We start from the raw sequence: 1,153,433 nt of genomic DNA, 5'->3' as shown, positions 1-1,153,433 counted from the left end.
CAAGGATAAGAGGAGGGAAATCGGAGTGCCATCTGTCCACACCGAGCAAGCAGTGTAGATGGAGGGTGGCAGTATCAGAGAAACACAAAGCCAGTGTAGAATCCCGCCATACGGACGTCCAGGGAGCAGAGGTATAAGATGCCATGAGAAAGAACAATGGGGTAAGGGAAGAACCTGCCCCAGGCCAAAGGGAAGTGTGTGCCGAGGCTCTAGTGAGGAGAGCCTGGAAAGGGTGCACAATGGAAGTCCAGTGAGCCTGGTCATTGGAGGTATAGGGCATTTCAGGGGGTTGGAGGGACAGGCCACAACCTTGCTGTTCAGAGTCTTGGAGGCTAGGGTAAGGATTTTAGTCTTCACAGAAAAATGGGAAAGTAATGAAAGGTTTTATCCCGTGTGTGTGTGTGTGTGTGTGTGTGTGTATGTGTGTGTGTGGATAGAACACAAAAAATAACATAGGGAGAATGATGGATTTGGAAGTGGGTCTTACACACTGATTGTGTTCAAACTGAGTTCTAAGTTACAGCCCGAATCCCCAGTGCAATTATATTTGGAGAGAGCCTTCAAGGAGGTAAGGACAGTCAAGTGAGGTCATAAAGGTGGGCACTGATCCAATAACAGCAGAGTGCTTGTGAGAGAGACGGAGACACAGGGACATGCATGTGCAGAGCAAGGGGACCCGAGGACACGGGGAGAAGCCTGCTGTCTGCAAGCCGAGAGGTCTCTGCCTCCAGGGGAAACAAGCCTGCTGGCCCCTCCACTCATGCCTGTAGGCTCCAGAGCTGGGAGAAGATAAGGTCCCCGTGTTGATGCCACCCAGCCTCTGGTATGTTGTTATGGCAGTCGGAGCAGGCTCCCACGGATGGTGAGCAGTGTCCATCGGACAATGTGGAGGCACGGGGGAAGAGCCCAGGGTGGGAGAGGGAGGAATCAGGCCGCAGATCTTGATAACAAGGCATCAGGGAAAGGACACAACAGATATGGTAAGTAGTGGTCAGAAAGCATTTCCTGAGAAGGACGCAGAGGTTGCCCTACAAGTGTTTAATGTATGTACTACTCATGCTGTGCTTCATTACATTTTAAGATCAACAAGAAATAAGCATGGCAAAGAGAGATATACCCTAAACTGAGTTAGATCAAGAAAAAGAGATTCAGGGGGCCCCTGGGTGGCTCAGTCAGTTAAGCATCTGTCTTCGGCTCAGGTCATGATCATCCGGTCCTGGAATGGAGCCTCTCTCATTGGGCTCCTTGCTCCGCTCAGCGTGGAGTCTGCTTCTCCCTCTGCTGCTCCCCCTACTTGTGCTCTCTATTAAATAAATAAGTAAAATCTATTGAAAAGAAAGAAAAAGAGTTTCAAATTCCAGATCACGTTTACTGTAGTAAACAGGGTTCTCCCGAGAAATAGAACCGACAATACAATAGGAAATATATAAGAAAATAGAATAGGGTGTATGTATATATACCTTATAATTTCTCTCTCTCTCTGGATTTTGGAGGTAACTATAGGCCTCATTTGGGAATACTTTTCAAGTCCATTTACTGGGTAACACACTGGCTGCTAGTTTTCAGGTGGGCCCTGCCCAAAAGAAGGCTCTGCTTTATGTCTACTCTGTCCCTTGTTTTAATTTTTAAACATTGATCTATTTATTATTTTAGAGATAGAGAGAGCAGCGGGAGGGGCACAGGGAGAGAATCCCGAGGCAGACTCCTTATTGAGTGGGGTCCCCAGTGCGGAGCTCTATCCCTGGGCCCTGAGATCCTGACCTGAGCCGAAATCCAGAACCGGCTGCTTAACCGGCAGAACCACCCAGACGTCCCTCTGCTGTGTACTTGAGACTTTGGACCAGCTCCTGGGAAGTCTGCAGCAGCAAGAAGCCTCCGCCGGGCCTGGAGAGGAGGTGTCGGTGCGTGTTTCTAGGTGTTTGAAGAAAGACCATGTTCTCTTCTTTTGACCCTATTGTTCATCTAGGTTTTTGGCTGTACTTATTTTTTCTCTTTTTTGTCTAGTATTTCACTAGGATTTGGTTTTGGAGACACCAAGATGAGAGATTTTAAAGAGCCTGTCTATTAACTACCTAGAGCATGATATAAAAATTTTGTAGTCAGTAAAAAGTAACACAATTTGATACTGTTTTAATGTTTTCCAGTTTCTTCATAGACATTACATCACGTGGCTCATAATGCCCCAGGAAGTGGGTTGGCATCCTTCTTTACTTCACAGATGGGCAAACCAAGGGTCGCAGGAGCTGACTTGTCCTGGGCACAAGGCAGTAAGTGGCTGGGTCTCTGTCCTTGGGGCAGCTGGTATGGCAGTGAACAAAACATACCCTGGAGAACCTTCCAGAAATAGCAGGAAATACATCACAAGAACCTGAGCTAGCATATCACATCACTTTTTTTTTTTTAAAGATTTTATTTATTTATTTGACACACAGAGAGAGATCACAAGTAGGCAGAGAGGCAGGCAGAGAGAGAGAGGAGGAAGCAGGCTTCCTGCCGAGCAGAGAGCCCGATGCGGGGCTCGATCCCAGGACCCTGAGATCATGCTTAGTCTAGAGATTGCTACGAGGTTTTTGAAGGTAAAGGATCCACAGAATGTCGATATATATGTATATATTTATTTATTTATTTTTAATATTTTATTTATTTGACAGAGAGAAATCACAACTAGGCAGAGAGGCAGGCAGAGAGAGAGGAGGAAGCAGGCTCCCCGTGGAGCAGAGAGCCCGATGTGGGGCTCGATCCCAGGACCCTGGGATCATGACCTGAGCCGAAGGCAGAGGCTTTAACCCACTGAGCCACCCAGGTGCCCCGAATGTCGATATATTTAAATTCTCCCCTGAAACTTATGTTGGGGAACGTGGGGAACTAGTGGAAAGAGGAAAGAGGGGATTATATTAATCAATAAAACATGTGTGGTAGTTATGGCTTCTATAGTTAATCGAAGGAATAATTTAACAGACTGAAGCCTTCTGCTACCCCACCACCTAACTCATCCTCCCCAACCCCTCTGACAGTCTCAGTTAATTGGAATTTTCTTCCTGGTGGTGTGACTGATGCCTTTATTCACACAGGATCTTTCTTTATTGGATTACCAAAAGTTCCTATTGGCTGTTATTTCGGGGCATGAGTCATCTAAGAAAGAGTCAACTGCAGTTCTCGGATTCCACATACTGTCTTTCTTGACACTATAGTCTCCTGACAAAGGATTTTAGAGATTGAACTTCCCATCAGGGATCAGAATTGGTCACCCCAGCAAGTGCAGGGGACCCTCTTCATGTCTTGGGTGGTATGACATCATAAGGAGACCATAATGCTTTAGAGTGAGTCTCACATTCTGATCTAATATACATTTTGCTATAAATCCTGGTCCAAATAGTCATCCTTGGGACACTAGACATCCAAACCCACCTAGCACAGGGCTGCATGCATGGGTCCCATTCCTGGCCGGGGGTGGGGCTCTCTGAAGTCTGTCCCCCCATGGGTGGCCTGCCTTAAGTTAATGGCAGTGTCTCTGGTCTCCAGATCTGTCCCCATTGCATTCTTTGATGTCCCTTTGTCCCTCGACAGGCCATCTCCTAGATAATAATCTTTTATATTAGAGTTCGTACTTTCACAATCCTGTGTGGTTTCTGTCCCCTGTTTGGACACAGGCCCTTGACTCATATAAACAGTGTTGGTTTAAGGAACAGCCCTCGTTTTGTGGTACAGCACCCTCACCTCCAAGAGTGTTACTGCAACCCCTTGTGCAGTCTCAGAAGCTCAATCCATCTGTGCATCAAGCTAGTGATTTCGTTTTATAAGGCAAATGGTAAAAACATTAATTTGTAAGTTTTAGCGTTTTATGCATTCTCCTTCACAGTGAAATGATTTCCTTGCTTAGTGTCAGTGCGAAGTGGGACAGAGTGGTGATGACTTCCACACGTTGCTGAAGGATGGTTCCATTAGACGATTTCCTGCAGGGCAGACAAATGTGTATCCAGAATACATATGTGTTTCCATCAGAATAAATTGCTGCCCACTCTGCTGTGGGAGGGAAAAGTGCTCCACCCCCCACCTGGTAGCAAGGGAATTGCATTCGGTGGTGGCCATGCACTTTATTTTCCAAAGTAGGACACTCCTGAGAATGAAAAGAGGAGCTAATGGGGCGCCAGGACACGAGGGATGACACAAGGCGCTGGGGCAAATCTGAATGCACGATCACCTGTGAACTGAGTACCCAGCCCCCGTCTCCGCTGATGACCCTCTCAGTGCTCGGCAGTAGCAATGGCCAGTCCAACTCGGTGAAGGATGTCCAGCTTTTCCAGCCCATGCGTAGTCTTCGTTCCTGATGCTGTCGATGTGTTTTGCACAGGCCCATGGAAAAGGTGCCTGATCCTAGCATCCATAGTATGTTGAAGTCACCCTTCCAACGACTGAGGGTTTTCCCCTGGGCTGTGTCATTTGGGGCTCCTTTAGTTTTGTCATGGTATCTGCAGTTACTGTGCCCTTCCTAAGTGGCCCATCCATACGTTGATCCTCTATAGGACACCTAATTCCCAGTAGTTTTTTTTTTCTTTTTTTAAAAATCCCTGCCTGAGCAGGCGACCAATCCACTTACAATCGCTGTGGGCAGGCCTGTTCCAGTGAACAACGAACATACAGAAATACTACCCACATCCTTCTCACTAGGGTCACCTCGCTGCACGACTGTCCTGCAGGGCATTCCCATGTGGGGCTGGCCTGCCGCGACCATGTGCTTCCTGTGATGGGGGCCCATTGTACACACAGCTTTCCCACTCTGTTCACTGCCATGAGGCAGCTGCACCCAAGTGCGTAGGTGCGAGCTAATGGAGAAGTCGTACAGCAGCCTGTGTCAGTCAGCTGACCTAACAACATGCCGTAGATGGTACTTGTTTTCTCACAGTTCTGGGGATTAGAAGTCTGAGGCCAAGTGAAGGCATGGCTGGGTTTCAGTGGCTTCCTGGCTTGCAATGGTCACTTTCTGGCTGTGTCCTCACATGGGGTCGGGGGTAGGGGGCAGGGAAAACACAGACGGAGAGGGAGAGAGAATATGAATGAAAAGGTAACAAATCACCAAGTTAAATTTCATGTTTACACCACATCAATTTTTACGTCTATTTCCAATCATACTACTCCATTCATATATGGTGTCAGGACTACATTATAGTTAAGCCCCCATGGGTGAGACAAACAATGCAGTTTCTAACAAAGGGAAGTACCTCTATTTCTAGGTTAGTCAAATGCCAAGAGTGAGCCTGCCATGGAAGATGGACACTTACTGCTGATTTTATTATATCCTGATATGTGTAATCACGGGGTTCCACTAGATTAACAAAAGCTTTCATTTATTAAGCACTTCCTAAGGGGCAGACCCGTGCCAGAGTTTTTCATGAATTATCTTATTTAATTCTCTTATCAGATTTATTAGGCCCCTTTTACACCAGAGGAACCTGATTCAAAGAAAGATTAATGAACGTGCCCAAGGTCATACAGCTTGTAAATAGAGATATAGATTTTGTCCTGGGAAATCTTATACAGAGTCCATGATTGAAATGTCTCATTCATCCGGTAGAGAGATAAGGATAACATTATGCACTTAGAGAAAAATAAATGCATAAAGTGCTTATAACAGGTAGGCTTGTTGATGGATAAATTATCTGAAAACCACTAAGAGCTTGGCAAAAGGGTCGTTAACATTCAAAGCCAGCTCTTGCTGCCAGCGGCAACATCGGGTGCCAATGCCCGAGTCTCCTTAGCACGGCCCCAGGCAACTGCAACCCTCCTGGTGCATCTGTGGTTGGCGAATTTGCTGGATAAATTCTGCGCTGGAAGCCAGAGCTCATCTTTGAAAATGAGCTAGAAGACCTTTTCCAAAGTTCTGCAGAAGTGACCAAATGGCAGGGTTTTTCAGGTGCCCATTTGTTCATTTGTGTCCCGGGGATAGTCAGGCTTACAAACCAACCAACAAAGGCTTATTGTTTAACAGATGCTCTCCTGCCGTGTGCTTCCTGTGTTAGTATAAGCTACATACATGTGCGGGGCCGGGGGAAGAGTCCAGGATTTAGAAATGTATCTGAAACACGAAAGTCTTGTATGATAGTTATGAAATGCAATTAAGTAAGTGGCAGAAGGCACAAGATCTCTTCTGACAGCTGGAGGTGTAAAGTCACTCCATTTCTATTTTTTGCATACCCAGACCCCAGCAAATCCCGTATTCAATTCTTATTCAAAAACCTCAAGGGCATGACAAGTCTCAAGGTATTAGCCTACTTCCCAATATTAGATAAAGAAAACTAAGAGTAAACTCATCACAACCCAAGGATGTTTCCTTTTCCATCTCTGTGGCTTCCATGGCAGACTAAGGGGGCACCCTGCACAATGTTCTCTTGTCCACTGCTTTTTGGGTGCTGTTATGGGCGCATCATGTCTCCCCAGAAGATACGGAGAAGTCCTAAATCCTGTTCTAAACCATGTTCAAAGGTCACCTTTAAACGTGACCTTATTTGGGAATGAGGTCTTTGCCAGTATAATCTGGTTGGGAGGAGGCTGCACTAAGTTAGGGTGAATCCCAATCCAAACGGATGGGTGTTCTTGTGAGAAGAGCAGGAAAGACCAGACACGGGGATGGGGGGACACCACGTGGTGAGCAAGGAAGGCTGAAGAGGGGCATATACAGGGGATGCTAAGGATTGCTGGGAGCACCAGAGGCCAAGAGAAAGCATGAAACAGATTCTCCCCCAGAGCCTCAGACTAAGTGTGGCTCCTCAACACCTTGATCTCATCAGAGTTCCAGCCTCCAGAACTGCAAGAGGACATATTTCTGTTGCTTGAAGCCACCCAGTTGTGACACGTTGTACAGAGCCCTAGACACCCTACTGTGCCGATCCAGCTCACATTGACTTGGAGGTGCTTTCTGGTTTTGTTTTCTCTTTCTGGTGAAGATAATCCCACTCTCTCCAGTGTTACACGAGGCAGAGACCTGCTTCCTCACGCTCTTGAACTACTTGGTGTATACTTATGTTCTCAACACAACCCCCCTCTGAAAAAATAGAAAGGAAACAAAGTCCTTGTGCTGGGCCAACGATGGAGAAGGGTCCCCAGCAGGCTAAGGGACAGCCTACTGCACACTGGGTCAGAATCTCCTCCCTCTGGTCCCTTTGTGCCAGAGCAGCTTCGGAGTCCCAGTTTCATAGGCACGCAACATTTGAAACTGCTGGTGAGCACCCTGGATCCCAGGCCTCAGCTTGGATGCCCGCCCCTCCCTCCACCCAGGGACTACGGAACTCTGTTAGCAACTTCATGCAGTTGCCCATAGGACACACCTCGAACAACCATCTTGTTGGCTTTGTGATGAACTTAGTCTGTTTACTCTGACTTTCTCTGCTCCCTGACATCCACCAGGCTTCCGTCACACCACCCTCTGATGATGGGGATGATGGGATGTGTGCCTCACCCACTGGGTGAGTCGGAGAATGGAAAGCACACGGCAGCATGTGAACAGGAATTCATCCTTAGGGAGGGGCACACACTTCTCCAATCCAGGAAGATGGAAAGACATGAAGACACTGAGTCTTCTGTTTCAGAAATCGGGTAATCTGAACTTATAATAGTGTGAGTCCACTGTTTACTAGCTGGTCTGTAGTTTGTGCTACTGAGAGCTGAAAATCTTGGTTTCTGGCCAGCACCATATGGCTGCTGTGTATCAAAATATGTCACAAGGGGTAGAGACCATGGCCCCAGGAACTTGCAGCTTAGGTAACTGTTGCTTGTAGGACATCCAGTTAAATATCTGTTACCATTACATTTCTTTATAAGTGAGTTTGGGTTAATCATAGTAACCAGCTGGTTTTCTCCATTGCTAAAAATGAGTACTTAAACATCTCCATGCTCACTGTTCCATCTTTCACTGGTTATTGGTGACCGTTTTAGGCTTCAGCTCTTGACTGGAAAAGCTAAAAAGTATTGGGACTGTTCTGCAATGCTACACCTTCCAAAATATTATAGGAAGCAGGCTGAAGCGTCCATGAATAAAAATACCTCTACCACCGTGTATAAGCACAGTGCATCCTTAAAAATTACAAGAAGGTATGAGCATATGGTACATTTCAATAACCAAGGAGACAAACAGAGAAAGTCTTGATGTATGTGGTCATATTTGAACTTTGTCTTGAAGGATGATTGTATTGAGGATAAAGATACTTGATATTCCAGCCGAGGGAAGAAGGTGAAAGGGGGCAGGTGGGTGTTCTGGGAGTGATGAATCATTGATCGTGGTGCAGTCACAGCATGGAAGAGAGAGGAGGGAGGTGGGAGGAAGTGGAGATGAGGACAAATGACCAAGAACCTTCCAAGGCCCCGGGGAGTTCAGTTGGTATTTGGAAGGTGATGCTGAGCATAGCAGAAGTAGGGCAATCAGCACAACATTGAGAAGGCAACCAGGAAGTTCTCCTTCATTGGGGGTGGGGGGAGGGAATACATTAAAAACAGTGCAAGCAATAAGGAAGTTTTGGAACTGGTCCATGTAAGTGAGAAGAGAAACTGAACCAGCACTGCAGAAGCAGGAACGAGAGAAGGGAAGATAGACATTTGGGGAAAGAATCAGAAAAATCTATTTTCGACAACTGGGTAATATGAGCTTCTTGGTATCTCTCCCTTCCAGACTAGGCAATAGAACCAAGGGGCATGCATAATAATTGACGATATGTTGATGACTGAAGTTAATAAGGGTATTGTAATCATGCTTAAACAAACATTTGAGGATCGGAAACCAGAGTTTGTGTGTGTGATTAGAGATTCAGCATGAAGCATCATTGTTCTGTGATTGGTTTTTAGTGATGGTTCCAGTGTTGGTGAAAAGGGATGGTATTGGGATAGATGATGACAGAGAATCAGTGACATATAAGGTATTGGGGATATATCCTAGAGCCTCAGTGTTGCCAAACACTATTCTAGATGCTCAGGATACATCAGGAGATAAACAAACAAAAAAACAGAAAAATGCCTTCTTCAGGTAGATATCTGTATCTGTCATCTTCCTTCCTGAGAAGTTGTACCAAATACCTTAAGAGCTGCATAGAAAAATAAATAACCCATGGGGGAGGAGTCAAGATGGCGGAGAAGTAGCAGCCTGAGACTACATCAGGTAGCAGGAGATCAGCTCGATAGCTTATCTAAACATTGCAAACACCTACAAATCCAACGGGAGAGCGAAGAGAAGAAGAACAGCAACTCTAGAAACAGAAAATCAACCACTTTCTGAAAGGTAGGACTGGCGGAGAAGTGAATCTAAAACGACGGGAAGATAGACCGCGGGGGGAGGGGCCGGCTCCCGGCAAGCGGCGGAGGAACGGAGCACAAAATCAGGACTTTTAAAAGTCTGTTCCACTGAGGGACATTGCTCCAGGGGCTAAACCGGGGTGAAGCCCACGCGGGGCCAGCGTGGCCCCAGGCCCCGCAGGGTCACAGAAGGATCGGGGGTGTCAGAGTGTCGGAGAGCTCGCAGGTATTAGAACGGAGAAGCCGGCTGCCAAGACAGAGCCGAGGACTGAACTCTCAGCTCGGGGTTACCTTGAACTGGTCGCGGGCTGGGTGAGCTCCGAGCGCGGCTAGAGGCTGGGGATACGGGAGTGATTGGGTGCTGTCCTCTGGGGGCGCACTGAGGAGTGGGGCCCCAGGCTCTCGGCTCCTCCGGGCCGGAGACTGGGAGGCCGCCATTTTCATTCCCGTCCTCCGGAACTCTACGGAAAGCGTTCAGGGAACAGAAGCTCCCAAAAGCGAACCCGAGCCGATTACTTAGCCCGGCCGCCCGTAAGGGCGGTGCAATCCCGCCTCGGGCAAAGACACTTGAGAGTCACTACAACAGGCCCCTCCCCCAGAAGATCAACAAAATATCCAGCCAGAACGAATTTCATCTATCAAGGAGAAAGCAGATTCAATTCCTAAGACAGCAGAGCAATTCCAGAGGAGGAGAAAGCAAAGCACGGAACTCATGGCTTTCTCCCCATGATTCGTTAGTCTTGCGGCTACTTCAATTTTTTTTTCTTTTTTCAATTTTTTTTTCTTTTTTTCAATTTTTTTTTCTTTTTTCTTTTTTCTTCTTCTGCTAAATTTTTTAAAACTTTTACCCTTTTCTTTTTTAACATTTTTTGACTAGTTCATCTAAATATATATATTTTTTCTTTCTTTTTTGTATTTTTTTATTTGTTTTATTTTTTAAATTTTTTTTCTTTCTTTTTTTTTTTTTTTCTTTTTTCTTTTCTTTTTTTTTCAGAAGCTGTTTTATCCCCTTTCTCCCCCCCACAATTTGGGGTCTCTTCTCATTTGGTTACAGCGCATTTTTCCGGGGTCTTTGCCACCCTTTTAGTAGTTTATTTGCTCCTTCATATCCTCTTATCTGGACAAAATGACAAGGCGGAAAAAATCACCACAAACAAAAGAACAAGAGACAGTACCGAAGGCTAGGGACCTAATCAACACAGACATGGGTAATATGTCAGATCAAGAGTTCAGAATGACGATTCTGAACATTCTAGCCGGGCTCGAAAAAGGCATGGAAGATATTAGAGAAACCCTCTCTGGAGATATTAAAGCCCTTTCTGGAGAAATTAAAGAACTAAAATCTAACCAAGTTGAAATCAAAAAAGCTATTAATGAGGTGCAATCAAAAATGGAGGCTCTCACTGCTAGGATCAATGAGGCAGAAGAAAGAATTAGTGATATAGAAGACCAAATGACAGAGAATAAGGAAGCCGAGCAAAAGAGGGACAAACAGCTACTGGACCATGAGGGGAGAATTCGAGAGATAAGTGACACCATAAGACGAAACAACATTAGAATAATTGGGATTCCAGAAGAAGAAGAAACAGAGAGGGGAGCAGAAGGTCTATTGGAGAGAATCATTGGAGAGAATTTCCCTAATATGGCAAAGGGAACAAGCATCAAAATCCAGGAGATGCAGAGAACCCCCCTCAAAGTCAACAAGAATAGGTCCACACCCCGTCACCTAATAGTAAAATTTACAAGTCTTAGTGACAAAGAGAAAATCCTGAAAGCAGCCCGAGAAAAGAAGTCTGTAACATACAATGGTAAAAATATTAGATTGGCAGCAGACTTATCCACAGAGACCTGGCAGGCCAGAAAGAGCTGGCATGATATATTCAGAGCACTCAACGAGAAAAACATGCAGCCAAGAATACTCTATCCAGCTAGGCTATCATTGAAAATAGAAGGAGAGATCAAAAGCTTCCAGGACAAACAAAAACTGAAAGAATTTGCAAACACCAAACCAGCTCTACAGGAAATATTGAAAGGGGTCCTCTAAGCAAAGAGAGAGCCTAAAAGTAGTAGATCAGAAAGGTACAGAGACAATATACAGTAACAGTCACCTTACAGGCTAATAATGGCACTAAATTCATATCTCTCAATAGTTACCCTGAATGTTAATGGGCTAAATGCCCCAATCAAAAGACACAGGGTATCAGAATGGATAAAAAAACAAAACCCATCAGTATGTTGCCTACAAGAAACTCATTTTAGACGCGAAGACACCTCCAGATTTAAAGTGAGGGGGTGGAAAACAATTTACCATGCTAATGGGCATCAGAAGAAAGCTGGAGTGGCAATCCTTATATCAGATCAATTAGATTTTAAGCCAAAGACTATAATAAGAGATGAGGAAGGACACTATATCCTACTCAAAGGGTCTGTCCAACAAGAAGATCTAACAATTTTAAATATCTATGCCCCTAACGTGGGAGCAGCCAACTATATCAACCAATTAATAACAAAATCAAAGAAACACATCAATAATAATACAATAATAGTAGGGGACTTGAACACTCCCCTCACTGAAATGGACAGATCATCCAAGCAAAAGATCAACAAGGAAATAAAGGCCTTAAATGACACACTGGACCAGATGGACATCACAGATATATTCAGAACATTTCATCCCAAAGCAACAGAATACACATTCTTCTCTAGTGCACATGGAACCTTCTCCAGAATAGATCACATCCTGGGTCACAAATCAGGTCTCAACCGGTATCAAAAGATTAGGATCATTCCCTGCATATTTTCAGACCACAATGCTCTGAAGCTAGAACTCAATCACAAGAGGAAAGCTGGAAAGAACCCAAATACATGGAGACTAAACAGCATCCTTCTAAAGAATGAATGGGTTAACCAGGAAATTAAAGAAGAATTGAAAAAATTCATGGAAACAAATGATAATGAAAACACAACAGTTCAAAATCTGTGGGACACAGCAAAGGCAGTCCTGAGAGGAAAATATATAGCGGTACAAGCCTTTCTCAAGAAACAAGAAAGGTCTCAAGTACACAACCTAACCCTACACGTAAAGGAGCTGGAGAAAGAACAAGAAAGAAACCCTAAACCCAGCAGGAGAAGAGAAATCATAAAGATCAGAGCAGAAATCAATGAAATAGAAACCAAAAAAACAATAGAAAAAATCAATGAAACTAGGAGCTGGTTCTTTGAAAGAATCAATAAGATTGATAAACCCCTGGCCAGACTCATCAAAAAGAAAAGAGAAAGGACCCAAATCAATAAAATCATGAATGAAAGAGGAGAGATCACAACTAACACCAAAGAAATACAGACAATTATAAGAACATACTATGAGCAACTCTACGCCAACAAATTGGACAATCTGGAAGAAATGGATGCATTCCTAGAGACATATAAACTACCACAACTGAACCAGGAAGAAATAGAAAACCTGAACAGGCCCATAACCAGTAAGGAGATTGAAACAGTCATCCAACATCTCCAAACAAACAAAAGCCCAGGGCCAGACGGCTTCCCAGGGGAATTCTACCAAACATTTAAAGAAGAACTCATTCCTATTCTCCTGAAACTGTTCCAAAAAATAGAAATGGAAGGAAAACTTCCAAACTCATTTTATGAGGCCAGCATCACCTTGATCCCAAAACCAGACAAGGACCCCACCAAAAAAGAGAACTACAGACCAATATCCTTGATGAACACAGACGCAAAAATTCTCGCCAAAATACTAGCCAATAGGATTCAACAGTACATTAAAAGGATTATTCACCACGATCAAGTGGGATTTATTCCAGGGCTGCAGGGTTGGTTCAACATCCGCAAATCAATCAATGTGATAGAACACATTAATAAAAGAAAGAACAAGAACCATATGATACTCTCAATAGATGCTGAAAAAGCATTTGACAAAGTACAGCATCCCTTCCTGATCAAAACTCTTCAAAGTGTAGGGATAGAGGGCACATACCTCAATATTATCAAAGCCATCTATGAAAAACCCACCGCAAATATCATTCTCAATGGAGAAAAACTGAAAGCTTTTCCGTTAAGGTCAGGAACACGGCAGGGATGTCCATTATCACCACTGCTATTCAACATAGTACTAGAAGTCCTAGCCTCAGCAATCAGACAACAAAAAGAAATTAAAGGCATCCAAATTGGTAAAGAAGAAGTCAAACTATCACTCTTCGCAGATGATATGATACTATATGTGGAAAACCCAAAAGACTCCACTCCAAAACTGCTAGAACTTGTTCAGGAATTCAGTAAAGTGTCAGGATATAAAATCAATGCACAGAAATCAGTTGCATTTCTGTACACCAACAACAAGACTGAAGAAAGAGAAATTAAGGAGTCAATCCCATTTACAATTGTACCCAAAACTATAAGATACCTAGGAATAAACCTAACCAAAGAGACTAAGAATCTATACACAGAAAATTATAAAGTACTCATGAAAGAAATTGAGGAAGACACAAAAAAATGGAAAAATGTTCCATGCTCCTGGATTGGAAGAATAAATATTGTGAAAATGTCTATGCTACCTAAAGCAATCTACACATTTAATGCAATCCCTATCAAAATACCATCCATTTTTTTCAAAGAAATGGAACAAATAATCCTAAAATTTATATGGAACCAGAAAAGACCTCGAATAGCCAAAGGAATATTGAAGAACAAAGCCAAAGTTGGTGGCATTACAATTCCGGACTTCAAGCTCTATTACAAAGCTGTCATCATCAAGACAGCATGGTACTGGCACAAAAACAGACACATAGATCAGTGGAACAGAATAGAGAGCCCAGAAATCGACCCTCAACTCTATGGTCAACTAATCTTCGACAAAGCAGGAAAGAATGTCCAATGGAAAAAAGACAGCCTCTTCAATAAATGGTGCTGGGAAAATTGGACAGCCACATGCAGAAAAATGAAATTGGACCACTTCCTTACACCACACACAAAAATAGACTCCAAATGGTTGAAGGACCTCAATGTGAGAAAGGAATCCATCAAAATCCTTGAGGAGAATGCAGGCAGCAACCTCTTCGACCTCAGCCGTAGCAACATCTTCCTAGGAACAACGGCAAAGGCAAGGGAAGCAAGGGCAAAAATGAACTGTTGGGATTTCATCAAGATCAAAAGCTTTTGCACAGCAAAGGAAACAGTTAACAAAACCAAAAGACAACTGACAGAATGGGAGAAGATATTTGCAAACGACATATCAGATAAAGGGCTAGTATCCAAAATCTATAAGGAACTTAGCAAACTCAACACCCAAAGAACAAACAATCCAATCAAGAAATGGGCAGAGGACATGAACAGACATTTCTGCAAAGAAGACATCCAGATGGCCAACAGACACATGAAAAAGTGCTCCACGTCACTCGCCATCAGGGAAATACAAATCAAAACCACAATGAGATATCACCTCACACCAGTCAGAATGGCTAAAATGAACAAGTCAGGAAATGACAGATGCTGGAGAGGATGTGGAGAAAGGGGAACCCTCCTCCACTGTTGGTGGGAATGCAAGCTGGTGCAACCACTCTGGAAAACAGCATGGAGGTTCCTCAAAATGTTGAAAATAGAACTACCCTATGACCCAGCAATTGCACTACTGGGTATTTACCCTAAAGATACAAACATAGTGATCCGAAGGGGCACGTGTACCCGAATGTTTATAGCAGCAATGTCTACAATAGCCAGACTATGGAAAGAACCTAGATGTCCATCAACAGATGAATGGATCAAGAAGATGTGGTATATATACACAATGGAATACTATGCAGCCATCAAAAGAAATGAAATCTTGCCATTTGCGACGACGTGGATGGAACTAGAGCGTATCATGCTTAGTGAAATAAGTCAATCGGAGAAAGACAACTATCATATGATCTCCCTGATATGAGGACATGGAGAAGCAACATGGGGGGGTAGGAGATAGGAGAAGAATAAATGAAACAAGATGGGATTGGGAGGGAGACAAACCATAAATGACTCTTAATCTCACAAAACAAACTGGGGGTTGCTGCGGGGAGGTGGGATTGGGGGAGGGGGAGCGGGCTATGGACATTGGGGAGGGGAAGCGAACCATAAGAGACTATGGACTCTGAAAAACAACCTGAGGGTTTTGAAGGGTCAGGGGTGGGAGGTTGGGGCAACCTGAGGGTTTTGAAGGGTCAGGGGTGGGAGGTTGGGGGAACAGGTGGTGGGTAATGGAGAGGGCACGTTTTGCATGGAGCACTGGGTGTTGTGCAAAAAGAATGAATACTGTTACGCTGAAAAAATAAATAAAATGAGAAAAAAAAAAAAAAAAAAAAAAAAAAAAAAAAAGTGAGGCCACCTTACTTGTCCTAGCAGAAGCAAAGAACATGCATCTATAGAGAGAAGAGAATGTAGCAGATGCTCAGGAAGACCAAGTGGTCCTAGAGACAGGAGGTAATCTTAACCTTTGACTCTTCCTTCCTGATTTCAGTCCCTTGAATGTTTATGCTTCCTGCCCTTGAGCTTTTATATTTTAAAAAGATGTTCCCTTTTTGTGTTAAGTGAAAGGGAGTTTTGGTTATGTGTACTGTTAAGATACAGAGCCTCTCTTATCTTAAATTATTTGGGCCATTAATTTTCTTATAAGAAAGTTTTGTCTCAAGTTTGTTTGAACATGTCTTGTTTTTTTGCATTTTTATAATAAATTATGAGTGGATCTCTTGATTTGAAACTAAAAAAAAAAAAAAAAAAAAAAAAAAAAAAAAAAAAAAGAAAAATAAATAACCCATAATACCAGGAAGAGGAAATCTGGACATTCTCCTGTAAAATTATGACCCTTGCTTTCTATAACTCTTGAGCTCCTACCCTGTATCATGCCGAGAGTAGCAGCTTCCCAGTCATTGTTCCCTTCAATAGACAAACTCCACTCTCATGGCGTGGGGAACAGTAAGAGGGCGGGGGTGAGGCTGGCCCCAGATGCCACACTGAGGCCAGGGGTCTCGATCACCACCTCAACAAGGTGTGCTCTTCTGAGCTTGCCAACCAAGAGAGCGTGTCTTTATTCTCTCAGACACCTATTATTGATAGGCCATCCCAGTAAGAAGTTGAGGAAACTAATAACCATATGATTATACTGTCATCAATAGAAGCCATACAAACCAAGTCATTAAAGAGGAATTGACATGTTTGCCTTGCCAAGAGAGGGAAGGCTGACTGCGGGTCCAGACAGGACCTTGGTGAGATTAATGAGCTCAAACTCTGGTGCACAGCCTCACATACTTAGAGAACAGAACTTAGAGGCTCTCCGGGGCTCATCTCACTCTGCAAGACGACTCCTTACCAAGCTAATGACACGAAACTGGGTATCAACTTCTTCATTTTCATGGGGAGATATAGCCGCCAGAGTAATCAGCTCATTCCCTGACGCTGGAGAAATCTATTCGGGAGACCAAATCACGAGACATGAAATGATGAGAGCCGATCTAACATGGGCAGAGCCTCTGCGATGTATCAGGTGTTAGACATTTTATTTACGCTGTCACATTTCATTCAACGAGGACCTGTGAGGTAAATTACCTGAGCTCGTGCAGATTTTCTACCATTTCCAGAGGGGGTATGGGGCAGAGTCAGAACTCGAACCCACCTCTGTCTATTCCCAAAGCTGTTCCACAATGTTCCATTCTGAACAGTTAAAATCTTCTTGGAATTACCTGATTAAGATGTTGAATTTTATTGAAGGGCATTTTTCATTCTTTCAGAGTGGGGGACAGAAGCGTACCATGACTGAGAACATGGAGTCCAAAGTCAGGCTATGGTTCTGAGCCTGGTCCTCCTTCCTGCATGGCTGATATTGGCGAATTAGTTCAACTCTTACAGCAGAAGTTCCTCCACTATGAAACACGGAGGACATGAGGAGATGGAGAGGAGAAGGGAGTTGGGGGAAGTTGGAAGGGGAGACGAACCATGAGAGACTGTGGACTCTGAGAAACAAACAGGGTTTTGGAGGGGAAGGAGGTGAGGGGCTGGGAGGTCCTGGTGGTGGATATTGTGGAGGGCATATATTGCATGGAGCACTGGGTGTGGTGCATAAACAGTGAATTCTGGAACACTGAAAAGAAATTAAAAAAAAATTTAAAAAAAAAGAAAATGGGAGAAATTATAGCTACATGTCTGGCATGTAGAAAGCACTCAATAAATATTAATTATTATTTGCAAGAGACTAGTTGTCTATTGTTTTTGAAGGGATATTCATGAGAACCAATGTTGGCCATGTTGAAGAAAATTATTCTTCCTCAGGATAATCACAACACATGGTGGCTTCTTCTCCACTAATTTTGTGTGCGTACGTGTATTTTTCTCAAGGTTTTACACGCACTCTGTCATTTTTCTTCTCTATCTTTACTTCAGAAAGTTGGATTATGATACAATTCCATGCTGTGAATTTCATTTTCTGGGATCTGGCTCCAATCCATGTCACGTCATTGGATGTGGATGTTTCTCCTGTGTCCTTTGTGGCCAGATGGCCCAGTCACCTCCCAGCGTGGTGCCCTCTGATTGTTGCTGGTTGCACCGTGGGAGCACTGTGGACATTCCCACACACACAAGCCACACGGGAAGTTAGAAGAGCAAGGACTTTATGGTCCTTCCCTGAGAGACTGAGACACCGAGACTTCTGTAGAAGTGAGGCTACTTGTTAGCAACTGGCTCTGGGAGCGTTCAGTAGATTTGGAGGCACTTCCCCACACCTGATCTGGGCTGCTGCCAGAACAGTCTTGTGAGGCAAGACAGGTAGGCTTTGTCAAACCCATCTCAGAAGACACATTGTCTCCCTATTTAAAATCAGTTCCCAATGGGATAAACTTCATTTTCCAAACTGGTGCCATGGATTGGTCTCTGCCTGCCTCCCTACTTCATCAGTCATGACACTCTGCCCCATATCTATGGGCCAGTCACTCGGAATTGCTGGTAGTGCCCCTCTCCCACTGACCTGAGCCTGCTCTCCCACAGACCACCCCAGGAAGATCACCCCATAAACACACACAGAGACGCTCACTCACGACTAGTTCTCAGCTCCTGCTCTACTTTCGTTCCCCCTCGTTGTGAAGTCTGTCTTTTTGTATGTCTTTTCACCAAGTAACTCTGACCCCCTTCCTAGTAAGATTATATATTAACTTTAGTAAGTTAATGACCTTATTTTAAAACCAAAAAACAATGGTTTTAGATTTATGGAAAAATTGAGCAGATACTATGGAATTTACTTTCTCTCTCCTCTTCATGGTTGTCCTTATTATTACCATCTTACACCAGTGTGGTACGCTTGTGACACTTAAAAAGCCAATATCACAGGCCGCCTGGGTGGCTCAGTGGGTTAAAGCCACTGCCTTCGGCTCAGGTCATGATCCCAGGTTCCTGGGATCGAGCCCCGCATTGGGCTCTCTGCTCAGCAGGGAGCCTGCTTCTCTTCCTCTCTCTCTCTGCCTGCCTCTGCCTATTTGTGATCTCTGTCTGTCAAATAAATAAATAAAATCTTTAAAAAAATAAAAAATAATTAAAAAAAGCCAATATCACTACAGTTTTATTAACCAAATACCATAGCTCTCTTTATGCTGTACAGTTCTATGGTGGGTTTTTGTTTGTTTGTTTGTTTGTTTGTTTTGTTTTTAAGAGAGAGAGATTGAGTGTGAGCAGGAGGAGGAGGTGTAGAGGAAGATACCATCTTAAGCAGGATCCACCATGTGAACCTTGATCTTATGACCCCGAGGACATGACCTGAGCCAAAATCAAGAGTCAAATGCTTAACCAACTCAGCCACCCTGGTGCTCCAGTTCTATGGGTTTTGACAAATGCTTCATGTCATGACTCTACCAGGAGAGCATTGTACTCCAAAAATCTCTGCTTCATTCGTTCATCCTTTGTCTCTTCTCTAGCACTCTTGGACACCCCTGGTCTTTTTACTGTCTTCCTAGTCTTGCCTTTTCACGTATGGATGTAGCCCAGTTGGCTTATCCACTCAATTATTGAAGGACATCTTGGGTGTCTCCAGTTTGTAGTAATTTATAAATAAAGCTGATAAAAAAACATCTGTGTGTAGGTTTTCTCATGGACATAAGTATTCAAATTCTCTGGGAAAAATACCTAGGAGCACAATTGCTGAATCATATGGTAAGACTATGTTTAGCTTTACAAAAAAAAAGAAAAAACTGTCAAACTGTCTTCAAAATGGTTGCACCATTTTGCATTTCCACCACAATGAGTGAGAGTTCCTTGTCAGCATTTGGTGTTGTCGTTTTTTTTTTTAATTTTAGTCATTCATATATATATATATATATATATATATGAATGACTAAAATTAAAAAATATATATATACATATATATGTATATATATATATATATATATATATATATATACGCACAGTATCTCCTTATTGTTTTACTTTGCATTTCCCTAAAGATATATGGCACTTAGCATCTTTTTCATATGCTTACTTGCCATCTGTATATCATTTTTGGTGAGGTGTTTCCTCAAATCTTTTGCCAATGTTTTGACTTGGATGTTTGTTTTCTTATTTCTGAGTTTTAGGAGTTCTCTGGATATTTTGGATACAAGTCCTTTATCAAATATGTGCTTTGCAAATATTTTCTCCTAATAAGGAGAAGTATTTTAATGCTCTCTTAATGGGACTTTCTTATTTAACTTAACAATTTTCATTTATGAAATTAAAACATTTTTCTAAAAGAAGACAGAAGTGCTGTCCTCTTCCCTGACAACTCATTCCTTTCCCTCATTCCCCAAAGACATACTAGGAAGATCTTCCTACTCCTGCTCTAAAATTCAAACTGGGGGTGCCTGGGTGGCTCAGTGGTTTAAGCCGCTGCCTTCGGCTCAGGTCGTGATCTCAGGGTCCTGGGATCGAGTCCCGCATTGGGCTCTCTGCTTGGCAGGGAGCCTGCTTCCCTCTCACTCTCTCTGCCTGCCTCTCTGCCTACTTGTGATCTCTCTCTGTCAAATAAATAAATAAAATCTTTAAAAAAAAAGGGCTGAGGAACTGAATTAAAAAAAATAATAATAATAAAAAATAAAATAAATTCAAACCAGTGCTGTCTGCTCCCAGAGGTTACCACAATTTTGACCAATACGTCACCACCTGCTATGGGGTAAGCACATAATAAAGAATACATAAATGTTTTAAAAATATTGAATATTTAAAACTAGTCCTAGATATGTATACATACATATATATATATATCTAGTCCTTGACATATACATATATATCTAAAAGACTTAGCATTCTTCAGGGATTTACATTCTCCTCTCAGGCTGACACAAATTAATAAAATATACAAAAAGAGAATATGTTAATATATGTAATCTAAAAATTGCTTTGTATACATACACGAAGCATTCAGAATTTTGACTTGCACTAGGTCACAAATAAATTTCAACAAGTTTGAAATAACTGAGATGCAGTTCAGATTCTCTGAGCATAATAAAATCATATACCAATAGTAAAAATATAAAGGAACAAAATAACTTATAACCATTACAGATTAGAAGAAAAAAGCAAAACCACTTACAACTAAATGACTTAAAAGGTCTCCAAAATTTATGCATATGTTAATTATAAGATAGAGAAACTGACAATCAACATTTCTTTTTTAATTTTTTTATTTAATTTTATTTTTTTTCAGTGTCCCAGACTTCATTGTTTATGCATCACACCCAGTGCTCCATGCAATAGGTGCCCTCCTTAATACCCACCACCAGGTTCACCCAACACCCCATCTTCCTCCTCTCCAAAACCCTCAGTTTGTTTCTCAGAGTCCACAGTCTCTCATGCTTCCTCTCCCCCTCTGATTTCCCCCAATTCACTTCTCCTCCCCATCTCCCAATGTCCTCCATGTTATTCCTTATGCTCCATAAGTAATTGAAACCATATAATTGACTTTTTCTGCTGGACTTATTTCACTCAGCATTATCTCCTCCAGTCCTGTCCATGTTGATACAAAAGTTGGGTATTCATCCTTTCTGATGACTGAATAATATTCCATTGTATATATGGACCACATCTTCTTTATCCATTCGTCTGTTGAAGGGGGTCTTGGCTCTTCCCACAGTTTGGCAACTGTGGCCATTGCTGCTATGAACATTGGGGTGCAGATGGCCCTTCTTTTCACTACATCTGTATCTTTGGGGTTTGGGAAACATTGTGGAGATTCCTTAAGAAATTATAAATAGAGCTACCCTATGACCTTGCAATTGCAGTTACTGAAGATGGTGTTTGGTCTGTTCACCTTAGTTACAAATTCTTATAAATCACAGTTTTTCATCTTGTTGCATTTCTAAGAAGAAGGTTTGGGGAATCTCAGAAGTTTTCCAATTTCATTTTAGAAGTATTTACTCCTCACGTTCTTCAATGTTGCCCCAGGGCTGACATGAGGAGCAGCACCGTCACCAGGAGGGCCCTTCTCAATGTAACAATGATCTGGATTCCATGGAAATAGACTTTTTTTTTTTTTTTTTTTGGAAATAGACTTCTAACTCAAAATGATTGAAACGTAATGGAGGGTACTATCGCCGTAATGTTAAGTGCAAGGTCAACGTGGGACTCCGTGGTTGCTTGATTCAGTGACTCAATGGTATCATCAGGGACCAATGCATTATTTTTTTTTTCTTCTCACATTGCCATGAACTGTGTGACTTCATTCTTAGTCTTAGAGAGAGTTTGCTGGAAGGATACCATGAGTCACATACAAACACCAGAATCAGGATGAGAAGGAAGAGTGTTTCATGTTTGGGTTCTCACCTAGAAATTAAGGAACTTTCCCCAGAAGCCTCCATCAACCTTCACTACATGAAATGGGTATACTCCCAGTACACCCGCAGATAGCATAGGGTTACCTTCCATGGAGGCACATTGCTGTTAGTACCGAGTGAGTAATTGCTTTCTGGTTTACCTACAAATCCAGTGTGAGTGAGGTTGTGTGTAAGTGTATCCACTCAAGGTTTCATTTAAAAAAAAAAAAAAACATTCTTAATAAAAATAAGTTGGGAAACCACTGGCTTTAACTATCTCAGAGATTATCCTCAGTCTGCAGTGCATGACTGTGCATACCCCAGGGCTGTGTGAGATAATATATTTAAAGCTCCACATAAGGACTGGCAGTCGACAAACAGTGGTGGATTCTAAATTTGTTCCTAGGTCCTTGTTGGCTCAATTGGAACCTTACCTACTTCTTGTGCCATTGCTTCCGGGGTTCTTGGCAATAAAGAACATTTCCCTCTCCACATGAAGAACTCACAAGCCAACAGAACAAAGGGAGTGGAGAACTGTGGGGGTGGAGAGTCCGGAGAGCAGAGTGCATGGTGACCCAGATGGCAAGAAGAAAGACAAGGTGGCTGTCCTAGCGAGAGCTGGGGCAGTAGGGGTGGGCTAGAATGGGCCATATTCAAGGTCATGCCACTGGGTCACACTTGGGACTCTCGCATCGGCATGTATAAATAATGTCCATGCCTCAAGCAAGCCACCCATCCATAAGTGTTTGTAACCTTCTTCATCAAAAATTAAATGTACAGTTTTATGAAGCATATGGTCTACAACCCCAGAATCCAAGTTCATTGTTCATCTGGACAATCTCTCTATCCTAATTCTTCATTTTCCAAACAATTAGGAAGAAGGATTCCTCATTACTCTATTTTTCATTGATGTTTATAAAGGGGAGTGAAATTGATCTTTATCACTCACGATTATGAAATTTCAAATACTCATAAAATACATCAGCTTGAATTAGGGGCCCTTAGAAGTCATGTAGTCTGGTTCTCATTCGTGAGGAACCTAAAGGCAGCGAGTTTAAATAACTTACTGAAAATGCAATTGTACTAACTTGAGGAGCCAACGCAAGAATCAGAGATTCCTGTTTCTCCATCTGGAACTCTGTCTACCTCAACTGCACGAGATTCCCATTGCTCATGAGAGGGGCCTGCAACATGCTAGATTCTAGCTTGACACCCCGGTCACTCCTTCATGCAACACCACTGTGGGCTGATCCTGAGATCCCAGCCTGGATTTGGTAAGTGTGGCCGAATTCCTTTTGGCCAGGTTCTTAAAGGAAATCAAGATAAGCTAAATTCTGAAATGCATGTGTTTATCAGCATGGGGTTAGAAAGAAAGGACGTCCCACCCAGAAACAAGGGTTTGAATCAAATCCCCGAAAGGAAAACAGTTTGTTTTCTTAAATCATCTGCTTTAGCATGACTGGTGTGGAGGGTAGAGGGACGAGGAAATGAGCTTGATGCATTCCGAAATGAACCATTTTGGTCAAAATGCACTACGTCACCTGTCACCTAAATTATCCCTAAGATTTCTTTACACGGTACCTTTTGCCAAGCATACGGCGACCCTTCATATTCTGAATTAATCTTTTTATAAAGATGTTATTTATTTAGGTCGTTGCACTCCTTGTCTTTAATTCCGTCACCTGATCTAATCTCAGATATATGATCAGCTGTTTGATCCTTGCCCATTCCTTTCCCCAGCACTCTCCGTGATTCTGAGTGCCCTTCTGGCTTGTGACAGCGAGGGCGGCCGAGGATGAGCTCGGTCTGTATCAGACGACATCTGATTGAGTTCAGTGCTTTCTCCTCAGCCTCATCAGCCCTGATTATCCTATCTCATAGTGGGTTCTCAGATGTCCATTCCTATATTTAAATTTTTAATGTAGCAGGACCCAGTAAATAAATCTTTTATAAGAACCCCAGTGTTATTTGGCATACTATGAATATGTTGTTTTGGAAAAAGGTTAAGTGTGGTAAAATCTGTTTGTCTTTAAAATAATATGTTTTGGGAAGCCAGGGTCCTGGGATCATGTTCTGCATTGGGCTCCCTGCTCAGCGGAGAGCCAGCTGCTCCCCTTTCTTGTGCTCTCTCTCTCACACATGCATTCTCTGACAAATAAATAAATAAATAAATTTTTTAAATTACTTAAAAAATAAAATAATATGTTTTGTTAGACTTAAGTTTTTATTAGATAACATCACTTTTAGAGATTTTTTTTTTAAAGATTTTATTTTTTATTTGACAAAGAGAGATCACAAGTGGGCAGAGAGGCAGGCAAAGGGGGAGGGGGAAGCAGGCTCCTCACTGAGCAGAGAGCCCAGTGTGGGGCTGGATCCCAGGACCCTGAGATCATGACCTAAGCCAAAGGCAGAGGCTTAACCCACTGGAACACCCAGGTACCACCCTTTTAGAGATTTTTGTATTCACCTAGTATATTCATTTAAAATATATAATCCATACAATAAAGATATTTATTAAGTTGTTTGTTTGTTTTAGAGACAGAGAGAGAGTGCAGGTGAGGGGTGGGCAGAGGGGGAGAGAGAATCTCAAGCAGATTCTTCATGGAGCATGGAGTCTGACACAGGGCTCGATCTCATGACCCTGAGATCATGACCTGAGCCCAAATCAAGACTCAGATGCTTAAAAAACGGAGCCACCCAGGTGGCCCAAATGATTCATTTTTACATTCTGGGGACACTAGGCAGATGAGCCTAAATGAGCAGGCAATAGTAAGATTTGTGATATTGTTGGTGTCTCAGCCGTGTTCTGTGCCACCCTCCATCCGTACGTATGCACAACCCTCAAAGTCGTTCTCTGTAATTGTCCCTCTTTCTAAGAGTATGTTGTTGAGTTGGGGCAAATACAATACATTCAAAGACCAGGAGAATGGAAGATGGTAATTCACAAAGAAGTAACTTTGAACCATTCAAGTCGTCTTGCAAAATCATGTCACTTCCAGCTCTTGCTTCCTCAGATGTTCTGACTGCCACCAAGGAGCTCACGTGTCTCTTCAGTGCCTGTAGGCACAGTCTCACCCCAGTCCAGGAAAGGCCAGGAGAGTCCACGGGGCAGTCACTGGAATTGTGGCTCAGAGGCAAGGTCCAATGTGGAATTCCCCCTAGAGCTTCCAGAATGAAGACATACGGGACACCTTGCTTTAGGCTCATGATTTCCAAGGTGAGATGTACCATGCCTGGAGTTTGGACCCATGGACCTGGTGTGATAAAAACGGGTCTTGTGTTCCTGTGCTATGTTTGGGCTAATATTTCATGGATGTTTTCTCAAATGAGAACATTAATTGTATGCATACCACTCTATCCAGTGGGAATGTAAGCTTGTATAGTCATTCTGATGTCAAATGTGCTCCATAGATGTACTTGGTCCACCCCTAAACCTCCAGAGGTAGCAGTGGATTCATCGTTAACCCACATCCTGTTCTGACTCAGATTCAGGATAAACTGTGAGGACAGGCCCTTGTAACTTCAGGACTTCCTTACTGGGTGTGGACGGAGGCTAGCATATCATCAGCTCTGATCAGCAATGGCTTTCAAGAGTCGGGAGCAGCTCTTCTTGTGGTTTGAGAGGGTCTTCTTGCCTTTACTCTGATACTCTTGAACATGTGTTTGGCCTGTCATAGCATGATGCCAGGGCCACCGTGGAGCACCAGGAAGGTATTGCAGATCCCTCTCTCAGCAGCTGTATAATCTAGCCCTGAGTTATCCTCCAAGTCTCCGAGCTGATAAAACCTTCCTGGTGCAGAGACCGCTACTCTGAGGACAGATAACAGGAGATGTGCTATCCAGGTGAAGCAGGCGCTGTATTTTAGGGGAAAAAACTTCCAGAATTGGGGTGACCAAAGAGGCATGACCACTCCTCTCCCCTCCTCAGGACAAACATATGGATCTCATTAGAGAGTAGGAAGTTGTGGGTTACCAGTGGGAGCATGGCCTTGCTACTGAGGTGAAAGGACAGACTCTAGGGTGGTTAGCCAGGATTTGGGTGGAACTAGTGGCCAAATGCCCTTCTTGAGTGAATTCTCTGGATAAAAGAAATTATATGAGGATAGATAAACAATTTTAAATGTAAATCATCACATAATAATATGGGATGACAAAAGACAGAAAAGTAGATTAATATCAGCACCTTACTAAAATTAAATTAAAAATAAAATCCATGTTAAACTATTTTATACAAACTGCCACAAACTGTTTCATTTCCTGGGGAAAATTCCTTTTTCCCCCTAAAATTTTAGTTTTTAAATTCCTGTATACTTAACATAACAGTTTTATATTAGTTTCAGGAGTACAATGTAACGATTCATCAGTTCTGTACATTTCTCAGTGCTCATCTTCATCCCCTTCACCTGTTCCACCCATCCCCCACCCACGTCCCCTCTGATAATGGCCAGTTTATTCTCTGTCCTTAAGAGTCTGACTCTGGGAGGTCATGATCTCGGGATTCTGGGATCCAGCCCCAGGTCAGGCTCTCTGCTCAGCAGGGAGCCTCCCCCTCCCACGCCTGTCTCTCTGTCTGCCTCTCTGCATACTTGTGATCTCTGTCTGTCAAATAAATAAATAATATCTTTTAAAAAAAAAGTCTGACTCTGGGAAACAAACTGAGAGTTTCAGAGGGAAGGGGGGTGGGGGGATGAGTGAGCCTGATGATGGGTATTGAAGAGGGCACTCATCATCACTAGCCATCAGGGAGATTCAAATTAAAACCACATTGAGTGAGGATCTATAAAGAACTTCTCAAACTCAACACACACAAAACAGATAATCATATCAAAAAATGGGCAGAAGATATGAACAGACACTTCTCCAATGAAGACATACAAATGGCTATCAGACACATGAAAAAATGTTCATCATCACTAGCCATCAGGGAGATTCAAATTAAAACCACATTGAGATACCACCTGACACCAGTTCGAATGGCCAAAATTAGCAAGACAGGAAACAACATGTGTTGGAGAGGATGTGGAGAAAGGGGAACCCTCTTACACTGTTGGTGGGAATGCAAGTTAGTGCAGCCACTTTGGAGAACAGTGTGGAGATTCCTGAAGAAATTAAGAATAGAGCTTCCCTATGACCCTGCAATTGCACTGCTGGGTATTTACCCCAAAGATACAGATGTAGTGAAAAGAAGGGCCATCTGTACCCCAATGTTTATTGCAGCAATGGCCACGGTCGTCAAAACTGTGGAAAGAACCAAGATGCCATTCAACGGATGAATGGATAAGGAAGATGTGGTCCATATACACAATGGAGTATTATGCCTCCATCAGAAAGGATGAATACCCAACTTTTGTAGCAACATGGACGGGACTGGAAGAGATTATGCTGAGCGAAATAAGTCAAGCAGAGAGAGTCAAGTATCATATGGTCTCACTTATTTGTGGAGCATAACAAATAACATGGAGGACATGGGGAGATGGAGAGGAGAGGGAGTTGAGGGAAACTGGAAGGGGAGATGAACCATGAGAGACTATGGACTCTGAAAAACAACCAGAGGGTTTTGAAGGGGCGGGGGGGGGGGGGTGGAGGTTGAGGAACTAGGTGGTGGGTAATAGGGAGGGCACGTACTGCATGGAGCACTGGGTGTGATGCCAAAACAATGAACACTGTTATGCTGTAAATAAACAAACAAACAAACAAACAAAAACCACATTGAGATATCACCTTACACCAGTTAGAATGGCCAAAATTAGCAAGACAGGAAACAACGTGTGTTGGAGAGGATGTGGAGAAAGGGGAGCCCTCTTAGACTGTTGGTGGGAATGCAAGTTGGTGCAGCCACTTTGGAGAACATTGTGGAGATTCCTTAAGAAATTAAAAATAGAGCTTCCCTATGACCCTGCACTGCTGGGTATTTAAACCAAGGATACAGATGTAGTGAAAAGAAGGGCCATCTGTACTCCAATGTTTATTGCAGCAATGGCCACGGTCGCCAAACTGTGGAAAGAACCAAGATGCCCTTCAACGGATGAATGGATAAGGAAGATGTGGTCCATATACACAATGGAGTATTATGCCTCCATTAGAAAGGATGAATACCCAACTTTTGTAGCAACATGGACAGGACTGGAAGAGATTATGCTGAGCGAAATAAGTCAAGCAGAGAGAGTCAAGTATCATATGGTCTCACTTACTTGTGGAGCATAACAAATAACATGGAGGACATGGGGAGACGGAGAGGAGAGGGAGTTGAGGGAAACTGGAAGGGGAGATGAACCATGAGAGACTACGGACTCTGAAAAACAACCTGAGGCTTTTGAAGGGGTGGGGGGGTGGGAGGTTGAGGAACCAGGTGGTGGGTAATAGGGAGGGCATGTATTGCATGGAGCACGGGGTGTGGTACTAAAACAATGAATGTTGTTACGCTGAAAAGAAATTTTTAAAAAGTGAAAAAAAAATAAAGAGGGCACCCATTGCAATGAGCACTGAATGTAACATCAAACAATGAATCATGGAACACGACATCAAAAACTAATGAAGTGCTGTATGGTGACAAACGTAACATTAAAAAAAGGATATTGAAGAACAAAAAAAAGAGTCTGCTCTTTGTCTTCTTACAGGAAATTCTTAAATTTAAATTTCATGAGTATACATATATTTTACTAACAAGGTGAACACGATACGAATTGAAGGGTGTCGGCTTTTGTTAATATTTTTGAAGGGTTACAGCATATTTTACAGGTAATTCTCTAAGAGCAATAGACATTTTAGGAAACATCATGAGAATTTAATTAATGTAGATTGTGGCCATATAACACCATCAAATGTTATCAGCTTAGTGAGGTTGAGTTCACGTACCACTTCACAAACTAAGTATTTTCCCTGGAATTTGGGTGATACTCTTTGTCTCTTTAACCCCTGACCAATACTCTTTTTTTGTTTTTGAGTACTTACTTATTTATTTTTACTTTTTAATTATGTTCAATTAGGAGCATATAGTACCTCATTAGTTTCTGACGTAGCGTTCAACGATTCATTAGTTGCATATAAGGCCCAGTGCTCACCTCAACACGTGCCTTTCTTAATACCCATCACTCGGCTCCCCCATTCCCCTACCCCCGACCCCTCTGAAATCCTGTTTGTTTCCAAGAGTCCAGAGTCTCTCATGGTTTGTCTCTGTTGATGGGCCCCATGAAAGAGCCACAGATTTCCCGAATGAAGAAGCTGCTCAATTATTAAGACCTGTTCCCTGAAAGCTCTCTCCACGCAGACCAAGGTGCTTGCAGTAGCATGCTCTGAGCATTTGAAAGGCCCCAACGGCCACCCTAGCAAAGAGAGGTCAGGGCAAGTGCCCCAGGCCCAGGTGGGTACCGTTACTTTTAGTTGTGGGGGAGGAGCAAGGGGTACATAAGGAGAAGCCTAAAGCCACCTTTCTCATTTTAGTGGGTTGTTGCTGTGAAGTTGTCTGCCTCGGTGGCTCTGTTATTCAGCAAGTGTTGATGCTGTTGGGTGCTTGGCCCTGCCACAGGAACTGGGTTGGCTTCAAAGGGCATCCAGGGAGACAGAGGACTGGAGGGCCTGTATGATTTTGCTTTTCAACAGGGCAAAGTACCTGCTTTTTACTCTTAATGTTATTTCTCTGGCTGTCTTCCCCCTGAGCCTGTTCTAAGTAGGGGTCTCTCTTGTTCTCCTAGCTCACTCTGACCAATGGAGGTGCAGACATGGGGGCTTACTGGGGGTCTCTCTCTGAGGGGTGCTGTCTCTGTAGGGTCTGCTATTGACCTCTCCCCAGAGGAAGCCTCCCTTCTTCTGAAACCCCCACTTTATTTCCAGCAAAAGACCTTGAAAATGGCAAGTCCTCAGCTTAGTGAGCTTGGGTGAAGTTTGAGCCCCCTTACTGGAAAGAATGAGGGAGAAAAGATCTCCTCTCTCTAACCCACTAGAGTGTAGCTGATGGATGCTTGCGGGATTTGCTCTGGGAGCAAAGGCGTGGGGTGGGGGCACAAGGCAGTCATAGGAAATAGGTTATGGGGAGTTCAGGCAGGGAAGCCTCAGCAGAAAGGGCAAGGTCTCAGCAGGGAAGGTAGTTCCTAGTGTTCCTCCCCTGTCTTCAGCGAGGAAGCACACGGGGCTGGGCTCTGCCCAAACTGCAGACCTAGAAGGAAAACAGTGACTGACTCCTTAATGGGAAGCCTGGGCTATGCTTCCTGCTCTCTCCTCCTCTGCATGGTGGATGGTAGCTGTCTTCCCAGTGCCTAATACGTGTCAGGTGCTGCCTTCTGACCGCGTCTTTAAGGGACACCTGTTGTAGTTGAGGATTAAATGGCTGCTACAGGAAGTTTCTCTAAGCTTCACACAGCCTTAATGAGGACCAGGAGCTCCACTTCAGCCACCAGTGTGGCAGCGGTCAGCTGTGGGGACTACGTGGCCTCTAATGTGGCAGCCGCAGGCTTCTTTGAGAGCTTGGGTCCTTAATTCAAGACAATGGCTAAGCATCTCCTCACAGAGGAGAGAACATGGACTATGGAACAAAGAGGACAAGGGACACCTGTGGCATGTGGGTAGCTGTTCGTGGACTTTGCTCTTCTCTCAAACCTGCACGACTAAAATCCTCCACTAGTCCCTACGTAGGATGACCAATGCATTCTGCCACTTAAGGTCAGCCTGGGGCCCAAAGTGGCACAGCCCTGTTGTCATTCTACTTCAGCCTTGGATTTGGCCAGCTCTTCCTCATGTGATTTCAGCAATGCTCGTTAGCCCTCTAGGGCTGTAGGGACACGCTATATCTGGGGGACTCCTTTTGGCTGAGGACAGCAGCCTCTCTGGTGTGTGGGGTGTTGCTGCTTCTTCCAGACTCCTAGCTTCCCCTGTGTGGGGGAGGGACAGTGGTCTCTGAGGCCAGCCAGCTGAGAAGGAAGGTTTGGGTCCAGGAGTATGCGGGCTGGGGTGGCAAGAGACATGACTGTTTGGGGATTGACCCAGTGCTGTCCTGAGGCAACAATTTGGGAGCTTAAGCATGGGGAGGGTCTGCCTCCCATCGGGATTGACATTGAACTGCAGAAACCCCAGCACCTTCTGGGTCCAGCCTGAGTCAGTATAAATTGTCCCTTATCCTGTTGTGGGATCCAAGTCTTATCTGCTCACCACATGACTGGCCAAGAGAGACAAGGTGTCCAGCAAGGAAAGCGACTGAGGACCAAGAAGCTGGCAGACTTCAGTCCTGAAAACCTCTCCCCATCTCTGTGCAGGCAGGGGCGTTTTGAAGGGGGAGAACAGCCGAGGGAAAGAAGCAGGCTACAGCTGCCCTGGGCTTGAGCAGTCAGAGGCCTTGAGCTGATGCTAAGGAAGGTGCTGTGCTGGTCCACTGCCTTCATGCAGCATGTTCTGCTTTTGTTTAGTGCCTCTATTAAAACCTAAAGGCTCAATGGTTCCACTATAGGCTTGCCATGTGCCAACAGATCTAACCTGTAATAGCAAGGGAGGGAGCCCAGGCCACTGGGGACACCTGGGGCCCTGCCAAATCCATCTGTCTCCACAGTGGGAACGGAGGGTGCTGATCAGAGGGTTCATGGAAGACCGGGTTCAGGAGGACACCGTGGACTCTATCCTCTTTGAATTTTGTGTGCTAATGTTTCATAACCTTTGGACAGTATAATAGTTGTAGACCTATTGTAAGTGTATGCTTCAAGTTTTTTGCTAAGGGTAGATAGGATAGTCTGGAAACCACTGAACCAGAGTGGTGGAGGTATGTAGCCCCATCACTGGCTTGGAGGGGAGTTCTTGGACCCTGTGACACAGACTGTTCTCTTCATAACCTCTGTGAGAGGGATAATTCTTCAGGGGAGGAGGAGAGCAATCACACTTCGTTTTTTCCTCCTGATCATGTCAGGTTTTACCCATGAGAATTTACTAAACACCCCGTTCTTCATGGCTCCAATAGGGGGAGAGTGGGACCTATCTCAATCGTAGGAAAATGGACGACACACAGTAGCTCGGCTTCACCTAGACTCTCTCACTCAGCCATGAGGCCCAGAGCCGCAGAAGGACCAGATAACACTGAGGCATTCACTCAGGCAATTATTTTTGAATAAGCCTAGATAGAATCTAATGATTGAGATTAAATTACTTAAACAAATGACTGATTCTTAGTGCTCACATTTCCAGTTAGTGATCATTGACTCCTCCTGTGAACTTCTATCCCCCTGGATTTACCTTAATTTCCTAAATAGGCATGCATATTCTGTCCAATATGCAGGAAGCTCTTTGCAATGGTGAGCACTGTCTCCTCTCCTCTTGACTTTAGTTAATCTGACAGCCACCAGTCCTCTCTTGGAATATTGCAAAACGTCTGCAACTCAATAGCATTCCTGTGATCAAGGGGTAAGAGATGTGCTCAAGGCAGAATGAGGTCCAGATGGTTAGTCCTGCTACAGTACCCCCCACCCACCCACCGGCTACTGTGACAGTTGGATATCCTGGAGAGCCATGACCTTGGGAGACAGGTGACCCAGGATGGGCTGGGCAACTCCCAGAATCACAGGGGCCCTAAGGAGGAAAGGCCAAGGGAGGAAGTGGAGGGGAGTGGGCGAGACACCAGAAGTGCAGCCCGTGCCCCCTCCAGACCCTAGGAGGCAGGGTGCCCCTTGTAGAGGGTACTGAATCATAGCATAACCTTCTAGCACGACCACCAACGAACGGGTCCCCTGTCCAGTGGCTGTTGCTGTGTTGCTGCCTTTCTTTATCAGTTCGGTTATTCTGCCATCTGGTCTGAGGGCAGAAAGGACTAAAGTTTGGGCCAATGTAGAATTCTAGAAAACTCCAGTAACAAACTGCCCATCAATTTCCTTTTTTTAAAAAAATTCAATGAACACAGTGTATGTTTCAGAGGTGGAGTTCAGTGACTCATCAGTTGCATATAACCCCAGTACTCATTCCGTCACGTGCCCTCCTTCATGCTCCTCACCCAGTTACCCCATCCCCCGCCTCCGCCCCTGCCCTCCAGCAATGCTGTTTGTTTCCTAAAGTTAAGTCTCCATTTATTATTTGTCTCCCTCTGATTGTCTCTTTCCCTCCCTTCCCCTATGCTCCTGTTTTGTTTCTTAAACTCCACATGTGAGCGAAGTCCTGTAACTGTTTCTCAGATTTATTTGTTGAGCATAATACCCTCTCGTTCCAGGTGATGGGTATTAAAGACACAGATGGTGATGAGCACTGGGTGTTACACACAACTAATTGTTGAACGCTACATCAAAAACAAATGATGGAATCTCCCCACTTTTCCAAAGTGGCTGCACCAACTTGTATTCCCACCAACAGTGTAAGAGTTCCCCACCTCCCTTCTCTTCTGTCTCCCCATGTCCTCCATGTCATTTGTTATGCTCCACAAATAAGTGAGACCATATGATACTTGACTCTCTCTGCTTAACTTATTTCACTCAGCATAATCTCCTCCAGTCCCATCCATGTTGCTACAAAAGTTGGGTATTCATCCTCTCTGATGGAGGCATAATACTCCATAGTGTATATGGACCGCATCATCCTTATCCATGCGTCCATTGAAGGGCATCTTGGTTCTTTCCACAGTTTGGCGACCGTGGCCATTGCTGCTATAAACATTGGAGTACAGATGGCCCTTCTTTTCACTACATCTGTATCTTTGGGGTAAATACCCAGTAGTGCAATTGCAGGGTCATAGGGAAGATCTATTTTTAATTCTTTGGGGGAGAGACAAACGATGAGAGACTGGACTCTGAGAAACAAACTGAAGGTTTTGGAGGGGAGGGTGGGTGAGGGGTTGGGTGATCCTGCTGGTGGGTATTAAGGAGGGCACATATTGGGGCGCCTGGGTGGCTCAGTGGGTTAAGCCGCTGCCTTCGGCTCAGGTCATGATCTCAGGGTCCTGGGATCGAGTCCCACATCGGGCTCTCTGCTCAACAGGGGGCCTGCTTCCCTCTCTCTCTCTCTCTGCCTGCCTCTCTGCCTACTTGTGATCTCTTTCTGTCAAGTAAATAAAAATAAAGTCTTTAAAAAAAAAAAAAGGAGGGCACATATTGCATGGAGAACTGAGTGGTGCATAAACAATGAATTCTGGAACACTGAAAAGTAAAATGATGTACTATGTTGGCTAACTGAACATTAGTCTGAACCATAAAAAATATCCCATTGTGTGTATATTTACCACATCTTTATCCATAGCTTGGCTATGGTGGATATTGCTGCCATAAACATTGAAGTGCATGTGCCCTTTGAGATGATCCTTGCACTGTTCTGGACACTTAAAATTATAGTTCTGAAATCCTGAGAGCCTCCCCTGCCTTGGGCTCATGCTATGGAGTTTGTCTTTGAGGACAGTGAGCTCCTTTTCTTACGTATGTATGGTCTTGCAGTGGTTCTTACTGCCAGCTGACCCTGCCGTTCACATGTGGCTCAACATATCCCAGGGACGTGTTGACCTGGGGAGTTTGGAGCTTGACCCCCACAGGTGGCTGATTCCACTCTGGCCAGCACCAAATAAGATCCCTTGTTAAAGCTGGGGTGGGAGGTTGAGGAACCAGGTGGTGGGTAATAGGGAGGGCACGTACTGCATGGAGCACTGGGTGTGATGCCAAAACAATGAACACTGTTATGCTGTAAATAAGCAAATAAAAATAAATTAATTAAAAAAAAAAAAGCTGACCTTCTAGGAAATAAAAACTAGATTGTGAAGATGGATTCCTGCCAGTTAGGAGTTCAAGGCGATCCTACTTGAAACTCCACCGCTGTGGACCTGTGTATCCTCCATCCCATATTCCCTTCCTATAACCTGGGCTTTCCTGAAAGCCTGTGTTTCACAGGGGGTGCCACTGGCTAGAAGGTGGGTTCTGTGCTTATAAACCCCATTCTTACTGAAAGAAGTCAAGCCCAAGCTGGGAATAGGGAGTTCCTTCATAGTCTGCCCTCCAGGCCCATCTGAGTAGATTGGCCTGGAGGGCCCTTCACCACTTCTACACATTGCAGTGTAGTTTCCTCCCAGCTGCTGACTCTGGATGACACTAGCCCTACCCTAGGCCCTTAGGGTAGAGTCATAAATAGTGTAAGGCCCCTCTGTCCTAGACTCTCCAGGGAGGAGTGGTTTTATAGGAACAATAAACAGGGACAGGGTGTGTGCAGGGAGGAAGAAAACTTGATTTGCTTTCCCGTTATAGCAGCTTTGTCCTCTGGGCACTTCTCTCACATCTGGGCCCTCTTGCTCATCTTTGTATGCAGTCCAGTCTTGTCAAAGTTTTTGTCAGCCTCTCCCTCCCAAATCTCCCACCGAGAGCTGGTGGGGGCACACCAGTCCAAGTCCTTCTAGTTGGGTCCAAGTAGCACTGCCTTGGGGATATGTTCTGTTTCCATGCATATTATCACACCGTAGCATATACCCTCAGAGAAATGAGCAGCACCAGGAAAACCGAGCACAAAGCAGCAGCCAGTGAGGACTCTATAGTCTATTTTGATGGGGCCATAACTCTCCTATTCATAACAGAACAGACTATCCTCCTGTTTTCCCCTCCAGCATTGTCCTTGATGCAGAGGACAAGGTTGTTAGATGGGAAGGCTAATGCTGAATATTTCATTTTTAAGCATTATCATGCAAGTACTCTAAGTTCCTCTGGAAGGACTCTCCTATACCATACTTGAAGGTCTCTCTAGTTACCTGAGTGATCTCAATTGCAAACTTGCAGCATCTGGGTCCCTGAGACAACACCAGGCCAGGAGGTACAGGCATACCTCTTGATACTTCAGGTTTCACTCCAGACCACCACAATAAGGCAAGTATCGCCATAATCCTTGACTTCCCCATGCATGGAGGTGATGTCTATACTGTATGTAGTCCAAGTGTGTGATAGTAGGTCTAAATGCATACTACAAATTGCTAAAAATTGCTAAACGTCGAGCTTTCTGTGAGTCCATCTTTCTGCTGGTGGAGGGTCTTTCCTTGGTGGTAGTTGCTGAAGGCTGGGGTGTCTGGCAAGTTTTTAAGATGACTGTCAAGCTTGCCACATTGATTCTTCCTTTTAATGGTTTCTCTAATATATGATGCTATTTGATAGCCTTCTACCCCCGGTAGAAGTTCCTTCTGGATTGGGCCAATCTTCTCAAACCCTTGCTGCTGCCTTATCAACTAAGTTTATGGAATATTCTAAATCCTTTGTCATTTCAACAGTCTTCACAACCTCGTTACCAGGAGCAGATTCCATCTCAAAACCCGTGTTCTTGGCTCCTCTGTAAGAAGTAATTCCTCGTCCACTAGTTCTGTCATGGGATGCAGCGCTTCAATCCCATCTTCAGCTCCACTTCTGATGCTAGTTCTCTAGTTAGTTCCACATCTGCAGGGACTTCCCTGATGGACATCCTGAAAGCCTCAAAGTCCTCCATGAGGGCAGGAATCCATTTCTTCCAAATTCCTGTTTTTATTATCTTGACCTCTTCCTGTGAATCACAGATGTTCCTAAGGACATCTAGAATAGATAAGGACAAATCCCTTCTCCAAGGCTTTCAGTTTGCTTAGGTGCATCAGAGGAATCCCCATCTAATGGCAGCTCTGACTTTATGAAACCTATCTCTTCAACAAAGCTTAAGTCCATTACCTCTTGATCCATGGGCTACAGGGTGGATATTAGCAGGCATGAACAAAATCATGCTATAGGTCTCCATCAGAGCTCTTTGGTGACCAGGTGCCTTGTCAGTGAGGAGTAATATTTTGAAAGGAATCTCTTCTCCCAAGCAGTACGTCTCAGTAGGTTTAAAATCCTTAGTAAACCATGTCATAAACAGATATGCTGTCCCCCAGGCTTTGTTCCACTGATAGAGCACAGGGAAAGCAGATTTAGCTTAATTCCCAAGGGCCCTAGGGTTTCTGGAATGGTAAATGAGCATTGACTTCAACTTAAACTCACCAGTTGCGTGAACCCCCAGCAAGAGAGTTGGCCTGTTTGCCTGGCTTCCAAGCTTCAGGATTGACTTTTCTCAAGCTGTGAACGTCCTAGATGGCAAGTAGAGGGGAATGGCCAGTCAATGGGACAGTTAAAACACACATGAAGTTGGCTGTCTAACATGAGTGTGATGCATGGTGCCCAAATCCATTACAATTGTAACAACACAGATCCCACAACAAATAATGAAAGTTCGAAATGTGAGCGTTACCCAAATGAGACCAACCTGGAGTAAGCAATTGTTCTTCCAGGAGGGAAATGGTACCAGTAGACTCATTCAATGCAAGATTGTCACAAATCTTCAATTTCATTTTCCCAAAGGAAAATATCTGCAAAGCAGAATCAAGGCATGCCTGTATCTTCAGAACGCACAGAGCTTGAGTTTAGCCAGGGAGCTGATTCAACTGCTTTCTGCAGTTATCTTTGCAGACCAGCTCTCTGCCTGCCTGAAGAACGGGCGCCCTCAGAACAACCCTCCCCAATGGCTGGTCATGAGTTCATGTATTTTAAATCACTATATCCTACTTCCTGAGTCTGAGTTCAAGGGGTCTGCAAGAATGTGGCTTGATTTCTTTTACTGGGGCTATGTGGTAGCAGGAGGACTAGTGAGTAAATGGGACCCCAGGCTCCGGAACCCATAGGTCCAAAGCTCTGAGCTTCTAACTTCAACATTATTGAAGGTACCAGTGCAGTAATGAGTAGAGGGAATGAACTAAAACAATAGCTCACTGGTGAGGAATGAGGAGTGGAGATCCCAGGTATTTCCAATGGTATGGCTTCTTACAAGTAGCTCCCTGGGAGCTGAATTTCACCATCTTAGTATCAAAAACCTCAAAGTGTGGGGTCACCACAGCTAAATTCACCCAAACTTTTCCCCCAAAGACCTAATGGAATTTTCTTCAGTCCTTTGACAATATTAGGGTCTTCCCCTGTTAGCCTTTTCTATCGTGATACCACAGTGACTGATGTGGAGTCCTATTGTTCTTGGAGGCTATCGTCCAGCTTTTCTTGATTCCGGGTTAAACCCTGTGCCTTTTTGGATCTGAGCGGCCTAAATACTTCAGACTTTCCTGGATTCCTACTCCTACTCTTCTAGGAGGTCTAGGCCCAAGATCCCCCTTATAGTCACCACTATCCTTACATGAAACTTTCTTCCCTTCTCTAGTATCTGTTAATCTTCTCCCTGGAGTTTCTGGGAAGGATTTATAGGTTACAGAATAACTGGAAATATGCTTCCTGAAGGGTGACCCTCTAAGCAAATCCCTGGTGTACTCCCTGAAGTGCTAAAATCCTTCCTGGTTCTCCTCACTTATGTAACTGCAAGATCTTTCTCCCTTACGCCATGGTTCCTGGAGTATGTCTTTGGTCAGTGAGCAGTTGGCATTCTCTGCAATACTTGGGAATGAATTTGGGGGTGGTCCTCTATGTCCATCAGATTTTTACCTACGAATTATCCCAGTATGTCCCATGTTTTGACCTATGGTCATATATGACTTTCTACCACTGTAAGTGGAGGGTTTAGATATTCAGACTCTTTTTATGTAACCACACTCCATTCCACATAAAAATGGACTGACTACACTTTCCAGTGACTGCTAGTAAATGACATCTGTCCTCAGGGTGACTTGCCCATGAAAATCAGCAAAACTCAGAACACCTGTGGCTGCATCAATATAATCTTTTACATGCTCTGCTTCCCTTGGTCTCCTGGGCACTTCCATGGAGAGTGCTTTGCTTCCATGGTACCCGTTGCCATGGCATCAGTTGTCCCTTGCATGCTCCTAGTTCCCTCTGACTCCTCCATCTCTAGTGGAGCTCCTCTTTTATCTGGGCTACATATCTTAAGCATGAGCTGCCTGAATTCAAAGTCCCAGTGAGATAGTTAGGGGACTATCTTGTAGTTCAGAGTGGCCTCTAAACCTGCTACAGCCTACTGTTCCCAATCTTTGTGTTAATGGCAGTTGGAAGAAATGTGGTGTCTCATTTCCCAGACTTAAAAAGATGAGTCAAACCATCAAATTACAGATTAATAGGAAGATCTGCCAACTTCCTATATCCTCAGGTTGATTCACCTTTTAATCTGCTTAAAAGACCTGAAATAGCTCAACTCTGGGAAGTCTTCATTCTCAGAATTATTTGATCACATAAAAGGTAGAGAAGGTTCACATCTACATTGAAAACCAGTAACTGGGAGTCGAAGTTGGGGTTCAACATTTCTCACACCCCTTTCATGACCATACATGCTGTATTAGAGACAGGCATGGAGGGGCATGAGAGCTAGACAGACAAGACTGTGGGGGTTGGGCAGTGGTTACCAGATAGCTATGACTGTAATGTCCTGGAAAAACTTAGGTGGCATTCTCTGTTGGGTTAGGAGAAGCTTCAAGTTTCTGATGAGTGTGGTGAAGGGGAAAAGGATGTGTCATTTTGAGAGGAGATACACCTTCTGGAAGCCCCTCTTCTACTCTTGAAATTTCAAATTCTAAGAACTCTTCCTGAAATTCCAACTAGTTTTTCCACATCAATACACAAGATTCCTTTAGGAACATTCCTGGGCATCATGTACCTAGAACTGAAAGTAACCACTTTCCATCTCACAAGTCTCAGCATTCTCTATCAGGAACTGGATCTGGGGTGATGAATATCTGTGTCCTTTGTCATTCCTGTGTTGAAAATTAATGGCTACTTCCTGTACTCTTGAGATGGGAACAATTCAAATATCTTCAGGTAACCTTGCCCAAACTTAATGCCAAGATGCTTGGCTGCCCAGAAGTTCTACCCAAAGGGGTAGATGCTGGACCATGAACCATGATGGCATTCTCCAGCTGTGTAGCTTGTGTTGAGATGGTGCCAGAACAAGAAAGATGGAGACCCAGAACTTCCCTAGCCATATCACAACAGCTTAGAGGGAGCCAACCTCCCATGACATGAATCAAATGCTGGATTCTGATAATTATCCAAGTATACTTTAAGCACATGATAGGGGTTGACTAATTTGTGAATGTGGACCACACTGAGAGGCTTCCTTGTAGCATTCATTTAAAGCAAAGTAGTTCTTACAGAAGGCAGATGTTAATAAGCATTAGCTCCTTCGAAAACTTGCTGCTATTAAATATTGCCTATTCTAGTTTCCTAACCTACAACGCACGCATGTTGGACCTCTTCTGCTGCATCATGTATTTTTCCTATGCTGCTTCTGTATCTTCCATGTTCTCTTGACTACTTTTACTACCTCCTCTATTCTATCTTCTGAGGGTACCTATTCTAGCCACTGAATTAATTTGTAAGATGTCAAGGAGGTCTTGGATCCTGGTTGGCGATATTGTATAACCTGCCTTTAGGAAAGTGTCACTGCCGTAAGGCATGAAAGCTGCTGGACACTTGCAGAACCCAAGAATTTAGACAAGACCTCCACACACACACACACACACACACACACACACACACACACACACCCTGGGAAGGAATAATGCCTCAACAATTTGTGATGGCCACAGGATCAGGTGCAAGTCCAAGTGCAGCTAAACACTTGAAGCCGTGAAATTTCAAGACTGACAGCCCAATGGGGCAGAACATCTACAGGGAGAGTGGAGTTCATAGGGACACTTGCCTGTCCCCCTAAGAGTTCAGGGAAGTAACTAAAAGAAACTGCAGGTCTCTTGGATGGTCCATAGGTTTCCCGCAGAACACGTAGGGAGGGAGGAATAGAACTCTGCCTATGATAAAAGTATGGCCACAGTTTCTCAGATGAGGGATGGGTCCCTGATCTTGTGGTGGACAGAAACTATTTAAGAGGGCCTAGTTCAGAGGACAACTACATGCACAATGTCTTAGGAGGGGGCCTGTGAAGATACTGAATTTGGGGGGTTGGCTTTAGAAGTATCTTTTGGATAATTTGAACTAGTGGTTCTTACAGAGCCTGACATGTCAGGAACCCCAGGGTTAGTTTCTTCTACCTCCATATCAGGAGGAAATTTCTGATGAAGATGCTTCAGGAGAAACTGGATTACTCATGATCCACAAAGGTGATTAAAACCACCTCTAAGAAGTCTTGAAAGCTAAAGTAAGACGTCAGCTTGGTAACCCAAGTGAGTAAGTGAAAAACAGACTGCTGGTTGACTTCCACTTCAATATTCCCAATGTTCTCAGCATGCACATTTCATGGAGACACCATCAGTATGAAGGAGCTGTTGTCCTCATCCTTCAAATTGTAGCCACTTCAAGATGGTCTCATGGATAATGGTGTGGGGGTGGGGAACTAAACAACCTTAGGGATAATCTTGAATCACATTGAACCTGTCAAGAGTAAGTATTTGAAAGGAATCCCAAACTCGTGTCACGTTTTAAAATTTACAGTCACAAATGGGGCACCACAATTTTAAAGGGATAATGCCTTCCTGATCCTATATCCTTAGTTGGGGTGACCATGGAGTTGCTAATCTTGGCTCCTCTGGCCGTTAAAATACAACTGCTAGGATTCCTCCTGAAGAAGACACACATCACCCAAAGTGGACCTGTTCAGTTTGTTCATTCCCCTGGACTTTAAATGAGGTGAGAATATACTTTCAGGCACTGAATAAACAAGGTTTTCACATACCCAAGAGGAATATACTTTGGATAATAGAGGGAGATAATAGCACAGTAGTATATAAAGTCAAGTGGAAAATGGTAGGTCTGAGAAACTTTGCAAAAATTTGTTGGAAATTAGAAGTAGTAGGCCAGAACTTGAATAGGAAACCTAGAATCAGAAATCCTAAAAATAGAAACTAAAGATTGACTGAGTCCTGGGTGAAACATAGATACTTGCCTTTGGGCCATAGGAACTCAAAGTCCACGGGCGGCAGGGGGGTGGGGGTGTCCAGATTTTTTTTTAACCTCAACTCACCTTTAAAATAAAGAGGTCCACTGGGTTTCATGCCAGAGCAAGACTGGAAATAAGCATTTAACAAGGTCAAGACTTTCCAGGTCAGCTTGAATTCTTTTCTGTTGAGTTTTATAATTTTAGGCCATTCTTTTTTCCATAGAACAAGGAGAAGCTGGAAATATGGGTGATGAAGTAGCAATGTAGCCTATGGCTGGATAGGATCTATAATTATGGTACAAAGAAGACCTCTAATAGCCGCTCTTTTCAAAAATTTATTTTATTTTCAGTGTTCTGAAATTCATTGTTTATGTACCACACCCAGTACTCCATGCAATACGTCACTCTTTTTTCTCTGGGTGTGAATCCTAAGGGACCAAAAATTCTCCAGGTAAATCATGAAAGAATTTCTGGTACCATCAAAAAACTATTAAATCACTTGAACATGTGTGGCAACCAACCACCTCCTGAGTCTTCAAAAAAGTTTACCACTCCAAATTTAGCTTTAGGCATACCTTGTTCACTTTACCTTTAAAATCTTGAATCTATATTTTGGTAATGATGCTTTAAAGTTACAGAACTTTCAGGAGATCAACGATTTGCATTGCCATTCAAGATGCATTAAGAGTAGACTCAAAGGGTGGGATGGAAGGATTTTAAGGTGTCTACCTGGTACAGATCTGGTCACTGCCCAAGAGGTAATTTGAAGAAAACTGAAGAGCTCTTTAAAAAGCGTAGGAGGGGCAATAACTGTCCCAGCATGTCTAGGAACAAACTCAGTTTGTGGTTGCATTTCCCAGATAACTTGGAACAAGGTAACACACGGACTCAAGGAACTCGTTTATTTTATATGAACCAGAGCACTTTTTGAGTGACTAGTTCAGGACCCCTGAGAGTATGTCTGGATGTTATCATCCAAATATCTTTCCCTTTAAAAGATCCCATCTAGATGCCAGCTGATATAAGGGAGCTCCAGCTTTATGCTGGTCTATAACAGTCTCCTTGAATTTCAAATCAAGAGGTCTTCATAGAATTGTCTGGGGCTAGGTAATTGCAGGATTGTGGATAATTGTGGTCAGCTTTGGTCCCAATAACTCAAGTGCACAGGTCTATTCTCAAAATCCAAGTTTGAGAGGATGTTCTAGGTCTTAAAAGCATAACCATACTACAAGGATGGATAATGGTGGATGTTGGTGAGGATAGCTGAAAACACAAATCACAGGGTCAGGTCTAGATAGGGATGAGATATAGGGGCTAGCAAAATGTTGAATAGAAGCTGGAACTTACATGGCTCTGGCATAAGTTTGAGGGTGCCAAGGTTGATAGGAACCAGTAGGAAAGACTGCCTAAGAACTTACATCCAACATGGGATTGTGGCCATGGGACCAAGCAGCAATGGGTGAGCTTCTCTCATGGTCAGGTCAACTTTTCTTTCAGGCCCATATAAGCTCTTAAAGTTGAAGTTGGGATATGTGTCCCCCTTTACAAGATCACTGGGAGTTTGCTCTGAAGCCAAAGAGGGGGAAAAGGCCATTTAGATCTTATCAAAACCTTTGAACAGTAGATCAATAATCATGTCTGCCATCTCTTGTAGGTCCTCACAGCAGACAGTGAAACAAGAATTCCATTTTTAAGGCTTTTTTACACAAGGCTAGTCTCACTAAAACTACTTAATGGATTACTAAATCTTAGTAAGTATAGATTCTCAGGAAAAAACAGATACCCAGACAAAGTTGGACATGAGGCATAAGCAGCGGTGAAGGGAAGGGAGGGGAGAAGCAGGATTGGTCAGATGGAAAGATTTGAATTTTGTAGACACAACAAGGCCTCTTCTAACCCTCTAAAGCTAATGTGGTATCTGAGTAACCCTGAAACATACTTGTTCCTTCCATCCTGCTCCTGAAAACCCTGTGTAACCCATGTGCCTCTTTGCCTGTCGTGTGTCCCAATCTCTTTCCCATGAGAATCCTAAGATTGCTACCCACTTCCCACCAGCACTGGGACGTTGTAGATAATTCCTGAATCAAATCCTGAACAGTGCAAGGTTTCTCCCAACTGTGCCCAGCCAATGGGAAGAGCTGGAAGTCTGCCTCAGGCAACATCTGAATGGGCTCCATGGCTCCAGCTTCATCAGACAAGATGATGATTTGTTTTTATCGCACAACTTAATCCAATCATCCATTCAGGCTGGGCATGGTCCTAAGCAAGTCTTGTTTTGGAGACAATTGCATGATTATGCGTCCCCATGGACTCTTGACCTATGGTGTCTAGTTCATGATCTTGTCTACATTTTTTTAATCAGGACTAGGTGAGGGAGTATTCAGCTTTCCTTGTTCATAGAAAATTCTCCAAAATGTTCAAAGTTCCACATAGCTGGTCCTTGTCCTGGGATCAGCTCTGAAATCCCGCCAGGAGTTGAGTTAAATGAAGAATTCAAGAACACTTCAAGTTTAAGAAAGTGAAATTCCTTGGTGATCCTATGGATTCTACTGAACACTGAAGTAATGTCTTACTTCAGTATCACTAGTGAGAAGAGACCTCTGTTGAGTGTGTTCTTCTTAAAATTGGGAGCTCTAGGTTTTGGGTTTCTTCCTAGAGAAACTAGCCAGTTTCCTAACTGTGGGAGACTCGAGGTTACATCTAGGGCTGTGCACATCCTGTAGTCCATGGATTGACTTCCCTGGCCTATGAATCCAGGATCCACTGGGTCTTTCAGGATCTTGTGCCTGGGTTGCTGCTCATGTAGGTGGCCCTGAAGAATAGGGAATGCCCCTTCTTAAACTTTTATCTAGTTTCCTCTTGTCAATAAGAAAAGGGAATTCTCTCACTGTTCTTGACTGTAGCTTCGGTAGGCCTAACTAAGGGGGGCAACAAGGAGAACAGGGGTTGGAGAGACTTTAGGATGAATAAAGGATATTATTTTTGACCAGAAAAGCTTGGTTCAGAAGGCTAATGAAAAAATCCCAGCACAGACCCTGTCTGACCACTTGCAGTGTTTTAGTAAAATGCCCTGATCTATGATTCTGGCCCATCTCTCAGCCTTGTTAATTGGACTTTATAATAAATAACCCACCAGAGCACCATGGTGTGTAGAGTATGGGTTTAGGACTCTAAATTCTGGTAGTAACTTCACTCTAGTGAGGGTACTGGCCAACTTTACTATAGAAATTGGTTTGCCATTCCTATAGACACAGGGGTGGCAAATGCTATGAATAGTCACAAAAATAGATGTGTATACAGAGATTAAAATGGACTGCCTATCTGTTTTAATTAAGAAATAATGGAAACAAATACACACTCAAAGTCAACTGTCACAATACCTCCTGGGGGCAGTGTAGCTGTGAGGAGTTCTGCACTGTAGGAGCTGGCCTTCCCGAGTCAAGCACCAGAGACCATTCCCTTCCATTTTCTCACCCACAGAAGGAGTGTTTGGGCCTTCAGAAGCCTCTGGTTTGTCAGGAAATGGGTTTGGTGAAGGGAAATGCTCTATAAAACTGGGCTGCCCAAGGGATAGGTCTGGGGGCTCTGTGGGAGCAGAATCCTTGCTGAGGGGCCCCAGAGAAGAATGAAGGGATGATTTCCTCCACTACCTGCTATACCCTGGTTCACTGGAAAGGCAGAGATGACAGACACAAGGTGGCTACTGGCAATCAGCTAAGGGGATGGCATAGATATGACAAAGTCAGGTATGACAATCCACCACAACGTGGCTTTCTGTTGATGAAGAGGCAAATTTCCCTTCTAGCACTGACCTGTTATTGCTCAGCAGCGGTAAAGACATGTAGAAAACCCAGTTCTCCATATGAAATGAAGGATGGGAGAGATGTCACCTTATCAGTCAAAAGATGGTACTGCCTGACCATAAAGGAGCTCTTTGCTCTTGGGTCTCTGAGTCCAGCCAATGATGGATGTCCCTAAAATAAAATCCCCATGCTTAATGCAGAGGCAGCATTGGATCTTTAAATTCCTACTATGGTGTAGCTAGAGAATGGGGAAATCCTGGGTGATGATGTTCAAGAATGAGGATCTTGAAGGAAGAGTCAAGATGGCAGAGAAGTAGCAGGCTGAGACTACATCAGGTAGCAGAAGATCAGCTCGATCGCTTATCTAAACATTGCAAACACCTACAAATCCAATGGGAGATCGAAGAGAAGAAGAACAGCAATTCTAGAAACAGAAAATCAACCACTTTCTGAAAGCGCATTTTTCTGGGGTCTTTGCTACCCTTTTAGTATTTTATTTGATCCTTCTTATCCTCTTATCTTGACAAAATGACAAGGTGGGAAAAATCACCACAAACAAAAGAACAAGAGGCAGTACCAAAGGCTAGGGACCTAATCAACACAGACATTGGTAATATGTCAGATCAAGTGTTCAGAATGACGATTCTGAACGTTCTAGCCAGGCTCGAAAAAAGCATGGAAGATATTAGAGAAACCCTCTCTGGAGATATAAAAGCCCTTTCTGGAGAAATTAAAGAACTAAAATCTAAACAAGTTGAAATCAAAAAAGCTATTAATGAGGTGCAATCAAAAATGGAGGCTCTCACTGCTAGGATCAATGAGGCAGAAGAAAGAATTAGTGATATAGAAGACCAAATGACAGAGAATAAAGAAGCCAAGCAAAAGAGGGTCAAACAGCTACTGGACCACGAGGGGAGAATTCGAGAGATAAGTGACACCATAAGACGAAACAACATTAGAATAATTGGGATTCCAGAAGAAGAAGAAAGAGAGAGGGGAGCAGAAGGTATATTGGAGAGAATTATTGGAGAGAATTTTCCTAATATGGCAAAGAGTACAAGCATCAAAATCCAGGAGGTGCAGAGAACCCCCCTCAAAGTCAACAAGAATAGGTCCACACCCCGTCACCTAATAGTAAAATTTACAAGTCTTAGTGACAAAGAGAAAATCCTGAAAGCAGCCCGGGAAAAGAAGTCTATAACATACAATGGTAAAAATATTAGATTGGCAGCAGACTTATCCACAGAGACCTGGCAGGCCAGAAAGAGCTGGCATGATATATTCAGAGCACTAAATGAGAAAAACATGCAGCCAAGAATACTCTATCCAGCTAGGCTATCATTGAAAATAGAAGGAGAGATAAAAAGCTTCCAGGACAAACAAAAACTGAAAGAATTTGCAAACACCAAACCAGCTCTACAGGAAATATTGAAAGGGGTCCTCTAAGCAAAGAGAGAGCCTAAAAGTAGTAGATCAGAAAGGTACAGAGACAATATACAGTAACAGTCACCTTACAGGCTAATAATGGCACTAAATTCATATCTCTCAATAGTTACCCTGAATGTTAATGGGCTAAATGCCCCAATCAAAAGACACAGGGTATCAGAATGGATAAAAAACCAAAACCCATCAGTATGTTGCCTACACCTTTTTAGATGCAAAGACACCTCCAGATTTAAAGTGAGGGGGTGCAAAACAATTCACCATGCTAATGGGCATCAGAAGAAAGCTGGGGTGGCAATCCTTATATCAGATCAATTAGATTTTAAGCCAAAGACTATAATAAGAGAGGAGGAAGGACACTATATCCTACTCAAAGGGTCTGTCCAACAAGAAGATCTAACAATTTTAAATATCTATGCCCCTAACGTGGGAGCAGCCAACTATATCAACCAATTAATAACAAAATCAAAGAAACACATCAATAATAATACAATAATAGTAGGGGACTTGAACACTCCCCTCACTGAAATGGACAGATCATCCAAGCAAAAGATCAGCAAGGAAATAAAGGCCTTACATGACACACTGGACCAGATGGACATCACAGATATATTCAGATCATTTCATCCCAAAGCAACAGAATACACATTCTTCTCTAGTGCACATGGAACCTTCTCCAGAATAGATCACATCCTGGGTCACAAATCAGGTCTCAACCAGTATCAAAAGATTAGGATCATTCCCTGCTTATTTTCAGACCACAATGCTCTGAAGCTAGAACTCAATCACAAGACGAAAGCTGGAAAGAACCCAAATACATGGAGACTAAACAGCATCCTTCTAAAGAATGAATGGGTCAACCAGGAAATTAAAGAAGAATTGAAAAAATTCATGGAAACAAATGATAATGAAAACACAATGGTTCAAAATCTGTGGGACACAGCAAAGGCAGTCCTGAGAGGAAAATATATAGCGGTACAAGCCTTTCTCAAGAAACAAGAAAGGTCTCAAGTACACAACCTAACCCTACACCTAAAGGAGCTGGAGAAAGAACAAGAAAGAAACCCTAAACCCAGCAGGAGAAGAGAAATCATAAAGATCAGAGCAGAAATCAATGAAATAGAAACAAAAAAAAAACAATAGAAAAAATCAATGAAACTAGGAGCTGGTTCTTTAAAAGAATTAATGAGATTGATAAACCCCTGGCCAGACTCATCAAAAAGAGAAAGGACCCAAATAAATAAAATCATGAATGAAAGAGGAGAGATCACAACTAACACCAAAGAAATACAGACAATTATAAGAACATACTATGAGCAACTCTACGCCAACAAATTTGACCATCTGGAAGAAATGGATGCATTCCTAGAGACATATAAACTACCACAATTGAACCAGGAAGGAATAGAAAACCTGAACAGACCCATAACCAGTAAGGAGATTGAAACAGTCATCAAAAATCTCCAAACAAAAGCCCAGGGCCAGACGGCTTCCCAGGGGAATTCTACCAAACATTTAAAGAAGAACTCATTCCTATTCTCCTGAAACTGTTCCAAAAAATAGAAATGGAAGGAAAACTTCCAAACTCATTTTATGAGGCCAGCATCACCTTGATCCCAAAACCAGACAAGGATCCCACCAAAAAAGAGAACTACAGACCAATATCCTTGATGAACACAGATGCAAAAATTCTCGCCAATATACTAGGCAATAGGATTCAACAGTACATTAAAAGGATTATTCACCACGATCAAGTGGGATTTATTCCAGGGCTGCAGGTTTGGTTCAACATCCGCAAATCAATCAATGTGATACAACACATTAATAAAAGAAAGAACAAGAACCATATGATACTCTCAGTAGATGCTGAAAAAGCATTTGACAAAGTACAGCATCCCTTCCTGATCAAAACTCTTCAAAGTGTAGGGATAGAGGGCACATACCTCAATATTATCAAAGCCATCTATGAAAACCCCACCGCAAATATCATTCTCAATGGAGAAAAACTGAAAGCTTTTCCGCTAAGGTCAGGAACACGGCAGGGATGTCCATTATCACCACTGCTATTCAACATAGTACTAGAAGTCCTAACCTCAGCAATCAGACAACAAAAATAAATTAAAGGCATCCAAATCAGCAAAGAAGTCAAACTATCACTCTTCGCAGATGATATGATACTATATGTGGAAAACCCAAAAGACTCCACTCCAAAACTGCTAGAACTTGTACAGGAATTCAGTAAAGTGTCAGGATATAAAATCAATGCACAGAAATCAGTTGCATTTCTGTACACCAACAACAAGACAGAAGAAAGAGAAATTAAGGAGTCAATCCCATTTACAATTACACCCAAAACTATAAGATACCTGGGAATAAACCTAACCAAAGAGGCTAAGAATCTATATGCAGAAAACTATAAAGTACTCATGAAAGAAATTGAGGAAGACACAAAGAAATGGAAAAATGTTCCATGATCCTGGATTGGAAGAATAAATATTGTGAAAATGTCTATGCTACCTAAAGCAATCTACACATTTAATGGAATCCCTATCAAAATACCATCCATTTTTTTCAAAGAAATGGAACAAATAATCCTCAAATTTATATGGAACCAGGAAAGACCTCAAATAGCCAAAGGAATATTGAAAAAGAAAGCCAAAGTGGGTGGCATCACAATTCCAGACTTCAAGCTCTGTTACAAAGCTGTCATCATCAAGACAGCATGGTACTGGCACAAAAACAGACACATAGATCAATGGAACAGAATAGAGAGCTCAGAAATAGACCCTCAACTCTATGGTCAACTAATCTTCAACAAAGCAGGAAAGAATGTCCAATGGAAAAAAGACAGCCTCTTCAATAAATGGTGCTGGGAAAATTAGACAGCCACATGCAGAAAAATGGACCACTTCCTTACACCAGACACGAAAATAGACTCCAAATGGATGAAGGACCTCAATGTGAGAAAGGAATCCATCAAAATCCTTGAGGAGAACGCAGGCAGCAACCTCTTCGATCTCAGCTGCAGCAACGTCTTCCTAGGAACATCGGCAAAGGCAAGGGAAGCAAGGGCAAAAATGAACTATTGGGATTTCATCAAGATCAAAAGCTTTTGCACAGCAAAGGAAACAGTTAACAAAACCAAAAGACAACTGACAGAATGGGGGAAGATATTTGCAAACGACATATCAGATAAAGGGCTAGTATCCAAAATCTATAAGGAACTTAGCAAACTCAACACCCAAAGAACAAACAATCCAATCAAGAAATGGGCAGAGGACATGAACAGACATTTCTGCAAAGAAGACATCCAGATGGCCAACAGACACATGAAAAAGTGCTCCACGTCACTTGGCATTAGGGAAATACAAATCAAAACCACAACGAGATATCACCTCACACCAGTCAGAATGGCTAAAATTAACAAGTCAGGAAATGACAGATGCTGGAGAGGATGTGGAGAAAGGGGAACCCTCCTCCACTGTTGGTGGGAATGCAAGCTGGTGCACCCACTCTGGAAAACAGCATGGAGGTTCCTCAAAATGTTGAAAATAGAAGTACCCTATGACCCAGCAATTGCACTACTGGTTATTTACCCTAAATATACAAACATAGTGATCCGAAGGGGCACGTGTACCCGAATGTTTTAAGCAGCAATGTCTACAATAGCCAAACTATGGAAAGAACCTGGATGTCCATCAACAGATGAATGGATAAAGATGTGGTATATATACACAATGGAATACTATGCAGCCATCAAAAGAAATAATCTTGCCATTTGCGACGACGTGGATGGAACTAGAGGGTATCATGCTTAGTGAAATAAGTCAATCAGAGAAAGACAACTATCATATGATCTCCCTGATATGAGGATGTGGAGATGCAACATGGGGGCTTAGGGGAATAGGAGAAAAATAAATGAAACAAGATGGGATTGGGAGGGAGACAAACCATAAATGACTCTTAATGTCACAAAACAAACTGGGGGTTGCTGGGGGGAGGTGGGGTTGGGAGGGGGGAGGGGGTTATGGACATTGGGGAGGGTATGTGCTATCATGAGTGCTGTGAAGTGCGTAAACCTGGTGATTCACAGACCTGTACCCCTGGCGATAAAAATACATTATATGTTTATTAAAAAAAAGATGAATACCCAACTTTTGTAGCAACATGGACGGGACTGGAGGTGATTGTGCTGAGTGAAATAAGTCAAGCAGAGAGAGTCAAGTATCATATGGTTTCACTTATTTGTGGAGCATAACAAATGACATGGAGGACATTGGGAGATGGAGAGGAGAAGGAAGTTGGGGGAAATTGGAAGGGGAGGTGAACCATGAGAGACTATGGACTCTGAGACACAACCTGGGGGTTTTGAAGGGGCGGGGGTGGGAGGTTGGGGGAACCAGGTGGTGGGTAATTGGGAGGGCATGTATTGCATGGAGCACTGGGTGTTGTGCAAAAACAATGAATACTGTTACACTGAAAAAATAAATTATAAAAAAAAAAGAATGAGGATCTTGGTTAAAGAGATGAGTTACTAGAATTTTAGGCTGGCATCAGCTGATGTCTGGGAGTTGGGGCTCGGGACTATGGATTAGAGCATCTTCCTGGATGTTGCCCTGGGAAACCATCACCCATACCAATGGCTGGGTCACATTTGCATCTCCCTGTTGCCTGCTGGGCCTGGATGCTGATATTTACTCCCTTTCCTGACTGGGTACTGTTGGGCTGCACACTGTTCCCAGCTTCTCAGATGCGACAGGAAGAAGTCTTGCTCAAGGCAGGCAACTGTTGCCCAAGTATCCCTCCCAGAATTATGAACTTCCAGAGCAGCTTTGTCCTCAGAACATGGGACCCTGTCAAATGTGATTTCCTGGAACCAAGGTGACCATTCCACCACCGCTCAGTGCATCCCTAAGGCAAAGGTGGCTATTGGAGAGGTGTTCTCTGTACTAGAGGTGCTTCCTGTGGGGAAACTCCATGACCCAAAACTAGTGTTACTTCCCTGACCCTCCTTTAGGAAAAGTCTATTGAGGATACCCAGATACAGCTGTCATCTTGTATATTCTGACATCTTGTGTGTTCCTTTTTGGACTGGGATATGTGACCACCCTTCAAGGAGGTCTGATGGGAGCATCTTCACACACTACTGAAGCAAGAGCCAGCCTGGGAGGCTGAGGGCCCCTCCTCTGGCTCTAATGAGGCACAGGAGGCAGATTCTGCTCCTAAAGACACCAGTGCTAATCAGAAGGCTCAGAGAGTAGGGTCCATCTGTAGTTGTACACCCCCAGCCATGCAGGTGGGAGACCTGAGGCCAGAAAAGATTAAAGTTGGAGAGTGTGGTCTGTGGTCCTGGAAGCTTTGGATCATTTCTAGGGTGGGGGGGGGGACTCTTTTCTGTCCAATCCCTCCTGGTTACATAGAAACAGGTGGTGATTCTTCCATCCTAAGTTGTGGAAAAGCCTCACTTTGCCGGGTCTTGTAGAACACTTGTGTGAGAATTGGGTTCTAGAAGATTCATGCCTTTGTATCTTGTCTCCCTCCTCTGTTGGGGTCCCCACTTCCCTGGGACACTTTGCCCTGCCTCTCAACTGTGAGCACATCCAAGTAGGAGACAAGAAATGAGAGGAGGGGTTCCAGGAAGGCCCTTTGGTAGTATCCTAGAAAAGACAGGGCAAGGACACTGAATGACCTGTGAGCTGGACCTGAGCACTCGGAGGTTCCTCGGCCCCTCCCTGTCCTTGGGATGAGGAAGGAGGGTTCTGTTTACCTTTTCCCACTCCCAGGACACCTTAAAGAGACCTTAGCTGGGTTCACCTTATCAACTCTTAAGATCTGGTGAGCCGGACTGTGGATCCTCTCTCTTGCTGCCACCAAGACCTGCTTCATATGGAGGTTCCCTTTGCTCATGAAAACAGCCACCTACCAGTTGGAGTGGCCTCCATCCTCAGTCTCTCCCTGCCTCTCTGCCTATGGGGGTCAGTTTCAGATTTCACCCAGGAAGCTCATGAGAGGAGTTTGTGATTCCCAGGAGACCAGCTAGAAGGTGAACAGCTGAGAAATGTCTGAAGTTTGCATCAGTGTATTTATAATATCTGTTCTGGTTATTGTGGCTAGAGGGTCATGGAGGTCCTGTCAGTCAGACTTGTCCTGCAGGCTCTCTGTGTACACCACAATGTATGTGAGGGACTGTGTACTACCTGAAGCCTCTACTCCTGCAGACCTCTGCTTATCCAGTGCTTTTGGTTAGAAACAGCAGGCAATCTGCCACTAAGCACATGTTAATGCATTAATGGTCAATGATTAATTTTTCTTAGCTTCTTTAGGCTTCTGAGTTCTAGAATTTTTCCTGTGCAGAAGCCAGTGAGCTTCTGCGCCTGGCTTAATTTTCAAAGCTATTATACTTACGAGAAATGTGTTATTCCCATGAGCCCTGGTTTCTTTGCAGGACTGGAGGAAGTACTTGTTCTCACTGAAGTGCTAATAAACCACATAAAAGCAATGGGATGGGAAGACAGGAATCAAGGCAGGTTTAACAGGGTCTGAATTTGCCATAAGTGAAAGGGATTTGGATGAGTCACCCATCAGATGTCTTCTCTAGCAGATGAATTTTGTTAACTGCAAATCTCTCAAGACAGTGAACTACTACTAGCCACAGTGACTCACTGGTTCAGAGAGGGCAGCCAGGATGGACTTTCAATGCTCCATTGTTTCCTGGGATCTCCATGTTATGCAGGGACTAGGGACAACACAGGCAGGACAGAAATATGGTTTAAAAGGGTTAAAGTAGAGGTTTAAAAGGACTGAAGTCTGGGAGGCAAATCTCAACATGACCGTGGTGCTTTCAGCTTATACATGTCAGGGTTCATGTAACAGTAGACCACCAACACAGGTCCATTGAACTTGATGTCTCTCTGAAACCAAGACATGTGCAGGGAACAAGTACCCCCAAGAGGGACTATATCCTGCACTGAAACTTTAGTTGCAGAGGAAGAACACTCACACTATCATCTTCCCAGACAAATCAGATAGGTCTGTCTACTCTGGCAGCTTTTAGTGGGTTGTTGACTCAAGCACTACTCAGGACTCTGTTCATGTTACAAGGTTTGCTTTAAAGGCTCAGGGATTCTGTGGGGCCAGCTCAGTCCTCCATTCTGCTTCTGCCTGATGGGAAAAGTGAAGTCAGGGCAAAGAGGCCCTTTCTTGACTACACAGGAAAGTGAGAACTGCAGATCAGCTGGGGAAGAGGTAACCTTTAGGAAGGGATGAATGAGTCACATTTGTTGAAGTCCAAGTATGTACCAAATTCTCTGCCATTGGCCATGGGTGGGGAAGAGTAGCACTTGGCAACCTTTGCTGAGATGGACAGTATTAGACTAATAAGTCTTAATGCATGAAAGATTTAAATGACCTCCTATTGTCCAGGACTGGTCTGTGCAGATTTAAGCCTTTAGGTATTTTCTCCATATAACATTTTGGTAAGCTACTCAGGTCTGTGCTGACCAAGAACTGTATGGAAAAATAACTTGCTCTGCTTACTCAAAGGGCTTCTTTGCTGACCTATATAGGCTTAAGATAAATGTGGATTATGGGGTCAGCCTCCTCACAGCATTCTGCACCCACACATGTGAGAAGCTATACAAACTGTGCATTTGGAGTCTCCAAATGAGATTGTTACTGAAACCCAAGTTCAACTGCTTTCTGCTCTATAGTCCATACTTAAGAGACCAATGTGGTGGGAAAAGAAATGTTGCTTTACTCAGGAAGCTGGCAACCTATGAAGATGGTAGACTAATGTCCAAGGACCCATCTCCCTGTCCAGGTGAAGCAGGAGGCTTAAAGGGGGGAGGTGCTGGAAGTGGTGAAAGGGCTATGTGCAGGAAAAGGCTTCCAGATTCCTCCATCTCCCGGGAAATGAGGCTTCTACGTGTCTTTCAATAAAAAATTCCCCTGCAGCCCTACAAGCTACGTACTGGCAAGGATGCCCAGACTCCTCCCCTGCACCAGGAATCAGGGGTCCCAGGCCTCTTACTGGGGATACCATGGTCAGTGGCAGTTATTCTCAAGTGAGGTAAGGCCTTACCTTCAGAAAAGTCTAGACATTTTTCCCTCAAGGCCAGCAGTCTGCAGGATTTCAAAGTAGGTTGGATCTACCAACTATGGGGTTTAGGTGAACAAAGAGTGCAGAAGGTTGAAGCAACTTAGCTATTAAAGGAGAGGGTCGAGGTGCTATTACAAGATGAGGACCTTGTGGGTGTTTCCTGTACTTCTACGACCTTCTCTGAAGCCAAGTAAATGTATTACCCTTAAATCAGTTAATATCTTAACTGCCCAACCTGACCCTCTCACCACGGTCATGCTAATGGAGGACGCTCTTTCCAGGAAACTGCTGGTGTAAGGGACCCTATTCCCTAGGTCAGAGGTTCTAACTATGTGATCAGCTTTTCTTGCCCCAGACTAGATACAGGGGCTGGGACTCAGTCTGTGTCCTGTCACTCTTGAGGTGCCTAAAGATGGAGTCTTGCCTGTCTTTGCTCCATGTAGGCTGATTCCCAAAGCAGAAGCAACATATTGTGTGAAGAGTTCAGATGACTCTCTGTAGTGCTGCAACCTAGAGACAGGAAGGCAGAACTCCAGCCCCATGCTGGTGTCTTCTGAGGTGAGCCTTCTGATTTTCTCTGATGCCTCTGTAACAACCATCTTTCTCTAGGTCTTCTGAAGGGCCTTCTCCTTTGGCTGGAGCAGTCTTTGGAAAACACTAGGAGTCCTGAAGTCATGAAAGAACAAGTATGCTATTAAGCTGCAGTGTGGTCCATATTCACTTATCTCTTCAAAGTGGCTTTAGGAAATTCCCAGCTTCCAAACCTGGAAGTGCTCAGGGACTATTAAACATGTCTTTAGTTCTAGAGAGTACAATAGTGTAGAAGAACAGGGAAACTGAGTCTGGGAGGAGCCCAAAGTCTTCTATGCCTTCCCAGGCTCTCCCTTGGGACACAACGTTGGCATAACCACAAGGTTGGAAACCTTGTTTGAGGAATTGTTCCACAGTAGGAAAGTGGAGAGCACTCTTCCCTGCTTCTGCCACTGAAGACCACTCAAAGCCTTCTGATCCGACTTAGTCCTATGGGATCTGTAGAAATATGCTTCAGTTTAGCTCAAGGCAGTATACCTATTTTTCAATCAGGGCATCAATCTTTTCGAAGGTTTCATACAACGTATACTTAGATAAAAAATTTTTGTAGTCTGGGTAAAGACCTGGAAAATGTTATGGGACAACTTTCCCTGCAGATGCTTTCATCTCCTGCTCACTCCTCATGACTTCCAGTCAGTGTAATCAAGAGTCTAATCACCTTTGCATGGACTGGCACTCAATGTAGCTGAAATCTGAGGTCTGCTGGTCTAGAAGCTGGCTATTTTGAAATGAGGACAGAAGAAGCTGGACAGCATGTGGGGGTGTTCCAACTTCCTGAATTTTGGCAACAACAAAGGTGTGTAGGGGAGCTAGAATCAGTAGAGTTGGCTAAAGGTTTACATTTCACTTGTTTATTCTAAGTAACTCTGCTTAATTAGGTGTGCAAAATATACCAGGGGTAACTAATTGGCTATCAAGGAGAAACCCATCTTCTATCTGCCAGACTTTGACTAACTTTATTGCCAGAACCCGTCCAGGAGTATAGGACATCTAAGATACCAACTTGGGGTTAATAATTACCATGTACAGTAAGCAGCATCCTTAGAAGTGAGGAGGGAGGATGTTGCCGTCTCTATCAGGTGATCACATTAGGAAGAATGTACTTCACATCCACTTATTCCCACAGGCAAATGACTTCTGTAGGTATAGTGAATTTCCTACTGTATCCAGTGGCCGCAATGTGACTTGATGTCTGCCCTGTATTCATTCATTTCTCCTCTATAGGTGTGTAATGTCCTGAGACTTCTATTCCTAAGGGGAACTGACTTACTCATTCATGTGGGCAGACTTACAGGCTAGTCTCCTTGCTCCACCCACCTGCCTGACTTAGAACCACTTTGACTTTATTACTCAGCAGTGCCTATCTCCCCTCAACACATTGCTCTGCTCCCATACTGATTTCCCAGGAATAACAGCAGCCTTGAAACTGATCCATTGGAATCTGCCTTGGGACCTATATCTTTATGTTGGAGTAAGAACGTCTGAGTAAGTGCTCTACTGCCTAAAACCTGGGATTAGCCAGGTTGTAATGTCTGGGTTTCATGTTGTCCAATGTTCTTCCTATCCATACCAGGTAGATTTCTTCTAAAACAGTGGGAGGTTGCATCACTTACCTCTCAATGTAACCACTTTCCTCTACCTCTGTCTCAGTTTTGAGCAGTCTCGATGTGAGCCTGCTACATGTTGAGATGTTCTGCTTCCATAGAATCAGGTTCTTTTCCAGATTAAACTTGCTTTCAATTCAGGATTGTCTTCTATCGTGAAAAAATAAGACCTCCAGGCTTGGGTCCCTGTCCTGCTTCTGTATTCGTCAAACTACATCCTCACCCCTGACCCATGGGTCTCCAAGACCACTAAACAAGAGATTTCACCCTATTCAGGCATACTTCCATCACCATTTCTTTCACTCCTCAGAAGCTGCCAGGCTTTTTCCCAAGACATCTATCAGAAGTCCATCATGGGAGTGTGGTGGTGTGGCCAGGCATTGAAACAGTCAGTCCCTAACTCCAATTCACTGTAAGAAATCCACTATGAATGCCGGAGATGCCCTGGCTAGAACAGCAGTTTTCATTCCAATGAACACCCATGGCTAAGCAGAAATAATACCTATTTGAACACAGTTCACTGCTCCGGGGGGAGGTGCTTAAGAGTAGCATCAGTATATAGGATACTCCTTGTACTCTGGGGGTAAGACTGAGACATGTGGCAGGACAACAGGACTCTGGAAGAGGATCCCCTATGGCTTATTATTTGGGAATCTAAGGCCCCACAACATGGGAAAACTAACCCTTCCTCTAGTGTGATCAGGGCTGTGTCACTGACCTTGGCTCTAGGACTACCCTGCCTGGGAGGATTTATGGGCTGGGGGAAATTAGATCTCTCCATAAAGGGCCAGGGGATAGATTCAAACCTAGCTGCTGCTGACATGTTACCCTCACAGCAGGCTCTGTCATCTCTGAGCCCTTTGTTAAGAAAAACCTTTGTGATTCTGTGGGGGCTAGAATCTAACACTTGTATTTGAGAATTGATGACCTTGAGCTGAGTAGTAGATGATTTCTATGAAGCTTTTCAAGGGGCCAATTCCTCTTCTGGGAGGCCAGACTTCAGGAAATCAATCTTAGACAAGTCAACTTCTGTCTCTACTCTCCGCTGCAGAATTATTTTCAAAAACTGTTGATCACTCAAGATTTATTTCTACCAAAAGTGCAGAGTCATTCTCCTAGGCTTTCTTCCAGAAATCCTGTTTTTAAAAAAACAGCCCTGTATCCTATTCTAGAAGATGGAGCTCTAGTGTGCACCAAAGATCTTTCAGTTCGGGTTTGCAGAGTTATCTTCATCCTAGAACTCTCACGACCCATGTTCTACACAGGACTTCATCCAGAAGTCCACTTCTCCCCTGCTTCTCTCGGGGCTGGCTGAACTTGATGACTTCCTATGACCTCTTATAGGTTGTGGCAGAATGACCAGGTGCTTCCCTGAAAGAAATGATCCTGAGAAAAAGCAGCTTAGCAAACACAGGACCCTCCTCCCTTTTTGAAAGTGACTATAAAATTGATGTGCTAGATTGGGATCTTGATATCTTTTTTTTTTCAATTTATTTATTTTTTCAGCAAAACAGTATTCATTGTTTTTGCACAACACCTGATGCTCATGCAACGCGTGCCCTCCCTACTACCCACCACCTGGTTCCCCCAACCTCCCACCCCTGCCCCTTCAAAACCCTCAGGTTGTTTTCCAGAGTCCATAGTCTCTTATGGCTTGCCTCCCCTTCCAATTTCCCTCAACTTCGTTCTCCTCTCCATCTCCCAATGTCCTCCATGTCATTTGTTATACTCCACAAATAAGTGAAACCATATGATACTTGACTCTCTCTGCTTGACTTATTTCACTCAGCACAATCACCTCCAGTCCCGTCCATGTTGCTACAAAAGTTGGGTATTCATCCTTTTTTTTTTAATAAACATATAATGTATTTTTATCGCCAGGGGTACAGGTCTGTGAATCACTAGGTTTACACACTTCACAGCACTCATGATAGCACATACCCTCCCCAATGTCCATAACCCCCCTCCCCCTCTCCCAACCCCACCTCCCCCCAGCAACCCCCAGTTTGTTTTGTGACATTAAGAGTCATTTATGGTTTGTCTCCCTCCCAATCCCATCTTGTTTCATTTATTCTTCTCCTATCCCCCTAACCCCCCATGTTGCATCTCCACATCCTCATATCAGGGAGATCATATGATAGTTGTCTTTCTCTGATTGACTTATTTCACTAAGCATGATACCCTCTAGTTCCATCCACATCATCGCAAATGGCAAGATTTCATTTCTTTTGATGGCTGCATAGTATTCCATTGTGTATATATACCACATCTTCTTTATCCATTCAAAGCTGTCATCATCAAGACAGCATGGTACTGGCACAAAAACAGACACATAATCAATGGAACAGAATAGAGAGCCCAGAAATAGACCCTCAACTCTGTGGTCAACTAATCTGACAAAGCAGGAAAGAATGTCCAATGGAAAAAAGACAGCCTCTTCAATAAATGGTGCTGGGAAAATTGGACAGCCACATGCAGAAAAATGAAATTGGACCACTTCCTTACACCACACATGAAAATAGACTCAAAATGGATGAAGGACCTCTATGTGAGAAAGGAATCCATCAAAATCCTTGAGAATGCAGGCAGCAACCTCTTCGACCTCAGCCGCAGCAACATCTTCCTAGGAACATCGGCAAAGGCAAGGGAAGCAAGGGCAAAAATGAACTATTGGGATTTCATCAAGATCAAAAGCTTTTGCACAGCAAAGGAAACAGTTAACAAAACCAAAAGACAACTGACAGAATGGGGGAAGATATTTGCAAACGACATATCAGATAAAGGGCTAGTATCCAAAATCTATAAGGAACTTAGCAAACTCAACACCCAAAGAACAAACAATCCAATCAAGAAATGGGCAGAGAACATGAACAGACATTTCTGCAAGGAAGACATCCAGATGGCCAACAGACACATGAAAAAGTGCTCCACGTCACTTGGCATTAGGGAAATACAAATCAAAACCACAACGAGATATCACCTCACACCAGTCAGAATGGCTAAAATTAACAAGTCAGGAAATGACAGATGCTGGCGAGGATGCGGAGAAAGGGGAACCCTCCTACACTGTTGGTGGGAATGCAAGCTGGTGCACCCACTCTGGAAAACAGCATGGAGGTTCCTCAAATGTTGAAAATAGAAGTACCCTATGACCCAGCAATTGCACTACTGGTTATTTACCCTAAATATACAAACGTAGTGATCCGAAGGGGCACGTGTACCTGAATGTTTATAGCAGCAATGTCTACAATAGCCAAACTATGGAAAGAACGTAGATGTCCATCAACGGGATCTTGATATATCTTAATGGTTATAGGAAAGTCACTATTTGAGGGAGACCCAGGAGTGATGAACATTTTAGCATGATCAAGATTGAGAAGAAAAAATATTCCTAGGGTTCAGGATACCTCTTAGGCAGGAAATCCCTCAACCATGACTAGAATCTCGCTTTCTAAGTAGGAAGGTTATCAGACAATTCACTGGCTTATAATTGACTATTTATAAGGAGATTTTTGTGCCCTCTATGCCTACCCTCAGAAGCCAGGAGCCTTGTCACTGTAAAGAATTGGGAGCCTTCAGGTATTAGCCTGAGCAGTAGGGCATTGGAATTTGCTCAGGAGCTTATAACTAAGGAAGACTCTCAATGAATGTGAAAGTTTTGTCTGTCACAGCCATGCTAACTGCCTACCATTAGGGAAAGCTACTGAAAGAACCCTTGACAAGGGGAGACCTAAATTTAGAAGTTGGGGCTCTCCAGGTACATGATAATCAAAAGGATCCTATGTTGTGACTGTCAAAAATGCAGGTCTACGGGGACAAAACACAGCATGAACCTCCATCCCAATCCATAGTTCCAGTCTCTAAAACAACCAAGGGATAGGTGAGTGGCAGTAATATGGTAAGCCATATCTTCTGGGAAGGCAGGCTTACTGGAGTAGATGTGATTAAGCCAACTGTGCTTTTTTTTTTTTTTTTTTTTTTTTTTTTCAGATTTATTTTACAGAGTGGAGGTGGGCACAGAGGGAGAGGGAGAAGGAGTCTTAAGTAGATTCTGCATTGAGCATGGAGCCTGACCTGGGACTCCATTTCATGACTCTGAGATCATGACCTGAGCTGAAATCAAGAGTCAGAAGCTTAACCAACTAAGCCACTCAGGTGCCCCCAAATCAGCATTTTTTGAAACCTCTCATGGGGTAATGTAAAGGTCCTAGAACATGATCTCCTCTTATTAGTGCCCCTCACCCCAACTTACATGTTATTAGTTTGCTAAGGCTGTCATGACAAAGCATGCTGGGTGGGTCACCCAATAGAAATTGCTCTGCACACTCTAGACATCCCAAGTTCAGTTCTGACCAATCTGGCTTCTGGTGAGACTTGCTGGTTTGCAGATGGCCACCTTATCCCTCTGCCCTCATGAGAGTGTGAGCCCTCTGTTGTCTTATAGGGACACTAACCCCATCTAATCAGGGCTATATCAGTGTGACCTCCTATAACCCTAGGACTTCCTTAGAGGCCCCATTTCCAAACACAGCCATGTTGGAAGCCCAGGTTTCAACTTGCAAATTTTGGTGGGACACAAACCTCCAGTCTATAACACATGCTATTGTAATTGTGAATTTGAATTCTGAGGGTTTTGATCACTGAAGACTTTGCAGAGCTCCTTAAATCATTATCAAACCTAGTGGGAACAGCATGCACAAATGTTGAACATTAAGATCACAACATCTATAAGGAGCTATATACCATCTATACCATGCTATTTATATATTTACGTATAAATATATAAAATACCACAATATCTGTAGGGAAATATATACCATTATATAATCATAATATCTGTAAGGAACTGTATACCATGTATATCATATTCTATATAATATACCATATTCTATATGGTATATATACTATTGGGTGTCCCAGGAAATAAGGCAGGAAAGTCTGGATGATGGGGAATGGGCACAGACAGCGTTGGCTGTGTCTGACATAGGGAGCCACTGGCCAGTAAAAGACATCTAGTAGTCAATAAGCATGTTCTGATTTGTTTTTAAAAGGCTAATTGTATTCTAACCACCCCTTCCCTCTCCTCTGCCCCCCACCAGAGCATTCTTCTGATGTCCATCAAGCCACCCCTACCATTCCTTGTTTACTGTTCTGGTCCAAGTCACCATGTCTTGCCTGGGTTATAATGATCACTTTCTGTCTCCCTGCTTCACTTTGGCCACTAGCAGACCCATACTCCCACAAATCTATGGTGATTTCTGAAAATGAATCTCAACCCCACACCACACATAGATCTCTACTGGAGTAATTCTAACCTCAGCCTGTGAGGTCCTATGTAATCCTCACCCCAAGTATGACTACATCTCTGAGAAAGGAAGGGATGTTAATAAGATTCAGCCATACTAGTTTCCTTCCTATTCTTAGGTAAAGTGTTTGTTATTGTTGTTGTTGGCATCATTCGTTCCTGTCTGGAAACTTTTCTCTTCCTATACCCATACTGACTTATTTCTGCCATCCAATTTTTGCTCACCTGCTAAGATGTCTACACTAGAGTTTAAACAAGAGATCACCCTATCCATCATGCTGACTGAAAACACCTAAATAAATTCTGGTGGAGAGATCCATAAGCTCCATGAAAGGAATTGTCAATTTTTGCATACAACTCCTCCTGCCAAAAATAGTCCTTGCACTTGAAGTATGCATGGTTAGAAATTATGCCCATGTAGTAGAAATGGTGACCAGGGACCTCCTAAGAATCATTAAGATGGGAGGATAGAGACTAGGAAACAAATTGAACTGGACAAGGGAGTGTGTGATTTTTGGAATTTAACAGACCCACACTGAGCTTTAATACTATTGTACCTGTTCTCCCTGAGCCATAGACCCATCACAAAGGGGAAGGCTTAGCAAGGTCTGCATCCAATGGAAGTTTAGACTTCTTTTCAGATAGGGGTGTAGGATATGCTTCCAGCAGAGGCATTAGGACTTTGCAAGAAAGAAGACCCATGTAGTTCCCAGCTTTCATTGCTTAAAAATTCAGTTTCTCATAAAAGAGGTAAGATTCATGTGCTCACCAGCCCAGAAAAATGGAAAGCCTATGTGTCCTCTTTTACCTACATGAGATTCCCCTCCACTTGTTCCCAGGACATCCAATGGAAGATTCCCAGTGTCTAACAAAATGAACTGCTTTGCCTTGAGGTCTTGAGGTATTTAGGAAGTCCTAGTAGATCATCAGAATTTTGAAGCCAGCCAATAACTTTTCTGGGAATTAAGACCAATTGCAATTTAGAGTCCCCATGAATTCATTGGGAAATGAGAAATGAAATCAAGAGAGACTCTGTGTTGTGGAATAATAGAAGTAACTAAATACCAGAATGGTTATAGGAAGCACACTTTCCCATCTCCTAGATTGTCTGACAGCTTTCCGAAATAAGCTGTGGAGACTCACTCTCAGCTCCCAAGTCTGGTGTGGCACCTTGATTTAACATTTTTAATCAATGTTCTTGGATCATCTTAGATGATTAAATGTGCAAAAAGCATGGGGTTAGAATGGCTACCCAAACCAAAGAGATACAGAAGGAAGAAAGGAAATGTGGACAAGATCTGTACTTGAGGAACTACAGAACACTCGTGAAAGAAATTGAAGGAGACAAAAATATGGAAGACCATTTCATGCTCATGGATCGGAAGAATAAACATTGAAAAATGCTGGTGGAATTTTGATCGGAATGGCATTGAAAGTATAGATTGCTCTAGGCAGTATAGACATTTTAACAAAGAGCTGGAGCAAACAATCTTAAAATTTGTATGTAATCAGAAGGGACCCCGAATTGCTAAGGAAATGCTGAAAAACAAAAACAAAACTGGGGGCATCGCGTTGCCTGATTTCAAGCTTTACTACAAAGCTGTGATCACCAAGACAGCATGGTACTGGCATAAAAGCAGACATATAGACCAGTGGAACAGAGTAGAGAGCCCAGATATGGGCCCTCAACTCTATGGTCAAATAATCTTCGACAAAGCAGGAAAAAATATCCTGTGGGAAAAAGACAATCTCTTCAATAAATGGTGCTGGAAAAATTGGGCAGCTATGTGTAGAAGAATGAAACTCGAACCATTCTCTTACACCATACACAAAGACAAACTCAAAATGGATAAAAGACCTCAATGTGAGGCAGGAATCCATCAGAATCCTAGAGAAGAACATAGCCATTAACCTCTTTGACATCAGCCACAGCAACTTCTTTCAAGATATGTCTCCAAAGGCAAAGGAAACAAAAGTGAAAATGAACTTTTGGGACTTCATCAAGATCCAAAGCTTCTGCACAGCAAAGGAAACAGTCAACAAAACAAAGAGGCAACCTATGGAATGGGAGAAGATATTCACAAATGACAATACAGACAAAGGGCTGATACACAGGATCTATGAAGAACTCCTCAAACTCAACACACACAAAACAGATAATCATATCAAAAAATGGGCAGAAGATATGAACAGACACTTCTCCAATGAAGACATACAAATGGCTATCAGACACATGAAAAAGTGTTCATCATCATTAGCCATCAGGGAAATTCAAATCAAAACCACATTGAGATACCGCTTTACACCAGTTAGAATGGCCAAAATTAGCAAGACAGGAAACAACATGTGTTGGAGAGGATGTGGAGAAAGGGGAACCCTATTACACTGTTGATGGGAATGCAAGTTGGTGCAGCCACTTTGGAGAACAGTGTGGAGATTCCTTAAGAAATTAAAAATAGAGCTTCCTTATGACCCTGCAATTGCACTACTGGGTATTTACCCCAAACATACAGATGTAGTGAAAAGAAAGGCCATCTGTACTCCAATGTTTATTGCAGCAATGGCCACGGTCGCCAAACTGTGGAAAGAACCAAGATGCCCTTCAACGGACGAATGGATAAGGAAGATGTGGTCCATATACATGATGGAGTATTATGCCTCCATCAGAGAGGATGAATACCCAACTTTTGTATCAACATGGATGGGACTGGAGGAGATCATGCTGAGTGAAATAAGTCAAGCAGAGAGAGTCGATTATCATATGGTTTCACTTATTTGTGGAGCATAACAAAGAACATGGAGGACATGGGGAGATGGAGAGGAGATGGGAGTTGAGGGAAATTGGAAGGGGAGGTGAACCATGAAAGACTGTGGACTCTGAAAAAGAACCTGAGGGTTTTGAAGGGGCAGGGGGTGGGAGGTTGGGGGAGCCAGGTGGTGGGTATTAAGGAGGGCATGTATTGCATGGAGCACTGGGTGTGGTGCAAAAACAATGAATACTGTTACGCTGAAAAGAAATAATAAAAAAAATTATACAAATTTTTAAAAATGTCAGCAAGACAGAAGTCTGAGATGATTTGCAGCACAAATAGGAAGGAACAGATTCTCTACTGACCTGTCTACGAAGAAACCTCCTGCAGAGATGTGTTCTGTCTGGGCAGCAGGAGGGCCTGCCTGTACACCCTCCCTCCCAACACAGGTCCTCAACCTGTGAATGTAGCTTCTCAGGATCCTTATTTTGGGGGTGGGTAGCCATAGGAGCCCACATGCCCTCATGCTTGTCTCTTTACCTCCAGACCCTCCAGAAATAGGAGAGCTGGCCTGCTGATTTTCTTAAAGTGTGGAAGTCAGCTCTATTCTATTCACTTTCCATCTCTAATCAGTGGCTCCCTATTGTCCACAAACCAGTGTCTAAGTTCCTTACTGAGAAATCCTCAGGCATCAATATTCCCACTCACTTTTCATTATTCCATCCTCTACATGCCAGCAAAAACAGGTTGCTTAACTGCTTAGCCTTTCCCCACTGACCTAGAGTTTCCAACTTCTGAGAATTCTATTCTGGGTGATGCCCACTCAAGCTGAGTGTCCTTCTCCCATGATACTTCAGCAACAAAGCAAGCTCTAACCGCTGGTTCCCAGATGCCACTGAGTCAGAGCCACTAGGGATGAGGCACCTAAAACCACATAAATCTATATAGATTTTGTCTCTCCAGGTGACCAATAATCAGCATGATAATGGAAATAGTGATTATTGGTCTCCTTTGTTATCTGTGGTTTGTCAAACCTGGCCCACCACGAGCACTGGGTGAATTGTGGTTCTGGTCCCATTATGCTGCTGGGGATATGGTATCCTTCTGCAGAACAGGCAGGAAAGTAAAAACAGACCAAGGGACATGCCTAGGGCTGCTCTGCAGTTGTTAAGGCTGAGACTTGACCCAGGGCTCCCTGGCTACAAGACCTGTTCCTAAAACCTCACACTGCTGATCTGAGAGGAGATTGCCTGCTGCTATCAGAAGGCTCACGGCACCTGCTCCACTCTGCTTTGCCCTATGGGTGTGTGTGCACATGTGTTCTTCTACCACCCGGGCTCCTGACAAGTGAGCACTTTCCTGGCTTCACTTCTTCTTTTGTTCTAGCTCCTGACAGGTGAGCACTTTCCCGGCTTCACGGCTTCACCTCTGTCTTCCCCCCCGAGCATCTCACTCACAGCTAGGCACATGGGATGCTCAGTAAGTGTTGAATTGAATTATTTAACGAGTCTGCTTTCCCAAGACCACCTATGGTTGTACTTTGAAGATTCTTTTTTTTCAGAAAAGTTAAAAAAAAACCTTTCTCAATTTGGCGCAGTAACTTTTCTCAAAGTTCTGAGGGAGTATTCACATGGCTACAGAACTTCCTTAAGAGCGAAGCAATTATCAGTGTATTTTCTTTTCCCATGTAAACAAGCACCATAGAAAAAGGGTTCCAAGTTCAAGATAGGCATTTTAGAAAGGTGGAAAAAAGCAAGTCCCTTAATGTTTCTGAGTCTTGGGATTTTCCAGGTGGAGAAATTCAAATTATCTAAGAGCATAAGTGATAGGGAAAGTGCTTTGAAAGCATCCCGTGAGGAAAAATGCATGATCCTACACATGGACAACAAAGAAAAGGAATATGCCAGTGATGGACAGGAAGGTTTTTACAATATCTGAATTCTGGCCTCTTTGGGTTCCTATAACATGCAACAGCACAGATATGATGTCGTCATCTGGATTTGAAACTCTGGTCAGCCTCTTTCTGGTGTGAACATAGATCAGTTCTCTTCTTGAAATTTGAGTTTCTTCATCAGTAAAGAAACAATGACGGGAATTTTTTTTTAATTTTATTTTTTCAGTGTTCCAAGATTCATTGTTTATGCACCACACCCGGTGCTCCATGCAATCCATGCCCTCCTTAATACCCACCACCAGGCTCACCCATCACCCAACCCCTCCCCTCCAAAACCCCCAGTTTGTTTCTCAGAGTCCATAGTCTCTCATGCTTTGTCTTCCCATCCAATTCCCCCCAACTCACTTCTACTCTCCTTCACCCAACGTGTCTGTGTTATTTCTTATGCTCCACAAGTAAGTGAAACTGTGTGATAATCGACTCTTTCTCTGCTTGACTTATTTCACTCAGCATCATCTCCTCAGTCCCACCCATGTTGATACAAAAGTGAATTTTATCAGTTTTGGAGAAGCCTCAAGAAGTTCATGTTTGTGATTTGAACTGAATGTCCCCTAAAATTCATGGTGAAACCCTAACCCCCAATGGGATGGTGTTGGAGGTTTTACAAGAAAAGATCAGCGTTCTCACTTTCCCCATGGTGAGGACACAGCATGGAGGTGGCCATCTTCACGCCAGGAGGAATGCATGCTCCAGAACCCAGCCATGCTGGTGTCTTGCTCTTGGACTCCCAGCCTCCAGAACCATGGAAGACTCTTGAGACCCCCAGGGCTGTGGTACATTTATGGCAACTGAAACTGACTGAAAGCATACAAAAAACTTTACTATGTGTCCCCGGGACACAGAGCTAACACTGAATCATAATACTAGTAATGCTACTTGCAGAAGTCGTAATAAGAATGGTGGACTGTTTGCTCTTCTGGTCTCCTTGGAGTATAGTTGGATATAGCATCTGGCCAGTGTTCATCATGCAAGCTTTGTAGAAAAAGAACTATTTTGAGGATAAGACATGTATTCCTTGCCATTTTTCCTTCTTGTTTAACCAAACATAAGGTAACAGTCTAAAAGTCTGATTTATTATGAAGGTATGTTTTCTTCTTCATTCCAAACTGATTGAACTATCAGATCCACTTAGCATGCCAGCAAAGGCAGCCTGTCTGCAGACAAAGAAAATGCAATAATATAAATTCAAAACAGCAATTCTTTCCAAGCCAGGGGCATTCACATGGTCAAGTGCAGAAGCATTCTGAAATAAACAGGTTGCTTGCACAAGAGGATCTAAAATGCTTCCTATCTCCGGCTTGGTCCCCATTTTTCATGCCTCCAAGTTGAACAGCATGATGTTCTACTGGTCAGAGCTGATGCCACGTGCTCTGGAACACTTGGAGCATCTTGACACAAAGTCCCGCACCTGTCATGAGGTGATTAGAACATCATTCATCCCAGGTGATGCAGTTACCATCAGGTAGAACAGGATATGAGCAGAAAGGCTTGAAAATTCGAGAACTAAAACACATCCAGCATTGACTCCACTGGCACAACTCCCTTGATCACCCCCACCCCCACCCAATGTTGAGAGTCCCATTGTTGAAAGCTAGCAGCCCATCGGCCCTCCCTGTTAATGCAGCAGAGAGAAGTGAGCTAGAGGCCAAACCAGCTCAGACAGAACGTGTCACTGGAAACCAGCTTTGCCAGTAGTTGTCCAGTCCAGATCCCTCCAGGGTTTCCTAAGCAAGCATGGATCCCTTTCAGCCAGAGTCTGGGTGGGTAAGAAATGCACCCCTACAGGGGCATCATCCTCTAGGAAGAAGAGGTGTTAGTCCGAGCACAACTGGGTTCTGATCTCAGCACATCTGCCTACACCCGACAGTGAAATGGGATGGTGGCTCCATGTCCTAAGTGTTTCCCCAGTAGCAGGGTAGGATCTGTGCTGTCCACTGCACAGCAGCCTCAGGAGGAGTGAAGAAGGTGACCTTGCAAAAGCCAGCTTGCAGGGTATGACAGACCTGTTATTGTTACTGCCTCTGTTCCTGATATTGGCTCTACCTACACTGCAGAGGTGGGTTCTACTAGGAAAGGGCACCTTCTGGAAAATCCCAAAGCTTTCAAAAATACCTTAAAACATTGAGGAGCCACCTCCACAGTCTGTAAGGAGTGTGCATCAGCTGTAAGAGGTTGAATAGCCAGCACCCGTCGCCTATTTCAGATCGCTGATAAACTAGTTGCCGTTATTAACAGAGAGCACCAGCCTGGAGTCAGAAGTCTTGGGTGCACCCATTGCAAGACCCTGTGTGACCTTGACCCTAGCTCACTCCAAGTGTTGGCTCTCTTCTAGAACAACCCTCCTATCAGACTCTGGGAAGAAAGTCACTTTATGGAAGAACTGCCCCCCCACCCCGAAGATGTTCCTACCAGGTGGTCTCCAGCAGGAAGGCCAGGCTGGAAATCATGCTCCAGGGACTCAGCTGGGCCTGAGGCACATTTCCCTTTGTGGGTCTCTTCCTCTAGAATGTTGTTATATGTAATTCTGCCCCCATTGATACAAAGACCAACACAATGTAGGCTGAATTCACCATGTGTTTTCTTCAGATTTTTCAAAGCAACTAAAGTCTTCAGGAACATCTTCATGGACCCTTTGAGATAATTGTGGGTCTTGGGTGATGTGCCTTCAGTGCCAGATGGATTGGTTCTCTCTGTGCCCCACAGGTGGGGACAAGAAGGATGGGTCCCCACAGCTCTTGGAGAAGGTTTTAATGTCCTGGATTAAGAGATACCACCTGACACCAGTTAGAATGGCCAAAATTAGCAAGACAGGAAACAACGTGTGTTGGAGAGGATGTGGAGAAAGGGGAACCCTCTTACACTGTTGGTGGGAATGCAAGTTAGTGCAGCCACTTTGGTGAACAGTGTGGAGATTCCTCAAGAAATTAAGAATAGAGCTTCCCTATGACCCTGCAATTGCACTGCTGGGTATTTAAACCAAGGATACAGATGTAGTGAAAAGAAGAGCCATCTGTACTCCAATGTTTATTGCGACAATGGCCACGGTCGCCAAACTGTGGAAAGAACCAAGATGCCCTTCAACGGATGAATGGATAAAGAAGGTGTGGTCTGTATACACTGTGGAGTATTATGCCTCCATCAGAAAGGATGAATACCCAACTTTTGTAGCAACATGGACGGGACTGGAGGAGATTATGCTGAGTGAAATAAGTCAAGCAGAGAGTCAAATATCATATGGTCTCACTTATTTGTGGAGCATAACAAAGAACACGGAGGACATGGGGAGATGGAGAGGAGAGGGAGTTGAGGGAAACTGGAAGGGGAGATGAACCATGAGAGACTATGGACTCTGAAAAACAACCTGAGGGTTTTGAAGGGGCGGGGGGGGGATGTTGAGGAACTAGGTGGTGGGTAATAGGGAGGGCACGTACTGCATGGAGCACTGGGTGTGGTGCAAAAACAATGAACACTGTTACGCTGAAAATAAATAAAAAAAAGATTTAAAAAAAGAGGAAATTTAAAACAAACAAAAAAACACCAGCTTCCACTGCTCTGACCTGTTCTTCCTTGGGAGAAACTCTAAGGTCTGTCTACTATGAATCAACACAACACAGCCTCCCCCCTCCTGCCACTGCTTCCATCTCTGCTCCTCCATCCAGGTCCCTGTGCATGGTCATTGTCACCCCCCAGTAACTGTCATGTCTAGGCAGGAGCCACAGAAGTGGATGAGTGGCTTCAGCTGAAGTTGAGAGGGAAGAAGTGACCGGCTGGAAAGAAGAGGGAGGCATTTTGCTTTCTAAGGCCCCTCTGGCTCAGGTGTCCCTGACTCAGCCTGGAGGACACGGCTTCTGAGCCCACATGGATACTTCAGGTTGTACCTGCCCTGGGCTCCCATGGGAGCAATCCCTGGACTAGCTGTTCCCACAGGAAGGAGCAGTCTTCAGTGACCTTGGGCCCCCGTCAGTCCATGATGAACCCCAAGCATAAATGAGCGCTCACCTTCCTCAGTTCCCTGAAAGAGGATGTGAGACCAAAGAGAAGCAGCTCCCAGGAAGTGCCTGTGAGCACCCTCCCTCCCTGTCTCTTTACTTTGGCCTTGCTTTCCTTCACTCCAGGTGCATCAGACAAGGGACACTTATGCCTCCGGTGGACCTCCCGAGTTCCTGGCCCAGGCCCAGAGTGGGCTCACAGTGCCGGGCAATTCACCACAGCTGCCGGACCTGACCCACCCCCAGATTGCCACACTAGCCTCCTAAGCAGCCCTCCCACCGCTGGATGGTTTGTTCTTAGCAAACCTTTGTGGCTGCTGTGTCATTCTTCCAGGTAATTCACTGACTCCCAGTTACACTCAGGGTTGGAGCCAGTGTTTTCAGTGACCTCTGGGCCCTGCACAGTGTAAGGCCTCTCCTGCTTTGCTTCTCTGTGCCCAGCTGCCCTGGCCTCTTGCTGTTCTTTGTCCAACCATGCATGCTCCTGTCTACAGGCCTTTACCCTGTTTGGTCCCTCCACCTGACTCTTCCCTGGCTGTCTGCACGACCAGCTCTAAGACTTTCCAGCTACTCCTTGAGAAGCCACATGCAAGCAACAAGACTTCTTGTGCTCCTTACCTGGCTCTACTTAATTTTACTTTCTCCTTGTTTACCACCTTTTCTATCTTCATAAAACACAATCTCCATGAGCCATCTTCGCCCATCTTGTTCACTGAAGAATCCCCAGTAGTTAGAGGAGATCTTGGCATGCAGTTGGTGTTTAATATATAGAATACCTCTTGTTGAAGATAAACTTAGGAGGGGGAGAGGAGAGGAAGAAGAAAGGCAGAGGTTGTAGTGATGCCAGAGAAGAAGGAAAGCGTGAGGAAAGGAGGGGAAATGGACTCGCTTGTGTCCCCTCAAAAGTGGCAGAGTGGGGGTGTCCTGACACCCAGAATTTGCATGTCCTGATACCCATCCAATCCTCTTTCATTTATGAGGTGCTTTGCAGGCTGAGTCTCCAAAAGTGGGACTAGTTTGAGTGAAGCATGCAGGGAGCCTCCAGGTGGGGGAGTGCTCCCACCCAGTGGCTCTTCTGCTTCTCACTAGATCCTGCTGGGATCTGTACCTTCTAGCTGGGCCAGTCCCTAGCCTCTCCCATGGGCCTTCCCCGCCCCAGCCCTCTCACCTCTCTGGGCAAGCTCTTCCATTCTCTGAATTCTCGAAGGTCTTTTCCTACCCCCTAAAAGCCACAAGCAGATTCTATGCTGTGTGTGTTACTCATGTGTCTCAGGGTTATTTTAACAGAAAGTATGACTTTCGTAGAAAGATTCTTCCCAGTACATCTCAAAGCAGCTAAAGGGACAACCACACTGTAAGTGCCCAGCTGGTACATCCTCAGAGGGACGGACAAGGGAAGAGTTCAGACCTCAGAGCCAGCCTGGATTTGGATCTCAGAAGCACTTGTTAGCTGTATTAGCCTAGAAAACTTGAGCTCTGGTTTCTCCACCTTATTATGGAGGATAACGTGACCTCTTACGTGAATTGTTAGGAGGATTAACTGAACATACGAATAGGGGGACAGAGTGCCTGGTAAATAGAATCCTGGCAGTCAGGGAAGGAAGGAGGAGACAGGAGGAAATGATGTTTACTTTGCTCATGGACTATCAGTGCTAGTGAGGGATGCCTAAAACCACTCCCACTTTCTTAATAGAGAAATGGAAGACAGGAGGGAAAGAAGGACATTTCATTCCTCCCCATTTCTAAGACTCTTCAGACCCTTTAAAACACCTGTATCTGCCACATCGAATACAACCCATCTCCCACCCCAAGACCTAGGCCCCATTATTTCCATCCTACATAAGGGTCACAGAGAATCCGGCTACTTGGATCCTGTCTCATGCACAGAGCCCACGTACAGGTGTCTGGAATCAACCCGATGCTTCTAACACTCAGCTTGGCACCCTTCTGTGTGCCAGCTCAGAAAGAACTAGCTCGAGTTTATTTGCCTGACCATTTGATCTTCAAGAATTTCCTTGCATTTGGCTAACTTTTAAATGAAATCCATGTTTGCCCCGGACAGGGGTGAGGGAGCACGACTCTAAGTATGTGAACAGAATCCCACCTGGCTGCACCCACCCCCATTACGTCACAGCTGCGGACGAACCTGTGCAGGTTAGTTTCTCTGAAGCTTCAGATCTCAGGTTGAAGTGGGGCAATCCTGAATGGTTTTAAGGATAGTATTAAAAAAAAAAAAAAACAGCCCTGATACAAACTGACTTAATATTCCAAATTATAACGTCTAAAATGAGATGTGAAATTACGAGTTTGATAAGCCAAACTCATGATTCTTGGCCATTAAATTCAAGAGATTTTAATCTTTGCAGTGAGAAAGTTGAGGTTCATATAGGTCAGTTCTGGTTCCAATAACTACCCTTTTAGGATGTGCTGACTGCTGTGTGGGCTGCTCCCACAGCTCTGTCCCACTCCTGATAAACATGAAGGACAGCAAGTCCTTGGAGGTTAAATATGGTTTCAGAACTCATAGCAAGTCAGTAGTACGACGGGAATTGTAACCAGATGGGGTTTTACTCCATAACCCAGAGTAACTGAATTAATGCTGTGTGGTAATAAATGAAGCTTTGTTTCCTCCTCCCCGTGAGGAATGAGTTGTATTGAGCTCCAGACACCGTGTAGGAAGAATTTGCATGAGCAAACTTCCTGTGAGCATCAGGAGACACCTGGTGCCGGAATACACAGCCAGCCCTACTTGATTATGCTCAACCACCTGATGAAGCCACCAGAGCCCCTTTGCCCATGATGGAGTGTTTCAGGATGGATACAGAATGAGACAGGCAGGTTTCCTCCGCTCCTCCAGAATCCTAACGCAGACTGCTGCACAGAGCTTCCGTTAAGAGAATGGCTCACATTTTTCTTCTCCCTGGATTTGCCAAACACAAGATCAGTCTTGCCCCACCCACCTGCCAACAGGCCAGCTTCACATTCAATCCAATAGAGATGCTTAAGGAGATCCACCTTGTCAAAAACAGACTCTGAATGAGGTGCTCCAACACACTCAAAGCCCATACATGGCAACGTTTTTGTACCCTGTGCAATTCTCACAACAATGCTGTGCAGCAAAGATGAGTAATTGTAACGGTATATAAAGTTGAGAATGAGGATAACAATCAAAGGTCAAGTATGATGTTCAAGGACCTATTGCTAATGGGCATACCTGGACGTTGAACTTGGAACCTCTCATCTTCAGCCCTAAGTACATTCCACTGCTCATGTTCTTCATGAGCTCACTGCAGTTGAGCTTTCCTTCCATATAGGGCCCTCTGGTTTTCACAGGATGGGACCACTAGTCCTATATAAGCCCACATAACCATAAGCCTATGTTGAATTCTTACACAACAGGTGCCATGGGTTTGAGAAGAACTGCAATTCTTGGGCACAAAAGCAATACATACTTATGTAGTTCCTAATCGACCCACCTTTATACCAGGCTTCTTGGAGGATATTTTGATGAATGGCGTTTGGCAATAAATTTCCCTTGGAAAAACGGAAATCTTTTAACTGTTTGAAGTTCAAATCCAGTATATGGATATGTTCTGTAGTGGAGTGCTAGGCTGTAGAGCTCCTTCAGAATCATAGGCAGTTCCCATGGAAATCAAAATGTTAGCTTCCTGTGGGTGGAGCCTTCAGGATCCTTCATCACAACCTATATAGATGACATGAAAGTTACGTCTTGGTCCCTATTGATCATCTTGATACAATGGATTTTCTCAATTATAAGCCATTCTGAATGGATCTGACTATACTCACATGTACAGAGTTATTTCTAATCCGGTATTTACACCTGGCATTTCTAACTAATGTTTGTATGAATGAGTCAGTGTTGGTGAACCAGACCAGTGTTAGATTCCAGCAACCCGTTCTAAACAACAGAGCCATAGTTCATATACCAGACTGGAAACCAGGCTCAGGCCTAAGAATCGGGTACCTAAATGTTCTTCCCCTTGTTTAACACAGCATCACAGTTATCTTCGTAGGAATTCTAGAAAGGCACCTCCCCTGAGGATTTAATTGAACATCCTGACTATCTGGGTGGATGAATAGGAAAAATTCTAACCTTGGGGTGGGAAGGGGTCAGGGAATCACAACTCCTGTTCGTTGAGATCTGTAACCAGTCACACCAGTATGCCCTAGCTTTACTCTAACAGGAACTGTGAAGAAAGACTGTCCTACAGCTCCCAGGAGTTGGGGACCACCACTTTAGTTTGCAGGGTCTATGGTGATCATGACTAGAGTTAAAATCCCAGCTCTGAGCCCTACTAGTGTTGCTTTGAAAGTCATTTGGGGTATCTGGAACTATAGCCTCATCTTCTCAATGTGGATAATGTTTCTTGCATGTCCAATAGATGACATATGGTCACCTACATGAAGATGCTCTTGGTGCCCTATGCTATACTCACCTGGTTGACCTGATCTTCTCTGCCCCAGACCTACATTGGGAGGTCAAATTCATGCTGATAGTAACCAATGCCAAGAGCTGGCCATGAGCCTTCTTGCTGTCTGCCTCAGGGCCTTTCCCAGGCTGTAGGGCCAACCAGACTGGCAAGAAGACACATCCAGGAGGGTTCAAGGATCAGTGCCCCCTTAGAAGCCCTAAGACAATGCTATACAGGAGACTTTGTACAGCTAAAGCACCCAGACTTCAAACTGTCTGAAATAAAATTCTGGGAGGTCTTGTATAACTCTCCAAGTGGTCACAGCAGAACTTGACCCCTGTTGCCTGTGGCAATGTCATTGCTGCAGTAAATGTGCAAGTACTTGTCTCCCTCCCTCACTGTTCCTGCTTCCTGAGACTATTTACCAAGTCAGTCACTGTACCAGAGCACTCACCCCAGATACTGCTTTAGTGAGGACCCCAATTTTAAAATATCTGACTTTTAGAGTCAGCTCCCACATGTAAAGATCCCGGAACCCCTCACACTTTTCCTCACAACAGACTGAAAAGCCATTTTCTGTAAATCTAATGACTTGTTTTGGACCCACCCAATTTCAGGGTGGTGGTTCTCCTGCAGAGACAGGCAAATCCAGACCATGTTAGCCAAGATCTGCTTACACGAAGCAGAAGCTGCTGGGGCCATAAGGTGGTACGAAGGTGTAAGTGATAATCTGGATGAGTTTCTCGGAGCCAACTGTGGACTAGCATGAGTGGGAGAAACTTCGAGGGGCCACACTTTGGTGGGTTTGCCTCCAGGTCCCTGGTGAAGATCCAAGAAAGATTTGCCTTCTAGCTCTGGCAGGAGCTGGGGAAGAGTTGTCAATATGAAATAAACCCAGGACATTCTAATAACAAAAGACCTCTCCCCAGAGGGAAAAACTCTTTAAAAACTGTCCCAAATTCAGGGGGGAAGCACCTTCCTCTTAAACTTGCCTCCTCCAGCTATCCTGTCCCTCCTCAGACAGGATAAAAGAAACGTGTATGGAGGTCACAGGCTCATCAAGTGATTGAAATTTAATTGGAAGATTGTAGAACATTCTCTCCCACACACACTTCTTCCTACTATGAGCAGGGCTCCAGTATAATGATTAAAGCCAGAAGAATTACACAACACTGAAGTAGCTATAAGTGCCAGAGGCTTAAAATTCCTCCTGTGTCCATATTTTTGTCTCCTGATGACTTTCTAGGAAGAAGAGGGAGTGCCAAAGTCAGCCATTAAACAGCCTAAATCCTGGCCAGGTTAACATAAATTCTCACACTAGAAACCAAACCTCCAGTCTTATGATCTGTTACACCTCTGACTTTTAGCAACAAAAGTAAGTGAGCCCAAAAAGCAAGAGAGGTTCTAAAAAGACAAAACCAGATTTAGACTCTGATGAGGCACAGGTTTTAGGATTGTGAAGGAATTTGTAACTAGGATTATCATACTAAGGGCTCTGTTATGGGCTGAATATTTGGGATTGGGGCTTCAACATAGGAATCCTGGAGAGATAAAAGTGGCTGCATTCAGAGACAGGGCTTCTAAGGAAGTACTTAAGGCTCTATGAACTCATAGAGGTGGGGTCCTGATCCAATAGGACCAGCATTCTTAAACACCAGAACGCTCACTTGATCTCTTTGCCATATGAGGACATGAGGATACAATGAAGAATCTCTACCTGGTCTGCAGATCGTCACCCTTTTACTAAGGATCAAATCAGTGGACTCCTTGATTTTGAGCTCCCCGGCCTCCAGAACTGTGAGAAAATAATGTATTTAAGCCACGCAGTCTATGGTGTCTTCTTAGGACAGCCTGAGAAGACCGACACATTAACTGATAGGTCAAATAATGTCTTTAAATGTAAATGGCATAAATATACCAATTAAAAGTATACATAAAATGTTTCTTGTAGACAACCTATAGTTGTCTACACCACCCCCCCACCAAAATTCTGACAGGTTTAAAAGTAAAGGGAGAAAGGCAGATCCACCATGTCAACATGATCAAAAGAAAGGCAGAAGAGCTATATCTATTCTTGTTCTGAAATCTGCTTTGTCTGAAATCATGTAATGCCCTCTTTATCCAATAATGATAAAGGGTCTAATTCTTCAAGAAGTCTTAACAATCATAAATATATTCCAAAGAACATGGAAACTTAAGACTAAGTCTGATAGGACTGAAAGATGAAACAAAGCAGCAGAATACCAACTGAAGGGGCGCCTGGGTGGCTCAGTGGTTTAAGCCGCTGCCTTCGGCTCGGGTCATGATCTCAGGGTCCTGGGATCGAGTCCCGCGTCGGGCTCTCTGCACTGAAGGGAGCCTGCTTCCCTCTCACTCTCTCTGCCTGCCTCTCTGCCTACTTGTGATCTCTCTCTGTCAAAATTAATAAATAAAATCTTTAAAAAAAAAAAAAAAGAATACCAACTGAAGTTGAAATGACAACATTGACCAGTTGATTTGACCTCTATAGAACATTCCTTCCAACAACAGAGTGCACATTTTCCCTGGTATAGGCTTGCATGGTATCATCACCATAATAGACCACATTCAGGGCTATAAAGTAATTGTATTATTATCCAAGAACATTCTTTGAATTCTATTTTAAATTTGACTAGAAATCGCTAATGTGTAGAAAATCTCAATATCTGCAAATCCACAACACTTCTTTTTTTTCATTTTTTTTATTTGTTTATTTACAGCATAACAGTGTTCATTGTAAAGGCCAAGGAAACAAAAGCGAAAATGAACTTTTGGGACTTTATCAAGATCAAAAGCTTCTGCACAGCAAAGGAAACAGTGAACAAAACAAAAAGGCAACCCATGGAATGGGAGAAGATATTTGCAAATGACAGTACAGACAAAAGGTTGATATCCAGGATCTATAAAGAACTTCTCAAACTCAACACACACAAAACAGATAATCATATCAAAAAATGGGCAGAAGATATGAACAGACACTTCTCCAACGAAGACATACAAATGGCTATCAGACACATGAAAAAATGTTTATCATCACTAGCCATCAGGGAGATTCAAATTAAAACCACATTGAGATACCACCTGACACCAGTTAGAATGGCCAAAATCCACAACACTTCTAAGTAACACCTGGCTCAAAGAAGTCTCCTTTTTTAAATATTTTGAACCAAATAAATTTTACTTCTCCAAATTTGTGGGATGAAGCAAAAGCCATGCTCAGAGAGAAATATATAGCATTAAAGGAACATAACGGAAGAGGGTCTCAAGTCAATAACCTTAGTTAGCTAGAGGAATAAGAGCAACATAAATGTTAATTTTTAAAAAATAAAACAAAAATCATCAAAGTTGGAATCAGGATAACTAGAGAAACTCAACTGAAACCAAAAGATTCCTTGAAGTTCCATAAAATCAGTAAACCCCTATCCAGGCTAATAAAAAACAAATTATCAGTATCCAATAAAAGATGGATTATCACTACTAACTGCATGGACAGAAAATAATACTATTAACAATGCGAGGCCTCAGTTTTGATGATTTAAATGAAACTGACCAAATTCACTGAAAAATAGAAACTACCAAAACTCAGACAAGGAACAGATTAAATAAGATCTACAACTAAAACCTCAGAAAATGCACCAGACCCAGAAGATTTCAAAATTCTATCCAACATTGAAGGGGGGAAAGGATACCAATTCATGAATGTATTCCAGAAACTAGAAGCACGGGTAATGCTTAATTTGTGCTGCAGTTCTAGAATTACTGGCCACATAATGTCAAAAACAGGAAGTCCTTACGTAAAGGGAAAAGTATAGACCATTATCCCTCATGCACGTAGTTGCAAAACTTCTCGGTAAAATAATAGCTAATTTAATCCAACAACGCATACTCACGAAAACTGGAAATAACCACAACATCCTTCAGTACATGAATGCATAAACAGATTGTGATATAATGGAATATTATTTGACTATTAAAAATATCAACCCACAAGAAAGACCTGGAGGGATCCTAAAGGCATAACACTAAGCAAAAGAAGGCAATCTAGGAAAAGTACTCACTGGGGAGGAGAACGGACTAAGTGAAGCACCAGGGATATTACTGGGCAGTGAAACTCTCCTGTAGGACACTTTCATGGTGAATATAAGACATCAAGCATTCATGAAACCTCTAAGAACTTTGAAAAACCGTGACTAAACCTTAATGTTCACAACTTGTGTTTAGGAGTCTGGAGACCCCAGGATTGAACTATTAATGTGACAAAAGAAGGGAAATGTGCTAGTGATCCGAAGGGGCACGTGTACCCGAATGTTTATAGCAGCAATGTCTACAATAGCCAGACTATGGAAAGAACCTAGATGTCCATCAACAGATGAATGGATAAAGAAGATGTGGTATATATACACAATGGAATACTATGCAGCCATCAAAAGAAATGAAATCATGCCATTTGCGACGACGTGGATGGAACTAGAGCGTATCATGCTTAGTGAAATAAGTCAATCGGAGAAAGACAACTATCATATGATCTCCCTGATATGAGGACATGGAGAAGCAACATGGGGGGGTAGGGGGATAGGAGAAGAGTAAATGAAACAAGATGGGATTGGGAGGGAGACAAACCATAAATGACTCTTAATCTCACAAAACAAACTGGGGGTTGCTGGGGGGAGGTGGGATTGGGAGAGGGGGAGCGGGCTATGGACATTGGGGAGGGGAGGCGAACCATAAGAGACTATGGACTCTGAAAAAGAACCTGAGGGTTTTGAAGGGTCAGGGGTGGGAGGTTGGGGGAACAGGTGGTGGGTAATGGGAAGGGCACGTTTTGCATGGAGCACTGGGTGTTGTGCAAAAAGAATGAATACTGTTACACTGAAAAAATAAATAAAATGAAAAAAAAAAAGAAGGGAAATGTGCTACACCTGTGCTCTGAAAAACAATCAGGGTTTTAGAGGGCGGAGGGTAGGAGGTTGGGTGAGCCTGGTGGTGGTTATTAAGGAGGGCACATATTGCATGCAGCACTGGCTGTGGTGCATAAACAATGAATTCTGAAACACTGAAAAGAAATTTAAAAAATAAATTTAAAAATATTTTTTAAAGGGTAAAGGAATAAAATGGCAAACTAAGCACCTGAAGATGAGGGGAAACTGTAGGACTAAAGATAGAAGGAAATGCACATAAACAGTGTATTCTAGGTGCTACCTGTGTAGCTCATGTCAAGCAACTGTAACAATGCTGTAACAAAAGTATAACAAAGTTACTGCACATCTGTACTGAAACTAAACAATTACATAAACATATGGCAGATGGAGACCAGATTTCTCACTCAAGTAGGCTACAAATAGGCAAAGGGAGGAGGCTAGATTGACCTATGTGGTAATGATTAGAGTTGGAGGCACCCATAAGAACTCCTATTCATCTTTTTTTTTTCCTTTTTTTTTCATTTTATTTATTTTTTCAGTGTAACAGTATTCATTCTTTTTGCACAACACCCAGTGCTCCATGCAAAACGTGCCCTCCCCATTACCCACCACCTGTTCCCCCAACCTCCCACCCCTGACCCTTCAAAACCCTCAGGTTCTTTTTCAGAGTCCATAGTCTCTTATGGTTCGCCTCCCCTCCCCAATGTCCATAGCCCGCTCCCCCTCTCCCAATCCCACCTCCCCCCAGCAACCCCCAGTTTGTTTTGTGAGATTAAGAGTCATTTATGGTTTGTCTCCCTCCCAATCCCATCTTGTTTCATTTACTCTTCTCCTATCCCCCTACCCCCCCATGTTGCTTCTCCATGTCCTCATATCAGGGAGATCATATGATAGTTGTCTTTCTCCGATTGACTTATTTCACTAAGCATGATACGCTCTAGTTCCATCCACGTCGTCGCAAATGGCATGATTTCATTTCTTTTGATGGCTGCATAGTATTCCATTGTGTATATATACCACATCTTCTTTATCCATTCATCTGTTGATGGACATCTAGGTTCTTTCCATAGTCTGGCTATTGTAGACATTGCTGCTATAAACATTCGGGTACACGTGCCCCTTCGGATCACTATGTTTGTATCTTTAGGGTAAATACCCAGTAGTGCAATTGCTGGGCCATAGGGTAGTTCTATTTTCAACATTTTGAGGAACCTCCATGCTGTTTTCCAGAGTGGTTGCACCAGCTTGCATTCCCACCAACAGTGGAGGAGGGTTCCCCTTTCTCCACATCCTCGCCAGCCTCTTCAATAAATGGTGCTGGGAAAAAAATAGAACTCCTATTCATCTTATATGCAGATGGTAAGACAAATGTTTATAGAGATGTGCAACCTATGTGACTATATAGGTTTGTATGAAAGTTTGTATAGACATTTACGTCTCCTTGCTCTGTCACCTGGAAGGGCCCAGAAGCAATGACACACAGAAGGAAGGATCTGGATGCTAGGCATGATTCTTTTTACTGATACCATTCTCCAGCAAAAGGAACCAGGGCTCCTGGAGAGATGGCTGATCCTAGGGCAATCTACAAGATAAGCCTGGTGCTTTTTACAAGTTAAAAAGGAAGTGCTCACTATTTTTAAAAAACCCACAATGATAGGAGTATGTTAAAGGGATACATGATCCAACTTAAGCCACTCTCCCCAGCCAATGGCCAAAACAAGAAGAATTTAATGGGGAAAAAAGTAATATTAGATATTTTATACTTTGGGATCAGGTATAATCTGAGCCCATACTGTGATACAAGTAAATGACTGAAAGTAAGTGGTCAGCAGGGATAGACAAACTTCTCATGCAGGGGAATTCCAAGTGGTCGCTATAGATCTCCATCCTTAAGAAAGTGGACCAGGGGCCCCTGCGTGGCTCAGTGGGTTAAGCCTCTGACTTCAGCTCAGGTCATGATCCCAGGGTCCTGGGATCGAGCCCCACATCGGGCTCTCTGCTCAGCAGGGAGCCTGCTTCCCCCTCTCTCTCTGCCTGCCTCTCTGCCTGCTTGTGATCACTTTGTCAAATAAATTTAAAAAAAAGTAGACCATAACCCCCTTCTCAACTAGTGACAAGTCATATTGATAGCATGTACGCTTGATAAAATAGGAGACTAGTATCTGACTTCTGAGCTCTTCTTCCCCAAATCTAAAACCCCAGTCTAATCATGAGGAAGAGCTCAGAAATCCTAACTGAGGAATATTCTACTAAATAGTTGACCAGCAGTCCCTGAAACTGGTAAGGTCTCCCCTCCCATAAAAATTCAGGGAAGTCCTGAGGAATTATGAGACCCAGGAGGAGTCTAAGGAATCATGACTATGTGATGTAATGTGGCATCCTGGAATAGAAAAAGGTCATTATTCAGATATCTTATTTTCCCTAAAGTATGAACTTTAGTTAATAACATTTCTGTCTGCTAATTGTGGTAAATACTGTGCTGGTGTAAGATGTTAATCAGGGAAGCTGGATGCAGGGTATATGGGAATCCTTTGTACCTCTCTGCAGTAATTCTTTAATTTCCAAACAGTTTTATATTTAAAGCGTATCTTTTTTTTATTTTTCTAATGATCTTTTAATACTTGACTTAAGAGAAGCATAGCTGCCCTTAGTCTGTCATTTTCTTTCCTCAAGGCTTATAAAACCAATAAAATGTATCAGACCCATCGTAGGGGGCGCTACATAATTGCTTTTCTGTTTGCCTCATCCCAAGCTTTGGAGTTCTTTAATGTGCAATTATAGCTTTCCTTGAACTACTTTTGGGCTGATGGGGCGGGCCACTTTGCTCAGGACTGAAAGTGTGAGTTCATATATGCCCCCAACTCCAGTCACTCTTAGTCAGCTTTGTTGACTAATGGGTACTGGAATTCAGAAACTTAGGTGCAAGTCTGAGCCATGAAGATACTCTATAAAGTTCCTCTACATGATCAGCGGAAGCAACACTCCATGGAACTAAAACTGGTAACCAAAGTGTTCAGAGGGCTAGAATACAGTTGCAACTTTTTACCCAGATCTTTTATCTTTAGCCTTTAAATTTCCCAGACTCTCCTCCTTTAGGGAGAATGATTTGAGGCTTGCCCCCCTTGGCTGCCTCTCCAATAAACCCTTTCCTCGCTGCATACTTGATGTCTCTGTGATTGATTTTGCTGCATGCCAGGCAGACAGACTTGTAGGACCTTCTCTGGAACTTTATCCTTGTTTAGATTATTCTCCTTTCCTGTTCTATATCCTCTACTCCATTATCAGTTTACCTTGCATGCTTAATGAACCACTTGTACACCTTCATTGGAAGGATGGAATTCAGAAGCCTGGTTGCTCATGGATCAGGTGACCATAGACACATCACTGAGGATAAATGGAATGTTGGAAACTCCTGCCATGGTGGCAAGATGAGTAAAGCTCTAACCTGTGGGGAACTGGGGTGAGCTAGATGTGGAAGTGTTTCTCTGCTTGTTCATTACTCCTGTACTTGGAAGATTGAGGGGAAGTAGTAATAATGAGGACTGTAGGACAAAATGGAGACAGAAGAGAAAATGAAGGACTCAAGTCAGCCAACAACAAATGTAAGGTGTGAGGTGAAAATTATAAAAGGCTTCATGACCTTCTCTAAGAGATCTTCATTTCTTATGGTCTGACCACACATGAGCCCCAGAGTATAGTTGTAAGAATAACCATTTCAGAGAAGGCTGGATTTTCAGCCTGGGAAATTTAACTCTGCCCAAGCCAAGACCCAGATAGTGGAGGAATGACAACCTGACCCTTATGATGGGGATCTGTGTGTGGATGCCCATGACACCATGCAAAACCTAGATCGTCTGAACTCTGGGCATGCAGAACTAAGCCACTCACCCTTCCTCTGGAGGACATTAGCCCACCTCCATTTATTGATGGTCTATGTAGAAGTTCAACTGAGGCAGGTACTTGAGAGAACCATGGTATCTTCCCTGCATGATATCTACCCTATCTCTGCTCCTGGATTCAATAATGAGGGTCAAGTCTCATGACCCAATCGGGGTAATACTGACAATGTTCAAAGAGTAACAGATTTATCAGAACAGCTGCAAGATCTGACCCAAAGGTATTACTAGGAACTGGGAAGGTACACCTGAGAGTAGTTCAGGGTGCTGGGCCAGAAAAAGGTGAAAAAGTAAGGAAGAATGAGTGTTGACGTAGAGCATTCTCCCATGGCTTGGGCTTTAATGCCTTGGCAAGGGTCCTTGGGAACAACTCTACTGCATGTTGGGAGCGGTTCTGAAAGTGGTGGGGGTGGGGGAGTCAAGTGGAATGAGGTAAAGATGCAGGAACTCTCTCGGTCTTAAGGAAGTGGTCAGAGGCTCAGGCAAGAAGGCACACCAGAAGGGATGTGTGTGAGCCTACTATGCCCATCAGCTGGTTTCTAGAGGGACCCAGAAGATGCTGTTCTCAATGAAGCCTGCTAGGCGAGGGCACTGGCATGTTGAAACTCAGTGGGAGCTGTCCTCTTGTGATAGAGGGTGATGTTAGGAGGAGCTGTTACAGAGTTGGTGTTAATGGGTTGGTGGGATACAGAATAGCAGAGGGCGTAGAGGGACGACAACTATCAAAGTCAAGACTTAGCTAATCATATTAGGTGGTGAGACCCAGTGACAACCAAGGGCCTTTACTCATAGAAATCCAATACAACATGGAGTTCATAAGGACCAGATGGATAGGAAGTTAACAAAGGAATTGTGTATATACGTATGTTTGAAAATATATACGGGCATACATGTGTATGCTAAGAAAGAAAGGCAGAATGAGCAGGAGGCTAAAGGGAAGTCTTAGCCACTCTCAATTTTTGGAACTGAGCCAGCTTAGTCTGAGAGCTTATGTACCAAAGGGAAAGTCACCTTGAGAACAGATCTAGCAGTGTTATAACACCTAAAATTAGTGATCTAAACAACCCGAAATACCTCTAGTAGGATTTTTCTCCATCCTTCTCAAAGGACTGGATGGGGAAAGAGTGCTTGCTTGTTTGTAGAGATTTGGCATATAGATGTGAGCTGACTTGGTTCATTGGAGGGCTTTGGGACCCTGAAGGGTACCAACTTATGGAGGTCAGGTGATAAATGGAGTCCTGACCCAGCTCTGACCAAGAATAGAATTCAATGACCACTGCCCCAATTCCCAAATGTATCATCAGGGTAGACAGAGTAGCAACAGATCAAATGCTTACTAGTTCTTTGACCTGGGGGATAGGAGCTATTATAGTAGGAAAGGCTCGGTGGGATGCATAAAATGGGCCCATCTCAGCCAGGATAGTCATCATAAAGCCACCTACAGAATGGAAGAGGAGAGTGCCACTCTCAAAGATGTAGGGAGTTGTTGGGCCATTGTAGCCTAGAATAACCTCTTCAAAAGTCAGGTGAGTAACTGTAGGATGGTGGACTTCCTCAAAGCAAACTCCTTGGGCTGCTGCTGGGCTGACTCTGACTCCATCCCATGTAGCTGGGGGTGCCTGAAAGTTCACCTCTCCCTAGGTGACCATAGCTAGTGACTAACCATGGCTGGAAGTTGAAAGTCTCCTTACTTTCAGGAGGACGATCCACCCTCCTTGGCCTATTTTGCTTCAGCCATTGTGTGGCTTTCAGTCCATGCAGGTGGGACCCCAAAGCTTGTCAACCCAACAGCACACAGCAATCTCCCCTTCTGGCATGGTGGCTTTTCTGCCCTCAGCATTGAGTGAGTTTATCACTGTGTATTGGCCTCGCTCTCTCTCTCTCTCTCTCTCTCTCTCTCAGGTCGGGGAGAGGAAGAGCAGGCTGGGGAGAGAAAGAGGGAGAGGGAGAGCAAGAGGGTCTGCAATCTTTATTGTTCTGTTTCAGAGATGGGGAAACTGAGCAAGTCACTTAATATTTCTGTACTTCAGACACCTTGTGAGTAAGTTTTCAGGTCAGAATTTTTTCTTCCTACTTATATTCCTATTATCTAAGAGTGAAATTTTCATGGTGGTCACTTAGCTGGAGGTGGTTTCCCAACACTGCACAAAATTGTGAGCAGCCCCGTATTCAGATCTGTGCTTCTCCATCTCACATCTGTGAAGATAACCTAAGCCTGTGCCTTTGTCCCTAAAGTCACCTGCCGGGTAGCCATGGATAAGTCCTCTTGACCTTCAGTGCCTCAGTCTTCCCACCAGTAAAAACAAAGAACATTTGAATAGATTAGTGGTAAGGAACCTATTTTCTGTATGTTGTGAACGTCAAGCTTTTTTTTCTTTCTCTCTCTTTCTCTGTTTTTTTTTCCCCATTAACAAGGTCATTTATTTTTTAGATTTTATTCATATATGATAGAGTGTATGAAAGGGAGGGCCAGAGAGAAGGAAAGAGAAGCAGGCTCCCTGCTGAGAAGAAAGCCCAATACCGAGCTCAATCCCAGGATCCCAGGATCATGACCTGAGCTGAAGGCAGATGCTTAACCAGCTGATCCACCCAGGCGCCCCAAGGAATTTCTAATACTTTAATGACTATCCCAGAAAAAGTGTCCCCTACCCCACACTCCCACCTCTGCCCTCTCTTGTTTCCTAAACAGGAGTGAGGTAAAAAGTCAATAAATGAGCGAAAGTGTGTGTTAAGCACAAAATACAATCACCAACTCCCCCGCACACATGCATACACACACATACCCAACAGCAGTAATAAGAAATCTAGTCACTACCACATGGCTTCAAGTGAAACCTCTATTTTTGGGTTTACCACCACCTTCCCTAGTCCAGTAGCGGGTGGAGTACATTAAAATCCTGACAAGTTTGCAGATGTATCCTGAATCTTCAGGTTTAAGAGCTATTTTTACAATAGTGATATAAAACACAGCGCTGAAAAACCTAGAAGGAGAGCCAGTCATGACACCCCAGAGGTGAACTGTGTGGGGTGGGGAAGGGAGAGAGGGAGGATGCTAACATCTCCGTTCCTCCCGCCGAAGCCGACATTTCTCGGCAGATGGACTGTTTATAACATCTAGCCTGTGTGCTTCCAAAAAGTGTCAGAAGCAGGCTTTATTTTCAGCATGTGCTTGGAACTAGTCTGAGTCAGTGTCCCACTGGAATTCAGGTGAAGGTCAGTGCTCAAGTGATGCTCCTCTGGTCCACCCATCTTAGGTCAGCCGGACCCCTATTGCTCTCAGCTCCCTTTCAGCTTCTAAGCTACTCTCCAGCCTACCATGCTGAATCTTTCCTAATGTGCCCATCTGTGAACCTGGATGGAAATCTTTCTCTTGTGCTCAAATGTAGGGCTGCATCTCACCACCCATGGAGTATGCTGTTGTACCTTCTTATTCCTCTGTTACCTTGAAAACTTAGGAAGACTTGAGAATTCCAGAATGCTTAGGAACATCCCTGGGTTTTTAGGGTTCATTGCTGTCCACTCATCTGCATAGTGCTCTACAGTCTGCAAATTTTACATGCAATTACTTCAGTTGAGTTTTAGAGACTTTAGCTAATTCTTTGATGTATCCCTTAAAGTGCCAAAATATACAAATGGTGTGGTGATACATACATCTTCTTGGGTTCACTAAGGACTAAGTCTTGTTTTAGAGCTCACGTCATGATCATTTTGCAGGAACTGTGTGGGCTGACAAGAGGTGGAGGAGGAAACAGGTAGAATAGGAGAGAAGAATGAGCTACAATTTCCTCATTACAAGGCTGGAAGAAAAATTTGCTGGTCTCCCCAGATTTTCATATGGCTCGAAGGAAGGAACTCATGAATCAGATGTATGACTTGTAAAATTCTACGCAAGGATTTATTAGCTAATAGTCAGCCAGGCACTCAGCATACAAACAAAAAACAAAACCTTTTTCAGGATAGTCGCATGGAACAGCTCTTCCTCACTAAACATCAATTTGCCTCCATTCTGAGCCCCGTTTCCTCATAGATTAGAGGGAAATGATGTTCTTGCAAGTAACTTCTGAGATGGGAATAGGATTACACCCTACTGTGTTAAACCTCTTGTTCCCTGAAGTGGGGCCACAAATCCTAATGACGGGTACATAATTGTGTCCGCACTCCAGCAGTATTGGATGCAGGCCGGATCAGGGTGTGTCCTCCATGAAGCAAGCCCAGTGCGGTATGTGGAATCTTCGTAAGAGAAGGCCCGGGGTCACCACTGGCAGGAGGGAGAAGCAAGTGGGGCTTGCTGGGCGACAGGGAAAGTCCTGGCACACTGCCTGTCCCTGCCCTGTGACTGAGCAGGTGAGGGCCGAGTGAGCAGGATGGGAAGCTCATGGTGGTCTTCACACCAATGCAGGGGCAGCTGTTCCAGGATCCCAAGGGCCTGTCTTCCTGGAAGAAACTTGGAGAAGGAAGGTTAGTAGGATGAACCACACCCTCATCACAGAACATATTTGAACACACAACTGATACGACTCTTTCCCACTCTCCATTTTGGACATTGTCATTCTTACCTGGCACTTCTGTTGGGTCCAGACTCTCATCCCTGAGGCACTGAATCCATTTGCACTTACCATTCGCTATCCCAACTAAGCAAAGGAGCTCCAAGAAGCAGCCAAATGGGTTACTTGGGTGCCACTATGTTTTTTCCTGCTCCCTTTACAGAACGGCTGTCCCATCTCCTGATGGTCGGGACTCATCACTCTGAGCAAGACAGTGACGCCGCTTTTTGTCTGCTGATCTCTTGACCTAAGCAGCCTGAAGTTCCTGAAAGCCATCGCTTACCTGCTGTGCCCCCTCCTGGTGAAATTATTCCTCATTGGGTGGGAGATCAGGACCCCTAATCCTGCAAAGCCTAGACTTACCACGGCAGTAAACACTAATGTGCCAAGTGAGACATTTGGAGTGGTGTTAAGTGTGGCCCCACTGGCTTCCACCCATTCATGTCCCTGGTAGGGAAAACCATGTAGGTCTGGGAATAGTTATTATGTCCATTTCAGGGCACCTACTGCATCCTGGAGACTGGGGCTGGGTGACCCTAAAGCTCTCCCCACTCATGGCTATTCATGCTCCTTCAGGTGGGCCATGCTTGGGTCTCACGATATGTCCTACAACTTGTGTAACTGTGATCACTGTCCTGTTTGTTTGGTAAAGTGGGTACCCTGGTCTAATGAGGTATAATGTCCAAGCCAGTGGACCGGACACTCAGCATTACCTTGGAAAGGAACATTGCCCAAGACCCATAGGAAAGGCCAACCCATTCGCAGAACATAGAGAGGATCAAACATAAGCCACAGCCCCATGTATGATGGACCAATCTCCTCACACTCTGTGTATGTCCCAGTTGGTTTCCTAGAGTAATGGTGCCATTCCAGGGTTTGGCTTTGGTCCCTGTTGCCAGCAGGCTGGTCAGTCAGAGTCTCAAAATCATGCAATCAACCTTGGTAAACAGGACCCTGTGCTGTTTGGGCATGTGTAACTTCCAACCCTGTCACCGGCTAGCCAGCCCTTCACGGACATGAGCACAGTGACAGGATGGTGTATGTCAGGTGGCCATCTTTATACAGCCCCCAACTCAGATGCCAGTCTCTTCCAGAAACCCTCAACAGACCCAGAAATTTGTAATCAAATACCGGGTCTACTATGGCTCAATCAAGGGGACACATACAACTAATCATTGCAACACTAATTTGTTAAATGAAGGAAACACAATCCACTGTATTTAAAGTTCTAGAGTTTTTGTAATAAAAAAAAAAAAATTCTCCCAGCTTCAACAATCAGTATTTTCACACATTTGCTTCATCTTCTCTTCTTTTTGCTTTCCCTCTTATTTCTTGCTTCACTGAAGTATTTTTAAGCAAATTCCAAATAGGTCACTTCTTCATTACATAACTTGAAGAAAAATGTCTGTTTTATAAAATTTTGATACGCCATATAATCAGCTATAAAATTAAGAATTCTTACATTTTCCTATTGTCAAATATATATTTTTTAAACTCAGGAACCAGATGCCCACCTAGGGCAATGCTCTACCCTTCGAATGTTGTTCTGTCTCCAGGCATCCAGATCCCCATCCCACTTTTTCTTTCTACTATCATTACAGAAAGTAGGTGAAATATCCGTGTTCCACATTCTGGGTTTGCCTACTTAAATCCATGTGCTACCCTCCTATTACTGACAACCCTTGAATTTTCCCAGAAAACTAAGGACCACCTTTTACTCTTCAGGGCCAAATAGTAAGTGTTTCAGGCTTTGAAGGCCATATGTGGTATCCTGACACGTTCTTAAGTTCTGCCACCGAAAGGTTGTAAATAAAACTATTCCTAGGGTGCCGGCCATACGCAAAGTTAGGGAACAGGCAGAATTTGGCCAATGGGCTTGTTGAACCTTGTTTCTACTAAACTCCAATCTAATGAAACCTAACTTTTGGGCATAAACACTTTGAGTGCTTCTGTGCTTCACATGACAACACATCAAAAGGCAAATAATACCTGAAGATAACGAGGTACGCTGATCGGTGAGGCAGGCAGGTCTGCCTGAATTCTCCATTATAAAATGTCTTATCAATACATCTAATGGTTTCATTGATGGATGATTGATTTAATCTGATTCTACCATTCCTTCCAAAATTATTCAAAATCTTAGTTTCCTCAACTAGGGCTATTTGCTTACCATGAAATACAATTAGTTCAGAAATAATAGAAATGAGAAACTATGGACTCTGAAAAACAATCTGAGGGTTTTGGAGGGGTGAAGGGTGGGAGGTTGGGTGAGCCTGGTGGTGGGTATTAAGGAGGGCACGTATTGCATGGAGCACTGGGTGTGGTGCATAAACAATGAATTCTGGAACACTGAAAAGAAATTTAAAAAAATATATAAAAAATAAGAAATGATAGAAATTATGCTTATGTTTTCTTATAATTGTTAATGCTCTAGAATCAAATGCTTAATGAATTGTGTGTATGAATGTATCATGAATTCATAAATATTGGGTGTGGTTTGCAGTTTAAGATCCCATTTTACAAGGAGTTTCCATCTGTGGCCACAGGAGCTCCTTTATGTCGACTCTTGTGTCCCTCGGATAAGATCTGTTATTCTTTGAGAGCTTCCTTGAATCCTGGCACAAACGGCTCCAGGCTCCTCTTGAATTTTTCCTTGTCCAGACTAGCAATCCTCTATTTCTCCAAGGAGCCCTGATTCCCTGCCTGGGAAGTGATGCTGAGACACTACCATCTGGAGGGGAAGGGGAGAAGGAAAAAGACCAGAGTCATCAGCTGAAGAGCCTGCAGGGGCTTGAATCAATAGGGGGGATGAGGAGGGATTGATGATGTCTGAGGCCAACACAGAACACACCACACCTAAAATCACTCAAACTCCAGGATGTATGAAATCTTACCCGTCGCACAGAACCCAGAACTCTGCAAAAGCCTGAACTGTCACACAGTTGATTTGCTTGTGCCAACATAATGTCCTGCACATGGCAAACACGTATCCAGTCAATGTTTAGTGACGGAGTCAATGTAGGTGGCAGGAGAGCACTGAGCAGAAGCGGTATAGAGGGGGAAACAGAAAAGCTGCAGAGCTGTCATGGGCGGCAGAAAGTGGGGAAAGACATGGGGTGTGGGGAGGGGAGAGCATGACGTAGTAGAAATAGCAAAGGACCCTCAGTCTGGAGACCTGAGCATTAGCCCAAGTTGGGTCAATACCTAACTCCTTCCAGAACAGCCCCCTGCCAACACCCGTCACTACGACTGCTTCTTGTACAGCAAGGAAGTCAGGTTACAAGATCGCTATGGTATCCTTGACCCCAACATTCTGTGTTTGGGGAACTGTGTGTACTTATACAGTAAAGTAAGCCAGGTCCCTGTGCTTTGAGCACCTGCTAAGTACCAGCTCCTAAACTAGAAGTTTTATTCATTCTTCAGTGCTTATAGAAATCTTCCAAGAAAGAACTCCTAACTCACAGAACAACAGTGATAGAACTAGAACAACTAACCCTGGTTCTACATCTTCTTTTTAAGATTTTATTTATTTATTAGACAGAGATCACAAGTATGCAGAGAGGCAGGCAGAGAGAGAGGAGGAAGCAGGCTTCCTGCTGAGCAGAGAACCCGATGTGGGGCTCAATCCCAGGACCCTGAGATTGTGACCTGAGCCGAAGGCAGAAGCCTCAACCCACTGAGCCACCCAGGCACCCCAACCCTGGTTCTACATCTTACTAGTTGTGTGGACATGAACACAGTATTTGACTCCTCTGAGCCCCAGATTCCAAGACTGGGGAGTAAACATTCTAGTACCTTCTATGAGAATAGTCCAGCTGAGTCTACTGGTTGGATCTTTGCTCAGAGTGGTAAGTTTCTTCTACTGACAGCCCATCAACTTTGTCTCCATTCTTGCATTTTCCCATGTTCCTGAACTCAGGATGAACATTAAATGAATGTCTTGTGCCTGGGTGAGCGACTGTGAATGGCATGTGTAAGTGAACGTCATGCCCAGGAGGGTCCCTGTGCTTGTTTCTTCAACTTCTTACCACGTACAGCCTCTGTAAACAAAACGGGGAAATTAGCAACCATTAGCGTACTGAAAATGAAGACCTGCCTGATGTCTGTTCCCCAATAAGGTTTGGGGGGAGGAGAAACTTCCAGTCTCTTAGGTTCTAAGAATTAAGCTGTTATAACACAGATTAATAGCAGACAAATAAGCAAATTTAATATCTCTACACATACACTGGAGTTTTCAGAAGGAAAAAGAAGACCCAAAGAAGCTGTTAATCCCGAGGCATCTGGGTGGCTTGGTTGAGTGACCAGCTCTTGGTTTCACCTCAGGTCATGATCTCAGGGTCCTGGGATGGAGCTCCTCATCTGGCTCTGTGCTCAGCAGGGAGTCTGCTTGGGTTTCTCTCCGCCTACCCCATCCCTCCCATTGATGTTCTTTCTAAAACAAATCTTAAAAAACAAAAACAAACAAACAAAAAAAACAGGTGGTGGGTAATAGGGAGGGCACGTACTGCATGGAGCACTGTATGTGGTGCAAAAACAATGAATACTGTTACGCTGGAAAAATAAATAAAATGGAAAAAACAAACAAACAAACAAACAAACAAAAAAAAACAGTCCCCAGAGCTTTTGTGCCCTCTTGCACACAGGATGATATACCAGGGGGATGGGACCTGCCAGTGTGGCTTGGCCCGGGTGCAGAAAGTTGTGGGACAACAACTAGGAAACACATGGACAAACAAAGGACGGGGGTTGGGTTGGGGGGCAGAAGGACTACTTTAGTAGGCTTGTCTGTATAAGCCCTGATTGGTGGCGTCCCCCCTTCTCTGGTGATAAATTCCCTTGAGAGAGGTGCCCACTCTCCCTTAGGAAGAGCAGAACATTTTTAAGACCTGCTTTGGGGCAGAAGTAGGTGGCTTACCTTCAGCTCAAAATAACCAGTAGGTCAACACGTGTAGGTGCAGAGCCCCTCACCCAGAATTGGCTGCACTTACCCCAGTCCTAACTGGGCCCTATGGCCTTCTGTCCCCATCCTGCTTAAATCAGTGCTGCAGCCCCTGACCCACCCCCTGTCTCCACTGCTCTTAACACCCTTGTGGGAGAATGACCAGAATGAACAGGAGTGGCTCCCAGGGCAGAGGACAGAGCCCAAACTCCAGCTGGCATGGAACATCCTCTTGGGCCTGGCAGGCTACCTTCTACTTCTAACTCACTATGCCTCAAACTGCCTCCCACCCATTTTTAATGCCAGCCAGCCAAAACAGGGAGGAGTCTGGGGACAGGTTAACCTGCTTCAAAATATGAGCTCCACGGTGATACCGGACAAGCTGCTAGCATCTCCAAGCAACTTGCTTATAAAATGGCAGGGTAGCCCCTGTATGCAAGAATTTGTGAGCTACTGTAAGAAATTGCCAGGTACACAGACAGCAGGGCACGGCATACAGGCAGCGAGGCATGGTGTAAATGTCGCCACAACCCAGTTCAACGGCCACCATGGGCATGGTTCAGCTGTCTTATTCCATGCCTCCTCTTGTCCAGAAATGATCTCTCTCAACTAATACTTTATACCAATTCTATCTCTTCTCCTGGGTCTCCCAGTTCTCTGTACCCTGCAGGTGGCCTCTCTTGCCCCTTCTTTTAGACTGAGAGCACAATCCTTATCTGATTCAATTTTATGACCTCTAGAGGGCTTTGCAGACAGGAAAGTCCACATGAGCACTTAAGAAATGAACAAATTAATGAATTGCTTTGGCTGACTCCAACACAATCACTGAATTGCCACCCCACAACATAGCAATGACTCAAGGTCCACAATGCCGGGATTACAGTAGTGACCTCCAGACTCCTCTAGAAGCACAGTCCACACAAACCCAATTGCAATCCCACATGTAGAAAACAAGAAACATAAAATCTTGCCAGGCAGTCTGCAACTGATTTCAAAGTGTTTTTTATTTTTTTTATTTTTTTTTATTATTTTTTTATTCGTTTATTTATTTACAGCATAACAGTGTTCATTGTTTTTTAAAGAAGAAGCTACGTGATGTTGCCTTGGGTGGCCTTGCTCTCCAATGTCACCAGGCAAACCATGTCTGTGACCAACAAAGCACCAAAAAATGATGTTGTGTCCTAAGAAAAGCTTTATTTTCTGTTGAAATTATATAACAAATAGGTCATAAAAGTAATCTTTCCTGAAACCATAGCCAGAACTTCATAATTCAGCACTGGTTACAAACATGAGAACGAAGAGACTGAAATCTCAAGATGTGAATCCCTTTGCTGAAGAGACGGGGATCTCCAAGATTCAGTGTTTAGGATTATAGAGTTTGGGGTCAGTAGGTAGTTAACAAATGAACAAGGGAATCTGTCTCCTCGGCACCTAGCCCCTCAACTAGCAAACCAGCAAAAAGCATGCGATAAGAGCTTATTTGAAATTCCTGCCAAAACATAGAGGGTGATTACAGAGAGTCGTCAGAAGGGCAGTCACTTCCAAATAAGGCCAAGCTGGAACCAAAAGAAAACCCTAGGATGCCCGCATTAGCAGGTGGATTGTGATCACGGCCCTTCCAAACCCTAGACTGCTGTTTGTTGAATGTTCATGGACTATCTACCAGGTACCAGCTATGCTATTTGCCCCACTCCTGTAATTGATTTAACCTTCAGTCCATCTCAGAGGTCAGTAGTACTCTCTAACTTTGAGGTGGGCAACTAGAGACCTTAAGTAGATTGTCCAAACTGAGCTCTTGTAAGCGGCCAGGTCAGGGCAAGTTCAGGTTTTTTGACTCCAAAGCCAATGCTTTCAGCATTTTAGAACCTCCGATCACATGATTCCTATTATCTGAGCTTCCTACCACTAAGTTAGATGCTGAACACCTTAGAAAATCTTGTTCCTTATAACACTGATTAGTCACCAACCAGCAAAACTTTTTTTAGGCAAAACAGATTTTCCTAGAAAGAGGAGAGATCCATAGCATACAAAGTTTAGCCAAATTGGCAAGTAGATTCTTTGCTGTGATATCCGCTATACTCTGGAATTTGTCAAGTTAGCTTTCATGGGATTCCAGTTTGTCAGCAAAGCCTACTCTCCCCTTGGCTGTCAGGCGCGCATGGTCCCTCAAAAGCATGATTCCCTGACCCAAAGAGAGGTCCTGCCCATCTTGTTGGGCCCAGACTTCCATCTTTTTAAATGTCCTCAAATGTGTGCTGAACTCTGCTTTCCTGGCAGAAAATGTCCTAGAATGTTCCTGAACTGCTGAAGGAGTTCAGAACTTGCTGCCCCCAAATCTCTCTGGCATGTTGACCATTTTGAGTGAAAACCAGCAATCTCTCCTTTAAAGCAAGGGATGAAATTCCCATGTAAAAAGGCATCTGAACCATCTGGGAAGGAAAATCCCATTCTGACCAAAGATTCAAAGTTGAGACTCAGAGAATTCTATAAAACAGACCTTGTCAGAACAGTTCTGATCTCCCTTTAGCCTCCCCACAGAGTTTGGTTACTATCCCACAATTACCTCATTGTTCAACCTAATAGAAATTCTTTAAGTTTTGCCATTTCTTTGGGTCTTTCCTTAGGAAGTCTTCACATCAAGTAATCCTTGTATTAAATATGCACACTTTTCTCCTGTTGGTTCATCTTATGTGGATCTAATTCTCAGGGCAGGCAAAACACTCTAAGAGATGGGGAAGTAGAGGTGCCTTCCCTACCTGGCTGCTCGGAAGCAGACCCAGGGAGGGACCACAGCCAGCTCTCTGCCAAGGTAGTGCAGGAACACTTGCCCAACACCATATCTCTTCCAGGAAGAGATGAAATCTTCATTCTTGCTGAAGTATAAGCAACCAAAACAGCTCCCAAGAAAACACCTGCTTATTGTCTGACATATCTATGCATCTAGCATAAGCCCCCATTTGACAGACAGAGGGGAAAACTGAGGTGTGCAGATAGATGATCCCTTTGTATCACAAGGCACATTGATTGCAGAACTGAGGGTGAGTCCAGGCCTGGAGCAGCGAGGCCTCCTGCATCACCATGATGTATCCCTGTCTCCCAGAACACAGACCGGGAGTCCCCTAACCTGGAAATGCCCAGGTGCCATTAGGGCAAACCACAAATGGGTATGTCTGTTCTGTACACATTTCCAAGGATTCTCTATTTCTGGAGAGAGTCTATGACTCCCTATGGCCACTACAGATTTGGAGGCTAAATATAGGAAGTGAGTATCCCGGACTGACCACGTGCACGTAGCAGGTGGCAGAGGAATGCAGGTAAATGAGTCTGACAAGGGGGTGGGTGTCTTCTGTGGCCTCTCAGAGGGTAGAGTGCTGGATGGGCCCCCAAAGTCACGTCCGGAGCTGGAGATGGGAGATGTCGAGCATACAAGCTTGCCTTTCCTTCTAACTCAGTGTGGTATTGAGCAGCAAAATATTCTGGGCCTCAGTTCCTCCATCTCTAAACATGGGATTTCAATCGGGTTGCTCCTCGTATCCTTATCAGCTTTATCATGCTCATATTTATGACTCTAAGATCCGATTTTAGCTTTTCCAAGTCTATATACATAGACTGGATTCCTGCTGAAAGACCAGAGGAGACATAAGGACAGCTCAGTAAGCACGCCTTCTATATACTACACACCAGGAGGTCCCCCGACTCTTCCTTCACTAACGAACTTGTGGTTCCAGCCACTAGAAGTAATGCCAGCATCAGCCTTCCCCTCTTGAGGGCTTCCCTGAGCTGACAAGTGCCTTGCCTCTCACCTGATCCCAGTCCCTCTGCTCCTTATCCTTGGCACATGGCCTGATTCCAGGATATTTCCCATTGCAGGTGTGCTGACTCCCTACTGTCTGTCAGCAGGTAGCTAACTAATCTGACACATCCTTAGCAAGAGTGCACCATGGGACAATAGGTGCGCTAAGCTCTGGGAGCTTCAGATGTGACCCCACATCGTTTGTGGCATCTCCTCGGAGGACGTCAGTCACTCCCACTGAGCCACTGTGTCTTGATGGCAGAGCTTGCGTGTCCCCAGCCCCAATGGGCTACATTCATGGCTGCTACTGGCCGCTGGGGCCAGACGCACAGGAGACACATCCCAGACAGAGCAAATGACTATGCCCCTGCCACACTCTCCGGGTTAGGGGACAAATCTATACCTTCAAACAATGGCCACTCTAACTCCTCATTCCTAGGCTTTCGTCTCCCTTTTGGGATGTGAATGGCAACTGAACACACCACACTCCATGGACCCTGTGTGTTGGTGCTCCTCCTACCTCTCTGTAACCGTTCAATTCCCCAGAACCTCCTCCCCATAAAGCATGAGGCTCACGTCCCTGCCCCACTATGTGGACCCCATATCTGTGCGATCACCTTGTGATTACAATCGCCTTGTGATCTGGCTGCCTTGTGCTTGAGTCTCCCGTGATGCCAAATTCCACTTAGAGGTCTCACATGTAAAGAACATAGGACTTAAGAGAATCCTGACTATGAAGCAAATCTCTATGTTATGACAGCAAATCTCACCAATGGGCAAGACCTCCAGCTGAAACAAGGAGAATCCTCCGAATCTCAAAATATCAAGGTTAGAGGAGAAAACAACACGATTGCTGGTGGGAGGGGAGGTAAGACCCTCTGCCTGCCTCTCTTTAGTGTCATGACTCTTTGGGAAAGCAATTTGACAAAGTACTTCCAGAGCCACACAAATAGTCATAGTCTATCACCCAATAATTCACTTCTGGGATCTGAGCCTAGAGATATAATTCCGTGTCTGAGAAAGAAAAGCAACATCTATATAAATTTCCTGAGGCATTATTTTTAATGGGGAAGAACCTTAAATAATAGAGAAATGGGTATATTATAGTGCACACATGCAACGGACTGATACTTCTAAATGAGTCTAAAGCAACATAGGAAAAGAGTCGTGGAGTAAGCAGGAAAAAACAAGATACAACATTAAACATGTGATCTTATGTAAAAACTGAAATGCCTAAGAGCATGTCCTGGAACCAATACACAAAAGCCCTATGATGTAGTTGGGGGAAGCTGTTAGACTATTCTGTGGCTCACAAAGGTCTAACATTTATTTTTTGCCATTTTTAAGTACTAAAGCTACATTTTAACTAAATTACATTATAACTAAATTGCATTATATGTAATGTAATACATTAAATGTATTATATACATTTATAATGTATAATGTACTATATACATTAAATGTGCTATAGCTACATTTAACTAAATTACATTATAACTAAAAAAGTTCAGAAATACATATTGAGGAAGGGCTGATTGAGGGGGTAACAGGAAATTTTTACTCCTTGGAAGAAACTTCCAGAAATTCTAATGACCACCCTCCTTAGGGCTGACTGCACTGGAAGACCCACAGCCTGACTGAAATCTGGCTCTGTGAAACCGTCCCACCTCACCTTCTCCTAATCAGATCAGCTGGGAGGTGTTTCAGAGTAACTTCACTGCATTTCCTTGAACTACTGAGAGGCAATTTTTTTCTTTATATGTACGTGATCTTCCACCTGTTCTAGTTCTTGACAAAAGAGGTATAGCTACAACAGATCACTCTGGAAAACAGAAATCTCTCCTCTCTCCCCTCAGGGTATGCATCCATCCGCTCAGAGCTCACGGGGCATTTTTACCGGTAATAATCCTTAAAAATCCTGTCAGAGCAAGTGACTCTAGTCTTCATACTGTTAGGGATGAAGAAGTGACCCAACCAAGCTCACTCAGCTAGCTATACAGTGAGAGGTGCTCCCCATCCCTTTAAATGTGCTCCACGTTCAGTGAGCGATTTGGGTGAATGGCCTGTATTTTAAATCCCCCCTTACATTTCTATTAGCTGTGTGTCCGTAACTGGTTGCTTCATCTGTATTCCTCAAGCTGTTTATTACCCAGAGATAATATCCACTTCACTTGGTTGCTGGGATAAAAATAAATACATTCTATCAGTTAACAGTATCACACCTTTAAACTCGCCTACACAATCATGTCACTATGAGAGAACTAAACCATGACCTAAGGAACAATTACCACCTTAAGGAAATCAATGAGGATATGCACCCCCCGTGTGTGGGTGCTTGGTCACCTTTATCTTTGATCAGTACTCAATGTCTTTCTAATTCCCATATTTTATATGGGAAATGGATCCTCTTATGAAATCGGGGGATCTACAATATATAATCTAACTAAAATTCTCTAAATATGTTTCTATACACTAGGTAAAAAAAAAAAAAATCTAGAACTCTACTTGCCTTCCCCAAGGATTCAGGCTTAAGAACAATTGATCCCTAGTGACTAGCAGGATGAATTGTGTCCCTCAAAAAGATGTCCAAAGTACCGTGATTGTGGGTACTTGTGAATATAACCATCTTTGGAAAGAGCCTTCATAAGAGTGATCAAGCTGAAATGAGGTCCTGTTGGATTCGGTGAGCTGCAATTCAAGGTCCCGGTTCAGGAACTTGCGAGGAACTTGAGAGGGGAATCTCAAACGCAGATGCATAGGGTTTGCATGCATAGGGAAGAAAGCCATAAAAGGTCAAGGCAGAGATTGGAGGGGATTATCTATAAACAAAGGGATGCCAAGGATTGCAGGCAACTACCAGCTTCTGGCCTCTGTCCTCCTCTGTGATGCAGAAGCCACCTGGGAGATGCCCTGACAAGCAGCTACTGCTAGAGTAGTTAGTGGCTCACAGAGTCACAGCTTGTCCCAAGCAGGTGCCACACACCAGGCTGCCAGCATGTGCAGCCCTGCAGGAGAGCTGTGAGCAGCACCTGCTTCAGAGTGCTCCATGGGGTCCTCACTACTCTGCTTCCTGTTTGGGGAGGGATCTTAAAGGAGGTAGGACCTGCCTAGGCCTGCCAGATGGTTCCAGGAAAGGATACCTGTATCTCTTGGGGTGGAAAGTTCTTCTCTCCTCCCTGAGTGCAGTTCTGCTTGGCTCAAACACCTTTTTGAACAGGCAGGTGCAGTACAGGACCAGGAGGGCAACTACTCTGTACTACACATTCTCTACACCTCATGGCATCTTCTGTGCACAATCCCTTCTGCTGGTATTATGCTCCCTGTGTTCTAATGTGGAGAATAAGTGAGTTACCCAATATGAAGTGATTTAATCAGTCAATAAATACCTATTAAGCAAACTCATGTACTAAGCACTGTGTAATGCATGGTCATTTGGGGCATTTTAGCCCCAAAATTTTGGACTTTGGAATCTGATTTTTCTACATTCAAATCCAGGGTCAACCCATCTCTTATTCGCTGTGATGCCTGTGTGGGAGATCCTTATGCTTCCTACACCTTAGCGTCACCTCTGCTCACTTGGGATGCCAGTCCCTGTCTTTGACAATTAGTGTGGTATTCAAAGGAGATTATGGTGAAGTCATGTCAGGCACACACTAATGGCATAGTTAAAAATAACCAAGTACAATGACGGTCACCTACTGTTTCAAACGTTATTGCAGGCAGTGAAAGTTGAGAGAGAAAAATTTTTGAGAAAAATACATGACATGATAGGGTACATTTATGTGGAAGTCAAGCGGTACTGATGGTGTTTCTCAAAATTGTGCATGAAGATTGTCAGTGAGCTTTTAAAGCGTAGATCCTAGCTTTTCCCCTAAGATCAGGAATAAGGCAAGCATGTCTACTGCCATTTCTTTTCTTTGACAAACTGTGGAAGTCCTAGACATGGCAAGCAGACAAGAAAAAAAGACATTCAAATTTATAACAAGTAAAATGTTCACTATTTGCAGATAACATGATAGTATATATAGAAAAACCTTAAAGATGTTACCCAAAACTGGTAAAATAGCTAGAACTGATCAATTAATCCAATGAAGTTACTAGATACAAAATCAATATACAGAAATCTATTGCATTTCTCTACACCAATGAAGTAGCAGAAAGAGAAATTAAGAAAACCATCCCATTTACAAATGTGCCAGAAATAATAAAATACCTAGGAATAAACTTAACCAAGGAGATAAAAGACCTGTGCTCTAAAAATTATAAAACATTAATAAAAGAAATTGAAGATGATACAACTAAATGGAAATATATTCCGTACTTAATAGATTGGAAGAACTTACATTGTTGAAATGTCCGTATTATTCAAAGTGGTCCAGATCTAATGCAAACCCAACCAAAACACCAACATTTTCCCCAGAACTAGTACAAAGAATGCTAAACTTTTTATGGAACCACAAATGGCCCCAAATAACCAAAGCAATCTTGAAAACGAACAAAGCTGTGGAGGTATCATAACCTCAGATTTCAAAACAGTGTGGCATTGACACAAAAAATAAACACAGATCAGTAGAACAGAACAGAGAGCTGAGAAACCCACGATTATACAGTCAGCTAATCTACAAAAAAGGAGGCAAGAATATGTGATGGGAAAAGTCTCTTCAACAAACGGTACTGGGAAATTATACCACTTCCTTATGCCATATGCAAAAATAAGCTTATAATGGATTATAGACCTAAATGTGAGACCTAAAACCATAAAATTCCCAGAAGAAAACATAGTCAGTAGTCTCTTTGAGATTAGTCATAAAAATATTTTTCTAGATATTTCTTCTTTGGCAAGGGAAATAAAAGCAAAATTAAACTATTGGGACTAGTTTGGCACAGCAGAGGAAACCATCAAAACAAAAAGATAAACCACCATATGGGAGAAGATGTTTGCAAATGACACATCAGTTAATAAGTTAACATGCAAAATATATAAAGAACTTCCACAACTCAATACCAAAAAAAAAAAAAAAAGAATTAAAAATGGGCAGAAGACTTAGACGTTTCTTCTAAGAATGCATACAGTTGGCCAACAGACATGGAAAGATGATCACCATCACTCAACAGGGAAATACAAATCAACCACAGAGATATTATCTCACATATGCCAGAACGACTAAAATTAAAAACAGATGAAACCAGTGTTGGTGGGGATGTGGAGAAAAAAGAACCCTCGTGCACTGTTGGTGGGAATGCAGGCTGGTGCAGTCACTGTGGAAAACAGTATGGAGGTTCCTCAAAAAATTAAAAAAGTAAAGCTACCAAATGATCCAGTAATTCCACTACTGGGTGTTTTCCCAAAGAACACAAAAACACTAACTTGAAAAGATACATCCAGCCCTATGTTAATTGCAGCATTACCTACAATAGCCAAATTATGGGAGCAGCCCAAGTGTCCATTCGTAGATGAATGGATAAAGAACATGTGGCATATATACACAATGGAATATCACTCAGCCATAAAAAATGAAATCTTGCCATTTGCAAAAACACAGATGGACCTAGAGGTATAACACTAATGAAATAAGTCGGTCAGTGAAAGACCGAAACTATGTGATTTCACTCCTGTGGAACTTAAACAAGTGAACAAAGAAAAAAAAAGTTTCTTAACTATAGAGAACAAACTGATGGTTAAGAAGGGGTGAGGGGTGGGGGACTTGGTGAAGGAGGTGAAGGAGCACACTTAGGGTGATAAGCACTGGGCAATGTACAGAATTGTTGAATCACTGTTCTGTACACCTGAAACTAATATACCCTATATTAACTGTATTGAAACTTCAAGAATAGCTAAAAATAATAAAATGCAGATCCTGGGCCCCACCTGAGATTTTTGATCATCATCCTGTATGAATCCAAGGATGCGTAATTCTAGAAGAGCTTGAAATCATTCCCTTCAGGTGATCAGTTTATATATCCTTTGCAAAATCCTGGTACAGATGCATGGGTTCAGAAGAGCTCTGCTCAGTTTGGAGCTCTAACCTACTTTGTAACTTGAGTACGTCCCTTTAATCTACACTTTATTACCAACAAGTCTGAAACTCAGAGCTTACCTTTGCTGTCACATGGTCGTGGATGTGGACATTATTGGGGGCTGGTAAAGCATTTGCAAAATACATTTTAGCTATTTTCCATAGAGAATGAGTCCTGGCTCTGTTCCCCTGTTAGAAACTGTCTGGACAGACCCTTCAGGTGGGAGTGTAGGGCAGGGCCTCATAGGGGCTACATGGCTAGGTTAGTCCTTGCTATTGGCGAAGACTGTGGCTCAAGACAAACACCTTGGACACAAACCTTCATTTAAGGTGGTGTCCAACTGACTCATGCAGCTAATTTTAAAAGTACATAACTGCCCCAAATTTAAAGAAATTAACTGGATAGAAGAATCCCTTGACCTTCCACAACTCAGGTTCACGCTTGTAACAAAGGGACTGGTAATGCTTTCAGACTCTGTTTGTAAAAATGTTTTGGATACTGATGTTGTAGATGACATCAGGCAATATGGTAAGGGGGAGATGCTGAACCCCCATTTTCTTTTCTGTAAAACAAATCAGAATTTCCAATGTGCTTTACTCATGAGGTCAGTAAGAGGATGGAAACAGATACAAATGTGAAATTCTCTGAAAGCTAAACAGATCTATGCAAGTATGAGGGAAAATACTTTAATCCTGGAGGGAAGAGTAGCTCATGGAGTCCTTTCACCAGGGTTGCTCAGCCAGCTAGGATGCATGTTTAGAACTTTGCTTCCTTCCTCTCTCTACACCCTTGATCTTTCCAGGCACCCTCTGGTTCTGAAAACCCATCTAAATATTCCCCATCCTCCCTATGAAAGGCTCATATCAAGAAGGAAATTCACCACCCACCCCACTTTTCAGCACCTTGGGATCCAAGGAATGTCTGTACCCATAGCTACCTCAGGGATGAGACCCAGGGGTGGGGTAGGGTGGAAACAGCCATGTGGAAACTCCCTGGTCTCCTTCAGTTAAGTGTCCACTTCCATTATTAAAAGCTCACAGAGAAATCACTTTGTTATTAGTTTGCAACGATACTATGCTAGAACTTGTTTCATCTATTTGGAAAGAAGATAAAAGTAGGTCATCCGAGCAGTGACTTGGGAAGATGTGAAGGTCCTCCATGTGATGATCGTGGGCAGAGAAACATTAACATACTTTAGGAAGAGAGATCTGGGGTCTGATCCCAGCCTCGTTATTTGGAAAGTTAACACTACCTGTCTAAGGCCACAGTTACCAACTCCCATCTGCTGACCTGGAGAATGAAGTATTTATCTCATGGAGGTCCCACAAGAATTAAAATCATGGTAAAGTAATAATCTGACAGTAAGTGCTAAGAAATAGTCTTATGATATATGAAATGATCATGGAGGAGAACGGACCACATTCACAATGCACCAAGGAATAAGGTGCGTCTAAGCCCCCCGGACTGGAGCATGTTTCCTAGCGGCGCTGTCTAAGCCAGGGCTTCTCAGGATTGAACATGCATACAAATCACCTGTGGAGCCAGTTAGAAGACAGAGTCTGATTCAACAGGTCAAGATGGATCTTGAGAGTCTACATTTCTAACAAGCTCCCGGGTGATGCCAGTGCTCCTGGTCTGTGGACCACACATTGAATAGTGAGGGGATTTTAACAAAATACGCACATGATTTGCATGCACATCAAAGTCTGAGAAGCTGTATGGTATCTCTTAAGCTGTGGGCATTAAGGAAGGAACTTTTAGGATGACTCTGAGAGCTATAGCATAGGAAGCTGTGCGCTAGCTTCTGGGAATAAGAGGCATTTTCTCAGGGTGCAGCTGATGCCATTATGTGCATATAAACATCCATAGTTCTCTGGGATAGTAGACAAAGGACTATAATATGTGGAAATACTCAAGATAAGCTGCATTTGCTATCTTACTTAATCCTCACATTAACTCTCTGAGGCAGGGACTATTGTAATTGCCAACTTATAGATGAGGCTTATGGGGTTATGGTCTCAGAATCTACAACTAGGTTTAAACAAACCTATTGTGTTCAAAGTTCACAGGTCTAGACTGTCCTGACCACCCTGATTGGACACCTTTTAAAAAATTTCTTTTCAGTGTTCCAGAATTCATTGTTTATGCACCATACCTAGTGCTCCATGCAATACATGCCCTCCACAATATCCACCACCAGGCTTGGGTGAGCCTGATTGGGCACTTTGATAACCATGAGAGCACTTCCCTACACAGTGTGATAACCAATGACCTTGGGCTAACATCAGAGATGGACATCTCTAGGTCCTCTCTCTCTGCGTCCTATACTTGAAGATGAAGACCTAAGCACCACTGCTTCTGCTGTCATGGGCCCAACTCCTTTCCCCCTTCCCTTCCTCTCCTGTTAGACTTGCCTGGCACCTGAGCATCCAAAGAAACTGGAGGGAGAATGCAGACTATCTTATTCTATCCCTGCCTGGGGCTGTGAGATCCCTTGAGCTGAAAACTGATAGACCCTTCAGCACCATGGACAGGGCTCGTGGCAACTTATTCTCATCTCAGCATTTTACCCCCAACCCCACAAGGCTACTTGAGGGCACCATAAGCAACTAAACTTATTTTCTCTAAACCCTTTAATTATTGTAAAAATAGAAGGCCTTCAACCACAGTTATCCAACTTGATAACCATGAATAATGCACATTAATGCACAGGCTAAGAATAGGAAACGGGGCTGCTGATTAAGCCAGTCGTGAGCAACCAGGATCAGGGGTTAAACTGTGTGTGTGTTGGGGAGGGGGCTTCAAAGAGCTATTTATCCAAACACACACATAACCCACTCCAGATGTAGGTAACATATAATACATCAAATAGTTTGTCTAAAATCCCTGGGCCAGCAACATTGGCACCTCCTCGAATGAAATTCTGAAAGGTGGAGCCCCACAATCTGTTTGAACAAATCCTCAGGGATGTTTCTGATATTTTATAGAAGAATCGTGGTTTTATTTCAAAAGGGGCTTTAAATATCAGTAATTTCACCAGATCTTGGGGGGGAAAAAGTGTCTCCAGAGAATGGAAGGAAACAGTACTGGGCAGCACAGAGGCTGAGCTGGGGAGACTAGAGTCAGTCCCATTCATGCCATCTGCTAGTTGTGGCCTTGGGAAAGTTTCACCTTCTCTAAAGAAAGCTCAGGTGAGGGTCTGCTAATGCTCGGAGAGACTAGAATGTCACATAGTAATAACTCAATGAAATGGTTATTCTTTCCACCTGCTCCCTTCTTTTAAGCAAGAAATCACTATTCTATACCACATAAATTCAAAGTATTAGCTAACCAGTTCCTCCTGGCCCACAAATCTTTGTCCTGCTATTGTTAATGCCTGCACCATATTCTTTCCGAACAGGTGACATGGAGTGGATGCTGGTTGTCCATTTCATTTGTTTTACTTGTATTGCCATTCCAGCGTATGGTACCAACCCACACCTAGGCACTGCTGGGGGACAGTCTTTGAAGATAATACTCCCTTACCTTAGCCCCTCTCTTCTCCTCACAGCCCCCTCACATACAGTGGGTCAGAAGACAACTTCTACTTCTGGGTCCCAAACTTCCCTGATGCTCAGAGCTTCAATGGAGGATCACTGGAACCGGCATTTGGATCTTTCTCTGATGCTTTTCAAAGTCCCCCTGCTCACACTGTAAAAGGAATCCCGTGTCTCCTTGAGGTAAGACACACTAACGTCATGGTATGCACACGCTAAGCAGGACCTGCGGGAAGACCCAAGGCCTCCCCGTGGTTGTTTTGTGGTTATGCTGTCCAGAGAAGGATCAGACCAGGGGTTGGCCCATGATCTCCTGTCTAATCAGAAGTTAATTTGGGTAGGGACATGACTATTAGATGCTGCCTCTGCTGAATGAGCCACAGAGCAGCATGGTGACTTTTCTAAAGCCCAATTTTTTTTGTTTAAAAACCTCATAAGGACTACCTACAATTAAAGCTGAAATTCTTGTGGTGTCCAGACTTTTCCACCCACCTTCACGTAGCTCATTCAGTGGCTCTCAAGATTAGGCAATGTCTGGAGCTGCTTTTGGTTGCCACAACTGGGTAGAGGCCAGGGATTCTGGTAAACACCCTACAATACAGAGAACATTGCCCCACAACAAAGGTTTATCCAACCAAAACTGCCAGTGCTAAAATTGAGCAATCCTGAGCTAAATTCTGAGCTCAAATGCCCTCTCTTCAAAGAAGAATTCTGGGCCTGCATCTTTTTCTCCAAGGGGACTTGGCTGCCCTTCCTCTGCGCTCCCATAGAGTAACCCAGTGAGTTGTCAGAGCACCCATCCCCTTAAATTCATTTAACTAATGACTAGTACCTGGTCACTGTCTATTTTCTCTTCTAGAGAAGAGAAACTAGTTCTTCCAAAGAACTAGGATTGGGTCCTGGTTTTTGTTTGTTTATTTGTTTTTTGTTTTTTTTTTGCCTTTTATCCTCAGATGCAGATATGGTCATCATATCAACTAACAGAAATTACCTTCTTTGGTCTACACAGCATCTAACAGGTTTGGCACAGTAGAAAATCAATTTTTGCCCAGTCAGTGATCTGGAGATTATAACTCACCTTAGTCCTCCTACTAGTCAATCTTTAATGGTAAAAAATAAAATATAAAAAGGACATCTGGTACCATGGACAATGCAGAACTCTCACCCACTGTGAGGAGTGCACTTCTGTCAGGGCTAAGCCAGCAGGGTGTGAGGACCTTTCAGTCACGATGCCAATGATCGAACTGGGGCCACTTGACCTTTTTGCCACGGACTTTGAGGCAGGCAATCTTTCGGAGTGGGAAGGATCCTTCTTTTCCTCTGATGACTTGAAGGCATTGAAACAACACTTGAGAATTGGACAAAGAAATTTTTAGGACTTTAGGCGACCTTGATTTAGAATGAACGGGCCTAGGCCTAGACTTGTTTGAGGGCCTAGTCGTGGGATCACACACCCTCAGCGGACGATATGAACCTATGTCTTGCACAACCATCCTAAATTGAGCCTTGCGTTTTCTTTCCTCGCCACATAAGCACCTGCCCCTTGCCTACGTGTTGAGCCACAGCACTGACTTTTGGTGCCCGCTGCAGAACATGAAATCGCCGCCCCTGCTACCATGGCCATCCAGGATTACTTCTGGAGCGCTCGGAAAAGTCGCACCCGCTGGAACACAGACCATGCCTGGTGTTGTTTTACCCTTCTAATCCCCTGTCAGGTTTATGGACAATTGAAAAAAAATCATAAAGACAACGTATGGGTATGCCATCCAAAATTCGGTCTGCTGCTGAGTCAGCTAACTCAATAAAATTCAGCTGAATTTCTTTTATTTGCTTACTGAACTTTTTCCAGTATCACAAGCATGAAATTGGAGCATAAAATCCATATGAGGTTTTATTTATTGTCAGATGCATTTCAGAGAAGATGCTGCAGAGGTGGCTTCTAGGTAATGCTGTTCCCAACTAAATGCGCGTTCTTAATCATTGACATAAGCATGTTTTTGTGGGACATGCCATCTGCTTGTCCCCACATCTTCCCTATAAGTCTCTCTGGATGGATTTCAGAATCTCTGCAGGCACTTAAACTTCTCCACAGACTTCCCCCACACCATAGTATTATCTGTCACGTTCTTTTGTTTTATATTTAAACTTTATTTTATTTTTTCAGTGTTCCAAGATTGTTTATGCACCACACCCAGTGCTCCATGCAATACGTGCCCTCCTGAATACCCCCCACCAGGTTCACCCATTCCTCCACCCCTCTCCTCCAAAACCCTCAGTTAGTTTCTCAGAGTCCACAGTCTCTCATGTTTCATCTGTCACATTCTACCCTAAAAAAAAAAAAAAATTGGGATTTCTCAGAAACTAAATGTCCTATCCCCATGCCATTTCTGGTACATAAAATCTCTCTTCCTGGCCCTCACCCAACTCTAACTACAATGATTGTGAGAGCGATGGTAAGACCTCAATATATGTTAACCCCAAATTCTATACAGAGTATTTTGTATGTCAAAAATACTAATGGTTCTTGCTAGGGCTACATTAAAGACCAGTCCCATCATTACCTAACTCTGCCAATGAGGACATTGAGTTACAAATTTAAGTAACTTGCCCAAGGTTGAACAGCCAGACAGGTTCCCAACCCCTGGGTTGTCTGTCTCTAGTGACCACTAACACTTTCCTACTTTAATTATTCAGCAGATAAGCCACCAACTCCGAGATGTCAGCACAAAGCGGCCCACCTAGAAGAGAGCTCGCCATTCTGAAGTCACCTCACATTTTGTCCTCACTCTTGCACAACTGAGAGTAAACTGTATCTTTAAATTATTCAACACGTATTAGGATTAAGATCTTCACATAAAAATACGCATCTTCATATAAAAGTATAATATTCATTTTTTTGTTCACCTAAGACACTGCCATCCCAGATCATTGTCCTGATGCATTAGGTTTATATTATAGGTGTATATTATATATATCATGTCTATATAGTAGATATAGATATAGGGGTCTTTTTTCGATATAAACAGGTGCAGCTTTATGTTCTGCTCTTATATTGGTACTTAATTGCACACATTCTTCCAACTTTAGTATCCTCCTAATTCTACCTCTATGTGGCTGCATAATCGTCTGTCTGGTGAATATAATTCTACTTGCCATTAGACTACTTCCAGCTTCTTGTGTTCTTTACAAAGTCCTGTTAACATTTTTGGATAGGATTTTAATTAAAAAATACTTTATCTAAAATATTTGGCTAGAATGATTTCTTGGGATTGTGATGCCGGGTCAGGCACACTTCTACTTCCTGACTGTTCTTCTCAAGGTGCAGTAGGAACAAGCATTCCAGTTAACCCCTAAGCTACTTTGCTCACATAACTATTGCTGCCACCTCCCTCCCTCAGGTGCCCTGTGGACTGGGTCTCGTTATTAGAATCATCGCTCCTTTCCTATCTGTGAAGCAAGCATGGGATGTTAACTTTCTACAACCATCTTGAAAAAAAAACTGATTTTCTTGCGTTGTTCCTCCTCTCGGTTGGGTTTCTGAGCTCCTGGAGGGGAGGACATAATTTTTGGAGACCTGTGAACCCATTACTCCTAAGCACTCTTCTATTCTCTCAAGAGATGTCAGCTACCTCACTTTCGGGGGGTGGAGGACTTCAGCACTTTTATCTGGAGGAGAAATGAAAATATTGAAGTCAATGTGACAAATTTTTTAACATGAATCTTTCATGTGAGTCTGGATGCCAGAATTACTGAGTTTTCTCGGGGCACTTCCACCCTGTATCACCTGCCCTCTTGAATCGCAGGACGTCATTCTGAAGAAACAGCCTCAAACTGCTTGGTCAAATTAGTGCAGATTATCCAGCAAGTTAGTGGTGCAGCCCCGATCAATTCCACGAACCCACGTCTGAACCTGACAGGAGGCTCGCCTTGTCCTAATCTGTTCCTAGAGCCCAGGTTCCCAGGGGAAGCAGGACAGCCTGGAGGATGGCCGCTGTCTCCCGAGCATCCCCTCATGGAACACCTGCATGAAGGACCCTGGAGCGGATGCTTGGGCTCCGTGCCACTAGAGGGCGCTGCAGACCCAGGAAGAGGCGGCAGTGCTGTTCTCTCCCAAGTCTGGCTCTGGCCCCCAGACCAGAGGGTCTCTCAGGACTCCCTGAAATAGAACTCAGTGGAAACAGCACAATTTAGAAAATGCAACAAAACCAGCCCACATCTTTTTCTACTCCTAGATTGCCTATCCCTGTGGAATCCAGCCTCCACATCTACACAGGAATGACTCAGCTGCCCCCACAAGGCAGCCTCACACCAACGTCCACCTGTGCTTGTCCGAGTCTATTCCTGCCGACCAAAGACGAAACATCTGGAAAGGGCCGACTGAAGGCCATCACAGCCCGTGGTCCCCTTCCCTGCCCCTGCAGTGGACCAGGCAACTTGAGCCAGGACTCTTGGCCGGATCTTACCTCCTCATTTATCCTAACAGAATAGCCACACTAACAAGACCTGACAGGTATCCTCCCAACGTGAAAGAACTATTATTGCCTTCTTGTTTTGAAGACTTATTTTAGAGAGAGCACTCATGTGCGAGCGTGTGCACACGCCGGGGGAAGGGTAGAGGGAGCGAGAATCTTCAAGCAGACTCAACGCTGAGCTCGGAGCCCACAGCCCTAGATCATGCCCTGAGCTGAAATCAACAGTCGGATGCTTCACCAACTGAGCCACCAAGACACCCCTTATCATCCTCCTTTAGAGAAGAGGAAACAGACTCAAAATAGTTAATCTGAGTCAAAGTCAAGTCTGTTTGGTGCCAGAGCCTGGTCTCCGTACTGAGTCATTGAGCTGCCTTTGGTCCTCTGACTACCCTGAGATCACAGTGTAATGTATGGAACTCGGGATGTTCATTCATTGCCTCATTTATTCAGCAAATTGTTTGCTCTATTGAGGTGACCTGCTCTACAAGCACCTGCACACCATTAGTGTATACATCTTGGTGAGTTTGGGTTCATGTGAACACCATGATGCTGTCATCACAACAAAGGTAGTAAACATGCCCGTCGCCTCCGAAAATTTCCTTGTGTCCTTCTATAGGCTTTTGTGTTTGTTTTGGCAAGAATGCTTAATGTGGGATTTGTCTTCTTAATGCAGTCCCCAACCCTGCATTGCTAAGGACAGGTGCCATGTTGTACAGCAGAGCTGTAAAATTATTCTGCATAACAAACCCATTGAACACCCATACCCTCTTCCTCTCCCCGGCCACTCCATTCTCAAGGTCCTCCGAGGATCCTGTCTTATCTCTGTGTCATCAGCTCTAATGTCTCCTCTTTCATTTCTGATTGCAGTTATGTGACTCTCCTTTTCTTGGTTGAGCTTCGAGTTTGTCCATCTTATTTACCTTAAACAGCTCTTATTTCCACCTTTTGTATGGTTTTTCTAGTCTTTATTTCATTTATTTATGCTCTAGCCTTATTCCTTCTGCTAACTTTGGGCTCACTTCATTCTTTTTCTAGCTTCTGTGGTATCATAGCCCTGGGCTATTTGAGCTCTTTCTTCTTAATATGGGCCTTTATTGCTACAGCTTTCCTCCCAGTCCTGCTTTTGTAAATACTCACTGCATGCAATCCACTTGGAATGGAGATACAGTCTAATCGGACGTGGAGGCTGACCCACACTATGGCAAACCTCACACCAGCATTGTTTCAAGTGCTCTATTCAGGACCCCAGACGACAGAGAGCAACCCCCAAACACAGGGCATGAGGTCCCCCTCTATGGACAATGCTGAACTCAGGGGAGGGAATCAGTTTCTAAAATGAGGTACCAAGGCCCCGTGACACAGGCAGTGAGCAGTAGCCTTGGAGCAAAGGAGGGAGGATGCCAGGGAGGGCCAGAACCCTGGATCTGGGGGAGACGGGAGGTCTGAGTCCTAGACCTGAGATTCGGCTGCTCAAACCTTGAGCCTGTTCCTTACCATTCCCAAACTGCAGTGTCCTCACTTGCAAAGGGGAAAAAAATGGGATTTCATAAGCTTTCCAGCTTCTTATTTCAGTCATCATCACCCATTGCCTTCTACAGCCCACTTACAAGCTGACAGCCAGCCATCCTTCTACCTAATTCATATCATCTACACTTCAGAAGCTTTGTTATCCTCCTCTCAAGAATGAGGATCTTGTAATTTAGAGAGTTTAAAGTATTCTCATACCTTGCGTTTACCTAGCACAGAGTAGGGCTCTAATTCATACCAGTCCTCGATGAAATCAGCAACAGACATGTTGATAACAGAAACCTAAAATCAGAAATACAATTCCTTGGGGCATCAGATTCCATGCTGATGAATTTGCTCAGCACACAGCAACTCTGACAGACTATTCAGCCAAGGAGCCCCCTCCACGCACATGAGTCACCAGCCGCCTCTGCTGGCCTGTGATGCCCCAGCCTCCGCTTCTCCGGAGGAGGGGCGAGGGTAGGCCGAGATGGATCGTCCGGACCACAGGGTGACTGGGCTGGGGGCGGAGGGATGGTTCATCTGACAAAATGAGGTGTTTGGAGAAGATGATGCATAAAGGCCCTCCCAGGTGGGGAGATCTGAGATCTGGCAGAGGCCCAGCCAGAGGAAGTGACTCACCCCACATCATGCAGCTAAGACTAGGCAGAGTTTGATTTTAAACATTGCTTAAAACAATGCCCAACTGCAAGTGAGTGTCAGTGGGGCCCGGGCTGGAAGTCAGAGCCTGTTGGGCTGCAGTGTCCCCTGCAGTATTTGGAGCAGAATGTGTGTCCAGGTGCTGGGGGGTCAGGGGAGCACCCTGTCTGAGTGCCTGTGTTTTGAAGGTGGTGATAAAGCAGTGTCTGAGGTCCTTGGGGAGTTGGCCCCAAGAACAAAAGAGAAGGATGGGATGGGAGGGAGCAGGGACCTCTTGCTCCTCTGAAGGGATGGCTGTCTGCGCCCTGGCTAGTCAAGGACAGGCACAGGAAAGATCTTGCAGAGCAAGAGGGGCTGGTCCTTGTAGAACATAAAGAGGAGAGTCACAGAGAGAGATGACTGATTGTGCCGGCAGGTGCTGCCCTGGGCCTCGGAGCTCTCACCCCAAAGACAGCACAGCCTTGTGCCCTGTGGCTAGGCCGTCCAGTCAGCATCCTTTACTCTGGGCCACAAGGCCACACCTGCACAAAAGAAACCTGGACTGTTGTTACGGTTCCTAAACAATAACAAAGCTCCCTGATTTTGAGCGCTGCTGATGCCCTGGGGGATATACCCCGCTCTGAGTTCTGTGGATTGGAAATGCAGATTAACGAGAACCACCTGACACGATTCTTGTGAAATAAAACATACACTATGTTTTTAAATATAAGATCCAAGCACTAGAAATTGGCAGAGTCGTGATTTAAGAAAGGTCTGCCTGACTTTGAAAGTGTTTGTCCAGGGGCACCTGGCTGGCTCAGTCGGTTGAGCATCCGACTCTTAGTTTTGGCTCAGGTCATGATCTCTCAGTTGTGAGATCGAGCCCCATGTCAGGCTCCATGCTCAGGGCAGACTCTGCTTCGGATTCTTCCTCCTTCTGCCCCTCCTCCCCTCCCGTGCATGTACTCTCTCTCACACACATAAATAAAATCTTTTAAAAAATAGGTGTTTGTTTAAATTTATTTCTTTTCAGTGTTCCAGAATTCATTGTTTATGCACCACACCCAGTGCTCCATGCAATACGTGCCCTCCCTATTACCCACCACCAGGCTCCCCCAACCCCCACCCCCGCCCCTCCAAAACCCTCAGTTTGTTTCTCAGAGTCCACAGTCTCTCATGGTTCACCTCCCCTTCCAATTTCCCCCAACTCCCTTCTCCTCTCCATCTCCCCATGTCCTCCATATTATTCCTTATACTCCACAAGTAAGTGAAACCATGATAATTGACTTTTTATGTTTGACTTATTTCACTCAGCATAATCCTCCCAGTCCTGTCCATGTTGATACAAAAGTTGGGTATTCATCCTTTCTGATGGAAGCATAATACTCCATAGTGTATATGGACCACATCTTCCTTATCCATTCATCCATTGAAGGGCATCTTGGTTCTTTCCAGTTTGTTGACTTTGGCCATTGTTGCTATGAATATTGGGGTACAGATGGTCCCTCTTTTCACTACATCTGTTTCTTTGGGGTAAATACTCAGTAGTACAATTGCAGGGTCATAGGGAAGCTCTATTTTTAATTTCTTAAGGAATCTCCACACTGTTCTCCAAAGTGGCTGCACCAACTTGCATTCCCACCAACAGTGTAAGAAGGTTCCCCTTTCTCCCCTTTCTCTCCAACACACGTGGTGTGAGGTGGTATCTCAATGTGGTTTTGATTTGAATCTCCCTGATGGCTAGTGATGATGAACATTTTTTCATGTGTCTGTTAGCCAGTTGTATGTCTTCTTTGGGGAAGTGTCTGTTCATGTCTTCTGCCCATTTTTTGACTTGATTGTTTGCTTTTTGGGTGTTGAGTTTGAGGAGCTCTTTATAGATCTTGGATATCAGCCCTTTGTCTGTACTGTCATTTGAGAATATCTTCTCCCATTCCGTGGGTTGTCTCTTTGTTTTATTGACTGTTTCCTTTGCTGTGCAGAAGCTTTTGATCTCAATGAAGTCCCAAAAGTTCATTTTTGCTTTGTTTCCTCTGCCTTTGGAGACATATCTTGAAAGAAGTTGCTGTGGCTGATATCGAAGAGGTTACTGCCTATGTTCTCCTCTAGGATTCTGATGGATTCCTGCCTCATGTTGAGGTTTTTTTATCCATTTCAAGTTTATCTTTGTGTATGGTGTAAGAGAATGGTCGAGTTTCATTCTTCTACACATAGCTGTCCAGTTTTCCCAGCACCATTTATTGAAGAGACTGTCTTTTTTCCACTGAGTATTTTTTCCTGCTTTGTCGAAGATTATTTGACCATAGAGTTGAGGGTCCATATCTGGGCTCTCTATTCTGTTTCACTGATCTATGTGTCTGTTTTTGTGCTGGAGAATCAATAACAAATTAAGCCAATCCCACACACAAGAAGGGAAATAATCAAGATTAGAGCAGAGATCAATGAGTTAGAAACTACAGATACAGTAGAACACATCGATGAAACGAGAGGCTGGTTTTTTGAAAGAATCAATAAGATCGATAAACCACTGGCCAAACTAGTCCAAAGGAAAAGAGAGAGGACCCAAATTAATAAAATTATGAATGAAAAGGGAGAGATCACGACTAACACCAAGGAAATAGAAACAATCATCAGAAATTATTATGAACAACTATATGCTAATAAGTTAAGCAACCTAGAAGAAATGGATGCATTCCTGGAAACCTATTAACTGCCAAGACTTAATCAGGAAGAAACTGACAACCTGAATAGACCAATATCTAGTAACGAGATTGAAGCAATGATCAAAAACCTCCCAAAAAACAAGAGTCCAGGACTTGACAGGTTCCCTGGGGTATTCTACCAAACTTTCAAAGAAGAAATAATACCTATTCTCCTGAAGCTATTTCAAAAAAATTGAAGCAGAAGGAAAATTTCCAGACTCTTTTTATGAAGCCAGCATTACCCTGATCCCCAAACCAGGCAAAGACCCTACCAAAAAGGAGAATTTCAGACCAATATCACTGATGAATATGGATGCTAAGATTCTCAACAAGATCCCAGCAAACAGGATCCAACAGCACATTAAAAAGATTATCCACCATGAGCAGGTGGGACTTATCCATGGGATACAAGTGTGGTTCAACATTCACAAATCAATCCATGTGATGGAACACATCAATAAAAGAAGAGAGAAGAACCACATGGTCCTCTCAACTGATGCAGAAAAAGCATTTGACAAAATCCAGCATCCGTTCCTGATGAAAACACTTCAAAGTATAGGGATTAGAGGGAACATTCCTCAACTTCATAAAATCTATCCATGAAAAACCCACAGCAAGTATCATCCTCAATGGGGAAAAGCTCACAGCCTTCTTTTTGAGATCAGGAACACGACAAGGATGCCCACTCTCACCACTCTTGTTCAACATAGTACTACAAGTCCTGGCAACAACAATCAGACAACAAAGAGAAATAAAAATAGGTGTTTTCTAGGATACCCAGCCATCTCAAACTTATATCCTTAAATCCTATTTTAATATGTAATGTACAAATATACATGTGATCAGGTATAGACCTACAAACACATTTTCCATCAGTACAAATAGGTGTTCCTTGTGCAATAAGCAGAAAATTCAAATAATGGCACCATCCCCCTGGGATAAATAAAATTAAAAACTTGTGTTTCTCTAGTTTGTCTCTTTCTACAGGCACACACAACACACACACACACACACACACACACACGGACACAACTGCATCATACTTTCTCAATCTGCGTTGTACCATGAACATATAGTCGGTATGACACCTGTTACAGCTTATTTTACCAAACACGATTTTGAGTCCTTGCACGCTACTCTGTGTGGCCTTACAGCAGCTTATTTCACTCTTTCCACCCCCCCCAGGTTAAGTGTTCCCAGTTTCACTCACCAATTAAACTGTAACAAACTCTTGGGATCCTAATTATTAGTGTGCTGATCTCCGACTAGCTTCCTGGCTTGTAACTCCTGGACTTCTGTGGGTGTATTCAAAGGTTTTAGGAATTCTTACAGCTGTGGGTAGGTCTGCCAAGGGAAAGGGACTGGGCTTGGCCCACCAACCTGCATCTCCCCTCAGTGGTAGAGCCGCTTCTCACTATGACAGAGTGACTCAGAGTGCTCGCTGACCCCCTCCTGCCTGATCAGCTAAGGTGGGCACCCCTTGGAGCAGAGACAGGAGGCCCTGCAGCTGTTGAAATCCTCTGTGGACCTGCCAGTCTCTGGTGCGGCTTCCTGCCGCCAGCCCAGCGGGAAGCTGGCTTCCCTAAGTAGAAGGCTCCTTCACTAGGCAGCTGCTGTCCACTGGGGCTGTGGTCTCAAAGGAAAGCAAACACAGACAGATCCGTGCAATGGCGAGAATGAGACATGGCGCTCCTCGCGGGCCTCTGCCCTTTATAAAGTAGTGGAAGATAGGGCAGATCTCTCCCTCCAGGAGAAGCTCTATGTGCCCCGCAATCCACAGGACTCCTGAACTGTGTGCTGAGTGGAACAGACAGTGTGGCGTTCAGCTCAGGAAAAACGTACAGGACCCCGTGACCTTTTGGGGGGTGGGCGGTCTCAGCAGGGTCTGATGGAAGGAGATGGAAAACATTTCATCACCTACTCTCTAAACTCTCAGTGTTCACCTCCTGCCAATTTCCCAAAGCCCTCCAGTCTCTACCCCCCACCCCTGGCCATGGGGCTGCTCCACGGTCTGCACTGTCCACTGAAAGGGCTAGTCTCAGAAGTGCCAGTTCCAGTCCAGCTCCCTCGGTATTTTCCATCATGGCTGGGGGGGGGGGCAAACTCTGCTTTCTGATTCAAGATCCTTTAATCTGGGCGTCCAACCTCTCCTCCAGCTTCTTTTCCCACTGCTCTTGGGTTTCTCCAGCCGCTCGGGGTGATTCTGCTTCTGACTCCGTTCTATCCCTTTTCCTCCATATGTTTTGTATTTTCACTCTGCCGAACAGCCTTCCCCTATAGCTCTCTCGCTGGAGCTGCCAAATGACCTGCCTGTATCAGCCCCGTTTCTGGAGTTCATCAGAAGAGTCACTCCCTGGAGCGAGCTTCAGGACGACCGCAGCCCCCAGCCCTGGTGGGGCGGCTGGAAGAAGAGCAGTGCAAGCACCAGGAGCAAACAGAGGGGCCGAGTGAGAGGCTGAGATCTGCTTGCAGGCACCAGGTAGCTATGACAGCACTCAGGAACTGGGGAGCAAGGTTCTCGAGCGAAGGGGAATGGAGAAAGGCCCACATTCAGTACCTGCCTTTCCTTCAGTGCATTTGCTGATTCATCTCAGGGTAAGCATCTGAGAATCCCACATAAGGGAGCCGGCAGAGGGCCGCTGCAAACAGGCAGAGAAGCCAGCAGAATGAGAAATCTCAATCATAGGCAGAAGACGAAAACAGTTTCAGGATGTGGAGGCAGCCAGGAGCTGAGCTCATTTCTCTGTGTCCAACTTCTCATGGGATCTTGGATACCAACACTCAGCTCGCTCTCAGAGCATAGGTTTCTTAAAGCGAGCAAGGCAAGTGTCTAACAAGTTCATCAAAAGCCACTGGAAGGGCACCTGGGTGGCTCAGTGGGTTAAGCCTCTGCCTTCGGCTCGGGTCAAGATCCCAGGGTCCTGGGGTCGAGCCCCGCATCGGGCTCTCTGCTCACAGGGAGCCTGCTTCCTCCTCTCTCTCTCTGCCTGCTTCTCTGCCTACTTGTGATCTCTGTCTGTCAAATAAGTAAATAAAATCTAAAAAAAAAAAAAAAGCCACTGGAAAATGGTATAACATTGGGCATGATCTCAGGGTGCTGAGGAGACAACATGCAGGGTTCACCATCCGTGAAGGAGGATGGGTTCCGGTGAAGTCACCAGGTTATCAGCTGAAACCCACGGGCTGGGATGAATCTCAGGCCGAAAGAGCCTTACCAGCCTGCAGAGAAATCTCAGCCAGGGTGGCCTGGGTATTGACCCCACTCTGTCCACCTAGTGGACGGCCACAGCCTGAGTCTCTATGTTCCACGTGCAATGTCAGACAGCTCTTTTGAAACCTCACCAGGCATGTCAAGAAATGGTGTTAAAGGGGAACAGCAAGATGACAGGAGGAGGCTCAGAGGACTTCATTACGAGAACCCAGACGAGGTCTTTGAAGGAGCTGTAATGATGATGTTTCAGAAATACAAGCTGGAGAATTTCACTGGACAATAGGACTGAATAAAAAGAATAAACCTGAAATTTGGCAATTAAAAGAATTCTTCCTTAAAGGACATCCTGCCATTTGCAACAAGGTGGATGGATGAACACGGAACACGTCCTGCTCTGTGAAATAAGCCAGTCACAGGACAGCACGGCATGACCCCACATCGGGGGCTGGCGGAATGGGCCGCGATCACTGCTCGGTGGGTATAAAGTTTCAGCTGTGCTAAGTGAATGAGCTCCAGAAGCCCGCAGTACAGCACGACACCTACATTCCCCTGTACTGCTTTGTGCACCTCAAAATTAAGAGGGCAGATTTCTGTTAAGTGCCCTGGCCACCAAAACCAAACCAAACCAAGATATGCAACGCCTCCCAAACTTCCCTTAGGTCCCTTTGTTTTTATGTTGCCTTACTGTCCTGATAGTATCATTAGTGTTTGCTTCTGTCTGAACTCCCCAAATGGCACTCTTTAAATGCGGTTCTGTGTATGTCGTTATCCCTCAGGATGCCGTCAAAGAGGAAAATAGATGTGTTCAAAAGCACATTCAGTGGAAAAAATGTATGACCTGTAACTTTCACTTCTCTCTGGGAAGCCATGAGGGGGAAATGCAGAAGCTGAGATTTCCAGCCAATTTGGGGCAGTAAGTCAGGGTCAAGACCATGCCACTGTGGCAAGGGGTCCGTGTCAACGTCTGCACGTGAGTTGGCCATGCAAACAGAATGACCGTCTATGGTTTTCTTTCCTATCCCTGCTTTCCTTTGCTTTATATATATATATATTTTTTTTTTAAGTCCCTTGAATTTTTCTCTTATTGTTTGGCAGAGTTTAAGCGTCATTATTTTATATGAAACAGAGGAATGGGAGAAGGAACTGTACTCACAGTTCTGCATAAAATGAAAGATAATCTTGAAATTTTTTCATAGAGAACATACCGTGCATTAGGAGAGCACAGTGATTGGAGCACCACGGGCTTCAGAGAGCCAGGGAGGGAGTCGGGAGGCACAGCCTGGTTATGTAAGCCCTCAGAGCTGCTAGACCATCCTGATGTAGAGCTAAGAACGCCTGCCCTCCCCCCCGCCCCAGGACTGCCTGCGAATGAACAGAGATGAGACGTGCAAAGCACTTAACCTTATGCAAGTCAAAATGGCAATGACGTCCCCATTGCAACCCACTGTCCTAGTCACTATTCTTCCACCACCCTTCAGCCGGAGATGGGCAGGTGCTACAGAACCTGCCAAGCCAGGCCCACCCTCCCCGGGGCAGGTGGGGGTGGGGCAGCCTGTCTTGAGAGAGCTGGGGTCCCTCGGCTTCGTCTTCAGAGCACAGTCTCCATGCAAAACGCCCTCCTTATGTAGTTTGTGTTTGTCATTGTCTCGTATCGAGAGGGTCCTTGATAGAGACCTTTGAGACCCATTATTTTATAGAGAGGTGCGCTCTGTGCAGAGGACAGTTCCAGGAGCTGTGACCTTAGGCTTGTTGGGGCTGTTCTGGGTGCAGAGTTCCGGGGAACAGTGTGTGGGAAATTCCAGGCAGGCAGCCGCAGGGGAAACGCTGCAGCCCGGAGTCGGGTGTGGGGTACCTCCCACGTCCATCACCCTTGGGTGGGGTAACTCGATGAGTTTCCAAGCTCTGAAGTCAGATGACACGCATTCCTGAATGTCGTCCGTGCACATTAGTTATTAAAATGATGATGGTTTTATGTTTATCGATGTCACTGTCCATTTCACGGAAGGACTGCTGACCACGGCCCAAGCCCTCGCTCTTTCACCAGATATTTCTGAGTGCCTGCCATGCAGCGGAAGTGGGTAGCAAGACAAATTCCCTGCTTTCCTGGAATTTAGAGAACTTACTCTGAGAGGAAACCAGAAATAAGCTCAGTAAGGAACACACGGATAATTTCACGCAGGCATCATTCAGCAGGAGGAGGGTTTTGAGATTGATCAGGTGAGGAGGGTCAGGACGGACTTGCCTGGAGGGCACTGTGCCTAGAGGTCCAAACCTCTCAGGAGCAGGTCAAGACGTGATGATCCGTGGCAGGGGGTCCCCAGCAGAGGGAGGTCTGAAGCTACGGGTGGACGGAGGCCTGGAGGTTGCACGGCCCCTCCCTGTTGCAGTTTCTCCCATTCTCTGAAAATGACAATGAGTATCCTTTCAAATAGTCTTTTTCTAGATTGTTCCATTTTCCAGTGGAACTTGTTACATTTTGGCAAATAACTCTGGGGCCATCAGAGACCCAAAACAAGGGGGTCTGTGTTCTTTTCGATCAGGCTCTGGGTGTGGACAGTGGGGGGCATCACAGAGCCGGGCTCCCCTCCCATGGTCTCAGCCAGCAGCCCTGGAGAGCTCCACCTCGTGCTAATCTCTCCTCAGCCTTTCCACGGGGAGGGGAAGAAGACGTAAGAAGAGAGGCCCGGCACCTCTAGTGTCTACCACAGTTAAGGGGTGGGGGGTGCATTCCCTGCATCCTGAGGAACAGGAAGCACAGACGTGAAAACCTTCGAATAAGCAATTAACTGGGTGGCAGCGAAGGGCAGCGACAAGAAAGATGAATTGTCCAGAATAAATAAGGGCCGGGAAGGAAGATGAAAAATGTTCCCAAGGTAAAGGAGCTCTGATGCAAGTCACTGCGAGATGAAGAAGCAATTGTTTGATGCAAAAACAATGAGGCGGCGACTCTCTGAGGCCACAAAGGCAGACACATTGTGTGGCCTTACTGCTTGGGGATGGGTTGCATCCACACGGGCCCCAGCACCGACGACATGCTTCTCCACTCCTCCCTGCACCGTCTGTGCCAGAAACCCTTTCCAGACTCCCTGGCAAGATCAGTTGCTCTAAATGTTCAGTGGCTCAGGACAAGGTGCCCAGAAGCATAGCAGCTTATTTCTCTCTCTCCCTCTTGCTGGTTGGAGAGCTCTGGAGGTGGGAGCAGGGCCAGGGTGTTTACTCCTTTCTGAAAGATTGCAGTTTTGTTCTCGTTTGAGGTGTTCTTGTTGAAAGGACATGGAGAAGAGAAGCAGGCGGAGACAGAACAAAGAAATCCGACGGACGGCCGTAGATTCAGACCCGTGAGCTCAGATTCCAGTGATCTGTAGGACTGAAGTCCCTTCTCTCCATTAGCTCAGTGTCTAGGGAGAGAAACAGAAACACAAAGCTGTGGTTTCAGTATGATGGGTTAGATGCTCAGCTGGAGGATGTCCTAGTGCTATTAGGAGCACCAGGGTAATTTCCTTGCCCAGCCGAGATGCTGGGTGCACAAGGGGGCACTTCCTAGAGGAAGCAGGGTTTGATCTGATTTGAATTTGGAAGAATAGATAAAAATTGACCAGGCGAAGGGGCGGTGCACCATGTAGCTGCAAGCATGTGTGCAAAGGCCAGGGGCTGAGTGAACCTGGTACCCTGTGGGAATTTCAGGAAGGCTGAGGGTCCTAGAGAGGGAGACGTGAAAGGAGTCGGCAGACCTGCCTGGGATGGAATAGAAGAAGAGGGTGTCCCAGCCAGATTGGTTCCCATTCCCCATAGGCACTGGGGAGCCATGGAAGGATTTTGAGCGTGGGGAGAGGCAGGAGGCATGACAGAGTGACATTTTAAGATGTCATTCTCCAAGCCAGGTTTGGCATGAACAGAGCATGATGATGCAGAGAGACCATGAGGGTATTGTTGAAATATTTCCTGGTGCAGTGATGGTGGCTTCATCCTGGGCAGGGGCTGGAAACAAGCCGGTGGACTGGAGATAGTAAAGGTAGAGAAATTAGAAGTGGGGTCTGTGGGGTGGGGTGCGGGGTCCAAGACAGAGGAATCCAGGATGTGTGGGCTCAATTTCAGACATGGACTGTGTCTACATTTGCTTCTGTACTTAAAATGATTAGCATTCCGTGAAAGTTGTGAGATGTTTGACAACTAAAAGTCATAAAATTAGGGGTTATTCAAGTGGAACCTTCTAACCCGATCTACATAATTTTAGGGCCTGATACAAGAAGAAAAGAGGGGGCCCCTTGTTAAAAAAATATATTGGAGGAAAAGTGCCAATAAATATTGAAGAATCTCATGTTCTACCAACTGAGCGAGCTAGGTGCTGCCAGGAAATATTCTAAAACAAGAAACTTTTTTCTCCTGAGGTCTCCACACATGTTATGGATTTTTTTTTACTGGCTTTTTAGTGTTCTAGGTAAAGAAAAGTTGTTTGCATGAGTTTTGCTGTTCATCTTTGCAACATGCAATGCTGGTTCTACTTTAAATTTTTTAAAATTTTTTATTATGTTATGTCTCCATACTGTACATAATTAGTCTTTGATGTAGTGTTCCATGATTCATTGTTTACATATAACATCCAGTGCTCCACATAATCCGTGCCCTCCTTAATAACCATCACCTGGCTACACCATCCTCTCATCCCCTCCCCACTAAAACCCTCAGTTTATTTCTCAGAGTCCACAGTCTCTCATGCTTTGTCTCCCCCTCCGATGTCCCCCAACTCACTTTTCCTTTCCTTCTCCTAATGTCCTCCATGTTATTCCTTATGCTCCACAAGTGAGTGAAACCATATAATTATTGACTTACTCTGCTTGATTTATTTCACTCAGTACAATATCCTCCAGTCCCGTCCAGGCTGATGAAAATGTTAGGTATTCATCCTTTCTGATGGCTGAGTAATATTCCGTTGTGTATATGGACCATATCTTCTTTATCCATCCATCTGCTGAAGAGCATCTCGGCTCTTTCCACAGTGTGGCTATTTTGGACATTGCTGGTATGAACATTTGGGTGCACATGCCCCTTCTTTTCTCTACATCTGTATTTTTGGGGTAAGTACCCAGGAGTGCAATTGCACGGTCATAGGGAAGCTCTATTTTTAACTTTTTGAGGAATCTCCACACTGTTTTCCAAAGTGGCTGCACCAACTTGCATTCCCACCAACAGTGTAAGAAGGTGCCCTTTCTCCACATCCTCTCCAACATTTGTTGTTTCTTGTCTTGCGAATTTTTGCCATTCTAACTGGTGTAATGTCTTATCTCAGTGTGATTTTGACTTGAATTTCCCTGATGGCTAATGATGATGAATATCTTTTCATGTGTCTGTTAGACGTTTGTATGTCTTCTTTGGAGAACCCTTCACAATGCTGGTTTTAAATGCACCGATCCGAGCATTCAACACACACGCAGAAGCAGTGAGTAAAACAACTTATATTCTGTAGCTCCTGCATGTCTGTGTTGTGTTCCTACCAGAACAGTGGCAAGGCTGCAGAAAACCAGCCCAGATGTTTTCGTTTCACTTCCTGTCGGGCACACATTGAACACACTCTTTAGTTTGGGTTTACTGATGAGTACGGAAAGCCTAGAAGAAAAAGGACTAGAGATGGTCTTCCCCAGGCCTTCCGTGTCATGATGTCCCTGTCCATGTAAGTGGCGGACTAAAACAAGAAAGGGACCTGTGTAAGAAAGTGTGTGATGGGTCTCCTGACTGTTCCTGGTTTCTTAGAAGGTCTCTGTCATCTCCTGGCATGCAAGCAAGTTCAGTCCCCATGGAAAGCATGACTTCATAGGGCTGCCAGGCCTCAAGGTGCTCAGCCGTAGATACAACATTCACTCCTTGTCCTGGCTTTGAGTCTTACTGAGGACTCGCCTGTGGAGGATCCCCGGAATTCTTTGCCCCCTGGCACTACAAGCACTATGTCCCAGTGGGACAGTGAGAAAGAGTGGAGTCACAGGCCCACCAACCTTCTCTGCTAACTACATTCTGTTGTCTTCTAGGAATTCCCTTCCTCGAACCTGTGTTTTTATAACTGAATTAAACCCAGGAATGGGCCCTTCTGGGCACATGAAAGCTTGCATGCCCATGAAGTTGGCATTGGGTAATAGGGAAACTGAGGCTCATTGACCTCATGTGATTGAATGAAGCTGGCGAGTCACAGGGCCAGTTCAAAGTCTGCTTCTCCAAGTCCCTGGGTCCACTCTGCTCCTGCATTAGGCTCCCATCTTCATGATCCAGGGCATTTAAATTCTAATAGCCTTTGATCTTCACTGTCAATAACTAAATATGAAGGCATCCAGGGGCGGAATTCCATTTGATGTATAAATGTCGGACCTATTACTCAGCTGTATGCAAATTGACAGAGGAGGCTTTCAGCCATTGCTCCAGACCCAACCTGGATGGAGCTTCCTCTAGTCGATTATCATTAGAGTAGATGGTGGATCAGACAGGCATTTTGTATGCCCAGAGCTATATGGACAGGACGGCTCTCCACATGTCCAGGACTTCCCATGGGCATTGCAATTTATCTCCCAGGAGTTTCAGAGCTCACAGATGGGGCAGGGGCTTCAGGACTCATCTGGATAGAAATGGGAGTGACTTATGCAGAATCCACCATGTCAAGTGGCCAGCCAACCACCACATACATTTCTTTATGGCCCCTTCACATGCCTTGTACTATGTTCAAATTCTAGGAAAAGGCAGTAGGGAATCTGTGATCTATTTGAAACTGCAGAAGGGTGCCATAGGCATACAGATAAGTGTGAGTGAATGAAAGAGTCCATGGTTTGTCTGCTCCATTTTTATCCAACATCTGTGGCTTCACATCCTCACGCATCACGCACGCATTCCACAGACATTGCAGAAGGGCCAGATGGGTGCTCTGGGAGGCCTGTGGGCTGCAGAGACGGATGCATGAGCCCAAGGAGTTGCTACTCCTGAGCATCTTACAAGCTGGGTTCAGAGACAGGAAAGCAAACAATCCTGATGTGGGAGGATCAGGGTTATCGAGGAGGCAGCCTTTGAGCCTAACTCTGAGGAATGAGTAAGAGTTCACTAGGCAGACAAAGTGAGGAGTCATACAGAACAGAGGGTACAAGAGGCAGGATCAGTGGTCACTCAGGAAGCATTGCGATGCTGCTAGACACAGCATTTGCTGGCAGGAGTAGAACTTTTATTCCAGGCTGAGGAGTGTGGTAAGCATGATGCCAAGAGTCCTGGTAAGTTAGGAGAGGTTTATGGTGAGTCAGGGTTTTAGGAAAGGGTTTTCTGTGGCATATCTACAGGCAGGAAGGTTGGGACGAGGATTTTACTGGATGCAGAGGCCCTGGCCACCTGTCTAGGAGCACCATGGGGGGAACAGACCGTGTCAGCAGTGGAGATGGGGAGACGATAGCCCTTCACCTCCCAGATGCCCTTCTCCATAGGCGGGGGCACTGCCATGGGCTTTGCTTTCTCAGCCAGAAGCCCAGGCTCTTCCTTGTGGTCAATACGTCATCCTTTTTGACAGTCTTGCTCACCCTTATGCTGCCATATTCTGCTCCTGTGTTTTCCCCTAAAGCACTCTTCCTCAAATCCCTCCCCTAGACGCTGCTTCTGGAGAACCCACCCCAAGACAGTTGTGCCAGCAGAGGGTTCTGGAGCTGGGTCACACCCCACTGAGGTGAAACGGAGGACCTCACTCCAGTGAGGACAGCTATGCTACGGCTCTCACCTATGGTGATGTAGTTGGGATGCCAAGGGCAGGTGGCATGCTGGGAGGAAAGGTCGTGAATAGGATAGAAAGACAAAGAAACAGGCATGGGGTCATGGAATCACCAGCTTAAAGGAAGGCCCGTGGGTCTGAGGGCCATCTTGGCAGCATTCAATGACATTCCATCCCTCGCAGCTGGAGGGCAGGCCAAACTAGCAATCAGGCACAAGACTTAATTATGGCTTCTCGCCATCATACTTACAATAACCAGCCTAGACAAGTCTTGTCTGATGACATTGGGGCTCTGGTGGGGAAGCAGAAGGGTCTGGGATTGCATTTAAGAAATTTGTGTCCCCTAAACACTCTGACTGTTGTGTGTCTGGGCCGTTTCTTTAGGCATGAGGAAGGAGGATACCCCCTCGGATGACGCTTCCCCTCAAATCTGGCCGTGCCACTGCTTCTGGCCACCTGACCCCCGTGGAGGGAGAAGCCTCCTCCGTTAGCCCTGGTGGGCTGTGCTGTCCAAGGATTCTACTCTGTGAGGGGTGCAGGGTGTGCCTGCCACAGGTCAGCAGGAGCCCTAAGGACGTTCCTGGGAGTGCTGGATAGAGAGGCACAGATAGTAGAGGTAGTTAAAGAAACTGCCCACACGGAATTTAACACCCTTGTGGGGAACTTGGAGCATCAGGATGCCCCGCGGAAGTCTGGGGAGAGGACAGCCCATGATGAAGTGTGTGAAGACGGCCAAGCCGCTGAGGCATACAAGGAAGAAAGGACCAAAAATGCCCCGGGGAGGGGCTCACTGGGAGCGAGTGATTATGTGGAACTCAGAAACCCAAAAGCTGGGGCACCTGGGTGGCTCAGCTAGTGAAGCATCTGACTTCGGCTCAGGTCTTGATCTTGAGGTCCTGCATCAGGCTCCTTGCTCAGCAAGGAGTCTGCGTCTCCATCTTCCTCTGGCCCTCCCCCTGCTTGTGCGTGCTCTCTCTCTCTTTAATAAATAAATCTTTTTTATTAAAGATTTTATTTATTTATTTGACAGACAGAGATCACAAGTAGTCTGAGAGGTGGGGGGTGGGGAAGCCGGCTCCCCCCTGAGCAGAGAGCCCGATGTGGAGCTCAATCCCAGGACTCTGAGCTCATGACCCGAGCTGAAGGCAGAGTCTTAACCCACTGAGCCACCCAGGCGCCCCCCGCCCCTTTTTAAAAAGGATTTTACTTATTTATTTGACAGACAGAGATCACAGGTAGGCAGAGAGGCAGGCGGGGGGTGGGGGGAAGCAGGCCCCCCACTGAATAAATCTTTTTTTTAATGTAAAAAATAAGTCAAAAAGCTGACCACATTCCTGAGGAGGGGTCAGGGCCCCATCATCACCAAGGCAAGGAGGATATGCTAGGGAAGGGACAGCAGCGTGCTCAAAGCCTGGTGATAGTATCCACTGCAGGCTGGGGAGGCAGCAGGACCTGCCACAGAACCAGGCTTCTGTGCCAATAGACAGGAGAGACTCTAGTGCAGCAGAGGACAGGGAGGGACTGGGCTTCAGAAGTCAGCTGGACACCATTGCCTTAGAGCACAGTGAAGAGGGGGCATGGCACCAGGTGGTCCCATTGACAGGAATCCATGGCCATGAGGACATTTGATCTCAGGGGCAGGAGACACACCTGTCCAGCAGAACTCTTACTAAATATGCTCCACCACAACAGACCAAGAATGGATGCACACAAGGCTAGGCTTGGCTATCTGAAAGGAAAGTCAAAATCTCCTGCCTAGTTTTCATACCTGAGCCATGTACAAAATGGTTTGTTTGGGCCACACCCAACCACTGAAGGAGAGGCTGGGTCTCCATGAAGAAGTGTCTGACTATGCAAGGCCTACCAGGTGGTCACGGGCATGATTTCTTCATCCTTTCCCAAAGTGACCCAGGGCTATGTGCTGAGCAACCACGCCCTGGGGAAGAGAAATACAGACCTTTCAATCACTCCTGGATACAGACTCCAAGTGGACCCTAATCCCAGCATCCCAAAGCACCATCAGTGTTTCCTGTGGAGTAGGAAAACCTAAGGAATCTGAGCGAAGACCAAAGACTTTTACAGAATTCTGAAGACAAAATATGAAATTACTATGAAGTGGTACAAGTCAACCCCTTCACAAAAAAGTCATCTTTTTATAATTCTGACCAAGATTCTGACCAAGGATTATAAAAAGGTCATTGATGTGAAATCCAGATAAACCCAATGTCGGGAAAAAGATATACATGGTGCAAAGGTAAATGGTACAAAGGTTGTCAATTTTCTCTTATCCGTGCTTTTCTTGGGTTCTCCACCAAGATGCTTAAAGAGAAATCTACCCCCAGAGGTGCCACAGCAGATGTTTAGCAAACGCATGGAGAATTGGGGCAAAGTGTGAGCTCCTGCTGGGTAGCCTACGTGCTGTTCAAAGGCTGGTGGTGCTTCAGCATCCACAAGACCATGTTCAGCACAATGGATGACCAGAAAGATCCAGACTTCAGCAAGGCCATTTTTCTCATAGAGCACAATGAAACTTACAGATAAAGTCAGGAGTGGCCAACGTGCAGGGGGCAGAGTCTAGGAGGCAAGATGCTCGAGCTTTCATTTGTCCTCTCCCAGTGGAGTTGTGTGGACAGACCTTAATTTTCTCAGCAGGCACACATGACCACACACAGAGCATTCCTGACTAGGGAAGCTCACCCAAGCCTTGGTGCCCGGGGTTTTTAGTGGGGTTGGTCCAGAGACCATGCATCTGACTGACCTTAGACTCCAGCCCCTCCAGAGGTCAAGCTGACAACATGTGGCTCAAGGTCTCCACCATAAGCCACATTGTTTCTCAGAGGCCTGAGCCCATACCAAGATCATCTGTGCTAATAAGATCTTCTCATCAGGCAGGAGGTTCCAAGGGCTCAGTAGTTACCTCCCCGGACCCAGACAAGACCAAAACACTCTTTAACTTGGCAGGCGGTCCACATCCTGCACATTTAAATCCTTTACTGCACCTGGTCTTTTATGGCAGCCCCAGGAAACTCAGGTGCTTCTAACAGAGCACCACCAGCTGGGGGGCTGAGAATGACAGAAACTGACTGTCTCACAGTCCTGGAGACTAGAATTCTGAAGCCAAAGTGTTGGCAGGCCTGTGTACCCTCTGAAGATGCTAGGGAAGGATTGGTTCTCCTATAAGCTTCTGGTGGCCGCGGGCATGCCTGAGGTTGTAGATGGCATCTTCTCCCTGTGCCTCTACACCTTGTCCTCCCTCTGTGCATCTCCATGTCCGATTGTCCCTTTCTATAAGGATGCCAGTCCTGTTGAATTGGAGCCCACCCTAGTGAACAAGTTTTAACTTATCTCTATCAATGTGCTACTTCCAAATAAGTTGAAATCCTAACCTTCAGCACCTCAGAATGTGAACCTTTTTGGGGGGTGGGGAGGAGGAAGTCCTAATTCAACCCATAGTAGTAGGGGCCCAATGACGTAAATCCAGGATAACGGCCCACGTCCCATGAACTGATTAAACCTCAAGTGAATGCCTGCAGAGATGCAGGAAGCTCTGACTCAGCCTGGGGAGCAGAGGGAGGTCTCCCTGGAGGAGGTAACATTTGTAGTTTGTCTTAAAGGAAGAATGAGGCAAAGAAGGGGAAGAATGTAGTTGAAGAAAAGGTATAGACAGAGCCTTTCCACTAATCTGGGATAGCAAAAGTCAAGTCCTATAGTTGTCTCGTATGCCATAGGAGGAGCTCTGGGAACAGTCCTGGAAAAGCAGATGAAGGAAACGATCATTGAAATCGTGATCGTAGTTAGGATGGCTATTAGAGTCTTAGGAAGAGCTGAGGCAACTTTATACCTTGGGTGGTTTGAGCAGTCACCATTACTCTCAAAATAGATAGACTCTTATTTATGCCAACTGTCTTCCCAGGGAAAAGTGCTGTAAGCTAAATCGATCCAAATTGATGGAGATTTTTCATTAGATAAAATGTTTTATTAGCGAATCGTGCTGCAGTTGGAGGACAGACAACAGCCATGTAGGCAGAAGGCCACAAATGGCATTTTAATCCACCCAAACTCGTTTCCTTATGTCCATTGTAGCATACGTTTCCAAATGACAGAGCCAAGCAGAGCGATGACAGCCAAGCACACAACCGTCCAGGACGAAGCCTTCTTCCTGGGACGCCTCCCCTGCAAAGGACAACAATCAGAAGTTCTGGAGTCCCTTTCACGTGCCCTGTGGGGTTCCAAGAGTGCTCGCCGTAGGACTCACATGGGTTCAAGTGTTAGCCCTTCTCATTGGTAAGCTGCCAGGACGGGCCTCTTAATCCCTTGGTTTAATATCCATGAATTGACTATTTTAGAAAACTAAAAAGATAAATACTCATTTCACAGGATTATTTAGAGAATTAGGTAAGCTAATGTACCTGAAGTCATTTGGACTCCTTCAGTCACCATGGTGGTTTTGGGGCTATGAAATCCCTGGGGCAGGGCGTGGCTCTGGATTTTATTGTTTCATCAGAGAACTATTTGGGACCTCATTATAAGTATGTGACCGGGGACCCGAATCAGGCAGTTCCCATGTTGAGAATGGTGTCTTCAGCCTTTACTCTAAAAGGTACTACTAAGTGTAATAAGCCCAAGAAACTGTGGTTAATCTGTATTCTGGACTGGACTGTGTCCTACCAAGATTCCTGTATGGAACCCCCAGCTCCCACTGCCTCAAAATGTGACCTTCTTTGGAAACAGAGTGACTGCAGATGTCATTGCTCAAGTTCAGAGGCAGTCCTCGTGGAGCAGGGTAGGACTGATGTGAGGAGACATTCGGGCACAGAGGAACAAACGAGGAGAACGCCAGTAAACCTCTGTTTCTCGAGCCGTGGTCCGTGGCACTTTGCTATGGCAGCCTGAGCAAACTGATACATTTTGGTAATGGCAGAGAGCTGCTCGTCCAGACCTGAAGAGCCAGACAGATGGAGCCCTGTTTAAACCTGGACCTAGCAAACCGACAGCTTTGGCTTTATGTTCACTTTTAACTCTGACCGCCTGAGAGAGAAAATGACTTGGGGTCAGGCATCATTTCAAAACCGTTTTATTGCAAGGTCTTTCAACTTGACCACAAGGGAGCCCTCAGACAGAGCGAGAGACCCCACTCCAAGGTGACCCACTGAGGCGTGGTCTGCTCTCCTGCTGTGTGCACGGACACGTGCATGTGGGTTTGGAAGGGCGCTCTCTCCTCAGGTTGTGTGCAAAGAAGTTGGGGGACCTTCCCAATGCTTCTAGACCTTGTGCCTGAAGTAACCTACACCTTCCTTTCTGGGGTAAACTTTGCAGCATTGACTGGCTGGAGAGACAGTTCGGTTTATCAAGATACGTCAGAACAAACAGCTCTTGAAGTGTACCCTCCCTCCACCAGGTTTTCCGCATGTCTTTTTGGGGTCTAGTTGGGTGAATATTTTGATATATGGCAGGAAGATAGGATAGCATTTGGGATGGCTAATCTTATATGTCAACTTGACTGGGCCATGGGATGCCCAGATATCTGGTTAAACATGATTTCTGGATGTGTCCATGAGGGTGTTTCTGGAAGAGATTAGTATTTGTATTGGCAGATGGAGTAAAGCAGATTGCCCTCCCCAGTGTGGGAGGCATCACTTAATGCACGGAGGGCCAGGATGGCAGAGCAGAGGAAGGGAGAGTGTTCTCTGACTGACGGATAGGGTAGAGCATCTGTCTCCTGCTACCCTCAGCCTGGGACTTACACCATCCAGGCTCCTGGCTCTCAGGCCTTCGGACTCAGACTGGCACTATGCCACCAGGCTTTCCTGGGGCTCAGCTAGCAGATAGCAGACCATGGAGCTTCTCAGCTTCCATAAGCATGTGGGTGAAGACCTTATAATAATAAAACTCTCTCCCTCGCTCCATTTGTAGTCTTGTGTCCCTTAACTTCCAAAGCCTCTGTGTACTGGGGTTCTTCCCATATTTCTGAGTCCAAGTAATGAGTCTGCTAAAGCGAAATGTCTGGTTCTCTAGCAAAAGAGCAAACTGTTGGACCAGAACATTGTTGTTATCCCATAGTCATGGGTCGACCTGACAAATCATTTAGGCGCAGCCAGAGAAATGATCCTTTTGGCAAGACAAGGGTGAGTTATCAGGATTTGGGACTGTTATCTAATGGTTCTTGTTGAGTGCGTCTTCCCTTTGAATGTGAGAGGTGCAAGGGAAGGGTCTGCTCACAACGAGGCTAGCCCCTCAGAAGCAGCTTTTGCTGGGTCCTTGTTTTTCTCTACACATTTACTTTGATTTCGCTCAGCTCTTGTATGATGGAAGCTCCTCCTCCTGGAATCCAAGAGGTGAAAAAGATGTTTCCACATAGGAGTGAGCTCCCTGTTTGTAAAGGCAAGCAAGCAGATGTTGAATGCAGGTTGTCCACAGAGGCTGCTCTGAGGACAGTTGGGCAGGTATGAGTCACGGCTGTGCTGCTGTACCTAGCAGCGACCGCGTGGCTGGTGGCTAGCCCTTTTCACTCCCCAGGACTCCTTCTCAGTGGCAAAATAGAAGGGTACATTTGTGTGGGTGGGAGGAGGGGAGGCACAGAATCGCACAGGTCTCTGAAGACCTCCCACAATCTCACCCTAAGCCGGTCGTTCCGCAGAGCCAACAACCATGCCCAGCCTCTGGCTCTTCCTCTGTCCCCATTTTTCAGTTTCCTGGATAGCCCTTCGAGTCAGACAGCAGAGTCAGTCGAGTCAGACAGTGGGAGAATGCCCTCTGGGCACTGGGATGGCGACTTTCCAGATAAGGGAGGAGGGGGTACGATCCTTTCTCGTTGTGCAAATGGGGAAAAGCATGTTCGGAAGTCAAATAGCAAAGGACCTGGGTTTTAAGTAAATTCTCCCAAGTGGAGAGTATATGCTAAAATCCAGTTGCATTCCAAAGCCAGGATGGAGACTTGGCTGGGGACCAGGAGCCCCAGTAGAAGCAAGGGAAGGATGCACAGTGTCTCAGATGTAGTGAGAGACCCCATTCCAAGGTGACCCACTGAGGCCTGGTCTGTGTGCACGGACACACCCCACCTGGTTTGGAAGGGCGCTCTCTCCTCACATTGTGTGCAAAGAAGTTGGGGGACCTTCCAATGCTTCTAGACCTTGTGGGTACTAGACAGGAAGCGATCGCTGGGTACTAGACAGGAAGAGATCCCTGCTCAGCCACAAGGCCTCCTCACTTGGGACTTCTCAGCAGAAGATACCAGAACTCTTTGAGGAAAACTTTTGCAGATCTCCCTTCCCCATCCCCTTGCAACAGAAAGGAGGAGGACCCATTGGCTAGATCTCATCAGCAGGATCCTGGAGATAAAAGGACGTTACAATCAGGCTCGGGGTCCCTGAGATCTGGTTCTGCAAGGACTGACTTCTGGGCAGGAAAAGTGGGGTTTTCCTCAGGAGCTGGTTTGCAGAGGAGCAGCCCCTCCTGTCCTCCTCTTATACACAGTGTGGGTCAGCAGCAATTGAACAGAGAGGTGTGGGACTCCGTGGCCAGTGAGCCAAGGCAGGGTGTCCTCACCTCGCTGAGAGGGACAATGTCAGGCCCATGAACCATCACACAATGGACCTTTGGCTTTTCAAAAGCCCAGTGTGTGAGTCAGAAATGTGCCTTGCCTTCCCCTTTGCCTTCTCCCTGGCTCCTACTCCAGACTGCTGGGAGCTCTTTGGGGGCTGCCCACCGGCAATGGTTGCAGGGAGCTCGCATCATGCAAGAAAGTGTTCAGCGATGCTCTTTCCTTCCATAGCTACGCAGCACAGTAACGCACCAGCCATGGGCTCGTGCCTTCGACCCCTCCTCTCGGTTAATTTTCACAGCAATTCTGACTTTCAGCATTCTTACACATGTGCAATTTGAGGCCCACAGAGGTTGAATAATTTATGCGATATCACACAGCGGAAGCGGCAGGGGTAAATTTTGAACCAGACTCCTGGCTTTAGAGCTGGCTCTTGCCAGCCTGGCTTAACAGCAGACTTCTTTCTTATGAGCGTCCAGTCCGTGGATGCCTAGCAGTGTTGACATTGAATTGAATCCTCACACACCAGAGAGGGAGGCAAAACCACCAAGTTTTTGGATGGGGAAAATGATTTCCAGGAAGCAGAGTGACTTGTCCACGATCACAGCCCCTGTGTGGGGCAGAACTGGGATCAGAGCCAAGCCCCCTGATTCATGGTGTGGGGCTCTTTCTAGACACGTAATGGTGCACAATTTGAGCATTCTTTTCTCTTTTGGTAGTGGGGGGTTGGAGGATGGGTGTTGCAGGGGGAAAAAAAGGCTTTCTTCAAACAAAACCTTTCTCCAAAGGCCAATATCTAGAACAGGAAAGGGGGAGGGGGATCTAGCCTTGCCGTGGAGTCTCTGAGGGGCTTCCAGGAGCACATTCTGGTCCCTTACCCACAGTGTCAGACTTGAAGAGCCAGAAACAGCACCTGACCCTCAGCTTCTGGGGGTCACTCCGCTACCCTGGCCGCACGTTAGCTGTATAATAACATTGAAACAACACTCCAATAAGACACGTGTGTTAGCCCATCTTTGATATGCTTAGTTTTCCCTTCAGGGCAAAGGGTTGCCATGTGTCTGCTTCATGGAGCCAGGAGGGACGTGGACAATAGCGAGTGTCCCTGGGGCAAAGCGCAGGGGTAAGGGCATGTCGTGCCGACTCTGCTGTGGCACAAACAGGTCTGCAGGGCAAGGACCCACCCCTCTACACAGTAGGTGCTCAGTAAATTATGCACAGAGGGTGCTGCTGTGTTCTGCTGCTCCAGGACCACCCCTGAAATTTACTAAAGCACTTGGTACCTTGATCTTGACCACGAACATGGGACACGCTGACTTCTGGACCTCCGCCCAGGGACCTCAGGCCTCTTGCTATTGGAGCCACATCCGTTCACGTCTTTCAGTCTGAAAGACTGTGTGTGTCCATCATCCTAGTACCATTTGGACATGACCGGGGACTATAGAGGCTGTTTCAGAGGCAGCCTGATGTCAGAAGGAAAGCATTGCCAGTCAGCCCTCTGATGCTGCCCTCCATGCAAGTCCCACAGGGAAGGGCCACGCTCATCCCTCTGTCTGGACAACATCTCTCTATGAGCAAATGGAGCCACAAGATTCTAAGTCTTGTGTCCAGGCTGACCATGACTTCCTGGGACAATGACCTCAGAGGTATTGTCTGTCCCCCTCTAGTCCAGTCCAGCAGTCCAGCAGTCCAGGCTGGTGCTGGGCAGGCATGTTGCATTTCTGCCTGCCTGCCCCTCCCTGAGGCCAAGTTGCTGAGTTTACAAATCTGCATTCCCCGTGTGCCGGCGCAGAAGCAAAAGAGTCGGCCACCTGCCCTCCTGGGGCTCACATTCCAGTGGGAGGGGAGAGAGCCGGGGACTGCCACTTGCCTGCGTCTCTGTTTCTGGAACATGCGGCTACTATTGGGGCCCAAGCGGACAAGGCAACATGTGGGCCTGGAACAGAGGCCACCCGCTGGGTCCACTCTGTCAGGGGAGCCCTTAGGGCAGGTCACATGTGAGCTGAACACGAGGGGTGACAATGAGCAGGAGAAGATCCAAGGCAGAAGGATCCTCCAAGGCCTCAGCAGGTCTCGGAACAGAAAGAGGGCACAGAAGCAGGGTCATTGCCTGGGGCAGGCCTGGGGCAGGCCATGGGCAGGCCATGGGGGCCTCGTTGTCCAGGCACTGAGTTTGGGTTCACCCTAAGTATAAAAGGAAGCAGAGGGTGGGCTTTCAACAGGCAGCCTCGCTCATCCCATTGGTTCTTGCAGCTCAGCAGCTGGAGGCCCCTTTGAGGAGTGGTTCAGTGGGCGCACGAGGGGGTGGACAGCAGCCTGACCGCAGGGGATCCCAGCAGTGGGTGAGCAATGGGGCCGCGATGGTGCCGTCGTGACCTTTAGTTGTAATAGGGGGTATTAGAAGCTCCGGCTGCCAACACCCTGTGATTCCAAACGTCTCAGGGCTTCCTCCTCCCCACGGACCAGGCACCAGCAGGTGTCACCAGAGACTGACCCAAGTTTTCACCAGGGGGCCCGCTGGTGGAGAGGGTCCTACAGAATTCCTTGTCTTGCCCAGGGGTTTCTGGACACACACATGCCAAGAAAGTGAAGTGGCTCTGCTCTCCCAGGGGAATGAGGCTCAGGGAGGTTTCATGAATCACCCAGTGGTCACACACTCACAGCTGGTGGGCCCAGAACTCAAGCTGGCCTTTGGCTGATGGTCAAAGCCCCCACATCTGTGCACACGGAGCCCTTGTGAGAGGACGGCTGAATGCAACCCTCCAATCAGAGGGGACGACAGGGGGCACCCCTTCTGAGAGGTTACAGTCAGAGGGGGCTCCGCTTTCGTGGAGAAGCAGGTAAGCCCCTGCAACCACAGGCCAGTGACCAGAGCATGTAGGTATGACACCGTGCTAGGCCTGTTAGACATCACATTCCTGCTTGTTTGTGTTGGGATGTGATGGTCATTAAGTTTAGAGTAAATGTCCTGCATTGCTTTCCGCCCATTCTTCTGTGAGGCTGAGAACCCACCTCACCCTGTTCAGGCTCCTCTGGGTTCCCGGTTCCCAAAACAGGCACTGAACATGCGCTGTAATCAGCCGTTCTTGCTGCTGGGAAGAGAGCCGGGAACAGAAAACACAGCCACCCCAACCCTCCCGAAGTTCACTTTCTACCTGCTGAAATTAATTTTTCAAAGCCTTCCCAGATGGGTATTATTATCCTCACTTTACAGATGGGCAAACTGAGGCTGAGAGGTTAAGCAGGCTACCCAAGTTGCACAGCTGGGAGTGGCAGAGACTCAGGGAACTCAGGCAGAGGTCTGGGGCTGCTGTCAACCTCAGTCATGATGCCCCCCACCCCCAGTGGGAAGGGCAGGGCGCCCAGATGTGCCCTGGGAAGCCTGGGAGCTGGTCCATGTGCTCACACATAGCCGGCCCTTATTCTGGTCTTAAGCTCAGCTATGGTCCCCAGAGCCAGCCAGTTCTGCCATCCCTGCCTTCCCTGAGACAGCAGCGTGGAGATGCAAACCCTGCCCCAGTTGTGTTTTAACCCGCTCACTGCTCCTCTGCTGAGTGCCTGCCTACCTCCCCTCGGGACACTTTCGGCACCGGGGAGCTTACCACACCCGACGGAGGCTGGCTGTGTCTTCATCTTGGTGCTGGCTTTTCTCCTGGTTACCAAGATGCACTGCCCCATCAGCTGGGTAACCGCCGTCCACTCTGGAGCCTTGGCTTCCCCACCCTTCCCCTGGCATGGGGGACAATTGCTGCTTGCACTCCACGATGCTGAGAATGTCAAAGGACTACAAGCGTTGCCTTTTTTTCTTGCTATAAGCAACACATTATCCATCACAGAAGAATCTGGAGAAACCTGCAGGATAAGTTTACCTACCTATTCCGAAATAATCAGTGTGAGTATAAATGTGCATACACCTAGAAATTTATCCGAGGCTATACAGTTATTTATAAAAAAATGAAGTCATAGCCTAGACACCTATGTATAACCCACTTTTTTCCCCCACTTAACAAGCTATCATGATCATTTTTCCGGCTCAATAAATTCATTTTTACAATGCCGTTATTCTGACTGTCATGTGTTTCATTACAGGGATGGTATAAGTTACTGAGCTAACCCCTAGCTGTTGAACACTTAAGTGGCTTCCAATTTTTTCTATTAGAAAGAATGTGTCATTATATAAAATTATATACTTCATCGCCAGTATTCGCACAACCACCCGGGGAGGTGGACCCTCTCTCGTTCATTTCACACATTCTATCCTGTTGGAAAATGTGTTAGAAGGCATCAAACAGAAACACATCAGAGGGCGGTTAGGAAGAAGCCCGTCTTACCTTCTCCTGGGTCTTGAGCTTGAAGCTCCTAACAGCAGCAGGAAAGCCCCTGGAAACATCTCGCAAAAACTCTTACATGTGCGCACACACACAGCACACACAGAAACAACGTAGGCGACGTATCCAGTTGGCAAAGATCAACAGTCTAATATTTGTGGTGCACGAGGGGGTGGGACCATGGAATCTAACCCTTCTGCCTGGAAGGAGTGTGAGCACATTCTTGCGGGGGGTGGATAGTAGTAGACACCTTAATGAAAGGAATGTATTCCCTTTGATTGAATGACTCCAAGTCCTGTGATTTATCCTAAGAAGACAATAAAGCAAATGAAAAAAGTATAAGCATAAATCTGTTCACTCCAACACTGCCAAGGACAAAAATCCAACCACGCCACAATCTAGCTGGCCATCCTACGGGAACGTGAATCGGTAGATAAACACACACATCAGACAGTAGGATTCCAGGCAGCTCTTAACATGGTGGCTACAAAAATGTATTTCTATTTATCAACATGAGCTACATTCAAAATATTGATTAGAAGCCTTGTGGACAATATACTCTTAAGAAAAATGTGTGTCCTAGCGTGTCTGTATTTATGCTTGGAAGAATATGCAGGAGAAAGAACTGTGCTAATGTCTAGACAGATAATATTGTAAAGATCTTGGACAAAGCCAGAAAGAACAACCAGTGGAAAAAAGACAGTCTCTTCAATAAATGGTATTGGGAAATTGGACAGCCACATGCAGAAGAATGAAACTGGACCACTTTCTTACACTGTACACAAAGATAAACTCAAAATGAGTGAAAGACCTAAATGTGAGAAAGGAATCCATCAAAATTCTAGAGGAGAACACAGGCAGCAACCTCTTTGACCTGGGCTGCAGCAACTTCTTGCTAGACATATTTCCAAAAGGCAAGGGAAACAAAAACAAAAATGAACTTTTGGGACTTCATCAAGATAAAAAGCTTCTGCACAGCAAAGGAAACTTACAAGTCAACAAAACTAAAAGGGAACCTACATCTATGGAATGGAAAAAGATATTTGCAAAGGACATAATAATAATAATAATAATAATATTAGACTAGTATCTAAGATCTATAAAGAACTTCTCAAACTAACACCCAAAAAACAGAAAACAAATAATGCAGTCAAGAAATGAGCAGAAGACATGAGCAGACATTTCTCCAAAGATACAAATGGCCAGTAGACACATGAAAAGATGCTCGACATCACTCAGCATCAGGGAAATACAAGTCAAAACCACTAGTGTGAGATACCACCTCACATTAGTCAGAATGGCTAAAATCAGTAAGTCCAGAAATGACAGGTGTTGACGAGGATGTGGAGAAAGGGGAACCCGCCTGCGCTGTTGGTGGGAATGCAAGCTGGGGCAGCCACTCTGGAAAACAGTATGAAGGTTCCTCAAGAAGTTAAAAATAGAGCTACTTTCTCCCAAGAATTGCTCTACTGGGTATTTACCCCAAAGAGACAAATGTAGTGACTTGAAGGGGCACCTGTACCCCAATATTTACAGCAAAAATGTCCACAATAGCCAAACTATGGAGAGAGCTCAAATGTCCATCAAGAGATGAATGGATGAAGAAGATGTGGTACGTACACACACACACACACACACACACACACATAGAGGAATATTCAGCTATCAAAAAAAATGAAATCTGGTCATTTTCAAGGATGTGGATGGAACTAGAGGGTATTATGCTAAGAAAAATACGGCAATCAGAGAAAAATGATTATAATATGGTTTCACTCCTATGTGGAATATAAGAAACAGTGCAGAGGCTCATAGGAGAAGGGAGGGAAACTGAATGGAAAGTCTTCAGGGAAAAAAAAAAAAACCATGAGAGACTAACTCTAGGGAACCAGCTGAGGGTTGCGGAAAGGGAGGTGGTCAGGGGATGGGGTAACTGGGTGACGGAAATTAAGGAGGGTTCCTGATGTGATGAGCACTGAGTGTTACAGAGTTAGTGAACTCTACGTCTGAAACCAATGATGTACTATTAGTTGGCTAATTGAATCTGAATAAAATTTCTTCATACTCTGGAATTTGCTAAATATATTGTGCAAGTAGTTTCTTAACTTCAAAAAAGAAAAAGCAGCAAAGCTCTTCACCTACAAGGCATGCCTATATGTGTGTGAATGCACTTTCCGAGGTGACCTGGGGCCTCTTCCACTCTGCCTCCTTCCCCGTGCATCCTCTTGTTTGTCAATAGCTTGATTGTGGTATGATTTGCATTAAATGAAGTTCACTGATCATGCTTGTACAACGCGATGGGACTTGAAAAACGTATACAGTCATGTGACCACCGCCACGTTGTAATCTAGAACACTTCCATCACCATGAAAAGTTCCCTCTGATCTGCTGCCATAATGTACCGTATTTATCAATATGGTGAGCTGAGACCATCTACCATCTTACCATTTATTACCCCCATGGGCCATCTGTTTCTACTCCTGTTTTCTTCTTCCTGCCTGGTTTGTGATCAATTTATGTATTTGTTATATTTCAACTAATATCTTATAGCTCTACAACTTCATTTTATTTCTTTTAGATGGGTGGTCTGGGTGTCAAATATATTGCCCACCATGTATAAATTGAAAACCTTATGGCAGCTCATTCAGTCTTCCTTTCCCAGCCTTTATGCTATAGTTCTTTCTTTTTTTTTTTCTATTTTTAATTGAAGTACAATTGACGTACAATATTATATTAGTTTCGGGTGTGCAGCATAGCAATTCAGCAATTCTGTACATTACGCGGTGCCCACCACTGTAAATGCAGTCACCATCTGTCACCATACAAGGCTGTTACAATATTATACATTTAACGTCCACATTTGGTTTAAATCCCACCCTTGAAATTGCTATTGCTTTAAAAATTCAATTATCTTTCAGAGGTATTATAAATGAGAAAATCTCTCTCCACCAGCCTATTTATCATTTATGGTCCTTTCATAAAAGCTATAAAAATCTGGATAAAATATGGAACTTTGTGTAGATCCAGATTTCATTTGGTGTTGCTTCCTTTCAGCATTTATGTTAGTGCAATTTTCCTGATAAGTGCCTGAAAAAAGTCTTTGTTTTATTTTCATTTTTGAAAGCTGTTTTGCCAGTTACAGGATTCCAGGTTAACAAGATTTTCTGTTTTCTTTTCTTTTCTTTATCCTTCCTACACTTCAAGATGTCATTCTGTTGTCTTTGGGTTTGCCTAGTTTCTAGGTTTTTATATTTTACCTATTTTTTTAGGTTTTTTTAAGCTCTTATTATATTACATACTAATGCTGAAGGGTAAGGATATCTCTTTTTTGGGGGGTGCCTTAAGATTTTCAGTTTATCATTGCTTTGTTCAGCAGTTTGAATATAATACACTTGGTGCTAATTTTTTTCTTCTTTGGGGTGTGTGAACTTTCTTCTTTCTATTTATAATTTTCATCAACTAGGAAAATTTTCAACCGGTATTTCCTCCAATACTTTGTTCTGGCTCCTCACTTCTAAGGATTCCAATTGCATGTATTTTAATAAACTTATCCTATAAGAAAACCCCTGATTCTCTATACACATCTCCCTTTTCCTTCTCTCCTGTGCTTCCTTTGAATAGTTGCTTGCTGTTCCCTGTTCCTCTGTGCTCAAGCATACTGATTATTTTTGTCTCTGGGTCTATTCTGTTAATTTCAACCTATGTATTCCAATTCAGTGTTGTAAATTTTACCTATGGAAGTATGATTTAAAAGATGGGACTTCATCAAGATAAAAAGCTTTTGCGTACCAAAGGAAACAGTGGACAAAACTAAAAGACAACCGAGAGAATGGGAGAAGATATTTGCAAGTGTTTCACACATAAAGGGCTGGTATCAAAGATCTATAAAGAACATATCAAACTCAACACCCAAAAAACAAATAATCCAGTCAAGACATGGGCAGAAGACATGAACAGATATTTCTCCAAAGAAGACTTACAAATGGCCAACAGACATGTGAAAAGAAATGCTCCACATCACTTGGCATCAACCACAATGAGCTACCAACTCACACCAGTCAGAATGGCTAAAATTAACAATTCAGGAAACGACAGATGTTGGCAGGGATGTGGAGAAGGGGCAACCCTCTTATATTGCTGGTGGGAATGCAAGTTGGTGCAACCACAATGGAAAATGATATGGAGTTTCCTCAAAAAGTTAAAAATAGAGCTACCCTAACACCCAGCAATTGCACTACTGGGTATTTACCCAAAGTGATACAAACATGGTGATCTGAAGGGGCACCTGCACCCCAGTGTGTATAACAGCAATGTCCACAGTAGCCAAAATGTGCAAAGAGCCCAGATGTCCATAACAGATGACTGAAGAAGATGTGGTCTATATATACAATGGAATATTACTCAGCCATCAAAAAATGAAATCTTACCATTTGCGACAATGTGGATGGAACTAGAGTGTATTATGCTAAGTGAAATAAGTCAGGGAAGGACAATTATATGATCTTACTCATATGTGGAATTTAAGAAACAAGACATAGGGGAAGGGAATAAAAACCAAGATAAAAACAGAGAGGGAGGCAAACCAGGAGAGACCCTAAACCATAGGAAACAATCTGAGGGTTGTGGGAAAGGAGGGCGTAGGGGGATGTGTAACTGGGTGATGGGCATGAAGAAGGGCATGGTATGTGATGAGCACTGGTTGTGATATACAACTGATGAATCACTGAATTCTACCTCTGAAACTAATAACACATTAAATATCAATAAAGCATTTTTATATCTCCTACTTTTCTCACAGTATTGATGATGTTCTCTTTTTCAGTATGTGGCACACATTTATAACAGTGCTTTCCTTCCTTACCGACCATTCCATCATCTCTGTCATTCTTTTGTCTGTCTCTTTTTTTATATAATTTTTATTTTTTTTAATTTCTTTTCAGTGTTCCAGAATTCATTGTTGATGCACCACACCCAGTGCTCCATGCAATACATGCCCCCCATAATACCCACCACCAGGCTCACCCAACCTCCCATCCCCCTTCCCTCCAAAACCCTCAGTTTGTTTCTCAGAGTCCGTAGTCTCTCATGGTTTGTCTCCCCCTCCAACTTCCCCCAACTCACTTCTCTCCATCTCCCCATGTCCTCCATGTTAGTCCTTATGCTCCACAAATGAGCAAAACCATTTGATAACTGACTTCTATGCTTGACTTATTTCACTCAGCATAATCACTTCCAGTCCTGTCCATTTTGATACAAAAGTTGGGTATTCATCCTTTCTGATTGAGGCATCATACTCCATAGTATATCTGGACCGTATCTTCTATATACATTTGTCCATTGAGAGGCATCTTGGTTCTTTCCACAGTTTGGTGACTGTGGCCATTGCTGCTATGAACATTGGGGTACAGATGGCCCTTCTTTTCACTACATCTGTATCATTGGGGTAAATACCCAGTAGTGCATTAGGGGTCATAAGGTAGCTCTATATTTAATTTCTTTTTTGTTTTGTTTTGTTTTGTTTTAACATTTTAAATTTATTTATTTTTTTCAGCATAACAGTATTCATTGTTTTTGCACAACACCCAGTACTCCATGCAAAACGTGCCCTCCCTATTACCCACCACCTGTTCCCCCAACCTCCCACCCCCGACCCTTCAAAACCCTCAGGTTGTTTTTCAGAGTCCATAGTCTCTTATGGTTCACCTCCCCTTCCAATTTTTTTTTATAAACATATAATGTATTTTTATCCCCAGGTCTACAGGTCTGTGAATCACCAGGTATAGCACATACCCGCCCCAATGTCCATAACCCCCGCCCCCTCTCCCAACCCCACCTCCCCCCAGCAACCCCCAGTTTGTTTTGTGAGATTAAGAGTCATTTATGGTTTGTCTATATTTAATTTCTTAAGGAATCTCCACACTGTTCTCCAAAGTGGCTGCACCAACTTGCATTCCCACCAACAGTGTAAGAGGGTTCCTCTTTCTCCACATCCTCTCCAACACACGTTGTTTCCTGTCTTGTTGATTTTGGCCATTCTAACTGGTTTTAGATGGTATCTTAATGTGGTTTTGATTTGAATCTCCCTGATGGCTAATGATGATGAACATTTTTTCATGTGTCTGATAGCCATTTGTATGTCTTCTTTGGGGAAGTGTCTGTTCATATCTTCTGTCCATTTCTGGACATGATTATCTGTTTGTGTGTGTTGAGTTTGAGTTCATTATAGATCTTGGATATCAGCCCTTTGTCTGTAGGGTCATTTGCAAATATCTTCTCCCATTCTGTGGGTTGCCTCTTTGTTTTGTTGACTGTTTCCTTTGCTGTGCAGAAGCTTTTGATCTTGATGAAGTCCCAAAAGTTCATTTTTGCTTTTGTTTCCTTTGCCTTTGGGAACATATCTTGAAAGAAGTTGCTATGGCTGATATCAAAGAGGTTACCGCCTATGTTCTCCTATACGATTTTGAAGGGTTTTTTTTATCCATTCCAAGTTTATCTTTGTGTATGCTGTAAGAGAATGGTCAAGTTTCATTTTTCTACACGTAGCTGTCCAATTTTCCCAGCACCATTTATTGAAGAGACTGTCTTTTTTCCATTGTATATTTTTTCTGCTTTGTCAAAGATTATTTGACCATAGAGTTGAGGGTCCATATCTGGGCTCTCTACCCTATTCCATTGGCCAATAGTCTGTTTTTGTGCCAGTACCAGGCTGTCTTGATGATCACAGCTTTATAGTAAAGCTTGAAATCAGGCAACGTGATGTCCCCAGTTTTGTTTTTCTTTTTAAGCATTTCCTTGGTGATTTGGGGTCTCTTCTAGTTCCACACAAATTTTAGGATTATTTTTTCCAGCATTTGAAAAATGCTAGTGGAATTTTGATTGGAATGGCATTAAAGTGTAGATTGCTCTGCGCAGTATAGACATTTTAACAATGTTTGTTCTTCTGATACATGAGCATGGAATGGTCTTCCATCTTTTTGTGTTTCTATTTATTGCTCTTTCTCCCGGTTCTCGGTGGTATTTTCCTGTATCATTGCTTACTTGATACAGTTGGCCAAAGTCCAGACATTGCCCTGGTGCCAGACTTTATTGTATTCCTTTAAGTAGTGTTGACTCTGGTCAGTCCTGTTGCTCAGATTGCTTTGATCCTCCAAGGTTTCTTTATCAGCTTTGTAAGGGCAGATCCAAAGAAGCCTTCAGCCAGAGCTAATTTAGCCACCCTGCTAAAGCGACACCCTTCTAGTACTCTAGGTGTCACAAAGTCAGACGGGTATCCAGTCAAAGACGAGCAGGCTACCCCCCACCCACCCTGCAGATCTCAAGGGTTCTCTCTCACAAGTGCTCATTTCTTTGGCATCTTGCTCCACAAATTCTATCCCCATGACCCCCCTGAACTCTTCTGTGCTCTCAGCTCAGTGTGACTGTGGGGCTCTTCCTGGATTACCATCCCTGGGCTCCACCCAGGAAACTGCCATTAGGTAATAGTGGACAATTCTAGGATGCACTTTGTTTCCAGTTCTTTGGGAACTCAGTCCCCTACTGTGTGTTTCCAAGGTCTGAAAATCACTCTATGTCCATTAGCGATAGATTACATTGTGTATCTCCAAATGAAATGTGAGTTTCTTCTTCTAGTTGCTTGTGGCGGGATGTGAGTTTGGTCCCTTTCACTTTATCGTGGTCAGCGTGGAAGTCTCCTTTATTTGCACATCCACGTTAAAATCGTCATGCTGCTGAGCTGAGCCCAGTCTCTGTTTGGGCAGAGTTCGTCACTAATAAAATGGAAGCGTTTTCAATGTATTTTCCCAGTTGTTGGACCGAGACATCATTCCTGGGAACTTTTCTTCTTGACACAAAAACCTGTCATTTTGTCTTGGGGGCAACAGCATCTCCAGTGCTTTCAGGATAATTGTGGCTGTGGACAGGCAGGGCTCAGTTTGGGAGGCTTTCATCCTATAGTACATTTGTTTTAAGGCAGCAAAGGGTCTACGAGGTCAGGAGGCCTTGCCAAAGAGCCCTGTAGAGCTTTTGAAAATTGTCTCCTAAAGTTCCAGGAATGGACTAAATGGTGAGCAAGTGAGAATAAAGTGTGATATGGCAGGAACATTCTGATAGAAGCCATCATGTGCCCCAGCCTCTGGCCCCTGTGCTGAGTTTCAGAGATGAGTGACTTTGGACAACTCACCGTGTCCCTCTGGGACTCCATTTTCTCCTCTATGTGATACAACTTAGAGAGGACAATCTCCACAGTCCTTAAAACTATGTACTATTGTTCTGATGCATCAAAGTCAGAAGGTAGGGCCTCTCAATTTGCTTGCAAAACTAGTTATGGAATCACACTTTGCACTCCTGTTAAAAGGGGTGTTACAGACTGTAACACCAATCCCCCCAATTCATGTATGGAGCCCTAACTCCCACTACCTCAAAATATGACTTTACTTATAATGGGGTCATTGCAGATGTAATTAGTAAAAGTAAAATGAGGTCACACTGGAATACAGAGGGCCCTTGATCCAGAACGACCTAATACAAAGGGGCAATTTGGGCATGGACAGACACATAGGGATGTGGGACACCTATGTAAGGTGAAGGCAGAGATGGGGATGATGTTTCTATAAGCCAAGAGATGCCACAAATTACAGCAAACCAGGAGAAGCTGAGGGAAAGGCCTGGGACTGCTTCTCCCTCATACCCTTTGAAGGAACCAGCCAGGCTGGTTTTCACCGTCATTTTCACCGTCCAGCTTCCAGAACCATGAGCCATTGCATTTCTGTCTTTAAAGCCATCCAGTTTGGGTACTTTGTTATAACACCCCAAGCCAATTAATACAGGGAGAGATCTGTGACATAACTTAGATTTAACTAACTAGCTTCTTACAAGGTTCAGGGAAGATTCATCATTATCACAGCCTCATCATCACCGCCAGAAAATGATATGAGTTGTAGAAGGTACATAAGTATGAGGACTTTGTATTCTGTTTTGAGGTTTGCATGAAATAGCTAGAACTCAAAGAAGCATTACCCTGGGCTCTACTTAGTGTGCTGTGTAGCTTTGTGTAAATTACTAATTACTTTTACATTCCAGGAAAATGCGGAGCAGCAGGGGTGGCAAGGGCGGGGTCGGTTGCAGAGTATTTGCAGATTCTTGGAGAAATGGCCCCAGTGACCATGCTCCCCTGAGTCCCCACACCTTTGCAGGTGCCCCCCCCCCCCCGGTGAATTGGGGCTGCTTCCCTGGGCCAGTGGAGCATGGTGGGTGGCAGTCTGTGTAACTTTTGGCATCTAGGTCAGGACAGGTGTTGCAGCTTTTGCTTTGCTGTCTTGAAATTATCGTGAAACTTGGCCCTGGCACACACCTTGTGATGACGCCAGTTGAGCCTGCAGGGGATGAGCCGCTAGCACCAGCTTCTCGACGGGGGAGGGCACCACCTTGGACCTTCCAGCCCTGGTGACCCTCTCAGGCAGGCAGCCACAGCTGCGGCTTTCCAGGGGAGGAGACCTCTGAGCCAGGTTTTCGCCGCAGTTTCGAGGGTCTTTCTTTATATTAGCGTGAGACCTGCTTTTTCATCCAAACCACACACGTGGGCTTCTGAGGACAGAGTCCCAGCCTGCTTGTCTCCATACCTGCAGCTCTAGTTGGGGCACTTAAGCAGTCAGAGATCAGCCCGAGTGACATGGAAGACTGAGTGTGTGATTATTCAACACCTCCAGCCCCACATTGCTCCAAGGGTGGAGATGTAATTCTGGGGAAAGAAAATAAAAAGATAATCTCTATCTTTAAAAAATCTCTATCTTTAAAATCTGTCTTACCATATGCATACAGTCATTTTGGAGGATTTTCCTAAAAACTGTATTAAGTGGGTAGCAAGGAAGTAAGAGCAAACTTCACATATCTGGTGTGTTTTTTTTTATTTGTTTATTTTCAGCGTAACAGTGTTCATTTTTTTTTGCACCACACCCAGTGCTCCATGCAGTACGTGCCCTCCCTATTAGTACAGAATCATATGCCGGCATGAAAAATGATCAGAGATTGAGAAATATGCAGTGTTCTGTGAAAACTGCAGGCAGTGAGCTCACTGCAGCCAGGACTGCACATAAATGGTCCTGGGCTTGGCCTGCATGGACCACATGATGATGAAAACCATGATCGGCAGGAGGGACATTTTCGATGTGTGTGTATGTATGTGTGCATGCTTTCTGTAATAACTTCTGGAATCCTATTGTTGTGTCACTGAACTCGTAGGCATTTTTTTATTTAACAGATTTATTGAGGCACAATTAATATGACGTAAAATTCACCTGTTCTACATACCCAATTAAATGATGTTTATTCAATTTGCAGAGTTGGGCAACTATTTCCATCCTCCTGTTTTAGTCGTTTCTTACCACCCCATCAGGAATCTTTATGAGTGACTCCACATCTCCAACTCCTGAGCCAGGCCAACATTAATCTCTTCTGCATCTCTGCAGATTTGCCTGTTCTGGGCATTCATACAAAGAGAGATACAATCTAGCTTTGTTCATGGGGCACAGTGCTCTAAGGTCTGTCCATGCTGCAGTGCATATCAGTGCATTGTTCCTTCTTATTGCTAAATCACATTCCACTGCATAAACATACCATATTTTCCTTATCCAGTCTGCACTTGGTGGACATTTGGATTGATTTTACTTTTTTGTTTCCATGAATAATGATGCTACAAACAATTCATGTCTAGCTCTGTGTGGACACAGGTCTCAATTTCTCTTGAGTAGATATCTAAGAGTAGAATCTCTGAGTCATATGGTAAGTCTATATTTCCTTTTTAAGGAACTGTTACACTGTTTTTCCAAAGTGGCTATACTGTTTCACATTCCACCGTCAGACAGAGGGAATTCCAGTTTCTCCATATCTTCACCAACACTTCTTATTGTGTGCCGTTTTGATTATAGCCATTCTAGCAGATGTGAAGTGGTATCTCACTGAGGTTTTAATTAACATTCCCTTAATAAATAAGGATGTTGAGTATCTTTTCATGAGTCAGTAGGTTTTTGCTACACAGCAAACTAGCTCAAAACTTAGTGGATTTAGACAACCATCATCCAGACAACAAATCATTTATTCCAAAAATTGAACTGGTTCCACTGGGTGGTTTTTCTGCTTTCAGCTTTGCTAAGCCCTGTTTCTACAGCTGGCTGCAGCTTTCCTGGGCTAGGATGGCCTCAGCAGGAATAGCCAGTGTCTGCCCCATGGTATCTCATTCTCCAGAAGACTAACCTGGGCTTATTCACACAACAGCTGGGCAGGCTTCTGAAAGAATAAGAGGAAATGTGCAAGTTCTGTCCAAGCTGAGCTCAAAACCAGTACAGCATCACTGCTACCCTGCCGGGAAAGCACCATAAAACCAGCCCAGGTTCAAGAGGTACACAGGGGAGGGAGGAGATCATGGTCACCTTTTTCAATCCATCATAAATACCTTTTATTTACACAATCTAAAATGATTGAAAGTGTTCCTGAGTTAGAGACAATACACTCGTGGAACCTGGATGAGTTTGGGGGAAGCTCTAAACAGAGCTGGGCTCAATGAGTGAGGCAGATGACCCAGAAACAGCCCAATTTCCTTCTCAGCCAGGACATTTCTGGTTGTGTTGGATGGGAAAACCAAGTGCATTTAGAGTAGTAAGCCACTTTGACTTCTTGACCTTTTCTGCCTGTGCTCCATCCCCTCCTCCGGTTGAGTCCAGCCTGTAGCCACAATGCACCAGTTGGCCTGCCCAGAACCAGTATACTCCTATCACCACTTTGCTTTGTCCTTTATTCTTGGGATGACTGATCCAATACAAAGAGCACATCAGCTCCTCTTCCTGCAGTGGTTTAGTTCAGTAACCCTGTGAGGTCAGTGTTTTGTCCCAGTTTCACAGTAGAGGAAGCAAAACTCACCCAGATAAAAAAGAGGTGGTGAAAGCCACACTGCAAAGTGGCAGACCTGGGGTTCGACTCACCCATTAAGTCTCCTACCAATCCCAGAGATGTCCTGTACCAGCAGGTACATTATTCCAAATCAGCCCCCAGGCCCCATCTAGCCTCAGACATGTCTACTGCCCTTCCAGCCCTTTGCACCAGGGCTGCCATGTGTGGGGAGATGCCCCTTCCTCCCGGCAGGAGGTGCCTCCCACCCTAGACCTCTGCCTGCCAGACAAGGTGAGTGCCTTGCTGCCTGAATCCACCCTCTGTGTTTGCCAAATTCCAATGTCTAACACAGCTCTTAATAAAACACATTTGGTTTGGGTTGTGCTTTGTTGAAGGCACTTTCCCAAATCCACACTCACACAATTGTCTGGGTGGTACATCAAATATCTAATGGATCCAAGCTCATGGCCTCTATTATCCTACACCCCATCTGGCTGGCAGCCCTGTAAGTCAGATGGCTGAATTCAGCCTATGAAAAAATCCTCTTTTCCTACATCCACAGTAGCTTCTGTGGGGTTGGTGCCATATGCTTCTGGGCTTGATTGTAAACACTGCAGCCACATTAGGGAGGGTTTATTCTTAATGTCCTCCTACAAATAGATGACTAAATCCAATGCAAATAGTCATTTGAGACCTGACTCCCGTGGCATTTCTCTGCACCTTGAAGAACCAGTGTTGCACCTGGTGGAGGCATCTCTTGGAGTTCTCCTGGCAGCACATTGCAATGACCCACTCATGTCTCTGTCACCTCTATTAACCTCTGATGTTCATTTTTTTTAAGATTTTATTTATTCATCTGACAGAAAGAGATCACAAGTAGGCAGAGAGGCAGGCAGAGACAAGGGGGAAGCAGGCTCCCTGCCGAGAAGAGAGCCCGATGTGGGTCTCTGATCCCAGGACCCTGAGACCATGACCTGAGCCGAAGGCAGAGGCTTTAACCCACTGAGCCACTCAGGCGCCCCAACCTCTGATGTTCTTGAGGGTGTATATGGTGCTCCACCTGTTGTCTCCAGAGACCAAGACAGAGCATGTCCTCAGCTAACTTGTGGTCATGGAGGTGGAGTGGGGGGAGAGAAGGCAAGGGAGGGAGGAGGGAATGTGAAAATGGGGGTGGGGTAAGAAAGGAAGGAATGGATGGGAAACTGGGTGACTCAGAGAAATGGAGACCTGGGGAAGTTCTGGTATTTGGGGCTTCCAGGATCCAGATGTCCTGTACCACACAACGTAATGTTTTCTTTTAGTAAAAATAGTTTATATTTATTAATTGCCTTGCCAGAAGCTGGACTATGTATTTTCCTTTGGTTCATCTGCAACTCCACACCATGTGGCATGTTCTACCAAGACTCCCAGTTGATCGCTGAGGAAAATAAGGCATAGTGAGGTCAAATAATTAGGCCAAAGAAACTCAGCAAGAAAGAGAGGTGACAAACAATTTGAACCCAGGAAACTGAAAACCAAAGCCCACATTCTTGTCAGATGGCTACTCTACAGGTTTCTTTGCCTAGGGAGTAAGCTTGAATTAAAAAATTGTACACAATAATGTTTTTCTCCAGACCACTGTGTCTTGCACAGTTTGCATGTCCAGACTGTGTGATAGACTTCCACTCCTGGGAAGATGGAATAAACATCTTCGTCCCTTTTCCTCCTTCCGGTGTAGCTGAAAACCCTGAACGTTCTCTATAAAATCATGGAGAAGGACAGTCTGGGAACACTGGGACCCAAGGAGCGATGTGGTGGTGAGTTCGTGGGTTTTCTTCTTGCAACAAAAATTCTAGACTAGATGCTGGAGAGACTGGCAATCCAGAATATAGGACAGATAGAAGCCACCAAAAGCCCAACATAGCCTGCTGTCTCTAGCCAGAGGACCAGGCAAGGGCATCCTAGCAAAGCAGAAAACCTTTAGACAATATCTGCTTTATTGTGGCCAAAAAACGCAGGGGAAAAAATCCAAACCTGTGGCCCTTATCTCCACCCCTCCAACAAAGTCCAAATGGAGAGCCGAGGCTTCTACTTCTAACAAGCTGTAAAGAAGCATCCCAATCCTCCCCCACTTCCCCCACTTCCCACCAGGGAGGGTCAAGGTCAAACAGGAAGCCACGACTTTGGCAGTAAGGAGACCACCTCACAGCGTCAGTGGGGACCACAAGTCTACCACCTGGATTTCTATCACCCTTGGAAGTGTGGGAGCCTTTCCTTTTGGGGGAGGGGCTTACTGAAGGTGCTGAGACAGAACAGCCAAGGCAGAATCCATAAAAGAAAAAATGGATACATTGGACCTCATCAAGATTAGAAGCATTTGCTCTGCAAAGGACCCTGTTGAGAGAATAAAAAGACAAAATACACACTGAGAGAAAATATTTACCAAGCACATATCTAACAACAGACTCATAATAAAGAACTCTCAAAACTCAACAGGAAAAACAAACAGACATACAATTCAACTAGAAAATGGGAAAAAGACATGAAGAAACATTTCACCAAATAGGATCTACAGATGGCAAATAAGCACATGAAAGTATGTTCAACATCACCAGCAATCAGGAAGAATATGGTCAGATTATGTACATCTGAGTTTCCAGAGGGGGGTTCACCGGAAAGACAACTTTAGGTAGCTGGAGTGAGATATCAAGAGAGTTGTATGGGGAAAGATTTGCCAGGGATAATATCCAAATAAGAAGGAAGACATTAAAGACATAAATAAATGGGAATATATCCCACGTTCATATATTAGAAAACTAAGTATTGTTAAAACAGCCCATACTACCCAAAGCAGTCTACTGATTCAATGGAGTCCCTGCCAAAATCCCAAAGACATTCTACTTTTCACAGAAATAGAAAAAAAAATCCTAAATCTCAGAAGGAACCACAAAGGACCCAAAATAACCAAAATAACCTTGAGAAAGGAGAACAAAGCTGAAGTCATCACACTGATTGTTTCCAAAATATATTACAAAGTTATACTAATTAGAACAATATGATAGGATGACATGATAAAGACAGAAAGCTCAGAAGTAAAACCATGCACATGTGGCCGACTGATCTTGGACAAGAATGCCAAGAATACACGATGGGGAAAGAACCATCTCTTTATTGTTCTTCATAACGCTATTTCCAATGACCAAGAAGTAGAAGTAATCTGCGTGTCCATCAACAGGTGAATGGATAAAGAGAATATGGCACATACATAAAGTAGAATATTATTCAACCACAGGAAGAAGGAAATCTTGCCACTTGCAACAACACGGATGGACCTTGAGAACATTACGTGAAGTTAAATAACCAGTCATAGGAGGACAAATACTGCAGGATTCCACGTATATGAGGAATCTAAAATAATCAGACTCATAGAAGCAGAGTTTGGTGGCTCTGAATGGTGCCTGCCACCAAGAATGGTGGCTCTGAATGGTGCCTGCCACCAAGAATGGTGGATGCCAGGGCTGGGAGGAGGGGGAAATGGGAAGCCGATTCATGACATTCAAGAGTGTATAGTGTATTCATATCGACCACAACAGAGTCAGAGGAGCCTGGTCAGTGAATAATGACTCTACTACTTCGCCACGGAATGATGTGGTTTTGTACCTCCGTGTCTTCTAGAAATGGCAATCAGGAGACAACTCCATCTCAGCAGCAGTTTAGGGGTTAAGGAAATAATAGACATGGCGCATGCAGCAGAAAGCCTGGCACAAACAGTAAATGTGACTTTACCGTCAATCTCTCTCCCCAGCGCTCTCCTCCCCATCCTCAGGTGGCACCACATTTCATTCCCTTCCAGCCAGGCCCGAGCTATTCCCATGGGGTGGCCCATGGGGTGGAGGCAGACCACGTGTTGGACTCCTGGGAGGCAGAGCTCAGGCACTGGTCCTCTCAGGGCACAGAAATCATTTCCATAGTTATTTCAGATGTTCGCCCCTTACCCTAGTAGCCAGCATTCACTGTTCAAACGCCAAGGCAGGAGGGGTGATGAGCAGAGAGCAGTTCAGAGAGAGACGATGAGGTTTGGTGCATCGCTAGAGAGCCTGGGCAGCCCACAGGTGCTGTCTGCTCAGAGGGTGTAGCTGCTCCCACGGCAGGGGAGCTGGGTGGAATGAGGCACCACTGAGGTGCTGCTCGGGAGATGGAGGAAGCTCGGGGAAGCGTGTGGAGTCAACAGAAGCAGGATGTGTCTGTGTCCAGACCACTGAGCTGTCTTTCTCCCCCGACCCTAGCTGTGAGCTAGGCCCCAGCCCAGCTGAGCCAGATGGTGCAGCCGTCCTTGCTGTGTCTGAGAGGATGAGGGGGCTGGGCTGCTGGGCTTCACTCCCAGGCGGGCTCCGCTCTGCTCAGGAAGGGCTGGAGAGTGGGGCAAGGAGGCTGATTCAACACGAACTCAGTGTGACTTGGAGTCACTGTAATTGAACAACTGTTTGTTAAGCCCCTACAAGCCACATTCTAGTCACACTGATTTTTTTTTTCTAAGCTGTTTGACCTACTGATTTGGAAGCTAGAAAGGTGTGTATGAAACCAAATCCCAGCTCTGCCTAGCAAGTCACCGAAACTGTGTGTCTCTGCTCTTTCATCTATAAAATGGGGATCCTAATAGATCCCTCTTAGGGTTGTTGGAAGGAGTAAACGATTCATCACATGACAAGAGGCCAGACAGTGCCCAGCACAAGTTAGGGTTCAGTTTCTCTGTTTGAATTCTTCGTCAGTCCTCTTTCTTCACCTGCAAAGTGCAGCCAATAACCCCTGCCTCACAGGTTTGTGAAGATCACATGATGCAAATGAAGGTGAGGATATTTTATAAAGCAAAATTCATCTTGTGAGGGTTTGCTCTCACTCTACCTAGAACAGCATGGGGAAGAAGATCAGTCTGGGCTGCTCTGCAGGCATGGATGGTGATGCTGGGGAATTCAGTTCCTCCTTTTTTCCACTCATTCATTCATGTGAGAAATGGGTGCTTGCTGTGTGCCAGGAACACTGTCTAAGGCACTTCCTGCATTGATCTTGAAGTCTAGGGGCAGAAGCAGATGAGCAAAGAGATCCTTAAATATGGCAGAGTCAGTGTGTGGGAACCAAGAGGAGGGTTATCTAACCCAGGCCAGGGAGATGAGGACAGGCTTCCTGGAAGAGGGAATGCTTGAGCTAAGCTCAGAAAGATGGCCGGGGAGTGGGCAGATAGGAGAGTATTACCACCAGGAGTAACCTGCCTGCCTACATGCCTCGCGGAGCAAGTAAGAGCACAGGTGTATTCTAGAGGGAAGCAAAGCCTTTCGGAGTTGGAGGATGATGGAGAGGCAAGAGGCCAGGCTGGAGGAGTAAGCTGAAATGCATAGAGAGAGAAGCCATTCACATTCAAGGAGAGGACATCTGCAAAGGCAGCCTGAACCTTCCTTTGTGACACAGAGAAGGAGCTCACACTTTATCAGGCAGACCCCTGGGAAGCAGGGGGAGGCTGTGTGCATGGAAGCAGCCCAAAGAGGTCTGCTTTGATTTGCTTCCAGGGAGAGAACCACCTCAGCATTACAGAGGGTGGGCTAGGCCAGAGGTGGGACTCACAGGCGCTAATACAGCGGCTTCAGAAAAGGCACAGAGAGTCTACCCCAAGACAGTGGTTTGAAAGGTGGTGTGAGGCGCCTGTTCAAGCAGAAGACTCTAGACATGGTTACTGATCGGGTGGTGGAAGTAGGCTGAGGAGCATGTCTAGGAAGTATCTGGATTCAACAACCATGTGCCAGATACTGAGGCATGCAAGATGGTCTTGGAGCAGGTCGAGGGCAACAATGAGCTCAGGTTTGGAACCTTGACTTTTAGGTGTCTGAGGGCATCCCAGTGAGGGTATCCAAAGCCATATGAATACCTGTGTGTGCTTCTCAGGAAAACAATTGGCTCAAGAGAGTTTGGGGAGTTATTCCCATAAGGACTGGGACAGTCCAGGCACAGGAGGAAAGGAGGAATGGAAGCCAGGTAGGCGTCTCTGGGTTATCTCCTGAACGCTTTCACACCAAGCCAGAGAAAGATCACATTTCTTCTCCATCATGTATTTTTTCCCCTGATATTCTACTGACTACTGTGGTGGATTGCACAATGTAGGGACCCACATAAAATAGTGAGGAGAACTATGGGTGCAGGTAGAGTGTTATTTCCATAATTCTAGGCCCTGGTCCTCATCACTGAGGGTGATTTACGTGGGGAGCTTCATTTATTAACTTGGGGAGTCTTCTGAAAAGAAAGCCAGCATCATTCTCTTTACAGCTGAGAAAACAAATACTCAAGGTCACAGAGCTATCTAGTGACAGAACTAAGGTTGGAATGCCCAAGGAGGAACAGGGAAAGAGGAAAAGAAGACAAAACTGGCACCCAGTATGAGCCAGAAACTCCCACAGGTCACTCATTTAAAGACTGGAGTGCCTCCAGAAGGAAGAGCACTGAGAAAGACCACTGGGGGCAAGCTTTGTTCTCACCCAGCCCTCACTGAATTGAACACTTTGACTTTTAGGTGTCTGTAGGACAGATACTCACTGCTCAGCACACACTGTCTACAGCTGCATTGGATGAATGAATGGCCTTAAATGAACAGCCACAACAGAAAAACAGGAATTCTTGAGGCATAAAATCTGTCACCATTCTGAGAAATACAACCAAATTAGCAACAGGAACTAAGCTGGCTAGACATCTTTGTGGCCTGGCCATCATTCACCCAGCGTATGTAATGAACAATGTTTGTGCAGGGTAAAGATAGCTTCGTCTGTTTCCCTGGGTTCCCTGGTAGGTCTCTGTCTCACCCAGAAATAGAAACAACCCAACAGCCCCTCAGTCATTCTAACAAGTGCAGAAATGAATTTATACTTGGAAACATTCAAGAGGGAAGCCAGTGATCATGAGTTTTTCACTTCATTTCACTTAAGAAAAATTATGCTTTGGGATTGAGCATAACCAGATAATCTTGTGCTGATTGTTCATCAGCCTCCTTTCAGAGTTGCCCTTTGGGATGGATGTTTGTAAGGAATTGTAGGGTCCCAAGTTCACTTAGGATACAGAGGCTCATGGGGAGGAAGGGAAAGATGAGAACTTGAAATTCTGCCTGTGTGGAAGAGGAATGGAGTCCTTCCCTTTCTCTGCCAGGGGATCCCTGCACCCATCTCTCACAAAATACCTGTTCAGACCACCTCCTTCGTTAGGGCCTCCATGACCTCATGCCTTCTTCCCCTTCATAGAGTTCATCACTCCCTAGTTTCTACTTCAGGAGAGTCTGAGCTTTGGGATCAGAAAAATCCAGTGTTACAGGTTTGTGTTCCTTCTAAAATACTATGTTGAAGCCCTAACCCCCAGTGGCTCAGAATGTGACCTTATTTGGAGGTAAGATTTTTACGGGGGAAACCAGATGAAAATGAGGTCATTAGTGTGTGCCCCAATCCAATATGATTGACATCTCCTTATAAGAGTCGGGGATATTTAGAGAGAGAGACAGACACACACAGAGGGAAGACAATGTGAAGACACCGGGAAAACATTGCATGAAGACAAAGGATTGAAGAGATGTATACACAAGCCCAGGAACACCAAAGACACCAGCCCACCACCAGAAGGTAGAATGGCATCATAGCACAGAAGGAATCAACCCTGCTGACACCTAGGCTCAAGACTTGCAGCCTCCAGAACCATGGGAGAATAGCTTTCTGGTGGTTAGCTCCCAGTTGGTGTAACTTTGTTACAGCAGCCCCAGGAATCTCATAAAACGGGGTTTGGCCAACCCCCTAATCTAACCACCTACCCCCTCTTCTCCTTATCCGCATGGACCCAGGGCAGCAGAGATCCAGAAAGGGATCCAGGGTGGAGAAGGGGCTGCTGTGGGACTGTCTGCACAGCATCGCCCAGTGCACCAGTGGAGACCATGAAGAGCAGATGGGCCTGAACGTTCGGCTGGTCCCCACCTAAGATGGCTATTCACAGAGCAAGGACTCTTCTGCAATAAAAGGATAAGGCGTGCTATCAGAGAAAGGATCTAAGAGGGGTTTGGGAGACTCAAAGAGAATGGAAGCCATGGCCAGGGGAACATTCAGTGAGGAGCTTCCTGAAAGAGCTGGAGAAAACCTTGCAAATGTCCTGTGAAAGAGGCAACATCTGAGTGATCAAAATGAGACCATGAGGAGTGGCCACAACTCAGTCTCCGTAGCCTCCCCACAACCCCCTCTCCTCTCTCTGAGGAGCTGGAACCAGCAGAAGGGTCATGAATTAGGGGAGTCTTGTGCTCCTCTCACCCTGGCCCCCCAGGGTGGGGTTCAAGTCTAGACAGTACAGGAAGAGAAAGGAGATTGGAATGAGCTAGAAGTCTATGCTTTAAACTGGATTAGACTGGACTTTTTAGTGACCAAAAGTGTCCTGAGTATCACAGAATCTGCCCAAGGTTTATACGAAGAATGAAAAGTGCAACTTGGCTGGTGAGGTGGAAGGCGGAGGTTGGGGAATCTGGGCTCATCCTCACTTGTGACTAGGAAGCAGAGTAACACCGCTGAGAAGGAAGGACGGTTTCCCCATGCTCAACCTATTCCCAGTTGGGTTCTCATAACCATAATAGATTCATTTTACATTGGCTGAGAATCTACCACATCATAAACTCTCACACAAGCTGTTTACAAACACAATCGTCTTAAATCCTCACAACATGAAGCCATACAATCATTACCCTTTTTATTCTCCATACAGAGCCTAAGGTCAAGAGCTTTCTCAGTAGTAAGTAGAGAGATCCTTCTCCTGCCGCAATGCAGTAAAATGCTAAGGATCTTAATTACAAGAGCAGGAGATTTCATTATCAACCTTGGAAAGTCATCAATGTCTTACACCAATGCCTGGCCATGGCCGAGAAAAAGTGGGGGCCTGCGATGTTACATGGATGTGGAACTCTTGGTTGATACACTTGAAAAACTTTAATCTCAAAACATTTGGGTTTGTCCCATTCCTTCTTACTTAAGACCATCATTTTTGTGAAGATGATGCAGGAGTCTTTCCATTGCAAAATATATATACATGCTTACTTCCCCTATGGCTGCCAGACCAAAAACTAGGGTTAGGTCACAGTACAACATGACTGGAGAACTGCCAGTTAGAGGCAAGGTCCATACCCCAATAGAGCTACAGTCCTGCCAACATGCACTGGCAGGAACAAGCAAAGCATCATGGGACTGGATGCTGAGGGTACCAAACCAGTGAAACAGAAACCTGGATAAAAAGAAGTGAGAGAGAGCACACTCTCCTGATTCAGGATTTAACTCACTAGCAAGGATCCCACACACTGCAAGGATGGCTCCTGGAACCTTGAAGAAACTCATGCCCACAGTGAAGTGGAAAAGTCATGACATTCAACAAGTGACCTTGGAAATAGGACCCAAGGCTCAGAAAAGTGGGCATGCTAGCGTTGACGTATGATGTCAATATGGGAAACTCCCCAGATCTCTCTATTTGCAGAAAGGGCTGGAGGAGAGTCCAGGTCACCCAACAGTGAGACACGTGCTGGTAAGGGAAGCAGCAATGTCACGGAGGAGTTTGTGACGGTCCTCCAAGGGCAAGATGATGGCTGGAATGCTGTTCCGTTGGAAAAGAAATAACAGGACTTCCACGTAACAGAGGCCAGGTGGCAATGCTTAACTGTCATCAGTAAGGTGGGGGCAGTTATCACAATAAGCAGCAGGTAGAGTGGCAGCTGGCTCTTTGACCCATGGAGAGCTATGGAGACAGTTACTAGAACACGGGTAAGGACAGACAGGCAGCCAACAAAGCTATTGCTCATCCTGAAGTCAAGAGGAATCAGGAACTGACACCAGATGCAGACACCTTACCCTAGACGGGACCTTCGGGAGGCTGATTACTTTAAAGGACATTATTGCGTCAACCTACAGAATTGGAATGAAGGTGACATAATAGATTAAAACATTGTGTCCATGTTAACTTGATTGAACTTGACGAAGCCCACCACAGACATGGCACAGGCTGATCTGTCTTTCTCAAGATCCTCAGATACCTTGTCATTCCTCCTAGAGGCACTTCTTACCCTGGCTTCTGGCTGCTTATGGATGTTGTGTCCTAAAACTCTGAAGTGCATTATAACGTCTATGCCCCTTAAGCCAATAATCATCACCCTCATATGGAATCTACCTGTGGAGAGAACTGTGCCTTGAGGGAAAGCTGTCTGCACACAGGAGTTCCTTGTGATAAAAAGAGAGGATTCAGGGGTGCCTGGGTGGCTCAGTGGGTTAAAGCCTCTGCCTTCCTCTCAGGTCATGATCTCAGGTTCCTGAAATCGAGCCCTGCATTGGGCTCTCTGCTCAACAGGAAGCCTGCTTCCTCCTCTCTCTCTGCCTCACTCTCTGCCTACTTGTCATCTCTCTTTCTCTGTCAAATAAATAAATAAAATCTTTATTTGAAAAAAGGGAGAGGATTCATTAAGTAAAGGTATGGATTATCCAGTTGTTGGGAAATTGTAAAGCAATTGCAAATAGTGCTTATTCACCCCCAAAAGCCTGAATAATATTGGCAAATAAAGAGTATTGAAAAATGCAACAAGGTGAAGACAATTCTATTAAAGATGTGTATACCTATGGCCAGGGATTGGAAGATAATGTTTGAGCTCCTATGATGTGCATGGTGCTTTAAGAAGCTAATTAGTTCAAACCACATGACCGCCTTCAGAGATGGGAGTTATTGGATTCGTAGATGGGGAAACCCAGGACTAGAGAAGCAATGGTTTTTCCAAGGCTTCTCCATTAACATGTGGTTGCCACAGGATTTAAATGCAGGACCATCTGACTCCAAAGCCCTATTTTAACTCCCTCGGTGCTATCTAGGTTATACCAAGAGATATTTTAAGGTGGTGGGAATGTATGTGTTTTTTTTAAAAATGTATTGCTAAATATCTTCTGCATTTGTGGACTGAAAGACAGCAATAGATACACACAGACGTGAATACGAGTCACAAAGTTGTTTTCCCACCTCTAATTCAAACTTGGTCCTTTAGTCTGGCTCTCCAGAGAATCCAGCACTACTGACTTTTGAGCCTGGACCATCCCTTGCCGTGGGGGTCATCCTGTGCATGCAAGAGGTTGAGAAGCATCTCTGGCCGCTATCCCCAGATGCCAGTGACAACCGAAAATATCTCCAGGCATTGCCCAATGTCGCCTCAGCTAGAATCACTGTGCAAACCTATATGCATGCAGGTTTCCTGGCCATCACTGAAGGAGACCTCTCACCTTCTGCCCTCAGTCCAGAAATGAACAAAAAGCCATCAACACAGACATTCTAACAAAGACCATTCAACAAATGTCTCTGAGGTGGGGGGAAATGCAATAAAAGATCAAACAGTTCTTCTAAGTTAACATCATTCCAGCTTGGTCAGAAGGGACTATGTTCAAAAGACTGTGATTTCTGAGAGAGGAAACATTTTGAAACCTCAGCATCAAGGCATTCAAACTGTTCCACTTAAACCACCTGAAAAGCCTGCTGTCCTGTGACAGGCTGAAGACCAGCTAACGGTTGGAACAGAGTTCTGCCATGCTCTTCATTCATTCATTCATTCATTCATTCATTCATTCATTCATTCTCTGCTCCACTCAACTAACTGCTGAGCCCTGGGCAAACAGGATGGGAGGGATGTTAATTTGACCTCTGATTCCGGGGACCTGCACGGCAGAGGTGGAATGATGGGGTTCAGCACAGCCGTACTAGGTGGTGGCTCTGTTGATGACGTGATCCAGGAAAACCACCCCCTCTGGGCTTCAGTTTCCTCCTCTAAGATGGCAGGACTGGACTTTCCCATCACATCAAACTATTGCATTTCTGATTACCGCACTCAGTGGCACCAGCGCACCTGCCTATGCCATGGATTTTTAGACATGGAGTGGACTCCAAATCAGGAAAACTATCTCTCTCAGTTGCACTTGGAGGCATCAAATAAACATTGTTTTCAGAAAACCCCTTCCTGGCCCATTCAAAGGAGGCTTGTTTCCAATCATCCTGCTCAGGCCTATGGACCCACTCTGCCCTGTCCAGAATTCGGACTCTACATTTATTTAGTGTAATCACCATGACCACCCCTGCTCCCGTAGCACTTAGAAAGCCCTGACTGATGCCTTCGTGGCTCCTCTCTGTGATGTCCTTCCCCGGCAAGATGTTCATCTCAGTTTTGCGTTGGTTTGGGGTTTTTGCTTTCTCTGGTCTTCATTTTCTTCTTTTACCATTGAGAATCCCCAATGTTATGCATGAGTCTCTTTGATGACCTTATACTTTTTTGGATTTTTTGTTTGTTTAGCTTTTTCTGGGCAAAGAGCCAGGCATCACTCAAAACTGCTTCTGCCTCTGGCTCCTCTATGTGCTCACAGTGTGCTTCTGGGCAAGACACTCAAACTCTCTGAACTTGGGTCACAACGTCTGAAAAGTGTGGGTCCCAACTTCTTTCTCATAGGACTGTCTTGGGGCTTAAATGGGAGGGAGCTATGGGCCTGCACATGGTAATTGTGTGAGGCCAATTTTGGCTGTTTGCATTGTCCTCACTTAGATTAAAGGTAGAGGAAAGGACTGGGGTGGCCAGGTGCTCTTTGCAGAATCAAAGTGCCTCTGTTTTCAAAGGAACTTCGGAAGGACACCCGAGATGGAACCATCGCTCAGACACTGAGTTGTCACGCAGCCTCTGTTTGAACACACAGTTACTGGGTCTCACCACCTGTGAGGCTGGCCCTTCCATCACTGACACTTCTCCTTTTCAGTTTCTTATCTACTGAGCTGAAGTGAGTTGCCAATAAACTCCAACCACTGGTCCTGGTTCCACTCGGGGATTGAAGTAGAGACAGATGCTTTCTGCCCAAACCCCTCTTGTGGGGCCGGTGCCCTCATCCGTCTGGCTACTGAGAGTACCATACGCTTCTTAAGGGCACCTTTGGTGGACATGGACTACCTGTCTTAGAAGTTGCTGGGAAGTCATGCTTCCACCTGATGGGAGCCAGAGGCTCACAACCAATACCTCAGTGATACGGCAGTTCAAACACCTACTTCTCACAACTGCACAGCTCCGTGATGCCACTCATGGTTCATACCCTCCCCTCCCGGTGTCAGACTGAGGATAGACTTCAGCCGAAATGGGTTAGTTTTGCCTCTGTCCCATTTGATGTCCTCACTTATCTGTAGATACCTCCTCTGGCTCTCACTGATCATCGGTTTCCCAGTCTCCATCCCAGACCCGGCTTCAGGAAACCCTGCCCCCAGACAGGGACTCAGTAGATAAATCATCCACAGGACAGCCCTCATTCCATGATAGCCTCATCCAGGGAGCCCTGGGGCTTCTCCTCCCTGTGCTTCACCACCCACCTCAAAAGGCATGGTTTCATACCCTCCATGATATCCTGGCTCCTCTCTTCTAGAATCTTCTGTCATGGGAACTTCACCAGAAAGAAAGGGTAGCTCAGGCCATCTAGTCCAGAGGTGGCAAACTCAATTGCCTAAAGTGCAAAGCTGATAATAGAAACAAAGTGACCTGGCGCAATGCAATAAGGAAGAGTGGGGACTGTGGAATATTGGAGGGCACTTGGTCTCAACTAAAATGGGCAGCTCTCCACAGCTCTAAGGCTGTAGCCTTTATAAAACTATAGCACAGCAGTGTAAACCTGATGTTTCCAGAGAGGTCAGAAATTGAAAAATTTTCAGTAAAGTTGCCAATATCTAAAATTCAGAACATTTCTCATAAAAAAAGAAAAACACTATATTAAGTTATCAACCACTTCTAATTTTAGTCCAATATTTATTTTGGTGTAGGGGAGGGCATCTACTCTCCCACAAAAAGCTTTGAAGAATCATCAGAGGAAAAATTACTCTCAAAATTATGCCAAACTCCATCCCAGGACCCTGGGATCATGACCTCAGCTGAAGACAGATGTTTAACTGACAGAGCCACCCAGGCGCCCTTAAATTATTATTTCAAAATCGGCTTTACTGAGATATGTTTTAAGGAATAGTTTAATAAGCCTTGACAAATGGATTCACTCACATAACTCACCTAAATCAAGATACAGTTACAAGATCCTCACCCTTCAATTTTTGCAGCCAGGGCAACAGCAGATGGCAAGATACCTTTCTGTCCCCATAGGTAACATTTGCTTTTCCTAGAGCATCACGTCAATGGAATCATATGGTCTGTGTTCTTCTATGTCTGTCTTCTTTTGTTCAACATAATGGTTTTGAAACTCGTGCAGGGAGTTTGTATGCCGATGGTCCCGTTCTTTTGTACTGGCAGGTCGTATCCCATTGTATGAATTGCCAGTTTGTCTCTTCGCCAGGTGATTCTTTGTAGCCACAATCCCAGTCATAATAACCCTCTCGTAAGTAGGTTGCTGCGTGTGCAGCGTCACCTGCTATAAAAGGCTGCAGTGGTAAAGAAGACACACCCAATAGGACACGGATGGTTTGGGGTTTGATTCTGAGCTTATGATATCGATATTAAACACTGGCATTTGAATCTTGGATTCAGTTCCAAGAGTTAAAAAACACTAATTACCCCTTAAAAAGCCATTTACTCAGCTACATGGATGAATTCTTCATTTGATATTTGAGCACAGTATAGTTTTAAAGTTCAGATCTCCTGTCTGGTGTTCTAAATTCTAAATACTTCAGAGCTTTCTTCTTGATGTTAGACCTTGTAGAATTTGCCTCCGTACCGGTAGACTTTTGGGAAATGAATGCCACTTATAATTTAAATAGAAAGTTAATTTATTAAGTCAATACTTCCAAAATGTTTTCCTTTTCACCCTTTTCTTTCCTTCTTTTTTTAAAAAAATAAACTCTCTAGTGTTGAACACCTATCAGGTGGCTTGAACAAACAGATTTTTTTCTTAAATTAATAGACATTTTTTGAACAGTTTTAGATTCTGAGTAAAATTGAGAGGAAAGCATAAAGAGTTCTCACATGCTTTCCACCCACCACAAAACTACCGTCAACATAACCCCAAAGTGGAAACTGTCAAAATCGATGAACCTACTTGAACACACCTCTATCCACCACATCCATAGTTCACCCCAGGGTTCATGTTGGCGTTGTATATTCTATTGGTTGGGTGAATGTGCAATAACCTGTCTCCACCATTATGGTATTGTGCAGAGTAGTTTCACTGTCCTAAAAATGTTCCTCCTGTTCTTCCTTCTCATTCCCCAAACCACTGGTCTTTTTACTGCCTCCATAGTTTCAATTTTTCTAAAATGTCATATACTTGGTCTCAGAATGTGTAGCCTTTTCAGACTGGCTTCTTTCTCTTAGTAATAAGCCATTAAGTTTCCTCCATTTCTTTTCGTGGCTTGGTAGCTCATTTCTCTTGAGGGCTGGATAAGATTCCACCATGTGGATGGAACACAGGTCACGTATCCATTCACTTACTGCAGGACACCTTGGTTGTTCCCAAGTTTTAACAATTAAGAATAAAGCTGCTGTAAATATCTATGTGGGTTTTTTTTTTTTTTTTAGATTTTATTTTTTAAGTAATCTCTATACCTAAGATGGGACTCAAACTCACAATCCTGAAATCAAGAGTCACATGCTCCATTGGTGAATGGAGCCAGCCAGGGGCCCCAGAGATCCATCTTTTTGTGTGGACATAAATTTTCAACTCATTTGGGTAAATGCCATGGAGCACAATTGCTGGGTCACATGGTAAGAGAATCTTTAGTTTTGTAAGAAACCACTACACTGTCTTCCAAAGAGACTGCACCATTCTGCATTCTCAGGAGCCATGAATGAGCATTCCTGTTGCTCCACATCCTTGCCAACATTTGATGTTGTCAGTGCTCTGGGTTGTAGCCATTCACATAGGTGTGTGGTGATATCTTGTTGCTTCATGATTGTCAGATGACATCAGATGTGATGCATCTTGTTGCATGATTATTTGCCATCTTTTCTATCCAGTGAGGCAACTCCCAGCTTTTTTACTCATAAAGGAAATAACATTTATTGTACACCTACCTATGTGCCCTTGATTAGAACTTTCAATTCCCCTACTCACTGGATCATTACCTCCATTTCACAGATGAAGAAAGTGAGGTTCACTTAAGTAAAGGTAAGCTCCCAACCTAGCAAATGGTGATGTTCCAGCTGCAACCCAAACTCATGCCCATTTGACTACACCCTCCTGCCCTGGGGCTGCATGCACAACGTAGAAACCTAAAATTTAAAACTTCTCTGAAATAACTCTTCCATCTAAAATAGGATAGATCCACAGAACAGGAAGTCAGGTGGTTCTAAGTGGTAGAAGCCTGGATTTCTATAATTCTGCTGGGATAGAAATTTTCAATGAAAGACAAACAGTAGTCAGATTATGCCTGTCAGATAATTGGGGCTAATATGGTTAATGTGCACACAAGTGCTTTCACAGTGGCCAAATTAAGTTCTGCCCTGGAGAGGCAGGCAAGGCAACACCATCCCAGGGGACCTGGGTACACCCAGAGCCTACAGGTCACTCAAGTGTCAGCAGGAGTGGGAAGAAGAGAGGCAGGGCAAGCATTCTGTGCCTTTGACATAGGATCATACTGACTCTGATCTCAGTGGAGACAATACAGAAATAGTTCAAGAACACTGTCTTACTTAGATGCAGTTGGGAGGGTCTCTTAGGTAAGAGCTCCCAATTTAGACAAAGTTTGCAAAGTACATTGAAAATAAATCTGAGGGGCGCCTGGGTGGCTCAGTGGGTTAAAGCCTCTGCCTTCGGCTCAGGTCATGATCTCAGGGTCCTGGGATCGAGCCCCATAACGGGCTCTCTGCTCAGCGGGGAGCCTGCTTCCTTCTCTCTCTCTGCCTGCCTCTCTGCCTACTTGTGATCTCTGTCTGTCAAATAAATAAATAAAATCTTTTTAAAAAAAGAAGAAGAAATCTTGAACCTAGAAGGGGCCACCATTTTTGCATGCCACTACAAATTACTTACTTAGAAATCCAAATGAGACTGGTATATCTGACTGACACTCCTATGTGTATTTTTATAAGATGCTTGTGTAAGAAATCACTGGTCTCCGTTACAGTTTTTAAAGTAGGAGCTGCCCAAATATGCTTCAACATTTCAAATGATCTACTCAACCCAAAGTTCTTTCCAAGGTCTCCGGCACTCTTAGGATACTCAGCAGAAGCAACAGGTGCATTTCTACTGACTGGGCTCCATGTGAACTTCATATGAGGTGTATACTGGTCACCTCAGGAGTGTGGGCAGCTCTCGTCTGATCTCGGAAGCTAAGCAGGGTCGGGCCTGGTTAGTACTTGGATGGGAGGAGTGTGGGCAGCCTGGGATGATAGGGACAAACAGGTGACACAGAGTGACTTCTGATGCCCAGCCCATCTCTTTGGAGAAGAGAACCAGGGGTCTAACCCAGCAGGAAGCATCCTGTAGAAGCTGTTAGCCCTAGGCAGGCCCCCTTGTGGGCGTCACCTGCTGGTGTATCCCTTGCCCCAAATTCGCAAGTTCCACATTTCAAGAGGATTCCAAGTCTCCGGACTGGGGTATAGAATGAAACAGCTTAGAAAACTAATAACTAAGCAAATACGTTTTGTTTAAAAGACAGAAAATCGTAAGAGATAAATACAGTAGGACAGTAGGTAAAGAAGCAAAAAGGAAGTAAACACCTTTTACCCTAATACCAAAAGTAAGTGATAATCTGGGTCTATATTATATTTTTCTAGACTAGTTCCATACAGGAAATACTTAAATGACATAGATAACAATGTCATTAGTAATTTTATAAACTATGTAGAAGAAGGCATACACCCATTTCTGGGAATACTTAACAGAATTCTCAGATATACAACAGGTGCTTTACAAAAGCTTGGGGCTTATTGCTTTTTGCTAACTTATAGACTATTACGATGCATACATTTCTTAAATATCAGATAAAATCATCCTTTCCACCTGTTTAAAGAGAGAAAAAACAAGAAATGACTAAAATGAGTCCCTCTAATATGATGAGGAATGAAATGGGAACTACAATTTGCAAATAAACTCTACCCTAACTGGCAAGATGGAGGAACTGTATCCAATTATCAATGACAACAAAATGCGTCTAAGCATAAATTGCCATAAAATCAGTTTCTCCTTCAGTTCATATGGTCCACAGTAAGACCACAGCCATAGTAGCTGCACTTCTGAAGATAAGCCCATAGAGCAACTACTCGTCTAAATTGCAAATTCCAGACAGTCTGTGCATAGACCACTGTAAGACTCAGCCTTGCCTGAAAACCCTCTACGTCACCCATCCCCACTCCTGAGACAGGCCAGAGACCCTGCTGAGAGGTTCTCATAATAAGCCTCACTTTGGCCACCAGTTTCCCTGGTGATCTTTGTGTGGAGATTTCCACAAGGATAATTACTTGGGGGGGGTCGTAATTACATTTTTAAACAATGGATGTTTTACAGAAGGGTTTTTTTTTAATTTTTCAAAGACCCACTATTTCAGTACTTTCCTGGATAATACCAGCTTCCTCTTTGCTACATTTTCCTTTCATTTCAAGGAGAGTAGAGAAAATTGCACATAAAGATGAGACTTTTTTGGTTAGAGTCCATTTATTTCTTTCCATAAAATTGCACACTTTTCTTTCACGAAGCTACATGTATGCCTAGTAAAACATAAGGTAGGGTTTGCAATGCCTCTTTGCTCTTAGAACCTGGACTCTTCCAGTCTGGAGCAAACGATCAGTTGTCCAGAGTCCTTGGTCTCCTGTGATGCCAGCCCTCACCCATCTGGATTCGTGCTCATACGCAGGCCCCGGGCAGCACCACACGGGGCCTGGGCCACAGTGGAATTGTCCCAGACTGGCCCTGGGAGAGCCTCACCAGTGTTTCTGGCAAGGGCCCACAGGAGGGTGGACGCATCCGTCTTCAGATGCTGACCACCAGAAAGCAGCCATGACTACAAATCGAGTAAGTGCTCTTCCCCAGGGAGCTAAGCAATCTTGTCTGCCCTCAGCTTAATGGGATAAAGGACCCGTGCATCTCAATCTCCTCGGCATGGGGGGTGGGGAGTATTCAAAACCGATCCTAAGGAATCTCTGGTCAGCCTCCCCCTGGCCACACTCCCCACAGTCCCCTCAAGAAGGATCACATCAAAGAGTAAATCAAACTGCATCACTCTTATTGGAAACCCTTCAAAGCCTCTCCTTCACACAGAAAATCAAAACTCAAGTTCTTCCCATGTCCTTTGAGTTCCTAGTAATTTGTCCACTGGCTCTTCCCCACCGCATGGCACTCCGCGGGCTCCAGCCACCCCGTCCTTCCCAAACACGAACCCTCCCCTGCTGTGGGGAGTCACAGGTGGCTCTTCAGACTCCCTGCATCCTCGCCTGCTCCAAACCCACCACCTCACACCACCCCTTCCCAGACCAGCCTCTTCACACCAGCGCCCACATCATGCCTGGTCTCCAGGCCCTGGCTGTCCCTCTTTAGGGTAAACTTCACTCCTTATAGCTAGCTTGGATCATCTGAAATCCCACACCGGAATACAAAATCCATGAGAGCAAGTAGTGTGCACCCAGTGCCAAGTACAACACCTGGCACGTCCAGGGCCCCCAGCAAGTACTTGCTGAATGAAGCAAGTCCATCTAGCCCTGCTCTGTCTCCTACTGAGAGTCTCAAGGTGCATTGGAGGAAGAAAATGAAATAATCCTGGCCACATCTCACATGTTGGGGGTCTCTCCGGGCCCTTGCTTACACCGTGGCCAATGCTCACAACACGGGAGGTGGAGAACTTCACTCTGTTTTACAAAAGGAGACCCTGAAGCTAGGTTCTTCAACAATTTAACCAGAGTTTGTCAGCTGGAAATGGACAGAAGCAGATTCTAGCCCTCATCTGTGACAGAGGCTTCCCAAGAGCACCAACCAGAACAAAAGTCTTAAAGACCCTCTTCTGTTTGAAGATTCTTTGATTCGGAAAAGCCAGTTGAGACAGAATGCTGATAGTTTCCCAGCAGTTCAGAATCTCCTTCTGAAAGGCTGTCTTTCCCCGTTTCCCATTTCACTCAGCTGAGCCAGAAGAGAAGCGTACTATCTCGTCCAATGCCTTGTCGAAGACGCCTGGACAAACTCGAGGTCAGTTTGGTTATGTCCGAGTTTTCGCGTCCGAGAGACCACCTAGGAGCCAAGCACTGATGCAGTCACATGAGGGTTTATTTGAGAAGCTGAAGCTTGGGCCCAAGTATACCCGACACAGCGGAGCAGGGACTTGGACCCCGAACCAGATTACAGAGTTTTTAAAGGCAGAGTAGGGGTGGACTCGGCGGTGGGTGAGGACAAAGGGGGTTATGGATGATGTAAGTCTCGAAGGAATTTTGGAAGTGAGGTCTCCAGGACCTTGAGGGGCTAGCTGTTGTCTGGGGGAAAGGGTTATTCATTACCGATAATAAAAATCTTCTTGTGAGACCCTTTAGATGTTTATCAGTGGGTCATATGCTTGGGAATGATTGCTGACACTATCTTGGAGGTTTAGAGATAAAGTTTCACATTTCTCCTATCAAGTGTCCTTGTTAGTGAAATTTAGGTTAGGAGAAATTTAACTTTATTTAGGGCTTGAGGAACTGAGTTATTTGCCTCTGGAAATTGTGCTCTTGTTAAGATAGGTTCTTTCTTGTAAATCTCTTAGGACATTGGTAAACTGAGGGAGACTCCTGTCTTGCAGGATTGTGATCTCTGCAAGTTAACTATTTGCTTTTCCCCCAGGACAGCCAGGGGTGGCCGAGGAATGTCACACATACCACCGAGGGGAGGGGAGCGGGTGGAGAGGGGGTGCAAGGTGCCAGCCTCCGCTTTGCCAAGATGGCTATACTTATGTCAGGGCTAGACTCGAGGTGGATACGGCCTTGTATTTCTTGACCTCCACAGTTTCTTCACTCAGCCTTCTGGTGCTTGGCATAGATAAGGCTCCATCAAGTTTAGTGATTGGCTCTCAAATCCTCTGAGCCCCCGATCCACTCTTGCCCTTGGATCCCTCTAGGATTTCTGGGCACCCGGCAGGTGACCCCTCCCCACATCTCTAGCTGGCAGCCCAGGCCTCCACAGCCCCTGGTTCCGACACCCATGGCCATGACAGTGAGACCTCTGTGAATCCACACAGGGACCAGCCTGGCCATATCGTGGCTTCCACTAACCAAGTTGTCCTGGCTTTGCTCCTCATGGAGTTTGAGACTCATCCTCACCGCCAACGATGCGGGCCCATCTCCTTTGCTTCGAAACGAGGAGGAACAAAGGAGCCACCTGCTCCAGAAATGAGTCCCCTTCTCCAGACCCACACTGCATGTGAGACCCTTCCAGTCTCCTACCTTCTCAGAGCTCACAGCTCCCTTGAGCACAACTTGCTCTCATCGCCCTGTTCTTCTTGTCCCTGATGATTCAAGTAATACTCCCAGCGGCCACTTGCAGGTCATGCAGTGTGGGCTTGCAGCGTGTTCTGAGAGCTGAACACTTGGCATTCATCAGTCTTATCTTCTTCTGGAAACAGCCCCTCCGGATGGATATCTCTATTTCACAATGAGGAAACTGGCATTGGGAGATTTTCTGGTTCGTCTCACAGCCGCTAAGGATGGAGTCAGCTGGTGATTTCAGCATGAATCAAGCAGCACAAAGTGTCCCAAGTCAACATAAGTCAACATGTAAAACGCCTCCTTTCTCTAGCACCCGGGCACCTAGTCTGTACGGAGGGAGACATAGGCAGGACAACGCTCACCTGGGCACTGTCTGTGGGTGTGAAGAATTAGCAGTAGCCTTCGGGGCAGCCCAAACAAATGATGGAACCCCTGCGGTGAGGTTTGGGAGGTCCAGGCAATGCCACCAGAGTGTGTCTACTTTCATGTAAATGTGTCATGTAAATGTGTTAATGAGAAAAGCAGATTCTGGAAAAGGTCTTCCAGTCTCATTCTCTAAAAGTTAATTCCAGGGCACTTGGGTGGCTCAGTCGGGGAAGCCTCTGCCTTTGCTCAGGTCATGACCTTGGGGTCCTGGGATCCAGCCCTGTGTTGGGCTCCTTGCTCAGTGGGGAGTCTGCTTCTCCCTCTCCCCTCCTCATGCTCCTGCGCTCGTTCGCTCTCTCTTGCAAATAAATAAATAAATTTTTAAAAATAAATAAAGAAAAGTTAATGCCAAACACAGCTTTCCAGATCTTTCCTGGACGTCTGAATGCATTTAAAGAGAGAGGGAGAGAAAGGGGACCTTTCATACAAAATAGAAACGAACCATGCATACTCTTCTGCTCCTTGACTTTTCACTTAACCCTCTCACTTTCTTTACATCCTTGCTCTTTGAAACGCACCGCAGTTTCGGTTTCCATATTTACCGAAAGCCTGTTACACGCCAGGTGCAGGGCTAAGCGCCGGGAAGCCTCTCTCTGTCCGTTTGATATTCTGTTCTTTATTGTTCTTTTCCTCACGGACGGGAATGTTTGTCTTATTTTTCCTGTTACAATCAATAGCACAACACACACCTTCCACGTGTGAATTGTTCCACGGTGCGTCCGTAAGATAAATTCCTAAAATAACGTTACTTGGTCAGAGAGTAAGCACATCCTCAGTTCTGATATTTTTTTTTCCCCTGTGCACTTTAACTGTTAAGAGTCCAATCACTTTCTCCTGGGCAGAGGAAGAAAGTCACGGGGACTTTGGAACAGAGACGTGGTTGGTGAAGCGGGGCTTAGCAAAGTGGGGAATGAAGGAAACGGCTGTGTACGGAGCACACACTGTATTTCGCATGTTCCACGGATTGCCAAATGTTTTCCTCTCGACAGCTGGGATTCGCAGGAAGCAACAAGATGGGTATCAAAAAATATTCTTTTTTTTTTTTTTTTTAATTTATTTATTTATTTGAGAGCGAGAGAGCCCCAGCAGGAGGGGCAGAAGGAGAGAGAATCTCAAGCAGATTCCCTGCTAAGCACGGAGCCTGACACAGGGCTTGGTCTCACAACCCTGAGATCATGACCTTGAGCTGAATCCCAAAGTTAGACGTTTAACTGACAGAGCCACCCAGGCGCCTCAAAAATATCTCTAAGTGAGTGAATGTGAGGTAGGTGTTGCTAGCCCCATTCTGCAGTTGAGAAGCCCAAAGCCAAGGAGATGAAGACATTGCGTAGCCTACCCAGCCCAACAGTGGTAGGGTTGCTGCCTGGAGGTCACCACATCCTGCAGGAAAGGCCAGACGGAAGGAGCTCGGGGCTGGGAGTTGGATAAGGACAGTTTATAGAGCTGCCTTCTTGCAGTGAGAGGCTAGAGAGAGAGTTAGAAAAGCAAGGACAGAATAATAATGTCTGAGGTTTCCAGAGAGCCTTGGCTATGGAGTGGCATTACCTATCCCTCTTGTTTAAGAAAAAAATAAATCCACTTTCCGAAATTGCATGTCCCTTTCTGTTATAAGTATCACTCTTCCTTCCTGGTCTGCGGTGCAAGCATCCTTCGCCCTGGTCCTCTGGCTGGACAGTATCAATCATTTTGACAAATTGCATGAGCTCGTATCCCTTGCCTGGGTTCTCATTCACCCACCTTGGCCAGGAGAGGGAAAGGATCTTGACAAACATTTCAGAGCACACAGAGTAATGGGGACGGGACTGTGGAAGCCAGGGGTGAGCTGTAGCCTCGCACTGGCTCAGAAGAGCCAAGTGTGAGCATCTCTCCCTAACTCCATGTCCAGTGACAACATCAGGAGCTTGGATTTGGTCACACTGGGAGTATTTACTTCATGATAATTGGCAATTGCTACAAATCACGGCTTTTTTCCTAAATGGTCATTAAACATTGACCACTGTGCAGACCCTAGAGGGACCTTAGCTTGCAATGACTTGACAGCCGTTCTGCCCAAGACCAGAAGACAGAGTTGGAGGGCGCCAGGCCCCATTTGCACCAGTGTGGGCAGCCCCCGCCCAGAGCTTGTTCTGTGAGCAGCTATCCCATGCCTGGCCAACCTGGAACCAGCTGTATGGAGGCTAGATCACCCTCTGTAGAGGACAGGCACAAAAGCACCAGCCAAAGGCCCAGTTCCTTAAGAAACAGAGGGTGCTTGCTCTGAACACGCCTGGCTGGGTTCCCACCTTTCCAACACCCTCCCTGCTCCCGCTCCAGGCACGCACACCTCCGGCTCTGCTGGCATCTCTCCTCTGTTCCCCGTTGCCGACTACGTCTCACCCTTCCTGTCTCCATGAAAGAATTACTGGCCCGCAGAAGAGAACATGTCCAGAGGCAAGTTGGAGATCAGGCTTGGGTCAGGCAGGGCTCTGGCTCAGGGTCTTGGATTCCCCCCAACTCGGTCCTCCTGCAAGTGACACTTTCCCCTTGGGGGTAGAAAGCAGCTGCAGCAATTCTGGGCCTTAAATCCAAAGAAACAGCAGCTATCGGCCCCTGAGGTATCTCCCTTAAAAACCAGGATGCTTCTTTCTCTATAGCACCAGGAAAGCACCCTCTCACCGGTAATTATTCCTAAGTAGGTAACAAATCCTGCGAACAGAAGAATCACTTCCACCTGAGTCATTTCTTCTTAAATGTATCCCTAGTGAAATGTATGGTTGTGTTCTGACTAACCAGCATCTTCCCCAGAGATGGACGGGGGTCAGGATCTCTTTAGGGACCTGAGAAGTTAGGGGAGAGGTAACAGCTGTTAATACCAGTGACTGAAAATAAGGAGGAGATAGAATAAATGTTTGCTGTGCAGCTTTTTAACCTACTGCGTGTATCCAGTTCTGGCACTTAGTAAACATTGCAACAATGTCTCTGTGTCGGTGCTCTCCTGTGTGCTAAGGGCATACCTCTTTCTGAGCCCAGGTGAAAGACTGTCAAGAGACAACTTCCTGGGTCTGCAGTTTACTTGCCCGTAATCAGTAATCAGGGCTCAGAAGCCCATTGGGGGAGGCAGAGTTTCTTGCCAAAATGTCTCCTAAGACTTAAGAGATTCACAGTTTGTGCAGGTTTGACTTATTAGACTTTATAATATTAAGAGTATTTGCCCTTCTCCAGCCTCACATTATGATATAAATCCCTTGTCAATTTACATAGCTGTGAAGGATGCTATTCCCAGTCCCTCATCTCTAATTACAGAGCCTGCATCCTGGCTGGGGAGGAGGAGAGGGCAGGAGAGTCAAATTAGAACGAATGAATGAGTCGATGTGTGAAGAGTGATATCCCAGCTCCTGTTCTTAAGGATTCTATGGTCCAATAAAGCATCTCAGAGCCATTCACAGAATGGCCCAGTGCAGCGAGTGCTAGGACTGGATTGTGCATTAGGTGGCAGGTGCTCCTAGGCAGGAAGTAATTCCCACCTGGAACAAGAATGAGGAGGCGTTCATGAGACAGGAAATGCTCAGGCTGGAATTCAAAGGATGAACAAGAATTTGAAAATTGGCAAGTCAATGACGAACCTTCCAGTTAGAGAAGGGAGCATATCTGAGGGAACCACTGACTTTGGATGTGATTCAAGTCTTTGTTCCCTGAGATATGCCCCACCCATCACCCCATATGCTGGAGAATCCTGCAATCAGTATCCATGTCTTAACAGTGCATACCAGATTTAGTCACTACCTAGGTGCTTAGTTTTAACGGTAGTTTATGTATCTTCCAAACTTTTTTCTGCACTCATAGAATCACACAGCTGTTTATATTGGGAAGCACATTTTTTTTCTTTTACAAAGTTGTAACTCCTTTCTGTTAAGAGAATTAAGTATGTTGCAGTATAGTATGCATACCATAATTGCATTTTTTCCAAGTTGCTTCCCCTGCCACAAAGAACACCACAAAGATAGCCTTGTCCATCTATTCTTCTGTGCTGGTAATTTTATTTCTGTAGCATATATTCCCCAAAGTGGATTACTGGGTCAAAAGTTAGATGCATTTTTAATTCTAACAGAACAGATTACTTTCCGAAATGACCGTAGTCATTTATAATCCCATCGGCATTATATAAAAAGTCTTTTTCCTTTAATCCCTTGCCAGCCATGAATTTTACAAATCCTATTAATTTCTGTCAATTGGATGGTCAGATGTCATATCTCATAGTCAATTATGTTCTCATTTCCTGGCTCTGAGTGAGATTGAGAAGGTAGTTGCCTTTTGTGGTTGAACAGGCAGCCTGTGGGTCCCTCCCTGCAGCAGAGGCAGGCTATGCCTGCAAGTCAGCTTTGCACCCCGTGGGTGCCATTGTTCCTTCCACTCTGTCTGGGGCAGGAGGTTCCAGGCAACCATGGCTTCCTCTTCTTTCAGAATATTATCCAGGAGAAACTGGAATCTTGAGCACTGCTGGTGGGAATGTAAAACGGTGCAGCAGCGGTTGTGGGAGTAGCCTGGAGCTTTCTCAAAACATTGCAAATAGAACCCCCATATACTCTAGCAATCCCACTCCTGGGTGGCTGGGTGGCTCAGTCGGTTAGGCGTCTGACTCTTGATTTCGGCACAGGTCATGATCCCAGGGTCGTGGAGTCAAACCCTGCCTCTGGCTTCACATTCAGTGGGGATTATGCTTGAAGATTCTCTCCCTCCCTCTCCCTCTGCCCCTACCCTTGCTTGCATGCACGCTCTCTCTCTCCAATAAATAAATCTTAAAAAAAAATAATAAAAGCAGAACCTCCATGAGATATTTGCCCATCCACTTTCACAGCAACACTAATGCAAAATAGCCAATTGGTGGAACAACCCAGATGTCCACTAACAGACGGATGATAAACAGAATGTGGTGTATACGTGCAGGGGAAAATCATTCAGTCTCGGGAAGGAAGAACGTGCTGACACCTGCTACAACATGGATGAGGCCTGAGGACATGATGCCGGGTAAAATGGCCAGTCACAAGAAGACAACGACTGCCAAGCCACCCAGAAACCTGCTTAGAGTAGCCAAATTCGTAGAAACAGAAAGCAGGACTGTGGCTGCCAAGGACTGGGGTGGAGTGGGGAATGGGAGTCGGTGTTTCCTGGGGACAGAGTGTCTGTTGGGGAAGAGGAAGAAAGTTCTGGTGATGGATGGTGGGGACGGCGGCATAATGATGTGAATGTGCTTAATGCCACTGAGCTGGACATTTTAATGGGCTAAAATGGTAAATTTTACATTATATTTTACCACAATTTAAAAATATTCAATATGAAAACACAGGAGGATTATATACACACGCATTCAACTCACAGAATATAATAGTAAAGGTACAGTGAGGACCCAGCAGCCTCACGAGAGCTGGCACATTGCCAACACTGTTTTGTGTGCCTGTGAGTATAACCCCATGTGAACTCTGGGGGCTGACTCTGCCACATGGAGCAGGGAGAAGTATGAAGACGTTGTCCTTTCTGGGGAGCTCTGCAGCTTCACTGCAGGGGATGCTGAGAAGGTGGGAGTGGGCTCTGGAAACGTCTGCTAAACCTTTTGAGATTTTTTTCTCTAATTTTATTTGTATGTTTTATTTCCCAATTTGGAGCTTGTTCACACTTTTCCTGTGTATTTCTAATCTTTTAGATGTGGTCCTTGACCTTTTACGATTAAAGTTCCTTTATACATTCTAAGAATAATTAAAAATGTATCTTTATTTCCCAAATAACACAAATAAACTTTTATCAGCTTGATTCTGATAAAACCCTGCTAACTTGTATACAGTTATGTTGCCGTATGATTACATCTTCTAAACCACACACATTTTCGTTACTGTTATCAAGTACCAGAAATGCTTGTCCAGTTATCTCCATGTTTACGCATCCGTTTACTCATGGTTCTTGTTTCCTTGGGTCAAGTCCATGGTTTCCTAGATTCCTGGGCACCTTCTTTCCTCGTTTTCTCTCCAGTTTCACTGGATGACACCCTTCACTTCCTATGAAAAACTAACATACGCTGTTCTGAATATGCACTTTCAATAGATACATTTGCCTTCAGATCTGTTCCCGTCCTTGACCCTTACCACATCTGTCACCCGAATACTCGATCCCACATGGTTTTCTGAAGGAGGGTTGTGTCCCTTCCTAACCGCAAGCCCTCCCATGAGCACTTTAAGTTCAAGCTTTCCTACCTGCTACTCCAGGTTCCACTCACCTGTCTGACTTCCCTCTTCCAGAAGGTCCTCCTTCCTACCGCCTGTTCAGTTCATTTGTCTTTATGGGCTCATGACACTGAATCTTGTTACTCCCCTTCGTAACCATCTCCTTTTGCAGAAGAATTAAATGTGTTCACTCTCAACCACAATCACCTGTAAATCCAGAAACACCCACTGGGTTGTCTAGTCTTTCTTGGTGCAAAGTTACTTAACGTCCAGGCTTATCCCTGCTGTCCCCCCTCACAACAGTCCATGCTAACAACCACGGGGATTTATCCATGTTTTAAGAAACAGAGGCTGCTTCCTCATGTCTGGGACTTACAGTGGTCTGCAAGCTTCTCTCCCCACCCATATTTGACCTGCAAACTCTCACTCTCCAGGTCTTGGCTAAGATGACAGCTTCTGTGAGGATTTTTGAATAATCTCTCAGGTGAGTTAAGGTGTTGTCTCTGCTCCCAAAGCAAGGGCACTTACTGTCATGACAATGACCACGTGTCCTGTGATTTTCTTTTGCTTTGCGCAGCCCCTGGACTGTGAGACTCACAACAGGCAGTGACTGTGAGTTTTGTCCTTGCATTGTCGGTTCTGAGCTTATTACCTGCATCATATCAGGTGCCAGAATAATATGCATTGAGCTAAAAAAAAAAAAAAAAGCTAAGTATGTGTATGAAATAAAGATACTCCTTTAGACTTGTTAATATGCTTTTCTCCTTTCCAGCTATGACCACCACTCTTAGATTAGCATTTGCTTTTCCATGGGGAGAAGGATTACACAGAATAACACTAACCCCACAGTCAGATTGGTTTCCTGAGAAAGTGACATACAAATGTTTATACGGCCCTCTTACCGTTTCAGTGACTGAGGATGGAGAACGTAGCTCTGAAAACTTCTTCTAGGGGCACCTGGCCGGCTCAGTCGATGGGATGTGCAGCTCTTGATCTTGGGGTCGAGAGTTCAAGTCCCATGTTGGGTGTAGCAATTACTTAAATAAACTTTAAAAAAAAAAGTTCTAAAATTTCTTAAAATGTCATCTCCTGGGCGCCTGGGTGGCTCAGTGGGTTAAGCCTCTGCCTTCAGCTCAGGTCATGATCTCAGGGTCCTGGGATCGAGTCCCGCATCAGGCTCTCTGCTCAGCAGGGAGTCTGCTTCCTCCTCTCTCTCTCTGCCTGCCTCTCTGCCTACTTGTGATTTCTCTCTGTGTGTCAAATAAATAAATAAAATCTTTTAAAAAAATGTCATCTCCTAAGGAAGTTGAGGGAAATTGGAAGGGGGAGTGAACCATAAGAGACTATGGACTCCGAAAAACAACCTGAGGGTTTTGAAGGGTTGGGGGTGGGAGGTTGGGGGAACCAGGTGGTGGGTAATAGGGAGGGCACATATTGCATGGAACACTGCGTGTTGTGCAAAAACAATGAATACTGTTACACTGAAAAAAATAAATTAATTAAATGTTAAAAAAAAAAAAAGAATACCCACTCTAGATAAAAAGAAAAAAAAACAGTGAAAAAAAAATGTCATCTCCTTCCCACCATTTAGGCTTGGCCAGAAGGAGAAAGAACATGAGATAAAGTGTGTGTGGAATAAATCTTCTTCCTTCCCACCTGGGGCAGAGTATGAAGAAGAAAGGAAGAGGTTTTGCCTGTATTTATTTATTTATTCCTATTTGACTAAACTGAACCCATACTGTGGTCATTTTGACACTATGACTTTTTTTTTTAACCTGCCGTGACCTCATGAGCATTTTCTCATGTCACTAAGGATCCTTCAGGGACACCTGGGTGGTTCAGTCAGCTAAGTGTCCAACTCTTGATTTCAGCTTAGGTCTTGATCTCAGGGTCATGGGATGGAGTCCCACGTTGGGCTCCATGCTGAGTGGGGAGTCAGCTTGAAAATTCTGTTTCTCATCGCCCTCTGCCACTCTCCCTGTTCTCTCTCTCTCTCTACACACACACACACGCACATATATCCATGTGTGTGCAAATATGCTTACATGCTTTCTCTTAAATGAAATCTTTTTTAAAACTCCTTGCAAACATGATTTCTTTATGGCTGTTTGGCACATTATTACATGGGCACACTGTCATTTATGCATCAAGGATTCGGGTTTTTCATCTCTAAATGGGGATAGGGATGATGGAGATACTGTGTAAAAAGAACCTTGCTCAACTTTTGTAGCAACATGGACGGGACTGGAAGAAATTATGCTGAGCGAAATAAGTCAAGCAGAGAGAGTCAAGTATCATATGGTCTCACTTATTTGTGGAGCATAACAAATAACATGGAGGACATGGGGAGATGGAGAGGAGAAGGGAGTTGAGGGAAACTGGAAGGGGAGATGAACCATGAGAGACTATGGACTCTGAAAAACAACCAGAGGGTTATGAAGGGGCGGCAGGGGGGTGGGGTGGGGGTGGGAGGTTGAGGAACCAGGTGGTGGGTAATAGGGAGGGCACGTACTGCATGGAGCACTGGGTGTGATGCCAAAACAATGAACACTGTTATGCTGTAAATAAACAAATAAAAATAAATATATAATAAAAAAAAGAACCTTGCTCAGGTCTGCAATAAATATGAGTGATTTTCTCCCTCTTCTCCTTTCTCAGACACATGTGGGTGCTCTTGAAAGTTTGAGCCCTTTTCCAGAAGGCATGTGCCCATGAGACTAAGGATCCCTACCTTTAATAGCCAGAGATTATGAAAGTATAAAAAAGTATATAAAGTATACTGAGTATAAAAAAGACTCTCAAAAGCTTGTCCACTGGGTGAGATGGAACAGTGGCAGGAGCATTATGCAGATGGAACTGGAGACCCAACCCTTTCCCTGCCCTCCCTCCATTTCCTCCTACTTGATGGTGTTCCTCACAGTTTTAATTGGACCACAGTTTCAATTACATTTAATTGCTTTCATCAGGGGCAGCTGGGATGGAAGGTCAGATCCAGTAAACTTCAGTCCCAGGTCAAGAACGGAGCCTGCATTTTGCAAAACATAAGTATATTAATACATTGTACACCTTAAATGTACAGTGTTCTATGTCAGTTGTATATCGATAAGTTCAAAGAATAAAAGAAAATGTTTTTTAAAGAACAGCTCTTGACCTGAAATGTAGAGATGGTTAGTACCAAGGTCTTCAAGGAGTGGAAATAAATTTGGCAGGTGGGATATGGCTAACTATTTGTTTCTACATAGATCAGTAGGTGAATAGATACATACAGCCACCAGGTAGTGGCTTTGTGGTTCTTAAATAAAGCTAGAATTTCCTGAAATAAAGGTATCCCTCTCTATCTCTCTCTCTTTCCCTCCCTTTCTCTCTCTATATATATAGATCTATCTCTCTATATATATCTATAGATAGATAGATAGATATAGATATCTATAGATACCTATATATACATATATATGTAGATATATATCTATAGGCATCTATAGATATCTATCTATAGATAGATATATCTATACACACACACACATAGATAAAATACATTATTTAGTTACAAAAATCAATGTTGAAGGGTAGAAGGAAACATTTCTTCCATTGGTATCTAAATGTAAAGTGGGAAAGTTTTTTTCTTTTGTTTTGGGGGAAAATGTCAAATATTAAAATGTACAAACTTTGTACATTTTACAAAGTTGGTGTTGAGTCCTTGTGCTATAGAGATATGTGCATGCATTTATCTAAAGAAATGCTTGAAAACATGCGCAAATGTATGTATTCATTCTGCAAACATGTTTGTATATGTTTCCTTCACATACACCCATCCCTCTCTGTTTCAAATATACACTTATTTCCTTTCCTGTCTCCTGACCCAACTATGACGTTGTTAAAAGGCAATTTTAAAAGTAATGACAATCAGCACTTGTTTGCAGGTGTAAAATGAACACATGTCAAAAAGATTTTATTAAGTTCATCAGTTAATGAGGGATCTGGTAAGGTATTAAAACTTCTCAGGAGAAAAACCTTAAGAAACACATAATTAGAAGTCAGGAATGCTGAAGTGAATTTGCTAATGGGGGTAAGACTAGTCACTGTCCAACCAGACATAATGTTTGAAATAAGCTCTTCCATCGGGTGGGGTGGGAAAATCCATCTCATTACCACCAGACAAAATTCAAAAATCATTTACATTTCTATGGGGCAAAAATCATTGTCTTCAACCTCAACTTTGTTATGACTTACAGAGTTGAAAACTAGTCCTGGTGGAAACTCTGAAGGTCTCAGAACCCAAAGCACTCAGATTACCCCAGGGCTAAGTGATGTCTGCCTGGTGTTCCACCCAAAGGATAAACCCATGTCCTTTTGTGGATTTCCATTTTTCAGGATTTTTCCTGACAGTGTAACTAAGAGTTTCAGTTATGGAGGGAGCAGATAAGAATGCTAGACCTGAATGCCCCATTACGTCTTAGCGAGCTTAGAACAAATTATATGATTCTTTTCAGAATGCCATGGAAAGAAAATGGCCTGAGACCTTATCTTGGAGCATGGGTGAGAATTTGTCAGAGACAACATGTGGGTGTGTGGACTGGCCCCACAAGCACACACAAGGTGAGGTCAAGGAGCCACGGGTCGAGTCCTGGCATTCCTGACCGCAGAAAAAAACAACATTCTATTTGTCCCTCTGTTTTCTCACCTATGGAAACTTCTGACCTACATACACCAAAGAGAAGCTGCAAGGATCACATGAGCTCATATTTGGGAAAAGTATTTTTAGATCTTCAAAGGACTGTGAGTTTTTAAGTTCTACTGTGCTAGGTGCTTTACATACATTACGTCATTGAACCCTCCCCACGATTCCATGAGATGGTTGCCGCTGACTTCCTGCTCTCTGAGTCCTAGAGCCATGGTGGTCTCTTGCTCAAGGTCACACAGCCACAGAGCATTCGAGTCTAGGAGTGAATGCGGGCAGCCTCTTGCTCTGGCAGCTGAAGTTAAAAGTAGAATATTGGTGAATGCACCACCAGCAACCTGGAGGGAGGAGTCCAGAGGTGTGGGTCAGGCTCTATGCTCAGTCCTTTCCCTTCAAGATTTTCCATTCCTGGATTCATTCACTCACTGGTTAACTTACTAACTCCTTCATTGTCCTCTACGATCTCTGTGCTATTCGACAGATCTCTGGCTTAATCTGCATTGGAGAAATTAAACTTCCAAACCTCTATGTAGATCCTATTAGCTTCGTTTTTCAGGGAGGGCATTGAGGCCTGAAAGTCCAAGTACCTCCGTGAAGGTCAGACAGCCAGAACGTTGTGAGCTAGGACTAGAGTCCCGGACCCCTTCTAGACCGTGACCCACAGAGTCCATACTCAAGCCCCAGACTGAGGGACTCCAGGCTCACCCAGTCCAGCTCTCCCGCTGCAGCATCCTCGTCCCTCGCCCGGTGGGCTTCCACGCCCTGGCCTCCACCCCAGGGTTCCTGCTGCAGGCGCCTTACCCACGGGCTTGAGCCTCATTCCTGTCGCTCGTTGGTTCCATGAAGTTACAAACCAAACAGCCTCTCTCACAAGCCCCTCCTGGTCTCCCTAGATGCATGGGGTCCCACTTTCCTTCTTCCTTTCCGTCCTCAAGAAGAACTTCCCCAAATATGCCCTGCTGTCATGTGGAGTCTCAGCGTCAGGTTCTGCCCACAACTAATCTAAGTTGGTCTCTTCTGGGGTATGCGTTTCATACCGCTGACTGCAGGTGTGCTTCTGTCAGGAGACGAGAAGGGTACCAGTCTCCTAGGGGTCTTTTGAGGATTAAATTAGTGCAGGTAAGGAACACAGAGTGGTGCGTGGCTCCTCGTAAGCACCCAATTCCCATCCAGCTTAGTGGATGTTGTCGTCTTTCTCCCGCCACAAGCTGCCTCCTGGGCCTGGTGCACCTGTCCGAGCATCTCCACGCTCAGCCCACATGGCTGGCAGCCCTTGTTTCTCTTACACACTCAGGTTGTTGCTCCAGGGCCCACCTGGGCTTTTAGAACACCGAATGCTTCCTTGAGCTAAGCACTGCTCTCGCTGCCTTGTGGCTGCTTCTTGTTACTGTTCTCTGTCTTTGACCTGCCAGCTCCACGGAGCGAAGTCTCTTGGCACCGCCTGCACACGACCCTGGGCTTGGCACACAGTAGGAGCCAACCTTGTGGTTGTTAAGTGAACAAACGCAACAGTCTCATCTCTCATGGGATGGCCAAGCTGCGGTCGTTTGTGCTAACTGGGTCATTCTTCCATAATTACATTAAAAACTTGATTATCTGGGGGACTGGAAATAGATTACATCTCCATTTTGAGTGAACGAGAAGGCAAGTGGATCACTGGAATAATGACAAGAAAATACAGTCGATGACATTTAAAGGGCGCTGGCAGGATCCAGACCCCGAGTCAATGACTCCCGCAGGTGACATTATCAAGTTTGGAGGGTCTTAGCATCACGGAATTAAATGAAGCCTTGGAAGTGATTTCATCTACCCTGTGCATTCCGTCCTGGGTCACTTGAGGCTGAGGGGAGAGGAGACTAAGTAAAAAATGGTTTAAAAATGCTGTGGCGAGAGGCTGGTTTTCTAGCTCCCACCTAAGTGACAGGATTCTGTGATGCTCACAGCAGCCTGTGCTCCAGCCACATGAAGTTCCTACCCACAGCCCACGGCTGACGTCCTCTGAACCCAAGACTTCTAAGCTCATTACTCTCCCACCACCGAGGGGCTCGTACCCTTCATGGGGCTCAACAGTGTGTATAGATGTTGTCCCAGATGGTCGTGAGGGAGCCGATCGCTGTCCACACGGCTCCACCGGCGTGGACAGCTGGGCGTGTGTGTGTGTCTGGTTGGTTTCACCTGGACCCCTCCCCATGCCTTTTTCATCTTCGGATTTTAATCTGTATTCTTTCCTATAACAAACTATAACCATGACCATGACATCTTTTCTCAGTGCTGTGAGTCCTTCTAGGGAATCGTTGAATGGTAGTCTTGGAGACCCAGAACAGCCCCCACTCCATGTGTCCAACATGTCCCATGCCTGTTGAGACTGCCCTATGAGGACAGAGAACGCACAGTGTGGACCAGGGGTCCTGAGAGTGTCAGTTAGCTTTAGCTGTATAATCTACCCAAACTTAGTGGCCTCAAACAACTATTTATGGAGGCTCCTGGGTGGCTCAGTCAGTTAAGCCTCCAACTCTTGATTTCTGCTCAGGTCATGCTCTCCGGGTCCTGAGATTGAACCCTGAGTGGTCAGGCTCACTGCTCGGAGGGGAGTCTGCTTGTCTCCCTCTCCTTTGGCCCCTCCCCTGTGTCATGCTCACTCTCTCTCTCTGAAACAAATAAATAAATCTTAAAAAAAAACAAAAAACACAAAACCAGCAACAACCAACAAAAAACTCCACTATTTTCTTTGTTATGATTCTATAGGTTTCCATGTGGTTTGGGCTCAGCCGGGCTGTTCGGCTCTTACCTAGACTCATGCATGTGGTCAGCCCCCGTCAGCTATGGTTCTGCATCAAGATTTAGCTGGGTACCAGATAGGGCAACGAGGGAGATTGGACTGTCTGTCTCGCTTCACCCAGCAGGCTAACACTGCTTATCACTGGGCAGTGGGATCCCAAGAGCTACAAGAGAGCTGACCCCAGAGACCTTCCAGTCATTTTTATAATCCACAGCACTAGGATGCCAGTGAACGTCCAGAAACCTGGCATCACAAGGCAGTGAAGTGAGAGAGAGCAGGCTTTGGGCTGGGTAATCGAGACCCCGCACACTTCATCACACCAGTCCCTGCCTGGTGCCAACGGGCTCCAGCAGCTGGGTCAATAAAAAAGACAAAACAAATACCCCACCACTCACCACAGATCAGCAAACCGCAGTTTATTGTTTGGTCTAAAGAAATCAATAGGGATGTTGAAATCAAAAACAAATGGAGACAAGCCTTGAGAATTCCCTGAGCAGACAAAACCAGTTTAGTCCTACAAGCAAAGCTTTTTTAGCTTATTTTGCAAGACTAACTTGAACTGGGTCATTTTTTTACTTATGCCTCCAGAAATCATAAGCAAAACTTACACTGTTCCCAGGATTTGTAGGAGGTAACCACTGACCAATTCTCTATCATGTAAGAAAGTTCTAATATCATAACTGTCACCGTGAAGAACACAGTCAAGGCTGTCTCATGATAGACGCTGCTTTCCAACGTGGCAAACCTGAGCTTCCCTCCCTGTTTCAGTATGAGTGATCCCGCCTTGCAAACTGTCTTTTGGTGTATGCACAAAACTTTTACTGGTTACTACTTAGTTTCACTCCTGTTACTTCTGAACTTATGGTAGGGGCAATTATCCCAGCACCATTAAGCCTTAACAGAAGTGCCTTACACTTACTGCTTTACAAATCTGTCACGTGCTTGTGTCCTCAGGATAACTTTAGGAGTTGGAGCTTTTATGCCCATTTTGTAGATGAGGAAGTCAAGGCACAGAGAATAAGTAGAAGTGCCCCCCGGCCCCGCCAGGGGCATAGTGTCTGTCTGATCACAAGGCCAGTCCCTCAGTGCTCTGCACACTTCCCTGCCTTCTGTTCAGCACTGCCCCATTTTTTACAGATGGGGAGGTTGAGGCTCATGAGTGGCTGTGACAACCCCGAGAGAGTCACTGCCCCTGTCCCTGGTCACGTTCCTCAGGACCTCATGGCGTCCTCTGGCGGCTCGTCAGCAGCACTGGCCCGGAGAACACAGCAGGACATACATGCCTACCTGGGCTTTCTTACAGGAACTCCAAGCCATTCCAAGTGTAACATTGCAGGTTTGTGCTATTTTGCTTGTTTGGGATTAGGTAGCATCCAAGGATGCATGGATCTGGGCATGAAAATCTCATTTTGAGGAGGTGATTCGGAATACGTGCGAGGAAGGAAAATCACAGTTTGGAGGGAGAAATAGAGAAAGAGACAGATATGACCAGCTGGTCTGAGGGCACGAAGGCAATGCTCATCACACCGGCCTCTCCTGTGACAGAACTGGGCTCTGGGGACACGGGGACCAACACTGCCACCCCAGTTTATGCCTCGAAGAGCCCAGATGAATAGAGCATCAGAGATTCGTACTGGTGTGAGAGGTGCGGTATGGGGAGCCAACCTCAGGCACGAGGTCCCTCAGAAGTGGGCGTATTATTTTTGCATGTTAGGATATCAGAGAAGTGGCCACTGGTCCCGATTTTCCACGCATTTCCTCTATCTGAATGATCGCCCCACTTTACCATGTGACCTGCCCCCACGTCCCATGGGCCTGGGAAGAGCCTTGGCCAGATATGGACTTCAGCCAGGGGCCCACGGGGCCCTGAAGGTCCACCCATTTCAACACTAAGTGTTAGGACGTGCTCTGTCTCCTTGTGTGCTTTGCTCCTTTCGCATCACCTCCTCAAGAAGCAGACACAGTCTTGGGAAGCTGCTGGCCTGGGAGCAGAGACATTGGGGCAAAGCCCAACCTGGCTCTCAGCCGGGGACATGAGAAGTAGAAATCTTGATTTGCTCAAAGCCGCTGAGGTTTTGAGGTCATTTATTAGGCAGCCAGAAACAAAAGGTGTGTAGTCCGCTAGCCAGGAGACCCCTATTCTGTGCCCCACATCAAGGCTTGCTTCTCCTTCAAACTGGTCTATCCAGAGGACAGGGCGTTTCTGGGTCTGGGCCCCCATTTGCCTGGCACACTGTGTCTGTAAGTGATCAATTCCAGGCATGTGCCAGTCCTAGCAGAGGCCCGTGTGTTCCCACTCACTTGTTGTAGTCGATGCTGGGGTGCGAGTGCTCTGTGTGTGCCCACCATGGCACCCACTGTGAACTGGTGTGTTACTCAGCTCCCCTGACCTCCAGGAGAGCAGGTTCCCATCCCCTGTTCTGAACCAAATGACGGATAAAATGATCGGGACTGAAGGCAGGAGCCAGGAACTGGAGCAGCTGCCAGGGCCCGAGACAATGTCCCCTGGGACCTCTCCCTCTGCTCCCAGGAGCAGCAACAGGGCATTCCTCCCACCAGCCGGTGGAAGAGGAAAGTGCCCAAGCTGGGTTCATAGCTCAGAGGACTTCCTACGTGGCTGCAAGCCAACAACGGATCCCATCTAGTTCTTGGGGGCAGTTGTGAAGATTCGCGATGATAACTTGTCAAGTCCTGCCACACAGAGGTGTCCAGCGAACGTAAGATGCTGATCTTCCTTTTGGTGTTACTGGCATCATGGTCACAAAAAGGGGAAGCTGGGGGCAAGTAGCTCAGGCCACCTGCGCTCATTTTTCTGTCCTCTTCCCCTGGTCTCTGCTCCATTACTAGTCCGCTCCCTCCTCACACCAGGCCTCTAACTGTGCAGCCCGAGCCCAGGGAATCCTGAGGGTGCCATGTGATTGAACACACCAGCCCTTGTTGTACATCACCCTCTCTGAGACCCCCTGAGTTACACCTCTGCCAGGCACCCTCTGGGGTTGTCCAGAAGAAGAATTCAACAGCCATTTGGACACTCATCATGGAGCTTCAGCAAACTCAGGGAAGAACCAAAATCTATTCAACTTGAGTCTGTGCCCCCACCTCCAGGGAGGCCACACAAAACGTACGCACACACACGCACGCACTACTCACAGCATTCTGGAAGGGCAAAAGCAGGAAATGCATGAGCCCTTGCCCCCAGGATGAGGGGATGAGTGGTGGTCCTAGGGGAGTCTGCTGGTCCCAAACCCGACTCATCTGTCTTAGGAGGGGCTGCTGTAAAAGAATGCACTAGGGGGCTTCCAGAACAAACATGTATTTCCCACAGTTCTGGAGGTTTTGCAGATCAGGGCGCCAGCAACTCTTGGTTCTTGGTGAGGGCCCTTCCCAGTTTATAGACGGCCACTTTCTTGCTATGTCCTCACATGGTGGGGGGAGGGGCTAGTTTCCTTCCTCTTCGTGTACGAGCACTGATCCCATCATGGGGGCTCCACTCTCATGCCTTCCCAAGGACCCTCACCTCCAGATACTGTTACATTGAGAGTTAGGGTTTTAATACATGCATACGGGGTAGAAGAGACAAAGCATGCCGTCCCTAACACCTTCTTAATAGAACCTCATTTTTATCCTCTAGGATAAAAGCTGAAAACCAGCAGCCTGATGATCAGACTGGCCTCTCAGATTATGTCCTGTTTGTTCTGGGGTTTAAAGATAAATTAATTTCCTGGCCAATACTTAATAGTGAAACTATTTCTCATAAGAATCCAGATTTCAAGCTCATCTTTAGAAGTAAGACCATCTGGGAACGCTCTGTATTTCCCCACTTGGCCACCATAGGTTGGGGCCACTGACCACTGGAGAAGGGGCATATGAATCCCTTTGGCCACAGCCCTTTGCCTTCCCAACCCCAAGGGCCTGAATTTGATAGTTAGCATCTCTAGTCAGGGCTGCTCCTCTCATGTTTGTAACCCAACCAACCTCTTCACCTTTGGAATTTGTAACCTGCCCTTGAAGACAATCATCTCTTTGAGTAGATGAGGAAACCAAGACCCAGGAGTTAGAAGGGAGCTAGGACTAGTGCGCTGCACACAGCCTAGAAAACACCATTCGACAAATCCCTCCTTTCCTTCAAGGCCCAGCTCCATGCCCACGAGCCTTCCTCAGCAACATTCTGGCACACAGAATCCCCTCCCCACCTCCGCTGAACTTTAAACCACAATGGCGGTGAGTAATGGTGCAAAGATACCGGATGCCTTTGTCCCTCCTTGATCCCTTGCTCCTTCTCCTTGTAGAATGCGTTTTGAAATGCTGTCCTAGGGAGGGATCCAGGATGAACGTGCCCGCTGTGTGAATTCTGTTGCTGCTGATCTAATTTGGGGCATAACTGATCTGACAGCTATTCCCCACCTAAGCTGGTGCCCCTGTTCCTCCTCTCTTGAGGACAGCGAGTTCCTCTAGACTGAACCTCGCTCCCCAGGGCAACGAATGTGGTGGTTAGAAGGAGTGTTTGCTAAGCCAACATTCATAGGAGGACTGGGACTCCTTTTCATTTCAGAAGGTTAGAAAAATGGTTCTTTTTTTACTCTTGGGCCAGGCCACTGGGGGAGAATTGGGAGAATTTATGCACAGACAATAAGCTCCTATCAAAGGCGACTGATGCTCCCAGCTGTGAAGGCCTATTGTTGGATTCACCACTCTGGACTCTGTTTATCCTTTCATTGTGATGCATAATCACTGTTCCTTAAGGAAGTCTGTGTATCTTAATCAGATTTGACTTTGCAAATCTTGCATTTTCCCCCAAGAGAACTTGCAAATGGTTGCCTTTACTTGGTAGCAGATTAACCCCAATTTTGCTTCTTGCTAAAAGCACAGAAAGTTGGATTGAAGACACTGAAACATTACAACAGAACTTCAGAGAGCAAGAAGCACAGAGAATTTGGTCTCCACCCAGTGGAGTCCGTGTCCTGCATCCTAGCCTGTTGGCCTACATTTTGCATGCATGTCTCCCCCAGGGATGAGGTGCCCGCATTCTCCGTGGAAGACCATTCCCTTGCTGCACAACTGCAGCCGCAGAGATGGCTGCTGTTTGTCAAGGACTAGCTGTTTCTGTCCGTTCTAACCCCATGCTTCTCTCTGAAGGCGTGTCTGCCACACTCTCTTCAGGTTGGCCCTTTGTCTGTGCATAGCAAGAGACCTGCCCACTCCCACTCCCGTCTCTGAGGAGCAACATAGCTTGTGACCTTAGGCAAGGCATTAAACTTCTCTGAGCTTCAATGTCTCCATCAGAAAAATTGGGATGATAATAATACTCATCTGGGAGGTTTTGTGATGACTCAGTCAGATAACACATGTACAGTATAGTGTGTATCAGTGTTCCTGTCATGTAATGACTTCCTTGTAAGTGGCAGCTCATGATGTCACCCCCATTGTCATCATCATCACCATCATCATCATCACCACCATGATCACCATCATCAACATCATCATCATCACCACCATGATCACCATCATCATCACCATCATCATCACCACCATGATCACCATCATCAACATCATCATCATCATCATCACCATGATCACCATCATCATCACCATCATCATCATCACCACCATGATCACCATCATCAACATCATCATCATCATCATCACCATGATCACCATCATCATCACCATCATCATCATCACCACCATGATCACCATCATCAACATCATCATCATCATCATCATCATCATCATCATCATCACCATTTTCTCACAAATGGCAACCACCCTGGATCCCCCTGCATGTTCTCATATGGTTTGGCATGTGAAGACTTTACTGTTCTGGTTGCCTCATGGCAAAAATGTTCCTAGGACCAGTCACTCAACTGACCCTGGTTCCCCCATCTTTAAGTGGAGAACTAACGTGTCAGACCCCCTTGCACCTAGGCTGATCCACAGTAGAGGCCTTCGAGCATCGGTCTCCCTGTTGATCCATCGTCTCCTGAAGTGTTACTTGTTGGGTTTTCTCTTCCTTCGAGGAGCTCACAACACTGCCATGAATACCGCAAGTCACTCTCGGAACTCTCTGTATTTTCATTCTTTCTCTACATAGTAACACTGGTGATATCAGGCCAGGTGTGATCGCTCCCGCTGAGGATGCAAGGAATGAACTGGTCACCTCAAGGCTCCCTTTAAAGCAAAGCTCTGCCTGTCATTCTCAGCCACAGGATAGCGAATTCTAGGGTGACATCTTTGCACCCCTGCTGCTCCAGCCCGCTGCTCAGACTCAGGAGACCTGGTTCTACACACCACCTAAATTATACATATTTCCTCTCTTTAGGCCTCAGTTTTCTCGTCTGTTAAAATAGAGTCATAGCAGCATCTGCATCCTCGAGCTGTGAGTACTGAGACAATCAATCTCAAGTGCAAGTGCAGGGCATCTCAGCAGCAAACACTCAATAAATTGGTTATTTTTCATCTTAAAATAATTATTTTCCATCTCCGCAGTTCCCACGTCACTGCTGTCATCAAGAGAGCTTTATGAGTGTGGTCCAGAGCCTGGCACGGACCAAGTGCTCAGGGACGGTCCCTGCTTATATCATCTCTACTATGATTTTGCTCCAAGGCTCCAGCCCTTCTGCCACCACATCTGAGCTGCCCAGAGGTCATGGTATGTGTCCAGTCTGATGGGCAGAGTTGGCAGCCGTACCAGCCATCCCTCACTCTGACATGCGTCCAAAAATGTTTTCAAGCCAAATTCCAGACAGCAGCTCTGGACTGGCCACTCAGGGACCCAGGGCCACATGCAGGCTGTCACTCCTGGAAGCCTTCTCACCCCTGCCTGGTACTTCCGTGCTCCAAGGCCTGGGGGCCGAAGAGTGCTCAGGTGGTGGATAATTATCCCACAGGCTGCTGTCTGCATTTAGATGAGGCATTATTCAAATCCAGCGCCTCTCCAGAGAGCTTTGTCATCTTCCTGGGCCCCACGACATGCAGCCACAGAGCCACCACCCCCGATGGTCTGGGAGAGGGATGTCAGGAACACCTGCAGTCAGTGGGGCTTGTTTTCTGTGATGTTTCCGTCTCCTGATGACTCCCACTCCTGCCTCGTCTTCTTCCCGGGATCTCTACACTTGGCATTGGTTCCTTTCAAGGAAGGGACAACAGGAGGGAGGAAAGAGCAAGAGTGGAAGGAAGGAGGAGAGGTGGGTGGGAAGGGAAGAAGAGAGAAAAAAGAGAGGAAAGGGATTTCTTGCATGACCCCAGAATTCTGCTTGCTCCTGATGTCCTCACTCCTTCCCTATTTCCCTCCACAGTGCACAGACAGGAGTGCAGTAGGGTCAGGAGCCCAGAGTGCTTATGACAGGCATTGCCTTCCTTTCCACAATCCTTATACTCTAGTCTCCAGGGACTGGGATGATCTATGTCTTCTGATCTCCTGGAATTGCGATAGCAGAGCCTTTGGGGAGGACCTACCACCTGGCATCCAGTGTTAGGCCTGAGGTCAGCAGGCAGCCTCCAGCTCTCAGAGCCCCCAATGTGCTTTTCCAAGGCATGAACGCACCACAATTTATTTTTCTATTCTATTATGCGTGGACATTTCCACAGCTACAAATTTTGTGCTGCTATGAATAAAGCTGCTATGAGCATTCTTACACATTTCTTCCCGTATGAGCATATGCATTTATTTTTCTTAGGTGTATGCCTAGAAGTAATATTTTTAAATCCTAGGATTGGCATGTGCTTAAATTTAGTTGATAATGCCTAAGTATTGTCCAAAATGATTTTACCAATTGATGCTGCCATCAGCAACCTATGAGAGTTCCTGTTGCTCCAAATCTTCACCATGAACTGGCATTATCAGAAGTTTTTTTGGATACATTTTAGGTGATCTAATTGGCACTATAGTTCTAATTTACATTTCCTGAGAAATAATGGTGTTTGACATTTTATAACCTTATCAGTCATTTGGATACCCTGTTTTGTGAAGTACTAATTCAAGTCTTTGCCAAGTTTTTATTGTCTTTCTTATTAATTTGTACTCATTCTTTGTTTATTTGAAATATGAGTTCCCTGTCAGATATACGTAGCATGAAAGTCTTCTCTTGATCTGTGACTTGTCCTTTTCTCTCATCTGGCAATGTATTTTGAAGAGCAGAATTTTTTTTAAGAGTTTATTTATGTATTTGAGAGGCAGAGAGAGAGTGCATGCACAAGGAGGAGCATAGGGGAAGGAGAAAGAGTCTGAAGAAGATGCTGCACTGAGGGGGAAGCCCGATGTGGGGCTCAATCCCATGACCATGAGGTCATGACCTGAGCTGAAACCAAGAGTCAGGTGCTTAACCTACTGAACCACCCAGGCGCCCCAGAAGTTCTTACTTTTAATTACATCATATATATGCATATAATACGCATATGTGTTTATATATATATATATATATATCTTTGTATATATACACACATATATGCTTATATTCATATTTATAATTTTGGTTTTGGTTAATGCCTTATTGTAGCCTGTTCCAGAAACCCAAAGTTATGCAGATACTGTCTTCTGTTTTATTCTGAAAGCTTTAACGTCTTATGCCTTCCATGTAGATTTATGAAGTATTTCAAATTATCTTCATGTATGGTGTGAGGTAAGAGTCAAGGGTTACTGTTTTCCACATGGATACCCACTTTTTCTAGTCCCATTCCTTGACAGAAATAATCTTTTGCCCACTGAATTACTGGAGTGAATCTGTGGCAAGTCCAGGTGACGACGTATGGGGGTCTGTTTTTAGCACTCCCTCCTTCTCCATTTGTATATTTGATTTCCCTCGTGCCACTGCTGCCCTGCTAAGGACTTCAAGGAAGCCTGTTGATTATGTAGAGTAAGTCCTTCCACTGTACTGTTCTTCAAGTCTGCCTTGGCTTATTGTAGGTCCTTCGTATTTTCACATAAATTGTGATTTTGCCTCATACTGCGCTGAATCGCTAGATCCATTTAGGGATTGACAACACCGAATTTTCCGATCGTGAATACGGCGTATCTTTCATATTTAGATCTTCTCGTATTCTCTCTCTTGTCTTTGTTGTTGAAAGCGCAAGGGCTCACTTGCCCCCCACCGCTGCTTCTGGGAGGGGAGGAGTCCCAGAAGGCAGCACAGTAAGGACAAAGGTCTGTCCAGGCAGCAGGAGCTCTCCAGCCAACTGCCCGCGGGGAGGCATGGGCCCCCTGCGGGAGAGCCTGCCTGCTGCAGGACCCCTGCAACACTCATCCGCTGGTTGTCTGGGAACGGCCGCTTGGGCCCTGTGAGGTCTGCAAGCAGCTCAAGGGAAATGTGGCCCCAACACAACGAGGTGGCTCCGGGATGCAGATTCTGACAATGGCCGAAGTGCCAGGGCCAGGATTGGACCCCAGCAACCAGGCCCCAAAGTCAGTTCAATTCTTTTTGTAGCTGCACTACTTAATCCATAGGGCTGTAACAAGGATTTAAAAAACAAAACAAAACAAAAAACCCAGTAAACTAGGAAGCATTGTGTCCATGGCACGTAGGATGTCCCATCAACCATCTGCTGCTGCTGTTTTATGCCTCTCCTTTGCCCGGCTCAGGGGCAGGTCTAGATGTGATACCAAGAAAATGTACTCAACACAGTTCATTTCCACTCTGCTGCTGATGCTGAGACCAGGATTTGTAATCCAGCCAGCCTATTTCCAGTTTCATTTAAGAAAAACAAAACAAAAATGTTCTCAATCAGCAACAAAGTTAAACTTCTTTCTCCTGCATCCAAGTATCTCCAAAAGCTACATAGTAGCTGCCCGTCTCCTGCCCATCCATGCCCATGCCCATGCTTGCTACATAGTAGCTCCCCAGCTGGGCCATCACATTTCCCCTTCATTCCTGGCCAATACCTGCCTCCAGAAATCTTGTTTCTTCACTGTTCCAACAATGCACTCCTGGGAGCATTTGGGTCACGCTGTTCATCTGCACCCTGTGGGAACGGTTCCCCGCGTGCGGCTTTCCATCTCCTCCCCAGCCACATAGCTCAGTGCCTCAGCCCCTCTCGGAAACTTCCCCACGTAGCTCAGCCCGTAAAGATCCCTCAAACTCCAACTCCCAACATTGTCTACCTTGACCACTGGGCAATTAATCGTGCATTGCCAAAACTCTTCACCTGACGTTGAAACACACATTTGTGGTTTCATTTTGAATGTGTCTGTATTGTCCCCGAAACTGAACTGAAAGCTCATCCAGGAGCCACTTCAGTTCAAGAAAGCTATTCAATTCATCAACTTTCCTCCTATGCCTTTTAAGCCACAAGAAAATTTACAAAAACAAGTTAGACTTGTCTTTTCCTGCAAGGAACTGACATGGGACTGTGGAAAGAACCCTGGATGCAAGCATCAGTAACGAGGGTTCAAGGTTGAATTCTCCTGCTGATGAACCACGTGATCGGAGAGGAGGCACTTAACCTCTAGGAATGCTTTGTCAAATGGACTACTCTTTTTCAAGGTTTGCATTTTGAGGTGGGGGCAGGAGAATTCCAAGGAGAGGGAACAGAGTACACAATGCCCCAAGTTCCACCTCAGGCAGTATGTTCCAGGCTTGATCCCCCACCTGCTTACTACACCTTCTGTAGAAACAGGTGGGACCGAGAGCTGAAGAGAACTGGCCGGTGGGTTCAGACATCCGTCTGAGTGCAAGACAGAGTCACTGAACCCTTTTGAGCAGGGGAATACATGATAATTTTATGAAGTTCACTTTTGCACAGTAGATTTTATGAGTACAACATACATACAAAAAAGCAAACACTATCCAGCTCAAAGAAATTTTTTTTTCAGGCCGGACACCCTTACGTTACTAACAACCAAATAATCGGATCATTAGCAGAATGAAATATGCCTCGTGCCCCCTTCCAACCACTACCTCCTCCCTGAGAGTGACCACGTGGCTAATTTCAAACACCATATGTGAGTTTTGCATATTTTTTTAAACTTCATTCAAATGGAATCATAGAGAGTGCCCTCTTCTGTATTTGGCTTTTCTTCCCTTTCAAAATAGTTGGTGAGACGCACCCACGACGTTGTTTCGAGCGGCAGTTACTCCTTCTCGTTGTTAGTGTATTTCCTGACTGAGAGTGCCGTCTCTTTATTTTCTCTACTCTAGACAGACGTTTGGGCTGTTTCCCGTTCGGGGCTATTATGAAATTGCTCTCAAAAGTGTTTGTATGAGCTGATGAATATCTGCACACGTTTCTCCCAGGAAGATACAGGAGGATGGAACGGCTGAGTACCAGGACATGCCGGGGTAAAAAGTGGCTGAACTGGTCCTCCCCACACGGGGAGGTATGAGAATTCTATGCTCTGCATTTTTCCGGCACCTGGCATTGCCAGTAGGTGGGTGTGTGGTATTACCTCGGAGTGTCTCCTGATCTTTTTAAGATTTTTATTTATTTGACAGAGAGAGAGAGAGCACAAGCAGGGGGAGCAGCAGGCAGAGGGAGAAGTGGGCTCCCTCCTGAGCAAGGAGCCTTATGTGGACTCGATCCCAGGACCTTGGGATCATAACCCTAGCCAAAGGCAGAGGCTTAACCCACTGAGACACCCAGGCATCCCATGTCTCTGACTTTTGTTTTTGGAAAGTTGACCATCTTTTCTTGTATTTATTGGCCATTTGTGAACTCTCTGCTCAAGTCTTTTCTCCAGGTTTCTACTAGGTTCCATATCCACTTTTATTGATTTTTAGTTCTTTAGTATGCCAGAGAGAAGTCCTGTGTTAAGCGAATGCTTTGCAAATACCTTTTCTATTCTGTGTTGCCTTTTACATCCCTCCTGGGGCTCCAGGCGCATGGTGCAGCCAATGGTTTTATGCCATTGTCTTCCTGTTCTAGTGGGACGGACAGCTCCAGGCAGTTCTTTCTCCTTTCGGAAGGACACCTGGATACAATTGCAGTCTTACCCAGGGCTATATTAACTTTCTCCTCCCTAAAATATTAGAGTCTGAAGGGACCTACATTGCCTGGATGACAGAACATCCCATTGCTTTAACACACCAGTGACATTGGCTCTTTTGATTAAGACGGACAAGATACGGCAAGAATGTTGAACAGCCTATCGATGGTCCTTCCGATTAGGGGCATAGGGCCAAGTCTTTGTACCCAGCACCAGCCAGTGATTGGGTGTGGGCTGCCGTTGGGGAGGATATGAGTCTGGGGGGAGGCAGCTCTCTCTGGATGAGGGGAAGCGGATCTTTCTCTGTAAAAAATATGTGCTCCAGGGGCGCCTGGGTGGCTCAGTGGGTTAAGCCGCTGCCTTCGGCTCGGGTCATGATCTCAGGGTCCTGGGATCGAGTCCCGCGTCGGGTTCTCTGCTCAGCAGGGAGCCTGCTTCCCTCTCTCTCTCTCTCTGCCTGCCTCTCTGTCTACTTGTGATCTCTCTCTGTTAAAAAAAAAAATTAAATTAAAAAAATGTATATGTGCTCCAAAGGGTGGGGGAAAGAAAACATATTAAGATTTTAAGGGTCCGGTGGTCTGGGGGATTCTGAGAATTTCCCACCAAAGAAAATGCCAAATGAAAGCATTCACACATCCCTCCACCCCGTAAGAAGGAAGCTCTATGTCTGGAGCCCTCACCAGGTTCTGGAGGAAGAGCATATTCTGCACTTTGGGTTCTGTTCCAACTTATTTACTCTGTGACATGGAGGCTGCCAGCTTTGAGCGGGATCGGAACAAAGTCCAGGCTGTTGTGCCGACCACTGCCACCTGGGTCCTGTGAAGTGCCTGACCCCAGGCAGTAGACGGATCTGTGGTAGGCAGCGATGTCATGGGAGGCTTTTGGCAAACCCTAATAAGGAGAGTCACCAAGTGCACCCAAGTGTCTGGAGCAAGGCCACGCCAGTTCGCAGAGCTGGGGTGAAACTTGGTCCTGGTGGAGAAGGAACACCTGATCACAGGGCATCAACTGACCATGTGGCCGGAATTTCCCATCAATATAACCACAGTCACCATGGTAACCATGAGAGCAAGGATGAAAGTCAGAGCATGGGTTCTGCTCTCCAAGAGCGCCTCAGTTCTGTAGCCACAAATGCTCATCCTATCAATGACTGAGACCAAGACTGAGCCTCTAATACCGAACCTTTTCTCAAAGAGATGAATCACCCGCTCGGTGTCAGGTAAAATTGCACCGGGCACTTCCTCCTCGGAAGGCGGATAAATCATCACTATGGAAACTGACCCATGTTGGGACTGTGGTGCCCTTGGCCAGAACCACTGTCAAAAGGATCATGGAGAATTCGCTCCCCTTCTCCCAGAGAGAGCTGCCTCCCCCCAGACACACACCCTCCCCAGCGGCAGCCCACATCCAGTGACTGGTTGGTGCTGGGCACAAAGACCTGGCCTCATGCCCCTAATTGGAAGGACCATCCTGGTTGCTGCCCTAGGACCAATGAGGCCTCTGCTGCAAGCACGTTCTGCCAACACACCTTCCCTCACACCACAGAGGGGCCACTTCTGAGAGCAGTCTCCTCCTTCTTCCCGGGAGCAGGACATAGGACAGGCATTCTCCACTCTTGGAAAGACTTGAAGGAAAAGAGGAAACAAGCCTAGTGGGCTTGGGCGAAAGAGGGCTTTGGATGGAGGACATAGCAGGAGAGGGGACAGAATCACCCCAGGGAGGCAGTGAGTCCAGCTTGTTCTGGGAACGAGAAGGAAGCCAGTGTAGCTGGAACTAATTGAGCGAGGATAGAAGGTAGGAGACAACACGAGAGAAGGGTAATGGGACAGCCTGAGGGAAAGAGGACTGGCATCCACTGTGAGAGGCGTAAGAAGCCCCAGAGGAGTAAGAACAGAGGAGCTATGCGATATTGCTTGCATTTTATGAAAATTGCTCTGGCGGCTGGGTTGAAGGAGGCTGTGGGGCAAGGCACAGCACAGGCCAGTAGGCGTTGTTGCAGGGATGCGGGAGAGACGGTAGTCAGAAGATGAGAATCTCCACCTACGATGAGATCAGAAGATGAGAATCTCCTGTCACCTACGGGGTCATTCTTAACATGTTCCCTAATGTTATAGAGAAGGGACACAGGGGTCAGGCGTCTTTAAGAACTAATAGGGAAGAGCTGCTGGGCTTGTCTTTCACCCATGCTGCCCTTGTCCGCCCTGTGACTCAGCATAAACTAGGGGCCCGTTTCATGGGAACCCCTGCACCCGCAGGAGACGTCAGTGCATGGCATTTTCCCAAGCCAGCTGTGCCCACTGTGGGGGGGGGGTCCCAGGGGCTGGAGCTCCATTGCCCATTTCCTTCCATCCGCTTCCCCCCGGGAGACAAGGGGACCGAGGCAATGCTTTCAGAATGAATGAACACACTTTTAAGTTATCTGGTTTTGTCCCCGAGCTCTCCAAGCTACTTCCCCCACCTCACAGAGGAGGAGGCTGGCTCAGGCAGGCAAAGTCCTTGCAGGTCTGCAAAGACACTCATGCAAAGACTTGAATCCAGGTCCAACTCCAAATCCTGAACTTGGTTTGGAATCATAGCAAGATGGTAACAAACATAAAAATAATTGGAGGAAAACTATTGAAAGGAGTATTCTACACTGAACACACACAAGAACTCAGTCTCTGTTCCTTCTACGCAAGGTGGAAACATATGTCCTATAATATTCATGTCTCAGTGTGTGTAATAGGCGGTAGGTGTCGGTTTCTGTAACGTTTCTTGTGGAAACATCTCACAAAGTCCTACCGAATCTAGGGTTGGCATTACCATTTTGAAAACAAGGGTGATGGGTTTGGTGAAGGTAAATCTCCTAACCAGGCTTCTAGGGTCACATAGTTGACCTGGGTTTTGACCCTGACCGTTATTGCTATGTGTCTGTAGAATGTGTCTAGGTGCTGTGTTCCATGAGGAAGGCCTATACCCATATGTATTTTATGCCTCCCTGGGTATGTTATCTACGAGCCCATCATACAGGTGTGTACAGATCGTGTGCTACCATCTCACTGGAAGGTGTATGGGTTTATATCCATTTTCTGTGAAAGGACTCTTTCGGCTGAATGTTTGCATCCCTCCAAAATTCATATGCTGTGGCCCTAACCCCCAGTGGGAGGGATGGTACTTGGAAGTGGGCCTTTGGGAGATAATTAGCTTTGGATGAGGACAGGAGTGTGGGGCTCCCATGCTGAGATTAGTGCCCTTGTAAGAAAGTGAAGAAGAGAGAGAGCTGTCTCTCCAGGAGCACTGAGCACGCCACCAGAAGGCAGCTGTCTGTGAGCCAGGAAGGTGGACCTCACCACCCATCAATCTGTCACCAGCTTGACCTCAGATTCCCTACACTCCAGAGCAGGGAGAGCCAGCTGTTTGCTGGGTAAGCTGCGCAGCCCACGGTCGTCTGGTTACGACAGCCCGGACGAAGAGAGGGGTCCGTGGGATAGGTACGTCTGCATACAGGAGAATCACTTCTGCTGCTCTAAGAGTGGAATGATTTTTGTAGTCTTTTAATATCCCTTTCCATGGCTTACCTGGTATGACATTAATCATGGCAAGCCTAAAATAACTTTAAATTCAATTTTCTTTCCTCTTGAACGCTAGCCACACAGCTTGTTTACAGGGAGCACTAAACAAAAGTGGAGGACAAGAAGAGAAAGTTCAATCAATGTTCCTTCTTGCTAATTGGGGATTTATTACTGGTTCACTTGCTCACAATGGGAGGGAGCAGAGCCTCCCTTCAGCTCCTGGGCCCCGGGCTGCTAATTGGAATCTGGGGTTATTCTCTATGGGCGCCTCATAAAGGAACAGAGAGCTGAAGACAAAATGATATTTTTATCCATTTGTTATTCTCTGTAGCCCAAGAGAAGTTTCCTAGAATGTGGTGGGCTTGTCCCTCCTCATGCCACAGTTTGCCAGGGGGTCAGGGGGCTTCTTCCAATGTGCACTTTTGGGAGCAGCGTGCCCATAGACTTGTGTTCAGCCAATTGTTCCTTGGCTAACATATTCATATCTCGATGAGGCTCTGCTGATGCTCCATGAAGCATGAGCCCTGTGGGGCCCAAGACACCTCCAGCCCTCGGGGCACTGACCACACCAGGGAGAAGCAGGCCCTGTCGCCACACGTGTGTTGGATGTGAAGGGTCCTGGGATGCTCCTCTGGGAGCACAGAAGGGCATCCTGGGGGTTCAGTCCCCCGAGTTCTTAAAGGCAAATGGAAGTTTGGAGTATGAAGAAGAAGGCAAAGTCACCCCAGAAGAGAGTCTAGGGGTCTGGATGGGGCAACCCGAGGGCTCCAGCACCTGCCATTCCTCCTAAATGTCCCTCAGTTGCACACGGAGTTGTTGAGTGTTGGGCATTCCGGAAAGAAGGAGCCTAGAAGGTCCCGAGGGTCCCAAAGAGGAGTTTTGACGTCACGGCCAGGGGTGGGTTGAGGAGGAAGGGGAGATGCCCGCAGCTCGAAAGAGACAGAGATGGGATGTCAAAGGCTGGATGCGTGCGGGGGTCAGGGTGGAGACACTCCTTTAGGGCATGCAGGGGCTCCACCTGCAGGGCTGAGAGTCTGGGTGGGCATCAGGGGAAACACACTTGTCGCCACGCAGGAGACTGAGTCCTGGTGTGGGCTCCCCGACAGCGGGAGCAACAGACAGGATGCCCTCTGCGTTGTAGTTCACAAAACACGCGAGTCTCACACAGCCCAGGACACACACAGAGTCTGCATCTCACACAGGAGGGCCTGAGGGCTGTGCCTCCCCCCCATCTGCTCCCAACCCCCCTCACCATCCTCCAGGGAGCGCGGCTGGACACACTGGCTCAGCCCTCGCCACCCCAGCACTCCCGTCTCCCTCTTCGTGTCCTCCACATTGATCCGCTCGGCACCCGTGGGGTCCAGGTGCTCCAGCCTGGTTTCCAACCCTTTCATCCTTCTGCCCCAGGGTCTTTGTGGCTCCGGTTCCACTGCCTGGACCAGCCACCCACCAGCTCCTAACCTGACTCACTCCTGCACGCGGCTCAGGTCTTCCACAAGGAAGCGTCCATTCTCCACTGTCATTCTTTAAATCGAATCTGGTAACGGGTCTGTGTGATTAGGACTTCCCACATGCCCTCATAGGCTTAAGCTGTAGGGTTATTTTTTTAAATCTTATTTATTTTTTAAATCTCTTTTCAGTGTGTAGGGTTATTTTTATTCCCCCTCAGAACATACCAAAAAATTTGGCCCAGAATAGGTGACCAAAAACCATTTTAGATGAAAATATGAATTTATGAAAGAGAATTGGGGTGGAGGAAAGAATTGGAAAAAAAAAAATGTTCCTGACTCCGAGGCTGCCCCTGTGATGACATGACGCTCGCTTCACCGGCTGCGGGGAAAGGTCTGCGTCCATTGGACCACCTGGTCCCTTTCACCTGCCCGCCAACGGCCTGTGAAAGGCCGCCCCCTGGCGGTCTGTCGCTGTCAGCAGCACCTGAGTCCACAATCCACAAGGTCAGAATTAACCAGCCACGCAGAACAGGTGTTTCCCGCAGTGTCATGGTGTATGTGACAAGAGGCTGCCAGCCGGTTGGCCGGGGTCTTCTTTACGCTGCTCTGGTCAGGGAAGCTCATCTCCATGCCCATCACTGGGTCTAGAAATCCGAGCCAGAGGGCAGCTCGGGAACTGATTTGCAGCTCAGGGACTGAACAGCCACCCTGTGGCAGTGTCCCCTGCTGCACACTGACAGGCATCACTAATAGATCACAGCACTCTCCCTGCTGGAGAAACACCCAAATCTTCAAAACACATCAGTGCAGGCAGCCACTGGCAATCACTCTGAGCCGACCTGTCAAATGAGAGCTGAAGCCGTCGGTGCTCCTGGCGGGAAAGAGATGTCCCCCTCAGCCGGAAATGTCCCAGAGACTTGGAACCTGGGACCCTGCAGAGACTTGCAGAGACTGGGACCCTGGCAAAGGATACCAAGCCCAGGACCAGCGGCAGTGTGTTGGAGAGACACGACCACCGCTAGAGAAGAGGGGAGGGGAGGACTCGGTGTTAGGAGCTGGGTTCAAAGCCAGAGCCTGGCAGAGATGTGTGCAGGTCCGGACGGGGCAGCGAGACAGGACAGCAGCAGGAGAGCGGACACCCCAATCCCAACCCCTCTCTCTCTTCTGCACCTCACCTCCAGCCAGCCATTGGCCAAAGGGCTTGGAGACCAGGAGACAGTGACACCTCATGACCGATGTCACTCTTACCCACCAGCATCTCAGGGCACAGAACAGGACAGAGAAAGACTGAGTTGTAATCTGAACAGGGCATGGGGAGGGGTCTGGGTTTTGGAGAACATCTTGGGTTAGGCTCCCAGAAGCAGAGCCTGGGACGGGGTGGGATTCACCTGGCTTGGTGATGGGGTGACCCACAAGGGAGCAAGGGAGGCAGAGCAGAAGAGGGGCCTTGGCTAAACCTGATCCCAGTCGGGGAGGGTCTCGGCAGAGCTACCCCCCCACCTCCGGCAGGCAGGGGTCTCGCCGTCTGTGCTTCCCTCTCAGCCAGTCACTGGCTGCAGGCTGTCCTCAGGGAGGGGGCATGTCTCTCCGTGGAGGACCAATGTCAGGAGAAGGGGACACGGGGAGCCGTTGTGGAGGCTGGGGCCCCTGCCAGGTGAAGCACAAAGACCATCCTCTGCAGAGGAGACAACCCAGCGGAATGCAAATCCAATCTCTGCTGTTTGTTAGCTGAGTGACAACAGGCGAAACTCTAACTTCTCTGAGCCTCCATGCGGCTCTCTGTAAGTGGCTGTCGGCCCCAGCAAAGTGGACGCCCAGCAACAACGTGGATGCGGACCTCCTCTCCTCCACAGCCATGCCGTCATCTACGGTCTGAAATGTAGGGTCACAGGGGAACTTATGCTTGGGAAGGCCAGGGACAGAAGGGGAATGGGAGGGGAGGAGAGGTTGAAGGAGGGAGGTGGGAGGGAGGGCAGCGGGCAGCTGTAGGGGGGCGTTCAGCTGGCAGCAAGGCCGGTGGTGGGCACCAGGACCCCAGCCCCTCTTGAGCTGCTTACACAGCCCATGCATCACATTTGAGTGTCTCTATTCCCCTGCCCAACTGGACTGTTTGGTCCTTGAGATCAGAAGTGAGTTTGGGCTCCTCCGTATAACCAGGGCCCAGAAACTAGCAGACGATCATCAAACACTTGTTATAATGGGATAAAGCAGTCAGAGCCAGCCAAGTGCAAAGGCTCTCACGGCCTGATGGATCCAGCCTCTTAGAAGTGGGGGGCAGGTGGGGAACAGCGGAAGTACCTTCACAAATGTCCCCCCGCAAGTCGACAGCAGATCCTGGATCAGAACCCGGAAGTGGGCTCCTGGTCTGGGGATGCTGGACAGGCGTAAAAACCAGCCGCTTTCACTGGCTACAGGAATGTGCGTGGAAGCAATGGAAAATCATTCATCATCTAAGTGACCATTTGGGATTGAAAGTGTCTAAGGAATGAGAACATACCTGCAAGAAGTCTTAGAGAAAGGCCAGTGCTGTGGATCCGCCCCTTCTCTGTCTGCATTTCTTTATCTTGTCTCATGGAAAGAGAGACAAGTGAAAAATGCCAACTGGTGTTTGCCTTCGATGTCCCCTTGTCACCAGTTCTTGAAGACTTGGTGTGTTTGGGGTGTGAGTAAGCTCACGTGCATTGGGACGACCATCACTCAAGTCCCTGTATGCTTAATTAAAAGCAGCAGCTTCATCTCTGCTGTGACATGGAATGATCCCTTTGCTACGATCCGTCATCCTAATTAGCAAGGAGAGAAGGGATTTGTCCACTTTCAATTTATGTTCTAAAGCTAGTGAAATTCACAGGGGATGGGCCAGACCGAATCCAGCATGAAATTCTGTTCGGAAAATCGTTTGTGAATTTTGCAGCATGATCTTAGTTTGTTCAGATCCAGGCCCCCTGTATTGTTCCAACTTATAAATAAATCATAAAGCAATAGTAATAACTGTGAGAAGAATTCCGAGAGCAGATATTAATTTTATTGCCTTCCAAAGGCATTGTCAGTGTTCCCCAAAGTGGGTTCCAAAAGCATTAGTCCTTTAAGATGTTCCTTGACAAAATGACCCAGTGCATTCGGCATACAGGGCTTGCGTAGACGGCTCTTGGAGCCTTACAATATCCAATGGACTACGAGAAGCTCTGACAAGTCTTGAAGCTTATACAAAGTCTTGAAGCTTATACTTTTTTTTTTAAGATTTCATTTATTTATTTGACAGAGAGAGACAGAGCAAGAGAGGGAACAGAAGCAGGGGGAGTGGGAGAGGGAGAAGCAGGCTTCCCGCTGAATGTGGAGCCCAATGCGGGGCTCGATCCCAGGACCCTGTGATGATGACCTGAGCTGAAGGCAGACGCTTAACCGACTGAGCCACTCAGGTGTCCCTGAAGTCCGGGATTCTGTGAAGATGGAACTCATTTGTGGAATATTGCCTGTCCGTGCGAGTCAACACAATCCCCAACTGTGAAAGTACTCGACCAGGGCACTGCCCGATCAGAGATGGAAAGAATGCAGCTGAGGAATAAATCCCTAGAAACTGAGTCCACATCCACTCGGCTTCAAAGCCAATGCTCCCAGTTTCCCCAACCCCGCCCAGGCGGTGACTTGGGTCTGTGCTTGCACAGACAGCTCAAGTTCAAGTTCACGCCGCACCCTCACTGTGTGGAGGTGGCTCCCCTGGCCAATGACACCCGGAGGGGGAGGGAAGAGGGCCAGAAAGGCAGAGAAGCATTTCTGGACCATCCCTGAGTGCCCAGCCCTGAGCTGGGCCCAGAGAATCTAGAGATGCTAAGATGGCGGTTCCTACGCTGAGGCCGCTCACCATCTACAAGCAGAAAGTGATGAATGACCGGCTTGTTAGGAAAGCAAAGTCTTGGGAGGCAGACAGCCCTGAATTCCACTAAACGTCTGTTCTGTGCCCAGCAGTATTCTGAGAACACCATTCCGAGCTTCCAAGGAATTCTCATGATCTTGGAAAATTCCAAGCCCTGTCCTTCTAGAAATAGTATTTGTGAGGGTTCCGAAGGCCAGCTCTAGTCTGCAGTGCGGAAGTCCTCCTGCCGGGTGTCCCAGGTATTTTGGGAGCCTTACCAAGGCTGCCTGGCCACCTCTCTCCCGTGCAAGGAGAAGGAATCGTCCTCTGTTGACTTGCAGCCAGCAATGGGCCAGGCCACCTGCCTGCTTCAGGAGAGAGCAGAGGGAGGTTGTGGGCAGGGCCTCAGGTGACAGCCGGGCCCTGGGAGGGAGCCTGGGCCGTGCTGCGGGGACCTGGGGCGGCTTAGTCAAGTTCCAGTGGATTCTGTGAGCCGGGGTAAGGCCAAGTGCCACCATTAATCAAGGATGTCACTTTGATAGAAGCAATGAAGTTATTACTTTATTAATTGATTAACTCATTCACACTTTCTTCCCTTTTGCCTTATGTCCATTTAGCCTTTCCTTTTTCCATTCGACGTGGGGGCCGAGGAGGCCCATCTTGATGGGTCGTCATCATGATAACTGGCCAGGTTTGTGGGGGCTTTCAAGTTCCAGCACCAGAAAGGGCTCTGGAGACCCATGTCTGTGGCGGTTTATACCCCGTAGCCTCTAATCGTCTCTGCGTCTCTGTCTTCGCTGTCACTAAGCAAACTGAGCCTTCTGCCCGACTCCATCCTCTTCCCTGTAGGGAGTCCTCGGGAACATGAAGAACACCAGGTTGCCCGCATCTGGGGTGACAGATGGCCCTGATCGGCCCAGGACTGGGGGGATTACCCAGCAAGGGAGACTTGTGGCTCTAAAACAGGAACAGTCTCAGGCACCCCGAGATGCGTCGCTCCCCCTCCCCCAGCTGGCGAAAACGCTGGAGCAGAACCAAGATAGAAGCCACTGACGTACTCAAAATCCCGTCTACTGATACATACTGATTTTTCTTGATTTGCAAAAGTGTAGACCTCTCAACACCGTCCTATTAATCACCGTCAAGCGGGACGCTGTCGCTAGAGACAGAAGCTGACGCCAAGGCCACCAGCGCTGGAGTGGAGTCCTGGTTCAGCCACCCGCCATCCAAAAGCTCTCCGGCAGGGCACTTGGCTTTTCTCTGGCCGGCTCCGTTGTCTAGACCCGGTTTGCTAATATCTTGCTCACAAGGTTGGGATCGACATTCCGTAGCCTGGCCTGAATTTTTCTTTCTTGTTTTGGGGACTGAGGTTACATTTGGGTGCCTCACAGGGGAGCTGGGGATGAGTTCTGTTTTACAGCAGCATTGGTATTGAATTGAAATTACATATTTTTTTTTCATTTTGTCTAATTTATTGACATCTGCATTTGTAATAGTTTTATTTTAATGTTTTATATGTGCAGCTGTGCCCCACTGTGATTCCTGTCGTTTATGTTCACCCATTGGTATTTTTCTCTTGATCAGTATTATTAGATGGTTTCTGAATTATTAGCGCTTTGAAGAAAGAAACACTACCCTGTTCCATGTTTGTTCTCTAAGTCACTATTTTCTAGTCTCCTATGTGGATATTTGTTATATACTAAGACGGGGCAGGGAAAGTTGTCTTGTCCTTTTCCCAAATTCCTTGATGCTTAACTCACCAGCTGTAAGGCTCTCTTTCTTCCCCAACATAAAATACCATGGTTCTGCGTGCAATAATTTCATTATCACCAATGTACAAAATGCTGACACTTTTTGACGACAAATCTTCTTTGAATGAATTAAGAACTTGACATCATTTCAAATCCTTTTGAGGATGTGAAGGATGAGAGCTCTTCCCCCCAGACCTAACGTCCCTCCCTCTTCCCTCCTGTTCTCTGTCCAGCGAGCTGGTTCTGGGTCCCCCTGGCTTCCCGGAGAGGAACCAGAACAGGGAGGGAGAGCAGGGTCAGGGGAGCCTTCTCCAGGCTCCCCATGCTCATTCAGAGCACAAGCCGCACCCTGAAAGGAGCCAGTTCTCCCTCACTCGCCTATCCCACGTTCTCTGCCTCCCCGTAATAAGATGCGTTCCATGATGGCAGTTTCCCAGCATCAAGCCCAGGGTCTGGCATGGATTAAGATCCCCTTTGGTGCCTGGTCCTGAAGGGAAGAGTTGAAGGCATCTTTACAGATCACAGAGTCTAGCTCCTTCCTGGCATATCTGGGAAACTGAGGCCAAAGTGGCAAGAAGATACAGGGATGGACAAGAGTGTCACTGGAGGCAGAGCTGGGGCCACGCTCCACTCCTTGGGCTCCTCCAGATGGAGCATGAGTCCTCTCAGAGGAAGGAGGGGAGGGGCATGGGGCGTCACACCTGCCCACGGGTGGAGAACAGGTGTTGTCATCCCCGAAACAAAGGAGGAGGAGACCCCCTCCAACCTGCCTCACCCATTCCCGTTCTTCTCCGAAGCCCCACAAACAGCCTCTGAGTTCTACGCCTCGCGGATCAAGGCTGCACAGACGGTCAGTTAATTAAATGAGACCACAACCCCCCAGTGGCCTGGAAGGTGTCTGTGTCCGCTGCCAAACCTCTAACTTCTTCACGGCTGGGATTTTATAAATTGAATAAACAAGAGGCTGAGAGCAAGCTGCTCTCCTGAGGTCGGACGGAATAAGCAGTGGCTGCCGGGTGCGGGTGCCCAGGCCACCGTCTCAGAGCAGCTGGGGCCACCGATGTTCCGGAGAGAGTCCCGTTTTACCTTCCTCCTCTGCTGACCCAGGGCTCCGAACCAAAGCACAAAGAGAAGCACAGACGTTGTGCAGGAAACCACTGTGGCCTCTAAGAGGGAAGGGGGGCAGCAAACATCACTGAAAATTTGACTCAATGTGCTTTTAAAGATATTCAAGTGGCAGGTCGGTGACTCAGCCAGTTAAGCCTCTGACTCTTGATTTTGGCTCAGGTCATGTTCTCCAGGTCATGGGATCGCGCCCCGCCTGGGGCTCTGTGCTCAGCTGGGAGCCTGCTTCAGATTCTCTCTCTCCCTCTGCCCCTCCAACCACTTGTATGAGCACTCTCCCCCCCCCCAAATAAATAGAAAAATAGATAGTATTTGAGACTTTCGAAGGAGGACCTTGCTCATAAGCAGATTTTAAAGAACTCATAATTAGTTTTATAAGGTTACTTTTAAAAGGACCGGAAGCACTTGCCCTTGGGTCAGAAGTCTGACCAAATCCCACCTCGCTTCAGTTCCCGTGCATGTGACCGCAGTGCTGTGCTCCCTGCCGGGGGGCACCTGCTTGGTCCCAAGCACTTACAGCCTGCTCTCAGAATGAACCCTGGCAGCAAGTTCCACCCCTGGGAAGCACCGATCGTTTTTTATAAAGCCCTTTCATGACCTTATTTCACATCATCTCTTTACATGAGCACAGCAATTACCGGTCTCATTTTAAGAGGAAATTAACCTGTTCCATCCATCTAGCACCAAATGACAGCCTCCGAATTTGAACCTTGCCTGTCTTTGGCATCACCCCGGGGCATATCACATTAAGTGTGCTGTTAGTTGGGTGTGTGTTGTGTCTCTGTGGGTCTCTAAGTTTCTTGAGATAATGTCTCATTTACTTTGCTACTGGCCCATGCACTCTCTGTGGACTGCACCTAAATGGGGGGAACCTCAGGGTCATGTTTAAAATGCTTACCTGCATATTTGAATGGATGAAGTGAAGTTCACCTTGATAAGAAGCCTAAAAAAATAGAAATCTTCTCCTGGCTCTGCTGTGTGACTTTGGACAACTCACTTTTCCTTTCTGGTCCTTGGATTTTCCACCTGTGACATGAGTTCTTTAAATCCCATAATCTCTCATTTCCCTCTTTGTTCCGAAGGTCTTGGCGTGATGCAGCATAGCAAAAGAGAAAGAGAGATCTCTTCCCCTGCTCTGAAAGCCAAATCAAAGACCGCTGTCGTGAAAACAGCAACGTTTTTTGGCACAAGGATCTTGAAGTGACCAGACAGCAGGACTGACCACATAATCTGTGGGACGCAGTCAAGACGAAAACGTGGGTCCCGTATTAAGAGTATTTACATCATTTCAAGACAGCGTCAGAAGAGCTTTAGACCACGCGCAAGTCCTTCCGAGCACGGAGCCCCATGTGAGTGTGTAGGTCGTGCACACGTGAAGACGGACAGGAACAGGAACGCCAGCTTAAACATGGGATTCTTCCTAATGCCCCTCAGCGGAAGCACTTCTTCAGGAACCAGGACTCTAAACACACACAGCTCGGAGTTGGACTTGAGGTCATGGCAGCAAGGCTGTGTCCCCCACTCCATCTGGCTCCCAGACTCTTGAATCTACCCATTGGGTCACAAAACTGTATAAGGGTGGTTGATTTGGGAAATGTTGTTTAACAAGGGACAGTTGTGTCCCCCAGGGGACATTTGACAAAACATCTGCAGACATGTTGGTTGGCATAGCTTGGGGAGAAGACGCGGCTGGTGTACTGCAGGTTGAGCCCTGGAAATTTCTAAATACCCTACAGAGTACAGGACAGCCCCCCGTGACAGAGACTGATCGGATCCTGACTGTGATAGCATCACAAGGGAGAAAACCTTGACTCAGGGCCTACACCGCACCCCAGATTTATCTCATGCAGCAAGCCCCCCGACCACCATCAGCTTAACTTACATGACACAGAGTGTCACCGACACGCTTACCACTTCTTACTCACCCATCCAACTGGTCGGATGTCATCAATAATAATCAATGACGTAATGTTCTGAGGGATTTCCAAACGGTCCAGATCTCTTCAGATTCTACTGTGGTCAGGGATATGGACGTGACATGGCTTCGGGACAAGAACGTACACGGACACGGCTCTTCATGCCATGTGAACACAATGTGTACTCATGGTCCTACTTTCTGATTACGGGGTGGGGGGGAAGAGACTTGGCCCCACGAATGGGCTTCTCAAGGATACCTATGAAACTCATTCACGCAGCTCCTCACTGCAGTGGGGAGGGGCAGGGACTGTGAATGATGAACGAGGGAGTCAGCAGTCCACAAGACACAAAAGACACGAGAGGTCTTGTACGCACCGTTGATGGTAACGACGTAGGATAGTGTTTCATGAACTTGGGGGAAAGATCAAGTTCCTGTGTCAGTCTGCTCGAGCTGATGGGACAAAATGTCACAGAATGGAAGTCAAGACCAGCAGACAGTGACTTCCCTTCACTCGGCGCAAACTTCCTTTGAATGATGTTAGCCGAGCATAAGGAGCAGCACTAATGAGCAGAAGGTCTCCAAACTCGGGGCTCCAGGTTGGTGTGGAGGGATCCCAGCCTCTCCACTTAACCCCTCTCCTCACTAGCCAGACCCCCGACACCTGGCCAGCAATAGGCACAGCCTTGAACGCCTTTTCTCTCTGGAGTGGCCGTCTGCCTGCATCAGCCCGACAGGATTCCAGAGCTTAGAAAGGAGCTTTTTCTGGTCCTGGGGACATCCAGGGTCTGGGCTAGGTACAGTCATGCCAGGGCTCACACCCACTCCCCAACAGCTGCCCCCCATCCCCAGAGTTGAGTGGTTATACCTCAGCAGGATAAATGACCAAACCGGAAATGGATGCAGCACCAAAAACCCTCTAGGCGCTCTCATTCTCTAAAGAACAGACAGAATGGCCAGCTTCTTCTCGGCAAGTCTGGAGAGGCGCTCCCGTGGGCTTGGGGTGCTCACTTGCAAATGAACAGGGCTCATGATCCTGCACAAAGGACCGGCTGTGACAACGTTCTAGGAAGAGATGTCCTGGCAAGTGGGCAGACGGTCCTACCCGGCGAGCCCAGGCCTTGCCTCGTGAACACCTGTGTCCACTTCACAGGCGGAGGGACCTCCGGCTAAGGTGGCCGAGACTCCAAGACGAGGTCTTGCCACGCGACTTCAGGTTTAACAGCTGCCCTCAGTTTACACAGGAGACCATGTAGTGTGTCCGCCCACTGTCCACTTGTCTGCCCTCTACCTGTTTGTGGAACGTTACCTGGGGAGGGAAGGGCACAGCCGAAATCAGCCCTCCAGGTCCTGACCACAGGGGTGGCCGTGCGACTCAGTTCTGGAAAGTTCAACTTGGGAAAGCCTAACGTGAGGGGATTCGGTCCCACGGGAAGAAGTCCTTCTCAGTTTTTCCCTTTCCTGACCACCTGAGAAGCAGAGTCCACTGGCAAGCATGAAAATAAAAGCTAAAAGGAAAAAACTATTCCGGGTCACTAACAAGCAGGCCGCACTGGCCCCAGACAACCTGACTCCACGTCGGACTAGGCCTGCGTTGGCTCTCACGGTCCTCCGCTGGGGCTGCGGCCGCATGTGCCACGGGCTGGGCCGGAGACGGCCGAAGGGTGTGTTGTCAGAGCTCTGGAGGCTGGAAGTCTGAGGTCAAGGTGTGGGCAGGCTGGTCCCCCTGCCCGGGTCTCCAACGTGGTCACCGTCGGCGTGTCTGTGTCCTGGTCTCTTCCAGGACACCAGTCGTTCTGGGTCGGGGCCCACCCCAGTGGCCTCATTTTACGTGAATCCTCTCTTCAAAGACCCTGTCTCTAAACAGTCACGTTCTGAGGTAGTGGGGGTCAGGACTTCAACACAGGAATCGGCGGTGGGGCAGGTCATCCTCTCACACCACCCATTCTAGGGCTTTCTGTAATTCGCTGCTCCACACAGCTGTTTGGTACAACGGAAAAACAGAAGCCACCGGAGTTGGAGGTGTTGTCTGGTCCCAGCCTGGGCCTCAAGGCCAAGCGGCAGCCGTCCAGGGAGGCAGGGGCGTGTGTGCCGGGGGGCGAGCAGAGCCCGTGGGGGAAGGGGTCCAGGTTGAGAAGGTGAACTGGCCGACTGGCAGTCCAGTGGGCAGACAGCAGGCACAGGGCCCCACGGTGACCGCCGTCCAGGACCAGCACCCACGTGCCCCATCTGTAACTCAGGATGTCCGTGAAGTATGTCGGTATGGCAGGCCTGCTAACCGGGCGCAGATGGAGAGCAGCTGCGACGGCGAGAGGCACGAACCCTTTACCAGGCCTGGGGCCATCTGCCAGTTCTCTAAGAGCAGCTGAGCAGCCCTGGGGAGGTTGCCCACAGCTGGTGAGGGACCAAGGCACAGGGCCTGGAGACAAATCCCCGATCCTTCAGGTGGAGGCCCTGAAGAGCAGACGCGGGTTCGTGGCTTCGCTTCCCGTTCTGGTAGGAACTTCAAGCCCTGTATTCAAGATGGTAGGTCTGAAGCACGAAGGAGGAAGGCCTCACCCCCATCAGATAGAACGTGGGGGCATACACACATTGACGCTCCTTGATTAAGCACCAAAGTGTCTAGCTTGCTCATTTATAGCCTCCCGGCCGCCCACCACGGCCAGCAGGTGCACGCGGGCACCCACCCTCCCAGCTGCCCTTCAGAGCCTCCCCCGCACCCTGGCACTGCTCCCTCGGTCCTCACACATCCCCAGAGACGGTGTCTCCATCTCTCACCTTCTTCGGGACTTTGTTCCATGGGACTCTCTCAGCGAAGTGTTCCTTCAGCAGCTGCTGAGAATGCCTCCCACTCAGGAGTCCTGTCCACCCCTTGGAAGCCAGGAGCTCCTTGCCCGTCCCTCAGCCCCTGCTCCTCACCGTAAGGGCGGGCCAGGGTCAGAGGGAATCTGCAGAAGGTCCTTCTCTCCCCTAGAGACAAACAATGACAAGGGCTTCTGGAAGCTGCCTTGGAAAACCCTCTTCGTTATGCCCCTGGCGAGTAAGCGGGTGCTGTTTGAAATCCCCCCAGCGGTGGAGGCAAGACCATATCAGGTTGAGAAACTGAACAATTTTTAAAGAGCGGGTTTGCAAGCTCATTCTTCTGCCCTGAATTCTCCAGAAAGCACTGGCCTGGCCCCAAACCTGAATAGGAACAGGTACCTTCTCGGCTCAGAGCGGCCGGTGGTGTCCTGCAGACAGCACAGACCTAGCCTGGGCCTCCTGACCTGGAGCCCACCTCTGCGTCTTGGTGGGAGCTTGGCAGAATTTGCCCCCTGTTCTGGCCCTGCTTCCTCATCTGCAAGATGGGGATGAGGAGGCCTGGTGTTACACCTGTCTCCCCTTCCCCCAGGAAGGCCTGAGGCTTGTGCCTGACATCTGTTCCGACTGGTTATCACAGGTTCGGGGTTTCCGTGCTTTGAAGAGTGTCTCCGGGAGCCATTACAAGGACAAAACAAGGCAACGCATGGGGAGCCCCTATCACAGAACCCAGCACAGACCCACTCTGTCAAAGAACGACTGATTGTGGGTGACTCACCACGTTGCCCCCAACAGGAATGATGACGATCCCAAAGGCCTTTGGGCTTTAAGGGTGTTTCCCTTTAATAACGGAACGAGAGGCAGGTGGGCGGGAAGAAACTCCCCTAAAGAGAGTCTCACCTGAGGAAACGACTTTCCACTAACGAAACTGCGCTGTGGACCCCATCTCGCGGGGAAAGGCCACCTGTGGGCAGCCAGCCTTGACGTCGGTTCGCTGCGATTGTGTTCATTGTACCTCTTCTTCTTCCACATGCCAAAGAGGTACAGATGAGGACAGAACACTTCAGGTGGTTTGAAAATTCACCTTCACAGTGATTTGTCTCCCACCCCTCTTGGCCGAAGTCAGACTTGCCGTTAATACACCTAGATTCCAGGCTCCCCTGGAATTCTAGGCTCCCCTACCCATTTACTGCGTGATCTTGGGCCAATAGCTCATCCTCTCTGATGTTTATCTCAAAGGAGATGTGGCTAGAAGAGATAGGATTGAAGAGCAAGAAGGAGTCTTAGAAAACATCGCGTCCCATTTCTGACCCTACCTATGATGGAGGTAAGCTTCAAGGAGGACCAGGAATCACTTCGGGTTCCAGAAGTCTTGGACTCTGAATTCTAAGCAACTCATGCAATGCGGCAGAGAGCCGGTATTGGACCCGTGGAGAGAGCCCGGCCCCCAGGTTCAGTTCGTCTTCAGAGGTGCCTGCCAGTAATGCAGACCGAGCCTGAATGAAGCTTTCAGAAGCCCGTTCATTTCCCGTGAACGCATCTCTGTCAGGCCGTGCGGGGTGAAGAAAAAAGATAATGGAGTGGCATCCAATTCTCTACCCAGCTGATAAAGAGGACACTGGTGGCCGGAATCAGCAGCCAGCGTGGCAGGTGGATGGGTAGAAAGAGTTTCCATCTTCCTCAGCCAGACAGTTCTGTGAGCGCTGAGGGCTGAGCTGCATCCAGTTCTGGGTTATTTATTAGAGGCAACTTTGATTCTACCTCTAGAAACGGCTGCAGGGAGGCATGGGGGAGGGAAGGCAGATGGAAGGGGAGCACATAAGACAGAGCACCCCATCGTCAGGAATCTAGGTTTCATCAGACGAAAAGAATGGTGGATCTGGGTGGAACAGGCATGTCCATGTGTCCTCCAACTCCTATGTACAGAAAAATATCTTAATAAGTCCTTTTGGGGTCAGACTAATCTTTTTAGTCCCATTTATAAGTTATCCTTGGGTCTACCTGATCCTCCAGTCCTGAGGTTCCCCAGGCCTCCAAGCTCTGCATTCTTGTCTCCCATTTGGGGGTCATGGATTCCCCCCTTGGGGGACCTGATGAAAATCGCCGATTCCATCACCAAGAAAATTCCCATAAACAAGTATGTGGAAATGCAGACCACACTTGCAGGGAGTTCAGAACACTTGGTCTATGTACACAGGTGAGTTTCATTTACTCCAGTAGCTTCTTTTTTTTTTTTTTTTTTTTAAACATTTATTTGACAGAGACAGATCACAAGTAGATAGAGAGGCAGGCAGAGAGAGAGAGAGAGAGAGAGGGAAGCAGGCTCCCCGCTGAGCAGAGAGCCCCATGTGGGACTCGATCCCAGGACCCCGAGATCATGACCTGAGCCGAAGGCAGTGGCTTAACCCACTGAGCCACCCAGGCGCCCCTACTCCAGTAGCTTCTATACCCTATGTGCCTGCCAACCTGTATCTTCAGCCCAGAATTTTTCTCAAACATCACCTACATGCAACCTATCCGTGGAGGGAGGACGATACGGCTGGCAGAGAGGGTTTGGGCTGCATACAGGTGCAGGGGGTTCCTAGACTTCCCACACAGCCTTTAGTCTTTCAGTATGAAATGAAATGTCCAAGGAAAACTGTTGGGGTCCGTTATCAAAGGAATGAGACTGAGACAAAGTGAAAGTTATGCAAAGCCTTATTCTATGCCAAGCATTGGAAGTTAGACTGACCAGCTAGGGGAACGAGACTGAGACAAAGTGAAAGTTATGTGAAGCTTTATTCTATGCCAAGCATTAGAAGTCAGACTGACCAGCCAGGGCCGCCTCTGAAGAGAGCGACCCCCTCCCGATCTCACAGGCTGGTTTTATAGGGCATAACTGCAGACCCAAGGTAGGTGACCTCTATTGTCAAGGCATTTACTCCCGGAATCGATACCCGGAACCCTACCAGGAACTACTGGGGCGTTTGTTCCCGGAATGAAGTCCATGGACGTAAACGACAATATGGCTACCCAGGCAATATGGAGTTGCTCTGGCTAAGCAGGCCCTAACAGTTAAACAGGCTTTAACATCACATTGGCCCTAACAAAAACAACCACGCGTGCCGTGCAAGGAGGCATTACACGAGTGTCCTGGAGAGCCTGATCATGCTCCTCGCTTACGGAGAAGACCAGCCACAGAGAAGAGGAGTTGTGTTTGTCATTTTCATCCAAAAGGGCAGAATAAGGAAGGAATTTTGTGCAGCAGCGTATCTTAGGTGGTGGGAAGGAAAATTTCATAATTCAAGCTGTCTCAAAACAGAAGTTCAGAGCACAGAAAGCCTCTGGTGCTGGCTCCTCGGGGTAGAGGGGAGCTCTCGGTCGTCAACAGCGCATTGTCTTATTGAGCTGAACAGGTGTGTGTTTGGAAATTGGCTTCCCTAACCTACTGTAGGCTTTGGTGAAGCTTGTCCTTGGTTGGGTTCCCAGTGTCTATCCCGTGTCAGAGCACTATATGGCCTCTAATACCCCATGCAGCTGTTGGGAGAGGGAACGCCCCCACCCTACAAAAATAGCTCACGAGAAGATATGCTCACGGTACCAGTACTTAGTTCTCTGAAAAACCGTACTCATCTCTCACTTGGGACGGAACAGAGGTCTCGGTACGAGCCATGGGTTTGGGGTCAAAGAGATCCAAATCTTTATATATTGGTTTAATTCAAAGTCGTTTTCAAGAATTCTGTTTCTCTGACACTGTTTGTTCTGTAAACCTTTCATTAACTTCCACAGAAGTATCACCAAAGCTTTCTCCCTGATTTGGGACTGAGCTGAATTCTCACTGTGGCCTTGAGGTCCAGGAAAAGGACAGCAATAGGGGAACATATACTTACGGAGCCAATCGTGAGAGAAAAAGGAGACCTCTTATCTTCGAGGTGACATTCACAAGCTATCACATTGACTTTCTCCAGCAATGGGTGTGCTAACCACCCCTGATGATTCCTGCTTATTTTAACTTTCAAAGATCCTTCAAAGAATTTAATTTGATTAACTTTTTATCTGCCCCCGATGGCTGTGATGCTCCATTTACATGGGATTAATACAGTCAAGCCCTCATGAAATTAGTGAGTCATGGAAAAGGTAGAGCATTTTGGAGGCGTCCTTCAATACAGGTCAGAACCACTGGGCTTGGGGAAAGAGAGAAATGGATTTAAAACTTCAAATTCATTGAAATTCTGGACTCTCAATTTTTGCATCTACGACATTATATTCTTAAGATTACCTTTTAAAATTATTTATTTTTTAAATCGAAGCATAATTAACATACGATATAGTTTGAGGGGTGCACCATATTGATTCCACATGACACCATGTTCCCCACAGTAAGCGTAGTCACCATCTGTGACCACACAGTTATTACAAGTATGGACGCTAGTCCCTACAGTGTGCATTTCATCTCTATGACTTATTTATTTCTAACTGGAAGTTTGTACCTCTTCATGCCCTTTATTCTTTTTTAAAAGATTTTATTTATTTATGAGAGAGGAAGAGAGCAGCTGGAGAAGCAGAGGGAGAGGACGAGCAGACTCTGCTCTGGACACAGAGCCCAACACAGGGCTTGATCCCACGACCCTGACATCATGACCTGAGCCAATACCAAAAGTCAGATGCTTAGCCAACTGAGCCACCCAGGGCACCCCTCCCCTCTTTATTCTTCAGGACTGTAATGAAGACTGAATGTGTTCATGCATTTGAAATGCTTGCGATATGACTCAGCCCATGGTAGGTGTGCCCAGTGGATGCTGGTTAACTGGTGCTACTAAGTTCACTGTTGAGACCAGTCGTATCTGAAATTAAACAGGAATGCAAAGGACCTATAGCAGATGAAATGGTCCTGAAGAAGAGAAGTCTGAAGCACTCACACTAGTTGATATCAAACGCTAGTAGAATCCTACGGTCTCCAAGAGACTATGGCACTGTTGTAACAAGGACGAACCGGTGAATGGATCCAAGGCCCAGACCAAGTCACACAGATAACTTGTTATTTGACATTTCACTGGAGGAAATAATACAGTTTTAACAAGTGGGGCAGGAAGAGCTGGATAAGTTTAAGGGGAAAATATCACATAGCTATAATTCGGTGGAGATATCTAATGCAGAATTTTCACCTTCAAGTCCATGTTTAAAAACTTCCCCTTCTGCTCATTCAGCACAGTGATCTGCAAAGCGTCCTAATGAAATATCCAGCCGTCTTTGTCCTGTTGTTTCTCAAACCGTTCTTCACAAGGAGTGAGAGCACATATGGAGATGACTTCCGGTGGCTTTGGTTTGAAGAATCTGTCTCTAAATGGGTTGGATGTCCCTAATGGCCTAAGGATTGGACCCCAGACCTTCCTGAGCACGGTTCTCACTGCCCCAACCTGCTTCTCAGCCCAGCCTCCAATCTACAGGCAGGGGATCGGTGCTGCCTCACGGACCTCAGAAGCCCCCATCATTGCAGAATGGACACAGACCCAGAAATATCTCAAGGGCTTGGCAATGCATTTAATTCCATCTTTCGCCTTGCCCCTGGAATCAGTTAGAGTTGTTTCAAACTCCAGGAGTGTGTGCAGGCTACCAGCTTTCTCCAAAGTCACCAGAACATATAAAAATGATTCCATGATCTGCCAACTCCCAGACACCCCCACTTCGTCATTCTGCCTCCTGAAGAGAAGTGCCTTTTACCTCTTCCCATAGCAAGTACCACATGCAAATCCCCATTGCCAATGTCTGGGATCACCTGGCTTTTGGATGATATGTCCCATTGTGGAAGGCTATAGAGTTAACAAAAGAGACTGACCTAGCAAGGGCTGACACCTGACCCTGTACATAATCCACAAAAGGTGGCAGCCCAATCTGATGGGAGGAAATCATTGATGATGGTGGTGATAAGCACGTGACTGCATGAAGAAACCAGACATCCTGCTCCAGGAGAGGCTGTAGCAGTGGGTAGTCTACACAGCGATGACACTCAGATACGTGTCAGGGCATGTGTCTACACGAAGGAAGTGTAGGGCTGAAGCTGATGATGGCAGAGAGGAGGGGAGCAGAGGTTCCAACAGAGTCCAGAAATCAAATGGCATGTCTTCAGCAAGATGGATACCAGAGCATACTCTGGGGGAACCGAGCTGAGATCTGAAGGACTGGCATGAGTTAAAGGTAGAAGTGGAAGAGGAAGGTCACTAGGGGACAGGAGCAGCATATGCAGAAGCCCAGTGCTGGGATGGACCATGGTGCTTCCAGGGGATTGAGAGGATGCCAGAGAGACTGGAGCAAGAGCGAGGGAGCAGACAGCAGGGCATGATGAGGCTGGAGAGATAAGTGCTGGGTCTTCCTTCATCCTAAATCACGGGAGGGTACTGGAGGCATTCGGCGAGGACAACAATGATGCCCTCTGTGTCGTGACATGAGAAAGAAATCAGAGTCTCAAGGCAGGAAATCAACAACGCTTGTTGAATGTGTAAATATGTATCAACAGTGTAAGCACCAAACCCTGTAAGAAACGGTGGCAAACTGATTAGAATGGTCATCTAAATGAGATGGGATTTCAGGATTTTGCTTTTCCTATTATATATTTCTGTATCTTGCAAGTATTTTACATCAGTACATTTTGCCTTTCTGAAAAGAAAATTGTTTTTTTTCCTTTGTTAAAAGGCAAAATGTAGACAATGCCTTTTTCAGACAATAGGAATAAATTGCAAAGGAAATTGCCCTAATGTGACCCAGACTGGGACTGGGCATGCTTTAAACATAAATAGAAAGGTCTTTTGATGATGTAATTTTAAAAGTGTCCTTGACATTCTTAAAGGTTTCAGAAAGCCCAAAGAAAAGGGGAAAAAGGTAGAATCATGTTGCTGAAAAGGACCTTACACGTCAAACAACCCAGCTCGTATATCTTACAACTGCAGGAAATGATGCTCCGAGAGACATGACTTCAAAGAGAAAACCACTCAATAATCAAGAGCATTTCTAAACAACAACAAAAACCACTTAGACATTTACATTTTTAAATAGTTTCAGTCATTAATAGCAATACAACTTCGGTTCACTACGGGAAAGTGTGTGCAAGTTCATCGCAAAGAATACATGGAAAAAGTTTCAAATATGAAATAAGACCCGCAGCAAAGAAGATCTATATATCATGGTCGAGCCATAAAGACGTGCAGAATGGACTGCCATATTGTAGATACTCCATACGCCCAGGCTGGAGTGAATTCACTAGGAATAAGTCGGCCCTCCTCATGGTATTAAGCACACAGTCATTGGCATCCCAGGAAAAATCTTGACAATGTCCCTTGGTTGGTTGGCTTTTCTTTTTAAATCAATGTTTGTGCTATAATTTCCATTAAACAAAATGCATTTATTTCCAAGTGTCCAGGTTGATGAATTTCGACAAACAACTACATCAGTGTGACCACTGCCCAAGTAGAGACTTGGAATATCTCCATTAGCCCAAAAAGTCTCATGAAGCTTTTCAGGAACTTGACAGACTGATCTGCAAACACACACTGTAGAGCACAAGGTCAAGGAGAGTTTAGACAATGCTGAGGAACAACAAGTGGAGGATTTGATCGAACAGATACAAGATTAATTTTAAAATCATAGTAATGAAGACATAAATGGTCTGAGGGTGTAGTTATAAATTCCAGAAATAGACACTCATATAAGAAGTCTCTATGCATTTTCCAAGCTATATATGCCCAAAATGGCGTCTCAAGTCAGTTTCACTGAAGATGGCCATGTACAGGTCAGTAACTGTTGCTTTCTGGCTGTGCCTATAAAATGGAGCAGAGGCTGTTTGGCCCACAAAGCCTAAACAGGTATCTACTCGCTGACCCTTTACAGAAAACATTGGCCAATCCCTGCTTAAGACATTTGTTGATTTTTGAAGCTGCATGAAATGAGAGGTTAAATGCTAAATTATTTGTATTCCACTTCACCATGATCGTGGAAATCTAAAATTCTCTAGCTCTTTTTACCCCGCCCATCTTTTGCATTGTTTTTATGAATTTCAGTTCCAAGTACAGATTAAATTTCGACTATCCATTCCTTCTCTCGTTTCTTTATTTTTTATTTTTCAAAAAGATTTATTTATTAGAATGAAGGAGCACAAATGGGCAGAGGGGCAGAGCGAGAGGGAGAAACAAGACTCCCCATGGAGCTGGGAGCCCAATCCCAGAACCTTGAGATCATGACCTGAGCTGAAGGCAGACACTTAACCAACTGAGCCACCTGGGCGCCCCTCATTTCTTTATTTTTATATGGGTTCATTTTCTCTGTCTTTGGTGTCCAGTGTAGATATGCTGATATTAAATGATCTCTTATTCCCTTCTGAAATATTTTTATTTTGCTTTCTTCTTTTTCTCTGTGTTTGGTATCTAGTGTAGATATGCTGATATTGAATTATTCCTTATTTCATTTTGAAGCATTTTTATTTTGCTTCATTTTTGAAGCTACTTTTGCTAGCTGTGGAATTATAGGATGAATTTCATTTCCTTTCAGCGTTCTAGTGGCTACCTGTGCGTCTTTGATTTATTACAAATCAAACACAGAGTGTTAGTCTTACCAGTTCTCTCATAATTCTAGGACATTAGAATATTCAGATTCTAATGATTATATTCATGTTTTTCTATTATTTTAGACTATAAAAGATCAAGGTACCACATTCTAATCACTGGGTAACCACTAAAAGCTCAGTAACAGATGTATAATTAATTTAACAGTGGGACACAGGGAATAATAATATTTTTAATTTAAAAGAAGGCAAAAAAGAAGATAAATTGAAACATACACTAAATTGATGGATCCAGTAGAGAACAAATAGTAAGAAGAGAAATAGAACTTTACATATATTCGTGCTTATTTTAATTTTAAATGATTACTATTTCAATTAAAACATTGAGATTATCAAAGTAGATACAAAAGCAAATGCAACAATATTTTTGCATACAGGAGTCACACCTTTATAATGAACACACAGAGATATACAAAGCAAAGGGTAGAATATGCATATCATGCAAACACAAACCAAGGGGGGAAAAAAACCCACAAACTAGCCTATCTATACTAATATCAGTTCATGTGGATTCAGGCAAAATAGACTTTAAGGCAAAAACATTACTAAAGAAAAACCACCTTTCCTTAATGAAAAAGGGGCCAAAGCATCAGGAAACAATAACAATGCTAAACCTGTGTGTAACTTCAAAACATGTGTGTCAAAACCTGACAAAACTAAAAGAAGAAATTCACTTGACCCTGGAAGTAACATCACACATCTTGCAGTAGGTGGTAGGTCATCCAAGGGAAAACTCCATGCAGATAAAGAAATCAAAAGAAAACACCAAACTAAAATTATTTGACACATATTGAACACTGTGCCCACACTGACCATATATACATTCTCTGCAAGTAGACATGACCACTTCCCAAAGTTGAACATATATCGGGTTGCAAAACAAGCCTTAAAAAGTCAAAGGATTACAATTATTCAGCTTATATTCTCTGATCACAGTAAAATTAAGCTAGAAATATATGTCAGAAGATAATTTAAAAATCACAAAATTATTTGTAAGTTAAGCAATACATTTTAAAATAATGTATCATTCAAAGAAAAAAATCACAATAGGTAGTACAAATGTTTTGAACTGAACAGTAAAGATACAATGTAACAAAACTTTTGCAGTGCAGCCAAAGCAGTTCCTAGAGAGAAAGGAATGCCCCCACGTCCAAACATTAGAAAGGAAAAGAAGATAAAAAGTACTGACCTAATTCTATCTCACAAAACTAGAAAAAAAAAGTAAGAATTAAAAGGAAGCACAGAGGAGGAAATAAAATAATAAAAAGATAGAACTCAGTGGATTAGAAAGAAAATGTAAAATAAAGTCATCAGAGACACAAATTTATTCTTTGAAAATATTTGTAACATTGGTAATTCCCTAGCAATATTCATCAAAAAAGAGGGAGGGAATAAACACATGTTACCAACACCAGGCAACAAAAGGGAGAAATTGTTATACATCCTCACACATCACTCATGGAGGTGTAAATTGGGAAAACCATGGTGAAGAATGAATTGGTATGTAGAAAATTTGAAGATCCTGTAATTCTGCATGGAGGCATGTGGGTGAAGGTGGTGCTTCTGAAATCTGTACAAATGTTAGAATCATCTGGCAAGCTGCAAATCAAAGCAAACCAAATAGACACACTATTGAAATTGGAATATCCAGAGCTGGAGTGCTCATGTACTCTCCCATTTTAAAAATGCTCTCAGTTTTAAATTCTCCTTAATGTACAGCCAGAGCTGAGAACCATTTTCCCAGGGGAAACACATATAAATATTCATAGGAGACATGTTTACACAGAGATAAAGATATTCTTTGTCCTATCTGTAAGAGAGAAATTAAAAAAGAAACTATAAACATTCATCAACAGAAACATTAATAATGAATCTGGAAATTTTCAGTACTGGAATATTGTTCAGTTCATTTTCAGACAAATGAATGAATGCCCAAATACATTGACATGGAGGAATCTCAAAAATAGAGCAAGAAGGGAGCACCTGGGTGGCTCAGTGGGTTAAGCCTCTGCCTTCAGCTCAGGTCATGATCTCAGGGTCCTGGGATCGAGCCCCACGTCGGGCTCTCTGCTCAGCGGGGAGCCTGCTTCCTCCTCTCTCTCTGCCTGCCTCTCTGCTTACTCATGATCTCTCTGTCAAATAAATAAATCTTTAGAAAAAAAAATAGAGCAAGAAGAACAACTTGCATTATGATAAGTCCAGTATGACACCAATTTTATAAAGTTTAGAAAGAGCCCCCAAATCTACTCTGTGTTTTAAAGTCGGTAGAGTGTGGTGGGTGAAACTCAGAATCTGGTTCAGATATCGGCTTCCCTCCCAATAAGTGAGACCTTGTTAATCATGTGAATTCTGTGTGCCTCACTGTCCCCCTTTATAAAAGGAAGAGTCTTAGTGCCCACTTCAGAGGACTGTGGTGAGATCAGGATGAGCTGACAGATGCGAAGTGATTTGGGGCTACCCATTGTTACCACAGTTAACAGCTCAGGTCTCTATCGTATCTGTTAGTGTTTCTTCGTATCAAGTATGGTGGAATGGTAGAAGGTAGAACTAAGTGCTAAGTGCTTACCTGGTTTTTTTATGCTGTTTGCTGTTCTTTCCAGCACGTTTAAAATATTTTACAAGAAAAACAATTTAAGAGTCAGAGACCATGTTCACGAGTCAAGTCTCTACCAGGACCCAGTGCCCAAGGTCACTCAGCTGTTCACTGTAGACAGAGGTCAATCCATGGTTCCAAATCCACACCGAGGCGTGTCTAAAAATCCCCAAACCGTCTTGCCTGGAGACATTGCATCTCACTTAGCAAATGCGATATAAGAAATTGAATTCATAATGCGTGTTGGAGTCATTTCTATTCCAACCACTGAGAAACTGGTCTGCTGAAGCCACAGTTTCAAAAGTCCTTTGTGATTATTTAATTGGTTTTTTGTTGTGTCGGGTTGTTGTTACTTTGCTCACCTCTCTTCACTGACTTCAGACTGGAAAACTCAATGGGAAAAACCACTCCCTCAACTGCCTGCCTCACTCAAAATAAATGCAGAAGCTGCCTTCTTACCACGGAATGCCATGTTGGCCCCTGAGTACATTTCTCTCCCAATCTCCTGCCCCCTGCCTGTGTCCCTCTTTCCTGGCCACACTCACTAGCTTGGATTTTATTTTTTTCCTTTCAAACCTGCCTAGCATTCTCTTATCTCAGAGTCTTGGTACTTGCTCTGCCAGGGTCTCTCCCTACAGATCACTCCGTGGCTCACTCCTCCTTTCCCGTGGGTCTCCAGTCAGAGAGCGACACCCTTCCGGTCCAGCATGTCTTAAAATAACCACTTCTTTCTACTATTCTCTGCCTCACCTGGTTTATTTTTGCTCATGGCTCACACACAGACCAGCCCCCAACATACACAAGACCCAGAGCAAGGATGCAAACAGAGGCCCACGTATCCGATTATTTACAAGTTACAAGTCAAGCTGGCAAGCTGTTAGTAAGATGTTTTCTATTCTCCTACATTGACAAATATGCAGTCATAACCACCTACCAGGCTAAGTTTAAATTTAGAACTTTCAGATTCCTCTGAATTTGTACCAGAAAGCAGAGAGGGTGGGCCCCTAGTTCCCAGACTGGTTCTCAATCCCTCCACTCTCAGCCCAGGTTAGAGACCAAGGGAACAGGTGGGAGCATCAACCACCCTATGTCTTAGATCGCATGCATTCATATGGAACTCGTTCTGATTTTGTTTGGGCAGAGCCCTTCAATCCATCAGCTCTTCACCAGCCACTGCCAACCCAATAGATGGCTCAGGGATGGTCACAAGCAGAGACAACTACTGTACAAGTTTTCACACAGGCAGAGAGACATGCCTGACATAGGTCTGTGGCTTAAAGACAGGAAAGAGCCAGTCCAAGTCAGATAGGCAGGATGGACTGTGGCGGGTTGCAACCCAGATGCATGAAGGGTTTCACAATCTGGGGTCTTGGGTGATCCGGCTCGTGTTCAAATCCTGGCTCTGTCCCTCACCAGCTTTGTGACTTTGAACAAGTTACGTAACTGGCCTCTGGCTGCTCCAGAGGGTGTTTGAGGTGATTGCTTGAGTTAGTCCAAGTGCGTAGAACAGGGTCAGGCTGTTATTAAGGCTCTTGTAGGTATTAGGCAGGAGAGTGCGATAGCCTTGAAAGCCCTGACTCTTCCCTTCACCGAATCCCCATGGTTTCTAATAGAATCAAGGGCTAACATACAAATTAAATATCTCTTTGAAAATAAATTCTGAATTGTAGACTTTGTATTTCATAAGATTTTATAAGAAGGAGAGGACAGTAGGCACTGAAGCCACCCAGAGAAGCTTCTGAGAGGAGGTGGGACAGAGAGAAGACCAGAGGAGGGGGCATAGGGCTGGAGAGGGGTTCCGGGCTTTCCACGCCAAAGCCCCTTCATTGGAATAAGGGCTGAGTGTTCTCAGGGCCTTGTTTTGAAGGACACAGTGTATTTGGGTATTTAAGCAATAGCATAAAGAACAATCCCATTATACTATAGTTGTAACTTATAATGAACTCCTTCCCTGTGGGGGAGGGGCAGGTCTTCTCAGTCACTCCACTTCCCGCCCCTTGACAAGGCTTTCGCTCCACCGTAAGGCAGCCTCCTCTTCCAAGCGGTCATTTGTGGGTGCTGTTTGCGAGCAGCCTTGTTAGGACACCTGCCCGAAAGCCAAGTGAAGTTTGTCCGCACAGCCACTCGGCTGCCTCGTCTCACTGGAGCATGCTAACAACACACTGTGGGCAAATGTCTCTGCACAGATGTCGTATTGATTTCAGTCCATCCCCAAAACCTTACCCACGTCACGCCCAGTTATGTGCTCTGCTAATTGAACCCCGGTGACCTTGAGATCGGATCAAGCTAGATGCAGAAAGAGCTCTCTGCCCCTCAACTTCTCCCCTCATTTCCTGAAGACTGACCTAAAGGGTAATCCAGGACTTGTGTTTGGAAAAGTCTGTTCTAGAACATGGTGAACATGATGGCTTTATGATGTTGGACCTGAACCAGGAATAGGAGCTCATGTTCAGTTATAGTGTGTGTTTGTGTGTGTGCATGTGTGTATGTGCGTGCATGTGTGTACGTGCGTGCACACACTGCCTGCTGCCTGTGGCCACAGCATGGAAATTTCCCTTCCTGCTTCTGCCTCACCAACCGCACTTGAGCTTCAGGACAGCAGAATTGTGATGTGTGTCTCCCAGGTGATATATTGACGTGCCAATCCCTAGTAGCTATGACTGTGATCTTCCTTGGAAATTAAGGTCTTTACTGATATCAGGTTAAGGTGAGGACATTAGAATGGGTCCCAACACAAAACTCATGCCTGTCTAAAAAGAGGAAAAGAGACACAGAGACACATGGGGAAAACACCATGTAACCACAGAGGCAGAGACTAGATTGGCGTGTCTATAAGCCAAGGACAGCCACACATTGCCGCAACCACCAGAAGCTATGAGAGAGGCGTGGAATGGAACGTAGAGCACTTTGGAAGACATGATCTTTGTTGACACCTGGACTTTGGACATTTGCCTCTAGAACTATGAGAATAAACTTCTCTTGTTACCAGCCAGCCCCCCAGCGATGGCACTTGGTTTATGCATAGGTAGGAGTCGAGTACAGGATACACAAGCTAGTCATCTTTAGCACCTCAGAAATACCAGGAATCAAGGGTGGTTCACGGCTGACCTTGCAAACGCAGCCTGGCTTCCAGGGGCTTCTTTGCGTGTCTGTCTTCCCTCCGTCTTTTATGACTGCTCCAACCAAATGTCAAGTTGTTCCTCCTGGATGGAAACTTCTAGCATGTTGGACCATTGATGTAAACTTCTCACCTGCCCTGAGTTGACTGGTAAAAACCCGCAGCCTGTGAGAGAGAGCATCTCACTCAAGTGGGGACAAATGTTCCCAGAATTTTCCCCAAAGTACTTGCCTCATCAATCCCAAACAATCTACACAATCGTCATTCTTTCTGAGAATAGATTCTCTTTGACATAATTAATCCCCCAGGCCTGTCTCTTCCCTCAGCATTTAGTCATTCATCCATTCAACAAATATTTATCAGGAGGATAGTGTATTCCAGACGCTTTTCTAAATGCTGGAAACCACTAGGGATAGAGCAGCAGACAAAATGTCCGCAGTCCCAGCCCTCAGAGGATGTACATTCTGGAAGGGAAAGCCAAACAGTAAACAACCCCAAAATTGGGGAAATACATGGTATATTTTCTATAGCATAGACTATATTGTGTATATGATGTAGCATGGATTCCGTGAAGATAATATACCAGAGAAGGCAGACAGGAAGTTCTGAATGGAGAGCAGGTGTCCACCTGACTGACAGCTTTAGCCGCCTTTCTCTACAGTGAGAACCAACGGCCAGATCTCACTGACTTAAGAGAGGAACGAGTCGTCTCTCCTTTATGGGTCTCTAGGTCAGTTTCAGTTCTGGGTCTACCTGAACTCAGCTGGGCTCCACTGATCTCCTCAGGTCAGGACTCAGAGTACAGGGCTGTCTCTAGGATGACTCCCAATGACCTCAACATCTCCACATTTACACTCTAGTACAATCTCTTCCCTTTGAGTGTGGTCTGGACTTAACAACTCACCTCTGATGAACGAACAGGACAAAAGGGATTCCGCTGCTGGATTATAAAAAGACTGTGCCTTCTGTCTTGCTTGTCTTTCCCATGCTTTTATTGTCTGGGTCCTCAGTCTGGGGGAAATCAGCTGCCCTGCTGTGAGCTGTCCCACCGAGAGCCCACATAGTGAGGAACGGGTGTCTCTGGCCAAGAACCAGTGAGATTCTGGATGTCTGGCTCAGGAAGTGTTGGTAGATGAATGCTTCGTGCTCACCAGGGCAGAGGCTGACAGTGCCTCTTGACGGGGACGGAAGGACAGACACCTCCTGGAAGGTGGCATCCTACTAGGATGGAAGGAAACAAACACGTATTTTTCACAAATTTATTCTAGGCACATCAGGTGCTGTTTTGTTTCTTTTTTGGAAAGAGTGAAGTACGATAAAGACAGGAGACTTTTTTAAAAGCTTCCCCACTAAGGAGCTGTTTTCATTTTGAGTTTCTTTGCTAATTTGTACTGATCTGATACCTTGGGTGTCTTTTTCACCATGGTTCTATTACTGTTTTTCTTTTCATGTGGAAGTAGAAATACAACATTTGCTACTTGGCAAAAAAGAAACAAAGAAAGAAAGAAAGAAAGAAAGAAAGAAAGAAAGAAAGAAAGAAAGAAAGAGAAATCTAGTTTTTATGTTACTCAGACACAAGACTTAAGATAAATCTCTCTCAGTGGTTTCAGGGCCTGTTTGTGGGAAGGGGCATCCCTGGCAGTCATGAGACCCAGCTTGGCAGAGACAGGCTGGCTGAGGAGCAGGACCGTGCTGGGGAACCCCCACAAACCGAAACTCAAAACTCACAGTCAGAGAACGCATGTTCAGGTCTCAGCTCTGCCACTTCACCTCCGTGTGGCATTTGGCAAATCCCTTCATTTCTGTGGTTAAAATTTGCTGACCCCAAAATGGATAAACACAATAGTACTACTAGTATCTGCAAGTGCTGATCGATTTCAAATACCACAGCATATAAGAAGACCCTCACAAGGGACCTTCAAACCTGACACAGCGACATAATGGTGATGAAGTATGAAAAAGTAAGCAGAGATTGCTGGGAAAATGAAGACATTGGACATCCATTGGGTCTTACTAGTACCAGAAGCCCAGGAAAGCTTTGGTTGCCTCTTTCTAGGGGGCACAATGTTGCTGAGTGGGCAATGAGAGTTTTGGCTCCTGAAGGTAAAAATCAGACTTGATCCTTTTGAAATCTGACAGAGAATATCTTCAGTGTTGCTGTGCTCCTGCACCAGTCCTAACCCCATTCCCCACGCCTTCCTCTTTGTCCTTCCTCCACTTTCATATCTACCACTCTGCCTCCTTCCTGCTCAATCTTCTTCTCTGTGGCTGTCCTCAAGCTGCACGGCCTGGGCGACTTCCCATCCACCGCAAGGGCTGCGGTCATCTGGCAGCCTCCAGCTGTGACACCTCCGGATGGCCGTGACTGAGCACGGCAGGACTGTGGGGTCTGGCCATTTCCACCCAAGGTGGGGCCACTCTCCTGGCTCGACTTTGTTCCAGACCTCTGTGTGCACCCCTCGGGGCCCCCTTCAGATAGAGATGCTCTCTGCTCAGGTCTGCATGCTCCTTGCTTTCCTGTCTCAGGTGTCAGACCTGCACTGGGGTCTGGAAGCTTTCCTTCCCAGCCGCACTGACCTCTCATGGGTTCTTCCCCACAAGCGCCTTGTGTGCCTAATGCCTTCTCAGTGTCTGCTTGCTGAACTGACCCGTTTTCCTCCTCCGCCTGCTCTCCTCCCTTCTCCTCGTATTGGACATCAGCTGTGGTGCTCAGCACAGGTGTAGGTCAGGCACCCCCAGCAGGCAGATCAGGGACACCATCTGTGAGGGAAGGGCTGTTCAGCTGGGACCTCAGGAGCTACAGCGACATCATGTCAGGACTGAAAACACCAAGCGGGCGGTGGTGCTCTGAGCGGCTGGAGGTGGCTGCCCTCCCACTTTGCTGTCGTCATTCTCCATTCAAGGTGCTGATGGCATCTCGGACCCTGCAGTCATTCCCTCAGACTCTCATCTGGACCGCGGAGTCCCTAGGACGGACTTGATCAGGGAGTCTGGAGGAGGTGAGGGGGGAGGACCTTCCAGTCTTGACAGCCAGGTGCTCCCAGGGCCAAGGACCAAAACCAGTGTAGAACTTTGGCCACACAATTGTCACAGCTCCTCTCTCTGGGCTTTCCCCGAGGCCCCGCTAGTGCCTTGAGAGTTCCCAGGTTCCCTTCTCTCCCCAGTATTTAGTGCCTTGGATCCCAGCTCCCCTCAGACCCACCTTGGAGAGAGTCTGATCACGCACAGTTGGGGCTCAAGTGTCAGGAATTTTCTGAGTGACTGGATCTCGCCCAGAGGGTATGCGCATGTTAACAAGGGTAGAGGACAAGGTCTTAGGCCAAAGGAATTTCAAGCAGCCCAGGCTCTGGTCCTGTGGGACAAGGAGGTTGGCCTGTTCTGTTTTGTATTTCTCAGATCGAAATTTCTCTGCACAGCCTCCTCGCTGCCTCTCAGGAGGGCGAGATGCAGGGGACTAGGGGCTCTCCACGCAGCACGTTGCTAAGCTTCTAAACATATATGATTAGTAAGCATTATCTTGTGCAAATTTTACAAGCCTCTAAGCCAAGTGTTCAGAAATCTCAGAGAGGGGGTTGTTTTCTTTTTCTTTGTTTCTTTGTTTTTTGGTTTTTGTTTTTTTTCCAGAGAAGGAGGGAGCATTGTGGTTAGGCGACTTGCCAGGGCTGGCAAGGCGACGGCAGGACTGGATCTGGGACCCAGGCCTGGCTGACGCAAACCTCGGCATCTCTTCCCAGGAGGTTTTCACAAACCGTCCGGAACACGAGGATCACCGAGGCGCACACCAAGAATGCAGGCTCTGGAGGGTCCCTCCACGTGGTCTGACTCGAGGCTGGGAGTGATCGGCACGTCCCATCTGGCCCAGAGTAGTGGCCCCAGGCCTAGGTCCCCACAAGCAGGCTCTGAGGCAGGACACTTACAAGGGGGCCCTCAGGATCCTCACCTGTGGGAAACAAAGGGTTCAGGTCAGACTGAGAAAGTCTTCAGTGGAAACTACTGGAAACTCTGAAGCTGGCACAAACCATCAGAACTGGGCTGAGCTGGAGCGAGGGGGGTGGGCAGACTTCCCATCAGCGCCGGAGCAATCACAGGGGGAGCCCGTGGCCGGGAAGTTCTCTTCAGCAGAGGCAGTTCCCAAAACTTCAGGATTGGAGAACCGTCAGCCAACAGCCTCCCCAGCAGTGGGCAAAATGGATCCTTTAGTGATGGAGTGGCTAGTGCCACAGCGGCCACAGCAGGAACCACCATAGGAAACCCACAGGAATCATCGCACGAAATCCTGGTGGTTCACATCGGTTTTCTTGGCCTCACCTAGAGTCTCTGGCCAGTAGGGGGCAGCAAAGAGCTTTCCAGGTGCTGCTACTGCACGTGTTGGCGGGTGCTGGGTTTAGGATACTCCCTCCGCCTGCAGGGAGGGAGGCAGGCAACTGCGCAGGCTGCCTTAGTAGTAAGGGGTTCACCTCCCAGCAGTCGTGCAACAAGTTACTTAACCCCACTATCCACGTCTGAAAACGTATGGGTCGTAATAGTACCCACTTTACAGGGTTCTTACGCCAGTGAAGCGTTGAACCGTGTGCAATGCTTGGCACTACACCTGACGAATACTACCTTGTCACCAAACCTTATGAGACTTATTGTTTTCACTCCATTTACAGGTGTCTGTCCTCTAATCAAGAGGCTATGGTAACAGGTTGGACACATGGTGAGGAGGATACTGGGCCCATTTGTAGAGCCCAGGTGGGGAAGCCAAACAGCAGGTGTGCAGGAAGAGGAGGAGGTCCTCCCAGAAGGTAGACACTTCTGGGTCCACTGTCCAGGTGAGGACGGAGATATGAGGGATCTGAAAGTCAACAGTGTCTTGGAAGGAATGATACCAAAAGGATGGATGGGGCCACCCAGAGGGACGACCCATCAAATAATTAAGCATGCAATCAAAATGGAGGTTCAGAAGAGAAAAGGACTGAAGAAGGAACCATGGGGATGCTGACATTTTAAGAGTGTTGAGGCAGGGGAAGAGCAGCCCCTGGCTGAGAAGGGAAAGGAGGCCGGGCAGGTGTGAGGACAGTGAGGGATGGGCAGGTGTGAGGAAGACAGGTAAGGGTAACAGTCCCAGAGCCAGGAGGTGAAGGTTTTCAACAAGGAGTCTGAAAAGCAAGCAGGCACAGATGTCAGGCAGGATGGGGCTGGAGAGAAGAAGTGATGGGCAACCTTCCTAAGAACAACCTTAATGGGGGCAGAAGCCCAGTTACAGTGGGCCCAGGAGCTGGTGAAGGAGAAATGGTGGATATCATCAAAAGGAGTCATGGAGGTGGGAAGCCTAAAGATTGTATTAACTATGCAATGGAGACAGAGAGATGGATAGATGGATGGATGGGTGAGAGGTGGAGGGATGATGGATAGATGGGCAGAAGATGGATGGACTGATAGATGGACAGAGAGACTACTTATGCTTTAAGTCCCACTTGTCAGGTTGTTCTCCTAAGCATTTACCTGTGTTATCTCACTTAATTGTATGAGATGTGTATGGTTAGTCTATTTTCCTATCCTTGTGCTAATATAACTCTGTTCTGATTGCCCCATCTTTGTAATAAGATTTAATATCTGATATTTTTTGGCCCTTTTCTCTCTGTATGTATTTTAGAATAAGATTAAGTTTGGAGAGGGAAAAAGAAAAGGTGGGCTATTTGGCATTAAATCTTTAGATTAAACATAATCAGAATCATAGAGTGAAACTACTCTTCCATGAACATGGTATATATCACTGTCTTTTCATTTCTGGGATAAGATGTTCTCATTTGAAATTGATCTTTAAAAAAGTAAAACCAGTGACCCTAACTTCTTATAACATAAGGTAATGTCAAGAGCCTTTCTTTATAAATATTTCCTAAGAGATAGCACTTATCTTGGATAAAATCACATCAATTTCCTATTTCCGTCACCACATTTCCATCCCTTATTTAAACTCTCTCAGGGACTCTCTATTGCCTACTAAAGATAAGATCTTTTGATATTCATGCAAGGTTCTTCATGACATGATACTTAAGTTGCAAATTCTCTGCTTATCTCTGGCCTCTTTTCTTTGTTTATTGTGTCTGTCCTGTCATCAATTCCTTAAAATATATTTATTATATTACATAATAAAATTTATTTAAATATAGTTAATAATATTTAATATATATTGTGTATTATATATATATTTATATTTATATATATATAGTTTGACCCCAAGAATCTTTCATCCAGATTATCACAATAGGCTCCTAAGCAGTCACCCAGAGTGATACTGTAAAATACAAATCATTTTATGTCTCTCCCAAATCCTTCAATTGGCACACTGGTGCGCTGTAGTCTGTTCATACTGGCTTCTGAGTGAATTGTTGTTAATACTCAGGAATCTCACAAGCCAATTGTTAAGCTGTTGTTTGCTTGAAAATGACCCTGGTGGGATTATTTACTCTAGGAAATAAAAGGGCATATTCTACAAATGAGTGAATTTTGTTTTTGAAAGCCAGTTTTCCAGCACAGTGCTGAATATACACTTTACCCGTGAGATGAAGATCATAGCCCATAATCAAGTTTCTCTCTACCTATGCCCTAGTCAAACTGCAGCTCCAAGAGGTTTTATACCTTTTTGATTTTGCACTATCTTCCTTCTGGTTGTAAAGTATTCCCTTTCCCAGCCTATATGCATCACTGCCTAGACTCAGTTCAGTGTTAATCACCTAAGGAAGCACAGGATCCCACTTTCCTGTACCTCTACAAAAAGCTTTTAGTACATGATACCTAGTCATTAGTTTCTCTATCTGTGTAATCCTTAAATCTTCGAGCTTCTGAAAAGCATGCATCTGTCATTATTCATCTGTTATTCCCTGTGGTTAGTACACATATATGTCAGAGATATTGGTGTTTCCATGCCAGACCCCTGCAATAAACGGAATATTGCAATAAAGTGAGTCAAACAAAATCCCCTGCCCCCGTATATCTACAAGTTACATTGATTCTATGCTATGGTCTATTAAATGTGTAATAACATTGTGCCTAAAAAAATGTACATACTTTATTTTTAAAATACTTTATTGCTAAAAAATATGCTAGCACCATCGTGTAAGCTCTTCGATGTTGCAGTCACTGATCACAGATCACCATGACAAATATAATAATAAAAAAGTCTGAAATTCAAAAAAAAAAGAAAAGAAAAATTCCGAAATAATGAAAGAATTACCAAGACGTGACACAAAGACCCCAAAAAAGCAAACAGTCTTGGAAAAATGACATTGATAGACTTGCTTGACACAGAGTTACCATAAACCTTCAATTGTTTAAAAAAAAAAAAAAGGCTATATCTGTGAAATGCAGTGAAGTAAAACAAGATATGCCTCTACATTGTCTAGCACATGACGGGTGGTACATAAATGTTGGCCAGCTAAGAAAGGCGTCGGTAAAAGAGCTTCCCTACCTTCACTGGGTACTCATGATTCCAGCCTTAACTTCCTGCCATGTCCCCCAGATCTGCCCGATAGGGAGAAGTACAGCGTAGCACCACTCCCCATCATACCCCCTCGTTCATAAAGCAGGGCTGGTGAATTAACTCCAAATCCAGAGAGAAACCAAACTGAATGGGAATTCTATTCTTTCTTCCCATGTTACTGGAAATAATTAGTGAGGCAAAATTGTTGAAAGAGGTTGCTGTGGTTACCTATTGATGTATCACGAATCACCCCCAAACTTGGTGTTTTAAAAGAACCATCTTGGTTTTCTCATGACTTTGTGGCTCAGGAATTCAGGAAGGCCTGGGTTCTGCACGTTGACTGATCCCTGGGGCATCGGGTGGGTGCAGCTGGCTGGGAGATGCTGGGAGATATGGGTGCAGCTGGCTGGGAGGACCCCCTTCCAGGGCGTCTTCTTCCTGTGCACATTCAGCATCTCTGTATTCTGTGGCCGTTCTGTCTCCCCAGGACGTTTCGTCTGCCAGAGCTTTGCCTGTGGCTTGGGCTTCCCACAGCATGGTGACCTCGGGAGAGTTGTCCTTAGATGACAGCTGTCTTCCAGAAGAGCAAGGCAGGAGCTGTCAGTCTTCTTAAAAAGTAGCCTCAGACGAACCATAAGAGACTATGGACTCTGAAAAACAACCTGAGGGTTTTGAAGGGTCAGGGGTGGGAGGTTGGGGCAACCTGAGGGTTTTGAAGGGTCAGGGGTGGGAGGTTGGGGGAACAGGTGGTGGGTAATAGGGAGGGCACGTTTTGCATGGAGCACTGGGTGTTGTGCAAAAAGAATGAATACTGTTACGCTGAAAAAATAAATAAAGTGGGAAAAAAAATTTAAAAAAAAAAAAAAAAGTAGCCTCAGAGCAAGCATTAGATTTCCTCTCCTGCACTCTATTGGCAAAAGCAGTACCAGGCCAGATGGGCTCAGGAAGATAGAAATAGATCCCATTTTCAATGGGAAGCGTATAAAATACTTCATGCCCATCTTTAATCTGCCACAGAGGTGACTTGCTCTTGTCTCTCTCTGATGAAATTGGGATATCAAAGCTACACTGAGAGGAAAATAGGCAGCCTGAAGCACTCTCTGAGGAATTAGTTACTATCTCCAGCCACGTTCAGTGATACCTGGCACCAGACATTTAATCAAATCCCAAAAGAAAGGGCTGAACTGAGTTTTTCGAACACGGACCTGCAGTCCATCTCAGACGACTTGACCTCCAACAATTCCACGTCACCAAAGTAGGCAGAATCTGTTCTCCAACTGTTAGAGAGAAAGCATTGCCTCTCCTGGGGTGAGCAGGGAGTCCAGAAGCCATCCTCACTGTGTCAGAGGAAACAGGAAGAATAAAACCACCAGAGGAGATCGAAATGAGAAGAAATGGCACAGAAACCACTCACAAAAACTGCAGAAAGGGAGAAGAAGCAGAAATACGCACACAGAACAAACAAAACCAGTTTTTTTCCCCCCAGACAATTGGATTTCAAGGTTTGAATGTGTTTCCTTGGAGAACATAAACTTTCACCACTACAGGAGTTTTAGGTTTATGGATCCCTATGTCAGTCAAGGTTGAACAGGAAGCAGGGTGACTCACCTCGGAAGGGAAGATTGAAAATCTTGGAGAAAGGAGCCTGTTAACAAAGGTGGGGGAAGGCTTGTGGAAAACCAGGTACAGACGATGGGAAGAAGTCATGACGGGGCGGGGGGGGCAGTGAAAGAAGGGAGGAGGCGAACGTTGGAAGCCGACAAGAACTGATACTGTAGGAAAAGGCTGATGGGAGCTGCAGTATAGGAAGAGAGCTTCAACTGAGATCCAGCTGTGGACCAGCAGAAACTACCCCAATCCAGGCGAGCTGCCAGATGACAGCAGCCACCTGAGCAAACGCAGGCGGAACCAGCAGAAAACTGGCCAGTTGAGCCCGTTCCAAACTGCTGACCTACAGAATCCTACCTTCCAAGAAAACTCAGTGCTGTTTCTAGGGGCCAGTGGTGTGTGTCGTATCGATATATTCCTTCCAAGGTAAACGACATGCTGCGCTTTCTGGTCCCTCCTACCACCAGGAAAAGGCACACTACCTAGTAGGTTTCCTTGGATCTTGGAGGCAACATGTACTATCTTTTGGTCAAGCTGCTCTGACCCATTTTCCAAGTCACATAAAGCCTGCGCATTTTGATTAATAACCAGCAGAGGAAATGTACTGGATCTGGTAAAGGCTGTCATTCAAGCTGCCCTAGCTCCTAGGCCGTATAACCAGCAAACCTGATAATGTTTAAAGTGCCTATAATAGAGGTACCTGCTTTGTGGAACCCTGAGCAGGTTTCGTAAAGGAACTCAGCAGAGCTCCAGATACTGTTCTTCTGATAGTTTCTGCCTTGGACAGGCCCCAGTAGACAGCAAATGCTTGTCTACAATCCACCAGATCCCTAGACAACCCAAGGGACCCATCACGAACTAGACGCTGTCTGATCCAGCGCGTTACAATGCTTGACTCCACCATCACGTGGGAACGGTAGGTACCAGACTGGCCTCGTGGGCTCCGAACTCAAGTGAATTACATGGCTACGTGGTGCCGAGCCCCAGAGTTCCCACTCTTGCCATACTCCCTCCTCTCTTTCGGGTTAGCACCCATCGCCTCACGAGGAATTCCCCAGGAACAGTTAACTGAGGGAGAAAAAAATTCACACCTAGTTTACGGACGGTTCTGTACAAAGTCCTGGCCCTGCCTGAACGTGGGCAGCAGCGGCATCTCTGCCGTACTGAGCGCCAGACCCAGAGGACGGCAAAGGCATCAAAGAGGTCCTCGCAGTGGCCAGAACTGTGGGCAGTGCGCCTGCGGTCATTCAGTTTGCCTGAAAGCAGACGTTGTCGAAGGGACTTGCCTATGAGGGTTCATACGCTAAGTCTGGCTGGACCGGAAAGTAAGATGGTCGGAAAACTGCGGACAGGGAGGTCTGAGGGCGAGGAACGTGGCCAGACCCCTCTGAGTGTGCACGACCGTGAGGATGTCTGTGTCATTGTGAGTGCTCACGAAAGGGCAATCTCCGGTAGGCCTTCACCATCAGGTGGATGAAATGACTGATTCCATGGAGGTCCGCTCCTCTCTTTCCTCACGCGTCCTGTCTAACCGGTGGGCTCACGAACAGAGGCCACGGTGGCAGGGACAGAGATTACGCATGAGCTCATCAAAGCCAGTCTGGCTGCGGTCATTGCTGAATCCCAACCTGCCAACAGCGAGCCCCTCCTTTCTCCGAAGGGAACCGGCCTGCCTCCTGGTGGCACGTTGACCGACAGAACTGTGTCCACCATGAAAAAGCTGTGCTTTGTTCTCTCTGAGAGACTTCTTGGATGGGGATTTGCCCTTTCGTCTACAGTGCTCCTGACAACACCAGCATCTTTGGACTTATTAGATGCCTCATTGACCATCATGGGAATCCACACTTGACTACTTCTGACCAAGAAAGATTTTATAGCAAATGGGGTGCAGCGAGGGGTCATAGGTATGTAATTGGCCGGTGTTACCATGGCCCCACGGATCAGCTGGCTCCACAGAATGGTGATGGGGCCTTTTGAAGGCTCAGTTTTGATGCTGGGGGGCGGGCCACACTTTGAAGGGATAAGGTATATGCTCAGAATCAGCGAGTGCTGCCTTCCCTGCCCAGACTGCCAGGTCTCGGGATCAAGACGGAGAGAGTAGCTCTTTGTATTTTCCCTTAATGACCCACTAGCCACTGGCAACATTTTTGTAACTGATCCGTGCAATTTTCCACTTTGCTGCTTAAAGAGTTTAGTTCCCAAGAGAGGAGTGTTTCTACCAGGGGACACGGCAACCTTTCATTCCGTTGACCTGGAAATTAGGTTGCCACCAGAACACTAGCAAATCTGGGCTACTGGACTGGCTTGACCCTGGCTACGAAGGGGACCGGAGGGTGCTACTAATCAGCCGGAGCAAGGAGAAGTATGTCTAGAATGCAAGACTTCTGGGTAGCTCTTAGCATTCCCATATCCCATCACGAAAGTCAGTTAAAAAAAACTGCAAAACACAATGATAAACCAGTAAGTAGTGTAGCCATTTAAAGAATTAAGGTTTGGATCATCCCACCAACTAAGGAACCGTAACCACCTGAGGTCCTTGCTGAGGGGAAAAGGAAGGTGTAATAGGTTGTAAATGCCAGCACCAAGCACGGGGCCAGTTGCAGAAATGAGGACTCTATAGTTCTGAGTAGCTTCTTTCTTGCTCTGACATAAACATATTTGTGTGATATTAACCACCTCGCTCTATGTCTCTCTCTCTTCCTGCCATTTCCAACTACTTAGTGTAAGGTATATTATTAGTGGTTAACCTTGTATCTCGGGAAGTGAGATACAGGCTATCAAAGGGGAGTGTGACTCAGCTAAAATGGAATGAATACCGTCAGATGGATAAAGTGAACATGTGCGACTGGGAATTCTCCTTTGGGGAGAGAGTTAGTGTTTTCATTTGTACAAGGTTAGTTGCCTGGCGTTAGGGGGAAGCAGGATTTTGCTTGTGTTTTCACTTGGAGGGTAACTGTGGCTGGAGAGGCTGGAGAGGCGGATGTCATGCTGACCAGGAATGGGCAGTGTTGAACTGTGCTGTGCTGATTTGCCTGAGCTGGGGATTGGACTCCCCATAATTTTCTTCCCTGGATGATGCCTGGTTAGAGTTGTCCAAGCGAGGAACATATTCAGGATTAGAAGGAGAAGTGCATGAGCTGCCGTAACTCTCTGAAGGTACTGTGGATATGACAGAGAGATGCAAAGATGCCCTCTGGGTTCCAGGCCATCCACACTCTCCTCTGCTCTGTCCAGCTCTTCCTTCCACTGTGCTGACCTGCAGTGACTCCAAGGCAACCAGGAGAAGCTTAGATGTGGTCACACACAGACCATTCTATGGGCTCCTTCCTTCAGCACCACTTTGAAAGCTGGACAAACAAGTCCCAGGTTGAGTAGTGAGTGCCTCCTTTCAATTGTCAAGATGACAAGTAGGCCTTGTCATCTATCAGGGCAGGTGCGCAATGCAAGACTTCTAGACTTGCATTCCACACCTGCCCCGATAGATGACAAGGCCTAATTCCTGAATCCTTTGTTCCCCCGTCTCATGGTGACTCTGCTCCCCTGAATGAATTCTGGCTTCTGGAATGGGTCAGCCAAAGGGGAAGAAGCTGATGAGACCAGAAGAAGGAAGGAAGGATGGGTCAGGGAATACATTCCCTGGTTCTCCCCATGTCCTGCTGAGTCACCCCGGATCACCCAACTTACGGTCATAGTTCCCAGAGGTCAGCCTCTCCTCAGAGCTCCTCCACGTTCTACTTCCTGCCATTGTCCATGGGTGTTGGGAGAATCAAAACTTCCTGTATAGCCCTGGGACCCTGCACCACCCTGCTGGCTTCCCTTCACCCTGCCCATGCCTTTGTAAGAATTCACTGCAGCAAATTCTCTTGAATTTTAAGCATGCCTCATGGACCTCAGTGAAAGGCTAAAACTACACAAGTCTTTAAAGGACACAAAAAAAGTCAACCTTTGTGACTTTGGGTCAGGTGATGGCTACTTAGAGGTAATAACAAAAACACAACCGGGCTTTAAAATGTAAGACTTCGATGCTCCAAAAGACACTACTAAAAATGTGAAACTGTAACTCGTGGAATAGAAAATATTTGCACATCACATATCTGATAAGGGTCTAGCACCCAGCATGTATTTTTTAAATCTTACCACTCAACATTGAGAAGACAAGCAACCTAATTAAAAATAAGCAAAACATTTGAATAGGCATTTCTCTAATGGCGGTCTATAGACCATCCATAAGCACGTGTAAAGGTGTTCTACGTCATTAAGTCATCAGGGAATCTCAAAATGACACCCTGCTGGCATAGCCCTTCACGCTCACAAGGGTAGATAAAGTAAAACAGAAGGATGATACTAAGTGTGGATGAAGAGGTGGAGAAACCGGAGAGCTGGTACACTACCGGGACACACAGAGTGACACGGTGCGGCCACTCCTCCAGAGGCTCAGCACAGTTATACCCTAGGACCCAGCAGTTCCTCTCTTCCATTCATACCCTGGGGAAATGGAAACTTACAGCCACACGAGAACTTGTACGTGATGTTCATCACCATATTATTCGTCAAGTTCAGAAAGTAGAGACGATTGAAATGTGCATCCTGATGAGTGAATGAGCAGAAGGGCACGTGGCCCTACCACAGAATATTGGCCATCAGTGGGGACGGACGATACACGCCGTGCTGTAGACCAGCTCGTAAGCATCATGCTGCATGAAGAAACCAGCCATAAAAGACTGCAGGTTATACGATTCAATTTATACGAAATGTCCAGACAGATCAATACATACAGGGCTTGCCAGGGACTGGAGGGGGGGAAACAGGAAAAGATTGTTAATGGGTGTGGGATTTCTTTTTAAGTAGTAGTAACGGCTGTGCGGCTATGTGAATACACTAAGATCTGCAGAATTACACACTTTAGGAGGGTGAATGTTACGGGATGTAAATTACATCTCGGTAAACCTGCTGTTTAGAAAAACTAAGGCAGCCATCTTCTTCAGGTGGGTACCCTGACCGCCAAACGCTGAAATAACAGATGCCTCAGCCTCTTTTATTGTAAAATCTGGTTTCACCCACAGGAGTTGGTCCCGAACCCGACATCATACATCAATCACTTCATGAGAACAAAAAAGCGTGTTTTAAAGGGTAGACTGTAACTTCTCAGCTGTACTACAAGGCAGAGTTAAATTTAGTACTTTAAAAATTATTTAAAATAATTTTTAATAATTTTTTTAATGTCACAGTGAAATATCAAAGCTAGAATTCCTGAATACCAGCTCCGGAAAGAAACAGCGCTCTCGATGGTGAACCAATACACGCGTCCCTGTCTTGGTTTAGTTGGCAAAACTGACCCGAAAGGAGAAACCACTCTTCAAGCATGCAGGAGTTGGGTCAAAATGCTGCTGCCGGGAAGCTGCATGATTTCATGGGGACAATCATGAACTAGGAATTAAGAGTTTGAGGTTTCGACTTCTTTCCACAAGCCTCATGGGGGAGGGGAGAGGAGGAAGCCGAAGTTGGGGCCAAGAGCCTAGACCCTGGGGGGCAGTGCTTAATACCGGCTGGCCCTCCTTCACAGGGCCATCGTGGATGACCAGCTGGGACATCCTCAGTCAGTGAGGGGCTACCCTGCCATTTCACAGGTGGGGATCTGTGGACCATGGCAGGGAGCCCTTACAACCGTGCCCAGTGTGCTCCTGGGGGGCAGCCGTGCCATCTCCTGTTCCTCACTCCCCGCCCACGCGACCTTGAGCAAGTCTCCGGTCCTCCCCAAACCTCGGTGCCCTTGACTGTCAACTGCAGTGAGTAAAGCCACCGTTGCAGGCCCATCCGGGAAGAATAGGTCAGACAGAACACGTGTCGAGTGCACGGCATGGCGTGGGTGCCGGTGTGCTTATGCTGTGGATCTGGGCAAACGCCCTCGCCCCCTCTCCAGGTCTTCTCCAATGCAGAGGTTGAACCAGGTCAGTGACAACTGAACTGAACATGCATCAAGGTCACATAGGACCTTATAGAAAAGGGAGACCCCCGGGGCCAAGCCCAGGCCTCCCAGCCTGGAGTGTGTGGGGCCAGGAACTGGGAACCTGGATTTGCGAAGGAAGGCGTGGGTGTGGGGGGGATCTAACCCTCAGATGGCTCCAGAACATGGTTGGAAGTGGCCGTGGCTGTACCAGATGCCCTCCAGGCCTCGGGCCTGCGAGCCTGGGCTCTGGGCTGCGGCTGGGCTGGAGGTCACCTCTGCAGACCATCTATTTTCAGATCCACCCCCGGGCCTCTGGCAGAGTCTGCGCAGATTACATTGGGCCCCTGCTCTCTGCTTCTCTCTGCTTCCTAATCTAATTATCACAACAACCAGATGTGACAGGCTCCAGCTCAGGCCCATTTAATAGCCTCCAAAGGCACCTCTCAGCATTCAAGCGTTCTCTAATTTTCCCCTCCCTCCTCTAGCTGGACACCTTGGCTCCTGGCGCCCTCCCTTGTGCCAATTAGCAGTGAAGTATCCTTCTGCCAAAATAATCCGATTATTGGGTGCTGCATAGCAGCCACGGACTGTCACACTCAAATCCTTGTCCCCAGATCTCCAGAGAAAAGAAAATCAACCCTCCTTGCATTTTAAGGGGTCAGCCTCCTGGAACAGGACAGCGTCTTTCCCCGATAGCCTTTCCTCTGAGTGCTTCTGCAGGTCTGTGCCTCTCTCAGTACCTTTGAACCTGGGGTAGATGAAAACATCTCTCTCCCAGAAAAATGCACATGTGTGTCTTGATTCATATCCAGTTTCCAGAGGCCATGGCCCCTTGGAGACCATCCTGGACTCCCCCCGCCCTCCGTGTCTCCTCGGTGGCTGAGCAGGTTAGACCCTGCCCCAGTCTGGGGCCCAGAACCTCAGCCCACGTGATGTCTACGTTCCCTTCCACACCATTCCTTATTTCCAAATTTTCTTTTCTTTTCCAGAATAGTAGGGGGGAAATTCCTGTTCCTGTCCTTATTGTGTTCTATGCCCTTTACGACACAGCTGTCCATGTGCCCGCATCAGCAGCCTCCCTGTCATTGCATATGCACCACCTGTCCCATAGTGTGGCTTTTTCTTGACCCCTGATGGACATTTAAATGTTCCCCTCCCACTTTAAGGCAAATCATGCACCACTAGAATACAGAGAATTAAGAAATCAGCATAAACGATATTGATCAAGGGAGAGAAGACATTATTTAATAACACTGCAGACCACAAATCAAATCAGGTTGTGACCCACAGGCCTGCCCAAGGTCTCACTGGCCAGAAGACAGAGCACACAGCATCCCGAGAATGGACTGGTGGAGGGCACCCCCTCGGGCCAGAGCTACTCATCCCCCACCCCCTGAAATTCCACCCTGGTACTGGGCCTGCACGCCCTCCCTGGTTATCTCTGATTTCCGGGCACACTGTGCCTTTCTTCCTATTTCCTGTCTGAGGGGCTCACCCCTTCCCCGCAACCCTTCCGAAGCCCAGACTCCCTCTGGGAGCTCCACCAGACACATTTGCATATTAAAGGCTTGAAAATGAGCTCCAGGAAAGGGGCCTAGCCACTTCCATTCACATTCTGCACAGTCTCCCTTCACAGCCTCCACACTTAGCCTCCCTGGTGCTGGCTTCATGTGCCGGAGAGGGAGCAGGGGGGCCTGGCTCCTCCCGCCCAGACCTGGCAAACCGGCCCTGGTGGACAGGCCACGGCGCAAAGTATCTGGGCTTCTTACCTCACAGCCCTGAACCAGCTTCAGAGGACACCAGACGACAGGTCACAGGACCCAGGTGGCCCAGAATTCCTCCCCGGGGGTGCGCCGCTGGGTGCAGGAGGGAGGAGCTGCTTTCCCGCCAGAGTGGCAAGCAGGGGACAGAGACCACTGGCACAGAGGAGGGGAGCTTCCGAAGTGCATGGAGAGAAGGGTCAGGGGAGGGTGAAGTCCTCAGCTGACGTCCTACTTCCTGGGCTCTCTGAGCTTCCCCCCTGCGGCTTTCCAAAAAGGAGACTAGTAAATTCCTCTCTTAAAAAAATGTAAGTCCGTTGGATTTGGGGTTCTGGCCCTTGAAAATACATGTGTGACAAACACAGCAAGAGCTTAGCAGCTAAATCTGTCCTCGTTGTTTAGTTGAAAGGCTCTGCGTCCTCTGGGCTCTCCCCACACCTCTTCGCTCCCCTTGCTCACCCAAAGCTAAAACGCATTTTTTTTTCCTGCTGGTCCCAACGTGCCTCGGGACTGTGACAGGCCTTTCCCATTGGGCTAAGCCTCTCTCTGCCCATCTCTCCCCTCAGCTTGCTTCCCAGCTGTGTCTCCAACCTCTAGAAGACGGCTGGGCGTGGAGTCCAGTGAATAAATGAGCCAAGTGATGGCTGAAGGAAGGAACGCGGAGCAGAGGGCTTGGGTACGGAGACCAATGACCTAAAATCACATACAAGCTCTACCACGTACAAGCTTAGTTTTCCTTGGGAAAAAATAAGTCATTTTCTGAGACTCAGCATCCCCATTTGCCACAGGAAAAACATTCACGCACAGTAGAGTTCTTTGATTGGTTGATGGATTTGATTTTGGGGTGGAGGGGCAGTGTTCTTCCCCAAACCTACGATTTTAATCCGTGTTCTCTAAGCACATACCACCTTGAGCCCTTTCCTACCTAAGACTCAGATAACTTACCTTGACCGGGAGAATAACAGACCTATTTATTTTCTCGCTCCTACGAGACTGGGATGTGTGGATGTTCTATGTTGACGGAGGAATGCTGGCCACACGATGCGGATAATGTTAACCACAGCAAGCGACTGTCACACACATACTGTATTCTGGACGTTGTGCTAATAGCTTTATTCCACGATCTCACCATGACCCTTAGCCAGGCATTCATCTGCCCGTATTAATGATGAGACGGGGGAGCCGAGGCTTGGAGCCGTACGTCGTGTCCTGTGGTCAGCTGCAGGGAGGGCAGGATGTTTGGGTCAGGCACGGTCTACAGGAACGTGCTGAGCACAGAGGGCCAAGCAGCCAGTGGGAGGTTGGATTAAGGAACCAAAAGGTGCTTTTGGGCTCCCCGCGTCTGTAGACGTCACTGCCAAACGGGTCCCACCTACGATCAGTTCTCCCACGGCCTTGCTTCCTCTTGGCTGCTGCTTGATCAGCTCACGGCTCAGTTTGGACTCAAGACACCCCTGATCAGGGCCTTTGGGGGAGGTCAGGACACACTCTTGTTGGAAGAAGGGGGTGGGGCTTCACCTGTAGGCTCTAGACCTAGAAGGTCTGAATGTGAACCAGCTGTGCCTCTAACTAACTAGCTGCATGACCTGGGGTGGATGAATAACCGCTTTTTGCCTCGGTTTCCCCCCAATAAAAGGGACAATAGGAAGAGTGTCTCCTCACAGGGTATCTGGGAGCATTACATGAGTCAACAGAACCAAAGCACTTGGACCAGCGTCTGGCCCCAGTGAGCATTCGGCAAAGGCTCACTATTAAAAAATGGGAAGAAAGCAAGTGGGAATTAGCAATTCTGAATTCTACAACCCTTTGAGAAAAGAACATCAAAGGAATCTCTGGGCCGGCTCACAGAGCACAATACCCTTTTGAATCCTTGGATTTCTTTTATGGCGTTCATCTATTCACACATTCATTCAAAAAACAAAACAAAAAAAAGCCTTGTAGGAGCTCGGTTCAGGCGCTGTCGCCTCCCTCTGCCCACCTGAGACACGCAGTTATGAGCCTGCTGAATCGAGATGGAGAAGTCCGTTCAGCAGAATTCCTGGCGGTAAGAGCCTGCAGCACTGTGTGCAGTCAGGAGAAATCCAAGCCTCCTGGGAGAGGAAGTGGGGACAGCCAAGGAGTCTCCCAAGATCCCTGGAAATTGCCTTCTAAGAAGGTGGTGTCCTGCTAAGACATGGCCTCTTTGTTTGCAGAGCACACGTGGGTGTGCACGGTGGGCATGGGAGACATGCTCCTCTCTGCCTAATGGAAGGGGCGCCTCCGGTAATGGGATCTGCAGAGAAAGAAGGGTGTGGAAGCTCGCGGTTCCTGCGGCGGCAGGTCGGGGAGAACAGGGAACGCACGCGCAGCTCAGCTGTCCCAGAAGAGGCACGGGTGCTAGAAGGAAAGGCTCCTTCTAAGCTGCCCCGACTGCAAGCTGCGACCAGCAGCTAGAACTTCTAAGGTGACGTCTGCCATCCCAGAGAGACTGGTCTTTAGACCCTCCCGCGTTCAAAGGTGGGAGTTAGTGCAGGGAGGCATTGAAGTAGGGAGGGGACAGGTCTCGTCGAGGGAGTGGCTGGCTTGTGTTCCCCTGGTTTACAAGGAGAAAGGGGGCTCATGATCTTAAGTCGTGTGCTGCGGGGGAGGGGGTGTAACCTGAAACCCCGCTTCTATCCTATGAAATCTTCACCTTTTTGACAGGTGGATTATTTGAGTCTAACGGGATACGCACTTAGTTCCGTATCCCGGTCAGTAATGGGACGCACACCAGGACGGTGCATGTGGACAGAAAACAACCCAACGATAGCATATGTCATGGGCTGAATCGTGTCCCCCTAAAATCCATGTGTTGAAGCGCTAACCCCCAGGCCCTCCAAATGTGACTGTATTTGGAAAGAGGTGAGGGAGTGGGGTGGGCCCTGACCCAATCTAACCCATGTCCTAAGAGGAGGAGATCGGGACCCAGCGAGGAAAGGCCATGGAGAAGTCAGCATCTCTCACTCAAGGAGAGAGGGCTCGGAGGAAGTCAACTCTGCTGATCCCGTGGTCTTGGACTCCCAGCTTCCAGAATTATGAGAAAATTAATTTCTGTTGTTTAAGCGACCCACTCTTTGGTATTTTGTTCTGGCAGGACGAACAAACAGACGTGGAGACGCGACATCTGGAGGACCTCTATTTTACAGAATAGGAGCCCAAGCCTCGGTGAGGTTAGGTGATTGGCCGCAAGGTAAATGATCGAATATTTTAACCAGGTGAGTCTGGTCGCAAAGCTCCTGTGTCTGCCCTTCTGCGCTGTGTCTTAAATGCAAAATTCCACGCTCAACACTAGGAGATAGTAACAGGGAATCCCAAGCAAATTATTCTCTCAGCAAGCCTCTTATTCCCTGCTTAAATACCTCCACCGCCGGTGAGCTCACTACCTTTCAAATTAGCCATTTCCATTTCTGAACATCTGAGTTTGGAAAAATAAGTCTTCTTCGTGTGGGAAACAAGCGTTATTTTAGAATATTCATGCAGCTCTTTACAGTCGGGTCACTGGAGCAGCATGGGAGAAGTCATTCTTCGCATCCCCAGAATGTCCTTCAAGTTCTGTTAGAGGACAGGCATGTCCATAGCGCACTTTCTCAAGACAGAGCAACTAGGGACACCTGGGTGGCTCAGTTGGCTGGGCATCTGCCTTCAGCTCAGGTCAGGATCCCGGAGTCTCAGGATGGAATCCTGCATCCGGATCCCTGCTCAGTGGGGGGTCTGCTTCTCCCTCTGCCCCTCACCCCACTCGTGCTCGCTCTTTCTCTCTCTCTCTCTCTCTCTCTCTCAAATAAATGAATAAGATCTTTAAAAAAAAAAAAGAACAACTACAATATCATGAAACCATCTTTATATGAAAATAATTCTAATTTCCTTCCTTATTACACTAAAATTAGGTTAACAGAGTTGCCTGGTCCAATTAGTAAAACCATCCTTTAAAGATGGACAAGCATGATTTGAAATGACTATAATTTGGCATCTTCACCAATTCATAGGCACAGGAAATTATCCTCCAACCGGTTGCCTTCTTCCTGAGCCAAAGACACACGGGGAGTGGCCCAAGCATGGACTCGGGCTGCCAATGTACAAAGCAGCGAAGTGGAAACCACCATCTGCTAAATGGAAATGAGCACACCTGAGAGGAGCCCAGAGACGGCATCTTGTCTCAAAGCAAAGCTGCGAGGAAGGAGGAGTCCGGTGGGAAGCTCCGTCCCTACAGTACGCCCCAGCACGCCGTGCGGACAGGGAAGCTTGCGACAGGGAGCTGGAGCTCCTGCGGACGCTGGCCTGGCTGGCCTGCCAGAGCAGCGGGGAGGGACATGTGGTACCCTCCCTGTCTCTCCCATTCCCTGGCTGTCATCCCCTCCACCCCAAGGTTCCAGTCATCCCAAATCATTGTCAAGGCCACATCGAGATCCCTGCCAAGGAGAGGAAGGGACGGTGCTGCTTCGCCAGCCAAGTTGGAGCCCAAACAGGGACCAGTGACCACAGGGTTTCCGTAAAAGTCACTGAAGGATTTTGAGAGGCTGCAGGAAAAAAGACCAGAAGGTGCAGCCCTGGCCTTCAGGATACACCGAGAATGGCTGACAGCGCCGGGCAGGAAGGAGAGGGCTGCCTCAGGGATGTGCAGCTGTTTTGGGAGATGGCGTTCATCGCGGCTGTTTGATGCCAAGACCCGTGGAAAATGTGTGTTTGTAAATACTTTTAAGAGGTATATAGCTTTCTACTTTCAAAGGCATGCAAATATGCAAAGACAGCTATACAGGGCTGAATCGAAGAGCCTCAGAGAACTGGCTTTAATTAAATTACCCCATTAAGGGCTTCTTAATGGTTTCTTCTAATGAGCCTGAACATTCACTATTAAGTACATTAAAACATTTTTCTCTCATAAGAGCAATAAAAAGGATAAACTACCTCAACAAGCTTAAAATAAATTAACACAACTTCTCTGAAAACAAACAAGTCGTGAAAACTAAAAGAAACACACACTAAAACCTGACAAGGGTTTCTTGATGGGCCTACGGCACATTTGAGGGGAGAAGTGTACTTCTCCCCAGGAAGGCCCACTCAGTGTCGTACTGCGATCCATTCTTTTCTTTTTTTTTTTTTTTTAAAGATTTTATTTATTTATTTGACAGAGAGAGAGATCACAAGTAGGCAGAGAGGCAGGCAGAGAGAGAGGAGGAAGCAGGCTCCCCGCTGAGCAGAGAGCCCGACGTGGGGCTCGATCCCAGGAACTTGAGATGACGACCTGAGCCGAAGGCAGCGGCCTAATCCACTGAGCCACCCAGGCGCCCCGCGATCCATTCTTTTCAAACTGACTTAGCTTTGTGCAATTCCAAGCTAAATCTTAGTGTGATATTGGGGCATCTCACAAATCTGGAAGTAGGTAAACACGGGATACTAGCCAGTATCGCTTTGGAAAAGAATACTGGGCAAGACTTGCCCTTCCACGTAGAAACTAGAATAAACCAGAAATAGTTTAAATAGTATGGGATGCCATCTGACGGCTGCTTGGTGCCAATGTGTCATGAGCAAAAATGTACATGAGACCCTAATATTGCAGGATGGTTTTGAACATCCGTCAAGGGTCTGATAATAAATATCTAGACTGGGGGGGCCATCCCATCGCAGGCTCGACCAGCTACCTCTGCTGCTTTAGCATGAAAGCCGTGATGGATGAGAGAAGATGAAGGTCTGTGTTCTGATACGACCATACTTTACAAAAACAGGCAGCGTGCTTGGTTGACCCATGGCCATTGTTTGTCAACTCTGATCTTGACGATCATTGTCCAGAATCTGGAATTCAAAACGTACATGTGTAAATCATCCTGGAACTTAGAACCATTCAGATGTCTCATGAAGACCTCTGTGGAGACCAGGGAGAAAAAAAGTCACACTTCTTCACAGCTCTCCCATTAAGGCTGAAGGCTGTGTTCCCACCTTCTGGCTTGCTTTGGCCAGTCCAATGCTGTGGTATCATGTCATCTGGAGCCTGGGCTCCCAGAGGAGATGCAAGTTTCCTCTCAAGGTTAGGAGGAATTTCCACAGCAATGGGCCTGGTTTCCTTGGCTAGAGGATGGGATTCTATGTGGAGGAGAACTCTGGAGCCTTAGCTGAGTTTCTGGATGCCGAACAGATTCACAAGCCCCAGCCAAGATCAGCTAAGCCTGGATAGAGAAGCAGAACTGCCCACCTGAGCCATGGAAGTTACTGACCAATGGACTCATAAAGTCAACAGAAGATTTCATGTGAAGCCACTCCATTTTGGGGATGATGTGTACCTAGCAAATATTCATCAAAACCATTCTGCAACTAATGAATCAATGAACACTGTATCAAAAACTAATGATGCACGATATGTTGGCTAATTGAATTAAATCTAAAAAAATAAAGAAAGAAAATATACACACACCAAAAAAAGCTATTCTGGCCTTTAAACATGTGAAACAAACTTATTTTATAATGTGGACTTTCCAGAGGGAAAAACAATTAGTAAATCAACTATACTTTCATTTATCCTTTTGTTCTTAAGACCTCTTGGCTGGGGCGCCTGGGTGGCTCAGTAGGTTAAAGCCTCTGCCTTCGGCTCAGGTCATGGTCTCAGGGTCTCAGGGTCCTGGGATCGAGCCCCGCATCGGGATCTCTGCTCCGCAGGGAGCCTGCTTCCTCCTCTCTCTCTGCCTGCCTCTCTGCCTGCTTGTGATTTCTGTCTGTCAAATAAATAAAATATTTAAAAAAAAAAAGACCTCTTGGCTCAGCTAGGTTCTTCTGTTTTGATTTCAGAATGGATCATATGAATATATTTAAAATTAGGTTCTTCTTATTAAATACTATGGGAGAAGGGTGTCTTGGTGGCTCAGGGGGTTAAAGCCTCTGCCTTCGGCTCAGGTCATGATCCCAGGGTCCTGGGATTAAGACCCGCATCGGGCTCTCTGCTCCGTGGGGAGACTGCTTCCCCCCCTCTCTCTGCCTGCCTCTCTGCCTACTTGTGATCTGTGTCTGCCAAATAAATAAATAAAATCTTTAAATACTATGGGAGTACAGGCTTACATTTGAAATATCTATTATGCTAGAACCTATTATCAAGGCATAATCATTTTTGTTTATGACCTTATTGGCACCAGGAGGCTAGTATTACTGCCTGAATTGTCTCAGGCTAACGAGAGAATAAAACAGATTGACACATAAATGATGTGTTTGTGTCTGGACAAGTTAAAGAAAATGATAGTATTACGAGCTGTATCATATCAAGTTTTTCAGTCGTTCAGAATGAAATGTGAGGGGAAATTAAGTGTCCGTATAGCAATGAGAAGTAAGGACATGCAAACGACCAGATATGGTCCAGTAGCCGCCACGGTTCTCCACGCTACAATCAGACACTTCACTTCTGCCAAATAACATCCTGCATCATGGTCGTGTTGTCATTTTGGGTTTTATTGTTTTCTTGTGGTTTTGTTGTGTCTCCATTATGATTCTTCTGTGTTTCTCCTGCTGTGGCAGGGAGTTTGGTCATTCTCTCAAGGTAAGAGTAGAGCCCTTGCCTGACTGACTCCACTGCTGACGCAGGTCACCAGGCTAACCCGGGATTAACTGTCAACATGGGAAGTCACCTCCCTTCTCTGCATTCCAGTCAACATTTGAAGTAAGGTTTTTTACTTGAACGAGGTTCTCAAACTTCAGTGAATATGTTAAAAATGTATAGTTATGAGCCACATCTCCAGAAAAATCTCATTAAGACTGGAGAGTAAGGGGCACCTGGATGGCTCAGTGGGTTAAAGCCTCTGCCTTTGGCTCAGATCATGATCCCAGGGTCCTGGGATCAAGCCCCGCATCGGTCTTTCTGCTCAGCAGGGAGCCTGCTTCCTCCTCTCTCTCTCTGCCTGCCTCTCTGACTACTTGTGGTCTCTGTCTATCAAATAAATAAATAAATCTTAAAAAAAAAAGTTTAAAAAAAAAAAGACTGGAGAGTAAGACAAGTACCAATACAAACAAACAAACAACAAAAAAAAAAAAGGCAGGAAAAATGGATGGAATATAAGGTAGAACTTGGCAATCCGACAAGAAGCGTTGAATATTTTAATAGCAGACTCCCAGTGATGTACAGAAGATCAATGAGGGAAGAGAAGGCTTGAGGCCATAAACCAGAGCCAGACCTACTGGCATCTGTCGAGCATTCCATCCACCACAGCAGTGCACCATCCTCTCCAGGGCCTGCTGCCCAAGACAGGCCCTATTCAGGCCATACAGCAAATCTGAATAAATTTAAAAGAAGTGAAATCATGCGAAGTAGGTGTTCTGATCCTAAGAGTATGGAGTTAGAAATCAGTTATGGAAGGAAATTTGGGGAATTTCACAAACATGTGGAAATTACACAATACAAGTCCAAGTAACCAATGTGTCCAAAAAGATCCCAAGGGAAATTAGGAAAGACATGGAGACAAATGAAAAGAAAAACACAACGTACCAAAGCTTATAGGAGTCAACCGAAGAGTGCTTCAGGGGGAATTTAATCCCGTCACTGCTGTCTTTACAAGGAGAGATCTGAAGCACAAGCTAACTTCCCCCCTAACAACAGAAAGAAAGAGCAGACTGAGCCGAACCAAGAAGAAGGGAGGAGACAAGATTAGAGCAGAAATAAATGAAATAGAGAATACAAAAATGACAGAAAAACCAAGGCCTGGCTCTTTGAAAAGATCAACGACATTGACTGGCTTTCATGTAGATCCAGAAAAATCCGGGAGACTCAAATAACCGGAACCAGGAGAGAAGAAGGGGTGTCTCTGTGGGCTTAAGAGAAATAAGGGTGATCAGGAAATACTACAAAAAGTTTCTGCTAACATGTGTAACATCCCACACATTTCCAAAAAGACATTCTAAGTTCTCAATGGACACATTCCCACAACTGACTCCAGCAGACAGAAATCGGAACAGGCCTGTAACAAGAAGAGACTGAATCAGGCATCGGAAACTCCCAACCGAGAGAAGCCAGGGTAAGACAGCTTTCTTGGTGAACGCTACCAATCATTTCAGAAGGAAAACCAACTCCTCCTAAACTCTTACCAAAAAATAGAAGAAAGAACACTCCCCAAGTTGTTCTATGAAGCCAGTTTTGTCTGAATACAAAAATCAAATGACATGACGAGAAAACAACAGACAATATCTTTTATGAATATAATTGCAAAATCCTAGCAAACTGTCAAACTGAGTCCAGCAACATATAAAAATGATTATGTAGCATGACCAAATAGGATTTATCCCCCAAATACAAGATTCAACCTACAAAATACCATATTAATAGAACAAAGGACAAAAACCATGTGATCACCTCAACAGATACAAGAAAAGCATCAGACAAAACCCAGCACCCTTTCATGATAAAAACACTCAATGAACCAGAAATACAGGAGCTCTTTTTCTTTCTTTTAAGATTTTTTATTTATGTATTAGGCAGAGAGAGACACAGGGAGAGAGGGAACACGAGCAGGGGGAGTGGGAGAGTTCAGAGAAGAAGGCTTCCTGCCGAGCAGGGAGCCCGATGCGGGGGCCGATCCCAGTGGGATCATGACCCGAGCCAAAGGCAGACACTCAGCACGACTGAGCCACCCAGGTGCCCCAGGAGTGCTTTTTCAACCTGAGAACTAATGTATGTGTACTGAGGTTATAGGATACATGACCAGTATTTAACTATTGCATTTCTATATGTTAGTAAGAAAACATCAAAACTTATAACTTAAAACCATGAGGGTATGAAATAGCACTTCGGGGTCTTACACTTTCAGGAAGACGGAGAACATGTGCTTTACCCTGTCCCTCCCCCTAGGACACCTGAAGATCTTGGACCTTATATGTTAGCAAGATTCAAAGTACTAGAGGCAAGAAAACAGAACATCCAGAAAACTCAGAAACCAAGAATTCGAGGGGTGGTAAGTTCCCTGGGTTTTCTTTTTGCCTCAATTGTCCCAGACTTGGAGCCAAAAAAAAAGGCAAGTCAAACACACCAATGGCTATCGCCCAAAATGGTCCCAGTGAAAGCCTTTTCTCTCTAGCAGAAGGGCTAGCAGAGAGGCAGCCCAGCCAAAAACCTCTGAACAATAACCACTTGGCTCTGTGCAAACATCACAGGAAAAAAAACTGGGCCCCCACCCACACCCACACCAACTTGTAGGGCTGGATCTCTTCTGTCCTTTGGAGGCTCTGATGATCTGCCCTCCTTCTCATGGTGGCTCAGAGAAGGCCAAGTAGGGAGGCATGGCCTTCCTGCCTGGAACAAGGCACGGGCTTCTCTTCTGTGGTCAGTGGAGACCGTGAGAGGAGCCAGAGCTCCCAAGGCCACCCTGCAAGAAGTCTGAGACCCCATCCTGAGTGTCATCAGAGAGAGGCTGAGGTACACGTGTCCCTCCGCCGGGCAGTGAAGCAGGAGGTGGGACTTTAATGGTGTAATCACTGTAGAAGACAGTCTGGAGGTTTTTCTTTAAAAGATAACATTCAGGGGCGCCTGGGTGGCTCAGTGGGTTAAGCCGCTGCCTTCAACTCAGGTCATGGTCCCAGGGTCCTGGGATCGAGCCCCTCATCGGGCTCTCTGCTCAGTGGGGAGCCTGCTTCCTCTCTCTCTGCCCGTCTCTCTGCCTACTTGTGATCTCTGTCTGCCAAATAAATTAAAAAAAAAAAAAAAAAAAAAGATCAACATTCGCCTGCCTTAGGATCCAGCCATTGTACTCACAGGTCACTGCCCCAAGTAAATGGAGGCTTACGTCCACACAAAGACTCCTACACAAATGCCCTAACCACCTTATTTGTAGTAGACGAACACTGAGAAACGGTCCAAATGTCCATCCACAGATGAACAGACAGACTCACTTCGGTATGTCCATACAGTGGAATATCACTTAGAACAAAGAGAAATAGGCCATCGTGACGCTGGACGATGTGAAGGACTCTCAGAGTCGTTCTACTGAATGAAGAAAGCCGGAGAAAAGAAGCGCCTGCTGCGTGAGTCCATTTTCAAAATGCGCTACTCTCTAATGACAGAGCAGTTTGGTGGTTGCCTGGGAACCTGAGAAAATGAGGAGGAATGTAAGGAGAGCTCACTCAGGGACACGCAAGGAAGCTTTGGGGTGTGATGGATTTGTTCATTATCTTCACTCCCCGTGTTTATCCTTATTGACTACAACAGAATGGTCTGGAACGCTGATAAATTAAATTGGATGTCCTCATTAGTAAAAACGAGGAAAAAAAGAAAAGATAAATTTCTCCTTTATCTGAGTTTGAGGAAAAATTATAAAGGGGCAAGTTTGGGGCCAAATATGAAACTGTAATATTTTATCACTCAACACACTTGAAAAGCTTCGCACGCCACAGGTAGCCCACAATAGCAAGTGGCGTGGCCCTGTTCGCGTGGGTCCGCCCGCGGAAGCCTGAGCGCGGATGTTTCACTGCAGAACCGTGGCGTGAGCGCTGGAGCCAACAGAGGAGAAATTTCCTGAATCCAGGAAAAGCAGTTAACACCTTTGCTTGCAATAAACCGGAATACATAATGGATCATGACTTTACAGTTATTTTAATAAATGGTCCAATAATTTGAGGTTAAAATAAATAATTCATCCTCCTTGCTCCCTCAGCCCTACAGCTTAGAACATATATTGAGCTGAAACCACGGGGCCATCTTCAGTGGGTCCTTTTACTGAATTCCAGTCTTAAAGGCGTGACTGGAATGGTTCCTAATTAGCAGTCGTCCTCTGTATGCTCATATTTGCCGAATAAATGGGTGAGAGGAGATTTGTGGTACTGCAAAGGCCCAGAGGTGAGTGGCGAAGCTCTCCATCCCTGCCACCAATTCCTCTCGCTCTAGCTCATGGGGACCTACTTGGATCACTCATTTTGGAAACCTTGCCATGTTGCTAGATACATCACTCATGCCTTTCTAACTAGGACATCTCCCTTTCCAGGAACTTAGCCTAAATGCATCCAAAAGTGGGACAAAAACGTCGCGAGCTGTGTCCTTTCAATCCCATGAAGCATGATCAAAGAGCATCTTCACCCTGGGCACAGAAGTCTCCATCCTCGGGGTCATTCCCTCTTGAACATCAACTACTTGTTCATTAAACCCTTCCTGAAACTGAACCCATGAAAGAAAAACATATTCCAAACCCTATAGTGTTTTTAAAAATTCCTTCTTAACTATCCGAAATATGGAGGAGGGCCAAACAAATTATATTTCGTTAATAAAATACATTGGCCAGTCCTATCCTGCTCATTCTACACGTTTCTGTTGTTTCCCTGCTACGTGATACAGCCATGGAAGAGGCGGCCAACACACCTGTCCTTCCAGAGGACGTTCCAGAGGGGCAGAGCTGACCTGTAATACTTACAGTGAGTAAGTGTTAACGCTTATGAGAAAATCCTCAGGTTTAAGAGGTGAGCAAAGTAGGAGATGGGGTCAGGCAGTGCCGGGGAAGGGCCAGCTGTAATCAAATAGAGAAGGAAAGCCCCCAGGGAGGAAAAGGTGAACTTGAACATGGGTTTGAAGCAGGTGAGGAGGGGAGCGACACAGAGGGAAGGGAACAGCAGTGCACAGAAGCAGCAGCAGCAGACCAGCCATGTTGGACGGCCTTCATGGAGGCCCACGAGGCCGAAGAGGACACCAGCGTCCAGGTAAATGGAGCCAGATCACCAAGGGTCTTGGCTGTAAGGACTTCGGTCATGCTCTGAGTGAAAGGAGGAATCGGTAAAAAGTTTTGAGCAGGGATGACATAATCCAACTTAAGTATTTTTATGGTGTTTTCATGTTTTTTTTTAATTGTGGTAAAATACACATAGCATAAAATTTGCCTTGGTAACCCTTTTTTAGTGTGCAGTTTGGTGATGTGGTGAAGGACGTTCATGTGGTTGTGTAGCCCATCTCCAGAAGGCATTTCATCTTGCGAAACTTAAACTCTGTGACTATGAAACAACTCCCCATGTTCCCCTCCCCCAGGCCCTGGCAACCCCCATCCCACTTTCTGCCTCTACCAGTTTGACTACGCCAGGTGCCTCGCTCTCGTGGAATCATTCAGTCTTTGCGTTTTCCCCAACTGGCTTATTCTACGAGCATAATGTCCTCAAGGTTTGTCCTTATTGTAGTATGCATTAGAGTATTATCCCTTTTTAAGGCTGAGTTATTTTCCATTGTATGGATAAACCACGTTTTGTTTATTCGTCTATAAATGGACACGTAGGTTGGTTCTACCTTTCAGCTGTTGTGAATAATGCTGCTGCAGACACAGGTGTGTAAGTGTCTCTTCAAGACTCTGCTTTCAAGGTGCTTGGGTCAGCTGAGTGTCTGACCTTTGATTTAAGCTCCGGTCATGATATCGGAGTTGTGGAATCAAGCCCTGCATCAGGTTCAGTTCCAGGCATAGAGCCTGATTAAGATTCTCTCTCCCCTCTCCTCCTTGTCTTGCCCTGCTCCTCTCTCCTCTCTTAAAAAATAAATAAATAAATAAATAAAAAGACCCTGCTTTCAATTCTTTTGGGTATGGATCCAGAAGTGAAATTGCTAGATATGATTATGCTTTTTTTTTTTTTTTTTTGAGGAACCGCCATACTTTCTTCCATAGTGTCTACCTGACCTCTAAAAGGGCACTCTTTTTTTTTTTTTTTAAGATTTTATTTATTTATTTGACAGACAGAGAGAGGAATCACATGTAGGCAGAGAGGCAGGCAGAGAGAGGCGGGGAGCAGGCTCTCCCCTGAGCAGAGAGCCCAATGTGGGGCTCAGTCCCAGGACCCTGAGATCATGACCTGAGCTGAAGGCAGAGGGTTAACCCACTTAACCACCCAGGTGCCCTAAAAGGGCACTCTTGCTGCCTTGTTTAGGGATACACTATAGGCAGGCAAGAATGATAGCAGGAAGTCACAGAGGAGGCTGCCTTAGATATGTTTCCCTCCTGGACTTCAAGATGGAAACTTGCGTGAAGAAAGTATACCAGGGATTACGTTTGACGGGAGGGGGCACAGGGAGGAAAGAAAGTAGGTTTTGGCAGAAGGAGCATTTGAACAGAGGGACAGGAGCAAACAAAGCTCATCTGATCCGTGGCACTGGGAAGCAGGGATGGCCCTTTAGTGTCGTCCAACCACAGGATGAGACGCTACGGCTTCCTGCCCAACAGTGGCTGATCGTGTGATGCATGCTGACTCCACAGTGAAGATGGGACTGGGAGTGAGCCGTTCTCACTCATGGAGGACACTTCCCAAAGAGGGATCCCTGAGAGCCTTTAGCCACCAACTCTTTCAGCAGCTGGACATGTAGGCTCAGTTCCAAGGGGTCAGAGGTCTTGGCTACACACCCAGAGCAGGCCCCACAGAGGCTACTGCAATAACCTATACAACCGGTAATGGTGCTTGGCCAACGGTCTTAGCCGTCAAGGTGCTGACACACTGGATATTTTTGGTGTGAGATTAAAAACTTCCCCCTAAATGGTGCCAAGACGGTTGACTAGAAAGATCATGTTGCCATTAACTGAGACAGGGAAGACTGTTGTAGGAACAGAATTTGGGGTGCTGCTCAGGAGTTCAATTTTGGATATGTTAAATAGGAGGTGCCTAGTAAACGCTCAAGGACAGATGTCAGGCAGGTGGTTGAGTCTACCAGCGTGGGTTTCTGAGGGAAGATCCATTTGGCATGTAAGTCTAGGGCTGTTAAAAGGTAGATGTTATTAGAGGCTGTCAAACTGGAAAAGGTCATGGAGGAAGCATGGAGAGGGAAGAGAAGAGGTCTGAGCACTGAATCATGGGGAAGTCCAACTCTTGGGTGGGGGAGACCCAGCAAAGAAGGCGGAGAAGGGGCGGTCAAGTGACTAAAGAAGTGAGACAGTTTAGTGTGTTGCCTAGTTCTGATTCCTACCACCAGCCTTTGCCATTCTTTATCTTCTCCAGCTGTTATGTGCCCTGGAAGGCTGTTACCTACTCGATGCATCTCATGGGCTTCCTTGCCCTATGGCTTCCCTTTGGATTTAGCCAGTGGGAGTCACTGTCAGGACATCAGAGGGTGCTGGGAGAGAAGTATAGGTACTCATTCCTCCCCTGCCATCCTTCCTCAAGGCAGTTCTAGGGGGGGTACTGCATCCCTCTATGAGCAAGCTTTGTGTCTACCCACCCTTGGCCCCAACTCTCAACCAGGTCCTGGTAACAACATTTCCATCCTCTGCCCTGTGGGGTGTAGGAGTGCTGACAGTTTCCTGGAATGGTTATTCTCCAGGTGAATCTATAACCCTTTACCCTGGCACACGTCTCCAAAAAGTCCATTCATTAGAATGTGTCTTTAAAAATCCCTGATGAGGGGGCACCTGGGCTCAGTGAGTTAAGCCTCTGCCTTTGGCTCAGGTTATGATCTCAGGGCCCTGGGATCAAGCCCCGCGTTGGGCTTTCTGCTCAGCGGGGAGCCTGCTTCCCTTCCTCTCTGTCTGCCTGTCTCTCTACCTACCTGTGATCTCTGCCTGTCAAATAAATAAATAAAATCTTTAAAAAAAAATCCTTGATGAGGGGGCATCTGGGTGGCTCAGTGAGTTAAGCCTCTGCCTTTGGCTCAGGTCATGATCTCAGGGCCCTGGGATCAAGCCCCGCGTTGGGCTTTCTGCACAGGGGGGAGCCTGCTTCCCCATCTCTCTCTCCCTCTACCTACTTGTGATCCCTCTCTGTCAAATAAATAAATAAATAAATCGTCTTTTAAAAAAAAATCCCTGATGAGCATCTCATCGGCATCTGCCAAGACCCTGACTAATGTATGTGTTGTCCTGGAATAAAGCGATGTCACCTGCATCAAGTGTTTCCCATCATTTCACAAAGCTCCGGACCACAAACACGGCCACAAGAGCTCACAGTCCAAATGAGTGCTGATGTTCTCAAAAGCGATGTCTTGAGCAGGTGGTGACAGCGGGGTGGTAGGAATGTAAGAGAGAAGAAAAGGGGAAGAACTGGGGACAGCAAGAGTACACAACTATTTTAGGGAGTTCTGCTGTAAACAGGCACAGAAAATGGAGCAGAGCAGGGAAGGAAAAGTGAAACCAGTGCTAGGTTTTTAAGATGGGAGAAGTCACTGCATGCTTCCGTGTGCATGAAAATGACTTGGTACGGGGAGAAACTGACACTGCAAAAAGGAGTGGAAAGTTACTGCTGCCATGTCCTTGAGCAGGAGAGAGCAGGTACCTCCCTGTGCAGGGGGGAGGGGGCTGGCTCCCAAATGTTTCTTAAGGAGTTTATCTACAGTACTGGGAGAGAAGGCAGGAAGTGCAGGTACAGGCGCTGACAGGTGGGGACGTGTGGGAGCAGAAACGTGTGGAGTTTCTTTTCTTATCACTTCTATTTTTTGAACAAGAAGCAAGGCCATCACCTGAGAGTGAAGATGGGCTAGAGGGAGTGTTGGGGGTCTGAAGAGAGAAGCACGGCACGCCACTGTCCCAAGTTGGGGAGACTGGACCAGGGAAGGGGGTACCATCATGGTATTGCACAAAGGACCACACCACAGAGACTCAGTCACAAATTTAAATAAGACCATGGTGTTCTGGGTTCCTCCTGCTGTATTTAGCCACCTTATGCAGGGACAGAGTAGGGAAGAACTCTTTTACAGGTTTGGGTCTTTTACAAGAGAGTACTGCAGAACAAGAAAGGGCAGGAAAGCTGGGGGTTACATAGAAAGAGAGTTCTTGTAATGATTTTTCAGGAACCAGCATGTTAAGGGGGAGTGTAAATAATAGTGCCAGGGTGTGCAGTTAGGTACTAGAAGGAAAAATCTGGAAACGCAGGTAGTGTTTGATGTCCCTACTAAGGGATGTAAAAGCATCTTTGTACACATTCTTTGGGTTCAGGGGACTTAATGTCTGAGGGGAGGGATAAGTTTTGCACGGGGTGGGGCAGGGAAGAGTTCACAGCTAGACAGTATACTTCCTACATGCAAGGAACTTGGCAATGTCTGGTTTAAGACTCTTCACAAAAACTCAAGAAGTAGGTATCAACGCTCCATTTTACAGATGGGGAAACTCAAGCTTAGTAACTTGTCTTGTGTTGGAAATGCCAACATAAGGGCCCCTGGGTGGCTTGGTTGGTGAACCGGCTGCCTTTGACTCAGGTCATAATCCCAGGGTCCTGCAATGGAGCTCCGCACTGGGCTCCCTGCTCAGCGGAGAGCCTTCTTCTCCCTCTCGCTCTGCCTACTTGGCCGTTCTCTCTCTCTGTCAAATAAAGAAATAAAATATTTTTTTTTTAAAAAGCCAGGATAACTCAAACCCAGTGTCTTATTCAGCTCAGGCTGCCACAGGACAGGCAGCTCACACACAGGAGTTATTGTCTCATGGTCTGGAGGCTGCAAGTCCAAGATCAAGTTGTTGGCAGGGCCAGCTCCTTCTGCGGCCGCTCTTCTTGGCTTATGGATGTATGTCTTCTCCCCATGTCTTCAAATGGTCTTCCCTCTGCCATGGACCTGTATCTAAATTTCCTCTTCTTGTAAGAATAGGGGCCACATGAGTTCAGGGCCTACCCTAATGTTTACACTGTAACTTAATCATCACTTCTAAGGTCCTGTCTCCAAATGCAGTCAGTCACGCTCCAACATATTGGGGGTTAGGACCTCCAAATATGAATTTGGGGTTCACATTCAGCCTATAGCAGACATCAACATTGCATATGTATGGAAAGTCCATTTGGGTGTGCACGGGGGTTTGTAAGACGTGCCGAGTGTTCATAAACACAGAAGGCGATGTTTGGAAAGTATACAAAAAATTAATAGCATTTGCCTTTGGGTTGGAGAATTATTTTCGAGATAAGATATAAAGGGAAACTGTTGCTCCAAGTCTTCATTCTTGATTTCTTACAATGAAAATATATTAGTTTGTGTTGAAAATAATAGAATGTTTTAAAACAATAAAGGGAGGAAAAATATACAGCGAGGGTCACTTTGCCCTTTGGTATGTAAACAAGGTTATATAGACTTGAAGCTGGTGAAGTTTCAGACCAAAAGCAATGGCAATAATTGATTACAGCTAAGTGATGGGTGGTGCGAGGATCCCTTTCTCAGGACCTTAGTGGGTCCAGAATGAGGGTCTGGCTGAGATGATGCTCAAGGACTGTTCCATTTATAAATGTCTACATTCCACAAGCTCCAAAGGCTGGGTTGAGAACAGCAGGCAGGAAAGAACCTTGAGCCGCAAGAAATGGGAGTTCTAATCTCGTGTTGGTATCTACATCACTGTGTAAACTTGGGAAATTCACTTTCCCTCCAAGGGTCTTGGTTTCACCATGAGTGGAGTAAGAGATGTGAACTAGAGCAATAGTTCTTTGCTTGGCTCTGGACAATCCTGACCAGGAGGAACTTCCTAAGCAACTTAAAGGGCCAGAGACCTGGGGTCTCTCTCTCTCCTGCCCAAAATGGGCAAGTCCATAATTGTCCATTTAAAAAAATTGACTTCTAAACAAGTTTTTACTTAGAGGAGAGAGTTCTTTGGCTCAAGGAAGTTTCCCACAAAGGAAGTGATTTGAGCGTTGTTGGTAACCTGGCAGTTTAGAGGCTTAGAACACTAAGGGACAGACAGAAATTTCTGCCTGATGTGTTCAAGCATTTATGTGTATGGAGTATGCGGCATGAAGACATAAACTGGACAAGTTCTATCCACCCAGAGCACAGAGGATATTGTGGGCCATATTAAAGCCTTGACTCTCAGTGTGCATATGTATTTGGAGACTGTGTTATTATGTACATACTAATTCATTACTGTATCTTGATAAGTTCTTCCTTTTATCATCATCAAGCATCCCTTTTCACATTACTTGATAATAGCATAAAAAAATAAATCATTTTTTTATACTATTTCCCATCATTTTAATTTCAACTTCTTTGGTTCATTTTTATGTGCTGCCTTTGTTGTAGATGTGACTTGTAAGCAGCATAGATGCGTTTTTTTATTTTGCTGTATCAAATCTAATATACTTTCCCTTTTAATACATAAGCATAATCTGTTTGTTTTTGTTATAATTACCGATAACATTTGATTATCTTCACCAATATGCTTTCTCTTTCCCTGCTTTCTCTAGGGTTAATAGAGATTTCCTTTGCTCTCACGGATTATTGATTCTATTTGTTTTCCATTAGTGGTTACTGTTAAAATTTTTAGATATATACATTTTTCTAACTACTTGTGGAGTTATTCAAAGTCACTTTTTTCACCATCTTTCTCCCCACATGAAAAGTCCTAGAACTCTGGCATGTTGTAATTACCCCACAGACCCCGCTGCCTTAATGCACCTGTTATTACTACTGTCTAGCATTTTCCTCTGTTCTATGAAAACTGATAAGTGATAGTTTTACTTGTTATATTTTTTGAAAGATAAGATTTAATTAGACTTACCCACGTAGTTTACTGGTTTCTTTCTTCTTCTTTTAACTTTTATCCTAGCCAAATTTCTACATTCATCTCTCTTCCAGCTCAAACACATCCTTTAGGAGCTGGGTGCTTTAGTGAGAGTCAGACTGAGGTAAACCGTCTTTGTATATCTGGAAACAACTTCATTTCACCTCACTCTGGAATAATAATGTAGATTGGGTTTAATATTCCAGGCTGATCTTTATTTCCCCTTCACATTTTGAGGATGTTACTCTAGTGTCTAGGACAGCCAATGAAAGGTTCTGTAGCAAGTCTCACTGTTGTTCTTTTGTGCCAAATCTTTGCTTCTCCGTCTGGTGACCTGTAAGAGTTTCCCTTTATTCCTGATGTCCTCAAGACTTACCGCAGTGTTATTAGGTGTGGACTTTGTATTCTACTCAGCAAGACTAATGCCTCTCTTCACTTTGGAAATGGTTTCTCTTAGAATATGGCTATATATGCCACTCCACCTCCTTTCTTGTTCTGGAACTAGTATGAGGCATTTAATACGATGCCATAATCTGCCCCCCAAATCCGTAACATCTGCTTCACGTCCCGCCATTCTATACTTCTGCGCCAAGGTCTGGGTGAGTTTGTTACGATTACCGTCTAGTTCTTAGTCTCTTTGATTGTGTTCATATTAGAGCCGTCCCACCTGTTGACTTTTAATTTGATTAAATTGAATTTTTTCCCTGGAATTTCTAAAGGCTTTAGTTCCTTATCCACCCATTCCTAATTTTCCTCTGTTGTTTTTGTCATGCAATGCTCCGTAATTTTATAGAACTTTTCCTTTTTGATTTCCTCTCATTTTACTTCCAAACAAGTACACTTTTATTTTTGGGTTTTTTTTTTTAGAGTTTTAAAAATTTTATGTAAAATTATATTACCTATCCCTAGCAGTCTATCTTAGTCCTGGTCTCTCCATGTGATCTCCTAGGGTTCCCATTGCAACTACATAGGATATTGTCGTCTCGCAGGGATGCTCTAGATCCAGTCTGTGGGTCAGGATGGTGTTCCTCCCAATCCTTGATGTGGGCTGCCTCCGTTCATTTCTGCTCCTCTGGGAAAGCAGCATCCTTCTGGCCACGGTCTTAGACCTTGGTCCCAACTTCTACCTGCCTCTTTTCAACGGCAAGCCTCCCCCCTTCTATGAGCCCCTTATTTCATGCAATGATCCGGGAGCCCCCATGATGGTGCACTAAGCCTGAGTCGCCCACATCAGGGGCCACTGCAGAGTTTGAACACGTGATCACCATGGGTGCAGTAGTTGGCCGAGAAATTCCTTATTTACAGGAGGATATCCCTGATTTCTGGCCCAGGGAGATGTTTGTTTACTTTCAGGGTGACTAAGTCTACTTATATAAATGTACACACATACCACGTCATTGTTCCAAATTCAGAGTTGAGATGGCATGAAATCTTAAGCCTTAGTCCTTATGCCAAAGGGTGTCCAGAGAGGAAAGGGATGACAAAGTCAGGTTCACGTTGTAGCATAAGGAGGAGGGGCTGGGTCTTGTTAGAAACCTAGTGCAGACACCCGTGGAGGAAGAATAATGGGAAAAGCAGAGGCTGCGAAGTCCCGTGGGCCTGACCTTGTATCTCTGCCCCACCATCTGCTTACGGCATGACACTGAATCACTTCAGCTTCCTTTTCTTATTCCGTAAGACAGGAGCGATAGTACCATTTACCAGTAATGTGTGAGTGATAAGCTCAAATCCTATAATTATCAGCTCTGACTGTAATTTATTGAGCAGTTCCTAGCCTAACTACTTCGGATAATCATTGCAATCGCTGCTTACAAAAACCCCGTGAAGCTGGTTTCCTGACGCTAACATACAGATGTGAAATCTGAGGCTTAAGAGCGTTGCAGTCATTGACTGGTCCAAGGTCGAAGGGCAAGCGAGCTACGGAATGCTTACTTGCCGCTCCTAACTTGCTGCGGCGCCCATCTGGCCGGCAACCAGCAGACCGATGACCACCCTTATCTTACTCTCCTTACAGATAAGGGCAAGTCTGAAGGGAGGGAGAAAGAAGGTGACAGTGGTCCAGAGAATGGGGATACGGCAGCAGAGGACAGGAAGGAAGCAAGGGGTGACTCGGGAACGAGAGGGGAAAGGGGACTGTATTCCCAAGAACGAGGCACACCCATCTGTCTCCCGCGGGCATCACCTGAAAGCTCGCCCTCAGTCGCACGGACAAGGGTTTCCACCTGGGTTCTGGGGACTTTGGGGAAGTCATTTCACATGGTGAGCCTCCAGGTCCACACGCATGAGGCAGGAGTACCAGTGTGTACGCTGCAAGCTTGTGGGGAGGATGAAAAAGTGTGGCATGCGTGGAAACATCTCGAGGGGGGTCGTCAGAAGAGGGGCAAGGCTGGGAGTCAGACTCAAGTCCCCTTGACTCATAACCTCTTGCTCCTTTCCTATCACGTCTGCTCCCCACGGAGGACAAGGTGCTCTACCCAGGCCTCCAGAGGTGGATGGGACTGGAAGTACAGAAGGGAGAAGCCCGCCCTCAGCTACAAGGATAGGCTCTGCCTTTCAGCTGCTTTGAACCCTGAGGTACGTTCCATGCTTCGGTAATAAAGCCAGATTGGAAACCGGCATCAAGAACTTCAGGGTGAAGTTCACTTCCTCCATTAGTTCTTTCCCTTTTCTTTTTCTTTCCCAATTCTTGTAATTAAACACAAGTCTTGAATAATGCAAACCTATAATTCATGCAAATTGATCCCTAATGAGATGGAAACAAGCCAGGTTTTAATTTGTTGAACTTGTGGGAGATAGTATAATGAGTTGGAAAGAACAGATGCAAAAATATGTCCCCTTTCATCTAAAATGAGCCCAAACATTTTATTCCTGGGCTTGGTCTCATACGCTTTTAATGCCTTCAATATGATTTTATATATTTTTCTCGAGGAGGTGACTGCTCATCCCAGGCCCCTGAGCTACCTTCACGCAGACCTGGCGGGTTTCCCGCTCCCCCACATCCAGACTCTGCCCTGGCTTCACTCCCTATGACTTCTCAGCCCCCAAGAAGACGCGATCCATTCATGGTGTGAGATCAAAAAATGCTCTGAACGCAACCCAGACCGAAGCCTCTGGGTTTTTCGTCATGTGCTCCTCCGTGGGGAGGAGGGCGAGGCACCCATGAGCTCTGTTCTGGTGTAGTGCTGAGGACGGAAGCCAAAAGAGGAAAGCGTTTGAGGCAGAAGAACTGCATAAGCAAAAGTGAGGGCGCATGGATATGCGCGCTCGGTGCGTAACGATGAGATGCACGGCTCGTGCGTAATGATGAGACAGACCGTTCTCTTCCTGTTGCCTCTGCTAGGTGCCACGGAAGGAGGCTGAGCACGCCGGGTTTCTGAGTGCCCCTCCAGTCCTCCCAGCGGCCGCAGCCTTTCCCTCCATCAGAAAACAACACGTCACTCTCTGGACAGTACAGGGAGGAATCCCACGTGCCCCCACGTAACCTATGCTGTGGGGGAAGTAGCGGTGCCCAAAATGTAGTCCTCGTCAGTGACTCTGCTCCTTAACGGTGACAGAGTTGAAGCCCCCGAGGCAATTCCCGGGGAGCGCTCATCAGACTCAGGTGACAGTGGGACCCGTGGCTAAGCTTTACTGCAGTGAAAGGATCCCAAGCCAAGTCAGCACAGGGGGCGGGTACCCGGGGCAAAATCCTGACGAAACCAGGCTGAAGCTTCAAGGGTCTTCTCTCCGTGGAGACGTGGAGCTGGTACCTCGTTCCACAGCAGGGAGGTGTGAACACGTGCAAAGCGTCGGCCAGTGCCCGCGGTTCCCCCGGGAGCTGGGGGTGTGCACACTCTGCACAGCTCACTCCAAGCTGTAGAGGCCCAGAAGGAAAACACGGGTTCGGCATAAACCACGTTGCACAGGCAGCCTGGGCGCGGGAGTCCCTCTTCTCCTTTCTGGGAATGGTGCAGACCCTCCCAAAATCCACGTTCCCGCCTCTGGCCAAGGACCAAACTTGCAAGAACTCCTCTACGGGACAGCAGTCCCAGGCCTGCCGTGCTCACGGTTCTCTGAACAGGAGGGCATGGGAGATGCCATGACCATCCAGTGCAAAAGACAACAAGCAACAAGAGAGAGTACAGAAGAAATAAATTATTTCTAGATTAGGACAATCCCGCAAGCATTTATTACAGTGTACGGAGAACCTGATGGAGGGGATGTGTTTGGAGAGCTCAGAAGAGGCAGAGAACTAAGCAGTGCTCCCCGAGTCAGTCCTGACAGGGGAAGGTGGATGGAGAGAACGTGGGAAGGTCATCTTCCCACGTGGGAAGGATGGGAAGGATGGAGCAATCAGTACGTACAGGCGAGGAGCCTGGGGAATGAAAAGGTTGACCCGCATAGGCACAGTGACCTGCCTGTGCTCCCGTCCTGCCGCCGTCACCATAACCAAGACTGTGGAAGCAGAGGTTTAAAGCAACACAGATTCGACCTCTCAGTCAGAGATGAGTTTTACTGGGTTAAAAGCAAACCGTTGGTGAGGCCCCATGCCTTCTGGAGACTCCAAGGGGGAATTCTACTGGCACCTCGACACCCCGGCTCATGTGCCCTTCCTCATGTCACCAGGTCCTCACGTTTCCATCAGCACATGGCCGCACCTGACCGTGAGGTCTCACCTGCCTTTTGTTAGGATGCTGGGATGACATGGGGCCCACATGGACAGTCCAGACAGTGCCCCGTCTCAAGACCGTCATCACCCCTGCAGATGAGAGGGGACTTTCACATGTTCTGTGAATCAGGACCTGGATGTGTAGGGGCCACTCAGACCCCCACATGCTCATGATCCCAGGCTCTTCTTGTTCACCCACAAATATTTATTGGTCTATTGCATATGGTGCACAGTACTGGGCAAAGGGAGTTTTACACACACTCACACACACTCACTTACACGGGCACACAAGGACACGCACACACGCCTGTGGATAAGCAGGCGTGGATGTTGAGACTTTGGCAAAGATCTCCCCTGGCTGGAGTGGGAGTCTACAGGAGACACATAACCCAGCATAGGGTTTAAAAGTATTTCCCATCCGTGGAGGATCCCAGGGCATTTGCTGGGAGCCCCACAGCAAGAACAGGGGAGGAAGGACCTGAGCAAAGCAGCAGAAGGTTCCTCCTTGAGAAGAAAAACTGTGTTTTCTGAGGATGCCCACTCCTCAAAATACATGATAGATAGTTCACCATTCAGAGCCTGGAATAAAGTATTTTACCCCTGAAACAGGAAGAATTCCTTACCCACTGAGGTTAGTCGCCTGGGTCAAGCAAAGACACTCTTTTAACATCAAACCAAAGAAATGTGGTCCAAGATATTCTGAGGCCATTGTTTTGGCATCACACCCAGTGCTCCATGCAGTACGTGCCCTCCCTATTACCCACCACCTGGTTCCTCAACCTCCCACCCCCCCCCACCCCCCTGCCGCCCCTTCATAACCCTCTGGTTGTTTTTCAGAGTCCATAGTCTCTCATGGTTCATCTCCCCTTCCAGTTTCCCTCAACTCCCTCTCCTCTCCATCTCCCCATGTCCTCCATGTTATTTGTTATGCTCCACAAATAAGTGAGACCATATGATACTTGACTCTCTCTGCTTGACTTATTTCGCTCAGCATAATTTCTTCCAGTCCCGTCCATGTTGCTACAAAAGTTGGGTATTCGTCCTTTCTGATGGAGGCATAACACTCCATTGTATATATGGACCACATCTTCCTTATCCATTCATCCGTTGAAGGGCATCTTGGTTCTCTCCACAGTTTGGCGACCGTAGCCATTGCTGCAATAAACATTGGGGTACAGATGGCCCTTCTTTTCACTACATCTGTATCTTTGGGGTAAATACCCAGCAGTGCAATTGCAGGGTCATAGGGAAGCTCTATTTTTAATTTCTTCAGGAATCTCCACACTGTTCTCCAAAGTGGCTGCACTAACTTGCATTCCCACCAACAGTGTAAGAGGGTTCCCCTTTCTCCACATCCTCTCCAACACACGTTGTTTCCTGTCTTGCTAATTTTGGCCATTCTAACTGGTGTTAGGTGGTATCTCAATGTTGTTTTAATTTGAATCTCCCTGATGGCTAGTGATGATGAACATTTTTTCATGTGTCTGATAGCCATTTGTATGTCTTCATTGGAGAAGTGTCTGTTCATATCTTCTGCCCATTTTTTGATATGATTATCTGTTTTGTGTGTGTTGAGTTTGAGAAGTTCTTTATAGATCCTGGATATCAACCTTTTGTCTGTACTGTCATTTGCAAATATCTTCTCCCATTCCGTGGGTTGCCTCTTTGTTTTGTTGACTGTTTCCTTCGCTGTGCAGAAGCTTTTGATCTTGATGAAGTCCCAAAAGTTCATTTTTGCTTTTGTTTCCTTGGCCTTTGGAGACATATCTTGAAAGAAGTTGCTATGGCTGATATCGAAGAGGTTACTGCCTATGTTCTCCTCTAGGATTCTGATAGATTCCTGTCTCACGTTGAGGTCTTTTATCCATTTCGAGTTTATCTTTGTGTACGGTGTAAGAGAATGGTCGAGTTTCATTCTTCTACATATCGCTGTCCAGTTTTCCCAGCACCATTTATTGAAGAGACTGTCTTTTTTCCATTGAATATTTTTTCCTGTTTTGTCGAAGATTATTTGACCATAGAGTTGAGGGTCCATATCTGGGCTCTCCACTCTGTTCCACTGGTCTATGTGTCTGTTTTTATGCCAGTACCACACTGTCTTGGTGATCACAGCTTTGTAGTAAAGCTTGAAATCGGGGTAACGTGATGCCGCCAGTTTTGTTTTTGTTTTTCAACATTTCCTTAGCAATTCGGGGTCTCTTCTGGCTCCATACAAATTTTAGGATTATTTGCTCCAGCTCTTTGAAAAATATCGGTGGAATTTTGATCGGAATGGCATTAAAAGTATAGATTGCTCTAGGCAGTATAGACATTTTAACAATGTTTATTCTTCCAATCCAAGAGCATGGAACAGTCTTCCATCTTTTTGTGTCTTCTTCAATTTCTTTCATGAGTGTTCTGTAGTTCCTCGAGTACAGGTCCTTTACTTCTTTGGTTAGGTTTATGCCCAGGTATCTTATGGTTCTTGGTGCTATAGTAAATGGAATCGATTCTCTAATTTCCCTTTCTGTATTTTCATTGTTGGTGTATAAGAAAGCCACTGATTTCTGTACATTGACTTTGTATCCTGCCACGTTACTGAATTGCTGTATGAGTTCTAGTAGTTTGGGGGTGGAGTCTTTGGGGTGTTATGCTGTAAATAAACAAATAAAAATAAATATTAAAAAAAAAAGAAAGAAAACAGGAGTGCAAGACAGAAGGAAACAGTGAAAAGGCCAGGAAGTTGTAGAACTCTAGGGAAGGGGGAATCTTTGTCTCTGGACTCTCAGAAGACTGAGAAATTCAGAGTCCAGGTTGAACCCAGAGGGCCAAGGATCATGCAGCCAACATCTGGGTTGCACATACAACTTATCAGGCACATACAATGGCCTCACTAACTTGGAATCAGCTTATCTATCCTTGCATCAATGAGACCAAACAAAAGACTCACAACTCACGGTCAGAACATCCACATTTCTACCCCCCAAAGAACACGTTATTTGCATATCCTACAAGTGTTTTGTAAAGAGAAGGACATGCATCCAGTTGCTTCACATTCTGTAATGGTGCAATTATGTCTTAACCATTTGTTGTTGTTATTTTGGTTTTTGTGCCCAGGTCTTAAGAGAATGCCTGGTACTTAGTTAAGTATCAAATTAAGAAGACCTAAATGAATTGCCATTCAGATGGTAAAAACTGTCTACAACTGACTTACTATTACAGAAAGGAACCAACCATTTTTTATGCTTTAACTAGTGATATTTCTACTGTTATTTCATTTTGTTGATTTAAAAAGAAAAGAAAAAAGAAAAACTGTACAAGAGATATTTTACTGGCTTCTGCACAGCAAAGGAAACAGTCAACAAAACAAAGAGACAACCCACAGAATGGGAGAAGATACTTGCAAATGACAGTACAGACAAAAGGTTGATATCCAGGATCTATGAAGAATTCCTCAAACTCAGCACACACAAAACAGATAATCATATCAAAAAATGGGCAGAAGATATGAACAGACACTTCTCCAATGAAGACATACAAATGGCTATCAGACACATGAAAAAATGTTCATCATCACTAGCCATCAGGGAGATTCAAATTAAAACCACATTGAGATACCACCTGACACCAGTTAGAATGGCCAAAATTGGCAAGACAGGAAACAACATGTGTTGGAGAGGATGTGGAGAAAGGGGAACCCTCTTACATTGTTGGTGGGAATGCAAGTTGGTGCAGCCACTTTGGAGAACAGTGTGGAGATTCCTCAAGAAATTAAAAATAGAGTTTCCCTATGACCCTGCAATTGCACTACTGGGTATTTACCCCAAAGATACAGAAGTAGTGAAAAGAAGGGCCATCTGTACCCCAATGTTTATTGCAGCAATGGCCACGGTCGCCAAACTGTGGAGAGAACCAAGATGCCCTTCAACGGACGAATGGATAAGGAAGATGTGGTCCATATACACTATGGAGTATTATGCCTCTATCAGAAAGGATGAATACCCAACTTCTGTAGCAACGGGACTGGACTGAGACTGGACGGGACTGGAAGAGATTATGCTGAGTGAAATAAGTCAAGCAGAGAGTCAGTTATCATATGGTTTCACTTATTTGTGAAGCATAACAAAGAACATGGAGGACATGGGGAGATGGAGAGGAGAAGGGAGTTGAGGGAAATTGGAAGGGGAGGTGAACCATGAGAGACTATGGACTCTGAAAAACAACCTGAGGGTCTTGAAGGGTGGTGGGAGGTTTGGGGAACAGGTGGTGGGTATTAGAGAGGGCACATATTGCATGGAGCACTGGGTGTGGTGCAAAAACAATGAACACAATGAATACTGTTATGCTGAAAAGAAATAAGAATGAATGAATAAATAAATAAATAAAATTTTTTAAAAAAGAAAAAAAAGGAAAAAAAAAAGATATTCTGAGGCCAAATTATGTAACACATTTATTTGGCCAATACCTGAGTTTATTTTTTTTTACAAGAACTTTGCCAATTCATTAACTATTAATAGCAATCTTCAGTTGAGAAAAATTTAAATACTCTCATTTATACACAATCATATCAGTGGTCAGAAATCCAATATATGGTAGCATCAATCAACAGGTTAAGTCTGGCATTTAAAAGACAGTGCCAGGGGCGCCTGGGTGCCTCAGTGGGTTGGGCCTCTGCCATCGGCTCAGGTCATGATCTCAGGGTCCTGGTATCAAGCCCCATGTCGGGCTCTCTGCTCAGCAGGGAGCCTGCTTCCCCCTCTCTCTCTGCCTGCTTCTCTGCTTGCTTGTGATCTCTCTGTCAAATAAATAAATGAAATCTTTGAAAAAAATAAATAAAAGACAGGGTGAGTAGGCAAGTCTCCTCTGCATGTTATAAATATATATGTAAAATCCTAAATTTATATATAATATAGATATAAATTTATACATTTATATAAATAATAATAATTTATATAAAAATAATAACTTATATAAATAATATATATAAAATCCTAAATATATAAATAAAATCCTAAATAAATAAATATAAAAATCCTCTTGATATATATTTAAGAAACACTAAAGATGTTCGAGGTATTCTATTAATAGTCACAGAACCCGATCTCTAGGAGCCTGCTGGAGGAGACAGGTACACAATCACACACAAACCCAGCCTAGAGAGACAGAAGCCGTGTAAGTGCAAAGGGCCTGAGGCCCCACGAGCAAGTGTTTCTATCTGACCCAGAGAATCACACAAAATCCAGAGTGGGCACATTTTCAGTTAAGCCTTGAAGGTGGTGATGACAATAATAATAACAACAACTACAACATCCACTCGTTGTGTTAGTATGACTTTTTTTTTTTTTTGAGAAAAAAAGACAGACCCAGAGAGACCAGACAAACCAACCCTGCTCTGTGTGTGACCAAGTTCTTGTCACCACAGAGAATAGACAAGGGGTATTAGACTCACAGAGACTAAGATTCAAAAGCTGGCTTTTCCACTAAATATCTGTGTTCATTGTGATTTATTTAACTTCTACGAGCCTTGATCGCCTCATTCACAGAACAGAAATGTTAATAACACGGGACCTGGCAAAGTTATTTCTTTCTGTCCCCTCAGCTATTTACTAATTGTGTAAACGTGGGCAGTTTCTTCGTTATTAGTTTCTTCAAATGCAAAATATGATTTACACTATTGACTTAAAAGAGATGCTGTGTGAGGATAAGTAACGTGCAAAATCTACTCTGAAAATCACAAAATGCCAAACAAAAGTTAGTATGTCCAATTTAAATATCACCTCTAAGGGGATAAAGCTGTAGATATTTAGAGGTTCAAGCAATAGCAATTAGAATAAGGTAATCTTGGAAAACTTCTTGTAGGAGGTAGGATATGAATTGGTATGTATATGGGACTTTTGAAGCCCTAGTCATAAATGACACGATTCAAGTCTCCACGACAGAGTAGTAAGTAGTAAGATGTCTCCACTGGGGATTTCATCAGTGGAAGGGACCACCGCACTGGGATATTATCATCAAATATTGATTTAGTTTTCTTTTTGTAATACAGTTAGCTTTACTGAAATAACAGTTCCTCTATCCAGGAAATTGATCAGGGACGCAGCTTGGCCTGGTCAGTCCGGGGTACAAGGGATGGTCAGAACTGATAATACATGGATCTAGGCAGACCACTGGAACTTTGACTTTTCAGGACCGAACTGGTAGATGAGGGACGATTCGACAGGAGTTGAGGGTAATTAGGGCAGCGGCAAGCTGGATCAGATGTCCCACTTAAAGAGAGAGAAAGGGGTCCTGTGTGGAGACAGGGTCCTGGCCAAGGGAAGCAGAGAGGGTCAGGCAGAGGAGTTTGAGTGTCCCAGAGAGTACCCCTAGAGCCTGCTTGCTAGAAACGACCTCAACACCCGCTGCAGATCTGGGACGTTTCTGACCATCACGTCAGTTTACCCAGAGGAGCAAGGCGTGAACAAATTTTTTGACAAAAAAATGTAATTAAAAAAAAATATCAACCTCATTCCATCATGAATATGGAGAAAAACATATATATGTTAGTTCTATGAGCTTTGGGATGAGCAGGGAGAGTCAAGGTTATCTACAGAGTGTTCCCCTGAAAATCATCTAGTTCAGCAAAATTCCAGAATGTTGTCTGGAATTATCAAAAGTTACAATGAAATATATTCCTTTGCAAAGAGTACGAGAAAGCAGTAAAGATAAAACAAGTTGAGTAAATGAGGAAACATGGAAAGATGAGATGAAATCGGAAAACCACCAACAAGCATCTTCAGAATCACAACAGAGCCTCTAAAATCTTTAAGTGAATATAAAAAGGGATTGAACAACTTAAGTGATAGGGATAACAGATTTGCAAAGCCATCCCACATTGCAGACAAAAAGTATACAGAAGAAAACACAAAAATTCAAAGGAATATAAATTAGTACTTTAAAACAAAGACAAACCAATGGACTTGGAGGAGAATACAATATAAAAATGTTGCTTTACTAGGAAATCTGAATAGAAACATTTTTATGACACAAAAATGTCATAAATTAAATGAAACAATTAGAAGAGTTGCATAGGAAAGTAGCCTTGGACCAAACTGGGGGGCGGGGGAGTAGTTAAGGAATTACTTCTGGGAAGGTGCTCTGCCAAGACAGTTTGTAAGTGATTTTTTTTTTCAAAATTCTTATCCTTTGTAAACAGGGCTAAAACACAGAAATACAAAAATGCTCTAAACCCAGTATATAACCCAGATGAAGTTGGATAAGAAAAAAACCAAAGTCTCACTTTCAAATATTGCTATAAAAGCCCATAATAAATTACAGGCAAATAAAACCCAGCAGTAAAATAAAATTAAAGTAATAAAGTATTATTTCCAAATGAAAGGATAGATTCTTAATGATCATTAATATTTTTACCATTTCTGGAAGAGACAGATAATTTTTACATCTTCTTTGTGGTAAAACTAAGTATTATTGTCTGTTCTGACCATTTCTCCACTTCTTTACCTCTGAGTCTCTTCTCAAACTCCTGCTCTCAGCACCCTGATGGAACCCCTCCTCCATCTTACAAAGACCAGTGGCCAACTCTGTAGACTCATCAGACTCCGTCTCTGGTCAGCATTCGACACGGTTGAATGTGGCTTCAGTTTACTTCCTGGGAGACCACGCTCTCTTGAAATCTCCTCCTGCCTTTCTGGTCTCTCCTTCGCTTATTCTCTTCATTCAATAAATGGTGGTGCCCCAGGGCTCGGCATTTGTATTTATATACATGCTAAGTCAGGGGCTCTGGTTTCTCCACATGTTACTCAACCTCTATTGCAATACCTCGTAGTCGAAACAAAGTTCACAGCTCTGATCCCTTCATCCCAAAAGTTCGACCGCTCGGTCGTGGGCACCACTGGTCAACTTCAGCCCAAAACTTAGGTGTCTTCCTTAACTACTCGCTTCTCCTCTCACCCATGTACAATCTGTCAGCAGGTCTGGCCAGCTCTGCTTTCAAAATTAATCCGAAAACTTTGCACTTCTTGCCCCATCAACCATGATCACCCTCAGAGAGATGTTCTTGTCTTGGAGCTGGGGGGCCAGTGAACGTGCTCAGAATGTACGTAAGAACATGTGCGTTATCCCACATCCATCTCTACTCTTCCCTCCTTCTCTACCTCCACCAGAATGAAGCTCCCTTAAAATATTGGAATAGGGTTCAGAAAGATCATCTATTCTACTCCAACGTGTCTGTGTTTATTTACAACCAATCTCAAGCTTGGGCGGTTGTCCCTCCCTCCTCTGCACCCACCCCCGCCCCAGAACTTCCTCTGGTGTTCTGAGTCCCCTTTCCCCTCAATGAGAAAATGCTTCCATAGTGTATGTGGATACTCCTGTCACCTACTTCCCTCCACTTTCCCCTCCCCGACTTGACTGCAAACCTCTGTGAGAGGAGGGACCTCGAGTTGGCACCCCAAATTAAAGGATCTCTGTCCTGATAGAAACCTTGAAAATCTGCCTGAGGTCAACACTCAGACACAAAGTCTTGGGGTGTGGAGTCCAGGAAGCACATGAGGAAGCAAACGTGCTTAATCCCGGGAAGGGCAGAGTGTGGGGGCATCTGGAAGGAAGAGACACAGGGAGGGACGGGGACATAAGGCGGACTGGCCCGTGCACGCCCTACACTCAGGGAATTGGGTCACGATTATGTTGCATGGGGTAACCAAGCTGCCTCCGTCTTCCCAAACTCCCAGGAAAGTAGCCGCCAGGTATGACTACCGCGCCGTTATGTGTGTTCACGTGAGCATGTGGCGACGGGCAGAGGAAGACCACAGCAGGTGGTGCATCAGCTTGACTAACTCCGCAGAAGCAGGAGTCTTGAGCCAGAGAAACAGATAACCGTATGACGCAGCCACTCTCCCCTCCTCACCATCACAGATGCACAGAATATTAAGTACAGGGCTTCCCGAGTACGCAACATAGAGCTAGAGCCCATCTTCTACGGCCCGGAGGAGCAGGGAGCTGTCCCCTGCCCTGTGGGCCACGCACACATTGGCTCCAGTGCTCTCTCAAACAACATGTATGTACACACCATGCCCAAGCTGGGTTGTTACTAGGGACGGAGGAGGAACCACTCGACCCTCTTACCTGGCAAGAAGTCATTTGTAGGCTTTGATGGTTCAGTAGAGGATGTTTTGCTAACTCCACGACATGGTCTTAATGAATGCTGGCAAATGTTCACAGTGAAGGAGGAGGTATGCAAGTGGAATTAATCTGTGCTTTATCAAAGGTAGAAACAGAAGCTACGTCAATGTGCTCAAAGGGAGATCTGCTTGCTTAGCGCTTTGTAATGCAGTCCCCCACACATCCCACCAAGAGCTCAGCCTGCAAACACATGCAGAGGCACCTCTCTTGCCAGCTGCACGCCTGACTCTTCTCCAGAGCTGAAGACCAGCAGGGGTGAAAGGCACGGCACTGATTTCCAGACGGCCCGTCCTTGGCCCCGTGTAATCCATAAGGAAGGTGCTCCTGGTGCCTTGTAACCTAACAAAGGTGAGCAAGTTTGATTACAAAAAGCCAGGCTTATCCCACACATTTCTCTTCTCCTGTGATGGGGCTCGGGCAGTGTTTCCGTATCAGCCTGATCTCTTACACGGATACACCTGCCTCCAGCTGGGTCCAGGCTGATTCCTGCTCTTGTCAAGGAGCCCTAGCCACTGGGAATCAGTAACAGTGCCTTGTCACTCCAAAACCTGAAAAGAAGTGGGTTTCTGGTGTTACTAGGTCTTGGCTGGCTCAGCATTGCCTACTGATTTATCTACTTTCCTGTGACCTGTTGGACCAATGCGTTACATTAAATTCCCTGTCTCTCAAATACTCAGAATTGCTGGTTCCCAAACCAGACCCCACACATGGAGAACAGGGAGAGATGGAAGGAAGAGGTGGGCCACTTCAGATCAGTAGGTGTCAAGTTCAAGAAGCAAGGGGACTTACTTGCCAGGCTTGCCTTGGGTACCACCCAGCGAGGAGGTCTCTGCACCCTCCTGCCAGGATCTTCCGTTTGCAGAGAGACCTGACGAGGTCCAGCCACATCTGCTGGCCAGGTGGTCTCCACAACCGTGTGCTGTCTCAAGGTGGAGTCCTTGAAAATGGCTCCTGCTATGGGACCAGGGTGGGGGGACAGAGAGCACATCCCAAAGGAGGATCTCACAGGCCAGCTGGCGGTCACAGCCTCTCCATGACCTTCTCCCATGCTGAATGGTGTCTTCTTTCCTGATTTTTGTCCTAGCTGGTGCTTACCCTTCTGGAGCTCAGCATAGTTACAAAGTTAATATATGAACATTATCTCCTAGGATGCCCGATACCCAGCTGACACTCAGGTAGTGATCACGGATGGATTCCTTAGGACTCAAGACCAGACCTCATGGATTTGAAATCTGGTTCCATCACTGACTGGCTACAGGACTCTAAGCAAGAATATGAAAGTCCTTTGCCTCATTTTCCAAATCTGCAAAATCAGGATAATGAAAATACCTACTCAAAGCATTGTGAGGACTAATTTGGTTTGTGTTTAAACACTCAAACTCACCCCGGTTCCAAGGGGTCCAATAAATGTGGGTTATTGTCCTGAGATTTTCACACACGGAAAAAGACAACTGATAATTTTCTAACAGAAAAGGGAATGAGAAACACGTCTTTGAGACCTAGAGTGAGCCAGATGGAATCTTAGGACTCTGAAAGCAAAACCTTTACCTTGTAAATGAGATACTTCAAGAGGTAAGAATTATTACCCTGAGTAAACTGTTACACTCAGAACTGGTCCCTCTCATCCCCTGTAGAAGTGAATGGTGGGTGTACGTGCGCGCGTATGTCTGTACCTGTGTGTGTGTCTGTCTTTGTCGTTACCTAATAGCTGCGGGGGGTGTGTTGTTGTGCTATATTCTCTAGCGGAAAGAGCACTAGCCTTGGAGTCAGGAGGCAGACATGGAGATTTCTGGCCGTGGCTGCCACACGAGACACTTCTGTGATTGAGAACAGGTTACAAACTCTTCGAATTTAATCACACTCACCCTAACGTGGACTGTGTCTGCTTGCCTAGTCTGCTATGCAGGAGAGATGGAATTCTCTTTGTAAGATGACAGCAGATTATGAAGGGGTTTCAGCTCGTCTCCAACAAGAAGCAGAGGTGCAGTGTCAGGCAGGAGGAGCCAGGAACGCAGAGTTCTCCTCTCTATCCTAGGTTTTAGTTCCGTTTTCAGAGGCGGAAACAGACGCGCAGAGAACTTCAGTGTCTTGGTCAAGAGAGTTGGGAAGCTGAAGAGCCTGGGTTTGAATCCAGAGGCCGCAGAAGCAGAGCTCAGGTCCGCAGGCCTGACTGTCTTGAACACCTCTAATCAGGCGAGGTGGCGGGGCTGGACTCCATTTCCCAGGGGGCTGCAGGAGGCAGGAAAGTCACTGACGTGGTGTCAGCCATTGCCAGGCAGCCCCTTCAGGGTGGGAGAGCAGGGAGATGGGGTAGACTATGAGCTGTTCTATAGGATCGCTCCCCGTGACTTCTCAAACCCGTGGGAAAGTTTTCAACAATCCATCTCCTGAGTGAAATTCATTTATTGAGGAAAACGGTAAAGGGCCCGGGTCTGTCGCCACAGACGTTACCAGGTGGGCACAGAAGAAGCTACAAGAAAGTAAGATGTGAGAGATGTTGGGGGGACGCCACCAAACCCAGCTTCTGACATTGGAGATCCAGGCCCTCGGGAGGTCCCGTGTCATGCCCAGGCCCCATAACCATGTGTTAAAAGAAGCAGCCATAATATGGGAATCACCCTTCCATAGGCACCAGGTGACCTGGCGCACAGTCCTGCCTTTCTCCAGGTCCAGGTCTCTTGTGGGTCCTGGAGAAACAGCACCTATCTTCTCTGTGCCAGCTCTAGAGGGGAAGAAAGCAGAACAAATCGTAAGAGCGGATTCATTACATACTTGTGTTCGCACAACGTTTCCAAATATATCTTCCCAGTTGACTCATATCTATTGGACCCTATTGATTAAAAACTGATACTTACTGAAAACTGACAATAGACCAAGAGTGAGCACTCACCTGCTTTTTTTTTCATTCAATCCTCAAAAACAACCCCATTGTATTGATGAGAAAACGGAGGCAAGAAGAGATTAAGTGGTTTGTTCAAGGCCTCCCACTTGGGAATGGGTGGAAGGCAGATGCCAACCCAGAAAGTCCGCTTCCGGGGGCCAGAAGGTGTGGGTAAGGCAGATATAGCACTCAACTCAGAGCAAAAGTAGCCATAAGGCTCGAAAGATTGAGAAATGACTTTGAAAAGTACTGAGTGTTAGCAAAGGGATCGCTTTCCTGCAAACACAGGTCTCATTGCCAGTGGCGAGCGAAGTGCCAGTTACCTCTGCAACGTCAGGGCCAGATTGCAGCCCTTCTGGTGCGTCTGCGGTTGGCTGATTCGCCCGACGAGCGCCACGCTGGAGTCAGGAAGTTGCTTCCCGAGAGCCGGAGAGCACCCCCTCCAGCTCCCACCGCACTGACCAAATGGCAGGTCTTCGGGCCTCTGCTTGTTCATTTGCATTTCAGGCAGTCGGGCCTACTCATCCCTAAATATTTCATAGTCGTCAGGGCAAGAAAGATGCCTATTGTTTAATTGATACCTTAATTTTCTGCCTTTAACCCCTGTCCTTGCCTGAAGTTGGATCTGGAATCTGGGGAGAGTCAGGGCCTGGATTTAGAAAAACATTGGTGGCTAAGAGCACCTGCTTATGGGATCCTTATGGGAGCAGGTGTACAGGTGCCAGAATCCTTTCCCACGAGCCGGGGCGGATGAGTAAGGCCGGCCCCGGAGGCGCATGAAGCAGCCTTCCCTGTACACTCAGCATCTCTTACTTGTCCAGGGGTTCAGTTGATCTAACAGCTTCAAAATAAGGTGGGAAGAGTGGGGAGACCCTCCACCCCACACGGTAACCCCACTGGAGTGCCATTGCAGGATCAGGGCTTACCTGAGAGGCCCTCTTCTTAAGCTTTGATTCCTTGATGTTCCCACCATCACGGTCCAGTGCAGGCACACTTGGCTCTTCTAGAAAGGATGATCCTAATCCCTCTGGTGCTCACCTGGGCCGCAGTCCTGCACCCCTGAGCTCTTCTGCTTATATCCCCAAGCTCAGTCTCTTCGAGAAACCCTTGGGGCTAGGGGGTTAGGGAGGGGTTCAGGTTTTCCTGGCATAGCCTTGCTCTGCATCAGAACCTCACTGCTCCACAGAGGATCATCCGAGGGCATGGATCTCAGGCTTGTTTCATTGCTGCTCTTCATAATGACAATATTTCACTGAACATGCTCAATGCAGATAAATGTTGACACGAACAGGATGTGCATATAATGGGTCCGAACCGTTCCATGCAGACAAATGGGTCCTACGCCACCAGAGCTACGAGCCCTGGGAAGTGGAAGAAAATAGGGTTCTTGTTTCCAGATCCCCTTGGCAAGTGGCTGAGACCCTGCAAGTGTAGCTGTTTCGTAGTCTACCTGGTTTCTTCCTGGTATCGGAGAGGCAGAAAAGGGCATGTGAATCCGTGGCGGGGATGGGAGTGAGGAGAGAGACCTCAGGCATGAGGCTGCATTTAAGCCAAGTCTCCAAGTCGAGTAGGAACACCATGTTCCCCAGAGACAAGGTGGGGATCCAGACGCTGGAAGCCCACGGAAAGGGGGAAGAGCTGCCTCTGGCTGTGGATGTTCAGGGAGGATGGAGTCCTCTGGGCGGTAGAAGGAGAGGATAAAAGAAAAGAGGAAGTGGGAAATGGAATTGGAAAAGTTGTTTGCCAGGGTCCAGAACACTCTCCGGGAAGTTTAGCTTTGATTCCCAATGGAGAACAGACCACCTGCAGGGATTACAGTGGGGTAAGGGGCCCATCAGTACTGGATTCAGAGATTGCAGGCAGCCTCTCTGCATCTCATAGGGATGGGGGTGGGAGGGGAAAGGGGGTATGGCAGGCAGGAGGAGGCTGCTGGGGGTCCAGGAGAGAAGAGCCACAGTCCCGGTGCAGTTGCAGCAGGAGGGACAGGACAGAAGGGAATGGTGACAAGAAACAGCAGCAGAGCTCCGTGTTCCCCAGCGGGGTGACTGGGAGCCCTTGTCGCCTGCTTCTTCTGGATCAGGGGACAGCAGGAGCGTGGGTGTACACACAGCAGTAGAGTGCTGTGTTCATGGTGCATGGTTCAAACGCAGGTCAACAACGGGCTTAGATGAAAATTTCAGAGCTGCAGACCCAATTAGGGTCTCATTAGAGGCTCACTCAAGGGGCTCTAGCTTTGCTCTCTGGGTGCCATGACGGCGAAAGGGAGAGAGATACAGAATGTTTCCATGACAGATGCCCTGGGTGTAGCATGATTTCTGGGCAGAGCTCTGCAGAAAAGCTGCTCCCACCACAGCAAGGCAGACCCTTGATTCGACCCCTCCTGTACCTGTTCCTGGCAAAAATAATTATAATTAATTTGAGGGTTGTGTCTTGGATACCCTCCCAAAATAGAACTCGGGCATTCGCATTACCATTCCCATTTCACAGGATCCAAAACATACTCACCTCAAAAGAGAAGACCCCCATGGCTTGCCAAGGCCCCGGTATGGGCTCTGAGGCATTTTCTCTGTGTGCCGGCCTTAATACACTCCAAAGAAAACTCCAGTGGCAAGCTGACTTGAACTTAAACTTGAGTCTTCCGTTAGAAGTAGAGCTTTGCAAATGTATCTTGTACACTCAAAAGAAAGCTGTCTTCAAAGTTACTTCCAGTCATCATAATAATGGCTAGTATTTATCCCAGCACCTGGCTCTGCACTAAGCGGCTTGCACACGTGACCCTCTTTCATTCTCTAACAACCAGGGAGGTAGAGTCTAGTATCCTCGGGTAACCTAAGAGGAAGCTTAGGCCAGGAGGGCTCACATGCTTGCCAAGGCTCCAGATAACAAATGGCAAGTCAGGGAATTATCCTCCCTTCCTTCTGACTCTCAAGACCTGGCAAATACCGATGGTGCTCTAGACCTAATGTGACCTCTTGCAGACAGCAGTTTGCTTTTTTTATTTTTATTTTTTTTATTTTCAAGACAACACAAAGACGTTACTATTAATAGTCTCCCTGCAGCTGAAGCAACAGAGGCTTGGAGAGCTTAAGTGACTCACTGCAGAGTCATACGGCTCCAGAGTGGCTTGCTGGGGATTTTCAACAAGCTCCCTTGACTCCAAAATATATGGGTGAGTCAGGTACACAGCCCATCCTGTTCTTGCTCTAACCTGTTCCTCTTCCTTTCCTTGTTCCCTATTTTGGTCCATGGCACCGCCAAGTCACCCCCGCTCAGAACCAGAACCATCTCGATTCTTGTCTCCTTTCTCCCCACCCACATGCATCATCACCACGGCCTCCTTCATTTCCTAAACTTGTCTTCCTCCTCTCTGGTTTCATCTCCCTGGACTTAAATAGAGCCTCCAGCTCCAACAGCTCACTGGCCACTCTGGGCACTCTCTTCCTCTCCCCAGGGTGCTCCCACACTGGCCCGCACAAAAGGTACCTGGAGATCTAGAGATTCCGAGATTCTGTAGGTCTAGGGTGGGGCTCGCAACATTACATCTCTAACGGGTTTCCTGGTGTTGGTGTAAAGACTCACTTGGAGAACCACTGTGCTACACTGTGCCCCCTGCCCCAGGATGATCCCTTCCCTCCTGTGCATATCCAGGGGGTCTAAAGCAGACCCGGCAGTTTGAAACCTGAGTCTATGGGAGCCCAGGTGAGCTACAACAGACCCAGTGTCGCTGCAGGAGCAAGAGCTGGGAAGCACAGGCGGGCTGACAGTGCCCCCGTTACAGGAACGTTCCTTCCTCAAAGGAAGAAGCTGCAGCCTGAGGATAAGGAGGTCTGAGTGAGCAGCTCATGGGCAGCTGATCTACATTAACATGTTTCCCAATTCCCATTTTTCATTGATTTGTTTGAGCATTTCTTTATTATTCTAGGCGACTAGAATACATCCTTTAAGAAAAGAACACAAATCCTTCTTCTCTTTGGTTAAATATTATGACACATGAACCCATTCTTAGATGTCAGGGACACCAAGAAAAAGAGAAACTGAGAGAATTGGAGGGGAGGTGGGTTAGGGGGGTGAGGTCACTGGGGGATGGGCATGAAGGAGGGCATGGGACGGAATGAGCACTGGGTGTTGTCTGCAACTGATTCATCACTAAATTCTACCTCTGAAACTAATATTACACTATATAGTAACTACATTGAACGTAAATAAAAAAATGTTTAAATAAAGTAAATAATAAAAATACTACTCTGAAAAATAAAATAAAATAAAATACTACTCTTGAAGAAGAAGAAGAAGAAGAAGAAGAAGAAGAAGAAGAAGAAGAAGAAGGAGAAGGAGAAGGAGAAGGAGAAGGAGAAGGAGAAGGAGAAGAAGAAGAAGAAGAAGAAGAAGAAGAAGAAGAAGAAGAAGACTTCCAAGCTCCCTAGGAAGGCAGAAGACATTCATGGCTCAGATCTGCAGTTGGGTTTGGGAGATCCAGGCCATGAATCCTGCTGATAAAACTATGGCTGAGACTATGATTTGTCAATCACTATAACACACTGTACTAATAGAATAGAGAACAAAAACCACATGGTCATCTCAATTGGTGCAGAAAAAGCATTTGACAAAAATCCAAAGTCGTTTCCATATGCACCCCAATATTCATAGCAGCAAAGTCCACAATAGCTGAACTCTGAACTCTGGGAAGAGCCTAGATGTCCATCAACAGATGAATGGATAAAGAAGATGTGGTATGTGTACACACACACACACACACACACACACACACACACGCACACACACAGGAATATTAGGCAGCCATAAAAAATGAAATCTTGCCATTTGCAATGACATGGATGGAACTAGAGGGTATTATGCTGAGCGAAATAAGTCAATCAGAGAAAGACAATTATCATAATATCTCACTGATAAGAGGAATTTGAGAAACAAAACAGAGGATCATAGGGGAAGGGAGGGAAAAATGAAATAAGACAAAAACCAGAAAGGGAGACAAACCATAAGAGACTCTTAATCTCAGGAAACAAACAGAGGTTTGCTGGAGTGTTGTGGGAGGGATGGGGTGGCTGGATGATGGACACTTGGGAGGGTATGTGCTATGGTGAGTGCTGTGAATTGTGTAAGACTGATGAATCACAGACCTGCACCCCTGAAACAAATAATACATTATATGTTAATTAAAAATAAAAATTAAAAAAAAATCCAATGTCCTTTCATGGTGAAACCCCCAATAAACTAGGAATACAAAGGAGACCTCTCAACCAGACAGAAGTGCATCTACGAGAAACCCACTATCACCATCCTCAAGGCTGAGAGACAGAATGTTCAGCCTCTGAGTTCAGGACCAAGACAAGCAGGTCTGCTCTTGCCACTGCCGTTCAACATTTCACTGGAGGTTCTAGTCAGGACAATTAAACCAGAAAAAGAGAAAAAGGAAGGCATGAAACTGTCTCTGTTTGTAGACAATCTTATCTTGTGTATAGAACATCTGAAGGAATCCACCAGTGCTCCCACTAGAACTAATGGATGAGGTCAGCAACTTTGCAGGACACAAGATCAATACACAAACTTTAATTATTTCTATACACCAGCAATGAACAACCCTAAAATGAAACCAAGAAAGCAATTCCATTCATAATAGCATTAAAAAGATTAAAATTATTTTAAAATGATTTTTTAAAAGTACAAGACTCACACACTGAAAAGTATAAAATGTTCTTGCCAATAAATAGAGATCAATATCAATGGAGCAAAAGCCCGTGTTCATGGACCAGAAGACATAACATTGGCAGGACAACAACAATCCCCAAAGAAATCTATAGATTTCATTTCAATGTTTTCAAAACTCCAGCTGGTTTTGTTCTGCAGAAATTGGTAAGAAGATTCCAAAATTCATTTGGAAGTGCCAGGGACCTAGAATAGCCAAAACAATGTTGAAAAAGAACAATGTTAGGTGATCCACAGTTTCGAAACTTCCTATAAAGGTACAGTCATGAAGGCAATGTTGTACTGATGGAGGGGGACACGTGCAGATCAATCAATGGAACAGAAATCCCAGGAATAAATGCATTTGCTTACATTCATGGTTAACTGATTTGCAACAAGGGTGTCAGAAAAATTCAGTGGGGAAAGATTGTATTTTCAATAAACAGCACCATCAAAACTGTAGTCATAATGACCCCTCCCTCATACCATTTAAAAACAAAATTCTAAATGGGTCAGAGATCTATAGGTAAGCACTAAAACTATGAAACTCTTAGAAGAAAAGCAGGAGTCAGTCTTCATGGCCTGGGGGTTGACAGTAGTTTCTTAGATACAGCATCCAAGAAAAGCACCAAGAGAAAAAATACACTGGATTTCGATACAATTAAAAACTTTTGTGGTGAAAATGGTACTCTCCACAAAGTGAAAAGACAGAATGGGAAAAAAAAAATTGTAAATCATGTGGCAATAAGGGATTTTTATCTAGAATACTTTTTAAAACTCATACAATAATAAAGGGGGGCACTTAAAGCAGACCCCAAAAAAATTGAATAGATATTTCTCTAAAGAAGACATACCCATGGCCAGCAACCACATGGAATGATGCTCAACCTCGTTAGTGATTACAGAAACGCAAATCACAGCCACAGTGAGATTGTATGACCCTGGGTGACACACGCATGGCTGGTGGGAATAAAAATAGTACAGCCACTCTGGAACATGGGCTCAAATGTTTAAACACAGAGTTACCGTCTGACCCAGCATTTCCCCTGCGACGTCTATGCCCGAAAGACTTGAAATCGGTCCACAAAAAAATGTGCACATGAATGTTTGTAGCAGCATTATTCATAACAGCCAAAAAGTGGAAACAGCCCAAATGTGTATCAACTGATGAATGGATAAACAATGTGTGATACATTTAGACAATGGAAGCTATTCTACGGGAAAGAATGAAGTACTAACTCATTCTACAGTACAAGTGAACCTTCAAAACATTATGCTAAGTAAAACGATCCAGATACAGAAGGCCACATAGTATATAGTTCCCCTTATTTGAAATGTTCAGAGCAAGAAAATGTACAGAGACAGAAAGATCAGTTCCCCTCAAGGGAACTGGAGGGCTGACGGGAACAGAGACATGGAGAAGTGAAAGCTGATGAAGATGGGATTTCCTTTTGGAGTGATGAAAAAGTCCCCCAGTTAAATTGTGGTGGTTACACAACTCTACCAGAACACACTGAAAATGCTTTAAAGGGGTTGAATTTATGGTATGTGCATTATATCATAATAAAGTGGCTTTTAGCTATTCCATTAGGATGAGCTCTTGGCCAGACCTGGTAGAATAAAGAGGAGGTACAAGGAAAGACAGCACTAAGGAAATCACCCAGAAGGCAATGTGGAGCTACAAAGCAAGAGACAGATCTGGCAAGAAGCGCAAAGGCAGGATCGGGAGCCTCCAACATCCACGTGATAACTGTGCCAGAAGAAGCCAGTAAATGAATGTTGACAATGGAAATAATAATCAAGAATATTCCAGAAGTGACGATTTTTTTTCCAAGACACACTCTCCAATTAAAACATGATATACTGAGTTCTAAGCAAAAGGGTTAGATATCTTGACTTGAAACATAAAGAAAATAGAAAATCCTAGAAGCTTTCCAAAAAGAATAGTTCACCTACAAAGAAATCCTTTTGAGGACAGATTTTTCATCAGAAAACAAAAAGAGAGAGAGAGAGGGAGGGAGAGAGAGAGAGAGAGAGAGACTTAGAAATAGAATAGTATCCTCACGGTGCCAAAGGAAAGTAATCTTCCACACCAAATTCTCACTAAGTCATCATGTGTGTGCAATGGAAAGTTATGCATAAATGCATGACTCTGGAACCAGAATGGGTGGGTGAAACCCAGCTCTGGTTCATGCTATCTCTGTGGCCTTAGGTACAGTCTGCCTCGGTGTTCTGCCCTGCCACACGGACATGACCACCACCTAGGGTGCCGTGGACAGTAAGTGGGTGTGGGCATGTACATAGTGGTGCTCAAAACATGAGTGGCACATAGAAGCACTATTTAAGAGTCTATTTCTTATCATTCTACTATATTAATTAATACTAATACTAAATACTAATATAATTTGACAATGAATATGGAAAACAGCTTTCCAGTCCTATAACCCAGAAAGTTATCTCACTAATATTTAGTATCAGATTTAAAAAAAAAAAAAAAAGGAGGGGCGCCTGGGTGGCTCGGTGGGTTAAGCCTCTGCCTTTGGCTCAGGTCATGATCCCAGGGTGCTGGGATCAAGCCCCGCATCGGGCTCTCTGCTCAGCGGGGAGCCTGCTTCCCCCTCTCTCTCTGCTTGCCTCTCTGCCTGCTTGTGATCTCTGTCAAATAAATAAATAAAATCTTAAAAAAATAAAAATAAAAAAAGGAAACAAAAGAAAAGATAATAAAAGAATAAAAAGGATCAGCCCAACAAAAGGATAAAATATCCATTAAAACATATCATATGCAGGACGTTGCTTACATATTTGGGCACAAAACATAACTTCAAAGTATATGCAAAAAAAATTAAAGAAAAAAATGGACAAAGACCTAATAATGCTGTGTTTTAATGTAAAAGATAACACACAGTCTCTGTCTCACAAACCTAATAAAAATGTTTCAACAAATTTGCGTTGATAGTTTACCATCTCTGGATGTATATAATTAAGTTAGAAATCAGCAGTTTAAGAGCAGAACAGATAGAACCGCCCCCCCCACCATGAGTACTTTGAAATCAGAGGAAAAAAATAAGAAAGAGTAAAGATGAGAAAGTTAAGTGTTCAAGAACTTAGAAAAAAAAATCGATCATAGGAATGGAGGGCATAAGAGAAGCCTGTTGAAAATTTGGAATTTACAGTCCACTAATGTTTTGTTCTAAAATTCCCTTCCTATTTGCTACCATTTGTAAAATATTGTTACTTTTATTTTTATATACACATTCAAAAATTGTTGTTAAATTCCTAAACTCGAGACTCATACCATAAATGGTGTGCCTCTGTGTGTTTGTAATGCTTAATAGAGACGCTAAATTCCAGGAGGAGAAGGATGATGATTTATTCACTACCAGATCTCCATCCCATATAATAGTGCTTGACATCTAGGAACACGATAAATATTTATTGAATATTGTCATTGAATATGAAGTAAAATGAGTCAGAAGCTCACTCTAAGAGACTTCTGTAGAGCCAAACACAAGTGGATTATGATCCTGGTTCTAGAACATTCTGGCTGAACTCCAGGAAAGTTTAATGTCTCTCACAATTTCCTACAACATAAAACACGGTAGGAAAGTAGACAACAGCTACTTTGCAAGGACCTTGCAGCACTTGGCAATGAGGACGTCCTACAAGTGCCAACTATTCAGTCAGTGCTCTGCTCTGTGATGCTGGGGCTGGGACCACGAACCACGTTTCTGCTGGTTCCTTGTTAAGAGCTGCCAAACATGAGAGGGACAATGTCAAGTCAGGGGAGACAAGGATGCCTGCTCCTTCCTGTTTGCTTCCCACTCACTTCCTGTTTACTCCCCACACACTTCCTGTTTACCTCCTATTCTCTGACCATGGCAGCTCCAGGTTTCCCCACCCTTAACGGCCTCTCCCTTCCCTTGGGGGTGGTTGGATCCACTTTGCAGCTTTTCCAACACTCAGAAAAGCGGCTTCTTCAGGGCCCTTCCAACACACCAGCACCAGCGGGGCAACCCCTTCCTCGGACATTTCTGAGCAATGCTAACCCTCCTGGAAATGTCTAGATTTTAGTGGAGGTCATTCTAGCCTTCTCGCCTTGATCCTGGAGCTCTGAAATTGCCACCTCTCTCTACCTTAGAGTTTCCTTTCTGTCCTTTAACTAACCTAACTAGCAATTCTATTACAATCTCTAAATATCTTGTGTCGTTACTATCTCCTTTTCTTCCTTATTTTTTACAAGATTTTGTCTATTTATTTGACATAGAGAGAGACAGGAAGCACAGGCAGGAGGAGGAGTAGAGGCAGAGGGAGAAGCAGGTTCCCACTGAGCAGGGACCCCAATGTTGGACGCGATCCCAGGACCCGGGCATCATGACCTGAGCCAAAGGCAGATGCTTAACCAACTGAGACACCCTGGAGCCCTTTACTTATTTTTTTTAATTTAAATGTGGTTGGTTAACATATAGGCAATATTGGTTTCAGAAGTAGAATTCAGTGACTCATCGCTTACATACAACACCCAGTGCTCATCGCAGCCCGTGCCCTCCCTAATGAGACCTGGCCTTGACTCCGGGCCCCACGAGTTATGAGCCGTGTGAACTTGCACAAGACACTGCAGTACCGAACCGAAGTCTTCCCACAGGTAGAACAGCTAATACCGTGTTGGCTATGAGGGAGATTAAGTGGTTCCTGTACAATTCCATACATGGACCGTCGTGAGTAAAACCTGCGTATCATTGGCTAAAGACATTGGTCCTCTCGTCAGAATAAAACAAAACATCCTGCCTTTATGAGTTCTATAAAATACGGCCAGATAATTTGTACCGTTCTCTGGACCCGGAGGCTAATTTCTTCCCCATCTTGTTGCAGCTCTGAAAGAAGAGGTGCCTTTGATGCCTGCTTTCAAGCTATCTCACTTGGAGCCTCAGTGATCCTTTAAGTCCCTCCAGGGGCTGCCGTGAAGAGCGGCAGGAGCAGGACAGGAGGCAGGAGACCAGCGGGGAGCCTTCGGCCAGTCAAGAAGGTTCTGGCAGCCCAGAAGGGAATCTCTGGTCAAACCCGCATGAAAAGTAAAGACGTTTGTCAACTGAGGATCAAGTCCAGCGGTAACACACCTTCAGGGCCTTAAAGATAGCCACAAGGACCGGGTCTTTGCATCATGTCCCTTCTCTCATCCTCAGGGTCGACTTTCCCCTCAAGCCCAGGGGACGATCGCTTATAATCTTCTCGGCTTCACATATGATCCACTAACGCCTTGTGGAAGAAAAGTCTCTCCTCCTGCTTCACTACTAGGCTCAAAGACTACTTTCCCCGAAGGCGTACCAGCCCTTTCCTGGTAACTCATCCGCCAGAGCAGGCCTGAGGCTGGTTCGCAAGAAACGAGGCAAAGCCCAGCGCCTGTGGTGGGGTCAGCTTTCCCGGAGGTACACTGCTGCTTGGGGGTGGACGGACACACACACAGACACACACACACACACACACAGAACAAAAACAGACTTCCAGTAGGAAGAAAGCAGTGGGACTTGGAGAAGTGATCCTGTTGCAGTAAATATCAGGAGACCCCTGACCCCCGTGGCGTCCGAGTTCTTGTTGGTTATGGCGTCCATGGAGGCTGTCTGTGTGTTAGCTTCCAAGGGCTGCTGTGATAGCTTACCACAGCCGCGTGGCACAAAACCACAGAATTTATCTTATCACCGTTCTGAGGCCAGAGGAAAAGTCAAAGCCCAATCAGACTCACGCTTCCTCCAAAGGCTGTAGGGGAGAACTTGTTGCTCGCCTCTCCCGGCTTCTGGAGGCTCCTGGTGTTCCCGGGCTGGTGGCCACCTCACCGCCCTGTGCCCTGTCAACTCTCCCCCTGCCTCTCTCTCCTGAGGACATGCTTATTGGATTTAGGGCCCCCGGGATAATCCAAGATGATCTCATCCCTAGCTCCTTAATTTCGTTACATCTGCAGCAACGACCCTTTTCCAAAAAAGACTTACGGGGTGTGGGGACAGGGATGGGGTTATACCTTTTGGGGGAGGGGAGGGGGTCACCCTTCAGCCCGCTACACCGAACCACGGGGCTGTTGCGATGCGGAATATTTAAAAGCTTCAAAGCAGGACAGCCCCCCGTGAGTATGTGATAAACAGCGGTTGAATGTAAACCCATTTATCCATCGCGGCAGACTCAGCTCGCATCTTACTCGCTCCCGACGCTATTCCTCCTGGGGCTGCTGGCAGAAGGCAGCATCCACTTGGCCTGCACAAGAAGCCCGTGAGCCAACAGAACGAAGGGGAGAGCTGGGATGGGGAGTCAAAGACGGGGTGAGCAGGTTGACCCAGATGGCAAGGAGAAGGAACAAGATGGCTGTGACGGCGGGGGCGCAGTGTGTGTGTGTGTATGTGTGTGTGTGTGTGCGCGCTGGAATGGTGAACACAGGACTGCAGGCCGCCCTGCCTCACCGCCCTGCCTCTCTCAGTCCTGCCGTGGGCTGGAAATACAACCTATGCCTCAAGTCAAGCAACCAGCCCCAGAGCACATCCCTCCTTCTTCTTGAAAAATTCACAATTTCATAAAGGCTACACTTTACAGACCCGACTTCCAAGCTTATTTTCCTTCTGGGCAAACACATCAATCTTCCCAATCCCTCATTTTCAAATAATAACCCAAGCACTTTTCTCATTACTCTGTTTTCCACTTTTCAAAGAAAGGTGATGCTGAAATTTCATATCCAGATTTCATGCTCAGCCAATTTCCCAGCTGGCAGGAAGGGACCACGGGGATCATCGACCCCAGACCTCACTGCATCTTACGGGGGAGGAGTCAGAGGCTGAGGCACCAGCCCCCCTGGCCAGAATCAGGGGCTTGGAGGGAAAGGCTGCACGGTCTGAGGAACAGCTTGAGGCAAACCCCAGATGGAAAACTTTCCTGGAAATCCAGGGAGTCGCACAGGACTGGAGCGTGGAGTGGTGACCTTGTCCCCTTCCTGGGCCGCCAGCTCGAGTGCAAAATTTCCATTTTGTCTATTATTATCCTTAAGATTTTTCATGTATTCTCATTTAGCAAATAAATGTTAGACACTTAAACTGCAAAAGGGTCATTATTCATGTTCTGGAGACTGAGCAAGTGAAGTGAATCCAAAGTATGAAATAGTAAGATCGAAAGCTTTGTCATCGATTGTCACGGAACGTGCTATTTGTCACCAGCCACTGACGTGCCCTTAGCGTCCCCACACTGATCCCTACTATAATCATCTTTGTAAAAATACTTTTTTTTTTCAGCTTGGGCAAAAAGCCCAAAGTCCAAAATGACATGATGAATGGAAGAGCTCATCGAAGAAAGGTGAAGCCTTGAACGGAGCAAGTAAAATTGCGAAACTGCATCTCTGACCTCTGACGGGCTCTGACGGGGTTGGGCGGGGCGGGGGGGCACCGGGCCGAGAGCAGCTCAGCCAACACCGCCTCGGTCGGTGCCCCCGCCCTGAAAGACAGACCGGAGAATTGAAGCGACCTGTCTGTGATCGCACGTTCAGCTGGTAAAATGGGTGGGCTGGGAACTTCGTCTGCTGACGCCGGTGCTTTCCGCAACTCCAGGCTGTGAAAGGAGCAACTCAGAGTATGACTTTGTCTAAAATAAAAGTGTCTGTTCAAAGGCTTTGGAAAAATTGCAGAAGGAATAATTGACTTGGCAACCGCAACCGTCGTTGTATCAGTCAAGTTTCCATCAGAGAAACGGAGCGGGTTAGGATGGGGGAGCGGGAAGCAGGAGAGGATGGGGGAAGGAGAGGGAGGGGGAGATGGGGAGAAGAAGGGGGAGGGGGAGAAGAGGAGAGTCATTGCACTACTACAGGGGCCTGTCAAGCAGGTGGGGAGGCTGCCGGGCAGACTTCGGGGATCACAGGCAGGCTGGAGCCCCAGAGGCCTGTGCACAGACAGGAGCCTCCCTCCCCCACCCCAGGAAAAGTGTAAGCGCTCTTCTAAGGTCCTCTCTGACTCGGGCCCACTCAAGACAATCCTCCCAGTCAAAGCCCGCTGATTAGGGATGACCATGGACACATGGTCCGTTCTTCTTTCAGGGCAGTCTCTAGTTGGGTGCTTTCCTGAGGGATGGGTGACTTGTTCGGCCCCGCCTAGGGGACAGGCCACGAAGCGATCATAGCCATCACAGATCCCTGGTGAGAGAGTGCTCCAAGGCCGTGGCAAAGCTTTCAAATTTTGTTTATAAGGAAAGAACAGTTTCAAGAGAGGCCAAGCTTCCAGATGTATTACTATTTACAAAAAAAGGGGGGGGGGGGCTGTACGGCTGGATTCAAGCCGCTCACACTTGGTAAGGGGTCGCATCGGTTTCACGGGAGCGGCTTCTGGTTGCTTTTCTCTTTCTTGGACTCTCTTCTTGGGCTTCAGTTTCACGATTCTGCCAACAACACGCCGGGGGTGGTTCTTCTCGGGTGAGGGGAGAAACCGTCGGACATGCGAGGGGACTTCCCCGCACTGGTCCTGGCTTTCTCTCGACCTGTGTGCTGCCTAGACACGAAGATTCACCGAGTCCCGCACCAATGAAACCGGCACTTCCCCACGTGGAGGTGAGACTGGCCAGGTCGGTAGGAAGCAGACACTAACAAGGGACGCCCGGGGCTTTCTAGAGGGCGGGAGGTGTCTGTGAGGGGTGATGGGGACAGGAGCCCCCACGGGTGGGCAGGGCTTTCAGACTGCAGGACGGGTTGACCTCTGTGGAGGGAGACAGGGAAGGAAAGACAGCCCCACACAGCTCTGGGAAAGGCTCCTCAGGGCCATCAGCAGACCCAGAGCCTCCCATCTGCCCAGGGCGAGAAACCGGTTAGCTCTGGCTTCCTGGCTCTGCTCAGTCGCCCTGGGAGCAGTTCAGGGGCAGGTCCCCGAAGGGCAGAGGCTGGAGGCTGACCACAGCGATGCTCCCTGCGGCAGAGTCCGTCTTCCAGGGAGGGCTGACCGATGCACGCCAGAGCCGCCCTCGACTGAGCGTGCAGGGTGCTGGGGGAGACTCCATGCCCCCCGCTTGCAGATGAGAGAAGCGGTTTTAGAGACGAGGAGGGCCACCCACACAGGCCCTGGTGTGGGGAGTCTCCACGGTGCAGAATCCCAGCCTCGGTCCTCTTTGGTCCCATCTTCGTGTCCTCCCCGTCGCCAGTGTTCCGCCGTGTATGGAGTCCTCTGGGCTCCCTGTTAGGCCCTTTTTCCCTATAGACACGTACCCACGAGCGAACAGGTCTGCCCCTTAAAACATCCCTCTGCGTGCTGCGGAGCTACTGGAAACTTGAGGAAACGACGCATTAATGAAGGCCAAGCCCTCTCGGGCTGTTTTGCAGACAACCTTCCTCAGTAATTGCTGATAATTCATATTCTGGCTGTTTTTTCCGCGGCTGAATTCTGCAGACGTGAAGTACTGCCACTTTGTAGTACCTGAAGCAGAAAGAATTTATGTTAGGAGCACAGGGACTCATCCCACACATGGAAGGGCACCCACTTAGAAGCGGGAGATCGACCTCCTGAGACAACAAAGCGCATCACAGTCATGCCCCCTCTGGGGGGACGTGGAGGGCCATGATCCTGGAGAGTCCAGGACAGCCTGTGGGTCAGGCCGGCTGCCAGGCAGCTGGTGCACAGGGAAGGAGCGGCGTCTCGGGTTAGAGACGCGGGGCGGCCCTCACCTCTGACGGAGGGCCGGGGGAGTAGGGCGGGAGGCGGGTCCTGTGTCCGGAGTCTGTGCCCCTACTTTGCTCCCCCCTAGATGGAAAAGACACTCTGAGCCGGTCTTCTTCCTCCTGGATCCGTTTCCTTTTGTTATTGTAACAACTCTAAATTTAGTGCCCTAAAACAAAACAAAATTATTCTCCCACAGTTCTGGGGGGTCGGAAGATTTATTATGCACCTTGTGGGGGCTGGAATCGTGGTGTGGGCAGACGGTCTTCCTTCTGGAGGCTCAGGGGAGAGTCAGCTCCCTTTCTCAGTTTTTAAAGGCACCTGCCTTCCCTGGCTCCGGGCCCCAACACCCTAATTTGCACTTCCAACAGCACAGCTCTTCTCTGACTCTGATACACCTGCTGTCCTCCCGCGGCAGGCTTTGGGGTCAAATCCCTGTCCTTGTCTCTTGCAGATTTGGGAGGCCATCTGCATTTCTCGGCTTGTGGCTTCTTCCCAGGTCTTCAAGCCAGCGGCATAGCATCTCGGAACCTCTCTGCCCTCTTCTGTCCCCACCTTCCCTTTTCTCTTCTCTCCCGCATGGTCCTCTTACTGTCCCTCCTCCACTCTGGTCAGCTGAGGACACGGTCTCGGGCGTGGTGTGGCATCAGCCCTGAGAGTGTGAGAGATGTGTGAGCGTGTGCGTGAGAGCATGAGTGTGTAAGTGAGAGCATGTGTGCAGGAACGTGGTGTGTAAGTGTGGCACACGTGTGTAAAGGGTGTGAGGGTAGAGCGTGGTAGGTGGACGAGTGTGAAAGCATGAGTAAGTACGTGTGAGAGCATGAGTGCAGTCTGGTGAGTGTGTCCGTGTGGCTGTAAGTGGTGAGTGAGAGCGTGTGAGTGTGTGAGCCTGGTATGCAGGAGTGTGAGGCTTGTGTGAACATGTGTGTGCAAGCATGGGGGTGGGCAGAGCAGCCTAGTGCCCACAGCAGAGCGAGCCGACCTCAGCAAGTGTGGTCTTCATAGAGAAAGAAACCAGCCGATTAGACGCCTCTCTCCGCCAGCAAAGATGCCTGCAGCTGCCTTCCAGCACTACAGCACCTGTCCCTGACTTGCCTCCTCCTCCTGCTCAGTAATTCCTCCATTTCCTTTCATCTATTTTTACTGTCATGATTCTAAGTAACAAAGCCCCCAGGGGCAGTCTTCCGACCTCTCTATCCACACTCCCCACTGGACTCCGTGCAGGGGTGACCTTGACCCACAACATGGCGTTAATGGCTGTTTGCCGGTGAAAGTGCTCAAATTCTCCTGTCTTCAACCTGGTCACCCACGTGACTCTCCAACACACCTGCTTGCATGGGCTAAAGGCATTTGAAATTTATCCTGTAAAAAAAAAAAAATGAAGTCTGGGTCTTTCCCCTAGAAATCTTCTCTCCTGGCCTTGCCCACCTTGGGTAGGTGTCCTTGGCTTCCTGCTCTCAGACTCCCTCCAGCTCCCCAGCAGGTCTGGTTGACTGTACTTGCAAACTTACCCCAAACCCGACCCCTCTGCTGTCAGCAGCCCTCTAAGGGCGCTGGGTCGCACAAGAAGAAGCTAACATCTCACTGCTTCCCACGCTTCAAGAGGCTATCCTCTAGGTAGCAGACGGGCTGACCCCTTATCTCGGGCGTGGCCCCGAGAACCAGAGCCTGCAAAAGGACTTTGGAGGCTCACAACAAACTGAAGGAGTTCTCTCGGGGGGGGAAAGTCTGCAGGAAGTGGGGGACACAGACTACGCAAGGAGACGGACCAGAGCCGGGATGGGGTCTCCATGAAGTCTGGTCTTAGCTTGATCCCCAGGGGGAAGGACTCCCCGGACAGAGCTGTCGGCTTGTGACACAGGAACAGTCTCAGTCACCAGCTCTGGACCAAGGGTGGTTCTGCTCAGCTGTGGACTGCGGGGCAACACCGCACGGGAGGCCGCTGGGAGCCGCCAGCCGCCAGCACTCACCGCGCGGGGGCCGTTCCCCTGCCATCCCGGCGAAGGGCCCCTGGGTGGGTCATCAGCAGCTTCTAGAACAGCGTCCGCAGATGGCGGCGGGCACCAGAACCACCTGAGGGAGGGCTGCCAGGTTTAGCAGACAAAAATACAGGACACTCAGGTAAATCTGAATTTCAGATAAATGAGTACTTCTTAGTAGACAGGGGACATCGTGACGTAAAAAAATTATTGTTTATCAAACATATTCAAATTGACCCGGGCGTGCTGTGTTTTATCTGCTCCCCAGAGGGCCTGGCGAGGAACAGGCTGTTGTTCTCCTGATTCAGGAGGTCAGGGGTGAGGTCTGTGAGGGCGCCCTTCCAAGAAATTCCCAGGTTCAGCTGATTCTGCTGATCCAGGGAGGACACCCATGCTAAAAACGCCTTTCACAGTATATACTTTAAGAAAGTAAATCAGACTGTGTTGCTCAAACCCTTCCAGGCCTTTCCAGTCCCCTAAAGGAAAAGCCAAAGTCCTGATAAAGGCTTTTAAGACCCCTGGCAATAACTGCTCTGGCCACATTCCCTAGTTCCTTCCCCGACCACTGCAGAGAAACTGGTCACATGGCTGTTTCCGGAACAAACCAGAGTCCAACCCCAGGACCTTTGCATAAATATTCCCCCTGATTAAATGATTCTCCCCTAACGGATGCAGGGCCTAGCCCTTCCCTTCCTTCCACCTTCGCTTAATTCTACCTCTGACCCGATTTTAAATTGCACCGGGCACCGCCCACACCACCGACCTGCTCTGGGATGTTCCTCTCTGCAGCACAATCTCCCTCCTTCGAGTGGGAAGAGAAATCATTGCTTATTATCCACCTCGTCCCACTAAACTGGAAGTTCCTCGAACACAGAGATTGGTGCTGATTTTCCCCACTTCTATTCCCAGTGGGGATATCCTTTCCCAGCACAGAAGAGGTGCTCGACACATGTGTGGGATAGGACATTAAAGACAGGGAGATGCCCTAACCAGACACCGCCCGGCACCCTGTTCTTTCATTCTGTGAATGCTGGAATGAAATCACCCTGAGTCCAAGGCACAAAGATCCACCTGCTGAAAGTAGGTCCTCTGCAAATGAGTAGAGCAAGTCATCCAAGTGTGTGGGGAGGGGGAAAACGACTTTAAAAATGCCGTTGCAAAATGCCTTCAAGCCATCTGACCGGTCCACAACTGCCGCGACTGTTAACTGTTGCTATTTCTAAAGGAATAATCGGACCAAAGCGGCAGGTGGGAGGTATGTCCCCTCCCCCACAACCCACCACCAGATAGCGTCACAAAGATGAGGCTTAGAGCCCTTCCAACAAACATGAAAGCGTGCATTAGCAATCAGCCCCAAGCAGCCCTGTACTCTATTTTTGTAAGTTCAGAGAGTTCCCTACACTTTGTCCCCAAGCATTCCAAAGACAGCATGACAATTTCACTCTGAGCAAATGCAGTCTCTGTAAAGCAGGATGGGCCGAGCCTTTCATCTCTCCAGGGGATCTGAGACCTCCGTGAAAGCAGAGAGGCTGTGGAGGAAGAACTCGGCCCCAAAAACTGCTCCCCACACAGGGTACAGGGAAGATGCTGGGCTGATGGGCGGCTTGGTCCTGAGGGCCCTGGAGCCTGTTCTTCCGAGGGTGGCCGTCCCCGCGTGCTACTCCAAGCCAGCCACGTGGCTTGGCCATGGTGCGTTGTGCCGAAGGGAAGTTCCTACTAATGTCCCTTAGAAACAGATGAGGCATTTACGGAGCTCAGGTGTCCTCTCTGGGGATTAGAATCCCGGGAAGTGACTTCAAAGTGAACCAAAGGCCCCTAGGATGTAAACTTACACTGTTTATACAACACCTTATGCTGTTCATACCGAAATATTTTTATGTAAACGACACATAGACCATTTGACAAATATCTATATATTAACTTTAAAATGTGTTAGCTCAGGGGCGCCTGGGTGGCTTAGTGGGTTAAAGCCTCTGCCTTCGGCTCAGGTCATGAACTCAGGGTCCTGGGATCGAGCCCCACCTTGAGCTCTCTGCTCCGCGGGGAGCCTGCTTCCCCCTCTCTCTCTCTGCCTGCCTCTCTGCCTACCTGTGATCTCTTTCTGTCAAATAAATAAACAAAATCTTAAAAAATAAAATATGTTAGCTCAAATCATCAACACATGTATCAGTTAAGGTTAGCTCTATAAAGGAAGTCGTTTCAAGAGACTTTGCCACCAAAGCTGGCAACAGAACCCAAAACTGCATAATTCATGACCTCCCTGGACTGACCGGTCCTGAGAACAAATACAGTGAAATAAAGCCACAACCACCGTCGAGTGCTTAGATTTGATTCCCGATTCCTAAGCCTGAGCGAGGACATTCACCTTTGCGACTTGAGACTACTTCCCATCTCTTCTGGGGCCCTAACAGCGGAAACCTGACATTTAATTCCTCAAACAAGGGATAATCCAACTTCTAAAAAAAAGTCTCCGCAGGCAGCTGGTGAGCTGGTTCCTAACTAAGACGCAGAGGTACACAGTTAACAAATCTCACAGAACTCCTAGCCTTTCTACCCCCAAATTAAAGCAGTTTGCATTGAGAGTAATGGGAAAGGCTTCAGGTCTTTAAATAGGCAGAGTTGGAATAAGTCTACGGTGATTTGTAAATCTAAGTAGTTTAGAAAGACTCAAGGGCGTTTAAATAAAGCCAAGTGTTCCCTTACAGCTCCCAGCCCAAGCCCCACCCGCTGCGGGAGACCAGAGACCGGGGAAAGTCACTGTATCTTCCTCTATGAGGGTGACTGACCTCCAGTTTGCCCCAGACTAGGGGGTCTACCGAGACACACAGAATTATCAGTGCTAAAACTCAGACGATGGAAGGAAGACAAGGATGCGTTGGTTGCCCCAAATGAACCCTCAGCTCTCCCAGGAAAATGCCCTTCGTGCCAACAGCAGTCCCCAAGGCCAGGGAGGACCTCCCACGGGTGGTTTTCTCGCTCACCGTAAGCTGCGGGGCCCCAGAGAACCACTGTAAGCCTCTCCCCTCCACCCTGCTTAACAGCGTTCGGGGCTCGGACCCTGAAGACCCCAGCTGCTCCTCGTCAGCCCCCAAAGCGCAGCAGGAGGCTGGCGGGGGCAGGGTAGGTGAGGGGCAGCTGGCACAGGTGGCTTCGTTGCTGCTAATGGGGGGAGAGAGGGAAGGCTTATAAAGAGGTGGGTTGTGGCCGCCTCCCCCCCACGGGTGGTCTTGGTGGGTGTGAACTGTGGGTCCCATCGGTCCCAGCCACGCTGCCCTAGAGCTCTCTGCTGGGAAGAGGCGGGTGGTGGCGTGGCTATCGGTTTGTTTTCAAGCTGGCAAGCTCGGCTCTTTCTCTGGGTTCGTCCCTCCGGGGGAAGCTCCTGTCTTCTCTTTCTCTCATCCTGCTAAAGCCAAAGGAGGCTCCAGCCCACAAAAGCCCACCTCCACATTTGAGGCCTGCTCTCTACACCAAGTGCCCTTCTGTGCTCTGAGATCTTTCTTTCTCCCTCGGAAGAGGATACCAGGAGCGCGTCCTTCACTCCTAGATCTAAAGTAAAGCTTGGGTTCTTGCATCCAACAGAACCGGGCAAGAAGGCGCTGGCTGAGCCCCTCGGGGGGAATACGAGAGCAGGCTTTCAAAGGTACCCCCATTACAGGGAATCCATCTTGAGGAAAATTCTAGAAAGGCCCCACAAAAATCTCTGAATCAGAAGCTGGGAAGCCCCGGGTCTGTGGTCCAGCAGCCTCCGGCCCTCCATGCCCGTCTTTCATGAGCTGGGTTATTAACTGGGTCAGAGTAGAGATCTAGCCATGGTTCGGCACCGAGTAGATGACCCTGAGCTGTGAGCTGTGGTGTTCTTTCATTCCAGCAGCTTCCTCTGAGCAACAGGCCCGGTGCTTGCTTAGAGCACTAGCCACTGTCTCCTAGACCCCCTCTCCTTTAGCCTCCGCTGGGGTCCTGGAGGTCTAGGTGGCTTCTGGGATCTGAGTTCATGATGGTCAAAAACTCCTGACCCCTTATTTCACTAAGCATGATATAAGTCAATCGGAGAAAGACAACTATCATATGATCTCCCTGATTTGAGGACATGGAGAAGCAACATGGGGGGGTAGGGGGATAGGAGAAGAATAAATGAAACAAGATGGGATTGGGAGGGAGACAAACCATAAATGACTCTTAATCTCACAAAACAAACTGGGGGTTGCTGGGGGGAGGTGGGATTGGGAGAGGGGGAGCGGGCTATGGACATTGGGGAGGGGAGGTGAACCATAAGAGACTATGGACTCTGAAAAACAACCTGAGGGTTTTGAAGGGTCAGGGGTGGGAGGTTGGGGGAACAGGTGGTGGGTGATGGGGAGGGCACGTTTTGCATGGAGCACTGGGTGTTGTGCAAAAAGAATGAATACTGTTACGCTGAAAATATTAATAAAAAGGGAAAAAAAAACGGAGAAAAATAAATACCTGGAAATTCTCTAAAAAAAAAAAAAAAAAAAAAAAACTCCTGACCCCTGTAGGTGCTGATTCCCCCCAGCTGCAGACTGAGAAGGTGCCCAGCAGCTTGGAGATGTGCAAGGACCTTGCCCCAAGTTTTGCCTGAGATTTAGGAAGTAGGTGCCTCTTCTAGGCAGTGACTGAAATGAGCTCTCTTCCTCTGACCTCTCTAATACGCTGTCAGACTGCCTCGTCCTGGAATGAGCGGTAGCAGGGGACCATCACTGGCTGTGGGTGTCCCCCCAGAAAACCGTAGGGCTGCCTCCCTGACTTGTGAAGTAGGGGGACCTCCATCCCCATCCCTAAAGTGCTGGATACCAGATGGCTCGGGAAGAGCCGCAGAATGCAACTTTGTTTAAAGCTTCGAAGTCATTCCTGCATCAGAACTAGGTGTGGCATGAGCGGAAATGCACCCAAACCTCCCCCGACCACCCCTTAACCCAGCAGAACCTCAACAGCCAGCCTCTGGCCAGCATTCATGTCCCAGAGAGCAGGTGACCCTGACCTAGTTCCCACCTTTCCCAGTGACCTGGTTGCACCCTTGCTCGCCCCTGCAGGATACCCCACCCCTACCTTGGAAGGAAGGGAAAGTCTTGTCAGCTGGGGCTGTCAAACCACCACAAATCCCTGTTGCAAAAGCAATTTGGACCCAGTTCTTTTCAATTCTGTGGCTTATTTCATCGACAACCACGTGCACCTAGTTGTGGCCTGACTCCTCCCTACCCCGGTAAACCTGGGCTTTCTTGATTGCTTGAGAGTTGCTGCCCTCCCCTGCAAAACCAGGAGTAGGGAACAGCTCCCAAGGCTTTCACAGACCCCGCTTCCATGCAGAGTTGCCTGAAGCCGGGGGACGCCAGCTGCATCACTCCTGTCGGTGGGGAGCCGGCCTCCAGCTGGAAGTGGGATGCTGGCTGGATCGCGCGAGGCAGCCCACGGCGCCGCCACAAATGGCCAGCAAACCCCACTTGTTCTAAATGCAGGTGATGTTGGCGTTTCTGGTGGGAAATGGGGGAATGCGGAGGACTCGGAAGCGTCTGTAAGCCCACAGTTCCGTGAGTGAAAGGACATGAAGCATTGCCTAGCTTTGGCTGTCCTGTTGTAAATATTGCTACGTCTTTAAGTCCCCCTTATGGTGCAGAAAACCCTGCAGTCCCCCTCCTATGAGCTTCGAGGAAGCCGACACGGATCCTCCTGCCTTGCTCCCAGCCACACGGGGCTTTCTGCTCCAGTGTTGTCCAACCTGTCTTTCCCGCAATCCGTCCTTCCTGAGAAAAGTTGTCTTCAACATCTTGCCGGTCAAAAGTCCTCCCTTCCAGAGAGTAGGAGGTGGGGGACAGCGTGGGAGTCTCAATAAGGGAACCATGTGAAAACGACTGCAAAGCTGAGCCCCTAAGTGACTTTGGGATAGGGCATTAACCTCGCCTTAGGGAATGGGGAGCAGAAGGAGTCTGGTCTCTGTGTCGGTTTGTAACCTATTCTCCTCGCCATTGCCACACCCTCCGCTCCTGCTGCAATCAATGTACGTGGAGTGTGCGCGTCGAGGTTCTCTGAATTAATCGTGTGCACCTGGCAACTTACACGCTGCCCCATGAGGTCTGTACTAAGGCCACTTAGATCCCGTCCTGTGAAGGGCTGCTGAGCCCAGGTCCCTATGATGGACCTGGAGAGGCTCTAGGTGTTTGGTAGACAGACACCTTAGTCTCCAGGGGAGGTAAAGCTTGCTTTCCTAGATGAAGGGACTGGTCATCTCGGCAGGCCTCTGATACTGTGGGTTCTTCCCGACACCACAGTAAAGTGGTCAGATGAACTTCTTGGTTTCCCACTGCCTATAAAAGTTATGTTTATGCTGTGCTGTAGTCTATTAAGTGTACAACAGCATGGTCTTAAAATACATAGTTGAAATAATAATCCCAAAAGATGCTAACCAGTCGTCTGAGCATCCAGCAAGTCTGTCTTTCTGTTGGAGGGTCTGCCCCAAGGCTTGTGGCTGCTGACTGATTCGTGTGGCAGCCGCTGAAGCTGGGGGGTGAGGGGTGGGGAGGGGGCTGTGGCAAGTTCTTAAGGCAGCAGTGAAGTTTGCCACATGGACTTTCCCCCAAACAATTTCTCTATAGCTATGTGATGCTGTTTGATAGTATTTTTACCCACAGAACTTTCAGAACTGGGGTCTTCACAAACCCTGCCACTGCCTTATCAAGCTTATGGAATATTCTAAACCGTCCTCCCAACGGATTTCAGCCTCCTCGTCAGGAGCAGCTTCCATCTCCTGGAAGCACATTCCTTGCTCCCCCCCCCAAGCAGCACCACCTCACGCACGAGTTCTAGCCTGAGATCGCGGCAGTGCGGTCCCGCACTCCAGTTCCACTTCAGATTCTGGTTCTCCTGCTGTTGGCATCAACGCTGAGGGGATGTTCTCTGCTAATGTCCTGAGCCCCTCCGTGATCCATGGGGGTTGAATCCCCTTCTTCCAAACTCTTAATGTTGACATTTCAACCTCTTCCCAGGAGTCATGAATGTTCTTTATGGCATCTGGAGGAGTGAATCTTTTCCCAGAAGGTTTTCATCTTGCTCTGCCCAGATACATCCGAGGACCCCCTGTCTATGGAAGCTATATCCTTGCAAAATGTATCTCCTAAATAAGACTTGGAAGACCAAATTACTCCCTGATCTATGGGCTGCAGGACGTGGTTGTTAGAAGGCATGAACACATTAATCTCCCTGTAGGTCTTCATCAGCTCTTGGCTGACCAGGTGCGTTGTTAATGACCAGTAAATGAGAGATCTTTGTGCACCAGGTCTCAACAGTAAGCTTGAAATATTCTGTAAACCATGTTAAGTCATCTGGGCTTAGTTGTTCCACTGCTGGAGCACAGGCAGAGTAGATCTAACCTAATTCCTAAGGGCCCTGGGATTCTGGAAATGGTCAATGAGCATTGGCTTCTACTAGGTCACCAGCTGCATTTGCCCCTAACAAGAGAGGCAGCCTGCTCTCAAAATCCCTGGCTTCAAACTTTGATCTAATAGAAGTCCTTGATGGCATCATCTTACAATGTAAGGCTGTTCTTGCTATAGAGAAAATCTTCACTATCTTAGTTAGATCTTCTGAATAATTTGCTGTATCAACTTGCACTTCTATTATGGAGACAGTTTCTTGAACTGCAAGAGCCAACCTCTGCTAGCTTCAAACTTCAGCTTCCCCACATCCCTCCGCCTTTACAGAATTAGGGAGAGTTAGGGTCTTGCTCTGGATTAAGCTTTGGCTTGAGAGAATGTTGTGCCTGACTTGACCCTCTATCTGGACCACTCATTCTCCATATCCACAATAAGGCTGCTTGGCTTTCTTATTCCTGTGTTCACCAGAAAAGCACTTCTAATTTCCTTTAAGAACTTTCCCTTTGTGCTCACAACTTGGTTAGTGGTCACGAGACCTAACTTTTAGCCTATTGGTTTGCAATGTCCGTCCTTCACTAAGCTTTAGTTTTCCACTTGCTGTGTTCAAGTGGAAAGAAGGGGTCTATCTCTGAGACCATTGTAGATGATTAACTGGTTTAATTTCAATATTGTCTCAGCGAGGCCTGAAGAGCAGGCGAGTGATGGGAGTGGCAGGTCGGTGGAGCAGTGTTGAGTTTGTGGCCTTATGGTTGTGGTTCCTGGTGCCCTGAAACCATTACAGTCCTAAACCTCAAAGATCCCTGAACATAAACCACCATAACAAATACAGTAATTTACTCTGAGCTGCTTGTGATCTACCAAAATGCAATACAGGGACCAAGGGGGTAAAACACTGGGGTTGGGGGAATGTACAGGTAGACTTTCTCAGTGCAGGGGTGCCACAAACCTTCAATTTGTGTTTTTAAAAGTGTAATAGCACAAAGGACACCTGTACAGACTCAGATGTAGAGCATTTTCTGTGGCCTTCTTCTCCTGCAAGGGGGAGCTTTTTTCAAAATATTTGGACAGCAAGTCTCCTGTCAGGTCCATAAGAATATTGAGCATCCCAACTGAGGGCTGACCAAAGCCCATAGGTACATGGTTTTGCTGAGGACCTCTAGACACCAGGATCTGTCCTGAACTGTACCTAGTTTTGGGGATGATGGCAGCTTTGCAGAGGAATCCATTCTACCCAGCTCCTGGAGAGTGAACCCTAGCTAGACTACATACCTGGTAAGGTTCTGAAGGCCCCAAAATGGAATCCAAATGGGAGCCAAGTTTGGATTTGGGGCAGCCCCCTTAGTTGTGGATTAGGTCCCCATCAGTTTGTTTTGCCTGAAGTTTCAGGCTCCATTGTTTCTCCTTTCTTCCCCTTACCCATGGTTTGTTTGATCCTGAGGTTGTGTGTGTGTGTGTGTGTGTGTGTTTGGTTGGTTGTTTTGTTTTTAGACTAAGACTTCATGGACCTCCTAGGAGTTATGTTCCTCTGGCTCAATGATTCTGAAATTGAGTATAGCCTTGTAGCTAATAAGAATTCCCTTTGTAGGGGGAAAGTTTTTTTTACTGAAATCAAGTGGTTAAGAACTAGCAAAGCTTGGCCCAAATACCAAGACCCTAGGCTGGGATTATGGTGCAGCAAGAAATACAAAGTGAGAAGTTGGCCGCAGAAAAGTTAGCGACTGCTGCTCTGGTCTAGTTCTGCAAGAAAGAGGCTCCATCAGAGGGAAGACCTATGGGAAAGTCTCCAGATAGAGGCACCTTTGTTCCACATGACTGGTGTGGTTGGAGGTTGGCAACGGAATTTGAAGCCAAGTACAGAACACTGAACTTGGAGCTCTACAGGGTTTGTCCTTGCCTATCCTAAACTACTGTTGAGCTGTGTAAGTGGGATGCCTGTCAGTTTCATGCTACCAGATGCTGCTGTCGGTATTGGTCCACTGTCTACTGAGGTTGACCGAAGTTGGGGACACAAGCTGCTAATGAGCCAGGCTCTGTCTTGGCATCAAGATCCCCTTGGGAGAAGGAGGGAGGTGGGGAGCTCTTCTAGATTCCTGACCTGAGAGTTAGTATTCCCGTAATGTACACAACAAATACAACAGTGGTGTGAAGCTACAGGTGTTGACTAAACTGAACTTGGGGTTAATTGCAGCATGTGTGCTAGGTAGGTAACTGCCTACTTGAAGTAAACAAAAATAACGGGAGCTCTGAATCCTGGGTGCTCTCCATCTGAGAGCAACCACATCCACATCTAGAGCCTTTTCTCCAACACCAGGGTCCCAAGATCAGACTCCTAACCTGTCTTTCTGCCGTGGCATGAAGGCTTGACAAATCTGGCCACAAGCAGTATTAGCAACAACTGTTTTGATGTCGTGAATCAAGATCTACTCAAATGGGTAGAATGCCCCTGTGGGCCTTTGGTTTGGGTCCCAGGTGACCTGCCCTCCAATGAAGCCTATCCCTGTGGCTGGAATTTGGAGGATGCGACTATATCTTCCTGATGGGGTCCGTGATCAAAGGAGTGAGACTGATGCAAAGCAAAGGTCAAGCAAAGCTTTATTTCACACCAGCACCAAGAATCAAAGCAACTGGCCAGGGCCCTCTCTTACAGGGAAAGCAACTACCCCCAGCTTCACAGACTAGCTTTTATAGAGCAAAGGCCATGTGGTTGAGTCTGGCCAGTGAGATTGTCTCCACCTGACCTGACTCGTCCGTGCATTCTGGGCTCTGTTATCTCCACCCAACCTGACCAGTCCTTGTATTTGGGCTCTGTTATCAGGGACTGGTCGACCATATTTTACTGGTTTACCAGACTTGCTTTTAAGTAAGCTCCTTGGGGGGGGGGGGGAGGCAGAGTCAGTATTAACTGAGATGGAGTCGCTCTCACTATGTAGGCCCTTACATTCCCCCCCTTTACTTTGGAGATTAGTCAAATCCTTGACTTTTCAGCCAGTTCTATGTCCTCCTGTTGTAAGGGGTTATATTGAGACAAAGGACATCAGGGAGTTTATAATGCAGGGGCCAAAAGTAACAGTAGTAATAGTAAAACCAGGGGCTTGCAATTGCTGATATTAGGGAAGTCATCCATGGAGACAAGTTGAACACTTTCATACCATCCCTGGGAGTTCCTGCGTTGTTCATGCTCATCTAGTCTCTTTTTAATGGCTGCCCGACTGTTAATGACTCGTGTGATTTACCCAGAAGCAGCATTCCTCTCCTAGGGCTACACAGAGACCCCCTTTTTCTAGAAATAGTATGTCAAGTCCTCTTCTATTTTGCAATTGTCTATATTTCCCACCTATACTTTAACAATAGGAGGAGCAATGAACTCAATGAACTCATTGTTTTTTGAGTCTTAGCTTTAGTCCATGATAGGAGGGGTCCATTGGCAGTGGCATCAATCTCTGGGGGGGGGCGTCCTCATCCTCAGCTCATTTGATGTGACCCACATGAATCCAGGCCCTGATGCCTTCTACTTCTATTGTCGTGGGGGTGGTCAGGATGACAGTAAATGGTCCCTTCCAGTGAGGCTCCAAGTTTCCCACTTGGTGGCAGCGTATCCAAACCCAGTCCGCGGGTTTGTAAGGATATGGTTCCACCTCCATCTCCATCTCAGTGTGGGCAGTTCGGATCCCTGCGTGGGTTTTTTTTTTTTTTTTAAGATTTATTTATTGGACAGATAGAGATCACAAGTAGGCAGAGAGGCAGGCAGAGAGAGAGAAGGAAGCAGGCTCCCAGCCAAGCAGAGAGCCCGATGCGGGGCTCGATCCCAGGACCCTGGGATCATGACCTGAGCTGAAGGCAGAGGCTTTAACCCACTGAGCCACCCAGGCGCCCCTGCGTGGGTTCTTTTTAAGACAGACTGTAATGCCTGCAGTGACTGGAGTACAGACTGATCAGTCATTTCTGCTAGGGAAACCTCTTGTAGTCAAGGGCAGAGCTGGCAGTGGCGGGGGCGGGGGGTGTCTCTGAACATTATCTACTTCGCACCCTGAGGAGGGCGAAAGGAAGGAGATCCACCCATCCACCGCCAGTCTCCAGAATTAGCTTTGTCAAGGTTTCTTTAAGAATCCGGTTCATTTTCTCTACTTGCCTGGAGCTCTGGGGCCAGTAGGCACAATGTAGTTTCCAATTAGTGCCCACGGCCTTGGCCAATGCCTGTGATACTGAACTCACAAATGCAGGGCCATTGTCTGACCCGATCTTGAGAGGCAACCCAATTATTTCTTGTAGCTTTTTGGCTATCACTCCTGCCATCTCATGTTTGGTGGGAAAAGCCTCTACCCAGCCTGAAAAGGTATCCACAAAAACTAACATACTTTTGTCCATATTTTCCTGGTTTCATCTCTGTAAAATCCATTTCCCAATAAATTCCTGGTTCCTTACCTCTTTCTTTTTTCCCTCTTCCCATTCTAGTTCCTCCCGCATTTACCGCCTGACATTGAGCACATCTATCAACCACATCCTGAGCCATACGCCCTAATTTAGAAACCTGGAACTGCTTGCCCAGAGCTCCTTAAGCTTGCGTGTCCCCAAATGAGTGCCCTGATGTATTTGGCTCACTAAGTTTCTTCTAGTCTTCAAGGAAGAATTAACTTTCCTGTTCTAGTCTTAGCCCAGTCCCCTTCATAGTCTAATTTAGCCCATTATTGTAAATATTTTAAATCTTCCTCTGAATAGTCTGGTTTTTCTGGTAGGGCTGGAGCCAGGAGTGTAACCAGCTTCTCAGGCTGCTTGCTTTGCAGCTCGGTCTGCTAATTGGTTTCCTTTTGAAATCCGATCAGTTCCCCTTTTTGTGCTCCGGGCAATGCATAATGGCCACCTCTTTTGGGTCCCAAATAGCCTGGAGGAGAGCCAATATTTCTCCTCTGTTTTTAATTCCTTTTCCTTCTGCTGTTATAGATGTTGGCGGTCTTACCCTTGGCCATCTGCAGTGCCTTGGTGAGTGCAATCAGCTCCACTTTTTGCACTGAGGTTCTGTGTGGCAGGGCCGCTGTTCAGAGTTCCTGCTCAGGAGAAACCACCACAGCCCCCGCATACCTCTTTCCGTTGACCATGTAGCTACTCCCGTCTATGAACAGAGTCATCTCCGCATCTGGGAGGGGAGTGTCTCTAAGATCTGGCCTTATTCCTATGACCTGGGTTAGGGCCTCCCTGCAGTCTTGTGGGTGGTCAGCCAGCTCCTCTGGCAGCAATGTGGCCAGATTTAGCACCGCCAGGCACCAGAAAGTCACTTTCAGTTCTTTGAGGAGGAGGGCCTGAAACCCCATCACTCGGGCGTTTGTCATCCATAAGTCTGGTGGAGTCTGGAATCCTTGGGGAAGTCTTGTCCAGGTGAGCTGGGCTTGGAACCCTTCCTATGGGTCAGACCACTCAAAAGCAAAAAGGGGCTGAGAATCCCTTGCTAAAGGGTATGCAGAAAAATGCATCCTTGAAATCTAAGACAGTATACACAGTTCTTTGGGGGCCCAGGAGGGAGAGTAGGGTATAGGGGTTAGGCACCCTCGGGTGGATATCCTCAGCCCATTTATTAACTTCCCACAAGTCCTGAATGGGTCAGTACACCCTAGTCTCTGCCTTTTGACAGGCAGCAAAGGTGTGTTCCATAGAGACTTGCAAGGAACTAGGATCCCGTCTCCTTAGAGGCAGTTAATGTGTTTTCTGATCCCTTCCTTTGCTTCCCGGGGAGGGATTACTGCTGGACATGAACAGCCATAGCCATCACTTTACATTGTACCACCACTGGAGACTGTCCCTTGGCCAAGTCAGGGGCCTTCCCTTCTGCATAGACTTTGGGAAACTTGACCTGTAGGGTTTGGAGAAGCCTCCCTCCCCCCCTTTGTCTCCTCTGGTTTTGAGACTGGCTTGTAAAGGAGGTGTTCATCTACTCCTGCCACAAGCATCTGCACAGTGGGTTGTCTCAAGGTTACAGTCATGTCTCCTTCTGAGAACTGAATGCCAGCGCATAGTTTGTGGAGGAAATCTCTTCCCATCAGGTTATATGGGGCATTAGGGAGGACCAAGGATTGATGTTTGACAACTCCCAGTGCCAAATTTAAAGTCCTTTCTGTTGTCCATTTGTCTTTCTGTGCCATTTGCCCCTTGTACCCAGACTTCCACTCCAGATAGCTTTCCCATAGGTTTAAGTAATGATGAAAATTTGGGCTCCCATATCCACCAAAATATCAATTGATTTCCCCTCCAGCTCAACTTTGACCCGAGGTTCAGGCAGGGGCTCCAAATCATGGCCCCTTCAGTCTTTGGTGGCCAGCATTGCCGTCGTCTTTTGGGGGCACTCCTTGGCCCAGTGTCCTTTTTCCTTGCAGTAAGCACACTGATCTGAATCAAAGCCTTTCCACCTGCTTTCTCTGTGCTTAGGCTTTTCTTTCCACCGACTATCCCCTACCTGCCTTTTCCCTTTCCATTGACCTCTTTCCCCCTGTCTTCTTCCTGCCTCATGTAATGTCAAAACCTTAAATATTTTTCTTGGTCTGTTTTTCATCTTCTTGTGCATCTCTGTTAAACACCTTTTCTGCTATTCCTACTAACTCAGCTTCTTCTCTTCAAATCCTTCAACTTTCTGAAGTTTCCTATCCACCCAGGTGGGCTGGTAGGTAAGAAAGCCTGAGGGTGGACAGAGAAGTATTTATATTGGGCCATAAGGAGGGGGAAATTCCACCTCCTCCACATCTGATGGAGGCAGGACAGTCTTCCTTGGTTCCCCCTCATCTTTCTGTTCTGGTATTGGTGATCTGACCTGCCTTAGAGGGAGAGAAATGGTTTTGTTAGTAGGAGGAAGGTGAGACTTGAGCCATGACAGTGGCTCTTCCACCAGATATCGCCAGGCCATGATGTATGGAATTTGGCCTCGATGGAGATCAAAGACCTTACTCTGGGTAGAGTAGATTTAAGCCAAGGCAAACGTTCCTTCGGTGACCACCCTGTGGAGAAAGTGGGCCACTCTAACTGGCAGAGTGTTTTTAGTTTACCTGGGTAAACCTTGTCACCCAACTGGGTGGCTTTACCTTGAAAATCCTTGAAATGCTGGAGAACAAGTCTTAGGGGTGTCACAGGTCCCTTACTCCCCACTTGCCCCATTTCTTCAAACACAACAAACAGACAACAAAAAAAGACAAAGACAACCACAGACCCAAAGGCCCTTCCTCAATCAGATATCAAGTCTAAGTGTGTGCAAGACATAATCCCAACTCAAAAATACAACCTGCCACTGGTGGGGATTTTCTCGGTCCCCCGACCTAGGGGGACTCAAACCCCCTGGCGATCTACCAGTGGAGGGATGGGGCATCCCCACATCCACTCCAGCACTGGGGAGCAATACTGCGTCCAGTTTTGCCCCGGTGGGCTATACCCCTGGAGCTCTGCAAACATGCAGATGGACAGAAAAGGATCTCTCAGAATGGGGTCTTGAGATCTTACCTCCGGAGGCTTTTCCCAGAAATTCTGATGCTGGCTCAGGTCTTGTTGTTTGATCCCGGACGAGCCCCCAAATGATGGGGTCCATGATCAAAGGAGCGAGACTGATACAAAGCAAAGGTCAAGCAAAGCTTTATTTCATGCCAGCAACCAAACTGACCAGCTGGGGCCATCTCTTATGGAGAGAGCGACCACCCCCAGCTTCACAGACTAGCTTTTATAGAGCAAAGGCCATGTGGTTGAGCCTGGCCAATGAGATTGTCTCCACCTGACCTGACCTGTCCCTGTATTTGGGCTCTGTTATCAGGCACTGGTCGACCATATTTTACTGGTTTCCCGGACTTCCTTTTAAGTAAGTTCCCCCGGGGTGGGGGGTGGGGGGAAGAACAGGGTCAGTTTTAACCAAGATGGAGTTGCTCTGGCTAAATAGGCCCCTACACTTCCCTTCTTGAGACCCATTCAAGTCAGCAAAAATGAACATGAGCCCAGTAGATCTCTGGTGCCATCCCAGGACAGCTCTGAAAAAGAGACTCTTCATGAGCATAGGGTCCTCCTGGGTGCTCCTGAAACACACCTTTTGCAATGAGTGGTGGATCAGAACAGTGCTTCAGAATGAACAAAAGGCTCCTTGTTGAGCCTTCTATCCTCTCTGATAGCTGACTTCTGGAGCTGGCTCTTTCTAAATGGGAGCCATTGAGAGTAAAGTACCCCAGTTTGTCTTTGTTTTGTTTTTTGATCTAATTGGCTTTATTAAGCCATTCATGAGTCAGCAGCATTATGTACAAGTAGAGCAAGGAACCTTCTTTCAGGCAGGAAGGTGGGGCAAGGAAACCAGAAGAAAGGATTGTTTCAGGCCAGGCCATCTTCTGGAGGGGGTTTGGGGGAGACGTGAGCAGCAAAGTTTTTAATCATCCAGATTACATCACAAGTGCTGATCAGGAACTTTCAGATGGACTGCTACCCATTCTTGGGAGGGGTTTAAAGTACCCAGTTCTCAAGACTATAGGGAAACAAAGCTCCCTATAGCCAAGTGGTCATGGGGAATCATTTTCCAGGATATGCATGCTTTTACTGAGAATTGAGTCAAAGAGTAGACCACAACATAAGAGGGTCATTGAGGAAGGTGGTCACACTAATGGGGCCCAAAGTACTGGCAAAGTTGTGCATCATTGATCGTGATGAAAAGTTCTGAAAATGGAGAAAAGAAGGTCAGGAAAGAACTTAGAAGCAGACCCACCAGTTATGATAGATTCCTCCATATCCATCATGGCTGGGAAAGGATTGTTTTGGGGTTCTGTTAAGAACCATGGGTGGCTTTAACTTCTTGAATTTTAAGGAGTAAGGGGACAAACAATATTGCTATGAAGTAAGATTGCTCAACCTGAATAAACCAAAAGCAGAATCTGTACATCAGTCACTCAGGAGCTTTAACAATTCTATGGTGGGAAGAGAAAAAAAGGTCTAAACTTTCTAACGTGGCCTTGTACTTGTCTGTAAAGGTCGAGCCCATCCCCCCCCCCAGTAAAAATTGTATGTATTTTTATCCCTTTATTTCAGAATCAAGAACTAGGTCCTCATCTGAAAACACCAGAAAAATTGTCCTCTGAAATCACTAGAAAGATTGGAAGCCTGGGAGGATTACCTTCACCATAGACAACTTGCCTGAAGGAAGGGTTTGGGGTAAAATTGTGGTAGAACAGGGCTTGTTGCATCCTGTCCTAAATTTTGTCCTTGCCTATGACTGCAGGGCTGGACACTTCTATACACCTAGGTTTCATTGTCTCCTGGGGGTAAAATCTGGATAAGTCTGTGCTGTGTACTTATGGTCCTCAAGGCTGAGGGTTCCTGGGGGAGCCATGGTTTCTACCCTAGTGACCCAGACAAATCTTGGCTCTTCTTTCCTTATTATCTTCCTGAATTATGTCTCTTCTGCCTCCGGAGAACCTGGGGCCAGGAAGCCAGAGGTTAATCAGGGTCTCTGTGTTCTAGTGTGTCTCGGGAAATCTGTCCAATGTTGCTGACAGGACTTCTGATTGTACAGGTCATGGTGATCCTGGAAACCTTACAGTGCCTGGCCCTCCAAAGGGTGACTTTCTGGGTTGGATGAGCACTTATCCCTTGGTTGCCTGCCTTGGAGGTCTGGGAATCCTGCTAGGACATATCATCTCTTTGCCAGTACCTCCATGGTTCTCCTGGCTCCTCAAGGCTGACTTAGTTGTAGAAGGCATGTTAGATCTGTCACTCTTTGGGGTTCTCTGCCCTGGTGGAATGTATCTTCTTCCCATCCTCCAGGACTTTCTCCACCCCACCATCCTCTGGAAATCGCCTTACTCCTTCCAGACTTGTATCTTCTCACCCAACCAGGATCTCTATCCTGAAAACAATTTTCCCACAAATACTAGTGACCTAGCATGTTTCTAAGACCTTCCCAGATTTCTGGCATCTGAATGTTCCAGATTCCAACATTTTCTAGATCTGCCATGAAGATCTGGTCTAAAGAGGTTCCAGCAAAGATGCCACCTTGTCCAGAGATTTACCAGTCTCTAGCTATTTTGTTCATATGCAAGCTGTTCTTTGACTGGTCCCCATTGTTCCTGCTCTGGGTTTGGTCTTGGGACTTCATGGCTTCAACTAGCCTCCATGTGCTTTTTTTCCACCAACCCCCCCCCCCCCCGCTCTCCTCTAGTAGATCTCTTCTGAGCTCCCTCCCAGCATAAATACTTCCCATTCCTACTAGAGTCTTCTAGGTGCTTCAAACTTGGGTTGTTCTCCATAAAAGTCACCACTTGCCCTAATCCAGCTATGTCTCCACAATTCCCCCATCCCACTCTGATGTTTGGAAGGAGCATAAAATGACATAGTTTCCAGATGTCTGGATGGCTTTATTGCTCTCAGGGATTTGAGCCGCTATCCTGAAGTCATAGTGAGGAAGGGCTAAGGCAGAGCTTCCTTCATGTTGGGTTCTAAATCCTGCAATGGTGTTGCTACTGTGGCTTCTAAGTGCTGTGGCAGTACCTAATGGTCCCCTATCCCCTTCTGTAAACCCTCTGATAGCCACATCTGGCTGACTGGGGGCCCTGGAAATGAGATCAGCAGGGGGTTGAGGAAGGCTAGGCCCATGTATGACCTTAAGCCGTGATGACTTGTACTAGAGGAACAACCTTGAAAAGTAGTACTCTTGTTCATGATACTGATTTATAAGGAGGAAAATCTCTGATCTACTAGCTTCTTGGGTATAACACTTAAAAAAAAAAAAGGCTGGGTATATCCAAGTGAGGCACTTAAAACTGTGAAGCCTAATATTGGTGTAGAAATCAGGATTTTTTGTACCAGGAAAGCATCTACCTTGGTATCAGCTTGCCTGTAGCTACAAAGCTCCACCTGTCAAGAATGGCGACTGGCAGTGCCTCTTCAGTGGCACCCAATGTTCTGCAGTAGATTTTTCTGGATACCACTTTGCTACTGAAACTTAATATTTCCAATTGTCCTTCTTCCTACAAAAAGCTCTCAATGTTTCTAAATTTAGCAAGGGGCTAACAGATAACCAAGGGCTTTAATGCTATTTGGTCAAGTAGGTAGTCTCTGTAGAATTACTGCCACTTTGCTTTAGAAAAAGAGCTAACTCTTCTCATCAGAAGAGATCCCATTTTGGATGTCTGGATGCCTTAGTCCAGCTTTGCTAATGTGCCCAGTGCATAGGCTAAGGGATGGCTTGGTGGCTCCCTGCCATAGGACTGGTAACTCATCAAGGAGGAAGTTGGCACAGGGCACACAAGGGCAAGGGCCTTCAGTTCTGGGATTCACCTGGTTGAAGGGCTAGATAGTGGTGAGCAGATTTGGCACTACCCTCGATCAAAACTGAGGACAGTGATGGTGTCAATAAGACTGGCTGGCTATGTGGTCACACAGGATGTCTTTATGTTCTTATTCTTACAGCTAGCAACAATTTCTGGAGGTCACAATATTGCTGAATACTAGACTTCAGCAAACCAGTAGCCAGAAAACAAGACCACTGTTCCCAGAAGACTGGTCAAGTCTTCCTTCAAGCTGATAAAACAACTGTATGGTGTTAGGGAGTCCACTGTGAAATAGTTACTCTGGAAGCCTTAAGATGTTGGATAATTGAAGATAAATAAACCCAGTGTTTCTTGAAAGAAGGAAGGGAGGGAGGGAGGAAGGAAAGAAATCCTACCACACTTCCTTGAGCACCACCCAGCCAAGGGTGCTTTCCATTGTGACCAGCATGTTCACAGGGAAATCTGAGTCTCCAGCCATGTTCTCTAGGACCCCATCATAAAGATCCCAATTACAGAGAATTGGGCAAAAACAGTGTGAGGCAAACTTGTAGAGCTTGGACTACCTGAATTCACCAGTCTGAACTGTCCTTTTCGATGTTCCACTAATCTTACTTTACTGCATTAATGAAATGTTAAAATGAACATCTGCACAGAACCATGACCCAGGAAGATGAAGTACATTACCAATAAACCAGCAACTTTCCGTGTGCCGCCTCTGATCATTATCAGAGGCAAAATTAACCAACAGTGATAGAAGTGGAAAAAACAAATCATATTGAACCTTACGTGCTATGATTTTATTTCTATATACTCCTATTTTTCACTTGTTGGAGATTTATGTAAGCTACATGTAGCAGTAGTTCCCCTCTACTGCTGTACAGTGTTTCATTATAAGTATATTCTGGCTTATCCATTCCAGTGTTCCACACTCAGGAGGTAGCACTAATTGTAACCATCCCCCCGCTGTCATGATACTGAATATGGGGACTAGGATACATAAGAGCACCCTCCTGTTTATGTACTCCACACTAAAAATCTCTGCATCCTAGGCTTTATGTGCTTGGTTTTGGAGTGGGGAGGGGAACACACTAGAATCATCTTCCAAAAGGTAATTCACTTTGCATAATTGATACAGGAATGTGCCTGTTGCTCTATGTACTTGCCAGGGCTTAGTGAGATCTATAATTCTGCCGTGCTGGTGACTCGGTGGTGGTATCTTGTAGTACTTTGAATTACTGAACTTGTGTCCTAATTGTATCTCCCATTCTGGGTTTCTAGAACATATAAGGTATTGTCACATGACACACAATATTTTGAGGTGGGGAAGAACGTCAAGCCATGTGGGTGCTTCACCAGCTTATCCGTTTCTATTATCTGAAAACTCAAATGTCGAAACCTAGACCTATGGACTCCTGGGGGTAGTTGAGAGTATTGGGAATGTAGGTTTTCAGCTGAATTAACTACAGTGAATCAACTGGGGATGGGGGGGTGGGGAGTCTCTGGTTCCTTTCTAGACATATACGTTATTGGAGATGTGGGTGCTTCTTACATAAATTCATGCTAAACAGATATGGGGGAGTTCCCAGGATACTCAAAGGAAAATGAAGCCACCCCTCCTTCCCAGCTCAACATGTCCCCACCTCCTCTGAAGATGAAGGTCTAAGATCAAGGGCGTAAATCTATTGTTCTAACCATTTAATTCCTCATAGATGTCACTGCCTCCTATAGAGTAAGACAATGGCAAGTATTCTCCCCCCTCATCAGCAGCCTGATGAGACAAGGGTGTTGAAAAAACTGAAAGAAAATGTTTCACTGGTGATCTTCTAATATGGACCATGGAGAATGAGATTGTTATATGAACTTTGGTTACTGCCAAAGGAACCTGAGCATATAGGATCCTGCTTTCTCCTATCTCCTGAGTAGGACTCCACTCCCCACAATGTGCTGCATGGGCAAGGAAAACACATTAGTGGCTCTCTGGATACTTGGAGATATGTGTAGTTCAAGAAAACCATAGTAGAGCACTCTAGAAGTCCACTTCTTCCATAGCCTCCTATAGAGCTTAAGGTGGCTAGGGCCTCTGATGGCCCTAGGCAATGGGCAGAAGATGTGCAGGGAAAGCTACAGCCAGTACACTTCACACTCAGCTCATTTTCCTCCAGACCTCATTCCCCAGGCTGATTCTGGCTCCTAGGTGTATGGCTCGTTCAAAGAAACCCTTTAAGAATGGTACCTTCTCAGGAATTGCCTAATAGACCCTTCCTAGAAGACCCAGTCTTCCCAAGGCTCAAAACCACCTCCTATGTTGAGTAGCAAGTCAACACCTATCTGATTGATGGGGTTGGAGCTCTAGGAAGTCTGGCAAGATGGGGCCTCCTACCAATTCAACTAGGAATGTGGCTTCTCCTACCTATACAAGCAGGTTTCTGTGTGTGATTCTTGGGTCTCAACCCAGCTCAGTTCCCTAACAAACACATTTGGGCAGGTAACTTGTTAGACTTTTTTCATACCAGTAAAACTTTTTTTTCATACTCTAAATCAGCAGAGCTAAAGCCACCCGTGTTTCCCATTGGTCTACTTTTCTGGTTGTATTCTGTCCACTTGAATAGTAAGCACTTTAGCAGTGGAAACATAACCATTGTATCCTATAGAACATTTATGTGAAAAACAATGTGGCCTATAGCTTATGGATGCTAGTTTATTCAAATACAGAGTACCTATAATATATAGTGGTGTTAAGGGAACAAGTGTGTTTCTGCCTGCAAGGAGCCCATGCCCTAGTCAGTAGGGTAGACAATGTGGCCAAATGAGTATAATGCTTTAGGGCAGAAATCATGTAAGGATTTCAAGGACTTTGTCTTCTACTTAAAGCTCATGACCACATTCCCATTTCTAAATGAGAGCCATTGAGAGCCTTAAAGTCCTCATTATAGAGAATAAGTGGTAGGGGAGGAAGAGGTCAGTCAGAGTATCACACAGAGATCAAGATGTGGAGTCATGACTCGGTCCAGGGTGTGCATGGTAGTAGAGGTAGGAATGGGATGAAAAATCCTTTTTCAGGAAGACTGGAAATCTCGTGGTTGCTCTATCTAGGGAGGCTGGTGTAAGTAATACATTCAAGGAGAAAGTCAGAAGTTCGATATAAGTTTGAGATCCATAAGCACACGTAGCTGTGGAAAGTGAACTGCTTAAAGCTTAAATTTTAAAATCTTCCCCATATTCTACTCTAGCCAGAGAGTAGTAAAGGATGAGGTTTTTTTTTTCCATGTCAAGTAAACTGAGGGAGAAAGAATACAACAGAGTTGAGGGTTTGCAAGAAAATTTTTATGGGGGATGGGTCACCCAAACTAAGTTCAGAAAGGATTACTGGCAAGTAACAACTGGCTATTAAAGGGGTAGCATAGGACCTGCAATGATATCAGTAGAATTGTGTCAAAACTTGAAGGTAGTACCTTTTAAAGTTCAAGAAGGCATCTACAGGCAACCATGAGAATTGACTAAATTAGGGTGGAATAGAAGGACAGATCTTTAGCATTGAGGTCAAAGCAAGGAGGCCAAAGGTTCTGTATCCTCTTCATGTGTGTTGAAGTAACCATGTGTGACCTGCAGTCCTGAAGGGAAGAGGAGAGCAAGGAGCAGACAGTCAATGAAGAGGGGGGGGAGGTGTCACTACAGGGTCAGAGGATACTTGCAACAAGTTGGTAAAATGGGTGGAAAATGATGCTTGAGTATTAGGTATGGAGTTTGAAGGAAGGAAGTGAGGAATGTTCTGGAGTTGCTAAGAAAACTCACGCCCAACTCTAAGCTTTGTAACTTTGGAGATGTGAAGTCCTCAGAAGCAGATGTGATACTTTCTAAGAGGCAGCCACATCTGTTTCACCAAAACAAACAGAGACCTCCAGAGGAGTTTGAGGATAGAGGCAGATCTATCAGAGGAATACCAGGAATCCCAAACAATCAAATGTTTTGGGGCACTGTATTTGGGATTGAGAGTCCAGGCAATAAATGGTAAAGACTAGACATATTAACCTCTTCAGACTACCTACTTGACCACCACAACTTTAAATTCTCGATCTTCATTTCTCTTCACCACCTTTTTGCCTTCTGACTCTCCTGAGGCTTGTCTAGAGCCTGGAGTTCTAGATCTCTTCTCATACAAACGTTCTTATTCATCATAAAGAATTTCTCAGACTCTAATTACCTGACTTTATCTTCAAATTACCTAGTTGACCTGAAACTTGATTTCCCCAAAGAGGTGCATTCCTAGGTTCTCATCCTTGGAATTCATTACATGTCTCCTAGAAATGAGGGCTCATTCTTCAGAATCCTGGAATTGGTCTCCACCATGCTCCTGGGGGTTCTCCTTTCCTCCCCTTTCATGCTAGATCATCTTGTCCTAGAACACCATCACTGACCACCTTGAGGGCCTCAAAATGAACCGAGGAAATGGATGTGTGGCCAGGGAAAAGAACTCTTGTTGTGCTTCTTGTTAGAATCAAATATGACAGTACTCCAAAGATTAAGCAGATGGAGCTGAGAGCCATCTTTTACTCGGGGTTGGTCAATCCCCCTCTGAGCCTGTGGTGTGGGCTTTGACCTTCATACAACACACTGTGTTCTCTAAAAGGACTCTGCTAGAATCTTCTGTGGTTGAAGTAGCATCTTACCTAGGGAAGTCCTATGTTCCTGTAAGAACCCTTGTTTTTCTTGACAACGTCCAGGGGATTGTGCCTTTTAAGCCCTATGCTGCCTTTAGCTGGCTAACAATGTGAAAAGTGCCTTGGAATTTGAGATAGTTGGGTCTTAAGAGTCAGGAATAAGGGTTTTTTGTTTTGTTTTGTTTCTTGTTTTTGTTTTTCTTTATCCAGGTGTATCTTATATTAAAAACTACCCATGCTTAAGGTATACATTGTTTCTGGACACATGTATAGCATTACCATGATCAAGGCAAGAGTATTTTAAGTGCACATATACTAGAAACCATCGATAGGATCCTACAGGGAACCAAGGCAAGGGAAAGTTATGCAGAGAACATGATCTATGGTGATAAAGGACATTGACAAGAAGGCATCAAGGAAGGCTGAGCCAATGAGAAATGGAATAAGGTGACCTGAACAGCCTCTGTCCAGGGAGGGAGACTTTACTCCTGGGATGAGGGAGAGGAAGCTGCTCATACCATAAGCCATCCCCTATCTCTTCGCCAGAGGCACAGAAAAACTTCAAAGTATTGGGGTTGGGAAGTTCATGTCTGCAAATCAAGTATGGTAAAGAGGTCCTTCTAGTCAGGACAAAGGCCACCTCCTCTAGGGTTACCACCGGACTAAACTCCACCACTAGGGCACTGCCACCCCCATTGTTGTCAAGTGAAACTGGATCCTCAGTGGGCCCCTAGATGGGCACCCAACACTGCTGAGATTTCAGGGCCCCAGAAGGCCACATTTGTGTTCTTGTAAAGAATGCCTCTGGCCTAGGTCAAAGGGCAGAATCCCCAAAATGCCCCTCTATTAGCCCCTCAAGTTCGAGGGACATTGCTGGATCTCCCCAGGGGTAGACCCCAGCAGAACATGCGCGGAGGATGGAATCTGCCATAAGCCTTTCAAACTCCTTCCAGTCAGGGTGAGCTGCTGAGTCCTGATGGTCATGCACAACTTAAGAAAAGCCATCATTACCTTTATGATCATGCTTCAAACCAGGACCAGAGAATTAAATAGGAATAATCCTCAGACTCAAGACAATAACCTGGTGAAGCTTACTTGAGTCTTCAAGACCTGAACTAGCTTGTTCTCAAATATTTGTACTAACATTTTGTTGTGCAGTATAGTCTTGTGACTACTTCTGTGTCAAATGACATCCAGCTTCTAATAGTTTGGTCCCTCGAAAGTTCCAGGCATTTAGTGACCCCTCTCTAGACATATATTGCTCCCAGGACCCAGGCACAGGTGAGGAATTGACTTTCAAACTATTAATATTCATAGGCAGGATGCTTCTCCAGGAATCTCTTGTGATTCTCCAAATGGGGCTCTTCGGTGGCTCCATATTGCAATTCTGCCATAGGTCTTCCCATGTTTCACCTGTTGAAATGCAGACTATGTGGCATGGCAGCTCCTATACTGTCCTCAGTGAAGCAAAGCCTTCTTGCTTTGCATCCTACTCCAAAATAGCAGCTGTAAGGGTAAACTGCCCCATGGATCTGAGCAGTATCCCCAAATGTGCTGAGTCCTCCAATTCTAAAGGTGCCCACCAAGCAATGCCTCTTTCTTCATGTTAGTGCAAAGGCAGCAACTTGTCCTCATCTCCTACAAGTTCCAAATCACTGAACACAGTAGTGACCCTGAGCCACACCTCTCCCTAGAGAAACCTCATTGCATGTGCTTGAAGCACACCCAGATTCTTAGCACCACCACACCCATCAGTGTTCCCTGGCTTCTCAACATGGACCAAGCAGAGCTCTGACCTCTCACTAGTCAGAGATGTCAACTCCATGAACTAGGTCAGCTTGGGAAGGCCTTTGACTACAGATGGGTTAGTGATCAAGGCTGCCTCTTGAGATTCCCTCCCTGGCTATTCTGCCTGGCACTGTTCTGTCCCTGCTCTTTCTGAGGAGAGGACAGAGCTATACTACATCCATCTACTTTTCTTTGGGGCTGTAACCAAGATCAGGATACAGATGCCAGAGCTCAGGGCAGATGTTATTCCCAATGACCCTGCTCTCACTGGAGTGCCTTTGGGACAGTCAGTCTACACTCTCCCAAAGGAAATTTCCTAGCCAGCCTGTTGTACAAATATTCCTTGGAAATGAAGTTCTCTGTAGAGTCAGAATTAGTAGTGGGAATAGAATTTGCAGCTCCAGGCTGACCCAATTTCCTGCATGTTGTTGGAGTAGGGGCACCTCAACAATGTCAAGCTGGGCCCGGTTCCACTGACCATGCTGTTCTGTTGACCCAGTCTGAACAGAGAATAGACTATTTCTACTGCTCTACCTCAGGTTCATGGAGTCTTTCCTGTCTTCTCCATTCTGTTAGAGTCCATCCAGTGAGCTATAACTTGGTAAAATCAAATCGAAGTTCTCCAACTGAAATGCACGTCTTCTATTTCGAGATTTTCTATTTTTTCCACTTGTTTCAAGTGTTCATAACTGTTCACTGGAGCATCTGACAATCCTTCTCTGATCATTCTAATCTGTTCTCAGTGTTCATCTCTTGTCTGTCTTTCCCTTCAAGCTGAAATTTTCCTGGCTCTCAGTCGGAGTAATTTTGGGCTGTATTCTGAAAAAACCAGGCTTATAAAACAAAAGCCTATGCTCCATTTTGAGCAGGTAGTCTATCTGTCTGTTCAGGATGTACATCACTTTCATGAGCTGTGGATCCAAGATCAATTCCGTTAATGAACCACCTGCAGAACTGGTTGATCCCATGTGTGTTGCCCAAATGACAAGACTCTCCCAGACATTCCCTTTGTGTTAGCTGGAGAGGGAGGTGTGCTGTTGCCCACAGGCTCTGGGAGAGGGTTCCCTCCTCATCAGAGAAGAGAAGTTTGGGCACTACTGCAGCAGAATTCACAGGACATTAATGTCAGGTAGAGGTTTTTGGTTTTGTTGTTTTCTATCACCCTAAGAATGGGCAGGTGCCAGGAAAGCATTCTCGTCCCTTTGGGTGTCCTTTCCCCAGGCTTCTGGATGGAGAGAACTATTTCTCGGGGGCTATTTCTTGTCTGTGCCTTTTCGTGCTTCCTGGCTGCAGACCTCCCCAGTGTCCAGGCAAGGGCATCTAAGAGCTTAGATGACAACCTAGGAAACTCTGCTGGGTTGTTGCTCATATCCCAAGGTCCCTAGCCAGTATTCTGCCTTCTCTGCTACTTCGAGAATCTTCTGGAGGGTGATGTATTCAGGGAGAAGACCACTTCCAGCCACAACCATGAAATTAACCTGCTGATGACAGGGAATAGACTCCTCTCAAGACCGTGAAAGAACATGGTTTGTGGATGTCCCCAGCCCCTAGCTTTACTCCCAGCTGTTGTACTTAGATAACACTAGGAGCAAACTAAACCCTTCTGCTTGCTCATCTTCACCCTTCTGACTCCTATGCCTCTTCTGACACGTAAGCAAAAACAAAGCAACCTTGGATGTGTTTTCTCAGACCACGACCACTACTGTGAATAGAATTGTTTTAATTACCTCCTACTCACCCATGGATGAGCAAGTGAGCAATTACTATTCTACAGGGATATAACTAGACCGAGGAGATCAGAAGCTTGTCCTACATGCAGCCTAGGTGAGGACACGTGCCACATGGGGCCACATGGAACGGTGAACAACCAGGAGTTGCAGAAGGCAGTCTCTGTAGTGACGAGGGGAGGTTGTCCCCTAGTTCCCATGAAGGAGGTCATTGTCTTGTCCAAATAATGCCATGGGCTGGCTGGGAACTGAAACCTGCCACTCAAGGATAAGCAGAAGCTGTATCTGGTCCCTTAACAAGGAAGGTTGTTTGGCTACGGGGTGAGGGTTCTCCACTGGAGTGGAGTCTGGTGGGGAATTTGTGGTATGGCCCTTCTGATTTCCCCAGAGAACAAGGCAGCACCTAACACTGAGCCTCCATTTTAGGCCTTAAGCCACTCTGGAGGAACCTCTGTCTTGATACTTAGGCTGCAGACCAATGATACAGTTCCTCCTTTAAACATTTCAGAAGGTGGCCTTCCTTCTACAGACTCCTTCTAGTACTTCAATTCCCCTCACATCATTAATACTTTTTCCAGTTATAAACCTCTTACAACAGTCAGGACTGCTGCTGAGTTCATTCCAACCCTATCGGCAAAAGCGAGCTCATGCAGAATATGCGCTAGCGGTGGATTATGCTTGAAGGAATCTGACTGTTGCAGAGAGAGTCCTTCTTGCCTTGCAAGAATGATGTAATCCACTCAGTCTGCCCACCTGAAATGTCCAGATCCAGGCTAAGTCTATGATAAACCATACTTGTACTCTCAACACAATATGTGTCCAATTCAGTTACTTTCTGCTATGCAGTACCAGACTAACACATCTGCCCCATACTGACCCCACCCCTGCCCCATTCTAACACTGTATTGGGGTTAATTGTCAGACTTCCAGATATTTAAAATCACCTCCCCTCCAGTAGACTTTTCTTGCGCAGGGATATCCAGAAACCTCCAAAACAAGGCAAGAATGGATACACAAGAACTTCCAAGCAATACCTCCCTCTTGCATGCTATGCAAGCGTTGATTCCCATAGTAGGAATAATACAAATGGAAAGTGGTCAGTAGCTTCTCTCACCCAAGAAAAATCTACTTGTGACACATGTTCTTCTCTAGAGGCCCAAAAATCTAGTTAAAATTCACTAGCCATGGTTGTGATGAATAATTATCTCATATTTGATTTATCTCTTATCTAGGCAAGGAGGATTTGGAGCCAGCCAAACATTTCTTGCTGGAACCACATAAATATGATCAAGAACAAGTCCATAGGTCAAAAAGAAACCATCTTGCTCTCCAGAACAGACCCAGCTAGATGTCTGGATCTGTTTTCCACATGCACGACTAAGAGTAAACTAGGTCCCTAACTACTAGGTCTGTTCATAAGAACTAACAAGCCTTCTGTTTTCAGTAACTTCCTATTAGAGTTGGATGATGCTTTAAAGACTGGTTAGGATTCAACTGTACATCTGTTAAGTCAGATGTTTCTACATCTTAAGCAATTAAAGGAGTAGGAGTAACTTTAGTCTGACTACAGACTACATTCCCAGGAAAACTCTCTAATTGGAACTGCTGCCATGGTTAAGATCTGGATGGTCTTATTCCTTCTGCATTGACCAAAAGACGACAAGAGCCAAAGGGATAGAAAGAATCCTGATACGTGTGGTCCTGCTACCTGTTGGTATTCTATAAAGTGGCTAGCTTTCAATATTAAATGTGTCACTTTACATCAATGATAGAATGAAGCATTAACAAGATCCCTCTGTAGTTGCCTGCACAAAAACAGGTACAAAATGCCAATGACCAAGTATGTGTAACAAGCATGGTTTTCCTTTGAATCTTGTATTTCTGTCCTCTTTCGCAGTTTCTCAACATCTTAAAACACTTTTCACAGCATAGATGTTTGTTAGACACAGGGCAGGGCAAAAGAAACATTGAACTTGAACCCAAGTCCAACAAAACCTTTACATCAAAACAGCCAGGACTTCTACACCTTCACCTGTTGGTCACTGGGTGTTGAACACTAAGAAGGGGATGATCGTGGGGGAAAGTGGCTCAAAAGAGGCAGACCATGAAGGAGCTGGCAGCTGAAATGGCTTGTTACCTCACCCATAGGTGGGCAGCAAGATCCTATTTAATGTGACCCCTCTATATCCATGATGATGCTTGAGCTCATGGATGGAGCTGACCAGTCTGCATGGGCTAGAGAAGAGCTTTTTTTTTTTTTTTTTTTAAGATTTTATTTATTTATTTGACAGAGATCACAAGTAGGTAGAGAGGCAGGCACAGAGAGAGGGGGAAGCAGGCTTCCTGCCAAGCAGAGAGCCCGATGCAGGACTCGATCCCAGGACCTTGAGATCATGACCTGAGCCGAAGGCAGCGGCTTAACCCACTGAGCCACCCAGGTGCCCTAGAGAAGAGCTTTTTAGGAGTTATCAGTCTGAGAAACTCCAGGATGATTATGCATATCAACTCTACCATCCTTAAAGATGAACCAATCCACATGCCCAGCTTTATGAAGAGGTTTCCATTTTGTGCTGTCTTAATTCAGGGTATCAAGATAATCCCTGCAAGAAGACTTCGCTGAGCTAGTAAGACACACTAGGGCATGCTGAAGCAGTGTGCCAAGACCAGGAACGCTCCAGGGTGCCGGTCTTCCATGAGACCCAGACTCCCTCAGGAACAGCCAAGCCTTGGAGTAATAACTCCCATTAGATCTATAAGGTTAAAGGGCTAGAAGTATTGGTGAATGCCTATGAATCCATTGGTGGAAGGGTCTTAACAAAGAAGAGAGTGAAGGCAAGAGAAGCTGTGTGACATGATAAATGATGCAGAAAGAATGTAAACTCTACTCTTGGTCTTCAGTGTCCTGAGCTGTAGGGGGGAACAGAAAGTGGAGGAGACCAGATTTGAAGATTTCTGGGGTATGAGGACTTTGTGATCAGGGTTTGGATTACTGGTGCAAGCGTTTACCAAAATGGCTTGAGTGGCACACTTAAGATCGTGCATCTCATCACAAGTGTTTCTTCTATTTCCAAGGGAAGAATCTGTAAGCCAATATTGAACTAGAGCATGCATATTAACAATCTGATGTATTTAGGGCAAAGGCATCTAATGACTGTAACAAATGCATCAAAAATTAGATTTTTTTTTTGCTGTTTGTAAGTTGAATATTTATTTTCTTTTTTTTAAATTAATTTATTTTTTCAGCGTAACAGTATGCATTGTTTGCACAACACCCAGTGCTCCATGCAAAACGTGCCCTCCCTATTACCCACCACCTGTTCCCCCAACCTCCCACCCCTGACCCTTCAAAACCCTCAGGTTGTTTTTCAGAGTCCATAGTCTCTTATGGTTCACCTCCCCTTCCAATTTTTTTATAAACATAAATACATTATATGAATATTTTCAATTAGCCAATGTACGGTAAAATAAAAAAAGACGCAACAAAACAAATATCAATGCTCGTTGTAGTAACAAAAAATATGTCAATGCTCTTTGTAGTAACTAAGTGGTGGAGCACTATAAAATTTCAACTTTTCCATAAATTTAAATTTTTTCACAATAGTAAGGGGGTAAAGACAAACTTGGAAGTTAAAGTCAAAAGCTGGTAGCTTAAGTCCTTAGGCATTAGTATTCACTTATAGGGGGGGCAAAAAAGACCTTGCAGGCCATCCCATAGCTCTTTCCCAACTAACTGTATTAAGCCGTACTTCACTATTCTATTCCTGGAAATAGGGAATTAGTTTGTACAAGAAAACCAGAATCCTCAATCACCACAGGACCTTACAGATAAAACAAACAGAAGCCACTCAACTGGCAAGTACTGTAAGTCCTTGTGTCTTAATTCTCACAGACCTATAGACAGCTTCTCCCAAACAGCACCTTATTCGTGTGGACAATTAGGTTAAGCCTTAAATTAAGTCTAAACTAAGACACAAATGACTCTGGCTAAAAATCAGTCTGTAGGATTTACTTAGTAAACCTGCAGTTAGGTGCAACTTTGTCTTGGTAACAGATTTCCCCCCGACTTAAAGTGTTTGCTCAGAGCCTCTCAATTGATCACAGTACTCTTTGTAAATTCAAATGAAATTTCAAATTGGTATAACTTCATGAAATAAAGAACTACTATAAGTTCATATAGGCCAGGATATAGTAAGTTCCTGTAATTCTATGCAATTCATTGTTAATTATTAAATTCTATTAGCTGAGTTATAGTATGTCATGGTTTTTGATATAATGTTCAGTGATTCATTGGTTCAGTATAACACCCGTGCTTATCAAATCATGTGCCCTCCTTAAAGCTCATCACCCAGTTACCCCCTCCTCCCCTACCTCCCTCTCTGCAATCGTCTGTTTCCCAGAGTCAAGTGTCTCATGGCTTGTCTGCCTCTGATTTCTTCCCATTTAGGTTTCCCTCCCTTCCCTTCCCTTATTGCCCTCTGCCCTGCTTCTTCTATTTCACATATGAGTGAAAACATAATTGTCTTTCTCTGCTTGACTTATTTCACTTAGGTTAATACCCTCCAGTTCCATCCACGTCCATGTAAGTTGCAAGTATTCATCCTTTCTAGTGGATGAATAATACTCTGTTGCATGTATGAACCATATCTCCATCTATTCATCTGTTAAAGGACATCTTGGTTCCTTCCACAGTTTGACTATTGTGGACACTGTTGCTATGAACATTGGGGTGCAGGTGCCTCTTTTTTCCTATTATATCTGTGTCTTTAGGGCAAATACCTGGTAGTGCAATTCTGGACCATAGGGTAGCTTTTTTTTTTTTTTTTAACTTCTTGAGGACCCTCTGTACTGTTATCCAGAGAGGCTGTACCAGCTTGCATTCCTGCCAAGAGAGTGAGCGTATACTATTTTTCTGTAAACATCTCGGATGTGATTATGCTATGTAGCAAAAAGGAAAACGGTATATTGCTAAACAAAATAACTGGCGTGTATACATTCCAGTAGAAACTGGTATTGCACAACAGTGAACTGAAACTCTAAACTGCCAAAGGAGAAAAGCTGGGGAACACTGAGGACAGACTGGAAGTGAAAGCCAGGGGTGAGTGGTCTAGTGGGGGTGGTGGTGACCAGACAGGGTCTTGCACAAGGACCCAAGGTAAGGGCTCTACCAGCATGGCTGAAGTTTTCTTTCTGCTACCACGATGCTCCTACCTAACTTCCTAAACTTAAATGGGACTCCTGCGTCTGTGGGCTGGCCCCTGGTGTTCTGATTAGTGTTGAAGGAGTCCATTCACTATGAAAGTAGAGCCTCTGTATATAGCTTTGGCTGAACCTCTAGGGACTAGTGTCTTCATAGCTGAGAAACTTCCAAGAGGTCTCAAGTATCTGAGAAAACCAGAGCTGGTGGAGGAGGCCTGTCCAAGTGGTCATCTCCATAATTCATGTTCATCCTAATGAAATGATCCTAAGGCTTCTGAAATGCCTGCACGTTCTGAATGCTACACACTCTCCATATTCTGCCTAGGTTTGGGTCTGAGAAAACCAAGTTACAGGCATTCTTTGGTTCTGTGAAATATGCAGGGGCTAGATACTCCACCCTGCCCCAAAGCCTGGCTCTTGCCTTCCAGCTAGTCTAAGGCCCCTTACATATCCAGGGTTAGACTGAGCCTGAATCTTACTCCCACAGATGAGATGAGACAGGGTTAGCCCCTGGACCAGGGAGGGAGAGGAAGCATGTGAATGGCCAGTCTGGCTGCAGGAACTCTATTCCTAAGGTTCCTCTATGCCCACCTGACACTAGCTGGGCACCTCTACCTATGGTTACCAAAAACCAAGATCCATGTTCCGGTAAGGAAGTCAGCCATGTGGTCACAGCACCGAGCTTTGAAAACTGGGCTCTTCCCAAGAGTTTGTGTCCTCCTTGGTGGAGCAGGCCATAGGATCTTTAATCCCTGCTCCTGGGAATCTTCTGCCTTTGATGTGCAACTGAGTCCAGAAGCCAGTATCTCCTGGAGAAGTTGTAGCAGGTTTTCCTGGAACACAGTGCTGAATCTCACCTGCCTCAGCTCCTTGGGTGGGACTGTGTTGGCTTCCTTGGTAGTGTCTTCACAGACAAGAAACCAAGCATCCCATTCTCCTGATGGGAATGATCTGGTTTCTATGGTGTGGGTCCAGGAGAAGGTGAGGCAGGGGAACCAGAGCTGGTCTCTGCAAAAATTAGCTAACATGTGCCTATAGGGGTGAGAGCAATACGTTTAGGACCAGATGGTAAAGATGCTTGATCAAAGGGGCTTGAATTAACATGGAATGAGGGAGTTTTTCAACTTGGAGTCAGTTTCTTGGAATATACTCCAGGACTTCATGGGACAGTGGAAACTCACTGGGTGGAAACTTGTTCAACATGGACTTCCTTAAACTTCTGAGTGAAATGCTGAAGTTACCTTGGCAGCAGGGAAAGGAACAGTGGGGCCCAATGGAGTGGACATGCTGGGGAGCATGTATTATAGGAGTCAAGAAGTTGAATGGAAGATCACACGCATATAAATGCCATCAGGAACCCACTGGTGAGATGGACCCAGCAACCCCAAGCACAACAATGGCCTCCTGCAGGACAGGGCTGAAGGCAGTAGAGGTGTTCATGGATCCTAACTCAATGATTAACAAGGGAATTATTTCACACCTCTATACTTACCCAAGTGATAGTGGTCAGAGAACAACAATGGACTTTCATAGTCAAGGAACCATGACTTTCAAATAATAGTAGAAATGATTATGAACAGGTCAGCCAAGTGTACTGCTAAGTATTAAATATATTGCTCCAGATCTAGGTGTACTATTCTAACCCATTTACTGGATGACATGAAAGAGGCTGCCAGCTCTGAATGCAGTTGAGAACAGGAAAGGGCTCTACAACAGATCGAGGTTATGGACCAAATGGCCTTAACATGACACTTGGGCCACATAATCAGGCAAACCCCAGAGTGATGGGGAGGTGACAGTGGTAGGGAAAGGGTGCGTGTAGTTCACAACAAACTCCAGAGTAAATCACATTGCAGGTCCCCAGGTTCTAAAGTTATGCCATCTGTGTGTAGCCCCACAAAGGTCCTAATGAAGCAAAGTATTGGTTACTGTTTGTGCAGTTGAAGTACCACCTTAGCGATGATCTGCGAGGGTGGGTGCCATCCTTCAGGATTTGGAACACACACTACACAGAACTCTTCTTTGGTGTTCTACCCCAACAGAAAGAACATGAATCTAGGAACCGAGTAGGTGTGACCCTCTTACCGTCATTCCCAGTGACCCATGGAGCACTTTGTGTTTATCTCAAACTCAGCTCTGCAGAATTGGAGTTCTAGTCCCAAGAAAAGGGTCTGGGAGAAAGGGTGGGAGGGAGTGTTCACCCTTGACTGGGAACAGAGCAAGGGTCCCATTGAAACATAGGATGTGACTACAGCCCAAGCAATTTGGATTCCTTGTGTCCGGACCCACTGGCAAGATAAGTCATGATTGCAGCAGGAGTGGCTGATCCTGGCTGGTCAGATAAAGGCATGGAGCTGCCAGTATACAGGAGAGCAGTGGGCAAAGTGTGTGTACTCAAGTGACCCACTTGGACACTGATATTCCGTTTCCCAGTTGTGACTATGAATGGACAAGTGTAGCGCCCCCTGTGGACAGTTTGTCTACTGGAGGCTCAGATCCTCAGGAATGACGTTCAGTTTTCCCCTCTAAGCCTGTGAGGGCAGCAAAGGTGGTGGCTGAGAGTCAGGGACCTCTTTGACTGGAGATGGGTGGAGATAAAAATCCTGGGGCCAAATGCAGCCGACACTGACTGTGTATCATCGTGCCCTTTCCTGAGCTCAGGAAGGAGAAGGGGCCCCCCAAGGCCCAGAAAGAGCTGCTCCCCAAAGTTCAGACCAAAGAGGTATTACTCTGCCTTCTGCTTGATCTGCTTCAGGCGGATCAATGGCCAATATGACTCATTTCTAGAACTCCCGCCTAACAGTCCACACGTTCTCCAGAAATGATGCTCATTTCTGCCTTGGAAGGGTTTCGAGCCAGTCTAGGGAATCTGGAAGCTCCTGGCTCCCCCTCAGCAAAATGTCTATCCCTTACCTGATGCACAGAAAGGCTGCCAATCCAGAGTCTTAACACAGCACTTAGCAGAATGTATGTCAGTGTTTCTTGGAGAGGATTGGAAGAGGTGCTTCCATTGAAAGATGACTCACTAGCCCTACCAATGAAGTGGATTGATGGAATTCTGAAGGGCAGGGTACTGGAGGAAATGTCAAATAGGTCAACTTCCCAGATTTAGAGTTGCTTTTCTCAGACATCCTAGAATTTAAAGAGCTGCTTTCCTGTGGCATCTGAGCATCTGATCGGAGACTGAGCTATAATGGGAATCAAATATGGAAGCTACCAATGAGTAGACTTGAATTGTCCATTCTCATGAGAACATTAATCCAAGGAAACAAGTCTCCTAAACGACATTGTCTCCCCTGAATTTTACCATTACTAAACATGAAGAGCCCATAGGGAAGAGCACATGCTCAGAATTTGGGTAGCCTTACAGTGGGAGGAGAAGGTCCCCGTGATTGTTAGAAGACCCTTTGTGGCAGTAGGTATTCAATGACTCTCCTGCCACCAGTGGAGGGTGGGGTTTCCTGACCCTCGCATTGCTAGATCACCTTGTCCTGGAATAATCCATAGCCCAGGTTCCCTGGGCATAGACAAAAGAGCCCCAAGGTCAGTACAAAGGATTCCCGGGGTCCAAGCCCTCCATACAGAAAAGGACCAGTGGAAGTTGGGACTATGACATTGACATAGTACCATAGTACATAGACTGCTCAGAGGAAATTAAAATGGGAAACTTGACATTGTATCCTAGGTGTCTGACAGAAGGCCAATGATTGTACTCACTATAGCACGATAGGATGTTTTCACTACCTTAGAAATGCTCTGTGCTCCACCAAAAGTGGACCCCCTGAAGTAAACTATGAACTCTTAATGAACTTACAACATCACTGGGTATTAAAAGTATACAACCATATTAGAGGATGTTCATAATGGAGGTGTCTTTGCACCCTTGGGCAAGAATTATATGGAAAATCTGTGTACCTGTTTCTCAGTTTTGCTGTGTACTACATCTTAAAAACCCATGTTCCCCTTTGTATCAGGGCCCTGCCTCCCTTCTACTACTCATTACCTCTGACTGGGACAGCTCAGAGTTAAGTCTCCACATGGCACGTCTTATGACCACCCCATAAGCTGTCCAGAATCCCATGCTAGGGGGTATCAACACTTCCAGAGCTATATCCATGCCTACCACTGTAAGCACATCAGCTAGTCCCTGTGGCAAGCAGGGCTAACTCTCTTCTGAAGAGAAAGCTGCTTCATGGGTGATTATTCCCAGTGGGAACACATTCTACTTAACTCTAACAGAAGGGCTTATTCTAGGGATGCAGTGTGTGTTGGTAATAATCTTGCATGTACTCCAGGATTTTTTTGACCCTCTCCTTATTACTTTGACAAGCTAGACTGTTGAAAGTTGACCTACTTTCACAACTTGTTGAAACCTCATGACATGGGATATAGTATTTGTGTTCCTAGGAAGATATTGGGGGTGCCTGAAGTATGGGACCCAGCTCCACAGGGGATAAAGTCTGACCTACAAGAAAGATGAGACAGCAGTCTGCCAAACTCTCCTTTATCTCTGTTCCATGGGCAATTCAAAGTATAATCTCTTTCTGACCCTTCTGGGCCCAGTGAACAAACCTGCTAAGAAACAGTGACAAGGTAGCCAGAGGCGGAGTGCATGATTTCCCATCACTTCACATCATTTCCTCCTCCACTTCCTCCCCCTTGCAGGGCTCAGCCACATACAAATTTGGTAACTTCAACCAAATGGGGGAACTCTAGGGCACTGCCAATAGAGGTCTAGTGTGCGGTAGAGCTGCAGAGTCACTTGAAGGGGCTGTCTAGGAAGAATACGTGGTCCAATCAAATGCTGGGATGACTTCTAAAATCCCTGACCCCTGGAGTCTGTCAAACAAGGATTCCCCTTGGAGGTGAACACCTTCTTTCTTTTTTAATTAATTAATTTATTTTTTCAGCGTAACAGTATTCATTGTTTTTGCACAACACCCAGTGCTCCATGCAATACGTGCCCTCCCTATTACCCACCACCTGGTTCCCCCAACCTCCCACTCCCGCCCCTTCAAAACCCTCAGGTTGTTTTTCAGAGTCCATAGTCTCTTACAGTTCGCCTCCCCTTCCAATTTCCCTCAACTTCCTTCTCCCCTCCATCTCCCAATGTCCTCCATGTCATTGAACACCTTCTTTCTTAAAGACCCAAGGCATATACTTCATGGCTGTCCTAGCCCCGCCCTCACCTGTGCCACACAAGCCTACCTGACCTGGGTGGAGGAACAGCTTTCCAGCCCCTGGTGGGCAAACTGAGAAGGGAGAGGTTAGAAAACTGAACTAGTGCCCATTGCTGCAGGCAGTCTCAAGGCATAACTGGCACTCAGGCTTTTATTCCTCCACTATCCATCCTAAATTCTCTTCTCTGCCCACACCTCTCCTGGTCTCAGTGACTGACTTGACTCAAACTCTCATTCCTAAGGGTTCTGAGCCACAGATACTCCTCCCTTCTCTGGCTGGTGTTTCTGGACTAGTCACACTTGATTGAGTGAATGGATAACGTGTCCAAGAGGACTACTCAATGACCTAGATCCTCTACTCTGTTTCCTGGTGTCATAGAAACCCTATTACATTTTGATCATCAGGGCAATGCCCCTACCAGGATGGTGGCCCTTCTTGCTGGTTCTGGACCAGCAGCAACAAGGAACCCAAAATACCCAGTAACAGTTGTGACTAGAAGGTCAACAGGACTCTTTGGCAGGAGTGTACGGTCCTTAAATAGAAACTAGTCTAACCCTGCAGAGGCAAGAGTTGCAGGGATAGGAAGCACAAAGCTCCCCAGTGAATCATTGCGAGTTATGGCGAGGAGTGGAGGGGCTCTTCTGTCTCTAACTCTCGGTTTCCAAACTCCTATGTCCCTTCCTTTTGTGACATAGCACCCTAGAGACCTATTCCTGTGCATCCCCGAGTATGGTGCCTGTCCTTGCAGAGGACTGCCTCCGAGTTGGTGATTTAGCTGTGCTCTCAGGAGCTGTCCCAAAGCTCTATCAGGCCAGCACCCTCTGAAGGGCATAGTACTAAGATATAGCCACTGGATCCCAGGATTGTCTGACCAGCATTGTCCACCACAGAAGAAGCCTTAGAGCCAAGCCCCCAAGGTAGCTCACAATATTTCAGTATCATGCATAAGAGAGCAGCTCTTCATCTGGAGAAGGAACCCTGGGCTTGCAGAGAATGGTTCTCTTCATATGACTTGCATCCAGTGTCTGAGGCCTGAGTTGTAAATGGATCCCAGAAAGGCCATGGTTGAACTGCTGGACTGGAGAATCTGAAAGCTGCTAGAGAGAGGTAGAGCTCTCTTCTCTATCGCTGCCTCCCACAGTCTCTCCCGGTCTTAGCAGGGGGTCCTTGACCCATATCACCATGCTGCCACCAGAATTCCTTGTTCTACCCCTGATGTTAGCATAAAACTGAGGTTTTGCCACATATACCCCACCTCTGCCCCTCCAAATGCTTCATTTCTGTGGTTGATGGTGGCTTTTAAGCAAGAAGCGCTTTTTTCCCCATGTCCCATAACTAAAGCACAAAAGGCTCACAGAGCTAGCTCCTTTCTCAGCTGTGAACCTTTCCCCCAAATATATCCAACTGAGTCTGTGACCTTGGCCAACTTTGGGTATCCTTCAAGGACAAAATATCACCATGACAGAACCTTGATTTGTTACTCAAAACACTGACCCATCTTCCCATTGCCAATTGATGTCCAGGGATGGAAAGCACACGTTTTTGGAACTTCCAATGAAAGGCCTTTGTTATACCACGGGCCAGAAGAACCGGTCTTAGATCACAAAAAGCACTAAGTGTCCCCAGGAAGGTTCTGTATTTTTACATGGTGTCCCCAATAGATTCTGACTCAGAGGTTCTGATTGTTGATGAGCGTCTGATTTGGGAACAGCAAGAAAGAGGCCTGATGGTGTCATCAGCTCTGAAATCCTGCTCTTGCAGTCAGCCACAAGATGGTTCTACGAGGCTAGGAGCAGCTCCTCTAGTTCCAATTAAGACTGGACCAGAGGTTCTTTCTTAGGATACAGAAATATTGACCTGTTGATGGTAAAGAGACCATGACAAAAAGGCTGCCAGGCCACACTGGGTGACTGAGGCTGCCGTGGATAGGAGTGAGTTCACGTGCACTAAGAATAAAGCCCAGGAGGACTGGTTCCAGGATGACAACTCTGTCCCTGGGAATGGTTCTACTGGCTTCCCAAACCGATGATTTCTCTACCAGTGCACCTTGGCCATCGTCTTTATTGCTTGAACTTCTAGACAATATCTTCATCCAAATCAAATGGTACACGGGATCCTGTCTCCAAATGCAGTAAACGATCTGGGAGCAGAGACGCTCTGAGAAAGAGTCAGGCCTTAAGAAGCAATGGAAAACACTGCCATGGATAAAACCTGATGGGGCTCTTTTGAGAGCTGTCCTCTGCACAAGAGCAGTGTCCTTAATTGACGTTCCTCTGCAGTTCTCACTAACACTAGAGCTCTAAGACTGCTTGCTTGAAATCCTTGAATCTGACCACTGATGTTAGGGTGAAGTAGAAGGGAAGCCCGTTTGGCGGGAAGAGTCCCCCCCCGCCCCACCTTGGAATTGGATACTTAGGGTATTCTGAGCTCCTGAGGTGCAGGCTGATCCAGCTGGGCTGTGAGGCCCCTCTCCTTTCCTTGCCTCACATGACCACTATGGAGGCACCCCAGGATACTTCTGACCCTTTGTGAGACTGGTCATCTATTCCTAGATGACCCTAATTTGGTGACTAACCATATTCTTCATAGAAGTTGAAGAAAATGACTGTCAGTCTCTTTGTGACTAATGGTCTTTCTTCAATCCTTCCCACCTGCTTTCTGTTTCTGACGGGTCCCTTTGTGCTGATGTAGGTGTAGGAGAGGAATGTATCCTTTAAAACACAAAAGATTAGTGATATCTCATTTATTCAAAATTAATGTTTTCTTGAAACGCGTTTGAAGTTATAATTCCCTTTACCACTGTGTTATAGGCTATAATAACTCCTATTTCAAATATACAATAATGCTATTAATAAAAACAGAACCTGAATCTATTAAAATGTTCCCAGTATTCACTGTTCCATGAGCAACCAGAAGAATGTGGGCCAGTCTAGAAGCATGGAATCCCCAGCCACAGAGGATAGATTCTGCTTCCTACTGCGTTGTTGCCCCTTGTCACATTCCTGGTCCCCAACAAAGCTTGAGGGGCAGGGAAGAATCTCCTACCTCAAAACCCTCTCAGTTCAAGTTACTTCCCCCCTAGGAGGAAGAAAGCAGGTCCTGGGAGAGGAGTGACACTTCCCAGGGAGCACGGGGAAAATCTTTCTCAGACTTCACTGACCCCTAGAGAGGCAGAACAGTATATTTGAGGTCCTCTGTAAGAAGTTAAGCTGGGGCATCTTTATATCTGAAATGCCAGATTTTTTCCCAGTCATGAAGACAAAAAAGGCACAATACTCTTCTAAGGTTGGGCTGTGGAGGATGAGGTGGTCCAATATAACTGGTGAGAGCCACAGTGATAGCTGGACCACCTCCCGCTCCGCAGCGCAGTTGGCCTTTGGGTCCAGCTATGGTTTCTATCTAGTTAGTGGTGCTTCAGAAAGCTAGAAGGCCTAGAAGAGCTCCATACGTGTTCTTAGGACTCTGCTGAGAGTGTTACAGAAACAACTGGTTTCTTGATTGCTTACTGAGGAACCTAGTTCAAGACCTAACTGCAGATCAAGCCCACACTGAGTTCCTTGGCTGATGTTGGTCAGGTACATGGCTGAAATCTCATGTGGCCCCAGGCAGGTCTCTTGATAGCTGTCACCTGTAGGAGGACAGAACCGAGGTGGGCTTGCTTGTTAATAACCAGAAGGCATGCTGAATTCTGTGTAGAGCACACCATTCCAGAGAAGCCCTCCTGGAGGCTATCTTGCCAGCATTTCTGAATATTTCTAGAACAGATTATCTCTTGGTCTTTCACTTTATTTTTGATCTTTTCCTTGTCTGTTTTCTTGACAAACCCTGGGTTGGAGCTTCTTCATTCTCAACTCCTGAGTCTTTCAACTCTTCTCAAATCAGGAGGCTGGAGCACCACAGGATTTCAAGGAGAACCTTCTGAGGGTTGTAGAATGCCCACGTTGCTACATGTCATCATGGGCTTCTCCACCAAGGGCTCAGATGCCACGTCTGCTTGTTGTTCTCCTCTACTTCGAGGATCCTCGTGCTTCTTCCTCGCCCAAGGCTCTGCTCACTCCCCCCCCACCGAGTGTTCCCCACCCCCACCCCGTGCTGCTTCATCTCCTTGCTGTCTCCCTTTTTCTACCATTTTCTCTTTAGTAGTTCTGTTCCATGGGCTTCTAGGCTGTGCAGCCTGAGAATTTTCTCCCTGGGTGGCAGAAATGGAAACCCCAGTGTGATCATCCCTGCAGACGTCTTTACCTTTCAGAATTCCAGCCTGAATGTAAGCAGAGCTTCAGACCCCTGTATCCAACTACTTGTCTGACTGTGTCTCCCAGCTCCACTCACAAAAATGGATCTTGTGCTCATGCTCACCATACCGGCCTATTTTTCTCCCTTTTCGCTAGCACTCTGTACTCAGATGGCCATGTCAGAACCACCCTGCCTGATTCTTCTTTCTACTTTGCCATGAAGGCAAACCTAATCCAAGGCTAGATTCTAATCCTCTCCTGACTTTGGGTTTAAGCAGCAAGTGAGTTTGGTTTGAACTGGTCTCCATTTTTCCTCCCTGCTCTCTGCGGTAGCCTCCTGACTTCATGTTCCCTTCTAGGCTTCCCTCCTTCCCACACTTGATTCTCCATAGTCATAGATAGTTCCACTTAATTGCCTTATATTTGTCCTATATCTAACATTGAGTGACAATATGGGCAGAGCACAAAAGCAATGTTTGTTTTTCCTCAGGAAACCTGTCTTCGAACCTCTGTGTCTGCCTTCCCTCCCTAATCAGCTCTTCTACCCATCAAGGGGATGACGGGCTACAAGAATGCTGGTCCCTAAGGGGATCCAGAGGAGACTGGAAGAGGGTCTTGCTAGAACCATGCCCCTTCTAGGAGTCTTCTTTTCTGTTGAAAGCTTCTCATGTCCTTCAGAAAAGGATCTTGAATGAAGTTATCTCCAGCTCAGGAAGCCAGGGGGAAGGTTGGGTTACAAATTCAAAAGGATAGGACAAGGAAGAACAGCAGCAGAGGGATGGAGGTGATTTGACATCGTCACCATGGAAACTAGGACCTGGTGAGGAGCTTGGTGGGGATGCAGTGGAGAGCTGCTAAATCCTGGAGGAGTGGAGGCTTGTGCACATGTAGGAGAGCCAAGCAGTGAAACTCTTCATGTTCTTTGTTGAACTCCTCATTAATTTCCACTTTAACCTGGCAGTCATTAGACAGCCAAGCCCTGTGTCTTTCTCCATTGATTATAAGCAGTCATGTCGATCCCTAAATGGAGAGATACAGAGCGGTCTTTAATTAGTGATTCTATTCAATTAGTGATTCAAAGTGAGGGAAAATAGTTTTCCTCACAGTGCCGATGGAGAGCCAAGCTCCGTCCTAGGATGTTAGTAATTCAATAGTCCTTGCGGTCTCTGAGAATTAAATGGTAATGGGTATAGACCCTCCCTTATCAACCAGTAGAGCTCTATGTAAAGCTTCAGTGTATCACTTGCTTGATTTAAATAAACCTATATTGTGATAGTTGCTCCCTGGGATTGAGAAAGGCAGGATGCTTCCAGTGAAACAAGGTCTGAAATTCTTGACACTGATTCTTAGCAGTGACTGAATAAACATGAAGCTTTTGTGTCTAAATCCCTCTAGAGTAACACAATTGCATGAAGTATGCCTGGGATGTAAGAGGTGGATGGAGCCTCACCAAACCTAGGAGCCCATTCGTACTCTCTGCTGATCCCCAGAAACCTGCAACTAACCTTAATACATGTGTTCAAGTACTAACCAGGTATCAGACTTCAGTACTATTATAAGACAAATTCTTCACTATAGACTTCGAGTATTTGCTCATGTAACCTAAGTAAATGTTATTGGTCCATTAAGATTCAACTTGACAAACTGAATTTCTGGTTAGTCCATCTCTTTTCTTTACACAGAATGTTTCCATGTGATTCATGGTGAGGAGTACTATGGTTCTAGACAATTTGCTGGGGGCAGGGGTGCAGGGCGGGCCGGTGAGGATAATGTAGAGTGTGTCCCTCTCTACTCTGAAGTATACAGAAACCATCCTCTCACTTTAGGAAGGGGAAGTGGGTGTGGTATTTGACTTGATCAAAATAACACTAGTTACAGGTGGAGAAGGAACAGAGTCTGTGTCCTTCCAATTAGGCTAAAGGCCTTTATTACCTGATGCTGGGGATAAGGGGAGTTGAGCTATAGCCCTAGAATTACCACAGAACTTGTACCCTTGTGCTAATCTCCCAAATTATGTGATACTAGGTTTTCTGCCCCTGTACACAAGGATGATCTCCTGGAGTTTTATCAGGGCTCATCCATGGACGATAGAGTAGATGTTGAGGATACTAAGTAACTGAGAGCTGGTGATGTGATAGGTATCCTGCTGGAATGCTAACTGGACTGAAGGGAAATGCCACTGACCAGACATGCTGTGTTAGTCCAGGCTGTCTGGGGGGTTGAGGAGAGGGAAGGATAGATCAGAAAAGAAGTTGGGTCATGCAGTTGTGGAGATGTGCAAGTCCCAAGATCTGCAGGGTGACTCAGCAGGCTCTAGACCCAGGACAGCCAACTGTGTGGTTCCTATCCAAGGGCCATCAGTCTTGATATCCAAGGAGAGCCAGTGTTCCGCTTCCCAAAGCAGGAAAACGGATGTCCCTGTGTGAAGCCAGGCAGGCAGTAAGAATTCTGTCCTGGGAGAAGGTCAGTCTGTGCTGCTCAGCCCTTCAGCTGCCTTCTGCAGTGTGGGTGGCCCTCATCCACTCTGATTTACTCAGTCTACTCATTTGTGTTAATCTCATCCAAAAATGTTCCCACAGGCACACCCAGAATAATGCTTGACCAAATATCTAGGCACCCAGTGATCCAGTTAAGGGGACACATAAAACTAACCATCACACATGCCCACTGTCTTTAAGTATTCTAAATGAGGTTCTGTGTTCTTAGTTGAAAACTTGAACTAAAAAGCAGTAGAAAATGGCCCGTAAGTGCAAATCTTAGAGATAAGTTAATGTAGTGTTCCTCTTACGTAACAGATCATACAGTTCTGTACTATACACTAAAGCCCTCTCGTGGAGCAGAAAACACTATGGTCTAAAACCTTGTCTGTAGCTTAATTGGAGGACATTTCTAAAACTCCTTTTATGATGGTCACAGCCTGGATCCTGTTCTAGTTTTATCACCTTTGCAGCTAGTGTTTTAGAATTGTCAGTGTCCACAAGGGTGACATCAGGAGATGTTTGCCAAAATGGTGGTTCTCAAACAACAGTATACAACTCTCTGCCAGCATGCTACAATCTCCCTGCTACTCTGCAAAATGGAAAATAGGGCTATTGTGACTCTTGAATAGGACAGTACCATATTTAATGGTTTTGGCATTCTTATTCTGAAATGTTGAATAGGTGGTATTTTAGTCTTATCAAAAAGTCCATAACATAGCATCATCTCAAATTAAAAACACCTTTGGCTTTAAAAACCTAGGTTTTAGGACACTTGAGAGCATGTACATCTCTGGGAATTAAAATTTTTAGTAACATCTAGGCTTCTGAGGTCTAAGTTCAGTATGCTGTGCTGTTTTATAGGGTCGATGGTACTAATGGACTCCTAAGATTGTTTCCAGGACAATGAATGAACGCAGACCAATTCCATTTTGGGAAGCAACCAAGCTTGGCCCTATGGGTGGGTTCTGCCACTATGATAGGGAACACTGAATATGTTCACTTAAAGTACAGCATTGGGAGGAACAAATAAAAGTGGAATACTGGGGTCAGTGCCAGGAACACTCATAAGACTTTTGCATAGGATCCTTGATCTGATTGCCATATGAGCTTTAAGAATGAGCACATGACTCTAAGACCATCACAACAGACTTCCCAGTCACCTAAGCATCTAATCCAAGAATGAGCCATTTGACTTCAAACATGAGTATGATGCAGTGTTCTCGAGTTTGTTTCCTGTGGGGAATAGCTTATACTAGGATCTCACGAAGGTGAGTGGGAACAGGCATGTATGTGCTAAGACAGAGGCAAAGGTGATGTTGAAGGCTTCAGCTGAGAGCATCCTGCGTGTTACCTTCCCTAACCATCAGCTAAGCACTGTGGCTGTTACTGAAGCCAACACTGTCTATGGACCTGTTTTATATTGGTGCTCTTCTCCTTTCAGGGAACAAGGGGAGCCTCTGAAGGCAGGGGGTTTGCCATGGGCTTGTGAAAAGATACCATATCCCTCTTTACCTTCATGCTGATTCCAGCATTCCCCTGCACACAGAAAGTTCTCCTATCTTGTGGTTATCTACACAATTGACTTCTAGATTCATTAGCCCTTTAGTCAGTTGACCCAATCTACCAGGCACTAGATATAAGGGATGCATCAGTGAACAAGATGGACAAGGCTTCTGCTGTTAAGAGGCTTCTGATGTGAAGGGACTTGAGAGGTGTGTGTGAGAAGAACCTATGAGGGCAACATAACAGAGTTGGGATTGATGGGCTTTGGTTAGCTGTAACATCTTTGCCCTCAAAAACTTCCGGTTCCCTTTGGCTCTATACAAGTTGGACACTCAGTAAATCTTAGCTGAGGTTGTCCTGTCCCTCACTGTTTCAAGTTGGCTTCTTCCACAGCTAGTGACCAATACCATTCTACTTCACTGACAATCAAACCTGCGCTCTGACAATGCTCTACAGCAGAAGCAATTTTCCTTTGGATTCTCCTGCTCTAGTTCTCCCTCCACATGTGACGTTTGAAGAAGGAACCAACATCTGATCTTAAAGTACATCAACAGCCAGGATCAAATCTTTTGCTGAGTTTCAGCAGAATTAGGCTTATACCATTTTCTTGGCTGGATTCCCCCAAAATCAGGCCCTAAGATTTATATAAGACCCTGAGACAAGGGTTTACTTTGAGTGAGAAGAAGTACTGATGGAGGAGTTAGGAAGGTGATACAGGGAAAGGAAGGACTCACTAGTAAGAGGGGCGGGGGGATCCTAATAAACCAGCTGCTGCTCCAGGGATAGACTAGAGATTAACCCTTCAGAAAAGCTCTAGGAATTGCTATAAAACAAATACTTCAGAATTATCCTGGACTGAGAAATATGAGTTATATATACTCATGACATTTACTAATCATTTATTAAACAGTATCTCTGGTGAGATGTTAATTCTAAGCTTACCGTGTTACAAAGTGGGTTCTTCAACCCATGGGCTGCCTCCAAAGAATACACAGCCTCCAGGAGGTCATCCCAGGGTGCATAGAACTAGTGGCATGGTGATTCAAGGGGTATGGTGGAAGACTGACGATGTCTTCCACTAAGGGATGAAGTAGCAGGTATAAAGATGAAGGCTTCTTCAAATATTGCCCATGATGCAGAGTGGGAGCTGATAATAGTAGATGGTAGAGCAAGAAGTGGATTTTCCATCTTCTTTTGCATTAAAATGGTATCTTACAGGGGAAAAAAACTCAAGTGTTAAAATTTTCCTAAGATGGAGAGAGGGGAGTAGAAGAATTGGCCTTGTTTTCTCTTGAATCAAGAAAGCCCTTCATGGAAATCTCTTGAAAGCCTCAATTCAGTCTCAGATATGTATAAACCAAAAGAAACATCTGGTCAACCTGCAGGCCTGCTCACTGTCTTTGTTCAAGCATACCAAGATGCATATAGGAGAGTGAGAAAGGAGCACACATTTCGAGAAATAGGGCCAAAATATCCCCAAATGGGGTGAAAAGAAATGAATCTCTTACCCAAAAATTTCAATGAACTCTAAGGGGTTCTATATCAAGATGCATTATCAAACTGTCAAAAGGCAAAGGACAAAAATGGAATCAACTCGTCATGTACAAGGGTATCTTCCAGTTAGATTAACAACTGATTTCTCAGCAGATCATGGAAGCCAGAAGGCTGTGGGATGATAGACTTAAAGTACCAAAAGGGGAAGAAAAAAAACCATCAAAGAATTTTGTATCTGGTGAAACTATCCTCCAAAACCAAAGAGAAATTAAGATATTTCCAGATAAACAAAAACTGAGGAAGTCTCTCATTATTAGATCTACCACATGAGAAATGATAAACCAAGTCCTTCAGACTTAAAGGACACTAGGTTATAACTCAAATCCATGTGAAGAAATAATTGGTTTGGGTTCCCTACTGGGGTGATCTAAACATTGTGGTAGCAGTGACAGCTGCACAACATTGTGGATATACTAAATGCCACTGAATTGTATACTTTTAAATGGCTAAATTAGTGAGTTTTGTGTTATATAAATTTTATATCAATTTTTCTGGGAGACCATCAACTGGAATTATTTAGGATCCATCTGATTAAACTATGGTACTCCCAAAGGATCTCATGTCAGTAAAACCAAGATGTGAGAAGCACATAATCTTAATTCTAGAATAGCTGAGGATATTGGAAGAGGTGTTTGGTAAGACCATGCATGCATATTAGGTTACCTTGGTGGAATGGGCTTCAACCCTCAACCTTAATGTGCTGATAGTAAAGTTTTGGTTCAGTAACCATATCAGATAGATGCAGTTATTACCCTGCTGAGGTTGCCTCTGAAATCCCTGGACATTGAAAAATATGTCAGATGCTGTCAATATTTTCAGATCTGATTAATCTCGGGGTTCAGGAATGAAGGATACAATTTCAGTAAAGCAGTTATTCCCTCTTTGAGTTGTAGGGGGCTGGAGTTGCTTTGACAGGAAGAGCCACCTATTCCTTAGAAGTACTCCTCTCCTCCTCCACACCTGAATCTCTGAAGACAAGGTCCCTTTTCCCTCTTAGGCCAGGTCCTCCAGGATGAAGCCTCTTTAGCCATCACTGTGGCTTCTCTGTCATGGATCATCCCTGAAGAGGAGACCTGCACTTATACTATGTCTAGGACTGCACAAATTTTCCACCCGGGTGAAAATGATTACAGCCTGAGCTTATGAGTTTGAATGAGCCTGTCCATAGTCTTCAAGGGCAAATGGTGTTGTAGACTGAGCATTTCAGGAAGTCAGTTTTTGAGACAAAGATGAACACACAGGACTGTACCATGGAATGCTATTGGAAGCAACATCTGGAGAAGGATTGATCCAGCAGGGCTGGGCAGAGGAGAAGCTGACTTATCACTTAAAAGCATACAGGTCTGTCCCTCTCACCCCATCTTGAGTAACTCTGAATCATCATCCCAGATTCAGATTCCCTGTAGGGTCAGTGGTACTCTCCACTGGAATATATCACTGGGAATGGTGCTCAACCCTAAGCAAAGATCTCTTTAGCTGAGACAGTTCCATAAGTGGTACCATTTTCTTCCTGTAGCACTTCAAGTAGCTGTGGGGGAGAAGTTCTTTGTTTCTAGGGAGGAATGTGGACAAAATATGACCATATCCATCATTGCCTTTGTACCACCCAGAGCCACTTCTTGGAGTAAGTTCTCAGGGAAGTTCCTGTAGAGTTCCAATAGGACTTTTCCAGAAGAAAATATAGAAGAAAGAATAGAAAGTTAGAGACAAATTAAATCCTGTGAAAGAGCTACTTTGGGGGCTTCAACTGATAAGTAGCACCACCCTTCTCTACATTCCAGATTTCTCTTACCCTTCTATACCTCTGCTGGTCTTGGTGGCTTTCTTGGTGGCATGAATGAGGTCCTCATCTCTCATAGACCTGAGCTGAAATCCCAATTTTTCTGAGGTCATGGATGCTTTGCACTTACCCCTTTTGTAATCAGAACAGACGAAGGGATTGCCATGAAATGTACAAGTAGGTTGCCTAGGCACCAAACATAGTCTTTCCTGTCCCGTTGTTTAAGAGCAGCCCTGCTCCCTCCAGATTAAAACCAATTACCCCTGCCAAGATGGTGTCTCTTGTCTGCTGGCCTCTTAATTCAAGGAGCCTTGAGTGCTCAGACAGTAATCACTGCTCATTTTTAAATAGGGTTTTGCTGTGTCCCTTAACACAAACATGCCCCTTTTGGGAGCCAGTGCCCCTACATCTAAAAGTCCCAGACTTGTAGAATCAGGAAGAAAGACAAAACCACAAGTAGGTCATTGAGAATGATAGCCAATGGGAGACCTGCCTATTTGAAGCCTTTTGAGTGACCACTTACTGATGCAGTCTACTTTGAACCTGAGACCTTCCTGTAATGGAGCACCAAACAAGTGGGTTTTATGTAAAACGGATGGACTATGATTGATACCATGAATCCAGGAATCAAAGTATTGCCTAAAAACTGGTGCTTCAACTTTGAAGGAAGAATTGTACGTATGTACTAAAGGATTAACCCAGTACTTCTGAGTTGTCTACACCCTACATATTCTAAATATGGGGTTTGTCCCAGCCTGGCTTCTGAGAGACAATCTCTAACACCTTGCATGTCCTGCCTGATGAGTGTGTTTTTGTTTCTTAGGGGCCATGAGTCACACCAGATAGTCTATGCTAACAATGAGTTTTGTGGTGGGGGACTTGGGCCATAAATAACAGCTTGACCTCTGGAAAGTCTGAGTACGAAGGTCCCACACATGTGTGGCCATCCCATGCCTACCTCCAATAAAAACCCTCAATAAAAAAGCTCACATGAGCTTCCGTGGTTCCATGTGAGAGGCCACACATCATTGCTCGGAGAGCTAAGTATCTGACCCTACTGGGAGAGGATAGCTGGGAACTGTGCTTGATCTCTCCTGGACTCTGCCCTTCATGCACAGTGGGGGGGGGGGGGGGAAGGGGGGCAGCATGAGTACCATCTACCATAATGGTTTTTGTTTGTTTGTTTTTAAGATTTTATTTATTTATTTAACAGAGAGAGAGAGAGATCACAAGTAGGCAGAGCAGCAGACAGAGAGGGGGAAGCAGCCTCCCCACTGAGCAGAGAGCCTGATGAGGGGCTCAATCCCAGGACCCTGAGATCATGACCTGAGCTGAAGGCAGATGCTTAACCCACTGAGTCCCCCACAGGTGCCCCCACAATGGGGTTTTATGTGAAATGTTATACTTGTTTAGTTTCCCCTTCCTTATGCTGCTCATCCCCACTCCCTTGTTAATTCCTTCTGGAAGCACTTCCCTTCCTAAGCCACTTGCAGGCATCTTCCTTCCATGTTTCTGGAATATTCAGTACAAGACAGTTGTTACCAGAAGTCCTCCTGGGAAGCAGAGTTTCAGAATGGGATCTTTGAAGGTGGATCACTTACCAGCCAGACAAGGATCCCATAGCTGGAGATAAGCGGATTATTGGTAGTAATGGTAAAGCTAGACTGGTGATTCTCCAAGGGTGGTTGCCAGACTAGCAGCATCAATATCTTCTGGGAATGTTCTAGAAATGCAAACTCATGGGCCCTATCCCAGACCTATCGAATCAAACTCTGGGGGTAAGGCTTAGTCAGTTGTAATAAGCCTTATAGGAGGCTGACTTCCCCCTCTGAACTTGGATGGTGGGAGGAGATGCACTGTCATGTGTAACACTAGCATGTGAGAAAGAATGGGGAAAACGGCTTGAGTGAATTAGGACTGGAACTGGTTGAGTAGGACTGGGGCAGTCATCTATATTGAGGCCCAGGATAAACATTGAAAGGGCCCCACAGCGATAGTTTTAAAAATCCACTTCTACAGCCCTGGTTTCATGCGGTGAGCCCAGGTTATAGGATTTTATTGCAGAGTTTAAGGCCCATTATCTACAGACGTCAGAATCCTGGCCACCACTTGCTATTTCCAAACTTAACACTCAGCAGGACACAGCTCTATCCCCAGCTCTGTAGCTTTGTGGTTATATCACTTGTACAGAATGTACTGACCATCCCATGTTGACTGTTTGGAGTTTGTATAAAAAATAAAAGAAAGCTGGATATCTGGCCTGACAATGACTCCAAGCCCAACTTAAAAGCTAGAAAGAGACTAATAGGGGGAAGTGGAGATTTCTGATTGACTGTATATAATTGGTCGCCAAATCATATGTTATACCTTACTGGCAATAATATGTTTTCTTCCTATTCATTTCAGTTTGAAGTTTGGTCCACATTAGTAAACTCTCCAGTCTACTTAGTTGGTGCTAAATAAATAGAAGGGTCCAATTTAGCATAGCCCTTTGGACTCGGAGAGGGTAATAGGAGTTTTTGATTGTTTTGCTCCAAGGACACTATTGTTCTGAAATAAAACCTTCCACCCTATTTACTTATTTTATAACCTTCCCCTTTCAAGAGGATTGCCAGATAAAACATAGGGTACCCAATTAAATTCACATTACAGAAAAACCTGTTTTAATAGAAGTCTATCCCAAACATTACGTGGAAGATAATCATGCTAATAAGTCACTTCTCTCAGTTACTTTGTTTCCAATATTTTTATATGTCTTCACACTGTGCTTTCCTCAAGCCAATATCCTAGTATTTTATTATCTTCTACCAAACACAAAGCCAGATAGATTTATGGCTCTAGGTGTGAACGAGATCCTGGGGTCAGAGGCGATGGTAACAGATGGGGACTCCATGTCTGGCTTCTATGCTCCAGCACAGGGGAGGGATTCAGATAAGTTTAACACCCCAGAAATTGTAATCCTCTGCCAAATTGGCACTGGTCCCATGGATGGCCATGACCACCCTGGACTATGAAGTACTGGCTCATGACTCCAGCTGTAAACATCTGCAGCAATGTAGAGATTCAGGTCCTAGGATGCATCCTAGGACCAGAGAAATCAGCTGGAGGCCTCTTACTTTTCAATAACTGGGGCATCTTAAATTTTCCCTAGCCTTCATTCAGCGTATACAACACGTTGCCCTTTCCATTGGTCTCCTAGACAACTGAAACTTTGCCCCTACGTGATGGTTCCCACATACTTTGGTAACTTGCCCCCCCCACCCCAGGACTACATGTTTATTTTCCTCAAACTCCTTCAGCTTTCCTCCATGCTTTATTTCATCACATTCATGACATCCTGGTCATGACCAAATATACCATGAGATGTAGGGCCCTTGCCATTCTTGCCTATCCTCACCACTCCTTGGTCTTGTATAACCTGGTGGCCAGGAATCTGAGAAGTCTGTCTCCCACAACTCACTGTCCACTTAATTGCTCACTTCTATTACAGGTATAGCACTGTTAGGATTGTTACATATACCCCCATGGGAAACCACTTTCTTGACTACAGTGTGTTCTTATGCTGTTCCTTTTACCTTGATCTGGAAAGCCTCCATCCATGTTATTTGGATAATGACCTTTCCCCTTGTCCTCTCCAGAAGGATTTCATACACACACACTAGAGTGAGATTCTTGCCAGTTTGCCTTCTTGCCTAGGCTTTCCTAACCTACTAAGTGACTTTCCAGTTTGTGTACATTAAGATTTATTCTGTATGTTTTAAAGTTTTACAGGTCTTGACAAATCCATTCTATAGGTTTCTCAGCGCTCATCATAATAAGTGTACTGTTAATCCCCTTTTTTTCACCCACCCACGCACCCCTCCTCTAGCAACCACCAGTTTATTCTCAGGATTTAAAGATCCTGATCGTATTTTTTTTTTTTGGTCTTTGTTTCATAAATTCCACACATGAATAAAAGCATGTAGTATTTCTTTCCCTGACTTATTTCACTTAGCATGATACCCTTTAGTTCCAACCTTGTTGTAAACAGCAAGATTTCGTTCTTTTTATGGATGAGTAACATTTCATTGTGTGTGTATATATACCACATCTTTACCCATTAGCTACCAATGGACTCGGACTGATTCTGTATCTTGGCTATTGTAAATAACGCTGCAATGAACAAAGGGGTGCCTATCTTTTTGAACTCATGTTCTCATTTTCTTTGGGTAAATGGTGGAATTACTGGATCGTATGATAATTCTATTAATTTCTTGAGGAACCTTCACATGTGCAGACTTTTGTGTGAAATCAAAACAATGCGGGTAGAAATATCCAGGAGCACAATTGCTGGATTCTGCATTAGGACATGTTAATATTTGTAAGAAGCTACCAAACTGTCTTTCAAAGTGATCACACCATTTTCATCCCCTGGAGCTCCTTGCCCCAGCAATGATAAATTCAAGGTTCTGCTCTGCATCCTTGCTGAAATCTTATTTTTCAGTTTTCTTTTTAACCTAATATGTATGTAGCATCTCGTTGTTTTAATTTACAATTCCCCAATGACCAATAATGCTGAACATCCTTTCATATGCGTACTTATCTGTAGATCTTCCTTGCTGAGATACCTGTTCAGTTCTTTTAACCATTTTTTTTATTTGGTTGCCTTTTTTATTTGCAAAAACACATCTGGTAAAGGACTGGTATCCAAAATATAAAAATCTTATTAAAACTCAACATCCTCCAAGACTGTGATAACTGTTAAGAAAATGAAAGACAGCCACATAGTTTTCATTTTAACAAAGTCCAATTTACTGAATTTTTTAGATATTACATCAAAAGCACAATCCATGAAAAACTTATCACCAAGCTCCAAATCACCCTGATATTTCTTCTGTGTTATCCTCTAAAAATCTTATAGTCCTGTATTTTACAGTTAGGTCTGTGACCCATATTGAATTTGTGGAAGGTGTAGGGTCTGTGTCTAGATTTATATACACAAATATTTTTTCAACATGTGGACATCCAATTGTTCAGCACCATCTGTTGAAAAGACCTTTCACAACAAAACAGACGAAGGAGAAAGGATAAGTTATATTTGTGTATATTTCTGGGCTCTCTCTTCACTGCCCTCAATCTGTCTACTTTTTCACAAATACCACACTGTCTGATCACAGTAACTATGTTGTCTTGAAAGTGGGTAATGTTAGATCTCCAACTTTTGTCCATTCTTCATTGACTATTCTGAATATTTGTCTGTGTTTGCCTTTAGAACCCATTTGTTCATATCCTCAAAGGACTTACTGAGATTTGGGCAACTCACACACAGCCTTTGGGGACAAAAAGTACTCTGTCCTCCAAATATCAAGGATCTATGCTCTTGGTATCTGACCAGAAGCAACAGATCCCTCGTATTTGCATAGAGGGGCAGACAGAGGTAAATAGCTATTGTTGTACCTCACTCTATTAGTTAAGCTCCTCCTCTTCCTGTTGGGAAAAAAGTGTACAAAATAGAAATATCAATAAGGAGATATAAAACCTAAAAAGAAACCAACATTTTCTGGAGCTGGAAGTATAGTAACAGAAGCAAACTCACTAGAGATTCAAATACATATTTGAGCAGGGAGAAGAATCTGAACTTAAAGATAGGACTATGAAAATTTACTTTTATTCTTTTTTGTCAGACTTGGAGCCTAAGGGAATCTCTGGAACACCACCAAGTGGGCCAACATGTGCACTTAGAATTCCAGTAGGACAAGAGTAATAAAGGGGCACAGAGAATATTTGAAAAAAATGCCTAAAGACTTCCCAAATTTGATATGCTTAGAGTTTATGAAGCTTCCTGGATGTTCATATGTGTCTTAGCATGGGCCTCTTTGAATGCATCATACATTATAAATTTTCATAAGAAAGGATCTTGGGACACCAGGGTGGCTCAGCTTGATAAGCATCCAACTCTTGGTTTCAGTTCAGATCATGATCTCAGGGTCATGAGATCAAGCCCCACATCAAGTCTGCTTGGGATTCTCTTCCTCTCCCTCTGTCCCTTTTTCCACTCTCTAAAGTAAATAAAATCTTTAAAAGAACTAGAGAATCTTAAGTGACAAGAGAAATGACTTACCACATTCAAGGAGGCCTTAATAAGATTAACAGCAGATTTTTCATTGGAAACTTTGGAAGTAAAAGTGGTGGGCTGATTAGTTTTGTTTTTCACCCCCTTCTCTTAGCCCTCTGGATATGTCAACTAAGAATTCTATATCTGACCAAACTATCCTCTAAAAATAAGGCATAAATTAAGACATTCTCAGAAAAACAAAAGCTGGGGAGTTAACAACCAAGAAATGTCCTCTAAGAAATGTTCAAGATAGTCCTGCAAGATTAAATGAAAGGGCAGTAGACAGTAACTAGACCCCATATAAAGAAATAAAGTTCTCTATAAAGTTAAATGGGCAATTATGAAAGCCAGCATTATAAACATGTTGACTCTACTTTTTCTACATAAAGGTATAAATGCATTAATCTTTTAAATTACTAATCTGTTTGGGGGCACACACTGTTAAGGTCATAAAATTACATCTTCAGTAAAATCAAAAGGAGTAGGGATAGCCCAAAGAAGCACAGTTTTTATATACTATTGAAGTTAAACTGGCATAAATTCAAATTAGAATGTCATAGCACCAGCATGCTAAATGCAATTCCAATGGTAATCAAAAAGAAAATTATAGAATATTACATAAAAGGAAATGAGTAAAATTCAAATGCTTTACTATAAAATCAACTAAAACAAAAGACACTAATGCAGGAAACAGGTACCACAAAAGATAAAAGGGAAATGACAGAAATCTCTATTAATAATTACTTTAAATGTAAATGGGTTAAACCCTCTAATGAGGGGTACCTGGGAGGCTCAGTCTGTTGAGCATCCAACTATTGATTTTGGTTCAGGTCATAATCTCATGGGTCCTGGAATGGACTCCTGTGGTGGTTTCCACACTCAGTAGGGAGTCTGCCTGAGGATTCTCTCCCTCTGCCCCTCCCCCTGCTCACACACTCATGCACACTTTCAAATCTTAAACTTCCCAATGAAAAGATGGATTGGCAGAATAAATCTTTTTAAGCCCAACTATATGGTATCCATAAGAGATTCACTTTAAATCCAAAGACCTAAATAGATTGCATGAAATCAGTTTCCATCCTTTCACTTTCAAATAGTAACCAAAATAGAGCAAGAATGACTATACTAATAGAAGACAAAATAGGTTTAAATCAAAGGTTATAAAAGACAAGGACACAACATGTTAATTAAAAGTTCAATGTGAAAATATAAACATTTAGCCATCTAAAGACAAAATATATTAAACTGATAGAATTCAAGGAAGAAACAGACATCTTGACAGTAGCAGTTGGAGACCTTAGAGTCCCACTGAGTGAATTAAACTGGATAATTTCAAATTCTGTGTTTTTCAAGTTTGCTGATGCTTCTGCCCTGTTACAAGAGCTCAGCAGCAGGTAATCTTTTTCAGTTATTTTTCCACTCCATAATTGGGTTTTCCTATAACTTTTATCTCTTAACAATATTTGGCAAGACATTGTTCTCTTCTAGTTTTTAGACAGGTCTTTTGTTCTTCTAATATATTTACAACAGCTGGTTTAAAGCCTACACCTAATATGTCCAACCTCTGCTTCACAGTTAATCAGCTACCTTCTTTTTGGGGGGGTTGGGGGGGGGCTTTGGTTCACACTACTTATTTGTGAGTTCTGTAATTTGTTATATTGGACATGTTAACTGGAAGGCAGATCTTCCTCTCCCCCGATCTTTGTTGTTGCTTTTTGTTTCCATTCCTGCTGTTTTTGCTTTCTTGGATTAAACTTGTAAAAGAAGTACTATTTGAACAGAGGCTTCACTAAGCTGTCATGTACAACCATGAATCAGTTAATAATTGGACAGATTTCTTTAAAGGCCTGAGCCTATAAGTCTCTAGCTTTTTCTAAGTGAATCTTCATGTGGTGGATCAAGCTATCAGTGCCCTGGAAGACAGAATGACTTTCCTTCAGCCTTCACTTCCTGTTAGCACAGGGCTAAGATCAGCTAGAGGTGAGAGATTAGGACCTTCTCAGGTCTTCCCTGGTGCGCCATGACTCTCACCTCTGTGTGACCATCTAGATTCCCAGGAATATGTTGGAGCCTTTTGAATCCTTGTATAGACCTCTCATTCCCCATTTTTTCTCTTAAGTTTTTTTTTTGCTTTAGCTTTTATTATCTCCAACTGGTAATGATGCCTTAGACATCACTGATGATCATAATTACCACTGATTATTTTCAACAAACACCCTGGCATAGGACTGGTCACAATTAATCCTGAGAATGGAGCTTTCTGGTGATGGTTCAGGCCAAATAGTGAAAATTCTCTGTGGATGGGGTTGTGAGGATGCTTCAAACTCCAAATCATTCTATTTCTTCCAGTGGTTTCTGGGTTGCTAGTTCTCACAGCCACCATAGTTGCAAAGCTGTTGTAGTGTTCGGGAGAAGGGGATGGGAAAATGCATTGAAGCTCACTGCTATAACAGAGATTGAGGCATTTTTTTCATGAAGAAATGCTCCTCAGATTCTTGGAAGCATTTGACTAATCTCAAGAGTTCTCTAAAAAAGGGGGGCGGCAAGATTTCTGACAGATTTTTTCCCAGTGCTCTCCCTGTTCTTCGAGAAGAGTAAATTTTCAGAGGTTGTTCCTCAAACTAAAGAGAAGAGCTCCTGCAATGGCTGTTTGGGGTCTCAAAAGTCTCCTTCATTTTTAAAAATGACATTGGTTAGAATGGCCAAAACTTAACAAGACAGTAAACAACAAGTGTTGGATAGGATATGGAGAAAAGGGAAACCCTCTCACACTGTTGGTAAGAATGAAAGTTGGTGCAGCCACTTTGGAAAACAGTGTGGAGATTTCCTTAAGAAATTAAAAATAGAGCTACCCTATGACCCTGCAATTGCACTACTGGGTATTTACCCCAAAGATACAGATGTAGTGAAAAGAAGGACCATCTGTACCCCAGTGTTCATAGCAGCAATGGCCACGGTTGCCAAACTGTGGAAAGAACCAAGATGCCCTTCAAGAGACAAATGGATAAAGAAGATGTGGTCCATATATGCAAAAGAGTATTAAGCCTCCATCAGAAAGGATAAATACCCCACATTTGTATCAGCATGGACGGGACTGGAGGAGATTATGCTGAGCGAAATAAGTCAAGCAGAGAGAGTCAATTATCATATGGTTTCACTTACTTGTGGAGCATAAGGAATAATATGGAGGACATTAGGAGAAGGAAAGAAAAAGTGAATTGGGAGAAATTGGAGGGGGAGAGGAAGCATGAGAGACTGTGGACTCTGAGAAACAAACTGAGGGTTTTGGAGGGGAGCGAGGTGGGGTTGGGTGAGCCTAGCAGTGGGTATTAAGGAGGACATGTATTGCATGGAGCACTGGATATGGGGCGGGAACAATGAATCTTGGAACACTGAAAAAATAAAATTTTAAAACTACATATGAACCTCAAAAAAAAATTTTTTTAATGACCTTGGGGTTTCTGAAGTGTCTGGACCTGTTATCTAAAGATTATCCCGTATTGTGGACAAAAATCCATCCACTATCTCAATTGTTGTTTTCTCACAGGAAATGCTGGTGTTAAACCACAATTTCTTAGTGCCCTGGAGGAGGGAATATGGAGAGATGGAGAATCAAGGAATTTAATTACTAGCAAAAGCATTTAGGGGAAAAATGACAAATGTTGCCATTTAAAAAAAAATACTCAAAGTTCATATGAACTAGACATGTTTACTATTTATAATAAAGTCCACAAAAATACTATAATCCAACAGCCTTTTCTGGTATGACCATACACAAAAGGTATATTAACATAGTCTTATAACAAACAAAGTAATGTCCTTTAACTTGGGTTTCTATAGAAATCCACAAAAATTCTGAAATCTACATCATGGGCAGTTATTTCAACTTTACTGCAAATATCTAAAATTTACTTTTAGTGCACATATTGGTTATACCTATAATTCACTTTTGCATTAATAGCACTTTTGTAGGCATTAGAGAAGAAACCGGAATCACCATTCAATTTTTAAAGCCTATGAGTGCTTTACTAGAAAAATTTTCCCCAATGCAGTTAGCAACATCTGCCAAAGTTGACAACTGTCAAAGTGAATTTTTAAATTTCCTACTTGTGTTACATGTTTTCACTTTCCAATTAATTAGAGAAATGCTAAACACTACAAGTCTACTTTAATACGGGACTTCTGAAAGGTAAAGAGAACTGAGCTAGCCAATTGGCCTCCCCCTCCCTTGTACTGCGAGACAATAACCTCAAGCAAGTTTAAACCTTAGAAGTATTTTTACTTTTATTGCTTCTACTGAGTTCCAAAAGCTTTTCTTTCTAAGCCCAAGTCTGATTGTTCTAGGAAAGAATTCCTAAAAGAGAAATCAAAATTTAAGCTAAAGCCTATACCTTTTATATTTAATATTGGATTATCAATTTACTCATGCTAAGATACTTGGAAGCCATGAATCGCTGATCTAAGTAAATAGTGAAGAAACTCCAAGATTTCTCCAGCATCCAACTTGGCCAAGTCACAAAAGTATCAAGCATATCATAAATAAAGGATTCTAAAATAAGGGTCTGACAAATTTAGCAATGGAAATTTCGTGTCTCCAATTAAGTATTGTAATTGATTGTCGAAAGGCATCTTTCCAAACAATTACTTTCAAAACTTTGCAATTGCTGAGCACTAATTTTAACCCAATTATCTCTACATACATTTTGCACAAATCAAAGTTCAAGATCAAAGTTCTTTGGTAAAAACAGTTCTTTTCCTATCCTATTCCCTTGCTAAAATTGGGACATCTGCCTCCTTCCTCACTCCCACCACTATGCAACTTCCACATTTTAAAGCCAACAAAGGCAGGAACATATTCATTGGTTTGTCTTTCCCCAAAACAAAGAAACTACATTTGTGCTGGTGGTTATTTATTTTGATCTCCCCCGTGTCTTGGAGACTAGATATCTAATAACTATTTCTTGTTAATAGAATAGAAATCTTAGAATCCTAGGGGCAAGGGACTCTGACAGATCTGTTCCTGCAAGCCTGGAAAAGTGAACAGAAACAGAACCCATTTCTTTACCTCTAATGCATGTGTTTGCCAAATACAAGCTTGAGCAGCATCCTCCTGATCCCCCATTACCCTGTGGAGGGGCTGTGAAGTTTGGGGTGATATTTGTGGGGACCTGAATTCTGGGGAGAAGCACCTGTCAACTCTGTAGCAGAGAGCCTGAAAGTTAGATTTTTTTGTCCTTCTGACTCTTGTTTCTTAAAAGCATCACCGTAGGCATTTCAAGCAATACATATTGAATTCAGACTCACAGACTTAGAAAATCACCAGAATGATGTTTTCCCATACCTTTTAATTATGTGGTATTTGATGCCAAAAAAATGAGGTGGCTGCTTCCATTCGTCCTGATCGAGCTTACAGAACAATAGTGGCATGTTCAGACATCTTTCAGTGCAAGGCATCGTCAGAGAATCCAAGCTTCCAGAGCTTCCAAGACTTCTCTAAAAGAATGTATCCTCTCTTACAGCTGTAGGGTCAGTATATAAGAAAAACCCAAATTTTAGTCCTTCAAGTGGCAAAATAACGACAAAACTTAGCTTCATAAGCACATCGGAGCTCTTATGGTGAAAGTCCAATGCACTCAAATAACTCCCTTTCCGATTTCCAGGATCCTATTCTCAGTCACAAACTTCCAAATCCCAAGGAGTCCCACGTCTACCAACGTAGCTCCTCCTCTCCTGTTGGAGGACCCAGAACTCCCCTTGGCTAGAGCTGCTGTACTGACTTGACCTGGGGAAGCTACCTTTATGGGGACTCTGCGTCCCCATCAATCTTCACTCCCTCCAGACCAGACCATTACATTCCTACATACCGGTAGATAGAAGCTGACATAAGCAATAGCTTATACAGGGTCAGAATTGCAACTTTGGGTTGTCAGACCAGCTGAAACCTAGGTATGTGTGTGGGAATAGATCATAATTTTGCTCGACTAGGGAAGACGAAATGAACTGCATTGGTTCAAAATTATCCATGATAGAGCTCTTGCCACAAGGGTGCAGGTGGAGTGTGGTCTCAAGCAAGTAGGAATAAATCAGTTGTTGGTCCAAACAAGAGTTCAATGTTGGCCTATATTTAGTGAAGTCAAGATGCCAGACTCTCCCTAATGGAGAAAGAACCCAAAGACTTTGAAAGATGTAGTGTCAGTGTGTGGATTTTGTAGTCTCTGCCCCACCTCACAAGCTCCTGGCTGCCCTTCTCCACGGTTGCCACAGCAGTTATCTACGTGTAGTCCAACAACTGCTCACCCCCCTGTACATCTGCCTTGCTTTCTGTCCCAGGATGGCTCTGTTGTTGCCCCATGAGTACCTGGGGGAGCCCACCACTCCACTTTGGCTCAGGCACTGATCTAGACTTGCAAGGTAGCTACCATCTGGCCAAAGCATGATGGAATATTGTAGAATTATACTCCCCTATTTTGTGCTTTGTATGGCACCTTCTACATAGTTCCTCAGAGGGTTCCAGAAATGTTAGCCCCAGTTTCCAGCAGGGATGAGGACCTCAGATTTCACCACAGCAGATGCCAGCAGTTCCCCTAGGGGTCCCTCCCATGGTGGTGCACACAGTGGCGGCCACCACACTCCTGTCTTCATCTGATGGCTTTTTCAGCCACGGGAAGCCACTCTGCTTGTACACATGCCTGATGTGCCTGAGAATTCACACCCTAAGCTGCCCTAGCCTGGGGCTGACAAAATTGTGTACAGATACCCCACTGCCCTGGCTACTTGGGTGGAATAATCCTAAGCCCATGTTCTGTATAGGCTCCCAGAGTTGTCCAATGGTAGTAAGTCCAAGTTACCCAAAGGGTTCATGTGCTTGATTGATAAGTTGTACCATTTATTTGGACGATGATCCCAGGAAATGCTGGCAAAGGAATGGGGAAGTGAGGGAGGGAAAGGCAGTCGGATCTCCAGGTTTATCTCTGGGGGGACATTAAGATGCTTGTTACTGCAAATGGCCTCAGAAAGCAGAGGCTCGGAATGGAAATCCACTGTCAGATAAACTGAGGCACACTAAAATGAACACTTCATAGGAACAAAAATCTCAAATGGGGCAACACCAACCCCAAAAGTAATTAGGAGTGCTCTGCAGACAGGAGCCAGGGGAAAGACACTTCTAGGGGGAAGGCATGGAAGCAAAGAAAGTGAGTTACATGATTGGTTATAGCTTAAATCCTAGTCAGCTGCTTGCGTGGTTCTAAGTGGATTGTTACAATGTCTGGCACACTGGAGGTCCCATTACTAGGACTCTTCCTGTGGTTAACTGAGATGGAAAATAGGTAGGAGAGGTATCTCTAACACAGGACATTTGCCTATGTCTGGAGACGTCCTGTTTGTCATGTACAAGGTTGGGGGAGGAGATCACTACTGGCCTCTTGTGGGTAGAGGCCAGGGATGCTGCTGATGAACCTATCCTGCACAGGACAGCCCCATTACAAAGAATTTTCTGGCCCAGTGCCATCCTGTGGGGATGAGAACCCTGGGTACCTATGGACTCTTCAGTTATGGTGACCACTGTGGTTTACAGTCACACCAACAACATGGATAGAATAGCAACTCCCAAGCATCCCCAAGCAAGGGCACCCAGCCAAGCCCATTCTGCCCACAGGACCATGAGAGAGAATGCCTTCTTGTTTTAAGCCAGTAAGCATTGGGATGGCTGGTTGCACAGCAACAGACAAGCAGTAAGCATACATGGGTCTTTTTGCTCCCAACCGAAATGACTTCACAGATATCTTCTAAGTTTTCCCTATGAGGGCTTAGAATATTTGCTTTGTCTATTCCGGTGAATTCCCTTTGTTAACCTCCTAAGTCCTTCAAATGTCTGGAGAATCTCCATCCATAAGGGTGAGAAGGAAAAGTCCCTTTGAACACAGATTCTGCGGTGATTACGGCTGCAACCATGGGACTTCCCAAGAGGACGCTAGCACTAGAGAATTTTCAATACGGAATCAGACTTACTTCAGCAGAATTCGGGAAAGGTAGTCATAAATTCAGAGCTCTAAGAATGCCTAACTATGCTCCTATATATTTTTATTGTGGATCTAGGTATACCGAACACATTAATTAGCATGAGCTATTTTCTCTCCTTTGCAAGTTGGATCATTTATCAATATAAAATAGCCCTTCATTTCATTTTATTCCATACCTGGAATCAATCTCCATGCCACCTTTGTTTGTTTGTACTGCCCTGAAATAAAAACAAAAGGTTAAAGACAAAAGGATATAAACCACTTTAAGTGAATTCCTTATAGAGGAACATGTGGCTGAAGTGGTTTTCTAACCCAATCTGAGAGTCCGGCATTTGTTTTGTTTTCAATGGGTTTAAGGCCCTGAAATAAAAACAGAAGGTTAAAGACAGAGGGATATAATGGGTTTAAGTCCTTTATCCTTTGTCTTTGCTAATATTGTCTTTCACAGTAGTGTCTGCTAATACTGTCTTTCACACTAGTGTGGGGTGCTCTCAATTCTGGCTGTTCAGAGATGGGGACAAGACCAGTGCAGTCATGGCTTAGAAATGGTCTCCTGGAAAGTTTCTCCCAAACAGGGAACTAGTGTTATTTTTAATGACCATATTTAAGTCAATTATGTTGCTATTAATGGGTTAATTATAGCATGTAAATCATAGTATTGTTGCAAGTAGTAAATCTGATCGTGTACATAATCCATATGTTTTATAGATAGATCTACATATATATGTATACATATACATACATATATATAGATATAGATAGATAGATAGATAGTTTTAATACTGGGATATTGTTTAAAAACTAATTCATTGTCCAGAGAATAGAACATCAGACATGCTAGATGACAGATTACCATTACTAATCTAAGAAGTCTGAGTCAACTGCTGCAAAAGCTTGAAGTGGGAGTTTCACAGTAAGAGTAGAAAAAGCAAACTTGATCTGTAGGGAGCCTTCTGATGGAACACCTGATAATAAATATCCCAGCCTGGTTGCCTACCCCTTTCAGATGTTTCCAGCACAGAAGATGGCTGTTCAGCAAGCCCTTCTGGCTCTCACAAGAAGTTACACCCTCTAGCTTTGTACTTCACAGCTCCAAGTTAATTAAACGCACCCACTCCATCTTGAAAGTACAGAGGAGACTGGTGTTCTCTTCCTGGCAGGGGGGCCCCCAAAGGAGCAAAGGAAGGGGCCAGCTGAGCGTGCCCATGTTATTCTTTCCAAGTTTACCATTTAGTCAAATTAACTCTCATGGATACAAAAGGCATGACCTGGGACAAAACCAGGAGTTAACAACATTCATTGAACTCTCTACCTAGAAGGAGACATCTGGAGTGGAGAAGAAAATTCCCCCACAATGCTCCTCTGACGTGGGGAAAATCAAATGATCACAATGGTGATACATCTGGAACTCCACGCCCCTCTCCTGGCTTCCTCCTCCCTCCCCACCTCTCCGTTGTGTCCTCTCTTTCGCCCACCCTTCACATGTTAGTCCGAAGCTCTGCTCCTTGGTCTTCTCTATTTACATGCAGCCCCTAGGTGAGCTCTCTTAGGGCCTCAAATGTCAGAAGCAGACTTGGATAGTAAGGTTCCATGAGATACAGAAAATTAAATAAGGAACTTTCTGTCCAATTAAAATAGAACCAAAAGTATAGATTGTATTAGGACTATAAATGTAAATGATGGAACCTGGTAGCATATCAAAATGCCATTTGCAATAGTGATATAATCCCCATGCAGCCCTTACCCACCCCTTGCACTGAGGGATTGCGCCAGCTGATGGGAGGTTTGGTGGAGAATCACCCTCAGCTGTGTTCCTCTCTGCATTGACCTTGGATAAAGAGTGCCACCTCACCAAGGTCCAAGGTTATACTCCTTCCGTGGGGATGTAGGGGTGCAAGCCAGCCTCCTTGCCTCAAACCAAGACAATTCTGATGGAGCCAAGACTGAGGATACAACTGAAGGACAGGTTGGGCTGCTGGCCCTATGGGAAACTCTGGACCTGGGTGGATCAGAGTTCTTTTTCCTTTTTTTTTTAAATATTTATTTATTTGACAGAGATTACAAGTAGGCAGAGAGGCAGGCAGAGAGAGAGGAGGAAGCAGGCTCCCCATTGAACAGTGAGCCCGTTGCGGGGCTTGATCCCAGAACCCTGGAATCATGACCTGAGCCGAATGCAGAGGCTTTAACCCACTGAGCCACCCAGGCGCCCCTGGATCAGAGTTCTTGCTACACATAAATCTCCGTGTGGGCTCTTGGAGCCCATTTCCATGGAAGCCAACCTGCAACATCCTAGTCATGACCAAGTCTGTTTTAGACCAAAAATGCAAAAATTCAACATCAGGAATTCTAACCTATTAATATAATGAATTATATGGCAAAGAAGGTAAAGAATTATATTAATGGCTATCAAATTGGCATTTCATACAAACCAGCAATAATTCTTAATAAAAATTGTGTATAAACCAGGATTAAAACTACTTCTGGTCCTGGGTTTTAATGAAACTACTCTTAATATCTGAAAAATACAAGAAGTTCTGGTAGATACTACTTGCCTCACACAATCTAAGGACTATGGGAAATATTAACAAGCATAAGGTACAAAAGGTAAATACTTAGGGGGCATCTGGGTGGCTCAGTGGGTTAAGCCTCTGCCTTTGGCTCAGGTCATGATCCCGGGGTCCTGGGATCGAGCCCCGCATCGGACTCTCCACTCAGTGAGGAGCCTGCTTCCCCCTCTCTCTCTGCCTGCCTCTCTTCCTGCTTGTGATCTCTCTTTCTCTGTCAAATATATAAATAAAATCTTAAAAAAAATACAATTCACCAATTCTATAGAAAAAAAAGTAAATACTTAGAACAAATATTTGAAAAAGAGACAATCTTTATAGATGCTGTATCTGCATAACTATAAAACCAGAAAACCCTGGAGACTTCACTGAAAATTTGGGGGTTTTCGTTTCATTTTGTTTCTGGATTTTTTTTACCTAACTTAATGTCTCATGTGAGGGACATCCATCACATCTGTATCCAAAAGTAAAAGCTTTCTCTATATTAACAAAAAGCTAGAAATGAAAATGAAATAAGATCCCATTCACAGTTGCGATAAATCTGTAAGGTATCTAGAAATTTGTCTGAAATTGTCCAGGATTAGTATGGAAAATATTACTAAATCATATTGGAGGATATAAAACTAGATATGAACAAATGACAGAACCTATTATGTCCCAAGATGGAAATATGCAGAATTATGTAACTTATGTATAGCAATTACAAATTATAATTTTTCAAAATTATCAAACTCTAATTGCTATAAATGCAATATAATATAAGCATAGAACATAATGTGTTTTCAACCAGAACTCCAAGGATAATTATTTAAATTCAATTAGCCAACATATAGTACATCATTAGTTTTGATGTAGTATTCAATGATTCATTAGTTGCATGTAACACCCAGTGCTCATCAATCACGTGCCCTCCTTAATGTCCATCACCCATTTACCCCATCCCCCCCATACACCTCCCTCCCACAACCCCCAGTTCGTTTCCCAGAGTTGAATCTCTCCAGGTTTGTCTCCCTCTCTGACTTCTTCCTATTCAGTCCTCCCGCCCCCATGATCCTCTGCGCTGTTTCTTATATTCCATATATAAGTGAAACCATATGATAATTGTCACTCTCTAATTGACTTATTTCACTTAGCCTAATACCCTCCAGTTCCATCCACATCGATGTAAATGGTAGGTATTCATCCTTTCTGATGGTTGAGTAATATTCTATTGTAAAAAGCAATTGACAAAATACAGTATCCTTTCTGGATTAAAACTCTTCGAAGTATAGAGATAGAGGGAACATACCTCAATATCATAAAAGCCATCTATGAAAAGCCCACAGTGAATATCATTCTCAATGGAGGAAAACTGAGAGCTTTTCCCTTAAGGTCAGAACACAACAGGGATGCCCACTCTCACCACTAGTGTTCTACATAGTACTAGAAGTCCTAGCCTCAGCAATCAGACAACAAAAAGAAATAAAAGACATTCAGACGGGCAAAGAAGTCAAACTCTCACTCTCACAGATGACCTTATACTTTATATGGCAAACCCAAAGGACTCCACCCCAAAGTCACTAGAACTCATATAGGAATTCAGGAACATGGCAGGATACAAAAATCAATGCACAGAAATCTGTTGCATTTCTATACACTAACAATGTGACTGTAGAAAGAGCAGTTAAGGAATCGATCCCATTTGCAACTGCACCAAAAACCATAAGATACCTAGGAATAAACCTAACCAAAGAGGTAAAAGAGTCATGCTCTAAAAACTACAGAACACTTATGAAAGAAATTGAAGAAGACACAAAGAGATGGAAAAACATTCCATGCTCGTGGATTGGAAGGATGAACATTTCTCTGGGCAGCATAGACTTTTTAACAATATACACATTCAGTGCAATCCGCATCAAAATACCACTTTCCATAGAGCTGAAACAAACAACCCTAAAATTCCTATGGAACCAGAAAGGACCCCAAATCACCAGGGGAATGTTGAAAAACAAAACCAAAGCTGGGGACACGACAATACCTGACTTCGAGCTCTATTACAAAGCTGTGATCAACAAGACAGTGTGGTATGGACACAAAAAGACCCGTAGATTAATGGAACAAAATAGCCTAAGGACAATTCTTAAATTTAACCAAAATACTGAAATTTTTATGAGGAAGTGTTCAAATGAACATTCAAATTCAAAGTGTGTGTTCAAAAACAGACTCCTGGAGAATTCGCCCTGCCAGGTGTTAAGACTTACCACAAAGCTACTATAAGAAAGCAGCACCGCGTTGTCGAAAGAACACACATGAGCACTCTCCAGCACAGCACTGTGAGTTATAAATAACTCATGGCTCTGCGAGAAAGGACTCAACTCCCCTCTGTTGCCAGCCCCCAGGCTTGGGCAAGACCTTTGTGTCCATTTATACATTTGTTTCAATATCCTGATCTGCAAATAGGTCTGGGGTTTTCTTTTTTCCTTTGGCTTCTCTTTTGAACAGGTTGTAATGCCTCTCCCGTTTCCCATCAATTAGACGGAAATCGTACTGTGTGGTTTTGTGAGAATCATGATTCAGATTAAAAACTGAAACAATTTTGAAGCTCTTGCCCTGGGATGCCCAGTGGATACACCACACAGTGTCAACTAAACTTCCTCACCAGAGAAGTGCCCCTCATAGGTCATTTTAGCCCATCTGGGTCTGTCTCGGGTCACACGGGGAAATCCAAAGCAGCAATAGAACATTGCTGACTCTGTTTGCTAATTTTAATTTTCCTCTCTACTAATTCTGTGTTTTTGCTTTTTTGGTTTACTGGTGGCCTTTAAGTAATATCTTACTAGTGGCGATGATGATTAGAAATTTGGTTTTATGATCTTACCATCGAGTGATCTCTGCAAATTGACAAATGCTTTCTTAGGGATTATTCTCTATTGAGTGAGAGAAAACCAAGAAACTGATATATTCATTTTTGTCGATTTTGACCTCAATTAGTAGCTGCATGCCCACCAGGAAGGAGAACATCTCTTTAATATCTGGGCTAGTGAGTTTTGTGGATCCGTGTTTACCCTTGACCCACGACCTAGATTCTGGCAATGAAGCTATAAGCTCTCTGTATGTCTGTGTCTGAAATTCAGAAAGCCTTCTACCTCTAGGTAGTAATGTTTTTCCTATGTCCAAATGATTAGGTTATAACATCTATTAAAGGAAATGAGCTCTTTTCTGATAATCTCCTAGAGCTAAATAAGCATTCATGAATAGAATATTCCTAATTCTGAGAAAATAAGGAAATTGCAAGGTAATACTTCAAATATACGAAATGGAAAAAAAATTCCTTAAACCATTCCTTACAAAGCTAACTCAGTGAAAAGATAATCCATAGATTAGGAAAAAAATGATTGCAAACCATCTGTCTGGGAAAGGACCTGTACCCAGAATATATAAAGAACTTACAATTCAACAACAAAAAGATGACCCAGTTAAAAATGTACAATGGACTTAGAAATTTCTCCAAAACATATGTTCATGTGGCCGATAAGCACATGAAAATACGTTCAATCATCAGTCACTAGAGAAATGCAAAACAAAGCCACAGAGATACCACTTCACTCACCAGAGCAACTGTAATTCAAGAAGTCAGATGATAATGGGGAGACCCTGGAATGCTCCTACCTTGCTGGTGGGAAAGTAAAATGGCAGACCACGTTGGCAGTGTTCTCTATCTTCCACACAAACTCTTTTCCAGTTACCTGTGACTCAGCAATTCTACTCCTAGGTGTCTACTACCTAAAAGACATGAACACCTCTACCCACACAAGAACTTTTACATGAATGTTCATAGTATATTCGTAATATAATAGCCCTAAAGCAGACAACCCATGTGTCGTCACCCAATGAATACGTAATACACTCCGTGCTTATTGCCATAAGCAATAAAGAGGAATAATATATCGATCCATTCCAGGCCTTGGTGAACCTAAGAAAACATTGTGCTCAGTGAAGGAAGCCAAACCCAAAGACAACATATTTATATGCTTCTATTAATATGAACTGTCCATTATGGGCAAAGCAATGGAAACAAAGTAGATTAGTGGTTGCCTAGGCCTGATGGAAGTGATTGCTTTTAGGGGTGATGGAAATTTTCCAAAATCTGGTGATTTTTGCATAACTATAAATACACCAAAAGCATTGCATTATACATGTAACACTGAATTTTATTATATGTATATCTCAAAGTTACTTTTTAAAAGCCAACTCATACTTTAAGAATTCAAGTTCACATAACTTAAGTAAATCTTTGGCAAACAAGACTAATATTTTTAGTTCAACAAAAAGCTAGATCTTTGGGCGCCTGGGTGGCTCAGTGGGTTAAGCCGCTGCCTTCGGCTCAGGTCATGATCTCAGGGTCCTGGGATCGAGTCCCACATCAGGCTCTCTGCTTGGCGGGGAGCCTGCTTCCCTCTCTCTCTCAATCTGCCTGCCTCTCTGCCTACTTGTGATCTCTCTCTCTCGCTGTCAAATAAATAAATAAATAAAATCTTAAAAAAAAAAAGCTAGATCTTTGATTTATTAGTGTTAAGTATAATACATGTTACATTTTTCATAGTCTTAATCATATAGGAATAATGTTGGCTCTTTTGAGCAGTAAACCTGTATCAACTTAAGAACATACCCAAGTATAGAATAAAAATATATACTTTTAACTAACTAAATCATGGTGATGAAGAACTTGTATTTATTTCAACATTATATTTTGTCATTTGTCAACTTGAAGATGATTTCAAGATCTTCAGATAACGTAAAACCTTCGACTGCTATTGAGTTTATGAGCTCCCTGAGTGCCTAGATGCTTTCTAAGTAAAATAGAATCCTGACACAGAGATTATGAAGCTTATTTTTATATGCTACAGAGAGGCTATATCTTCGGATCTATTAAAAATACTTCCATTTTTGACACTGAGAAGTTGTATAAGGAATATGGCAAAAGCTGTGTTATGTGTATTCATGAGCTTTGATAGATAAAATGCTGGCATATGCCCGACAGTTTTCAGTGACTCTCCGTCTAGCTGTCTCTGAATGCGCTACTTTGCTCTAAAGTTACTAGTCTTGGGGCGCCTGGGTGGCTCAGTGGGTTAAGCCTCTGCCTTCGGCTCGGGTCATGATCTCGGGGTCCTGGGATCGAGCCCCGCATGGGGCTCTCTGCTCAGTGGGGAGTCTTCTTCCTCCTCTCTCTCTGCCTGCCTCTGCCTACTCGTGGTTTCTCTCTGTCAAATAAATAAATATCTTTTTTAAAAAAATAAAGTTACTAGTCTTTGAGACTGCACTTGGGAGCGATGGTCTCAGAGAAACACGGCTATGTGTGTGCCTCTGTTTGGCGAATTAGAGTAGTTTTGTCCCAGAGCACAACTTCCAGGGTATCTTCTTTGTCCTCCAAACCCCTGTATGCCCTTCAAAGTTCTGGAGGACTCGTTTGTTAAATGTCCAACCTGAGACTTCTCTTGTGAACTTGGTAGGAAAGCGAACACCAGGCCTCTGGGGTAGATGAACTCCGTCAGGGCACCCGTGTATGTCCTGGGGCCAGAAAGGAGACCAGCCTTACTATGTAATCAAGAATCCTTTGATAAGATTCACTTTGAGTAAAAGTGGGGAGAAACTAAGGGAAAACGTTTGCCTTGGTGGAAAATGGAAGACTGTAGCTACAGTGCTCCCTCTGAGTCGGATTCTGACTTCATGGGAGCTGTTTGACAACTCTAAGTTGCCAACTGATAAAGTCACAAAGTAATTCCTGCCGTGAAACGCAAACGAACCCCTACCCTCCCCTAAAAATGCCACTTCCACAACCTGTGTTTGTTCATTGTAATATTTCTGATCTATAAATGTGCGTGTTCTTTGACTTCTGGAACTGGTCATACCCCCCCCCCCATTTTTCTCATTATTAAAATATTTAATGTTTCAACCTTACATCTGTATGAGTGTTAGGACCTATGTTTTCCTGAAATTCTACTGATACCGTTTTCATGTCCTGACTTGTGTACTTGGGCAGTTTCCCCTAGGATGAAGGCTGCATTTCAGTTCACGGGGGAAGGACTACCTGGTCTGGGACCGTTGCCGGTGTAACGGGCTCCCATCTGGAAGAGCACACTTGAGGCCTCCTAGAGAACACCGTGTACGAAAACAAGCTCTGTGTGGGTTAAAGATTTAAATGCACAAATGTGAAAATGCAAAGATTTAAGCATAAAAGTAAACATGAATAATGAACCTGCTAGGAGAACATTTAGGAAAAGTTCTAGTAAGTGTGGTGTGCTGGAGATCTTCCAAAGCAGGACAGGAAAGTGAGCCATCTGCATATTAAGGATGCTAACTTCCAACTTTCCTATGGGCTACAGAAGACTCTTGCTCATTGGTATTAAAAGGACGAACATTCCCGCAGGCTATTGTGTTTTAACTTTAAAATGCTTATTGTTACTCAAAATTTTTTTTTATTTTTTTTTACTTTTTTTTGAACATTTTAATTAATTTATTTATTTTCTCAGCATAACAGTATTCATTGTTTTGGCATCACACCCAGTGCTCCATGCAACACGTGCCTTCCCTATTACCCACCACCTGGTTCCCCCAACCTCCCACCCCCGTCCTTTCAAAACCCTCAGGTTGTTTTTCAGAGTCCATAGTCTCTCATGGTTCATCTCCCCTTCCAATTTCCCTCAACTTCCTTCTCCTCTCCATCTCCCCATGTCCTCCATGTCATTTGCTCGAAAAAGGCATGGAAGATATTAGAGAAACCCTCTCTGGAGATATAAAAGCCCTTTCTGGAGAAATTAAAGAACTAAAATCTAACCAAGTTGAAATCAAAAAAGCTATTAATGAGGTGCAATCAAAAATGGAGTTACTCAAAATTTTTAACTCTAGAGTCCAATTGTTCTTACCATATAGGTTCTGGGTTTCCTGTCTTGCTAGGGAAGGTCTCTACCATACTAAATTATTATTTTCCCTATCCATACGTAGACAGAGCTCTGTCTATATCTAATGAATAGAAAAACCAAAGCACGCGTGGAGACCTTTTCTGGGGATAGGCTTATGGGCGACTTAATTCTCTCTTGGGTTCTGTTTATCCTCATTAAGCAAGCACTATGTGTTCATTGTAGAAAAACTACAAAAGAAATCTAAGAATTTTAAATGCCTTATTTCTAGAAGGTTGCATAAGAAACTGGCTGAACTGACTGCCTGTGTGGCTGGGGCCTGGGTTGGTGGGGGGACAGGCATGGAAGGGAAACTTCGGCCTGAATTCTCTTTTGTACCTTTTGAATGTGGGATCCTGGGAATGAATAGTTCATTGAAGGGATTACGTGTGATTCGTCCTGTCCCAAGAGCAGGCCCCTCCCCCCACTCAGTGTGTTAGGCACCCAAGTTGCCTGCTTCTGTCTCCCCCAGCAGCAGCTCCATACTACCAGGTCCCTACACAGCCCACCCCACAGCTTTGCAAGCAAGTCTGGGTGGCTCGTGTGCCCAGGAATGTGGGCGTCAAAAGCTTATATGCAAACAATGATTCATGGAGCACCACATCAAAAAATAATGACATACTGTATGATGACTAGTATAATTAAAAAATATATTTAATTAAAATACATAAAATAAAAGAGCGGGGCATGGGCTTTGGCATCAGCCTGACCTCACTCTGAATCTGTGCCCTAGGTCCTTAGCAGAAGGCACCATGAGAGACTGTGGACTCTGAAAAACAATCTGAGGGTTTTGGAGGGGAGGGGGATGGGGAGATGGGTTAGCCTGGTGGTGGGTATTACGGAGGGCATGGATTGCATGGAGCACTGGATATGGTGCATAAACAATGAATTCTGGAGCACTGAAAAGAAATTTTAAAAATAAATAAAAACTAAAAAAAAAAGAAAGAACAAGGGAATTGCTTACCCTCTTTGCATGGTTTTCTCCTCTCCAGAATGCAGGCAGTTCCAGACTCAGAAGCTTGTCGAGGTTGAGATGTACGTAGATGCTCAATAGATAGTAGCTGTACATAGACCCGTTGCTCAGGAATCTTCCTGACGTGGTGTCACAGTTTCGTAGTATTGACATTGTAGAACGTTATGAGGGGGAGGGGTCGAAGAGACTGTGCTGTGCATTGTAGGAGGTACGGTGACATCCCTGATCTCTTTCCACTAGATGCCAGTTAGCAGCCCCCCATCTCCTACCCTGGGAGCTACGCCCGCCAAAAATGGTCAAATATCTCAACTGGGGCTTCTCCATCTCCCTTTGCTCCTCTCCCCTGCTTTTCTCCCTCTCTCAATCTCTCTCTCTCTCTCTCTCAAATTTTTTTTTAATCCCCCAAGGGATGACTGGGGGGCACTCATGGAAAATCCATCCCATAAAGAGCCAGAGCAGACACTCCACCCCAGGAAGACTGAGCTCCCTGGGGATAGGGAGCACTGAGCATCCAGGTACCCTTAAGGCCTCCTACAGTGAGTGGAAGAGACTACTGGGGTCAGTGACTGGCCGAGCATGGTCTGTGATCAGTGGGCATAAGACCTGCTACCCTGTCTCAACTCAAGAGAAGCTGTGGATGATACCATGTAGACCATACATTCAAGTACAACCTGTCAGAGTGGAAGAAAGTCCCATGTCTCTCCAGGGGCTATCTTCTGACTTTGGAATTTTCCAGGAGCACTGGACAGGGCAGGGGTAGGGGGGAGGCTTACTCTGGCAAGGGGTCCAGCAGAAAGGGAGCTGGAGGATGCATTCCATCCACGTGTGGACCTTCATAGTTCCTCAGCATCTCACTGAAAATCCATCCCAGCTCTGTCTTTCTGATGCCCAGGTTGGTCTGGGCTTCTGCCAAACCACGTGGGAGTCAGAGTGATAGTTATTATTGTGGAGACAGTGCATGATAAGACACAGAAAAAGTTCCTTGCACACAGGACATTTGCCATTGGAGATGAATACAGGGACCATGTATCCCTTGAGGCCTTCTCCATTCCAGGCCCTGCCTCATTTCCTTTGCAGGCCTATAAAAATACCTTTTCTCAGCTATTATTTCCAGGACCTCTGTGAACGCTCTCTTGAACTTGGTATTGGTTTGCCTGAGAGGAAAGACCACCAGCGTAAACAAGGATCATCAGTCGGGCAGTACCCCCCAGCCCCCGCCAACCTTGCCCTCCTTGAATGGTCCTTAAGCCTTTGTACTGTGCTGTCCCAGTCCTGACAGTGTGAACATGCAGGGCTTTCAGAAGCCTTACCCACAGCCCACAACCCTCCCCTGAGGCGTAGTCAGGGAATGAGGATTGAGGCTGTCTCCTGAGCCATGGAGCTGCAGCCCTAGCTCTCCCTTCAAGCAAGAACTTGACAGCCAGCTACAAATAGTGTTGTTCCCCAGCAGCCCCCAGCTGTTAGTGCTTTTAGGATCCATCTCTCTTTTGGTCTGCGGATGCACTTTTCCCCGGCAGCCAACAGCCAATGACTAAGCAAGGGAGGTACTATGGCCTGGCTGTGTCTGTCCAACACTGACTTCTCCAACAAGCCATCTTTGTCCCAGATCTCCTTCCTGAGTGAACCAAAACTTGATCAGATCTACTCATGATCTTAAGGTTTTCCTTATCCAACCCTGCTTCCTTGTTGTTCAACACTGTCCCCAAAATAAACCTCCTGAAATCCTATTTTTGTCTCATGGTCCATTTCCTGCAGGTCTCTGCCATACCGTCCCTCAGCCAATGGCATCTTGGATTCATCTGAGGAAGGTGCTGTCCCTGCAGGCCCAGTGCTCTGACCTGGACACAGAGGGGCTGGCCTTGCTGAGCTCTAGGCTTTGAGTTTGGTCATCCCTGGGCCTGACCCCACCAGGAGACCTTACTCAGAAAGCTTTACTCACCATGTGCTGACAAAATACCACTGACTTCCATACTCCAAGATGACTTTGGCCCTCAGCACAAACCACTCCTGCTGTTTTCTCTTTCTGCCACATTTTTAAGGTCCCTCGCATGGCTTAGCCCTTCCTCCACACATCTCTGTGGTCTTCATTCCCATCAGCTTTTATCAGCATGGATTTGTGAGAGACTCAGAGTGCCCCAATGTTCATCTCCCCACGTGGACAAAGAAGGAGTAAAAATAAGATCTTCTGCGGCCCAGAGAAGGGACGGGACAAGGACAAGTCACACAGCTGGCTGTGGGAGGAAAACAGGGCAATAAATGTGTGTTCTGAGGATCTTTCACCTGAGACCTTCTGTCCCTCCTAAAGATGGTGTATTACACAGAAAATCTGATTTCTTTATTCCATAATTCTCCAGTAAAACTGCAAAAAGGGTGCTTTTTTAAGCTCTAAATTCAGACAAACAGGAGGAGGAGTGGACAGTCACGAGTCTCCGGAAGCAGCCAGGATGGTAGTACTTCCTTCTGTGAGGAGGCTGGATGCTCACTGGACAGTGGGCAAAGCCAGGAGCCAGCCAGACACACACCACAGAATCCACAGAAGACTCTGAGATCAGTGGCACCAGGTATATCTAGAGGTGGAGGTGGAAATAGGGGCTCAAATATGGAGGATTCAGTGACTGCTTTTAGAAGCAGCACCGGAAAACCTCTCTGGCCCCTTATGGCCTCCCTCCCCTCTCCCTGGCAGAAGACAGGAGATTTATTTGCTGGGGCGAGTGAGTCAAACAGAATCTCTAGCCTAGAGGACACCTGAACATGTAGGGACAGAAGTACTGTTAGAAAACCAGGGCACAAGTGGTCTTGTACACATGGAATGCAAGCTGTTTCTGCCCATTTCCCTTCTCCGCTCCCAAGTACCAGCAGCCTAACCTTCATCCCCAGACAGGAGTTGGGAGAATACATTCTAGGAGCTCTGACCAGCCTCAGGGATCCCTCAATAAAGGGTCCTGCTAGATCTGCCCATACTGAAGGTCACAGTCAACATCCTACCCTGTGCTTAGAGACCCCAGCAGCTCATCATTCTCAACTCTTAAACATTAGCAGACAACCAGAGGTTACCAGAAATCTGAAGGCAACTCTAACAAAAAGCAGAGGCCAAAACAAATAAGCCAGAAAAAGACAACATTGAAATCACTGAGCCAAAGGAGGAAGAAATATGGGGAAAATAAATATCTTCAAAGACACTGTATTCATGACATGAAACAAGATGCTATATTTTAGGGGAACATTTTAGAAAGCAAAGATGAACTTTTGGAATTTGAAAAAATTCAGACATGGGCAATCTCAATAGGAGGGCTTTAAGATGGTTATCAAGGAAATCTCCAAGAAATAAGCAAAGAACAAAAGAGATGCATAATAGAAGTTGAGTTACTCAAACAGTAAAAGACCATCCCAGAAAATAGAAAATGTGAACAATAAGAGTCCCAGAAAGGGAAGCCAGGAAAAAAATTTTTAAATTTTTTACAACTGTTTTCCCAGAAGTGAAGGATATTCTTTCTAGACTTACAGGGTTTTCCAAGTCCCCTGCACACACCTATCCCTACACGTCATCGTAAGACTATAGAATAACAGATAAAGCAAAAATTGTACATTTCCAGAGGAAAACAAACCCACATACACAGAATTTGATGCTAGAATTTCTTTAGATTTCCTAACAACAACATTGAAGAGAGCAACAACTTTAAGAATTTCAGGAAAATAATTTCCAAATCAAAATTCTATTTCCATTCAACATATGAAACAAAATATGGTAAAGCCAAGACTGTTTTATACAGAGAATAAGGTCTCCAAAAACTTACCTCCCATGGAACAATTTCGCAGAAAGCTTCCACAGGATCTGTTCCAACAAAGCAATGGAGCACATAGGAAGTTGATTAAGGACACCAGACGTGACACATGTTAAACAAAGCTGAAGATCCAGAATGACTACTGTGTACCAAGCAGTCTGGATTGGATAAGGATGGATCAGACAGAATCTTGAGTACAGTCCTTACAAGAGACGTACTTCCACTGTTAGGAAGATCCTGGGCTCGTTTTGTCTGAGAGTATTTTTATTCTATATTGTTCCATAAGATTGTTAGTCTTGCTGGGTATAGCATTCTAAGTTGTATATAATTTTCCTTCAAAATCTTATAAAATACAGAGCAAGGATAGTTTAAATGTTATGGACACTCTTATGCAAATATTTGCAGACTCCTTCTTTCTAAACTAAAGCTATGGATGGTCTAACCCAGTGCTCTTTATTCTCAAAGCACTTGTGTCAACAGCTTTATTTTAAAAGCTTTGTTGAAGGTTTTCTCATTAACTGAGGTGAATATTATGGTCTCTAGTTTCAATGCTGTCTTAATTAAGATACAATCAAAGAAACCTAGGGCTTATGATGACCTATTTCTACCACAAGCAAACACATAAGCTCTACAACAACTATTTTTTGTCCGGTCTTTTTACAAACAAACACATTAACAGATTGGTGTCTATAAAGACATCTGAACTCCTGAAGATGTCAGATACCCGAACAAAGCTCGGTGGATTCCTGACTGTCTACAGACTCAAAGTTTCTCTCCATTATTTATATAGTCCCTGAACCGAAGATCTAAAACTCCCTACTGTCTTTCTGCCACTCGACTGTCACTGCAGCCTTCTGTTATTGAGGATCATTTAAGCTTCCTGTGCTCCAGACTGGGGATGAGGAAGAGTTCCCGCTTCATCGAGTGGTGACAATTAAAGCAGATAATGTATATAAAGCACTTGGAACAGACCTGACACCTAGTTAGTGCCACAGACATTTTTGTTGTGCAGGTTCAGGGATGGATGATGGAAGAGCGAGAGAAACTGGTTTTCCATAAAGGATGATTCCCCAAATACCTATTTTGTCTTCCAGAAGGAAGTCTGACTTTGTTCATTTATTTATACATTTAAATCCACAAACATTTGCTCAGTGCCCACTGTGTTTTGGGCACTCTAAGGCTAAGCACAGAGACCTAGAGATGACAACAAGTCCTAGATTCTGCTCTCAGAGGGAGGGGCATGTTGTCCACTTATTTGGCTAATATCTTCTTACAAACATTCATAAGTGCTATGAAAGAGAAGTTCAGAGCATAGTAGTACAAGAGGAAAACAGAATTTACACTGAGGGAGTGGGAGGGTGTGGTTGAGGAAGCCTTGTGAGAGCTGAAAGATGGGTTGGGGTTGACCAGAAGGGTGAATTCCATGTGGGCCAAAGAGCAGGGTCCAGGTCCCATATCAGGAGCGCACCAGGTGCCCAGAAGATGCCAAGAGAAGATGGTGGCTGGAGAGCGGAGAACCAGGAGGAGCATACTGGAAGCTGGGCCAAACCTCGCAGGGTTCACAGCAAGGGATTCGGGTAATGGACTTCCTCTGCCCAAAACCTATTCACAGCTTCTCATTGGCTGAGGATAACAGTATCTTGGCAGTGGGGCATTGTCATCAGCCAGAGAAGGTATGCCCTCCATCTGATTCAAGAAGCTTCGATTTCATTCAGAGCAGACCATAATCACTCATCTCACAAATTCAGGAGAGCCGGTGATAGGTGAGACCAGAGTTTGACAGTCACCTCAAAGTCCACTTCTGGCCCCAGGGACTGAGCCCCTAGGAGAGGTTTACCCATGTGACCTTGTTCTGATGACTGTGGTTCTACTAGAGGCAAGGGGAGGGGGTTGGGCACAGGGTGGGCCCTGGCCCTACTCCGTGCTGCTGATTTGGTTCCGTGCCCTCTACCCGGCTCGTGAAGGAGGCCTGGTACGGAGTGATACTGGAGGGGTTGTTTGTTGAGCCAGTGAAAGCAGGCACCAGATTTATTGTCAGGGAGGTGAAGGATGTCTAGGCGAAGGGAACAGTGTGTGCAAAGGCAGGACCATAGCCCCAATCTCTGCCTGGCATCACTGATTAAATATAGGCTTCTGCTCGCTCTTTCCTGCCAGGACTTGAAGAGGAGATGGCTTGTGAGTTGACATTGTCATTATTAACAATTAAGCATGCCTGGGGAAATACAGACCCTACTGGGAGGTACAGAGGAGGAACGTTTATCTATTTTAATTATTATTAAACACTCAGTAATTGTGCTGGGCCCTGGGGGTGCAATCTGTCAGACAATTAGACCCAGCCAGACCTTCTGAGGGAGTCACGGGGGGAAGTGATGTTTCCGGGTTGCGAGCTCCCCAAAGTGAGGCAGGAGAGAGGGCCTGCCTCGCTCCCTGCAGGGACAAGAGGCCCCCAGGCAAAAGGGCAAAGTTGCCCTCTCCTCGTCTGCGGAGTCTGGACCTGGTGACATGTTGAGGCTGCTGAGGACCCCACCTGGAAAACCTAGGTGACATCACTCTGAGGTATCCCAGGTGCACAACTGCTAAGGACTGGGGAGTGCCAGGAGGAGGGACAGCCAGTGTAAAAACTAGGAAAGTGGCAGTCAAACTGGGACGACTGTGGCATTCCACTGTCTCCCATAACCTCAGGTAGGCCAGACCTGACAGTCCTCTCAAAGGCTCACAGCCTTCTGCAGAAGCTGGAGAGGTCTCTGGTTTCCCCCTGCCTGCTCTCTGACCCCTGATCCCACACATTTTGTCTTTCTAGGTGGGCTCCTGCCCACTTGGCCCCAACTCCTTCTGTCCATGGGGGCTCCAAAAGGAAACAGACTGAACAGTTGAATGGTTTCCCTGGAGAGAGTCTAACGAAGGAACGGTTCACGGAGCTGGGAGACCAGGAAGGGATGGTGAGGCATGCACGGTCTGACTATGGGGCATCTTTTCCATTCTGGGGCCTGGGAGGGCGAGAGGAGGAGAAGGGTGCTGCTGGAGACCAGACACAGATGGACCATCACTGTTCCATGGCCAGGCAGGACGTGGCCAAGGGTCAGCATATATCCTGTTCTCTTTCCAACTTCCACGCCCTGCCAGTGTCTGCCACTGACCATTCCACATAAAGGCCAAGGCAATACAATCCACACAGTCCACCTCCTGGCACAGGATGGGGAAGGGTGCACAGAGAACAGACCTGAAGAATGGCCAGCATGGACCTCCACAAGGAAGTTGTCCCAGAATCCATCCTCAGAGCTTGAAGGCAAGACCCCAAAGCCCAACAGGTGTCCTTCTTCCAAAGACACAAAGTATCCAAGAGTGCATGGGCCTCAGAGCCACACGGGCCTGGATCTGACTCCTTGACTTCCCCACAGCTCAGTCTCCATGTCCTCGGTGATCAACAAGGCTAATGCCACTTGCTGTAGGGGGGGCACAGAGGGCTGGAGTGAGGGGACCAGGCCTGAAACCTGTCTGCAGAATGAATGAATGAATGAATGAATGAATGGTATGAGTGAACACATCAATGAGAGCACTTCTTCCCTCTCATCACCTGGAACTCCGTCCTCCCCCACCCATCCCACTGTCCTCTACGTAAAGCCTTCAGTCAAGCACCTGGTTATAAAATAACATTTCCCCTAGTTTCTGGACGCTGCTGGTTCCTGGAAGGAACAGAGTTCGGGAACTTGACACGCTCTGGTCCTTGGCAGGTGGCTTCTGACCTTCATGTGCCGGACAGGGTCACGGTGGGGATCAGAGGGGCTGAGCAGGTGCCTGGCACCTGTGAGCCTTCCACAAGGAGTGAGGCGGTTGGCATGCCTGTCGTTATTGCTGGTATGGGGAGGAAATGAAAGCCTCCCATATACCACGTAGCAAGCTCCAAAAACCCCACTAGCCCCTTCTACAGAGGAGCCACCTGTGGTGGTGGTGGTGGTGGTGGTGTGTGTGTGTGTGTGTGTGTGTGTGTGTGTGTGTGTGTGTGTGCACGAACCTGCTTACAGTCCCCAGTTACTCAGATAAACCATAATCCAGGCGCTGCTGGGAAAGGATTTTGCAGATGTGATGAAAGGCCATAATCAGGTGACTTCCCCAAGGAGGAGGTCTCACCACCCATGGGCCCGTGGACGGTGGCTTCCGCCTGTGATCGAGAGTTCCAGGCTGCCTTTCCTGGAGGTTTGCCCTATGGATTCTAGACTTGCTGAGCCGCAGTTGTGATCCCACAACTGTGTAAACCAACTCCTTGAAACGCATCTCTTCATGCCAAATCCAGTTCTGCTCTGGTTGAGCATCAGAGCCTTTGAGAGGTCGGAGGACTCGCCTGGGGCTCTCTGGGCAGGAGGCAGTGACCCTGGATTGAGCCCCAGGACCACCTGCCCCCAGGCCCTGTGCTTCTTCTTTAATGGGGAAAAGTTGCAAGGCCAGGTATGAGTGAGCCCTGGTTATGGCCCCTGTGCACCCCGGGGACTTCATACTAAGCTCCCCCATCATACCCAGCACTGCAACCGACACCGTGCAGGCGGTGAACATTCATGTCAAGAATGAGAGGAGGAGCCGCTCTGGCAAGACGGGGCTGGAAGGGAGAGCCCTGCAACCCGGGGGGAGAAGCCCAGACCCTGTGCCCACTCAGAGGATCCCTCTGGGAAAATGCCCTCCCCACACCTGCTCACACATTTTACAAGATGCCACCCACTCCCCTTCAGAAGCCATCTATTCCTAGTGCTGCACTGGGGCATTGCCATGGCAACAGGACAACGCGGGAGGCCGGGCAAGCAGGCTCATTTCTCTGATGGTTCTGTGGGGACCTCGTGGTGGGCAGAGCGGCTATGCCAGCCAGTGCCGTCTGCTCTGAGCTGGGACTCCAAGGCCTCCCTCTTCTCTCTCCCCTCCCTCCTCACTGGGCTCTACCTCAACCCAGGCCTGGGACCCTCGGACCCCAAGACCCTGGCAGAGGGAGGTAGAAGCCCAGCCAGCAGAGAAGGGCTCTTCTCCACCGGCTGAGACGAGCAGAAGACACAAGTCCACCCCAGCTCTGAAGCCAGGAGTGGGACGGCCCCACTGGTGCTGGGTGGAAAAATCCACCTGGTGCCCCTAAGCCACCTGCTGGGTGGACAGTGCTTCCTAGGGGAGAAGTCAGAGGCAAGAGCTGACCTCACAGTTAGCAGACAGACAGCTAGACCTCTGGGGAGGGGGTGCAGGGCCCTTGTGCTTCTTCAGGGTAATGTGTATCCCCTGTGTCTGCCGTCCTCGCCCCCTCCCTCGGGACTCTTTGGCTGGCCCGACTGGCTCCCACTGGGCTCCAGGTCCCCTCACTCTGGCCCTCCCCTCCTCCATTCCATGACCTGGCCTTCCAACGACGGCATCATGACTCTACGGATCATTATTTCTCGTCCAGCAGCAGACAGAAGCTCCTTGAAGGCATTTTTGTGGCTAAGACACACTTACGGCTCCCAGACACTTGGAGTGCTTGCCTGGCATTGTAATAGGCTCCCAATAACTAATTCTTGAATGAATAAATGAAAAAAATATATATGGCTCAAAACTGAGCTCACCTTACTACTTAATAAATACATGGTTTCGTGTGTGAGGGACTAAGCCTGTACTAAGCATACCTGCAGAATAGAATCTACCTTTTGTTTTTTCAGCGTAACAGTATTCATTGTTTTTGCACCACACCCTGTGCTCCATGCAATACGTGCCCTCCCCATTACCCACCACCTGGTCCCCCAACCTCCCACCCCCGCCCCTTCAAAACCCTCAGGTTGTTTTTCAGAGTCCATAGTCTCTCGTGATTCATCTCCCCTTAGAATCTACCTTTAACTAATAATTTGATGTATCTGGGATTGAACACTTAGTCAGCACTACGGTCTCCGATGTAGCCCTTCTCTGCGTGACTCTTGGCATGATCTATTTTAACTGATCTGGTATATAAAACCATGAAGCCTGCCATATATGGTTGTACCTGTTGAGCACTGCACAGCAAGCTGGACCAAGGTGGTGCATGGGAATGGGAAGAGGCCTGACCCTCACCCAGCTGGGCTTCTAGGGCCAGAGACTGTATCCATGCAAAAGGAAGGGTGACTTTGTCTTTAATGAAGAGACCATCTGCTCATCAGATCCTCTGCCCCCAGGGCCGCATCTCAGTTTAACAGACACGCTACACCAGCCAGGGAAACATTATTTCCATTTTACAGGTGAATATTGATGTGACCATTGGGAACCCCCAAGTCCTCCCCACCCACTCTGCTGCCCTCTCCTCCACTCCCAGTCTTGGCCTCTCTGCCTCCCTCACACCAGAGACCGGATGTCACTTTTGCAGGAGACACGTCCCCATGACCTGGACAGATGGTCACACGTTAGGAACGAAATCTTGGAGGAGGGAAGAAGGGCACAGGAAGGAGGCAGGCACCAAGAAGAAAACGAGAAGACAGTGTGAACATGATTATTAATGGGAATAAGGGGACCCTGGAAATGAAGGACAAACAGTGCACAGAGGAGGCAGGGCGAGTGTGGTCATCCCTGCAAATCTGAAACATGTTTTTCCTGGATTAGAAATGTTCTCTGCCAGAGGCCACTCTGGCGACCCCCGCGGGCACCACAGTGCCAGCCACTGATGGGTAAACACAAACCAAGCGTGGCCCGTCAGATTCTCTCTCCCAGAAGTGGAGTGGAGATCCAGAGACTGAATAATTATACGAAGCCAGAGGGAGGGCCCAGGTAACTGGGGTAGCTTGAGGGGGGCAGGGGTCGTACTAATGTCACGAGACAGACCCAAGGGCTGTGAGTTTGATTTGCGTTGTACTTCTGTTATGTGTACGCATAAGACAGGTGCGTTTTTTGGTAACGCCGGCCATGCTTCAAGAACACTTAAATCGAAAAAAAGAATCTTAGCTGTGTTTCTAGCAGAGGGTGAGTTGCTGTTGGACGGCCTGTGTCAGTCCGTCGGGTGTTTATCACAGACACCAAAGCCTGGGGGGGCTTACCAGCCATACAAGTTCATTTTCATGCTTCCAGAGGCGGGAAGTCCAAGATCAAGAGCCCAGTCCCCAGTTCACAGACAGCTGTCTTCTCACTATGTCCTCACACGGCAAAACGGTCAAGACCTTTACAAGGTCACCCCAAGTTCATGCACGAGGGCTCCTCCCTCATGGCCTAATCACCTCCCAAAGGCCTCGCCTCCTAATACCATCGCACAGGGGCTAGGTTTGAACATACAAATTTGGGGGAGACACATTGCATCCAGAGCGAACCATTAAAGATGCGTGGACACAGAGTTCTGCCTAGAGGTAGGGCCATCCTCGCTTGTGAAAGGTGCCAGTTCCTGGGAAGTTTCCAGTGGGAAACCTGGCATCAGAAGTACCCAACACCATGCATGGCAACAGGACCAATGACGGCTCCTGTCCTACGCGATTGCTTTCCTAAGCTTTCCTTTCCTAGAAAACCCAAGTTAGGTCTCCCAAGACCCTTGCTGAGGCAGAGCTGTGGGTCCAGCTCTCACAATGCGATGATCTGCTGATATTCTGGCCCCTGAGGCTGAGTTGTCAGAGTATCCTGATCCTGTCATGTGTGCAGCAGGTAGGGTCTACTGCGAGAGAGACCGCATACTCACGCCGGATGACTTGAGAGTAGTTTAATGCAGGGACTGTTTTCAAACGCTAGCAGAGTATAAGGAAACCAAAAAGGATAGTGCGGGGGTCAAGGGCAGGGGACCACTAACCCCCTGCACACACTCTCTTGGGTGGCTCAGAATCTGAAAACCAGGGGTGATGTGGAAGGCCACCTGGCAGAGGCTGGGACCCTTGTTTCAGAAATCCTCCAGACCCCAGCGGCTCCCCAGGGCAACAGGGAGTAAATGCTCTCAGCTCCCTTTCCCCAAACTCCAGGAAGCCGGGACTCCTTACTGGCCAAATCCAAATGGAAGCCACAGGTTTGTTTCCATGGACACAGAACAGCGTGGACAGAGGTGGAGAGAGCTCTGGAGAGACAACCTGAAGCCCCCCGGCTCAGCGTCTGACTTGGCGGTGCTAGAGCCTGCGTCACTGAGTCCTGCTGTCACGGCTTGTTGCAAACCCATGACCTCATCAGCCAGGAGAAAGGGCAGGGGTGCGGCTGGCCTCAGGCATGACTCGATTCAGACTTAGATGCTCAGGCTTTGCAAGCTGAGCCCTGGCTTTGTCCTCTCAGCCTCCCTGCCTCCAGAGGCCCCGCGCCACAGCTGGGCAGATCGCACTCTTCCCCACCAGTTCCTGTTTGGTGGGGGGAAAGGAGGGCTCTGACTGGCTGCTGTGGGTCACATGTTTGCTCCTGGAGCAAGGACCCTAGTGGGCAAGGGACATGGTGCTCTCTAAGCGGTGCAGCCTGGGTGATGAGCCAGACCTTGGCTGGGGGACAAGGTCTGTTTCCAGGGCGGGGCTTTTGCCTGTTGCTGAGCACGACTGTCCCACCCATGGATTCCGGAACTTGAGAAGCCCACTGTGAGACTGACCTGACCCAAACCGTGTTGACCACCTGACCTCTATAAGCCCTGCTCAGTGGGAGACACTGTGATATTTTGCGCCTTCTGGAATTAGTGTCAGCTTGGAAGCAAGGGCCAGGAAGCCCCCCAAAGTCTGATCATCCCCGTTCCCGCAGTCACCCTGGTAAATGGCCCTACGTCCCTTTAGGGAAGGCTGGGAGGAAGATTAATAGTATCAGGTTTTGGCAGTGTGGCTGGATCTTTCCTCAAGGGGATCTGGCCTCCCTTTCCTTCAGCGGTTCTGCGTCACTAACCTGGCTCAAGTCCGGACCATTACCGAAATAAGGGGCCAAAGGGGGTACTGGGCCAGTGAACGCTCCAGAAGCCACTCTGCACGGCAGACAGACAGCACCCAGCAGACAGAGGGCCCAGGGAACGTGTCTGGAATGCGCACAGCCGAGTCGAGCTCAGACACAGTGAGCGGCGTCTCAGAACAGTGTCCGGCACACGGCTAGCGCTTATTATGAGCATTATCTCAGTGGGCACCTCCGTGCACAGGGAGATGTTAAGAATTCCTCAAAAGAGCCCAGGTTTACACACAAGAAACCTGCAGCGTGGTGGGGTAACAGCCTTTCCACCCGACACTGGGCATGGCACAGGGAGGCCGACCCTGTCCCACTGGGGGGTCTCCCTGCAGGTGGACCAGGGGAGGGACCCCTCAGGGCTCTTTGGGTTTATCCGTGCCTTTCTGGGTCTGGCCAGGGCTGACTGGCCAGGGGCTGCCGGGACCATGGACTTGAGCTCCTTGGGCAGCACAACTACCGAGCTGATAAACCTTGAACTCGGCTGTGGGACTGTCCAGGCGTCCTCTGAACCCAAGCTCCTGGGGCTGCCTTCTCTCCTCGGATGAATGACTCAGGTTCTCACGAGGGCTTTGCAGGCCCGGGATCACGGTCACGGCTCCGCTTCTCCACCAACTCGGTCTGGATGTTCATCCAGAGCCGGGGTACCCTAGTCGCCTTCTGCTCCTGCTGGTGGTGGAAGGAAGTGGCTTCTCGACTTCCTCCTTTGTGGAGAGAGTCGCCAGCCCCTGAGGTAGCCCCTTCCGGCTGGGAGGCGGTGCTGGCCGTGCCCAGGGGAACAGGTATCAAAAAGAAATGAGTCTCTGGAATGGGGATGGGCCTGGAGCGGGAAGCGCCTGACCCAGACCTGCAGAACCCAGGTGGGAGTTTACTGCCTGCACCTGTACCCCCCCCCTCCCCGCCGCCAACGAACTGTGGGCCAGTCACTAACTCAACGAATTTTTCCTCTGAACGCAACCACGTGGAACCAGTGTCCCGAAAGACGTGGACCCGTGGGGAGAGTTGTGGACCAGCTGTGACTATAACCCAGCTTCTTCATGATGAAAATCTATTTTTCCCCATATTGTGTCTCCCATTGGCCACCTGGGAACTCTGTGTCCCACCTCCTCGCCTCAGGAACCACACTCTTGAGACCTCTCTTGAGACCTGTCAACAGGGCAGAAGGAAAGAAAGTTCTGGAAGTTCTCACACTGACAGTTAGTGCTCCAGCCCTGAAGTGATCTGTGTCATTTTCACTCCTGATGCGTCGGCCAGAGCTAGTCCCAGGAATCCACTCACCCAGGGGCCCCGGAGGAGCGCCCACCCCCACTGTGAGCCTGGAGGGTGGGGGTCTGGAAGGAGGGTGTGCGCGTACGTGTGGGGCTGGCATGCCCGTGAGCAGGTGTGCTGGGGGCAGGGCGTTCCTCAGACAGATGTACTCAGGAGTTGCTGGGGCAACGAGGCTCAAAAGTTCCTCCAGGACCACGAAGCGGGAGAAGTTGAGGCGTGCTGGGCTGCAAATCTGGGAAAGGGACATAAAACCTAACAAGGCGCATAACCTTTTTGGGGGGATGGATGGGGGAGCAACGCTACAGAGCGAACATTCTGTGCAACACTTTGAGAAATGCTATTACATGAAAAGCACCTAGCAGACGACGAGGCGGAGCCCAACGGGTTTTAGGGCAGGACATGGATGTGACACTCTACCGACGGATACGTGTCACCATATTCATCATATTTGTCCAAACCCATAGTGTCCACCAGCGAGAGCGAGCCTGCCATGACCTGCGGGCTCTGGGCGTTAATTGATGTTAACGGGTAAGCTCATTCATGGTCACGAATGCACCCCTGGGGCGGGGGGTGCTCGCGGATACGGGGAAGGCTTGGGGAGGGGTGCAAGCATGTGCAGGAGCTCTCTCTGCTTCCTCTCTCCTCCTCTCCTCTTCCTCGTTTTGCTGAGAACCTTAAGCTTTTCTTTTTAAAAAAAACTTTTTTTTAAAGATGACACATGAAAAAATGTTCATCATCACTAGCCATCAGGGAGATTCAAATCCAAGCCACATTGAGATACCAACTTGCACCAGTTAGAACGGCCAAAATTAGCAAGACAGGAAACAACGTGTGTTGGAGAGGATGTGGAGAAAGGGGAACCCTCTTACACTGTTGGTGGGAATGCAAGTTGGTGCAGCCACTTTGGAGAACAGTGTGGAGATTCCTGAAGAAATTAAAAATAGAGCTTCCCTATGACCCTGCAATTGCACTACTGGGCATTTACCCCAAAGATACAGATGGAGTGAAAATGGTCATCTGTACCCCAATGTTCATAGCAGCAATGGCCACGGTCGCCAAACTGTGGAGAGAACCAAGATGCCCTTCAATGGATGAATGGATAAGGAAGATGTGGTACATATACACGATGGAGTATTGCGCCTCCATCAGAAAGGACGAATACCCAACTTTTGTAGCAACATGGACGGGACTGGAAGAGATTATGCTGAGCGAAATAAGTCAAGCAGAGAGAGTCAAGTATCATATGGTTTTACTTATTTGTGGAGCATAACAAATAACATGGAGGACATGGGGAGATGGAGAGGAGAAGGGAGTTGAGGGAAATTGGAAGGGGAGATGAACCATGAGAGACTGTGGACTCTGAGAAACAAACTGAGGGGTTTGGAGGGGCGGGGAGTCAGGGGATGGGGGAGCCTGGTGGTGGGTATTAAGGAGGACACGGATTGCATGGAACACTGGGTGTGGTGCATAAACAATGAATCTTGGAACACTGAAAAAATAAAATATAATTTTAAAAAGAAGATGACAAATACTAAGAAGGGAAGGATACAAGTAAGAAAGTATCGGAGCCCCCCCCAATAGAAAAAGCCCTTAGCACACAAGAGTCGTTGCTCGAGTTTATTAAGCGGTGACTACTCTGTTCTTAGTTAGTAGTGTCTCCCCACCTGTGTGCAGGTAAGGAAAGTGTCCAAGGACACGGAGAGATTAAATGGTAGAGCTGACTTATCCAGGCTGCTTGAAAGAATTATTAATCATTGTAAAATAAAGTTCCTGTTACTACTCATTCTGGAGGACACAGAGGCGTCCACAGAGGCCGCTCAATTTGACACCCAGCCCCTGCGCGCGGGAACATCCACCCTGTGGCTTTTGATTATGGGATTTTTCATTTGTAGCAAGGGAGAAAAAACCTCCAGAATCTCCTGTTCTTTACACTGTGGCCACCGCCCCAGTCAGGAGTCACGGGACCTCTGTGTCACCTTGATCTCCAGCCACCCTGGAGTATAACTGCTTTTCCTTCGGGGTCCTCTTCAGGGACCCCCAAAGTGAATATTCTGTATGTCTATATTTAACATCAGGCGATCATAAACATGCCCTATAACTTGGTGACAATCTAACAGTGTGATACAGTAATGAACAGAAAAACACGTGAACTTAAGTATAATTTCAGTGGTCGTTACTTTTGTTAACAAATGCACCAGGATAACTATGATGAGTGTTAATGAACGGAGTCCCTGAGTAGGCTCCAAGGTCCCTGGCACCTGGGAGAGGTACACCTGGATTCCAGCGAAGCCAGCGGCACGATACCCTAATCCTGCGTAGCTGCGACCAAAGCAGGGGACGCCTGGAGCGAGAGCTGCAACGCGGTGTTGTCACAGCCCTCAAGTCCGAGCGGGGGCATACAGGAGTCCTTTGTTTCTTAACCACGACTCAGGAAACCTTCCTCAGCTGCCACGGCCCTGCGCATCCCTCTGAGCTGGGCAGGGATTGGCTAAATGAGTAAAAATAGGAAAGGGGCCCTGCCCCTATTACAAGCTGTCTTCAGGACTCTGGCACGCACATGCACACGTGTGCACACACACACAGCATGCATGCACACATGCATACACACCGATCTCAGGTAGCACTAACCACCTCATTCACTGAGGGTAGAAAATGTCTCCCAGAGAGTTTTGCCTTGGGCCATGGGCTAAGAGGCCTGCCCTGGGTCCCCAGTCCATGCACTTGGAACCACATGGTCCCCACTACGAAGTCCTTCGATGGTTCCTTCCCTAGGCTGCCTCTCTGTGCACAGGCTCCCTGTCTCGTGACCTATGATGTCCCCATACCTGAGCGTCTGTTTGGATGTCTAAGCCGCTCCAGGCCATCACTGGCCATGAGCTTGTCCTTCAGGAGGAGTGGAAGGAGAGTGGAAGGATGCGGGGGATGGGGGGGTGGGGACTCAGGTTCTTTTTTTTTTTCTTTTTTTGTTTATTTTCAGCGTAACAGTGTTCATTGTTTTTGTACCACACCCAGTGCTCCATGCAGTAGGTGCCCTCCTTATTACCCACCACCTGGTTCCCCAACCTCCCACTCCCCCCCCCCGCCCCTTCAAAACCCTCTGGTTGTTTTTCAGAGTCCGTAGTCTCTCATGGTTCATCTCCCCTTCCAATTTCCCTCACCTCCCTTCTCCTCTCCATCTCCCCATGTCCTCCATGTTCTTTGTTATGCTCCACAAATAAGTGAGACCATATGATACTTGACTCTCTCTGCTTGACTTATTTCGCTCAGCATAATTTCTTCCAGTCCCGTCCATGTGGCTACAAAAGTTGGGTATTCATCCTTTCTGATGGAGGCGCAATACTCCATTGTGTATATGGACCACATCTTCCTCAGGTTCTTATTCATCAGTTAGGCGTTCTGCAAATACTTAAGAGCAGATCCAGACGCTGTCCTAGGTGCTGAGGCACATCAGTGACTATCCCTGCCTGCTGGGCACTTTAGCGCATGGGTGTACAGGGAGGGGATATACAGAAAACCTGCAAAATATATACTAGAAGACGGCAGGTGGTGATATGGCTGTGGGAAGAAAGCAAGCTGGAACGCGGGGCCAGAAGAGGAATAATGGAGCAGAGAACGTAGGGGAGGCGAAGGGCGGGGGACGGGAGGATGACACGGTAATCCAGGTGTCACCTAGCACTGTGGGCCAGGACTTTGGTGGGGGTAAGAAGGAGCCAGCTTCTGGACCAATGTTGAAGGAAGAGCCAGCAGGATTTTCTAGGGGATTGGATTTAGGGGGGGAAGAGGAGCGAAGGATAAGTGCAAAGTTCTTTGGCCTGGAGAGCCAGAAGGATGCAGCTGACCTACAGGAACATCGCCAGAGAAGCAGGGATCTGAGTGGTCGGGAGGGGGCGGTCAGGAGTTCCTCGTTGCACACCTCATGTCTGAGGTGCTTCCTGAAGTCCACATGGAATGGGCGAGCAGGAATGCAGGCTCCAATGTTTTACGACCACTGTTGGATGGGAGGGACGGAGGGACAAAGGAAGCAGGAAGAAGCCCCAGCAAACCATTTTCCTGTCCGAAACCACCTGTGTGCTGGCAGCTGCTTGGGTCCACACTCAGTGGAGGCTTCAAACTGAGCCTCTGTGGGGGAGGGTGAGCTCCCCATCTCTAAAATGTCGGTGACACGTACATCAGAACCGTCTGACGGGGGCTGCATTCCATCTTCTCAGGAGCCCTGTGAAGGCAGGACGTGGAGACCAGATGTGAGCAAGTAGTCTGTGTGGGTACAGGATTTGGGACAATTGCCCCCTGTCCCCTGCCCCCACCTCCAGGGTGAAGGTTGCTGCGTCTGGCCCTTACCTCTAACTGCTGGGTCTGGCATTTCTTGGCCCTTGTTGGGGTAGAAGGTGTGGGTGGTGCAGAGAAAGGGAAAGAAAGCACCGGGTGAGGGTCAGGGAAGGCTAGTCTGGGTCAGGCTGGACTAGCAATCTCTCCAAACTCTCCCAAGAAGGATAAAATTCCTCCAAGCCATGAATTCCTTCATCCCTGCACTATTGGGAGAAGCTCGTACCTGACTGACCACTGTCCCACCCTGGCTAACCCCCGACCTTTTACACAGGAGATCTCTGAGGGTTTAACAACGGGGGTCTTTGCACGGCCCCCAGTTCAATGATTTTCATCATTAAATGGGTGGGGTACCAAGAGGAGAACAATGTTTTGTTACCATGAAAACGCCCTGAAATTCAAGTTTCAGTCTCCATAAATGAAGTTTGATTGGACACGGTCCCGTTCGCTCCTGTGGGCACCACCTCGGGCTGCTTCCCTGCCAGCCAGTGAAGTCAGGTTCTTGGGTGAAGTGTAAACTACGCACTAGACTCTTCACAGACTCTGCCCACCCCAGCTCCTGAAACAAGGTGGTTGTCTGGGGGACAGACCATAGTGGCGTAAGCCACCGAGAACTCGGTCCTCGCCGGGGTCTGTTTCCTGGATGCACCTCCAGCAAGCTCCAGAGGAAGCAAAACAGCTGGCGGGGGGAGAGCAGCCGGGGTCCCAAGGACGAGTCCCTTTCCGACAAGACTGGCAGGAGGAAGCCTGGGTCCGAAGGGTTCCCAGGATGCGCTCGTTCCTCAGAATCTTCCCTGTAATCTCAGAGTCGGGACAGAATGGAGACCACGGTCTGGGGTCAAGGTGGGGCCCCATCCCAGGGGCAGCAACACCCCCTGATGCCTTTGCTAGAAGCACAATCTCTTGGGACCCCATCCCAGACCCACATGGAAGGTGGGACCTGGCAATCTGTTTTGGGGGAGTCCCACAGTGAGTGTGATGCCCAAATCTGAGAGCCAAGCCTTCCACCCCCAGGAAGCTCTGACCTTGGCACCCCCGGGTCAAGTTCCACGATGCCCCTGACACAGGAACACGCGTGAAGTCAGGAAGCCTCTCACACCCGGGCAGCCGCCGCAGGTCGCCAGAAGCAAATTTGCCTCCGCTCTAGAGCGAATCCTGGGTACCTGTTACCCTACCATTTTCCCTTCTCCCTTCCATGCTCACCCAGCAGGGGAAAAGGGCAAAGGGGCTGTCTTGTGTTTCGAACTCAGGTTCCTCCACCAAAACAGATAAACACAAGCGGGCAAATCAGGTCTCTGTTCCATTGAGGTCTTTGTCAGGGCTTTCAGGGAAAAGGCTTCTGAGTGGGGAGGACCACGTGCAAACGGGCTGCCCCATTCAAGCCCTGTCCACCTCGGTCCAGAAAGCCATCAGAAGGTGGCTGATGGGGGGTGGGGGAGCTCTGTCAAGGTGACTCTGAACCTTTCTTAGTGAAGGAAGACCAAGACACATTTGCAAACGTGCCATAGAGATTTTAATGAAAAAATTAGAAAAGTGCATTATTTTACAACACTACAGTAAATGATTCTTTTTTTTTTTCTGTAAAGACATTGTAAAATATATACAGGGTTGCCTTAGTGCATTCGTTACAAAAGAAAGATGCAATCCCTTGCATAAATTACATATTTTACACGGGCTGGATGTCTACTTGGACTTGTAAACATTGGTGATACAGTTTTGTTTGTTTGTCATTCTTCAGTAAGCTGTGATAATAAATACCTCTGATTTCATCTGATGGTTGTCTCATTCTGTTAAACTTCAGAACGGCATGCTAAGGCCATTTGTGAAGGTGCCCTCCCCACAGGCGGAGAGGGCCAGAGAAGATCAACAAAAGGGAAACACAAGAAAAGGAAACAGTAGGCTGCTTTGAATTTGGTACACTGTGGTCCGGTTGGAATCACTGGTTTTTGCCGAATCTGGTATGGTTTCCCAGCACAGGTCCGATGCCTGGACCGCAGGGAGACTTGGGGTCCAATCCCAAACACCCACCAGGGTGGGAGGGCAGGTCCCAGCTGAGGGGCTTGGGGCCAACCATCCCATCCGCCCGCAATGTGGCCGAGCTTCTGGTAGAAACATCCCGATTTCCAACACCCCTCCCCTGGGAGTGCTCTGGAGGGCCTCCGACCACATCCACAACCAGACCCACGTCCTCTTACCACGCAGACATGAAAATGTCCAGCAGTGTCCCCCCCAAAATAACCCAGATACCCAGTCAGCGCACACACACACACGCACCCCAAATGAATACACGAGGATCCAAGTCTCCATGTGCCCCCCCCATGGAGTGCCCCCCAGGGGGATACGCCCATCGTTTCCATGCACGTGAGTGTGGAACTAATTCAAGCTCAACTATTCCGTGTGTGGGGTCACAAATGATGCTTTTTTTCTTGTTCAAGTTTTGAGGTACAAGGACGCACAGTTTGGCTGACATTAAAAATTGTACATCTTAGAGGGAGCATCTGCAATCTCCTGGCCTGCTGGGAACAGACTAGAAATTCTTCCTCCTCGTTAACCAGATCAGTGGTTTAAAACCTACTCCTCCCCCTTGAAGTCTCTGTCTAGCTGTTTAGTTGCAAACCACGCTCCCCACTCTCCCTACCCCCACCACCGCCATCCACATTCATGGGCACAGAACACGGCCTCAACCCTTCTGGTCGGGGTAAGCCGGTTTTCCTCCTCCACGTTTCCTCAGTTTCCCCTCTGTTTCACGGGGATTTCTGATAAAGCAGAGAGTGGACCAAGATGACCTCTGGAGGTCGTTCCAGCCCCAAATGGCTGTCACAGTGCTGTGTGTGGGCTGCATAGGCAAATGCATAATGAGCCTTTGTCGAGAGTGTTAGTCTCCGAGGAGCCACCGAGTTCTAGAGAAATCTTGGTAACTGGGGTTCTGCCTTCCTGGGTTCCCAATATTACGCTTCGCCTTTCATTGGATTTTTATTTTTTCTACCCTAGTCCTAAAATTCACACAACCAAGACCCGTCCTCTGGAGGCTCAAGGCTTCCGCGGACCTGATCCGGGGCTTCTGGAGAGGCTGCCACTGGGGTCCAGAAGTGCCAGGAAAACATGAAGAACGGAAGCCTCCCCAGGTAGTTCCCTCACCCTTGGGCACGTCTTCCCCGCCTTCCTCCTGCCCTGATTCCACTCGTGCTGGACCCCACAGTCAGCAGGCAAGGAGGCACGGGTGACCGGAAGGCCATGTCCGTGTGTCCATGGAGCTTCAGAAAGAACCTAGGCCGCATCTACAAGACTGGGGTTTGCACCTCCAGGTCTTCTGGAACAACCCACCCGTCCAGACCCTTCCTTCACAGATGGGGAAACAAAGGCCCAGAGAGACGGGAACGTGTCCACCAGAAGGACCTCCTGCAAACCGCTCTCAGGCCTGCCTCCCAGAGAGGGTGATCTCCCCAGGGGACACAGAGCAGACTAAGGAAGGGGTTCAACTGCAGTTCCGCCGTCCCCCACGGCTGGGCCCTTTGCCATGTGCCGGGGGACCCTGTGGCTGTTCTGGGAGTCACACCGGGATTCACACTGCGTCCTGCCTGGGCCCGCCAGCCCGCTGTCCACAGCACAGAACTCACACTGCTGGCCTGGGCCCTTCCCTCTGGGGCCGCCGCTGCTAAGAACAGACACCCGAGGCCCAGGTTCTGCGTGACTGATAAGAACAATCACACACTTGGTCAGAGCCCAGCTTTCCTCTCAGGCTTTCGTCCCTGGTGACCGGCACCGAGCTGGGCTTTTAAAGGAACTGGGAGAGTCAGCAAATACTCTTCCCGAGGGCCTGGAAATTTCTCCCGTCCCATGAAGCCTCCCCATTCACCTGGAACTGACACCCCCTTCTGCCTCGCCCTGGGGCAGTCCCCTGTGTCCCTTTCTTAGGGCGAGCAGGGGGACCCAGCCCCCTGTGAGCCTGAGCACCGAGCCTGGGGAAGAAGAAATGTGCACTCGGGGCCGGACCCCTTCCAACGATGCCCCTATGTCTGGTAGCTCCACCCCTGCCCAGCAGGAGCACTCGAAGTCAGTGCCACGAGCCCTCGTGCTCCCAGCGGAGCAAATACAGTTGACCTGAGTCAGGTGGGGCCTGCCACGAGGCCCTGTGCTGAGCCAGCGGCTTCCGTGGGTGGGGGACGCAGCCTCCCGGAAGCAAAGAGAACCGTGACGTAAGGGTGGGCTGAGCCTTCAGCAAGTGAAGAGTGGAGGTGGATGGAGGGCGGGACCGGGCTTTCAGGACTGATGGGAAGGCCGATCCTGGGGGCCACCCATCTCCTCGGAAGTTCGGTGAGTGCTGCGGACACAGGAGCCCAGAGTCCCCTGGGCTCCGGCTCGCTCTCAGTAGAACACGCACCTTGTGCAAGCAGGGAGCCTTGCACAGTCGAGGAAACAGAGCCGAGACACACCTGCAAGGAGCTGTTGGTGAATTAAAGATCCATATCCCGGTAAAACGACGACAACAACACTGACTGGGAGAGCATCGCCTGCAAGGGAGGGTGTTTGGTGAAAACGTCCAGAAGCCCGCTGACGGCAGCCCAGCCGGCCCTCCGCAGGCTGGAGCTGGGGGCAAACCGAGTAAGGCAGACATGGGGCGGGGGCAGGATATTTAGGACCTTAGCAAACCCCTTAGTCTAGAAAAAGCAGAAACTCAGGCCCAGAGAAGTGTCGTGACTTGCCCTGGGTCACACAGCAAATCCCAAAGTCAAGGTCTGAACCCTGGCTCAGCCCACGTTTTCTGGGCCAGACTTCCTTCCACCCAGCCGGTGCCCCTCAGCCTCCATTTCCCAGGGGCCTCAAGTCAAAACCAAAGTGCACACTGCATTGCCGGGGGAAGGAGGGCTCCATACCAGGATGCCACTTGCCCGCACGTCCCGGTGCATACCCTAGACACACCAGGAGGAAGAACGGTCCAAAGAACAGACCTGAGCCACCAGCGCTCACCACAACAGCAGACGCCCCTGCCCCTTCTGACACGCCTACTTGATGGACCCTGCCCTCAGCACCACAGCCACAGGCGGCTCCGACTCCAGGGGAGAAACGGGACAAAGAGCTGTTTGGCGAGTCCCCCCAAAGGCTTAAGTGAAAGACCAAGCAGACCTTCTCCAGAAATGCTCCTACAGCAAAGGTCCAACAGACTCAGAAAAACAAAACACAGCCGTCAACCCCGCCTAAACGACAGGGCTTCGAGGCTCTGTCACAAGAGGGTGCCCAAGCACGGACATTAGCAGGGACAGGTCCCTCATGGACGCCAGGTGTGAGAGGAAAGGGTCTTGAAACAAAACTCTGTGGGCACCGGGGAGCCAGGGAAGGCTCCTGAGCATGAGAAAGGCTTGAACGACTTGGGATGTGACCAGCTCCAAAGGGCCTGGGCAGTGAGGCTGCCTCCTGCCCGTCAGCTGCTGCTCTGTGGCAGCTTCCACAGAACACTGGGCGTCATCTCTGCTCCCAGCATGTCCACACTCGGGGCCTTGGCCCAGGCTCTGCCTCTGCCTAAATCAGCACCCATTTGCTTCTTCAAGGTTCCGCTCAGAGCTTTCCAAAAGCTCCTTCCTCTGCAAAGCCCTACCTGAGCTCCCCGGCTGGGCTCCCTCACTGCCTTTCCATTTCCATTTCAAGTCCAATGCCAGGAGTAACCCGTAGGAGCCCAGGAGCTGGCCTGCGTGAGAACCCCCGCACGGCGCCTGGCACGGACCAGGTATCCAGTCAAGGTCACTCCTGCAACTCCCACAGCTGCTCTGTGTGGTTTATATCTAATCTCCAACTTAAAGCTGGGGAAACTGAGGCTCTGACCGGCAAAAGTACCACCGCCTGTGAGGGCCAGACCTGAGCAGCTTCTGCCCCTGAGGCTGCTCCCTGAAGCAAGAAGGGTCTGCCCTGGCCAATGCCCCAGGGTCCCAGAGCCACGCCAGGCCGGTGCAGGACCAAGGCCCGAGGTCCCTGTCACTGCGTGTGTCCCCACGCTGCTCACTCTCTACTAGCGGTTCTCCCGTGGCTCTGATCCAGCTCCTGACACTCCCGTAACAGGGCCCCATCCCCACTGTAAGGTGAGATGTCCCAAGCGTGCTTCTGGAGACCGAAGGTGCACCAACCACCCGCTTCCCGGGAAATGGCCAGCTGAGGGCAGCTTGTGGCACCTGCCACTCGGGCCGGCAGGTGCCACTGAATGGCCAAGGGCAGGTGATGGATTTTCAGCACGTGGCTGGGCATCGATTTCCAGGGATGGAGCCATTGTCTGCACGGAAGTTAGGATCTGCCTTGATAACGGGGATGAACGGCCACTTAGGCAAGCGGCAGGAAATCTGATCGTCTTTATTCCCCTCCGTGGGTGCTGCTCAGCCCTGAGAGCTCTCAAGGCGGAGGCCGTCAGAGTTGACTTCCCAGGATGTTCTTGCATGGCAGACAGAACGAGTCTCCCCCAGGAGGGGACCCTTGAGTGCAACAGGGGCCTCTGAAGGATTCGTGGGAGGCTCCCCTCTTCACCGCCTTGCTGGAGCACAGCAGGGAGGCTTCCCAGGTAGCAGGAACAGCCTCGGCAAAGGCTCAGAGAACCTGCGTGGGCGTATGTTCTTGATCAAACAAAAGGTTACTTAGCCACAGCAGGTAGACCGCTTCATGTGATCAACACTAAAAATCCATGCTACAGAGCTTGCCAATGCAAAGATCTCCAAGACAGAGGTCCCGATTACAGTCCTCGATGGCCGAGAGCACCACAGCAGCCAGAACGGCTCCGTGATCGTTCGTGCTAGGACAGGCTCCGTGATCGTTCGTGCTAGGACAGGCTCCGTGATCGTTCGTGCTAGGACAGGCTCCGTGATCGTTCGTGCTAGGACAGGCTCCGTGATCGTTCGTGCTAGGGACAGGCTCCGTGATCGTTACCACCCACCTGAGTGGCTTCTGGGTGCCCAGGGATCCTTACGAGGATCCTACTGGGTTACACCTGCTAGCCGGCTTTGTAGCCGATGGAAGCCCGTCTCTGGGCTGTCTTTTTCTAGCTGGATCTCTCCCACAGGTGTTTAGGGTAAAGATCGCTGGTGCTCGCACAGCAGAGAGATCCATGTCAGGGGTCAGAAGGAGCAGAGTGGTGTTCGGCTTGGGAATGAGACCCCGCATCCGGGGACTGGCGGACACCTCTCTAGAAGCTTCCACTGGTTTCTCCAACAGAGGAGAGCAACATTCCATGTGACTTGTTTATCTCCAATGAGAGAGGTAATCACAGAGTTCTCGAGAGAGCCGGACATATCAAAGGCGTTCATCATGGCGACGTGACGCAGCAATGTCGTCGTCTTCCCAAAATTTCCCAAACAAGGGAAAGCAGGAGACAGCGGCAGATCATGGGGCATCCCCCAAGACAATGGGCCCAGGCTCCTCAGAAGGGCAACATCACGGAAGACAAAAATGGGGAGGAAGAACGCCCTGGATTGGGATAATCTGGGGCAACCAGCAGGCAATGTGGGATGTGACCTTGTCTCTCGGATTCACGAGAAAGCTCTGAGGGACATTTTGGGGACAATTGGGAAAATGTGAATGTGGACTGTATTTTAGATAATAATATTGCACGAAGGCTAAGTATCCTAGGATACTAGGGGCACTGTTCTCCAGGAGAACACTCTTGTTCCCACATCTTTTGTGGGGGAGGATGACCACCTAAACGTTGCAGACCCCACTTCCTCCTCCACATACGGCGGGATGGGGGTAGGAGAGGGTTGAGCGACGGTCGTAAGACTCTGCAGGCTGGCGGGTCTGGGCGGTCCGCGTACGCAGCCGCGCACACGCTTCTTTAATCTGGAATTTTCCAAACAAATTTGGGATTTGTGGGAGAATCACATGGAAACAGATTTTCCCCCAAAACAGCACCGTCTACCAAGGTGTGGTCAAGAAAGAGCCACATCAAACGGCCTTACGCCCAGGGTTTGGGGGGACCTGGGATTCATGGGGCCTGGCTCGTGTGATGGCATTCTACTCTCGGGAGGGGACAAGCAGTGGCACCGTCTCCCCAGCACCCTGCCAGACAACATGGTCTCTCGTATTCTTTTTGGTGTCCCAACCTTCCAATGTGCCCACCGACCGGAACATCCAGGCCAAATGCCTTCATGGGTCAGATTCATTCTGTGGCACAGGTGGTCCGGGTTTAGGACGCACCGGCTCCATCCCACTGTGTTGCGGGACAGCAGCAGAGGCCCACGGAGGTGACGTGACTTCCAGGGACCCAGTGAAGCAGGAAGTGTGGGCTCCTCCCCGCCACACCTTCCCCACCCGGGATGTATCCGGGGTCCCAGACAAGCCACGACGCTGGAAGAAACTGACGTTGGAGCCCCAGCAGCAGGTCCGCACGGGATAGGCCCCCAGTCTGACCCCCTCCCCCTTCAGGAGTGAACCCACATGCACGAGGGCGCTTGAGGGAATGGCATCTTATCACACAACCAGAAGGGACACATTCTGGCACAGGCCTTAGGCCTTAAACCTCCGTGGATGCTAATGAGGCCCGACTGTTTTTAGACACCATAGAAAGAGATGGGGCCACAGACCTCAGTGGCGGGTGGCTCTTCTCTGATTGTCCTTTGCTGTCCTACCTCCCTCTCTGGCTCCACGCACAGAGACCACGCATGCCCCTACCCTGTTCCCTCCAGCTTCCAGCTGCTGCTGATCCCTGCCACGAATCAGAAATCCACAAGGCTTTCCGATCGAGGTGGGGCATAGGAAAGGGACCTCCTAGATTTCTCTGGCGGGCCTCCGAGTTACTGTCCAGACGTTCCCCCGCATACGGCCCCGTGTGCAGGGAAGAAGCGGTCAGCCAAGTCCTGCAGTCACTCTCTCCTTCTTAGAGACGGGGCTGGAGCCCCTGCAAAGGCGGGCCTCTCGGGCAGCAGGGTGGGCCCAGGTACTTCCTCTCTGGATTTCTGGACCGCAAATGACCTGCTGAGATCGTGCCCGAGGGCGGGTCAGTGACGCACAGCAGGGGCATGACAGATGCTCAGGGAGCCCCAGGCAGCCCATAGTGCTCAAGGGTCTGCTGCCCAGGTTTCAGGACCAGAGTGCTGTGGCTGGAAAGAAGAGACCTGATCCCAGCTCTGGCGCTAAGCAGGCATCTCAAAACCTGGACCATGGGTTCACCCCAGGTAAATAAGAGTCTAACGGTCTTGCGGCATGACAGCATCTTCCTCCCGGCGTGGGTGTGGTCAAGAGCAAAACGGGGAAGTCTCTTGGAGGCGCCCAGACCTGCACTGCGCACGACCCGCCTTCCTCCTGTCTTTGGTGGAGCAGACGGATGGAGAATCCTCGGCTGGAAAGCCATTCAAGCAAGTCCGAAGCTCTTTAAGGACCCACGAGGCACATTTCCTAGACCCAACCTCTAGAACTGGGTGGCCAGCTAGCGCTCTGCAATTCTGGGGGAACGTGGCCCTGCCTCAGTTCGTCCTGAAGGAAGCAGAAACCTGTCTCCAAACAGCCTCGTGTGTCTTCTCCTCTGGCTGAGCGGGCACTGCCACCTGGAAGGATGGGCCGAGAAGCCAGACTTAGGAAAGAAGTCGCCCGCGGCGGGAGGGAGGAACAGACTTGGCCCGAGGCGCAGAGGGACCTTTGAGGTATAAGCAACAGCAGTGATCCAGCAGCCGCGAAGACAGCAAGAGGAGAGATGCCTGGGAAGACCAAGGGGCTGGCCAGCTGATCTGAGCTGCTGGTTCCCTCTTCCGGGTCCTCAGTTTCCTCCTCTGAAGATGAGGGAGCTCGGTGAGGTGCCCCAGACCAAGCAGCCTGTTGGCTTTTGAAGATCCTGCTGCTGACCGGGCCATCTCAGGCGGCCAAGCTCTCCAGATGGAGATGCTCCAGCCCCATTTTATCAGGAGGGAAGGTCCCTGGAGGCCCCTGACCCAGTCCCCTGTAAAAGCACCTCACTGGTGTGCATGGAGGGCTCCTCAGCCAGAGCCCACACCAGGCCATCTGAGAAAAAGATGCACATCGAAAAGGACGCAAACCAAGCTGCCCCACTGTGCCCTGAGTACTCCAAGCGTGAACAAGGATATTTAACTTTGGAAGAGGGGACTCCCTGATGGCCCTTCAGAGGGCTGAGCCGTAGCCCAGGACTGAGAACTAGGAGGGGGTGGAGGCCAGACTGAGTCCACCTTGCTTCCAATGCTTAAGTGAATGGTCACCACCGAACAGACAAAACTTCAGCCTGCATCCCTTAAAGCTACACGGAACAGTCCGGTCTGTGGAAATACAGAATATGGAATGTCTTCTCCATTTCCCCAGGAAAGGAGGATCTCCCTGCCGCCAGAAGCATTTAAACAGGACAAGACCACTTTAAACAGATATTTTCATCAAGGAATTGGCCCTGAACGAAGGGCTGACCCCAGAGGCCTGGGGCTTCTGCCCGTGGACAGAGAGAAGCAGGTGCCCGCCTCGGAGGGCGGCTTAGACCAGGACCGGCTCTGAGCAAACCTCTCAGCCTCTCGTACCTCACTTGCCCTTACAGATCGAAGGTGATCATACACCCCAGTTGAGGACAAACCTTGCAAAGGTTTTCACGAGCAACCCCACACGGCTTCCCAGCACTCTCCTCCAAAGCATGAGACATTCTGCAAAGATCCACTGGTTTTATAAGAGACTATGGACTCTGAAAAACAACCTGAGGGTTTTGAAGGGTCAGGGGTGGGAGGTTGGGGGAACAGGTGGTGGGTAATAGGGAGGGCATGTTTTGCATAGAGCACTGGGTGTTGTGCAAAAACAATGAATACTGTTACACTAAAAAAATAAAAAATTTAAAAAAAAGATCCACTGGTTTCGTACCTATGACACCCCGCAAAAAAAAAAAAAGAAAAAAGAAAAAAGAAAAAAAAAAGAAATTTCTCCCAAGGGACAGATTATAGAGCCTTAAAAATGAAAAAAAAAAATATATATATATATATATTTAAAAATGAGTGACTCCAGACAACCTCGAAGGTTGAGAATGGTGCTTCGCAGACCAGCCCCCACTTCCACAGGCCCGGGGCCCACACACCTTACAGGGCCCTCCACTTTGGAGGAATCTGGACGGCTGTGTTTCAGTCCAATGGCCCAAACGCTTGGGGCCCGGGGGCCTGTGGCATTTGGTGCCTTTTTCTTTCAGGAATCTTGACGGTCCCTTTCAAGGGAGCAGACCCTCCATTCTGGGAGATTCCCGTGGGGGCTCCCACTGCTCCTTCTGGGCCAAAGCCAAAACCTGTTTCTATCCAAGAGCCACGGACGTTCGGTTTATGAAAAAGGCATGGGAAGACGGGTGGCTTCTAGAAATGGCGGGGGTGGGGGGCGTCAAGGGAAGTGAAAGTCACCTCTGTGAATTTAGTTTCCAGATCTTTCTTTCTTCCTGTCATCGACGAGGCCCCCAGTGTACCCTATTCTATAGCCTAGGAGATTAACAGGCCTTCCCTTGGGGTTGTCCAAGGGGGCAATGGGGAGGAATTTCTCCACTACTCAGGAAAACTGTCCCCTGAGACTGACAAGTTCCCAGCAGGCCAAGACACCGCTCCTTTGCCTCTAAACACTTCCTGAGACCAACACAGACTTGTTGCCCTTATTTACAAATCAAATGCAATTAGAGACTGTCTTTCTCGAAATACATATATATATATATTTTAAACAAGGAATGCCCTGTCAGTTTTTTTTTATTAAGAAAATAAACCACATCCATCTGATACCCATTCTCATCCAAGCATCCCACACTAGAATCCTCACTTACGCAGGTAGATGTCAAACCCCCCACCATGGCCGCCGCCCTCCTATAAATAAGAGGGAAATAACAGAACATTCTGTGGCTCCAACAATTTTCCAGGTTCCCCTGACACTCCCAGGCGCACGGTAAATCGTTGGGGCAGCAAGCGATAGAGATGCCTTTAATAAAGTAATATTATTACTGGCTTTGGACTGCTCATTGTTAGTTCTGTTGTCTTGCGTGGATAACGCATACCAGTTGAACAAAGTGCATGCTTCTAAAAATTTCTGCACTGGCAAGCAAAGAGGAGCCACGTCTTCTTTCCCGCCCGTCCCCTTAAAAACAAGTTTAATATAATTTAGAACGTAGCATTTAAAAAATATGGTCATGATACGTCTGGGAGAAAGACCACTCATGGAACATGCTTGATTTGGCAGAATGATAAATCAAAAACCCCATGGGTTTGGTTTCCCCGTTTTGTTTGGAAGCTGCTGAAAGCAGGTTATTAACAGAATTGTGTCACGGAGAAAGAAATCTGTGAATACCTAAAACTTTCCGTTTTGCCACGCAGAGCGCGCGCACACACACACACACGCAGAAAGAAGCACACAGGCGTGTGCACGCCCTCACTCGCACGTAGTCCGCACACGCACACACCCACAACCACCCACCGCTGGGGGAGGAGGACGCAGAGGACTTGGGTCAGACGGCACGTGGGTGGGCATCGCGGGCTGGCAGCCTGGTGTGCAACTTTGGGTTGGGTATCCTCTCAGCTCTGCCTGGTGGTCTTGGTCTCACCCCTGTCCTGGGAAAGCCACCCCAGAGATGGGGCAGGCTGCGGAGAAGTGTAAGGCATACTTCGCTGGGAAGGAAGGAAGAAATCCATGCTTCATGCTCAGACGCGAGTTTCAGAGGAGGACGGGCCTTTCTCTTCCCTTGGGCCAGCTCTGTCTCTCGCGGGGAGGTCGGGGAGCAGGTCGGGGGGAGAGGGGGGAGTCCTGGGGGAGCGGGGCGGAAGCACGGAAAAGGGAAGGAGAGAAAGTAACACAGAGAACGAGGACAACGGTAAAGGATACTGATAATAAATACGAAGGAACGGACGAGGTGGGCCGGTGGAGCTCGAGGTCAAGTCGGACGAGCGACCGCTTCTGCCTGCGCCGCCCGCCCCGCACCCTAAACGGACTTCCGCCGCCGCATCAGCCTGTGGTTGTCGCTAAAGCTATGTAACCCGGGGGAGATGGAGCTGATGGGGGAGGGGAAGAGGCTGTTTCTCAGTGTGCTTGGCGAGATCTCCTCGATCTTGTAGGAGATGGAGCGGAAGTAGTGGGGCGCGAGCTTGGCGCTGAAGGAGTTGTGCTGCGCGGCCGCGCGGCCGCCGTGGTCCTGCGGCCGGTAGCAGGTGCAGGAGCACACGGACGGCAGGTCCGGCGCGTCGGCCTTGCAGCGGGGCCGGCCGGGCCGCGCGTCCTCGGGGATGTGGATGACCATGCTGTTGCGCGTCCCGGCCAGCGACGCCCTCTCCTCGGCGTCCCGCCGCTCGTCCTCGCTGTTCATGGTCAAGAACCTGAGGACCACCAGGTTGAGGAAGGCCCCGATGACCGTCAGCCCCACCAGGATGTACATAAAGCTAAAGGCCACGTAGAGCGGCTTCTTCTGCAGGGCGCCCTTGGTCTGCAGGGCCACGTAGTCCCCGAACCCGATGGTGGTCAGCGTGATGAAGCAGTAGTAGTAGGCGTGGAAGAAGCTCCACTCCTCGCACTGGGAGAAGGCGGCCGCGCCGATGCACAGCGTCCCCATGCAGGAGAAGAAGCCCACGGTCACCATGTTCTCCATGGACACCTCCGTGCTGCGCATGCCACAGCACCGCTTGATGCGTTTCAGCAGGTAGCGCACAAAGGTGTTCATCCGCTCGCCCAGGCTCTGGAACATGACCAGCGTCAGCGGGATGCCCAGCACCGCGTAGAACATGCAGAAGGCCTTGCCCGCGTCGGTGCCGGGGGCCGCGTGCCCGTAACCTGAGGGGAGGGGGAGAGAAACGGAGAAGGAGTGAGGAGCGCTCCGGGAGGCGCGCGCTGCGGTCGCACTTGGCATTTCCGCAGGAGGGAGGAGCTTGGGCATGAGGGTGAGCTGGGAGGGAGAGAAAGGGGAGGACAAGGGAGGGAGGCTGGGGTGGGAAAGGGGCCGGGGCGCTTCCATGGGGATGGCATCGGGGACTGCCCATATCCTGGAAGGAGGGAAGAGAAGAACAAGGCAGTTTAGGGATGGGAGGGGTGCTCTGGGGCATTTCATTTGGGGCAGTTCAGATCAGAGGATCGGCACATTCCTCCCAGAGCAAAACAAAAGGTTTTAAAAGGAAAAGCAGCATACTCACTAATAAGCCACAAAAGTAGAGTCCAAGGGAGAAAATTAAATATGTCCACCGTGGATGGACATTACTATTGCATACCAGGCTCTGTGTGGGGTCCTGGTCCCACAGGGCCTTATTTTGACCTCCTAACAACCCTACAAAGGAGGCATAATGGGTCTGACGCCAACAACAAGAAAACTGAGTTAGTTACTCAATAGTAGGATAACTTGAGTCCTTCAGAGCTGGGATTTGAACCCAGAGTTTTCAAGCACCAAGAATGAGGCTTAGAAGCAGAGATTCTGAATCAAGAGGAGTAACTACAGAGTATGTCATATAAACACCATGAGGTCAAAGACTTGTATCTGTTTTGTTCACTGCTGGATTCCCCCACACCTGGAGTAACAGGTAGCATGTAGATTATTTCTTTAATAAATGAAGGAACACAGTTGCACCACTGTGCCAATCTGGGTTTCTTAGGAAAGAGGGAACAAGTAATCCTCTAAGAACCACACAGGTGTAAGTGCTTTTGAAATTCTTCATGAAACTTCGAAGCACATCACTTCATTAATCCCCTATGTCAACTGTGCAAAGTTGAGTCCGTATTCCTGCCCATTCAGAATGAGGATGAGGTGCTAGATGGGTGCAGTTACCCCCCAGAAGTCCTTCAGCTACTTAGTAATAATATCAGAGCCAGGATAGGGTCTGTACAACATGGCTGGAAGAATATGAGACTCAGTAAACTCTAGTTCAAGTTCTGGGACTAATACTGCCCAGAAAGAGAAAGGAAGGAAGGAAGGAAGGAACCGGACCTCAAATCACAGGCAGTATTTGGACTGAGAGCTTGGAGGATGAACATGGCCTTCCAACATCTCAAATCCTGCCCCATCAAGAAAGGCTTCCCTGCCGTTACCCTAGGCCATATGCTCACAGGCTCCTAGTCCTTTAACCAGCTGTATTATCTTGGACACCAGACCACCTCTTCCAACCCTAGTTTCCATTACATGGACTAATAATTCCCAGGTGGGGTTGTGCAGATCTGCTGAGTCAGACCGCACCTAGTCCAGGGCCTGGTACTCAGTGGGAAGGGGGGTGGAGGTCTTGGGGTCTGGTTGGTCCCTACAGTCTCCCACAGGAAACTTCATCTGACTGCCCAAGGCCACGCCTCTCTACCAAGTCTTTATCACTTATGGTCTGTCTGTCCCTTCCCTAGCAGGAATTTGTGCCATGTCCTACCTGCCCCAGGATCCATACTCTTACTAAAGAGATGACATCATTTGTTTGTCTCCAAGATGCCTTCTCTTCATCTTCTCTGATCCTCAATCCGCCTGAGCCAGTACTGACCTCCAGCCCCTCAAAAACCCCATAGTCCTTGCAAAAAAGGAAAAATGAAGTTGGAGTCAGGCCAGAAAGGATAGAAGGGGGAAACAGAAAGGTAATGGGGAGAGCGACTAACATAGCAATAGAAGTCCAAGCTGAAGAACAGAGAACAATACAGGTTATCATAAATTCTGAGAGCCTCAGATACCTTCAGGAGAGCATCAAAAGGCATCCCAGAAGGAAAAGAGAAAAGACCAAAGAAATTTGAATAGCCAAAATTAACCAAATTTGGTGAAAGACACAGATTTACAGATTCAAGAAGCCCAGTGAACTCCAAGTAGGATAAACACAAAACCACACATCAGAGTCAAACTGCTGAAAACCAACGAGAGATCCTGAAGGCAGCCAAAGAGAAACAAAGTATCACCTGGAGAACAATTTGAATACCGCTTCCTTCTAATCCTAAACAAGGGGGGCCAGGAAATGGTAGAATAACATCTTCAAGGAGCTTTAAAAAAAAAAAAAAAAAAGACTGTTAACCTGGACTTGTCCATCCACAGGAAATATCCTTTAAGAATGAAGTCAAAATACATTTTTACATTCAAGAAAACTTGTTACCAGTAGATCTGCACAGAATAATTACCGAAGGAAGTTCTTCTTCCTAGAGGGAAATGATACCAGATGGAGGCTTAGGTCTTCAGGAAAGAAAGAAGCACATCTTGGTAAACAAGAGGGTTTATATTTATACAAAATGCAGGGGTGGGAATCCCACTGTATCTCCAGAGAGCTCACCTGCATAGCTCATACAAAAGCCAGGTGGAGGGTGGAAAACGGCAGGTGGTTGGAAACTGACTAAGGTGGTAATATTAGCTAGCGGCTCCAGATGGGATACATTTTCTAGAGGAAACCAACACGGCATTGACCAGGTCAAAAACTGCACATGGGGTGCCCAGACCCTACCCATTCCTGCCAGTAGTGATGTTCAGAAGCAGTTTCCTTCCCATGGTTGGACAGTGGTATGTCTGTAAACCCTGTGTTGGTCGCCTGCCATCTGTCCTCCTGCAGAATGAATGGACTCCGTCGTTCTGATGCCCCGTGGTATATCTCACTGCTCCATTACAGTGGGGTCATGCCTTAGTGAGGTGTGTGCGTGACAGAACGTGGGAGGTGAACACCCCAAAGTTCTGGGCCTTCCACATGAATACCTCTAAGGTCCTGTGGTTTGGGCCCAGGAGCATTCTCACCACAATGGCAGACCAGTTGCTAAGTGTGCGATGCTCCCAGAAAGAGACAGCCAGGCAGGACGTCCCCATCCGGATGCACCCACCTCCTCCCTGCTCTCTGGTTTCCAGTTAGTTGGTCAGGAGGTCAGAGGAAGGGAGGAAGGTGAGGACCTTGGTGACAAGCCACCGCTGCCAGCAGGCTCACAGCTGCTGTCCACAGTTCCAGTGACTGTCCCCAGACACAGAGACAGCTCTGCATCGTCGCTCATCCAGAATGCCACACCCCCTCGGGTTGCTTTCCCTCCACCAGACCCACACTTTCCAGAAGAGTCTATAAATAGCCTGCTGATTTCTCAGATTGAGAGTGCTACTTCCTGCAAAGGCCCTGATGGATGCCCTCCGTGTATCCTGCACTGAATCTGCTCACCGTCTCTGCTCGGATACAACGCGGCAGGCACAGCGTGTGGACGGGTCTACACCATCACATGTACGCACAGAGTATGCCTAAACTGTGCAACACACGGACAGCGCGTCTATGGGTACTTCCTACAGAATATATACGCGTGCCCTCGGAACTTAACAGTATATGAGCGGGTAGAGGGACACACGCACCGGGAACATACAGGCACACACACCATGAGCATTACACCAATACCTAAACCGCATACACAATACAGCCACAGCGCACCGACCTTCGTGGACGGACGGCGTGCACGTAGTACGTGTGTGTATGCACGCGGACGACACTCGAGGCACAGGGTGTGCACACTGACGTGTGAACTGCAGGGAATGCTGGTACATACTTACCATCCACGAGCGTACATCCTGCCTACAAGGTACGGGGGTCAGAGGAGAGCTGCAAAATGTACCCACCCCAGACACCAGGAGGACTGCCTCTCCTTCCCCAGAGGACAGCAGGGTACAGATCTCCAGTGTTCTCACAGGTCCTGAAAAGATGAGGCTGTTCGTCTGCGAATGGTTGGATGGACGCACTCTGGCCGCCCTGGGCTGGGAGCTGTATTCATCTGTTCCGACGTTTTCCATTCAGACGTGTCTAGACCGCTGACTGTGTCCCAGGCCCTGTGCTTGTCACAGGGGATCCACAAGGACTCCTTTGCCCTCAAATCTTCCCAAGGGCCTCCAGCCAGCCAGCCCATGATGAAGGCCCTCCCAGTGCCCAGGACGAGTGGGCCTTAGAGGCTGAGGGCGTGGGTGTCAAGGCCACAGAGGACCCCCAGGCGGACCTGCCTGTTCTTGATCATCTCTATCCCCAAACCCCGCTTAGGACCAGTCCTGGGAGCCCAGGAGCTATAGCTACATCCCCATTCCAGTCTTCCCACTAAGTCTCCACCCCCCCCCCCCGCCCCCAGGCACCAGAGCAAGTTCTTCCTCCACCTCCGAGCCCTACAGGCAACGTAACCTCAGGAATCCCACCCAGGACAAGACTGCTGGTCCTTCCACCACTGCAAATGAGTAATTCACCCTTTTGGCAAAGCAATGTCTAACCATGATTTACACAGCGTTCAGAAGGCATGCACCGGGCACAGAAGAGCTACAGAAACCACATCATCCCAGATGGAGGCCTCTGGACTGCTGCCGTGTGACCTCGGCCGTGTCCCTCAATTCACAGGCTGGATGTGGGGGATGAGGCTGAGAAAGAGAGAGGAGAACAGCTTGTAGTCACCCTGCAGGGGCTGGGCCCGTCCTTCCCCAGCCCTGGGCCTGGCAGCCCTGCAGGCAACCAGCACTGACCAGCACGAGCATCACCCCTACGCCCCAGCAGCTGGGCCACCGTGTGCAAAGCTCCCTGCACCCAGGGGACGCAACAGCTCACAGCGTCCATCTACACCAAGCTGTGTCCCCTCCCCCGCTCCCTGCTGATTTTTCTGCGTGTGCAGGGTCACAGACAGACTTGCTCATGGCCCCCAGTGCTGGCCTGATAGGCTGCTTGGGTGGCCACAGGGGGCCAGGTCCCCACGGATGGGGACCGCTGACCAGGACGGTGACTGCACGGACAGTCTGAAAAGCAGCCCTCAGTGCTGCACCCCAACACCACGCTCCCCAACATGGACACGGGAGCTCAGACGAAGCACCCAGGAGTCTGTCTGAGGGGCTGCCCCATCATCCCACCTTTGCCAGCCTGCCTCCCTCATCCCTGAGCGCGGGGTGTCACCCCAGCCTCCCAAGCCCTGGCAGACTCTGGCCCCCATCCATCCTCCCAGCAGCATTTGCACAGGGCTGTGGGGCTGGCCGGGAGGGACTGGAGTGCCACTGGGTCAAGTGAAGGCCCCGCCCTAGAGATGCTCATGGGTTCCTGGCCCCACACCAGAGCTGATAAGGACGCAGATCTGAGTCAAACTCAAGGGTCTGTGGAGCCACGAGGCAGCAGAGTCCTTGTTGGAGGGACCCCAGCTCCCCAGACCCGGCTTAGCTCCCCTGAGTGCTACGGCCAGAGCTTGGAGCCCAGGAAGTGTGCAAGGCGGGGCCAGGGCTTGAATGCCAGCTACAGCCCTAACCAGGCCAGGCCCTGTGTGGGTTGTTGGAGAATCAGGAAAAGAGACCTGACCACCCGTTCCCAGGGAGGCGAAGCACAGTGTCCAAGTCCTTTGCTTTGCCTGGTACACGTCAGAGGCCAGGGAAGAACAGAGGAGCACCCAGCTCGGCCTGAGACATCAGCTTGGGGTTACTGCCTCTATGGAGCCTGTGGGGTTTTGATGGATGAACAGGAGTTTGCTCAGGCTGCCCACCCCGGCTGGAATGCAGACATTTGGACATTGCTCCGTGCGTCAGGCCCCGTCTTGCTCTTACCAATTAGCCCCTCTCCCTGGGCCCGGGCCCTCTCTGTCAACAAGGGGCAGGGCCCAGAACCAGTCCTGAGCCCCAGGATCCTGCCCCCCCCACCAGGAGCGCTAAGCCAGGGCAGGCAGAGCAGGAGGGGGCAGCTGGTGCGGGTGCTTATGGGGAAGAAGCTTTAGGAGAATGGAAAGAAGGCCCTGGGCCCTGTCCCCCATGTTCCAGCACATGAACCCCCACTCCAGGACGGTGCCCATGAGCTAAGCCCAGGGAGGGCTGGGGCATTCTAAGAGCTGCAAGGTTATTCGTCATGAGGAGGCATGAAGTCGGTGCTGGAGAAGGCCGGCCTCCCTGTACTCAGAGGGACAAAGCAAGGCCCCGAGGCAGTCACGCCACCCCGACGCCACACAGCAGGCCAGCAACGGGCTTTCGACACTTCACATCTGAAAAGGGCCAATGGACTATAAAAACAATAAACCCTGCTTTGAAAAGCTGTCTGTGGGCTCTGCTCTGCCCCTGCCCCGCCCCAGGATGCCTCAGTTTCCCCCTCTGTGAAACAGAGCAGAGAGATGAAGCTGGAATTAGAAGCAGGCTCTCGTCACATCCCCACGTCCCCTGCCTGTGACCAGCTGTGTCCCCAAATTCCTGGGGGGACCCCTCAACCCCGGGTGATGATACCTAGAGGCGGGGCACTGAGCGGGGGCCAGGGGCCGGGGGTGGGGCCTGGGACCCTCCAGGGCAGCCCTGCCCCCAGACCGCACTGCTCTGACCCACAGACACTAAGCAGCCCTGCTTGAGGATCCCAGCTGAGGCCACCGTGGGCCAGGCCATTGGCAGGCGGTCCTCCCCGCCCTTCCTCCCACTGCATTCTGGCCAGATCGTGAGCTCTGAGGGCAGTACTGCCCACGCCCGAGGCACCTCTGAGATCCCGGAGTACCGCATGGGGGAGACATGCGGAACTGAGACAGATGCATCACCAGGCCGGTGGTTTCTGCCTTCCGGGCTCTGCCTGGGAAGTCTGGCCAGTCCCGAGCCCACCGCTGAGCCCAGGGTGCCTGGGGGGTGGGGGGCAGCTCTGCCCAAGACACGGTCTCATCCAGCTGATTTCATGGCCCCATCAGTGTATTTGGCCGGCCTCCCTGACCTGTCCTGGGAGAGGCTTGCTGAGAAGAAGCCCGCGTCTCCTCACCACAGCTGCACAACAGATAAAATGAAGAGGCCCCGGCTTTCCAGAGGGGAGCAATACAGGGACGGAGGGTCAGAAAACTCATCATTTCTATTGGGTCTGGGGCTCCCTGAAGAACCAGCCTTGGCTAGAAGGCAGCCCTCCCTTGCAGGACGCCCGTTGGTCCTGGCTGGCTCCTACCAGACTTTCCCAGAGTTGACAGCCACCAGGTATGAGAAGTTACGCAGACCTTGCTCCTGTTCTGGGCAGTATTTCATTGAAGAGGCCATGAGTGTCCGGCAGGCGCTCTGCGCTGGGAAAAGTAAATAAGGCAGCTGGGCTCTGTGGGTCACGGACCAGCCTTGCTCCTGACACGCCAGTGCTCAAGAACCGTCTGTGGCTCCCTAGAGCTCCCTGGGAATCTGGGCCCATCAACAACGAGCCTAAATGACTTCCCCAAGCTTAGCACGACACAGCTGGCCAAGCTTCCCTGCTATGGACCACCCCTCCCTGAAGCCCACCCTGATTCCCTGGCCAGAAGAGAGCAACCTACCTCTGGATTCCCACTCCAGGACACCGCAGTGCAGGGGACGAGACTGGCCCCCAGCATGAGGCCAACTTGGGTTGGAGACCTGATTCTGCCCTTCAGGGGCCCTGGGTGGTCACCTCTCTCCTCAGGCACCCTCATTCTCTTTTGTCAAGTTCAGGGGTCGCGGGGCTGCTCCCTGAGTGGCAGCAACCATCCCAGCCAGGGCCGGGTGAGGGTGGTCGTGGCCGCCAGCTCTGGCCCAGAGTCACCTGGGGCGGGGACAGAGCACCCCGCGCAGGGAAGGAGGTGGCCATCCACAGGCACTGGGCAGCGGGAACTCGCTGCTGGCAGAGAATGAAATATTTATAAAGGACACACAAGGTTTTTGTGCTGATAGGAATGAAAATAGGCGCACTTTCCATTAAAGAATGACTCAGGTTGGCTCTGAGCAGGGAGGGTTGCTGCCCTCAGCCCCGTGTGCCTCGCGGCTGACTCCCCACTTCAGAAAGCAACAAGCGTCCTGTTCATCCTCCCTCCCACGGCCCTGGTCTTGTTCAAGCCCATGAACGAGCGCCACGTGATTATTAAGACCCAGGTGTCTGCAAACACCAAAAAGGAAAATGACTCATGGGGCCCATGGGGGACAGAGAGGTGGAGAGCGGGCAGGAAGGGTTCTCGGGAGGTTCCTGGATAGGATCTGTAACTCCCAAGGTCTGTATCAGGCGCCATCTGCCACTTCCTGACCATGACCTTGGGAAAGCCACCTCGACCCTCTAAGCCAGGGCTTTCTCTCTGGACTATGGAGTAAAGCAGTCCCTCCCAGATACTACAAAGCTTGTCCGTGTTCATCAGAGAGGGATGCCCCTTGGTGTATCTGCCCCAGGTGGGGTCACCCTTCTTGCAATGTAACAGAACTGGGTACCACCACATGACCTTGGACTTATGTGCAGGTCTCCCCTTCAACCCAAGAGGGGCCGATGCTTCTTGAGGGCTCTCCCTGGGTCGCCAGCCGAGCCCTGAACCCGTAAGCCTTTTGCTCTTTCCTGACAGAGTAGAAGGGTGCTAGAGTGTGATGTCCGGAGCCACCAAAGTCATTTCAGCACCATGAGGAGGAGCACAACCACAGAGGAGAATTCCCTAACCTGAGGGACGGGGTGTATCATTCCGCCCGTGTCTGCGCCCAGCCTAGAGTCAGCCCTGCTTACAGTCGGTCTGTTCCCCAACAAGTCTTCGGGCTTCAGCCAGTGTTTTATCATGACTGGTGAACTCTCACCTGCCCTTAGCACGACTGCAAACAATGAACGGACAACACAGCCCTCTGCCGTCCACACACCCTACACCTAAAGTGGCTTCTCTTACAAGCACCTTGGGTCATCTGCAGGGAGATGGGGGGGCGGTGAGGGAACCAGTGGGAGGGTGCACGGCCCAGGGGTCAGCTCGGGCCTCTGAGAAAGCAGCTGCGCCCCAACCCATCCACAGGGCAGAAGCCAGGGCGACCCAACTTCCCGACTTTTAAGGAGAAACTGGAAATACCAATTTTTTTTGAATATGGAATTTAATTGGTGTCTAATTAGACATTTTAAAACGTGGCACAGGCCAAACAAAATTAAACAAAATGAAACAGACCATCTGTCTGTCTAAAACTGAGGTCGTGATGCTCCAGAAATGGGGGAGAAGGAGACAAGAGCCAGAGGAGAGAAGGCGGGAAAGGGGCCTAGGGGAGCAAGTGAAGGTCAGCGAGCACCACCACACATCACTGACCCCCACCCTCCCTCCGTGGCCGTGAGCCCGCTGGGGCAGTGACCCCCAGTCAATCCACTTCACAGACGCACAAACCGAGGCAGCAAGAGGTGCCGTTGCCATGGCGGCACCTCCCCACATGGGCCAGGGCCAGCCCTGCCCCCACACAGACGGGAGAGCCACACCGTGGCGGGCACGGACCTGCCAGGTGACCGCAGCCCCTCCTATGCTGCCCTGTGGGGAGCTCCACCGCCGAACGCGAGGTCCCATTCCACAGATGAGAACACTGAGGCTCTTCACCAGGGCCCTCGCTCTCCGAGTGCCAAGCCCTCAGCCCTTCTTGGAGCCACGAGGCAGCCCTGGAGACTTGCTTATTCACAGGTTTGGCACCCTGTGTTCTCTGGAGGAAAACCTGGCAGATTGGGGGGTTTTCTTTAATGAAAGAACAGTTCCCTCGTATGCTTTTAAAATTATTATTGATTTTCCAAATAGTTCCCTTTTGGTTTCCCTTCATTTTATGTCTTAAGGGGGGAAGGGAAACTAAAAATTTATTTTTGAAAAACAGACAAGCTTATAAGAAATGGATTTCTGACGGGAGGTCCTGACAGGCCTTCCTCCTCCTCTGAGCTGTGCGAGGGCCGGGCGGACAGGACGTGGGGCGCCCGGGGAGGACACGGCCCGAGCTGGCCACGGGGAGCGTGACACTTGGCGCCGCTCCCTGGCGCCCACTCCCGCAGCTCAGCGGACACTGCGTCATCTTGCTGGTCTGTGGTCACCCCAGGAGCGCCTCTCAGACCGCAGATGCCCAGAAAGCCCAGCCCAGGCTCTTCCTTCGTGATATGAGGATCCCGTCCAGTGAAGTGTTATCATCCCAGTTTATGAACGAGGAAGCAGCCTGGGCGGCCTGTGTGTCTCCCTAAAATGTCCCTGCGAGGCAGGAATTGGGCAGCCTGGGGGCAGGGGGGACAAGTGTATGCAGGGGACGCTGCTCCGGACCAGAGGCGCCCACCTGGACGTCAGCAGGACGGGAAGCTGGCGGCCTTGTCTGCTCTCAGCGCAGAGAAATACATTCTTTAAAAATTATTTTCAGCAGTTCTGAGGTCTAGAGCCCAAAGAGTTGAAAGCAAGTATTCAAATACGTGTACCCCGCGTTCACAGCGACGCTCTTCACAACAGCCTAGAGGGAGGGGCGACTCACATGTCCACCCGTGGATGAATGGGTGAGAAAACGCCGTCCCTCCCTACGCTGGAACACTGCTCGGCCCTGAGGAGGAAGGCTTCTCCGACCAGGGAAGGATGTGCATGAGCCCGAAATTATGGTGCTAAGCAGAAGGCGCCAGAACGAAGGACGCGTGCAGTGGGACTCCATTCCCCGCAGCGCCCAGAACAGGCAAATCCACAGAGGCAGGAAGCAGACGAGTGGGGGTCCGAGGCTGGGGGCGGAAGAGGATGGGGTAGGGGTAGGGAGTGGACGCCAGCGGGGTCCAGAGTTTTTTCGGGGGATGAGGCAATCGTCTGGGAACCAGATGATATACGAAACGCCCCTGGCCTGAAGGTGCTAACAAGTGAGTTTTGTTATATGAATTTTACTTCAATGAAAAGAGTAAAAAAGCCACCACTTTTAAAGAAAAGCTCTTCCTTCTTTCTACCTGGGGATGAGGGAAGGGGCAGTGGCGGAGGTCTGGGTCTGCGGGGCTCTGGGAGGAGGCGCTGAGCTGGCCACAGGCTGGGCACAGGGGCGCGGGGGCGGCGGGTACTGAGGCCACTCCGGAGAAGTCGAGGTTCTCAGCGGCATCGCCCTCCCTGCGGGTCTGCGCGGGAGGGGCGGGGTGGGGGGCACGCAGACTTAACCCTGGCCCTCCCTCTGAGGACCGCTCCCCTGTCGGCACCCACAGGCTCTGGGCTCCCTTGACCAAGCCCTGCTTGGGCCTCCGGACACGGGTGACAGACATCAGCCCTGAAGCAGCCACAGGAGACCTCGGCCTGCAGAAGGCCCCTGGCATGCAGCTCTGGGGGCACGGCCTGCGGGGGCAGAGTCGGCGCACAGTGACGCCCTCCGACCCAGTGTGAGGACCAGGCTGGGGGCGGCAGGAGGTGGCCCCCCCAGCTCGCTCCAGCCGCAAGACGGGAACACACCCACCTCTCAGGGTGTGGGGCTCTGATGAGGCACCACGGGAGTCCCAGCTCTTCCCTGACCGCAAGGCACACCCGCGGCACCACGAGGTCAAGGTCAGACCCGGCCATTGGAAAACCCTGGGACTGGACCCCAGAAGCATGGACCCTGCCCCTGGGAGAGGCGGGGGCCCTCCACCCTCCAGACCACTTTGCTTCTGCGGAGACACCTCTGCCACGGGACAGGGACGCGTGTGAGGGGCTGAGACTGGCTGGAAGCCTCGGTCCCTCCCTCTGTCCATCCCTCCGGCTGTCCTCCCGTGTCGGCACAGTCAGCCTCCGGAGCCTGCTCCGCGGACGGCCGGCAGCGACCGAAGAAGCACGGGCGCCCTCTGGCGGGCGCTCTCGGGCCGCAGGGACCCGGTCCTGCCGCAGCTGGGGTCTCCCTGGGCCCGTCCAGAGCCGGAGCAGCAGAGGGAAGAGCCATTCATCTTTCCCGAAGGGACACGGGTCCTGGGCTGAGTCTCTCATCAGACGTCCTCACCCGTCAACGGCAGAGCTGAGGACAGGGAGTGACAGTCCTAATGAGGAGCCGCTGACCACAACCAACGCGGCGGTGGACGGGCCCTGCTCCAGGAACCCAGCGAAGTGCCTTAAAACCTCCCTCACTCTGAGGGAGGGGCTGCCCTCTGCAGGTGGCCGCTGTTACCCCCCCACCCCACCCGGCTTAGGTGGAGACAGGTCCCTGTCTCCCCCGACCTGAGCTCCGGCCACAGGCCCCTGAAACCACCGCACAACCCCAGTCCCACTGCGGGGACCTTCCAGAACATGCTGGAAGCCTACCTTTTCCCTCCTGCCTCCTGTGACCCTTCCCAGTAAAAGTCCCCCCCTTCTTTTCCTCCCCACCCACAGTACAAGATCCCCCCCCAAAAGAAACTAGAAGAAAATGTGGTAAAACAAACCCACATTTAAAAAATGAAGTTCACAGGGAAAAGTACACAAAATGTAGCTGACTTTTGAACGTCTGTGGCAGAACGAGAAAACGTGAGATCAAGCAAGACCTCACGCCCATTTGTTAAGTAACAACTGATCCGTCTTCTGTTTGACGGAGACGGTCTCCCAGGGCTAATTCACGCTGGATGCACGACAGAGCAGGAACGAGCGGAGTTCACGCCGTTCACGCCGGAAAGAACAATGGGGAGGAACACGTAGAGCCTGGAAGGCCAAATCGCCCTTGGCTCCAAGTGCAGGGGATCAAAGCTGGAGGCCGCAGCCCCATGTGCTGGTAAGGTCCGCCACTCTGTCCAGACACTCCCTGCCCTCCACCGGATGGAGACCTGCCCTCTCCAAGGGCCCCTCACGCAAAGGCCACCTTCTCCAGGAAGGGTCTCTCCTCCTTACCTCGAATCCCCCAAGGACCTCGGGACACACAGGGCTCCAAGTGACGTGGAAGTACAGAGCCTGAAGTCAAGACCCTCATCCCTCATCCCTCATCTGTGAAATGGGCATGATTCAAGCCCCTGGAGCCAACAGGGCCTGGAGCAAAGACAAGGGTGCATGTCTGAGCTGAACACGGTCGATGATAAACGTCTGTGCCCCTCGGACACCTCCTGAGCTGACAGAAGGTAAGCGGTGTTGCATTTGCGTCTTTTCAAACGAGGCTTCTTGAGCTGTGGTGTTCACGGGGACTGGATGGCCTGGGATCTCAGGACCATGCGGGTCCTGAGCCGGGAGGGCTGAGGGCCTAGGACTCTGCCTCTCTAACTGGGCCTTGGCGCGGGGCTGCTCCGTGGAGCTCCCGCCGTGCAGGAAGGGCCTGCAGAGACCAGGGCAGAGCAGAGCCAGAAGAACCGAACTCGTTCCCTGCTCAGCACCCGCGGGAGCCGGACGGCAGCAAACCCGCTTCCAGGGCCTCGAGCGTGGAGGGATGCTCATTTTGTCAAGAAGCAACAGACGCGGGTGGGTTCCAGCCCCGATGGCGGGCGCCCACCCACATCCGTGACCTCTTCCAGCTCCTGCCGTGCACACGGACACACTGTCCCTGCACACAGATACGGACGTATGACTCAGTGCTAGCGACGGGGTTCCGGCCTGGCCCATGAGCAGCGGCCTCACGATTCTCTCCACCCCCCTTTCCTGTGTCTCTCCCCTTTCCTCTCTGTCCACCCCCTCTCCCTCTCGCCACCCCTCTCTCCCTAAAGATGCAGAGGACGCGGGATCTCGGGAGAACAGAGCCTCTGGCTGGCAGGAGCCAGGGCTCCTGAATGACCACCGGGACCAGCGCCCTACTGGCCTGCAACATGGCACAGAGAGGAAACGTCCCTTGCACCATGTTGAGACCCTGAGACGTGGGGACGCACCGCAGCACGTCTCACAGTAAGAACTTCGTGGATGTTCCCTTTCACCAGCTTAGAGGCCCAACCCCAAAGGCAGATCGGTGCAGACTGACGTCACCCACCAGACCCGAGGAGAAGCCGGCCTTCAGTGCAGACACAGACAGCCCCCTTGTGCATCCTGGCGTCCCATCTGCCAGGTGGCCAGCCCTGGGATGCTCCTGTCCATCTCACAGGGGAGAAAACTGGATCTCAGACCCTGTGCGTGCCTAGACACGTACATGCAGACACAGACGTGCCCAGGTGCAAGCGCACGCACACACCCATGTAGACAGGCATGCAAAGATGCACACACACACAAACACACCCCTCTGTCCCTGGGCACTCTGTTGAGAGTAACAAAAAAAGGAGCAAATAAAAACTGAAGAACGTTAGACGCCCAGCTGCTCCGCTTGCCTCATTTTTAATAGTAAACACGCACTAAACGTGAGTGCACATGAAAAGCCTAGAACAATGCTTGGTGCAGAGCCTTTCTGTCTCAGTTTCCGTGTTGGCAAATCAGGAATAATAATAGCACCAGCCCCTTGAAGTTGCGAGGACTAACTGTTTCAGCCGAGTTGCCTGCCCAATGACGCACGACCCCAGGGTGGACAAGCCTTCATCGCCACAAAACCACCCCGTGCCAAGCTCGTCGGGAAAGGCTGCCTCCGGCACCTGCACGAAACCTACGCACACACACACAGACACACGCAGCCTGGACCTCCCTTACATAAGAGGAACCCAAAGTGTCCCCCAGTCTCAAGGCAGACTGGGAAAACCCAGCTCCGAGGCAGACCTGCTCGGCCCGACTCCTGTTCATCTGCCCGACTTCAGGACCAGGCTTCCGCTGCTCTGTCCTGGAGACCAAACACACAGCGTGCCTTCCCCCGAGGTTTCCTGGGAGTGGCTGACATCCAGACACCAGTACCAGACAAGGGCTTCCCTAAGGTCAGGGTCCTCTCTCAGGACCCCCTGGTGCTTTGATTTTGCCTGTCGGTTCTCAAGATGCCCTGTAAATGTTGTCCGTGGGCTTGTCCCAGGGGCACACTATTCTTATTTCTTCTGCCTTATGCCTCAGGACCTTTGCGCATGCTGTGCTGCTGGCCTTGACCACCCTCCTCTGCTCCACACCCTGCCTACAGGCTCACCCCTTCCCCCTCAGCCTCGGGCTGAAATGGCTCAGTAGAGGGAACCCACGGAGCTGAGTCAAAGCACTTCTGCTTCTTGGCCCCCTTTGGCTGGTGGTCTCAAGCTCAAATGGCTTTTGGGACCCAGAAAATGCTATTCACAAGGAAGCAGGACTTGTCTGAGAGGTCAGACGGAGGTAGAGAGCCACCAGGGAGCTCCAGCAGGGTGGCCTGGGAAAAAGGTGTGGGGGCGTCTTTCCCCTTCTCTGAAAGGCCAGGACCCAGTTGCATCTGAGAAGGGGTGTCTGGCCTTCCCCTTCTCTGAAAGGCCAAGACCCAGCTGCATCTGAGAAGGGGCGTCTGGCCTTCCCCTTCTCTGAAAGGCCAGGACCCAGTTGCATCTGAGAAGGGGCGTCTGGCCTTCCCCTTCTCTGAAAGGCCAGGACCCAGCTGCATCTGAGAAGGGGCGTCTGGCCTTCCCCTTCTCTGAAAGGCCAGGACCCAGTTGCATCTGAGAAGGGGCGCAGACCATGTGCGCAAAGCCCCTCCCATACAGGGAAGTCCTCGGCATCTCTGAAAGAGGCGTTTGTGTCTGTGGGCCAGTGGCCTGCCCTTGCCCTCCCTGGAGCCCCCATTCCCTACAGGGCCTGCCGGTCACAGGGACTACGAGTCCACTATCACCAGCCGTCTCTTGAGAACTCCCACACCCTTCTGTCCCCTCTAAAGGGCCCTTTATAGAAGCTGCCTGGGTTATCTGCACGGGGGAGCCTGTCTATCCCCTTCAAGAGCCAGCTCCAACCCCAGCTTGTTTCGGAGCCTGGGGGCCATGCCTGGCACACAGGGGGCAGCAGCTTGCCAAAGGGCTGGACCAGGAAGGTGCCCTGTGCGGTCTGTCTCCCGGGCACCATTTCACACGGGATGGAAAGTTAGAGTAAATGGCATCCTTTAGCGGAGGGAGCAGTAGGTAGTTTCTAAATAAATAGGTTCACTAGGCAGACCAGGCCCACTTGGAACTCCTCAGTGAGGGACCCCCTCCCGGTGTATGAGACCTGTGTCTTGCCAGAAACTTCCGAGGACTTTGTCCAAGGGGCACTGCCGAGGACGTAGGAGTGACCTGCCTATCCAGACCCAGTGGCCAGGGGCTGCCCTGCCGGTCCCCAGCTCAGTCACCGCCTGCATTGTTCCTCTGCTGCACGCAGACCTCAGAAGCAGGGGTGGGCAGAGTCGCGTGCATGGCCCCCGCGCAGAGCACCCTAGACCCCGTGCTGTCCACCGTCATATGGGTCCGCAGTGTCCCGTACAGAGCCGCAGTGTAAATTCGTGCAAAGAGAGACTCAGTGAAAATGAAACCACCAGAAGCATACCGACGTCAGCCAGGTGCCGGGTCCCCCCAAACCCCGAAGTGCGCACAGTGGGTACGATCACTACACCTGTGTTTTAAACCAGGAAACTGAGGCTCGGGGGTTCAACCGAGGTCACTCGGCTGACCAGCTGGCGAAGTGGAGACTCGAAATCCAGACCCCTGCCTGCCCCAAACCCTTGTCCCTTGAGCGACCTGCTGCCAGAGCAAGGTCAGGTTGACCACATATGTAAGAGCAATGCTCTGTGTCCCAGGGGAGGAGGGAAGCTGGCCGAGGGGCGTGGGGGCTGGGCAGGGAAGGAGGCTGGGCAGGAAGAGGGGAAGGCAGCAGAGGCAGGTGGGAGGTGCCGAGGGGGTTAAGAGGTGGGCTGACGTCAGGGTGTCCGCCTGCCTCTATGGGAACAGACCGTCGCAATCCGGGACGGGGCCTCTCCTGTCCTATCTCAGAGGATGAAAGCGTGTGTCATTTCTGCCTTCCCCATGCCTGGCACAGGGGGCACCTTGTTTAATTCCTTCCTTCCTTCAACAGCTGACGACCAAACACCTAGCGTGTGTCAGGCACCATGCCAGCTGCCCGGGAGCCTGCGACCACTGTGGCCATGGGGATGGGGACCACGGGAATGACCACGGCATAAGGACGAGCACGAGGACACACTCTGTGTGGAGCCCCGGTCTGAAACCTCTAAGGCAGCTGCCGGGCTCGCAGAGGCACAATCATCACGAGGGTGTGAGGCGAGAACTCTGGGGTGCGCCGTGGATCCCCAGTTCCCAGGGAAGCTGTGCTGATTCCCGGTGACACCTGCCGAGCCCCGCCCCGCCCCACCCCCAGCCTGAGAAAGGGACCCGGCCCCGCACAGAAGGGCCTGCCCAGACACCTCCGTGCACCCTGTGGGAAGCGTTTACAAACAGGAGCTGGCCTCAATTCATCTCCCCAGAGCCACGGAGCCCTTTTAATTAAAGCAGCTGCCCAGCTGTCTGCGGATGAGGGACGGCCCTGGACCGTGAGAGCGGCCGGCATCTGTCCCGTTAGCGGCCCCGTGTCCTGGAGCTGCCTGTGCAGGGCAGGGGGACAGTGTCGGCCCAGAAGGCCACACAGAGAGGGCCGCCCCAGCCTGGGGGGCAGGCTCTGCTCTGCTCTGCCGGGGCAGGCTGTCCCCGCTCGACCCTGGGGCAAACGAGGACCTGGCTCAGTCTCTGTGGCTGCGGCCAGTGGGGGGCCCCCACAGAGCCCACGGAGCACCCAGATGCTGGCTACCCAGAGGCTCTGCTGGGGAAGGTGGCCTTGAGGGACGGGCTTGGGGAGAGCACTGGGCTCAGGTGACAGATGTTGCCTCTGGGTCTCCATGTCCCCTCTGTCACTTGGGAGTAAGATGGGTCGGGCCACCCAGGGTGGCTATAAGGGCTACAAGGAGGAACCTGGCCAAGTCCCTGAACTGTGACAAAGGAGCCCCAGGTAGGCGGCCACAGCCACGCTGACACCGTAAGCGGCACGAGATGCCCATCGGCTCTGCGCTTCCTCCCCGGAGCGCCACGAGTGGCCGGAAAGGACATCACAGACCTGGAGCACACAGTAGGTCCTCAACAAATGTTAGCAGAAACTTAATCCCCTCTGCCGCCCTCCTCGCCCTCCCCCAAACCTGTCCCCAGAGCACGGTCCTCCCAGGACAGTCTACTGTAAGAGCCGGGTCCGTGTGGGAGGGGGAGGCCATCCTCGCCGACCGGATGGGGCGGACGTTCAGGGAGTCCTGCCCTGCTGGCCTCGAGCTGGACTTGCCATTCTCATCCCGGTCACCTGGCTGAGCCCGGGTCTCCTCCAGCGTCACAGGGAAAGCCGCCCCCACATCCTCAGCAGCCCAGCAAGATGGGCATCTCTATGATGCCCATAGCCAGCCCCAGGCACATGCACGTCCCAACAGTGGTCACCTTTCCCCCCAAGCCAGCCAGAGGCCACCCCCACATCTCTCTGCAAATCCCGAATCTCTTCCTTTAGAGGAGCCCATCACACCCGCACTCCCTGGCTCACTTCTCGAAGCATGGCACAAACTATTCACAGGAACCCACGGTGCTGATCAAAATGCAGATTCCTGGCCCAGACCCCCAGAACGGGGACCCGGGGAGCGAGTCCTGGCATCAGCATTACGGAACCACCCAGACCGGGGTCTGGGAGCCACAACCCAGACACGAGCAGGGCCCTGGGCTTGATGGTCCTTTCTGGGCCTGGTGTGAGGCAGAAGAGCAGACGGGCCTCCAGGGTCCAGGCAGGACGTACGGGAGTCCACGGGGTCCCCGGAGCAAAAGCCCACCAAAGAAAGTTTCCTTCTACCAGCCCCACAGGGAGAAAATCATTCCTGACCAGAGCATTGCCCTTGATACCCTTCCTGAAAAAAGCCAAGGGGGACAGTCGCTTGGGGGGACTCTCTCCTGAATCTGTCACCACCAACGTCCATCACTGTCCAGTGTCCGTCACGGGCTCTGACCACCGCCAGCGGGGGGTGCAGGCTGGGAGCTCCACGGGGGCTGCTTTGAGTTCATAGTGACCCTGTCATAACTATTAGAGAAGACCCGGGTCCCGGCGCCACCTCCTCGGAGTCTTGGCTGTGTGACCTTGGGCCAGTCACCTGACCTTACAGAGATCAGAAACAGAAATGCCAAACCAGAAATGGAAAAATCCCCAGAGACCTAATCCTTCTTAACTTCTCTCCTAGGCTTACAACTACCCTTTATTTTATTTCCTACTTCTTAGCTTCTCCATTTTGTAACTGGCTAATCGTGGGAATAATGCTTGCTCGCTGTGGCCAATCACCAAGTTTTCTAAAAACACTATGGACACAGGAACAAATTACCCACAATCCCACCACTTCAAAAGGCAGCCCTGTGAGCATCTGGTCATGTTTCTTCCAAGTCCTTCCGCTGAACACACCTTCAGGGGCTGAGAGCAAACAACACAAAAGCAGTTGTGTTGCCTTCTTTTCTCTACATACAAGAAAATGGGAGGGGCGCCTGCATGGCTCAGTCCGGTAAGCATCTGCTTTCGGCTCAAGTCATGATCTCTGGGTCCTGGGATCAAGCCGGGATTAAGCCTCACATTGGGCTCCCTGCTCAACGTGCTCTCTTGCTTCTCCCTCTCCTTGCCCTCTTGAGGTCTTTCTCACTCTCTCTTTTTTTTTTTTTAAGATTTTATTTATTTATTTTACAGACAGAGATCACAGGTAGGCAGAGAGAGAGGAAGGGAAGCAGGCTCCCTGCTGAGCAGAGATCCTGATGCGGGGCTCGATCCCAGGACCCTGGGATCATGACCTGAGCCGAAGGCAGAGGCCCTAACCCACTGAACCACCCAGGCACCTCTCTTTCTCACTCTCTTAAATAAATTCTTAAAAAAAAAAAAAGAAAGAAAATATGTGGGCCATTATATTGCCAGCAAAAATTCTTCATCAACATCATCTTTAATTCCTCATAAGCTTCAAGTAGACATGCCATAATTTCTTCACCTAAATATTCTAAATATTCCAGCAGTCTCCAGTTTATGTCTGTTGCTAATAACCATCTGTGTTTTAGCCAGAAGCACACCACTTCTGGCCCTGGGGGTTATATTCTTACCACATAAAAAGACCAGAAACCAATGAAATGCCAGCCTTGGGCTGAGCACTGTGAGAAATTAAAAAATAGAGGTCATTCATCGTCCCCTTTCCTGAGGGAAGGGTCTAAAAAGAACCTTCTTCCCCCAGCTGCTAGAGATGATTGCTCCCATTCTCCTGGATGAAGACACATGCTTCAGAGGTCACGTGGGTCCCAGCGACTGCTGATAACCCAAGCCTTAATGGGCTTTCTGAGGTCACGGAACCTCATTGCTGGGCAGACAACTTCCAGAATGGCAGAGTAAGGACCCCAGAAAATCTGCTCCTCCAAACAATGAGAACACTCCCAGAAGTGTCAAAATCAGCTGTTTTGAAATCTGGAAATTAAGTGCAGACTTGCAATAATCCAAGAACTGTTTATTCAAAAAAAAAAAAAAAAGACTAAATTTCAGTAAGAAAGGAAAGCTTCATGGTGTTTTAACTTAGGTTATTCCCTTCTTCCTGTCCCCAGCCCCGTGGAAGCATTAACCAACAGCCCAGCAATCATGATAGCTCTGGAAAACAGCATCCACCAGCTGCAGGAGAGGGCAGAGTATGTTTGGAGCTTTCCCCTCCCCCAAACGGCCATTATTTGGCCTGTCTGGCAGCTCCCTGAAGAGTTCTATTCCTGTGGCTTGTCTTTATTTGATCTGACTCACAGCTTGCTCGGTGACAAAGCATAACCTCAGGGCATTTGTTGAAAACAATCACAGGCCATTTTTTTAATGTTGCGGTTGCCCAATGGGCACTACCAGGTGGAGCTAACAAGAGGATGACCATAAAACTAGAGAGGAAAATACTGGGAAATAGGAGACTGTGAAACACTTGGATATACCCCTGGGAATCTAAAAGGTCCCACATGTACACAGGACTGTGTACAGTCCCAGGAAAAACTTGGGATGGCCCCAATCTCACTTCTGGGTGACCTTGGGACTGCACCAGCAGAAAGCAGAGGCTAAGATGGGACTCTATACTTCCTGCCAGAGCACTGTGTACCCCAAAACACACATAGATTCCCTTGGCAAAGACCAGGAGACTTACTGGCTCAAGGCATTTAAGGAAATCTCTATCCAATGATTAGCTGACCGCAAAGCAACCCAAGCAGAGACGTCACGGCCATGTGCGATAAAGAATACAGACTCTACGGAAGTCATCCAAGAACGTCACAAGGCAAGCAGACATAGGCAGCAGCAATAAGAACATTCAGCCCTGGAGGGGAGGGATAATTTCATTTCCGGAGCCGCCATACAGCATCATTCTAAATACCTAGTTTTGAACAGGAAATTCTAAGATGCACAAAGACACAGGAAAGTATGGTCCATCCACAGCCAGTAGAAACAACCCCTGAGGAATCCAGAGATGAGTAAAGATATGACATCAGCTGTTGCAAATATGCTCAAAGAGTAAAAGAAACCACATCTACTGACTTACAGGCGAGTACGAGAATGACGTCTCACTAAATGGTAACAAGTGAATACAGCCATAATAATAAAGCAGTGTTGAAAGGCTTATAACATATAGAGATGTAATTTGTAGGATAATAAGAGTACAGAAGAGAGGGGAAGCAGAGCTCACAGGGCATTCAGCACAGCACTGGAATTAAGTTGGTGTCACTCCAAACGATACTTTTTTAAGCTAAGATGTTAAATTATAAGCCCCAGGGCAACTACTAAGAAAATAAATCCAAAAAACCCCATATAATAGTAAAAGAAACAACCAAGGAATCAAAATTCGGTACTCGAAAATAGCTATTTAAAAACAAATGCAAGAATGGAGGCATCAAGGAACAAACACAAAAAAGACATACAGAGAACAAACCGCAAGACGGCAGGGCTAAATCCTACCTTATTGTAATCGAGTAGAAACTGACGACCTACTAGGATGCAACAGGCAGGACTGGCAGAACGCCCCAAAACACGACCCGACGACATGCTGTCTGTGAAAGACACACTTCAGATGGAAACACACGCCAGGTTTAAAGCAAAAGAGACGGACGGAAAAGAAATATCGGGCAAACCATCCAAAAGAGCTTGAGGAGCTATTCGGTTATCAGACAGAACAGAGTCAGACAAAAACATCTACCGGAGCCTGAGAAGGAGGTTTTATAATGGTCACAGCTTCACTCTATCAGCAAGGCATCAGGATCGTAACGCACCTAATAGCAGAGCCCAGAATTCGTGCCCCGAACGTCACCGCTGTAATGACTGGTTAGATTCCCCCATGCCACCCCACCGCGTCACTGCCTTCAGCTCTGCCCTGTGAGTCCCGCCTGTCCCCTTGGCCATTCAGGTCAACCGGAGAAGAGCCCATAACCCGCGCCGCCCTTTCAGTCATTCGAACCTCAGCAAAGTCCAAGCGTCCTCTCAAACTCGGTTTGAGTCTTGTCTCCTCCTCCACCCCCAGGACGGAATGGATCTGGCAAATGGGGAAAGCAAGGGATGTGAGGGGACCCCAGTCAGGCTGGGGCACCTCCTGCCTGTTCCCCCACAGGCCTGCCTCATATGGGATCAGGGACAGACCCCAAAAAGGAGCAGAGTCTTCTCCCTGTCTGCCAATTCTGTCCCAGAGCGGCCAAGGGCAGGCGCTGCTATGGACACGTGCTTGGGTTCTCAGGTGGCTTTCAGAGGAGGTGGTCCCCAAAGCACCCCCCTCCTGGCCCTGGGGTTCCCTCAGCCCAGGCAGCAATCATCTCCCTCCGCAGGGTCAGCTGGATCCAAGAGAGCCTCGTGCTCCCTAGGACAGGGACCCCCAGCCGTAGCTCCTGGGCATCCGCTGTACCGAATGGAACCAGCGCTGACCACACAGAGCCCTGCAGCTCGCAGGCCCAGTCCGGTGCCATGTGAGTTCAATAAATGGGAGGGGCACGGAGAGGACACGACTTGAGCTTTGGAGCCTAGAAGCCAGCTGTGCCCCCTTAGGCAAGTTCCTTCACCTCTCTGAGCTCTGCTTTCCCCCATATAAAACAGGCTGCACACATTCACTGAGCGCTTACTCTCTGCCAAGTGATGCCAAGTGGCTAGGCCCAGTAATTCTCACCACGGTCCCCTCAGCGGCTGCTGGCTCGAACCCACTTCGCAGACGCGTAAGTGGAGGCACAGAGAAGGTGAAGGGCCCAGGCCATGTGACCACACACACGTGACCATTTTGCACATGTGTCCAGCACGGAGCCTGGCGTCTCGTAGGTGACCAAGAAAAGCTAGAGCTCCCTCTTCTCTGCCCACAAGTGCCAGCGGACCCCGAGGCCCACCCACTGAATCAATGCCCCGTGGCAAGCAGGCGAAGGGGGACAACAAATCACAAGATCGTTTGCCGGCGCCGGCCAGGGGCTCCTTCTGCACCGCTCTGCGGGTCTGGAATCTGGGCCTAGTCGTGTGGCTTGTTTTAGCTGAAGGGACCGTAGCAGATGTGAGGAAGGAAAGGCAGGAAGGCCCTTCTGATTCAGGGCTAGGCCCTCTGCCTGCCTTCCAGGCCCAGCTTCTCCGCGCAACGAGACCCCAGTCCTACGGAGGGAGACTCCATGGAGCAGAGAGTGGCCGGCCCAGCTGAGGCCCCAAAACTACCAGCCCCCAGACCGGCTGGCTGCCACCGCACACATCAGCAGGACTGCCCAGCGGCACCCCAGATGTCGGCTCCTGAGAATAGCGTCTACACCTAAGAGAGAAGGTAAGGACCCCAGCTCTGCCCCATCAGCAGAGAGGCCATCGGGGGCAGCCAGACCTGGGCCGGGGCCGAGCCCCTGTCCCGTGTCTCGTCTGGTCGGTCTGCTCACCTCCAGTGAGCCCGCGAACACACACCTCCCACCGCCCGATCCCTGCCTCCCCCCTGGGCTTCCGGGCAAGGCTCAGATCTCGGGGCTCCTAGGCTCAGGGCTCCTTCCAGCCCCTGAAGAGTCAGACTCTTCCAGAAGAGTCCACGGGCACCGCGTCACTGTGCCCACATTGTGGTGACCTAAACGATAGTGTGGTCCGCTCAGCTGCCGAGTACCCTCCCCAGGTGTGCCAGCGGTCAAGCTGGTGACTGGAACCCTCGTCTGTCACCTGACGCACCTCCTTCACTGTCCTCAGCCCACCGCAAAAAATGTCCCCGCTCCCACCACGCCGCACCGTTCCACTCACAGAACAAGCCACATTGCCGACGGCCACCGGGACAGTGGGTGCACTCATCCCTCCTCAGCCTGTGACTCCACACTCCTTCCCCAAGACAGTGGCCGGCTCATCCCCCTGAGCTCCTGCAGACCCCGTACCGGCTGGCGTCGCAGTGCTTTGCCGGGAGCTCTGCGGGTAGGACGGAGGCGCCCCGGGAACTCAGAGGGGGGCTAAAGCCCTAGCTGACACTGAGCAGCTCCTTCCATCACGCGCGCGAACAGCAAACTGCGGAGGGCGGCCGCGGCAGCTGTCACAGCAGCAGCAACAGAAACCAGACGTATCTCTGTGCTGTGTTCACGTCTGGGGACCCCGGGACGCGTGACAGGCTCCCGGTCCCTGGAGCGCATGGCCGCTGCTCTGACTGAACGCACGGGTCAGGAAGCACACGTCGCACCGGGTCGCCGTTTGTAAGAATGACCTTCCTACCTGGGGCCGGGGTTACCCGTCTCTGGGAGGGGAGTGAGTGAGAGCCGGGCAGTCAGCCTGCCCAGGGCCCGGTACCAGGCAGGGGCTCCGTCCCTCCCGCTGGGTCAGGTGACCCTGTGACCCGTAGGTCTCGGGGTTGCAGTGGACAACGTCCGGGCCGCCCCATAGGAACGGTCCCATCTGTGCCCTGCGACTGCCCATTGGGCCCACCCCAGGGTTCCCTGGATGCACAGGGCCCTCGGGGAGCTTCCCTCCTGATGGCCAGCTGGCCTGCCCGCCCCGTCAGCACACGGCGCAGACCGCGGAGCTGCAGCTCCTTACGGGGGCGAGGGGACGCCGGGCCTGACTCTGGGATCCTCTGTGCCCCTCAGCCCCCGGGAAATGGGCAACGTGCCATGTCGTGCATTAACTGGGGTCTCTCCACACCCGTCCCCGCCAAGCCGCTATGTGCCCAGAGCACGGACGATTCTCCACAAGTCTGCCCCAAGAAGGGGCCACCAGCCACGAGCGAGCTCAGGGGGGACTAGGGCCCTTGGGAGAGAAACTCCTTTCTCTTGGCAGCAACACCCTCCCCTCCAAAACATTCTAGAATGGGGGTGGGATTGGGGGTGAGCACGGCTGTGCTGGCCCACTGCCCCTCCTCGTTCCTGGGGGACAGAGAGAGGGATTTGTCTTCAAATGAGGAGCCTGGCCAGGGGACCCTGTTGCCAAGTGGGTAGGGGTGTGGGCGGGAGGTATGCAGCCCCGAGCTGGAGCATGATGGAGGGACATTGCAAGGATGGGATGCTGGTGTGAGAGCAAAGAAGATTCTAGAACCTGGACCCAGAACCCCAGCAATGGTTCGGTTTCCAAATTGGTTGATGCCAAGCCCACTTTCCAATCACTCTCTCCACCAACGAGGACAGCTCCCCGGCCTCCTCCCTACCATACCATTCCTCCAAAGGAAAAAAATATGCCGCTCCAAACGCCACCCCATGCATGCAGGGGGCTCCAGCTGGCTGGTTCCTGGCCCTGGGGGCAGGTTTAATCCATCCTGGACACCAGGACGCATCTGTCTGTCAGGGGAGCAGGTTTGGGGGTTAGACAGCCCAAGTACGTGACCTGTGCCCTGGGGTCAGAAAGGGGACAGCTGTGCTCCATCCCCCTGCTCAAACACACCCAAGGACCACCCCCTCCCCAGGCCCGCCAAAGAGGCCCAGACACTGGGTCTGATCATCGAGACCTTTCCTCACCTGCCCTAAACCCAGCTAGGCCCCTGTGCCCCCTGCCGTCCCCATGCCCTCAGCCCCATCCTCCTGCCTCCCACGTGTACTGTGAACCAACCAGCAAGGCCACAGGTTTTCTCATCTGTCGCGTGGGGGATTCTACTGCCCCCTCGTTCTAGCCTATCTTTCCATACGGCTCCCCCTTACAGGAAGCCTTCCTGCTGCTCCAATGGGAAGCACTCGAGAAGGTGAGAAAGAAGTGTCCGTCTCTCACCCATTCATATCCTTGCTAGAAACACTAAGTGCAGGTGCCCTGGGAGCCCGGGAGCCCACAGCAAAGAGTTTGGGGCTGGTCAGTGGGAAGCCAGTGCCCCCCACTGGAAGCCAGTTTCGAGGCGGCCCTGCTCGGTCCCTAGACTGTGGGAGCGGACATGGAGGAGAGGCGGGGAGCCAGCAGAGGTATCCCTTGTCCAGGCCCCCGGACCATCCAGAGAGGGCTCCCTGGAGGAGACGGCAAACCTATCTCCCACCAGGACTTGGCTACAGCTAGACAAAGTCCCAGGCGCGGCGGCCCACATAGGACAGTCCGGGCTTCTAAGGCAAGCCCCGGAAAGGCCAGGGCAGGAAGCTGGGGCACTCATGAGGGCTCCCCGATGCCAACTCTGGCCTCCTCTGGTCACTATTACCGACATAACGGAATCCAGCCTTAACGCTCTTATTCTGCAGGGTCGGGTCCGTGCAAAGCCTTCTGCAGATGAGGAATATCGGCACTGAGCCGCAGGCACGGGTGCTGCCCGTCACGTTGAGACCAGGGGATGGGGAAGGCCTGACCCCCATCCCCAGCTCTCAGGTGTCACAGTCGCCGGTCAGGCCCAGGCAGCCGGAGGGCTGACCGGAGCCCAGGACCAACTGGGTGCCACGGGGCGTCCTGGCCGCTGGCGCCTGGAGCCCGTCTGAGGACAGATCTCCCCTCCCAGCTCTCCTCCCTCTCTTGCTGTTCTGTTATTCCATTCCATTCCATTATTCTATTTCATTTTTTAATATTCTAGCTGTGACCCACTAACTCAATTTCATGACCCACTAATGGATCATAGCCCACGGTTTAGACAATATTCCTGGGCAGGGTTCTGCAGCCAGAGGCGGATCGGAGAGGGCCCGGGAGTGAGTGGGCTTGGACCATGCCCGTGGGTCCTGAGGCTTCAACATGACATGCCTGTAAGGTAGCATCGCTGCCCCCCATGCAGGGCTGAGGAAAGCAGAGCTCGAGAGGCCTGCTCTGCGGCCCCAGTGGCATGGGGGGTTTGCAGCCGAATCCACCTGAGTCCACAGCAGGAGGAAGGAAGGCTGGCATCGGGTCCAAACACCAGGATGCTTCCCTCCCTGCGCTGCGTACACTTCAGTCACCTCGGAATTAAGGTGGGAACCACGGACCTCTGCCCCCTTGGCAAGGACTCCCGCCAGAGCATCCCTGGAGAGCGCTGCGAGGCCCTGGACACGGATGTTGGGGGGGAGACTCATGCTGTGCGACTTTGGTGACCTCATGCACCCTCTCTGGGCCCCCGTGGTACCACCTACAAGAAGAGGTTAGATTCTTTCACCTTCCAAAGGCTGGCGCTCACCCAGCTCAAGGATTCAGTTCAAAAAGCCAAAAGTGCCTGCCCCAGCCTGGGAAGGGCAGGGACCTTCAAGGTGCAGCCTGGGAGGCTGGGAGGCGGCCAGGCCAAGCAGGAGAGCTGGGACCCTCCCCAGTCCTGGGTTTCCCGCTGCTGATCAAGGCCTGGACCCCCTCCTGGCTCAGAGTATGGGAAGCTCACCCCCTCTGAAGCACGGAGCTCGATGTGAGGCCCCGAGTCGGTGTTTGGTAGAAGCCCTTGCACCGCCTCCCTGCCAGTCCCCCACATTCCCAGCGCCTGGGACCCGCCGCCAGCCCAGCACACCTGAGTCTCAGGGTCAGCCACAGCCAGAAGGTCCCTCGCATCATGTGGGGCCAATTAGTCAGGCTTCCTGGGCACCTGCCCACTGAAGTCCCCCCAGAGGTAGACGGGAGGGGCCATCGTCAATGCCCGGGGCCTCCCAGCTGCTCCCACCTGCTCTCCAGCCCCCGACCCCAAGGCAGCCAGAGGGGTCCCCTGAACCTCAGACCTGCGCCCGTGGAGATCCCTAACACTCCCCTCCTTAGGTTGGAACCATCCCTGGGGTTCAAGGCCTGGGTCTAGGGAACAGGGGGAGCCCCAGGGGCAGCGCCCCTCAGGAAAAGCCATGAGCATGCTGCTCCTGCCTCTGACAGCTCCGCGTGGGGCATCTGCGTCCCGCTGACACGCTGCGCCCCGACACACGGGCTCCACGCGCCCCCACCAGCCCTGCGCCCGCCCCTGCAGACGGACGGCCCTGGTTCAGCCTGCAATGCCCAAGACCAACAACTGACATTTTGCCAAATTCATCAGTTTCTGAATCCCTTCCGGCCTCCTGTGGAGAAGACAGGGGGACGCAGGCAGACGGGCAGACGGGCAGACGACAGGTCAGCAGCTGCTGAACTTCTGTTAATAAGAACCACGGGGATTCCAGCCAGGTCAACGGAGAAGGAGGTCTCTAGCGGCCAGCCACGGGGTTCTGTATCAACCTGAGCGGTATTTTTCATTAATGACCCAGATTTGGATCCAGAAGAAGCCTCCCGCAGAACAGTGAGGGGCAGCCCAGCCATAAACGCTGGTGTCCTCAAAGACGGAGTTGTGTCTGCATCAAGGCGGGTCCTACACGTAAGAGGAACAGGTACTCCGGGTTCGTTTGCTAACGGATCGGCTGAATGACCAGTCAAATGAATGGTATTGTGCCTGGCCGCTCTGGCCATCTGGAAAGATCTTAAACAAGAGAAGACTGATCATGATAAACACAAATTCCTAGAAACGGGTGTAAGTTTACACCTGAACACTAACTGGTACGTCTTAGTTCACACGGTAACAGATGCGGTTGCCCCAAAAGGGATGATTTCCTGCATCTCTCACGGCCCTAACAGGGGCCACTGGCCGGTGGGCCGACCCCGGGCAGCAGCCCTGGCACACCCACACCACAGCCTCGCCCCCTCTCCCGGAGTGTGTGAGGTTCAAGGGCACGAGCCGAGGAGCTCGGGCTGTGAGCACGACACAGCAGAATGGCCCCAGGATGGGGCCTGGGAAGGTCCAGGCCTCCCCACACCACTGGCCTCCGACAAGCTGTGGGAGGCTTAAGGGAGAAGCTGGTCTGGGCCCTCCATCTGCATTCACACATTTAATATGCATTTAAAGAGCACATTTAGGGGCGCCTGCCCCTAATGGCTCAGTGGGTTAAATGGCTCAGTGGGTTAAAGCCTCTGCCTTCAGCTCAGGTCATGATCTCAGGGTCCTGGGATCGAGCCCCACATCGGGCTCTCTGCTCAGCAGGGAGCCTGCTTCCTCTCTCTTTCTCTGCCTGCCTCTCTGCCTACTTGCGATCTCTGTCAAATAAATAAATAAAATCTTTATTTTATATAAATAAATTTTATAATTTATAAAATAATTTATAAAATATTTTTATATTAATAAAATAAATAAAATATTTATAAATTTATAAAATAAATTTATAAAATAAATAAATTTATTTTGTATAAATAAATAAAATCTTTTAAAAAAAAAAAAAGAGCACATTTAGACGCTTTTGGGAAGGCGAAGGGAAGGAGAAAATGAACACCAAACCCAGTAAGAAAGTGCACTATACGGTGGGATAGAGAGTGCTTAGTTCATTTTCTGCCGCAACCCCCAAAGCCCTGAGACAGGGGCACCCAGCCCGTAGGAGGACAGCAAGGGACAGGGTGACTGGGGCCACTGGGGAGGAGAGGATGGGCGGGCCGGCACGTCACGGGAAGGACGCTGGCTTTTATTCTGCGAGAGACCGGGAGCTTCCAGAGGAAGCCTCTAGAGCGTCCCACAATGCCCTGCCCCGACTCTCCCCTGAAAGGACACGTGCGGGTCCCCAGTGTCTGCCTGCCCCCTCTGCAGGGAGGAGAGGACACACGCTTGTGCAGCCACCGCGGGAAACGGGCTGTCCCTCAGCTTGCCCAACACAGAGCTCCCCACGAGCCAGCAGCCCCTCTCCTCCGTACACGCGCAGAGGGCCCGGAACGAGGACGCAAACACATCCTCGTGTACCTGCGTTCGTGGCAGCAACAGGTGGCTCCAGCCACCATGTCCGTGGACAGAGGGGAGTGGAAGCAGAGCGCAGGGATCAGAGGGGAGTGGAAGCAGAGTGCGGCCATCCCCGGCGGGGCACGGTTCAGCCGCAGACAGGAAGGAAGGTCTGAGACGGGCTACGGCATGCGGGACCACGAACACAAGACTCCCAGTGAGGAAACCGCACGGTGTCTGGTTCCGTTTCTGTGAGATGTCCGGGAGAGGCCGATCCCCGGAGACAGAGAGCGGCGATGGGTGGCAGCCAGGTCTGGAGGGAGGGGGGCGGGGCACTAGGGTTTGTGGGTGCAGGGTCTCCACCAGAAGGAGACAGGCCATGGCCGCGGAACACGGGACGTACAAAAGGCCGAGTGACTGCACGCTTCAGAGTTACTCATTTTCGGATATGCATCTGACCTCCAGGGAGGCCTACCCCAGCTATCCACACTCAAGGCCGTGGTGGCCGCCCATGTGAGAGGCGCCTGCCTGCACCCCTGACACAGGGGGCGGCCGCTAGCTCAGCACACAAATTCGGGAGCTGGTTGTCGCCAACGGCTGACCGCTGCCAACGCCGACCACAAACCCCGGCTAGCCCGGCCCAGCCCCGAGCAGCTACGTCTCAGCCTCGAGCCCAGAGGCACAAGCCAGGGCAAGGATCTTCCCAGCCTGCAGACTGGGAGGGACTGGAGCGTGCCTGCCCGGAGCCCACCGCCAGCCTGTGGTGCCCTTGGAGGGTCTCTGACCGCGGGGTCGGCCGCAAAGCATACACACGGGCACGTGGGACTGCCTGCCACTCCAGCTGGGGAGCTGGCCCAGGAGGTCATTGTCCTTCCAGATTTCAGTCTCTACCTCCCACGTGCCCTGTGGCGGGAGGTCACAACTAAGAAGGGGAAAGAAGCCACCGGAAGCCAAAACAATTCGGTCCACTGATTTTCATAATCCCCTCCTGTGAACGTCCTCCCAAAAACAGCCAAAGGCGGTGAGCTAACATGCCCCTCCAAGAAGCGTTCTCTGCCCTCCCCGCACTGCAGCCCCCTCCCACACCTCCAGCCTGAGCTGGGACCACCTGGCTCGTGTCCGCTAAAGATGGGTGCGCTCCCTTCAATGATCCTTTCTCACTCCAGCTCAGCCGGTGGAAATGGCTGCATTTTCAAGTAGACATGATCTGGAAAGTCGGCCTGGTAGCATGTTAGAAGCGTGTGTTTAATTACGCAGACACTGAAGCCCGGGGCATGGGAGGCGGCTCGGGGTGCTTGGGCCCTTTGGTGTGGGGGTTGCAGCAAGTGGATCTTGTGGGTGGACAGCAAGGGTGTGGACTTTACAGAAAAAAAGAGTCACCAGGTTGGGCCACAGTCACTCCCAAGCGAGTCCCACGTGCCTCCCATCCCTCACTGGGCTCCCCACTGTCCCACCCAGGACAGCCCCAGCCTGGCAGGTGGCCTTGCCATGGCCTGGCCCACGACACCTGATCCTCCTGCACTATGCGGGCAGGGGCGTGCCCCTGCTCTAGCACTTTCCATGGTTCCCCAGCAGCTGCAAGATAAATGGGGTCTGGTTCTAGGGCTTCCAATCCCAGCCCTACCACCTCTCAGCTGTATAACGTGGGGAAATTACTTAATCTCTCGCCTCGATCCTTCATTGAGAGAATATTTAACTGAGCACCTAGCATGCTCTAAGTCTGGAGACAGAGCAAAGAGCAATGTAGCTCCCCCCAGCAAGCGGTAAGAACATTCCCCCAACAGAATGGAGACTCCATGGGAACTAAGTGGGAACTCTATGTCCACCAAGGAAAGAGGAAGGGGTAAGGAGCAGTTGCCAGGAAAGGGTCCTTTTTGCTCATCTCCCGAAAGGCAGGGAGAGGGCAGGCCAGGTACGTACCTAGGGGAAGAGCATTCCAGGCAGCGGGAGTAGCAGGCACAAAGGTCCGGTGGCAGGCGCAGCCGACCCACGTAAGCTAAGATCAAATGGGGCCTTGTGTCCATGGGAAGAACCCGGCTCGAAACTCCTGAGTGCCTTCTCGTTTCACCCAGAATAACAACCAAAGGAGCGAATCTGTTTGATTTTCGACGTATCATTCTGGTCGCTGTCAGGGTAGACCACAGGGACGAACGTGGGACACCTTCGCACCTGAGTGCACGCACGTCACCAGCTCTGTGGGATTACTAGTATGACTAGTAATTTCCCCACCCAGCCAAATCTACATCACATCTCCCGCTGAACACAGACAGCCCGGCCCACACAACAGTTGAATAAGCATTAATGATTATGGACAGAGCACTCAAGAGCCGGAGGGTAGGCCCGCAGGGGCAGGGGTTCACTTAGGATAGAGGAAGGGACTGAGCAGAGCTGGCTCTGTGTGGCTGGTCCTCCTCTCCCCTCTCCATCCTCCCCCCCGTCCTCACCCCCGATGGCATGCCGACACCCCACGGTCAGAGACACAGGCGTCTGGTCCACCTCTGAGAACCGCGGCAACCCCCCACACCCCCAACCCTTCGTTCTGGAGGGGACTGCCGACCACAACCCCACCCAGCCCCTCGCTGTGGTCTTTCCCTGGCACTGTGCACAAGGACGCCGGCTCTTTGCTCTGGAGTCACTGGTTGGGGCCGATGCTCTGGCCTGGGCCCAGGAAGGCGCCCACCTGTCCACCATGTCCTCCTGCTCTAGCCCCTCTGCGTTCAGCGTGGGGGCTTCCTGTGACACTCGGAGGACGGGGGTTGCTGCCCGCACTGGCGTCCTCCCAGGGCAGGATTCCGGAGCCAGGAGCTGGAGGTTGATTAAATGGTTATTTGTTTTGCCTTCCAAGTCAGAGGGGGGAATATGGACCCTAGAGAGCATTCAGGAGAATAGTGCTACGTGATGATTAGTTAATATTTTATGGGCCCATAAATACACTAAGTGCCGTGCAGCCAAACACTGTCAGTCCCTGCTGCCAGGAGCCCAGCTGGCAGGTGGCACACTCGGGCCACTCCTGATATCCAGGTTCCTCGTTGGCAGCCGCTGAGGGTCCCTCTGAGACACAGGGTCCAGGCAGGAGCTCCAGGGCCTGGCCACTCCTCCCCTTGGCTCCTGCGGTCGAAAGTGAGCGCCTGGGGAGTGGGGAACCATGACGCTGCCCACAGCCCAGTAAGTCAGCCGCTGTGCCCTGGGGGCCACCAGGAGCCCCCTCTCTGCCGCACCCACACTCAGTCTCTGCACAGACAGTTCTCCGCGCGGACCCGACGGGGCCTGGCACAGCCCAGCCGCCCCGTGTTCGCAGCCTGAAGGGACCCACCGTAATCACAAAAGCCACCAGCCCCCTGGGCCTCTGATTCCATCCCAGGTTTTCAAGGGACAGAGACCACTCCTTTGAGAAGTATTTAATTCTAAGAGTTTGCAAGTACACGGCCGAGAGTGAAAGATGCGATGAACTGCATTTTACACACGCTCGGCTTTCTCGTAATAAAAAGAACACCTGCAGTGTTCCAAGTGTCTGTGCCGCGCTTACTTCGGATCGAAGGCCGGCCCCCACCCAGAGCTTCTGCCCGCTCCAGCCACCCACCTGCCCCTACAGCGGACCCTCCTCCCAATGTCGGGACTCATCAGTCCGGTGGCCCACATTCAGAACACCCCCTCAGAGGCCCCCCTCCTCTTCTCTCCAGACATTTCTGGGGTGTCACTCTATTTAAACACTTCTTTAACAGATATTCAAAAACTCAAATCAGACGACACAGGGGAAGTGCTTTCAAAACCCGTCAATCGCTCTACAAACACGAGGTGGTATTACCAGCTCAAGAAGCGCCTGTCCTCCACGGCCTCCGGAGGCCCCCGGGCTCTCTCCCCCCGCCAGCTCCCCTCAGCTCTTGGGCGGCACCTTCCCAAAACCTTCTGCTCCACGCGACCCGGGACCTCGCCTCTCTCGTCCCCAGGAGCAGAAGGGGTCAGGTCTAATCCCCGTGTTCCTTGCACCCTGGGGGCGGGGGGTAGCAAAGGCCCAGAGGGGGTGAGCTATTGTGGGGAGGCCGTACAGCAAGTCAGTGCCCAGGCCAGGATGCTGAGCCTTAAAGCCTTGTCCACTCAATTCCCTCAAGAACAGAGCTTTCCAGCTTCATACTCTTGGGGAGGAAAAGGGTAAGTCTTTGTTGAAGAAAAAGAAAACTCCAGATAAAACCAAGCATCGCTGGAGAATAACAGAGGTTTATCTCAATTTTCTGCTCGCACAGCCAGGAAGGCTCTGGGGAGTATTTCTATCGCTCACTCATAAAACACAAGCCATCAGGCCCCTTGGGTGCTGTGTCCCGCTGCCCCAAACCGCTTCACCTGGGGACAGCTCTGCCTGGTCAGCGAGAGCGAGCTTTGGAACAGGGATGCGGTCCTCAGAGCACCACCCACACAGCCAAAGCCTGCCAGGCACCCCGTGGATTCTACCCAGTGGGCAGGCGGCCGGACAGCACTCAGGGCCAAGCGCTGTCTGACCCCCCGACCCCCACCCCTCTTGAGGGTCTCCTCCCCACCCCCACAGCCCTAGGCTCTTCCCTCAATTAAGGCAACGGCCCTGGAGATGCGGGCTGGACACCTGGTCTCTCTTTTGTCCCAGCTGAACTATCACATCCTCCAAGAGTCTCTCATTTTGGTCCCCATGTGGTTCCCTCACACTGCACCTTGTTCAACTCTCTCCAAGCCCCTGGGGATACTGGAAGGTCTGGGAAGATACGCATTAAATGCCGTGTTCCTTGTTTAATCATGGCCTCGAAAGGGAAGGCGGGCATCTTGTTTTCCGTTCTATCCTGGGGCCTCGTATAGCACCAAGCACAGGTCTATGGACCACCTACGGGGCCACCTGCAAAAGGATGGATGGACAGAGGGATGGGTGGATGGATGGATGGGTGGGTGGATGGATGGATGGATGGGTGGATAGATGGATGGATGGATGGATGGATGGATGGATGGATGGATGGATGGATGAATGGATGGATGGGGGGACAGATGGATGGATGGATGGATGGATGGATGGTGGATGGATGGATGGTGGATGGATGGATGGATGGATGGGTGGATAGATGGATGGATGGATGGATGGATGGATGGATGAATGGATGGATGGGGGGATGGATGGATGGATGGATGGGTGGATGGGTGGGTGGATGGATGGATGGTAGATGGATGGGTGGATGGATGGATGGGAGTTGATGGATGGGGGGATAGATGGATGGATGGATGGATGGATGGGTGGATGGGTGGGTGGATGGATAGACGGATAGAAAATTGTGTAGATGAATATGAATACGTGAGAGGATGGATGGGTGGATGATGGGTGGATGATGGCTAGGGGAATAGATGGTCCAAATGGACAAATGGACAGATGGGTGGCTGGGGGACAGAACGGTGGGTGGATGAACAAGCGGGAGGCTGGCTGGTTGGAAGTGGACAGGTCGGTGGGTGGACGGGTGGACACATGGGCAGATGGCAGGGCTGGAAATAAAAGTCTGGTGTGTCAGGATCCGAGTTCCCTGCCTTCCAACCCTCCCCGCCACTCCCCTTCTCCCAGACATGGCTCAGCTACAAGCTGACAGTGACAAGTGACGGGGGCTGCAGACCCAGGTGGCCTCCGGTTGTTAGGAAGTCTGACAGTCCATCTCACAGAGAACCGCATCCCTCCTTGTCTTCCCCGAGCCCCGCTTGGCTCCCTCGGTGTCCAGGAGAGGAGAGGGGAGGCAGGCCTCTACCACGGCTTGTAATCACGAGGAGCAAACACAACAAAACACTCCTTCCCCGGCTCGTTCCCAAAATAGCCTCTCTCGCCACCCAGACACGCTGGCTGGCTGGCTCTCCCTCATTCAGACCTGACTAGGCAGATTTTCTAGAGCCCTGAGCTGGGGGGAGGGAGGGAGGCTGGGAGAGGCTGAGACTTCCGCGGGGTCCAGAGCGAGAATGACCAGGGCAGCACCACCAGGCGGGGCAGCTGGGAGCAGAGCGGGGCCGAGCCCCATGCCAGGGGCTTGCTGATCCTCAACAGCCCAATGCACCCTACAGGGAAGGCGTTGTTGCCCCATTTCACGTACGAGTAAACCAAGGCCCAGAGATGGTGAATGATGACTTCAGGCCACATAAGCAGCTCTTCCCACAGCCCTGGGCCTCCTCATCCTGGGCTCTGCCAACCAGAGTCAGGGGGAGAAAGCTGGTCCAGAGCGGTCAGGGAGGCTTCCTGGGGGAGAAGGCAGGTTCAAGAGCGCCTCCCTGCCTAGAGCCAACAGTCCTTGCCGGAGGGCCGTGAGCTTCTGCTTCCTTGCCCGCGCAGAGGGAGTCGGGGCCCGGGAGGCCGGGTGAGGGGCTGGAACCCAAGAGGAGGGGTCCCTCTAATGGGTGCTGAGCCAAAACACTTGGGGGGCACTCAGGAGGCATGGGGCCTGACCCTTCTCATGGGCAGAGCCGGGAGGTTGGGCTGAGCCAGGATGGGTGCAGGCTGAGTCCCCTGGTGCCAGGGAACCAGACCGGAGCTGAGAGGAGCACAGGAAGAAGGCAAGAACCAGCGGCCTGAGTGGGGAGCCCGAGGCAGCTCAGCCCAGGACATGAGAGCTCTGCCCCTCCCGCCCCCCCAGGTCCAGAGAGCACAGCACCTGAATCCCTGCGGACCTGGGCCCTCGCACTTCCCCTGCTGCCCAGGCCCTGCCCATCCTCCCAATGCCCTCCCCTCTCCCCCAGAATGCCAGCGGGACCCCTCCAGACAGATGAGCCTACTCGGATGGCCACTCCTCCAAGACCCTGCCCACAGCCCCTCACCAGCTCCCTGCGAACAGCTGACCGCTTTCTCTTCTAGGTCGAATTTTGGCAGGGCTCAAGTGCACACGATGCTCGGTATTCTGCCACAAACACTTGCCGAGCAACCGTGGTCATCTCCAGGACCCGTCACCGATACAAGCCCCCAACACCTGTCCCCTGACACAGGCCACACCCCCCTCACATCCTCCCTTCCCCACCCCCAAGGGCCAGACCAGACCGTGGCCACAGCAAGCTTCTCCACAGATTACACGGTGCCCCGGCACCCGCGTCCTCCCTGCACGCCCCCCAGCCAAGCCTGAGCTTGCAGCCATGTCTTCCCGCAGACCCCGGCCCCCAGGGTGCCCCCACACCCACCACAGCGTGCTCTGTCTTCCCCCTGCATCCTGCATGGTCCTCCCAGACAGGTCCTGCCTGTCCCCTGGGGCTCAGCTCCCATCTGGCGGCCCCCAGGGTGCCTGTCTTGTCTCCCCAGGGAAGCCAGGCCACAGAGTGGTGGGAAGGCAGGTGCTGGCTTGAGCCGGGGCTGAATTCGGGCATCCTGGAGCCCCTAACTGGCCGTGTGACCCTGGGAGTGTTGCTGGACCTCTCTGAGCCTCACCTCTCAGGGTTCTGCCAGGAAAGGAGGGGCCACCTAAAGACTTTGGAGCAGAGAGAATTCCACCTAGAGCCCTGGTCACAGAGGAGACAGAGCCAAGGCAGTCCCGAGCGGGGCACGCAGAAGCTGCCACCTCACTGGGCCAGCTGAGGGTGTCAGGACAAGGTCAGGTCTCTTGGCTGGATCCAGAGCCCTGGGACTGTCCCCCGGGAGCTGGAGTCCCCAAGGCCCCCAGCAGCTGGCAGGGACGCTCCAGGAAGGGGGGTGTGTGTGGTGGCATTCGCGGATTGTCCTGCCCATTGACCAGGACAGGAGCGAGCCGTTTCAGGGAACCCTTTGTGTTTTGTCTTCGTACCTGGGCTCCATGAGCGCTCGGTCTGCTCTATCAGCAGCCGTCAGAGCCGTCCGGTTTGCTTGCTTGGACGTGGCCTGGGGCCAGGAACCCCTCTGCAGAAGTCCTCTTCTGTGCAGTGAACCTGGGCCTCCGCCTGTCTGGAACATCAGGGTGTTGACGAAACGAGGGAAGCTCTCCGAAACCCAGACCACGGAAGGCGGGCGGCGCACGCAGCAGTAACCGTTCTCGGGAAGCCGGAGCTCCATGCCCTCCTCAGGCGCACAAATCAGAAACGTCGGTAAAACCGCGTACCGGATCCACCCTCCCTCCCGTCAACGAGCACTTCCTGACTTTCAGAACTACACGCTGCCTCGTCCTGGACGGGCTTACTCAGACCACGGAACAGCCACCCCCATCCGGGCTGTTTTGAGAACTCAGACCCATCGGTGACAGTTCCCATAGTCCAGGGGGGAGACTGAGGCACAGAGACATCGTCTGCCCCGGGAGGGCTCAGCGACTGTCGGCAGAGGAGCCCAGCTTCGGCGTCCTCAGGGCTGCCCCCTCCCCGCGCCCAGGGGGCACCGTCAAGCCCCGCTCCCAACTCCAGCTCCCGATGGGCACCTGCCCCTGTCCTGCAACTTTGGTAAAACGAAACAAAAATGCACAATTCCGGACACTTCCCCGGAGCAGAGCCAGGACTCAAACCAGTCATGGTGGGTTCGGAGCTCCAGCTCCCCAACCATCTCCAGGCCTCCGGCGGCACAGCCGGGCCCCATGCGTGCAGGCCACAAGCATGGAATGAGCACCTACTGTTTTCCAGCCCCGTTTCAGCCACCGAAGAGGACCCTGAATGGGGGGCACGTATCTCCTCCACTTCATTTGTGAGACGGAATGAGGCAGGCCGGGGCACAGGTACATAACACAGGAGGGGACCGAGGGCTAGGACTGCATGGCCAGGTGGGCGTGGAGCCGACGGTGGCGGGACGTGAAGACAGATCTTAGGAAAGAGAGCGTCGGCTAGAGGAAGACGCTGTCCTGGGCGGCGTTCATGGAACGGCAGGCAGGCGGGCGCTCCCTTCCTACTTCCTGGGCTGGACATGGAGGGGAGACAGACAACCCAGGCCTACGGGGTGCTCTAAGGACTTTCGTACTACCTCTTATGTTGTGGGGAAACTGAGGCTCACAGTGGAAATCTGGCCCAATTCCTGCACCCAAGGAAGAATGAGGCCCGGATCCTGCGACCCCCAGGGGAGAGCGACCGCCCAAGAACACCAAGCCCACCCACTCCTGCCCTCCAGAGCATCCCCCATTGCCTTGGCAACTGCCTTAAAGGGCCATGCTGCCCAACCCGAGGTGGTGAGGTGGACAGTGTTGGAGTGTCTGGGCTGCGGCTCGAAGCTGCTCAGGGCCTCAGACGCTATGCCTGCTCCCCCAGCACCCGCCCCGGGCCTGGCACACGCTCAAAGGCCCACCTCAAGAGCCACGGCTTCGGTTCAGCACCTCGGAGCTGTCCATGCCCAGGGGGCCTGTCTCATGGCCACCTCTGCCCCTGCCCCTTCCTCCTCCTCCGCCTCCAGCCAGCCCTGGCCTCCCTGAGTCCCTTTGCTCCTGAGGTCCCCCATGCCCGGCCAGCCTCCAGGCCTGGCCTCCTGCCCACATGCCCACTCTGCTGGGGGCATGGAGGCCCAGGAGGGCAGCATGGAGCCAGAGGCAAGTGGGGAGGCCAGTGGTCCTACCCTCCCTGCGGGGGGCTCAGGAAGTGAAGTTATGGGAGGGCTGGGGGGCAGGGGAGTCTTGTAGGAGGCACAGGTGTGGCAGCAGGACAGGACGTGGGTAGCGACGGCAGGAGGGGAAGGGGTAGGGGCTGATTAAGCTCCTCTTACTGAGTTTCCGGGCAGCCGACCCTTCTCTCCGCCAGCTGTTATGGCTCCTAAGACAGGTAAGCGCAAGTAGATGATAGTTCCGGCCGTCAGGCTCTGCGGACATCCCCCACAGGGCAGGTCTCCAACCAGCCTCCGGCCCTCCTGGAGTGTGGTGGGAGTGGAGAAGCCCAGGGACAAACCTCAGGCGGGGAGTAGCACCAGCGTGGGGGGCGGGGTGACCCCTTCCGTGTGTAGGAGTTCACAAGGGAGCTCCCCAGCCCCTGCCTGTCACCAGGGCAGAGCCCCACCCCCCCCACAAAGGACCCCCCGGAGGTGGTTAGTAGTCCTACCTGCAAGGTTTGGGGGAGCACTTGCTTCCCCAAACGAGGATGGACAGATATCCTTGACATGAGGCCATCAACCTGACATCTACTGCCCGCACTGGTTTCTTGGAGCTTCTCTAACAAAGGGCCGTGAACTTGGTAGCTGAAGACGCAGCTTTGTTCTCTTATACTTGCAGAGCACAGAAGCCCAACGGGGTCTCACCCAGCTAAGATCGGCGTTTCGGGGGATCTTATTCCTCCCAGGAGCTCCCGCACTCTGCTGCCCCGTCCCCACTCCACCTTCAGAGCCAGAGGGAAGCATCTCCACATCCCCCCGCCCCTCCTGCCCTCTCCCAACCCCTCCCCGCTCCCACCTCTGATTCTGGCCCTCAGCCCTGCTCTTTCAAGGACCCCGTGACTCACCTGGCCCCAGGAGAGCCCAGCACACTCCCCGTCTTCAGGTCAGCTGATTAGCAACCTTCATCCCATCTGCCCCTTCATTTTCCCTTGTCGGGCAAGGGCACATACTCCCAGGGCTGCGGGCTTCCTGGACGAGGGAGCATTACTCCGCTCACCACGGAGAGCGACTGCCAGGTTCCCACCTGCCCGGAGCACTGCACAGGGGGTCCTCATGGAGCTTAGCTCCCTGCCCCCACCCCGTTCCTAATAACCGTCCCTCCTGTGAAATGGAACGCAGAGGCACAAAGGGGGATGTCATTACCCCCAAGATCTGCCTCAAAACAGCTGAGCCAGGGTGACCTACAGCCTGGGGGCCTTGTCAGGGTACAGGACACAGGTCTGGATGACACCAAGTCTCCACCTGTCTATCCAGAGGCCAGGTGAGGCCCTAGGCCGCCCCTGGCACAGCCACATGGGAGACGCTCAGCTTCAACCACTCCATGGGGGCTCAGATCATCAAGGCCCCTGTTCTACTCCCCCGGCACCGTACCTGGGACACAGAAAGTGCTCATTCATTAACCAAGTGCCCACAAAGCTCGGGCTTCCGAGGGAGAACTCAGGACCCACCTGGGATCCAAGCCTGGCTGCCAGGCATCATCCCGTGGCAATCAAGCACCCCGACTGTCAGATGGGGGAATCTAGAAGGGAATCAGAGTAACTACCTGACGGATAAAGGTGCAAACCTGCTTTCACCCTGCTCCAGTGGGGCGACCAGAGGCCAGTCCCTAAGATTCCTGAGCCTCAGTTTCCCTCCCTGTACTGTTGCCTGGCACAGATGAAATCACGCACGACGCTTTTGCTGGGGGCTAAGCCCCACTGTATACAGCGCTGCACTGGGCCTTTCCATCCACCAACTGCTAAAGAAATAGGCTCACGTGAGCACCTACCTTTCGGCTTGTAGCCAGTTTAACTGTTTAACTGGGTCAGGCTCTCTCTACGAGCTCTACGGACAGCACGTTCATTCCATTTCACAGATGCAGAAACTGACGCCAGAGAGGGCCCAGTCGTTAGTCACCCAGCTCTTGAGGCTAGTGGGCGCACAGCCAGGGCTCGCACCCAGCCGCCGTCGAGTCTGTGCTCCTAGGCACCGCAGCATCGCACACCGCGGGTGCCCGTGTACCTGCCAGGTGGAGAGCCGGTACCTGGAAAGACCCAGATCCACATCTTTAACTGGCAGATCAGCAGCTCCTCAGAGACCTGTGACCTATGACCTTGTCCCGGCCAGGAGGGCTGGCTCTCGCCCTAGAGCAAAGGCGTCACCCTGTCCTCTGCAGACCCGTCCTCTGCAGCAACGTGGTCACACCTGGGGCCACACCCGTCAGGGGCACCATCACCCCCACGGCCAGCACCTGCGTGCCCCACAGCGGAGGGGCCCTGCGCGCCCGGGTCACAGTGTGGCCAAGGCCACGCAGCCTCCAAGCTGCCCAAGTGGGGGCGGGAGTCGGGCGGCCGTGCCCGCATTTGTGAAACGAGGCACCACGCGAATCTGTCTAAGAGCAACTGTGCGCTGCGAGAGAACACAGCGCGGGGCTCAGCGCACAGACGGCTCCAGCACGGCAGACGCAGCGAGAGCACGGACGAGCTGACGCTCCAGAGAGAAGCGCCCGCGCACTCAACGGCAACCAGCCACACCCTGAACCGTCTCCGCGTGGCTCGTCCACACACGGTCCCGCTCACAGCTGGTTAAAAGCCTCCCACGGGCCAGGCACCCCGTACGTCCACCCACGGGGAGAAACCCTCACACCTGTCACCATCACAGGGGAGGGGGCTCAGCCGGGCTTCGGCCACGTAGCCCCGGGCTGGCTCCTCTCGCTGGGGCCCCAGCCCTCCACCCGGCAGATGTGAGGTCTGAGACCAGAAGGCAGGGGAGGAGCGGAGGTCGAGGACGACAGAAGCTCCTGGGACTGAGGCGCACCGGCGGGTGCCCCACACAGGATGTCCCTCATCCCTGAATCCTGGTAAGAACCCGTGAGCCCAGGGCCCCGGAGCACACCCCGCAGATGGAGGAAAGCTGCGGCCTCACGAGGCTCAAGGAGTCATCCAAGGTCCTGTGATAAGTATGAGCTCATCTGGGGTTCAAAGCTGCCTGAGCACAAGGTGGAGGCAGGACCTCCGTGAGAGTCCGCTCCCTCGGCACCCGCCCCTTGACCGTGTCGGCTGACTCAGATCATACACACACGCGTGCCCCGCCCTTAGGGGGTCTCTTCCCCGTTCTGCTGCTGTTTCCCGGGGCGTGGGGAAGGTGCGGGAGGCGGCCTGGGGCCAGACCGCTTGGCGCGGCAGGGTCCCCGCAGCCCTCAGGCCCCCTCGGCCCGCCAGCCCGCGCCTAGGCCCGAGCCTGAGCACCAGAGACCCATAGCCCCTGCAGCGGGTAGAGAATCGATTTCACAAAAATGGGATCCTCACCTTTTTCTGATGGTGGGGAGCAGAGAGGAGGGGAGGGAGGGGTGCGGGGGAGGGGAAGCAGCCTCAGGAGGAGCCAGGCACAGCTCCTGCTCTGTGAGCTCTACGGCTTCACACGCGCGAAGGGGCAGGCAGACCAGCCCTGGCCCAAAGGCCCCGACAGCCGCCATCCAGCTGGGCCTTCGCAGAAGCAGCAGAGGAAGCACAGCCCAGCGGAGTTGGAACTTGGCCAACTCCCAGACCCCGGCGTCTGCCTGCACCCTCCCCATGCTGCCCTGCTCCTCTGGGGAAAACGAGGGGCCCACGGGAGCAGGCAGCCTCCTGGCACCCACAGGGCCACACCTCCACAGCACAATGAGCACAGAGCCCGGCGTCCAGCCGCCCCACCCCTCCCGAGTGGCCCGAGAGGGCAGTGGCATCCCAGGACCCCGAGGGGAGCTGGGTGGGCAGAAGTCTGGGCTCAGGCCTCGAGGGCCCAGGCGCCCTGAGCAGGACCTCACACAACTTCCGGGGCCTCGGTGCCACAGCGCCCCGAGGGACAGCCACGCGCGTGCTTCTACTCCCTTCTCTTCGGGACTCGCTGGGATACCCCTGCCTTTGCCAGCCCAACCCGCACAGCCCACCTTCCCCTCCTTAGGGGGGCTGCCCAGAAACCCCGGACCCGCCAAGTCCCTTAGACTCCTGGGACCTCGGACCCCCCACCCCAGCAGCACCGATCACTCGAGCAGGTGCCTGTTTTCTCTCCTCCCCAAATGCTGTGCAGGAGCCCCAGGCGGCCCCCGGCCGACAGAGGAGAACACTGCCCCTCCTCCTTGTCCACACCTTCCCCCATCCGTCACCCCTGCAGACCACTTCCCCTCCATCAAACAACATAGGGCATGGAGTGAAACGGTCCACTCTCAGGTGGGTTCTGCTGCCATGGGCCAGGGTCCCCGGCGGGCTGTGGACTGGAAGGAACGAACATGCAGCTTCCCCCTCGAGGCCTGCCTGGGACGCCACCCACGCAGCAGCCCCATCGTGCCCTTCCTCAGAAAGGCCAGCGCCCGACACCACAGCCCAACACCACGGCCCGACCCCACGGCCCAGCCCCCGGACGTGGCCCTTGCAAGGCAGACACGCAGTTACCCCCTTGTACAGATGAGAACATTGAGGCTCAGCATCACATTAACCCGTGGCCCTTGGTGTCTGGCACAAATGCCTGGAAGCAAAGGAGCCTCGGCAACGACCAGGAGGGAAGCCCAGCCCGTGCGGAGCGCCCCCCTACATCCGCGGCCCCCCATGCCCGCCATGCTGGGGGACCCCTGGCACGGGCGTCCCCCGCACAGCCCAGGCAGCTCCTCTGGCCCCGAAACCTTTCGGATGAAGATGGAAGACGGGATGGGACGGGGCCGCACACGTGACATCGAGCTGCCCGTCGAGGGACGCGCCCAGGGCTTGTGGACAGGTGCTCGAGGGAAGGCGCCCGGCACGGTCCTCAGGGCAGACCTCAGGGCGACCAAACCTGACGTCCTCCCCGCCTCCAGCTCGGAAGGGTTCCTCTCGGCCTGTGAAGATCCACGGCACCCACAGACCGTTCTGGCGGCCCACAGAGCCGCGGCGCTGTTTCTGTCGTGAAAGCGGTTCGGAGACGCGGGAAGGAAAACACCAACGTTACAGGGACGGCAGGGGTAGGACGAGCCGTTTCTGTGGAGCAAACAAGCCCGAGAAGCAGGCGGCAGCTGTGTGTGTGTCTGGCAAGTGTGGACGGCCACATCTGGAGTCTGAACCACAGCTGCGGGGGGAGGGGAGCGGGTCTTCCTCCGCACGCTTCTTGCTGGTCTGACAAGGACCACGGAGGATCGGTGCCACTGAGAGGTTGTGGCTTTTAAGGTGAAAACCATCCCCGTGGGGGCAGCTGTGCGCAGCCTGGCCTCCCTTCCTCCAGCCTTCTCGAGACGTCCCCACCCCGGGGCCGCGGCGGGGCCCTGAGCCTGCCCACGACGACCACCTGCGGGGGAGTCACCCTCTCCCCCACCGCCGCGGAGCCACAGGGAGCAGGAGTCTTAGGGGCCCTGCTCAGCTCAGCTTCTAGATCTCGCTCATGCCCTGGGCCCCTTCGCGCAGCCACGTCCGTTCCGAGAACACCACCGGTAATGAGAAGGAAGCGCACAGCGAAAGCCAGCTCGCAGGGGCGCGGGCACGGGCCCGGCCATTCTGCTCCTGGAGCAGAGGCGGCAAAGCTAGCTTCTTTGCAGAGGGTGCCCGGACCCCGGGTGGCCTGACCCCAGAGATGGACACCCCACAATCAGCGCCTCCGTCCCTTCCTTTCCTGGCTCATGCCTCCTAGGTGATGCTGTCCCCGACCCCCAAGGGCAACACCCTCACTTCTCTGCTCTGTGGCCCCAGCAGCAGGACCCTGGAGCCTGCCAGGGTCGGGTGAGAGATGCCCCCAGGAGCTCCGACGGGCAGGCGGCTTGTGGCTCTGTCCCTGCCCAGCAGCACCAGGCCTACCCCTAGCGCCACCTGCTTACATTCCTTCTCTGTTCCCAAGTGTGTGATTAGTCACGACTCCCTTGCGCCAGGCCCACAGTGGCACGGCAGGAACCACACTGGCCCGGACCCTCTGGGGTCCACGGTCTGGTGGGACAGGCAGACGTCAAGTGTCTGAGCACACTCCGTTCACGCTCTGATGAATGCTGTGAAGGGGACGCCGGGGGCCACGGGAGCCGAGAGCAGGGAGACCTGCATCAGGACGGGGGGTTGTGGGAGATAATGCCAACAGCAGCCACTCGTCGTGGGACCTGCCGAGGCTCAGGGGCCCGTCCCCTGTCCCCAAGCATTCATTTAATTCCCAGGAGCCCAGGAGGGGCTCCCCGGGTCCCTCTGTTGCAGCACACGCCCAGCCCACTGACGTCTGCAGCTGACCAGAGGCAGAACCTGCAGGCGGGACACGGTGTCAGCCCCTCGGCACCCGGCGGTGGCCGGACGGGGAGCCCAGGCGGTGAAGGGGGTCACTGCAAGACCCGTCACCTCTTACGTTTCGCTCCGTGTTCTGGGCAATGCCACATCCAGGAACTACCATGGCCAAACCTCCGTGGCCAGTCGAAATCCACTCGCTTGGGCAAACGTAGAAAAACCAACAGCCAACACCAGGCAGTATTAAAAATCACACTACAAAACGGTCTCAAAATAGATCCCAATACACAATTCCCATGGCAACGGCCCCACGCCTGAGGACCGTCTCCGGGGAGCGCGGAGCAGAGGGGACACAGGGCAGGGTGGACCCGGGCTCTCCAGGACATGGCCTGGAGCAGGACGGAGAGGTCCAGCCCCCCTTCGGGGCCCATGCCTTCTCCAAGGGACCATGTGGGGAAGGACTTGGGGGTCCAGCAACATCCTAGAATGTACGGGCCGGGGGGCCATGGGGAGAAGCAGCCCAGACCCTCTCGGACTCCTCACCAGGCCTGTCTTCCCAGAGTCCCGGGGCACGAAGCTAGGTACCAGGCCTGCCAGAGCGGGGGAGCTGGGGAGTAGCCAGCCTGGGCAGCCGGGGGGTCCGGGAGCATGACGAGACAAGGGCAGAGAGGTCAACAGGTTCAAGCCACGCACCCCGGACAGCGCCCCCACCAGCCCACTTTAGAATGAGGTGTGGGGACAGAGAGTGACAGGGAGGACGCTCTGGGGCCTTGCGTCCAGGGACTCGATTCCCCTCTGAGTGGCCAAACCAACACCCAGAAAACTGGCTCCGCACCATGCCCGACAGAGACGGGAGGAGACTGGCGGCTGCTTCGAGTGGGGGGGAACAGGAGGCGCAGGGGGGCAGGAGGGAGGCCTGAAGAGCTCGGGACCTCTCTCGGGGGTCACATGCAGGCGCTAAAGCCGGCCGGGGGAGGGGGCGTCTGCATGATCTGTGAAGACGCTAACAGCCGTGGGATGGCACACTCGGGAAGAAGGAACTGAGGGTACACGAACTACTTCTCCACGAAGTTGAGACAGAGAGGAAGGCCTGGCCGGGCCTGTGCCAGCAGTCACGACGGGACCCCCCAGCAGCACCAGGCAGGGGACAGGGGAGCAGCGGGGGCCCCGTGCATTCCACCTACCCCCTCTGCAGTCCATGCGTCCGTTAATGGCCCTGACGGGCTGACCTGGTACGTACCGCCAGCCCATTTCACAGATGGGGACAATCAGGTTGGGAAAGCTTCAAGAGCTCGCCAGCGTCGGACGACTGGCACACACCAGCCTGGAAAGAGGACGCGTATATACGTACGTGAGCAAAGCGTCACTTACATGCACTTCAGAGAACAGGTTAAGTGCCTTGGCAGGTTGCAAAAATGCCACTCAAGACATGGTCAGGCCTCCCTTTGCTTCTGCTGCAGCAGGCATGGCGGGGGGGGTGCTCAGTGTCCAACAGAGAGGAAAGAACTCACCCCAGCATCACCCTGAGCACACCCCCACCCCCTGGGCCAGCCACCCAACCAAGGCTAGGTTCGGGGCCCCTTCCTCCCGGAGCCAGACCCAGCTGCTCCCACCCAAGGAACTCTGCCGCCCAGCAGCCCTGGGCTTACCCCTCTGGGCTTTTTGGGCTCTAGACCACTGCAGCAGGCCAGATAGAAGCCCCCAGCCCAAATCCCACAGCCAGCCCTTCTAGGGGGCTGCTCTGGACTAAATGTTTGTGTGTCCCCAAAATTCATATTGAATCTGGAAATCCTAACCCCAATAGGATGGCGTTTGGAGGTAATGATGGCGTAGATTCGATCACGAGGGCAGGGCCCCGTAACAGGAATAGTGTCCTTAGAGGAAGGAAGAAAGCCGAGCTCTCTCTGACAGCAGAAGGTGGCCGCCTACAAGCCAGGAACGGGGCCCCCACCCAGCCACGGCCCTGGTAGCAAACGTCCCAGCCTCCAGAGCTGTGAGAAATAAATCTGTGTTCTCTAAGCCACCGACCTGCGGCATTTTGTTACGGCCACCTGAACTGACCAAGACAGGGCACAGGCCAGACTGATGGCGGGGTCCCCAGTACCATCTGTCTATGAGGCAGGGGGCCTAGCATGCCCAGTTCACAGAGGAGGGACCTGAGGTCCTTTCTCATACCTGGGGACACAGCAACAGAGGGAGGAGCCAGGACTAGAAGCCCCGGACCACACAAGCCTGGCTCTGCCCAGAACACCTGGGCCATCCCCACCTGGCCAGACAGCCCCCGCCTTCTGCCCCGGCTCTGCCTCAGGCCCTCCTCCTCCGCTGACGTCTCTATGGGAATGGACAGCACCCATGCTGCCGGGGTCACCCGAGCTCAAACTCCCGCTGGCCCTGAGGCCAGGCAGCAAACCAGGGCCCCGGCCCCAGGCAGAGCCTGCAGGGGCCGGCATGGACAGCCCGTGCTTCTTGGAAGCCGCGCCCGAGGGCCATGTTCCCTGGCAGGGCAGCCCAGGGACACAGCAGTTCCTCTCCCGAGAGCTTCCCCCACACTGGGTCCCCGCCCCCGACGTCCTCACAGCCTTGCTGAAATAAAGCAGTGTGGGGTTCTAGAAATAGCACTGGCCGTCGAGTCAGACACACCAGGATTCAAATCCGGGCCCCACGCTATTTGGCTGTGTGAGCTGCAGGAAAATTACTTCATCTCCTGGAGCCATGGCTGTCCACCAGCCCCGCGAGAGCAGAGGTGGAAGGACTGAGTGAGGTAAGCTGGTCCCTGGGAAGGCCCTGCCTGGGGGCACAGGTGGTCCCCAAACTGGAAACAAAGGCCACTCAGGGTCTCAGGGATCGGTGGGGGGGGGGGGCGGGGAGGACAGTAAGGAGACATCATAAGGCTTCCTACACTCTCTTCCACACCTCTCAACGCCCCCAGGCATCTTGTGCCCCCAAAATGAGCTGGGCCACTCAGCCCTTGCCCAGGCTGACCGCTCCCCGCTTTCAACCACCTTCCACAGCCTGAGCCAAACTTAGCTTCTCCCAGAAGCCTCTGCAGCAGACCCCGCTGGGCTCGCCAAACCTTGCAAACCTCGGCTCCCTCCTGGGCTCGCAGCTAGCCTACGTGTGCCAGACTCCTTTGCAGTGAGGCGGGACCACGTGACCGCGCGCCAACCCCTGGGACAGGAGGGGCGAGACACAGCGATTCCAGATCCATCCCAGGAACACGCCCCGCCCATGCCTCCAGACTCTTTCCCCACCGGTTAGCTGAACAGAGGGGCCACGGGGGACCTGAGGACAGCAGAGCCACAAACTGGACGGAGCCTGGGGCCCTGCGGGACCTAGCGGAGCCAAGCCTCTAACCTGCATTCGCGAGAGCAAAATAAACTTGGACTGTGCCAAGGCACTGGCCTCCGGGGCTGTTCGTTACAGCAGCGAGTCCACACTGACAAGTCCACATCCCTGACCGCTCGCCCACCTCCTAGCCCTTGGTCCCCTGACCACAGCAGCCAGGTCTCGTCTCGCTCCGCCCAGTTCTGTGAGCCATCTGAGAACCAAGACCTACTCATAACTCGTGCCTGACGAATGCGCTGAGATTCCTGAGCTGGACCACCAGGGCTGGGAGGTGTGTCCCTTGTGGGCCTCCCAGCCTTCACGCGCCCCAAGGCTATGACCGCCAGCGCTGAGTGCACATTAGGCACGTGCCAGGCGCCGTGCTCAGCTCCGCCCAAGGATGGGTTCACTTTTCCCTTCGCCAAAGGAGGCGCGCATCTTCACAGCCCGAGGGGGGCAGGCCATGGAGGCAGGAGAAGGCCCAGGCTGTGGGGCTCCGGGACACACCCGCTTCCCTGAGAAGCTGTCCAGCATGGGCTTGTCCCCAGGCAGCCCTGCTTCCTGCTGGGGACACATATTCAGGCCATCAGGGGACGGCCCAGGTGTCAACTGTCCGCAGAGTCTTCTTTTTTTTTTTTTTTAAGATTTTTCTTTATTCATTCAACAGACAGAGATCACAAGTAGGCAGAGAGGCAGGCACAGAGGGTGGGGGCAGGCTCCCTGCTGAGCAGAGAGCCCGATGCAGGGCTGGATCCCAGGACCCTGAGATCATGACCCGAGCCGAAGGTAGAGGCTTTAACCCACTGAGCCCCCCAGGCGTCCCCGCAGAGTCATCTTCATGAGCTGCTCAGCCCCAGCTCGGTTGAGAGCCAGTCCCGGGGACTCAGGGCAAGGAAAGGAAGTGGGAACCGGTGCTGCCCCCAAACCAATGGGGTTTGAGTACCACTGAGGAGCGAACGGTGGACGCTCAGGACTGGGTCTCCCCGTCCAGGAGCTCCAGCGGGGGTTGAGGGTAAGGACCCCAGCCTGGGGGCTTGGAGACCAAACCAGACTTCCAGGGCCTGCCCTCTGCACACAAGATGCCGCATAGACACCGTGGTCGCCTGCAAGACGGGCGCCCCTGTCATCCGCGGTGCTCGCCAACATCCGAACACCGTGTTGCTAGAACGCCAGAGCTCGGTGTGGAGGCTGGTAAACACCGTCCCCTGCTTGTCGCCACCCGGCCGCCCGGCCCTCACGTGCGCCAGCTCCGCCTTGCCCGACGTCACTTGATTTCACCATCATCTCTGTGTGCACAAAGCCTCCGGCAGCCGATGGGAAAACTGAGGCCGAGACGCAGAGTCACACCAAGGAGAAGGGGGCCTGCCTGACCCCAAGGTCTGTGGCTCTTTCCGCAACGCTTGTCCTGCGGGCTGGGCTGACCCCGAATGTCAAGATGTGCCCTTTACCTGGCGCACCGCGGAGGCTGTTCAAACCCCAAAAAGCGGCTCAAGGCCAAGTGAGAGAATAATTTCTCGAAAGACCGAGCACTCTGGAAGGTGACAGCGGGCTGGACCCCCTCACAGAGGAGAAGAGAACACCAGGGGCTCCAAGCCTCTGTGGCGGGGGCAGGACCGGCAGACCAGCTCCCCAGGACCCACGCCGATCACCCCATGCCTCACACCGCTGGCCTCCAAAGCGGCACTTTTCCTCCCCCAACACCTCAGGGTCAGGGCAAGCCCCAGGAAGCTCCGGAATCGGGATCCCACCCATGGCATGGATCACCCCCTCTTCAGGGTAAAAGGCTCTGGGATGACTCAGAGAGGGCTTCCCTGGTACGGCATTTTGCCCTTAGGTTGAGGCATTGAACCCACTCGGTCTGTGGGGCGAGAGCACCGAGGTCACTGTCCCTCGGGGACCACGGCCCTGTGTTCACCCGCGCTCTCACAACACCCTTCTCCAGGTCACTTCAAAGGGCATCCAGACCTCCGCTCGGGGCCACCCTCTGGGCTCTTGCTGCCAGGTCTACAGCCAGACGCAGGGACGTCCCGGCTCTGCTAGGGGGAGGCTTCCCGGAGCCGGGTCCTCACGCACCTGGGCCGTCCTCAGGGTTGAGGTTCTGTTGGCAAGGTCCCCGGTTCTGCCGTGTGGCCAGGTCTGACGTCTGCAGACTCCGCTCCCTTGGAGGGCCTGAGGCTGGGGGGCTGCTGGCCGGGGCCCAACAAGCTGGCCTCGGGGCCAGGTTGGGCCATCGCCCGGCCCTTGCCGACATATAGGCTCCCGTTTTCAGACCGAGGGCCTTGCTCTCAGACATGACAACAAGTGGCCTCTCCCCCCAGACTTCACGTGGGCCGAAAAGCTGCACCGTCCATCCCCAGGCCAGCGACACCCAGGGCTGACATCCACACGGTGGCCGAGACCAGGGAGCCGCTATCGAGGGCCCAGAAGAGTACCTGATGGGTTTGCAGGTTTGGTTTTATGGCAAATTCCAGAGTAAGAAGCATCTGATTCAGGGGCTGCAGGTAGATCATCCCCCAGATACCACAACCCCTCTTCCTCACTACAGGAACCCTGGTTTTGTTTGAACGGCCATGGGTCCACCTAGAAATAGCAGGGGTGGCCTCAACCCTGATCTGGCCAGTGACGGTGGCCATCCCTGGTGGCAGGGTGAGGGACGGCCGGAAAGAGCCGCTCACTAAAGATGGGGGCAGAGAAGGCAGGGGGGCTGGGCCCCTGATGACGGCCCGAGGACCTGTCCTAGCCAGGCCTGCTGACACCCTAACTTACCCTTCTGGGAAAAATCCCAAACCGTTAGACCCACTGAGGTCAGATTTTTCTCACATCAACATAATCTTTACTGACGCAGGTAGTAAACCGTCAATCCAGAACACTGGGTCTGGGTGTGGCCATCCCAGGTGACCCTGAGGGGCAGCTGCGGACCAGCAGCTGTCCCTGAGATCCTACCCCATGCCACTCTGGGGGTCCCAGTTTCCAGAGGACATGCTGCTCAGAGAGGTCAATGAGCTCACTCAAGGGCACACAGCCTGTGAGGACAAAGGCAGGGACTCGAACCAGGTCTTTTCAGAGATTTGGGGGTTCCCCCTCCCAGCAGGGGAGAAGTCAGGGAAGGGGAGCAGCAGCAGGCCGGGGACAGAGCAGGACAGCGTGTGGATCCGCTCATGAGCAAACAGGCACTTAGAAAGCCCTATTCCGAGTCATGGGCACTGAGTGAGGGCATGGGGACGAGGAGGAAGCCAGGACCAGGACGACGGCTCACGACCGGGGGTCCCCGCCTCTGCTCTGACCCTACAGCCTGCCCTAAGCCGGGGGCTCTTTCTCGACTTGTACCCAACCCCGTGTCCAGGTGCGGCGAGCAAGGCCCGTGGGCTAGGCTCCATGCCATCACCACGCGTGGTGGTCTGGGAGCCCAACGTTCCCGGGTCCCCTCCCCTCGGCCACCTGGCCCCACCCTGTGCCTGTGGGGACTTGGGGAGCTGTCTCTGCGGCCAGCCGGTGCTGGCACCTTCTCTTCCTGCTGGCACAGCCTCCGCCCAGAGCCAGCCAAGTGCGGGCTCCTGGCTCGGCCTTGGCCGGCAGCAGCAGCAGAAGTGGAGGGACCGGAAGTTCCGGGCCTGGTCCTTGGGGGGGGGTGCACAGGGGGCAGGGAAGGACCCAGCTCCAGGAAGCAGCCTTCACCAGGGCCACAGAGGCCGGCTCCCTTACCCCGAGCTTCTGTCTCACTCCCCCTGAGGCATCACAGTGAGGGCCACTCCCCAGAAGGTGCGGGGACCGCTCCTGAGGCCCGCTGGGTCCTGCACACCTCCAGAGGGGCCGAGGCTGGCCAGCACCCACCAGGGGCCACTTCAGGGACAGCCCAGGGCGGGAGGAGGGGCGGGGGTGAGCGGGACGAAGCCAAGGCCACGCTGCCCCTGTGACTTCAGTCTTCCGGGTCTGCCTTCCTCCCTCTCCACGGCCACCACCTTGCGAAGCCTCATCGGCGCTCTGGGGAAGGAGGACTGAAGGATGTGGTCCCTGCCACTGTCCCCACCTCCCCACCGGGCCCCGCACCACCTCTCCCCTGCAGCCAGGGCTCCCCCTCAAGGACAACCTGCCCCACATCCCAGCCACCGTGGGTTACGGACGGAAGACATGTCCTAGGCGAGGGGAGAGTCCCCGTGTGCTCGCCCCGCCACCCGTGCTCCCTCTAGGCACCCCCGCCAGCCCTCTGAGGCTGCGACTCCGGCGAGCCCCAGGCCGCAGCGGACACAGCGAGGACATGGGTTCCCTTCCCTGCCACATCTGGGGCCACCCTATGGAGGATGGCAGAGCCCGCCGGTCTCACTCTCTGGCTCCAGAGCTGAGGTCCAGTCCAGGGCTCCCCCAGCCTCACCCCTGCCTTCACTAGGGCTCAGGGCATACCCGAGCCCGATCAGAACCCAGCCGCATCGCCGGCTCCCCCTTCCTCCGCACATCCCACCCCTGCAGCTCCTCCGACAAGCGCGTCCCCGGACACGCGCCTCACACCTGCACGTCACACGGCCTCCTCGTGCCTTCACGCGCCTTCGTTCACCACACTCTGGGTGCCAGGCCCCGAACCCTCACCAAGGCTGCCGTACCCGGCCCGCCAGCGGACACCGCGATGTGCAGACTGGGCGAGGTCTCCCAGCTGGAGAGACGCGGGCCAGGCCGGACGTGCCCCCGGCAGAGTGTGCGCCTGCAGCGGCTCTGACCCCGGCGCACGCTCCCCCTCGAACGGGCCGCTCCACACGGGCACACCGAGCGGAAGGACCGGCGTGGTGGTCTGCAAAGATGCCAGGCAGAGGGACCGACGCGCGCAGAGGTGGGAGGCAGGAGCACAGATCTCCCTGGAGGACCCGGCTCAGGGTGAAGGCGAGAGGCGGATGGTACAGAGGAGACTACACATCTCCGAAGTCCATGCAGGACCATGCAGTTGACCACGCAGACTGCCCGGAGCCCCTGGGGGGGCTTGGGAGCTGGGACAGGGGCTGCCCGCTGGAGGAGGCTCGCCGTGGGCCCAGGGCTGGGGACGGCACAGCAGCACAAAGGCTGGGCGCTCCCTCTGCCAGAAAGGGGGAGAGTCCAGGATCTTACCCAGCAAGGCTGGCAGTGGGTGGGCCCCAGCTCACGGGGTGGGGACTGACCACCCACAGTGGAGAGGTCACCGGCCTGGAGTCCGGAGTGAGGACCTGTGCCGGGAGCATCCTTGGGGAGCACCACTGAGTTCCCTCGCAGGTGGCCCGGCCCGGAGACACCAACGGGCAAAGTGGCCATGCCCCCGGTGGGAAGAGGGCTCCCTTCCCAAGCTCCTGGCAGCCCCACGGACACCACGCGAGGCCCTGAAGGTACCCGGGGATTTGGCGGAAAAGCAGCAAAGTCAGAGGCACCTGAGAGTGAGCAGAGAGGCCAAGGGGTACAGGGAGAACCCCGATCCCACAGAAAGCGAGACTGCACCCCCAACAACCCACTACGCCATGCGAACACCTGCCACTCAGCTGTTGTTTTTCAAGAATCTGCTTTTCTGAAAGGCGTGGAGAATATTCTAGAACAATTAAATATAGCTTCTGTGGAAGCTGTTCCGTTTACATGCCTATGTTCATTCGACAAACATCCTCTGAGGGCCTGCTCGGGGCCAGAGGCTGGCGGACAAGGGCCTCGGCCACAGTGGGGTGAAGACAGTCCTTCCAGGCTCGGGACGGGCTGAGTTGCACGCAGGGTGACAGGTGTCAAGGAGGTAGGGGGCCTTGGGGCTGCAGGACACACAGGAAGGGCACCTAACCAGCCAGAGAGGGCTTCATGGAGGAAGGGGCGTTGTGCTTGGTCTGCAGGGCGCAGGGGTCACGCAGCACAGGGCTGAGTAGCAGGCAAGAGCTCAGACTTCGAGGGCCCTGAGAAGACATGCCACCTGCTGTGGGCTGCTGGGAGCCATCACTGGCTTTTCAGCAAGGCAGTGACTCGATCTGATTTGATGGCCGGTGGCCAGGGCAATGCACATCAGCACAGGCCTTGAGCCATCTCAGAAATGCACGCCCGGGGAGAAGGCCAGCGGGGAACATGGTCTCAGCGCCGTGTTGCGTAACGCCCGGTGGCCCCCGCCAGCCCTTTAACAACAAATGCTTAGGTCATCCCCAGAGGAAGCCAAAAATTAGAGGGTTCCTCTCCGTGCCCAGAAAGGACCCAGGCTGGGCTGGAAAACAAAACCCTAAGGAAAAAACCCAGAACACCTCGAATGGCCAGGTCTCCTGGGTGTGGCGGAGGAGGGTGGGACACTGGGGGCTGGGGCAGGGGTCCCCGACTGGGCGTTTCCAAAATACGTGACGGCAAGGTCCTGGCTGGCGGCCAGCAGCCCCCTGACAGGAAGAAAGGAGAGAAAACGGTCCCAGGATCCTGAACACCCCCTCCTTGCAAGGTCGCCACTGGGCACGGGAAGAAATGCTTCTGACACGGAGAACGATGTCCTGCCAGTGACCGAGTCCCCCGGCAGAGGGTGGGGAGCTGGAGTCTGGAAACCAGGCAGCTCCCTCCCGCTCACCCCTACAGCCTTGCCCTTCTCACTCGGGGCGGGTGGGGGGGTGCTCCCTGTGAAAGCGTTTCCCATGTCAGCCCCATCTTCTCTGCCGATTCCTCCGACAAGGGATTCTTGAGGAACCCAGGGATGCCAAATAAAGCCACCGAGACCCGTGTCTGCAGCAGCAGGAGAACCAGAACCAACCCGGCCTGCAGGCTCCCTTCCTACAGCAGGAAAGAAAGCACACACAGGGGACAGCAGATCGCCCTGCGGGCTTGCCACTGACCAGGAGGCACCAGGTCACCTATCCCCATCAGGACGTGCAGCCGCCGGCCATGGCTGAGGGCGCAGAGGGTTGGCCCTGCCATGGCGGGCGTGGGCGCAGAATCTGCAGGGCCACTGAACAGGAGGCCAGGAGGTCCCTTCCACCCAGGATCCAGGCTCCACCTCCCCCAGGGCCTGCAGGCAGGTGTGAGATGGGGCTCAAGGCCTCACCCCTTATGAGGTGTGGCCCTGAGACCCACCCTGGCCGGTGAGTAGAAGCAGAAGTTGCTGGAGGCTTCCAGGATAATGTGCTCAGAGAGCAACCTCAGCAGTCACAGGCCCTCTGCCCGTTGTCCCATCCTTCTTCAACCGCTTGGAACAGAGACAATGCCACCAGCATGACCACACATGACACAAGGAAGATGGAGGGGGGAAGTCAAAGGACCCTGGGCACCCACGGCCCCAGAAAGCGGACCCCGGGGCGAGCACGGCCGCTCACTGGACGGTCCAGCCAGACACCCCCGGGCACTCCACACCCTCTGGGGGCCTCCAGCCCAGCCATGCCTCCGCAGGAACTCTCTGGATGCTCCCGACCCCAGCACGTCACTGGGCCAGCCCTCAGGGAAGGCACGAGAACACGGTCTTCTGCTCCCAGCGTGTGACAGGCTCTCCTTCTGTCCTTCTCCTCGGAAGCCCCAAACACATACGAGCTTCGCTCAGAGCCATGCTGAGGGCTACTGTGTACGAATCTCTCACACACACACCAGATTTCTGACCTGGCTTTATACCTTCTCTTTACGCCTTTTGTTATAAGCCATGCCTCGATCTTCCTGAAGAGAAAGTATCAAGTAGAAGCTAAAACCACGGACATCGATGTCACAAATGTTAACGAAAGCCATCAGGCATGGATGTAAGCTCAGGATAAGGAAGAACGTACAGGAAGAAGTATCAAAAACGATAAAGAAAGCTTGCTTTGTAAAGCTTCTCCACCAAGAAGAAAGAGCAAACAGGGACACTTGGGTGGCTCAGTGGGTTAAAGCTTCTGCCTTCGGCTCAGGTCATGATCTCAGGGTCCTGGGATCAAGCCCTGCATCAGGCTCTCTACTCAGCGGGGAGCCTTCTTCCCCCCCCCACCCCCCCGCTGCCTGCCTCTCTGGCTGCTTGTGGTCTCTCTCTCTCTGTGTCAAATAAATAAATAAAATCTTAAAAAAAAAAAAAAGAGCAAACACGAACCTTCCTACGTCTGAGCTTCGAAATCCATGAAACTAAAATTCCAGAAACACAAGGGGACTTGAGCAAACCCCAAGTCCAAGTGCTAAAGGAGAAACTGACAGACGTCCCTCCAAAATTACGGAGGCCTCCATAATGATGGTAAATCAAGTGACCATAAACCTGGGCACAGGGTGGACGCCAGTGGGGCCTGGCCGTGGAAGCAAGGGCACCAGAGGACCGCGTGGGACCCTGATGAAGGTGGGGCTGTGAGGACCCGCCTGGAGCACAGGTACCACTCCGGGCATGAAGGGCCACAAAACAGTGATCCTTTAAAACCCTCTGTGTGCGTCACCCAACCTGCACCCAGGCTGACTTAGCCAGCGTTCGCTCGTTTTCTACCCCTGAAAAGGATCTGAATAACATAATAAGCAAGTCTGATTTTTTTTTGGTTTAGGGAGAACTGTATGCACACTGGGGAGATAGATGTTCTTTTCCAAAACCCATGGAACTTTACCAAAAGTAATCCTTTTATTCCAAGGAAGAAGTCCAATAAATTTTGAAATGTAGAAGCTGTACATCAGAAATGCGTCCCCAGATAGTGAATGTCCGAAGACCGTGAGCTCTTTTAAATGTGTGACCACAACAGCTCACGTCGACATCCTGACAAACTTGATAGCTGCGTCTATGGTCATTACCACTACTATCCCCCTTTTACAGATGGCAAAAGCCAAGGCACGGAGAGGTTACATTTCACACCCAAGGTCATAGAGCTAGCAAATGGCCACGGCAGGTATAACAGCGAGGCAGCCTGGCCACAAAGTTCACGTCTGTAATCGCTGTGCTGACAAAAATATGCATCCATCAAAGTGCAAAATATTAAAACAGCACACGTCAACTAATTCTCGGATTAAAGAAAAAAAATACGCTCTCTGGTGAATTCTTTACAAGTAAGTGCCCATAACAGATCGATGGGAGACAGCCATGGCAGCACAAAGAGGAACATGTGTAGCCTTTAATGCATTTACTTAAAAAAAAAAAAAAACCAGCTTAGTAATGCTCGGTGCTTCAAGATGAGGAAAGAGAATTCTACCTCAAGAAGCTAAAATAGGTGTTTCACAGTGCAGCCGCAACAACGAGGAAGACAGACAACCTAAGTAACAACTAAAACAACAGCTGGCTCTTTTAAAAGATCAATACGTGTCGGCAACTAATTCCAAATATTTTCAGGCAATGTACGGGCCAAAGAAAGCTTGTGAGCAGGCCAGGGCCGGCGTGGGAGCCAAGGAAGTGCGGCATCCTCTTCTGCACAGCAAGCTGCTGGCAGCTGCCCCCTCCCGGGAGCGGGGCCGAGGGGCGGGACCTGACCGGGCACCGTTACTCCTACCCTGCGTTCTGTTCAAGTGTTTGGAGTTTTCACTGTGCACATTTTCAAATACATACCAAAGCAAGAAAACAGTGTAACAGGCTCCCAGGTACAAAGAGCTGAGCTTCCGTAATTAGCTCATGGCCAATCCTGTTCGACCCAAACCCAGGCACCCCAACTTCTCCTGCAATTCAGATTTTTTTGAAGCCAATCCCAGACCCTGCATTCCATCTCTAAGTGTTTCAGTGTTTATCTCCAAAAGATAAGGACTTGTTTCTTATAGAGAACCATCATAAGACGATCACACCAAAAACGTACCACAACCATGCATGTGTGTGGGTTACGGAAGTACCGCACACTACCTGCTTAAAAATCCAATGACGATCTAGTTTAAGAGAAGCATGGGAGTCTTTGTGTATCCCAGCCCCAGACATGCTGAAGGGGGCAGGAGCACTCCGAGTCTGCATTCGGGGACACTGAGGCTGGGACCAGGCACAGGGCTTGCGTGTCTCCCCTGCCAGTAAGTGGGGGACAGGCATCTGAGCTCAGGTCTCCTGATGACACAGCCTTCCCTGGCTCCACGCTACCACTGTGGCCTTTTCACCCAACATACAAGCAGATTTTGAGAGCAACAACAGACTAATTAATATGTTGGGGCCACACAATCTCCAGGACCATGAGACAGGCTCCTACTCCTACACGTGACACAGCACAGGACCAACCTCTGCAGAGCCACTGCTCCAGGGAGGCCCTGGATGAGATTCTTTCATCTCCATTTTTTAGCACTTAATGTTCAGCCCAGGAGTGGGTGATGGGCTGGGCTACATCCCCCCAAATTCTTATGCTGAAATCCTACTGCCGGGATGTCAGAATGTGACTGTATTTGGAGATGGCTCTTTACAGAAGGCGTCAAGGTAAACTGAGGTCATATGTGGGGCCCCCCTCCAAAGTGACTGATGTCCTTGTAAGAGGAGGAGGGGAGGACGAGGCATGCACAGAGACGACCACGGGCAGACACGGGGAGAACACGCCATCTACATGCCAGGGAGAATGGCCTCAGAAGGAACCTACACTGCAAACACCTTGACCTCTGACTTCTGCACTCCAGAGCTGGGAGACATCAAGTTTCTGTTGCTTCAGCCCCCAGTCCATGGTGCTTTGTCACGGCAGCTGAGCTGCTCCCCACAGAGAGAGACGGTATGCCGTCTACTTGACAGATGAGAAAAGAGCACGTCAGCTTAGAGCTGTGACGTGGGCACCATTCGAACCCAGATTAGAGCCCTAAGCCATGCTCTCTCCGCCGTACCAGGCAGGTGATTACAGACAGCAGGGAGGGGTTGGCCAGGGGTGTGGTGGGCTCGTGGTCAGCCGGCAGGATGAGCAGACCATACGCCCAACCCAGCCTCCTCGGGGGCAGGTACACCAGCTGCCCTTGGACTCCTGTGACTTGCTGCAGCCAAAGGCATGTGGGTGAAATGACAGTCACAGTGGGGGCGTGGCAGGAACGACCGCACCTGCTTTCCCTGCCCTCGTGTGCCTCTGCCGTCTGCAAGAGGAAAATGCACAGTGGCGGTGAAGGGAGCTGTCCCAGTCAGCCTGCAGTCCAGCGGTGACAAAAAACACCCAGCTGAGCCAGACCGTGAGCAGTAACGAATGGCTGTTTTTTCAAGCCCCCGCAGTGGTGGGTGATTTGTTACGCGTCACTAGCTAACTGATACAGAAGGTCGCCAGCAGCAGCATAAAACAATACTGTTTCAAGCACAGACTCTGAGGTCAGACTGCCTGGGTCTCAGCCCTGCCCCCGCCACCGCGGAGCCGTGTGACCTTGGGCACGTTGCTTAACCTCCCTGATCTTCCACATCAGCTTAAAATGGGAATGTGTGAAAGTGTCTAACTGATGTGGTTGCTGAGAGGACGGGACTCATTGAGATGGTGTCTGTAAGGAACCAGAACCCTCTAGACAACCCGCGACTGATCACGATTGTTGAGGCAAGAGAAGAGAGGTTCTGGTGGGCACAACCAGAACAAGCAGATGGGAGATCTTGGGCCTCTTGTTTGTTTGAACGTTGACGTCACATCTGCCTTTCCCTACTAATTTAGGGAAGTGGTGAGCTCCCTGTCGCTAGAGGGTTCAGCCATGGATTCATCCCATCCGAAAAGGGCGGGACCAGATAGCCTCTGAGTCCTCGTATCAGACGACAATCACCGAGGCTGACTTTCCTGTCCCCAGCCCGTGATCTGGGAACACAGAGGGAAGGCAGGGGTGGGACAGCAAGAATGCAGGGTTTCAGGACCCACAACCTGAGTTCAAGTCCCAACTCCACTGTGTCACCTTGGGCGAGTCCCTGGACCTCTGTGACCCTCATCAGCACAACGGGGTTAATTCTCAACCCTACCTGTGTCACAGGGTCATTATGTGGATGGAAGATGGTAGAGGATGGGAATCTGCCTTGTAAAGCAGACATCCCAGCGACAAGCAACATCCACAGAGCCAGCCACAGTGATGGCCGGCACTCTGGGCACAGCGGTGGGAAAGCCTTCCATCTCTGAAGTCCTCCCTTTCACAGGGCCAGGACGGGCCAGGACGTACCAAGCATGCTACTGTGGTCCATTCTATCCCCAGGGCAGACATGACTAATCAATCACAGAAGGCACTCCTCCCCACTGGGGCTGATCCTCTGCTCAGGGTTCCAGTGACCATGCCAACAGGCCAGACCGGACTGACCACACAGAACTTCCCGTCCCCAGGCCAGACCCCAGTCCAGGGACTCGTCTTCTCCTGCCGTGTTCCACGGTGTTCAGAAGATTGTAGGTTCCAGATCTACAAATGCAGCCACGGATGCCCTGGGACCCGCCATGTCTGGGACAACACGCAGTGGACACCAGCCTTCAAACCCTGAACAACCTGGTCCAGGCTACACAGAGACTACTACGAAAACCTTCTGAAACAGTAAGAACATGAGTGCCCCCTGACCTGGGGATCCCACCACCGCCAAACCCTCAAGTAAGATCTCAGCAGAATCACACATGCACAAACACACACACACACACACACACACACACACACACACACACACACAGATGTTCGGGAAAGCACTACCTATAACCACCAAAAAATGAAAATAAAACAGGTACATTCCATTGCTATAAACAGGGAGTAAAGAGACAACAGTACATTCCTTCAGAGGATGCAGAACTGTAAAAATAAATCTCCCTTAAGACGGCAGAAACACAAGGCAAAGCTGGACGTAAACTTAGGAAGGAAAGGGCTCGGAACCACGAGGCCTCCGCGACAGACACTGTGGGTGCCCACCAGCACCCCTTCCACTCCTTCCTCACCATCAGAACCCCAGTGGGGTTTGAGAACAACGTGCCCTGTTTTCCAGACTCCCCTGTAGCTAAGATTGGTCATGAGACTCAGTCTTAGCCAAGGAGGTGTGAGCAGAAACCTTGGGTGGGCCATCCAGGAAAGCTCTTTAGATAGGAGAAAGCCTACATGGTACCTGCCTTTCTCATTTGTTCTTTGGCTTCTCGCTCCCAGGAGGATGTTGGAGGAGATGCTGGTGGTGGTGATGCAGCCATCTTGGAACCATGAGGCACTGGCCTGAGGACAAAAGCCAAGCTGAGGTGGCTGAGCAGAACGTCAGTAGGAGCTGGAGTCTCTGAGGACACCACGGAGCCGCCTACCAGCCCATCTACCTGGCCCAGACGCCTTAACTGAGGAAGATGATACTGTTGTCCGGTCAAGTCGCCATTAACTGGGTTTTCTGCTGCAGGCAACTGAACACAATCTCTACTGCATTCATTCTGATAAAGTGAAAAAAACAGTGGGCATGTGTGGGCAACGACGAGCATGTGAACATGAAACATTAAAGCCATTTTGTACATGACCACAGACCCACAGGGGAGTTCTGGGGCCTTCCCCCACGCTTCATAAAATATGTTTTGCCATTGCTTACCAGTGTTCAGTGACGTGGGAGCTTTTCTGTGAATCAACCCACACCCGTATCCACTCTGCCACGGTCTGCGTCCCTCTGGCCTGCACCCTGTCCCTAATCCACGAGAGACCCGTTCTGACCACTGCCAGAGCTCCTCAGTGCTCAGGGCGCCCAATCTGTGAGCTTCCAGAAACGGCACCCTCGCTGGGAGCCCCGTCCTAACAACCAGACCCTGCAGGGACATCTCCCCAGTCCCCCGCAGCATCCTGGAGCCCGGCCCTCTCCTGGGCCCCACACAAGACATGTGGCCCAAAGCCCAGGATGGCCCATGTCAGCAGCACGATTCTCGCACCAACTCTAAGAGACACAAAGCCCCAGTACCACCCGGCAGGCCACGGAGTCCAGCACTGTCTCCAGACAGACCCAGAGCCACATAACCCAGCTGCAACAAGGGCCGCGGTCCCCCACCACATGCTGCCTTCGGCTTCCGCTTGAGGGGTGGAAGCCAGGGGTCCACCAGGGGTGATCCCCGACACCTGAGTGACTCCCCCCAATTCCATCTGAGTAACTCCCCCCATCGCACCTGAGTGACTCACCCCTACCCCCAAATGACTCACCCCAATTCCACCTGAGTAACTTCCCCAAACTTTACCTGAGTGACTCCCCCCAATCCCCCTGAGTGACTCACCACAGTCCCACCTGCGTGACTCACGCCAGTACCACTTGAGTGACTCACCCCTACCCGAGTGACACTCACCGCAGTCCCCGAGTGGCTCCCCACACCCCACGTGAGCCGGCTCACCTCAGCCCCACCGGAGCTCTCCCTGCCAGTCTCCCTCCCTTGAGAAACCCCACAACTGCCCTGGCCTCCCTGCGTGTCCTCCTCTGAGCCGAGGGAAGGCGCTCCCTTTCCGGCACACACATGTGAATGAGACGTGATCACATGATCAGACACGCACACGCACACACGCACACACACACACATGCACATATGGACACGCAGACACACTCGCATACACGCCCCTCGGCCCCCACGCTCCACGATCAGCAGGAGGCAGCTTCTCCTCCAATCCCGCAGAGGAGGTCAGTGAAGAGAAGTCCCCAGGCGGGGGGCTGTGGGGCCACGTCAAAGACAATTCTGTCTGTCACAGCTGGTGGCGGGTGTCACCGGGCGCGAGTCAGCGGAGGCAGGGATGCGGCCGAACATCCGACAGTCCACAGGAGCCCTGACTGCCGAGAAGCACCCAGCCCCAAGGTGGACGGTGGGCAGGGCGAAGGCCGCCCAAGGTCACCTGGGGAGCGGGGGTCAGAACCCAGTGCACGACACGCCGGAGCTGGGCCCTCCTCACGGTTCCATGCCCTCTGCTGCGCTCACCCCAGCATCCTCATTGTGGCCCCCAAGAAGTCACCGTCTCTGGCCCACAGAGGCGGGGACACAGCCAGAGCAGTGCCTGACGGGGCCTCCGAGAGTGACCAGCAGAGTCATTTCACCCAGCTCCTCCTGGGCTCGAAGATGTGGCCGGGGCGGCAGGAGGGGCAGGTGCACAAACACAGGGGACTCTGGGGGCCCGGGGCACGACCGCGGCAGGGCGGCAGCCACCGCCTCCACGTGCACGGCTCCCCCGCTGGCTGCTGGCCGCCAGCCTCTGCCCCTCCTCCCCGGCAGGCCTCACCCAGCCCTGGAACTCACAGCACCCCAGATGCATGCCTGCGCTCCACACCGCGGACGAATGGTCGACAGGACCCCAAGACCCCACGGCCACTGGCTCCACACACTTACTACCATCCAGGGCCCTGACACGATGTCTTGTTCCCGACATTCCATCGGACGGTCCATCAACCAACCCTTTCGAGGACCAAGTGGCTTTCAGGTGCACAGAGCCAGCACAGCCCAAGCACTCACTCTCACCTTCTGACCGGTGGCCAGGGGACAGACACGAGGACAGTCTCAGCACCTTGAGAGCACCCTGTGCCAGGCTGCGTGGAGGGGAGAGCCCGGGCAGGGTCCCAGGGATGGCCAAAGGCCATTTCGCAGACAGTCGTCTCTTCTCACCGGGCGTCCAGCTTACTCCCGCGGGCCTATCACTACTGGTGGTGCTGGAGACCGACATCACACACCGAAGCCTTGAGGAGTGGGACGCTCCCCATGTGGCAAGATGGGCCCCTGCCCCGCCGTCTTCCATCAAAACCAAGAGCTCGAGTTCAAAAGGCTGAGGCCGCCTCCGACCTGCATCTGCCCAGGGGCCCCCAGGCACGTAACCAAGTGGGAAGATGGAGCCCTGAGCCACTCAGCCCTAAGTCGTCCTGCCTTCAGGAGCCAGGGGTGTGGCTCAGGGTCTAGCAAGCCTGCCCTGAACACCTTCTGGGGACCCCGAGCCCAGTCCTGCCCTGGGGGCTCAGGAGTCTACCCGGGATGCTTTGGCACAGACACAAAACTAGGGCGCCATGAGCGAGGTGTCCCGGGACGGCGAGGTGTCCCGGGACGGCGAGGTGTCCCGGAACGGCGAGGTGTCCCGGGAGGGCGGGCTGCAGCAGGCTGGGGGCAGAGCGACAAACCTCTGTCCAAGCCGGGGAAGGACAGCCGGGGGAGGAAAGCACAGCTTGCAGGAAGCAGGCCAGAGCTCTGACCTGGGCAGACACGGCAGGAACTGGAGGCCTGGAAGCGGCCCTGGCCTGAGGACCGGGCTCTGACCCGAGAGGGGACAGGCGACCAGCAGGGGAAGATGGGAGCCATGGGCTTTCCCAAAGGCGGTCGTGGCGGCAGACATCCCAGGAAGCCACGTTTTCTCGACAGGGACAGGCTGGGGAAATTGAACCGCTGGGCTTGCACACTGTGGCCCCGAAAGCCCACGAGCCTGGCCCCCCACGCTGAGAGCCTCCTGCAGCTGGCAAGACCCCTGATCAGGGTCAGCGTCACGGGCCGTGCTGGAGACAGATGTCCCCAAGGGCGTGGTGGGCCGCACCTGACAACTTCCCCGCGTCGCGCACACGACAGTTGGCATCCGCCGGAATGTCACCCTAAGGACCCAAAGCCCCAGGTGCGGGTCAGGAGGCCTTTCCCAGGTGTGTGCTCGGTGTTCACAGCAACACACGCCAAGCTCTGTGGTTCCGCTTCACACAGGACGGAGCTGAGGCCTAAGGGACATGACCAGGACTGGGACCACAGGACCCCAGGATCTGCCTGTTCCCCAAGCCCCTCTGGGCTCAGTCCCAGGAGGCACGCAGGGTCACCTGGACGGGGAGGCTGCGGCCACAGGTACGGCACAGACTCGCCTTCCCCGGCCTCAGAGTGCCAGGCCAGCATCCCCACCGCCACACCAAAGGTGTCCCCACCTCCGCCACCGCCCCTGGTCACACTGTCCCCTCCTCTAGTCTGACCCCTCCCTTCACCAGGGCCCCCCACTGGCTCCTCGCAGGGCCGGGCACAGGAGGAGGGCGAGGACAGTTCAGGGCTGGCCCGTGCAGGTGGCTATGTCCCGGGGCAGGTCTCCTCACTGCTGGAGGTCCGGCTGACCCCCGAAAACCCAGGCAGGAGCAGGGGTGGGGCAGCGGCCCCAGCCTGGAAAGACCGTCCAGGGAACGCTCGGTGCCGACAGCTGCTCACGACGCGCTGCCCGGCCAGGCCAACACTCGGGCTCGCTCCAGAATTTTCTTCTCTCTCCCGCCACTGCCCATTCTCCTACCAACCACCCCCTCTTCTCTGGGTCCGCGGTGCAGGATTCTGCTTTTTTGTTCAGAGATCGATGTCAGAGACTGTACTGTGTTCACACCAGCGCAAGGACGGAGAACCTGCCGCTGAGGAGGACAGAGAAGTCCGCACGAACTAGAAGCTCCAGCCCTGTCCGCCCAGGGAGGGGCTGCCCAGGAAGGCGACCGCGAGCACGCCTGAAAAGAAGTACCGGGACCTTGACAATGGCAGGGGGGGATGGTCTGCAGTCCCTGGTGGTCCAAATGGCTCAGAGGAGCAGGACCAGGCTTATGGAGGGGTGACTGGGAGAAACTCAGGGGCTTAGGACGACCTCCGAGTCCCTGAAGTCGGTTAGGGACAGAAGGTCGACCAAGCTTTGCTCACCCCTTCCTTTGGAGACCTATAAGCTTACAGGTTGGGTGCCCTTAGCTGGAAAGGGAGAACCTTCTACAGGCAGAGATCCCGGGGTTGGGACAGGCAGGGAAAGGGGTCCTCGAGCAAAAGCCCTTGATGAAATGAACACCAAGCCTCCAGCCCCCAAAGCTGGCATGGAGGAGCATGTCCCCGGGGTGAAGGGGATCCTCATCGGAACGTCATGTCCCAAAATTCCGCTGCCCGTGGGACTCTCTCGACAGTGCGGACTGCCCCTGTTTATCAGCCTGGCCCACCCGGCGCCCTCGGCCCCAAGTTCCTGGGGCTCTGGCAAGGCTGGTGGAAACAGGGGGCGGGGCTGCGTGTGCTCCAGCTCAGAGGGGCAGGTCCCTGGGGCAGGCGGCCTGTCTCTCCGGGCTCCCTGTGCCCGTCCTAGCCTGGGCTACCTCAACACCCTCCCCCACCCACCTGCACCTCCACACGCATGGGCTGAGCTCCCTCTCCTCTTTTGGGCCTGGCCTCCCAACTTCCAGTATCTGAATACAGATTTTCTCAGCCCTCTTCACGTGACCATCACAGAAACTGGTCACCCTGTGAAAGAACACCCCTCTGACAGGCACACACCCCTTCTCCACATGGTGCCCCACCACACCCGAACCGCACGCGATAACCTCATCATTCATCTACACACACACACCACTGCCTTCCATGCGAGGTAATGAGCTCCTTGTCACTAGAGACATTCAAAAAGAAGCTGACTGGCGAGGGAGGTTCTGGGGTTAGTAACCCTATTTCTTGACCTGAGTGCTGGTGACAAGGACATGGTTTGTGTGTAAGAATTACTGAGCAATACAGCGTCACTCGGCATCAGGGAAATACAGGTCAGAACCACAGGGAGACACCACCTCACACCGGTCAGGCCGGCTGGAACGAACAAGTCAGGAATGACGGATGCTGGCGGGGACGCGGAGAAAGGGGAACCTCCGGCACTGTTGGTGGGAATGCCAGCTGGTGCAGCCCCTCTGGAAAGCAGTACGGAGGGTCCTCAAAGTTAAATGGAGCTACCCTCCGACCAAGGTATTTATCCAAAGGATACGAAAATACTGATTCAAAGAGTCACTTGTATCCCAACATTTAGAGCATCAAGGTCCACAACAGCCAAACTGTGGACAGAGCCCAGCCATCCATCGACAGAGGAATGGAGAAACAAGATCGCCGTACGTGTCCCCATGCATGTATGAGGGAATATTACTGAGCCATCAAAAAGAATGAGACCTTGTCATTGGCAGCCACGTGGATGGGACTAGAGAGTAGGACACTGAGCAAAATAAGTCAATCAGGAAAAGACACACAGCATAGGGTTTCACTCATATGTGAAATCTAAGAAACAAAACAGATGAACATAGGGGAAGGGAGGGGGAAAAAAACAAAAACAGGGAGGCAAACCGTAAGTTAGGGAAGAAACGAGGGTTGCTGGAGGGGACGGAGGTTGGAGAGACGGGGAGACCGGGGGATGGCGAGGAGGAGGCCCGTGACGGAATGAGCTCTGGGCATTATATGCATCTGATGAATCACTGGATTCTACCCTGAAATTTAAAAAAAATTTTAAAAAAGAATTCCTGAGCAATACACTTGTCATTTAAGTGTACTTTTCTGTGTGAACGTTATAGTTTAATAAATATTTTTTAAAGATTTTCATTTATTTGTTTGAAAGGGGGGCAGCGCGTGTGCAGGGGGCGAGGTCGAGGGCAAGGGAGGGTCCCAAGCAAACCCCCCCCAGAGCATAGAGCCCGCCGTGGGGCTCCCCCGATGACCCTGAGATCATAAGAGCCGAAACCAAGAGTCGCACGCTTAACACACTGAGCCACCCAGATGCCCCTCGATAAACATTTTTAAAAGTCAAAAGTGCCTGGATCGGCTGAGAGTTTCTGAAGAGGGACATGGCGCTGGCAGACCCTGGAGATCCCAGGGTCAAGGCTCTCGCGCTGATGGAGATGCTGGTGAGGGCCCCGGGCACACTCATGGCCACGGCCACATGCCTCCTCCCCAAGCCCAGCCCGGGGAGGGAGATGGGCAAACCCGAGTGGCGCAGGAGTGAGCAGGCCGGGAACAACGGAGGACACAGGGAGGCTCAGAGCAGTAAATGAGGGAATGAGTGAGGGGTGAGGAGTGTCCAGAAGCATGGCTGTAAGCACACAAGGGTGCACAGAGCATCAGCAAACAGGTGCCTGGAGGACCCAGGGAGTGAGGGCCCGGGAGTGGATGGAGGGAGGTGTGAGCCCAGGGGCCTGGGGAGGAGAGCTGCACGTTGAGGCCTGCTTCCCCTCCTGCTGCTGCTCTGACCCCCCGGGCCGAGCTGCCCCGGGAAGAGCAGGTACTGGCTGGAACCCGGGTCTCCTCTGACATCTTCCCTGCTCAGAGCACTCCCTAGGAGCCCGCATACACTTCAGCCGTCTCTTTCATGTCCCCCGGAGTCAGAAGGGACCTCAGGTCTCCGCCACAACTATAAATAGGCAGTGTTTACCGGAGGGCCAGTGCGAGGCCGGGTCCAGGCAGGGCCTGGGGGAGGAGGAGGAGCTCCCGCCCACGGACATTGGCCACACCGGAAAGGAACAAGGGCGCGCCACCCCTCGGGTCCAGGCCCCCCCTTGTGCCTGAGCAGGCCCTGCGCCAGGTCTCGCCCCACAGATCTCCTGAGCGGTGCCGTGACAGGGAGAGGCAGAAAGGTGCAGACGGAACGTTCCACAGGCCCATCCTGTGCTCCTGGGACAGCGCCACAGGGGGAGCCCACAGGGCATCGCGGAGCTCCCGGCCCTCTGCCTCCCTGTGCTGCTGTACCTGCACCTCAGTTTTCTCATCCAGCGAGTGGGGCAACGGTCCCGGCGGGCTGTAGGGAGGCGAGCGCACACGTGTGTGAGCCGCTCCCTGTGGCACCAGCCTGCTCTGGCCCTCAGGGCCTGCGTCCACTTTGCGTTCCGTCGTCGGACCCCCACCCTGGGCCGGGCCTGCAGATGCAGGGGGCGTGGGGGTCCAGACACAGTTCTTCGGGGGTCCCCCTCCCTGCGCTGACAGGGGGAGGCACAGGAGCACAGCTCAGGGAGGCAGCAAGTGGCAGAGGGGAAGGCCAAGGCTCCCTGGAGGGCGAGGACCTGCCAGGAGGACGCAAAGGGCCCTCCCCAGGGGGAGCACTCCCGCGGGGCATCCCGCGCCCAGGGCGCAGAGGGGTTAACTGGGTTCCGCTGTCCCTCCTCCTCACACTGGAGCACGACCAGCAGTCTGGGTTTCCAGCTCCCCTCCTGCCTCAAGGCCAGGCCTTATCTTGTCATCTAGCCTGTCCCCAGAGTCTCAGAGGCAACGCAGACAAGGCAGGGGCAGGCGCACAGCGAGAGCGCGTAAACTCTGCATTGGAAACTACACCCAGGAGTGCCAGAAAACCCCGGAACCCGCTCTCCACCACGGGGAAGCCCCGTTCAGTTTCCACGTGCCAGTGAGAGCTTGGAGGTACCCCTCTGGGCTCCCACTTCCTGCGGGCAGGGGACCTTAAGGAACCTACTGGAGCTCCAGAACTTATTCCCAGAGTCTGCCCCACCCCCCGCCAGCAGACCCTGCCTCCTGAGCCAGTCACCCCGGGGGGCCCCCGGGGCCACTGGACCGGCTTTGGAGGCTCCCCAAGGGCCCGGAGAGACACTGCTCCTCCAAACTGTAGCCAAAACCAAAAACCCCCATCTCCTTCCCCACCTCCGTCCCCCCCAACTCAGACCCGTGTCCTTGGTCCTCCGGTCCCCTGCAGACGGGATGTGAACTTAAGTGGGGCTTCTCCATCTGTGACAACCGAGGTCACAGATGTCCGAGTCAACACAGAAGCGTCACGGAGATCCCCTTCTGCAGTCAGAGGAGCGCTGGCCTTGGGGCCGCTGGGGCCCAGGGCACCTCCTCTAGGAAGGTTACTGGTTTGCCTCCGGGGCGCAGGGGTCCCTTAGGACTTTGCCCTGGACAGAGGAATTCCAGCCAGGCCCTGGGTATGGCAGTGCGTGTGTGGGGGGGGAGGGGGTGCTCCCACCTTCAACAGGGGCCACAGCCCCACAGGTGGGTTCAAATGCTGCAAATGTCAGAAGCCACAGGTTCAGAGGAACAGCGCCTGGAAGCCACGGCCGGCTGTGCTGAGCGTGCCCTTTCTGGGCCCGCTGGACCCGTGTCCCCCTCCCTCCGCCCACGGTGCCTGACAGCGGGGCGGGGGGCCGGCGTGCTCTCCCTTCCCAGCCTCCCGGGGGGGTGCGGCCACGGATCCAGTGCGAAGTGCTAATTATATCGTTTTTAAAATCCATTTCCGAGAGGGAGCTAATAACTGCCTCCGAGAAGCGGAGTCCACTCATGGACCACGAGTGCGACCAGAGCCCGCGGGCCTCGCTGACTGGGGCTCAAAGTTGCAGCATGCTCGAGAAGCCGCTCAAGGTTAGATTACAAATAAGAACACCCGTGAAGATTCACCTGACTCATTAATATCACCGTCCGAGAGGAGACAGCTCCTCGGAGGGCCTGGCTTGGGGCTGGTTTTTGTTCTGGCCTAGGAGGACCTTAATTTGCATTTATATTAAAAAAGAAGAAAACAAACAGAATTAGCTAGAAAGGTGCTTTGTTTCCTGTAAATCTGAGCTCTCCTGCTAAACATTTTCCTAAGGCAGCCGGCACGCGTTGGCCTCTGTAGGGGAGCGTGGATTCACACCTACTGTGCGCACGGCGCCCTGCAGGCAGTGGCAAGCACCGCAGGGCCCACCAGTCCTCAGCTTCAACCTGGCAGGTGAGCAATGTCCCCGGCTCCTTCCACAGGTGCGGAAACTGCCCTGGGAAAAGAGAAATGACCTGTCTGGGTCCTCCAGGGTGACCAGACTTGGGTGGGCTGCAAGCCAACTCCCTGGGCTCCGAGCTCAGGTCGGGGAAGCTGAGTAAAGGCAGTGTTTTCTGCCTTCTCCTTACATATGTGTTCCAAGCTTTCTTTCCAGAAACTCGGGTGGAAAGTCAAGGAAGGAAGGGAGAAGGATCCACAGCCGTCAGGTGCCCCTCTGGGCCTGGACGACAAGAGCCCCACCCGTGCGCCCTGCTGAACTAACGCCCTCCATCTGGCCACATGTTCCTTGACTCTTCTCTTTGGAGCCTTGAGCGCTGGAAGCACGTGCCCGGAACTACCAACAAGGATTACTAAACACCCCCTGATGGGAACTTTGTGTCTCCCGATTTCCTTTTCCAGGTAAATGGGAGCATCTTGGGGTTTGGTTTTCCCTCCAGTCCTCTCCTCGCTGTTGGAGCTCGACACGTGAGACCAGCCACGGGTCTCAAGGGCTCATGTCAGTCCTGGGGCTGGTGTGCCCGCCGATGCCACCTGCTTTGGGGCTAGATCACTGAAGGCATGTTCAGGGAGGGATGGGTCTCTGCCCCAGGGCCGTCAGTGCTGGAGGCATATTTCTCACCCTCGGGCTCACAGCCAATGGGACCCTGTACCCCCAGGATCACCGCCACGTGCACCCGGACATTGCTGCCGCAGCTCGGGCCGCAAGTTGGAAGACAAGGATGACGGTGACGACTGCCTGGCCCTTTCAGAGGCTGGAAGCACAGGATGGGGGAGGAAGGACTTTCCTGCGTTTTGGTGGCGGGGGCCAAGCGCGTGGGGCCGGCGGGCCCAGAGCTCGTTACGTAGACCACAGAAGAGCGGTTTCCTTCCAAAAACATAAAAACCTGCACCAATGAATTAAACATTTCAGACAAGATGACTCCCTACAAAGTCTTCTCCACCAAGAAGCCGAGACAGGCCGTCCTGTGTTGGCGCTTCCTGTTGCATATGGCACTGAGCAATCCTGCTTTTTCAGCAGGCAGAGCTTTCCAGACAAAGAAAAATAGCAAGGGGAAAATTAGAGAAGGAGGTCCAGAGGACTCAGGGCGGAGGGAGGCAAGAAGTGTGAGCAGGAGGAGGCCTCTTCTCACAGCGAGGGGGCACAGGACACTGGACCGGCACCGAAGAGAGGCCACCGGAGCCAACACAGTGGCCCTGACAGGTCCACGGAGACGTCCGTGCAGAAGGAGGATGCCGCGGGGGTGCGGGGGGGGGGCAAGTTGCAAACCACGGAGACGCCACCCTCCGTACTGCCACATCCACTGGGGTGAAGTGACCTGATCCAGTTCCCAAGGGTCTCAAAGTGTCACACCAGCAGGCTCTCCAAACCCCCTGACCTCAGTGGGGGCACTGCCCTCGGCACCTCTCAGAGGCTTTGCTCCGTGGAAGCACCCTGGGGAGTGGGAGCCACAGGAGTCCCCGGGGTGCACCAACTGGACTCTCTCCCCCGACCAGGGCTGAACCTCCCCAGTTTCTGGGTAGCAGGCACACTTGCCTTCCCCACCAGCGCGGCCTGGGGGTGGACAGGTTCTGCCCTCCTCCCACCCTCCACGGCCCTCTCAGAGCGGTTCACCTGGCTGCCACCCCCCACCCCAATCACCAGAGAACAAACTCTCCCCCCCACCCCCCAACCCCCGGGGTCCTGGCACGACCAGGCTCCAGAATTCCAAGAGCCAGGAGGGAGGAAAGCTGAAATCTGGGCTCAGACAAGACGAGCCTTGCGAGGGTCCCCCCGCCGCCGGAGTCCCTCTCCGTGCCGCGGAGCCAGGCCGGCCCTCTCCAAGTCCCGGAGAGGTAGTAAGTGTAAGGCTCGGAACCCCGCGCAGCCCAGCCGCGCTGGGGCGGTGGGTGGGTGGGCGTCTGCTCGGGGGTTATTCTTAGCGCGCCACTCTCTTCGCAAAAGTGGCGCCTCCGCCCTCCAGGCTCCGGCACGCTCGCTCGGGGCTCGCACGCCCGGCCCAGACACCGGCGCGGAGCGCAGCTCCGGGTGGGGTCCGCGAGGGAAGAGGCTCGGAGGCGCAGGAGAGGCGGGGGCTCGGGAGAGAGGAGGGGGCGCGGCGGGAGGGGCTCCCCGGCGACGGGCTGCGTTTAACCCTCGGCGCCCCGCACCCAGCCCTGCGCCGCGCGCTCAGCCGCCTCCCCGGACTCCTCCCGGGGCGCGGGGAGCCCGGCGGCGGCGCGCCCAGCCCTTACCTATAGTGGTGATGACCGTGATGGCAAAGTAGAAGGAGCCGGCGAATTTCCACTGGACGCCGGCGCGGTGCGGCTCCGACTGCAGGATCACCAGCTCCAGCTGCCGGTAGTCCTCGGCGCTGATGTTGTACTTCCCCTTGATCCGGATCTCCTCGGCTTTGAGTTTCTCCTCCTCGCGCATCTCGTGGTCCGACTCGAGGGCGTCGAAGACGGCGGCGCCCACCAGCAGGTAGGTGAAGGTGCAGACGATGAGGGACAGAGTCCGCACGTTCTGCCTCTTCATGGCCGCCAGCAAGGAGCCGGCGCGGGGGGCATGTCCCGCAGGCTCGCAGCCGCGCGCGTCCCACTGCAGCGCCCGGCGGCCGCCGCCGCCTCCTCCGCCGCCGCCGCCGCCGCCTCCAAGTTGTAAGCGGCGGCGGCAGCAGCAGCAGCAGCAGCAGCAGCAGCAGCAGCAGCGGGGAGGCGGGGGGCGGGGAGGCTGGGGGGGCCCCCCTCCGCCGGGGCCGCCACAGCCGCCGCCACCGCGAGGCGGCTGGCGGGGCAGGGGCGGCGCGGGCCCGGGCTCGGGCGAGAAGGCGGACAGGCACAGGAGGCTGCTCGAGCGCCGGGGCCAGGCGTCCGGGAGCCCCGACACCCTGCGCCAGACCCGGCCGAAGCAGCCCGCCCCACTGCGCAGGGCCATGCACGGCGGCCCCGCTGGGCACCGCGCGGGCCGCGCTGCCCTCCGCACCCCGCCCCCCGCTCCCGCCGGAAAAGCAGGGGCGGGAGCGGGAGCCGGAGCGCGGCCGGAGAGCGGCCGCCGGGGCCCGCGCCCCTCCGGGTCCGGCTCCCGGGCGGCGGCGCCCAGCTAGGAGCCCGCAGGTCTGCGCGCGCCTCGCGGGACCTCCTTCCCCTTCAGCCCTCCTCGCCCCCCCCCTCGAGGGGGGGTGGAAAAGTTTGCGAAGTGGCGGCGTCTCCGGAGTCCCCAGCAGGCGGGGAGGGGGCCGAGCAGGTGCAGCGGGCGGGGCAGCCCGATGCCCGAAGGTCCGAGCGCCCCGCGCCCACCGGGGCGCGCAGGGGCGCGGCGGGTTCCCCGCCGGGCGTCGGCCGGTCCGCGAAGTTTGCTCGGCTCAGCCCCCGAGGCGCGGGAGCGGGGCGCGGCCCCAGGGCGGCAGGGCCCGCGGCACAGCGGCCTCGGGGGCGGCCGGGGGACGGCGCGGCGGCGGTCGGCCAGCCCGCTCCTCCGGGGGCGGCGGGCGAGGCGGCGGCGGCGGCGGTGGCGGGAGGGGTCCCGCGGGCCTCGCGGAGCTGCGGGATGGGCGCGGGCGCATGAGCCGCGCCGGGGTCGGGGCCCTCCGGCGTCCGGGCGTCCGGGGAGGCGGCCGCTGCGCTGGTCTGTCAGGGGCGCTGCGTGCGTGCGCGCCGGAGGGAGCCGAGTGTGTGTGCGTGTGTCTGTGCGTATGTGTGCCCGTGTGTGCCCGTGTGTGTGTGCCTGTCTGTGTGTGTGTGTGTGTGTGTGTGCGCGCGCGCGCGCGCGCGCGCGCGTGGCACCTCGCTCCGGCGGGAGGGCCGCGGGGGGCGGGGGCCGGGCTACGCCGAGGCCAGGCCTCCCTCCCTCCCTTCTTCCCTCCCTCCCGCAGCCTCCCGGGCGCGCCACCTCCCGCCTGGTCCCCAGCCAGCTGGCAGGGCGGCCGCGGCGGCTCCGCTGCAGACCGAGCGCGGCGCGCGGCGCACGCGGAGGGAGCCAGGGAGGGGCTACCGGTGCCGCTGGGGAGGGGGCGGAGGCGGGCCGAGGCCTGGGTGTTGCCAGAGTGGGGGTGGGAGGCGGAGCCACCAGCAGGTTTCGGCGGGGGATGGGAGGATAAATGAGGCTGCTCCGGTCCCTGTCGCCCAGCTCCCCGGGAGCGCCTGCTGCCACGCGAGGCGGACAGTTTGGAAGAGCCGTGCCTGGGGGAGGAAACGGGATTCAGCCGGAGAAGGCCGACCAGCAGCTTAAGGGAGAGGAGAGATCGGGGCGGGCGGGTGGGGGGGTGGGGTGGCAAGAGCACGAGGGGAGGGCGTTCCCCGGGGCCAGCCACCTGGCGCGGCCGCGTGTCCCTGCCGGGGCGCACCTTCTCATCGCGCGCTGGGGTCCCCAGGGCCGGCTCAGCCCCCGTGAGCCTCGCTGGACAGGTGGCCCAGCACCTGCTGAACCAGAGCCCTTATCCGGAGAGTGCTGAGCATAGCACCGGCCGCCACTCTTGGGGTCCGGGCCTCAGGGAAGGATGCCGCATTCCCCCTTCCTTGTCCCCTCCCCGATGCTTTTCCCAGAAACATTCCTTGGTTCCCCGAGGCTGGGCGCCGGGTGTACCCAGAACAAGATCCTGGCCCCTCCTCCTGCACACGGCGCCTCGCGATGGCCCCACTCCCGACCAGCCCAGGGAGGGAACCCCAGGCTCCGGCAGGGGCGCAGCTATTCTTTGAGTCGGAAGACCGGCTTTATCCCCTTCCCACATCAGCCACCTTTGCCCGCTTCCCTCAGTCCCCCTCAGGTCGTCGAGGAGTTTCCCTCGATCACCCAGTCCCTTAACCCTCACTTGAGCGGTGGAGCTCCCAATGGGTAGGCTGAAGGCGCGGAGACCCAGGGCTCCCCTTCCCTGGGTCTGGCGACCTTCCTTGGACCCCAGCCAAGGAAGAGTTGGAGACTTGGGGAAAGGGACGCCCCCCGGCGGCGGCCTAGGACAGCGGGCAGGAGTGGCCTAGGGCACCGCGGAGTAGGCTAGGGAATGGACCCAACTTTGAGCAGCTCGCCGGCTCCGGAGCGCTGACCCCTCTGGGTCGCCCCCTCGGGCCCTGCTCCGGGGTCCCCATCCGGGGGCCAGGCGAGTCTGGGAACCCTATGCCTCACGGAGGCTCCCCTGCTGGGGACTCTCCACCCTGTTTCTGGGACTCGCGGGTGCTTGAGCCCCCGGCCCCACGGACAAGTGGGCTCGAGCTGGGGGCCACATCCGGGCTGTCGGGTCGACTTTGGGTCCGCCGGCGCCGTTAGGCACAGGGAACGGGAGCTCCCCCCGAAGCAAGTGCTCCCCTGGAATTCATGTTGGAAGCCGAGGCCCCTGCGCGGGGCGAATGCGCCTGGCCGCCCGGTGAGTCACCGTGAGCGGGCGACAAGGATTCCCGCAGCTGGTAATTAATCGCGCCGTGGCTGGGCCCACGACGGAACCCCAGTTGGGCCTCCTGCGCCCTGCAGCAGCGCCACCCCTGAGTCACAGCCGTCGGGCCTCGGCTGTCCGGAAGCCGCCCGCCTGCCCCGGCGCCACCAGGGGGCACTGGACTCCGACCCACAGGTGGCCCCGCTCTGAGCCGATTCCGCGGGGCAGTCCGGGCTGTCCTGTTCCGCGGGGGCAGGGGCGGGGGCGGGGCGCGCCGGGATCCTCTCCAGAGACAGACCCCAAGCTCTGTGGCGAGCCACCCTCTTTCGGCTTCCGCACAGCCTTGCTGGAAAACGGACCCGTTTGTGAGCTCCTGGAAGGGACTTCGGAGAGTAGTTCGTCCCAACTGCTTGTCTTGCAGATGGGACCGCGTCCGGCGGAGAGAGTCACGGGCCCGGGGACACCGGACAGTTACCATCTGGAAACCACTCTTGAGCCTCTGCCGGCTTCCGTCCAGCACCTCCTTCACCAGCTCCAGCTGCCTTCTGACCCCAAAGTCACAGCGCCTTGGATAGCCACAGACCACCCCCTCCAAAAACAAAACAAAACAAAAACCTTGGTTCTTCCTTTTCTCCCAAAATATGGCCTTTGGACTCAAAAGAAGCCCAGAGAGCCAGACTTCAGGGAGGGATCTTGAGGGCTGGAGGAGGACACACACACGCTCCCACACAGCCCTCTCTGCGCCCCACATTCCTCCCATGGTCTTGACCCACAGGTGGACGCGAGCTCCATGAAGCAGAACCTGGCTCTTGTGAGTCTTCCCAGCACTGTGTCCCCAGCGCTCTCCGCCTCACTTGCTCAGCCAGCACTGTGGGCTGGTACCACTTGACAGGCCACAAAGAGGTTAGAGCAGGGACCATGCCTCTGGGGAGCCCAAGCCCCTCTCTACTTCCATGGTTCTGGGAGCACCAGCTCCAGCCCAGATAGGAGGGGATCTGGAGCTCCGCTGTGGCCAATGAGAGCCCAGGATTCCCCTTGGCCTCCACAGATTGGCTGGGCGGGGCTCAGCTCGCAACCAATGAGGAGCGCCCTGGGAAAGCATCTCTAAGAGGAGCTAGGGCGAAGTAGGGGGTGGGCAGGAAAGCACCTCCGCACCCAAGCAAGAGATGCCTGATTTGGGGCAGCAGTGCATTCTCTGTGCAGCTTAGGCCACTGTGAGTTAATCCCAGGGCTGACCAGTGCCGCTGGCCTCCTGTCTGTGCTCCTCCAGTGGTCTGTCACTGGGCCTCCCTGGACCTCAGTGTCGTCTTTAGTAAAAACAGATGCCTTTGATCAGATACTAAAGAACATCGTGGTTCATAACTCTCTCTCCTGCCTACTCGTTTGCTAGGTTCTCTACATGCGTTGGGCACGTTCTTAACCTCTAGGGGCTAAGGAGTATGACCCCCTCTTATCCAGAGAAGCCAAGCAGTGTTTTCTGGCCCACTTGGTGAGTTGGAGTGGATCCGACTCCCAGCCCCGCCCTTCTGCAGCAGCAGTCCGTGAAACCCATCCTGCTAGCCGAAGGCAGGAAGCTACAGTGTGCTGGCGGGGCTCCCGGGCTGGTGCCCACGTGCCTCTGGGCATACTCATCAGTGCTGGCCCGGGACTGATGGCCGGAGGCTTCCAGATCATCACAACTCTGTAGTGCTGCTCACGCCCTGACATGTTAAGGCCCCATCTTTGAAAAGAGGCAGAGGAGGCAGAATTGTTGCCCCCATTTTGCAGATGAGAAAGGTGAGGCAGTCGGCCCCGTGGGCCCCAGTCACAAATAGAGAGAAGAGAAAGCTGTGATGGGATCTTCCCTTTTCCTTGGGGGCCCATGCCAGCACTCTGGGTTCCTCCCTGCACCCCTAGCTTCCCAGCCCTCCCTGATGGCTCATGGGCCACGACGCCTGCTGTAAGCAGCACGTCTGCACTTGAAGCCACCAGCAGGGGCAAATGCCAGAGGGAAGCACTCTGTAACCAGCAGCCAGGTCCGTCAGGAGCTTGTCAGACTCTTCGGGTATGAACAAGCACATCCCCGGGGAGGTGTCCCTGGCCGCACTGGGGACGCTGGTTCAATGGGAAAATTCGGGATTTCTCAGAGCCCTCAGTCGCCAGCAGGCACCATGACCCAGACAGGAGCGCTGTGAACAGCATTTCCCAGATTCGTTGGACCACAGACTCTGCCTCTGGGCACAGAGCTGGCCTCAGAGCCAGGTGCCAAGCCACTCTTTGGGACCCGCAGCCCCAGCCCGGGTTGCTGGGCATGAGGGGCAGGAAGCCTGGATCCCACTTCGGGTCCCACACAGGCAACCCCTCCTCCAGCTCGGGTCGTGGCAGCCTCCAGCCAGGCCGTCCCCCTCTCTCCTCTGCCTGCAACTACCTCTGAGCACGCCGGCTCTTGCACTCCCCCGCTGAAAACCCTCTGGGAGTGCTTAGCCAAACCTCGGCCCACCCTCGGCGTCGGCACCCTCAGCTGCAGCTTCCTCCTTCCCGTCCTGCGGGGCAACCATTCAGCACAACCGTCCTCGCGGCGCCTGACACCTCCGTGCCCTTATTCATGCTGTTCCCTCTGCCAGCGTACCTTTCCCTGTCCTCTTCGGGCTCTCATCTCTCGTCTTTCAAGATTCAGCTCCGACAGCACGTCCTCCAGGAAATTCCCCGGTCCCCAGGCTGGCCTAGGTTCCTGTGTCTCTGCACATACTTCTGTCACGGTGACCCTGTGGGTGCCTATCACAGCTCCCCTGACGGACTCGGCTCCTCGAGCGAGGGCTGTCTGCCTCATCTTGGTTGTGCGGGGCCTGCCGCTTGGCAGGTAACAAGCAGGTGCACTGCTTGATGGCAATGAAAGGGCAGGGTCAGGTTCACTCACCAGCAGGTTTGAGGTCATCGTCCCACACGAGGTCTCTCTTAGGAAAGCAGGAAGAAGTAGATGCGCAGAACGGAGAGGGAAACGTGCTGTGCAGATGAGAGATGGGGCTGCCTGCCAGGATCCGGTAGTTCCCCACGCTTTAGGCCGTGACTCTGATGTCACTGGGGGTCCGGTGCATTGAAGGGAGAGGAGAAAGAACAAGACAGAGGGGGAGCAGGAGAAGATGCCAAGGAAGAGGTTCAGGCAGAGGAAGGAGTGGGGACTGGGTCTGCAGAGGGTGGGCTCAAGGCCAGTTGACTGGAACTAGTAGATGGGTGACCTTCCCTTGGCCTCGGCCCATGGCAGACATTGCTAATCGATCCCAGCCCTGTCTTTGGCCGGGAGGATCTTGAACACAGGGGTACACACAGGGCTCATCCTGGGCCCAGCACTGACCCGTTTCCTTTCAAGGCCATCACCAATCTGGCCTCAGCTGAGATGGTGGAGAAGAGCCTGCACACAACGTGAGAGGACATAGGGAGCCATGATGGGTTCTTGAGCAGGAGAGTGGTGCCGTGATAGTGGTCTACGGCCCTCTGCTATGCTGATCCTGGGTACATGTTTCTTGAACACCGGCTGGATGCTGGGCCTGCGTCGGGTGTTGTGTCCTCATGACAGCTCTGTGAGACTGTCGTCGTCCCCGCCGGCCGGGGACAAAGCTGAGGCTCCATAAGCTCAGGACAGTGGCCAAGGCACCACTGCCCTTGTGGGGGTGGGGTGGGAGTTAGGGCGCTGTGCCCTTGCCTCTCCAGGCACAGGCAACAAGGGGCTGGCCCCGTAAGGTGGCAGGAGGACAAGAAGGAAGAGGGAGAGTGAGCCCAGTCCCTGGACCACAGCAGGTGTTGGAAGTTATTTTGTGGATCCCATGATTGAATCCAGAAGATGCCGAGGTAAGCCCCAGGGTTTGGTGATGCGCGGTGAGGGTCAGATTGGAGGCAGATGGGCTCCTAAGATACCAGAGGCACAGCCCTTGATGGAGACGGGAAACTGCCTTGGTCTGCCCACAGGGGTCCAGAACGTTATGTCAGGGGGCAGGGAAAGTGGTTCTGAGAGTGGACAGTCCGAGCCTGTGACCCTTGGGTTGTCAGACCTCCAGCTTCCCCAGGTACCTGTTGACAAGCGACCTGGGGACATGAGCTGCAAACTGGCCGGGGCTCCTCCCCGGGCGTCAAGCCCAGGTGGGCCCTTCCCGGCATTTCTTGGGTCTCAGAGACTTCAGCGAGGCCTCCCACTGTGGCCAGGAGGGCACAGTCACCCGGGGAGTTCACACGCAACACTGCTGCAGGGACGGAGGGTGTGAGGAGTCGGGGCTCAGGAGGGCTCTGATCTGCTCCCGGAGCTAGGGGACTTCTAAGAGCAGGAACTTTATTTAACAGACGCAAACCAGCCAGTCCTCCCAGACTCAGGGGCACATGGCGGACGAAGGAAGCACTGGGAGGCAAAGCCAGGCTAAGGTGCCCCGTCCTTCAAGACGAGGACACCCCCAAAGCTCCAGGCGCGCCTGCCCACACACACACACACACACACACACACACACACACACACACACTTTATTAGAGGAAAGGTGGTTAGTGGACTTCAGGTGTCTTACTGGGGCCCATCCCCATGTGGGCCTGGCCCATGAAGGGTCCACCGCCTTTCCCGCGGAGCCCAGGTGCTGCCAGGATCGATGCGGGAATCCCAGAGTCTGCCCGGTTTGCAGCTGCCGCGAGGGGCCCCCAGAGCTGCCAGAACCTGGGCCCCCCAGGAGGGTCTCCCAAACCCGGGCCTCGGCAGCGGGGTGCCTCAGGCAGCTGGCTGCTCTAAACCGGGGCTCGGCCGGGCTCCCCAGGGCAGCCGGAGGGCCTGGCACCGGCCTCCGCTCCCAGGTCCCTGGGACTTGGCAGGACAGAGGCTCCGGGTGTTTGCTGACTGGATTAATGAAATGGATTTGGGAACAACAACCCCACATGGCCCGGAAATGGCCCTGGCGACCTTTCTCTTGGGCACTTTCCCACCACCCAGAGCCTGGAATGATCTGATATTCGCGGGGAGGAGCCCAGCCCGACACCTCCTTAAAATAAATAATACGATAATGATGCTAAATAAAACAAAAGGAAAAATCAAAACCCTCTGCTCTAGAAAATAAATGAGAACAGCGCTTCACCGTGGCGCGGGACCCGCAGGACTTGGGGCAGCAGCTCGCTCCGCGGGGGTTGCAGACGGGAACCTGAGCACCATGGTGGGCACTGCCTGCACTCGGGGGGGTTGGGGGAGAGGAGCACCTGGAGGAGGGGGCAGAGCCAGAGGCAGGGGGCGGGGGGGGGGGGGGCTCTGTCCACACCCAGTGGGACCAGGCTGCCTACCCTCTGTCCCGGGGCCTCCTCTGGGGGTCGGGGCCTGGGTCATACTCAGGCTGTGGGATGCGTACGTGGGAGTCGGGCCACCATGGTCCAAACTCGCAGGTGTTACCTTCTCGGGGGGGTGACCTGGGGCGAGTGAGGCGTCCTCCTGGGGGAGGGGGGTGAGCAAGAGAAGGGCTGGCCCAACGGATGAAGGGACCCCGGGAGCGGTGGCTCCTGGCAGAGGCCGGCGCCCACCCTGTGGACCCTCGCCCATGCGGCCACGGTGCTGCCTGCAGCGCCCTGCCCGCCCTGGGCCCGTGTTCTAGCCCCGGGACCCTGCCACGCCGCCAGCCCTCCCGGTGGGAGCGGACTCGAACCCCTCACCCGGGGCGTGCGGTTCCTGCGCGGACAGTTTACCGATCCCGGTGGAAGGCGTCTCGGTATCTTCCCTTCTCCGAAGCCTGGCGCTCGCCTCTGCCGTTTTCACCTTTGTGTGGCAGAAGATATTTTTGCAAACGCAGCCGCGGTGGCTGCGGCTTCACGGAGCGATGCGGGTCCCGTGCACACGGCCGCTATTTTGGGGTCTGGCAGGTGCACCGTTTGGATCATTCCAGGCCTCCTTTCAGGGAGGAGGAAGCAGGCGGGGCCCTTCCGGTTCAGCCGGCCCTGCTCCCGGAAGGCTTCCTGGCCGCTGGCTGGGTCTGGGCATAACCCCCGCTCAGCTCTCTGCTCTGTCCCCTGCTCTAGGCCTGGAGCTTCCTAAGGACAGGAACCCCTCTGAGCCCCCGCACAGAGAGGACTGACTGAACTTTCACTGGGCTGAACTAGTGCTGGGCGCTCCGGGTACCAGCTCCTGGGCGCCTCTGAGAAACTTGCTCTGCCTCTGACCTGCTCTCGGCCCCCAACACCACCTGCCAGCCTGGGCTCTCTGTGCCAGAGGGTGCGGGGCTCTGCCAGGTGGATGGGAGACAGCAGGGTCTGGAGTCGGAGACTCAGCGGTCCCATGGGGTCCGTGAGAGTCAAGGTCAGCTTAGACTGGGGGACCCCAGAGGGCTTCCCAGCAGGGGGACTTGGCCTTCCAATCCCCAGGCCACGGAACAGGCTGCTCCCCAGCTCCCACGGCTGAACATGGAGAAGGCGTCGTTGTATCTCGATGTGCACAAAGTGGGCTCCCGTCGAGGACTTAAGTCCGTCCTCCCACCACCCAGGGCTGGAAGGACACTGGCAATTAGACCTCCTTCCTCCTTTGACAGATGACGCGTCCATGACCCATCGTCGGCAGAGCTCGGACACCATCTACTTCCTGGGTCCCCTGAGCCCACGGCGGTCTACACAGCTCAGCCATCCAGCTCTTGTCTCCAGAGCCCTCTAGGGGGTAGGGGAGCCAACAGCCAGGCCCCTGCTGTCCTGGAGCATGTCCCGCAGGGAGAGTGAACCACAGACCTCGGAGGCAGCAGGGTGAAGCTGGAGGACGATGAGAAAACATGCGGCAGCACCATGTGGGGTGGGCGGAGACATACTTGGGTGTGGTGGTCAGGGATGTCCTCCCTGAGCAGACACCATTTGAACTGAGACATGGAAGGACGTGTTCCTATTCAGGGGAGGGCATCCTGGCAGAGGAAACAGCTGATGCAAAGGCCCTGGGGTCAGTGGAAGGGTTTGACTTGTTTGGGGAAGAGCAAGAAAATGAACACAGCTAGAATGCGGGCCCAGGGGAAGGTGACCCAGATGAGATCAGAGATGATGGCTCCGAGGCCCCCAGCAGGATGAGAGACAGGGCCAGACCATGAGGATTCTCGCAGGCTGTGGAAGAGACTCAGAAGCCTCACATGCGCTGTGTGGACAGAACTGAGCCATGTTAACTCCCCGCTGGATGGGTGTGGGGCATCGTCAGCACAGGGTCCCCGGGCCTGGGGAGCTCTCTGACCTGGAGGGAGAAAGGACCTCAAGAAATGGATGGCCAATTAACACAATCATGAGTCCAACTCTGATGACTCTGAAGGCGGCAGACTGGGGCAGCAGGGAGCCCAGGCTGCGTCCCCCGCCTGTCAGAGGCCATTGCCGAGCCTCTCTTGCTCACAGGGCACTGGGAGTGTCTGGGGGTAAGCGGAGGGAGGGAGGGCAGTCACTGCACGGTCTGATGCTGTCGGGCCTCCGGCACCTTAGGGCAGACACAAGATGATTCCTGTAGCACCGGGAAGCGTCCCAGTTCCCAACATCCCTGCCCCGACCCTGTGCTGATGCCGGTCATCTGTCAATGATGCAGGCCGAATCACTGACTATTTTTTCAAAATCATTCTGTCCCTTTTATTTATTTATTTATTCTTTTTTTCAAAGATTTTATTTATTTATTTGTCAGAGAGAGACACAGCGAGAGAAGGAACACAGCAGAGGGAGTGGGAGAGGGAGAAGCATGTTCCCCGCAGAGCAGGGAGCCCGACGCATGGCTCGCGATCCCAGGACCCTGGGACCATGATCCGAGCCAAAGACAGACACTTAACGACTGAGCCACCCAGGAGCCCCTATTTATTCTTTTTTTTTTTTTTTGAAGATTTTATTTATTTATTTGTCATAGGCAGAGAGAAAGAGAGAGAGAGAGCACGAGCAGGGGGAGGGGGCAGAGGGAGAAGCAGGGTCCCCTCTGAGCAGGGATCCCAATGGGGGACTCTATCCCAGGACCCTGGGATCAGGACTTGAGCTGAAGGCAGACCCTGAAATGATGGAGCCACCCAGGCACCCCTTTATTTATTTACTTATTCTTGATCACAAATAATACTTGTTGCATAAAATCTAAAACGTAAAAATAGAAAATAGAATAAAACCAAAGAAGACCAAATCCCCAAATCCTAAGAATTTCCCCTGCAGGGAAGTCAGCAGCATCTCGGCACTGAGGACCAGCTCTGGGAGACACTGACAGCCACCCCCCGAGGCTGGGGTCAGTTGAAGGGAGTGGGTGGGGGGCGGAGGCAGCGGTATGACCAGCATCCCGTGCGCTCTGAGCCCTGGGCCCTTCCCTTGACGAATGGGCGGAGCGAAGGGTGATGGACGCGGTCTCTGGACTTGCTCCTGCAAAACAGGTGAGCTTCGGAGTCTGATGGCCCTGGGCTGGAATCCTGGCTTCACCATCTACTGCTGTCTGCCCTCGGGTCTGTCCCTTCACGTGAGTCTGTTGCCCCATCCGTGAGATGGGGATGTGGCTGGCGCAAGCTGAGGTCTTCTTTGCAGGGTGCCTGGCACAGGTGAGCCCTGGAGGACATGGGGCTGGTTGTGTCTGTCTCTCCTCCTGAACATCCCTCTCTCATAAGCTATTGCTTCTTCTTCGAGCACAAGGGCACTATGACTCCCACACTACTGTCCTGGGGGCTTCGGAACCGTGCAGGGGGCAGGCAGCAGCAGGAGACCCGGGCAGCGAAGAGAAGGAGAGAGAGGAAGAGGAGACCACACAGAAAGAGAGCACGGGGGAGGTCAGCTAGAAGGTGGGAGGGGGATGACCGGATAGGTCCAGTGGACCCCTCCTTGGTTTCCACCCCAGAGTCTCGTCTCTCCCAGCCTCGATCTTAGAATCTGAGATTATCAGGAAGAGAACAGAGCTATATTTGTTCATTCTTTCTGGACCCAAATTCCACTGAGCATCTGCTGAGCCAGTTCCTGGTCCGGGCCCTGGAGATTGCCCAGGTGAGGTTAGGCCCTTCCCATGTCACAGGCCAAGGCTCTGTGCTCCTATTGGCATCCCTGGGTCATCAACGGTCACCAGCTCAGCCCCGAACGCATCCACCCTCTTCCGTTCTCGTGCAGCCCACGCTCAGCCACCCTGACCTGCAGCGTGTCCAGCGTGTGTGTCTCTCAGCTGTCATGGGGAGCATGCGGGAAAGGGTCAGGTCCAGGGCCTGGGGGTCAGGCCTCTCTTCACCTCCAGTGCTTGCCTCTTCTGGGCAGGATGCTGGATATTTGGCCTCCTGTCCCTCCTTCCCTCCCTCTTTCCTCTTTCCCTCGGGGTCAGCTCTGCCTGGTGATGACTCTCTCAGATCTCCCCATTGCGGCTCATAGGCGTCCTGCCCAGTGAAATTCCTTCCTGTGTGTTCAAGTGCATCTCGGCATCTGCTTCTTGGGGGGCTTCAGACGAGCACAGGGGCATTCAGCAGTCATATCTGAGCCCCCAAAGAGCTGACAAAGGGGCTCAGAGCCAGACCGGAAGGAAAGGATTATACCCCAGGAGAGAGCATGCCCTGTCCTAGCCGTCTTTGGATCGATCTGGATGGGAAGGATTACACAGCATGGAATGGACTGGATGTTTCTGTCTCCCCCAAATTCCGTGTTGAAGCCCTAGCCAGCCCCTGCCAGTTGTGATGGTATTTGGAGGTGGGACCTTCGGGAAGTAATCAGATTTAGACGAGCCCAGGAGGGCGGGGCCCCACAGTGGGATTAGACACCTCGTGAAGAGACGAAGGGACCAGAGTCACTCTGTCCCTGACACGTGAGGACACACTGCTGGGGACAGAGCCCTCCAGGAACTGACTCTGCAGGCGTCCTGATCACGGCCTTCCAGCCTCCCCAGCTGTGAGAGTAAATGTCTGTGGCTTAAGTGCCCCAGTCTGGGGGATTTTGTTCCAGCCTGAGTTGACGAAAACATAGCCCTACCAAGAAATTTTTTTTTTAATTAAAAAATCAGTGGCTTATTCCTGGCTCAGGTGAGTCGACAGGTAACTCTGCTCATGGAGGTCCCTCTGAGACCCCTGGCCGATAGACCTTCTCCCCTGCCAGGGGCCTCCAAGATCCCCGACAGGGATGGGATTCTGACAGACCTTGCCGTGGTCCCAAAAGCTTCCGCCCAGAAATGCCCCACATCATTTCTGAACATCTTTTGTTGACCGAGGCATGCCACATGGCCAAGCCTGGAGGTTCAGGCCAACCGCACGCCCAGAAAAGACCTTTGCCCAAGAATCCTGCCCCCAGACCAATGTTCACTCGCGCAAAAGGAAGGCGTCTGAGAGCGCTTCCTGAGTCCGTGTTCATCCCTCATGCAAGGAAAAGACTCAAAGAAGACTGGAACCCAAAAGAAAGTGAGAAAGCGCAGAGCCCACAAAATGAAGAAACAGGAAAAGGGAAAGACACGTGGTGAGCAGTGGACGGTGGTAGGTGGGTGCGTTAGATCAACATGAATAAGGGTAGACCCGTCTCGGACTGTGTCGTCAAAGTGCTTAATAATGGTTCCTGGAATAGAAGGTCCCTACTGGGAGTAAAATCCCTAACGGCGGCCTATTTATAAAAGTCCCAGCTCAGCAACCTCTGCACGTTACGGGCGGGGAAAGAATAAACTTTCCGAGGATCTCATCTTTGACGGGGACAGGAGAGGAAGAACATAAAAGAATTCTAGAAGTGTCATCTTATTGGACCGAGGACAAGTCATTAGGGGGAATATAGAACGTCTTATCGTGTGAAATAGCTGTCCTCTTATATTTAGCTACCGGTAGAGAAATCCGTGTCTGGTTGTACAAACAGGGAAGAGAAGGGGGCCACCGGGGCAAGGGAAGGGGTCTCCGTGTCTGCTCAGGCACCATGACAAGATACCACAGACTGGGGGGCGTGAACAACAGACAGATCTGGAGGCTGGAAGTTCATGACCAAGGGGCTGGCGAGGTAGAGCTCACAGTACTTGGGTTTTGTCTCTTGGCTTGCAGATGGCCGCCATCTTGCTGTGTGCTCATGGACCTCTTCTTTGCGCAGGTGCTGAGGGGAGGAGCGGGAGAGAGAGCCCTCTGCGACTCTTCTCACCAGGAAACGAATCCTGTCTGATCTGGGCCCCACCGGTAAGACTTCAGTTAAACTTAGTTGTGTTCTCAGGGGCCCCCTCTCCAAATCCAGCCACAGTAAGTTGTCGGGCTTCTATGCAGGAGTTTCGAGGGGGCACAAAGGTTCAGTCCAGAACAGAACAGAAGGGCATACGTAGGGACTTGCAAATTAACAAGGGGAAAAACGGGAGGAACAGGAGCTTGATCAATCCATCAAAAATGAGAAACGGCGTTGCAGAAGAAATAACCAACAACAGACTACCGTAAAACTACACTAAATACAAGAGTTATTGTCTCAACGGGAAAGGACTGAAGGCTCCCAGTAAAAGAAAGGCACCGTCGCGCCGGGCTCAACAAAGGAACAGAAGGAAGGAACAAAGTCAGTGACATGTTATTTATTAGACATACGCCTGAAACGAAAGCATACTTTAAATAGTTTAAATCAATTGTTGGGAAGATATTTGCAAGGATAAAGCAAATTAAAATAAAGTAGGACTGACAGATGCTCATCTCAAAAAAGTTAAAAATGGTTACGTGTGATAAGGTAGAATATTATACAATAGTGGGATACATATTCCATGAGCCTATATCGGAAACAAAGGTATGAAGCTGAGTATACACAGCAAAGCCTGTCAGGTTTTACAGGCGAGAGAAACACGATACCGGGCGAGGTAGGCACAAGGCAAGATTTGTTAAAGGCGCTCTCCGGCGAAGTTTCAGGGCTCACGAGAAGGGGAGCCAGGAAAGTCCCCCGGGGGGAGGTGGGCACCCTTGGGTGGGCGAGGTTCCGGGACTCCGGAAAGGGGAGTCGGGGAAGTCGCGCTGGGAGGGGGTCGAGTGGGTCTTTCATCTGGGTTAAGAGAGGGAATAGGTTCACAGCCATATAAGGTACGGTATTCGGGTATTCGGTATTCGGGGATTGGAGGGTTGGGGGAGTCCTGATGTTCCGGTTTCTTGCATAGGTATCGGGTTACATGTGGAGCCCTGACCTGGGCAAACATCCTTATGGCAGGGGAGTCAAGGATTAGGAAGGGGGGGGGCTGGAAGATGGCGGCCTGGCGGTCATTTCTATTGTTTCTCCTGCATTCCCGGAGCCACCGACCCAACAAAGCCCATTAGGAACAGGCTCCCGGAGTGAGAGACACTGGCACATCCCCATTAGACACGGACAAAAGTGTTGGAAATTAGGAGCAGTCTAACGCATTGCACGGCCCCTGATTGGATCCTAGTCTGAACAAATGAGATTTTAAAAAGTCCTTTGAGGGGGCGCCTGGGTGGCTCAGTGGGTTAAGCCTCTGCCTTCGGCTCAGGTCATGATCCCGGGGTCCTGGGATCGAGCCCCACGTCGGGCTCTCTGCTCCGCGGGGAGCCTGCTTCCTCCTCGCTCTCTGCCTGCCTCTCTGCCTAGTTGTGATTTCTCTCTGTCAAATAAATAAAATATTTAAAAAAATTATAAAAAAAGTCCTTTGAGGAATAGTTAGGGAATTTGAGTGTCAATGGAGTTTTAGAAGGTCCGAGAACATGACTCTGATTTTCTCACGTGCAATAATGGTGCCCTGATCATGCGGAGAAGCCTCGGTCTTTATTAAAGAGGCAAGTTCAGCTATCCAGGGGTGAAATGCCATGAAACCCTCACTTTAAACACCCCAGTGCAAATATGGCAAATAAAACAAATATGGGGGAATACACAGTTATTGCATAGTGATGGGTATATAGCATCTATCTGTCTCTCTGTTTTCCTGTACATGTGGAATTTAAAAATGACAAGCTAATAACACCAGATCAATAAATGCAAATACATAATATAGAATTCTATATGTATAATATTGCATAACTATATAATTATTATATATTCTATAATTAATATATGCTGTCTTAAAATTATGTACAATGTTAATGTGATATAAACCATATATATGGAAATATGTTCTCAAATAGTGAATGCATTTTCATACATTGCCAAAGGCCACTAATAAAAATCAGTATGTTTTTTTTTTTTTTAAATCAGTATAGGGCGCCTGGGTGGCTCAGTGCGTTAAGCCTCTGCCTTCGGCTCAGGTCATGATCTCGGGGTCCTGGGATCGAGCCCCACGTCGGGTTCTCTGCTCAGTGGGGAGCCTGCTTCCCTTCCTCTCTCTCTGCCTGCCTCTCTGCCTACTTGTGATCTCTCTGTCAAATAAATAAATTTTAAAAAATAAAAAAAATAAAAGTCAGCATGTAATAGGCCACCAAGAAAATATTAGCCAATTCAAGGACACAAGAACAGTGTTTCACCTCATGCTCTGGCTATATCCAATACAAGTCGAAGTAAGTGACAAAAAGGGACTGGAAAACACTTTACTTGCAGATTTAAAACGTTCCTATAGAACTCTTGGATCAAAGAGGAAATTGAAGGAAAATCACACACGATCTGGAAAGCAAAGACAAAGACACTTCACACTAAAACAGACGAGTAGCAGAAACCACTTAAGCACTGTGTGCTTAGACGCACACAGCCCGAGATGGCCTCACTAGAACCGAAAGTCTGAACATGGCAACATGTCCAGAAATCAGGGAAAAAAAAAAACAAAAAAATAAACAACAAAGGGGCAATTCATAAGGATAAGAACCGAAATTGATGAAATAGGAAAGATTTTTAAATAGTGGAAAGAATATGTAAATGCAAAAGCTTGTTCTTTGAAATGGCTAATGAAATTTTTCTGAAAGCACTCGTGAGTCCAATTACGAAGAATAAAGAGAGAACGTGAAGTTAGACCAGATTAGGAATGAGCAGGCAGACATACCAGTATGACTACAGATACAGGGGAGATAAAAATAATTATGAGAGAATATTTTATGCCACTCTGTGATAACAAATTGAAAACCTTCGGGAAATGGGTGATTTCCTGGTAAAAGTAAATTACTAAAATCAGTCCAGGAAAAAATGGGAAATTCTAATAGACCAATTACCATATAAGAGATTAGAAGGTGATTGGCGGTCTATCAGTAAAAACACACCACAAGCAGATGGCTCACAGCTGAGTCGTATCTAATTTCTGAAGAACTAATCATTTCAATGCCGTTTAAACTATTTCAGGCCACATAAAAAGATAGAAGGGAAAATCCCTTATCCATTCCATGCATCTAGAATAACTTCAAATCAAATAATACAAATTAAGGGAAACTAGAGGCCAATGGCCTTTTAAGAGTACAGGTAAAAATTTCTAAATAAACCACCAGCAGATAGAATCTAGCAATTACTAGGAAGTAGAGTATGTTACCCGTCAGGTTTCTTTTGGAAGTAAGAAGTGTGGTTGAGGACCCTTAGCACCAGTGACACGTTGTAGGCACCTGGTTGCCCTCTTCTCCGAGCACCTCTTGGTGTGACTGAGTAAAATAAATAGGACTGGACAAAACTAAGAGAAGTAAGACATTGTTAGCACATGCCAAGATTTTATATGGAAATTTATGGGGCTTGTTTCCAAAACAGACTCTAAAGGGTAGTGTTGTTTCACCATAAAACCAGTTCCTTTCTGGGGCGCCTGGGTGGCTCAGTGGGTTAAGCCGCTGCCTTCGGCTCAGGTCATGATCTCGGGGTCCTGGGATCGAGTCCCGCATCGGGCTCTCTGCTCAGCAGGGAGCCTGCTTCCCTCTCTCTCTCTGCCTGTCTCTCTGCCTACTTGTGATCTGTGTCTGTCAAATAAATAAATAAAATCTTTAAAAAAAACAAAAAACAAACAAACAAAAAAAAACAGTTCCTTTCTGATTAGAAATCCACCGAGGGAAAGGCTAAGGGAGCTCTCTTGTGTCTAATGGAGCACCGGTGCTCACGACACTGTATGACTGAGTGTGTGATGCGTCTAACATTGTCGAATTCTCGTAGCAGGGCTGTGGGGAGGGGACTGACGGACATGGAAGCTTGGACGGGGGCAGTGACTTGCAGAGCACTCGGAGGGCCAGGGCAGCATCTGGACCGAACTCCGGCTGGACTGACGGCTAAGCCCAAGGTTTCAGGAGCATACATGGAAGTCACCTGTGGTTGTCCCCAGTGACTTTCTGGTTCGTGGAGGAGTGCTTTTCCCCAGTCCTTTTCTCCAAAGCTGGGGGCCGAGGAGCAAACACTGGATTAGGCACCGGGTGGCCTGGGTTGTATTTAAGGCGCGGCCACCACTTGGAGGTGGGCTGAGTCTTGACTTTGAAGACCTTCGCCCTTCTGCAACTCTGTGCAGGGCCCGCGGTTGGTCGCTGTCCACAGTGCTGAAGGCACTCCTGTCCTAGGGCTCCGGCATCACCCGTTTTCAGGGAGCTGGCCTGGGCGGTTGCCAGGAACACACTGCGATTAATCAGCAGGTTGGAAATGGGAAACTAAATTCTAAAGGTGGAAGAAAGGAGGAATTCTTTATTGGTTTGCTGAATCAGTGCCAAAGGATCTTCCTTTTTTTTTTTTTAACCGGAAGCCGTATCTTTGACAATTCTCGTCACGCAGGCCTGAATTGAACATCTCAATTTTTGGAGAGAGGCATATAATTAAGTGTGCACTGCCCCGGTGAAGAAATGGAACATACCTAATTCCCAAACCCCCCTGTTTGCCCCTCTCAAGCCTCATCCTTCTTTTTTATCCAGAAAGAATCTATGCTAACTTTTGTGTCAATTATTCACTTGTTTGTCTTTTTTTTTTTTTTTAACAGTTTATGTATGTTTCCTCAATAAATACAGGGTTTTACTTGCTTCGGGGACTTCGTGTAATTAGAATAAGATGCACATGTTCTTCGGTTGCTTTCTTCCTCGCATCAGCACGTTTTCGAAGAGTATCTACACTGTGGCATACTCACCATTGCACAGTTCCTGCCGTCCGGAGAGACCACGACATACTGACACATTCCATTCTTAACGTGGCATGTGGACCTACGTCCCTCTTTCTTATTACGAACAATCCTGCTATAAACATTCTGGCACATGGCTCATGTTGAACAAGTCACCGAATATTCATGAATAGGGGTAGCTGCTAGGGGCATCATTGGATCATCTGGTATGACCAGTCCAGCTTTACTGGGAGTGGTAGAGACTTCTGGTGCCCACTCTATCCCATTCTGCCCTCCTCCCTAGGGGAGACGTGCCCCAGTTGCCATCGGGTAGGGCCGTATAACCTGTTCTTCTCGATGGGTTGTGACTTATCTAATGTCCAGTTTGAATAATCTCATTATAGTGGCAGACCCTCCTCCTAGTTCTCCCAGTTTGTGACGTGTCTTTCCGGTTTATGAACAAAAGTTCTTCATGTTAATAGAGTGACATTGATCACTTTTATGGCTTGTAATGTTCGTGTCTTATTTAGGATAACCATCTCTACCCTAACATCATAAAGATATCTATAAATAGTCTTCTAAATGTTTTATCCTTTGCCTTTCACATTTAGGTCTTAACCTACAACCAATTCTTGTATATGGTTTGTAGTAGGGTCTGATGTCTCTCGCTGTGGCTATTCAGTTCTCCCAGCACAATTAAAGGAAAAGTCTGTTTCTTTCTACTGGTATGTGGTAGCAACATTTCACACATCACGTGTGCATAGGTCTGTTTCTGGACTTTCCATTATTCCATTGTTCTTTTCTGCTGTCTCCATTTATTTTGTATCATAATACATTTTGCCTTATTCTTCAAAAGTATGTTGGCTATTACTGGGCCTTTGCATTTCTAAATAAATTTCAAAATCAACTTGCTAAGTGTCACCAAGAAATGTTGTGGAGATTTTTATTGGGTTTATGTTGGTTCTATAAATCAATTTAATGAGAATTTATATCCTTATGAGCCAGAGGGTTCCACACTTTTTTAGATCTTCCAATAATTTTTTTCCCCATAATGGTCTTGCACATAAAAGAAAAGATTGACTCTTTTCTTTTTCTTTTTATCTCTTTTCTTTTTATCTTTCTCTTTTTATTATTTTCCTGTTGCTCTTGTAGCAAGTTACTACAAACGTAGTGCTTTAAACAATACAAATTTATTATCTTATAGTCTGGAGGTCAGAATTCGAAACTGAATCTCAATGGGCAAAAAGTAAGCTGTCAGAGGACTGTGTTCTTTGTGAAGGCTCTAGGGCAGACTCTGTTTCCTTGCTTCTAAGATGGAGGCAGCTCTTGGCTCATGGCTCCTTCCTCCAGCTTCAACTCCGGGAACATCAGGCTAAATTCTTCTCAAGATGCCAGCTCTCTGGTTGTCTTTCGTGTCCCTCTTCCCCTTTTGAGGATCCTTCTGAATACATTGGGCCCACTTGGATATTTCAGGATAATCCCCCTATTTTCAAGTTGAGTGATTAGAGACTTTAATTTTATCTGTACCCATGACTCCTCTTTGTCATATAACCCAATGTATTCACATAATTCTGGGAACTAGGACGTGGACATCTATGGAAAGCCACTATTCTGCCTGCCACAGATTCTCTATATAGTGTTGTAGTTCTACCAATGGTAAATTTCATCACTTTCTTTTCTAGCTGTTTGTTGCTATGGGACAAAAATGCCGTGGATTTTTCTATATTGACTTCGTATCTGACATCTTTGGTAAGCACTTATTAATTCTAATAAATCTAAATATTCTTTAGGATGTTTTGTGTGATCGATGATACAATGTGCCGATGGTGGCAGTTTTGTTTCCTTTCTAGCCTGTATGCCCTCTAATTCGTTCTTTTCTTCACATCACTGCGCTGCCGTGGACCACGTGTACAGTGTTGAACAGAAGTGGGGATAATGCGCATCCTCATCTCGTTTCTGACCACAGAGTGCTTACAGTACTTCAACATTAGGAGTAAGGCTTGCTGTATGTATAGCTTTTTAAGATATCCTTTTATCAGGTTAGGGAAACTCTTCTAGACCTAAATTGCTAAGAGGTTTTGGGAGGGCTTGGGGTTTATTTATTTATTTTTTGTTTTGAAAGTCATGAAAGAATGTTGACGTTTATCAAAGATTTCCCCCACATCTATACAAATGATCGTATGATTTTCCTTCTTTCATTAAATGTGGTGAAGTCATAATATCTTTACCAATGCCAAACCAACCTTGCATTCTCTGAGTAGATGCAACTTGGTCATGATGTGCTTATCTTCTTCATATTATCACTAATCTGCTTGCTAACATTTAGATTTGAATTTTTGCATCTGCGTTGATGTGTGATTTCGGCTGAAATTTTCTCATGCTGTCTTTGTCAGATTTGGGTATCAAGGTTATACAAGCCTCATAAAAAATATATGAGTGATTTTCCTCTTTCCCCACATTCAGAAATATTTTGTGTATCTTTGGAATGTTTTGTTCCTTGAACTAGAATTTATTGGTAAAAACCATCTGGGTCTGGATTTTCATTTTGAGAGTTTTTTTAGCTATGAATTTGCTTTCTTAATGGCTTTAGGATTATTCAGCCTAATTATTACTATCATAAATTTCAATTCTTATTACATTTCTCTACAAAATGTATATTTCATTTATGTTTTCAAGTTCATTGGTATGAAGTTTTTCATAATTTCCTTTTGTAATTTCCTATTATTGTCTGCAGTATTTGATGTCCCCTCCTATTTGTAAGGTGGTTAGTTGTGCCTTTTTTTTTTATTAATCTAGCCAGGGATTTCTCAGTTTTATTAGCCTTTTCAAGCAACATTTGGGGGGCACCTGGGTGGCTGAGTGGGTTAAGGCCTCTGCCTTCGACTTAGGTCATGATCCCGGGGTCCTGGGATCAAGTCCCGCATTGGGCCTTCTGCTCAGTGGGCGCCTGCTTCCCTTCCTCTCTCTCTCTGCCTGCCTCTCTGCCTACGTGTGATCTCTGTCAAATAAATAAATAAAGTCTTTATTTTATTTAAATAAATAAATAAATTTAATAAATTTAAATTTAATAAAATTAAATTTAATTTAAATAAATAAATATTTATTTTAATAATAAATAAAAATAAATAAAATAAAAAAGAAACATTTGGCTTTTTGTTACTATGTGTTTCTTCTTTTATTAACTTATGATCTTATCTTTTTTCTAGTCTTTTATCCTCTTTGATCTCTTCTACCGTCGCTTTCAGCTCCTGGGAATGGTGCTTAGTTCATTAAGTTGTACACTTCCCTCTTCTGAATATGAGCACTGAAGTTAATAAAACATCCCTAGTTTATCTGTATCACAGAACTTTGGTATATACTTTCATTATTGTTCAACTTAATATTTCTTACTTTTCCGTGTAATTCCTTCTTTCAGCTCTGAGATAACTATAAGTATCCTAATTTCCAAATACATGAGACTTTTATAATCATCTTTTGGTAATTGATTTCTAAGTTAAGTATATTGGGTTCAGAGAACATATTAGTGTGATAATAGTCCTTCAACTCTATACTGGGCCGTAAAGCAAATTTTGACGCACATGCTTGATAAAAAATGTTTCTCTATATCTGTTGAATGAAATGTTCTTCATAAATCTATTAAATAAGATTTATTGATTGAATTTTTCAAATTTTCTACATTTAACACTTTTTGTTTTCTTGATCTTTCAGTTACAGACAGATGGGTGTATTACTTCTTGTAGTTGTATCACATTTTGCTTCATGTGTTTGAGGCTATATTACTGGTTGCATTTAGAGTTATTATAGCTTCCTGGTGAGTTATCACTTTTATCATCACGATGCCATTGTCTTTATTTCTAGAAGTAATTTATTTTTGGCTTTAAATTTTCTTTTATTGGTATTTTTCTAGTACATCTTTTCCTTTTCCTTTTTGTGTAGTCTTTTATCTGGGGTGTAACTTACTTTATAATCACTTCTGTTACTTAACTGCTGTGTGTCTCATCTTTCCCAACTATAATATGAGGATACTATTATTGTTGTGGTTTTGTTGTGCATCAAGCATTTCACTTTCATTTATTCCTTGGGCCCTTTTCCTTCCCCTTTTTGCCTCCTTTTGGACTGAATAGTTGTGCTTTCTAAATTCCTTTTAGAGTATCCTGCTTAGAAATTTCATAGTATTTCTCGTTTTCCCAATAGTTACCTCAGAATTGAAATTTCCATGTTTAAAACACCAACGCCTAAATCTAAGTTAAGCAGTATATTTACCCTCATCCTAAACCCTTGAAATTGAAGTTAAAACACCTTAGAACACTTTGTGATCACCCCCTTACCAACATTTGTGTATTATTTTGCTGTATATGTTAAATCTCTTATGTTTGAGCTCCGCACCCATGATTACTATTCACACGGCCAACACTAACTTAGATACTTCGTCTATTGCTTCTTCCTTATGGCATCTCGGACTTTGTTCTGGCGTCAATTTCTTTCTGCTTGGAGTTCATTCTTCGGAATTCCCTTTAATGAGGTTCTGGTGCTGGAGAGCCCTATTTTTTTTAATATGAAAATATTTCACCCATTGAAAAGTACTTGTGTTACTTAGCACCTTCTCAGATATTATTCCACTGACTTCTGAACTTTGATTTTGCTGATGAGAAGTCAGCTATCAGGCAAATTGTTTCTTTTTTTTTGAAGGTAATTTGTCTTGTCTTTTTGGCTCCTGTTAAATTATCCCTTTGCATCTGGTCTTTGAAATTGTATTATGATGTGACTATTGTGTATTTTAAATGTTATGCTACTTGGAGTTTGTTGAGATTCTTAAATATGTGGAATTTTTGTCTTTCTCATTTTGAGAAGTTTTCAGTCATTATCTCTTTGAATACTGCCTTTTCTCTACTCTCTTTACTGCCTTCTCCAGAAACTCTGATTAGATACATGTGAGAGTTCCCTCTCTGTTTTCTTAGGTCTCCGTGGTTTCTTCCGTCTCTCTCCTGCTTTCTGGTCCTTGTGGCTGCGTGTTTTATGATGTGTTCAGCTCTTTCATCCACCCGTTCTCCTCTGAGCCGGGTTTAATCTGCTCTTCAACATATTCATCAAGCATTTGATTTTAATTCTGTTTTTCAGTTATAGGAGCTCCATTTGATTATTTTATGATGCTCTCGATCTTTATTCATTTTAATCTTTTTTTTACTTCTCATAACCTATTGAACATACTCATTTTATAGTCTCTGTGTGATAAAACCAATCGTTGATTTCTTTCATCGAGCCTAAGTTTTATTTCTTCTGGCTCTCATACCTGATGCAACGATTCCTTTTGTACACGGTAACTTTAACACTGAAGTATTCTTTTTCATTGTAGAAACCCTTGGGAATTTCTGGGGCGAACATGAATTCCTTCAGAAAGGATGTGTTACTTCTATAAGGTGTTGGGTATGGCGTAGCAGGGGTTCTAGATATGTAGGACAACTTTCAAACTTAGCAATGACTTGAGGTTTGAGGAAGGCATTTAGGGAGTGAGACTTGGAGCTGCCGATTCATGGCAGGGCCAGTCTGGGTGGGAATCGATGGGTAACATAGCTCCAGGACTGGAAGGACTCAGCCACGCGAAGGCCAGCAAGCAGCACCCCTGCTTCCCAGGGCTCCCTGGCTCCCACTGACCCCACGACAAAGCTCTGACTTCTTACAGTGGGGGGCATTCTGGCGGGGGCTGGGGCAGGGGGCGTGGGAGCACAGGCTCTGGCCCGGCCACTTTTCAGGGTGCTGGGTATTTCTGACATCCCCTCCTCCAAAAAAACAACATCATCTCCTGCCCTTCAAGGTTTCTCTCTTCAGTATCTTCTCCGGAACTGCTGTGGAGTTTTTGTTTATGGACACTGAAAACGCAGAGAAAGTCAAAGGAGAATGACAATCACCAATATGCCTACCAGTGGGGCTCAAACACTCTGTTCTTCGGAATGAGCTTTCCTAGGCTTCAGTCTCGTCTCCGTCTTCATATCTCCACCGTATCTCTCCCCGTCCCACTCTCTATCATCTTGTCCCTTTAACACCATCATCTCTGCCTCTGTCACACCTCTGTCTCCCCCCCCCCGCCGTTTCCTTGTGAAGCACGTGCCAGGGGACTAAAGTGCCCCAACCCGCACCCCATTCCAAAAGTCTCTTCCGACCCCAAAGGAGGCCACGATTCTAAGGGAGGCACGTATCCCTTCCACCTCTGAAAAATGTTTTTCTAGAGCGTTTTTGATGCACAGGAGTCATAGTTTGTGGGTGGGGGGTAGATTGTCTGCCTGGCTGGCGGGGGGCGGGGGTGTTGGCTGCAGGCATCGGCACCAGCCACCAGCCACCAGGGCCACGCTGGCTGCACAGGGACCTCCTGGCCCGACAGGCCTCGTCCCAGCAGGTGCACATGACCCGTGCAGTCCCACGAATGGTCGTTTAGGTTGTTGCGGATTTTTGTTCAACAAGGGCTGCTGCAGGGAGGCACCCCTCGCCGGCTGTGGGCCCGAGCGTGCACTTTGTCCTAGTTCCTCTCTCCCGACCTCCAGTCCGCCCTGCTCCACTCGGGCGCGTGGGTCCTTGGGATACTCAGGATACTACAGAGAGCGGGTGCATGGCCTGGGGTCTTCTTGTCTTGAGGGTCCCGATGACCCAGGCCAGCATCGTGCCCAAACTTCCCCTTCCCCCTCCTGTGGCCTCTTCCCTGACTGTGTGTGTGTGTGTGTGTGTGTGTGTGTGTTGGGGGAGGGAGTTAGAGAAATACAGACCAAAGATCATCCCATCTGACTTTGCTCGACATTCTCCATGCGGGGGCCACGTGGGGTCGCGCCTGCGGCACAGGGCCCCCTCTGGACGACCCAGAGCATCTAGGAGGCCGGGAGATCCTTGAAAGAGCCCCACGTCTTCTGCTCCTTTGGGCAGTGGATTAGGAGGCTGAAATGGGGTAGATCCCACTCTACAGAGCAGGAGGAGACCAAGCGAGGTGACGGGCACGGCCAAGGCCACGCATGTCACAGGGGCAGGGCCGAGAGAGCTGGTGAGTGGCTGTGCTCATTCTTTCACCCAACAAAGTCTGCTGGGCGCCCCGCCACGCCCTCGCTGCTCCCGCTTCTTTAGACACAACCTTCAGCCTCGCACTAAGGACGCGTTGTCACCGCCACGCCACAGGAGAGAGCGAGCCAGGCTCAGAGAAGCGGAGTGGCCAGCCCGTGGTCACACAGCAAGGAGACGCTGGAGCTTTGTTTGAGCTCCGGGCCTCGTGCTCGGCCCACTCCACACCGCACGGCCCCCAGGCTGGGGGTGGCTCACAGCCGATTCCCACCCAGGGCCCCTCCACCCCCGCCAGCCACTCCCCAGGGGCTCGCATCCTGCGGAGGACAGAGCACACGACGCACGAGCACAGAGTCCGTTCCAGACCGGGCCACTTCCCCCGCGGAGAGGAGGTTGTCGGGAAAGGCCCCTCAGGGGAGGCGATGTGGGGCTGACAGCGAGGGGCAAGGGGCCACGGGAGGCCCGTGGGCAGAGCACCCACCCGGGAAGAGAGGACGGCTGAGGCCCCAAGGCAGAACAGGCGTGGGCATTGAGAAAAGGCCGGGGCGGCTGGAGCACAGGCTGCGCGCTGCGGGGCGGGCTGCGAGGCCACGAGGGGAAGCGGGCAGTGGCCAATGCCCCCGGCCCCCGGCCCACCAGGCCCGGCCCTAAACACCCCAGCCACAGCCCCCTGCTCTCCCTCCTTGGCCATCTGGTTCCAGACCCTTGTCTCCCGGCCTGGCCTCTCTGCTGGGCTCTGGGGGCTCCTCTCCGGGAGCACCTCACCTGCATCGGGGCCCCCACGTGCCTCCTGGGCAGTCCCTGACCCCTCGGGCCCTGGGGCCATGCACTTTCTGCCACACTAAGTGTGCACACACATCCGCCCGCTGCTCCGGGCCAGGCCTCCGGGGACAGGCTGTTCCTTCTGCTCACTCTTCCTCCATCTTCTCCCCTGGTGAACCAAGGCAAGGTCAGGGTCATGTCCCCCGTCTGACCCCAAGCAGAGCCCAACCCCTTCCTCCATCGCCCACCCCCCAAGGTCACCCATCACCTTTTCCTGGGTCCTGGTCCAGCAGAGCACAGGCCCCGTGAGGCCCCAGTGGCTGAGAGGAGTGGTCTGGTCCCTCTGTGTTCCAGGGCTCGGCCCTCCCGCACTGCTAGAGATCCCTTCCCCCCGCCCCCACATCCCCAGGCCACCTTCTCCAGGAAGCCTTCCTTGGTCCTCCTGCCCCACAGACCCAGCCAACCAGCCCTTTAGTTTCCCCAGGGGCCCCCACCGCAACCGTGGGCTCCGCGGCCCGGCTCCCACTGATGGGCCCACGCACCGGCCCACGGCACTCACAGCGGGTCGGCTGGCAGGTGCCACTCTCCCGGCTTGCAAGACGGCATCCAGTGTAACCCAGTCAAGCCCAGCAGGCTCCTGGGCTCCTTCCTCGGACTGGGCCAGAGAAGGACCAGGCCCTTCTTTCCCTCCTGTTTGCCTGGCCCCAGGCAAGCGGCCCCCAGCATCAGCCAGGGCATTGTTCTGTGTCCTTCTGGAAGCGTCTCTGGACACGAGCTGAGGATGAACAGCCTCACGTGGTCCCTACCTGTCAGGGTGACTCATCTGGAACAAATGCATGGAACGGACACCACAGATGGGACCTCCTGCTGCCTGGGGACACAAGGCACAGACCGTGGCCAAGGGGCCAACTGGCCATTGAGTAAGCACCTGCCACGTGCAGGGCTGTGCGGGACCTCAGCTCCGAACAGCCCAGACGCCCCAGGTGATGAGCCGAGGAAGTGGCCGGCCCAGAACTTGTCCCCGGACATGGCCTCCCGCAGCGGGCTTGGCCACCCGGTCTCCATGGATGGGCGTCCAGGAAGGGGATGGGGCAGACCTGGCCCCGACCTGGAGGAGCCGGGGCAGATGGTCACGTGGCCCCGGCAGCCGTCTTCTGCGCCTGAGCAAAGGGCTGTGCCATCCCTGCTGCAGACACTCCTGCTCCGAGTCCCAGCCCCGGCCACGGTGGACCCCCTGGGCTTCTCTCCCTACGGAGCTGCGAGCTTCAGGCGGCTGACGAAGGGCACCAGGGCACCACCACCACCCCCGGCATCGCCCACCCTGACTGCACCATGGGAGGCCACGGACGGCGGCCCAGACAGCGGGTCCCGGGGTCAGAGGCCTGTTCCCTTCCTGGCTTAGTGAGGGAACCTGTCCTCCGCTCACAACGCCTTCGGGTGCCAAGGATGGGGTCCCCACCCTGGCCAGCTCCCCACCTGGATCCTGGCTGGTGTCCTGCAGGTCAAGTCAGTTCTGACGAGAACTACTTGGAGTTAGGTGCAGGGTTCAGTCCCACAAAACCGCCCCTGAAGACACGCTGCGGAAGTCCCGGACCCCTCTCCCTCTAGCCCACCGGCTGTAACTGGGGTTCCCATCCTCAGGTTTGATGGTTTGTGAGGACGGCTCACCGAACTCAGGAAAACACTACTTGCGTTTACCAGCTGATTCCAAAGGTTGTTACAAAGGATGCAGATGAGCGGCCCAGGGGAGTTCTGGAAGGGTCTGTCCCCCGGAGCTGGGCGGACCCCTCCAGGCCGTGGGTGTGTTCAGCTACCAGGATGCTCTCTGAACCCTGCGGTTCAGGAATTTTGCAGCGACGTCCATCACAGCGGTACGACTAACTAGTCACTAACTCAATCTCCGGCCCCTTTCTCCCCAACCACCCCCCGATGATGGGCGTAGGGCTGAGAGTTCCAAGCATCTAGTCATTCTGGGTCTTTCTGGCGACCACCTCTCACTAGAACACAACACACTGCTATCGCCCAGGAAATCCCAGCGGCCCAGGGGCGCAGTGTCAGGAAGTGGGGGCAGAGATCGAATGTCTATTTTTACTGTAGGACACCCAGCCTGTCTCAGAAATGGCTCTGGGCAAGCCTGCACACCGCATCCACCCCAGCAAGAACCCCTTAGACCGCCCCATGGCCCCCGGGACCACCGAGGCCAGCATCTGCTCCCTCCCCGGAAGCTAGGGCCCTGGCTGGCAGGCAGGAATGAACACAGGCTCTCACCTCAGGATTGGGGGGCCGAGGCAGCTGTTCTCTCACTATAATGCTCCCTTGCTTGCTCCTTCCCTTGCCTCTGGCCGCCCACTCCCCTGTGGGGTCCCCCCTCCTCCCAGACATGCTGCTTGGGCTCAGAATTGCATCTCCAGGTTCACTAGGAGCACTGAGACCAAGACCCTCCCAGGCTGGCCTCTGCCAAGATGCTCTATGCCTTCCTCCTTCCTCCTGGCCCAGGGACCAGGGAGGCTGGGACAGGGCAGGGCACTGGGAGGAGCACAGCCCGTGAGCCCGTCTGAGGGAGCTGGGGGCGCCGGGCCACCACAGCCCCCACAGAAGCTCGGTGCCACCCAAATATGGTGCCCCTCCCTGGGGCGGCCCCGCCCTGCCAGGCGAGGCTCGACTCCCGCCCTGTTCACCCTCCCAGCTGGAGCCCCTGAAAAACCCCTGGTGGCAGCTTGGCCCTGGGGCCTGGACACGCATCCTCGGAAGAGGGACGTGTGGGAGCAGGCGGCCCCTCCCGACGTCCCCTGGGGGACACAGGCTGGAGCAGCAGGGTGGACCCCTGAGGGATTCTGATCCCACTCCACGGTCCCCTACTATGTGCTCCAGGCATGTGGAGACCCTGTTTCCCTCCCCGCTTGGAGGGAGGCGCTGCCCCCCGTGGACACCTGCGGCCACTTGCGAGGTGGGGCCAGGACAGTTCTCCCCTGCCTGGAGCCCACAGGTCTCACGGAGATCACCCAGGTCCCACGACAGCCTGATGACGGACCCTGAGGGCAAGTCATGCCATCCCTGCTGCCCAGGCAGCCTGCGGAAACGGGGAGTCCCTAAGTCCTGACCCAGGAGCGATGTGTGCCAGACACACTGATGCTGTGCGGACAGAGGCGGCACCAGCCTGCCCACGGAAACGGCAGCGGCTGCTGCAGGGACCAGCGGGCAGGTGGCCCCCGAGGGAGCAGGGAGGAGGGGCGGCCCAGGAGGGACGGGACCCAGCCTCATGGGTTGAGGGCTGTGGCTGCAACAGGGACTGTCCCATCGGGTCAGGGATGCCCAGCCCAACCAACGCCCGCTGTCATGCCCACAGGTCTTCCCGAGAGTTTGAGTGGGATGGAAGGTCTCCCCATGTTCGATGGGGATGGAAGGTCTCCCCGAGTGTTTGAGTGGACAAGGTCTCCCTGAGCGTTTGACGGGGACGGAAGAGAGCAGCAGATGTTCTGTGGACCTCATGAGAGAAACCAGGAGCCCAAGATGGCCAGAGCCGTCATGAGGGGCTGAGGCCCACGGTGGGGCTCGAGTCAGGGCTCCAACCGGAGCCGGGTAGCCAGGCCTGACAAGCGCAGGCACGGGGTGGGGGGCTGTGGGGTCTAAGGGATGGACAGACACAGGCCCGACCCTGCAGGCCGCCAGCCGTGCGTGTCCCGGGGGTTTCTGTGTGCCATCCTGCGTGCGTGGGAAGCCCTACCTGAGTTGGGCTGAAGGGCCGGGTGGGCTGGCCCCGGGCCATGCCAGCAAACAGACGCACAGAGGCGGGTGGACCGCAGAGAAGCAAGGCGGGCCCTTTATTGGAGGACTTGTCACAGACACACGGACACATGCAGCCAGAGGCAACCCCAGCCTGGCCCGGAAACAGCCTGGAGCAGCTGGCGCAGGCCCGGAGGTCTGCCTGCCAGGGAAGTGGGTGGACCTGCCTGGCATCAACCAGCACCATCCCGCCTGCTGGGGCTGCCTCGGCGCCCTCGGGAGAAGAGCCAGCCCGGGGGGGGGGGGGGGGCGCGGTGCGTGGGGGAGTCCAAGGTCTGAGGGGGCTCAGGGGAGGCTCCCAGTCCCCACCAGGCCGTGGCCCTCCTTTATACTTGCCTTTCCTTTCTCCTGGCTGGGCCGTGATCCCCAGGTCACAGCGACAGGTCCAGGGACCGGGTGGGGGGTGGGGCTGGGTGGGGCTGCCCTCTGGGGTCCGGTTAGTACCAAGCGGCAGCAGAGGGCCCTGCTGGCCAGTCCGGGGAGCGGGGAGGCTGCCGTGTCTGGGGTGCTCACAGGAGAAAGGGAGGAAGGGTGGGTTCGAGGTCTGGGGCCGGATGGCGGGGAGGTGGGGGCCAGGCCGGGCCCCTGGGGCTGCCGTGGGGCTCAGGCCGGTGCCTCCAAGGCGCGCACGTGCACACTGGGCAGGCAGAACCAGGAGGGCGGCAGCTCCTTGCTCGCGCTGTCCTGGTGGAAACGGATGTGCAGGAAGAAGTCCCCCGTGTAGAGGAAGAGGAGGGCTCCCAGGCACGCCGACTGGCCTGCGGGCTGCACCTGTGGGAGGAGGGACAGATGTCAGCCCGGAGCAGACCAACCCCAAAGCCCCCAGGAGACCCGTGGACCTGCCTGGACGCAGGGGCAACCGGGGAGAGGAGGCCCCCCAACAGGGCTTCCCTGCTGTGCCTCCCCAAGCAGGTGGCTGCCCTCTCTGAGCCGTAGCTCCCAGCTTCGGAAGGAGCACAGCACGTCCCTCCCCGGGCCACGTGGGGGTTGAGGCAGGCCGGGGCATGGCTGGGATGAGATGTCGTTTCTGCGGGTGATCGGGGCTTGGTTGACGGCTGTGCTGTGCGGACATCACCAGTCCCGCTGGGCACGGGCGACCACGGACTGACTGACGGCGGGGAGGGCAGCGGGTCTGACACCATCCTTGGCCGCCCGCAGCCGCCTTGTCTCCTTAGCAAGCTTCGAGGCTGGTCCCACCGTCCTGGGTCCCAGCCAGGACTTGTGAGGTCCTGCGGCGACTCGGGTGAACATGGGTCAGCACAGACAAGCCTGGGCTCACCCACCACTGAGCCCATTGCCTGGGGGGGGGGGGGGGGCTGGGGACAAAGGGACAGTGACCACAGGGGCTGCACGGGTCTCGCAGACTGCCACGCACCGCGTCCAGGTGGAAGGTGCTGGAGCCCACGAAGGAGACGGCGTTGTGCAGGTCGTAGTTGTGCACCCCGTTCTGGTGGTCCTGGAAGGGCGCCACGGTGAGCGCGAAGGGCCCCACGCTGCGCGGGCTCCGGTTGGTCAACCGCACCTCCAGACGCACGGGGTCGCCCACCCGGCAGGCCGCGGCCTCACAGTCACAGGGCTGTCCGTCCACCAGCACATCTGCAAGGGACACAGGACACGGAACTGTCAAGGGCACTGCCCCGCCGGCCTTGCGCACCTGTCTGGCTCCCGTTCATTCTCCCATTCGTTCCCCCCCTCCTTTCCACACCGAGTAGCCACCCGCCCCGTCTGCGCAGGCTGGGTGCTGGGCACAGGCGCGGGAGCCAGACAGGTGTGGACACCAGAGCTGTCCCCCGGAGGGTCTGTGCCATGCCGGAGGGGCCCGGGGTCAGCTGGTGTCTCCCTTGCTCCTGTCCGAGAGGGCTGTGGCCACGGCCCACGGTGGAGAGAAAAGCCAGGAAAGAGACCCAGAACCAGAAGGCAAGAATGTGGCAGGGGCTGTCGTGGCGTGCCCGGGACCTGGCTGGGGGTCCGTAGACTGGAAGGTGCTGTGCCAGGATCCCCTCAAACTCCCAGGACGTCCCTGCAGGATGGTGGGAGGGGAGGTCTGGCGGACCCACTTGGAGGCCCGGGTGGGATTGGAGAATGAGACGCGTCCTTGGGAGAGGGAGACGAGGGGAAGCCGGCCTGGAGGAGAGGCCGCATGAGGTCAGAGGCGGAGACTGGAGGCCCAGAGCTGAAAGAGCAGGAAGGAACCCCCCCCCCGCCCCCAGCCTCTGTAGGGGGCAAAGCCCAGCCAACACGTGGCCTGCAGACCGGGGACGGTGCCAGTGCCTGTCGGGTGATGCTCACAGTCCGCGTCCCTTCTTATGGCGGCTCTACCACCGACACGGCCAGGCAGGGGGTCGCCAGCTCATGGACCTGACCGTGGAGGTCAGGGAGCGGGGCCCACGGCCACATTGTGACTTTGCATCACCTGCTGCTGCCATGCACCTGCAAGGGGCCGCCCGAGCCCCGCCAGCCTGCCTCGGCTGGTGTTGTGTCCACAGGCTGACCGGGGGACACTTCCTCCCGCCTGGCAGCTGCTTCCACCAGGTGACCGCAGGAAAGACCCTCCCGCCCGGCCACTGGGGGTGCCCTGGAGCCTGTGCGAGGAGGCTGATTCTTCACTCGGGGCCTGGAGGCACAGGATTGGAGGAAAGTTGGGGGTGGCCTGCCTTGGGGGGGGGCAAGGAAAACCCTCCCTGCAGGGACGTGCTCTCCTGGGCGGGGGGCTTGCCTCTCTCCAGCTGATCTTGTGCAGCCAGGCCAGGGATGGACGGGAGTGAGTGTGTGTGTGTGTGCCTGTGCACACACAAGAGCGATGACTGTGTGAGACAGTGTGTGTGATTGAGAGCATGTGCAGGGGTACACGTGTGTGGGAGTGGGAGCGTGCATGCGTGTGCACGGGGGCGCACACCGGGAACCAGGGGCGGGCAGAGGCCCGAGGCGGCACGTGGGACGGCTCTGGATGCCGCTAGGCTGGGGGGGGGGCGGGGCTGCGGGTCGAGAACCACCAGGCACATGTCCCACGTGTGCCACCAAGGCCACTCTTCCAGGAAAGCCGGAGATCAAGTCTCCCCCAACCATGTTTCATTTCTTTAAAATCACAAGCTTTTATAACACATTAGAGAAAGTTTGGAAAGTTCATTGGAATAAAACTAATTTTCGAAAACACCCCCTGCTGCCAGCCCTTCCCCTAGCCGCTGCTCGGCATCTTGGCAACGACTCTCCCCACCCCCACCCCCCCCGGGTGGTCACCGCCGTGGCCTGGTGGCTGGCGCTCTGGGACCACGGGAACAGAAGCACGGTCCACACGCGGACATTCTAGTGACAATGTTTTCAAAGCCGGCAGAGGACTCCGTTAAAGGAATAAACGGTAATTTACCCACCCGAACCCCGGGAGGCGGTGTGCACTGTTTCAGTATTTAAATAGCCCAGTGTGCGGGCTTTTACACCGAGCTCCGTCTCGATTGCTCCCTTGCGTCCCGCGGACACGGGGTCACGAAAGGAATCCCTGGCACAGGAGTAAGAGCGCTTCCAAGAGGGTCTACTTCCAGGGCCACCTGCCCCTTGCTGCGTCCCCACCTCCCCAGGAGGGAAACCTCCCCCCACAACCTCGCATCACCTCCCCTGGGCCCCTGCCCCGGGGGCAGAGCCTCCGCCCAGGCCCAGCGGGCTGTGTGGGTGCAGGGCCACCACGGGGTAACACCCGTCCATGCCAGCATCCTCCGTCGACCCCACCCCCTCCCAGCACCTGCAGCCGAGGTCGCAGGACCCTGGAAACACATCTCCGTCCCGCACTACAGCCAGGCTGCGGCGACAGGGGCGCGACGGGGTGCTTCCCTCCTGGCCCGGACAGGGCCCTCCACCAAGCGCAGGCACGGGCTGGCGGGCACAGCGGGCCTCAGTCACGTCTGCTGAGCAGTGAACACAACCAGGCACCGTCTAAGCCTCTTGAATCAGATGGGAGCATGGAGGGAGCAGGTGTCGGGGCGTCTCGGTTGCTGGTTCCATTAAGGGAAAGATGCGATTATGTGCAAATCAGCGAAGGGTGCCTGGCTCATTACGTCTCTGCTCGGTTTTTCCTCGCAGAGAACTGCGCGCATTGCTCGCTGGCCAGGGCAGCTGAGGACTGGCCTCTGGCTCCCAGCGGAGCGGCTCCCAGCCCACCTGTTGGTTAACCCTTCCCTGGCCCCCAGCTCCCGGGCAAGGGGGAGGGGAGACAGTGCTGTGTGCGCAGCTACTGGCCATTACCTTCCCTTGGCACTCTCTTGAAGGAGCAGGGATCTGTGGCCCCGAGGCCAGGCCAGGGCGGAAGGGGTGGCGGACGCGCCCCCAGCTAAGCAGAGGGAATCCTATGACCCTACCTCAGAGACCTGGGGTAGGGCTAGAGGACCAGAGAGAGGGCAGAGACCCGACCAGGCCTTCCCTGCCCTGGTCTGAGGGGAGCACTCCCCCTGCACCCCCAGATCGCTGGCTCTTCCTCGGAGCTGTGACGGCTTGCCCCCCCCAGGGAGAAGAGGGGCAGCTCTCTAGAGTGGCAGAACCCACCCCACCTGCCACCTGCCACGTCTTCATGCACAGGGCGACAACCGTCCCAGGCCAGCCTGGTATGAGTTCTGGAAATCCTGCACCAGGAAGCCCTGGGTCCCAGGCAAACGGGGACAGCCGGGCACACCACCCCAGGATCTGGTGCCCAGCATGACCGCCCACCACACCGGAGCATTTCTGTGCTCAGAAAGCAGCCGTTTCCTCCCTCTGCAGGCCAGCATCTCAGATCGGGTCCAAGGGCCCAGAGCGCCCCACATCACTCCACTCACAGCGGGTGGAGCGCTGGTCTGCTGCTCCCTGAATCGAGGAGGATGCCGCGGGGGGTCTCTGCTGGGACCCGTAGGGTGCTGGCTCAGAAATCTGGGGAAGACACGCCTAAGGGTCCGGGGTTGCTGGAAATGCTGGCTGTGCTCGGCGGGGGGGGGGGGGGGGGGGGGGGGGGCGGCACCCCATCGGCACACCCCCTGCTGGAACCCACTCCCTCCTCTGGTTCTGAACCGGACCAGCGTGTCCCATCCCGGGCAGAGGGCCCCACGGAGGGGCTGGGAGCAGCAGCTGAGATCAGAGGACAGGCCTGAGCGGCCACCAGCCACTCGGGAAACCCACTAGGAAGGAGCTGGGAATGAATAATTAAACTCTTCTCAGAGACGACTGTCTGGGAGTCATTCCTGCTGTGCCCGAGGGAGGAGAGCCTCCCCTTAACTGCTTCCCGGTTCGAGTCCTGTCCGCGGCGGCCCCCTGCCCTCTAGATGGGGAAGGCGGGTGCCTTGTCCACGTGCCCGCAGCAAGACCGGGACCCCAAGAGTGGTGCTGCCAGGGAGCTGTGCACAGGGGACCTCCTCCAGGCAGCTGCTCAGGAGTGGAGAGCAGGACACACACAACTCGGGCTCGGGAGGGTCAACCTTTCCCCTGGAACCTTCCGGAACCCTGAGTTTGCTTTACAGCCACAGAAGACGGTGAGGTAGACAGACTAATGCCCCCTAAAGGATGTCTGCGTCCTCACCCCTGGAACCTGTGGGACACGTCCCCTCCTTTGACAAAAGGGACTCAGCAGCTGTGATGAGAGGAAGGTATTCTGGAGTAGCCGGGTGGGGGGAGGGGGTGATGGCATCTCAGAGGCCCAGCCTCATACCTGAAGGTCACACCGAAGTCACTCCTGCTTGGCACCCACACCCAGTCCGTCGGCACCCCGGGGTCAGCAATCAGCATTCCCGCCTCCAGCTGAGCCGGGGCCAGCTTCCAGCAGACCTCCCCATGTCCACACTTCCTGTTCTCCCCTTGCCATCCAACAGTCACAGGATGGTGTAAAAATACCACTCAACTGTATTACTTCCTTGCTTGCCTCTCATCTGGCCTACGGCTTCTCTTTATGCTCAGAACCGAAGGGAGGTTCGATCAGATTCTGGCCACTGACCCCGGCTTCCAGGGCCCCACACAGCTCTAGTCGGGCTCCCCCCGATCACACAGGCTGCTGTATCCCCCCACTTCTTGCTCTTAACCACGTGATCTCCCTCCTGGTCCTCTAGCCTGCGCCTGCCCAGCACATACCTGTCCCAGGGCCTTTGCACCTGCTCTTCTTGCCACCTTGGCCCTCTCCTCTGAGAGGCCATTTCTGACCACTCAGGGAAGAGCCCGCCCACCCCTGTTATTCTCCCATCCCCTCTGTTTTATGACGGTTCTCAACATCTTGTTTCCCCGACTGCTTAACTATTAGCCGGGTTCCTTCATCCCTGGATGCTCCAGGAGAACGGGCACTTGCCTGGGTCCCCGAGGTAGGCACGTGCTCCGTTTGGTACCTGTTACACGCCCAAGCAGCTGAACAAGGGCGAGGGTGTGCTCTGGGCTGCACCTGAACCCCACCCCCACTCACGGGCTGTGCCCGGCCCCCCTTCTGGCCCCAGATCACTTGTCTCTAACCCATGTCTCGGAGGGACCGGGCCAAGCCCGACGTGCCCCATGCAGGGAGAACGTTAGGACCAACCTGCCACTGCCCGGCTCTGGGTCCCTGACCCGCAGGCCAGACTTCCCGTGGAAGACGTTATTTATGCGAAGAATCTCAAGTCGTGAGAATCTCTCGGGAGCAGATTAGTGTCTTCCCTCGAAGCATCAAATCAGGCCACGGTCCACCTTCTCCCTCCGCCCCCCGGCCTGCTTCTCCTTCACTTTTAATACCACCCAGAGTCACGGACTTAATTTTGTCTGGCTCAGAATTCCTCCTGAAGCCGCTGCCCCGTTTATGCTACAGCACGTCCCTGGGCTCTGGCAGAAGCACCTGCTATAAATAGAAGCAGGGAGGAGGGAAGGGCCCTGGGGGGCCGCGCTGGAGAGGCGCGAGGAGAGCAGAAGCCGCCCGCGCCGGCCTGCGTTTTGGCCAAGGGCAGCCCCTGTTGGGGGGGGCTCGGGTGGGGGGCCAGCCTTGAGGGCGGGGGACGGGGATGCGCCCTGGGCGTGGGTAGGGGTCTTGTGCCGACCCCTCCTGCCGGCGTCTTACTCATCGGCCAAGCCGACGGGCAGCCTCATGTCCCTCCTGGAGGGCACCCACGACAGGCGGGCTGTGGCGTAGGGACACTGAGATGTGGGGAGCGGATGGAGCTGCCGGGGCCCAGGCCCAGGGCCTGCCCCCGCGACCCGGCTCTGTGGGAGCCTCACCCTAGAGAGCTTGTTGTGGGCCGGTGAGGTAAGCATGGGCTGCTCCCGCGTCCCCAGCGGGGGCTTCCCGGAGGAGGATGCCTGGATCCGTAGCTGTGAGAACCTTCTGGAATCCCAAGCCCTTAGCTTCCGCTCCTTCTGGAGCTCAGGACCAGATGGCTGGGGCTTAGTGTGGGATCCTCTTCTCCCACACACAGCAGAGAGTAGGGGCCTGGCAAGTCTGAGGCCACCAGTGATCACGGGGCCAGACTCTGGGACAACCAAGGGCCGGGAGCACGGCTGCAGGTGACAGGCAGGTCCAGGCGGGGTTTATGGAGCCGCAGCTGGGGGTGGCCCGCAAGGAGCCGATCCTGAGGACATGCAGGTCAGAGGTGGCAGGCGGTCTGGCTGGGCCTGTCGGGCCCACAGGTGTCTCTGTCCAGCCTGCTCTGTGCGGAGAGGGTGGGCGAGGGGTCAGGGGCAGGGGCGAGCTCCTGGCAATCAGGAGACGTCCTAACCAGCTGTGAACAGCCCAGGAAGGTTCTAACCTCCGGCAGACGTCTCCCAGGAGAACTTCCAGCCTGGCTGAACCCTGAGTGCCTGCTTTTCTGGGCCTGCGGTGGGCTGAGCGTCCAGTGTGGACGTGCACGTGCCCACAATCTCGCTGAGCGTGGGCAGCAGAGAGGAGCAGGGCGAGCAGGGCCAGAAGCCGGGGCAGGACCCCCCCACCGTGGAGCCAGCCTGCAGGGCGGCACAGCAGGCTCCTGGGAGGGCGAAGGGAACACCTAAAATACCAGCCCCCCCGAGGTCATGTGCAAATCACCTTCAGCGGCAAAGAGGGCGGGTTTTCTGCCCCTCTGGCTTATCAGACAAGCTGAAAGCTTCTCCCTTAGGTCAAGATTCCGGAGGCCAGCTGAGCCCAGACTGCGCGAGGACACTGCCCCACCCCAACCGTCCTCCCTTCGGTGACTGTAAGAAACCGGCAGCCAGACAGACTTCAGGAGCAAATGTCTGATTTGGGGGAAAGTGTCGTAAAGATGTGAGAACCACGCAGTAGAAATTCACCCGGCGAGGACCCAGGAACAGCCGCACGGGGCCAGGTTTGAGAGGCTCTGCCCAGCCCCCTTCAGGGAAAGCACCCGGAAACGTCACACCTCACGAGACACACGCATTTTTCTGGCCAGCATCAATGTGGGGCAGGCCTCAACTTGAGAGTTGAATTGGATTCAGGTGAGGCTTGGGGATTACTAGAGAAGCTCTGTCCCTTTTTAAGCAAAGCAAAAGAAATTCGAGCAGAAAAACAAGCAAAGCCTGGGATGTGAGGAGAGCGGTACGGCGAGGGGACCCAGGGGCCCCGTCCTCCCTGGTGACGGCACCAGCTGGCAGGCCGTCCCTCGGAAGAAGGCGCAGGCAGATCTGGTATGAGCCCATGGTTGGAGCAATGTCCAAGCATCCAGTAAAAAGTGGAGAACTTTCTCGAATGCCAACATGATAGTAACCGACGTGTTTTCCTTCTTTACCAATGAGAGCCGGTAACTGATCTTTTCTCTTTGGCTGACAAGAAGCCCAGCGCCAATGGTGTGGCAAACCAGAGCACCACTCCGGCCCTCAGCAAGCCGCCTTGCAGTCTCCCCGCACATGTGTGCACACACACACACGCACACACACGCTCTCCAGCAGGTCTTGACCGATTATGCCAAATGCAGTGTCCCTTAGTCTGGACATTTTAATTTTAATTTGGCTACTTTATTGCACATTGAAGGAATTTGGAGAAGAGACCGGAAGCCTGGGCATGCCCAGGAGGTAGGGTGATGGTGTTCTGGGCAAGGCCTCGCAGGCAGAAAGGCAGTGGACATCTGGAGGAGGGGGCAGCAGAACGCACGGCCCCCCTCACTCTTCCCCACCCCCTACCCCCACTCCGAGAGCCCCCCTCCCGCTCATGAGGCCATGCCCTTGGGGGAGCAGGCTCAGAGATGGCCAGAGGTGACAATGACTGGCAGGAGGAGGGCTGGCTCTGTGTGCCCCAGGACCACCGTGCGGTTTCTGGGGAGCCCAGCGCAGCCACCAGCCCCCCCCCCCCAGCTCGCGGGGCCAGAACGCGGGCTCTATCTGCCCCGTCAGCGATCGTCCAGGCTGTGCACCGTGTGAGGCCGGAGCTTTGCTCTCAGTCCACCAAATGGCATGCGTTTTTAACAGTTACTGAGGTAGCTAATTAGTTCATGAAGCAGAATGCCTCCTCCCCGGCACCCAGGGAGGGAGCCCGTCCGAGGCCCAAACGTGTAATCACCCGCAAGTGGAGGGCTGTTCCTGAGGAGCCGTGTGGCTCTCTTGGGTAAGTAATTTACTTTTACAACTTTTCATTAAAGATTAAAGGGAATTAAATCAAAATTAAGGCGAGCTGGAATTGGAGGGGAGGCCGGCGCGGCTTGGAGCCTCGTGGAGAGACTCTGGGCCCCCGGAGCACCCCTGCCAGCGGCCCAGCCCGGCACTGGGCGTCATTAGCACAGGAGGGGCATGGAGGGCGCCGGCTCCTCCGGAAGACCGCCTTGGGCTGTATCTTGGCGTAGCTCATGCCTGTCTGTGCACCGGGGTGAACATGGGCAGAGACGCTTGGGTCTGGGGTCCCATCCCCCAGACACCCTCCACAGCTTTGGGGCAGGGCTTCTCGGCTGAGCTCAGATGCCGAGCGGAGGGCTGGGGTGAGCCCCTCAGACCCCAGAGAGCCTGCTCTCTCACCTGAAGGCGGGCACGATGCCCCACACCCAACCAGAGGTTTGGCACGCGGAGTGGAGGAGACGCGCCCAGCAGGGCTGAGCTGGGAGCCCGCCAAGCAGGTGCGCTGCGATGAGGGGCCCCAGGCAGCGGCTCCGAGCGCACGGCGTGGCCCCTTCAGTCCCGGAGATTTGAACCCAGGTCTCCCCAGCACCAAAGCGGCACAGGCCCCTTCCCTGGGGGCTCCGTGCTGACGGTGGCGTTTGCAGCCGTCTATGCCCCCCCCCGCCTTCTGTGCTGGGCTCCTGGGGCCCTCTCCTGCGCACACGACCCCCGCCCTGCGGTCACAAGGCCCTGCTCACACGTCCCCTTCACCAAGGGAGCCTTCCCGCCTCTTCCCTGAAGGCACACTGAACTTGAGGAGGCTCTGGTGGCAGAGGCTGGCAGGGGGTTGCCAGACTGTTGCCTTCCTGCCGGGCACACCGCCAGACCGCAGCCTCCTGGGTGGCGAGTGTGAACAGGGGACGGAGTCCTGGCTGGGGCACAGGAGGGGAAACGATGTCCCCCAAACTTGGCCCACAAACACGCACCTCCTACCGTCGCCTTCTTCCCACCACGACAGAGAAGTGGGGCGTGGAGCCTTGGGGGAGGCCACAGGGAAGGCGGGGCCCCAGAACGGGCAGAACTGGGAATCCCCCCATGAGTTCCAGAAAGCCCTCCCCCAACCAAAACAGCACAAAACCTAAATACAGGAAGGCTGGTGTTCTGTTCCTGAAATCCGGGCTGTTTCTCACCACGCCGAGTGGGGACAGGTACAGGCCTCGAGCTCCCCCGGGACCAAGCTCCCAGCACCTGGAAGGAAATGCAGGAGCGCGGCTCGGAGCTGACGGGCCCCGGGTCCCCGTTACTGCCCGATGGGACAGGGAACACCCTGGCTCGCCAGGGACAAACCTCTGGTAAAGCCACCCACTTCTGACGCCTGGACTCAGACGCGCGCGTCAGCCTGCAGGAGATAAATGGGGAGGAACGCGGGAGAGAAAAGTGGGCGATCGGTCTGCTGGCCGGTGGCGCTAGGCAGAGCCCTCCTTCCGAGCACAGCCGAGAATTCAAACTGACTCCTCTGTCCGCCGGCAACGTCTGCACCTTTTCGATCGCTCAGTTTTTATCTCGTTGCAAGCCTTTCTACATAAAGCAGGTCCCCGCCACCCAGGGAGCCCCCGCACTGCCTCCGTGATGCAACACCAAGCCTAGGACCTGCTCCCCTGCAGGCCGGGTCACACGCCAGCGACCCGCAGGCCCTCCTCTCTGGTGACCGTGCACAAGGGGGTCGTTCGGTGCAGGGAACGGTCCCCGCCGGCTGTGTGCTGTTCTGCCTGGGAGCCCGCCCGGCTCGCCTGTCCAGCTCGGCCTCCCTCCCCAGGGAAGCTGCCCACCCAGTCTGGTGCCGGGGTCCCTGCACCTGGCACTCTGCACTGGCCTGGGGGATGCAGCTCCTGAGGCCTGGGGCTGGGCACCTCCACCGTTCCCCAGGGCCCAGCATGGCCCTAAAATGATGTTCGGTGCAGCGATGATTCCAGAGTATTCCAGACCGAGCTGAAGGCCGCCTGCCTCTCCCTGTCTGTGTCGCCCTCCCCCGGTGCCCTGTGACTCTACCCTGCCCGCGGCAGCCTCTGAAGCCATGCGCGATGCCCCTCAAACCCTGCTCCTTGCCGACTCCTGCCGGCCTCTTCACAACTCAGCTCGAGCAGCACCTCCTCCAGGAAGACCGCCTGTCCTACACCCAGGCCAAACCAGCTCCTCCGCACACAGCGCACGGACCCGCCCCAGGAGTTTTCTGTGACAAGCTGCCTCCGGTCAAGACTTGCTCTTTGAGGGGGCGGGCTCAGGACTCCCTCACCGTGCCACCTGAATAATGAACTCAGCTATCTACTGGCTGCTGTGTGACCTGAAGTAACTCACTTAACCTCTCTGAGCCTCTGCTTCCCTGCCTGCTCCACGAGAGGGATGTTCCAGATGCTCTCAGAACAGGCTGTCACTTCCCAGCACTCGTGCCCGGGCTCAGCCCCACAACGTGACCGTAGGAAGCCGGGCACAGACCCCTCGTTCCGTGGAGCCAGCCACAGCCCTATGTGTCCTGCCTGCTGTGCTCGCTGGACACGGCGCCTGGAGGCTGCCCCCCCTCCGCATGCAGCCTGGGCCTGACACCTGGCTGCTGCTTGGCCCACGTTCATGGGTCAAACAGACTCTAGAATGACAACAGCCAGAGTTTCTCCTGGAACCACGGTGTCCTGGAGCCTAGACGACTAGCGCCCCAGAAGAGCCTTCTGAGCGGCCCAAGTGACCAAACCACGGGGTGGTGGTGAGCTTGCTGCCCTGTGTGGAATGGGGAACAGGGTTGGAGCTGCCCTGCCACGAAAAAGCTGCCCCTTCGAACCACCGGCAAGCACCGCCCCACCGAGTTTGCACCACTTTGGAAGGAGGCTGCGGGGTTCACAGGGATATGGACAGGAGACAGGGTGCCTCATTTTCTGCTTCCCCCAGGGCCTGGGGAGCTGCCAGCACTGGGGAAGACTGAGGCCTGCACACACCCCAGGGGAGGGGCCCCTCGCACCTCAGCCCACCCCACTCCACCCAGGGAGAAGGGGCCGGAGAGGGTAGGAGGGCATCGCAGGGGGACGTCGGAGCAGAGAGTCTCAGTTAGGTGCCCAGATGTCCCGGTGTGGCAAGGGCGGCATGCCGGTCCCGAAGGCCCTCCTTGGAGCTACTCCCGCCCACAGAGGCCCGGAGCGGTGTCCCCGGCTCCCAGGCTGGGCCTCTCTGACGAGCGCTGGAGCGTCCCAGAGGCTTCAGGACGTGTGCGAGGTTCCGAGTCTCGCTGCGGAAGGCCCATGCCACGCGAAGGAGCATGGACGTACCAAGTCCCCGAGGGACGTCTCCCTACGGTGCCACTCCCCCTTGGCCCATCCACCCCAGCAGACCCCAGCACAGACGAGACATGCCCTCGGGCTGCAGCCCCATGCTACTGGCGGGGTCCTCCCGGGTTTGCAGAGGAGCATGGGGCGAGGGGCACCCCTGTGCCGCTCAGCCCTGCTCAGCCCCCGGGGATGGGCAGCCCAGGGCTAGAGAAGAAGGAACTTGACAGGGTCCATAGCAAGCTTATAGCCTTCCGCTCTCAGGGACAGCCCTCTCGTCCCCCTCCAGGGCTGCGTGGCTTCTGAGAGGCCAGGATCTAGGGGTCCCGGGATCACCCCAGGGGCCTGAGGGACGTGTCCTGAGGGGTCACTGGGACCGCAGCTGTCCACAGGGTCACCAGCCCCAGCACAAGCAGGTGGAAGGTGCCATTCTAAGCGTTGGTGGCTGCCGTAGGTCACACAAGCTCCTGATCCTCCCACCTGTCCTCAGGCCAACGACACGAGAGCGCTCTGCCCCTCCAGCAACACCAAGACCAGCAGGACCAGCGCTTCCCGGGGTGAGCGCTGTGCAGAGACGTCAGGACTGTCCTTGCGGAGAGGGCTCCCTGGTCCCGTGACCACAGACAACACACCTGAGCAGGGTCGTGACTGGAGCTGGTGCGCGCCAGGGCTGCCCTGGGCGCGGGGCCGACAAGCCCTGCCGGGTGGCTGTCACTCCGCCTCGGTCTCCCCGTCTGTAGGATGGGATGGGGGGCCTGCCGGGAGGGATGCTGGACAACAAAGGGCCCCAGAGCTGGGCGCCGGCGGCTCAGCTGGGTGAGCATCCGACGGTCGTTTCGGCTCGGGTCACGATCTCAGGGTTGTGAGATTGAGTCTTGCGTGGGCTCTGTGCTGGGCGCGGGGCCCGCTTAAGATTCTCTCCCGCTCTGCCCCTCCCCACCCTCTAGAAAAGGAAAAGGGCTATGGAGCATCAGGATGCTGTGTGCGTGCAGGCCCGTGCGAGCGCGCCATCCGCTCCCAGGGCTGGGTCCCTCCCCGGAAAGCCCTCCCCACTGCAGCCTGGCCACCCTGGCTGTCCCTGCCTGTCCCTGCTGTGTCCCCACACACTGGGAGCCCCAGAGACAGGGCCCGAGGCTTGTTCCTCTCTTGGCCAGCAAACGCCTGTGAATGAGGGCGTGTGTGAGAGGGAAGGGGCCGGTTCCTTCCAGAGCCGCTGTCCGCCCCCCCCCCACCCCCCGCTCCCCGTCTCCCTGCGGCCGCTGCCTCCACCACCACAACAGGATCTGAACTCCCACTCTTTCGAGGCTCCCTGTGCACTTGGCACTGTTCTCAGTGCCGTGGACGGATTACCCCGTGAAGCCTCACAAGGGCCCTCGGAGGCTTCATGGGACAACCTACCCACGGCACCGTCGGGCTTGCTCTCACCGTTTTACGGATGAGGCGCACAGGGGTTGGGTCACCTGCCCGAGCCGAGATTCAGCCACCGAGCTCGCATGCCTGGCTTCCATGCGAGCTCACCTGTGCCCTGCAGCAGCGGCCGGGAACACGGACTGGGAAGACTGCTCCGTGGACACAGAGGAAGGGAGTGCGCCGTCAGCACAGGAGCCCAGAGCCCCTCCGCCGGGCGACCGGCCGGGGCCCTGCCCACTCGGAGGCTTGTAGGGGGCCAGACTGAGTGGGGAGCGGGGAGGCCTTGCCAAGAGCAGGGCCTGGACCAGTCCTGTGGGGTTGCAGGGGCCTCCCTGAGGAACGACCGCCCTGCTCCCACAGAGCTGACCCATACACCGCTGGAAATGAGTCCAGCCCATCCGTCCCTGGGAAAGGTTACAGGCTGCCCTCCCGCCGCACGCACCTGGCCTTGCATTTGAGAAGTCTGGCCCGATTCTGTCAGATGTCATCTGAAAACCACGGCATTTCTCAGCTGTGAATGACCCGTAGCCCAAACTAAACAGAACACATCTTTGCAGGGACCCAGAGGCCACGGGTGCTCAGGGGTCAAGACCACAGCCCCTGGCTCTGACCACAGTGCGGCTCTCAGACAAGCTCGGCCCCTCCAGAAGCCGGGTCCCCCAGAAGCATCCTTGCTCGGGGTATCAGGGCCTCCCCCGGCTCTTGCTCATTTCTCGGTCTCTGCACACTGCCCACCCACTTCCGACAACAGTGCGTAACCCCCGGCCACAGGCCTGGGCTTCTGCTTCTCTGCTTTCCGAAGCTGCTGACCGTGGCTTTGTGGCACTCTCAGCCGACATGACCCTCACAGCTTCTCTAACCTGCCCAGCTATGGGGCTCCCGGGGGCACAGGCTGGATACTTCATCTTCCGTCTTCACGCACTCAACCACCACTGGGCAGCACGCCGTCCGTCTGTCCCGGTCCACCCGCCCACTCACCCACCCATCCAGGTGCACACACACTCATCCCTCATCAGCCACCTACTCACCTTTCCGTCCCCAACCCTCCCAGCCCCCACCCGTCTATCCATGTACCATCCGTCCGTCCATCTGCCCACCACGTACCACCCGTCTATCCATCCACCACCCATCCAGCACCCAGCATCTATCCATCTACCTACCACCCAGCGCTCTATCTGCCATCCGCCACCCACCAGCTACCGTCCATCCGTCCGTCCATCCATCCCTTCCTCCCTCTCTCATTCACTTCCCACCGTATTTCTCAATTTCGTTTTCCTCCTTTACTAATTTATTCTGTTCTTCCTTCGGGGGGGGTACCCCCAGTGCCTGCTGAACTCTCCTGAACTCTTTAGGGCCTAAACCCACAAATGCCTCCAACGCAACAAGCCTTTCCTATTCTTTCCAGACTTGTCCACACTTCCCTGGGGCCTTGATCGTGCGTTTACTGGGCTGTCTGAATCAAACAGGCCACACTGACTTACCTCTGACATCTGTTTGCCCTCGGCCCTGTGGCAAGCCACTCGTTTTAGGAGTTCCAGAATCCTCACTTGGAACAGACTGAAGGCGGTCCTAGGGATGACGGAACGTGCCTGTGGCTGGCCCGCCGCCGAGCTGGACCACGTCAGCCCCTTCCCCTACGCTGTGTCACAGTGGCCCGCAGGACGGCCAGTCGTCTGTCGGTTCATCACCGCGACTGGGACACGATCGCTGTTTGCACCTCCCAACCCCACTTCTTGGCACTTCACAGGCATTCAACAAATATTTGCGGCACTGCACTGACTTCATCGCGCCAGGGATGAACCCGCGAGCTGAGACCTGCAGAGAGAGCGCGCCGCTCTGGGGCACTCGGGTTCATCTGGCTCGGGGGACCCGCGCGGGCAGCAATCCCGCGGGCAGCACAGCCCGCACAGCCCAGCCAAGCCTTCCCTGGCTCTCTGGGCCTCCGGGTCTTGCTGTGAGATGGGGCGGTCACCAGCGACCCCCAGAGCCCTTTCTGACTGCCTGGTCTCAGCCATCTACTCACCAGCACGTGCCACCACAGACCCACGGATGGCCTCGACCCCAGATGCCTCCAGCAACCCCCAGGAGAGACAGCCCCGACGCCCCCCGGAGCACAGACCGTCTCCGGACACTGGCTGCTGCCGCCCCCACAGGCGCTGCCCTAGGGGGAGGCTTTCGTCCCCCAGGGGCTGGCGGTGCTACCTGCGCGCAACCCCCCCCCCCCCCAGAGGCAGCCTTGACTTAGGGGCATGGTTCCACCCCCTCCAGGTGGCCCACGTCCAATGCCAGACTGACATGGGGTACTGAGACCCGGACCCTTCACCCCGAGGAGCCACCCCTTCTCCAGAGCTCACGTGGGATCGGCAGAAACTTCGTGGGGGGCGGCACCTCAGCCCAGCTTCTCCCTGCCCCCGGAGTGCCCCCTCCCTGTGTCCCACAGGAGCCCACGAGCCAGTCTCCACCTTGGTGTGGGACACAAGCCGAAGGTACAATTCCCTTCCCTCCTGCTCTTATAAAACCAGCCTTGCGTTTTGACTCAGAGACTTAAACCCTGGCCGACGTCTTTCCAAGCCTCTGTTACCCCATCTGTAAAATGGGCCATAGCACTAAGTGCACACAGCACCCGTGACGATCACACGAGGCGAACCACGGGAGCTCCACCTTGCACGGCACGGTCACGACCTGGGGTCCTGGGAAGGGCCGGCAGGGCCATCTGCTTTGGCTTTCGGGGCCAGCGGAGCAGGGGGTGATGGGATGGCCCCCGGCCTGCTGCAGGGACAGCTGGGACGGTGCCCTAGTTTGGCAGAGGAGAGAGAGACAGGCACAAAGGGATGGTGAGCTCTGTGTCAGCCGGCCCACGTGTGCCCTGCTTCCCCGGCTGTTCCCGGGCTGGGGGACCGGCCTTCTGAGCCAGACGAGTCCTGGGCCCAGGATGACACAGAGCACAGGCTTCGAGGGGCTGGCAGGCAGCTCCGAGTACCGGGACAAGGTGGCCTGGGTGGCCTGTACTCCTTGGGGCTGAGAGCCCTGAGAACTGTCCGGCACCATCAGCGTGGGCGAGGGCTCTGTCCAGGTCCTCGTCCCCTTCTGGGGCCACTGGCCAGGCTGTGGCCGGTCGGCGAGAGGGAAACAGGAGCAGAGGCACCCACGGCGCCTTAGTTAGGCTCCCCTTAATCCTGTTTCCCAAAATGGGCCCAGAGCCACCTGCCTCCAACTGTCTTGGGATAGGGAATGGTGACACTGAAATTCATTCCTGGCCTCCCAACCCAAGGGGAGGGCCTTAGGTCATCCCATCTGCCGCTCTCTGTGGCCCTGGGCCAGGAGGCAGGGTTGGGGGAGACCCAGTCCTGTTGCTCTCCCTGGCCCTTTCCACGCGGCTCCCCAAGACCCCAGGGAGCACTCAGCAGGCAGGGAGGCCTCTAGACAGATCGCTGTGCTCACGTCCGTCATCACGCGCCTGCTCAGCACTGGGCAGGGCCTGTTCTTTTTGGGAAGTTTCTTGGGTTACGGGCCCCTTACTGGGCCCCCAGAGGTTGACTACATAGTGGCAAGGAGGATAAGGCAGGTCTGCCCAGCAGTTTCGTGGGCAGCGGTGCGGCCCGGAACCCCCCACACTACGGAGGAGGCCCAGAACGGGCTGTCTGGGTGACACAAACCAGCCTTCCCTTGGTGGCCCAGCCTCGCCCACCCCCCTCCAGCGGTAGGCCCCCGGCCCCCTGCAACCCTCACAGTCACCCCCGGCCCTAGACGGGGGTGCCTGGTCCCCAAATGACCCACAGACCTCAGAGCAGGGAGGCCTTGGGGACTCCTGGGGTGGTGACCTGGGACCTCTGGGGGCCTGCGCCCCCCACCCCCACCAGGAGCATCTCCTGACCACGCGGCAAGCCCTGAACCGTGCAGCGGGGGAGGGTGAGGAAAAGCACAGCAGAGTCTGACGGGGTGACAGGCAGGACAGAAGTGAGAGCCAACGTGAGGCTGCCACGGGCCCTGATGAGACCCAAGGTGTAGGCTGGGGACTGGGGACCTGGAGGAGATTGCAGAGGCGCGGCCGGGAGGGGCCGACAAACAGTTCTCTGGAGCAGGCCTCTGTCTGGCTCTGTGCTGCTGTGGGTCAGTTAGGGGGAACCCCGCCCCCATCTGAGGGCAGGGCCTGCCCGCAGGAAGAATTCCCTCCGGTCTCCGCCCCCTCCTCCGCTCCTGGTCTCTAAACCCCACTGCCTGCTGACTGGGGCCTGATCGCCCCCCACTCTCCATGACCCCTGCAGGAACCATCCGGAATATGTTTCCTTCCATTTCAACACGCGTCGGCCATTTTCTCCTTAACAACACGGCTTCCCCATGCCCACCACGAGCCCCACGTTGGAGGCTTAACACGCGCTCGACCCCAGGCCTGGGGAGGAAGGGCAGCCGCTCGACCATGGTGGGCAGGGTGTGGGGGGGCAGCTCCCAGGCCTGGCTTCCAACCCCAGCCCTGCCTCTGGGAGCCCGGGCCACCGGGACCCACACACTGCAGGTGTCTGACCTCCGGGCTTCCTCTAAACAGAAGGCCTGGCCATGTGTGGATGCGTGTCCGGAGGCTCTGGGTCCCGACAGAAGCCTGCCGTCGGGGGGAGGGTGGGGCGGGGTTTCGGGTTCGTCGGGGGTGAATACCCGCCCTTCACTCTCTGTCCTTGTAATCCCGGATGAGGAGAGCAAAGGGCAAGGAAGAGAGATCATGGTAGCAGGAAGATGGGCCGGGAAGGGCCCAGCCTGGTGGAGTGCCAGGGTTCTGGGGGCCCTGCCTGTCCCTTCCCTCTCCAGCACAGGCTGAGAGTGGCCCTGTGTTCAGAAGCCTTCCACAGAGCAGCAGACCAAAGGACGCGGGGTCCTCGGCAAAGCTTCCAACCGACCCTCAGAGGTCCCAGCGGCCAAGAGGGTCTCTTCACTCCTCCCACACCCCCGGCCCCTGCTCCCTCTTCTGTGAAGCCCCTTGGACCTGCCCAAGTAGAGCAAGGGGCTCCCGTTGGTCTCCCGTGCCAGGATATGCCTTGCTCTGAGCACAGGCTCGGAGGCCTGACAGCTGGTCTCCTGGTCCGTCCTGTGAGCACCAGATCTGCGGGGGCTGTGAGCCGTTCCAGGGTTCGCCTGGGGCACACGGGGACACACAGGGCCCCACTAGCCCCAGCGGGGAGACTTCAGGTCAGCCCCTGCTCTGACCTCTGGGGGGACTTGGGCAGGGGGTGCTGATAGGACGGAGAAGCGCAGACAAACCCCTTCGGGGTCAGCACACTTCCCGCTGTGCCGGTGGGGACTTCGGCAGGTCTGTTCCTAGAACACGAGGTAACACATCTCTGTGCCTAGCCTCGGGCCCTGCGTGAAGTCTGGGGTGAGGGCAGGCTCAGCTCTTGCTTCTCGGGCTGGGGAGTCCGAGGAGAAGCAGTCTTGGCGCAGTTGTAAGACCCAAGCCCCGCCCCAGCAGACGGGGCTGAACCTTCTGTGAAATGATGCAGATCTGCCTGCCGACGGGTTTCTCATTAACAGAAAATTAAAAATTAGAGATAAAGAAGTCCCCCGGAGATGCAGGCGGGAGTGTGGAGGCAGGGACCAGGCACTTGCCAGTCCCCCAGGGCCCGGCATAACCGTCGGCGAGACAGTCACTTTCTGCTCCAGAGATGGGGTACACCACCATGCCGAGGCCATGCCTAGGTCTCGAGGCTGGGGTGTGGCAGGCCAGAAGATCTGTCTGTGTGACCCCTGATAGGGCCTACCCGATCCCCTCCCCCTGGGCAGTATCCCCCAACCTTCACTGTCCACAGCAAAGGCCCAGGGACAGCTGGGAGGGGGTTGCGGGCTCCAAGAGCCCGGCCTGCAGATGCTCGGGGAATGCCGGGTGATGAGCAGAGACCCCGGCCCTCCTGGCTCTGGAGCAGCGGGTGCACGTCGCCCCAACCGAGCGGGGCCCCTGGGGGCTGCCATCTGCCCAGGGCCACGTAGCCCTCCCTAACCAGGCTTGGGAGACAGGTGGCTGTTTGCAGACACAGTCTGTTCCTTGGGCAGCTGGGACTGAGGGTGGGGGGCTCTTAACCCGACAACCAGGAGATTTCGTTAGGGCTCCAAGCTCCTGCTGCTCTCCTCGGGCAGTCACAGGGTTCCCCATCCCACCCTTGGGGGCTGCCTGTTGCTCCCAGTCTCCCCGGGTAATCTCTGGCCCGGGTGCCAGTGGGGACCTTCAGTGGGCTCTGGTTGAGCCCCAGCAGCAGTCCCCAACCCCATGCGTGCCCTGGGCCTGGGGTCCAACCAGCGTGCCTGGGAGCCGTCTCCCTGCCGAGCACAGACTATGTTCTCACGCCCCCGGCACAAGGAGGCTGACCCACTGCAAAGGCAGATGGGGGAGGGACAGCGCCTGCACGTGCCTGGCCAGGGTCGGCCCAGCCGTCATCCCATGGGACCTGCTGGCCGGAGTGTCTGATGGCCAATGGGCTGCCCCTGAAGACATTCCTTCGTGGGGTTCTAGGTGCCCACGTGAGGGCCCCTGTGAGCTCTGAGATGCCCACTGCAAATAGGGCAAAAGCGGCTCTGGCCCCCCCTTACTCCTGAAAGCTAGGGGACCCCTGCAGTGGGCTGATCCCCCAGCCTGCACCCCACAGCCCGGGAGAAGGAGGCCCTTGTGCTCGTCAACTACCATGTGAGACACCCCAGCTGGACACCAGGTGTTGGGAACATGGAGCCCCCGGGCCCGGGTGCTTTAGGTACGGTGGGCACCAGCAGCACGATGACTGCCCTGGGGAGCTCAGCAGGGCCCAGAGGTCCCGGGGTGACTTCGGGGACCATCCGGGCTACTGCTGGTGCTCTCTTGTCCTGCGCGGTAGTGCAGGGCTCCTGCTGTTGGCCCGTGCAGGCCTGGGCACAGGGCAAGAGCCCCCCACATGCGCCTCCAGTCCTGCGGCAGCTGCGGAGGGCCGGGAAGGCCGCCGGCTGGGGCCCGACAGCAGGGGTCCAGGGCATTCAGGGAAGCTGTCTTCACCTGGCTCACAGCCCACGCCTGGGACACCTTTGTAGCCTCTGACCGTCCTGCTTTGCCTGCCGCCCCCCAAACGCAGCGCAGGCTCCTCCCCTGGGTGGGGGGGCCCGGCCTGCAGTCCCCTGCCACGGGCTCAGAGGGTGGCCGGGTGGCCATGCCCACGGAGAAACCCCTCCCCCGGGCTGCGAGCTGCCGCAGCCCCTCACCTCCCAGGCCTGGCCCCGACCCTGAGTGCCTTCCAGGACCCATCCTCGCTCTGCCCCGGCCCACACAGCCACCGTCTCCCCGGCGGCCCCACGCGGGGGCCCAACGGACCCTGCCTTGCACTCCCGCCTCCACCGCAGCTCAAGAAAGGCCCAGGGACACCTCCACGCCCCCCCTTTCCACATCCCTCCCTCCCCTCTCGCAGCGGCACCAGCTCCACCTACCTGGCCTCCCGGCTGCTATTCTCATTCTCCACAGAGCGGCACAAGCCATGTTGCATAACTCCCTGCTGAAAAACCACCCGTGCTTCTCAGTTCACTTAGAATAAAAACCCACACACTGTAGCAGCCGCCCCAGGACCCTCTGGAGCCTGGCTCCTGCCCACCCCCATCGTCCCCGCAGCCCACAGGGCCTCCTTCTGCTCCTCAAAGACACCACGCTTGCCGCCACCTCAGGGCCTTTGCACGTGCTGCGGCACCTGGAACACTGCCCCAGATCTGCACGTGATTGCACCTGGCCCATCATTCGGCTCCCAACGCAAGGTCTGCCCCCGGAGAGGTCCTTCCCGGACCCCACTGGCCCTCAGTTACAGTCCCTGTTCCGTATCTTAGCAGCGCGGCACCGAGTGAACAGTCTTCATGTGTGGGTCTCTGTGGACCATCTGTCTCCCAGCAGAAGTCGGGAGAGGACAGAACAGACTCCCTCACAGCCGCAGAAAGAACCAGCCCTGCCAACACCTTGGTCTCGGGCTTCTGGCCACCAGACCTGGGAGACCAGAGAGTTCCGTTGTCTGGGCGGCTCAGCTTGGACCTTGTTCGCGTGGCCTCGGGTGCTGGGGAGGAGCAAGGTGGCCCCCGCCCGCTGTGGAGAGGGCTTATGAGGGGAGTACGGGGAGCAGGGTACTGGTCACTGTGGGGCACGGCCAATGCCCCTGAAATACAGCGGCTCAAACAGCCATTGGATTGGCTCCTGGTTCTGAGCTGAGGTCGGGGGTTGAGGGAGGGCTCGGCAGGGCCATCCACCTGCTCTGATCCGTGTGATATCCGTGGGGCCCTTGCTCCTTCCTGCCCCATCCCGGAGGCCTGCGTGGCCCTACATGGCACCGTGGTCTCGGTGTGGTCACACAGCGTACGTGCTGCTGACGTCTGAGGGGCGGTGAGGGAGCCGTCAGGCCAGTGGAAGGCTTTGGGACCCTCTGCCATAATCTGGGGGGTCAAAGCAGCCACAGGGCCTCCCCGATCCAACCAGGTGCAGAAAGAGGCCCATCCTGTTGATGGGGAACACAAGGCCGCACTGGGAAACCACTGTGGTCCCGTCCAAACACCATCTGCCCCAGGGGGACAGTCCTGCAGGCAGAGCTGCGTGTTCCTGGCGCCCACCCATAGTAAGGACTCACTCCGACACAACGAACACCGCGGCTAGGGCCCTGGTAGGCCGGGGGAGCAGTCGGGCACGGGTGGTGGGACGCACGGACGTGGACCGAGGAGGCCATTTCCGGCTCGGGGAAGCCAGCGGAGGAGCAGAGGCCGGCAGCCTCAGGCGGGCCGTGGGAGGTTAGAATCAGCCTTTCTGCCCCCGCCCTGCTCTGGCTGATCGGCCCCTCCTGGCCACTGCTGACGAGCAGCACGTACCTCTCTGGGCCAAGGTCAGGGCCTCAGTGAGACTGAAACCCTGCTTGCTGGGTGTGCTTTTAGCAGGAAAGTGAGTGCAATCCCAGAGGGGCCTCCCAGCAGCGCACCAGGCTCCTGGTCCAGAGGGGTAGCAGCCCCAGCCTTTGCTGGTAAAAGGGAGAGATGCAGGCCGGCCGCGCCCACCCCCCGTCTGTGGGGCTCGGGCAGGAGCACGAGTGGAGACCGGCCTGGACATGGAGCTAACGAACCCACGTCGGATTTGTTGCGCCCCTCCTCCTAACTTGACCACGACGCCTTCAGAAGGACAGGGAGGGCTGAGTTCAACTCACTCTAGAATCTTTGGGTCCCCAGGGCTCAGGGCAGGAGAGAGAGGACTCAGGGAGCTCCGGCCCTGGCCGGCTCTCCCCTTTCCCTCCCCTCTCACACTTCGGTCGGCCGCACCTTCGACGATCTCAAGGCTGGAGACGTCCCCTCAGATGGCAGGACACGTGACGGACCCTGCATGTGCCAATCTCTCCAGCACGTGGCGTCGCGCCGGCAAGCACTCCCATCCCTCTCTGCTGGCCGGGCTGGGTGGCCCCCACAGAAACGGCCCCTGATCATCAGCCTGAACTCAGGGCCACACGCCCACTCGCTCTCCAAAGCCGGTGCCTTCACCCTTTCCAGAGATCCGGTGCTCTCCTGCTCTCCTCTCCCCCGGCTGCCCACGGTGCACGGTCCCCCCTGTGCTCTGCTCCCCTTCACACCTCCCTGCGCACTCTGCACTCTCCACACTGGGACAGCAGCCCTCTACAGGGCAGCGACACTCCCTCTTGGCCCCCTGAGGAAGGGCCCTGCTACACCTGGGCAGAGGACAGGGAGCCCTGACTCCCAACAGACAGACTCGTGACCGAGGAGTGCCTGTGTGGGGCTCCCACGACACCCGGGGCACCAAGCAGAGGGCTTGCTAAGGGCTGTGGCATCGGGGGGCCCAGAGGAGCGTGTCATGAGCATCTGAGAAGCCAGAATGCAATCAGGCTGCGGGAAGCAGTCTGTTCTCCTAAATCATTCGGTCCTCTCCACCATCTTCTGAGCAGCCTGTGCTAGCTCAGCAACGGGGTGGAGGCCTGGGAGCAGGGGCCCCCGGGTCACCCCTCTCAGTGATGAGACTTAGGCCTCCATCATAGCCCTGAGCTGCCCTCTGTCCCCCAAAGAGCGGGGATCAGAACCCCAGCTCTGAGGCTCCTGGGGTTATGGGGGGGGGCAAGGCAGCGGCCAGGGCCCTGTGGGCACAGTAGGCCCTAGCTGGAGAGAGACGGAGGCTCCAAAACCGGCCGTCCCGGCTCGCACCTCCCCTCCGAGCCCTGAATCCACGCCGGCCGTCCTGGCTCACGGCTTCCTGAAAGCAGAGATGGGTCTCTAACGGGACTTGCTGACAGCTTTGTTTGCCCTACGAGGGAACAGGGGAAAGATCCGTATGGACCGAGGACCTTAACAGCCATGAGGTACCCGGCGTGTTTCAAGCAAATCGGTTTTGTCTTCTTAGTGACCCTGTAAGCTAGGCTCTCGGGAGAAGAAGACCCGCTCGGGTGGGTTTGGTGACTTGATTAAAGCACTGCGGGGAGCCGGGGTCAGGACATACCCAGTCTGACAACCGAGCTCGCCCTCGTTGGCCAAGGCCCCGCTACGGCGGGTCTTTGGAGAGAGTGGGCCATGAAACTATGGCTTTATCTGGGAAAACAGTTCCTTACTGAAATGCCTTTCCTGAGTCACGGGAACTCCAAAAATCTGACGGAACCTATGGCTTGTCTTCCCTACCAGCCGACCCTCTCATCTGTCCGTCCACCCATCTGTCCGTCCCTCTCCCAGCAAACCCTTCCACAGGCATCCGCCACCTACTGGAACTGGCTCCCCGCTGGGAACCCAGTGAGGTCCCTGACTTTCGGGGTCACCCCTGGAGAGGTAGGAGAGGAAACCAGCAAGCAGCCCCCCCACGCGCACACACACGCGCATGCACATGTCTACATTCATCAGTGACAGACAGATGCAAGGCTGTCAGTGACGGTCTCTGTAAGGAGGTGATGTTGATGCCGAGCCTGGAAGGAGCTGGACACACAGATACCTATGGGAACGTGTGTCAGGCCGAGGCCAAGCGGGTGGAAAGGCCTGAGCACACAGTGATCCTGGGCGGAGACGAGACCAGGGCGTGGGCGCTGAGTCCGGCCGGGCCTCAAGACGAGATGCGCGCAGCTTTCCAGCAAGTGAAATGGAAGCCCCCAGGGGGCTTGTAGCAGAGGAGACGTGGGAGCTGACGGGCTCCCTCGGCCTGCCATGAGCAGGGCAGAGTGACGGGGACGGCGGGGGTTGCTCAGCCCAGGTGAATGGGGGGTATGGTAAGAAGTGGTCAGGGGCAGAGTGCTCAGGGGGTGAGTGAGGGGCCTGGAGGGGGAAAGGCCAACAATGGGGATTTGGGAGCTCGGGGGACTACAGAGTCCGTCTTGCCCTATGACGCTGAGGTGCCCATTAGCTGTCCAAGCAGGCAGGGGTTGTGTGGGGGAGCGACAGGCCGACACATGCCGCAGCACCGAGAAATCCGACAGTACCGCCCAAGCGAGCGCCAGACACAAGGCCACCCGTGGTGTGACCCCCTCCTGTGGACACTAAGATGTCCAGACTGATCGTGGAGACAGGAAGTGGGTGTGGGGCGGCCAGGGCTACGGGGAGGACCGGGGAGCAACGACCCACCGTCCACAGCTCCTGCTTGGGACTACAAAAATGCTCTCAGATGAGACGGTGCCGACAGGTACACGGTTTTGTGCAGATCCTGAAGCCGCCGGATTACACACGTTCCAGGGTAAACTGTGCGGCGCAGGACTTCCAGGTCGGGTGGGGACGGAGGGAAGCTGCAGCACAGGCGAGAAGCCCTGGGGCTCGTGAGCGGGCAGAGATGTGGGTATCCGTGTGCCCGGGGGGTGAGAGCAAGGGCAGGTCCGTAGGGCGCTGCATCCTGGGGGCCCGTGAGGGAGGCTCTTTGAAGGAAGGGAGATCAGCATGACCGCGTGGCGACCAGAGATGAGGAGAAGAAGGGGGCTGGAGCCATCCAGACAATGGGCTGTAAAGGGGGCAGGAACTGGGGGGTGTCCAGAGGAGGACGGGGTCACAGGAGGCCCTGGCAGCTCTGCAGAGGGGCACGAGCCGCTGATACAGGGAGCCCAGGAGGACTGCGGAGCTGGACTTGGGAGCAGAGCCGCACCACAGCCCAGGACACCATGCAGAAGTAGGCCCCAGACAGTGGCCACAGCATCAGCTGGTCTCATTTCCTCTCTCCCCGCCCTGGTCAGTTCATCTTGTCCGTCCTGTGGCTCCTTGCTCAGAAGAGGCCCTACCAGAAGGACCTGGGCACAGGTGGCCCCGTTTGGGAGCAGCAAGAAGGGGAGCGCAAGCTGCAGGGAGACTCCGCGGGCCGAGCCCGACTCCACAGGGTCCCGCCCAGAGGACACTCAGCTGCATGCTCCTGCCCCGGTCTGCGTGCCCCTGAGCAGACGGCCACTTCCGTCTGAGCTTCAGGACGTGCCAAGGCCCCAGAAAGTGAAGAGCCTGGATTTCAAAGGAGGCGCCGGGCCCGGGCAGGAGAAGAGTCAGTTTAAAAACAGAAAACGAGGGAGCGCTCGTGATCCGCTCACGGGTCCGACCGCGCCCTGTGCAGAAGGCAGCAGATTGGGATGCCCTGAGCAGGCAGAGAGCCGGGCTCCCGGCAGGCCCCGGTGGTGGCCGGAAGGGTACGAGAGACACACGGTCTGGGAATGCAGAGCCCACACCAATCTGCGTCTGGATCCCACGGACGGGCACTTCTCCGGCAGCTGAACTCCACACACGGAAACGAGCATCAGCCCAGCGGACCACACCGGCCACTCGGTGTCCCCCTGCTGCTCCCTGCTGGGGACTTTTGCTGGGGCCGGGGGTGGGATGGCTGCTTTGCTGGGCTTCTCCATGCTGGACCCGGAGCTCGGAAACTGCCTGTGGCCCCTTTTAAGGACACAGATCCAGTCTGGAGAGCTTTATCCCCAGAAGGGTTACAGGCACAAAAATAATCACCGAGCAATTTTCATAGACAAAACATCTAACACAAAAAGCAATTCAACAGCTTTCTCACTAGTCCTCAGGGAACCTGTCAAATCCCTTTGGCCCCAACACAGACAAACAGAGATGGAAAGTAAGTTTCAAAGACCAGGCACTGCCTTGAGCTCTGACAGCCCTCGCAGGACGTGTGTCTTCGGTGGAACCCTGCTCAGACGTGGCCCCAACCTGGTCATCCTGAGGTCCCCCGCTCCAGCTTACTGGGTGGCCCACAGCTCCTGTGGCCCCCAGGCTGGACCTGGCCTCCTCCCCAGCCCGTGCTCTGTATCCCCACCCCAGAGTGAGTGCCTGCAGAGGCTCACACGCATTCTCCAAATGCAAGTTATAATCCATTGATAAACCTTCCTTCTGCAAACACGTATTGATCCCTGCACCAGGGTCTCTAGAACCTGATAATCGTGTTCAAATCAGGGCTCTGACGCTTACCACCAATGGGATCTCGGATAGGACACACCACTTTGGGGCACGTCCATTTCCTTATCGGTGACGTGCCTAACCAGCAATAGTTAGGGACACAATAGGCCACCAGTGGAGTTTGCTTTTAGGGTCCCACTCCCAGGCTATACCCACAGGAGGGAGGACACAAGTGGGTCACAGGCCTGAGGCTCTGCATTCAACAGCCCCACTCTGGCCTGGCTTCTCCTTAAAAGACCCATTTTCAGGGGCAAAGCTAAGCAGATGTCACATCTCTGGGGAGCACCCTATTCTGCAGAGGGAACCCCCGGCTGCTTCCACACTTCTGCTGCAACAGTATCCATCACACGTTCCGTGCATCTGGGAGCCCGGGGCCCAGCCTCGCACAGTCCTGGTCGAGAGCTGCCGCACCGCACCCACCGCCATCCCTCCCCGTGGCGATGACCACAGCCACGGCTGCCAGCCTCTGCTGGCCCCAGGGCCTTTGTACGCGCCACCTGACTTAATTCCCACGGCACCCAATGAGACAGGAATGGCCACTCCTCACACTACAGACGTGAAGACAGCCCCCAAGAAGCCAAGAGACCACACCACATGGCTGGGCCAGCTCCGATGCACAAATCCTGCTCCCCCAGCTCCGGCCGGCTGTTCTGGTTTGGGGCTGAGCTGAGCACGACACAAGGAGAGAATGCAAAGTGCTGTGAGAGGAGAGTCAAAGTTCCCTACCCACACAGCAAGGTCACTGTTGGGCTGGCTGGGAAGGGCCCTGTCCTCACTGGGGGCCCTCGAAGGCTGGTGACACAGGTCCCCACAGGAACTCAGGCAGGTGTGGGCAGGCAGGGAGAGAAGCATCCAGATGGAGGACACCGGGGGGCCCAGTGCAGAGGAGGGAAGGTGGGTGTGAGTACAGCAGGCAGCTTTCCCAGCTGGAGCCAGAGGGACAGCAGATGTGATGGGCCCATGGTCCCAGGAGAAACCCCGATGGCCCAATGCCACTCCTGGCCAGGAATCCACAATGCAATGACTACTGGTCAGTCCTGCCAGTGTCCAAGGCCTAGGTATGGCCCACAGCCCGCTTACAAACTCCCTCGGGATCCAAACGGGAAGCGATCATTCATCAAGCCAAACGGCCCAGGTGTGTGCACAGGTGAGCCCGCTCACACAGGTCCATGCACACGGGTAGGCGTGGAGGACGAGGACCCGATGGAGCACCCTCTTCTCCCCACCAAGACAAGGGTATCCCTCGTTCTGGAATGAGGAAACAGGAGCCGCCTGCCCATGGGCACCCACAGTGGCAAGGGGCCGAGCCTTACAGCGGACAGCCCCCCTTGCTTTAGGAGTGGCCCGGGGCCCACAGCAGCCGCAATGTCCTTGCTGGTGTGGTGAAGGGCAGGGACTAGGCACCCACGTGGGGCCCCTTGCTCCCAGGGGCTGCTGACTCACTTGCGGAAGGTGAGCATCGGGAAAGACGATGCAGCAGCCCAGGCCAGGGCCTTAGGAGGGCGCCTTCCACAGGCCCTGCACCCCCTCGCCCCAGCTGTCTCCATGGCCACCCTGTCTCAGCCCCACACCCCAAGGCCCCAGGGTCACCAAGAAATCCCACACTCTGCCCATCAGCTCCCTGCTCCGCTGCACCCCAGCTGACCCCCGCCCCCCGCCTGGAGTCCTGCTCATCTCCTGGTGACACGGGAGTCCCCAGTGCAGCCCCAGAGTGGCTCTGCAGGGCGGGGCACGGAGGCGGTGGGGCCTGGCTGGGCTGCCACATCCCCTTCCAGCCTAAGGCCTGCTCTCCCCACCGTGGCACCTCTCAGGGGCTCCACAGTGCAGGGGCTTCACCCCAGGGCCGCTTCTCAGTGGGGAGCCATGCTCCCGAGGGAGTGCTCGCCTTCCCAGAAGCACCGTGTGGCAGGGCCGGACCAGCAGAATGCCAGGCGCACCGTGGTCTCTGCCTCTGTCTTCCCTCACCCTGGACACTTTAATAGGTTTCAACTAAACTCCAAAGGAAAAGGGGGATGGTACTCAGTGCTAGTTGGGATCATTGAAACGACAGTAAGGGAAGATAAAGCTCCCCTTGGCTACCAGAGGCCGTGACTGCACCGGGGTCACTCCTGAGGCTAACCCCCCACCCCCGCCCCGGAATCCGGCAAAGCAGCAGATCAGTCCGGAAGGCAGACTGCCTCTCGGGTGACCACGGTGGTGACGGGAGGGCCCTCTCCAAAGGACAGGACTCGGGGGTCAGAGGGGCAGCCACTCCCTCTGTGCCACGGCCCCCACGGCTTCGTGGCCCCCACGGCTTCATGGTCCCCAAGGCTTTGTGGTCCCCATTCCATCGCCACCAGCACCTGCTGCCCGGCTCTGGGGCCCGCTGCCCCGAGCACCCTGGCCAGCCGCTAACGCAAGCCACACCATCTCCACCGGCCTCTGTGCGCGGCAGCCCCGGTGCCTGAAACAGTCGTGAAATGAGTCAATGCATTTCCACCCCGTGACCCTACGTCCAATCCCTCCTGTGTGCCAGGCACTCTTCCAGAAAGACACAAGTTTCTAGAAAGAAATGGAACCTCAAAGAACTACCTGATTTCAAGAAGCTCATATTCCGGTGGGGAAAGCAGAAAACAGGCCAAGAGGACGTGCCTTGTTGGCAGGGACGGGTCCTGAGAAGGGGCCCCGCTGGGGGCGGGGGGCGGGGGGGGCAGGTGCAGGATGAGCAAACAGCAAAGTGGGCTCTCGGGAGGGGCGGGGAGGGGCGGGGAAGCAGAGCTCTCCGGGCTGGCTGGGTGGGCAAGGGCAGACCTTCGGCTCCTGCCGACCGCTCAGCAACGGCACATGCTCCCCGTGCTCCAGGGCCCTGCCTCGCCCCGGGGCAGGCACCGTGCTCCCGGCGCCAGCAGCAGCTGCCGGCAGGGAAGAGGCACTTGCTAACGTTTACCGAGGGAATGCGGGCATCTCCCTGCCAACCCAGAGCGCCTCGCTGCCCCTCACTATGGAGACGCTCGCTTCCTGATAAGGACAGGAAGGCTGGGCGCGGGGAGGGCAGGGCCCGCGACCGGCGGCGAGAGCAGAGCTTGAACCGCCTCCGCGGCCCGGGCCCAGCCAACACCCCCCGCACGCACTTCTGGAAGTCCCGGAGTGGCGGAGCACACCGTGGGCCAGTCGCAGGCAGACATGACCCAGTGCCGTTTACCTTGCGGGGACGCGCGACAAAGCGGCACAGGGAAAGCCGAGACTCCAGGGGTCCCCAACACACCCAGCGCGGGCCCAGCAGCCTTCTGCGCAGCTGCGGAGAACTGGGGCTGGACCCCCGGGCGAGCACGGGTCTCTCCCTCCTGCCCCTTGTCCCCTGTATGCGTCCTGCACGTGGCCTCCCATCGACACAGGCAGGGACCCTGCAGGAGGCCCTCAGGGCACCCCCAGTTCTCCAGATGAGCTCTCTTTGGCTCCTTTTCCTAACAAATGCAAGAGACTAGAGCACTGGTCTCTGGAGACCAAGAACCAGGCTGTGATTAGTCATTCGTTGTGTCTTTCTTTCCTGTAAACGTTTCCCCTTTCCACAAGCTGATAAATTTGCTTTTCCCAGAAACTAAGCAGAGGGCCTTTGGCCCAGGCCAGGCACAGAGCATGTCATTCAGGGCGAAAAATCACCAGCTGCTCTCCGGGAGCACCAGCAAGTCGAGAGGCTGAGGCCAGGTCCGGGAGGGGGGGCTGCGCGCTGGCGCGAGGCACGGGGTCACCCCCGGCACAGACACGGCCTCAGCCAAGTGTGAGCACCGAGTCTGGGTCACCGCTGCCCTCTGCCCTGTGGGCTACAGGGCCCTGGGAGAGCACGCTTCTCTCTTTCCCCGGGGCCCCACGGCGAGGCCTGCCTGACCCCAGCCAGGACCAAGTGCTCCGTCCCGACCTCCATGACCATCTGTCCTTCCATCTCAGGGCCCGGGCCTCAGTGCAGCTGTGCCCACAGGGAGCACCCTCTCTCCACGTCTGCTGCTGAAATCCAACTCTGCCTTTGGGGCCTATCCGAAGGCAGGTCCCCTCCCGACCCCTGACTGCTGTGATGTCCTGAGGACAGGTGCCAGGCACAGGGGCAGCCCGAGGCCGGGCCTGGTGGCTCACGGTGCCCCTGCAGCTGGGCTGTGTCTCTCCTCTCCCTGGGCACTCCCGGAGTCATGGGCGGTCGCCTCCAGCCCAGTTCTGACCCTAGCAAAGAAAGAGCACAGGGCTGGGCAGATTCAACCGGCCCCCATACGAGTCGGGGGGACTCGGGACACAGACACAGTACCCTACGAGGACACTGGCCCGCACAACCAATGCCAGGCCCAGCCCAGTCAGATGACTGGGAGCCCAGAGTCCCCCCGCGGCTCAAGCAGAGCCTGGTCCACGAGGCCAGTGCACTAACCAGGGAACGTGAGAGGCCATGGAAGTCCTCCCGTTGTTCGTGGCTCAGCACTGACCGATATGTCCTCTGGGCTCCAGAGAGAAGCGGGCCTCCTTGGAAAGGCTAGATGCACAGGGGTGAGGACTGAGACCACGGGTTAGCACGGCTTGTCCATGGAAAGGAGATGCTCACAACGCACTCAAGAAATTCAGAACCGACGGCCTGATTCCCCGCAGCGCCAGGCCCTGAACGCAGCCTCCGGAGCGCCGCCTGTGCGCGGGCCCCGAGCACTCCAGGAGCTCCATCTCCATCCATCTGCCTGTGGGCACGGGTGTGTGTGCGTGCACATGCGTGTACACGTGGAAGGGAACACAGCTGTGTCATGGCAAGACACACGCGTGTGCGGCTTCAAGAGCTCCCAAGCCAACAAATACATTTCACTTGAGAAACAACAATAAAGTTCCTTTGGGAAAACAAAAAGGATTTGGAGACCATAAAAGCAAAAGTCCTCCATGCCTCTGACTTCATATAAAACGACCGTACATCATTTGTTCCTAAAATTTGTGCCTTAAACCCTCTGTGGCTTCCGCGCTCCTCGGCTCCTGTGTGATCCCGCCTGGAGCCTGCCGCCAGCCACCCCAGGACTCTCGCACCGCCGGCCTCATCACAGACTAACCCCGAGCACTCGGGTCCCAGACACCCCAGGGCTCCCCCACCTCTCCCAACACACCTTGATCCTTCGCCTTCCGTGACCCTGTGCCTTGACCCCCTTTCAAGACTCAGTTCCACTGGCACCTTCTCTGGTACTTTCCACCTCACGGTCAAAATGAAACACACTCATCTTTTCTATGGATTTGTTCTAGTGTTCAGGAGGTAGTCTTCTGGATTCCCTGTCCCTGTGCTGCTCCCGGGCCATGTCCTCCTCGGGGCAGTGCCGAGCGGGGCCTGGCAGGTGCCAGGTGCTTAGCAAATGTCTGCCGCTTGAAGGACGAGGGCTGTATTTTACTGAAGTTTTCCCAGGCGAGCTCTTAAAATTCCTTGGATCTGGTTCCAAATTAGCCACATAGGAAACAGAGTGTGCCTGTTTTATTCCTAGCATTCTCCTCCTGGCCTTGTAGGGGCTAGGAAAACATTTCCTGAACGAGAAAATAAATGAATAAATGGCTTTCTTCTTGACAATAATGCATAAGTTACTCCTCCTGGTCGTGAGACTTCTTACGTAATAATGGGCGCTTCGGTGGAACAAAATCATGTCACAACATCCACAGCGGAAGACTTTCACTTCCAATCAAGAAGGAGTGGAAGGACAGATTTACCCTCCTCCCGGCGTAAGACAAACGGAGACAAAATGCAGAGAACAATGGCTTTCAAGGGACTGGTCATCAGGCAACAAAGTACAGTGACCCAAGAGATGAGAAAGAAACGAGGTGAGCCCTGGGACACCTCAGCTTCTTTGAGAGCTTCAGGGTCATAACGCAGGGAGAAGGGCCCCCACACGTGTGTGGGGTGAGCAGACAGGGCAGAGAGTCCAAGAGATGAACACGGCTACCGCTCATAGGATAGAAAACCCAAAAGATGAGAGCAAGAGGGGGACTACAGAAGATCCCTCTCACGTACTCAGCGGAGTACTAGAAAGATCCGAGGCCAGGGCGGGCAGGGGCTGCCTCAAAGGACCAGAGGGCAACATGTCTGAGGGCACCCACAGACCCGGGAACCGTGCCTGCTCCCAGCGGCAGACAATCAGACATCGGCGTCTGTAAGGTGCTAGCCTCCTTGGAAAGCTCTCTCCTTCCTAGTGGGGCATAATTAGCCCTAGACTAAACACTGCTCTGGTCCTGCCCCAAAAATCCTGAAAGCAAAAACCAAAATGCTATAACTTTTCCTAAGTAATCAAACCGTGTCCTAGAATCTCAAGGATATTTATATCCAGCACTCAACAAGATCAGACTGATAATGTCTGCCATCCAGTGCAAGATCACCAGGCAAGCAAAGGTACAGAAAAACATGACTCACAACGAGGAGGGAAGAAACCAGCCATCAAAAGAGGCCCAGAACTGACACAAATGTCCGAATTAGCAAATGAGAACATTAAAGCAATTACATCTCTCCCAGATGTTCCCGAAGTGAAGCAATGACACAGAAGGCACAAAGAAGACCCAATTCAAACTTCTATCCGTGAAATGTACAATATCTGAGATGAAGACACACTGGGTGCGTTAATGGCAGATTTTACACTGCAGAAGAAAAAGGAGTGTATTTGAAGACAAAGCAGTAAAAACTATCCAAAGTGAAATGCACAGATAAAATATTTTATAAAAAGATCATTAGTAAGCTCTTTGAACATGTTAAGGGCCAAACGTATCTGCAACCGGAGTCCCCTGAAACAGAGGAGAATGGAGGGAGAAAGAAAAAAATGACTGAGAAATAATGGCCAACATTTTTCTGAAACTGATGGAAACTATAAATTTCTGGATTCCCCAAAGCCAATCTAATCCTAAGCGCAAGAAATACTAAGTAAACTAAACCAAGGCACACTCTAATCACATGGCTCAAACCTAGTGGTATTAAAAGCAGCTAGGAAGGGAGGTTGGTGGGGGGAATACGCGTGACATACAGGGAAACAAAGAGAAGAATGACAGCAGCTTCTCATCAGAAACAAGGTTAGGCAGGAGACAGTGGAGACCATCTGAAGTACTTGGTGGGGCAGGGGGTGGAGGACAGCTAGCCTAGAAATTGAAACCAGGCAAAAAAGAACTCCTTCAAAAACTAGGTGACATAAAGGTTTTTTTTCAGAAATATAAAAAGCAGAAAGAATTTAGCAGAAGGAGACCTGAACATTCATAAATGTTAAAATCTTTTAGGCACAAAGAAAATGACACCGAGTGAAGCCACAGATCAAGAAGCAGCAGCGTGGGCACAGGAATGGTAACTAGATGGGTAAATACAGACGATTCTTTTTCTTATTTAAATCCCTGTAAAATAACAACGTTTTGTGGGATTTGCCATGCATATAGAAATAAAATGTGTAACATTAATATTAAAGTTCAGAAAGAATTGGAACTATACTACTACGAGGTCCTTAAAGTGTACATAAAGTTGTATATTGTCACTTCTACAGAGACTGTGATAAGATCAAGATGTATACTATAAACCCTAAAAAGCCCCTAAAATAATAAAACGAAAGAGTCAGAGTTAAAACCCAACAAAGGAGATAAACTCTCTTTGTTCGTGGATGACATGATCATCTATGTAGAAAATTTTAAAGAACTGAGAAAAAAACCTCTTGGAACTAAGTGGTTACAGCTACATTGCCAGACATAAGGTAAATATACAAAAAAGTCAACCAGCATCCTGCCCCCAAATGAAATACTTAGGTACAAATATAACTAACTATGTGTAAGATCTACATGAGGGAATCAACAAAACTCTGATGTAAGTAATCAGAGCAGTACTAAATATAGGGAGAGATAGTCCATGTTCATGAACAGGAGGGCTGGGTATTGGCAAGATGTCAATTCTTCCTAATTTCATTTACAGAGTCAATGCGATCAAAGTAAAATTCCCAGCAGGTAATTTTTTGGACATTGACAAACTAGTTCTAAGTTTTACAGGGAGCAGACAAAGAAAAATAAACAAACAGAAGCAAAAACAAACAAACAAACAAACAAACAAACAAACCCCAACCCAAAACAGCTAACACAGTATTAAAGGAAAAGAACAAAGTCAAAGAACTGACATTATCCGACTTCAAGACTTTCTATAAAGCTACAGTAATCAAGACAGTGTGATACTGGTGAGAGAACCCATAGATCAATGGAAGAGAGAATAAAGGGGCCAGAAACTGATCCAAGTAAATAGAGCTAACCAACCTCTGACAGCGGAATAGAGGCAACACAGGGGCGAAAAGACGGCCTCTCAAACAAATGATATTGGAACAGCCACTTGTAGACACAGACCTTAAAACCCTTCACAAAAATTAGCTCAAAATGTATCACAGACCTAAATGTAAAATGCAAAACTACAAAAGTCCTGGAAGATACCATAAGAACAATCTAGATAACCTGGGGTATGGTAATGACTTTCAAAATATGATATCAAAGGCACTACCCATAAAAGATTTGGTAAGCTGGAATTCATTAAAATAAAAAACTTCTACTCTGCAAAAGACATTGTCAAGGGAATGAGAAGACTTGTCTGGGAGAAAATATTGGCAAAACACATATTTGGTAGAAGACTGCTATCTAAAATATACACAGAACCCTTAAAACAATGATAAGGAAACAGACAACCCAACTAAAAATGGGCAAAAGACCTGAACAGACACTTCAGCAAGGCAGACAAACAGATGGCAAATAAGTAAAAAGAAGCTCCATACGTCATCAGGGGGTTGCAATGTCAAACAATGGGGCCCATTGTTTGGACCCATTACAAAGTAACCAAATTCCAAACTTACTTACAACAATAAATGCTGGTGAGTATATGAGCCAACAGGAACTCTTCATTCATTGCTGGTGGGAGTGCAAAATGGTACACTCATTTTGGAAGACAGTTTGGTGGTTTCTTAGAAAACCTAACAGACTCTTACCACAGAATGCAGCCATCGTGTTCTTTGCTGTCGATCCAAGTGATCGGAAAACTTATGACCACACAAAACCCGCAGAAGAACTAGCAGCTTCTTCACAACTGCTGCAACTCAGAAACACCAAAACCTTCTTCAGTCGATGAATACATAAATCAACAGTGGTCCAGAGAGATAATGAAATATTAGGCTAAAAAGAAAAGAGCTGCCAGCCATGAAAAGACATGGAGGAACCTTAAATGCATACTGCAAAGTGAAAGAAGCCAGTCTGAAAGGCTGCTCGCGGCATAATTCGACTGCATGATGTTCTGGAAGAGGCAACACTATGGAGACAGTAAAAAGATCAATGGTTATCAAGGATTGGGGGAAAGGAGGATGAAAAGGCAGAGCACAGGGATTTATAGGGCAGTGGAACTCCTCTGTGTGATACTGTAATATGGAAATATGTCATTATACATTTACCCAAAGCCATAGAATTTACACCAAAAATGAACCCTAATGTAAACTACGGACTTTGGGTGATACTGATGTGTGCATGTAGGTTCAGTGATTGTGACAGATGTGCCACTCTGGGGGTGGGGGAAGTCCCGACAGTGGGGGGGGATGGGAAGATGGAGTGGAGAAGATGGGGATAGAGGGTACGTAGGAACTTTCTGGACTTCCCATTCAATTTTGCTGTAAACCTAAAACCGCTGTAAAAAATAGTCTATTTTGTAAAAATGGAATCACAAAAATACTTAAATCCCCAAGAAGGCAGTAAAAGAAGAAAATGGAAAAAGAACAGTTGGGACAGAGAAAAAAATCAAAGCTCACAGACTCAAACCTGAGCATGTTAATAATTATGTTAAAAGTTAACAGACTACACGTAAATAGGCCCAAATAAAAGGCAGAGATTGTCAGGTTAGAAACAAAATAACATTTTAAAAGACCCACAAACAGTATGTTGCTTACAAGAAATGCACTTTAAATATAAAGAAACAAAGAGGTTAAAATTGAAAGTACAAGGAAAGGTACATCACGCAAATACTAGGGCAAAGAAGGCTGGAGTGGACGTATTAATATCAGAGCAACTGGTAACCGGAAATTACGAACGTGCTCTCATAATTACAAAGGAGCCGATTCATCAAAGGACATAATTCTAAACACTTATGTACCTGATAACAGAGCTTTAAGATTTGTAAAGTAGAATCTGACGAGCTGCCAATAAAAACACAGATAGCCACAATTATAGGTGCGTATTTCAAGAAGCCTCCCTCAACAATGACACAAGTGAATAGGAAACTGACCAGGGCGTAAAAGACGAACAACGCATTCAAATAAGTTGATCTACTTAACATTTACAGAACGTGTTACTCAAACAGCAGAACAGACATTATTTTCAAGTACACATGAAATATTGACCAATACAGACCATATTGTCGACTATAATTTTAAGAGAGTCTATGACAATAGAAAGTATATTCTCTGACAACAAGGGCGTTATATTGGCAATCACTCTTCAGGAAGAGATCTGGAAAATCTCCAAATATTTAGAAATTGAACTACACACTTCCCAATAACCCTCGGGTCAAAGAAGAAACTACATGGGAAATTAGAAATGATTCCGAACTGAGTGAAAATGAAAACCACATATCAAAATTCGTGAGATGCCAATAAAGCGATGCTTACTGGGAAATTTATAACACTAAACACCTACTAGGAAAAAAGAAAAATCTCAAATTTATGATGTCAGCTTCGACGTTAAGAAATCAGGAATAGAGGAACAAATCAAACCCGAAGTACCAGAAGAAAAAACAAAAGGAAGCGGTAAGCAATCTAGCAGAAGCTGCCGCACTAGAGAAGAGAAAAGCAGTGGAGACCGAGGGTGACACCCGAGTGGGCTCGTTGAGCAGCTCGCGGAGCTGGTGCCCCTCTAGCCACGCTGATGGGGAGGGAAGAGGGGAGATACGACCCATCCACAGTGGGAAGTGATGGGCAGAAGACGTCCTGTCCCGCAGCCCAGAGGTCCCAGTCCTGGGTGGTGACTCCAAACGAATGAAAGCCCAGGTCACATAGAGACTTTATTTTTTAAAGATTTTATTTATTTGGCAGAGAGAGAGATCACAGATAGGCAGAGAGAGGGGGAAGCAGGCTCCCTGGTGAGCAGAGAGCCCAACACGGGGCTCGATCCCAGGACCTTTAGATCATGACCTGAGCTGAAGGCAGAGGCTTAACCCACGGAGCCCCCCAGGGGCCCCTCACATATAGACTTTTACAGAAATGGCTGTGGCTGCTTTGTTTCTAACTGGAAGCAAGCCACACGTCGACCCACACGTGAATGGGTAAGGGACACGTGGCGCGTGCATACAATAGACGCTACTCAGCCCCAGGAAGGAACAGACTACCGACACAGGCCACGACGTGACTAAGTCTCCAAACAGTTATTCTGGATGAAAGAAGTGGATCCGAGAAGGAGTCCACAGTATAAGTGCCACGGATCTAAAGCTCCGGTAAGCGCGGCGTGACCTGCAGTCCAGGAGGCAGCCTGGGGACTGGAGGGGAGCCCCGGGTGGGGGAGAAGACACTGCCAAGGAGGAGGTCCAGGGACAGTGGCTTCGCCAAGGACAGGTGCCCCTGCTTTTCGCAGGTTCATGGGGTGTATGGAAGACCTACAGCCACACCTGAACTTTTGCTCACCAAAGGACATCTGAAGAGGACTTCTCTTTTATAAAAAATAAAAATAACAAAGGTGTAAAGCAAAAATAGAGCTCAGTGTTCATTCTGCGGTGAGCTGTCACTGAGGCAGCGCGTGACCCTGCCAAGGACAGTGGTGCCACCAACCCCTTCCTGGGGACCATACTCTGTCATGCTGCCCGAGCTTGAGGGGCCGTCTAGGAGCATCCTCTGTCCTCCTCTTTTTTAAAAAAAAATTAATATTCAATTAGCGAACATCTAGTACATCATGAGTTCCAGACGCAGAGTTCCATAACCCATCAGTTGTCCCGAACCGTCCACCCTCCTCCCAGCCTGGAAGCAGAGCCCTCATGCCGGCCGGGAACGGGTGCAGACCTCAGCCCGGGGGTGCCTTCTTCCCTGGGGTCTCCTTTCTAACATGAGAAAAGGGCTTCAACAGAAGCTTCAGCATGAATGGGTCAAGTCAAAGACGTGGATGTACGTTTGAATTCTTTCCACTTCTTGATCAGGTTAATCGTTAAAAATTGGTGACAATTTAACTTGGGCTTTACTTTTGTTTTTCAGATCCACGTCCCTGTTTTTCAAGCTGTGAATCTAATGTCTCCCTGCCCTTGGCCGGGTGCTACCTAGCGGTCTGCACGGGGCGGGTTTCTGCCTGGCGGCAGTTGGAAACAACACAGAGCGGCTCGGAGGACTGACCTGGAGCGATGCGATTCGCGGAGGCTTAAGGCCTCCCAGGTCGGGTGGTGACAGCCGTGATGCCGCCTTGCTCCCGAGGGCTGTCAGCGTGAGACAAGCCTGGGCACAGACGAGCTCTGGAGGGCACAGAGGGCTGCTTGGAGAGGACAGGGCCACCTGTGCACTGGAAGGATGCGCCCTCGCCCCAAGGGGGCCTCCCCTGTCCCCAGCCCACTCCCACGTATGGCAGAGGGCGTGTGCACAGGTGCCCGCCCTCCTGGCCGTGCGGCCGGGACCAGCCCCTTCTCCCTGAACTTGTTCCTGCCGAGGGCAATGGTGCTGACTGTGCCAGGGGACAGGACAGCTGCCCAGATCACCGACAGAGCACCCCCCACCCCAGCCTGGCCAGAGGCAGACCCTCCCTTCCCAGCCCCTCCCACAAGACTTCGCACCCAGAGTGGCCACTGTGTGTGCTGGTGTGTGCAGGAGGAGGAGGGGCGGTGAGTTAATTTAAAATTTAACTTGCTCTCCTTTCCCACAGGGAAAAGGAGTGGGAACAGGTTTCTAAAAATAGCCTGGCCTGTCAAAACTGGTAACCGTCAGGCAGGGCAAAGACAGGGCTGCGTCGGGAGAGAGCACGGCCGGGAGCAGGGAGGACTCCCCGCTCTGGAGCTCCTGCAGCCGACACGTGCCGGGCTCCGAGGCCAGCGGGCTGTCCACATCCTGGGGCCATGACCGTGTCCCAGGCGGCAGCGCCATCAGAACCGCGCACAGGTACCTCTCTGACAGCTGCCACCACGGGATTAACGGGATTAAGGGTGGGGACCCCCGGGGTCGCACTTTCCATCTCTACCTCTCCTGCACCTGCAATGGCCTGGTCTTCATCAGAGCGGACTGAGGCTCGGAGATGGTGGGAACCTCCCCAGGCCACCCTGATGGTCTGAGGCCGAGGGCCCGAAAACCCAAAGCGCCTGTCCATGGGGCCTGAGGTCACTGGCAAGGATGCCTCCCGTGCACCAGGGCCCCTGGAGCTAGTGGGAATGGATTCTGGCTCCTCCCATGGTCCTGGAGTGGCCACCCAGGGGCAGTGGCAACGGCTGTGTGCACACAGGGCCTCTGCCTGGCCCGGGCTCCATCTGCCACCTCCCTTCCTCTCCAGGGAAAAAACAGACCCAGCAGAGAAGTGTGCACGAGGAGAGCGAAGGAACCTTGAGATGGTTTCAAACCACTGACCCCGAGGGAACAGAATTCGTGGCCCATGGCCCACAGCCCTCGCCCGACACGAGGTCAACCCACCATGTGTCTAAGCAGCTTAACCCACACACCGCACGGAGGCTGCCTGGCTTTGGGGGGATTCCAGGTGCACTGGCCTCAGTGAGTGCCACAGAAAAAAATCACATCTGGGGACTGGGCCGGAGGTCGTCTGTCAACACTCTTCTGGTCAGACCGGAGGCATTTGGAAGAAAAGTCCAAATGAAAAGTATTTTGTTTTAAAAGAGCCAAAACACAGCACACTTGGGTCTCTCGGGTAGGAGAAACTTCTATACACTAAGATGCAAATCGTGGGAGTTAAGAACCCAGTGCAGCTAAAATCAGCACGAATGTTAATCTAAACATCGTAAAATTATAAAACTGCACCAGAAATACCAAGTCTGGAGCTCTCGTCTGGGGAGGGGCAGCACCCACTTGAGCACCGCTCCCCCCCCCCCACCACGAATGCTCTCCCCTCACCGGTCGCAGGGCCCGGGCAGCGCTGGGCAGGGCCTCAGGTGCGCGCTGGAACCCTGCAGAGGTGGCTGGGTGTGCGCCATGCCCTGTCTGCCCCGCTACGCTCCTTACCGCGGCCACACCTGACCCGCCATCATGTGCTTGTTTACACCGGACCTTACCGTCCCCCAGGCGATTTCAATTTTAGTCCTGCTGAGCCACACTTTAAAATCGGGGAGGGCTACCTGCCTGGAGCAGAGCTTCCTAGAGGCTCCAAGCTTCGTGGCCATCACCTCGTGGAACCTGGAAACACATGTGCGTGGTCACAATCCCGGTGCCCTTCTGCGGTGGCCAGAGATGGGGGCACCTGGAGCCTGCGGTGCCCAGACCTCCCTCTCCCGACACCCGTGTGGCCTCCCGCCCTGAGATGCAGCATCTGCTCCCACATATTTGCTCCTGAGTCTCCTGGGCTGGGACCAAAGGTAAGCACCCTGCCCCTGCCCCGGAGAGAGGCGGGGATTGGTGGGGGGCAAGGGACCTCAGCAAGACTGAGGCAAGTGCGTTACTGAGGGAGGACAAAAAGGCAGCCTTACTGAGCGAGAGCTCCACACTGGCCTGAGCACATCCATTTCATTAACAGCCTCGATCGGAACAGGCTAAGTCAGTAATGGGATTAAGGAGGGCTTCACGGGGCTGCCGTCTCCCGCCGCCGCCGCCCGGCCGCCGCCCCTCCCCGCTGCGGGCAGGACATGTGGTGCGGCTCATCTTCCTCGGTAATGGGGTTATCTGGGGCCTGGCTGGGCTGGGGAACATGACGACGTGTGACTGCGGAGCTGGGACAGCAGGTGTTCGCCCGTGCATCTGCGGAACACGCTCTCGGCACAATCCCGGCGCCAGGACACACACGCGGGCAAGGACACCGGGAAATTGAATCTTATTACTAATTAATGGCTTTAATGCCTATGATTAGGCCTCAAACACAGTCTATTTTCCCAAAGATAAGTTTAGCTCTGTTTGAACCGGGAGCCCAAGTGCTCTGCTAACGCTGGCGCCAAAGAGCTCAGCTCAGCTAATCGAATTCACGAGCTCTGAATCGACCGCCCAGATTCTCAACAACTGTCATCCGAGAATAAATGACCCCAGGAGGGCAGCTTTGTTCTCCAGCAAGTGCCATGCTGGGGATGGGGTGGGGGGCTGAAGGTGTAGGGCGCAAAGGCCCAGGGGTCCCTGCTCACTGGGCACAAGCTGCGGGCCGGGCCCTCCAGCCAGAGACCCAGCCCCAGGACTCGGGGTGCAGAGCTGGCATTCCAGGTAGGGGCGATCGTGCCTCTTCCCACGCCAGGACAGTTGCTAATGTCTGCAGACAACTTTGGTTGTCACATCTGGGTCAGGATGCCCTTGGCATCTGACAGGCAGAGGCCAGGGTGCTGCTGGACATCGTACAGGGCACCGGATGGCCCCCGACAAAGAAGCAAGCAGCCCCACGCATCCACGGGGCTGCAGGGGGGCGCACTTGAGGCAGGAGGAGGACACAGGGCTTACAGGGACCACACGTACCTCCTGGCCAGACAGGCAGCTCGTTTGTTCAGGTGACTGGCCACGGGCAGCCTCTGCCCCCTGGGGGGTGTGCACGCATACACACACGGGCGCCCCCTCTCCCGTGTGCGAGAGAGCGAGACGCCACTGCTCCCCCCCCCCGAGCAGAGCCCAGCCTGCTGGCAGGAGCCTGAGCACACCTGGGGCCAGGCCTCAGGGGCCCCACTTCTCTCTGTGAGGACAAGCCCCTGGCAGCCCCCAGAGAGGGCAAGGCTTCTGGCCATCTGCACCCACCCGGGAGGCAGCCGCAGCTCAGGGGAACAGGCCTGAGCACGGCAGAGCGGGCGTCCACGGGCCAACGAGGGGGTTCCCGGGCTGCACTGTTTCTGGGGCAGAGCGTCCCTATCTGGTTGGACTTTCAATCCTTTCCTGCAGAGACGCTGCCCAATAGCAGCTGAGAACCAGCATCGTTCAGAGGAAAGCAGAGTGACCAAGGGCTCCCGGGGCAGTCACCTGTCTGCAGGACAGGAGCTGGGGCCAGCAGGGCAGCTGCACAGCAGAGCTCCCGGCAGTCTCAGAATCAACAGGATTTGCTTGCTGCCCGAGACGGGGTACTCACTGGTCTGGCACGTTCCACCGGGAGGTCAAAGGGGCCCAGCTCTCAGGGGCAGGGGAGCCTGTGCCACTTATGGGGCTGTGTGTCCCTGTGGGGTGCTCAACCTCTCTGAGCCTCACTTTGTCTCTCTGTACAATGGGACAGAACTACTGCCTCCCAGGGTTGCTGGAAAGACTAAGCTGTGGGAGGGGTGCAGGGGGCCCATTCCCTTCCTCCCTGTTCTGGACTCTGCCCAGGACACTCAGAGACTCCCCCCCGCAGGACAGCTTCTTGCATTTGGAGCTGCAGGGGCCCCCTGCACCCCTGCACCTCTCCCTTCCTGCAGGTGTCCTGTGAGAGGGCTTCCTTGACAACTGTCCTCTGACACCTCCTTGACCCTCTTCACTTGGCTCCTCCTCATTGCACTTGGTGCCCACGGGCAGACTTCCCACGTGTCCTGGTGCCCCCGGCCCTCCGTCCTGGCCCCGCCCAGGAGCTCAGAACCCATCTGGCACAGCCACAAGAATGCCTCTCTGGTGTTCACCAAACTACTGTGCGACTCGAAGAGCGCTGCCCAAAGTTGCTATCAGCAGACCGTGTGTTCTCATCACGTGGGGCGTTTCTGGGAGCCTCGACTGTGCCAGAGGCAGTGGTCCCCGCAAGGGGCTCGGGGAGGCACTTGGGGGACCCAGGTGGGAATGCGCATGCCCCAGGAGCAGGACAGTGACCTGGCCGTCCTTTCTGGTCCCGTTCCTGGCACGGGGCTGGCCACAGAGCCCCCACACACCAAGCCTTCCCCTCCATTCTCTGTCAGGTCCAGGGCCGGCTCCAGCAGAGGCTGTCCTCATGCACGTGGCGGCATGGACACTGTGTCTGCCTGGGAGTTCTCGGAGGCTGGCAGGGACAGGTGTCAGAGGAAGACACGCAAGCAGACTGAGCAACCTCGTATCCCGAACAATCGGTACAGGGTTGCTGAGAGTCCCCGGACCTCTAAGGCTGTTCTTGTGACGGAGGCAGCGTGTGTCCTGAAGGGGACCCGGCGACAGACCCATGGCCTGAGAAGACCCATCTACTCCTCTCCTAAGCCTGGGGGAAGACAGCGAGGGAAGAGAAAGGCGGGGGCCAGGATTTATGCGGCGCCGACTGATGCGGGAACTCCTCATGCCTCAGTCGCTTAGTCCTCTCCGCTCCCTGGGGAGACGGGCTGTGGCAGGTTCCCGTGCGCAGACTGAGGACAGAAGTTGGTTCTTTGTGCCAAGGTGGGCTCTTTACACCCAAGGCTCAGGGCTGTCCCAGGTTCCCTCAGGCCATGGCAGGTCAGGGGTGGGGACCCAGCATCCTGGCTGCTGCGGACACAGGTTTGTACCCTGCCCATGACCCCATCCACCAACGACCGCAGCACAAGCAAGGTCCCTACCAACGAGTGGGGGGAGGCAGGCTGCCACTGGGCATCTCCAGTGAATTCTCTGTGGGCCCCTCAGCAAGACCCCATGCTTCTCCTGGACACAGAGCTCTCAAACACTGCCCAGAGGTCAGGGACATGGTCCGATAATCCCCAGAGACCTTCCAGCCCCAGAAGTCGGTGCTTCTGTGACTCAGAATCCGCTCTCCCCGGCCCCGCGTGGCTTAATTGCCAGGCAATGCGGCTGATAGGATCTGTAATCAAGCCGGGCGGTGGGGGTGGCGGAGATGACGTCATGAGTAAGTGGATACTTTGATGAGCACTTTCGACCATCACTCAGCATCTGGAACATCCTCTCCAACTATCCGAGAGATAACCCCCACATTAACCTGAAACCCAGAGCACGCGGTTCACGTGTGGGAAGCAACCAGAGATCACAGCGTTCGCCCAGACCCCTTGTGAGCCTCCGGAGGAGGGAGGCAGAACTTTGGAATTGAAAACCAGCCAAGCATGAGCCAATTACCACCCTGAGATCAATCCTCGAAATGGCACGGGAGGGAACAGGGACCCCAGTGCGGGAATGCTCGGGGTCATCAGCCCGTGGTAAACAGTCCCTGAGCAAACCGGGCATGGGAGGGGGCGGCCAGGCTCACACTGCTGTAAGGAAACCTGACCTCTTTAGTACAGTGCGAGTCGGGCTTGGGCTCAGCGGTGGTGGTGATGGGAGTGTGGGGAGGGCGTGTGCTCGAGATGCTTCCTTTCCTTTCTGTGCTGCTCACAGCGATGCCCACAAGTCAGCCCCTGAGCTCTGTCCTGGGCTCTTCCCGGTGCTCGGAGCCCATTTGTGCACCATGGGGGGCCCTGAAGGTCACTACGTGATGCTGGGACTCAGAGGTGTGCATCCCTGTCCCCCTGTGGGTCTGTTCCCGCCCACCCTATCCCCCACCCCTCCCAGCCCCCTACCCCCCACCCCTCCCAGCCTGGCAACCACTAGTCTCGTTTCCATCTCTCCACATTTGCTTCTTGTGGCCATTTCATATAAATGGAATCCAACAATAGGTGAGCCCGTGTTGGGCTTCCTTCAGCGGCATCATGTTTTCAAGACTCATCCACGTCGCACGGACAGATCCTGCATCTCTTTTCACGCGCGGATAATGCCTGCGACTCAGATGATCCACACCGTGTCCATCTGTCCGTCGGGGGGCAGACGGCAGTGCTGTCTCTCCTTGTTGGCTCTGATGAGCAACGCGCTGTCATGTACGTACTTTGGTGCAGGTACATTTACCTGGGAGTGGAATGGCCCGCCCGGCTGCAGGGTAACTTTATGTTTAATTTTTGAGGAACCGCCAGACTGGCTTCCAGACCAGCTGTGCTAGCTCACGTTCCTACCGGCCACGTATGAAGTTCCCCATTTCTCCACATCGTCGCCAACACCAGCCCTCCTCGTGGGGAGAAGCGGATTTGACTGTTTCCGATTTGCATTCCCCGAAGGACTAATAATGTCGAACATCCGTTCATGTGCTTGTTGGCCATTGGCTTTTTCCTTGAAGAAACATCCAGTCAAGTCCTTTGCCGGTTCTTAGATGGGATTATTTGTCTTCATTGCTTGGTCGAAAGAGTCTTTTATATATTCTGGACACCAGCCCCTTATCAGACACATGACTTACAAATGTTTTCTTCTATTCTGTGGGTTGCCTTTTCCCTTTCTTGATGGTGTCCCAAATTAGGAGGACCAGAGTTTCTAGTTGTGATGAAAACCAGATTATCTTTTGTCTTTGTTGTTGTACTTTGGTGTCCAATCTGGGAAAATACTGCCCAAACCAAGGTCATGAAGATTTACTCCCATGTTTTCTTCTAAGTGTTTGATAATTCCAGCTTTTACAAGTTAGGTATTTGATTCATTTAGAGATAACCTTTTCATATGGTGTGAGGTAGGGGTCCCATTTTGTTCTTTTGCACAAGGATATCCAGTCGTCCCAGCGCCATTTGTTGAAAAGACTCTTCTTTCTCTATTGAACTGTCTTGCCACCTTGTTGAAAATCGATTCATTAATGTGAAGGTTTATTTCTGGACACTCAATTTTATTCCATTGACCTACATGTCTTGTGCCAGAACCACACTGTCTTGACTGTTATAATAGCGTTTTCTTTAATGGAGGCTCCATGCCCAGTGTGGAGCCCAACGTGGGGCTTGAACTCATGACCCCGAGATCAAGACCTGAGCTGAGATCAAGAGCTGGACTGAGCTGACTGCCACCCAGGTGCTCATGATTATTATAGCTTTATGGTAAGTTTGAAACTGGGAAGAGTAAATTGTCCAGCTTTGTTCTTCTTTCCCCCTCAATATATTTTGGCTATTCTGGGTCACTTGTATTTTCCTAAGAATCCAGGATCAGCTTGCTATTTTCTGCTGAGACGCTAGCTTTTGATTTTGATCAGAATTGTGTTGAATCTGCAGACCAGTTTGGGGACTAGTGATACCTCAGCAAAATTAGCAGTCCAATCCATGAACAAAGGACGTCTTTCTATTTACTTAGGTTTTTAAACATTTTCATCAGTTTCCTGCAAGGACATTTTATAATTTTCAGTGTATATATACACCATATACTTCTTAGGTTAGGTTTATTCCTAAGTATTTTATTCTCTTTCCTGCTACTGTAGGCAGAATTGTGTTCTTAATTTCATTTTCAGATTCTTTCTTGCTAGTATGTACAAACACTGGGTATACCAACTTGTGTGGGAACAAAGGCCTTTCATCAGAGCTGGGCTTTAGAAATACTACCTTACTTAGAAATACTACCTTAAAGATAAGCTTCTGGAGATCCTGGAGATGTTGAGCTTGGTGGCTTAAAAGAACGGAAATTTATTCTTTTACAGTTCTAGGTACCGAAGTCTGAAATTAGTATCACTAGGCCAAAATCAAGGTGTTGGCAGGGCAGCCCTCCCTCTGGCGGCGGCCCTGGAAAGTTCTCCAGCTCCTGGCAGTGGCTGGCACTCCTCGGCTTGTGGGCCCATCACCCACCTCTGCCTCCAGGGTCACAGGGCCACAGCCTCCCCCATCATGACAGATGTGATTGCATTTAGGGCTCCTGCAGAGAGATAATCTAGGATGATCTCATCTTCAGCTCCTTCCCTTAATCACACCTGCAAAGACCACCTTTTTGACCATCCATGCTCACGTTCCCAGAGTCCCGGGGACAAAGGCTTGGACATCTTTTGGAGGGCCGTTGCTTGCCTACCTTACTGCCCTTTGTGCAGGTGGCGAGAACTCTGCAGACAAGCGGAATCCTCATACCCCCGCTGTCAAATGCTGACGCTCAATCTACCCAAACCGTCCCTCCTTACTGGCTTCCAAAAGGGCCCACTGCCTCACAACTACATTTTCTGTCTGACTGCAGAGGGCTCTGGTGGAAGCTGTACTCTGAGCCAGATCATCACCACGGAAACTCGATGCCCGGTCTCCACTGTCCACGCTCGGCCCCTGGGCAAGCACACATGGGGCTCCTGTGAGTTCGTCTGTAGAGGAGCAGCGAGAACGCCCTCTAGGACTGCCAGGGCAGGGAGCTGGGGCCAGGAAGCCTCCCGGCAGTCCTTCGTTAAACGCTGACCAAGCCTGGCTCTGTGCTGGGCGCAGGGACCCGGAGGCCATCGCTGCTGCCCTCGAGACGCAAACCCCGCCTGTCCCGCACCCGCTGCCACCTGTGTGGTCTGCGCTGTGGGGGCCCGAGCGTGTCACTATTGCCCGCACGCCTCTGTCCCCTCGTAACCTCTTGCTCTGCCGTCTGTGGACTGGGTGGCCAGTGCCCCACAGACACGGCCTCAGGCATGTGCTCACCCTCACCCAGGCAGGGGCTCTAGGCGGGGATCACAGCTCAGCTGTGAACTTTGAGGTCAGACCTCCCCGCCGTCCCCCTGGTCTGGGCCCCTGTTCCCTCATGTGCACAAAGGGTCGGGCCAAGGGACTGGAAAGAGGGATAACTCACTTTCCTCCCACGCAGAGCCCGATGGGCTGCCCTGTAAAGAGGCTGGGGCCCCTCTGGGGACTCCTCATTTTCTGGGGCAAAGGGGGGGACGCACGCTTGTCCCCACACCCCGTGGGGCTCCTCCCCGAGAGAGGCTTCCACAGCAGGCCCGTCGGTGGCACCGCACGTGTCCCAGACTCCACGGGAACAACACGGACGCTATCAGGACGCGCTCGGTGGCACTGCAGGCCGTAGGGCCCTGCGGAGGAGGGAATGACAAGCGTCTTCCTGGCGCACTGTGGGGTTTTGGCAGTTTTACGGAGAAACAGTTTCTTCAGAAGCAAGCTATCCATCACTTTCTTCAGTAAATGTGCCGAACCATGTTACAAGACGCACTCTCTGTTATTAACAAGCATTCATTTATCTACCAAGCACTTGCCAAGGGCCTCGGGGAGACCCAGGCCAGACGCCGGCCTGGCTGGAGGCAGCGACACGTGCAGGCAGCCGATGGCAGTGCCCAGAGGCAGGACCCGAGCGCTCGCTTCACCCCGGACGGGCAGGACCCGCGCGTGGGGAGCTCCCCACGCACGGGAAGGGGCAGGCACAGACGTGACGAGGGTCCCTCTAGCTGTGTCACAGTCCCGTTTCGCACAAGAGGAGGCCAAGACCCCGGAAGTCTCGGGAGCTCGGCCACAGCGGATGCAGAGGCGGCAGAGGCAGGGCCAGGCCCGCGGACGTCACGGAACACGCAGCTCCTGCATTCACGACGCACGACTGAACGGGCTTAGCACGCTCGCTGCCACATAACCGCCACCAGCCGGTTCTAGGACAGGTCCATCCCTCTCGCCAGGATCCCTGTCACGGTCCACTGTCACTCTCCCCCGCCGCCCCACAGCCACGCGTCTGCTTTCTGTCTCTGTAGGTTTACCTGCTCTGGACGTTTCACATGAACAGAGTCGCACGGCGTCAACTTCTCACGCCTGACTTCTCTTCCTCAGTGCGATCCTTGTCACATTTGTCACGCGTGTCCAGCGTCTATCAGCGCTTCCTTCCTGCGTACAACTGAGCAGTACCGCACTGTGCGGACAGACACATCGGTGCGTCTGTCCACCACCGGACGGGCACCTCGGTCAGCTGCTGCCACTCGGGGCTGTCCCAGCGGTGTGGCTGTGGGCACCCACATGCGGCTTCTGCGGGCCGTGGGCGGTTCCTGTGTCTCCCGTCCGAGCAGAGCATGTGCTGACTGGAAGCCCCTGCGTGCCGGCACCTGACCGAGGTCCGCGGCCAGGACGGCTCTCTATGGACTGGAGCGTCTCGGCACTAAGAACACCTCACGCGATAACCCTTCTGAGTTCAGGGCAGCAAATGCCAAGGGCAGGTCGTCCGCTTACCTTGACCTACTCAGCCTTTACCACGCGACGAGAAAGCGTGGCCTTGACCTGCACAGAAGCCGTTTCACCCGCGGAGAGGCGCACCAGCGACGCTGACTCCAGCACTGTGACAGGCAGCGAAAGGTCCTCTTTGAGGACACCCACGGGCTGGCCGACTGGGAGCCAGGAGCGGCAGGAAGCCTCCCGAGGCCGCTGAGCGACGGCCTGCTCCAGGAGGGGCGGCGGGGGAAGTGCTCAGTGTGGACGGTGCCGGTGGACGGGGGGGTCTCCCCAAAGAACCCGTCCTGGGCCCTTGTTCCTCCACGCGGGTCTCTTTCCCACCCCATATCGCCCCTCCTCCCCTCACCGCAGCCTCCATTGTCTCTCGGCTCTGGCCCCGTCAGCAACGTCACACCCCGACCCACACCAGCCACGGGCACGTGCCCCACAGCCAGGTCACCACAAGACAACCCCCGACAGGAACAGGCCAGCCCCGAGGTCAGCCACGCTTCCCAGCGCACCGAACCCCACAGTTCCTCCTCCGTCCCTGCAGCCCCGCCCCCACCTTGCTCCCGAGGGCTCCCGGAGCAGGTGTTGCTGTGGGTGCACCTGCCTGGCGACAGGATCACCGGGGACCTGGAAGGACTCCAGTGGGGGGGGGGAATTTGAGGGGGACAGGCGGACGGCACACACGTAACCATCTCCACGGCCTCCTACACCCGCCAACAGGACAGTGGCGGGATAAGTGAGGCCTGAAGCCGGAGGAGGGAGAGGCTGTAGAAGGAGGGCAGGGAGCTCTGGGAAGAAGCAAGGGGGTGAGCGGCAGGTGCCAGGAGCAGGGAGCGGGGCGGGAGGTGAGGGGCAGGACGTCGGCACAGCAGCACGGTTCGGACCTTCTGAGGTCGCTTGAGATCGGCCACCGTAGGACCAATGGATCTCGGAACCCAGCAGACTCGAGAGAGTGGGGCTGCCCCCACGCCTCCCCCAGAGCTGTCTGTTGCACACTTACCGGACAGCATCACTCAAATTCCTCCCCCCGAGACGGCTGGGGCTTCGGTGGACGTCAGTCAGACAGGACAGAGGGCGTGACCTCGACAGAACTTGACCCAGGGAGCCTCTGGACCCAAGACCCCGTGGGGTCCAGACACCAACTGTTGAGACGAGCAGCCCCTTCCCTGACCTGATGCCCCCACCGGCTGACCCAGGAGGTCAGTCCAGAGTAAAAACCGAAGCCTTCGGATCAGTGGAGGGGCCCCTGCTCCTCTCCACCAGCCTGGGGGTCCCTCTTCGACAGGAATGATGGCTGCGGGGCACAGTCACTGGGGGGATGCGGCAAAGGCATCTGGGAGAAATAACGGAGAACCAGAGGAGGAGAAGCCGGGCAGGAGCAGAGACTCCTTCATGGGAAGCTGGGCTTGACACTCTGAGACCAGAGGAGAAGGTCTGTCCGCGAGGAAGACCCAGTGCTTGAAAACGGGCAGAGACAGAGCAACGACGAGCCCCAGAAGACTAACGATGTCACCGGAACAGCCACACAAATCCCGTGCACAGACGGGAGATAAATCCGGGGATGCCTCCTGGGCAGCAGAGTGAAAATGCTGAGATGCAAGATGGGGAGAAAAGTAACTTAAAGGACCAGCTCCGGAGGCCCGACCTCCAGCCAGCGAGCGTCCTGGAACAGAAAACCAAGGGGGCAGAAGGGCGAGAATGACGGCAATCACAGAAGAAACTGTCCTGGCGGCTTTAATCCACAAGGACACGGCCCACTAAGGTACCGTACAGAGGATTTCCACAAGAAGCACACCAGATTACGTGCGATGACACAATGCTGGAGGAGGAAGACAGGACCCGAGAGGTTCCGGACAGAGGGACGCTGCTGATTCACAGAAGTCGGGAATTCAGAATTCCCAGAGCAGAGACATCTCAACAGGACCTTGGGAGGTCACGTCTAAGACATGTAAGTTTCTGGAAGCTGAAAGACAGCAGAAATGCCTTCAAAATGCCAAAGGAAAAAGAAATCTAAATTCTAAATCCAAACGAATAACCAATTAGGTCTGCGGGAGAATGAAGGTAATTTTCAGCTGTGCGATATTTCAGAGCATTTTCCCTCTGCAGTCTTTCGTGGGACAGCGCTAGAGGACGTCCAGACGGGCAGAGACAGGAGGCCACCAGGAACAAGGCAAACCCTGCAGGTTAGCTGACGGGGCTAGTGGTAGAGAGACTCCAGCTCTCTGGCGGAGAGTTCGAGAACACTAAGTAGGGTCACAGAAAAATTAAGAAAGAAAAAGGGGCAATCATTAACTGTAGGAAAAGCAAAAAATTATACAAAGAAGGAAGTGCAGCCCATACCGGGAACTGGCTCGGCTGTGAGAGTGCTCACCTCGTCATAACACAACCTAACAGAAGAAACTCAGTGGGAATTTAACCTAAAACCGCGACCCGCCTGCAGCAGGAGGGTAGAGGCAAGAAGTTGGCAGATGTCTAGCCCAGGGACTCCGGAGACAGAGACCGTTGGGCACTGTTGGCCTGACCTCGGTCACTCCCTTCCAGGTGGACTCCGAGCACTGGGCACCGGCGGGGTGCTGGGGGTCAGTGCTCAGCTGGACTGGAGCTGGAGACTGGACTGTGGGTTTCATCATGTGTCTCCTACAACTAGCCAGCTTTTTGGCCCTGTGTGTGTATTAACGTAAATAACAAATATTCTTGCAGAAAACTAATCATCAAAGAGCAGTGTTAATGAGTGAACTGGCACCCGGAGTCCCGCGCACATGGGTGTTGGGGAGCACACGAACTGCAGTCCAGAGTCTGGGTCCCGCACAGAGCGGGTCTGCGCTCGGTCCCCTTGGCTGGGAAGTGGGCCCGGTGCCCACCCTGCTCGGCGGTGGGACAAAAGGAACCCGCATGTCAGCTGTGGCTGTAACAGACACTGTACAAACATGGGTTGTGTGGTCCCATGGAAAGCGAGCTCCGCGCCTGACCCCTGGCAGATCCTGGGGAAGGCAGTTCCTTCCCCCTTCTGCCCCTTCCTCCAGGCTGTCTTCCAGGCTCTCCCAAGTCTCTTGGGGAAGGGGGTGAGAACAGAGAGGCCCAGCCGGCTCAGAAAGGGTAAGAAAGCAGGAGGACTTGCGACCCACATGGAGGGGACTTCGAGTTTGCCTGACCTTGAGGAAGCCACATCACCTCGGAGCCTCCGTGTCCTCTACAAGGTCCATCTCCAGGATACACCCTCTGCAGGGCTGGTGGGGTGACGGGGTGAGCCGTGTGAAGGCCAAGCCAGGCCTCTCGCTGCCTCAAGGTCTAAGTTAAGACCTCTCTTTCCCGCGGAGCTCCAGGGAGGGGTGCCTCCGGGCCTCCCCATAGGAGGATGGCTGATGCCAGTCCTCAGTGCAGCCCGTGCCAGTAAGGGCACTGAGCCGGACAGGCCCAGGCTTGGAGGAGAGTGAGCGCCGGCACCAAAGCAGCCTGGAGGCGAAGAGGTGACCAGTCCACACGGGGTCCGAGGGGCCTCCTGGGCCCAGCGCTGCTCAGGGCGGGCAGGGGCCTCGGCTCCCGGGGGCCTGCTCCGGTGACAGAGTGAGGCCGATGTCACGGGTCTCCAGGAGCCCACAGTGACTGCATGGAAAGGGGGCTGTGGTGTGAACCACAGCCCAGAGAAGGGACAGCTCAACCCCGCTGGGAAGAGGTCAGAAGGTTCCTGGGGGAGATGACACCAGAATGAGCCCATGACAACCTGGCCCGGAAGCTCTCTCCTCCCTCCCTCTTCCTCCACCCTGCGCACATGGAGGCCGGGAAAGAACCACGATGCTCCAGCACCTGCCACAGCCGGGCAGTCCCTCTTGACATCTCTATCCTGGGGGCCTGGGCCCTATGGGGATGTCAGAGGGGAGGATCGGGCCCCGGGCGACGTGGTGGTAGAACGAAGTCTGGCAGCCAACCTGTGTCCAGGCCAGTGGGTTTCCAATGGAGAATAGAGGACAAGAAACCAAGAAGGTTCTAGAACCTCTTGGCTGTCAGGATGTGGGAGAGAACTGCCCCAGAGCAGAACTTCCCAGAGGAAGAGCCCCACAGGTAAGAGGTGGGGCCAGTGGCTGACAGGAAGACACCGAGGGACCCGTGACCTAGGGCTCATCAGGGGAGACAAGCTTCACGTTCCTGAGCTCAGATCTCAGGGAGATGTGAAACCCTGAACACTCCCTCTGAACACTCCTTCTCCAGCTTCCCGGCTGACAAGCAACAGAGCCAGACTCTGAATCCAGGCCTGCTGCAGAGCGTCCCCCAGACTCCGCTAGCCGGCCGAGAAGCAGAAGGATGGCCATGTCCCGATGCTGGAAAATGCTGGCCAGAATGCCAAGGACAGACAGAGGCGGAGCTGCATCAGGACCCTATGCCTGTGGAGCTCGTGAGGACAGACACAGCAGGACCACCCGGGCTCCCGGAAACCCGCGTGCCCTCTGCTGCCACCGGCGCCGTGCACGGCCGAGCAACAGGTACCCAGCCGGGGACCCAGCGGCACCCCGCTTCGCCACCTGGGCCAGCTGCACTCCGGGGCCAGGCTGGTGAGAGGCGCGCGGACCATCACTTCAGCCTCCCGCTCGAAACAGCTGGGGAGGAGGAGGAGCAGAACAGCTCCGGGACTGCTGGGCCTCAGGCCCCCTGCATCTCGGGGCTCTCCTCCTCCAGCGGCAGATTCGGGCCAACATCAGCAGCCTGGGTCAGACGCGATACTGGGGTGCGGGGACAGTAGGTAACCGGCTCAAGGTCACACAGCTGCCCTGAGATTCAAATTCTTGCTGTTTCTAAGTCCCCAGGACCCCCTGGAGCTCGCCCACACCCTGCGTTCCCTCATCCACCTGCTGTCTGTCCCTCTGCTGTTTATAGAGGGCCGGGAACCGTGCTGCCTGCAGGGGCAGTGGAGGCGGCCGGCCTGGGCCGTGAGTGCACGGGAGACACGTCTAACCACCATTCCTGTTCACACCCTGAACCACCATCGCCACCTTCCAGACAAGATGGACAGGCCGAGGCCCTGGGAGGCTGAGGACCCTGCACGAGGCATCACAGGGAACAGGTGTCGGAGCCCAGAGGTGAGCCCGGCAGCCGGACTCCCGAGCCCGTGTTCTCCACCACAGGCCAACACCTGCAAGAACCATCACGGCTGGTGAACATCCAGCGGACAACCTACAGAGCGCTCAGGGCAGACCGGCCGACCACGGAAACTTCTGGAAGGCCAGACCTGAGAGATGAAAGGAGTCACTCAGGCAAAGCGGGTGCAGGAGAGCTGGTTGTTCAGAGAACAGGAGTAAGTGCCAGGGGCCCCTTCTAGACCCAAAGCAGCTCGGCCCACCCGGGGTTTGGGAAGGCCTGGGAGGCAGGGAAAGGATGTAAGGTGACCCCAGGAGATGCCCCATTCTGCCCAGCAAGCACGCTTCGGACAGTGAGGGACACAGTACAGCTGCAAGGGGCTGGCCTGAACCTGGGGCGACGGGCCCACCCCGCCCTGGATGTGTGGTCGGGGGTGCAGGGGCGACGGAGCAGTCTGCTTCCTTCTGTCCTGACGCTGCCTCCACGAGCGTCCAAGGTCACCAAGAGTTCCCTCTGATCTGACTGCTGTCCTTGGACTTGCCTTCGATGGTGCCTCCAAGCGGGAAGGAACGGCCCTCCGAGAGGATCGCTTCCTCTGTGGCTAATAGTCACATTTTAGAGGAGGAAGCACGGTCATCGCCAGGCTAAGATTCTGGATGAGGCTGCGGTCGTGGGCCCTTGCCCTGCTGGCAACGGGGGTGCCCCTGGGGCTTCCCCCCACCCCGCCTGCAGCTCAGAGCCCTCCTGCAGCCCCAGGCTACCCCTCACACATACTCTGGCTTTCCCTTCACCCCAGTTTGAATGTCTGTTCTCTTGTTCTTCTATGAATCTTTATAAACCATCGGTGTCCTGTCTTCGGTCAGATTGGATGTGAAAAGGCGTGTGTGCCAACCGCCGTTGGGCTCCGAACCCACACCTGGGGCTTCTGCACATCCCGCCTCCGAGCGGACACCGCGTAGCCCAGCCGGGCACCCCGTCAGGGAGGCTCCGAGAGGCATCCTCCCGTCCAGCGCGGGCAGCTGCTGACGCTCAAAGTCTCAGGCGTCTCCACCGCGACGCCAGGGCCAGGACGGCTCTGGCTTCTCTGAAGATGGGGTCTTCGAACCTTACTTATGGCTGCAGCGTCTGAGAAGTTCCCTTTCCCTTGCCAGCGGAGCGGCTAGTGAGCCACTGAGATGATCAGTGAGTGGGAAAGCACACGCAGGAAGGACCGTGGCACGTCCTGTCCCCCCGCCCCTCCTCCCCGCATGCCTCCCCAAGAGCAGCCGGAGAGAGTGGGAAAGGCCCCCTCGCCCCCCCGGCCTCCCTGTTGCCGGGCTTGGTGGGACCTCGCTTCTCGTTCCCGACCTGTCCCCCGGGGCTGCCCTCTGTCCGTTGTGGCCATGAGGCTGGCGGGCAGAGGGATGGGCAGCCTTCACTTTAGAAGGCTTTTCCTTTGTGAAGGTCCGAGTTATTTTCACGTCTGCCGCTGCTGGAGGGCACCGGCCGCGAGGCCCAGGGAAAGGAGTTTCAGGGACGACCTCGTGCAGCTTGAATAGCACTGGGCCAGGAGACATTAGGAACTGGGTCCTGGAGGGGAGGGGGCCTTCCCCGTGTCCTACAGAGCCGTGTCAGAGTCCCCAGTACAAAGAGGGAGATGTGAACACGAGGAATTAACGCAGAAGTTTATGACTGTGTTCTCAGGCTGCCACGGTACCAATGCACACTCGGTGACTAACACGTTGATCACACGCGTGTGGGGCTCATCAGCCTCATTTCACAGGTGAGGACACAGGACACAGGCAAGCTGTCCTCGGCCCTGGCTTCTGTGCCTCCACGTCCCCCTCCAGGCTCCAGGCCCTCACTGTCGCCCTGGCCAAGAGCTCAGGATAAGGTAAGAAGACAGACGGTGGCAAAATGTTCAACAGCCTGCCGCTTGGAAAATTGCAACAACAAAAACCGGGCTCGTCACAGCTGCCCATTTCCACGGCATAAACACTGCCTGCCCCGCTGATGTCCCGCTTCCAGTGTAATGGTGGCTCAAGTCACACAAGTCCTGCAAACGTGAGCCGGCCCACGTGCACTCTGGCACACGCCCGGACGAGATGTCCTCCGCGCTGTCTCACTCAGTCCAGAAGGGTCCGTCCAAGTGTCAGCGCCTTGAGAAAGCCTTCCGTGACCCCCAGCACGAACCACACCATGTCCCCGACGCCTCAGCCCCTCGTGCACTTGGCGGTCACAACGGCTACTCCCCGGGACATCGTGTGTGGGGAAGCCCCAGATAGGGAGCACCTCCGCAGCCCCAGAGGGGGCTCCAGGTGTAATTAGGGTTAAACTCCACTTATGAGTACACAGGCAAAAAAACTTGAATAAAACATTAGTAAACCAGATCCAGCAGAGCACACCAATGGAACAGAAGCCACCACGACCGAGGACGGTTTCAGCCCAGAAATCGATCAGCCGCAATCACCACATTTAAAATGAGAAGGACATTATGGCTGTATTAATAAACACCAAAAGTCGTTTGATGAAAAAAAATTCAGAAGACTTCTGAAAAAACAGGTAGAGAAGAAGACAAAATTACGTGAAACATTTTTATTTAAAAAAGCCCATCTCTGACCCGCACAGCTGACCCTTGACCAGCACAGGGGTTCAGAGGGGTGTCGACCCCCCCCAACCCCGTGCAGTCAAAATCTGTGTATAATTTTTTCCTTCCCCAAACTTAACTACTAATGGCCTGCTGTCGACTGGACACCTCACTGAAGTCTGACAGTCGGTTAACACGTATTCTGTATGTTACACGGTCCGGGTACAGTATTTTCACAATAAAACAAAAGGAACTGCCAAGAAGATCATAAGAAGAAACACTGGAAAAAATCTGTAGGTCGACCTCCACGGGGCTAACCCGTGTTCAAGCCCCGACTGACACATACATGTGTTTCCGATTTCTAACTAGAACATGAATTTTCAACTGGACAACAATGCCTTAACGTTCACACAGACGTGTGACTAAGGAAAGTATAAGGACAAGAACAGCAAGGAGGGACCCGCTTCGCAGATGCCAACACAACCGCAGGCCACCACAGCACCAGGGAGCATCCCTGCACAGAAACAGGCAGGTCTCTTCAGTAGGGCCAATAAGAGAATAACACGTACCACACAGGCGGCATGTTAATTAGGAGGACAAAGAGTGGCTTTTTACCATGAATTAGTCCTGGGGCGCCGTGGTGGCTCAGTGGGTTGTTTCCGACTCTTGATTTCGGCCAGTGGTCATGATCTCAGGGTCTGAGATGAAGCCCTTGCACTGGGCTCCATGCTGGGCAGGGAGCAGGTCGAGATTCTCTGTCTTGCTTGGCTCCCTCCCTCGCAGGTGCCGGAACAAGAGGGAGAGAAGCGACTCCATTGAGCGCAGAGCCCGACGCGGGGCTTGATCTCACAACCCTGAGCTCACGCCCTGAGCCGAAATCAAGATTCCGATGCTCAACAGCCTGAGCCGCCCAGGTGCTCCTGTAAACGGGTAACTCTTTTAAAGAACAAACCAGTCCTGGCACAACAGAGTAAACTTCTCGGAACACACAAGTCAGGGTCCACCTCATCGTCCACACACAAGTTCCAGACAGACCAATCTTGGAATCAGAACAGAGAAGAAATGAAGAGAAAGTTGGATCACAGAAGTGTGGGAGGCGATCCGAAGCGCATGCACCGGCCGCCGAAAGCGGACTTTGTCCAGCAAAAGCCACCAAGACAAAACCAGAAGAAACCCAGAGAAGGAAAAGGCACCCGCTCACCATCTGACTGTTGGTTCCTATGCATGGGCCGTGGCGTCCTGCAAACGGCTGAGAGGAAGCAAGCGTCGTGCAGAGGGAACACGCGGGGACCGAAGGAGCGGAATCCACAGGACCCACGGGCAGGAGCTCCCCCAGCTCGCCAGCGGCCGGGACAAGGGGAGTCCAAGCAGAAATGGACCGGCCATCCAGCAGCGTGTGAGCACAAGGACGGAGGCCGACGACACGGGGACCATCCCTGCGGCACCTGCCTGGGCAGCAGGCTCAGGCTGCCCTGAAAGGCCCATGGGCCTTAGAGGACTCCACACAGTCGGGCCCATGTGTGAAAACCAAGTACATCTCGTAGGCATATAATGAGACCAACGTGCGGTGGCCTGAGCCTGGAGCAGTGTGGGGGGAGAGAGAAGCCCCCGTGTGTAACCAGGTTTCTCCTCGGAAGGACGGGAACGGCAGAGAGAGCAGTGCCTTTCATACCCCTGTGCATTACTTCACTGGTTAAGAAAAACGGGGATTACTTTATAATTTTTTAAAAAATGTAATAAATGGCTTTTAAGCACTTTCCAGACCACAAACCCAGGCCAGCGGCAAGGCCTGGTATTTGGCCTAACGCTCATCGCTGCTTACGGGCTCCGTGAGCTTGTTAGGGCTTCGGAGGAGAGCAACCACGGACCCTCCGCCCTGCAACCGCCGGGTAAGCAGGAATCAGAGAGGCAGCAGCGGGAGCTCTCCCTGCGGAGCTCAGTGAGAGAAAATGAATCACAGCTCCTGGCTCGCTATTGGCTGGGCCTAAATTGTCCCCACTCTGAGAATTAGTTAAGTGGCTGAGCAATAAAGCGGAGAGATTTGAGAGTTCTTTCTCAGCACAACGGCTGTGGCTTCTGCCCTTCCAGTCTGCACAGCTTCATCGGGGGCTCGAACGCGCTACAAAGAGTCCCAGGCGGGGACTCGGGAGCCCACGCGCCTGCCCCCACCCGGCTGCCCCAGCAGCTCTGCGGCCTTGAGACATCTGCAAGCCAGCCCCTCCGACTCAGGCTGAGCGGGGCCGGACTTGGGCCAGGCATCAGGTGCATGGGTGCCTTCCTCCGTCTGTGCCTCAGTCCAGGTCGCCTGCCGGGCGCCAAGGAATCAGACACGGCCTGAGATGCTCGCAGGTCACGACCGCAATGGCCTTCTCAGGGCAACCCTCCCAACTGGGAGTGGAAGGGGCTGAACCCACATTCGGCCCGAGGACGCCTGGGCCAGACCCTCGGGGACAGACAGACCTGGGCTCAGGGCCTCGGTGACAAGAGGGGCCCAGGTTCACAGACTGCGGTTGCTGGAAGAGAGCACACGGGACTGGGGACAGCCCCTGGGGCCGCGGGCCTGGGCAAGTGTGTGTTAAGAAGCCCCCGCAGGAGACACCGCAGAGCCAAGAGCAGCAGGCTGGGGCCTGCCCCACCTTTCCAGGGAGGAGGCAGGGGGCTGGCACCTGCGGGGACACTGGGGGGGGGGGGCGCGCACATGCGTGTCCCCTCCCACCAGCACAGGCTGGTCAGGGGCTGGGACCACATGCAGATGGAGGCCCTGCTGACACAAAGGTGGACGGAGCCTGGCTCCGCACGGTCTCGGTCAGCTCGGGCTGCGGCGGCGACAAGCCACAGGCCGGGGGCTCAGACGGCTCTGCTTTCCGGAAGCTCTGGAAGAGGAAGGCCAAGACAAACGTGCAGGGAAGCTGGGGGCCTGGCCGGGGTTTGCCCTTAGCCTGCCAACGGCCGTCCCTCGGTGTGAGAGTCAGGGGAGCCCGTGAGCTCCCTCTGATCTCTCTTCTTACAAGAACGCGGTCCTGTGAGGCCAGGACCCCGCCCTTATGACCTGCTTTGACCTTCTCTCCTTAGAGACCCCATCTCCAAACAGGAGTCTGGGGGGACACACACATTCACTCATACACTCCCCTCCCCAGGGCCTGGCCACCCCAAAGGCCCAAAGAGGGGAGGGGCCCCAGTTGTTACAGACAAGGCGGAACTTGAGCTGGACGCAGGGCAAATGGTGGGGTGGCACGGACAGAACAGTGCGGACGACGTGATGGGCTCAGGAGGTCGGAGTGGGTTGGGCGCCAAGTGGGCGTCAGGCTAAGGGGTCCGAGTGAGGACAGCCCTGGTGCCGGCCACGGCAGAGGGCGTTTGGAGAAAAGCCCAAGGTACAGGGGTGTTGGGGTGTGGGGTGGAACATGGACACCAGGCCAAAAATGTTCCACAGCCCCCCCAAACCATGAGAGACCCAAGCAGGGGGTCCAGACAGCCCAGTGAGATCGGAATGTGACGATTTCTCCAACGCTGCTTGCACATCCGGGCTTCTAGCCCTACACCTGTGCTGCCACAGGCGGGGAAGGGACGCGCCTAGGTCCCGGCCTCCACGGATCTCCCCTGTGGGGGAGGGGGACAGGGACAACACAGCACAGTCCGGGGATCCGCGGGTGTTGGAGGGTGCCATGTGCCGGAGTAGCCCGAGGAGGGAGGCCAACCGGAGGGACGCGAGGAGGCCGGAGGCTGCTGGGAAGAGCTGTGCCCAAGCTCGATGACACGTTTTCCTGGGGTTTGGAACGAGCACGGCCTTTAGAGGTCAGAGCAAGCCGGGCAGCGTAGGCAGATTATGCAGAAACCCCCCTCCCCCACCGCCGCCGCCTTAATGGCAGGAGGCGACCATGTCAATAGGGACGCGGTTCGTGGAAATGCTGTGGGGCCTGTGGGGCATCCGGCACGTGTCATGGCCGCGGACACGAGGACCACCGAGGCGGGAGCGCAGGGGAAACCATGAGGGGCCCTCACTGCCGGTGGGTGCTGCCTCCACAAGCACGTTCACGGACAGTGGCCTGAAGGGAGCGGAGGGCTTGTTCCTTTCCCAAGTGTCCTGTGACCCAAGTTTAGGGCTGGCCGGGCTCGCTGTCATTCGGACGTCTGTACTGCGGGTCGTCTTAGAGCCTCTCCGACAGGGATGTGGCATGCCGAGGGCAGAGCTCCTTCCCTTACACAGAGTGTCACGAGGAACCAGGGCTCCTGGTGAGGGCTCACACGGGTGCTGGACGGGGGGCACGGTCACCCGGGGAGTAGAGGCAGACTGAGCAGGGCGTGGGGTGCAGGGAGACACCATGAGGCCAGAGAGGGAGAGCCGGGGGCAGGTGGGCACAGGGAGTGAGTCTGCTGGCCTCCAGGTCCCATCGGCTTTGGGGGCGGGGCAGGGTCGGCGGGCCCAGCCCTGGTTCCGCTAGCGAGAAGATGTGAGCCGAGGCCAGTCTTCTCCTTCAATAACCCCAAAACGAAGGGTCACAGCAAAGATTGAAGGCTATGCCAGAAACCTGTGCCCGGTGACACGCTCCAGACCTCGGGGGCTAGCTGTTGCGTCACGTGGGGGACTCGGGAAGGCAGACGCGCACCCACAGCACAGCTCCCTGCCCCCCGAGGGGTACTTGGAGCACTGTGCTGTTGGATTGCCTTCCTTCGTTTCTACGCAAAACTTGGCCATTAAGCTCCAAGTAAGGACAAGTGGGTGATGCAGTAGCTACGGACGTCCGTCCCGGACCACTGGGCCAGGTGGGGCGGCCCCCGGGAAGGGACAGCGCAGTGCTGGAGGAACGTCGGCCCAAACAGGAGGGGACTGGAACGATCTCACAGTGGGCAGGAGCCTGGGTGCAGAATCGGGTGTTGGCACCTGGGAAGGACTAGAGTCACGACCCACAAGGCAGCAGCCCGGGTGGGGCCAGCAGGAGGGGCAGCTCCCGGACTCCAACAGCTTCCCCTGTGGGGTCCATGGCTGCACTGGGTCCCAAATGGGCTGGTGTGGGAGTCCCTCAAGGCTGGCGGTGCGGCCCACCCTACCACTCAGCACAGCACTCAGAGCTATGCCCAGGGGGTGCTGGCCGTGCCGACTGGCCGGACGAAGGCCATAGGGGCAGCACGGAGGGCAGGGCTGCAGGACTGAGGAGGAGCTGAGCCGCAGGGGCAGCGAGCGCGGCCTCAGGGCTCCTGAGCCAAAACTCTGACCCACGAGTCTCTGCCTTCCATCCCTGTGGGATCAATTAATGTTCCCGATAAAAATGGAAATTTAATTTCCATAATCAGTTCTAAGGAAAAGGTCACTTCCAGCCCCAGGAAATCGCGTTCCTTGGTTGGCTGGTTTTCCGCCCGGCGCGCGTTGGGACGGGGCCGGTGCCGCGCCCCCCACGGGGGACCAAGGAGCAGCTCACCCAGGCGGAGAAGCCGGTGCTCCCAGAGCAGCTGCACCTGCCCGACGACAGGCAGAACTGTGTTTTGGCGCCGAACCACTTCCGGCGGCACCCCCCCGCTTTCGTAAACCTCAATATTCATCATGCAAGGGCAGGGCCAGGCTCCGGGGGTGCAGCAAGGATGAGACCATGGCGACGGGAGCTGGCTGGGGCAGGGGAGGGGCAGGGGGGCAGCAGCGGAAGGTTCTCCTGGCTGTTCCTGCTCCTTGCTGTGGTGGGCAGGCTCGAGAGCTGTGGGGCCAGAGGCAGCCAGAAACCCAGCCTTGGGGTTGGGAACAAATTCTGGGACCCCCGGAGGCCCCTCGGAGACCTGGGATCTGCTCTGGCAATGTGGATATGGGGTTGAAAGGACGGGATGAGGGGGACCAGCAGACGCGGGGCCTGGGCAGCTGATGCTGCAGTCCCATGTTCCCGGGGGCAGCAGTCGTGGGAGAACCGTCAGCCATGGGTAAGGCGCACCTGAACGCAGGTGGTTAGTGACTTGGGGAGGAGGAGCCTCGGAAGGGACCCTGCCAGAGTCCTGGGCGGGATCAGGAGACACGACAGAGGACAAGGCCAGTGACTCAGGGACTGCGGGAGACACGGCACGCTGGGAGAAAAGGCTGGAGTGGCCCGAGCCAGGTGCTCGTGTGTGTGAATGGTACACAGACGGACCAGCAGGAGCGAATCCGTCCGTGACAGGCCAAGGCAGGCCATCCTGGGGGACGTTCCTGGGCACACGGCAATAGGAGGCAAGAGACAGACCTCAGGGAAGGAGAAGCAATTATGAAACGTTCGGGGGCCGGAGCACAGGAGAGATGGCGCACAGGCCTCGGTGTACCAGGCACGTTGTACCTGCTGCCCGCTTCAACGCCAGGACATCCCTCCGAGGAGAGGGCCCCCTCCTCGGTAGCTCAAGCAGCAGTGCCCCGAGGAGCACACTCCCGGGCCCTGGCCCCGCTGGGAGAGGTAGAGCCGCAGCGGCCCTGCACCCCAGCCAGGCCAGGGTGAGCTGGCTGAGGGACCCCCGCCAGTGTCCGAAGCCCGTGTATGCGCTCCTGTCGTCACCAAGTGGAGCCCTCGGGCTGAGAGCCATCAGGGAACCTGTAGGGCCGAGGGCCTCTTTCCGCCCCATTTCTCGGGTTTCCCACCACCCCCAGACCTCACCCCCAGGCTGGTGGCGGCACAGGGATGCATCGTTTCAGCGCCGGGTTACTAAACCGCGTCCGCTGGATCGTGGTGCAGCAAGAGTGCGGGTAGGACATCAACCCTGCGGTCCACCGCCAGGCGCCCAGCGCAAACGGAAGAATAGGGAGAAAGGGACAAAGCAAAGGACTGGCATTCCTGAGCACCAACCATCTGCTGGGCAATCACACTGTCACCGTCCCTCGCCAGCAGAGCGGCACGTGTCCCTGTGCTGCAGGCGTCAAAGGCGGGGCCACAGGTAACACAGCGCCGGGGTGCAGCCCCCATCTCTTTGCCACTTACAAACAGGTGCTGCGTGTCCCCTCTGCGCAGAGCGGTGGACCCTGGTTCACTGAGTGGCCCAAACTAAGGAGTCCAGGATGGGGAAGCCACTGAGAGGGGTTGTGCACACGCAGGCTGACGTGCTGTGTTTAGAAAGATCATTCTGGACTGAGTACAGGGGACGGGTAGGAGGTGTGCATCCATTTGGGGACACGCATGCTGCGGACTGCCAGGCACGTGCCAGGAGCTGGCTCCCGGGAAGCCTGGTGGCCGCAGACGAGTAAGCGAGTGCTCGGTGGCGAGAAGACACGGTGGGGAGTCCGGACACCAGGACCTCTGAGTAGGGCCCCCCACCACGTGGAGAGAGGGGCTGATGACGGCAGTGGCCCCGGCACAACCGGGGGAGGGTCTGCACCAAAGCCACAGCACAGGCAGGGAAAACATGGCAGATTCCAGACATTCCAGAAATAAACCAACGTGAAGTCGTCACAGGGGGATGGGGACACGGGTCGGAAGAATCCCTCAGGGACTCCCAGCGACCACCGAGTTTCCCCGGTAGCTGGTCCTACCGGACTGGGGCCAGAGAAAGAAGATGGCCCCCACCACACGCACACACACTCTCACTAATACAAGCACACGCGTGTGCACGCGCCGCACAACCAGATGCACATGCACACACTAGTATGCACACGTGTGCACGTGTACGTGCAAATCACTCATGCAAATGCACACACATGCTAATGTCTCTATGAACAAACGTGTGTGCAGGCGCACAGATACTCGCACGCGCACCCACACACACACGTGTGCACACGGGCCCACACACATGCACAGGCAAACATACACGTAGACACACGTGTGCAGGCACACCAAATCACTCAGATGCACACGCATACTTACACACGGGCACACACGTATGCACGAATGTGTTCCCAGATGCACAGGCATACATGAATAGACACACTTACAAGCTCTTGTGTACACACGAACACACCGTTACCCTCAAGTGTATCTGCGCACACACACGCACGCACTACTATACTGTACATGGGCACACGTGCACGCATATGCGCGAATGCACATGCGTGTGTGCCCGTGAACACAAGCACACATGCATGTACTGCACACACAAGCACACGCGTGCACCGGCACATGCGTGCACACCGATATGCACAAGCATGTACGTGATAACACGCCTGCACGTGTGTGCACCATGCACTGATACACTCACGCAGATGTGTGTGCACACTAACACCCACATGCACTCATAGGCACACCGCTGCGTGCACCAGGTCACACATGCACGCGCACAGTAATACAGACATATGCACACTCACACGCGTGTGCATACACCCCAGTACACACACATAAAACTCATTTTCAAATCATCTCAATTATAACATGTGCTCCCTTATGAGGAACTGGGATAGCCTTGGGTTCCAGCAAACTCACGCACCCCTAGCCCCCAGCCGTGGGCGCACCCCCACGGCATCCTCATGTACACAGTCCACCCGTCACCACCCCCTTCCGCAGCAGGGACTCTCACACTAACGCGCACACACACTCTACACCCCTCCATTCACAACCACTGGGGCAGGAGACACGGAGCTCAGTCTCATTGTTACGCAAAGCGAGACTGTGGCGGCGAGGTCGATGCTGTCATCACTTCAGTGTGGGAATCGGAGGCTCTGAAGGATGAAGCCACTTGCGGGGGTGTCTGGGCCGAATGGTGGGAGAGCCGGCTCGTGCCCAGACAGCCGGAGCCCACCACCCCAACCTGGATGGCCCTTGTCCCGGCTTCGTGTCCACACTCAGCGGCCCCTTTTCCTCTGTGTCCCCGGGGCCTGCTTCCTCTCTCCCGGCGCCCGTGCTGGGATCCTGGCTTCCGGGCTGTCTCCGCTCTCGCCTGCCATGAGCCTGACAGAAGGGGTGAGGGCAGGGGTCACCCAGAGGGACCCCATTCTGGGGCTCTTGAGTTTCGTCAGCAAGGTGTCCTCTGCCCTGCCAGACTCGCTGGACTCCTCAGATGGAATATGAGCCCCCAGGAGGACATTTCTCATCAAAGGGCAAAACAGCCCTTTCCTCCCTGGCCCTCCTGTAAAGAGGGCAGCCCTTGCACGAGGACCAGGCTCGTGCAACAGGGACACGAGGTGTCCAGGACATCTGGCACTACAGCTTGTGAGATGTGCCATCCGGGCCAGAGTCCTGCTTCTAGTCATTTCTTGTGGGAGGTGGGGGTAGGGCGGGGAGGGGTGAAGAGTCCGATCGCACCCTTTCCCCGGCCTGCTCCGCTGCACCTGGGCCTTAGCGTCACCATCCTGAGCATGGTGAGCTCCTAGCTACGGGCAGGTGTCACATTCCGGGGAGAAGTACATAAACGAGCCCCATCGGAGTGAGCAAAGGGGCCCCCCCTCTGCTTGGAGCACCTTACCTTGGCTGATCTCTACTCAGTGTTCACCATTCTGCCCAGAACAGCCTCCTCCAGGAAGCAGTTTTGGCCTCAAGCTCGACCAGCTGTCCCTCCCTCCAGGCAGAATTCTAAGATGACCCCAGTGACCTGCACCCTTGGGTCATCTCCTTGAGCCTCGGTAGAACCTGCGACTCGGATATCTCACTGCACTGGGAACGTGACCTTATGTGGCAAAGGGGACATTATCTGGGTGGGCCTCACCTAATCGGGCGAGTCCTTTAAAAGCTGAGGATTTTCTCCACTGCTCTCAGAAGAGGAAGTCGGAGAGGCAGAGCAGGAACAGGACTTGATGGGCCCTAGCTGGTCTGTGATGGGCTTCATGTCTAGGGGCTGACAGTGGCTTCCAGCTGACGGCAAGGAAACAGAGCTGTCCTAAAGCCACAGTCCTAAATTCTGCCCACTGCAAGAAGGAGTTTGGGAGCCAATTCCTCCCCAGAGCTTGCAGGTGAGAATTCTGCCCAAAAAAACCACGTTGATGTCGGCCTCGTAGTACCCTGAGCGGAGAACCTTCCTGAGGCCTGCAGCCCCCTTACCCTGGCTGACTTCTCTATAATCTTCAAGGTCCCGCCAGCAGCAGGGGCCATCTGCTTGGGTTTCCCCAGAGAACTCTCCGACTGCCTGCTGGGTGAGGAGTGCTTCTGGGTAGGCTGCTGACCCTTCCCCTGCCCAGCCCGGACCCTCTCCCCTCAGGACCATCCAGCCTCCTCCATGCTGGCTTGGAGGGAACTGGTCACAAAAATCTGGCCACCGACACCGGTCGACTGTAGAGGGTAACTAGGCCGCAGACCCAAGTCCCCTCCTCACACGAAGCCCGGGGCTCGCCAGCAGGTTCCATCCTCTCCTCAGAATAGGTGAAAAGTAGGGCCCTTCCGGAAGAAACTGGTCCCAAACCGGAGAGACCCATTTAAAGGACACCAGTGACTCATGAGGTGTTCCCTGTCCCTGGAACGACCGATTTTAGCTTCCTTCTGTCTTCACAGGTGGGAGGGAGAGAAGGAACTTGAACGTGGGGGAGGGGAGCAGGGCCACACAGCGGGTTACCTGTAGGCAGAGGCGCCCTAATTCAACAGGGATCAGAAATGTGAGTGACGTCGGCAACGAGGTGCCCGGCAGTGCAGACCGTTCAGGTTTCCATTTGGAGTGACCTGGCTTTACATCCCTGCCCCGACACCGGCCAGGCTTGTGACCTCGGGCAGCCCGTGAGACCCCGTGGGCCTGTGACGTGCACTGGGGATAAAACACCCACCCCAGGGTTGGGCTGGGTGCCCAGACCCTAACGAGCCTGGCATGCGTAGGTGCTCAATGACTCCGAACCACTCCGCCCTCTCAGCGGTTGCTGAGGTTCTCAGCTGGGCAATAACCTCGGTCAAGGTCAGGGGGCTCTGGTCATGGCGCACCTGTGCTCACCACCAGCGGAAGTGCTGGGCGACTCCGTGGCTACAAACGCCGATCTGGGAAAAGCTCCAAGGACAGCAGAGAGCTAGACCGGGCATAATGAGGTGAATATTTCTCTAACCTGGGCCAATTACGTGTTCGTTATATGATGTACAGATTGAAAGTAGCTTTTTTATGAAGACAGAGAGCGAGAGCCCCAGCACGTGTGAGGAACTCCCCGCCGACGAGACAGACTGGGGCCGTGGGGCGGGTGCCAGGGAAGCTGTCCAGGACGGAGACCTCGGGGACCATCTGGAGCATCAGGTACGCGTACCACAGTCACCCGAGCCTCCAGCTGACAGAGCTGAAGCCCAGAGACATCCACCCGTCCAGCCGCCCCGAGTGGCCAGAACAGCCTGAACTTGGACTCCGGTCCAGGAGGCTACCGAGGTCTGTGACTGCACTGGTCCTAGGTTATAAGCAGCCCTACAGGCTGACAGCTCGTCCCTCCGTCGGGGCAGAAGTGCGAGGGGTCACACCCGAGAGACACGGGCTCCATCAGCAGCACCCTGACGTCACGACGTGGGGCCACACGTGGACGGCTCAATCCACATGTCCCGGGGCGGCCCCACATTATGGGGCCAGCTGTGTCCACTCCCGGTCCAGGGACCGCCGCCACCCCTAGTCGTCCAGCTAGGGCCTTTCTGTTCCATGTGCTGTGGCTTCTTAGACTTCAGCTTGGACAAAGTGGCTGACCCGCTGGGGCCAAGGGGTCAGAGAGAAAGGTGGCCCCGTGCAGGGGCATGGGGCTAGCCGGAAGGTCCCCAGTGTACGGTCTAGCATTAGGCCACCGTCCTGCGGGGGCTGCTGCTAACGAGCAGGACTGTGAGCACTGGCTTCTAAACTAGGGGCCGTGGGGATGAGCCCACCCCAAACCTCCACCCGCCCGAACAGTCCATCTGTCCTCCTCTCCCCCTACGACCCGCAGAACTGCCTGTTATCTGTTGGTTGTGGATACGCCGCATCGGATTAATTCTGAAGACCATGGAGCCCGAGGGTCCACGGGGCCTTCCCAGCTCTGCTGCTCCGCCGCTCTGACTAGTGCCCTCGGCACTCCCTGCGTGCTCTCCGCCGGCCCGTGTGCGCAAGTGTGCCCGTGTGCACACGCCCTCCCTGTACCCAGCCTCCCGCCCGTCTATGGACCTGCTCTACATCCACGAACACCCGAACTAATAACCTTGGGGAGATGCTGGGAGGCCGTGAGGAAGGCTGGTTGCCGCTGCCGCTGCCGCTGTGAGCTGACCAAGCCCGGCCAGCAGGAGGTAAGGGACCCCGTCCCCAAATCTGCTTGCTTTAATTAAGGGGGAGACTGCTAAGAGCTGTCAGCACGAAATGAAGAGACTCTAAGCCCCGCTGGTTGCGACGATGTGAAAGGCACAACCGAAAATGAGAAGTCTCCCCGGAAAGGCCCCAGAAGCAGGGACAGCAAGGACAGTGTAGTGATCCCGGAGGACAGACCCCAGCCTCCAGCAGAGCCTGTGGATAAGGCCGGATCTTGCCAGTTGCTTGGACAAACTGTATCTTTTTTATACATATAAATAGTGTGTTTCATCAAAGGAAGCTGGAACCGCACAGAGGAAAGTGCTCCTGGAGAAAGAATGCGTCCTCGCTTCTCAGGCATCAAAGGATAGTCGCTCCGGTTCTGACCCGGGGCTGGGCCTGTGTCCGCCTCCTGGGCTCCTCCCTGCGCCCAAGGCACCGGAGGCCGCTGGGCTCTTTCACAGACAGACTGGCAGGGACAGAGCTCGGCAGCGTCAGGCCCCAAGACTTGGCCCCAGGCCGTCTGATCCCCGCAGCCACAGTCCTCAGGACGGACAGTTCTGCATCTGAAAGCCGGGAGAGCGCACACAGGCTTGGCTTCCCGAAAGTCACCCGGATGCTCTGCTAAATTCCCACGAGCAGACACCAAGGCTCTAGAAATCTCGGCACATGTGTACTCTGTTCTGAGAAGAAACAGTTTTCTTCAGGAGGCTGCTTCCACTGGAGACGGGTTACTGTGTGAGCTACGGAAGACGATCTTGCAAACACTCCAGCGTTTTCTACTCCGGCCGCCAGCAGTACCACGCGGCTCCCTTCTGGGCGGCCGAGGCTTGACGGGAAGCCTGCGGCTGCTTCGCACTCTTTCTTTTCTTTCTCTCAAAAAGAGAGAGGAGGACTTGAACCTGGAGAGTCGGGTTCAAGTCCAGCCTTGGTTCTAAACCCTCGAGCAAGAAGCAAAGAGCTTCACAGCGGGGTCCACAGAGTCGACCCTGCTGTAAGCGTAGGGCACAGAACCAATACGAAAATGGTAAACTTGAAGGCTCAAGAGAACCCATCTGTATATAAAGGTCTGTTCAAGGTCACTGGCAAGATCAGAGTCCTTATCGTCACCATGCTGTAAGTGCGGGAACCCCCGCTGGCCACGGGGACGGCATGGAAGGGCCGCTCCCCGCTCCCGCGCTCGCGGAGCCCCAAGGTTGAGGGCAGGAAGGGGCACCGTCCCCAGCCACGGACAAGGACGCCAAGCGCAGCCGGCTCCTGCCTTTGCCTCCTCTCCCGTGCAGCCCTCACGATGCTTCGTTGCTGCTTTACGTCCAGAACTGCTTTTCTTCCCTGCGGACCACAAGCTCTGTGACTGCAGGGACCGTATCTGTCCTGCTTCCTGCCACGGCGCGAGTGCTCGCGAAGTGGACACATGCATACGAGCGTGTGAAGCCCTGGGCCTCAGGGGCCTGTGGACGGCGCTGTGGGCCATGGAAGGGATTCCACTGGGTCCGTGCCTTCTCCGTCAGGGCTCGAAGCCACCCAAGGAAACACCTCCTGTCCCTGCTGCCACTGAGCGGGGAGCTCCGCACACCCCTGGGTGCTGGCTTCATGGCTGGACCAGGTTGGCCCACTCCCCTTCGGTGGCCGGGCTCCCCAGGGCCAGACGGCTGCTGTGAGGACGGGATGTGCCGGCGCTACCCAGGCGGCCGCGGCTGTCTCCACCTGCTGGCTGCTGCTCAGCTGGGGCCCACCAGCTGCTCTCGGCCGTCAAAGGCATTTTTATGGCTGCCTCTGACAGATGGCCCCTATGAACCATGTCCAGGGGTTGCCTGGAAACTTGATCATCAGGGTCTTCTCTCTCTACCCACCCTCTCCAGCCCCTTCTGTGGGGAATCCGAGGCCTTCATCCAGTCTGGGGCTGGGCACCCTTGGCCCCACGACTGGTAAAAATACACACTACCACATTGTGCACGGGCGATTTCTCCCATTCGACAGCGGGAGGCCTGTCTGCTTGAAACCTCTACCAAATAATCCCGAATGCATCCCGAGAGAGCTAAGCGCCAGCGACCTGTCCCTCCCTGGGCTTTGGTTGGGTTGCTCCCTTGGCTCCAAATGCTCTGCTGTCTTTGCCCGCCTGGCTGCCTGCCCCTGCCGGCGGGGAACGTGACGTGGGCACGCCTTGGGCACCTGCTCCTTGGTGCGTTCAGCAAACAGAGCGGCCACTAGGTGTCTGGCACTGTGCTGGGGCTGCGGATGTTCTCGGGGACGTCGGCGTCATGGCTCTGCCCTCCTGGGACACGCAGCCAGGCGAGGCGTGCAGTGAGAGCAGGGCCTGGGGGAGGCGTGACTCGGGTGCCCCTGGGGGCTGAGGGAGGGACCAGCCAGGCCACAGGGGGCTGACACTGGGGACCGGACAGGTCCATAACACACCGAGGGCTGGTGTCAAAGGGATCCGTCTTTGTCCGCTTAGACGGGACTCGTGGGAGGAGAGCCTATGCCGGTCCTAGCAGCTACTGCCCCACGCCCGCCGCCAGTGGGAGTCCCCCCGGGCGCCGTGTGCCTTCCTTCTTCCTACTCCTTGGGACCAGGCTGGGGCGGGGGCTGTCACCCTTCCCTCGGGGCACTGCTGAACTGCCGCTTCCCCAGGATGACTGCGACTCTGCTGGGCGTCTCCCCGTTTAACTGACAAGATGAGGGAAGGCACGAATGCTCCAAGGGCAGCAAACGGCCGGTGTGTTGGAGAAGGGAGCACCATAGGTTCCAGAAATGGAAAGGGCCAGCCCCATGCCAGCGCGGGGACCGGGGGTGACAGTAAACGGCTCTCCCTTCTAGGACCCAAAGCTTCCGTGGTGGCGCCTGTGCCCTCATCTCCAGCCGACGCCGTTTGCTCAGGAGCTCCGTGTCAGAGGACACGCGGCTGCCGCAGTCACATCGCCGCGGTCACGTCGCCACAGTCATGTCGGTGCGGTCACGTCGGTGCGGTCACGTCGCCGCGGTCACGTCGGTGCGGTCACGTCGGTGCGGTCACGTCGCCGCGGTCACGTCGGTGCAGTCACGTCGGTGCGGTCACGTCGCCGCGGTCACGTCGGTGCGGTCACGTCGGTGCGGTCACGTCGCCGCGGCGGCACCACACAGGGCGGCTCTCCTATGGGGACTCGCGGACGTGCAAGTGGCAGCCGGTCTGGACCACCTGCGCCCGGAGAGCATGACACGCGCCCACCGCAGCCTTCACCCGGGGGACCTCAGGCTGTGGGCCAAGGAAAGGTCACGGGCCCCGCGCACCAGCACGAGCCCGGGGTGAGCCAGACAAGTACGTGCTGAACGAACGCTATTTACCAGACGTGGCAGTCATGGCCCCAGAGCAGTCCCGAATGCCGATTGCTAGTGACTGACGGGCAGCCCCGCACAATGCCCCGGGAAGGCCTGGGGGCCCAGCCAGGCCGAGCAGGGAGCCGAGGGCGCTCTCGTTACAGCTGCCGGCTCTAACGCACATGGCGAGGCTGCGGACAGACCCGTCATGACTTATTTGCCCCGGGTCTCAGGCCGCCTTCCCTGGGGCGGGAGGTCACAGCACCTGTTCCTGCCTGACCTTGGCCCAACCATGTGGGGTTCCCGCAAGACCCTCCTGGATGCGACCCCCGGGTCACCTGCTGCCTCCAGGAGGAGGCTGCTGTTCATCACCGTCCCTCCGGAGCACGGCCGGACCCACACCAGATCTGCTCGGGGATGCGCCGTCATCACAAGGGGCCCCCGCCGCTTAGGCCTGCAGGCAGGAGCACCTGTGAGGGCCGCACCTGCTCAGGGGGGCCGGGGCTGTCCTCTGGGAGCCGAGGTGCGTCTGACAGAGCTGGAGGCTGCGTTTCTTCAGCCGGTGCTGGTGCCTGGAAACCGTCCGGGATCTGGACAAACCTGAGCCCGGGGGCCATCGTCTGCTGGCTCACAGCTTTGCCACGGACAAAGCAGGTGACCCTGGGTGAGTCATTTTATTTCTCTAAGCCTGAAGGTGGGGTAGCCCCCGGTGACAGTGAAAGACCATCGCGCCCGTGAAGCCCCAGCGCCATGCACAGGACTCCTCTGCCTGCACCTGGGCCTCCGGAGCCCTCATTCCCACGGCCTCGAGCCCGGGGCGCAGCTACTGCGCCAGGACCTCCCGCAGGGCGGGCTCCAGGGCCTTGGGAGCAGGGGGTGCGGGAGACCCAGACTTGATCCAGAGCCCCGGGACCCGCAGGTGAACACAGACTCTGTGGGCACCGACCGGTGTCCTCTAAGTCCAGGCTCCGCCTGTCACACTCACTCACCGTGTCCTCCCACATGGGTCCCCACGCCAAGCCTGTGGCTTAAATGTAACGGATGCGGCCAGGGGCAGTGGTCCACGCGGTCCCCAAGCCGCTGAGCCCGGCTGGCATCGGAGCCACCAAGCACTGGGGCCTCTTGGATGACGGCATGCCAGGGAGGCCTGCCCTGCAGAGAAGCAGCGACTCCACTGGAAAGGCGGTGAAACTGGCGGGTGAGCGGAAGAGTGTCCCCCAGCTTTATATCTGCCCGGAACCTCACACGGTGGCATCCTTGGCACAAGGTCGCAGATACAGTGAGGGAACTCGGGGTAAGGTCATTGTGGGTGCAGGGCGGACCTACATCCAACAGGCGGGCTCCATCAGGAGGAGAACCACAGAGAGACCAAAGTGGCGGCCACAGGGCCACGCCACAGAGACCGGGGACACAGCTCCCAGCCACAGTACGCCTGCACCACTGGGAGAGGCAAGGAAAGCCCCCTCCTGGCGACGTCAGGGAGCACGGCCCTGCTGACAGCTGGACTCTGGACTCTGAGCCTCCAGAAGGAATTTCTGTTGTCTAAGCCCCCTGGGCCAGTCTGCAATGTCTCATTACAGCAGCGGTGAGAAACTCCCACCCAGGGTCCGGAGCCGTCCAAGCCGCAGCGCGCACCACTCCCGGCACGGAGCAGAACCCAGCGGATGCAGACCACACACGCGGGCCCTGCTGCCCCGTCCTCACCAACGCGCTGACGCCTTGGCATCGTGGGCCCCTCAGCCATGCGGAGGCGGCTCGCCACAGCCCCTCCTCCCAAAGGCCGCCGCAGGAGGAACAAGCGCACACCCACCCCGTTCGCTCACTCTTGTGACGGCCCAGCAGCCAGGGCTCGGCATCTGCTCTGTAACAGGAGTGACCCTGGGCACTGGACACGCAAAGCTGCCTTAAATACAGTGTGAACTGTCAGTCTGGACACAAGTGCCTGGGTCTCCCCCAGAGACACTCGAGCAGGGCCCGGGAGGGTGCGAGGCAGCTGGCTTTGCGGTGGCTGGACAGGTGAAGCAGCAGCGTGCCTGGGCCCGGGGAGGTGGGAGGGCGACAGACGGGAACAGCAGGGGGTGCTCAGTCTGCCAGGGTCTGCCCTCCACGACGTTCTGGCTGGGGAACCGCTCCCGGTCTCCACAGGAGCATTCCCCGCAAGAGGACGATGTGGGCTGACAAGGCTCCAGCGACCCCACATGGTGGGGCCCTGGGACCCAGCAGGGAGGCGGCACAGGGGAGCCTGCCCTGCCCTCCCCACGGACACGCTGCCCTGGAGCGGCTGCTCTTCTCCGCCTGCCCTCCCTCGTGCCAGCGCACAGAGCTTCCTGCCGTTTCTGCTGCTGTCCTCAGACGCTGAGGCTCCTACTTGACCCCAGCAGAGGCGGGTGTAGCCACCGGGTGCTTGCGGCTGGAGGGTACGAGGCAGAGGGGGGTCTCACTTTCCTGCCACTGTGGCTTAAAGCAACACAAATGTATGTTCCTAGAGTCCTGGAGTGCAGAAGCGGGAGCGAGTCTCATTGGGCTAAGGTCAAGGTGTCGGCTGGGCTGTGCTCCTTCTGGGGCCCTAGGGCAGCATCCCTTCCCGGCCTTTTCCAGCTTCTGGGGGCCTCTCACATTCCGCAGCTCCAGGCTCCAAAGTCGGCAACACGGGTCAGACCCTTCTTACCTGTGTCTTCCTGCCCTCCTCATGGGCCTCCTTCATCCACCTTTAAAGGTCCTCGTGTCTGTTTTGGGTCCACCCGGATCTCCCAGGCTACTCCCTGTACTTTAACGTCAGCGGGTCAACAATTTCGTCTGCAACCTTGATTTCCCCCGTCACAGACGGTGACCTAGCCACGGGCTCTGGGGACCAGACTATGAACGTGGGGCAGCTTCTGCCAACCCCGTGGGCGGCCACGTCTTCCCTGGTCTCCCACCCTTGCTGGGCCCTGTTTCTGCCCGGTTCCTCCCAAGATGCCTGCTTGCCTGCAGGGGAGGCTTACCCATGAAGTCAGCGCACAAGAATCACTGCCTGCTGAGGGTGGGCTGTAATCCGGCCTTCTCTACCTCATGCATCCCAGAGTGCTGTGCACAGGCCTCACCCGCCCTGACAGGCCACGGGCACCTCATGGGTGCAGGCAGGAGCCCCAGAATTCACCTCGCTCACAGCAGGAAGTTGAGGGAAGGAATCCCCGTGCAGCCCCAGGGAGATGCACCCAGCAGGCTGGGCCCACCTGGAGTCACTGGCCAGCGGGGGACCCAGGCCCTGCACCATGGCAAGGAAACAGGGCAAGTTCCAGAACAGAATCAGGCACAGAGGAGGGGTCTGCTGGCACAGAAAAGTCTGCTGGGGTCATCAGGGAAGGCTTCCTAGCACTGGGGACCCTAGAGCCTGGACGGCAAGAGCCAGGAGACGCTGCGGAGGTGGGGGCAGGCAAGCAGAGGCACCGGGGAAGGGGAGCCTGGCTCGGGCTCATGGAGGCCGGTCCATATGAGGCCTTGTACTGGAAATGAGAAGTCTGGACTGGATCCTTCTGGCCACTGGGTCCATGCTTTGAGAAGCCTGTTGTGGCACTGACCTGGCCAGGCTGCAGCCTCTCCGGGCAGCTGCGGGAGCAATTGTTTTGTGGCTCTTAGAACAGGGCTCCTGCTTGGCCTCGGAGCTTTTCCTCCTCCTCCCATGGGAGGAGGAGCCGGGCTGGGGGCATCTGGCCTGCAGCGACTTGCTTTGAACCTTTGTACGGTCCGGCTCTGCGTGGAGAGAACCCTCTGGCCAAGCCAAGTACAGAGTGAGCGGCACAAGTCCGAGGGAGGAAATAAACCGCTTCTCCCGCCTGTCAGAGCCGAGACTGGCTTCGATCGCACAGACACCGACTTCACAGCAGCCTTGACGGATAAACACGACCCGCAGGCGTTCCACCACATTTGTAAACGGAATCAACGCCTCTTGCCTTCTTGCCAGGGCCACGATCACAGCTCCCCCAGCACCAGGAGGCAGGGGGCCAGCTGGGGACGCAAGGGGGCAGTTGGAGCTGGGCCCGGCCACTGTGCAGGGTCCTCCAAGGGCACAGCACAGAGGCCCCACCGCCGCCAGCCTAGAGTTCACGGCCCTGCGCATCAGCTTGTCAAAGCCGCTGCATCCAGGAGCACGCGTGAGCCTGTATACCCTGTACTAGCCCACTGGGCCTCCCCCATGCCGCGCCTGCCCCGGACTGGCCCTGGGGCAGGTCTCAACTAGCTAATGTCCTATCACCCAGCAGGCAGGTGTGAGCATTTTCATTTTATGGCTGAGGACGCCCAGCTGGCCGGGCCCGCCCTGGCCCAGGGCTGGACTGCAGCAGCTGGAGACGGGTCGTGCCCGGTGCCCAGAACGGCGTGGACACCGAGTCAGGGAAGGAGGAAGCAGCACACTGCAGGGACCCCCGTGTCTGTGCAGTCAACGGTCCGTGGGGCAAAGAGGGCAGAGACGGGTGTCCTCAGGCCAGAAATGAAAGCCCGAGGCTCAGAGAAGTGAACCAGCGGGGCCAGATGGTGGCAGGACCAGGACTCGAACCGCTGTCTGGTCTTCTGGCTTTTGGTTCTCTGACTCCTAAGCACTTGCGGCATCAAGTGGAAAGGGCCGGAAAGGTCCACAGTGCACTGGGTTCAGTTAAACTCCTGAGAATTTCTGGAATTGTTAGCAGGTGTCGGGGGCAGAGGAAGTCCCGCTCCCGGAGCCCGGGAACATGACAGCTCATGGGGCAGAGGGGAGTTCGGGCTGTGGAAGGAATTACGGTTGTGACTCAACTGACTTCAAGATGGAGAGATTGACCTGCATTGTCCAGTGAGTCCCGCGTAATCACCGGGGTCCGCAAGTGTGAAAAGAGGGGCAGAAAGGTCAGAGGCACAGAGATGGCCCAAGGAGAGAGGTCCAGCCTCCATCACTGGCTCTGGAGGCGAGTTGGCCTTGAGCCCAGGAAGGCGGGCGGCCCCTCTCACGCAGGCACCGGAGGAAGCTTTTCTTAGGGCCTCCGGAAAGAACACAGCGCAGTTGACACCTTGACCTTAGCCCGGTGAGACCCATTGCTGACTTCTGATCTCCAGAACTGTGAGACGACAAATCCATGCTGCCCTGACTGGCAGGTTCGTGTCTGTTTGTGACTGCCGCCCCAGGACCCTGGCACAGTGTGGATGCCGGACCTCAGCGCTGGCTACTTATTCTGCGCACGGCCTGAGGACGGGACGTTCCACCCCGCCCCCACGCCCGAGCCCAGCCTCTGGAAGGCACAGCCTGGCCGTGGGGTCCACCAGACTTCAACAGCGTCCCCCCATCCTCCGGCACAGAACGTGCTGGCTTGTATTTATAAACACCTGCTCCCAGTCCTCCCGCCTCAGGACACGCACACACGGTGCTCCACCAAAGTCGCAGAATCGAAACGCATCCCCGCAGCAGGGGCTGCTCATTGCCTCCCAATATGCTTTCCCTCTACAGTGAGGCGTCCCGACACTGAGCTGGGCATTTGGCCACCGTTAAGAAAGCCAACTTCCCAGCTGCCCTGCTATCAGGCGTGGCCCCAGGCAGTATGAACGCCAGCGAGTGGCCCTGAGCTGAGGGAACGCCTCCGTCCCCTTCCTTCCTGCGGCTGGCTGTGTGTCCGCACGCTGCCTGGCCCAGGAGCCACCCACTGAGGAGACCCCCAGGGCCTGGCTCTCCGCATGTCCCACCAGCGCCGGCCTGCCTGCCGCCAGGTTTTTCTGTGACTACGACATTTGACTTTACTTGAGCCACTGTTATTCTGAGGTTTCTGCTACCGCAACCAAACCTCACCTAAGGGACACCACCCCAGACACCCTCCTGCATCACAGGCACGGTCCCCGTTCTCCAAGCACCCACCGCCAGTATGGGAGCCAGTAAGTCAGCCCCGGACCACAGCTGGGGGAAGGAGCTGGGGCCAGGAAGTGTCGAGGGCCAGGGGACGCAGGAGGACTCATCACGGGGTGGGGGGGGACGTGCCGTTTGAAGGGCAAGCAGGGATGTGGGGAAAGGCACGGGTGGAGACCGGCATCTGAGAGCGGCGGCCTGGCTGAGGCGGGCGTGGAGGGTGGCTGGAGGGGTTCGGGATGTCTGGGAAGGAGGCAGAGAACACACGGTAGGGCCTGCGTGTCAGAGGAACAGCTCTGGCTAGGAGAGAAGCAGCAGGGGCTGCTGAAGCAGCCGTGGCGGGAAGCGGTGAAGGCGCCCCCCGTCAGAGCCCACCACCAGCCCCAGAGCAACCTGGCAGCTGGCAGTGTGGGGGGGGGGGGGGGACCCGGATCGGTGGCCCAGTTCCAGCCCACCACATCCTCCCAGCCACAAACCTCGGGCTCCGCCTGCTCCAGGCTGGATGACCCTGGCACGGGAGACCCAATGAACTCAAAGTTTTAGGAAGAAACTGAATGATGAGGATATTCACAACGATGTAAACAAATGAGCTCTCACGCTCCCGTTCTGATAGCAGCCTCTGAAAGAAGCTGTGAACCGTCTCACGGAGTTCTGGTTCATCCGGCCGGGAAACGCAAATCTTCACGCTGGGAGCTTGCTGTCGGTTTCCGAAGTCTGACCGATGCGAGGCTACAAGGTCCCACAGCCTCCTGGGCAGGCACAGACCGTACACGGATGAGGGACTTCTCGCCCCTTCCCTTCAGCACTTGCTGCCGCCAGGACGGTGCCCAACACCCCCTCCTGGGGACCCCGCCCCCGTCGAGCACAACACACTACTAGAGTCGTGGCGGAAACACCAATCTGGGAGCTCAACACCAAGCACGCCAGCACGGTCTCCGTCACACTGAGGACCCGAGTTCATTAAGAGGCTGAAACCATCCCGTCAAACCCATCAACACTCCTTCCTTCCATCGCCGCTTGGAGATCGCTTTATTAAGCAAGAGCTGTGCCAGGATCTGGGCTTGCAACTGCCCTGCCCCACCAGGGTCCCCATATGCAGGCCACCTGCGGGCACCCAGGAGCCTGAAGTTCCACGCACCGGGGAGGGGAGGAGCTACGAGACCCTTCAGAACCAGAGGGTCGTTGGGGAACAAACACTCCTGATTTCCAAAGTCAAGGCTTCTGCCAGGAAAGCGGAATGCTGGCGCATGAGGTTTCTGAGAAGGGGAAACAACACACACACACACACACACACACACACACACACACTCACGCACACTACAAACACTGACCTATCCTACAAACACTGACCCAGAAGTGGTAAAGCGAGGAAAAACTGAGACCAGTGTTTATCCTGGATGAGGGATGGAATCGATCCGGGTAATTCTGTCAGAGGGATACACACGCACAAACACGCATGGGGGTTTCTGGGGCCAAGCTGATCGCATTTGCTCAGCCCCATGTAATGCTTCGAGACAGACATGGAAAATGAGAAACGGAAGCCTGCGACCGGCCCGGGAGGCGCCAGCGGTCCGGCTCCCACCAGAGGGGTGGGGAGAGGAGGCCGTGTCAAGACTCCTCCAAGACGCAAGCACCAGCACCAACAAAGCACACCGGCCCCTCAGCCCACTAGCATGCACCCCGCACCACCACAGGCCTGAACTTTGGTCTCCTGGAACTGGAGAACTGGAGTCCCCAGACAGGGCTGTGCTGGGAACCCTCACAGCCGCCTCCCTTGGGCAGATCGCTCCGTTTCATGGCTTTCCTAAGAGGCCTGAGAGGGAGAAGTGGAGGTAACCGGAGCAGGGGACGGAGGGCTGCTGCGGATAACAGCCGCACTCTAGACGGCGGGCCTGGGGGGCCGCAGCCAGACCTCCATCCCACGGGGAGCGGCCGTCCCCGAGTGGGGCGTACATCGCCCAGGCCGCCCCACCACCTTGCCGAGGAGACGCGGGCCGCTGCGCTCCCTGGGCCTGGCACCCACAGAGTACGTGAGACACACGCGTGCGCGTGCACTCAGGGGGCGTCTCACAGTGGCTGATCACCCACAGGCAACCTCCAGTGTTTACGAGAGCACCGGGCTGGGCCGTAGGGAGTACACGTACGTGAGTGTGCGTGTATGCAAAACCCGTGTGTGCGTGTGTCTCAAGTTGGAACCCACGCTATATATAGACGGAGGCATGCACAGATACAGCCCTCCGCATAAATATGGATGTGTGCATAGATATCTCCCGGCCCTCGAAATAGAGATCTACATACTTAGACGCGTCTGAGCCCTGCAAAAGGAAGACGCCAGAGCCAAGTGCCTATGTTCCCGACCAAACGTGCCTGAGCTGTTTTCTTCTCAGGCGGCCTCGTCCTGGCGCAGCATGTCCGTCTGACTCTGGGCAAGGGCGCTCAGGCCCGCTGTGGGCTGGTGGTCCATACTGACCGGCAGGCTGGCCTGGGGGCGGGCCTGCTCAGCACGGAGGGCTCCTCAGGCATCAAACATCGAATGGCAACATCCTGAAAAGCTTTCCACGCAGGTGACGTCAGGGCACACCTGCCCAGTCCCCACGTCAAGCTCCAGGTGCCCGCCAGCCCCCACAGTCTGCGTTCTCGGACAACGTGTCTCCCGCGGGTCTCAGGCGAGGCCACACCTGGACCCCGCTCTTTCCTCCTGCCTTTGCCTAAGACACCTGAGGGCAAGGCAGATCTTCTGGGACCTCCAAGAACATGTGCAAGGGGCCACAGTGCAGACCACGGGACGAATGGGCAACACACGGCCTGGCGTGGGCCGTCAGGACGCGGCTCCACTTGCCGGGAAGCCTTCGTGACTGCTGGCCCCTGCCAGCCTCCCCGGCTCAGGCGTCCACAGCAGCCCAAGCTACCACCACGGAGAGGGTGCCCAGGCCTAAGAAGAAACGGAAACCAGTGGCTACCTCTCCTCACTATCCCCTTCTCTGGTTCTGCATCTTCATTACGTTCCTCATTAGGAATTTCTTAATAATCACAAGGGCACTACACAGTAATTATTATGATTTTATGAAACAAAGGCACCTACTTCCCATGTTAAGCAGACAACGTATCCCGGGCTATGTACTGTAGCATACGGCATGACGTTCGACGATACGACCTCCGGCGGCGAGCACGGCCGTGGCGCTACCGTCACGAGAGTGAACGGCACATCCCGTGCTGGGAACCATGCAGACTGCTCCCCGCCCTCCGCCTCACGGAGCCCTCCCGCCACCCCGCAAGGTGGTCTCACCTGCTGGCTTCACCGGGGAGCAGGGCGGGGGGGGGGAGGAGGAGCTTCCCCCAGGTCACCCGAGCAGGACTCCCCTCCGAGTCTGCCTGAGTCAAGGGCCAGCACTCCCGGAGCGCCTCACTGAGCGTGAACCCTGGCTCAGCACCAGGGACCCCTGACCTCAGGGGAGAGGGCCTGGAGAGGTCTGCCGCCCGTGGTCTGAGGGCCTGGGCTCTCACTCCCCCTGGCCACACGTGCCCCGGCTTCTGACAGTTTCTGGCTCTGCTTCCTGGCTCCCGTATCATCGCCCCAGCTGGACCTGAGCCGAGCCCTGCATCCCTGCCCAGCTGTGTGGGGCCCGGAGCCCCCGGGGGCCGGGCTGTTGTCAAACTGCTCCCGCACCCGTGACCGCCCCGTGCACGTTACACAGGGGAAGACTTCTGAGTGGTCACTATGGGTCAGTCGCGGGGTAACATTTTACACGCATGACCCCCACCAATGCTCAGATCCGCAGAGCGGGCAGTCTCACGAGGAGCAGCCCCGGCTCTCCACCCCAGGTCAGAGCTCCGCCCCGTGGCCCAGGGCAGCAGCGCCCTCCGGCGGTATGAGCTCCCAGAGTCTACCTTGCCACTGCCATCCCAGCAAGGTGCCCTGTGACAACACTTCAATCACAAGTCACCGAACTGTCAAAGCAGCTAGGGGACTCAAACACATGTCCCAAACCTCTGCAAACGCTGAGCCTAGGACCTGCCGTTTGGAGGACTTCAAGCCCTGCAAAGAACGCTGTTCGGTATGTCCGTGAACTGGACAATCAAACCATTCATCCGTCCGCCAATGCGCGCAGCCATCTGCCCGCTCCCTGGGCGTGCGCTCACGCACCCTCCCCACCCTCCTCACTCTCCACGCCACCAACAAGCCCTCTCCAAGCCTGTCGCATGCCAAGGACCATTCCAGACGCTGGAGCACCGACACGAAGACGACATCACCTGCTTGAAAGCAAACCGTGGTCTGGACGGGGCACCACGATGGTGAGGACGAAGCACAGAGGCTCCTCTGTCCACAGACCCTCACTCGGTGCCTCTCGTGAGGCACTGGCCCCAATAGGCCGGTGAGGCTGTGGGTCCCAGAGATGGCGTTTCTCCTAGACATTCAGATGGAAAGGCGAGCAAACGGACTTGCGGAGCCCAGCCCGCCGCGTGGTGGAGGAACTTCTGCACAACCACACACGGGTTCCAACGAGAGGCACCGAAAAGGGACCACGGGAGCAGGAGGAACGCCGTACCAGAGTCAGAGAACACTGTGCGTTACCACTGAACCTGACCTGATTCAAACCTAAGTCAGTGTGATTCGAAAGCTCACCCCCTTCCCAGGTGTTTGCGGGAAGCGGTCAGCAGCTCAGGCCCAGGGCCACGCCGACGGCAGAAAGCCTGGGCCCCGCGTGCTACCAGCTGCTCCCCGCCCCTGACCGCAGGAGCAGCGTGAGGGCGGCTGACCAAGGCCGGGTCTCCTGAAAATGCAGCTTTGGAACCCAGAGGCTCTGTCTGGCACCACACCTGGTCCCCCGGAGGAAGCAGAGTGAGAGCGGCCTCACGGACATAGGGATGCAGCCCGGGGAAGCCTGGAGGGTGCCAGAGACCTTCAACGGGAAACCAACTGGTAAGGGACCGGGGTCCCAAGGACTTACTGGGAGTGTCTATTTAACAACTTTAGCACGTATGTCGGGGCTGCACGAAGGAGTAGCTCGGAGGGCACCAGATCTCTGAAGTCTCGAGGCTGCGAACAGTCCAGCTACCCCAAGGGGCCCGAGTGGGCTCACGTCGGTGCACAGGGCTGCGGAGAAAGGACACTGGTCTAGGTCACCAAGCAAGCACTCCGCAGGTGTTCCGGAACATGCACGGTCTGCGGGGCAGAGAGCACCCACCCCTGTGGTCCTCGACACGCCCACCTCACCTCTGGGCCCCGGATCACAAAGGCACCCGCTCGCGCCTGGCCCCTGCTGGGCCGTGAGCCCCTCACCCAGCGCCGGGCGTGTGGTGGGCGCTCAGTTCCCGGCCCTGGCCCCCACCCGACACTCGCGGGCACCTCCCAAACATGGAAAATGACAGAGGAGTCGTGCCCCTCGCTCCTGCCTGAGCTCCCGGAGGTGCTGATGGTTTTGCGGTACCGATTTCAGTATTTCCAACAGCCTGGATTTGCCCTCCGTCAGGCGGTTCAAACCGAGGACAACGTCACACGTGGCCCTCCGCCGCCGGCGAGCGGCTCTCAGCTCCAAGACGTGATACTAGTTACTGCGGGCCGGCCCAGACGTGGTTTCAACCAGTGAGACAAGGAAATGGATGCATCGCCCTCCACTGAACAGGCTGGGGCACAGTCATAACATACAGGTGGACGGAGGGGCCGGAAGCTGAGAACAAAGGTTCCCAGGCAGTGCGCAAGGAGGCCGCCGTGCCCGCCCCGCCCTCTGAGCCAGAGCATAAACGCGTTGTTCCTCGTCCGAGACCGTTCTCTACAGCTTCCGTCCCGGTCCCAGAGGAGTCCAGCCGCCTGTGAAATATTCTTTCTTAGGTGACAAGGCCTGGCGGTACCGTGTCTCTCCCATCAGCACATGGAAGCGCCTCCCTCAATTCTGGGACAGACCCCGGCCCAGAGACCTGCCGGTCACACCCTGAGCCGGCCAGGGGGCCCCAAAGCTGGCACCTGGCAGTCACGTCACCGCGGGCAAGAGCGGACCACGGACGAGCAGGCCGCCTTCTTCCTGGCAACCCGAACAACCCGCTTTCCATTTGCAGCCTGGGTCCCCCTGGGGCCAGCGGCAGGGACAGTCCAGAGGACAGCACACGGTCACTCAGGAGCACCTTCCAAATCTCTCCTGATTTGGAAAGTACTAGAGAATGTACCCCTGTGCTTCCCTGCATCGGACTCATGGCGCAGCACTGAGTCCGTGACTCAGAGGCTGTCTGTCCCACCGCCAGCAGAGGCTGGGAAGGAAGGACAGGACGCGCTCATGATGTTACCAGAATGGCGACCACAAGGCAGCTATTCGCTGAATGAACAGACGGAGGAGTGAGTGAATGAATGAGCAGGTCTCTCACCGCGGACCCCCCAAGGGCACGATTTACTCCCACACTCCAGGACGCGGGGGACAGGTGGCCCCACAAGGTTGTGGCTGTGTCCTTCGGGGTCTGCACTGGGTGGGAACCAGGAGCGGGAGTCAGGAGCACACCCTGTGGGAAGCAGAGAACAGGGCCGGGACAGGGCATGGTGCGCTCACTCTGGGGACCTGCGCAGAGCCTCGGCCACAGGTGGCCGTCTGTGGCTGGGGCGCGTGACGGCGGAGCGAGGGACCAGCATGGGGTGGTGTTAAAGGCAAAGAGCTCTTCTGATTTTGCTTGTTTTCATTTGTAAACGAATCTGTAAATATCTAATACTTTTATACTGCAGATTCCATGTGATTATGGCAACCACGTCCAATTATTATACATACACACACACATACACTACATGTAACTGTGTAACAAATATGCAAACACGCAATCTTTGCTCTGTTAGGACTCTCGGGGCAAACGGTCTTGCCATGAGGGTCATCTGGATAAAGCACGGCACCAGGAAAAGGAGCCCGTCTGCTCCTGCTCTGCCAGTGAGTGTCCTGGCGTGGACCACCCGTCCCCGTCCAGCAGCTCATCCGAGCCTGTGGGGGCTTAGAGGGCTCCCTGCACTCAGGAACCTCCATGGGCTGAGGTCTTCTGCCGCCTGGAGATTTTCTGAGCTCCTGCATGACTCTGGGACATCAGGACCTAAAATCACCTCCTTCTGAGTCAGAATCGACAGGGTCGGCTTGGTTTCTGGGGCCGCAGACCACGGATGCCGCCACGGACAACGCTTGCAGCTCAGCTCGGAGCCAGGCCTGGGCCGGAGTCCCATTCCACCCGGGCAAGGATCCCACCCTCGGCAGCCTTGACTGCACCCGGCGTGGGGGTGAGGGACGGTGTGTGGGGCACAGGGCACAGTGGCCTCAATAAAGGGTAGCCTGTCCAGGCGCCCAGACTCAAACCTGGCCCCCTGCTCCCTGGCTCTGTGGCTGGGGGGAGGGCATTCGGCCTCTGGGGGGCTGAGGGGATGGCAGGAGTCACAAAGATCACAGCAGCTACCTTCTGCAGAGCGCCCAGCATAATGCCAGGCACACGGGAAATCGTTACCAAGCATGACCCAAAGAACTCCCAGGCTTTCCCCCTTCTGGTCGAATCTCCCAGGAGACTCACCAGCAGTGGGGAGTTCTTGAAGGAGCCAAGCAAAGGGGGTGCCAAGCGGGCCCCGAGGCCGGCGCTAGGAAGCACGCTGGCCTCCACTTTCCCTGCAAATGACACCGGCCTGGCCACCGCCCTTGCCAGCTTGAAGCCAGGTCTCAGCACGGGCTCCCGGCCCAGGGCCCAGTCCTCCCTGTCTGCAGCTGGCGTGGGACTCCGGAGGGAGACATGGCAATGATTAAACCATTATTTGCTCAAGCCTCAGAGACACCCTGCCTCCTCCGCAAACATGCCGGCAAGACAATCAGGCCTACCTGGTTACCCCAGACCCAGAAGCCGGCCGCAGATCGAAAGGGAAACACTTAAACAGGCCCGAAGATTCGGACTCTGGGACCGGCAGCCCCGGGTTCCACAGCTTCAGAGGACAACGGTGTCACCAGGTGCCGGTCCAGCAGGGACCCCGGATGATGAACAGCAGGAATTCCCAACCTGGCTGTGCAGGTGCTCGCTGACCGTGCAGATTCTGAGCCCCTGAGCCGCCGAACTGAGTAAGAACCCTTACGAGGCGTGGGGCGAAAATCTGTCTACTCTTTCTGTGCCTGGAACGTAGCCGTCCCAGCCCCTGTGTCCCCCACGGGGTGCAGGGCCCTCCCAGAGCTGCTGGACAAGGAGCGCTCCCTTCTGCTGGGAAGGAGCTTGGCCCTGGGACCTGGGGGCCACCTGGTGACAGGAGCCATGCGCCATGTGGCTTATACAGCAGAGAAAACCCACAGCTCCTGAGACGACCTCCAGGCCCCCCTACCCGTCAGCAGGCACGACCCACCCGGGCCTCCCACAGAATCAGGCCCCGCAGGCGGCCGCTCAGTGAAAACGCAGGGAACTTCTAGGTAAAACTGACGATGTTCTCCGCCTCCCCGGGCTGCATCAAGGACGAGACGAGGGGGAGTGGACAAGGGGAAGGACTCAGTACACACTCGGTGAACGCAGCAGCTCCTTCCTGACCTCAGAGCTGACCTTATCCATCCTCGCTCCCGTGTGGAAGTCTCTCCCACCCCATCCTGGGCACCTCAGGGATCTGGGAATTTGAAGAGGTCGTGGGAAGGAGGGGCACAGACACCAGGCAGGGCTGCAGATCCAGGACGGAGCTAGGGTAGCCCAACCTGGGGGCAGAAACACCTAACTTCAACGTGCCTGCTGTGGTCGTTACCGCCCTGAGCTGGAACATTCTCAGGACCAGAGCTGACCCTCGGAGCTGTGTGCCAGAGCCGCAGGCAGACTCCGGAGAGCCCTCGGTGCTCCTCCCTCTCAGCCCCCAGCCTCTGAGACCAGGACACAGGGCAGGGAGCGCCCCCACTCCCGACCGCAGCCTGAGGCCTGCTCTCCCCTAGACGCACCTGGAAACAGCCAGGTGGGCAGACGGGGAGAGGGGGCTGGCCGGGAGATTGATGACTCCCTTTCCCTGGGAGCAGCTGCAATGACCACATCTGAGCGCGGTCTCCGTTCATGAACGTGACGGCCTCGCTACAAGCAGCAGGAGATGCCAGGAGAGGGGAGAGCGCGCACTCGCTTTCTCTCCGGCTCACTCACGCACTCACCAACCATCGGGAGGCTGCAGGCCAGCGAGGAGGCTGATGCCGCACTCAGCAGGGGGACAGAGGAGCCCTGCAGCCACACCTCTGCCCTCCAGGAGGCTCCCGGGCTGCTCTGCGTCCGCAGCACCAGGGCAACAGAGTGCGGGAGGTCAGCTGAGAGGCCCACGGAGCACGGGGCAGGGGTGCCGGCGGCTGGCTCAGACAGATGGGGGGTGCCCGTGCCGCATTCTGAAAGGCAAGCAGGAAGGTGCGTGGGACAGTCCAGGCAGAAGGGAGAGCAGGTGCCAAGGCACAGGCGTGTGACACGCTGCACGTGGTGTCTCCCTGCATCGGGAAGGCAGGAGGAGAGGCCAGAGGCCAGCAGGGGGTGACCAGGCCTGGCCCCACCAGCACGCTTGCTCTCCGAGGACCATGGGCACCCACGGGGATCTGAAGTGGGCAGGTCCTCAGCAACCAAGCAGGGGGTATAACCCTAATGCTCTGTGTCCACACGGAACAGGGCACACGCTTCACAGGGCAGCCTGCCAGGAGCTCTGAGAGGTGGTCCCCATTTCACCTCCGCTCCACGGCCCAGGAGATGGAGCAGCTCGTGGGGAGCGGGGGGGACAGCAGGAACCCCAGCTTGCCTGCTGACGCCAGTCCAGGGCCCTGGAGTCTCACGGCCACTGACGGCCACGTGCAGGCACACACCAGCTAGGGAGTGTCCCCCAGGAGTCAGGAGCGGGGCACAGGGTCCCTCTGGCCATCTGCCACCTCCCAGCTAGAGGTGAAGGCCCTGTCCCGTCAGGAAAATGACACGGGTGCTGTGGACGGCCCGTGAGCCACTCCTACACAGCCTGTGGGGGGGGGGGGGGGGGGCACGGCCAGCCCCTGTGACGGTGTGAGGGGCCCGAGTGAGCTGCCCCGTGGCCCCCCTGCCTCTCCGTGTCCTCAACTGGCCACTGAACACACAGCGGTCCCAAGGGAAGGAGGCCTGGCCCTCTCAGAGCTGCTCCCGAAAGGCTACGTTCAAGTAAACCCACACACGACGGCCCCGAACCATCACGCTCGTGGGGGAGATCCGCTGTGACTGGGCCTCACGGTGAAAGAGAAACGGAAGAAATGACGAAAACAAGTTTCCACGAGGTGAGCTAGTGAAATCCAGGTTCTACTCACCACAAGGAGCCACTCTTTAAAGAGCGGAGAGTTGGGCTGGAGGGTTTTCCGGGCATTCCGCAGCCGCTGTGTGTGAGATCGCTGGGTGACGGCAGCCACCGCACGGGGCAGGGGACCGTGGCCCCACAGCCCCGCAGCCTGCCCTGAGCTCTCAGCTGTCTCCCGGAGCCCGGAGTCTTTTCAGGCCCCTGCAGGCTCTGCCCCGCGGGCTCCTTTGCCCAGGGCTGGGGAGCGGGGGTCCCGACGGTAGCTCTCGCGCTCCCGCATGGTTTTCACCCACTTCAAGAACTGTGGCTTCGCCGAGACTCGTAATGAGCTCTGCAGCTGATGTACACTTTCCCTGCGCTCTGCCGTCAGACGTTTGTAAGCAGTGGACAGCTGGGAAGGCCCTGGAAGGAACGGCGGCTGCACGGGGAGGAGGTGGGAGGGATGCGCGTGGGAGCCCATGCTTCGGTGATCGTCACCTGTCACACGACCCACACCGGGAGGGGCCTGAATGCCGAAGGATGATGTGCAGAATGTTCTGGAAGTGCCAGGAGGTCTGCCCAGCAGAGCCAGCGAGCAGAGCCGCAATCCGGGTCTGCTCATGTGGGCACACAGGCCACTGCGCCGCCACCGCCCCCTCACCCCTCCAGCACGCCGCCCGCACCCGACCTCGCAGCCCCGGCTCAGCCTGCTGTCTCCCCAGGACCCCTCCCTGTTCCTGTGGAACTTCTACCCCGAATCTGAGCCCTCGCTCACACACTGCTTCCCCCATGAGTTCTCTGCTCAGCCCCACACGAGGCACCGAGCGCGTCCCCGTCCGCAGCACCACACCAGGGATGCCCAGGCCAAGCCGATGGACCTGCAGCGTCTCTAGGGCTGGAACCCCGTCATCTCCCCCTGCCCCATCCCCCAATGCCTGCCCCCGCCCCCGAAGTTCAGGAAGTGACCGTGACTTGAACGGAGATGCCCCAGGTGGAACTGGAAGGCTTCCTTGAGGGCTGGTTCTCGGCACACGGGAGCGTCCTCATGGCCTGCCTTCCTAGTCAAGTCCATCCTGGTTCCCGTTTTAGAAGCAGCAGGCAACACTGCTCACTGTCCTAACGACCCACGGAGACAGGCAGCGAAAGCAGGACTCTCCAGTGCTTACCGAGCAAAGCTGACTTTCTGCACAACACAGCTCACACTCCCAGGGGTGGAAAGGGCGTGTGGGTGCTGGCAACGGTGTGCGATGGGCTCCGGAAAGCAGGGAGACGAGCGCTTCCTTGTAAGGACAGCATGGCGGGTCCCGTGTCCGAAACAGGGAACGACCAAGCAGAGACCATTCTGCCTGCAGCTCTTGTCCTTGTGCCCGGAGAGCGGTACCGATGCCAACTCTGTCCCCGCACAGCCAGCAAGGTGCCCCGAGCTGCTGAGGACACAGCCTTCCCCTCCGGACTTAGCCCAGTGCCTGGGACTGACGGCAGCGGTGAACACGTGCTTGTGGCATGAACGACCAAATGAATGACACTCCCATGCTGCCCACGGCTGCGTTAACCAAGTTCATCCGGTTTTCTAGAGAAAAACTGACATCTTCTTCCCACTGAGAACAAGCTCATGAAAACCTCCTGTGCAACGTCAGCCCTCCTGAGACCCGGAGGTGGAGGAAGGTAGCGTGCCGCCGAACGTCACTCCCGAGCGGGCACCCGGGCGGCTCTGACTCCCACACACACCTCTGCACCCAGTGCAACGGGCACCCAGGGAGACGGGCTGCCCAAAGTGCGTCCCCACGAGACCCACGTGCCGTGGGGGACACAAGTTCACGACACAACAGGACAGAACAGCCTCACTGTGTTTTCTCAAAAGCTCAAACCGATTTTCTGACACAACTTGACCCAAGGCATCGAAACCAGCCTGTTGCACACCGAACACCGGGTCTAGAACAGAAGGTCCAATCAGGGCAGTCCTTCCTGCCAGCCTCCCCGCCCTGCCGTTCTTTCACGTCAAATACTATGACGGCCTGTGAGCGCCGACCGTCTGTGACGCCCCCGTGGTCCCAGACTGTGACAGCCAGAAGCACCTGATCCCATGTCGGACCCTGGGCCCCGACTCTGCTCCAGAAGTTACGCACCATGTCAGCGCGTGTCCAGAGCCTCACGCAAAACGCCCTTCCCAGGGGCTGGGAAGCCAGATGACGGATGGATTCGGGCCCAGGGAGGTCACAGAGAACGAAACTCGCAGTTGAGCAAGTGGCACCCAGAGTGGAAAGAGACTCAGGGAGGGCGGCGGGGAGCGCCTGTGCGTGGGAGCTTGGGAACCTTGGCTGCGAGGGGCCGGGGGCACAGGAACGCCGGCTGAGTGGGCGGGGAGGGGCGAGCCCCGGGCATCCCAGCGGGCAGTGCTGGCTTGCCGCTTCACATCTCCACGGCGGGTGGTGACCGAGATGCCTCTGCCCACAGCCCTCTACCTCCTCCTGCTGTCGTCACCGCCTGCCACCTTCCCAGCCGCCGTCCCCCTCCGACCGCCACTGCGGAGCGGCCTGTTCTCTGGGGGACCCACCCACTCTGGTGCCCGGGATGGTCTTGCGCCGCTGCATGCGGACCGACCTCTGTCCTGCACCGCGGAGCCACAGTCCACCCGCCTGCTCGATGCCAGCTGCGTGCAGGTCTGCCCCCGACGCCGGGGCAGGCCTGTGCTGACTTGTCTGTACTCCCGCCGTCCGTTTAGGTGGGAAGGGAAGTAAAATCGGCAAAGGAAGACAAATGCGTTCAAAGCCTGCGAACAGAACCCTCTGCGGCTGGGGGACAAGCCTTCCTTCTGCCGCGGGCGACCCGCCTCTGCCCTGCCCCCAGCCCCGTCCTGCCCACGCGGGGCCCTTCAGTAATTCCCTCATGGGTACACACTGAGAACCTTCCATCTGACGGGCGCGTCTCTTAACCACCTCCGCTCGTGCTGGGAACACCCCTCTTGCCGCAGAGCTCTCCTTGGGACGGAATCTGCCCCTATCTTGACCACATCCCTCCCTCCCTTCCTCCTTCCAGTGAATTCTGACCGAGGCCAAGCTCCCTCTGTGCTCGGTGCCGTACGGAAGTCTCCGTATCCTCAGATCTGCGGGCCCCCAGCCCCCGACGTGATCTCACTTCCCGTTTCGCAGAGAAAGCACAGGCCACCCGTGAGACCCCTGCATCTGCCCGCTACAAAGTCCATGCCCCAACGGTGACCGGACTCCTCCAGGGCCTTCATCACCGCTGAAGCAGGGGCACAGTCTCCTCCTCACACCAGGGCCTCCTGGAAAAGGCGGTCGGCTCCCTGGGGACCCCGGCTCTGAGCCTCTCCTGCGTGCTGCTGTGTCCCCAGCCCCAAGCACAGGGAGGTTTTCATAATCCTGGTGACACACTCATGGCCATCCAATAAGCCAGGACTGGCGCTACGGGCTGAGGCCCAAACCCAGTGACACTGCCTTCGGCGTTCCTACCAGCCACCCCCTTGTCCCCCGTTGCTGGCCCAGAGCTCCAGAATCAAGTGCTGAAGGCATGGAGGACAGGAGACCCACAGGTTCTTGCTGACGGGCCTGGAGCCCACCCTGGCCCCCCACTGGACGAGGCCGCCACAAACCAGCCGAACAGCCTGCAGGTCCTGGGAACCGTGTAGCTCATGGCAGCGCGGGCCTTGTGTGCTGGGCAGGGCCGGGCTTGTGGCACCTTCCGTGGCTGCACTTCTGTTCCTGCTGTCAAGCCACATGTACAGAGAGGAGGGCAGGTCCCCATGAGCGCCCCTCCTAGACCAGAGGGGTGTGGGGGTGCCTGGAGTCCTATAGCACGGAGAAGCCTCACGGCTCCAAGCCCTGGGTTCCCAACGTGACAGACGGATGGGGTCTCGCCAACCTCGCCGCCCAGCCCGCAGCCACTGCGTCACGACAGCGCTCTGATCTCACCCTCTTGCACCGCACGCTCTTCATCGAGAACCAGCCATGAGCCCCGGACGAGCCAGGGTGAAACGTCGGTAGGAAGCGGTCAACTCTCTAGAAAAGGGAATGCCGAACCTCGCTGGCACGCGGCTTTACCTCTGGCCCCTCAGAGGCATCCCCAGCCCGAGACAGCAATCCCCACCGCTGTGTCCGAGCACATCTCCCTCCGTGGAGTGCAGTGGCACAGAGGCCATGCGTGCTTGGCTGGTTCAGTCCCCCCCCCCCGCCCCCGGCGAAGGGACTGTGGTCCCCCTGCGGAGACCGGGACCAGGTTCTGCCGGCGAAACCACAAACCCACACTCACGATGGGGGGGGCGGTGAGTTCAGTGGGGAGGAGACGCCAGGCGCTTGACCGCCAGGGCTGTGCTCCCGTGGTCTGCGGTGATTTTGGAAATGTGCATTTTTCTGCCCCACCTGGAGCCGCCCTCCAGGGAGAGGTGGTGAACTGGCTACAAGCTGAGGGGCTCGTCCTTGGGCGTAACTGCCATCCCCGAGAGCAGAGGCTACGCGGCTGCTTCTCTCCAGCAGCGGAGCAGGATCAACAGACCAGGGGCGACTCGCCAGCGAAGGGCCTTCGGGAGAAGGGTGTTGTCGGGAGCTGCCCAGGGAAGGTCAGGAGGCTGAGTCTTTGAAGTTGGCTTTGCTGTTCGAGGTCTGGCTTCAAAGTGGCCCGGAGGCCAGCGCCTCGTTAAAGATTGCTTCCTTCGGGGTGCCTGGGTGGCTCAGTGGATTAAGCCACTGCCTTCGGCTCAGGTCATGATCTCAGGGTCCTGGGATCGAGCCCCACGTCGGGCTCTCTGCTCCGCAGGGAGCCTGCTTCCTCCTCTCTCTCTGCTTGCCTCTCTGCCTAGTTGTGATTTCTCTCTGTTAAATAAATAAAATATTTAAAAAAAAAAAAAAAAAAAAAAAGATTGCTTCCTTCTCGGGTCTGCAAACGGGAAGGAGCTATTTTTCCCCCAAACCTCAGTTCTGTAGCTGAAGCTGACCCACATTTGCTTCCAGACATTCCTTCCTTCCCACGAAATGAAACACTAATTGCAAACACTTTCCTTTGAGCATGTGCTCTGTGTTTCTTCAGCACATGTGGAATAGCACAGCTAAGACAAACGCTGAGGGTAAAGCACGGCAAGGCCGACGCCCTACCCCTGCGAGGCGGGGGCCCAGGAAGAGGGCCAGGCCAGGGGGAAGCAGCCAGGGGTCCAGTCTGCCGGAGGCACAAGAGAATGAGCCCCAGAATAGGAGGACTGACCCAAGGTCACTCAGATCTGGAAACCACAGCTTCTCCATCCAGAACTGGGTCCTTCCTGGTGGCTCTCAGCTGGGGTGGGGACAGCTCAGACACAAGTGACTATGAGTGACACCACCTGGAGCGAGACTGTCAGGACACCTGGCCTGCCTGGCCCTCCACCTGCTCAGCTGTGCGGGGGGCCAGAGGATGGCACGGAGGCGGGGGCTGCCCCACCTCGAGTGAGCACAGCCCATTCTCCTTCCCCAGCTGGTGGGCAGCCCCGTGTGCAGCAGTTCCGGGAAAACGGCCCAGAACTAGCTAACTTCATGGTGTTCGATGTGGGGCAAGTTATCAAATGGGAGCTTCTCCGCCGGCCAAAGAAATGGCTCTGCCTCTGGAGGGTTCCCAAATGCTAGCCCCAGAGGCTTTAGGGAGGGCTAGGGGCTGCCCCTAACCCCCGTCTCCAGACCATCCACCACCCCCAGGGCCCCACTGAGATGCGGCCACGTGAGGACAGCCCTTTCTGCTGGCCTGTCCTCCTCCCATAAGCCGGTTTGCCAGCCTGACTTGGTCTTGTTTGGGCCGGGACACCCCCATGGCAGGGACAACAAGGGACCTCCCCAACCTCCCGGCAAGTGCTGGGAGCAAGGACGCCCCCTCTGCTGCCCAGGAAGCTCCCGACACCCCGCCTGAGCCTGGGAGCCTGGAGTCCAAGCCCTGCTCCCGTCTTGGCAGACGAAACGACAGACCAAGCACCCGTGGCTCATCTTCTCCAGGAGAAAGAGCCGCAGGAGTTGAGCTTAACAGCAAGCCGCGGAGCCGACAAGGGACCCGGCTCCCAAGTCCCCTTCAGCTCTGAGTCCCGGCCTGGCTGCACCCAGCACCGACCCCCCTGATGCTCCTCCCTGCGATAAAGGGACCGGTGTGCGTGAGGAGGGCTGCTGCCCGCGGCCTCGCCTCCACAGAAGGGGTGTACGGGCGCCCCAGGAGAAGCACCTCGCACAGCGAGAGGATCCCCGTCCTCTGCAGGGCAAGCCCCGGGCGGCTTCTGCGCCTTGAGCATGGCCTGAGGGCTGTGACACGCCAAGCCCGAGTGGGACTCAGCCTCCGTGTGGGGCGGAGCCAACGGCAGGAGCCGGAGAACAGGGCAGGCAAGGCGCCTGCTCCCCGTCCGGGCGTCCGGGTCAGGCCTGTCCTGGGCGCGCCCTCGACTTCCAACGCCTGCAAAAGATGCTTCCACCTCTGCAAAAGGCTGAGCGCTCGTCAACGCAGGGCAGGGAGGGCCACCCCAACCACATGGCACACACCCCGGGCTCCCCGTCTCCTCGGCAGCCTTGCTTTGGAAGCTGCTGCTAAAAATACGCACGTGACCAAGGAGCCCAGGAGGGGCCTGTCGGAGCTCGGCCACAGGCTGGGTGCTCCCACAGATCACAGCCACCTTGCTTTGCCCAGGACTGCCAGAAAGCCCTGTGCTTCCCAGCCGGGACTCAACCATCAGGGGCCCGGGGACAGTGTCACGTGCCGGTGGGACCTAAATGCCGTGCCTACCCTGAGCGGCCATCGGTCCAGGCTCAGCCCCTCTGCACAAGGCACACGGGGCCTGCATTTGAGCTACTGAAGGACAGGTCTTCTTCCCCTAAAAATGCCTTGCAGGGCCCCGGAGAAAAGCAGGTCGTACATACACACATTTCTCCCTGGCTGGCTGCCGATCCTCACAGCCGTCTCCGGGGCTTACACCAAGACAGTTGCTAAGTCGCAGAGTCCACAGGGAGGGGGACGTGGGGTACTGGGGCCGCAGTCCAGGAGGAGCTGCCAATGCTGGTCTCCCGTCCCGAGGCTGAGCACGGGGGTGGCCCCAGCGTCCTGCCATCCCCTACACTTTATGCGACTGGGCACCACCTCGCATCAGATCTCGGCAGGTGTCCTTGCTCCCTTCCCCGTGGAAGCCATGCTGAGCTCAGCAGGCCCGAGGCCCGGGCGTGAGGTCTCAGGGGGCAGCTGCAGGAGCCCAACTGTGTGACAGGGACTTGGAGGTCTGGAGCAGATCTCCTGGCCAGGAGACCTCGGGCGAGTCACCTCACCTGGCTGGCTGCCCCGGGGTTGTCATTTGTAAAACAGGGACGATGTCCCCCAGCAGGGCCCTTGCAAGGCTTTGACACAACAGGGACACGGAAGGCCTTCACCAGCTGCACACAGGGGTGCACGGGCCGTCATCCCAGGGACTGAGGACGTGAGTGCTGGTGTTGGGCACGTTCTCCCACGAAGTGGGCAGCGAGAGAAGCAGACCGAAATGGTCTCCTCCTGGCTTGAGCACATCAGGGATCCTGAAATTCACCATCTTATTTAAGGTACAGCAGACACCTAGGGCAATGCGGCAGAGCCCGCGCCCCGTGGCTGGCCCTAGACAGTGATCCAAATGCCAGCTCTGTGACTCCTCCGCCGGTGACCGCACAGCCACTGGCCCCACCTCTCTGGGGGGAGGGGGTACTCTGCCCACAGGCCCAGCCGGTGCGGGCAGGGCGGGACGCAGAGGGCGAGCCAGGGAGCCCTGGGGGGACTGAGCACCTGCACCGTCTCCCCATTCCCCCCCCCCACACCATGAGCTTTCTCCCACAGCACTGGAGAGATCCCTGCCGCCGGGTTCTGGTCCTGGAGGGAAATTCTAGGCGGACGGCAAGGGCTTTGGATGCCAAGTCCAGTATAACTAACACTCGCAGCCTCCAACCTGGTGGGGGCGGGCCATCGACCCTGTCCCCCAGGGGCCTGCCCCACGTACTGGTGACAAGGGTGACGCATGCCGGCAGTTGTTCCCCTCAGTGAAGCGCTCGTGGTGTCCACGAGCCAGTGGGAGTGGCAGACACCAGCCGTGGGGGATGCTGAAAACAGTACCAACAGGTCCAAGACACGGTCACACCACAGAACCCTCGTCTGTAGGAAATGCACACGGTGAATCCAGGGTGACGGTGCATTGGGCCACTCACTCTGAAATGGTGCAGGAAAAAGACTCTCACTACCGTCTCTGCAACTCTTCTGCAAGTCTGGGCACGATTACAAAATTACTTCTTTCGTTTTCTTTCCACAGGGTGTGGTGCCGTGGAATGTCTGGTTAGAAGCCACCAGAGCCAGGCCTGAAATCCAGCTGTGGGCCACTAGCTCGTTCATTGTGGGATCCTGGGAAGTGTGATGGGATGAGAGAGACTCGGATTTCGAGATCAGAGGGACTGTGTCCCAGTCTTCACTTTGCCACTCACAGGCTGAATGGTTTGCACATGCTTTCCATTTCCTCTGACCTGAAACACAGGAATAACACTACCCACTTCAGAGACGCCGTGAGGACGACCTCATCTGTGCCTTCGGCGATGTTTATTCAGAAGGCACTAAATGTTCCGGTGACCGATCTGGAAATACAGTGAAGAACAGATCCTTCCTCCACGGGGCTGATGGTCCAGCAGGGGTGAAGAGACGCACAAAGACAGAAATCTGTGTATACAATGAACTCGCAGAGAACGTAAGGACCGCGAGCAAGAATTCAGCAGGTGAGTCCTTAGAAGGCGGTGGTGGTTGGGGGTGGTCAGACAAGAGAAGCAGGAGACTTTAGGAAGAAAGCGGCAGAAGAATAAAATCAGCACAGAAAACAAAACAAGAAAACGCAGACCACAAAAGTCAAGATAAAAGGCTTAAAAACCACATGCGTAACAGAATGTAAAGTGGAGAAAAGACCAACATATGTGCCTTATCAAGGAAGGCAAATGGCCTACACTCACCTACTAATGAAAAACACTTTACAGCTGGACCACAAACTAGACTCAACTCCAGGCTTCATCTAAGAGAACCACACAGGGGAAAAAGGAAACCTAAAATGTTTACGATAAAATGATAGGCAAAGGCATACCAGCCAAACGAGATGCAAGCAGGGTCGAGAGTTACAGTATCAGACGAGGCAATAAACACAGAAGGAGACAGAGAAGGGTACTTCAGAATGAGAACAAGGAGGACATCTATGCACCAAGGATGACCCACACTCATGCTGCACGAACTATAGGACACAGGGCCACCAAGTAAATGGACAGAAGTCCCCTCAGGCTGAAGAGGACCCGCAGAACCAGAGGGGGTAATTCACCTCTCAAAGTCCATGGCGGGTCAAATAAGTTAGGGTCCTAAAGACCTCAGTAATGTAATCAATGAGGGGAGGTTAACAGATATATTTTGTAACTCAATATATTTTAAAACAAGGCATATGCCATGCTTTTCAATGTCTGTGAAGTGGCGACAAAAAAATGACAAAGAAACCTCGGTAAATTCTCAGAGATGAAAATATCACTATACTGATTACAAGGCCATTACATTAGAAATCCAGAACAAATGCAGGAAACAAAACAAAACATGTAGATTTTAAACAACTCTTGGGACAAAAATGAAACCAACTAAAATTGCAAAATTCCTAAAAAAAATCAACCATGAAAGTGTTAAATATCAGAACACAGGAACACAGGTAATGCAGTAATTGCAGGAAAATTCATAGTCTTAAATAATTACAGAAATAGTAGGAAATTCTTAGTAAATAGATTAAATATCCAGCTCATTCAGCGAGGACAAACTAACATGGCGAGCCCCCATAAAGCAGAAAGAAGATGGGGACAGAATTAGAGAGAAGAAAAGAGATAAGAACTGACCAACGGAGTCAATCATATACTAGCCAGCTGAATCAAGAAAAAGAAGAGGAAGCAAAATTATATAAAAGAAACAGAAGTGGGGAAATGAGCCCAGGAGAAGAGGCAATTAGATATCATTGGAAATTTAATTTTTAGAAAATTTACTCTTTCTGAAGTTCTATAAAAATATGAATGCTGGGATGCCTCGGTGGCTCAGCCCATTAAGTGTCTGCCTTGGCTCAGGTCATGATCCCAGAGTCCTGGGATGGAGCCCCACATTGGGCTCCCTGCTCAGCGGGGAGCCTGCTTCTCCCTCCAGCTTCCACTTCCCCTTGTATGCTCGTGTGCTCCCTCTCTCTCTCTCGACTTCTCTAACAAATAAATAAGCAAAATCTTTTTAAAAATTAATTAAAAAATAAATAAAAATTGGAAAGCTATTCCACAGGCACAGAGTTCTGATTTTGCAAGACAGAAAAGGCAGAGATCACCTGTGCAACAAAATGAACACAGTTAGCATGGCTAGGCTGTATGGTCAGGATGGCTCATTTATGTGTTTTTGCCACAATTTTAAATAAAGAAACAAGAGAGATAGGGAAGAAAATGACACTGAAGCAAATATCTAAGCAAACATTAAAATGCACTATCAGACCGCAACGGTGATGACGGCTGTTCTGGCTCATGGCTGGACATGACAGTCGGACGGAAGGGAGCTCAGAAATCTTCCTGAACAGAGGAGAAAAATGACATTGCTTATTCGTAGAGAAAGATGATTATTAAGTGACTTAGAGACAATTAGATAGTTTTCTGGAAAAAGGGTGGATTCATGCCTCTTTCCTCACACCGTAAAAAACTCCAGATAAAGATCCTAAATGTTAAAATGGAGGAGCCCCTGGAAGTATGAGAATTTAATATATCTGTATATTCTAGAACAAAGAAGTCATTCTAGGCATGACACAGAAACAAAGGTATTTGTAAAGAGATTGCTGAATTTAAAGTCAGTGTCTTCCAGGCTTCCTGGTTCCAACAGTGTTCATCACAGCCAACGGTCGGAAGCCACCTGACGGTTGGTGAGGAGACGGAGTCAGAGAAGGACAAGGCAGCTTACACAGTGGTTGGGGGCAATGTGGGGGCTCCGTGTGCTGCGAGGGAGTGACCCCGACACCTGTCCCTAAGCTGGAGAGAGGAGTGGCAGGAAGCTCCCATGTGCTTCCACTGAGGACAAAACCATAGTGGGCGCTTGCGGAGTGCAGGTGTTGGGACAGGGTGCTCTGGGGGAGGACGGCGGGAGGAGGAGACTTCACACACAGCTCTCTGCACCTCTTGAACTCCGAAGCTCACCTGTGCACGATATTCTCTTTGCAAAGGAAACAGACCCCACGCTCAGTGCGCGGCCTGGCTGAGGTTACATTTGGGGCGTGGGGCGGGCCGCCTACTTCTGATCGGGGTCTTGCCCCTTGAGGTGGGGGTGCAGACAGAGGGAGTCTTGCTGGGTGAGGCCTGGAATCCCTCCTCACTCTGCCACCCACTCCCCGGTGACGGGGACACGATCTCTTTGATTTTCAAGCTCCATAAAACAAGGGAGGTTTTTCCAGCCTTTGGGGTTGTGTGGGGACTGGGATGAGACACATTCGACAGCAGCAGAGGCCCATCCCAGGCAGTTCTCCGCAAAGAGAGGTTGATCGTGGGTATGAGTCCGAGAGCCAGGACATTTTCTGGCTCGGTGGCTGGAGTCTGTCATAGAAAGGGTCCCTGGCCCACATCCGGTGGCCGGGGGCCTCTCACGAACCCTTTGCCCACCTGGGACTGGAAACCTGGCCTCACCACCCTGCAGATCTCAGACTCGTTCCTTCGGGTCTCCTGTACCCGCACCCACTCTCTTAGCACCTGGGGGGGGAGGGGTTGTTCAAGGGCGGACTCTGCATCTGTCCTCTCCTGCTAGATGGTCTGTCCCAGCCCAAGGAGCCAGAGGGCACCGGGGGACACCAGCTCATGACACACCACACTGCAGAGACATGAACTTTGTCCCAGACTCAGAGTCAAGGGAGGCAAGGCGTGGCCCTGTGTCCCTCCCACAGGCAAACCCTCCTGCAGAAATCCCCTTCCTGAAAGAAGGTGTCTCTCAAAGACAGTAGCAGGCGGTTGAAGGTGAGGGGGACCGAGAGCTGGACACACAGGGGCAGTGCCCCCGAGCACAGCCCAAACGGGCACCTGGAAGGCGCTCAGTAGCCATCTACTGGGCAGGGGGACGGGGGGAAGAGACAGGGGGCACACGGAAGAACCGGGGGTCGGCCAGCGTGAGGACCCTTCTCAGGAGCAGATCAGACGTGGAAACAGCAATTTCAGGGACAAATTATATCACCTTTTCACTCGCCGGTTTCTTCCATAAGATATATAACAATGCTGACTTCAGGGGGCGATGAAAGAGAAGGAAGAAGTGACACGGAAAGGGACCCAACAGAGCTCCTGACACGCTGCAGGGAGCACCCCACAAATACAGTTATTCTTTTGGGGGAAATTATCGCAATTCAGCACTCCCAAACATTCTTTAAGAACTAGGATGCTTGGGACCAACGAGACGATTGGGGCGGAGGGGAAGGTGGGGAGGGGGGAGACAGGGTCTCACAGAGGCATGGGAGTGGGCTCCGGAGCCGGACGCGGGACAGCCCTGCGAGCTGCATGGAGCAAAGGCTCTGCGGGTTTAAGTCCCTCCACGGATGCAGACGCTGTGCCTCCCCTGCTGGCCGGGAGGGCAGAGCGCGTGGAGCACGCCAGGCATGCAGCCGGCCCCCGCTGGTGTGGGGTGTGAAAGGATAGGAGGGGACTCACAAAGCCCACAGCCTCATACCCAAGGAGGGGATCAAGAGTGGCCTAGGCTTTTTCTTCATATACGGGATTTTTTTTATCACTTTTTTCTCCAAAAGAATATAGCTACTTTTAAATCCTTTACAATTATTTTTTCTGTTTTTCTGTTCTTTATCAATTTGCATACTTGTTTTGGCAAAGGTGCCAAGGGGACGGTGAGATAGCTCCTTGGGTCGCCTGCATCCACGGCCTGGCCAGCCGGATCTCAGAATGGCCACTGGCCATCACTGGGCGCAGGGGCAGGGGTACTCGGCCCAGGCTGACCAGCTTCTCTGGCTCACCAAGACCATCCGATCAGCCCAGCCCAGCAAAGCCGGCCTTGGCAGTGGGCCCACAGGCGAGTCCCCTCACACAGAAACAGAGGTCTGGAGAAACCCACAGCCCTGTGCCGTTGCTAAGTTACCTGGGGAAGAGGCAGGGGTCAGTGGGCAGGCTCAGCCCGCAGAGAGGCCTGCCGGCTGTCCTGCCGGATGGCTGGCCGGAGCCTGGCTCTCCACTTTCTCTCCCAAGGCGTCGGAGACACGACTGTACTTGGTGACTTACTGCAGCTGTCCCGCCCGAATCTCAGGTCAGAAACAGAACCCCACAAGGCCTGCATGTGACACAATCTGACAGAAGGACACCTTGCACAGCGGTCCCCGGAACGCAGCCCACCGCCACGGTGAAGACAGCCTGGTTTCCCGGCACCTGCCGGCCCCAGATCCAGACTCCGGAATGGAGCTTGCTGAATGCCACAGGTGCCATAAGACAGAAGGGGCCACGTTCAGATGGGACGGGCCCGTAGGTGGTTCTGTGCCTTGTCCCCAAGGCCATAGCCTACTCCTTTGTGACCAGGTGGCTGCACGAGTCAGGTTCCCAGGCTGCCTCTTGCCTCTGCTTCCGGGTCACCCGCACAAGCTCCCAGCTGGCACACACAAGGCTGTGTGCTCGCGGTCTGTTAAGGGACCTGAGTCCACCACCTGCATCAGACCAGGCACGCCTGGAAGGCAGGGCTGGAGTTTAACGCCCATGTGGGTCCCCAGCACCCGGGACAGCGTGTGCCACGGAGCAGAGTCAGGAGACACATATCTACTGAATGAATGGACAAAACCCTCAGTCCCAAAATCCACATTTTCTATGTAACCTTAGGGAACAGAAACTCCTGAATACTTCCTACTTTATAAACGGGGAATAGTGGCGACGACCTCCCAGACTTGCATGGGCTGGACACTGTGTCCTGCTCCCCAAATGTGAGGCCGTGCTGCTCCCCGAGGCAGGGCAGCGGGTGTCCCCGCAGCCGTCTCGTGTGTCTGCTGCTTCCTAGACCTGCCACCCTCGTGTGTGCGCATGGCCTGCTCACCACAGCTCGGGGCCAGAGCTCACAGCAGGCTCACAGGATGCTGATTGGTGGGTGTGCACGGAAAAATGCCCCCACGTAACGTAGCCAACACTTAATCTGCCTTTGCCAGCAGTCCAGGAAAGCACAGCCCATCACTGATGTACTAGGAAGCTACGAAAGCGTCACCAGCCGATGGTGGTAGAAGGACGCACGGTAGGGGGACGCTGGAATCAGTTCAGCCTCATTAGTCACCACAACCGGTACCAATGGAAGAGACTGGAAATAGCCCCTAGACAGATGGTCAAGGAGCATGCTGGGCTCTACAACCTGCCTCGTCCTCCCGACCAGAGGGGCAGCCCGCACCCCACCAGTGCACGGGACAGCTCCCAGCTGGAGACGAGAGGCACATGGGAGGCCGCAGCCCCAACCATGCTGACCTGGGGTCCCATCCCAGGCCTTCAGGCCTTGCCCCAGCCCTGCCCCTGTCCCCTCATGCTCTTGGATGCACCCCAGAATCTCCACTTCTCCCCTCCACACCGACTGGCACGCAGCGACCCCTGCAGTCCCCCGGCCGCTCAGATGGACGGAGGAACACGCTCTCGCCAGGCCCACGCATCTCTTCACACCTTCACTGACGACCCGGTGGCCCCAGCATCCCCGGTTCACAAGTGAGAGCCTGAGGTTCCGAGAACTCGTCCGCTTGCCCAAGGACGCCCCAGCATGAGGAAGCAGCAGAGCCAGGACCGAGACCCATGGCAGCTTGGTGCCAGCGGCATGGCCGTCCAGCGGGTGACGCCATGGCCAGCACACAGTCAACACGGACATGTGTGCGCTCTACCAACACCCCAGAAAACGGGAACAACTTCAGAGAGTCCTTGCAGAGAGAATGACCCCAAAACGCACAAAAGCTCTCTGTGCAAGCCAGTGTGTGTGATTTAAGGGACAATGAACATCTCAGAACAATCAAGACCTCCAAGAGCAGCACAAGGGCTAAGCTACCTTGCGGCCACTGGACGGAATTACTGCGCGCCTCCAACAGCGCAAGACAGGCCTGCGACACGAGGAGTCCTTGTGCTCTGTCACCTAAGCAGGGGAAAAGGGCACCAAAGTACTAACCTGGCGTGAACATCTCTATGAACAGAATTTAAATTTGAGGGCAGCAAAAAGGCTTAGAAATACACAGAAATCCAGTGAAATAGAGGTTCTCTTGGGGGGGTGGGAAAAGGGTGAGTCTTCTCTCTCCAACTTTTCTGATTTCCCTAGCTTTCCATATTACTTTCATCAAGTGACCTGGTGGAAAGGTCACGATTCCAGCGTGAAGGCATCTGCCATTGAACCTGGACGGGTCACCTCCTGGTGGGGCAGGTGCTGCACAGAACCCCGGACCCAGCTGAGCTGCAGCATCCTCATCTGGAGAAGGACAGGCACAGCGTGCATGGGCATCAGAAGCGCCGACATGAGGCAGCTCACGCCCTCCCAGTAAGGCCTCTGGGCACAAATGCCTCGCGGGTCCTAGGATTATTATTTTTTTTTTTTTTTTAGATTTTTATTTATTTATTTGACAGAGATCACAGGCAGGCAGAGAAGCAGGCAGAGAGAGAGGAGGAAGCAGGCTCCCTGCGGAGCAGAGAGCCTGATGCGGGGCTCGATCCCAGGACCCTGAGATCATGACCTGAGCCGAAGGCAGAGGCTTAACTCACTGAGCCACCCAGGCGCCCCCCTAGGATTATTTTTTTTAAAGCCACGCATCCTCTCCAGGAAAATGTTATTAACCCCCGCGTCACTGACCAATATACCGGCGTGCCCACCACGCATGTAGGACAGCAGACCCAAACGCTGTTAACAGACCGAACAGCTAAAAGCCCATAAGGACTGCTGTGCCAATGCAGGGCCTCCCGCTGGACCCTCCTGGACCCCACCCCAGGGTGTGGCTGCTGCGTGACTGTCTGGGCCTCGGGGAAGTTCTTCTGAGCGACAGAATGCAGGAACACACGGTTTATTTCATTTTGTTGCACAGGACTTGGGCCTGTGCCAGCCCTGGAGGCGGGAGGATCCGGGCGTCTGACCCTGCTCGGCTGTCCACATCTGGGGGACGTAGCTGGCCGTAACCGAGAGCTAGGATGTTCCAACCCAGGAAAGTGTCTGGGGGCCCAGGGAAGCCCCCAGAGGCGCAAACACTGACTCTGCAGGGACGGCTCCCCTTCCTTCCAGCCCAAGTGTGGTCCCCTCGGGGCTGCCGCATCGACCGCTCACGGGACTCCCGCCGGCCTTCATGCGAAGCAGCAGGGGGACCGGCGGGGAGTGGGGTCCCCCATGCAGCAAGGGGATCCCACAAACTGATGGGAAGCAGGGGAAGAGCTGCAGAAGGGCCCGTGGCCCGGGACGATTCCCCCGTGTTTGCCGCACACAGAAGGGGGAGAGGATACACTAAGTAACTGGAGGAAAGACTTGACACTGATTTACAGTGGTACCTGCGTGAGACACGGCCGACTGCCGGCATCGGACCCAAGGCAGAGGAGATACTGAAATCACTTCCAGGACGTCACACAGCCTATCCCTTCAACGACCACACGCTTGCTTTGTTGCTCACCGAGATACTTCCGCGGCGCTCAGGAAGGCGCAGAGCAGGGCCCACGCTGCCGAGCGCCGGGCAGCAGACACTCAGCTTCACGGGACTGGCCGCTCGCCGCAGGGAGCACTCCCGGCTGAGGACCGAGGTCAGGCGCTCACCAAGCACGTGCTCCTCCGTGCCGACCCCGTAGAGGCTGTCCGAGCTCCTCTAGCGAGGAGGCCGCCCCCCCTGGGCTTCCGCCCCGACACCCACTCCAGGTCCAGACACACAGGCAAAAGGCACACCGCGGGGACCAGGGCACAGGCCGCCGCAGGCCATGTCAGACTCTGCAGCGGCGGGAAGGGGAGGGCGTCTCGGCACCCATCACCACGTGTGCCTCTGAGGCCGTGGACGGGGTGCGCCTGAAGGGCCGTGCTCAGCGCAGACACGGACCTGCCACGGCCAGCCGCCCCGCCACCCCAGCCACCCGCGGGAGAAGGCGCATGCCCGGCCCAAGGCGACGGGCGCGTACTCACCCCACTGCAAGGGGGCCAGCTGCAGATGCTCCAGGACCAGCTGGTTCAGGAGGCCTTCCACGCTCGCCTCGCCTGTGCGCTTGAGAGAGGGGTAAGGGCTGGTCAAGGAAAACTCGGCTCCTGCTGAGCCCCGGGGGCAGGGGAGAGGTCTTCTGGAAGCTTCTACACATGCCCGGACAGCAAACCTCCCAAGGCAGGTCTAAGACCCCTCCTCTCAAATGAAGTCTAATCCACCACTGAGACCTGAGCGGGGCGTGGAAAACAGGCACGTGAACATGCCCGGCGCCCCCCCTCCCCCAACCCCAATCAGGTAAACCCAGTTACTGTCACTGCCGCATAAAGAAGGGGAAGCCGTCGGGATAATTTTAATCCAACAGGAATTCTTGTGGGGGGTGGGGAGCAGGGGGAAATACAGGAAATAGAAGTTGGCTTTTCCTTAATAAAATGTGGCTCACTGTTCCATGTAACCAAATACGTTTCTGGACACGTGTCGGCTCCGTGCTGGCTTCACGCCTGTCGTGGTACACATCTTGATGTAATTACACATATTATTACGAATGGGCTCACTTAGGCGCGTTCATAATGGAGGAAGTCACAGTCTCTCAGCAAGTACCAGCGGAGGAAGAAATTGGGTTTAGAAATGCAGAAAACAGATGTCTCCTGGGCACTAATGTTAAACAGTCAATGTGGCTCTCAGAACCAGATCCGCAAGCCTCTTTCCCTTTCCCTACATAAATTACAGCCACAGAATTTAAGTTGTCATCAAAAAGGAGGAATTTAGTCCCTGACATTCTTCCCTGATTAGGGAAGTGAGGAGGAAACCTGCTTCTTTCTGCCTTTAGCAAGTTAACTGCATTCAACAAGCACACGGCGTGTCTGAACCAGACAGGGATGGAGACGCGAGAAGGACACTGAACGAATCACACACGAACTTGAACCCAAGGGGCCTCCCTCCTGGCGAGGATGACAGCCGGGAACGGGGACGCGCACTCACCAAGCCTGAGGACAGCTGTGTAGGGATGAAGTCATGGGGGCAGAGCAGCCCAGGGCTGAGGTGGGGGGCAGAGGGCCCCAGGGGAAGGGGGACGAGAGCCCCTGGTCTCTCAGGCACAGGCGCTAAGGGTATGGGATCACGAGGGGCTCTGTGGGGTGTGGACACGGCCACCAAACATCCGCGCAAGCTAGCGAGGGCAGGGCCGGCCGCAGAACAACCGGCATCCAGCCAGCACAGTGACCTGCTAGAATCCCTACCCCTCTCTGAACCCCAAAGTCCTTCTTGGCTATTTTGGATTTCTCTCAATCCTCCCAAACACTGTGTGCTCTCTCTGGACTCTGACCCGCCCACATCTGTGCTCTCTGCCTCGGAATGCTTTTCCCTGCCCTGTTCCCGCCCATCTTTGTTCATCCTTTGGCTGTCCAGCCTTCCCTGAGCCCCGTCCCTGCTCCGAAGGCCCCTAAGTGTCCCCATCCTCCAGTGCTCAGCCTGGCCACCAACCTGAGGTCTGCAGGAGGGCCCAGCCCTGGCCTGGGGCCCGCACCAGCACCTGGTTCACAGAGCTGCTCGGTGCACTCTGTGTGATAAACAGACAGACTCAGGAGGGATAAACACCTTGGACAAGCGGTAGAGGAGTCCCGCTTCCATCCCCTCCAGAGCCCATGGCCCTCAACACGCAGCCCAGACGCTAGGACCCGGAAACTTCTCTCCGCCAAGCCCAGGGCCTGCCTCTTGCTGGTGGCCCCGCAGATGCTAGGGCTTCCTCTGCCCCAAGCACCCGGGCACTCGCGCTGCTTGCTCTAGTCCACGCCAACCTGACGGCAGCGGGGCAGATGGGGGAGCAGGCTCATTCCGGCCACACTGAGCTCTCCGACAGACCGGGGACCACGCGGCGGCCCTGCAGCCCCGAGCTAAGGGCGGCTGCCCCTGTCGCTAGAACGGCGGGGTCCAGATGCTCTCCGCGGAGCTCTGGGTCCGGGCACGGCTGCTGAGGAGCGCCGGGCAGTCTGCCTGCATTCTCTGGGCCTGGTGCACCATCTGTCAATGTCCACAAGTTCCAGAGCAACACAAACTTCACACGAATGTCACAGGACTGTCCCGAGAATAAACGGACCAGCAGTCCCGGCCACCGGGAGTGCAAAGGGCCCCTATTGTGAGTGCGTGCCCTGCTCTCCTACCCTCGTCCCCCTCGTCTCAGGGACTCGGCCACCCCTGCTGGCCCCTCAGACTCCTTCGGGGATCCTACCCCACCACAAACAACTCACCTAAGGGCTTCTCGGGTAATTCGCTCCCTGAGGAGAATTCCCCGAACGCAATCTTCGCCATGCCGCTACGCAGTCTACAGGGGCCAGAGTGAGAGCAGGATTGCTAGAGACTCTGCACGGCCCCTGCAATGATCACGTGCAGTCCTGGGACAGCCAGGGCATCAGGACGCATTAGGACGACCTACATGTCTGGGGATCCCGGCGAGGACTGACCTGAGACTCAAGAAGCTCACAGGCTCGGGGGAGACAGGCCTGCGAACAGACAATGCCGGCCTCCGGTAATCCCGCTCCTGGGGGGGGGAAGGACACCTAAAACAAGTGACAGCAGGGACTCAAACAGATACTTGCAGCCTGTGTGTGTGGCGACATGAGTCACAGGAGCCAAAAAGGTAGAAGGAACCTGAGTGTCCGAGGTCACCGGGATAGACAAGCAACAAGCGGTCTGGACACAGAACGCGGTTTTACTCAGCATCGAAAAGAAGGAAATGCCGGCCCATGCTGCAGCGCGGAGGAGCCCTGAAGACATGACCCCGAGATGTCGCTCACTGGACGCCCGCGGCCGCGGGCTCCCACTTCTCCAAGGACCCTGCTGTCCTCACATTCATGGACACAGAAAGGAGGACAGTGAAGGTGGTGGTGTAGGTGCTTGTTCCTCCACTCTGGGGAAACTGAGGCCGCAGAGCAAGTGAACTACAGTGCCCACAGCTGACTCCAAGTCCCCACTGGCCTTGCCCCACGAGAGGGGCCACGGGGCAGCTTTCCCGCCCAACCCCTCAGACACCCTGTCACCCAGGTGCATCACCACAGCTCGGTGAGGGGTGCCCACTCCTCGGCACGGGCGGTAGGGGCGTAGTAACCGGCAGGGGAGGGACCTGCCAGTTTCCGTCCTCCCAACGGCGGCCAGGGCCCCTCAGGGAGACGGCACCCCTCAGCTCCATCCCCTTGACAAACCGAATCCGGTGTTCCTCATGAGGAACCTGCACCATAGAAACCGGCATCCAGGATGTGCTGGACCCCAGGGCTGCTTGCCCGGCCCTGTCCAGCCCAGGTCGGGCCAGGGACAGTCACTCCCTACAGGCACGCCCCACGTCACGGGCAGGACCAGGCAGGCACCCGGGCCTTGGGACCCGCCCCCACTGCTGGGAGCCGGGGGCTGACACAGCCAGTGACGGGCTGACACGGGGAGGGAGGAGGCGAGCAAAGGCAGGCCCGGGCCTCATGCCGAGACTAATTCTGGTCAAGTCTCTGCCCACATCTTCCTGCCCGCTCCTGCCCACTCTCCCCTGATCAGATTCATAGGTCGAGCCGGGTGACTGGGTGGGTGGGGAGGGGGGCCCGAAGCCGCCTGGGCCTACTGGCTCCACTTTAAGACAATGGGGAGAGCTTGTCTTTGGACGACTCTGAGCTCCCCGAAGGTGATTCTCCCCAGAACCGGACGTTAGGGCCCACAGTGGGGTTCAGAGACACCCGCGGCTACCTAAGATTGGCTGCCTGGCTCCCCGGGAGGGAGAGGAGCTCAGCCCGCCGGCCGGGCCACCTGTGTTCACAGCAGCCGAAGACAACGGGCTTTCTCAACCGCAGCACCCAGGTCACAGTACCTGTGCAAACAGCCACTCTCCCGAGTAAATGGCAACCCACCCTCGGTTCCCAGAAATTTAATTTTCTCAAGAGGAACTGCTTCATATTAAGAATTTATTGGCTGGGAAGGTCTGTCTTTTATGAACACGGCACTATACGGTGTTTAATTTCCATGGATAATGACTGAATGATTATTTTTCTTCCTTTCCACCCACAGATCTGAATATCCTAATTTTAACATACGACACTCCGTATTAAGTCACTTCTCAAGGTGAGGAGCAGGACAGGGAGAGAAACTCCTCGGGGAAGAGCGCGCAGCTTTCCTGGAGGGAGAGGGAAGCGCAGTGTCCCCCACACACACGTGCGCGGAGACCCACCCCAGGAGGGACAGACACCTCACTGCACCCGAACCTCCCCCGGCTTTCGGGCCACATGCCCATGCGCCTACATGGAACACCCCCCCACACACACACACACACATGCACACACACAGTATCTCAACGGGGCACTTCGTGGTTTTGCTTCAAGGATTACGGCCATTGGTGCCTTGATGTCCATCTCCCCGGCTGCTTCTGGAGCACCTTTCCTCATCTTCCAAGCGCCAGTGCCCTGCACGATGCCCGGGACCCGGGGGCAGCTTGCTAAGTGCTGACGTCACTGCACGAATGAAAGCCTGTGTGCGTATTTGCGTGACGGCGGGCGTGGAAATGGGTGCTGCTCATCAGAGCGGACCTCCATTGGCACGGGTCGCCCAGCACACTCGCTGCTAGAGCGAGGAGAGTAGGACCCTCCGGTGGGATGAGCCCAGCATCACCAGGGGACAGCTGCCGGAGCCCTCAGCACAGGGCCAGCCACGTGTGGCTATTACTGTCCAACACGTGAGGACAGAGTCTCAGAAAGGTTGGCGGGCTGCCTGCTGCGAGTGACCAATGGCCACGAGGCCTGGCCCACTGCCCAGCAGCACGGGGTACTACCAGGGAGTGTGGCTGGGGTTCCTGGTTCATGAGCCCACCTGGATGCACACACACTCCCAGGCAACACTGGCCCAGTTCCGTGGCTCCTCCGTGGCCACCGCTCAGCACTGGGAGCCTGCCACGGCCACCGTGCGGCTGGTCGGTTTCCATCCCTATTGCTCAAAGGGCTGCGGCAGCACAACCCACCGCCACAGGAGAACACAGGCGGCAACTGCTCCAGGAGGACTCAGAAGCCTCTCACTTGGGTGAGTCTCTGAGAGGGGATGCCTCCTGTCGGTCCCAGGCTGGGACTCCACTCGTCCAATCCCTGAGCCAACAAGACCCATGGGGAGCAGGCTGAGGAAGGGCTCTTCTCCCTCCTGAGGGGAGTGACGCAGGAATGGGCCACTGCCAGCCCCGGTGAGAGCACAGACACTGTAACTGGGAGAAGCAGTGACTTTCCTGGGAGCCACCACCTGTGCTGAGTCGGTCCCAAGCCCTCAGCCCACCAACCACTCAGGCCTGCATCCCCCTGCTGCCATGGCCCCAGCAACACCCAGAGGCAACCCCCTGTTGGGACAACACATCCCCTACGGAGTCTGATGAAGGCCTAGAGCCCAGGGACTGGCTGGGCAGTGGAGACGAGCACTTATGTTCCCCTTCTCTCCCTTTGTGGCCACCATGTGAAGAGGCACTTTCTCTTTCAAAAAAAAAAAGATACCAAGCCCCCTTCTTCCTTAGCTCATAGCCGGGTCCTGGCAAAGCTCTCTGTGATTCATTGGAATCAAAGAGCTGGAGGGAAGTGGGATTGCGTACGCGGTGCCAGCAAAAGGAGGCAGCTTTCCTTTCTTCGGTTTGGGTTTCATCTAGGATCTGATGGGCCACACGACTCACAGGCACACAGAAATTCACCGGCAGAGTGGTGACCAATTTCCAGTACAGGAAATGCTCCCAGGTGAATTCCAAGTCTCAGACTAAAAGACACACAATGGGGTCCTGAAGAGGGGGACACAGAAGGGGACAAATGTCGGGGACACTCCTGTTGGGTGGGCTCTGTGGCAAGCACTTTCTGTGTTCCCTTCACCTGGTGGGAGGCAAGTTATGCCACGTAGACAGAGGACCCGAAGCTGGGAGGATGGAGTGGGGGTCCCCCAGAGCTCCCCCCAAGTCTGGCACGCTGGTGCTTCCCCACAGTATGGCTCCAGACAGGAAAGATGACGTGCTCAATGATACGGTGACCAGATCTGCAAAAGTCCCGAAGCTTAAAACCCCCCATAATGGCAAAGCCATGGCAATACAGGCACAGGACCACACTCCACTACCGGACAGGGAGAAAGTTCGTTTCGAGTATCCAAAGTTTGCCCAGGCGTACAGTTCAGTGAAAAAACCACAATGCGAAACAGTACATACTTTGGTGTAAAAACAAACCAAAAAAGTCTATATGTTACTTAGAGTTTCAGAGATAAATTCTGAAATTCGTGGAAGGGATGAAGAAAAATGGGCATTTGGGGAGGACAGGCAAGAGGGGAACACTCTTTTTGAAAAAAATTTGAACCATGTGCATATTTTACATATTTAAAATAAAAATTTTAGAAAAAATAAACAGTGCAGTTCTGCTGGGAGCAGTTGCAGACCTGATACAGTGTGGGCACGATGATGGAGTTCCCAGGTTGGGGCTGAGAAAAGTCAACATGCCTCATCCCACCCAGAAGGAAGAGCTCAGCAAGCAGGTGGCTGGCAGATTTGGGCTTAATATGCACATTTTCATGATTCTTTCCTTCCTGAGTCTTTCCAGGGGTGTAAAATGAAGACCTCAGAATATGGCATATCACTAACTCTTACAAAAAAAAAAAAATGCCAGACTTTCAAAGCAGATCGCACCACGGAGCTTGCAAAATAGAAATAGCGCCTAATGAACGTGGCCAGGATGAGGAGCTTTGCGGTGATTAGTTAGAGGGGCAAGTTAGCGTGTGAGTAATTACAAAGTTGCCAAATGGCACGGGGCTTTGGAAACCATTCCAGTAGCATATTTCTGTATTAATTTGCTTTCGGATGTGAGCCATAAAATTATACAGCTGAGCTAATAAAGCTAATTACCTGCAGGCACCCACCCCTCCCTTTCAGCCCCATAAGCCACCGAAAAACAGCCTGGTGTCTGAGCCTGGACACACAAATGCAAAGCCAGCCAACCAGTCATGTAGCCGCCTTTCTCACTCACTGTTACAGGCAAGACCGCAAACATCCCACAACGAAGGCAGAGGTGGCAGCCGCTACTGTTTCTTAAATACTCAGATCCTGGCATCCGGCAAGAGATCGATAAATGTTGATGGGAACCATAATCCCACTGCTTCTATTAGAACGTTTCCAAAGTGCCTCCCATGAGAGAGGCTCTTTGTTAAGTGTATAATACATATCTTTTCAATTTCGTATTATCTTTAAATTAAGACTTTAAAACCTGACGGGTATAAGGCAGGGACTGCTAGTTCTGTTCAAAGTTTTGGGTATTTTTTTTTTTTTAAGTCAGGCACAAGGTGATAGTAAGAAAGCCGACAGAGCTATAAAGTGGCAGGTTCAAGCAGACTGACCATAGAGCCCATGCTCTGCACCCCACTTTCTGAGAGTTCATTCTAAACACTGTGTCTATTCTGAGGACACCTGCGGCAGAGAAGTGGCGGGAACCGTCCGTGGTGCTGAAAGGGCTCCGTCCCTTTAAAGCCCTTTCCTGTCACCCAGGACACAGCAGTCACATCTCCAAGTAGTCAGTGAGAGTCACTATCCTGAGATTCTGCTCCTCTCCCGTACGAGAGCAGGGCTGGCAACTCTGCAACAGCACCGTGGAAACCCTGCTGGTGTGCACCCAGGCTCTGCCGGTGTCCCAGGCCACATCCACAGGTAATCATGAATAAACCACGTGCCTGAGCCAGAAGAGAACACAAGCTCCCAGCTCAGGTTAGCCATCTCTCATTCTGCTTCTGGGGCCTTCCACAGGCAGCATCTAACTCCCCAGCAAGGAACGGCAAATTCCACGTATGGTGCCCTCCATGCTTACTACTTCTGCCTCAAACACACAACTGAGTTCCCTGAAGTCACTGCCCTTTGCGCACTCCTCCTACGGGTCACAAATCCTTAGAGGTGGTGAGCCATGAGGCCCAGGGTCTGGGACTGGATCTCGCTCAGTATGAACCTCTTCTGCCCTCCCCTCCCCAAACCAGCAAGGTCAAAGAGCAGGCAGCCATCCTTCCCAACCGCCTCGCTGAATTCAGAGGACTGCTAGTGGCGGTGAGCCGCAGGAGAGTGATGTCTCTGATCACCAGCACAGTGCCTGGTACAGCAGGTGCTCAATAAATGTCTGCTGCTTTTCCTGAGCATGTGTTATGTGTCAGTTACCCACAGATCATCTCATACAGCCCTTACAACAATGTCAGGTCAATAAAAGCTCTTTAGGGATGGTAAGAAACTTTTCCAAAGTCACACAGCCAAGAAGGGGGAGTGTAAGGTTCACATTCGGTTCTCCAACTCCAAGTGCACTGCTCATTCCCTGCCAGACTTTCTCTGTACATGCCACATGGGAGACGCATCTTAACGCCACAGTGTTAACCCAGCAGACAGACTGGGTCAGGACCTCACCTTTAAGATGCCTTTAAAGGAACAGACTCAGAACAGGTACCTCAGAAGGCACTTCACTGAGGCCAAAAGTCTCTTGGACACCAAAAGCCTCATTCTTCCTCGTGTGAGGTGACCATGAAGTTCTGAGGTAGGACCTGAGGGCAGTGGGGACACAGATGTGTTTGGCAATTTTGGCTCGAGCCCATACAGGGCACCTACAGCTAAGATAATGGTATTCAGCTCCAGCAGGACCTGGCGTATGTAAGTGAGGTCCTCTCCCGGAAAGTTGGAAGGCAGGGAGACAGTGCTTCCTGAGCGGCAAGCATAGCCGCCGTCTGGCCAATACTGGCACCAACCCAACACCCCGAAGGCCCTGGGCTCCCTCCTGATTCCCACACAGCACCGGTTATGAGCTGCAAACATCTATTGTCATAAGTGACTCCCCAACGCAGCCACGCTGAGCACCTTGGGGGCAAAGACCAGGTTTCCTACCTCCAAGCCCCTAACTCCAGATCTACGGAGCTGGGAGGCAGAAAAAGCCAACTGAGGGAGTGAGTTTTTCCAGGAATAATGCAGAAGGAATTGTGCTGGTAGCTTTAAGTTATAACCCGTGAGGGCCACAGTTGGCTGACAAGTCACTGTCCACACAAGCTTGAGGAAGTGGACACTCATCGACACCGACTACAGGAGGCCCATGCTTCCAGAAGATGCACAACCACGCACGGCAGTAACCCCCTCACGCAGAGTGACCTTGTGCTCTATTCCTTTCCCACAGACACGGCTCAGAGTGGTACCGTTACTCTGGTTTTCCACTGTAACCCTTCAGAGCAGAAATGGGTGTCAAATACCGAGAGCCCAACAGGAACCCCAATCCTGGCAGTGAGCCTCCACTTCAACTCAACACCCTGTAAGGGCCTCACCAAGAGACAGAAAGAGACGGCAGAGACAGCCCCGTGCTGCCCCACACAACTCTGCAGACGCTCATGCTGAATTCCCAAAAGACGGCGCAATTCCACAACCAGACACAAATCCACCACGGTGACAGCAGGCCCACAGGGAGTGAGGGGGGAGGAGCCCCGCCAGAGTCTGAGGACGCAGCTCCCTGCCCAGAATCCCGCAGTGGCTGGGCACAGCTCTTGGGATAAAACCCAACTCCCCAGCACCTCATACAAGTGCCCATGATTTCCTCTCCTTGTTGAGCTCTTCCTTCGTACACCTTGCACCCAAGAATGTGTACCAGCCATGTTGGACTACGGGTACTTCTTACAGCAGGTGGGTGCTGTCCTGCCCTGGGGCCCTTACTCCTGTGTTCTCTCCAACCTGGAACCTTCTCAGCCATTCTGTGACTGGAGCCTCAACCTCACCTTACCGGGGATGTCCTCTCTGACCCAGCACCAGCCCGGAAGTCACCCCTTCCTTCTTCCCTGGCTGTGACGGTCACACCCTGTAGTGTGTCTATGCTGTCCCTGTGGCCTGCCTCTGTCCCCATGTGCCTCCCCATTCCAGTGACTCACAGCAAGTATGTGTCAACAACCCACTCTGTGCACTGCGGTAGGGGCTAGGGACGAAAGGCCTAGATGAAAGCCTTCCTACTCTAAAGGAGCCCGGTCTTTTATGTGAGCCTTACATATGATTGCTGGTCATTCATCGCTGTTAAGTAAACTTAGTATTTGTACACAGCCTTTTGATTTACAGCGTTCTCAGGACACTCAGTTAATCTTCTGCGTGTCTTGAGAACCATGGATGCTGACTTCCAGATCTTTAAAAAACAGCGAGATGCAAGGAAGATGCAGAAAGCTAATAATGCAGCTTCCCGCTCATCTTCAGCTAGACCGTTAGTACTGAAGTGTCTGGTGCCGGACTGCGATTTGAAAACACTGAGCAGTTTCTGAGACCCTGTCTTTATTCATGGAACTGAAGTTTACCATGAACTTGTCTTCTATTTTAGGAAAAAAAAAAAAATGATTGCTCAACGAATTCTCCCTGGATGATCCGGCCGCCCAGGGCTCAGCCAGACCCTGCTGAGCCCAGGGGCCTGAGCCCTCCTGGCCCTGCTCCTTCGATCTGAACTCCTAGTTTACCCACAGCCTACGGAGCAAGTCTGGAAGCCCATCACCAGGGAACAACTGACAGTCACTTCCAAGCTGGCTTCCAGGTGTGGGCGCCGGAGGGGGCAGGCCTGCGCCTCAGGCGTCCCGTGAGGAAGATGGACTGTCTGCACCCACGGGCCAGACCTGGAGAAATGACAGGTGCAGGGACTTAGCCCAGCCCCACTTCAGCTCAAATTAGCAGATTGCCATAAATAGAAATTACCCTAATGGAAAGGCTGCTTTAAGTGATTAATGAGCCTCTTCCCCATGACTGTGTTCCAATCTGTGTTGTGAACTTTGGGAATGCTGATGTGGGTTGTTCTCACCCCAGCAGGGGTGGCCTACACCTCGGCTCAGCTCCCTGCGGTCAGAGACCCAACTGGACGGAAAACGCCACATGGCCAAGTGAGCTGCCCAGGGCCAGTCTGCAATAGTTCAGCTCCGCCCGTCCTGCCGGGCTGAGTGTGAGGCAGGCAAAGTGGGGAGAAGCTGGGACGGGGGCAGCACTGACCAGCAGGGTGTCCGAAGGATGCTGCAACCTCATTCAGCTTTCTCTGCAAAACGGGAGCACTCAGAGGCCTTGGCAGAGACCGGATGCCCAGCACGGAGCCCAGAGCCACACCCTGAAGCCAGGCAGCTGGGCGCAAATCCCAGCTCCACGCCTCACTGGCTGGTGACCTGGGACGAGAGCGGGAGCATCTCACGGGGTCTCGGTATCCCCATCTGTGGAATGTGCCTAAAACCACTTCCTAGGGCTCTCTGTGAAAATTAAGCGAGCCCATCCAGATAAATCACTCAGAACAGCACAGCCCTTAGCACGTGCCCGACGGGCGTGAATGGTCACTCCGTGAGTCTGTGAGACGCATGCGCACGGTAACTGTCAAACCGAAAGGACACAGAAGGTGTTCCACCGGGTCACGCACCCAGTCACACACTGTGCACACCGATCTGCGTGATGTTCACACGCACACTATACCACACACGCGTGCACAGCCCTGCACTCACCTGTGCACACACACGCAGACCACACACGCATGTTAAGATCTCACCGGCTCAGGGAGCCCTTCCCGACTCCCTGAGCCAACTCTGAAATTGATGCTGCGTGCCAAACCCTGACTCCTCTCAGAGGGATTCTAAGGTATGCTTGGCCACCATGTCTGGATTTGGGGGAGACAGCCCTCAAGTCTGGGTCCACGGGCCCAGGTGCCGGGGCAACAGTACGGGATCAGAGGTCGGGCACTGTGCTCCTCTCTGGCCAGGAGCGCTGCTCTGCCAGGAGCTGAAAGGCCTCGGAGTCGAGGGACCCACAGCAGCTGGAGAAACTGAACTCCCTCGAGGCAGACCCAAAACGAACCCTGAGTTTTGCTTAAGGTGATCCAGAAATCTGCCGTACTGACAACAGGAAGTGTTTGCATGAAATCCATTTAGATTAAACCCTTTCTTCTGATGTGGCTACTGGAAAAGCCTACTGTACTGTGTTTTAGAGGGATCTTGTTGTAAGAAATTTGTTTGTTTGTTTGTTTTCTCAGGGGATGGGAAGCCATGGCTCCAGGAAGCATCTTGGAGAATAAATGACAAGCCAGCTAGGAAGGGTCAAGGGTGACCTGGGGCAGGCCCCTGCACACAATTTAATCTCCGGCCCTGCCTTAAAAGGGAAGCGGGGTCGTCTGGAGACACACTCTCCTTACTGGGAAGAATGTGATCTGGAAAACTGAGAAGCCAGGTGAGGCTGTGTCCCAGGCTGACTGTCCTGGACAGGACCAACCAAACTGAGGGCACTGAGGGCTGTAGGAGTCCGAGGGAAGCGGCAGCTCTGGCCGGGCGAGATGAGAGCGGTAGAGGTCAACAGCAGAGTGGGTTCCGGGAAACAGGACGTGTGCGCTCAACCGTCAGGGATGAGGAAGACCTGGTCAGACCCGGGTGGGCCCGCCTCTCCCGAATTACGAATGGAAAGTGGAAACAGATCTGGCCAATCTCCAACCACCCCGGAACCAGCTACGCTGAGGTGTCCTCAGAACTATAGCCCCAAACCCTGGCGACAGGTCTGATCAGAGGTGGAAGTGGGGAGCGGGTGAGGCCCCGCCCGCTGCCTCCTGTGCGGGACGGGCCCGTCCAAGGCCAGGTCACGGGAGCGGCTCTGGTTCTGCTGGCGGGAAAGGGGGCACCCTTTGCAGACACCCTCCAGGGTTGGGTGCTAGGCTTACACGAGAGCCGCAAGACCGCACTTCAAGCAGGCAGTAGGAAAAGTACGCGAGTGTTGGGACCCTGGCCGTTACCTCCAGTGAGTCAGCTCACTTCCAAAACGCACCCAGTTCTCAATCCAGAGTACTGTCCGTTTTGCCAGCCTGGGGTCAGAAAAACGCAATTATTATCCTGGTTGAGATCAAAAGAGCAGAAGAGATGGTGAGACCTAACCCTACAGCAAACCTGAGCGGGTAATCTCACCTTGACTGAACAGACGGGGACACGTGTCCCTCGGGCCACAGCCTCCCCACGGGGACGCCGGAAGCAGCAGAGCTGGGCCTTCAGTCCCGGGCTCAGGCGCCAACCGTGCAGTGTCCTTGGTCCCATCCTAAAGCCGAACATGGGTGCTTTCTGCCTTTACACGTGGACGGCTATTACCTGCAGGCCACAAAGTCGGCTCTATCAAGGCTTCCCAAGTTCAGCAAAGACCGCCCAACCGTGGAAGCTGCAGGGAAGGTGGCGGGAAGGAGACTGCGGGAAGGAGACTGCGCCGAGCAGCGGGCGGCAAGCGTGTGTTCACCCAGACAGCACCGGTGTCCGTCACGTGAGCCTCGCTCTTGGGCCCGACGGCGCCTGTGCAGGCCCAGCCCCCACCCCCAGAACACCGCACAGACGCTATGTACCAGCCGGTTCCTCTTGCCAAAGAGGAAAAGCCCCTTTAAAAATAATGGGCTCAGACTGGCACTAAGGAGGAGTTAACAGGAGAGAGAGCTCCAGACAGGTTTTTGAGGCTGGTGGGAGGGAAGAGGGAGGTGAGAGGAAGGAAGGAGGGGTGGGGGAAGGGAGGCCCCTGGATCCCACCGCCCCTCTGGTCTGCGTGCTGTGTTCCCGGTCACGGGGAATGACCCAGGTCCCTGCGGCTCTCAGGCTCTGGAACGTGCCGGCCCTCACTCAGGAAGGCTCCTGCGTCAGCCCTTCCGGGGTGCGCTGTAAGTCCCCATCTCTGTGTCTGCTCCTCCCGCCCTCACACGAGCGTAACAGAATGTCCAGCTCTTCACCGGCTGAACAGTGGGGCTGGATTTCCCGGCCTCCCCCGGCTGCTCGTCCGGTCACTGCAGACACAGCGGAGACAGGCGTGTCGCATCCATCAAGAGCCATGGTTCCCACCAACGGGTGTAGGCAGCCTCTCGTGCTACATACAGACTGTTTTTATTACTCTAGATGAGTATCAAATTAGGCTCAAATTTTTGTTTAAAGTCTAAATATTGGGAAAATATTACTAAAATGCCTAATAGAATTATTAGCCAATTCAGTCTTTGGTCTTTCCATCTGCTTGGACCCAGGTTTGCAATAGCAAAAGTCTGCCATACACCACGCCAGATGTCACTGCCGGACGAGAGAGATCCTGAGTCCTCCTCCGCTCTACTCGGATGCGCCTGGAGGGACAGTCTCCCCGAGCTTCCGATCGCCACATCCAGGAGATAGATGCGTCCGCACTCGTACACAGTCGCTGCATGAGTTATTAAGCCAACACGGGGAACGGGGATGCCGACCTCCTAAACGAGGCAGAGGTACAAGAAGAGAAACCCCCAAAGTATCTCTGGCTTGTTTTGGTCACTGTTTTCAGAGAACACAAGTATTTCGAGGGTCAGCATCACCCCATCAGACGGAGCACATCCCAGCCCAGGGCTCCCGTTACGTGCCTGCACCCCGCATCCTAAGGCTGACCTGGGCGGGCAGTTGTCACCTCTGAGACGGGGCGGCAGAGCCCTCCGCTGTGCTGAACGACCTGGACCCGCCCAGTGGTGGCACCAAAAAGTGGCAGGCGTGACTTTAGCAGGTGCCATGGTAGGCCTGGCACTGGGGAGGCAGGGGCGCAAGCCCCCCATTTCGAGGCTTCCTGCTCTTATCTGGACCCACAGTGAGACTACTCAAGACTACATCAGCAGGGGCACCTGGGTGGCTCAGTGGGTTAAGCCGCTGCCTTCGGCTCAGGTCATGATCTCAGGGTCCTGGGATCAAGTCCCGCATCGGGCTCTCTGCTCAGCAGGGAGCCTGCTTCCTCCTCTCTCTCTCTCTGCCTGCCTCTCTATCTACTTGTGATCTCTGTCTGTCAAATAAATAAATAAAATCTTAAAAAAAAAAAAAAAGACTACATCAGCAGGATGCCTTCCTGCCGGGCCCGCCGAACACACTGCCTCTGCCTCCAGGGGGCTGAGGTGGACTCATCCACAGCCAGGCCTCCTGGCTCTGCACTGAGCTCCTGGCGTGAAGCAAAGGCCCTGAGGCCCAGGAGCAGGCATCTGAGAGTTTGTAGAACCTCTCCAGTTCCCTGAGCTTCAGCATCGTGACTACAGACACCAGGACAGGAGAGCCATGGCCTTCTGCTGTCCCCCGACCCTCCCTGACGGCAGGGCTGAGAACAGGGCTTTGCCCTCAACACCACTGGGCAGCCCACCCCACCACATCCTGGCTGGGCTCACGGGGCCTCAGCTCAGCTCTCCCCAGGGCAGCGAGAGCACCAGTGAGAGGCGGGACGAGTAAAGGAGACCGTGGGCTGGCGTGCAGAGCGACAACCACTGCCTCTGGGGCTCTGTCACTCTGGCATTCCCCCAGCAGGCACTGGTTGGGGGGGAGTGAGGGAGGGAGGCTCCAGTCACCCCTCGTTTTCACATCCGCCGGACAAAGGCAAACCCCTGAACTCCATGAGGGGCCGTTGCGGTACGGAAGCCCCGGGCACTCGGTTTCAGCGTCAGGTTCCCCAGTCCTCCGCTGTGACATGGGAATAGCTTATTTTGTCCCAGCTCCTTGGGGACGCGGGTCCGCCAGCCCCAGATTCTCTGCAGTGAACACAAGGGAACGTGCCTCAACTCCTGCAAACCACCAGCCGCAGACTGAGGACCTTTCCAGAATCCCGGGAGATGGTCTAGGACGACCTGACACCACAGAGCACAGGATCCAGGCACGAACAAGGCGACTGAGGCGGGCACATCGGAGTGGCCTCTTCCCGGGAACGTTTGTGCAAAGATCCTCTAATAGCCCAGACCTCTAGGACGTCGCCGCCCACCTACAGAAGCCCCTCTAATGTCACCCCTTCTGTGAAGCCTTCCTGAGTGCCCTGCACCCGCTGCTTCCTCCCCTGAACCTCGCAGACTCGACACGATGCTCAGCCTGGCCCCTGAGGTGCAGCGAACCCCCAGCCGGCACAGACACACCCGGCGAGGCCAGGAAGCCGCGTGGGGGCCTCCTCCCTCCCTCTCGGCCTCTCGGGTGCCTCGAGGAACACTGGCCCAAAGCAGATGTTCTGCGGGACGGCCGAGCGCACACGCGAGCGCACCCGGGACTCCGGTGTGATGGCTGGTCACAGGGGCTGCTCTCGTGCCTCAGGAGCTGTGCCATGCCCCCCCAGCCGCCCAGACAACTGTGTCCATCCCGTGTCGAGTTGTCACTCTGTGACGCTTCCCAAGCCCAGCACTGAGAGGCCGGCATGAGAACGTGTCACTAATGCAATCGATGCTGGCAAGAAACACGTGACCCACGACACTTAAGGGAGGCAACCCCTCATCGCCCTGAATCCACACCTTCTCGGTGGGGTCCTGGGATGGGGAAGGGACTAAGGAAGGACATTCATGGTCTGCGTCTCCTTCGCACGCCCTTTCTGAGCTCTACGCGCCGAGCACCGGTGGTGAAGCCACCCCGGGGTAATTCTTGGGGAGCACAAGCCCCAAGCAGGGGGCACCACGCGCCAAGGTGGCTGCCATGAAAAGGATATGATTCTCCAGTGGACATCCAGCTTGCTGTCAATCTCCAGGCCACGGGCTTCCTGCCTCTCTTCCTCCAATGGCTTCGGATTTGCAAGCTGCCCCTTCTCGCCGGGGGATTCTGGGAAACCCTCGAAGTTGAACTTGTCCACTTGGATAGCCATTCTAAGAGAAGGGGGAACAGCAGAGAATGAGTGATCAGGGCAGGGTTGGCTGCTGGCTGCTGGAGCATCAGAACAGGCCCACGGGAGACCGTCGGACTCATCATTGTCAATAACTCAGAGTGGGTTCATTCCCAGGAAAGATGCTCCCAGGGCAGCACCGGCCCCGGAGGTGATTGAACGCACAGCCTAGAAATGTAGACACGGTCAGAGACCCCGACCTCGGAGGAGACTCACATGCCCCCAGAAAAAACGTCATTTCTGGACCAGGGTGAGGCAGGCAGGATGCGGTACGAGCACGCAGAGCGGATGGGAATCATTTAATGCTGGGGACTCCAAGAGCCACCTCAGCAGCGCCCCTCGTCTCTCAGCCACACCCCACCAGCCGTGCCCCGCCTGTCCCCATCTGCCCCTGCACCCGGGACCCTGTCTTGTGACACCCTCCCGGCCAGGTTTCTGTTCAACTACCATGTCCTCTCCAAAGCCTCCCCACCTGCTGGAGTGTCCAGCCCTCTCTACCTTCTGGCAGTTTCTAGAACACACTGGGCTCTTCCTGCCTCAGCCTTGGCGCTCACTGCTCCCCAGGCTGGGACCTTCTCCTCCTGAACCCCCGTTCTCGAGGCTGGAGCTGGAGGAAGGTGTTCAGGGCACCCCCCTCACCCCACCTCCATGACACCATTAATCTCTGCTGTGGCATTTATCAGGAGCTGTAAAAACACTACTTGTGGGCTTCAGGGTCTATGGGGTCTACTGGAATTTAGGTCCCTGAAGGCAGAGGTCTGCAAGGCCATGCCGCGGTCTGCAAGGCCATGCCATGGTCTCCAGGCCTGGGTAACGCCTGCACACTGCGGCCAACCACTCCCCGAACAAACAGTGCGGGAACCAAGCCTTCCTGCCATGCTGGGCCAATGCTCACCTCTCCCCCTCGCAGCTGTCTGACCTTGTACCTTGCCCTTGTTCCACTCCGGGCCCAGGCGCTCTGCAGCCTGTCTCCACTCCCGACCCAGCAGCTTGGAGGAAACTACAGAGCTGCCTGTAAATACACGGCCTTTGGCCAGGAGGTGTCCGGAGCTCAGCTGCCCCAGAGAACGAGAGACTCGAGTGTCAGCAGAGAACGTGGGGGCTTTCGGAGCCAGAACTCCGTCTGAAAGCTACACGGACTCCTCTCTGACGGCGGAAGTAGACAGACTTACCGAAAAAGGTGGGAAAATAGCAAAGAGCATAAAAAAGAACAAAGGACTCAAGCCCATACCCTAAGTGTAATACCTTCATGCTAACCTTTCTCCTATGTATTTGTACATCAGTGTAGTTCAAAAGACTCTATGTGCACAAGTTATTACACATCTCGTCTCACTCACACGCACGCACATAAATATACATAGACTACGTTACACCTCCTTTTTTCCAGATTTATTTGAGAGAGAGAGAGAGCGCAGGGCAGGGGCAGAGGGAGAGGGAGATCAGCAGACACTCTGCTGAGCGGGGAGCCCGATTAGGAGCTAGATCCCAGGACAGAGATCACGACCTGAGCCAAAAGTCAAAGTCGGTTGCTTTACTGGCTGAGCCCCCGGGTGCCCTCTGCACCGTTTCACTTTCAGTGCACTACGAACACTTCCAAATCACCACAAACCAGTCTGCAGGACGTCCCCTCATGCGGCCATACCATCACTTACCCAAGATCGCCCTGCTTTCAGACTCAGAGATCTCCCAGTTTTTAAAAGAATTACTGTTGAAAAAATTCTAAACATCTTCGCGCTTCCGTTTCCGGTCTGCATTGACGCTGCGTGTGGAGCCCGTGTCTCGGAGCGGAGACTGAATCCAGAGGGCAGAAAAGGTCAAGGCAGAGAGCACTGAGCTCATCCTCAGACAGGCTCCCCCTGAGGCACACGGGCAGCGAGGTGGTGCCCCCCACGCGGCACCCTGCAATCCTGGCCAGGACGCAGTTTCAGTCTTCACTAGGAAGAGGCGAAATGCTGCCTCACCGATGCTGTAACTGGCAGGTCTGAATCGCTCCAGAGACCGAACATTTTTCCAGAAGCTTGTTAGCTATCTTTCGTACGTACTTTTCGTCCCCCGCGAGGTGTCTACCTGTGCGGCAAGAGCACCTCTAACTTCCCGCTCAGCAAGGGCTCTCCCCAGGCCCCCACCTCGAAAGCGGACTGAGGCAAACGAGTGTTCTCTCCAAGCAAAAGGTCAGGATATTTCCTAGCTTTCACAAAAAAGGCCAATTTCTGTTCACCCCCGGGTAACCCAAAAGCAACTAATAACTTTCACCTTTGCAATGTGTTTGGCAACATTCTGGATCCCAGGCTCTCGTTGCTGAACACACAGGGGCCATGCCTGGCCAGCACCACACTTCCTTGGGGCGGGACATGCGCCCGATGCTGCGCCAGTGGGGTTAGATGTGGGTGCTTTCCTGGACGGCTTTTTGAACAATTTCTGGAGAAGGAAGCGTCAGTCCGCATCGCCTCCCTCCACCCTAGATGAAAGCATGAGCCGGCTGTGCCATAGCACGGACGGCGGAAGGAAGTGGAAATTCAGAAACCTGCCCCGCGCCGAGCCCCGGGCTAAGCGCTGCGCACGGACATTTGCCTAAGTGATCGCAGCCGAAGGAGGGGCGCGATCTCTCCTTCCTCATCAGCCGCTGCCCCACACCAGCGAGCCGGCCACCCGCATCGAGTCCCTCGTCCAGACTCCGCGCTTCCGCTCCGCTTTCAGCTTCCTTTGGCTGGCGTGCAGAGCACCGAACAGGGAGTCAGCTTCTGGTCACGCCGTGTGTGGAGCTGGCATGGGACACAGTGCCAGGGACGGCGAAGCCTGCTGCCCCATCCACACACCAGCGTTCCCTGAATCTACAAGAGCCCCACCCCCACCGCCTGCGGCAGGCAAGGCTGGCAAGTGTCCCGAAGGCGGTTTACCTCCTTTCCCACAGACGAGAACGCTGGGGGACCAAGAAGCTAACGCACTAGGGTCACCCAGCTCAAAATCCCAGAGTCAAATGCCACGTCCAGAAGCCAAGGATTGTTTCCTCAAACCACAGGGAGCACCGCTGGCCTTGACCTCTCCACGTGGTCTCAGAGCACAGCCCCTAAGTGTCACCATCCCTCCTCCATCCTCCCTTCCAGGGCCACGTGTGGCCGGACCTGTTTTCCTGGAGCTGAGTCTGGACACGTGAGCTCTCTGCCTGCTGAAAGCCGCTGCGTTCCATAATGCAGTGGAGGGACCCTCTGCCCTGGTGCGTGGGAGCTGCCCCGGGCTGAGTCCAGCCACGCAACAGGCTTCATCAGGAAGCCACTGGACTGGGGACAGCAGCGTACTGGGGACAGGAGCAACTGAGGGGGTGTGCACGGGAGGACCAATGTGAGACACACTCTGCTTCGCCCCCACGGGCGCACGGCCTGGAGTGCGGTCAGCAATTCCACAAAGGGCGGCTGCAGGCTCACGAGTTCTCATCTGGGCACGTGAGCCACCACCCGCCCGTGGGCAGGGGTCGGCTTCACACCCCAGACAACATCACGTCCATATTCTCAGTGGGCAAGCCTTCTTCCAAACGACAAGGGAACACCAAGCCGTAAGGAGGCACGGGAGCCGCGGGGCTGCCCACGCGCACGTGGAGGACAGCTTCCCGGCACGGCCCTCCTCGCGCAGGCTCATACCCGCGTGACTCCTGGTACCTGGGGTGAGGGGCGAGGCCACACACGTCGGAGGGTACCTGGGCAACCCCCCACAGCTGTCCCAAGAGTAACTCAAAACCAAGGCTGATCTGTGGGCAAATCACAGAAAAATCGGAAAACTCAACCTTTCAGAGATGATAAAGGGAGGGGCGAGCAGGCGGGACAAGGACCCTCGGGGAGCACACGTGCCCCCCAGGCGGCCGCTGGAGCTCGGCGCGCGGCGGTGACGGCCCTCACTAGGGACTGGGGCCGGCACGGAAATCATCCTTCACACGAGACCTTGTGCTCGGGACGCCTCTGCCTCCTTGTTTGTTTCTACTTGTTTTTACTTTTTTATTTTTAACTGAACTGTAACTGGCACGTGAGTTTCAGGGGTTCAACACAGCAACTCAACCCTTCCGTACGCACTGAGCACTCACCCCAGTGAGGGACCTACGGCGTTACCGTGCTCGCTGCGCTCTGCTGCTCGTCCCCGTGACTTACTTCTCCTGGAGCTGGAGGTCTGCACCTCGTCGTCCCCGTCCCCCACCGGCTACCTCTGGCAACCACTGGTTTGTTCTCCGTGTCTGTGACTGTCTGTTTCCTCGTTTGTTCGTTTCTGTGTGTGTCTAGGTCCCGTGTGTAAGTGGAATCATGTGGTGTCCATCCCTCTCTCTCTGGCTTGCTTCACTTAGCACGATCCCCCCCAGACCCGTCCGCACTGTCCAGAACGGCACGAGCTGTATTTGCCATCGAGTGAAGGCATGGTGGTGGGCACAGAGTGAGTGATCGGTGGTTAGTGGCTGACCTGGGCCAAATCTGGTCTCTGGTCTCCCCGTCCAGCACGGTCTCAGAGTGGGAGGACATCCACAAGGGACACCAGGAGGCAACGGGTCCCCAGTAGATGGGCCGAGGGTAGAAGAACCTGGCTCTCGTCACAGCCACTGGCTGGCGCGGGGGCGAGCTCCAGGGCTAGGCCGCCAGCTGTCGTCGAGGGCGTTCTTGGTTGTCTTAGTGTCTCCCCTGCAGCCCTGGTCTTCTTTAAAGCCAACCTGGTTTTCTGAAGTAGGGGGAAGGCCCGCTGGCACAGCGGTCGCTCTAGGAAGTCTGAGCCTGGGTGTCCGGGTGCTGCCACTTTGCCAGGGGTCGTCTGGGTTAGTCACAGGGACCAGGCTTGAGTCCTGGATCGGGGGAGAAGCTCAGGCCCCACACGCATGTGCCGGGACAGACTCCTTCAGATCTCCTGTAACCACACCCAAACGTCAGCCTGCCCAAGGCTGGCCCAGCCGCACAGACCCTCCGAGCACAGCTCCTTCTGGAACAGTGGTACCTGTCACCGGGTCCCTCCCGGCATGCAGAACCCAGCAGCCCAAGCTCCTCATCTCAGACAGGCTAAACCCCTCTTGTGAAGGTTGTGTGTGGATCAAATAAGACAATAGACACAAAATGGTCAGCCCAGGGCCACGGCACCAGCAGCCCAGGAGAAGCAGTGGCTGTTGTCATGGGGGTTAGCCCCAAGTCCAAGGTGCTCAGAGACACAGAAATCACCTCGGGCTGCTCGTGGACCTGCAGAAGCTCTCAATTCAAACGCACGAGTGAGTCTCCAGGAGGCATCCTGGGTGCGCAGCCCTTCTATACGGTCCCCACGCAGTTCCTTTCCGATCGTCCTCGATGGGTCAGAGTTCAAGAAAATTATTTACCACGACGGAATGCCCATTCCCCGTGTTTAATTTTATGGCCAAATGTACTGGAGAAAGGTGCTGTGGCTTCGGAAGTCTATATAAAGGCGGTGGTTTCTAAAATATCGTGTGATTCAGTCTTTGGGCAGCGGATAACCTCGCCAGGGAAGTCACGACAATGACATTTGAATACGAATCAGAGACTCGAGTTCAGGCGGGCTACGGCCACATACAATTAAACTGAACTTTCACTCGGAGATCATTGATCGCTGCAGCCCCGGGATTCTAAATTCAGGTGCTGTGTCGCATGGCGCCTGCTGAACGAGACCGGCCTCTTCGGTCTGCTAACGAAGCACAGCCCGAGCGAAAGGACAGTCAGCCCCGAGGAGACGCTGACGGAGGAGGGGCTCAAAGCAGAAAATGGCAGGAGCCCAGACATCTGGATCAAACCCAAAGAAGATCATTTTCCCCTTAAGCCACAGAGATCAATTACAACAAAGAAAAACCCTTCCTTATTATTGCTATTACTTTGTTAAAGATGTGTTTATTTATTTTAGAGACGGGGGCGGGGCAGAGGGAGAGAGGAGAGAGGGAGATGACCTCCAGCAGGTTCCTCACTGAGCACGGGCCTGGCCTGGGGCTCGATCCCGAGACCCTGAGATCACCACCCGAGCTGAAACCGAGAGTCAGATACTCAACCGACCAAGCCACCCGGGCGCCCGCTTTACTATTTTTAAGTGAAGAGAAAAGACACCGCGGATTCTAAAAATCAAAGCCCAGCACAATCCAATCAGGGCATCACCAGGGAGCGCGCCAAGCACAGGCCGCCTGGGGGCCATCAGCTCCGTGTTCACAGCAGCCCCGAGAGGGACTAAATCTGTATGTAACGAAACCAAATTAACTTGCCTGAGGCCACAGAGATGGCAAACGGGAGGAGGGGACCTCCTCACCAGCCCAGGCGTGGAGAGCCTAGAGTCGGAAGCAGGCGGTGACAGGAGGCCACCAGAGATGCATCCCCACCCTCCAGGACGCGGGGGACACACCCAACGGGTGCTCAGAAATGAACGGTGTCCACGTACCAACAGGGGCCTGACCCACCAGCCACCACTGTGGTCCGTGTGGCCGCAGTGCTTAAGGGCAGGACCGGGGGGGTTCCCTCAGCTTGTAACCAAGCCTGGGGCTGGGGGGGCCGTGGTCTAGGGCCCGGTCTGCTCCGTGCACAGGTGGGGTGGCAAATTGTGGCCCTGCCCGCGTCAGGCAGGTAGAGGCCTGGGCCATTCCAGGGGTAAAGGCCACTGAGAAGTTTGCTTTGTCTGAAACTCAAGTTCCTCATGGTAAACAGCAGGTGTCCAGAACCCCCCCAACTCCCGGGTCTGGACGCCATGAGCTCGCGAGGCAGGAGGGGCTTCGGAGGGCTGTCAGGTGCCAGTGGCCTCCCACTGCTGGGACAGATTCTCAGAAGAGTGAGGGTCTGATCTGAACACCTGGTTCCCTCATCCACGTCCAGCTGCTTCCACAGGAGGGTGGGGTCATGCCACCCCCACGCGGCACCCATGAAATCGCCTGGACACGTGCTCTTTCTCGACTCAACACACCCACTTTACAGAGGGACAAACGGAGCTCCCAGGAGGCAAGGAGCCCACCAGAAGCCCACAGAAGGCGCACTCCAAGCCCGTGCTCCTGCCCCCATGGACTCAGGGCGCCCATCGCCTTGCAGCGCTGCCTTTGCCCCCCTCCCGCCCCCCGCCCCCCAGAGGGCGCTCAGTCCACCCACCACCGGAAGACTCAGGGGGACGCGGCCTCCCTGCGAGGTCTCCCTGCCTGCCCAGCCCGCTTTCCTCTGAGGCACCTGTGTCACGCCTGGGTCCAGCTGCTGGGTCTCCGCGCCCGCTAGCTCTGTGATGTGGTCGGGGCTGGGCCTCAGAAATGCCCCCACGTGCACAGACACCACCTTGGTAAACGCTGCCCAGACAGCCACTGTGGGAGCTGAAGGGGTGTGTCCGCACTGTGGAGAAGCCAGGCCTGCCAGCTCACACAGACCAAGCAGCCCCTTCCCCCGAGGCCAGCGCGGCCACGGAGGCACGAGCCCCTTCCCCTGCATTTCTGTACATCAGCGTTAGTTTCTGGACCCGCGAGGACCTTCCTAGGCACACAGCAGGGCTCGGGCAAATGAGATTCCCCCTTCGTGTCCTCAGGCTGAGGGCACCCTCCCTCTCTGGACGGCGGGAAGCTGAGTGAGGGCCGGCTTCACTTTTAGTTGGGTTCCCTCTGCCCAGCCTCCCACCGGGCAGCTTTCCCTGCTTAATGGGGCCGGCTGGCCCGGCTGCATCCACGTGGCCCCAAGCCTGGGAAAGGCAGGAAGAAGCCAGGCCCCAGCCTCCCTCCCTGTGGCCTCGGCAACACCATGTGAAGGGGCAGGAGTCCAGTTCAGCAGACGGGAGTTCGCGCCGGACATTGGTCCTGACAGAGTGTGGGATCCAGGATGGGTCCCCTCACCGTGAGGACCCTGTGGGACGGAGAACAGTGAGGACAAAGGAGCAGCTGGTCCTAACCCACCCTCTGTCACCTGGGAGCCCTGCAGCTAGAGGCGAGTTACCCCAGTGTTTCTAGGCCTCAGTTTGTGCATCTGTAAAATGGATACCTTCCCTGATATGTTAGTCAGGACTGTGGAGAATTAATGTGAACCCCCTGCATGGAACTCGTGCTAAAAATGTGTAACTATTCCTTCTGGGGCAAGGAAGAGGCCCTAGATGGACCGTGCTGATGGCGGCACAATTCTGTGATGACGCTAGAAACCCACTGGGGTGGACACGTTGGATGGGCGAATCGCACGCTACAGGAATCCTATCTCCACAGAGCTGTTTGCAAAGATTACAGCTGTTAAGGGAGTTATCATAATAAAGACCAAATAGGAGAGCATTTATGAAGCCTTTTGGTGAAGCACAAAATGCCTGAGAAGCACTAGGCATTTACTCTGCTTACCCACTGTCCTGAGTTCACAAACCACATTTCCCCTAGACCATCGTGAAAGCCTGAGCCTCCCGCTGGACCTCGCCCCACGTGGGCTCAGCCGTCCCTACCCACCGGTCTCCTCCGTGCCTTCCAGCACCCCCGCCCAGACCGGGAGCCGGAAACCTCACGAGGGACAGAAGCACCGCTCAAAGGCTCCTGCCTGACTCTCAGGTCTGGGCTCCCCACTGCTTTCCATGAGGCCGCCGGGGAGCACCACGGGCAGCAGCGTGTGTGGGCCTGTCCTCTCTGAAGCATCAGAAATCATCCCCTGATCAGATCGTCTCTAAGGACAGGCTTTGGGTCTTCCTCCAACACTGTTCACAGGCTAGTCTGGGGAAAGCTGTTGTAAGATTAAAGTATCAATCAGATTCCTTGCTGGTTTTGTGCTAGTCTTCTCGAGTCCGAGCCAGCTGGCTTCTGCCTGGGTCTGCCTCTGCTCAGCTGCGCCTTTGGGCCGGACCCTGAGCTCCACTCCGGCCTGGCCAGGATGGAAGGCTGTCCCATGGGGGCTGCGCGTGCTGCCTGAGGGCATCGAGGGGAGGGCCCGGCCCACGGCACACAGCTGGTGCCCCGTCAGAGCAGGCTCCCTCCGGCTTTGTGAATCATAACAGAAACGAAGCCATGTTGGCGATTCTTGGCCTTCTGTGGCTGAGAGCTGGAGGGCTCTGCTTTTCCCTAAGGTCATGCTGCACTCGGGGAAGGCTGCACGAGGACACCCGGTACAGGAGCTCAGGTTCGGACCGCCCGCCGCCCTCGGGCTTCCCTGTGCTCTCACATGAGGGGACGAGGATGACACCTGTTCCAGCTGCTGCTCAACTCCGTGGGATTCCAAGAGGGAGGTCAGCAGCAAGGACGGGACGGTCACGGAGCCTGCGTGCCCTCCGTCGCTCCGGCAGAAGACGTGGTTGGTCCCGGGCAGCCTGTTTCTACAGGTGTGGACTCCCCAGCCAGGGGCAGCTCCTGTCACGCTGGCCAGGCACAGGGCTCACGCGGCAGCTGCGGGACGCGGCCTGCTCCCACGAAACACGAGTGCTTCCTGAGGCTCCGCCGGCTGACGTGTGAGGGCCGGACAGGATGCTGGTCACACTGTGGCTTCAGCGGGGACGCCAGCAAGGGCCACATTAAAGGGCAGGCACCCGGGACGAGCCACCCTGGGGTGAGCTCAACGGTATTCAGGGGGCAGCTGACATGCAGGGGACCCCAAACTCACCACATGGGGACAGAAGGGAGATCAGGAGCAGGTTCTCCTCCTCTAGAAGACACTGACAAGCTGTCGGATTTGTGGTGGGGATGGAGAGTGCTAGGACACAGGGAAGCTCAGGATGTTGCAGGAATGTAGGAAAGGGACAGCTAACCCTGCCCCGGCCATGTCGGGGACGGGAGGGAAGAAGGGCGGCTAGCCAGGATGGCAGGACAGGGCAGCGAGGAGCCGAGCACCAGAGGGATGCGGGCGTGCAGAGAGCCAGACAGGACAGGGGGAGAGAGCGAGCAAGAGGCCCTGTGGCATTAACACGACGGGACACAGGGACCTGGAAGGGACAGAGCCAGAGAGACCAGTGGGGCCGTATGATGAGGCTGTCATGGCCTCACTAGGGAATAAGTGTGTCTTCTCTGTGCCACTGCCAGCCAGGCAGGGGACCCAGGCCACGAGGACTGTGGATGGCTAGTCCTCAGAAGAGGAAAAACAGGGAGCAGAGAAACGCAGCCGCTGGAGAAGCAAAAGGACACTTCTGAGCCTTGGCGACAGTCTCCCATGTGATCCTAGGAACAGGTTTTACTATCTTCCTGGAGCTGTTGAGGAAACTGAGCCCCGGGCAGGTAGCAGCCCCAAGCATCCCTCTGCAGGGCCCAGGTGTGCACAGCGACCAGGAGCAGTGGGGGCCGGAGGGTACCCAGGAGCATCCACGGAGCGGCATCAGCTCCTCCCTCCAGCCCAGGGGACAGCTGGGACACCTGCCCCCAGAAGCGAGAGCCCAGAGCCCGGGGGGAAGGTTCTGGAGTGAGGAGGCAAGCCGTGCATCAGAAAGGATCACACAGCACGGGGTGGGTGAGCACGAGCAGGGGCAGGGCTTGGGGAGCCGCGGCCGCACCGGGATGCTCTAACCCTGAAACAGCTTCCGTACAGTGGCCACAGATGGACCGGTTGGGGAAACCGACCGCGACGCGGGGTGAGCATCCCGCTACGCAGCCCGCCCCAGCAGTGACGGGAAACATCCTGAACGTGCGGGCCAGCAGCGCTTCCATCGTCCTCGCTGGAAACAGATTCCCTGTGTGAGCACGCCCCTATGAAATGCGGCTGAGCGTGCACACATCAGCAGGCTGTTTGCAGCCCTTCCCGCAGTCTGGCCACCCGAGCACGCATACCGCTCCGCCTTGCACGGGGTGTGTGCCTGCTTCTCCTGTCCCGGCGACCGGCTCTCGGGAGGGGCCCGGGGGCATCCCACTGCCTCTGCAGCTGGGCGGTGGTCCCCTCACCAAGGACTTCCTCGCGGGCCAGCTCCCCTGCCAGGACATCAGCGTCTCACGAGGTGACGAGTGCTGTCACAGCAGAGCCGAACCCTACGCGAGAGAAAGCTGGGACTCGGGCCCCAGAGTAGCATGTGTGGGGATCAGCACACCAGTCCCAGGGGGCAGGGGACCCGTGGTACCGCCTGGATCCAGGGACGCCAAGTGTCCTCACATCACAGTGATCCAGACAAGACCACAGGTGGCCTGGCAGACACCAACCAGTCCCCAGGGCAGAGCCCTGGAGTGCATGAGTCACCCCCGCGGACTCTGTGTTCTTTCTACTAGGAGCGCTCGCACTGTGCCCAGGAGCACCCAGAACACTGAGCCCAAGTTTGTCACCTGTAAAACGAGCACACGGCCGGTCTAGAGAGAGGCCATCTGTGGATTAACGAGAACAGCGCAAGCTTAATACGGAGCCTCTGAGCAGTTCTAGCTCTTTCGTTGCTATTGTCATCGTAGCTGTACCTTCCGGCCGGTGACCCAGAGGCAACACACCCCACACCACACACCCGCTCCACCCAAGCCTGCTCCCCTCCAGGCCCCCTGCACAGCCACATTCCTCCTTCCCCTTTGCCCCGGGGACTGGGGGGATGCCAGGTTATGCGGCCTGCCTCCACCCCACACCCCTGTCCAGGCCTTTGGCCTCTTTCCACGTGGGCTACGCCAGCCCCGCCTCCCTCTCCCAGCACCCTGGACCTTGCACCCAGGAGACGGATCACAGCGCGCACACACCGCCCTGGATCTAAAGGTGCTCCCGCTTGCCTGGCGGTGGGGATGGCGATGCATAAGACAAGCACCTGCAGACCCCAGAGGACCTCCGTGCCCTCTAAGTGGTTTCTTAGAGCTTCCAGAGCTTTCTTTAGACAAACAGGACCACAGAGGTTCAGCAGAAGGGAAGCAGTGGTCATCCCTGTGCTTACTGAAAGAGCTGGATGGAAGGCTGGAGACGGGGGCAGTCGCAGGTGACGAGGCCAGTGCAGACACTAGCGCAGCGCCCAGACGAGAACTGCCACCGGAGATGTGAACTTCCCAGGGTGTGGAATCCCCAAAGTGACAGGCAAACCACCAACTGCCTGATTATCATCACAGTGCAAGGTCGCATCTGCACGGCCATCGACAAAGAGCAGGAATACAGAACGTCTTTACAGAGCACAGATGCAGAGTTAAAGGGGATTCCTTAGCAAATGAAAATTAGAACACATTTCCTAATGCCCAAAAGTGCTAGGGAGAAACGAACTTCTAAAACCAGGAACCCCTAACACGTACATGATCCTTGTGTGGGCCAGGCCCTGCCAGGTCTGAGAGTGGACATCAGCAGGAAGCTGCTGGAGTCAGGTGGCTGAGCTCAGCCCGAACGGGGAGCTGCGGGCGGGCCGGGCAGCTCCATGGACGCCCCAGAATGACGTCTGGCGTCCAATGTGGCCCTGGGAGCAGCACGCGGCCCCAGAAGGGCCTAGGCAGGGGGTGGCGCCCTCAGAGCCACAGGGCTGCACGCACGGAGGGGGCGGTCAGATAGGCCAGAGGGGCCGGCACTCGGGGAGGCGGGGCGGCGATCCTGAGAAAGACGCTGGCCCTGAACCCAGGTGGGAGGGAAGACAAGAAGTGGGGCTTCATTAGTCCTACCTCCAAGAGCAGCTCTTCTGATAGAGCCCCCGGTGGACCCGTCACGAAGACGGCAGCAACACACACAGGGTCCGTCCCAGTAAACCCATCCCAAGTCAAAACGATCTTCAAGTCAAAACGCATGTCGCACACCCAACCTACCGTCCACACCGCAGAGCCGTGCCTGCCGCAGCGTGCTCCCGGCACCCCCAAGAGCCTGCAGAGGGGCAACACCCCCCCGAAAGCCCATCAGAACAAAGTGCTGACTACCACACGGAGCACGTGGAGTCCCACTCACAGAGTGGCCGGAGGGCCGGGTGGGCCCAGGATGGCCCTCATGGTCACTGGGGGCTGGGAGCCGCGGCCGCTGCCACCAACCGGCACACCGCAAGCCGGGAAAAGCTCCATATCCCAGTGAGCTGCGCTGCACGTGCGTCCCTTCTGCACGGCTGCCAAGTGGAAAACTCCGGGGCGAATCACGGTCAGACCGGGAAGGGTCTACGCCAGCCTCCACCTGCTGCCTAGCACCGGCGCGACGGCTGTGCCGGCCTCCCCACCGCCCGAGCGAGCCGCAGAGCCGCGCGGCGTCCCGCTGCCTCCTCCCGGATCACGGCACGCTGCCACCGTCCTGGTGCCCCACGCCGTCCCACACTCACACCCGGCTTGCCCGCCCACCCTCACTGGCAGAGTCACCTTCTCACTGCCTCCTTTCTCACCCTCTGTGCTTCTAGTACTTTCTCTGAAAAGCATCCGCTGGACAGACCAACATTAAGAGTGTACTTCTCCCCGTGCCACGAGCAGAGACCTACCTGTCCTCACCTCCCCAGCGCAAGGCACAGTGCCTGACACGTGTGTGCCGAAAAAAAACGCTGGCTCTAGGAAGAGCAGCCCTCAAGTCTTCTTACTGGCTGGGGCGTTCTCCAGCCCACAGAGCTGATTGGTATGAAGGCCAGGAAATGCCCCCTTTTGTGAGCAAAATGCCTCAATCATACTAAATCCGCTGCCGTTCGTTAACAACAACAACAATTGCTACCGCATATAATTATACATTTCATTGATTCTAAGTTAAAGCTCTTATTTCCTAAATTAGATGAGAACACACAGGAACAGGAGACAGATTTCCCCACGCACACTTGGAAGGTGTGCGCCAAGCCTGCCGACAGGGCCACGGCCGGGGTGCGGCCCGTCCTCCCATCCTGAGCCCGGAGCTCCGTGCAGGGTGATGCGCGGAGCTCTCAGGGTGGCAGGGACCCCAGCACCGTCCCAATGTCTGCGTCATCTGAGGTAAATCACTCGGCCTCCTGAAGCATTCTCTGCTGTAGAAGTATGCATAACAGGCCAACCCCAGAGCACAGTAGTGAGCTTTGAAAAAGCTGCCAGCCATATGCCAAGCACTGAGTACACTCAGGAGACGGGAGCAGCTGGCATCCGTGCCCACCCCCCCCCACACCTGCCCCGGCACACAATCCAGCCCCAGGAGCAGAAGGGAAGCTGGGGGACACTCACGAGCTCCTCGGGAAGGCATCCAAGACCCCCACTGCCGGGGCCTAGGCACCATTAGTCCTCAACTGTTGGGACAGTCACACACATGCACACGTGTGCATACACACACACACACACACACACACACACACCAGTCCCGGGGACCTTCAGCAGAGGCACAGGGCTGGGCCTTGGCTCATTCCTCAGGGACCTGCTTTGCAAAGCCTACTCTGCCCAGTGCCCGACTCCCACCCCACGAGAACCACGTTCTTGCTACACAGAACACCAGCTGGTGTTCGTGCCCGCCGTGTTAACATGGCACTCTCCCGACACACCCCTCCATCCACCGGACCCCGAGTTCTGCAGAGCGAGAGAACCATGTCTACCTCATCTTCTCCAAACCTTGCACCAACGCATTCAACAAGTGTTTGCTGAATGAATCGCTGACAACCGCCTTTGATAACCTGCGTGACCTTCGTGAGCAGAAGGGGCGCAGCCTTGCGCTGTGTGGCTGTGGAGGGCAGAGCCGGGGGACTAAAGACACCCTGACCCTCCAAGTCCGAGCACAGGTGAACCTGACATGGCCCACCGCCACCCCCACTGACGAAAAAGCAAAGTCCAGACAGATACAAAAACAGCCCCGACTCTGGGGGGAGAATGCAAGCAGGAGGGCGTAGAGGAGAGTTGCACGCAACGAGCCCCCCACACCGGTTGGTGGCCTCCCACGGTCCCTCTCCCGTTCCCCAGGACTGAAACTCTGACGGAAAACCAGGAAAGGGGAACCGGAAGCTCCAGCACATGTACACGTGGAGGGAATCCAGGAGGGGAAAGAGCCAGAGCCTTATAAAGAGTAACACTCAGAGTCTACACAAATGACAGTCACAGTGTCCCAGCACAATTTTAAAAAAATGCCAGGCAAAAAAAAAAAAAAAAAAAAATTTAAAAAGACCCAGGAGAGTGCAACCCATTCGGAGGAGCCAGTGATGTGAACCCAAGCTCGTCCGAATGCTGGGACGGTCGAAGGCTCCGCGGCGGCTGCGATTACCACTCTCCCTGGGGTGAAGGACAGCACTTGGAAGGAATGAAAAAGAAATTGACAGTAAAGCAGCAGATCTTTTTGAAAAGAGGCAAAAGGAAATTCTCTATCTAAAAATTCAATAAAATTTTGAGAAACGTCGCGGAATGAGTTCAGTGGAACAGACACGACAGAGGAGACTGAGGGAACCTGAAGACCAAGCACAGACGTGAAGTGTTGATACACCGGCCTCGCCAGAATCCAGTGCACACTCGCCAGTGCACACACTGGGGACTTGGGCCCTGCCTCCGTGCTGGGCACATCCAGGGACAGCCGGACCAGAGCGGTGAGGGACCAAAACAGACGCTGGGCGACGCGAGGTGTATGAAGGGGCGACAGGTGCACGGGACATCTCAGAGGAGCCGGCGGCACCCGCCGTCCCCGGCAAGTGTGTCCAGACCAAACGTGCGGGGCAGCCGGGCGCATACGAGGCTGGTGGGGGAGGGGTAGGGGGCGGCTCCCAGAAGATGCTAGGCGGTCCCAGAGCGTCACACGCAGACCCGCCTCGCGAGCCCGTGAGCCGCCCTGCTGTTTCCAGGAGCACAAACATGCGTCTGTCACAGACTCGCACGTGAACGGTCCCGGCGGCTTTCACTGCAGCAGCCCAAGAGGGGAAACAGCAGAAGTGAGCGATAAACCAGCAGTAAGTAAACCATCATCCTCGTCAGGGCGCACGGGCGGGCGGTGAGCGCCACGGGATGTGTCAGCAGGGAGGACGCGGCTCCAAGTGGTGGGCACGCGCGACACTGAAGGACGTCGGGTCAGCTTTAGCTTTTTTTTTTTTTTAAGATTTTTTATTTATTTATTTGACAGAGAGAGAGATCACAAGTAGGCAGAGAGGCAGGCAGAGAGAGAGGAGGAAGCAGTCTCCCCGCAGAGCAGAGAGCCCGATGCGGGGCTCGATCCCAGGACCCTGAGATCATGACCTGAGCCGAAGGCAGCGGCTTAATCCACTGAGCCACCCAGGCGCCCCTCAGCTTTAGCTTTTAGGGGCCTTTTTCTGGTTTTCCCACAACAGAAATCACACAGACGGGGACTGTGTCCGTCGTGTTTTAGACACAAACGTCCCCGAGGCTGTGCACCATGCAGCAGGGAGGACATGAATGACAAGTAAACATACCTAAAACCTAGAGCCACCAAAAGAAAATGAAGTCTGGGAAATTTTAGTTACGACAGGCACCTTTAAGTCACCTTACGACACAGCCGTTCTCAACCATGGTGCTGGCCGCAGATCTGCCAAAAAGGATAGACCCGCAGCTCGGCCGTGTCCGTGCTCAGGCAGCCCCTCGCCACGGCCGTGCCTGCCTCTCTGTCCCCACGCGCAGGGTTCCTGAGCTCTCGGGAGGATAACCCCACACCTCTGCGAAGACCATGCTTCCACGGGTGTCCTGACACCGTGGGACACGAAGCCACCGCCTCACTCGCAGGTGTGGGCGGAATGGGGCCCCAGCGAGGCCGCGTGGGGTTCGCTGAGGGGGTTTGAGAACAGGTTGACCCGGGAAGGCACCTGCCTGTCCAGCATTACTTCACGCCCACAGCTCTCCGCCTCACACACGGCGATCTCATATGACATGCCGCCAAATGGAAGGGGACAGCACCTCTCAGGGAAGGGAGGGCATCTGGGCCTGGGAGCAGCATGCAGAAGGCCGCAGAAGTCACCGACGGTTCCTGCGACCGGACACCACTGCTTGTCTAAACCTTCCTGTTGCATATGGGTGCCAGAGCGGAAACATTCAGCCGCATGGACGGACGTGACAGGTGCTGGCCAAGCACAATGGCCCGTCGTTGACTCAGCAGGTGGGCAAAAGCAGGGCAGCGAATGCTCCCTCAGCAGTTCTCTGTGGCAACCCTCAACCCCGCAGGTCAGGGGAACGGTCAGCTTCAGGACCACGTGGGAAAACAAGGGGGTCAATGACTTATCAAAGCTCTGAATGCAGCTTCTGTTCCACGCTCAGGATAGTGAGCATTCCTCAGGCCTTTAGGGAAACAGACTAGAGCTATTTATAGTCTCCTTTCCAGCTAAGACGTTAAAAGGACAAAAAGATAATAGTGACAAGGTTAATATTCAAAGACAATTTCCGTCCTTCTAGACCTGTCAAATACAGTCAGAGGCATTCCACATCCGGCCCCACGGAAAAAGAAGTCTGTGCAAAGACACTTCATTTTCAAGTAACTAGTGACTGGCGGTGTCTTGGAAGCCCAGACTTCCCCAGGAGAGGCTCAGAAGAGAAGGGCGGAGGGAAGGAGGCCACCCAGGGTTATCACCATGGGGAAACCACAACAGGGACACTGTGAGCGCTCACCACACAGAGCCACGTGCATAAGGTCACAGACTTCTCCTGACCCTGAAGCGCCCCCATCTCACCAGGGCAGAAACCGAGGCTGGGCAGGCTAAGCCCCTGCTGGAATCAGCCCTGGGGCACCAGAGCCTCCTCCCTCCCAGCCCTGCTGTCCTGCACAGGAACCAAGTCCAAGGCCGCAGCTCCCCACGCTCCCACCTCCCCACTGCTCCAGCAAGGGCACGGACGGGAGCACACGCTGCTCCGACCCACCTCGACCCAGGTGGGGCTTGGCTTTTCGAGCCAAACGCCAGGAAACTGAGGGCCATGCTGCCAGGTGCTGTCACCTGTGCCCCGGGACCCCCCCCCCAACCTTCACAAGCACATCCATGTCAGGAGCCGGGGGAGAACACCCCACTTCACAGAGGAGGAAACGGGAGACGGGGTCCTTCCCCATGAGGCCAACACAGGTACCAGTGGTTTTCCAACACGACATCTTACTGGTGGAGTCCCAGGGAGAAGGAACAGTCTAGACTCTTGCACGCGTGGCAAAAGCAGCCGCTCACTGAAACCCAGCCATCGGTGTCGGAAAGTCCACAGGGACAGGGGACACAGGGTCGACAACCCGAGCCCAGCCTCCACTTGCGGCCACAGAGCTCAGGCCCAGGCCTCCGGCTGGTGTGTACGAACAGCCCCTGCCCTGCGTGTGGCCATCGACGTGGGGCGGCCCAGTCTGCAGGGCGCAGCTCTCCGACCTCTGTCTGCCCGTCGGGGTAACGCGGAGACTCTGACCAGCACCTCTGATCAGAGTCATTAGGATGACACGCCCCGCGCAGCAGACGAGGAAGGGGAGGCCACACGCGCCACGTGAGCCGAAGCCCGTTTCCGCTGGTGACGTGGCAGCGCCGTACCCTGCTGCGGGAGACGAGGGCGGCCTGGGGAGCAGCTCTGCTGGCGCTGAAGGACGGAAGCCGCCGGAGCTGCCGTGCCGCACAGCAAACGAGAAAACGCTCCTCTCCGGCGATTCACGCTTCCATCCTCCCTTCTTCACAGTCCGGCGGGCATGGCAGAGCCCTCACGGCAGCAGTAGGACTCGGAACGGAGACGAGGCCGGGATGTCCACCGGGTACGCTGACGTCCGCGGTGACTCCGCAGTCCGTGGTCTGGAGCTGGGCAGCACTGGCCTCAGGCGTGAGGACACAGAAACCAGAGGGGACAGGCAGCCCTCCAAGGCAGCCCAGAGCCTTCGTCCGGGGGCCTGCCCGCTACCTGGGAGGTGGGAGGGTGAGTGCCTCACCCGGCGGAGTCAGGCTTGGCCCCGGCCTGTGACGGTGACCGACTTGCTCAGGCTCCACAGCCTTGAGGGACACGGTGTGGCTGGGCCGCGTCTCCTTCCCTGCCACAAGTACAGGCTAAGGTTGGTGGACGGGACTTCCAGAACGGGCCGGGCGTGCGAGGCAGACGGGTAACGTGAGCGCAGGGTCAAGCTCTGCTCGACGTGCCCGACGGTGAGGAGCAGCACAACCCGGCCTCGAGCCACCCGTGCCTGTCCCAGGACGCCCTTGTGCCCGGCACGTCGAGGCCGAGCTCAACGGCTCAACAGCCGGCTCTTCTGGAAGCTTCCCTGACTCCTCAGCCAGGAGCCTTCTTTGTTCCCTCAAGACCTCTGGCCTTTACCCATCGACCTGTGGACTTTATTACTTTGTTCTCTGCATATGGCTCTGAGGACCCACTTCTCCTCTCCGGCTGAGGGACAATGTCCCTGAAGACAGGCCACAGGGAGTACCACCCTGACTTGTTCTAAACAGGTAACTTCACGGCCAAGTTCCCTTCCGATTTTCAGACCTGGGACCCAGGATCATGAATAAAGGCTGCGTTACAACTAAGTCATCTGTACTGCGAGTGGGACTACACTCAGGGCAGCTAGTGTCTCCTGCGGGGGGGTTCCTACCTTCTGTTAACCCGTGGGGTGAGTATAAAACACAGAGCACTTAGTTACAAACCCTTGGATGCCAGGGCAAAGCAGGACCCCGGTGCCCACAGAGGCCACATGAGAACAACAGGGCCAGAGTCCCAAGCCCCCCAGACGGCCTCCCCCCCTCGGCACGCTGGCCACAGCAGGACACCTCGGCACCTGTGTCTGGGGGTCTCTCCTGAGGACCACAGGTGGCTAGATCTCAGACTCAGACTCTGCCACCCACACTTACCCATTTGCTCAATCCTGGGCCCCGTCCTGGTTTCTGCTCCACAGGTAGGAAGCTGTGGGATCGACTCATATATACGTGACGTCTCAGCCCACAGTCCGTTTCCCGTGTGCACCTGTTGGAATGTTAATTTCCCCCAAGAGACCTGAGAGACCAAGGTAATGAATTCCACGTCTGCCTCACTTGCTGTGTGGGCACAGGTGAGTGACCTAACCTCTCTGAATCCTAACGCCTTCACCTGCAGAACAGTAGTAACAGTGCCTCGAAGGTAAGGTAAAGAGAAGTAATGTGCTCTCGTCTGTGGCCGCTAGCAGGTGCCGCCTGCGTCCTGGAACCCAACCCGACGTGAGAGCATCCTGCCCATACTTCTCCACCCTCAGCCAACGCCGGACTACGGAAGTGGAGGGAGTAACGCTCTGCAGAATTCACGTTCAAGAACAAACCCGTGTAACAAGACAGAGCCCAGCCACGGCTCTCACTCACTCCACACTACGTTCCCTGCGCGGACACTGAGTGGCAAGAGCAGCTGAGTCCCTGGCTTTAAAGACCTGCCAGGCCCCCCAAGACAGGGATAAGAACAGAGTGACTGCAACATGGACTGAGCCTAGAAAGGCGGCTTGGTCAGTGCTTGGTGGTTGAAGTTTGCACAGACCGTCTGGGTGCTGGGGACGTCACTCTTCCAGCCTCTCGGGCCACGATGTCACTTTCCCAGCCTCTCGGGCCATTCACCACGGGCGGGTGTCCTGGCCCCACGCCAGCGGTGCCCACGCACAGATGGGGTCGTCCACTTCATGGTCAGGGACCCAAGTCACTACTTCTCAAATGCTACATGATCATCCTTTCCTTCTCCTCCACGCACAGGAAACAGACTCCGTCCTGGGCTTGGCACGTGGTCGCAGACCCGTCCCTGACGAGGACGACGTACGCTGCCATCACTGCATCTGCTGGGCACCAACAGGGAAGGAGACGGTCTGGCCCCCTAAACTGCCTCTTTTCGAGGACTCACTCATCAGGCTCCCCAGAAACTCTATTCGAATAAAGGACACATTTTCTCTTCTGATTTCCTTCTTTCTGAGGTGTAAGAAGCAAGAAAGGAACAGGTCTCCAGCCTGAAAATCTGAGGATATATTTTGCCTTCCCTCTACTCCACAACTTAATCTCTTACTAAATTTTCTCACAATGGTTGCTGCTGCTTCCTTTTTTTTTTTTTTTTAAGATTATATTTATTTATTTGACAGAGAGAGAGAGACCGGGAGAGAGGGAGCACAAGCATGGGGAGTGGGAGAGGAAGAAGCGGGTTCTGCACTGAGCAGATAGCCTGATGCAGGACTCGATCCAAAGACCCTAGTATCATGACCTGAGCCGAAGGCAGAGGCTCAACGACCGAGGCCCCCCAGGTACCCCTTCTTCCTGCACGCCCTGGTTCATGTTACTTCTGGAAATGGATGAACGGTAAGTGTGTGCAACAGGCTTTTGTACGTGGCGTCCCGTCTAACCTTCACCACAGGCCCAGAAGGCATTCTTCTTATTTCCAAGGAATAATCGGCTTCGGGACTTAAATGACTTTGCCAAGACCCACAGCTAAACAAGTGACCAAATCAGGAAGGCCAGGGTAGAATGAACTGGACTTGGCCCGAAATGCTGAGATGTTACAGGTGCCCAGCAGCTAGGCTGGTCGGAGGGCGTCCTTAGGAACAGTGAACAGAGAGTGAGCCAAGAAGGTGGACCAGAGGGGACATTGTGCCAAGGAAATGGAACGACAGACAGAAAGTCAGCTGTGAACATTCAGGAGTGCCTGCATTTGAGAACAAGTTATCGTAAGACCAACTGGGACACCCGAGGATGGGTGAGGGGCTGGTAAGGCAGGGTGTTCATCGCACAAGGTGACAGTGGCCGTGAAGACACCAGCGTCACCTGAACTGAGCCCTTCCCATGCGCCAGACCCCATGCTAAGTGCTTCAAGTACGTCATCTGAAGCATCAGAAATTATAGTGTCAGGAAGAGTAGGAAGTTTTCGCATCAACCCTATCAAGTATCAAGTACTCTCTGCCATGAACCGCACTTTGCAGGTGAGCAGATTGAGGTTAAGAGGCCACAGTCAATTTCCCAAGGTCCAGCTGCTGGTAAGTGCGATCAGAACCCAGTGGGCTGGTGCCGGTACCCGACGCCATGCTGCAGACGGCAGGCAGCAGGGACAGCGATCAGAGAGTGCTGGGATAGGTGCTTATCTCCGGGGAGAAAAATGACCTGATCCGCACTCTGCACGACAGACAACGACGAACTCAAAAGGGATCCCAGATCTAAGTGTAAAACTGAAACGACAAAACTTCCAGAAGTAAACGTAAGAGAAAATCTTTGTGGCCTCGGGATAAACAAAGATTTCCTGGGTAGGACACGAACGACGTGATTCATAAACAAACAAACTGACCTACTTGGCTTCATCAGAGGGAAAAACTGCTCTTTGACGCTTGAGCGGATACAGTAGGCTGGAATTAAACACTCGCAAATCATTTACCAGATTACATTATTCTTACATATATACGCTAGAGATCGCAAAACTCAACACAAAGGCAATCAACAACTTCAAAAATAAAGAACGGGAACACACGCTTCACCAAGGTAAGTGACAGGCAGCAAAAACGTCCAGGAGCAGATACTGATCATCAGGGAAATCCAGTGACAACAGTAACCACAGGCCTCCACGCCCGTTACAATGGCGAAGCTGAACGAGACCGCGTATCGAGTATCAGGGAGACACACAGAAACAGTGGTGTGCCCAGCATCACGGACGGATCTCAAAATAATTACGCTGTATCAGAGGAGCCAGACGAGGAAGGAATGTGTTCTACAGGGCTCGCTGGAAGAACATGTGAGAAAGCACCAATACTCCAGCTAGAGAAAACCAGGTCAGGATTCGCCTGGGCAGCGGCCAGGGGTCGGAGAGATCAGGGGCTCGGGGAAACCTCTGGGCGTGAGGATACGCTCATTCTCGTGACTGTGGGGACGGCTCCCTGGGGGTAAACATAGGCCACAACTTCTGCAGCTGTGCGACTTGCCTCTGTGGGGTGTATGGCGTGTCAGCTACATCTCCATGAAGCTTGTGTCACGATCCGGACATGTCCCCAGAATGCCCGTGTCGAAGCCCTGCACCCTGACGTGACGGCACCTGGAGATGGGGCTTTGGGTCAGAGGATGTGGGGGAGGCCCTAGGATGGGACCAGTACCCACATGAGGAGAAACAGCAGAGAGCTCACCCTCTCCCCACACCCCTGCACGCATATACGGAGGGCGGGCCCCGTGTGCACGCAGGCGGAAGGCAGCTGTCAGCAAACCAGGGACGGTCCTCCCCAGGAAGGGGATTGGCTGGCAGCCTGGCCACCGACTGCAGCTCCAGCACTGTGAGAACCCAGAGCCTGGTGTGGAAGCCCTCAGCCTGGGGTGCCCTGTGACGGGGGCCCGAGTGGATAGAAACAGCAGTTACCCGTCCATCGAAGCAGACGGCCAGGCCGTCTCCGTGACCCTCTCAGGAGGGAAGCCCACCCTGTCCCCTTGGCTCCGGCACTTGTGTCTGTGGCCGCGTCACTCGAGTGGGGATGTTGACCAACACTGGCTGATGCCGGAGGAACAGCGGCAGACGAAATCACAGCACCCGCCACTCCGCCACCACGCCTGTCCACGCTGGTTTGCCCTGCCCTGAGTGAGGACGGACGTTGAGCACACAGACCCGTCCATGCCATCCGCGGGGTCCAGGCCATGTGCAGGGTCCAGGCCACCCTCAGGCGCGCCGCCATCAGAGGAGCTGCGGCAGCTGTCACCACCCCCATTCCCACCAGCTCCTCACTGCGACCAAGACACCTCGTCCAGTTCATCTTCTCGCTGTAGCCGCACAAGAACCAGCCCCTGGGAACTCGGGCAGAGGGTGCCACGCTGCCCAGGAGGGCACGTCTCCGGGACCCTGCTCCCCAGAGGCCATAGGACAGTCAGAGCAGAAAACACAGAGAGGACTCGGAACCATCAGCCGTCCAACTGGACCGCGTTTTGGAAATGATTCAAGGCTGGCCCTTCTGCGCCCAGCTAACCCATGACAGTGAGTCACAGCACCAGGACCGACTTCTGGGGTATCGTGGTGGCCCCAACCTTCAGGCCAGCGGGTCAACTCACCGCCCTCCTTCTGAGGCACCCACTCTGCCCTGACCGGGCCTGGTTCTCCTGGGCTGGGAGAGCACGGCTGAAGGGGGAGCCGAGGGCCCGGGCCTGGAAGGAGAGCACACTGCTTTCAGGGCCCCGGGCCTGGAAGGAGAGCACGCTGCTTTCAGGGCCCCGGGCCTGGAAGGAGAGCACGCTGCTTTCAGGGGCCCGGGCCTGGAAGGAGAGCATGCTGCTTTCAGGCCGTGCTTGGCGGGCTCAGCTCTGGGCACAGGGAGTCACATGCAATAATTTCCAGTTGGCAAAGAACCACCACATCTCCTAATTCGCCCTGAGAAGCTCTGTGGGTTTCAGCTAAAAGCGCAAGAGAAAGGGAGTCAGGGGAGCCGAAAGGCGCTTGCGGCGCTCACCCGAGTCCGAGGGAAAAGGGCCACAGAAGGCGGCTCTCTGCACGACGGCGCGCTCACAGCCACGCGGGGCGTGTGCTCCAGAAGCATGTTTCATCCCGCAGCATTTCTAGGTCAAAAGGTGTTCCTCGCGGGAACTCAAAATAGCCACACGACCCAAATCAGCCCCAGCAGCAACAGCCAGCTTTGCCTGCAGACACGCGCAGCAGCCCGGGCCGAGCGAGGTGCCACAGACACAACGCGCAGAGCACGGGGCCGTGGGCAGAGGGACCCGCTGCCTGCAAGGCGTCCCGGGACTGGGTGACCACGGGGGCGCGGCCCTGCAGGGTTAGCGAGGCCACCCGGCACGGCCACTCCCTCCAAACGCCTGTCTCAGCAGAAAGCGCAGACACGTTAATGCTTTGGTATGAGCTAGGCCCGTCCTGCACGGTAAGCGAGGAGAGGACGAGGGGCACCATGGAGCCCGAGAGAGCAGGCCTCACGGGGACCGTCCCACACTAACTGCTTGGACTGCGGCACAGGAGGGGCCCACAAGGAGTGCCCCACGGGGAGTCATGTGACAGTGGGAGGCGTCCTCCCAGCACCAGGCGCGCAGGTGCTTGCTGAAGGGGCTGCTCTGTCCACCGCTGGGGGCATCTGGTCAGAAAGAAGATCGGGAGCGGAGGGCCAGACGCCCTGGCGAGGAGGGGCCGGCGTCGGGCCCTCTCAGAGGGGAAGCTGGGTCATGGCCAGGAAGCACACGCATGTATGGTTAAAGCCGCGTGGAGAAGCCAAGAGCCGAGCAGGACGTTCACAGCAAGTCCTCAAACCGCTGCAGGACGAAGTCGGCGTGACATGCGAGGGCTGCCAGCCATCCCAGCCTGCGCGGCCACTGTCCTCCTCTTCCCTCCTAAGGCCCTGTGTTCTTTTTTTAAAGATTTTATCTATTTATTTGACAGAGAGAGATCACCAACAGGCAGAGAGGCAGGCAGAGAGAGGGTCTGAGAAGCAGGCTCCCTGCTGAGCAGAGAGCCCGATGTGGGGCTCAATCCCAGGACCCTGGGATCATGACCTGAGCCGAAGGCAGAGGCTCAACCCACTGAGCCGCCCAGGTGCCCCTAAACCCCTGTGTTCTAATCAAATCGACCTGTTACTCTCTGTTCCCAAACACACCTGACCTTTCGGCCAATTACCAAGCCCGTCCCAGAGCCCTCCAGGAGCAGCTCCGTGAGCGGATTTCCAGACCGTCAGGTAGCAGTGGGGGCTCACACAGGGTCAGGCCACTGTTGGGGGTGGGGGGAGGAAAGACAAGGCAGTTCGACATGAAAGCGGTGACCGACACCAGACGCCTGACGCAGGCGGACAGGAAGAGTGGCCGCCCCAGGCCCTCAGTCGTCCAAACCCCAGAACCCGGCCCACGATGCCTTTCCCCGGTAGAAACCCTCACACTTCTCGAGCCGACCGGAGTGTCTTTATTCCTCCAACTAAATACTCCCGATTCTTTTAAACCTTCATGCCTTTGCTTAGTTCTCCCGCCAGCTCAGCCTGTCAAAGCCACGCTGTCCTGCGAGTCCAGGCTCCGGGGCACCCTGAGGCCCCCACTAGCTCCTCACCCACAGGGGTCCATGGGTCTCCTGTCAGAACCCCGGAGTCTGGGCCTCCTCCCCCGTTTCAAGGTGGCACCGCTCACTACTGTCTGCCCGCACGGCTTGTGTTGTCTCGTCTCCTGGACTGACTAATGTCCAAGTCACTTCCACACCAGTAACACCCAGCTCAGTAAATTCCCTCCACCTGGGGACAGAGACCACACTCTGCTGTCAGAGGGCTGCTCCCTGCGATAAGGAGAACCACGGGTCCTGAAGGCCACCAGCCCAGGGCGAGGGGCAGTCAACTCTCCGTGGGGCTGGGAGCAGGAGAGCGGACCGGCGCACACACGGGCAGCGGACGGGCGCGCACACGGGCAGCGGACCGGCGCGCACACGGGCAGCGGACCGGCGCGCACACGGGCAGCGGACCGGCGCGCACACGGGCAGCGGACGGGCGCACACGGGCAGCGGACCGGCGCGCACACGGGCAGCGGACGGGCGCACACGGGCAGCGGACCGGCGCGCACACGGGCAGCGGACCGGCGCGCACACGGGCAGCGGACCGGCGCGCACACGGGCAGCGGACCGGCGCGCACACGGGCAGCGGACCGGCGCGCACACGGGCAGCTTACCGGCGCGCACACGGGCAGCGGACGGGCGCACACGGGCAGCGGACCGGCGCGCACACGGGCAGTGCCCCAGCAGACACCTGTCCACGGCAGCGCGCATGCTGGTCACAAGGAGCTGCCGTCAGACGCAGAAGCCACAAGGTCAGGGGTTAAGGATCTCACCCAGCAGGGGCTGGAATTCAAGTATAACTGCCTGGCCCCGTGGCCTGGGGTGAGCCTCTTCCGGGCCCTGCCCTACAGACAGCCGTTGGCGGCGGGAGACTGTGGCCAAGCCCCATCCCATCCGCGAAGACAGTCTTCCAACCACACGGAACTGCCAAGGGCCTGGACACCTGAGCAACACACAAGGTTAGACTCCTATCAGAAAGGACGTGCCCCTATGGAGCCACCCGATGGGGGGACCCGGCCCCCCACACCCACTCCTGTCCTGCGCGGGTTCCAAACCTGCCTCCCATCCTGATTCCCATCAAGGCTGTTTATGCCTTTAGGCTGTGGGACCCCTGACCAGGCCATGGAGCCCTGACCAGGCCGGCTGCTTTTCTAAGCAAGCTGGATTTTCTTTCGGGGTCAGGAATGGCAGTCTGGCTCTCCAAAGCCTCCCACACTCCCCCGCAGGGCGGCCGCGGCAGGACGGTGACCCCAGGAAGTGCCGGGCCAGCAGCGAGAGGGGCCAGTGCTGAGTTCAGAACCGTCCTGAACAAACACGAAGCTTCTGTCCCTGGAGACACCAGGGATTTCTGGTAGACAGAAGGCGCGCAAACCCCAGGGCACACACAGAACAATAAACATGGAACAAAGGGCCAGTGGGGCACGCGGAAACCCACGAAGCACTCGGTAACGCCCTGTGGTGAGGGTGTAAGAAAAGTCTGTATGTCAAGTAACAGGGCAGGCGCACCAGACAAGCTGAAGGACACAGAAGGCGAGAGTCCGGAGGGTCCCTCGCTGTGAACATTCTGTCGCACTCCCTCCAGGCACGGGAGCGTGCGCACGTGTCGTTTACGCTCCTGGACTAAGTATCACGTATCGTGTCATAAACACCAGCTGACCTCCCGCCTTTTCCGCATGTGAAGCAGAGAACACATCTCCAGAATGCAGGAACAAACGCCAGGTCTGCCTGAAGTCTGGGCCGGGCGGCGGGGCTGTGTCCTGTGATCCCGAGGGTCGAGCTCTGCATTTGCCGCGTCATGGAAGCATCCGTGCCGTCAGCAGATGGTGGACACGGAGACAGCCGAGCTCTCACGGGAGCCGAGCTCCCGCCCCGTCAGGGGTCCAGCAGCAGTCCCGGCACGGCCTTCCCCTTGCAGACCAAGGCGTCGGGGCCTCTAAGGGGACAGCTTTGGGCCTCCAGCTCTGGGTGGGACCCGCCTTACACGCCCAGGGGCGTGTTTCCTCCCTGCCATGTAAGGGGCGAGTCTCCCCACCCGTGTCTGGGCCGTCACTGTCTCCGCACGACCGCTGAGCGTGGCATGACACATTCCGTTAAAAACAGTTTCTGAGAGCTGCAGAACCGTCCATCGTCCAAACGCTCACAAGTTACTACTCGTGCCTCGTTGTCAGATTCTGCTTTCTACGAGTAACAGAAACACAATCCTGGCTTCCACACTTGGTCTAAGGACTTTTTTTCACTAGGAGAGCTTTCCAGGAGGGAATCATTCACTCCTTCGAAAGCTCTCCAGACTGTGTTAGCATTATCAGATGGCTTTGGGGCAAGACTGGGGCAAGTCTACTTTCACGAAAACCTCAGCATTTCATGGCAGCAACCCGGAGGCGGAAGGCGGAGGGACCGCCCCGCAGCACCCTCCGTCCGTTCCTCGGCACGTCCTGAGCACCTGCGCGCTGCACGAGCTGTGCCCGCCTGGGGGGAGATAGGGCAAAGGGGACCCTGGCTAACGCCCCCAGAGCCCACTTCACGAGGCCCCAGCCGCAGCCATGCAAAGACATCAGAAGCAGCGCTGCATGCCCCGGATGCTCCAGGGGAGAACAGGTCTCCCTGCCTCTTCCAGCTGCCGGAGGCCCCTCCACGCCTTGGCTCCCTCCAGCCTCCCCTTCAGCTGTCACAGCGGCCCTGCCTCAGACTCAAGGACCTCCCTCCTCCCCTGGTAAGGAGCCTCGGGATGACACTGGGCTCCCCTGGACGCCCCAGGGGCAGCGGACCTCATGTTTGTGTCGCTCCCAAATTCCGGAGCTGAGTCTCCAATCCCGGTACGATGGCACTGGGAGGAGGGGCCTCTGGGAGGTGAGCCGGTCATGAGGCAGGGGCCCTCACGAATGGGGTCACTGCTCTTATCAGAAGAGGCCAGAGAGCATCTACCCCCTTCCTACCACGTGAGGATGCAGTGAACAGGCTGCCGTTCGCCACCCGGAAGGGAGCCCTCGCTAGAGCCTGCCCGTGCCGGCCCCGATCCTGGGCCTCCAGCCACCCGGACTGGCAAAAACAAGTTTCTGCTGTTTATAAACCATCTTGTTAAGGAGTCCAAGCAGACTAAGGCGCCAGGATCGTCTCCCTAGCTCAAGGTGTTTAACTTAATCACATCTGCAAAGCTCCTTTCACCATGTAAGGAAACACAGCACAGGTTCCGGGACTCAGGATGTAAACATGGGGGCGGCCATTGCTCTGCCCACCGCACTGGTTGAACCTCACCGCTCCCCGGACCCCGGGGAGAGAGGAAATAGCTAAGCACGGCCCCTGTCCTGATGCCCCCCCCCCGCTTGGGAGACATCCCTCAGTAACGGCCGAGCACAGCCAAACCACGGGGGCGGGCGGCTGGTGGGCACCATGGGACGTGGAGAGGAAAGTGTCCCAGGAGATCAGGGATGGCCTCTGGCACGGGTGATGCCCGGCCCCGGTGGAGGAGAGGAGCAGGGAATGCAGGCTGAGAAGGGAGAAACCAGCCTACACCAGTCTTGGACAGTACAGCCTGGCCCAACGCCCCACCAAGATCCACAGCCACCGGGAGCAGCCGCGCACCAGCAAACCAAAGTCCCAGTCTAGCCTGGGTCTGTTGGCCAACCGGCTCCAACATCTTGGAAAAGCCACTTTGGCTTCTCTGGGCTCGAGGATCCATTTCGGTAATGTGGGGTGTGGGCTCGGGGGAGCTCAAAGACCCCGTGCAACTTTCAGAGCGAGGTCAAGTGTTTTTCAGAACAATCATCACAAGTATTCAGAATGGCTCCAAATGATACTAGAACAGCTCAGAAAACACTAAGAGGTTGAAGAGGGAAATCAAACATGGCAAGACTGGTTTTCCCCACATCTTCCGAGTGCTTGAAGGAAGCCAGTGCTTGAAAGAGGCTAGATTTTTAAATTTCCTAAAATAGTAAACATTTCTACCCAAGAACTCTGACCCCGTGCTACCGACGTGTACGCGCAGAAGAGGATCCCGTGCGAGCCACAGGGGGCTGCTGTCCTCGGGACCGGCCCGCCTTCCCCCATGGGAACCTTCACCCGCACTGACCCCGTGAAGGCAGAGGGCAGGCCGAGGGCCCTCCTCGCCGTCTGTCCTGAGCCTGCCCGGCAGGCGGCAACTATCCCCTAGTCCATCTTCGTCCCCCAGAGCGGGCGCCCCGGGGGAGGCCCTGCCCCACCCACACCTCCTGTAACTACTCCTGCCTGCACCTCTCAGACCGGGACACCCGGCCCACTGCCTCACACATCCAGGCACCCAGGAGGGCTATTAATGGAGAAGGTTACTGAGAATATTCCTGCATATTCCGAAATGTCCCCGCTGCGATCCCGGGCCTTGCTGGGCTCTCGGAGGGTGTCCCCACGTGACAGCCCTCGAGAAATCACCTTTTCTCCAGGCTAAACGCCTGGGAGAGGCGGCAGCAGCTCCTCGGGGGCCCCCGGCCTCCTCAGGACAAACGGGGGTCGGCACGAGCCCTGCCGGGAGGGGGAGCACGTGGTGCGCGCGGAGCTCTGGGAGGTGAGGGCACAAGGTGTTCGTGAGGTCCAGCGTAAGCAGAAAGCGATGCCTCTGCGAATTCCTACTAGAAATGCTTCTCCAGAACAAAGGCTCCCAAAGCACAGAAGCGTCTGCTCCTGGCCTGTGGGAGCCCCCAGCGGGCATGGGCTAACTGAGATCTTCCTGTCAAGGTGTCCATTAGCATTCATCAACCATACCCTCTGCTTCCTTGTTCTAGAAACATCCCCAAACACAAGGAGCAAACACAAATAATGCAATTACTTTTTTAAAAATAGAGAAGAATCCCAGAGAGAGGAAGCTCCGTGTTAAGCAGAGAGGCTGCTGTGTGCAGAATGCAGAACAGGGTCGGGAGGGACGATTAACTGGAAATAACAGAAGTTCCTTTGACCTAATCACCGGGAAGCAGTGCAGAAGGAGGCGGGCAGACAGGCATCTGGGAGGGCAGTGCGGCCTCCAGGACCACACGCCGCGTGCTCACTGACAGACGGGGGCTTGCGGGGAAGACGTCCTTGGTAGAAAAGAAAAAACCTTCCGGACGGGATGGGCGTGCACAGACAGCGGGCGAGGTGAGGGCACGGCCCCCTCCACGGCTCTCCCATGGGGCAGGACGGCCAGTCCGTCTCTCCCGTTATCAGGGGGTTCAGGCCTGCCTGTCCTTCGATTGCTGCGAGGCCGAGAGGCATACGACCCAGGAGCTCAGTGCCGGGCACTTGCTGGGTGTCTGAGTACCACAGCCCATTCCGGTCCCGCTACCACAAAGCCCAAGCGCGGAGAACGGGCCTGTTTCTGGAAGACGCGGTGTAGCTGGAGGCTGACAGGTGCTCAGTAAACCCCAGCGGACCCAGATGCGCACACGCATGTCACACAGGCCGCACAGGTGCTTCCGTGTGCCCTCCTCAGCCCCACGGCACCAGGAACACCGTCCGAATGAGCGCTGGAGGGAGGGAAAGAGCGTAGCGCCGACCGCAACCACCACGTTCAGGGAGGACAGAGCAAGCCTCCTTCCCAGACGGCGAGGATGAGGGCAGGAGGCCTCAGGCTGGAGGAGGTGAGAGGGGGACGGAGATCACAGCGATGTCCACACACTTGGTGTCCCTCCCTAGGGGACCGTCGGCCCGCACCTCCCGATCCCAGGCTGCCTGTGACTCGCTGGGCCAACAGAACGCGCGGAAGTGACGTGCTCCCGGCGTGTGTGGCCCGTCCCCTTCCCTTTTCCCTCCGCCACGAACCCAGCACGTCCCAGACAGCGCGTGAGTCGTGAATGATAACAACACAAGCAGAGCGGGAGCCGCCACTCTGGGGTGCCCACGAAACTCGCCGTGCTAAGGCACGAAGGTTCTGGGTCTCCTGTGACTGCAAGAACCTTGGCCGCAAAGGCAGGATACGGAGGGGATTCGGATCTGCTTCTCCGTGGCTGGGAGACAACACAGCGGATGAGCACAGGAGCCGGGCCGAGAGACACCCGTAAGCAGACACTGACATCACACAGGGGGTGGAGGGCGTGTGGACAGTCTCAGAGGACGCAGAGATGCCCAGGCGGGGCACGGGGCACTCCCGAGAAAGGCCCACGGCCACCAAGAACCGTTCTGCCAGGCGGCCCAGATGCAACACCTGTCGTACTCACCTCCTCCCGCAATGGAACGGCGACTGGCAGAGCACGGGGGAAAGGCCAATGAAGGATGCGCTGTTGTTGGCTGTGTCCAATGATTCCTCTAAAACTAAACAGACTGACCACGTGATCCAGAAACCACACTCCTTGGTGTTTACACGAAGGAGCTGCGCAGGTCTGTCCGCGCGTTTACAGCTGCTTCGCTCCTCCTCGCCAGGATCTGGACCAACCAGCACAAGCTGTGGGGGGGCCAGCAGCCCGCGGGGGCCACTCGGCGCTGAAGGGACACGAACGTGACGGCTAACGCAAGCCAGTCGGACAGGCCACGCCCTGAGTGATTCCAGCTCCAGGACCTTTGGGAAAGGGAGCGCTAAGGAGACAGTAAAAGGATGACCAGCTGCAGGGCTGGGAGCGCGGAAGGCTTTACTACGGTGCCTGCAGGTCTTCACGCATCTACCCAACAGTAAGAGCAGGGGAAGGGACTGTCCCCACTCGACTGGCCTCCGTTGTGGGGGGTGGGGGCTGGGGGGATCCAGGGACACGGGCCCATGTTCAGTTTTTTATAGGAAACCCGCAGTCTTGGCCCTGGAGTCCCAGGACCTCCGCACTCCTCGGAGTCAGCTCATTATCTGTGTCCTCGGGTCCCCATCAGGCCCTGGAAACAGGCGCCCTCTCAGGAGTCACCAGCTCTTTCCCAGCGTGGGAAGCCCACCTTGTGCCCTGTCTTGAGTCTCGGGAGGCTCCAGGACGACCGTGAAGCCAGGAGGGAGGACACAGCTGCAGAGGCAAAAGGATGTGGCGGGCCTACAGGGCCCTGGAACGCGGCTGGTCCGCACCGTCTGCCAACCAGGTCACACGCTCATGAAAGAAGACATCGTCCACCCCGCTGAGCCCCATCATCGAGGGCCTCTGTCCCGTCCCCTCTTCAGAATGACGTACTACTGACACAGGAGAGCACTCGAAGTTTCTCTAAGGAAGCAGAGGTAGCCTCCCATTTACGGAGCCGTCACTAGATGCTGGACGGGCTTGACGCCAGGGACCCGAGCGCCGACACCCTCCTCGCCAGGCAGGCGTCCTCACGGTCCCGCTCTGCAGACATCAGCACTGACGCTGGCGTGAAACAGTGAGCGGAGTAATGTGGGACGAGTCTGGCTCAGGTCTCCATGGTCCCAGAGCTCCCTCCTACCACTTCTGGAGAGTGTCAGCCCCGAGCAGACTTCAGACAAAGGCCATGAGCCGTGACGATATTCCACAGGTGTTACAAATGACATTCACAGGTCACTGCTGTCGCAGGTGTGTCTGAACCCTGAACACATGCACGCACACAGAACATACGTCATGCGTGTATCCCACACGTGCGTGTACCCCAGGCATCCCCGGACGGATTTGAGAAGGCAGCCGCCGAGGCAAAGGACGGTTCCCACCTGGAAGGCTCAGCACCCGCGCTCCAGGGATGACGGCACACCAGGCCTCCTGCTGGCCTGGCCTGCGTTCTGCCCGCCTCGCCGTGGGCCCTCCCTCCCGGCGCACCGTGAGCCCTCGGAGCCGCAGGCCTTTGCCATGGGCGTCGCAGGGCCTGGCAGGTGGCCTGGTTCCCGGTGGGAGCTCTTGATTCGGTCAGGATGAACGGGTAGACGGAGCTCAGTGCCGTGAGCACCTTAGGACCCTGCTCAAAGCCTGGCTCGGACTCAAGCCCAGTGTCGCCTGGAACAAGTCACGACATCTCGCCGAGCCTCGGTCTCCTTATTGGCAAGCGGGGATCGGTGGGGGCAGGAGAAGAGGCCAGAGAGGATCCCAAGGTGTCTGCCTGTGGCCCAGGTGCTCCCATGGGACCACGCGGAGTGCAGGTCGTGGCGGAGGGCCTCAGACACCCGTTCTCCACAGCGGCCACAGGTGTCCAGGCTGGCATTCTGGAAGCTCAGGGAAGCTCCCGAGGGGGCTGGTTGCACTGCACCCACCGCAAGCAGGTTCCAGGGGCTAATCGGTCCTCGAGGTACTGCCACTTTGCAGAGACTTGCTGAACGAAAACAAACGACTATTACGTCCGCCCCACTTCACTGGGGCTCTGCCGCCGAAGGCTCCAGGCGAGTGCTCAGCTCCAAGACCCTGCCTTGTGACCCACGCCCCGAGCCAGTGCTCCCCTCTGGAGTATCTCCCTCGTTACGTGAAAAATGTCATGGAAGCCACAGTCCGAGGAAGGCGGCCGCGATTTTCCTGGGCCGGGTGCCTCCCAGGGGACCCTCACCCCAGAGTGGAGCCCCTGGGCTGGCTTCAGGCCTGTCGATCAGGCCCGCGCCCGGGGCAGACTGGAGGAGCCTCTCAAACCTCTTCCTACTCCAGCCCAGGGGCGTTCGCACCTCATCCCGGTCCAGCAAGCTCTGTGTGGGGCCAAGCAGGAAGGCTTCTGAGGAAGCTGAGGGGCCAGCGATGCCCAGTGGAGCGAGCATGTGCCCGGAGCCCCACGGGGGGTCCACGCCCCTGCTCCGGGCCCCCAAAGGCTCTCTGGGCCGTTCTGGAGAGCAAGCCCGATCGGGGCCGGGACAGCCAGCCCCCCTCAGCCTCAGATCCCCCACGGGCTCCGGAGAATCCCAGGACATGGGAGAGAGCCTGCCCCCCCAGCCTCTCCCAAGAAGACCTGTTCCCTCACTCACCACAGAGAACAGACTAAAAATGGTCCAGTTCCCCACAGGCCGTGCAGGTCACACCACTATCCGTTCTGTCTTCTCGGTATGCAATCAGAAGCTGGACCTTTGACTCCCGATCGGGGCTCCTCGGCCAAGGTTACAGTGGGCCTCGCTGGCCTGCCGGAAGGCAGCCTCAGGGCTGTGGCCTCTGCACGCTGCGGAACCCTGCCCCAGCCCACTCCAAGCCCTGCGCTCCCGGGGGCAGTGAAGGGCATCCAGCCAGCTGCCCACACTAGAAACTTCCCTTCCTTCTCACCCCCACACCCCAAATCCTGCCAGCTCTTCCTCCCTGCCGAGCGTCTCTGGCATCTGGCCTCTCCTCTTGCAACCAAGGCAGCCCCAGTGGCCCGCACTATGACCTCCCCTGACCAGCACCGAGGCTCTCACCAGCTGTCACCCCTTTCCGGACACTCCCTAGAGACCAGTCAGAAACTCTCCTACCTAAAATGCTCTCATGACCACCCCTTTCCCCGAGAAAGAAACCCAGCATCGGCTCACAGGCCTGGTGCCTTCCTGCCTCACGCTGACCTCTCTTCTCCGGCCTGCAGCTCCAACTCAGAATGGTGTCCAGCCTAGAGACTGCATGTGCTCTCCCCAACCCCAACCCCCTGGCTGGCACAGGCTATTCTCTCTGCCTAAGCAGCCCCCCACCCAGTTTGCCCTTGCCTTGCCAGCTCCTTCTTGGCCCAAGGCTCCCACGAAGGTGTTGCATGGAGAAGCTGTCCCCAGCCACCCACACCGGCTGGCTAGGGGATGAGCCCCTCGCCCTCACATTCCCACCATGAGCCCCACACTGTGGTGGGCCGTCTGCCCTGCGCCTGGGCTCCAGGCCCAAAGCACTAGGTCCGGTTCTCAGCTCTTAGGACAGCACCAGCCGGAGAACAAATGGCAATGTGCATGAAAGCCAGAGGTTATCTGTTACAGATTTTAAAACCTTGGGCATAAGAGAACACGTCCCGGGGCACACACATCCTACTGTCACCCACCCCCATGCCCAGACACTTGCAGAGACTCTGATGAAACATTATAGCAACACCGTCTCTACCTACTTTTAAAATACCCAGGGCACAGCTCGGATGTGAGGGTGAGCCCCCAACTTCGAGGACCCACAAGGGATCTGTAGGGAAGCTCAAGTTCCCCCGCAGGAACAAGTCTGCCATCAGATCAACGCGAGGAGAAGAGTCACACGTTAGCGGACACAGCCGGGGCCAAGAGGAGCATGGGTGCCCTTCCGTATGTTACAAACACACCTCCCCTCAGGTGGACGCGTGGCAAAAGCCCACTCCCCCAGGGTAGACCAGTGAGAAAAAGGCATGCTTTCCTCTCAGTGAACGCCCGCCCCAGCACAGCTCCCAAGTAGAATGTGGGGGGACTACGAACCCCCCCCCAGGCCAGGGACAATGTACGCAAGGTTCACACATGCAACCACAGGCCACGGCCCCTTTTGACTCCACTGAAAGCAAGTGCTCAAGGCATTGCCTACCCTGATCTCAGCGTCTGAGGCTGCATCCTGGAGCCAGCCGCCCAGAGAATGAAAACCGCAGACCCCCCAAGAGCAGAGCCTCTAGCAACGACCCCGCAGCCTGCCCACTGCTGACCCACTCACAACCAAGCGTCCCCTGAGCACCTACCAACTGCTGGACACTGGGCCAAGGAGGGGGGATATTCGAGAACAACCAAGATACAAACTGCTAGAAATGTTTCACTGTCTGGTCCTATGGTTCCTGCACGTGGCCACGTGTTAGAGTCTCCAGAGTCTGGTTAGAGACACCAGATCCTGGTGTCCCGGAGGCAGCCAACCCATCAGACCGAGACATGGGGTTAGGCGGGGAGAGGACAGGCAAGTCCCCGCAATTACAATATGCAGCAGCAGAGCCTGGGGCCCTCTGGTCTGGCAGGAGTGAAGATGTGCCCTGGAAAATTCACACCGTTGAGCATGTTGCGGAAGAGCGAGGCAGCTGTGGCTGCAGACCGGGGGCAAAGGCACGTTGTGTGAGTCCTGCAGGCGTCCGCTCTGCTCTCCAAGCCTCGGAGGGGAGGAAGCAGGACATGGAACATGGGGGAAGGAGGGACGGGATGTCCTTCCGCCCCGCGTTCCAACCAGCACGAGCAACATGCTTCTCCCCCCAGACCCTAGAGCTCGGGCGTCCCTTAGAGCGCTGAGTGTCAGTTCCACGCCCGCAGTGCTCGCTTCTAACTAACAATCGGACCTGCTGCCTGGGACGCCAGCCCTGGGGATGGCGACGCCTCCTGCGGCCGCTACACCAGAACGTCCCCAGTGCACGCCACACGCACAGCCGCCCAGCTACAACCTCGTGCCTCAGGAGCACTTCCTCACGTGGAAGCGTCTCTGTGGCGTCGGGCTCCGCCACACGAGAACGCTCCGCCTCCACTTCAGACACCAAGGGAAGCAGGAAATGAAGGTCCAAAGAACAACTAAGTGCCCGAGCAAACCATGGGCTGGTCGTCTCCCCAGAAAGGAAGCGCATGCCCTTCACGCAGCTGAGACGGGCTCCAGCCACGGTGGCGAAGCCAGGGGACCATTCCCAGGGTGTGACAAAGCGTACTGAAAAGTAAGGACTTGCCACCTGGGGCGCGCCCACTGTGGGTCGCGGGGGGCACCATGTACTTGGCACAACTCAACGTCAGTATCTGTGACAACCCGTAACAGGAGTTACTGTCCCCATTTTAAAGAAAAGTGCTTGGACCTAAAAGTGAAAAGGCTAGAAGAGAACACAGGCAGCAACCTCTTTGACCTTGGCTGCACTGACTTCTTCCCAGACACATCGCCAGAGGCAAGGGAAAAAATAGCAAAAATAAACTATCCAGACTTCATCAAGATAAAAAGCTTCTGCACAGCAAAAGGAAAAATTCAACAAAACAAAAAAGCAGCCCAGGGAAAGGGAGAAGATATTTGCAAATGGCATGTCAGATAAAGAACTGGTAACCAAAACCTATGAAGATCTTATAAAACCAACAGCCAAAAAAAATGAATAATCCAACTTAAAAATGGATTTTTTGAACAGACATTTCTGAACAAGAAATCCAGATAGTTAACAGACCCATGAAAGGATGCGCACCACCACCCATCATCAGGGAAATACAAACCTAAACCACAATGAGATCCCCCTTCACACGGGGTAGAACGGCTGAAATCAACAACGTAAGAAACGACAGGTGTTGGCGAGGATGTGGGAAAGGGGAGCCCTCCTGCACTGTTGGTGGGAATGCAAGCTGGTGCAGCCACTCTGGAAAACAGTGGGGAGGGTCCTGAAGAAGTTAAAAATAGAGCTACCCTATGACCCAGCAATCGCACTACTGGGTGTTTACCCAATGAATACAAAAATACTAATTCCAAGGGATACACGCCCCCCCCCCCCCACACCAGATGTTTACAGCAGCATTACCTATAGTAGCCAAATTATGGAAGCATTCCGAGTGTCCATCGACTGATGAATGGATAAAGACGTGGAGTGTGTGTGTGTGTACATACATATACCACAGAGGCTGGTGTGCATAATGGGACATTGTTCAGGTATAAAAAAGAAGGAAATCCTGCCATTTGCAACACCATGGATGGAGCTAGAAGCCTTTATGCTAAGTGAAACAAGTCAGAAAGACAAATTCTATATGATTTCACTCATACGTGGCTTTAAAGAAAAAAAAAACAACAAATGAGCAAAGGGAAGAGAGAGAGAGATCAGGAAACAGACTCATTTATAGAGAACAAACATGGTCACCCGAGGCAGGTGGGTGGGGAATGGCAGAGCGGGGGATGGGGATGAAGGCGGCCTGGGGCGTGCGGGAGGAGACCGCCTCCCACACAGGAGGGAGACTCTGGAGAGGAAACAGAACAAGGCCCACAAGAGGCCCCACGCGGAAGGGTTCTGAGGAAAGCAAAGCCGAGTGGGGTGTGGATCCAGTCCCGTCCTCTTCTCCCTGTCTCACAGAGAGGCTCTCCACCCCATCGGAGTCCGCACACAGCTGCTGGTCGCAGGCGCTGACTCTGCCGCCAACAGGCCCTCCAGGCTGCACTCCAGGCTTTGTTCCTGCTGCCCGCCTACCGTCGGGGGCTCCCGGCGGTTCAAGCGCCAGCGCATGTCTGTTAGGAAACTTGAGAACTGCTCCTTACGAGGCAGGCAGAGTGCAGTGGCTGCGGCCCCTCTAGACACTGGACCAAACACTCCGGCTCCACCGCCCCTGCCCAGCGCCTGCTAAACAGACCTGAGCCTCGGTTTCCCCATCGGTCAGCTGGAAGGATGAGAACATGTCAGGATGCTTTCTCCTTGCTTCTGGAAGCTGCTTCTGAAGGACTCTCCCATACTCCTTCCAGACTGGAAAAGAAAATCCCCAAAGCCCTCCGACTCGTTATCACGGTGGGAGGGACGGCCCAGGTCAAGGGCACAGACTCACGCATGCCAGGAGCAGGCTCTGGCACCCTGGGCGGAGGATGGGCCACGAGTATAAACATGGAGGGGCGCCCAGCTCGAGCTCGGGGCTGCCAACGAGGGGCTCCCTGGACGCCTCACGCAGCTCTTCAGAGCACGCAAAGCAGCTCAACGGGACAGAGGAGGGTCTGGGCAGCTGAGGAAGGACCAGGTGTCCGAGTCTGGGCTCTTCTAGGCACGGGGATGCAGGAACGTGCAATGCAGTGGAAGGCAGGACGCAAGGAGGTCACCGTCCCCTGCTCCCGGGGTGAAGAGCTGAGCGGCCACGGGCACCCAGGCAGGGCCTCGCCACGCCATCGCCATCCCTGCCTCCATGTGCCCGTGAAGACTTCCGTGAGACCCCAGCCGAAAGCGCTGGAGGAGGAGGGCGCCCTGGCCAGCTCCCCGCGGGTCACCTCTCTGAGCCGAGTCCCTCATCTGCTAAGAAGGAATGACGACAGCGATCAGGTGGGCGGCGGCCCCACACAGAGGAGTGAGAGGTGGGCGGCTCCGGAGGGCCCCCCGGCCCGGCCAGCAGGACAGCATCAGGGCCAAGCCCCAGAGCCTCCAAGGTGCGGCGTGCTCGGGTGTGACGGCCACACTCGGGGCGCACGAGCGGGCGGCTCGGCTCGCAGACCACCAGCCGTCGACCTCCCAGGTGAGGGGGCGCTTGGACGCGCGGCTGCCAGGCCTGCTGCACGGGCCGTGCACCCGTGTGACGGACGGAACAAAATGGGGCAGCTCGAGGCACAGAATAACGTCTATCACCAGAGATTTAAAAGATGCATATGTAAATGAGGTCATGAAATTTGATTTTAGTGGTTGACAGTTAAGCAAAAACAACAACAAAAAAACCCCACAGTAATTATCATTGGAGTTTACCACTAAATCTGCCACAGGCAACTGTATCTTCTTAAGAAAGGTGATGTTTTCCTCAGAAAAGCTTTCTGCAGTTCCTGGTCATCCTTTGGAACTGGACTCCGGGGCATACAGTCCTGCAGAGAGGCCCAGGGGTCGGCAAGTGGCCCTGGGTTCCCGGGGCGAGCACCGCATGACCCTGGGCAAGTTCTGACCTCTTGACTCAGAGGCCCAAGGGCACAAAGCTGCCACGTGAGCTGCCAAGCGAGGAGCACGGCGCTCCGTCGAGAACCCTTTCAGCCGCTCCTGAGGGCACGCTGCCCCGCACCCGCAGCCGCCCCTTGTACACCCGCCCCAGATCACCCCTACTCAGTCCTGCTCAACATCAGCACCCCTTCCTCCAGGAAGCCTTCCCAGCCGCCTCCAGCCCTCCTGGGCCAGGTGTCTTCCCGCGTGCTTTCCGTTCCCTTCGGCATGCGCGCCCGCTTTACCCCGCACCAGCACCGAGGCCCACCTTCGCTCGCCGCCTGCCCTCCTGGCAGGGCCCGACACTCCGGAATGAATTCATCCACACCATGGACGCCAAGAACCCAGTGTGCTTCTCCGCCTGTCCTTCGGCCGGCCTTCACACTGGGCAGTGGACTTCACGGAGCTGGTCACAGCTCGCCGAAGGCCGCACACGGTGCCGGGGGAGAGGAACGGAGCCGGTTCTTAACTTTCGGTCCCTACTCCCAGCAGAGCTGAGGAGTCAGACAGATGCGGAGCCTAGCAAGGGACTCTGTGACCGTCCTCGGGGGCTTACCCATAAAATGCAGATAAAACCTCCCACAAAAGTACCAGGAGGACTCGAGTGCCCTCACTTCCAAACACACCAGCTCGGTAACGCCGCCTTCCCTGTTTCTGCCCCTGGGAAGCTCACGCTCCTGTCCCGGGTGAAACGAGGTCGTCCCTTCTGACCAAGAGGGGAGGAGCCGTGCAGGCTTCCCGATAATCTGAGAGGACTTGAGCTGGTCCATCTCCTGGAATCAGGACCATCCTTGAAAGGAAATCAAATGCCTCTAGGCCCAGGGGTGCTGGGATGCTGGGAAGAGCCAGAACAAAGCCACACGAGTCCCAGGACCACGGCCTTTCATCAGAGCGCGCCGCGCCCTCACCAGCAGCAAGCGTTGTCGGTCGCCCGTTTCCCAGCGGCCGTGGGAACAGCACACGCAGGTCGGGGGATGACACGAGTCACCGAGGGGCACAGCTCGACCCGCTTCGGAGCAGCCAGAGACGTCTTCAGCAGTGGGCGCCACCGGAGGCTGGGGCTGGCTGCTCACAGCACAAGGCGAGAGGCAGGAGAATGGCTGAGCTCAGGACCCCGGGACGGTCTCGGGCCCCGAACAGACGGCCTGGGCCCACAACAAGGCCGTCTGTGGCCAGGGTCTGAAGGACGCCTCCCGGGGCGGCCAGGTAAGGTTCAGCAGCCTCTGCTTCCTCCAGCAGCACGGTCTGTGAGCACTGAATGCCCTCCCCGGGGCAGCATGTGTCTGACCTGGTCCAGGCAAGCACAGGGACATGTGGAAAGGGGAAGGGACGTGTGTCCCTGTGGCCCCATAAACACTGGGTTCCCCAGCACTCAGCACCGGTTAGCGGGGACAGCAGATCAGAGCCAGAGAGGACTGCCGACTTCTGATTTACCAGTCCCAATGCAGGCCAGCAAGGTGCCCCAACAGGCTGGCGCCCGGCTGTGGGAGACACTTGTTGCCCTCATCACACCCAGCTCCCAGCCTGGGGCGGAGGGTCCCCTGTTCACCCCGGCACCCCTGGAGCCCCGCACAGGCACACAGAGCAAGTTCTCCAACGATCAGTGTTTACTGCGTGAATGTGTTATGAAGGAATAAAGAACGGGTGAGCTGGGAGCACGGAGAAAGGAGAATTTAAGAGAAAAGGTCAATAATGAGGATGCTTGAAGCACGCCTACTGATGCATTAGGGATATGCTACATTTGGTCACTGAGCATCATTCCAATTGCAGAAAAAATGCCACCTTTGCTTACCCGCTCTCCCGTCATGGACATCTGGGCTCTATTTTCTGGCCATGAGCATTCTTGTGTAGGTCTTCTTGTGAACAAACATTTAAACTTTTTCTGAATAAATTTCCAGAGTTGGAACTGCTGGGCACCGAGTAGGTGTAGGTTTGGTTTTGTAAGAAACCACAGACCCTCCTCAAAGCGGCCGCACACACTCACCTACCCAAGACGCGTGGGTTCCCAAACCTTCCCCCCTGTGCCCGCACTCGCGCTTGCAACGGGCGGGTCTCTGACCTCAATCCTTCTGGTGAGTGTGGAGTGAAATTACATTTCCCCCACTGACTCTGTTAACGTTACCTATTTTTTTAAAACGTTTTATTTTCTTAAAATAAGAGAAAGACACAGACAAGGCAGAGAAGGGGAGGAGAAAGACAGGAGGAAGAGACAGAGAGATCCGGGGCAAATAAAAGTGAAGAAAGGGTTTATGTCTGGGACACGTGTGTGCCGCTTTCTGAAGTATTTTCTCCACGTGAGAGGTATTTCTCAATTAAAAGTAAAAATTGTATTGCACCTACATCATATCCCAACGCTAATTCTGGCTCGAAGGCCATGCCCCCCATATCCAAGCGGGTGGAGACATGGCAGTGGGTCTGGGGAGAGGCCCAGCCGACAGGGGCGGGGGCCCGGGGAAGGGGCCCCCAGAGCAGAACTCTGGCAGCCTTCAGGGCACGCCGTGTGGCCTGGCCTCACTCTGAACGGCTCTCACTTTCACCTCAGCTCCTACAAGGCGTGGCCCAGGGCCCGACCCCACGCCAGGACCCAGTGGAGCCCCCTCTGTGCCCTCTGGGGACTGGGCTTGGGCGGCGCCACCCCTCTCCCCGAGGCCTAAGCCTTGCCTGCCCGACTGTGGAATTCCTCGGGGGACTTCCTACTGATACCGATAGAGGCCCCACAGTCAAGGCCAATGCTTCCCAGGTACAGCTTTAAGAAGTGAAAAGTGACATCTTGCCCAAGTGCCTCAGGGCCTGAGAGGGGGGCCTGGAGCAGGTGCCCAGTTCCTTAGATGGGCACCACTCGGCTTCGCCCTGATCTCACACTTGTCTCCAAGTTGAAGCCACTTCAGAACCTTTCCGGGACCCCGGATCATGACCAGGAGTCCCCTGAGAGGGAGACAAACCTGACTTCCCTCTGGGGCCTCAGAGGGAGGGTCAGCACGGCACCCCAGGTGGGCCCCTGGGCACACTCACCGCTGGCACTCGCCGGCGTGCAGGACGAGCTCCTCGTTGCCGCGGGCGCTGACCGTCAGCTCATGCTCCGTGGAGTTGAAGACATCCAGGAGCAGGTGGCACTGTCGGGAGCTGCAGAGAAGACAGGAGAGGGCTGAGGCTCTTCCGGAAGCCAAACGAGAGCAACGGAGACGATTTCTCCTCCCAAAAGACCCGCTACCGCTCGAGGACGTCAGAGGTGCAACTGACGAAATGGCGCATAAAGCGTCCCAGACACTCCCTCTGAACGAACAGAAGTCTGCAAAGTGGGTTTGGGCGTCACAGCCTCCCTGGTCCTGGGGACCTGCGCCCAGCCTGGCGTGCCTTGACAAACCAAGTGGCCCTGGGAAGGCGACCAAAGCCTCGTGGTTGTGAGGACTAGAGCTCGGACCCGGAAGTAGGACCGCCGGGGAGGGCATGCGGCGCACGGAGCTGACTGAGCAACCCGGCATCCGAGTCGTGACCGAGTCAGGTGTGTGCCGCCGCCGCAGGTATGCCCCTCCGCAGGTGCAGAGCAAGGTGCCGGGCACGGGCACGTGCAGAACCGGATCCCAGCTGTGCGTGTGCGCACCTGCCATGAGCCTTCCCTTCGGAGCCGTGAAGATGCTGCAGGTTTACTCCCTCCCGCCCTCCTGACGCCTCCCCTCCATTGACTTCTCTGGTCCAGAAAGTAAACACTAACACACTCAAGCTCCGGGGCCCCCGCCACAGGAGAGGTCCCTGAAACAAAGGTCTAGCCGGTAAGGATAGCCCAAGAAAGAAGACCTGTCCCCAAGAGAAGGTCTCACCCCTCAGGGTCCCTAGTCCCTCTCTACCCCGAGATGACCAAGATGCCAAGCAGCTTAGCACCCACTTGGAGGCACAGAGGCTGAGGACCTGAGTGGGGCCAGGAGGGGTCTGGGACACTGTGGCACCTCCGGTGGCTGAAGCGGCCCCCCAGAACCTCTGCCCCTCCGGACTCATCAGCTACTCGTGAGGAACAAAACCCAACCACACACGCATCGTCTGCCTTAGTCCCCATTGTGAGACTCCCATCAGCGGTGTGGTAAATGCCATGTATCCCAGCGGGCACATGGCAAGGAGTCACGTGAGTGTGATCTTGACGACAGCCGTACCCACGCCGGAGCGGACACGGAAGTCAGCCACGGACACAGAGGCCATCCTGGAGCAGGGGAGGACCACCTCGCAGGGAAGAAAAGAAAGACTCTAGAAAGGATCTGTGCCCTGGTTCTCCCTCAGCTTACTGTGTCTTCAGAACATGACCCTCCCAAGGGCATCTCAATTCTCAAATTTACTTCTCAAGGCTTCGTGGGTAGCAAAGGAGGGCAGAGCGCCAACAGCCCCGTTTGCTGGGGCGTCCGGCTCTTTATTTCATCTCGATGCCCTCGAGGCCGTCGTCCCCAGATCCCCGCACAGGTGAGGAGAGTGAGGCTCGGCGCGTGGCCGCAACGCCAGTAAGATGACCCACAGGACAGACTCAGAACTCAAAATCCTGTGCTTTCCGCGGAGTTGGAAACAAGTATTCCAAACCTCACTGTCTGTTCTTTCCAGAGAAGGGAACTGAGGTGGGGAAGCGTGCAGTGCCCCAGCCAGGGACGTGGGCACACACACAGCCGTGCCCACGCACACGCACCCATCACCCCCTCAGAGGCCGCAGGGCATCTGTAAATGCCGACCGTCGGAAGGGTGCACGCAGCACCCGCGTGCAGGGAGGCGGGGAAGAGAGCGGCTCTGCGGTCTCTGCGGAGCGCCGCTGTGAGGGGTCACGTCCCGTGTCCTCGGAAAAGCTGGCTCACACTGGCTGATTCGCAGTTCTCTGGGTGGGAGTGTTACCCCCAGAGGTTCAGCACTTGGAAAATATTCATTAGCTCTGACAGCTGCGTGCAAGAGGCCTCCTCACTCGGCTCACAGAAAAATGAGCTTTCAAGAATGAAGATCTATTCTGCCTTTGTCATAACTTCATGAAATCTTTAATCACAGCAAAATCTTTCATCGGGAACGGGAATTCGTAAGACATTTATCAGAGGAGGAAAATTGAAGTGATTTTAAAAGCAGGGAAGAAAAGACTCGGGTATATACTGTTTGCACTCGCAGAATGTAGCAGTTAGAAAACTGCACGGGCATGAACAACAGAACATCACACTCCCGTGTCCTCTGTTTCTTCTGACTCACTGAGTGTGGGGGGGCCTCCTGACCCAGTGTTTCCGTTCCTCCTAACTGCCGGCCTCATGATGTACCAATGGGTCTCTGCTTTCTGTCCATCGCTCACAAATTAATTCCCTTTCCTGACCTCCAAAAGGAGCATTTTGTACCCACCACAATGTTCTTACTCTGTGTATCTCTCTGCGTCACTCTGGATGGTCTTAAGTTTTAGGCTCCATCTGAGCATAGTTACTTTTAATTCCAGCTTCTTTCTGTATTGTCTTATTTTGTTCTAGTTCTGCCCTTCTGAAGTATAGGGAAACCCAGGAAAGCTTCCTAGAGGAAACAGATGGGAGCAAGTCTTAGGAGGACAGCTCCGGCTGCCGGGGAAGGGGACAATGGCGTCCAGGCAAAGAAAGCGGGGCGTGTGAACCCTCGTCAATCGAGCGTGTGTGACTGTTTCGTCTGTTGAGAATTAGGAACTGTGTTACTTCCTCTGACAAATATAATGTCTCTGAGTACCCACTGTGTGCCAGGCACTGTTCCAGGCTTTGGGAATATGGACGGCAACAAGAAAAAGTGACCCTCACTTTCACGGAAATCACACCGTTGTGACGAGAGCGGGCCGGGAAAGAGGAGGTGAGTTTACAAAATAAAACATTTAGTCGTTCTGTAAAGTGAGAAAAAATACATTCAAACGGCCGCTGAACAGCAGGTAAAGACACATCCACAGAATGAACAACGTTCTTCTATATCGACTGAAACAGTTACAAAATAATTTTTAAGAAAGAATATTTATAATAGCAGTGCATTTAGGAATAAATCTTTTTTAAAATGCCTGCAGAATGTTTATGGAGAATAGTTCTGAAGTTTTATAGAATGGTACTAAAGACAAAGAATAAACACAGTAATGCGTTACGCTCCAGGGTGGGAAGACAATATTTTTAAATAAGTCGCCTCTTTTGAAATGTCTATAAATTCAATGAAACTCAATATAGAATCCCAACAGAGTTTCGGTGTTGATCAAAGTTGACACACTGATTCTAAAATGTATATGTAAGACCAAAGGGTCAGGAACATCCAGAACAATGGTCAGGACGATGTGTGGGAGGGACTTGGCCAACCAGGCATCAAGAGCTGTCATCAAACTGCGGCAGGGAAGGCACCGCTGGGGCAGTGATTTATAAAAACGTCAGTGGGAAAACAGCCCCGAAACAGATCCATGAATACAAGGCAACGAGATATAGGACTGAAGGAGCAGCACTGATTAACGAGAAGATTCCATAAACACTGCTGGTCTGCATGCACAGGCAGACACGCAGAGAAATGAAATCCCTACCTCACACCATAAACAAAAATAAATTTCAAACAGATTGAAGAGCTGATAAAAAATTTCAAATAGAGCATATAACTGTCTAAATCCTTTAGAAGAGAAATACAGATAAATCTAAATCCAAACAAAGCGCACCATTTTGCGCTTGCAGAGGGCAGCACGATGAAGAAACTTCATGGGGGTGGCGATAGAACCGTTTTTTATCCTGATTGTGGTGAAAACATGAATGTACGAGTGACTAAGAACTCATAAAACTGTACATCGGAAAGTCAACTTTATTGTATGCCAATTTAAATTTCTCTAATTGATGCAATTTAAAAATTAACATCATGAGTCTGATGAGCTTTCGTGGACAAAATTCGTTGTGAATACCAGTTTTGTAGCTTGGTGGCTGTAACATCTTAAGCGAGTCACTGAATTTCTCTGAGCCTCAGTTTTCCCAAGGGAGACAAGAATGTCTTTATCATCAAATTATTAGGAGGCGTGAATGGAAAAATAGGTGAAGGTGCCTTGCTAAGCTCCAAGGAGGACGAAGGACTAGAGTGGGATGTCACAGACACGAGAAGTGGCGCTTGCTATCAGCTCAGCGGTGTCAGCAAAGGGAAGGCAGAGCCCTGCCAACAACACAATCCCAGCTATTTATTCCATGTTGACCCAGCTAAAAGTGAGCACAAGAATTTCCCACGCCAAGGTCTGAGTCTATCTAAAGCCCGTCGTGCCTCAACCAGAAAGTAAGTGGGGCTCTTTGTCTCCTCGACTTCCAGAATCCGGTCAGTGCCTGTGGGGCCGCCCAGGCTCCCAGCATTAATGTTCGGTCATCCCAGGGAGTGCAGTCAAGTGAGCAAACCACAAAACTAAAACATGCAGGCATGGCCACACACACCGCTGGCCAGATTCGTGTGGTCCTTTCTCAAAATCCTGTAAGACTTCCTATTTTCGCAGTCTGTCTTCTTTCCAGAAAAAAAAATCCGTACCCAGTTTGAGGATGGCAGGAAGTATCTCTGTTTCTAACTTTCCAGTCAGTAAGCTCTTAAATACTGTTTCAAAAAATTTCCCTATAAGAGAAGCAACTTGGGATGGCTGTGATTACAAAGACACCGAACAACAAACGTCAGCAGGACGGTGTGGAAACCGGAGCCTCCAGCGCAAGCGCAAAATGGCGCGGCCCCTTGGCCTCCAGCCCAGCAGTGCCTTAATGAGGAAATACGGTTACGTGTGATCCAATAACTCTACCCCTAGGCATTCCCAGGAGAGATGAAAAAATGTCCACACACCAACTGGTACATAAAATATCAAAACAGTATTATTCGTATCAGTTCCCAAATGGAATCAACCCAATGTCCATCAGCTAATGAATGGACGGACAAAATGGAGTGTAGCCCCATAACGGAAAACTATTTAGCCGTAAAAACGAATGGCAGGATGGTACTTCACTATGGGTGACCCTTGAAAACATTAGGCTAAGAGGAAGAAGACAGTCACAGACCATATGATTCCACTTACACCAAACACTGAGAACAGATAAGCAGAGACAGAGGAGAGATTTGCTGTTGCCTGGGATGGAGGATGGGAGCCTGGTAATGGGGATGGGGCTTCTTCTGGGAGGATGGAAAGTTCTAGATTTAGGCTGCAGTGATGACTGAACAACTCTGCTCCTGAAAAACACCAACGTACAGTGTGAGTGCAGGGGATGTATGGGACGTAAATGACGTTTCAGTAAAGATGCTCAAATAGAAAGCACTCGCGTGAGAGGCTGAGGGCCAGGACACCCATGCCCAGGAGACACTGCCATCAGAGAAGTGCGCTCAGGGCTCGGTCACAGCACTGGTCCCTCTCCAACAGACCGGCACCACACCAAGGGGCTGCAAAGACCCCTCCACTCAGTGTCCGCTCCATCACCTAGCCTGTACGCAGAAGACACCGTGGGGAAGAGCCAGGAGCCAGGGAGGGTGTGACTGAGCCTCAGGTGACTGTCACCAGGTTTGTGAGCTGGGCACGTCAAGACACCTGCGCCTCATGAAGACAATGCATAATGATGAGCACGTCCAACGTGGCTTTTCATTTTCTGGGAATGACGACAAGCCGAATGTGAAGAGGACTGCTTATAGAAAAGTACTCGCAAATAACTACCTGAAGTCACCTCGTGCGTCACCGTGGAGATTCACTTTACAAGGACTGAACAAACCAGGAAAACTTCAAAAATGCAAAATGCAAGAATTCTACACATAAGGTTGCAAAGAAAGTTTGGCCGACAGTTGCTTTTATGGAATCTACCTTGACGCATGTGTTCAATCCCTAAATCAAACATGATTTTTAAACACTTTTTAAAAAAGATTTTTTTTTAAATTCACTTGAGAGAGAACTCACGAGCAGGGGGAGAGAGAGCTCACGAGCAGGGGGAGAGAGAGAGAAGCAGACTCCCCACCGAGCAGGGAGCCTGACACTGAGCTCCATCCCAGGACCCCAAGATCACAACCCGAGCCGAAGGCAGACACATAACTGACTGAGCCACCCATGCGCCCCATGACATAGGCACTTTTAATTGAAGTTTGTAAATGAGACCTTTAAAATATACTCATGTATATTTTTTGTTAAATAGGAAAACTTTAACTGTCTTTAGCAGGTATACTGATAAAAAACAAACGTCAGCTTGCAACATGTAATGATGTAATCCTCTGTGATAAAATATGGATCACTTAAAACTATCGATTTCACTAATAGTTTAATACTACGTATCAGTAAGCTATAAAAGTCCCCTGAAGATACACCTGTAAGCAGAAACGCAACACTGGGAGGTGGTGCACCCGGACCCAGAGAGCACCAACACCATGCAGCCGGCACCAATCTAGAGGGAAGAAACGTCCAGCTGCTCCAGCCTGTGATGGGCTCGGCCCCACCTGCTGGTCTCTACAGGTGCACAGCATGTTAGAAGTTGGAAAGACAACGAAAGGTGTGCTCACCATTTCAGAGGAAGCAAGCCACGGTGTGGGCGTGGGCTAGACGACGTGCTGACTGCTGACGGCCATGCACCTGGAGGCTGGGGGCCGCGTGCGGCCGGCAACCCCAGCCAGACAGGTTCTCCAAGAAGCAAGGGAGTCTTACTCCTGTCCCCCAGCACAGCGGGACACAGCCCGAGCTTGGGGGAACTGCTAAGGGGGTATCACCGAGGCAGTGGTGGGCCACCCTATCTCATGGCCGACCGGCATAGGTTCACTGGCTGGACCACGGCCTGCACCTTCCGCGGGGCAAGAAGGCGAGTCCCCCTCCCTGGGCTTTACCATCCTCCTGGAGGCTCTGAGATGGGAAGCAACGACCGAGAGCAGCATCTGAAGGACAGGAGCTCCCCAGAGGGAGCAGGGCCGTCCCTGCTAAAGACAAAGCAGGCTCCCGGGGCACGGACACCGGCGCAAGCCCAGGCCACACTCTCTCCGGGAGCCCTTTATCTGGGGACCAGTCCTCTCAGGCCTACTACATCTCGTTGACATCACATAGCTTGCTATTGCCTGCACGTTGGGAAAAACTTGGAACGTTCACTAAACATTACAAAGGGTCTTAATTTGGCACTTAAAGCCCTTCTTTTCAGTATTTATTTTCTACATTTCCCAACCACAGACACACTTTATGTCCTTCTGGGAAAGGGGTGGGGCTGCACAGGATCACCCTGCACATTTTTTGCAACTTCCTGTGAATCTATAACTATTTCAAAATAAGTTGAAAAAAAAGAATCCAAAAACCTGACATTGAATCAGACCAACAGAACTGCAAACACCGTTTCACCTTCTGTCGTCTCAGGAGAGGAGGAGGGAGAGCGTTCTGCCTCCTCGGGGAAACTGGTCACAAAGACGCGTGTGCGAAAGACGCCGCCGCTCTCTGGGGCGTGCTGGGTGGGCGGGGCCGAGCCAGGCTTAAAACACACCCCCATCAGCAGGGGCCGTGGCCCACCCCCCCACTCGGTGTGCGCCCCCCCACCCATCACTCCCTGTCACAGGGGAGGTCGGGCACTGTCCTGCCCGCACCACCCCCAGGGAACTCGTGCCACGTCTCCCGTAACCCCCGAAGCCAAGTCAACTGTTTTCCTCGGGTTCCCAGCCGCGCCGTGACGTTTACTGAGCGGCCCGCCGAGGACGGCCGGCTCAGGGCGCTGCAGAGACGCTGCCCAGACAGCGGCGCGCCCACAAGGGCTCCCCCTCAGGGAGCTGGCCCTCAGGTGGGAGACAGGCTGACGGACCTGCCGCTCAGATATGCTGAGAGGAGGGACACCCCGAGGAAGCCCATCGGGCCCGCCATAGCAAGGCTGTGCGTTCAGAGGCCTGACTCATCCTTTCAGCCCTAGGGCCTGGCACAGAGCTGGAACCCGCAGGGGCACACACGGGCAAGAACGACGCCGACTCTGCCCTCGGACAGGCACGACGTTAGCACGTGATGGACATGTTTAAACCTCACAGCTCTGCGAGGTCGGTGTCATCTCGGTTCCAAGCCGCAGCAACAGAAACAGTTTGCTCAAGACCACAGTGCAGATAAGCAACGGCATCAAAATCTGAAATTGGACACGGGTACGCTTCCTTCTGAATCCCAGGGCTTGTTAAAACCCTAAAGTCTTGTTAAACGTAAAACCAACCTAATAAAGAAATGTGGCAGCGTGAGAAAGCCCTCATGACACGCCCCAACACTAAGACTGCCTTTAACACGGCTCTGTGAGCACATGCTCCCCAGAGTTGAGCTGTCTTACCCCATGGGGGAAACGGAATTGTCCTAAGTGGCCACGGATAAGTGCTGTGCTGTGTCAAGTGGCATGATTTCTATTAATAACGCAATAATGATTACACCCCGCGCCCCGCTCAGAGGACGGTATTTTTCACACAGCTCTGAGGAGCCTTGTAGGAGATCGGATCATTTATCTAACAGGCGAGAAAGAAACTGCTCCTCGGGCAACAGGAAGGCTGGGCACGGAGACAGGAGTGGCGCTGCCCTATCCATTTCAGTCTGGTCCCCGACAACCAACCAGCCAACTCTGCGAATCTCGACGTAACTGATCTCCTAAATGGAAGTCAGCTGAGACCTATGTACACCCTCGGGGGGGGTGGTATGGGGAAGAGCCATGAAACCCAACCTGCCATCCGCACTGTGCTTTGCTGTCAAGAACGCATCTGCGTCCTCTAGGTCATAACATGCTTGTACCCTCAGCCCGGTGAGGTGAGCAGGGCCGCGCGGAGCGCTCGTCGGGGCAGGAGGCAGACCTGGGAGAGCTGGCCACCTCCAAAGCCACGGCGGGGTAAGGGGCCGAATGAAGAGCCGAGTGCTCCCAGTCCAGAGGCCGGCCGGCAGAGAGACCCCACTGCACCCCACATTTCCTCCCTGTGGACACACGGCTCAGGCTATGGCCACACTTCCTGACACGGATGCCCACCGCAAAGGGCTCTCTGGGATTTATGGGGCACTGAGCCCCAGACCCAGGACACTCCCTAGAATACAGCAGACCCTGAATAAATATCCCTCCCCCTCTCTCCCAAAACACTAACATTTGAAAACCACCAGTGAGAAAACCTGCATAAATCATCAATGTTCATGACAGGAGCAGACAATGAAACCATCCTAGGGAGCACGACGACTTCCCATCCATGTGCATTTCGGCTGGAGAGTAGCGTAGGCTCGGTCTGTGCCAGTGACGGTTCTCTTCTGATGTCTACTCGGCTTCCCTTCGCGCCAAGAGCAGCCGCAGTCTCTGCCCGGGCTCTGGGTTCTGGGGGTCACCCAGCTGTGTGTGCTGCAGAGGCCCCGAAGCCATGTCACACGCTGGGAGGACCCGGGGGAACCACCCTCTCCAGATCTCATTTATAATGCAAGTGTGTTGAAATAAGCCATCGCTGGGGATGCTTGACTCAAAAACGAAAGGATGCTAGTGGTAGAAGCTTCATCTGGGAGCAAGACAAAAAATGAGGAGTTCGCGACACACCGTGTTGCATCAAATCCAATGAGGGGCACGAACTGAAAAACCGAGTGCCTGCGTTAAATGCATGGTAATTCTGCTAGATTCCAGGCCGTGCAATTATATGGGCCTCTAAGGAAAAGAGAGCTTAAATCATTTTTTTAAAGTCATGCCTTTTACACCAGAGACACCTGAATAAGTGTAGTCTCAGTATTTTGCATCTTCAGATCTCAGTTATGATGCGGTTATACCCCAATACGCCCATCCCAGACTGAAAATATGGTAAGCCGAAACGCATTCTACCAAGCATCACAGCCGAGCCGGCCTACCTTGTATGTGTTCAGAACACTGACATTAGTCTACAGTTGGGCAGAAACATCTCACAGTGCCCATTTGATAATGTCTTACGTATTTACTGAATACTGGGCTGAAAGTGACAAACAGAAGGGCCGCATGTGTGTAGAACAGCTCTCAGTCTGCCCGGTGCTGACCCTCGTAATCACTGGCTGTCTGGGAGCCCAGCTCCCCACCACTGCCCAGCATAACAAGCAAGTACCTGCATATCACTGGACGGGGAAAACCAAATTCCAGCTTCCAAGAACGACTGCTACTGAGTTCGGACCACTTTCACACCATTTCAAGGTTGAAAAATCTTAAATCAAACCATTAAGTCAAGGACTTCCTATGCTCGTTCAGTCGTTCCTTAAGTTTCCTGTGGCCCTACCAGGGCCACAGGCGCAAGCTTTGAGGCACCAGGACTGGTAATCAGACTGTGGGCTGCACAGACCTCACAATCTGGCCAAGGAAACAGAAACAACAGTTAGCAACGCTCCTCCATTCTTCCCAGGGAATGGCTGGTAAAACCCTACTCATTCTTCAACCATTAGGACACTTTCATCTCCTGGGCTGTCTTCCCAGCCTTCTCCAGATAAAGAGAAAAACAAAACAAAACAGGTGTTCTCTCCAGTTACATACACATGTACACATTTGCTACAATCCTGCAACCTTCACCTCCATCAAGATATGTAAGGTTTGGGGACGCCTGGGTGGCTCAGTGGGTTAAGCCTCTGCCTTCGGCTCAGGTCATGATCCCACGGTCCTGGGATCGAGCCCCGCATCGGGCTCTCTGCTCAGCGGGGAGCCTGCTTCCTCCTCTCTCTCTGCCTGCCTCTCTGCCTACTTGTGATCTCTCTCTCTGTCAAATAAATAAATAAAATCTTTAAAAAAAAAAAAAAAAGATATGTAAGGTTTCATCAGTTCAAAAGACGTTCTTCCTTCTAGAGCTTGGGTTTGCCCAGCACGGAAGGCTCTCCCAGGGCAAGGGCATTTCTGAGCTAAAATCTGGAAAGTCCCAGGGAGAGCGGGACAGTTAGCGACCCGAACCCTGCGAGTCCGTTCCTGACCTGCTCCCCCTCAGCCTGCAGCCCGCCGCGGTCCAGACTTCTGCTCCCCTGCTCTACTAGAAACCGGCATAAATGAGGTCAGGCAGCGATCAGCATCACAATTTTGAGCTTATTCCGTGTTGCTGTGCATCCCAGCGGCTCACTTTGTTGGAGGGATGTCCGCCCGCACAGATGCACCGCAGCGTTTACCCGTCCCCTGCTGACCAGCAAGTGGAGCGGCTTCCAGTTTGGGGTTACTACAAAGAAAGCGGTTATGGAATGTCTTACAGGAGTCTTTCCGTGAAGACAAATGTTTATCTTTCTTGAGTAAGGCCCTGCGAGGTCACGGGGTAGGCAGACGTCACACTTGACGAGAAACGGCCGGATGACGCTTGTGCCGTGCTACACTCCTGTGATTTACGAAAGGTTCCTGCTGCTCCACGTTCTTAACAGCACCAGACGTGGTCAGTCTTAACTTTGGCAGCGCTACAGGGTAACAGTGGCATCTAATTGTGGCTTTACCACGCACTTCCCCGGTGATGAATGATGCGGAGTACTTTCGGGTGAGCGTGGACCGTCTGTACCCTTCCTTTGAGTCTCTGTTCAAATTTTCAGCCCATTGTTTGTCTCTTGGGGTTTCTTTTTAAAGACTTCATTATGTACGTCAGATAGAAGACTTCTGTTGCACACGTGTGTAAACACATTTTCTCCCGGCATGGAGCCTGCCTTTTGATGAGGTGAAGTTTTTTATTTCCATAAAGTGCATTTTATCAGCTTTCTGTTTTATGGTTAGTAGGTTCTGATCCCATCTGAGAAATCTTTGCACCAAAGGTACCAAGATACTTTGTTCCTTTTTCTTTAGAGAGGTTTATGAATTTTTTTCATTAGATCTAGAATCTACCTCAAATGAGGTTTTGTGTGTCACGTGCCCCCCCCCCCCCGTTGAGTCCCCAGCTCTCCCAGCCCCATTTTTTGAAAGACGTTTTCATTCCACAAGAAGTTCTCCTCATACCTTCTAAAAGTCAGTTCATCGGGGGTATGTGGCATTCACAGTTGGTTAAGTGCCTGAATCTTGCTTTTGGCTTAGGTCCTGATCTCAGAGTCATGAGATCGAGGCCCATGATAGGCCCCACGCTCAGCATGGAGGCTGCTTAGGACTCTCCCTCTGCCCCTCCCTTCTGTGTTCTCTCTCAAATAAATAAGTCTTTAAACCGAAGCACTTGATCGTATATGAGAAAGTCTATTTCTAGACTATCTAGTATGATCTATCAATCCCTTTGTCTATCTAATAGCACTCTCTTAATTACTATAACTTTGTATAAAGTCTTAAAATCATACCCTGCACCTTCCGACTTCTTGTTTGTCAAGACACGTGTCTAGTCCATTGGCAGTAGCCTGTTCCATTTTGAAATAATTTCTAAAATGACTTGTCAATTGCACTAAGAAGAAAAAAAGTCCTGCTAGCGGGTACCTGGGTGGCTCAGTGGGTTAAGCCTCTGCCTTCGGCTCAGGTCATGGTCTCACGGTCCTGTGATCGAGCCCCGCATCGGGCTCTCTGCTCAGCGGGGAGCCTGCTTCCCCCCCTCTCTCTCTGCCTGCCTCTCTGCCTACTGTGATCTCTCTCTGTCAAATAAATAAATAAAATCTTTTTTTTTTTAAAGATTTTTTAAATTTATTTATTTGACAGAGAGAGATCACAAGTAGATAGAGAGGCAGGCAGAGAGAGAGAGAGAGAGAGGGAAGCAGGCTCCCTGCCGAGCAGAGAGCCCGACGCGGGACTCGATCCCAGGACCCCGAGACCATGACCTGAGCCGAAGGCAGCGGCTTAACCCACCGAGCCACCCAGGCGCCCCAAATAAATAAAATCTTAAAAAAAAAAAAGCCTGCTGGGATTTTGACTGGAATTGCACTGAATTTATAATCAATTTGGGAAAACTGATATCTTAGCAAAAATTGATTCTTCCAATCAACAAGCATGGTATACCTCTCCAATTTTTTAAGTGCTAATTTCCCTGACCTATGAGTTGTCATTTTCAAAGTAGAGATTATATGTACAAAGATTTAGCCTCAAGTGTTATATGTTATTGCAATATATATATTTTCAAAATTTTATGTTCAAATGAATTGCTAATACATAAATCTATAATTGGTTTCTGAATATAACATGGCATCATCCTACAATCTGACTAACCTGACTTATTAGTTCTGGTAATCTCTTTGGCATGGTAGATCTCCTGGTAGCTCTTTATGTACGTGATCACATGTATCACGCAGACAAGTAACAACTATTTGTCGTTTCCAACATTTACAGTGTTCATTCTTTTCTCATCTCATTGCTCTGATTAGGCAGAACTCGCAGAAAAGTAATGACTATACTGGCAAGAGCAAACATACTCACCTTGACTGATCCTGAGCCTAAAGAAAAAGTGCCAGTCTTCATAATTAAGTACAATATCAACTACGTAATTTAGGGGTTTGTAGACACCCTAGACTAGGTTGTGGAAGTTCTCCAAGCCTTGTTTACAGACAGCTTCTATCAGAAGTGTTGAATTGTGTCGGAGGGTTCTTTTCTCATCAGTTGACATCTTATTTCTGGCCTTTATTCTGTTGGAAGAGTAACATCATGCACTGATTTTTCCGTGGTCAAACGACCTTGTGTTGCTGGATGTAACCTGAATTGTCCACACTGTGTTCTCTCTTCTACTGCTGGAGCTGATTTATTAGCATTTGGTTCTGGATTTTTCAGTTATGCACACTGGTCACAGCACTTACTTTCTCACAATGTCTCTCCCTGGATTTGGTTGGCATCAGGGTGAAGACAGCATCATAAAATGAGAACTGGAAGTATTCCCTCCCTTCCTACTTATGGAAGAATTTTTGTAGAAGTGGTATTACTTATTTCTTAAAAGCTTGATGTATTTCATAGTGAAATCACCTGAGCCTCAAGTTAAGTTCAATTAAGACTTTAAACTCTAACGGATATGTGACTACCTCAGGGACTCTATTTCATCTCGTGTCAACTTTAGTAATTTCTGTCTTTCAACACATTTTCCATTGGTAAATTTTATTGGAATATGATTTATCATAAAATATTTATTATTCTTTAAACGTGTACAGGATCTGTAGGATTCATCCACAGTATTAGTAATAGTAATTTCTTTTTAAATTCTGATTGTCCTATGATTTATTAATTTTATTAACCTTCCCAAAGAATCTACTTTCGGTTGCACTGACTTTACATATTTTTTTTTTCATTTTCTATTTCAATGATAACTACTCTTTATTATGTTTTGAACCATTCAACTTTTCTAACATAAGCATTTAGCATCCTATAAACACCAGTTAGCTGGAATTATTTACTAGAATTGTGCATGTTTCCTATATTTGTGCTACTTTCCTGTCTGCTTGTTCTATCAAATACTGAGATAAAGGGGTCAAAATATTGAGCTGTAATTGTGGCGTTTTCCATTTCTCCCTGAGATGTCAGTTTTATTTTGAAGTTATAAGTACATTTGTATTTAGGCTTATGTACTCATGGTGACTTGATCCTTCTATCAATATACATTACCCTATCTCTGTTTCTCCTCAAAGTCTACTCATTTGATATTCATATGCCCACGCCAACTTTCTCATGATTACTGTTTGCGTGGCGTATCTTCACCCCCCGCCACCTTTGTGCTTTTCAACTGTACATAATTGTGAGTTTCTGGGAGGAAACATGTAATTGACTCTAGTCCTTTTTTCAATACAATCTGACAACTTCCACTTTTAAATACAGTCTTCAGTCCATTTACATTTAATATAATTTCTGGTACATTGGATTTAAGTCAACCGCATTGCTATCTGTTTCCTATTTGACTGTACGTTCCTAGTTCTTTACTCCTTTCTTGGCACCTCTTCCCTGGTTTTCTGATTAAGCATTTTTTAGTAACCCATTTTCTGCCTTCTGGCTGACCATTCACATTTTATGTGGTTGCTGAAGGGTGTGCAATACGTGCCTTTAACTTATGATACGGTTGAAGCTAGTATGTGGTAACACATAGCATGTAAGAACTACCATTTCTCCTCTACCATTTCCCCTCCATTTCTCTCTGCTATTTCCTGTTGAGTGTTTTACTTCTATATATGATATGCACTACAAAATTAAATGCTCTTATTTTTTCTTTAAATAGTCAACAGTCTCTTAAAGAAATTAAGCAAAGGGAAGAATCTTTGATATTTATTCACTTGCTATTTCTATTTCTGGGATTCAACATTCCTTAATATAGACCCGTGTTTCCATTTGGTATTACTCCTGCCTGATGAGCTTTTATCAGGCTGATGAAACACAAGGACTAAGCTCCTGCTCTTACCCCTCTGAGTCCTTTATACAGCATGTGAAACACTGGAGGTATGGATATTAAGAACAAACGAAACGCTGAAGGTGCTGGTTTAAAGGTGCACAACCTGGTAAGTACTTTATAGAAGTACAGAGACCCAGAGAAGGACCAACCCACTCTATATAGTTATATTCAGGAAAATTTAACAAAAAAACGATGACATAGATCATCAATGGCCAACAAACATTTTCCAGAAGGTTAAGTAAAAGAATGATAGTTTAAGAAGAGTTTTAGAAAAAGATGTATGCAAAGGCACGTTGCAGGAAACTGTCCTGACATACCCCAGGAGAGTCTCCACTTGCTGTGTGGAGAGCTGGGGGTAAACAGAACTGGGGCTCAAGAGGAAGGTCAGGGTCAAATTTTTCAGTGCCCTCAATATCACAGTAGCGACCTCAAACTATCTCCTAAGCACTGGGCAAGTCTTTAAGCCAGACAGTGAGGTGGAAACATCTGTAACTACAGGTTGATGTGGGAGCAAAGCCAGAGTAGGGGTTTTAGAGAAAGATGTGCAGTGTAAGGCAGGGGCGATCCAGAGACATTTCAGAGGCTCAACGCACAGGATCTGGGGAGGACTAGGCTTGGCAGGGATGGGAAGGAAGGATTAGAAGAAATCCAGTCTCCATCCCAAGAGCAGGAAGACGACCACGCAAGCCAACAGGAAAGGGTTGGCTCAGCGGGTGTGGATTCGGGAGACAAGCAGCCCTGTGCTAACCACCGGCTCTCGCAAGTGTGTGTTCGCTCCATTCCACTTGGGGCCATTGTTCTCGTCTTAAATTGTCACTTAGAGCAGCGGGGGCCATGACGTGCAACCTGGACATCCGGGGGGGAGGGGGGAGGGGACAAACCCAACTCGGTGACAACCTGTGCTGCTTCCAAGAACTATTTATATGAGCAGTGGCAGCAGGCGGCACGGGGATGAGAGGGACACGTGGCAGGTACATCACAGAGCGGCCCTAACGCGCAGGAAGGGCCTGAGACACGGGAGCAGGAACAGCGTCTGGCAGCGGTCCTGGCCACGGCTCCCCCCGGGCCAAGCGCTTTGATGCTTTATACAACACATTCAAAACAGAGGCGAGCCTCGGCAAGAAAGGCTATTACTCCACGGACTGAAAAAGTGACAGATGATGAAATGTGATGCTAAAAAGCCCGAGCTAAGCCATTAATTCTCGTGAAGCCATTCTCCAATGGTTGAGAAGAAAAATAGTCTTTCCTATAAACTAAAACTACACTTCTTATTTGGGACTGTATCACTTTAAAGGGAGTTTTCTATCAACCTTAACAGGGGCAGCGACACCCATCTGTCTTACTCTGGGGAGGACAGGAACCACTGGAGAGGAGGCGGCTGCCGCCCGTGATGCTCTTTCCTTAGCTCGAGACCAGAGGGGCAGGTCACCGCTGCCGCCTCAACTCTGCTCGGAATAAACAGCACTATCCCACTGCGTCCTGCGCCTGTAGGAAAGGCGCCCCCGGACACGAAGACAGGCGAGTACCCTGTGCTAACCAGCACCTGCTGTCCACAGGCTGCTGCCGCGGGGCGAGCACCTGAGCGGCAGGAACACCATCCACCGTGCTCAGAACCCACCACTCCCAGCTCGGCCTCAGTCGAAGCTGGAGATGGGAAACCGGCCTTCTCCCACCTTCCATAAAAACGCCTCTAGGACCTCTGGCCATTTTGGGGTTTGAAGTACACACGCTGTCTGACTTCTTTTCCCTGAAGGAAGACTAGGCCTAGAGAAGTAGCTAGGAGAGAAAACTTTGGTGTAAAAAGGACTCCCTGGGCAGAAAGAGGCCAGTGCTCCAGATGGCAGGGAGCTCCACAAAGGGACATGCCGAGATGCTGGGCAGCCTGGAGGGGCACAGTTTTACTGGGATGCCAGCAGTGACACAGAAAAAGACGTAGGACTCCCCCCAGGAGTGCCCAGAACATGGGGCTAGCTGCTGAACCCCCTACCAACAGGAAACTGAACCAGACAGAAGCCAGGACCAGGCTCAGGGCAATGCGTGGGGAACGCGCCCTGTACGACGCTGACCACAGGCAAGCACGTTGCAACATCGCTGTCACCGTGAGGCCATCTGAGAAGGTGGAGAGCCCATCCGCTCACAAGCACTTCTGTATGATGCCTGCTTTCCTCACGCAGAACCTGACTGCCAGGAAGGCTAAGCAACCAGGCGCGATGGTTTGAATTTGACTAGTGCCGGGACCAAGACCAACAGAGGTCAGAATTCCAGACGCAGCGCTGCAGAGTCTAGAGAAAGGCCGGGATGGAGCCGAGCTCCGCTTACCTGGTTGCCGGCAGAGTGCTGACTCGGGTGAAGAAAACAGACGGCTCGGCCTCCACGTGCAGCCCCAGGGAGAGGTTCCTGTAATATCCTTCCACGTGGCCCGGCCCTCCAGAGTACTTGAAATTCAGGATAGCTTCCAGGGTCTAGAATGATGGAAAAAAACGATACATCAACGATCGGATCAGCGTTCTCCCAGGAGCGGGCTTCACTTCAGTAAGGCTGGAGAGAACCCGCTGGGCAGCTCTGCGAGCCAGCGCCCACGCCGTCCTTCCGATGGCGCCCTGTGTCCGCCAGACACACAAACGGAAAGGGCTCCCCAATTCTTCTGTGGTTCATAGAGCATCTGAGAGAGAAAAGCACCCGCCGGTCAGCATCCCTGAAACACACAGATGAGGGGGGTGGGGGAGGGGCGCTTGCCTCTGAGCGGTAGAGTACGGCTCCCACGCCAACGGTCAGTACACCCGACAAGCTACAAACCCGTGAAACTTCCTTGAACCCATCAAGAGATGAGGTCATGGGGCAACCATGAAGCCAAAAGACCAAGGAGGGACAGGCCCTTCTAGAAGGGCAGGGCAGGGACACCTGGTGAGCAGGCGTAGAGCCAGCCACCAAACGGGCAGCAGGAAGGAACTGGCTCAAGGCTAAAGAATTGCTCGAGGCTGCGTGAAGGCTCTACTGCCCGCGAAGACCTCCTGGAGCCCAGACAAGAAGGACGTCCCCCCCCCCCCCCGCAGGCTCTTCGCCGTGGACCTCCCTGGGCATAGACATGAAGGACTGGCCAGGGTGCGGGAGGACAGAGGGAGCTCCGCAGTAGCACAGGCAGAGAGGAAGGGGGTGAGCAGCCACTAAAGGAAGAGGAAGAAACCAAAACCCCAGCCCCAACCCCACACTCCCCCTCATCCCCAACCAGACCCTTCTTTCTCCTCTGAAGCAAAACCCGAAGCTTCTGGAGGAGGGGCCGCCAATGCCAAGGGCACAAAGGCAGGGATAAACACCCATTCTAGTGGGGCGAAGGGCAGAAGCTAGTCCCAAGCCAGAATCCCACCCAGGCGCTGTTAGAGGTCTCCCCCACTGAGCCGGGCTGGAAAACCCATTCATCTGCAGCCCCCACCAGACACTAGGTGGAGACGGGCCGCTATGTGCTGGAGGGGCTGGGATGCCAACGGAGCCCAACACGGATGACTCAGGCGCCCAGGGTGGGACAAGGACAGCAGGGGGGCCCCGTCTGCTCCTGCCACCGGCACCAGCGGGGAAGGAGCAAAGGTGTGGAAAGAGCGCACTGGCCCGCGGGGAGGGCGCAGGATGGAGGACGGCCATTCTGGGGAAATGCCCAGCACCCGGCAGTCCCTATTTGCTCCCCCACTCCCCCAGACATACGACACCCGAGGAATTCTGGAGCCTGTGGTGCACCCACGTAACTATAGCAACAAGAAACCTCAAACCCGGCTCAACTGCACGCCGCGGTGACTCTGCCTTCCACAGCGAGCTCCCAACACAGGCGTCAGGAAAGTCTGCCCGGGAGCCGCACGTGGCCCGCAGCGGGTCTTACGGGCCTGAGAGCGCTTCCTAGAGCTTGCAGAGGTTGCAAAGCAACAGCAATGACAAACAGACGACGTGGACCATTTGCGGCCAGCAAAACTGAGTATTTCCCATCTGGTTCTTCCTGATAAACTGTAAGAAGAAAACAAGTAGACCGTCATGACCGCGGATCAGGCAGTGGTGCCACCGAGAGGACCCCAACAGCACCAGCAGCAAGAGACAAGAGGCCAGAGTCACGGCGATCCAAGGCAGGCAGACCTCCCGGAAGACAAGGAGAACGTCCACTGCCACGGCCGAGCGTGGGAAAGGGCGTGAGAAAGTAGCGCATCTGTCTGTCAGTGGAGCACGGACGACGCTCGCGGAAGTCGGAGCACACGGAGCCCGGAGAAACAGGGGCGGCACGGACGATGGCCAGCCAGGGCTTCAAAGCCACGTGCTCCCGGTACGACATAAGTATCCCATCACCTGGTAAGAGCAAAGGGAAGCCAAGCTTCCAGAAGGACAGGAGGAGCTACCTGCCTTCCGCTGCAGGTTCAAGAACCTGTTCCCATAAACCTTCCTGGCAAGACGGTGTTCGGCCTTCGGTCTGTGCTTTCATTGACCTATTTCTTCCTCCCAGCGGAGAAGCAGCCCCCGCTACAGACTTTTTTAAAATGAAGAACACACGCTTTACGGGCCTGCCATCAGCGACGGGGCACCCCAAGGAGGACAGCAACCCTCCCAAGAGGCTCCAGAGACGTGCAGAACAGCACGGAGTGGGTGTGGGGAGCAGGTGCAGGGTGCGGGTGTGGGGGCTAGGCTCAGGGCAGCCCTCTGGCTCCCCGAGATCCTGGCCATGCCTTCCCTCCGCTCGCAGCCCACTTCCCCACTGTGACACGGGGACAATAAGGAACACCCGGTTCCACACAGATCTGATGAGAAAATGCAGCAGCAGAGCGAGGAGACACTCATCTCAAAGACATCCTTTCTCCCGCTGCAGTCTCGCCGTCTCATACCCGGACACAACATGGCTTAAAATGGGAAGAAACCGGAAATGGATTTTAGGGCTATTTCTCCCCCACTCCCCATTTTCTATCACCGTAATATATGTATAATAAAAGGGGCCCTTTCGACCATTGCTAAGCGTACAGCTGTGTGGCATGGCGTACACCCACACAGCTGGGCCACCATCACCGCTCTCCGTCTGCAGGCAGAACTTTTCCTCATCTTCCCAAACCCAAACTCCATCCCCAAGAAATGCTAACAGCTCCCCACCATCTTCCCCCAGGGCTGGATACCGCCATGCTCTGTGCCTATGAAAGAGAGGACTCTCGAAACCTCATGTAAAAAGTGTCCTAGCTTCTGTCCTTTTGGGACTGGTTTGTTTCTATCAGTTTCATGTCTTCAAGGGTCGCCGCACGTGGCGTAACGGGTGTCAGAAGGTCTGTTTTAAAGCTGGAGAAAAAGCCCCTGCTCGTATAGGCCAAATCGTGTTTACGGATCTGCTGCGGGACACCTGGGTTTCTCTGCCGTGGACGACGCTGCCACGAATGTGGGGAGGCAGAGGGCCTGAGATGTGCTCTCGGGCCTTTGTGTCCTCACTTACATACATACATTTAATTGTTGTGGGGGTCACTGTGCCGTTTTCCACGGTTGCTACATCTTCTGTCCCCACCGACAGTGCCTACAGGTTCTAGTTTCTCTAATCCTTGTCAACTTCTGTTATTTTCTGTCTCATAGGTTTGGTTTTTGTAAGAGCCCTCCTAACGGGTGTGAGGAGGGATCTCTTTTGGGTTTTAATGCATGTTTTCCTAATGACTAGTGATACCGAGCATCTTCTCATGCGCTGACGGGCCCTCTGTTACTGGCTTTGGAGAGATGTCTGCTCAAGGCTTGCGGGTCATTTTAAAAGCACACTTCCCACCCCTCTTCTTCAAGGTGTCTTTCACACCTAGAGGTTTATAGGTGCCCTTCAACTTCTTACCACCAGCAAGGCCTCCACTGATTCTCTCCACCTACGTAAAGTGATATGAAGCCATGTCTTATCCAAGAGGACGCCTACACTTCCTCACTTAAAAGGGCTCAAGAAAATACAAAGTATTTTTTAATACCCAAAGATCATATTTTAGACTCACCCAAATCCCAAATCCTTTCTCCGTAGCAGAAAGTACTGCTCTATCAACCCAAAAGGATTGCTGGTTTCTTGTGAATGTTTCTCATGCTTTTTGAAAAATCCCTCATCGTCAGCAAACGACAAGACCCCCATATACGCACATCCAATAAGCCTTTCTTTTTCATTTTTATTTGTTTACTTATTTGAGAGAGAGCGAGAGTGAGAGAGAGCACGCACAAGTCAGGGGAGAGAGAGCGGGAGAAGCAGACTCCCCCATCCTGAGTAGGGAGCCCGACGCTGGGCTGGATCCTAGAACCCCAGGACCCTGACCTGAAGGAAGGTCAGGTGCCCCCAGGAGCCCCCAAGAAGCTTTCCTGTAACAACTTTCTGAATACAACTGACTTCTATTTGTTTGGTCTATTTTTTCATTCATCCTTTCAGACACTTCTGGGTACTCTCCGAGCGCCAGGCTCTATGCTTAAAATGAGACGAGTCGGGTGTGGCCCCGGGTCTCAGAAAGCTCAGTAAACACTGAGGGAGCGAACAGATGCCTGAACTAAGTCACTAATCCACAAAGCCCACCCAACAACCAACACATACATGGTAGTTTTCACAGATTGCAGGCACAGTGGTCAGGGGAACAAACATTCTGAGGAAAGGCCTCGAAATGCCCAAACCCGTGAAGTACATAAATGTCACACAGACTTTGTTTTTTCTTTGTTTTTTTTTAAGGTAAACTTAAGAGTCACATCCAGGGAGGGATGTAGTAGAAATCACCTAGGAAGGCAGCAAAAAATTCATGGGGATACATAACAATCAAGTATTATAAAACAAAGAAGAAATAGTCTCTGTTTCTATTTTCTTTCTACGTCTTTTGCTCTGTAAAGAACCAAGAAAAAGACAGGATTACAGAGAAGATGATTTATAAAAATCAAGCAAATTAAAGATTTTGTGACATTATTGAGTATTACTGCCCTTTTTCCTTCCTTTAAAGAAAAAAAAACCCTCCTTGGCCCTATAAAATTAAAATATTTTAATAAAGCCAGAAAGTGGGTTGGTAAGGTAAAAGACATAGGATGCTCCAACTTTTTTTCAATCGCAAGATAATGAGAAGCAATGTGTTACCCTACCCTAAGACTTCCCTTCTCAGAGTATGCTGTGATCCTTACCTGGAAAAAGTACTATCAGAGAAATCAGTAATGGGCACGGAACTAAAGAAAAACATTTTCTGGGCATACAACTTATTATGTGAGCTAAAATAAAAGGTCTTTCAGTGGCTACCTTTTATTGAGCTAGGTACCAAATACCATGATAAGTCCTCTATACACACTGACGCCAACATTCTTAAGAGTCCTACAGGGAAAGTCCTGTTTGCATAAGCAAGGCTCGGGGCTGTTAGGAGAACGCCTGGGCCGCAAGCACAGGAAGCAGCACATCGGGGATTTAAATGCAAAGCCACGTGGCTAAGCAGCCTGCTCTCTGGGCATTTTTGCAAACTGCTCTGAAGAGCATTCATTCATCCATCTACCCGCTCACCCCCTGATCCTAAGCAAATGTCTACTATGTGTAAAGGAAGATGGCAGAAGGCACGACGCCACCTATGGGAACTCAAGTTGAGCTAAAGACACAAGCCCGGGGACATCTTTAGAGAAACTGCCATATGGTATAGAGCAGTATCCTAGGGTATGTGGAGATACCGAAGACGATTACATCTTGAAGGCCAGGAGTTGGATAGGAAGGAAGGACATTTCCAAAGAAAGGCAAAATTAGCAATTATTAAACTGAAAGTGGATAGAGAAAAACAAAGTCTAATTCTTGAAAATATCGATAAATGTGACCATCCTCTAAGTTAGTCTGATCAAAAAAAAGAAAAACTAATTACCAATATTGAAAATGAATGTCAGCTGTGATCCTACACACATTAAAAGGATAATAAAATTGTGCAAACAGTTTAGTGCCAATAGAATCAACTTAAATAAACCCATTACCAAATGGAACCAGGACAAAATAGAAAACCGGAGCGCCTCATGTACGCTGCTGACACGGGATTCACACCTGCAAACAGCTCTCTTCTAAAGGAAGCCCAAGGCCAGGTGGTTTCCCCGCTGAATTCTACAAAACCCTGGGTTAGAGACAATACCAGTTTTATACAAACACCTTCAGAAGATAGAGGAAATGTTGCCCTTCTTTTGATGAAAGAAGTCTTACCCAAATACTAAAATAACACAGAGTTTTCATGGAAAGAAAACCACAGATCTATATTCATCATGACTTTAGATGTAAAAATCCTAAATTCAGTAATAGATAAGATGAAAAACACATCATGATCCCCTAAGTTTATCTCAACAATGCAAGGTTGGTATAACATCAGAAAATCCGTTCATGTCATTCATCTTATTAAGAAAGTACTACCAGACAAGAAAGGAAAGCCATATGATCATCTCAATAGCATCAGAAAACACAGCTGACAAAATTGAAAACCCACTTAAGATTTTTTTAAAAATCTCCACAAACTAGGCATAGAAAGATCCTCAACCTACAAAGTGCGCCCACAAAAACCTTCTGCAGTTTAAAACCACATCTCATGGTAAACTAAACAGTCAGATTTTAATCTGGATTAAGGCAAGGACATAGCTGTCGTTGCTCTTGTCAACATTGTACTTGAGATCCTAGCAAGTTCAATAAAGTAAGAAAAGGAAATTAAAGACATACGTGTCAGGAAGGAAGTAAAAACTGTGTGCTCACAGACAACACCATCATGTACCAAAACAAAACAATAAAATCTTATAAGGAATCTACTAGAACGCTCAGAAATTGCTGGTGGTAACAGAAGACAGCACAATCACTTTAGAAAACAACCAGTCAGAATTCCTTACAGACTTAAAGAACTAATACATTATTCAGCAATAAAACTCTTACCAAGAAAGATAAAAACACATATCCACACAAAGGCATGTATGTAAATATCCATGGAAATTTTGTTCATAATAATCCCAAACTGGAAGTATCCTCAATGTCCAAGAAGAGGCAGGCGACCAGATTAATCGTAGCGCATCCGTAAAACGGAATACGACTCCGCAACAAGATGGAACAAAGTCCCGCCACTCGCAACATTCCAGAGTCTCAGAGACATTACCCTGAGTGAGACAGTGTCTGCTCTGCCATGTGCTGGACGCGCAGGAGATGCTGGAAACGTGAGTCTTCAGGGACGAAAAGCCGATCAGCAGATGCCAGGGGTTGGAGGCAAGAAAGGACCTGCTCTGACAGGGTCAGGGAAACGTCGCGGGGGAACGGGAGTGTTTTACATCATGATGGTGTTGGTGGTGATGGTTACAGGGGATAGGCTTCTGTCAACACTCGTCAAGCCACGGAGCAAGTGTGGCTGCATGTTGCAGACAGCGATTTGCACTTGAAGCTGATTTCTGGCCACTCACAAGCACACAAGCACTTGCAAACAGTAAAGGCTGCAAGTGAGAGCGTGGGCCACACTGATGTGGGACTGCTCAGGTCTCCGTACAAACGTGCTGCGCCGGGATTCCCGGGTTCCACAGTAAAAATCGTTGAGGGAAGTTATGGTTTGCCACAATTAAAACGTCACAAGATCCTGGAAAAGTCATACGCCTCCTCCAGGTCCCCATATCCTCGTCTGCACGACCAGAGTTGGGCCACATACTATGTAAGGTTCTCACCAGTTCCTAAATGAACTATTATCGTTCCTCTGTATTACTAATGTTCCATGATTCTAACCTAAATAAGGCTCTTGCCAGAGAGAAAGCATTGCCCTTGTACACTATCCTAATTTATATGTCTAAGACACAGAGCTCTAATTTTTAAAGATCCTAATTGGACCTGTCACCACAGATTTCCTTCTGCTCTATTTCTGAGATAGGATGTAAGATTAATAGCTGTGATATGATCCACTTAATAAGTCAAACACTCAGGACCAGAGGTCCCAGCTGGGGCTCATTCCCAAGAGACCAGCCCTGTGGTTTACTTAAGGTCAGTGAAACATACAAATGAAAGCCATACCATTACTTTCCCGTTAATTAGCACTTTCAGCCAAAGTCTTTCTTCAGTGCTAATTATGCCTTAAAGATGCCAAGCGACTACGAATTAAACGGTACGTCCACGATAATGCGGGAATGGGTTAGAGCAACACCAGCCATGGAAATGGTGGTACTCGAGGGCCACAGGAGCCCCTCAGTGGCTGAGAAGGGCTGGGACACCAGGTTCGCATGGAGGGGGCTGTTAAAAGACCAAATCCGAAATCTGATTTTGGGTAAAGAAAAGCACCGTTTTCACATCTTTTTTTGTGAGGTGCTAGTTGGTAGCATTTGACCTTTTTTTAAAATTGTCCTATCAGTCCTTTTCCTTCCGGATTTATAGGTTTTATATTTTATTTATATATTAAGGGACTCACTCGTTGCCTGGGATATAAACTGCAAATATTTTTCACAGTTGCACACCGTCTCTGGTGCTGGTTTTTATCCCACTGTTTTAGAATTCTGACAGTCTCTTTCATATAAATATATAGACAAATATGATAAGATAATGGCTGTAAGGGTTCTCCTCTGTGTAGTTCCTCTTTTCCCCTACTAAAACAACTGAAAACAGCCCTCTTCTAATATTTTGTGTGGAGACGCACTAGAGAATTGGTCAGTACCTTACTCCTCACTAAATTCGCACGCACTAGCGCGGCGCCTGCCCATAATCTTCTAACGTCATCGTCCGTTTCACGTTTCTTAGATGCCAATCTATGTAAGAGATCTTTCTTCCCCACCTACATGGTTAATGTCCGCGTGGATGAATGGCTTCGTGTTTTACCCAGTGGGTTACAATCTGTTACTGTCATGACTCGGCTGACGCGTGGACTATCCCAGGCCTGGCATCCGTCTGGGCTGGCTGCTGTGCCCTGTGACACGCCCTCAGGGATCTCTACGCAACCCCTTACTGTACAGAACAACAGGATGTCCCAGGATCATCTTCTGTTTTCCCTGCCCTGGAAACTAGCCATTTCTTTGGAGAAGATCGGATCATTTGGGGGGGCGGGGCGGGGATGATAACAAGAAACTGGTCCTAGATGGGCTCATTGCTACTAAGACGCTCTTGCTCTGAGGCTTTCTCAGTGGACAAGCGTGAGGTGTGTGCATATGCCTGTCCCTACGTGTGCACACGCACGCACGTGGACGCCTAGCTCTGGATCTATTTTTATATAGACACCGGTGTGTGTATATATACATATACACACATGGACAATGATAAAGAAGTTCCCACAAACTGGGAGTTTATGGTGAAACCCAAGTTGTAAACTTACGCCAGATTCATCTGAACTCCCCCACCGTGCACATGCGTAACAACCCTCCCTGGTCGTGAGACCTGGGGGGCCCACCATCCTCAGTGTGTGTGCACAACGGCTCACACGTAGGACACACAGAAAATGCTGTCCTAACTGCTCGTGCACACTATGGCAAAGAGCTACTACCAGCTCGGGTCCCACGCTTGCCAGGACTTCCTTCTTGATGTAAGGTGCTCCTGACGTACCTGGAAAGTGGACAGCCAAGTGCACAGTTGAGTTTTGATAAACATATTCCTCTTGTAACGATCAGCCTGATAAAGATACAGAACACTTCCACCAGCCAGGGCCACTCCCTCGTGCCCTTTCTAATCCAAGACAGACACTCTCATGGGCAACCACTTTCCTGAAAATTGTTTACCCTGGGTTCGATTTGCTTTCCCTTGGATTTCACATAAATAGAGTCACACAGTGTGTGTCTTTTATCGTGGCTTCCCTTGTGTGACGTTGTGCGACCTGTCTTCCCGCCTCATCCGTGTCCGTGTACACATGGATACAGACGACGCCAGCTGCAAACACGTATTGTCATTGCTCAGCAGCACTCCATTGGGTAAATACACCGCAATCTGCTCTCCACTCTCCAGTTCATAGGCATTTGAGTTGTTCTCAACTGGAGGAAAATAAAAACCAAGCTACTATAAAAAAAATTCTTGTGCAGGTTTTTTGTGGGTATGTATTTTCATTTCTCTTGGATCCACACTTAGGAGTGAAACTGTTGGGTCATTAGGGCAGATGTATATTGTGATTAATAAATCTGCAGTTTTACAAATTGGGTTTACCATTTTACACTCCAGCTACCAACATAAGAGAGTTCCAGTTGCTCTATGTCCTTGCCAACATTAGGTGTTGTCAGTTTTTCTAAATCATGATTATTCTGGCACATCTTATTCGGGTATGAATGTGTCTCCAACTGGCTAAGTCTCATTCACGTCTGGGTTGACAAGGGTGCGTTTGCGGAACCTCCAGTGAATGACCCACCCGGGATGCGAGTAGACGGGCATGGGACCCTGGCTTGTGTCCACTGCTGGGTGACCAGGCTGCAAAAGAAGGAGGAGGAGGAGAAGGAGAAAAGAAGGAAAGGAAGTAGGAGGAGGAGGAGAGGAAGAACACACAGCAACTGATTCAAGAGAGAGGCGGCCAGGCCATTCAAAAACACCCAGCGTCAGGCACGCCAGTGACCTTGGGGAGGGTGAAGCGGAAACACGGAGAAAGGAGAGAAGGAGCTCCACAAAGCAGTGTTGGTCGGAAACCGAACGTGCCGGCGTCTGCTCACTCTGCCGGATCCACGTCACCAGCCGCCACCGTCAGAGTCAGGGGAAAGGCACCCTCCTCCTCAAGCAGCGTCCCGTGCCCCCAGCACAGCGCACAGCGCACGCTTCGGAACGGGCCTGCTCCCACCTCAGCGGGGGTCCACAGAGCCGGAGCTCACGGCAATCCGGCGCCAGGCTCCGGCACCTGGTGCTCACGGGAAGCGGAGGACTTCCATGGGGGAGGGACGGAGCGCTCAAATCCCCATCTGGGAATCCTGGCCCCAAACCAAACATGAGATCGCATGAACACTGTCTCTGTGACAAGTCTCTCTCTGACCTCGGGAGCCGGCGCCCTCCCTCACACCGCCGCACCTTCGTGAAGTCCCTGGTTGCCTTCTAGCCTCAGAGAATGGGATGGCAATCCCTCCGCTTCCGCCATATGCTGCTGCTCCAACGGGCACGAGGCCGTGTGGTCTGTTAGCCGAGGCTGAAAACTGGAGTTCGTTTACTCAGACGGCTGGAAGGCTGGAATGCGACTACGGCTTCACGCTGGAGAGGTTCAAGCATCCGGAAGGCTCAATTCACAGAGAAGGAAGGATCTTTTTTTGTTAATGAGGACTGAGTCGCCAGGTTCTTATGTTAAACTTACTTAACTGTACCAGACAAACAGTGGGAGGGTCTCCCAGTATACTGTGTACTTCCCTGAGTGAGGTTTAAAAAAAAAATGTAACCATTATCCACTTTTTTATAGGTAAGGAAACCTAAACAGAATGATTTAATGTGCGCGATAGCTAAGTAGCTAAAACGCCAGCTATATTTAAATTCAAAACTTATATTCCAGGCATTAAACCACAGAGTGCATTCAACTTTTCCTTCCCTAACTTTCGCTTCCGTGTTTTGACCAAAGACTTAAGGAAGTCTGTGCGTGTGGAAGGTTCATAGTGGAAGCTCCCTGGTCCCCTCTGCTTAGCGGAAAGCTACACTTTTCTTGCTATCATGGCAGCCACATGCCTCGGACCTGATGACGAAGGTCAGAGGACATGGACTGGGATGTGTCAGCTGCTCTAACCAGGCTGCTTTGAACTGGAAAAGTGGACACAGGGTCCATCAGTGAGCTCTGCGTTGACCTTTTCATTTAACAACTGCATGGCCTTCCTACTGAATAGGATTCCACACCCCCAATCTAGAAGGCCCATCCAGGCTGCAAACAGAACATTTGCCATCAAGAGATAACCACGTGGGGCGCCTGGGTGGCTCAGTGGTTTAAGCCGCTACCTTCAGCTCGGGTCATGATCTCAAGGTCCTGGGATCGAGTCCCACATCGGGCTCTCTGCTCGGCAGAGAGCCTGCTTCCCTCTCTCTCTCTCTGACTGCCTCTCTGCCTACTTGTGATCTCTCTCTGTCAAAATAAATAAATAAAATCTTTAAAAAAAAAAAAAGAGAGAGATAACCACGTATCCACCTTCCAGGCACAGGAACCCACTAACGTGAACATCGAATGGACTGATGCCAACACCAAGTCCATTGTGGAGTCCACAGCTGCCTCGATAAGCGTGAGGCTCACCTCAAGAGTGGAGCCAAAGGAGCTGCCATCTCTTCTTTCCCCTCCGACGAAGGAGTCACAAAAAGCATGCAGCCCCCTCAAGATCATTAGCAGTGCCGAAGCCACCACCAACAGCCTGCCACCCAAGCCCCCCAGCCACGATCACCCGTGACAGTCGGGCATGGTGGAGAGACTCAGGACCTCAGCGCAGACCCCAACAGCGCATCCCAGAGGACGGGGTGACCGCCTTGACAAAGTGTAGCTTGATGGCCTTGCTCAGAGCATCATGCCTGTATTCACTGACTCTACGACGGCCAGTGGTCAAGGGGCAAGGTCATCCCTAGCTGAATGGGTGCACACTGGCAAGGCCTTCTTTGCCCCCACGCCAAACACGGTCTGTGGTACACGGCCTACCGCCTAGACGTGCCAACCGGATGAGGCCCAGAAGGCGATCATGCAGGTACTGAAGCTGTCCTTGGAAGGCATCCTGGCTACGAGGAACCCCAGGAAGCCTGAAATGGTAGTAGAGAGACCCACTCAAAGGCAGAAACCTTTGATGCCAGGGCTGGATTATCTTCAATGGATAGCCTGTCGAGCCAATACCCACGTATGAGTTTGGCTACAACCGCATGGCGGACCGCACAGTCCATACGCTCTCCAAGGATGAGCAGCCCCAATGGTAGAAGAAAATAACGCCCTCAACCCTGGGATTCCCTGAGCCAGGGAATAGAGAGGAGACCAGGCTGATCCTGGCGGGTGCGATATCTGACCGCAGCTGAGCACAGGCAGGTGCCATGGAGGCAGATGGGAAACGGAGCAGTGGGGGCCAACGGGACGGCTCGGCCAGCCCGCCAGCTGGTCTCACCGCCCCCACTCTCAGGGCCAGAGCCCCAAGCTGCTGAGCCCCAGTAGCAGCAACATGACAACAAGGTCACACCGGCTGGGATGTGTGGCCTTGTCCTTGGACAACAACTCCCAAAACACCACCTTGCCCCTGGCCCTAGAGAGCCGTACCAACAGGGGAGCTGTGCCTTGCATGGACGGCCACTGGCGCGACGCGTCCCAAAGCCTGAGGCGGGATTCAGCCCCTCGTCTATCCAGCGCCGAGGTCCTCAACAGGGCAGATCCCGGCACCACTGTAAAAACAGGCGCGGTGACCCAGGTCCCTCCCCCGGGAGACCCCCAGGCAAGGTGGTGCCCCCAGTGGCAGCTCGCAGCTGGGCATTCGCCCTGCGAAGGCGCCGGGCACCGCGCACCGAGTCAGGGAGTGAACAAAACACCTTCCGCGTTGGTGTTAAGGGCTTTCAGAGGATTGCGGCTTCCTGGCCTCTGGGAAAACGGTCTCTATTATAAGCGGAAAACTTACAGTCCTGAGGATGCTATTTTTAGCGCACAGCTGTGTAAGAACATTACCGCGTGTGCGCGAAACACGCACCCCTAATTACACTCACCTGAGGCGTATTCACTCCGAAGACTGAGAAGAGCTAAATAATAAAAACTAGAGGAGCAGCATTCTCTGTCCACTGAGAACGGCAGAGCCCCAGGTAAGCTAGGATGAGCGACCAGTGAGTCATCATAAAAAGTCATTCGTATTAAAAACAAGAGATGCAGAAAGTGGGCAGAGCCTTCACCCACCACACCAGAGCCAAGTCACCACCGAGGCACCTGACCCTGCCTCACTTGAGGCCATGCCCCTGGTCACCCCCAACCAGCACGGATGCCAAGAAAAACCAACGGGGGAGACGAGGGCTCTGAAGGGGGAGGCTGCTCAGATGCCAACCCTGCAGTTCACGGGCTCGGTGACCCAGGCAGATGGCATCACTGTCTGCGCCTCGGGCCCCGTGTGTGCGACACGTCGACAGTCTCCCTGCCTGCGGGGCAGGCTGAGTATTAAATGGGAAAGCGAGGACGCCGGGTCCAACAGTCACCGCCCCCAGCGCTTCCACGTCACGGCCTAAGAGGGCAGGTGCTCACGGACTTCTGGGACACGAAACCCACGGTGTCCCAGGAGGAGGCCCCGACACGGCGAGGAGCCCCAGAGCAGTTACGTCCCTTACCTCATTCCTCCCACCAAACAGTCACTTGGAGTCTATACTGGTCTATTTTACCATGAAAAACGAAAAGCAGTTGTCACCAAGACTACGATCTGAACTAAGTCAATATTCTAACAGTGTTGACTGTCCACAGATGGGCTGTTCTTCTTAAAAGAAGAGTGAAATTTTAACCAGAAGGGAAAGAAATGTAGGACCAGTTCTGGACAGGGTCCACGGGGCTCACGAGATAGGGCAGGCCCACATCCTACCTGGGGAGCACCAGCACAAGACGTTCCAGGTGCTGGAAGAGGAGGCCAGAAAGACGGGGGGAGATGGCCTGAGAGGACCCCCCGACTCCTCACAGCCACTGGGCCCCTATTCTCCCTGCCGGCAGCCCCAGCCTCCAGCCAAGCCCGCAGAGGCTTCTGTCACACCGGCTGCAAGGCCGGGGGTCCCAGCGGAGCTCCGGCCGTCCACAGCCTGGGAGGTCTTTCCAACGCGCCTCCTTCAGAAAACAGCGGACAGAGGGCTTTCAGACGGGGCACGCGGCACTCTGCCGAAGGCCACAGGTCTGGGAGACGCTCAGAGAATGACACTTGGCCGTTTTTTACTTTCTAAAGAATTGAGGAATGAAGAAAAGAACAGAAAGGTTTATTGTTCGATGCCCGCCTGCCCGTTCTAGGTTATAACTGCTGGTATAATAGCTCTAAGTGATAAATGGTTTTCGAAATCTTCTATCTAAGCTGCGGGAGAAAGTCTGGGTTCAGGTCCGAGCCCCACCAGCAACAAGCCTGGCCAGAGTGCCCCATGCTGCTCCCTGGACTCCAGCTTCTGCATCTATAAACCAGGGGAAATGTCCCCTATTCTGGAGGCTAACCCTGAAGGGCAGAAACGTGTACAGAAAAAGCCTGGAAAGATGCCCACTGCCATCTCAGGGCTCTGCTCTGCTCCCTTACAGAGCGGGCTGTGAAGCAAGGCTGCTTTGCTGTGACTGGCTCAGCCGGTGGCCTGGAGAGGAGGCCTGCAGCTGCCCCCCCTCCCACCGCGACCGAAACACACACACACACACACACACACACACACAGCCCCAGAGACAGGGCACGTGGAGGCAGCCGCTGCAGCCAGCTGCGGCACTCGAGGCCGCGGAGTCCCACAGCCCGAACGGGCTCGCACACGCTCCTCAGAGGAGACGCGGTTCAGAAGCCGCAGGTGCTCCATAAACCCGGGTCCGAGCCATAGGGCCGGTGTCAGGCTGGAAGGCCGGGCCGAGAACCCAGGCTAGAGGAAGAGTGAGGAAGAAACGGGCACGTAAGTCACCTCCCGAGGCCGGGCTGCAGAACTGGAGCGTGGCGGTCAGAGGTGACCAGGGGTCACATCCTGTTCAGACGCAGGAGAAAACCAGCACTGCCGGGGACTAAAAGGAACGAGAAAACACCCCGTTCCTGACGGAAGAGGCAAGGGTGGCCGGATGGGCTCCAACACCACGGCTTACTTCCCCCCATCTGCAAGGAGACAGCGCCACGGTCCCCGCGGGAGAAGAGCTCAGAGAACAACAGGGATGATGCTGACGGCCACGCTGCCCCAGCACCTGGCGGGAGGCATGTTCGCACGCTCTCGTGTTGGCCGGCGATCTGGGCATCACACTCCCACCAGACCCCAGCGGGAACAGCGGGACACACTTCGTGATGGTGCACCCCACCACAGACACCAGGGGGGAAGAGGTCAGGAGCTCCGTTTCCTGTGTGCTAACTGCCCAGATGGCCAAGAGAGGAAAAGACCAGGATAAGGGGTCCTAAGCTGAGCTCCTATGGAGGTCAGGGGGTCACCCCAGGAATCAAAGGGCCATCAAGGGCCAGAGGCTTATGACCAGCTATGCGACACCCAGCCAAAGCCACGGGCCCCCAACCAGAATGCAGAACAAGGCCATGGACAGAGAGCCCTGGCCACATAAGCCGTGGCCGCACAAGCCAACTGCTTCTTCTCGAATGATCCAGCAGGAGCTGAGCTTGAAGGCCCTCCCTCCAAGAAGCCCCTCGTGACCCTCCTGGAGACGACCCAGCAGTTTTTGGTGAGCGCTGCTTGAACACGCGTGTCCCCATCTGACAGAGGTGGCCGAGCACCCCAACGTCACACGGTGGCACACAGAACGTGTTCGTGGTCCATGAGCTGTCGTGACGCGGGAGAGGACAGGGTCACGGGCGAGTCCACTGCCGCACAGGAGAGCTCACACCCGCAGACACAGTCTCCCTGGGAAGAAATGCACTTTGACACTGTGGGCCCATCTCTGCGGCTCCCTCGGGGAGCCCGGCGGGAAGACCAGGGCTCCACCCGACAGAGGAGAAAGCCAAGGTTCAGAAAGGTTGTGCGTATAGCTCGCACATGGAGGGACAGTTTTCACGGATCTGTGACCCAGGAGGAACCCTTCACCTACGTCCCGAGTTGGGCTCTCCCCACTGAACCACACTGCCCAGCACCCAGCACCGGGTGCCACTGGCACAAGCCGGGGAAGCTGGCCCCACCGCCTGCAAAGCGCCTCCCTAGCTGTCCATCACACAGCCCCGCATCAGGGGCAGGAAGAGGCCTGTGTATGGAGCAGGGGACGGAGGCTTGTGCGCTGTAAGGACTCAGCCAAAGCCGTAAAGCCAGCAGAGCGGCAGAACCGAGCGTGGGGGGATCCTGAGGCCCCCAGGGCCACCCGAGTGGCCCTTCTGCTGGGTCCTCAGCATCTGAGGGATCGCACTCCTCTCACCAGGGTCTCCCGTCCGCGAGTCTGCACTCCTGGCCCCCAGCGTAGGAACTGGGTGTCAGCGAACTTCTGAACCCCCAGGGCCTCCAGGAATTCCAGAAGATTTGCCAAAAGGGAGAGACGAAGAGTGCGAGGGAGACGGCCTGCACGCATCTGATTTGCTCGCAAAGCCACCCAGGCCCCGCGACACTCGGGCTCCCGCACCCAGACCCCCACTCCCACCGCCACAGAACGGCTCCCATGGCTTCCCGTTCACGCGTGGAGGCTTCTCACAGGACAGACCCCTGACTCGTTCATTCCAGACACGGAAACTGAGGCTCCAGGAGGTAACGTAAGTTCCCCCGAAGTCACACAACCTACAGAAGGCAGCGCCACGACCCAGGCACGGGACGCGGGGCTGCCAGCCCAGCGTCTGTCCCGGCACCTGAGGCTCCTAAGACTTTGGCAAGAAGAATCAGGTGACCTGACTTTAAAGGTACATGCTCCTTCCTGAGCTGAATGGGAGAATCCGTGAGCTCCCAATCAGCCTTGCCATTTGCCCGAGGAAGCGGTGCTTTCAAGGGATCCTTGTCCCGCGAGCGGGCTCCTGTTCTCTTAACAGGGCCCTGCGGGACGGCCCCCACGGGGGAAGAGATGGCCGTCGGGGAGAGCGGACACTGGCAGTCCGGCCCGCCGTCAAGCAGGAAGATGCACGTGGCGGGGCCTCCCTCAGAGACCACTGGGTTCGCTCCCCAGCGGCCAAGGGAACGGGCAGAGCCTCCGGGTCCTGCTTTCTTCCCTGCGCTCATCCATCTCTGGAACCATCCGCCGGAAGAGGAGGGTAAGGCTACTTCCTCCCCCACCCCCACCCCCGGGGGGTGGACCGGAGGCTGGACGTGACGAAGGGACATTACCCGTGAGCTAGCCAGCGTCCGTCTGCCCAGCGCACACCTGAGTGGGTCTCTCGCAGAGCCCTCAAGCTAACTCTGAGAAGGTAGCTTTCTCCCTCCTCGCACGGATGGGAAAACTAGCCCAAGGTCAAGTGGCCGTGGCTCCTCCCCCCACTCCAGGGCAACCTGGCCCCAGCACCAGACAGATGCTGACCCCACAGTGGCAGCTCCCTGTGTAACCCGGCACATGCCACCCTGGCGACGGCAGCAGGCTGTGGGACCGCGTGCGCAGCAGAGCTGGGGCGAGCGGCCTGGTGGCCGAGTGTACGAGGACATATGGAGACCCGAGGCAACAGCCAGGCCCCCGGACCCCAGGCCTGCACGGCATCAGCCGGGCACCGGCGTCACCCAGCAGCGACCTCCGGTTTGCACACGGGGCGCTCAGGGCTGGGCCAGCTGTGGCGTCCCTCCCCGAGGTGCCTCTGCGGGTCCTGAAGGTCAGTGAAGGGCTCCTTCCCCGAGTGATAACGGGACGTTCCCTTTGACGCTGCGGGGGGCGCGGCACAAACCACGGGCAGCAGGGGCTCCAGGTGCAGAGCAGGGGGTCAGGGAGGAAGGGGCGGAGCGTCTGTGGAAAGCCCAGCAGCTGCTCCACAAACACGGTGTCCCGGGATCCCCGCACCGAATCTCCAGCCGCGATGAAGACTCTGGCGCCCACTGGAGCCGGTTGTGTCTGGACACAAGCCTGGGCTCCGCACGCTCTGCTCCCGGGAGGGCCTGCCAGCCCAGCCCTCACCCCTGCACCTGCGCTCACCCCGCCAGCCAGCCGGCCCACCGTCCTCTGTCCCGCGTAAAGGGGACTTGCCTCTGTCACTGTGTGGACCCCCTCCCCCTGCTCCACTCTGAGGCTCATGGCCCCTCGCTGGCTCTCTCAGGCCCCCTGTCCCCGTCCCCAGCACATTCCATCTGGGGCACCCTGAATGCTCTAGAAATACATGTTGGGGAGGGTCGGGACAAAGGCAGTGATCAGTCACGAGCTGGGGTCTTACCAGGACACAGCAGACTGGAGGACACGACCCGCAGCCCCAGGAAGGAAGAGAGCCTGTCCTCCTGCTGGGGGGAGGTGCCTGCGTGCGCCCCGTCTCTCACCGACTGGAAACCGCTGGAGCAGCCGCTGTTGCTCTCCTCAGCCCTCCAGCTGGACTGTGCTCGCCGCCTCACAGAAACCCGGGGCCACTGACAACAAAGCCGAGCTCTGTTCTCGACCCTTTCCTGAAGCGCGTGAGGTCTGGGGACCAGCGGAGGCCAGCGAGAGGGGACCGGGACAGTTATTGCACAGCCTTCCCTCCCTTGCTGTCCCCACAAGGGCTGAAGGAGCAGGCGGCCTTACGAATGGAGCCACGGAGCGGAGCGAGGGGCCCCCGACCAGCGCGTGGCCCGCCAGGATGGATGGAGCCGCCGCTCATGGCCTGGCGTCCGTGGCTGGGGTCCCCAGAAGCCCCCTGTGGCCAGCAGTCGGTCTCCACATGGTCCGGCCGGCCTCCCTGCCCCAGGATTCAGGGTTCCCTGCCAGAGCAAGGTCAGCTCCTGGCGCAGGGTATGGGGACGCACGGAGGCCGCAGCAGCTGAGGCCAGCCCAAGGCAGAGGCTCTCCGGCTCCCACCTGCCTGTACCCGAACGGTGAAGTCTGGCTTTTGAGGGTTTTTTGGTTTTGGGGTGGTTTTTTTGCCTTTCAGAACATGAAACAGCATATTCTGAGGAAAAGGGAAGTTGTGTTCACCAGAGATTTATACCAAACAGCACAGAAAGGCCACATATAATTATTTAAGGTTGATTAATTAGGATGGCTGCTCCCTCTGTAAGACAGAATCTCTCGTGGTTCTGGGATATCTGGGGAAGCAGCTGCAGACACAAAATCCCTAAGAAGAGCACACGTTTAAACTCATTATTAGCAACCAAGCGCTCCTACTTCTCACGTTAAGACCACAGCAGGAGCAGAACGGTGTTTCCAGCCCGAAGGCATCAGCCGCGGTCTTTTCAGTGTAACGAGAGCGTGAGAACCAGAAGAGCGGGGGGCGGTGGGCCGGGAGCGGAGAGACACCCTTCTCCCTGGCAGCTCTTCTCAACACAAGGGACGGAGGAGGGCCGACGGCTGGCAGGGAAGCAAGGGGTCCCCAGAGGGACAGGGCAGGGTCCGCGACGCTGGGAGCGCGTACACGCCAGGGGAACAGCGCTGCGCCCCAGCCCGGGGTTCCAGGGCACTGACCAGCATCATCACAGCGAAGACAAGCTCCTGGAGGTATCGGCCTGCAGTACTGTTGCAGGGGCGGGGCGAGGGGATGGGGGGAAGAAGGAAATGCAGGAAAACCTCTTCTAATGTGCGGAAAGTACCACGGAGAAGCCCGAGCGCATCTGCCCCGTGAGTAACGGCACCAGCGGACTCTGGCCCATGGCACGAAACCGAGGTCCCTGACCGCCTTCCGACGGCGAGCAGATGGAGGAGAAGGGACGTCCTATTCCCACAGAAGAATTCCCCCCCGATGAAAGCAGGAGGGAGGGGGACACAGAAAAAACCATTCGGCAAATCCTCTATCACAACCACGGAAGGCGGAGGACTCTACGCTGGGCACACACGCCGGTGAAGAGACAGAGGCAGCGACCCACGGGCTTGGCGCACCCCCCACCACAGTGACTCCTTACAGAACGAACCCAGTAACTTCTGAGCCATCCGACAGACCTCTCCTGAACCACACGATCGAGGTCGCCATCACCGGGAATGAGCCGGAAGGACACCACGGGCCTCGTGGCGGGCACACATCCCTGGGAGCTACTCCTGCCGAAAATGCCTAGCCTCCCTTTCATCCCCAGCAAGGATCAGACAACCCCAGATTGCAGGGCATTGTGAAAATAACCGGCCAGTCCTCTGCTACTGTCACGACCGTGAAAGACAAAGACAGTCGGCCTGTCCCAGACCGAAGGGGAGGAGGGAGGCCTGGCCTGGGCCCTGACCCAGACAGTGACCGCCAGCAAGAAAATTCCGGGCCAACCGGAGGAAAGCCCGCAGTCCGGCATCGATGCTCCTCTCCTGTTAGTCCTTCCGCTGCGGGTGCGGAAGACACTCGTTTGGAGGCGCCGGTGGGAGGCCGGGAGGAGATCCTCTCAACAGTTTTTGCCTCCTTTTTGTCAATCTCAAACTGTTTCAAAATAGTTCAACAGTTAAGATAAAAGTCATTTAAAAGTAAACCATTTCTCACGGCCAGCAAGGGACAGCCACAGCAGCAGGTAACGATTACCGAGCACTTGCTGGTCGACACACGCAAACCGCAGCTCCCAGACATGCTCATCCGCGCCCACCCATGCTCAGGGCCAGTGTTCCCACGTCAGACTAGAAGCTGAGGCAGATGGCAGCTCAGGCCCTGCAGGTAGTAAGCGGCAGGTCATGGTGCAGAGGAGGGGGGAGGAGGTCACTCCCTCAGTTAGCACGGCTGGTGCACACCAGCGCCTCCCTCCCCAGAGAACAGGGTTGGCGCACACCAGCGCCTCCCCCCTCCCAGCTCGCACAGCTGGCACACACCAGCAAGCCCACTAGGGAACCGTGAGCTCCGGCCGCTACAAGGGCTCCATCCGAAGCACAGGACAGCCATATACAAAGCCGTCGTGAAGCCTGAATGGTGACGGCTCAGCCCTCAGGAAGGGATCTCTGGGAGCACCTTCTCAGGTCAGGCCAAGCCCCAAGGAAGGCAGCAGAGACAACAGAGGCCTCTGGAAACACAGACACAGGCCTCCACGCCGAAGGCCGGAGCACCTGATGTCCCTCCTGGGACCTGTATGTGCCATCCGCGCCATCTAAGGACCCCTGGCCTCTAGGTTGTCATGCCAACCGGGAATCGTGGAGGCCTCTTCTTCCCTGCTGGGAGCACTGACACCGCCTCACGTGTAGTGAGGACGGGGACTAGAGGGGTGTTCACAACACAGGGACACGGGGCTCCCTGAAACCCCAGACTCCGGAAACTGAAGGCCCCAGGACCACAGAAACCAACAAGGCTGGTGTGGGGCAAAGCAGAGCTGACGGGACACCATCATTTGAGTGTCTGGTGACATGACACCCTGCTAGAAGCTTCCATACACAAAGCCTCACAAGGTGGTCATTATTTTTGTATTCCACAGACGAGAATAGAGACTTGGAAAGGTCAGGGACCGAAGTCCCTGCCCCTGCGACCGGAAACCACCTCTGCCTGACCAAAGCCACCTCTGTCCCCATTTCACCCCACTTCTGAAGACACGCACAACCCAGACTCCTGGCATCCACAGCTCGATCCCACCACTGAGCCTATGAAAACTCTCTTACAAAAAAAGCTTATCTTCCAAGCAGTTCCTTGAAATGCTCTCAGGTAACACCATCATCTCAGGCGGGAGGCTGGGTCAGAAAAAGCAGTGAGGGGCGCCTGGGTGGCTCAGGGGGTGAAGCCGCTGCCTTCAGCTCAGGTCATGATCTCGGGGTCCTGGGATCGAGCCCCACATCGGGCTCTCTGCTCAGCAGAAAGCCTGCTTCCCTTCCTCTCTCTCTGCCTGCCTCTATTGTGATTTCTCTCTGTCAAATAAATAAATCTTTAAAAAAAAAGAAAGAAAAGCAGTGAAAAGCAAGCAGCACCGCTGCTAGAGGCGATGAGAAGACCAGCCGGTGGGCGGCAGGACCCTGAGGGTTCCACCAGCTTCCCAGGACGGGAGTGCAGCGGGGGGCAAGCTTCTCCACCTTTCTGGCCTCAGTTTCCCCCTTGGGGAGAAAGGGGGGTATAGTGCTGGTCTGGCCGTGCCCCATCAGAGGGGAGGGCAGACGTGTGGGCACGGTGGTGCTGGCCGGGTTCCCGGGAGAGCTTAGCAAACCACAGGCTGAGGGGTGCAGAGCAGCGCTCCGGGCGGAGGTGCGCCTCCCACAGCGGCCACATCCACGAGACCGTGGCCAGCCCCGCACACGAGCTCTTGCCTTTCCAAGCACATCGCAGAGAGGAAGCTTCCGGCAAATGTGACAGCTCCTGGGGCGTGACTGCTCCTTATTTCAGGGATACTATGCCCGGCTTGGCTGTAGAAGACTCTCGGGTCAGCCCTTAAATGAGCCGAGATCAAAATCAGTCAGTGAGGACGGAAAATTAATTTCCTTTCTCCCGCCACCTCTGCGGATCTTTAATATAGAAGGTGCAGGGGTGGGGTGTGGTGTCGCTTGGGCAACTGGATCCGAAGTGCCCTCCTTGCTGGCGGTGGCATGGCGTGGGGTCGATCCAAGAGCCTGCGAGTGGGAATCTGAGTCCACGGAGGCCCTCGTCAAGGAGGTCCTTCCTCTCCACCTGCACCAGACGCCGCCCTCACCCCTTCCAGCCCCGTCATGGGCGTCCTCCATGACACCCTCCCACGCAGCCTCTCACGGAAGCCTCGGGAGGGCAAGGAGATGCGGATCTGGCCCCACCCATCCCCCTGGTGCAGGAGAGGGCACAGAGACGAGGCAGGAGGGGCCCTGATGGCAACAGCCAGGACGGCAGTGGGTCACCATGAAGGCGTGGGATGGAAATGCACGACAGGTCTTGCAGGCTTCTGGCCAGGGCATGAAGAGTGACAGGGGACAAGGAGTTTGCAAAGGGTTCGGAAGGGCCTCGCGGGCAGTAGCTCTCCAACTCTGCCGCAGACCAGAAGTCCTGGACAGGCGTTTGCTGTCACGGTCATTTTTTTTTTAAATCCATGACAGTGTAATAATTTCTATACAACAGATTGAATTTGATACTTCAATAGTGTAGTTTTGACCAAACCAAAGCTTCCCCGTCATCCCCCGCAATCCTTCCTGCCCCTGTGCTGACAACTCATAGGCCCGCACCCCCAGCAAAGCAGCAAGGCAGTCTTTCAGACGGGTCTGCTCTTTCTAGAATTCATGCACACGTAAGCACACAGCACGTACTTTCTGGGTCTGGCTTCGTTCATTCAGGGCAACGTCCCATAAAGGCCCCCTCCCAAGCTTCCGGCTTCCAAGCGCACAGTGGTCCGGTCCTTGTTACCGGCTGGGCTGGTGCTCGCTCCCCCCACGGCTCACCTAGCCCTTCCTCGGCACGGGCTTATTTCCAGGGCTCGGCCACTCTGAATAAAGGTGCAGTGAGCCTTCCTCTCTAAGCCTCGTGCAGACCCACGTTTCCGCCTCTCTTGGGTACTGAGACTGAGTGCAAGGACGGAGCCGGCCTCGCCGCGCAGGAGCTCTGCTTCCCGTGGTGGACGTTGCCCACGGCTCTCCAAAGTGGCTGCTGCCCCTCTCGGCGTGGCCACCAGCCGCATACGTGTCCCCGCTGCTCTGCTCCCCGCGGGCCTCCGGTGTGCCGTGCGGGCAGCGGTGTCTACGCTGGTTTTGGAGGTTTCTTCCCCGACTCTGCGACCTTGGCCGTCCTTACAAACGTGTACTGGGCTTTCACACACCTGCTTTCATTTGGCCCAATTTTCGCACATTTGAGTTTGGGCCATCTTATTGTTACAGAATCCCCCTGTATATCCCATGAACAACGCCAGTTATATTTTCGGTAAAAGTTCCATTTTGTTCTTTTCCCTCCACTTCCTTATGTTTACGTTTTTCATTAAATCCTTGAGCACAAATCTATTAACTGCCTCAGAGTCTGCGCACGCCAACGCCAGGACCCCCGTATCGTTTCTGAGTCTGTGCTGATGAGCCGACCCCACACGACGGGCCCCGTGTCCCTGCTGTCCTGCGCGACGCTGCACGCTCCCTGTGTCGCTCAGGCCTGACGGCGGCTCTGCCTGACTTAAGGTCCTGGTGCAGCAGCATGCTCATTTCAAGGCTTGTTTTTCAGGTCTTTAAGGATGAGGCCAAAGCAGCCTGGCCCCTAGAGCGGGGATGGCCCTACTACTGAGGGGGCCCCGTGGTTCCCACCACAGAAGGCCACAGGTGCTCGTCAAGGCCTCTGGACTGAGGCTGGAAAGAGCATGACTGCTTCCCAGCCGTGTGCGTGCCCTCTCTTGGAGCTGACCAGCTCGCGCTCACCCGGTAGCTCTTTTCCTGGCTTCCAGGGGTCTCTCCCTCCACGCACAAGCCTTAGGACTCAGCAACGAGCTCAAGGTGACCCCTGTGCAGCTGCTGGAGCCCACGCTCTGCGAGGCCCTCCTCTGGGCCTCCGCCCCACGGTTTCAGCCACCTGAGCCTTCCCCAGCAAGGCGGGTCTCCGGGCTTCGCTCAAGCTTCTGCGCCCCACACTGCCTGGCACGACGCCAAGGTGATCGCAGGGCTCACCGCATCCGCCTCTCCTCTCGGGGGCCGTGGAGCTGCGCTGGGTTCCTGTTTCTGTTTCTGTTACCTGCCAAACACTATTTAAGTTATTTTTTCCCCGTTTTCTCGCAGTCCACAGCACGAGGGCAAGCCTGTCGACAACGGCTCGGCCCTGACACGCTCCGGGTGTGTTTTCACCGCTCTCCACACACAGGCCCCGCTCTGGGTCAGCTGAAGCCCTATTTCTGGGAGGGGCCCCGCAGGCCAGCCGGGCGATGCCAGTGCTCAGCCAGGCCAAGAAATGGGGCTCTCCTTGGGGTGGCAGGGGGAAGCATTCTCAGTCCCACCGAAACTGCCCGGGGAGACCGTACAGAACCCTCCCTCACACAGGTCTGGATTCAGTGGGTCTCACATGGGATCCTGGCTTTTCAAGATAGACCCCCAGATAATTCAAATCCAGCGTGAGGCTGGAAGTAAAGAACTGACCTGCGGACACGGGGGCGGGGTGGGGTTTGCTGAAGCATTTCCGTAACAACAAGCCCCCAGTGTGCTCTCACACTGCCCTTGGTATAATTCTGATTTCCAAGGACTCCCTCGCTCAGAAAGGGGCAAGCTCCCCAGGGGAAGACGGCCACATCCCAAGGCCACCCAGCAGCCTGTGTCCTCCTCCTCTGTGGCTGGCCCGGCCCCCTCCTCAGCTCTGACCGCAGCTCCAACATCTTGTGTGCGGGTGCTGACGTGGGTGCTGAGGGCAGGGGCAGGACGAGGGCTGGTCCCTGCTCTCGGGGAGCCCACATCCACACTCGCAGAGGAAAGGAAGCGGCAGCACCACGAGCGCTGTGCCGTGCACGAGCACCAAGCAGAGGCCAGCCCCAGCGGTCTGAAAAGCTGTCCCAAAGACAGGCGTCTCAGCCTGGTTCTCACGGAGGGGAGGGGAGCGGAGCAAAGCGAGTGGGAGCCACTGGGCAGGCCCCAGGCCTAGAGCAAGAGAAATGTGAAGTCCCAGAGAACAGAAGCGTGGATGGGAGGGCAGGGAGAGCTGGGCAGGGCTGGGAAATGGGTGGCAGTCGGGCAGGCGACAGAGGCCTTTGGGTACCTCTCTGTCCTAAGACAGCAACAGACTCGGTAAGCCCCGAGGGTCCAGGCCAGTCTCCGCACCAGCGGCTAAAGATGAGACCCGCTTCTATCACGTGGAATCCCAGCAGGGTGCGTGTCCATGCGTCTAAACGTTCACGAACCATAAGGAAGCTAAATCCACTGCCTAGGACCTGCCTCCGTCCACAACCATGTCCCCTCCTCCCCGAGGCTCCCCCTCCTCCGCCGAGGACAAAGCCAACGCTCCGGCCAGCCTGAGCCCGAGTCCAAGCGCAGCGTGGATCTGCCGGGCAGAGCAGCAGGAGGCCGGGCTGGGCCAGCGACGCCCAAGCGCTGACGGGGCCTGCGTGAAGCCAACAGAGGGACCCTGTCTTCCCGGCACATGGCATGTCCCAATCAGAGGGCTGTGTATGTCCCCACTCCCTCTAAGATGGCCGGATGCTCCACGCTATCCAGCAAGGTCAGTAGGCGGCATCGTCTCCAACTTGGAATAAACCCAGAACACCAATGTGTCGGGGGACCTCCCTGCAGGATGGGCCCGTCTGGCTCCTGCCGCCTTTCCCATCACACCTCCTCTCACTGTCCCCATTCTCTGGGACCCAGCCCAGCCCTCTCTGCCCTGAGGCCTGTGCCTGCCGCCTCTGCCCCTGCAGTGTCCTCTGGCCTTCCGTGGCGTCTGTGCTCTCGAGGACACAGCTGTGACGGCACCGCCTGGGACGTGCCCAGCCCCGTGACCCCACCACGGCAGAGCACCCCGTGTACCCGACCGCAGCGCCTTCCCTGCTCCCTTGCTTCCCGCCCACTCTCCCACTGGAAGACTCGCTGCCTCGGGTCACGGGCCTCGCCTGTTCATGGTCTTGTCCTCCACACACACCCCTGTGGAGACGGGCACGCCACGGGACTCGGCAAGGGCCCCCACAGGGCCTGGCACACGGAGATGCTCAGTGAACATGGAGGAAGAAGGACCTGCAGGCTCCTTCCCGTCTGCGCCCCCACACGGAGGCCTCTCTTCCCGTGCTCACCTCCTACGCGCATCGAGGAAGCACTTAGGCAGCTCCGGGGCACCCCCCAAGGACGTCACCCTGCGGTGGCTTGCCCCACGCCTCCCTTCGGCACTCGGTCACGCCAGAGGCCGGCCGAGAGGCCCACGAGACACACGTGCTGCACGTCTGGCTGATGGAACAGGCAAGTGCAGACGGGACACCGAAGGACAGTGAGGCCAGAGTCGCAGCCAGACTGCCGAGCACACGTGGGCTCCGCCGGAGCCTTCTCCCACCAGGTGTCCGGCTAGCGGTAACTGGAAGGTTTCCGCCCTCGCAGGAGACCCTGACTTCGCAAGAGTGAGACACGCCACCCGGAGGGTTGGGTGCAAGCCGGATTCTCCCCGTATGTCCCGAGCGGCCGGCGCACGGGGCAGTCCACTGGGCTCATGCGCCTACCGTCCTACAGCCTGAGCCCAGGGCGCACCCTGCACCCCTAGGTATGCCCCGCAGCCCCTGACCGCCGCCGCGCCCCTCTTCTCTACCAGCCAAGCTCCGGCTCTCTCCGGAGAGCACCGGCAGCGCAGCGGCAGGCACTCGGGGAAGGTTTTCCTGGGCAAATTGATTCGTCTTTCTCCGCGTCGTCATTATATTTCCGTTAGCCATTTATCTCGTGCGGTTTTTGCAACTCTATGCATCAACACAGCATACCTCTCCACAGTGACATATTCAAATAATTAACTTTCCCAACTCAATGGATATATTTGGCAGCAATAACAAATTCCTGTGCCAATTATACACTAACCTACATGACCCTTTCCTAAAAAATATGAAGAATGTCATTGTGTTCGCACAATAATGGATTATGTGAAATGTCGGCTTTTCTTTTTACCTTTTCTTGCTGTACAAAGTGACACTTTCTGATATATACCTAGAATCCTGTGCAACATGACTTGGACATTTCAATTCTAATGATAAAAAAGGAGGACAGAAAAACACAGGAGGGACAAGGAAGCATTTGTCAGCAGATGAAAGATAAAGGCTCGCAGGGATGAGGAGGAACGACGGCCGCATAAGCCCAGCTGGCAGCAGCCTGGAACGTGAAGACCCACGTCGTACCTGCGCATCGCCCCGAGCTCGGCACAGGGCCCCAGCAGAACGGGGAGCGGACAGATCGGGGAGCGGCCACACACGCACCACAGCCCTAAATCAAGGAGCGCAAGGACGATGGGTGGGGAGCTGTGAGAGACCAGTGGCCTTCCGGGACCGGCCCCGGGGTTTTGCAAACCATGGTCAAAGCATTTGGGGACCAAGCGGACTTCGTTGCAAGAAGGTCCATGGAAGGGGTTTCTCTGGGACTGGTCTGGACATCAGGCTATGGAAGAGGGACACAGCAGCATGTTCTGGAAGTGTCCACAGCTACACTCCAGGGCTGGAAAGTCCTCTGCCCATGCAAGTCCAACGGCTGACGTTTGCCCTGAGAACAGCAAATGAAAGTACATCCTATCCGCGATGGGAAGGAACAATCCTGTCATTTTACACAACTGTCATCTCTCCTCCTAATGAGCACAGACTCGGTGCGACAGAAACGGCTGGTGATTTTAGCAGTAAGCAGTCATGCCCCGTGACAAAAAGGAAGACACCGCATACGTATGTTAACGCATCATGTATTAACATTCCTCACCATCTGTTTACGTGCCTTTTCTAAGTGAACCCGTGGCTCCTCCTCAAATTAAATGTGCCTGTGAAAGGCGGCCACCAAGGGATCTTCCGACACAGGCAGCAACTCAGAGATGCGGGACTGGGGATACTGGGAGGGCAGAATCCTTCAAAGTTCTGCCTTCTGGGGTTGGGAAGGGTGAAACACGCTGTCTGTCCCCGTCTTGGTTCCCTTGGTTTCCTGTTCTCTAAAATGACAGAGGTGACGACCCCAGAGGCCACCAGCTCACACACCTTCCCCTCCGCCTCGCACCTGCCCGTCCTGCACGCCCCGCCGTCTCTGGCCCCGCCGCTGCTGCACTTGGAACACGGCGCTAACTGGTGTGTGTGGTGCTGCCATCGGTCAAGACCGCGTGGGCTTCTGCTCTGTCCGCCGGGAGTCCAGGACTCCTCCCAACCCAGAACACGGGCTTTAGGAAAACAGTCAACCGAGGGCTCACGCTTGGGGAGGAGTCCAGCACGGACAACGGGGGGAGGGACGGGAGCAGCGAGCGGGGCGGACAGGTCACAAAACCACCACCGTGTTATTTTTTTAAAAGCCTTAAAAAGAGATCCAAACTCGCTGGCACCCATGTGAACAAACAGGAGCGTGAGGGAGCGGTGATGGGGCTCGCGGCGGCGGTTCGGGGGCAGCAGGCGCCGGCGTGCCCAGTGGCAGGTGCTCCAGCTTTTCCGTGCGGCGCCTGTGGGAGACGAAGAAGGGCACCTGCTCCTGAAACCCAACCCGCCTGGTGACCAGCATCCTTCCCGGGCTCCAGGTGTGCGTTTGGGGAAGCACATGTGGAAGGAGAGGAGAGAGGGCCTTTTTTTAATTTTATTTATTTATTTGATGGAGACAGACAGAGATCACAAGTAGGCAGAGAGAAAGGGGGAAGCAGGCGCCCCGCCGAGCAGAGAACCCAACGCAGGGCTCAACCCCAGGACCCTAAAATTGTGACCTGATCCGAAGGCAGAGGCTTTAACCCACTGAGCCCCCCAGGAGCCCCAGGAGAGAGGGTCTTGAGTGTACAACAAACCTCCTCTCCTTGACACACCCAGTCACACTCCCTTTCAACAGAAGGTAGGAGTCCTTCGCACAAACACCAATGGTAAGGAAAGACGCTTTCCTTCCTAGTCAGTCTTCTAAGCATGGAAACGGACAAGTTTGGGTCTTAGCAATTCAGCCTCTGACGTCACTGAAACCCCGGGAGAAAACTGCTGCCCACCGTCCGCCGGTGTGAGGATGGGGCTGGGCCTTCGGTCCAACCCAAGCAAGGGAAGGACTGAAGCAGATATGGAGGACATCGTCCTGGTTTCTCCATTCTGAAGATGAAAATCCAAAGAAAGTGCCTTCACCAAGTCACGGGACAGATAACGGCACAACATGCTCCACGGAAGGAGGAGGGATAAGACGCCCAAGTTCTGGTTCCTCTCATCCGCGGCTCTTTCACGCACTAGTCAGAGCCCACGCGGGGGAAGGACAGCATCGGCGAGAGGCTAGAGCCACACGATGACAGAAAAGGCTGAGCAAAGGAGGGAGGAATCCAGAGAGCATGAGTGCTAACTCCCCAGCTTTGAAGGGCCGTGGCAGGAGGAGAGACGCACCTTATACCCACAGCAGGGAGAACCGGGCTCCACGCGGCGTCGAGGTGGTGTGTTTGTACACACATGGGGAAGTGCTCACCGGGGAAATAAAACGTGTTTACGAGTTCCACCATTCATTTTTGGGGTCCCCTGAGCTTGGCACTTCCCTCTGTGAGGTCTGCACACTTCTGGGTGTGCCCATCTCCGGGGTGAGAACTGTCTGCCTCCTCCTGCATGCAAGGACTCAGCCTGGTCCCTCTGCACATCTGCGGTGCTGTGCAGGGCGCTCAGTGGCAGACTGGGGCCCCCGGGATCGTCGGACAGGCTGCCTGGAGAAGGGACATTTGAGCCACATATGGAACAGTGGTGGCCCCGGCGCTGGAGAGAGGACAGGCCCCATTCCCAGCAAGGGAGACAGCACGTGTGCGTCCCGTGTCGTGCTTTCTGGGGGTGGTGGGCAGTCCTCAAGTCACAGACACCGAGCACAAGCAGGAGACCCAACTCCCAGCAAGACTGAAGACACCCAGCTGCACCTCTATCTGGTCGAGGCTCTGGAGCAGGCACCCAAGTGACAAAAGTTTTATATTCAGGAGAGATTTTCACGGAGGAATTTTGAATTTTGAATTATGAATTACAAAATTTCCATTTCCAAAGAGCTTTCCATCACCAAGACTGCGCACCCAAAAAAGCAATTCAAACTCAGCCAACCTCCTAATGAAACCAGGCCAAGGGACAAAGCGAGAACCGGCGATCACCTGTATTATGAAATTCTTCAATCAAGAAAGCTTCGTTCGTCCGTTTGTATTTTGCAGGCAGCAATCAAAGCCTAATTAGTTTACCAGAAACAACACCGCTCTGGCCACTCATTCGGTCCTCACTGGAACGAGGCTCCATTTGGCGCAGCAACACCGTTTTGCCTAATAAATCACAGCAGTAGTAATGACCTGAATAATGCATGAACCTTCCGCTGTTGATGCGAATAGGATTATTTAATCTGCGTTACTAGATTAAGTCATTTGCCCTTGAGTTTCCCTTGTATCCACAATAAAGAAAGGATAAAACGCACCTAGAAGCAAAACAAGAGTTGAAAATAATGCCGAAGGAATGACTTTCCGAAACACATAAGGCGAGGGGCCACGGCCGACTCTGTCCCAGCACAGACACAGCCTGCCTAAGCCGAGGGGCCACGGCCGACTCTGTCCCAGCCGAGGGGCCACGGCCGACTCTGTCCCAGCACAGACACAGCCTGCCTAAGCCGAGGGGCCACGGCCGACTCTGTCCCAGCCGAGGGGCCACGGCCGACTCTGTCCCAGCCGAGGGGCCACGGCCGACTCTGTCCCAGCACAGACACAGCCTGCCTGCCGGCTCCGAGCTCTCAACACACTGATGCCAGCAGAGAGAGCCCGCCCCGCCTGAAGTCACTGCTCGAGAAACTTGTGGATAATGTAGACACAAGAGAATTTATTTGTCAAGAGAAGAAGATGCAGCCACGTTTGCTATTTTACCCTCTCCAGCCCCTGCCCAGTGCAGCCCTGGTGCACAAAAGCCAGGATTCTAAGTCAGACGCCAGGGTCAAGGGTCACTGCCCACCTAACACGGGCAAATGAGCAACTTAAGGCCTCAGTCTGTTCCTCTGAAAGTTAATGTTATTCCTCAGAAGGGTTGGGCGGGGGTTCTGGGTGGACGCAGATAAAGCACCAGACTCGGCAAGGGGGTGTGCAGTTACCTGCCGTCACTCTCCTGCGGGGAGTCCCCGGTGAGCTGTGTCCACACGCGCACAGTTTAGAAACGGCCGGAGCGTCAGCGCACGTGGGTCACTTGCACACACAGACCTTCCAACGACCGCATCCTACGCCACCACCTCAACAAACCACAAGCCACTGAAGATGTCCCGTGCTGATGGGCCTGGAAGTTGTTCTCGTACTTGCTCAGGCAAAGGCGGCTTGGAAGGACACCTTCGTGCAGACTTTCTCCTACATCCGAATTATGTTAACAAGTAAAAGACAGCACCGTCATTAGAGCACGGTTTCTGTGTATTGACATGTCGCCTTCTTAAGAGATCGCAGCCGCTGACGTCGGCAACAGAGACACTGGCACACCAGGCTCCACACACTTGTAAGTCCGGTGCCGGCAAGAAAGCACACACACACACACACACACACGCACACACACGCACACACACGTGTGCGCAATGGTGACCCAAAGACACGTGAATATGTGAGTTTTTCTGTGAATAATCAACAGTTAGTAACCGTAGTGGGGAAAAGTAGTAGAGAGCGGACTCCCCTTGCTCCACCGCTACACAGGGAGCTCCCGGAGGGCAGGGGAAGTGGGGTCTTCTGTGCAATTCGCCATGGTGGTCGGAAGACTAGAGCGGGTTCTTAAAGCACGCCAGTCAGGGGCACAGAGAGACCGGGCCGCTCACCATCACTGTCCCGGCAGCAAGGCTGTCCCCCGAAGCCAGACCCAGGCGCTGGCTCTCCTGGAGTTACGGTGATGGAAGCCGTCCGTGCCCTAGCACACACTTGCACGGGGGCCTTGAGACACGCCAGCAGGTCCCCGTTCATCTCCTACCCTCCAGGCTTTTTGTGAAGGCGAGGGAACACGGGCACGGGCCTGCGTTGGTGGCAGACGTGCTGTAAGAGACAGCAACAGGGTCCCTGACCCCAAGTGGCCCCTCGCTAAGAGTCCACACCTCGTCACCCAGGTGCATGGGGCTTCTCCATGCCGGCTTCCACTCCTGTTGCTTGATCCACACCGTCTGCACCCGAAACGGTCCAGAGCTCTTCTCCGACAACCGACACACGAGGAAACGAGGCTGGGGTGGAGGGTGCCGCTTTCCTGACATGCCAACGCTGTGCTAGTGACGGAGCCGGACGCGAACTCGGGACTGTCAGAGGCAGCAAAGCCATTTGATGGCAAAGGAGAAGCCTTCACATCGATGGGGCGGGGAAAACTGCATCCCGGACGAGCAAAAATAGACGTTTACGTACCTGACAAGTGACTTGTATCCAGCACATACAGAGGACTCAGACAACTCAAAAATGAACAGACAATCATAAAATGAACAGAAGTTTAGAAGAGACATTTCAGAAAGGAAAAGCTACCAGTGGTCATTAAGCACGTGAAATGGTGCCCAACATCATTAGAACTAGGGAAATACAACTTACAACACGTGGGAAGATAATCACGAGAAGACTAAAATGTTACGGTTCGCTAACAGATTTCGGTGAAGATGTACAAAAGCAGAGCTTCTACGCCTTTCCAGTGGGAAAGTCTCTTGCCAAGTGAAACGTACACTTAACATCCCATCGACCAATCCGACTCCTACCTATACCCGGTATTTCCACACTAGCACTATTTCCAGGAGAAAGAAAAGCCAGTGTCCATAAAGTCACTTCTGTGATAACGTTCACGACACCTTTACTCATAACCGCCAGAAACCGAACATGACTCCCACGCCGACCAGGAGGGCACGGGCGAACTCCGTGCGGCAGGTGCACGCCTGAAGAACTCGCCCGGCAGCAAATAGCACCACCGACGTGCGACGACTCGGGTGAGTCTCGTGAGCGCTTAGACTAAGCTACAGACACCAGGCACAGGAGTGTCCGCGACGCAACCCCTGTCCTGTGCCGTTCTCAGGACAAAACAAAGCAGAACGGAAGCGGCCCCCTGAGGAGGAGTCTGAGAGAGCTTTCTGCCGAGCCTGAAGCTCATCCACCATGAGAAGGAAAAGAGGAACAGGAGATATCGCTCTGTGCAGAAAGCATAGTTAGGATCTGGGCATCAAATGTGCGTCCGTCCGTCCTCAACAAGTAACTGACAACCACCGCCCTCGTCGTCACCGCTCAGCGACGGCGAGGACACGGCCCGGCGGAGGGAGGGCCGACAGTTACCGAAGCTGGTTCGTGGATAGGTGGGGATTCAATATGCTGCTGTTTACTTTCTGTATGTTTGAAATTTTCCAGAATAAACATTTCTGTAAATTTAATCACCTACCGCGCCCCAGATGTGTGCCCGCGGAGCATTTCCGCATCTGTCAGCTCATTAAAGCCTTGCAGCGATCCCGCAGGGCAGCTGATTGCACAGATGAAGAAACAGACTGGGGAGCCAGACAGAGGTGATGGCCGAGCTCTGCGGGGCCACCTCCAGCGCCACCCCCCACCCGTGAGCAGTCGGCGGCCTCACCAGCGTTGTCCCTGTCAACCGCACGCAGAGTGAGCACCTTCAGCACCCGCGAGCCCAGGAGTTGACCCAGAACCTCCCCCATCCGGTGTCACCGCCCCCCCACCCCCCTCCCCGTCCCCAGTGTCTGTGATCTTCCTGCCGCACAACGTTTCACCGAAACTGTGTAGCAGCCACGGGCACACGCCCTTCTGAAGTGAGCCAGGACATCCCGAAGCCCTTCCCCTTAGCTGCCTTTTCCAGCTGCAGATTCTGAGCAGTGGGGGAGGCAAACCCTTCTGCTCACCCGCCCCAACGCGACAGTGGGGACAAGAAAAGAGCGCTACCAGGAGCCACCAGGACCCGCTGCCCCCCGCAGACCTGCCGTGAGTGGTTCCGGTCAGCCACGCCATCCTGGAGGGAGGTTTTGGTGCCCGTTCTACGGGTGCCCATTCTGCGGGTGAGCAGGCAGTCCGCGGTCCAACCACTTCCACACAGCGCGTGCACACGCCACACCACCCTGAACACTTGAAATCCAGAAGACAGTAATGTGCCCCAGTGAGAACAGTCTGCATCTGCTCCCTTGATAACATCATGGGGAGGAGGGGGGGAAGCTGCTGCCCAACAGCCTCTGGAAAGATCCAGAACTTTCCCTGCTGCTCTGCGCGTGGGTCCAGCTAATCAGGGGGCCCAGATAACGGGCTCTCTCCAGTCAAACTAATTCACAGGTCTGGTCCTTACCCATCTGAGTTTACAGAGTAGGAACGTCCCCAAACATCCCGTTCTCTCTCTGTGAAAGAGCCAGGACTTAGCCGTGATGACTTGTCAAAAACGGGACACCAAAGGAGAGGCGCCAGGCCACCCAGGTCCCGCTGCGGGTCCGTCCACACTGGCTCCTTCCTCCTGGGAGCCTCGGCGCCCATCAGAAACTCAGGGACAGCACCACCCAGCTCCTGGGCACCACGAACGCATCAGGACGCCAATCACAATTTATAACTGTCACACATGCGTGTGACCATGTATATAACATAAAACGCAAAATACAACCATAAAATAGATTCTAATCTAATACGTCATCATTTTTGTCTTGAATGAACATCGCCCCGTTAGCCTGAGAACTCAGTGAGCACAGGGACCTTGGTTCACTTGCTCAACACTGGATACTCAGTAAACATGTGCACAGCTGGACAGATGGATGGATGGACCGACGAACGGATGGACAGACTTAACCCTGCTTTTAGGGAACATGAAGTGTAATGGGAGAAGCTAAAAATTAAGCAGATAATCCAATGGCTTTCTGTTCCTCTCCTTCGCAGAAAAATGTACAAAGGAAGGAGTGATAGGATCCCTACTCAGAACTGACCCCACAAGTCACAGACTAACAGCCCCAAGGCCAATGTGGCCCCCAGAGAAGGTACTTCTAGTCATCTTCCATTTACCTGCCGTTGAGCAGAGCAAGTGCTGTCCCAGAGGGGACATAGCGTGGTAAAGAAAGGAAGCCAGGACACGGGACCTGGGCGAGGGCTCTTCCTGCTGGACATTCAGCGCCCTCCTGAATGACGCGGTAGTTGGGCCAGAGCTTGGGTTGGAGGGACTAGAAATGTTGAGATGTGGGGCAAACGCAACCAAGGCCAAGGAATTACGTGGGAAAATGAGAGGCAGAAAAGCCAGAGGAAGACATAAGTGTCCAGACAGTGCTGGATGGAGAACAAAATTTGCGTAACCCGTATAAGCATACTGGTCCTTACAGAAAAATATGTTTTTCTCCTCCAATAAGCGAGCACTTTATCCTGCATTTGTCACGGAGTTAAAATAATTAGAAACGATGCATGTAAAACCCAGAAACACTAGCAGAACCACCAGGAGACAAAATGTCTCAAAGCACGAGGTTCATCTCTACTTAGCTGGAAAGTGCTCTCGAGGAAGAAAACCTGCCCCTCCTTCAGCTTATACACGAGAAGAATCTGGTCCAGAGGATTTCCTCATTGCTTTTCCACTTTTAAATATCTCTATGTGGTCACCTGCAAAAGTACAAAGTTTTCTGGAATTTTGAAAGCTGTTTTTTTTTTTTTAATTTCTACCAAAAGGCCAGAAGAAAACTAAGTGTGTGTTGGATTTGGTGGCGGCGGCTCCCGCGGCACTGGGAGGGACAGGCTGCCTCCACGCTCTGAACCAAACCCCCGATCTCAGCCTCCCTGGGGGCTGGAGGGGGGGTTACAGCAGCACTGGACGGAGGTGAGGTCCTGGGCCTCAGCGGTGGGCGTGGACAGAGGGCTGGGCTGGGGGCGAGTGACGGAAAGAACGTCGTAGGTAGGGAAAGGAACCAAGGCCACCTGGACAAAAGCCTCAACCGCAGGACAAAGAAGCGTCTGACGCAGGGTCTGAGCACATGTCAGGAAGCAGCAGCTCAGAGACCATTTTGCTGTCTTCCAAGGAGTCCATCCAGGCACGGAGAGGATGTCCCATCCAGGCACGAGGGGACAGAGCCCCACACTCAGAGGCCCGTGCCCTAAACCCAGATGACCCCCTCCCTGTCTGCGCTCATCGCCACCAGTCGACAGGAGGCCTGGCCAACAGTGGCTTGGCCTGTAGCTCTGACACCCGGGGGGGCTCGACGCTGTTCGACGGTCCCTGCGCAAGTCTCCAGCTCCTCAGCCTGAGACAACCGAAAGCCAGAAGCAACAGAAACCAATCTGACGAGAGTTTACGCTCGGAATGGCCGATGCTCACGCAAATCCTGGGTCTGATGCGCACCAGGCGGGGAGTCTGGCAAGTTCCTTAAGCTCAAGAAGCCCCAGAGAAGAGAACGCACGCCCGCCTGTGAGCGGCTGCCGGGCCCAGGGAGAGCCCCGCGGACGGCAGTCCGGCCTGCTGGCACCAAGCCCGGGTCCTGAGCAAGCACCCAGGCCTGCCCTCTTTCTCCGCTTTACAATGACCGGGCGCACGCAGTGCACACAGTGACCTCACGACGCAGCTGACACAAGGGCCCAACCGCGCGAAACAGAAAGGCATCACTTCCATCTGGTCAGATGGTGCCGCATCTCTAACTTCTGCTTTAAGAAATCGCAACGTGTATAAATCTCTTCTGTTTCATGAAAAGGCCCAGATTCCCAGGGGAAGGGGTGCTGGAAGATCTGTGGAAACCGCAGACGGGAAGGGTCAGAAACAAGGCCTTCGACGATGAGCGCGTGGCATCGAGCAAACGTCTTCAGCAGTCCTTGTCACTTAGCGCTCAGCATCGTGGAGATTTAAAACCTTCCCCTGCAATTCCGGACAGCTGCGAACACAACCCGGACCCCGGCTGTGGGATTCCCAGGGCTGGGCCAGAGCTGCACGAGCCACATGGGTGGCTCCGGACCCCAGCGCCAAAGAAAGAGGCAGCCAACAAGAAGTTCCTGTCCGATGTGTTAGAGTTCCAGTTGCTGTACGACCATTATCTCCGACGTCCTCCCATCGGCACTGTGGGAGGTGTTGGCCTGGACCCATTGTGTCCAGGGTCGCAAACCCTAGACCCCTCTTGGGCCGCTGGTCAGAAAAGCTGCTTCCTCCAGAAAGCACCCTGCTGGTTCTGCAGCTGTGACTGGACTTTCCCAGAGAAGGCACCGACCTACCTGCCAGGTCATTCTCACGACAGAACTGCCTCGTGCCACCTGTTTCCAAAGGCCCCTCCAGCAGACAGATCTGCAGGCCCTCCCCCACGACACACACACTCCACCTGCCCCTCTCCCCTCACCTTCCAACCCACACCCCAGCTGTGTGGTCCTCATCTGTCAAATTCCAGCTCAGTACCCTTCTCTGACGAGACGGTGCTCCCCCACCTGCCCTCCTTCATGCTCCGTGTTACTCCATCACAGTCGAGGTGAGGAATAAGCCTGACGCCGTCAACAACGCGCATGATTCCTCCGCAAGACGGCTCGCGTGAGGACACCCGCAAACAGCGGAACTCCTTTGTGGAGTTCTTCTGGCGGGAGGAGGGTGCTAGGGAAGATGGTCATACACGGGCATTCAGTTTGCTGTTCTAGTACAATAAAAACTGTAAATGTAGAACTGTCTGCTGAAACCACCCAAAATGGACAGGGTCATCCAGCTGGGATGGAGGCACCCCTTGCCTCTCTCTGTCCTCGCCCCGGAGGCCTGGCCGACAGGAGGAGCTCAAGGAACATCTGTTTACTTGTATTCACTGCATTTAGCAAGGATCGGACCCCAGCATGGCCTCCCCGGGGGACCCCGGGCCCTGCTGGTCACCCCGGACCACTCAGGGCCCAGCCTTCTCAGAACAAGCCTGGGGAACCTAAAGGAAACCGAAGAATGTTGAACAAGTGGGAGATGTTGTCAGAGAAGAAACGCGTTAGAATCCTGGGACCCAGCTCCGCCTTATCTGAAAGTTGAGTTTCTATCAGCCCACGTGAAAGCCACGTGTTCCGTTACTGGACCTGAGAGCCACGTGAAAGCCACACGTTTTTATGATCGGGGCCCAGCGGTGAGCTTTTCCAACCATCTGAAGGAAGAAAGAATCTGGAGCAACACTGGGCCGCAGTGTGTCTCGGGCTGGAGCCGCGATGCCCACGCTGGCCGGTGCACCATCGTCCCCCGGCCCGGACACAGCCGAGCGACACCTGAACGTGTGGCGCCTGGGCCGGGGCTGGCTGGCAGCAAAAGGACTCCGAAAGCACTGGCCGGGAACACATTCTGACTTGCCAAATAAAGCCAGCTGAGAGGGGACAAGTGTCGCTGTGTCTTGGTATTTTAATGCATTTTAACAACCTAATTAACATTAAGGTGGTGACAGAGACACGAAAGGGGGATAGAAGTTAAGGATTATAAACTACTCACCCTGACATACGGCTCCAGAGAGCCCCGCCCTCCACATACTGTTAGGAACTTCCTATTTTTCCAGCCTGATGCTTAAATTAATTTTTCTGCTAGAAATAAAGCTTCTGCAAAAGACTGCTTAACATATTCTTTCCTCTTTTCGTTCGACGAAAGAAACCCAACGGGTCTGACTTTCATTCAAGATCATGTGCCTGCAGCCCAAAATTATTTATGTCTCCGTGAGGCTTACGTTTGTTTGAGGTTCTAACAACCAGAGCGTCCACGGCTAGAGTCTGGGCTCTGATAAACGTCCTCGAACACAGCTGGGGATGCTGAATCAGGACGGCTTCTCCGGGAAGCAATTTGACAGCAAATAACAAGCGACGTTGAAATGTTCACACCTCTTGGCTAAGTAATGATCCTTCTGGGAGTGTGGGCTAAGAATATGATCTGGAATTCAGACAGAATCTTTCCAAGGCGATAAACAACGCTCATCACAGCACCGTTTATGAAATTTAGAGTAGAAAGGATAGTACCTTAATGCCCCACATTTGGGGAAAATATTTAGAATATTCTGGTTGCATCACACAGTGGACTATCGTACGGCCATTAGCTACCCCGACAGCAGTGGGGACTGAAGAGGGAAATGCCTCCACACCGACGCCGTGGGAAGAAGGCAGGACACAAAGACGTAGACACAGTTGGGAACACGGAAACAGAATGGCTAGAGCTCCCGTCCCGCCTCCACACTTCAGCAGCTGTGTGGCCCTTTGCCTGCCGTCTGACTGGCCTGATGCTCAGGTCCCAGGTGTGTCAAGCAGAAAAGAGAACCCCCACCGGGGGCGTTGTTCGGATACACGGCTCAGGATGGCATCTGTCACACAGTAGCTGCTCAGTAAATGGGGTCTGTTATCAAAGCGGTGCATAGAAAACAGAATTAAAGACGGGGATTGAGTCCGGGCAGTAGAACACGGTTGATTTTTTTTTTCCTCCAACATTTTTATATTTGTAACATCTTCTGCGGTGAACACATTACACTATGATAATGAAACTGAATCTCTATAAATGTAAAATTGTCCACTAAAATACCCTAAACGGGGAACTAAAATTATTAGGAGTGTTCTTGCTTTCCCTTCGTCTCTAATGCAGACGGGAGCCCAGCAGCTCTCAGTCCAGATGTAATGCGTACTCTGTGGTGGACATGAGCACGTCTTTAATTAGTGGCCTGCGGGACAACATCTAAGCTCACCACGTGGCACGCGAGGTGCTGCGTAGCTGGCCCAGCCTACCTTTCTATAAGGCCACCATGAAAATCAACACGTGTCACGTCCCCAGGGCCACTTCTGACTTCTGAGCTCTAGGGAGAGCCGCCCAGGGTTGGGGCAGCTCTGACCAGCAGGCAGGACTGGGGCCACGTGAGGCTCACAGCAGCGACCAGCATCCAGGCAAGTCCTGCCTGGTTCTTGGCCAGAGGAAAGGTCCAGGGTATGGCCCCGAGTCTGACAATTCAAATGAAGACACAAGGTCCCTGCCTGGGGACACTCTACCAAGTACGACTTGGTCCAGACGCAGAGCACAGTGCTGTCCTGGCATCTTCTCTTTCAGTTCGTGATCACCACAAATCCCAGGAGCAGGAACACCATCATTCTGATCCCACCGACGGCAGCTGACAGCCAGGGAGGCTCCGTGACGTGCCCAAGCTGACGGGCTGGGAACGGGGCTCAGCTGGACTCCGAAGGCGAAGCTCTCCGCCTCCTCCTCTGGTCTGCTCTGCGTCCACATCCAGGATCTGATGCCAAGTCGTTTACAGAACCTCGGTCCTGGGGACAGACACACGCCCAGGCCAGCAGGACCCCCATACATCTGCAGAGACCTCCTAGCAAGCACACGGCTTGCTCAAGGTGAGGGCTCCCCCATGTCCCAGGGCCTGCTCCGCTGTTTCCAGCTTAGGTGTCCCTCTATGTGACGTGGTCGCAGAAAGGATACTGCTGCTCAAAGTGGGGGGAGGGGTTAAAACTCTCGACCAGACTAGACTAAAAAATATAAATTTCCACTTCTATCTTTAGCATCCTGATAACATTTCTCGCTTTAAGTACAAACCATCCTCTCTCTTCCAGGAAGAAGGTCTTCGTGCCATACCCTGGGAACCACCAGGAAGGCTCCTGAAGCAAAACCCCAGACAGCGTGGTCTGCTCACCCGGCCCAGCACGGCGCGCGTCCATCTCCGGAAGCAGACACACCAGACAGGCGCGGAGCTGTGGATTTTCACCAGATGCCAACTCTGCTCTGTTTCGAAGCAGCCATCTCTCCTCCGTTCCGCCCACCCACTTGGAAGGGATGGGGACAAGTCATTTCCTGCGAGGCCTGCGCAGAGCAGCCCCCACGCAGCCCCGGGAAGTGGACAGGAGCAAACGCTTTGGTGCGCAATGCCCCGATTCGGCGCTCTCCGTGGGGGGCCGCAGCCTGCCTCTGGCGATGAACCGCCTTTTAGTTGTGATTCATTGTTAAAAATAAACATTTCTTCCTCAAAGTGCTGCCAAAACTGTCTCCCAAGGCTGCGGCATGATGCCTTCCCCCACCCGCTCTGGAAGAGCTGGGCTCCCTCCAAGGGCAAGCAGGCAGAAGGACATAGAAACGAGGAGTCCGGCCTCGCGCACACAACTCAGGAAGTGTCGGTGTTCTAGCCCTGACACTTCCTGCCAGACACACGGGGTAGCCCAGCCAGTTGCCTGACTGTCCCTCCTCTTTATGACTGAAAGACCACGGCCAAACCCCAGTGTGACCCATGCATGGCCCCAGCAGGTGTCAGAGGGGGCACGGCTCCGGGGGAAAGAGGCCGGTTTTCTGGAGTGTTGGCATCAAGACAGGCTTCCTGTCCCCTCCCCTCCCCTCTCCTCTCCCCTACCCCCCTTCTCCTCCCCTAAGGGACTCTCTCTAGCCCCAAAGCCAATGCACTTTTCTGGCCTTGTCTCCCGCGATGCCCGCAGCAGCTCCGACTCAGTTGCCCTGTGTGCTAGTCTGAAGACCCTCCTGCCCAGGCTCCACAGGGCCTGTTGTTGCCACACGGCGCTGGGTCCCCCTTCCCCCACACGCACTCCCCTGCTCCATCCCCCTGCAGGTGCTGACGTGGTCCCAAGGCACTCTGTGTCTTAGCTACCCCCTCAATGCACTCATCCAGGCCCAGGGTTGCAGGCATGGGCACTCGCCTCTGCCTCCAGCCCAGACCTCTCCCAGGCCCCTCGGCCCTCCTGGGGGGCACACAGAGGGAGCTGCCTAGGAGAGAATCCCTGAGCTATCCCCAAGATCCACTCCCCACCTCGGTGAGGAACATCCCAGCCCGCAAGCCAGCCGCTCGGGCCGCCCGCTGACAGGATGGCTGTCGGCTCCTCCTGGGCATGACTCCTGTCTAGACGTCCCTCCCCGGGAGCCACGGTCGGCTGCCCGTCCCAGATCTGCCCGTCCCAGATGCGCCACTGCCTCCCATCGGGTGCCCTGCCCACCCCAGGCCCCAGCCCGGGTCCAACCCGCAGGCCCCATGTCCCTTCGCAAGCACAGGGAGAGGGCCTCCTCCTCCCCGGGCCGCTCCGACAGCTGCCCACACCCCCATCCCCACATATCTCCGTGCAGCCGACAAAAGTCCCCGGGAGCAGGCTCTGGCCCCCAGGACCCACGCTCATCAGGCTCACGGGTTCTCAAAAGCGCCACGCTGGTCTCGGCCTGCTACTGCGCGTGCGCCATCACATCCACTCGGAAACCTGGTTCCTCCCCGGATCTTCACGTGCCTCTCTCCCCTCACTCAGACTCGGAACGAGGGTCACATCGGCAGAAGATACTCCCTAGTCCTGCCATGACAAGTTCCTCCCTGGAACGGCCACTCTTGGAAATATTCAATCCATCCTGCCCCCTCCCCACCAGAATATAAGCCCTCGGAGGACAAGACTCTGTCTTGTTCACAGCTACGTTCCCGGCACCTCCAGACCGGCCTGACGGTGGCGAGCCAGTATCTGTAAGCGGGGACAGAAAATGAAAATCGTCCGAGGGCAGCAGTGCTCGGAAATCTCCCTGATGAGACCCGACCAACCACGGGATGAGGAGGAAGACGGCGCTCAGCGGGGCGGCGGGTGGGTGGTGAGCTCGGCCTCGGTCCCCCTGCCCCAAGGACGCCGAGCACCTTCTGAAATCGTGACGGGGCAAGAGACAGTGAAGGCCACGGATCAGAAAGACGAACCAGCCAATGTTGGGGGGCAGCGAGCAGAAGAAATTGGCAAAGTATAAATCTCCTCGGTTTTTGGGCGTCTGGGGGGCTCAGTGGGTTAAGCTTCTGCCTTCAGCTTGGGTCATGATCCCAGAGTCCTGGGATCGAGTCCCACATCGGGCTCCCAGCTCTGCAGAGAGCCTGCTTCTCCCTCTGACCTTCTGACTCATGTTCCCTCTCACTCTCTATCTCAAATAAATAAATTTCTTTAAAAATCCTTAAATCTCCTCATTTTTCATCACAAGGAATCGAGAACATGAGTATGCGATTTCAGGTTTTTCACAATCTCTTCATGTTAAAGAGAGAGTCTAGGGAATCTTCTCTCTGGTCGTGACTGAACACACCAGAGACTCAGCAGAGACTCTGCTACACTGAAGTCTAAAAACACTGCGTGATTTCATTACAAGTGGGCCCCACAACGCTGTCAGGGACAGCGAGGTCGCCCCATTGGTGCGGAAATGCAGAGGCCGTGACCGCTGCGGGGGGGCTCACCTCCTGTCAACGGCATTTCGGGAAGGTAGGATATGGAATGTTCTCTTCTAAATAAACCTCTCCTTGTGCTTCCATTTTTCAAACCTAAAGTCCTATTTATACGGAAACAAACTGCGTAAAAACCAGCCCAAAAACAGGAACTTCAGCCCCTCTGCCGGCATTTCCCAGACTGAGGTTCGGCTGTGGCTCCGCATATGTCCCCGGGGCCCCCACCTGGCCGATGTCCTGGCAAAGCCTTCTCTTCTCCTCTCTCCACCCAGAAAACTCTCCTCTGCCCGCCCCATCTCCAGGGCCACCCGTCCCCAGCACCTGTGGCTCCCGGCCGCCCCGCCTCCCCATTTCAGAAGTCAGGACACGGGTCTGGAGCCCAAGAGGCCGAGATGTTCTCTAATAGAGACTCATTCAGATGCCAGACAGGCGATGGGTTCCACCAGCACCCTCTACTCAGACACGTCAGGTCTGCAGGAAAACACACGAGGAGTCCTACTAAGTGAAATAAAGAGCTCGAATGGCCTGGTACAAATTCAGGTCAGGTTTCACCACCAAATAGGTTGGATCCATCTTCATAAAAAGAAAAGCCTTCCTCGGGGAGCTTTTTGGATTTCTGAATGGGGTGCGAAGGGCCACAGGTCTACAGGAGCCACTCAGGGACGGGAGCCCGGCCTCCGCCCTCACCGGTCCTCCGAGCCTCCCGGGGCGCTGAGCGAGCAGCTGGAAGGTTCCCGGCGGATGAACAGGCTCTGAGGCCTTTGAAGTCTGTGCTAAAAAACCCAAGGGCAGGCAAGGTTCAATGACACAGAGCCAAACACTCCAGCGGTCTGGTCCCTCTCCCGGCTGGTACAACACACGTAGGTCGACCTAGTACCAAAGTCGATCGGACGAGAACCCGGCTCCACCTGGAATGCGGAGCTCTTACACCAACACGGAACGTGTGTCCACACACCGACCGCCTTGCCCCGAACACTGCCTCCCATCACCCATCAGACCTCCCACCGTGGCTGCAGCTGCTCAGAGCCAAGACTGAGACCTCAGCTCCTCCTCTGCCCTGTTCAGAGCAAACCCTAACCCGAGGGCGAGTCTGCTTTCTCACCTGACACTTTAAAACACTCTCACTGTGCTTATCTCCATGGGCTGTTGCCAGGCACACTGTGACTCATTCCCAGTTACCTGGGAGGCCAGGGGATTGAAACGAACCAAATAACTTTCTACGTATTGGACACTCAGTCCAGCTCAGGCCAAGTTCGGCACTAGGCCTTTTACACACTTTGTCACTAATCCTGGAAAATGTCGCCCCTGGAGACCCGAGGAGGCCATGGGGAGGGGCGGCGAGAGCCCTACAGAGGGAGAACGCGGCAGAGGACGACGGCGAGGATGGGGTTGCTGGACGGACTGAAAGAGGGAGCCGGTCACCACACCCCTGCTGCCTTCACAGGGCCTCGCTCAGCTGTGTATCCGCAGGGGTGCGGCTCAGTATACACAGCTGGGGACCTGCCCAGTTGGCCAGGCCACGGACCTCCCTGTCCACGTGGATGGTCTACTTCTTGGGCAGATTCAGCCTCTCCTCCCATGAGGTCCCTCTGCAGGACGCGGCGGTCCAGACCAGGCTGACGCCACCGCATTCCCGGCGTCCCCGTGATGGATTACACACAGACAAACCTGACAAGCGGGAAGACCGAGTCCAGAGAAACGCACTCCGCTTCCCAGTGGACGGCCGACCCAGGAAGGGGGCACGTGAGACATGACAGCCCTGAACTCAGGTCAACATGTCTGTTTCTTTAAACCAATACAGTGGTCACAGTGGGATTGGCCACCCACTGAAATGAGGACCAGCCACGCAGCGTCCCACCCAGCCCTGCCCCCGGTCAAGCGTCTGGCCATGGGGGAGAGGAGCCCAGCCAACCAATGGAAAGATGAGGTGGATACAGAACCCCAGTTCTGGAGCACATTACGGGACTTCTGGGTTATCCGTCCACCTTAGGAGCTGGACCGGCGTGGCCCCTCCCGGAATGCACGTATGCTCAGTGTGGAGAGGATCGCAGGTCAGAGCCTGAAAAGCTGAAAATTAGCCCTCGAGGATTCATAGGAGACACAGCCCGGAGGCCGGAAGAGAGTCAACCACGAACATAGAGAAAGAAGCCCTAAGAAGAAACAAGGGCAGGTAAGAGAGGTTGTCTATCTCAAGGAAGACAGAGGCGCGGGTGAGGAGAAATCCCTCCCCCAGGCTCAGGCAGCCCAGGGCACAGGACTCCGCTTCTGGTGCTCAGCCGTCCCTCAGCCACCCCTGCCTGTGGGGTCCACCCATCAGCGCCCCTCACATGCACCAACGGCTTCGCTGGCTTTGGAATCTGGGCGACGTCCCACCCCAACTGAGTGCCATGGACAGAGCATGGCAGAAGGAGGGACAGGCGAGGCCAAGTCCCCGGAGGGGCTCTCCCAGCTCGAGCACTGCGGAGGGGCAGGCGGAGGCTCCCGGAGCCCCAGCAGGCCGGGAGTTTGCCCAAGGGAGGGGTCCTGTAGTGGCACTGCATGTGGGCAGACTCGCTGCTCTATTTTGGGCACCGAAATATCACCACTGAGGGGGTTTCCTGCAGAAACCAGCAGGTTCTCTTTGGAAGATGATGGAAAATTTCATCACGAAGTCATGGACAGAGTTAATATTTGGAGAGATAATTAACTACCACGACCCAGATGAGAGCTGAGATGAAAGACGGCAGAAAGTCAGCGGCGAAGCCGGGACACGAGAGGCCTCTGAGTCGGCTTCAAAGGGCTCCGATCTACGGTCCCGCCCGCTGCAGCGAAGTCTCAAAAATAACAGAATGAAAAACTGGTCTCAGTGCAGGACTGCTCTCCCCGGCCATCTCTCTTCAGAGTGGCCCCCCCGCAGCTCTGGGACAGAAGCGGACCCCCCAGCAGGCTTCCCAGGTCCTCCAGGGTCTGGCCCATCCTGCCCCTGCAGCCCCATCTCCGCACTCAGCCTCAGAGCCCCGACGGCGCCTCCGCCCAGACCCTGCCCTCCGCTCCCCTGCCGCGGGTGCCGCTCGCCCCCCTCCTGGCATCCTCAAAGGTCGTGTTTACAGAATGACCAGAGCCACCCCTAAGGCCATGCCAGTCCCCTGCCAGCAACACTGCGTTCCCTGCTCCGCCCCCAGACGCCCCGAGTGCCGCACGCATCCTCCTCCTTCTTTCACAGGTGAGAAAGCGCCGGCAGAGACACTGGGGGACCTTGGCGGCTCCACACAGCAATCGAGTCCGGCAGTCGACCGGGCTGCTGACCCCCACTCGTCCCTTTTCCGGCACCCTTCCTCCCGCCGACACGGAGAGCTGAGGAAGACTTTGCTCGAGCCACGACCTCCTCTCCCTCCCGGGGATGGGAATGACGGCGTCCACCGCCGCATCGTCCTCATTTTTGTGACAAACGTGAAGGGTGAGGGTTAAGCAAAGGGGATTTAGAGTCCGAAAACTCGAGGCCGCTGCCTCTCCCATGTAGTTGGGAGAACCTGGGCAACCTGCACTCCAGACCGCGTGGTCCTGCTTGTCACTGGGAAGTCCCGTATCACCCACAGTCCACGTCCAGCACAAGCATCGTTCCACAGCTGGTGCCACTTTCGCCGTAAATGTCCTCCTGTTGGTCTTTCTCCTCCGCCGGCCCAAACGTGAACCACCCCCAGAGCCCCACGTGCCTTCGCCCTCTGAGAAACTCCAGGGACGGCGATAAGGACCTTACGCCCAGGTCCCAAGCCCGTGCCCACCACACGGGGACCCTGTGTCTTTCACATTCCCAAGGAGATTATGACAGGGGGTGACCCTGGGTCCCTGACAGGTGGAACAGAGCCTGTTTCCCTCGCCCAGCCTGGGGAGGGCAACCATGCCCGGCACATGACTAGTACCTGAAGAACTAGCCCTTACCGACCATAACCAGTAACGAGGCTCCAGACAAAATCTGAGTCATTCTTGTCTACAACTGGACAGACCTTGGAGGTCAAACTCAAACCTTCGGTGGGCAGAGATGGTCCCTGAGCCCTCAGACACAAAGGAACCTGTCTGATGTTGCCTGGACGAGACTTGCAGGGCTAGACTCTGAATCCCAACTCTGGCCGTGGGTCTAACCTCCCTGCCCCTTTGTCCCCTCCTTCTCGCTTTCCTCCCACCAGCCCCACTGGACGACACCTCTGCACAGACTCAAGTCTGGGGAAACTGCCACACGTGGTCCACACTGACTCTCTCTGTGACACAGTCTCCTGGTGGACAGGAGCACAGGGCTCGCCCCACTCTCACTGCTGGGCACGTCCACCCACTCGCCCCAGGCCACGTCGTCTCCCGGTGAGCGTGTATGAGCCCTCTGGTGGCCCCAGCACTCTGAATTTAGAACTGCCCGCTCCACCGTGGGAAGAGACCACGTGACTGCCCAAGGGCCGGGAAGGGCAGTGTTTGCTTGGGGGCACCCAGGTGCAGGCCTCTGGGACCCCGCGCCATTGTGCCTCTGCCTGGGGCACAAGAGAGTGGTCACCTTCCACTCTGCTCAGACGGAGAGTCCAGGCTTGGCTTCTACCAGCATCAGTTACGCAGACCCCAGCAGGCTGGCCCCAGAGGCCGCCAGCTTCCACTCCAGACCCAGAGCACGGGCCCCCTTACCCCTCCCACCATCACCCCTCCCAGAGCAGCCAAAGGAAGGGCTGCAAGGAAGGAAGGCCCTGCCTGCAGCCGGCCAGCTAGCAGGACACGGGGACACTGGGAGGCAGGGCCGCTCTCCCTCAGCTCCGCATCCTCGGTACCCACATGCCTGGCATCCGCTGCTGGCCTGACCAGCACACAGGGAGGAAAGGGGCCTCCCCTGAGGCACACCGGTCTGTTATAACGCTGAGCCCAGCGCCTCGCAGAGGCACCGTGATGCAGCAAAACAGACAAAGCTGCTCCCTGCGTCCGAGTCCCGGTTCCGACGTTTCCCAGCCCGTGATGTGGGGTTACGGCTTCGCTTTCAGAGCTCGGTCTCCTCGGCCCTGTAGCAGGTTAATGGTATCACCTAGTTGGCTCTCTATCAAGATCCTCTCGTAGGAAGACATAACAAGGCGTCTAGTGCTTTCCTGGCCTGGTAAGAGGTACTCAAAACACTGATTGTTGGGGACACCCGTACGTGCATGCGCAAACCGAGTCTCCTGGAACTGGAGTCCAGAAGCCAGATCGAGGGCTCAGGCCACAAGGGGTCTCGCCCCTGAAATACCAAACCACGGAACCAGCCATAGTCACCCATGTCATACCCCACAAGTACAAAGACACCCTGAAACGCGAAAAGAGACACAAGGTACCCACAGGACCTGAGCATGTCTTCGTCTCTGCAGCCCGCGGTTTCTAGCGGCTAAGGCAGGGCGGCGAAGGAGCGGATCACCGTGACGGTCTCCCAACCCCCCCGACCGACGCTCACATGACGGTGAGGCCCTTCGCTGGGCTGGGGAGAGCGCGGCGCCCGCACGGCAACAGCTCCACGGGGCACGGGCAGGAAGTCTGATGCCGGCTGGATCCTGGAGCCTCCATCAGTGGGAAGCTGCGTTCTTATCGAGCAACAGCTTCCAGGAGAAAAAGGGGGGTGAGATGGAAGAGAGGTAGAGGGGTAGGAGGAAGGGAGCTCGGTGTCCCTTAAAGCCTCCAGACAGACCCAAGAACGCTTGCTGACTTCCACGTGCCACGGAAAATAAACAAACACGACAAGCTCCTGTCACCCATCGGGGGGGAAAACTCACTGAAAGGTCTGATGCGCCCAACAAGGACCAACCATGGAAGCTCACTCTCGGGCAGCGGGGGGAAGCCGCCGGCAACAAACACAGGCAATGGCCAGCCCGTCGCGCCGCGTCTGAGCCCAGAAGCCGCGGGGCTGGAGAGGGAGCTGGGGGCGGGCAGCGGGCCACCGCGACAAGCAGCAGCTCTGGCTGGTGGAAAAGCCCCACACACCACGCTCCTCCCGCACGCACACGGAGAGCAAAGGTTCATTCAGAACCAGTGAAGGAGTAACAGTCACTGGTAACAGACTTACAGCGGAGCAACAAACACTCCGAGCGTGTGGTCTGTCCACCTGCCTCACGGGGCTGAGCCGCCCGCTTTCCCCGGACGACTCGGGTGACACACGCCCACGTGAGGAGACCGGGCGTGGCTCCCACTGACCGGGTGACCAGCTGCTTCCAGGCTGTGGCTGCCACGCACGGGGGCACAGCAGTGAAGCTGGAAATCAGGAGCGCCCAGGGAGAGGGACCCCGAAGGGACACGGGCTCTTCTCTCCTGTCTCACGGAAGAGAAGTGGGACGGCCGCAGCTGAGAGGGTGAAGCGTGAGGGACCCTCACGCCCAGCCCCACGACACCCTCTGCTCTCCCAGAACCTCGAGGCGGACTGTTAGGAACTTGCCTTTTTCTAGAAGCATCGGCAACACAGCAATACTGGGGCGGTCACTTCACCTCCCTGAGCCTCGGTGTGTGCTCACCTGTGGGCCAGGCCCTGGAACAGATTCATGTCAGCAAACCGTGAGCACGAAGGACAGAGCACGGGGGAGGCACGGGCTCTCGGAGAAGCCACCTGCCCCCACCCCCAGCGGGACGCCACGACGGGCACATTTGTAGGTATGCGCGGTTGTCACAATCGATTCGGGCCGTTTACTACTGGCAGTTTGTGGAAGGCAGGGGTTCAGCTAAACATCCTCTAGCCAGTCCCCTAGCCACGCCCTGCCTCCCCTCCCCACACACACAACGAAGTATCGTCAGGTACACAATGTCAGCGATGTTGCTGTTGAGAGACTCTGGTGGGAAGCATCACAGCCCCTCGACCTAGTGAGGAGGGACAAGCAGTTGCTGGAGTGTAATTTGGAGTGTAATTAACGACGCCATCACGGGGACCAAGCACGCACAGTGGCCGGCTCAGCTGGGAACCCCAAGGACCCTCTAGGACATGCTCCTGTTCTTCTACAGATAAATCTCCGGAGGTTCCACAAGACAATGCAGCCTGCTGGGGTCACCAGGGAGGAAGCGACAGACCTGGGTCTCTAACCTGGGCACCTGACTGCACCCAGTGCTCTCCCCACCCTCCACCCAGGAGCCGGAGGCCTTCCACATCCTCCTCGTCCCCCGGGAGACATGTGCACTTTTCAACAGGTAAAGGAAGCTATTTACTAACAATCACTTATTAACGAGCATCTCTAAATTCAGACTCGGACCCCGACATCCCTCTGCGTCATGGGCTCGGTCTCTCACTCCACGCTGACTCAGCACTTAACGCTGTGTACCACAGCCCCCCACCGCATGCAGATGCAGGGGCGACGAGGTCCACAGGGAAGCTGCCTCATGCGCTAAAACAAGTGCAGAGTCCGAAGGACAGGTGCCTGAAAGGCCTGGACCTCCCCCCACACGAGCCTGTCTCAGCCCACTAACAGCAGGGGGCCACGCGGCCAGGCAGGGAACCCACACCCAGGGAGGACGCAGCCCGTGTGGGATCCAGGCATGGGCTCCCCCTTCCTCTCCCTCGCGCCCTTCGACCTCTGCCACCAGTGCTTCCCTCTTCCCGATGCAAGATGACAAAGACTTTGACTCCTGTTGTCATAACGGCATCCCATGACAGTCAGGAGCCCCGCACGAAGGCCTCGTCTCGGAGGGGCGTGGCCAGGCTGCATCGGGGCCTCATGCGGTCCACGCGTCACAAACACTCAGCCAGTTGACAGATGAATTTACTCATTTATCCTCAACAGCCGTACCTCTCCTGAGACCTGCCTGACCCTGCGGAACTGCCCCCCCGCCTGGCTCCTGGCTAGGATCCCCGGCTGACCAGACCAGTCCTTCCAGTCCTTCCTTGGAACCACCCGGCCCCTGCACCGCGCAGATGGACAGGGAGACTTCACAGAGCTGTGAGCTTCATGGAGAAAACAGCTCACGCACGAGCACTGCTCACACGTCCTCCCTTCCCGCCAGCTCCTCGTCCCCTCCTGAAACACGCTCCCTCCACCTCTCCCGTGTCCCCCTGGTGAGAATATCGTCTTCCTTCAGACTCAAGGGGGACAGTACCCCCTGGGGGGAGTCCTTCCTCATCTCAAGCTTCTCTGTCCTTCAACTGACCTCAACGACACAACACCCCACGTGGGAGAAGCTCCATAGAAGAGCCAGACCGCCTGGAGGGTCTTTGCTGGGTGACAGGAGCCCACAGGTGGCCTGCCGTACACCCAGGCCGCTCCATCCCACCAGACCTGCCGCGACAGAAGCGTCTGGCCCTCGCCTTTCCTTGGAAGCAGGAACGACGGCGAAGAGCCACGAAAGGTCTAAGCCCAGTGAAATCACCACATTGAATGTGGATTTTGTACTGATGAATTTTTCAGGGTCTACTGCGCGGATAAAAAGGAAACGCCAATGACAAAGCACCGGGTGATGAATCCCACAGGGCTCGGCTGAGCCTTCGGAACAGAGACACGGTTAGCACCGCCCTTGACAATAGCCCCTCGGCTCCCATGCTCGGCTCCTGCACAAAGGCCATGTGCCAGCCGGGCCAAGGCTCCGGGTCCTCCAAACCGAACGCCAGGTCTGCAGGGAGGGTCGGGCGGCGGCTCACAGAACAAGCTGTTCTCCTGAGCTGCACGGGGCCCGAGAGCCTCCCGACATTCCAGCGGAGACTTGGCCCCCGCGTGCCTTCTTCCGAGGAAAGGACGCATCACGCCCATCCCATGGCCTCCCGCGTGTCCTAGAGGAGTCCCGGGCAGCCCGCATTGGCCATCGTCGCATGACCTCAGAACGGCACAGGGCAGCACAGTCGCTGGCCACCATCCAGCCCTCCGCTCGGTGCCCGCGGGTGGCAGAAGGGCCGCTCCGTGCTGGGGCAGGAGGGGCAGGTGAAGCAGACAGTCCAGCCCTCCGCTCGGTGCCCGCGGGCGGCAGACGGGCTGCTCCGTGCTGGGGCAGGAGGGGCAGGTGAAGCAGACAGTCCCGGACCTCGAGGCGACCACAGGGACAACACCGCAGAGATGAAGGTGTGCCTCCGGGAGGGAACCACGCGGGACAGACTCAGGGCGACCGGTTTGGGGGGAGGAGCACTCGGTTCAGGGAAGGCCTCCCCGGAGCAGCGACAACTCAGCTGGCCCTGGAGGACCAAAAAGGAGGTGACCGAGGGCAAAGCGTGGCGGCAGTGGGAGGAGGGGCATCCCTGGCAGTGGGCATGCACGTGCCACAGTCCCCAGGCAAGTGAAACGGGAGGAACTTCACCCCAGCATGAGGCCGCACGAGCACCCTGAGCAGGGCCATGCCTGGCCGGGTGAGAAGCGCCCAGACTGCCGGAGCGCCAGGACCTTCAGCGGGACGCGGATGCCGCAGGGTCCGAGATGGGCCGTGCACACAGCGGGGGCTCACCGAGGCAGCACCGTGCACAGCTCGTGTTGGGATGGACGGGCAGGAAGGGCAAGCGTGGGGCTCCGGGTCTTCGAGTGTGAAGAAATGCACGTGTACGTGTATAAACGTGCACACGTCATCCGGGAAAATCACAGATTCATCCACCTGTGAGCGTAAGGCAGCGAGGTGCGGGTCAAGAGTATACCCAGTCTGGTCCTCTACCCCCGGTAAGAGAGGATCGATTACGACACAATTACCGAAGAAGTTGCACGACTGGAGCAAAACCAGAATTAGACCCCAAAGTGGGTATTTCCAGCCCTGAGCCCTTCGTGTGTCGGGGGCCCACCCCTGTGTTCATCTCGGAGGCTGGAGGGTGCTCGGCGCTCCCTCATCCTAATGGGCAGTTCTGTCGTTCGGCCCCCGCACAACGGACAACAAACGCCCAGCGTCTGGCGCCGAGAGGGCGCTGAAGAGCGTGAGCTCTTCTGACTTGGGACCACGTCTCCTAAGGGAAAGGCTGCGGGCACCAGCACCCCGCCCTCGGCCTGGAGCACACCTCGGCCCATCCTCCTGGCCTCTGCGCTTCCTGCGTCTGAAGGACCAGGAGCGGTGAGTTGAAGGCGCCAAGTCCCTTTGAACTTGGGGGGGGGGGCCAGGGTTCAGGCTCCCCCACCTCAGAGCTTATCCTGGCAGAGTCACTGTTTTGCTCTCTCCTGTGTTCCCAGCGCCTGGAACAGTGCCGGACACGGAGCAGAGGTTCAAAGGAAGAATTACTAGCGCCAGACCTCATCGGATGAACATTCCCGAGCCCCGGACACCCACAGAAGGAGCCCCCCGTCTGCTTCAGAGACAGCAGCTGCACATTTACGGTTCGGTATTCGAGGACCCTGCGAGGACTTCATCTGACACGGCGCCCTGCGGCTAAGAAAGATGTAAAGCCGCCATCCAGAGGGCAGCGTGTTGTCTCTCCTTTTCCTTGTTTCAAGAAAACTTTCTAACTTACTGAAAAAGAACATGAACGGAGTTTCCTAAAACCACAACAGAGGTGATTTATAACTACCCGAAGTACTTTCTTTCCCGATCCCGAAGCAGACGGGGTTCCGATGCGCCTCCAGGCACATGCTCAGTCTGATGAAAGTGACACACCGGCAGGTCTAAGACACGAGCAAAGGGGAAGTGACGCCAGCAAGAGTCTCTCACGGGGCCGGATGCCCGCACCCACAGGAACAGGGCTCAGCGCTGGGGGGAGGCGCCGGGAGCAACGCTGTGGCAGTGCCGGGAAAGGAAGGAGTCACTCCAGGACAACGGGTGTGGACAGGCCTGTCTCGGGCCGACCGGGGCGCACGGTCACCCCAGTAACAAGCATATGGAGCTCATTCGACGTAAGGCCATCGCCCACCCAAACGGAGGAGGGAGATCGTCTGCTCAGGGACAAGGTCAGGTCCTAGGGAAATGGGGTTGCCACTCAAAAAGTGCCGGAGACAAGACAGACCAACGAAACCCACACGGTGGCTTTGAACTCCAGACCTGCCGCTCGCTAGCCGTGTGACCTGGAGCAGAATGTCGTACTCCTTCCCTCTGGGGCTGAAGAGTGAATAAGAAAGGTAGTGGGATTTACTCCAAATCCGGGCCGTGTGCACTGAGGGTAGTGAGGACAGGCAGAAGCCACGCACAGTTCCGGGGGCAACCAGCTCTACCCTCCATGAGCAACGCCATGCAGGGCACGTTACGAAAACTAAAAAAATCCATTGCTTCTCCACCTGACAGCATCAAAACAGACGACAGACACAGCCTAATGTCCTCCCAAGGGTCCCAGGTACCACCTGCCAATTTCCGGGTCTCACAAATGCTGAGGAAGGTCACCAGAGTCTGGGGAGACTAGGAGTGCAAGCCGGGAGCTCAGGACCACATTCAAGTCCTCGGTGCCAAGCGTGCGCCCGGCACTGCGCCAGACCTGCTTCCCACCCCGCACGGTGCTCCAAAGGGCTGACCCACGTGACGGCGGCGAGGGCCCATGGGAGACACGGGCAGGGAATGGGTGAGCAGAAAGCGAGGAGGCCAGGCTCCCCGCCAGCTGCCGCACACAGCTCCGTGCCCACGGCAGGCTCCCGAACTGCCCTGGCCTGGCTCCTCCTGGGGTTGGTAAAAGGCTCCGCAGAGGCTCGCCCTGGCTGCTTCTTCCCACACGCGCTGAAGACTCCCTTTACGCCGCTCTCCCCACTTACCACTAGCCCCCTAGGGTCACACCCATGAAAAGCCCCCTTCTCCAAGAAGAATCTTCTTCTTCTGGCACAGGCTCGGGCAGATGAAGCCACAGGACCGCCCTTGGCACCTGCACGGGGGGGACTGAGCCTCAGAAAGGTCACCCCCTCAAAAGTCCCTCGCAACTTCTCTCCACCTGCGTCAGCCTGGCTGCCTCTGGAACGTGGGGCTGGGGACAAAATGCCACACACAAGAAACAAGACACAAACCCAGCTGTGCATGGCCGTGTTCCCTCAGGATGACAGTGACCCCTTCGGGAGTCCCACAGGTCTGGGAGAACAGGAAAGACACCAGGGAGCGTTACTTCACACAGGAAAGGGCAGAAGCGTACTGACAGCAAGCAGCAGGCATGGCTCCCCGATAGGAAGCAGACGAGGCCCTCTGGCCTGAAAGCGATCCGTTGACAGACTCAGATACAGAAACAGCAGAAAACATTCCCTAGAACATTCCTGACTTCAAAGTGGTTCTGAACAGAAGGGAGCTTCGCGGCACGGGCCAGCACACTCCATCAAAGGGGACACTTCCACAAGGTGACTCTGAGCTGGGACTCTGGTGTGCTCCATAAAACACTCCGAGCTCTCCCTGGAAAAGAATGTGTTTGCGTAGCCCTCTCCTTTCTCATGCTGGCCGTTTTATAAACAGAGAAGCAATCATCAGACTGCCGCGTCCTGGGGAGCTCTGGCCTGTCCTGCTCCGAGGCAGGGGGTCAGCTACCGGCAACAGCAGCCGCCACACTCGGCGATCACTTCACGGGCGGGCGGCCGTGCACCGGCTTAGATGTGCGCTTCATGCCATGCCCTCTACGGGCCCCGCAGGTGCCCCATCTCCATCTGGGCGGCAACCAGGCTCAGGTGGGGGACACCGCCATCGTCCCTGGTCCCCACACCCTGTTACCAAGAAGCTGCGTCCACAGGCGAGGCATTCTGCTTCAGGGTCCCGCTGTGGGGAGGCAGCTGGTGGGGTTCAACCCGGGGTGCGTGCACCCCTAAGGCTTGCATCTTTCCTACCCTGCCCCGCACCTCCTCTTCCGCTGACGTTGAATAAATAAAGACTACTCTCCCCATAACTTCTCATTTACTAGTCACTTACCCGGCGTTTACTGAGCGCTCAGCGAATATCAGACAGGAGGCTGTTTCAGGCCGGGGAGGAAAGTCCCACATGCTCTGGGGAGCAGAGAGAAGGCTCCGGAAAGAGACCACCACAGGCTCGGCGTGGAGATCTGCACATGGAGATTCCCCCACAAAGAGGGCCTCTGCTTCAGGGAGGCCACAAAAGCACCACCAGGCAGCATGGGCCGCACCAGGTACAGGCCGACGCCCGCCGTCAGGAGGGCACAGCGCACGGGGGCACTTGCAGCAAGAACACAGGGAAAACATCGGGAAGCGACAGGCGAGAGGGTGGGCCCTAAGAACACACCGGGCGGCGGCGGTCCCGTCCTGGAGCGGGCTGGCAGGAAGGCCGGTGAGAGGAGGGCCCCGGGGTGGGAAGGCAAGACCCACATCAGGGACTTCTCCGTGGTCCCCGCTGGCTGGAGGGCACCGGTGCATGACTGGACGCACCTGCCCGGAGCGCGAACTCGCACGAGGCTCACTAGCGCGTAGCGGGAGGATGAACGCGTCTAAGACTGCAGCAACGCTGGGAAGTCATTTCTCCGGTGAGGATAAGAACAGAGACCCCCTCCTCCCCGGCTTCAGGTTTTCAGAGGCAGCGCCCTGGGAGGGTCACCCTGGTCACAAGCAGGGTCTTCGTTTGCCTAGAGCATTCCGGGAGCAGCAGAGAGGACAGGAGGAAAAGCTCGGCCTGCTTAGCACAGGCCCTCACCGCTGACCCTGGAGCAGCCTGTCTGCGGGGGACACACGCTGTCTGTGCTTCACGTCCCAAACAGGCGGGTCCTTGGAGGGAGGCTGCCTTCCCGGGAATAAGTTCAACTCAGGAGTTTTCCCAAATCCGTGAGGCTGCAGAGGCAGGACAGAGCTCCCTGGGGCACTACTAGTAACGTGGGGTTGTTCTCACCTTCTGACGCCCACACCAGAGCCCCTCACAGGCAAGGTCCACTGCACCTGTCGGGCAGGCCTCTAACCTGCCCGGCTCCTGGTTCGTTTGCCAGCTGGCGGACGCTGGCACCTAGACCGCCCTCTGTGAGCGTCACTTTACCATCTCTCATCAGCTGTTCTCACTTCCAAAACCCTCCTGCGACTTCCCCCTCGGAGCGCACAGGCCTCCCCCATCCTTCCGCAGTGCTCCGTGGCCCTCTGTTTCCATGCTCTAGGGCCCTGTGTTCCCACCAGACCCGTTCTCCTCTGCGTTCCTGCTGGTAAGGCCCCGGCCCGGCCGCCACTGTGGAAGGACAGGCTGCTCCGGGTGGGGGTACACGGAGGGCTCTCGAGGCCATACGTCCAGCAAGCCAGTCCACACAGCATGTCCACAAGGTGCCTCGCATGGGGCTAATAAGGGTAAAAAGATACTTTAAAAAATAAAAACTCTCTCCAAAACAGAGACATTCCGAACAGCAGCCGCTGCCGTTGCAGAAAACACACGGTACGTTAGGGCCACACAGCGTGAGGTGGGAATGTGTCATTCACTGGACTAGGCTCGTTGACAAACCCGAGTTCAGCCACGTCAAAAGATGGAACCGAAGTGCCCTCCTCCGCCCCACACAGCAAGGGCTTCAATCCCAGCGCCGGACATGATGGTGATGGGACCACCCTTCACTGAAGCAACCACCTCGTGACTGCTTTTAGGTGCTGGGTTGTTACATCTGAGACTTAACAACAAAGGGGGAGAGAATGAGACAGGGGACGCGATTAGGAGGCCAAGTGAGTGACAGACGACAGAAGCACGTGGGAGGAGATGGGAGAACCGTGGCCCCCCAGCAGTTCCCACAATGACAGCAGCCACAGAAAAAGCTTCCGGGACACGGAGGCAAGTAAAAGCCAAGACTGGTGATGGGACCCATGATCCAGAAGCAAGGCTGTCTCCCAGGGTGTGTGACGGGAACCATCGGACTCAGGGAAGCAGATCGGTATCCCGGCTTAGCGCACTCCACCTCGTCCAGCCGAGGCTTTCTGACCGCCCCTCAGAGCCAGACCCACAGCCGGCCAAGGACAGGAGGATCGGGAAGAAGCCCTGAGAGGCAGGAAGCTCGCCCTCTCACGGAGCGCACCCCTCCAAAAGGGCTGAACGACAGGCGGACCGCTCACGGTAGTAGGAGCGAGCCTAGCGGCGCACGGTACGGCCACTGGCGCTCATCCCAAGGAGCCAGCGGGGGAACCGGGGGTCAGAGGAGAAGGTGGACGGACACCGACGAGACCACCGAGCGCACGGTGGTGTCGACGAACCTGGGAGACCAGGAACGTTACTGGAGGGAAGGCACAACTGTCCAGAAGGCGGTGCGGGCGAGAACAGGAGGGAGCCGGCAGGGCACACGAAGGGAAGGTCACCCCCACAGAGTGGGCAGCAGGTACCCAGTGCGGAGGTGTGACAAACACAGGGCCTCTGGGGGCTCCACGCTTCTCCGGATGGTGGTAACGGGCGGGGTGAGAGCCAGCGGCAGAGCACATGCCCGCCGGGCAAAGGGGTGGGCTCAGAGTCGGAAGGCCGAGAGGAAAAACGAAGGTGTTTCAAGCCGGGGCGAGGTGCGATCGTGTCTGAATTGTAGAGAGATCATGCTGGCGACTCTGTGAAAGGTGGAGAGGGTTTATTCTGCACCTGCTGGAAGAAACTCCGGCCAACTGCCAGAGGCAGGAAATTCACACCCAGAAGCAAGGATCGTCACTCCCCTGGAGGCAGGCTATTTCTACATACGACATGTTCTCTCCTTGGGAAATGTTCAGAACAATCCAGCTAAGCCATCAACTAAACACTCATTCCTTCTCCTCTGAGAGCAGGTAAGAATCGTGGAAACCCTGAAGGAGACGATGAGTCACTTAGCCGGCACTGTCACTACCTGACTGACGCCGATGCCCGTAATTGACAAACTTGCAGGGACCACTACGCTGAGTCGCATCTCTCTCTCCAACACGAAAACTGATTCGTGCCACTATTGCTCCTTAAAGGCCACCAGTGCCTGCTGAGACTGTACGGCTAAGCCGCCCAGGCTGGGCTCTCATCTGGGGCCTCACTCTTGGCAGCACCGGACCACGGAGATGGCTCCCAGGGCAGGCCAAGCTGCTGGGGACCCCGTCTGCTAGAGTAGGAAGCATGTGGGCAAGGAAAGACGTCCGTGGCTTCTGAGTTTGCTCACAGGCTCCGTGGGGCTCCCTGGAGGTGAGGCAGAGACGGGGGTGCTGAGCCCGCAGCGTTCAGGCTCTCCCAGCCGCGCCAACGCTGCCGGGGCAACTGCTCCATGCAGGATCAACGAAAGCAAAAGGCGAGAGGTCGTCCTGCCCGAAGCTCTCCGTCCTTGCTCTCGACTGGGAGGCGGTGTGGAATCTGGAGGAGAAACCCGTCCTTGGGTCTGAGTCTTACTAACCTAGGCAAGCCACGCTGACTTGCTGAGACTCAGTTTCTCCATCAGTATGGCGGGGAGGAGACTGTGTTCTCTGTAGGCTGGCGTAAGGATAAAAATGAAATGATGAGCACGAAATGCCTGGCACAGAGCAGGCATATGACGGCAGCTTCGACGGAGGGCTAAGCGTGAAAAAAATAAATCATAGGAAGCGAAAGCCTCCAGCATGCTGCCTCACACAACTCGGTGGGGGAAAGGTAAGCTTGGTATCCTTCTCTCGTGAAAGGAATTGTAAAACAGATTCTGACTCAGCACTATGCTCATGTTAAGAGACACAGTATCAAACGTACACTGCCTAGAAAGTAAAAATAGATTCCTCCCAAATTCTTTTAAAGATTTTTGTTTATTTATTTGAGAAAGAGAAAGAGAGAATAAACAGGGAGAGAGAGAAACAGGCTCCCTGTGGAGCAGGGAGCCAGACACAGGACCCCGGGATCATGACCTGAGTCGAAGGCAGATGCTTAACCTACAGAGTCCCCCTGGCGCGCCTTCCCCCCAAAATTAAGACCTGCAAAGACATTGCCTGTGATGGCTAGTAATTTGAAATCACATCTGCCTAATAATTTCAGAGCTTACAAAAAACCTACTTTCTATTATCATAAAAACATATTTTCTCACAATTCCATGAGATGCTTAGTATTAATCTCATTTTACAAATTAGGAACCTGGATGTGCTTGGGGTAAAGCCCTGCACACCAGGCTTAGGTGCCTCCCCCTCCCACAGAGCAGGACGCTGGCGGCTAGAATGCCCACAGAAAGCACGAGAGCCAAACTGAGCGCTCGACGGGAAGGGGGCCCAGCCCAGCCAAGACAAAGCTTCGGACAGGTCAAGTCCGATCCCACCAGACTTCTGGGGAGTAACCAAAGAAACACACACACTTTACCCTCAGAATCCAGCCAGCACTGGCCATAAAGAAGACTAACAAATGCCGGACGGAGGAACGGCTGTCCCTACGACTGTGACAGCCTCCAAAGGGGTCCCCGGGGCCCCAGATTGTTTGGCGAAGGATGTGCTCACCTCACAGACCTTCATGGAGAACGTGTGAAGTCTCCGCCCAGCCCACGGTCAGCCCGTCTTGGGCATCTGTGTTCTCACCCACAGACAAGGACACCAGTGGCCGTACGTGTCCCTAAGGGGCTCAAGCCTCAGGGGACCAGGTGAGGACACATAACAGAAGCTGGGCCAAGAAGATGCCTCCTCCTGGAAGCCCGGAGTTGGGGCCGCCTGGCTTCAGCCTCCAAGGTGTGAACCCACGGTTGAGGCCGCCATTGTCGGGGGCTGTGGGGTTGAAGCAGCGGGTTGGAGGGGGGCAGGCGTGGGGTGTGGAGTGAGCAGCCCGAGACAAGAGAGGGAAAAGTAGCCACCGAGCACATGAGAGAGAGCAGGAGCTGGGACACGCCGGGGCCTGAGAGCTCCCCAGCCTGGGGTCCCAGCTGTGGCCCGGCCTGCCTGTGCCCCACATCCCACCCCATGCCCAAGCTTCTCCCCACTACATCCCCTCCTCTTCTGCTGAAGAGAGCTTGAAAGCCACTTTGCTAACTCCAGGCTTAATCCAGACCGGCCCCTCCCAAGCACAGCCTCATGTCCCACCAAAGCCGTAGGAAGGACAGGGGTCTCCAGGACACCCAGGGGGTGCGGCCATTTCTAAGTTTTGGGCAAGGACAAGGAGCAGAGATCCAGAACACACGGTGGGGGCCTGGGCCGATGATGCCGGGCAGGGTCAGCAGCAGCCAGCAAGCACGTGGCAGGCGGGCTGTCGTCTGGACTGAGTTCAGGAAACTCGGGCTCATTTTGTCCGCTGCCCAGGAAACCTGATCGGAGTGATGGATCGGCTCACAAGAGTGCCACACGCAGTAAGGCCGACCAGGAGTCCTGCGGGAGCGCCCAGAATAACTCCTCTGCACCTCCTGTCCGCCCTGGGCCCCCACCGTGCAGCCAACGCCATCGGAGGCGGGGGGGGGGGGGGGGTCTCTTGGGCCCCGCCCCCACTTGCCCCCCCCATACTCTCGTTTCGTCACACACTGCCCCTACCTGGCCTCTAAGGTCCAACAGCAACAAAATAATTTAAATGAATTTAATCCCTTAATTCATGCTGACACGGTCGAGCATCTAGCGGTCACCAGGACACCTCTCGGGACAGTCCTGCCATCTCAGAGGTCACTCACGAACGAGGCAGGAAATCCAGCCCGTTCGGACTTCAAATCCCTCCGCCTCCTCCCGGCATGAGGCCTCCCAGACATCAGCTCCCCCACTAAAGCCTCCCAAGTCCATTTACGCCGGGAAGGGCTCCTGCAGCGCTGCCTGGGGCCTCCTGACGCACCTGGCCGTGTGGCTGCAGGTGTGCTCTTCCTACACCCATCTCAGCGCCCCCGCAGACCGTTCCTCGCCCCCCGTCGTCCTCACACTCCCAGGCGCCGCATGTCACCCAGCAAGTGCTCGGTAAACGCTCAGGCAGCAAGTGAAGGCAGGTCTGCCAACGAGACGTCGTCAGGATTCTGAAGGATTCGGCTGCTTCGAGTCCCCCGTGGGCTTTCAGTACGCGCACATCTGGCCCGTTCAGGCGCGAGGGTCAGCACCCAGAGACATGGCACCATGGCCCAACGCTGAGCTGTCTAGTGTCTGTGGCCACCCACAAAACAGGAATTAAGGACAATGTGGCCTCTAGAAGAAATTCCCTTCAGCTCAAAATATGGTCTCATTTCTTTTCCTTATTTACCAGAAAAACAAGCCAAGCCAGACCAGAGCGGAAGATGATGAATGAACCAGGGACTCCGCCAGCTCCTCTCTTCAGTAACTAGAAAAAGAGATCGTTAGCATTTCCCTGATTTGCAAGCTTCTGATTTAATTAATACAATATAGCACGCTTCTTCCAGAAAGGAATTTTAAAGAGATTTTGCTTTTTTAAGATGTTCAGTTCCACCCGGAGTCCCTGAGATACAATCCCATCCCTCATCCATTCACACGTCTTGTTAATCCAATCGAAACTGACAGTGCACGTTCCAGGGACAAAGTCTGTGCAAGGTTCTGAGAGCACAAAGGTGCATTTGTTTTAAAAGCCAAAGAACAAAATCAGATTATTCTGTGACACATGTGGTTCTATAAGGGGATCGACATGGCCCTGCGGGGCACAGAGAGGAGGACAAGCTGCTCCCGAGGACGTCGGAGAGGCCTGGCGGGGGAGGAACCGAAGAACCCGAGTTTGCCAAGCCACGTCCAGATGGGGAGGCTGAAGCGGGGAAGGGAGTGAAAGGACGGTTTAGGGAAAGAACACAGGTGCGATCACCTGAGGCATCCCAGGTCTCCGGTGTCGTGGGCCTGGAGACACAGAAGGAGACCGCCAAGAGGCAGGGCTGCAGAAGGGAGACGGGAAAGGCCGTGGAGGACTGGGATCTCCAGGGAGCTTGGGCTTCCCTCCAGAGGCCCTGGGAAAGTCACGTATTTCACCCAAGAAGGATCTTCTAGAGGCAGAAAGGGAGAGGAAAGGCTGGCTGGGCCTGACCGAAGGCAGGTACAGAGCGTCCCAGGGGTGCGGGAAGAATGGCAAGGGCAGGGCAGCAGCCGCGAGAGCAGCACCGCGGACGACAGGCCGTGTGCAAGGGAGGACCTGGTTTTCTCACCAGGGTATAAATATAGGCACACTGAAGTTATCAGCAAAGAAGAAAATCGTGTGCCTATCCTCCTGCAGATTCCGCTGAGTTCTTTGATAGGAAATCGGTGGCCTAAATTTTACCAACATTTGCTAAAGGCCTCCTCTCCCAATCTCTGCTCTCCCTCCAGCAGCGGCTGAAGTCATCAGTACGACCACTGCCTCCACAACACGGGGTCCTGCGGAGGCTCCCATGATCCCGTGATGCCCTTCTGCAGTCCACACCCTGCTGTGAGGGGCCCCACCTGCGTGGGGGTGGGGCGCCAGGCCTGCTTCCAGCCTAGAGAGCATGGCAGGGGGAGGGGACACACACGATCACACAGACGTGAGGACGTCACCGCAACTCCAGGCTCGCCCTCATCCGTGCTGACCTCGGCGAAGCGAGGATGTTCCGGGAAGCACCCATGTGGCAGAGACCCCCGGGCAGCAGCCTCAGGAAGCTGCCGGCAGCCTCCGCGGGAAAGCCAGCTCCAAGATGAAGGAACTGGGTCACGCCGACAGGCTGAGTGAGCTCGGAACCATCCCCCCCAGGGGGGCCCCAGGTGACGGCCGCCCTGGGCCTCATCTCGCCTTCAGCCCGCGAGAACCCAGCTGAGCCAGGCCCCGGGGTCCTGCCCCCGAAACCACGTGATAAACCTGTGCCGGTGTGACTCACTGAGCTCGAGGTGTGTGGTTACAAAGCCATAGGTTACTCGTACGTGTCATATGAAAAAACAAAACCATTAGCCTTTGCAAGACCTGATTCCGTTCCCAGATCTCCTCCTTTTCAGCCACGTGCTTGGGACAAGTCTCCCGTTTCCCGGAGAAGTAAGGCCAACGTGCAGCGCCTTGAGGAGAATTTTTCACGAGGCGTGTGGCCCGATCTGACACGAAGAGGAACTCATCTTCTGAGTCTCCAACACTTAGAACCGGGGGGAAGACGGGGGGTGGGGGACAAGAACAAGCCCCTCAAGGATCTGAGGAGGGACGCGCCCTGTCGCAGGAAAGTGCCCAGCGCCACACGTGTAGGCGGGAGTGGTCAGAGCCGCCAACAGCGCAGCTGTGAGGAAGGGGCCACCAGGCTGGCCTGGAAGGACAGGGGCGACTCCGTGAGGCCGGGGGGACAGCTGAGCTGCGTGCACTGTCCTGTACGGTAGTTTGTGCGCCGTTACTGCGCACTTTTGGTTTGCTGCCTGCGCGTCCTGCAAAACCGTGCTGAGCCCTCGGGGTTCCGACGTCTGTTTTACACGCTGGGCGAGACTCGTCTGCACGACCGCCAGCCTGACCTCCCCTGGCCGGTCCCGCAGGCAGCCACAGGCGAGCGCTCCCACCCTCAAACTCCTTACTTCCCCCTTCTCCCTCCGAACCTTACCCCCTCCCAGGCTCCCTAGTCTCCAGGACCACCCTGACGGCCCCTCAGCAGCAAGTCCGGCCTGAGGTCCCGAAACACACCGAAACGCCCTCCCTTCCCCAGGGGTCGCTCTCACAGGCGTGAAGACAGCCTGGTTCCGCCCACACTCACGGCAGCCCTCCCATGACCCGCCTCCCACGACAGGCCGCCCTCTCCAAGCCCTGCTCCGCACCGCACCCAAAGTGCTGTTGCTTATGAACTTGCCGACTTGACTTCCTGCTTAAAGATCCTTCTCCAGCGTGCACTGCCCTTAGTCAAGTCCAGCCCCTGACCCCCGCGGTCCATGAGGCCGGGACGATCTACCGCTGCTCCTGCCTGTCCTGCCTCCGGAAGCTCAGCCTTGCCCTGCTCCCCCGCTCCGACTGGGCTGGCACGGCCCCCCCACCTGCGCATGGCCGGACTGCCCCCCACCCCACTGCTTCCGCTCAGGGGCGCCTCCCATGAGGCCCTCCCCAGCACCCCCAAACTCTGCGGCTCTCATCGCACCTCGTGAGTTCCCGCCACATCACCTGTCACCCCCACGTGTCACTCACGTTCTGCCTTCTCCGGAGGAATGAGAACAACGTCGCATGGTGTCTGTGACACGCCGGCAGCTAAGGCGCCGTCTGGCCACCGAGGGACACCGGGAAGTATCTGCAGACGCGAGAGGAAGGCCTCGCTCTCTCTGAGGAGTGCGGGGCTGGAACTCGCCCTGGGAGGGGGTCGGGGAGGCTGGGCCATGCAGCGGCCCCGAACCTCGGGGGCTTACCCTGGACAGGCTCCAGGCCCGCGCGGAAGCAGCAGTACTAGCGGGAACACGGCCAGCCCCACCTCATGCGGAGAAGGAGGAGTCACCCGGTGATGGCTCCTAACGAGCGGCTCAGGTGGCCCGGGACTAATTCCTGGGCTGTTGTGACACATCGGCACACGCCTACTGTCCCCAAGTGAGTTCTGGAGGCGGGAAGTCCTCCGACCACGGCCTTCACAGGCCCACATTCCTCCTGCAGCCCGAGAACCCGTCTCCTCGCCTCTCTCAATTTCCAGAGGCCGCCCGCACCCTGGGCTTGCCGCCCCTTCCTGGGCCCCTCCAGCCTCCTGACTCTTCCTGAGTCTGCTGCCCGCCCTGCCCCCCCCCCCGCGCACACACACAAGGCCCCTGCCACTATGCCGGCCCACCTGGACCATCCAGGATGATGTCCACATCTCAAGCTCCTTGCCCGGCTCACATCTGCCAAGCCCCCTCCGCTGCATCAGGGGACAGTCACAGGGTCTGGGATTAGGACACGGACAGCCTTGGGGTCACCATTCCATCTCCCACCTGGTGCTTCCATTCACTAGGGCCAAAGCAAATCCCAAGAGCCAGCCTGGCATCCCCAGGTCTGGCGCGGAAACCCCGCCGGGGAGGGAGGCCGCCAGCACGCGCCGGGCTCCTGTCGGGCAGGGCAGGGCAGTGACTGTGTGGTAATGACCATGCCACCTACCACCCCGGGGCGATCCCGTGGACAAAACAGGATTATTTGGCTGCAGGGAATACACAAATTTGCAGAGCTGGACGACATCCAGAATCCTCCGGTTTACATCCTTCTATTTTTAGAGCAAAAGCCCATGTACTCTGAAGGCATGTGCTTCATAAAAGGAGTCAGGGCTCGCTGTTCCCCAGTGAGGAGGACTCGGAGGGACCGATGCCGTGTTCTCATCTCTACAAGCAGAGAGGAGGGGAGGGAGGCCCGCAGCCGCTCCCTGTGCGGGGTGCCGGGTGCCGCAATGCGGGGTGCCAGGAGCGGGGCCGGGGCGGGAGCTGCAGGCCCCGGTGCCGCAAGCACCCAGGGCAGGACGCCGCACTCCCCGAGGGCCGCAAGAGCACCGAGCAGAGGTCTCGAGAGGACCCCAGCTCTGGCTTGTTTCCGCAGTGGCTCTCTCCATGCCGTGGGGGACACACAGCAGAGTGGGCGGCCTGGGGGCGGGAAATCCGCGCGGGAGACGGTAGCAATAACCCAGGAAACCACGACCAGAACCTGCTCTCCGACAAGGGAGCTGCGACCCGACACCACAATCGAACGAGATCGTTTATTTACGTGGAGCTCTGGAAAGAACGACGAAGCCCGCAATTACAGGAGGCCCAGGAATGAGCGCAGGGGAACAGGAGGGGAGCCGGAAGCCGGGGGCCCCCGCAGGTGCTCTGGGCCTTGCCTGCGCCCAGGGTACGGCCTTCGTCAAAACTCTCCTCCCCTCCACTATAACAGCAGCGCTCCCCTGCAGCAAAGTTACACGCAGAGAAGTGGCTTTCCAAGACGTGGCAGAGGGGACGGGGGCGGCGGCAGGAAGCAGGAGTGCCCTCGACTCCCGGATGAGTGCCATCCGCCGGGAAGGGTGTCTGGGAAGCAGCTCATAGACGGGAAGCAGCAGGTCCGTTTGGGGCACTGGCAACCAGAGACCCCTGTCTGGGGCCACCAGACAAAAGGCAGCTCACAGATCTGTTTCAGACCCGGACTCCCAAGGCCCCAGGTTCCAAACTGGTGAACTCAGTCATCTACCCCCTCCCCCGTGCCAAAGAGCGTCAGCGGCAGGGAGCTCAAACACACCGTCAAGCCAAGTCAATCAGCCACTCGTGAAAATGTAGTACTTCGTGGCGCACAAAAGCTTCAACAGAGGGTCCAACTGGCCTGTGGTTGAATACACGACACACAATGATCCTAAAATTAAATGACATCATCTGGCAAAACAGCGGCTTTCTCACTTGAATCACAGCACTGCGGAGTCTTACACAAAAACGCAACATTCAATTAGGACAGTGTGTTTCAGCCACTTTGGAGAACAGTGTGGAGATTCCTCAAGAAATTAAAAATAGAGCTTCCCTATGACCCTGCAATTGCACTACTGGGCATTTACCCCAAAGATACAGATATAGTGAAAAGAAGGGCCATCTGTACCCCATTGTTTATTGCAGCAATGGCCACGGTCGCCAAACTGTGGAAAGAACCAAGATGCCCTTCAACGGACGGATGGATAAGGAAGATGTGGTCCATATACACGATGGAGTATTATGCCTCCATCAGAAAGGACGAATACCCAACTTTTGTAGCAACATGGACGGTACTTGAAGAGATTATGCTGAGTGAAATAAATCAAGCAGAGAGAGTCAAGTATCATATGGTTTCACTTACTTGTAGAGAATAACAAAGAACACGGAGGACATGGGGAGATGGAGAGGAGAAGGGAGTTATGGGAAATTGGAAGGGGAGATGAACCATGAGAGACTATGGACTCTGAAAAACAACCTGACGGTTTTGAAGGGGCGGGGGGGGGGGGTGGGAGGTTGAGGAACCAGGTGGTGGGTAATAGGGAGGGCACGTACTGCATGGAGCACTGGGTGTGGTGCAAAAACAATACATACTGTTACGCTGAAAAAATAAATAAATAAAAATTAAAAAAAAAAAAAAAACAGGACAGTGTGTTTCACCAGAGTGTAAGTAGTGAGAAGCGGCTCAGCCCGGCTAACTTCACCAAACCCCATCCCTGAGCCTGCCAGCTGCAGCGGGCTGTGGGGAAACCCTGCAGAGCCCGGGGACACACACGGCAGGCCACAGCACAGTGAGACTAAGTCCCAACCCAGACAGTCCCTGCACAGGCAGGCCAGGCCAGGAACCTAGCACGGGCTCGCGAGGCCGGGGTGGAGCTGGTCCAGACCTGAGCTGCACCTGTCCCACTGGCCCAGGTCTGTGGGGCCGGCAGTTCTCCGTCTGGAAGCAGAGACAGAAATGCTCCTTCCGAAAGGCCAACAGAACAAAATGGTCCGGTGCCAAACAAGGTGTAGGGGGCACTTTTCTCAAAGCAGAGGTTTGCTAGTTGTTGAAGAGTGTGCAGGTTTAGAACGAACCTCTGTTCCCCTGGTTCCCCTGGTCCATAGAACCAGGGGGTGGCCCCCAGCTGGATACTCCTGCGCTTACTGACTTGTAATGAACAAACAAGAAACGTACGGAGAATCCTGAGCAGACAGGCACACAACCGAACGTAACACGAACTGAAGAAACAATCAGAATAATTTTCGAGGAGGGAAAACCACATTCCGTAATTCTATACCACCCCCTAGAAAAGCACTGTCGTACAGCTCTCTCCCATCAGATCAAGCCTCTGGAGGGCAACGGCCATGTTCCATGCGTGACCCTCTCCCCAGCAGTCACGTTAGTATCTGGTATACAGCAGGCACTCAAACACCCCGTGAGTTAAACAAGGATCTCTTGGCCTCCTTAATTTAAAGAGCCATTTTAAGAATGTGTTCTTTTTTAAGACACAGATTTCACTGACGATTAAAAAAAAAATGTGTTCCAGAAATCATTTCATTTTATCAATGAAAATTCAAAGGAGATCTGGTTTTGGTTGCAAAGTCAGTCCCGTCACGGGAATCCCCTCCCACCCCCCAAGTGCTGCTCCTGCTTGTGCACTAGTAAGAGCCACGCCGGGTAGTCAACAAAGGCCAAGATTACAGATATTTCCACTCGTTCTGCCAAATCCTTGCCACAAACGAGACTCCCAAAATATAAGAGATACGATCACTAGATCGGTCTAAAATCGCAAACTGCAGAGTCTGAATTCACTCTGCGTCAGTGTAGGTAACGCTGTACCTTTTGCCGGGCGAGTCATCAACCAACAAGACAATTGCCTAACTAAAATCATTCACAGTGAAGATCGAGGTTGTTGACTCATTTTTACCAACACCAAAGGCAGGAAGCACTCCTCCGAGCTGCCCATGCTCTCGGGTCACTAACTGAGACTGCTGTCACACAGTCCATCGAGACGGTCTATGGTAGCCACCGCCCTGAGAATGGCTTCCTTGACTTTGGAGCATAAAGAAAGAGTCTTCGTGGAAACGAGTCACAGTCCCAGCTTTGATGCGCTAGTGACAAGCCACTGACAAGGCCATACTCGGAAGACTGGGTGAAGCAAATTCATGTCCTTTCAAAGCTGTGAAGGACAGGAACCGGCACTACCTGAAGCCGGCGACGGCCCACGAGCCGTTGATTCCCCAGACAATCCCGTAAGCTGTGGATCATCAGCGACCCCCATCACCCAAGGTTCAGAACTGCCCAAGGGGCCAATGTGGTTTAGCTGACGAAGGGCAGAGCTCAGGTTTGGAGAGTCTGTCCAAGTGCCGATATCCTGCACTTCCCCCCGTGGATGCTGCCTCCCCGCCGTCCTCACGGCAATGAGTGGACGCCACCCCAGAAAGGCCTGCATGGGGGCAGGGGGCGGGCTCATTTCCGGATCAGGCAGCTCCACAGCCCCCAGAGCCCCCCGACTAAGAGGGGTCCCCTTCTGCGCATCTGTTGCTCCGCTAATGAGGACGACCCGCGTGGGGATCTTCAGTTAGAAGGTCAACTCCTTGTTTTGTTTTGTTTTTTTAACTTTTTTTTTATATTTTCTTTATTTATTTGACAGAGTCACAAGTAGGCAGAGAGGCAGGCAGAGAGAGAGAGGGAGCAACAGGCTCCCCACCGAGCAGAAAGCCCGATGCGGGGCCCAATCCCAGGACCCTGAGATCATGACCCGAGCCGAAGGCAGAGGCTTAACCCACTGAGCCACCCAGGCGCCCTGAAGGTCAAGTCATTCTTACTAAGCCTCAAGTCACCTCCACATCTTACCCCAATTCCCTACTTCAATCTGCTTAGAAAAAACTGACGTCCCATCCACTTTCTGAACAAGCCGGTCCTGACGTACGTGGAGGAGGGGGGGCAGGGCAGGGGGCCAAGTGAAGGAGGGCTAGTAAGGAGTCAAAGCCCAGCAGCAAGGGGACACCGTGGGCGGGTGCGGCACCGAGGGGAAGGGCGGTCTCTCACGCCTGGCACAGCCTCAACAGCCAAGGGGGACAGGAGGGAATCCTAGTGGAGGGCACTCAGGCACCGGTCACCTGAGTCAAAGAGGGGGACACAGGGCCTCCAGACTGGGTGTGAGCCAGCACGGGGGATGAAGCCTCTGCAGGCGAGAAGGATGTCCGCACCAGGACCAGAGGAGAGCCTGGCACAGGGCAGGGGAGCCCGAGTGGGAAGAGGAGGTTGTGGGCACGGAGCTGCTGGGGTCCGGGGAGACTGCGACACACGGGGGACGGAGCAGGGAGTCCGTGTGTTCAAGACAACGAAAGCCAGGCTTCTGCCCGAGAGAAAGGAAGTTAGAAACGGAGAGAGAAATTAGGACAGAACCAGGGACGTTGGATTGGATTTAGAGGGATCGCTGCGAAAAGCGGTGCTTCTCACCGTATGTAAACCGATACAGAGACAGAGAGGTAAGAGTGTGTGTGAGAGAGCACGCACGCACACGCACGCACACGCGCGCACATACACGTGCAGAACCTGTCTGCTGAGGGGGCCTGAGAGCAGGGACACGTCCACAGCTAGGGGAACACTGCTCCCAGACCCGGGCTTCTCAGGAGTGTGGGCTCCTGAAGAAATGGTCAACTGTCCGGCTGGGGCAGGGCACGTCCCACGTCCAACCAGGACACCTTATTCCAGAAACTGAGAAAACACGGGAAAAAATGATGCGCGTGTGTCAAAAAGTCAACGCAGCTAGAGGGGATGCCTTTGGTCAGACATGAGAGAACGCAGCGTCAAAGTAAACCGCCGCCACGCCCTACAGCCCAGGCCGGAGGAAGACACGCGGGGTCTGCGCCGCGACGACCGTTGCGAACAGCCCGAAAGGTAAGAAACAGGACCCTTGCCCTCCTTGCCCAGACTCACAGCTCCCGCCCGGAAGGTACGGGCCCACCCAGAGGAGAGCCACGGCGGCGGGGTGTGGTACACACCATGAACCACGTGGCCGCGGCGAAGGTCGTCAGAACGGGGACAGAGGAACGCACGCTCCGCTGACAGATGCACTGAGCACGGCGGCGCTTCTGGGTGCTTCTGCCAGAGACCGGGAGGCTGAATCTAACCGCGGGGAACATCACCCCACACAGAGAAACACACCACAAGGTCACGGAACCACAGTCTGCACCTCCCTCCGTCTGCGGATGGACACCGGGGCGACTTCCAGATCTTGGCTATTGCAAACAACAGGGAGGCTGCGTGTGTCCTCTGGAATTAGTGTCCTCGTTGTCTCTGAGTAAATAGCGAGTCTGAAATCACTGGTAATTCTATTTTTAAATTTTTGAAAAACCTCCGTACGGTTTCCCGCAGTGGCTGCGCCAGTCGGCATTCCCACCGACAGTGCCCGAGCGTTCCTGCTTCTCCGCACCCTCGCCAATGCGTGCTTCTTGTGGCTTTGACTCTAGCCACTCTGACAGGTGGGAGGGGATGTCTCGTGGTTTTGATTTGCATTTCCCTGATGAGTGATGTTGGCCATCCGTTCCTTCTGTTTCATTTCATCCTTTCATTTCATTTCACTTCAGTGTCTGCTGGCCATTTGTATGTCTTCTTCGGAAAAATGTCTATTCAGTCCTCTGGTTCCTTTTTAATCAGATTATGTGGGTATTTTGGTGTTGAGCTGATCGAAGTTCTTTATATGTTTTGGATATTAGCCCCTTACTGAGTGTGTCATTTATAAATGCCTCCTCCCATTCCGTAGATTGCCTTGTCACTTTATTGACTATCTCCTAAACTGTGCAAAAGCTTTGTATCTTGGTGTCATCCCAATAGTTTAATTTTGCTTCTGTTTCCCTGGATGGAGGAGACATATCTACAAAAATGTGTCTATGACTAAGGTCAAAGAAACCACAGTCAATGATTTCTTCAAGTTTTATGGTTTCAGGTCTCACATCTAGGTCTTTAATCCATTTTGAGTTTACTTCTGTGGAACACACACACACAAACACTGGGCTATCACAGCCACCATGGATGGATCTGGAGCGTATAATGCTTAAGTGAATTAAGGAAAGACATATGACTTCATTCATATGTAGAATTCAAGAAACAAAAAAAAAAAAAGAAAAGAAAAAAGAGACAAACTGAGAATACAGAGGAAAAACTGGGAGATGGCAGAGGAGAGGTGGGGGCCTGGGGAAGACAAAGGGGAAGGCACTGAGAATGCACAGAATTGCGGAGTACACCACACACCCAAAACTAACGCAGCGCTGTGTCGCTCGCGCTCCCGTGAGACCCATCTCTGTCAAGGTCGTGGAGCTCGAGCGGGTCTGAGGAGTGGCCTGGATAGCAGCAGGAGTCTAGGGGACGGGACTCTGAAGAAACCAACGATTCAGAGCGGGACCATTTTGTCACAAAGGCCACTATTGGGACACACGGCCCAAAGCGAATGGAGGGTGAGGGCCAAGTAGTGGCTTCCTCGCGTGGGCAATCGCACGAGTGGGACAGAGACGGCCTCTGTTTGCAGGAAACACGGGGTCAGGTGTCAGAGGCCGGCGGCTTACTCTCAAGTGACTGAGGGAAAGAATGTCTTTGTGCTGTCCTGAAAACCTAAGTTTGCAACTTCAATTCTTTTTACAATATACACAAAAAATGCCAAGCGTAGTAAATTTTCATCATCAACAAATTATAAAATAGGATGGAAAATTCAAGTAAGCCATCACTCTCTCCTTTAGCCGCCAGTCATTAATTCCACACACAGACTTCCACGCTTCCCTCCATGCAGATTTCTTTAATACACCGGAATTATGCTGTAAAAATGCTTTATAACAGACTTCCTAGACCTTCTCAGTGGTCGCATATAAAAATGGCTGAATTACAAATGTCTCCAGTGATTCAACGAACTAATCCTGTTATTTCACACAAGACTGTTTCCAACTTTTTCTTGGTTACAAATAACACTACGATAACCCTCTTCGCAGGCACATCCTTTTACCCCTCAGATTTTCCTTCCTCGGGGTTATGCGTAGAAGCGATGGTAGGGTACAGACTTTTACAAGGTTCTCGATGCACAGAGGCCTGCCAATCGCCCCCAGAGACATTGTACCAACTATACTACACACGCTGCTAAAAACTGCTTTGGGTTTGAACACAGCGGCCATGTGCCAGCACTCGGCTACTTCGAAGGCTTTGCATAGATAGACAGCTCCTCTGGCCTCTGCAGCAATGTCCTAAGGAAGAAAAGACATTAATAGGATCCTCTAACTACATCCTGAGAAAGTCAAGCTCAGTGGGTTATGTGACCTGCTCCAGGCGGGGAAGGTCACAGGGCAAGAGCTGGGCCAGACTTGGGGGTCCTCACGCTGGAGATCACACCACCCAACCTTTGTCCTGGCCAACCCTGCCTCTTGTAAACGGAGCACTTACTTTTCCGTCTCCCAGAGATGGCCCTCGAAACCCGTTTCCTTACAGAAACTTGAGGCTGGGTCCCCTACGTGGTCCTCTCCCTCCAAACACTCCAAGGGTCCCAGACGAGCGTGCACCCGCACCCACATTCAGGAACTTCTCACCAGCTTCAGGCTTCAGCAAAAAGGCCACCGGAGCTCTGCATAATCTGAACCAAAGCTTCTCTCCAGATCTCTGTCTGCAAGAGGGGACCATGTGTCCTGGGTGACGCCGCTGGGTCTTCCCACACTCAGTCCCTACCCGCAGAGTCCTGCTTGGCCCCACAGGGCCACACACTCTCTACTCCCCAGTCCTGGTCACACATGACACTGAGACCAGAAAGGGACTCTTCCTGCTGCCTAGGAGCTACGGGCGGCTGTGACCAGCAGGGACACGCCCATCTGTGCATCCAGTGTCCCAGAGCAGTACGCCCATGGCCACGGAGGCCATGCCCTCCAGCACAGTCTCCTTCTTCGGGGTCTCTTAAAGCAGCACTCTGTCTCAGAAGAAAAGGGCCACTGAAAAGGGGCTGAGCCCAAGTAAGACTTTGTTTCTGATTTTGAAACCCAAGGATGTTTTCATTCGCTGGAGGTAGTTTTTTTTTCTTTTTCTTTTTAAGATTTTATTTATTTATTTGACAGAGATCACAAGTAGGCAGAGAGGCAGGCAGAGAGAGAGGGGAAGCAGGCTCCCTGCCGAGCAGAGAGCCCGATGCGGGGCTCAATCCTAGGACCCTGGGACCATGACCTGAGCCAAAGGCAGAGGCTTTAACCCACTGAGCCGACCAGGCACCCCTGGAGGTGTTTTTAAAACAGTAAAACTTTCTCTATTATCTGGTCTCAGTAGCGTCCTGTGTTATGCTGTGAGTCACGGAGAAATGGTATCAGGGCTTTTCTTTTTCTGTTGGGCTTGACTTCATCAAGCTCACGGCTATGGAGCAGGACACAAAGCGGACAAACGGCCGCCCTCGCCCCCACAGGGAGTCCTGTCCTCTTCCACAAGCCCGGGTGAGAACCCATCAGCCTGCAGTGGCATCTGCGAAGATGAACAGGAAACATCTTACCCGGGAGCCCGTGGTCTGGTGGGCAAGAGAGACGGTCACGAGATAATGACTGGGCGCCGATGCTGACAGAGGAAATGTGGAAAGCTTTAGATACCCACAGGAGGGGCACCCTCAGAAGTGGGGATGACTAGTTAGAATAAACACCAAGAAGAGCAGGAGGAGGGACCCCGGGTGAGAATCCAAGCCTGTGCTGGGCCTGCAGGCAGGCAGGTGAGAGCAGGAGCACTTCCAGCTCTCAGCAGAACCCTGAAACCCCAGCCGCAAAAGGGCAGCAACAGGCAGCCGTGCTCGCGAGTTCTACCAAGTATTTAAGGAATGAGGACCAATCCTTCTCAACCTCTTCCAAAAACTTTAAGAGGTAAAAACCTTCTTAAATCTTTCTGCGATGCCTACTCTGACAGCAAAGCCAGAAAAAGCCATCACAAGAAAAGAAAGCTATAGGCCCATATTCCTGAAGAATATAAATGCAAAATCCTAACGAAAGACTGGGAAACCAAACTGAACAGTGCACTGAAAGGACCATACACCATGACAGACTCAGATGGACTCCTAGAATGTAAGGATGGTTCAACGTATGAAAAAAATCAGTGTTTTATACACAGTAAAACACAGCATCTCAACACACACAGAAAAAGCACTTGACGAAGTTCAACACTCTTTCATAACAAAGACACTCAGCAAACTAGAAACAGATGTGATTTTCCTTAAGACGATAGAGGATATTTAGGGAAACTCCACAGGCAACATCATACCTCTCCCCTCAGATCAGGAACAAGAAAGGTTGCCTGTTTCGACCACCTCTATTCATTTTGCTGCAAGTGCTAACCAAAGCAATTAGACAAGAAAAATAAAAAGCATCCCAACTGGAAAGGAGGCAGTAAAACTATGTCTATTCACAGACAACATAATATCGTGTCTAGGAAACCCCAATCACAGAACACATAGGAGGGACCCCTGGGTGATCAGGTCATGATCTCAGGGTCCTGGGATGGAGCCCTACATTGGGGTCCCAGCTCAGCGAGGAGCCTGGTTTTCCCTCTCTCTCTGCCCCCAGCCCGCACCCTGCTCCTACTCTCTCTACAGCCCCTCCCTCAAATAAATAAATAAAATCTTTTTAAAAAATACATCAGAAAGCTGGTGGCTAACGAAGGAATGCAGCCAAGCTGCAGGGCACGAGACCAGCACAGGAGAATCAGCTGTGTCTCACATGCCAGCTATGAACGATCCTGAGAAAATTAAAAATGCAATTCCGCTTCTGGTACATAAAAGGGTAAGATACCTTGAAAAGTCGAACCGCAGCGGTGGAGTACTCGTATACCAACAGTTACGAAACATTGCTAACGTAAATCAAACACCCAAACGAACGGAACCTCCTCCCGAGTTCTTGGACTCAAAGATTCGTCGTCGTTAGGACAGTAGTGCCAGCCAACGCGAAATACAGAACAATTGCAAACCCCAGCAGAACGCCGACGGCCTTTTCTGTCAGAGATGAAGAAGCTGGTCCCCGATGTCTTAGGAAATGTCAAGGCTCTCGAAGAGGGAAAACATAAAAGAAGAGCAAAGTTGGGAGACTCACATCTCCCAATTTCAAGACTTACTACAAAGCCGCGGCAATCAAATCAGGGCGACACCTGCAGGGGACGGACATACGGAGACCACGGAGCAGAACAGAGAGCCCAGGAGCGAATGCCTATACCTGTTCCCGAGGGGTTTTCTGTAGCAGCAAGCTAACTCCCTTCAACGGGAGGAGGATGGTTCCTCCCATGAGTGATCCCGGGACAGCTGGTTACACGTGAAGAACAAGGCCGACCCCTACTGCATGTGACCACAAAAACTTATTCAGAGCAGACCACTCTAACTTTAAGAACTAAAAACATAAAACCTCAAAAAACCAAAAATGAGTAAAAACATAAAATCTCTCAGAAGAGAACACTGGAGTGAAACTTCTTGACACTGATTTGGCAATGGATTCTTCAGGAGGACACCACATGTGTGAGCAAAAACAAGAAAAAAAAAAAGCCATGAATCTGACTCCCTCAAAACTAAAAAAATTTTATGCAAATGACATTACCAAGAGGGTGAAAGACAATCTGTAGAATGTGAGAAAATACTAGAAAATCATACCTGACAAGGGTTTAACATGAAGAATATAAAGAACTCCTACAACAAGAACAGAAAGACAGACGACCCAATTAAAACATGGACAAACAACCAAAGGAGATATTTTCCAAAAAAGATATGGAAATAGCCAATAAGCACTGACAAGATAACGGACACGTTGGTCCTTCAGGGAACACAAACCACCGGGAGCTGCCGTTCCCGCCCGCTAGGGCGCGGGCAGAAAAGCAGCAGAGCTGGTGAGGGGCTGAGGAGGGAGGTCCCGAACCTGCTGGGGAAGTACAAGATGCTGTCACCGGCGTGGGGAAGGGTCCGCTGGTTCGCAGGCCGCCAGCCACAGAACATCTGACCGTCACAGCGGTGACAGGCGCGCTCCCGGGCGCGCTCTGCCCTCACCCCAAAACAAAGACACTGAAAAGAGGGACTCGGATACTCGTACACCGGGGCTCACCGCAGCACTGTTCGCGACAGCTGAGAAGGGGAAACAACCCCCCGGCCACCCACAGAGGTGCGGCGAAGTGAGCTGTGCTGTCTGGACACGGGCACGCGACTCCTCCGGAGAAAGGTGTGCAATTCCGATACGCGCTGCAACACGCCTAAAGCTTAGAGACGCTGATGCGAAGTGAACTAAATCAAAACGAAAGGACAAATATGGGGTAATTCTGTACTTGTGAAAGATCTAGAATAGGCAAATCCACAGAGACAGAGCACCAGCGGCCGGGAGCACGGGGGAATGAGTTCCTTCTTAATGGGGTGATGGAAACGTCTGGAAAGAACAGCGGTAGCGGCACGCTACTGCGGCTACAATTAATGCCCCCTGAAGTGCACATCTAAAAACGGTTAAAATGACAGAGATTCGTGTCACAGTAAAACTTAGAAAGAGAGAATTCTAAGTCGCTGCTGCACACAGAGCAGAGGAGACGGGAGGGACCCACGGGCCGAGGAGGCGGGGTTCTGGGAGCGCAGGGGAGGAGTCTGGCTTTCATTCTGCAAGCAAGGGCTGTAGGAGCAAAGTGACGGAGTCCGGCGTCTGAGAAAGACAAATCATGACAACAAAAGTGACAAATGACTAAGCTGCGACCAGGAGAATTATAATTACTGCACCGGGCCAATGGGGAGAAGAAAAGGAAGTAGACCTCCTCCCCTTTCCTTTTGTTTTTGTGTTTTTAAGATTTTATTTATTTATTTGACAGATAGAGGTCACAAGTAGGCAGAGAGGCAGGCAGAAAGAGAGGAGGAAGAAGGCTCCCTGCTGAGCAGAGAGCCCGATGCGGGACTAGATCCCAGGACCCTGAGATCATGACCTGAGCCAAAGGCAGAGGCTTAACCCACTGAGCCACCCAGGCGCCCCTCCTTCTCCCCTTTGCTGTCCGAGATGTTTCTGGTAATCTGGAGAAGGCAGGTGCATTCAACAAGCCATGGCACAAAGGGGTGGGGTGTGCACATGGGCGGGGCAGGAGAGAAAGGGAGAGAAAAGTAAGGCCCTGCTCTGGATACATCGGGCTCCCCAGAAGAGACAAGGCTGCACAAAGCCAGGGGCCCGCAGTGGGGCCGAGGCGAGGAGCTGTCGGCTGGCGGGCAGGAGGGGCTCCAGGCTCCGGCTCCCGCTCAGCTCCCGGCCGTCCTCAGAATTCTGTCGTCTTGGCTCCTCACCGCACATACACACACACTCAGTGCTTGTTATTTATGGGCAAGGAACTGTGAGACACCTTGGGAAGCACTGAGATGAATCACAGACTCTAATCGGTCCTCCAGGAACTTAAAACCTACGGCCCGGGCCATTAACGGCAGCAGCCAGAAAGGAGAGAAGGAACTCCGGGGAGGAGGGGAGGGAAGCAGGCGAGGCTCCGTTTGAGCGGGGTCGAGAAGAGTGCGCAGGTCCCAGGGAGGGAAGACTGATGGGTGCAGGCGGCGCACACAGGGAGGTGGCCGGGCTCGGAATCCACCCCAGATCCCAGCTTCAGTGGGGCAGACACTGGGAGCAACACACGAGGTGCGTGGGTGCCACAGGGTGAGGCGTGTGGCCCAAACTCGACCCAGGACACGGAGCACAGAGTCCACACTCGACCCAGGACACGGAGCACAGAGTCCACACTCGACCCAGGACACGGAGCACAGAGTCCACACTCGGACCTGGATACGGAGCACTGAGTCCACACTCAACCCAGGACACGGAGCACAGAGTCCACACTCGGACCCGGGGAGCAGCTGTGTAGAGTGCTGGGACCACACTGGGACATGGGACGCATGGTGTGGAGCACACGGGGTCCACACCCAGACCTAGGAGAGCAGGGCTCGCACTGTGCAGAGCAGGCGGTCTACACTCTCGCGGGAGGTGAGTCAACATTCACACCCAGGGTGTGACCGTGCAAGTGCGGGGTCTGCACTTGGCCCTGGGACACAGTAGGTGTGGAGCATGGAGTCCGCACCCCAAACTGGGACCCAGGGGACAGAGCATGGGGTCGCACTCGGACCCAGGGTGCAGAGCGAGGGATCTGCACGCAGATCTCAGGGCACAGCAGCGCTGAGTGTGGGGATCCATACTAGGAAGCAAGGGTGCAGAGGCACGGAGTGTGGGGTCCACACTCAGACCCGGGGGGGTACAGCGGGACAAAGCCAGGGTCTGCGCCTTGACACAGGTTGTGGGAGTGAGGACACAGGGTCCACACTAGAGCCTGGGGTACAACTTCGCAGAGCAAAGCAGGTGCAGAGCACAGGTCTACACTCGGAGGGAGGACGCAGCAGCACAGAGGTCTACACCCGGACCCGAGGCGCGGCCAAGCACCTCCAGGGCGCCCACGCCAACCTGCCAACCAAGCTCTTCACCTCGAACCCCTCACCGCGCTGTCTGCAGGCCAAAGCAGCAGTCTCCGGGGAGCCGTCGGAAAAGCAGGCTCTCCCACCGGGCTCCGGCCGGACCTGCTGAATGACCACCAGCCTCAGATGGTTCGCAGGCTCTTCAGAGTCAGGGGAGAAAGCTGCTTCACGCTTCAGTATTTCCTTTACGACCCTATGAAGTAAACATCAGCATCTCTACACTCTGTGCGCAAACCTGAGGCACATTCTGTCTAAGACTGTAACCGAGTTGGCATTCAAATCCAGGTCTGTCTGATCCTGAAATCTGGACTCTTCAGCGTCTCATGCGGCATCACCAGAACTCCATGCGCCACATGGGACATCCACGGCAATGATACTGTCACGTGATAAAGGCAGTAATTAAACTTGCAAGTCCTTGGGGAGCACTCAGCCTGCCTCAGGCACTGGGTCCTGTTGGACACCTGCTCCCTCTGCTCTGAGTGCTGTAAGGCCCCTTTCCAAATCCGCGGCATGGCCAGCTCTGCGTCTGCGTGATGTTCTCCGCGGCAGCTCTGGGCTCCGCTCCGTGCTTGGTGGAATGAACAGTAACGTTCAGTCCAGGCCTGTCTGGTCCCACAGGGCCGGGGAGACCGCCTCTCCCGCCCGGCTGACACTGCCCTGTCTGGGAAGAGCAGCTCAGGACGAGGACACGCCGGGGCCTGTGCGCTCGGAGTCCCAGCGAGCAGGAACAAATCCAGCATGCTCTGCCGCCATGAGAGAGAGAGGCGGGTGCTTACAGAACACCACAAACAAAAGGGAAGGAAGGAGAGGGGGCTCACTGGCCTTCGCTGGGTGGCAGAGTCGACCTGGGTCCACATCCCGCATGGTGACGCTGTCCACAGCCTGTGGCCAGAGCCAGCGGCGCCGCGGCAGGCAGGAAAGCACATGCACCACGCAGGTCTTGCTGGACCGGCACAGCCCTCAGCTAGACACCCCCGTGTTCACTCAAGGACAGCAAGTGGCCGTAGGCTCCATGGGGACTCTCGAGTCGGGCACAGAAGCCCACAGCGTGCCCATCCTAGAAAGGGCAGCCGAAGCAAAGGTTTCAGAAACAGAGAAGAGCGTGGCTAAAGCATCCTTAACTCGGGAGTTCAGGGGGGGTGGGGGGCAAGTCAAAGCACAATGGCCGCCTGGGACTCCTGTCCCCTCTGCTGGGACACTGCTCCCACCCCCACCGTGTGGCCCATTTGGATTCCGGGAGCTCTTTCCGCCAGGGCCGGGGCTTCTCTGTTCTTTGCACCCGGGTCACCCTCACAACACCGTGCTCCTAAGAATTCTCTCGTGAAAATAGCTACAGAGCTGACGCCCCGGTGCTTCCGCTCTTGGGTTTCTGACGGACCATGCACACGTGCAGCGACACACACGAGGGGCGCCCGTTAGCTGAGCGTCGCCTCTTGACTCTGCCTTAAGTCATGGTCCCGGGCTGTGAGATCCAGGCCCGTGTCAGGCTCCGGGCCGGGCATGGAGCCTGCTTAAGATTCTCTCTCTCCCTCTCCCACTGCCCCTACCCACTCTTACTAAAAAAAATTTTTAGAAAGGGCATATACAGCACTCTCACCCAGCATTCTTACAGAAGAGCCTGAAACAGAAAATAAACCAAAGGGCCACCACCCACAGAGTAAGTTGGGGTTATTCTAGAACTCCGTGCCCCAACGGCACATCCACAGACCTCTCGCATACCACAGGGATGAACGGTTGTCACCAACATGAGGTCCGGGAAAAGCCAGACACAAAAAAGTACAAGCGGTATAAAATCATTTACGCCAAGTTCAAATCGGGCAATGTCATCGGCGGTATCAGACTCGGGGGAAGAAGGAGGGACCGTCGGCGAGCAGGGACAGCACAGCTCGCTCCCCAAGCACTGCTAGTGTTCTGTCCCTGCTCCGAGAAGTGGTGACAGGATAGGACTCCAAATGCACAGGTCCACAAGCATAGTCAATATTGCATTAAGCTGTATTACGATTTATGCATAATTCAATAAAAAGTTCATAAAAATAGCCACCATTTACTGAGCAAATATTAGGGGACAGTGCCAGGTGGGGCAGTCGCACGCAGGCACGATCTCACTGAACTCTCCCCGCCAACCCTGCTGGGTGGGCACCATCTTCATTTTCCAGAAGGGCTGGGGCTCGGAGGCCCTGTGACATGTGGCCTACGTCACTCCGTAACCAGGATTTAAACCAAGGGCTCCTCCACAATAGAGCCTTCATGGTATTTTCACTCTGCTGTGGACATCAGTAATCCTCTGTCCACCCGTGAGCTCTCTGAAAGCGGACCTTGTGTTCTGCTCGGCATCCCCAGTGCCTGGCACAGGCTAGACAGAGGAATGAGCACGTGACAGGAGCCCTAAACTAGGGACAGACACCGGCTGCACACGTTTCCTCCAGCTTCTCCCTTAGTCCCTCATCAGGACTCCATCATTCCTTCTGCTTTATGGGTGATGACATGGAGACACGGATCTGTGGACATGGGAATAACAGAAGGAAGGAAACGTGCACGAGGAGAGCCTCCCAAGTTCGTACCTGCCCCACCTGGGGGTCCCTGCTTGCCGCAGGAAGTCCCTTCCTCGCGAGAGGGGCTCCCCGGTGAGATTGTTCTCAACTAGCACGGATTCCACCTTCTCCCCCACTGAAGCCTGAAATCCCAGGGAAGCCCCATCAGCCATGAGGGAGCCTGCTGCCAGACATGCCCTTGGCAAAGCAGAGGCATCTTCAAGCCCCAGGCGACTGCGCCAGCCTCCTTCCACCAATTCGGCACTTCCGCAGCGGATGAATGGATTAGTCCCAAAACCACCCTAAAAGGGAGGCACACATGACCTGGGTTTTAAATCCACCTTGAAGTGGGTGATCGCTGATACAACAAAAGCCCAGAACTTCAACTGTGGATTGACAGTCTCCTTACCAACTACATGGCATTTTTCAAATGGCATCTTCTAATGTTTATATACTGTAAGAAGGGGCTAGAATGTTCTTGAAATTTCATCCTGGTTTCATTCACTTGCCAATTTGTTTACGTTTTTCCTGGGCAACTGATACCAAATAATTTTGGCAACCCTTTAAAAGACAGAATGGAAATCCATCTCATGATACATCTCTTTTTGTTTCTTAAATAAAATATCTTTGAGAAAATGCTCTATTTCTCTCTTTTCTAGAAGATTCTCTAGGGTTTGTAACTCATACTTGGTGTCTGATCTGCAGCAATCCACTGGCATATTCCATGAAGAAAGAGACTTACCCAGATCACATGCTCATTTTTTTCTTGTGGTTAAAAAAAAGATTACAAAGTCTGACCTACCTAATTTTTTTTTTTTTTTTTTTACAAATAAACATTAATAAGTGGAACTCACAGCATTAGGTCTCAAAGTTGGTGCCCATGGAAAACCCAGAATTTCCTCAGTTTCTTGGGAATCCCTGGTTTTCTGGAATGTTCTCAAGTGTCATTGATGAAATAAATCCCTGCATTATTATACTCCCAACTTTGTTTCCTCATTTACAGAATTAGGACAGGGTTTGCCATGCCGATTTCTCAAATACAGACCACAGGAAAACATAAATGTCGAAGTGCTTGTAAACCACAGGGCCCATAGGCAAGGCAAGGTGGGGAGCCCCCGTCACTTGAATCACAGGGACGTGTGTGACCTCTCCCCTGGTTCTGGATGTCCACCCTGGGCTACGGTCCCTTCCCGGACCCATCCCTTCCAACCTACTGGAGGAGAGTGTATAAGAGAGAGAGGAAGAAAGGGAAGAGAGACAGAGGGGGAGAGGAAGGGAACAGAGGCAGAGAGGGGAAGGGGACAGAGGGAGACTAGAGGAGAAAGGAAGGGGGAAGACAAAGTATAATCAGACCACACCTGTAAGGGCAGGTACCAGGGCTGAGCTGGGCAGAGGGGTGGGCACAGAGGGAGAATCTGGGGAAGAGGAACCATGCTCTCAGAAGGATCGCTCCATGAACCAGCAATGTCCCCTCCGCCCTCTTCATTTTACACACGAGGAAATGGGAGCCGAGGAGCGGGACTGGGATTCACACATCCTGGCTCCCAGCACGCCCCTTGCACGGTGTCCTCACACCACTCAAGTCACACGATGCCTTTTTACATTTACCTCATTCGGACAGCCTATTCGCTGCAGAGCCTTCCAACTAAGTCCTGTGCTCTACATAGCCAGGATCATCTCCATTTCGGGGGGGGGGCAGGGGTCAATACATTTAGTGCCTCATTTTCCCCAGTACGCCTGGCGCTTCATCTGGCATTCAACAAGAGCACAGAACAGTCTCCTGCATAAATATCAATGAATGAAAGCTAATTCAATTCAACAAGCAATGCTCTTCTATCCCAATTAAGAAAAAATCTGTGCATTTCAAAATTCCACCCAGAGATTCTTCATGTCCTACTGTCTCGCTGCCTGTGACACCCATGATCTGCAGAGCTGTCCTCACGAAACAGAAGGTGCACCAAGACCACGTCCCTCAGATCCTCGGGTGGCTCCTGCGACAACAGGGACCCTCCCCTGGGACGGCCCTGTGGCACCTTTCCAGTCTCAAAGCCCACCAGATCCCACCGACATTTCTCACGCAACACTCGCTGCCAGACAGGCCAGCCGTGGCCGGGCTCGCCTCGACCAGCAAGCGCTCTCCCCAAGTTAACCCTGACCAGCAGCCCAAACGCAGCACTCGTGTGTCTCCGGGGAACACTTCTGCTCTCTTTCTGCAACGCTGATTCTGTTCTTCGTGCTACAATAATGGTTTAATTCCTCTTCCAACAATAAGCTACTTATGGGCAGGAGAACCAAGCCCCTTTTTTCCTTTATTACGCTGTGTTAGTCCCCATACAGTGCACCATCAGTTTCGGATGTCGTGTTCCATGATTCATTTTTTGCGTCACACCCACTGCTCCACGCAGTCCCTGCCCTCCTTGATACCCATTGCCGGGCTCACCCATCCCCCCACCTCCACGGCATGCCTCCAATACGGTTCGTTAGAAAGGAGCGGATTACATCTACATATTGGACTGTGTCTGTCTCCTGCTTATCTTGAGCCCACCGCCTGGTAAGTCCACACAGGTAGACCAGGACGCACCTCAGGCCCCGAGGGCGAGCCGTGTTAGGGCTCTGTGCAGCAGTGCGCCACGGAAGGGAAGAAGAAAGAGATGCTTGGATTTTCTTTTAAGCCAGTAAACTGCAAAGTCGGAGAAATCCTAGCTAGTGAAGCAGGAACAATGTATCTTAAGAGACGAAGTCCTCTCTCTCACATGTGAGTCTATATTCAAATTTAAAGGATGGTTTTAGCTCAGCAGTGGCCACGAAGCCAACTTGATTGTTCTATTTTTAAGGGCAAGGGAGGAACTCTGCTTATATTACTTGCGCTGCCCATTCATTTATCGAATTTATTCACTGTTTAAGCATTAAATGCACTCAACTTTTGTTTCCATTTCAGAGTACATGTATGCATTCAAATGCTACCGGGCGCCCTAGGGGAACAAAGCATCCTGACAGATAGACTCTTCCAAGGCAAAGGGTTAATGGTAACCATGGCAACCGCCTCCAAGAATAGCATCATCGGCAGCAGCATCCATGCTGGGGCCCTCGACAGAATGGTTATAAATATACCTATTAGCAGCCTGAGCTGAATCTTTAAACAGCACTGTTGGGAGAAAGGATGCCTAAAAATAGATCCACACGCTTGCACTTGGAGACGTGTCCTCAGAAACACTGCGTCTCGTGCACACATTCACACACGCACAGAATGCTTTTTAATTTTCTTTTTTCCAAGTGCCAAGGAATGAATGTTGGAAGCACATATCAGGCTCTGGGACATTTTATCACCTTCCTCCTTCCTGCAACATTCCAAAAACAAGCCCCCAGCACAGAAAGGGCAGCCTCTTGGGGGTGCTGCTTCGAAGGGCTCAAGTCGCCACCCAGGCACCCCCACGCAGCCGGGCAGCCCCCCGGCGGGCTCCGCGGGCTGCGCTTGCCAGGAAGGCGGCCCCTGCAATGACCACACAGGGAGGCCGGCGGGTGAGGCTGGAGAGCAGCCCTGAGAACGGGAGCGCTCGCCCTGCCCTTGCTGAGCCTGGAGCCCCCTGCGGCTGCCGCTCCTGCCCGCAGAGGCACCTGCAGCCACGCCCCTCCTGGGGCGGAGGTGATTTTCTGCACAGGAGCAGGCCGGAGCCAGAGAGCTGCGGTCCTGAATCCCGGCTGGGCCATGACATTACTCAACCCGCACAAATAAATACACCTCTCCCAGCCTTCCCCTCCTCACTTGTACAAAGAGGGGCGATGAAACGCCCAGATCAGAGGGCTGCTGGAGGTAAACGTGAGAGCGCACAGACAGATGCCTGGCCGGGCTCAGCTTCTGAGCTTCCCTCCTGCACCTCCCTGTTCCCACGGAGTAGAACCCTCTGGAAGGCAGAGCCCACACCCCCCAAGCTACGTGTCCAAGGAGCAGGTGTTCACGCAGTGAGTGGCTGAGTGGTTGCAGCTCTGTACGGGGCCCAAAGACACAAACAGAGAGCACAACCGCTGCCCAGACCCAGCTGAGGGGCCTCCAACTGTGGTCTCACTGGTCACAATCCTCCCTCGTTCCATCGGTCAGAGGCAAGAGATGAAGCAGTACTGCGTCTAGTTATCTGCCCCCCCCCACCGCCCCGCTCTGAGTCACAGCACAGTGGGGCTGGATCCCCCGCCCCATGCCCAAGGCCTATCCAGCCACGCCTCCACGGCTGCAGCACTCGGAAGCTTGGCAGATACAGCGAGCTCGGGTCATTTTCCTTTTTGTGCTGGGGAGAGGTGAACCACGAAAGCAGAAGCCTTGTCAAACCCCAAAACCAAACCCGCTCACTACAGGAATTCAGACACAAGTGCAGGGTTTGCAGAGCTCACCCTGATGCCACAGATGACTCTGACAGGGACGGGGGTGCCACTGAGCAGTGGCCGCTGGTGAGTAGACCCCGATCACGCACAGTGTGCCCGTGTACGTGCTACACACACACACACACACACACACACACTTCTAGAAAGGCCCCTCCCAGCACCCTACACCCCCAGAACCAACTAACCCCACAGCCAACCTGACAGGCTTCAGAACGACAAACACCACAGTCAAGACAGGGACCAGTTCACTCCGGAGTGGGAAGGCAGGACAAGACTGCACTGAGTTAACTGTATCTTTCGTGTCGGATTTCCTCAGGAGGAAGGCAGGCAAAAGGACAGGATGTTAAGAATCCACGAGCTGATGGGTGTGGTAGGAAACACGTAACCATCATTCACGGACCCAAACCCGCGGGGCCGGAACAAATCTCCCATGTTCGCCTATGTACTGACCCGCATAGAGCCCTACGTGCCCCTGCCTTCTTGCTCAGAGGCAACAACCGTCCTGAAATTGATGTGTTATTCACATATATTTTCAGAGGCTTATTACATGTATGTAAATGTTCTGCATGTTTCTAAACACGGTGGAAACGTAGTCATACAAACCCTTTTATTCTAAAACTTACTGTTGCCCCTCAAACGATCATGTCAAGACTGAGCCACACGGACAGACTTTTCTGTCCTTGCGTCACACCAACTCCCGCGTGGCACCGCAGCCACATTCGATTTAAGGGTCCCCGTCCGCACACCTGCGGGCTCTCGTCAGCAGTCGCTTCTCCAACGGCGCTGGGTCAGAAAATACCCCCGCCTCCACTTCACTCCAAGTGCCAAATGGCTGCACAAATTTATACTTGAGCCAAACGATGCAAGAGCGCCAGTCCTGCCGCAGCCTTGCCGTTTCTGGCACTGCAGAGTTTGCGGTTTCGATCTTCCCATCCTAATGAGTCCAGGTTTTACTAATGTGGACCTGTCCCTGTAGCCTCCATCCATCCATCCACTGACTCAACAGACATTCCTGTGCCAGTCACCGTGCTAAACCCGCTGACGACACGAGAGCACGCAAGCGGACAAAACCAGCGCCTCCTGGAGAGCAGGCAACCGACCAAAACGAAGCGCACGATGAGTGTGATGTCAGCAGGCGGGAAGGCCTGCGGGGAACCATGAAGCCGACCATGAAGCCAAGTGCACGGGCGCGGGGGGGGGCTGTTACTCCACGAACGTGTGTGTTTCCTCCAGCGGTCCTGACGAGAGCATGACGAACCGTTCGATCACGGGACGGGGCACAGGCACCTGTGAGGGAAAGCGGGACCCAGCAGGCACATGCGCACAGCTAAGCGGGTCAGGCTTCTCCCCGACCCAGGCCCGCTCGGTCCACTGCCCACGTGCCTAACTGCTGCTTCCGGAGCCAAGCATCCGTGATAACCCCTCGTACGGTCTAGTCCTTCGTTGGTTAAGGTTGCTGACCACATCCCCCTCTCGGGATTCCCTCTCTCTGTCTCCTTCACTTGTTCGTCACTTGGGATCTACCATACAGACCGAACAATGCACAACATGTCATAAGATACGTGGGACTCAGCTTGAACTCTCGCTCACACTCCTTTGCAGATGTTGTAAGACCAGGCTGTAGTCCAGCCAGCCAGCCTTCTCCTTTCCGGTGTGTGCACCAGGGGCCTGGCTGAAGGACCCCGGCCCTGCCCCGGGGTCGCCCCCGACGCGATCTTCTAGAACCGAAAACATGCTGCTTTTTCCTCCTGGAGTGCTTGTCCGTTCCGAGACTGATCTCGCTCACGGTGTCCCCGGGCTCTCCCGTATGTGTGACCGAACGTGCCAGCGCCTTTATGAAAAGGGGCTTCCTTTCTCCCACCGCTTTACGACATCTCCCTGCCACTCCGCACTCCATAGCTCTGAAATGCTCCTCAGAAGGTTCTTAAACCCATGTTAGGCCTGCCATCTGGCTGACAACAATTATAAAACATCACAAATAAGAGGAATCGTAGCTCAGCCATAAAACAGAGGTATTTCGGAGAATTAATGAAGTAAGGCACGTCCAATTTCCCTAAACCTACCAACCTGACGGGGGCTCTATTTTCCTCTGTTGGTCTGTCCCTGCCTGCACGTTTATCAGATGCTCCTAATGACTCTCACGTCACAAGCCTTACTGTCCCATAGGGTAAAAGACCACTTGCTTGGTCACTCTCTTCCTGGCTCCTCGTGGCTCCTCCTTCTCCGGGAAGTCTACAGTTAGCACGTCAAGTCGATTCTGAACCTCCTGCTGGAATCTGCCGGGAATCACAGGTCGTCCACAGACCAGGGCAGCCGACGCCTTCGGCATACGAAGCACCCCCCCCACCCCCGCACGGTGTGTCTCTTGCTCTCTCATCGGTCTACTTGCGTGTTTGGGGACACTCGTCATAGAGGCCTGGCACTGTTGGATTTTACTGTGAATGTGAACATTCCAAGTCGCATCTTCTGACTCGCTTTTATGCTACAGAGAGAGGCTGTTTTGTTTTTACTTTAAATCAGAAAACTTGATCTCCCTGATTCTAACAGTCTGTCCACAGTCTCCTGAATTTCCCACATAGACAATCCCCCATCCACAGTTTTGTTTCTCCCATATAATTCCATACCCCTTACGTGTTTAATCTTTTCTTACCGCATCTTAAAATGTGTCTAAAGTTCCACCTTTATATTTCTTATAGATTTTTCACAAATGCCCTCAATTAAGCCAACACTCCCTCACAGTCTTGGCTTATTAAGAGTTATTATGAATATATATTGAATTTTATCTTTTCTGTAACTATTAAATTTTTGTATTTTCCCTTCAATCGACTTGCTAGCATGATAGAAGCCACACGACTTCCCGGCTTAGAACCATCCTTGCATTTCTGAGACAAATCTACTTGGTCGAGACATGTTACTCCTTTTATCCCTGTCACAGTCCGATCTGCTACTGTTCTATTTAGGTTTTTTGCATTGTGCTAAAATCGTAGCCACCAGTGAAGCTTTTGGACCTAGAACCCCGCTAACTGCTTCATTTTTTTTTCTATTTAATGGAATGTTTATCTAATTTTTTTAAAAGATTTTATTTATTTATTTGACAGAGAGAGATCACAAGTAGATAGAGAGGCAGGCAGAGAAAGAGAGAGAGAGAGGGAAGCAGGCTCTGCTCAGCAGAGAGCCCGATGTGGGACTCGATCCCAGGACCCCGAGATCATGACCTGAGCCGAAGGCAGCGGCTTAACCCACCGAGCCACCCAGGCGCCCTGTTTATCTAATTTTTAACTTGCAGAGGCATTTCTGGCTTTCTCTTTGTACATCTTTGCTGGTATTGCCCACGCCCCTTTGCTGGCAAGGAAAGACAAAGCAGGGCTTCTCCGGACCATCGCGGCTGGAATTCCATCTTCACCGTCTCTCCCTTACGGAAAATGCCACCGAAGCTCACTACTTACGACCTAAAATGAGACCGTGTGTGTGAAAGTTTGCACAACACCTGGCATGTCATAGAGTGGGTTCGACCCAAATAACGAGGGGCTGGCTGTTCAACGTGTTAGGCAAATTTTCACCAAAACCACCCTTTTTTTGAGAAAGTATCAGGAAATACTGTATATCTGCAGAATTCACAAGGCTGTATTTCGTCAATTCACCAGGAGCCCCATTCTTCTATGTGCCGGACTCCTGCACCACTTCTCTGCCCCTGTGGACGGCAGCACACACCGCAAGAAGCAGCTGTGTGGCCACGAGGCACGTGTGACGGTCGCCGCACCAGGCACCTGTGTGCACGCTCCTATCATGGCGTGTTACAAGCAGGCTCCAGTGAAGAACCAAATGCTGCGCTCAGGTTCTGGCAGCGGCGTCCATGGTGCCCGGCAGCGGGCGTCCATGGTACCTGGCAGCAGGTGTCCACGGTACCAAGCACGCATGCGGGCGGGGCAGAGCTGGCACGTGGACAGGACCATGTACATATCCACACACTTTTCAACTCAACTTCTACTCAACCCAATGGGTCTCTACTACAGAAGGCTCCTAGCAACAACTACTTAAAACTATTTTTAAATAACAGCACTACGACATTTTGTAATTAATTCAAGCTTTTAAATTCCTACAAAATGTTATTTCCATCTTAATGGTACGGTGCTTATCACTATGCTTCTTGTACTTTATAACAAGTAACACCTAATAGGCTTCTTAGAGTTCCCCCTACACCACGCTGTGAAACCTCTTCCCTGTCATTTACAAGCTGTAACTTTGGGCAACTTAGTGTCTATAAGCGTTGGTTTTGAAAACCCCAGGGATGGGCACACTCACCTTGCAGTGCGATTGTGGTTACTAACCCAGCAAGGTCCCGAGCTGACCCAACACGTAACACAGGGACTCAGTAAAGACAAGCTTCCTTCTGTTTCTATTCAGGTATCAAGTTACTCTTTCTGATGCTTCTTGGTCTCGGTTCCGTGTTTTCTCTACCGTGCAATACGGCACGGCAAAGTCTCCACGTTAGTATGAACTTGAGCAGAGAACCCCATGAACACTAAGTGCCTGCTGGGACAAGAACACGGGGAGCCTCCCCTGCGCCAACCATGACGCCGCACCCCTCTTACTCATGCACACTTGAATTATTCTCTTTAGCAGGGGCAGCACGTCTGGTCTTAGCATACCCAGAGAAGCTCACATCTCATCAACAACTCCCTTCCTCCGCTGATACCCTATTCTGGGTGGGAGACAGCAAAGCATAATCAATAATTCAAGGAGACACCAAGTCGCCCGGGCTAACGCCGTAAAGATAAGTCGGCTGTGACAGGGAAGAAGCACTGTTTCAATTCCTTTGTCATACAAGTCATAATATTTATTTATAGGCTGATAACTTCGTGGCAGGAAGATGGGGAATCAAAGAATAAATCCGAACTTCCAAACATTATCGGAGTTATTTTCATCTTAAGCACAAACATCACTCTGGCCTAAATGAGCATAATTACACTGATTGAAGGTAGATGCGTGCACACACACACACACACACACACAGCTCGATCGCCAGCAATACCGCACGGTTTTAGAAGCATCTTCTATGTATTGTTTCATTTGATTCTCAAAATAAGCCATGAAGAAGGAATTAGGAAGTGGAAAGAAAGGCAGAGGGACACTCCGTTGCCGGGGAAAGCATACGGTGTTTGCATCCAGGCCTTCAGGCCCGGACGCTCATACCTGGTGCCAGACGCCAGGAGGGTCTGGGGCGGTAGGAGGCTACGCACACACCTCCCTGAGGGGCTCTCAACCGGCGGGAAAGCAGCCATGCATTCAAGCATTCATTCACTCACACGGGACTCTTCATTGGGACCCTGCTGTGTGCCGGGTGTTGGCTCAGGGGTGTGGCAATGAACGAGACCGCCAAGGCCTGCCCTCGGGAGCTCATCCTCAAGAGGGCATAGGAACGGGCCACACCGCCATCAGCGGCACAAGGGGAGTGGGGGCAGGGAGGGAGGAAAATACCCAGACCGCCCGAGGGGGTCAGGTATCCCCCAGTACGTAGTCTTCATGGCTCCAGGCCATGGTAATGAAACAGTTCCCTCACTCGGGACTCCGTACTTCCACAGTTGACTCCCACTGACCAATCACAGGAATTACCCACTTTCACTGGACGTCCACACCCGGCTGTCGGACTCGGCCGTATTACCCTGCAGTGGTTTCTACGCCACGTTTTCTGTTGTCAGGGAAACAGTTACCCCAATGTGCTCACTGGCTCAGGACCTAAGAAGAAGCTTGAGGACTTCATCACCTCGTTCTTTCCGCCTGGAGACATTGAATGCCGCGCTACGCCGTCAGCCGTGCGCACCGAGCCTCGGCACAGCGAGAAGCCGCAGGCAGCGCACCCGACAGCCACAGCCACGGGCTCTCACCGAGAGCCTCACGGCCGCTCCGACCCTCACCCCAACCCAGAAGGCCCCTCCAAAAAAGCTTTCCTTTCGGGGGCCCGCCCGGGCTCCAGCTCTCTTGCTGAAGCTCGGAGAAAACTCGAGACAACTTGTGTAGAGGCGCCCCCCAGCCACACTCCACAGTCACCTTGCCACAGAAGGCATGAGGGGTTCCTGGAACAGGTACTTCGGCGTTCCGAGCCCACGGTGAATGGCACAATGACCACACAGACAGAGCTACTCGATTCCGCGCTCAGTTCCTCCACTTACTGTGGCGATCGTGCACGGCCTGTGGGAACAGCAGACGGCTGTCTGCAGACCCGATCTCCAGGCCTGCCCACTGAGGAGGTTTCCGGAAGCAGTTAGCCCATCCGGGAGTGGCCCTCTTGCTAAGTCCCTGCATCTAGGACAGACACGGGACAGAGGAAAACCTCTTACACTTTCGGTCTGTACTCCGCTGTGCTAAACCAGGCTGTCTGGTGGAGCTAAGAACGTAACACATGAAGGCACCTTCCGGGGGCAGCCCGGTCGCACTCACGCTCCTGAGGGCAACGGCGCGGTCAGCCCCGGGCCCCTCCCCTTTGCTCCGGTCTCCGCGCAGACAGCGAGCACCGGGGTCACGGCCATGGTCAGCAGGGCCCTCGGTGACAGGCCAATTGTCACAGCCCAGGGAGTTCTAAGTAACTCCGGGTTCCGCAGGACTCAAGAAGGAGTAAGACCGTGGCTCTCTCGGACCAGCCACTGGGCTTCCCAGTGTTCAGCTGGGATGTGGGGAGCGAATGCCCACCACGAGGGCTGCGGGGGCAGTTAAAATGTAAACAAATCATCATCTTCAAGGCGGCTGGCAAATGCCGGTTAATCCCCTGCTCATCACATCCAAGTGTTTGCGCGACTTCACCGAGGACACGAAGCACACACGTGAGCCCCGAGGAACCAGCATGAGGGTACTCTGGTACACGGTCCGTGCACGGGCGCACACACACGTGGGCAGACAGGTTCTCGGACAGCACCTGAGGAACCCAGGTGAGAAGAGGCAACGGGAGAGCTGCCGGCCAGAGTTTAACCCTTGCAGCCTGCCGTGCAGTGGCGAGGCACCGTGAGACACGCGGGCAGGTGGGCTCCGATGACGCTCGCGTGCCGGTGACGGAGGTGGCACGGTGGTCGTAATAACGGGAAAGTGTGCGGAGGGCTTGGGTGTGCCAGGCACGACTGCCAATAAATTCTCGACTTGTACTACCTCATTCGATCATCTCAACGCCCTCGGTGTCCGTATTATCATTATTACCGCCCTCCTTTTACAGGAGAGGACGCTGAAGCCCAGGAGATGGCTGGGGTGCCCACGAGCCAGCGCGAGGCCATCAGCCGGAAGAACGCCGAGAGACACAGGCGGGAACGGCAACCAGGAGAGGAAGGGGAGCACCGAGACACAGACCCAGAGGCAGAGGGGCCGCCTGGGGAAGAAGCCAGCTCCAGCCCCGCCCACACTGAAGGGGGCGGGGCAGAGGAGGCGCCTCCAGAGGAATCAAGAAGCCCGGAGAAGCCCGGAGAATCCAGAAGCTCTTGGGGATGGTCCTGGGGCCCAGAACCAAGAGAGTCCGGCCTTCCCACCGGACCCCGGGCTCAGGGGCGCTGCCCTCTGCACCGTGCCCTTGGCTGTCTCCTGCAGGTTGTTTCTCATTTCAGTCCCTTAGAGAAGCACAAAATAAGCAAATTTCTTTCAGTTCTGGGGATACCACAGGTCTCCAGGGAAAGTTACCCGAAGGACAGCAGAGCTGAAACTGTAAACTGTACACGGGCGGGTGTGGGGAATCAAAACCAGCAAGAGGACATTAACAAGGACTCACCCAACTCCACATCTGGTCTGCAAACACTCAAATGCACGGGACAGCTTAGGAGAGGTTGAGACTGACAGGAGTGATGGAATCGAGGGGGATCGAGGGGTCCCTGATGCTCCCGCTCCTACTCTGGAGGGGCCAGAGTGTGACACAGCAGGGGATGTCCCCTCGGGTCACGACAGCAACAAAACAGGCCTGCACGGGAGACACCAGGGTCTCGGGTACTGGGAGCGGGCTCAGACCAGGTTGGCAGGTCTGCGTTCTGTCCTCAATGCACTTGACACTGTGGATCATCCCTCCTGCCGGACATTCTTCCTTCCTTCCTGCACGAGTAAAGTACCCAAACCAGGTGGCTGAGACAACAGAAACCTCTCATCTCCTAATCCTGGGCCTGGAAGTCTGAGACGGGAGCGTTGGCAGGGGTGACTCCTTCCAAGGCCTCTCCTTGGCTTGAAGACGGCTGTCTGCATGCTTGCACACGCACACCATGTGAGCACGTCCATCTCCAAGCTTCCCTTCCAATAAGGACACCAGTCACATGGCATTGGGGCCCATCCTCCGGCCTCACTTTCCCTGGACTGTCTCTATCAAAACTATGTCCAAATAAGGTCACAGTCTGAGGTCCTGGGGTTAGGACTTTCGCATACGAATTTCTTTAAGAGGCCAGTTGGACCCTGACCTTTAGTCTCTCGGTTCCTGCGACATGAGTCTGACGTCAGCCACCTGCTCTTCTCACTACCTTCTCCCAACCACAATGACAACAGTGCCCTCGTGGTGACGGTGCTCAGGTCCTGATCAGAGCCAAGCCTTCCCCCCAGCTTCCAGATGTGAGGACAACCGCCTGCTGAGCACTGCCACCTACACGCCCAGGAGCCTCTAGCTCAGAATGTCCCACGTGCCAGATTGTTCCCCCTGCTCTCGTATCCTCTGTCTCCTGGGAAGCAGCAGCATTCAGTCAGGGTCAAGACCACGGGCTGCAGGAGCAGAACGATGGGATTGGAGCCCAGGCTCCCCTGCTTCCAGCCATGTGACATTAACAAGGGCTACCTCCTTCCCACTTCCTCGCCCACCAGTGTGGACTTGCAGGCTTACAAAGATCACCTCTTGAATACAGGTCAGAGGCTTAGAATAAGGCCTGAGACACTGTCACGCCTCACACCTGTCAACCACTTATTAAGTTAGCTATGCCTGAGTGAAGCCATTCCCCCAGGAACTCGTGCTAGAAAAACACGCATTTTAGGATCAGCTCGATTTCTGCAAAGAACCCAGCGGGGTTTTGATGGGACTGCGAGGGACCTGTGCGCCAGGCGGGGCGGTGTTGCCGTCCCGACAGCATGAAGCCCTCCAACCTGTAGACGCGGGATGTCTTTCTATTACTGCGTCCTTCCGGAACTTCCGTGATGTTTTATAGTGTTCAGCACACAAGCCTTGTACTTTTTTGTTTATCTTATTCCCAATTAACTTTTAATATTATGAAAAGAATTATATTCTCAATTTCCTCTTGTTCATTTTAATTATTTACTAACACGACTGATTTTGTATACAGATCTTATATCCTGCAACCTTACCGCACGTACTAGTTCTAAGAGTGTTCGGTGAATTTACTTCTACATCATGTTCTCTGCAAACAGAGGTACGTTTTTACTTCCTTTCTATCGCGGATGATTTTGATTTTGCCTCCCGGCCCAATTATCCAGCTAGAACTACTTGCATAATATTCGGTAAGAATGGCAACCGTGGGCATCCACGCTTCATTCTGGATCTCAGGGGGAGCGCCATTAGCCTTTCACCACTGGGCATGATGATGTCAGCAGCGGGTTTCGCAACAAATGGTCTTTATCCATTTAAGGGAGTTCCATTCCACTCCTAATGAGGTTTTGGGGCTGGGAGTGTGGGTCCTTTTTTTTTTTTTTTTTTTTTTAAATCATGAAGGGGCCCTCACAGTCTCTTTCTGCAAATCTGTTCTCCCCACAGCTGTGGAATGACCGTTCCAACAGGTAAAGTCTCTCATGTCACAGCTTTCTCAGTTGAGCAGACACTGAAGTCCAGGCCGTCCTTACCTCCCCACCACTTTCCCTTTGCTCTTTGCCTCCTGGCAAAAAAAAAAAAAAAAAGGAGGTCTCCTAACATACTCTGCTACTTCTTCCATGATTCTGTACTTTCTATCCCGTACTTGGAATGCAATTTCTATGACCATCTATGTCCTCTACTATTTGTTTAAAACTTTGTCTAATTCCACCTTAGAAACTTCCTCTGAACACGTCTAGGTGAGCTCCCCTCATTCTATGCTAATACTCTACACACACGGGTATCCTCACAATTACCATACTGAGTGTGGTATGGTATGGGTCTCTGGTCTATGGGTTCTGGGTCTCTCCCCCACAGACAACCAACTCATTAAAGTATGGTCTCCACATTGACTTTAGTCTCTAACACGTGCTGAGCACAGAGCGTGCAACAGACATGTGCAGAAACAAATGAGTGAACAAATGACTCACCAAATCAACCCTTCACGTGATTGCCAGGGATTTTTCTGCAGTATAAATTTGATTACAACAATTGCTAAAAGCCCTCCACTAGCTGCTAATGGCCTTTAGGATGAAGTTCCAATTTCCTGACATGTCATAGAAGGTTCCCACGACCTGCCCAGCCCCAAATCTCTCCTTTCCCATCTCCGCTGCACACCTGGTTCTCAGCCCCACAACCAGGCACAGCTCCCCTAACACCAGCACTCTTTCCAGCCTCCCCACGTTCCCTTACACCGCACCATCCACACTGGGCTGCCCTGCCTGTCCTTCCCTACTGTTCACTTGGAAACCATGCAATCTTTTTTTCGAGAGTCAGCTCAAACATCACCTTTGAGCTCCGTGTAAATCTGTTTATACAGCTGTCAAAGGCACCCCCTGCTCCCTGAACTAGGACTGAACTCACAACAGTCTCTACCCTGCCGTGGCTACAAGAGAAAGAGAACATCGCTCTTCCCCCACCCTCCTGCTCAACAGTAACCCCACTATCTTCCCAAACCCCCGAGTGAGAACCCATCTCCTCTCGCCACATCCTCCATCACCGGGGGACCCATCCGTTCCTCTCTTTGCTCCCCTCACCCCAAGCCACCACTGATGTCCCGGGTCTAGTGCAACAGCCTCCGGAAAGATCCCTGTGTCAACACCGACCGGCCCCCTCCAAACACCACATCCCACACAGGAGCTGGGGAGCTGGTCTCTCCCTCCCCACCTGCAACCCTGCAGAGGCTCCCCATTACCCTGCAGACCAGCACCAAAGTTCAAGCGGCCTCCGGGGCTACACGTCCCTGGCTCCCCAAACGCCACTCCAGCCTCCCAGCCTGTCCTAGCTCGGCCCGGATCGCTTTCTCCGGCTCGCACTCCTTCTTCTGCACCTCGGCGCCTCCTGAGAGCACCTTGTCTGACGCCCCGTCTACAGCCTCACAGAATCACCATCTTTTTCTTCGTGGTTTTCGTCTCAGTTTGAGAGGACACCCTCCCGTGAATAGGAGCACGATGCCTGTGGGCCACCAGCCCCGAGAGAAGGCACAGTGCTGTCAGCTGTCCAGCGCGCAGCCGGCATGGGAAAGGCACTCGGTACCTATTTAAGTGACGGACACACCCGAAGTCTCCACTCGTTGCAAGGGTCATGGCGAAAGGGCTCTCCCTTCTCGGGCCGCACTCTACACATCCGAGGTCCGAGCGGAGCCCTTAGACCACTGACAGACTCTGGGCCCCTACTGCACTGCGAGTCCCACACAGATGGGAGGCCTCCTCCGCTCAGTCGGGAGCACGTGGCAGTTACTTCGTTATGGGGGCGCCCTCCCTGGGAGCTAGGTTCTAGGGCCACAGTTTATAGGGGCTAACATTCCCACTGGTAAATACACGGTAAGATCAGATGGCTTTCTAAACAGGGACTGCTTAGCTTAAGGACAGAAAGGCTGAGACAAGGGGGACCCTGCTCTGAGTTAGGATCTCCACTGCACACCTAGGGAGGCCCAGAAGGAGGGACTGGGGTGCAGAAGCTGCGGCTGTCCATGTACGGAGGAACCTGAGCTCCTGTCACTGGCCAGGACCAAGTAGCAAGTCCCCCTCTGCCCAGCCATTGTCTGGGTGCTCTACAGAGAAGCCCTGCGCGCGGTAGACACTGCACGAAATTCTTCTGACTCAGCATTTCTTGAGCACCTATAGCTTGAATGCCAGGAACAAAGGAAACAGATACAAGAGAAGATCCACAGAGACCCTGGGGAGCCTTGCGGATGACAGTTCTAAACACTTCCAAGCCTTAGATAAGCAACCCTTTGGCCAAAAAGATAAATTTCTTTGGGTCTTTGGACATGTGGCCCCGGACCATCAACCGATGCCCTAGAGAAACCAACTGAGGGCATAACTGGGTTCCTGCGGCAGCGGCCAGGTTGACCAGCAATGCCAAACACGGACAGGGGCTATGAACTTAACGAACAAGACATCTCACCTTTTTGGAGACGCGTGCCAACCTACAGCAACTCATCTCAGGGCCACCACTTTGCAACGGCTGCCCCAGGGCATACTCTGTGAACCATCGAAGTCCGTGCTGCGGCCCACAAGGGATGCAGGGACAGGAGGAAAGCACTGGGTTTTGAATCAAGGAGCCCAGGCCTCCAACCCACCAGCTGTGTGATGGACAACAGTCTCCCTCCCTCTCTGAGCTTTGGCTCATCGTTTGCCAAAGGCTAAGAATAAAACTCGACACCAACAGGATGATTGTGAGGGTCTGCTGGGTGTCCCAGGAGCCGGCCTGGCGACAGGAGGCCCTCAACACTGGCCATCGCCTGTCTCCCATGGTCAAGCGTCCGGCAGCACTGTCCCGGGAGCAAGGAGCCCTGGGCCCGCAGTCCAACCTGGCCACTCACCAGCTGTGCAACTCCCGCGTGATCGCCTAATGGCCTAAGCTTCAATGTCTGCCCCCGAGAAACGGACATGGCGCGGCCTCCCACACGGGGCTACCGGAGGCTCGAACGAAAGGCAGACCCCAGAGGGCTGCATGAAACTTCCGTTGGCACCACAAGCAAAAATACTGTCAAATTATTTTGTAATTACAGATTTATTTTCTTTCTTCCAGCATACAAGGGAGAAACACACGCACACACACAATTCCTTGAAAGGAATCTGCAAACAGCCTATCCCCACAGCAGGAGCCTAGCAGAAGGTCAACGAAGAACGGGGCCCTGCTCCGCTCCGCAAGCCACAGGGGGTGCGGCCTCACCCTCAGAAGTACGGACAGACGGAGGCCATCCTCACGTTGTACGTCCAAGAACAGAGTACAGCCCCCGCTACAATGTGAGGGCTGTCACAGACCTCTGGAACAGAGACATGGCTGGGAAAACATGTCAAGATTTTTTTTAAAACGTGAGGGGCGCCTGGGTGGCTCAGTCAGTTAACTGTCTGCCTTCCGCTCAGGTCATGACCCCAGGGCCCTAGGATCGAGCCCCACATCAGGCTCCCTGCTCGGCGGGAAGCCTGCTTCTCCCTCTCCCACTGCTTGTGTTCCCTCTCTCCCTGTGTCTTCTCTGTCAAATAAATAAATAAAATCTTTTTAAAAAGTAAAATGTGAAAAGCGGAAAGAATTGGCAAAAATGTTAATATGGAAGGAAAGCACCTCCCATAAAAGGACCATAAAACCATGATCCCATGGCCCGGGTGGAAAGGCCCTCCTTTTCTCTTCAAAAGCCTTCCTGCTCCTCTCATGCAGATGAGGGACAGGCTGAGCTGCCGCTGTCCGTGGAGGATGCCACGATGAGTGCACGGCTCTGGAAAGAGTCAGGAGAAGAGCTAGACCCCACGGGACACGTGGGAGCGCAAGGGAGACGGCCACCAGCCAACTTGGGTGTAAAGACTCAATTCAAACAAAAATCCGGTTCAAAGTCAGACTTGAGATGCCAAACCTGCATTAGATCATAAAATTCTTCTTCGCTCAATTCAGTAATTTTTCTTAAAAGACAAATAAAAACCCAATGGGTTCTTTTTATAACATTTCACTGTCAAAACATGAGTAAACATGGAGTAGCAAAAAGAAATCACCTGTAATCTCCAAACACAGAAATAAGCCTTGTTCACATCTTGGCGTATATTCTTCTGGACTTTTTTCTATGCACACACACACACGAAGGCGGGGGATCTCTGTGGATGGGATCGTATCGTTCATATGGTTTGGTAACACCCTTAATCACTTAATCCTGGGATCGTTCCGTGTTAACACAGGTTCTTCCAGATCTTCTTTTTTCATGTCATCTCTCATACGGAGATCTTAATTTCGTTAACTAATTGCCTATTACTGGATGTCCATATTGCTCATGGTAAGTCTGGTGTTACAAATAATGCTAGGACAAATGACCTTCTATGCACATCTTTGTGCACTAGGCCATTTCTTTTTCTTAAAGTAAATACGGTAGGGGCGCCTGGGTGGCTCAGTGGATTAAGCCGCTGCCTTCGGCTCAGGTCATGATCTCAGGGTCCTGGGATCGAGCCCCACATCGGGCTCTCTGCTCCGCAGGGAGCCTGCTTCCTCCTCTCTCTCTGCCTGCCTCTGCCTACTTGTGATCTCTCTCTCTGTGAAATAAAAAAAAAAAAAAAAAATCTAAAAAAAAAAAAAAGTAAATACGGTATTTTGGGGTCAAAACATTTGCACATTGTGGTAGGACAGATAATGCCCACTGCTCATCCCCAGAACCTACCAATGTGGTCCCTTACAGGTAAAGAGCCCTTTGCGGATGGGATCCAGTTAAGGGTCCCAGCACGAGGAGATGTCCCGGAGGAATCACAAGGAACCTTCTGAAGGGAAGGAGGGAGGCAAGTGAGCCAGAGATGGAGACAGCAGCGCAGACATCCCAGGGCAGGAGGCAGCCGGGAGCCACGGAAAGTTGCCGTGTACAGAAGCTGGAACCAGCAGGCAAGCAGACCTTCCCTGGAAGCCTCCAGAAGGAAGGCAGGCCTTTACTTTCATTTGGTGAGTCTTTTGGCCCCAAGAAATGTAATACAGTAAGTATGTGCCCCTCTGGAAAACAGTGTGGAGATGCCTTAAGAAATTAGAAACAGAGCTTCCCTATGACCCTGCAATTGCACTGCTGGGTATTTACCCCAAAGTTACAGATGTAGTGAAAAGAAGGACCATCTGTACCCTGATGTTCATAGCAGCAATGGCCATGGTCGTCAAACTGTGGAAAGAGCCAAGACGCCCTTCAACGGATGAATGGATAAGGAAGATGTGGTCCATATACACGATGGAGTATTATGCCTCCATCAGAAAGGACGAATACCCAACTTTTGTAGCAACATGGACGGGACTGGAAGAAATTATGCTGAGTGAAATAAGTTGAGCAGAGAGAGTCAATTACCATACAGTTTTACTTACTTATGGAGCATAAGGAATAACACAGAGGACATGGGGAGATGGAGAGGAGAAGGGAGTTGGGGGAAATCAGAGGGGGAGATGAACCATGAGAGACTGTGGACTCTGGAAAACAAACTGAGGGTTTGGGAGGGGAGGAGGGGAGGGGTTGGGTGAGCCTGGTGGTGGGTATTAAGGAGGGCACAGATTGCATGGAGCACTGGGTGTGGTGCATAAGCAATGAATCTTGGAACACTGAAAAAATTAAAAATTTTTTTAAAAGATATTATATGAAATAAGAAAAAAAATAAGTGTGTGTTGTTTTAAGTCACAGAGTTTATGGGTTTTGGTACAGTAGAAATAAGAGACGCACACGTTTTTACTAAATGCAGTATTTCTTTGACAAATACGTTGCTTCTAAGGTAAACAACAGCTGATAATTCAGTGCCCCCCCATCTTGGCAGCTGATTCGCTCTGCAGCGGCCACAGGCAAACTGTCCCCAAATAAACGGCAGTCACGTTGTGGGCATCTAGCACATGCCAAGTACTATACTGGGCTGATCTCCTACGTTTCTTCCCCCAAACCTGCGCGCAAGGACCAACTTCCGGCTTCATATGATTTTACAACTTAACAAACTACCCCTCGCAGAAGGCAGGCGACTTGCCCCAGATTCATTTACTGATTTCTCCATCACACATCGCAAAAGCACCTACTGTTGCACAGGCAGGAAGTCCCGGGCACGCGAAAGGCCGCAGTGACCACACCCCAGTCCCTGTCCCCATTGAAGCCTGATGCCCAGCAGACCCCAGAACCAGGAAGTGGGGAGCCAGGCTGGGCGGGAATCCCCCCGCTCCCTTCACCACAGAACTCTCCAGCCTCTCTTCCCTGCCCTTCTCCTTCTTCCCCATAAACCTCAAGATACTTAGGTCACTTCAGATCTAAAATGCCTGCGTGTACTCATCACTGCCCCCAGCCCAAGGCCTGCTAGACTGCAGGTCCCCGAGCGCGGGACCTCGGCCTCCTCTGTGCGCTGGCGCCGCTGACACCAGCAACACGGTGCCCTCTATCAGTGGTCACCGAGTTCTCGTCCAAGACGACCTCTCCCCTACACAACACGGTTTCCAGCCGCTCGGCGACCGCGGGTGTCTGCAAAGGCTGGCTTGCCTCCCGCCTGCCTGCCTCCAAGTCAGTCTGCGGTAGGGGGCATTAGGCAAGGAAGAGGAGGGCCTGCGCTTTAAATAAAGAACTTCACAGGGGAACCCAGAACTCCTGTGTCTCACCCAAGCCATTCAGCTAAAGGAGGGAAGGAAACAGGTCTCCCACTCTGCAAATCCAAAGAAACTCCAGAGGTACCTGTAAGAGCGGAAGGGGGAGCGCACGCGTCTTCCCAGGGAAGGCGGCAAGGAGCGTCCGCTGAGAACGGGCACCCCCGTGTGCTCAAACGCGGAACTGCAATGCGGGCCTCAGGCCCCGGCGAACTGGCCAGGGACCCCAAGCCGACCCCACAGCAACGGGCTGTCCCGAGCTGTGAGAGGACAGCAGGGGGTGCTGCCAACACACAGTGCATGCGCCGCAGCAGCGTCCGTGCCCATTCGCAGTCCCGCTGAGTCACACGGGCCCATTCCGTCCCTGCTTGACAAAGGACGACTGCATAAGCATGTCACTGCCCACACCTGAGGAGCCCGCGGGAGCCCAGATGGACTTCCTCTGAGGCCAGCCGCCTCAGCCCTCCCAGACTGTTCCGTTCAGTAAGCCCTCTGCGTCTCAGGGCCACCTGAGGCACACCCGGCTGCGCGCTGTGCCCCGGGCACCTGCAGAAGTGTGCTCGGCCCGCGCGACCCTCAGCGGCAGTCTCAGCCCTGCTCGCAGAGCAGAGGCCGCGGCTCAGAGCCACGGCAAGGAGCACAGGGTCCCTGGTCCTCCTGCCTCAGACATAACTGTTCACTCAGCCATGCCACCGGGCCACCACCAGGCCACCACGAGGCCACAACAGGCTCCAGATCCACACCTGAGCAGCGCGAGGTCGGAGGTTACAGACAAGCATCGGCTCAAACGGGCGGCCGGGACACACTGAGACACGGTCAAGAGCAGGCGCACACACCGAGATATGAACCAAGAAAGCCCGGTTCCTGACCCCCAGCAGCCCCCCTCCCCCCGGGGCCAAGTGCAGGAGCTCCAGCAGCGTGGACTTGACAGCTCTCTCCAGCCCCCAGCTCACCTGTTCTGGACAGAGGCGCCCCTCCAGCCCTTCCCAGATGGCCGTACCTCATGATAGCAGTCCCACTGCGTGACACAGTGCACCTGCCAGTCCGTAAGTGCCAGCACTCAGAGCACTGCACCTGCGGACCCCACTGCACCTGCGGACCCCGAGTACTGCACTGCACCTGTGGGCCCGAGTGCACCTGTGGGCCCCACTGCACCTGCGGACCCCGAGTACTGCACTGCACCTGCGGACCCGAGTGCACCTGCGGACCCGAGTGCACCTGCAGACCCAAGTGCACCTGTGGGCCCCACTGCACCTGCGGACCCCAAGTACTGCACTGCACCTGCGGACCCAAGTGCACCTGCGGACCCGAGTGCACCTGCGGACCCCGAGTACTGCACTGCACCTGTGGGCCCGAGTGCACCTGTGGGCTCCACTGCACCTGCGGACCCCGAGTACTGCACTGCACCTGCGGACCCGAGTGCACCTGCGGACCCGAGTGCACCTGCGGACCCGAGTGCACCTGTGGGCCCCACTGCACCTGCGGACCCCGAGTACTGCACTGCACCTGCGGACCCGAGTGCACCTGCAAACCCCACGTATAATCAAGGACTGAAATGCTCAGTTTGCTACTGGAGGAAAACCTGAATAAAGGCTACGGGACCAGCCCCCCTTGCCATCTTCTCTCCAGCCACAACACTGCCTCTCCCGCCCAGGCTGCTGCCACACTCAGCCAGTCTTTCCCCAGCTACCCTGCCGCTTCCCCTGCGTAGAAGACGCCTCCACACACAGTCACCTCAGCCAGGCCTGGTCCCCCTTATTAGGCGGACTTCTGTAGAGACTGGACCTGTCTTCTCTGATCTGTACTCCTGAGTCCAGGCATCACGCACAGGCGTCCCAGAACAGTTAAGGAGTCAGAGTAATGCATGGACTCCACGTAGCCTGGCCACCACTGCCGGTCACTCAGCTGTGGGAGGACGGGAGAATCAGAAGCACGAGAGTCTGGGGACGGGCGGCGGAAGTGGATGCATGACACTGAATGACCTCAATGCCACTGAATTGTACACTGAAAAGTGATTAAAATGGTGAATCTGAGGTTATGTATTTGTTACCCTAACTTTCAAACTAAGTAAACTGTTAAACGGGGTTGGAACTATGTAGACGAGGACGGTGTGCTGATGGCAGGCAGGGGTGCAGCCCGCCCCGTCTGAGATGCTCACCAGTTCCAGCCCCCCACCCGTACACCATGCCCATCCACTTGACCGTGACTCCCTGAGTCAAACCGTCGTGTTCTAACTTAGGGGGTAAGCTCCTTGGAGACAGACTGACCTCTTCCAAGGCCAGAGCCCAGGCCAGAGTCCTGAACCCCGGGTGTACTCAGATGAGGACGGCAGCCACCAGTCAGCGGGGAGACCGAGCCTCCGGTTTCCTACATGCTGTTCTGGCCACTTACTGGCAGGGACACTGAAGTCTGACGCCATCTTGGGGCCAGATGAGCCAACACGTGAATGAATGAAACACCAAATGAGTAACGTCACTCGTGATGGCAAGGGTGGCAGGCAGCGGGACCAGCGGGTTCAGAAAACCACGCTGTGTCTCACACAGAAGCTGACATTTTAGGGGCCATTTAAGTCCTAAAATCACGTCAATCTGACTATACTTAGAAACACACCAAAATTTCCATTAAATGTCATACTCTTTGTTTCAATAAATTGCATCCTAAAGGGAAAATCAAGGGCAGGGGGAGAGACAGAGAGAGAGAGAAATGAGGCTATAATTAGCAGTTCCAAGCTCAAGGAGCAACGTCAAGCAAAAGCCCATTAGCTCCAGGCCCAAAAAAAGGGCTGTAAAATGGGAATGAACTTAGAAATCCTATTGGGAACTTTAGGTTTAATTAACAAAGAGACATTTTTGGAGAAACTCAAACTACCTCACCTAATAAAATCACCTCAGGTGAAGAGCTGCTACCTTAAACCTCCAGTGAGAACAAGAAGCGCAAAAGTGAGAAAGGAAAATCGCTGGGTGTCCCCTCAGAGCGTGGGACAGACACGTGCCACGCAGCCGGGCCGGCTCTGGGCAGCGGGGACACGAACCTGCACAAGACGTGCTTCCTGGTTCTGCTTCGTTTCTCCGACGTCGTATCGCCCGAGCCCGCGACAGAGCAACAAGTGTCCGCTCGCTGCTGGTCTCCCCGTGGCTCCGAAGCACCACACGACCCGGCTTCTGCCCACCTGTACGCTCTGGAAACCGCCCGCACCGGACTTCCCAAGGTTGCCAACAGCTGCCAAGCTGCCAGATTCGGGGATACTTGCCACATTTTTCCTCCCAGAACCCCCAACCATTAACAGTTTCGTCTGCTCTGACGATCCTTGGTTTCCACACGCCTCCCCGCCGCGTCCGACCCTCACTGAGCTGCTCCCCACGCCCCCGCCCCCGGCAGACACTGTGGACCCAGACCCACCGCAGACCCAGACCCGCGGCACCCCGTCCAGCAGGATGGCTCCCCAAATGCCCTGTGCTCTCCCCCACCCGCTGCTCACGGCCGTGTCTCCTGCTCTGGCTCAGATTTGTCCCAAGCCCTGGACTTGTCTGACAAGCAGCTACTGCCCTCAAGGCTCAGGGACACGACTGGGTGTCTGGGGGAACCCAGGACGGACCCGCCACGTCCCTCTCCTCCCTCGCCACACACTGCCAGTCCCGAGACATGCCTGTTTTCTCCTTCGGCTGCCTCCTTTCCCATCCCTGCCTGACACCTGGTTCACGACCATCTCCCTGCCCAGCCACTGGCAGCTCCGGCTCCTCTCTCTAGTCTCCTGGGAGCTCCCAGAAAGGCGAGCCCACACCGCACACCTGACCCGCCATACCTTGCCCCCACGTGTGTCTACCGCCTCCTGCCCAGGGAAGGCACGGTGGCTTTCATTTACGGAGCTCGGGACGGAGCTTGAGCTGGACAGGTCACCCAAAACCTCTCCCAGCTCAGCCAGGAGCAGGTGCCTCCTTCTCGCAACAGCTAGAGCGCAGCGGCTCATCCCCAGTCTCCCGTTAAGGATAAGTGCTATTTGGCTCGCCTGGCCCCCAGGCCACCATGTCGCCATCACACCACCAAGGACAGTACAGGCAGGGGACTTAATCAGACCATGTGTTTGCTCCCAGCCACCTTTACTTTCACAGCAATACGAGGTCACCGAAGGCCACCATCTGGGGGACGAATCTGGGACTTAGAACTCAAGTCAGGTTCAAGGTGGGGTGCAGGCCAAGGTGAACAGCAATGTCACGCAGGTGCGAGCAGAAAGCTGAGCCTCTGGGGACCCGATGGTGACATGCACGATGACGTGAAGGACACGCGGTTGTATCAAAGGTTTTCTTGAAGCTTTCACAGACCACGGGGAGGGGTTTATTAGTAAGGGGGATGGGCAAGAAACCAGGAGCTGCCTTGCACCTAGCCCCCCCCCCCCCCGCCCACCAAAACCCAGCATGCGCTGCACCTACACCAGCTCCCCGACCCTCGGAGCCCCCGGGGACGGGCCTCGTGGATGCCACTCTGTGCGGCTGGAAGCCACGGTGCCGAACTGTGGTCAGTGGCCCTGCTCTGCAGAGCCTCTCACGGGCCTCAAACCTTGGCCTGCCTGGTGTCAAGGCAGCTTCCATTTTAGGCTGCTGAGTCTACAGATAGGAAGGTATCTGAATGGAACCACCTCAGAGAAAAGTGGAAATTCAGGAGTGAAGCCAGGCATGAAAGGCAATATTCCAGAAGCCACGGATATGCATTTCTCTTTCTTTCCGAAGTGGAAGGCCACACACAGGCTGACCCAGTACTTCTGTTGGGAAGCTGTAACACACAGGGACGTCTTCTGTCCCTCGGTGACTCGCTGAGAGGCCAATTTCCCTTTCCCAGCAGCACCCTGCTCTGGGCAGACCCGCAGCAGCAGAAGACGGACCCCGCCAGAGCCGAGCGGGGCGGTTTGCACAAGCGCACGCGGCGGGTGCAGGAGAGGAGGCCGCCGGCTGCAGCGTGGCCAGAAGGAGGCGAGAAGAGCGCGGGCCTCACTCCTGCTCCTGAAGGGGCGCGTCTCGGCTCCGCTAGCAGATCAGCCACCGGCCTAACCGGCAAAGGCAGCGGCCGCCCGGGGAAGGAGGCAGCCGCTCGCTCACGGACTTCAGCATTCAGACCAGCCCTTCCAAGTGATCGTGGGGACTGAAACATTATAGGCATAACTTTTTTTATGGAAGTGAATTTGACTTGACACAAAGGAACCATTTTAAAATGAGTACGTCAGGGGCATTTAGTGCGTTCACGATACACTGCACAACCAACACTCCGTCCAACTTCTCATCACCCCAAATCGAAACCTCCCACCCACCCACTAAGCAGCTGCTCCTCATACCAGCGGCCCCGCCCCTCACACACTGCCCATGTGCACCCCGTCTTCGTGGATTTAGCCGTTCCGGGGAGCTCGTGTAAATGCAGTCCTGTTCCTTCACACAGCGAGTTTTCACGGCTCATCTGTGTTGCAGCACGTGCCAACGGTCCCCTGTGCGCACAGCCCACCAGGTTCATCCACCCGCCCACTTGGTTTTGGCCGCTGTGACCACGCGTGCCCAGGTGTCTGCTGGGATGCCTCTTCCCGGTTCTCAGGTGAACCCAGGAGTGGAGCTGCGGGTGACCAGGTAACTAACTCCATGAGGAACGGTCGGACCGTCCTCTAGAGCAGCTGCACTGCGGACACTCCCACGAGCCAGGCAAGGAGGGCCCGACAGCGCCGCATCCTCACCCAACACTCGCTTCCCCTCGTCCTGATAGCAGCCGTCCTGGTGGGTGTGAGGCGGCGCCAACTGTGGTTCTGTTTGCGCCAACGATTACTTTTGATTACAAGTGTAATCACTGTCCACTGTTCAAAATAAATGGATTTTCCCAGACTCCTTCTGGGCTCGTGTTTCACCCTGTACTGACCTCACGCATCGCCGGTCTGTCTGCCCATTCCCTCGGGGACTGTGACCCCCGGCGACAGTTCACAGCAGTAAGAAAGCATAAGAAAGAAGTAAAACTTCTGCTATTCGCAGATGACACGATACTATACATACAAAACCCTAAGGACTCCACCACAAAAATTAGAACTGATCAATGAATTCAGTAAGGTTGTAGGATACAAAATCAATACACAGAAATCTGTCGCATTTCTATCCTTACAACGAAGCAGCAGAAAGAGAAATTAAGAAAAACAATCCTGCTCACAACTACACCAAAAATAAAATACCTAGAAGTAAACTTAACCACGGAGGTAAAAGGCCTACCCCCCAAACTGTAAGACTTTGAGGAAAAAAACTGAACAGGACAAGCAAATGGAAAGACATTTCATGCTCATGAATTAGAAGAACCAATATTGTTAAAATGCCCGTGCCATCCGGAGCAACCTAGAGATTTAACGCAATCTCTATTAAAATACCAACAACCTATTTCACAGAACTAGAACAAGTCATCCTCAAATGTGTATGGAACACAAAAGACCTTGAATAGCCAAAGCAATCTTGAAAAAGAAACTTGCCAGAGACGCCACCATCTCAGATTTCGAGATACACTACAAAGCTGTAGTAATCAAAACATTTTGGTACTGGCACAAAAACACACATAAATCAATGGAACAGAACAGAGAGCCCAGAAGTAAATCCACAACTATACAGTCAATTAATTTCCAACAAAGCAGGAAAGAACATGCAAGGGGGGAAAGACAGTCTCCTCAACAAGTGCACTGGGAAAGCTGCACATGCAAGAACGAAACGAGACCACTTTCGCACACCACACACAAGAATAAACCCAAAATGGATCAAAGACCTAACTATGAGGCTTGAAACCATAAAACATAGGCAAAAAACAGCTAGAAGAAAATATTAATTTTTTTTTTACATGAGCCATAGGAACATTTTTCTAGATGTGTCTCCTGAGTCAAGGGAAACAAAATCAAAATTAAATTTATTGGGCCTACATCAGTGCTCACTTCGGCAGCACATATATATTGGGCCTACATCAAAATAAAAAGGCTTCATGAAGGAAACCATGACAAAAGGGTAACCTACTGAATGGGCGAAGATATTGCAAATTGTGTATCTAGTAAGGGGTCAATATCCAAAATATACAAAATACTGATGTAACTTCACACCAAAAAAACCCCCAAACGACCCAATTAAAATGGGCAAAAGACATGAACAGACATTCTTCCAAGAAGACACCCAGACGGCCAACAGACATATGAAAGGATACCCAACAGCACTAATCACCAGAGAAAGACAGTTCAGAACCACAGCGAGATACCACCTCACACCTGTCATTTGAATAATTTGAACAAAAAGATACTCGGGGCACAGCACAGCAGCAAGCAAAACCTCATCCTGACCTGACAGAAGCTACCATCACTCCCAGCGAGGGAGACGCACCGGCGAACCTGGAAATGCGCCGCAGGCAGTCAGGGGCTCCGAAGAAGAGGCAGGGCAGGAGAGTGAATGCACCTGGCCCCAGGCCTGTTCGTCTGGAGACCGGCCCCTCCGTCCGTCTGTCCCAGCTGTACAGGGAGGACCAGACAGAGGGGCAAGAAATGCCCCAGAAAGGAATATGCACTCAACCTGAGAGACAGTGCGGAGTCGGCCACGAGCCCCCCACCTCGCACCAGCAGCTCTTACTGCGGGGCTCCCGAGGGCCCAGGTCCGAGGCTGAGGGCACCGTCCCGCACCCCACCTGCGCCCATGCACGTCTGTGTGAGCTTCTCAGGACTCGCTAAGACCAGCACTTGGCAAATCTCTTCAGTGGAGGAACAGACGCAGCAGCAAAGAGCGAGATTCTGCGAAGAGGCTAGAACCAAGCAGTAAAGGAACCAAACAGATTCAAAAATTAAAAAATGACCCAAAGGTGAATTTCATATCACTTTTTAACAGACATTTTTTTTTGACAGACTTTTTTTTTTTTTTGCATATCACTTTTTAAAAGCAGTTTATTAGAAACAAATTACTCTATGAATTCTCTTCGGTTACTGTTTTAATAAGTTGAAGCCCTATCAGGACGCTCAGTTTGCGAGGTCTGAAAATGGCGATGGGGGTGGGGGGGGCGGGGCACACAGCAGTGGGACTGTCCCCTACTTCACGCATGTCACAGCCAACAGCTTTAATTCTCCTCAGATACCACGCTAGGCACACAAAGAATCCTCACATCACCCTACAAAAGGACACATCGTTATACCTGTTCTCTGGGTAAGGAAACGTAGTTCATAGAAGCAAAATCCGCCTACGGCCACTTACCACTCAGCAGCACAGCCCCAGCTAGAAGGCAGGTGTGTCGCACGGGGAGCCCGCGCTCCCTGCTGGCTGCCCTCCGCAGCATCGGTTCAGCATCTGTCACTTGCCAGCGTTGTGGGGGGAAATGTTGACAGTCTTTACCCTTTTGGAACTCAACTTCCAGTTGTGAGGTAAGTGAGTCACAGGGTTGTCATGTTTGCACAGGGAACACGGTAACGTTGCCCTAACTGTGATGACAGATGGTAACCAGACCCATCGCGGGGATCACCTGCCAATGTACGCTTTAAAAAAAATCAACTCCCTCTGATGTACACCTGAAACTAACAGGCTATTACATCAATTACACTTCAACTTAAAAATCCAATTAGGAGAGGAGGGAGTTAAGATGTCAGAGTAACGAGGGGACCCTGGGCTTGCCTCATCCCTCTCATTGAGCTAGACTGCCAGCAAATCACCCTGAGCGCCCAGGAAATCGATCCGAGGATTAAGAGAACAACCTGCGCAATTAGAGGGAGAGGACATGGCAGGTCCGAGGTGTGGACATGAATTGGGGGAGAGAAAAGCCGTGGTGCTGCAGAGAGGAGAGACCCCTTTTCATGGAGAGAGAAAGAGAGAGGGGTGCGAGGACAGAAAGCACAGCATCGGGTTAGTTCAAGAAAAACACTGCCCCAAAACCACTGATCCGGGAATCACGAGGAACTACGGCAGGTTTTTACAAAGAAAGGAGCTCAAATTCCGAGGTTTTAGAGTCCACGCCATTCCTCCGAGTTGAACCAGGCAGGCAGCGGTGCTCCTGGGGAGAGTGGAGGCCCAGGAGCAGGCAGCGTGGTACAGGGACAGAACATTCCCCTCTTGGAGTCCATCTGGAAGAGGCTGTATTGTCTCTCCCAAGGACAAAAGGCCCACCAGACGGCATCAGCCAGGGACAAAAGCACACACAGAGGGCAGATAACCTGGTTGCAGCTTCTCACTTTGCTTCACATAGACTCCAAGCACCTGCACGGCCCGGCGATGACTTTTCTGGGACAAAATTGCACCAGACGCATTGCTACAAGGCTCTCCTCCAGAGCGAGGGAGTAGGTCTCCACCTTGCCGGGTCCTTTAGGATTTGGAGGGTTATTTTGTTTTTGTTTTTTTTTAAGATTTTATTTATTCATTTGACAGAGATCACAAGCAGGCAGAGAAGCAGGCAGAGAGAGAGGAGGAAGCAGGCTCCCCGCTGAACAGAGAGCCCAATGAGGGGCTCGATCCCAGAACCCTGGGATCATGACCTGAGCCAAAGGCAGAGCTTTAATCCACTGAGCCACACAGGTGCCCCGGATTTGGAGTTTTGAATCCCAGCCATGAGCCAGAGACAAAACACAGAACTGCAGTGGCAGGGAGCCGACAGCCAGGCACAGACAGGCTAAGGGCAGGGATCTCATCAAAGCCCAAAACACAGGAGAGGAGGTTGTTCCCTTCCCTGCCAGGGCCTCCTGAAGAGTGGCAGGCATGAGCTCCCCTCCCCGGGGAACAGAGGGCAGAGTGATGCTGTCTTCCATACCAACCCACCCTCCAGCATGCTGGGGCTACAGAGAGAAACACAGCATCGCCAGTGGAGGCTAGAGCCGCTTACCTCAAACCCCGGCCCCTGCACCCAGGGTAGGTGTGACTGAGCCAACACAGCAGGCCTCTCTCCTGGAGGACCAGCACGGACCCCCACACGTACCAGGTCTACAGATCATACGGTGCTCCAAAGCATCAGCTTCACATCCAGCAGAAAAAGGACCAGGCCTACCCCACTTTGGGAATCAGGCTTATAGTTTTTTTTGCTTATTTCTTTCTTCATTTCCTTTTCTCTTTTTTTTGGATCAGGCAATTTTTTTCCTTTCTTTTTCTTTGGAATCAGGCTTACAGCTTTTTGTTTGTCGGTTTGGGGTTCTCATTCCTTTTTTCTTTTTTGGATCAGGATTTGTTTTCAACCAGCCTTACTTTAATAAATAAATCAAAGCACACCCACTTAAAGGTCCAAACATTCCCCACGGCAAGCAAGGAGGAACTCTGTAGAGGGCTGACCTGTGGGAAAGAGCAGAGAGCACACAGCACACGCGAGAAACACCTCCTGACGTGCCAAGGCCTGGACAGTGTGGGACCTCTTCTTAATACAGCATGACTCCCAGGAGCAGGAAACACAGCAAGCCATAATATGCAGAAGATAGAAACCTAGACAAAATGACAAGATGGAGGAATTCACCCCAAAAGAAAGATCAAGAAGAAATAACAGAGGGGCGCCTGGGTGGCTCAGTGGGTTAAAGCCTCTGCCTTCAGCTCAGGTCATGATCCCAGGGTCCTGGGATCGAGCCCCACATCGGGCTCTCTGCTCAGCGGGGAGCCTGCTTCCTCCTCTCTCTGCCTGCCTCTCTGCCTACTTGTGATCTCTGTCTGTCAAATAAATAAATAAAATCTTTATTAAAAAAAAAAAAGAAGAAATAACAGACAGGGATTTGCTCAAAACAGATAATGAGCAATATACCTGACCGAGAATGTAGAACAGCAGTCATGATACCAGCTGGGCTTGAAAAAGGCATAAAGGACACTGTAGACACACCGGCTGCAGAGACAGAAGACCTAAAGAGTAAACTGACTGGACGTAATCACAATGAGGAGGGAAGAAACAGAGGAACGGATGAGTGATACGGAAGAGAAAACTATGGAGAATACTGATGCTGAATAGGGAAAGGAAACTATTAGATCAGAAAAGTAGTCTTAGGGAACTCGGTGATTCCACAAAGCACAATAATATCCATATCAAAGAAGTCACAGAACAAGAAGAGCGGGAATGGGGGGCAGAAGGTTTATCTGAACAAATTATAGCTGAGAACTTCCCTAGTCTGGGGAAGGAAAAAGGCATTCAAGTGCAACAGGCACAGGGAACTCCCCTCAAAATCAGCAAAAACAGGTCAACACCACGACACATCATGGTGAAACCTGCAAATACAAAGAGAAAGAGGGAATTCTGAGCAGCTCAAGACAGAGGGTCCTGAACCTAAAAGGGCAGACACATAAGGCCAGCAGCAGATCTGTCCGTCGGGACCTGGCAGGCCTGACATAATATATTCAATGTGCTAGAAGGGACAAACATGCAGCCAAGAATACCTTATCGAGCAAGGCTGTCCTCCAGAATAGAAGGAAAGATAAAGAGTCTCCAAGACAAGCAAAACGAATGGAGTCCATGAACACTAAACTAGTCCTGTAAGAAATATTAAAGGGGACCTGTTCAGCAGGAAAGAACCCAAAAGTAACAAAGACCAGAAAGGAACAGAGACAATCTACAGGAATATGACTTTACAGGTAATACAATGGCACTAATTCATATCTCCCAATAATTACTCTGAATGAAACAAATGCTCCAATCAAAATGGATTTTTTAAAAAAGACCCATTGATATGCAGCTTACAAGAGACTCATTTTAGACCCAAAGATGCCTCCAGATTGAAAGTGAGGGGCTGGAAACCCATTTATCATGCTAATGGACATCAAAAGAAAGCTGAAGTAGCTATCCTTTTATCAGACAAACTCGTTTTAAACCAAAGACTGTAATAAGAGATGAAGAAGGACACAATGTCATAATAAAGGGGTCTATCCAACGAGAAGGTCTAACAATTATAAATATTTATGCCCCCAACTTGGAAGCACCCAAATATATAAATCAATTAATAATAAACTTAAACTCACTGATAACAATACAATAGTAGTAGGAGAATTTAACACCCCACTCACAGCAATGGACAGATCATCTAAGCGGGAGATCAACAAGGTAACAACCTCTTTGAATGACACACTGAACCAGGTAGACTTAACAGATATATTCCGAGCATTTTATCCTAAAGCAAAATATACATTCTTCTTGAGAGAACATGGGATGTTCTCCAGAACAGAACACATACTGGGTCACAAATCAGGACTCAACCCATACAAGAAGACTAAGATCATCCCATGCACACTTTTAGACCACACTATGAAGCATGAAGTCGACCACAAGAAAAAATTGGGGAAGATCACAAATGCGTGGAGGTTAAAGAACATCCTACTAAAGAATACATGAGCTAACCAGAAATTAAAGAAGAAATTTTTTAAAATACATGAAAGGAAGTAAAAATGAAAACATGACAGTCCAAAACCTTTGGGGTGCAGCAAAGGCTGTCTTAAGAGGGAAATATATAGCAATATAGGCCTTCCTCAAGAAGCAAGAAAAGTGGGCACCTGGGTGGCTCAGTCATTAAGCATCTGCTTTCGGCTCAGGGCTCAATCCCAGGGAACCTGGCATCGAGCCCACATCAGGCTGCCTGCTCAGCAGGAAGTCTGCTTCTTCCTCTCCCTCTCCTGCTTATGTTCCCTCTCTTGCTGTCTGTCAAATAAATAAATAAAATCTTGAAAAAAAAAAAAAGGCAGCAAGAAAAGTCTCCCATACACAACCAAACCTTACACCTAAAGGAAGTGGGAAAAGAACATCAAATAAAGCCTAAAACCAGCAAAAAGGAAATAAGATTAGAACAAAAATAAATGATACAGAAAATTTTAAAAAACCAGCAACAGAATAGATTGATGAAACTAGGAGCTGGTTCTTTGAAAGAACTAAGAAAATTGATAAACCCCCTAGCCAGACTTATAATAAGAAAAGACAAAGGACTCAAAAAATAAAACCACGAATGAGAGAGGACAGATCTCAACCAACACTGAAGAAATACAAACAATTATAACAGAATATAATAAGCAATTATCTGCCAACAAATTAGGCAATCTGGAAGAATGGATAAATTCCTAAAAACATATGAACTACCAAAACAGAAACAGGAAGAGAAAATGTGAACAGACCCATAACCATTCAAGAAATTGAGTCAGTCGTCAAAAATCTCCCAACAAACAAGAGTCCAGGGCTGGACGGCTTCCCAGGGGAATTCTACCAAACATCTGAAGAAGACAGAATACCTACTTTTCTGAAACTGTTCCCCAAAAACACAGAAATGGAAGGAAAACTTCCAAACGCATTTCATGAGGTCAGCATTCCCTTGATCCCAAAATCAGACAGAGACCCCACTAAAAAGGAGAATTCCAGACCAATATCCCTGATTAACATGGATGCAAAAATTCTCACCAAGATACTAGCTAATTGAATTGAACAGTAGATTAAAAATTCAATTAGAAGGGGCGCCTGGGTGTCTCAGTGGGTTAAGCCTCTGCCTTCGGCTCAGGTCATGATCCCAGGATCGAGCCCTGCATCGGGCCTCTACTTGGTGGGGAGCCTGCCCCCACCCCGCCTGCCTCTCTACCTACTTATGATCGCTGTCTGTCAAATAAATAAATTTTTTTTAAAAAATCAATTAGGAAAGCAGATCTCAAACTATGAGGCACAGCAGAGCGACTCCCAGGGGACTCCAGGAACATGGTGGGGCAGGAGGAAGGAGCACAGTGAGAATCTGGAGACAATCAGGAGGAGTCCTTGCAAGCAGACTGGGAAGGGGTCTCTGAAGGAGCACACGGAGGACAGGGGTCATTCACAGTCCAACAGCCATTCATGCGACTTCTCATAACCATGTCCCCACTGTCCTTGCCAGAACCCCACAATGCAGCACCAAGGGCACGTGCTCCAGAAGGGAATGACCCAGACTCAAGGTGTGCCTGAGGCTCAGGACTAGCCAATGCCACCCTCCACCAGTCTTGGGCAGGTGGCGGGACCAAGATTTCTAGTGTAAAAGAGAATTGCACGCCCTTCTCCCTCATCTTAAACCTAGGGGAACAGAGGCCTGCTGATTCTGGCTGGCCATATTTCCACCACAGGGAAGCTATCAATTTGCAGGAAACCGAGGAGAGAGTTAAGAGAGGAAGTCCGAATCCGAAAATAAATCTACACCTATACTGTCCCACTAAATGAGCCCGTCAGTTAGTGGTCAGCAGCCACTTACGGCTGCGGTTTCTGCCGCGAGCAGCACCAGAATCCTGGGAGAGAAATCCAGACTCATGATGGGTGCGTGGCTATGCGGAAGCGGACGGACAGCCTGGCTCGGGGGAGTCAAGTCTCTAGGCACACGGCTGTCCACGGCAGGCCACACACGACACGCAGGGGCATGCGCACGGCCACAGTTCCACCTCCCGAAGGAGAGGCTGCACCCCAACTGGTGAGCACAGGAGGCCTGGGTGGGACAGCCTGGCGGGCATGTGCTGGTGGGCAGAACCGCACTGCATCCTTCCACTGTGTCTTCCTGTCCCCACCAGGAACCAGCATCGCACCCGCAGGCCCAGCCTCTGTTTCTACAGAACTGCGACCAGAGAGAGGGCAGGAAGACCCAGAGCTCGGAGAGGGGGCGGGAGGGAAGGAAGCTGGCCTCACTGGGCCCTCCAGACTCAGCCTTCTGCTGCGAGCCTGTGTTCCCCAGAGTTTGGCCCCGCAGCTTCTAGGACTTCACACAGCCATCAGGAAGGGGACACTCTGAGTCCCCTCCGGACCTTCTTTCTTAGGCAGCTTCTTCTTACCGTCCTTACACATAAATATTAGGGACAAAACTGTAGCACTAAAAACAGAAATGGGTGGTAGTGTATACAACTGAGGGAAATAATCTTTTAAAAAGAACAGGAAAAAACTACTAACTATATGCTCAAACATTACTCATTGCCGGCATGACTGACTTTGTACTGCACGTACACAGCAAGTCAACTCGGCAACTGAACATTAATTCCCCCGGAAGAACAGAACTAAACCTTTACTCAGAAGGCACGGGGGATTTTGATTTGAATCTCCCTGATGGCTAAGGACGTTGAACATTCTTTCATGTGTCTGTTAGCCATTTGTAGGTCTTCCTTAGAGAATGGTCTTTTCATGTCTTCTGCCCATTGGGTATTGAGTTTGAGGAGTTTTTTATAGGTCTTGGATGCCAGCCCTGAATCTGTAGAGTCATTTCCAAGTGTCTTCTCCCATCCTGTGGGTTGTCTCTCTGTTTTCTTGACTGTTTACTTTGCTGTGCAGAAGCTTTTCATGTTGATGAAGTCCTAAAAGTTCATTTTCGCTTTTGTTTCCCTTTGCCTTTGGAGACGTGTTTTGAAAGAAGCTGCTGTGGCCGATGTCAAAAACCTTACCACCTATGTTCTCCTCTAGGATTTTGATGGGTTCCTGTCTCACATTGAGGTCTTTCATTCAGTTAGAGTTTATGGCATAAGAGAATGGTCGAGTTCCATTCTTCTACACGTGGCTGTCCACTTTTCCCAGCACCATTTATTGAAGAGACTGTCTTTTTTCCACTGGCTATTTTCTCCTGCTTTGTTGAAGATTATTTGACCACAGACTTGAGGGTCCATATCTGGGCTCTCCACTCTGTTCCACTGGTCTGTGTGTCTGTTTTCGTGCCAGTACCACGCTGTCTTGGTGATCACAGCTTTGTAGTAAAGCTTGAAATCAGGCAACGTGATGTTCCCAGCTTTGTTTTTCTTTTTCAACATTTCCTCGGCGATTCGGGGTCTTTTCTGATTCCACACAAATTTTAGGATTGTTTGTTCCAGCACCTTGAAAAACACCATTGGTATTTTTTTTCATTTTATTTCTTTTCAGTGTTCCAGAATTCATTGTTTATGCACCACACCCAGTGCTCCATGCAACACATGCCCTCCACAATACCCACCACCAGGCTCACCCAACCACCCACCCCCACTCCCCTCCAAAACCCTGAGTTTGTTTCTCCGAGTCCACAGTCTCTCACGGTTCGTCTCCCCCTCCCACGCCACTGGAATTTTGATCGGGATGGCGTTGAAAGTGTAGATCACTCTGGGCAGTACAGACATTTTAACAATGTTTACTCTTCCAATCCATGAGCATGGAATGTTTTTCCATCTTTGTGTGTCTTCTTCAATTTCCTTCATGAGTGTTCTGTAGTTTCTAGATCCTTTACCTCTTTGGTTAGGTTTACTCCAAGGTATCTTAAGGTTTTTGGTGCTACTGTAAATGGCTAGCAGACACATGAAAAAATGTTCATCATCACTAGCCATCAGGGAGATTCAAATCCAAACCACATTGAGACACCACCTTACACCAGTTAGAATGACCAAAATTGCAAGACAAGAAACATGTGCTGGAGAGGATGTGGAGAAAGGGGAACGCTCTCACACTGTTGGTGGGAATGCAAGTTGGTGCAGCCACTTTGGAGAACCACATGGAGGTTCCTCAAAAAGTTAAAAATAGAGCTTCCCTAAGACCCTGCAATGGCACTACTGGGTATTTACCCCAAAGATACAGATGGAGTGAAAAGAAGGACCATCTGTACCCCAATGTTTATAGCAGCAATGGCCACGGTCGCCAAACTGTGGAAAGAGCCAAGACGCCCTTCAACGGACGAATGGATAAGGAAGATGTGGTCCATATACACGATGGAGTTTTATGCCTCCATCAGAAAGGATGAATACCCAACTTTTGCATCAACATGGACGGGGCTGGAGGAGATAATCTGAGTGAAATAAGTCAAGCAGAGAGAGTCAATTATCATATGGTCTCACTCACTTGTGGAGTATAAGGAATAACACGGAGGACATTAGGAGAAGGAAGGAGAAAATGAAGGGGGGACATCGGGAGAGGGAGACAAACCATGAGAGACTGTGGACTCTGAGAAACAAACTGAGGGTTTTGGAGGGGAGTGGTTGGGGCATGGTTGAGCCTGGTGGTGGGTATTAAGGAGGACATGTACTACATTGTGCGCTGGGTATTATCCGCAAACAGTGAATCACGGAACACTACGTCCAGAAATAATGATGTACTGTATGGTGATTAATGCAACATAACAAAAAAATTATAATAATAAAAAAAGAAGACACTGAGAGTCTTTGTGACTATGCTTACGGCTGTGTCCTGCTTAATCTTTCAGGAGCTATTAACAGCAGGAAGTACGAAAAGCAATGCATAGCAGTCATCTCCACATCAGAGCACACAGAGGAGCCGAGGTCCTGACCACGAAGGCTCCCCCATCCCTGGCGACACCACACACACGAACCCTGACACTGTGCTGAGGGGGAGAGAGGGACCCCAGGGAGCTGCAGGAACGAACCGGGGACCCAGTGCCCACGCCTGACCTCCCTGTGCGGCATCCTTGCGAGAATGAAGGAATGTTGGGACCTCTTACTGCTTTAACAGTCACGTGCTACGGCAGGGGACCACGCCACACCACGGCCCTGCAGGAATCACCGGCCCGAGGTGCTAAGGAGCAGACGCAGGACACAAGGGCTCTGCCTTTAGGGAGAGCCCAGGATAGCAGGAGTGGACTGAAGAGCCTCTGAACGACAACTGCTTGAAGCCAGAGTAAGGGCGTCTGAAGGACCAGCCAGCGGTCTCAGGAGCTCGGCACAGTGCCCGCTACCCCCGAGCGTGCAGATCAGCACAGAGAGCAAGAGAGCCCCGGCTGCCATGCTCAAGAACAGAAGGACGGGGTGGGGAAGTGCCCCTGGCTAGACCTGAAGGCAGGAGCACGCGGGACACACAGCAGAACATGGCCGGGCGCTCTGGACTGCGGAGGATGTTCCTTGAACGAGAAGAAAAGCCAGAACTGTGTCAGGTTGAAAAAGAGCTTTCCTGCCAGCTTAAACCATCTCTAGCAGACAGTGGGAAGGGATGTAAGAAAGGATCTCCTAATTAAATTGAACTTTTATAAGAGATATGATAATAATAACAGCAGTTGACATTTCCTGGGTGTTTGGCTGAACGCTTAGCACTATGCTAAGTGCTTTTGGTGGGGCCGAGAAGTCTCTGGCAGGCAGCAGGCCCGCGCAGCGGGAGCTGGTGCGGTTACTAACGCACATGTCCCTGATGAACCTGCAGGGAGGTACGGACATTCCCAGTTCTACGGACAGCTAGACTGAGGTCTGCGGAGATTAACATTCATCTGATCAAGGTCAACAGCCGGAGTGATTGGCAGTCTGCCAGAATGGTCTCTGAGCCACCACACTTCAGCAGCTGAGCAGAGAATGGACGGGAGGACAAGAATCAGTAGCGCGGGGGGGGGGGGGGGGGGACGGGGTGCAGTTAAAAGGTTCACAATGGTCGGAGCCAAAAATCACAGAGCCCTCATGCAGGAGACAGCAGCGACGGAGACACAGCTACTGAAGAGCCACGTCCTGCCCCGAAGCGCAAAGACGATGCTACTGTTCCATCATACGCAGTTGTCAGTAGGTTTATACCGACCTACACACAATCTATTAACCGATGAGCCTTCCGGTTCATACTGGACAGTTTCAAGAAGAGACAGGTGCATCAGGGAAATCGCAGACCAGAGTCCTCGGGCTATAGACATATTCCTTCAGCCCTTCGACATCTTACAAACCAGTGACGGACTTGTCCTCCACACAACTCCACACAACCCGCATGCCTCCTGCAAACACTTGCCAGCGCTGGTCTAGGAGAGGTCTGTAGATCGGGGGTGAACGCAGCTATCCACTCCCTGATTCTTGACCAGGAAAGGACACCCGCATGAGGTGGAGACTATGAGGGAAGGGGGTGCTCCAGAAGTCACACATGTTTCCAGTTCTGGCTCTGGCTCTGGCTCAGGGACGCGACTCTCTTACCTCTGAGACTCTGGTGACGCCAGCATCTGTAAAACGGAGTTACTGGGAGCACCTGGCCTGGCGCAGCAGATGACCCGTGGCAGCAGCCTAGTGAACGGCAGCACATCGTTATACTTATCAACCGGAGGACGGGGTGGGGCGGGGTGGAGTGAAGGGCAAGAAGAAAATTGGAGAAGAAAAAAGGAGGCTTCGCTTCATGATTTCCTTTTGGAAATGGAAGTGTAACTTACACACCACACAATTCACTCTTTTAAGGTGTACAATTCAGCAGCTTTTAGCATATTCACAGAATTGTGCAACCATCCCCACTAATTTCAGAATATTTTCATCATCCCAAAAAGAATTTCATTTACAGTCACTCTGAACTCCCCTTGCCTTCCCCACCGAAACTCTCTGGCAACCACCAATCTGTTCTATTTCTACAGACCTTCCCGCTCTGAACATTTCCTATGAACGAAATCACGCAGCACGTGACCTTTTGAAAGTGATTTTTTCACTTAGCCTGATATTTTCAAGATTCTTCATGTTGCAACAGGGATCGGCACTTCGCTTCTCTCATGGCTGAACGATAGTCCACTGCACAGACACACGACAGTTCGGGTCCCCGTGCATCAGCGGACGGACACCTAGATGCTTTCCACTGTTACGACCTCGGGCACACAGCTGCGACAAGCATTGCTGTCCATGTTTGTGCGCCGACATGTCCCCCACTCTCAGGGGTACGTACCTTGGGGTGGACATGCTGGGTCACAAGGTAACGGTTTAGTTGTGGGGCTTTTTGTTGTTGTGTTTGTTTCTGAGGAACTGCCAAAGGGTTTCCAATGCAGAGGCATGATTTCTGACTGTGACCTGAAGTCGAGGACATTTAAAAATCTCTTCAGAGTTTCACAGAAGAGAAAAACGTGGTAGTGGTGGTTTTGGTGTTGCCTGGTTTCAGAATCCATCCAATACCCTGTGAATTCCAACGACACCCCCCGCCCCGCCATTTCTATGGAGAAACAGCACACACAGCGTACAGGACACCAGCCAACAGAAGGATGCCAAAAAACAAGTTATACCATCATTTCCAAAATAGCTGGTTTGAATCATGAATGTCGATTATGCTAGAGTAATGGGATTTTTTTTTTCCTTGAGAGAAAGGGAACAAGAAGAAACTGGCGGAGCTGCCGCGTGAGGCTTTTAGGCTCAGGTAGCAGAGAGCCTCTGTTCATTCTGCAGCCAAAGGAAGCAAGGGCTCTGCTGTTTATGCGCCTGGCCGGGCTCTGGTGGGCAGGGTGGTTTGCCCAAACAGGGAGAAAAACTGACGTCAAAGAGATCAAAGGTCACATCCACCAAGTAAATTCTGCTTGCGGATAAGACCAACCTAAAAAACAGAAGCAAACCAACTCTAAAACACACGCAGACGACAGCTGGAGATCTGTACCCGACATAAGACTCCAAATGACTTCCGGGTTTTAACCCCGACACTGCCACGAATTGGCTGAATGATCGGAAGCAAACACGTCACCTAAGCTTCAGCCCTTTGGCAGATACACCGTGTGATGGGGTAACCCGTGCTACCGCAGCTTCTGAAATGGAGTGAGGATGCTTTGTCTGCACAACAGTCATCCACTAAGACCAGAAGATCGCACACGGGAGGCAGTTAACAAGCTGAAACTTACAATAAATACACACTTAAGTGAAGGAACGAATGTCCACGCTGAACAGTGCGCAGTGCTCAGGGGATACACACATAAGACACCTTGCTCGCTCTTGAGAAGCTGAGGGTCTGATGGGGGAGCAGCGAGGGGATAAATCACAACTCGCCGATGAGTATGTGAAAAAAGTACGGTTGCAGACACACCAGCGGGTCGAAAGGTGAGGAGAGACAAAGACTGCTCCGAACTCAGGAGGTTTCTTTTATTAATCGATTTTATTAACAAGCAGCACCACCATATTAAGTGTAGAGAACCACCACCTGCAACACGGGGATTTACGGCCGTAAGCACCAGCGCAATTAACATACAGATCGTGCCTTTCCACGATCCCTGAAAGTTCCTTCTTGTCTCCTCCCCATCGACGCTGGTGTGGGCCTCACCCACAGCCCCCAGAAACCAATGACCTGCTTCCTGTCCCTACAGTTTGGTTTCACACATTCCAGAACTCGTAAACCGAGTCATACGGATGTATTCTCTGAGTCTGCTTCTTTGGCAGACCGTGATGTTTTTGGATGCCTCAGTGTTTCCGGCACAGTAGCTCGTGTCTTCTCATTGCCAGGTGGAAGCCCGTTACGAGGGTCTACCACACTTCATGCCTTACTTCCCCGTCCGTGGACTCTTGTGGTTTTCCAGTTCGAGCTACTATGAATACAGTCACTATGAACGCAGCTGAATCCCCACGCGGACCTAGGCTTCCCCTTTTCTAGGGCAAATACCCAATGTAGAACTGCTGAGCGTTGGGTAACTCTGTGGGAAGTGGGAAGTGGTCCTCCCAGTCACTGGACGACGTCACATTCTCACCGACAACGAAATTCTGGCTTCTCAACATCCTTACCACCACTCCGGGCCATCGCTTTTTTATCTCCCTCATTCTAACAGGTGTATAAAGGGTCTCCCTGGGGCTCCAGTCTGCATTGCCCTACTGACAACTGGAACTGAGTCTCACGGGCTCATGTGGCATCCAGGTGTCTTCCTTGGTGGATTACATAGTCAATCCTTTGCCTACGATAAAAAATCAGGTTCTGTGTCTTACCGACCTGGAAGTGTCGGACGTGTATACTCTGCATCCCAGTCCTTCAACGGATGGGCTCTGCACTCACTCCCTCCAAGGCTGAGGTGTGTGCTCTCATTTCCTTAAGAGTGGCTTTCGACAAGCAGAAGGTTTTGATTTTGATCAAGTCTACTTTCCTAGTTTGTCCTTTATGCTTCATGACTTTCATGACTTAAGAAATCTCCACCTGTCCCAGGACCATGTTTTCTTGTAGACACGTCACCACTTTATATCTAGTCTATGATCCATTTTGTGTTCACATTTCGGTGTGAGGTAAGGCTAGAAGTTCATTTTGCATGTACTGATAATTAACTGACCCTTTGTTGCAAAAGTTCATCCTTTCCCCCTCTGAATTACCGTGGCACATTTGCCCAAACGCAACTGATTGCGCATGGATGGGTCTACAGCTAGATTCCCTATTTTGTCCCCAGTAACCATGTATTCATCCTTCTGCCGACACCGTACTGTCCTGATGACCAGAGCTTCGTCTGGGATAGGTCAGGTCCTGTGCGCTTCCACACCAATTTCAGAGCCAAGCTGTGAGCTCTTTAGAAAATATGCCTGCTGGAATTTGATTCAAACTACACTGAGTCTAAGAATCAAGTCGGCAGGAATTGTCATCTTAATATTAGATATTATAATCCACGAACGGGTAGCTTTCAGCCTCCTTCTATTTATTTGGGTCTTTATTTTCTCAAGGAAAATAAATTTGTAATTTTTGATTTACAGTTCTTATACATATTTTCTTAAACATGCTCCTACTATACATAGGATTTTTTTTTTTTTTGGTCTTTTAACTGGCATGATATTTTAATTTCATTTTCTAAGTGTCCATTAACAGTGCATAGAAATAATACTGATTTGTGGGGGAACCTGGGTGGCTCAGTCAGTGGAGCCTTTACATCTTGATTTCAGCTCAGGTCACAATCTCAGGGTTGTGAGATCGAGCCCCCCATCAGGCTCTGTGCTGGGAGTGGAGCCTGCTTGGGATTCTCTCTCTCCCTCTGCCCCTCCCCTCGCTTGTTCTCTCTCTCTCAAAGAGAACAAAAGAAATAATACTGATTTGTGGGGGAACCTGGGTGGCTCAGTCAGTGGAGCCTTTACATCTTGATTTCAGCTCAGGTCACAATCTCAGGGTTGTGAGATCGAGCCCCCCATCAGGCTCTGTGCTGGGAGTGGAGCCTGCTTGGGATTCTCTCTCTCCCTCTGCCCCTCCCCTCGCTTGTTCTCTCTCTCTCAAAGAGAACAAAAGAAATAATACTGATTTGTGGGGGAACCTGGGTGGCTCAGTCAGTGGAGCCTTTACATCTTGATTTCAGCTCAGGTCACGATCTCAGGGTTGTGAGATCGAGCCCCCCATCAGGCTCTGTGCTGGGAGTGGAGCCTGCTTGGGATTCTTTCTCTCCCTCTGCCCCTCCCCTCGCTTGTTCTCTCTCTCTCAAAGAGAACAAAAGAAATAATACTGACTTTTGTATGCTGACTTTGTACCCTGCTGTCTTACCTTCATTACTCTAGTACACTGTAAATTTCTGAAGATTTTCTATGTACGTGATAATGTTTTCCGTGAATAAAGTGTTACTTTTCCCTTTCCAATCTGTGGGCTTTTATCTCTTGTTCATTCCTGATGGCACTAGCTAGACTTTCTGGTACAAGGTTAAACACAAGTAGTAAGAGTCCGCGCCCTTGCTTCTCACCAGCCCTAGGAGGAAAGCATCTACCACTTAGTACCACCTTAACTACAGACCTTCGGTAAATGCCCGTCAGCCAACTGAGCAGGTTTCCTTCTGTGTCTAGCACACTGGGTACTTTCCTATCATTAATGTGTGCTGTGTTTTGCCCAGACTTTTCTATATATAAAACTGATATGATCGTGGTTTTTACTCTCCTTTGTTCTTTTAGTATGGTAAATTATACTAATTAAAGTTTGAATGGTTAACCAACCTTGCATTCTCAGAATAAACCCCACTGGATCATGATGAATTACCCATTTCACATATTAAAAGAAAACGAATGCAGCTCTAAGTGTATCACAACAGTCTACCTGATAATATTTTAAGGGTTTCGCATATGTGTTCACGAAGGGTCTTGGTCTCTAGTTTTCTTGTAACATCTTTGATTTTGTTATCAAGATAACACTGTCCTCAAAATAAATTGTGAAATGTACCCTCCTCTATTTTTCTGAGAGAATCTTTTTTAAAGATTTTTATTTATTTACTTGACAGACAGAGATCACAAGTAGGCAGAGAGGCAGGCAGAGAGAGGAGGAAGCAGGCTCCCCACCGAGCAGGGAGCCCAATGCAGGGCTCCATCCCAGGACGCTGGGATCAGGACCTGAGCCAAAGGCAGAGGCTTAACCCACTGAGCCCCCCAGGCGTCCCCGAAAGAATTTTTTTCATGGTATTTCTTCATCATAGTGTGAGAAAATTCACCAGTAAAGGTGCTGGGCTAACGTTTTCTTTAGCGTACTATTTTAAAACAACAAGTTAACCTTATTCAGTAGAGCTATTTGGGCCTTCTGGGTTACCCCGAATCAATTTTGTGATGTCTTTGGTAATGTCTTTCCAGAAATGTGTCCATTTCTTCTAAACTATCAAATTTACTCACCTAAAGATATCTATTAAAATCCTGTGTTATCCTTTTCGTGTGTACAGGGAAGACTGGTGTCATTCTTTCCTTCTGTTATTGATTATTTAGGTCTTTTGATCAGTTTGGGCTGGAGACTCATGCATTTGATTGATCTTTTCAAAGAACAAGGTCTTGGTTTCATTGATTTTTCTCTAGTATTTGTCTTTGACTTCACCAATTTCTAGTCTTTATTTTCTCCTTTCTGGTGACTTGGGCTTTAATTCATCCTTTTCTTCTTTTTTAGTTTCTCAAGGTAGAGTATAAAGTTCATTAACAAAACTTTTTTCCTTTCCTAATGTGAGTGACAAGTGTCAGCTGCAAGTTCCCTCAAAGCAAGAGCACACCCAGGAATTATGGGTTCTTTTTACTCAATTCACAAAGTTTTCCAATTGCCCTTGTGATTTCTTCTAACCTGTGGGCTATTTAGAAATGTGTTAATTTCCAAATATTGGGGCTAGTCAAGACATTGTTATTCATTACTAATTTGTTTCTGTTGTGGTCAGAGAATACACTCTATGATTTAAATGTTTTTAAATTAATTGAGGCAGGATTTATGGTCTGCACATGGTATCTCTTGCTAAATGTTCAATATGTACTTGACAGGAATGTTTATTATTTTATTCTTGGGTGTTCTAGAAACATCAATTAGATTAGGTTGGTTATTGCTATTGAAGTCTTCTGTATCGTAAGCAATATTCAATTTGATGTATCAGTTACCAGGAAAGGAGCAGAGGAATTTCCAACTATAATTACAGATTTGTCCACTTCTCATTTCCGTTTTCGAAGTCCTTGCTTCAGATACTTAGAAGCTCTGCTATTATTTATATGTGTACACATTTAGAATGTTACATCTTCTTGCGTTTATCCTTTCCTCATTATGAAATATCCCTCTTTCTACCAAATAATATTCTTAATCTGCTGTTTTATGCTCGTGCAGCTATTCCTGCTTTAAGTGTCTGCACAGTAGGTCTTTCCCAACCCTCTTCTGTTTACTCTGTTTTTATATTTACAATATATAACTTATGAAATATAATTTAACTATATATTCAAAATGCATATCCTTAAACAGCATATAGTTGGGTCCTGATAACTTCTGTCCAACAGCGTCTCCACCATTAAATTGAAATGTTTAGACCATTGACCCATTTAATGTCATTAAAGATGTGGTTGGCTTTATTCTGCTACCTCGCTACCTGTTCCGTCTCTTTCTTTGTTCCTTTCTCTTCTTCTCCTGCTTTAGGGTTCGACTTTGTCTTCCTTATTGACTTCACTCTCTTTGTACCATTTAGTTTCACAGCTTTTCTACGGTTGCGACGTGCACTGAGTTCATCACTCAGTGTGATGAAGTCCGGTAAAGACTCTTGCAGAGCACGTCCAGAGATTCATTCTCTCAGCATGTGCTTGTCTCTAAGTCTTTATTTCATCTTCACTTTTCTTTTTTTTTTTGGTATCTTTGCTGGGTATAGAATCCCAGTTTAACAATGGTTTCCTTTCGCCAAGTGAAAGATAAAATTCCATTGTCTTCTGGCAGCATTTTTTTTTAAGATTTTATTTATGTATATGATAGAGAACACAAGTAGGCAGAGAGGCAGGCAGAGAGAGAGGCAGAAGCAGGCTCCCTGCTGAGCAGAGAGCCCGACGCAGGGCTCGATCCCAGGACCCTGGGATCATGACCTGAGCCGAAGGCAGAGGCTTAACCCACTGAGCCACCCAGGTGCCCCATGACAGCATTCTTAATGACAAAATGTCAACAATCATTATCTTTGTTCCCATATAACATATGCTTTTTCTCTGGTTGCTTTAAAGATTTTTCTCAATACAACCAGTTTTCAGCTATTAGATTATGTGATTTTCTTTATGTTTATCCCCACTAGGATTTAAGCTTTTTGGATCTAAGAATTTATCATTCTCCCTCAAAAGGAAAACTCCAACTTGATGTACTAGTTTAATTGAAGGGCCCATGGTATTTTGAAACTGTCACTCATTATCTCTGAACATCTCCTCTCTGGGATCTTCCCCTGATCTCGGTTCCTGAAATTCCTAGTAGACATATAGGGGGGCCTCTCATTCTACGCTCGTAACAGCTCTTTCACATTTTCCACTCATCCTGCTGTGACACATGGGGCTCCTTGGGACCCTTCAATTCCCTCGTTCTCCCCCAGTCTTCAGCTGCATCTAGTCTCCTCTTCACCCACCCATGGCATGGAATATTTTTTGTTACTTATATATATTTATTTACATATATATATACACACACACACACACACACACATATAAAATGTGTTTATATATACACATACTATATTTATATACAGCATATGTATTTATATAAATATAACAAATACTGTATTTTTACATATACCATATATAAATATATATATAAATAAATATATATACATATATTTTTTTTAACTTTAGAGTTTTCATACTTTCCACTTGGTTCCCTCACCAATCCGGCTGGTTCTATTTCTTGGGACGTCCCTTCTTCCAATGCCACTGGACTACTCTAAACGGGACCATCTAAAAGTCCCTTCAGTTTATCCTCCTATTTCTAGATCTCAAGGTGCAAATCCTTCCTGTGTTGTACCTGTGCATTCCCCATCATGCAAGCCCCCCAGGAAGTCTGTAATCTCTGTGTGTCCACCCGTCCTCTGAGAAACCATCTCGCGCGCCAAGCTTGTGGGTCTGCAGCAGGAAGGAGTACCTCTACAGCAGTCTCGGATCTGAACTGGTTGCTCCCTGCCGGCTTCGGGGAAGGGTTTCCTACAGCTAGCTCTTTGCATACCCAAAGTCCTGGGCCCTGGCATGCTTCCTAACCAGTCCCCAGCTCGGGGTGCAGCCTTTCCTGGTCCCATTTCTGGGAAGCCCTCCCAGTTCAGCACCAGAGGCCTGCAGCCTGGGAGGCCTTCTCCACATCGGTGGCCCAGGGCTGGTTCGTTAATGTTATCACGAGAAGGCCCTGCAGCTGCAGTTAGATTTTGAATTTCCTCTTTGTTATGGATACTCAGAAATCATACTCCCCAGGTTTCCAGGGTAACATAGATCAAAAAATTCGTTCATTTATATCTCTGGGTCAAAGCAAGAGAGTTTTAGAAGACTGTCCTTCCCTAAGAACTTTGTCTATTAATCTCTTTTCTACATAGTTTAGCTAAGTCAAATGAAATATGACTTAGGAAGACCGGCTTCCAAAAAGAACTACCCACTACTTTCAACTCAATGCCACAAATATTCCTGAGAATGCTGCTTCCCCAAGCTCTTACGAAATACCCAGAAAATAGTTTCCCTGATCCACTGGTATCCGCTAATTCTTCAGCCACACACTTTCTACCTTCGCACTCGGTTTTTTTTTTTTTTTAAAGATTTTATTTTGTTTATTTGACAGAGAGAGAGATCACAAGTAGGCAGAGAGGCAGGCAGAGAGAGAGGGGGAAGCAGGCTCCCTGCAGAGCAGAGAGCCCGACGCGGGGCTCAATCCCAGGACCCTGAGATCATGACCTGAGCCGAAGGCAGCGGCTTAATCCACTGAGCCACCCAGGCGCCCCTTCGCACTCGTTTTTAAGAGATTGAGCACACATGGATCCACTGGAAAGTGACATTTCGTTCAGTGTATCTTCAACTTCCTGCTCAAAGCCCTTGCGTTTTCTTCCCCAGCAATGAATACCAGGAGCCGGCAGAACACGCCCACGGACCGTGTCACTAGTAAATCCTAAGAGCGGACTTCAGGAAATTTCAAGTTCTGAAAATATACCGACATTCGAGAGCTACTTGACCTGGCTCTGCTCTCGCTCCTCAGCCACACCCTCTGTCATACGCACACCCTGACGCCGGCCACCTGCACCAGGTGTCACACGGTCACCCTCCGCTCTGGCTGGTGGCAGCGTGGCTCAGCTCCCAGCCTCCCAGCATAGCCTCGCTCGTGAACAGGGCCCGACAGCCGCTCGCTCTCAGAGCACCCAGTCTCCGTCACTGTCTCTGCCTTCACGTTACCTGCCAGTATCCGCCGGCGCTTCCACACACAGCCCCTCCCTCGTTCTCATACAAATTGTCACAGGGGACAGAAGACGTACTCGGCCACATTCTTCCCAGTTCCAGCTCTCCCCACCATTCAAGCCATAGTTCCTTTCAGAGAGAGGCTCATGGCTCCTCTCATTCTTTAGTCCAAAGAGCACTGGCTGGGCCCACGAGGTGCCAGGCACTGTGCTGGGCCCCAGGAGAGAAGAAAATGAAAGAAATGGTCCCTGCCTGGGCGTGCTCACAACACAGCTGAGGAGCAGGGAGGTTCGTGGCAGACACACATGCAGACAAAGCATGAGGGAACTCCCTCTTTTTTGCATCCACATCCCCAGAAGCAGACAGTTTCCTCGTCAATGTGGGGGGCCGACCGACTCGGGTGACATAAGCAAAGGAACCGGCTTGGGAGCTTCCACACAGCTACCACACAGCTCCCCGGCACCCTCCCCGCGCTGTACCGCTACACACAGCAGCTCTGTGTGTTCAAGTCTGAGCTGAGAAGGATCCAAAAACATGAGCTGGTGACCAGCCGGAAGCTCTCGACAGTAAGAAACAGGTCGGCTGTGTCTGAGCACCAGCCTTCCCCGCCCCAGGACAAGGTCTCACCCTGGGGCTCCCAGCCAGGTCTGGAGCACTGACCCCAGGATGGCGGCCCAGCAGCAGTGGGTTGGACGTGGTGATGTGGCCACAGCAGGAAGGAAGCAGGATGGAGGGGAAACAGTACCCGTAGTGGGCGGGCGTATTTGATGAGAGGTCCTCTGAGAGACTCCCTCGTCCATAAGCGTGTCATAGTTTCATTTAGACGTGACACGGTGTGGGGCTATATTGTACTTTAAAAGACAACATACAGCAGAGAAAGGCCTGGAAGAAAACTCCCGAAAGTAGATCCTGATGTGTAACTGGCAGAGGCAGTGTTTTTAAGCTATTTTTATATTTAGAAACAATTAAAGTTAGCTACCTCTTAAATACCATGCTTATTCAGAAGTAAAACATATCTATAGATCCATCCTAAAACTCGCACAGTAGACCCCACATGGACAAAACTGTCTTGAAGAAGAACCACCAAGCTGGAAACATCACACATCCTCGCCTGACACTATGTTACAAAGCTATACTCACCACAACAGTATGGAATGACCATGAAAAGACACAGATCAACACAACGGAACAGTCTAGAAACAAACCCAGGCACACACAGCCAACGTGCGACGGAGGAGCCAAGAACATACACGATGGGGAGGACGGTCTCTTCAACAAATACTGATGGGGAGGACAGTCTCTTCAACAAATACTGATGGGAAAGCAGACAGCCACGGGCCAGAGAATGAAACTAAATCTCTTTCTCCCACACCACATACCAAATATCAACCCAAAATGGATTAAAGACTTAAATCCTGAAACAGCAAAACTTCTAGAAGAAAACATAGGGGTCAGCTCCTGACACAGTCATAGCAAAGCTCTTTTGGATTTAACACGAAAAAAAAGCAAAGGCAGTGAAAGCCGGAATCAAGGGGATGACAGCAAACTGAACACCTTCCACACGGCAAAGGAAAGCAAAAGAAGAGGGCAACCTGCAGACCGGGGGAAGACATCCGCGCATCATCCAATGAAGGGCTAATATCCAAACCGTGAGGAACTCCTACAACTCGAGAGTGCAAAAGAAAAACCCAAATAAAAAGCAGGCAGAGTACTGAATAAAGCGTATGTCCAAAGGAGACACACAAATGGGCAACAGGCGCCTGGAAAGCTGCTCGGCCTCACTCACCGTCAGGGAGACGCAAATCAACACAACGAGACAGCACCTCGCGCCCGTTATAACGGGGTCATCAAGGAAGAGGCGAGAGTTGGCGAGGATGTGGAGAAAGGGAAACCCCGGTGTGCGGTTGGTGGGAACGCAAGCCGGGGCAGCTCCTGTGGAAGACAGTGTGGATGAGCCTCAAAAAATTAAAAACAGAACCACCGTGTGACCCAGCAAGCGCACTGCTGCGCCTGTCCCAGGGACAACGGGCCTCGAAGAGCTCCTGCACCCCCGCGCTCTCTGCAGCATTACTTCTAACAGCCAACATACAGCAACCACCCGAGCGCCCCTCGACAGATGAACGCATGAAGAAAATGTGGTGTGAACGCGATGGAACGTTATTCGGCCATGAGAACGGCAATCCTGCCGTTGAGACAGCAGGGAGGGACCTGGAGGGCACCGCGCTCAGTCAATCAGACGGAGAAACAGAAACACTGCGTGAGCTCGCTTACATGCGGAATGTTAAAGAACTGAGAGAGAAAGTCTCGTGACCATCGGAGGTGGGGGAGGAGAGGTGGGTGAAGGGAGCCAGAAGGTGCAGACAAAACACACGGCCACTGGGAGAGGATCTTACATGTCCTCATCACAAGCAATGAAGACTGCTTAGCCACGGGAGATGGACAGGAACTAACCTGTGATCATTTCACAGCACGCACACACACGTCGTTAAGCTGTACACCTCAAACCGATGCCAGTTATTTCAGCAAAAGTGTCAACAATGTACAGAGAAGTCACAAAATTAAAGATAAGCTTGAGCGTGCCTGGGGGCTCAGTCGGTGAAGCATCTGCCTTCGCTCAGGTCATGGTCCCAAGGTCCTGGGATCGAGTCCCTCATGGGGCTCCCCACTCAGTGGGGAGGCTGCTTCTCCCCCTCCGTCTGCCCCTATTTGTGTGCTCGCTCTCTCTCTCTCTCTCTCTCAAATAAATAAGTAAACTCTTGAAAATACAAAAAGAGGATGACATTGAATTATCCCAAAGGAAGCACCTCTAAGATCTCTAAGATCCAGGGCTCAGCTCGAAAATGAGAACACAGCCCACACTCGGGCACCTCACCCTTCCTTCTCCCAAAGCAACATCCGTCCTGACTTCGAACAACAAATTTTAGATTAGCACTGAGTAAAAGGAGGAACGGTCACTCCTAAGCTCACCACCCCACTCCCGGACAGGAAAGTGTGCTCTCCACACGCTATTTGGCAGTTCGCAGCAAGGTAACGGCTGCAATCCCAGCGGAGTCAGACTCGGTGGTGACGCGGCTTCCCATGAGCGGAGGCCCACACCTGCCGGGACGCGGCATGCGCACCAGGCCCCGCGGGGCACAGCTCTCACACGCTCAGATCCCTGTCGGCTGACAACACAGCAAGGCCAAGCTGGCCTCCCGGCCTCCACGCACAGAGTCACCAAGCCACGCAGGAACATGTCCCCGGCCCGGGACAGCAGCGGCGGGGCGAGGCCTCCAGGTCCCGGCAGACGCAAGCGTGAGGCATTCACGGAGTCACAGAAGCCGGGCAGGCACCCTGGGCCGGTCCCAGGCCTGGGGGTCACACCACTGCCATGACTGCGCCAGGGCCTTCGGGACAACGGACTGGATTCCTCGCTCCCTCAACAGCCCAGCCACGCAGGTCAGAGCTAACTCAGCAGCTCCCGGGGGCCGAGGACACAGGTGCCCGCCTTGCTACTCCACCGTCCCCAAGTGTGGCCCCACCACGGAACAGCTAGAGTGGTCACGGCCCGGTGCCCTTCCACCCAGAGGGAGGAGGCAGAGTTCCACTTGCATGGCCGGGATTCCAGACCTCTCACTGTCCAGAACGCAGTCCATGCCCCCACTCCGCAGCAACCAAGGCATGGGCCGTGGTCCCCGGCAGCCCGTGCCCAAACAGAGGCGGTGAGTGGAGGAAGAAGGGGAGTGGGCAGTGAGGACCAGGAGCAGCCTCCGCCCGAGGACAAGCCTGGACGAGCAGTGGAAGCTGCGCCGCGGAGCACCACACCTGCCGGACTACGGCATTTCCTGTGAGCTCGTCTCTGGTAGGGGAGACTGCGGGCAAGGCGACTAGTGGGAGTCTGGGAGAGAGAGATCCGAGGCCTGCCCCACAGTAAGAAGCCCCGTCGGACAAAAAGGAAGCCAAGGTGCAGAGCCTGGCAAAGGTGAGAGCCCCACATGCCCCAGGCGCGCCATCAGTAAAGGGGGGCGCTGACCCCCAGGGCTGGCCGCATCAGGCCGCTGGGAAGGCCAAAGAGTACAAAGGATGCGAGGACCAGTGGAAAGTGAAGGAAAACCCAGCCTCAAATGACACTGGGCGGCGCCTGTCGAAGAGCGCCTGTGCACAGTTCGCCCAGCTGTCGTCCTGTTACCGGACTCATCAATCTCGCTAAGAACTCCCCACATGCTTACAGGACTTCCATGTAACATATTATCACTGCTAGTAACTGCTAACAGTCCAAACAATCATCTCTCTCTTCTTGATCGTATGCTTCAACATAAGACTTTCTGCGTCCCTTCAAAAGGAATTTCTCAAGTGATGAGATGCGAGACACTTGCTCAAAGTCACACAATTTTAAGTCTTTTTTTTTAAAGATTTTATTTACTTATTTGACAGAGAGAAAGAGAGAGAGAGAGAGAGATCACAAGTAGGCAGAGAGGCAGGCAGAGAGAGAGGGGGAAGCAGGCTCCCCGCTGAGCAGACAGTCTGACACGGGGCTCCATCCCAGGACCCTGAGATCATGACCTGAGCTAAAGGCAGAGGCTTAACCCACCGAACCACCCAGGCTCCCCATAATTTTAAGTCTTAATAATTAAGTGCAACACTAAACATTAAATCAGTATTTGAAAAGTTCCCCTTGTTTCCTGAACCAGGCAAATCCACTGTATGTGAAAGCGAACGGGAGAAGAGCACACCAGAGATAAACGCTCATTGTTCCTCTAGTAGAAGTCATCATCGCATTGACCAAGAAGGTTCGTCAGTGCTTCTCTGCAGGGCATCCACGAAGCCGCAGCTTGAACAGGTTCAGGGGTCCTATGTGGCTCAAACCCAGCTCAGGGATATACTTCCGGATGCTCGGGTCAACCACCACGTGTCACCAGAAACAATCCAATGCTTCACCTGTCCCCAGAGGCATGTCGATGACCAGCCCCTATATGACCTAAATCCCTCTGCCTACATCCCCATATTCCTTCTCTGCCATGAGAGCCCTGGAGTCACAGCAGACCTTAGTGCCTGTCCCCCTCCCTCTGCCACCTGTTCCCGCACCTCACCCGCGCCCGGTGCTCCCTGGGCTGCTTTTGCTCCTCTCACTCCTCCGATCCGCTCCCTCAAAGACCCAGAAACAGCAAGAGAAACAGGGCCTCCTCCAGTCACAGGGGAGGGGAGACAGACCGAGGGAGCAAGCTGAATATTCTCTAGCGGATTTGCGGGGGGGGGGCGGGGGGGACACCTGGGCATTCTCCCGGCACAAATGAATAATAGCATTGTTGCCTTAAAATTTTTAAAAATCACTAGTATCAGCAAGGATACAAAACTACACAGGTAGCGCAGTCGATAAATTCTAACAAACATAGATTTTTAACAAATACATAAAAGCACGAAGTGAAACCCATGAACGAACGCATCTTCCCTGATCTCCAAATGCCGCCCTGGGCTGTAAGCAACCTCTCCCGCCTGTGAGCGGCAGAGCACAGCACTTCCCCGTGCTGCTCTCGGGACCCGGTGATCCACACGCTGCCGCACGGTCTTCGACGCACACCTTCCACCTGTGCCTCTAAGCGGATCCCGCCCTGCAAGAATTCCAGCCCAGCCCCGGTTCCACGGTCCCCGAAGGCACAGCACCCCAGGCTGGGGATGGTGGCTCCGACTGAACACAGCACTCCCCCCTTGACGCCCTGCCCTGCCCGGGCAGCCTCCCCACCAGCGATGCCGCTCCCCTCCTGTAATCCTGGCAGATGCTACCCCTCGAGTCTCCATCCTTCTGACTGCACCTTAAATGGGGACACTCCCCAGGGAGCCCCCTTTGCTCCTCTTCACCTCTCTCTTCATTCCCGGCAGTCACACGGCTCAGCCACTCCCCCAGCTGGCACCCCTAGCTGGTATCAGCTGCCTCAACCTCCCTCCAGAATTGTCGCTGAGATTTCCTGAAGAGACACATCCACCTGGGTGTCCAAGAGACAGCCCTGGAGCTAATGTCCCAAAGGCCCTTTGCCATCTGTCCACTCCCAATGTCCCTGTCCCTACTAACGCTCTGCCTGCTTCTGGAACATCCCCCTCCACACACTACTTTTCTACCAAACCCTTCTCACACCAATCCCCTCTCTCGCCTCCCTCCCAAAACTGCCGTACGCAGATGGGAACCCTCTGGGCCTCGGCCTGTGCAGCCTCCGTTCGGCCTGACACGTGCCTGGCACTTGCTCAACGCAAGCTGGGATGAGTCGCATTTCCCGCTGCCCCCGACACCTGCTCCGCCAGCGTCGCGGCCACGCAGCCACAGCGCCACAGGTGAAACACCAGACACGTAACCACCTGTCACAATACCCCGCAGGCTCCCCGTGCCGTGGGGTCAGCCCCTGTCGCCGAGGGGTCACGACAAGGAACTGGCGATCCACACATCAGACGAGTGGACCCGCCACCGCTCTGACGGGCGGGGACGACAGATGCGCTTGCCAAGGTCATTCACACGGCGCAGAGGGGCCAAGGATGGGGCTGGAGTGGGACGGGAGAGGCCAAAAGCCCCGGGAGGCAGGATCTCATCTGTGCGGGAAGATGTGCAGAGAACAGCCAGGAGGAAGTACACGGAAATGACGGGACGCTCGGTTCCGGGTGGCAGGATTACAGGGAGTACGGCACTCTCCTCCTGCGCGCTCTCTGAACGTTCCCGGGTCTCCCTACGAGGAGCGCTCGCTACTTCTGCGGTGAGAAGGACCACACACAGATAAAAGCCCCGACTCTGGAGTCTGTTGTTTCGCATCTGCAGCCCCCGGCAGAGGTCCCCAGCTTCCTCTCAGCACAGACTTTCTCGGTTCTGCTGCCCAGACTTCACCAAGGAAGAAGGTCGAATGGGTAAGAACCCAGATTAGCTGAAGGTCAAGCATAGGTTCGGAGTCCCGCAGGGGGACTTCCTGCCGGCGAGCGGGGCCCCATTCCGCAGTGAGGGGCTCTCCAACACCTGGGCTCGCCAGTCCCGGAGCCACGTCCCCCACAAGGCCCTGCTCTCAAGTAAGCAGAAATCTCCTCCAGAGGCCCAATCGGCGGCAGAGAAGGGGCGGGTCCTAAAGTTCCAGCACCTGCAGCACCCGGCGCGCCAGTGACAGCAGCCACCGTGAGCACTGGGAGACGAGGAGGGCACCTTACGGGCGGCCTGCGGGCCAGGTGCTTTCCCGGGCATGTTCTCTGTCTTCATAAAAATTCCGAGGCCCTCCACCTCTGATACTAATAATACACTCTATGTTAATTAACTGAATTTTAAAAGAAAATTCCGAGGTCCTATTTCTGTTCCACAAATGAACTGAGGCTCGCAGCTCAGTAACTGGCCCGTGGGTGACAGACGGTGGCAGATGCCTCGGTGTGAAGCCAGGGCTTCAAGCAAACACGCTTTCCTAGTCCCACGTCCCCTCCAGGGGTGCTGCTCTGCCCAGGAAGAGGCAGACATGGAAAGGCCACAGGCTGACAGCAAGGAGTCCTGGGCTGAGCCTCCTCTCCCGCACTCCCCCCCTTCATGACACGAAGACATCGCGTCCCTCCCGGGCCTGACCTCCCTGCAGGGAGCCGCATGTCGAGCACTCAGGACTGACACTCGGATTCATGAGACCAGAGAAATACACTAACCCTTCTCTTCCCTGGAAAGCTTGGAGCTGTGGTTAATCCAAAGACTAAATCAACTGTGTTCGTTTGCAAGGCCAGCGTTCAACCCAGGCTCCCTGAATGGGCTGTAATTTGCAAATCAGATCCAAGCAGTGGCGGCCAGCAGGCCGGGAGAACTGCCAAGCCCCAGGACGCCGTTCCAGGGAGTTAAAGCAACTTTATGGGAAACTCAGCATCAGAACCTAAAAACCCTAAAGCAAAGAGGTTTGCTTTCAGTACCAGAAACAACGTGCTGTGTCCCTGTCACATAGGTGGTCGTCACTAACCGCTTCAGTAATGACAACCAGTCGCCACTGTTTATCAGGTATTTTTCCCGAATGCCACAGAACGGCCGTTTCCGTAAACCCAGGGGCCTGCTGGGGAAAGACGGGTCTCAAACGCCACCCAGACCTCTATTCTCGAGTCGCTTGGAGGGAAGTTTCCAAGTAAGCGCATTTCAAATCCCCGGCCCAGCAACCTGAAACGTAAGATGGATTCCAATGCGACTTCCTCATGGAGATCTTGGTTATCCATCCCCCAAGGAAATTTCGATTACACTGTTAGAACTAAGGCATGGATTCTTGCAGAGCTCAGCTTAAAAACCATGAACACAAATTTTAACCCCAAAGGAGTGACCTACCATCAGGACAGGGCGCAGCTTCGTGCCGGAGACATCGCAAAGTCTACCGGAGTCAGTTAAATATAAGTCTGCAAAGTGGACTTAAAACATCTAGGCCAGAACTATTTTTCAGATCACTGCCAAGTTTAGGGATTTCAGATTTGAGCCAGAAAAAGAGAAGACGGGACTTTTCCACAAAGCTCCAGAAGAGCAGAACCCTTGTACTTGCAGAAAACAAGCAAACAATGACAACACTGCATGTCTGAGACGTGCGGCGTCCACCAGCGCGCCCGGCTGGAAGGCGAGACGTGCGGCATCCACCAGCGCGCCCGGCTGGAAGGTGTGCGGCCGGGCCGGGGCAAACAGCAAGCGCTCTGCGGTCAGGCGACCAGGTCACCGCCACGCCGCATGACCGTCGTGCACCACCGCGGTAGTGAAGACGGCACACACATCCCTCGCTCGGGGATTCCGGGGAGCCCACGCAAAGCCACCAGCAGAGACGAAGCTGGCTCCCCACGCACGAGCGCTGGCTGGTTCTGTCATCTTGCAAAAGGAAGGCACACTCCAGTCCTGCCTGCAACGCTCACCTGGGAAAAGCAGCCCCGAGTTCTACTTCCGGGGTAACGCACCCTCCTCACCCTGCGGCTGCAGCAGCAAACCCTCCCCAAAGGCCTGGGAAGGCAGCGGCAGCGCCCGCATTACCCTCCCCCTTTTCCGATGAGAAACGAGAGGCCGAGTGGAACCGTGACCACCCCCACGACAAAAGATTCTGGGGACAGGACTTGGCCTGGAGTCAGGTTTTCCTCTACGAGCTGCATGAGGCCCTCGGCCACCGTGGTGTCAAGGACTCAGCCAGTGAAACAGTGATGTGGGTTTCAATCTCCTGTCTCCTTACCAGACAGGTCAGGATGGCATTCGGGCCACAACCCAACCCTCAGAGGGATTTCATTTGATGAGTTTCGTGGTGCTGTTTAAGACAGCTGTGTCGGGCGCCTGGGTGGCTCAGTGGTTTAAGCCGCTGCCTTCAGCTCAGGTCATGATCTCAGCGTTCTGGGATCGAGTCCCACATCGGGCTCTCTGCTCGGCAGGGAGCCTGCTTCCCTCTCTCTCTCTCTGACTGCCTCTCTGCCTACTTCTGATCTCTCTCTGTCAAAATAAATAAATAAAATCTTGAAAAAAAAAAAAAAAAAGACAGCTGTGTCTCTTCAACAGTGCAGAACATAAAAGAACACAGAAGAAGAACATCAGTATTCGTCATGGGGGCCGCAGCAAAAGACAGCCTGAAGACAAGGAGGGGAGGCAACATCAGGGCTCAAGAGAGCCATTCTCTGGAACCTTCCAGACACGCGAGGTGAACTGGCTGGTTCCCGCTAGTGCTCCCGAGATCCATGCTCAAGAGACACGAGAACAGTATTTTCCTTGGGACGCCTATGCAACGAGGGGAGACGGTCGTGTGTGTGGGCCGGCTTCTCCATGGAAGCCACCCTCCAGGGAAGGTGGCTCACCACCCTCCTCGGGGCATCATGGCATCGAGCGCCTGACCCCGTGGCACCACCATCCACACCAGGCGACAGCTCCTGCATGGCAAGGCCCATTTCTCTCCTCTGGTGTTCGCAGAAGTTGGCAGAGAACCAAGAACATTCTCGTAGTCGGCAAATGTTTATTGAGCACATTCGATGCGCCAGACACGGCTAGAAACGGAGGACACGACAGTGAGGACAGAAGGCACAGCGGGCTAAACGCTGCACCAGAAAGCCCAGGGCCAGGGGTGCTTGCAGGCTTCCTGGAGGCGAGGCCGTCACTGCTGAGGCCGGAAACACTGAGCTGGTGTGATCACAGCTTCTCAGAGCTCAGTACAGACAGGGTTCTGCAAGCATCCGAGTCCCCTGGGGATGCTGGTAAAATGTAGATTTCCAAACTCAAGACACCTGGGGTTGGGGCAGACTGTCTTTATTTCCAAAGGGCTCCCAGAGGACCCGGATGCTGTTGGCTGGCAGCAAGAACACGGAGCATTCCAGATACACATTCCAACCCACCCAACAATCCGGTGAGATGTGTATGAACTTCTGAGGAATTCGTCCCACCTGGAGCTTTGGGTCAGCTCGTCTGATGTCACACGGCAGGTGTCCGAGCTGGAATGTGAATTCAGCACACTCTAGGCCCCCGAACCCTCATCATTCCATCTCGGTCAGGCCGCTTCCAATAAACGTCTGCTCCAAGCAATCAGTTAAGAAGGCAAAGCCATACAAACAAACAGAATTCAACCCAAAGTCAAAGGTATTATTTGCACCATCTGCACTGCTGCCCACATCCGTAAATCTTAATTTTGTTCGACGCCTCAGTTAAACTTTTCAGAGTGCACCCTAACATCCATTTAAAATATTCACATGTACACTTCAAAATACACACAAAAATATTCAAAAAGATGAGACCGTAACTTTGGAAGACGATGTCTGGCTAGAAACCGGGAGGGGGCGGGGGTAAGGATGGAAGGAACAGCACAGAAACTCTCTGCTCTACTTGGTAACGCTTCTTGTGGGGACAGCCATAGCTGGACCCCTAGACTGGGGCAGGGAACAGACGGGAAACGGACGGTGGGGCAGGCTTCTCTCTGTTGGCGAGGACCGTCACAGCAAGCGAGTCAGGAGCGAGCGCTGCAGCAAGCCCAGGGGGCCTGGACCAAGTCAGACGTCTGTGGGAGCTCGTGTTTAGGCTAACAGGTGTGACCTCAAGCAGACGGATAAATCCATGAGTAATTACAGGTAGATACACGGATTAGTACGCACACACGCACTTCCTAGCTCTGAGGGGGCCTAGAAGCAATGCCACGCCGGGGCAAATTCTTACAGAATTCCAGCAACTTTCCAGAGCTCCCTGCCAGCAGACGTGGAGCCTGCTTCCCACCCCCCTTCCACCCCCGAGAGCCGAGGCTGCACGCATAGTGACTTGCTCCCAGAGGATCCAGTATGGAGACTCTGTTCTGGCAAACATGACTCTGGCCAGGTGACCAAGGTCAACGGCATCCATGACACGTGATGAGAAGGGCACGTCACCGCCTTCTCATAAGAAAAGCAGCAAGAACCCCGAGTCCAGGAACAGCTGACAAAGTATCTGATCGCTACTCCCCAAAACCTCAAGGTCACCCAACGACAGAAACTGTCGCTAACCACAGGAGACCCGAGGACGGGACTTCACCTGCTGTCCTACGGTGCACGTGGTCCCAGGACAGAGAAAGGACAGCGGGGGTGAACTAGTGAAAGCCGAAAGAGGAGCAGAGGTCGTCCCCAGCAGCGATGCTGGGACCGTGCTGCAGCCGGATGTGACTGGCAGCGGAAACTGGTCAGAGAGACACAGGAGCGCGTGCCTGCTGCTGCAGCTTTCCTGCAATTTTCAATCCCTTCTAAAAGAAATAGGTGCTTTTTAAAAAGGAGATGAAAATGTAAACCCTTACACCCCAGTGGCCTTCCTGGGGACCACTGTCAGAACACCACAGGAGGGATCTCAAGTTCTCGTCCCTCCAGAGGCCAGGAAGAACGCGTGCGGCGGGCAGGAGGCGAGCACCAGGGAGAAGGGGCACTACGGCCTGGAAAGCACACGCCTGGTATGAACATCCACCATGAAACACTCGGGGAGCACGGCCGGGGGCCCACAGAAACCTGCAGGCAGCATTTTCCAGCCCGCCGAGTGCCAGTTCCCCCTCTGAACGGACGTAGGGCTGCCAGAGACTACAGGGTCCTGTACGATGGAAATGCTGCACGTTCCTGCGGTCTCCGCATGCACCTTTTGAGTTTTTTCACTCATATTCTTGAGAAAGTTTCCTGTCTGTTTCCTGGCCGAACGCCGCTGCCCTACGGTCCAGCCAGACGTGACACAGAACTCCCAGATTCGTCTATGGGTGCCTCAGCCGCTGTGTTTCTTACCACTCGACTGCCAGCTGACAGATGTTGGGGTTCCGGAAGTACCGCGGCAGTGAGCCCCTCACCTGTTCGACGCCCTCTGCGTCTGCTGCCTCAGAACGGCTCGGACTCACCGGGGAGCCTTGATTTGGCACGTCGGATCTCGTTGTCATTTATACCCTCTGGCAGACGACAGGCCTTGACACTGAACGTGAAAACACAGTCATACTCGAGCGCAGTCGTTCTGACGCAGGTGACCCATCACGTCGGACTCCCCCTCGGGGGAAAGGTGGCAGCAGGGACGCGGCGCAGGGAGGGACGAGGACCCGGCTGGGGGGAGGCGCAGGGAGGCGCGAGGACCCAGCCAGGGGAGGACAGCAGCGTGCGGGTAGAGATCAAGCTGTGTCCCCTGCAGCGCTGTGAGCCTCTGCGAGGGACAGCATGCACCCGACGAACATGACGGAACACGGTCAGAGCCACGGTGGAGCAGGAGGGCCCTGAGGACAGAACACGGAAGCTTCCAGCATGAGGCCATGGCAGTGGAAGAAGGCTTCCACTCCGGACTCAGGCAGCCTGGTGTGGACCCCAACAAGACCACTGACAGCTGCACTGCTAGGAAGGGTATGTGCTAAGCCTCGTGCCACGGGGAGAGAGCCGGGGGTCCCACACTGGGACGGAAACAGCACGTTGGAAGCGAAGCGTCGCCCACGCTCCTCGGCTGCGGCCGTCTTCTGCTGCTGTGTAACAAGCTACCACGACCTTCACAGCTAAGCCCCCCAGGGAAAGGCAGCCTGAACAAGCTCCAGAGGGTCCTTTCTCCGCTGCTCTTCCCAAGTGTCTGCAAACGGCAGGGAGCTGGGTCATCACTGCTCCCAGCACACGCCACAACATGGATGGGCCTCGGCTCTCAACCTCCTGAGCAGTTTCCCAGACAAACCCCACATCTCTGTGACCTTTCCACTCCAAGCTCCCCCCTGGGGACAGGAGAGCTGGCGTCCTGGGCTGCGCAGCTGAGGGAGACGCAGCATGTCTACAGTGTCTCCCCACCCGCTCCAGACCCAGGGCTCGGTCACCAGGGTCCCCTCCCGCACAGCTGTGAGCAGGAAAACAGAATTACTGAGAGCGCTGAGGCGGGCATGCGGATGAGGTCTCGGGTGTGCGGGAGCCGGGCTGCCAATCATTCGCAGAGGGAGAGTGACGCCGTGCGTTCCCCCATGCCGGGGCTGTCCCGATGGCCCACATCAGCGCTTAACTCTCGGCAAGCTCCCGAGAAGAGTAGGAGTGTCCGCCCCGTGCCAGAGAGGAGACAGAGGCACAGAGAGCTTAAGTAACCCGCCTAAGGGGGCACAGCTGGTAAGTCATGACACCAAAGTCCGTCCTCCTAAGCACTGCCTCTCTGCAGACCACTGAGATCTGCAATCGTGGGAGTGAGACAACTGGATTCGGTAGGACTTCACAAGTTCTCTCGTGTCACTGCAGTCTCAAAACTACCCTTGGGGGCAATAATGATACCGCTCCCCACCAGGTGTGCAGGTCGCTCAGTCGGTGAAGCATCCGAACCTTGATTTCAGCTCAGGTCATGACCTCAGCGTCATGAGATCGAGCCCTGCGTCGGGCTCCACGCTCAGCACGGAATCTGCCCGAGACGCTTCCTCCCTCCCTCTGCTCCTCTACCAACTCACCCTCTCTAAAGAAACAGCTAAATAAAATCCTTTAAGAAATTGTTTTAAACCCTCATTTCTCCCCATTTGAAGAAGTCTGTAAACAATTCCTTGACATGAAATTAAGGATTAAAAAGAAAACAGGAACCTCTTGTTGGTCCCCGGTAGGCCCGCCCTGCAGAGTGGGACCAGCGCTGTCACAAGGTCACGCGATCAAAGCAGAGACATAATATGAAAAACGTTTCACAAAATCTTAATGACATTAAGTCAGACGAGGATGACGAACTGATTCTAAAGCCACCAGACACGTGACTGATGCATCATATCACTGCTCGAGGACGACAATACCCTCTAGCAGCAAGAGGAGGAACAGGGTGGGCTCAGACCACCGTCACCCACTCCAGGGCTCAAACCCAACCTCACTGAGGTCCTGAAAGTCAGTTACGGGGCGTCTCTGATGTGAGACAATCTGAAGTAGCCACGCCACCCACCGAGCCGTCTAGCCAGAAAGGTTTCCTCTGCCTCCACTAGGCCGTTACTCACGACCAGCAGTTTTCAGGAAATCGGGAGAGAGAGACTGAGAAATGCTGTGCGGCAGCAAGTAGACAAGTCCAAGAGGTGGACGAATGGCCTGGTCATTTCAACAAGCATTTAAAAGAAAAAAGAAAGTGCCAGATTCAGACAACAAGTGATATCACGCAACACAGACCAGATACGATGAGTGATCCCGGACTATGTTCTGGATCGGACTAATTATTTAAAACAGAACTTGGAGATCAAATGGGACAAATTTTAATATCTCCTGCTTATTAGAGGCAAGAACATTTACAGAAATATAAATTGGAATGGCACTGACTGAACAAAGTCACAAAACACAGTGCCCCAGTGTTGATCCAGGGAACGAACACGCCAGGTGCTCATGTACGCATGCTCGTGAGAACACGCCCAAATACCTGTGCGTGCATCTTCATGAAAACACGCCCCACGTACCCACACGCGAACATGAGACCAGCCCAGGGTCCGCACTCTGGTTTCCCACTGGGGATTCTTGGGGCCCTTCGTTTCTGCTGGTCTCGACGGCATGACTGAATTACCTTCTGCCGGCACCGTGTCTGTAATGACAAAATCTGTCGATCTAGGCCCACGTCAGTGTGCCCATGCTGCCCTGATGTCCGGTGTTGGCCAGTGAGATCCGGGCGGCAACAACGTTAACCGCGTGCGCCTCCGGGAGGGTCTGTCAAAAATGACAACAGTCACTTGGGGCTTTGTGTGATTAAGTTCTCTCGCAGAAAGAGATTAAGGGAAAAATCAGTGCTTGGGGGAAGGGGGAGTGCGAGGTGGAAGGCAGACGAGGCCCGCTGAGAAAGACAAAGGACAGCAGTCTCCGCGGAGGTGGTGGGTGTGTGTGGCCACGGGAGAGCACGATGGGCCGCGAGCCACCGGTGCGGGGGCATCTGCGGGACACTGCCTGGCTGACCGCGTCTGGCAGGGATGGAAGCATCGTGTGGGAGGCCAGGAACAGAAAGAAACACGAGAAGGCCTCTGCCTGCCTCTGCCCACATCTGACCACCTCTGACCACCTCTGCCCCACCTCTGTCAAAGGAGGAGAGAGAAGAGGCACCTGGGGGTAAGGCGTGGTGCCCGCTCGTGTTCAGTCTGGTGACAAGGTGGAAGCGGGAGGAGGACGGTGAAGACCCGAGCTCATCAGCAGAGTCACAGACAAGCCCACAGAAAGTCTTCATCCATACGCGGAGAATTTAAGCCAGATGCTAGGGGTTTAGGAGAAGTGCGTGAACAAACCTAATGGAAAGAACTTATAAGAGAAATTCCAGATCATCTATGGAGGGAAGGAACAGGTGCACCAACACTCGAACTCGACGCAGAAGTGACTGCACTGAGGAGCAATCGTGAAGTGTGTCACTGCGACCAATGCCAAAATTTCCTGGCTAGAAAATTCTTTGCATCACCAGAGCTTAAACAAGGTATCAGCCGCATTCAGAAGACACAAAGACTATCAGAAACTATGGGAAGTTACTCAATACCCACAAGTGCTCAAAGGAAGCAGCTTCTATCACACAATCCATGAAGTCACAGCCTGAAGGCCACAGTCGATGCGAGAAAACGAACCCCAAACTACACCAGTTACAAAGATCAGAAACATGCATCGCTGAGAGCATCTATAAAAAGAAGGTTATGTCAATCTCATTAACACAGAATACCATTTAAGTGCTGTGACCCAGGGGCGATATAAGATTAAGAACTTAAATTCTAAGACTGTCACTTCATGACCCATTTGGAAATCAGAGTTTAAAGCCCTGAGGGCACAACGTGGCCTAACTTAAACCTCAGGGCAAACAGGGCTAATGGACCGACAGAACACAGCTGAGTAGGAGGAGTCTGTCCAGGCGCCCTGACCCACCTGGGGCATGGCCCTCCCGACAGAAAGCTCTGGCAGGTCACCGTCAGAACGGGACTCCTGCTGCCCACTCCTCTTAGGTCCCGCACCCCAGGCCAAACCTCACAACCAGACTTGGGACTTCCCCTCGCCCTCTCAACACCGATGCGTGTCACAGAGTAGCACAGACGGGACCCAGAAGCGGCGCCCGAAATGCAGGCCCCTTTCTCCACTCTCCCCACTTCCCCCAAACTCCCCCCTCCTTCTCACCGTTTCAGGGCACGGATCCCGCAGCTTGTGCAGTTCCTTCGGCAGCATTCCGTCTGTTCTGAGGCTCACAGGACCGGGGTAAGAAAAGCTACTGCTCTGGGCTGCTGTCTCTACTTCCTACAGCAGGGCGACCTGCTCACGCCCAGGTCTGTGCATGCAGATTCCGTCCTAGGCTTCAGGTTCCAGCCCCAAGTTCCCGCCTTGCTTCTCCCTGGGCAGCTTTTCAAATAACCAGCAAGGGCTGAGCGCCTGAAAAGTTAGTGACTTCCATTCTGACCGCCTGACGAGGGGCAGGGGCTCAGACCCTGCTGTCTCCTGTCCAGCTGGGACCCGGGACAGAGGCTGCCCGTCTGAGTCTCCCGCCGTGCCTCCGTCAGTCTCAACCTGTGGGAAGGCCCGGCCTGGAGTCAGGCAGGCTTATGGATTTCCTAGACGGGGGTCTCCGAAGTTTCCCCAAAACAAGCATTTTAATGTGTACATCTAATTTCGGTTGTACGCTTCTGTTCAGATTTTATGAGAAATGTTTATGAAAATGCCTTCCCGGGAATCCAGGTACTACAGTCAGTCGGGCGGGGGGGAGGGGTCCCTCAGACCGCGCTGAGAGCTCACCACGAGCTAATCTACGAGTCCCTTGAGGAACGTCACATCGGTTCCTAAGGATACGTACAGTCTAGCCCTTTAGACCATTAAAAGAAAAAGAAAAAGCAATTAAAAAAAACCAACGCCCCATACCCTAAGGCAGCGGTGCTCCAAGCACGACCCCCACACCAGCAGCAGCATCACTGGTGGCCTCGTGAGAAAGGCGGGCTCCAGCCCCCCGCTGCACCCACTGGCTTACACACCCCGTGCCTAGGGAGCCGGCAGCTGTTACCAAGCCCCCGGCTGGTTCGGATACATGCTGTGTTGACCAACCTGCGCAGCATATAATTACCAGCAGGACAAACCGAGAACCAGAACAACTTCTTAGCAACTGTTTCATTGCCTTCCTTTCCTTGCTCATTCACTCAACATCCACCGAGAGCCTGTCGTTGCTGGGCCCCCGCCGCAGCAACTGAAAACACAGGGTAAATAAAAGATCATCCGCAGCTCTGACTGACCCTCTTCGGGGGAAATGGCTTCTGTTCCAAACAACAACCCGCTTCAGGACAACGAACCGTCTCTGGCGCAGACTACGGACATGTCTCCGACAGCACCCACGGCCACGCTGCGGAAAGGCCCTCGCTGACGGTCCTACCTGACCCGGCGAGCAGTCCTCAGACCATGGCCACCGTCACTTTCCGGAGAGCAATGTTCATAACGTGACATGTCTGTTTGCTGTCTGTCCCTTCCCTCAGAAGGGAAGCTCCAGGAGTTCATCCTGCGTACCTGCGTGCACACACGTGTACCTGCATGCACACACATGTACGTGTACACGTACACACACGTGCACACCCTCCGCCATCCAGAGCTGGGCATGTAACAGTCGTCCAGTGAACAGGGTGGAGAAACCGTCACGGGGGTTCAGGTGAACCATGTCCCCTCAGCAGGCAGAAGTCCCGCAGGAGTTACGGAACCTCGAGGAATATTCTTGCGACTTCTCCTTGACCCGCTTCAGAATTCCACGTGCGGGACGCTTCCGCTCCTCTTACTGCAGACTTTCTTATGAAGTTTTAGAGAAGTGCAGCAGATTAAAGGATTCCTTAAAGTTTTAATGCTTCACTTTGTAAAATGAAATTCCTTCTGACTATTACTGGGACAGATTAGGAATAATTTGGAACTGAATTGGATTGGCCGTTTTGTAAGCTTTTATCTCCCCAGGCTAACAGCAGACACTCTCCTCCTTACCGCAGCCCGGGAGGAAGTCTGATTACCCACACTTTGCGGATTGAAATGGAAGGTCAGATAGGCAAAAAGCTTATACTCGCGGCTCTATAAATATGGCTTGAATCAACAGAGAATGTTTTGTGCTCCACAGTAAGTTCAGAGATTTAGAAGTTATACAGGGAGACAGCACGATATTGTAGACATAGCCCAAGCTTTGGATTCAGACACAACGGGCTTTGCATTTCAACTTCTGTGTAACCGCTTGCCCCTGGGCTTGTTACTTAATCTTCCAGAGCTGTTCGGGCATTTCCACGTGCACACGGCGAGGCTGGGAGCAGGAGAGAAGTCATCCGTGAGTCCGGCTTCGAGTGCTCCCCTCCCCGGCTCCACGTCCCGAGACGCTCCGGCAGGCACACTCCACGTCCTTGAGCAAGTACCTGACCATGAACCAGGAGCCTGACATGCTTTCTCCTCCCACATGCAGGGAACCTGAATTCTGCTGCCCCAACCCCCAAAAGCCTCATGGAACCTTTTCTCACATGTCACACAGCCCAAGAAAACACCTTCTTCACATAACATAGCAAATGTATTCAAGTTAAAAAAAACAACAACACTAAGTTTCCTAAGCAGGTTCCTCCAATCAATCTGTTTACAAACATAATTACCAGAATGTAAGAGCGCATGAGAAACTTATGAAGATCGACAGTTCTTCGTTATAAAAGCTAACGCAGTAGGAAACATTCAACATGCTGTAAGACATCACCTGAACGGGCTGGGATTCTGAAGAATCCCAGAGTTGAACCTCATGGTGATTGAGAAGAAATGAATTTTACAGGCCTGCGTTGCCACATGACGAAAATCGCTTCAGAGGAAACAGAATTCCCATGGACAGGGCATAGCTGGATGGCAGCCTGGATGACCGGGTCAAGAGAAACCTGCGGAAGGCTGAGCACGGTGCCAGGCGCCCGGGAGACCCCGCAGCCAGGAGGAGCTTTCAGTTACAGGAACTGGGGACCCAAGCAAGCGCGACTGTGGAGGCGGGGACAGGAGGCAGCGCCGGCTCTGCCTGTGTGAAGGCTGCGCAGACAAGTGAGCAGCAGAATGTGGCCCAAGGAGGGATGGGAACATGCCCGGCATCAAGGGCACAGAGAGGGAACCCCCAATCCAAGGGAACAGCCGGCGCCAGCGAGGACCAGTGCAAGCGGGCACGGCTATGGAGCCCGGGCAGGTGCGTGGCTGCTGTCGGGGAACGACCCTCAGCGGCCGCCCGGAAGCACAGCGGGAGGTGAAGGGCGTCCGTAAGCGTGTGATCGGGCTGAGGAAGGGCCCTTCTGGCTCCAGTTTGCCGAGAGTTTTATCAGGAAGGGACGTGGGGCCTTGTCAGATGCTGCTTCGCTAGTAAGGTGCCCGCACGGTTTCCTCTTTTGGGTTGTGGACACCAAGAGCTGCACTTTTCAGCTCCCTACGGTCAAACCAACCTCGCATTTCTCAGCTGAACACACTCCTCGGTATTTCACCTGGGGTGGAACCCAGTATGCTAACATGGTACCCAAAACCGCGCTCAGGAGTCTCCGTCGCTGTTCGAAACTCTGCTGCCTTTGCGAACGGGGCACTATGGCCCTCACAGAGGGGGCAGCAGTACTCCCACTGCCAAGGTGCCCGCAAGAAGAGTTCAGGTAAAACTATTAATCCTCCTTGAACGTCCGGTGAGATGCAGGAGCGAAGCTACCTGGGCCCAGATATGCTCTATGGTGAAGGTCTTAACCAAAAATTCTGCTTCCGTGACGGACACAGAAACAGCCACCGAGCACAGCCCTGTCCATAAGCTCCGCAGTGTCGGGCCTTGCAAAGATTTGGTCCAGCGTTCATCTCGGCGTTCGGATTCACGGGCATCGAGCGCGCACAACTCTGTCCCCTCTCCCTTCTCTCTGGAGTCTGCAGTGACCTCACCTCTCTGGCTCCCCTCGTGTCTTCCTCCCCCGTATAGCTCGCTGCAAGTCGCTAATTTCATTCATTTTTCTCAACGAACAAGTTTTTGGTTTTCATTTCTGATTTCATTATTTTGTGCTCTATCTTTATTTCCTTGTTTATGGCAGATTTGATTTCCATTTTTCCTATTTTCTTAAAGTTGAAGTGGGGGTCTCCTAACTCGAGACCACCTCCCCCTCCAGCGCAGGCTTCCAGTACGACACGCGCCCCAGAAAACAGCTCTGGCGGCAGTCCACAGACACGGCGCGGTGCTCTCATGTTCACTTGTAAAAATACTCTCTATTTTTACTTTTTTCCCCCTTTGGCCACGGGTTCATCAGAATTGTGTCATCTTGTTTCCAAACATTTGAAAAATCCGCCAAGATTTAGCTATCAGTCTCCAAGTTCATTACTGTCAGAGAATATACTTCTACAAACCGAGAACCCCTTGAAACTGATTGAGATTCGTTTTGTGGTCCTCTTTATCAGTCCCAGGTTCCCAGAGAAACAGAACCAAAAGACGAAAAATAAAACCACTCCAAGTGAGAGCAGCAACAGATCACGCTGGCCGCAGGCCATCAGGACGTCACGGCCCCGGGCCCAGAGAACCAAGGGTCTGGATGTGCAACTGTCTAAGCTCGGTGCGGACAGCCTCCGACAGCTTCCCGGGCTCACTTCCGCACCAGAGTGGCCTCCGTGGAGCCGGGGACACCTAACTGCAGCTGGCCTCCTCCGACTCAGCACACTTCTTGTCCAGCAAGTGCCTTGCCCCAAACGGTCAGAACACACGTCTATGCATTAGTTCACTCCACAGCTACTTCTAGAACGCTTGCTGTGTGCCAGGCGCTCTCGTAGGCCTGCGGACCAGAGAGCAGCGAGAGGAAAGCCCCTGCTCCGGCAGGGCTGACGCGTTGGTGGGATGCCACAGAGCACGAAGGCAGCAGGAGAGCAAGTGCGTGTCCGACCCAGCGGGCCAAGTCCCTGCAGAGGCTCCGGGTCAAGGAGGCAGCCTGCAGCCCGCGCACAGGAGGGAGCAGGGGAAGCCAGCAGGTGGGGCCAAGCGTGGCAAGGCTACGGGACACGACACTGGCCTGTGTGGAAGAGGCGGGCGGGGTCCAGGCTGGGGGGCTCGGCTGCTCCCTAACCAGAAGTCCCTGGACAAGGCTTCGGCACACCCTCCCACTGCCCAGCTCAGACAGCCCCCAGTGTAGTTCTTCTCCCCCTCAAGCCGCCCAGGCGGTCCTTCAAGGGCTCTTCACAAACTGCCAAGTGGGAGAACAGACTGTTCTCCCCAAACTGCAGGTCAGGAAAGCCAGGCCTGGTGCTGTGAGTGGGTGACCGGGGTAGGGGATGGGCTGTGCGGGGTGTCAGGGCCGCGGACGGAACAGAGGAAGCGAGGGTACGTGAGCACCAGCTCGAACGCGAGCTTGCCGGGAAAGCAGCGGAGGGGCCCCCGGTGGAAGCGGCCTCGAGGGTGGCTGCGGTTTAGGCCTGTTCTCGGGGATTCTTAAAGACATGTTGTCGACCAGAAGGGCCACGCACCAACCAGCTCCCAGGAGCCAGATATGCACAGAGCCCAAAGCAGGCCCGCTCGCCCACCTTTTCGCACGTTCCCGCAGGCCCTCCGCGGCCACGGGGCGTGAACAGAGCAGCGCTGTCAGTGGGGGCGGGCACGTTGCAGGGACAGCAGTGGTGTCTGTGCTCGCTCAGGGCTCAGCCAGCTCCCGCATTTTCCGTGTCGTCCAGCCTGGGAGGCCGAAGCTGGAGGCTCCTGACAGGCAAGGCTACGGGACCCGGACCTACACACTCAGCATCGGCCCACTTGGGTGGGAAGCCTCCCTCCCGCTCCCTTCCCCAGCCCACGACGGGCCGGCCCAGGCTCTGGTGCCTCGGGAGGGCTTCGGTGGAGCCTTGGCTGCCCCAGGCCTCTGCCACACCGTGTGCACACCGGCCCTGACTCCGTGTGCACACAGGCCCTGACTCGGGGGTCAGCGCCAGCCTCGCCAGCCCTGGGGAAGCCGGGCTGAGCAGAGTAACTGCTCACAACTTGCTCCGGTCCGTGACCCCATGCCCCGCCTGTCCCCGGCTGCTCCCTTTGAACCAGCAGGACTCGGTCAAATCTTACTTTTCTTTTAACACAAGAACAAAGTCTGTTTGTTATTCCTTCTTGATTTGCTCCAGCCCTTCCGCCTGCCAAGCTCTTACATTAAACCTCCCAAAAACCCTACAGAGGAAGGTTGCTCCATTTTACAGACGGGGAAAGTGAGGGTCAAGAGGGGCCATAGTAGAACCTGGTTGTAGGAATGTTACTTCTAATCTGAAGCCATTTCCCACACCTCCCGTCTCAACCCCAGAAATCATTCACGTGGGTCTGCGGCGGTTGACCGAGAACCAGTCATCAGCACGGACAGACATGGTCAGCACCGGCAAAACAGGGGAAACGACGTTTCTGGGAAACCTCGAGAACCACGTGGCATCATCTCCCACGTCTGGAAGGGCTCCCGGAACGACTGGTTTCCATGGCTACACCGTTCTTCTGCGATAACCCCCAGGTTTAGCACGTTTCCAATCAGGTCACGTTATTCCTGCTTCTGGGAGCAGAACCGGGGAACAAGCCCAGCAGAGCCAGAAAGCCCCGGCAACGACGCCCACAGCACCCCTCCTGCGCCGCTCCCTCGGAGTACGACCGAACCACAAAGATTCGCCTCCACAGCCAGGAAACATTGCCCCATCCCGCAGGCTCCCAGCACCACCAGGCCTCCGACGACAGAGCGGCTCCCGCGAGCCCGTGTCAAGGGCCTGTCACCTCAGTGCCCTCCTCGGACTCCACACACGGGAGCCCGTCCTACTCAGGGTCCAAGCCCAGGATAAGGTGAGTAGAAGCAACATGGATTCAGACCCTTAACCCACCGCCTGCTAACCCTGTGACCTTGGGCGAGCGACATAAGCTCCGTAAACCTATTGCCCTACTTACCTACTAGAAGGCTGTCTGCCCGGACGGCGCACACGTGGGGCTGTTCAGTACCCAGCACCGCTCCTGGCCTGCAGGACACACTGCCCAAACTCCGGTTTTCTTGATAAGAAACTTGATACGAAACTAGTTTCCCCAGGTTCACTGAGGAAAGCGGACAGAAGTTTTCACGTGGGTGACGGGTAACGGAAAGTGCCGAGACCGAACAGCAGAGCCGGCTGGAGGCACGAACTGGGATACCCAAGGTACACGGAGAACTTCTGTAACGCCACACCCCCAAGTACAGAGTCCAATGTAGGAGACGTGAACAGACGTTCCTCCAAAGACGGTATCCAAATGGCCAACAGACACATGAAAAGATGCTCAAACTCACTCATGATCAGAGAAATGTGAATCAAAACTGCCACGAGACACCACCTCACGCCAGTCAGGACGGCGACAATCAACAACGCAAGGAGCGACAGGTGTGGGCGAGGATGTGGAGAAAGGGGAGCCCTCGTGCACTGCTGTGGTGCAGACTGGTGCAGCCACTGCGGAAAACAGTGTGGAGCGTCCTCAAAAAGTTCAAAATAGGCCAGCCTGCGACCCAGCAACTTGCACTGGGCATGTATCCAAAAACTACAAAAACACGAATTCAAAGGGATACATGTCCCCGGATGCTCACTGCAGCAGCGCCACAGCAGCCGAACTACAGAAGCAGCCGTGTGTCCCTCAGAAGACGGACGGATAAAGAAGATGCGTGTGTGTGTACGTACACACACACGCATGCACACGCGTGCACGCGCACACACATAGAGGAATATTACTCACCATAAAAAAGAATGAAATCGTGCCATCGGCAACAACGTGGACGGGACTAGAGAGTGTAATGCTGAGTGAAATAAGTCAGAAAAAGAAATACCTGTGGTTTCACTCACATGTGGAATTTAAGAAACAAAAGAGCAAAGTGAAAAAGAGGCAGACGAAGAAACAGACTCTTGGGCACAGAGAACACACGGGTAGTTAGCAGAGGGCGGTGGGGCGGGGACAGAGAGCGCACTTGTCAGGAGGGGCCCAGACGGAGCCGCCGCACTGCGCCCCTGGGAGTCGCGCACCCGCGTGTCAGCCACACTGGAACGACAGTTCTGCAAGCAGGCGCTGCAGCGGGCGCAGGGGAAGAAGGTGCCACAGTGCAACGGAGAGCGACGAGGTGGGGGACAAACTGAGTCCCATGACCTGAGAGTCACAGTCCTCTCAGAGGAGACCACCTAGAAGGACACATCGTATGCGAGTGCCTGACACATGGGGCGTCCCCAGCAGACGGCGACGCCGCCGCAGGGAGTGCATTTCAGGACAGTTTCACTCATCTACATCCAAGAAATACAGCGCACGCAGCCTACAACGCTCCCCAAGAAAACACAGGTGACGCCCCAGCCACCACCACCCAGTGACTGTGAGTAATGACCTCCTGGATTTCAAAGTTCTGCCTCCAACTCCAGGACTGCCCATGGGGAAAGCCACACCGCGGCGGAGCCCAACGGCAGAGGGAAGTCAGAGTGCGGAGGGGCCTGGGCGGGAGCAGCACTGACCATCCAGGGTCAGCCGTCAGGAGGCTACGGGGACGGCACACCCAAGGGCCCAGGACACCAGCATCTCTCCACTCCGTGCCTCAAATCTGGGGCTTTGCGGCTCCACACTCGAGTGCTGCTTCACGCCTCCCCGCCTTCCTTCCTCTGGGGGGATGCGTCTTCCCGCATCCCAGGCCCGTCGGCTCCCAGGGGCCCCGACACCCAGCCATCAAGCTACAGTGGGAGCACTCCTGCTGCGAACAGCTCCCAGCTACCCCCGCCTCCTCTCCCCTGCAGGGCCCTCAGGGGACAAGACTCCCCTAAAACCTACCTCCTCGTCACTGCTGTCCGCGGACAGGAACTCAGTCAAGGAAAAGCAGCCGGTTTCCCTCCCACCCCGACCTTCACGCAGCATCCGTGCTCCCCCGTCCCCGCACCAGACTCCCAACTAGCATGGCTGAGCTCCCCCGACGGGTCTCACCAGTCAAGGTCCCCCCTACATGTCGGCACGGACCTCGCAAGGCTGGGCCTGAACACGTGTTTACTTGACAAGCCGTCCAGGGACCTTGCTGCCCACACCCCACCGTAGCTGTGAAGGGCTCCGGGCCTCTCGCTACGCCCTACCCCGGGCAGCTGCAGACAAGCAGAGCTTCCCAGATGCTGAAGTTGCCCCCAGAGCTTCAAGTCCGGTTCAGACCTCTCCCAGGGCTCCTTGGAAACAGCAGTCCCTACAGCCCCAGAAGCCCGAGGTGTCTCTGCACGGATGTCGTATCCTCATTTGTCTTCCTCGGGGCTGAGAAACCTGTTAGTGGGAGGAGCTCCGAAAGGCTTAAGTTTATGGGATGAAAACCTGAACGGAGAATGATTAGACCATAGACACATTTTTCAGGGAACAGGGAAAAGGTAGGAAATTTTCCACTTTAATCTTTGCACTCCTTGACTCAGCCCCCAAACCCCCAGTATTTCACGGACTAGAGAGCTGGCAACACACAAGCTTCAGTGTAAATGCTTCCAGAACATTCCACAGAACGGAAAATACTGAGAAAACCGATCTCCACAAACACGATTCTGGTATCAAACACGTTCCCTTTTCTTTCCGAAAAACACCCAGCACTTCGCCTCAAAGGCATGGCAGAAACCAAGGACACCACGCCGCCAAGCAGACGGACTCACCTTCACGTGGCTCGGGTCCCCCGGCTTGCCGCCTTCGGGCGGGTTCACAGACTTGCTCTCCACTCGAGGCCTAACGACCTGTCGGAAGGGACTGCACAGCGGAAAGCCACTCACGCTGATTCCATCTAAAAAGAGTCAAATTTGAAGACGTTAGCACAGGTGTAGCAGAGGGTATTTTAAAATCTGTATTCCTAGATGGAGAGGAGAAGGGAGTTGAGGGAAACTGGAAGGGGAGATGAACCATGAGAGACCATGAACTCTGAAAAACAACCTGAGGGTTTTGAAGGGGCGGGGGGGGGGGGGGATGTTGAGGAACCAGGTGGTGGGTAATAGGGAGGGCACGTATTGCATGGAGCACTGGGTGTGGTGCAAAATCAATGAATACTGTTACGCTGAAAAAATAAATAAATAAAAATTAAATAAAAAAAAATCTGTATTCCTGAACTTGCCTTCCGGCACTGGTTTTGAACAAAAGGAGAGCAGACAATTGCACACGCAGATGGGTAACTAGTTTGGTCCCAAAAACGACAGAAACAATGACCAGCAGAGTCTAATGAGCACCCCGGACGTCCAGACCGTGGTCCCGAGTGACCACGCGCTCTTTTAGCGAGAAGAAACCAGGAAAACTGAGGGTGCCAAGTCAGCGGCCAGAAACAGACGGAGGAGCTTGGAACGTCTCCTTACACCAGAAGGCAAGGAAACCACGACCGTGGGGTTGGCATCAAAAGCCGCCGCACCCAATTCGAGAGGCTCCCACTGGCTGAGGAGGGAACAGGCCGGGCCTGAAGAGTGACGGTAACGAACTGATCGACGTTCTTCAAGCAGGTTCAAGTCCATGGTCAACAGATGCAGCACAAACCCCTTTAATCCGCGCTTTCATAGTAACGTCTTCAAGAAGTAAAGCAAACGGCTCCCTGTGGAGGGCAGGAATCTGCTCCTTCTCGAAACTGGTAAATACAAGAATCAAGCATTTAAACCGCATTTCGCATGTGAACTGCGCAGCTCGATGACCAGGTAAGGCAACACACATCTTCATAAAAGGAATCGAAGGAAACCACGGCCCAGGGTTTTCAACCTCACGCTGCGGAGACGTGGGGCTGGACATTCCTTGTGCTGGGGGCCGTGCCGTGCATGAGGAGGATTAGCAGCATCTCTGCTCGAGCCCCAGGACGCCAGGAGCAACCTCCCCCAGCTGTGATCGCCACAAACTGCCAAGTGTCCCGGAAGGGTCGGGGCAAACTGGCCCGGCCGAGAACGCGGACCTCGCAGCGAGCATGAGCAGGTCTAACGTCGCAGGAGAGAAAGAGCCGGACGCTCCAGGTCTCCTGATGCAAGAGCACAAGTCCGCCCCCGACCGAGCCAGGAGGACCAGAGATGAGCCGGGTCAAGCTGCTGGATGTAGCTGCCCATTTTCGGGGGAGGGGACGGAGAGGAGACAGAAGACCAGGTTAAACCCCACCCACAAGTGTGTGAGCAACAAGGCCCACGCTGCGGAAAGCTCCTTGGGTCAGAAGTCCCAGGTTCTTCAACAGATAACTTACAAGGGAAAGGAAAGAATGGGAATACGTGCACGTTAAGAGAAACTTAAATTTCAATAAATGGGCACGAATGAACCATTCTACCTAGTGATTCCTAAACACCAGGACAGTGTTCTCTTTGGGGGTAAAGATGGGCACAGGCTCCAGCTTGATTCAGGCGACAGGCTGAAGAGGGCTCCCTTATAACAACTCAAAATGTGTGTTTGCTTCATTTCGTTTTCAAAATCACTTTAACCGGGCGTCTGGGAGGCTCAGGTGAGTGTCTGCCTTCGGCTTAGGTCAGGATCCTGAGTCCTGGGATTGAGTCCTGCGTCAGGCTCCCTGCTCAGCGGGGATCTGCTTCTCCCTCTGACCTTCCCCCTCTCATGCTCACTGTCTCTCATTCTCACTCTCTCAAATAAATAAATAAAATCTTCTTTTACAAATAAATCACTCAACTTTTTACTTCTTATTTTAACTCCAGATTAGCGAACATACAGTGTCATTGTTCCCAGTGCACAGTATGGGGGTCAGCAATCCTCTACGGTCCTCGGGGCCCAAGATACAATGACCCTGGCCCCCTTTACCTAGTTCACCCATCCCCCACCCACCTCCAGACTCTGTTTCCAATTGTGGTAAAAAGGTTTAAAAACACAATTCTTTTTTTTTTTTCTTTTTCAAAAGGATTTTAACTGTTTTTCAAATAAGGAACAATCTGAGGCTTCAGATTATTGACCATCTACTTTCTGGAACACTGTTCCATTTCCAAACAAGTCTTTAAATGAACAGGTCTGAGGTGTCTACTATGGAAATAGTTCCCAATTAGTTTTTTTTAAAAAGTCTGAACTGGTGACTTATTTAACAATAGTTTTATTATCTTGTGTCCTGCCAAAATAGACCCCTTGACAACCCCTGTACTGCTCTGTTTCTTCATCTTGTGTGTTTCCACTTCTCTTCCCCCGACAACCATCTTTGTGATGTCCCAGATGGTCAGAGCAGCTGCTGCCTCTTCCGCGGGGCACCCCCCAGGCCCTGCGGCTGAAAGCGAGAACTCTTCCTCGGCGCCCAACACCTCATCTACCCTACGGCCCGTGCTCACTGCATGGAGTCCTCTATCCAAGAGGACAGCGGCATGGCAGGGCCATGGGTGGACATCAGACGGGCCAGGAGTTCCTATACCATGTGGCCGAGTAAATTTACCAAGTTACTTAGCCTCTCTAAGCTTTCAATTCCTCATCCCTAAAATGGGAACGACCAGAACACATAAGCAGCACGACTACCTCGGAGAATGAGTTCCTACGTAGGAAATGTTTGTCCCAGTGCCTGGGCCCTGGCGCCTGTTCAACAGACACAGCTCTCAGTATTAGAGCAACTTGCACGCAGGTCTTGGACTCCCTACTGGAGTATCAACTCCTTGAAGACAGAATTCTCCTCTCACTACTGTATCCCCCACCGTGGCTCGCACAGGCTCCAGCAAGTCATAAACTCTCAGCAAATATTAAGGCAATGAGGTAACAAATCACAGAGCCCAATGTGACACTCAGTTTACACACCACGTTTGCCAAAAACTATCACGCCAAAGTCACATGCGACCACCAACCCCTGGCTCTTGAAATCCCGTCATGCAAAGTCCCCGCCCACAGCTGTTACCACTGAAGGAGCTTCCCCTCCCCGCTGTCCACTCCCCCAGCACCATGGGTACCATCTAGAAAAGCTCCCCACCACACTACGGGGCTTGCAGGTCTGCAAGGGGGCTGGCATTATGAACACAGACACTGCAAAGCCAAAACCCACACTTGTCAGCAACCTGTGCTAGACACCAGGTCAGACGGGGCCTGTGAGTGAACACCGTGCTCAAGGCCACGGTCACTCAGCCCCTGGGTCAGCCTCTGCCAGGCAAAGGCCAGGTGCCCAGAAGTGTCACTCTGAGTTGCGCATTTACACACCGCCTGGGACACGGCGTACCCTGCTCTTCCCTAGGGAAAGCTCCCGTCGTCAGCAAGTTACACAAATGCCACAGGCTCCCAAAGGACACGAGTTATTTTTTGCCTTGAAAATACCAGTCCTTGTTCACACCAACACAATGCTAACGTCTCCGTTCCTGCAAGTGTCCAGAGCCCTGGCCTGCAAGGGGAGGGTGTCGTAGAGCCAAAATCTCCCCTTCTCCTTGTTCCTTCCCCACGGAGGTGGTCCTGACTGGACCAGGGGTAGCTCTCATCCAGGAACGTCCAGAAATGGAAACATCCCATCAGCCATAGCTGATCCAGACAGAAGCCACCAGAAGGGTCACACACAATCTTTGTATGAGATTTCTTCTACGAATTCTCGGGGGAGAAGTTGCAAATGGGAGGTACTTTCCTTGGAATGATATGCTATGAGGACATAGGTAAGGGGCCTTCATGGGGCCACCTTCCCACGATGTTGAGAGAAAGTGAGCACCTCACACAACCCTTTGAACCTCTATTTTCTTGCTCAAAACTGGGGACCACTTCATGGGAATCCAGGAAAATACAAATCTGCAATGTCTTCGGGCTGGCGGATCTAGGATGTGCACCTAGCCCAAAAAAGGCTGAAAATTACATCTGAAATTTGCCTCCTTTTTGGATACAGACCTCAAAACTTCAAAGAAACCTCAAAAACCTATAATCATCAAGCTCAGAAAAAGACCACAAAAGTCTCTCTACAACTTCTTTCTAGACTATCCTGCCCTCCAACCAACCGAGAATGAGAAAGATTAACGGGTAAGTATGAGTGGAAACAGACGGGAGCCTCTGGAAGGTCAGAGACAAGCCATCAGCCCAGACAAGGATGGGGCCGAGAGGAGAAGCCGCACAAGGTGGAAGGCAGGAGCCGAGCAAGCCTGCTGCGCCAGGAGCAAATCCCGCCCCGTGCCCGCGGGCGAGCGGCTCTCCAGCTGGGCTGGGCTGCGGGAGAGGAAATTATGCTCCATCACTCAGGCAATTTCTCTGCCAACACAGGCCATCACAAATAGAACAGAGAACAGATTGGAATGACAATTAATGGGAGACAAGACCAAAAAAGTTACAAACAGATGAAGGCAGCCTGGTGGGAGGACCGGAGAGGAGCGGATTTCTCGGGGTATTTAAGAATGGGATGAGGCGGCGAGATCACAACGAGCCAGCGGAGCTGGAGGAAGCGGCGCAGTTCCTGTTTCTAGTGCGCGATTCTTCGAGTAAGAGCATCTCTGTGGGCAATTCAGAAATACCATTTTGTATGCTAAAATAACAGGCTCCTGAATGCAGCTGTGTCACAACCACGGTGACAACTTGAGAGGTTGACAGCTCAGAGCAGGCCCGTGCAGCAGAGAGAAATGGCAGTCACAACAGGCAGCTGCGGGGGGAGGGGGTTCAGCGGCAGCGTTTACGGGCACCGGGCACGGCCCTGGACCCCAGCACATGCCATCACACAGTCCCCCACTCCCTGCCGGGAGCACGGTTTTTCTTGACTCTGGAGATGAAGCTGAAGCAGCTGAAAAGGTCACTTAGTAACACCGCATGCTCACCGGCAGTGGACGCAGGACTGTCGCATCAGGGACTCCCCAGCAAAACTTCAACAACACCTTTCCACCCCCACAGGAGCGTCTGTGACCCGTCACCAGCCAGGCTGCTGTGTGGCCCACCACGGACCATCCCCTAAGCCACTCGCAAGGAGCCTCACGACACCTCAGTGTCCCGCTCCACTGGTGGACCTACTCAAGGCATGTGCTCGTTTCCACACACCCTCAAAAGAACCGGTGTTCGAGGCCAGCATAAACTCTCCCATGATGAGTTGCATGAATTGGAATGAGACGTAACTAGAACAGAATACATTTTCAAAAGCAAAAAGAGACAATGATCTCCTAGTAGAGGTTTATCAGTATGCTATTCCAGGTAGAATATATTTTGAAGATGCATTTTCATTTATTCTTAAAACCCATGGGTGCCAAAGGGAAAAAACACAAGCCCATCTGGTATCTGGTTATCATAAAATATCCTGAAGAAAACCAAATGAGTAGAAGCATTTGGCTCAGAAATTAACCAATACTCGTCTTCCATTTCCACAGGGAAAGCAAGGGGTTCATTCACTCAGAAACTCTAGGACAGGCTTAGGAAAGAAAATTCACGCCGTAACAGGGGCCCTCATCTCCCGTCCAGACAAAGCAGTACTCGCTCCCACAGCAGCCCTGCTTTGACGGGGGTCTCGTCTCCCTCTGTTGGAGGCTCCACCCCAGGCCTGTACCTTCGAGGACCCAAACGGCATGTGGGTGGATGGCTAGTAACCCCCCACTGAGTGTGGGGGTGGTCCCCCTGGTTTGCCTAGGCCCACGGACGTGAGTCCTCAGCAGAAACTACGCTCTGTGCTTTCCAGGCACTGAGTGATGTTCACTTGTCCCCCGACCGCCACCACACAGCCTGTTCCGACCTCTGAGAACTCCCTCTCCTCCCTGCACTTTTCCCCCACCCGCTAGCCCCTGGGGCCGCTCGCTCTTCTTCTCTAGCCTTAAACTCCACAGTCAAAGCAAAGGTCATGAAATGTCTTCTCGAAAGGATCGGATGTCAATATTTTCAGTTCTGTGAGCAGCAAGTCTCTGCTGGGGGCACGGGCAGCGGCTGACATCCTTGAACGCACAGGGCGGGGGGTGCGGGAAGGGAGTGGTTGGCTGCACTCCCAAGTCAGGCAGCAGGCCGGAGTCTGCTGGTCGGGCCGCAGCCGGTGACCCCTCGTGTGTGCCTCCCACCCCTCCCCGGAAAGCATCTGCCGTTCCCTGCCGGTTCTGCCCTCGAGCTCACCCAGCCAGACCCCACTCCAGGCTAACCCCATCTCCCTTCTCCACAGCGGCTCCTGAAGTCCAAGGTCGACGGGGGGAAACCACGTACGGTGCCAAGCAGTCTGTCTTCGGACACGCAACCACACCCCGGGCCCGTCCCCACCGCTGCTGAGCATCCTACAGTCTCTGGAGTGAGTCTCCCCTCCCCGCACAAGTCACTACCACCCACTCCCCTGCCCCCTCCCCGCTGAGAGGCCAACCCCGGGGGAGAAGAGAAGCAACGGGGGAGGGGGGGGAGGGGGACCAGCCCATCTTCTGCCCCTCCACCCACCTGCACCCAGGACCACACTCGTGTTCCTGGAAAGGGACGGCCTGGCTCCTCCCACAGCCCGGGTGCTCCCTGTGAACGCCCTCGCTGGGCAGTCTGCACTCTGCCCCTCTCCTTTTCCTCTTACCATCCTTACGGAGCTGTCAGAAGCTGAAAGTGTGCAAGACCTTCCCCAGACAGTCAGTGTGATGGAGACAGTGAACGTCCCCGCCAGGCAAGCTTCCCCGTTCCTTGTGCCCCCACCCACTGCCTCCTCCCAGCCCCAGGGTAGCACTGCTCTTACCACAGAGGGGTTCGCATCTCCTGGGCGCTCATTCCGACGGCATTGGACCCCTCACACACTCGTCTCTGCGGGCTTCTACCGGTCGGCTGCCCACCTGGGGCTGACCAACACACCTCGCGTATCCGCGCGGCATAACTTTTAACTGAACACAATTCCAGTGATGGCTCTGACAGGTGAGTGGATAAACACTGAGACTGCTTCAGACTTCTGATTATTGCAAATAAAGCCGCTCTGTACCCTTCTGTACGAGTCACAGGACGGATATGCACGTTCACTTCTCTGGGTTAAATATCCAGGAGTAAAGTGGCCGTATCATTTGGTAAGTGCAGGTTTGATTTTCCAAGGAGGTTGTCAATGAGCTGTTAATTGTGTGACTAATCAGAAGGACCCAAAAGAACAAGGACTTAGAGACCATCAGAAAGAAGCAGCCGGTGGGAGAAAGAACGGGGCATGACCGCTCAGGCCGGGAGCCAGGGCCACGCAGCGCTCATCCCAGAGCACGTGCGAGAGCCGGGAACCACAGACAACCAAGGGGCCCACGGTGTGGCTCCGTCCTGCGGCACACGCAGCACAGTCCGCACCGGACGGCGTCCGTCTGTCCCTCCAGACGCAAGTGTGAAATCCACGCTGCAGCACGGCCTCCTCACAACACCCAAACAGGACCACGGGCCGGAAGAGCCCTCTAGACCTACCGGAGCAGACTTCGAAACCAGGTAGCAGGTCTGCTGGCATCAGGATATTGCAGAGTCGTGTCCTCTATAGACGGTTAGTGGGGGAGACTGAAACAGGGGACACCCAGCCCCGGAGGACACGCGTGGCTGCTGGAGACGGGGCCCGGATGTGTGTGCCCGTGAGTGCAGACTTCTCTTCTCTGGACACCTTCTAGAGAAGTCGACGCTTCCCAGATGTCAGCTGCCCCGCACCCCACTGACGAAGACGGGCAGCTCCCTGGTCAGCACGCACGGGCCCTGGCATGGGCAACAGTGCCCTGCACGGACCACTCTCCCGGCCAGAAGCACTGGGGGCAGCACCTGTGCCTCTTTCGTCGGTACCTGAACCATTGGTCACGGCACCCAGCGTGCGGCCGATCGGCAGAAGACCTGCTGGGTGAGAACACGCACCCCGTCGCCTCCTCGGTTCTGAGCCCTCAGCCCACTGCCCGGCACGCGGGGGTTCAGGGCCAACCGCCCAGGCTGTCACTCAGACAGACGGGGACACGCAGGCCCCCTGAAGCTGCGGGACATGGTGGCCCAAGCTGCAATCCAACAACACAAGCGGAACCAGCGAAGGATTCTGTGGATGAAGGACATCAGGAAGGAACAATAATCCAAGGACAAATTTCAGGAAAAAAGTAAAATAAAATAGAGTAAAAAACAACAAGAAGAGGGGCGCCTGGGTGGCTCAGTGGGTTAAGGCCTCTGCCTTCAGCTGGGGTCATGGTCCCAGGGTCCCGGGATCGAGCCCCACATCGGGCTCTCTGCTCCGCGGGGAGCCTGCTCCCTCTCTCTCTGCCTGCCTCTCTGCCTACTCGTGATCTCTCTCTCTCTGTCAAATAAATAAATAAATAATCTTTAACCAAAAAAAACAAGAGGAAAAAGACAAAAGGAAGGAAAATGCCAGGATGGGTTGAAGAGCAGGGCCTCCTGGTCGCCACGCAGGGCCAGGCTGGAAATAGGAGATTTCTTGGCCAGGACCGTGGGGACGACTGAACGGAGTGTGGTGGCCCAGTCCCCACCCGAGACGGCAGAAGTTGCTGTCACCTTTCTCTCTCCTCGAAGCAGTGGTGGCATCACCCATGGCCCCGGGGTCCCCTTGGCCCAGCCCTTCTTCTAATGCTCGCAGAGGAAGGTAGTCCCAAAGGACCAAGCGATAGGAGGACCTGGATTCGCATCGCAGGGTGTTCCCCATGACTGCCCGAAGCCGATGGCTGAAAGGGGTCTGGGCATGGAACGAAGCCATGGTGCTCCCGATCCCTGCCCCCAGCCCTGGGCAAGACCTCCAGCATTACTCATCAAGGGGCCGGGTCTCTCTGAGAGGAGCTCTTCTCGGCTGGGTCTGTCTGAGAGCTTGTACGTCTTGTCTACACGTGTTGTTCCGTTTCTGCTTTAAGACAAACACAAACAAACATCCTTTCTCCAAAGACCGCCGTAGAGTGATCCAAAGACCGCTCGATGAGCATGTGTTATTTTAGGATACAAACCAGGGAACAAAAAACAGAGTACTGCCCATTCGAGACTGGACACAGAATGGCTTCTCACGAGGCGGTAAAGGGAGAGCGGTGCTGTCCCAAGGCCAGTCCTGACATGGGCCTGTTCTCCTTGGAAACAAGAAATCCAAAGTAGCACCTGGATGGTTGTGTGGTCTTCACGGTCGCCCTCAAGCACGGTGCCTGCCTACGAGACAGCGGGTGCCCTTACTTCTGCATTTGTCAAGCCTGCCAAAGCACAGAAACTGCACCTCCGATGGTTTCCAGTGGGAACATTCATTCACGAAGCTATCCAAAGAAAACGTACACCAGAAGCATCCCACCAAACCCTTCTTCCCCAGCAAATTAGTGTCAATACCTGTGGGCAAGGTCCCTCAAGGACTAGCCGTGCAAGTGTCCCTCACTCACACACTCACACACTCACGCTGTTCAAAACTGTAAGTTCCCGGAACCTGCTTGGCTCCTTCTGCCACAGGGTTTTCACCCAAGCGTGAAAACTGTTCTCCGCATCCCACCCTCTTTCACCTGCTACAGTCCTGCCCCTTGTCTAAACCTTACCTCCATCATCACTCTCAAAGCAAAACCTTCCCTGACCCCCTAAACTGGGGCCTCCCCGAAGACACGGGCAGAGCACCGTCACCTTTCCTACCCAGCATCTAGCAAAGTTGCCGTCTTCATTCATCTGAGAACGCGCTGGTTTCTCTCACTAGACTTGTACAGGGTAGCCACTAGACAAGAGACCTCTGAAGAATTTGAAGTCAAACAACACTTCAGGTCTTCAGAAGTACCGTCCACGTCACAAAGGATCAAAGCCACGTGTGGCTCGTGGCTACTCTGCAGGACAGCTCAGAACAGGACACGGTCCCATCACAGAGCATTCGGCCGGACAGCGCCGCCCAGGACTCCGAGCTCCTTGGGGGTGGGGACTGGGCATCAGTTTACCCCTCAGGACAACCCCCAGAGCAGGACGGTTCAGGGAGGAAATGTGTACCCCACTAATACGTGTAAGGGGAAAGGTGCACAGTGATCGCTCAACCCCACCATGCTTCCCGGAAACCAAGGACGAGACCGTGTCCGTCCTCTCACCTGGTTAGAACGGAGTATCAGTTACTGCCATACTAGAACAGACGTACTTCAAATATGCTATCATGTCCGCTCCCTTATTCAGTATTTATGAGCATCTAATGTGTATCACAACACTATACACAGAAATGAGCTCACGGACACCTGGGCGGCTTAGGCAGTTAAGCATCCAAGCCTTGATTTTGGCTCTGGTCATGATCTCAGGTTCATGAGATTGAGCCCTGTGTCAGGCTCTGTAATCGTGTGGAGTTGACTTGAGCTTCTCTCCCTCCCTCTCCTCCTGCCCCTCCCCATGCTCCGGCGCAAGCAGGGAGAGTCAATTATCATAGGGTTTCACCTACTTGGGGAGCATAAGGAATAACACGGAGGACATGGGGAGATCGAGAGAAGAAGTGAATTGGGGGAAATTAGAGGGGGAGACGAACCATGAGAGACTGTGGACTCTGAGAAACAAACTGAGGGTTTTGGAGGGGAGGGGGGTGGGGGGATGGGTGAGCCTGGTGGTGGATATTATGGAAGGCATGGATTGCATGGAGCGCTGGGTGTGGTGCATAAACAAGGAATCTTGGAACACTGAAAAAAATTAAATTGAAAAAATAAACACCAGCAAACAAAAATAAACAAACAAATAAAATCTTTTTAAAAACTAGCTCAAAAACTAGGTTAAAATGGTAACTAAAATTGTTTTCCTGGTGAATTCCACCAAACATTTAAAGAATTAATGCCAATTCTTCTCAAACTCTCCCAAAAAATTGAAGAGAACACTCACAAGCTCATTTTGCAAGGCCGGCACCCTTACCCGGACACAAAAGTCAGGGAAAGACGCTATCAGAAGGCTTCAGATCAATATCCCTGCGGCATATAGATGCAAAAATCCTCAATAAAACATCAGCAAACCAAACCAAACAGCACTTTAGAAGGATTCCACACCAGATCAAGGGGGATCTCTCCCTGGGACGCAAGACAGTTCGACATACACAGTGAATACGTATGATTCGCCACACTATACAGAATGACGGCTAACATTCCTATCATCTCAGGAGATGCAGGAAAAGCATTTGCCAAAATCAAAAATAATAAAACACGTGGGGATAAATTTAACCGAGAACGTGAAAGATCTAAACACTGAAAACCATTAAGACCTCAATGCAAGAAACTGATGATACAAGTACATGGAGATAGCCCCGTCCATGATTGGAAGAATTTTGTGCAAAGTGTCCGTACTACCCAAAGCCATCTACAGATTCAGTGCAGTCCCTATCAAAATTCCTACACATTTTTCACAGAAAAAGAACAAGCCATCCTAAAATGTTTACGTAGCCACAAAGGACCGAGTAGACAAAGCAATCCTTGGGGGGCTGAGGGGGGAGAAGAACAAAATTAGAAGCACCACACTTCCCGATTCCCAACTCTACTACAAAGTTGTAGTCAAGACCAGAGGGCACCGGCATAAAAACAGACACACATACTAATGAAACAGAGCACAGCGCCCAGAAATGAACTCCCACATACACTGTCAACTAACATGCGACAGGAGAGCCCGAAATGCTCAGCGGGGAGGGACAGTCTCACAAGTCAGTGGCGCTGGGGAAAGTGGGAAACTACGTGCGGACAAGTGCGACTACAGCCGCCCCAGACGCCGCTCACAAAAACTAACTCAAAACACGTGAAGGCTTAAATGCAGGAACGTCAACAATGAAACACTCGGAAGAAAACGCACGGAAAACCCTGTCAGTATGGGTCTTGGCAGCAACTTTTTGCCAGGACGCCAGAAGCACGAGCAGCCAAAGCAAGAATCAGGACGCCGGGCTACAAGCTGAGCTCCTGCACAGCCAAAGAAACAATCAACAAAATGAAGCGGCAACCTACAGAACAGGAGAAGACTCCTGCCGATCTACCTGGTTAGGGGTTAGTATCAGAATATAGGAAGAAGGCACGTGGCTCAGTGACAAACCAGCAACGGGAAAGTGAGAAGGACAGGGTCTCCAAAGGAACAGCTGCAAACGGCAGCAGTTGCAAATCAAACCCCAACGAGCCATCGCCTCGCACCCCTTACAGCAGGCATCGAAAAAGAGGTCCAGGTTGGCGAGGATATGCAGAGAAGGAAGCCCCGGGGCGCTGCTGGTGGGAATGCAAATTGGGGCAGTCACTGCGGAAAACTGTGGAGACGCCTCAGAAATGCAGGACCGCCTTCTGGTCCAGCAGCCCACTTCCGAGTACACGCCCCAAGGAAATGAACATCGGATCTCCGGGAGGTATCGGACTCCCATGCTGACAGTGACATTACAGCCAAGGCACAAAAGCTGCTTAAATATCCATGGACAGAGGGAAGGGGTAAAGAAGATGTGGTGTATACACAACGCAACGTTATCCCACAAGAAGGAAGGAGTGCTTGCCATCTGCAACGATATGGATGGACCCTGAGAGCATTATGCTAAAGGAAGTAAGTCCCAGAAAGAAATACCGAACATTGCTTATATGTGGATCCAAAAGAGCCAAATCCATAGGAATAGAGACGGATGGCTATCAGGGGCTGAGACGTGGGGAAACATTGGTCGAAGGATACAAATTTTCGATTAGAAGATGAATACATTCGAAGGATACAAATTTTCGATTAGAAGATGAATACATTCTGGCGATCCAGTGCACAGCACCACGATTATGTTTATTACACTATTGCATATTACATACAATGGCTACAAGAGAACATCTTCAATGTTCTCACCTCGTGGGAATGCCAGCTGGTGCGGCCACTCTGGAAAACAGTATGGAGGTTCCTCCAAAAGTTAGAAACAGAGCTCCCCTACGACCCAGCAATTATATTCCTAAGAATTTACTGAAAGCATATGAAAACACTGATTTCTTGGGATATCTGCACCGCAGATAGGATACCTGCACCGCAGTGTTTACAGGTTTGTGAACAAGAGCCACATTAGGGAAAGAGTCCAAGCATCCACCAACTGACGAACACATCGAGATGTGGCAAATACAATAGGATATGACTCCACCATTAAAAAGAATGAAACCTTGCCATTTGCAATGATGTGGATGGAACTAGAGGGTATGACACTGAGTGAATCAGTCCATCGGAAGAAGACAAATGCCATACGACTTCACTCATATGCGGTATTTAAGAAACAAATGAGCCCATGGTGGGGAGGGGAAACAGCGGCAAACCAAGAAACAGACTCTTGACAATTCAGAGCAGACTGATGGTCACCAGAGCGGCGGTGGGGGCTGGGGCAACGGGTGATGGGGCTTCAGGAGGGCACTAGTGATGAGTTATACGGGAGTGCTGAATCACTGTGTTGTACAGCTGAAACGAAGTACACTGTGTTCACTGGCATTTAAATAAAAACTTAGGAAAATGTTCTCACCACAAAAAAGAAATTATGGGTGTGACGGAGAGGTCAGATAAAGCTACAGGTGGTCATCATTTTGAAGTGAATCAAATCAGCACAAGGCGACTCAGAGTGTCACACGTCAATTTTATCTCAATAAAGCTGCAAAAGATTAAAATCGGTAACTGTACACCTTTCACGTGCTTACTTATCATTTGGACGTACAATCGTGGGAAGTGTCTGTTAGAACAGTCTTGTTCTTACTGGGCAACATCAGTAGTTATCGGGGAAAGGCAAATTAAAACCAGAATGAAATGCCACCACCCATGGGCCAGAAGAGCTAAAATTTAAAAGACCGACGATACCAAGTGGAGGGTGAGGGTCTGGAGCAGCAGAACTCCTACGCAGATGGTATGTGTGAACCCAAACAAGCACCCCGAGCACCCAGACGGCTAAACATCTATTCACGCCCAACATACGTGTGAGCCACGATCCAGCAGAACCACTCAAAGGCGTATGTGGGTACGTGTCCACCAAATGCCTGTGCCAGAAGAATTCCAGCGATTCAAAATGGCCAAAAGCTGGGAAGAGCTCCGACGCCCAGCACGAGCGGACTGACTGTGGTATTTTAACACCATGAAACAGCGCCCGGCAATAAAGAGGAGCAGACGCAACGCACTACCGTGAGTCTCGGACATAACGTCGAGGAGGAACATGAAAGTTCTGGCCTCCGGGACTGGACGACTGTGCTGTGCACAGAAGAAAGAATGGGACACTCAGGAGCAGGCACCAGCTGTACGTCTTCTCTGAGTCAAGGGCAGGCAAAGCTACTGTCCGATGGCGGAAGCCACAGTTCAGGTCATCTCTGTGCGGAGTCCTCACCGATGACAAGACTCGAGGAAACCGGAGAGGTGCAAGTCACCGACCCAGTTCTGGGCACTGGTTGCAAGGATAAAGGAGCCTAAAACTAGAAATTCACCCAGGTGCACCTGGGCACCTCAATAAGGTAAGGGTCTGCCTCCTGATTCGGACTCAAGTCGTATTCTCAGGGTTGTGAGATCAAGCCCCGTCAGGCTCTGTGCTCAGCATGGAGTCTGCTTGGGCTTCCCTCTCCCTCACCTCCTTCCCCCTTCCCAACTCTCTCTCTCTCTAAAATAAATAAAATCTTAAAAATAACTTAAAAAACACAAACTCATCCAACTGTGTATGTAACATCTGTGCCCATTACTTCACATAAGTCGCATTTCTGTAAAAAGACTCAAATACCGGGCGCCTGGGTGGCTCAGTGGGTTAGAGCCTCTGCCTTCAGCTCAGGTCCTGATCTCAGGGTCCTGGGATCGAGCCCCAGGTGGGGCTCTCTGCTGGGCATGGAGCCATTTCCTCCTCTCTCTCTCTCTGCCTGCCTCTCTGCCTACTTGTGATCTCTGTGTGTCAAATAAACAAATAAAATCTTAAAAAAAAAAAAAGACTCAAATACCTTTATAACAAAAGTAAGGTACCTGGGAATGAATCCAGTAAAACACCTTAAGACCTTTACAGAGAAAACTAAAGTATGGTATGAAAGCCCGTGGCGATGACAAGTGGACAATACTGATAGATATGAAGACTCCCACAAAAATCCCGATTTTTCCCCCAAATTGATGGGCAGGTCAACACGGACCCTGCAGCATTCTCATAGACGACTCTGGGGTTCGGACAAACTGAATCTAAAATACATGTGGGAGATCAAAGGACAGAACAGGTCGAAAAGCCTCAATGCTGGTCTAGGGAGGAGGCTTCCTCGAGCAGAAAATGGGTAGTGAGGTCCAGCTCTGTCCGCCCGCAGCGGCCCGAATTCCAAATCTGGAACCACTGGCCTGAGACAAGGACGGAGCTTTCCAGCAAGACGGAAGACAGTCCCTTCTCAGGGGCTCTCCGCGTGGCCGCACACAGGAATCATCAGGTGCACTTTAAAAACCCTGGGGGCCCAGGTCACACCGCACCCATCAAACCACCGTCGGGGGGTGTTGGAGGACCAGGAAGAGGATGTAAAGAATCCCCCGTGATTCCACAGCACAGCCAAGTCCGAGAGCCACTGGCCGCCCCCAGACTGTAAGACTGAGAGAGCTCGGCAGGTGAGACAGACACTCATGATTTCGTGTTTCTAAAACACGAGCTCAGCAAGAGAAGAGGCTCCGCAGAGGGTGAACCGGCCACGACGGCTGGACCACGTGAGCCGCGCCGGGGCCTTGATCCAGAGTCCGTGCCGAGCCCTGAGAAGTCATCCAATAGGACAACACAGTCAGGTTCTGCTCTAGGAAGGACCAGGAGCACGGTGAGTATCCAGGAGACCGACCGGAACCCTACAGCAGTGGGAAGGGCTAACGAGAAGGGCTGGCAATACGTAAGAGACAAGCTCACAGCAAACCGGCCTGCAGTGATCCATGAAAATCATCCCTTTCTCTTCGGAAAAAGAAAACCTCCTGAATCCCTCTACTGAACACCTACCTAATCTGCTTGCCCGCGGATCCCCACCAGCGTGGCTGGGAAGGCAGTAATGAGAGCAGGGAGATCAATGGCTTCGGCTCCGGGAACGGCAAAGGATCACCTGTTGCGGAGGAATGACAGCCCGCTGGGTTACGGTTCTATTCCGGTGGTTTAGGAAGTGATCTTCCCGCCAGAATTCACATCCAAGAACTGAGTCAGGGAACAGTGGTCCAGGGATACGGGCAGCCCCACAGGCCACTAGACAGAAATATAGGGCAAGAACTCGGTTTCAGGGTGTTGTGAAGCTTCTTCTCACTTACAGATGTCCTGAGAGCCCCGGGGAAACCAGGCAAGCTGACCCTTCTCAGACTGAGCCGCCGAGCTGTGAAGTTACGGTCTGCGAGTCAGAAGGTGGGCAGGCAATATGGCTCAACACCTCGGGCAGGCTGTTGAGCGCATCCATAACCTTGCCCTTCAGACAGGAAGCAGATACCCACTGAGCACAAAACAAAAGCGACGTGTGATCTGACCAGCAGCCAACACAGTGGAAATGACCACAGGCCTGCATTCCAACCCAGGAGGTGGGCCTCTGAGCTCAGCTCAGAGACGCACAGAACTGAGAAAGGCACGGTCCCCACCCAGAAGAGAAAAGCTGGAGAAACTCCAGACCAACTTCTGCCGAACTGATCAGAGAACGGAAGTCACAGGGAAACTAACCTGAAATCTGCTGACAGGCAGCACAGGAGAAAAGACGGGGCTGCCATAGGATCTCAAAATCGTGTCTCCTTGGAGCTGGCTGGGAGGGGAATGCTGGCCCCTGCACTCGCCCCAGCCTCTCCCCTCTCCCTGTGAGATCAAAGCTGTAACCTCCAAGTGGGGAGCAGCAAAGATCTAAGCGCGCAGATGGAAACCACCACCGCTGGGGCAGGGAGCAGCCACCAGCCAAACCTCCACTCACATTCACCTGCCCCAGAGGGAAGAGCTTCACCGGACACGCGGTCAGGTACACGGACCAAGAGCGGAGAGAGGACGTCAGGCTTGGGTGGCACAGTTCCTGAAGCCATGTGAGCAGAGGAGAGAGTCTTTTTTTTTTTTTTTTTTTTATTTATTTATTTGACAGAGAGAGAGAGAGAGAGAGAGAGAGAGATCACAAGTAGGCAGAGAGACAGGCAGAGAGAGAGGAGGAAGCAGGATCCCCGCTGAGCAGAGAGCCCGATGCGGGGCTCGATCCCAGGACCCTGAGATCATGACCTGAGCCAAAGGCAGAGGCTTAAACCACTGAGCCACCCAGGCGGCCCAGAGGAGAGAGTCTTAAGAAAGAGGGAACTGGGAAAACACAAGAGCACCTTGGGTGGAGCCCGGAGGAACTCCCTGTGCAAGGCTGAAGGGGACGAGGGCAACTCAGCAGAGGAAACGGAGCGCTCCAGGCATGGCGCTGGGAACTGGAGTTAAGAGACACAGAGGACACTGGCCCCGCTTTTAAGCCCCGTACGGCGAGGAAGACTGAACGTGCGGACACAGCTGCAAATGCGGGGACCCGTGCCAGGACAGACGCCAGAGAGCACTGGCGCCAGACAAAACGCCACCTCCGGGGACAGCAGCGCCACCTCTCAGGCGAGCGGCAACAGAGCTGCACGAAGGGACAGGAGGTGCCTTAATAGCATGCCCTCGACGTGCGGAGCTCTCCCCACCCGTCCTCTCCAGCCTCGGCAAAGCCACGATTCAGTAAAATCCTTGGCCATCCTCAAAACACACATGCACAAGCCTCGGGACTAAGAATTGTGAAGAGAAAAGAGACGCGGCCTAAGACTCCACCACCTCTGATTTCTGAGTCATTCCGGATGACTCGTTTCTCTGTAAAAAATAAGACTGAGACTTCCAAGAATTCGGATTCTTTTCAAAGAGAGCAGCAGAGCAGGGCAGGACAGAGCCCTGGACGGGCACAGCTTCGGAGCCCGGCGCCGGGGTGAGGCACCCGCAGGGAGGGGGAGCCGACCGCCCAGCAGCAGCTCTCCGCCCCGGCGGCCGGGCCGAGCTGCGGTGTCCGTTGTCGTGAAGCTGTGGAGGAGCAAAGTACAAGGAAACGCCGCAGGGAAAACAGGGCTGGGGCGTTGCTGTGGTTCACGTGGGCTGTGGGCAGGGCTTGAACTCACAACCTTGAGATCGAGACCTGAGCTAAAAACAAGAACCTGAAGCTTCACGGATGGAGCCACGCAGGCGCCCCAGAAATACGCGTTCTTTCATTTACGTCTCCAACTGCGGACCAAGAACTGAACGTGCCCACCTTCCCGTGGGCAGAGCCTGTCTTACGCATACTAAGTATGAGGCGTTCCAGGCAAGAAAATACGGATTTGTCCACAGCGAACGGAATAAATCCTGACGGAGCTGACCAAACTGCCCGGCGGCTGCGGTACTCCGGCCGCAAGCACAGGACTGTAGGGCGGGCCAGGCCAGCTGGAGGAGACGGCCAATCAGTGCGGCGCGCAGAAATTGACCCGGTGAGTTGCAACCCCACTGGCCACCGGTGTGTGGGCCGGATGCACCGCCTCTATCAAGGCTGGTCTGTGAGGCTGGGGGGGGGGGGGGGTGGTAGCAGGAGGAGTTGGGAGCCGTGAGGGTGGTGGTAGTGTCAGGGTTGTGGAGAGTGACGGCGCCCTTTTCATCGCCCGAGCGGCCTCGCCGCCCGAGCAGCGGCACTGTCGCTAGACGGCGGGGAGCGGCCTCATCTGCAGCGGCGCCCCCGGGAGTGGCTTTGACAGGAGCGGCATTGCTGGGGGCCTCGCCAACCCGAGCAGCAGTGCCGCTGCGAGCTGCCTCGTCAGGAGCGGCCTCATCTGCAGGCGCGTCACCGCGAGCGGCGGCGCTGCCCGGAGCAGCCTCGTCAGGAGCGGCATTGCTGGGAGCCTATCTGCAGCGGCCCCGCCGCCCTGAGCAGCGGCGCCGCTGGGAGTGGCCTCGTCGGGAGCCGCCTGTGGTACAGGGAGGGTGAGGCAGGGAGCGTCCAGGAGGGACCCCAGGGCAAGGAGGCAGTGGCCCCCAGCAAGGCTCGGGCACCTACCGGTCAGTTTGCTTCCCAATTCAATCCAATCCAATACTCTTTAAGCGCTGGTATAATGTTAAATCCACCTGACATTTTCATAGTTTCTTATGTGTCCAACAGTAAATTTGCTCTGCTGCCTTTGTTAATAATATACAAAAAAATGTTAATCAAATATTAGCATTATACAAGGAGGCTCGTTATGGTTAAACACTAGAGAGAGCACAGGGGAGCAAACTTCATGCCGAGTGTTACGGACTGAATGTCTGTGTCCTTCCCGAATTCCCACGCGGAGGCCCTAACACCCAGGGTGCCAGTGCTCTGGGGCGGGGCCCCTCACCACGGGCGGGAGGGGGAGGAGGGGCTCACTCAGGCCTCCAGACCCGCAGTGCGCACCAGCGCTTCTGCCGTGGTGGCCCAGACGGCGTGAACGGAGGCTGAAGACGACAGGTGGGGTCCCGGGTGCCTGAAACTTCTCCTCTAGCGGAAGGAGGCAGATGGGCAGGAAAAACCAACACGACACTTGGAGGAACAAGTGCAGAGTTAGTAACGCAGGTGCCACAGGAGTGACGGGGGCCATGGTGCTGGTCTGGTTGACACGGTCGGGGCGGCCGTCTGACAGTGGGAGGGGGAGAGAGATTCAGGTGAGGGCAGAGCCGGTACAGAGGCCCTCAGCCAGGACCACTGGGCGCGCTCTGGGGACCAGGTGGCCCGCATGGCTGAAGACGTCTCAGGGACGCAAGAGGGAAGACGACCATCCCGGTCACGGGCACACGGAACCGTAACTAAGCTGTGCTTCTCGAGTTCAACAGGACAGCCTCATCCCTGAGCACCTACGTACATGTGAGACCCTGACTGGAGAGAGAGGCCCATTCCCACAGAGAGTCAGACAGACAGACAGACATCTCATCTCTGGAGATAACACCCACTTCATAACTGCCAGGCCTCTGGGCCTCGGTACCAGCTGATTCCCTGCAGGCCAAGGCCTGAGGGGCCCGTGCTTTTTCTTCATCAAGGAAGCTTCCTGGTTCAGGCCCAGAAACTGGTTCAGTCGCACAGGAACTCTGCGAGCCCCTACAGTTCTGCCACTTCCTAGCTGTGTGACCTCTGAAAAATTACTCAACCTCTCTAGACCTTAATTCCTCATTTGTCAGGTGGAGACATTAACAGCACCTACTTCCTAGGGTTGCCGTGAGGGTTAGGTGAGCTGATTTACGTAGCCTCTGACAAACCAGTTGCTGCCATCCCTGTCCTGCAGGAGACGGACCCTTCCGCATTATGCATCCTGGGCCCAAGAGCCCAGGCCAGTCCCTCCTTCATCGCACGAGGCAGTGAAACGTCCTGTCATGCTACAGATAGGGGATGGAGGACGGACCATCACTAACATCTGTTGGCCCCGTACCAGGCTGCAGGTGGCGCGTAAGTCCTTGTGACAACCCTGGAGATGCTCAGGAGCACTTCATACACGAGGAGACGAAGAGAGTCAAGGTCACTCGCCCGAAGTTACACAGTAAGTTCTAACGGCAGAATCTGCTATCTCAAACCATAGCCTTCAACTGAATGCTTGCGGCCCCCAAAATGCCCGTGTTGAAGCCCGAAACCCGAACGCGCCTATATTTGGAGACAGGGCCTGTGAGGAGGCGATAAAGATTAAGTGAGGTCATGCAGGAAGGGCCCAATCCGACAGGGCTGCTGTGCTCATAAGAACAGGAGGGGTCACAGGCTAGGGGCCGATGTCACATGGATCTGGCTCCGGCCGCCTGAGCTAATACACCCCATGATGCCTCCGAACGGATGTACGAGCGCATACGTCCGCTCGTGGTCTGACACAATTAATCCAGTAGATCTCACTCCTAATCAGCGCGTCCTCATGCTACAACGAGTATAAATGCCCATTTTCTCCAGACGCCGCCTCCCTCCAGAAACCACCAGCCTCGGAAGAACTTTACCATCACGGCTAATTAGATCACAGCAGCTATACCTGAAGAAAAATGCAGTAATCCCACCAACTTAAGATGACCTCCTGGCACATGAGCACAAGACGGTAAAAAGTGTGAATTAAGAATCGACTTAGCTAGCAAGTACCTTTATCGCTTTCAGGTCTACACAGGAACTCGGTGGGCGGACTAAGTGCCCGGGAGAAGGCTCAGGCAGCTCGAGTTAACGAATGGCAAGCAAGGTAGGAGGAGGGAGCCACAGGCACGGAGGGGCCACGACCTGCTGATGAAGACTGGGGGCGAGGGGAGCTTACCGTCGCTGAGGTCTTGGAGGAGATTCTCCTGGCACGAGAAATCCAGCTTCACCTTGATGTTGACCACGAAAGTGGCCACCTTCCCGGGCTGCAGAGGAAACTGGGCGAGGGTTTCTTCCAGGCTCCAGCTCAAGAAGTCGCCGTACAGTTTTTCTACAATGACGAGGACAGTGGTGATCAGGATGGTGGGACTGAGGCAGGATGTGACTTACCAATCCCCCTGGGAAATCCTCATGCAGCCCCAAGGCAAAAGAAAAGACAAACCATTTACAATGTGAGAGATCCAAGTACCAAGAAAATTCCAGACTCGCGGGTGGTACAAGGCAGTGGCTGCTGCCTGTGAACGAGGCACGAGAGGCAGACCACCGAGCCTGGGACCAGCTCATCCCCGCTCCTGCTGCGGGCTTCCTCTCGCCAAAAAATCAACGCACCCTTTGCTCACATAAACGGAATAAACGGATTCGGAGCTAACCGGAATTTCCCCACGAGGACTGCCTCGGTGGCCCCCTTAAGGAGAACCAGATCCACGTTGAGTGGGAGAAGCACAGACAGTAGTGGACCCTCTCCAGGAAACACAGATTCAAAACCAGAGCCTCGGGACTGGGAGCCGCGCCCAGGACCTGCAGAGCCTGCAGGGGGGCTCCGAGCTGCCCCGCAAATCCACCCCCGTCTCGGGGAGACCTGCTCCCCGTGTCTGCTGCCTTTTCATCTGTGACTGACGGAGGGTGATGACTCCTTTACGCCAAGGCGTCTCCGTGTGGAAAGGGGCGGCAGCCGCCGCATCACAGGGCTGTGGGATAGATTAAGCGAAGCCGTGTGTGAAGCGCTGGAAAGCTAAGGGCGCTAATGCACTGCGGGGCGGGAGGGAGCGGCAAGGAGGCAGCGCGGGGGTGGGGACCCCGTTTGTGCCGCGTGGAAGCAGCTCTCTCACCTTCGTGGCCCCCACGCCTGCCAGACGAGCCCGGCTTCGGGCCAGAAATCAAGGCCTGACACCAAGTGCTGCCTCGGCATCTGGTGCAACCAGGAGGCCTGCACCGGCCTCGCCACAGGATCCTGCCCCCACCCTGCGCCCATGACTGGGTCCGCCGTCTCCCCCACCCCCAAGTCCCTGCTGACCCTCAAACTGGCAGTTTCAGGTCCCACCAGCTACAGACTGACCCAAACAAGCCAACGACATCCTCCCGCAGCCCCTGGCCTCTCTCTGTTCCCGAGTGTAACCCCCACTTGGCTCTGGGTGCATGCGGTGTCCTCCTCCCCCAGGCTGTATGTGTGACGAGTAAATTGCGGTATCGCTGTCAGGGGTCAGGAGCACGTGCTGGGCCATCCCCAACACCCTGCAGTGAGGCCCTCTGCTCGCCAGCCAGGTGCGAAGAGATCGTTCACCCAGGCCCCTCCGCCCACGAGAAGGCCCTGCCGTGGTCATCCGCCCAGGGCCCAGCTCCGAGGCTCTGTACTTCCCCTCGTCCCGAGGACCCAGCAGGGCCCGAGGCGGGAGCACCTCACTGCTGCCCACCCCTCCGGTTTCCCTTTTCTATGAAGCAGTTCTCGGTGCTACGTGTCCTCTGTCGGAATAAGGCAGTCAAGGCTTCAAGGGATTAAGCCACGCGTCCCCGATCGAGAACGAGAGCACGCCAAGGGTTCAGGACCCACACACTCATCCCGCACAGAGGCAGCTCAAGGCAGACGCACACACGAAGTCCTGCTCCCGGGACCCAGAAGTCACCCACGGAAGAAGCCAGTGGGAGACGGAGCACATGAGCACGCCCCCGCTGAAGAACACAGGGCCGAGCCGTGCTGCGAACACAGTCCGCACACTGCGCTGCTCCTGGCACCGTCCCTCCGGGACCGGACGCACACCCACCAGGCCGCAGGGCTTCTCCGGGGCCCTCGGAGAACAGTGCTCCCTGCAGGAGCAGACCGGGTGGTGTCCACGCGAGGCACTCAGAAGCTGCGTCATGCACCCCCCACTCGTGCAGGGGCTCACGGCACACCCGGAATATGACATTCCCTCTCCACACGCAGGTGTCTGGCCCGATCGCTGCCACAACACAGCGGAGTAGCAGCTATGATCCCCATAGGAAACCGAGAGGGCAGAGGTACGTGATCGCACTCTGCAGCCATGAGTACAAGACCTGGCACACGACGGGCGCTTGGGAAGTACCGGCGACGCCACAGCACCCCCAAAGCCGTCAGCACACGCGGTGTCCAGAGGCCCCGTACAGGCACGTTACCACCTGAATCAGAATGACGCAGGGAAAGATGGGTAGTCGGGAAAGGGATGATGACTGTAGAGCCCGCTGGCTCCTGGGACGTAAGACTGAGGACCACATGGGGCAGCGAGTCCTGACAGACCGGGACAGGGGGGGCCCTGCCCGCAGACACAAATACAACACGCCGGAGAGACTGCCTTTTGGACATGGCCAGGAAGGCGGGGAGAAGTCAGGCAGGTTAGAAAGAGGGAGCGGGAGGGGCACTGGGGGGCTCAGTTGGTTAAGTGTGGACTCTGGGTTTCAGCTCAGGTTCACGATCTCGGGGTCGTGGGATAGAGACCCACCTCGGGCTCTGCGCTCGGTGCCCCTCCCTCTGTTCCCTCTCCCTCTGCGTATGTGCGTGTGTACTCTCTCGAAAATAAATCGATAAATAAAATCTTTTTTTGTTAAAAGATTTTATTTATTTATTTGACAGACAGAGAACACAAGCAGGCAGAGAGGCAGGCAGAGAGAGAGGAGGAAGCAGGCTCCCCGCTGAGCAGAGAGCCCGATGCGGGGCTCGATCCCAGGACCCTGAGATCATGACCGAGCCGAAGGCAGAGGCTTAACCCGCTGAGCCACCCAGGCACCACAATAAATAAAATCTTTAAAAAAAGTCGAGGGGAACCTGTGCGGGTGACCCCCGACCTGTCCCGTCCGTGCTGGCACAGCCGCTGTGCACAGCACCCCCGCCAGCCTTGCCTTCCCCCTCCTGCCTTCGTCTGCACGGACTCCCCGTGTCCGCTGTACATTCTTCTACCTCCGCTGGGAAACAAGGACTCAGCTTCACAAGCTGACCTGAACCCTGGTCTTTACGGCAGCCCCGGAAGTCACACTGCCCGCCGCCTGCATTCTGGGGCTGGCACAGAACCGAAGCTAGTGCCTTGACTCCCAAACCACCAAATCGTCTCAAGAAACCGGTAATTCACTTTCCGTAAATGTGTTGACCCAGTTACTCTATTCTTTACCTCTATTTTCCAACCCAGTAAATTACTGCAGAATAGGAGGGATTTGAGATGCCAAGCTATGGGATGCCAGGACAGACATCATTTGGGCCCTACCTACTAGAAGGCCAGGCCCCAGAGCCCCCCGGTCCTGAAGCACACTCTAACTTCTTTAAACAGCCTAGCCATTCTCTCCGGCAGGACTGGCCGGCCCCGGTATGGAGCGCCCATACCGGCTAGGAGCCTGAGGCAGATCCCAGCAGGTCTGTGTTTCAGAAACAGGTCTTCCCCCCATGGGCAGGAGCCAGGTGAGGGCTCTGGGGTTCATTCCCTGAGCCAGAGGACGGGGACCTGACAGGACTGGGGTGCCTGGAGCCATCTGGCCTCACCCTCCGAGCCCCAGTTACCCCCCCACATGCTGCTCCCCTGCTGAGGTCTCCTGGCCCACTTTCCCATGTGGCCGATTTGGACTCGTCCTTCTCAGCGCGACCCTGAGGCTCCTTTGCTGGGATGCATTTCCCATCCCACGCTGCTCCCCTGGGCTCTGAAGCGCCCACCTCCGTTAGAACATCACCGCCTGCGTCAAGCATCTCACTCCTCTACCACCTGCAAGGCGGGGACCAGACCCCTTGAAGCTCACCACTTCCGGGAGAGGTAGGGCACCAACCCGGTTACGAATGCCCAGTTTAGGAGAAAACTGTGGGTTCGACTCCTGGCTCTAGCTGGACGTCCCTAGGTAAGCCACCAAACTTCCACGTGCCTCAGTGTGCTCGTCTATAAAATGGGTTGTCACGGAGAAGAAACGAGGTAACGAAAGTAAAGCAACCAGAACAGGGTCTGGCTTAGAGGCGGCCCCCACGCCATGTCAGCTGCTCCTGCTGGGCCAGCCTCGCTCCCCTCCACGGCGCTGCACTCGGAGCAGGTAAGTCGCAGGGAGGCTGCAGGCCTGCGCTTGGCACTCAGTACATACACAGCAGTGCCGGCGGCCATCAGCGTCCTTCCCGCTCAACGAGGACTGGCGCCGGGCACGTGGGGGGCGCTCAGGAAGCATTCGACGTGGAACGGACAAATGTATTCCAAGACGTTTCAGATTTAGACTTAGAACAGATGGGGGGAAAGTGACGTGAGGAAAGCAGATTACCAGATTGAATGTACACTAGGATTTCACGGCACAAAAGTGTTCACGTGGAAAAAATACATAGGCATAGCCTACCTTACAGCTAACGTGGGTCCCCTCCGAGTACCGGGATCACAGTCGTTTCAAATTGCTTTTATTTTCTGAATTTTCCACGATGAGGTAATACGTGACACTTCCCTAAACGTATACACACACACACACGCTTACCTCTCAGTGTTGTGTCTAAATCCTCTGGGGACTCCCGCCGCCCCGTGGAACATGGGGAGAAGCTCCATGAACCGGGGGTCTGCAAGTGCATACACAGGGCTGAGCATGCTGACCACCCCCTCCCATTACAGTGAGGCCGGGTTCTAAGCCAAGGCAGCAGCTTCTCGCGGGGCCCAGCGATCATGTGGATTGATGGCAAGGACAGCGATGGCCTGGGGCACAGGTGTGTCTGAGCCCCCAGACACAATCCCCAGCCGTCAACTTCTTGGAAGCAGTGCATCAGTGCTGCCGCTCCGTGCGAACCACGCGGGGCCCAGGAAGAACTGAGTGGACTTAGGAGAAGCCGGTCCAAGCTCTGAGAGAAGCTCTGCCCCTGCTTTCCACTCCCTGTGCTGCCGGGCTCTGTGGGCAGCGATGGGGAGGGCCAGGGAACAAGACACATCTCTCCCTGGAGTCCCTTTATAAAAACAAGGGCCACCACCATCTCCTCCGTGCCGTCTCCCAAGCTCGGACCGCGGCTCTGTCGCCGCCGTGTTGTGAAAGAGCCAACGAAAGCTCAAGAGTCGCAACAACTTCCCCGAGTCAAACAGCTGGAGGAAAAAGAGCCACGGTCAGGGCCAGGGCCTTCCCACTACACGTTCTGCCTCTCGCTGCTCACCCGGAGCAGTAACCAGCTTCACAAGCAGAGTGCAGGTTGCTTACCAGGGACACATCGCTAAGGTGACGGGATAGAGGACTTTGAAAGGAGATGGTGGGAAATGAAACAGATGGTGAGCTTCGGGATCAGACCAACAGGAATCTGAGTCTCAGCACTGCCCCTGGCGGCTCCCCTCCGTCGCCCCAAGACGCCTCGTCAGCGGGTAGAGACGACCCTGGGGTCGGCACCAAGATACGCTGAAGCAGGCCAGCCTGGGCACAGCGGCCTGGCACGCAGAGGCGGCCTGGGGAAACGACAGGGCGCCACACCACACTGCTGGCCTTGCCCCTTCCATTCACCCGGGAACACTGGCCACACAGCCTCTGAACGTCTCCAGGGCAGGCACATGCTCTGCTCTGGGGAAAAGAGGTAAATCAGAAGGGCTCCCTGCGGGGCGCCCGGGGAGCTCCGCAGCTTACACGGCTGCCTTCTGCTCAGGTCATGATCCCGCAGTCCTGGGACTGGGCCCCGCATGGGGCTCCCTGCTGAGCGGGGAGTCTGCTTCTCCCTCTGCCCCGCCCCTTGCTCATTCTCTCTCACTCGCTCTCTCTAAAATGAATGAATAAAATCTTCAGAAGAAGGAGGAGGAGGACAAGGGGAAGGAGAAGAGGAGGAGCTCCCTGCCTGTAAAGGGACACGTGCCTGGAGGGGGAGCTCCGATTCCAGGAACAAGGTGGGGGGCAGAGGAGAAGCCCCCAGAAGCTCGGAGCAGGTGACACACGATGTTCGTCGCAATCTCAAAATTTCGCAGAAGTCTATAATCCCGTCACATACAGAACAAGTTCAAAACTGACTTAACGCCCTGCCCAAGTCGGCGCGGCATCCAACTAAGCTGCTCGCTGGCCTCGGAGCTGGAGGCAGGACGCTCCCCTGCCGAGGCCCCAGATCTGCAGGAAGGAACGGAGGCTCGCGGCCAGCAGTCCGGTGTGGCAGGACTTCATCACCGGGGCAGGGGCTGGAACCGAAACTAAAACCTCTAATTGCAGCACTCTTCTTGGCTGTTTGGTGATTTTTCGTGTCTCAAAAGTGCTGCCGCTGAGACATCAACTGCGCTCAAAGTTGCTGTGAGATGTGCTCAGGGCTCCCCGCGGTCCTGGCTGTGGAGGACGGAAGGCTGGATGTGTCCCAGGCATCCGGAGGCAGCGGTGTGTGAGAGAGACGTGGAAGACACCATCAGCCGGGCTCTCAGCTGGGCTGCGGGGGGCATCCACAGACGCACCCCCAAAGGAGGGCGGGGCAGGAAACGCACACCTGGTGTGAGCTCCCCGCCGTCCCGCACACAGCAGCCGCAGGGCGGCTGACAGGGAGCGAGCACGTCCATGAGGAAGGCACCGCGCAGCGACCTTCGCGTGCATGTGTCCCTGAGCCCACACAGAGACACTTGCAACACGTCCTGCTATTTATTGTCCCCTCGGGCCAGCTGCCCAAGGGCACACGGGAGCTCGTGGAGCCAGGAGTCCACCTACCCGAAGATGCTGCCCTGTCTAGCCCTGACAACAAGCCCGTGAGAGACGGCTGCAGTTCAATTTTCAGAAATGCACCTTCGACTTCTTTATTTGGGGGAGGGGGCCAAGCAGGGACAGGGACAGAGGGAGAGACAGAATCGTGAGCGGCTCCGTGCACAGTGCAGAGCCCAATGCAAGACTCGATCCCGCGACCCTGAGATCACGACCTGAGCCAAAATCAAGAGTCAGACGCTCGACCCACTGAGCCACCCAGGCGCCTTCCTTGTTTTCACTGCTGCATCAGCACTCCTGGTGCGGACCTCCTGGGGGAAGCCTGGGCCGCGCAGAAGAGGACATCGCAGCAGCCGGCAGCTCTGTGCTCTCCCAGGCCGACACTGCTGGCCCCAAACAACCAAGTGGGAATCTCATGTCCAGAAGTTCCCAAACTGGGGCGCCCAGGGGGCTTAGTCGGCTAAGCATCTGCCTTCGGCTCAGGTCACCACCTCAGGATCCTGGGTTCAAACCCCGGGTCCGGCTCCCTGCTCAGCAGGGAGTCTGCTTCTCCCTCTGCCTCTGCCCTCCCCCACCCCTGCTCATGCACTCTTTCTACCTCTCAAATAAATAAAATCCTTAAAAAAAAAAAAAGTTCCTAAACTCAGGGCCAGATGCCCTAACTTCCTCTGCGCTCCCCACCGTGCTGGTTCACTTCTCACCCGCACTCCCAGGGAGTGCAACGTATCAGGTCTTGGAATAGTGCCTAAAAGGACTAAAATGCGCTCCACTTGGTCTTCCAAAGAACGGGGCTTGTAAACGTCTCCACTGTGAATCCACAAGCGTGCCACGGCTGAGCTGTCCAAGAAGGCCACTGCAGCCCTGTCCACCAGGGACACAGAGCAGGAGGAGGTCCTGCCCCTCGCGACTCCCAGTGTCTTCCTCGGAGTACAGCAGCCGTCCCCGCGCTGCGGCTACTCGCCGCGGTGGAAAGGCACTAAGTGTGTCCGCAACACTCAGTCCCACTCCGCAAACATGCCTGACGCCCACGCTGAACCGTGAGCCCCTTCAGGACAGAGTTCGCGGGTTATTCATGGGCCCGGCAGGATGCGCATGTAGCGACGTGATGTGAACGCCTGCTCGTTGGGTAACACAAAGCCAAGTGCCGTGAGAGTGGCTGTGAGCAGGGTAAGGAGGAGTGGCGTGACTCCGTCTGGGGGTCGGGAAAGCTTCCGGGAGGTGGTGTGGGGACTGGCACGTGAATGACGGAGGGGATGTGAGAGGCACCCGGGACACCTGGCAGTTAGCAAAGCTGTGACTACATCCAACTGTGGCCACAGGGAGCCAGGCGGCAAAGACCATGAAAGCACCCTCCCACACCCAGAGGACAGGCACTCGGAGCTGATTCCTGGGTGTCCCAGGGCCCCACACAGTGGCCACCATGTAGGCATGCTGAGAAAAGGCTTGTTGAAGACCTGAGCAAACGGACAGACAACTGGTAGGCGGAGGGACAAACGAGCGCAGAGGATCAGTGGTAGAAGAAAACTGAGAGCGGACCTTCCCGCTGCCTCGCGGCCCACAGCACACGGGCTACCATCTGGCTTCCGCCCACACCAGCCCCGTGAAGACAGGGGTCACTGCTGTCCTGCTCCCCGAGCACAGCGGTGGAAAGAAAGAAGGCAAGCAGCAAGTCCGATGGGAGTTTCTCCAAATGCTGGGCTAAGAAACTGAGTACATGAAAGCTACGTGGGGCGCCCGGGTGGCTCAGTCGTTAAGCACCTGCCTTCGGCTCAGGCCTGGGATGGAGCCCCACGTCAGGCTCCCTGCCCGGCGGGAAGCCCGCTTTCCCTCACCCACGCCCACTGCTTGTGCTCCTATTCTCACTGTCTGTCTCTCTGTCAAATAAATAAATAAATAAATAAAATCTTAAAAAAAAAAAAAAAGAAAGAAAGGAAGCTACGTAAAAAGACGTTTAGTGAAAGAGAACACACACTTTATAAAGATAACAGTGAAGGCGGTGTCAAGACGATGGCGACAGGTGACAGGAAGACCTACTGCGTGCTGGCCCCTTGTGACACAAGGCATGCAAATCCCAACAGCCGGAAGGACCACACAGTCCTCTCCCAGGTACGCAGAATCCGACCATCACAGAAGCAACAAGCACAGTCCACGTCCTGCCACCAGTAAGTGGCAAGGCCGGGATGAACACGTCTGGTGCCAAGACTGTACCGGGAATCAGAGCAGCTGAGTCTAACGCTAACAACGGCCTGATCCTGGGGGCCCTCTCCAGGCCCCCCAACCCGCTGCTGGCCACAGCAGTCTGCTCCCTGCCCCTCTGGACCTGCACCCACACCCAGGCATGCGAGCAGGACCTGGCATGACAGTGCAGGGAGACAGGGAGAGACGCAGCCCTTCTGCCCACCCGCCAAGACGCCCCATGCTTTCACAATCCTAACAAGTAATGAACCACTTTTCTACAAGATTTCTCTTTATAATTTTGCCCTGTATTGTCATATATTCAAAAGAATTATATAAAAATAGCATAACACAGGCAACTCGGAACAGACCAGGCCAAAAACAGCTCTAAAACTGCGGGGGTGGGAGAGTTGGCACCTGGGGGGCTCAGTCGTTAAGCGTCTGCTCAGGTCATGACACCAGGGTCCTGGGATGGAGCCCCACGTCAGGCTCCCTGCTCGGCGGGAAGCCTGCCTTTCCCTCTCCCACTACTCCTGCTTGTGTTCCTTCTCTCGCTACGCTCTGTCACATAAATAAAATCTTTAAAAAACAAAAAAAAAATAAAACTCTGCGGGGAGGGTAACTCTGACTGTACGTTGGGTGGCACCTCAGCCCACTTGTCACAGAACCCTGGGGCCTGAGAGCTGCACAGCTCACGGGTCCCCCTTTGGGATCAGGGGCAGAGGAACGAGTGACCCCTCACTGTCTGAGCGGCCCCACGTCCCAACCCATGTCTCCGCACCTCCCCCTCCTGGCTTCATTCCCTGCATCACAGCGGCTGACGCGGACTCTGCTGTCGGCTTTCCCGTTCTAAGTTGCTAGAGTTTTCACGCGAGAACACGTTTGCTCACCCGTCCTGCTCAATCTCACCATTCCAGGGAAATCTGAGAACAAGGAGAAAGCTACGATGGTTTCTGAAAGTCAAGAGGCCAGCCCGGGAAACTGAAACGGGGGGGCCGGTCTTCCTCACGTGGGGCGTGCGTCTGCTGATCTGGAGCGGGATTTAACAAATCCGACGCCGGCTTCCTGGGGCCTGGCAGACAGACGCGGAAAATGGGGAGCAGAAGCCCCAGCTCATTCCCCCATGTAACGGGAAGGGAGCTGAGCGGTTTCTCAGCAGCAGCCACACGCCATGCACCGTGCTGGGTGCACCAGGGGCTACCCTGCTTGTTCTCGAACGACCACCGGAGAGAGGAACGGGGTCCCGGGGAGAGCGGCACCAGAACACTCATCCTCGCGTGGCCACACAGCTTGCTCGGAGCAGGGGCTGGGAGCCAAGGCTGTCGGCCTGTCGTTGGCTGAAGAGGGCCTACGGGGACACCCTGCTCCGACAGAGCGAGGGAGCGAGAGCAAGAAGGAAGGGGAGGGAAACGACTCGAGAACCAGGGGACCCCGGGCTGGTTCCAAACACACAGGCAAAGGGCAGTTCAGCTCAAGACACACTGAACCCTGCCCCAGTCCATGCCCCACCCACAGCAGAGGGGTCCGTCAACAGGTTCCAAGGCCTGTGTCCAGAAGCCGACGACCCCACGCTGGGAGCACTTGGAAACGTTCTCGCACTGCTTCCTTCTCCACGCGCCGGGGCTTGAGAGTGACGCGTGCGAACAACCGGGAAACCCACCCACCGAGCAGCACCCACCCTCCAGCGCTCACGACCGCAGCATTTAAACCGAGTAACGACACAGGGGACTCGCACTGTGACGAGAAGCCGCCAAGCCGCTGTGGCGGGACTGAAAGCCGAGTAGCTTCCCTGTCAGGTTTCGTCCATTTTTATGCCTTAAAAGTGCACGTTTCAGATTCCTCCTTTCATTACGGTGGTGCGACACGGACTATCCAGGGGCACTTTTCAAAATCCTATGCTCGAAAAATTAAAAACAGAATGACCGTAGGACCTGGCAACTCCACTTCTGCGTATTTATGGGAAGACACGAAAACACTAACTCAAAAACATGCAGGCCCCTCTACGTTCGTTGCGGCATCACCCACAGCAGCCAAGCCGCGGAGGCAGCCCGAGTGTCCCCGGCTGAGGAACGGAGAGGGACGGCAGCTGAGCACACGCGGCGGAAGACGGTGCAGCCGCCAGCAGAACGGAATCCTGCCGTTCGCCGCCGAGTGCACGGAGTAGAGGGTGCTGTGCTCAGTGAAATAAGTCCGAGCGGAACTCAGACCGCCTGATTCCACGTAGACGTGGGCTGTAAAAAATGAGGTGAATGGACAGAACCAAGCAGAAACGCCTCACAAATACACAGAACAAACTGGCGGCTGCCACAGGGCAGCCGGGGGATGGGCCGAGTAGACGAAAGGCATGAAGAGGGGCAAACTTCCAGTGACAAAATACATACGTCACAGGGATGTCACGGACAGCATCGGGGATACAGCCAGTAATACTGTCCCCGCTCTGTATGGTGACAGGTGGTAACCAGACCGATCCTGATCATTGCATGATGCACAAAAATATCAAACCACCGCTATATACTTGAAACTAATATAATAGTGCCAGTCATTTATAATCCAATGTAAGAAATTCTTGGGTTTGAACTCAAAAAAAAAAAAAAAGAAGACCAAAAAAACAAAACAACCCTGTTCCACAGTGTGCTGCAAAGAACAAAGAGATAACCGTGAATCAACAGTCTGGCTGGCGTACGCCTCTAATTCTCCCCCTGGGGTTTAGTTTCAGAAACAACAGTCATCCCTTTAATGCTGGAGTTGAGCTTCACGCAGTCGAGTGAAACTGGTCATTTGGCGTCGACAGTGATCCAGGAAGTGCCCTTGCTGTCCACTGACCTCTGATGTCGGAGAACCGTTCCGACCTCCGTCTAACCGCGGGGACGCCACACAACACGCATGGGAAAGGGGCAGGAGAGAATCCCACCTCAGTGCGGATGCGCCCGAGCTTCTAGTTAGGCCAACGTGGAGTCACTGCTTTTGGCAAGAAAATTAGAGTAGCAGAATGAAGACATTAAGGGGTATTTTTATGAACATATGTATGCGAATATTGGGGTTTGTACTCCCACGTACCTTAGAAGATGGCTAAAAAGCAGATACAATCAATTCCCTTCCTTTGGGCTTCGTTATGATGAAATCTATGGTTATTTCAGTAAAGGCAGAAGTTTTCATCTTTAACGACCTACAAGTAAACACCTGCTCACAGATGGGTTGTAGTTAAAATTTTCACAACGCTGACAGCCTGTCTGGCTGAACCCAAATGCTCGTGTCCACGTCAGGTCTTATGATCACAGGGACACGTGCCCGCCATCAGGGCATAACGTAGAGTTTGGACTCCTGAGGTCAGGACCCACATAGGTCTGTTTCACGATTTGTATCACTGATCTTACATACAAAAGGATTTTTAAAATGAGTTTGTAGGATTAAAACAAGACAGGAAAGCAAGGAAGATGAAGGAAGAGAAAAAACAGGAACGTTTCTTTATATGAAGAAAAGGGTGTTTCTTTGAGGGGAGACAGGACCCCTCCAGACTCAGGAGAGCCCCTGACAAGACTCTGGGTGCTTCTGGGACATTAGGAGCAGGAGAAAAGAGAGCATGAGGCCTGCAGGGAGCTCCTGCACAGCCAAGGCCTGGAGCCGCAGCATCCGCAGACGGGACACATCGAGAGTGGTCAGTCTTCTCACAGCAAGCGTGACCTACATGCTCTCGTGCTCGGAATTGTCCCAAGAGCTTCCCACGTCCTGCATTCAGCTTTCACCTCGTGACAGCCCTGCACAGCAGGCACACGTGGTCCTTCCTGACCTCCTACCGTGTGACAAGCTGAGCTGAACTCCCAGGCACCCGGGACACAGCAGTAAAGTAACAGACCAGCTCTTACGTGACAAGTGCCCCAAGGGCCACCCACCGCCCACCTGGTGCGTGGTAAGTGCCACAAGGTAGAGGTCAGTGTTACTGCCGAGGGGCAAAGTAGCTGGCGGCAGCACAAAGAAAGGAAGATGGAGCCCGGAGGAGGCGTTTGTTCCCTGTGGGAGATGCCCGTGGGCAGACACGTAAGATGCCCATAAAGAACGGAGATGCCCGTCCACAGATGAATGGATACAGGAGATGTGGTCCATATACACAGTGGAATACTGTGCAGCCATCAAAAAACCTGAAATCTTGCCATTTGCGACGACCTGGATGGAACGAGAGGGTATCATGCTGAGGGAAATAAGCCAATCGGAGAAAGACGGTTATCATATGGTCTCCGCGGCATGAGGAAGTTGAGAGGCAGGGCGGGGGTCGTGGGGGGAAGGGAAGGAAAAAATGAAACGATGGTATCGGGAGGGAGACAAACCATAAGAGACTCTAAATCTCACCAAACAAACCGAGGGCTGCTGGAGGGGAGGCGGTGGGAGGGCTGAGGTGGCTGGTGAGGGACACTAGGGAGGGCATGTGCTGTGGGGAGAGCTGTGAAGTGTGCAAGACTGATTCACAGACCTGTACCCCTGGGGCAAATATTCCATTATGTGTCATTAAAAAAAGAAGAGGAAGCAGCTAAACTCATCGGGCTCGCAGAGATTGTGCTCACATGGACACAGATGTCGCCCGTCGTCCCCACCACCCACGGGATAGCTCACCAAGCCTCTGCTGCCTTCCTCTACTCGAACGCCTCACTCTTGCACCGTTTTAAGACATCGTTCCCTCTTCCCCTACATACGAGAACATTTATCAATGCCCACAGCTTTCTGGTACTGTAGAAGGTAAGTGACCAGAGTTATTCCCTTGTATGCGCTGGAAGCAGATTGTTCGTTTTTACTAACTTAATTCCACAGGTAAACGTATGCAGCTTTCAGTGAGGACTTTCGAAGACGGGCAGCTTTCCTTTCTGGCTTGTAGACGCGCTGTTGGAAGTGGACCTCCCACGCTCTACACGGTGTATTTGAGGCTCCCGGTCTCGTGATTGGGGTAAAGGTCCCAGAGCGGAGAGTGCGAGGCCCGCAGTCCTCCAGAACCTGTTCTGCGGCCTCACGTAAGTCTAAGCACAGGGGCATTCACTGCCCCTACCCACATGGAGAGGGCACTAACACCGCCCATCCGCCCTAGAGCCCCCAAGAGGGGAAGATCTGTGAGGAAGGCGCTGCCGCGAGGCTGACAATGAGGCGCAGGCAAGGCAGTCTGGGAACCGGGGAGAGGAGGTGGCTGACAGTGTGCGCGACATGCCCACTGAGGAAGGCTTCACCCTGCTGTTCTGCCCAGTCCCCACGAGCGGATCCAGTGGTCCACACCACGACCAGTCCACACTGACTGAAAGCCAACCCGATAAATACAGCCCTTCTGGCGGCAAGCGGGGACTGGCTGGCAAGGGAGCCAGGGAACACACGCGCTTGTCAAAACTCATCAAATGATCATTTAAGATTTGTACATTTCACTGCAAATATGTTTGACCCCAAAAAAAAAGTAAACCAACTCTAATTAGTGATATGCATTGGAGTCTTAGCAGGTAAAATGCACTGAAATCCGCACCTGACACGGAACCGCCGAAAATATATAACTCGGTGAACAGAGAGGAGGCTGGACAGAGAGGGGATAAGCCCAATGCAGGGAAACGTTAATTATAGAGCCGAGACGGTGGCACACCGTGTCCACTGCGCAACTCCCGAGCTCCTCTGTGTATCTGAACACTCTCCCAATAAAAGGCCAGAGAGGGAGGGGACGGGTGATACAAAGAGTAAGTGCCACGAGGGTTCAAAACACCACCACCAAAGCCCAGGGAAGCACAGACAGGAGGGCAAAAGCCGGACTGGAGACAGGCAGCACTCACCCAACGCAGAGCAGCTCAAGGTCTTTGCAGGAAGGAGGGGGTCCCAGCAGAGCTGCAGAGAAGAAGCTTACATGGCCCAAAGCTGGGCATCTAAGAAGACCCAGGCAACCCATTAGAAATATCAAAGTGCTTTACACGCATCAATTCTCCACCCCACTCACTCAGCAGGTGAACCAGACTCCTACAGGCCCGTTCTATCACTGAGAAAACCCCTTCCCAACACCACCATCAGCAACCCCGCAGCACTAAGCACCGACCAGACACTAGGCCTGGAGGTCCAAGGGCCACCACGCTGGCCTCTGAGAGACTCACAGCTGCTCGGGGACAGAGAGCCTTCCCGGGACAACCACCACACATCAGGCACCTGGAGGCACTCTGAGACAACAGAGGAGGGGACGCGGGAGGCCAGGGGACGAAGGTTTCTCAGGGTGACCATTAAGCAGGAAGCCAGAGGAGAAGTTCCCTGGGAATGAGCAGGTAAATGATAGGAGTAGAAGTCCACGAGCTGAGTTCTAGAGAGAGAAGACGGTTTATCCTCAAGTGTAGAAGACAGCGCCCGAATGTCCAGGCAGCTGAAATGAGATCCGAATGACCTCTGCGCTGGGAGCTGAAGGGGCGATGTGGGCAGAGGGGAGGCTGAAGCACAGGGCAGAGGCTAGTCGCACAGGCCCCCGCTACCGGGGTCCAGGCCCACAGGAAGTTGTTCGAGGACTTCCAAAAGGGACAAACAGGAGGATTCCCGCTTCAGAAAGGAGCGTCAAGTTCCTAACCAACAGTGGACACACGATCACCACTCGGGTTATTTGAGAAAAGGAAAAGACAGTTTCCAGGTGCTAAGCCCTGACGGTGAGGGAAGTTATGGGACATGCTTCCCCATCACAGGCTCTGGGATTATCTGTCATTCACTCCGAGTCCCCAGGTTCCAACACCGACCACACCCTCAAAACAAGGATTAAATTCCAAAGACCCGATGAAGGTATTTCGTGTCAGGGAGGCGTTTCCTACCTAATCCATACGTACCTGCTCCCAAAATCGGGGAAAGAAAGGATGAGCCTAAGGCCGGATCACCAAAGCTTCCCACAGACCGAGAGAAGACGAAGTTTCTTTAAACGAGACACAAAGTGCAATGACCACAGAAGAAAACAGTGATTAGGTGAACTGTATTACGATGAGTAACTTCCATTCACCCAAAGCACCACTAAGAGACCGCAGAGGCAACCGCGCAGGAGACATTCGCACTTCTTCCCAGCAAAGAGCTCACACTCAGAACACACACAGCTTACGAGTGAGGAGCGAGGGGGAGACACAGGGAGGCAACAGAGCGAGACAGAGAAGAACTCCCAGTGGGAAAAAGGGACAAAGCACTTGGACAAAACAGGATCTGAGTGTCCGAAACCATATGAAAGGTACTCAACTTGCGTGGCCATCAAACAAATGCAAACGAAAACCCCACTGTTACACGGTTACAGCCACACGCCCCACCAGAATGACTACAGCTGCCAAGAATCAGGAGGACCTGAGCAACCAGAACTCTCGCACGATGACGGTGTGAACGAGCGCAGCCACTCTGGGAAAGTGTTCTGCTCTAACGCTGAGTACACGGACACCCTCCCCACCCAGCATTCCACTCCTGGAGATACACGCGGTGGAAACATCTACAGACACCCCCCAAAGCACACGCCAAAATACTCAAGAGCAGCGCGACTCTTAATACTCCCAAGATGGAAACCACCCAAATGTGCTGACTCATACAGTGTGGGGCCTTCACACAGTAGAGCCTGCCACAGCAACGCGAACAAATGGCGATGGCAGCAGGGGTGACAATGGTGGCAGCAATAAGGGTGACAGCAGTGCTGGTGACAATGTTGCTGGTGGTAGCAACAATGGTGATGGAGGTGATGGTGGTGATGGTGGTGATGGAGGTGATGGTGGTGATGGAGGTGATGGAGGTGATGGTGGTCATGGAGGTGATGGAGGTCGTGGAGGTGATGGAGGTCATGGAGGTCATGGAGGTGATGGAGGTGATGGTGGTGATGGAGGTGATGGAGGTGATGGTGGTGGTGGAGGTGATGGAGATGATGGAGGTCGTGGAGGTGATGGAGGTCATGGAGGTGATGGTGGTGATGGAGGTGATGGAGGTGATGGTGGTGATGGAGGTCGTGGAGGTGATGGAGGTCATGGTGGTGATGGAGGTGATGGAGGTGATGGAGGTCATGGTGGTGATGGAGGTGATGGAGGTGATGGTGGTGGTGGAGGCGATGGAGGTGATGGAGGTCGTGGAGGTGATGGAGGTCATGGAGGTGATGGTGGTGATGGAGGTGATGGAGGTGATGGAGGTGATGGAGGTGATGGAGGTGATGGTGGTGATGGAGGTGATGGAGGTGATGGAGGTGATGGAGGTGATGGTGGTGATGGAGGTGATGGAGGTGATGGAGGTGATGGAGGTGATGGTGGTGATGGTGGTGGTGGAGGTGATGGTGGTGGTGGAGGTGATGGTGGTGATGGAGGTGATGGTGATGGAGGTGATGGAGGTGATGGTGATGGAGGTGATGGAGGTGATGGTGATGGTGATGGAGGTGATGGAGGTGATGGAGGTGATGGAGGTGATGGTGGTGATGGAGGTGATGGAGGTGATGGTGGTGGTGGAGGTGATGGAGGTGATGGAGGTGATGGAGGTGATGGTGGTGATGGAGGTGATGGAGGTGATGGTGGTGATGGAGGTGATGGTGATGGAGGTGATGGAGGTGATGGAGGTGATGGTGGTAGTGGAGGTGATGGTGGTGATGGAGGTGATGGTGGTGATGGAGGTGATGGAGGTGATGGAGGTGATGGTGGTGATGGAGGTGATGGAGGTGATGGTGGTGATGGAGGTGATGGAGGTGATGGTGGTGATGGAGGTGATGGAGGTGATGGAGGTGATGGAGGTGATGGTGATGGAGGTGATGGAGGTGATGGAGGTGATGGTGGTGGTGGAGGTGATGGTGGTGATGGAGGTGATGGTGGTGATGGAGGTGATGGAGGTGATGGAGGTGATGGTGGTGATGGAGGTGATGGAGGTGATGGTGGTGATGGAGGTGATGGTGGTGATGGAGGTGATGGAGGTGATGGAGGTGATGGTGGTGATGGAGGTGATGGAGGTGATGGAGGTCATGGAGGTCATGGAGGTCATGGAGGTGATGGTGGAGATGGAGCTGATGGTGGAGATGGTGCTGATGATGGTGGTGATGGTGGTGATGGTGGTGACGGAGGTAGAGGTGGAGGCGGTGACTGCAGTGACGTCACAGCCAACAAATCTGAGTGTAATAACGCAGCAAGCGCTGTTCCGAGCACTTTGCATACATCAGCTTACTGAATTCTCATAATAACTGTGATGTAGATGCTATCATTAGTGCTATTTTACAGAAGCAAAGTCCAGGAGAAGTTAAATGACTTGCCCAAGGTAACACACAGCGCGGAAGCGACAGCCGGAACCTGAACTTAGGCAGCATCTCCCTAAGAGGAGAGGCACAGACGGGGACAGTGCGCAAGCCAGGACAGGTCCCTCCCGCACACTTATCAGAATCAGGGGGAGAAACAAGGGAATGCGAGATGCTCTGACGTTCTCCCCAGCGGGATGGGCTCAGAGCCACCCTTTTTTACACAATCCAAATTCCTTCCTTCACGGTATAATGATCAGCAGGACACATTCTCCCAAACTCTCCCCTTGTCCTTCCCTCCAGCGAGATGGCGGGGCTCTACCTCTGATGAACTCACGCCGCTTGGTTTTTCCCACGTGATGACGTTAGCCTGAGGAGGGAGCCCTGTGCGCGGCAGGAAGAGGAGGCCAGTGCGCCCTTCACGAGGAAGTCAGCCACAGCCAGTCAAGCTCCCGTGGAGGCCTGGCTCGCCTCACCCCACATCGAGAGCACAGAAACACCCCAAGTTCTGCGAGCTTACTTCCCCTCGTCTGTCTTTGGCCTCACTGGCCCGTGTACGTTCTCGGGCGTCATTACAGGACCCGACAGTACTTGCACTTATTCCTCCCGACCCCTGTCCCTCCGCCGTATCATACACTCCCCTCGACCGGTCTCACTCACTGACCTCGCAGCCACGGGAATCCACGCACCTACTTTACTTCCCGTGCTAAGTGCTACCCCCCGTCTGCCCAGGAAGGGACCGGCATGCCAAGGACCAACGGCTGGTCAATGGAGAAGCCAAAATTTGAACACAGGTCTCACGGCGCCCAGCTCCCGCGTCCCAGCAGCAAAACAAAGCAGCTGTGTTGAAGCGGGAGCACACGGCGCCACGACCGAACCCGCAGAAAGACCCGGGGCTGGACAAACGGGTCCTAAGCCGCGACAGGTCTGAGCCCCTAATGTCCCTCCACTCCTTCCAGAGGATCCCTCCTGAGGGTTTGGTAAACGGGACCAGCACCAGGGACAAAGGTGTCCTTCGTTCCTCTGCCCTCCTCCGTGTGTTCCGCACACGTCAGTCTCAGGAGGGCAGCAAACCAGAAGAGGAAGAAGCTTTTACGCTTTCTGAGCACCGGCCACTGAGGCGTCTCTTCGCAGATGAAGACGACAACCACTTCTGGGCTAAGACCCACCTTTGGTGGTGAGGATTTTGGAGGTGACTTCCAGTTTCTCCAGCGGCTCCATCCCGATGTTCTCCAGCTGGATGACGAGCTGCTGGGTCTCCCCGTTGTAAAGCTGGACCGACACGTTGGTGGACGTCTCGTCGCCAGAAGACGGCTGCAGGGAGTGCGCAGACCTGAAACAGCAGCAACAGAGTAAACTTCGAAAAGAAAGAATCAAAGAAAACAGTGGCATTTCAGATCTAGTCACCTCAACAGACTGAACACATTCCAGAAACAGGGACCGGGGAGCGTGAAGCCCAGCTCTCGGGAGCGGGGGCTGAGAGCCGCACACGGATAACTCTCCACGTGCAGCCACGCCCTGTGCTCCCACTCCGCCATGGCCTGCTGCTTGCGCACGCGTGCGTGTGTGTGTAAAAATCCTTAACTACGGGATTATGGCAGGGCCTAAGATGAAACAGTGAATTAGTTCAAATGATCCATGAACCATCGCTCTCTAAAATTTTTGTAAATCTCATGCTCAGAATTGCCTTGTGAAAGCCTGTAGATTAAAGAAGAAACCTTAGATGAACCATTCTGACGGACACCACAGAAACTGGAGGGACAGGTCGATGGAAAGTATATAAAACGGACTCCGTGTCACAGGTAAAAATGACCAGCAAAAGCTGCAAGCCCCCTGGGGTCGTGTGGCATCTGTGAGGTCAGGTGGGGCCTGGGCCAGTGGGAGTGCAGCCCTGCGTGCAGACCCGAAGCCGGCCGCCTCTCCCCAGAGGCTCCTGGGCCTTAGCCCTCAGGTTCAAATGCACACACCATGCTCTGGGAGGTTTGGCCCCGAGAAAGGGGGTGGCCCCTGGAGTGCCAGGTGATACAAAGAGTAAGTACCATGAGGGTTCAAAACACAACACCACCAAAGCCCAGGGAAGCCCAGACAGGAAGGTCAACATTCTCTCTTGGGGGAGGAAGGGTCCTCCTGACACCCCACTCTCTTCCCCCTTGAACCTGAGGGATTTTCCACAGAAAGCGCCATGAGTCTATGCCATATACTTAACTGAGCCAGAAATGGACAGATTCCCCCAACAGCCTCCCTGCCAGCCAGTGCTTTCTAGCTCTGCTCCTGGCCACAGACCAAAGGACTGGGGTCAGACCCAAGACCGGTTCTATGTGCCGCCAGAGAGCTTCATAGCCCCACACTGGTCCAAAAGACAGCAGAGAATGTTCCAGACAGTGCTGGTCTCACACCGCTGGCATCCAAGAGATGACGTTTAAACAAATCAGGCTTATTGAGCCAACCATGCGCCTCCTGGGGGCCTCCCATTGCTGGCTCTGAGAGTGAAGCTTTATATCCAAACCACATTTTCAGAAAATAATACCGTAAGGAATCAAGGTGAATGCATTCCTTTACATTTTATACCTCCAAAGTTGCTCATGAGTCAGAAATAAACTTTCTCTGTCGAGGAAGGAAGCATGACTCGTCCTCACTCTAAATGACTTCTTCCTGTATTTTAACATCCCACCCTTCCAGAGCAAAAGCTGTTCGCAGTCAACTTGAAATTGCAGAGGAGGTATTCAGAAAAACTGAAACACGGCGAGACTAATTCCTTTGCCTCTGAAACAAACAGGGTGTCAGCCCCCCAGCACCACAGGGAAAAAAGACAGGAGAAAGCAGAGCCACCGTGCAGCCCAGGGCCTGGCCGACACAGCTGCCAACTGTCCCCAAGTCCAGTGTCCCTCACAACAAAGCAAGAACCAGAAGGGGCTGAGTCCCGGATGAGCAGTGACAGTAAGGAGATGGCAGTCAGACATGTCCCCTTTTCTGGCCATATTTTTCCTTGCCTGATCATCTGGCCAACTTTTGTGAATCCTGTAAGGCCCGATTTAAACGTCACACCTGTGAAGCCTTCCTGAGCCGTGACCGGGAGAGTGGCCTCCCTCTACTTGTTTTCAGGAGCACTTAGCAAACTGGACTATGGTGAGTCTACGTACTCTCAGGACAGGAGCTCCTACAACAGGCAAAGCCTAGGTCGAGGGCATTTCTGGTTAGTGTCTCCTCCTACAGACCAAGCCTAGATCGTGTGGCAGGTATCAGTAAATGCGTGGGAGTGAATTTGGTAGCTCAAGTCACAACAATATTTACATCAATCAGAAGCAACACTCAAGGAACAGTCACCTGAAATCAGGCACTCCACACTAAAGCCACCAAAATTCATTTTTTAAATTGAGGTATTATTTCCATACCATGAAATTCACTCATCTTCATACGCAATTCAAGCATTTTTAGTAAATTTACAACAGCCACTGCTTCCCACCCTGTTTTAAAACACTTTCGTCATCCAAACTGAGTATCTTTACAATGTACGTTTGGAAGCAATTGAAATGGAAACTTTTGGCTTATGTTATATGGTTATCCAAACGTAACCTGGGGAACGAGGTATAATGTAGCAGCGTCTCCATGCGCAAACACACATCTCAAAAAAGAAGATGGGTAAACACTGGGAAGAAAAACCACAAAGCGTTAAGAGCAACGGTTTGTGGGACTCCTGAGGTGTATTTCCCTCCCTTCTTCATGCTTTCCTATAATGCTCCTTAAAAAAAGAAAATCTACTTTTTAAAAGATAGGAGTTAACTGTTTTTCACAAAAAATAGGATTCCAAAGGCTAATCTCCTGTTTTGTTCTGTTCGTGGTAAGAAACACCTCAACTCTGTTCCATCTCACTTTACGCAAATCACACTGCCTACTGGTTATCCTGAAGAAACGCTTCGCCCGTATTTTGGTCCTAAGCATCAGGGATGAACTCAGACTCTGGTGCCACTGAAATGTATGCTCAGGACGATTGTGAAGGGCCCTCTCTTGGGGGACAAGAGATGCCCGCATCCCACCTGGGCAGGGAGGTGCTGATCTGCAGCCTGGGCAGGGCCGGGATGACTTCCACCGTGGAGCCACTGGTCTTCACTCCCGGGAGGTTATCCAGCAGACAGTCGCTGAAGACGCCGAAGACCGTGGTGTGGTAACCTAGGAAGAGAAACGAAGAGCTTCACAGTCCCTGGCAAGGCCTCCAGCCTCAGGCCCCTGTCTGGAGGCCGGCCCCAGCAGGGAGGAGCACGCCACCCCTGCCCTAGACCCGAGTTCAGTCTGCTGTCACCCCTGGTCCCAGCCGCAGCTCGGCCCAAAGCCCTGGCTGCCTCACAGAGACGAAGGGGTGACAGTCCCCACATCCCTACCTCACGGGGCCACCTGGGTCCAAGTGAAAGCGCGTGTGGGTCTTCGTCAACTAGAAATCTCTAGGCAACTTCATACTAGTTCTCAGGACTTGGACAATTTGCGTTTCAAACATGCCTGTCTCTAAGAGAGCGGCAGCTAGTGCTGCTTTGCAGGACATAATGGGACGGAGTAAGTATCTGAAAAATGATTCAGACTCTTCCGCGGAGAGATGAACGTTCAAGAGCCAATTACTGTTGTACTGCTACGTGATCCGGCAAGCCTGCCATTTGCGCCCAAGCGCTGTGATCGAAGATTAGCGGAGTCTCCGTGCAAAGAGAAAACCTCCACTGATCAGAGAAGCACTGGAAATTATTTAAGCAGAGCTTTAAAATGGCTTTTGAAATTTCGAGAGATAATTATTATAAACAATGTTCATTAAACAACACCATGGCTATGTGCTTCAGGAAAGGACCTCTGTGTGGCACCAGGAGCCAGAGGGGAAAGTGGTTAGCTCGGGGGAGTCAGGCCCTGACGGCCCCCCAGCGGCTCCTTCACCGTCTGCCAGTGGCAAGCTGCTCTCCCAACCTAAAATCAACAATTCATAGCACCCACGCTGCCTTCCCTTCGAAATATGTTTCCTAAAAGGCCTAATCGAACTTGCACACGTGTTCCTCTGCTGAAGTCCACATCTGGCAACATGCCCCTCCTCTTTTTCTTTCCAGAAGACCTGAGAGAATGTGATTTTGTCTCAGTTACTTTTGTTCTCCATTTCTTAATTAAAATCAGTCGTTTTCCTTTCCTTACGTACCGCTGAAGAGGACTGCAAAGAAATGCAAAACCTGACGGCAAGTCCTATTATGTCTAAGGATATTTCTGACAACACGAGGTCAGGCCCTCTTCTTCCCACAGAAGGTGCGCCAAAGACGAACGCGACTGCTCTGTACCAACTCGCAGCTCGGTTACCAAGCCTCTGACTCCTTACCCAGTGGGTGTCGGTTAGTAATCAGGGGTCAAGGCCATCAGTCTTAAGGATCTCCCCTCTCATCTGTCTTTACTCCACTCCCAGCCACTGCTGTGACCTGCCTTGGTCCTTCCATCCCGGGGCTACACCAACAGCTTCCCAGTTGGTCTCCCTGCGCCCAGCCTAGTCCACTGCCAGCCCGTACTCCCGAGAGCGGCCTGGAGGTCCCTTTTTGCTGCTTCTCTGACCGGATCTCTCCCCTCATGAAATGCGGCCCCGCAGAGAAAGCCAGCACCCCTAGCCCTTCTGGGCCTGGCCTCTGTCCCAGCCCTGTCACTACCGCCCCTCCGCCTGGGACCAGATCCTCGGAGCCACCCCCAAGTCCCCAGCACTCCACGGGTCTCTGGACCTACTGTTCTCTGTGTCTGGAACACCCCTTACTCCCCACCCCATTCATTCGGATAATTCCTAGTTGGCCTTCAAACCCCAGGGTCCCTTAGTAGGAGGAAGTCCTTCTTGAACCACTTCCCTCTGGGTCCCCTCTCCCCACATTCCCGGCAGTCGTGTGCAGGGCCCCTCAGCGCTTGCTGCAACACGTCCTAACCCAGCGTGACGCCCCCTCACCCACCACAGACACCACGTCACCAAGTGACTGGAGGTCCTGGAGACCCACCGCACACCAGGGAGTGGCACGGTGGACGAGGCCAGTGAGCAGCTGCTTCAGGGGCAGAGCACCGCCTGAGTGCCCAGCAGGGGACCCGACCCAGCACAGAGGACAGTCTCCGAGAGGAAAGGAAGTCTGAGCTAAGAGCCGGAGGGAGTCGGGAGCAGCCGAGTCTGGAAGTGCGCCAGCAGAAGGAAAAGCACAGGCGAGCTCAGAAAGAGCGTGCTTCCAGAACCGCAACCGGCCCAGGAGAGGGACGGGTGCCTCAGGAGGAGGGGAGGGGCACGCGGCGGGTCAGACACAGAGGGTCAGACACCAGCAGGGGTGGGCACGGCGGATCCCGCATGCATGCAAGGACCTCTGAACGGGGGTGGCCGAGGGCAGAGAAGGTCAGACCAAGCGAGGGGAAGCCAGGGAGTCAGAGGGGCCTGAGAGCAAGGGGGAGCCTGTGGACATGTCTGCAGCCCCAACGGGACAGGAACCAGAGGCCTGACACAGAGCAGGACCCCTCGCCCTGTAGGGGACGCTGTGGGCCCACTGCAGCCCACGCACGCCAAGCCACTCCTTGCCATGGCACAGCCCCAGTATCTCTGAAGTGGTCAGAACCAACATTGGCGGACCGGGGACAGGCCTCAGTGGGGCAGGACAGGGCTTCGGGAGTCCCATTCGACCTGCAATCAGAAAGCCAGTCTCCTTACCGTTGACAGTAATGGTTCCGGTCGTCTGCGGGACCCCGACAAGAGTCACCGGGTAGAGACCGGACTCGGCGGGCAGGGAGAGCGCCGCAGGCAGAGACTCGAACTCCACTCCGCTGGTCAGCAGCCCCTAGAGCAAGCAACAGCGGCGTGAGGGACACAGCTCACACGCCGCCGCGGCACCGCATCCCTGAGGCCGAGGGCATCGGCTGTGGGGATGGGGACGGCGATGCGCAGCCGTCATGAAGCCCGCAGACAGCCGTGGGGACGGCCAGAAGCATGCTTCACACACGCGACCTTGAAAGGGAAAGCACGCGGCTGTTTGAACAGCCCCATCTCGACGTCAGCCCTGCTGGCTGCGCTCTTCCTCTGTGGTTCTGTTGCTTTACCAGACTGGAATGTAAATGTAAAGAAAAGTAAAAGACATAAAAATAGAGAGAAAAAGGAAGTACGGAACTATATCATCAACTGCTATCCCTCAGCGCGTCTCTGAATTATCAGTTCGCCTCACTACGTGCCAGGCTACGCGAGACAGGAACAAGGCAGGGTCCCCGGCTTCGAGGAGCTGCCCCAGGTTGTAGACGTGCAGGGATGCCCGCGCCCAGCACTTCTCAACACTGTACAGAGGCCCTGCCCGGCACGACGGGCAAGAAACAGAACTAAAGGGAGGCAGACAGCGACTCACAAAACACAAAACTGTAACTGTGAAAACCCAATGGAACCGACAGTGGACTTGAACCGTCAAGTGCATCCCCCAGGTCACAAACAGCATAAAGAGAAGCAAATCACCCGGCAACAAACGAAAAAAATTAGAAAACAAAATACAAAACCACCATTCACTAAGAGACCGAAAACGTCCACCGCGAGGAACAGAGCGATGAGCACTGTGTCATCAAGTGAAATCTGCAGCCGGCGGAGAGACGCAGAGCCCAGACCCGCAGGTAGGAGAGGCCTCGGCTCCTTCCGGGGTTTGTCTTCTATATGGGTCGCGGCCTACGCAGCCCTGACCCCATCCACACGCCACAGGACAGAGTGAGGAAGCCAGCGCCACGGTGCTGGGACCTCAGTCCTCCACTGGGCAAAGGCGAGAGAAGGCCCTGTGCGGACGGGCTGGGGCTGCAGGCACCGCGGCAAAGTCTGGCTGGTCCAGCTCTGCATGCGTACCGTGCACGTGCGTGTGTGCGGGCACGGGTGCATGTAGGTTTATATGTAACTGCACGTCTACGTGTCCACGCACGCCTCTCCTCCGTCTTACAGGAAGCACCCAGAAGCAAGTGCTCCGGCGCCAAGGAGCAGGCCTGTGCCACACTTTGAGCCAAAGCACAAAACGATCTGCGTGGGGGACAGGGGCGGTGGGCAGGAGTGCGGCACAGAAAGCACGGGGACGGCCACTGTCTTCAGGCAAAATGTACCGCATTTCATCTCTTCCTAAAATAGCGAGAGCGAATATGAGCTTCTATTAACAGCCGTCAAGGTGGGTGTTGGGGGAACTCGTTATTCCCCGTTACCATCTCACATGCTTGAAATGGTTCATAACTTCATTTGTTAGTGCTTGAACTCTTTCATAATTTCATTCTTTAAACTCTCACCATGATTTGTGGCCTATCTTGTAGTGGCAATTTTTATTTTATTCTTTGTTCTTCTTAACTTTTCATCAAAAAGCACATATTACTTTCAAACCAGATAAAAATGAAAGCGACCTTTGTTTTGAGAGAGAGAAAGTGCCGGGGGCAGGAGAGCGGGGTGGGGGGGTAGCAGAGGAAGAGGGGGAATCTTAACCAGGCTCCACACCCAGCACAGAGCCCAAGGTGGGGTTCAGTCTCACAACCCTGAGATCACAACCTGAGCCGAAATGAAGAGTTGGGCGCTTAACCAACTGAGCCACCCAGGTGCCCCTGAAAGCTACTTTAAAAAAAAAACAACAAAAAAAAGGCGTTAGACCAACGGACCATCTGACACTTGAGGCACTTTGGGGGAACATCCTCTGAGCAATTGTTCCCTGTTCAAGCCAAGAGACAGAAGTCATTAAAAGACCTGACCCGAGAGCCAAACCCTAAAGCCAGCAGTTTCTTGCACGACAGGAGGGGGACAACACTCATCCCTGTTGGCTTGCTCTCCGAGTGACCTCAGGGCTGTAGGCCTGACATTCAGCCAAGTTTCTCAGAGCTCTAACGAATTCTAGAAACCTCTGCCTCACGCCGAAAGCCTGGTCATCATCTTCAATAAGCACCCGTCGGCCTGGTAACCTCCTACTCATCCTTGATTTCTCGGCTGAGTCCTTGTCTCTCCCGGAAAGTCCTCCCCAGCTCTCCACGTGGGCCCTGGAGCACCTCGTTCACCCACAGCACTGACCACGACAAGGACTAGGTCCTCCAAGTGCCTTGCCCGTGGCCTAACCCATGGCGTGAGCAGTCACCAAGACAGCTTCACAGAAAGCCCCACCCCTTCCCCTGAACACGAGTCATCAAACTCTAATGGAGAACATGAACCATCTCACGACCATCCTTCGCAAGAGTCTGAAAAAGCCACGAACAGGACCACCTGCTGATCCGTAGTACTGGGTGAGGACGCGGAGCACCGAGCCGCGCTGCACACGGCACGAGGTGGATGACCCACGCTGCCCAGCTACATAGCAAGCAGCAGAGAGAGACTTGGGACACGGGACCCACATGGCAGGCGGGTGGCTCTGCTCCGGGACCTCCAGAATGAGCCTGGAGAGCCGGTACACACTCCTTGCCACTGACCACGGAATGAGGCGAGCGGCTCCAGCGGACAGCACGAGAGAACGAGCCTTTAATGCCGGACACCAAACACGGAAACAGAAGACTGGATTTCAACGTTGAGAGAACGCTCCCACTGGCGGCGCGACAATTTATTCTCCTACTGTCCAGGCCGCGCCCTTCCCTCCAGCCCTGACCGTCTTATCCTCTTGCAGCAGGAAGGTGAGGCCCACACGGAGCAGCCGACAGAACAGACACTGTGTAACCTCTGCCGATCTCGTGTGCGTTTCAACACGATCATTCCAGGGCTCACAGCCAGTCACCCACATGCGACGCGTGTAGTTCACTGATCCAAACGCTGAGCGCCAAGCGCGAAAGACACGGGAATGACAAGATGGGGTCTTCCTTTACAGCAACCTCATAATCTTTGGGAAAACAAATAAAAGGACAGATCTATACCACAGGATCTGTGCCGCAGATATTAAGTAAGAAACGGCCCCGTGGGAAGGTGGTGGCGGCCGATACGTACCATGTTTTCGACTCGGAGTTCAAACGGCATGGGGTTGTACACCATCAGCTGGACTTCACACACGTCTCCTTGAACCCACTGGAAATCTACGAACACACACACAGAAGAGCCCAGGTGTCAGTTGGGTTTCGGCGCATTTCACATGGCTTCACATTACTCCTCTGGCAATTTATTTTTCGGGAGAAACAGCAGGCGTTACGCTCATCTTTAGATGAAGTCACAGCTAGTGTGACTGCGGCCGTCTCTAAACAGGCGGGTCAGCATGCCCCTTGGATGCTTCATCACGGGAGTTTCTCGCCGTCTTCGGCGCACTGAATTCAGGCCGGGGTGTCACACCCAACTTTACAAATCAGCCCAGGCAGCGCCATTCCCGGTACCGGCCTGCATGTGACACAGACCTTCACTGGCCCAGAGGCTGGTACTTCGGAAGACAGTGCTGCAGGCCACTTTAAGTGACATACAGAACGACTCCTCTGTCCCCTCCCTAAGAGGTCCCACTGCACTGAAGGTAAATCAAGGATAAACCCTGATCACGTGATTATTGCTGTAGGAAAGAAGACAATCTCCTCTCCAAGCCTCAGCGTGTCAGATCCCATGCGGGAGGCCCCTCCTCGAAGTTCTATCCCAGAAACCACAGATTGAGTCCCATCCAACAGCTGCCCAGCATCAGGCCCTCCGCACTCGGAGCCACACCACACTCTTTCCACCACATCGGAGAGACCTGCCCGGTAGGAAGCTGCCCGGATTTCTCGCTGCTTGCCCAGGACCTAGGACAGCGCACGCAGCAGCTGTTCGGAACCTTCTCTCCACAGCTGCCAGGGCCTTTAGGAATGTCACCTCGCCTGACCGTCAGAAGAAGCCTGAGTCAGTGTCTCTTGTCCTTTCACTGCACTCAGGCAAACGGGATCTGGTCTGAGGGGGCAAGGGGAAGGCTGCAGGGCCAGGCTGCGGCCCACAGCCTGTACGGGCCACCTTGACCTTTACACTGACCTTGACCTCAGCACTGAGCTTGGCCATGTCCCAAAGTCCCAGGACAAATGACAGAAAACCCTTCCCCCCGTGCTCGAGCTCAGGACCTGAGCCACAACACGTCTGCACAGAGCTGAACTGGGACGGCGGCAACGCTAGCAACCAGGAGACGGAGAGATGGGTAAATTATTCCGAGTTACGGTGGAGATGGTCTCAACAACGGTGCCCAGGGCTTTCTTCTTCTCAAACACTCCACACCCCCTGCTGTGATGATAACTCCCCCAATTATACACAAAGATTCATTTATAGAGATTGGGATTTTAGGTTAAAGATTTGTGATTCTTCAAAGCTCTAGGCAGGTCTTTGCTGATGAGAACACTGCGGAAAACACATTAGAAGCCACAGAATATAAATTACATTTTCCTACCCATGGGTATTCAACAAATAGTATGCATTTTGGCCGAGGCGTCTGTTACATTTCAGAAAAAAATCTGGCATCGTCCGCTGAATTTATCCTCAGCCCAGATGAGCAGGGCTCCCGACTGCAATGAGGAAACCATTTTACAGAGAAAGAAATCCCTGGGCTTTGAGTCATAAACCCTGGTTGGAGACTGAGCTGGGCACTCACTAGCTGTCCGACCTGCGGCCGGTCACTTACATGCGGCTCGGTCTTCATTTTCTCATTTGCCGACGCGGTGTAATGCCTGGTGGACCGTGCGGAGACACCGATCACGGGACAACGTCTGTTGAAGCCCTCGCAACAGGTGAGGGCGTTACTTTCATAAAAAGAAGGCTCCACAACTTGAGAATGGAAAGGACAAAACACAGAGGCAGGACTGGCCCCAGCGGCGTTAGGGGGTTGGAGCTGCAGCCACATGGGCCCAGGCAGAGGGGCCCGGGGCGGGGCGCGCGAACGCTGTGCTGTCACAGGCTCCGAAGTCTCCACCATTTCTGAGAACGGGCCCCGCAAGTCAAGTAGCTGGTTCTGAGAGTCTCATACCTCCAGTCTCCCAAATAACCTCTAGAAGTTTCTCTAAACAGAGTGAAAGCTTCTTTAGGGGAGAAAGCATACGGCCAACCCCGGCGAGGCCAGAAACTCCCAGATGGCCCAAGGGGGAGAAGCTTCGACTTGACGTTGGGTCTAGGTCTGCCGGGGAGTGATTTGCCCACCTCAAGAGCCAAGAAGACAAAGGCGGAGCAGGACCCGAGTCTTCCCCTCCAAAGAGGCAAAGGAGGGTTCCCCCGGGCAGACGGGCCCCACTCAGGGTGACGCCAACTGCAGTGGGTCCGGGAGCCCCCGGCCCTCCCCGGCCTACGGCGATGCCCACCCAGCTTCCCTGCTTCCAGTGCTCCCAAGCTTGTCCTCCGGAGCAGGCCCCGGGCTGGAGGCAGAGCCGTCTCAAAACCACCAGACTGAAGCCAGAAGGTCAAAGACTAACTCTCAGCACAAATGCCTGCTTGGTCGGCCTGTGTCCCCGGACAGCCAGGAGACACCTACAGCTCACTGGTCACTTCTTCAGGTTAACGAACACTTACGGCCAGTACTGGCCCCTCATCAGATGCCGGTGCTGCTGGACCACAGAGCCAGGGCCGCCGCCACGGCCACCCCAGCCAAGGCTGCCGCAGCTGCCACCAGCACAAGGGGAGCCACGTCACCCGGAACCGCCGCCACCACCACCGGGAGGGCCTCCAGGAGCAGAACGGCCCCGCCTTCCTGCACCTTCACCCCACGTGAGGGCCTCCGTGGCCGACCCAACAGCACCCGGCTGGCAGGGAGCAGGGAAATTTTGTTTTCAGGCTTTCAGGCCAAGCAGCACAGTGACAATGGCGGGCGGGGCTCAGAGGACCGAGGGGCAGTATCTGGCCACCGGCAAACGTCTATGTGGCCTGGGTTTGTACCCCTTACAACGCCTGACCCACAGCAGGGCGAGTTCATGCCTGCGTGACGGATGCAAGAGGACACGGGCAACATCGTCACCCAGAACACAAATGGAAAACACTCCCACACTGTCAGAGAAAGCTCAAGGTCTCCTCATTTTAAATAGATGATAAATATTTAAAGTTCAGGAAAAGCAAGGGCTCCACACTGCAGAAAAGGATATTTTTCTCCACTTCCGCCCATCGTCGTTGTTCAGTGGCACAAATCAGAACTAGCCGCTGTCTTATCTGTGGTCCACTTGCTCGTACCTTCTACTGCTCCAAAGTACTACTGAACGCTTCCCTCCAACTTCTACCCACATCTCATGACAACAGGGACGTGACTGCTTGTCACCACGAGAACCACGGGGCCACAGCTGCCACGTGCCTGGCCAACAGGAAAACGCCAGAGAAGTCTACTGAGGGAGGAAAAAGACTGAACCAACGAGACACGCACACGCGCACGGGCGCACACGCACAGACACAGACACTCATGCACGTGTGCACGCAGATACACACACAGAGATACACGCGCAGGTGAGCACACGCACGGATACACACGCACAGACACATGGACACGTGCGCACACGCACAGACACAGACACTCGTGCACGTGTGCACAGAGATACACGTGCAGGTGAGCACACACACGGATACACACGCACGCACAGACACATGGACACATGCGCACACGCACAGACACAGACACTCATGCACGTGTGCACACAGATACACACACAGAGATACACGTGCAGGTGTGCGCACACACACGGATACACACGCACGCACAGACACATGGACACGTGCGTACACGCACAGACACAGACACTCGTGCACGTGTGCACACAGATACACACACAGAGATACACGTGCAGGTGAGAACACACACGGATACGCACGCACGCACACACAGACACATGCGCACACGCTCACAGAGACTAGTACAATTTGCTACACACTTGGGGTCCCAAATTTCAGAAACTTATCAGAATTTACAATTCGATGCTATTTTTCAAGGACATGTCCCCAAATTCCTTCCTCTATTGTCTTCTTGTTTTAAATAATCAACAACAGAGCCGCCGAGGCCCACCTTGCTCTTTGAGAGACAACCTCACCATCAAGGGAGCCTCCAGGGCACCTTCCCAAGTTGGAGGTGGGCCCACTCCTGCTGGGCCGGGGCTGACGGCCCATCCAAGCTCGGAGGGAAGCCAGCAGGTCGTGCTGGTGACAGTTCTACAGTCTTAGACGACTTGACCTCCATCTCATCTTGACCTCCCACTCATGTGTCTCTGGCCTGCCTGCTGCCTCCACTGACCCGGAACACCTGTGCAGGGCAGGGACGGTGCACTGTGTTCCACACAGGCCCTGCCGCATGTGCTCTGCACAAGGGAGAAAACCGCACTTGCTCCAAGAACAACGAGCTGAGCTACGACCCCCGTGGATAAGGCACGGTGTGAATAAAGAAGGGTTTGCCGCTACACGAGAGCAGCGGGTCTGTTCAGTGCCCTGGCCCAGTCACCCCTCTGTCTCAGGAACAACCTGCTCCCTTAGGAAACACTGTGTTTTTAAGGTGTTCAAATAACTAATTGTGAATAAGGCTTATTAGGAGATGCTTGCAGCTGCGAAGGAATTCTAGAAACTCTTCCCTGAGACCACGGGATGTGCCTAACTCTCAAACTGTCCCTCTGGTCTGAGCCCCGCGGTGCCGGCCAACAAGCACGGAGGCAGCACGAGCCAAGGCCTGCTCTGGGCTCCTGAGCAAGTCATCTAAACTCCCCGGATCTCAGTTTCCTTATCTGTAAGATGGGGTTCATCATATCTTTTATTTTATTTTTATTTAATTTTATTTTTTCAGTGTTCCAAGATTCATTGTTTATGCACCACATCTCGTGCTCCATGCTGTGCGTGCCCTCCTGAATACCCCCTACCAGGGGTTCATAGTATCTACCCACTCCTTCCCGCATCTGGGCAACACTCTTCTAACAGCCGTCGGCGTGGCAGTGAGCAAATGGAGGGAGGGGAAACAGAAACAGCCCAACGGGGACCTAAGAACTATGAAGAGAACCGGGCCTCGAAGGCATGGAGCGCTGGGAGGGGCATCCCGTCTGGGGACGGCCCGGGGAGGAGACTCGGCAGAGGGCACAGCCAGGACCAAGACTGTCCTGTTCCAAGAACAGACCCGTGCGTCTGGGTCTGAGGAGTAGGGGAAGGTGAGAGGAGCATGAGGAGAACAGGCAGGCAGAGTGCCGCAGGGCGCCGCGGGGGTGGGTGGAACCGCGGTGCGTGAGGGCACCTGCATCCCGGGCAGAAGGCCCTCCTGAAGTCAGCCTGCCTTCCTGCTACATCCCGGGCGCGGGGTTCTGAGTAGAAATGAAAGAGCAGAAGAAAGCACTGCACTTCAGAAGCAGAGAGCAAAAGCTTCTCAGGTCTTATGCTGAAACTCCTCAGAGAGCGGGCAAGTACCCACCAGAGACGGGCCTCTCAACCCTTTCGCTTTGACACGGCAACACACAGGCTCACGTCTGCCAGTGATCGGCGCCATCATCCAAAACGTCAGGGGCCCGAGGAAGCGGGAGCTGGCAAAGAACGAGGCCTGCGCCCAGCCCAGGCCTCGGGAAGGACAGAGAGGGTGTCACAGGCCCTGGGTCTGCTGGAAGGGAGGAGGGGGGCAGGGCTGGGACCCAGTGGGGAGCTTGGCACACAGAAAAGCACACTGGAGTCTCAAGAATGCATGCGGCTCCTGCCCTACCCCGAAACGTGGCTGCACACGTTTCGACAGAATCGACAACCTCAGCTCCCAGGCAAACAAGGCCCGGGCTGCAAGGACCAACAGAGAATGTCACACACGGTTCCCGTTCCCCAGGCAGGTCTAAGTGCAAGTCACCCTCGGATCTCGGACGATCCTGAAGCCACTTTGGGCTCCGATGACCCCTCTCCTGTTGTCCTGATAACAGAGGTCTTCCAGTTTCTAGAACTTCCGCAGACTCACCCTGAATGGAATCGGTTTTAAAAAATCCGACCTAGCCCGGAGTTCTGACAAGGGCAGCAAACTGCGTAAACCCAGATGAGCTTATCCAGACACATGGGAACAGCCCAGAATCTAGAGAAGCCGCTGGAAGCCAGGGGGCACGGCACAGCCGGAAAGCCAGGACGAAGGCGCCTACCTATCTTCTTGTTCCGCTCTTCCCCGCGGTTGTGCGCAATAATTGGTGAGTAGATAAACGGGCTCTTGGTCGACACGTTCTGACCCAGCAGGCTTTTCATCTTCTGTGGCCGGAGGCTGGAGGGGAGGTTCAACAGCTTCACACGCCTAGGGTTTCAAACACAACACAAATACTTCAGCAGCCTTGTTAGCACGGTTTCGACATAAATACCACCAAATACCATGTGTCGGAAAAACAGCCCGTGGCACAGCAGAGGGAAAGGCTCTCTGGTTCGGCAGGACAGAGCAGATCATCGCTGCACGTGCTCACTCGGGACCATCCCAGGCGCTCCCCCCACCGGCTCCGGCGGCCATGAGGACCAGGCCGAAGTCCGCACCGCACGGCCCGCCAGCTGTATGACCATGCAGGAGCGCCTTGCCTCCTTCCACCCTGGGGCTCCTCGTCCACAGAACGCACGCAAGAGCCTCCCTCGCGCGCTACCGCAAGGGTTTGCATCAGGGCTCGGGAGCGACTGCTCAGCAAGGCCAGTTCCCTCGTCCTGCCGCCTGCTTCCCTCCTGGCGGCCACACCCCCAGCACACAGGAGAGCAGCCCCGACTGGAAGGGCGAAGGACTCAGCACGCAGAGGTAAAGAGCGCCGCCTGCGACATGGAGAGCAAGGGTGACTCCCCATCAGCCCGGCCTGTGCTTACACTGCCCTCCGAGCCGCAGAGGTGAGCTCATCGCCACTCACACTCCCATCAGTCGACCGTTTACTTGGGACTCACGGATCTGGGCCTCCGGAGCACATGCAGGCCCCCGATCACCACCTCGTACACATCGTGTCAACGAGACATCCCAGCCACCCTCCTAGCCTGGCTCCCATGACGGACCCTCCACATCATCCGTCAGGACACGGACACCACAGAGACAACAAACTGCCCAAATCGCATGGCTGGGAGCTGGTGACAGCAGGAGACACGAGGTCTGAAACCTGGGAGTCAAACGGAGTTAGGTTCTGGAACGTTCCGAGGCAGGGACACAGAGTGGCTCAGCAGGGACCCTGCCCGCGCTCCTGCCCTGTGTGGGTGTAGCCTCCTCGCAGGCAGGTAAGGCCAGGGGGTGGTAAGGGAGTCATGGGTGTCCCCCGGGACTTTTCATTTTATTTTCCTTTCAGCTCCTATAGGATGCCTTGTTTCACATTTTTCTTTTTAGATGTTTTTTTTCTTAAGTCCTCTCTACACCCAACATGGGGCTCAAACAGCCCCGAGATCAAGAGCCACATGCCCCACGAGCAGAGCAGCCGGGTGCCCCTTTTCATATAGATTGTTATCCATTCATCTGTTGATGGGTAGCGGGTTGTTTCCGCAGTCGGCCATCATGAGTGATGCTGGGGCAAACATGGACACACTCATCTCCTGAGACCGTTTTCATTCCCTTTGGACACGTACCCAGGAAGCAGGATTGCTGGGTCACAGCGTAGGTTTCCTGTGAATGTGCTGAGGAACCTCCACAGTGGTCGGACTGATTTGATCCCCCTGGCACTGCTCGAGGTCCCCTGCCCCTCCCCCCAACTTCCGGATGACCGCCGCCACAAGAGGTGCGAGGGGGTAGTTCATCGCGGTTTCCACGTGCCTCTCTGTGATGGGGCAATGTCTGCACCTGTCCGGTGCCTACACCCGACGGGACGTCACGCGACCAGGAGACAACGCGCTGAAGCAGCGCCTCGTCCTCCGGCTCGCCTCCCGCCACCGCCGTGAGCCTGGAGGCCAGAGGTGGGCAAGGAGGGGCAGAGAGGGACGCAGACTCTGGCACACTGAGGAGCCCCAGGGGTCAGCCCTGGAACACTGTCCCGCTCGCACTGACTTTCATGTGAGTGAGACACAAACTCTTGCTGTAAGGGTTCATCTCTCTCTGATTGCAGGGTCAATATTCTGGCCACGGCACAGGCTAACCTATGTTGACTAAAAAAGCCCCCATTGCAGAGTCCACAAAGCACTGCGCTCTCAGCTGGAGGCATCTCCGACACCTGGGGCAGTCCCGCCCTGAGCGCCCACCTCGCCGGCCCCCAGCAGCCGTTCACAACTCCCCACGCCCCCTCCTTGGACCGTCACTGATGGCCACACACGTGGCTCCTGTCCATCTCCCACAAAAATCCACAGGAGCAGATGGTCCTCACAAACCAAAGTCCTCGAAGCCAAGGACTGTGTCTTGTCCACCTGCTCTGACTCCCTTGTCTTCACACACACCCCTCCGCTGAGCTCTCTTCATGCAGGATCCGAATCACTTAAAATTTCTGGCCTGTTTCACTTCAGCCGTGAGCTCTCCAGGGCAGGGGCACCTGGGCACCCAGCGCCTGGTGCGATACTTTGATAGACAGCTCCGTAAATACTGAATGAATAAATGCCCAAGAGTTGAGTTTTTTATTTTTTTAAAGATTTTATTTGTTTGTTTGTTTGTTTGTTTGAGAGAGAGCATGAGCAGGGTACGGGTAGGAGGAGGAAGAAGCAGACCGCCCGCTGAGCAGGAGCCCGACTCAGGCTCGATCCCAGACCTGAGCTAAAGGTAGGCACTAACTGATGAGCCGCCCAGGCAGCCCTGGCATCTTTTTTTAAGATTTCTTCACTTACTTGAGAGCGAGAGTGCGCGCACTCGAGTGGGGGGAGGGGCAGAAGGAGGCGAGAATCCCAAGCAGACTCCCCGCTGAGTGCGAAGTGCGAAGTGCGAAGCCTGACACAGGGTACGCTCTCACAACCCTGAGATCACGACCCGAGCCAAAATCAAGAGCCGGGTGCTCGACCGACTGAGCCACGCAGGAGCCTCCAAAAGTTGAATTTCTAACTCAGCTCCCAAATCGTTCAAAATGTTGAACTCGAGCCTGAGCCGCTCGTATTAAGAGTTGCGACCCCACGCCTGGGTGGCTCAGTGGGTTAAGCCGCTGCCTTCGGCTCAGGTCATGATCTCAGGGTCCTGGGATCGAGTCCCACGTTGGGCTCTCTGCTCAGCAGCGAGCCTGCTTCCCTCTCTCTCTCTCTCTCTGCCTGCCTCTCTGTCTACTTGTGATCTCTATATGTCAAATAAATAAATAAAATCTTTAAAAAAAAAAAAAGAGTTGCGACCCCAGCTGTTTGCAAGTGTGCCAAAAACACCTGTGCGCTGCGCAGGGACCAAGACGAGCACACTGTGAGCCAGCCGAGCCGGCAGGCCTGGTGTGGGTCTCCGGCTGCGCACGCCCAGCCCAGAGGCACCCTCCGGCAGGCAGTTCAGTCGGCCGGAGAAGCACACTAGGGAGGGCGCAGACGCCGACCACCATCTAGACGACCCGCCCGGTATGGGGCTGGCGCAGACCGCTTCACCCCTGCACCTCAATCTTTCCACCTACAAAACAGGGACAAGCCCGGCTACCTGAGGACAGCTCCGTTCCCTGGTTCCATGCTGCCACATTCTCAGAGCGATAGTCCTGACCTCATGGTGCCCCTCCCTCACTCCTCCTAAGGGAGGGGGCCAGTGTGGCAGGAGAACCAGGGTGTGCAACCCCTTCTTTTGGGGCCACCTGCCCGCAGGGGACACTTTCTGTCATACTGTCCCTGCAGAATGAAAGCTATGGTCAGCCAGAAAAGTAACCCAACAGTGGCCACGGGGTTCACACATAACTCGAAACTTAGCATCAAATACCTTCTTATGAAATGTATCTTTTTTTTTTCATTTTTAAAAAAATTTTATTTATTTGACAGACAAAGATCACAAGTAGGCAGAGAGGCAGGCAGAGAGAGAGGGAAATAGGCTCCCCATGCAGCAGAGAGCCCGACGCGGAGCTCGATCCCAGGACCCTGGGATCATGACCCTAGCTGAAGGCAGAGGCTTTAAACCACTGAGCCACCCAGACGCCCCAACCCACGGAATGGGAGAAGATATTTGCTTATGAAATGTATCTTATGAGAAAAACAATCACTCAAGGCACGTGACCTACAGGACACAGCTCCTTCAGCATGGATCCCCCAGAACCAGTAATGCCACATTCAGTCTACGAAGCTGCCTGCAGGAAAGCGGAATTCCAGGGATCAAGTGTCCAAAGCAGGACTTGCCCGTAGAGATTCGGTTCGGACACTGCCGCCACGTCGGAGGCCAGCTGTGCTCGGCGGGCTGCGGCTGATGGGACTGTGCAGGGCCCTGCAGGGCACTGATCTAACACCCACGGGCGACGGGAGGGTCGGGGAGACTGGCTTACCTCCTCTCCCTTGGTTTTGAATCCTCACAGCAGAAACACATCTAAGAACCCGCGGGGTACCTCTGCGCAGATGGGCAGTGACTCACCTGGCCACACCTGGCCGGGCACGACAGACGTGGCTGGAAAGTGCACACACACCACCAGGTCAGTGACGTGTGAGCGCCCGCTCTCACTCCTGACCAGACCACACGCCTCTCACGATCCCCACAAAGTTCTAGTGTGAGCTCCGTCGGGGAGGTCATGGGCATGGAAGGAAGATTCTGGACACACTGTACCTGAGGAGGTCCTGGGAGCCCCACCTGGACTGGGACCTGGATTCATCAACCAAGGAAACCGCCCAGACTCTCACGGCCTTCTAAGCCCTTTCCTGAATAAATACCTGTCGTCCTGACTCAGATAACAGAATCAACTTAAAAGTTTGACTTTTAAGGGGGGTAGAGCGTGTAACCCTTGATCGTGCAGCTGTGAGTGGGAGCCCCACGCTGTGTGCGGACATAAGAATTAACTCTTTGGGGCATCTGGGAGGCTCCATCGGTCGAGCATCCAGCTCCCGGTCTCAGCCCAGGTCGTGATCTCAGGGTCCTGCTTCAGCTCTGTGCTCAGCAGGGTGACGGCCCGGGACTGTCCCTCTCCCTCTGCCCCTCCCCCTGCTCCCGCACATGGGCGCTCGCTCGCTAAGAATAAACAAACGAGAGCACCAAAGCCACTCGAAAGCTACTCAGAGGTCATTCTGACCGAAGGGTTTGGTCCTTGCCAATTGAGATACCCTCATTAACTCTAGAGCTCTCTGCCAGACTGAAGGAGCTCAGTGTTAGCTCATCAAAACCAACCAGCTAAGCCCCTTCGGCCCGCCTCCAGTCCGCCCCTCCGGAAAGCCCCACAGGTTCGCTGGAAATGGCGTCTAAGCTTTACACCATTTCTACTTTAATAATTCACAGCTTTCAACATATGAACAGTCTACATGACCGTTACTTGCTTTTGTGTACGTTACCAGTTTATGGAGAGTTCTAGAAGGAATAAAATAAGATGGCTTCTCGTCTTAACAGGACTTCCTAGGTGCTTGCACTGGCCAGCGGGAACCAGACAGACAGAACCAGTCGAGGCCTCCTGCTTGACCCGCTAGTGTGCGCTTGGCTCTTGCTTGACTAGGACTGAAGCCCCAGCATTATCCATGGGGCCAAGCCCATCTCAGGTGCACCATAAATATTTGATTCATTGAATTTCAGAACAGAATCGTAGCAGAGGTAGACTGTGGCCCCTTCTTTTGGTTAACTTGCACCAGGGTGACTTTACACGGTTTCAGGGTAAGTTCGGGTCCCGCCCCCAGGCCTACAGGCGGGTAGGTGTCTCCTGTAAGCTGCCGAGATGGTTTTACTGCCCAAGACGAGGAAAGTCCTCAACGGGAGCAACGGCTCCAGCCATTTCTTCTAAACCCACAGCTGCAGCCAGGAGGCACCACCATCATCAAAGTAGCTTGTGTCTGACGATTCCACACAGCAGGTCTGGTCACTGACACTCGCCTGTGGGCATTCTTCCACGCACTCGTCCTATGACAAGGTACCACAGTCACGAGAAGTGTGGTCTTCAAACGGACACGTTGCTGAGCGCTTCCTCACAATGCCTGGCTGGGGTTTTTTCATTCAAATCGATACAGTCCATGTTTCGAGGCCCGAGTCCTTGGGACACCATCCTAGGCCACAGTGCGGCACGGCCCTCCGCAGAGAGAAACGGGGGAGGCTGATCTGGGAGGAGGGCGGCGATCCCACAGGCAGTGTGGGCCGCTGGGCACAAAGCGCAGACCCGAGCGCCTGCCTGGCTCCGCGTGCCCCCAGCAGCCACGTGGGTCCGGCAGCCTCAGTGGGCATCTAGAACACCCGCCCTCTCTGTTTGCTGCTGCACACGACAGCGCAGCTCTGGATTCTCTGCTGCCCGACTCTGTCAAGGACTTGCTCCTGAGGAATCACTCCTGGCTGATGCGCACCCAGACCACCCACAACGTGAGACACCGCTCGCTGCACGGCTGGGACAAGCCAGGCCATTCGAGCGCTCGTCTGCGTCAGCCGGGCTGCTGTGACTGATTACCAAAGACGGGGCCCTTGACCAGCAAACATTTCCTTCTCCCAGCTCCAGAGGCTGGAAGTCCAAGATCGGGGGGCGGGGGGGGGGTGCCGCCAGCACGCTTGGGGCCTTAGTGAGGGCCCTCCTCCCTCCTGGTCCCCCGGCAGCGCCTTCTCACTGTGGCCCCATGTGAGGACGGAAAGAGCTCAGGCCCCTTCATCCAGAGCCGCACAGCAGCTGAGTTACCGGCAAAGCACACGGGAGCAGCACCTACCCCTGTCTGGTGGCTTAGGAACCGGCCTCACAGAGGGGTCAATCCTTCAACCAATCCCGAAGGATGACTGAGTAACAGTGGGCAGGGGCAGGGCAGCAGAGACACCTCAAGCAGAAGAGGACACCAGAACAAAGGAATAAAACTGTCCCACACTCCGGGACCCTCGGTGCCTCCGCAAGGTGTGCGGGGCTGGTCGCACCATAGCAACGGGAGCTCACATGAACTCTGGAGACGGAGCAGCCGCAGGCAGCCTCGTGAGCCACGCAGGGCAAGCACGTGGGGTTCTGTTCTGTGAGCCACAGGGAGCAGAGCAGACGGTGAGACCCACGGACTTTCCAAAGCTTCCACAGGCATTTCCTTACCCTTAGCCAGCAGTGCCAATTCTGCCGTGTGGTAAAGAGCCCGTCCGCTCGGCTTCCTACACGTGATCACATGCAGTGCACAGCTCTGGTTCGTAATGAGACCAGGCAGGAGGGATGCAATCAGCAAGCCACAGGGACAAAGAGAGCTTATTTTCGTAGCTGAAAGTCTCCAAGAACCATTAAGAACATGTCTACACGTGGTGGGAAGTACACAAAACCAGTTTTTCTTCAACGGTCCGTGACCACGCCAGGCTCAGCTAGTCGTGCAGAGGTGGTTCTCCAGTACAGGCCATGCAGACCTTGACAGCAAAAGAGATCCATTGCCAGAACACTGGTCACCGCAAATGTAATAGTATTTGTTTCTACCCCGTCTGTTGTAGTTTGTAGGCAGCTAAGGGATTAAAATGTCAGCATGTATCTTTATCAATCAGTGCGTTGTTGGAAAATTCACGTGTGCTGGGGCACCCGGGTGGCTCAGTGGGTTAAGCCTCTGACTCTTGCTTTCGGCTCAGGTCATGACCTCTGGCTGGGATTGACCCCACATGGGGCTCTGGGCTGGACGTGGAATCTGCTTGGGCTTCTCTGTCTCCCTCTGTCCCTCCCCACTCCACCTGCACGCACGTGCTCTCACTCTCTCTCTTAAAAAAAAAAAATAATAGTAACAATGAAAATGTAGGTGTGAATGGTCTCCAAGGTGAGAACTGAGATCTGCTGCGGGCTCAGTTTGTACCGCCACCGAGTGCCACGCTTTCGTGTGCATCAGCTCAACTAAAACGAAACTAATGGTCCCATGAGAAGCAATTTCAAGCCCATTTTAAAGATTACAAAACTGAGGCTCACGGAACCAAGACCACACAGTAGTCAAGAATTAAACCCAAAGTTTCTAACTTCCATCTAGGGCTACGTCTGGTGTCTCCATGTGGAGAAAAGGCACTTTTCCTCCTCAGTCCCATAACCTGCCAGGACCAACCGACCCAGCTCCACTGACAAAAGTCCTGACGGCTTCGGGATCTAGACGCAGCATCAAAATCCTAGAATGTTCTCTTGGGTTCAGGATTTCCTATTGTGCAAGGCTGCCTAAATTTAAGAACGATCCAGGTCATGATGAAGATGAAAAATAATTAAGGCTTTGCTAGTTGTCAATTTAAAAAAATACGTACCATGCCCTTAATCCCAAATCAAATACATTCTACTTGAAGTCTTACACACAGAAAGGCCCAGCCAGGACTCTGACTTCCTCAGTTTGTATCAGCCACAAGCAAGCACAAGGCAAAACAAAAGCAGCGCGCACTTGCTCGGTGGCGTCCACACCAGGGGCTGTGGGTCCGCTCTGAGAAATTCCAGGGTCAAGCAAGGGCCCCTCTTCAGGCCACGGCCTAGGCTCTGGGATGGAGCAGCTCACCAACCGTGCCCAATGAACTCCACGCACGCCCATCGGAACATCTTAAGATTCCAGGGTAGCCTGCTAGGGACTTCTGTGCACAGCGATGTTCTGTCCCACCTCTCAGTGGGCACACGATCCTCACCTTGACAACAAAACCATTTCATGTGGCAGCGCCCCACGCGCCTCCAGCGGAACGCAAGGAGAAAGCACGCCCGCGGCTATCAAGCACCACACCACAGACTTTTCCATGTTCTTTTCCTAATAACCTAATGCCGTGGGTTTTAAAGCTTCTTAAGCAAACAGATGCTACGTATCTCTGCAGGCCCTCCCGGCTGTATCGCAAAGCTGAGCGAAACACAAGAGAGACGGCCAAGCCGGGAGAGTCGAGGTGGTCACGTCTTCAGTCACAGCACCTCTGTGACCAGAAAAATGTGCAATTCCACTGCTTCCTTTCGGCCTCCGAACAAATCTTTCAGGGATTCTGAAATCGTCATGCGATTAGCTCCTAAACCCTTTTAAGTGCCCACTTGGCATGTGCCAGAGGCCCTCCCTCCCTCCAACCCTGTGAGCTGTGCGGAGGGGCGGGACACGGTGGCAGCCACTGTTAGAGAGGCCAGCAGCACGTGCTCCGGAAATCCCAGGACGCTTCTAACCAAGGGCAGGTGGTGGGCAGCAGGAGGAAGGAGCAGGAAAAGCTCCCGAAAAATGGGGCCTGGGCTGAGTCTGAAAGCACGAGCGTGCACGGGCACACCACGACGGGGAGGAGGAAGGATGACTCCCGGAGAGGACAGAGCCTTGGCGAAGGCCCCACGGAACAGAGGAGCAGCCACACCCACTCCGGTACCGCCAGGGGCCTATGGTCTGAGAATTCCGGAAACGACTGGAAGCTTGTAAGTGCACGAGGCAAGGTCAGGCTCATGTCATCACCGCAAAGGTCACGATGCGGGGTCTGGAACCAGGCACGGGCACACCAGGGTCCGCACCCAGCTCTGCCTCTTGACAAGCAGGTGACCACGGGCTAATTGTCTCACCGACACAACATCTACACCTAGCGCTGCTGCAGAGACGTAATGAGATAACGAACCAGACACCTGCCCCATCCGTCATAGAAGCTCTTGGGGCGCGTGGGGGGCTCAGTCCATGAAGCACCCGACTCTTGGTTTCAGCTCAGGTCCTGGTCTCAGGGTTGTGAGATGGAGCCTCACGTCGGGCTCCGCGCCCGCAGTTAAGATTCTCTCCCTCCGCCCCACCCCCCCAACTCGAAATAAATGCACAAAGAAAGAAAGAAAGAACAATTTTTTTTTTTTTTATGGCAAAGGTCTGTAGCGCTCAGCAGCAGTGAAGGCCCCGGTCTCGCACAGGCCACCCGCCTTACCTGACGATGGGGAGTTTGGTGAAGGGCACGGGAGGCAGGGCGGGGCCGCCAGGCAGCGCGAGGACCTCCATTGTCCCGGGACACTTGCACGTGTAGTTTTCCAGGCTCTGAGTCACATCTTTCTTTTCTGAAGAGAAATTTAAAAAAAAAAAAAAAGTTAGTTAACAAAACTTAGGGGACTTTGGGGGTCTGGGTGGCCGGGGCTTTGAGCAAAATAAAATCCTTAACACAATCCAGGACAGTCCTTTGGGCCCAATCCTCTGACAGAAATAAATAAATAAATAAAGGGGTGCCGATCACAAGAGACAAAAAGCAGAAGTTTTAGTCACTTTATTTAAATAATCACTAGCAACTGCTCCATTTGGGGGGTACACAGGAAAAAAGGAAGTTACTGTCTTGTAGAAGACTTCATTTCCCAAGAGAATAAATTCTTACCAAATTCCAAGAAAGCCAGCAGGCCGGCAGGACTGGAGAATCAGGATATTTTATCACGAGACAAATAGTTTTCCACAAATTACTCAGAACCAAGCAAAATGCCAGGCCCTGTCCCCAAGGAGTTTACGGTCCATCTATATAACAGACATTGAAGGGAATAACTCCACAGCACATTTTTGGTACAAAAACAGCCTCGTGAGGTCAGACTGTTTTGCTCTGCCCTAACCCCGTCCGTTCACGAGGAGGGAGAGAGGATCCGAGAATGCTCGCCTACCGTCCCCAACATGCTCTCAACACGTGCTCATGGACTTCGTAGCACTCGGAGCTCAAGAGCACGTTCCACACCCCAAAATGGGTAATTACTCCAGAAGACGAGCATTACGATGCCCTGTCTGCAGACGGGAAAGCTGAGACCAAGCTGGTTAAAGGGCTTCTCCAAGACCTTGTATTGCCCCATGCTCGTGGTCTTCTCACTGACCCTTCAGGAGAATGAAGGGAAGCAGGGACTGGGGGCTGGGTGGGAAAGGGCGCTCACTCCATCTATTCTCTCTGACGCATCCTGCAGGGAAAGGCAGGGTGCTTGGGGACCATGATCACAAAGGGACACAGCACTCCCACCTGGCGAGGCCTGGGGTAAGCAGAGTCAGACTCGGGTTCAGAGGAATGGCTCATCCCCTCTCCCGGGACATGTGAGTGCCTTGGGGGACATCACCTCTAAAGAAACTATCAGGGATGGAAAGAGACGAAGCAACAGAGAGCAGTGGCCGCAGGCGTGCACGTGGCGTGCAGCGAGACGGCGGAACTGGGAGCCACACGACAGCACCGCCAGAGAACAGCGAGGCCGGCTCTCCTCGAAGACGGGGTCCAGAAATGGCAAACATGCAGGCAAGGACACACATTTGAATTGATCAGCGGCTGCCCAGGCATCTCCTGTGCCTGAGCACCATTCTCTGGGGACCGCGAGAGCAGGAGGGCACCCGCAGTTAGCTCTGGACACGACACAGTCAGGCTCCTCGGCCAGATGAACGAACTCCTTAAATAATGACATGACCTTCGCCGTACAGACCATCAGTCTCCTGGAGGGCTCCAGCCCACAGCGTGCAAACGACCTAACCTGCCTAAGCCTACGGGCAGTACACCCAGGCCAGCCGTCCCGCTAAGCTGAAGTACGCCCTCTTGGTGAACCCCGTCAAGGGAAGGAGCAATGAACCTGCCCGTGGAGCTCAGTGCCACCCGCGAGGCCAGTAGGTTCCTCAGCTGAGCTGCAGACTGGCTTATAGGCAGAAAAGATGAGCGACAGCGGGAGGACGGGCAGGAAGGTGCAGCCGCAGCGGGCTCCTCCCGCTGGGCCAGCTCACAAGGGAAGCCCCGGCCCTACTGCTCCCACCCCTCCGCGGGGTCTGCTCATTCTCCACGTGGGGGATGAGCCCGCTGCGGGCACTGTCAGGCTCTGCGGAAACCGGGCGAGCAGGTGCACATCTCAGTACCTCCCCGTCCACTGCGCCGGGGGCTCCAGCCGGACCACCCCTTCTTCTTCTCCTCCAGCCGGTGCAGCGCTGTCCGCTGCTCCCGCAGGAGCCGGGGAGGAGACGCCAGGACGGACGCAGCTCCTGGGACGGTTATCAACACACTCTCCTGCCCCTGCCCTTCTCATCACACTCCCACCCAGAGCGCCTAACCCTTCTGGAGCTTCTGCCGGGCCCAGGAACTCACACTGCTTCTCAGCTCCGGGTCACTTCAGTGAGGTTTCCGGAGTACAATGCTCGGGGGCCGCTGGCAGTACGGCCCACCCTCGGGAAAGGTCCCATTGCCTGCCTCTCCTCCTGGACTGGAGCATGTTATACATCGTTGCCCAGATTCGTTATTTTATCAACAATTACAAAATGGCGATTTTGTAATTCTTTAATTTCTCTGTACCTAAAACCCAGAATGTGTCTCTAAGGAGGGATTTTTCCCTCAGCCACCACCAGTTGGTTACCCGGAAGCACAAATGATCCGGTCGGGAGAGTCGGCCAACAGGCTTTCCCGGTTCTTGCTGGAGTCGAGAACCAGCGCCAGAGGGGACCGGCCGTTCTGCAGGCGTCAGCGTCATTACAAACCGGCGGGTTTCTGTGTCCGCCATTGCCGCTGAGGCCGCCACACTCTTTTCGGTGTTCGAACTGCCCGTCTTTGTCCCGTGGGAGCGCCTCCACGTTCATTCCTGTGTCCTTAGATAAGGCCCCGAATTCATCAACGGCGTCCTCCTTCTAGCTCATTTCAGCCCCAGACCTAGAATCAAACCATTGCTCCAAGCAGCCCCGGATTCTTCTAGAGTGAAACCGCGTTTAGATCAGAATCTCCACATTCTGATGGGGGCCGGGTTGCTCCCTGCTACGAGAGTCTCACTGTCTCTGGGCCTGGACAAAAGGGGCAACTGATAAAAGGTTTTTAAGTGGTGACATAGTGACTGATCTTGCCTTTAAATCCGGGTAAGGCTTAGCAGCTAAAAGTACAGTTTACTGGAGTGCGAGTTCCTTAAAGACAGAGTCTTGTCCTTTTTCTGTCCCCCGCGAGCTTGTCAAGGGGACTCAGGAGACAGACGGTGTCAAAGGGTCCATGTGTCTGCTGCTCGGCTGACCTTATTTCTTCTTCATAAACAGAGCAAGAATCATTCTTTGTTCAAGATGAAAACAAAAGAGGGGTGTCTGGGGGCCCAGTGGGTTGAGTGTCCAACTCTCGATTTCAGCTCGGGTCACGATCTCGGGTCATGAGATGGAGCTTCGAGTGAGGCTTCACACGGAGAGCAGAGCCTGCTTAAGATGCTCCTTCTCTCCGCCCCTCCCGACCCCTCCCTGTCCCCCACCCCAGAAAGAGAGCAAATCAGAAGAACAAAATGAACCCACATTCTCTGTCCACGCGGTGCAGACCAGCAACCAGAGCCGTCAGGACAGCGGCACCGAGCTCCTCTCACGCAGAAGCACCGTGGGCTCGACGTTTCGGGCGTCCCAAGTGGAAAGAGGACACGGTGTCAAACAGAACGTGACTTCACAGAAGCAGGGTCAGAGTCTGGGAGAAGAGCACGCAGGAAACCTGATTCTGCCAAGAAGGCTTCCAAAGGAAGAAGCCGCACTGTTCTCTGCCACGGGCCGCAGGACCCCAGGGCAGACACACGAGTACAGTACTTGGAGGTTTTGCTGTTACAGGAAAGAATGACAAGAACAAGGACATATGGCTACTGAGGCCCACAGTGCGGGGTAGGGGGAGAAACAGGAAAGGACACAGAAGGAACGCTCATCTAGGATCAGGAGCTGTACGGATGAGGAAACCCGGCAGAGAAGCTGCCTAAGGCACGTGTGAGAGGGAACGGGCTAGGAGAGAAAACGTCAGGGGGGACGGGTGCGGGCAGCACCGGGCTCAGGAGGGAAATGGCGAGTCGTAAACAGCTCTGGGGGGGCAGTGGAGAGGGGGACCCTGGCTTTGCAGGGCAGTGACTGCCAAACAGACGCCTCCCACGTGTATCCCCTCTCTGAGAGACAGGACACCTCAGAGACTGTGACATTTGCCGCAGGGACCCCGCTGCTGGCAACGGAGGAGGGACCCAGGTCTTGCCCGCAGACAAGGAAGCCGTCCTGTCTGGAGAAGGAAGGTAGAGACGCTCAGAGGTGAAAAGGCGGGGCGGGGCGGGGTTGCGGGGAGGGAAGCATCGTTTTCCCCCTTTCAAAGGTGACAAACATTAGGTCAGTGCCAATCTGGGAAATGGGATTGTGGGTTGATGTGAACCGCCACCAAATAATTATTAAGTTTTTAATTAATTTTTGACTGTCAGATTAACGTTGTAACCATAAAAGACAATGTGCTTTCTTTTAGCAAATGCACACCAAGGAACGAAGGCGTGAAAGGAAGTGACGCCTTGGGGTTTTCTTTAAAATAATTCAGCCAATAAAGTAAGCGAGAGACAAAGTGAAGGTACAGAAATCTTATCACCCATGGACCCAGGGACTGACGTACGGGAATTCACTTTACTACCCTGTGTAACTTCATGTTAGAAAATGTCTCACAACGAAACACTGAATGAGTTTGGGGAGGAGAAACAATGTGCTCAAGAGAGGAACAGGGTTGGAGTTCCGACCCGAGCTGACTGAGTCCTCCTGTCCCCGCAGATCAGGCCGGATCATAGAAACCCAGTGTCAGGACAACATGAACAGAACTCAAGGCCACAGTGATGCTAATCCGTGTTCCACGTGCCAAGCCGGAATGAAGCTTGTGATAGACCTGAACATTCCCATAAGCGTACGACTTGGTCAGAGGGAAGCGATGACTCCTTAATTTATTCACTAACAATCAATTGCCGTGGTCTGCTCCGGCTGCCACAAGAAAATACCATAAACGGGGTGACCGACACTGTGAGCACGCACTTCTCACTGTTCTGGAGGCTGCGAGCCCCTGTTGAAAGCCCACGGCCTGGGCTGCAGCATATGACCTTCCCACGCTGCCCTCACAAGGCCCTCCTCAGTGCACGTGTGCGTAGACAGAAGGAGCTCTCGGGGCTCTTCCTCTCCTCCCAGGGCGCTCATCCCACCGTCAGGGTCCCACTCTCAAGAGCTAATGCGCACCTGATCACCTCCCAAAGCCCCTACCTCCAAATCACCTTGTGGGTAGTGAGAGCTTTGACATGGGACTGAGGAGGGGAACACAAACGTTCAGCCCATAACATTGCCATAAATCTTGTCCGATCTTGATCAAAACACCCAATGATTCTTTGAGTCAAACTAGAGCACCTAATGCCCTTGTTACTTTCTATCCCAGAAATTCAAGAAATCATGCAAAGAAAACGTCTGTAGAGAAAGTTGCACCAACTATATTGTTTCTTATAGGAACAGAGAATGCAACCGCCCAAACTGTTGGCCATAAAAAAAGCCACCGGCCATTTACCATTTCAAGAGTGACACCAGCATAAAAACCAGCACATCACGATTTCGGTTTAGCTTTTCACGTTCCCTCTAAGTAACAGTCTGCGACAACCACGTTTGCATTATGTCAGTTATGATATCCTAAATAGGTAGAGAATAAAAGGAGAGAAAGAAGCAGAAAAAGGGGGGCACCCTCTTGGGTCCCCTCCTTCTTCGGGAGCTTCATACTATCACTCAATAAACGTTGCTTCGCTGGCAGCAGGAATAAAAAAAAGAAGAGAAAGAAGCACATCTTTTCTTCCAAATATGAAAGAAAAAAACTAAGGAAGAAGAAAATAAAAGAATACAGAGGGGGCGCCTGGGTGGCTCAGTGGGTTAAAGCCTCTGCCTTCAGCTCAGGTCATGATCCCAGGGTCCTGGGATCGAGCCCCGCATCGGGCTCTCTGCTCAGCGGGGATCCTGCTTCCTCCTCTCTCTCTGCCTGCCTCTCTGCCTACTTGTGATCTCTGTCTGTCAAATAAATAGATAAAAATCTTGAAAAAAAAAAAAAAAAGAATACAGAGGGGAAAAGTAGAGGCATGGCCCCACACAACCTGAAATCACACTTGTAGAATCAATTCTGATGCTTCCACTTACAGAAGCAAGAACCACAGTTCGTCTTGGAATTGCTTCCCTAAGAATAGTATTATTGATCTTTGAGATCTCTTGGGGGTTCCCAATGAACAGGCCCCTTTTGTGCACCTCGTTTCTAAATAAACTGAAGAGGATGACATGTCGTCTTCATCAGCGATACAGCCGTGCGGAAAGACATGACGTGGCTTCTTAGAAAGTACACGTCCTCTCAGACACCAGGAACTGGGCAAGTAGACCTCCCACCCCCAGGCAGACTGTGCAGACCAGGCAGGGCCCCAGCGCCCACCCAGGGGAGGCCCCAGGCCACCTGCCAGCCCGGAGCTGCAGAGGGGCCTGACGGGGCTCTGCAGCCAAACTCATCGTGAATAACTTTGCAATATGCAGTACTCACTTACTCTTTCTGTCATACAAGGAAATGTGAGAGTGACACAAAAGACAAGCACACGCCCGTCACACGAGGCTGGTGGCAGTGGGTAAAACGGGATAGCCCGAGGATCGCAGCACGGCTGGTCCTCAGACTCACACAGGAGCCACCAATCCCCTTCCTGGGTGGACACCCACAAGAGGAGAGAGCAGAGGCTCAAACACACACCGTGTGTGTGGCCGCATGAATCACGGTGGCCAAGAGGTAGGAGCAAACCCCGGTCCATCCATGAACCGATAAACCAAGTGTGGTCTGTCCATAAATGGGAACAGCATTCGGCCTTAATAAAGGAAGGCCGTCCTGTCCCTGCGACAGCATGGATGAGCCTAAGGCACGTGCTCAGTACGGTCAGCCCGTTACCGAGGGACAACTGCCCCCTGAGCCCACTCCTCCTGGACAGCCCTGGAGCTGTCCCGTTCACGCAGACAGAGCAGAGCAGAGGCTCCCAGGGGCTCGGGTGCGGGGTGGGACCTGGCGTTCAAGAAGACAAAGAGCCCCGGAAACGCACGGTGGTACCACGTACTCAATGCCACCGAATTATACACTTAAAATGGTTAAAAAGGGAAATTTTACAACCTGTGTACCTTACCATGATCAAAACAAATCAACGAAAACTGTGACAGTGACAACAGTGCATGCTGTCAGGAGTGAAGGGACTCCGCTGAGCGAGGGGACGTGGGCGCTGGCGAGGTGACCAGCACGCAGCGCGGGGGCGCGGGGCTGGCTGTGCTCCGCAGGGCGCCGAGCAGAAGGGAGATGCAGGAGCACAGAGGCCGGTGCCCACGGCTCCCAGCACAGCGCATCCGATGCGCCGAGTCTACAGCACGGAGGAGCTGCCCAGAAGGACAAAGAGACCTGAGACACTGGACGGTGACAAGGCAAGGGCACTGCACGAAGGCAGGGAGGGGGGCGGGGGGTCCTGAGCACTGTGAAAATCACCCGAGAGGAGAGCATGCAGGCGGCGGCAGAACACTGGAGGGCCCGAGGACAACGCTCTGGGCAACACTGAGGTCAAGGGCAGGGAGAAGAGGAAGAAGCAGAAGATGAGTTAGAAAAGAAGTTAGAGTTAGAAAATGAGTTAGAAAAGAAAAAATGCCAGACGTCCGGGCTAAGACTCCAGAAGCCAAAAGATGAGTGTATGGGCAAGAAGAGAAACGGGGACAACATGACAAAGAGGCCGATGAGGACACAGAACTCCTGGCGGTTCAGTGGCACATGTCCCCGTCGAAGGGGGCTCTGGCGGGCACAGGAGCCCAATGACAACCACTTCCAAACGGGTGGGAACTGAGTGTGCAAAGTGTGTCCGGGCGGCCAGCGGAAGAGCCAGGCCCTCTGTCGGGGGCTGTGGCGTTCGCCGTCACACTGCTGGATATGAACACGTACCCGCTGATGAAACGCCACACCTGACTGCAGGATCCAAGATGGGATACGCGGCTCAGGAGCAAGACTAAGGTTTTTTTTTTCTTTAATTAACATACAATGCACTATTAGTCCCAGGGGTACAGGTCTGGGATTCATCAGCCTTACACAATTCACAGCTCTCACCATGGCACATCCCCTCCCCAGTGTCCCTCACCAGCCACCCCAGCCCTCCCACACCCCCTCCCCTCCAGCAACCCAACCCTTTGTTTCCTGAGGTTAAGAGTCTCCTACAGTCTATCTCCCTCTCTGGTTTCATCTTATTTCATATTTTCCTCCCTTCCCCTATGATCCTCTGTCTTGTTTCACAAATTCCACATATCAGTGAGATCATGTGATAATTGTCTTTCTCTGACTTATTTCGTTTAGCGTAATACCCTCTAGTTCCATGCACATCATTGCAAATGGCAATATTTTTGATGGCTGCATAGTATTCCATTGTATATATACACCACATCTTCTTTATCCATTCATCTGTCGATGGACATCTCAGGTCCTTCCATAGTTTGGCTCTTGTGGACGTTGCTGCTATAAACATTCGGGTGCATGTGCCTCTTCAGATCACTGCATTTGTATCTTTAGGGTGAATACCCAGTAGTACAATTGCAGGGTCATGGGGTAGCTCTATTTTCAACTTTTTAAGGAACCTCCACACTGTTCTCCAGAGCGGCTGCACCAGCTTGCATCCCCACCAACAGTGTAGGAGGTTCCCCTTTCTCCGCATCCTCGCCAACACCTGTCATCTCCTGACTGACTAATTTTAGCCATTCTGACTGGTGTGAGGTGATATCTCACTGTGATTTTGATTTGTATTTCCCTGATGCCGAGTGATGTGGAGCACTTTTTCATATGTCTGTTGGCCATTAGGATGTCTTCTTTGCAGAAACGTCTGTTCACGGCAAGACTGGGATTTTACGCTCAGGCTTCTCAAATCCAGACCCTTTCCACCATACGGAGTGACTTCCTTGAACATCACTGTGCCCATTTCGCAGAGAGGGAATCCAAAGCTTCATTCGGGTCACGTGACTTTCCTGGGGTCATTCAGACACCAAGTTACTAAATTACATTCAAACTCAGAGCTACGACTTCAAACTCTTTTTTCCACTTTGTCACACTGCCCATCCAAACTGCCCAATACATGAAAATACAGAGGAAAACAACAGATATCCTGAAACAGACAATCTAACACGTCCAGCAAGGGGAGCACCTTCCTTGGCAAGAAAAACCAACTCAGCTTCTCTTCATCCTGTATATACATCCAGACAGAATAACAGTCCCACCGCAAAGGTCAAGACAGTCTCAGGTGTCACCACTGTAAAGATTAATGATCTGCCAAAGCAGCAGATATTGACTAAGCCGCGTCACCCACCAAGACAAGCCCTTCCTTAAGGCGCAGCTGATGGACTTGGACAAGTGCGCCGCGGGCCGCTTCAGCTGCCTCCCACCCGTCCAACCCCGTTCCTGTTTCTCACTCGGTTTACATAGTGGCAGGTCAGAGTCTCTGATAACCAATCACTCAAGGACAGCAGGAGATTAAACATTTTCCTTGTTCTTTCCAAGTACGTAAACGTGTTCTGCCAGAACGAGAGGCAAATAGGTCGGGCCGTCAGCTCATTATATCACCGTCTATTTAAAGCACTAGGAAATATTGAGTATCTCTAGAGATCGCAATAAAACACCCAGAAGGGGAAAGTATCTTAATAAAGATATCATAAATAATCAGAAAGAATCATATCTGCATATCCAATTATGAGGTGATAAGCTACAATACAGTCATAGGGCAAACTTACACAATCATCAATGACATTTACAAAGAGCCTGCAATAATACGGAAAATCTCCATTACGTGGAAAATCAGAATGCAAAACTATATTTATAAAAAATATATAATTTTTTTAACGATTTTGTTTATTTATTTGACAGAGAGAGATCACAAGTAGACAGAGAATGGGGGGAAGCAGGTTCTCCGTTGAGCAGAGAGCCCGACACAGGGCTCGATCCCAGGACCCTGAGATCATGACCTGAACGGAAGGCAGAGGCTCAACCCACTGAGCCACCCACGTGCCCCAGTAAATCCAAGTTAAAAAGAATAGAAAACAATACCAAAAACTACAGTGAAATGTTCAGTGTTTGCCCATGCAGGATTATACATCATTTTTTCTTTTCTGCTTGTTTTCCAAGATTTCTAAAATGAGTATACACTGTTTGTACAATAAAAATTATTTCAAAAACATACAGACATGAGTTTTCAAAGCAGTGTTACAAAGTCGGGCTTGTTCCCACCGGCTACTCACGCCTAAAGGAGACGGCGTCCTGGGCCGCCACGTGGAGCGGGAGGTTGAGCGTCTGACTCCGTTTCAGATCTCAGGATCGTGGGATCGGGCCCCACGTCGGGCTCCACGCTCCGTGCAGTCTGCTGGAGATTCTTCTCCCTCCCTCTACGTCTCCCCACCCCTGCTCCAACCCTCTCTCTAAAATGATAAATGCATAAGAGAAATCTTAAGAAAAAGGCGGCGGCACCCTGAAATGTCCACGGAGCGAGCAGCTGAGCCCCGCTCGTTCCCACAGAGGCGGAGTTCACCGTAAGGACATGAGCAGCCTTTCCCGGCCAGACACGCTCTTCTCGGCCGTGCTCAGAAGTAAGGCCCACAGCGACGAATGACGTTTAATGAGGACTGACTTACTATGTGCCAGACTGTGCCCAACACCTTACATGCGCTATCTCGTTAAACTGTCCCCGAAAGCTGAGGCGAGGGGTGCTGCTGTCATCCAGTTTTAGAGATGAAGCCCGGAAAGCTCTTGCCTCTAGCTCACGGTGCCTCTCACTTCTCCACCAGGCTCTCACTCGTAACAACGGGCTAACTCTGTCATATTTCACTCAACATCCCTGTAGCCAACAAATACGGGGTATCTGCCCTGTGTAAGGAAAATCCCTACCTTAGACAGTCAACCCGAATGCCATCTCGTCAAGGACAACAACCCCTACGTCCTCAGTCTCCTTCTACGCCTGGGGGGATCTCCACTAATACGTACTCACCAGAAATTTGTTAGCTGTTAGTACGTTATTTGCTAGCAGTACAGGGTAGCAAAACCTAATTCAGGCCGGCACGTACTGACTACTTTCTGTGTAAGAGCACCAACCGGAATGATGAAAGATCGAAGGTGAACGAGGCATGGCCCCGTTCCCAAGGAGTCCGTGATCTGGTAAAGGAGCCAGAGCAAATCACTCTCCGGACGTAATGAAATGACGCCAAACTGAGGGCTAAGTAAGTCAGGAGGAGGTGAGGAAGGACAGCGTGGGAACGGGGACAGCAGGACAGAGCACGCTACGATAGGCGCAGCGTGGAAAACCACGCCGCACGCTCAAGGAACAACAAAAAAGTACAATACATAGGAAATACAGATTGTGTAGATGGAAGCAGAACGAAATCTGGCTAAAAAGACGGTTTGGATCGGATTGTGGGTGTCCTTGAGATGGAGCGGACACTTTATTGAGACAGGAAGGGGCAGTCATCGCAGCTTCCCGAGGACGGAAGGACGTGACTCTGCTGGCGTTTCACGGAGAGGCTTCGGGCTTCAGTGTGAAACACGGATCGGAAGCAGCAAGGCCAGGAAGCAGCACGTGACGGCGAGAGTCCAAGAAACAGGTGTTGAAAGTCTGAGCCACGGCTGTGACAGCAGAAGGGGGGGGGATCCCACATGGAAAAAACTCAGGCGCCAGACTGGACACAGAGCCCATCCAAGCAATTGAGAGGACATAGGATGGCAGGACACCTTGGGGGCAACTCCAAAATTTTAAGCTTCCAACATGAAAACGGTGACATCGTCAAGGAGGAAATAATCAATTCCACTGGGGATACAGTGGACTGAGGACCCTGACATTCAGGGGACACGCCAGCTTGAAGGTGAAATTCCAGCTCAGAGATCAGGACCGGAAGTGTAACTGTAGGAGCTGCAGCTGCAGCTCCATGTGGAGGAGGCAGGAAGGGGAGCGCGAGCAGGGCCGGGTCGCACCATGGCCGGGTCACCGCCAGGGAGGCAGAGAAACGCAAGACCCCATGTGCGGCAGCAAGCCCACAGTGCAGAGGAGGGGGCTGGGCACCTCAGGGGGAAGCGAGGGGCAAGGCGGCCCCAGAGCAGGTGAGGCTGAGACCCCTCCCTCCCGACCACAGAACGCGGCCAGCAGAAGAGGAGCGGACGGCGCCCAGGAGCGCCCGACCAGGGCACTCACGCGGCCGGACGGAGCGGAGAAAGTCGCGGACGGGAGGGAGAGGTGCGGAGCTCACTGAGCACCGAGCCTCAGAGAAGAAATTTAATGAATTTAAAATTTAACGAAGAAAGCTGGACCTCCAGGAAACCCAACTCGGAGAAGCCAAGCACATGGCCGAAGCAGCAGACGGGAGCTAGGACGGGATGGCTGGGAGGCTGGTGCTGACCGAGGGGGACTGGGACACACGGAGGGGCGAGCTGAGCTGGCAGAGTCCCGTTGCCGGGAGGTGGAGGAGCGGACCAGACTGACGGACCAAACCCAGCCGTGTCCAGTGCTGCTGGCAGAGTCCTTGAACGGAAGACCAACACAAGGAAAAGATAAGAATTCCTGGATAAACTCCAGGAGGCGGAGACCCACACTGAGTTTGCCTAGAGACAGCGAGCCGAGAGGCAGCAGATTGGGAAGATGATCTGAAATGCACCCAGGATGGGTCCTCTGTGCACCAGGGGCGCCGGGCGAGCCGCCAGCCGACGGAGCAAGGTGCAGAGTGCCCCAGTCCTCCCCACCTGCCACTGCTCCTCCCTCAGATCCCAGCACCACCGGAGGCCAGCCTGCCTGAAGCCGGCCTGGAAACTCGGGGCTGATCTTCCCCTGGAAGGCTGCCTTCTCCTCTCGCCACCTCTCGCATCCCCACTGCTGTGTCTCTGTCCCCACATGGGCTCTGCCCGTCCCCAGAGACTCCAGCTGGGCTTCAGCCTGAGGACCTTTGGGAACAACACTTAAGGGAAAGTGAGCACAACGCCAAGTGTCTTTAAAAGCGAGCTGTGATGTCACAGTTTGGTGGTGGTGGTGCAGCGACCATCTACAAAACAGTCCACGTAACCCCGGAGCTGTGAAGCGGCAGGCTAAACCCTGTCTCACGTGTGGAAAGTAACCTGTCAGCCGACCACACGCGGCTCTCCCCAAGGACGGACAGCGGCCCGTGCCTGCGCAACCGAGAGCCCAGGAGCCCGGAAGGAGAGCCGAGATGATCCCAGGATGAGTGGCCAAAATCATGGCTCGGGGTTTCCGCCTTCAGTTATCTCTGAGCCCCTTTAGTTCTAATTTTCTTCTCATCAGAAGTGACCCAACGAATTCAGAGGTGAGACTTCTCTTGGACACCAACTCCTGGTCCCATCCTTACCCCCACAGCTCACAGAACGGACCGTGTTCCCCTTGTTTACTCTCCTTCCTCCAAAATATGTTTGCCACGATTTAGCCACAGGAAACAAACTCTTCTCATCCTCCTTCGCTGGGTCCCAAGCTGCTGAGTCTACAAGCGCCATCTCCCCGCGCTCAGTGTTGGTCGGCACGGGAGGAACGTGGGACAGCTCACCCACGGAGTGGTGTTCCCGGTTCGTACTACGCGGAGCGCGGAGACCGCTGGCCACCCCGTCTGGCTGACAACTCTCTACAGTTGGGGCGCGGACAGTCTGCTGATGCTTTAAAGATTCTTTTCCTCCCCGAATCCCCTTTTTGGTGGGGTTTCTGCGGGGTCTGTTGATATGCACTCGGAAGCTCATTGGCTTAAAATGCACCCTCCTTTGGCGGGCTCTCTCTGGGGGCCGACTGGGAGCAAGAAACCAACAGCCCAACTGTTTTGAAACTGAGAACTGACAAGTGTCTTTCTGAAATAAAGAACCAGTCCCTCGAGGGAGGGGGGTGAGTGGGGGGAGGAAGTATAACTGTAAAATCATGAGTGAATTTTTCTTTTTAAAAGTAGATTTTATGAGCCGTGACGGCCACTCCAGGGCTAATCCCGTTCGTAGAGGCTTGAGGTGCCCCCAGCCACCCCGCTTGCTCATGAGGACACTGGCCCTCCTGGACCCCCACTGGCTGGGTGTGGGGGCCGCCCAGCGGCCAGAATAGGGCTCTCGGACATCTGGTCCTCACCCAGGGTCTCGCAGAAACATGGGGCTTATTTTTCTAATTAAAGAAAAGGAAACGTGCTGCGACATTATTTTAAATTAATGAATTAATTAAAATAAAAGTATATTTTAACTATAGCAAGAGCTTAACTCTTCAATCCCCACCACAAATCTTCACGAACCGTTTCATATTTACAAAAAAACTGACCTACTTTGTAACTTGGTTTGGATAACCTTGTTTTTCAAAACTCCAATCATTACTTTTATGGAATACTAATCTCATCATTTTTGTGAACCAGAAGTGTCTCTTTATGGCTGCTCAAGTTTCTCCTCCAAGGAGACGTAAGTGAATGAAATAAACACACTTCTGTGTCATGCCCTTGAAGTAAAAAGAACCTCTCTGATTTTAGGACATGTGACCACAAGTCAGAATATAACCACAGATTTGGGGCCACGGAGATTTCCAGCCCCCCATCGAGGAGGAGCCTGCCCGGCCTCTGGGAACCTGGCTACCGGCTCTGGCAGACACAGAGGTAACGCCAAAGTGAGGACCATGGAAGCATCTGGAAAACACACGTCTTTTCTCCCTTCCTGCCCCCCCCCCACCCTGTGAAACAGTGAATTGTGAGACCGAGAGTCTGTCTCCCCAAGAGGAAGGCCAGGGCGCACCCGGCCCAGGCTCAGTTCGGACCACTCTGACGCTGACGAGCGGCAAACTTGAACGCGCTCTCTCTGGGCTGAGCAGCAAAGCCATGAGCTGGCGATCAAAGGGAGAAGCTGAATAAATTCAACCTGACATTTTCCATCTCCTCCAACCCTTGTCTTTCAAACCAATGACAGCTGCATCCCCGCTGACAGACAGCCACGGTACAGGACAAACCAAGGCGTGGCATCTGCGGCTGGTGACACAGCGTGGGGGCCTGGTGCCTCGTCAGAGCAGGGCAAGGACATTCGGCATTCGATGAGGACATGTCAATGCGCAGGGTCCTCAAACTCAAGGCCAGTGGGTAAGAGCACAGACCCAGAGCCAGACGGCCTGGGTCCAGCTCCCACTGCCTCCCAGGACTACATCCGAGGCCTCCCACACGCTAGCTCCTCTCACACCTCGTTTCCTCCCAGTAAACTATGCCCAAGGTCGCTGCCCTCGTGGGGGATCTGTGAGGGTTCGGGCGGATCCCACACGTGCGGGCATGCGTAGGAACATATAAAGGGCCCAGCACAGAGAAGGTGCACACAGACTGCGGTCAGGACCCTACTGGGACCCAGAGACCCTGGGGCGGACAAGGCCTGGTCCCTGTCTCCCTGTGCCCTGAAGGTGCTGCCCTCCAGAACGGATACGGAAGGACACTCTGAGAAGACCAATCCAGCTGGGTGAACGAGGAAATGAATTAGGCTTCAGACGGCAGCACCGGGACACCGAGCGCAGGTGATCTGGAAAGCAGAGACGGAGCACTCACCCGGAGAAGGGGGCCGCCAGAAGGGCGGGAACAAACCTGAGAGGAGGGCACGCTGCCACACACCCCAGGTGCGGGCGCGGGGGCACCCTGCCAGGGCCTGCATCCCCACCAGCAGGTGGACCGCTCGGGGTCCCGTGAGAGGCTGGGAGCGCTAGGCACGTGGTCAGCGTCCCACACTCGGGGTGCTGCTGGTGACGCAATGAGACATTCAATGTCTCACTGAACCACAATGTCAGAACAAAGGGAGCCAGAGGTAAGGCAGGAAAAGGAACGCCTGCTGCTGGCCTGCGGCGTGCCAGGGGCTGTGCTGGGCACGGAGCGTGGGGAGCCCGTCACCCCAGTGCAGAGACGAACGAAGGTCTCTCAGAGGCTGAGAGCGCACTCCTGTCGCACTGCAGCATCTGCGGTGTCACACGAGGCCCCACCGCAGGTCCCCCTGCCCCCGCGGGGTCCCTGACACATCGTGGCCTCCCGGTGCTCAAAAGCTCCCGCCAGAAGAGCGGCCCCTCCTGCCACTTACTCCAGCACCTGGAACTTTTAAGTCCTTGTTTTGTCCTCCAAATCCATCCACAGCCACACAGACACCGCCCTTTCCTCCACTCTGGAACACTCTCATCCCACCGCCAGGTTAGCCCCTGGCAGTAGAGCCTTGAGGTTCAGGAGAAATAAGTCCCTGGGACTCTGCATTCTCGTGCCACTAAAATTATCCCTGGAAGTACGTAAGGCACGACGATACGTCGGGAGAGCCCGCGGGCACTCGGCGAGAACGCTCATCTTCACAACGACGGAGAGTAACAAAGACTCGCTGTGGTCAGCCAGGCTCAGTCGGCGACCATGTCCCAGCTTCTGAGGTTGGGACATGTCCCATGTCCCGTCCGCAGAGCAGCCCGATCCCAAAGCCCTGCCGCTGCAGAGTTCCAGCTGACCACGTGACACCGACGCTCAGCACGGTCATTCCGCACCCCGTTTCAGGATCTGTGAATCGCACACAGGATCCCCTCCCTGTACTTTATCCTACTGAGGGATATGCCATTTCTTTCCCCCAGTTAGATCCCGGCCACTCAGAAGCTGTTTAGTCAATAGGAATCTGAATTTAACTCGGTCTCTTGAGAAAAAGAGAAAGACACACAGAGAAGCCTTCACCAGAGCCTCCTTCTTCTCTCTTCAATCAGCGAAGCAGGACACCAGGGAGATGTGACAGTGGCCCGGGACAATTAACTTTATCCTGTCCGCATGCCACACGCAGAAGAGAAGTGAACAAATCCCGACCGCTGGCCGTAAGAGAGCCTGGAAAATACGCAGAACACTCATTCCAAATGGGTCTGCTCCGCTCAGTCCCACTGTGGTTCTAAAAGGCAAGTGTTGTAACTACTGCAAGCCACTCTGAGCTCTTCGTGGGCCATGAAGATCAAGTTAGTGGGGGTTGACAGGACAGATCATAGTTCATGTTCTGGGCTGAATTATGTCCCCTGCAAGTTCGTATGTTGAAGGCCTTGTGCCCAGGAGGGCCCTGGGAATATGCCTGGAGACAAGGCCTTAGAACAGGTAATTTCGGCAAAGTGAGGTCACACGGGGCCTTAATCCAATCTGGCTAGTGTCCTCCCGGGAAGGGAGGTTAGAAAGACTTGCACAGAGGGTGACGGCATGAGGACAAAGGGAAACGACGTGTCCAAAGCCAAGGAGAAAAGCCTCCAACGGAACCGACCCTGCCAGCACCTCGATCGTGGACTCCCAGCATGCAAACTGTGAGAAAATCCGTTTCTATCTTAAACCACCCACTGTAGTACTCTGTTAGAGCAGTGGAGCTGGCTGAAACGGGACGTCATGCACGCTAGAAAGGACAGGTGTCTCCTCATCAGACCTTGGGTTTACGTGGACGATGACTACTCTGGCTAATGCTGTTCGAAGCCAGCTGCCACAACGATGGCAGGTGAGCCCACGAGTCCTCGCCTTGATTCTCTGCTCTAGGAGCTGCGTGTGTTCAAACACTTTTTTTTTAAAGATTTTATTTATTTATTTGACAGACAGAGATAACAAGTAGGCAGAGAGGCAGTCGGGGGGCGGGGGTGGGGAAGCAGGCTTCCCAAGGAACAGAGACCCCGATGCGGGATTCGATCCCAGGACCATGGGATCATGACCTAAGCCGAAGCCAGAGGCTTTAACCCATGGAGCCACCCAGGCGCCCCTGTTCAAACACTTTTGCAAGTTGGAAGCAAACCAACAGTGACCATGATGGCTTTCTGAACATATTCTTCATTTCAGACTCTCCAGAAACACTGTCTCCAGTCCTTACACCCGCACAGCAAGGGAAGCAGAATCCTCGTTTACCTACCCAGGAGCAAACAAGGCAGTCGATTTATCGAGCACCACCATGCGCCAGGCTGGGGCTTTGGGGAAAAGAAGCCCCGACCCCAGCTGTCCAGCTTCACACGTGCGGTCCACAGACATGAAAGCTCATGACTAACACTGAACCGCGCTGAGCACCATTACGTCAGTGTGGGAGAGAACGGAGAAGAAAAGCTTTTTCTGCTACCTGAGGGTGTCGAAGAAAACTCTCGGAGGTGGGGAAGAACAGTGCTCCATGTGAACACAGAGGCTCTGTTCCGAGAACAGCAGCTTAGCCCAGTGACTCCACAAAGCCGACGGCCAGAGCCAGACCAAAAGGCACACGGTGAACCGCGCCAGGGCCTTGAACTCTAGTTCCGGAGCAGTGGGCAGCCTCACGTGCTCTCCGAGCAGAAGGTTGCTAGGGATAACACCTGCTGTGGAAACAACCCTTGACACCCCAGGTGGCCGGCTGGCAAGCAATGGGTCTCGGATGATAAGAACATCCCTTGGGATGTGATGCCGTAGTCTAGACCAGAAATGGCCATGGCTGGCCTGGGCAAGGGTCCACTGGCACTTCGTGCAGCCGCCAGTGGGCAAGTGAACCAGACAGCGAGACACCACTCCACCGCGGACAGCTCACGCCGTCTGGCCCCCGGTGTCCCACAGAGGCCACGTGCAAGGGGCCCTTCTTGAAACCACCCCAGGATGTTCTATTTTGGTTCATCTGAAACTTGGCAAATTAGTATTTTCCCGTAACTACTAAATCCACTAATGTATTTGGGATTTTGACACGCTGATAGCTTCTCTTCACCTCATTACTTTATGTGTGGTTTCTCGACCGAGAATGCACCCTGCCAACAGGTACTTATTACCCCACACTACACGGTATTTATCTCTTCAAACAGAACCAAAAGGAAGTCAAAAGCTTCCCTTCATTTCTACTGGGTTTTGGTTCAGCCCCTTCTGTCTATTTCTGAACAAACAAAAGGGACTGTATAAACTCAAGTGGAAACAGATTATACCCCTTTGTTGAGCAGTTCCCACACAACGGCTCATAAGCTTAATCACCCTTCTCCCCACCCAGGTGAACACTGAAACCCGTTCAATCAAAACTCCCCAAGAAACCACATATGCCACTGGAAAAAAAAATATAAGGGGTAAAAAGCATGTCAGGAATGGAAAACAAGAAGCAAAATAATACATACTTTCTTTCCAATTTAAAAATTATGGTCTTCGGGGCACCTGGGTGGCTCAGTGGGTTAAAGCCTCTGCCTTCGGCTCAGGTCATGATCTCAGGGTCCTGGGATCGAGTCCCGCATCGGGCTCTCTGCTCAGCAGGGAGCCTGCTTCCTCCTCTCTCTCTGCCTGCCTTTCTGCCTACTTGTGATCTCTGTCTGTCAAATAAATAAATAAAATCTTTGAAAAAATAAAAATAAAAACTATGGTCTTCATTGTTGGCCAGAGTTCATATTGTAGTTCTTTGCATCTTGCTATGCAAAACGAGGGGGTAAAAACTCAAATGCAAAGCTTGTCTGTGCTACTTAATGGGAATAAGATACAACATGTAGCACTTACAGCCCAAACCCTGTGTTTTCACCTGCTAGTTCATAGTCTAGGAGACTCTCAGTTGTTCGGGGCATACCATTTTACCCACAATCTCCAATTCTAAATCTAGTAAAACAATGCATTCTTATTTTCATAGCATTTACAATTTACTCAGATTCGAACAACGTAAAGAAGACACAGTAACAGGGGCGCCTGGGTGGCTCAGCGGGTTAAAGCCTCTGCCTTCGGCTCAGGTCATGATCCCAGGGTCCTGGGATCAAGCCCCACATCGGGCTCTCTGCTCAGTAGAGAGCCTGTTTCCTCCTCTCTCTCTCTCTCTGCCTGCCTCTCTGCCTACTTGTAATCTCTATCTGTCAAATAAATACATCTTTAAAAAAAAAAAAAAAGAAGACATAGTAACATACCCACGAGTATAAAAAAGGACAAGGAAAACAGAATTCACAAAAAGCCGAGGACTGCAGTGGGTGAGAGCGCACGGGGCTGGGGACACGGAGGTGGGCGTGGCTATGCGCCTCGTCCAGTCCCGACACTGCAAGCTGCCTCGGCCCTGGGCTGTGGTTCACTTCCGAAGCAAACCAATAAGGACTACAGAGGAGAAAGGGAAGATGTTGGTTTTCAGAAATGAGTGAAGACACATAAGTTAAAAATAACCCACTAATAATTTCTATTCCACTTATCAGAGGCCATTTCTCAGCCCACAGAGCACACCTGCTATGCCGGCCTCCCCGGGTCCTGTGAAAGGCACCCCCTGGGTCTTACGTCCAGGCGGTTCCCTGGAACTAGCCCTGCACTTTCTGGGCTAGCTGCTGGCTCACTAAGATTTTCCTTCAACACGTGAGTATTTCCCCTGAGGGCTAAGTGTCATTTGGACCAATTCCCAAAGCCACGCTGCACGTAAGAGGAGGGACTCATGAGCTTCCGGCTACAAGACAAAGGGAGGGATGGTCGGCACTAGGAGTCTCTGACCCTCACAGCAGGCTCATGTGCCCACTTCACAAGCAGTAAAGAGGCGGTGGAGGGAGGCTGGATGACATTCCTCGTCAGACAGTGACCAAACGAATACGTGCTGAGTGGGGACCCACCGCACACGGTCCTGGGTGTAGGCAGGAGTCCGTGCAGGACATCCAGAGTCCGCCCCCCAGAGTTCATGTTCTAGCAAGGAGGACGGCTAGCCACAAAACAGCGAGGAGACACACGGGGCCACGAGGCAGACTGAGACAGGGTGTCTGAACTCGGGCCTGAGGAACGCAAAGAGAGCAGTCACGCTTCCGGGACAAACGGAAGCAAGAGGAAGTGTGGCTGACGCTAAGTCAGTGCACAAGAGGCCGGAGGGTGACCGGTCGGGGAACTACAGGGGGGCGATGGGAGCCCGTGGACGGAGGGTGACCGGTCGGGGAACTACGGGGGGGCGATGGGAGCCCGTGGACGGAGGGTGACCGGTCGGGGAACTACGGGGGGGCGATGGGAGCCCGTGGACGGAGGGTGACCGGTCGGGGAACTACGGGGGGGCGATGGGAGCCCGTGGATGGAGGGTGACCAGTCGGGGAACTACAGAGGGGCGATGGGAGTCCGTGGACGGTCTGAAGCAGAAAAGCAACAAGACGGGACACGAGGTGGAGGGCTATAGGCCCAGGAGACCCCTGAGGGCTGGACAGGGGTCCAGAGCTGAGGCCTCACAGTGGTTTCCACTGTGCCTGTGAGGGCACACGGGTGGGGACAAGTGGCCGCCTCTGGGATCTGTTTAGGAGGTAAGACCCTGGGACTCGTTGACAGGACTCAGATGCGGGTCTGGCAGGGAAGAAAACGAGTCGAGCAGAATCCATAAGTCTCCATCCCGAGCTAATTCTTCCACTTGTCCCTCTTTGAGTACTCTGATGGGAAAGCAGCAAGCCTTTTCCTTTCCGCAGGAACGGACGTCAGCGACTACCGCGCAGGCTCACACAGCCAAGGATCAAATCAGGAGCCGGGCTGGACCCAGCCCCGGGCAGCAGTTTCCCAAACCATGCTGCAGAAGACCAAGAGCCAGAGGGATTTTTACCTTATTGTTTAAATATTTTATTTATTTATTTGACACAGAGAGCACACATGCGCAAGCAGGGGAATTAGGAGAAGCAGGCTCCCCGCTGAGCAAGGGCCCAACACGGGACTCGATCCCAGTGTGATCATGACCTGAGCCGAAGGCGGCCACTTGAGTGACTGAGCCCCCCAGTACCCCTGCGGGGCTTCTGAAGCAGCCAACAGGAGGAGACATCGGTTGGGCAGACTCACAGACGCAGAAGGCCGCTCACTCAGCAGCATTCCGGGGCCGCGCGGGTGTCAGGTGCTGGTCCAGGTGCGGGTGACACGTCCTGAGCATGAGGAGCGCCCAGGCCGGGCAGCCGCGGCCCCGGCAGGCACCTGCACAGTGGGCTCCGCGAAGCGGGAATCACAGGGAGCGACAAATTCCCGGAGCAGGTGACAGAAGCAGGAGGGCAGGCAGGGCAGCAGAGCAGAAATGCCGCAGCCTCAGAGAGCGGCCTGGCCAGGGCACCGCAGGTCAGACAGCAGGGAGAGACGGGCTGCACAATGCGGACACGCGCCACCCTGAGCCCTCACAGACTCGGGGGTCCCACGCCTTCTCAGTGGACTCGTGCACGGCACACCGGACCGGGTCACAGGTTTGCAGCCGCGACCCACGGAGCTCATGAGTCCACAGCCACACTGCCACAGAAGGTGCCCCTGCATGGCCAGGGACCCTGTATCGATGGGGGGGGGGGATTCAGGCCCCAGGAAGGGACCCCGTATCAATGATCATAAACAGTAACACAGTCACACTCCCCAAAACAGTCCACAGATTCTCAAGTTAGTCCTTCCATCTTAAACACACACACAAAAAGACAGGAGTCCCCTGGGAATTAATGCCTTCCATGTTAACAACGGTCCTGGTATCTTATGCATTCCCTCCGCTCCTATCTGCACACATGAGAGCGTACATGGCGGAGGGCAGGGCAAGAAGCCCCCAGCTCGCAGCGTCTCCACCTGCAAATACCCAGACAGGCTGACACAAACAAGAAGGCCAGGAAGCCCTTTCCTCGAGCCCAGGATCAGTGAATCCCTTATTGGCTGCTCCTCTGGTCCACACTTCATTTCTGCGCAGCAGTACTTAGAAACATTAATTACCGACTCTATAAATGATATCATGAGCTCTCTGGGGGAAGGTCATCCAATAAATTAAAATACCTATCACTAGAGGCGCCTGGGTGGCTCGGTCGGTTAAATGACTGACTCTTGATCTCAGCTCAGGTCTCAAGCAGGGTCCTGAGTTCAAGCCCTGAACTTAAATAAATACATAAATAAATAAAATTTTTAAATTTACAGTAAAATAAAATACCTATCATTAAAATGAAGACTACCTCACAATTGTGCTCTCCTAGTTCTACAAATAAGAAAATAGAGGCCCAGAAAGAACGCCATCAGGCATCTGAGGTCACAGCCATCAGAGGGAAGACTCCTGAGTCCTCCCAACGTTTGACCTTTCCCCCCAAGACTCCAAATAATCCAACACCATTACACACAGGCCTTTAAGGAGGCAGCTTTTTGTTTAACAGTCTGATGCCCCAAGCTCCTCTCCTTTTAACTCAGTGTCTTTAGATCACCGGCTGAACATGACCTCCAGCAACCAGCAAGCTCCTTCCCTTCAGAGCTTCCAGAGGGAAGACAAGGCACTGACCAGCTAGAGACATGGGCTTCCCCCACTGCGGTCAGGAGTGGCGCGTGAAGAAGAGAACAGAGCAGGAGCAGGTCGCACCGGGACTCATCAAAGCTGCCAGGAAGGAACCCAGGATTAGAGGACTCGCGGTGACCAGGAACAAGGGTGGGGAAGGAGAGCGTACGCCCTGCCGCAGGACGGGGGAGTGTATTTACGAGAAAGAGTCCAAGACGAGGCGGGTGAAGGTGTGATCAGCTCAAGGCAGGCTGTGGGGCCTGTCTTCAAGACTCACAGTCACACGAGTCCACACACGGTTCAACGTGAGACGCGTGGGGAAAGTGGTATCGAGACAGAGAGCAGACCCGCAACAAAAGGGGAGAAGGCCACGTGCCGTGGGTCAGGAGGCACTCAGAACTCAACGGCCCAATGGGCAGAGTCCACTCAGGCTGGACCTTGTGCCCGGCACACTGAGTCATCACAGCTGCTAGGTCGTGGGGAGGGTCAAACGCCCTCAGGGGGTTAAAGAGAGCTGGTCACCCATCCAAAAGCAAAAATTCAGTTCATCAAACAACAGACAGGCCCATGCCCGGGTCACCACTGGACACCAGAGCCGGCCTGGTCTGAGAACTCCACCTCCATTTGGCCTCAGGCTCGGAGAAAGCCAAGGCGTGAACCATCCATCTAGCCGCTGCCGTGCTGCTCCTGCCCCTCCGCAGCCGGACTCTGCAGGTAACACGAAGATGGACGCAATTCAAAAGTAGCAGCAAAGAGAAACCCAGTCGGCACAGAGGAGCGGTGGTCCCGCCATCCACGGGGGGTCTCGGTCCAAGCACGGCCGCACCAGGGCCACCTAGACAGCAAGGTCACTAGCAGCAAGGAGCCCCTCACTCGGAGACGGCTGTGAAAGTCTCCTGGGGAAAACGGACGTCCCCGAGTCCCAGCAGGGGCACTGGGGACGGGCCTCCTGAGAGAAGAGAAAGCACGTGACGGGCACTGTGGTACAGTGACGTGAAGTCCACGCAGCCCGCCTGGAGGAAGGTAAAGACACAGGGTGTGGAGGAGACCACCCAAGTGGAATCTCACCCAATCCTGCGACGTGCCCTCGGACTTCGTCAGCAGGTTCCCCAGCAGACTCTGCCTAACACACGATGTATGCCAGCCTCGTCCTGTCCGGGAGAGCCCGGGAGTCTGGCCGACCGTTTCCCTGGTTGTGTAAAGGCAATCACAAGCCAACTTCGGTCCCTTGTTTGGAAGCTGACCGTTACTGAGTTCTCGCGTTACTGGAACTCACGTGTCTACGCCGCGCCCCACGCGGGGAGACCCAGGCCGCGCTTCCATCCTGCAGCCGGGGAGAGCACCGCACGGAAGAGGCGGGACCAGTCCCAGGCAGAGGGAGAGCAACACACACTGATTTCCAAGCTGGAAAGGACACCTGGCCGATGCCAGGGGAGGGCAGGAGGGGCGCAGTGGCTGAGCTGGGGCAGGCCCCTGCTGGGACAGCTGGAGGGACGGAGGGCTCCGGAGCAGAGAGCGGCGGCCCCCCAGGCACAGAAGGATGGAGCCCCCGGTGACAGGAGCGCTGCCCTCCACGCGGCCTGTTCTCTGCTGAGAGAGCGCCTCACCCACGACCAGGCCTCCTCCCTGCAAGCAGCGCGCATAACAGCTCGAGCCACAGTAGCAGGCCACGGCCTCACCACACAGCAGGTCAGCTTCAGGGACCCCCTGGGGCAATGCAGCCTCTCCAGAAACTGCCTCCCCAGGCACTGTGTGACCAGTGATCGAGCCTGGCTTGGCAACAGCGCCCGCCAGTTCTGAGGGGCCGGTGCGGCCTCGGCCAACACCGCACTGAGGCCCAACGTTCCTCTGCCCAATCTGGCCTCCTCCTCATCCCTTCGGTCGGTACTGATCCCAGGAGCACGTCCTAAAAAATCCCCCATGCACGCATCTCCAGGGCAGAGAGCGCGTCCCCCAGAACCCAATGGGCAGCAGGCACCGGCTGGCCCAGCGGTGCAGGCGGAAAGGGAGGTGGGAGGGGGAAGCGGCGAGCACCGCTGTGCAGGAGCTCACTTTCTAGTGCCCGCGGGACATGCAGAGGGAGACGTCCTGCAGGCACAAAATAAACATGCCTGGTGCCCAGCGGGGAATCTGGCCTGGAAACAAACAGATCACGACTGAACCCAAACAGCAGACGCCGTCCTGTTACAGTAAGAGCAGGTGACGGTCGGGGGACCGCAGGGGACAGTGGCCCGGCACGCGGGCAGAGTACCACACGATGCCCCCAGCGCAGACACAGGCCAGCTGCATCCCTGGTGGGGCCAGCAAGCAGCTGCTCCTGCGGGGAGTGTAACTGGGGGGCGCCCCAGGGTCCTCGGGGCTCTGGGTGTACTTCCCATCTGGCTGCCACTCCCAGAAGGGGTACTGGGTGAAAACTCGCCGGGCAACACGCTTACGAGTCGGGCAGCTCTCTGTATAAATGCTGTGTGGGGACGTTTCTACTGTGCACCACGCAGGCAAGGGGAAGGGGAGCCCACGCAGGAGGCGGACAGACAGAGAGAAGCAGCACCACGGGGAGGGGACCCGGGGAGGAGAGGGGAGAAGGCATGGCACACAGCGGCATCAAGCCCCTGGAGGACAGCAAGGGCAGCACGGGGAGCTGAGGACACGGCGGAGTGCGGCGTCTCCACACCAGCAGAGGACCGGGAAGCACCACTCACTGGAACCTAAGGCCGGGTCTATGCGGACCAGCATGAGGGGTCCCCTCGTTCACCAAATTCACTCACCTTGATCCGACAGAAAGTCCAGCATGGTCTGCAACAGGAAGGACAAGTGCCTGACAGAAAGAGCGGGATTCCCCATTCTTCGGGACGCGTAGACCAACTCGTGAAGCAGACGCATCTGGACGGCGGCCCAGCCTCGGTGCGTGCCTGCGAGGGAAGCCACAAAGCGTCCTCCAAGGGCTCCGCGAGGGCACGCTGGCACCAGAGCCAGTGGGCCTTCCTCAGAAACACGTTAACGGTGTGTGTAAAACTCGTGATTTAAAGACAAATGCTTCAACAACAAACCCAAAGGGCAAGAAAAAACACTTCCTGTGTTTAACTTTCCCCAGACAGAACTCGTAAGAGATACGTTCTTTCATACCGTAAAAAGACACGTGCTATGGAATACTTTTTTCTCTTCAGCAAAGACAAGTTAAAAACAACCACTTTGAGATCATCAGAGCAAGGTTATAACAAAAGATTATGTTTCCAACGGCGTGTATTTGAATTGTAGATATACAATGTTTTTTTCAATAAAATACTGGTATGTGATGGGACTCCATTAGCAACAAACAGGGACACTAGAAAAACATGCTTTTTTAACTGAACGTATAAGGAAAGCTCATAAAAGCAGATAGCTAAATTAGAAAAAGGTAACCAGTGGACTTTGGCGGCTGCTCCCTCTAAAAGAAATTAACATGGTTGAAATGTAAGGTGGGGGGTCAGGTGCACAGCCAGAGAAAAGTACCTCTTTAAGACCACAGAATCGGGGCACCGGGGGCTCCGTTGGTTAAGTGTCTGCCTTCGGCTCAGGTCATGATCCCAGGATCCTGGGATCGAGCCCCACATCGGGCTCTCTGCTCATCAGGGAGTCTGCTTCTCCCCCCCACCCCGCCGCCTACCTCTCTGCCTATTTGTGATCTCTGTCAAATAAATAAATAAAATCTTTTTAAAAAAATATGGCCAGTCAACATTTATCGCTTGTATTTTATTTGCTCTCACTTCCGAACCTTCTCTCAACCTTTCACAAAACAACGGCAAAACGGAAGGCTCAGTGAGCAGTACCAAATCGCTTGAAGATGTGCTTGCTTTACTTTCCAAAAGAAACACTGTTTATCTGTTTTAAAAATTAAGACCAAGAAATTCGATGCAACAAGCGGCAACCCACACATGTGGCCACACCTGTTCACTAGGGTTCAGTCCTACATGACATGTGTCCCTGGGACACCTACCACGCGCCCCGGGGCCACAGGGAGAGTCAGGGGCTCTGCTCTCACAGGCACACAGGCGGGCGTGGGAGGCGGGTGTTACATCACCGCCCCAACTGATTTCTCTTAAGCAGGCTCCACACCCAGCGCAGAGCCCAACATGGGGCTCGATCTCACGACCCGCGATCACGACCTGAGCCAAAGTCAAGAGCCGGATGCTCGAGCCACTGAGCCACTCAGGTGCCCCAACCCCAGGTGATTTTTAAATGCACTTGGAGAGTATGGGGGTGCCCTAAGGAAGAACAGCAGGATTCAATGAAGGAGGAAAAATAAGGGGTACTTGGGTGGCTCAGACTCTTGGTTTTGGCTCAGGTCATGATCTCAGGGTCTTAGAATTGAGCCCCACATCAGGTTCCAGGCTGGGCATGGGGCCTGCTTGGGATTCTCTCTCTTGCTCTTGCTCTGCCCCTCCTCCCTCTCTCTCTCTCTCTCTCTCTCAAATAAAATCTCTAAAAAAGAAAGGAAGGAAGGGGGGAGGGGAACAATAAAGGGGGTCTGCATAGGCTGAGGGGCCACGGGGGACAGCTCTACAGAAGCGACATCCAGCTGAGACCCGAAGGCCGGCTAGCAGTGACACAGGGAGGGCAGGGGGAAGAGGGGAAGAGGGGAAGAGCGGCGGAGAAGCAGGCCTGGACTCTGGACTCTCGGGTGTGCCGGCTGTGCCTCCGGAGCCAGCTCGGAGTTATTCACAGGACACCGAAAGAAGGACCTGGAGAGCAAGTGGGACTTGCCTCCAGTCTCCCCGAGGCCCAGTGATGGGGATTCTATTTCCCGTGCAACTGGAAACGTTTAAAACACCCTTTACCCTCTCTCCACAGAGCGACCATGTGATTGCTCCAAAAACTCTGCCCTCTTCCCGAACACCAACTCCTCCCAGAAACCTCTGGAAGGCAGCGGAAGGGAGCTCACGTCCACCTCCGCAGCACCAGCGTCTGAGCCTTCTGAATGTAAATCCCACAGGTGTGTACGGCTTGTCCTACTCCTGCGCTTAACTCCAATCGCCAGCAGCAGGGACGGCAAAGGGACTGGGGAAAGGATGCCAGCCCCCAGCAAAGCACCACTCCTTTTTGGTGGGACTGGACTCTAAGTACCCATGGGCAGGATGGGCTCTGTCATCCTTGAACCCCGGTGCCGACCACAGCGTCTGCTGGGAGAGGAAGGGCTCGAACAGCACACGAGCAACACCTCAGTCCCAGCCAGGAGACCGTCGGTACCTTTGCTGAAGTCCTTGGGGTCCAGCGACAGGCTGTAGCCGGGAAGCGTCTCCAGGAGAAGCTTGTAGCAGGCCCTCCAGCCCGGCTCCGAGATGCTCGGGGCCACGCACTGCATAGCAGCCACACGCTTGAAGAACGCAGACTTGCGACGGAAGCCGATCAGCTCGTAGAGCTCGGACAGGATGCTGTACCGCTGGATTTTCTCCTCCTCAGAAAGCTGAAGCACAGACAGGAAGATAAAAGCTTTTGAGAAAGGACACACATTAAGGAAAAAAAAAAACTTTTTTCATCCAACAGAGACAGGATGAAACACTGAGGAGAGGCCAGGCCTGGACCGTGCACCGTGCGACACTCCCAGGAAAAGCACGGGAGCCGCGCAACGCGCAAGTCCCAAAGTCGCCCCGTTCCTCGCTAGAAGGCCTGTCTTCTCAGGAACAGAGGCACTTGCTACATACCACGTGACATCTGCCTTAACCTCCTTCATAAAAGAAAAAGAACCACCACTCACCTAGACGACTAGGGTTCAGGCAGGGACTTCGATCGAGGACAAAACTGCTTGAAACAGAGACAGGACGGAGCCACGTGACCGGACGACAACCCGTCCACGATCACAGCACCTGACTTGGACTTGAGCCTTCATGCTCACAGCTTTCCCTCACCCTGCCCTGCCTGAGTTCCCTCCATGACCCGTGACGTAGTGATCACACTTCTGTGTCTTCAGGGCCGCCGACGTGACCGCCCTACTTCGTCATCGCAACAGGGCCACCAACTAACGTCAGCCTGGCTCACAGACGAGGAAGCTCAGAGCGGAAGCAACATCTACGCAAAAGCACACAGCGCCGAGTCAGAGAGCAGCTCAGAGCTGGGGGGGGGCTTACCCCCTTACACACGCACCCCCACTGTGCCACAGCTCCCTGGCGAGAGGGGGCCTGCCCCAGCCCCCACAGGGCTCCCTCCCAGCTGCTGGCCCGGGCAGGGACGGCTGCCCAGAGACCTCTGTGGGCACAGACCCGCAGCCTGGAAGCCCCGCCAGCTCGCGCTCAACGCCCCTTCTCCACGCCCACTGCCACGGCCTCCCGTGGGCCCTCTCCCCCGACAGGTGACTCTAAGTGGCCTTCATACCCACTTTCTAGACCTTCTGTAATCCACGTGCGGGCAGCCAGCAGGCTGGTGTCCCCGGAGCACAGTTCAGAGCCCATCATGACGGGCAAACCCTTCAGCACTACACCCAGCAGCCCAGAACCTTCCCTGGCCCACCCATCTGCGCTTGCAACTCCAGGCCGGCTGCCCCGTGAGCCAGCCGAATGGGACAACACGGGTGCGTGTTTCCCGTTGGGTAACCACCTGTTCATGGGAGCCTCCTCACGGTAAAACCAACATGGGCGGACACATCTCGAGACGGGGACAACGGAGTCAGCCAGGCAAGGGTGTTCCAGGCAGAACGAGAAGACAAGCAGGCAGGCTCCCGCGTCTCCCCTCTGCCACACCCCGCTCTCCGCCGCTCCCCAACGCCTCTCTTCGTGCTCACCACTGTGAGCTGCCTCTCCCCTCCCTAAATCCCCACCAGCTTTCTGGAGTGCGCCATGCTGGCTCTCTCCCTGTGTCATCCTGTTCATGTTCCATCCCTGCCCCCGCCCGGCCGCAGGACTACCAGACATTTCCTGAAGTGGGAGCATCATCTTTGGTATTTTTTTTTTAATTGAAGTGTAGTTGACACATAACCGGCTTGTGTACAACGTCGTGGTTTGACAATTCCAGACACTCTCAAACGCTCACCGTGCTGAGTGCAGCCGCCCTCTGCCACCTCAGTGACACGGCATCGCGGACGACATCCCCTACGCGGTCCTGGTCATCCGGTGACGTACTCATTCTGTGACTGCAACTCTGCACTCCTCCACCCCTTCACATGTCTCACGCACCCCGCGCCCCACAACCACGAGCTTATTCTCCGAATTTATGAGTCTGTCTCTCTCGTTACTGTTTGCTCATCATTTGCTTAACTTCTGACTCCACGGGTGAGCGAGATCACACGGTGTTTGTCTCTGCCTTATCTCACTGAGCATTACACCCTCTCGGTCCACCCACGTCGTTGCAAACGGCAAGATCTCATCCTTTTTGTGGCTGAGTAATCGTCCAGTGTGTGTGTGTCTATGGACAGACACTTGGGCCTCTTCCGTAAAGTGGCTTCGTAAATACCGTTGCAGTAAACACAGCGGTGCACGTATCTTTTCAAATCAGCATTTTCACTTTCTTCATTTCAACATCCAGAAGTAGAATTCCTGTGTCGTATGTTAGCTCCAGTTTTCAATTTTGGAGGAAGCCCCTGCTGTTTTCCACAGTGGCTGTACCAGTCTGCATTCCTGCCAGCCGTGCATGAGGTTCCTTTCTCTCCATGTCCTTGCCAACACTTCTCTTCTTGATAACAGCCATTCTGACAGGGTGAGGGGTTATCTCTCTGTGTGGGTGATTTGTATCTCCCTGATGACCGGTGATGCTGAGCACCCCGTCCATGCGTCTGCTGGCCATCTGGACATCTCTGGGAAAATGTCTATCTAGGTCCTCTGCCCCTTTTTTAATCATATTGTTTGGGGTTTTGGGGTTTTAAGTTATATGAATTCTTTATATGTCTTGCATATTACCCCTTTGTTGGATATATCATTAACAATTAGCTCCTCCCATTCACTGGGTTGCCTTTGTGTTTTCTTCATGGTTTCCTTTGCTGTGCAAAGCCTTTTACTTCGGGGTAGTCACAACAGTTTATGTGTTTTGCTTCCCTTGCCTGGGGAGACAGATCCAGAAAAGCGTTGCTAAGGCTGATGTTCGGGAGATAACTGCCCATGTTCTCATCTTGGAGTTTCACAGCTTCCTGTCTCACATCTGGGTATTTAATCCATTTTTAATTTGTTTATGTGTATGGTGTATAAGAATGTGGTTCCGTTTCATTCCTTTGCATGTAGCTAGCTGTCCACTTTCCCCATACCATTTATGGAAGATACTGTCTTTTCCCCATTATATATTGTGGCCTTCTTTGTCATAGATTAATTGATCATGGAATTGTTGACCGTACAACGGGTTTATTTCTGGGTCTCTATCCCGTCCCATTGATCTATGTGTCAGTTTTCGTGCCAGTACCGTCCTGTTCTGATTCCTATGGCTTCGCAGGATAGTCTGGATTCAGGGTTGTGATGCGTCCAGCTTTGTTCTTTTTTCTTGGGATGGCTTCAGCTATTCTTTTGTGGTTCCATACAAATTTTCAGATTTTTTTTGTTCTACTTTTCAGAAAAATCCTATTGATATTTTGACAGGAACGGCTTTGAATCTGTTCATCACTCTGGGCAGTACAGACATTTTAGCAATATTAATTCTTCCAACCCATGAGCATGGAATCTCTCTCTGTCTACTTGTGTCGTCTTCAGTTTCGTTCACCAGTGTCTTACAGTTTCCAGAGTACAGGTCTTTCACTTCTCGCTTAAGTTGATTCCTAGGTATTTTATTCTTCTGATGCAACTGTAAATGGGATTGTTTACTTCATCTTCCTTTCTGTTATTTCATTATTAATGTATAGATACACAAGAGATTGCTATACATTGAATTTACATCCCACAACCTCAATGAACTTGGCTATTGGCTCTAATAGTCTCTGCGGGCAGCTTACGGTCGTCTCTCTGTAGTGTCATGTCATCGGCAAACAATGACAGCTTTACTCCTTCCTTACAAACATGGATGCCTTTTATTTCTTTTTCCTGTGTGACTGCTGTGGCTAGCACTTCTAATGCTACGTTGAATGAAAGCGGTAACAGTGGACATCTTTGTCTTGCTCCTGATCTTGGTGGAAAAGCTTTCAGCTTTCCAATGACTATGATATTCATTGCGGATGTGTCACACATGGCCTTAATTGTGCGGGGGCACGTTCCCTCTATCCTCTAAAGTGGAAGCATCACTTCACACTCACACCAGTAACGTTCAAGAATTCCTGTTGCTCCATACGCTCATCAACATTTGATGTTATCGGTCTTCTCCATTTTAGCTACTCTGGGGTCTTTAATTTGCATTTACCCAATAATTAATGACATTAGACATTTTTTTGTATGATTCTGGCCACCTCTGTATCTTCCATTATAAAGCATTTGTTCAAATTTTCTGGTCATTTCCTAAATTAGATCATTTCTCTTATTACTGAGTCATAGGAGTCCTTGAAATATTCTGAACTTCACATTTTCCCAGTCTGCTGCCCATTTATTTTCCAAAAGAAGTCTTTTGATAGGCAGAAATTGTGAAGGAGCTCAATTTATCAACTGTAAAGTAGCTCAATTTATTTTTCTTTTAATGTTTAATGTTTTCTGTGCCCTTGCCTAAGGGACTTCTGTTTACTCCAAAGTCCCGAACGTATTCTCCTATGTTTTCTTATAGAAGGTTTATTATTAGGTCTAGGATCTATACATAGCAAATCTGAAAAGGACATAGTCTTTGCTCTTTTTGCATAGTGCCAGCTGCAGAGAGATTCCAGTGCTGTGAGACACTGTCATGAGCAGAGGCTGAGGAGGTCTACACGGGAAAGGCAGGAGTACTTGATGATTTCATCACATACTTGGAAACTCCCAGAACTTCAACTGTACCCTTTGGTTTTAAATATGGGAAAAGATACTGGGGAAGGTAAAAATATTAGTGGTCAGAGCCAATACCCCCAATAAGGTCACCATGTAAAATAAAGATCACAAGCCTTGGCCTCCAACCCATCAGAGTTCCCACTGATACTTTCATGGACACTATTAAAGATGAAAGACTGGGATACTCTGATCAGTCATATATTCTTTCATTCCTCTTCCGTCATTTGGACATGAGGAGAAACCAAACGATAAAAACGACATTATAAGTGGAACTGCTATCACTCCAAGCCCCAGGCAAGAATCTGAAAGGAAAAATCGTGGGCACCACTGCTTCAGAGCCCCAGAAGAACATTTAACTGAAAAGCTCCTCATTGGCCATGGGCCCTGTGAGCCTCAGGACAAAGCCCCGTTAGGTCATCCACAGCACAGGAATCTGGGAATACAAAAGAGCTCCAGGCAAAATTTAAGGCCAAGATCTTCACAAAATCTTGAAATGAAATCGAATCCTCAAACTCATTTCCTATCCGCTGCCCTTCTAGGGAGTATTAATCAACACATCTTTGTTCTAACGTTTCAACGGGCTGTACAGCCACGAAGGCGAAGCCCACCAGGGCCCAGACGGCTACATGAAGCTCCTGTGGAAAGTAACTCACAGACTACGCAAGACAGGTAGCTTTGCTCATAAACTAGACTCAGAGGAACTCAAATGTTAACTCACTAGTCCTTTTCCAACTAGAAAGTTAAGTTCAAATGTACTTTCTTCCTTTAGAAACAAAGCAGTAATATTAGCAGGAAACTCAGACTAGAGAGTCTCCTGGCTTTCTGGAAGGACGGTACAGACACAGCCATCAGAAAGACGCAAGTGCCAGTCCCAGACCTGCACATTACTAGCTTTGGCACTTTCCTTGCTTACGGGGATAACAAAATCTAATCATGACTGTTGAAAAGACTAAATGAAATAATATGTCCGGTTAGCATAGCTTAAAGCCCCCGATGAGTATTCAAGAAGTGGGAAATACCACTGTTAATTAACGGCTTTGACGTCACCACTGTTAACCCAAAACCAGCCAGAGATGCTCCCAAAAATGCCTCCCTGGCCTTTAGGCTTCTCAAACACGGGCACTGGCAATGACCTGAAGAGCACGGCCGTGGCAGTCACTGTGAGATTGCCTGGTGACCGTGCATTCTCAAGTGTGCAAAACACATTCTGTTTCTACGGTATTTCTAGCCATAATTATACCGAGAGAAAATATATATTCAAAATTACACAAATTTCCATATACGTGTGTCCGAACAGTTTTGAAAGGAAAGAATGTAACTCTCTTCCCTGCATCCCAAAGCAGGGCTACCAGGTTTGTTCCAAGGACCTTTCTCTAAAGCATCTACTAATGTAGCTGGATCCATTTTGGGTATTAATCATTCAGAAGGAAAGGATTAAAAACAAAATGAGAAGTTACATAAGACCTGGTCCCTCGATGGCTGACAAGGTCATGGAGAGAGACAAGCCAACAAGGGGTCACTCTGCTGAGTTCCCAGCACCAGAGAAGATGGGCAGCGGGATGGATGACGGAGGGGCAGTTGTGCCCGCAGGCTCAGTCGGGTACCTAAGGGCTCCTAGAGCCAGTGTACACACCATGTGCTCAACACACTGACAATCACTCACGAGAGACGAAACTGGACCAACAATCAGCACCCTGGTCAGCACACCACCCGCAAGCGTCAGAGCACAGCCGAAGCCGGACCTCCTGGCCCCCTCGGGTTCCTTCTTGGATGACCGCAGAGACCAACGCCTCTGGCCTCACGAAGTCCTACCTACTTTTACCATCTTCGGGTTTAGTAAGTAAGCAAGCTTGGGTTACTGTGAAGGCTGCGCAAGCCCTGATTACATGTTTCTTAGCAAAACCCCGAGTTTTTTAAGTATGTTCTCCATAAAATCGATTCCCTCCAATGACAACTCATGGAGCAACTGGAAGTCAACTAAATAAGACCATACACACTGCAGGGGGGAAATCAGAGGGGGAGATGACCCAAGGAGACTCTGGACTCCGGGAAACAATCTGAGGGTTTCGGGGGGGGGAGAGATGGGGGGAACAGGGCAGCCAGGTGATGGGTATTAAGGAGGGTCTTTGATGGGGTGCCTGGGGGGCTCAGGGGGTTAAAGCCTTTGCCTTTGGCTCAGGTCATGATCTCAGGGTCCTGGGATCAAGCCCCGCATCGGGCTCTCTGCTCAGTGGGGCGCCTTCTTCCCCCCCTCTCCCTGCCTGCCTCTCTGCCTACTTGTGATCTCTGTCTGTCAAATAAATAAATAAAATCATTTTTAAAAAAGGAGTTTCAATGACAGAAAAGATAATACTGTTCACTTATGTCTTCACTTTCAGGGATCGGTACTGCAGGGTCCTCAGGGATCAAGCATTTTACAAAAATGCTCAGCTCAGGGACACACCTCCTTGGTGAGCACCACAGCTGTACAATCCTGTTCACCTGTGACACTCGACTGAAATGCTCCAAAGGCACGTCACCCGCCACCTGCACACAGCCGATCCGTGGCCGCCCTCGTCCAGGATCAGTGGCCAAGCCCCAATAGGTTCGCCTCCCTGAGAGCTGCTCGGGAGCACAGGCGCCGAGCCGGGTACCCGCGACCCGCCGCAGAGCTGTCCTCTCACTAGAACTTCACCACAATCCTGGGAAGTCAGGACACGAGTGATCCAGCTGACGGGAGAAATCTCCTTAAGTGACCGTGCGAGTCCCACAGCTACTCGGTGCCACAGCCAGGACGGAGGCCCACTGACGCCAAACCACAGAGCCGCCTCCTCTGCGCCATCCCGTCACCGTCTGCCCAGCCTTCCACAGGCTGCCAGAGAGTGGTCCTTAACAGCCCTGGACGCTCAGCACCAGTAACCGCTCTTAGAAAAAGCCTGAGGGAGACCACATGCGACCTGCCACCTCCCGGCCCCGAGGGCCTCGGCCTCTGCGCAGCCACGCTCCCTCCCTCCGTGGAGCTCCCCGCTCATCATCCCCCTGGACTGGAAGCTAAATTCTGTACAGCCCTGGGCTCCCAGGCAGGGCTGCTGTGCCCCGTAACTCTCAAGCAAAGGGGACCCCACCGCCACGCTCGCCCACGAGGAGCCCACACTGACTCTCGGAAATGTGCTTCCAGAGGACGAGCCTCAGTCCTGCTCTGTAAGGAGCACCTTCACTGCAGCTCCGCCAGAGCTCGTGGCTCTGTTTCAACAGACGACGGGAACAGTGCTCGCTGAGCTCCCTGGAGCGGGGCGTGCCGCACAGGCTAGACCACGCCGGTGGCTCGGGTCACAAGCGCAGCGACACCAGCGTGAGGGACAGCGCCTCGTTCTCCCCAGTGCTGCTCCACCGCTACAGCCCCGGTTACGTAACAGACACAGGGGCTGTGTAGCCGAGCTCCCTATACATGAGTGTCTGCCCAAGAGTCACCTGAATTAGGCTTCGAGCACAGCGCTCCCGCGAGAAGTGTGTTGTGAAACGGACAGCCCAGCTGCCCCGCACACCTGACTCAGTGCATCTGACCGACTACACCCAAAGGGATGGTTTTAATGAAATTAAGATGAATCCATCCTGAATAAGCTCCCAGTATCACTGAGGGTCTGATTTCTCCCTCTCACGGACGTGTCCGGGTAGCACAACCTGAATCTGGGTTTCTCGTTAACCAAATGAGGAGAGAGAAAGAGAGAGAGAGAGACCGCTGCGAACAGATTCACCTAACGACTCTGGGTCTGGCACCCACTGTGACTCCCGCTAGGAATACACACATCAGTACTACACGGTCCTGCCCTCAAGCAGCTCAGCCTTTTCGTTCACAATAGCATTAAAAAGAATGTGCTAATGGGATAAATTTAACAAAAATGTGTGAGACTTGCACGTTGGAAACAGTAAGAGATCGCTGAAAGAAATTGTGAAGGGAAGACGCCTCAGGTTCCTGGGATGGAAGACAGTATTGAGACATCAAAACTCCCCGACGCGACCTACAAATTCTTCCCAATCCCGATCAAAATCCCAGCTGGCCTCCTTGGAGAAACTGACATGTGGGTCCCAAGCTTCACAGAGAAGCTCAAGGGACCCGGAAGAGCCAACACAATCTTGAAAAAAAGAGCAGAGTTTGAAGACTCACACTTCCCGACTTCACAACTTACCACGAAGCTGCCGTCAGCAAGTCAGTACGGTCCTTGCGTGAGAACGGATATAAATCAATGGAACAGAATTAAAAATCAAACCTTATGTGGACAGTCAGTTAATTTTCCACAAGGTCGGTGGGAGGAGAGTGTGCACAGCGAGCAGTGTTGGGCCAGAGGGTCTCTGCCTTCAACCGAGGAATTTGAACCCATCTGCGCATGATGAAAATCAACTCAAAATGGATCAAAGACCTAAAGGTACAAACTAATCCTAGAAACTTCCTACAAGAAAACGGTAAAACTTTGTGACATTGGCTTCGGCTGTGTTTTCCATGACGCAATAGTAAAACCATGAGTGATCAAAGAAACAATAAACGGACTTCATTAAAATTAAAAACTTCTGTGCTGCAAAGGACATCATCAAGAAAGGGAGACGACTGCCCAGCAGAAAGGGAGAACATTTTTGCAAACTGTACATCTGATAAGAGACTAGTGTCCAGGATATATAACACATTTTTACAACAGAACAATAAAAAGAAAACAAAACCCTGTTTAAAAATTGGCAAAGAATTTACATGCGTGGCCAATAAGCACGTCATCATCAGCCATCAGGGATGAAGACTGACACAGGCATGAGACAGTTCACACCCAGCAGGATGGTCATGACGAAAGCATGGACAGCAGAAGGCATCCGCGAGGATGGGAAGACGTGGGGACACTCACACGCTGCCGTCCGTATGACGGTGCAGCTGCTCGGGAGAACAGTCCGCTGACTCCGCAGAAGGTCAGACAAGGAGCCACAGGATGACCAGCAAGTCCCCTCCTAGGTATGCACACCCAATAGAACTGGAAACGTGTGCCTCACAAACACGTACACATCGGTGTTCACAGTAGCTTTATTCAGAAACACCCAAAGGAGGAAACGACCCAGCTGCCATCAACTGACGAAGAACAAGCAAATGTGGCCTGGCCACGTCCAGCCACGAAGGAGGAAGTAACGCCACCACGTGGAGGAACCGTGACAACACGGCATCAGGGAGTCAGCCAGACACAGACACACACCGTCCGCTCCGGTGAAAGGTACGCACGTGTTCGTTGTACTGCTCCTGTGGCTCTTCTGAAGAGTCTTGAAATCTTTCAAAATAAAGTGTACAACAGGTTAAAAACACAAAGTCTTCCTCACGGACGGCTTTAAGGAGGAAATGCGGACACGGACGTTGGGCTCCTGGTTCAAGGGCTCCTGGTTCAAGGCCTCCGTCGTCTGCACGCGGTCACGGCCACTCAGAGGCGTGGCTCCCCACGCCCCCCACGCGGTGTCCTCACGGCCTCCCGCACACGTCATGAGGACCTGCTCTCCCACAAGCGTGCTTGGCCGGAGACTACGGAGACCGCTGAGACGCGGCCCCGGCTCTGGCCTCCGGCTGCGTTACCAAACCGCGTGACCAAAGATGCATCTCTTCAACATCCAGTTCCAGTTTGTAGGAGCTCCTGGGGTGAGCAGCTTAGAATTCCCAGTAAGCGTCTGTGATTCTGTTTATGGACTTAGTTACATTCTGCCCCATTCTAAAAAATCATCTAAATCAACTTTTTAAACCCAACTGAGCAACAGTAACAACAGGAAGATGAAAACGAGGATGGGGAGAAACTGGGGATGGAACAAGCGGGGTGCGGGCGGGCGTCAGGAACGTGAGCGGCGGCGGAGGTGCGCTTCCATCAGGGCGACCCTCACTCCGACAGCGGAGGCAGGACGAAAAGACCACGAGCTCCGGGGCCCCGGGGCCCCCGAGATGCAGAGATGGCCCCACAGCACCGTCGGCCGCACGTCCCCATGCGGCGAGTCCTAAAAAGTCCCCATCCCGGAGCGTCTGCGCCAACTGCCCCGCACGTGTGGGGCTGCGTGGGGCACCCGCTCTCAGCGCCCCCTCCCCTCGCCGCACCGGGCTCCGACGCCAGGGCTGGGCCAGACCCCGCAGCAGGGGGGCAGGTCCTCACCTGAAGCCCAGCTGGTGGCACAGCCGGCCCATCGGGTCCACTGCCCCTGCCCACCTGCCGGTTTCTCTACAGCCCCGACTTCCCTCCTGGAGATTTCCTTCTGTCCCTGCATACAAGCACGCCCTACCTTGTTCGACCAGACATTCTTCCGTCCCCTCTCCCCCTTCCCTTCTCAGTAAGGAACCCGACTTCCCTCCCTCCCCACACAACCGTTTCTTTCTTTGCCGGGACCATGACCTCCCCACAGCCGCCCTGACAGCCGGGTGCCCTGCTGCTGGGACTGACGCGTCTCGGTCTTACCTACGCTGTATCTTTACACGTCTCCCCTCTATTGTAAAGAGCCTTTCCTGGATCTCCCCATTGCTCCGATTTGGAGCTGCATTTGACACACAATTCCGAGGTTACAATTACCGTGCACGTATCTACCAGCTTTTGCTGGGCTTCCCTAGCAACGGCTTCATTAAGGAACTGCAGCAAGAAGTTTGAAGAGGCTACTCGGAACTGAACAGAGCAGCCCGCACACAATTTAAATGGCTCTGAAGAGAAAATGAACCAGAGACAACGAGGTCACAGCTCCTAGTCAAGAAAATCATGAGCCACAATGTTCTTAAATGGCCCGACTCACTCGTGAACCTCAGGTCTGCGGCAGCATGGGTGCTGGGAAGCCCGCGTTCTTGCCGTACGCTCTCGCCGCTGCTCAGGTGCGGGGCTTCGCCAAGCTTTTCAAAGAGTTTCTTACTACCACTTGCTCTAATTGTCACCTACCATTTCCTGCAAAAGTAGTTTTTCTGTAAAAGATTATGATACTTCAAAAATAAACTCAAAATGGAAGAAAGACTTAAATGTGAGGTGGGAAACCATCAAAATCCTAGAGGAGAACACAGACAGCAACCTCTGTGACCTCAGCCGCAGCAACTTCTTGCCAGACATGTCACTAGAGGCAAGGGAAACAAAAGCAAAAATGAACTATTGGGACTTCATCAAGATAAAAATGTTCTGCACAGCAAAGCAAACAGTCAACAACACTAAAAGGGAACCTTCGGAATGGGAAAAGATCTTTGCAAGTCTTTGCAAATGTCTTATCAGGTAAAGGACTAGTATCCAAAATCTATAGAGAACTTATCAAACTCTATAGCCAAAAAAACCAAAAAGTCCAGTTAAGAAATGGGCAGAGAACATGAACAAACATTTCTGCAAAGAAGACATCCAGATGGCCAACAGACACATGAAAAAGTGCTCCACATCACTCAGCATCAGGGAAATACAAATCAAAACCACAGTTAGAGGGCGCCTGGGTGGCTCAGTGGTTTGGGCCTCTGCCTTCGGCTTATGTCATGGTCCCCGGGTCCTGGGATCGAGGCCTGCATCAGGTTCTCTGCTCAGCGGGGGGCCTGCTTCCTCCTCTCTCTCTGCCTGCCTCTCTGCTTGCTTGTAATCTCTGTCTGCCAAATAAATAAATAAACATCTTTAAAAAAAACACACACACAGTGAGATCCCACCTCACACTAGCTAGAATGGCTAAAATTAACAAGTCAGGAAATGTCAGGTGTTGGTGAGGATGCGGAGAAAGGGGAACCTCCTACACTGTTGGTGGGAATGCAAGCTGGTGCAGCCGCTCTGGAAAACAGCATGGAGGGGCCTCAGAAAGTTAAAGAGAGCTACCCTACGACCCAGCAATCACATTACTAGGTCTTTATCCAAAGGATACAAACACAGTGATCCAAATAGGCACCTGCACCCCAGTGTTCATAGCAGCGGTGTCCACAGCAGCCCGACTGCGGAAAGAGCCCAGACACCCATCGAGCAGTGAACAGATAAAGAAGGTGCGGTGTGCATGTACAACGGAGCGTCGCGCAGCCGCCAGAAAGAATGAAATCCTGCCATTTGCAGTGAGATGGACAGAGCTAGAGCGTGTTAGGCTGAGTGAAGGAAGCCAGTCAGAGGAAGACAAACACCGCAGGATTTCACTCACATGTGCGGTTTGAAAAAGAAAACAGATGAACGTAAGGGAAGGGAGAAAAAAGGGAGAGCGAAGCAAATCATAAGAAACTCTTAAAGACCGGGCGCCTCGTGGGCTCAGTCGGTGAAGCGTCTGCCTTCGGCTCAGGTCATGATCCCGGGGTCCTGGGCTCGAGCCCCGCATCGGGCTCCCTGCTCCTCGGGGAGCCTGCTTCTCCCTCTGCCTGCTGCTCCCCCTGCTTGTGCGCTCGCTCACTCTCTCCCTCTCTGTCAAATAAATAAATAAAATCTTACAAAAAGGAACTCTGAAAGACAGAGAACAAACTGAGGGTTGATGGGGGGGCTAGACGGGGGATTGGTATTGAGGAGGGCACTTGCTGTGACGCGGTGTTACAAGCGAGTGATGAATCACGACATTCTACTCCAGAAACCAATACTGCACTGTATGTTAACGGACAAAATCTAAATCAAAACTCAAAAAAAATTTTTTAATAAAAAAATAAAAAATGAGGGGGCACCGGGGTGGCTCAGTCGGTTAGCATCTGCCTTCAGCTCAGGTCATGATCGAACCCCACATCGGGCCCTCCGCTCAGCAGAGTCGCTGCTCCTTCTCACTCTCCCTCTGTGCTCACTCTCTCACTCTCTCTCTTAAATACATAAATAAGAACATTTAAAAAGTAATAAAAAATGAAAGACGTGCATTTATGCCCCCATCTGCGAAAACGGCTTCCCAGCCAGTCAAAATCGTCAGCATCCTCCTGACAGGCAGCGCTGGCTGCGCAGCTCCGGGAGTGTTAGACCTCGGGGTCCTCCCAGGCCCGCCCCCTGCTCCAAGCACACAGCCTGATGTCCCATGGCTTCCGGCCTTCTCGGTGCCCCCGCCCCCACCTGACAGTGACCCGGGCAGAGCTGCCACAGGGCAGACACCACGACAGTCCTGGACAAGTGCAGCTCATCTACACCAATCGTCCCTGGGGCCGGGGGGATCGCTGTTCTAGCAGTTCTCACACCGACACGTAGCGAGAGGGACGCAGTGATCGTGCTGCAGGTCCCGCAGCCGCCACGGGGCGGGGCAGGCCACGGGCCCAAGCCGGGCCGACCACCCTCCAGGCCTGCCACAGCGTGAACGCCCACGAGGACCCCGCCACCCACCTAGCGAGCCCACGGTCTCCGCGCTCACGAGGTCTGGCCCCAGCCTGCCTACAAAGTGGCTTCCCCTCAGAAACAAACGGCTCAGGGCCCCGAGTGACCACCAGGCCACACTCTGAGTTTGTGCGGGGCTGTTCCCTCACACTGAATGGCCCAAACGCTGCGTGATTTTCCTCTTTGTGGTTTATTTGCCTGTACTGGGGTCACCAGCTCTCCCCTGTTCTTGTCTCTCCCTTCAGTGTCTTACCCGTGCAGCAGCACCCCTTCCTGTCTGAGCTGGGGACTCCCTGTGACAAGGGGCCTGATGGCAGTGAGGTGCTTCCCGGGGAGGGAAGGAGGCACAGAGCAGCCCCATCTCCTGCCCAAGAGAGTGACGCCCCAGCCCCTGCGCGTAAGCATTATGCTAAAATCTTTACCATATTGTAGACACCGTTATAACGTCTGTGAGGAGGCCACACCAACCCAAAGACATTCATTAGCTCCAATTTTGTTTCTCTTTATTTTATTCCTGTTTTGAAAACTAAGAATCTCTAGTCAATATGGCAAAATATTCATGTGTCAAATCTGGATGGAGAGGCCCAAGTGTGTCATTCATGCTTTTTATGTCCACAATACAACATGACTCTATCTCTCTCCTCTCCCCCAGTCACTACCCTCCCTCTCGCCTGAGCCCCAGGCCCACGTATCCAACAGGCTTTTCCCTATACCCACAACTGAACCCATCACCTTTCTCCCCAAAGCATCCTCTGCAGCTTTCCCTCTTAGAGGACAGCACCAGCAAAATCAAGCCAGAGCCTGGGCAGTGGTCCCGCCGACCCTCCCCACAAGTCCTCCGTCATTCCCACACGTGTGCACGGTCCGCTCCCTCTCCCTGCTCGGCAATCCCCAGGTGGGAGCATCCGTACTGCCCCCTGACCTCCTTACTCAAGACAAATGTGATCAGATCGTCCCGTGCCTAGAAGTCCTTTCCTCTAAAACCTGCCATGCTTAGAGTAACGCTGCAAACCCTTGCCCTGGCCAACAAGACCTCCTGCCCTGACCCGGCCCCTCTCTCAAGCTCCCCTCCAGCTTGTCTCCACGAGTTCCGGTTCCTCCCAGGGAACGAGCTCTCTCTGATTTTAGACTCACTCCTGCTGAGCCATCTTTCCTGGAATGCTCGGTTCCCACGTCCTCCTCTCCTGGCTATATCCTGCCCAACCTTCCCATCCCAGCTTGAACCTCACTGCCTCAGACAGCCCCGGACCCCTCACCCTCCCCCATCACCAAACTAGCTTCAGTCCATTTGCCACGTTCTCCCTATCCCCTTTTTCTCGCGCACTCCAGCACCGAAGGTCTGTCTTGGCCACAAAACCGTCAGCTCGGAAAGCAGCTGCACCCCTCCTTCCCAGCCCCAGCGCAGCCTGTGCCCAGCGAACAGCTCTGCTGTTACAGTCACCTGTCCCGCTCCCCGCCACGGGTCCTGAAGCAAGCTGCTGGACGCCGGAGACTTGGTTGCCCTGTCCATAAAAATCCCAGTGACGTTAGCCAACGTCTCAAAGCATTCTCGACCAGCAGCTTCGTGATTTTGCATTAGCAACCTACAGCTAAGAGCTCTAACGATTCCGCTGTAGCAAAATCCTATCCGGGTGCAGACTGAGAAGCATCTGTTGACTGCCCGCTGTGTGACATCAGCAACCCGCACAGGGTGACAGGTGGCAGTCACATCCCCAGTGACAGGACTGAGGCAAGAGGCCCAGAGCTGCTTCAAGGTCACAAAGCTGGCAAGCGGTTTCTCCGATCAAGAAAAAAGTTTAAGGGAAAATGTGGGATTTTGAAAGAAGAGCCTCGTCATGTGACGAAGTAGACAAAGGAGCCGTGTTAGTAGGACAGCGGGTTCTGGCTGCGGAGCTGCCACCGGCCGCACGGAACCGGCGCTGCAGTCGGGTGGGCTCGTGACGACAGGCTCCGGAGAGCCGCGCGAAGGCTTCCGCGAGCAGGACGCACACTCACCTGGCGGAGGTTAATGTAGACGGCGTTCTGCAGAAACTCGGAGGCTTCCATGCTCCGCTTCTGAATGGCGAGGACGCGCACAGCCTTGACACATGCCTCTAACTCAACCACTCCGGCGTTCTTGTACTGTAGGGCACAAAGGAGGAGCCTCGTCAAACAGAAGAGACAATAAGGATTCTCTGTCGTGTCCTGAAAGCCGTCCCGCAGGGGCTCCGGGACCCCGCAGGGCACTTCCCCAAGCTCGGGACCGACAGCGACGCCCCCGCCCACGGTGGGGAGAGGCGGATGGAGGTTTCTGTCGGAGAAAGTCCATCTGTTATGGGGTCAGAGGAGGTTGGCGGACTGAACCTACAAATGCACAAGAGCGGGTATTTTTATCAGATTTCACGATACTGTTGGTGGCTACTTGTCTCCATTTGCACTTACGTGTCCTGTGCTCTGAAACACCTCGCGACCCTCTCACACCCGCTGAAGCTGTGAATGTATCTGACTTTGTGGCAGACGCCTGCACCCCTGTGTGCCTGCACTTACGTGCTCCACGCCTCTGTGACCTTCTCTCCGAGTTACTTGGCCCTGCTCCTCAGCTCCGAGAAGGCAAACAAAGACAGAGGAGACAGAAGAGACACCCAGCCCTTCACTCGCCACTCAACGGTGACCCTGGCTGAGTGCTCCCAGGCCTCACCTCCAGGGCTCCCGGCTCTGCCCAAGGTAGCTCCCACCCGGGAGGGCTGCGGGAAGGCTGCGTGCGTGTGGCTGGGACCCCGGGTCAAGGTCCGGAGCCCCCCGTCCCCCCTCCAGCACCCACCCCCCGCCCGACGCTACACTGCGAAACCGGATGCTGGCTGCTATTCTGCCTGTTTTCGTTTCCACTCCACTTTGTCCTTCCTCTTAAGTGCCCTGAGCTGGAGTGATCTTCCATTGAGGAATCTGAAAGACTTGCAGTTGAGAAAAGGTTTACAGAGGGGAGTCCCGTACACGAGCGCCCGCAGGTGAGGACGTCCCCCACCAATACGTCGGCGGGCATCGTACACTGGGAGTCATCCCATCCCGCGGACCAGTGTGTGCCGGGCGCCCCGGAGGCCTGGGAGCCCCACCTGCCCGTTTACCAATTGTGAAGAAGCAAAGTAGAACCGCTCGTGCTTCTCACTCGAGTTGTTTCTGTAAAGTAGACAAATCCCTGTGCTGGGAAAGGCAGGCCTCCATGCTCCCCTCTTTTCAAACATGTGAAATGTCCATAATTTGTGATATATTACAATTACCAGACACAGTCATAAAAAGAAACTATTCTTTCCCCAACTACCAACTCTGAAGTCAAAAATCTACCAAGTTTTTTTTGTTTGTTCGTTTGTTTAACATTTTATCTGTTTACTTGACAGAGAGAGACAGCGAGAGAAGGAACAGAGAGAGGGAACACAAGCAGGGGGACTAGGAGAGGGAAAGCAGACCCGATGCCAGGGAGCCCGATGCAGGGCTCGATCCCAGCACGGGGGTCATGACCTGAGCGGAAGGCAGAAACTTAACAACTGAGCCACCCTGGAGCCCCAGAAATCTACCAAGTTTTTTAGACCATTTAACAACAACAACAAACATAAGGACTTTATTTCACTGAAATTAAATAACCTCTTTTCATTCAAAACCCTTAAAACGTCCATTTAGGTGAGAATAAAAGTCAACTCCATGTTTTCACATATTTTATGCAACATTTATATATTTTTAATTATACTACACAGAGATTTAAACTGCAGTCATAGGGGCGCCTGGGTGGCTCAGTGGGTTAAAGCCTCTGCCTTCGGCTCAGGTCGTGATTCCAGGGTCCTGGGATCGAGCCCCATGTCGGGCTCTCTGCTCAGCAGGGAGCCTGCTTCCTCCTCTCTCTCTGCCTGCCTCTCTGCCTACTTGTGATCTCTTTCTGTCAAATAAATAAATAAAATCTTAAAAAAAAAATAAAAAATAAACTGCAACTTTCCCAGCAAGTTGTTCATCCATTAGTAGAAAGGTATCCACAGTCAGTGGGGATTAGGAAAAGAACGGATGATTCCTAATGACCTATATACCTAGTCTTCCATCATTTCGCTGGAACATAAGCTCTAGGACGCAGGAACCAAGCCCCATTTCACTAGTGGGTCCTTAGTAACTACCTACTAGCAAAGGTCCCCGCGTAGAACTATACAAGCACTTGCAACACTGAAAAAATAAAATTTAAAAAAAAATAAAGAACTATACAAGCAATACTTTAAGAATAAATGAGGGAATGAGCTCATTCAATTCTAAAACAAAAATCCTAAAACAAACTCTACCATTATTTTAGGGCCCAAAATGAGACCTAAAAAAAGTAAAGCTTCTTGCCCAAGATTACAAAGCTAGTAACTGGCGAAGGCAGGATTTGAACTCAGGTATGACGCCAAAACTAAGGTGGAAATATCATTCCATTAGGAACAAAGTGACCTTCACTGGAGAGGCCACATGAACGCAGCTAAAGGCAGGGGAACACTGAGAACTCTGTCCAGATGCTAACTCACGCAAGGGGGGCCTCTGCCTCCCAGCCCCGCTATCTTCCCGTCTGTGCGCACAGGAAGACACAAGACCTAGCTTCTGGTCCCAATAATGCCACTGTGTGACTCTGACAGTCACTTAACCTCCCTGGGCTTTAGTATCTCCGCTATGGGAAGGCAGGGGGTCATATGTTCTCCAAGGTTCCTTCCAACACCAACTTCCAACTATCTCAGCAGAAGGTCTATGTCTCTAGTCATCTGTTCCAATACGAAAGTATTTCCTTGGCCACAAATCAGAAATCTAATAAAAAATTATTCATGAAGCCACCACGAGTCTGCTGAAGAGATTTTGCAATCCCTCGCAGGGAGTGAAAACCAAAGGTGGTGCTTCTCCCCAGTAAGTGGGAGGTAGCCTGATGAGTGTGTGTGTGCGTGGGTGTGCGTGGGTGTGCACACGCGTGGGTGTGTTACGAATCAAATACACTCAGATCCGGGAAGTGCACAAACATTCCTGGACCACTCTCACTTCATGGGGGTGAGGACAAAGAAGAGGAAAGAACAGGAGCAAACGAGGAAAAGTACAGCCAGAGAGACGGGCAAGACATGCATCTGCCCCGTACACGAGGAGAGGAACTGGTTTCTTCCAGTCGTCTTGCTGGACACGTACTCAACCAAGGCAGGAGACGGTGACCAAGTAGGACGAGCCCGCCACTGCAGTAAGCATTGACAGACACAGATCACTTACCCTGATTAAAAACTCCATGCAGCAGGCCTTCATGTCACCATTCAAGAGAAAAGAAACCTGGGCTGATCTCGCAGCTGGACTGAACTCTGACAGCCTGAGACATGGGAGGGGAGACTCAAACCCAGCTCTGCCTGACTCCAGAGTCTGCTCTTTCCACTCTTGGAACTGGAAACATCATGCCCCATGGCCACCTGACCACGCTCAGCACAGAGTCTGCTTGGGATTCTCTCCCTCCTGCTCTGTCCCTGACCCTGCTTAAGGGTGCCTGGGCGCATGGCCTCTCTCTCCCTCTCTCATTAATTAATTCTTTTTAAAAATATTAATAAAAAAATAATTGCAGGGGCACCTGGGTGGGTCGGTCGTTAAGTGTCTGCCTTCAGCTCAGGTCATGAACCCAGGGTCCTGGGATCCAGCCCCACATCAGGGTCCTTGTTCAGTGGGGAATCTGCTTCCCCCTCCCCCTGTGCTCTCCCTCTCTCTATCAAATAAAATCTTTTCTAAAATAAATGAATAAATAAAATGCTAACAACAGCTAATACAATACTTTCCAGTACTTCATTCTGCCTATCCTCACTATATCCCTTTGAGAGAGGTACTATCATCATCCCTATTTTAGAGATTTAAAAAAACTAAGGAAAGGAATTTTATTCTATTGTCAAGGCATTTCTAAGCATAATACTGAAGGTAAAACCCATAAGGAAAAGATTTACCATATTAAAAACATGTTTTGACCACAAACAAAAAGAAAACCTCATGAACAAAATTAAAGGCAAGCAACATTAGGAAACAGATTTGTAACAGACATTGATGAAAGGTAAGAAGCTAATATCCATAATATACAAAGAGCTATAACAAATCAACAAGAAAAAACCCTACCTTAAATGTATGTAGAGGACACATATGGGTAATTCACATAAGAAATGCAAATGGTAACAAGTGAAATATGCTCAGTATCTCACCAATAATCAAATGTAAACAATGAAAAGTTACTTTTGCCCATCATAGTGGCAAACACCCTAAAAGGTGGCAAATATCCTAATAGCTAGTGTTTGTGAGAGAGCAGAGTGTTAACCTTCTTGAAGGACAATATGGCAGTGCATAAGTAAGCCCCAAAAATACCATGCATGCTCTGACTCAAGTCCACTTCTAGGGACTATGCCCTTGAAAAAAACTGTTTTTCCTTCCCACGATGGCAAACAGTGCTCCGTTCCTGCATATTAGGTCGTTTCAGTTTTCCTAATATTCAGGAACGGAGAACTGGCTAAATAAATAATTCTACTCCTTTTCATTCCCCGTTGGAGAAGGAATTTGAGGAGTAACCTGAAAGCGAATTATGATCAATGTAAAACATCATGTCCAGTGATTACATTCCCAGAAATCTTAACTAAAGGAAGGAGCATACAGGCGCACGAGAAGAAGGGCACCTGGGGAACTCAGTCTGTTGAGCGTCCAGTCTGGGTTTCAGCTCAGCTCATGATCTCAGGGTTGTGAGATAGAGCTCCATGTCGGTCTCCATGCTCAGTGCGGAGTTGACTTGAGGATTCTCTCCCCCTCTGCACCTCTCCCCACTGTCTCTCTCCCTCTCTCTCTTCCTCTCCCTCTGCCCCTGTGCCTTTGTGCTCTCTTTATTTGACAGAGCTCAAATAAAGAAAATCTTTAAAAACAAAAAAGCGCACAAGCACGCATGTCCAAAGACGCTCGCTGAAGCCAGTTTTCCCAGCAGTGGGGTGGGAGAAAGCGCGCGCAGCCCGCCAGGATGGGGAGGAAGCAAAGCGCAGCAAAGCTGAGGGCTCTGCGGGAGCAGGCAGGCCGCGTGGCTCGAGGTGCTGCCCGCTCCCCGTGCGGGGCTCCCGGCAGTCTGGCATGTGCACGAGTAGAGGACCTCCTCCACCTGGGAGGGGACCGTCCACCCTAACCGCAGAGGGCAGCGGCCGGCAGCACGAGGACGTCGCCGTGTACCTCTCAGGGAATGGGGGAGCAGCGGCAGGACACACGTGGGACGGCCTCGTCTCCCTGAAGAAGAGCCACCCACCTGCACACGTGCGTCACGGGCCTGCCACCCGCGAGACATCCACACCGGACCCTGCACACTCGCCAGTCCAGAGGTGAGGGCGGGGGAGGGGCCACTCCCACCGGCGGCAGCCGCCTCACCCCTGCGCAGCTGCAGCTCTCATCCTCCGGATGGCGGACAGTGTATGTGAAATTTAAATTTTTTTAAATCCGGTAACAGGAACGGCGCATCCAGAAGACGGCACACTGGGCAGCTCATGAGAAAGCAGGCCACGCAAGACTTAACTACAGAGGACACACGCTGCGCCAAATCAGAGACACCAGTCCCCACGCGGTGAGCACAGAACGCACGCCAAGAAGACCAGAAAATAGGTGCTAAAGGGTTAAAGCGACTATCTCTGAGCAGCGGCGCTATGGCACCCTTTCTTCCCCTTTCCCCAAATACTCAATGACAAATGCATTATTTTGAATCAGAAATAAAACACGTTTCCAGGCACACGGCATCCTGTGTCAGGGGATAATACACGAATACTTACAGAACCAAACACCTAGGAGACACTGTGGAGCTTCACAGCGTAAACCGGGAACTCCCGGGTCGAACGACATAATTAGGAAAGGGGCTTACGAAGCAGTGACATCACCTTGCTGTAATAGGAAATGGCCTCCTTATACTTGTCAATTATGTCCTCGGGACTGAGACAGTTCTTAGCACGTCCGATCTCGGAACTGGTGTCGGGATTTATGCCGTTGGTCGTGAGGGCACCTGCAAACCAAAAGGAGAAAAAGAAAGAATCTTTTGCTTTTTCTGTCTTCTTTGTTCTTTTGAAAGTGGGGCACAACAGGATAAAGCTTAAATACTCCCCTCTCTGCAGTTTAGGTAACGAAGTCATTTTTAAATTCTTCCTCGCTTCTATGGCCCCTGTAAGTCTTACCATCAGAGCCTGTTTTACACGATAATTAGCTCAGAGTGCGCTCTCCTTCCTGAAACCGTCTAGTGGAGACCGTGGGATGTGCTGTAAGAAAGTCACCTGTCCACCACGTCACGGTCCTGGAAGATGACGTGGCCGGTGCGCATCACCTCGCAGCTCTACGCTGAGCGCTCGCAGGAGGCCGCGCGTGTCCTCGAACTAAGATAAACTACCTGAAAGCGCATCCCGGCTCAGCCAGGACTGAAGGAATCCAACCGACAAAGGCTGGTGTCCTGTCTGCGGTTCCCATTTTCCAGCTCTGGCCAACCTCTGACACTAGGCAGAACGGCCGAATTCCTCAGCCGTCAGACTCACGGGAGGGGAGAGTTCTGGAGAAATCTCCATTGACAGAGCATACCAGCTACACACGGAACTCGGACAGGGAAAAAGGAAAACGTGATTTTGATTTCACAGAACACAAAAACACTCTGCTAAGCCCCAGCAACAGAAAAAGTCAGGCTCCCGCTAAGCCACTTCTTTCTGTCTCTGCCAAACCCTGTTTTCCTGGCGCCCGCCAGGGGCTCAGGCATGGGGCTGCGGCCGAGCCTTACAATCCCCAGGGCCTACGCAGGCATCTCACTGCCCGGGACACACATGCCAGTCCGTGTCCCATCCTCGCTTCTGATCCGGCTCAATTTTCTCTCCTGCTCCTCCGGCTCCTTTATTCTACAAGCTGCCTTAAACACTTCTGGGAACAAGACAGAAGAATGAATGGATGCACAGACAGACGGACAGGTGGCAGATGGGCAAACAGACAGAGGGACTCCACGCAAAGGGGAACAGAGACAGTGTCCTATATAAAACCCTCCTCTAGCCGGGGAAGACAGAACCACCACAGGGAGCCACGAAAAGGCAGGCGGCTTGGGATCTTGTTTCCTCCGGATTTCATGAAAATCACAGCAAGGGATGAGACGACAGAACTACAGATGGTAAGAGAAAAGGACATGCTTGAAAAAAAAAAACCTAAAATGTATACCTTTTTAAAGAACAGATTCAAATCATCAAGGTCCAATGACACAATCCTTACAGAGAGCTGAGAACTCCTTCTCCAGGCCTCCCTTCCGAGCAGGGAGAGTTTACACGGAGCTTACACCAGCAGCAGAGCCAAAGAAACACGGTTTTGCGCGCAGAAGGACTCAGCATGTGTACTAAGGAGCCCCCAACCACGCTCTGAGGGAGGCTCCCAGTGTACCCCAGTCCTGCGGTGAGGAAAGACGTCCTCGGGAGGCAGGCGTCCTCGCTGGTTTTCAGAATTCCAGAGCGAGCGACTCCAGGGCAGGACTCAAACTCGGGCCTACATTTTGCACCAACGCACTGCTATGCCCCGTGTGCTTCTCGTGCGTACAACACATCCATTTCCGGCTAAAAGAACACTGAACGAGTGTACAGGCAGTCGTGATTTACCTAACAGGCTCTAATAATTTATCTCTGTATCACTGACTTCTCTCTTTTCCCTTGAAGAAAGGAAGGGAAACGTAACGGGGTCCTTCATTCTTCACGGTACCTCCTGTCCTCCAAACAGGTTCTGATCCAGGAGTCCCCACCCAGGGAGAAAGAGCAAATGCCCGCTCCACTTTGAGAGAAATGGCGCCGGTGACGACGAGGGTTGGTTTAAGGATTAAACACCAGTTCTGTTGCTGGGGGACAAGCCAGCACCACACAATGTGTCGGAAACGAGCAACAGCAGAGCTCAGGAGAGAGCTTAGTGGGTCACAGTGATTTCATTTCATTCGGTACAGGAATAACGAGCTCCAAAACACGAGTATGCAATAGATTCCATCTTTCTTGACATCTACAAAGCATTCCTGCGTGGAATGCTAGTGTGAACCAGTGAAACAAGGAGTCATCGAGACCACAGCCTTGAGTCTACGAGCAGGAAAAAAATCAATGAAACAGGCAGGCTGACGGCCAGGCAGGAGGCAAGGAAAGAGTGGACACAGTAAAGAAGAGGTCGGGGAAAGTTCGGAAAACAGCATCATCACGACGGATGTCAGGGGTCCGTCCATCCAACCATCATTCACGCACTCGAGAGACAGGGAGAGACTTAGAGAGTCCTTTTATACGCAAGACTGCAGACAAGGCACAGAACTGGAAAGGCAACACACACAGAGATAAAACAAAGCCGAAATCAGAGGGCATAAAGCGGAGACAGACGAGGCAGGAGAGAGACAAAACCGTGAGAGAGAAGAGCAGCAACAGGGCTCAGAGAAGGCAGGCACCGCTGGTGCGGCGGCGAGCCCAGCAGCGGCAGGCAGCCCAGCACCGCCCCGGCTCACTCACATCCTGTCCTACTGAAAAACCAAGCCCCTGCCGCAGAGAACTCCCGGCACCGTCTGCAGAGAGCCAGCGAGGAGACAGGGCTGCCGACAGGTCGGGAGTGAGACTGGGCACCTGCAACACTGCGGCACAGATGGGAATTTCTGAGGAATGGTACAGGGACGCCGGGAAGGCCATTTGGAAAAAGATCGAAACAGACCCGTTCCTCACACCGAACACAAGAATCAGCTCCAAACGATCTAGGATCTACACGTAAAACAGAAAACCGTTAGAGAAGTTCCAGTAACTCGGGTGAGCTCCTCTAAAACTGGATACATGGAAAGGCTCTCTATGATGCAAATCCAAATGCGGTTTCAAAAACTGATAAATTCAGTTATGTAAAAATACCACAAAGCCAAAATATAAATGAAGATCTGGAAGTATCTGCAACATATTTCACAAAGGGCTAATAACTCTAATATAGAAAGTCATAAAAACTGAGAAAAAGCTAAAATGTAATAGAAAAAAAAGAGAAGATATAAGCAGATAATTCACAAAAGAAAAATATAAAGATGTCCCTCGCCAATTAAAAAGCTGTCGAATGTTACCTACGGCCTATCTAGTTGGTTAAATGTTAAATGAGCAAGGAGCCATTAACAAACCTGGAGAGAAAAGGCGTCCTTGTGCGTGGCTCCTGTGAACACAAAGTGCTATGACCTCCGTGGACAGAAATGCAGTAAAATCTAATAAAAGCGTGTCTACATGTTTTTTTTGCCTTTCGACCCAGGAACACCATTTCTAGGAATTTATGCTGAAGACACAATGCCAATAACACAGAAACACACGTGTATGGGGTTATTCACCTAAGCAGCGTAAGTCAAACAACTGGAAACCACAATGCCCACGAGGAGACCAGTAAACAGAACAGGGCACGTCCACGCCCACGGCGTGCTTCACACCTGTGAGAACGGCTGGGGCAGGTCCCCATGACCTGCCCAGGATCAATTCCCAGGATATGCTGGCAAACATGATAGCAAAAAAAGCCAAAAAGAAAAGAACGTGTGTAATGTGCTATCTTTTGCCCAAGAACTAGAAATAAGACCACCTGCCTGGTTTTTTCAATAACAAACAAGCAAACAAACATCCCCACCAGAGTGAAAAACCAGGAACGGATGGGATTAGTCATGTGCGAAGGTCGAGGTGAAGGAGGTAAGGGGGTAACAGAGGCAGTGACCCTTCTCTGGGTATAGCTTTTTGTACAATTTTGACTTTTGGAACCATTTTCATGTTCTATATAGTAAAAAAAAAAATCAATCAATCAATAAAGATGGGGGAACCCTATAATGGCATGCAAACAGAAACAAATGAGCCCACCTACATTTCAGATAAATAACAGAATTACCTTGACAGGGAGGATTAAAGGACAAACCCAACCAGCCTCTGATCATGTACCTTGTATACTGACCCTCGGTATAAAGACAGAAAGAGCATAAACAACTCTTAAATCCTACTTAAAGGTTTGTTTATAGGGTGACATTGCTCAGTAACGCTGAAACTACTTTCTGCATACTGGAGGACTGAGAAAATGAGTAAATACGTTGATGACATCGGGAGGCAGATTTCTCACTGTTAGAGAAGGAAGACATAAATATAACACAGGGAAAGAGTGGAAAGACTCCTCAGGTCTGGGACTGGAATTAGAGTTAGCAGACTATGAGCTCAAGATAACACTATCAGCTCCTCAAAGGGCCTGTAAGTAAGAGCATATTTAGTGCTGGTTTTGGTTCCTAAATACCATTTGCCAACAAAGGGAACAAGAACACTGGAGAGGGATGTCTGATGTCAAAGCTGGGTCACGGATCTCCACTTTACTCCAGACAGTGAGGAAACGCTGCACACAAAGGATACAAGCACCAGCAGGAAGGGCTCCCGCTGGCCAAATCTAGCCAATGGCAGCGGGAGGGATAAAGAATGAAAGCAACAGATTAGAACCCACTGAATAAAATAAAGATCCGTAAGGCCACAGTAAAGCCAGATGGATGGCCGGATGGATGGTTGGGCAGATGGAAGGGAGGGAGGGAGGAACTGAGGAAAGGATAGGAAAGTTCTTCCTTGTACGAGAAGGCTAGCCAGTAGATGGGTAAGTAATGATGAAGTTAGACCATCAACTTTTGGTAACCATCAACTGACTCAGGTAAAAATCTCCAGTGAATGCCAAATCTGGCAGGTAAAAGTTTGATGAGAAACAGGATATTTACATGGTCTCAAAGTATTTTCCCACAAACTACTTATTCATTACAAAAAGGAATACAGTTAACTTTACACTGGAGAAACCTGGCCAACAATCTAAGTGATCGCCAATAACGGGACAAATCAGCCTCATGTGCTTCCTGATACAATGCAATAAAGACACAACATCGTCCACCCTAGCAAAACGCATCAGGTCCTCATCAGGAAGCAACCTCAGGCAAACCCAAACTGAGGAACTTTCTATAAAAGAAATGGTTGGTATTCTTCAAAAACACCAGTATCAAAAAGACACAGAAAATCAGAGGAACTGCACCAGATCAAATATTACCAAATGATGGGGAAACCAAATGCAATGTGTGATCCTAAGCTGGATCCTGGCTCTAGAAATAGAGTCGCTAAACTGGGGCAGTTAGTAGAAGTGGGTAGACGAAGGTGTTCTATCAGTCCTAAATGTCCTCATTCTCACCACAGCACGCTTTGTACGTCAGTGATCTTGTCCTTGGGAAATACACACTAAGGGAGTCCGGGCAGGGGCATCAGGTCTGCAACTTACTCTCGAATGGCCCTACAGGCTGAAGGTAAACATGCAGACTTCAAATAATAAAGCAAATGATGATCACGGGAAATCTGGAGGAAGAGTATACTACAGTTCTGCGTACCATTCTTGAAACGGGAATTTTTTTTTGGACATTTTGAGTTATTTCAAAGTCAAAAGTCAAAAAAAAATTAGAATCCTGGTAAACCCAATCACAGAACAAGTCTACTGAAAACAGAATGTGGGGGCACCTGGCTGACTCAGTGAGGAGAGCATGAAACCCTGGATCCCAGGGCTATGAATTCGAGCCCACACTGGGTACAGAGATTACTTGGAAATACATACATATATATGTGCATACATAAATCCTAAAACCATCTTAATTTTTTTTAAAAAAGTAGGTGTTTTTACAAACATAAAAGCACAGAAACATACACATTTGGGAATAGAAATGAAATTGGAAAAGACAAATTACAGACCAAGATCATAAGCCACAAGCAGAATGGTCATTCTTCCACTCACAACACTCACTGTGTTCCTCCAACAAGTCAGACACGGGGCTGGGCCCTGACAATGGCATATCACAGCGGTACACAGTGCACTGAAAAAGTCACCACACGGGCTCTATGATAAAAAGTGACACCAGGGGGGCACCTGGGTGGCTCAGTGGGTTAAAGCCTTTGCCTTCGGCTCAGGTCATGATCCCAGGGTCCTGGGATCGAGCCCCACATCGGGCTCTCTGCTCCACAGGGAGCCTGCTTCCTCCTCTCTCTCTGCCTGCCTCTCTGCCTAGTTGTGATTTCTCTCTGTCAAATAAATAAAATATATAAAAAAAAAAAAGTGACACCAGGGGCGCCTGGGTGGCTCAGTGGGTTAAGCCTCTGCCTTTGGCTCCGGTCATGGTCATGGGATCGAGCCCACATCAGGCTCTCTGCTCGGCCAGGAGCCTGCTTCCCCCCACCCTCACTCCCTGCCTGCTTCTCTGCCTACTTGTGATCTCTGTCAAATAAATAAATAAAATCCTAAAAAAAAAAAAAAAAAAAAAAAAAGGTGACGCCATGACAATGACCACACCCTACACAATGAACCAAGTCTTGCACGGGGGTCTAATTTCTTTTCCCTGAAACAATGAAAACCCTGGAATAAGACTGGAGACATGTTTTCAAAAGAATGAGAGAGAAATTGACTCAGGAGGAAATACTGAAGTTGTGGTTGTTAAGCAAAAAGCTACAGGAAGTTGGAGGAAGCACAGTAAAAACCCTCCAGCAGAGCTAAAGTAGGAAGAGGAAACTTCAGCAAGCAGAGCTAGAAGACATCTAGAGGACTCCCCCAATGAGAGCGGAGTACACGTGCTTCTCAAGCATACGTGGAACGTTCTCCAGAGAGACAACACACCAGATCACAAAACACAGCTTAGTAAATTTAAATGAAAGAAAATCACACAAAGTATGATCTCTAACTGCCACAGAATTATGTCAGAACCAACAGATGGAAATGTGGGGAATTTACAAATATTTGCAAATTAAAAAGCACACATCTAAACAGTCAATGTGTCAGAGAGGGAATCACAAGGGAGATAAGCAAATAATTTGAGCTGAATGAAAACAAAAGCACAATATACCAAAAATGAGATGCAGCAAAAGCAGTGCTTAGAGGGAAATTCATAGCTAAAATGCCTACTTAAAAAAAAAAAAGATCTCAAGTCAACAACCTAAGAAACTAGAAAAATACCAGCAAACTAAAATCAAAGCAAAGGAAGAAAATAATAAAAATTATTATCTTTATTATCAAAAATAAATAAAATAGATAATTTTAAAAACAGAGAAAAAAAACCTACAAAACTAAAAGCTGGTTCCTTAAAAAAGAAAAATAAAATTGACAGAATGTGTTAAAAAAAAAAAGACAGAAGAGTCACATTACTAAAATCAGGGCTGAAGGGGGGTATCTGGCTGGCTCAGTCAGAAAAGCATGTGACTCTTGATCTCAGGGCCGTGAGTTTGAGCCCCATGATGGATGTAGAGATTACTTAAATAAAAAAATAAACAAGTAAATAAATAAATAAACTTTAAAAAATAAAATCAGGGCTGAAAGAATGGACATTACTACCAACATTAAAAATTAAATTAGGGGCGCCTGGGTGGCTCAGTGGGTTAAAGCTTCTGCCTTCAGCTCAGGTCATGATCTCAGGGTCCTGGGATCGAGCCCCGCATCAGGCTCTCTGGCTCAGCGGCGAGCCTGCTCCCCCACCCCTCGCCTGCCTCTCTGCCTACTTGTGATCTCTGTCTGTCAAATAAATAAATAAAATCTTTTAAAAATTTTAAATTAATTATAAGGGAATACTATAAACCACTGTAGGCCAATAAATTACATAACCTGAAAATTCCTAGAAAGACACAAAATACCAAAACAAACTAAAGAACAAACATAAAAACTGAATAGACCATAACAAATAAAGAAATTAAATCCACAGGCAAAGTTTCTTGGGGGGAAAAAAAAAAAGCCCAGATACAGATGGCTTCACTGGTGAATTCTATCAAATGTTTAAAGAAGTAACTCCAATTCCTCACTAATTCTTCAGAAAAATATAAGAGGAAAGAACACTGGCCAGATCATCTTAGAAGGCCAATATTGCCCTAATACCAAAACCAGGAAGATATCAAAACAAAACTATAAACCAATACCTCTTATAAATACAGATGTGAAGATCTTCAAAAAAATACTGGCATGCTACATCCAGCAACATGTAAGAGGCTTATACAACACGACCAAGTGGCATTCATCTGAAAATTGGTTTAATACACAAGAATCAATTAATTAGGGGCACCTGGGTGGTTCAGTCATTAGGCGTCTGCTTTCAGCTCAGGTCATAATCCCAGGGTCCTGGGATCGAGCCCCACTTCAAGCAGGAAGCCTGCTTCTCTCTCTCCCACTGCCCCTGCTTGTATTCCCTCTCTCGCTGTGTCTCTCTCTGTCAAATAAATAAAATCTTTTAAAAAAAAGAATCAATAACACTGTATCTGTAGAATACAGTTTGTATAATACAGTTTGAATACTGTATTCACAACTGAATACAGTTTGTAGGACACAAACTACATGATCACCTCAAAAGATGCAGAAAAAGCATTTGACAAAATAATGTCCTCTCTTGATAAAAATACTCAACTAGGAATAAAAGGGAATAAACTTAATAAAGAGCATCTATGATTATCTACAGTTAATATCATACTTAATGATAAATAACTAAATGCTTTCCCCCTAAGATCAGAAATAAGGTAAAGATGTCCTCTCTCAATGTGGAGAAAGGGGAACCCTATTACACTGTTGGTGGGAATGCAAGCTGGTGAAGCCATTTTGGAAAACAGTGTATAGATTCCTTAAGAAATTAAAAATAGAGCTACCCTATGACCCTGCAATTGCACTACTGGGTATTTACCCCAAAGATACAGATGTAGTGAAAAGAAGGGCCATCTGTACCCCCAATGTTCAGAGAAGCAATGGCCACGGTCACCAAACTGTGGAAAGAGCCAAGATGCCCTATCCAAGATGGATAAAGAAGCTGTGGTCCATATATACAATGGAGTATTATGCCTCCATCAGAGAGGATGAATACCCAGCTTTTGTATCAACATGGATGGGACTAGAGGAGATAATCTGAGTGAAATAAGTCAAGCAGAGAGAGTCAATTATCACATGGTTTCAATTACTTGTGGAGCATAAGGAATAACATGGAGGACATGGGGAGATGGAGAGGAGAAGTGAGGTGGGGGAAATTGGAGGGGGAGATGAACGATGAGAGACTGTGGACTCTGAAAAACAAACTGAGGGTTTTGGAGGGGAGGGGGTAGGGCATGGGTGAGCCTGGTGGGGGGGGTATTAAGGAGGACACCTATTGCATGGGGCAGGGGATGTGGTGCATAAACAATGAATTTGGAACACATACACAAAAAAATTAAATTAATTTTATTTAAAAATGTCCTCTCTTGGGCTCAGTGGGTTGAGCCTCTGCCTTCAGCTCGGGTCATGATCTCGGGGTCCTGGAATCGAGCCCCGCCTTGGGCTCTCTCCTTGGCAGGGATCCTGTTTCCCCTCTCTCTCTGCCTGGCCCTCTGCCTACTTGTGATCTCTCTCTCTCTGTTAAATAAATAAACAAAATCTTAAAAAAAAAAAAAATGTCCTCTCTCACTGCTTGTATTCAACAAGGTACTAGAAGTTACAGCCATAAAAATTAGACTAGAAAATTAAATAAAAGGCATCCAGACCAAAAAGGAAAATGTAAAACTATCTCTATTTTCAGGTGACATGATCTTGTATATAGAAAATCCTAAAAAAAATCCACTAGCAAGTATTACATCTAATAAAAGAGTTCAGCAAGCCTGCAGAATGCAAGACCAATATACAAAAATTAATCTTATTTCTATACACTTGCAATGAACAATCTGAAATGAAATTTAGAAAACCTTTTCAATCACAACAGCATTAAAAAGAATAATAAATTTAGGAATAATTTTAATCCCCCCAAAAAAAGCATAACATGATAGTCTGGAAACTCAAAACATTGTTGACGAACATTAAAGAAGACCTAAATAAACGGAAAGACCCCCTGTTCACGGGCCGCAAGATTTAATAGTCTTAAAATGGCAATGCTCCCCGGGTAGATCCGTAGATTCTACGTAAACTCTGTCAACATCCCAGCTAGAGTCATTGCAGAAAGTGACTAGCTGAATCCTAAAATTCATGGGGAAATTCAAGGGATCCAAAATAGTCAAGACTAATTTGAAAAATAAGAACAAAGTTGGAGGATTTACACTTTCCAATTTCAAAATGTATTACAGCTTCTGGGGAAATTATCACTAATTGTTCAATTTATTTGCTTGTCTTAATTTTCTAAATTCTCCACAATGAATGTGACTTTCACAATAAAGAAATATAAGGTATTTTTTAAAACATGCACACCCACTCATCAAAAAAAATTCATTAATTATAAAGAAGTGAACAAATACTTAGGGGAAAATAAGCCCCCAAAACAACTTAAGTTCTCATAAATTGAAAACTTAAAAGTACAAGCACATGAGGTTTTTAGGGAGATTTACAACATATTAAAACAAATTAATTTTCAAAAAATCTAACTGAATAATGAAACTCAAGAAATGAAATAAAATCATATTTCATAGCCAACTTCAAATATATGGAGAGGAAAGGCCTAGAAATCACAATTCCTTTAACTCTGACACTAACTCAGTATAATGAGAGGAAAATCTTTACCTAGGAAACAGTGAAAATCTGAGCTTAAGACAGGTTAAACTCAGCACAAACTGCACTAGACAAAGTGATGATTTTTTAAATAGAATTCTAAAGTTAGAACGCTGCTGAAAAGCTAAAAAATGTTCCCAAAAAGCAGATAGAACTAGAGAGGAAGTCTATCCCATGTCGCACGCAAATGCAAGCTTGTTTTTGTTTACTCTCAGTGCTAATTACTTTCACCGAAGCAGAAAATTTTAATTAAGATAAATAATCAATATTACACTTCTCTTGTCAAGTCTAGTTAATGAATTCACTCTGCTATGTAACCATAAGATGTCTAGGATGGATCTAAAATTAGTGAAAATAGCTATGTATGGCTTATGGAACTCTTCTCAAAGTGCCAAGCTTTTAAAATAGATCTGAGAAGTATTTCCAAATTATCTTTTCCCTCGTGAAACAAACAACAGATACAGTTTTCGAAATTCAGTTACTACAGACGAGGATTCATGATCACCCTGTTCTAACTCATCTGCTGGACAAAAGGCCCTATTGAGACACTACAAGCAAACAAAATGGGTATAAGGAAGACAATGACCCTATTCTGGGAGACTTACAATCTATTTCAAAACTGGAGTTTTTTATTTCATTGGTTAGCGAAATGAAATCAACCAAATGGTTTCTTTGAATATTCTGTAGTCATGATTCTAGTTTTGGTGTGATGAACAGAAGAGCCTGAAGCTTGATTTTCTCGGGTCACTCAGCAACAATCACCGGAACTGTGATTCCGGTTACTCACCGGAAAGTGAGTAATGCAGAAATTCATTAACAGCAATGTTTCCCCCTACATTAGACCTAAATAAACCTGCACTGAATTCTGCACAGTAAAGAAAGAGATGAGGTCCCATTGAGAAAAAAAATAGTAAGAAATCAAATAACCAAAGAGTTTTTAATAAGTGATTCCTACAGAAAGGAACAGAATACAGTGGTTATGAGGACAGATGCTGGAGACAAACTTGTGCATCTGAATTCCCACATCACCACTTACTAGCTGTGACCTTGAGCAGGTCGGTGAACATTTCTACATCTCAATTTCCTCATCTACAAATGAGGCATAAAAACAGCACCTATTTCCTAAAATTTCTGTAAGGATTAAATCGGTTCATATGGAAAGTTTATATACAACACCTTGTATCTCAGATATGACACTAAAATCACAAGCAAGAAAGAAAACACAGATAAACTGAACTTCAACAAAATTTAAAACATCTCTGCTTCAAAGGTCACCATGAAGAAAGTGAAAAGACAACACACAGACCGGGAGGAAATTTTTAAAAATCATGTATCAGAGAAGGACCTGTATCCAGAATATAAAAAAGATCTGTTACAACTCAGTAACAAAAAGACAAATAACTCAAGTAAAAAATGGCCTGTAAAGGATCCGAACGCACGTTTTTCCTAAGAAAATAAACAAATGGCCAATAAGCACAATGAAAAGATGCTCAGTGTCATTAGCTCGAAGGGAAAGGCGAAACACGGCTACAATGAGATACATCACTTCACATTCACTGAAGCGACTGTGCTCAAAAGGGTAATAATAGGTGTTGGCAAGCACGCAGAGAAACTAGAAGTCTCGTACACCACCAGTGAGAACATCAAATGGCACAGCCACTCTGGAAAACAATCTGGCAGCTCCTCAAAAAGTTAAACACTGAGTCACCATATGACCCAGCAATTCTATTTACTAGGCTTCAACGTAAGAGAACTGAAAACATACGTCCACACAGAAACGTGTTTGTTGAATGTTCACAGCACCATTACTGGTAACAGCCATAAAGTGGAAACAGACCAGATGCCCATCCACTGGCGAACGGGAAAACAAAAAGTGGTCTATTCATGTGGAACAATATTACCAGCAGTAAAAAGAAAGGAAGTATTGATTCATGCTACAACACGGACAAACCTTGAAGACATTGTGTTAAGTGAGAACAGTCACAAAAGACCACATTGTTGTATGACTCCATTTCCATGAAATGTCTAGAACAGGCAAATCCACAGAGACAGATGAGTGACTGCCTGGGACTGAGTGAGGAGTGAACACTAAGGGGCATGATACTTCCTGCTGCGGTGATAAATGCCCTAAGAGTGGCTCTGGTCATGTATGTACAACTCTGGGAATATTGCAAAAACCAGACAATTGTGTACTTTAAAGGGGCAGATTGTATTCTAGCTGTTTAAGAAAAAAAAAGCACTTAGAACAGTGCCTTCACACAGTGAGCACAAATTGTTTATTTTTATTATAGGCAGAAGAAAATCCCCTCAATGTGAAAATGGGAAAGCAGATTTGAATTAACTGAAATTGGCCAAAAAAAATCATTTCCCTTGAAACAGTTGCTGAATGGACAGGGCATATTCAGAAGTGACAAGAAAGAAAACACTCTGACGCCATGCAGCATTCTGTTTCAAATGTTGATCAAGTCTCGGAAGCCTCGCTGCCAGAAATGACTAGCGGAGAAGCCTGGGTCTTAAAACAAACTTTGGAGCAAGCACCCAAAGACTGTCAAACTCTTTCCCTTCTGGTCTTTGAAAAAGTTGTAGGAAAAGCAGGCAGGGAGAAAAAAAATTCTGAAACAGGTCGTTTTGAAGAGTATATCCATTTAAGTTTCTAAAAATAAAATGGAATGATGCAATTCTGTCAAAACCTCATATGGATGGGTTTTCTAAGGGATGGAACAATTTTATAACCCTGAAGAGAACGTTCAGTGTTCAGATTTAGAGACTAAGGAGAATCATACCACATTGCTCCTGGCAGTTACGAAGTGATTCCCTACCAACCCATTTGCCAGGGTTTCAACAGCAGAAAAGAAACTGTTGCAGAGGAAAAATTTTCCTCTACCCTTCAAAGGTTGTTCTGATTGGTCTAAGAATTAAACTGACCTGAGACAAATTAACAGAAAATCAAATTTAATTTATTTGGGAACCTCACCTACATGAAGGTACAAAGACAGGTAAAATGAGGGCATCTATGCATCCTGAGCTAAGGAATGGGATAAGCTTGGCGTTTTAAAAGGGAGGAGCACAATTCACAGGGCAATAAGAGGAAAAGTACATTTTGGTAATTAGGTATCCACCCTGCCATTCATTGGGTAATTCAAATAAAATTCATCTCCAGTAATAACTCTTATTCTGGGAAAGACACCAAACTGAGATTCTTCTGGGTAGTTAAGGGAGGGACGAATGTTTCTCTGGATCCCACGGAGTTCCAACTGCCTTCAGCTCAAAAGATTCCACATGCCGAAGAGACACAGTGTTGGGAGACCTGCTCTGAACGCCCTCAAGTCTAATGCCTGAGAGTCAGACCTTAGTAAGTGAGGAAGAGGCTGTAGTCTTCCCTGGCACAAAAGCCCCCATGAGCAGAGGCCAGAAGGCACAAGTGTCATGAACTGGAAGGTAGGGGGAGAGAAGAACCTTGATATTGCACTTGCTCTCCTCGGGAACAAAGATCAAGTCCATGTTTCTCTAACTTGGGAAGCCTGCAGATGCCCTCAGACACCCAATGCTGGTTGGCCAGTTCTTTCCTGCCAGCTCCAACCTCTACAGCAGGATCCCCACACATTCCCATACAACAAAGCCTGCAGACGCCTCCCCCTTCTACCCGCAATACTCTAAACTCAGTTTCCTCTCCATTCAACCTTATTTTGAAAAGTTTCAGATATAAAAAAAGATGTATTTTTTTTTATCTCAATACATGACTGGTTTTCCAATAGCTAAAAGCCACTTCTACTTGGTGTAAACATCTAATTCTCCTGCAAGTAGTGGTCAACACAGTAAAACTCAGTACTTTCCATCAGGCATAACTAGCCAGATTGGACTCAGCAACTTCTATTGGCCAAATACCAATGCAGCCAACATTGATCTAACTGTTCATCTCTTTCAGCTGGGGGGAGGGGGTGTCATTCGGTTCTTCAGCCCAACCCCAAATTATTTTCTCATCACCAACTCAGGTCTCCTGGAAACAAAGCAAAGCCATCTGCTTTCCTTTCTCTATATCTATACCTTCCATAAACCCTAACAGGAAACTAGTACCACTGTATGTCAATTTTGCCCCAATAAACTAAGGGGGGGGATTTTTTAAATTAAAAAAGAGCGAAAGAAAACATCAGTCTAGAGGAAGGATTCAACACAGATGTTAAAACAAGAATCCACAAACCTGAAGCTATTTCATTTCAGAATGGAGATACACAATGAGATGGACATAAATGCACTGGTCACAAAACATTTATTAACGCGACTGTCTGCTTTCTGTTCTTCAAAAGAAAGAAGTTTTCATTTCTTTTCATTTACCTTTTGTCGTTGATTCGAATTAACCCAGAAAATAATAGAGCTCATTATGAAATAATTAGGCACAGCAGTAAAAGAGATTTTGCTATATTAATGACAGAAATTAAGAAAAGAAAACCCACTTCTGTAAAACACACAAAATTTCTTTCTCTGTTAAGAATACATATACAAAGATGCAATCAAGAATTGAAATTCACATTGAGAGGGCACAAACCACAAAATCAGAGCAGAGTCGAATAAATTCGAAATTAACTGGACAAGCATGCTCAATGCATTCAAAGAATTTTAAATCATTGCAAATCATTCACTTAACCATGCTGGAGGAAGAATTCCCCTGTTCGACAGACAACATAAATCAACAGAGTGGCCCATCAGACAAGGACCAAACAATAATCAGGTTTTTGACAGTTCTGATTTAAAGTTACTTAAATCAGAATGTTCTAAAGATCACAATCCAGAAATTTTGACCATTCATTCACACCACCATGAAACAAGCACTTAAAAAAAGAACCAAAAGAAACTAAGCACATAGATCATGTACCTGGATCAATGAGAACTTCCTGTGCCCCTGGAAGAAAGAACAGATTACGGTCTTTTACTTGGAAAACAAAACTACTTTCAAAGACAACTACTAATCACATTTCATGATTCACATCGCCTTGGAAAATCTGAGGCACTTCTATCCGATGAGGAGAGCAATTCTGAGGACGAGCGTACCACCGGTTAGTGCCGTTTTGCTTTAGGAGGAGAGAAAAAACAGGGGCCATTACTCACACGCTGCACCGGGGAGGGCCTCTTGCCTCCTACCCTCCCACCCCACCGAGCACACACTCCCCCAACCTCCTTAATCAAGTAGGAGAATTTCTTATTCCCACAGATAAGCCCAATGACAAAGGAGTAATAATTTGTGCAAATACATGCCCATAGCTTGGAATGGAGGGCAAAGTCATCACAAGGAACTTGGCACCATCCCCAGAACTGGATTCCCAGTTCTTAGAGGGTACAACACAAAAGAGTTCCCTCCGTTTTTATCAAGAAGCTCAATCATCTGGGGCACCTGGGTGGCTCAGTGGGTTAAACCTCTGCCTTCGGCTCAGGTCATGATCTCAGGGTCCTGGGATCGAGCCCCGCATCGGGCTCTCTGCTCAGCAGGGAACCTGCTTCCCCCCCTCTCTCTCTGCCTGCCTCTCTGCCTACTTGTGATCTCTCTCTGTCAAATAAATAAACAAAATCTTAAAAAAAAAAAAAAATGTGGCCATGGCCAAGAAGCACAAAAAAAAAAAAGCAGCTCCATCATCTGCCCGACCACCCAAGTGTCCCTGCGATCCAATTAGCCTCCTCTGCAGAATACAATTTCCCATGATGGCAAAACACACCCTGAGAAGTACTGGTTCCAAGAGTTGTGTTTATCGTTAGCTAGGACCATTTGTAAACATGTTAGCAAGATTCAAGAAGGTATGTCCCAGCGATAGGAATTCTTATTGAGATAGCGCGGTTACTCAATCCTTTACGTCTAGAATGGGTGCCACAGTCCTAAGAGCTACTTTGCGTATTGCCATGTCTATATTTAAATGCAGATAAGAACTCACTGTAATCTAGAAGGCAGGATTATAATAAACAAACAGGTGCTTTCCGCTGAACACCAACCACACGCCAAGCAGCATGTTTGACAACCAGCGCGTGTGACTCTCCGAGTGGCCCTGCAAGGGAGACAGCGATGACTAAGGCCACAGGGCTGCGGAGGGGAGAGCGGTCAGAGGAGCCAGCCCCACCATCACTCTGCCCCGACCTCCACGCCGCGGGACTGTGCAGACAGACCTGCCCTGCGGGGACACTCAGCTGCCTGGACCGTTGGGGCATGCGGGGTTTCCAGATAACCCTAGAAACTTTGATGAGTGTGAAACCTGGTCAGATACCTTACACGGCGCCATACCTGTGAAATAGGGGGCGTGGCTGGGACTCCTCCCTGCTCTGCTCAGTCATTCTCCCCATCACGGGTTATTTGACCTCTTGGCTCATCCAGTGATGAACTCGGCCCCATACTAAGGGCACCCCGAAGGCAGAGCTTTCAAAGTTCTCTTGTTCAACATGTAAAAATCTTTGTCTTGTGGCTCACATAGGCGGCCGACTCTCGCTTCTCACTGGTGTGGATGGACTGCCAGAAACCACCCTCTCCTGCCTTTTAAATCCCCATCATCGAGTCTAACGGCGGTCAGTAAGCCACATGGCGCAGTTTTCCAAACACCAGAGGAAAAGCTCAGCTGCGAATAAAAATGGGCAGCTTTTCCCAAATGGACTTTAACCTCTAAGTGGACTTGCTGGAAGCCTTTCGTTAGCTCCCTTCTAGGCACTGAGAGTTTTCTGAGTGGGAGGAGAAGCCCATAGACTTCGCTGTCTATTATCTGGCCTAGTCGGAAGGGCCCTTGTCTTATGCGGGTGGGGACGGGGGAACAGTGCTGTCTGAAGAAATCATGCGGTGAGAGACAGGGTGACCTCCAGCCAGGTCTCCATGGGCGGAAGTACCTCGAGGTGCTCAGGGATGGGATTATCAGCATCATCAGGCCCCAACAGACTGATTCCACATTAACCAAACTCCTAAGAGACTCACATACGAGAAGTGGAGGTTGGACTCACTAATGCAATAGAAGACATAATCATCAATCAGACCAAAATATCACAGTTCAACAATCAGCACTTTGCTCCTCAACGGCCCTATCACAGGCAGGAGGTGACGTGGTGAGCACGGACAGAAGCTGAACAGGAAGAGGTTTTCCTGAATTAACTGGGACTCCCTTTCTGTTACGGGGACAGACCTGCTGCGTAGACGAGCGATCAAGGCTGATCACGGTGGCAATCACGGTGACTCTCACGGTCAACACTCATGGAACTCTCCCTCTGCCACTCTTTCTAGACTGGCCAAGCCCTGACCCACGGATGGCCGCCCCTGCTGATCTACAAACAGACTGACACCCTGAAGCCAGCCTCTGGGAGCCAAGACCCCTGCTCTGACACTTGCTAGCTCTGTGAGCCTGGTCAGATTGCTTACCCTGCCTGTGCCTCGATTTCCGCATCTGTAAGATGGGCACAACTGTGAGGGTGATTGGTACGAACTACCCATTCTCCTGCATCCCTAAAGCTCGTGGAGAATGGGGCTTTATCAGTATTAAAGGTGTCCATTGTCTCCACTTGCCTCCTCTTCCATCTTGTCTCCCAGCTGGCCGGTGGGGAAAACAGGAGTGCAATGAGTGGGCCCCTGCAGCCCCGAGAGACGCTAATTAACCCAAACTTCTGTGACTTCTGGGTTCAGAGCGACACATACTGGGCCCATCTCCGGTGCCGCTGCACAAGTCTGAGCACAGGAACTGCTGACTCTCCTCAAACCGTGCCCTCATTCTTACTTGCATCTTGCTTCCTAAAACCATCATTTCATATTTCAAACCTTAGCAATCCCCCGAAGACTATAAAATGATGGCTTCGTGCAGAAAAACAGCCCAAGTTCACGAGCTCTTTTATGAGATAACCACTGTGCTAAACACTTCACAGATTTCTCTCTGATCCTCCCAATTCTGCAGAGCGGACATCAGCATCCTTGTTCCTCGGAGGAGGAGAAGACTCGGAAAGCATGGACTCGGGTTCCCACCGGCAAGTATGGCGCGCACACTCCTACCCGATCAAAACACGAGTCCTGGTCCCTGCAAGCAAATCACCCCCCACTGATGAACACCCGGGGACTCCGCGTTCTCCCGCGTCCAGGGAGTGTTTCTACCTCGTTTACGAGAGCCTGGCTGACGGGTCTCTACCACCGGAGGAAGAGCAGTTTCCCCGTTGTTCACGCAGCTGAAACGTTCACACTGAGGTGACGGAATAAAAACAAGGAATAAGTGGAGCACCCAGACAAAATGGACTCTGTACTACTCCAAAGCATTAAACAAAAACCCAGTTAGAGGAACGTTGAAGTCTCAGGAACGGGAAACTGGACTTTTCAAAGGTGCAACAGCGCCACCTATGGCCACAGAGCGGCGCTCCGAGTTGCTGGGAAAGGGGCGGCCAAACTCGGCCGCGCTAAGAAAAGGTTGGTGAGGTTGCTAAAGACGCTGCTCAGGGACCTCACCGACGGCCGAGTGAGCACTACGAAACTCTGCTGTAGGAAGGGGAGCTGTGTTTGCACTTAATCTGGAGCCTTAAACAAGACACAGGCTCATGGAAACCAACCTTAGCGGGAAGGGGTCCTGGGCATCCAGTCCAGCCCCTGCGCTCTCAGGGGCCTGAGGCCCAGACAGTCTGTCCTTGCAGCACTCAGCAGCAAAGCGAGCTCCTAGTCCTCGCGTCTCGCACCCTAGCAGCGCCCACCAGAGCTACGCCAACCTGGACGCGTAGAGTCACAGCTGTTTTCCGACTGCAGGCAGTCTAAGTGTCTTGTACTTCCCGAAGAGCCGGTGACTCTTTGGGGCCAGGGACGCATCTCTTTCCATCTCTTTCAGCCTTGATCCCTCACATGCACAGAGCGGACACGGATATGTGCCACAGCACACCGGCCGGGAGGCAGGACGCAAGGACAGCACTGAGCACAGCCCCTGGCCAGGCAGGTAGGGAATAATCCGTAGCTATTTTGTTGATAATGATGAACAAACTAAGACAGGCCAAAGAGTAGAAGTAACCCCAGAGGAGAAACATCTACAAGTCAATGAGCATTTCTTTTCAGATTGATTGCAGAATGAACTGGGGATTTTTTTTTAATAAACCAAGTTTTGCTCACTTATTATACAGACTTACAGGTTCACACACAAGTCTCCAAGAAAAAAAAGAATCTGTGGCCTCTAACTTTTGGATATGAAGAAACTTTAAAAAGGAAATTGCAGACAAAAGGAGAACTAAAGCAAAAGGGGGTGTGGGGACTACAGAATTCTTTTGCAACCACAGAAACTCGATGGGAGGACACGTGCTGGAAATCCAAACGCGCGAATTCCTACCATCCACACTAACGCTCTGGCTGCCGTGGCCGCTAACAGTGTTCCAGGGCCACGGAGGGCGAGTCCAGGCCCTCCACATGTGCGTCTCACACACCTTCATGGAACCCTACAAGGGAAGCTGACAGTGAGTGGCACCTGCATTTCTGCCGCTGAGGAAGGAACTCGGGGAGAACGTTACGTCATCAGGCCGCCTGGTCCTCACCAGACAGCAGATGCCATTCACCTGCTATAAGATGAGGGGCCACAGACAGACAAGCCTGCAGTCACCGTCCAAGATAAACCAACTCGTGAGACGGAGCGCGGCGACAGACGTGGACCCCTCTCTGCGCGAAGGGAAGTGAAGCGGGACCGGCGTGCCGTCTGCCCTGGCCTGGGCTTTACCGCACCGCACTGCCATCGGCTGTCGCCAAAAGTTGGCGAGCCTGAGCCCTTTACACTCTGCGGAGCTAAGGACAGACACTTCTCTACTGCAGACAAAGCAGCGTTTCAAACAAACTCTAAACCTTTTCTTTGCCTACATGCAGCAAAGGGGAAAAATGAAACATTTCTCTAAAAAGTGTCTACAGAGTCTCACTAATCATATCCGTAGAACAGTCTCAACACAGTAGAACTCTTCAGATCACGGGGGAAACCACCCCCTCCAACAAAAGGCTCCCAGAGAGAGCACGAGCCAGTCTTCTCAGGAGGAAGCAAAGCCTGTGGGGGGGAGACGTGGGGCCCCACAGCAGGGCGGGCAAGACTGCAGCCAAGAGGAGGCCCGGCACCCCCACAGCCCACCCCAGTCAGCGTCCAAGCACAGGAGAGGGAGGCGCACCTGGCCTCAGACTCCGCATCCCTCTCACCCCTTCCCAGCCTGCTTCCCCCTTCCCCACATGCAGCTGGGGACCACGGAAATCGTGAGGCACGCCGTGCTGAAGAAGGACGAAATAAATCTTCCAGAACCAGTACAGACCCACCTGAAGCAGTCCTACAAAAGATGCGCCCGGTTCCAGCTGTACAGCCCCGGGAAACCGGCGACTAAACGCCTTCTACACTCTCTGCCGGCCATGGGAGAAGGGCTAACTCGGGAGGCCACGTACTCAGGCCACTTCCCCAGCCAACACGCATTAGCCACCCGGGGCTTTCTCTCTGGGGGGAAGGTGCCCAAACATCCCATCGATCAAAACACGCCTAGCAATTGTGTTAAAGCCTTGACCTGTGGGATCTTTGTTCTTACCTTCACGACCGAGGCTGCAGGTCGTTCGTTAAGGGCCAGAGGGTCAAGTTCATGGGACAAGCACTCATGACTCTGCTCCTCCAAAGACATTTTACTCCTCACCGGTGCTGACTAACATAAGGAACTCGAGCACAGTGTTAAGAGAACCTCATCAAACCAGAAAGTGAGGAAGAGCCCAGGCCCTGAACTCACTGTTGAAGTCAGTATCTGGGACCAGCTTCCCTAAATACACAAAATTAAGAAAAACACCCAGCAGAGAACTTTGAGGTCAGGCTACCAAGAAACTTCATTCAAGTGTTCCAGAAATCAACCAATCATTGCCATCCATGAACAGTAAGATTCCATAAGCTCAATGTTCAATAAAAGCGGAAGAAAAGTCTCACGCAAGACTCGTGACTCAACCATCATGTTTTATCTGAACACTTCTCAGGTGTAACCCAGAGGGAAACGTAATACGCGAGCCCCGCCCCCCTGCTTACCACCCGGAGTGAGTCTGGGCGGGAGGCCCAAGCAGCGCTTACCTGGCCGGTGTCTGTTGGCTGCCTCCGCAGGAAGCGAGCTGCCCTGGAACCTCCGCGCTCCAGTCCTGCCCCCAGTCCCGCCAGGGTAGTGGTAGATGACAGAAGCGGAACACAGCCCTTCAAGGGCAGCTGGGTGTGGGAAGAAAAGCACGGTCAGTCACGTGAGTGTCCATCACGCGCTCGGACTGCAGTGGCTGAGAACGAGCCGAACAGCTCAGTTATGCGGAAATGCCCATTTTCCCCCAAAACAAAGATGGAAGCTACAGATCACTGGTTTGCTTACAGACAGGAACGTGCCACCATCGCCTTTCCCCAGCGCCGGCCCACGCTGGCAACACCAAACCCTCTGGGGAGACGCCAGGCCTCACTGGGAGGCTGGCACACGCGAGCCTCGGGCCGGCCAGCTCGTCCCTCTGACCGGCAGCTGAGCGCTCACCGGGAGGCAGGCTGGGTGCCCAATTCCAGCGCCACGGAGCTGGGTGGCAGAAAATGCCCCCGTTGGCAATAACCCAAAACAAGACCAGCAAAGCAGGAGCGCGACGCCCCGTCCCATCGCACACCCTACATGCCCCTGGCACCCTCGGGGCCGACACCCGCGAGCCTGTCTCCTCCTCAGAGGCAACCTCGTTTTGCTCTTCTGCGTGGACGGTCACAGCCACATGCCTGCCGCGTCCTGCCTCAGTGCCCGCCCCATTTCCGCAGCGGTCCTCAAGCCTCGTGGTCTTAGCACCCTTCGACGCCGTGGAAAATCACCGAGGTTCAGAAAGACCTTGCATCTGAGCCGAGCACACCTACAGATGCTCACCCCATCTCAAAATAAAACCAAGAAAACATCCAAATACGTGTTCGCGCCATCTGACATCACAGGAAGCCGACTCCGGGTTCCACTCTCATGAACACTATCTCCCAAAACAAAAGCTGGCTGGCAGAGCAGCGCCGTTTTATACTCTCACAAATGTCTTCAGCGTCCGCTGGACGCGAGGGAGCCAGGCTCTCCTGTCTGCGGCTGCCCGGGACCACCTCCGAAGCCGCGGGTCGCGGAGCCTGTGGGAGAGCGCTACAGGCCTAGGACAGGCTGCGGGAGAAAGCGGCCATCCGCACCCTGGCCCCAGGAACCCCGCCCACGCGGCTTATCACTCGGTGGCCCCCCACGTGAGCGGGGGCCATTCTTCCTGCGGAAGTGTCTGCTGCCAGGGCCTTGGCGCTCTGGCTCGCTGGGGTACGGATACAGTCTACCACCCAATCTCTAGCCTCCTTGAGAAACCACATTCTGAAATGGAAAAACCCATTTTTAAGGGGCGCCTGGGGGGGCTCCATCATTGAGTGTCTGCTTCGACTCGGGTCATGATCCCAGGACCCTGATCCAGCCTGGCATCGGGCTCCCTGAGCAGAGGGGAGCCTGCTTCTCCCTCTCCCACTCCCCGTTTGTGTCCCCTTCTCACTGCGTCTCTCTGTCCAATAAAATCTCTAGGAAAAAGAAACACACAGACGTCCATTTTAAGAAGGTCTTGCATTTAAAGTGCCCCACAGCACATTGCTAAACATTTATCGAAGAACTGACTTCGTTTCTTCATTCGGACTTGCAGTCCAGCTGCCCGGCCGCCTGACTCATCCTCCAGGAAAGAACCTACTTGGCTCTGCACTCACACGTTTCTCTAACAGCGTTGATGGGACGCGTGTGGTCACCTGGATTATGGACACGCAGAGACCGTGCCTCCCACGCCACCCCCAGGAGGGGGTCCCCGAAGGGAAAACACATGTAAACACACAATTCCAGCACAGAGGGCAAGCTCCATCACAGGCAGGCCTCGCAAGACACCGCTGGCCCACCTGCCTGGAGGGCTGGGAGAAGGCACTGCTTTGAAGCAGGTTTCTAATGTGCTGGGGAGGGTTTGACATTGAAAGGTAACTCACAGGGCATGACCACGGGGCGGGGGGAGCGCTGTCCCATTCACAGGTGTGGGACCTTCACACCGTCTCATTCAGGACCTCAGGATGGGTTTTCATCACCCCTTCCCTGTGGGAAGCCCCAGAGCCATCAGCATGCACACGCCCCTCTGCCCAGTCCCTGGAAGCCAGTCATCGGTCCTCTGACTTCTGGGGACATTCCAGATAAGAGGCAGCCCTGTGTGTCCAGCTCCCTGACCTAACGTGGTGCTGTCAGGTTCGCCCACGCTGCAGGGGCACCTGGACCTCGTGCAGCTCTGCGTCCTTCATGTCCTGAGCTGCAGCGCACAGATGACGAGACAGTCGTGTCGGGTGTACCACGTGCGGATTCGGCTGTTCCGTACAATTACTCGGGCTCACCCAGACGGGCGGAGTGGCCACCGTCACCACGCCGTGGTACGACCCTGTTCCTGACATATCCCCGTGCCGTCACCTTCCACCTGCACGTCCTTTTTCCCTTTTGTTTAATTGTCCAACATATTCTTTTTTTTTTTTTTAAGATTTACTTATTTAATTTGACAGAGAGAAACCCAGCGAGTGAGGGAACACATGCAGGGGGAGTGGGAGAGGGAGAAGCAGGCTTCCTGCTGAGCAAGGAGCCCAGTACGGGGCTAGATCCCAGGACACTGGGATAATGACCCCAGCTAAAGGCAGACACTTAACGGCTGAGCCCCCCAGGAGCCCCTAACTGTCCAACGTTTTCATGTCTTATGAACATTCCACTGAATGGGCGTACCATAGGCAGTTGATCTGTCCACCAGCTAATGTACAGACGATGTTCTGAAGAATGAGGGAGAGAGATGACCAAGGGGGGGGGCGGGGGCGACATTCTAAGCAGAGGGCAAGACGTGCTTAAAAACAAACCCAAGAGAACCCAGAGGAACAAGGAAAAGCAGCACACTGTCGGGGAAAGTGCATGCAGGGGCCAGCAGGACGTCAGCGTGGGGCTGGGCGGGGGGGGGGGGGTGGTGCAGTGGGGAGGGGGATGGGGGGGTAAGGAGACCCGGCAGCAGACAAGGCGGCAGAGTTACCCAGACGATCCCCCACAGCAACCAGACAGCCGACTGCTTCTCCTCCCACACCCTTCATTTTTAGAACCACTTTTCTATGTTTTCTCTTATTTCAAGTAACGGTTGCTCTCATTGCATACGTGCTGTCTATGTGAGATGATCTTACCTCCAAGCCACAGGAAGTCATTCACGGAGCGGAGGAGCTCCACGGACATGTGGTAGTGCACCAAGGAGTCCTGCAGCATCCCGGCCTGGAGGCACAAATCCCCCACATGCTTGCGCATGCGCCCTTGGCACCGCTTCTTGTAGTGTCTACAAAACACAATGCACAGACGCGTGTCACGGCTGGTGCACCACTTCTGCCCCCAAAGCACACCAGCAAAGCACTATTCGACTCTCCCTCGACCCAAAAAGGCTACGAAAGCAACCTGAGGCTCTATAATTGAAAGGCAGCAGCCATCATGGCCAGTGTGGGAGCTGGAAGGGTCTTGACTTCCCAAACACCTGCCCAGTTATTTTCTAGAAGGGACAGGAACGTGGGACTTCCGCTGTGCATTTCACTTAGCAACACTAGACTTAGGATTTTCCTCCGTAAATTTTCCATGACATCAGCCCAAGAAAGTTGATGTTTCAGCTCTTCAAAATAAAATCAATTATCTTCCACTTTCTTAACCTCAAACCCATTATTACTTTATGAAGAGAGCTATGAGGCATATCAAAGGCCACTTGGCGTAGGCAGACAAGACCTCGACCTCCAGTCCATCAGAGCAGGCGCCAGTAATGCTTTGAGCAGGTGGGACCGGGCGTCACCAACAGCTCCTTGAATACCGGCAAGGAAACGGCCTTAGATAATGCAAAGGCTTCTATCTACTCAGAAACCAAAGAAACTATACCAAACCTTCCTTTACCGTTTTTGAAATATTCCTATTGTTTTAAACATTAAATTTCTTAAAAGATAAGCTTTTTTCCAAGAAAAATAGCAGCTGTGTTAAATTTCCACTCTCAGGAAGCAATCACATCAAGAGTAGAACCCCCGTGGAAATCCAGGACACGCGAAGCTTCCAGCGAAGTGAACGTTACTGACAGCCCTCGACACGGAGTTAAGTCTCCAGACCTAAGTGATGAGCTCTCCCCACGCTCTGGCTCTGGGACTCGGCACCCCGTTCCCAGTACTGGCTGAACTAAGACTGTCCCGTAGGGCAGGGGAGAGACAGAAGAGGAAAGGCCAGTCTCTGGCCCTGCCCTGCGGCACTGTGAGGATGCCCCCCCCCACCAGCAAGCCCTCCCCACCCTGTAAGAAACACCGCCCTGTACTGCCCTGCCTTCCCCACTGGACACCTCCACTCTGTAGGGTCCCTCCGCCATGTCCCTACTGCACGTGCGTGCGCACAAACGCGCACACACACACACACACGGTTGAGGGTGGGGGCTGTTCCCAAGCGGTAAATCTGATTAGGTCACTCCCCAGCCTCAAACACCCAGCACAGTTCTAGCCCTCCTCCCGCCGCCCCTGCCTCCCCTCCTCCCGCTGCCCTGCACTCTACAGCTTCACCTTCCTGCTTACCAGGGTCCCCAGTGACCTCCTGCCTAATCCTTCACACTCTCCTTAGGGCTTATTTCCACCGAAAGTTTCTCAAGAAAGCCCTCCCTGCCTCCTGCCTCTGCACTCTGAGATCCCCGGCTGCATTCCTAGAACACCCCATGCTGAATCAACTTCTGACATCTGTGAGCTCCGAAAAGGCAAGTACATCCTGCTCCCCTGGACACTCAGAAACTTGTTTGTTACGAATAAACACATGAATGGATGGTCTCAACTGGACTGAACCGATCCAACCATCCCAACTCCCTCTTTCTGCACAACAAAACCACTAACCCCTCTCCGAAAGGCCACTCCCCACTGACACCCTTCACTGCCTCCCTCTGTTGTCAGTTTTAATAAAAACCAAGTTCCTCTAAAGCCCTGCAGGACAGGTCCTCTCCAGGGTCTTCCGAGCAGCCTCCCCACTGAAGCCTGGGGCACCGACCGCACCACACCGGGCACTGACCTCAGCCCCCACCACACAAGCTTCCCGCCCCAGCCCGGGCTGCTCCTGCCACCTGAGCCACCTCCCTGGCCCCTTTACCTGGGGACTGTCAGTCTGTCTTCAGAACACAACGCAGAGCCCTGTCTCCTGGAAATCCCCCTCATAGTGTCCCTTAGCTGCCAGCTGGGGCTGCCCACCCCCCAAACACGACACCATTGTTACTGAGTTTTTGTCCATCCCCTCTATTAAGACCATGGCCTCGGGGCGCTTAGGGTGCTCCTTAAGCAGCTGCCTTCGGCTCAGGTCAGGTCATGGTCCCAGGGCCCTGGGATCAGCCCCGCATCCAGGGGCAGCCTGCTTCTCCCTCCTCCAACTCCCCCTGCTCATGCCCCCTCTCTCGCTGTTGGCTGTGTCTCTCTGTCAAATAAATAAATAAAATATTAAATATAAATAAATAAATAAAAAGACCATGGCCTCTCTGAGAGCATTTGGGAAGAGGAGAAAATGAGAAGAGGGAAGGAGGAACAAAAAGCAAACGCAGCCCGAATCCGAGGGTCCTCACAGGCCTGTCACAGGCTCCACGGGACCGCCGTGACCACCTCTAACTCTGGCGGCCACACAAGGTACCGAGCAGGGGCTCTGTCCTGCCCTGACTGTAGAGTCACAGGAGAGAACCACGTCAGTTGAACAGAAGTTCATCAGTTGAACAGAAGTTCAGGAACATGCACCCGGGAGACTGAGACGGGAGACAGGAGCCCGAAACCAGCTCCCCCACCTGCACTTCCGGGCTCCCCCAAAGCTGGACGGTGCCTGGCTCCCTCCCCCAGGGTGCTCTCGTTCCAACGGGGAGAAGACCCAGCATCGGGAGAAGACCCAGCATCGACCCCAGCATCCACACGCACACTTCCCTCCTCCGATAACAACTGTCGACCTTCAGCTCCTGCCCAGGGCCAGGTGGACGAACACTGCCCCTGTGTTGCTGTGCCGGGTGACAGACGCAGGCAGCGAGGCTTGTTGGGACATTACCCCTGCCCTGCCCCTTCTACCCTTAACCTGGTATTAATCCCCCTAATGGTAGAGGCCGTGGGACACACCAGTAGTTCCTCACACGTGGGAGAATCCGAAAAGAACCGCTTCCTCCCAAGTCCTGCAACCCACCGGTCCCAGCCCCCACCCTCCTCCCGCTGCAGTCTACACCGGCTAGGGGAGCTCGCCCACACCTGATTCTAACTAGAAGCCACATTGTGACTCCAGCGCGTCTCCCCAGTCCACTCCCTCCCCGTGCTCCAGGCTCACAAATCCATTCACCTCTTGGAAACCATCACCCAAACGTCAAACAGGTGTGTACAACACACGTCCAATATTTCACTCTCGAACCCAGCTCCTAGCAGGAGCCTCCCCGTCTTCCCCCAGTCAGCCCCGCCACGTCCCTGGCTCTTCAAGTCAAAACCCTGAGTTTCTTACTTGATTTCCTCTCCCCCTCACTGCTGCCGCCACACCAGTCAGGGACAAGACTCGTCTCCGCGTTGTCCCCCAGGGCTCACGCAGGACACTGAAGGCTCCCGGCACGGGGGCGCTGTCAGAGCCCGCCAAAGAGCGGGACATCTCTCCTGGCACCAGACGCCGGGGAAGGCATGTGAGTGTCACAGGGAGAGGCCAAGAGGATGGCCCAGGAAAAGGGGCTCACGGTTCTCTGGTCGTTCGAACTTGGAAGGGTCTGAGGTCTAGAGGAGCTCCCGGTTAAGACACCTGCTGCCTGAGGCCAGCCGATGAGACGGGAGCAGCCCTGGCAAAGCTACTGTCACAGGCGGTGGAGCAACAGGCCAGCCCCACAGGGACCCCGGCCCGCATTTCCGCATCTTCCAGTCCCTGCACTTGCTTGGGCTTCGTCCTCCCCACCCTAGCCCATAAGGGACTTTCTCAGAAGGTCCAGACCGTCTCCCCTGAGACAAAGTAAGTGAAGGAAGAAAGTGTTTGCAGGCAGCTGGGAGCAGAAAAGAAGAAACAAGGCCGCCAGGCCCGCACGGGGGTGGGGCCGGACTCTCCCCATGGGTGAGTGGGGCGGGGGGAAAGGACAAGGAGGCAGGGCAGCCCAAGGTTCTCCCTCTAGGCCCGACCTTGGTTAAATGTTGGCGTTTCACGGCTGCAAACTGGTGACGTGCCTGTCAGTGATGGACGTGAACCCAACAAAGACAGAAACAGCGCTCCCACCCACACGGGGTCAAAAGGAAAGGCTGCGCCAGGTACGGGCCATAGGATTGCAAAGGCAAACCACACACACGGCTCGGCACGCTTCCTGGCTAGAGCAGAAAGGCGGCCACGGTCAGTTCCAGAGGTCCCCACGTCCACAGCTCCAGAGCGACTAGCTGTTTAGAAGGCCCCTTTTTCCTGATACCTAGAAAAGTTGCCCTCATAAACGGGGCAAAGACAGATAGTAGAACAGCCTCTGCCCTTTCACGGAGGACGGGCGCTCAGGTGAGGTAAAGAAAAAGGCATGCTCGGGGTGAAAGCGAAAGCCTCCGGGGACCGCATCGTCGACAGCGTCCCTCCGCGGCCAGCGCGCTCCCGAGCCGGGCACCCCGCGCCGGCGGCCGCTGGCCCGCGAGCTCTGTCATGCACATCACGCAGCAACAGCCAAAAACACGAGCCTACTGCGTTCGCTCCCCAGCCAGGACCGAGCAAGGCTCTGCAGTCGCGGACTTTCCAGGTTAAAAACACGAGCCTACTATGTTCGCTCCCCAGCCAGAACCGAGCAAGGCTCTGCAGCCGCGGACTTTCCAGGTTAAAAACACGTGCCTACTACGTTCGCTCCCCAGCCAGGACCGAGCAAGGCTCTGCAGTCGCGGACTTTCCAGGTTAAAAACACGAGCCTACTATGTTCGCTCCCCAGCCAGAACCGAGCAAGGCTCTGCAGCCGCGGACTTTCCAGGTTAAAAACCCCGTGAAAAGTCCCTGTGCAGCCGCCGAAATCAACAAGCATCCCACGTCCTCCAAACAGAAAAGATTAATAAGGGCTCATTTGCCACCAAATACTAAGTAAGACCCAACACGCTCCCCAACGCAAATATCTGAACAGGTATCAAACATCAAGGGGTCACATGCTTTAAAAAGAAAAATATTTTTTAAATCAGAAAATGGAAAGATGGGCGGGGCGGTACAGGGATGGAGGCAGCAGTCAGTTTTTGGCTTTTCAAGCGGTGAAGGCAGCGAGAAGGCAGTACACGGGGAAATCTAGCTACTTGCAATGCAGCGTGTTCACAGCCTACCTTTTCAGACCCAACAACATACTCACAGGGCGGTATGGTAGAAAAAAAAAGGAAAAGGAAAGAAAAGAGGAACAAGCAAAAATTAGAAATACACAAGAACAAAAATAACTTCGACAGCTACAACGCTGCCTGTCCAAGAATCTCCCGTGGGCTTTCGAGGCCTGGGGCACACGAGAACGTTCCCGTGAAATACGTCCGCACCTCGTGTTACGGGGGGCTGTGGGGACCAGCGTGGCCACAACTGCCACAGGCCTGCGGACGTGATCAGTGCGCCACCCAAACCTCGGCCTTCACCTAGACGCTTCCTGTGAGCTACGACCTTCGGTCTCTTTTTAAGCTGGACACTCCTACCAAGAGCGGCAGGAGAGAGCTGGGCTCTGTCTCCGCACCAAGTCAGTGTGTTAAAACGAGAGCGCCGTAGCCGAGTGAGAGCAACAACGGACCAGCAGGGATGACGGGACAGTGTATTTGATCTGAGGTCACCAGCGTCACTACGTCACACAAGTTCCAAAGCTGGCTGAGAGTCTACGCTCGCCGCGAACAGAACGGTCCCCCGGGGAGGGCCATTCCGTCTAAAGCTGGACCTCCCGTGCCTGCAGCCATGTTCACATGCTCACATGCCAGGCTCATAGTCCCCGGGCTTGTTACTCCCGCCAAATCGTGAGCATCGATTTCCAACGGCAAGAACGGGCCAGCATTCTCGGTGGGTCTGCACCCTCAAAGCCAAGAAGTCGATGACCAAACAATGCCCCCGGTTCCTCACGTAGCAGAGGGTCCGAGCAGGACCCCTGGCCACCTCCGAGGCTTCAGTTGCTGGTCTGTACGGCAGGACCAGCCAGTCCCAGCCCACGCCACACTGCGGGGGTGCGGGGTGCAGGGGCTAAGTGCGTGTTGGCCCCGTGTGGCGAGGGGAGGTCACCAGGAGGCTTTGGAGAAGGCCTGGCTGCCCCTCGTGGCTGCCCCTCACGGCTGCCCGGGCTCCCCCACCTCCCCACCCCAGCTCCAAGGTGGGAAAGGGAAGCACTGGCGTCCTGACCCCGGGGCCAGTGCGAGGACTGAATACAGGATCATGGGTGTAAGAGGCCCTTCCCTTAGCCACACACAGGCTTGTCTGGGGAGGAAAGAAAACCAGCACGGACCCTGTGAAGCACCCCAGGGAGGGGACTTAGGCCATTCTGTGCTTGCCCCTTGCAGGGCTGGCCTGGGCCTGTTTTTCTCAGTTCTATAACATTTTCTCCTCCAACTTACCAACAGATGGCAAGCCAGTGTTTGACCTCAGGGAAACTCCAGAAACACGCTAAGCACCTGCTCTGCAGGGCCACTGTGCCCACGGGACATGAGGTCACTCAGTCCTCGCCCGCAAGACTCTCATCCACATTCTATAGGAGGGGAAGGAGGGACTTGGTGCCCACGGTCATGAAGCCCCACACTCTCTTGGCTGAAGGGGACCTCCTCCAGGGAAGCATGGAACCTACGCATCGTCTTCCTCTGTGCATGGACACCACAGTGGCCACGGCACAGGGAGGCAGCGCCGGGGACAGAGAGGGGAAGCAAAGGGCACAGGGGATATGCTGCAGTTCCAGTGCAAAGCTGAGCCGCTGACTTCATCTCAGGGGAAATGTGAGGCCTGGCCTTTCCCTGCTCTGTTTGATGCCCCCCGTGACACACAGAAGAGAGAAACACGGCCATGGGCAGAAGGAGCTCTTTGGGAAGTCCCTGGCAGCGTGCCCGACACCGTGGCGCTCGCCTTGGCTGGCTGTCAGCGAGGACTGGGACCCTGGAGCTATCAGCTGGGAAGAAGGGCCTGACCCGTGCCCAGTTCCCAGCCCCGGAGGCAGGAGCTCCACAGCTCAGCTGGGCCAGCTCCTGGCTCGGCTGCCTCTCCAGGCCCAGCACCTCACTACGAATCAAAGGGATGAGATGGAAGAGAAGTTTCCAGCTGCGCACGAGGCAGCGCTGCCCAACCGGAATAACATGGGAGCCGCGTACATAGAGCTTCTGGCTGCCAGTGTACAAAGGAACACCTGGAACCAATTTTAATATTTTCTTTAACCTAATGTATGTAAACTATGATCTCTTTGACATGTAAAAAGATTAACAAAATATTTTCTTTTCTCCGTACTAAGTCTCAATACCTCATGAGCACTTTCCTTACAGCACATCTCAGCTCAGACTAGCCAACCCTCCGGTGCACAAGAGCCACGGGACTGTCGTGGACAGCAGCTCTGGGGGTCCCACGGGGAGGGCTGGCTGAAACGGGAGTAAGGACACCCACTAACCCTAAAAGGATTCCCCTTAACCAAAGGCTGTCCCGTTTCTAGAAGTCTGAAAACCATGGCCCACGCCTGCCTACCCCTTGTGACATCAAATACTACCCCTTGCTTCTCCCTTCATGATCTCAGGAAGCAAGCCAAGCATGAGGCCTCCGGGCCTGCAGGTGAACTTACCTACTGTCTGTGTCCAGTCCTACGAAGTCCTTCTTCTCAAACGGGACGCAGAGAAGGGGGATCTTATCCCCGGACTTGTCGGTGGCCCTGTCCAGACGCTTGGACTCGAGCACAATGAAGAGGGATTCGATGAAGTCCTCGATCCTCTTCTCCACCGTCTGGCAGTCCTCGTAGTTGGGGTAGAAGGTCACATCGGTGCGCGGCTGCTCGGCGATCTCTCCCCGCAGCCCAAAGACGAAGAGCCGGGAGTCGTAGAGCGTGGAGCCATAGATCTCCTTCTGCACGTGGAACTTCTCGAAAGTCTGCGGCCAGTCCTTGGCGGAGAAGCAGTCCGTGATGGTGATGAGGCCCACGACCTTGCGGTGGGTCTGGAAGTCGCCCCACTCGTTGTTCTCGGGCGGGTAGTGGTGCCGGTAGCGGATACAGAGCACCCGCTGGGAGTCCCGCACGCTGATCTGGCTCACGGAGGAGATCCTCTTGTAGATCTTGAAGAAGTTCTCTTCGGAGACGATGCCCACAGGCTGCACCACCACGAGGAGAGTCTGGTGGTCCTCGGCGCACTGCATGTAGTCAGGGACACTCATCCTGAAGACTCTGCCGGAGAGAACGAGGGCACTCAGGGGCGCGCGGCTGTGAAGGCTGCTGGCCCAGCCTGGGATGTGGTGGTTCTCGCGTGAACCACCTGCGAGGTCGGGGGGCGGGAGGCACAGAGCCGTGGGCTGCCCTCTGTCCCTGGGGCTCTGCACCCGGAAACCACAGCTCTTGCCCAAACACCACAGCGCCTGGACGAGGCCTTGAGCTCCTGCAGCAATGGGGGGTGCTCTTTTTCTATTTCCAACACCCAGCCGGATGCCGACGGAGGGTCAGGACCCAAAAGTGCTCCCTGCACGAAGGCACCGCTGCCTCATCCCCTCCACAGGACAGGAAGCAAAGAACCACAGCGGGACCAGAAGATCTGGATTTGACCTTCAGTCTACCCGGGACGGAAATGGCTTGTACGAATGTCATCTCACCTACACCTTTCTGTGACACCACCTCCGCGCTACTGATGAGGCACCTGGGGCGGAGAGAGGCTTATCACCGGTCAAGATCAGAGAGGCCGGGTCAGAGGAAGTTCGTCCTCTGACCAGTGTGTTCTGCACCCCCTCAGAAAGAACCAAACCCACGTGGGGGCTCCCCAGAGAGCCACAGCAGCCCCTGGAAGACTTCCCAGACCCCCAGGAGTTGGGGCTGAAGGCGGGAGATTTAAGGTTCTGTGTTTCTCAAAAGAAGGCACAGCTTTAGAAGCAACTGCAAAACATGCATCCGGTCCAGGCCTTCACTGCAGAGACGGAGAGGGGACCCCGGCGCTGCTGAGGGAAGGCCGCCCGGACAAGGACCAGCTCGCGGCAGCACCAGCAAGCCCAGGGCCCTGCTGATGGATGAAGCCTCCACGTGGTGCAGGAGAACAAGTGCAGGAAGAAAAGACAGACCGGCCCTCCCCAAGACAGAGGACAGGCGGAGCAGCCCTCCCCAAGACAGAGGACAGGCGGAGCAGCCCTCCCCAAGACAGAGGACAGGCGGACCGGCCCTCCCCAAGACAGAGGACAGGAAGACCGGCCCTCCCTGAGTCAGAGGACAGGCGGACCGGCCCTCCCTGAGATGGAGGACAGGCGGACCGGCCCTCCCCAAGACGGAGGACAGGCAGACCGGCCCTCCCTGAGTCAGAGGACAGGTGGACCAGCCCTCCCTGAGATGGAGGACAGGCAGACCGGCCCTCCCCAAGACAGAGGACAGGCGGACCGGCCCTCCCCAAGACAGAGGACAGGCGGACCGGCCCTCCTCAAGACAGAGGACAGGCGGACGGGCCCTCCCCAAGACAGAGGACAGGAAGACTGGCCCTCCCTGAGTCAGAGGACAGGCGGACCGGCCCTCCCCGAGATGGAGGACAGGCGGACCGGCCCTCCCCAAGACAGAGGACAGGCGGACCGGCCCTCCCCAAGACAGAGGACAGGCAGACCGGCCCTCCCTGAGTCAGAGGACAGGTGGACCGGCCCTCCCCGAGATGGAGGACAGGCAGACCGGCCCTCCCCAAGACAGAGGACAGGTGGACCGGCCCTCCCCGAGATGGAGGACAGGCAGACCGGCCCTCCCCGAGACAGAGGACACATGGACCGGCCCTCCCCGAGACAGAGGACACGTGGACCGGCCCTCCCCGAGATGGAGGACAGGCGGACCGGCCCTCCCTCCACATACTGTGCGATGAGGCTTCATCAAGTCATTCAGTTTATCGGATCTAACCCGCTGATCTGGATCACCAAAATGACGGTGGGCTCTATGCAGGTGCCACGGGTTACTGAAGTTGGGAATTTCGAGTCATGATGGAATTCCCAGCTGTGCTGTGACCCCAGCGGGCACTCTGGGCCGGGCAGGACACGAGCCACGAGCGCTGCCACACACACACATGTCTGTTAACACGTGCTCACATCACACCCAGCCCACCGAAGGACAGCCGTCTCCAGATAAGACCGAATTAATGACATTTAAAGCAGCCGGGCAGCACTCATTATTAGAGAAAAGGAGGCTATTATCTCCTTAGCAACAGGTGGCAGAGACGTGACCGCAGCCACCGAGTCCCTTGAGCTGCTTCTCTTCCTGGCTGTCATTCTGCGTGACCGTGAGTCACAGAGTGTCACCGAAGGTTTCCCTTCTGTGAAAGGCTCTGGTTGAAATGAACAAGGCTGAAGTCTCGTCATTCATGCCCCCAGCACTGAGCGAGGACCTCCCATGTCCCAGGCTCTGTACAGACGAGGAGACAGCGTTCCGGGGACACTCATGAGGACAAAGGGGAGACAGATATTAATTCCCCCCTGCTGGATATTCAGACTTGATGCTACTCTGGTGAGACCTCCTACCTGGTTTTTGGTGGAGCATAACAAATGAGTTTATGGTCCAGAATCACCAAGAAACTTCAGAAGATCCACCGAGGTGGGGAGTTTTTATGCCCCTACCCCCCTTCGCCCCCCCAGAGCAAGATCAGACACGCCCGCGACTACTGACAGGACACAGGGATCCTTTTGGGGGCAATGAAATGTTCCAAAGCTGTGGCAACGGCGCACAGCTCTGTGAAGGGCCGAGCGCCGCCACACTGTGGGCTTAAATGGGCCAACGGTGTGACAGATGAATGGTATTGCAGTACCTTTTTGTGGGGAAAAACGACCAAATAAAAAGCTGCAGTCAGCACAGGGCTGGCCGGGGATAAAAAGAAAACCGGAACGTAATCCCACCCAGAACCAGACGACGTGTCCACGGCAGCCTCAAACACAGCAGTGCCGCTGCGGGGCAGAAGGAAAGACTCTCCGGTACGTGACACGAGACAACGGGCCATCGCCGCGTAAGCAGAAGACACATCGGTGACGCCCAGTCAGAGACGGGCAAGACGCTCGAAGAGGCATCTTTGAAGACAAACCTCAAAGGGCCAGGACAGGTACAGAAGGGTGCCCCACCTCAACGGCAACCAGGAAAAAGCTAATTAAAACCACAGACACAGGCCATTTCACACCCAAAATAAACTGACAAAATAAAAATTGTATTGTGGTAAAATATACATGAGATCTACCATTTTCGGGTGCACAGCTCTAGGGCATCAAGGACACTCCCACCGCTGGGCAAGCATCTCCAGAAGCTCCCCATCCCCCCACCCGGTCCTCTGTACTTGGTGAATTCCCCACGCCCGCTCTCCCCGGCCCTCAGCAGCCACGATTCTGACTTCCTGTCTCTACGAACTGAACCGCTCCACGTCCCTCCTGTAAGTGGAACCACACATTCTGTGTCCTTTCGAGACTAGTTTATTTCACTAGGTGGAAGGTCTTCAAAGTTCATCCGTGTTGGGGAAGGAATCAGCATTTCCTTCTTCTTCAAGGCTTACAGCCCACTGTATACATATACTGTTTACCCATTCATGCATCACAGCTCACTGGGGTTGCTCCTAGCTCTGGGCCACTGTGAACGATGCTACTACGCAGACAAAACATTTTAAGTACGAGAACCACCAAGTGTTTACGAAGATACAGATCAAAGTAACTGTCCTACAGGACAGCAGGCATACAGACTGGTACATCCTGCGCCCAGGAATTTCCCTCCCAGAGCAACTCTGGCATGTGGATAGCAGGAGCATAAACAAAGGATCCTAGAAGCCAGAACTAGAGGGGCACCTGGGTGGCTCAGTCGTTAAGTGTCTGCCTTCGGCTCAGGTCATGATCCAAGGGTCCTGGGATCGACCCCTACATCGGGCTCTCTGCTCAGCGGGGAGCCTACTTTCCCCTCTCTCTCTGCCTGCCTCTCTGCCTACTTGTGACCTCTGTCAAGTAAATAAATAAAAATTTTTTAAAAAAATTTTTTAATAAAAAAAAAAGAAAAAGAGGGGTGCCTGGGTGGCTCAGTGGGTTAAGCCTCTGTCTTCGGCTCAGGTTGTGAACTCAGGGTCCATCTGGGGATCCAGCCCTGCATCGGGCTCTCTGCTCAGTGGGGAGCCTGCTTCCCCCTTTCTCTCTCTGCCTGACTCTCTGCCTACTTGTGATCTCTCTCTGTCCAATAAATAAAGAAAATATTTAAAAAAAAAAAAAAAGAAGAAGAAGAAGAAGAAGCCAGAACTAGAAACGACACAAATGTCCACTGTCAGGACAGTGGACAAATAAACTGTGGTCTTCTCACGCAATGGAGTACTACAGAACTCTGAACATGAGTGGCCCAGAGTGACCCAGCAGGAACACAGCGGAATCTTATCAGTGCCATGAGCAAATAAAGGAGGTCATGGGTCAGTACAAGCAGCAGAATCCGCTTACATCAAGCTCAAAACAGGAAACGCTACACAATTATTGTTTAGAGATATTTACACACAAAGTAAAGCTATAAAGAAAAATAAATTTGGGGACTGGTTACTTGGGCAGAGAGGAGTGTAGTGTGGGACAGACAGAGGTGTCGGAAATTAAGTCAGATGGAGATACTTGTTCTGCCATTCTTTATACATAAACAGCACGGGCAGCTTTGTTAGAGTCTGTATTTCAAAATTTCTCAAGAGTTAGGGGCGTCTGGGCGGCTCTGTCAGTTGGGCATGTGCCTTCGGCTCAGGTCCTGATCTCAGGGTCCTGGGATCGAGCCCTGAGTCGGGCTCCCTGCTTAGTGAGGAGCCTGCTTCTCCCTCTCCCTCTGTATGCTCTCGCTCTCTCAAATAAATAAATAAAATCGTTTAAAAAATGTTTTTCAAGAGTTAAAAAAGGAAGAAGGTCCAACTTCAAGGAGCTCACAGTCTAGTTGTCTGCAGGTCAACCGGTCTCAGAGCCCAGACTCGGCCCAGTCCTAGTCTCAGAGCCCAGACTCCGCCCCGTCCTCCACACACGGGTTATGCGACTGCTCCTGCAAATACCTTCCTCTGTGAGCCAGAGAACAGGAGGCACAGAGAGGCAAGTGTATTAAAGCTGCAGATCCCCCTGAAGATAAGGCACAGCGGGTCCTGGGCCCAGGTCTCACGACAGGTGTTCAATTTCTCTAGTCTGAAGAAAATGAGAGAAAGCAGAACAGTGCATGAACTTCTCATAAAACTAAACTCAGGTAAATTTGGTAAGTGTTTTGTTTTTATTTTTTATTTGTATTTTATTTATTTATTTATATTTTATTTATTTATTTATCTGGCAGAGAGAGATAACAGGAGAGAGAACACAAGCAGCGGGAGTGGGAGAGGGAGAAGCAGGCTTCCCGCAGAGCGGGGAGCCCAAGGCGGGGCTCCATCCCAGGACTCTGGGTTCATGACCTAAGATGAAGGCAGACGCTAACGACTGAGCCACCCAGGCACCCCCTGGAAAGTGCTTTATTAATATTAACTAGCATTGTAATTTATGGTTAGGTAATGAACTTCCACATTTTTTGGCATTAAAACATTCTTGATTTTACAAAATGTTAGTGAGAATAGATGGTATTATCTTCCCATTGTTCCATCTGGGCGAAAACTGACATCCCCATTACTGACCCTGCAGTTTTCTGGAATTTGCTCATCTATGACATCCAAACGAACTCACCCTGAACTAAACGAGCCCTCTGGGTCCCTTCCGGTTCTGAGTTGGCGCTAAAAAGAGACCAGCAACCCAATGTGTGCCACGAGTCAATAAACCTCACAACCTCAAACAAGAATTTTCCCCGAAGCAGCTCAGTATCACAAACTCCTTGTCTACTTTTACCCCAAATTCAAAATGCGCATGTCACACCGGAGGAAACCTGTCTCATGTAAGGTAGAGGGAGGACACTCACTGGGCGATCGCGTGTCCTGTTTAGAACTCCCATCAGTCCCGAGAAAAGAGTATCACTGTCTTCAATCGTACGGATGAGTTAAGGCTCAGTCATTCTGTTCGAGGTGTCCTAATCGGCAGGTGACAGACTGGGGCCAGGAGCCAGCATCCACGCTTTTCCACTGGCTTCTACTAGGGAGAAGCTGACGAAACAAGACCTGGCCCTGAGCCAGTTCTAGTATCTGAGACTAATCTAACACAAATACTAGAACATCAAAAAACAAGGGTGTCTGGGTGGCTCAGTCGGCTAAGGGTCTGGTCTGCCTGTGGCTCAGGTCATGATCTCGGGGTCCTGGGACTGAGCCCCTCTTTGGGCTCCCTGCTCAGCTAAGAGCCTGTTCTCCTACTCCCTCTGCCCTCCCTCCGTCCCCCCATCTCTCTCTCTCTCCCCTCTCAAATAAACAAATAAAATGGTTTTAAAAAAATCAAAAACATATTTCTTCAACATGGCAGCTGCCCCAAAAGTTAAATGCAGAGGTACTATAAAAACAGCAATTCTACTCCCAGTTACAGACCTAGAGGTTTGAAAACACATGTCCACGCAAAAATGTGTCTGCAAATATTCATAGCTCGTAACAGTCTACGAATGGAAACACCATCGTCCATCAACTAATGAACTAGGTTCACAAAATGTGGTCCACGCAACCAGAGAACATCACTCAGCCCTAACAGGGAACAAAGTACTGATCCTGCCGCTGCCTGGAAGAAACTTGCAAACACGGTGCTCAGGGAAAGGAGGGAATCACCAGAGGCCGCACGGTGTGAGGTTCTGTTTGGATGAAATGCCCACAGCATGTACAGCCCTGGAGGCAGAAAGTAAATGAGCGGCTGTGGGGGCTGCAGGACAGAATAAGAAGGGACTGCTTACCAGTGTGGAGTTTCTTTCTGGAGTGGTAAAACGTGCTGGCACCGGGATGGCCCCCACGGTGGGCGCGCTGAAGCCAGGCAGGCTCCATTCTAAATGGGTGTTTTTGTGGTATGTGAATGCTACCTCAATAAAGCAGTTATTTTTTAAAAATATATTTCTTGACAACCGTTCGTCCCTCTGCACTACTATTCTGCCTCGCGGTTTAAGAAAAACACGCACGCAGGCTTGCCGGATCTCGAGTATGGCGAGACTCCTGGGTCTGCCACCTCGGGCCGGAGTGCGGTCCTTTCACCTTAACACGTACTAGCTGGGCTGGACGAGGAAGTGGCGGTCACCGTTTCTCAAACACTGACAGCCACTAGTTTAGAGTCGGGGGAGGGGCGCCGATGCACCGAGCCGGCCCCAGCCCTGCCCCGGGCTCACTGGGAACGAAGGCCAGCCCTGCGGTCCACACTTTAGTCCCCGTCGCTGTAAAAGCACGAGATCCGAGGAGCAGCCTCTCCGACCACCAGAGGGTACAGGTCAGAAGGCATGAGCGGCGGCCCGGGCAGCGCGCGCGGACCGCGAGGGGAGACGGCCACAAGCGCAGCGCGGGCTCGCTCCGTTCCCCCGGCGCCCGCGGCTCGGACGGGGCTGACCACGGAGGCTCCCATCCCCGCACCCAGCGCCTGGGGCCGCCGAGCTGGGTCTCGGGCACTCTCGACCCGGAGGAGAGCGAGGGTGACCGGGACAGGACGGTAGCCCCGGGCCGGCCGGGCCGCCCTGCGGGGAGACCAGCGCGCGCGGGGGGCCCCGACCCCAAGCGGCCCGGGGGCCGGGACGCGGCAGTGGAATGGGGAGGGGGCCGCCGCCGCCCGCCGCGGGGAGCAAGGCCGGGGCCCCAGGGCGGCAGGCGCCCGCACGGCCCCGCACAGGTGAGCAGCGGGCGCGGGGCAGGCTCCCGGGCCGGGGTGGGGGTGAAGGGGACCCGGCCCGGCAGGTGCGCGCTGACTCGCGCCCTCGCTCGCCGCCACACACAGGCAGCCCTCCCGCCGCCGGCGACCCCCGGCCCGCAGCCCCCCACCTCGCACTTACGCAGCGGCGGCCCGGGCCCGGAGCGGGAGCCAACGGCCTGGCGGGCGGCGGGGCTAAGCAGCCTCTGCGACCGCTCCCCCTACTCAGAGCGGGCGCTTCCGACCCGCGGCCGCGCCGGCACCCTCCTGCGCATGCTCGGGGCGGTCCGGGCCGGCAATCCGCTCCGGGTTTTGGGAGGGACGCGGGGAAGCCGAGGAGCTGGACGCGAGGGGAGGGGAGCGGAGGGGAGAGGAGCGGAGAGGAGGGCTGGAGGGGAGGGAGGAGCCGCGCGCGCCGAGGGAGGGGTCGGCCCGGTAGCCGCGCGGCTTCCTGAGCGTCCCCGCGCGCAGCTCGGGTTTTCGCAGCTCTGCGGACGGGGGTGCTGGGCGCGGACGGCAAGACCCCGGCGGAGCGGCCGCCCCCGCGCCCGGCCGGCCCCTGCGCCCCGGAGACCAAGCCCCCGCGGGCGCTAGCGTGGAGAGCTACCCGTGGCTGGACGAGGGTCCTTCTGCACACCGGGCGAGCCTCCCGCGCGCGCTCTCCGCGCAGCCGTGGGCGCTGGGGCGGGGAGGGGGCGCCGGAGCCGAGTCCCCAGGTCTGCGGGCTGGAGCCGCTCCCGGCGCGGAGCGCAGCGGCCCAGCACAGAGCGGGTGGGGAGCCGCTGATCCCGAGCCCAGAAGCCACTTTGGGATTTCAACTTCTGTGTTAAAAATGAGTGCGTAAAGCGGAATTCACGTGCGGACCTCAGAGCGTCACAGCACATTGGGGAAGATTTGGAAAGGACATTGTCAACAGCGTCACCTCCTGAAAGGGCCAAGGGAAGGGGATGGAGGGGGAGGACGCTCTTTCCTTGTGTAGCTTTGTGTTGTTGTTTTTTCAAATTAAAACATTAAATGTTTGGGGCGCCTGGGTGGCTCAGTGGGTTAAAGCCTCTGCCTTCAGCTCAGGTCGTGATCTCAGGATCGAGCCCCGCATCGGGCTCTCTGCTCAGCGGGGAGCCTGCTTCCTCCTCTCTCTCTGCCTGCCTCTCTGCCTACTTGTGATCTCTGTCTGTCAAATAAATAAATAAAATCTTTAAAAAAAAAAATTAAATGTTTTCAGGGGCGCCTGATTGGTTCAGTCGGTAGAGCAGGCAACTCTCGATCTCAGGGTCCCGAGTTCAAAGCACACCGTTGCTCATGGAACCTACTCTAAAAAAAAAAAAAAAAAATTTAAAGTCCTGGAAGACAAGAATCGTCCCCTCACCAAATACAGCAGACACGAAAGAGACGGGCCATCATCTTTGCTGGCAGCCAGCAAGCATTTATTGACTCTTTGCTGTGGGCCAGAGCTGTTTTATGACTTACTTTATTATTCATATTTTTAACAAAATATTCATTCATATTTTTTAACAAAATAATAATACGCTATCCCTCATCCCTGCCCAGAGTCAGTGGAAAACCAATTTTTTATTGAACTGTTTTCCAAAGAGCAGGAATGAGTTACAAGCAGAACATATCTTCAGGGCAAAGCAGGGGAAGCAGATTTCCAGCATGCCGGAGAGCCAGCAAGTGTTCTCAACAGAGGTCCCTAGACGCTGAAGGAGAGTGCCTCCAACACACCACAAAAGGATGCCCATGGGGGCTGCTCTGTGGCATTAAGAATGCAGGTTGACAGAGAAAACAGACATTACAAGAGCCACCCTTGATGGAGGTCTGTGTCGGGGGAACAGAGCTCCACTATGTATCTCCCTGTCTTCCTAAGTTCCATGCAAGGAACTATTCTTAGTGCTGTGGTGGAAAAGGACACACCACTTGGCTGGGGTTGCACAAGTGGCTTGTGTCTTCTAGGGATTCAGATCCAGGGCTGTCTGATGCCATGCCCTCTGCTCTTTCCATAGTCCTTCTCTGTCCCTAGTCTCTTTGTAAATGGATAAGACAAGCAATTTAGAAAGCAATATTGAAAGCTGGCAAAAGGAAACATTGCTATTTTAGTACAATGTTTCTGTTTACAATGTGCTCACTGACAGCATTTTTTTGTTCCAGTAAATCTGTGTGAGAGAGAGAGACTATCCTGCATTTTTACCAGTTTGAAGACTGAGGCTCAGAGAAGGTAGGGGCTCGCATTAAACTGATCCATGGGGGCACCCTGGGCTGTCTGGCTCCTGGAGTTACACCTCTCATAGCTTTAACATTTCCTGCGCGTCTCACCTGAATGTGCAGAATTCAAAGAATATAGCAAAGCCTGCTCTCAAGGAGTTTGTAGACACTTCAAGTTGGATTGGAAGGAACCTCTAAAATAATCAGGTCCCATCTCCCACCCACACCAGACCCTCTACAAGAGTCCTAACGGGGGTGGAAAGTTTGGTGATACAGAGCTCTAATAGAAAGTTCTCCAGTTGGGGCACCTGGCAGGCCCGGTCCGTGGAGCATGTGACTCTTGATCTTGGCGTCATGAGTTCTGACCCCACGATGGGCGTAGAGATTGCAAAGAAATAAATCCTTAAAAAACAAAGTTCGCCAGTAAAACGAGGCAGAATCTGAGGCTTCTCTGAATCATCAACTCACAAAGGCCCAAAGATGAGAACCAACGCCCAGGAGACTTTGTGGGGTTGAGAACTGTCACCGTCCAAAAGTGCAGTCAAAGCACCCACCCCATCCCTCACCAAGACACGACCTCAGGGTCTTCATCCGTAAAATGGGGATAATCAGTTCATGAGGCTGTCACCAGGACTCAACACAACCAGGTAGGAGAAAACATTTTGAGACACTGGGGGACAGACTGAAGTTCCACTTTAATGATGTCACATGCTACTCATACAGCTTTGGGGTAGGGTGACCCTAGATCTTGATTGCCCTGGAACAGTCCCAGATTACGCCTGTTGTCTTGACTAAAATTGTTCTGGCTGGGTGACATTTGGGCCACTTTGGGCAAAGCCCATCATGAGGTCCCAACGGTATTACGAAGGGTCTCCGACTCCTTCCCGCTGGGGGCTCTCTCCTGCCCCGCAGTCCACTCCAACACTCGCGCCCTGTGTCCGCAGGTTTTCGCGCGCCCAGGCCGGGAGGGCAGGGCTCTCTCACTCCCCTGCGCGTTTAGCGGCACGAAAACCACCCACCTGAGCGGTCCTTCGTCTAGTCCCTCCAAACAACACAGTCGCGGCAGCGTCCACTCACCCGGCAGGTAACGTGCGACGCGCGTGTCACAAAGGTCGCAATCCTCGTAAGGGCCATCACACCGTCGCCCTATGCAAGGGGCCTGTGACATCCCCCCCGCCGAGTGTGGAGCGACGGGCGCGCTCGAGTCCGTCCCAGGCCGGCGGGTCGGCTGCACGGGGTCCGCAGCGGGAGCCGAAACTCTGGTCTGGGTCGACGAACTCCTTCCCCTTAGAGTCATTCAGCCTCGATTCGGCTAAGAACGGCCGTGGCCCGCGCTGGGCAGCCGGACGCGTCCCTGAAGGCCCAAGTCGCGGGAGCCGATGCGGGGCAAAGCCGGGACCCCACACCCGGGAAGCCCCGAAGCTCCTTCCAGGCCTCCCAGCCCCCGCGAGGACCCGGGAGCGTCCGCGACCGAAGAGGCTCCCGGCGCGGACCCTGCCGAGGGCAACCGCGGCCCCCGGGGCAGGAGCTCTCAGGCGAGGTCCCTGCGGGGGGCGGGGCGGCCGTCGCCTCCCGGTGCACGAGTGCAGGGGAGAAGCGGTGAGGTGGCGCCCGAAGCGGGGAGACACGCGGGGGCCCAGCCGGGTCCCGGGCCCCCGCGCCCCGCCCGGCGCGGACTCGCGCGCTCCCGGGAAGAACAGGCGGATCGACCCGTTCTGTGAATGAACGAGTGAATGAGCCGCTGAGCCCGCCGCGGGGGACAGCGGCTCGGGGCCCCCAACGAACCAATCAACGCCTCCGTTCGCGCACCGCGCCCCTCTCGCCACGCCCCCAGCGCGCCCCTCCGCCCTCCCACCGGCTGCGCGGAAATCCCGGAGCAGTGGATTCATCGAGGCCGCGCCGGCGGGAGTGCGCATGCTCCGGATCCGGCGGCGGGGCGTCCTATAGCCGCGGTCCGGGGGGACGGCTTTGACAGCCTCTGGTGGGCGACGGGAGCCAGGCCCGCCCGCGCCCCCACAGCTCCTCCCGCAGGACCACAGTCCGGTCGACTGCTCCCGGCCCCCTGCGACAGCCCGGCTCCCGTTCGGAAGCCCCCGCAGGCGGGAGGGCCCGCGGCGAGCGGCCGGAAGTGACGTGCGCGCGCGAGCCCCGCGGTTCCGCTCGCGTCGCCCTGGAAACCGAGCCCCGCCTGGTGGCGCGAGCGCGTCGGCCGCTGCCGGGTCCCCGCGCGGGTCGGCGCGCGGCGGCGGGAGGGGACCCGAGGCCTTCCGTGGGGGCACGCGGTTATTCCGTCCGGAGTACGCGGGCCCCTGCGCCCGGGGGAGCCTCGGACAGTCCGGCCGCCTGGAACCGCGGCTCTGCCCCGGGCCTGAGCTCTCCGTGCGCTGCCCCCGCGCAGGCCCCGCGCTCTCCTGTGGGAACGCCGGCTCCTCGTCCGCGGAGAGCCGGTCCGCGGGAACCCCTGCCTGGGGGCACTGCCTCGCGGAGAGCCCGCACGGGCCGTGGAAGGACTCCGTCGTCCTCGCCAGCGACCTCCGTTCTTCCCAGATCTGTGCTGTCTTCTCCGGAGGGACGGAGAGTGCATAAGTGTGCCCCCCCCCCCCCCCCCCGGTCGTGGGCTGGTATATAAGTATACCCTGGTCGTGCGCTGGTGCATAACTAGGCCCCGGCTGTGTGCTGGTGCATAAGTATACCCCGGTCATGCGCTGGTACATAAGTGTACCCCGGTCGTGCGCTGGTGCATAAGTATACCCCGGTCGTGCGCTGGTATATAAGTATACCCTGGTCGTGCGCTGGTGCATAACTAGGCCCCGGCTGTGTGCTGGTGCATAAGTATACCCCGGTCGTGCGCTGGTATATAAGTATACCCCGGTCGTGCGCTGGAGCATAAGTATACCCCGGTCGTGCGCTGGTGCATAAGTATACCCCGGTCGTGCGCTGGTATATAAGTATACCCCGGTCGTGCACTGGTGCATAAGTGTGCCCCGGTCGTGCACTGGTATATAAGTATACCCCGGTCGTGCGCTGGTGCATAAGTGTACCCTGGTCGTGCGCTGGTGCATAACTAGGCCCCGGCTGTGTGCTGGTGCATAAGTGTACCCCGGTCGTGCGCTGGTGCATAACTGTGCCCCGGTCGTGCGCTGGTGTATAAGTAGACCCCAGTCGTGTGCTCGGGAGCTGTTTCCCCGTCCAGGACCCTATGGAGCCATCGGTTGTCCTGCAATTTTTCAGTGTTCTTTTATCTGGAAAGTTTCTCAGCCTCTTTCATGTCTGTAATGTGCTGGAAGAATACAAGCCAGCTGTCTTTAGAATGTTCCTCAATTGAGCTCATCTAACCCTTTCTCATGAATAAACTCAGGTTATGTATTTTATTTTATGTATTTTTTGCAGAATGCCATAGAAACGATGTAAGCTGAGCCCTGTGCGTGTGTTGTGTCAGTGGGCACACGTTGTTGGCTCATCCCAAAGGGATAACTTTGACCACTTGGCTAAGGTGGAATCGGCTTTCTCTCCGCTGCAGATCCATGACTTCTTCTGTTGTGGTTAATGAGTAATTGGTGAAAAGATAATTTGAAATTACATAATGAGCCTTTTCCCACCGGACTTTCACCAGCGAATTTAACATCCACAGGAATCTCAAGAATGATTATCACACAGCTTGGTAATGACTAACTTACTATATTTCAAACGATGCAAATGCACTGTGACATTTTCTCAGAAACGACGTGATCCTCTAGCAGATAATAGATGATCAGAAGTATTATTTACTCTGTGAGGCTCCTTTCTTTTATAGATTAATAAAGAGGTTTCCTGCTTCACAGAGTATAATTAGGAACACCTAATTTGACATTGACATGATTCTTGTTTGTGCTAGCATCTACGTCAGCGGCTCTCATATATTAGCAGTAAGTTTTGAGTCAGTGAAGAACATCCCCAAACACACACACACACGCACACTACATGCATCGAAGACTGAAAAGTTATAAATGTGAGCAACTCACCCTTAAGTGTTTTCACCAGTGCGTGGTGGTCACTTGTAAAACCAGAGATGTAGGATCAGTTATAATATATCCAACTTAAGAAAATCAGATTTTACATTTTTGAAAAATTATTTTTTTAAGATGTTATTTATTTGACACAGCGAGAGAGGGAACATAAGCAGGGGGAGGGGCAGAGGGAGAAGTAGGGTTCCCGCTGAGCAAGAACCAGGACCCTGGGATCATGACCTGAGCTGAAGGCAGACGCTTAACCCACTGAGCCACCCAGGCGCCCCTAAAAAAATGTCTTAAACTGTGCCCCTAGGACTCCACTGAAGACTCAATGGCTCAATGGCTTCCCTGCCCGCCTCAGACTGTACATTTCAAAATCAAGTTTAAGAATAAAAATTATTTTTTAAGATTTATTTTAGAGAGAGAGAGGGTGTGCACCGGGAAACGAGAGGAAGAGGGAGGATGGAGAGGGGAGGATCCCAAGAGGACTCCCCACTGAGAGCAGAGTCCAATGCGGGGCTCGACCCCACAACTCCGAGATCACCACCGGAGGCAAAACCTGGAGTCCCACGCCCAACCTACTGAGCCACCCAGGTGCTGCAGGGAGAAAAAATTGTTTTAAGAAAACTTCTGAGGAGGGGATAGGGGCGGGAAACATGAGTGACTGCAATTCCATGTGCAGCCGCCAGATGGCAGACAAGCTTAGTAGCGCCTCAAAAAAAAAAAAAATCCTTGTCTGGCCTGAGTTAGGATCTAATTGCCTTAAATTGCCTCCAAAACCTTGGATTTTGTCAGTTTGTCAGGGGAGCCTGGGTCAGTCAGTTCTGTGCAAATTCAGAACAGACAGAAGCTAGGGAAGAACTCACGAGAGATTTAGCTGAATTCTTGTACTAGATGGTTTGAGAATTCATATTACATTATATATTTTGCATTTTTGTTACATATAAAATAATATGTAATAATCAGTTAAAAATATATGTTGTATATTACATATCACGTTATTATAATTCAAGAAACAGTATTCTTTATACCTTTTGTGTATCTTAAATATTAAAGCATTAAGGCTAATTTATTTTTAAGAAATTTTTATTTGAGGGTCACCTGGGTGGCTCAGGGGGTTAAAGCCTCTACCTTCGGCTCAGGTCATGGTCTCAGGGTCCTGGGATCGAGCCCCACATCGGGCTCTCTGCTCAGCGGGGAGCCTGCGTCTCCCTCCCCATCTGCCTGCCTCTCTGCCTACTTGTGATCCCTGTCTGTCAAATAAATAAATAAAATCTTTAAAAAAAAAAGAAATTTTTATTTGAGAGAAAAAAGTGAGCAGGAAGAGGAAGAGAGAGAATCCCAGGAAGACTCCCCACTGAGCACTGAGCTTGGACTTTATTCCAGGACCCTGAGATCACGACCCTGAGCCGAAATCAAAAGTCGGGGGGCGCCTGGGTGGCTCAGTGGGTTAAGCCGCTGCCTTCGGCTCAGGTCATGATCTCGGGGTCCTGGGATCGAGTCTCACATCGGGCTCTCTGCTCAGCAGGGAGCCTGCTTCCCTCTCTCTCTCTCTCTCTCTCTGCCTGCCTCTCTGCCTACTTGTGATCTCTCTCTGTCAAATAAATAAATAAATCTTTAAAAAAAAAAAAAGAAAGAAATCAAAAGTCGGACACTTAACCAGCTGCGTCACCCGGGTGCCCCAAGCATGAAGGCTAATTTTTAAAGGAAAGACTGAGGCTCTGTCTCTGCTCTCTGACAACTTGATACAGGATTTATCTGAGTTTACTCCAACAACATCGATCAAATTATTCAAAACACTTCGATCAAGTAGAAGGGTATTTTAACCTCCGTTATCCATACCTTTGCCATTTCTTTACTTCTTTCTCTGAAGCAGAGACAGACCATTCCAATCACTTGCAGAAACAGCAGAATGGTGGTTACCAGGGGCTTGGGGTCAGTGAAATTGCAGAGGTGTCCGTCAAAGGGTACAAACTTGCAATCAGAGATGAGTGAGTTGATTATAGTCGACAGGGCTGTACTATATACTTCCAAGTTGCTGAGAAACTAGATCATAAGTGTTCCCACCACAAACAGAAAAGAAATGATAATCAGGGGATGGCATGTGCCAGCTAACACAACGATATCTAGGTATATAGATATATATATAATAACACACAGTATCTAGGTGAATCAGTTAACAGGTTGTACACCTTGAACTTACACAAGGTTCTAAGTCAATTACATCTCAATTTAAAAAAAAAAAAAAGAGGAGGGGCTCCTGGCTGGCTCAGTCAGTAGAGCATGTGACTCTTAATCTTGGGGTCCTAAGTCTGAGCCCCACATTAGGAGCAGAGATTACTTGAGAACAAATTAAAAGAGGATTCAGATCAGACTGGTTCAAGGCTAATGGGATGACTATAAATCGTGTGGCAGCCGATAGAGCGTAGTCAGGAGCAGAGCATGACTTCTGCGGTCTCTGTGCCAAAGACACGTGGCTTGGGTTTAATCGTGAAGAAACAACAGATAAGGCAAAATTAGGGATATTCCAAAAAACAGCTGACCTGTGATCTCCGATAGCAAGTGTCGGGGTCTTGCAAGTCAAGGACAGACTGAGGAACCATTCCAGATTAGAGAAGAATAAACAAACACACATGATCCTGGGGCGCCTGGGTGGCTCAGTGGGTTAAAGCCTCTGTCTTCTGCTCAGGTCATGATTCCCAGGGTCCTGGGATCGAGCCCCGCATCGGGCTCTCTGCTCCACAGGGAGCCTGCTTCCCTCTCTCTCTCTGCTTGCCTCTCCACCTACTTGTGATCTCTGTCTGTCAAATAAATGAATCAATATTAAAAAAAAAACAAAACATGATCCTGGACGAGATCACTTTGCTAAAAAAAGAAAAAGAAAAGAAACAGTGATGACTTGATTGGAGTCAGACTGAGAATCAGATGATACTAACGTTATCAACATTAATGCCCTTTTGTTGGTGGCTGTCTTGTGGTCATACAGGAGAATGTCCTTGTTTGTGGAAAATACACACTAACCTCTTTAGGGATCTCGAGACAACAGGTCAACCACTTACACGAAAATGGTTCAGGAGTAAGTTACTCGCACTGTACTTGAGACTTAAGTTTGCAGTTGTTGAAAAATCATTAAAAAGAGAATTCGAAAGAAAGTCCAAGCAGTTAAAAATACACCGTGATTTCCTGAGCTGACTCAGAGGTACTGAATGAAAACACCAGAGGTGTGGCCTTAAAATGAGTATTTTTTAAAAGCCCAGTCGGATTTGGAGAGCAGCTAGTTCCATGGCCTGGGAAAGGGAAGAACAGCTTGTACGTGCAGACCAATTTCCTCCCATCATCTCATTGAGATCACCGCCAGGGCAGCGTAAGAAATCCGTTCCGTACAAGTTGCCTGGCTCAGTTAAGCCTCTTGAGGCTCCCAGAGGGGAGGACTTCTGGGAGCCCAGCCTGGTCCAGGGCCACGCTCTCGGTGTCCCCTTTGCTCTGAACGTTAAGACACACAGCCTCAGTTACAAAAGCCGCAGCTTGTGGTGAGGCGGGGGCGGGGGGTGGGGGGTTCCTTCCCTTCTTCACAATCCCGGGGAACCCTGCTCTAGCTTTTCTTCTCTGCCCCGACCCAAATGCTGCCCCAGCTTCTCCTAGTGAGTCCTTATGTACCCACACAAGCCCTAAAAGTCCCTACAGGGAGCCCCAGGAGCGCCACCTTCAAGAGGACCTTACAAGGGCTTCAAAAACGGCTCCCCGTGGTTTCGTGCAATGCTGAACACACTAAAAACCAACGGATGGTCCTCTTAAATGGGTGCCTGGGGTGCCTTGTGACTTAGATCTCAACAGGGTGGTTTTTAAAAATTGCTCCTGGGGGCGCCTGGGTGGCTCAGTAGGTTAAAGCCTCTGCCTTCGGCTCAGGTCATGATCTCAGGGTCCTGGGATCTAGCCCCACATTGGGCTCTCTGCTCCGCGGGGAGCCTGCTTCCTCCTCTCTCTCTGCCTGCCTCTCTGCCTGGTTGTGATTTCTCTCTGTCAAATAAATAAAATATTTTTTTAAATAATAACAAATATTTTTTAAAAAATTAAAAATAAATAAAAATAAAAATTGCTCCTGGTCTGTACCCATCCAGCCTCACCCCTTGGTTCGGTTTTCTGGATGTCACTCTTCCCACCCCTCTGGGTTCTCGCAGATTCTATCCTTTCTGTTCCCTACCGTGCCCACTGGGCAAATTCCTACTCACTCTTCAACACGAATCCAAGTCCTAGGGCACCGGCCTGGCTCAGTCATTAAGCATCTGCCTTTGACTCAGGTCATGATCCCAGGGTGCTGGGATCGAGTCCCGCATCAGGCTCCCTGCTTGGCAAGAAGCCTGCTTCTCCCTCTCCCACTCCCCCTGCTTGTGTTCCCTCTATCGCTGTGTGTCTCTCTGTCAGATAAATAAGATCTTTTTTTTTTAAAAAAAAAAAGAACTCAAATCCTTTGTCCTCTGCAGCTGTCCCAACTTCAACTCTGTAAGCAAAGGAAGTGACTCTGTCCTCAGGGGTCCCTCCAGCCTGCTGCGTCTCTCTGCTGTAAGACCCCCCACCCACCCTGTGCCGTGGTTGACAAGTCTCTGACCCACACGTGGGTCTGTGAGTTTCGCCTCCAGTACAGGAACCAGGACGGGCAAGGGCTTCGGTGGAAGGTTGTTAGGTGAGTAAAATGCAAGGATGTTGGAATACGGGCTGGAGGCCAGGGGAGTCTGAACCGGAGACCCTGGGCCAGCAAGGACAGCAGAGAGACCCCAGGGGCCTCACGGGAGGAAGCCGCAGGCTCCAAAGAAAGCCGTTCAGGTAAAGCTCACTCACTTTATCATGTGCAGCTGTTAACAGCCACCACTTACCGAATGCTTACAACACAACAGACACTAAGAACTTCGTGCCTCGTCTCCTTGTTTTAAGGGACTCAGTCTCCCCATTGAAAATCCCCATGGCCGCACGCACGCTTTCTGTAAACTGAATTCCCTGAGGCTACCTCTGTGCTGGGAGAAATGAACCTCCACCCCCACCCGAGGGAGAGTCTCTAAGAGCCGAGAGAAAAACTCAGTAATGTCCAAAGTGGACATTTGCTTCCTGGCAAAGCCTCAGGCCTTAGCTCCGTAACTACCTAACAATTACGTAAAAGCGTAATTTTCAAAAAGCGAAAAGCAAATACAGGGAGAAGAGCGGCCTTCAGATGGACCCTCCCCCGTCCACAACTAGAAAACTGGGAGGAGGAAAGAACACGTCGGGCAGCAGGCAGCGCAGGCAGACGAGGAGGAGCTCAGTGGGATCGCCCACGTCCTGCCTGGGGTACCCAGAGAGGGGTCGCCTGAAGACCACGGCTTCACTATTGTCCAGGAGACAGAGACCGGAAAGGAGAGGGCTGGGGAGAGCTCCCCCGAAGTTGCCTGGAAGTTCCCAGGCTCAGCCCCCGGGGCGTGCCTGGGTCAGGGGAAAACACCCTCTGTCCCCTTTCCAGATCCTTGTCTGGGGCACCGTACATCAGACCGGCAAAAGGATAACAAGAGAAACGTTTTGAAGATTTTTTTTCTTTTTCTATCAGAGAGAGAGCATGCACAAGCAGGGGGAGCTGCAGAGAGAGGGAGCAGCAGACTCCCCGCTGAGCAAGGAGCCCCCTATGAGACTCGATGCCAAGCCCTGGGATCACGACCAGAGCCAAAGACAGACGCTTCACCAATGAAGCCACCCAGACACCCAAACAAGAGAAATGCTTTGAGCAGGAATATAACGCGTTACCAAGGCTCCGGTATAAGGTTTGGCCATTTGCATGCCCCGCACGTGCACTTGCTGTGGGATCGTCATTCCCCTCTTAGGAAGAGGAGCGAAAACCCCGGTCTGTAACGGTAACAGTGACTTCACTCCTAATTGTCACAAATGGGAAGTAACAGGAAAACGGGATATGACAAAGTACTAGGAAGGAACAAAGCACCGATCTGTGCTGCAGGGTTGGGGACCGTCCCCGGGGTGCTGGTGAGAGCAAGTCCGACAGGGAAGAGCAAACGCCTTCGCGTACTTGAGACTCCGGAAAAGACGATCTCCCGTCCCACCACGGAAGGACCCTGTGTTGCCTGCGGCCAAGACTGACGTTGACTGGAAAGGAGCACAGGGACGTTTTGGGTTCACAGAAATGTCTGTGCTCTTTGCCGTCTCTGCAGGTGTGTTCATTCGATTCAGCTCTCCTGGAATTCCACACTTAAAATGGGGACACGGTGTTATACGTAATAAGGTACTCAGTCAAGCTGGTAGCAAATACGCACAATGAAGCTTTATCAAACTTTGCTGCTCCCGAAGGAAACAGCTAGTAAAACTGTCTCCAAAAAAGGATACAAGAAGGAGAAGCAAATATAAACCCCCTGGAAGAATTAATACAGAAGCAAGACTGCAAAGTGAATACGAAACAAGGTCATACGTTTCGGACAGCAATCTTCCCACTGGCATCTCTACCAGACAGCATTGGTTTACCAAGAATCCTGCACAAGAAATCCCAGATTTCTAGAACTGAACGCTTGCCCTCAGAACTCAAGTGAAGTCCCAAATTCCACTACTCGAGCTCCTAGAGGCTGGAAAAAGCAAATGGTGAACTTTCTGCCTCATTTCTAAGCGTTGGATAATTCTTTTCTACAATTAGAACTTTTGAGATGTGTAAAAAGTGTGCCGGGGAAAACCAATTCTCGACAAAGCCTTTTGTTGGTCTTTACTGTTCTCAGCAGTGAGAAAGGGTCTGTGAGTTATTTTTACCCCTCCCCAGCTCAGACTGTAACTCATTTGCCTACTTTGCGTGGTTTCAATGAAGAAGAGGTCGTTTCTTTTTGTAAAAAAAAGTTTCACTTTGCTTCTGATCGTTTGGTGTTATATGTAGACACATGTAACTTTATAAAAATTTTCATAGCCATTCTTCGGACTCCGTGGACAATGAGTTTCGTGGACATTTCCCAAAATATTATTGGATACTGTAAATTCGCAGTATTTTTTTTTACTTGGCAAGATGAGCTGGAACTAACAATATTTCAATTTTGCCAGCTTCTCCTGAGTATTCTGGGTTAAACAGGATGTCTCTTAGTCAAAGAGTAACAAGTATATTTAAGAGGCACCTGCTAATTCTTGGTAGCACTGCCCTGAACTGTTGAACTCTTGGTAGTCTGCCCGGAAATTGAGTGCATGAATGATTGTGATGAGCGGGTAACAAATCACTTTGCAAACCAACTACTTCAAGTTACTTTCTTTTCAACAAAACTGGAGAAAGTCCTGTGGAGCTGTGAGCTGATCAAGCACTACAAATGATTTTGGGTCTTATCTGAGCATTTGACTTTTGTTACAGGTGTCCAGAGAATCAAGAGGCACGGACCATCTACGTATTGTTTCTCAACATTTACACGCAAGAACTAAAATGAGGGATAAGACTGGTGTTCAGTATCTCTCATTCAAGCAAAAAATATTTGGGGCATCAGTCTGGCTCAGTCAGTGGAACGTGCAACTCTTGACCTTGGGTCTGTGAGTTCAAGCCCCATGTTGGGCTTAGCGCTTACCTTAAGAAAAGTATTTACAGATTCATAAAATAACTTTAACACATTTATTTTATTATGAGATTTATTTCCGATAAAACTTGTACACCAATTTAATGTTTCTCAAAATTTATAATGTATTTGTGATGTTTTGGTCAATTGTGTGCCAATAGCAACTTTAATAATAAATCAACAAAGAAGAAAAACATTCTAATTCTAAGAATTTCTAGGCTTCAGAAGTTTCTTTTTTTTAAATTTCAATTTGTGTAGATTTTTTTAAAGAAATATTTTTATTTATTTGACAGACAGACAGAGAGCACAAGTAAGCAGAGAGGCAGGCAGAGGGAGAGGGAGAAGCAGGCTCTCCGCTGAGCAGGGAGCCCGATGTGGGGCTCGATCCGAGGACCCTGGGACCATGACCCGAGCTGAAGGCAGCTGCCCAGCCAACTGAGCCACCCAGGCGCCCCTAGATATTTTTATCGAAAGGAACTAGGTCAGATGATCAGTCAAAAATAAATACAATTTGGTGCAGGAAGTGAAATGGGAATATGACTTTATTTTTAAATTTATGTATTTATTTTAGAGAGAGAGAGTGCACACAGGAGGGACAGAAGGAGAGAGAATCTGAAGCAGACTCCACACTGGATGGGGAGCCTGACGCGGGGCTCAGTCTCATGACCTTGAGATCATGACATGAGCCGAAACCAAGAGGCAGATGCCTAACTGACTGTGCCTCCCAGGTGTCCCGGGAATATGACTTGAAGGTTCAAGGAAAGTTTGCTCTACCACCTACTGTGAGGATGAGGAAGGGACCTCAAGCCAAGGAAGGAGACACCCCTAGAGGCTGGAAAAAGCAAAGAATGGATTCTCCTGTAGACCTTCCAGAGGGAACCCAGCCCCATGGGCTCTTGGATTTCAGGACTGCTGTCTTCCAGAACTTTAAGAGAACACATCTGCCCTGTTGAAGAAATTGAGCGGCGGTGACTTGTTACCCCAGCAACAGGAAACGGTTACAACTCCCATTTGATAGATGGAGGAACTGAGGCTGCTCACGAGGTCTTCCCGTGAGTGAGAGGAGGGCCCGTACGGTTGCAGACGCTGGCCGGCTGCCAGGTCCACGCTCTCCCATGACTAGGCCTGGCCTGGGCCAGGAGAGCTGCAGGGCCACCCGGGGCCCACCCTGACCCTGCTCAGAGACAGGTCCCCCTCAGAAGACACAGCCCTCCCGAGGAGACATTCTGCCCTTGAGCAGCCATGCCCCCCACCAGACCTTGCCCGGTGGGCCAGACACCATGTGGCATTTCTCCCGCCTAGGGGGTCTGACTCACGCCAAACTTCCAGCCCATCCACGGCCAGACTGATGCAGTTTAAAAAAAAAAAAAGAAAGAAAGAAACAAAGAAAGAATAAAAAGCGATTTTTTGCAGAACTTCTGCTCCGTTATCAGACGTTGGGGGCCAGCCCTGAGAGCTCTCTTAAGTACTTCTCCTTCCAATTGAGGAGGATGATGTCAGCTCTGGGAACAGTGTGTGCTGGAAATAAATTTCCCTTTAGAGGGACATGTCTGAGCCAGAGCAGTCAGGAAAAAGTGGGTCAGCACTTGCTTTTTTTTTTTTTCTTTTTAAGCAAGTATACTCATAACCAGAGCTGTATTTGGGCACAAAGCCAAATATGCTTGGCCTTTTCAAGGCTCCACCGTCCTGCCCATGTTCCAGCCAGAGACAGTGGAAAATGGTCCTCGCGCTGATTCAGGAGAGCAGGGCGGGCAGTCGGGGCCCCGTGCAGCAGCTCAAGGCGGAGATGGGCACCTAGCCCTGGCTCCCGCGGGTGGAGCTCCTTCTCTATCACAGCCGTAAGGACCTGCCACGAAATTAGAGGCTTAAAACCACTCAAATGTATCGTCTTACCGTTGGGTCATGCTCAAGTCCGGCAGACCAGGGAAAGAGTTGCCGGCAGGATTCAGGTCCTGGCAGGTTTAGGGCTGAGACCCTGTTTCCTTGCTGGCTGCTCCAGGGGTCCAGGTCCACTCCAGAGGCTTCCTGTCCCATCTCCAAAGCCAGAAATCCACATGGGGTCCCTACCACTGTGCCAGCTCCCCTGCCTTCCCTGTTGAACCTTCCAACGCCTGCCTTCCTCATGGGCTCCCGTGCCCGTGCTGGGCACCCCTGGATAAACCGGGATCACCTCCCAACTCAAGGCGGGAGCTTGATCCCTTGGCAAAGTCCCTTTTGCCCTGCGAGGGAGCATACCCACAGCCTCCGGGAGGGGGTCCCCACATCTTGGGGGCCACCGTTCATCCCAGCACGGGCAGGAAGCACGCCAACGCCAGCCCCCAGGAGAATAGGCTCAGGGATAGCACACAGCTGGCATTTAGGAACGCGTGATGGGCTGGTCGTGTTTACCCCCAATCCTCACGCCGGCCTGTGTGGACAGGTTACCCGGACTGAGCTCCAGGAAGCTACAGCTCAGAGAAGGGAGGTGGTGTGTCCGCCGACAAAGTCCTAGTAGGAGGCAGAACAGGTCTGTCAGATTTCAAAGACTAGAGAGGCCAGTGTGAGCCCAGGCACACTCGCCCCAGCGCCTCCCAGTGGGGCTGGTGTGGAGGATTAGCACGTCCTCTCCACTGTCCGATGGCCACTTCGCACTCCATTCTGTCCCTTTTTCTGGAACACTCCTCCCCCCTGCCCTGAGCACCCCTCTCAGGGGACCCGGCTCACATGCCGAGGGCACCTGTCATGGTGGGGGCGGCCCCGCCTCCTAGCGGGAGCTCTCGGAGGGCAGGCAAAGAACTCCCCCAACCCCTCCCCCAACCCCAGCACTGGCCTGGAATGTGACCTGCTGCGAGGCTGAAACCACTTTAGGGACTGATGCTTGTCCTCCGTCCCACATCCCACGCGTATACACTTGGCCTTGCTGCTGTGAGTGCTGGGGGAGGGAGGCGCAGTGTGGTGAGCCAGAGCCCCCTGGGGGCGGGGGCCACTGTGGCCCACGGTGACCCCAGCCTCCCACACTGGGACTTCCCACGCGGGACACCACCACTCAGCTGGGGGACGTTCCCCTCTCTGGCTCCCAGTTTCCTGGTCTACGCGCGGGGGCTCACACAGCACCCCGAAGGGCCGTCAGCAGGGTCATTGGCACACAGTGATGCCCACGTAAGGGTTCGCTGTGGCTGTTAGTAATCTCTTAAACATTTTATTTTTTAAGATTCGCTTATTTAATTTAGAGAGAGGGACAGCGTGAGTCGGGGGAGGGGCAGAAGGAGAGAGAAGCCCAAGCAGACTCCCCACTGAGCACAGAGTCTGAAGCAGCTCAGTCCCCTGACCCTGAGATCACGACCTGAGCCGAAATCAAGAGTCAGCCGCTCAACGGACTGCACCAGCCCGGTGCCCCGGTACTAGGATTCTCTTAAAGAGTTCAGAGCTAGCGAGAAGTGTGTCTGAATCCTGCCTGTCTGCTTGGCGGCTGTGTCACCGTGGCACGAGCCTCCCGCATGATCTGTAAAATGCAGCCGGGATGCTTCTTTCGGGACGTCTGTGGGAGCGAAAGGCCCCTGCACACAGTAGGCCTGCTCGCTGCTACCACTGCCCGGATCGCCACGTCCTGACAGACGCAGACTCGACGTCATCACACGCACTTCATCGAAGCTTCCCTCACCTCCTTCGTCCACTCAATAAGCGACTCCTGGGGACCTGCCACGTGCCGGGGCCCATGTGGGCTCTGCAGTCAGGCCCAGGGCTTGCTCCCGGGAAGGGGGTAGAGGCACTTGGTCAACTCTGATGCCCTGGGGTCAGTGCCTCCACAGGTCTTACTTAACACAGGCTCCCGGAGGAGCCGGAAAGGACAGCCAGAGAGGCGGCGTTGGCCTCAGGATGTCATGGTGGGTGAAGAAAGGAGAGAGCATGAGAGGAAAAGACATAGCAGGAGCACCTTTTCCTCCAGGCCAGTCGAAAATAAGACTTGCTCGTCTGGCAGGAGAGACTATAGATAGTATACAGTGTGCTCAGGGCTTTTGGAGGGAGGCTCTGGGCTGCAAGGAACAGAAAGATTGTTGACCAGCTTTGACAATCAGGACATGGACTACATCACATTAGAAGAAGTCAGGAGGAGGTCCGTTATTTCAGGGGCTCATCATTGTCATTGAGGGCCCCGGGGCTTGCCGTCTTACGGCTTGGTTGCCCTCTGTGTGTCCAGTGCCCCTCATGACTCCAAGATGGTTGCAGTGGCTCCAGGCATCACACCACCATATGTGAAACCCAGAGGCAGGAAAAAGGGGTTGTTTAGTCTCACACTTCTTTTTTTTTAATTGAGATATAATTCATATAAGTAAAATGTACCATTTTAAAAACTATGATGGAGGGGCACTGAGTGTCTCAGTGGGTTGGGCTCTGCCTTCGGCTCAGGTCATGATCTCAGGGTCCTGGGATCGAGCCCCACATCGGACTCTCTGCTCAGCAGGGACCCTGCCTCTCTCTCTACCTACTTGTGATCTCTCTCTCTGTCAAATAAATAAATAAAATCTTTTTAAAAATTAAAAAAAAAACTACAATGGAATAGTGTTTGATCTAGAACCATTTCTAAGTGCAGCTCCGTGGTAGTAAGCCCATTCACACTGTCAAGCCACCATCACCATCAGCCATCCCCAGAACTCTCTTCGGCTCGCAAAACTGAAACTCTGTACTTGTGGAACATGAACTCCCCAAACCTCCTTCCCCTTAGCCCCTGGCAAACACCATTCTACTTTCTGCCTACGATTTTGATGACTCTGACTCTGAGTCCCACTTGCACTTTTAAGGACCCTGGAGAGAACACTAGGCACATCGGATAATATTGGATAATCTCCCTATGGCGACGTCCGGTGATTAGCAACATAATTTATTCTGCAACCTTAATTCCCCTTTGCCACACGTCCTAACATGTTCACAGGTTTCTGGGGTTGTGTCAGGAACATCTCTGGGGGTCATAATTCAGCTGACCGCGTGCTGTGAAGGTGAACCAGCAGGCAAGTTGTGTGGACGCCCACCTCCAGATAGTTGCGTAATTGTTCACACTCCTAGAGCAGCAGGGCTGGTCCAGGAGAATTTATGCCCTTATTTTCTCACTCCTGAAGTGAATCTCCTTTAGTCAACACCTTCATTATAGATTCAGGAGAGAACACTCAAAAAAATGTATTTCCATGGAAAGTTCGTAGCAAAGCTGGAACTCTGTGTTCTCCTGCCTGGGTGATGGGGGAGCTCTCACTAAAAGGCACACAGTTGATTTCACAAGACAGGAGAAGGTGGTTTCCGAGAAGAGCCCTGGGTGGGTCGATTTAAAGCACTCAGAGAACAGTGTTCTCTGGCCTTGGGGCCACGGCGTTTCCCCTGACTGTTGATCGAAAGACCTTTTTTTAAGATTTTATTTATTTATTTGTTAGAGAGAGTGAGCGCAGGCAGACAGAGAGTGGCAGGCAGAGGCAGAGGGAGAAGCAGGCTCCCTGCTGAGCACGGAGCCCGATGTGGGACTCGATTCCAGGACGCTGGGATCATGACCTGAGCCAAAGGCAGCCGCTTAACCCACTGAGCCACCCAGGCGTCCCAATCGAAAGACATTTTTTTCATCAACTTTAAAGCCTTATTTCTCTGACCTGTATTTGGATCCCTTGAAATAAACTGGGGAGGAGCCTTAAATCCCTTCCCCAGGGGAACTACATCTCGACTAAGTGAGCTGCTCTCCTTCTCTGAACATTTGCTGAGCACCTACTATGTGTCAGGCCCCATGCCAGGCTCACGGACAAGCAATGGTCACTGCTTTCCAGAACGTGAGGCTGGTCTTGTACTTGCTGAAGGTCGAAGTGGGATAAAGTGTCAGAGTACTATTCCCTCCCTCGGACACAGGCATGGGTTAGAAGGGATCACAGGTGTTGTGTTTCAAACACGACATGCGCCTGGATGGCGAAGGGACCTGCTGACATGGGATGGCCAAGAAGTCAATAATACATCGATGAGTGAGGGTTGATATTTTAGTCATCTATTTTTTTTAAGATATATTTATTTATTTTACAGACAGAGGGGTAGAGAGAGAGAGAGAGACGTGCCCGTGAGTGGGGAGGGGCAGAGGGAGAGGGAGAGAGAATCCCAGGGAGACTCCGTGCTGAGCACAAAGCCTGACACGAGGCTCGATCTCCTGACACCGAAATCATCACCTGAGCTGGAACCAAGAGCTGAAACCGAGAGACTGTGCCACCCAGGCACGCTGCCATTTTTTTTTTAAAATATGTTGCAAGAAATCTAAAAATGAGGAAAAGAAGAAAAATATTCCGTAATTGCACTGTAACGCGCAACCACTAATTCAGTGTATGTCCTTCTACTGGACAAGGACAAGGAGCAATCATTGAAAGGAGCCAGAAGGACGCTTGCTGTGCAAACAGGAAGGCAAGCACCAGACCGGACAAAGAACAAGAAAACACACAAAGCGAACCTGCCCAGGGTAAACTCCGGGGAGGGAACTCACGACCATGAACACAGATGTCGTGGAGAGGGTACGGGAAACCGTTATTTCCAAGGCTTCCAGTAAAGGCGGTGGGTGTGTGGCTGCAGCGCGGGGAAGAAGATGGGCTCGGCCACGCGGGGACCAGCGACTAAGGTGAACAGAACAGGGCTTGTAAGGTCTGAAACAGGCGCAGAAAGAGCCAGGAGGACTGAGCCACACGGGACGTGCAGGTGGACAAAGCCGGTCTCTGGTGCTGGCCGGCCCAGAATCTGCATCTTATCTCTGCCTCTTCTGTTCTTTCTCTCTTTTTTAGGATTTTATTTATGTATATGAGATAGAGGGTGAGATAGGGAACACACGCAGGGAGGAGGAGGGGGAGCAGGCTCCCCACTGAGCAGAGAGCCCGATGCGGGGCTCGATCCCAGGACCCTGAGATCATGACCTGAGCCCAAGGCAGAGGCTTCACCAACTGAGACACTTAACCAGGAGCACCCCCCCCCCCCCACACCAAGTGCCGCTTTTTAAAAAGATTTTTTTATTCACGAGAGAGCGTCCGTGGGCACAAGCTGGAGGGGCAGAGGGAGAGGCAGCGAGAATCCCAAAGAGCCTCCATGCTGAGCGCTGAGCCCGACGTGGGGCTCCATCCCATGACCCCGAGGTCTCGAGCCAAGCTGAAACCAAGAGTTGAAGCTCAACAGATCGTGCCGCCCAGGTACTCCCCCCCTTTTTTTTTTTTTAATAGTGTCCTCACCCAGTGAGGGACCTCGTGACTCATGACCCTGAGATCGAGAGTCGCAGGCTCTCTGAGCCAGCGCGGCGCCCCTCTTCTTCACGACCTGACTGTGAGCCCCGAGGCTGCTCTGAGCCCGTCTCACCCTGCGCAGAACGGGCGCGGGAGGACTGACCAGTCGACCACTGCTGGGCGTAGCTCGGTGGCAGGGAGAGCGACAACAGCACGAGGTCAGCGCTGGGCCCCGGGGCAGGGGCCCACCACAGTCTCTCCTCCAAGTCTACCTTCTTCTCATTTTACAGGTGAGGCAGCGGGGGCTCAACAAAGGGAAGGAACGTCCCGGAAGTGCCAGCAGCCAGCGCACGAAGGACTGCAGGACCGCCGAGGGGCTGTGATCCAAGGTCGGGAGGACCCGAAGTCACCGTTTCACAGAAGGCCACGAGTCCAGGCAGAAGGGAGGACGGCCTTCTCGTCGCAAATGCACAAGCACGTTTGTTTCCTTTCGCTTGACAATGCAGCGGACGCTCGGTTTGGGGCGGTTATTAGAGTCACTGCGAGGCCGAATTGAACACTGAACCTGCGCTCCCGGGTCGCATGTGGTGAGTTTGCTGCAAGCCTGATCATGACATTTTCATGGGCTGGACGATAAGCAACTTTGTTTCATGTGTGTTTCTATTTACAGACACTTCAATGGGGCGCCTGGGTGGCCCAGTCATTAAGCGTCTGCCTTGGGCTCAGGTCCTGATCCTGGAGTCCTGGGATCAAGCCCCGAATCAGGCTCCCTGCCCAGCGGGGACCCTGCTTCTCCCTCTCCTTCATGCTCTCTCTCTCTGCCAAGTAAATAAATAAAATCTTAAAAAAAAAAAAATTAAGGACACTTCGATATATCTTGTTGATTCTGTAATATTCCTTGATGCCAAATTCACATGGAAACCTGAGATAGCCGTGAAAAATTATTTCCCGAAACTTTCCCAGACTTCAGCCCAGGTTCCCAGTTGGTGTGGTTGTAAGCACTCGGCGCCTACGGCCACGGAGCCCGAGTCCCCGCTAACGGGAGCAGCCGTCCCGCCGCTGCTGCGAGCGCGTCTTCTGGCTGAGCGTACTTCTCATTCCCGACATTAGGAATCCCCTGCTCTCCCCTCTCCGGACCCCAACCCAAACCTGACCGGACCAAGGACAGGAGATAGTCGGGGCAGGCAGCGGGGACCTAGGGACACACGTTCCACATTCTGTGTTCGTGTGTCTCTGTGTATAACCATGACACGAGACCCCCATCAAGGCCACACCACTGTCACTTAACCAAATGCCTGTCCTTCAAGAGTTGAACTGTTCCTCCCGTTACCGCTATAAGTAACACCGTTCCGAGCGTCTTTGCACATAAGCATAATGCTCCTTCCAAATTTCAGACGATCTCCTCAGAGACGGTTCCAGAGGCAGAGTTCCCAGATCAAAGGCAAAAGCCTTTTAAAGCTTTCGATGTGTACGCCGAGGGGTCTCCCGGGACATCAGTGCAGCCCCGTGGGGGAGCCCAGCCGGGCCAGCCAGTGGGGGAGGAAGGCAGCGTTCAGCAGACTCACTGACAATCCCCAAAGGGCTTCGGACAAACAGAGGCTCCCACCAGGGGGACCGCGCTGAGCGGACGTGATTCCAAACCAAAATGAGGTGTACAGCACCTTCACGGCCCCCCACGCTCCAGGTGGGGACTCAAGCTTCTTTTGGACCATTCTGGGGGATGCGGAGGCCTGATGACACGGCCTCTGGGAACCAACATGCCCCCCACACCCACCCTGGACTCTAAGCCAGTGACCCTGCCCTCTCTGCTCCTGATCGGCTTTTCCTAAAAGCACTCGCTGTCTTAACTGTAGCTACCTGAGCATTTATTTGTTGACTGAAATCAAGGTACGAGAGTCCCCAGAGAGACCCGTTTACAAAAAACCAAAACAAACAAACAAAAAACCCTAAAAGCAAGAATTCCTCTAACAGTTAAACATCTTGCCATAAAGAAAGGTCAACCCAACTTGCGCGCATTCTAGGCGAAGGGATCTAGACCAGAATCCTGTCTGGAATGCGGGGGGGCTTGGGCCCGGTCTCGTCTTAGTCTCTATCACCCCCGCTGCTTGCTCACTCCCAGCTCCCCAGGCTGCAAAATGACTTAGAACACGCGCTCCAATTGCCCCTTTTTCCCGCCCAGATGAGAAGGATAGAGACGGCTGGCTCAAGGGGTAACATCGTCCATCCCCCACGCCAGGACACCTGGAGGGAAGCAGGCGTTTGTTAATAGTCAGTCTGGCTCAGACAGCGTAAACCGAGGACACGGAGCAGAGAGCTGCTTTCTCGCGATGCGCAATTCATGGCTGGACGGACGTTTATCTATGGCGTGTTCTGTGCCCAGCGTTGGGTGGGTGCCTTTTCACGATGGCTTGCTGGACCCTCACACCAGCCACCTCAGAGCTGTTCTTGGGATAGGGACGGGAAGCGGGTGCCCGGAGACCAAAGTACACTGCCAGTCACCGCACAGACCCACAAACCCAGCTGGGCACTGATGACCCCAAGCGCCCCAATGAGCCACAGGGACAGAGAGTGCTCCTGGACGTCACTGGTGGGGGCGGGAGGGGAAGGCTGGCGGGAGTTGCCTGAGGGCCCTGAGCTGAGAGGCATCTGCGAGTGAGCTGAGCGCTCTGAGAAGGTCTGCAGCTGGTGTGTCCGCGCCTGGGGCAAGCACTCTCCCGTCCTCACTGGAGAACATCAGCGCCCTCTGCCCCCAGACTCTCAGCAGGGACAGATTCCAGACTCCCACCTCCGGGGCCCCCAGATCCTCCCCCTCCCAAGCCACTCCTGGTTTCCAACCTGCCATTAACCCAGACCCAGGCAAGGGTCCCGTTCTGATGAGAAACACAAAACAGCCCGGGTGGCTCAGATGGAGAAGCGTCTGCCTTTGGCTCAGGGCATGATCCCAGCGTCCTGGAATCGAGTCCCGCATGGGGCTCCCTGCTCAGTGGGGAGCCTGCTTCTCCCTCTCCCTCTGCTGTTTACCCCGCTGCCTGTGCTCTCTCGCTCTGTCAAATAAATAAAGAAAATCTTTGGGGAAAAAAAAAAGAATAATCTCAGCTTAAAAACAAACAAACAAACACAAAAAGGGATTCACTGTAATGGGCACCAGCAGGGGTGTTAGTGACTGGGAGACATTTAGCAGACACGGCCTGGAGACGCATCTCGCCATGTGGGCCACACATGAACGCCCTGGGGGGCCTAATCCTTCTCCATTTATTTCTAAACCTCATCACTGGTGGGTGGAATTCAGAGTTTTCTGGTTTGGGTGTCAAAGAGCCGAATTCTGTGAGCTGGAGGGCGCGCACGGGGACAATGGTGCAGTTCCTCCACCAGAGCTGGGTCCCGCTCCCCCTCCCATCTCCGTCCCACCTCCCCGCATCACGGGGGAATTCGGGTCCTGGCCTCTCTCTCTTCGCTGCTGCAGCCACAGCTGACTGGAGTCTGTCTCCCCAAAGCTGCCCCTCTCCGGTTTGATCAGCCTAACAGAGCTTACTTCCACAGCATCCCCCCACCCTTGTGGAGGCTGTTCCTTGGGCCCAGAATGCCCTTCCCTCTCCGCGTGGCTGTGAACTCCCGCTTGTCTCCAAGGCCAGCTCTGTAAGCGAGGTCGGGAGGGGCACACCCCCCCAGAGGCAGGGGGCTCTTCATCCTCCTTGGACATGTCTGCTTTCTCTCATTTTTCTCTGTCCTTGAGAAGTGCTGCTCTGGTAGTAAGAAAAGGATGATTTGTGATGATGATGGTTAAGTCCCAGCTCAGATGTCAGCCCTTGTGGGAAGCTCCCCCTCCTCCACGCGGTGCTTCTCTGGGCTCCCCGGCCCCTGCACGTTTCCTGCAGGACCCTCCCCACCGTCCGCGGCGCCCTGTCTGCCCCTACCTGGATCCCATCCCTCACCCCACTGGCTCCAGAACAGCAAGGCCGGTGCCTTCCCGTCAGATCAGGGCATCGCGCAGGAACTTCGTGCGACAAAAGGCATTCGTTTGAAGCGTCCAGTCGAATGCGTCTTGACACACACACGCAGCCTTGTGAGCACCCGTCACAATCAGGACACGGAGCGTTGCCCCCACGCCACCGCAGCCAAGCAAGTCCCGAGGGTCTGTACTTGGGGGCTGCACGTTAGCGTGGCCTGATCTAGAAGCCACGTGGACGGGGCCATGCACTCTTCTGCGTCTGGTTCTTCGGTTTAGCATAAACGCTTTGGGGACCTGTCCAGGCTGCTGTATGCCTCTCCCTGGCGAGGTCCATCACAGGGCCGGGCATCCTCGGGTCACCAGTCCGTCCACATGGGGCCACTACGAAGGAAGCTGATCTGGACGCTCAGGGACACAGTTCTGTATGGGCAGAAGCATTTGCTTCTTTGGCTCAGTACGGGGAGTGGAGCTGCTCGGGTCACACCGAACGCGTTTAACAGTTGGAGGTCTGGCAGCCCGTTTCCCCAGGTGCTGCGGCCGCTGGCTTTCTGTCACTGGGGGTGGTGGGGGCACTCGACCCCCCTCAACTTGCAGGGGCTGCCCCCCCCCCCTTGCAGGAGTGTGGGAGCGCACGCCCTCAGCTGCAGGGAGGAGACTAGTGCAGCTTACGGCCACCTTCGCTGCCTCCACGTGTGGCAGGATGTGGTAGCCTGGCTTCTCCAACCTCCTTCTCCAACTACCCTTCTTCCCCGGTCTTCCGACCCGTCTCAGGGCTCTGCCCATCTGGTGCTGACGTGCCTGTCTCTCCCCGGCTCTGCAGCCACCCCTGCCCCCACACTTGGATGTCCACAGTGCAGCTGACCTCTCTTCTGCCTGCTGGTCCCCCAGCCATCTGGGACTTCCCACGTCCTCAAAGGAACTCTTGACACCCCTTCTCCGTTCTTCCCATTCCAGAGACGGGCACCACCATTTCCTCCGACTGGATCCATCCTGGATTCCTCTTTTCTTCCTCACCCACCTCCAAGGCAGCACTAAATGCTGTTGCTGTCACCATCCAAACTCTCCCCAAGTCCCTCCAGGTTGCTCTCAACCCAACGCGACCCAGACGGTCCGCAGCACCATCGTAGCTTGCTGGCAGCGCCTCCTAACGGATCTCCTGCTTCCATGCTCCCCACTCCCAAAGGTAGTATCACAGGCCAACATCTTCTGCAGAAATAGAAAAATGCACCTAAAATTCATATGGACTCTCAAGGGACTCTGAATAGTCAAAACACTCCTTAAAAAGAACGGAGTTGGGGATCTCACCCTTCGTTCCAACACTCACTACAAGGCCGCAGCATCGTGTCTGACGTGGCGCAGCACAGACAGAGAGACCAAGGGCCTCGAAGGGAGCCGAGAAGTAAACCCTTCTGCGTACGAGTGATTTTCCCACGAGGGTGCCGAGAGCACGCCGTGCTGGGGATACGTTATAGAGACGAAGCAGAATGGTGGGTGCTGGGCTGGGAGTGGGGAATCAGTGTTTAGAAGGTAAGGAGTTTCAGTTTGGGAAGATGAAAGTTCTGGAAAAAGACGGATGATGGTGGTGCACGTGAATGTACTCAGTGCCACCGAACCATGGCTTCAACGGGACGCTCTGTGTTGTGATATCTGCCACTAAAAAAACAAAAAAACAAAACCAACACAAACAAGTTTTAAATCATGCATCGGGGCGCCCGGGTGGCTCAGTGGGTTTAAAGCCTCTGCCTTCGCCTCAGGTCATGATCTCAGGGTCCTGGGCTCGAGCCCTGCATTGAGCTCTCTGCTCAGCGGGGAGTCTACTTCCTCCTCTCTCTGCCTGCTTGTGCTGTCAAGTAAAAAATAAAATCTTTAAAAATAAATAAATAAATCATGCATCAACTCTTGTCACTTTCATGCTGAAAACTCTCCTATGACTTCCCACCATCCCACCCTAGACCAGCAGGCTCTGCACAGTCTGACTCCCCCGACCCCTCCCCTTGGCCTGGACCACCCCCGCCCATCACGAAGGTCTGCCTAATCACTGCCGCCGCCGCCCCTTGGCAGCCATTGGTGGGCTCTGGTTTGCCCTCATTATCCCTGTATTCAAGCCATTCACTGTAATGACAGCCTGGCATAATGGTATTTTTACAATCTGTGTAATTATATTCCACCAAGTGAAATGATCGTTATTATCATTATCAAATATTTATTAAGCACTTCTGGCCGTTCGCAGCTAACAGGATGTGCCCTCGGCTCTTCAAGACCTTCCTTCCTCGTTCCATCTCCAGTTCCTTTCCGCAGAGCTCATGCTTCCTTCTTGCGGAAGGAACAAGGAGCTTCTGAGCTTCTGCCTGGGGCTTTCTTTTTTCTTTTTAATTTTATTTATTTATTTGATAGAGATCCCAAGTGGGTAGAGAGGCAGACAGAGAGAGGGGGAAGCAGGCTCCCTGCTGAGCAGACAGTCCCATGCGGGACTCGATCCCAGGGCCTTGGGATCATGACCTGAGCCGAAGACAGAGGCTTAACCCACTGAGCCACCCAGGGACCCCTGCCTGGGGCTTTCTATCCACGCACTCGCGTCAGCTTCTCGGTGAGGCTGGGGAGCAGACGCTGTGATCCTCATTTCACAGACGAGGAACCTGAGAATCGGAAGCTGGTGATCGCAGAGCTGAGACTCAGACTGAAGCCGGAGAGCAAAGCCGTAGCCGCTCTTCTCACGCACGTAGCTTGCTTATTCGGACAGGCTCCTTCCTTCCCAGCCCCCGCCACCTTACTGACACCGTACACGCTGGACACCGTGCGAGGCTGGTGGGAAGAACGTACCAGCAAACCAGTCACTCTCAAACAGCGTCGTGAGTCAGGGCCCAGCTGGTGGCGGGCGGCTGAACAGGAGCCGTGGGAGGAGGCGGAGCCCGCGGCAAAACTAGGGCACAGGACGCCCTATACAGACAGCCGGTCCTGCCCTTCCACTCTTTCAGCTGGATTTGTACGGGAAATCTCCAAACCCTTATATGTGGGCAACTTTGGCAGGTACTGGTTATCGTCTAACTTCCAACCAGTCCCTGTCTTGAAACTTACATCCCGCCCCCTGCCCCCAGCTTCTCAGGAGGGATCACATCCTTTATTTCAGGAAGACAACCCCATGGTATAAATCTTAACTGGCTCAAAGCAGTCCTACTTGTCTCCCTTCCTTGGCCAGTGACTGGTCTCAGGGTGAGCGGATGACCCGGTTCTAACACTGGAGAGTTAAGGGAAAGACTGGTGAAGAGATCCTCCTCTCCTCAGTGAAAAGATTAAAGCCTTGAAACTTGATGAGCAAGGATCATTTGGCCTACTGCCGCCTGCCCCCATTCCCACCAACAGTCATAGACTCTGGAACAGCTGCAGCCATTCTGGAGCCATGAGGTAACGAGCACAAGGCCTAAAACCAACATGCCAGAACAAAGCGGAAAGACAGAAAGATCCAGCGTCCTCGCTGAACCAGCTCCGGGGGGGCCATGACTGCTTTTTACAAAAGTCCCATCAAGGGAGCTCTGGACGTCACCAGAGGGCGGTGGCTGGAAAGAGAGAGCAAGTGGCGTGTCCAAGAGCGTCCTGCTCCTTGTTTACTAAAGTCCTCCTTTGGTGAGCACTCACCCGGGCCCCACCTCCTCTCACAGCTCCCCCAACTCGGGGCCCATCTACAAACTCCTTCCCCAGACTTCCCTGCCAAGTTCCCAGGGTTGCTCTGTCCATGCTCCTTGGCCACCAGTTGGACTGGGAGCTGCCAGCCCCGAGCTGGCGTCGACCCTGCACTCTGGCTTTCTCTCCGTCCAGGCTGGTGCGCCGCGGGGAGAGCTCCTCGCCTCCACTGGCCGAGCGGGGGTTCTGCTGCGGTGTTCCCGTCATCGTGGTCTGTTTTCCCTCCTCTCCTGCCCACAGAGAACCCGGGACCACAGCTGTGGGGAACGGGCAAAGAGGGGATGGAGAGGACGTGCTGTGGGTGCCCGAGCCGCCTGCTGGGGTGCCTCCCTCGAGCTCCTGGGCCCTGCTCAGTGGCGACGGGCTTCCACCTCCCCTGCACAGAGGAGCGTGGCACGTGGCAGGGTGGGTCACATCGCACCCAGCTCAGGTCTCGTCCTCCAGCGCTCGGCCTCCACCAGGGCCCCGTCGGAAGCTACTGCTCAGATGGAGACCAGTTCTTTGGCAGATACAGTTCCGCTTCAACGCCTGGTGTCTGTGCTGTGCCTGGTACCGGGACCTGCCAGACGCCGCGCCCTCGACCTGTGGGGCTACCTGGCAGACGGCCAGAGCAGCGCTGAAGTGCTTCATCACAAGCGCCGCCAGCACAGGACACGGCTGTTCTCACCCCATCGGGCCATTCCCGGCTGCTGGTGCTCACACGCCGGACCAGGCCCCCTGGTAAGTCAGCTCTACTGAGAACTCAGCCCAGTTCCACATGGTGCTCTGTCCACTTGGACGGACACCGTTGGAAGCCCCAAGTATCTGCTGATGAAAAATGCACAAACGCCCCCCCTTCTTTCACTGTGTGGCTGTCTCCTCAATCAGACTTCGCAGTTGTCCCCCGCATGCTGGGATCAGACTGGTTACAGACTGGAGCTCATGAGGGGCTAGTCCGGAGGGGACTCAGCGTCTCCTTGCCAGGTAAGCACCTTGAACAAGCTCATTAACAGGACTCCAGGCAGGCAAACAGTAGTCTCTACAAGCAGGCGCTATTTCTACCGACAAAGAGGTTCAGAGGGAGAGGGTTAGAGGCATGCCTGCATCTTCCCAACTGTCTCTACTTCTCGGGACCCCACTCTCCCCAGCACAGCCTAACTTCACAGACAAGACCTGTGAATTCAACTTACGTAGTAACTACGCGTCATGAAGAATCAAAGGTGGGTCTGATCTTTAACCCACCGGCTGAGGCTGCGAAAGGAAGGAACCCTAGGACCACCACAGGAGCTGGCGCTCTCTTCAGGCTTGACCAGAGAGCCTAAGGCTTTCGGTTTGCTTTCTGCGTGCTCTCCAGCGCAATGTGAAGCCAGCCTATCCCCCAGGCCCCATTCCCACCATGATGGTCACTTGGGGCCACCTTGCCTTCCCTGAGCACTCACTGCATCTAGACAACAGGGGACAAACGAAGTAACTATCTTCCCCGGCCGGGCTGCCTGCCTGTGAGGTCATCTCTGTGCCAGTACCGCCCATGCGGAAGACTGGCCCTCGGCTCTCGATTCCCACTGACCTTGGTTGGTTTCCTAGGACCAAGTACATAGCGTCCAACGTCCAATTAGGAGAGCAGACGCTTCCTGAGATAATTTAGAGAGGGGCCTGCAGGGTGACGGGGGAGCTGCAGGTGTGAGCAAGGGGCTCCAGGATAGCAGGGGAAGGAGATGCTACTCAGAGTCCAGGCACCTGCACCACCCCGGCTCGCAGCCCAGAAGACCCAGTGAATTCCCAAGGGTTCCGACGCTGAGCCAAACCCCAGGGTGAGGCTGCTCAAGCCCCCACCTGTGCATGGATGTTCACTGTGGCCGCCTGCGGTCCCCAGCCTGCGGCCAGTGCTGTTCTACAAGCAGGGTCTCCTCCCTGCCTTCCGCTGCAGCCTCTCACCCGTGTCTCCCACAGGCTGAACCCAGCCAGAAGCCAGCGGGCAGGGGCCTCCGGGAAGGGTAGGCAACCGCTTTCTAGCGCCCTGGGATGCAGACACAGGTGGCACCAAGCAACAATGAGCCTGTGCAGACGCATCAGAAATGACGGGCCTTAGGGGTACCTGGCTGGCTGTCAGCGGCGAGTCTGTGACTCTCGATCTTGGGATCATGAGTTCACACCCCACACTGGGTAGAGAGATTACTTAAAATTTCTTTAAAATTTTATTTATTTAAAGATTTTATTTGAGAGAGAGGGAGAGACGGAAAACAAGAGAGGGAGACGGAGCAGCAGACTCCCCAAGAAGCAGGGAGCCTGATGCGGGACTTGATGCCACCATGCAGGGATCATGACCTGAGTCGAAGGCAGATGATTCACCGACTGAGCCACCCAGGTGGCTCAAAATCTTAAATTTTGATTACTCAAAATCTTAAAGAGGAATCTTAAAAAAAAAAAAAAGAGAGAGAGAGAGAGAAAGAGAAGCACGCCTTTCGAGATGTTGTGAAGATAAGGGAGACTGTGCGGTGGGTGTCCACAGAGCAGCTCCTTGAACGTCCAGGGCTTTCCCACTCACAGAGGACAGGAGCTCCTGGGACCAAGAGCTGAACCCCGAGGCTGAGGCTGTGCCTCCTGCCTCCGCGCTGCTCAGGGCAGGGTGTCAGTCATCACTCAGCAACTGGCCACCCTGTATGTGGGATCTGCTCGTCCTCCCACTCTGATGGCTTCCTAACGCTCTCCGAACGGAAGTACAGCTTTCACCTGCCGGCCTGAGCACTTCCCACAGGCCCTGCCCACCACACCTCCCACACGCTCAGCCTCAGCCACAAAGCTCCCACCACGCTGGCTTTCCAGTTCCTCCACTTTGCCCAGGGAATGTCCCCGCTCCGCCGTCCTTCCCACAGGCTGTCCTGCTGAGAACGCTCATCCCAGGCTTTCTGCACGGGGCTGTTCCCTTCTCCAGACTGGAGCTGGAGGAGCACGGCCACCCACCACTCGCACTTCCTGTAGGACACGTCCCTGTTTGTTCTGTCGCCCTCGTACCTGAAAGGCAGCTGAGAGCAGGGACCAGCGCTGTCGGGCTCGCTGGCTGTACCTGTGTGTCCAGCAGTGCCTGACGTCTATCTGGGCCATGACCTCCGGTGACAGTGGTAAGGCAACAACGTCCTTGCAATCTTGGCCTTCCCCTTGTGACGGCACAGCCCACGGCGGGTGCTGAACTCACCGGGTCACGACGGCTGAAGATGTGGAAACTTTCTGAACACCCCGCACGCCAGTCATCTGGGCCGTGTGTGTGACCTCCGGTCTTGGGTCCCCTCTTCAGAAGAACAAAGAGCAGTAATTTTCAAAACTTACTAAGCTTGTACAAACGGGCTGTACATGTTTTCTATTTCATAAGCATTACCCAAGTGATGAAAGACTGAAATCAGAAAGGTTAAACAAGATATACTTTGAGTTTTCCGGACTCTTTTCATATAAACTTTTTTTTTTTTTTTTTTTTTAAGTAGGACTCCGTGCCCGATGCAAGGCTTGAACTCACAACCCCAAGACCAAGGGTCACATGCTCTACTCTCAGGCCGGCCAGGCGTCCCCGTCACATGAACTTTGAAATCGAAGTGGATTTGGGGGTGCGAAGACCTTGCCGCAGGAGCACTGAACCCTTACACGGTAATCCAGGCCTCCGGAGATGCTGTGCGGTTGGCCGCTGACCTGGGAGGAGTACGACAGGGTCTGACTAGGGTCCGTGGCATTAACACCGAAGCTGCTCCAAACCTCCGTGAAGGCTCCTCGGCGCGCCCCGGCTCAGTACACGGCGCGGCCACCCGCTCACTCTATCTTCAAACGAGGTCCCCAGCCCTACTCTCTCCCACCGCCTCACTCTCGCCTGACCCCCCCACCCCTCCGGCCCAGCCACAGCCCCTCGCCGTGCTCTCTGCCTCCACTCCTGCCCCGCTACCGTCCGCTCACACGCAGCACCTCCGCACTCCTGGTAACACATAAGCGGGGCCTCCGACTCTCCCCAGGGCTCCGGACTCATCCGCGGAGCTCCGGGATCGGGAAGCCTGCCCCCCGCGCCCCCCCGCGGCCTCCTACCCTCCTTCCCAGCGCACGTCGCCTTAGCCGCACTGCGTCCCCCCACCCGCCCCCAAGCAGGGGCATTTCTCCGCTGGGCTGGGACGCCGACCCACGGGGCCACCGCGGGCTCCCAGCGCCCGCATCTCACGCACGACCTCCAGCCCTCGGACGGCCCGGGGCTGTGCACGGTCGGCGGCCAGAGGGATCCCGTGCAGCCCTCCCCGAGCCCGCTTCCCGCTTCCCTCAGCGCGCCGGCCGGCAGCGGCGAGGACGCCACCGCGGTCCTCCGGCCGCACACGGGGCTCCCCGCGCCGCGGCCCCTCCGCCGCTCTGGCCGCGACGCTCCCCTCCCCGCACGCAGGCCGCCCCCGCCGGAGCCCCCGCGCCCCGGCCCCGCACCGCGCAGGAAGCCGGCGGGAAGGCGGCTCGCGGCCCTCGGCGGCACCGCCCCGCCGGCCGCCCTTCAGCGCGCGGCATGTCGGGGCTTGTAGTCCGGCCCCGGAAGCGCGGCCGCCCGCCCCCGCCGCCGCGCCTCCCCGACACTACAACTCCCACGGGGCAGCGGGACGCCGCTCCCGCACACTCCGGGCCGGCCGGCCGCCTGCCTCGCGGCGGGTCCGACGGCCGCCGCGGGGCGGGGCGCGAAGATGGCGGACGCGGTCGCGGGCCGGGACAAGTGCGGGGAGCCGCGGCTCGTGTCGCTGCCCCTGTCCCGCATCCGGGTCATCATGAAGAGCTCCCCCGAGGTGTCCAGCATCAACCAGGAGGCGCTGGTGCTCACGGCCAAGGCCACGGTGAGGCGGGGGCGCGGGGACGACGGGGGGCAGGGGGGCCGCCCGGAACCGTCGCGCCCCGCCCCGCCCCCCGGGCTCCGCCGCGCCGCTGGTGCGCCCCTCGGCCCGCGCGCCGCCGGCCGCCCTCGCGGGATCGCGGTGCGCGCGCCCTCCACGACGCGCCCGGGTCCCCACCCTCGCCGCGCGCGCCCGCCGCCCCGCCCGCCGCGCCGCTCCCGCCCTCCCGCGCGCGCCTTTGGCCCACCCACTCGTCGCTGTTTACAGCGCCGCGCGCGCCCCGCGCGACTCCCGTCCTCCCCTGCGCGCCCTCCGCCACGCCCACCGCGCCACTCCCGTCCGCCTTCGCGCGGCTCTGGCTTACCCACCTGTCTCTCTGCGGCGCCGGCCTCGCCCCGCGCAGCTCCCGTCCTCCCTTGCGCGTCCTCCGTCCCGCCCACCGCGCCGTTCCCGCCGTCCCTCGCGCTAGGCTCGAGTGGCGGCGCGGGCGGACGCTGGTGTCCCGCGGCGTCTCCTCCCGGCGTGTCAGCAAAGCCGGGGCCGCAGAGCCTGGCTCAGGGCTCACGGCGAGGGCTCCGGGGGTACCGCCCGGCCCGCCGCTCGCGCTCCGTCCCTGCAGCCGGGTGCGGCGTCCCCCGGTACTTTCGGGGCCTCCTGGGTGCGCCCAGAGCTGGCGGGGCGGTTCGGTCTGGCGGGGGGCGGGCCCCTGCGGGACCGCCCTGGGCCGTCGGAGCTTCCGCCGTGGCCGCACAGCCCGCCCGTGGACGCCGTCCTGCGCCGCTGGGCCGTTTCCCTGCCGGAGGGCGGGCGGGCCTCGCGCGATTCCGCCCGGAGCCGCCTTTTTATTTCATTGTCACGGGTTTAGGGTAGGATCCGGTGACTCAGTCGGGGTAACACGCAGCGCCCTAAGTGACGGCCCCCTGGGAGGCGCGTGAGCCGTCCCCGGACGGGGCGGGCTCCCTGTGGCAGGTGGTCCGGGGGTGCCCGGGCTCCCTGTGCCCGCTCGTCCGAGAACGCAGGCGGCGCCCGGCGGGTCCGCACGTCGCACCGACCGGACTGGCGGGGGGGCCCGGCGCGGGCCGGGGCGCCCGGGAACCGCGGTCAGTTTGCGGTCTCGGCGCTCGGCTGTTGCGGGCAGCCCTCGGCGCAGCGCGGTTAGACAGACCGAGACGCGTTCCCGACCCCAGAGTCTCTGAACGCTCTTCTGCTCCTTTAAAAACAACTGTTGTTCTTAAACATTTATGATTCCTTGTTGAGCGACGTTTAAATGCCCTCCTTAGGTCAGGCGTCTCGAGTAGCGTTAGGGAAATGCCTGCTCCCTGCCGTGCTTTCCGACCTGTTCCCTCCCCACTGACCCCCGGAGTTCCAGGCCGCAGCCCTCTGCGGGCTGAACCGAATTCAGAGAGTCGCGTTCTGCGTACGTTCTCAAAGCAGCCTTTCCTTCTGCTCGTTCACTGTCTAGGAGCTCTTCGTCCAGCACCTCGCCGCCTGCTCCTACCGGCGCGGCAGCGGGCGGGAGAGGAAGGCCCTCACCTACACCGATCTGTCCAAGACCGCGGAGGAGTCGGAGACTTTCCAGTTCCTCGCAGGTGCGCAGCCTTTGCAACATTCTGGTTAAAACGCGCGTGGGCTCTTTTACAGCCGTCTTCCCCTTTTCCCCGGCTTTCACTGAAAGACTCCCCCCCCCACCCCTGCTCTCTCTGGGTGCCGAAGCTTACCGTGAACGGGCACAGGCAGACATTTTTAGTTTTGTCCGAGTGTGTTTGCAGTGCGGCTCACCTAGAATGGCGATGAAGCCAACACCCGCACAAGGACCTTCGGCTGGTGGAGGGCTGGGTGAGCCCCCATACCCACCCCCAGACGCCTTACCACTGAAGGGAAAACTGCGCTGGTCTGCTTGGCCCCCGAAACAGAGACTAGTAGTTGTTGTGGACACGCTGTGTGGGCCACAGCTGAAAGCCTAAATCTGTCCCCAGGCCCAGCGGGTTTGTCTCGGGTGGGTTGAGTAGACTTGCTCAGTCCACACCAGCACATCCGCGCGCGCGAGATTTGCAGTCAGTGGAGGGAAACAGGTCTTCAGCTTGAGTCAGGAGGCAGTGCTCGCTTCCTGCTGTTTCACCCAGAAGTGTGGTCAGAATTGTGTCTTGTTCTGGAACCTAGTCCAGAGCTCAGAGCGGGAACTCGCTCGTTTTGAAATTTGCATTGCTGTGTCCGTGGTCCGCCGGAACCAGTTGCTGATGTTGGCTTTATGTTTTTAAGATATATTACCAAAGAAGATTTTAGCTAGTAAATATCTGAAAATGCTAAAAGAGAAGAGGGACGAGGACGAGGAGGAGAATGACAGCGATGATGGGAATGACGGGGATGAAGCAGAATCCTAGACCAAACAGGAGGTGCTTGAGAAATCAGCCTGCTGAGGACCCCTGGATTAGCAGCGCTGCGTGGAAGCAAGCACAGCCCTGTGTGACCTCAGACACCTGACTTCTCAGAGAATTCAAGTACATTGGGTTCCTTCCTGGCTCAGAGCACCCGATGTGCCCACACCATCAACGGCCAGGAGGAAGGTAGCCCAGACAGCAGCCTCTCTCTGCGGGGCCCACGCTGCAGTTCGGGGGCACGGGGGCACCAAGAGAGCTGCCTGTGCACCCAGGTCCTGACCGCTGATCTAATGCAGCTGTAAGCTGTAGAGACAGACAATTTTGCTTCTCTTTTTCATTTACAGATAGATTTTGAAGAGCTTCTAGAGACCGGTTGTGTAAATTCATAGATGTATATTTGGAAATCCTTGTAAACAACCAGATGTAGTTGAAGCTAAATATGTAGTTTATGCGTGATACGTCACATTTGAAAATTTGACAGTTTGTTCAAATACTGCAATTTTATTAACTGTAAAGAAATAAATTTCTCTATTAGAAGCTGTTTTATAGTAAATGCTTTGTGGAACTAGTTGTAGAGCTCTGTTGTTCTGATGTCTTATTACCTGCGACTTCTGCAAAATTTAAAAATAAGCATTTCTAGCACTTATTCCCAGAGGAAAAAACACAAGTTAATTAAATCAAATACAAAAAGAAATACTACCTTTAAATAAGCATATATTTTTTTATTAACATATAGTGTATTATTTGTTTCAGGGGTACACGTCTGTGAATCATCAGTCTTACACAATTCATATTTTTCTTAAAAACATTTGAAAACATTTTGTATATTGAAAATCTCTCGGGGCACCTGGGTGGCTGTCGGGTAAGCCTCTGCCTTCAGCTCAGGTCCTGATCCCGGGGTCCTGGGGTCGAGCTCTTGTTGGGCTCCCTGCTGTTTGCTTCTCCCTCTGCCCCTGATCTCGCTAAAGTAAGTAAATAAAATCTTAAAAAAAACCAAAAACCTCTCCTTTTACTCTTCCTTTCTTTATAACCAAAGTAACTTTTTACTGTTGAGAAGAGGAAACTTGTGAGAAAACTATTTTTTTTCTACATAGAGTAAATTTTTGGCTCTTGTCTCTTTAGTCTCTCTCTTTTTTAGAAGACTGAGTTGTAGTTTACATCTAGTAAAGTCATCCTTTAGTGTCTGTTCTGTTGGTTTTGTAAGCATCGATATATGGGACAGTTCTGTCACCCAGATATCTCCCAGTCCCTCCAGAGTCCCTTCCCTTATCCCCAGGCAACCACTGTTGTTTCTGTTCCTGTTTTTAAATGTTTAAATTTTTTAAAAACCCACACTTTGATGCACAGTTTTGAGCTCTGACAAATGCAGACTTGTGTAAACACCACAAGACTCAACGGTTGTATGGCCTCCCCTCAAATTCTCTCCTGGTCATACTCATTCCAGCCCTTCACCTGGGCAACCCTGAGCTATTCTTTACCCGTGTAGAAGTTGACAGACTTTTTCTGGAAAGGGTCACGGAGAAAACACTAAGATGTGCGGGCTGTCTAGCCAGTCACAGCTGTGAACCTGCCACTGTAGTAGACAAGCCGCATACGGAAGGGGGGTTACGGCTGCATGTCAGCGAGGCTCCAGTTCTGGATGCTGAAATTTGAATCCTGTCATCTCCCTGCATCATGAAATATTCTTTTGATCTTCTTGAAACATTTAAGAATGTAAGAGCCATTCTTAAGCTTACAGGCTGTGCAGAAACGCAGTGGGCTGACCCGCCTTTCCTGTGTCACGTAAGTGGAACTCGGTACAGCTTTTGTTTGGTGACGCATAACATCAGGGAGATTCACATTACCGCAGGTCCCACTCCTTACTGCTAAGTAGGCTCCCATGGTACGGCTTTAGAGAACTGTGCTTCTCCCACTATAATCGGTGAATAATTGACAAATAATTCCCACTTTGGGTTTCCAGTGTTGATGATCACAGGTAAAGCCCTAGAAACATTCGTGTCCAGGTTTTGTGTGAACAGAGGATGTCTACTTGGAATGCTTGAGTATATGCTTAGGAGTGGAATTGTGTATTGAAGTTCTTAAGAAACTGCCAGACTTCGGGGCACCTGGGAGGCTCAGTGGGTTGAGCCTCTGCCTTCGGCTCAGGTCATGATCTCGGGGTCCTGGGATCGAGCCCCACATCGGGCTCTCTCTCAGCAGAGAGCCTGCTTCCTTTCCTCTCTCTGCCTGCCTCTCTTGTGATTTCTCTCTGTCAAATAAATAAATAAAATCTTTTTTTTTAAAGATTTTATTTATTTATTTGACAGACAGAGAAATCACAAGCAGGCAGAGAGGCAGGCAGAGAGAGAGGAGGAGGCAGGCTCCCTGCAGAGCAGAGAGCCCAATGTGGGGCTCGATCCCAGGACCCCGGGATCATGACCTGAGCCGAAGGCAGAGGCTTTAACCCACTGAGCCACCCAGGCGCCCCAATAAATAAAATCTTTAAAAAAAAAAAAAAACTGCCAGACTTCTCAAGCGGCGCTACCGTTCTGCATTCCCACCAGCAGTAAAGTTCAAGTTTCAGCTGCTCTGCGTCATCTGCAAAATTGGTAGTTTTTTGTTTTAATTTTAGCCATTTTCATGAGGGTAGGCTTTAATTTTGCATTTCTGTAATGACAAATGTAGAGCATCTTTTTATTTGCTTATTTGCCATATTTTCTTTGGTCAAGTGTCCAAAGCTTTTGCCCATCTTTTTCTTGGGTGTTCTTTTTGTTGAGTCTTGAGAATTTTATGTTCCCTTTGCTAGATTATGAGATTTGCAAATGTTTTCTCCCAGTCTGTAGCTTATCTTTTCCTTCTCTTGACAGTATCTTTCAAAGAGCAGAAATTATTTCTCTCTGAGAAGTTCTTCATTTTGAGGAAGTCCAGTTTATCAGTTTTTTCCTCTGGGGATCATGCTTTTCTTATATCTAAAACCATGTCATCAGACCCAAAGTCACAAAGATCTTCTCTGTGTATCTTAATTTTTTTTTAAGTAGGCTCCACAGCCAGCATGGAGCCCAGCGTGGGGCTTGACCTCCAGCCCCGAGATGGAGACCTGAGCTGAGGTCGAGTCAGACACTCGGGCGCCGGGTGGCTCAGTGGGTCAAGCCGCTGCCTTCGGCTCAGGTCATGATCTCAGGGTCCTGGGATCGAGTCCCACATTGGGCTCTCCACTCAGCGGAGAGCCTACTTCCCTTCCTCTCTCTCTGCCTGCCTCTCTTGTGATTTCTCTCGGTCAAATAAATAAATAAAATCTTAAAAAAAAAGAGACACTCAACCAACTGAGCCACTCAGGTGCCCTCCCTGTTGTATTTCATTTTTGTTTTTGTTTAAGCAATTATTTTTATCTATTTATTGTTTTCCACATCAGATGGGTAATGTGCCAAGGTCGTAACAAGGTTTGCGGGAGGCACATGTCACACAATACCGTGAACACCCAGTCATCACGCTTAGGAACTACAAAAGGATCTAAGCAATTATTTTTAAATCGTACCTTTTTAAATCCATGCACGGCCTCTAGTATGTACGCCTGCAGTAACATGCTGCGGGTAAGAAATCCCCGGAACAGGACCGTTTCCTGCCCGTAAGCAGCTGCAGCATTCGTACCCCAACCTGGGCACTTCAGCTTTGGTTATCTAGGGAGGTCCCCTCCTTGGGTCCTTGAGCCACACGCCTGTCTGTTACGGTCCCTTGCTAACTGGTGTCTTCACCATCTCTAGAGCTGCTTTCCTCTCTGCTGGTATCAGGTTAGCAAGACAGTTCACGAAGATTAATTTTTCCTAGTCAGAAATGTGGAATGTAGCTGATTATTAAAGTGGTTTCTGGGGGCCACACCTCTTCTGTTATTGTGTACCTTTCCGTGTAATCCTCCCATCCATTGGAAAGTGTCCGTATTTTTTTTTAAGATTTTATTTATTTGACAGACAGAGATCACAAGTAGGCAGAGAGGCAGAGAGAGAGAGAGAGAGAGAGGGAGGAGGAAGCAGGCTCCCTGCTGAGCAGAGAGCCCGATGCGGGACTCCATCCCAGGACCCTGGGATCATGACCTGAGCCGAAGGCAGAGGCTTTAACCCACTGAGCCACCCAGGCGCCCCTAAAGTGTCCGTATTTTAAAAGAAGGGGATGGAAGCTCAGGCTAAGGCATTAGTCCAGGACATACTTAGGAAGTGGTGGAATTGAGATTCAAGCTGCAGGCTGCTGTCTTCACTGGACCACACAACTTAAAAAGGAGCATTTCCCCCCACCCCGTGCCTTGTGGGTACACTCTCAAGGTGGCGTCCAAGACCCTTCACACTGATCTTAGCATTTTGCATCCTCTTCTTCCTCTGTGAACCTTCCATCCCTCCTGCTACGGGCTCCTCGTCGTCTGTGGAGCATGAACATCCACGAGTCAGGAGCTTTCTCTTCTGAAGTTTTCTCCTAATTCATGTAACACCATTGTATAGTTTCCTTAAGATTTGTTTGAGAGAGAGAGAGAGTCCAAGCAGGGAGAGGGGCAGAGGGAGAGAAACTCAAGCTCACTCCCAGCTGAGCATGGAGCCCGTCTCGGTTCAACCTCACCCACCCTGAGAGCAGGACCTGAGCTGAAACCAGGAGTCGGACACCAACCCACCGAGCCAGCCAGGCGCCCGCCATCATCCAGTTTCATTAGACAGCAAGAATGTCACAAAGGGAGCCCGTATGTATTAAGTAAAGACGTCATAGATCTCTCATCATATTCTTCCCATTTCGGCTAGCATGTCCCATGGCCAGTGGCCCTGGGGTGCTGTGTGGGTTTTAGTTACTGAGAAGTGCTGGGTCCTGGCTCTTAGGCGAGGGGTGGGGTGGGAAGAACTTCATTTTGTTAGAAAAAAAAAACAGAACAAAAAGACCAGAACAAAATATACCAGAAATTTTAAGAATTACCTGTCAGTGTTGTGATTATAATTTAAAAATTCGTCTTCATATTCATCTGAATTGTCACATTCTCTGTAATTAATACAGATTATTAAAAATCAGGAAATCGCTTTCAGCAAGAACAAAGAGTTGGCCTGCTTTAGCGACAGGGTCCATGCATCCTAGGGTTTTCAGCCATTTTTTGGCTTCCTTAAGTCCAACCCTCCTTTCCCAACAGCACGTACTTTTCACAGTGCAGAGGTGCACAGTGGTTACCAACAGCCCAGAGTGAGGCCACCAGGGACTGCAGAGCGGTAGGAGTACATGTAACCCCAGGAGTACGTCCCTCCCCCAGCGGAGGGAGTCGTGCCCCACCAGGACGTGAACCCTGGATGTGGTCAGCGCGGGGTCCTCCCGCACGGTGTGGACCTCAGGGCTCGCACTTGACTGGGGCTTGGTTGAACGGCTCTTCTTCCTTTCTCGTGGCTGCTGAAGTAGAAACACCCCACTCCTCCGAGATACCACTTTCATTTTTCTAATTCATTCCTGTGGTTTTCATCCCCAAACCCGAGTTCTCGGGGAGTAACGCCCAGCTCTTCTGAACACACGGTTCAAGGAAGAGGTCCGGTACTTGCAGACCAGGCCTCTGGACATCCATCCTGGAAGGCAGCACCCCCCGCCCCCACCCCCGGGAGCCTGGACGCTTCGCCTGTGCAGAAGGAAGTACCCAAATCAGTCTGCAAACAACTGAAGACCTTGGGGAGAGGCGGCTGTAAATATGAGGAATTTTATTTTATTTTTTGCGGACATACTATGAGGCGGAACAGAATTGACAGCATACAAAATAACTTTATAAAATACCATTCACATCGCATTTTGTCGGATTTACAGCATTCTGTGCATGTTAAGGGTTATGTAAGGAGGTGAAAAAACACTATGCCAAACTTTCAGTATTAGTTTATATACACACGGTAAGAAACAAAACAAGTAACTGTTAGGTTTTCCATGACTTTATTGCAAAAATAGTGCAAACTACTTAACCTAGTAAGCTGTAAGACAAACTCGAAAGGACCCAGCGAAGCTCAAACTCGACAACAGATGCTCCGTGTCTCAGCCTTTAGCTCTCTGCACCAGCTCTGCCTTTCGGCAGTCCAGACCGCTCCCCGGCGGCTGGGCGCGGGCGAGCGCTGGGGATGGCGGAGCGCGGAGACCGGGGCCATCCGGCGGCCTGACGCCGCGGATCCCTGGAGGCTCAGGCTACTTACTCAACGGCAATTCTGTGAGGTCTGTGTTGCGGACATTCAGATGCCGTCATGTCTACGTCCGACCTTAGGAAGAAGTTCTCCAAACCTCCTGATGACATGGCGAAAAGAATTAAGAAAGCAGCATGAACGAAAGGACCGGGAACATTATTGTCCGCTTGCACACACGGTACCCTTTTTCTCAGGTATATTTGGGTAAAGTAGTATTCTACTGGTGGGCAACCTTTGAACCAGATACTGAAGTTAAAAAGACAAAAAACAAAGGATACTGTATCCAGACAAGAGTAACTTTAAAATTTCTTTCAACAGTCTATAGGGGTCCAAAAAGCAGAGATCTGAAAACAAAATAAGAGCAAAACAAAATGCTACATATAAAAGCTAAAGAAACAAAATGCAGCATATTCAGGTTCTTTTTCTTGAGGTACCTATATAAATTTCATCCCCTGCCCCAAAGTACTCTTGTTAGGTCAAAGAACAAAATGCTGACTGGTGAGCCGACCGCGGGGCACTCGTCACTACCGAGAAAGTGCAACAATGCGGATCTGTGTATGCAGCATACGAGCGGGGCGAGTCTGCGAACGGGGCTCGAGCACTGACCCGACGGGCGCGCGGCAGGGAAAACACTCGACTAGAAGCAGCCCATGTTCCAAGATCCTGCAGCAAAAAGCCTCCCAAATCGACTTTCAGAGTTTTGCCACTAAGGAATGTTGGTTCTCTTGTAAAATTGAGAGATCTCTTTAAAATAGTAAAACTATGTACTACAGGAAAGAGCCCTACTGGTTTTTTCTTATTGGTATAAAATCAAATTCTTAAGACTCCAAAATATTGTGTTACCTCCAAAGAATTACGTTAAAAAAGATCACCAGAGTAGGAAAAGTCTAGAATTGTAAACTGCCAAATATAAAAGCGTGGAAAGTCATCGATCTCCTACCTTCGTGCCTCACCTGCCAGAAAGCTTGCCTGACTCACGGCGACCCAGGCCTGCTGCTGAGTGCAGGCCTCCCCGCCTTCCAGCCGGCGCCTGCCCCCCGCCCCCGTCCTCCGGCTGCCCGCGGGCGCCAGCACCTCTACCAGGAGAGGTGGGCTGCGCCGCCAACGAACGTACACGGTTCGCCAGACGAGGACTCGCCAGGGGAGGACTGGGGCGCCGATGGCCGAAGTCGCCGCAGGAAGGGTGCGCGTGAGCTGTTTGTGGCCGCCCCTTCATTGGCACAAAGAATGAAGAGAGAGCTGTTGGTATATGCATAGAAAGTGTAGAATTTGTTTGTAAAATGTTAATTTGCTCTTGGACATCATTTCTTTTCACAGGAGGGCAGCTGGGATTTTAACAGACTTGACTAGCTGGCTGGGGGAACCTATCCAAGTCCACGGCCAATTGGGCTTTTCTCCCCACCCGCAATAGGAAAATGTTTCATTTCATACTGATTTTTTTTTTTCCCAATGCATTAGGATTCAACACAAAAGGCACAAAATAAATAAGACTATTATTAAATAAACGGAAATTATGATTTCAAGCTTTGTGTGGCGTTCTATCTTGCTGTTTGGTTACTTTTTCCAATTTAATTTGACAGACTTAGTAAATAGCACCCAACTGTTTAACTGAGGTAGATCCACATTGTAAAGAAAGCTGGGTCCCCTCCATTTTACGTCTAAATTTCAGATGCTTTTACAAAGACAAAAATCCATATAATCCTATGCGGAAGCGATGGCAGGTGGCACCACCCGAAGAAACCTCAGAACGTGAGCAGGACAGCAAGGAGTATTTATGCCCAATCACACTCTCCATCGGCCACAGATAAATCTCAGACTGGAGGGAAAAAAACCAAACCTTTAAAAGTAACCCTGAAAAAGTCTCTAGACTTTCAGAATAGGTCTTGTTGACTGACTGCCACAGAAATGCACAATGGTCCGTTTTCATCAAGCAGCGGCAACAGCCAAGCCAGACGAGAGAGCAAACGAGCAAGAGAGAGTGAGTGAGAGCTCTGGATCACTAGGAGTTTCCCTTTGTAACCCTGGAGAAAAGACTGCTTGAATTATGATACAGCATCTTGACGGGAACAGTTTAAACTCACCGCCTACTATTTTTGCATACTCTGAAACTTACAATTGTAACATCTGATTAAGGCTTGAGTTACAGTGGCGTCACCACCTAGCGTCATGCAGGCATTGGACATCCTCAACACACGGAATGGTATGGAACGAGAGACAAGGACGGAAGCCTCAGAAGTGTATTTAGCAAGTACTGTAATTTTATAACGAGTTGTACAATTCATGTAGCAAATGGGAAGTTATACAGAGAGGCCAATGAATAGAAACCTAGTTCATACAGGAACTTCCAATCTCCAAAACAGCACCACACGGTTTCTTCTACAAGCACAGGACGCGGTCGCGAGCAGCCGGCCACGCAGCCACGGGCGAGTCCACGGCCGGTGCGCACGGCACCGCCTCACGGGTGCCCTTGGAGCCGCGCAGCTTCTTAGGAAACAGTAAACTTTCAATGATCACAACACATTTTGATTCAAAATATCTTCTAAACTGTTATATCGCGGGGGAAATGGAGATGGGCAAGATCCACCTATGGAACTTCTGAATTCATTTTTGGTTCTTTTTCGATTATTTTATAAAAATAAAATGAAACTAGAAAAGTTGATAAAACTCAGGGTTAAAAGCCCTCAATATGCATCAGGTAAGTCGTCTGCAGTGTACCAGAGGTAAGACAAACCCGCATGTAAACACTACATTCTTTTCTTGTATTTAATGAGTAGCCACTTTGCTGCACAGAAACTTACAATTATTCTCTTAAAACTGTTTAAAAAGTAAAAACTCACTTGCCTCTACAGTTATAAAACATGAATTCATACCTTCAACAACTACATTAAAATCTACTATCAAACTCAGGACTCAAATTTCAGTTTAGTGCTCAACTCGACATACTTTCAGGATTTCGGTCACGTGTATGTTTGGCTTTGAAGAGGAACCAAAATTAGTGACGTGCCATCCCCTCTGCGGCCAGCCCCTCCGCCGAGGGAAAGACGTTGCCTTTCACAATGGAGAGAAGGTAGAAGGAAGGGCCAAGAGAAGCCGCCAAGAATGAGTTTCTATGCATTTTTAAAGTAAATAATATCGGATTATTTCCCCCACTTAAAAGCAATAAAATCATCCCGACAGGGACACCCCCTGACCCTTCATGGGTAAGGGTTTTTTTTTGTTTGTTTTTTGTTTTTTTAAATTAGACCATCCGCCAAGAAACTGCTCAAAGCTGGCTTGGAAAAGTGAAGAGATCAAAAACATGTCTTCGGCATGTCACAGAGGGCAGTCGTCTGCACACAGCTCACACACCCCAGGAGCGTCCCCACACGGCACAGAGCAGCGCGGCAGGAACGGAAAGCGCCCCCAAACAAGGACAGGAGGACTGACTAGCACCTTACGTCTGAGGACTCCACACGTAACTTGGAGACACGACTCCAACTCTCTTCTAAAAACCTAGTTCCAGGACACGGAATCCGCTTGGCGAGTGACACTGAGGACAAAACCCCCAGGTTCTGCTGATGGCCACGGGCCACGCCCGACCAACAAGAGATGTATCTTCCGCTGATTTCCTGGGGGGACGTGGACGTGGTAAGGAAGTCCCGGGACTACGAGAACAAACGTTGGCCAACGCGAGACAGTGTGCCGGCATCACAGTTTACCGCATCAGGAGCTGAGGAGTGGACGCGGCTTCAAAGGCAGAAGGTCAACGACTGACTAGTGGAACGGTACAGGTTTACTTCCCACTAAAAACACAGCCCAGCGCGATTCCAAAAGGACACTGAGGACCAGACTTTAAAGGCACAGAGGCTGAGTCTGGGTCTTCCAGAGCACGCTCAGTCTGGTACTGAGGGAGGCCAGCGGAAAGCCTGGTGCCACCTGCTTCCAGGGTCCGAGGGACCTGCTCCCCCCTCCGCCGCCCCCGGATTGTTCCCGCAGTCTCCGGAGTTCCCAGGAGCCTCGGCTCCCCAACGCGAGCACCTAGTTCTGCCAGGTGGGGCCAAGGAGCCGAGCAGTCAGCCTACATCCCACCCCCTCGCCCGGTTGTGTGGGGTGTTCTTGGGATCAACTCAGGGTTCTAAGGACCTTGATTCAGAAGGTACTTAACGGAGGGCAGCCTCAACATCTCGTTCCTGGAGACACTTGAGGGGGAAGAGTTAATATGTGGTGTTTTCGCTTTAATTCTGAACCACTCAAATCCAAGGAGGTTGTAAATAGAAGACGATTCAGCTTCCTCCCACTCCCCAAAAAAGGGATGGGAGTCATACCACCAAGGGCATTTAAAGATGTTAACACATCTGCATTCTTCACATCAACCAACAAGAGAAAAGTGTTAACAAAAGCACCAGTCATCTTCAGTTCCTCTTTTCAAATAATGTTTCACAAATGCAAAGAAGATGCAGAATCCGAGGATTCTGGAGAGGGACGCAAAAAGCTGATGGGTAGGTCTGAGTTCCAGAGTTCATGTGACTGAATCAAGGAGAGGGCTACTGTGCAGTGTCCCCCGACCTACCCTGAATGGGATTTGGGTTAAAAATGAGGCCAGCCCAGAGCACCCGAGTAGTTCCAGAAGCAGGTCAGCAGATGTCGTGGGGACCCGCCCTACCCATCCGTGCATCCTGGGTGGGCTGCTGTCGACAGAACACAGTCATCGCAGACGTACAGAACGTTCTTAGAAAGACCGCAAAGGACACTTAGCTCTTTCAGAAGTAAAGCATGCCATGTAGCATGAAAAGCATCGAAACCCAAAACAACTCTGCTGAAGGCAAAAACTTGCAGGTGATGTTGTATTTGGAACCTCTCTGGGCCAAGGTCAGTGTCTGATGAATGTCCAGTAAGACAGCAGAGCGGCCTCCACGCACCCAGACGTCTCCAACTGCAGAACCACCTGCCTGTCCCTCCGGGATTGAAGAGCGAACGGATGGAGGCGTTCTGGAGCAAATTCGAACCTTCCCAAGATGAGAGAACGCAGACAGCCTAAAGACAAGACGCGGAGAAGGCAGAGGATGACAGCGGCGGGCCCACACACAGTGGGGAAGGGACAGTGTGACAGCAAGGTGGTTCCTCACGAGGAGGGTATTCCGAGCTAACGGTCTGTCTCGGGGCGGACTGCCCGTAAGTCAGCCTCCGCGGACCCAGGGTGCCGGCAGTGGGACTCCTACTTCAGTGCTGGCTGCGGACCCCGTGTTCCTTTCAAACAAAGGGCCTTGGACTTGATCACGGTTAAGGAGCGAGTGAGAGCAACGCAAGGTTCCAAAGTCAAAGGTCAACTACAACTGCGTGGGTTTTTGAAACCATCCAGCCGCTTTAGACGCCTTATTTGCACGAGAGTTGGTGTTTCAGCACCTTCGTGATTTCAAAAGGGAGAAGAGAGCAGAGGGAGCCATTTGCAACCCATTCATGAGTAAAGCAAAGAAAGTGCTTTCTTACAGGAAAGTGGGAGAGCCAGGACAGCTGGCCGTTGCAAGGCTCCCCCACCCCCGGCCCTGCATGGAGATGCGCCCACCCCCCCGAGAGGACCGTGCGGGAGGCTTTTCCATTTTCTTCACGCTGGCTGCTTTGAACCCCACGCTACAAAGCTGGGCAGCCCCGAGGAGTCCCCGGTGCACCTCTGATGCCTCCGAGGGGACTGCCCGCGGGTCACAGTATGGCACACACATTTTCAAGCCAGAACTGAAGAGAGAGATGGTCGCCACTCAGTTTTTCAGGCAACATTTTGGCTATTTTCAGTGTGGATAGCTACGCGTAAGAGCAAACACGAACCTATGGAGAATTCAGAGGTAGCCTTTATCTGCATTTTTTTTTTTTTAAACTAAAAGGTATGTAGAAACCACCCTCTGTAGTGATTTGGCTAAGCCAATACATTCACTTTTGACAATAAAATGGCAAAACGTAACCAAAGAAAAGCATCAGGGAGGGCACCACGATGGCATCAATGCTACACGAGCGGTTCGGGTCTGACTCTGGCTAGCCTGACCGCAAACAGGGGCACACGGTGGGCTTGAGCACGTGCTTCTAATCTAGCAAAACCCACCAGGCCTGGCTTTCAGGTCTCGCTAGCATCCATGGGTGAAGCCGCAAATGACACTTCGGACACCACAGTGATCGCATGGCTTCAGGATGACGGCCGGACCGGAGAGAAGCGAAGGGGCCCTCCCGGCCCGTTCACACCGGCCGCACAGACGCTTCCTGCCCAGACCGCGCGATGCTGGATGGGACTGGAAGGAGACGCGTTAAGGAGCCACGGAAAACCACGAGGAGTTAAACAGACCAAAAAAGTGTTCACGGGATTTATAATGCAACCTTTAAAATCCAATCTTCGGACCTCAAGGGGAGAGCAGACTCTCCTTTCAACAGATTGCGAACTTCCTTTCTGAGAAACGAGAACACGAGGCTCCTTTGTCCTTCATGAACGGTCCACAGACACGCGGTTACGGGGGCAGAGCGGAGCCCGCACGGCTGCGACACGTAATACTGAGAACACGGCGGTCCCCGCGACAGAGCGGCGTGCTGTGCTCGCGTCATTTGTTGCTAACCTAAATCTATTTACAGTCATTTCAAGCAAGTACAGCAGATGCAAATTGGACACAATAAAAAGGAAGTTGTCAAAAAAATCAGTGCAATTATCCGGAGTTGAAAATTTTCCTTACAAAAGAGTCCGCATGTGTGGACAGCCCCGTCAGAGAGAGCACACGCGCACCGTGTCTACACGGGAAACACGTCACCGCAGCCGAGCCTGCGGGCAGGGCCGCTCGAGAGAAGCTTGTCGGTTACTTTGGGGAAGGGCTTAAAACATAAATAAAATATTTGCATTCTCAAAGTGAGGCGCACAAACACTGCAGAAGTTTCTGTTCACTGTCCGTCCCTTCCTCGTGAGCGCGAGGGAGGGGTCAGGTCACAGGGAGATCTCTATGGCTTGTCTGGGCCACGGGGATTGTCCACTGTCTGGATTGTGTCAGCTTCTAAAGCTCCTCCCAATGGAACTGCCTTAGGTATAGGAAAATGCCCGGGAAAAATCCTTTAAACTGTCCACCAGCTCACAGTCCCGCTGAAGGAGTACATCCAGATCCTGACGGCTCCAGAACGAGCCAAGTGCTTCTGTGACGACGACGAGCCACCGAGAGAAGCCGTCCCAGCCCCCCAGGCCCCCCAGAGACGGTCTGGGTCCCAGCGACTGCAGGACGCTTGGCCGGTCTGCCCTTAGCATATCGTATCAAATATATAATTTGACTGAAAAACTGCCTTGTAAAAATAAAATCTAAATCCCCCTGCAGATCAATGTAAAATTACATTGCCGCATATATAAGAAAAACAATTCATCCAGAAAAATTACATTTGTGGCTTTCAAAAATAAATCATCCGGCAAACTTGCAGGTAAACATTAGGCAATTTATAAAAGTTGGGGAAAACAATTTCTATCATATCCATCAGGTACCATGTGCACTGGGGATATCCACATCGGCCGAATCGAACCAGAGCAGAAAGAAAAAAAATAAATAGCAACATTTGCATTTAACGACAACAAAAATAACACATAATATAACATCAGTAAAACCCCCCTCCCCCCTCCCCCAACCCTGCTCTAGGACCTGAACTCAAACTGTCTATTCCAACGAGCACTCCGTAGCCAGGGGTGAACATCAGTGATGGCGGTGACCGCGGCCAACCTCCCAGAGCGTGGACCTCACTCCGCTCCTGCCGCGTCCCTCTCGGGCCAGCCTGCCCAGGGGCCAGGGGTCGCCTGTGGCTCTAGAGTGCAAACATTCATCCAAGGGAGTGGGACAACACTACCAAAAAGCAACGTCACCTTACGATGTCAAAGCAGACCGTGCAATGTGGTACCACAGGTGTCATATGCAAAGACTTCTCAAAACCAAAACCAAACAATCCCTTTCTGAAAGTACAGGTATGCCCAGTTTTACAAAAAGGTATTGGAACTAGGGAAGTCTGAGCTTGGAGAACACGGACAGGACGGACTCTCAGCGTCACCAAAGGGCGCTTCTACACACGGCGGCCGTCCGCGGCTCCCCTGGGCTTCCTTCGTCTGTCACTGGGGTGGCGGCGGGGTGGACAGAATGGACAGTGGGGAAGGGCTGGGAACGGTCCTTCTTCTTCAAGTGACATTTAAAATCAACTAGGGAGAGTACCAGTATGAGAATCTGATCACGAGACATCTTTTTAAAGAGATGAGAGAAATCCCAGTTTTTCTTTTAAATGAATCCAGGTTTCTACACCATAATTTTCACATTCAGTTTGCTTAAAGCAAGGCACACCTTACTTAACAGCGGGGGTAGGGCAAAGCGGGCACGCAGACGCCTCCCACCTCTGTGAGGGCCCCAAGCCTCGGACGACCCTGGGAGCCGGGGAGCCATGCGGGCCAAGGGAGCCCTTGGAGTGGGAGCAAGTGTCCTTAGAGACGGGCAAGGGCTCCTTTTGGCTTCCACGGGAACAGGGCTCAGACTTAGTCTACTGCACTTTGAGGTTTTATGCTGTCTCAAAATTTATCCTAATAATGGGGGGGCTGGTAGAAATTTGGGAAATCAGTTATTTACCTGAGAAACTGTAACTACAGCCATTTGAATTCTGAATCACCAGATGTGTACAAAGGTACGCAGCTCACCTAGCTGGAGACGTTTGGTCTATTAATGCTTTTAGTATTAAAAGTTTTATAAAACAAGCACAGGGCTATAAAAAGTACCCTTCTCAAAGGACTTTGGCCCACTAAAAGGAAAACCCCTCCTTCAAAACGATAAAACAAATTTTAGGTCTAATCTTCCGCCAGCCCGCGATCTTTCCTGGGTGTTAGCTTAGTCTGCCTGCGCTGCCCAACGGCTCCTCCCTGCTGGGCCCCCGGGGTTCGGGGGAGAGGACCCCTCTGGCTTCAGGCAGCCCTGGAGCCCCGGCTGACGGCATAAAATACAGACGCCCAGCCCCAGCCCTGGAGAATCGGATTCGGGAGTCTGCATTTTCACCGAGCACCACCACCGGCCCAACTGCCGGGACCCGGTTGCAAGGAGCAGAAACACACCTTTGAGACACATGGTTCTAGATGATCCTAAAAACGGCTGAAAACTAACTTAATTTCAGATTCCGAAAGCGTATTAGTGAAAAGATTTCCTCCTTAGCTTGAACGCTCTGGGAATTTAAGCCAAGAGTGTATCGGTATTCTTCTGAAACAAGGAGAAAGTGCCATTTGCCAATAAGACGACAGGGAATTGCAACATTTCTTAAGAGCAGAAGCTTCTGTTCGTTTTAAAAGGACCAAAAAAAAGAGAGAGAAAGAAAGAAAAAGGGGAAAAAAAAACCAACCAAACCAACCCCAAAACAAGAAAGATACAGCAAGAAGAGGCTAACGCCGTCAATAAGACACGCACACGCACACACAGACACGCACACGCACACACCACTCTGAGTATTTATCTTCACAAATAAGAGTCGCCCCTTTGTCATCGCCACCCAAACCTAGGCCAGTGCCCGTCACAGCTCCGCCCGCGGTGCCCCGCCCCAGTCGCGCCCCAGAGCCCGCAGACCGGAAACAGAGGTGGGCGTTTTCTCCAGCGCAGGGTGCCCCCGGGGCCCTTGCTCCACCGCAGGGCCAGAGGTAAGTGTCGGGCTGGGCTTGGGGAGGCCTTCAGCAGGGAGAGGGAAACCGACGCAGCACAAAGCAGCACGAGGGGAAGGCGCGTCTCCTTCCCAGAACCTCTACATTAAACGTGGACTTGATTTTGTTTTTTTTTTAAATCGTCTACAAGGACCAACAGCCCACTGAGCACAAGCAGAGCTGTCTGTTGTCACCTTTCCAAGTGGTCCATGGCATCACGCTTAGTGCACCGGTTTCTAGACGGGCAAACCCACGTCTGGGGCCCAGGACGCCAATCTCTTCTGCCGGCTTTGCAGTCAGCCACCTCCAAGGGCAGGGGCTTGCCGCCAACCGCCAGCCCTCTGCACCTTTCAGTGCATAGATCCTACGAAACTCGTCTAACAGAACCACACACAGAGAGAGAGGGACACTCTGACACACGGACCGGTTTCCCAGGAATGGAAGAAAATACATTCCATTTGTGCTTAATCGGCTGAGCAACTCGGGGGACGGGAGGTGGGGCAGGGCCGCCGTGCCCGTGCCCGTGCCCGGTCCTCCCGCAGGTACAGGCTACGCAGGCTACATGCGGGGGACGGCGGGTGGCGGCCACACTGACTCAGCTGCTTACTCCCGTTCGTCAGCACTGAGAACCACAGGCGGTGGTCCAGCCTCCAGGCTCCACACTCTTGCTACGGTGAACAGATCACAAGAAGCACCCCGTAGTCAATAAAATGAAAAAACAGCATCTATCTATCACATTAATACTGCAAACCAGATATATATATTTTTTCTCTTACATTAAAGACATAACAGTGAAAAAGGATTGTACTGTATTCATCACCACAGACCCGTATTCTTTAGAAACTTTGGAAAATAAATGTCACAGTCCTGGAGGACAAATCTTATGATTAGACTGTCGGCATATTGTCTTTTTTTCTTTTTTTAAATAAATTTTTATTAAAATGGCACTTGTCTGCCAATCTCTCTGGACCTAGAAATGCTGTAAACACACACGGCCCATCTTCTCCCCCGCTCCGAGTAGGAGGCAGGCGGTGGCGGTGCTGGACGCCCGGGGGCGCCTCGGCGGGCCACCTGCCCTCGGTCCCGAAGAGCTGGCGTCAGCCCTGTCAGGAGCGCGCTAGAATCACTCGGACATAAGCGTTAGCGGCCACGTCCGAATGCTCAAGGCTTTAAAACCACAGCCGTGCTCTGTGTCGCTTTCACTCTCTGAGAACGTTCACAGCTAGTTTGAGCCCATCAATTTCATAGAGAATCATGTGTTAAAAACAAGTAAATTGAATGACCAAATAAATTAAAAATGTTTTAAAGCCCTGAGTTCATAGACTGGTTTTAGGAGATTTTTAGGAAACACGGGACTCTATTTTAATAAGCAGCTTATAGATTTTGGCAAACCATATTTCCTACGACAATGGGGTCTCATACAGGTCTGCAGTTCAAAATCCGAGTTTGAAATCCGGGACGGAAGGCGTTCTGGAAAATGGAGAATCTACTAAATCAATGGCGTCTCGTGTTCGATGCTGGCTGTCACGGAAGGGCTGGGCATCTGTTGGTCTGAGTGTAGCTGGTCTCATGTGAATCCAACTCGGTACACGATCGTAAACACTAAAACACGTCAAGCAAAGTACATGGTGCGCAGGGTGTCCTGATGAACCTGGACGGCCTTCGCCAACGCTTGATGGTCTCGTCCATTACTCTGCCCGGAGGTATGGCTTCCTTCGGCACTGTGGGGATGGGAGGACAGACAGAGAGAGAGAGTGCAGCCTTTAATGCACCACGAGGCACCAGCTGTCTGGGGAGGCAGCCACAGAGCTACCAGGTGGTGAAGACGCGGGCGTCCTGGCGTCTATGTCACGCTCGGCGGGCCGCCTCGCTTCCCAGCCTGAAAATGTAGCTCCCAAAGCCGGTTTTAGAGGCAACCCCTGCCGTGCCCCCGGCCAGGAGAGGCCCACACTCACCTGTCATGTTCCTTGTCCACCAGGTGGTACCTGGCCCGGAAGGCCACGAGGTGGGCGTAGTACGCTGGCGCCGGGATGGACACGGAGCGCGTGCAACGCACGTAGGTGTGACACAGCTGGTAGGTGAGAATCTGCAGCTCATCGGAAGAGAAACGATTGTCATCCCAAAGCACGTGATAGTGGGAAGGCCTGCTTGTTCCCTAAAAGCAGATCAGAGGATCAGAGGAGTGAACGTGCAAGCGAGAAGTCCAGAGCTCACCTACACAGGGCCCTGCTGAGAAGCCAGGCTTCGGTCAACCCCCCTCCGGAGGACTCCGTGGGAGAACACTCGGGGACAAAAACCCGTGGGCCTCTTCACCGACACAGGCCAGGAGTCTTGAGGTGACAAGGGGCTACAGGGTAACCTTCCCCGGACATCCTGCAAACGTGTGGGCAGGAGACAGGGCTGAACCCTGCTAAGCGGGAAGTTGATTCGGAGTCAGCGTCTCCGTCCCAGGCCACGCCTCCCGCGGCCTCACCACCGCTGGGCTCTCAGCGAGCTCACTGAGCTCCGAGCACACGGCCTGGCCCTGGGGCCCCACCACCATACCTGGCCTTTGCACCCACTACTCCTGCCTGACCTCGTCCCATCTGAAATGGGAGCCCTGACGACAGCACACCAGGGGGCCCGGTCCCCGCCCCCAGGACCCCACGGTCCCCGCCCTCACCTGTTCCCTGACCCCCCGCCCACCTCCCCTACCCCGCCGCGGGGAGTGCCCTGCGCGGGCTTGTGCTCTGCGAGTGTCTGCGGAGCATGCGGACCATGTCACGGGGACCCCGAGACTGGGCAGCGGGGACCCTGGGTCCTTACCTGGATGCCAGCGTGGCTACACAGGTAGAAGTCGAACTCGGTCGGGTGGGTGATCTTCGTGTCCACAGTTGTGCCTGCTGGAATGTTTCCACTTTTCCCAACCTTCAGCAACACAGGAACCCGTTAGACATGTCCAGGGCCAACAACAGAAAGCAAGCCAGCCCATCAGCCTCGCCCACGCCGCCTTCAGGTGCTGGCCTTTCCCGACCACGGGTGGCCGGATCTCGCTGTCCTTAAGCTGGCCACACACTGGCCGAGCACAGCGGCATGAAAACAGAGCTTAACAAACAGCCCTACAAGTGACTGAGTTCCTGTCCTACGAGGGCTGGGGTGCTTTTTCCCCAGGTCTCATAAGGTCCCAGGAAAGAAATGCAGGTTTCTTCCCCTCACCGAAGAACGTGCACGTACGTAACGCTCGAAGGGCTCATCGCTACTGCCGAGGGCACCGACGACGTACACATCTAAAACCGTGCACGACAGACAGCTGGCGGGCCATCACCCGTGCACAAGACACCTGACATTCAACGCAGACGAGCCAGACCGCCCAGAAGGCTCAGGAGCGCCCGCGCTGGGCCGGTGGCTTAGTCACCACCAACCAGAGGACATGCTCCCCACCCCCCGCCCAGGCCGTCTGAGAAGCAGGGGGTGGGCTGGGCTACAGATGGTACCAAACCACTCAACTCTAAATGTACATTCTGGGATTGCAGAATCACCAAGCACCCAGCTCCTGCTGCTGGGGCCGTGACAGCGCCCAGGCTCTGGAGCCCAACCGCGATCAGGAAGTCCCTGACTTTTCAGCTCCGCAACTTCCACAGACACACGCGCACGTGCGAGTCCCAGGTCCCTCCTATGCCTTTTCGGATTACTTCCTGTCAACCCTTTTCACACCTTCCAACGTTTAAAAGTCAAATATCTGAAAACGGTGCCCCCTCCCTTGATTTAGACTTTATCATCCCACGTGTACTTTCATTTCTCGCTGCATATTCAAGTCTCCGTGAGCACGACACCGTGTCGCACACAGGTGTTCAGACAGGACAGGCGTGTCACATATATCCTGCCACTTGCTGATTTTGCTCAATGCTCACAACTCTGCGACGCGTGCACGGCTGCATCTACCCTGCTCGTTGTGGGCAGCGCGCGGCACAGGACTACATGGCGGTGCTTCCTCCTCTTAGTAGACGAAGTACTGTTACCAGAAACAATGCTGCAATGAACATTCGTCTACTTGTCTCCTTACACACACGCAGGTGGGCTTCTCCAGGGCTACAATGACCAGACTGCATCCGAGCTGGCTTACCAGTCTGCACTCCCGTCGGCAGCACAGGACAGTCTTCGTAATAACACATTTACTCTGTGCCAAGGACAATGCAAAGTGCTTGGGACCTTCCCAACACCTTCAGGAAGGTGCTCCCAGGAAGCCGACACCTGTGGCCACGCAGCCCGGATGCTGGGGGTGGACTGGCTCTAGACCCCTGTTCCTGACCACGGCCCAGCACCCACATCCTTGCCAACACTTGGCTGTTATCAGAATAACTTCATGAGTTCCCCCTGTCCCCCCCAAGTTATTTCCCATTCTCTAAAAAATTTTGTGTAAGATTGTTCTTTGATAGTTTGGTAAAACTTGCCTATAAGAAAATCTGGACAAACTTCACAAAATAAGCTAAATAGTTTCTTCTTTTTTCCTATTCTCTGCCACACTTTAAGATCATCTATTCTTGAAGGCTTGGTAACCCTTGCCTGTAAGGCTCTCTGGGCCTGATGTCTTTTGGAAAAGATGATTCGATTATGTTCTGGAGCTGGTTTTAGTAATTTCCCTGGTTCCACAAACAACCACGGGTATCTCTCTCTTCCCATTCTTCTAACGTATCTATCGGCATAAAGCTGTTACCACCCCACCATGATTTAAGTAACACATCCCCCTTCTGGGGTCATAGACTCTTTTTGCTCTTAACATTGTTACAAGTATCCTCTTTTTTCCCTCCCTGAGTCTTGCTAGGTTTCTCTATCTTCAAAGAAGCAGGTTCCCTTTGTGTTCATCAGCTCAGTCTTCTTCATTGTCTCCCACGGAGAGGGGCTAGGGTTTAGAAACAAGCCGACCCTGAGCCCGCGTGGCTCCTGGTGGGCGCGGTTTACAGGTGGAAGAGGGAGGAAGCCTGAGCACGCCGGCTCCTCAGCCTTCCCTCCACACCCAGGACCGGCAGCTCTTCTGTCCTTGCGGCACCGTCGGCCTCCCTGGCCAGTTCTCTTTCTTACTCTCCAGCGCGTGCGTCTAATCTGTCTCTGCTCTCCAAGGACTGCCCCAGCCGTGCTGCATGAAGTCTGATACGAAATCCTCTTTTCACTCAGTTCTGACTGCTTTGTAGCTTTTATTCCCTTTGCATATTTAATGCGTGTGCTACTTAGAAGTGAATTTAACATTTCAGGCTTTCTTAAATGTCTTTTTCGTTCTACTGCTGATTTAAAATCTAATTGTACGACGTAAAAAAACAAACGTGGCTTGCCCAATAGATCTACTTCTAATAGATTTGGAAATCTCCCGAGATCTCCTTGTGACCAAGAACAAGGCGACTTTCAGAAGCCTTCCGCGTGAACGCGAGTGTCAGTGGCTGGACGCGAGCCATGAGACCCGGCCTGGTCACCCCCCTTCCAGCGTCTGGCTTTCGGTCATGTGCGCCTGCCCCCGTGTCTGACAGTGGGGTGTTAAAGTATGCCTCTCTGATGGAGGGTTTGTCCATTTCTCCTGGGAAATCTATCTGGTTTTCGCTACACTGTATTTTCTTCCGTTTACGTATTTTTAGGTCACTGTGTGGGGTGCATCCAAGCCCACAGCTGTTACATCTTCTTGGTGGATGTGACCCTGCAATCATGACAAATTGTCCCTTTCTCTCACTACAATCTGTGTTTCGCTCTCGCCGTGCCTTCTCTGGTGTGGGTGCCCAAGCGGCAGGAGGGCTGCTGGCTCTCAGGGGAGTGTCTCCTTCCCTTTGGGCACTGTCCGTTTTCGCAGGCGGCGACATGATGCTGCGCACTTTAGGACACTAAGCTACGTGTACGTTTATTTTTACTTCTCCTGTTGGGAACATGGAAAATACCTGTACCAGAAGATCCCTACCTTTCTTCAACTAGGGTGACTTCTTAGCTGTTCGATCTATAAACCTTGCCTCTCCCTTGTGCTCGTTATTCTTATTCTGGAACACCCAGGAGACGCACCCCGGGACGGGCTCCCTGGAGCCCCACCATGCCCGACGGTCCCCAGTCTGTATCCCAGAGACTCTTCCCATTACCATGGCTGCCAAAGGCCTTTTTTCAGAGCCAGGGGTCTGGTAATTTCTTGACTGGACAAATGAGATCTCCTGCCCGGTCCTGTCCCAGGCCTGTGGGATGTACAGGTCCACACATCTCACCAGCCTGAGGACAGCCCTTCTCCAGCGTCCAGGGCTGGGTCTCCATGAAGCCCCTCATCTGAGCAGAGACCCGCGTCCCTCACGGCCCCATGTCCTAAGGCCGACCTCTGGCCACTCCTTCAGTCCCAGAACCTCACCCTCTCGTTCTTGTCGGTGCAGAACAGCCGCGTGTGGTGCCTTTTCTGTACCACTATGAAAGTGATCCCTGGCTGGTAGTCTTTTTCTAGCTTAATACACGCCTCGCGGATGGCCAGCAACTCATGGTGGAGAACCTGAGGGAAAGAAAAGATGGGTTTCAGGACGGTTCTTTTCTTCTTTAACAGTACCTTTCCACCTCGGAATAAATCCCTTCACAACACGCGCTACTTGACAACTCCTTGCGGCTCAGTCCTCCGGCTGTCCCAGCTTGGCATGAGCGGTGTGACTGCCTTTCTGCGTTTGCTTTTTCGTTCATGTAACTGAGCAGACGAGACCCAGGTGTCACAGTTGAATGGCTTAGGTTAGTGCATAACATTCCTCAGCACGGTTTCTAGAGTGTTCTGAGTGCTCCATAAATGACACCCATCACGCTCGGGAGTAAGAAAGCACAAGGGGACACATGCCCACGAACAGATCACGTCAACAACTCGTTTTCTGGGCCGGAGAGGAGGGGAGAACCCAGCGGAACGAACACTGGCTCAGGAGTTAGACCTGGGTTCACACCCTGGCCCTGCCGCAGGCGGCTGTGTGGCTCTGGGAAAGCCCTGGGCCCTCTCTGATGCCAGCGTTTCTCACTTGTCAAGTGGGGACGTCCTACCTTGCAGGCTTGCTGCGAAGCCTAAAGGAAGGTACAAAGCACCCAGGAGTCAGGGCACAGGGACATTATGACTTGTTCTCACCCTGTGTCCGAGATAAACAGGCAAACAACCTCTCAGGCGGTGATGAGGCCACTCCAGGGACCACACACCTTAGATTTTGAACCATGGTCCGAATCAAACATCGTGTTGTGCCCAAAGCGTCTTGGGTTCTGGGCTGGGAACCAGCAGCTGTGGGGCTTCCGTAAGGCACAGGCTGTGTTCCCAGAGGAACGAACACAGAAGGCTCAGACCCCTCTCCAGCAGGGATGGCCATGGTAGGGGGGCGGGGGGCGGGGGGCACAGAAGGGGGAACATTCTCTACCAAGGGAAGCCAAGAGCTTTTGTACAAGAGGTGCTTCGAGGTCGGCACACACCGGACCATGGATGTTGGGGGGCGAACGTCAGCCGCGGCAGTAGCCCTGGCCAGAGGACTGACTCCCTTCTTCCCACTGATGAAGGGCCTGGGGTGGGGGGATGACCTGTGGCCCCCTTCTGGAGCAGGAAGGTCTAGGCATTCTCTAGCCCACGTGTCCAGGGGGGCCTGGGGCCGCGGACACACAGCAGCGCAGCTCTCGGGGTGCATGCCTGTCCAGGTGGGCCTCCCTCTAACATCTCCCAGAGAGGCACGTGTGGGGACAGGGTGGGTGGAGGTGTAACCGGCTAGGATGGATGTGGGGGAGACGATTTCAGGGCGTGGCTCTCCCGAGCGCCGGGCGAGGGCGGAGGTCCCCGGGACCGGGAGGGAACGCAGGCGCTGGGACGCAGGGCACAGCAGCAAGCCCCGCACCCGCTCCCTCACCTTTTCACGCCACGTCTCACGCCCCCATCCCCCGCCATCTGGACAGATGCCCGAGCCCGCGAGCCACACATCACCCAAGACCCCGTCCGGACGGCAGCCGGTCCCGTGAGCCCTCCTCCCAAACGGGCTCCTGCCCAGCTGCCCTCCTGGCCCCCTGCCGGAGCCGTCACCTTTTCCCGCCACGCAGGGAGGAGACCCCAGACTCCCCCCACCAAGCCTCTGGAAGGGCACCCAGCTGAGCCGGCCCAGACCCGACCTCCCCGTGGCTCCTCGTCCCCTCCCGTCCTGCCTCGGCCCTGCTGGGCTGGTGGCCTGCTCCCCGCCCGCCGTCCAGGTGCGGCCACACGAACTGCGGGGGAGAACGGACGTCAGCGTGCCGGAGGGACAGGTGACTCTTGGGCACTCTGAGACCCCGGAGGCGGCCGCGGGCACCGACCTGCTGGAACTGGCCCTCGGAGACGCCATCACGGTAGAAGATGATGCGCGTGGGCTTGAAGCGCGTGGACTTGTAGAACTGGATGAGCAGCTCGCGCACCATGGTGGCCAGGTCCTGGATGATCTCCTGCCGGTGCTGCTGGACCCGCACCGTGGCGCAGTAGCGGTTGGGGTGCGCGTCCATGCTGCCCACGACCTGTGGGGACCAGCGAGGACACACGTCACCACCCCGACGTCACGGCACAGTTGAGGGGCAGCGGCGTGTGGGAGGCGAACCCGCTGTCTCTGTTTCTCTTTTTGGGACACGGCCGGCGTGCTTACTGAACACGGGACAGAGAATGAGTGTGCTGCGAACGTCTGAGGAAAAGGAGGCGACCTCTCTGAACCCCAACTCCGCCTGCGAGCCGAGCTGGCTGAGCGCCACCAGCCCCACAGAAGCCAGCTGAGCAGGCCCTTGTTTCCTCAAAGCACCATGCTCCCCCAGAGAAGCTGCCTGCCCATCAGGGCACAGGCCTGCTCCCCGGGCATGGGGACCACCCCGAGGGCAAGCTGGCAAGAGCCCAAGGGGCACGGCTCCTCAGCAAGGAGGGGCTGGGGAGCGTCTCACCAGGTGGAAACTGCGCTCCAGGCAGGACGCGGAGGTTCCGGACGGCTGGGTCCGGGAGGAAGAGTCACATTACCAAACGCTACCTCGCCAGAGGAACACAGCCCCTGAATGACTCCAGATGCACCCGGCGGGGGGCCACAACGGACCCTGGGGAAGCCTGTACCTCCTGGGGCCCAGCCTCCCCGGGTGGCCAGATGGTGGCTGGCCCCGCCCACACACGTGGCCGGTGCTGCCCGTCTGTGACTGCTCCAGAAAGACCCGCCGTGGTGGAGGGAATGAGACGTGGAACCCCTCACGCGGTGGCCTGACGGCGTGGCGGCCCCCAACGCCCCCCCACAGCGCAGACCCCAACCCTGAGCCTCGGGCTGTCTACAGCTGTGTTTCCTGCAGCTTCTCTTGAGCAACGGAGCTCGGCTTTCCCGGACTTGGTGTGTCAGCTGAGGAAACGAACAGTGACCCCGCGAGGTTATGATTCAGCGGAGTGACGCAGCCCAGAGCCCAGCGTGTAGCAGGTGCTCAGAAAATGCCAGTCTTCTCTGATTAGTCTGGAGGGCGTGACAAGTGGCCCTACGCGGTGTCAGGCACATAACAGGACGCACAACAGCCCGGAGGTCACTCTGGCAGTCCCCGCGGGAGATGCCGGGGACACAGACCTTGAGCCTGATGCCTCCTTCCCTCCACCTGGCTGCGCAGGATGCAGAAGATGGGGGGCCCCATCACACAGCTCTGACGGAGCACTCTGGCCCTGCGCACCCATTCCCCAGTCCACGCTGCTCCACATGCTCCTGATCAAAAGGCCGTTACGCTGCCCCTCCCGGGCCCAGTTGGCTGGGGCACAGCGCAGGGGCCCAGGTCGGCCTCCAAGGGCAGGAGACAGCTGGAGAGCGGGTGCGCAGCACAGGTGTGCAGGGCCTGGGAGGCAGAGCCCGCAGAAGCCGAGACGGAACTCACGGGCAGAGGGAGGGCGAGGCCTCCGCTGGACTCTGACCGTAACGACTTCACGTTTAGCGTTTCAGAATAAAAGATAACGTTTAAAAAGAGAACATTTAAAAAGACAGCCGCGTAAGTAAGGAAAGCCGGGCCATGAATCCTGTGCGGCACCGGCCCCCAGGCCCCCAGGAGCTGCAGGCGGGGCCCCACGAGACAGGAGTCGCGACCTCCTGGCTTCTCAGACACACTCAGCCACGTGCAGAGTCCCCTCCAAATACCAATTTCCCACGAGACTCTGTTTCGCCAGCTGCTCCACAAACCACTGCGGGTGTCGGGGGAGGCTCTGGCCACATGCCCTCCCACAGGCAGCCCGGCCAGGGCGCAGGTCCCACGCGTGGGAGGACATCGGCCGCCGCGGCCCAGAGGAAGCACGGATACTCACGGCGGCGATGGAAGGCTTCTTCCCGTCCCCAGCGGGTGGGTGAGTGACGTCGGCCCCCAGGAAGATGACGGGCTGCTGGAACACAGGCGGCCTGCGGAGGGAAGCCGGAGCGTGTGAGGCCTGCGCCCCCGAAGAGCGTCACTTGTGTGGCAAAGGCACTGAGGTTGTCTTTTTGGAAAAAACCTCGTGTTTTTTGGTGGCCCATACAGAAACCCTGGCCGGTAAAGCCACACGAGGTCTGAGCTCTGCTTCCAAAGAAAGAACCTGGTGCGGGGGACGAGGGGCAAGAGAAGCAGAGACAAGACGGGTCGGACGCGCGCGGCTACGGAGACCGGGGTCAGGCAGGCTCCTGCTTCTGTGTGCCGGAATGTTCCACCTTCATCAGAAGTGCTGAGTCTCCACATTCGGGTTACGAATTCATGAGATGACGACCGTACACACAAGACCCCACGCGCGTCAGAGTCCCGTACTTGCCTCCCACCTGGGACCTGCAGCCGCACTCCCCGGCGTCGTCCCTGCGGTCCAGCGGCAGCTTGGGGCTGGGCCGTCCTGCGCAGTGGGGGACCACCCCCCACCCTGCAGGATGCTCAGCAGCACCCCCGCTCTCAGCCCGCGAGGTGCCGCCCCCCCCCCCCCCACCCAGGGCTAAGCACAACACGGTCTTCCTCTCCTCGTTGTTTAAATGCTGTTCCAGCACTTTCCTGAAGAGGCCGTGCGCACAGGGTCCCATGCTAGCTTTGCGTTCCAGAGCTGATGCTCTCTACCGCTGACTTTTTTCTTCTGGAAAACGCAGCCAACATGAACACGGACGTGAGCACACGCAAGCCAAGCGCTTTCAGACGGCCTGGCCTGCTCGCTCGCCAGAAGCACCTGCCGCTCCTGTCCCTGCTGCTCCGCGGAGAGAGGCGCCAGGTGCCTGCCCGCCCCAGGAGCTTAACTCACCAGGGAACGGTCCCCATGGGACTCCCGCTGGCCAGAGCCCCCGGCCCCCGGAGCCCAGAGGTGGGGGAAGGGCTTTGAGTGTGTATGCCATGTGTCCGTGTCCACGAAACGTGCACCGGCTTTGCCCTGCAAGCCTCTGCACGCTGCCAACCACACCCAGGGGGGCTCTTCTCCCGGGGGTCTCAGGACATGGAAGTTGGACACTGGCGAGCTCACAGGGGCTCCCCGCACGGGGGAAGACGCCGCCCATGGCCACGCGGACAGACCTGCCTCTGGGTCCTGTCATGGACGGTGGCCCTTCTCTGTGAGCCTCCAGGGCCCGGCCACGTCCTAGCTCTCCCCAGCCCCGAACCGCGCCCTCCTCCCAGCTCTCTCGCTCCCGGGGGGCCTGCGCACGGGCAGCTGTGACTCCCACCTCCCCCTCCCACGGGGGACCACACCTGCCTGCCGAAGCTGTTCCCTCTGCTCCTCCCGCTGCACGGTTCCCTACCTCCCAGCAGCCTCGGGCCCCTCCCACCAGGCTTCCTGCTGCCATGGCAACAAGACTCTCTGCACAAGGTCCCCTGCCCATGCGTGCAGAGTCGGGACCGTGGGACGCAGGCCGCAGCACCCCTGGGGTCCAGGACCTGCTTGGTTCCCCTCCGCTCCCTTCTGGGACCCCACTGCCGGCTCCCAGTCTCCACAACCTTTTAACCCCGAAGCCTCCAGGGCAGCAGGCCCGGCCTCCCTCTGTCTATGCCCTGCCCTGGGGGAACTGCTTCCTGGCTTTCAATCCCAGCTCTCTGCTGCAGCAGAGCCCTGAACACACATCCCGACAGCAGACCCGTTTCTGGCCGCGCCCCCCCCCCCCCGGGAAGCCCTGCCAGCAAGACCCAGCAGGACCCACCCCTCATGCTGCTTAGGGCCGCAGAGGGGCTCAGCGGAGCGAGAGCCTTGGACACTGTCCTCTTCCGCTCACAGCCCACACCCAACCTGCCTGCGGGCCCTGCAGCGCCATCATCCAAACATGCTGTCTCGGGGCAGCCCCCCCCTCCCCCGCCCCCCGCGCCAGCATCCCTCCCGAGACAACGCAGGGGCCTCCCAGTCCCATTCCACCCGGTCCCTTTCCACACCTCCAGGAGCTGTGTCCTGCCCGGAGGGAGCCCCAGGCCACTGCCAGCAACCCCCCACCCCTGGGTCCTGGGCTAGAACAACCCCCAGCCGTCCTGGCAGGCTCCCAGCTGGGGCCCTTGCCCAAACCACACCGGGTCTGGAACACCCTTCTCGCAAGCATCCCCACATGCCTATGCCTTTCCGCTCGATGCTACCTTCTCCCAGAGATCGTCGCCATAGACACCCCAGCTCCCCACCCTCCTGAGCTCCGGTCCCTCCCGTGATGTCCCTGCTGCTCACCTGTCAAGCCCCATGCGTGTGGGTCCCCCGAGTAGAGGCCTGGGACTCTGGCTGCTGTGCTTGGTGCTGTGGCCCCAGTCCTGGCTCACGGCCAGCACCCGCTGACCAGGGCCCGCGGGCAGGGCGCTCGGCACTGGGAGCTCACCTCCTGCCCTTGGAGGCTCCTTGTGTCTCCCGGGGCCTGCGTGACTCGACCCCACCTTGCAGAGCCAGTCTTCAAGTTCAAAGTTGTCAGGCCCTGAATTCAGGGTCTTCCCACTCCACCGCACGGCGACCTACTAACTCCCCCCCGCCCAGCGGCGGGACTCTGTGCTCTGGAGGGGCGGCCCCGCCCACGGCCTTGCTGTGCGCTCACCAGAATGGCCCCACCTGGGTCCCAACCCAGAGGTGCTGACCAGAGCCTCCCCCAGCCGTGCCCACAAAGGCAGCCCGGACAGGCTGTCAGGCTTCTGCACACACTGCCGTCTCCCATGCCTCTGCCCTGAGCTCACCCAAGCAGCCAGACCGCCTGCTGCCTCCATGCCCGGCCCTTCTACCGGAGGGGCCGGCTGACGCACCGAAGAGTGAGCGTGGCAAGTGACCCACGCGTACCCGTGCCTGCCATCAAACCCAAACCCAAATGCCCAGACGCTTCGGCAAGAACCCCCCGACAGCCTCTGTCCCGCAGAGGTCTCTGCCTGCTGCAGCAGAAGCTGGCCTGCCCTCAGGGTACCTGGGGCCCCATGCCAGGCCAAGAGGGACCAAGGACCCCACAGCCCTGTTCACCGATCCCATGCCAGCCCCACACCCCTCACCCCTACCCCAGCCTGGGGTCTACACACAACAGTGTGCCCTGCTGCAGAGCCTCTCAGAGTTCCAGGGGTCGGCTCCTGGCACTGACGGGCTCAGGGGGCGCCCACCGGCAGCCACACAGCAGTGATACGCGTCGCTCTGCCGAGGCTTGTGTCCTAGACGTTCCAGGTGAGCTCACTCCTTCCACAGCATGGCTGCCACGTCCCACGTCCCACGTTCCAGGACCCCTGCGCCCTTCTCTGGTCTCACCTCACTCAGGGAGCCTGGCCACGGCACTCCAAGACCCCTGGATGCCCCTCGTTCCCTAGACTCCGGGCAGCACGGCCCGTGTCTGCTGGGACTGTCCAGGACGGTGCCTGGTGCCGGGGATCCGAAGGGGCCCACCCGTGCGCCGCACCCCCGGCCCTCGGGGAACTGTGCTGCCCACCGCCGCACACGTGGCCGAAGCCGGCCTTACCTCCCCTGGGGCAGGAGGATGTTGTTCACGCCCCCCAGTTTGACATTGATCTTCAAGCAGAGGTTGGACAAGGTCTGGGGCGTGGTCCTCTGCACGTTCTTCATCTGCACACACTGCGTGGCCATCCCCAGCACCGTGTCTCCCACGCGCTTGACCTCGGCTGCGGAGCACGAAAAGAGGCACATGTTGGCAGCTCTCACTGGCCTCTCCTCCTTTGCTCACCCTGACAGCAGCCCCCCGCCCCACGCAATTGCAGAGGTCAGCACGGAAGCACAGTCATGAGCACGGAAGCCCAGCCACGGCAGTCCCGTGGGCGGCTGGCGGAAGGGGGTGACTGGCAGGCAGGGGGAAGTCAGGCCCCGGAGTCTGGGCTCTGGCAGGACTGAGGACCCTTTCAGGGACTTGCAGGGCCATGTGGGCAGAGCCAGGCCGGCCTGGGGGACACGGTACTCCTGGCTAGGACTGTTGCCTTCGATCACGGTGCTCAGGGTTATAAGCAAATCCTGAGTCATTAAAATAAAGACACTGGCATCCTCGGCCTCCATACACACACGCATCCGACTTCAAAGAGCTACCTAGCCCCCCCCCTGCCCCCCGTTTCTGGATTCTTCATGAAGCAACTGTCCGCTGCTCCCCACACATCCTGTGGAACACGGCACTTCGGGACAGAAACACCGGTTGTGTCCTCGCTCTCTGGAGATGGAGCTCAGAGAGGAGATGTGTGAGTTCTCCATATCTGATTCTGTCCCTATCTAGTTGGGGACCCGGCTGGGGACACTACCTGAGCCTCAGGGTCCCCAGCTCCACCGCCTGTCCTAGAGTCACCTATCTGTACCCCCACCACCCTGGGGCCTCCTGGATGGGGGGCTGGGTCCCTGAACCCGGCAGGCCTGAGACATCACCGCGGGCGCTTGTTAAGTGTTAGCTAAATGGACCCACGACTGCTGTTCCGGCACGAAGTCTGATGAACTTCCGGCGAGCTCTGAGGCGGGCATGGAGACAGTGGCCCCCGCGATCCCTGTGCGGGCACCGAGTGGGCGTGACAAGCTAACTGCACGTGCCGGCCTCCAGGGAGGGTGGCCTCGGCGTGGATGTGGGATGCGATGGGCCAGGCACAAACACACCCAGGGCTCGGCCGCGCCCAGCCCTCCCAGGGTCACAAGAGCAGGGGCCACAGGGACCACGAGAGCAGGGGGGCCTACCGTACACGGGGGTCTTGCCCGGCAGGATGACGACCACCAGCTGCAGGCCGGCGTACGTGTTCTTCAGGTGCCTGAACATGGGCTCCACGCTATCCGCCCCCTGCGCGTATTTGCAGAAGCACGGCTGGCCCTGGATGGGCATGCCGGCGTCCCTCGAGATCTTTCTGAGCTGCTCCGTGAAGGACCTGAAGGAGAAGGGTCAGTAGACGTGAATGCACGGCAAGTGCCCAAGGCTCCGCACCAGCCGGAGGCCCAAGGAAGGGCCCGGCTTTAACGGCCCAACCCCAAACCCCATATGTTGACGTCCACGTCCAAGTATAAGACCTGGACAAAACCCTGGCGACGCGTCAACTCAAGGAGAAGGTATGCGCACACACAGCAGTTCCTGCGAAGCCACTCGCAGGTGTGGGGACAGTGCTGTCCTTTCCGAGCAGGGGCCGCCCAGGCAGCAGGCCTGACTAGCATCTAGGTGCTAGTACAGAACCCAGGGCTCCGGAAACACCAGACACCGTCACGGGGAGGACAACTGTGAACGCACCATCCCCCCGGACATGCCCCCATTGATCTTGGGTGTACAACTTGGACTTGGATGACTCTGCATGGGAAAGAATGGAACCAACCACAGCGAGAGGGACACCAGCAGCTGCCACCAGCCGGCCTGGATAAGCCACGGCAGGGGAAGGGCTCAGACCGATCAACAGCTTCTATTTTAAACTTGGGAATAAAAATAACATCGCCTTCTCCAGGGCAGTGCGGACTTGGCCCACGGGGGCCAGGGGCCAGGCTCCTGGACTTCAGTGCACTTAGCCCCACGCTCATGTACACCGCAGGGGCGTTCACACCGGGCATCGAGCACAGAGGAGCGGAGGCCAGAACACGGCGGAGAGAGGTGCCCGGGGGCCACACTCAACAGACTTGTTTCCTAGTCTGCTCTGTGCTTCCCGCTCGCTCCGCTGGCCGCGTGCAGCCCCCCCAGCCTCTCAGCCCCGGACTCAGCGTTCCGGACTGTCTGAGCCGGCCTCTGCTAGGATGCCAGCGGCTCCGTGCACGTCGTGGGCGTGGGGTTCCCTCCCACTTCCACCGAGACAGGAGAGAAGCTAAAGCTTTCTTTCCGCCGTTAGGCCTGTTTGGCACAGAAGTGTGAGTGGTGAAGCTGCCCGTTTATGGTGCTACTTTCAAAGGGTCCGATGCCTGGACCAGGTAGGGACAATTTTTTTTTTCCAAGTTTTTTGTTTTTATGGTTTTTTTCCCCAGTAACTTGACTTCACTGAATATAATTTTCTCTTTTGCATCTAATTTTCAAGTTTACCCATTTACTGCTTTATTTCTTACATAATCTGTACTACTTCTTCACACGCCCTCCACCAGTAAGTCTGAGAAGGAACAGCAGCCTTGAGGTGGCCCCCATGTCCTGGGCAAGTGTCCTCTGCCAGGGAAAGGCTAAGGACCAAACCTGCCATCACCACCAAGCCTGCGGCCCCGCCCCCCAGAGGCCCCGCCCCCCAGAGGCCCCGCCCAGGCCAGGTGCCCCGGCCCCGCCCCTCCAGCCGCCTTACTTAAGGTGGACTTCCGTGCACTGGCGCTGGGGGGCGAAGCACGCGATGGCCCACACCTTGATCTCAATGCCCGTGTGAAACTGCTTGTTCCGCATGTCCCACACGCCCTGGACAGGGGTGGCGATCGCTTTATTCTGCAAATGGCAAGAAGTTTAGAGTAAGGAAAACCGGGAAGACACATCCCTCTGACCTTGGATTGAGTTACTTTCCCTATTGTCGCTGGCTCCCCGGGGTCCGATGGTGCTCCCGAAGCTGAGAACTGAGCCTCTGTGTGGTCTCCCGTCTCTGAGCTGCCCTGCAGAGCAAGCGGGCCAGAATGTCTGCAGGACAGATGGATGGACAGACGGAGAGCTGGCCGGGAGACGGGGGATGGTGGGATGGATGGGGTGGACAGAGGAGGGATGGAAGGATGGACGGGTGAACAGAGGGGGCACGAAGGACGGATGGCGGGAAGGGCAGACAGAGCAATGGAAGGACAGACGGAAGACGGACGGACCGATGAAGGGAGGGGTGGATACAGGCCACGGGGAGCAGAGAGGCCAGAATGCCACCGAAGTTCATGGGCAGCCCCGAGGAATGGAAGGGCCTCGAGATGCCACAGGAGGGCTTCCTGGTTCCGAACATGCTCTCGCTTACTCCACCCGTTATCACGCCTGCAGCCCAGGAGGGGAAGGGAGTCAAGGTGCCAGGGAGCAGGTGGGCTGGGGAGGACCCCTCCTTCTCCTCGTGCCATGCCGGCCCTGTTTAAGGAATGGAAGCTACTCCGACTTGTGGAGACAGAGCGAGGGACGTATCCACTGGAGCTTGTCCTCTCTCAGCCAGAAAGGACCAGGCCTCGGCACTGCCACCAGAGGAACCTCTGTTCTTTCCTGTATTTTTCTAACTATGTCCCCGCTGCACAGAGAGAGCCTTCTGTGAGAGACGGCCTGCCACCGGTCTGGTACGCCAGACGCCACACACACGTGTGGGCACACACGGCTTCAGCAGACGTGGGCTCTCGTGACGCACACGAGTGTCATCAGCCCTGCTGACGTGTGCACGGTCCCGTGTGCTGTAGGATGTCAGCAGTTCCTGTGAGGAGGCCAGCCTCCAGACATCACTAGATGCTCCCTGGGGGGCTTTTAACGTTTCGCTCCGACAACAGACGAGTAGGGTGGGTGAGGAAGAATGTGGGTTCTCACTGAAATGTTTCAGAGATCTGGAAAAATGTGTTCATTCCGAAGCATGATAAACTTTCAATCCCTGTAATTCTAGTATTTTTGCAAGATTAGTTTACAAGAGCTACTTTGTTTTCCAAACTACTCCTGCATTTATTAAGAGTCAGAAAATCAGACAGAAGCAGGGGCCGTGAAAAAGACAAAAACAGAAACACTGGATTTGCGATCTTGGTTGACCACCCAAGGGCCATGAAAACCTCTATTTCCAGCCGTCTCTCCGCTGACTCGGGCAGGCCCCTCTGAGGGCTTTAAGGGCTCAAAAGGGGCCGTGTCTGCACTGTGTCCACATCTGCACGCAGCAGACACACAAGGAGCTGAGAAAGCCAGGATGCCTTGCTCAGAGGCCGTCCTCGGAGGACAGGGACCCCCACACAGAGAACCATCCAGAGCCCAGACAAACAAGCCACATGTCACAGAGACACAGAACCATCTCCAAGTCCTCTGTGGGCTCTAAGAGAGAAAGTTTCAAGAAGAAGCATACTTAATGTTACTGTTTGCACTGAAAGGGATGAAAACACATACGAATCCTCCCTGGGCAGCTTACAAGGGACAGAGCGAACATCAGTCGCTTCCTGGGAGACCCCGTGAGACCTGGGGAAACCGTCTTCTTCCTGTAACGCCTTGTTCTGCTGTGCTGTTTGGTAGGCAGGCTCCACACTCCGTGTGGGAGTCAAAGCCACGACCCTGGGGTCAAGACCCACCAAGCCGGCCAAGTGCTGCCCTCTCCTTTAATTGTTTCACCGTCTGAACTTTGGAACATTCTAAAAAGCAGAACTTATGTTTTATAACAAGAAAGGGAAAAACCCCACTAACAAAACCAGGCCTTGCTACAGGTCCTGAGGACTAGGGTGAAAGGCAGGGTCACAGCTCGCAGGTGAGTGAGGTCAGAGCCCGCCCCCCGCCGCCCGCCCTGTACAGCTGTGCTCCGCATCTGGAGGCCCGGCCCGTCGGAGTGCACGAACCCTTCTCAAGAGCTCCGCGGGGCTCAAGAGACGGAACTGCATTACGATGTGCTGAGAGGCCAGGCATTGAACAGGCAAAAACAAAAACTCAAATGACTTACAACTGTTTGTCACCAAATACCTCCAATACCAAAGTCAAAAAACAAAACAAAACAAAAAAACCCACCAGAAAATAATTCATCAGTGCAGAGTGTCCCAGAACAATGCTTTCCAGATTTTAATGGGATAATAAAAGTCACCTTTTGAAAAGACAAAGGGTAATTCTGAAAATCTTCAGAAAGGGCCGAGCAGCTCAGTCCTTACTCAGGCCCCGTAACAGTGCTGGCTCGGACGAGCGTGGCAAGAACTCCTTACCCCTGCCCGTCTACACCTCTGGCAACGGTGCTGCCCTGAGGGGGTCCAGAGCTGCTGCTCCCCCACAACTGGCAGACACAACACGCAGGCACCCACGCACGCCTCCCAGCCCCGCCCTCCACGTACCCTGCCCCCGTAGAGGATGGAGGGCGGCTGGAGGACCCGCCCGGTCACGTCTGTCATCTCGTCCTTGACCATGATTCCAAATTCACGAACATACGGATCTGTATTAAAACTTGCACTTCGCATCTTGAAAAGGAAAAGAAAAGTAAGCTGTGTGTGTCCCAAACGTCAGGGGCTCCCCTCCCCCACACCACGTACCACAGTCCCCACAGTGTCCCCGCCCCCAGGCCGGCCGCAGCGAGTGACTCTCACCAGCTTGCTGATCTCTTCTTGACGATCTGGTGCCGACCGGGCAGTCGCTCTGATCATGGTTGAGGTCTGATTGTCGGTCAGTTTTTTGATACATCTCTGTCCTGCCACTATGTTACAGACCTATGAAGAAAGGACAGACACGGCGCTGGCCCGGTGCTGGGGGACAGGCCAGGGTCTGTGGCTGAGCGCGGCGCCCTGGCTCGGCCTGGAACACGTCCGTCTCTTGGCCACACATGGCACCACGCAGACACCACGGCGGCTGACCCGGCATTCCTCCGGGACCAGGGGCTGCCGGGGGCCTGCGGTCAGCAGCAGGGCCTCCTGGGGAGCCTGGGGAACCTCATGACGTGAGAGCAGGAAGCTGCGCATTGCCGGGGAGGAAGCTGAGCTTCTGCATTAGGGCCCAGGAAGACCGACTGGACACCGGGGTAACCGGACAAGTCCAGAGAACTGAAGGCACTAACAGAGTTAAAATTTGGGTCAGTTTGAGCATTTAGTCTCCCCCCGGGCCAGGATTTTTCCAACAGGTGAAGCAATGGCAGCTTTTCTGGAAACCTTCCAGCCTGGGCAAGGGGCCTGCTGGGCACAACGGGCACGTCCTCTATCAGCCCGGGAACCCCGTGGGGGTGTCCTCACCATTCCATTCACGGGGAGGCAGGCGCGAGGGGCATCCCTGGCTGGAGGCCCCCGGCTCTCCTGCCAGCCCCAAAGCGGGTGGACAGGAGATGGGACTTGCCTCAAGGGGAAGGTAGGTGTGTTTCTGCTCCTGTCCGACTTGTAAACATGGAAGGTGCGGGTAACGCAGGACCAGCTTGTGCCTGTCCTTGAAGTACTGGGCCACCGTGCACTCCACCGTCTGCCCGCTTTCCTGCTGCAGCGGGAACCTAGGGAAGCCGGGAAGGGGTTCAGGCAGCGGACCCGGCGGGAGCTGGCTCCCCCTGTCTGCTTGCCGAGGGCTGAAGAAGGGGAATGAAGGTTTGGGGGGGGGGGGCAGGGACAAACGTCCCGAGCACCTTACAGGGGTTTCCAGGGGCCAAAACCAATCATGCCCTTTAGACATGTAGTTCTTAAACTTTCATATTATCTCTGGAGTTGGGAAATAAAAAATACTCCCACACTCATAACACGCAATAGTCACAGATCACAGAGCTCTACAGTATGCGTGAGACACCAAGGACAGACGAGGGCCTGGGAAAGGCCTGCGCACGTCCCCGCCAACCTTGAACTGGAGCACACGGCACGAGACAGACGCCCCAGCACTGGCCAGGCCGGGGCAGGGGGCGCCCACCGATCCCTGCTCCTGCCCAGCACCGAGGATTAGAAAACACCAAACGACCCTCTCTCGCCTGCAGAGCTCGGGAGAGAAAACCCACAGGGAGCCGCACCCCATCCCGCCCCGTGCAGAGCAACTGCGGGACTTGATTTCCTCAGGTGCCGTCCGGCTCTACTGAGCCGAACGTGCAGTTCCAGAATCTGAACTAGAATGAAATGAGTCTTTCCAGAAGGGCCCCCGCTCTGGAGTCTGTGCACCAGAGCGACCGTGAGAGCTGACGTGGGGGAGGGAAGGCCGCTTACGTTTGGTGGCTGGCAGGCCTGCGGGTCACGTTGCAGACGCGGTATTTCCTCTTCATCTGCCCGCAGTGCGTTATCTCCACCTTTAGACCTGGGGACACAGAGCGGCAGGGCTTCCCGGTCAAGACCCGCCCCAGCCCGAAGCACCCCCCCCCCCCCCAGCACCAGCTGTCCCGGGAGCCACGCCCACAGACCCAAGGAGGGGCGGGTGCTCTGGGGCAGCTGCTCAGCCACGCTGGCCCCAAGGGGAGGACCTCTGCGCGGGGCCCATCGCACCCCCGGGGCCACCTTCTGCCCCAGAAATGCCAAGGCCCGCGGCTCGCCACTGTTCTTGAAGATAAAAGACACTATGTTGGCTCAGCGAGACTCTGTGCTTCCTCCGGGATTATTTTTAGCAATGGGCACTTCTGACAGCCTCTCGAAAGCCCTCTGAGGACAGGTGTGGGGGGGCGTGGGCGACAGGTGTGGGGGGGCCGTGGGCGACAGGTGCCAGCCGGCCACAGGGGCCTGAGCCAGGCCACCGCACTCGGGCCGTGTCTCCCTGAGGGGTAAGCTGGCGGGGTGGGGGCAGACACTGCAAGGGATGTGAGGCCACATGACGACAAGGCACGGAAGCGTGTGTCCCGTTCCAGGACAGCGTGAGCTACGGGCTCTCTGGTCCTGGATTCCAGGGACGTGCGGGCCACCAGTCACTGACCGGCGCCTCTCGTCTACGCGGAAAGCCATTTACTCAGAACATCACTGTTCCCGAGCTGTGACATGGGCCGGGCTCATCTCTGCGGTAATTCACCGGACGGCTGACCGCGCTCGCCTCCTCCTCCCCACTAGGAGCTCAGGAAGGGCAGCGAGGGGGAGAGTCGGGGCCACGCACGAGGCAGGGACCCACCTTTGATTTCTTTGGTAAACTTTACCCTTTGGGAATCTGTCAGAGGTTTCTGTTGTTCTTCAATACTTTTAAAATCCAAAACTTCACAAACAAACTCGATTACCGGCTGTGCCTTATAAAACGCAGTGGCTGAGACTGTCGGTGGGAAGAAAAGCAAAGCGAAGGGTGAGGTGAGGTGTGTCCCCTGCAGGCCGGCCGCCTGGCCTCTGCTCCCCGCCATCCCTGGGGCCCACCTCCAGGCCTTACGGGTGGGACAGCGCCAGCAGGGGCTGCCCCATACTCCTTCGGCTCAGAACCCAAAGATAAAGCTGCCCTCTGAGAGTTGAAAGCCTTAAGATGAAGCTCCGCCAGACCCCAAGAGCCATAACCGGGGACTTTCTGACTGTCCCCGGGTGCAGATCTCTGAGGTTTCCCGTTCCTGGCATGATCCAAGTCCGAGACTCCCGAGAGGGCAGGGCACCCCGAACCTGGAGGAGGCCAGCCGGAAGGCAACAGAGCAGGCCGGCCCCCGCCAGCTACCCAGTGCTCTCACCAACTGGGCAGCGGAACGACAAGGTGAGACAGAGGGCGGGCCGGGCAGCGGGAGCCCTGCCTGCTGGACACGGGCAGCAGGATCCGGGAACAAGTCAGGGACGCTGGCCCGTCTCAGCACCCAGAGCCTCAGTCTCTGGAGTGGGCCCTGCAGGCGGCTCTGAGGTGCACGTCTCACAAGCAGGAGAGGAAGGCCGGGTGTGACACGGCATCTGCGGCTCGGACGGAGGCCACGTTTGGAAATGGCCACACAGGCATTGCCCCGGATCTCAGCCCCTTGGCAACGCTCCAACCCCATCCCCCGATGACAAAGACAGGGGTTTTGCTTACCATCAATATTTAACATCATTTTCCAAAGAGAAGGTCGGACGGACTGATGGAAGCCAAACCACACTTCCCGGCCCCCGCCAAGGGGGTTGGAGCAGCCCTCGGACGCCGTGAAGAAGGAGCGGCCCACAGGCGTGTACCTGGAACAAGAGCCCCTCGTGGGATCAGATAGGAGAGGCGGACGCCGAGTCCGCTACTCGTGGTGATGAGCCAGCAGGCCCTCGAACAAGCACCCACGGTTCCGCCGGTTCCCTCCGAACCGAACCAGGTCCCCACGTGGCGCGTGGCAGGTGTCCGAGGCGGAACCTGAGGGATACTTCTGGAGGCACAGCCTGGAGACCCAGGGCCTCGGTGGCTCCCCCACGAGTGGGTCTCCCACCCCTCCCCCCGTGGCTCCGGACCCCAGACACGGGCTCCAGCCGCGCAGTGTGTCCTTGGCTGTGGCTCGTGTTTCTGAGCCTCCCCTGCTCAGCGACTAGGGCTTCTCTGCACACGGCACCTCACGTCTCTCTCGGGCAGTGCGCTGCACGGACAGCGGGAAGGAGCGCCCACCTGAGGCGGCCGGACGGAAGCTGCCCTGGGCCCAGGGAGCCTGGCTGCCCCGTCCGGGACCGTGTCGGGACGTGGCGCCCAGCATCTAGGCCCCGCTCCACGCAGCCCCTCTGCAGGGCAGGGGCTCAATGTGTGTGTGTTGGGGGGAGGGGTACGGCTTCCCAGGCGGGACAGCGAGGTGGGCATGTGGGAAGACCTGCACGCCTTCCAGGGCCCGGCTGCCCCCGGGGCGCAGAGAGCAGGAGGCCCCGGGCGTGAGGCAGACACCTAGCGCAGCAGCGCCGGTGACACCTGGACCCCAGGACGCGCCTCACAGAGGATCCAACAGGAAGATGCGTCTTTTGGGGCTTGTGGTGCCCGCCCCAGGCTGCACTAACCACCAGACTGTGGAGACGGGCCTTCCTCTCTCCTCCTTTCTCTTCCTGCCACTTTTTCTATTGTTTCTCCAAAATGAACGGAGACGTTCCTCCTGATTCTAAAAGTAACACGGCAATTAATTCAAAACTCAGAAAACTAAAATCACAGTGATTTCTGCCACTTGTTTGAAAAACGTACTCAACACTTTGAACTGCCTTTCCCAATTTTTTTATCCCCACCCACCTGCCTTCCTGCCGACAGAAGTTCCAAGCAGAAAGAGATGATATCCTGGGGGCTGGGGAAGGATCCCTGCACGAGGGACACCTGCCAGCTATCTGGTCACTCCCACCCAAGGCTGGAGACTGAGAACCCCAAGGTCCCTTTAAAATCCAACAAGGCATCCCAGAGCACCTTCTCTCACTACAAAAGACAAAGGGAGCCCCACTCCCCCCCCCCCCGCCATCTTCGAGCTCTGCCGCTCTGCGGAGAGGTCAGCATGGAGGCTCATGTCTCCAGTCACTGGGTCACACAAAAGGTTCCCAAAGCCCCAGCAGGTGCTGCACACAAGGAAAGAGCAGGCGGTCCCAGGTCAGAACCCCAAGGTCTGCGTGTGGCCGAGTGGCCTGGCTCCCTTGAGGCTGTGACATGGGGACTAGTGCAGCCCCGCCACGGGGTCGAGCACGAGCCCTTCAAGTGTCCATGCACCCTCTGTCCCGGGAAGTCCGAGTGCGGCCATTTGTGGGAGAAAAGCTGCCCCGCGGAATAAGCCAGCAGTCCGAAGCGCCGTGTCGCCCGCGGTCCCCGCCTCCATGCGGTGGGCGCGCTGTCAGGTGGGGCACTGGGAGTTATCAGCCTACTATCCCCAGTTCTACGCGTGGGCGCCACGGACACACCACACTCATGGGATCGGCAAGGGAAGGAGGACAAGTGAGCACCAGGACAGGTGGGCAGAGGCCACTTTTCTGTACCAGGTTGAGCATTCTGGTGATTTCTTTTGTTTTTCCCCTCAAAGTAATCTCTGCCCCACGTGGGGCTCGAACTCACAACCCTGAGATCAAGAGTCACATGCTCTACTGACTGAGCTGGCGAGGGGCCCCTGGTGATTTTTATATTAAAAGCGTTTCATGTTAGTACCGCAATGATTTTCGTCACAGAAACCCACGACTACCACCACCCCGACTCCCAAACCTCAATCATCCCTGCACAGAGACCCCGTCCCTTCCAGGTCACGCTCCGGGCCGGAGGCAGACGCTCCTGCTTCCTTGGTCCTCACCTCATGGATGGCAAATGCCTCATGACCACATCCAGGGCCTGGATCGTCTCAAAGGGGACGCTGGGCAGCCGCCCCGAAAGTGCATCGTGTAACGCCTGTAGGCTCACGCAGGACACCCACTTGATGGACACCTTGAAGATGCGGTCCTTCCCTTCTCCGGGCAGGGTGACCTCCAGCTCCACCTGCCGGGAGGGCAGAGCACGCCGTTACTCACGCTTGCCTCTCACCAAGCTCCCGGGCAGTCCAAGGGTGTGGCGCAGCTTCTGGAACACGGCTGGGCGGGGACATTCAGCCCGTCCTCTACCCCACAGGGCTCACACGGGCACCGTGGCTGACGCGGGGCCCGGGACTGCAGACTGGTCCTGCACACAGAGGCGGCCGCGGGGCGAGGCAGGGAGAGGCGTGTCGTGAGGCGGCACCGCAGCGTGGGGCACCCCAGACGGGGCGGGGGTCCTGGAGAGGTGCTTCCTGGCGGAACCGAAGGTGCTGCAGCGGGTCTGGGGGTTCCCATTTTCTGGGTCCCTTAAGAGCCCACAAGCTCAGTTCGCAGTGAACAGACCAGGAACCAAACGCCCAACGCTAACACCCGCGATTCCAGCGGGGTCTGCGCCCGCCTACGGCGAATGTCTCCAGCTTTCCTCTAACCACACAGGGTCACGACGAAATACGGGAACGTCGGTCTCTGAACAGGGAATGCGGGTGGTGGGGACCCGTGCTGGGCTCTTCCCGCCGACGTTCCCGGGTGCTGTTCTACGGGACCGTCTGACCCCAAGGGCACCGGCACCTCCAGGTACAAACACGCAGAGAAAAAAAGCTTCAACTACGAGACCCATCAGAATCCCCCGGGGAAGAAATTAAAACGCTCGGCCAAACCTCACTGCTACAACAGTGCTCAACGGTCTCCCCAGCTCTGCCCAAAGAGTTTCTGCGGTAGTGGGAACGGTCTCTTCCGGTGCTGCCCAGGACGCCAGCCACTGCCCCGATGTGGCCGCTGAGCACTTGAAATGTGGACAGTGTGGCTGAGGGACCGAGTTTTCAGCTTTGTTAACTCTTCCTGAATCCACACTGACACGGCCACGTGCGGCCGGCGGCTGGCGTCCTGGACAGAGGTCGGGAGCCTGCCCCAGTGACCTACTCCCTGAAGCAGACAGCCTCCGCCCGGCGGGGAAGCGCCCCTGCGCCCCCCGCTCCCCCTCCCCCCCTCCCCCCACCCCTGCCCTGCTCCTTGAGCGGCCGGACCCACCTCTGCCCTGTCACTCACCCTCCCACAGCACACGGGCTGTCATCGGAGTACGTCCCCAACATACGGCCGACACAGACCCCACCTGATCCAACATTCTGAATCCCGAAACCGGTACTTACAGAACAGGTCACGGACTGTATCTACTTTATCCTTAAACATCCAAAGATCCCAGCGGGGGAGACTTGATTCACCACTTCTTATACGTAAAAATACAGAGGCTCAAACTGAAGGTCCCACCCGCTCCCCATGCCACTGGGGCCTGTCACCCTCGGGGGGCAGCACGACACAGATGCGCCTCCCCGGGCCCCCCAAGCCCACAAGTCCAGGAAGGAAGAGGGTCCACCCACCGCCCGCCTGGACTGCCCTACCCTGCGGGGGCCGGGCAAACTCCAAACTCTGGCCTAGCAGCCCCGTCCAGGGGAAGCATTGGGGCCTCACCGCACCCGGGCTCCTCCCCGGCCTGCCCCCGCCCCCTCCCTCAACAGGCCCTAGGCCCCTCCCAGCTCCTGAGAAGCTCCTCCCCTCACGCACTCACTACCGCCACAGTCACAAGAGCCGAGAGTCGCGAGCCGACCCCGAGTCCTGCAGCCACCCCCAGCCACGGCCCAAGGCCCAGCGCAGGGACAGCCGTGGGACAACAGACGCCTGCAGGCCCACGGACCTCAGGATGGAGCAGCGCGTGCTGCACCAAGCCACGGAAGGGCAGTGCAGCAGGGACCCCTCCAGAAGGAAGTGATAGGGGTTACGGCTGCACACAGGGCGGCTACAAGCAGGAGACTAGGACCACGATGAGCCGTCACCTCACGCCTGTCCCAACGGCCGGAATCCAAACGGTACAGATGGAAAGTGCTGGCGAGGATGCGGAGAAACGGGCCATGCTGGGCGCTGCTGGCAGGAACGCAGCCGCCGCGGGACACAGCACGGGGGTCCTCAAAGAGTGGACGGCAGCAGTTCCCGCGTGATGCGACCCGGCAACGCCACTACGGGCGATGCGCCCGGGAAAACGGAAACACGAACCGGAAGAAACACGGGTGTCCCTGCACGGGCCGCAGCGTTCCCTCGGGCGCCGGCTGCGTGTGACCGACATTGCTCCGTCACCGAGCCGGGCAGCGTGCGGTCTGCGACAAGGCGGACGGGCCCCAGAGCACATCATGCCGAGTGAAACAGAGACAAACACGATATTCCATTTACACCGGGAATTGAAGAACAAAGCGAACAAACAGAAAAACAGGAAGACGTCTGTAAATCCCGAGAACAAACCAGTGGTCGTGAGAGGGGAGGGGCGGGGGGCGGGCGAAACGAACGAGGGCGAGGACGAGGTACACGCGTCCGGGCACCGAAGTCCGCCCGGGGGCGCCCGGCACAGCCCGGGGAGTGCAGTCAGTCCCGTCAGGACGCCGTGTGGCGACCACGGTCGTCACGGGGAGCATTTCGTCACGCACGCGGCTGTCCAAGTGCTACGTCGTACACCTGAAACCACGGTCACGGGCGTGTCCGGCACACTCCAGCCGGAAATGGCCGTCTGAGCCTGCCCAGCGCGCCCCTCCGCTCCGGTCCTGCAGGACTGCCACCGGCGGCCACCACGGGAAGAGCCACACCGGGGCGCAGGCAGGGGGAGAGCCCGACCTTAAGGAGAGGAGAGTCTGGCCTCAAGCACAAATGAGGCTTTTAGGAAGTAACGAGGCCTTCAGATAAACAAACCCGACCTTCCTTTGCAAGAAAGGCACCGCCGTACCATTTTGCCACGTCAATTAAGAAAATGTGAAAAAAAAGGTAAAAAGCAGTAATTACAGGAGGTGGTGAATGTGGTAATTATGACTTAATTGTGGTGATCATCCCACGGCGCACGGACATCTCACATCATCGCACGCTCTAAACACACGCAGTTCCACCTCCACAGAGCTGGGGGAAATGCCTCCATGAGCAAACGTGGGGGCAGGGGCAGGAGGCATGTTCCTTCAGCAAAAGACACTTCTACACGTTTCGGTGGGTTCCAGCCCGGCCTCTCTTGGCCCTACACAAGGCAGAACAAGGTCCAGGCTCCCGAGTCTCTGCCGGGCTCCGTGCCTCGAGAGGCTGCCTAGCAGGCCTATGTGACAGCTTCAGGACAGCGATGGCTTCACAGGGCAGGGCAGCATTGGCCTTCAGCTGTGACACAAGCCTGAGGACATCCTCCTGTTGGTCTGGGCCAACAGCCAGCAGAGTCCGTCCACACACCAGGATACTTCCATTTCTGAACAAGCCTCAGCTCTCGGTCCCAACAACACAGCAGCCCAAGGCCACTGGCTGGAGGTGGGGGGACGCAGGGGCTCCTGGCTCTGGGACCTTCCGGGGCCTGACTGGGGCAGGTGGCTCCGTCGGGCTCCCCGGCTGCACCCCGGCCTGGAGAAGGGGGAGAATGCTGTGAAATTCAACCTCTCCAGATAGAGGTTGTCTGTCGCTGGGCCGACAGAGTCCGAGCCGCTGTGGGGAGAGCCCCGTGCTGGCCCCCATGCCCCGCAAGGAGCAACAGAGAAAAACCATGGATGGAGGAAGCAAGCTCTTGTCTACAGCACGGCTGTCGTGAGGCCAGGGCCCCATGAACTCACTGCCACCTGTTCTGGGGAAAGAGGCAGCCCAGGCAGAGCCCTGGGGCCGGCCGAGGGCCATGCAGGTCCCATCGTGGGTGAGCTGTGTGGGGGAAGCTGATACAGAAGGCCCTCTGTGTCCACCAGTGGCCGGTCTCCTCAAAGCCACCTGTCCCTCCCGATCACTTTGGGCAAGACCGCAGTCCTTCCTCATTCATCTGCGAGGGGTGTGGGGACTCGGTCACCCGCCCTAGGGGGACCAGAGGGACAGCAAGGGGCTACTCCGCCAGCTGTTAGCCGCACCTGCTCAGCACCTCTGACCCAGGCCAGCTGGCTTCTCAGCACGGGGACAGGCGCTATGGCTTGACAGGAGGGACCCTCAGCCCCGAGAAGCACAACAGGCCCAAAGAGCAGAAGGGCCAAGCTGACCCTTCACCCGAACGTCACCCAAGGAAGGGACCTGACGGATGGCTCCCCGCCTACTTGGGCTCCGCCCTCAACCCTCCTGAGCCGCGGCGCCAGCGCAGAACCCCAGCACCTGCTCAGGTCAGCGGGCTTGCGCTCGCGGCCCCAGCTGGATGTGGGGCCCAGCGCCGAGCAGTGGGAGCACCAAGCTGTGCGTTTTGTGCCCGTGTGTCCTCCCTTCCCCACGTGGAGCTGTGCCCCTGGCCTGGCGTGTCACTGCCTTCTAAGAGCAGACGCTCACGCCTTCCCTGAACAAACAGCAGGCGACGGGAGCCACCAAAGCTGAGGACCCGGAGAGGGCCCAAGGCCGGACCTAGTGCTGGGGACAAACGACACCGATTCTGATCTCGCAAATCACGCCGGTACTGCAGAGCGGGCCTGGGAGTTCACCTCAAGGTGGATCAATTCCGACAGCTTCCTCAGTCTCGGGTTCTCACTCGTGAGGGGCTGGCCTGGCCGTGGCGCCGGCCCCCCACAAGGGCTGGAATTACGGAGCGTGGGCGACTGAGCCCGGGGAAGGCTGGATTACAGGCGTCGCCGTCCGCAAGTAAGGGCCACCGGCCACGGGCCACGCCTTGTGCGCAGACCAGGACGGGGTCCCCGCAGCCCCCCGGGCCGCCCGCAGACGCTGGCGAAGGCGCAGTAAAGGGTTGTCTCTGACCACAGAAGTGCCCACTGCACAAAGAAAAACACTGTACAAAAAAAAAAAAGTAAAAGAAAACAAGAGACGATTTGCTACAAGAGGTGAGTAAGCGGAAGCAGGAAAAGGGCCACACCGTATCCACTCTGACACAGAAGAGACTAACGTCCGAGTATCCCAACGGCTGGACAGAAACTGAAAAATGACACGCGGCAATGGCCTGGGGCAGGCTCTCCGTGCTCATGGCCGAACCCACAGGAGACAGCGTGGAGGCCCATCCCGACCTCTCGGACCACCAACCACACCACCCGTCTCTGCCAGGCGTGACAGCATTCAGACCTGACACCCTGACGACGCCAAGTTCGATCCGGGACCAGCCATAAGGGCATCACGCAGGGCTGCTTTTTAGAAATGCAGACCCCCCACTCCCCCAGGCCGGGCATCAGGGCCACAGGCCGCCCATCACTAGGGAGATCCTGCTCCCGGGGGGCTCGCTGAGACCTCACAGGAACCCCGGGAGGCAGATGCTGTGTACATCCCTCTTTCATAGACACAGCACTCAGGGCTTTAAGATGTCTCAGCCCAGGTCCCACCGCAGGACAGGGCAATGCGAGGCCCGATTCAGCCCAGAGCCTGGTTCACTTCTGCAGCGACAAGTTTCAAATCCGAAAGCTGCAGGACTCCCCCGCCCCTTCTGAAGGAGAAATGTTCCTATGCCCCGCCTAGCGTCTAATTATAAATGTGTACAGATAAACTGTGAATAAACTCCTTCTGCTTTTTTCCTTATACGACTTTAAACAAAAACAAATGTGCAAATTAGAAACTTCACAATCAATACATTCCACACGCACCGGCAGGTTTCTTCACAAGGCACGATCCCGACTGCACGGACAGGCCAAGGGTCCCGGGACGCCCTCGGATTCGGAATGCTGGAGTCAGCCAGCCCTGCCATGCCCACTGTTATCTTGGGGTCCCCTTGAGACCAGCTGGTAAGGACCCCTTATCACTGCGCAGCCTCCCCCCAGCCGCAACGTACTTCACGGGTATCAGAGCACGGCCAAGTCCGAGTGGCGCTGCCGGGCGCCGAAACCCCCCACTCTCCTGGCAAGTCAGACGTGCGCAAGGAGCCGAGTCATGTCAAGATTAGCAAAAAACAGAAAAGCAAAACCATGTAATGCCTGTGGGGAACTCGCAACTTGCTGGCCAGCAGCTTGAGTCTCCAAGCACCGAGCTGCACTCCCTCCTAGGGACGCGGGGGCTGGAGCAGCTAAATGGGCGGGTCGTTCCCAAAGGCAATCGTCTTTGCCGCTCTCACTGGGGGCAGTAAGTCGTTAGGCTGTTTCTCTACTGTTGTTTTTAGAGTCTGTGTGAAGCTCATGTCTGAGCTGAGCTTTACTCTTCTATTAATAAACACAACCCGTTACCATCTCAGACCAGCCCAGTTGTTGGAAGACGTGCCAAGAAGCAACAACTTCTAGGCAGAAATCGAATGACTCTGCAAGTAGAGCCGTGACAACAAAAACAATCAGAAAAGGTGACACTTTCCTATAAGCAGGCTCTGTGGTGATTAATGATCAGTGATTATCATGCGGGGGACACTGGCTGCCACTGGGTCCCACCGCCGCCATCACACACATCCCGGCCCCGCGAACGTGCTCTCCACAGGTCTCTCCCGTCCCGCCATGCAATCTGGGCTCCGGTCGAAGGGCGCCGTGCCTGCGTGTGCGGGGTGTGCGTGCAGCTCTGCGAAGCTCTCGGCTCCTGTCTCTGCACCTGGCCAACGCCCCCAGACCCAGGAGAGCGGGGCAGGACGTTTCTCCGGGTCTCGGGGTGAAACACCCAGGAACTGGCCACCCCTTCCTCCCAGGTGATCGATCACGTGACAACACGTTTGAATTTTACTTCATTACACATCGTCTGACCCAAACTCATGCCCGTAAACTTACCTTATCCCTCCCGATCGGAAGGGGCATTGCTGTGTAGAGATTCTTTCTTCCATCAAACACTGGTTTCCGATCCCCGAAGATCTGTGTTTTAAAGTGCTGGACCATATGTTCCACTATTTCCCTGAAACAGGACAGAATTCAGGCAAAATGTCAATAAAATCAGAGAAACGCACGCAAGGACGACCGTCCTCTAACGCCGGTCTATAAGCAATTTGGTAAGACCTGTGGCTCCTTTCAGTGCGACGACGTTCGACATTCTTCCGTACGGACGCCGGTCAGGGCCTTCGGTGGGCGGACGCTCGCTCGGTCAGTCGGACACGGGAGAGCCGTCCCAGGCCGGGCACCATGCGCACTACGCCTGGCAGGTGACACAGGCACCCTGAACCTCCTGGGGGTCCCGCTCCCCAAGCTGGGGGTCCGGACTCCACGGGCTCTGCGGGTGACTTGCAGGTCACTCTCCAGGACCTCCCACGAGAGCCGGGGGCTGGCTTGGCCATGGCCTTGCTCTGTCACCGCGAAGTCCAAAGACGCCCCATGCCAAAGTGATCCCGAGGTCTGTGTGGCTGGCTTGGCCTTCGGTGCTCCCGGGATCGGCTGCACGCATGCACCCTGGGTGCCGCTACCCTTTCAGTCCGGGCCCCAGAGCAAACACCCTAATCTCGCCTTAAAGCCCAGCGGCAGCCTGACCCGACTGGGACAGTCATGACCTGCACGGCCATGAGCATGAGGGTCTTTGTTGCGACCGGCACTCAGACGCCGGTGCCGCACGTCCCCCGGGCTTCAGAGTGGCAGAAGTCCCGCGAACACACAGGAAGACCTCTGTGGCGGGGCCCGGGGAGCACTGACCTGTGGGCCCCCCCTGCCCGCTGTGCCTCGCCGTCCACAGCAGAGACGCGCAGAAACACACTGAATGGCCAGAGACAGCTCAAATGTCCTTCCGGCTCATTCTCAGAGGAGAGCGACGCCCCACCCCAGGTTTGCTCCCAAAGCGCCCCACTCGGCACCCTCTGTCGGCATTTCAGGGTGGTTTTGAGACCTTCTGCTTTAACTCCCCAAATACGTGGCTCTTCTTACACACAGTGCCTCATAAAATACAGAAAGGAAAGGCCATGATACCGGCCTGGGACAGGCTCCCCATCTCAGCCACCGTCAGCAGCTCGTGGGATGTGGGAGCGAGGGCGACTCGGCAGCAGCGTGAGGGGAGGGCGAGGACACCCGAGAAACTGCCCTCAGCGAGGAGATCTGAACTCAGCCTAGTTCTAAGGATCTTTCTCTGGGACAGAGCTTTGGTCATCTCTCAGGAAGCAAGAATTCATTCCATTCCTTTGCCAGAATGTGAGGACAGCTGGCCTACGAAGGCTTTCCTTATTCAGACCGGCTGTGCCCCGCCGACCTTCCACTGCGCTAGTCCTGGGAGCTCAGTCTCCTGGGACCCGGCCAACCCTGCCCCAACACCAGGCGCCTAAGTGATCCCTGGGGCAAAAAGAGCCTTTGGGCATCTTCTCTGACAGTTCCACCAAGAACGCACCAGGCCTCTGACTCCTGTGGGAGATGACAGTGTGTCCCTGCCGGCCCGGCCCCGCAGCCACCAGGCGGTCTCTCTCCGCGTCCCCACATACTGCTCTGGGCCATCGTCAGAGAGAGGGGGTCTCCAGACTACTGCTCTCCTCCAAGCATCGAAGACCCCCTCTTCTCGGTCAAGGAGTCCCTGTCCACTCACGTTCCGGACAGCTGCATGGAGAGTTTCACTCATACCCGAAGAGCAAGTCGTCCAACTTACTCAAGTTTCTTCTGGGCAGAAGACAGAGGACCATGGGCTAACGTCACCGATGAACATGGAGAAATGAAGTGCAGGTGACCAGGGGCAGGCACCGACCCCCCTGCAACCCGCACGGGGTTGTGAGGTTGTGCGGCGTGGCCCTCCCTGACGTACCTGCGCACGGCGGCTACCGACCAACCACGGATCGAGGCCGGTCAGCACGCAATGCGTATACTGTCTATACTGCAGGCTGTATTCTTACAATAAAGTGAGCCAGAGAGAAGAAAATGTCATTAAGAAAATCACGAGGAATGGGGCGCCTGGGTGGCTCAGTGGGTTGAGCCTCTGCCTTCGGCTCAGGTCATGATCCCAGGGTCCTGGGATCGAGCCCCACATCGGGCTCTCTGCTCAGCAGGGAGCCTACTTCCCTCTCTCTCTGCCTGCCTCCCTGCTACTTGTGATCTCTGTCTGTCAATTAAATTTAAAAAAAAAAAAAAAGTTAAACAGAAAATCACGAGGAAAGGAAAATACGATTACTTTCAGTATCGCCTTTATTGAAAAAAACCCACACGTAAGTGGACATGTGCAGTTCAAGCCATGCTGTCCAGGGTCCACTGTATTAACAAGCTGAGTCCAGCGACTTGTGAAAAATGACACCAAGTCAGTGCCGGGCGGAGGTCAGGAATGAAAGGTCGGACCTAACGAGACAAAAGTAACGGACACAAACCGTATGACAGACAGCAGGTAAAATCTACAGCCGCAACACCTCCGGAAGAAAGCCCAGGAGAAAAATCTCTGATGACCCTTGGGACAGACAGAGACTTCTTAGGACACAAACAGTATGAACCGCAAGAAAATAAGGAAAATAAAAATAAATTCAAAAACATCATCAAAATGTAAACTTTCACTCCTACAGTTACAAAAAGGAAAAGACAAGACACCAGGAGTCAATATTCGAGAAACACACAGAGGTGTCTGAGAGGACACACACGCACAGTGTTTTAAAAATTCTCGTAACTCAGTAAAACAAACAAGCGAACCTGAAACGGTGGGCCAGGCCAAGAACAGACACACTGGAAAATGGCCAATAAGTACACGGAAAGACGTTCCTCGTTGGTCAAGAGGAAAATGCTCACAAAACCACCAGCAGAGCCCACCAAGCACCCGCCGGGTGTAGCGTCACAGACCGCCCAGACCGGCTCCGTGAAGGCCAGCCCGCTCCTGGATCTGCCCGGGGCTGCCGGGACCCGTCCAACAGCCCAGCCACACTGCAGGGGGAAAGCTGGCCGCTCCTCAGAAAGGTCAGTGTACATTCACAACGCCACCTCGAAACCCAGCCGTCACGGAAGAGAAAGGAAGACACACAACTACGTCACCGCTCGTGTGCAAACGTGTGTGACAGTCCCACGCTGGAACCAACTCGTACGTCCGTTGAGTGACGGTGAAGAGACCGATTAGGGCCCAGGGCTGCGGCGGGACATCGTGGGCACTACTAGCACCAACGCGCGGGCTGCGGGTTAGAGAGATGCCGGGAAGGAGTAGAGAGATGCCGGGAAGAAGAGCGATACCGAGCGGCACGACCGCAAGATCACGTCTGTAGGAGACTCTCTCGAAGGCTCGTCAGTGGTCGCCTCCAGACACGGGATGGGGAACTCACTGCAAAGGGGCAGGGGGGAGCTCTGGGGGAGTCAGACCGTCCCACACCTCGATCAAGGAGGCTGTTCCATGTGTATGCACGGGTTTTTAAAGCTCACTAACTCAAAACTAAAAAGGGAAGTATTTTGTTGTATGTAAGTGTATCTCAATAAATTTATGTTTTAAAAATCAAAATGTAAAAAGATTTTTAATTGTGATTACCTCAAAGATGGAGGAAAAGCGTGACTAAAGTTCAACACACGCTCACAGTATTTTTTTAAGTTAGCAAACTAGGAACAGATGGGAACGTCCTTCATCTGGCGGAGCGCTCCGAGATTCACGTCCAAAGCTGGGCCACAGACCACAGGCACCACAGACGGGTAAGAATGGAGAAGGACTGTAAAGAGGAAAAACCCCATTACTGGTGGACCTTAGTGCTGTGCTTGTTGAAAACCCGGACGAATCTGCAGGCAGGTGCAGAGTTCCTGCCTTTCTATCCACGGAACCCCAGGGTCTCGCACACCGCGGACATCCACGCACACACAGAGACGCACGCACACGCTTCCCTGCAGCACCGAGTCTCTGTTCACTCACTCACTCACTCACTCACTCATTTGTTCGCACTCGCAGGCAGGTGGTGGGGCAGGGGAGGAGCTCGTGGGCAAGACCGATCACTAAAGAAACCCAGGAAGCCCAGTCTCGTGCCCCAGGGCGGCGAGGGAAGGGCCCGGGATCCAGTATTCGCGGCCCTCGGTTGAAGCCCGAGCCACGTGAAACTTCGGTCTCCACCAACGCCTGCTGCCTCATGTTGAATCCAACACCTGGCTTTGGCAGCGCCACCCACGAACCGAACAGTGGGCTCCTCTGGGGCCGGAGGCACACCCTGCGTGCTCCCAACTGCCAGCGCCGGCCGAGGGTGGCGCACAGCCGGGGCTCAGTAAATATTTGGGGAAAGAGGGAAGCTGTTCAACCGTTGTGGGAGTGAGTCATCCTGACGTGCTACCAAGGAGCCCCGTGGGGGGCCCCGCCGTCCAGAACCTCAGCCACCACACGGATGAGAGAGAAGACCCCAATGATCCCCCGTTCTGCTGCCTCCCACACTTCAGCGGCTGACTCCCATGGCAGAGAAGGTGCTGTCGCCTTGTCCGATCTGGGCAAAACCTAAACAGGGACGGTACCGTTTCATTTCGAGGACAGGACGCCCACTCACTGTAAAACACGGAGTCCCTCCCCTTCATTAACACGGACTGGCTCCCTCTGGCTTGCCGGTGACTCACTCACCTTCCTTCCTTCCTGCTTCTCGGTCTCTGTTCGAACAGCGGGAAACAGAGCAGCAGAAACCGGGCCACTTCAGGACCACCTTCTCAGCTCTCCTCCCTCTTGGGGAGCTTTGTGCTATCGCTCAATGAACTTGGCTTTGCTTCCCACAAAAACAGAAAAAAAACCCAAAAAACAAGAAACAAGCAAGAAACCAAAAAACACTAACAAAACAAAACCCAAAACCCCAAAAAACAACTTGCCATTTCAGTCCCTGTTACACACACGGCTCCGTAGCACGAGGGACGTGCTGCTGAGCAACCGGCACTACGGTCCATCTCCATGACCGTCTGATTCCTCAGGGGTAGGTCTGCCCCCATTAAACACGAGTCCCAGGGACCCGACTTGACTAGCTGCTCCTTGGCAACTGTGGGAACACTTCTCAGCGGAGCCACCTGGGGACATGCGACTTGGGTCCCTGTGTTCAGGCTGGCCTTCCTACCATGTCTGGTCCTGGATTACATGACTCTGGCTCCCGGGACAGACACCCCGACTAAGCATAAACCTGGGGCTACGCTCCTGACATCACTCAGAAGGCAACAGCCCCTAAAGACGATCTGTGCTCACGCCGTAGACGCCTAACGGGCTCGTCTCTTACGGAATGGTCCCCGTAGTAAAACGTCTGCCGGGCACGACCCACGCACGACTCACTCAGCCCTCACACAGCCTCAGAGGTGGCCATCGTCCTCGCCACTGATGCCCAAGGACGTAGACACACGCAGCCATACGCGACTAAGTGCCAACAGCCAGATGCGAGACCGCCTGGCAGTCTCTGGAACACGTTTGCCCAGCCAAACAGTCTGGCACACTCCCTATTTGCTTTTTAATCCTTTTGCCGTAATTCTGGGCAAGTTCTCTCTTAAAAAAAAAAATGCAGTCTTGGGGCCCCCGGGGGGCTCAGCCAGTTAAGCAGCCCACTCTTGATTCTGGGTCAGGTCACAATCTCAGGCTTGTGAGATCAAGTCCGGCACTCGGTGGGGAGCCTGCGAAAGACTCCGACCCCCGGCTGTCGTGCGCACAGCAGTCTTTTGTAGATTCCTAACTACACAGGTTTTGCGTTTTATGACATCTTCACTGTCAATTTCAAATACAGATAACGCTGGAAATCTGCCTAGACCACCGCCTCATCTCAAGCCTCTTCTCAGAAGTGATTTGTTCATTTTCAAATCTGTGCATTTACAGAAATACCTAGGTACCTAAAAAGAAATACAATGTATCATTCTTTTCCAGACATACGGCATCAAACACGGTCTGGAGCTTGCTGTGTTCCTGCTATGTGTCTCTGAGACTGGCCCTTGTCACTAGATACAAAGTGGCCATCAAGTCTAGAAAGACACACATTATTGTATCATGTGCCCTGACTCATATTAACCAACCACTTACAATCTGGCTGTCTGCGCTTCCAGACTGGGAGCTCCGTGTCACTGTTGTCTACAGGGTCACTCGTCTACAGCTGCGTGGTACTACGCAGAACTCACTTAACCATCCCTCCTGACTGACATGGGGATGGCTTCTCTTTCTTTCCATCACAATGTGAGACATTCTCGTACATCTCTCTTTGGGATAAATACTTGGAAGGATACATACGCACACTATTTTCACTTTAATGTGTGGACTGTCCTCCAAAGTCTTGACCAAGGGACGCCTCCAGAGGGCGGCGCCCGAGGTAAACAGCAGGCCGCAAACAGCACAGCCACATTGTGCCCACCCGGACTCCCTTCTGCAGTGTTCTCTTGACAGAGCTGGAGAGGAACAAGAACAGGGCGGTCAGAAGGCAAGGAGCATGCCATCTTGCTCGCCATGCTCTGAGCAGAGTGCTGCTAATTCTGACCCACTGCCAAGGTTTCAGTGCTGGCGGCAAGGCCTACACACCCTGGCCCAGTGCTGCGCTCTGGCTACTCTGTGAGACCGTCTCTGTGCCCACAGTGATAGTGGAAGCATCTGGAGAAGAGGCACCTCGCCTTATGCTGAATCCCTCCCATGGCAGCCACCTGGTGGTGCACGGTGATGGAGGGTGTGGCCCGAGATGGAGGGCACACGAGCAAGGACTCATAGTGATGCGTCACGCAGGCTACGGATGGCAGTTTTCGCTCAGCTTTGGACCAAAGCTTCAGGGTTGAACTTACTACCATCTACCATGTGCACTGCACAAGGTTTTGGGAACTCGGAGTTAAGGCACTGTCCTTGCTGTAACAGAGGCTGCAGCGTGGAAGGAGAAACAGGTAAGGAGATGGGATGTTAAGGACTGTCTTGCCGGTCACTCCCAGGGGACGGAGCGCAGCGAGCTCTGTGTTCTTTCTCTGTCTTCCTGATCCACCCAGAGCCTCCCTCCAGCAGCTCAGGCTCTGGGGACCACCAGATGCCAGTGGGACTCTCTTCCCCACGAGGGGCACGAACTGTGTCTCTCTTGCCCGCGCTGCATCCCCGCGGGCACAGGGCCCACCTCACGAGTGGGGGTTTCATAAACGCAGCCGGTCAGGCTGCCAGCAGAGAGGGGAGAGGGAGGGATTCACCCAGACTGCCAGCAGGTGGGTTCTGGAAACAGGAAAACTTGACTTCCAACATCTTTCTATGCTATTTTGATGGATAACAATTTTGAAATTGGACCTTAGCCAGAGTCCATCACGAGTCACAGTGAAATAAAGACTCCTGAACGCTCACACATCTCACTAGGTCGCGGTTCCCAGCCTGGCTCAAAACCCAGGGGGAGAAGCAGGCATGCTTGTAAGTGGGCGGGCCGTGGCCACAGAAATGCAGCTCAAACCCCATCTTTATTACTTACTGTTTGACTTGAGGGAATTTCCAAACACTGGGTCACTTTAGAACCTTGTCGCTGGAACTACAAGGACGCGGCAGTACACTGAGGTAAAGACATCAAATGTTAATCCCCAACAGCCTGTTTCTGTTGCCAGATGACAAAGCCTGAGGCATGTCTCCTTCACGAAAAAAAAATAATAATATAAACCAATACCCCCCAATCTTGTTCGAGGAGAGCCCAACTGCCATCGCACCAATAAAAAGCCCAGAAAATGTGCGGCTTCTCCGTGCCTGCCCCACCTCTCAGAGTGCATCTCTATCACAGGCCCACACGGGTGTCTGGCTCAGGGAAGCTCAGCATCGGACACTGCCACTGGTGGACAGTCTCACAGCGCTTCCAACGGGAAGACCGTCAGTGAAGAAAGCTGCTGAAACCAGCTGTCCCCAACGTTTTTCTTCAGAGACATGTGTTTCTCATAAGCGTGTATTTTCAAGGTTCTCATGTCATTGTCACGTGCTGTCTCTTTGGGACAGACACTCGGCGGTAGACCTGGCCGATCAAAAGGCACGCACCATCTTTATTTTAATATTCCCACTAAATCACCCTCTGAAGAGCCTGGCCCGGGACCCTGGGTGGGCTCAGCTGGTAGAGCACACAACTTGCTCTAAATGTCAGGGTTATGAGTTCAAGCCCTACACTGGGCATGGAGCCTACTTAAAAAACTTAAAAATAAGGAACCTGGACCAATGCATATTGGTCACACTGGGCAAATCCAAGTGTTTAGTTTTTTTGTTTTTTCTTTTTTTCCATTAAGATAGTAGTTTGTTTTTTTTTAATTTAAATCCAATTAGCTAACAAATAGTACATCATTAATTTCACACGCAGTATTCAATGATTCATTAATTACATATAACACCCAGTGCTCACCAATCACCTGTCTTCTTTCATGTCCATCACCCAGTGACCCTAGCCCCCAGCCACTTCCCCTTCGGCAACCCTCAGTTTGTTTCCCGGAGTCAAGAGTCTCTCATGGTTTGGTCTCCCTCTCTGGTTCCTTTCCATTCAGTTCTCCCTCCTTTCCGCTATGATAACTGTCTTTCTGTCTGGCTTATTTCACTTAGCACAATACCCTTCAGTTCCATACCCGTCGATGCAAATGGTAGGCATTCATCCTTTTTGATGGCTGAGTAACGTCCCACTGTGTATCTAGACCACATCTTCTTTATCCATTCGTTCACTGACGGGCATCTCCATTCCTCCCACTGTTTGGCTACTGTGGGCACTGCTGCTATGAACACTGGGGAGCACGTGCCCCTTCATTTCACTACATCTGTATCTTTGGGGTAAATACCCAAACTGTTTAGTTTTATAGATAAGAGAAATGAATCGCCCATTCTTTCTCTTAAAAAGACTGTAATCAGGAAAAAAACACGGCAGCAAAGGGCACTTCATAAGGCACCAGCACAAACTGGGCAACCAATCTAAGTTTGCAAACTGCAACCAGGAATTCTGTTTCTGACCATGACAGAGTAACTAGTATTGGACTTATCCTTCTACCTTCCCTACAAAACTAGAGAAAAATAGAGGGCAGCTAATTCTGGCACTGAAACAGGCAGCTGAAGACTGTGACTAATGAGGCATGGAAAACTCACAGTGTAAGCCACACATCCACTCGGCCTGGGAGCAGCACCGGAAAGCAGCAGTCTTGCTGCACTGAAGACACGGGGGGCAGAGTCTGGATCTGCCAAAGAGGCAGGAATTTGTGGGACAACGTACCAGAGAACACAGCAACAGCCAGACTCCCTCAATGTAACATATATAAGGTTCAGGAATGGCAAAAATTTACTGTGTGTGTAAATAAGCAAAAAGGGTGATGTTAGTAATCTAAGGAAAAAACCTGTCAATAGAAACAGATCCTGAAATGAGCCGTATGTTGTAATGAGAAGACAAGGACGGCTGTGATCCATACGCTATTACTGTAAGTACACGCAAGGCCATTAAGAAAAAGATGGGGACAATGAGTGAGCAGATAGGGAGTCTGAGCAGAGAACGTAAACTATGAAAAAGAACCAAATGCAAAACCGAGAACTGAAAAGCACCGCATCTAAATGACAATTACCAGACGATTCCCACACAAGACTAGGTACAACAAAAAGAAAAAGCAGGAGGGTAAAGAGATCTTGAAGACAGATCAATAAGGACTATCCAAACTGAAGACAGAGAGGAAAAAGACTTTTTTAAAAATCATAGTTTCAATGGCAATTTAAAAATGGCCTAAGATACACATAACTGCAATCCCATAGAGGAGAAAATGGGGCAGAAAAAATATTTTAAGAAATGATAGCCAGCATTTCACCCAAATTTCATGAAAGATAATCAGCACAAAAATCCAGAAAAACTCTCAGGAACACCAAGAAGGAAAAATACAAAGAAAATCACACTTGTGCACATCAGAATCAAACTGCTGAAAAGCAAAATTAAGACAGAAAATATTCACAGGAAAAATGACTAATTACATATAGGTGAAGTAAAATAAACTGAAAATTCACCAGAAAAAATGATGATTTAAAGGTAATATAATGAGGGCACCTGAGTGGCTCAGTGGGTTAAGCCTCTGCCTTCGGCTTAGGTCATGATCTCAGGGTCCTGGGATCGAGCCCCACATCTGGCTCTCTGCTCAGCGGGGAGCCTGCTTCCTCCTCTCTCTCTGCCTGCCTCTCTGCCTACTTGTAATCTCTCTCTGTCAAATAAAATCTTTAAAAAAAAAAAAAGGTAATATAATAACAACTTTAAAGAGTTTGGGGGAAAATGTAAATTTTGAATTCTATACCCAGCAAAAATATCTTTCAAAAATAAGAAGGAAATAAACACATTTGTAGATTTCAAAAAGGGGCTAGACGAACTCATCTCCTCACGGGCACACCTGCACAGGAAAGGCTAACAGACATTCTTTAGGCTGAAAGGAAGGTGAAGGTGAAAACACTCATCAGCAGAGAACTGGGGATGGTTCACATATGGGTAAACAGACCCTTTTCTTAATTTCCTTAAAATAACAGCATCGTACCATGGAATTTATAAAGTATACAGAAGTAAAGTAAATGAGGACAACAGCAAAACGACAGATGGGTCCACAGAATTACACTACTATGAAATTCCTACATTTCATATGAAGTTACAGTATTAACACCAAGTCAACCGGTGACTCCAAGGTGCACACTGAAATGCGGAAAGTGACCACTTAAAAAGCAAAAAGAGGTAAAGGCCCAAACTAGCTGAGGGAATCAATGGAATAAAGAACGTCTGATGAGCCCAAAGGGAGAAGGTTAAAGAGAAACAAGAATAAAGAATAAAAAGCAGTGGGACGGTGGCCCTCAACCGCAGATAACTGCATTTATTTACATCGTATTTATGCAAATCTAACACGCCCATTAAAATCCGGAAATGGAGTAAGTCCCTGCGCTGTCTACAACGGACATACCTGAAACACACACGGGCTGGCAGGGGAAGTACATACAGGCTACACGCCAGCTGAACAGTAAGCTAGGAACGGCTGGGACTGTACTGATGATCAGGCAGAAAAAGCTTTTTATTTATTTATTTATTTTAATATTTTACTTATTTATTTGACAGACACAGACTACAAGCAGACAGAACAACAGATGGGGGGCGGAGAGCAGGCTCCCCGCTGAGCAGAGAGCCCCATGCAGGGCTCGATCCCAGGACCTTGGGATCATGACCTGAGCCGAAGGCAGCGGCTTAACCCACTGAGCCACCCAGGCGCCCCAAGAAAAGGCTTTTTAAACCAGAAGAGTTACAAAATATGGAGACTACGTCCTAGTGATAAAGGGTCAATGTATCACGGAAGACAAAAAACTATAAAAGTGTGTATCTAGTAGGAGAGCTTCAAAGCACATGAAATCAGAACGGTACTGAAGGAGAGACAGACCAAGCGGCGTCCCGGCAGGACAGAACGATGACAATGGGCGAGAAGGATCGGGACAGCACCACCAACTCCGTCTACTCGCCATAAATTCCCAGACCCACCAAACTCAGGAGACACTTTCTTTTCCAGCATCTGAATAGCACTTAAGATCAACCACATGCTGAGCCACAAAATAAATTTCAAAAGACTCAAATCTTACAGAGAATGGTCTCTAACCATAAAAGAATTAAATTAGCAATCAAAGACAACAGGGTATCAAAAAAAAAAATCCCCTGAAGAGTTAAAATTTGAACACTTTTCTTTCTTTTTTATTTGACAGAGGGAGATCAGAAGCAGGGAGAGAGGCAGGCAGAGAGGGGGGAAGCAGGCTCCCTGCTGAGCAGGGAGCCCAATGTGGGTCTCGATCCCAGGACTCCGGGATCATGACCTGAGCCACAGAAGCTTAACCCACTGAGTCACCCAGGCGCCCCAAAATTTGAACATATTTCTAAAAACAAGAAAACAAGAATTAAAGAAAATTCACAGGGAAAATGAGAGAATACTTTGAATGAAAATTAAACTGTATCAAAACTTGTGGGCTGTAGCTAAAACCAGGCACAGAGGGAAAGGCACTTTCAGCCTTAAACAAATGGACTGGAAAAGAAAGAAGGTTGAAATTTGATGATCTAACCTCAAAACGAATAGGGTAATAAAGATCAGAGAAAAGAAAACAGACGGGGGTATCCACAAAAGAGAAAAATCAGCAAAGTAAAAAGCCGTTTCTATGAAAAGAAGGCTGTGATTGACAACCCCCTAGCAAAGCCGATGAAGGAACGAGAAGACACAAACAGGGTTTGCTCGGTGGGTCCCACACACGTGAAAGGGACACTAGGAACCGTTTTAGCGGGTCAACTCAACAATGCACATGATCGGGATTCCCTGAGAGATGCAAACCACCAAACTGACTGACACAAAGAGAGACAGGAAATTCTGAACAGCCCGGTATCTGACCAAGAAATTAAATCATAGGAAGAAAACTCAAGGTCTGAGTCATGTCAGTGACAAATTCAGTCACACATTCAAGAAAGAAATTACGCCCATCTTTTATGTTCCGCTTTCAGAATCTGGAGGAGGACGGAGCACCTCCCAGCCTGCGGGACAATGCCTCAAGACCCTGCTATCAGAACCCAAGAAGAGAAGTACAGGTCAATGTTTCTCGGAAGTAGAGACACAAAAATTGACCAAGAAATGCTAACAAATTAAGTCTGGCAATATATAAAAATGACTAATCGTGACTAAAGTTGTGGGTAAGATAATACGTCATGACTCACAGAAATTCATGCTAATTTAACACACACAAAAAATCAGTGTAATACACCTCCCTAATAGCAGGTGGGAAGGGGCACCTGGGTGGCTCAGTGGGTTGAGCGTCCGACTCTTGGTTTGGACTCAGGTCGTGATCTCAGGGGCGTGGGATCGAGCCCCACGTCAGGCTCTGCGCTCAGCATGGAGTCTGCTTGAGACCCTCTCTCCCTCTTTCCTCCACCGCCCCCCAAATAAAGAAATAAATCTTTAAAAATAAAACGGGGGGTGGGGGGAGAAGAAAAACTACCTGATTACGCCAACGGATGCAGAAAAAGCATTTGGCAGAACTCAAAACCTAACGATGAGGACATTTCTCGGCAAATTAGGGAGAGAATTCCCTTTGCCTATTAAAGGGGCTCTAAGAAAATCCTACAACCAACAGAATATTTTGTAGGTGCAGGAATGAATGATTCCCCCGTAGGAGTGGAAACAAGGCAAGGATGTGTGTTTTTATCACATATATCCAATGTTGTTTATACTGGATTTCTTAGACACTGCAATAAAGTAAAAAAATAAGTAACATGCATTAGAAACCGGAAAGAAAGAAAACGACCTTTGTTAAAAAAAATAATGAAAAACTCTTTAACATCTTTAAAGTGCACCACCAAATGGTTCTGGTATATTCCCTGGGTTGTCCCCCTTAGAGAACCACAGCCCAGGTTTAGAAAACTTGTCATCACTCTGAAAAGAAACCCCACACTCGTTAGCAGTCGCTCCTTCTGAAAAACTTCCTTCCTGGACAATGAAATTTTAAAATACGACTTATGCCAACATCAAAGAACACAAGGAACTTAAGAGTGCATGAACTGAACGGTGTCTGTGTCGAACAGGATGACGAAGCCCCACAAGAAAGTCAAGGAGACCCAGTCAATGGGGACGGCAGCCCTGTGTGTGGACCAGAAGATTCAAGGGCGTCCGCTTTCCCCCAACTGATCTGTACTTTCAAAGCCACCGCAAGAAAGTATTCCGGGGGCTTCCTGGTAGCAGGGAAAATCAACTGAGTCACCCCTGCCCCCAAAGGCGCCCCAGGTAAGTCGATGGGGAAAGAAAAGTCTTCTCAACAGACCCTAACCTCCCAGCACACGAGCATTCGTCCAAGATGGGCCACAGGCCTGAACAGACACACCGGCCCGGGGCACCTGGGGGCTCGGGAGGTTAAGCCACCAACTCTTGGTTTTGGCTCAGGCCATGATCTCACGGGTCGTGAGCTCGAGCTCCGCGTCAGGCCCTGAGCTCAAACCAGAGTCGGCTTGAAATTCTGTCTCTGCTCCTCCCCTGCCTGAGCGCACTCTCGCACACTCTCACACGCTCTTGCACACTCTCGCACACTTGTGCGCTCTCTCAAATAAATAAAATCATATACGTGTGTGTGTGTGTGGGTGTGTATACCCCAAATGTAATCTGCTTAAGAAAGAATACCTTGCTCCCTTCAGACAGACAAAGATTTCCTGGAGGGAACACACAATATAACAATTTTCAACATTTTATAGCTCAGATGTGAACAAAATTATAAAAATCTGCTCATTAAGAGACACCACTTAGTGCTATGGCAAGCCTCAAACCAAGCAGAAACACGCCCAGCACCGACCTGTACCTCAAGTATGTTACCGACTCCAACAGACTAGTAACAAAGATGCAAGGCAGGAAGGGGCTTTAACAGACACTTTATTAGAAAACAGTATGTGATGGACACCCCGGGGGCTCAGTGAGTGAGGCGGCTGTCTTCGGTTAAGGTCAGGATCCCGGAGTCCTGGGGTCGAGTCCCGTGTTGGGCTCCCTGCTCAGCGGGGAGTCTGCTTCTTCCTCTTCCCCTCCCCCTAACTCATGTTCTCTCTTTCTAATAAATAAACAAAAATCTTAAAAAAAAAAAAAAGAAAGAAAGAAAAGAAAAAGAGGGGCCCCTGGGTGGCTCAGTGGGTTAAGCCTCTGCCTTCAGCTCAGGTCATGATCTCAGGGTCCTAGGATCGAGCCCCACATCGGGCTCTCTGCTCAGCAGGGAGCCTGTGTCCCCCCTCTCTACCTGCCTCTCTGCCTACTTGTGATCTCTGTCTGTCAAATAAATAGATAAAATCTTTAAAAAAGAAAAAAAAAGAAAAGAAAAAGAAATACTACATGACATGCAAATGTAACGGAATCACAGCTACGAGCACAGGAGAAGTGCTCAACTCACTCTCAGGACATGGAAATTGAAACCACAAAGAGAAACCACGAGACACCACTGAAACCTCAAAACTCCCAAAGACTGACCGTCCCACACACTGAGGACACGGGACAACCAGAACCTCGCCCCAACGGCGGGAGAACAAGGCCAGCCGACCCTCCCGACAGCTCCTTTGCGGATTTGCACGCCGCTAAGCCTGCACCTCCCCCGTGACCCCGCAACTTCATTCCTGCATCCAAGAGAAACGAAAACGTGCGTCCCCACACAAAAGACTTCAACAGCTTTGTTCATGATGGCAAAGCCCGGACAGCCCAAGCATCCAACAAGAGGATGAAGAAACGATGAAATACTCGTATCATGAAATAGTCCTCGGCAATGACAACTGGAAGCTACTGATACACACAATACGAGTCCCTCTCCACGACGTCACGCCCAGTGGAAGGAGCAGGTCGGGGAGACCACCTCAGGCCGTGTGACTCCTCTGTGTCCCGGCCCCTCCCCCCCAGCAGGGAACGAATCAACGGTGACACAGGTCAGAGCTCCCGCCTCGGGGCTGGGACTGAAGAAGAGGGCACGAGGAGAGGTCCTCAGCTGACGGGCGGGCACACGCGTTTGTCCAAACATGGAGCTACACCCTTAAACTGTATCAAGATACGATGAAACACACAAGACACTCTTCAAAGAGCAACCGCAACAGAAGGCTCCCGGGAAGGGCCTGGCGAGCGCGCGGGTGGCCACGCGCGGAGTCACCACCGGTAAAGGGCGACGCGGCAGATACCTGTTCACTCTCCTTGGGCATTTCTCCGGCTTGATGTCCAATTCGTAATGGTAGATGTCAATTTTTGGAATGTCCATTTCAAAGAAGTTGGCCTGTAACTTGATTGTTCTCCCGGAGGTCCCGAAGTCGGGTCTGGGCGGAGGCTTGAAGGCATATCCTTGGATGGGCGGCGGCGGCGGCGCGGGAGGCGCGAGCACTGGAAGGGCCAAGAGAAGGCGGGTTACGCAGGGGCAGCGGCTTTCCCGGAGCTCGCGCGGCCTGCAGCGTGCGGCCGCCCTTCCCAGCTCCGCGGACCCCCGTCTCACGCCACCCCCCAGCCACCCCCCACACGCGATCCCTCCTCCTCCTCCCTGCGCTCCCTGCGCTCCTCCTGTCCGCGAAAACGCGCCTCTCCCGCCCCTGCCCCTCTCCAGGTCTGAGTCATCCCATGCCCCATCCCCAACTGCCAGGCTCCAGGGACCCTCCTGCCCTCGGGGTCACGTGACACAGCGGCGTGCCCTTTTCCGAACTGTTCCCTCCGCGGCCCTCTCCTTGCTCCGCCCACACCCTGCAAGGGGCGGGGTTTCCTCCCAGCCCCTCCCCCTCCGTTGGACCGGCTCCCTGACCCCTGAAACCGCCCCCTGAATCGAACTGCTCCCCGCCCCCCACAGGGAACGCCTCCATCCGCGAGGTCGTGGTCTCCCCACGGAAGACCCCGGCCACACAATCCGCAGAGCCAGCTGCACAGTGGCCCTCCTCATTTGCCACCCTCCTCTCGAACCCGTCCCCTCCCGGACTGTCGCCCCCTCCCCGCCCCAGCTGGGCCGTTTCACCGTGCACAGGGTGGGGGAAGCCTCCTAGCGGGGTCTTGACTTCCAGGCACCCCCCACCCCTGCTGACCCACTTTCTACACTACAGGCCACCCCTGTCCACGGGCCTCCGTGGCTGGCCCCAGCCAAGGCTCCAACCGTCCGGCCTCAGCCTTGTCGTCTGCCACGCCCAGACCTCCTCAGTCCCGGGCACCAGCCTTCACTCGTCACGGTCCTTACTCCTGTCTGTGGCTTGCTGGGTCCACAGTGCCAGGACACGCACGCTACACTGCGCTGTAAGCCCACTTGGCGGCCGCCCCGGGCAGACCCAGGCATCTTGAGGAAGGTCACCTTCCCGCCCCAGAGTCTAAGAGCACCTGATGGACCCGACGAGCCCAGAAACATCTGGTCAACCTCCTTCCGGTTCTAACTGTGGAGGCTGAGGCTCAGACAGGGGAGGCAAGGCTGTGGAGGGTCACTCAGACAGAGTCCCTGACCATGAACCACCAGAGTCAGGGACGAGGATTTCTGCAACCTCAAGAGTCAAGAAACCCGAGCCTTCCCCACAGCAGGGCTCACGCAGGCACCCTGCCACGGCTCGCCCAGGGCACCACTTCCCACCCCCCGCCCTACTCCAAGGGCTTCAGACAGCTGGGCCCAGGCGACTATCCACGCCATCTCTCCCGTCCCTGGAACCACAACGCACCCCCTTCTCCGCAGACCAACAGCACATTGCCACAAAGGAGGGGCCTCGACGTCAAGCCACTTCTTGATTTGAAATGCACCGCAGTGACTCACCACTCATGTGTGTTCTGTGCATCGCTGCCCTGTCTTCGCATACGACAGAGCCCCGGAGAACGGGACCCTGTGAATTCTCAGGAGATAAGACCAAAGGGGTACGATACATACGGAACTGAAGGGGCCAAGAACCCCACGCTGGTGGCCCCCCTGCATTCCCAGGTAAGTCATTCACTTAATCAAGGAATGCACTCCTCCCCCACAGACAGTAGACGGAAACTTCATCCCAACAAAAATTTTCACTAATTCTAGTAAAGTTTTCAAACTGGCTTAGGAAAAGAAATCAACTACATACTTTTTCCAATAACAGAATACTCTTAATTTTTGCTCATCGTTTTTTTAAATCCTCTTCATTAAAAAAAAATAAAGAAAAAAGAAATCTCACGAACTTCAATCCCTGCTGACATTTACCAGAAACGAAAGTATGCTACTAAGAATAATTTAAGTTGTTTTTACTGCATTTCTGACCTAGAAAAACTCAGAGCCCTTCAGTTACTCTTTTTGTTTTGTTTTCTTTCTACGAGAAAACAAACATGCTTCCAAGGTTACTAATCTCACTGAGTTGTACCACCAGGAACCCTTCAAGTCTGTCTCACTGAGCTCCTCTGACCATAGATGCCACATTTATGGACTCACACACCAGCCCTTCAACGAGCACACTTGTGTGCCCCTTACGCGCTGGGTAACGTCCAGGACGAAGGACACAAAAATAAACAGTGCTCCCAGGCAGCTCCTGAGTCCCCTCCCAGAGCGGCGTGGGAACGCAGCCGGGGAAGGACTGGGCGGGTTTGCTCCTCGTAAGCACAGGCCAGGTTCGATACTTCTTCGCACTACAGACCCTGCCCCTGCCCAGGAGTGGACTGTACCGTCTGCCCGCACGCCGTCCCTGCTCCTAGGCAGAAGCCTAACCTTCGCAGAAGACGCATCTTGCGAACGCAGAAACACAGCGGAACCGCACGAGTTGACGACTGTGCCCCAGGAAATGCCCAGCCACAGAGACACGGCCCATTTCGGGAACCAGAGTACCAGCCACACCGAATAAGGGCTTTCCAGTTTACAAGGTGCTTTTCACATGTTTCTTAACTGTGCATCACAGCTACAGAGCCAAGATGTTGCCTCTGAAAAAGGAAGCTGTCCAAGGCTCAGAGAGGAACAGCGAGCTGGGGTGCCCGTTGCTGAAGCAAGGCTTCCTTCCGCCCCTCAGCAGCCATCTGTCTGTCCCCAGCTACATGGGGATGAGTTTACCGTCCTAAAATCCAACCACGGGCACAGACATGCCTGCGGCCCATTTCTCTGGCTGAGCCCATTTCTCCTGCCTCCGTGATACCTACCACTTCCAGAAAAACCCCGTGGGAAACCAGGGAACCTGCCCGTGGCCTGTGTCACTCACCTGTGTCAGCGAAAGCAGTGGGAAAACACAATGGCGATACGTTCACGGTATACGTGACTTCACAAGCTACTTCTTCCTTACTTCTAGCTTTTAACCTGAAAATCCTGAGAGCTCTGGGCAGATGTGCAGAGCACACAGCCACAAGCAAGCCCTGACGGCGCCCCAAGCAGAGCAGGGGCGGTCCCGCAGCTTCAGGCCCCCGGAAGGAAACGCTCCTAACACGAGCGTAAAGACTCCTGCCCAGCCTCGCCCTCGGGGAGATCCGGGACTCATGCCTCATGGGGAGTCAATCCCGAAGCATAAAGTGCTAAGACAAGCAGGACTGGGACCCGGAGGGGACCTCGCACAGGCCAAGCCGCACGCGCACGCGAGAGCATGGGCGCGGGAGAAGGGACAGAGCGGGCGGCCGCTCCCGTGGGTGTCAGCTCTCAGCCCCGTGGGAAGATGATGTTCTGAGATAAAAACCAAATGCTGACCAGCACACACACCTTCACAGTCAACACACACGACTCTGAAAATTAATTCTGGTGTCGCCTAGAGAGCAAATCGCCACGCACGCCACGCACACGGCCCATCTGGGGCTCCATGCCCCAAGCTTGGCGAGCCTGTGCTGCGGAGATGGGGGATGGTTCTCAGCTCAGCTTCCCCCGCCGCGGGGGCCACCAACATCTGCTGGACACAGGACAGCCCACGAGGGGGGGGTGCTTCACCAGAGAAGATGCTCCGAGTGGCTCAGTGGGGACTGTGCCCCCAAACCCGACCCTGCAGTAAGACCCCAGGTTCTCTCCAGCTGCGCCCACGCCGGCCACCCGTGCCAGGCCCAGCAATCCTCCCCACCTGCCAGGTGCTCCCATCCTCTCCAACCTCCCCAAGACACGCCGCTTCCCTCCGCTCCAAGCTCTGCCTGACGCCCAGGCCGCATCTCCCCCCGCCCCGTGGCCCCAGCAGGTGACCCCCTCTCCCACCTGGCCACGCGGCACAGGGTTCTGCTGGGAGCGTGTTTCCACTGGGTCCGTGCCATCGGACTGCTGCCCTGGGGGGCGAAACCCTTGGGAATAGGAAGGTGACCCCTCCTTCCTCATCTAGGAGCACTGAATGGTCACCGCGGGAAGGGACCTCAGCCGGGGGAGGGAAATGGCAGCTCCGAGGCCGGCACAGTCCCTGGCCCACCACCGACGCAGCCGTGAGCTGCACTACTGACCGGAGCGCGTTTCAAGGGCAGGGGAGCCCCAGCATGCAAGCCGGCGCCGGTAACGCAGGCAACGAGTGTTTGCGGAACTGCTGCTGGTCACTCGGCACCCGTGCTCAGAAATTCCATTTCTAGAGCCACGTCTCCATCAGTGAAAGGGAAACGTAGTGAATGAGTAATCGACTTCCTATATGAGCAACTGGGTCACGCAACCGGGAAGTTTTGCTGGTTTTTTTCTTTCTTTTTTTTTTACAGGCACCACGGAAAGCGAGCCTGTCGCCGTGTTCTAAGCAAGGCTTCTGTGGGATGGGGCTCTCTTCCCCAAGAAATCCACGTCTCAGGGCGGGGACCGTCACCACCTTTTCATGGGAGGGTCCCAGAGCAGGCTGCGTGACACCTGCCCCGCGCACAATCTCCTGGCAGCCCCCTTGCCAGAGTGGGACTCCCGTCCCCAGCCCTCCCCTAAGCAAGGGGTGCACACGCAGGACGAGAAGTGGGGTGACCGAAGAGTGAAGGCTTGTAGAGGCTCTCCCAGGAGCGGGCGCCGGGGGGCGGGGGCGGGGGCTCTCCCACATACCAGATAACTGAGAGCCTGTGGGTCCGGGTCACCTGTCTTGTTCACTGAACTACGGGTCACAGAGCACTTGCTCCAGTGGCCTCCGTGGGTGACAGCCTACCGAACACGTGGGTCTCGCTTCCCCACCTGTGACAATGGACGCGACCGGGTGGCTGCTTTCGGGAAGTGCAGTTTTCTCTGATGCCAGAACACCCACTTGCGACGGAAGATACGGAAAACACGAAGAACAGAAAAGTTGCCTGTGCCGCCACCAGAGGTAATCCCTGTTCGAAGTCGGTCTCCGCGCACACACACGACGCACGATGTGTGCACCTGCGTCGACACAACCACGCCCACCGGTCCCCGGCGGCCTGCATCTAACGTCGCATCACACAAGTCTGCACGACGCATCTTCACCGACGCCGTGCTCGCCGAGCCGTCTCCAGCCGATGCATTTCAGCTCCCACACATGCACGTTAGACCCACGCGGGAGCATCTCTACCTACGTCCTGGGAGCGGAAGCAGGGGCCCGCCGGAGGGCTGAGCGCACGAGGGGGACCCTGCCTTCCGCGGCACCCGCCGGGGGCTCCCGCCGCTACCTACTGCCGCTGCCTCGCTTCCACACGCACACGGAGACAGACCGTCCAGATCGACGCTGCCCCTCGCTGGCTCAGCCTCCCGGTTCCCGGACTCTAGAACGAAGGACCTGCTGACCAATTAATGTCCTGAATCTGACCCCAGGCCAGGCACGGACCCCGCCGCCGGGAGCACAGGGTCCGAGCGAGAGGCAGGTGTGCGGAGACAGGAATGGGGTCCTGAGCCCAGATGCTGGGCCTCAGAATCTACAGGACAAGCACCTTCCCCCAGAGCTGCTGCCGAGCCCTGCCCAGCCGGCCCGCCACGGTCCATCATCTCTGCCCTCCCTGCTACCGTGACCCACACGTCAGAGGCCTCTAGAGCACGGGCACACCACCGCTTCACGGCTCAGCTTGGGAGCTGTGTCTCCTGCTCCCCCACACAGCCAATCAGGCCGTGGGGGTGCCCTGGGCCCCTCAGCCACTATGCCCCGTTTCAGCCACTTCCCGGGGTCCAGGCGACCACACGATGAGTGTCCTTCCAGAACGCATGTCTATCGGCCTCAGTACCCAGCCAGGAGCCATCCACGTGCCACCGAAAGGACCCAGGAGACAGGTGTGCAGGCCAGAACCCCCACTCAGCTCCGCACACCCCAGCCGTCGATACTGGCGCTCTGCGGGTTTTCTCTTTTTGCTGTCCTGGCTTCCTTGAGAAACAAGGGAGGCCCAAGGCCCATCCCCGTCCCAGGAGCTGCCAGGAGGCGGCATGCACCTGCTGCCCTGTCCTGCCTGCCCCCCTACCGTGGCCTTCATCAGGGCATCTCCTCTGCCTCCTCAAGTTCAAGCCCTGCCACCAGGTGTCCCTAGGACCAGGCCCGACCAGGCCGAGTGCCCTGGAGCCAAGGCCCTGACAGGGAGACGCCCTGCCCACCACCTGCGGACCACAGAACCCCGGCCCTGGAGAGGGAGGGCCAAGGGGAGCACCCCCGAGCCAGGAGGTCTCAGCCCAGAACCCACGCAGACCACTCGGAGGGCCTGTGAACTTGGGCTGAGCTCAGAGTGAAATGTATCGCTCCCTTCCCTCATGAACGAGGACAACCAACCACACGAGGACACACCTAGGACACAGGGAAACAGAACACTGCCCTACCACACGGCGGCGGTTAACGGGTCCAAACCCACTGCTACTTTGGGGCACTGGGGGGCTCAGTCCGTTGGGTGCCTGTCCCCTCCCCCAGCTCATGTGTACACGCGCACTCTCTCGCTCTCTCTCAACACGTAAAAAACCTTCCAACTCACTGCTACTTCAAAATCATGGTGTTTACTAGACTGGCTGCTGGACCCTCACTCAACGTGGTAACATTTGTTCTGTTATTTTGTTAACTGTGCTTCGACATGACCAGCTTTCCTCGTCATCCTGTGTCTTGTCCTGTGCCTTGAAAAACATTCTTATTCTACCCACAACCTTGACCAGCCTGACAAAGGGCTTCATGACCCCGAATGCGTGAGAACCACCTGCTCCCAGGGGACAGGGTGGCCTCATCTCTAAGCAGAGAAGACGGCGTCTCAGTTCCCAATAACGTCACAAACCAACACCCCCACCCCCACCCCCACCCCCCGACCCAGGCTCGTGGTGGTTGGTGTGAGGGGTGGGCGGTGTGCCGGTCCCGGACAGGGAGGGCCTCGGAGACAGCACCACGCCCCGCAGGCCTGCAAACCAGGCTTTCTGTCTCCATGGCTGCCCCACCAGCGCCTGCCCCCGACGTGATGTGAGCTCATGATTTACCAGCTGCCATGACAACCGGCTCGCCAGGCTCATCGCCCAGGCTGCCTACCAGGCAGGGGCTCGGCGCTGGGAATCAGAAATCAGACATCCTGCTGAGGCGTGACAGCATGGCCTTGTGTTCAAAATGTGAGGCCCGTCTGCATCCCAAGACCAACCCTGTACACGGTCTCAGGACCCCACGGCTCTGCCCGTTCACCTAGAAGCAAATCGGGGGGAAGAAGGGAGCAGTCGCCAGGCAAGTTCATCTGCTGACGAGCACAGAGAGCCCGCAGCAGACAAGCATCATTGTTCCGAGAAGCTCTTCGTTTCTGCTGTTTCTAAATACTGAAGCACACGGAACTGAATTCGTACAAACCCTGCGTAACCCGTGTGGCCTGCACTCTGGCGGGAGACGCTGGCTCGGAGCAGCCTCGGCCCCGTGCCCTGCCTCCTCCCACCGCCACTGCCCCTGTGCCTCACAACCAGGACCAAGGCCAATGTCTCGGCGCCGGCTTCCACCATCAGGCCAAGAGCAACATCCCTGGCCACTGATGACACGTAATAAACAGCAGAATTAAAAAAAAAAAAAAAAAAAAAAAAAAAAAAAAGAATTAAAAAAAAAAGAATTAAAAAAAAATAAAAAAAATAAAAAAAAAATAAACAGCAGAATTTGGGGCCGGAAGTCACCTTGGAAACCGCGGGGAGAAAGTAACTCACCCTTTCCCCCGAAACCTGCTCTGAGTCACGGACTTGGGGTGAGCCTGGCTCCAGGAGGGTCTGGGAGCTCTGCCTGGGGAGGGGTCCGAGAGGAAGCCCACGGAGAGGGGAGCCTGGGGCTTCCCACCCCCGCTAGGGCTCCTGTCACCACATCTTACTAGGAGCCCAGCATCTTCCAAAACAAAAGGACCTGGGTGACTCTTGGCCCCTGGGTGACTTAAGTGTTCCTCAAGATACATGTAGCTCACAGAGCCATTAAATTAACCCAGAGTCTGGCCCTCGGTGACCGGCAGGTGACCACCGCTCCAGGCTCTGGAGTAACTGGCCAACGTGCCGCTCGCTGTACTGGCTGTGGGGCCAGCAACACGGCGTTCCTCCGGGAAGGGCGCCCAGCCCGCCGGCACCCATGTCTCAGCGGGACCGGGACAGTCAAAGGTTGGCCACCGAACACCAGGAAGCTATTGTCAAGCTCCTTCCGGAGCCTTGAAGCGAGCGTTGGTATTCAACGTCATGTATCCTCCGTTTCCTTCTAGAATTCTGTTTTCACTGTACTGGGCATCAGCCAGAAATTATGAAGACAAAAGAAAGTGACAAGAATCGCTCAAGGCCTTCCAGGCCTCCGATGCCACAGTGTGGGCCAGGCCGGGCATCAGCTCCTTCAGGCTTCCGGACCTCCCCGGAAGAGGCAACAGCGGCTTTGGGGCTGAGTGGCTCGTCAGGGTCCCCGGCTGGGCAGTGGCGGGGTAGGACCACCAGCCAGGTCCGTGTGTCTCCCGTACCTTTGCGTTCACCGTGGGCTAGAAAACGACAGGCTCTGAAGGCTCCCGGGGCCCAGACCAGAGAGCAGAAGCCGTCCAACAGGCACTCTCCTGCTACAACCAGGACAGACAGACGGCTGCCACTCAGCGCTTCACCTGTTGCCTACACAGGCCGGTATGGCTTACGGCCCCCCAAGCCAGCGGGACTCCACTGAACACCCCCGCGGCAGCCTCTCTGGGGAGCTGAATGGAGCGAATCTCAGAACCAAGCGCTACGAATGCAGACAGGGACGTGTGCTCCTGTCAGCTGGAGAGAAAACAGAACCACACTGTGTGCAAAACAGCGTTAGACCGGGCGACCGACCAGCCGACCCAGAGGAAAAGAAGCCAAAACCCCAAACCAATCGTCACCCGAGCTCTCCGAGAGATGGGTTTCTGTCTGGCCAAATGCCAAGACAGGGAGCGTCCGCTCCCACATCCGGTTCGGGCCACACCGCTGAGAGGAGATGAGCCCAGCTGGGTCGTGGTCTGGGTCGCGGTCGCCTTCTCTAACGGCCAGAGCTCACCCCGACCCCAACCTCCGAAGCCCGCCTTGGCCTGCGAGCTCCCACGCCTGCAAGGACATGAAGAAAGTAAAATGGGACACGGGGGGGTGGGGGAGGCACACACCGGTGCGGGTGGCGGTTCCCAGAGGCGGACAGGGGCTCAGCAGGTGTGCATAATCACGGCCTAGGAGGACTCCGCGCCCAGCACACCAGAACCCGGCGTCTGGGCTCAGGACGCACTGGCCCCACACTGGAGCTTCAGGGGGACACTCGGTGCTAGCCCGGAGGGCGGGGGTGGGGGGGCTCCGAAAACACCCCAAGGCTGACACAGACCATCCAATGAGTCCCTTCTTCCCTTTCTCCAGCATGGGGACGTGTCCCCAGCCACGGGAGGCCCTGGCTTCCGCCCTTCACCCTGGGGCAGGGGTGCTCAGCACCTCCCACTCTGAAAGAGGGTGAGGAGAGACAGAACCAGACAAAAGGCTGGGCAGGCCCCAGGGCAAGGGGGCGGGGGGGGGGGGGAGGACAGCCCCGCAGGGAAAGAAGCCAACCACGGAGTCCAAGAGCTGTTCTCTGGAAATGTGTCACCTTCATGCGGGCCACGGTTCCTGTAAATCTTTTCATTTCTTCCTCTCTTGGTAAAAAAACCCTCTGGGAAATTCCAATCTGTTGCAGCCTGAGTCTTGGCAGCACCCAAAAAAGTGGCCCTGGGAGGCAATGGGAGAAGAGGGGGGCAGCCAGTCACTCTGGGGCAGTGGGGGGTGGGGATGATGGGGGGCAAGGCAGGTGCTCCCCGGCGACGGCGCGGTCCTGGCAGGTGCCCAAGGCGGGGGGGGGGGGGCGGCAAGCCAAGTGGGCAGGAAGATTGCTACTGAACTGCCTCAGTCAACTTTTGTGGTTGAATGAGTAATACTCCAAAACTATTTTAACCTCATTTCAGTGAGCGATGCGCATGCCTGAGGATCTGTGATGCAGACGTACAGTCTAGGGCTGGTTATGAACCGCACACCCAGCCGCCCTCAAGTCAGTGACTAACAAGACGGGTCTTTATCTTCGTTGCAAACGCAAAGAACTTCACCCACAAAGGATTTTGAAACAGGCTTTGGTGAACCTCCAGCCATCATTTAAAACACGATTTCTTTGAGAAACGGTCCCCAAAGTCATCCCTGTGATCTGTAAATAGAAAAATTTCCTATAAAAATTGTTTCAATAAACTCTCCCCCCAGGTCAAAGACACCTCCTCTGACCCACCCCATCTGCCCGCAGTACAACAAAAGCTGGAATACATACAAGGGAGAATTAAATACTCGTAAAGCGCATATTCCCTCCCACCAAAATGTCGCCCCAACGGCTGGCATGAGCACCGCCCGCGTGGGCTCCGTGGACCAACACTCCTGCGGGCTTGTCACAGGACGTCGCCACGCGACGTAAGCCCGTCTCAAAAGCTCCGTGAACACGCGGACCACCCCGTGGTGCACTTGCCTCACGCTTCTCCACGGCGCCCACCACGTCTGACTTACTCTGTGATCCTCTGGCTAGTCACGGCCTCGCCCACTAGAACATGAGTGACGCCATGGCAGGGATTACGTCTGCTTTTGTGGGACTGCTGAATGAATGAATGAATGAATGAACAGATGAAAGAAAGAATATCTCAATGTCACAGGCTTGGTAGAAACACCTCCCCTTGTAACTCAGGGTCAAGCGTTTCATGGCACAAACACGGGGCGTCCCGTGAAGACCATCCTTGGTCTCCCGCACCCCGTCTCCACCGCTGCGACGAAAGAAGCCACATGTATCAAGCATCTCCGAGACTTGGGGTGCGCTCCAGACGCCTCCTCGTCTTTCCTCGCATCCACCCTCCCGGACACGAGCTGGGGCTCCCTGGAGGGTGACTCGGTGCCGGGCCAGCGGAGCACAGCGCAAAGACTGCTTTGGCGGGGCCCTCTGCCAGCATGGCCCGTGGAATGGACCAATCTCCCTCACAGAGAGCTCGTGGGACATCTCCCGTACTTCAGGACCATCTCCTTCACCAAAGAACCTAAATCCTTCTTTTCATCACCCCAAGCCTACAAGAATCTAACCCACTGCCTTCCTGTTCCCATCCCTCTTCAGCAGAAAATTCAGAATTCTGTGCTCTTTGACAGTGACGAATCCCTCTCAGTCACCAAGGACATCTCTGGGCAGCAGCACGGCCTGTGGAACTGCCCCTTCCGGCGCGTGGGCTGGTTCACACCCTCCCACAACACCCATGCAAGCACCGGGGCCCCTGGTGCGCCGGGCCTGCCACAGAAACCTCCTTCGCATCCACTCCCCACCCCAGCTCAGGCACAGGTGACCCCCAGGGTACTGATGGGACAGTGGGCAGGTAAGGGGCAGGGACAGCTGGGCTCAGCCCAGGTCTTGCTGCTCGCAGACCACGCGAGCCCTGCCGCCGGGCCAAGCGGACTCGCCTTTGCAGAGAGCGGGTCTACTGAAGTCAAACGAGTGTTTTAGAAGAGACAGGTGACTGAGCAGCGCACAAGAACACGGGCCCCAAGTTCACTCAGTGAGCACTTGGCGCACGGTAACAGCTGCCGTGGGACTGAGGTCTGACTGTGTGCCCAGCACCCCCCCCCAGCATTCCCGGTACGCTGACTGATTCCACTCCCGCAACATTTCCTGAGCTCCAACGGCATCCCGGTCCTCGGGCCTCACCCCAGAAGATGGCAGGCAGAGAATCGGGAGGGACGGCAGGAGCGGCCGTGAGGACGGTGCGGGGTGGGCTGAGATGGCAGTTCAGTCGTGGGACGGCAGAGAAGGGACAGCTGGCACGGAACCCTCGGGACAGCTGAGGGAGAGGCGAGGTGAGCTCCCTTACCTCTTTTATCACAAAACAAATTCCAAACGGATACAAATTGTAAGAGTTCACATTTCTAAGTGAAACAAAAACATCCTTAGAAGTACTTCAAAATTTAATAATCTTCCATGATCTGGGAGTCAGAATGCTTTCGTTCTTGGAACCAAAATGCCGGGGTCACAAAGATGAGTTTGACTATGTGAGATTTTTAAAGCTTCTCTAACTGCCCTACAAATTCAGAAAATTTTATGACAATAAGTTCACAAATGTGAAAATATAAACCTGGATATACAGAGTTTATATAAATTACTAAGGCTTTGGGGTTCCTGGGTGGCTCAGTTGGTTAAGCCTCTGCCTTCGGCTCAGGTCCCAGGGTGCTGGGATCGAGCCCCACACTGGGCTCCCTGCTCAGCAGAGAGCCGGCTTCTCCGTCCCCCTCTGCATCTCCTGCTTGTGCGCGCACTCTCTCTGTCAAATAAATAAAATCTTAAAAAAAAAAAAAAAGTAAAATAAACGACAAAGGATTTAAAACTCCCACAAGAAAGTGGGCATTGACTACGGCTGACAATACGTGTAGGAAATACTAGTAGCCAACAAACAGAAAACATACCCCGCCCTCCGTCCAAAAAATGTGAATGAAAACTGTAAAATTTTTTTTTGCCTAGCTGATATTTACAAGAGGTTTGAAAAAATGATCACTCTCTTAAGCTCGATGATCTTGACGGTATATTTCGGAAATCTTTCAAGATCACGTGCCCTTTTGTGGAGTAACCCAAGATGGAGGCTTTTATCCTAAAACACGCAGACACCTGCACAGAGCACTCACCCTCCGTCACAGGGGACAGGAAGGTGTGACTGCTCACCGGGGAACGTCTGCTGCGCTCATTCACTGACCCCGTGTGTCTACACCATCACGGGAAGATGTCCTATGGGACTGAGTGAGAGGAAGCTCTCGTGCAAATCCTGCATTTGCACACACATCTGGTGTGGGAACAGGAGGTGAGGAACAGAAGCCTCACAAAACTGAATATCCACGGTGGTTATTTCCAAGTGCTCACATTACAACTTGCTCTTCTTGGCGTCTTAAAGTGGGTACATTGTATTTATTATTAGAGAAATAATAGTAAAGCTGTCTTTTAAAAACTGATGAAAGCAACTTCGAATAGAATCTGGGAGGAGGATAAATGGGTGTTTACTGTTGTTTTTCTCAGTTCGACATTTTCCAAACTTAAATAAAAAGATGTACACATCGTCGGCACCCCACTTAACGGACATCCGGAGAGTTTAAAAACTTGCCCAATTCAAGATTGAGGCGGATGTGTGATGATTCCCACGTATATTTTAAGCCCCCATCCATAGCACCACAGACGCACACAGGTGGAGGGGTGGGCACCGGGCTCGGAGGAGACGCTCCGCGGTCTGTAGGATGGACGCCCACGGGCCGCCTGCCAGGGCCGCCAGGTGCAGCATCTGACCCCCGTTCCACCGCGAGGCCCTGTCCCAGGGAACCCCACGGAGCTTGTCAGTCCCTAGGACTTGCCCAAGGGTGCCCGACAGGGCAGGATATAAACCCAGACAGCCTCGCCCCAAACCGCTCACGCTCCCCCGCGCCACTGCATGCAGCGTGTTAAAGTATAACATTAAAGCCATGATTTGGGTTTTATATCCCAGATAAAGGGAACCCATACTGAAAGTGCATAAAAGAAAAAAAAAACTTAAGAGACCTATTTCCACTCATTTATAAATGTGCCCCACGGCCCTAGCTCTGCAGGAAGACCGCTACTTTGCACAGCTGGCTCATGACGGTTTGGGGGGGCTCCTCCATCTCCCCCGCTTCAGCTTACACGGTTCCATCGGTTTCTGAGGCAGCCGGAAACCACCTCACTTACCTAAAGCCTTCCAGCATGCACAAGCCGGGGTCTCGGTGCTGAGCGCACACTGCCACACCCCCATGCGGGGGCACCAGTGAGCCTGGGGACTGCCGCACTGATCCCCGGGCGGGTGGGGCCACGATCCGGCTACAGCCCCAACCACCAAATGCAGGCAGCACCAATGTTTTACTTGCTTTTTTTTTTAATGGAAAAGAAAACAGAACGCTGAGCACATCTCATCTCCGGGCCAAAACTTGCCGTAAGCGTGGCCAGGCGCCGCGCGCACACACAGCCAGCCATGAGAAGACCCCGCGGGAGCGGCCGTGGAGGTGTGGCAGCCGCGGCTTTTCCTCTCGGCTCTCCTGGTGAGGAAGGCACGGCCACGGAGTGGCTTCCCGGGCCGGAGCTGCTCTTTCCGCGGGGGCTCACTCCTGGTTCAAGCCTTAAACGTGGTAATGGGCTCAGACAAACTAGCATCCCAGTGTCTGCAGCGAACACAAACCCACGGAAACCAGATCCGTCAGCATTAGCTCAGGAGGCCCGATGTATTTTAAGAGTGTAGGAATCAGGAAGAAGAAAATGATATCAAAAATGAAAAACCACAGCCTTGGTCCTGTCCCACGAGGCTCCTAAGTGAAGTCTAAACTTTTTGCCTGTCTTGAAAAGAACAAACATCTGTTTTTAGCAGCGAGGCAGTGAGCCCCCGCCGTCTCCCCATCATCCGCAAACACATAACCTTGTCATCTGCCATGTGGGGAGCGGAGAGTTGACACGGGGCACCAGGCTGCAGGACGCCTGTCCACCACCGAGGGATTCTGTGTGGCCCAACACAGAAACGGAGGAGGAGGAATGAGACCAGACAGCACAACGGGCTGAGGGCCCCACAAAGCAGTGCAGCTGCTCAACAAGGCAGCCCAGGCAGGAAAGGGTCGTACACAGGAGCTCCCCCGAGCCTTATGGAGGATAAAGTCGGGGCTTCTTCAGACACGGTGGCGCCATCACACCCAAGAGAAGCATCTCAGCCCAAGGCAGCAGGACTCAGCAGGATCTGCTCTCTCGGGGCAGGTAGGTACTCAGGGAATGACATCACCAAGCCGCTGCTTCTCACCCTCTGCCAAACCCAGCCTCTATCCCAACCTGCCGTCCTGTCACATTCCTTCCGGTTTAGCCCAGTCACTTCCACAGAATCTTATCCAGGACAAACCCCTGCCCGTCCCCATTCCCTGCCGGGCCCAGCAGCTGCCCCAGGAGAGCACCCCCACCTCTGCATTCGAATGAGCCTGCCAGGTGGCCGGACTCCTGGCGGCCCCGGGCTCTCCACGCACGGGTCACCCTGACACTACGGCAGGCCCCCCACTCAGCTTCCGTCTGCCCTCTCCCTCCCCGACCCACCTGCCCCTCTCTGTGACCTGCCCCTCTCTTTCTCCCCTAAAAACCAGAGCTCCCGCGGGGGTCATTTCTCCTGGAAATCCTGCAGGGCCCAGAGCCATTGGAGCGCCGGCCACCTTCCGGCGGGATGGCCCTTCCAATGTGGCCGCTCACCAGACCCACCTCACTGCCTGCCCAGTTCTGTTCTCTCGTCCAGGGTGTTCAACCAGAGCCTCACGACAATAACATGCCACGCCCTCCAGTCCACCGCCCCTCCGTGACTCCTCTATCCCACGTGCACGCAGCCGGTGCCAGAGCGCCCTCGACCTTGGATTTCAGAGGTTTGTGGCCGAGCTGCAGGTCTTCCACAGACCCCGAGGCTGAGCTACAGCTGGGTGGCCAGCTGGCAGGTGCGCCTCTGCCATGAGAGCCTGTGGTGATGGGGTCCCCAGCCCCACCTGGGAGGTCCAGGCAGCCGTCTGGCAGAGGGAGTCACACAGATGGACAGTGGCCCAGCAGACGCTCCTTGTGTTGTCAGAATCAAGACTGTCTCACGGATGAGACAAGGAGAGCAAACACGGCGGACAAACCTGGCGACGTGAGGGAACTTCTCGGACCCAATAAAAGGTCAACCAACAGAAACCTCCTGAACACAGCACTCCCGCTAAAGGGGTACTCACAGGATTTCTCCTGAGCTCAGAACCGAACAGCGAGGCTTAAAATCTCCACTTCAGCAGACTCGAGCACGTACAGTCACAGAAGAAAACGGAACAGGCATCACGCCTGGGAATAAGCCCGCGAAACCGCCACAGGGAGCCGGCACGACCTCCCGTGTGAAACCAGGATGGAATCTGCAGAAACTGTCCAAACTAAAAAGAATGCAACGAGCTTCCTGAAAACAAGACTAAAAATCCATTGCATTCTTATACCTGAACAGCTACTAATTAGGAAAATTACTTTCACAAAGATGCCATTTACAAACAACAAAAACAGGTACAAGGTAACTGTTACAGGTACAAAAGACGGACAAGGAGAGACTCTGCCACGAAGATACTTCCTTAATTAGTCCTGAGCTCAGCAATCGCCTCTGCCATCTGGCCTCGTGTTAACGTGTGTTCTCTGTTCAGACCCTGCCGCATGCTGGTAAGTCAGCATCACGGGGGGCTTAAAGATCCAAGAAATAAATGTTCACTTGTTCACAGAAAAAGGAAGTCAGAGGGGAGCCTGCTGGTCTAATCGGTTAAACGTCTAGCTCTTGATTTTGGCTCAGGTCACGGTCTTGAGGTCGAGAGATGACGACCGCCTCGGGTTCTGCACTAGGTGTGGAGCCTGCTTGAGATGCGCGCTGCGCTCGCTCCATCTCTCCTTCTCTTTAAAAAACAAAAACAAAAACAAAAACAAAATGAAGCCAGATTCTGGGTGGTGATTTCCTGCTGGAACTGAGACGGTGGGGTGTGTGACTCTATGAATGAAATCGCGGGACCAGGGAAGGCTACTCCCCAGCAACAGCTCCCAGTTATGACAATCCAAGCGCCAGGTGCCCAGACAAATGGCACCTCATCTTTCCTGTGACGCTGGCGACACACCTGGCAAGGCAGGGATGTTCACCATTTTGCAGAAGAGACCCAGATGGCCCTGGATGAAGTGACTCGCCCGAGGTCCCCCAGATCCATGGTAGCGGAGCTGGGACCTAGGCTCAGGCACCTCCGATTCCAAAGCCTGGACTCTCCCGGGAAGCCGCAATGCTTGCTCTGGCTGCCTGGCCAGATCGGGATGTCCTGGAAGGGCCTGGAAGGGTCAGGAGCTCGTAGCTGCTGTGCCGGGGGAAGACAGAGCAGAAGGCGCTCACACAGGTCAGGTCTTCCCGTGCCCCGTCGGTAAGAACAGCAGGCACCTGACGGCTACCCTGAGCCACGCAGCCAGCTCTGAGGCTCTGCTTCTCGCCGAGGCAGGTCCTGAGTGTTTGGGAAGGACAACACGGCAGCCGTTCTAAAGCAGCCCAAATCCTTTGCCACTGAGAGCCGGGGTCCGTGTCCCCTCCCCTTGAGTCTGGGTCAGAAAGGGCCATGCGGCTTCCTCCCACTCCCTGGGAACGTCTGCTTTCCAGATACTTCCTCCTGACACGCTTCCCCAAAGAACAGCCCAAGCCACACAGAGAGGCCGCACGGGCACTCTGGCCAGCAGTCCCCACTGAAACCGGCCTTGGCATCAACCCAGCCCGGGTGCGAGACGTGTGGGCGGACAGGTCTCCAGACGGTCCCAGCCCCGAGCCGCTCCGTCCCTCCCGGCCGAGGCAGGCTGGAGCCGAGAAGCAGCATCTGCCCCCGGCGTCCGGTCCAAGCTTCCGACCCCCAGGGTCCAGGAGCACGACAGCTCCGCTTCAGGCCGCTCAGCCCCGAGGGCTCTCCCCACGGTGACAGGTGACCGAAACACGCCCCCGAGTTTCTGTGGAACCGCCAGATCTTCCTGGCCAAAGTGCTGTTCCCTACAAGGCCCCGGTTCGGTACGGGCCATTGAGATGTCCAACTGCAAGTCCGTCCCGTCACGACAAAGAAGGCCCCAGAGCACATCTCAGATCGCACGCTGCTGAGGACCGAGTCCTCCGCCAGTCACGTCCTCACTCGAGGGAAGGGGGGACACTAACAACAGGCCAGAAACGCTGCGTCCCGGGCTGCCGCGAGCTCCCAGTCCGACACAGGGAAGGGACATCCTGCTGTAGAGCGCCCGGAAGATTCGGGCTCTCGGACGCACCACGGGGCTCACGGGGAGGGACAGCGCTACAGGCAGAAAGGAAACAAAACGAGAAGCCAGTCGGCTGAGCACAAGCGGCTCCACGGGGACCCCGGGCTGATGCCATGCTGGTCTGAACCTGGGCCCCACACGTTTTGACACAAACATCGTGCTCCCGGCTGGTCCCTCCGGCCTCCCCTGGGCCCTCCAGCAGCTTGTACGCTCCTTCCCGCACCCTCCCCTCAGCGTCCGACTCATGGGCTTCACAGGGGGCATCGCAGCCACCAGGAGAGAGCCCCCCTCCCCCCCGCCTTCTGGGAGCCTCTGTCGTCGGGAAGAGCTATGGTGTCCTTGCCGGGCCCAGCCCCCACCCCCCCGCAGGTCAGTGCCTGATGTCAGGGACGCGGCGCCAGCAACCCCTCCTCTCTGTCCGAACGCTCCCCTCTCGGCAGGCTATTCCCAACAGCAGCCAAACTCACTGCACTTCCTTCCATTTTAAACAAAACCAGACAAAGACGGGGAAAAGATTTAAGGCACGAGAGAGAGAATCGCAGAGCAGCTACAGAGCGACCCTGATTAGACCGAAGCTGACTTCGACGGCGAGGCGCGCCCCAAACACAGCAATGATAGTGCAGACGCCAGAAAAGAAAATCACTCTCAGCCCCGGAGTGTGTCCTCAGAGAAACTACAGAACGAGCACAAAGATGTGCACACGTAAAAAGTGAGCCCCAACAGACTCCAGGAACAAAACAATCCTTGGAGCCCACCGATCCGCCGGTCGTCTGCAGTCGCCTCCTAACCCCTCCCCAGCTCTGCAGGAAGACCCGTGTGCCCCCGCCACGGAGCTGCTCCGGCCCGGTCGCCGTATCACATGGTCAACGGCAGCCCCGGACAGGAAGCGGGTCACTCCTCCGTCCAGTGTGGGCTGCCGCCAGCGGCTCCTCCTGGGTCTTTGGGCTGGTTCCTCCTGCCTTCCTGCCTCTTCGTCCTGGACCCTGCTCACCAGCTCTGCCCCATGCATCCCTCCCTCCCTCCACCCACCATCCACCCACCCATGCACCCATCACCATCCATCCACAGCAGGCCCTTGGTGATCTCTCCTGGCCACATGGCTTCCAGCACTCTCTACACCTGACCACACACACACCTACCCACCCACCATGTCTTCATCTCAGTCAAGAGGCCACTGCTCAGGGCCACAATATTGTCCTCCCCTGACTTTCCCTCGCATCTAGCCCGTATCTACATCTTTCTGCCTCGGGGCACCAGGGTGACTCGGTTGGTTAAGTATCTGCCTTCAGCTGGTGTCATGATCCCAGGATCCTGGGATCCAGCCCCCATGGGGTTCCCTGCTCAGCGGGAAGCCTGCTTCTCCCTCTCCCACTCCCCCTGCTTGTGTTCCCTTTCTCGCTGTGTCTCTGTCAAATAAATAAAATCTTAAAAATATAATCTTCCTGCTTCTACCTTTAAGACACTGTACCATGGGCCTAGAATCCGTCAGCTTCCCCCTCTCCACCGCAAACACACAGGTCCAAACCCTCGCTACCTCCCGGCGGGATTACTCCGAAATTCCTACCTGCCCCCCCACACCCCATACCCGGCTTCCGCGGGGACCTTTCTCCCCCAAATATGTCTCCCCCCAGACACCCTGGGGCTTGCTCGATTCCAGGTCTGTGTTCAAGTTCGGCCTTTTCAGAGAGACCTCCTTGTGCCACGTGCATCACCCAGCCATGGCCTCCAGCTGGGCCCAGCTCCACGGCCCTGAGGGGGGAACCATGTGGGCAGGTCCTCTGGGCACCCCGGCCCGGGGCCCACGAGCAGCAGGCTGGCAGGCTCCCCTTTCCTCTCTGTCCCACTCCTCTGTGGCAAATGGGCCCGTGGCCACCAGGCTGCCCCCCGGAGGGGGTCTGGGGGGGACCATGGAGAGCCCCAGGCCACCTCTAGGTCCCTCCCTTCAGGGTGACACTGGGCTCAGCCCACCTCCCACGGGGACTGCAGTGGCCGGGCCCACACGCCCCGGGAGCCTCACACGGACACACAGAAACTTCTTGGGGGCTTTGTGCACCCCAACGACTCTGTCCCTCTGTAGCCACTGCCTTCCACAGTGAACACCGAAGGGTCCTCCAGCCTCTTTCTAAAGATTTTGTTTATTTATCTCGGAGACAGAAAGCACCCACAGGAGCAAAGAGCAGAGGGAGAGGGGGAAGCAGGCTCCCCGCTGAGCAGGGAACCCGACGTGGGGCTTGACCTGGGACCCCGGGATCATGACCTGAGCCGAACGCAGACGCTTCACGGACTGAACCACCCAAGCACCCGAGTCCTTTTTTTTAAAGAGAGTAAGAGAGGTTAAAAGAAATCAGTATCATGAAGGGAAAACTTCGGCTTCTGCGTGTCTCTTTTCCGTGATAAACACAGATTCCTGCTACACATCAGAACACTCCCGGCCTGGGCACTTGGGGGCCACGTCTGCAGCGCTGCCGCCAACACAGGAAAACAGAGCCATCCCCCTGCAGAAACGTATTTAGCAATCGAGCGGCTCACCTCAGACTTCAGCGTAAGAAAACTCCCATTCCTCTCTTTTGCGAAAAGTTTCGTTATTTTAATGTTAACAAAACACAGCACAAGTTCACTACTAAATACCCTTGTGCTGTCACCAAAAACCGAATCCCAGAATATTCCTTATCCCAAGAAAGGCATCTGGAAAGACCGAGTAACAGAAGCGTTAGCATTGTTTCTGGTCTAACTTCCCGCGTGTTCGGCGAGCCTCCTGCCTGGGATGCCTGCGGCTCAGTGGGTTCGAGGGGAGGCTAACTCTCTCGGAAAGAGTGCGATCCCCCGAGGGGATACTTAAAAGCAAATTTACCAAATGACAGACACCAGAAAATGCTATCAATTTGTACAGCTAGATATCTGCAATGTCGCTTTTAAATACCGGCACCCTGTAGAGGTACAATTTTTTTTTTGAGTCAGAATAATTAATTAGGAGTAAATGTGTTGAATATCCAGCAGACAGAATCCCCAGGACCAGCGGGCCTCTTTAATCAATCCCTCCGTAACAGAGACGAGCCCACAACTTAGCGTAAATGGAAATGCGCTCCGTGTTCTTCAGAAGACTGAAAGTGACTCCTGCAGACACCTTAGACAAGGGACTGTGCCGGACGCAGGGCGCCGCTATCTCTCAGTGACACAATGAGGCACTTTCCCAGCCACTGGCTGGATCTTGTCTCATCTGGTATCAGTTGGGGGGGCACGTCTCCCGCACCCTCTGCAGCCGGTGGCGACCCGAGTGGCGGGCCGGGTTAGCATGAGGTGGGATCCCACCGTCATTTTCGGTCTGTCCGAGCCGATCCAAACCGCCCACCATAACGTGCGGTGCGCCGGCACCACCAAGCTCACGGCTGAGCCTCCAAATCTGGGTTCGGGAATATGCACAAAGTGACCCAGGGTCAGGTTTCTGAAATCGTATTAGACTTCGCGTAAGGTAAAACGGACCTTCTTAACCAACTCCCGAGGACAACCCGGTGGCGTTAGCTGCTTCCCGAGGCTGTGCACCGCCGTCTGGCTCCAGGCCGTCCTCACCCAAAAAGAAACTCCGCACTTCCAACTCCCTCCTGTCCTCAAGCCCTGGCACCACCACGGGCTCTCCTGTCTCCGGAGTCACTCAGGGCAGCGCACGAACCGGACTCGCACGCGCGGCTTCTTTCCCTGGCGACCATCCGCGTCGTCGCTCTCGCGGCCCGGTGAGCTCACGGTCACAAAGCCCGCTACCTGCCGGCCTTTACCAGCCAGCCACCCGCAGCGAGGGACCCGTGAGCGCCTGGGGCTTTCAGAGGAACTGCGTGCTGGGGCCCACAGGATCGCTGCCCTGGGGGAGGCGACAGCGAGGCCACAGCACGTGGCGGCGGCGGCCCCCAGCACAGGCTGCTCGACGCCGCGGTTTGCAGCACTCCCTGAGCGATGCAGAGACGGACGCGCGTCCCTAAAACCAACGGAGTGACCACGTGTGCTCTGGCCCGGGGGAGTCAGAAGCACCCCGAGCCTGGTGGGGTGCGGCTCCCCGCTGGGAGGTGACTCCCAGGAAAATGACAATCAGCCGGCAACCCGGTTCAGGCTCGGGAAGGAACGGCCAACACCACGCACCGACACGAACTCCAACAGCTGGGAGAAAAGGCGATTTTGAGGCCACTGGACAACCAGGGCCCCGACCATCTATCCGATGGTAAGGAACAGCCATTTCTCAGGCGTCCCGGTCCGTGACTCCACGCTGAAACTGTCCTCGTTAAGCAGAGACCAAGGTCCGGCGGGTGAGTGAGGACGCGCAGGAAGGAGCGAAAACTGGCCACATCTTCATGCTGCTTGAGGCTGAGAGACGAGGGCTTCGGGGAGCATCAGACCAGGCCAGCACACGCTTGCGAGCGAGCAGCACCGCGCCAAGTCCGAGAGATGCGCGGGCGGGGGGACCAGCCGGACAGGACCACTGCCCGGGCTCCTCACGGGCTGGGGGCAGGGCCCGCGTCTGGCCGCCCCCGGGGCGAGGGGGCAGGTGGATGAGCCCGCGTGCACCTTTCGGGGCCGGTGGGGAGGGCTGGGGCTGTCCCCAGGGGTTCAGGCTGCTCAGAGTATGGGCGTCCAGCTTTGCCGTCCACTATGGCACGAGGAGCCAAGCCCCAGCGGTCACGTCCTCCGGCCACCTCCCCCCGGACTACAGACTTGAGCAGGAACACGAGTGCTAACGAACTCGGCTGAGGAAGCGGAGAGGGGCCTTGCCAGCAAGGTGGAAAGAAAGCACCAGACTGCTCCCCACAGCCTGGGAGCGAAGCGAGCACAGGGTCCCTCGCGGCTCTCGCGCAGACGAAGACGTCCGGTGAGGGACACGCCAGTGAACTCCCGCGAGGTGAAGCAGTGTCAAAAGTAACTGTCTGCCCCGCTCTGCTATCAACAGTCCCTGCCTTCCAGTCGGCAGACATACTCAACACGGCCAACGCGACGACCACGCAGAACGCCCTTTTGTACAATTATAAACTGTCAGGTTCCCGGTAAGACAACTCAGGCAGGCGTCCTAAAAACATGGTAAGATCTTCCCATAATCACACGGAGGAAAAACATCGATGCACAATGTCCTTCTGAACCTCAACCGCCCTTTGATTTGCCTAAAGGAAGCGGGCAGAGCCCGAACTCGGGACGGGGGCTCCGTGAGATGGCTGGGCAGACAGCTTCCAGCACCAGGGGCTCACACACAGGCCCCCGCCGCTCTCCCCTCCCACTGAGCCAACGTGGGACAACTGTGACCCTGCCCAGAAGCCGATGCTCCCGCACAGCCCGAAAAAAAGCCAGGAAAACTGCCCTGTATATCCCAACAAAATTGTCACACGCATTTATAATTCTGGCAAAGCTTTAAGGCACAGAAAATGGAGAGTTTTACAATTTAAAAATACAGTAATTGGAAACAACCCCAAAGGTCTTGTCAAACGAATGGATAAAGCAGAACGTGGTATGTCCACGCAGCGGAACGTTCTGCAGCCAGGAAACCACGAGAAGGAATGAAGTAGCGATAACCTGCCGTACCACACGGCCGCCCTGGAGGCGCTCTGAGACGACAGCAGGGCACGACGTCCACACGTGATGCCCAGAACGAGCAACTACACGGAGACAGAGAGCAGACCAGAAACTGCCGGACGTGGGGGGGAGCGCCGGGGAGGGAGCCAACCAGTGGGGACGGGTCTCTGTTTGGGGGGTGACAAAGTGTGGGCGTCACTGACACCACGAAGGGACTCAAGGCCACTGCACAGCAGGCTGTAGGAACGGCGAGTTACGTGACACGTGCGCTGTGTGTTCGCAGCCCCACGCGCCCCGTGGGCCTGGGACAGGAGCGGGGCCCCTGGGCGGCTGCCGCAAGGGTGCCGCCCCAGGGAGCCACCAGCACAAACACGTCCTTCGGGTCTTTCCCCACCACACACAGAAACGCGGTGTAAGCTGGGGCTTGGTGAGCTCTACCTTGACAAAAATACAGCCGTTGCTTCTCCGAGTGCTGGGTCACCCGAGACAGGGCTACGCAGCCGAACGCGGGTTCTGGCCCGCTCTTCCCCTCCATGAACACGCCTCCCTTGTGCCACTCAGCACACACTCCGGGGGGCCCCGGTGCATCCCCGGGTCAGAGCGCTCGTCCAGCACAAGCGGCCCCAGGGGCCTGCGCACCTCTTCCCAGTGCCTAGTGGACGCCCGACAGGGTCTCCAGGCCCCCATCCCATGGCTCCCCGCAGGCAGGCACACGGCAGAGGGCCGGAGAGCAGAGCACACCCTGAAACCCCAAGGGGCCGTCGTGGGCTGAGGGAACCTCACCCAGAGCCGCTCGCTCACTCCCAGAAAGCCACCAAGTCCTCTGCTAGGCGGGCAGAGTGTCTGCGGTTTGGGGCCACTGGTCCGCCACCCCAGAAGTCCCAAACGCTCCGGGAGCCAGACGGGAGCAGTACGGGACAGACTTCCCCATGGATGCGTTACTTTCCAGCGGCTCCAGAGAGAGGCAGTAGGGTCATCTGCTCGGTCACAGAGCAGAGCATCCCGAACGCCCAAACGGTCCCACAGGCAATCAGAGTGACCTCAGGGACAGTCCGTCCACGCACAGCTAGCACAGCGGAGCCGGGGAGATGACCACAAAGCCTTCGTCTGTCCATCTGTCCATCCCCAGTATCCAGGGCTCCTCCTTCTCACTGGTGCCTCTCCCTGCACCGTGGCTTCTCTCTAGGCCTGCCAGGGTGGACCCGCTGCCATCACCTCCGGGGACCCCGGCCCCCGCTGGCTCGCTCCGGGAGCGTCGACCGTGGGCTCCAGCAGCGCAAGGCCAGCCCCGTGGGACGAGGCTGTTCCAGTGGAATGAAGAAGGCTTTCACCTGGACAGGAGGCCGAGGCGTTCTTACTTAGCTATTTGGCAAGGCTTCACGAGAAACCCACTTTGAGCAGATCCCGGAAAGAAGGAATTTCCACCGGCAGGAGACGGGTGGGCGGGACTGGCCCCACGGCCAGGGACCCACGGGACACCACAAGCAGCAGCACCACGGGCACGAGGGCAGAAGCGGGAGAGGCTGGTGTGGGCTGGTGAGGTCACACGGGGCCATGACGCCAGGCTCCAGGGGCTTACGGTGTCTTCTATAAATAGACGGCAGCCTCTGCAACTGGCCAAGTAGGCAGAGTGACCACAGCAGGGCACGGCAGGCCCCGCCACCCACCTGCCTGCCCTGGGCGCTGACAGCCCCCACCCCGCCACCCGACAGCACCTCCCAAACCACCCTAATGACAGAGTCCTTGCACTAGACACACTACGCATCTGTCCCCCGTGCGTTTGCCCCCCCCCCAGGTCACAAGCTCCCCGACAGCAAGAACCCTCCATGTGGGCCTGCCTCTGCTCGGCACCTGGCACAGGGCTCAGCACATGGCGGTGTCCCAAACACTGGGGAAGGCAGGCACAGTGACAGACTGCAGAGACACAGCTCGGGAGCAGGGGGGACGGGAGGCGGGGCGCTGAGGGGAGGGCCCTGCACCGGTCCCGCCAACAGACAGTGAGGTTTCTGTCCTGCCCTGGGCTATGACAAGGCCGCACATCAGTTAGGAAGCTCTTTTCCAACAGTTTTCAAACACTCGGAGGAGAACGCCTGCTGGTATCAATGAGAACACTTTCCTCTACGTGGGTCACACCATCCTCTCATCTTTTTCTAGGGCAGCTCGGAAGCTACTAGCAAAAGCAAAGACAGAGACCAGCTTCACCTGAGGACCCCCACCAACAGACCCCCGAGTGGGCTTCTGGCTGTTCCTTGGCAGAAGGGACAAGACACTCTGCTTTAACACGGTGGCGACAAGGAGCCTGCAGGGGCGGGCGGCAGGGAGAGGGGTCTCTCCTGTGCCCCCAAGAAAATGTTTTAAACTCATTCTGGGAGCCAGCCCTGAATGGAAGCCGCTTCCGGACGGCTGGGCTCCCTCCGGTGAACCCCCACCCCACAGGGGCTTCAGCAACGAGGAACCAAACCCGCAGCAGCGGCGGAGCCAGAGGACCTCTGAACGGAGCAGTCCACGGACACCTCCACAAACGCACGAACAGAACTCACCAAACTAAAGACGCCACTTGGCGAAGCTGCGTCCTTTCAAAGAGCATCTGTGGGACCGAGGGGAGCTGAGGTCCTTCACCAACAACCCAGAAGAAAACACCCGCCCAGCTGGTCGGGCCCCATTTCCTTCCGCACCAGAGACGCGAGCCTCTCCCCACGGGCCCCCACCCGCTCGGGGGAGCGGGCGCCTGGCAGACACCAGCCCAGCCCCCAGCCCTCTCTGGCAGTCAGGGCCAGGCCCGCCGCATCCACACGGGGTCCCACCCTGCAGATCTGACCCCTCCCGGGGCAGTTTTAGTAAAACACGTTTGTAAGGCAGGAGGGACCCTCTAACAGTCTCTGCTACGAGTCACAGAAACCTGCCATAGGGGAGAGAATGGAATTTAGGAACTCAGCAATTCTCGCAGAACAGCCCAGGGAGTCCTGGGGGAGGGTCCCCAGGAGCCGCTAAGGGGATTCCCAAGGTCAGAAGGATTTCTGTCATAACACAGACTCTGAGAGCAGACACTCTGACGGAGCCAGCGGCCCCAGCCAGGACACAGGCCACCGAGAAGCGGCGAAAGCCAGTTCATCTGGGAATAGTTCCAAAAGCAGCCACAAGCACTGGTTTGCTGAAACAGGGGCTCTCGGGCTTTCTCTTGTCTGTGTGAGGAAACAGGAAGTGCGCGTCTCCCTCAATGTGGGGCCTTCTCGCCATCTGGAGAAGTGCAGGGGTGAGCGTCCCTTCCCGGGGAAGACGGCCTGGGCTGGGTGGTGGACAGACGTCCTCAAGGCTGCAGCCTGGCCCCGCCGCACGGATGCGCGTCAAGCCTCAACGCGAAAGTCACAACTGAGGGAAAACCGGTGGTCACCACCGTCAGCTTCAAGGTTCCAGATCCTCAAAGACATCTGCTAAGACGCACGGTGACACCCACGAACAGGACATGTGTCTGTCTGTGTGCAATGACACAGCCAATGTTCGGACACCCCGCACAACTCAGGAAAGCGATGCCGTCCGACGACGCGGGACCTCACCGGTCACACCCAGCTGGGCGCGCGCTCCGGCACTGGGTCCAGGCGGCTTCAGACGCCGCCCGCAAGCAGCTCGCATGAAATTGGGGCTGCCCAAGGGTGCCTGGTGGTGCGGGGACCGAGCATCCAGCTCTGAATTTCGGCTCAGGTCGTGACCTCAAGGTCCTGAGATCAAACCCCTTATCAGGCTCGGTGCTGGGCGGGGCGTCTGCTTCTCCCTCTGCTCCTTCCTCTGCTCCTCCCCACCCCTGCCGGGCTCCCACGCTTGCTCCTTCTATCAACAAAACAACAAACAACTACCGGTCAGAGAAGAACGTCCACCCGGAGCTGAGAAGGCCACTAGTGTGCTCTGCCCTGCTGGCCAGCTTCCCACTCAGCTTCAACAAACTCCAGGAGCCCCCTGCGGAGGCCAACCACTGCGACCACGGCTTGCGCTGGGCCAGACCTTAAGGATGTTTACAGAAAGTGCAAAACAGTATCACTCTTCTCACTCCACTTTTGTTTAAAAAAAACATCTTCCATAAAAATACAATCTATGAACATCCCGCACATTTCTCATTGTCTTTATGGCACGTTAATTTTTTTTTTTTGACCCCTCGGCTTCGATTTCCAACACGCGAGCATCAGGAGCACCCGCAGAAACGAAGGGTCTTTGGGGCCCCTGATCACCAGAGACCACGCTGAGGTCCTGAGGCAGACGCTTCCAGAAGCAGCGCCTGACCTTGTTGTGTTGTGGTGCGGCCTGTCCCGCAGACTGTTCTGGAGACCCCGTGGCTCTGCCCTCGGGTGTCTCTGGGAAGGACTGCAACAACCGCAGCTCTCAGGGGCACGCCGGGAGCCCGAGCTGCTGAGGGGCTGCACACGCGCGGGGTCTGGGATCCAGCAGAGGTCGGGAACAGCGGCCACGCAGGCCCGTTGCTAGAGGCCTGGCCGGTCGGCCCCGTCCCAGGAAGCTCCGCTCCGGCCGGCAGAGCGCAAAGACGATCTCACACGTGGGCGGGGAGGGCAGACGGCAGCAGACAGCCCTCTCTCTCTAGGAAACTGCCAACCAGAAGAGGGAAGCAGACACACCGAAGGTGTCAAGAGAACAAACACAGAGTTAACCATTAATAAATGTGGAAACAGTCCGTGCTTGCTTTGGTGCTTGCTCCAGAGCGAGTGAAAGGATCCAGGTACCGCTCGGTGCACCAAGTTCATTGACAAATGTCCTTAGATTCACTGAATTAGTGTCTCCTCCGACAGAAACCACCCAGAACCAGAAACCACCCAGTACATTACCTTTCTGGGGGCAGAGGGAGAGGCTTTGGCAAATCGGCATGTTATCTCCGAGTTGATTCTGTTCCTTCAGTTTAAACAACTATTTATTATCAAGTGCTCAACTCAACAGCAGCAAACATCATTCACTTCAAAATACATAAGATCTCACGCGGGAAAAGATCTGAGCAAACAGGTGCTCGCGCCACGCCAGTGAGCAAACAGCTTTCTCGCCCAGCTCCTGAGCGGGGATTACAGGCCTGATGACGGGTCCTCACCAGCCCTGGGGGCTCTGTTGGCAGTGATCTGAGCAGGAGGAGAAAGGGGACCATCTGCAGACTTCTGGAAATGCCAAAAAGTGCCTTCCTCTTCCTACCCTATAGCTCAATCTTCAAACAACAACCCGCCACTGAATTCAGGTCCCCTTGTGCCCCTGCACTAACGTGCCAACCACGCCTACACGGCGATGCCACCCGCCCATGACAGAACCGAGCTCCATCTTGGATGCCCTACGGTGACACGGGCTAAGGAGCAGTCAGCGCACAACCATGGTTGTGCGACCTGAGCCACCTAAAGCATAGGGCTGGGCGCCCCAAACAGCCACCACGGCTCACTGGACCACCCCCATAAGCGCAGCCCTTTCTGCTCTGCTGTGGAAAGAGGGGGAGACCACGCAGGGATTCAGAAGCTGCGCTTCCAAAAGGCCTTTCATCCCATTACCCAGTTCTGGGCACCATCCTACAGAAAGGCACACAGAAGGGCACCTGGGGCACAGCTGGTTAACCGTCGGCTCAGGTCATGATCCCGGGGTCCTGGGATCGAGTCCCCAGTCCCACTCCCTACTCAGTGGGGAGCCTGCTTCTCCCTCTCACTCTGCCTCCTCCCTGCTTGTGCTCTCCCTCTCGCAAATAAAAAAATAAATAAAATTAAGAAAAAAAAGCATATGGGAGTGATCTCGGACTTCAGGCAGCAGAGGTGGCTTCAGAAAATGCCTCAACTATTAACAAGGGTGGTAAGCGGAGCCCCTGAGTGCCCCGAGTCACCAGAGGGCATCACAGGTCCTTGGTGTAAAAGAAGAAAGCGAGAGTAAAACTCAAACCAGTATTCATTAATTCAAAAGGGCATCTGGAAAGAAATTCCAACTGACTGCTCCTTAATTAAAACACCGGAAAATCCAAACCCACTAGTTCGAGGTCGATGTTTTCCTTTTAGTCCCTCCGAAGTCTGTGTTGCTGGCGAGAGTTCTCTTAAAGGGTCCTCTATGTCTGCACAATTTCGGCCAAGCAACGCGAGGTACTCTCCTCGTGCGTCCACCCACCGCGGCAGGGGCGCTGGCCTGTCCCAATGACACACACGGCGTCAAGGTTCTGGAATGTGCAGGCAGCCGCCCAGCTCCGCGTCTAGGCTCCCGCACTTCCTGAGCCTCCGACTGCAGGTGTGGGATCCGCCTTCCCATCCTCATCACACACAGGCCTGCGCCCACCCACGGGGGCCCTGCCACGCACCTGCTTGCCCCACGGCCCACTACGGACCGTCTCCTTGGTCCCACAGTCATGCTGCAAAGAGCACTCGTAGTTCTAAGGCTAAAGGCACTGATTTGCCGAATGCCAGCATCTAAGACAGACCACTTCTAAAATAAACGAGAAGGTAGTGCAGTGGACAGTGACGGGGCACTGTGCAGGATTCGGTCCCGTCGGCCAGGCACGGTGGGCCAGGGGTCAGCTGCCACCAGCTGTCCGCACCTGCTCTCGGTCCCAGGCCCACGAGGCGGCTGCTCCCGGGCCAGTGTCTGCCTAGCACACACCACAGCGTCCGTGACACCCGAGTGCCATCTGAGCAGCAGCGACTCAGAGTCAGGGCCAGAGTAGCAAAATGAAAAGGGGAGCTCTCCACTAGCTGACCGACGGCCGAAACCGAAGGGGCAGAACACCAGGACCCACGTCAGGCCAGCAAGCGCACCTGCAGACCACAGCGGGTTCAGGGTCAGCACGCGCATGCGAGAACACGCGGGACACGAAGTTTAAACATGTTCAGAGAGGTTTGGGGGTTTTTCTGTTTTGTTTTTAAAACTCTAGACAAGCCTCCTGCAAGTGTCCGTTTCCAGTCTCTCCGTCGTTACAGGCAGAACTGTCCCCTTCCCTGCACCACGGATCCCATCCACACCGCGGTCTGTTTCCAATTAAGACACACTATTGAGTTACAGCCCGAACGTGTTTGCTTTGTTTCTTCTGGGCCTTTGTTTAGAAAACAACGTTGACAGTGTCCAACCCAACAACCAGCACCAAACACGGAAGAGTCGCTTACGAGAATCAGAGAAATCTGTTCCCGTTCGGAGAAGGTGCTTCACGACAAACGTGTGCCGCGCTCATCCGTGTCGGTCTGCAGTCTCCGGTGGGAGCAGCGGCTCAGCGGGGAGACGGGCCTCTCAGGAGCACGACGGAAAATTCCATGGACAGAGGGACGCGCCGTCCCGTAGGATTCAGTGGGGGACCTTCGGGGGACTGCACGGCATTTGCACTGAGTCATCCACAACCCCGCACGGGCACCTCGTAGCCCAGCTCTACACAATTTCTACAGCCCATCAGCCAGGCCACAGCGAAAGGTCCCCCGAATTCCCCAACCCGTCGTAGCAGCGCCCTGCTTTATGCAGCCCTCACCGGCCCAGGGAACACACAACGCCGAAACAAGCTCGCCAGGAGTCTTCAGTCCCCAAGAACGGCACTCCCCATGAGCTGCGCCATTGCTCCTGCCCACTAAAATATCCCCCTTAAAAGGAACATGCTCTGAGCACATCCTAGGCACAAGGAGGCATTTCTCATGCGGTAGCCCATTTTGCTTTCACAGTAATGACTGTTAATTACAATAACTGAAACAATCATTATACTACATCATTAACAACTGAAACAATCGATAATTAAATAAATATACCAATGGTTATTTGTTGTAACTAAATATGTCTCTACAGTACATAAAAAATACCATATTAATTATCCTGATAATTCTAGAATAATTTTATATTAATAGTTACTCATAATAACTAAAATTGGCACTTTCATTATCCCCACTTCATAAATGTTTCCTCATCGAGAGCCAATATGACAAGAGAAGCCAGGACTTGAACCCAGGGATGCAGCTGGGACAGAACCATTCCTCTCTACTGGCAGCCTTTGGGGTGCGACACCCACATGGGGGTGCTCAGCAGATGTCCTGGAGCCCCCCCCCCCCATGAAGTCAGCTTACTGGAGGGCTTCTGTGGTCAACCTCTCAGGGAAGTCATGTTTTAGCATTAACTTTTTAAAAAAATTTTTTGAACATTTTATTTATTTATTTGACAGAGACACAAGGAGAGAAGGAACACAGCAGGGGGAGTAGGAGAAGCAAGGCAGACTTCCTGGCTGAGCAGGGAGCCCAATGCGGGCTCGATCCCAGGATCATGACCTGAGCCAAAAGCAGACGCTTAACCAAATGAGCCCCCCAGCTGCCCGAGCATTAACTGTTGACACCTCAGTGCCTACGTGGTTTTATTAAGCATCTGTTCCCCCACCCTACACACACACACACACACACACACACACACACACACACGTGCACGCAGGCTCACACGCACCCTCTGCCTCCACTCTACAGTTCTCAACCAGGAACCACCGTGGGTGCTGCAGCGCAGCCGTGAGGCACGGTCCTGCCCTCCGGCCACGTCCAGTGAGCCAGAGATAGACACAGATCACGCCCTCCACTCCTCCCAGGACCGAACAAGTGCCCGGAGGGAAAGGGCGTGTGCCAGGCAGACACAGACTACAGGATCACGGAAAGCAGCAGCGAAGGGGACCGCTGCCGCAGACCAGGCAGCCAGTTCGTGAAATCGCCCCAACTGCGGGAGTTTCTACGCCCCCCCTTCCACCTGGCGAGGAGACTGAGGCATGGGAGAGGCGCGGCACAGCTGGGGGCCCAGAGCCGGGAATCAGGCCCCAGCGGCCGGAGCTCGTGGGGTCTGGCCCGCGGGAAGCCACCACTGAACCCATGTGAGCAGCCACCATCGCTCCCCGGTACACACGGGGCCCCCCACTCTCCACGCAGATGAACAGCAGTCAAATGCTCACAATGCCAGGACATAAAATCGGAACGGCAGGTGAACCCCAACTGGCCAGACGTGTAGGGGGAAACGTCTAAGGGCGCCCAGGTGGCTCAGGCGTCAGAAGCGGAATGCCCTCAGGCATCAAGGTTACTCAAAGATACAATCTTAAATCGATAAAGACAAGGAAAAAGTGTCTGATGCCTTAAACTTACGAGTAAGGAAAGCAACAGTCTGGGGTGCTGCCCGGGTCCTCGGTGCTGACGGGAGACGCGAAGGTCTGAGCGAAGCCACGACCTGGCCACCCCTTTCACACCGGAGGAGCAGGCTGGGAGGACAGTCATAAACGGGGCTGAGAAGGCGGCTGGGGAGGCGGGTGGAAGAAGAGAAGAAAACGTCTGGAAATAACGTGATGCGTATTAACTCTCCTTCCCAGGGGTGATTACGGGTATCTCCCATACTGGATGTATCTCCCATACGGGGCACTTCCCATAGTGGAATTATTATTCCAGCATCTCCTAATGCTTTGGGATGAGATGTATTCCTTCCATCAGGAAGAGAAGAATTTTTGGAAGACTGGAATCAGGAGGTCACAAGGCCTGTGGGCCGGCCCACGCCAGGGGTGGACTGCGCAGGGCACCTGCCCTGATAAGGGCCGCGGCGGGTGCTTATCCTGGGCGGCCGCCCCCCAGCCCCATCTATCGGGGTCACGCAGAGCCCAACAGCCTGGCGTACCCGGGCACACAGTGTATCTACGTGTAGCAAACGGAGGCACCTGGCATCAGGCGGCAACTGTTACCAAGTCGCGCTCCAGCTCTGGGGCGGACCTGGTAGCGACTGTTTGCAGCCACTCCCACGGTTCCTCCCGCAACACCAAGACCAGCCTGCAGGGAAGCTGGGGGTTCTGGCTCTCCTCGATTTGTTTCTGACTTTAAGTGCAACACTAGTAACAATCTCCTTTCCCACTCCAGAGGACCCATCACCCCCCACAGTCGGCGGAACCGAATCTCTCCTCCGCTAGACCTAGAAGCAAAGACACGAGCCATGAGACAGTCATGCCGGGGCATAGGGGGACTCCTGAAGGCAGACGCCGACGGTCACTGCCAGGGAGCGGGGAGCAGAGGAGGATCCAACGGAGAAGACAAGGTTCGGACTGCCCAGTACTGGGCGAAGCACAGAGAAGCCATGCCCAGACAGCGCTCTCTGGCTGGCACCTTCGTTTCTCCCAGGGGCACCGGTTAGCAACTCCGAAACCACTCTGGGTACTAGGTCTGAACAAATATGCCAGTGTATTGTGGGTAACGAGGCACAGGCTTCTCAGTGCCTGGTCAAGAAGTTAGAAATGCGGAACGAGCAAAGCCAGAAGAAACGCTGTGGTACTGGACTGGGATCAGAGACACGAGCACGAACTCACGGGTTTTCAGACATACACAGGAGGACAGACAGACGGATGCGCGTGTGCGTGAGAACAGACACATCTGTTTCCTAGCTGTGTCTACCACAAGGACACCCCAACAGCAAGCCCACACCCAGGGCCCCCTCTTCCCTGCTTTCACCGTTCTCCAGTAAGAGGAACAAGGGCTCCCTGACGGAACGGACCGGGTGGAAAAGATACAAGGTGAGCCTGGAGCAGCCTGCAGGTCCAAGTGGGAAATTCTACGACATAACGGGGTGGGGTGCAAGGACGCAGGTACTCCTAGAAAGGGCTTCACGTCAAGGTCACAAAAGACAAAGAAAGGGACTGTCACAGATCGGAAAGGGCAAGAGACGGGACCACAAATGCCATGGGGGCCCCCAGGCTGGATGAGGTCCCGAAGTGGACACGCTATGTCCAGAAAACAGACACACTCAGACTAACAGCCAAACCAGACGAAGATCTGTAGCTTAGGTAACAGCACACAAATGCCGCCTTCCTGCTGTTGGCAACCGTCCTATGATCCCGTAACATAACCTCAAGGCGAGGCTCGGACGGGAACTCTGCACTGCTCTAGCCCCTTCCCCAAGTCTCCAATCACCTCAAGATAAAGGGTCAGTTAAAAGAGTATCTAGGAAGGCGATGAAATGAAGTTGCACAAAGCGGAGGCCGGAGGGCGGGAGAGAAACAGGCGAGCGGGGCTGGGCTGAGTCGGGGAGTGGAGCGACGGTGCCCGTCACCATGGGGCGGCTTCTCTTTTCCTTTTCTCCTCTGCTGCGTACGTACATCTGAATTTCTCCTTACGAATGAGTCCTTTAAAACTTTTTCTCAAAGCCTGCAAACATCAATCTGCTCACTACCTCTAGTGCCCTGCACCACCCGGCCAAACCGAAGAGATCGAAGTCAGCGTCTCCAGGTCCTGTCCCAAGGCTCCATCTGCTGCCCTGAGTACCCGTGCAGTGGGCCATGCGGGTCATCTCTGAGCCACTTCGCGGCTGCTCTCCGCACGTGGCCGGCTGCTCCCTTGCAAACACTACGGCTGCGCAGCTCTCTCCCCTGCCCCTGGCCTTCCGGGTTAAGAGCATCGCGCCCAGGGCTAAACTTTCCTTTTTTTTGCACTTTGGTAAATGGTAAGTACACCCAAAATGGGTTATTACGTAAAGAATTTCATTTTCTAAAAGGCGGTGGAAACAGTTAATATTGGTAAGGACGTGGAGAAACTAGAAACTTCAATGCTTGGGGGGAATGCTAAACAGTGCAGCCGCTGGGGGAGACACCGTGACAGGCAGGTCCCCAGTCCCAGAGCAGAACCCCGCGACCACCCCCAGGGACGCGTCCGAGAGAACGGAAAACGTAGGTCCGCGCACCGGCTCATGAACGTTCGTGGCAGCCGTATCCGCCACAGGCGAAGGGCAGACACAACCCACGTGTCCACCACCCGCAAGACACCCACAGGACGGGGCGCTCGGGCACGAAGAGGGACGGGGCGCCGACCCGCATGCGCGAGCCTCGAATACATCATGCTCCGTCGAAGCCGGACACGAAGTCACACGGTTTCGGATTCCACCCATGTGAGCTGTCCGACTCCAACCCAGATGAGATCGCACAGTGCGCCGGGACAGCACGCAGAACGGCGGCTGCCCGGGGGTAGGGGCGAGGGGTACAGGGCTTCATTTTGGGGTTATCGAATGTAGTGAACTTGCTGGAGGCAATGGGTACGCCACCCTGTGACGGCACCGCGGACTTGTTCCCTCTACAACACCCTGTGATGGGCGCCCAGCTGGCTCGGCCGGGGTAGCTCGACCTCAGGGTTGTGAGTTTGAGCCCCGCTCTGGGTGTGGAGGCTACTTAAAAATAAAATCTTAAGGGAAAAAATGAAATAAATAAAATGCCTAGTGTCGTGTGAATTTCACCTCACTTTTTTAAAAAAAGCTACGGTGGGCGCCTGGGTGGCTCAGTGGGTTCAGCCTCTGCCTTCGGCTCAGGTCACGATCTCAGGGTCCTGGGATTGAGACCCACATCGGGCTCTCTGCTCAGCGGGGAGCCTGCTTCCCCCTCTCCCTTTCTGCTGCTTGTGATCTCTCTGTCAAATTAATTAATTTTTTTTTTTTTAAAGCTACGGCATTTTGAAAGAATTTCCTCTTGGAAACACCTGGTATTTTTCTTTTCCCCTTGTTAAGGATACAGACGCACTTGGGAAAGACCACACAAAGAGTATCACCGGTGGTGGAGAGCGCTGGAGGGCAGGGCGCTGCCTCCGGGAGGCCTCAGGTGTCTACACCGGGGCAAACAACCCCCTTACAGCATCAGTTTGAGAACCAGCCAACCAAAAGCCGACTTAACAACCACCGTCCTATGACACAGATCGAGACTACCTCATCTCAATAAAAATGTGCCAAAATAAAATACAAACCACGTTTCAAACAAACATTTACTGGAATGACACCGGGTACGGCAGGAAAGCTTAAAAGTGAGTCTTGCAAACTACAACTTACGTTTCATCCTTGAGGCTGCGGGACAGACAGCACCCCCAGCCCGCAGGAGGGAGAGGATTCCCTGATGGAATGAAATCTAAATCCCTCAGAAAGGCAACCGAATTCTTTGCTTTTCTTGTAAAGACAAATAAAATAAAACAAAATAAATAAAATAAAATAAAAATGCCACACAGAGTTCCTTCAGCTTTACAACCAAATTTTTTACCATCTTTTCCGTTTACTTCATATGTTTACCTTCTAGAGAATTTTCACCCAAGACGTCCATTTCTTCCAGAATGCCCCTCTAGAATGCCATGACTGAAAGGCTGACCAGCTCTTCACCGAGGACTCTGGGCCCGGGGGCTGCACGGCTCCCTGCTCGGGCCCAGGTCACAGTCTGGCTCTGGCAGCAGGCCAGCTAGAAGCACTGACATGTGTCCATGCATCGAAGTCTCACAGGAAGGCAGGTGAGACCACTGTCCCCTTCTCACACGTGAAGACGCTCAGCTGAACACAGGCTCAGTGGTGTCTCAGGGGCACAGCCCAGAGGGGCTGAGGCTCCCACATCCACGAAGCTTCTAGGTGGGCACCAGGGGCCCCGCCTCCCACCCAGCACTGGCCACCTCCAGACCTACTTCCCAAGGGCATGGCTCTGGTCACAACTGATGGAGGCCACGAGGGAGGCAGTGAGCTGCCCCTCACCCCACGCCCACCGGCCACACCAACAGCCTGGCTCAGTGGAACGGACTGGGGGTGCCCACTGCCCTCACCCGCGTCTAGAACTGACGCAGCCCCGAGAGGGGAGCTGCGGGCCGGAGGGGAGGGAGGGCTTCTCGGTGTCCGCTCTCTGCGGCTCTCTGACATGCTAGGACCCGACTTTTCCCACGGACGTCCATCGCCTGGGTAAGTCAGTCATTCCAGAAGCGGCCCCCACTGTCCTCTTTCCTCCAGACCACCGAGCACACGTCACCCTCGACGGAAGGTGCCACCCTGCACGCCAGACAGGGGTGGGAGAGACCACGGCCGCCGAGCACCACAGACGCAAGAGGGCAAGGGAGGGGCACAGCCAGAAAAAGCACTAAGGGGGGCCGGGTGCGGGAGTTTTCAAAAGTGTACACCAGTTTCAAGTCACTGGAGTGAAAGAATCAACAATTACATGTAATAAACGTTCAGGCAGGAGAAAGGAAACACGGCGGGCGCTGGAAACAGACCGAGGGTGACCGAGAGGACTTGGGCCCACATGGACGCAGCTGACCGCGTCTGTTACTGAAGGACGCCGACCACCAGACGAAACACACCGGGGGCTACCAATGTGCTAAGGGAAGACCGTGGCTTCTTCGCCTGGACGTCCTCGAATGGCCTTCACGCGGCCCGTCTGTAAGTCGGGGGCGGGGGGCAGCACCCCGCAGGTGCAGCGGCTCCCGCACCATCTCATGTTGAGATCAAGGCTCTGCGCGTGGCGGGGAGTCTGCTGGAGGCTTCTCTCTCCCTCGGCCCCTCCCCCTGCTAAGATACATAAATAAACCTCTTTAAAAAATTAAAAAATTAGAAATTAAACAAAACTTGCCCCAGCGGCTCCCTCCTTGCTCCGTCATCAGCGACACTGGCGTTCCTCTCTGGCCAGCTCAGGGGAGGGTCTCACGCCCCCGCAACCCCCCCACCCTGTCCCTCCTGCAGGCTCCTCTCCCCCCCCAATCCCCCTGCTCAGCCACCTGCGAAAATCTTAGTGCCCCCCCACCCACCCCACCCCCCGCCTGCAGGTGCGTGAGACCTCCTGCCTCCACCTGTCACACACCTGCTAACCATTCGCAGGGGTCCCTGCCTCGAGGGAACAAAGCGGCCCCTTCCTCAGACCACGTCCCGTTCCCCGCCTTCCACCCCCACCCAGATCCCCTCCAGAGCCCCCAGGCTCCCCCAGCAGCCGTCGCCTGGACCCATCTCTCTTCTCAACAGGCTGTCCCCTGCCTTCAGGCTGCCCCCTGACATCCTTCTGCCTTCCAGGTACACCCATCACCAAAGAGGGGTCTGGCCAAGCTGTCACCATCGACATCACGTCCTGATGAAGGGACGGAGCCTGACGAGGGGACAGCAGACAGACCCGCCTCCTGAGGAAGGGCCCACAGCCGCGGCAAAGCAGCAACGTCCCCAAGTTCTCAAACGCCAAGAAGTGGAACCTGCACCTGATCAAGCCTTTGGGTCTGACCACTGACTTGCAGGAAATCCACCAAGGACAGAGGAACACGTCGGATGACACCAAGATGTCATCAACCGAGGAAATCCAGGGTGTGGGGGACAAGCACACGGAGCCATCACTTCTACCGGGAAACAGTGAGAAGTGGGGAGAGGAAGAGAAAGCTAGAGACGAGGAGTCAGGACGTGGTTGTTCGGGGCTGGGGAGGACGGGGTCGGGGGGGAACAGCTGGAGACACAGGGTTTCCCGGGGCGGGGGGGACAGTGTCCAGACACTGGGCGAGTGGCTGCACCAGTCTGTAAATGGACTAAAACACACGAAATGGTACACTTTAAATGGCAAATGTACGGTACACGAGTTACATATCAATAAAGTTGTTCCTTTTTTCAAAGAAATTGAAAAGACTCGTCAGCCCACCACAACGTGGGCCCGAGCTGGAGCCCGACTCGGTCGCCTGTTGAAATCCACATCCCGTGAGTCGCCAGGGCGGGTGTGAAGGGGTGCTGGGCAGCCCGGGACGGTGGGGAGGGCTGGGACCCCGGGAGGACAGGGAATGGAAGAGGGGCACGGGCAGAGACACCCCCTTACCTGGCAGGGCTTGCTTCTGAAGCCGTGTGAGGACAGCGTGACTGGGGTGCATGCCGGCCGCCGGGGGGGCCCGTGGGGGTCACACACGCTTCCACTCCCCGGGCTCAGCCCCCCACAGTGGCCTCCTCCAGGCAGACTCCCTGCCCCCACCCTCCCCGCTCTGTTCCTAACGCAGCAGCAAGTCGGAAAACTCAGTCGACATCTCTGCCCGGCTCGTCCCTCCTGGGCATGAAGCCCTTCACAGCCCACTTCCCCCCCCTCAGCCTGCACCCGCCTGCCCCTCCCCCTCCCCCCACCTGCCCCGTGCCCCGCCCCCACCCTGCTCGGCCTTCCTGCAGCCCGTACCCCAGCCCCGTACCCCAGCCCTGCCGCACGGCCACCTGCCCGGAGCCGGTCCCGTTTTGACCGTCCATGGCCCCTCACGTGAGCCTCTGACAGTCCATCCCCGAACCTTCCCTGCCCACAGCTCGAGGTCAGGTCGTCACCTCCAGTCCCCGTGGCTCTGAGACACCTTCCGCGTCAAGCCACGTGCTTGAGCATGTCACCACCACATTAGGGGCAAAGTCTCCCAGCAGCGCCCCCCCGGGGGGTCCCTGTCCCTGACGCGGCCACTCTAGGGTCGCCACATAGGAACGACGAGCAGAACCCGGAGTAGGGTTCCAACCAGCCATGAGCAGGCGCGTCGGGTAGAGACCGAGCCGGGTGCTCCGTCAGCGTCACTCCTGTCCACGCGACGGTGCCAGCCGGGTCCCCAAGCACGGTGAGTCCCGGTGAGCCGGCTTCACCGCCGCCCCGCGTCAGCCGTGGGGCCCTTCTGAGAGACGCCGACGGGAGCACCAGCTCGGAGCCCCAAGGCCGAGCCGTCATTTCCCCGGTACTGAGCCCCGCGAGGCAGCCACGGACACAAGGCACCCGGCAGAGGGCGTTTACCAGGGACGTGGTTCTGAAATGTCTTCCCGTCCCTCACCGCTTGCAAAGACAAGACCCAGAGGTCGGCCACGGAGAGGAGGGGCACCTGGGAGCTCACCTCCGCACCCAGAGGGGCTGCGGTGCGGGCGGACAACAAGGACACACGGACACGGCAGGAACAGTAAGAATTAGGAGGCGCTGTCCCGGCCCCGAGCGCGGGGCAAGTCGCTGCCGTCGCCCGCCTTCTCTCGTCCGACCAAGGCCCCTCCACCGCCAGGTGCTCGCCCTCCGGACGAGGACGACACTGAGGGTTCAGCCAGGACGCGAGCGCGGGTGGCCCCGCGTGCAGCCCCTGCCCCGGGTTGGTCGTGGCAGCGGGGGAGGGGTGGGGGAAGCCCGGGAACACCCGACGACCCGCAGGGTCTGCATGCACCTGGCCCCCGCCTCTGCCCAGAGCCCTCCCCATCTCCGCACACCTTCCCTGGCTTTCTCCCCGCCGCCGGCTAGAATTTCTCTATCAAGTCCTCTGTTTCTACGAAGGAACACACACTGCCTGGCCCGCGAGCCGCGCGGACCAGGAGTCACCGCCGCTGGAGCCCGTGCCGTCTCGCACCCTGCCCGGCCCCCTGTATGTGGCCAGGACCCTGCTCCGAGGAGGACAGGGCCACGGTCCCGAATGCAAGTGCCCTGGGGGCAGGAGGGCCTGGGGCAGCCTCCCAGCTGTGTCAGGTGCCCCGCGCCAGCGCGCCCTGCGCGCACGTGGTCCGAGACCGACCTGAGGGGCCCCCACTATCGAGCTCGTGGAGCACCCCCACTCAGTCCCCCACCCCGCGGACGGGCCTGCTGGGCTCAAGCTGCCCCACCGACCAACGAGCGAGACATTGTATGAAAAACCTCCCAACGGTTGTAGGATTCTGCTTTGAGTCAAAGCTGACAAGCTTCTGAAATGAGTCTGACCTATGAACCCCAGCATTCTGACCTTTTATGTGCCAACTCTCAAGTACCAGAGCTCAGAGCCAAAATACCCAGAATAACTTGAAAAACTCCCCAAACGCTGCCCTCGGGTGACTGCCCTGGGCAACCCTCGAGAGGGCTTTAAGTTACAATGAAAGAGACTCGGGGCAGGAACCACCTTGATCCCACAGTCTGGCTGGCTTGAAGGCTCCCGATAGTCCTGGGTTTGTTGCTACGGGTTCTTAGCGCCGGAAACAGAACAGTTTTCACTGGGAACTTACTGAAGCCCCCAGAAGGAGCCCTTCAAGTCTTCCGGCCTAGTTCTAAGGGAAGGTGTGCCGGGCTGCATTCAGAGCAACACGGACCCGTGCGGCGACCCGTGCGGCAAGCTGCAGCCGAGGCCGGGGGGGGGGGGGGGGGGGGGGGGGGCCGCCAGGCCGACGTTATCAGGAAAGGGAACCACAGCCGGGGAAGCCTGACTCGCTCCAGTCGTCGCAAAGTCCACTGTGGAGCCTCCACACTGCCACCTCCCAGAAACATCCAGAAACACGGCCCCAGGGCCGGCGCCCCTGCTCCCTCATTTCTCCCACCCGCGGGCCTCAAACCGCACACAGTACGGCCATCACCTGGGACGTTTGCAACACTTAATTTCCAGGATCTTCGGGTGATTCTTGGACGAGCAGTTTAGACTGGAGAAGCGGGGCTCACTCCCCCACAGGCCGCAGGAGCCCCCGCTTGGCCCTCAGCCCTGTCCTCCACCTCCCTGAGCCCCTCCAGTCCCTCCCCAGAGCCACCGAAGTCTCACATGTCCACCTGCCACACGGGCCTCTCCTCCCCCCGCCTGCCGGTCTACCATCTCATACTTTCCCTGACGTTGTCATCACCGACCATAACAAAGCTAGATGAAGTGCTGTCCCCCAGGGAGCTCGGCCAAGCGGTCACAAATGTGGTCACAAAGACGAGGATCCGGCCAGCTCCCCACCCACCAGCTGGGGGTGCCTCCTCTGGGCGGGCTCCGTGCCGAGCGCCCGTTCACGCTTTCCGAGCGCCCTGCGCTGCGAGAGGGCAGGGCCAGATAGCCCTGCAAACCCACCGCCCTACAAACCCACCACCCTACAAACCCACCGCCCCCTCCCCTTGAGAGTGAAGATCTCGCCCAGCGGTCCCCAGCACATCCCACCTTGTCCTCTCAACAACCCTGAGGGCCGTGCGATGAGCCGCATTTTCCAGGTAGGAAAACGGAGGCTTAGAAAAATGACGGAGCTGGCCGCGGTCCCCGAGCGAGGAACAGGCGGTTCGGGGCCCAGACACCAGCAGACGTCACTAAGGAAGCGGAACCTACCTACTGAGTACGGAAGCCAAGACCCAGCCCTGGGCCCCAGCTTATGCCCGGGGGCGCCCAAGGGGGTCCTGCCCACTGCTCCACCCAGAGGGGCCCGCCACTGCCTCAGGCCCTGACCACCTGCCAGAACTCCCCTTCCCCGCTTCCACATACTGCCCCCACACCACTGCCCAGACCCCTCCCCTTTTTTTAAGATGTATTTATTCATTTATCTTACAGAAAGAGAGTCGGAGACAGTGTAATCACGTGAGCAGGGTGGCGGGTGGGTACAGAGGGAGAAGGACAGAAGAGACTCCCCGCGGAGCGGGGAGCCCAGTCCCACCACCCTGAGCCCAGGACCTGAGCCGAAATCAAGAGTCAGACGCTCGACCGCCTGAGCCCTCCGGACACCCCCAGAGCCTCTCTCTTCCCTTCCGAGGCTGTCAGAATCAGCAAAGCGGATGGACCTTCCGGTCGCCTGGGCCACCGTCCTTATCACAGCATGTGGCCCCCAGGGCCCTCACGCCCAGGGTTCCCAGGATCCCTGGCTCCTTCCTCAGCCCCAGCCTCTGACCTGTCCGAGGTCAGCAGAGGGGACCAAAGGCAGCCAGACCCAGCTCCCCGCTCACAGATGAGGAAACTGAGACTCAGGACACCACAGGGCTGGCGCCGATGACAACCCCTTCTGTCCGCTGCTTGAGCTGTGACTACGGGGAAGAGGAAGATTAAAAGTGAGGTTTTCTAAGTTTGGGGGGCAGGGCCTGCCTCCAGACTGCAGCTGGCCATGGAGGGAAATCAGGGGCATCTCTTAAAGACCAGGCTTGTGGGGCGCCTGGGCGGCTCAGTGGGTTAAGCCTCTGCCTTCAGCTCAGGTCATGATCTCAGGGTCCTGGGACCGAGTCCCGCATCGGGCTCTCTGCTCAGCGGGGAGCCTGCTTCACCCCCTCCCCCCCCCGCCTGTTGCTCTGCCTACTTGTGATGTCTCCCTGTCAAATAAATAAATGAAATATTAAAAAAAAAAAAAAAAGACCAGGCTTGCATCCTTCAGACCTGAGGATTTCAGTAAGAGCAAAGCCACTGAAGAGTGAAACAAGTTTAAAACGAGTGAGCCCAGGGGCACCTGGCGGGCTCAGTTGGCAGAGCCTGTGGACTCTTGATCTCAGGGTCGTGAGTTCGAGCCCCACGTTGCGTGTAGATCTTTAGAATAAATAAATAAAATGTTTAAGCCCTTCATTCGTGAGCCGATCTACAAGCCCAAGACGTACGAAATGCTCTGAGGCAGGGAGACATCCGTCCTGACGCGCCCAGCCCTGGCGTGTGCCTGTCGTCTCAGGGGAGTCACTAGGAGCCCCCCACCTCCCGGTTGACTTGAAAAGTTTCCAGTGTAGACAATAAACTGTCTGGTCACCCGCGGTACAGCTCCGTTGGAAGATAAATCGGGACGGTATAGGTGTTTGGTCACGAAGAGTAAGCACCCAGAGACAGTGGTTTCAGGTTTTTAAACTTTGAGAAAAGCAAGGAAAAAAAAATGAGAAGAGTGTAACTCGTGGTGTTTTAACTGGCTAGTGTGCCCATGGCCATGGCACCGCACTCGGGGTCACCCACAGAGACGAGGTGACAAAGTCAGGGGAGAGCCAGCAAAGTTTAGGGAAACAGGAACAAGCCTGGATGGACAGAGGTGACCGCGGGGAGTCCGTCTCCCCGCCTCACCCGGCAGAGCCCCCCCCACACGTGGGGAAGAGACACCCCATCTTCCCTAAAGACGCGGAGACAAACGCACGCCTCCCAAGTACCACCCGCGTTTTCTATACGTCCCGAAAAGCGCCTTCCGCCCGGAGCACCACGGCAGACAGGATGCTCCTGCCACGGAAGATTCCAGATGCAAAGGGGTCTGTCGACAAACACTGCTTAAGACAGATGTGTCAGAATTAAAACCACAGGCAAACGGGGCTCCAACCAGCCTTACTCAGCAAAACAGAGGGATCCTGAACAACAGGGTTCTTTTCAGAAAACAGGGCAGGGGGGCTTTTACAGACTAAGTGTCTCCAGCAAGACCACAGCAGGGGGACCGGCGGGGGAGGGGTGCTGGCGTTTGAGTCCAGATTAAAGGGCCCCAAAAGACACCAAACCAAATTTATATGTCAACTTTTATTAAAACCCACGACCCAGGGCGCCTGGGTGGCTCAGTGGTTTAAGCCGCTGCCTTCGGCTCAGGTCATGATCTCAGGGTCCTGGGATCAAGTCCCACGTCGGGCTCTCTGCACTGAAGGGAGCCTGCTTCCCTCTCACTCTCTCTGCCTGCCTCTCTGCCTACTTGTGATCTCTCTCTGTCAAAATTAATAAATAAAATCTTTAAAAAAAAAAAAACCCACGACCCAACACCACCCGCTGTAAACACACTCCCGAGATAACGGGGGAACCTGACTCCCGCCTGTTGTGAAAACAGGTCTGGGTGGACCCTGTTCTTTAGGCACAGGACTTAAGTATCTGGGGTGAAATGACAGAACCGGAACTGGCCTTCAAGCACACTCACTGAGCAAAAGGGGAAAAGGGGCAAATATGTGAAGCCCAGATCGTCCTGACAGCTGCCGAGGCTTGGTGACGGAAAAACGGGAGTGTCTTACGAGCGCTCACACTAGTCCACAAGAGAAACTAAAACAAAACAAAACAAAACTCAAGTGTTACATTGTGAACATCCACAGTTAACGATTCACGAAACAACAACGTATTTTACCAGAAACAGGTAACACTCATTACAAAGAATAGACCGGCCTGCCATTGTTCCAAGTTTGGACGCTGAAACGCGCAGGTAACGGGAAATGATACTCTGCTTCTGAACACGAAAGGTTTGAAGACTAGACTTGAAGCTTTTCTGTGTTGTTTTCCTGTGTTGTGCACACTTATTTACAGATTTCTTCCGAGTTTATAACAGATCCGTGCAGTCCGGCCTGCGGCAGCCTGACCCGAGTATGGGGACATCCGCTGGATGGCAAACGCACACCATCACCAGGGACCAGGAAAGCATCACTGGTAAGTGGGGGTGGGGAGAGGCGTCAGGCGTGAGGAGCCCAGCGGCACTGGTTATTCTCCCAGTCAGGGTCCGGGTAGACACCTCTCAAACAAGACTTCTAGGTCACAAAAGTTACTTTGTAGCAACACCCTGAGCCTGTAACACACAGTAGCTTGAGGGCTATAAAACCAAAGAAACAGCCTTCTTAGACTAGGGTCCCCCAGACTTAGTTCCAGATCTGAGTTGTTCAACATCAACAACAAACTAATCTGGTCATCTCGAAAGGTTCAGGGTCACTGGAGAACCCGCCTGAACCGTTAACTCTTGCAAACAGCTAAAAAAATAAGAAGTGGGAACACACCAAACCCCAGGGCACCACGGTAACAGCGTTTACGGTGGGCACAACATATACGCTTGTGAACTCTACCTTTGAATCAATTTACTTAGTAAGTTGCTTAATGAGCATGTTATACTTGGGAGTAGCAAAACGATCGGTGATTTTTCTACAATCCCCACTGAACATCTTTTCATTAGTCTAAATTAAGAAATATAACATTCAAAACCGTTTCATTGAAGACAGTACTCCAAAAGTTCCTTTTAAGCCAAATCACAAGCCTTAGTGTGTAGAATAAAACCGAACGCACACAGCCTTGTAATCACAGCACGCTCACAGGGCCTGAAATTTGGGCTCATTCCCATCAAGCCATTAGCGAAGAACTAGGCCCATTTATTTTTTCAACCAAAGCCGTCCAACTCCAGGGCAGGTTTATCTGCGAATCACGGGCCCTCTCCCCACCGCGCCACGATGCAGAGGCCCACAACAGAGCAAGATTCTTCCCAAGAGGGTGTTAGTGACCAGAGAGGAGCCCGGAGACCCAGAGGGCGACAGGTTTCGGAAAACGAACGAGAGAAAAACACCCCAGTGCGGAGCTCCTGGTTCAGGGTCAGCAGCAAGTCCAGAAGCTCTCGTTTCAATTACACCGGAGCACCCGCACACACCAGCGCAGTCTAGATGGAACAGTCCTTCTGACTGGGGGTCAAGGTCAAAAGGACTGAAAACCACCTCTTGAGGGAGAGTATGCAGAGTTCGCCTGGGATCAAACAGATCATCCTAACGCCCACTGGCCACTGGACCTTGGCAGGGTTCTTAACCCACGGGAGGCTCCAAAATGAACATCACCAACTCAGGGAGCCATCATCCTATGGATTAATTAACTCGAGACACAACACAAAAGCTTGACCTTCCTCAAGGTTCTTTACTTTTTCTGGGCCTTCAACTTTTAAACTGAAGATCTGAAATATATATATCTCCACGCTGTAGCAACTTAACACTTCCTGGGCTCCGTGGCGGGGACTCCGGGGAGAGCCTCACTCAGCTAGGTGAGGGGCTACCCTGCCATTTCATGGGGATGGCAAGGGGAGGGAAACCACCTGCCCGGGGTCTCCAGAAGCCAAATGTGCCAGTTGAGCTCAGGGCCCTTCCCCACCAGACCTGAGTAACCTCCCATTGTTCAATCAAATTGCGGAGAGCCTGGAAGGGTTTAAAAGTTGGTCTCACTTAGCCTTGGGGCACCTTTCAAATTAAGTGTCATCAGAAAAAAGACACCAGAACAAGGCCTGAAACTGTTTGTGAACAGACAGACCTGTGAGGGACGAGGTCAAGGGGCCTGAGGGAATCAAGAGGGGCTTCCAGACCCCGTGACTCGCAGCAAGTCGGGAACAGGTCGAGCCAGGGCCCCACCAGCCTGTGGCTGCGAAGGGCCAGGCAGGGGAGCACCGCTAGCTTGGGGCCAGGACCAAGCCTGGCGCTGGCAGGGGCCTGCAGCCGGCTGGAACCTGGCGGACAAAGAGGGGGCCCGGCAATGCCCCGTCCAAGGGGCAGGGCCGGCCGGGAAATTTAGGAGCCACGTGCCTGGCGGGAGAAGGAAAAAAGCTTTACAACAACTTGACCGATTTCTTGGCCCAGCACCTCAAACGCCCTTCCACGGCGCATTTAGGACAAGGGGGAAATGTGTTACTCCTTTAAGTTTTTTTAGAACTTTCCCAAAGAAAGAGCGGACTAGTGCGACGGGGTGCTAAGGGAATCAGCACATCTCCCCGCCGTCTTCTAGTAAATTGTAAAAGGCAATTAGCACTTGAATAAGCAGCCGGCGTGTCTGGAATGAAAATGAGACGCACGCAGCTTTAGGGTTTTAAGGTGCCACTTCCCGTCCCTCTGCGTCCACGGTCCTAACCACCAACGGGAATTGGCCGAAATTCAGCCTTTCCAGACTCGCCCTCGGAGAAGGGGCCGCCGAAGCGCAGGCGACCAGAAAAACGAAACTGAGTGCGCTCCAGGCTCGCCGGGCTCGGGCTGGCGCCGGAGCCGCGCGTCCCCGGCCCCCGCCGTCCGCGCCCCGAGCTCGGCGCCACCGGGCCCGGCGCCCCTCGGGCGCTTCCAGCCGCGCGGCCGGGCCCCGCCATCCCCGCCGGGCGCCGCGGGGCGCATGGGGGCCGGGGCCGCGCGCGGGAGGCCGGGCCGGGCGGCGGGCGAGGCGGGCGCGGGCCTCGGGCCTACACGCGGGCCGCGCGGCCCCGGCCCCGGCCTCCGGCTCCACCCGCGGGGCTCCGGGCGCGGGAAAGGCCCAGGCCGCGCGGGGGGCGCCTCGGGGCCGGAGGAGGCCGGGGGCTGCGCGCCCGCGGGGGGCCCGGGAAACGGCCGGCGGCCCGGCCCCGCCGTCGCGCGCCCCCCGCCCCGCCCGCCCCGGGGACCCGCCGCCCGGCCCGGGACCCCTCCTCCGCGGCCTCGCCCCCCGCCCGCCGCCGCCCCCCGCCCCCGGCCCCGGCCCGCGCCCGCCAACCGCCGCCGGCGCCGCGGGGACGAGCGCGAGCGGCCGGGCCGGCGCCCCCGCGCGAGGACTCACCGGGGCCGGCTCCCGAGTACATGGTGGCGCCGCCGAGGGGCTCCGGGGCCGAGGGGCGGCCGCGCGCGCGCCACGGGCCCCGACGCCGCGAGCCGGGAGGGAGCCGCCGGCCGCTCGATCCGCCCCGGCGCGGCCGCCTCGCCAAACAGGTTTACCCGACGCGGCCCGGGCGGCGGGCGGAGGCGGCGGGCGGGGGGGGGGGAGGGGGAGGAGGGAGGGGCGAGAGCGAGGGAGGGGGAGGAGGGAGGGGAGGAGGGAGGAGGGAGGGGAGGGAGGGGCGAGAGAGAGAGGGAGGGGAGGAGGGGAGGAGGGAGGGGCGGAGGCGGGGGAAGGAGGGGGAGGGGCGGAGGGGCGGGGTCGGCGCGCGGGCGGCCGGGAGCCGGCGCGGGGGCGCGGGGGGGCCGGGGGCGGATCGGGGCCCCGCGGCGAACTGGGGGCGGCAGCGGCGCGGGCCCGGGGGGCGCGGGGTGGGGGTCGCCGCCGCGGGGGCGGACGCGGCCGGGGGGCCCCTCCCAGCCACTCGGAGCGGCGACGTCTTCGCGTCCCCGCGCTGCGGCCAGAGGCCGGGAAGGGAGAAAAGGAAACGCACCCCTCGTCGCCCCGCCGCCCCCGCGCGCGTGGGAGCCCGTTCCGGCGGCGGCGGCGGGGAGGAGCGGCGCACGGCCCCTGCCACCCTGACCCCGCCTGGGCCTGGGGAGCTTGGCCTCGGTGCGGGCGTGCGGTTGGGGTCCGCGCCCCAGCGTCCCCGCCCGGCTTTTTTCTGAAGTTACTGCCGAGACGTGCCTGTCGGGAAGCTCGCTCCCAGCGCGGAGCTTGAACTTGAACGCGGCTGGCCCTCTTACACGACCACACCGCCACCTCCCGGCCAAGCACCCAGACAATCCTGGGGGGAAAAAAACCTGGAACAGAAAAGTTTTCGGTAAATTTTAGCTGCCAACAATGATGAGATCCAACCCCGGCTCCTCCCCAGCACTCTGGGGCCTCCACAGGGTTTCCCCGCGCGGCCTTTCTCGGACCCCATCATACTCCTCCGTGCGTCTCGGTACTTACCCGCCTTGTACTTGGGAAAGTCGTCCCTCCTACCAAATCCTCCTCCATCCTTCAAGACCCCTGGATCCAACTGTTGGGGGATCCTT

The 1,153,433-nt window shown here is 52.5% G+C and overlaps 5 protein-coding genes and 1 non-coding gene across 11 annotated transcripts; 1 reads left to right on the top strand and 5 right to left on the bottom strand.

The window, feature by feature from the left end:
* Positions 1-398,224: 398,224 nt before the first annotated feature.
* On the bottom strand, positions 398,225-478,370 carry KCNK9 (potassium two pore domain channel subfamily K member 9). Its single transcript, XM_045978348.1, has 2 exons — positions 478,075-478,370; positions 398,225-405,065 (listed from the first exon to the last, which is right to left on the bottom strand). The coding sequence occupies exons 1-2, from the start codon at positions 478,355-478,357 to the stop codon at positions 404,224-404,226; spliced, it is 1,125 nt and encodes a 374-aa protein (XP_045834304.1). The 5' UTR covers positions 478,358-478,370; the 3' UTR covers positions 398,225-404,223.
* A 30,240-nt stretch (positions 478,371-508,610) lies between these two features.
* TRAPPC9 (trafficking protein particle complex subunit 9) lies at positions 508,611-1,009,398 on the bottom strand. Of its 4 annotated transcripts, none has more exons than XM_046001565.1 (23): positions 1,008,400-1,009,398; positions 997,004-997,597; positions 989,433-989,578; positions 986,310-986,438; positions 980,144-980,170; positions 964,656-964,777; positions 958,768-958,893; positions 942,927-943,143; positions 940,469-940,612; positions 914,733-914,859; positions 905,074-905,219; positions 899,024-899,109; positions 895,778-895,904; positions 893,133-893,265; positions 890,268-890,431; positions 871,027-871,179; positions 849,747-849,871; positions 692,257-692,399; positions 674,794-674,904; positions 631,644-631,797; positions 615,202-615,292; positions 509,972-510,192; positions 508,611-509,367 (listed from the first exon to the last, which is right to left on the bottom strand). In XM_046001565.1, exons 2-23 carry the CDS (start codon positions 997,585-997,587, stop codon positions 509,200-509,202), a joined length of 3,444 nt encoding a protein of 1,147 aa, XP_045857521.1. In that variant the 5' UTR covers positions 997,588-997,597; positions 1,008,400-1,009,398; the 3' UTR covers positions 508,611-509,199. The 4 variants fall into 4 exon arrangements, with proteins under 4 accessions (XP_045857521.1, XP_045857513.1, XP_045857525.1 ...); XM_046001557.1 differs by lacking the exon at positions 1,008,400-1,009,398 and adding an exon at positions 1,005,266-1,005,409; XM_046001569.1 differs by lacking the exons at positions 980,144-980,170; positions 1,008,400-1,009,398 and adding an exon at positions 1,005,266-1,005,409.
* LOC123955194 (translation initiation factor IF-2-like) lies at positions 1,007,999-1,017,143 on the bottom strand. The gene is made up of 3 exons (XM_046026927.1): positions 1,017,078-1,017,143; positions 1,010,277-1,010,386; positions 1,007,999-1,009,914 (listed from the first exon to the last, which is right to left on the bottom strand). Exons 1-3 carry the CDS (start codon positions 1,017,141-1,017,143, stop codon positions 1,008,456-1,008,458), a joined length of 1,635 nt encoding a protein of 544 aa, XP_045882883.1. The 3' UTR covers positions 1,007,999-1,008,455.
* Positions 1,017,144-1,038,269: 21,126 nt separating this feature from the next.
* On the top strand, positions 1,038,270-1,041,446 carry CHRAC1 (chromatin accessibility complex subunit 1). The gene is made up of 3 exons (XM_046001993.1): positions 1,038,270-1,038,495; positions 1,039,955-1,040,081; positions 1,040,752-1,041,446. The coding sequence occupies exons 1-3, from the start codon at positions 1,038,349-1,038,351 to the stop codon at positions 1,040,871-1,040,873; spliced, it is 396 nt and encodes a 131-aa protein (XP_045857949.1). The 5' UTR covers positions 1,038,270-1,038,348; the 3' UTR covers positions 1,040,874-1,041,446.
* A 2,809-nt stretch (positions 1,041,447-1,044,255) lies between these two features.
* On the bottom strand, positions 1,044,256-1,044,359 carry LOC123928876. Its single transcript, XR_006815839.1, has one exon. It is a non-coding gene; the product is annotated as a small nucleolar RNA U13 (small nucleolar RNA).
* Positions 1,044,360-1,049,255: 4,896 nt separating this feature from the next.
* Positions 1,049,256-1,152,467, bottom strand: AGO2 (argonaute RISC catalytic component 2). Of its 3 annotated transcripts, none has more exons than XM_046001845.1 (19): positions 1,152,298-1,152,456; positions 1,104,218-1,104,413; positions 1,088,523-1,088,643; positions 1,081,662-1,081,843; positions 1,079,483-1,079,619; positions 1,078,622-1,078,756; positions 1,077,739-1,077,826; positions 1,076,900-1,077,047; positions 1,076,164-1,076,283; positions 1,075,915-1,076,037; positions 1,073,256-1,073,389; positions 1,071,700-1,071,884; positions 1,070,498-1,070,657; positions 1,066,915-1,067,005; positions 1,064,937-1,065,131; positions 1,063,003-1,063,137; positions 1,059,462-1,059,563; positions 1,058,612-1,058,811; positions 1,049,256-1,058,377 (listed from the first exon to the last, which is right to left on the bottom strand). In XM_046001845.1, exons 1-19 carry the CDS (start codon positions 1,152,317-1,152,319, stop codon positions 1,058,269-1,058,271), a joined length of 2,583 nt encoding a protein of 860 aa, XP_045857801.1. In that variant the 5' UTR covers positions 1,152,320-1,152,456; the 3' UTR covers positions 1,049,256-1,058,268. The 3 variants fall into 3 exon arrangements, with proteins under 3 accessions (XP_045857801.1, XP_045857807.1, XP_045857817.1); XM_046001851.1 differs by having other exon boundaries at positions 1,058,612-1,058,742; XM_046001861.1 differs by lacking the exon at positions 1,104,218-1,104,413 and having other exon boundaries at positions 1,152,298-1,152,467.
* Between the last annotated feature and the right edge of the window lie 966 nt (positions 1,152,468-1,153,433).

The sequence above is a fragment of the Meles meles genome, chromosome 1, assembly GCF_922984935.1.
Source record: "Meles meles chromosome 1, mMelMel3.1 paternal haplotype, whole genome shotgun sequence".
NCBI lineage: Eukaryota > Metazoa > Chordata > Mammalia > Carnivora > Mustelidae > Meles > Meles meles.
This window is presented reverse-complemented; position numbering and strand designations above follow the sequence as displayed.

Coding starts and splice junctions, on each gene's coding strand:
- KCNK9 (XM_045978348.1), bottom strand. CDS start 478,357: ATGAAGAGGCAGAACGTGCGGACTCTGTCCCTCATCGTCTGCACCTTC. Junction 405,066..478,074: donor CACGGTCATCACCACTATAG/GTAAGGGCTGGG, acceptor CCCTCCCCTCAG/GTTACGGGCACGCGGCCCCC.
- TRAPPC9 (XM_046001565.1), bottom strand. CDS start 997,587: ATGAGTGTCCCTGACTACATGCAGTGCGCCGAGGACCACCAGACTCTC. Junction 849,872..871,026: donor CCTCCAAGACCTCAGCGACG/GTAAGCTCCCCT, acceptor GACTCTTTTTAG/ATGGAATCAGCGTGAGTGGC. Junction 692,400..849,746: donor GGGACCCGAGCCACGTGAAG/GTGAGTCCGTCT, acceptor CCATCATTCTAG/ACCCTGGAAGCTATCCTGAA.
- LOC123955194 (XM_046026927.1), bottom strand. CDS start 1,017,143: ATGACGATCCCACAGCAAGTGCACGTGCGGGGCATGCAAATGGCCAAA. Junction 1,010,387..1,017,077: donor AACCTTATACCGGAGCCTTG/GTAACGCGTTAT, acceptor GCCGGGGCCTAG/TTATGCACCAGCGCACGACC. Junction 1,009,915..1,010,276: donor TGCACCAGTGCACGACCGGG/GTATACTTATAT, acceptor GGGGGGGGGGGG/GCACACTTATGCACTCTCCG.
- CHRAC1 (XM_046001993.1), top strand. CDS start 1,038,349: ATGGCGGACGCGGTCGCGGGCCGGGACAAGTGCGGGGAGCCGCGGCTC. Junction 1,038,496..1,039,954: donor TGCTCACGGCCAAGGCCACG/GTGAGGCGGGGG, acceptor TTCACTGTCTAG/GAGCTCTTCGTCCAGCACCT. Junction 1,040,082..1,040,751: donor GACTTTCCAGTTCCTCGCAG/GTGCGCAGCCTT, acceptor TATGTTTTTAAG/ATATATTACCAAAGAAGATT.
- AGO2 (XM_046001845.1), bottom strand. CDS start 1,152,319: ATGTACTCGGGAGCCGGCCCCG. Junction 1,081,844..1,088,522: donor TTCCGATCGGGAGGGATAAG/GTAAGTTTACGG, acceptor CCCTCCCGGCAG/GTGGAGCTGGAGGTCACCCT. Junction 1,058,812..1,059,461: donor GTAGCCACGCTGGCATCCAG/GTAAGGACCCAG, acceptor ATCTGCTTTTAG/GGAACAAGCAGGCCTTCCCA.